The sequence below is a fragment of the Heptranchias perlo genome, chromosome 10 (genome assembly GCF_035084215.1).
Source record: "Heptranchias perlo isolate sHepPer1 chromosome 10, sHepPer1.hap1, whole genome shotgun sequence".
Classification (NCBI taxonomy): domain Eukaryota; kingdom Metazoa; phylum Chordata; class Chondrichthyes; order Hexanchiformes; family Hexanchidae; genus Heptranchias; species Heptranchias perlo.
This window is the reverse complement of record NC_090334.1, coordinates 71,293,381-72,407,034: the sequence shown is the minus strand read 5'-3', so window position 1 is coordinate 72,407,034 and position 1,113,654 is coordinate 71,293,381. Positions and strand designations below refer to the sequence as shown.

General features: G+C 44.0%; 4 protein-coding genes across 6 annotated transcripts; 2 read left to right on the top strand and 2 right to left on the bottom strand.

The window, feature by feature from the left end:
• Positions 1–328,888: 328,888 nt before the first annotated feature.
• Positions 328,889–364,501, bottom strand: isca2 (iron-sulfur cluster assembly 2). Of its 3 annotated transcripts, XM_067992004.1 has the most exons (5): positions 364,371–364,501; positions 357,273–357,459; positions 356,463–356,578; positions 354,866–355,038; positions 329,107–329,193 (listed from the first exon to the last, which is right to left on the bottom strand). In XM_067992004.1, exons 1-4 carry the CDS (start codon positions 364,430–364,432, stop codon positions 354,867–354,869), a joined length of 537 nt encoding a protein of 178 aa, XP_067848105.1. In that variant the 5' UTR covers positions 364,433–364,501; the 3' UTR covers positions 329,107–329,193; position 354,866. The 3 variants fall into 3 exon arrangements, with proteins under 3 accessions (XP_067848107.1, XP_067848105.1, XP_067848104.1); XM_067992006.1 differs by lacking the exon at positions 354,866–355,038 and having other exon boundaries at positions 328,889–329,193; XM_067992003.1 differs by lacking the exon at positions 329,107–329,193 and having other exon boundaries at positions 351,748–355,038; positions 364,371–364,500.
• Positions 364,502–364,953: 452 nt separating this feature from the next.
• LOC137326684 (NPC intracellular cholesterol transporter 2-like) lies at positions 364,954–373,310 on the top strand. The gene is made up of 4 exons (XM_067992001.1): positions 364,954–365,228; positions 370,203–370,310; positions 371,347–371,519; positions 373,011–373,310. The coding sequence occupies exons 1-4, from the start codon at positions 365,144–365,146 to the stop codon at positions 373,095–373,097; spliced, it is 453 nt and encodes a 150-aa protein (XP_067848102.1). The 5' UTR covers positions 364,954–365,143; the 3' UTR covers positions 373,098–373,310.
• A 2,743-nt stretch (positions 373,311–376,053) lies between these two features.
• On the top strand, positions 376,054–385,241 carry LOC137326685 (NPC intracellular cholesterol transporter 2-like). The gene is made up of 4 exons (XM_067992002.1): positions 376,054–376,315; positions 380,212–380,316; positions 383,185–383,357; positions 384,902–385,241. The coding sequence occupies exons 1-4, from the start codon at positions 376,231–376,233 to the stop codon at positions 384,986–384,988; spliced, it is 450 nt and encodes a 149-aa protein (XP_067848103.1). The 5' UTR covers positions 376,054–376,230; the 3' UTR covers positions 384,989–385,241.
• A 6,617-nt stretch (positions 385,242–391,858) lies between these two features.
• Positions 391,859–999,583, bottom strand: LOC137326682 (latent-transforming growth factor beta-binding protein 2-like). The gene is made up of 37 exons (XM_067992000.1): positions 998,434–999,583; positions 953,003–953,073; positions 924,925–925,204; positions 829,649–829,845; positions 821,293–821,463; positions 790,821–791,012; positions 785,315–785,595; positions 756,852–756,954; positions 690,713–690,787; positions 660,373–660,495; positions 635,515–635,679; positions 623,970–624,167; positions 617,007–617,026; positions 614,415–614,463; positions 606,604–606,702; positions 582,765–582,890; positions 577,884–578,009; positions 575,122–575,250; positions 542,513–542,632; positions 540,659–540,778; positions 509,951–510,073; positions 505,232–505,357; positions 501,033–501,158; positions 481,223–481,348; positions 476,963–477,091; positions 465,865–465,987; positions 461,494–461,625; positions 444,401–444,526; positions 434,291–434,434; positions 420,502–420,714; positions 414,172–414,258; positions 412,491–412,619; positions 411,670–411,810; positions 408,321–408,494; positions 405,204–405,644; positions 400,564–400,713; positions 391,859–399,658 (listed from the first exon to the last, which is right to left on the bottom strand). The coding sequence occupies exons 1-37, from the start codon at positions 999,213–999,215 to the stop codon at positions 399,498–399,500; spliced, it is 6,078 nt and encodes a 2,025-aa protein (XP_067848101.1). The 5' UTR covers positions 999,216–999,583; the 3' UTR covers positions 391,859–399,497.
• Between the last annotated feature and the right edge of the window lie 114,071 nt (positions 999,584–1,113,654).

Sequence of the window (1,113,654 nt, the reverse complement as noted above, 5' to 3'; positions counted from 1 at the left end):
GCGTGTTGCAGCCAGCAGCCTGTGGCAGGTGCCAAGGTGCACTCCACGGGGGAGAGCCCTCACCCACGCGGGAGGCCACCGCGTCACATAGGGCAACCCCTGCCCCCCACCACCCTCCGCCAAGCCAGAGGACAGACCGACACGAAACCGCAGCCCCAGTCCGAGGAACCACCCACCTACCCTGCACAACCCCTCAGACCAACACCTGCCAGATGGGTGGTGCGTGGACACCCTCGGAGGACGAACAGCATGACCAGCCCCAGCAGCCTCGCAGTCCACGCCGTCCGCCGCAGAGACGTGGAGCCCCCCAACACGGTGTTGTTGCACGCCCACCTGCACAGCAGGAGGGAGGGCTACCGCAGAGAGAGACGCATCGCAGAGGGCACTACCCTCGCCACAGGGTCCACAGACCGAGGCGCAGCTCCCCGGACCTCTCCGAGCAGCAGTGCACACGGAGGCACAGATTCGCTCGACATATAGTCGTGGAGATCTGCAGGCTCTTTCATGCCAAGCGGCTCCTGGCTGGCCCCAGCACCAACTGCTTACCTGTCGCTGTCAAAGTCACCACTGCCCTCCACAACTTCTCCTCCGCATCCTTCCAGGGTGCAGCCGGCTACACCGCCGATGTCTCTCAGTCGTCTGCGCGGAAGAGCCCTGCAAATGCACCTGCACCTACTCTGCAGTAACACGATGGGTGGCATCAGTGGTGGGTCCTCATAGTGATACCCAGGAGCGGGCATTATTGGACACAACAGACAGGATTCGCGGAGACATGGCAGTGGTGGTGCCAATATAATGTGTGCTGTTTGTTGCTCTGAAATTCAATATAGGTAACACCCGTGGCAAACCCTCCGACACCCTTGTGCACCCCCTTCATGCTCACGAAACATTTGCCTTACGCTGCCTACTGCACATATGTGATGCATGCCCTGTGGCTGCAGCACAGGTGGTGGCAGGTTGAGTGAGGCTGGCCGTGAGGGAGATGCACGAGAGGGTGAGTATGGGATAGAGCCATGAGATTGTATGAGGATTGGGTCGCGAGTTAGTGGCAGGATGAGTACTGGCGAGGTGATTAGGTGGAGGTAAGATGAGGATGGGGTTTGAGTGGGTATGAGGGGTGATGTGACAGAGTAGTGTTGGCGGTGCCGAAGGAGATGTGGGGTTGGGGCAGTGTTGTGGCAGATGGAGTGTAGGGGAAAGACTTCGTGTTCTCACTGTGGCTGACCTACTGAGGTCATTGCAGCGCCTCCTGCACTGTATGCAGGTGGGCGATATGTTGGTTGCGCAGGTGACCCCCTCTGCCACCTCGAGCCAGGCCTTCTTGGTGGCAGAGGCTGGCCGCTTCCTCCCGCCCGCCGGGTGCAAGATCTCTGTCTTCGCCCTCCTCCTCACCCCATCTGATGATACCTGGGGTGAGGCATCATTAAACTGGGAGCAGCCTTCCCCCTGGGCTGCTCCATGCTGTAATTTGTTCCATTGGTTGCAGCATCTGTCAGTGGAGGACTGCCCCTTTAAATAGAGCGCCTCCAGCTGACAGATCGTACTGCGCATGCGCAGCCCGCCCGACGCGCAGACCAGCAGCGCGGACCCCGGAGGAGCAGGTAATTGATTCCTATTAGTGTGTTGCCTGCTACGATCGCGCGGGCAACCCACTAATTTCACCGAGCGTGTTGACCACGCTCCCGAAACCCAACCCGCCGGAAACCCACAGGCCTGCTAAAATCAGGCCCCATAAGACTGATGAAAAGAGGAAAATTAACTTTCTATTTTAAGAAACAGTCTTCAGTGTCTGGTTTCTCTTTTAGGAAATTCCAGAGAGCCCCACAAAAACTGGATTATCTGTTTCACAAACAGTCAGGTGGCGACCCTACCCTGAGGCCCACCTGATTCCATTACAATGGAATATAGATTTTGGTTTCTTCCAGAGTTCATTTGTTCCCTGTGCACTATTAACCATTCCCACCCAGGGGTAATTTAGTTGTCTTAATCATTCGACACCTCTACAGAACTCAAGTGATTCTGGCAGTAGGCATGGCCATTATTTTAAAATGGAGTCTATTCATCAGGGGGCTGGTGGTGTGGGCCCTAAACCAGCTCATTTAAATAACTACTAATTTCTTTTAAATAACTACCAACAGCTGTTAACTGATCATTTCTTTCTGAACAAGCTCTGTACCTGAGCAACATGGAGATTGTAAAATAAAAAGAGAACATGCTGGAAATAAATGGCAGGCCTATCAGGACCTGTGAAGAGAAAAGACAGATTAATGTTGTGGGTGAGGACTCTTGGTCAAAACTGGGGACACTGCAGTTCTGTTAAAAACAATGGGCTAAAAAAATCCGCAGGGCGGATATCCAGACGTAGGCCACCTCTATTCCTGACCATGCCAGGGTATCTTGTGGGGGTCAGAAGGAGGTCACCTTATTAAAATATTGCTGAAGGGCACCCTCCCTCGCTGCCTGATTGAGGAGGCTGGTAAATGCAGCCACTCCGGGTGGGTGAATAACCAACCCCCCCAACCAAAAAAAAATGAAGGTTCAGATACTCCAGCAGCCTAGGCTTGAAAAAAATCAAACTAGGCTTGAGTAGCTCTTGAGTAAGCCCACACCAACTCGTTGTGCCTCATCTGGCATTCTCCAAATGGCCCATCAATGCACTCGTTACCTCTTTATGAGCAACAACCCCAACTGTCCGTTTGAGCACGTCACCTTGTTCCATCCCTCTCGCTTCTTCTTTAAATTCCTGGTTCTCTACCACCACCGTGCGTTTCTCACTGAGATAGTCTCCCTCTTTTCCTACCTCAGCCTCTGAGCTAAGTGGCTCCTCATCTTCAATGATTTCAATCTCCATCTCAACTCACCTTACCCTCTCTACAGCCTTTGACATGGTCATCACACCATCCTCCTCCAACGCCTCTCCTGTTGTCCAGCTCAGTAGGACTGCCCTCGCTTGGTTCCACTCTTACTTATCTAATCATAGCCAGAGCATCTCCAGTAATGGCTTCTCTTCCCATCCCACACAGTTACCTCAGGAATCTGCCAAAGATCTATCTTTGGCCCCCTCCTCTTCTTCATCTACATGCGACCCCTTGACGACATCATTCAAAGACATGGGGTCAGGTTCCACATGTACGCTGATGACACCCAACTCTACCTTTCCACCACCTCACTCAACCCCTCCATCACCTCTGTGTTGTCTGGTTGCCTGGATGAGGCTAAATTTCCTTCAGGCCCCCACCACAAACCCTCACCATCAATTCCATCACCCTCCCCGGCCACTGTCTCAAGCTGAACTAAACTATTCACAACCTCGGTGTCCTATTTGATGTCAAACTGAGCTTCTGACCCCATATCCTCTTCATCACAAAATAATAAGCTTGAAGCAGACTCAGTTCAATTGCTACTGGTTGTGGATTCACAGTATCAAACCACCTATAATTCAACACTAATCAGAAAGGTGCGGGAAGTGGAGATGTAAAACTGTTAGAATAGGAGAAGCTCTTCTGAGATGGGGTAAGACAATTTTGGAAAGAAGAGAGGGAGCTTTACTTTGCATCTAATCTGTGCTATTACTGATCTGAAAGTGCGTGCTGTTGACACTGAGGGGGAAGACTTCCTCTGCACTATGTGTAATGAAATCGTAAGCTTGTTCTTTAGGAACAGATTAACAGCTTCATTACACACATTACAGTGCACAGAGGAAATCTTCCCCCAAAAGGGAAAAAGAGAGCTGTTCAGTTCTCAGCACTGAAATCCCACATCTCACCATTAGAGATATTCACTAAAATTTGTAAAATTAGAAGTTGTTCAGAGTTTTATATCTGTTGTATGTCTGGCTGAGGTTGCCTCTGATGCCTCACATTTGAATCTATGCAGAGGTTATGAATGGCACTTCTCTAATGTGCATCTAATTCCGTTTTGCCTCCAGTGTTCTTCTACTGTGAAGATTTTTCAACGTTGTTAATGCAAATTTAGTTTTAATGAGTGTCTACACAAGTGGCTTAAGTGGCTTAAGGTCAAAGCACACCATGTGCTTTGAGATTAGATGGAATATTTTTTGTCATAGAGCAGTTGATAAATGGAGCAGACTTCCAGAGAAAGCAGTTAATACCACGTCTGTTAACACCGTTGAAAAAGATCTGGATGATTATAGAGTTAGGAATAGGATTGAGGGCTATAAAGATCGGTATAGATAGGGGTGATTGGCTTTTTTATGCAGCATGTGGTTTCTGAACTGCAGGAGCCTTTGAAAATGTTACACCAAGGAACAAACCGTTGGAAATCAGTAATGTAAGTTAAGATAAATACTATAGAATTGCACTAGACTTGCCTGGGGCAGGGGAGGTTACATGATCTTTGCTCTGATGGAATTGTGTGGAGTCGACGACGGAGCAGATGGTATATGGTCTATGGAGGGAATGGTCTGAATATACATCTTTTGTTCAATCATTTAAAAAAAAAATTGTCCTAAAGTGAACTTAATAAAAATTCTCGGGATGTGGGTGCCACTGGCAAGGCTACATTTATTGCCCATCCCTAGTTGCCTTGAAAAGTTGGTGGTGGGCCTTCTTCTGATACAACTGAGTGGCTTGCTAGGACACTTCATAGAGCAGTTAAGAGTCAACCAAGTTGGTGTCACAGATAGGCCAGACTGGGTAAGGACAATGGGTTTCCTTCCCTAAAGGACTTGAGTGAACCGTGGGGTTTTACAACAGTCCGATAGCTTGATGGTCACTTTTACTGATACCAGCTTCTTATTTCCAGCTTATTTTAAATTGAATTCAAATTCTCAAACTGCCCTGGTGGGATTTGAGTTTATGTTCTCTGGACTATTAGTCCAGGCTTCTGGATTTCTAGTCCAGTAACATAACTACCACGCTACCGTACCCATTAAACTACTTAGCAATCAGAACATAAGAACATAAGAAATAGGAGCAGGAGCAGGCCATACGGCCCCTCGATCCTGCTCCGCCATTCAATCAGATCATGGCTGATCTTCAACCTCAATTCCACTTTCCTGCCCGATCCCCATATCCCTTGATTCTCCGAGAGTCCAAAAATCTATCCATCTCCGCTTTGAATATATTCAATTACTCAGCATCCACAGCCTTCTGGGATAGAGAATTCCAAAGATTCACAACCCTCTGAGTGAAGAAATTCCTCCTCATCTCAGTCTTAAATGGCCGACCCCTTATCCTGCGACTATGCCCCCTAGTTCTAGACTCTCTAGCCAGGGGAAACAACCTCTTAGCATCTACCCTGTCAAGGCCCCTCATAATCTTATATGTTTCAATGAGATCACCTCTCATTCTTCTAAACTCCAGAGTATAGGCCCATTCTACTCAACCTCTCCTCATAGGACAGCCCTCTCATCCCAGGAATTAATCCAGTGAACCTCCATAGGCAAGTATATCCTTCCTTAAATAAGGAGACCAAAACTGTACGCAGTACTCCAGGTGAGGTCTCACCAAAGCCCTATACAATTGTAGTAAGACTTCCTTGCTCTTGTATGCCAACCTCCTTGCTATAAAGGCCAAAATGCCATTCGCTTTCCTAATTGCCTGCTGTACCAGCATGTTAACTTTTTGTGTTTCTTGTACCAGGACAGTCAAGTCTCTCTGGAAACCAACATTTAATAGTTTCCCATCATTTAAAAAAATTCTGTTTTTCTATTCTTCCTACCAAAGTGAATAACCTCACATTTCCCACATTATACTCCATCTGCCACTTTCTTGCCCACTCACTTAACCTGTCTATATCCCTTTGCAGACTCTTTGTATCCTCCTCACAGCTTACTTTTCCACCTAGCTTTGTGTCATCAGCAAACTTGGATACGTTACACTCGGTCCATAAGAGACCATAAGACCATAAGATATAGGAGCAGGAGTGGGCCATTCGGCCCCTCGAGCCTGCTCCGCCATTTAATGAGATCATGGCTGATCTGATTTTTACCTCAACTCCACTTTCCTGCCTTTTCCCCAATTCCTTTGACTCCCTTGCTGATCAAAAAATTGTCTTGAATGTATTCAATGACTCAGCCTCCACAGCTTTTTGGCGTAAAGAATTCCAAAGATTCACAACCCTCTGGGAGAAGAAATTCCTCCTCATTTCCGTCTTAAACGGGTGACCCATATTCTGAGACTATGCCCCCTAGTTTTAGATTCCCCCATGAGGAGTAACATCCTCTCAGCATCTATCCTATCGAGTCCCCTCAGAATTTTGTATGTTTCAATAAGATCTCCTCTCACTCTTCTAAACTCCAATGAGTATAGACCCAACCTGTTCAATCTTTCCTCATTAGACAACCCTTCCATACCCTGAATCAACTTAGTGAATCTTGTCTGAACTGCCTCCAATGCAAGTATGTCCTTCCTTAAATAAGGGCACCAGAACTGTACACAGTACTCCAGGTGTGGTCTCACCAGCACCCTGTACAGTTGTAGCATGACTTCCCTGCTTTTATACTCCATCCCCCTAGAAATAAAGGCCAATATTCCATTTGCCTTCCGGATTACCTGCTGCACCTGTATGTTGACTTTTTGTGTTTTATGTATGAGGGCACTCAGATCCCTCTGTACTGCAGCATTTTGTAGTATTTCTCCATTCAAATAATATTTTGCTTTTTTATTTTTCCTCCCAAAGTGGATGACATTTTCCCACATTATATTCCATCTGCCAATTTTTTGCCCATTCGCTTAACCTGTCAATATCCCTTTGCAGACACTTTGTGTCCTCATCGCAACTTGCTTTTCCACCTATCTTTGTATCATCAGCAAATTTGGCCACAAGACACTCTGTTCCTTCATCCAAGACATTGATATATATTGTAAATAGTTGAGGCCCCAGCACTGATCCCTGCAGCACCCCACTGGTTACAGATTGCCATTTTGAAAATGACCCTTTTATCCCGACTCTTTTGTTTTCTATTAGTTAGCCAATCCTCTATCCATGCCAGTATATTACCCCCAACACCATGAGCTCTTATCTTGTGCAGTAATCTTTTATGTGGCACCTTATCGAATGCCTTTTGGAAATCCAAATATACTGCATCCATTGGTTCCCCTTTATCCACCCTGCCCATTACTTCCTCAAAGAACTCTAATAAATTTGTCAGACACGATTTCCCCTTCATAAAACCAATGTTGACTCTCCTTGATTGTATTATGAGTCTCCAAATGTCCTGTTACTACTTCCTTAATAATGGATTCTAGCATTTTCCCAATGACAGATGTTAGGCTAACTGGTCTATAGTTACCTGCTTTGTCTCACTCCCTTCTTGAATAGGGGTGTTACGTTTGCAGTTTTCCAATCCGCTGGGAGCTTTCCAGAATCTAGTGAATTCTGGAAGATTACAACCAATGCATCCACCATCTCTGTAGCCACTTCCTTTAAGACCCTCGGATGCAAGCCATCAGGTCCAGGGGATTTGTCAGCCTTTAGACCCATTAATTTACCTAGTACTTTTTCTCTAGTGATAGTGATTGTTTTTAGTTCCTCCCTCCCCTTTGCCCCTTGATTTTCTGCTATTATTGGTATATTATTAGTGTCTTCTACTATGAAGACAGATACAAAATATCTGTTCAATTCCTCTGCCATTTCCTTGTTTTCCATTATTATTTCCCCAGTCGCATCCTCTAAGGGACCAATGTTTACTTTAGCTACCCTCATCCTTTTTATATACTTGTAGAAGCTTTTACTGTCAGTTTTTATATTTCTTGCTAGTTTACTCTCATAATTTATTTTCTCCCTCTTTATTATTCTTTTAGTCATCCTTTGCTGGTTTTTAAAGTTTTCCCAATCTTCGGGCTTACCAGTAATCTTTGCCATATTCTATGCTTATTCTTTAACCTGAAACCATCCTTTATTTCCTTAGTTAGCCATGGTTGGTTCACCCTTTTTGTGGAGTCTTTCCTCCTAACAGAGATATATTTTTGTTGCGAGTCATAAAATATCTTTTTAAATTTTTTAAATGTCCCCTCATCCAAGTCATTATTATAGATTGTAAATAGCTGAGGCCCTTGCGGTACCCCACTGGTACCCCACCTGCCAACCTGAAAATGACCCGTTTATCCCTACTCTCTGTTTTCTGTCCGTTAACCGATACTCTATCCATGCTAATATATTACTCCCAACCCCTTGAGCCCTTATCTTGTGTTACAACCTTTTATGTGGCACCTTATCGAATGCCTTTTGAAAATCCAAATATACTACATCCACTGGTTCCCCTTTATCTACCCTGCTAGTTACATCCTCAAAAAACTCAAATAAATGTCAAACACGATTTCCTTTTCATAAAACCATGTTGACTCTGCCTAATCTTATTATGATGTTCTAAGTGCCATGTTACTACTTCCTTAATAATGAATTCCAGCATTTTCCCAATGACTGATGTCAGGCTAACTGGCCTGTAGTTCCCTGTTTTCTCTCTCCCTCCTTTCTTGAGTTGCTGGGTTACATTTGCTATCTTCCAATCCGCTGGGACCGTTCGAGAACCTAGGGAATTTTGGAAGATCATAACCAATGCATCCACTATCTCTGCAGCCACCTCTTTTAGAACCCTCAGATGTAGGCCATCAGGTCCAGGGGATTTATCGGCTTTTAGTCCCATTAAATTCTCAAGTACTTTTTCTCTACTGATAATAATTACTTTAAGTTCCTCAATCTCATTAGCCTCTTGGTTCCCCATTATTTCTGGTATGCTTTTTGTGTCTTCTACTGTGACGACAGATACAAAATATTTGTTTAATGCATCTGCCGTTTCCTGATTCTCCATTATAATTTCTCCTGTCTCAGCCTCTAGGGGACCAACGATTACTTTTGCTAATCTCTTCCTTTTTACATACTTGTAGAAGCTCTTACAATCCGTTTTATATTTCTTGTTAGTTTACTTTCATATTCTATTTTCTCCCTTTTTATCATTTTTTTGGTCATCCTTTGCTGGTTTCTAAAACTCTCCCAATCCTCAGGCTTACTTCTCTTCTTGGCAACATTATAGGCCTCTTCTTTTAATCTAATACTATCCTTAACTTCTTTAGTTAGCCACAGGTGGAGTTTTTATTTCTCAATGGAATGTATATTTGTTGAGAATATTGAAATATCTATTTAAATGTTTGCCATTGTTTTTCAACTGTCGTATCCTTTAATTTAATTTCCCAATCTACCTTAGCCAACTCGCCCCTCAAACCTATGTAATTGGCTTTATTTAAGTTTAGGACTCTAGTTTAACAATGAGTTAAAAGTTTGTGTTTGAGGTATCTGTTCAATCTTCTGAAGCAAGGAGTTGGTAGAAATCCTCTGATAATGTTGCCTTGATCATTTACTGTCTAAAATTTGGTGTGAAGTTGGCCCAGATGAATGGAAAAGCTTACCACTGCTTAGTTTCCATGGAAACAGCCATGTTCCTACATGGGTTGTTCTTATTCATTTCTGTTTGTTTGAAGGTGAGACTCTCTAATTTTCTCCACGTTCCATAGTTTTCCCAGGCCACGCATTGATGGTAGCTGAGAGAACAATCAGGCAACCTGCTCTTTGGTATCTACCAATACTGCACCAGACCAAGACCAGCATAACTGTGGCTAGGGAGCTCTCGATGTGAAGGGGTTAACGGGCATTGACTTATGTCCAACAATTTCACCATCACCATGTGTTGCAGCTCAGAAATACAGCACCCAGCACCTCCCCCCAACCCTAATTTCTGATTCAAGTTGACTCTATTCACTGATGCTTGATAGTTGTGTGCTCCTCACAGATCTGTAAAGAAAAAATATTATAAGAACCTATGGCAACAAAGAAAAAGATTAGTTACTTTAATTACCAGTGGATATAACACTTTTGATCATTCTTCTGTAGGGCTGCAGTGAATAGCAATTCTGGTCATTGAATCAAAATGATTAATCTGACTTTTTGGATCCTTTGGAATAATGTTAAGTAATAAAAAACCTCGTAATAGTTAAATGCATCATGCACATTAAGTTGTTGACATTTGTGAATGATGCTGGATTGGTCGTGGTGCAGCATCACAGTGCATAACAGCTCCAGTCCACTACTGCCCTCCTATGGACTTCTATAGTCAGGTACATCCTGTCAAGAGGATGGGCAGTGTGGGAAATAGAAATGTCACAATGTTGCAGGTGGGGGCTCTTCTGAAGTTGACACATTCCTGGGGAAGTGTACAGGGACCTACACTCTGCATTTAACCTATACTTGATCTGGTAGTGCTTGATCAGATAGAGTAAAAGAAACTTCACCTTACTGTGTGGGCATGCTTGATGGAACAGTGTAGACCAGGACTGTTTGGTTTTGATCAGGCAGTCCAGATTTTTGAGTGGGCAGTTCAGGAATGTCTAATATATAAAGCAGACATTAAGGGGCCGATAATGTGATGGTTGGCACCTCAAATTATTCGGGCACAGAATCCTTGAGGCCTTCGATGGACTTGATGGGTTCAGCAGAGCCACACTGAAGGGAAGTCTAGTAAAGAAATACGAAACCTTTTGGCCTGGGAGGGGGTGAGGGTGCTTTTACCTTTCCCTATTGCAAGCCAGCTTGCCACTTATTCTGGCACTTTGGTCTTAAGTATTTTGCAGTCACCATTGTCTTCCCCTCTCCCACAGAAAAAAAAATTGCTGGTTTTCCACAGGAAGTCAGTAGCCTTTTGCTGGCTGCTGGCACCTGAAATTTCCTCTGGCCCTTCTTACGCATTGTGCCAGAAAAATATTTAAATGAGCGTTACGGGGCAAGATCAGCTCATTTGTGCACAGGCACACGGAGCACCTGAACAGTGGAGGCTATGTGCAGTGACAGTTATCAGCCGCTAATAGTCTGCTTTATGAAATAGAACTTCATTTTTTCTACTACACACTGTGCCTTATGAAGTTGTGGCATGAGGTGATAGGAATGTCATGATTTCAATTCACTTTCGACATCAGCGGAACAAATAACAGAACTGAAGCCGGGATCCCACTCCATCCACGACCATGATTTTGCTCATTGTTTGGTTTTGGCCTTGACAAAATACAAGTAAAGGGAAATTTACGGAGCATTTAATGAGTGCTACACCTAATGTGGGAATGCTCGATGTTAGCACTCAGGGAACAAAACAATGCAACATAAAAAAGTTACAATAAATCAAAATGAATTGTTGAAGGGTTAAAGAGCCTTTGAAACAGGACTCACCATGACAAAAATAAGGCATAAGTTGCTATTTTTCACACATCCCCGTAACTATAATTAACACAAGTGTCCAAAACTGGAGGACCAAACTGCTCTAAAGGCATGTCATAAAGGAAATAGCTGAATAAATCAAAATGGATCTCACACCTCATTCCCAGCGCTGTGAAATTAGTCGCCCGTGTCACAGTTTAATTTGCACAATTCAAGATTTGCATAAAAGCAATTACAGATAAGATGAAGTAACCGGACAGGCTGCTGGCTTTAACAGTAGGGGCACTGAAGTCCGAACCATGGGCTTAAATTCAAATCCCAATCCAATTGACATTTGGGCTCACTGTATATTTTTAGACAAGTTGACTCTTCGTTGCCATGTTTTGTTTTGTGGGTTGGAAATATTAATAAGGATCAAAGAATCATTGCACAGACCTTTACTTCCTGTGGAATGATCAGTAAAAGGCACCATCGGGGATGGACACCATGGGTTAAAACTCTCCTGCTCTAAGAATGTGTTTGAGAAAAGACCTTGGCCAATAAAGGCCAAGGCAGTGCCCCTATCTAACATTATCCTCCAAGTCCCTATCCCAATGACCTCAATGTGGCATGGCCTAGGTCTAAATGTACACCCTTTTTAGTGAGGACATGAATATTTCTTAAATCCCACCTATACCAAGTTACTTTTTTGCCATTTCCAACAGTGGTTTGGCCACAGCTGGAGTATTGCATCCAATTCTGGGCACCACACTTTAGGAAGCATGTGATGGCCTTAGAGAGAGGGTGCAGAAAAGATTTACTAGAATGGTTCCAGAGATGAGGGACTTCAGTTACATGGATAGACTGGAGAAGCTGGGGTTGTTCTCCTTAGAGCAGAGAAGTTTAAGAGGAGATTTGATGGAAGTGTTCAAAATCATGAAGGGTTTAGATGAAGTAAATAAAGAGAAACTGTTCACTGTTCCCATTGGCGGAAGAGTCGAGAACTATAGGACATATATTTAAGGTGATTGGCAAAAGAACAAAGGCGACATGAGGAAAAACTTTTTTACGTAGCGAGTAGTTATGATCTGGAATGCACTGCCTGAAAGGGTGGTGGAAACAGATTCAATCGTGGCTTTCAAAAGGGAATTGGATAAATGCTCGAAGGGAAAAAACTTTGCAGGGCTACGGGGAAAGAACGGAGCAATGGGACTAACTGGATTGCTCTTACAAAGAGCCGGCACGGGCTCAATGGGCCGAATGGCCTCCTCCTGTGCTGTAACCATTCTATGATTCTATACACTAGGTAAAACCATAACCAGGAATTTCCTCGGAGCTGCTCCTGCTCCGCTTCGCTGGAAGTGTAGTGGAAATTCCGTTTGCTCACGTAAACAGGGTTTCCACCATACTTTCAGCAAAATTTAGGCAGTGGAATGGGAGCAGCTCCAAGGAAATTCCCAGCCTGCGGACAAGTGACTTGCTCACATGCCTCTAACAGTGGCACTCTGTCATTAGAAAATGTGCGAAGGCGGGCTGGTAATGACTGTTGCTCTCCCCCAACACCTACATCACAACAGTAATTTGTGTGAAACACTTAGAGATGTTTCTGAGAAATGTGATAAATATAAGACTTTTTTCCTTCATCTGCCTGACGGAACTTCCCCACAAAAACACAGCAGCCATCAATTACTCAGCAATGTCAAAGGTCATGGATTCATACCCAAGTCTCACTATTCTGATGGTTACTTGTGTCGATGCTGTAAGTACTACACCACTGACCTGCCTTACATCCCTCCAGACTATATTTGATAAAACAGAAATGAATTAAACTGAAATAATCCAAAGAATCCCTATTCACTGCATTGCATGATTGCTTATTCTACCCCAAGCAGGAAGTTCCTTCTTAATTCTCATTGAGCTTAACGTTTCTTAATTTTAAAATCAAGCTCTCATCCTTATTCCAGATTCAGTTCAAAGCATTTATTATCTTCCATTTTGTCTAACGTGCTCATTATTCGACATACTTTAATCACATCTTCTTTCAAGTTCTTAAATTGAATAATCTTATTTCCCTTAACTAAATCCATTGATTCAAGTCTGGGTGCTATCTTTGTTGCTATCCCATGCTTTGATGTCTGTTTCAAAGTATGGTCTCCAAAGATAGTCTAAGTGTAGTCTTACTAATGTCTGATTATTGACAGTCTGAACATAATTTCCTATGAGTCATCTTCTTGCTTCTCAATGATGCTTCACATTGTGTTTGCCTTATTAATTTCTTCCTCCTGCTGCTGAGACCTATAACTGCTTCCAAGCTCCTCTCTTCTTCCATTTTCATTGAGGTATGACCATCCATCTTGTGACCAGAATTAACTCTTGAAAAATTTGCTTGGCCAGCAAAGATTAGGCTACAGGAGCTGTGGACAAGAGGGGTTAAATTGGACCATGTAAAGCACATTTTTTCGGTTCTATGTGGACACCTAAGATTTGAAAATGGGGTCCGAGATGCATGTACACACTTCCGATGGGAAGTGCGCAGGATGCCATCTTGGTAATGGCGTTTGCTCGAGCGCGCATCACGACCGCCGGCAGCATGCGGAGTAGGGAGATTATGATGCGAATCAGTGTGCAACGTTGATTTGAAGCCACCGCTGACATTTTGCAACTCCACACTCCACCCAATGCCCTGTCTTAACCTCACACAGCTGAACACGACATTAAATGGCATGAAGGGCCCCCCGCACCAGCGCTATTTAAAGGGATCATGAAGTACTTACAGGTTAGTCGCTAGATTATTTTTTCTGGCTGCTGGTGCAATTGTACACGATATTGGAAGTTTGCTATACTTGGATAAAGTTTAAGTGAGTGGTCTGGCTGGTCTAACAGTACTTTTTGAGTCATTTAAATTGTGTTGAAGAAAGTTGCTTCCAGACATGGATGGCCTAGTACGGCTTCCTCTGGGAATTGAACATGACTGGGAGAATGGAGAGAGGCTATGCAGAGCAGGACAAGCTGCTAGAAGAGGGAGGAGGAGGGGGAGGATCAGGGAACTCAGCAGGAGGCCATATCCATGGAGGGTCTTCAGGGAGCAATTCTCTTACTTCAACTTCAGTGCATCATACGTCTGCGGTTCACAAAAGAGGTCGTGACTGAAATTTGTCAATTGCTGCAGCTACAACTGTAGCCTCAAAGCAAAGCAAGGATATTTGTCAAGGTGACCATGGCTCTTAGTTTTCATGCCTCTGGCTCCTTTCAGGCTGCTGCTGGAGATATAAGCAACATCTCGCAGTTTGCAGTACACTGCAATATAAAGGAGGTCAGTGAGGCTCTCTATACAATAAAAAATACATTCATCTCGTTCCCTCTTGCCAGAGATAAGCAGGAGGAGTGAGCATGAGCTTTTGGTTGGATTGCAGGCTTCCCCATGGTGCAAGGTGCCATTGATTGCACGCACATTGCCGTACGTGCTCCTCATCTGAACTCGCACGTATTAACGTGCAGCTGGTGTGCGACCACAGGCAGTGCATCATGCCCGCTATCTTGGCAGCAGTCATGATTCATTCATTCTGCGGCAGTCCTCTGTTCCACCTGTATTTGAACCAGTATGGCAAGTCAAAGGCTGGCCACTGGGTGACAAGGGTTATCCCCTCATGACATGGCTCATAACTCCAGTCAGGAACCCACGCACATGTGCACAGCTGGCCTACAATGAGAGCCATGCTGCCACAAGGAACCTCACAGAACGCACCATAGGTGTCCTCAAGCAATGCTTCCACTGCCTGGACCGCTCTGGAGGAGCCCTGCAGTACTCAACTGAGCGGGTATCGAGATTTGCGGTGGTATGCTGCATGTTGCACAACCTGGTCATTATGAGGGAACAGCCCTTACCACCAACGATCAGGCGAAACCTGAGGAACATAGGAACAGGAGTAGGCCATTCAGCCCCTCATGCCTGCTCCGCCATTTGATAAGATCATAGCTGATCTGTGATCTAACTCCATATACCTGCCTTTGGCCCAAATCCCTTAATACCTTTGATTGCCAAAAAGCTATCTATCTCAGATTTAAATTTAACAATTGAGCTGGCATCAACTGCTGTATGCGGAAGAGAGTTCCAAACTTCTACCACCCTTTGTGTGTAGAAATGTTTTCTAATCTCACTCTGGAAAGGTCTGGCTCTAATTTTTAGACTGTGCCCCCGACTCCTAGAATCCCCAACCAGCAGAAATAGTTTCTCTCTATCCACCCTATCTGTTCCCCTTAATATCTTATAAACTTCGATCAGATCACCCCTTAACCTTCGAAACTCTAGAGAATACAACCCCAATTTGTGTAATCTCGCCTTGTAACTTAACCCTTGAAGTCCGGGTATCATTCTTGTAAACCTACGGTGTACTCCCTCCAAGGCCAATATGTCCTTCCGAAGGTGCGGTGCCCAGAACTGCTCGCAGTACTCCAGGTGCGGTCTAACCAGGGTTTTGTATAGCTGCAGCATAACTTCTGCCCCCTTGTACTCCAGTCCTCTAGATATAAAGGCCAGCATTCCATTAGCCTTATTGATTATTTTCTGCACCTGTTCATGACACTTCAATGATCTATGTACCTGAACCCATAAGTCCCTTTGGACATCCACTGTTTTTAACTTTTTACCATTTAGAAAGTACCCTGTTCTATCCTTTTTTGATCCAAAGTGGATAACCTCACATTTGTCTACATTGAATTCCATTTGCCACAATTTTGCCCATTCAACTAATCAATCATTATCACTTTGTAATTTTATGTTTTCATCCACACTGCTTACAATGCCACCAATCTTTGTGTCATCGGCAAACGTAGATATGAGACTTTCTATGCTTTCATCTAAATCGTTAATAAATATTGTGAATAATTGAGGCCCCAAGATAGATCCCTGCAGGATCCACTAGTCACATCCTGCCAATGTGAGTACCTACCCATTATCCCTTCTCTCTGTCGCCTTTCGCTCAGCCAACTTCCTAACCAAGTCCGTACTTTTCCCTCGATTCCATGGGCTTCTATCTTAGCTAACAGTCTTTCATGTAGGACCTTATCAAATGCCTTCTGGAAGTCCATATAAATAACATCCATTGACATTCCCCTGTCCACTACTTTAGTCACCTCTTCAAAAAATTCAATCAGGTTTGTCAGCCACGACCTACCTTTCACAAATCCATGCTGGCTCTCTCTGATTAACTGAAAATTCTCGAAGTGTTCAGTGACCCCATTCTTAATTATAGACTCCAGCATTTTCCCCACAGCAGATGTTAGGCTAACTGGTCTATAATTCCCTGGTTTCCCTCTTTCTCCTTTCTTAAAAAGCAGAGTGACATGTGCAATTTTCCAATCTAGAGGGACAGTTCCTGAATCTAGAGAACTTTGAAAGATTATAGTTAGGGCATCTGCAATGTGCTCACCTACTTCCTTTAAAACCCTGGGACGGAAACCATCTGGTCCTGGGGATTTGTCACTCTTTAGTGCTATTATTTTCTTCATTACTGTTGCTTTACTTATGTTAATTTTATTGAGTCCCTGTCCCCGATTCAATATTAGTTTTCTTGGGATTTCCGGCATGCTGTCCTCTTTTTCTACTGTAAATACTGACGCAAAGTAATTGTTCAACATGTCCGCCATTTCCCCATTGTCAATGACAATATCCCCATTTTCAGTTTTTAAGGAGCCAACACTGCTCCTGACCACCCTCTTTTTCCTAATATAACTATAAAAGTTCTTCGTATTGGTTTTGATATCCCTTGCAAGTTTCTTTTCATACTCTCTTTTTGTAGCTCTTACTATCAGTTTTGTGACCCTTTGTTGATCTTTGTATCTTTCCCATTCGCCAGGATCGGTGCCATTTTTTGCCTTTTTGTATGCCCTTTCCTTATGTCTTATACTGTCCCTTACCTCTTTAGTTGTCCACGGCTGTTTTTTTTGGCAAGTAGAGTTCTTGCCCCTCAAGGGTATAAACTGATTCTGTATAACGTTAAATGTTTCTTGAAACATTTCCCACTGATCATCAGTCGTTTTACCCATTAACAGATTTGCCCAGTTTACTGTGGACAGTCTCTGTCTCATCCCATTGAAGTCGGCCTTACCCAAGTCTAGAATCTTAGCAGCTGATGCACTTTTTTCCCTTTCAAACACTACATTGAACTCGATCATGTTATGATTGCGCACAGTTAAGCTGTTAACTAAATCTGGTTCATTACTCATTACTAAATCTAGTATGGCTTGCCCTCTTGTTGCTTCTAGGACATACTGCTGTAGAAAATTATCCCAGACACACTCAAGAAATTCACTACCTTTCTGACAGTTGCTAGTCTGCTTTTCCCAATCTATGTGAAGGTTAAAGTCCCCCATTAAGACCACTATGCCTTTGTTACACGCTTGTCTAATCTCTGCATTTATACAATCTCGCACTTCAGAGCTGCTGCCAGGGGTCCTATACACAACTCCCATTATAGTCTTAGATCCTTTCCTATTTCTCAATTCAACCCATAAGGTCTGTGTTGGCTGCTTACCTTAGGAGGATGAGCAAGAGGAGGAGGAGGAGAAGGAAGAGGAAGGGAGGCTACAACGTAGACAGGCCCTTTCTGCCAGGGCTCTACGTGATCAGATTATTGACGAGCGATACCAGTAACCTCAACTACATCTCCCCATTCACCAATCGTCCCACACTCTTTACCTTTCATCTCTCACTGACCATCACATCGTCCTCTTTATGATTACACATTGGTTCCTCCGTCAACTCGTTGCAGAAATAAAAAACACCACCAAATGCAAATTCAAATCCACACTTATAAATTCACTTTTTAAATAATGCATACAAAATTAGACTATACACCCTTGTGCATTCCCTTAGTGCCTGTCTTTCGTGAGCCTTTACCTTTCCTAGTGCTCCTACGAGGTATTTCTCCAGTGGCTGGAGCAAGGGAAGTGGGAGGCTGCTGACCTTCAATTGAGGAGACTGCAGATGGCTTTGGATGACGACCTCTAGCTGCACTAAGCCTAGAGGGCCCGGCTGCAGTCTGCACCACCTTGGCCTGGGCTACAGCAGTCTGGGCTGGCTGGCTGACAGGCAACAGCAAGGGCATTGGCAGAGTGGCAGGGTGGGTGCAGGAATGCTGTCATCCTGAGAGAGGACAGTGGTTCCTCTTCCATGGAGCCACTGCCACTCTCCCGGGGTGGCGCCTCAGCAATCCTGGCGATCTGTTGGAGAACAGATTGCTGGACTGCTGTGGCATCCTGGAAGCCCCTTTCAACAGTGGTACCCAGAGCCACAATAGCAGTAGTTTGAACTTCCAAGGTAGCAGTCAGGCCTTTGATGGAAGCTGTGACATCGGTCATCAGACGTTGCATCATGGTGGGTTCCACAGATGTGCTGATGGAGGTGACCACCCATTCCATGTTGGAAAGGATGGGCTCCATGCTTGACACAAAGCCCTGTGCTATGTTGGAGCTGGACTCCTCCATTCTCCTTGACATCGTGCGCAGGCTTTCTGTAGGCTTTCCAGTGCACCAAACATTTGTTTGTGTATGCCCACCACCCTTCTTCTGCAGCCTGGCCCATCGAAGTCCTCATTTGAATCTTCTGCAGCAGAATTAATGTGCAACCTCGCCCTCTGGCGAGCTGGCACCTGTGGTATCCTTTTCCCCTGCCCTGGCTCCTATGCACATATGCCAGGTGTCTCACCACAAGCAGTTCCCTCCTCTGTTCTAGCCTATAAAGTATGTGCAGTTTCAGTCTCTGAGCTGGTGGTTGCGAGTGTAAGATTGAGTGACGGTGGCTCTTTATCTCCTTCCTCTGCCTCCTCTGATGGGGATGGTTCCAGTTCTTGCATATCTGAAATGAAAAAGGGCTAGGGGTTGGGTTGTGGTGAGGGGAGAGGAGAAAGTAAGAAGTACCTACTTACACCATCTGCAGCTTATGAGTCAGAAAAGATTGTGGAATGAGGGAGAAGTGGGAAGAGAGGAGGATTAGGTATACAGATATCCTCATCATCGATCCCTCCAGTGCCACCACCTCAGCGATGGCCCTACCCATGATGGCCAGCACTGTCTCCTCCATGTGGGTTAAAACGTGTTGGTGCGCTTGTTCTCCTCCAGTTGTTCGTTGCTGCCTCCTGTTATGCGCCACCTTCTCCTGCAAGAAAGTGGGAAGTGTGACAGTGAGTGTCCTGCAAAGTGTTTGGGTGATGTGGTTGTCATGGTTGAATAGCTCCCAGTATGTGTGTCAGCTGTGAGTTGTGGGTGTGAGGCTTGCAACAGTGCTAAGCGTGTGAGGGTGATGTAAATCATAGAAGGGTTCAGGACTGATTGATAGAGATTGTTGGTAGGTGGATGATGGGAGTGTAGTGAATTGAGCAGTGGATGAGGCTAGTGGTGCAGATGGTATGATCTGCCATTTGAAGATTGAACTCACTCACCTTGACAACTCATGTCAGATCATCGAACTTCTTCCTGTACTGCATCTATATTCTTGGAGCTATGCTCCTGACATTGACCTCCTCCACTACTTCCTGAGCACATGTCTGGAGGGCCTCCTGCCCCTTTACGGATTCAGGATGTCCTTCCTTCTCTCCACCTCTTGCACCAGGGCCTCCAGTGCATTATCAGAGAACCTTGGTGCATGCTCTCTCACATGTTCAGCCATTCTTCAATATATTACAACAGATTCACTTCACAATTGATTTCCACAATTGATTTGCTGTCCCCAAATCTGTTTTAAGGTGCATTGTGCATTGTGCCATTCTTCTAGGCACACTGCATCTTCCCTTTAAGAGGTGTAGGCCGCCTTTAAGTAGCGCTAACCACTCGTGATATCGGGACCCCTGCTGATGCGTGCAGCCAATGAACAGTGCAGGTAGCGCTCGCTGCACATGGCAATCATTTAAATCAGAAGGCAGCACAAATTTAACATGCTGCCTGCATCGCCATGAACGGGCACAGGTTAATCATGTACTGCGATCCCCGCGCCCGTTTTCAGGGGTTATCCAATTTAACCCCCAAGATAACTTGTCCAGTGCCCGTGCTTGAGAATTGCAGGTGAGAACTTCACATCAGAGAATTGCCTGGGAATATCTGTGATACAACCATGTTAGTGCTTACAATTTTGAGCATCAATTGGCTGTTTGAAACCAGGGGGTCGATTTTAACCCAGAATGGATTCCGAGCTGGCGGGGGTGGGGAGGGGGGGGTGGCGGGGCACGTGCAAAACGCACTTGCTGCCCTAAGTTTCAAGCCCTGGGTATTTTAACTCCTGGGCTTCATTTAAATGCTGCCGGACCACTTCCGACCCATTCTGGGTGGGAAGAGAGCACAGAGCGGCTGCCAGCAGAGGAAGATCGAGCGACCCTTGGCTGCCAGCCGACTTCCAGTTAAGTGGCGGGGAGGGGGTTTTGGTTGGGACTCGCAGGTGGGAAAGCAGGAGTCTGGGGCAGGGAAGGCTGCAATGTTCCTTGTAAGGCCTGGAGGAACACTCATGCTCTTCCTGGCCCCACAAAGGAAATTGTTTGACTTAGCTGGAGGGCCTCTTCATCCTCCCCACCAGCTGCCGTCCTGCTTCAGCCTGGCGGGAAAGCCATGGCGACTTCCCCGCTGAGGCCAAGTTAAAATGGCATCGGCGCCCTATTGACATAATAGGACCTTATTTTGCATAAATTCATCCGCCTGCAGATTAAAATCAGAAATGATGGGATAGGGTCAAGTTCCGAGCAGGTAAGTAACCTGCTTGTTAAGTCGGCTTAAATTCGACCCTCAGGCTTTGGAGTCGGTTTTTAGGCCGTGATCAACCATTTGGTTATGTTGCCCATTTCTGAAATAGATAGTGGGACCTGAGAGGTAGTAGAAAATAACAAGAACAACTTGAACCACTGGTCCCTGGAGCCCTAAGTTGTGGCCCCCTGACGCTCTCAGCGTTTCATGAGCAACATGCTCAGAGCATTAGAAGGTGGGCTGACCTTGCTTTATCGGGTGGGGTCAGATCACTTATGCGTAGGTGCACGCAGCACCTGCAGAAAGCCCTGGCCCCGGCCCTGACCCTGGCCCCAGCCCCTGTTTTGGGTCTTCTTTGCGTTTATTCACTTTTTACCAATCATCAGCACAAGTGCTGAGCTGTCCCCAAATCTGTTTAAACAACATTCACCTCCACTGCACGCAGTTTTATGTCGTCAGCAAAATTAGAAATTCTGCTTTTGATCCTCCTGTCCTGCTAATCTATGAAAATTGTTACCTCAGCAAAAAGGTTTAAAGATCATCTAAGCTGAAGGAAGAAGCACATTGAGAAAGGGACACAAGTCAAAATCTTAACAGGCGAAAAACCACAAGAGACCTGAGGCGAAGATTAAATCAGTGTGTTGTCTGTACAACGACGTGCTGACTGGTTTTGTACCCAATTCTGCAGCCTTTCCCCAAATGTTCATTTCTACAAACTTCCTGGAGGATCAGCACAATTGGCTGCCAAGATCCTCTGAGAAAATACACAAGATTGATTTGCTATCCCCAAGAACTTAGTTGTCATTTTGTTACAGCGCGTTTGTTGCTTGTTATCTGGTGGGGGGTCTGTGGTGATGCAGATGCTTACAACAAACACAATGAAATGAAAGAGATGTTAAAGAGAAGAGCAAGAGAGAGAAAATGTGGCAAAAAAACACAGAAAGCAGGATAAAGGGAAATAAAAGAATCAGAGAAAGAAAGCACATTGCTCTACAGCACTAACATAGGCACTATGTGTGGGCAAATATTAGGAAGAGATAACCTTGTATTGCCTATTTTGCTTGTGTAGAACAGGACAATTTTGGCCCAAGGCCAAGCCTCCTTTACTAGCCTGATCGCCTGGTCAAGTCCAGAAACAGTTCTTCATGAAAAATGGATGCAGTGCTGCCTGGGTTTGCCTTGTACATCCAGACTTGAATGTGGGCAGTCAGGCCTGATTTAGGTTACTAAATTTAGGTTACGAGATGCACCACATGACAGAATGCCAACCAGTCACCCTCTTGACATGTCAGTGGCATAGAGATATATCTACTACTGCTTCACCAAGTGGCTAAAATGGAATTTTGTTAAGAAGGGATACTCATCGCCAGCCCCAGATGACCTTTGACCCCACGACCTTCTCTCTCGTCTGCACACAACACACATGCAATATCTTCCCCATCTCACACACTCCTCTGTCTCCTTCCCCAACTTTCACCCTCCTCCAAAATCTGCCTCTGCCCACATTTCTCTCTCGACACACTTCTCTCCCACACTTTTTTAGTCCTAAGTATTTCCTAATCTCTCTACATCTTATTCCACCCTTACTCTTCCCCATTAATTCTATGTGCCATATTCTTCCCATTCCTCTTGGACTTAAATTCCTGGGGATGTGCTCTGCTGGCATAAGTGCAGTGGACCAGAATCCTAGCCCCAAGATAGAGACCCACTCCCTAATCCTGGCATGGGGTCATTGGCATGGTTTGGATGGTTCGCACCACAGCTGCAGGGGTGCATCAGCGGTGCCCACCCTGAATTGCCAGCCAGAATGTTGGACTGGCACCATACCACTCAGCAACAGAGAGGAGGCCTGTTGGGGGCCCAAACAAAATCCCGCTCTTGGCATCTTCTGTTCCCAATGGAGCAAATGGGCCTACTGCGGAAAGCACCATTCATGCAAGCAAATAGTTCTAATCATATTTAAGTACCTGTTCCCATATTCCTTTATCCTTCATCCACCTATTCAATCTAATCTAGAGTGTTTCTGCCTCCACCACTAACTCTGGAAGTAAATTCCACAGCCTCACAACTCTCTGTGCAAAGAACTTTCTCTGGCGCTTTGTTCTTAATCGTGTATTTGTGGCCCCTACAAAAAACAGTTTGCTTCTATCCGCCCTGTCCCATCCTTTCATAATTTTTAACACTTCTATTATATTGCATCAATTTCACGGAGGCCTATGGGGGGGGAGGGATCTAAAGGGTGGAATTCTTGGGGTAGCCCGGGAAACCCCCCGTCCCCCACCCAGACATGCCCCTTTGATGCAGGGGGCATGGACAGAAGATTTACCTATGCCCAAACTATGACCCATTAGAGCCGTGTAGGGCCACTCCCACCCCATGTCCCCAAACTATGTCCCATCAGAGCCATGTAGAACCACTCCAGCCCGATTTCTGCAAAGCATACTGTGTCACATAGAATGGTCCAGACTGGATTGGTGCTAAGACTCCCCTCAGAACAGATATGTAGCCGTGTGGAAGTCAGGTACTTTCCCTTTGGGTAGTGATGGAATGAAACATCAGTGCAAGAGTCATTCCCAGGGCACTAATATAAATCTACGACTGTCTGGCTTCAGAGTGGCAATGTCAGGAAGGGGAGAAATACTGTAAATAGGCAGATTGATACTCTCAACGTAAGAAAAAAGAAGAAATCTCAATTCCATCTTTGCTTTGACAGCCAAAATCTCTGGAGACAAGGGTTGTTTTTCTAATTGGAGCCAATACAGTGGCCACGGAGGATATGTGCACATCCTCTGCCTCTGCACCTGGCCCATTTTATAAATCTCTATTCTGCTTTCTTTGTAGTTATGTGCAGCAGTGAGTCTGCCTATGTTTTGCAAACTATTGAGACCCCAATTACAGATGATGCTGTAAAACCATCCAATTTCCCTTCCTGTTCGCAATCAGCAAGTGCCTAGCCTCTGTGCAGTGCCACCATGTCAGAGTTGCTAATTTAGTGTATGAGGAATCATGGACATAAAACTAAATTGGCATGTGATTATAAGAACATCATTATAATGTATTAACATAATTAGAATTTTTTTTAAAAATTGATCTCCATTATGATATTTTATACTGGAGTGACTGAAGGTGGCCTGAAACATGGAACACGATTGCTATTAATTGAGAAATGAATTTATCAGAGCAGATAATTTTCAGGATTCTAGGTGACTGCCTTATTGGTCTCCTGAGCTGTTGCTCATCCTTGGGATGGGGCTCACAGCCCTGCAGAGTGATGGATGTACACTAATAATGTCAGCCATGGGTCAGTCGGTAGCACTCTCACCTCTGAGTTAGAAGGTTGTGCACATAATCTAGGCTGACACTCCAGTGCAGTACTGAGGGAGTGCTGCTCTGTCGAAGGTGCCGTCTTTCAGATGAGATGTTAAATCGAGGCCCCGTCTGCCCTCTCAGGTGGATGTAAAAGATCCCAAGGCACTATTTCCAAGATGAGCAGGGGAGTTCTCCCGGAGTCCTACCCAATATTAAATCCCTGAACCAGCAACACTAAAAAACAGATTATCGGGTCATTATCACATTGTTGTTTGTGGGACCTTGCTGTGCACAATTGGCTGCCGCGTTTCCTACATTACAATAGTGACTACACTTCAAAAGCACATCATTGGCTGTAAAGCTCTTTGGGACGTCCTGAGGTCATGAAAGGCACTATATAAATGCAAGTTGTTCTTTTCATTGCTACTGAGTGCCTAAGAAAATATTGACAAGTATTGTGGTATATTCTCCAGTTCCTGCCTTTACCCCCCTTTAGTTCTCAAACCCTTCTGCACATCACTAAAGTATTACCGCTCTGGTGAAAGGGCAAAGCCCTGATCTGCCGGCTAGGTTCTCTGAACTAAAAGAAGATTTTCTGGTTGTGATCACTTGTGACACTAGAGCGGAACTGGCACCAAGAAAACTCAGGTGAAGAACCAGTGGGGAGATGAGGAGGGACTTTTTTACACAGCAAATTGTTATGATCTGTAATTCACTGCCTGAAGGGATGGTGGAAGCATATTCAATGGTAACTTTCAAAAGGGAATTGGATAAATTCTTGCAAAGGAAAAATTTGCAGGGCTATGGGGAAAGAGCAGGGGAGTGGGACTAATTGGATAGCTCTTTCAAAGAGCCGGCACAGGCACGATAGGATGAATGGCCTCCTTCTGTGCTCTACGATTCTATGATCAGCCTTGCTCACTCTCTGCCTGTTCTGCCTAAACTTTTAGTCTAGCATCAAGAGAGGCCTCAGGAGGTCCCACCGAAAACAGGGGAGAGTTTAATTTTAATATAATGATGTCTTGTAATGATATGCTTATAATGACATGCCTGATTTTGACTGGAAATACACATGCCTTGAGTTCACCCTCATTAAACATGCCCTTGGGCCAGGTACATTCTGGGCAGATAGAAAGTCAATGGTTAAAGTGGGACCTGCTGTTTTGCCAAAAGGATATCTGAAAATATTATTTTTCTTTAAGTTTCTGCTAGGTTTTATCCTCAATGACTTTTCTCGGTTAGTTTTTTATGGGGGGGTGGGGGTGGGGAAGTGTTCCGCCTCCCACATTTTTAGTTGCTACAATTATGATTTTGAAAATGGCTATTTCACTGCAGATTCTTCTTTCCATGCACTTTTTGGAGGATGGAAGAAGGAATGCAAGGCAGTTCCAATTGGATTACGGGTGATTGCCCACGCCTACCCTCACCCACAAGGCCATACCTACAGGCAGAGGCATACCTACCCTGGAATGTTGGAGAGAAATATCTTCACTAGCTGTGCTCCACTAAGGAGACAATGACAGAATTATGCCATCTCCATGGAAAATGACTTCTGGCCAAACTCCAGCACAGGAACAGCACTGCCAGTGACTGTCAAGGTCACCATCACCTTGAATTTCTATTTATCTGGCTCTTTTCAAGCATCCATATAAGCCAGATGCATCAAGTAGGTGAATGATGTTTCGTTGGCAAAGGCAAAGAACTTCATCACTTTTCCCATGGCCAGCTGGCAGCAGAATGGCCATGGGGAAAAGCCAAGATGTGATATATGGTTCTTGGAGAGGTTGGTGGTTATTAGAGGTAAAGCCAACATGGCTTAGGAAACATAAGCTTCCTCGCTAACTTTGAGAAGTGATTGGAATGTTGGATGAAGTTGATTTGTTATTTCTTGACTGCTGTTACTGATGACACCGTGGGCCTCTGCGTGCAATCCCACCATCTTCATAAACCCAAGGGCGTCCACTCCATCAACGTGCAGGCCATCTATGACCATCAAAATAAGATCATGTAATTGACTGCCCACTTCCCAGGCAGCAGTTATGATGCTTTCATTTTAAGGGGAAACTTGTTAGAACCTTCATGATAGCTACTTAAAGCTGTACTGCATTGTTTGTTAGTCATTACTTATACAACAGTAGTTGTTAGAGAGCTCATTAGAGTTCAGCTATGCGTATTCCTCTAGGCATACCTCCCTATCTACATGCTCTGGAGGAGAAGGATGATCAGACGAGGCATGCCAGACAGGTGAAATTACCCCTTAGATGCTCCATTTCAGCATATTGTAATGCTGACACTTGCGAATTCAGGTGCAGGGTCTCTTATCTGTACTTGTCTTTAGAAACGTGCAAGCACCAACTTAGATTCCCAAGGTTGCAGCAGTGTTGAACTTTTTATGTGGCAGGCTTCTTCCAGACAAGTGCGATATATCCGACTCACCTCCTTACCGTCAGTCCTCAGCTGTATCAAGTGCGTAGCTGATACATTGTTTGGCAGGGCCAGAGATTTCATCGTATTTCTGTGAAAAGCAGCCAGCAGCAAGAAAGAGCCCTGCACTTCTACCATGAGGTAAGATTCCCCCACATTTCATTGACTGCACTCATGGCCTTATGTGCCCTTAGCATGAATGCAGCTCCATTCATGAATAGAAAGGGCTGTCGTTCCATCAGTGTACAGTGATCTGTGACTACAGGAATAGAATCATGCGGCTGAATGTGTGTTTCCATGGCAGCTGCCATGATTCATTTATCCTATAGCAGTCAACAGTGCAAGCCTTACTTGAAGGGCCAAAAAGACTCTACGGATGTGCTTTTGTGGAGAACAGAGATATGCCCTCAGCCATGACTCATGACACCAGTGCAGCACCAAAGAACAATAGCTCAGGAGAATTATAACGTGGCCATCACATCCACCAGGGTCATAGTGGAACGGTAGAAAGTCGGGAGAACCCCCACGGAAATTCAACCCCTACGTATGTGAATGTTGGGTGAGGACAGGATTGGGCTTGGCTGTGATTCCGCATGTGGAGGAATTTCAATAATGGCCACCTGGTGGAGGGAGACAAGCATCTGTGGAACAAAGAAAATGTTCCTTGAGGCGGAGGGAAAGCTACTGAGGAAAAAAAAATTGGAGGTTAAAAATAAGGGAGAACAATTGAAAAATGAAATCTTGACTGCTCCTCTCAGCGTCATTTTCCACACCACCTGAGGAAGGGGGAAGCCTCCGAAAGCTTGTGGGATTAAAAATAAAATTGTTGGACTATGACTTGGTGTTGTAAAATTGTTTACAATTGCAAACACCTCTCAGCATCCACAGTGCTTCAGCTCTACTTACTCATCATAAGTCTTAATGTCCTTGATGGTTATTTTCTCACAGCATTGGCGAGCCAGAAACACATCTTCACTCTGCACACTAATGGATAAAAATGCTACCTGTGGTGCTGGACTAAAAATGGACTTTGTCTAATGTGTTTAGTAAGCCTCCTGCTATTAGGAAATGCATTAAAAAAAAGCCAGGCTCGAAAGTACTTTGGAAAAGCTCCTGGATACAAAGTAGTGGCAAAGCCAATATATATATTTCCAATTTTTAAGTCTTTGTTAAGAATTTCATACAGTGGAGTTGTTCTAGGCATCACCACCCCATTTTAAAAATGAAGCTGTTGAAAAGAAATAATAATAGGAAGAAACGTGCAGCTCCAGCATGTTCATGGAACTCAGCTGGTGCCGCGTGCAGGCCAGGCACCATCTCTTGTGAAGGGATGGAGAGAATCACACTCAAGGATCACCCTCACATATATTCCAAGTGTTGGTTGCTGAACATAGGATTTCCAGTCTGTCCACTCAGCTGGGGAAGGTTTACAGCATGGGGGAAGAGAAACTTATTAAAGAAAATGGGAAGACACCTGTTCTCCATCGATTTTGGGGGAATGATTTTATATTCACACTAAATGCTGATGTCATCACTGGGGGAACTGACAGGGAGGAGTAACTCACCATGAGGGAGCCAAAGTAATGCACAGGACCAGTGCCCTAGCTAAAAACCATGTACCTCGACCAATAGCCATTCAAATCCTTCACACTTACTAGTGCTGAGGGAATTCATAGAATCATACATCAACAATTTGCATTTATATAGCGCCTTTAAAGTAGTAAAATGTCCCAAGGTGCTTCACAGGAGCATTAACAAACAAAATTTGACACCACATAAGGATATATTAGGACAGGAAGAAGTAGCTTATAAGGAGCGTCTTAAAGGAGGAGAGAGAGGTAAAGAGGAGGAGAGGTTTAGGGAGAGAATTCCAGAGCTTAGGGCCTAGGCAGCTGAAGGCACGGCCGCCAATGGTGGAGCAATTAAAATTGGGAATGTACAAGAAGCAAGAATTGGAGGAGCGCAGAGATCTCGGAGGATTGTAGGGCTGGAGGAGGTTATAGAGATTGGATGGGGCGAGGCCATGGAGGGATTTGAAAACAAGGATGCGAATTTTAAAATCGAGGCATTCCCGGACTGGGAGCCAATGTAGATCAGCGAGCATAGGGGTGATGAGTGAACAGGACTTGGTGCGAGTTAAGATACGGGCAATAAAGTTTTGGATGAGCTCAAGTTTATGAGGGGTGAAAGATGAGAGAACGGCCAGGAGAGCATTGGAATAGTCAAGTCTAGAGGTAGCAAAGGCATGGATGAGGGTTTCAGCAGCAGATGAGCTGAGGCGATGTTACAGATGTGGAAGTAGGAGGTCTTGGTGATGGAGCAGATATGTGGATATTCATAGAATTCATAGAATCATAAGGCACAGAATGAGACTATTCGGCCCATCGTGCCTGTGCCGGTTCTTTGAAAGAGCTATCCAATTAGTCCCATTCCCCTGCTCTTTCCCCATAGCCCTGCAATTTTTTCTTTTTCAAATATATTTTCAGTTCCCTTTTGAAAGTCATTATTGAATCTGCTTCCATCATCCTTTCAGGCAGCGCATTCCAGATCATAACCTATGTCGAAGTCTCACATCACCTTGCAGCTTGTTCTTTGCATCTCTGCCCATCAGAAATTCAAGCAGGCGTGCGAGCAGGCACACAAGTGGGTGGGTGTATTATGACGCCATGCAAAGGTGGGAAAGACATCATATGATATATATTCCCACCATTTTCACCCTAGCAACACTGGGTGCAAGGAAAAACCGTGCAAATCTGGTGTTCAATGTTGCTGAGGGCATTTCAAATTTCAACAGTTGGTTTCCTGAAAAAAGTCGATCACATAGCAAGGGGTTGCTTTCACAAACTGGCCACCAATGAAAGTGGCAGCTTATTTCAGATTCTAATTTCAGCTTCTTTGTGTCCCTTGACCCACTCATGCTTTACCAAGGCACTGCTGCAAATTTCCACCACCCTTCCCACCACCATCTGAGATGGATGCCTCAACCTCACTAAGCTTAAGAGGTCAGGGGCATAACTAGTGGACAGGTGGAACTCCCATCTTGCTGTCATTACAGCAGCAGAGCGGCACTAGAGGAAATTCTGGGCCCATGTCTAGAATCCCATTTACAATATGTCCAGTTCAATCAAACAGGCATAAGTGTACATAAAACTCAGGAAAAAGTTCTGGTATCAGGAAAATGCAAAATCAATGATACCAGGTGCACTGACGATTGCTCATACCTCAGATGACAAAAGGAGTTAGTTAAGCTTCTTCTTCACTGTCTCAAAGTTATTGGGTTTTATTTGACTTACATTAAATCTAAGACCATTAAACAGGATTATAAATAGAAAGATTTTCAACGTACAGTCTGAAGATCTAAAAATAGCTGCGAAAGGATTATCTGCCAGAGTTAAATCTAAGCACAGCTCTCTGAGTGCTCCAACATGCTAATATTTCTAAGATTCCTGACAGAAACAGAAATTACTCCAATAAACATACTTGGTCTTTCCACTATCACCAAAGCCAGGGGCTCTCCCTTGGCTGCTGAAGGTAGTTACATTTCTTTTCAGACAATAGGAATTACAAACTTAAATTTTTCCTCAGTGACATATTAATAGTGACAGATCCCACAGACTGGTGAAAACATAGGAACATTGAACCTCATAGTGAATATCTATCTATCTTCTACTTATTTATTTATCTATCAAATTAAAAATATGATTGGCCAGCTGCTTCTGTGTTTCTAGTGATCTGATTGATTTATGGGAATTACATGATATGTACTTCCACTGATGGGCTTGGGGGACCCTATGATGGTTAGTATTACTGGCCATGTGATCACCATGGACCAATCATCGCTCTATTACTCCGAAGCAAATCTCGTTGCTTCCCTTTGACCATTCTTCCAGCTCATCTACAAACTTGAATCGTGCCTGCACCTGAGCCCCAATCCTAACCTTACCCACACAACACCGAGTGCAGCCCAGTCTCACAACCCTCCCAGCTAGCTCCATACTCACCACATCTGCTTCCTGAGAACAGGCTCTCAGTCCTCAACCCTGCTGCCCAAGAGCAGACACTGAGTTCCTACTGATCCCCAAGGATAGGCCTCAAGTCTCTGCAGCTGCCCAGCCAAAAAATGACAGCAAACAGCAGGCCAGGCCCAAAACAATGGCTTGGAGCAGTGTGAGGAACCCACACACACATACACCAGTACAGTGTGAGATGGCCATGGAGACTTACATCTCACATATAGGGGAAGATTTCTGTGTAGTACATACAATAAAATTGTAAACCCATCCTTCATCAGCAGGTTCAGAATCTTATTACACATAGTGTACAGAAGAAAATGTTCCTCTTTGTGTCTGGCAATGGCTTGTTGGCCAATTTTGAGCACTTGCCCACCCTCTTTAACACCACTATAGATAATCTTCTTCTGGGGAAAGATTGGGCCTCAGTACTGACTACTTCATATCACATTGTGTGCAGTTCGATGAGGAATACCCTACACAAGCGAGTAAAGGACCAAATAAAGTGGGGCAGTCACTTAAACATAACATAAATACAACATTACCATATAAGCTGAGAAATAACATAACACTTAATTCAAAGCCTGAGCTTGAGTACAGAGGTTGGTAAAGACAGAGAGTGAACCTCTAGTGGAGTGAATTGCTAACAGGGTGAGAACTTTCAACTGGGAATTTGGTGAGTGTGGGAATTAGGTGCAAAGGGGGAAAGAAGTGCTAAGTTATTTAAACCAAGAGACTATAAACTAATCTACCAACTTTTAAAACTTAAATAAAAAATACATAACATTTTTTAAAAAGACTAAGTAATTACTAATTATTTTGAAATCAAGCTAAATCCATTTGCTAAATATAATATAGAAACATAGAAAATAGGAGCAGGAGTAGGCCATTCGGCCCTTTGAGCCTGCTCTGCCATTCAATATGATCATGGCTAATCTTCCACCTCAATACCATAACCATATTCCCGCTCTCTCCCCATACCCCTTGATGCCTTTTGTGTCTAGATCTCGTGATTCTATTAGTCCTAGGAATAAACTACTGATTGGATAAATAAAAACTAGAAATGGCAGTACAGACTGTGTGTCAGGATTGTAATATGTAAGAGTTTGTGGACAGCAAGATTATCCCGGATTGCCACATCTGCAGTAAATGTCTCTGGCTTGTGAAAATCTGGCTCAGAGTCTTTAAGTTGGAGTGTGAGTTAGAGACATTCCGACACATAAGGGAGGGGAGGAAGAGAAGGAGGTCCCGCAGTCACTGGCCCTATCCAACAGGTACAAGGTACTTGCTACCTATGAGAATAAGGATGAAGGCTGCAGGGAGAATGCCCAGAATGCTAACTATAGCGTGGAGCATGAGGAAGTCTAAGTGGGGGAGGATCAGAACAGAAAGGTTGTAGTCATAGGGGATTCTACAATCAGGAGGATAGACAGCGTCCTCTGCAGTCATGACTGAGAGTCCAGGAGGGGGTGTTGCCTACCTGATAGAAGCATAAAGGATATCTTGGAGCAACTGGAGAGAAACTTGGAAAGGAAGTGGGCGAATCCAACTGTCGTGGTCCATGTCAGCACCAATGATAAAAGGAAGAACAGGACGAGGTCCTGCTAAGGGAAAATCAGAAGCTAGGAATTAACTTAAAAAATTGGATGCCACAGGTGGTAATCTCAGGATTACTACCAAGCCACGTGTTAATTGGCATAGGGATAGGCAGATCAGAAAAGAGAATGCGTGGCTGAAAGAGTGGTGTGGGAAGGAGGGGTTCGATTTCATGGGACACTGGCACCAGAACTGGGTCAGGAAGGAGCTGTACCTCTGGGACGGGCTCCACTTGAACCGGAATGGGACCAGAGTTGTAGCGGAAAGGATAAATAGGGCGGTGCATAAGGCTTTAAACTAGCAAGGTAGGGGAGGGATCTGGTAACAATAGCAAAAGCTTAAAGATAAAAGAAACAAAAGATGAGTGTAAAGGTCTGACCAGGGTAAGGAATAAAGATAACATAAACAGTCAAGGAACAAATACAGTTATAAAACAGAAATATAAAAGGACTGTTAAAAATATGGTAAAAGGAACAACTATTAAAGATGAATTAAACTGCCTGTACAGCAATGTAAACAGTGTCCAAAATGAAATGGGGGAACTGGAGGCAGTAGTGAGGAACCTGATGTAGTAGGAATAACTGAAGCATGGCTACAGAAAGAACAGGACTGGCAAATAAATATTGCAGGTTATAACATAATCAGAAAGGATAGGGAAGGAAGAAGGTGGGGGGTGGGGGGGTGGGAGTAGCTGTACTAATTAGAGATAACATAATAGCAGTAGAAATAAGGATAGAAACAGAATCCATATGGATTGAAATGAAGGAATCGATCACGCTAATAGGGGTATACTACAAACCATAACAGTGGAAAGGAGGTGGAGGAAGAAATATGTAAGCAAATATGTGAAATGCGTAAAGGACATAGATTAATAATCATGTGAGATTTTAACTATCCCCAAATAAACTGGCAAGAAGAGGTAGGTAAATGGTTACAGGGAATGGAGTTTTTACAATATGTGCAGGACTCCTTTCTTATCCGCATATAAAAAGTCCAACAAGAGAGGAAGCACTGCTGGAGCAAGTAATGGGAAATGAACCAGAACAGGTAAGAGAAGTAACCGTAGGGGAACATCTAGGCAATAGCGATCACAACATAATAAGCTTTTTAGATAAAGATTGAGAAGGACATAAGTAAGACAAAGACCAAAGTAACAAATTGGAAAAAAAGCTGATTTTCAGGGGATGAGAATGGAAGTGGAGAAAATAAACTGGAAAAATTTCCTGATAAACAAAAAAATAGAACAACTGGGGGAAACATTTAAAATGGTAATCAATAGAGTCCAGGAGAAATATATCCCACTAAAAAGCAAGAACAAACTGGCCAATAATGATACACCATGGATGAATAAAGAAATAAAGGCAAAATTGAAACTACAGAAAAAAGCATACACTAAGTACATAGACAACAAAGAAGAGAATGACAAAAGGGAATACGAAAAGAGGTTAGGAAAGAAGTTTAAAAAACAACTAGGAAGGCAAAGAGAAACTACGAAATTAAATTCTAAAGGAACATAAAAAGAATTAGTAAAGCATTCTGCAGACACATAAATAAAAAAAAAATCAGGATAAGGATAGGGCCAATTACTTTGCCTCAGTATTTACCAGGGAGACTATCATGGTGGGCATGACATTAGAAAAAGAGATCAAAAAAGATATAAAAACATTTAAGATAGAAGCGGGGGGGGGGGGAGATAATTGATAAACTAATCAAACTAAGAAAGGATAAAACCCCTTGTCCGGATGGATTGCATCCACGCATATTAAAAGATGCTAAGGAAGAGATAGCAGAGGCACTATTACATATATATAAAAATTCATTAGAAAAGGGTATAGTGCCAGAGGACTGGCGGACAGCAAAGGTGATTCCCATATTTAAAAAGGGAGATAGAACCAGTCCAGGGAACTAGAGACCAATTAGCTTAACGTTGGTGGTAGGAAAGATAATGGAATCCTTACTCAAAGATGTAATAGAAAAACATCTAGAAACTGAAAATATAATAAAGAATAGACAGCACGGATTTCAAAAGGGAAGGTCATGCTTGACCAATCTTGGTGAATTCTTTGAACAAGTAACAGAAAGGGTAGAAAGATAACGCAGTAGATGTAACATATTTGGATTTTCAAAAGGCCTTCGATAAGGTACCGCATAGTAGACTCATGACTAAGATCAGAGCATGTGGAGTCAGGGGACAAATAGCAGAATGGATAGCAAGCTGACTACAAAACAGAAATCAGAGAGTAGCAGTTGAAGGTAGTTACTCAGACTGGAAAAAGTTAAGAAGTGGTGTTCCACAAGGATCGGTGCTGGGACCACTGATGTTCACCATTTACATAAATGATTTGGACTCGGGGATCGGAAGTACAATCGGAATTTCAAAATTTGCGGATGACACCAAATTGGGGGGTATAGTTAACTGCGACAAAATACAGGAAGACATTAATAAACTTGCAGAATGGGTGTGTGATTGGCCAATGAATTTCAATATAAATAACTGTGAGGTATTACATTTTGGTAGGAAGCATAAGGGGGCTACATACTTCCTGGATAATAAGAGTCTAAATGGGGTAGAGGAACAGAGGGATCTGGGGTACAGATACACAAATCACTAAAAGTAGCGACGCAGGTTAATAAGGCCATAAAAAAAAGCAAACCAAGCACTGGGGTTCATTTCCAGAGGGATAGAATTGAACAGCAGAGAAGTTATGTTAAACCGTGGCTAGGCCACACTTAGAGTACTGTGAACAGTTCTGGTCTGCATATTATAAAAAGGATATAGAGGCACTGGAGAAGGTGCAAAAGAGATTTACTAGGATGATGCCAGAACTGAAAGGTTATACCTATCAAGAAAGATTGAGCAGGCTGGGGCTCTTTTCTCTAAAAAAAAACCAGAAGACTGAGTGGTGACCTGATAGAGATCGTTAAGATAATGAAAGGGTTTGATAGGGTACACGTAGAGAAGATGTTTCCACTTGCGGGGGAAACTAGAACTAGGGGCCATAAATATAAGATAGTTACTAATAAATCCAATAGGGAATTCAGGAGAAACTTCTTTACCCAGAGAGTGGTTAGAATGTGGGATGCGCTAAACAAGGAGTAGTTGAGGCGACTGGCATAGATGCATTTAAGGGAAGCTAAATAAACACATGAGGGAGAAAGGAATAGAAGGGTATGTTGATGGGGTTAGATGAAGGAGGGAGGGAGGAGGCTCGTGTGGATCATAAACACCCACCTGTTGAATGGCCTATTTCTGTGCTATACATTCTATGTTATTCTATGTAATTCTATATAAAGCCCTTAAAAAGTGAGCATTAACCCTTATTTTGCTACAATGTTTACGCACAATCTAAACTGGCTGATAACATTTTATCTAGCAGCAGAAGAATCAAACTGAGGGATAAGGAATGGGCCTTCTGCCAGTTTCATTCCTTCCATGTCACATAACTTTCTCCCTACAGACAGATGTGTCTGAGTGTTGTACTAAAAGAAAAACTGTCAAGAGAAAGTTGGTCAGTTCAGGAAAAAAATCTTTGGCATTATTGGAGCTGCAGAGAATCTGAGTTCATCAAAGCTGTCACATTCAAATTTTAATAAAAGAAGGAGCTTGCATTGATATAGCATGCATTATGCCCTCAGATGTCCCAAAGCACGTCACTGCCAATGAGATACTTTTGAAGTGTAGTCACTGTTATTGCATGGTTAACAATTTACACACACCATGATATGCACTGCCAGTTTTTGGTAGTATTGGTTGAGGGAGGAATATTGGGCAGGGCAACTTTCTATTTTTCTTTGAATAGTGCCATGGGATTTTTTACATCAATCTAAAAAGACAGACAGGGCCTCCTTTTAACATTTTATCTGAAAGTCGTACCCTCCGACAATGCAGCATTCTCTCAGTACTGAGCTGAATTGTCAGCCTCAATTATGTGCTGAAGTCCTGGATTGGGGCTTGAAGACACAACCTTCTGTCTCAGAGGTGAGGTTGCTACCAACTAAGCCAAGCCAGCACTAATAGACCATAAATCTACAACATATAACGGGTGAGATAAATGGGGAGGGAGGAGTGTCAGATCTTGAAATAATGATCATTAACTAATCAAGGAATAAAGCTAGGAATGCCCATTCATGATCCCAAGACCTCTCTATGAATGCATTGTGATAGATAAGAAAAAGGAAGAATCTGTGAAGTTTCCATGAAGCACTTTCGCCAAATTTTTGTGATCAGCAAGGGTTTGAATGCAGCCCGAGCTGGTGGGGTGAAAGATTCCTTACAAATGTGAGGGTTCGAAATAAAATGAGTTCAGGGATTGTTTAACCCACTGTGTGAAATTTCTTAACTGAAACATATTGGGTATGATTGGTATGCAAAATGGAAATGTTGCACAGGTGGCTTTTCTGAGGTTGGGTTCAGGAACATTGTTGTTGTATTTAAGGGGGAACTTTGCTCTGCACCTACCCAAAACAACAACTACTTGCATTTCTATAGTGCCTTTAACGTAGTAAAATGTCCCGAGGTGCTTCCAAGAGCGCTTGATGGGATGCTGTAGAATGGAATTTACCCAGAACTTGACCTGTACTATTTGCATCTTATAATAAAATGGCTGACATCACTTTTGTAGGAGAATCCTAGAAGTGGTACTGGATGGCAGGGAGCCTCTTGTTGGGCAGATTACGCTTTGGGAGGAATGGCAGAGGAAAATCTATAGTATCTACATAAATAAAAAAAATCTTGTCCATAGTTCTCCATTGAGTCTCACAGATCTGATTGGTCAATGCTAACCAAGGGCCCATTAATGCAGTATTGTTCACATGATTACTGGAGACCAATTGACTGACTCCCAGCCTGAATATCATCTGGGCCTGAATTCTACCTCCGTGCTCCATTCCACCTGTTCCTCACACTCCTACATCCTCCAAGAGCAAACCCTAATGCCCAGTATCCCTTCGGGTTGTCAACCCTTCAGGATTGTCCTGGAGTCTCCAGGAATTAAAGACTAATTTCCCGGACACTGCTGCAAACAACCCAGGAGAAAAATCATCAGGGCATTACAAAACAAATCATGTGTTTTTAAAATTTTCTCTGAATGCTTTTGCTTATTAATTACAAAAATCTTGGAGATGGGAAAAGAGTTGTTTGACTGATAGTCAAGAATCATCCAATCGAGTAACAAAGAGTCTGTTCACTTTCCGACTGGCATGGGGAGACAGGGCGTGTGAGAATGAATGTGTTGGACCACTAATGCTGGGAGGATAGAGATGGGTGGGTTAGAGGCAGGAGGTCATGTGATGAAACCTCTCTGTATACGTCCAACCAGAGTTGGCAATCTTAGTCGCCCTGTCCCCTCTGAGCTCAAACTTCACGCCCCAGTTTCCCTTCAAGATCAATCCTTGGGGTGCAGCCCCCTAGCTCTGTCCAAGCCTAAAACGAAGATCAAACTTTAGGCTCCAGCCTAACAGCTCATTTCGAGCCTGAGGCCCCATTTACTCCCTACCCCCTGGTACCAGTGTTAAGAGCCAGATGACCCAGGGCATCAACTTCATCATGTGACAACAAGCATGAGTGACACAATGAAGTACTTCAATGCAATTTACACCACTGCCTCAGCTGTTTACAGGAATACAAAAAAAATCTTGCCAGAACACTTTTTCATGAAGATGAGATCCCCTGTACAGAAATAATAACAACAACTTGCATTTATATAGAGCCGGTAATGTGGTAAAACATCCCAAGGTGCTTCACAGGAGCGTTATCAAACAAACTTTGACACCAAGCCACATATGGAGATATTAGGACAAATAACTAAAAGCTTGGTCAAAGAGGTAGGTTTTAAGGAGCATCTTAAAGAAGGAGAGAGAGGTAGAGAGGCAGAGAGATTTAGGCAAGTAATTCCAGAGCTTAGGACATAGGCAGCTGAAGGCACGGTCACTAATGGTGGAGCAATTAAAATTGGGGATGTGCAAGAGGCCAGAATTGGAGGAGTGCAGAGATCTCAGAGGGTTGTAGGGCTGGAGGAGCATATAGAGATAGGGAGGGGTGAAGCCATCAAGGGATTTGAAAACAAGGATAAGAATTTTAAAATCGCGGTGTTTCTGGACTGGGAGCCAATGTAGGTCAGCGAGCACAGGGGTGATGGGTGAATGGGGCTTGGTGTGAGTTAGGATATGGGCAGTAGAGTTTTGGATTAACTGAAGTTTATAGATTCCAGAGGTAATGGTGCGGGAGTGGGAAGAGAACCTATTGCAGGAGATTCTCTGGCTACGACTGGATAGATAAGAATGGAACCGGCCGAGCGCAGTCCCACCCATCTGGATGATGGTGTGGTCAACCGTGTCAAAGGCTGCAGACAGGTCGAGAAGGATGAGGAAGGATAGTTTACCACGGTTACAGTCACAGAGGATGTCATTTGCGACTTTGATAAGGGCCGATTCAGTACTGTGGCAGGGGCAGAAACCTGATTGGAGGGTTTCAAACATCGAGTTGCGGGAAAGGTGGACACGGATTTGGGAGGCGACAATGCGTTCAAGGACTTGAGAGGAAAGGGAGGTTGGAGATGGGACGGTAGTTTGCAAGGACAGAGGAGTCAAGGGTGGGTTTTTTGAGGAGGGGGGTGATGACGGCAGACAGTGTTCGGGTTCAGGGCCCCCACCACTCACAGTGCTGACAACACCTGCCACTTATCGATGGTGACATTCACACTGAATGATTTAAGACTAAGATATCAACACCAGCAAATAATTAGCCACTGATTGCTATACATTTCCGCGGCCAGTAAATGTTAATATTTATCTAAATCCAAATTGATATTACAGTTACCTGGTCTCTTAAGTGCTGTGTATAATGATTGTTGTTTTAAATACAAGCACTCACCAGTCCTGTCTGAGGAACTTCTGCACAAATGGAATTGCCACAGATGGAGAATAACAGCCAGTTTATTTTGTAGCAGCCCTGAGGGGCGGGCTATATTTACCCACCAGTAAAACCACCTCTGTCCAAACATTAAATTGTATTCTATGCAGCATCTGTCATGGCAATCCAACTCATTTCTGGAAAATTCTATTTTGTAATTAGCCGGAAGGGAGAGTGGGGGAGGTGTGCTTAGGTTCCTTTTCTGGTAAACTGAAAAGAAAATGATTGTGGAGCAGCTTCATTCACAGCGAGAAACTAATGCTCACACTGAGGAGTGTGAGTAAACCGTATCGCCATCAGTGTGAAATTAACACTCACACTAGGAGTGTGAGTAAACCGTATCGCCATCAGTGTGAAATTAACACTCACACTAGGAGTGTGAGTAAACCGTATCGCCATCAGTGTGAAATTAACACTCAGACTGAGGAGTGTGAGTAAACCGTATCGCCATCAGTGTGAAATTAACACTCACACTGAGGAGTGCGAGTAAACCGTATCGCCATCAGTGTGAAATTAACACTCACACTGAGGAGTGCGAGTAAATCGTATCGCCATCAGTGTGAAATTAACACTCACACTGAGGAGTGCGAGTAAACCGTATCGCCATCAGTGTGAAATTAACACTCACACTGAGGAGTGCGAGTAAACCGTATCGCCATCAGTGTGAAATTAACACTCACACTGAGGAGTGTGAGTAAACCGTATCGCCATCAGTGTGAAATTAACACTCGCACTGAGGAGTGGGAGTAAACCGTATCGCCATTCAGTGTGAAATTAACACTCACACTGAGGAGTGCGAGTAAACCGTATCGCCATCAGTGTGAAATTAACACTCACACTGAGGAGTGTGAGTAAACCGTATCGCCATCAGTGTGAAATTAACACTCGCACTGAGGAGTGGGAGTAAACCGTATCGCCATTCAGTGTGAAATTAACACTCACACTGAGGAGTGTGAGTAAACCGTATCGCCATCAGTGTGAAATTAACACTCACACTGAGGAGTGTGAGTAAACCGTATCAACATCAGTGTGAAATTAACACTCACACTGAGGAGTGTGACTAAACCGTATCAACATCAGTGTGAAATTAACACTCGCACTGAGGAGTGTGGGTAAACCGTATCGCCATCAGTCTGAAATTAACACTCACACTGAGGAGTGTGAGTAAACTGTATCAACATCAGTGTGAAATTAACACTCGCACTGAGGAGTGTGAGTAAACCGTATCGCCATCAGTGTGAAATTAACACTCACACCGAGGAGTGTGAGTAAACCGTATCGCCATCAGTGTGAAATTAACACTCACACCGAGGAGTGTGAGTAAACCGTATCAACATCAGTGTGAAATTAACACTCACACCGAGGAGTGTGAGTAAACCGTATCAACATCAGTGTGAAATTAACACTCACACTGAGGAGTGTGAGTAAACCGTATCACCATCAGTGTGTAATTAACACTCACACTGAGGAGTGTGGGTAAACCGTAACACTGAGGAGTGTGAGTAAACCGTATCGCCATCAGTGTGAAATTAACACTCGCACTGAGGAGTGTGAGTAAACCGTATCAACATCAGTGTGAAATTAACACTCACACTGAGGAGTGTGAGTAAACCGTATCTCCATCGATGTGAAATTAACACTCGCACTGTGGAGTGTGGGTAACCCGTCTCGCCATCAGTGTGAAATTAACACTCACACTGAGGAGTGTGAGTAAACCGTATCTCCATCGATGTGAAATTAACACTCGCACTGAGGAGTGTGGGTAAACCGTATCGCCATCAGTGTGAAATTAACAATCACACTGAGGAGTGTGAGTAAACCATATCGCCATCAGTGTGAAATTAACACTCACACTGAGGAGTGTGAGTAAACCGTATCGCCATCAGTGTGAAATTAACACTCACACTGTGGAGTGTGAGTAAACCGTATCTCCATCGATGTGAAATTAACACTCGCACTGAGGAGTGTGGGTAAACCGTATCGCCATCAGTGTGAAATTAACACTCACACTGAGGAGTGTGAGTAAACCGTATCGCCATCAGTGTGAAATTAACACTCGCACTGAGGAGTGTGAGTAAACCGTATCTCCATCAGTGTGAAATTAACACTCACACTGAGGAGTGTGAGTAAACCGTATCGCCATCGATGTGAAATTAACACTCGCACTAAGGAGTGTGAGTAAACCGTATCGCCATCAGTGTGAAATTAACACTCACACTGAGGGGTGTGGGTAAACCGTATCAACATCAGTGTGAAATTAACACTCACACTGAGGAGTGTGAGTAAACCGTATCGCCATCAGTGTGAAATTAACACTCGCACTGAGGAGTGTGAGTAAACCGTATCGCCATCAGTGTGAAATTAACACTCACACTGAGGAGTGTGAGTAAACCGTATCGCCATCAGTGTGAAATTAACACTCGCACTGAGGAGTGTGAGTAAACCGCATCGCCATCAGTGTGAAATTAACACTCACACTGAGGAGTGTGAGTAAACCGTATCGCCATCAGTGTGAAATTAACACTCGCACTGAGGAGTGTGAGTAAACCGTATCTCCATCAGTGTGAAATTAACACTCACACTGAGGAGTGTGAGTAAACCGTATCGCCATCGATGTGAAATTAACACTCGCACTAAGGAGTGTGAGTAAACCGTATCGCCATCAGTGTGAAATTAACACTCACACTGAGGGGTGTGGGTAAACCGTATCAACATCAGTGTGAAATTAACACTCACACTGAGGAGTGTGAGTAAACCGTATCGCCATCAGTGTGAAATTAACACTCACACTGTGGAGTGTGGGTAAACCGTATCGCCATCAGTGTGAAATTAACACTCACACTGAGGAGTGTGAGTAAACCGTATCGCCATCGATGTGAAATTAACACTCGCACTAAGGAGTGTGAGTAAACCGTATCACCATCAGTGTGAAATTAACACTCGCACTGAGGAGTGTGAGTAACCCGTATCGCCATCAGTGTGAAATTAACACTCACACTGAGGAGTGTGAGTAAACCGTATCACTATCAGTGTGAAATTAACACTCGCACTGAGGAGTGTGAGTAAACCGTATCACTATCAGTGTGAAATTACCACTCGCACTGAGGAGTGTGAGTAAACCGTATCTCCATCAGTGTGAATTTAACACTCACACTGAGGAGTGTGGATAAACCGTATCTTCATCCATGTGAAACTAACCCACAGAGGAGTGTGAGTAAACCGTATCTCCATCAATGTGAAATTAACACTCACACTGAGGAGTGTGAGTAAACCGTATCACTATCAGTGTGAAATTAACACTCACACTGAGGAGTGTGGATAAACCTTATCTTCATCCATGTGAAACTAACCCACTGAGGAGTGTGAGTAAACCGTATCTCCATCAATGTGAAATTAACACTCACACTGAGGAGTGTGGATAAACCTTATCTCCATCAGTGTGAAATTAACACTCACACTGAGGAGTGTGGATAAACCTTATCTTCATCCATGTGAAACTAACCCACTGAGGAGTGTGAGTAAACCGTATCTCCATCAATGTGAAATTAACACTCACACTGAGGAGTGTGGATAAACCTTATCTCCATCAGTGTGAAATTAACACTCACACTGAGGAGTGTGGATAAACCTTATCTTCATCCATGTGAAACTAACCCACTGAGGAGTGTGAGTAAACCGTATCTCCATCAATGTGAAATTAACACGGAGGAGTGTGGATAAACCTTATCTCCATCAGTGTGAAATTAACACTCACACTGAGGAGTGTGGATAAACCTTATCTTCATCCATGTGAAACTAACCCACTGAGGAGTGTGAGTAAACTGTATCTCCATCAATGTGAAATTAACACGGAGGAGTGTGGATAAACCTTATCTCCATCCATATGAAACTAACACACAGAGGAGTGTGAGTAAACCGTATCTCCATCAATGTGAAATTAATAATCACACTGAGGAGTGTGAGTAAACCGTATCTCCATCAATGTGAAATTAATAATCACACTGAGGAGTGTGGATAAACTCTATCTCCATGCATGTGAAACTAACACACACACTGAGGAGTGTTGGCGCTTCTGGACATAGATATCTCCATGGTCACTCTTCCACCCCTTCCTACAGCGCAGAGTGGATTGGCACCTGAGAACAAGTTAGTGACAAGCCTCTCGCTTGCAGTTGGCACATGGACTGGGAATTAAGAAAGTAGGAACAAGAAAAATGAGTGAGCCAGGCTCATGATTTGGGCTTATGTTCAGGTACAGGTAGACCATTTTAATTTTCCTTGTGCCTTCCTGCTAAGCATGCATCCCTGTAAATGTGCAAACTCTTGCCCAACACACACACACACACACACACACACATACACTCACGCATATGCGTGCACGTGCCCTGAAGCAATATATCACAGACTGGAATAATGATCAGAATGTGATCTATCACTGCAAACACTGAAAGAACAAACATGGTATCGTGGTTATGCCAAGGAATACCATTCCCTTTCTTGTAAGCTGCACCCCTTTCTAGATACAGAACATAAGCTTACCAATAGCTGTAAGAATGGCTGACATGTTTGTATGGTGATTTTTTGGCTGATATTTTATTTTGAACAGGTTAAGGCTTCTGATAAAATAGCAGATAAAGGACTGTCATGCAAACATGTCAGGCATTCTTGCACTATTATGGTAGACAGTAATTTCTAAACTGTAATGTCCATTCTCTAGTGGGTTGGAAGAGTAACCCAGGCCCAGGTAGTGGAATATGAATCTTAAGCTTCCAAATGAACACGCACCACTACAGTCAGCAGTATCTATATGCGACAAAGGTGCTTCATAGCACACAGGAGGCTGTTTGCATGCAGGATACCCATAAAGACATAGTCCAAGCCACCCCTTAGGTGCTCACCTTGACTCAAAGAAGCACCTCTGGGTCCTGCTGGTAACTTAATCAAAGGCAGTGCAACATGGATCTTATGCTGGTAAACGCAACTGCATTTTCTTAACGCCCCTCACTGCAGCTGGTAGTGTCTGTGTGTAATGGAGGGGGTCCACTTTATAAAGATAATATTTGAGTGCAATGCATCAGTTCACTTCTACTGTAAAATCAAGTATTTGATGAGTCCAATGTTTGTGCTAGCAGTGAACCAGTGTTACGGTGAGACAACAGCAACAATTTACATTTATATAGCGCCTTTAACATAGTAAAACGTCCCAAGGCATTTCACAGGAGCGTTATCAAACAAAATTTGACACCGAGCCACATAAGGAGATATTGAGACAAGTGACCAAAAGCATTGTCAAAAAGGTAGGTTTTAAGGTGCATCTTAAAGGAGGAGAGGTAGAGAGATGGAGAGGTTTAGGGAATTCCAGAGCTTAGGGCCTAGGCAACTGAAGGCATGACAGCCAATGGTGGAGCAATGAGACAGGTAAAGTTGCTTCTTGATAAGAAGCCCTGGCCCCTATCAGTCGTCTCTATTCTGAGAGTACAGTGGTCAAAGGCATCCCCTTCAAACAAAGGCACTCCCCCACCCAGGGGTTTAGCTGACAAGGATTCGGTCAGCCTGTCAGTGAATGCACCAACTTGTGAGCAACAGATTTTCCGATAAGTGTGGGCCTGAAACTTCTAATTCTGTAGGCAGATGGGCTGCTCTTGGAGGAAGGCCAAGTTAGATAGTGTCACTAGGCTCCTCCTAAGTGGACAGGTGATTGCCACTGGGTCAAAGGTCAGGGATCTGATCATTGAAGTCCTTGAGAGGCACTCTAATGGGACTCAACACAAACTCAAGGTGCTGGGCTCACAACAAAGGGTAATTGCCAAGTCAGAGCGATGAATGGTCTCTGTACTACAAATGATCAGGCTAAGATGCAGACAAAGGATTGTCATAAAAATGAATTAGGTGTTCGCACGCTAATATCACCAACAATCATTGCTGGGCTATAGTATCTGCACCCTCCAGTGGACTGGAATGGTAAATGCTGCTTTGTGTGCACTGAGAGAAGTACCACTGCAAAACACAATCATGCTCAGCCATTAAAAACTAATGTTTATTAAAACTGACTTTGATTAAGGGGATGTGAACTCTGTTGTATTGTCATAGTATCGGAAATGTAACAAAATGTTACACAGTGTAATTTGGTTTATTGATCATTATTTAAAATGATCATCATTTATAGTAATCTATAGTAATTTATAGTAAGCCTGTAAAGCTTAATCTGTTCTTGCTAAGGCTGCAACCCATATGTCTCTGTATGGCTGTTTGCTTCTGATTAGTGGGATTTGGTTGAATTGATCAGATTAGTGTGACTCTAATCCGATTCATAAGAGGGGTTTTGATATAATAGATAGGGAGAAATTATTGCCACTGGCAGGAGGGTCAGTAACCACAGGACACAGATTTAAGATAATTGGCAAAAAATCCAGAGGGGAAATTAGGAGAATTTTTTTTATGCATCAAATTGTTACGATCTGGAACACACTTCCTGAAAGGGTGGTGGAAGCAGATTCAATCATAACTTTCAAAAAGGAATTGGATATATGCTTGAAAAGGAGAAATTTGCAGGGCTGTGGGGAAAGAACAGGGGAGTAGGGCTAATTCTCTTTCAAATAGTCAGCACAGACAAGTTGGACCAAATGGCCTCCTTCTGTGCTATGTGATTCTATAAAGTGACATTTTCCGACTCTGTGCAGGAAGCCTGTTCACCGGGTGCACAGATCAGAAATTTGGGCTCACGATGCGCTTACTTTTAAAGTAATGGTCAGAAAATCACGTGCAAGCACATGCACAATTTCTGATAGGCGCTCTCAGCGGGCGAGGACTCCCTGCTAGAAGTGTGAAGTTGAACAATTAACTGTATAGTCTCTTGTTCCAGCACAGGAAAAAAAATCTCACAGCTAGTTCAATCACACTCATTCTATAAGCAAACAGTGAAGTTCTTTCCTGAGCTGGAATGCTGGCACAAGACTTGCTAAAACTAGCTGAAACTGGCTGCCAGGTAGACCCTTTTTTTGCCAACACAAAACCTGTTCTCTTCTAGCTGAAACGTTAGCTGTTTTTATATTGCATAACCAGGCTAGGGCTGCTGCCTCCCGATGCACAGGTCTCATGCAGCCAGTGGCAAACCTATAGTAAACCTGTCAGATTTACTATCCTAAAACTGGGGCTTCGAAATTCCGATTAGGTCCAAGGCAGAAACCCAACAGAACTCCTAGTCAGTGGCTAGAAAAATGGATGGACCTCTTTCCATCCCGTATTTTTCCTTTAGTTATTTTCCGATGCGGGGCATGGGAAAATCTTCCACCTCTCCCCCCTTCCCACCCCATGTGAAGGGTGCACCCCTGGCTTTTCCAGGAATTCTGCCCAGCATATCCATATAAGGATTCGAGGGAATTAATGCCAACTGAGAGCTGGTGTTAGTCCCCCTGAGGCCCCAGGAAAGGCCCCACAATTGTTGCTAAGGTAATAGATGCTCGAGGAGATCAATTCCATTCCAAAAATGCCCCCGTAATTCCCTGAGGAGCTCAAGAGCTCAAAACTTGAAGTTCTGTTGGGTCCTTCCTGACCTTCTCCTGCTCTATCGTCGCAGCATGGCATAGCTCCATGCCAGCTGGCAGTTCGGGGCAGGTGCCACTGAAGCGCCCTTACTAACATGATGCTCCTGCCCTGTATATGTAATTGACGCCATCCCCGTAATATGGGATGGGGTTTAGCACTCTCTGCTCGGGTGGACTTTGAGTCTATTCCACTCTCATTTAGCAGTAGAATGTTCTGAGTGGGATTTTAGGGCCTGGGTCTTCTACATGCCAGCCTTAGTGAACCCGACAAAATTACTATGGAGGTCCAAATGGGCTGTGTGCGACCACCCATCTGGAACTGGCAGCGCCAGCATGGCACTTAACCCAATGTAAAAGCATCTTTGAAGTTACTCACAGTCTGAGTCCTGGTGATTTGCCTCTCCCCGCCTGCCCACCCTGTGTCCCAGTGTAGCTGCCACTACCTTCCCAATGACCCTCCTCAGAGTGGAAATAAATAGGGGGTCTCTTTTGTTATACACTGGATAGCCAGGTGGTGAAGGATAGAATACTAGAGCCTATTCTTCAGTTGCTTCCAAGCCTTTATTCACAGAGCTCCACATTACACACCCATCAAACCCTAGATCAGCTCTCGTAAATGGATACGAGAGTTCTCAATTGATATGCAGCACCTGAATACAATTAACATTAATTGATATAAATCTCATGGATACACGTAACATCTTTGGGGTTGAGATGGCTCCAAGATACCTAATCCAGAAAGGGACTGCAGTACTCAAGGACACTGTTGATTGATGAGCTAGACTGGCATTTGGGACCTGGAAAGGTGAACTACAGTGGGCTGAAAGGCCTTCTCTCATCCCTGAGTTTCCTCACGTCTCATGGATATTGATGGACTGTCCTCTGAGGGATAGAAATTTGTCTTGGGCTGTAGTGCAAAACAGGTGGTATCACATGAGCACATCTCTTATATACCCAGCCCTATATTCAGTCCCACTGAAGTTAATTGGGTAATGTATCAGAGAAACACATTTACTTCTTAGAGTGTGTTCCGCAGAGTTATTTTCTAATATTCGTGTTGTACCATCAACGTCCATCGAATGCTCACAGACAGAGTGACAAGACCATTTGACAGGATTTTGTTGATGAACAGGTATCCAGGGCAACTCATAGATTATTTGAACTTTTGTGAGAAACATTAAAGTTTCATTACTTCATAGGCAGCAGGTCAGCAGTGCACTTCTGTGATATTTGGAACAGCCAAAGCTGGTTTTAAGAGCAATTTATCTAATTGACAACAGCTGCTAAAAGTGTGCAGCTCTCTGACAGGAACGGTGCAATAGACTAAGCACGCTGTCCACACATTTTTTTTTGACATGGAGGCTTTGCAGGACCTCGGCCCAATCAGACTTTCCCTCCGTTATCTTTCTGTATTATTGAAGGATCAGTCAGCACAAGAGCAACATGGCACACAAGAAATAGTACATGGGAAGTGTGGTGGCACAAGGCAGCACAGTGTGGCAAAGTCACAGAGCGGTATATGGCAGCATGGTGCAAGAGTTATGGAGCAGCATAAATCATCATGTCAGCATAAGAACATAGGAAAGGAGAAAGCTATTTAGCCCCTCGAGCTTGTTCCACCATTCAATTAGATCGTGGCTGATCTGCACCTTAACTCCATTTACTCACCAATGATCCATATCGTTTGATATCCATGTCGAACAAAAATTTAGCAATCTCAGACTTGGAAATTTCAATTGACCCAGCATTCACATCCTTTTGGGGAAGAAAGTTCCAGATTTCCACTACCCTTTGTGTGAAAAAAGCTTCCTGATTTCACTCCTGAATGACCTGGCTCTAATTTAAAGATTGAGCCCTCTTGTTCTGGACTCCCCCACCAGAGGAAATAGTTTATCTATACCTACCCTATTGAATCCCTTTATTATTTTAAATACCTTGATTAGATCACTCCTCAATCTTTTAAACTCAAGGGAATGCAAGCCACATTAATGCAACCTGTCCTCATAATTTCACCCTTTAAGCCCGGATATAATTCTGGTGAATCTGCACTGTTCCCCCTCCAAGGCCAATATATCCTTCCAGAGGTTCGGTGTCCAAAACTGAATGCGGAACTTCAGATGAGGTCTGACCAAAGCTCAGCATTGCAGAGTCACAGAGCAATACACAGGCACGGAGTGCTACACGGGCAACGTGATAGTGAGGTCATGTTATGGTACATGGAGAGCACAGTGGCACACAGTGTTGGAATTATAGAGTACTGTAATACAGGCTCATGGCTACCATCCCTCACATATAACAAATTCTCATTCTCAACTATCCCATAGTTGGGGAGTGATGGAGGCCAGATTCCTTTCCATCCTATAGTCATCCAACATCCATACACACACTTCCAGCAGGGACACTAGATAGCGACGGGGAATGGATACTCTGCTGAAGTTCAATTGTAGCACCCCTACATTTGGTCAACTAACTCATCACAGACCAGGGATTGAACCTAAGGCCTTGCTATTCTGTAGGGCTTAGTACAATCCAAGGCAGTGCATTTATCCACCAAACCAGCTGGAGAACCTTGTGTTCTAAATTACTTCCTGATTTACTGTCAAAAATAAACATCTCTGACTTATACTGAAGCAGCATTCCTAATGTGACATTTACCGTTATTATTATTGCTTGCAGTGCTGCCAACTATCATTACATTTATTGATATTCAGTAACTTTAAAAAATCGTCATCAATCATTATTATTAAAACTATGCTTCTATGAATTTCACTTTCAAAATTGTTTAAAATATTGATTCATTCTTCACCGATGAGATAAAATGACTCTTACCTCGGAGCACCAGTAAAGTAACTGTGATGCGCAGAGTTCTGATATTGGGTTTGTTTCTACACCAAGGTTAAAAGGTTAATCGATAAGGTTAAAAGGTAACCCAGCCAAAATGTAGGGGAACTCATCATAATGGTGACAAATGAATTCAGATGATGGATAACCATGGGCACAACAACCATCAGCTAGCAAAATCACTGAACTATTGGGTACACTTTGAGATACAGAGATCAGGTGAACTGTTAGATACAAAGATCGTTGAGCTATCAGGTGTACTATTACATTCAAAGATCATTGAGCTGCCAGGTGTATTATTATATACGAAGATCATTGAGCTGCCAGGTGTATTAGTATCTACAAAGATCATTGAGCTGCCAGGTGTATTAGCATCTACAAAGATCATTGAGCTACCAGGTGTACTATTACATTCAAAGATCATTGAGCTGCCAGGTGTATTATTATATACGAAGATCATTGAGCTGCCAGGTGTATTAGTATCTACAAAGATCATTGAGCTGCCAGGTGTATTAGTATCTACAAAGATCATTGAGCTGCCAGGTGTACTATTAGATACAAAGATCATTGAACTACCAGGTGTACTATTAGATACAAAGATCATAGAGCTGACAGGTATATTATTAGATACAGAGATCATAGAGCTGACAGGTATATTATTAGATACAGAGATCATTGAACTACCAGGTGTACTATTAGATACAAAGATCATTGAACTACCAGGTGTACTATTAGATACAAAAATCATAGAGCTGTCAGGTATATTATTAGATACAGAGATCATTGAACTACCAGGTGTACTATTAGATACAAAAATCATAGAGCTGTCAGGTATATTATTAGATACAGAGATCATTAAACTACCAGGTGTACTATTAGATATAAAGATCATTAAACTACCAGGTGTACTGTGAGGTACTACGGTCTTTAATCTACAGTATGCTCTCTATCACAAAGGCCGCTTACTTCCACCTCGATGACATCACCCGCCTCCACTCCTGCCTCAATCCATCTACTACCTAAACCCTGTTTCATGCCTTTGACATTTCCAGACTCAGTGGGGATGAAATATAACTTTGGCATGGTAGTGAATGGGCCACCCATTATACACCTCGCCCGATTTTCCTTTATTTTTCATTGACTTCAGCCCTACATCCTACCACAAACACTCCATTCCTCTGACTCTGGCCACTTGTGCTTCCCCCTATCCCTTATCCCACCATTGGTGGCCTTTCCTTCAGACACCTAAGTCCCATTCTTTGGAATTCCCTCCCTAAACCACTCATGTGTCAGCTTTTGCCCAGTGGTAGCACTCTCGCGTCAGAGTCAGAAGGTCATGGGTTCAAGCCCCACTTCAGGTCTTAAGCATAAAATTTTGGCTGACACTCCAGTGGAGTATTGAAGGAGTTCTGCACTGTCGTAGGTGCCTTCTTTCAGATGAAAGTTTAAACTGAGGCCTCATCTGCCCTCTCAGGAGGATGTAAAAGATCCCATGGCGGTATTAAAAGAAGTAAGGAGTCTTACAACACCAGGTTATAGTCCAACAGTTTTATTTGAAAATAAAACTGTTGGACTATAACCTGGTGTTGTAAGACTCCTTACATTTGTCCACCCCAGTCCATCACCGGCATCTCTACATCATGGGTATTAAAAGAAGAACAGTGAATTCTCACGGTGTCCTGGCCAATATTTATCCCTCAACCACCAAAACAGATTGTCTGGTAATTTATCTCATTCATGTTTGTGGGACCTTGTTGGGTGCCATATTTCTTACACCAAGGTCTGTCCTGGTGACAGAACCCTCGAGTAAAAGATAAGATTACAATTTGATCCAGACGTGATAGGGGAATGGGCCCGCACATGGCTGATGACATTCAATGTTGCTAAATTTAGTGTGAGGCATGTTGGGAGGGCTACTGATAAGCATGTGTATACCATGCTGGGTTCTGAATTAAAATCTGTTGAAAGGGAAAGGGACCTAGGTGTTATAGGTAAAGGTCCACGATCCGTGCCGAGAGGCTATAGCGAAAGGAAATAGGATATTGGGATTTATAGGTAAGACTATCCAGTACAAAACAAAGAGCACGAAGGTGTCCTTGTACAAGACCTTGATTAGGCCCCATCTAGAATACTATGTCCAGTTCTGTTCCACTCACATGGTGGGAGATACAATAACCCTAGAAAAGGTTCAGAGGAGGGCCGCTAGATTAATGCTTAGTTTAAAAACCCTTAACTATAGGCTCAGGGAGCTGGTCCTTTTATTATATAAAAGCATAGATGTCAGGGAGATTTGCCTAAAGTATTTAAAATGATGAAGGGTCTAGACTGTGTACATGGAGACAGATTATTTGAATTAGGTAAATTAGGGAGAGGAGGGGACTTGTGTACAAGCTACTTAAGCATTGAACTAGGTTAGATGCGCCTCTAGCCAAGCTGTTCCAGTACAGCTACAACACTGGCATCCACCCGACAATGTGGAAAATTGCCCAGGTATGTCCTGTCCACAAAAAGCAGGACAAATCCAATCCGGCCAATTACCGCCCCATCAGTCTACTCTCAATCATCAGCAAAGTGATGGAAGGTGTCATCGACAGTGCTATCAAGCGGCACTTACTCACCAATAACCTGCTCACCGATGCTCAGTTTGGGTTCTGCCAGGACCACTCGGCGCCAGACCTCATTACAGCCTTGGTCCAAACATGGACAAAAGAGCTGAATTCCAGAGGTGAGGTGAGAGTGACTGCCCTTGACATCAAGGCAGCATTTGACCGAGTGTGGCACCAAGGAGCCCTAGTAAAATTGAAGTCAATGGGAATCAGGGGGAAAACTCTCCAGTGGCTGGAGTCATACCTAGCACAAAGGAAGATGGTAGTGGTTGTTGGAGGCCAATCATCTCAGCCCCAGGGCATTGCTGCAGGAGTTCCTCAGGGCAGTGTCCTAGGCCCAACCATCTTCAGCTGCTTCATCAATGACCTTCCCTCCATCATAAGGTCAGAAATGGGGATGTTCGCTGATGACTGCACAGTGTTCAGTTCCATTCGCAACCCCTCAGATAATGAAGCAGTCCGAGCCTGCATGCAGCAAGACCTGGACAACATCCAGGCTTGGGCTGATAAGTGGCAAGTAACATTCGCGCCAGATAAGTGCCAGGCAATGACCATCTCCAACAAGAGAGAGTCTAACCACCTCCCCTTGACATTCAACGGCATTACCATCGCCGAATCCCCCACCATCAACATCCTGGGGGTCACCATTGACCAGAAACTTAACTGGACCAGCCATATAAATACTGTGGCTACGAGAGCAGGTCAGAGGCTGGGTATTCTGCGGCGAGTGACTCACCTCCTGACTCCCCAAAGCCTTTCCACCATCTACAAGGCACAAGTCAGGAGTGTGATGGAATACTCTCCACTTGCCTGGATGAGTGCAGCTCCAACAACACTCAAGAAGCTCAACACCATCCAAGATAAAGCAGCCCGCTTGATTGGCACCCCATCCACCACCCTAAACATTCACTCCCTTCACCACCGGCGCACTGTGGCTGCAGTGTGCACCATCCACAGGATGCACTGCAGCAACTCGCCAAGGCATCTTCGACAGCACCTCCCAAACCCGCGACCTCTACCACCTAGAAGGACAAGGGCAGCAGGCGCATGGGAACAACACCACCTGCACGTTCCCCTCCAAGTCACACACCATCCCGACTTGGAAATATATCGCCGTTCCTTCATTGTCGCTGGGTCAAAATCCTGGAACTCCCTTCCTAACAGCACTGTGGGAGAACCGTCACCACACGGACTGCAGCGGTTCAAGAAGGCGGCTCACCACCACCTTCTCGAGGGCAATTAGGGATGGGCAATAAATGCCGGCCTTGCCAGCGACGCCCACATCCCGTGAACGAATAAAAAAAAAAGGAGATTTTTCTTTTCCCAAAACCTCTTGACATCTAACCTAGTTCTATGCTTATGTAACTTGTACACAAGACCCCTCCTCTCCCTAATTTACCCGATTCACCTAATTCAAATAATCTGTCCCCATCTACACAGTCTAGTCACTTACATAAATCATCTGAATCGCTCAATTAGATTGCAGACTGTAACTCACTGCTTATCTATCACTCTATTAACCATCTGAACCTTATTATTATATTGCAGCCTATATCTTACTCCTGAGTATCCAGTATTGTCCACGTAAATCACCCCAGCCTCCTTGACTTGGTTACTGCTACAACACAATAAGAGTGAACTCAGTCTGCTGCAACTTGCACCTCTCTTCCTGCTGTATCTGTGACAGGGAGCTGAGGGCTGCATCCTCCTCCCCCTCCACCCCTGCTCCTCCTTGACCTCTTCTCTGATTTAGCCTCAAAGTTGCTGTCAGAGTACAAGTTGGGTTATTTAGGAAGTCACACAGATGCTATTGATTCACAGGTGCACTGCTGGGGCAAATAGGTGGTGACCCCATCATCAGTCACAAAATCACAACAACGAAAGATAAAGGTATGCAACCTCTTTGCAATAAAACTAGATTGCCAGCTGAGATCTGCCCGTGTTATTACCACAACCAAATAATCCATCTTCTGCCTTATTCAACTTTATATTACAGTGGACCCATAGGTTTTATAAATCATCAAGGCTTATTCAGGAGTATTAGTGCCAGGGGGCCCCTCTGTGCATTACAATATACAGCCAGCACCTCATACATATATATTTTTTTTCATGCTTTCTGACTCGCAAATCATTTTTATTGCAACTCTTGGGCTGCGAGTTCTATCAGCAAACTGTCACCGACTCCGTTCTGCGAGGCTCCACAATGATATATTGCCAGCATGATCCTGGAAGATCACATTCGTGCCCTGCAAAGTCAAAAGCCATTTTCCAGCATGAAATATTTAGCATCACTGGGGACTATCGTGAGCATTCCCAAGCATTCTCCTTCAAAACTTTCTTATTGCTTTAAGCTTGAGCAAGATTGGACATTTGCTTCACGTAGGAATTGACCTTCAGGCTTTTCTGGGATAAGACATTTCTAATGAAGGAAAGAAGAGAAGAAAAAGGAAAGATAGACAAAGAAGGAAGGGAAGAGGGAGAGGCAGACGAGAAGAAGAATGGAAGAAAGAAGAGAACAAGGGTGAAAGACAGCAAGAAAAAGGTGGAAGGAACAAAGGTAGGAAAAGAGCAAGGAAAACAGATTTCCAATTATATTAATTGCTGCGAGATTTATAATGGCAGGAGCATTATGTTATTTTATGATATCGTTGATCTCTCTTGGCATTGGTCATGGGCAAAATGTGTATAATTTAGGCTGACAATCCATTGAAGTCTTGAAAGGCTTGAGCCTTGGAATACGCAGGGAAAGGAGGCAGAGATCTGGGAGCACTGGATACTGGGGGTCTTGCAGCTGGCAGTAATTGGAGAGCAATCGGGCCTTTCATTACTTGGGCAGCAGCAGTATGATCTGCAGCACTGGAGGGGAGGGGGAATGACTAGAGTCACTGTTCCTTTCACTCATTTATTGCAATGCTGGCCAAACAAGAGTGCTGATCAATGACTAAATAATGACAAGAGTTTGTTGAACTCAACTTTATTTATTTTGATGACAGGGATTTCAGGAATAAATAAATGCACAATCTGTTGATTTAATTTCTTTCTTTCAGTCAGCAAAGTCGAAGCCCAGGAGACAATGGCAGAGTTCAGGCTTGGAACATAATGCCAGGGAACAGGTCTTAATGAGTCAGGCCTGTGGTGAATAGTGGAGCAGAAAAGGGAGTGAAGCAGAGCTAACTCAGGCTTAGAACTCTGGCTTATGAAGTAAAGCAGAGCAGGAGGAGAGAATGCAGCGAGAAACCTAGGGCTTAAGTCATACATTCACAAAGGGGAACTGAGGGACACTGTCGACTTGCATGCGAAGAAGCCCCAAAAGAGGTACTGGAGGAAAAGATTTTTGCACAAATGGAGGCACAACAGAAAATTGATGACATGGAGGGGGAAATTTGCAGAAGAGATTTATGAGTATGATAAGTTCATGAGTAAGTTAATGGGTAATTCTTGTCATATTTTGGTGATTTGTTACCCCTTTCATTGTGTTATAAATGTTTACCTGAATATAATGAGGTTCTTGAACAACTGAAGTTACTCAAAAAGCTTTGAGAAAATTGTTTGAGCAGTTTGATTGGTTGTTTTTGTGCTGGTTACTGCATTCTGATTGAAAGCAGTTCCTATCTGTTAAATTAATGGGAATGATATTTAAGACAATTAGCATAGTCCACTTCACAAACAGTGCTTTGCAATAGGTTGATTTATTTATCAATATGATATCTGAGCCCGAAGAAAATTTTTGAGGTGAGATGGAGATTTGAGTTGTGACGCACTATAGACACGAAGTAGCTACAATGTTTTTAATTATATAGATAGATATATTAAAGAACCATTGACTGGCATATTTGGAATACACCTCAACCAACCAGAGTATTTGCAGGACATCCCAGTGCATTATGCACCCATTTCAAATCAAAAGTGACACTTTTGACATGTGGAAAAAGAGGCAGGTCCCACCAAATTTTTTGTTCCTGCCCACCCAGATTACAGCATTTGTATGTCGATTTCACTTGTCCATAAATTTGGTTAATGTTAGAAACATCTCCAGGAGGTTTCTCATAGTTAGGCTTGTCCTCCTGTCTGAAGCCTAGAGCTTCAGTTTAAAATTTTACCTTGACTCAAGTGCTGGAATTTGGAGCTGGGATTGACAAATTGTCTGTCTTCGTATATATGTGTGAAAGAGAGAGATGGAGAGAAAAATGCATCATGGGAATGATTTTCCCTCTGCTCCTATGGATTTACAATGCTCAGAATATTGGCCTTCAAAGCTAGTCATTCGTATTGTCATTTAACTCTATTCACTGAAGGATATTCTCCTGGCATGACTCACTGAAGGGTACTGTCCAATGAAACTATTCATTGAAGATTTTATTGTATGACTCCATTCGCTGAAGAGTGTTATCATCTGACAAAGTTCACTTAAGATTATTTTCCACTGACATCACTCACTGAAGAAAATTAACCTCTGATATCGCTCAATAAAGGACACTGACTTCCGACATAACTCGCTGAAGGACATCAGTCACCAAAGGCTTTTGTGCTCCGATATCACTCACTGAAGAGCACTTTCCTCTGGCATCACTCACTGAAGGGTGTTGTCTTCTGACATCATTCAATGGAGGGTATATTCCTCTGACACCACTCACTGAAGAACAATGTTCTCTGACTTCACTCACTGAAGGATATTGTTCTCTAACATCACTCACTGAAGGATATTGTGCCCTGACATCACTCACTGAAGGATATTGTTCTCTAACATCACTCACTGAAGGATATTGTGCCCTGACATCACTCACTGAAGGATATTGTTCTCTAACATCACTCACTGAAGGATATTGTGCCCTGACTTCACTCACTGAAGGATATTGTTCTCTAACATCACTCACTGAAGGATATTGTGCCCTGACATCACTCACTGAAGGATATTGTTCTCTAACATCACTCACTGAAGGATATTGTGCCCTGACATCACTCACTGAAGGATATTGTTCTCTAACATCACTCACTGAAGGATATTGTGCCCTGACATCACTCACTGAAGGATATTGTTCTCTAACATCACTCACTGAAGGATATTGTTCTCTAACATCACTCACTGAAGGATATTGTTCTCTAACATCACTCACTGAAGGATATTGTCCTCTAACATCACTCACTGAAGGATATTGTGCCCTGACATCACTCACTGAAGGATATTGTTCTCTAACATCACTCACTGAAGGATATTGTTCTCTAACATCACTCACTGAAGGATATTGTTCTCTAACATCACTCACTGAAGGATATTGTCCTCTAACATCACTCATAGTGTTCATAAATGATTGGACAATAATAAAGGAAGATTTGCAGGATCACGTACCAAGGAGTTTGCACCTGGAATCCTTCAGATCACATGGTGGCCGTTTATTGCTTTCAAACTTTAAATTATTGCCATTTGACTTATTTGTCAACTGCTCCACCCAATCCACAACTTTTAGAATCTCCTGACAGCAAGTTAAAAAAAACAAATTGTTTTACAAAATGCCACGTTCATCTAATAGTAAGTAGCTGAGCAATACAGATCATAGGGTGCCAGGTTCAATCCCTGGTATGTGCCAAGTCAGCTGATCTCAACCAAAGTGGTGGTCCGGGTGATGCAATTGGCCACAAGGCCCATTGGGCTGGGAAGGGGAAACATCAATCACGGTTTCTACTCCTGACTGCTATCCAGCCCCCACTGCTGGAAGTGTACATGTCTTTGGATTAAGTTACAATTAGATTCAACAGTGAGGTGAAATAGCCTGCTAATGCTCACTGTCAAGCCTCACACATCAATAATGACCACTTGGGTCACTTACCTCAGCACAACCATGTAGCTCTACTGCAACAAGGAGTCAGTGCCTTCAGGAAAGGCACGGTAGGGGAACAAATTGGCAGAGAAATTTGTTGAGCGAGAAAAAAGAAAAAAAAAAAATCGCAATTAGCAATACTTGTGAATTGGAATTTAGTAGCAACTATCACTTAGTAATTAGTACTGGTTGAGATCAGCTAACTTGGCACATACCAGGGATTGAACCTGGCACCCTATGATCTGTATTGCTCAGCTACTTACTATTAGATGAACGTGGCATTTTGTAAAACAAAATTTGTTTTTTTGAACTTGCTGTCAGGAGATTCTAAAAGTTGTGGATTGGGTGGAGCAGTTGACAAATAAGTCAAATGGCAGTAATTAGTAATGATTATGCAAGGTAATCTAACTGTCAAAAGCAAGGTAGCTGGAGATGGACCCGAGCCATGGTGTTTTAACCCTGCTTCAGGTCAGGATATATCTGACGAACTAACCTCCTCTCCATTTCTTTCGGTGGATTCTTTGCTATTGTAAGTGTATTTTATGGATCTTTCCAACTGCTCTATAAATATCAATAAAACTCAAAGTGATAGTGATAAAGCGTGGCTAATGGAATTTTTTGTTTCTCTATCATCCAATGCATCAATGGATCTGTATCTGCTTACCTAAATTTTATGAATACCTACTAAATCTTCACAAATTGTGACTACCCCTGTTTAGAAATGTACACAATCTATTTAGCAGGTTAAACATAGAACTCTTCAGTACACAACATTACCACGGGGTCTTTGCACTATCACCACTCCATTCACCCCACACTAACAGCTGCGTTGATCTGTTGCTTTAACATGTTAACCTCTTCTTCTCACCCCCTCCTTTGATTTCACATAGTACTTGAATCACATAACAATCTGTGGGCCCAATATTCCCCTTGTATTGAGAAACAGGAGAAATGCCAATATTTCATCATAATAACCGAACCGCTAACAAAATGGTGGAAATACATGGCTGAGAAATGTGTCTCCCGAGAATGTGATTTCGTTAGCAGTATCAAATCAAGCAGCTAATAACAGTGCACCTGCAATAACAATCCACTTAAGCCACTTAAAAAACAACTTGCATTTACATAGCATCTTTAACATTGTAAAATCCCACAAATGAGATGAATGACCAGTTAATTTATTTTCAATGTTTTGGTTGAGGGAAGAATGTTGGCCAGAAAATCCTGAGAATTCCCTGCCCTTAATTGCGCCATAGGATCTTTTCCATTCACCTGAACAGACAGATGGGGCCTTTGTTTGCTGTCTGATCCAGAAGCCAGCAACTCCAACAATGCAGAACTTCCTCAGTACTACACTGAACTGTCAGCCTAGATTACAGATTGGAGTAGAGTTTGAATGATCAGGAGACAGCTGAGGCCAATTCTACCCTCACCAAATATACATGTGCACTCCCAGCAGGGGTCATTGGGTGGTAATGAGGAATGGGAACCCTGGCTGATTTCCCCCCCCCCCCCTAGTTCAGGCAGTTTTAATGCTCACCTACCACCCTCCAGATGAGTTCTTCTGGTCCTTATCACTCAGCTACTCAGTGCATAAACTCACTGAACAATTGGGGCATTTCTGTTTTTATTCGAACATTTGATTCAATGACACAAAAATAGGGAGTATGGTTAACTGTGAAGAGGATTGTAAGTGGTCGGTAAAGTGGTCAGTCAGCGTGTTGACCTTTCATTCAGGACCTGGGTTTGAAACCATATCAGACTGATTTAATGAAACTCTCCTCTGATTATCCAAAGTGAAATGAGTTTGGTGTAATCTCAATTCAGTTTCTAGTGGACGCAGCCCATAACACAAAATTATTTCAGAATTATTAGGATCTTAAATGTAAAACTACCTCTGTTATACACATCATCTTCATTATAAGGTATTCAGATATGACACCATCTCTATTATACACTCTATCCTCATTATAAGGCTCCAAGCTATATCACTAGCCCTATTATAAGGCGATAAAGCATCAATTCCCAATATTTTACATTAAATTTTACCCTACAGTACTTCCAGCTAAAAGCTGACAATAGATAACACTCACTTGTTATATATCTTGTGTCAAATTCTGTAACGAGCACTGGATGAGTCAGAGATGCACCACAGCAGAGGAGCCAATATTTGAAAGCAGCGCAAGTTGTCTTGGTGATGGAGGAGCTGCTACATATTTGCCTAACATGTCAGATGGGCACAGCAGCTGTATAAGTAATGTCCATCCTCAGTACAAACAGTGTACATCTTCTAGTTATAGCTGTCAGAAAATACGCATTAGTCTAAACTTTTATCTAGGAGGGTTCCTAGATAAAAGTTTAGAGATTGCTTGGTTCTCAATGCCCCATATATTGACTGCAGTGAGAGGCAGGCAGGTGGGCAATGTGTTTCCAGGAACTGCCCATTCAAAGTTATGGGAGAGGATGACTCTTCCTCAAAGTTTCTCTCCTGGCCTTTCCATGGGAAAGTTCCTGGCCTGAGATCTGAGGACCATCTGGGGGGTGGGGTGGGCGAGACGAGACGGAATTGTAGCTTCTTGTTGTCCATGACCTATTAGAGTCTAAAACACTGCAACAGGATTTAGCTTTTGAACAATGGCTTCCGAGATCTGGATGAAATTAGAAGATGTAACTGAAGTATAGAGGAGAATTAAGCCTCAGACCTGGGTGAACTGCACTGAAACTTGAGCTGAAAGCCAGCATCAGTTCCTCACTCACAGTGCCAGCTGACCAGCATTATCTGTTTCCAAATAAACAATGTGATCAACCTTGGTTTGCACTCCTAATTCAATATTACAGAGAGCATGCATGAAATAATATACCTTAGTCAAACAGCTCTGACCTTTCCATGTGGTTGTATTGAATGCAAATTTACCAATTGACCTGGTCCTGCGAATGGGCAATTTTCTGAAAGGTTAACAAAATAAATCAACTTCCCCACCCCATGGTCTCCCTGACTTCACTAGTGCATAATGCACAACATTAACATTTAAAGGCCAATTTAAAAGAAACTGGTTAATGACTCTACTGCATTTAATTAGCATGTTTTTGTAATTATTTTCTGCGCTTGCCAATGTTTGCCTTGTGCCCAGTCACCATGTAACCTTTATGGAAGAAATTATTTGATAATACTTGTAATGGGAGAGAAACGTGAAACTCAACAGAATGTCTTAATTATAGCAAAATGGCCAAATTATAATGAAATGTCTGTACCATTGGAGCCTCTGGAAGAAATTATCTTGTTTCCATTAATGACCCAGTCAAAGGGAATACTAGACACAATGGTGATTATTGGGGGAGTTAATTAAACAATCTTTGCTTGATGGGCAGTGAGTTGTATCCAACAGCAGGTGGTAGATGGTTAGATGCATAACTACTCTTGTATAATAGGTAGCAAAACTGGAGGTAACTGTAACACTGTCTCATTAAACTGACCTTGATGGTTGCTGAGAGTACAAAGAGGCTCTTGAGAATTTGTGCTGGGGTCCTTGAGGGGTGCATCAAAGCCTTTCCTAAGAGGAAGTATGACCTAATTACCCTATTACCTAGAGTAATAGCTGAATTACCCTAGTTCATCAGGTGCTGGTTAACTCAGTATTTGAGTTTCTGCAAAGAGAGTTCCAGATAACATGGCCCAGAAGAGAGTTCCACAGAATCAATGGTGCAATACCTTGATAGTATTCAGAACAAATGGTTTGCATTGATACAGAATGTTGAGATGCAGCTGCAGGAGGCTCTCATGTTCCTGGCATAAACATGAAAGATTGGCTTAAGTGCCAATGACTGTTAGTGGTACAGTACTATCGTTATGAGCTTCCAGGACTGACTCCAGCCAGTTCAGAGGCTGGCTGAGTAAGCTATCTTCATCCAGTAATAGCAGTGACATACTTGGACTGCAATGGCTTCAGGAGAAAGAAATGGGTTTTCTTTGAAGCTCAAACAGGGTAACAGTATTTCCATCACTGGACTGATAAAGGCATTGATAAACATTGCTGGGCCCTGACAACATCCAAGCTTATGTGCTGAAGACCTATGCATCATAGCTAACCACTCCACTGGCAAAGCTGTTGCAATACAGCAATGACACTGGCACCTACCTGACAATGTAGAAGACGGCCCACGTCTTCTGCCCAGACCCAAGGCTGCAGGGCAATGGGGAAAGAGCAGGGGATTGGGACTAATTGAACAGCTCTTTAAGGTTCTATGATTCTAGGTATGCCCTATTCAAAAAATAAATAAATCTAACCTGGCCAATTGCTGTCCTATCAGTCTCCCAACCATCAGGAAAGTGATGCAAGGAGACATCAATGGTGCCATAAAGTATCATCTATTCACCAATAATCTGCTCGTTGACACTCAGGTCAGGTTGCGCCAGAAACAGTTGGCTCCAAATCTCATCGTAGCCTTGATTCAGATATGGACCCAAGAGCTGAATGCCAGAAGAGAGTTCAGAGAAGTTGCCTTTGACACCATGGCAGCAGTCCACCAATAATAGCACCAAGGAGCCCTAGCAAAACTGAGGTCAAGGGGGGCCAAAGGGAAAACTCTTCAGTGGCTGAAGTCGTACCTAACACAATGATAGATAGTTGTGGTTGCTGGAGACTAGTCATTGCAGTCCAGGATATCACTATAGGAGCTCCTCAGGAAAGCATTCTCAGCCCAACCGTCATCAGCTGCTTCGTCAATGATCTTCTGACCTCATGTCAGGCAAGGGGTTGTTTGCTGATGATTCCAGTGTTCAGTTCCATTCACAACTGCTCTAATAATGAAGCAGCCCATGTTGGCTCACAGCAGGACATGGATAACATCCAGGCTTGGGCTAACAAGTAGCACGTAATACTCGTGCCACGTAAGTAACTGGCTCGAACAAGAGAAAGCCCAGTCAGCTCCCACTGATCTTCAATGGCACCACCATCACCAAGTTCCCCACCAATGACATATTGGGGATCACCATTAACCAGAAGCTTAACAGGAACCGCCATATCAACACCGTGGCTATAAGAACAGGGCAGAGGCAGGGTACTCTGCAACCTCCTGACTCACCTCCTGACCCTTCAAAGGCTATCTACCATCTACAAGGCACAAGTTAAGAGTGTGATGGGTGCAGCCTCAACAACATTCAAAAAACTTGACACCCTGCAGGACAGATCATTTTGCTTGATTGGTGCCCCTATCACTCGGCTCAGTATTCACACTCTCAGTCACCGGTGTCCTGTGGCTGCTGTATGTATGATCAGCAAGATGCACTGCAGCTCCTCACCAAAGTTACTTCAACAGCACTTCCCTCCCCTGCAACCTCTATAACAGAGAAGGGCAAGAGTAGCAATGTCGTGGGAACACAATCACTTCCAAGTTCCACTCCAAGTCATACACCATCCTGACTTGGACAGTAATCATCGTTTCTTTACCTTCGCTGGGTCAATATCTTGGTGTTAGGTAGAGAATGTCATCATAGGAGCACCATCACGAGAACTGCAGTGGTTCAAGAAGGCCTAAAACCTTCTCAAGTCAACTAGAGATGGGCAATAAATGCAGCCTTGCCAGCATCACCCACATCCCGACACCAAATTTAAAAATATGTTGACAATGGTGATTACTCTAATGGCCGTAATTCAAAGGATTGGGATATTTGGTACTGAAGAGGAAAATGTTTGCGTGGCTCCTACAGTCCACGCTGATGTAAAGCCACTTTTGGCTGTTCCATTGAGTCACGCCAACCAAAAATGTATGCAACTCTAATTACAACAGTGAGTAATGTTTGGGCTGAGGAGCTTTCTGGGCATTTAGCTGCTCACCTGTTGCCTTATAATGGGGGTATAATCTAATAATTGTAATGCGATTGTTGAATTTCTCCTAGAAGTAGGGAGATTAAATCTTCAATACAGTTTCGAACCTACCAGCTGTCAATCTTGAGGACTGATATGGGCACCCTACAATGAGAAAGCCTGATAGATACAAAGTTAATCACTTTATGAATCCTTTTTGTATGTCCCTGGGGCAGAACATATATTTATTTAGTTATATATTCCTCAAGGCCACTTTTGTTTTAAGCTCCTGTGCTAATTGAAAAATAACCGTCTACCCTTCCACCTTGCTGTCTGGGTGCCTAACTGATACCACGGGAAGAGGGGTTCACTCAACACCATTTACCCTATAGTGTACGTCTTGATAAGCTGTTGAGAATTGTAAGTGAATGACTCCTTGCTGTTTTGGTTCAGTTCTTTGTGGAGCTCACTGTGCAAAATTGGTGCAATTGGACAATTATTCATCAGTCACCATCCACAAAGTTCCATTATTGAGACTCTGGAGAACAGAAGTGTCACCTTAATGGAACAGAGCAATGTGTTCCTAAAGCCGTAAGCAAAGGTGCATCATTGAGGTAAAAGGAGCTTAACCCATGCAACTGACCTGCACCAAGGCTGCTTAGTACTGATACTGATTGTAAAGTCAAAAATGTCTGTTCTTTAGTGCTGCCATCCCTCACCTCGATGACCACAAAAAAGTATATATTAGGACACAAACATAATGATCCTGCAGCATTTGAAACGTTCCTGTAAAGAATTCATTAGCCAGTACAGAACTCAATTCTCTTTGGATCAGACCGTTTCCAGTAATAGAACAGACCTGACATTCTTCATATTGATTATAGAAGAAAAAGGCTTTGAGGCCTGTCGAGGAAATAACTTCAGAGGCACTTTCAATTCTACGCCAACTCAGCAATGTAATGGAATACCTGACATGGGTGAAGGCAGCCATTAATCAGGGTGGCCTTTGGACAACCTTTTGAAGATGAATACAATTGTGAGCGCACAAATTGGCTCCAGTTTTCAAGAGATCTTGTTATTTTGAGCTTTATGATAAAGGTCAAAGTTTATTTTATATTTCAGCATTAGACAATATCCGAATATTGTGATAATTTTTGCCAGTTTTTTTTAATCACATCATAAGGGGAGGAGTTACAATAGAAATTTATCCCTTATACATTTTACCCCTTACCCATTGTTTTAACCCTTTCATCCTTATTAATCTCTGTACAGATTATTACATAGCCTTGCCCTTTAAGAAAAGGTACAGTACCAAGATTGCCAATTTGGGTCAAAATTGATATGAGGAGAGTTCAGTGTAGCTATTTCTGAAATTACAAGTTATTTTGACTGAAAATGGAAGGGACAGAATGGAACCTCAATATGTGAGAGTATAAAAAAGAAAAGGTTGATATTTAGCAATATGAATACTTCAGCCAGTAAAATAGAATGTGTGTGTGTATTTATAAGTGTAAATATATTTGGGTTCCAACGTATACAATTTTCTCTTTATAACATTTTCTTTGAAGATCCTAAACTATAGCTATTGAAATGTGAAGATTATTTGGTAATACACAATTAAATATCAACACTTTTACAGCCAGCTGAAGATAATAGAGATTGCACAGGTTCATTGTATATATTTACACAACTTGATGACATTTACGTCTGAGAAAAAAAAACAGCAAATATTTTCCTCCCCTCTGCTTTGGCCTTTCTCATTATCTTGTGCAACTTCTCTTGCGTCCTTTTTTTATTATTTGCCAGCTGTGTGTCTAACTTGGCATTCTCACACTGTCTGCTGTCTTACAATTCCAATGGAGTCATCCCTATTTTCTTTGAAAGTTATCTCCATGGGAAGCTTACCATTGCTGTACAGATTTGACTGGACATTTTCTGACAATACCCTGTACACATTTAGGGATTCCTAAGCCTTGGCTCTGCCAACCAGCACCTAAGCTCTCTGGGCCTGGGTGTAAATGTGATATGTCCCTAATGAGACAGTGCGCTCTCCTTATTGAAAGAACTTGCATTTATATAGCACCTTTCACAATCTCAGGATGTCCCAAAGCACTTTACAGCCACTGTAATACTTTTGAAGTGTAGTCCCTGTTGTAATATAGGGAAACACAACATCCAATTTGCACACAGCAAGGTCCCAGACATGGCCCCAGTTTAATGTCTCACCCAAAAGATAGCACCCCTGACAGTGCAGCACTCCCTCAGTAATACAATTAAGTGTCAGCCTAGATTACATGCTCAAATTCCTGGAATGAGCCTTGAACCTACAACCTTCAGATTCAGAAGTGAGAGTACTACCACTGAGCAAAGGCTGACATACAGTATTAGGCATACAAAAAGTCTACAGATGGATGTAAATTTTCAGTAGCTTGATTTGAAGTCTGTTAAACATGGGGGCTGTTAATGGGGTTCCACATATGGCAGACACCTAACTAACCAAAGAAAAACCCCTATCTTCAGATAATATACTACATTTCAGCTTAATTTATTGTGGAAATGTACCTAGATAAGATTTTTCTCAGAAGAAAAGTACGTTGTTGGGAGTTTCTAACCCTTAGTCTTCATGAGCTCTTCAGCATACCCAAAGGAACGGCACAGGACAAACAGAATTAAACACAAATTTTTATTTTAAAGATAGCAACTGCAGCAGCACAACAGTTAAGCTTATACAGCCAAATTGCCCTCTCAGAGATTCAGGCCTACTGCAACTTTTCATAGAAACATAGAAAATAGGAGCAAGAGTAGGCCATTCGGCCTCTTGGGCCTGCTCCGCCATTCAAAATGATCATGGCTGATCGACAAACTCATTACCCTGTTCCCGCTTTTTCCCCATATCCCTTGATCCCTTTAGCATTAAGAAATATATCTATCTCCTTCTTGAATACATCTAATGACTTGGCCTCCGCTGCCTTCTGTGGTACAGAATTCCACAGGTTCACCACCCTCTGTATGAAGAAATTTCTCCTCATCTCGGTTCTAAATGGCATACCCATATCCTGAGACTGTGACCCCTAGTTCTGGATCCCCCAGCCATCAGGAACATCCTCCCTGCATCTAGTCTGTCTAGTCCTGTTAGAATTTTATATGTTTCGATGAGATCACCTCTCATTCTTCTAAACTCTCGTGAATATAGGCCTAGTCGACCCAATCTCTCCTCATACGTCAATCCTGCCATCCCAGGAATCAGTCTGGTAAACCTTTGTTGCACTCCCTCCATGGCAAGGACATCCTTCCTCAGATAAGGAGACCAAAACTGCACACAATACTCCAGATGTGGTCTCACCAAGGCCCTATATAACTGCAGTAAGACATCCCTGCTCCTGTACTCAAATCCTCTTGCAATGAAGGCCAACATACCATTCGCCTTCCTAACTGCTTGCTGCACCTGAATCCTCGCTTTCAGCGACTGGTGTACAAGGACACCCAGGTCTCGTTGCACCTCCCCTTTTCCCAATCTATCACCATTCAGATAATAATCTGCCTTTCTGCTTTTACAACCAAAGTGGATAACCTCACATTTATCCACGTTATACTGCATCTGCCATGTTCTTGCCCACTCACCCAACTTGTCGAAATCACATTGGAGCCTCTTTGCATCCTCCTCACAGCTCACATTCCACCCCAGCTTTGTGTCGTCTGCAAACTTGGAAATGTTACATTTAGTTCCCTCATCCAAATCATTGATATATATTGTGAATAGCTGGGGCCCAAGCACTGATCCCTGCGGTACCCCTCTAGTCACTGCCTGCCACCCGGAAAAAGACCTGTTTATTCCTACTCTCTGTTCCTGTCTGTCAACCAATTCTCAATCCATGCCAGTATATTTCCCCCAATCCCATGTGCTTTAATTTTGCACACTAACCTCTTGTGTGGGACCTTATCAAAAGCCTTCTGAAAATCCAAGTACACCACATCCACTGGTTCTCCCCTATCTATTCCACTAGTTACATCCTCAAAAAACTCCAGTAGATTTGTTAAGCTTGATTTCCCTTTCATAAACCCGTGCTGACTTTGTCCAATCCCGTTAATGCCGTCCAAGAATTCTGTTATCACATCTTTTATAATAGACTCTAGCATTTTCCCCACTACTGATGTTAGGCTAACTGGTCTGTTATTCCCTGTTTTTTCTCTTCCTCCTTTTTTAAATAGTGGGGTTACATTTGCCACCCTCCAATCTGTAGGAACTGTTCCAGGGTCTATAGAATTTTGGAAGATGATCACCAATGCATCCACTATTTCCAGGGCCACTTCTTTTAGTACTCTGGGACGTAGATTATCAGGCCCTGAGGATTTGTCAGCCTTTAGCCCCATTAATTTCCCTAGCACTATTTTTTTTTAAACTAATACTGGTATCCTTCAGTTCCTCCCTCTCACTAGACCCTTGGTTCCCTAACATTTCTGGGAGGTTATTTGTGTCCTCCTTTGTGAAGACAGAACCAAAGTATGTGTTTAATTGTTCTGCCATTTCTTTGTTCCCCTTTATAATTTCTCCCATTTCTGACTGTAAGGGACCTACATTTGTCTTCACTAATCTTTTTCTCTTGACATATTTATCGAAGCTTTTACAGTCAGTTTTTATGTTCCCTGCTAGTTTACTCTCATACACTATTTTTCCCCTCTTAGTCAATCACTTTGTCCTCCTTTGCTGAATTCTAAACTTCTCCCAATCCTCAGGCTTGCCGCTTTTTCTGGCAATTTTATATGTCTCCTCTTTGGATCTAATCCTATTCCTAATTTCTTTTGTAAGCCACGGTTGAGCAACCTTTCCTGTTTTATTTTTGCGCCAGACAGGAATGAATAATTGTTGTAATTCCTGCACACATTCTTTAAATATTAACCATTGCCTATCCACTGTCATCCCTTTTAGTAAAGTTCCCCAATCTATCATAGCCAACTCGCACCTCATACTTTCGTAATTTCCTTTATTTAGATTCAGGACCCTAGTTTCGGATTCAACTACTTCACTCTCCATCTTAATGAGGAATTCTATCATGTTATGGTCGCTCTTCCGAAGGGACCCCGCACAACAAGATTGTTAATTAATCCTTTCTCATTGCACAATACCCAGTCTAGGATCGCCTATTCTCTAGTTGGTTCCGCAACGTATTGGTCTAGAAAACCATCACGTACACACTCCAGGAATTCCTCCCCCACAGTATTATTGCTAATTTGGTTTGACCAATCTATATGTAGATTAAAGTCACCCATGATTATAGTTGTACCCTTCTTGCATGCGTCTCTAATTTCCTGTTTAATGCCCTCCCCTGCATCTCCACTACTGTTTGGGGGCCTATAGACAACCCCCACCGATGTTTTCTGCCCCTTGGTGTTTCTTAGCTCCACCCATACAGATTCCACATCGTGATTTTCCGAGCCAATATCCTTCCTCCCTATTGCATTGATTTCCTCCTTTACTCACAATGCTACCCCACCTCCTTTCCCTTTTTACCCGTCCTTCCTAAATATTGGATACCCCTGGATGTTCAGTTCCCATCCTTGGTCACATTGCAGTCATGTCTCCGTAATCGCAACTATGTCATAACAGTTAATATCTACCTGCGCTGTTAATGAATCTAGCTTATTGCGAATGCTCCGCACATTAAGACACAATGCCTTTAGACTTGTCTTTTTAAGACAGCGAGTCATCTTAGTATTATTTTGCACTATGTCCCTATTTGTTTTTCGCCCTTGTTTTCTCTGCCTTCCACTATTGCTTCTTCCCTTTCTGTCTTTTGTGTCTATCCTTGTTTCCCCCTCCTGTCTCCCTGCTCAGGTTCCCATCCCCCTGTCATTCTAGTTTAAACCTTCCCCAACAACACTAGCAAACACCCCCGCGAGGACATCAGTCCGGTCCTTCTCGGGTGTAACCTGTCCCGCTTGTACAGGTCCCACCTTCCCCAGAACCGGTCCCAATGTCCCAGGAATCTAAATCCCTCCCTCCTACACCATCCCTGCAGCCACGGATTCATCTGGTCTATTCTCCTGTTCCTATACTCACTAGCACATGGCACTGGTAGTAATCCTGAGATAAACTACCTTTGAGGTCCTGCTTTTTAATTTATCTCCTAACTCCTTAAATTCACCTTGCAGGACCTCATCCCTTTTTTTAAACCTATGTCGTTGGTACCGATATGGACCACAACTCTTGGCTGTTCACCCTCCCCCTCCAGAATGCCATGCAGCCGCTCAGTGACATCCTTGACCCTAGCACCAGGGAGGCAACATACCATCCTGGAGTCACGTTTGCAGCCGCAGAAACGCCTATCTGTTTCCCTTACAATTGAATCCCCTATCAAATAGCCCTGGCACTCTTATTCCTCCCCTCCTGTGCAGCAGAGCCACCCATGGTGCCACGAACTTGGCTCTTGCTGCTTTCCCCTGATAAGCCATCTCCCTCAACAGTATCCAAAGCAGAATATCTGTTTGAGAGGGAGATGGCCCCAGGGGACTCCTGCTCTACCTGCCTAGTCCTTTTACTCTGCCTGGCGGTCACCCATTTCCTTTCTGCTTGCGTAATCTTTATCTGCGGTGTGACCACCTCACTGAACGTGCTAGCCACGATAATCTCAGCATCGCGGATGCTCCACAGTGAATCCACCTGCAGCTGCAGCTCCGAAATACGGTTAGTCAGTAGCTGCAGGCGGACGCACTTTCTGCACACATGGTCGCCAGGGACACCTGTAGTGTCCATGACTTCCCACATAGTGCAGGAGGAGCATATCACGGGTGCGAGCTCTGCTGCCATGACTTGCCTTAGATTTACACTGCATTCACCTCTCGGACTCTCCTTTTACACTGCGCTCACCTCTCTGACTCTCCTCACGGACTCTCCCTTCACACTGTGCTCACCTCTCAGACTCTCTTCCCGCTCTCGGACTCTCCTTTTACACTGCGCTCACCTCTCAGGCTCTCCTTTTACACTGCGCTCACCTACATTAGGCCAGGCAATCCACTCTTTAAGGAGTTGCATCTGTTACTAGAGAGAGCTGGAGAGAAACTGAGCTCAGCATCTGAGAAATAGGAGAAGGGTTGAGCCAGTGGCTGCATCAATATTTCTATTTCAGGTTGTGCTTTATGGCTAAGTTGTCAATCAAATTCCACCAGGATAGTCCATTAAATGCTTTTATTATCCCAAATGTAGCCTATTCAGTTTGCAGTCATCCTGGAGCTATCCATAATAGCTTTTTAACTGGCTTCTCAGCCCCATTGTTCACCACAGACACCAGAGATTTAATAGCCTACTCCAGGGGTTAAGGCTGAAATACCTCTTAGCTATTTTGAAATATTTTTTGTTACTTATAACTTCAACTTTTTCATTCCATAATATTTTCAATATTTCTTCCCTTATATCATTGCACCATTTCCAATATGTCTAGGCCACTGCCCTCACCAGGCACCCTTAGCCTAAAGCTCTTCCACCTTCTTGGGATGACTAGGGACTACATTTTCCTTTATTTTTGAAACAAGAGTATTTTTAATAGATTTGAATAACAATCATTCAAAAGATGCTTGACAAACCTAATAAGATTTCTTTGAGGAAGTGAAAGGTATGGTGGGTGGGGGAAATACAGTAGATGTGGTGCACATGGGCTTTCAGGAAGCCATTGACAAGGTACATCACCCAGGAGACCACTGGATAAGATTAAGGGGTATAGAAATAGGGGAAATAGCAAATTGAATTATCCCAAATAATAATGATAATCTGAGTGGATGATCCATCTTGGCCTCCTCCCGATATCCTCACCATCACAGAAGCCAGTTTTCAGCCAATTCGATTCACTCCACGTGATATCAAGGAATGGCCGAGTGCACTGGATACGGCAAAGGCTATGGGCCCCGACAACATCCCGGCTGTGGTGCTGAAGACTTGTGCTCCAGAATTAGCCGTGCTTCTAGCCAAGCTGTTCCAGTGTAGCTACAACACTGGCATCTACCCGACAATGTGGAAAATTGTCCAGGTATGTCCTGTCCACAAAAAGCAGGACAAAACCAATCCAGCCAATTACCGCCCCATCAGTCTACTCTCAATCATCAGCAAAGTGATGGAAGGTATCGTCGACAGTGCTATCAAACGGCACTTACTCACCAATAACCTGCTCACCGATGCTCAGTTTGGGTTCCGCCAGGACCATTCGGCTCCAGACCTCATTACAGTCTTGGTCCAAACTCTCCAGTGGCTGGAGTCATACCTAGCACAAAGGAAGATGGTAGTGGTTGTTGGAGGCCAATCATTTCAGCCCCAGGGCATTGCTGCAGGAGTTCCTCAGGGCAGTGTCCTAGGCCCAACCATCTTCAGCTGCTTCATCAATGACATTTCCTCCATCATAAAGGTCAGAAATGGGGACATTCGTTGATGATTGCACAGTGTTTAGTTCCATTCGCAACCCCTCGGATAATGAAGCAGTCCGTGCCCGCATGCAACAAGACCTGGACAACATCCAGGCTTGAGCCGATAAATGGCAAGTAACATTCGCGCCAGACAATGACCATCTCCAACAAGAGAGTCTAACCACCTCCCCTTGACATTCAACGGCATTACCATCACTGAATCCCCACATCAACATCCTGGGGGGTCACCACTGACCAGAAACTTAACTGGACCAGCCACATAAATACTGTGGCCACAAGAGCAGGTCAGAGGCTGGGTATTCTGTGGCGAGTGACTCACCTCCTGACTCCCCAAAGCCTTTTCACCATCTACAAGGCTCAAGTCAGGAGTGTGATGGAATACTCTCCACTTGCCTGGATGAGCGCAGCTCCAACAACACTCAAGAAGCTTGACAGCATCCAGGACAAAGCAGTCCGCTTGATTGGCACCCCATCCACCACCCTGAACATTCACTCCCTTCACCTCCGGCACACCACGGCTGCAGTGTGTACCATCCACAGGATGCACTGCAGCAACTCGCCAAGGCTTCTTTGACAGCTCTTCCCAAACCCATGACCTCTACCACCTAGAAGGACAAGGACTGCAGGCACATGGGAACAACACCACCAGCACGTTCCCTTCCAAGTCACACACCATCCCGTCTTGGAAATATATCGCCATTCCTTCGTCGTCGCTGGGTCAAAGTCCTGGAACTCCCTACCTAACAGCACTGTGGGAGAACCTTCACCACACGGACTGCAGCGGTTCAAGGCGGCGGCTCACCACCACCTTCTCAAGGGCAATTAGGGATGGGCAATAAATGCTGGCCTTGCCAGCGATGCCCACATCCCATGAATGAATAAAAAAAGAATTAAAAACTGGTGAGAGGGGAGGAAACAGTCGGAGTTAAGGGGCAGTTTGTCAGAATAGCAGTGTCTCACTGAGTTCTGTTCTGGGACTGCTTCTGATCACTGTGTGCATCCATGAATTGGATATAGGGCCACAGGGAGTGGTGACCAAATCTGCAGTCAATATGAAAGTAGGAGGCATAGAAAATAATTGAGGACGAAAGGAGCCTGCAAGGGCATATTGATAAGATGGTGGAATGGGCAAAGAAGTGACAGATGGAATTCAATATCAGTAAATGTGAGGTGGCACATCTTGGTATAAAAACAAAAATAACAATTATACTTTGAATGGGGGAAAGCTGGGTGATGTGGAAGAGCAGCAAGAATTGGGGATTCAGGTTCACAAGACATTAAAAGTAACACATCAAGTGGATAAGGCCATAAAAAAACTACGGAAATACTGGGTTTTATGGCAAGAGGTTTAGACTATAAGTCTACATAAAACCTTAGTCAGACCACAGTTGGAGCACTGTGCGCAGTTTTGGACTCCACACTATTAGAAGGATGTTGAGACAATAGAGAGGATAAGGTGCAGATTCATTAGTACGTTGCCTGCTTTGAGAAAATACAAATATGAAGAAAGACTTGAAAAATTGCAGTATCTTTCATTAAAACAGAATTGATAGAGGTAATTTAAAACTATGCATGGATGGGACAGAGTAGATACAAACAGAATGTTTCTAGGAATTGAGTGATCTGGAATAACAGGGTATAGACACAAGATTAAATGTAAGAGAGTTAGGACTGAAAACAGGAGAAACTTTTTTTTAACACAGAGGGTTGTGAGGCTATTGAATGCACTACTAGAGTTAGTAATTGAAGCAGAGACCATGGCCTGGAATTTCCTTGAAGCTACTCCCGCTCTGTCACGGTAACTCCGTCAGAAGAGCAGGGGAAAGCCCGTTTGCGCCCTACTGCCTTTGATGAAATTCTGATGATCTTCTAATGTTCCTTTCAGTGGTCCGCTCGACCTGCTTCCTGTGGTCCTCATACATGCCAACGTAGAAACCTAGCAAAAGCTGACCAAGAGCTTCAAAAATAGTTGGCAACTCAAACACAGCCTTGACATGTGAAAACAAATAGTTACACAGGCTTTAAGCAGTGGGCATACACATCATTCCTCCACTTGTATTAATGTTATTTCCTCAAATGCATGAAAACCTGAAAGGAAAATCCAGATGTTAAAGGCACAAAATTGATGGTGCACTCTTGGAAAAATGTTGAAAATGATGCATCCTGGTTAATTTTAAGCACATTTATACTTCACAAATGACAGACTGCCAATCAAAAAAAGGAGACACTAAAGGCCTTATTTTAACTCAGGGCGCAAGTGCGTCATGGGGGGGGGGGGGGGGGCGACGAGCTCAAACGGCCATGCCAGTATGATGCCCTGGCCATTTCAACCCCCGGGCATCATTGCAATAACCCGGGACTAACTCCTGCCTGAAACACAGCGGGAATGATGTGGACGCGGGTTGGAGTGGAAGTCACGTGGCAGCAAGGTACCAATGGGGGCCTAAGGAAACGTTCCCCGGCAGTCGGCTGTGTTCGGCGGGCAGGGTCAGCAGCTGATCAGTGGAGGGGGGAGCCCGGGACAGGGCAGGCCCGAGGTTTCCTTGTGGGCCCTGGAGGAGCAATTTTAAAAATTTAACTTACTTACCTGGCGATGCTGGCACTGGGCTCCGGATGTGCGACTGCACATTAAAATCTCATTGGGACATGGATGACCCCGACTTTTGCATTTCAATAAGCCCCTTGCGTGCATGAAGCGAGGGTCGCACATGCTGACCTGTAAAAATGGTGCATGGCGCGAAGTGGACGTGAATCTGGTGAACAGGACGCTGCTCCGATTGTAATCTCCCAAATGTCCAGTTAACGTCGGGCATGGGCCAGTAACATTTGGACGAATCCGACCATCAATCACCCAACAGTTACCTCAACAATCACTCTCCCACATCCGACTACTCACCACCCCAGTTCAGAAAGGCATTCTACACCCACTCTGGATCTAGTTCACAGAGACACTATACCCTATCCAACTCCTCACCCCTTTAGAGATATTCTCTTCTCTTCCCTTCCAGCTCCCTTAATTCAATTTCTCACTCTTCATCTTCAACTCAGTTAAGCTGGCACTGTTCTTCCACTTCCCTCAGTTGAAACTGGCATTCATCCCATCATCCACCCCCACCCCCCAAACCTCCGGTTCAGGCTGGTATTTGCTCTCCCCACTCCCTCTCAAATACTGGTACTTTCCTTCCCCAACGATCACAGAGCACCGCTCCCAGCTTCAGCCCTCGCCCCTTCATAACCATCTATTCCTCCTTCCTGCTCCTCCATTTTCCCCTTTCATTGAGGGCCACTCAGACAACGATAAAGAAGAACGAGATGTTAATTAAACAGGGGAAACAGATAGTAATGAAGGGGATTGCTTACCTGTGTTGAGTGCTTACTGGTCTGATTCCTTGCCCCATCCTGAGTGCTTTGGGACCCATCCACCCAGGTGTTTCCAGGCCTGTCAGCACTGAGTGCTTTCTGCCCCACTGCTCAGCCCAAGTGTTTTCTGGCCCATGTACCCTGAGTGCTTCTCAGCTCGCCTGGCCAACTGTTCATCCTGAATGCTTCCTATTCACAGCTAATCACAATATATATCAATGATTTGGATGAGGGAACCAAATATAATATTTCCAAGTTTGCTGATGACACAAAACTAGGTGGGATTGTGAGTTGTGAGGAGGATGCAAAGAGGCTTCAAGGTGATTTAGACAAGTTGCGTGGGCAAATACATGGCAGATGCAGTATAATGTGGATAAATGTGAAGTTATGCATTTCGGAAGGAAAAACAGAAAGGCAGGGTATTATTTAAATGGTGATAGATTGGGAAATGTTGATGTACAAAGGGACCTGGGTGTCCTTGTACACCAGTCACTGGAAGCAAACATGCAGGTGCAGCAAGCAGTTAGGAGGCAAATGGTATGTTGGCCTTCATTGCAAAAGGATGTGAGTACAGGAGCAAGGATGTCTTACTGCAGTTATACAACAGGGCCTTGGTGAGACCATGTCTGGAGTATTGTGTACAGTTTTGGTCTCCTTACCTAAGAAAGGATATACTTACCATCGAGGGAGTGCAGCGAAGGTTCACCAGACTGATTCCTGGGATGGCAGGACTGTCGTATGAGGAGAGATTGGGTCGACTAGGCCTGTATTCACTAGAGTTTCAAAGAATGAGAGGGGGTCTCATTGAAACGCATAAAATTCCGACAGGGCTAGACAGGCTGGATTCAGGGAGGATGTTTCCCCTGGCTGGAGGGTCCAGAACGAGGGGTTATAGTCTCAGTATACGGGGTAGGACTGAGATAAGGAGAAATTTCTTCACTCAGAGGGTGGTGAACCTGTGGAATTCTCTACTACAGAAGGCTGTGGGGGCCACATCACTGAATATATTTAAGAAGGAGCTGGATAGATTTCTAGACACAAAAAGCATCAGGTATGGGGAGAGAGCGGGAATATGGTATTGAGATAAAGGATCAGCCATGATCATATTGAATAGCGGAGCAGGCTCGAAGGGCTGAATGGCCTACTCCTGCTCCTATGTTCTATGTTTCTATGTTTCCTCCGCTTATCCAACTCGATTACTTACTAGCCTGTCTGCTTGCCTATCTGCACAGCCTGAATGCTTCCCAGTCCACCGGCCCTGAGTGTCCCCCAACTGGTTCATGTGTTTTAGTCTATGTAACACAGGTCAAGTAAATGTAGATTTTATAGTATAGGAATTTGGAAGTATGGCAGGGCCTAATGGCAGGATTCTTAGGCTAGCCTGAGAATGTCTCCAGACACCCCCTAAACTGCTACTGGGGTATAAGTGGGGCAGACAAAAGAAGTGCCTACATCACCTCTTCTCCCCAGTTGGGATTTCCTTCCTCTTTGTGAATGGGGCAGAAATCCAGTGGATCCAATGTCCGGGTACTCAGCTAGAATTCTGCACTTTGCAGAGGTGGAATTTCTAGGTTTGTATTATATCTTTGACTTTTTGTTTCTTGTGAAAATACTTATTTTCTAAACAGTCAGCTATTCGATATTCTAGCTGGCTGTGTTGCACTAGGCTTGATGAAACCATCTTTGAATAAAAGCACAATGCAAAATACTGCTAATGCTGAAAATCTCAAGCAAAGACAGATAACACTGGAAACACTTAGCAGCAGAGGGGCAGCAGCTGTGGAGTTTCGGACCCTTTGTCAAAGCTGGAATATATTACAAATGAACATAACAAAGGGAAGGGGGAGGAAAATACACACACACACAGAAATAGAATGACCTTTGATGTGTAATGTTCTTTCTCTATGCCAGCTATTTTTAAATGGTTATGGAAGCGGTAGTACATAAACCTGTAGATTAAGGAATCATAGCAGAACAATCTGTGTTAGTACCAGAAGAGCCAATATTCATTTGCCTAGCATCTCACAGCTACGTATTATGTATGGATATAATTTTATACTGGATTATGCCTGTCAGGCCACTGTTACTAAGATTTCCAGCCACAGGCATAAAACCATTTAGCAGGTTTGGTACATATATCACGTACTCATTACATTCTCTCACACTGTGGGCAATACAAATGTGCACAATTTAGGAAATCTCTACTGGCCAATTAGCACATCACATGCTGGGACTTTCCTATTCATTTTAGTGGGAGAACGTGCTGCATGCTGCTCCATTGGGACATGAATTGTCAGGAACCAATCATTTTGTGCTTTATAACGAGGTGGCTTCCACGAGAGAAGTCCCATAACATAAATTGTAACATGGAAAAGTTGGCTGTTAGTTTTGTGACAGAGATAGGATTATAACTGAGAAGCCTTCTGATGAAGATGGATGTGCCAAAGAATCCTAAGACGAATGTCCAGAGTTCTAAATAAGCAGGCTTCCTGCCAATTTGTAGTAAGTAATTCATTGGCAGTGAAGCGCTTTGGGACATCCTAAGGACATGAGAAAGCACAATTAAGATGCAAGTTCTTTCTTTAAGTTCAGGAATCCAAATTTATACAATAGGGAAATATGTAAAGAGGATTCACTGAATGCTGGAGATTTGTAGATTTTGTTCCACACTGAGTTGATATGTGGAATATGCTTCCATCAAAGTTAGTTTGTGTTAAATCAATCAACTCCTTTAAAAAGATGACTGATCAACTGACTAGAAATCAGATATGAGGATAAATTTAGACATTGAGGATTAAATTGTTTATGGAGCACTGCAAGACATAGGACCAGGAGTGAATCATTCAGCTCCTCGAGCCTGCTCTCCCATTCAATTCGATCATGGCTGATCTGTACCTCAACTCCATTTATCCTCGTTAGCTCCATATCCCCTAATAGCCTTACTTAACAAAAATCTATTGATCTCAGTCTTGAAAACTCCAATTGTCACAGCATCCACAGCCTTTTGGGGGAGAGAATTCCAGATTTATATTACCCTTTGTGTGAAAAAGTGCTTTGTGATTTTCCTCCTAAATGGCCTAGCTCTAATTTTAAGATTATGTCCTCTTGTTCTTGATTCCCCCATCAGAGGAAGTTGCTTCTCTGTATCTACCCTATCAATTTCTTTTAATATTTTAAACACCTTGATCAGATCACCCCTCAATCTTCTATACTCAAGGGTATACAAGCCAGGTGTATACAAGCTGGCCTTATAATTTAACCCTCTAAGCCCTGGTATCATTCTGGTGAATCTGTACTGCAACTCCTCCAAGGCCAACATATCCATATTCAGTGCACACCAATATTATCTGGAGGAAGTTACCAGTGTCTTACCCTGTAGTCTCCTGTTCCTTACTATGTAATTTTGAGTTCTTGGAAGTTTTAGCTGTGTGTAATCACCTCCCTCGGAACGCTGGTGGTGTATGTTTAGTCTAGTGGGATGGGGTGCTGATCAAGTGGACTTCTTTGTCCTGGATGCTGTTGAGCTTCTTGAGTGTAGTTGTAGTTACACCCATCTAGGCAAGTAGAAAGTATTCCATCACACTCCTGACTTGTGCCTTGTAGATAGTGGAGGCACTTTGGGGAGACAGGGGGCAAGCCATTCGCCCCAGAATACCCAGATTCTGACCTGCTGTTGTAGCCACGGTATTTATGTGGCAGGTCCATTTCAGTTTCTGGTCAATGGTATCTCCCAAGGCATTGATGGTAAGGGACTTGGCAATGGTAATGCCATTGAATGTAAAGAGGAGTTGGTTAGGCTCTCTCTTGTTGAAGATGGTCAACGCTTGGCACTTGTGTGGCACGAATGTTACTTTCCATTTATCAACCAAAGGCTGAATGTTGTCCAGGTCTTGCTGAATGCCAGCATGGACTGCTTCATTATCTGAGGAATTGTGAAAGGAGCTGAACACTACAATCATCAGCGAACAACCCCACTTTTGATCTTGTGATGAATGGAAAAATCAGAAAATGGATTGATGAAACAGCTGAAGATAATTGAGCCTAGGGACACTGCCCTGAGGACTTCCTGCAACGCTGTGCTGGGGCTGAGGTGATTGGTGTACAACAAGCACAACCATCTTCTTTTGTACCAGGTATGGCTCCAGCCACTGGATAGTTTTCCCATGATTTCTATTGGCTTCAGTTGTACTAGGGCTCCTAGGTGCTACACTTGGTCGAATTCTGCCTTGATGTCAAGGGAAGTCACTATCATCACACCTCTGGAATTCAGGTTGTGTCTGTGTTTGGACCAAGGTTATAGAGATCTGGAGTCGAGTGGTCCTGGTGAAAACCAAACTGAGCATTGGAGAGTAGGTTGTTGTTGAGCAAGTGCCACTTATTAGCACTATTGACGACTTCTTCCATCACCGTGCTGACGATTGTGAGTAGGCTGATGGGCCATTAATTTGCCGGGTTGGATTTGTTCTGCTTTTTGTGGACAGGACATACCTGGCAATTTTCCACCTTGTCGGGTCGATGCCAAGTATTGGAGCTGTACTGGAACAGCTTAGCTAGGGCGCAGCTAGTTCTGGAGCACAAGTCTTTGCTTTGTCCAGTATGTTTGGATATAAAATTACATATGCCCTAAAATTCTGCAGAATTTCTCCCTTACCTCTGGGGGGAGAACTGCAAAATCCTCAGAGAAATGGCATAAGCAATTTCCCTGGGGGTTTGGTTGTTTCCTACTGGAGTTACAGCAGGAGAACCCCACAGAATTTCAGGGCCATAGCTTTAGCTCTGGTTTACTCAATCACCAGTTTTCACAGAACTGTGGATGGAATTGAGGAGTTCAATCCCCTGAAACATTGATCTAATTACATGGGATTCCATTTTAACAGAATGAGTTACTCAGTGAACATAAACCAATGGCCCTAATTACAGTACTATTGCTGTGACAAAAATGAAGCAGTTTTGTCCATAATGTATCATGGCTTCGGTATCCTTCTTACTATCACTGTACATTGTGCAGTTAAAAACCAGGTCTATTCACAGCTATTTTGATAGAAAGACATTGATTTTCCTCAGCTTTGACCCATGAATGCCTGTTTTCCAGGCGTAAAACAGAGGAAAAAAAGGGCAGAAAACCTCATGATATCAGATCTCTGCTCCTCTAGTGCTTCATGAGCATTTCTGGGGATTTTCCTAAGGGGTGATGTAAAGCTCCCACCTAGAGCAGGTGGAAACATGTAAGCATCGGCTAATAGGAACATAGGAACAGGAGTAGGCCGTTCAGCCCCTCGTGCCTGCTCCGCCATTTGATAAGATCATGGCTGATCTGTGATCTAACTCCATATACCTGTCTTTGGCCCATATCCCTTAATACCTTTGGTTGCCAAAACGCTATCTATCTCAGATTTAAATTTAGCAATTGAGCTAGTATCAATTGCCATTTGCGGAAGAGTTCCAAACTTCTACCACCCTTTGTGTGTAGAAATGTTTTCTAATCTCACTCCTGAAAGGTCTGGCTCTAATTTTTAGACTGTGCCCCTTAGTCCTAGAATCCCCAACCAACAGAAATAGGGTGGAGAGAGAAACTATCTGTTCCCCTTAATATCTTATAAACTTCGATCAGATCACCCCTCAACCTTCTAAACTCTAGAGAATACAACCCCAATTTGTGTAATCTCTCCTCGTATCTTAACCCTTGAAGTCCGGCTATCATTCTAGTAAACCTACGCTGCACTCCCTCCATGGCCAATATGCCCTTCCGAAGGTACGGTGCCCAGAACTGCTCACAGTACTCCAGGTGCGGTCTAACCAGGGTTTTGTATATCTGCAGCATAACTTCTGCCCCCTTGTACTCCAGTCCTCTAGATATAAAGGCCAGTATTCCATCAGCCTTATTGATTATTTTAATGAGGCAGTAGTGACAAACATATGCCAACAGAATTTTCCTTACTAGCAGCAGAAGACCCTCTAGATTGGAGGAACTGAGAAGGGACTGCCAGCAACCTCTTTAAACCTTCCATCAGTTAGGTATTGTTTAGCAGAGCCTGCAGGAGAATGATCAAGGCTCGAGGCTCTGGTTGTTGTATTTGGACAGCAGCCTAAAGGCCCCAAGTTGGTGGCCATTATGCACTGCTGCAAGTCTCTCAGACCGCAAATTCAGGGTCACGATAATGACCTGACCTCGTAAATACGGGTCCAGCCCTGGAACTTCTAAACAAGCATGCAGAAAAAGCAGTGTGTGATGGAGAAATAGGAGGGAAGGTGCTGACATCCATCTTCTAATTTCTCTTCGGCTCCTGCAGCACACATCAGTCCTCACATTACATTAAGGTCATACCTTGAACTGAAAATACTATCGCCATGTTGCTGCTTATTACTCATACTCACATCTCTTCTTTTTGTGCCTTTAAGTGGGTAAAAGCAGGTAAATGTAAGCTTTAGCTCAGTGGTAGCACTCTTTCTTCAGTCAGAAGGTCATGGGTTCAAGCCACACTCCTCAGAGACTTGAGCATATAATCTAGGCTGACACTTCAGTTCAGTACTGAGGGAGTGCTGCACTGTCGGAGGTGTCCTCATTTCAGATGAGACATTAAACCAAGGCTCCATCAGGTGAATGCAAAATATCCCATGGCACTATTCAAAGAATAGCGGGGGAGTTCTTTAGGTATCCAGGCTAACATTTATCCCTCAACCAAAATCTACCTTAAAAAAAATTGCTAATGGTGGGACCTTGCTGTGCGCAAATTGACTGCCGTGTTTCCTTACATTACAACAGCAACTACACTTCAACAGTACTTCATTGGCTGAGTACTTCAAGCGCTTTGAGATATCTTAAGGCCTTGAAAGGTGCTATATAAATGCAAGTTATTTTTTCCTAGGAGTGCCACACAAAGAGGAACAACAGACAGAGGAATCTGGTTCCTCTGCTTCAGGTACAACAAGCCTCTTTTTACACATGCAGCTATTCACTCTCTGCCTGCCAAGCACCAGCCCAAAGACACCTACCTGGTAGGGGGGGGGGGGAGCACAGTGGTGGTGGTGGGAAGGTGGTAGGTAATTAGTGAGACAGAGGGCAGTGCACAGGGTGATGCATGGATAATGTATGGCCAGGAGAAGCTGGGGGTGGAAGTTGAGGCACCAGTGTTGATCAGAGTGTCAGGGGACTTATGTACTCAGCTGAGGAGCCTCAGGACCCAGATCTGAGGGGCTCTGCTTTTAAAAGGATGTTTAAAGAACAAACTTTTGTGCAGGCACTGGAGACAGGTCCCCAGGATGTGCTGCAAATGGTGGGTGAGGTGGTTCACCTTTCACACTATGGTGAATGTGTGTTCAGCACTGCAGTCAACTCTGGAGCACATGGCAACTCCAAAATGATCTGCCCTCCCAACAATGGGCCAAATGCTGGTCACTTCTTCTGGCATAGACACTTTGAGTGGTAGAATGAAGGAGGCTGGTTCTTCTGGTGTCCAAGTAATTGGGGCTAGAATACAGATATGCATCTCTCAGGGCTTCAGTGATCTGATCAGTACCATTTGGCAGGTTTCCTACTACTCAGTGGCCATTTGGAACCAGGTCCAATATTAATGGCCTGATAGGTGATGATGATACTACTGCATTTCAAGATTGTGCAGTGTGTGTGCCCTCCCACTTAGCCCCCTTAGATGCCTGCACATTTGACAGAAAGTAAACTGGGTCAGGTAATCCTTACAGCAGACAATATGCTGCCTGCGGCAGGTCCCTTTGGGGTCTCAGCTGCAGAGTAATAGCTACTTCATCTGAAAAATATCACTGATCTTTCTGTCTCTGAATGAACAAAGATTTGTTAAAATACTTTTTTTATGAAGACAATGGCCTTTTAACAATCCTGAACGCATGACTTGAGGGCTCTGTGATTTTCATTTTTTACTTTTAAACTCATTTACTGGTTGTTCATTGTATTGTTCCTCAGAGAGAAAGAAAGAACTGAATTCAATCTACACGAGTCACTCATTATTCACCAGTAGCGAGAGAATATTAGCTTCCTATTTACTCTCATTCCTTTGTCTCTTATCTTCCTGTTTGTGTTCAGCACAAAGCTTCCAGGCTGTAATTGATTAATCAGGCCTGTACAGATGCAGGCAGTGATAATCACTGAAGAGAATGAAGGAGGACAGAGTGATCAATTGGAGCTGCGCTGAAGGAATGAGACACTGTACATCTTAATATTGCAGACAACTGGAATGTTTTCTAACTGCAGTCCACCACAGTGCATTCCACTTTATTTTTAAAGGAACATTCCTTCTCAAAGAAGTTGAAGGACCTAGATTTTATAGCCCTTGTAGGTTTTGTGCCATAGATTGTGGCTCACGTACAATTTTGAAGGTTATGGGAGGACTACACAACAGTTTATAGTTCTTTCCACTCCCAAATTAGCATCATAGTTTTGTTAAGATCAGTGTCAATGCAGTACCGGAGCGATTTTGCCTCCTGTGGGAAAATTCCTTGTCTTTGCTTGGAGCTTACCAGTCGCAACCCAATTGGTGAGATCTGTAACTCAGCCCATGAAGCATCAAAGGCATGAATCCACGTACCCACCCTTCATAGTGCCCTTTATCAGTATGTCATTCAGTTAAGGAGCAGCAGATTTTGACACCTTATACAACTGGTGCCATCTTCCTTAAATATGATGGTTGTGAACTTGGAGCATTGGTTTCCTGGAAAGAAAACCATTATTTCACAATGCACTCTATGAATGAAATACCTGGCGTCACGTGGAGTTTATTGCTCCATAAGTCACCAATACTAATTTATGTATTTTAATTACACTACACACTGTGCATCTGCTATGGGAGATTACTCATTTCCCAGGCACAGTTATGGAGAGATGAGGGAAGAAACCTATTGTGACAAATCTCCACCACACAGGCCCCATTGTCGGCAGCCAAGAACGTAGCTGCAGCCTATAAGAATGCTGGTGGTAGCCTAATAAAGGAGCCAGATGAATCCTTAACCCCTTCACCTTAACTCCTCGCTACGGAACTATCTGGGTTTACCACCCAGCTTATGTCAATGATGCCAACGTTGGGCTCGCCGAACTGTCTTACAGCACTCAGTTCAGATTGAATTCAAGTTTACCTTAACCAGCTTTCATTTAGGATACCTACAGGCCACGACGTGAATGGATTAACCCTTTCTTGCCAAATCATTAGTCAAACAAGTCATGCACTAATAACTGTTCATTAACTTCAAATTCATAACTAGTGGTACTTAAACTGAGTATGCAAATAACTAATAGATAGGGTTAAATAATAAAATAAATAAGGTTATTAAAACAGCACAGCATATCACCGTTATTCAGCATTAACTGGATCGCTGATCATCAAGTTATAATGGAGATTGATATAAATTGGTGAGATTATTTAGGATGAAACTCCTTCGATAGTTACAAGTAAACAGCATTAGATAGCCACTCCATTGGATAGACTAGAATCTGTGTGCTCATGGTTACGAATGTTTCCAGAACTTATGCTGCTTGGTAAAGTTTGTTGCTCGCCTTTTCCTGTGATGATAGTGTTGGCCTCTAGGATATCGGGATGATGAGCCTCTTTCTGTAGAGGTGTTATCTGTTCCTCCAGGATTTTTGGCTCTCTGGGTAAATCCATTTTATGCACTGTTAGCAGTATCTAGACCAGCTGGCCTAAGTCTCACCTTCCTTGATCTCAGGAAAACTTGACAATTAAGTGATACCCTTGAGTCTGCCTGTCACTAGCTGGTTATAGACGTACAATTTGACTTTTATAGTCTCTCTGTTTTAATGTTCTATAACAGAAAAAGATAAAAATCAAAGAAGCAAAGAAAGCCTACACTAAACTAGAAAATCCTAAATCTCTTAGAAGGTTTGTCAAAGCACCCTCATATATTCTTGATTTTCAGAAAACTACCCTCTATTCTATTAGCCAATCTGAGTGACATAGAATCACAATCATAGAAATTTACGGCACAGAAGGAGGCCATTTGGCCCATCGTGGCTGTGCTGGCCGAAAAAGAGCCATCCATCCTAATCCCACTTTCCAGCTCTTGGTCCGTAGCCTTGTAGGTTATGGCACTTCAAGTGCATACCCAAGTACTTTATAAATGTGAGGAGGGTTTCTGCCTCTACCACCCTTTCAGGCAGTGAGTTCCAGACCCCCACCTCTGGGTGAAAACATTTCTCCTCAGCTCCCCTCTAATCCTTCTATCAATTACTTTAAATCTATGCGCCCTGGTTTTTGACCTCTGCTAAGGGAAACAGGTCCTTCCTATCCACTCTATCTAGGCCCCTCATAATTTTATACACCTCAACTAAATCTCCCCTCAGCCTCCTCTGTTCCAAAGAAAACAACCCCAGCCTATCCAATCTTCTCTCATAGCTAAAATTCTCCAGGCCTGACAACATCCTTGTAAATCTCCTCTGTACCCTCTAGTACAATCACATCTTTCCTATAATGTGGTGACCAGAACTGTACGCAGTACTTTAGCCATGGCCTAACTAGTGTTTTATACAGTTCTAGCATAACCTCCCTGCTCTTTTATAAGCCAAGGCATAGAATATAGGAAAGTATCCCATATGCCTTCTTAACCACCTTATCTACCTGTCCTGCTACCTTCAGGAATCTGTGTACATGCACTCCAAGCTCCCTCTGTCCCTTTACACTTCAATTTCCTACCATTTATTGTGTATTCCCTTGCCTCGTCTGCCTTCCCCAAATGCATTACCTCGCACTTCTCTGGATTGAATTCCATTTGCCACTTTTCTGCCCACCTGACCAGTCAACTGATATCCTCCTGCAGTCTAAAGCTTTCTTCCTCACTAATCAACCACATGGCCAACTTTTGTATCATATGCAAACTTCTTAAATGTAGGGGGCATGAATAAGTCTAAATCATTGATATATTCTTCAAAAAGCAATGGACCTAGTACTGAGCTCTGCGGAACCCCACTGGAAACAGCCTTCCAGTCACAAAAACATCCGTCGACCATTACCCTTTGCTTCCTGCCACTGAGCCAATTTTGGATCCAACTTACCACTTTCCCTTTTACTTTTCTGACAAGTCTGCCATGTGAGGCCTCGTCAAAAGCCTTGCTAAAATCCATGTAGATCACATCAAACTCACTACCCTCATCGACCCTCCTTGTTACTCCCTCAAAAAATTCAACCAACCAAGTTAGTCAGACACGATCTGCCCTTAACAAATCCATGCTGACTGTCCTTGATTAATCCGTGCTTTTCTAAATGACGATTCATACTGTCCCTCAGAATTTATTCTAATAATGTGCCCACCACCGAGGTTAGGTTGACTGGCCTGTAATTACTCGGTCTATCCCTTTCTCCCTTTTTAAAAAACAGTACAACGTTAGCAGTCCTCCAGTCCTCTGGCACCATGCACGTAGTCAGAGAGGATTAGAAAATGATGGTCAGAGCCTCCGCTATTCCCTCTCTTACTTCTCAACAGCCTGGGATACATTTCATCTGGGCCTGGTGATTTATCTACTTTCAAAGATGCTAAGCCCCTTAATACTTCCTCTCTCACTCTGTTTATCCCATCCAATATTTCACACTCCTCCTCCTCCACCACAATGTCTGCATCACCTCCTCTTTTGTGAAGACAGTTGCAAAGTATTCATAAGAACCATACTACGTCTTCCGCTTCCACCCACAAGTTACCTTCTTGGTCTCTAATAGGCCCTACTCTTTCCTTAGTTATCCTCTTGCTCTTTATGTATTTATAAAACATCTTTGGGTTTTCCTTGATTTTACTTGCCAATATTTTTTCATGCCCTCTCTTTGCTTTCCTAATTTCCTTTTTAATTTCACCCCTGCACTTTCTATTCTCCTCTAGGCTTTCTGCAGTATTGAGCTCTCAGTATCTGACATGTGTCAGAACAGTTCACTTTTGGCGTCAATCATCTCAAACAGCCACGTTAGTGTCCTCCGAGTCACCCCAGATGCTGGCAGCCTCAGGACCCAGATACGTCAGGTAGTAATTCACTCCCTTAACTTCTCCATCTCCAACAGAACAAAGGACTGGCATTTGTTTGTCAGTTAAGGAGTTGTACATTCATCTCCTCCATCTGAGCTACCTCTGGTAAGTAGCCTTGATGTTATGCTTCTCACTGTTCTGTAAAAATGCCTTGTTCTCACAGACAGACATTCACAGCTTTTAGTTGTTTAGTATATGTTATAGTTCAGACTGACTTCAGGTTCCATTTTGAGGACAACTTTAAAAGGGCATTGTGCCTTCAAGGCCTCTCCTATCTCAATGCAAGACCTTGCCAGGAGCTAGGCCTACTCCAGGATTGTACACAGGTCATTCAAATGACCCAGGCCTGGAAAATTGTGGGCACACCTCCCCTCTCAAGCATGCTGCACCTCCAGTACACTGGAACTGTTGGGCATGCAGCAAAGATGCAGAGAGGAAAATTGATCTCCTTAGATCTACAGCTATTGAATGAAGTTGTCTAGAAGGCTGAAGGTATGCAGAGTAACAAAGTTTGTCCACATAAGTGATTGCACTTCAAAAGAAAACCTTTACATCTAGTGAATTTGAGGTGTACTGAGCATATGATAAAGTACTATATTAATACAACTTCTTTCTATGATGTTGAGCATAGCGGCCTTGCAACGCCATACTCTATACAGGCAGCATTATTGTATTAGGAGGTGGAGAGTGCTGTCAGATAGGACAATTAAAAACATATGATGGAGAGTGAAAAGTCAGTAGGGACTAGCAGCTGGATTGAGACTACCTCAAATTTATTTTGCATAGGATTCCTAGAGCCAGTAGAAAGAGGAACCTTTCATTGCAGCAGTCAAGAGAGAGGTCGGAAGCATGGTGTTGGAGGCAAAGCTGTGAGATAAAGAGGCAAGCAGTGACAGAGGGCACTGAGCTGAAGAGAGACTGACCATGAGAGAGATTAGCAAGACAAAGAAAAAATAAACAAATCACAGACTGAGGAAGAGTGGAGAGAGTCAGGCTGTAAAGGAGCACATTTAAATAAAGATACAGGGGTACAGCAAGATGAAGAGGCACAAGCAATGAGGACAACAGCAACAATGGAGACACAGGTTCACTAATGTCCTTTAGGGAAGAAAACCTGCCGTCCTTACCCGGTCTGGCCTATATGTGACTCCAGACCCACAGCAATGTGGTTGATTCTTAATCGCCCTCTGAAATGGCCTAGCAAGCCACTCAGTTATACAATCTCACTACAAAAAGTCATAATAAAAATAAAACAGATGGACCACCAGGCACTGGACACGACAAAGGCAAACCAAGCCCAGTCGACCCTGCAAAGTCCTCCTCACCAACATCTGGGGATTTGTGCCAAAATTGGGAGAGCTGTCCCACAGACTAGTCAAGCAACAGCCTGACATAGCCACTCTAACAGAATCATACCTTCCAGCCAACGTCCCAGACTCTTCCATCACCATCCCTGGAAACGCCTGTCCCACCAGCAAGACAGACGAACCAGAGGTGGCGGTACAGTGATATACAGTCAGGAGGGAGTGGCCCTGGGAGTCCTGAACATTGACTCATGGCATCAGGTCAAACATGGGCAAGGAAACCTCCTGCTGATTACCACTTACCACCCTCCCTCCCTCAGCTGATGAATCAGTCCTCCTCCATGTTGAGCACCACTTGGAAGAAGCACTGAGGGTAGCAAGGGCACAGAATGTACTCTGGTTGGGGGACTTCAATGTCCATCACCAAGAGTGGCTCGGTAGCACCACTACTGACCATGCTGGCAGAGTCCTGAAGGACATAGCTGCCAGACTGGGCCTGTGGCGAGCAAATCAACACGAGGGAAAAACCTACTTGACCTCGTCCTCATCAATCTAAATGTCGCAAATGCATCTGTCCATGACAGTACTGGTAGGAGTGACCACCGCACTATCCTCGTGGAGACGAAGTCCCGTCTTCGCACTGAGGACACCATCCAACGTGTTGTGAGGCACTATCACCGTGCTAAATGGGATAGATTCAGAACAGATCAGCAGCTCAAAACTGGGCATCCATGAGGCGCTGTGGGCCATCAGCAGCAGCAGAATTGAATTCCAGCACAATCTGTAACCTCATGGCCCGGCATATTCCTCACTCTACCATTACCAGCAAGCCAAGGAATCAACCCTGGTTCAATAAGGAGTGTAGAAGAGCATGCCAGGAACAGCACCAGGCGTACCTAAAAATGAGGTGCCAACCTGATGAAGCTACAACTCAGGACTACATGCATGCTAAAGAGCGGAAGCAACATGCTATAGACAGAGCTAAGCGATTCCACAAACAACGGAGCAGATCAAAGCTCTGCAGTCCTGCCACATCGTGAATGGTGGTGGACAATTAAAAAACTAACGGGAGGAGGAGGCACTGTAAACATCCCCATCCTCAAATGATGGCTGAGTCCAGCACATAAATGCAAAAGACAAGACTAAAGCGTTTGCAACCATCAGCCAGAAGTGCCGATTGAATGATCCATCTCGGCCTCCTCCCGATATCCCCACCATCGCCAGCGACGCCCACATCCTTTTTTAAAAAAAAAATCATTAATGGGATGGAGAATTCCTTAAAAATTTCTTAATTTTGTGTTCTCCAATGCAAGGGATGGCAATGCTGGGGGAACAGAACACCTTTTCACTTTTGGCATCTAGTGTCAGTGACAAACACTTTCCGATTCATTGCACAGGTGAAACACACGGGGAAACTCCTTTTACCTTGCCCAAACAATGCACTCTTACTTCAACCTTGAAAAGCTCCCTACAGCACTACTGTGACATTCCTATACCTTGTAGTTTCTGGGATGAGATTGCAAATTTGTGCTGTAGTCTCACACCCTCAAACACCAGCACTGAGATTGCTCCAACTTCAGCTAAGAGAAAGGAGGTGGTTTTTATATCATCAGTTGTAGCTGGATTCAGGCTCAAGCCCCAGAGATTAAAAAAATACAATATTCTTACTCTCCGCACCACCCCATGACCATAAATGGGGTTTTATTTCTCCCATCTGTGTTCTGGTTCTGGTGTAAACATTGCTGACAGAAGCAGAAATTGACTGGACATAACCATTACCTCTGTGGAATGGGGAATGTTTTATCTCCCAAGAATGGTACTGGTTCTCCCAGTGAACTTTGTTTCTATGCATTGATTTGTTGAGAAATAATCAATTAAACTATATTTATGGAATAGAGTGTTAGAACTCTAAAAGTACACTTTCACCACTGGGAAGACACTGGAAATTCAGCCCAGATGGAACAGCTGAAAGCCTTCTGTCTCAGGGGGCTCTTGAGGATAAACAAACTAAATGAATCTGGCTGGGTTGAAGATCAAAAATTTATTGCAGGTGTAAAACTCGGAAAGAAATCTTAACATTTTCGTGACTTTGCAAGCTCTAAAGGCATTAAATATCCATTGAAAAGGGTGTGGAGTTGATGCATTCATCTTATTAACAAATAACTGGCACTCCATCATTTCTCAAAGGAGGGTCATAGGCCAATTATCGTTCCCCTTGAAAAACAATAGTTGTTTTGAGTTGTTGTCCTCCACTTTGTCTGGGCCATGTTTTCTTTCTTTAACGATACTAATGATCTGTCAATTATTATTGGTGTTTTAATCTTGTTTTTTTTAATTCTCTCTATAACATCACTAATCATATAGACAAAAAGTTCAACCTTAATCTCAATAACAAGTAGGCACAGGTCATTTTGGAGCCTCATTATGCATTCTTGGGATTTACTGATTCAGCAGAATTAATTTCTAATTGTTACTCGGCTTCTTTGATTAAAACGATAATGACATTTGGGTGCATTTACCTGCAAGCAAAGTTAAAGATTCCTTATTGGTTGGTTGATATTGATAACTAGTACGTGGATTTATCTTCTGGAAATTATTCAGACGACGTGCTACCACTGAGCCAATTCTGATATTTTGACCTGCCTTTCTTTATTTAAGATTGGTTAAGAGTTGTTTTCATTGCTTCTTCGCACAGGTCCTATTTCTTCAAAGCCAGATGTGGTTACCATTTCAAATTAAGATAATACAGCGGATGGAGTCTGTGCTGTGAGTTGGCCCTGTTTCCTGCATTCTTTTCCTGTAGTGCTTCTGGCACATACATTGCAGCTTTACAACTTCTGAATGTATCAACTAATTTATTGATAACATTTTTAAATGTATTTTTTGTATCAAACAACAACCTGCATTTATATAGCGTCTTTAACGTAGTAAAACCTCCCAAGATGCTTCACAGGAGCAAGCAAACAAAATTTGACACCGAGCCACATAAGGAGATATTAGGACAGGTTGGTCAAAGAGGTAGGATTTAAGGAGCATTTTAAAGGAGAAAGGTAGAGAAACAGAGAGCGCTAGGGAGGGAATTCCAGAGCTTAGGGCTTAGGAAGCTGAAGGCATAACCACTATTGGTGGAGCGAAGAAAATTGGGGGGGGGGTGGGATGCGCAAGAGACCAGAATTGGAGGAGCGCAGAGATCTGAGGATAGTAGGGCTGGAGGAGGTTACAGAGATAGGGAGGAGAGAGGCCATGGAGAGATTTGAAAACAAAAATCGAACCGGGAGTCAATGTAGGTCAGCGAGCACAGGAGTGATGGGTGAATGAGACTTGGTGCGAGTTAGAAAACTCTGCTGCCCGTATCCTATGAGCTCAAGTTTACGGGGGGAGCAAGGTGGAGGTTGGCCAGGAGAGCATTGGAATAGTCGAGTCTAGAGGTAACAAAGACATGGATGAGGGATTCATCAGCAGATGAGCTGAGGCAGGGATGGAGACGGACGATGTTACGGAGGTGGAAGTAGGTGGTCTTGGCGATGGAGAGGATATGGGGTCGGAGCTCAGCTGAGGGTCACCAAGGTGGCCTACAGTCTCAGACAATGGCCAGAGAGAGGGATGGATAACACAACGCCTTGGGAAAAAAAAATCACCCTGATCCATAACTTCACAACATTCATATGCACAGCCAAAAGTCTCCCTGCCCCCAGTAGTGCAGTTGATAAATCCACTGCCAGTTGTGACACTGATCCATACAGACCAGGAAGATTCAAAGTCCAATCCCTGATGTGTGCTGAGTTTGGTGGTGAGTGCATTTCCTGGGCTGGGAAGGTGGGAAATTAGGTTGGATAATGATCAGCAGCAAAACCCCAAAGTAGAACCTCCTTAGATGCAAGTGTGTTATAGACCAGAGATTCAGGGTGAGACAAAACACAAATCACAGAGAGGGGATAAGGGCAATAAGCTACAAGAGGTGCTGACCTTCTGTGGTAGGCTGTCAATAAGGGTAGTACCCCCTAATAACGTTAGTATTAGACTTAGGTTTTCGTCCAGGCAGTCTGTATTTTGAACAACCGGTTCCATTTAAAAAAAAATGTACACCAGGCATCAGAAGTTAGAGGGGTCTGCACTGGGATATTCACAGCTCTCGTGCGTAGGAGCAAGGATTCAAATTCAGGCCTCCTAGTCCAAAATGTGGATTGCTGTAAAATGACCTTTTATTCTCTACACCACATTTTAATTCAATTACAGTTCAATTTTTACACAGATGAATAATGGAAGAAAAAGAATGAGCTAGAGCAAGATGCCCAGGTGGAAAATAAGCATGTGCATTATAACTGAGTAAAAATTTACAGTTGGTAGTTTTTAAGTTTCATTGGAGGTTCTCATCTTCACTTTGCCTACGTGTTCCTAAAGCTCCAGGTCAACAAGGTAGTAGCTAAGCAAGCAGTTGTACAGCACAGCAGGAGCTGTGAATTGAAAGGTTTCTTTTCCCAGCTTTCAAAAGCCTATATACACTCAGAACAAAAGGCGAGTTTAAGAACAATTACCAAGGAATGAATGGTGTTCGGGTGTACGCGCAGCTCCCGCATGCGGGACTCCCAATTTAAATACTTACTTACCTAGTTGAGGTCCTTGATAGACCTCATTGACAGGAGATTTTGGCAGGGGTGAATAAGTATTCTCAGCATGCTTCCCATGCTGTTTAAGCAGATGTGTTTCAGCCAGCAGCCAGTGTGAGATGCAAAGGATTATTTGACAGGTGGGGGGGAAAACCTCATTTATTGCAGCAGGGCACTCTGTCACTTCAGACAAGTTTTGGCTGCAACACCTTTGTCTTGCCACTCAAAGTTATTAATTTATACCCTAAACTCTGCTGTGCAAACACATACCAACTTTGCGGACCCCCCTCAAACTCACACCGTCAGGATGGGGGCGCCATAGCTGCATTCATCACTTCATCCAAGGACCAGCAACATCATCAGCCTCGCCTGGCACGCCGTCCACCTCAGTCACGTGAAGCTCCACAACACAGTGCTGCGCCACAGGCACCTGCACAACAGCATGGAGGGCAACGGATAGCAGCGTCGCAGGAGGCAGTACCCTCGCCACAGGGTCTACAGACAGAGGCTCAGCTTCTTGGACCTCTGAGGAGCAATGCATAACAGAGGCTCAGAGTCAGTCGCCAGGTAGTCGTGGACATCTGCAGCCTCCTTCATGCCAAGCTGCTCTCAGCTGGCCCGAGCAGCATCTTCTTATCTGTCGCTGTCAAAGTCACCACTGCCCTCAAATTCTTTGCCTCCGGATCCTTCCAGGGTGCCACCGGCGGGGTCTCAGTCGTCTGCACACAAGTGCATAAGGCAGGTCACCGACGGCTTGTTTTGCAGGGCCTCGTACTATATCAACTTCCCCATAGATGACTTCAGCCAGAAAGGGCAGTCGGATTCCACGCTGTGGCTGGCTTCCCACGGGTGCAGGGTGTAATCGATTGCATGCATATAGCAATACGAGTACCTCCACACGAGCCAGGACTGTTCATCAACAGGAAGGGCTATCACTCAATCATCAACACTCAGCTCATCTGTGACTGCCGCAAGAGATTCCTTCATGTGTGCGCCAGATATCCTGGCGGCTGCCACGAATCCTTCATCCTCTGGGAGTCCAACGTCCCGCCCCTCTTCCACGCACCCAACACTCGCAAGGGCTGGCTCCTCAGGGACAAGGGATACCCCCTGCACGCATGGCTCATGACACCTCTGAGGAACCCCACCATCGAGCTTGGATATAACGACAGCCACATCGCTACAATTGAGCATACTATAGGGCTGCTCAAGATGCGCTTCAGGTGCCTTGATCGTTCCGGGGGAGCGCTTCAATACGCGCCAGAGTGGGACGCATTATAGTCGTCTGTTGTGCCCTGCACAACACGGCACAACAGAGAGGGGTACCGCTGGAGGAGGCCCTATCTACATCTGCCACCCATATTGAGGAGTAACCCATGGGCAGAACAGCGGCTCACCTGGCTGCTCGTGAAGCCAGGGAGTCACTGATATGCGAACGGTTCTCCTAACATCAGACAGTATGAAGAGTCCAGTCCTCACCACCTGGACAGAGGAGCGGCCACACCAGCCACCCCCCACCGCCGCCTCCTGCGCAAAATAGTTGTGCAACTACCAATGGGTGGCATCTAGTGTGGGTGCTCATGGTGAACCTCATGAGTTATTGCACAAGCCAGTCAAGAATGGGCAAGACGTGGCAGTAATGGTGATAAGATTTATTGTGAATGGAAAACAAAACTAATATAAATAAAAAACATGACAAAGCATCAAACACCCTTGTGCACCCACTTTGTGCTCACAAAACCTTTAGCTCACGCTTCCTACTACTCCTACGTGGTGCTTCCCCTGTGGCTGCAGCAGAGGTAGCGGCAGGTTGCTCTTGTTCATGCCCTGACCGATTAGATGCTTTGGGCCAACGCGCTCTGGGTTTCGGTGCCCGTGAGGGCCCCTCCAAAGACTGCTCCACCTGCACCTGTGCAGGGGCAGGCTCGACCACCTGGAGAGGAGGCAGCATTGTGGGGTATTGGTTGAGAGGGGGGGCAACGGGTGAGACATTGAAGCACTTTGAGAGGCGTCCCCACTTCCATGTTCCCTTTCGCCATCATTGCTCTCCTGGGCCAGGTCCACATCACTGCTACCACTCTGCTGGACGACAGTTTGGAGGACATGTGACGCCTTGTGAGGCCAGTGCTAGTGTATCTGCCTGCCTGTTTAAGGTGGCAGCAAGTTGCTCCCCGATTCCGAACGGCCATTGTCAGGGCCTCAATGGCCTCATTGTTGAGCCGTGCTTGAAGCTCGATGGAGGCTAGCCTTCCCTCTATCGCAGAAGTTCCTGTGACACTATCTCAGAGATGCCTTCACGTCCCTGTGACAGTATCTCAGAGATTCCCTCCTGTACCTGTGCCACCATTCCACTCATGCAGGAGTTTGACTCCATCCTCTGCGTGACTGTGGAGTGTGCGTGTGGCACCTGTTCCAGCACCTCGCAAATGTGCTGCTGCCCCTCGATCATTCTCCTTTTAATGGATGGCCCCCAGGGTTCAGCATCTGTGTCCAGCTGAGCAGAGCCTGGAGAAGAATGCTCCCACCGATACCGACTCTCCACAGCTGCCCCTGCCACCAGTGTCTGCTCGTGCTCACTTCTGTGTGGTGGCTCACCATGTGCAACCCCAACTAACTGAGGACAGGGACCCACTGAGGTGTGAGTATCTGCACTGGTGGATGGCTCGCTCAGATGTGACGGTGTCCCCTCAGAGGCCGGCAGGTCCTCTGAGGAATGTCCCTCCGCCATCACGGCAGTCGCTGAAGGCCCTGTAAGAGAACAGAAGGCAATAATAAGCATGATGACAGATGTTGAGGTGCTGAAGATGGCAAGGCATATTAACATCATTTGCTATTGAGTGCTGAATGTTAAAGTTCTGTCACCAGCCGTTTGTCGGGTGGCAGTCTTGGCATCCCCCACAAACAGGTCAATTAGAGAGCGTCCTGCTCCGCGTCCGTGAGGACCACCAGATGTTGCAGCCCCCCTCCGGTCTTCACCCTCTCCCATGCATTCTGGGCTCTCTTCTCCTATAAGGGGAGAAAGTAGAGAGGCGTGAGTGAGGGATGGTGTCGTGGCCAACCGCTGAATGCATTGGTTTGGGTGAGGGTGACCATGAGTTTGTATGAGGATTGGGTTGAGTAGTGGTGGTGGGATGAACACTGGGGAGGTGAGTAAGTGCAGGTAAGTTGAGGATGAGGTTTGAGTGGGTGCAAGGAGTGATGTGATAGAATAGTGTTGGCAGTGCAGAAGGAGTTGTGGGGTGGCAGCGGTGATGTGGAAGACGGAGTGTAGGAGAATGAGTAAGTGTACTCACTTTGGCTGACCTAGTTCGGTCATTGAAGCGTTTCCTGCGCTGTATCCAGGTGCGCGAGATGATGCTGCTGCTGACCTCCTCTGCCATCTCGAGCCACGCCTTCTTGGTGGCAGAGAGAGGGCACTTACTTCCGTCGGCCGGATAGAATATGTCCCTCCTCCTCCTCACCCCATTCCAGTAAGTCCTGGAGTGAGGCATCACTAAACCTGGGAGCAGCCTTTCCCCTGGGCTGCTCCTTGCTGCTGTTTTGGTTCCTTGCTGCAGGAGCAGCATTGGAGGACTGCCCCTTTAAATAGGGCTCCTCCAGCTGATAGCCGGTGATGCGGGTGCGCAGTCCCCCCACTGCGCAGGTTTCCAACGGGAAACCCGGAAGCCAAGGTAAGGGGCTTCAATTTACTAGCGATCGTGAGGGGAAACCCACTAATTTTACTAGGCGGGTTACCCACACGCCCAGTAGACCCCCCCGCTGCCATCCCGCCTCCCTGGTAAATAAGACTAAATACGATGAGGCAAAACAGTCTTAACTAATCATGACTTTACGCAGTAGCTTAAGACCAGAGGTGGGACACAAGTTGCTTCCACAAACCCCTGAAAGGTGAAAGATAACAGGGGAGGCTGACCCTTTTTCCTTAAAGGAACAAAGAACCTGAAGCACCATTGGGCATCTCGCCCTTTTGGGAGACCCCAATAGGGCAGGGGCCTATGTCAATAGCTGACCCTGGGTCCACCCCCAAAAGTGGCATAAAAGGAGCACCCCACACTGGTATTAGGTGTAGAGACTTGGCAGGAGTAACGACTGGTGACTTGAGACCAGCCAAACAGCTATTTGACATTTTGACAAACGATCCGGATCAATAGAAGTAGCTCCAGGCGGAGCAGGACTGAGGACAAGGATTCCTAGAGATTACCCCAGGCAGGGCAGAAGATGTGAGAGATAACTAATTGACGAAGCTATCCCAGGCGAGGTGAAAGTGCTTTCTTCAAGGCTCCTGAGGCAGACGTAACTCTACCCAGTGTGGAATGGGTAATATTATCGCTTGTAAACAATTTTACAACACCAAGTTATAGTCCAGCAATTTTATTTTAAATTCACAAGCTTTCAGAGGCTTCCTCCTTCCTCAGGTAAATGTTCAGGAGGAAGGAGGAAGGAGGAAGCCTCCGAAAGCTTGTGAATTTAAAATAAAATTGCTGGACTATAACTTGGTGTTGTAAAATTGTTTACAATTGTCAACCCCAGTCCATCACCGGCATCTCCACATCATAATATTATCGCAGCCACGATTCTCCTAGCCTTCAGTAGGCAGACAGAATATAGACACTGTCAGGCTGAGATTCAGGCTATAAATCAACAAATAATTTACCTGGTCTGTGTGAAATAAATTAATAGAATTCAGTACAAACCACATATTTACCATAATTTACAAGCTTCACTATCCTTCATGATATATAAAAACAATGACATTTCTCCTGAGCTATTTCACAACATATAACAGAACCTTAAAAATAGTTGCTCACTTCATATGTGATGAAACACTGCCATAGAGTTCCTGTGCTAGCTGCAGGCTGACTGATGATTTGGGCATTAGCAGTCAACACTCGAAACTTCCAGGCATACAATTGCCCAAAGGATCATAGCCAATTACTGACCCTATTCATTCTCACACGTCTCAGACACAGCTGCCAATCAAAACCACTCAGGTTGCTTGATTCTTTGATCTGCATCACAGAACGTGACTGACCCGTTTCAAGACCCTGTGAAGATAAAAACAAAAACTATTAAACTGTAACGCTTAATTACATAGATAGGATGCCAGAGTACTCAATGCTTGTGAACACACGTGGAGCTCCTATGGGTCAGTATGATCAAAGTGAATAGCTGGAGATATTTACATATTTAATATATTAAACTCCCTATAGAATTAATAATTTACATCTGCATAGCCCAGTGTCCACCTAGGTTTATCTGTTGTGTATTGAAAATACCTAGTAATTTTCTTTATAACACTGGGCATTTAACCAATCGTACTTCTAATAAGGAATTTAAATCAGGCAAAAATATTTCATTTTTGTTAAATCGTTATAGGCCAGTGATGCAAAAACTACATTAAGATCTGAGCCTTCTCATGGCCAGAACAATTTCACAGCTTGTGGCATCCAGCAGCACCCGTTAATGTTTACCACCAGTGGTGCTGCACCTCTCTGTAGTATGGAGTAGGGGAAATTTACTTCTTGAGATAGGTCACCATGCACTAGTACCTCTGTACTGCGAAAATGGAGCTGCCTCCGGTGGCAGCCCTGTTGTACAAATGCAGCATTAATTTTGCTAAATGCTCTTCCCTATCTGTAAAGTAAGTCCTCCTGCACTGTGATCTTAACTCTACTATTCCCAAATCTAGTCTGATTTTACACTCTTGTATTTATTAGCAATTATTTTAAAATCAGTGCTGTCCCTCAATTATTTTAGCATTTTTATTTTGTAGAGGTTACAGAATAGAAATAGGCTGGATTACACCAGAGCTGGTCAATACATTTGAAATCTGGCATTTATCAACATGTTTCATACTGCAGCATAATTTTATATTGTAATCATCACACCAAATATTCACATCAACTTACAGTTTAAGCTACCTATTTTTTTAAAATCAAAAATCTAAATGTTACATTTTACAATCTGATTTAAAAAGCTATTGTACATAATAAAATTAGAATATACAGTAACTACCATCTCTGTATGATGACCAGTGACTGTGCATTCTCCATGTTATTTATACAATATCCCTCACTCAAATCCAGCTGTTAGTCCATGTTCTATGGATATTTTGAGCCTCTCTTTGTACTGCAATTCTGCGCCACTAACACACACCTCATTGCAAAAATATGGCCCAGCAATAGATGTCTTCAAATCAATTATTAATCCCCAGAGGTAAGCGAATAATGTTTGGCTAATTGGACTGAAATAAGATTTGGCAGCCTCAGCCAAGTCTGTAATACCTGACATGAGCCAGTAATCACATTTACAAGAAAATCTGAATTCAGCCAGAATATTAACTAAAGCTGCAGTTCCACATCAAGGCACCCGTATAAAGAGAATAATTGATAGCTGGGAGTGTATTACAGGGTGTAACATAATTGAGGAGCTCATGTAGTTTATATATAATTAATACCTGCAAATGAGTTGCAGGCTGAAATCTAATCGAGGGGCTCAGATAGTATATATAGAGAATAATGGATACCTGAGTTACAGACTGGAATCTATTTGAATAGTTTATATTTAGAATGATGAAATACCTGGGAGTCATACATACCAACATAGAAAACCACAAAAGCTGATCAGCTTCAAAACTGCAGACGTATCTCAAAAACAGTCCTGAATATACAAGACACAAGATGACAAGGAGTTGGACTGAAAATGCAGTGGGACACGGACATGATATAATTTAAGCTGCAGGCATAAGCAACATTTGAGCACTTTTATTGTACGATAAACACTGTAAAGTACATGAGTGCATTTTGCAATAGTGGTAGATTTAGAAATAACTGAAAGGAGAACCAAGCATGGAAGGTACATGATCCCTTTTACAGTAGTGTCTGGGGAATACCTCCCTTCCCCCACCCCCCCAAACTTAAAATTTGAACTTTGGTATATAATTTGGTGCATTTACTGCATTTGGACCCTATTTCACATTTACTCAGGTGCACACGAACCAAATGATCACCCAATCATGAATGCATAGAAAGCTCCGTCAACAATATTCTGTGACTGTGCCAGGGCAGCACAGGAAGTTTAAATTACACTGATATTTATCAGCAAATACTGACCAGTGGATACTGGGTGACTGTCCAGCAAGAAACAGCATGTATGATGAGTTACAGGTTGGAATCTTAATTGAGAAGTTCGGATGGTTTCATCCTCAATGTACTGTAACATAAAAATGCAACAATGAGATGAGGCCACTCAGCTTATTTCATCCTCCATGTACTGTCCTAGAGCCTGACCTCACCATTTTTCATCCTCTTCCTACCCAAAATCCGTACTTCTCCACTCCCTGCTCAATTAGAAATCAATCCAAATCCTTTTAAATGCTATTAGGTGACAGACTACTACATTATACAACAATATTAAGCATGAAATTGCTCTTTCATTTAAGTTTAGCTGTGGCATCTTCATTGCAGAATTTTGAGCAGTCTCATTTCAGTCCAAGGAAATGAGAGTCAACAGGACAAAACTAGCTAACCACCATTGAGCACAGTTACAGACTACTTCAGCATTGCAGCAGTGATAGCTCCACAAGGTCTGCTTCATAAATATAAAATCATGGAGTGTATTACAGGCTGGAATCTAATTGAGGGAGTTCAGAAAATGTCAGTCAATTCAAGTAGTTTGTTTGGTACGACAATTCAGAGAATAGACTAAGCAGACAGCAATGAATTTTTGATTTTTTTAAAATAAGGTATAAATACTGTTCTGTTTAAGCTAATAACTGGGGAATAGAAATGCCCAGAGGCAATGTGTCAGCCTAATGATAAAAAGAGCATGATTTCAGTTAAACTGTAAGGCTGAACTGCAGTTTCTCAAGAGTGCGTGGTGGCAACCATTGTCACAAGTGGTAGGGTGAGAAGTGCTACACTCGTTATTCTACCAAAAACAGATCTTGCCCAGGTGATAAATTACCAGTCTAGGTGCAAATATGTAAATGACCTTTCCTGCCAGTGGATGGTATCACCACTGCACAGCCAGACTCAAAGTAATTTTTTGATATCTCCAGTCAGTACTGATTTGTTGACTTAAATTAACACAAGAATGCAGCAATGAGAAGAGGCCACTCAGCTTATATTATCCTCCATGTACTGTCCTAGAGCCTGACCTCACCATTTTTCATCCTCTTCCTACCTAAATCCATATTCCTACACTCCCTGCTCAATCCAATTCTTTAAAAATGCTATTAGGTGACAGACTATTGCATTATCCAACAGTATTAAGCATGAAATAGTTACTCCATTTTTTAAGCTTGCAGCTTCTTCATTGCTGAGGTTGGACTACTCTCACCTCAGCTCCAAGGAAATGTGAATCATAGAATGATTACAGCAAAGAAGGAGGCTATTCGGCCCATTGAGTCCATGCCAAATCAACGGGACAAAACTAACTATCCACAAGTGAGCAGAAAGTCATAGGCTACTTCAGCATTGAAAACTCTGCAAGGTCTGCTTTGAGACAAAGTTGCTGTTTTTTTTAAAAACGAAAAAAAAATCAGCCTTTTGACAAATTCATCGTTTTGAAAGCACAGCTGGCTCCTATTTCCCATGTCTAATGTGTGCAAATATGAATCTTAAAAAGAGTGGTTGTTATGGGCAACCTAAATGTCAAGAGTCCTATTCACAGGTCATACTTATGTAAAGTTGCATGTTAAACTTGCAAATGAAGAGTGGTGAGAATGGATCTCTTCACTCTGAATTTTAACCACTGGTAATGGTTACCAGAAAAAAAACTTTACATTTCACAAATTGATTCTTCTAGTAACTGTTTTCAGGCTTTAATGAAATGGTTTTTCAGTGGAAAGCGGGCCTTGCAGTTACATTCAAAGCAACAAGGAAAGCATGAAAGCTTTTAAAGTCTATTTTCACTGCCACCAAAAGATAGGATGGGCGTGGAAAATTTCAGTATTAATTTAAAAATTCTTTGAACTCTGTCTCTTTCTACTTTAAAACCTGCCTTTTGAGTAGCGCCTTCAGATTGGCCTTTTCACTTCTAAAGCAATTAGTATCTGGAGTCTTTCAGTTCTTATCGTGTATCATTTCCCCCCCCCCTTCATTTAGGCTTCTTCACTGCATCCATCATCCCTAGTGGAGTGTCAAGCTTTTTATTGTAAAAGATAGATTTTCTTTTTTCCCTTCTTTTTCATATTTTCTCTTTCGCTCTCTTCCCGAGTCAAATTCTCTCAATGGATCCTACACTTAGCTCAGTTGGTAACACTTGGGCCTCCGAGTCAGGGGGTTCTTTGCCCCACTCTAGGACTTGAGCACATAATCTAGGCTGAAACTCCAGTGAAGTACAAAGGGATTGCTACACTGTTAGAGATGCTGTTTTTTTTTCCCCAGAAAGATGAATGTAAAAGATCACATGGCATTATTTGAAGAGCAGGGAATTCTCCCAGTAGCCTGGCTAGCATTCCTCCCTCAACTAACACTGGCAAATAAAAGATGAATTGTTCATTCATCACATTTGCTGTTTGTGGAATCTTGCCGTGCATACATTGATTGTCATGTTTGCTACATAACAGTGATAGTGACTACACTTCAAAAGTAATTGATTGGCCGTGAAGCTTTATGAGGTGTTCTGGAGGATGTGACAGACAGTACATAAATGCAAGTTTTTCTTTCTTTCCGTCTTCCCTATTTGCGTTTCAACAGACCACGCACCATCCTAGAGTGAATGACTCGCTTTATCTATTTCACTTCCAATCCACCTAAGATGTGGCACAGAATGGACAACCTATTTGGGAAATCAATAACATCTATTCAATTGTTTTTTTTAAAAAAAACAGCAATGCAGCTGAGATAGGAAATTCAGTGGGGTAGCAGTGCAAACCTACTTTCAACTCCTCATGGTGCCCTGTCATAAGAGTTCTTAATAATTTGCCACAGTTAATTAGAAATGTATGTTTATGCATGCTCCCAGATCTCTGCCAATACGGTCCTAGAACTGGCCACCAGGTGGTGCAGGAGAGCTGCCTCTGTTTCTGATTTTTCCCTCCTCCCACCGAGAAACTCCCAGAATCAGCTTAATGCTTCCCCTGTGGAAAGGCAAGATCAGGAATTCCATGTGTAACAGATCACATGCTCCATTGCCACTCTTTGGTGGCTCCATACTGAATCATCATTCCAGTTTCCGTTTTAATCATAGCTTGATGCATACTAAAGTCACAATTTATACACAAAAGGAATATAATTGGCAGTTAAAGACAAACAAATCTGATAACACTGCAGACCCCATGTCACCACATGGATAACCATAAAAAGGTCACAATTACTGAAAACACAACTAAGCTCAAATTACACATCTCAATGGCAGTGGTAAACACATGTTAGACACCTTCTTACTGTTTTGTACAAGAAAAATTCAGACATCTTTTTTAAAAAAAACTGAACTTCCTCAGGCTTTCTGCCACTGTAACGTTGTTAGAAGTGCAGCTGAAACCCTGTTTATTATGTAAACAGTGTTTCCACTGTACGACCCGTGAAGTTATAGCAGCTCAACGACAAAGTCAGAGGAAATTCAGGGCCCTGAAAAGGTGGAAATTTGCTTGCCATAAATGCAGACATTGTAAACAGACCTTGGTCCAGATTTTGTTGTTAAAATAACGGTTAGGCTAACAGCGCTCACTGTTACTTATGTGCCAATTAAACAGCAACTTCCAGCGACCACACATGCGGAGTTAAACGTGAAAAATCGGGAAGTTGCTGCCATAGATAACCTGCTCCTCCAAAAGTGCCATCTCCCTGTCTGACCCACCATTCAAATGAATTGGACAGCGTGAAGTTCCTGTACTGACGTTGTAGATACGGCCTAAACTTGCCAGAAAAAGTTAGGGCTTGTTCATTCCAGCGTAAGCACCCTTTTAACAGCATGGTAATTACCGCTAAACAACCTACCTGGCACTGAAAATTAAGTTTTACAAGCGTGGAGTCTCATTCCTTCAGATTTTAGTCATTGCTAGACATTTTTAAAAATATAATTCAAATGGAAAAAAGTTATTTTTCTTTGTCTCTTAAGCCAATATTTCTTTACCTCTCTTTCACTTACTGTACCTGATTTGACATTGAATTCACTATTCTAACTGACACTTCCTGGTTCAGTCTCTGTGCTGCTCATTAACGATTCTTCAATCTGATTGGTTAAGAAGACAGTCGCTTGCCCTGTTCACACAGGTCCCAGATGCCCTGTAGAGGGCGCCACACTGAATGGATCTCTAACCGAGTAACACTCTGTGCAAAAGCTCACGGACTTCCACTTGACCATAGACTTTCTAACAAACGGCTGACGCTGCTCGTTCGCCTCTCACAGCAAAATCCGGCCCCTTATTTCAGTTGTTTCAAAAAAAAAATCCATATTTGACATGTTATTTGCTTTGCATCATCGAAATTCAGAACCCTGGGTGAAGTTGGGCCCAACTATATCCCTAATAAGCAACCTCCTCCCCTTCCAGCATGCTGCCAAAAACAACTGAAAAAGTGTAATGTGCAACATATTGGCAAAAAAAATGTTGGCAGTTATTTTGGGATTGTTATATTACTGTATATATTATATATATTTCCACAATAGAAAAGAAAATTGGATGATGTAAAACAGGCTGCTGATTCGTTATCACCCCTTTCTACGCTATTGGTGCAGACTAATTTCACCCCGTAAGTTTATTTGTGGCTGCAGTTGAAGCATTACAAATGGACTCAGCATTCCTGCTGAAATAGGGAGGAGAAAAATCAGCCAGAATTTCTGCTTATGGTCACTGTCTAGTGACTCCTGTTAGAAAAGTGTGTGACACTGACATTGGGTAAGGTAAGGATCAGGCTCAACTGCAACGGATCCCACAGTTGAACAGTCTACCAACACTCACTGTATAGACTCATACATGAAGGGTGAGTGTTTGGGTGAGGTACTGGACAGCGGGCAATGCAATAGAGTCAGAACTCAATCACAGTCAGAAAAGGAGGTGAAAGCAAACCTAAAAGTCAGTCTTGAACTCAGACTACATGTGTAATCCAAGCAGACGATATCAAAACCCTTAAGAAACTCATCTGTTTCAGTAAACACAAATCTTCATTCAACCATCTATAAGTAATAGTTGTGAATCCTTGACATAATGTGTGGACAGATTATGATAAATTTTGTTGATCAGTCCTGGTTTGCACAGACTGCAGATGCAGTGAGATGGATAATCTCATATACTGACTGCTCTGAAGCCACCAATAAACAAAATGCTGTTTATATTTCCACTGAGATACAGCTGAGGATCAAGGACAAGAAAATCTGTAAGAACTGGAAATCGTGCATGATTTCTAGCACTCATTCTCCCATGCACAGTATTTCACGGATGTTATTCTGGAGAAGATCATCGTCATTTTAACATGGGATTTGGGTGGGGTAATATCCTTTAACCTCAGGGACCTGGGTTTGAACCCAGATCAAAAAAGGGACGAAAATCCCATCTCTGTTGCTTGTAAGAATCCAGAAGGACGTTAATGTGGGAGAACTGAATCCTTTATATTTTGCCACCCGGTGTCAGTCAGCATAGAGCACACCTAGGTCAGGTATAAACCATCGTCTGTTATGGAATAAAGCTTTAGCTCTGTGGTAGCACTCAACTCTAGGTCAGAAGGACGTTGTTCAAACCCCACTCCAGACACTTGAGCACATAATTCAAGTTGACACATCATTGCGGTAAGAAAAACTTGCACTGATGTAGCCAATCATGGCCTTAGGATGTCACAAAACACTTCACAGCCATTGAATTACTTTTAAAGTGTACACTATTGTAGTGTAGGGAAACATAGCAGCCAATTTGCACACAGCAAGGTCCCACATACAGCAATAAGATAAATGAACAGATAACTTGTTTTAGTAATCCTTTTTGAAGGATAAATGTTGGCCAGGACACCTTCCTTCTTTTCTTGAAATAGTGTGGCAAGATCTTTTATGTCATTTGAGGGGAAAGATAGGACCTCGGTTTAACGGTCTCATTGAAAAACAGCAGCTCGCCCTCAGTACTGCACTGGAGTATCAGCTAGGATTATGTACTCAAGTCCTGCAGTGGGGCTTGAACCCACAATCTTCTGATTCAGAGATGGGAATACTATCACTGAGCCAAAGCTGACATCAAGGGCTTGATCTTAGGAGGGAGGTGGGTTGGCAGCAGGGGTGGGGGGGGGGGGGGGGAGGGGGAGGGTCGACTAGGCGCGTGGGTAACGCGCCCAGTGAATTCGGAATGCTCCGGGCGCAATCGCAGCCTAATTGAAGCCACTTACCTTGGCTTCCGGGTTTTGTGCTGGAAAGCTGCGCAGTGGGCGGACTGCGCACCAGCATCATAGGCTATCAACTGGAGGAGCCCTATTTAAAGGGGCAGTCCTCCACTGACTGATGTTGCAGAAAATAGGCAAAATTACAGCATGGAGCAGCCCAGGGGAAAGGCTGCTCCCAGGTTTAATGACGCCTCACTCCAGGTCTTACTAGATGGGGTGATGAGGAGGGGGAGGACAGAGACCTTCTCCCGGCAGACAGGAGGAAGTGGCCTGCCTCTGCCACCACGGAGGCCTGGCTCAAGGTGGCAGAGAAGGTCACCAGCACCACCAACATATCGCGCACCTGCATACAATGTAGGAGGCACTTCAATGACCTAACTAGGTCAGCCGAAGTGACCTAGTCATTCCCCTACACTCCGTCTGCCACATCACCGCCCCCACCCCACATCTCCTTCTGCACTGCCGACACTACTCGATCACATCACTCCTCACACCCACTCAAAGCTCATCCTCATCTTACCTGCACTTACTCACCTCGCCAGTACTCATCCCACCACTACCACTCAACCCAATCCTCATACAATCTCATAGCTCTATCTCATACTCACCCTCTCATGCATCTCTTTCACGGTCAGCCTCACCCAACCTGCCACTACCTGTGCTGCAGCCACAGGGCATGCATCACATATGTGCAGTAGGCAGCTTAAGGCAAACGTGTCGTGAGCATGAAGGGGATGCACAAGGGTGTTTGAGGGTTTGTCATGGTTTTTACTTATATTGAATTTCTGATCAACTCACATTACATATTATATTGTCACCACTACTGCCACGTCTTTGCGAATCTTGTCTGGTTTGTGCAATAATGCCCTTTCCTGAGGATCACTATGAAGACCCACACCTGATGCCACCCATTGTGTCACTGCAGAGTGGGTGTAGGTGTATTTGCAGGGCTTTTTTGTGCAGCCGACTGAGAGATGTCGGCGATGTCCCCGGTGGCACCCTAGAAGGATGCGGAGGAGAAGTTGTTGAGGGCAGTGGTGACTTTGACAGTGACAGGTAAGAAGATGGTGCTCGGGCCAGCTGGGAGCAGCTCAGCATGAAAGCGGCTGCAGACGTCCACAACTACATGTCGAGTGACTCTGAGCCTCTGTATGCACTGCTGCTCAGAGAGCTCCAGGAAGCTGAGCCTCGGTCTGTAGACCCTGCGGCGAGGGTAATGCCTTCTGCGACACATCTCTCTCTGCGGTTGCCCTCCCTCCTGCTGTGCAGGTGGATGTGTCACAGCATTGTGTTGTGGAGCTCCACATGTCAGAGGTGGACAACGTGGCCGGCGAGGCTGGTGATGCTGTTCGTCCTCCAAGGAGGTCATGACTGCTGCAAAGTAGGTAAATGTGTCTGCACACCGGGGTTGAGGTTGCAAGTTGGTGAATTTTGTTAGGAGGAGGGTGGTGGAGGCCAAACTTTGTCCAAAGTGACAGAGTGGCCGCCTGCAATGAGTGAGGGTCTCTCTCCCCCAACCTGTCAAATGGACCTTTGCAGCTGCCAGAGGCTGGTGGCTACAACACATCCATTTCAACTGGGAGTGTTTCCCCCAGTACGGGAAAGAATCTCAGTTGAGTTGAAAAGCCCACTCCTCCTAAAATATCATGTCAATCAGGTCTGCAAACAACCTGAACTATGTAAATAATTGTTTTAAGTGGGATCCCGCTGGCTTTAATTGCCGGCGGGTGTCCCGCATGCGGGGGACTGTGCGCGTATCTAAGCGTGTCACTGGGGAACCCGGAAGTGGGAGGGTTGGAGCCGGGCTCCGGACCCGCCCGCCCCGGGAATCCCCGATTTTCGGAGCCCCCCGCTGTCTCGGACGTCCGAAAATCAAGCCCCAAGTATTGAGGAAGTACTGTATTGTCAGAGGCGCTGTCTTTCAGATGAGATGCTAAATGGAGGTCTTGTCTGCCTGCTCAGGTGGATGTAAAAGATTCCACAGCACTATTTGAAGAGCAGGGAAGTTCTCCTGAAGTCCTGACCAACATTTATCCCTCAACCTACACCAGCAAAATACATTATCTGGTCATTCTCTCATTCCACACCAGGTACTGAGAATGAGAACATGATGCCCAATTTCATGGTCAGTTCTGTATTGTGGACCAGTTGATATATTTTGGATACCGGTTTTATTTGCACTCAGTAATAGTGTACTGGGACAGCACTGAAGATGCCATTGCTCACCAGTAACTCAAAGTTTTGAAAATAATGACACCTATTTAAAAAACAAACAATCTATGCATCAAATGTATGAGAATGCAATGGAGAGACAGCTCTGTCATCACATTGCTTGCAGACAGCACAAACATTGTGTATGGAGGCAGAACTTCCATTACAGGAGCTGTGGGTGTTTTTCTCACTGTAGAAACATTTTAGATAATTTAGTTCCCCTGTCTCCAACCTTTAAACGCCAAACAACCTATCCTCCCTTCTTTTCCTACTGCTATTAACCATAAACTACTAAAATTAAAACATTTTAAATGAAAATAATTTAGACACAATTTCTGCCTATCTTCCCTTTTCCAACATTCTCTTTTCCTTTTTCTCTCCTACGGTCAACAACTTCAATTCTAACTTAGTTGTCTCCCAGCTATTTCAGTATTTTTGTAAAGGAAAAAATGTAATAAAAACAAACTTTAACTGATTGACTGAAAACCAGCTTCAAGGGCCATTTGTTCAGCCAATCAACAGCCCAAAGTGTAAAGATTGACCTGGTTATGTCATGGACTTTACCAGGTAAATCTTTTTGCATCCAACCACATCAAATCTGTCACTGGAAGGATAAACAGCGTCAATTCCTGGAGCCTGATTACAGTTGGACGCAATGATAAGGACTTACTTAGATAGCACAGTGTTGTCACACAGAAGATGCTTAACAATTTTTTAAAAAACTTTCTTGGGATGTGGTCAGTTATGCCACGGCCAGTATTTATTGGCCATTGCTAGTTACGTTCGAGTTGCGCAGTGGGCTGCCTTCTTGAACCGCTGCAGTCCGTGTGGTGATGGCGATCCCACGATGCTGTTGTTAGGAAGGGAGTTCCAGGATTTTGACCCGGCGACGATGAAGGAACGGCAAGCTGCCTTTGTCCTTCTAGATGGTGGAGATCACTGGTTTGGGATGTACTGCCAAAGCACTGACTACTTGCTGCAGTGCATTCTGCTGATGAGTGGACTGCTTTGTCCTGGATAATGTTGAACTTCTTGAGTGTTGTTGCAACTGTACCCATCCAGGGAAGGCACATTCCTGACTTGTGCCTTGCAGGTAGTGGAGAGGCTTTGGGGAGCCAGGTGAGCCACTCGCTACTCCCACTAAATATCAAGCATCTATCCTACTCTTAACAACCGCAGCATTTATGTGGCTAGTCTAGTTGGTGACTCCCAGGATGTTGATGGTGGGGAACTCAGCGATGGTGCCACTGAATGTCAAGGGAAGATGGTTAGGCTCTCTTTCATTGGAGAGGCTCTTTGCCTGGCACTGTGACTTATCACTTATCAGTTCAAGGCTGGATGTTGTCCAGGTCTTGCGGCATGGACTACTTCATTATCTGAGGAATTGCGAATGGAGCTGAACACTGAAATCATCAGCGAACACCCCCACTTCTCACCTTATGATGGAGGGAAGGTCATTCATGAAGCTGCTGAAGATAGTTGGGGCTGGGACACTACCCTGAGAAACTCCTGCAGCGATGTCCTAGGGCTGAGACGAATGGCCTACAACAATCACAACCATCTTCCTTTGTGCCAGCTGCGACTCCAGCCACTGGAGAGTTTTTCCCCTGATCACCATTGACTTCAGTTTTACTGTAGCACCTTGGCACTACACTTGGTTAAATGCTGCCTTTATGTCAAGGGAAGTCACATCTCACCTCATGTCTGGAATTCAGGTCTTGTGTCCACGTTTGGGCCAAAGCTGTAATGAGATCTGGAGCTGAGTGATCCTGGCAAATCCCAAACTGAACATTGGTGAGCAGTTATAGGCAAGTAAGTGCCACTTAATAGCACTATTGATGACTCCTTCCATAACTTTCATGACTATTGGGAGGAGGCTGAAATCCAACGCAGACAATTGCGCTCTTTGTTGTATTTTTTCCCACATTGTCGTCAGGTAGATGCCAGTGTTGCAGCTGCACTGAAACAGATTAACTAAGGCTGTGGCTAGTTCTGGAGCACAGTTCTTCAGCACTAAAGCCATGATGTTGTCAGGACTTATACCCTTTGCTGTCTCCAGTGTACTCAGCCATTTTTTGATGTCACATGGAATGAATCGAACTGGCTGAAGACTGGCATCTGTGATGGTGGAGACCTCAGGAGGAGGCTGGAAATGATCATCCACCCAGCACTTCCGCCTGAGGATAGTTGCAAACATTTAGAAGAGTAACTGTATATGGAAGAAAAATCCAACTAGTGCAGGGTTACTGCACTAGCCTGATACCCCTCTCCGAAAGCAGAGTACATACTCTCGTCTTAATGCAGCGCTGTCGCCTGCCTCACACAACCTAACCTTACTTATCTCTGCAAGCAATCAGTGTGCTGTAACCAGGGGGTTCGGATATAGCTGAGAAATATTTACTGTAATAAAGTAAATTGAAGAGCGTGCAGTGACTGTTTTTGCAGTGACTTTGTTTAATGTTAACATAAAAATATCCTTTCCCTGTTGTCAATGCCATAGTGCTGCAGCGTAAGTAGAGCACACTGAGATGGAGCCTCCTAATCAGGTCAATCTCATTGCAAAACTCAGCCTGCTATCCATGCACAAGCACACCTTATGATAAATCTGCCATCAGGCTAGAGCCAACAGTGAGACTAAGCGCAGCCGCCACAGGATACGCTGTGCTGTGTACTCCCAAGGCACTCAGCCACCTGCTCATTACAGAAACAAAACTTCTTCTTTGTTTCAAGAGCTGCTGTGCTCTACAGGGCTCTGAATCCCTCCTGACAGTGAATAAGCTGGCATTCATTTGTTTTCCTGCTCATTAAGGTGAAGGATGCTAGTGCTGGACTACAGCAAATATATTTGTTTTATTCATTTCTCTGTGTGCCCTGCCTTCTCATCAAGATGGTCAATGGCTCCATGGGCAAGGCAGAGGATGGAGTAGTTAAGTCTTCCTTTGGAACACAAGTGCAGACAGACTAGTAATGACATGGTTCTCTACGATTTTTTTTATTCGTTCATGGGATGTGGCCGTCGCTGGTGAGGCCGGCATTTATTGCCCATCCCTAATTGCCCTTGAGAAGGTGGTGGTGAGCCGCCTTCTTGAACCACTGCAGTCCGTGTGGTGAAGGTACTCCTACAGTATTGTTAGGAAGGGAGTTCTAGGATTTTGACCCAGCGACAATGAAGGAACGGCGATATATTTCCAAGTCGGGATGGTGCGTGACTTGGAGGGGAATGTGCAGGTGGTGTTGTTCCCATGTACCTGCTGCTCTTGACCTTCTAGGTGGTAGAGGACACTGGTTTGAGAGGTGCTGTTGAAGAAGCCTTGGAGAGTTGCTGCAGTGCATCCTGTGGATGGTACACATCGCAGCCACTGTGCGCCGGTGGTGAAGGGAGTGAATGTTTAGGGTGGTGGATGGGGTGCCAATCAAGCGGGCTGCTTTGTCCTGGATGGTGTCGAGCTTCTTGAGTGTTGTTGGAGCTGCACTCATCCAGGCAAGTGGAGAGTATTCCATCACACTCCTGACTTGTGCCTTGTAGATGGTGGAAAGGCTTTGGGGAGTCAGGAGGTGAGTCACTTGCCGCAGAATACCCAGCCTCTGACCTGCTCTTGTAGCCACAGTATTTATATGGCTGGTCCAGTTAAGTTTCTGGTCAATGGTGACCCCCAGGATGTTGATGGTGGGGGATTCGGCAATGGTAATGCCACTGAATGACAAGGGGAGGTGATTAGACACTCTCTTGTTGGTGATGGTCATTGCCTGGCACTTGTCTGGTGCAAATGTTACTTGCCACTTATGAGCCCAAGCCTGGATGTTGTCCAGATCTTGCTGCATGCGGGCTCAGACTGCTTCATTATCTGAGGGGTTGCGAATAGAACGGAACACTGTGCAATCATCAGCAAACACCCACATTTCTGACCTTATGATGGAGGGAAGGTCATTGATGAAGTAGCTGAAGATGGTTGGGCCTAGGAAGCTGCCTTGAGGAACTCCTTGAGCAATGTCCTGGGGCTGAGATGATTAGCCTCCAACAACCACTACCATCTTCCTTTGTGCTAGGTATGGCTCTAGCCACTGGAGAGTTTTCCCCGATTCCCATTGACTTCAGTTTTACTAGGGTTCCTTGGTGCCACACTCGGTCAAATGCTGCCTTGATGTCAAGGGCAGTCACTCTCACCTCACCTCTGGAATTCAGCTCTTTTGTCCATGTTTGGACCAAGGCTGTAATGAGGTCTGGAGCCGAGTGGTCCTGGCGGAACCCAAACTGAGCATCGGTGAGTAGGTTATTGGTGAGTAAGAGCCGCTTGATAGCACTGTCGACGACACCTTCTATCACTTTGCTGATGATTGAGAGTAGACTGATGGGGCGGTAATTGGCCGGATTGGATTTGTCCTGCTTTTTGTGGACAGGACATACCTGGGCAATTTTCCACATTGTCGGGTAGATGCCAGTGTTGTAGCTGTGCTGGAACAGCTTGGCTAGAGGCGCAGCTAGTTCTGGACCACAAGTCTTCAGCACCACAGCCGGGATGTTGTTGGGGCCCGTAGCCTTTGCTGTATCCAGGGCACTCAGCCGTTTCTTGATATCACGTGGAGTGAATCGAATTGGCTGAAGACTGGCTTCTGTGATGGTGGGGATATCGGGAGGAGGCCAAGATGGATCATCCACTCGGCACTTCTGGCTGAAGATGGTTGCAAACGCTTCAGCCTTGTTTTTTTGCACTCACGTGCTGGAATCCGCCATCGTTGAGGATGGGGATGTTTACAGAGCCTCCTCCTCCTGTTAGTTGTTTAATTGTCCACCACCATTCACGACCGGATGTGGCAGAACTGCAGAGCTTTGATCTGATCCGTTGGTTGTGGAATCGCTTAGCTCTGTCTATAGCATGTTGCTTCCACTGTATAGCATGCATATAGTCCTGAGTTATGGCTTCACCAGGTTGGTACCTCATTTTTAGGTACGCCTGGTGCTGCTCCTGGCATGCTCTTCTACACTCCTCATTGAACCAGGGTTGATCCTCTGGCTTGTTGGTAATGGTAGAGTGAGGAATATGCTGGGCCATGAGGTTACAGATTGTGCTGGAATACAATTCTGCTGCTGCTGATGGCCCACAGCACCTCATGGATGCCCAGTTTTGAGCTGCTAGATCGTTTCTGAATCTATCCCATTTAGCACGGTGGTAGTGCCACACAACACGTTGGATGGTGTCCTCAGTGCGAAGACGGGACTTCGTCTCCACGAGGACTGTGCGGTGGTCACTCCTACCAATACTGTCATGGACAGATGCATTTGCGACAGGTAGATTGGTGAGGACGAGGTCAAGTAAGTTTTTCCCTCGTGTTGGTTCGCTCACCACCTGCCGCAGGCCCAGTCTAGCAGCTATGTCCTTTAGGATTCAGCCAGCTCGGTCAGTAGTGGTGCTACCGAGCCACTCTTGGTGATGGACATTGAAGTCCCCCACCCAGAGTACATTCTGTGCCCTTGCTACCCTCAGTGCTTCCTCCAAGTGGTGTTCAACATGGAGGAGGACTAATTCAATGCTGAGGGAGGGAGGTAGGTGGTAATCAGCAGGAGGTTTCCTTGCCCATGTTTGATCTGATGCCATGAGATTTCATGGGGTCCAGAGTCAATGTTGAGGACTCCCAGGGCCACTCCCTCCTGACTGTATATCACTGTAGCGCCACCTCTGGTGGGTCTGTCTTGCCGGTGGGACAGGACATACCCAGGGATGGTGATGGAAGAGTCTGGGATGTTGGCTAAAAGGTATGATTCTGTGAGTATGGCTATGTCAGGCTGCTACTTGACTAGTCTGTGGGACAGCTCTCCCAATTTTGGCACAAGTCCCCAGATGTTAGTAAGGAGGACTTTGCAGGATCGACTGGGCTTGGTTTGCATTTGTCGTGTCCGGTGCCTAGTGGTCCAATGCTGGGTGGTCCGTCCGGTTTTATTCTTATTGTGACTTTTTTTAAGCGAGATTTTACAACTGAGTGGCTTGCTAGGCCATTTCAGAGGGCAATTAAGAATCAACCACATTGCTGTGGGTCTGGAGTCACATATAGGCCAGACTGAGTAAGAATGGCAGGTTTCCTTCCCTAAAGGGCATTAGTGAACCAGATGGGTTTTTACGACAATCCGGTAGTTTCATGGCCACCATTACTGATACTAGTATTTTAATTCCAGATTTTATTTAATTAATTGAATTTAAATTCCCCAGCTGCCGTGGCAGGATTTGAACTCATGACTCCTGGATTATTAGTCCAGGCCTCTGGATTACTAGTCCAGTAACATAACCACTATGCTACCGTACCCCATAAAACGCCGTGAGGTGCCCGTCTCCGATGCAAAGTTCTTGCTATGCAGCCACAACCAAGTGCATGAATTATCAGTTTATACCCAGTATATAGGAGCCCCATGTACAATCTACATGAAGACCAGGCATTTGTGAATTATTAACTTTTACCCAGCATACAGCACCTAGATACAGGATATACACACATACAAGGTACAAATGAATTATCAGCCCTCAGTGTACAGTATCAAATATCACAGGTTTTGACCTCATATTTGCCAAAGGTTTGAAACATTGTCTGAGATAGCTGCCATTGATTTCATAGCATGTAAACATGGGTTTGATTTTGTGATTCCTCACAGGGTGAGTTGTTGAACTAGGAAGGAATGTAGGAAGTAAGGAAAGAACAAATGTTTGCATTTATATGGCACCTTTCACAACCTCAGCACATCCCAGAGTGCTTTACAGTCAATGAAGTACTTTTGAAGCAGTCACTGTTGGAATGTAGAGTAACATGGCAGCCAATTTACAGTGAGGTTCCACAAACAGCAATGAGATGAAAATACACGATAATCTGTTTTCGTAATGTTAGTTGAGAGACAAATGTTGGCCAGGACATAGTGAGAACTCCCCTGCTCTTCAAAAAGTGCCAGGAGATCTTTTCCGTCCACCCGAGGGGGTAGGTATGTTCGCTGTTTAATGTCTCATCCAAAAGATGGCACCTGTCAGTGCAACACTCCCTCATTACTGCACTAAAGTGTGAGCCTTGATTACTTGCTCAGTGTCTGGAGTAGAGCTTGAACCCATAAGTCTACTGATGCAGAGGAGAGAGAGTGCAACCAATGAGTCAAGGCAGACTGATTGAGATGCCAAGTGAAAATCAGGTGCTTCCCAACAGGGTTATGGAGGAAGACTGCTCTTATACTGCTCACCTCATGGACTGCAGCGGTTCAAGGCAGCGGCTCACCACCACCTTCTCAAGGGCAATTAGGGATGGGCAATAAATGCCAGCTTTGCCAGCGACGCCCACATCCCATGAACGAACAAAAAAATATATAGCTACTAATACCTAGCCACATAGCGATTACCGATGTAGGAGACTGGGTCACCCTCTTGACTCAGGAATGGCATATTGCGCAGAGGATATGAAAAGAAATAACATTTCATTTTTTCTTGAGCTGAGAAAATGATTCACACATTCCCCAGCAGAACAAGCAAAAAAAAGGATTTGGCAAAATGTAAGCAGCAATGGACCTGTTCCTAATGGATCCTGCACTTTTGCTTTTCCCTGAACTGTTGTAAAACAAACTGTGCTGACACCCTGTGATCTTTAAAGCCAGGCTTCAAAGTGGTCCGCTGAGATGTCTCCATGACAACTAGTCAATTAAATGTAGAATCAATGATGCTTCTGTTCCATAAGCCTTTTATAATTGAGTGTGAAGAAGAAAGGTTTGTGACTTTAAAAATAATGGGGTAGAGTTTCTGCTTTGGGCGCAATCGGCCATTGGGCGCAAATTGCGCTGGCTGTGTTTCATTCCAAGTTTCCATTAAAATGCATTATCGATGTAAACTTTTCCATGAATCAGTGCAATCCAGCAGCTTAACAGAGCCTAATTGTTCTTTTTTTTTTCCAATAAAAAAATATTCATTGATATATTTAAGAGTGGCAACCTGGTGCAGTTTTATTAATACAGTTGAAAATGGGTTTATCACAAACAATAAGTACAGCTTAATTAGAACAATTTTAATGAGAGTTTCTAGTCCTCCACCTGTGGGTAACCTGATTTTAAAAAAGCTGAAAATGACTTAAAAAACTATACTGAGCCATTTACTACTTTCATTGGTGTGCACTAGTCAGTTTCTTTTTAAAATATTTAAAACATGCCTACTGGTGCCCATGCGCCTAAGAAAACTAGATTAATTTGAAGACCCTCATCGAACGGCCGCAATCAGCGGAAACTCGCTATCCTTTTTATTTCATTTGGGGGCGTGGCCAGTTTTGTGGGGGGCTGACTTCAGCGCGATGATTTTTTGAACCAGCACAAGAGACTACGGAAACTCAAATTATGCTGAACATAATTTAAATCCAGCATACATTGAAATTCCTCAATCTTTTGAACTGAGCCACCCAGATTGAAAAAAAAATCTAGCGGAAACTCTGCCCCAACTCTTGTATAGACCATGGTTATCTAAAATACTCAATCCTTGTTCCAGAGATAAAAAAGGGGTTTGAGTTAAATATTGTAACATGTAGTTTATGTCAACATAGTATGAATATAGTACACTCAGCATTAGGAGATTCCCAATAAAGTAGGCATTAAGTAATGCAAAAAAGTTAATTAGAAGTCTGGCAGAAAGAAAAACTTGCATTTATATAGTACCTTTCACAGCCTCAGGATGTCCCAAAGCACTTTACAGCCAGCCAATGAAGTACTTTGAAGTGTAGTCACTGTTGTAATGTAGGAAATGCGGCAGCCAAATTGGCCACTGCAGGTCCCACAAATAAGATTGTGATAATGACCACATAATCTACATTTTTTTTAAAAAAGTGTTGTTGAGGGATTAGTATTGGCAGAGGTGGCTAGCTAATGGTAGTCCTATATACTCAAAGATGATGATCCATGTTAAAAATCAGTCTTGATGATGGCACCGTTGAGGCCAATAAAAAGGGACAAACTCACCCACAAGTCACAGACACACAAACTTTTTTTTTTCCAAAAAATATACTTTATTCATAAAATTTGCAGCAGTACATACAATACAGTTGTCATATCACTTTCCAAACGTACACAATACAGATTATACAATTTGCAGGTTACGTCAAGTGCAGTACAATGAACACATTGGACATAATTACAGTTCATGACACTCTAGGGTGTCTCATTGCATCATACTCAACACAGATTATTGCTTACAGATTCATTTCAGATTCATTACAGGTACATTACAGCAATTTGAATTTTACATTCTGCCCGAGGGGGTTTTTCCCTGATTGCAGCCCCTCGGTTTACAATGGCGGGAAGGCTCTAAACGGTTGCCTTTCCCCACAGGGCCTTTGCGGCGGCCGCACCTATCCTCAGTGCATCCCTCAGCACGTAGTCCTGGACCTTGGAATGTGCCAGTCTGCAACACTCGGTCGAGGACAGCTCCTTGTGCTGGAAGACCAGCAAGTTTCGGGCAGACCAAAGGGCGTCTTTCACCGAGTTGATGGTCTTCCAGCAGCAGCCGATGTCCGTCTCAGTGTGCGTCCCCGGGAACAGCCCGTAGAGCACAGAAACCTGTGTTACGGAACTGCTCGGGACGAACCTGGACAGATACCACTGCATCTCTCTCCAGACCTTCTTTGCAAAGGCACATTCCATAAGGAGATGGGTGACGGTCTCGTCTCCACCGCAGCCTCCTCTGGGACAGTGTGCGGTGGCGCTGAGAGCCCGGGAGTGCATGAAGGATCTGACGGGAAGGGCCCTTCTCACCACCAGCCAAGCAAGGTCTTGGTGCTTGTTTGAGAGCTCTGGCGATGAGGCGTTCTGCCAAATGACATTGACAGTCTGCTCGGGGAACCAACCGACAGGATCCACCATCTCCTTTTCCCGCAGGGTCTCGAGGACGTTACGTGCGGACCACTTGCTGATTGCCTTGTGGTCAAAGGTGTTTTCCTGCACAAACCTTTCCACGAAGGACAGGTGGGGCGGAACGGTCCAACTGGACGGAGCGTTCCGTGGCAGCATGGCCAGGCCCATCCTTCTCAACACCGGGGACAGGTAGAACCTCAGCACGTAGTGACACTTTGTGTTTGCGTACTGAGGGTCTATGCACAGCTTGATGCAGCCGCACACAAAGGTGGCCATCAGGATGAGGGCCACGTTGGGCACGCCTTTCCCCCCTTTCTCTGGAGATTTGTACATCGTGACCCTGCGGACACGGTCCATTTTTGATCTCCAGACAAAGTGGAAGATGGCTCGGGTGACTGTCGCGGCGCAGGAGCGAGGTATGGGCCAGACCTGCGCCACGTACAGCAACACCGAGAGCACCTCGCACCCGATGACCAGGTTCTTGCCCACGATCGAGAGGGATCGTTGATCCCACAGTCCCAGTTTCTGCTTAACCTTGGAGATACGCTCCTCCCAGTTTTTGGTGCACGCCCCGGCCCCCCCGAACCAGATCCCCAGCACCTTCAGGTAATCCGACCTGACGGTGAAGGGGACAAAGGATCGGTCGGTCCAGTTCCCAAAGAACATGGCCTCGCTCTTGCTACGATTTACCCTGGCCCCCGAGGCCAGTTCGAAACGGTCGCAGATGCTCATCAATCTGCGGACCAACAGCTGATCCGAGCAAAAGACGGCGACGTCATCCATGTACAGGGAGGCCTTGACCTGAGTGCCTCCGCTGCCTGGGATCGTCACCCCTCTTATGCCCGCATCCCTCCTGATGGACTCGGCAAAGGGTTCGATGCAACACACGAACAAGACGGAGGAGAGAGGACAGCCCTGCCTGACTCCAGATTTGATCGGAAAGCTTTCTGATTCCCACCCGTTGATTGAAACTGCGCGACTGATGTTTGTGTAGAGCAGTTGGATCCAATTGCGGATTCCCTCCCCAAACCCCATTTTGGAGAGTACGTCCATCATGTACGTGTGGGATATTCTGTCAAAGGCCTTCTCCTGGTCCAGGCTGATCAGGCAGGTGTTCACCCCCCTGTCCTGTACGTAGGCAATCGTATCCCTGAGTAGCGCCAGGCTATCAGAGATCTTCCTGCCGGGTACGGTGCAGGTCTGATCGGGGTGGATCACCACCTCCAGGGCTGACTTGACCCGATTGGCGATGACCTTGGACAGAATTTTGTAGTCCACGTTAAGTAGTGAGATGGGTCGCCAATTTTTGATTTCTTCCCTCTCCCCCTTCCGTTTGTAGATGAGGGTGATGATGCCTTTCCTCATGGAGTCTGACATGCTGCCTGCCAGAAGCATACCCCCGTACACTTCCAGCAGGTCTGGGCCTATCCAGTCCCACAGAGCCGAGTACAACTCCATCGGTAAGCCGTCGCTTCCGGGAGTCTTACTCTTCTCGAAGGATCGGACGGCCTTTGTCAGTTCGTCCAGAGTTAGCGGGTGATCCAGACTCTCCCGCTTGCTGTCGTCTAGAACCTCCGTGATAGACGACAAGAAGGAGTGGGAGGCCGCGCTGTCTGTGGGCTTCGCGTCGTACAGTCCGGCATAAAAGGATTTGCAGATCCTCAGTATGTCGGGCTGCAAGGACGTGACCGAGCCGTTCTCTTCCTTCAGGCTGCTGATCACAGAGCTCTCTCTGTGCACCTTTTGGAACAAGAAGCGCGAGCAAGTCTCGTCCTGCTCCACGGAGCGGACTCTGGACCGGAAGATGATCTTGGAGGCCTCGGAGGCAAAGAGCGAGGCTTGCTGGTCCTTCACCTCTCTGAGTTCCTCCCCAACATCGATCCCCATCGACTGCAGCAGGAGAAGATTCTGCATGCTTTTCTGGAGTCGGGACGTTTCCCTCTGCCTCTCTCTTGCCTTCTGAACACCTTTGAGGATGAAGAACCTCTTGATGTTCGCCTTGATGGCTTCCCACCAGTGCACAGACACACAAACGGTGGACAGGCTGCTGCTATTTACATTTCCGCTGTTGCCACTTCTGTTGCTGCTTGTACTGACTGGTAACACCTTGCACCACCACTCGCTAATTTGTGCGATTAACTGTGGGATTTTCCTCATTGTTGATATTCAGATTATTTAGCTTGAGGTTGTGCTTGAATGTATCCTTACATCTCTCTCACTGCCAACCCTGCTTCTGTTTGCCTGTTTCAGCTCACTGTATAGGAACCTTTTTGGCATTCTGGGGTCTTCCATACAGATGATGTATCTGATCAGTGCAGCTGTGCCTCATTGGCAGGGTTCTTGGCGCATTTATGGATCTTGCAGTTGGTAATTTGTATGCTGACATTGGAGGTGGAATTTGTTAAGCTGTCAAATGTGATGTTGATAATAGCCCTGTACACTTCCAGCTTTATCAAGCTTAAACTTGATCTCATGTTTTTTCAGTCTTATGAATGTTTTCCTGATTCTGGCTGGTAGAAGATTTTTTTTTTCAGGCCAAAGCTGTTTGCTACTGTAGCAAAATGAGCAGTAATGAGTAGCAAATCCTCCTGGAGATCAGTCATCTTCAAACAGCTCACATCAATCTCCTCTAATCTCTGTTGGAGTTTCCTGAATGTGTGCAAGCGTCCATGGAAAGCCACATCTTGGCCTCTTGCTGCATTAACAAAAAAGCCGCAAAGAAGAGTCCCCACAGGCTAGACACACATTCTTGTTTGTCTCCACTGGTGGTGAAGGCTTGGACAGCATTCCAGCAGCACTCACTTTACTAAGCAGTCCAGTGTGGAACTGGTGCATTTATGTGGAGGATAATGGATAAACAGGGAGTGACTTACAGGCTACACTCCAAATCAGAAGGTTCAGATGGTTTATATATAGAACTAATGGAGCAGTCAGTTCTACAAGTTGGTTTAATTAATGTGGAGTTTGCAATCTAGTATCACTGGAATATAATCAGCTTTGATTGTTGGTTGGGATGTAAGGATGACTTGCAGTCTGTGCTGAGAGAGAATTAACACACAGTTGAGACACCATTCACATTGATCTCAACCAGGGTGATGCCTACTTGGATGCTCTGCAAACTCCTGTAGTTTCATTCAGAACATATTAGGAAGGACAAGGCTTGAGGTCTATACTCAAAGGAATACAAGCCAAGTTTATGCAACCTGTTCATAATTTAACCTTTTATGCATTGGTATAATTCTGGTGAATCTGCACTGTACTCCCTCCAATGCCAATATATCTTTCCTGAGGTACAGTGCCCAAAACTGAACGCAGTACTTCAGATGGGGTCTGACCACGGCTCTGTACAACTAAGCATAACTTCTCACTTTTCTATTCCAGTCCCCTTGAGATAAAGGCCAACATTCCATTAGCCTTTTTGATAAATCATTCGGAAATCCAGCGAGACAGCAGAGCACCTTAGTGTTGCATCTTAAAGCCCCAACTCACAACATCAGTGTGGATGTGAATGCCTCTGCTCATTTTACTAGCAATCCCACTGATGGGAGCATACAAAAGGTCAGAAAAAGAACCAAATTAGCAGAAAAATAAGTATCTTGCTGGAAGTGTATATGCGTGGGCTTCAATGAGGACAGGATCAAGCTGTAGTTGAATACCCTGCCGACATCACTTCTCAGGCTCGCACATGTAGAATGGCCATTTTGGGTGAGGTAATGCAAGGTGTCAGATGCTTGTGAAATCATACGGACCATGTGTCAGCACCATCAAGAAGGGGACAAAACTGGAGGAAAAAAAAACACAAAAATCACTGGAAAAAAGGTTGCACTGTCGTGTGTGATTTTCATTATTTAAATCTCATTTTGTAAGCAGTATAACTAATTAATCACATCATTTGCGTCAATACTGATCGAGCCATTTCTAGGCATGTTGTCTTCCTGGTTGTATTATAGATCATCTTTTTGTGCTGGTAAGTATTCTTGTAAATGGACACCAAGGTACATTTTTTCTGTTCTGATTAACAATGAAGATAACTGCGGTTGGCCCGTTTCTGACTATTCCTTTCTTAGAGGCTCAAAGCAATTGGCCTTGAGGTGCTTTTGTATTTGAAATGTGCCTTTATTAAATTGGCAGGTATTTGGAGGATTTACAAGGCTAAGAACAAACTACTGGTGTGTGAGTGTTGGTTTGCCTCACCAGAGGCTCATTCATCAATATCAGCCATATGTTGAGTAACTACCTACAACAACCTCACTCATAAAATGACAGCACTGCTAAAACTGCAACTCATTCAGAGCTTATGCATCAGGCTCCTTTCCAGGCACCAAAATGAAAACTCCCCCTGCCTTAACAGCACACCTGAACTTCAACCTTAGAAAAGCAGCACCTGCTGCGTCAGTGCACATTCTTCTCCCTTCTCACCAGCCATCCTGATGGCTTCTGAATGACATTTGCAAATAAGTGTCAATTTGTGCTGAATTCTGCCTCTTTCCACTAGAAACTGGAGTTGAGATGAAAATTAATTTCACTTAAGACAAAAAATACACAACAGCACTTGAAAGACTGCAGGACAATCACTCAGGAATTCCTTGTCACTTTTTTTTGGCTTGGAAATGAGAGAATCTCTAAACAGATGAAGGAAAAATTCATCAGTTTCTTGTTTAGAATTAACAAGGCATTTTCACACTAGAATGCGTTCCCTTTCTGATAGCCAGCAAAATGTGCCAGTATTAATAAAATCAAGCACTAAACATTTTGAAACTGAGAAGGGAACTGTCCTTCACAGTAAAGGAACTAAAAGTTGGTGTGTGCGTGCACTTGTGCCCCGTGTCTACATTGAGGAATACGCCCTATATGCTGCTTATAGCACACAGCAATATGAATTTCCAAAGAATACTCAGTCAGATAACCTGCCTATGGCACTTAATTCACTAGACTTGCCAAGTGGCTGACAGTCCAATTTATTATAAGTAACAAATTGCTTTTTAAAGCTTATCTCTCCCTAAAAGGCCAGTGGGGGCTTTTTTTGGTGACAATACTATACACAGATTTCCTCTACAGTTTAATGCAGTATTGCAGCTGAAGATTTAGTGTATAGAAAAATTATTTTCCATCACTATCAAGCTATAAAAGGCAAAGTGATAACCTGCGGGTACATTAACTCTGGTCATGGCTACCAAAATCTTTTAATTTCAATTCTTCAATCCTTGACCCAGTTGAGGTCGAAATCTAGCATCGTGAAATTACTAATTTGCTGGCTGCAGCTCAAGGTTTATGCATCTAGGTCTTTTCCAAGCATCATAATCAAAGCTACTCCTACTTCAAAAATCTGACTGAACCTCAACCGTAGACAATAAGCCACAACTCCAACCCTAGAAGAGCAGCTTCTGTTGCATCAATGTGAATGTTCTATTTCCTAAAATAGCCAGGGATTTATTTTGGTAGCGCACTTTGTTAATGTGTAAAATTCCTTTGTATGCTATTTTAATAAAGTCATCAATGCAACTGTGTTAATGACTATAAAATAGCAATTCATGAATGTTACAAAAATATGTTAAGTAGAGGAAATTAAAACTCCCTGGCCCCGATATTCCTCTATGCACCAGGTGAATGTCAGGTCGCAGGCACGTACTGGACGAATAAGGGGCAGAGACCCTTTGGCCCCATCCTCTTTACATTAACCTGTAATTTCTGGGGCTTTGCCCCAAATGGGAGTAGAGAGTCTGCAAGCATTGTAATCACATGGAAGTGAGGGGGTGGGGTCTAAAGTCATCCTCACCTTATTTTCCTCTGGGAATGATGATTGGGCTCCCATTTGGAGGAGTGCCCAAAGAAACTGTTAGCAACCCTTGCACCACAGTTCAGAGGCTCTGAGAAGGGCAGACAATGAGGACAAGGAAGCCTAAAATGCCCCACTGGATTCTTAAGTCCTCAGCTGCTGTTTTTGGACAGCGAGCAGAAGACCCCATGGCCCCTCAGGCCCATAGCAGCAGCTAGCTTTCTGTCCCCTCAGGCCCATAGCAGCAGCTAGCTTTCTGTCCCCGATTCTGGACATGTATCTCTGCCATGGTGCAGACTTGCACGGGGTGTGGGGGGGGGGGGGGGGGGGGGGGAGAAAATGTGAGGGCTATGCTAAAGGCACAAACCCAAAAATCCAGACGGGTCAGGTTAGGCCAGACACAACACACTTTGGACATTGCTTTTAGGAGTCCAATACAGGAATCAAGGAGTCAAAGTAGGAAAAAAAAATGTAGTAATACTGACTCCCCAGAGATTTATTTGCATTCTTTGGAAATTATACAGCAAATTATATACTAGATTAGTTAGTGACATCCAACGGCAGACCATCTATATTGCACCAGTCATTATTTTTATTATACAGATACACTGACCAATTTGGATAAGTTCATCCTTTTTGTGCTGTCCAGTTAAAATATCAACCATTGGACACTTTGCCTACCTCCGCCTCTACAATCAGCCCATCTGTCACTGAAACCCTCAACCATACCTTTGTTACCTTCAGGCTCGACTATTCCAATGCTCTCCTGGCAGGGCTTCCATCTTTCACCCTTCATAAACTTCAACTCATCTAAAACTCTGTTCCCCATATCCTACCCTGCACTAAGTACAGCTTACCTTCCTCCCCCTGTCCTCAATTAGCTCCTGGTCTCCAATGTCTCAAATTTAAAATTAGCATCCATATGTTTAAAATCCTTCCATGACCTCAGCCCCTCCCCAGGCGGCAGCAAGAGTCAACTACATACGGTCGAGGAGAATCACGTGAAGGGCAGATTGGGTAGTGGGTAGGAGTGGCAGGCACTCTTTCCAGAAGGACAGTAGGAACCAGTTGTGTTTTTACAATAATCCAGCAGCTTTCACAGTCATTTTTTCTTACACCAACCTACAAATTACCAAATTTATTGAATTCAGTTTCACAACTAGCTTTAGTGGGATTTGAACTGACAACCTCTGGGGTGTTACTCCACTACACGACTGTACCCTCAAAGGAGATTTGATTTGAGCAAAGATGAGAGAAGCTAAAGCTTTAAAAAAAAACTGGTGGTAAATGGAGAAGTTCATCACAAATTGTATATCATTTAATATTAGATTATTTTAGATACGTAAGCCCAGAATACCACTTCAAAGAAAGTCAGGAGAGTAGAGCCAGAGGGTATTAATAGAAGTTGATTAAAAAGTCAACTTAAAATAGATATTAGAAAGAGTTTCTTTATTCAATTATAAATTTTTGGAATAATCTGCCAACCAGAGAAGTGGAGACAAAAATATTCAGGATACAGTTGGATGCTACGACAGGCGAGATATTGTACAGGGAATGAACTTTGATGGGATGAATAGTCTGACTTTCCTTATGTCCCATTGCCCTTCTCCCCCTACCTCCATTTCCTTTTATGGATGTGTGTTATCAACAGGCAATACGTAGATTTACTGTTTATTTTTCAGATGACTAAGCACACATTTAAAAGTCAAACTTTTCGCTTTCAGAAGATTTTTGTTACTTCACAGAATAAATGTAGACAAAGGTATTTGAACTGATGCCGGTGTTTATTCTGGGTGTGTATTTGTTTAGAAAGCAGTATATATTTTGACACAAGTTTCAAAGTTAACCAAATTGTCAACTCACAACTTATAGTTAAAATAATGGGAGTTTAATCAAATCTGTCCTCTATTAATGCCATTCGCATACGTGTTATCACCACAAGCTCCTTAATTTATAATGACGTTTATATCATTGAATTCTTAAACACATAAAAGTAAAAATGTTGGTCCTCACAGACTTACTGGTTGCTTCACACACACTTCAGGCATGTTCCATCATTTCTGGTAAACTGGAGCTATCTTTTGCTTGTGGCTAAACTGGGGTGATACTTAGGAGATGTGGGCATGCCTGTACAACTTTTAAAGGCATTTGTAGATATTATGTAGGCAGGAAGGGTTAGAGATTATTAAACCCTGGAGATACAAATGTAAGCTCTTGTAAGTGACTGGGTGCCTTAAACTGCCATTACTGAATCTTGTATTTGACATTTATTAAACAGCATTGCTTCACAATTACTAGCGACAGGCACCTTATACTATTCACTATCACCCTTAGAATTCAAGTCGTCCCTACACCATGGATTCTGACTTTGAAAACTACATTTCATGTGTTACAAGACATATAAATTTTTATTTTAAAAAAAAGTGGCATCAATTTCAACTGGCAAAAACAACAGTAACTCCCCCCTCACTGCTGGTAAGTGACAAGCAGCCACACTTGCTCCTCTGCAGTAACAGTGTAACAGACTTTCATTAAAATTACAATTACTTCAACTCTGTCCTGATGGCCATATCTCTGGGATTATTTTTTGTATGACCGAGAGCCAGAGACACAGAGAGAGCGAGAGCCAGAGACACAGAGAGAGCGAGAGCCAGAGACACAGAGAGAGCGAGAGCCAGAGACACAGAGAGAGCGAGAGCCAGAGACACAGAGAGAGCGAGAGCCAGAGACACAGAGAGAGCGAGAGCCAGAGACACAGAGAGAGCGAGAGCCAGAGACACACACAGACAGACAGAGAGGGAAAGACACAGAGAACTGTGCTAGAATAGTAGAACTAATTTAATTAACCACTCTACTCAATTTACCATGCAATTGCCCTGGGGGCAGGGGAATCAAATCTGAAAAAGTTGTTATTGAGCTACTGTTATGGGCCTCCATGGAGACAGCTCCTGGTTGGCATACAGGGGCCTAGGAGCAGGTTCCTATCTTCCCTCTTGGCCACAGATGTTGCATGCCTGGCAAAACCCAACTAAAAGCAAAAATAGCAAAGAACCAACCAAGAGAGTAACAACTACCTAAAGCTACCCAAGTGTCAGCTTTGGTTCAGTGGTAGCACTCTTGCCTGAATCGGTTCAAGCTCCACTCTAGATACCCGAGCACATAATCTAGGTTGACATTTCAGTGCAGTCCTGTCTGCCCTCTCAGGTAGCTGTAAAAGATCCTATGGCACTATTTGAAGACCAGGCTAGATGTTCTGGCCGATACTTATCCCTCAACCAAAATCACACACTCGCCACTGTCACAAACTATCAATGACTATGGGAAACTAGCTGTACAGGCTGCAGGTTGGTAGGGAATCAGTTGTAAACCTTTGCTATCTTCTGCAAGGATACCAGCAGCCAACCCACACTATGTGGTAAGCAGTGCGAGCAGTAATTAAGGTCAACAATTCTATCAATTTTTCTGCCTCTACTTGCTTCCAGGCTCTGATAAGGATCACGTGCAGTGTCAGCCAGTGTACTGTACATACACATATCATGAAATAACCAATACATTGGCTATTATAGAAAGTACCTTGATCACCTTATGCATTACATAGCAACATGAGTGTGAAACAACTGCCCAATTTCACTACACTACCATCTACAAGATGCACTGCAGCAGCTCAAGGCTTCAACAGCACCTCCCAAACCCGCGACCTCTACCACCTAGAAGGACAAGGGCAGCAGACGCATGGGAACACCACCACCTGCACATTCCCCAAGTCACACACCATCCTGACTTGGAAATATATCACCATTCATCGTTGCTGGGTCAAAACCCTGGAACTCCCCAACAGCACTGTGGGAGTACCTTCACCACACTGACTGCAGCAGTTCAAGGCGGCAGCTCACCACCACCTTCTCAAGGGCAATTAGGGATAGGCAATAAATGCTGGCCTTGCCAGTGACACCCACATCCCATGAATGAATAAAACAAAACACTGCAGCATTTCCCTTCAGGTGGTCCTTGATGGTAACCAGCTGTATCCCATACCTCTGCACCATCACTTTACAACTGTGACTCACCCATTGCTATCACCTCAAGCTCATTAACTGCATCTTTTGGGATGTATTTAGCTGTTCTGGTGCTTGCAAACTTTGACAAGTGGATTGTATGGTGCCGTCTACTCCTGGCCCCATTGGTATTGCTGGAGCCTGCAGCTTTACTTTCTTACGCTCTGGATACTGCTGTAGGTAATGCTAACCAAGATAGCCTTCTCCAAGGGAATCAATGGCTTGTAATTTTTGAGCCCTCCTCCAATTCAGCACAGTTCCTTGCACTGGGTGCCATCTTGTCATGTAAGCAGAGAAACAGGGTTGACATGTTGCAAGTTGAAGGAGCACAGCTTCTGTGACAGAAATGTGCTAAAGTGGCAGCACATCCTGGGTGTCACTGAGTGACCATGCAGCAAGGTTGTGCTACAGTGCTTTTACATGTGAAGCCCTTTGAAGATATGAATGCGCCAGGGCTTTCATTTGTACATTATTGTCACCTCTCCCACAATAATTCAACAATTATCCCCATCCTCATCAATCTACATTGGCTCCCTATCCTCCAAGGCATTAAACTTAATTTTTTTATCCTCCTCAAATCCTGTGACTGCTTCACTTTGCTTTAGTTCTGCAACCTTCTCTTCAACCAAAGGGTTCTATTCCTATGCTGCTACATCACTTGCACACAGACTACATTTCCTGCCTCCACATTTATTGTGCCTTTGGAAAAGTCAAAATATTCATTTACAGCCTTTTAAAAAAAGGTAGTATTTTTCCACTGTTATATGGCCACTTAAATTTTCCCAGCATCCCTTATGATTTCCTGCCCCACCTCTGGCAAGCACCGAGCACAATATGGCCCGAAAGCTCACCTTAATAAATTACATTAAATACGCTGACCAGAGGAAATCCCTGGTAGTCAGCATTTGGTCAAATCAAAGGGCATAAAACCCACCACACACTGGTCCAGCCAGTTTTGAAATTCTTAGCCCCCTTATCAGTGTCATCCAGGTTCAGATCTAGGTTAGATTTGAGCACAATTGGCAGAGACGGTGTGCTAATCCTTTGAACCACCAGATCCTTCGGCATTCTGTTGTTCTATTAGATAACATATTTTGTAGTTTGTAGGGGTGCTTCTGCCATCCGCTACTCCCCAGCATGGAGCAGTACTCACAGGGAGTGCATCTCAGGAAATCGGGGGTGTGCAGTCCATGGTTTTCTGTGCGTTATGGATGGAAAATCATGAGTTGTATGCCTATGATTTACTACGACGTGATCTCCACAAGCACTGCTCTATGCTGGAAGCACTGATCATGGAATTACCCAGATATGTTTTAGAACATGTAACAGGCTTGTGCTATATTATACACTGTTCTTCAATGCACAGGCTTCAAGAGCAATTTGCTGTTGCAGACAGGCCTGTTGGATCAGCATTAACAATATAAAAACTTGAATTCCTGGTCAAAGTCAGAAATTTCTACAAACTCTTAAATAGAGCTGGCTTATCTCTGTTTATTTAGCATTGCAAGGGATCATTTCCTCTGCATTATCCTCTCTGAAAGAACATTTGTTGCTCTGAGCAGTCTTGCAAGTTAATAGTGACTGAATTATAGGATCTGTTTTAAATAACAGCTCTTTCCTAGGACAGTTTGCTTTTAGCAATTTTTTTTGTTCTCCTGGCTTTCTCCCTAAATATCAAACACTTTGGCTGAAGACTCATTAAAAATCTAGAGGGAAAGATAACTGTTCTCTGCACAGTAGCCTGCAAGCTGTGGAGATGTGACGATTGCAGCATATGCACATTGTTATTGAATTCCCGTCTGCTGGCTTCCCTGTGGGATTTGCAGAATTAAAAAAGTACAACTTATTTTTGGGAATGAGAGAATGGTGGGCATTTATCTAGGCCAAATTAAACAGCATAAAATTCAGCTATTTTGCTGATGAACTCATATCTGAAACACTGAATCCTTCAGCCACTCTTGAAATGTATTGCTGGATCTGGCAGGGTGATGTTTGTGTACCACTATGCTATGAAATGGAGTGCTAGGGCGATGGGTTTGTGCACACTGTTTGTCCACAGTGAGTTCCCAATCTCAATCTGACTGTCAAAAGACAAGATACTTCCCCACAGGAAGGTAGGGAAAACTGAGAGGTGTGTCCCTAAAGTCCCTCCTGCAGGCTCCTCTTGCTGTTGGCAGAGCCCTGGGAGTCAATAAGCAAATATCATACAATTCCAGAGAGCCAGTGAATTGGATTTCTACCTCATAGTAGCTGGACCCTCATGAACCCCACCACTGAAACCTCTTCATCATTAGTGCTCAATGCTTCAACTTCTGCTTCCTCCTCAACATCACCATGATCTTCTTCCGCAGTGTTCGTGTGTATCTAGCCTGCTTTACGCGGGATGCTGCTGTTTGGTGTTGAGGCAGGTGGTGCTCTTCAGCTATGCTTTATAGAACACTGGGTTCTCGTGTGGAGAGCACAAATAGGGCATTACGAGTACATAAGCACATATTCTACTTGGGTGCAATATTATGCACAAGGGGTTATCAGTATTTGTGGATACATTGATGTCTACCATGATTTGCGTGATAAGTTACATGATTAATATGGTACATACCTTGGTTCAGTGGTAGCACTCTGACCGCTGAGTCAAGGGCCATGGGTTTGAGCCCCACTTCAAGACTGACACAAATACTAGGCTGATGCTTAAGTACAGCTTTGAGGGAATGCTGCACTGCTAAAAGATGGCACTTTTAAATGAGACATTAAACAAAGGCCATGTCTGCCCCCTCAAGTGGATGTAAACGTTTCTGTGGCTCCATTAAGTAGTGCAGGGAGTTCTCCTTGTGTCCTGACCAATGTTTATTCCTTACCATCAAAACAAACAAATTATCTGGTCACTTATCTCATTGCTGTTTGTGAAACCTTGCTGCGTAGAAATTGGCTGCTGCGTTTCCTTACATTACAGCAATGACTATATATCAAAAGTACTTCATTGTCTATGAACGCTTTGGGATGTCCTGAGGTCATGAAAGGAGCTATATAATGAAAGCCTGTAATTCTGCATATTTTTCCAATCTTTATAGCATTAAGGCCTCCATACTCTGTCCCGAATAAATCAACTAATCTGTGCTCATATGTGGCAAGTTATTTCATGTTATAAGTTCCACTAGCCATTCCACAGTGCCCTCTGCTAATGTGCCAATTTTACTTTTACACAGAAGTGGTCAGGATTGATAGGATAATTTGGCTCATAGAAATTCCTTCATGGCATGTATAATGTAATTTGTGTAACCCAACTTTTCATTTTTAGCATTTTACCTGCTACATCTTGCTAACCTGCATATATGTAGGAAATGTAGTAAACAATGAGGATAGGGACAGATTTCAGGAGGACATACAGACTGATGAAATGGGCAAACACATGACAGATGAAATTTAACACAGAGAAGTGTGAAGTGATGTATTTTGGTACGAAGAATGAGGAGGGGTAATATAAACTAATGGTACAATTTTAAAGGGAGTGCAGGAACAGAGAGATCTGGAGGTGCACATACACAAATCTCTGAAGGTGGCAGGAGAAGTTAAGAAGGCTGATAAAAAAGCATATGGGATCCTGGACTTTATTAATAGAGGCATGGAGTACAAAAGTAAGGAAGGACAAGGGCAGCAGGCATATGGGAACAACACCACCTGCACGTTCCCCTCCAAGTCACTCACCATCCCGACTTGGAAATATATCGCCGTTCCTTCATCGTCGCTGGGTCAAAATCCTGGAACTCCCTACCAACATCACTGTGGGAGAACCTTCACCACACGGACTGCAGTGCGTCAAGGCGGCGGCTCACCACCTTCTCAAGGACAATTAGGGATTGGCAATAAATGCTGGTCTTACCAGCAATGCCCACATCCCATGAACGAATAAAAAAGTTATGCTAAACCTTTTTTAAAAAAAAACTGGTTAGGCCTCAGCTGGAGTTTTGTGTTCCATTCTAGGCACCACACTTTAGGAAAGATAAGGCTGTAGAGGGGATTTACTACAATGGTGCCATGGATGAGGGCTTCACTTATGAGGAGAAACTGGGGTTGTTTTCCTTAGAACAGAGAAGGTTAAGGGGAAATTTGATAGAGGTGTTCGAGATCATGAACAGTTGATACAGTAAATAAGGAGAAACTGTTTCCAGTGGCAGAAGGGTCAGTAGCCAGAGGACACAGATTTAAGGTGGATAGGTAAAAGAGCCAAAGGCGACATAAGGAAACTTTTTTTTTTCGCAGCAAGTTGTAACGATCCGGAATGCCTGAAAGGGTGGTGGAAGCAGATTCAATAACTTTCAAATGGGAATTGGATAAATATTTGAAGGGAAAAAAATTTACAGGGCTATAAAAGAATTGGGACTAATTGGATAGCTCTTTCAAAGAGCTGGCACAGGCACAATGGCCTCCTCTTGCTGTACCTATCTTTAACAACTACTACTCACTGTATTCATATATGTCCTGTACTACTACTACTTCACGTAAAAATTTATGCCATACCTTTGTGCTCTGCTTTAAGTTGTTCGAGTTCTTCTGAACCTCGTGCCAGGTCCTTCAACTTGTCACTGAATTTGCTCTTATCACACAAGTTGGCTCCTTTGCATATACAAGGGCCATCCTCTCAAAAATCTATTCTCAATATTGTATTATAGAAGTTACCAATACCTGCTGGGTTCACATTGAAAATCTGGCTTTTTAGACATTTCATTAAGTTATTCTCTATAAGTGTTGCACACTTCAAAGCTGGATCAATGAAATTTGTAACATTTACTTGGCACGTTAGTTAATTGAGAGGTATTGAAGGGCGTGTCCTGATTGGCTGTTATTTTTCTATTACCATTAACAACTGCATTTGCAGGGATCACCTGTTTTAAATCTGCATGTTCCTGTGATCGTCATGGAGTTGTAAATTATGGTGCAAAAGAATTTCTCCTGTGTTTCGTTTGAACTGAGGAAAATATGATCCCAGATGCATAAATGTTATATCTTTTATTAACCATTAATGTAGGTGATAACTTTATGCTCAATGCTGGAATAGGTACTCAATCTTACAGATTTCCTGAAAAAAATCAAAAAAATTCTCAGGCTGCATAACCAGAGTAAACCTATTAAATAGTCCACCATGGTATCCTATTAATCCTCAATTTGCTTAGACAAGTGGTGGAGTGAAACATGCTCCAGTGACATTCATTGATGGCCTCTACTTGCAGCACGTCCACTTCCAATTATTGGTATCTTTGGGGTGGAAATTCATTTAGGCCAGTTTGTGCACCCGAGATGAGTGCCACACATGAAGCACACGCTTCAACCAGGAGGCCCGAAATTGGGCCTCAGACCTCATTAACATATTTGGACCAGCTGCCAGTATCTGTCGTGCCTCCATAGGCAGCTTGCCCATTTTAAAAATACGAGTATCAGGCCGTTTGCCTCGCCAGCAACAACCTGAAGGCAAGTCCCAGGGAGGGGAAGGTGTAATGGCAACTGGAAGGGGGAGTGGGACTTCACTTTCACTGTATAAAAGAACTTGCAGTTTCTTCTCACTCATTTCTTCCAGGTTTCTTGTTCTCTCTAATATGTCATTCATGTTGTCATTTCCCATTGCTGAATCTGTGTTTTTCTCCTGAAGGTGATAAATGCCTCACTTTCTTTTCCCTTTCTATTTGATCTTTCTAAGGGCTGCCATCCTTGACATTCTGTAGATGACACAATATAAATCTTCAGGCTTGTATTAGCTTTAATGTTTTCCATGACAGAGTAAGCAGTGCTGCCGAACTCAACATGAGGCCCCTTCACCCAGCCTCCTACTCAGATCCATCTGCGTCTTTCTAACAAGGTCTTGCTGTAAGCACTGCTGCAAGGACTTACAAGCAGTATGTAACACATTGAAAAAATTGGGCAAAATGGAACTATGCTTCACGAGGAGAGAAATAATTCCCCAGTATTTTCTAATTGCCAATTCGTTCAGATCTTGTAATTCTGAATCTTCCAAAGAACTGGACACCATATTTTCACCTTGAACAGAACCGACTTCTTCAGGCTGTATAACCCAAAGAAATATTTTAAATTAACAATTCAGCTTGAAGAAAGGGAAATCATCTCAAATGGAAAATGTACTCCTCACAATTCAAAGCTGCACAAGACAAGTCTCCAATACTGAAGCAGAATTGCTCCTTTATTGGGTGATGGGGGAGGGGGGGATTTGCTGTTAGTGCTGGGGAATGGATCATTGTCCATCTGTAAAACTGGACATTTGGCCTGCCACACCTGTATTTAGGAAGCCGTCTTTAAAAAAGTCTGTCTGTCACGACTAAGCACTAGAATCTGGCAGATGTGTTAAAGCAACTGATTTTACTTAGCTTTGCAGTTGCTTTTGGGCCAGCTAGAATACCATGTGGATAACCATAGTCAAAAAGACATTTTTACAGTAAAAAAGTCAGATATGAATAGTATAAAAGTATATTTTTAAAAGAAGTTTTCTAAGGGAAATTAGAATCATAGAAGTTTACAACATGGAAACAGGCCCTTCGGCCCAACATGTCCATGTCACCCAGTTTATACCACTAAGCTAGTCCCAATTGCCTGCATAAATTGTATTTATTTTGTCCATACCCACAATATCAGATGGGAAGACAGTCTATTTAGGATCTGTATTTTTTAAATATAGCTAGTATGAATATAAAATGAGATCAAATTTGTATCTTCCTTTATGATTACTGTAACATTTGTTTTTGCTAAAAAGGGATGCTTGAATAAGAATATTTAAATTCAGGGCTTTTATTGAGAACTTCAAGAATGGTACAGTCCTTCCAAAACTTCCCCACTCTTGTATTAACCCTTTATTTTGCTGCACAAAAAACCTGCTGCTTTCAATAATGATATAGAATTGATTGTGCATCTGGAAAAGAACTCACAAGCATACATAACCATTAAATAATGGCAACATTTCAAAGTCACATCTGATATTCAAATTTAATGTTTCCAATTTAGTGTTAATTAATATTCAATTATAGGTATTTATGCAATGGACTCATCCACTAGGAACTGGGTTAAGACTACTGGATTTAATTGATTACCCTTTCACCTGTCAGAGGTATTTATCCAATCAGTTTCTCAGCTCGATTATGGTCCAGGTCATAAAAAGGTGAAAGGACAGATTTGCACCGTCAACCCAATCTCCTTATAATTATAGCCTTTCATGTTTGAAGCCAAGTCCCTTTCTCATGATTACAAATGGTTAGGTATCAATGACTACAATTACTTCTGTTTTTAGAAGATCACTATTTGCTTGTGTCACCCACAGTCCCAAGTGCTTCTGTCAGATTGGGTTCATTCTATGACTTTCTTTCCCATGTTTTGACATTTATGGTTATCATTAAAGTTTTATCTTTTAGTAAGATTAGCTTTTGGATCAATGTTATAGAACAGCACAGGAACAAAAACATTCTTAATTTTCCACCTTCAATTTTCTCTTCCTTTCCTGAACCCACTGATTCATGTTGAGGACTGGTTCCTTAAGCTCCTATCATGCTCAGATACCCCACCATTCTTTACAACAGCTATATTTGATAATGGAAAGCATCACAATTGAATCTAATACTGTCCTTGTCTAATGTTTAGAGACACACACTTTTCAGGAGGAGTCATTGAACAATGATCAGAGGATTTTTTTTGCCCTCCCTAACCCCAGGGTGAAGAAAACTGCTACCCTGGCTGACTCAGCACAGGCAGGAATCAATTCTGGGAACCTTCCTGTGCAGCTCAGTTCCACATTGAGCAGTAGAGGGTCATACAATTTTAATGAATTACACTATTCCTAAAGGGGTGCCAATGGTGAGAATACAAGATTTTACATTCTTTTTTAAAATCAGCACCATTACTGCTATGAATTTAACAGTTGATAGACAAATATTTAAACAGGAAAGTGACTTCATTTAAGTTGCTACATTCTTAATCATTAAGAGGTATCTTGTTCCTCCTTGGTAGATCTCAAACTTCCTTTGTTCGTGTTTTATGCCTTAGACTGGTGCTCCAAGGCAGCATTTTAAGGTCGATCCTCTCACTCGCAAGCACTATATCATGGGAAGTCATTGGTGCACAGCCCATGGTTTTCCATCCACTGTGCTTCTGCAACTTCCCCACTGTGTGTTCCATGCAAGTGCTATGCCCCACTAGGAGTGCATAATTGGTCCTTTTGTTTAACAGTCTCTCTTCAGCAACATCTTAAACTGGGAGTGCTATTGGAGGTAGATTTCAAACTTGATGAAATGCATAGCACTGATTTTATATTTGAAAACCCCAGCATGGTACAAAGGCACAGGTTAAATTTTCTCAGAAATCAGTATTTAAGATCATATTGAATTTGCCAGTGGATTGACAGCTCCCCTTTTGAATTTCTTAAAGCTGATCAAAGAATTGAAAGGGTTATTAATTGTAGAATGCAAGGACCATGCCCTATATGTAACTCCATGTGGACATTGAAATAATTAAGTTAAGCAGGTTGAGGAAAGGTCTGCTTGGTGATTGCTTTTTAAAATTCTGTGAGAGAAGCTTGTAAAGTTACTCTTAAGTTGAAAGGTTTTCTTTTTAGACATTGAGATAATGGGCCTCTTTTCAACCTTACTAGCCAGTCATCCTCCTCAGCTACTGTTGCACTGAAAAAATATTATTTGCTGATAGCAAGATCACCAACAGTCAGCCAAATGGAAGGTCCAAAAACAGCATATCCCTAAAATTAACTTCTCTGCCATATACCTAAATTATCTTCATAACAGACTAAGAATTTTTAATCAAAAATTTCCTCTTAATACATTGGAAGAATACCACTTTACAGATTCTGCTAGTCAGTTGTGTGCTCATTACCTTCAGCTATAGAGTTCACACTAGAATTGGTTGTTCTCCTTAGAGCAGAGAAGGTGAAGGGGAAATTTAATAGGTGTTCAAAATCATGAACAGTTTTGATAGAGTAAATAAGGAGAAACTGTTTCCAGTGGCAGGTCAGTAACCAGAGGACACAGATTTAAGGTAATTAGCAAAATAACTAGATGGGAGAAATTATTTTACACAGCAAGTTATGATGATCTGGAATGCATTGCATGAAAGGGTGGTGGAAGCAGATTCAATAATAACTTTCAAAAGGGAACTGGCTAAATACTTGAAGGGGAAAATTTTGCAGGGCTATGGGAAAATAGCAGGGGAGTGGGACTAATTGGATAGCTCTTTCAAAGAGCCGGCACAGGGACAATGATACAGCACCATTCTGACTGAGTCAAAGAATGCATTCATCACTAAGCAACTCATGTCACTCAGTCTGTATCAATTACATCCATTACAATTTCTCATAGCTTGTTATTGGAAAGGACATTTTGGAAAACGCACGCCACATGTAGGTGATTAATGTTGGCGGTCCCTAATTTAGCATTTATCTAGAACAGGATGCACACAACAGTGATGTCAAACAGAAGCCGTGCCTTATTCAATAGGGAGACAGTTTTTCAATGAAACCCGGCTTTACAGCTTTCCTCATAGTTTCTCCAAGTAACACACTTGCGTCAAGGCCAGTGTGACTGAACTGACTAGAGGCCTATGAATCTCATACTCACTTGCTTTTTTCTTCCCTCCACCTATCCCGGTGTCTGGGTTTGGTTTGGTCCTGGCACTAAGGAAGAATAAACAGTGGTGGGGAGTTTTTATGGTTGTCAGCCGCTCGTTCAGCGAGCGAAGCGGCCATTTATTTTTCTTCCCGCTCTGCGCTCGCGCCGACCGGTGCTTCAACTCACGCAACTGCCTCTCACTCCAGAAGCGGCAAATTACGAACTTTTATAGAACGGGAAGCAGTTGGCGGCAGAAGCACGACGGCGAGGGCCGGTACGTACACTAGGCGTGTAGCGTCGCGCACAATTCAACTGCATCGGGTTTTAGTCGATTCTCAAAGCTAGTAGATCTTAGTTTAATTGAACCTCGCGTTTGGATTATTCTTTAGTGGCGCCTCCTCAGATGAGAAGGGGCACCTGCAAAGCTGTTTTTTTCTGTTAGTGATATTGGGACACCTTTATTGGTCTTTATTGGCGGCCTTCGAGACACACGACAACGCAAAATCGTCGAGCAGAAATTGATAGCCAAGTTCCGCACCCATGAGGACGGCCTCAACCGGGATCTTGGGTTCATGTCACGCTACACGTTACCCCACCAGCGAACAAATGTTATCTGTTTTTAATATAATGGGTCATTTGCTGGCTCTCTCTGCCTTCCGGATGTTTCTGCCTCTCTCTGTGTTTTTTTTTCTCTGTTTTTTTTCCCTGTTTGTTTTTTTGTTGAATGTGTATTCGGAGGTTCTGCAGGTAACACCTCTCTGTCTGAACACGGTGATTGCCTTGGCAACGGGCAGTTGCAGGGGCAGTCTGTAAACACCATGTATTATTGTTCAATATGTATAAATGCGTAGGCTTCAAGGAGATCTTGAAACATTTGCCTGAGGAAGGAGAAAATCTCCGAAAGCTTGTGAATTTAAAATAAAATTGCTGGACTATAACTTGGTGTTGTAAAATTGTTTATAATTAAAAACAAGCATGAACCAATAGATCTGGCCACACAGTGAAGTCTATGCAAAGGAAAATCAACCAGGTTGTATAACAAGACGTTGCCTATCTTTCCCCCCTGCCAAAGTTGAATTTCACCCTACATACACTTCAAAAAAAAGTACTTCATTGGCTGTAAAGCACTTTGGGACGTCCTGTCGTTGTGAAAGGCGCTATATAAATGCAAATTCTTTCGAGATGTATATGGGACCCCGATGGCATTTTAACCCGGTCTTGAGTGGGGTGCTCCTCTGGGACCCGCAAGGAAAGTCTGGGTCTCTGTTGACCTGGGTTCCAGCGACAAGACCCTCGCAGCACCCTCCTCCTTTACTCACTGCCAGAGTCCTTTTCTTGGTGCTGGTGGACGGCCACAAGGCCGCTCGATCTTTGGCCCCCTCTCGCTGGCCAGCTGCCGCTTTCTGCCCAAAACAGGTGAGCAGCCAACTGGTGGCATCTTAAGTGAGGCCTGGCAGTTAAAATCTGAAAGGCCTCCAACAAAGAATCCCGCGCAGGAGTTAAAATCATCCCTTTAGTGTTTTATGATCTGATAAGAACATAAGAAATAGGAGCAGGAGTAGGCCAATCGGCCCCTCGAGCCTGCTCCGCCATTCAATAAGATCATGGCTGATCTGATCCTAACCTCAAATCTAAATTCATGCCCAATTTCCTGCCCGCTCCCCGTAACCCCTAATTCCCTTTACTTCTAGGAAATTGTCGATTTCTGTTTTAAATTTATTTAATGATGTAGCTTCCACAGCTTCCTGGGGCAGCAAATTCCACGGACCTACTACCCTCTGAGTGAAGAAGTTTCTCCTCATCTCAGTTTTGAAAGAGCAGCCCCTTATTCTAAGATTATGCCCCCTAGTTCTAGTTTCACCCATCCTTGGGAACATCCTTACCGCATCCACACGATCAAGCCCCTTCACAATCTTATATGTTTCAATAAGATCGCCTCTCATTCTTCTGAACTCCAATGAGTAGAGTCCCAATCGATTCAACCTCTCCTCATATGTCCGCCCCCTCAGCCCCGGGATTAACCGAGTGAACCTTCTTTGTACTGCCTCGAGAGAAAGTATGTCTTTTCTTAAGTATGGAGACCAAAACTGTATGCAGTATTCCAGGCGCGGTCTCACCAATACCTTATATAACTGCAGCAATACCTCCCTGTTTTTATATTCTATCCCCCTAGCAATAAACGCCAACATTCCGTTGGCCTTCTTGATCACCTGCTGCACCTGCATATTAACTTTTTGATTTTCTTGCACTAGGACCCCCAGATCCCTTTGTACTGCAGTACTTTCCAGTTTCTCGCCATTAAGATAATAACTTGCTCTCTGATTTTTCCTGCCAAAGTGCATAACCTCACATTTTCCAATATTGTATTGCATCTGCCAAGTCTCCGCCCACTCACCCAGCCTGTCTATATCCCCCTGTAGGTTTTTTATGTCCTCCTCACTCTCCACTTTCCCTCCCATCTTTGTATCATCTGCAAACTTTGATATGTTACACTCGGTCCCTTCCTCCAAATCGTTAATATAGATTGTAAAGAGTTGGGGACCCAGCACCGACCCCTGCGGAACACCACTGGCTACTGGTTGCCAGTCCGAGAATGAACCATTTATCCCAACTCTCTGCTTCCTGTTAGATAACCAATCCTCCACCCATGCCAGAATATTACCCGCAATCCAGTGATTCTTTATCTTGAGCAATAATCTTTTATGTGGCACCTTGTCGAATGCCTTCTGGATGTCTAAATACACTACGTCCACTGGTTCTCCTTTATCCACCCTGTACGTTATGTCCTCAAAGAACTCAAGCAAATTTGTCAGACATGACTTCCCCTTCATAAAGCCATGCTGACTTTGTCCTATTAAATTATCCAAATGTTCCACTACTGTCTCCTTAATAATAGATTCCAAAATTTTACCCACCACAGATGTTAGGCTAACTGGTCTATAATTTCCAGCCTTCTGCCTACTACCCTTTTTAAATAAGGGTGTTACATTAGCCGTTTTCCAATCTGCCGGGACCTTTGCCGAGTTCAGAGAATTTTGGAAAATTATTACCAAAGCATCCACAATCCCTACTGCCACTTCCCTCAAGCCCCTCGGATGTAAGCCATCAGGTCCAGGGGATTTATCCGCCTTGGGTCCCATTAATTTACTGAGTACCAATTCCTTAGTGATTTTAATCGTATTTAGCTCCTCCCCCCCCTAGAGCCCCCTGTTTGTCCAGTGTTGGGATATTCTTAGTGTCCTCTACCGTAAAGATTGAAACAAAATATTTGTTCAGCATTTTTGCTATCTCCGTGTTTCCCACCATTAATTTCCCGGTCTCATCCTCTAAGGGACCTACATTTGCCTTAGCCACCCTTTTTCTTTTTATATAACTATAGAAACTCTTGCTATCTGTTTTTATATTGTTTGCTAATTTATTTTCATAATCTATCTTCCCTTTCTTAATCAATCCTTTAGTTACTTTTTGCTGTCTTTTGAAGACTTCCCAATCTTCTATCCTCCCACTAAGTTTGGCTACCTTATATGTCCTTGTTTTTAGTCGGATACTATCCTTAATTTCTTTACTTCGCCACGGATGGCTGTCATTTCTTTTACACCCTTTTTTCCTCAGTGGAATATATTTTTTTGAAAGTTGTAAAATAACTCCTTGAATGAACACCACTGTTCATGTACCGCCTTACCCTTTAATCTATTTTCCCAGTCCACTTTAATCAATTCCGCTCTCATACCATCATAGTCTCCTTTATTCAAGCTCAGTACGCTTGTTTGAGAACCAACCTTCTCACCCTCTAATTGGATATGGAATGTAACCATGTTATGGTCACTCATTCCAAGGGGATCCTTAACTAGGACATTATTAATTAATCCTGGCTCATTACACAGGACCAGGTCCAAGGTTGCTTGCCCCCTTGTAGGATCAGTTACATACTGCTCAAGAAATCCATCCCTAATACACTCAATAAACTCTTCCTCAAGGCTGCCCTGCCCTATTTGATTTGTCCAGTTAATATGATAGTTAAAATCCCCCATAATTATAGCTGTTCCCTTATTACATGCCCCGACTATTTCCTGATTAATACTTCTTCCAGCAGAGTTGCAACTATTAGGAGGCCTATATACTACGCCCACTAGTTTTTTTCCCCTTATTATTCCTTATCTCTACCCAAACTGTTTCATTTTCCTGATCCTTTGTCCCAATATCATTTCTCTGTGTTACAGTGATTCCTTCCTTTATTAACATAGCCACCCCATCTCCCCTTCCTTCCTGCCTGTCCTTCCTGATTGTTAAATACCCTGGCATATTTAATTCCCAGTCGTTGTCACCCTGCAGCCATGTTTCTGTAATGGCCACAAGATCATACCCATATGTAGTTATTTGTGCTGTTAACTCGTCCATTTTGTTACGAATGCTATGTGCATTCAGATAAAGAACTTTCAAATATGTTTTGTGACACTTAGTTCCTGCTTTTTCCTTTTTTAACACTTTACCTTTTACTCCATACCTTCTGTCCCTTCCTGACACGCTTTCCTCTGTCTCCCTGCTCAGGTTCCCAACCCCCTGCCACAGCTTTGATGCTGGGTTAATCGCCTTACGCTTTCTAGTTTTTATTTTATCTGTCGTGCCTAAAGTACACTTTCTTTCCGCTGCTCTATGCTTTTCCCTCTCACTTGTTCTTGAACAACTGTTTGTACTATTTGTATTGTAAATTTCCCCGGGTCTTCCCCTCTCTTGCTGCTCTCAATTTTATTCCCTTCTGACTCCCCGCTCAGGTTCCCATCCCCCTGCCACTCTAGTTTAAATCTTCCCCAACAGCACTAGCAAACACCCCCGCGAGGACATTGGTCCCGGTCCTGCTCAGGTGTAACCCATCACGCTTGTACAGGTCCTCCCTTCCCCAGAACCGGTCCCAATGTCCCAGGAATCTAAATCCCTCCCTCCTACACCATCCCTGCAGCCACGCATTCATCCTGTCTATTCTCCTGTTCCTGTACTCACTAGCACGTCGCACCGGTAGTAATCCTGAGATCACTACCTTTGAAGTCCTGCTTTTTAATTTATCTCCTAACTCCTTAAATTCACCTTGCAGGACCTCATCCCTTTTTTTACCTATGTTGTTGGTACCAATATGGACCACGACGACTGGCTGTTCACCCTCCCCCTCCAGAATGCCCTGCAGCCGCTCCGTGATTGGGATTGGGGGCAGCTAATGATGGAGAGGCGATAAATAAATTAAACAGAAACCTACGTGCTTGGAGCATCAGCTTTGTCGCAACGAATGCTGGCCACCATTTTTTCTTTGCACTAATACCACAGACGCACTCATAGAAATACATAGAAGTTACAACACGGAAACAAGCTATTCGGCTCAACCAGTCCATGTCAGTGTTTACCCTCCACACGAGAAAATAGTTTGAATCACATTTGCCCATCCTCTACCCATATCTTTTCAACCTCTTTTGCTTCATCCACCTATCCAATCTTGGCCTCTGCCTAGTTTGGAAAGCCTCTGAAAAATATATTTTATTTTTCCTGGTGCTAGATAAATTCCACTTTTGTATACCAGCTTTTTCCCCCTAAAATACAATTGTTGAAATTCTGGATATAACTACAACTTCAGTCTAAACTAATTTGGTAGGATGGTGGGCGCCAGGATGAAACTTTAGAGAGGAGAAACAAGGTGAACAGAGGACTGGGAGGGACAAATAGCACTAAAGTAGAGTTCAGAAAGAGGAGGGATCAGGTAGGGGGCAAATGCGAGGCAGACTAAGATGAATTTGGAGTGCATGTGCATAAATTCACGAAGCGTGTTAAATAAGGTTGGTGAGCTGCAGGCTCAAATGGGACTATGATATAGTGGCAATAACAGAGACCTGGCTCAAAAAAGGAGGGGATTGGATTCTTAATATTCCTGGCTACAAGGTATTCAGGAAAGATAGGGAAGGAAAGAAAGGAAGGGGTGGCAGTATTGGTCAAAGAAACTGTTATAGCACTGGAAAGGGATGATGTAGTTGAGGGGTCAAAGACACAATCTATTTGGTTAGAATTAAGGAACAGTAGAGGAGCTATTACGCTACTGGGTGTTTACGATTGGCCACCAAATAGTGGGAAGGAGATAGAGGAGAAAATTTGCAGGCAAATTACAGAAAGATGCAAGAACTATAGAGTAGTGATATTGGGGGACTTCAATTATCCCAATATAGACTGGGACAGTAACAGTATTAAGGGCAAAGAGCAGGAGAAATTCCTGAAATGTGTGCAAAAGAACTTTCTGGAACAGTGTGTTTCCAGCCCAACGAGGAAGGAAACAATACTGGATCTAGTTCTGGGGAATAAAGTGGGGCAGGTGGAACATATTTCAGTGGGGGAGCATTTGAGGAACAGTGATCATAATATCATTAGGTTTAGAATAGTTATGGAAATGGACAAGGAACAATCAAATGTGAAAATACTAAACTGGAGGAGGGCTAATTTCAGTGAGTTAAAAAGGGACCTTGCCCAGGTGGATTGGAATCAAAAATTGGCAGGCTAAACAGTAATTGAACAATGGGAGGCCTTCAAGGAGGAGTTGGTTTGGGTGCTGAGTAGACACATTCCTACGAGGGGGAAAGGAAGGGCATCCAAAGCTAGAGCTCCCTGGATGACTAAAGATATAGAGATTAAAATGAAACAGAAAAAGGAGGCTTATGACGAATGTAAGATTCATAATACAGTAGAGAACCAGGTGGAATACAGAAAGCACAGAGGAGATCGAATAAAAGGGACAAAGAGAGAGAGTATGAGAATAAATTAGCAACTAACATAAAAGGGAACCTAAAAGTTTTTTATAAACATATAATTAGTTAAAGGGGTAGTCAAAGGAAGGATGGGGCTGATTAGGGATAAAAAAGGTCTTCTTGTGGAGGCAGAGGGTATGGCTGAGGTACTAAATGAATACTTCGCATCCATTTCCACGAGAGAAGAGGATGCTGCCAATGTAGCAGTAAAGGAGGAGGTGGTAGCGATATTGGATAGGATAAAAATAGATAAAGAGGCGGTACTTAAAAGATTGGCAGGACTGAAAGAAGCAAAGTCACCCAGTCCTGATGGGATGCATCCTAGATTACTGAGGGAAGTAAGGGTGGAAATTACAGAGGCTCTGGCCACAATCTTCCAATCCTCCTTAGATATGGGGGCAGTTCCAGAGGATTGGAGGATTGCAAATGTTACACCCCTGTTCAAAAAAGGGAGAGAAGGATAAACCCGGCAATTATAAGCCAGTCAGCCTAACGTTGGTGGTGGGGAAACTTTTAGAGACAATAATCCAGGACAAAATTAATCAGCACTTGGAAAAGTATGAGCTAACAAATGAAAGTCAGCACGGATTTGTTAAAGGAAAATCATGTTTGACTAACTTGATTGAGTTCTTTGATGAAGTAACGGAGAGGGTTGATGAGGGTAGTGCGGTTGAGATTGTGGTATATGGATGTTCAAAAGGCATTTGATAAAGTACCACACAATAGACTTGTTAGCAAAATTGAAGCGCATGGGATTAAAGTGACAGTGGTAGCATGGATACAAAATTAGCTGTGGGACAGAAAGCAGAGTGTAGTGGTGAATGATTGTTTTTCAGACTGGAGGGAAGTATACAGGATGTTCCCCAGGGGTCAGTATTAGGAACTCTGCTCTTTTTGATATATATTAATGACCTGGACTTGGATATAGAGGGTATAATTTCAAAGTTTGCAGTTGAAGCGAAAGTTGGAAATGTGCTAAACAATGTGGAGGATAGTAACAGACTTCAGGAAGACAGACAGACTGGTGAAATCGGCAGAAACATGGCAGATGAAATTTAATTTCTTGACATTGTAGTTGTTGTTAAGCTAATTTAAGGGTTAAGTCATGGCAGGAGATCCCAGACCCGTGTCATGTTCCTCTTGTGGGATGTGGGAATTCAGGGATCCTTCCTGTGTCCCTGGTTCCTTCACCTGCGGGAAGTGTATCCAGCTCCAGCTACTGTTTGACTGCTTGACGGCTCTGGAGCTGCGGATGGACAAACTTTGGGGCATCCGCGATGCTGAGGAAGTCATGGATAGCACGTTCAGTGAGTTGGTCACACCACAGATAAAAATTACTGAGGGAGATAGTGAATGGGTGACCAACAGACAGAGGAAGAGTAGGAAGGCAGTGCAGGGGTCCCCTGCGGTCATCTCCCTCCAAAACAGGTATACCGTTTTGGATACTGTTGGGGGAGATGGCTCACCAGGGGAAGGTGACAGCGGCCAGGTTCATGGCACCGTGGCTGGCTCTGCTGCACAGGAGGGCAGGAAAAAGAGTGGCAGAGCTATAGTGATAGGGGACTCGATTGTAAGGGGAATAGACAGGCGTTTCTGCGGATGCAACCGAGACTCCAGGATGGTATGTTGCCTCCCTGGTGCAAGGGTCAGGGATGTCTCGGAGCGGCTGCAGGACATTCTGGAGGGGGAGGGTGAACAGCCAGTTGTCGTGGTGCATATAGGTACCAACGATATAGGTAAAAAAACGGGATGAGGTCCTACAAGCTGAATTTAGGGAGTTAGGAGTTAAACTAAAAAGTAGGACCTCAAAGGTAGTAATCTCAGGATTGCTACCAGTGCCACAGGCTAGTCAGAGTAGGAATGACAGGATAGCTAGGATGAATACGTGGCTTGAGAGATGGTGCAAGAGGGAGGGATTCAAATTCCTGGGCTATTGGAACCGGTTCTGGGGGAGGTGGGACCAGTACAAATTGGACGGTCTGCATCTGGGCAGGACTGGAACCAATGTCCTAGGGGGAGTGTTTGCTAGTACTGTTGGGGAGGGTTTAAACTAATGTGGCAGGGGGATGGGAACCGATGCAGGAAGTCAGTGGGAAGTAAAGTGGTGACAGAAACAAAAGGCAGTAAGGGAGAGTGTACAAAACATGACCGGACAGATGGTCTGAGAAAGCAGGGCAAAGACCAAGGGAAGTCTAGATTAAGCTGCATTTATTTCAATGCAAGAAGTCTGATGGGCAAGGCAGATGAACTCAGGGCATGGATGGGTACATGGGACTGGGATGTTATAGCTATTACTGAAACATGGCTAAGGGAGGGGCAGGACTGGCAGCTAAATATTCCAGGGTACAGATGCTATAGGAAAGATAGAGCAGGAGGTAAGAGAGGAGGGGGAGTTGCGTTCTTGATTAGGGAGAACATCACGGCAGTAGTGAGAGGGGATATATCCGAGGGTTCGCCCACTGAGTCTATATGGGTAGAACTGAAAAATAAGAAGGGAGAGATCACTTTGATAGGATTGTACTACAGACCCCCAAATAGTCAATGGGAAATTGAGGAGCAAATATGTAAGGAGATTACAGACAGCTGAAAGAAAAATAGGGTGGTAATAGTAGGGGACTTTAACATTCCCAACATTGACTGGGACAGCCATAGCATTAGGGGCTTGGATGGAGAGAAAATTGTTGAGTGTATTCAGGAGGAATTTCTCATTCAGTATGTGGATGGCCCGACTAGAGAGGGGGCAAAACTTGACCTCCTCTTGGGAAATAAGGAAGGGCAGGTGACAGAAGTGTTAGTGAGGGATCACTTTGGGACCAGTGATCATAATTCCATTAGTTTTAAGATAGCTATGGAGAGTGATAGGTCTGGCCCAAAAGTTAAAATTCTAAATTGGGGAAAGGCCAATTTTGATGGTATTAGACAGGAACTTTCAGAAGTTGATTGGGAGAGTCTGTTGGCAGGCAAAGGAACGTCTGGTAAGTGGGAGGCTTTCAAAAGTGTGTTAACCAGGGTTCAGGGTAAGCACATTCCTTATAAAGTGAAGGGCAAGGCTGGTAGAAGTAGGGAACCTTGGATGACTCGGGAGATTGTGGCCCTAGTCAAAAAGAAGAAGGAGGCATATGACATGCATAGACAGCTAGGATCAAGTGGATCCCTTGAAGAGTATAGAGATTGTCAGAGTAGAGTTAAGAGAGAAATCAGGAGGGCAAAAAGGGGACATGAGATTGCTTTGGCAGATAAGGCAAAGGAGAATCCAAAGAGCTTCTACAAATACATAAAGGGCAAAAGAGTAACTAGGGAGAGAGTAGGGCCTCTTAAGGATCAACAAGGTCATCTATGTGCAGAACCACAAGAGATGGGTGAGATCCTGAATGAATATTTCACATCGGTATTTACGGTTGAGAAAGGCATGGATGTTAGGGAACTTGGGGAAATAAATAGTGATGTCTTGAGGAGTGTACATATTACAGAGAGGGAGGTGCTGGAAGTCTTAACGCGCATCAAGGTAGATAAATCTCCGGGACCTGATGAAATGTATCCCAGGACGTTATAGGAGGTTAGGGAGGAAATTGCGGGTCCCCTAGCAGAGATATTTGAATCATCGACAGCTACAGGTGAGGTGCCTGAAGATTGGAGGGTAGCAAATGTTGTGCCTTTGTTTAAGAAGGGCGGCAGGGAAAAGCCTGGGAACTACAGACCGGTGAGCCTGACATCTGTAGTGGGTAAGTTGTTAGAGGGTATTCTGAGAGACAGGATCTACAGGCATTTGTAGAGGCAGGGACTGATTAGGAACAGTCAGCATGGTTTTGTGAGAGGAAAATCATGTCTCACGAATTTGATTGAGTTTTTTGAAGGGGTAACCAAGAAGATAGATGAGGGCTGTGCAGTAGACGTGGTCTACATGGACTTTAGCAAAGCCTTTGACAAGGTACCGCATGGTAGGTTGTTACGTAAGGTTAAATCTCACGGGATCCAAGGTGAGGTAGCCAATTGGATACAAAATTGGCTTGACGACAGAAGACAGAGGGTGGTTGTAGAGGGTTGTTTTTCAGACTGGAGGCCTGTGACCAGCGGTGTGCCTCAGGGATCGGTGCTGGGTCCGCTGTTATTTGTTATTTATATTAATGATTTGGATGAGAATTTAGGAGGAATGGTTAGTAAGTTTGCAGATGACACCAAGATTGGTGGTATTGTGGACAGTGAAGAAGGTTATCTAGGATTGCAACGGGATCTTGATAAATTGGGCCAGTGGGCCGATGAATGGCAGATGGAGTTTAATTTAGATAAATGTGAGGTGATGCATTTTGGTAGATCGAATCAGACCAGGACCTACTCCGTTAATGGTAGGGCGTTGGGGAGAGTTATAGAACAAAGAAATCTAGGAGTACAGGTTCATAGCTCCTTGAAAGTGGAGTCACAGGTGGATAGGGTGGTGAAGAAGGCATTCGGCATGCTTGGTTTCATTAGTCAGAACATTGAATACAGGAGTTGGGATGTCTTGTTGAAGTTGTACAAGACATTAAAAAGGCCACACTTGGAATACTGTGTACAGTCTGGTCACCCTACTATAGAAAGGATATTATTAAACTAGAAAGAGTGCAGAAAAGATTTACTAGGATGCTACCGGGACTTGATGGTTTGACTTATAGGGAGAGGTTAGATAGACTGGGACTTTTTTTCCTGGAGAGTAGGAGGTTAAGGGGTGATCTTATAGAAGTCTATAAAATAATGAGGGGCATAGATAAGGTAGATAGTCAAAATCTTTTCCCAAAGGCAGGGGAGTCTATAACGAGGGGACATAAATTTAAGGTGAGAGGGGCAATTTTTTCACTCAAAGGGTGGTGAGTGTCTGGAATGAGCTGCCAGAGGCAGTAGTAGAGGCGGGTACAATTTTGTATTTTAAAAAGCATTTGGACAGTTACATGGGTAAGATGGGTATCGAGGGATATCGGCCAAGTGCAGGCAATTGGGACTAGCTTAGTGGTATAAACTGGGCGACATGGACATGTTGGGCCGAAGGGCCTGTTTCCATGTCGTAAACTTCGATGATTCTATGATTCTAAGTGTGAAGTGATGCATTTTGGTAGGAAGAATAAGGAGAGGCAATATAAATTGAATGGTACAATTTTAAAGGGGGTGCAGGACAAGTTGAGAAGGCTGTTAAAAAGCATATGGGATCCTGAGCTTAGAGGCTTAGAGTACAAAAGGAAGGAAGTTATGCTAAAACTTTATAAAATACTGGTTAGGCCTCAGCTGGAGTATTGTGTTCAATTCTGAGCACCACACTTTAGGAAGGATGTCAAGGCGTTATAGAGGGTTCAGAAGAGATTTACCAGAATGGTACCAGGGATGAGGGACTTCAGTTATAGAACCATAGAACCACAGAAAAGATACAGCACAGAAGGGGGCCATTCGGCCCATTGTGTCCGTGCCGGCTCGAAGAACAACCAGGTGCCCATTCTAATCCCACCTTCCAGTACCTGGTCTGTAGCCCTGCAGCTTACAGCACTTTAGGTGCAGGTCCAAGTACTTTTTAAAAGAGTTGTGGGTACCTGCCTCGAATTTGGGCAGCGAATTCCATACACCCACCACCCTCTGGGTAAAAAAGTTTTTCCTTATGTCCCCTCTAATCCTTCCACCAATCAGTTTAAATCTATGTCCTCTAGTTCTTGAACTCTCTGCTAGGGGAAACAGGTACTTCCTGTCTATCTGGGCCCCTCATAATTTTGTGCACCTCAATCAAGTCACCCCTCAGCCTCCTCTGCTCCAAGGAAAACAACCCCAGCCTGTCCAATCTCTCCTCGTAGCTGCAATTTTCAAGCCCTGGCAACATTCTTGTAAATCTTCTCTGCACCCTTTCCAGAGCAATTACGTCCTTCCTGTAATGTGGTGACCAGAACTGCGCACATTACTCCAGCTGTGGCCTTACCACCGTTTTATACAGTTCCATCATTACATCCCTGCTTTTGTATTCTATACCTCGGCTAATAACGGAGAGCATTCTTCACAACCTTACCTACCTGTACTGCCACCTTCAGGGACCTGTGCACATGCTCTCCAAGGTCTCTCACTTCCTCTACCCCTCTCAATATATTCCCATTTACTGCGTATTTTACTGTTTGCCCTCCCTAAGTGCATTACCTCACACTTCTCCGGGTTGAACTCCATTTGCCACTTTTCCGCCCACTCCACCAACCCATTGATATCTTCTTGGAGTCTACAGCATTCCTCTTCACTATCAACTACACAGCCAATTTTTGTGTCGTCTGCAAATTTGCCAATCATGCCCCCTACATTCAAGTCCCAATCATTAATATATACCACAAACAGCATGGGATCCAACACTGAGCCCTGTGGCACACCACTGGAAAAGGATTTCCATTCGCAAAGACATCCATTGACTTTTACGCTTTGTTTCCCGTTACTGAGCCAATTTTGGATCCAATTCGCCAAATTTCCCTGTATCCCATGGGCTTTTACCTTTCTGACCAGTCTGCCATGTGGGACCTTGTCAAATGCCTTACTAAAATCCATGTAGACAACATCCACTGCACTACCCTCATCAATCCTCCTTGTCACTTCCTCAAAGAATTTAATCAGATTTGTAAGGCACGACCTTCCCTGAACAAATCTATGCTGACTATCCCTGATTAAACCATGCCTTTCCAAGTGACAATTTATCCTATCTCTCAGTATTGATTCTAATAGTTTGCCCACCACCGAGGTAAGACTGACCGGCCTATAATTGTTCAGCCTTTCCCTCATACCCTTTTTAAACAATGGTACTATGTTTGCCGTCTTCCTGTCCTCCGGTACCTCCCCTGTATCTAGTGAGGATTGGAAAATGATCCTCAGAGCATCCGCTATTTCCTCCCTGGCTTCCTTCAATAGCCTAGGAAACAATCCATCCAACCCTGGTGACTTATCGACTTTCAAGGATTCCAGTCCCTCTAGTACTTCCTCTTAAGTTATGTTTACCTTGTCCAATATTTCACACCTCTCCTCTTTAACTGCTACGTCCGGACCATCCCTTTCCTTTGTGAATACAGAGACAAAATATTCATTTAAAACCCTACCCACATCCTCTGCTTCTACACACAAGTTACCCTTATCATCCCTGTTAGGTCCCACCTTTTCCTTAGCTATCCTCTTGTTCTTAATGTACTGATAAAACATCTTTCGGTTTTCTTTAATCTTAGATTGGAGAATCTTAGATTGGAGAGATTGGAGGAGTTGGGGTTGTCCTCCTTAGGAAAGAGAAGATTAAGGGGAGATTTCATAGAATTGTTCGAAATCATGAACGGTTTTGATAGAGTAGATAAGGAGAAACTGTTTCCAGTGGCAGAAGGGTCGGTAACCAGAGGACACAGATATAAGATGATCGGCAAAAGAGCCAAAGGCGACATAACAAAACATTTTTTTAATGCAGTGAGTTGTAACGATCTAGAATGCATTGCCTGAAAGGGTGGTGGAAGCAGATTCCGAAGTAACTTTCAAAAGGGAATTGGATAAATACTTGAAGGGAAAAAAATTTCAGGGCTATGGGGAAAGAGCAGGGAATGGGACTAATTGGATAGCTCTTTTAAAGAGCCGGCTCAGGCACGATGGGCTGAATGGTCTCCTCCTGTGCTGTACCTACTGTGATACTATGAAGTCAAGACAAGTTCTTGTCCCACTGCACTCCCATTGTAACTACTACTTTTGATATGTAATACATGAGGCCATTGGGTTTCAGTTTTCACAGAAAACCAAACTGAATTGAGAAATATAATCCTAAAACAGTAATAAAAATCCTGAAATCCATTGTAATAAAAAGGAATTTAACTTATTCAGTCATTTTGATGCAGTGCTCCTGGTTATAGGCCTCTATTCTGAACTGCTGTCTTTTCTGAGACTATGTCAGATTTTTTGAAGTTGTTCATCAGACATTTTGAGTTTTATAGGTTAGCATGTATCAAAGAAGGGCAGTAGCAATGAAAACACCAGAAGCAGTGGGAAAGGCAGTGCTGGTGAAGATGACGAGATGGAGAAAGCATAGATAATAAAGGCAAGGAGATGGGAAAAGACACAGAAGAGGAAGCAAGAGATAAGACAGATTTGCTGAATAGAATTTATAGCACAGAAACAGGCCATTTGGCCCAAATGGTCTATGTCGGTATTTATGCTCCACACAAGTTTGGAGAGAGTCATCAGCTTATACATTCGGCCACGCAGCACACATTTTTCAGGCACTAACTGGCCTACTAAGCTACCAATATAGTGGGCAGAAAGTGTGCACATTTCTGGCCAGAAGTGCGTCGACCGTCATATTGGGAATAGGAGGACACTGAGAACAACACAATGAAGATGAGGAGTCAGAGAAAGGCAGAGCCAGTGTAAAATAGGGAGGCAGAACCAGTGAAGATGAGGATATGGAGAAGGGCATTGAGAAAAATGGTATTAGAAAAATTATTAGTTTATTTTAATAAAGACAGGAAAGCTAGACTGAGAAGAAAAAGGATCCCAAGAGATGAGCTTCACTATAATTGTTTTCTGTTGAAGATTTTATTAAAACACTAACTGAACTGTACTTCAGTAAACCAGATCAAAAGATACAACAGAGAAACTTCATTATTTCTATTGTCCCTGAGGTTTTATCAGGACCGTGCATGACAATATCAGGTAATCCAATAAAGGATATGTTTAAATTCATCTGAGAGCTATGCTGTGTACAACATGATTAGTTTATTTTCACCTGTTCCCCATGGTGTCAACAGTCCTAATAAAGTGCTGTGGTGGAAGAAGTAAGCACCCATTAGCATGGATTCATTGTGTGATTGGGAGGTTTTATATAGTAATAAGGAACCTCAGGCTCAGAGTTCCTGATCACTGTACCCACACATTACAGCCAGCAGGAATCATAGTCTCACCGAGCTGATCTCCCTGGGGTCTGGACCTCATCAAGTTGAGTACAAAGGCCTTCTGTAAATAAATACAAGTCACTCGTTTGTAAATGTAAAAAATACTTGTTTGAGAACTGATGTCCAGGTTAAGTGGCACAGAGAGTGCAGCATGTTGGAACTCCAGTGTATGGCGCCACAGAGAGGAAGGATGTGGTTTCACTTGTCACAATTCCCCATACACCAAGCTTGCTATCTCAAATATGTCACTATGGGAGTGTGCATCAAGTGGAATCCAGATGTTCCCTCTCATAGAGGTTGGAGAGTCATCAGCCTATACATTCGGCAATGCAGCGCATGTTTTTCAGGCACTAACTGGCTTACTAAGCCACCGATATGGTGGGCAGGAAGCGTGCACACGTTCCTGGCTGGAAAAGTGCCACCCGCCATATTGGGAAAGGAATAAAATAGCCGTTAGGCCCTTTGCATATACAAATAAAGGGCCTTCCGACCCTGCCCCCTCATGATTGCTGCCGCTCCTGAGCCCCGGCCTCCTCTCCCGACTATCCCCCAGCCTCCAATCACAACCGCTGACCTCCTCTCCTAACCCCCCTTGGTCTCCACTCCCGACCCCCGACCCTTCTTTTCCAACTCCCAGCTTCACGTCTAGGCCCTCAACAATGTTATTCACCCATAATGCAACATTGACAGAAACTTGGGAGCAAGCCTCTTGCTTGTCCTCTCTGATAAAAGAAGACCTATGAAATAAGGAGATTGCAAGAGGAAACATAGGGAGAGAACTAAATAAACGATCTAAAACCTAGCTGTTTAGGTGGACGGTACTATTTTAATTAGAAATTAAGTAATTACTATATAAAACTGTTACAGATATTTAACCTCAAACCATTTGTTCTGAACTCAACTGCCCTTTTTTCTTCTTTCATTGAATCAGACTCATCTTTACCTCTATATTAGCATGTGATCTGAATGAATTGTAAATGCTAGTGAGTACAAGAGGGGCACCTAAATTAATTTCTCTATCACTGACTTGCACTGAATATTAATCAGAGAAAGTAAATCTATAGATAAATAAAGCTCATATGAGATAGAGACCAATCGGGATAGGCAGAAGAATCAGGAGGTAGACAAACACCAGGAGCAGTAGGAAAACACAAAGAAACTACAAAAGATTGGAGTTTGGGGGGTGGGGTGGGGGGGAGTTAAATATTCTCTCACAAGCTGTCATGTTGCTTTTTTTTCAACTCCTTGCTGAATCTTGAAGGTAACTTGTGCCTTGATTCTCACACTTGCCTTAGCGGGTCATTAAGTAGCACCTTTCAGACCTGCTCTGATTGCCTCCAACCCATACTCCGCCAGAACTGCGGTACTTACACAGAACAGTACCCAGCAGTGACACATCTCACCAGAACGCAGCGCAGAAAATAGAAGACTCAAATCTAGTTCAGGTGCCAGTTATTTTGTCCTATTTAATACAGCAGCACGTGTAACTCCAATTTAGATTTGAGTTATGCTTCACTCACAGGTAGACGCCACAGTGACTGGAGGTGGAGATTTGTTTGCTTTTTGTGGCAAATTACATTCTCCACAGTGGAGGAAATAGATCAATTTTCATTTCTTCAATTTAATTTGCTGCTAAGTGGAGAGTATAGTGTCTGGAATGACAACCCAAGTCTGCACGCTGGAATCTGGGGTGTATAATAAAGAGGAATGTATAGTAGCTGCTCTGACATATTGTGTACATTAGTTACTTTCTCGTCCCACCCCCCGCCACCCCAGGGAGCCATCAGCAACCTTTCAAAGAGCAGTCTGTAACAGGGAATAGAAATGTATCTTTTCTGGAGAAACTTTAAGGGTATAATAATAACTTGCATTTACATAGTACTTTTGACATTGCAAGCATTCTAAGGCTCTTTACTGAGGAGGAAGGAATAAATAAAATAGATAAAAAGGATAAAAGAACAGATGCTGAGCTATGGTGGGAGACTTAGGAGAGGTGTCTGAAAGCTTGGACAAAAAGATGGGCTTTGGGAGGACTGAAGGGTGCAAGCGGAGATTTTTAAAAATTAGAAATTTGCAGAGATATAGGTTGGGGAAAGCAATGGAGGGATTTGATGGGCGAGTGGGAATTGGTGGCTGAATTTTGAATAAATTGGAGATTGTGGAAGACCAATGAGGAGGAGGATTGAAGAAATCATGTCTGGAGATGACAAGAGCATGGATAAGGATTGCACTGTTGAATGGATAGGGTGGGCTTGATGCCTTTTCTCAGCTTTTGTTTGATATGTTCATGTGGTTGCACTTCCAGCACATTCTTAAGTAAATGGATAAATTGAACCCCAATAATGCTTTTGAGATTGTCACAAATTCTAGAACCTCTAAAAATTCTAAAAGCACTCTTGCTCCTCTGGCCTCCCAAAAATAATTCAAAACTTACCTTGGCGCCATTGCTCCTGGAATTAGTCAGAGTGTGCACAACGCATGCTCCAGCCACTTCTGACCTATAATGGGCCTACTGCATAAAACAGGCGTGCATTTTGCCGCCCGTTGGTAGACCCCTTTCCAAGGGTATGATTTTGATCCCGAGCTGGGAAAGAGGCGGGGTGGGGGGGGGGTCAAATTGCGGACTTCCGGGTTTCCTGGACGTCCGTACAATTTTGACGTAAGGACGGCTTTTAGTTTTTTCTATCGGTTTGCTGTCTGACTGGCCGGCCTGATTGACAGGCTGGCCTCAGTCGGATGGGAAAACAGCCAGGGAGAGGACATGTTCAGGTAAGTCTTCAGGTAAGTATTTGATTGTATGGATGGGGGGCATGGGTGGGCACTGATGGGCATGAGGTACTGATGGTCATGGGTGGACACTGATGGGCATGGGTGGGCATGAGGGCACCGGTGAGCATGGGGGTCGGTGGGGGGAGTTAGTCATGGTGGGGAGGTGTCGGGATTGGGGGGTCATCGCGGGTGTCCGCAATCGTTGGAGGGGGGCGCTCGGGGATCATCGCAAGGGTCCGCAATTGTTGGGGGGAACGGGGGTCAACGCAGGGGTCCACGATCATTGGGGGGATCGCGGGTCATCACCGTGGTCTGCGATCATTGGGGGGGGAAATCAGGGGTCTGCGATCGATTGGGGGGTCCGCAATCATCGGTGGGGGGGGGGGGTCGGAGATCAGGTGATCCGCGATTGTTGAAGGGGGTCTGCGATCGTTAGGGGGTCGTTGCAGGTAAGCTTGTTGGGCCTGGGGGAAGCATTCCTGCTCCTCAGGGCCCACAAGCTGTACTAGAAAGGCAGTTACCTGCAGTTTCGGGCCTTCTTGCCTCCTCTCCCGAGGCATGAAGGAGAAGGCCCAGGAATCCTGGCCCCCAGGGGTTGAAGTTGCAAAATCTGCAAAAATGGAGGCCCACAATCTGCTTGAAAGGTTTTAGTGACCAATTCGCTTCCTGGGAGCGGGTTGGTCATCCCACCCTGGTGAAAACCGGAAATGGGCAGGTTGGAGGCAGGTCTGAAATGGTTATGATTTTGAATGACCCCAACCCACTCTTTTTGAATGTTAAAATCGTGCCCCAAATGTCACGGGCCTCTTTATCGGTATTAATGTGGCTTTAAGGCTGCCAACCCTATTGTGAGGCTATTACCACCTTGTTAACGCCAGGCGATAGAAGTGAAAATTGACCCCACAGGGTTTCCGCTGTACTTTTCAGGAAGTAATGCTAGCAGAGCAGCTCCAAGGAATTTCCCGATCTAGGAATGCAGCAGTGTGGGGAGTCGCCGAGGCAGTTTGCAGTAAGTGGCAGAGCTTGCAATACTCCGATATGTACTGTGAGCGGGGTCACACTGGTTTAATCAAATATACAGGCTCTCTGCCATCCTCAGAACATGTAACAGTTCATCAGTAATTTAAATAGATAGCGGAGCATTTTTCAGCCTCACAAATAGTTCCCAGCTCCATGCTGGAAATGTCTATTTCATGAATAATTAGCCTATAGTTTCAAGGACATCACCGAACTCCTTCAAGCAGGAGCTTCAAATCTCTCCCTCCCCCCACATAAATACTATTGCATAAACCGTTTTATCTGATTCTCTCATCTCCCTCAAAGAAACATTAGTGGGTTTAATTTCTGCTGTGTGCTACTTTTCTACACACATTAATTCCTTTCCGTGCTATTTTAATGGAATTGGTAATCCATTTAAAATAAACAGGTTAATGACGGTTGTGAGATAGCACTGACAGGAATTTATGCAGACTCATTAACTGATCTACTAAAGGTAGCGCACAGAGGAAATAGCAGCCAGTTCATTACATTATCCAGCTTGGCATGTTGGGAAAGATGTAAATGAGTGTCCCATAGTCTGAATTTTACTTGTTTAAAACACTAAACTGGAAGGTCAGTGAGTGACAGTCGCACCGTATAGGAATTGTAATGCCGGTCACTGACTGATAAACAACCATTCAGCTATTTTAATACAATGACTGGAGGATTTTTTTTCATAATCCTTTGTAGAATCAAACATTTCCAAACCTGAATATAAAGTATTTCAATCAAAGATGCAGCTCAGAAACTTTTTCTGTTTGAACAAAACTTTCCCCAGTCACGTCTGCCTCCGAAATATGAAGAAACACTGAAGCTATCTACTTGGATCAAGCTGGTGGCAAATTACTGCAGTCTACAGCTCACCGACACATCCTATAACTGTCTCTAAAGACAGCTTCATTTCCTTCACCTGGGAGAGTTGCCAAAGTTATCCCAATGTTCAAAGATTGCAGTGCACCTTCGGAGAATACAGAACAGTATCTGTCCGCTGCCGCTTTCATTATATGGAGATGCCGGTGATGGACTGGGGTTGACAATTGTAAACAATTTTACAACACCAAGTTATAGTCCAACAATTTTATTTTAAAATTCACAAGCTTTCGGAGGCTTCCTCCTTCCTCAGGTGAATGTCAAGAAATCCTCGAACCTCTCGCATTTATAAATCACAGAACAATACCTGGTGATTACAGATAGTCTTTTCAACTGCCCGTTGCCAAGGCAACCAAAGTGTTCAGACAGATAGGTGTTACCTACAGGGCCACCGAATATACAAATGGCCAGAACAAAAAAAAACAGAGAGAGAGAGAGGCAGAAACATAGAAACATCCGGAAGGAAAAGACAGCAATTGACCCGTTATATTAAAAACAGTTAACTTTTGTTCGCTGGTGGGGTTACGTGTAGCGTGACATGAACCCAAGATCCCGGTTGAGGCCGTCCTCATGGGTGCGGAACTTGGCTATCAATTTCTGCTCGACGATTTTGCGTTGTCGTGTGTCTCGAAGGCCGCCTTGGAGTACGCTTACCCGAAGGTCGGTGGCTGAATGTCCTTGACTGCTGAAGTGTTCCCCGACTGGGAGGGAGCCCTCCTGTCTGGCGATTGTTGCGCGGTGTCCGTTCATCCGTTGTCGCAGCGTCTGCATGGTCTCGCCAATGTACCATGCTTTGGGGCATCCTTTCCTGCAACGTATGAGGTAGACAACGTTGGCCGAGTCACAGGAGTATGAACCATGCACCTGGTGGGTGGTGTCCTCTCATGTGATGGTGGTATCTGTGTCGATGATCTGGCATGTCTTGCAGAGGTTACCGTGGCAGGGTTGTGTGGTGTCGTGGACGCTGTTCTCCTGAAAGCTGGGTAATTTGCTGCGAACGATAGTCTGTTTGAGGTTGGGTGGCTGTTTAAAGGCGAGTAGTGGAGGTGTGGGGATGGCCATAGCGAGGTGTTCGTCATCATTGATGACATGTTGAAGGCTGCAGAGAACATGGCGTAGTTTCTCCGCTCCGGGGAAGTACTGGACGACGAAGGGTACTCTGTTGGTTGCGTCCCGTGTTAGTCTTCTGAGGAGGTCTATGCGATTTTTCGCTGTGGCCCGTCGGAACTGTCGATCGATGAGTCGAGCGTCATATCCCGTTCTTACTAGGGCGTCTTTCAGCGTCTGTAGGTGTCCATCGCGTTCCTCCTCGTCTGAGCAGATCCTGTGTATTCGCAGGGCCTGTCCATAGGGGATGGCCTCTTTGACGTGGTTAGGGTGGAAGCTGGAAAAGTGGAGCATCGTGAGGTTGTCCGTGGGCTTGCGGTAGAGTGAGGTGCTGAGGTGCCCGTCTTTGATAGAGATTCGTGTGTCCAAGAAAGAAACTGATTCTGAGGAGTAGTCCATGGTGAGCTTGATGGTGGGATGGAACTTGTTAATGTTATCGTGTAGTCTCTTTAGTGATTCTTCGCCGTGGGAGCTAAGAGATAGGGGTGAAGACCCACATGTGTGGTCAAAGAGGTAGGTTCTGAGGAGACTTTGGAAGGTAGGGAGAGAAGTGGCAAGGCAAAGGAGTTTAGGGAGTTAGTTCCAGAATGCAGGGCATGATAGCTGAAGATTCTGACACCGATGGTGGAACAAAGGATACATAGTATGACTTAGATGAAGGGACCAAGTGTAATGTATCCAAGTTTGTTGATGATACAAAGCTAGTTGAGAAAGTAATCTGTAAGGAGGACACAAAGAGTCTGCAAAGGGATATAGACAGGTTAAATGAGTGGGCAAGAAGGTGGCAGATGGAATACAATGTGGGGAAATGTGAGGTCATTCACTTTGGCAGGAAGAATAGAAAAACTGAATATTTTTTAAATGGTGAGAAACTATTAAACATTGGTGTTTAGAGAGACTTGGATGTACTTGTACATGAAACACAGAAAGTTAACATGGAGGCACAGCATGCAATTAGGAAGGCAAATGGTATGTTGGCCTTTATTCCAAGGGGGTTAGAGTACAAGAGTAAGGAAGCCTTGCTGCAGTTGTACAGGGCTTTGGTGAGACCACACCTGGAGTACTGTGTACAGTTTTGGTCTCCTCACCTAAGGAAGGATACACTTGCCTTAGAGATGGTGCAACAAAGTTCAATAGATTGATTCCTGGGATGAGTGGGTTGTCCTATGAGGAGAGATTGAGTAGAATGGGTCTATACATTCTGGTGTTTAGAAGAATGAAAGGTGATCTCATTGAAACATATAAGATTCTGAGAGGGCTTGACAGGGTAGATGCTGAGAGACTGTTTCCCCGGCTGGAGAGTCTAGAACTAGGGGGCATAATCAGGATAAGGGGTTGGACATTTAGGACTGAGATGAGGAGGAATTTCTTCACTCAGAGGGCTGTGAATCTTTGGAATTTTCTGCCCCAGAGGGCTGTGGATGCTCAGTCGATGAATATATTCAAGGCTGGAATCGATAGATTTTTGGACTCTAGGTGAATCAAGGAATATGGGGATCGGGCAGGAAAGTGGAGTTGAGATAGAAGATCTCCATGATCTTATTGAATGGCGGAGCAGCTCAAGGGGCCGTATGGCCTACTCCTGCTCCTATTTCATGTGTTCTTATGTTCTTACCAAAGTTGGTAGAGCAGAGAGTGTGTGGTACGGCATTGGGCAGGATGAACTTATAGATGAGGTGAAGCAATTCTGAAGTCATTTTGTGTACTGAGGAGGACAATGAGAAGGACAAGGATAAGCATAATAATGTTGTAATATGTTATAAATCAACTTATTTTCCTCTGAAGGTAATTACTGTACCCTCCTTCTCATTCTAGTTTATTTTCCTTTAGTAGTCAGTAATGCCAGCTTGGCTCACTGGTAGGCACTTCTAAGTCAGAGATTTGTAAGACCAAGCTTCACTGAAGGACTTGAGCACATTTTAGCTTTACTGAAGTGGTGCTGCACTGTTGGAAGTTCTGTAGTTCACATGAGATATTAAACTGAGGACCCCTCTGCCTGCTCAGATTTACCTGAGGAAGGAGGAAGCCTCCGAAAGCTTGTAGATTTCAAATAAAATAGTTGGACTATAACTTGGTGTTGTAAAATTGTTTACAATTGTCAACCCCAGTCCATCACCGGCATCTCCACATCATGCTCAGGTGGATGTAGAGGATCCTATGGTACTATTTGAAGAAGAGCAGGGAGTTCACCCAGTGTCCTGGCCAAAATTTATCCCTCAACCAACACTGCTGAAACAGATTAACTGGCTGTTTACCTCATTGCTATTTGTGGGACCTTGTGCTCAAATTGACTATGATGCTTGCTTACAAAACAACAGTGACTACACTTCTAAAGTACTTCATTGGCTTTAAAGCACTTTGGGAGATCCTGAGGATTTGAAATGCACTATGTTAAATGCAAGTTCTTTCTTTACTGGGAGATGCACCCCTTGTAGCCAAGTGGGCAGAGCATATTGACTTCTCCCAAGCCATTGCTAACAATACCTTTGAGCCAGCTGACAGAAAGGGAGTGGCGGTATCCACCCCAAGACACTGTGGGCTGGCAGTCCGATGCACTGTGCCACCCTTTTATTATAGGTACAATAGAACAATGCCACCATGGCACAGATTCCACTATAGGACTTGAGCACAGATTCTAGGCTGACACTTCAGTCCAGAACTGAGGGAGTGCTACATTGTTAGGCGTGCCAGCCTAGACATGGCAGAGTTGTAGCAGAAGCTTCTGGAGCTGGCTGCTGCAGGAACGGGGACTGAATCTGAAATCATTGTGCAGCATTTTCATTCATATCAGGATAACCAACATCAAAGGACTCACTCCATTTAAAAGTGCTCTTTAATTTAAACTCAGTTGAAATTGGAATTCCCAGGACCTGTCTCGCAGTCATTAATAGCCCTCTATTGCATGGATGCAAGGTGAGTTTGCACTCCAGAAATTACTTTATATGTCAATAAGGAAGTGCCACTCTTGTCTTGCGAATCTGTCCAAGTTGTTAAAGAAGTTAGAAATGAGGATATGAGGGTGGTTATTCTCTGGTTATCAGCTCCCACTCAACCCCAACAAAACCAAGTCCGTGTGGTTCACCAGAGAAAGATCCATCCAGCATTTAATTTGAATAACTAAACCCTAGGGATTTAATTTCCTTTGTGTATTATATTTAGTGGCACTAGTGAATGCATTCATGTGAACTCCCTGTCGGTGATGATTTAATTAACCATTTAAATTAAATAAGTTAAGGATTGCATTAAAATCGTACGCAGAGGAAATTAAACTCGAGAGTGTGGCTCAAATATTGGTGTGAGAGAAGTGGGTTTCGATTTGTGGGGTACTGGCACCAGTACTGTGGAAAGAGAGAGCTGTTCCGTTGGGACGGACTACACCTGAACCATGCTGAGACCAGAGATCTAGGGAATAACTAGGGAGGTAGATAGGGCTTTAAACTAAATAAGTGGGGGGTGGGGGGGAGGGTCCCAATGGAGAGAAATCTAGAACGCTAAAGAGAAAAGACAAGGAAGCAGTGCAGGAAAGTGATTGGGGTAGGGATAACCAGATTGTGTCAGAAAGGGACAGAGCGTACAAACAAAAGAGTCAAATAGGATCCGGGTAAGAAAAAATAGTAATAAGACAAATTGCGCCATCGTACAAAAAAATGTTAAGATGTCTAAAATTGTTAAAAAGACAAATCTAAAGGCATTGTATCTGAATGCACAAAGCATTCGTAATAAGGTAGACGAATTAACAGCGCAAATAGATGTAAACGGATACGAAATAATTGCGATGACACAGATATGGCTGCAGGGTGACCAAGATTGGGAGCTGAATATCCAAGGGTATTCGATATTTAGGAAGGACAGGCAAAAACGAAAAGGAGGTGGGTGGCGTTGTTAGTAAAGGATGAAATCAGAGCAATAGTGAGAAAAGATATTGGCTCAGAAAATCAAGATGTAGAATCAGTCTGGGTGGAGTTAAGAAGCACCAAGGGGCAGAAAACACTGGTGGGAGTTGCCTGTAGGCCTACAAACAGTAGTGGTAATGTAGGGGATGACATCAAACAGGAAATTAGAGACGCATGTAACAAGGGTACTACAGTAATCATGGGTGACTTTAATCTACATATAGACTGGCCAAACAAAATTAACAATAATACTGTGGAGGATGAATTCCTGAAGTGTGTACGAAATGGTTTTTTAGACCAGTACGTTGAGGAGCCAACTAGGGAACAGGCTATCCTAGATTGGGTATTGTGCAATGCGAAGGGGTTAATTAATAATCTTTTTGCGTAGGGTCCTTTAGGGAAGAGTGACCATAACATGATAGAATTCTTCATTAAGATGGAAAATGAAGTAGTCCAATCTGAAACTAGGGTCCTAAAGCTAAACAAAGGAAACTACGAAGGTATGAGGAGTGAGTTGACTATGATGGATTAGGGAGCTTCATTAAAAGGCATGACGGTGGCTAGGCAATGGCTAACATTTAAGGAACAAATGCATGAATTGCATTAGTCACACATTCCTTTCTGGCACAAAAACACAAAAGGAAAAGCGGCCCAACCATGGCTAACAAAAGAAATTAAGGATAGTATTAGACCCAAAGAGGAGTCATATAGAGTTGCCAGAAAAAGTAGCAAGCCTGAGGATTGGGAGCAGTTTAGAATTCAGCAAAAAAGGTCCAAGAGATTGATTAAGAGGGGAAAAATAGAGTATGAGAGTAAACTTGCAAGGAACATAAAAGTGGACTGTAAAAGCTTCTACAAGTATGTAAAAAGAAAAAGATTAGTGAAGACAAATGTAGGTCCCTTACATTCAGAAACGGGAGAATTTATAATGGGGAACAAGGAAATGGCAGAGCAATTAAACAAATACGTTGGTTCTGTCTTCACGGAAGAGAACACAAATAACTTCCCAGAAATGCTAGGGAACCAAGGGACTAGTGAGAAGGAGGAATTAAAGGAAATTAGTATTAGTAAAAAAATAGTGCTGGAGAAATTAATGGGACTGAAAGCCGATAAATCCCCAGGGCCTGATAATCTGCATCCCAGAGTACTAAAAAAGATAGCCATGGAAATAGTGGATGTATTGTTTGTCATCTTCCAAAATTATATAGATTATGGAACAGTTCCTGCAGATTGGAGGGTGGCAAATGTAACCCCACTATTTAACAAAGGAGGGAGCGAGAAAACAGGGAACTACAGACCGGTTAGCCTAACATCAATAGTAGGGAAAATGCTAGAGTCTATTTTTTTTTTATTCGTTCATGGGATGTGGGCGTTGCTGGCGAGGCTGGCATTTATTGCCCATCCCTGGTTGCCTTTGAGAAGGTGGTGGTGAGCCGCCTTCTTGAACTGCTGCAGTCCGTGTGGTGAAGGTTCTCCCACAGTGCTGTTAGGAAGGGAGTTCCAGGATTTTGACCCAGCGACGATGAAGGAACGGTGATATATTTCCAAGTCGGGATGGTGTGTGACTTGGAGGGGAACGTGCAGGTGGTGTTGTTCCCATGTGCCTGCTGCTCTTGTCCTTCTAGGTGGTAGAGGTCGCGGGTTTGGGAGGTGTTGTCGAAGAAGCCTTGGCGAGTTGCTGCAGTGCATCCTGTGGATGGTGCACACTGCAGCCACAGTGCGCTGGTGGTGAAGGGAGTGAATGTTTAGGGTGGTGGATGGGGTGCCAATCAAGTGGGCTGCTTTGTCCTGGATGGTGTTGAGCTTCTTGAGTGTTGTTGGAGCTGCACTTATCCAGGCAAGTGGAGAGTATTCCATCACACTCCTGACTTATGCCTAGTAGATGGTGGAAAGTCTTTGGGGAGTCAGGAGGTGAGTCACTCATCGCAGAATACCCAGCCTCTGACCTGCTCTTGTAGCCACAGTATTTATATGGCTGGTCCAGTTAAGTTTCTGGTCAATGGTGACCCCCAGGATGTTGATGGTGGGGGATTCGGTGATGGTGATGCCATTGAATGTCAAGGGGAGGTGGTTAGACTCTCTCTTGTTGGAGATGACCATTGCCTGGCACTTGTCTGGCGTGATTGTTACTTGCCAATTAAGAGCCCAAACCTGGACGTTGTCCAGGTCTTGCTGCATGCGGACTTGGGCTGCTTCATTATCTGAGGAGTTGCGAATGGAACTGAACACTGTGCAATCATCAGCGAACATCCCCATTTCTGACCTTATGATGGAGGGAAGGTCATTGATGAAGCAGCTGAAGATGGTTGGGCCTAGGACACTGCCCTGAGGAACTCCTGCAACAATGCCCTGGGGCTGAGATGATTGGCCTCCAACAACCACTACCATCTTCCTTTGTGCTAGGTATGACTCCAGCCACTGGAGAGTTTTCCCCCTGATTCCCATTGACTTCAATTTTACTAGGGCTCCTTGGTGCCACACTCGGTCAAATGCTGCCTTGATGTCAAGGATGTGATATCAGGACACTTAGAAAATATCAACGGAATTAGACAAAGTCAACATGGATTTATGAAAGCGAAATCGTGTTTGACAAACCTACTGGTGTTTTTTGAGGATGTAACTGGTAGAATAGATAAGGGAGAACCAGTGGATGTGGTTTATTTGGATTTTCAGAAAGCCTTTGATATAGTCCCACATAAGAGGTTAGTGTGCAAAATTAAAGCACTTGGGATTGGGGGTAATATACTGGCATGGATTGAAAATTGGTTAACAGACAGGAAACAGAGAGTAGGAATAAATGGGTCTTTTTCCAGGTGGCTGGTAGTAACTAGTGGGGTACCGCAGGGATCAGTGCTCAAGTTATTCACAATATATATCAATGATTTGGATGTGGGAACCAAATGTAATATTTCCAAGTTTGCTAATGACACAAAACTAGGTGGGATAATGTGTTGTGAGGAGGATGCAAAGAGGCTTCAAGACAATTTAGACAAGTTGAGTGAGTGGGCAAATGCATTGCAGATGCAGTGAATAAATGTGAAGTTATCCACTTCGGAAGAAAAAACAGAAAGGCAGAGTATTATTTAAATGGTGATAGATTGGGAAATGTTGATGTACAAAGGGACCTGGGTGTCCTCGTACACCAGTCACTGAAAGCAAACATGCAGGTGCAGCAAGCAGTTAGGAAGGCAAATGGTATGTTGGCCCTCATTGCAAGAGGATTTGAGTACAGGAGTAAGGATGTCTTACTGCAGTTATACAGGGCTTTAGTGAGACCACACCTGGAGTATTGTGTGCAGTTTTGGTCTCCTTACTTAAGAAAGGATATACTTGCCATAGAGGGAGTGCAGCGAAGGATCACCAGACTGATTCCTGCGATTGCAGGACTGTCGTATGAGGAGAGATTGGGTCGACTTGGCCTGTATTCACTCGAGTTTAGAAGAATGAGAGGGGATCTCATTGAACGTATAAAATTCTGACGGGGCTAGATAGATTGGATGCAGGGAGGATGTTTCCCCTGGCTGGGGGGGTCCAGAATGAGGGGTCACAGTCTCAGGATACGGGGTAGGACATTTAGGAGTGAGATGAGGAGAAATTTCTTCACTCAGAGGGTGGCGAACCTGTGGAATTCTCTACCACAGAAGGCTGTGGAGGCCGAGTCACTGAATATATTTAAGAAGGAGCTAGATAGATTTCTAGACACAAAAGGCATCAAGGGGTATGGGGAGAGAGCGGGAATATGGTATTGAGATAGAGGATCAGCCATGATCATATTGAATGGCGGAGCAGGCTCGAAGGGCCGAATGGCCTACTCCTGCTCCTATTTTTTATGTTTCTATGTTTACTGACCTTGTCCATTGGATAACACATAAACCGTTATCAGCTGATTAGCCAGATATCAGCCAGTGCTTCAGATTTTGCATTGCTCGAATAATGTTAGTTGCAATACACATATGACCCAGGGTGGTTAATTACTTCCGTCAAATACAAATACAGTAGAATGATTTGAAGCCTTTGCTTCTTCTGTCTCCCCTCCCCCACCCACTTTTCTTTAATTTTATTCCCCCCTCCCTGAAGCCTGTTAGCCACACTGGGATACTGATCTCTGGTACTACACACAAGTGGCTCTTCTTCATGTATGAGCCCATACAGTGAATGAGGCAGGCTATTTAACTGTAGGGATTATCACTGATAAATCTGACATCCACATATGTGTCTTCCTGTATGGATTATAGGATAGGGAATCGACTGGTCCGTGTAAAAGGATTAAGAGTCTCCTGAGTATAATTATGTGATGTTAAGGCTCTAACATTGGCTATATAATACTTAAGTATTTAGGTTGGTAGGTGCACTCCTGTTCCTGCTGGCTTCACAATAAGGTAAGTAGAAAGATACAAACTTACCTTTGCTGAGGCAGCTTGACGATGACTTTAGTGTTCTCAATGTTTAACTGGAGGAAATTGCTGGATGTTGCACAACAACAACTTACATTTATATAGCGCCTTTAATGTCATAAAACGTCCCAAGGCACTATACAGGAGCGTTATCAAACAAAATTTGACACTGTGCCAGATAAAGAGATATTCGGACAGGTGATCAAAAGCTTGGTCAAAGAGGTAGGTTTTAAGGAGCGTCTTAAAGGAGGAGAGAGAGGTGGAAGGAATTCCAGAGCTTAGAGCCTTGGCAGCTGAAGGCATGGCCGCCAATGGTGGAGCAAAGAAAATCGGGATGTGTAAGAGGCCAGAATTGGAGGAGCACAGAGATCTCAGAGGGTTGTAGGGCTGGAGGAGGTTACAGAGATAGGGAGGGGCAAGGTCATGGAGGGATTTGAAAACAAGGATGAGAATTTTTAAATTGAGGCCTTTCCAGACTGGGAGCCAATGTATGTCAGCCACACAAGGGCAATGGGTGAACAGGACTAGGTGTGAGTTAGGATACGGCAGCAGAGTTTTAGATGAGCTCAAATTTACAGAGGGTGCAAGGTGGGAGGCCGACCAGGAGAGCATTGGAATAATCAAGCAGTGGAGGGGTCGACAGAGGTGGTGAAGAACCAGAGATGGGTGTCCCATTGTATATGTGAAAGCTGACTTCATGTCTTTGGATGATGTTGCCAAGGGGCAGCATGTAGATGAGGAAGTGGGGGGACTCCAGAGGTAACTGTGTTGGGGGTGGGGGAGAAGAGATGGCATGGCTGGAGATGATCTTTCTATGATTGGATAAGTAAGAGTAGAACCAAACGAGGGCTAGCCTACTGAGCTGGAAAATGGAGTAGAGGCATTGGAGGAGGATGATACAGTCGGCCATGTCAAAGGCTGCAAGGAGGACAAGTCAAGAAAGTGCACCATGGTCACAGTCACAGAGGATGTCATTTGTGACTTTGATTAAGGCTGTTTGGGTTCTGTGGCAGGGATGGAAACCTGATTGGAGAGATTCAAACGGAGTTGGAGAAAAGATGTGCATGGATTTGGGAGATGACAACATATTCAAGGACTTTGGAGAGGAAAGGGAAGTTAGAGGTGGGGCGTAGTTTGCAAGAATGTCGGTTTTTAGAGGAGGTGATGATGACTGCTGTCTTGAAAGAGAAGGAATAATACCTGAGGAGAAGTAACCATTTACAATATCTGCTAGCATAGGAACCAGGAAGAGAAGTAGGATGGTTAGCAGTTTAGTGGGGAATGGAGTTAAGGGAGCTGACGGTGGGTCTTAGGGACAAGATAAGCTCGAAGAGCGAAGGTAGGAGAGAAAATTGAGAAGACTGTAAAATCAGGCTAGGGGGGAAGGGGTAGTCTGGAGGGAAGTTTGGTTTGGTGGGTCAGGGATAGGGGGAAAGCAGCGAAGACAGCTGAATGGATGGTCTCGATCTTAGTAATAAAGAAGTCCATGAGCTCCTCGCACTTGTTGGAGATGAGGGTGAAGTCGCCAGGGGAGAGAGATTTCAGGAGATCGTTGGTAGTGGAGAAAAGAAGCCTGGGTTTATCTCTGCTCTCCCGGATGATTCTGGAGTAGTGGGTGGTTTAGGCACAGGGGAGTGAAACCCAATAGTGCTTAATGTGGTTCAGCCATATCTGGTGATGAATGTCTAAATCAGTTGTGCGTCACATACATTCACGCCTGTGCCCCTTGGATTTGGAGCAACGATAGGGGCCATACCAGGGGGAATGACCCAGGATGGGAGAGAGCAAAGGCTTGACTAGGGACAAGGGCATCAAAGGTGGAGGTGAGGGGGTAGTGAGTAAATTGACAGCTACAGAAATATCATGGTGAATAGCAGACCAAAAGCTAGACAGTTGGGAGTTTGAAAGTGCAATTGTAGGTGACTTGGGGAGAGTTTTTTCCAGGGGCGGACACAGAAAGAAATGGGATTGGAGGGTGTTGGGGGATATGGGTAGTAAGAGATACTAAAATGGCATTATCAGTGATCGAGATAAAGCCATTTGAGATGGCAAAATTGAATGGGTGGCCATGAATATGGGTAGGAGAGTTTATATAGAAGAAGAGTTTTAGAGGGGGGATGAGGTGTCGCTCAGTGCAGAGGCTGAAGGAGGAAAAAAGGGAGACTATCTTGGTGATGGGGCTGGGGTTTTGGGGGATTGTAGAGAACGAGGATTTTAAAGAAGGTGAGTGAAGAGGAATAAGGTGAGGGGCTCAAAGGATGAGCCACAACTCATGTCTACTTGTAAAGGTGACTCAGACACATAGGATACAGTGAAGAGTAGCATCTCTGCCTTTGCACTGAATTGCATTGTTTTCATTAAAATAACTACAGGCATTAATTTGAAGCTATTAAGCAAATTGCATATTTAGAACTTGCTATTTATCAAAATTACTGCTCTAAAGACGGTTTTCAACCATCATTCCAGGTAATTAATGTTGATCATCTGCACTCATTACTGTCAAACTAGTGACAGGTTATATTAATCCTATTCAGATGCGCAATTGTTCAATTTAATACAAATGAGTATTTACGGAATAAATTTTGATCGGCTCCTTTCTTTTATCTTTCACAAGTAAGTTCTTTATGTGTCCTGCTATTCCTTTATAACCTATCCCCAGAACCACAGTCCTGCCTTCCTCTTCTCTGTCCTCTCAGTTAAGTGGGCATCTCCTCCCTACTTCTTACCTCAACCCACACTGTCACCAGGGTTATAGAAGGCTTTGTTGCTCATCTGTACAGTGGCCAGTAGGAGAGGGGGACCTACATTGCCCCAAGGTGAAGAGTTAAATGGATGTGTCAGTGAGCACATTTTTTGCAGCTGTAGATTATGTCCACTGCTCATGTTAAATTGGGGTCGACGGCCTTATCTATGGAGGAAGGTCTCATCTGCATGACCTCTACTAAAATATAATTGCAACCAACTTTAATATTATTTTGTTTGAAAGCAAGTAAGAGCCAGAATCATGCAGTGATGCAGTGATGTTCCCAACCATTTATTATGACTTACAGCGATCTGCATGTTTTATCACTTATCCTACTTTTGCTGTAATTGGTACAAGTTTGCATTTTCACACTGATTTAGCACATGATGATTAAAATACTAATTAAACTAATTATTTGGGGTGGACTTGACTGCACAAAGCCAACCACCAATTTTCCTAATTAAATACTCACATTTGCAATATATTTAAATGCCATTTGTGCACAGTGGCTCCTTTAGCCACACTAGCGATTTCAGTGATATTTCATGTGTTGCTTTGGTTTCTAACATTTTACAGCAGCAGAGAAAAGGAGAAAGAGGCTCTGGAGAATGAAGAATTATCCTTTTCAGAGAATTCTCAAGAACTAACTACTTGTCCTTCAATGAATATCAATGTCCACATTCTTTTCCTCTCAGCAGAAATGTACCAATGTTATCCAATGTATGCTGACCTTAAACCACCAACTTTAAACTCTTATCACTATGGTGTAAATTCCTAATATCAGTTTTGACAGATTGCCCCCACCCGAGTTTATTGTTCTGATAGATTTGGGCTCAGCCCGGTATAACCATTAATGGAGTTGCACTAAAGAGAAAGAGAAAAGAACTTGCATTTATGTAGTGCCTTTTATGTCATCAGGACATCCCGAATTGCTTCACAACCAATGAAGTACTTTTGAAGTGTAATGGTTGTAATGTAGACAAGCATGGCAGCCAATTTGTGCACAGCAAGGTTCCACAAACAGCAATGAGATAAATTATCAGATGATCTGTTTTGATGATGGTGGTTGAGGGATAAGTATTGGCCAGGACACCAGGAGAACTCCCCTGCTCTTCTTCAAATAGTGCCATGGGATCTGAGAGGACTGATCGAGCCTCAGTTTAATGTCTTGTTGAAAGACGGTATCTCCGACAGTGCCGTGTTCCCTTAGTTCTGCACTGCTGGCCGAGATTATGGGGGTGAAGTTCTGTGTGGTTCACTTGTCTACTGTAACTTCAGCGGAAGACCCACAGAAACCCCAGAATAACAACGATTATGCCATTTTTTCCAGGGTTTCCGCGGCTCTTCTACCAAAGTTATGGCGGATGAATGGGAGAATCCCCACAGAAATTCACACCCTTGGTGTTTAAGTCTCTGGAGTGAGGCTTGTACCCTCAGCCTACTAACTCAGAGGCAAACTAGATGCAGGTTGGCAGATCAAATCTAATGGGGTAGATTTTCTGATCAGTTACAACTTATTAATGAGCATCAAGTGGGCATAACGGGTGGGATAAATGGCAGTGAGTCATTAGCACATTAACCATTTTTCATCTAGGGACTTTTTTCCTAACCTTGTGTGGCAACAATCTGCTTTTTAAAACTCAACACTTAACTTTCTTTTTCCAATTCCTTTCTGTGGAAAAATGGTCAAAAAGTCCCAAAATGTAACAGATATCTTTAGCTAACATGCATTGTCAGTTGCAGCAACTTCCAGCTCTGCCCTCAAATTCTCTTCCTTTGCTTCCCACTAGACATGCTACATTATGTTATGCGGGGAGAGTGTTTTAGATTGGAAAGCGAAGCCACCTTCCTTGAAACCATCTCATTCATCACCACTTTCACTTTGTCAGCCATTAAACAGGGGATTGGAATGTTGTGCCTCTCCATCATTTTTTTTATATTTGTTCATGGGATGTGGACATCGCTGATGAGGATTGCCCATCCCTAATTGCCCTTGAGTGGTGGTGAGCCCCTTCTTGAACCGCTGCAGTCCGAGTGGTGTAGGTTCTCCCACAGTGCTGTTAGGAAGGGAGTTCCAGGATTTTGACCCAGCGATGATGAAGGAACGGCAATATATTTCCAAGTCGGGATGGTGTGTGACTTGGAGGGGAACGTGCAGGTGGTGGTGTTCCCATGTGCCTGCTGCTCTTGCCCTTCTAGATGGTAGAAGTCGCGGGTTTGGGAGGTGCTGTTGAAGAAGCCTTGGAGAGTTGCTGCAGTGCATCCTGTGGATGGTACACGCTGTAGCCACAGTGCGCCGGTGGTGAAGGGAGTGAATGTTTAGGGTGGTGGATGGGGTGCCAATCAAGCGGGCTGCTTTGTCCTGGATGGTGTCGAGCTTCTTGAGTGTTGTTGGAGCTGCACTCATCCAGGCAAGTGGAGAGTATTCCATCACACTCCTGACTTGTGCCTTGTAGATCGTAGAAAGGCTTTGGGGAGTCAGGAGGTGAGTCACTTGCCACAGAATACCCAGCCTTTGACCTGCTCTTGTAGCCACAGTATTTATATGGCTGGTCCAGTTAAGTTTCTGGTCAATGGTGACCCGCAGGATGTTGATGGTGGGGGATTCGGCGATGGTAATGCCGTTGAATGTCAAGGGGAGGTGATTAGGCTCTCTCTTGTTGGAGATGGTCATTGCCTGGCACTTGTCTGGCGCGAATGTTACTTGCCACTTATGAGCCTAAGCCTGGATGTTGTCCAGGTCTTGCTGCATGCGGGCTCGGACTGCTTCATTATTTGAGGGGTTGCAAAAGGAACTGAACACTGTGCAATCATCAGTGAACATCCCCATTTCTGACCTTATGATGGAGGGAAGGTCATTGATGAAGCAGCTGAAGATGGTTGGGCCTAGGACACTGCCCTGAGGAACTCCTGCAGCAATGCCCTAGGGCTGAGATGATTGGCCTCCAACAACCACTACCATCTTCCTTTGTGCTAGGTATGACTCCAGCCACTGGAGAGTTTTCCCCCTGATTCCCATTGACTTCAATTTTACTAGGGCTGCTTGGTGCCACACTCGGTCAAATGCTGCCTTGATGTCAAGGGCAGTCGCTCTCACCTCACCTTTGGAATTCAGCTCTTTTGTCCATGTATGGACCAACGCTGTAATGAGGTCTGGCGCCGAGTGGTCCTGACGGAACCCAAACTGAGCATCGGTGAGCAGGTTATTGGTGAGTACGTGCCGCTTGAAAGCACTGTCGACACCTTTAATCGCTTTGCTGATGATTGAGAGTCGACTGATGGGGCGGTAATTGGCCGGATTGGATTTGTCCTGCTTTTTGTGGACAGGACATACCTGGGCAATTTTCCACATTGTCGGGCAGATGCCAGTGTTGTAGCTGTGCTGGAACAGTTTGGCTAGAGGCGCGGCTAGTTCTGGAGCACAATTCTTCAGCATTACAGCCGGAATGTTGTCGTGGCCCATAGCCTTTTCTGTATCCCGTGTACTCAGCCGTTTCTTGATATCACGTGGAGTGAATCGAATTGGCTAAAGACTGGCTTCTGTGATGGTGGGGATATCGGGAGGGAGCCGAGATGGATCATCCACTCGGCACTTCTGGCTGAAGATGGTTGCAAACGCTTCAGCCTTGTCTTTTGCACTCACGTGCTGGACTCCGCCATCATTGAGGATGGGGATGTTTACAGAGCCTCCTCCTCCCGTTAGTTGTTTAATTGTCCACCACCATTCACGATTGGATGTGGCAGGACTGCAGAGCTTTGATCTGATCCGTTTGTTGTGGAATCGCTTAGCTCTGTCTGTAGCATGTTGCTTCCGCTGTTTAGCATGCATGTAGTCCTGAGTTGTAGCTTCACCAGGTTGGCACCTCATTTTTAGGTACACCTGGTGCTGCTCCTGGCATGCTCTTCTATACTCCTCATTGAACCCGGGTTGATCCCGTGGCTTGTTGGTAATGGTAGAGTAGGAATATGCCGGGCCATGAGGTTACAGATTATGCAGGAATACAATTCTGCTGCTACTGATGGCCCACAGCGCCTCATGGATGCCCAGTTTTGAGCTGCTAGATCTGTTCTGAATCTATCCCATTTAGCATGGTGGTAGTGCCACACAACACATTGGATGGTGTCCTCAGTGCGAAGACGGGACTTCGTCTCCACGAGGACTATGCGGTGGTCACCGCTACCAATACTGTCATGGACAAATGCATTTGTAGATTGGTGAGGACGAGATCAAGTAAGTTTTTCCCTCGTGTTGGTGCGCTCACCACCTGCCGCAGGCCCAGTCTGGCAGCTATGACCTTCAGGTCTCGGCCAGCTCAGTCAGTAGTGGTGCTACCGAGCCACTCTTGGTGATGGACATTGAAGTTCCCCACCCAGTGTACATTCTGTGCCCTTGCTACCCTCAGTGCTTCCTCCAAGTGGTGTTCAACATGGAGGAGGACTGATTCATCAGCTGAGGGAGGGCGGTCGGTGGTAATCAGCAGGAGGTTTCCTTGCCCATGTTTGACCTGATGCCATGAGATTTCATGGGGTCCAGAGTCAATGTTGAGGACTCCCAGGGCCACTCCCTCCTGACTGTATACCACTGTACCGCCACCTCTGGTGGGTCTGTCCTGCCGGTGGGACAGGACACACTCAGGGATGGTGATGGAAGAGTCTGGGATGTTGGCTGAAAGGTATGATTCTGTGAGTATGGCTATGTCAGGCTGTTGCTTGACTAGTCTGTGGGACAGCTCTCCCAATTTTGGCACAAGTCCCCAGATGTTAGTGAGGAGAACTTTGCTTCCCTGAAGGACATTAGTGAACCAGATGGGTTTTTACGACAATTTGGTACTCGTATTTTAATTCCAGATTTTTATTTAATTAATTGAATTTAATTAATTGAATTTAAATTCCCCAGCTGCCATGGCGGGATTTGAACTCATGACTCTGGATTATTAGTCCAGGCCTGCTTGATCTGCCTTCACATTTACTGTGCCAGCCATTGGGTTTTGCCATCCATTATTGTTACTCAAACAATTTTTGCAAGAACTGAAATATATATATCAATAATGTTAGTAGCCTTTGTAGTTGCTATCAACATTTTTACTTTTAAGTGGCTGCATCCTTTTGAATCTACTCCTTGTGAGCAGCTCTGTTCACCCATGATTCCCTGCCTTCCTCTGACAAGCTCCCAACATCAGGCCCAATGGAGCTCACCCACATTGTGTAAATGTACCCAACTTTGAAAAATCGGGTAAGGTCAGCACACTAATGGTCGGGCAGATGCTAATAGTTCACTGCTTAAACAACACCAGAGGCCTAATCAGAAAAGCTATCCTAATATTGGCTGAATTCTTTACAGTCTACTTTATTTCACAGGATATACGCAAGTGGTGGTAGGGTGTCTAATGCCAATCAATTCAACTACCTATTGCTTTCTTAGAATGTTCAGATGGACCAACAATAATGTTTATACCTGGTTGAAAATGATTTTTTTTGTTCTCTGGATATGCATGACACTGGCAAGGCCACATGTACTGTCCATCCCTAATTGCCCTGCGGGCTTTCTTCTTGAAGTGATTGTTTACACAACTGAATGTGTAGGCCTTTTGGAAAGTACTTGTGTGTGGCCATTTGGTAAGAAAAAGATCAAGTTCAGCCATGATTCCCCAAACTGCCAAATAGCCTGTTCCCTTCCTTTTCGTGAACCAGTTGAGTTTTTACGACAATCCAGTAGCTTTCATGGCCATTTTAATGAATAAAATTCACAAATTTTGATGGTGAGATTATATTCACCATCTCTGGGTTGCTAGTTTACTACCATAACCACTACCCTATCATGTCCTTTTATTAATTATTGGTGGGAACAAACTGCTTGCTGAATTGAATGCTCTGCTAGTTTACTGCCTGGGTCCAGAAGGGCACAAGATACTACACTTTGCTATTACTGTCTGACTCTCACACTTGTTTTCTGATCGCACTGAAGGCTTTTTTTCTCCAAAGATCAATGTCCTGGCTGGATGCAATTGCTTTAGACAATGCACCCAGTAGATTGGTGAGTTTACTGAGGGGACAGGTTGTACCATTGGGGGAGTGGCAGAAGAAATGATTAGGGTTCAAATAATAGAAAAGATGCATACACCTCATATTTATTAAAGATTACTACTTGAGGTAGACCCGACCTTTGATAAAGGATTGATGATCACATGACAAATTGAACCTGCCAGTAGAGATACCCAAGGTCAGCACTGAGAGCAATTAGGTTGAAGTGATTCATTGATGTGGCCCCTTCATTAACAAACAACAATCAAAATAAAGGCAATTCTTGTTTTCCTTTGCCAACTTTCTCCCCTCCACCTCTCCTGAAGATATTGACTCCTCCTCAGATAAAGTTCCTCCTGACATCCGGCACCTCTCCCGAGTAAACATTCTTCAGGTATGAACTTAGATAGTAAGTATCGTCAGGCTATTTGGCAGTTTGGGGAATCATGGCTGAACTTGATCTTTTTCTTACCAAATGGCCACACACAAGTACTTTCCAAAAGGGCTTACTGGATAGCGGTGAGAAGTGGGAACCTTGGCTGATTTTCTCTTCTCAAATTAAGGGCACTCGTAGCCCTCTTAGTACTACTACCCCAACTGAGATCAGCGAAAAGAACACAGATCAGAAATCTGACCTGTTCAGTATGGCTCAGCTATATGATGCCATTACCAACTTACCACTGGGGAAGGACACAATGATACCATTTAACCTCGACTCCAAAATGACGTGATGAGTTCTTAGTTGACCTGTTGTAGATGTATTAGCTACCTGGCAGGTAGTTCATTATACCATTCAAAGGTTTCTCAATATTGATTATGTGTGAAATTAGCACACTTCGCTGAAGGCTAGTGTTTGTGAATACGTCTAGTAAATGGTGGCTGTACTCGAACTTACAGTATTGTTTTCACAATTGTGCATCCAGTGAAACACTCCAACATAATGTTGTTATCAGTGTGCCAATATTAAAGTACTTCATAGATTTATTGGTACAGGGTCTCTGCCAAGAGAAACTTGGAGTGGGAGGGGGAGGATCCAGTTGTCGTGGTCCACATAGGTACCAACGACATAGGTAGGACTAAGAAAGAGGTTCTGCTGAGGGAGTTTGAGCAGCTAGGGACTAAATTAAAAAGCAGAACCACAAAGGATGATAATCTCCGGATTATGACCTGAGCCACGAGCAAATTGGCACAGGATAAATCAAATCAGAGAGATGAATGCATGGCTCAAAAATTGGTGTGGGAGAAGTGAGTTTCGATTCATGGGGCACTGGCACCAGTACTGGGGAAAGAGGGAGCTGTTCCGTTGGGACGGGCTTCACCTGAACCATGCTGAGACCAGTGCTCTGGCAAACCGAATAACTAGGGCAGTAGAGAAGGCTTTAAACTAAATAGAGGGGGGGAGGGCTCAGGTGGGGCGAAGTTTAGATTGATAAAGAGAAAAGACAAGGAAGTAGTACAGGAAAGTGATGGGGGTAATGATAAACAGAGTGTGTCAGGAAGGGACAGAGTGTACAAACATAAGAGTGCACTAGCAAATGGGGCCGGGGTAGGAAAGAATGGTAAAAAGACAAAATTAAAGGTTCTTTATCTGCATGCGTGCAGCATTCGTAATAAGGTAGATGAATTGACGGCACAAATAGAAACAAATGGGTATGATCTCGTAGCCATTACAGAGACGTGGTTGCAAGGTGAACAAGGTTGGGAGCTAAATATTCAGGGTTATTTAACATTTCGGAAGGATAGGAAAAAAGGTAAAGGTGGTGGGGTAGCTCTGTTAATAAAGGATGAAATTGGTATAATAGTGAGAAATGATCTTGGCTCAGAAGATCAAGATGTCGAATCAATTTGGGTGGTGGCAAGAAATAGCAAGAGAAAGAAATCACTGGTGGGATTAATATATAGGCCCCCTAACAGTAGCTACACTGTAGGGCAAAATATTAATCAGGAAATAAGGGGGGGGCTTGTAAAAAAGGTAATGCAATAATCATGGACGATTTTAACTTTCACATAGATTGGACAAATCAAATTGGCAAAAATAGCCCTGAGGAGGAGTTCATAGAGTGTATTAGGGACTGTTTCTTAGACCAATACGTCGGGGAACCAACCAGGGAACAGGCCATTTTGGATCTGGTAATGGGTAACGAAACAGGATTAACTAATGATCTCAAAGTAAAGGATCCCTTGGGTAGCAGTGATCATAACATGATAAAATTTCACATTGAGAGCGAGGATCTTGGGTCTGAAACTACTGTAATTAACTTAAATAAGGGCAATTATAAAGGAATGAGGGCGGAATTGGCTAAAGTGGACTGGGTAAACAGATTAGATGGTATGATAGTGGATAAGCTGTGGCAAACATTTAAAAAGATATTTTATGACTCGCAACAAAAATATATCCCTGTGAGGAGGAAAGACTCCACAAAAAGGGTGAACCAACTATGGCTAACTAAGGAAGTCAAGGATGGTATCAGGTTAAAAGAAAAAGCATACAACATGGCAAAGATTACTGGTAAGCCTGAAGATTGGGAAAACTTTAAAAACCAGCAAAGGATGACTAAAAGAATAATAAAGAGGGAGAAAATAAATTATGAGAGTAAACTAGCAAGAAATATAAAAACTGACAGTAAAAGCTTCTGCAAGTATATGAAAAGGAAGAGGGTAGCTAAAGTAAACATTGGTGCCTTAGAGGATGAGACTAGGGAAATAATAATGGAAAACAAGGAAATGGCAGAGGAATTGAACAGATATTTTGTATCTGTCTTCACAATAGAAGACACTAATAACATACTAATAACAGTAGAAAATCAAGGGGCAAAGGGGAGGGAGGAACTAAAAACAATCACTATCACTAGAGAAAAAGTACTAGGTAAACTAATGGGTCTAAAGGCTGACAAGTCCCCTGGACCTGATGGCTTGCATCCGAGGGTCTTAAAGGAAGTGGCTACAGAGATAGTGGATGCGTTGGTTGTAATCTTCCAGAATTCACTAGATTCTGGAAAGGTCCCAGCGGATTGGAAAACCGCAAACGTAACACCCCGATTCAAGAAGGGAGTGAGATAGAAAGCAGGTAACTATAGACCAGTTAGCTTAACATCTGTCATTGGAAAAATGCTAGAATCCATTATTAAGGAAGTAGTAGCAGGACATTTGGAGACTCATAATACAATCAAGGAGAGTCAACATGGTTTTATGAAGGGGAAATCATGTCTGACAAATTTATTAGAGTTCTTTGAGGAAGTAAAAGGCAGGATGGATAAAGAGGAACCAACGGATGCAGTATATTTGGATTTCCAAAAGGCATTCGATACGGTGCCACATAAAAGATTACTGCCCAAGATAAGAGCTCATGGTGTTGGGGGTAATATCCTGGCGTGGATAGCGGATTGGCTACTAACAGAAAACAAAGAGTTGGGATAAAAGGGTCATTTTCAAAATGGCAATCTGTAACTAGTGGGGTGCCGCAGAGATCAGTGCTGGGGCCTCAACTATTTACAATATATATCAATGACTTGGATGAAGGAACAGAGTGACTTGTGGCCAAATTTGCTGATGATACAAAGATAGGTGGAAAAGCAAGTTGCGAGGAGGACACAAAGTGTCTGCAAAAGGATATTGACAGGTTAAGCGAATGGGCAAAAATTTGGCAGATGGAATATAATGTGGGAAAATGTGAAGTCATCCACTTTGGGAGGAAAAATAAAAAAGCAAAATATTATTTGAATGAAGAAATACTACAAAATGCTGCAGTACAGAGGGATCTGGGTGTCCTCATACATGAAACACAAAAAGTCAACATACAGGTGCAGCAGATAATCCAGAAGGCAAACGGAATATTGGCCTTTATTTCTGGGGGGATGGAATATAAAAGCAGGGAAGTAATGCTACAACTGTACAGGGTGCTGGTGAGACTACACCTGGAGTACTGCGTACAGTTCTGGTTCCCTTATTTAAGGAAGGACATACTTGCATTGGAGGCAGTTCAGAGAAGGTTCACTAGGTTGATTCCGAGTATGGAAGGGTTGTCTTATGAGGAAAGATTGAACAGGTTGGGTCTATACTCATTGGAGTTTAGAAGAATGAGAGGAGATCTTATTGAAACATACAAGATTCTGAGGGGACTCGATAGGGTAGATGCTGAGAGGATGTTACCCCTCATGGGGGAACCTAAAACTAGGGGGCATAGTCTCAGAATAAGGGGTCACCCGTTTAAGATGGAAATGAGGAAGAATTTCTTCTCCCAGAGGGTTGTGAATCTTTGGAATTCTTTACCCCAAAAAGCTGTGGAGGCTGAGTCATTGAATACATTCAAGGCTGAGTTATACAAATTTTTGATCAGCAAGGGAGTCAAACGATAGGGGGAAAGGGCGGGAAAGTGGAGTTGAGGTAAAAATCAAATCAGCCATGATCTCATTAAATGGCGAAGCAGGCTTGAGGGGCCGAATGGCCTACTCCTGCTCCTATCTCCTGTGGTCTTATGGTCTTATATCTATCCTGCTTGAGGCTTTCACCACGAATTTCATTTTGAATATACCCAGAATCTAACAAGTTACATATTAACAACAATCCTTACATGTATTTGGTTGTCTTTCTATAATTGTGATCTACAAGAAAGTATGCTAGTGAACTTTTGCATTTCAAATTCTGGCATGCTCCATATGGCGATAAGTGTCTGCTCTTCAATTCGGAATTTCTGGAGTGAAGTTGGTTATATCTATATCAGCCACTCGTACTATACTTCAGCCTAATGCTGCACATTCAGATTGAAATCAGCATGGGATAGTTAGTAAAGCTGAGTTTGGTGTTGCCAATGGGTCATGCGTAAAGTTTGAAAAGCCACAGAAATAAAACCATTTCAATAGAAACTCAAGCATTAGCCTGTGCCAGTCAATAATGCAGTTTATAAGAAAATTTAGTTTTTTGAAAATAACAGCATAATTGAGAGAATAGATGCATCTAAACAGGTTTTTTTCTACCGTACTGACCCCGAAGAAAACAAATAATATTTCTCTGTGTTCACCTTCATGGAACTAATAAGGCTCTTATGATAGGTAGTCATGTATGGCCTTTACTGAAGATAATCTTCCTAGGTTAGGCAGTTTTATAATGTACTCAGCAATGGATGTTAATAGTGTTTATGCCCAATGATAGAGGAGATCTAACTGTTTCTATTACTCAGGAATGATTTTTCAATTCTACTGTGTGCCCTTGTCTTAGTTCAGCAACAGCAGCTTTCCAAACATTATAATAATATTATATAGTTTGTATTGTTACCAGGACAACATAATTGTCTATGGATGAATACAATCTGAGCATAAGGAAAACTTGACATATCTTTATATTTAATGTGGCTGGGCTTAAATTAACTGCAGTAATCCCTGGATATAGTGAGCACCCACTTGTCATGCTAAATATTCATTATAAGTGGCTATTGGTTCAATGTTGGATTGACTTATTACTGTATTTCCTGTGATTGTCTGAAGAGCTAGGTGTCATCAGTGTACATGTGAAACTTGATCCCATGTCTTTGGAAGATGTCGCCAAGGGGCAGCAAGTAGATGAGGAAGAGGAGGAAGCCAAGGATAGAACCTTGGGGGCTCCAGAGATTACGTTGTGGGAAGGGAAGAGAAGCCACGCTGGAGATGCTCATGCTACGATTGGATAGGTAAGAGGGCAGTCCAACAGAGCTAGACAATGGAGGAGAAGCTTTGGAAGAGGATGCTGTGGTTGACCGTGTCATAGGCTGTAGAGAGGTTGAGAAGGACAAGAAGGGATAGTGTACCACAGTCAAATTTATGACCTTAATTAGGGCCATTATGTGCTGTGGCATGGACGGAAATCTGATTAAAGAGATTCAAACATGATGTTGTGGGAAAGATGGGCATGGACTTGCGAGGCAACAGCACCACCAAGAATCTTGGAGAAGAAATGGATGGGACAGTACTTTGCAAGGACGGAGGGGTCAAGGATGGGTTTTTGGGGGGGTGATGGTGATAGTGGTTTTGAAAGGGAGGGGATCTGTACCTAAGGAGAGGGAAACATTTACAACATCAGCTAGCATGGGAGCCAGGAAGGGAAGTTGGATGGTTAGCAATTTAGCAGGAATGGGGTCAAGGGAGCAGGAGATGGTTCACATTGCCGAGTCAGGTCTAGACCTTTGGGGCTGCAGTGTTGGCTCTGTAATTGTGCACTAAGAACAGTAAGACTTGACTATTTCTATATAACAGTTTCACCAATGCTTATCTAGCTGACGTTCTCGCATTGGTACCTGGGACAATGACCATCTGTTTCCAAAGGTTAGTGGCAGTAAACAACATCAAATTCCAAAAGTTGAATTTGAAATACCTCTGTGCCATGTTGAAAAATCTTTTCTTACAAAAATTAACATTCACTTCATGCACTATGATTCAGTCATACACCTCTTGCATTTTTAATTTCAATAAACCTACCTGGTTTCGAGGATTTGCTAGCTGGCTACTGTTGTTGAACCTTTGCGACACATTTCAATACATTTTTCAATAGGTTAAGAAAATTACAGTGCTATTTTTAACTGTTTTTGATCGGTTGCTTCAAATCATTGTGTCTGATGCTTCATATTATGAAATTGGTGCTGCACTCACTCAGATTGATTGCTTTTGGTCTAACTGATGCAGAAAGAAAACATTCAGTCATGTAGAAAGAAGCTCTTGCATGTGTGCAGACTGTAGAAAAGTAATGTAGATATTTATGTGGTTGAAAAGCTGCCTTATATACTGATTGTTGAACCTTGACAACTCTACAGTCTTCTTCTTCTTTCTCTTCCGTGCCAAGCGGCACATTAGGCAACCCACTTCTTCCACTGCTGTTACATCCAGCAGATTGTGTTCTGGGTTATTTCCGTACCCTTTTTATGAGGACAGGTCGTTAGCCTGACTCAACCCCTTACCAGGAGGACTGGCTAGCTGTGATTGGGTGGGGGGGGGGGGGGTCGCACTCCACTCCCATTGGACGGGAGTACCCGTTGGATGTCAACCCAGTATTCAGAGCCACTGATCACCTGCTCACCAGGACTATACAAACAGTTATGTTGGAAAACCTATTGCACGATAGTGAGCTCACTTACTGGAATCTAACAGTGATATTCAATATCAAACAAGTTCCTAGGACTTTTTTGCTAACTGTTTATCTAGATTGACTATTTCATCTGAAGATATGAGGATGACTTAGAGACTGCTGCTACAACTAGTGGTGACTATGATGCCACTTCTCAAGAGGAATTTTGAATTGCTGATATTTCTTGTTGTGGACTTAGGAAATTCCATTCTTGGACACTGAAGACGTGCCCGGCAAGTCAAAAATTCATTTATTCAGAACTACTGCTTTAATATGTTGCTTGGGATGAGCTTCCAGTCCAAGGCGACTACAGTTCGCATGGTGTTCTTTGGTTAATAGTGTCTGTATTGTTTCAGTAAATAATTCTTGAGACACACACCTTAAGGATAAAGTAAAGACTACTATGCTGTTGACCAAGAATGGATTCTGATATAGAAGATTACGTCAAGGAATGAGCTGTTTGCAGATAGAATAATAAGATTGCAATTACGACATCGCCCAACTATAGTCTGTTCCTCCCTGAAATGTGCATGGGACAAAATTACCATTGATATAGTGGAATCTTTTCAATTTATCAGCTTATTGTTCTTATCCAATTCTGTGGTGTGCAACTACAATAAGTTTCTGACTTCTTTCTTCCACCTAGAGGGATTTCCTAATGAGGTGATCTTAGATAATGGCTCCAACAACACTCAAGAAGCTTGACATCATCCAGGACAAAGCAGCCCGCTTGATTGGCACCCCATCCACCACCCTAAACATTCACTCCCTTCACCACCAGCGCACAGTGGCTGCAGTGTGTACCATCCACAGGATACACTGCAGCAACTCGCCAAGGCTTCTTCGACAGCACCTCTCAAACCCACGACCTCTACCACCTAGAAGGACAAGAGCAGCAGGTACATAGGAACAACACCACCTGCGCGTCCCCCTCCAAGTCACACACCATCCCGACTTGGAAATATATCGCCGTTCCTTCATCGTCGCTGGGTCAAAATCCTGGATCTCCCTTCCTAACAGCACTGTAGAAGAACATTCACCACACGGACTGCAGCGGTTCAAGAAGGCAGCTCACCACCACCTTCTCAAGGGCAATTAGGGATAGGCAATAAATGCCGGCATCGCCAGTGACGCCCACATTCCATGAACGAATAAAAAAAAAAGTTCGCCCCCAAGAGATTTGCTCAAGTAATGTGACAGACAGGAATCATTCATTGGTATATTACTCTCGTGCAGATAGGGAAGTGGAGTATTTAAATCATGCTTTGAGGGAACATTTACACCACCTTTAAATCGTCCTTTGTTTCTCAATTCCTGATGGACTAAGGAATTACTACTCACACAAGGGACAGTGTCTATGTTACAGCTACTACACAGAAGACAAAATGTGCACCAGAGAAAACGTCACTAGCCAGTTGAGTTGAGCAGAAATCATTGACAAGTTAATGATAGAGCAGATTAGAAAAAGTAAAACGTCACGTGAGAATTGTCACTGAAAGATTTTTTAAAAAGCATGTAGCACCTACATGTTAGATAATAAAAGAAGCTGGAGTACTAAGCACCTACCTGCTTTCCCAGAAATGATCTATGTTACTGGTAGAGTACATACTGCACCAAACATTAAAACCATACTGCTTTCCCAGCAATGAGCATGAGATGTTTGAGTATTATATGGCATATCCATGATATTTGTTGAATCCCAAGATAGTTAGTAGACATATTCAAATGTATGGGCATAACAAACACCATGTAGTGTGATCTTAGGAATGGGAGCATTCTGTAATATCAGTTCAATGGAAATAATATTTTCCATTATTTACCAGAAGAAGTGCTTTCTGGCTAAATGCAGAGTTCAGGGTCAGTACGTGTGACTTTCACTTGCTGGTATAGTCAGTGTTGGTTGAATTCCACATTGTCAGTTTTATTGCCCTCAACATAGCAACAATTGGGGTGAATCAAACAGTTTGCATAAAATCAGAAACAGCCTCAATCCTGAACTGAGAAAACTAAAAGAAACATCAGGAAGCAGTTTGCATCCATTATGGGTATTATTTCTGAAGACCAATGCTTTTGGTCATATACTAACACCTACATCGATCCATGCTGTGTTTGTTTTTTATTGTTGATTTATAATATAATCATGACACCTGTGATTCCTGTTAAGCCTTGTTTGCAATGTTTAAAGTGAGGTAGTATATAGTATGGCATCAGGTAAGTATTCCATGCTGTTGAAATGTAAGGGTAAATTCACAGATTCTCTGCTCCCACCAAGGAGTCATGCTCAAAAGGAGCGCAAGTCAGAGATAGGGCTGCAACACTAGAAGGAAGCTTGGGAATACCACTTGGGAGAGGGGCATATCAGCACTGTTATAGGTCCATGAACCCAAATATATGGACAGCGTCCCTGAATGCTGATTGTTCATGTTGAAGGTGGACAGTTGTCATGTCTACCTGTTCCAGCAGCTCAGATGAATGTTAAAGATCCCATTATACTGTTTGGAGAAGAGCAAGGAGTTCTTCTGGTGTCCTGACTAATATTTGTCCACCAACCAGGATTACCAAAGTACAAATTAACTGATCATTCATCTCTCTGATGTTTGTGCGATTTTGCTGTGTGGAGAATGGCTTCCATGTTGTCCTGCATAAAAATAGTAGTTATAATGTGGTTGCATCCCTCACCCCTTGCCCCCCCCATCCCCGCCATTTAAACTGCCAAGATTCCGGCAGCGTAGAGACCTCTTGCCGCAGGCAGGCGGGGGCCTAATTAAAATGTGAAAGTCGAAGCCCAGTGTCATCGGCGCTGTGCTATGATTTTAACTTCAAATCGCAGGAGGCTTGCACAGCGTCAAGACTGCCAGTGAAACCTGGTGTGAGGAAGTATTATGGGCAGAAGGGCCCCAGGTAAGTAAAATGTATTAATTTTTGGAAGGATTCCTTGGGAGCCAGGAGGAGCAGGCTCCTCCAGGCCTAACAAGGAATCTTTGGGCCTCCCCTGCCATAATTCTGCCTTTCCTTCCCCAAACCAGCATTGGCTCTGTAAATCCCACTTCCACCCCCCCACTCCCCCCCGGCCTGAACACTTACCTTGTGCCAGGGACCGTTCCTTTGGGATCCCAGCGGCATCCGGCACCAACCCCAATTCACACTCTGGCGCACTGGCCTTGACGTCATTCCCATTGGTTATGGGCAGGAGCTACATCTGCAGTTTTAAAACGAGGCCCGGGGTTAAAATTGCCTGGGCCTCACGCCGAGAGTTCTTGTGGACTCCTGCCTGCCCCAAATCCACTCCAGGTTAAAATCGGGGCTTTAGTATCAAGTCTGCTATATGCATTCTGCTGAGATTTATAGAACTGTTAATTATCACTGATTTATGTTGCAGCCAAAAAGCAGTTTTAACATTTTAAAATATTTTACGATTTTTACAATATAGTTACAATCAATGGATTATATTATGCAATATAAGTGAAGACACAGTGACCCATGAATTGCTTTCAGTGGCGAACCAGCACTGATTGCTGGTCATTAGATTTAAATTCATCCGCGAAGTTACCGCGTTCTTTTTGGCAGCTCTTCCTTGAACTGCGAGTTCAAATAACATCAGTGTTCTTTCCTGGGCTGTGTGAGTGGTGAAAGGATCGCTAAGGCCCCTCAGCCAATCAGTTTGAAACAAGCCATGCTGTGAAAACCAGGAAGTGCAGTTCATAGACAAACAGCGCAGTCTAAAAACCCGGATGTGCCCAATAAGGTATTATTAAATAACATAGAGAAAGTGAAATAAAGAGAGGAAAAGATTAAAGGACTCAAATAAAAGAGACAGAAGGAAAAAGTAAAAATAAAATTACATGTTTTAATTTAACATTTTTTTTAATGTTCAAAAACTATTAAAATCAGAAGTAATGAGACTTCACATTTTTAAAAATTAATTTTTAGTGCCAGAGAGGCTTTTTTTTATTCGTTCATGTGGGCATCGCTGGCGAGGCTAGCATTTATTGCCCATCCCTGATTGCCCTTGAGAAGGTGGTGGTGAGCCACCTTCTTGAACCGCTGCAGTCCGTGTGATGAAGGTTCTCCCACAGTGCTGTTAGGTAGGGAGTTCCAGAATTTTGACCCAGCGACGATGAAGGAACGGCGATATATTTCCAAGTCGGGATGGTGAGTGACTTGGAGGGGAACGTGCAGGTGGTGTTGTTCCCATGTGCCTGCTGCCCTTGTCCTTCTAGGTGGTAGAGGTCGCGGGTTTGGGAGGTGCTGTCGAAGAAGCCTTGGAGAGTTGCTGCAGTGCATCCTGTGGATGGTGCACACTGCAGCCACAGTGCGCTGGTGGTGAAGGGAGTGAATGTTTAGGGTGGTGGATGGGTGCAAATCAAGCGGGCTGCTTTGTCCTGGATGGTGTCGAGCTGCTTGAGTGTTGTGGAGCTGCACTCATCCAGTCAAGTGGAGAGTATTCCATCACACTCCTGACTTGTGCCTTGTAGATGGTGGAAAGGCTTTGGGGAGTTAGGAGGTGAGTCACTCGCTACAGAATACCCAGCCTCTGACCTGCTCTTGTAGCCACAGTATTTATATGGCTGGTCCAGTTAAGTTTCTGGTCAATGGTAACCCCCAGGATGTTGATGGTGGGGGATTTGGCGATGGTAATGCCGTTGAATGTCAAGGGGAGGTGGTAAGGCTCTCTCTTGTTGGAGATGGTCATTGCCTGGCATTTGTCTGACGCGAATGTTACTTGCCACTTATGAGCCCAAGCCTAGATGTTGTCCAGTTCTCGCTGCATGCAGGCACAGACAGCTTCATTATCTGAGGGGTTGCGAATGGAACTGAACACTGTGCAATCATCAGCGAACATCCCTATTTCTGACCGTATGATGGAGGGAAGGTCATTGATGAAGCAGCTGAGATGGTTGGGCCTAGGACACTGCCCTGAGGAACTCCTGCAGCAATGTCCTGGGGCTGAGATGATTGGCCTCCAACAACAACTACCATCTTCCTTTGTGCTAGGTATGACTCCAGCCACTGGAGAGTTTTCCCCCTGATTCCCATTGACTTCAATTTTACTAGGGCTCCTTGGTGCCACACTCGGTCAAATGCTGCCGTGATGTCAAGGGCAGTCACTCTCACCACACCTCTGGAATTCAGCTCTTTTGTCCATGTTTGGACCAAGGCTGTAATGAAGTCTGGAGCCGAGTGGTCCTGGCGGAACCCAACCTGAGCATCGGTGAGCAGGTTATTGGTGAGTAAGTGCCGCTTGATAGCACTGTCGACGACACCTTCCATCACTTTGCTGATGATTGAGAGTAGACTGATGTGGCAGTAATTGGCCAGATTGGATTTGTCCTGCTTTTTGTGGACAGGACATACCTGGGCAATTTTCCACATTGTCGGGTAGATGCCAGTGTTGAGGCTGTACTGGAACAGCTTGGCTAGAGGCGCGGCTAGTTCTGGAGCACATGTCTTCAGCGCTACAGCCGGGATGTTGTCGGGGCCCATAGCCTTTGCTGTATCCAGTGCACTCAGCCGTTTCTTGATATCACGTGGAGTGAATCGAATTGTCTGAAGACTGGCTTCTGTGATGGTGGGGATATCGGGAGGAGGCTGAGATGGATCATCCACTCGGCACTTCTGGCTGAAGATGGTTGCAAATGCTTCAGCCTTATCTTTTGCACTCATGTACTGGACTACGCCATCATTGAGGGATGTTTACAGAGCCTCCTACTCCCGTTAGTTGTTTAATTGTCCACCACCATTCATGACTGGATGTGGCAGGACTGCAGAGCTTTGATCTGATCCGTTGGTTGTGGAATCGCTTAGTTCTGTCTATAGCATGTTGCTTCCACTGTATAGCATGCATGTAGTCCTGAGTTGTAGCTTCACCAGGTTGGCACCTCATTTTTAGGTATGCCTCGTGCTGCTCCTGGCATGCTCTTCTACACTCCTCATTGAACCAGGTTGATCCCGTGGCTTGTTGGTAATGGTAGAGTAGGAATATGCCGGGCCATGAGGTTACAGATTGTGCTGGAATACAATTCTACTGTTGCTGATGGCCCACAGCGCCTCATGGATGCCCAGTTTTGAGCTGCTAGATCTGTTCTGAATCTATCCCATTTAGCAGGGTGGTAATGCCACGCAACACGTCAGAAGGTGTCCTCAGTGCGGAGACGGGACTTCGTCTCCGCGAAGACGGGACTTCGTCTTCACGAGGACTGTGCGGTGATCACTCCTACCAATACTGTCATGGACAGATGCATCTGCGACATTTAGATTGGTGAGGACGAGGTCAAGTAGGTTTTTCCCTCGTGTTGGTTCGCTCACCACCCACCGCAGCTGTGTCCTTCAGGACCAGACCAGCTTGGTCTGTCGTGGTGCTACCGAGCCACTCTTGGTGATGGATATTGAAGTCTCCCATCCAGAGTACATTCTGTGCCCTTGCTACCCTCAGTGCTTCCTCCAAGTGGTGCTCAACATGGAGGACGACTGATTCGTCAGCTGAAGGAGGACGGTAGGTGGTACTCAGCAGGAGGCTTCCTTGCCCATGTTTGACTTGATGCCATGAGATTTCATGCGGTCCGGAGTCAAAGTTGTGGACTTCCAGGGCCACTCCGTCCAGACTGTATATCACTGTACCTCTGGTCGGTCTGTCCTGCCGGTGGGACAGGATATACCCAGGGATGGTGATGGAAGAGTCTGGGACGTTGGCTGAAAGATATGATTCTGTGAGTATGGCTATGGCTATGTTTGGCAGTGATTAAGACTTACCACACTGTTAAAACTTAGTTTAGACTTAAAAATCTGAGCATACACCTGTTTTGTGGCAATATTAGTTAGTTTCCAGTTGGGCAGGAGAGCAAGTTGGTGCTGGTCCATTGATTTTATTGATTGCAGCTGGAGATTCCCTTTAAGGCAGAGCTGTCAGATCACTGGTGAACCAGAAAGAGCAAATTCTGGATTTCTGCTTTTGACTCTGTGTGTGTGTGTGTGTGTGTGTTCACCGTAACTTGCTCTTTGATTTCGCCACTAATAACGGTCAGCGCTGTTGTGCCCACCATTATTTTGAAAGCCATTTTTGGCCCTATAACTAACATTACATAAATAAAAATATGTTCCCCATTCAACTATCTTAATGATTAACCTGATCCAATAAAAGCTACAATTGACAAACTTACAGATTAAAAAAATTGAGCAACAGGGTAATGATTCAGCATATTTACCAAAACACTTGAGAAAGTCCAACTCACAGCACTGCCTCTACATTGTTTATTTTACTGTGAATGATAATGCAATGTCTGCCATCAATGAAAAGGAATCTGGATACAAAAGTAGTGAAACAAAGTTAAAGGAAAAATATAAATAAAAGTCTTCCATCCAGCGTTTTCCCGTCACACTTCAGACACTGCACTTCATCCACTGTTCTCTAAACTCTACACTTCAGACACCATGCTTTACACTGCCACATTCCAGATGTTGCACTCCAGACTGTGTCACACTTTAGATGTTCCTCTTCAGACATCACACTCCAGTCACATTTCAGATGCACACTTCAGATGCTCCACCTTAGATGCTGCACTTGAGACGCCACACTTGGGATGTCGCACACCAGACACACTTCAAAGTCACATTTCAGACACCACAGATATAAAACAATCAAAAAGAAAAAGGAAGCCAGTCATTTCCTGTTTGTTTTTCTAACTTTGATAACATTGTTCCTCCGCATGATCAGGAGCTGGCTGCTATCAATCTACAAAAATGGACCTTAGTAATTTGAGTATTGTTGATCTCAGGATGTGCCTATTTACTACACTCCGACAAGAATATCTGAACATTGGACTTGGAGAGATAGGTCAAATTAAATACTGTTCCATCTAGCAGTTAAATGTGACAAATCTGCTCTAGATCCTAGACTACTTATGAGCAATTCCATCGAGGATGAGCTGATGTATATATTAAAAAAGGCAAGCTTAAAAAATATTACACAGTAAAAAGATAATCTTTGTAGTAAAAAAACACTAATTAATGTAGAAATATCAGCTCAGCCACCTTCACAGGGATCCTCTATAGAGTTGGCTACTGAAAAGAATGACAAATAATGTACAGAAGTATTTGAGGCTGCGCCAATAATCCCACTGTGACAATCATTAAAGAACTCAGAAGGCTAACTGCAGCCAACCAGTCTGCATACTGTGATACAAGGTTGTAAAGTTCCGATACACCTGGTTGAAGCCAGTCTGTACATTGGATTGCCCTGAACCCCTGCCCTTGAATCATTTTCTGTCTCCCTGCGTGGGGTGGGAGTGTTGCTGTGGTATCGAGAGTTATAGTAAGGTGTGTTACAGAATATTTTATTGGCATCTTGGTGAAAGAGCCACAAGTAAGGGGGTAGAAATCGCTCGGAGGGGCGAACCAACGCTCCTCGCCGCTCCATAGATTTATACTAACCCACTAACTTACTTTTCTTCGGACACTTCCTCTAATAGGAAGTGGGGAAGAGCCCAGAGCCAGTTCAGGCGAAACCAGGACCCTGAGAAAAGCGAGAGGAGTCATCTCTCCATTCGACCAATCAGATCGCAGCATTTTTAACACACTGTGTTCACTGTCTCTGCTGGCTTGGAACGTGAAAACCAGGAAGTGAAAGGTTTTAAATCAATGTAAACACAGTTGTAGACAGCGAAAAAAAGAGAGGGTAAGAAATTATTGAATTAAATAAAAGAGACAGAAGGGAAAAGTAAAAAAAAATTAATTTTTAATTAAAGCATTTTTTTAAATGACCAAAAACTATTAAAATAAGGAGTAATGAGACTCCTCATTTTTAAAAGTAAATTTTTAGTTGTTTGGCAGTCATTAAGACTTAAAACTTAGTTTAGATCTGGTATTTTTAAGCGTACCTGTTTGACGACATAATTAGTTACTTTCCAGCTGGGCAGGTAAGCAAGTTTGCATGTTTTCAATGATTTCTCTGATTGCAGCGTGCGATATACCTTTAATTTGAAACTGTCTTATCACCGACGAACCACTAGGAGCAAGTTCCGGATTTCCACATTTGACTGCGCAAGTGTGAACTTGCTCCTCCTTGCTGTTAAGCTCTCCGTTATTTCAAGAGCGATTTCTGTTCCACTATGTTATATCAGAACTTGCATTATATCAGAGAATGCCATCCTGCAGCATTATAAAAAGAATGCATCACTGCACTGCATTTTTCAAACCTTATTACTAACTGCAGTCACTTCTCTCACTGCCAAAGGCCTTAGCCTCTCCTCCACTTCGCAGTATCAGACATCAAGGATAACTACTAGTGCAACGTCACTTGAATGCCTTCATTCACTTCTGTAGCAACAATACAAATACTCATTGAGCAGGTCTTTTTAAATAGCATTTTGCCCCTCAGTGTCAAACACTGATCACATTCAAAGCAAACATCAATTTAAAACTAATCAGAAGATAAGTGTACAGACTGTCAATTGACCCTATGGTAAAAAGGCTCTTTATAATTCAGACTAATGGCTAATAGGATTTTAATACTAGAGTCTGAAGGCATTGAATAGGCCTCTAAGAGGAGACGGGAAGGAGAGTTGATTTAGACTGTGATAAAACATTTTTGTTTCAGCGGCAAGACACCAACCTTTACTGGGTTCCACATTTGTGCCTAATTAAGCATCTTTACAAGCATTAAACGGACTCAAAACATGAACTCCCTGCCACATTGACGCTTACTCATACATAAATGTCAAGCATATTAGGCAATGTTCCATTGTCAATCTGTTAATTATGTTAAACACACCCAATACTTGCTTCTTGAAGATGTGTTATTGTCCGAAAAGGACAATAAAGCAATCTCAATGTGAGCTTTGTCATGATGCCTAGTACAGTACATTTGTCTTGAGGCAGTCAGTATATTTACTGCCGTATGTATTACAGTTTTACCTGATAGATCACATACTGTCTGTACAGTAGTTAGTACTGCACCTTTAATGCAGTGTGCACTGTCTGTATGGGAGGTAGTACTGCACCGTTAATATAGCATGTAATCTCTATACTGCAAGTCAATACTGCAGTTTTAATATAGTATGTACTGTCTATACAGGAATTAACAATGCAATTTCAATATAATGTGTATTGTCAATATAGGAATTAATGCTGCATCATTAATATAACAAGGACTGTGCATACCAGAATTAATACTGCATCTTTGATATTGTTTGTGCTGTCTGTACTGGATTTAATACCACACCTTTAATACGATGTGTACTGCCCTTACAGAAATTCATACTGTACTTTTAATGTAGAGTGTACTGTCCAAACAGGAATTAATACTACACCTTTAATATAGCATGCTCTGTATATACAGGAATTAATGCTACACCTTTAATATAGCATGTTCTGTATATACAGGAATAAATACTACACCTTTAATATAGCATGCACTGTATAAAAAACAACAACTTGCATTTATATAGTGCCTTTAACGTAGTAAAACGTCCCAAGGTGCTTCACAGGACCGTTATCAAACAAAATTTGACATGAGCCACATAAGGAGATATTAGGACAGGTGACCAAAAGCTTAGGGAGGGAATTCCAGAGTTTAGGGCCTAGGCAGCTTAAGGCATGGCTGCCAATGGTGGAGTGATTAAAATCAGGGGTGCGCAAGAAGCAAGAATTGGAGGAGCACAGAGATCTTGGAGGGTTGTAGGGCTGGAGGAGGTTAAAGAGAAAGGGAGGGGCGAGGCCATGGAGGGATTTGAAAATAAGGATGATAATTTTAAAATCGAAGTGTTCCCAGACCAGGAGCCAATGTTGGTCAGTGAGCACCAGGGTGATGGGTGAACAGGACTTGGTGTAAGTTAAGATACGGGCAGCAGAGTTTTGGATGCGCTCAAGTTTATGGAGGGTGAGAGATGGGAGGTCGGCCAGGAGAGCATTGGAATAGTAAAGTCTAGAAATAACAAAGGCATAAATGAGGGTTTCAACAGCAAATGAACTGAGGCGGGGCGGATACAAGCAATGTTACGGAGGTGAAAGTAGGCGGACTTGGTGATGGAGCGGATATGTGGTCGGAAGCTCATCTCAGGGTCAGATAGGACTCCAAGGTTGCAAACGGTCTGGTTCAGCCTCAGACAGTGGCCAGCAAGAGGGATGGAGTTGGTGACTGGGGAACGGAGTTTGTGGTGGAGACTGAAGACAATGGCTTTAGTCTTCCCAACATTTAGTTGGAGGAAATTTGACAAATCAGAGACAGTGGAGGGGGTCAAGGGAGGTGGTGGTGAGGTAGAACTGTGAGTCATCAGCATACATGTGGAACCTGACGTGTTTTCGGATGATGTCGCCGAGGGGCAGCAGGTAGATGAGAAATAGGAGAGGGCCAGGGATAGATCCTTGGGGGACTCCAGAGGTAATGGTGTGGGAGCGGGAAGAGAAGTCATTGCAGGTGATTCTCTGGCTGCAACTGGATAGGTAAGAATGGCACCAGGCATGCGCAGTCCCACCCAGCTGGATGATGGAGGAGAGACATTGGAGGAGGATGGTGTGGTCAACCATGTCAAAGGTTGCAGACAGGTTGAGAAGGATGAGGAGGGATAGTTTACCATGGTCACAGTCACATAGCATGTCATTTGCAGCTTTGACATGGGCCATTTCAGTACTGTGGCAGGGACAGAGGGATTCAAACATGGAGCTGCAGGAAAGATATGCACGGATTTGGGAGGCAACATGTTCAAGGACTTTGGAGAGGAAAGGGAGGTTGGAGATGGGGCAGTAGTTTGCAAGGACAGAGGGGTCAAGGGCGGGTTTTTTGGTGGGGGGGTGGGGTGCTGATGATGGCAGATTTGAAGGGGAGGGGGCAGTACCTGAGGAGAAGGAACCATTAACAATATCAGCTAACCTGGGGCCAGGATGGAAAGTTGGGTGGTCAGCAGTTGGTGGGAATAAGGTCGAGGGAGCAGGAGGTGGGTCTCATGGTCGGCAAGGGCATGAAGGGAGACAGGAGGGAAGCTAGAGAAAGATGTGAGTTCAGGGTAAGGGCAGGGGGGAACCTTAGGGTAAGTTTGGCTTGGTGGGCCAGGGGAAGCAAGGGAAATGGCAGAGGCAGCTGAACGGATGGTTTCAATCTTAGTGAGAAAGAAGTCCATGAGCTCCTTGCACTTGTTGGTGGAGGTGAAGGTGGAGAAGGCAGGGGAGAGGGGTTTTAGAAGATGGTTTGTTGTGAAGAGTAGCCGGTGTTTATCTTTGCATTCCAGGATGATCTTGGTATAGTGAGCAGTTTTGGCAGAGGAGAGCAAGATCCGATAGTGCTTTATAAGGTCCAGCCAGATCTGGCAATGAATGGCTAAACCAATTGTCTGCCATAAACGATCAAATCTGCGTCCTGTGAATTTAATGGAGCGGAGATGAGGGCCATACTGGGGGAATGACCAGGTTGATAGAAAGTAATGGTTTTAATGGGGACAAGGGCATCAAAGGTGGAGGTGAGGATGTGTTTGAGCAGTTCGGTAGCTGCAAAAATGCCATGATGAATGAAGGGTCAAAGGCTAGACATTTGGGAATTTGAAAGTGCCGTTGTCAGTGTCTTGGGGGAGAGTTTTTTCCAGGGGTGGACGCAGAAGGAAGTGGGATTGGGAGGGGGAAGTGATCAGAGATGGCCTTGTCTGTGATTGACACGATGGGAGTAGAGAGGCCACGTGAGATGTAAAGGTCGAGGGGGTGGCCATGAATATGGGTAGGGGAGTTTATATGGAGGGAGAGATTAAGGGAGGATAGGAAGGCAGTGAACTCAGAGGAGAGACAGCATGATGAGTTGAGATGGAAGTTGAAATCACCTAGGATGAGAAGTCACTCGGTGCAGAGGCTGAGGTAGGAAAACAGTGAAGATATCTCGGTGAGAAACTTGGTGTGGTACTTTGGTACTTGGCTGGGCAGTAGAGAACAAGGATTTTAAAGGAGTGGTGAGAGGGGTGGAACAAGGTGAAATGCTGAAAGGAGGAGGAGGTGCCAGAGGAGTAGGGGGACAGACCAAGGTGTGATTTGGTGATAAAGGCCACACCACCACCGTGGCGGTCTGCACGGGGCAAGTGGCAGTAGATATAGCCAGGCAGGGAGGCTTCATAAGGGGGAAGGTGTCAGGTTTCCGTCAAGGCCAAGAATCAATGCAGGAATTAATACTACACCTTTAATATAGCATGTACTGTCCACACAGGAATTAATACTACACCTTTAAGATAGCATGTACTGTCCACACAGGAATTAATGCTACACTTTTAATATAGCGTGTGCTGTCCACACAGGAATTAATGCTACGCCTTTAATATTGCGTGCTCTGTATATACAGGAATTAATACTATACCTTTAATATCACGTGTACTGTACATACAGGAAATAATACTACACCTTTATGTACTGTATATACAGGAATTAATACCGCACCTTTATATACCGTGTACTAGCCATACAAAAGTTAATATTGCATCTTTAATATAGCATGTACTCTCCATACAGGAATTAATACCGCACCTTTAATATAGCATGTACTGTCCATACAGGAATTAATACCGCACCTTTAATATAGCATGTACTGTCCATACAGGAGTTAATACAGTATCATTAATATAGTGTGTACTGTCCATACAGGAGTTAATACTGCACCTTTAATATAGTGTGTACTAGCCATACAGAATTTAATACTGCATCATTAATATAGCGTGTTCTGTCCATACAGGAGTTAATACTGCACCTTCAATGTAATGCATACTGTCCATACAGGAATTAGCACTGCACCTCTAATATACCGTGTACTGTCCATACAGCAGTTAAAACTGCTCCTTTAATTTAGTTTGTGCTGTCCATACATGAGTTGATACTGCACCTTTAATACAGTATGTACTGTCCGTGAAAGAATTAATATAGCACCTTTAATACTGCGGGCACTGTATATACAGGAATTCATACTGCACCTTTAATATAGCATGTATTGTCGACACAGGAGTTAATACAACACTTTTAACATAGCGTGCATTGTCCATACAAGAGTTAATACTGTACCTTTAATTTGGCACATACTGTCCGTACAGGAATTAACACTGCAGCTTTCATATAGCGTGTACTGGTCACCCTACTATAGAAAGGATATTATTAAACTAGAAAGAGTGCAGAAAAGATTTACTAGGATGCTACCGGGACTTGATGGTTTGACTTATAGGGAGAGGTTAGATAGACTGGGACTTTTTTCCCTGGAGAGTAGGAGGTTAAGGGGTGATCTTATAGAAGTCTATAAAATAATGAGGGGCATAGATAAGGTAGATAGTCAAAATCTTTTCCCAAAGGTAGGGGAGTCTATAACGAGGGGACATAGATTTAAGGTGAGAGGGGAGAGATACAAAAGGGTCCAGAGGGGCAATTTTTTCACTCAAAGGGTGGTGAGTGTCTGGAACGAGCTGCCGGAGGCAGTAGTAGAGGCGGGTACAATTTTGTCTTTTAAAAAGCATTTGGACAGTTACATGGGTAAGATGGGTATAGAGGGATATCGGCCAAGTGCAGGCAATTGGGACTAGCTTAGTGGTATAAACTGGACGACATGGACATGTTGGGCAGAAGGGCCTGTTTCCATGTTGTAAACTTCTATGATTCTATGATTCTACTGTACATATAGGAGTTAATATTACACCTATGATATAGTGTGTATTGTGCATACAAGAGTTAATACTGCAGCTTTGCCCAGTATGGATTGTACATACAGGAATCAATGCTGCAGCTTTACCCAGTGTTAACTTTACTTACAGAAGTTAATGCTGCTCCATTACCCAATGTGGGTTCATACTGCAACTTTACGCCATGTGGACTGTACATAGAGGAGTTATGTTTGCACCTTTACTTATTTCGAACCTGCAAGCTGTCTGTCAGTTTTTCAACTAAAGCCACATCAATTTTTTTATCACAGATATCAATCAAAATGAGACAATTTGAATTGTGACTGTAATCCCAATAATAAACTCCACAGTGCATATTTTTACCCTTGGCCTCGCGTAGTGCCAAAACCATCTCCAGTGTGCTATATGTAAAGGCAACATTGAATTCATGGACAAATATCTGATTAAAAGTCAAATTGTATATTTAAGCATGAAGATAGATACATGCTTAAATATACAATTTAAGCATGTATCTAACTCCAGTTCTGAGTGTCACTTTAGCTCTGAGTCAGAAGGTTGTGGATTCAAGCCTTGAACACATAACCTCGACTGATACTTCAGTGCAGTACTGAGGAAGGCTGCATTCCTGGAAGTGCTGTCTTTTGGATGAGATGTTAACATAGAAACATAGAAAATAGGAGCAGGAGAAGGCCATTTGGCCCTTCAAGCCTGCTCCGCCATTCAATATGATCATGGCTGATCCTCGATCTCAACCGGGTACGGTAGCATAGTGGTTATGTTATTGGACTAGTAATCCAGAGGCCTGGAATAAAATCCATAGTCATGAGTTCAAATCCCACCACGGTAGCTGGCGAATTGAAATTCAATTAATTAAATAAAAATCTGGAATTAAAATACTAGTATCAGTAATAATGGCCATGAAACTACCGGATTGTTGTGAAATCCCATCTGGTTCACTAATGTCCTTTAGGGAAGGAAACCTGCCATCCTTACCTGGTCTGGCCTATATGTGACTCCAGACCCACAGCAATGTGGTTGATTCTTAATTGCCCTCTGAAATGGCCTAGCAAGCCACTCAGTTGCAAAATCTCGCAACGAAAAGTGATAATAAGAATTAAAAAACCGGACGGACCACCCGGCATCGGACCACTGGGCACCGGACACGACATCGGCAAAACACCAAGCCCAGTCGACCCTGCAAGGTCCTCCTTACTAACATCTGGGGACTTGTGCCAAAATTGGGAGAGTAGTCACACAACAGCCTGACATAGCCACACTCACAGAATCATACCTTTCAGCCAACGTCCCAGACTCTTCCATCACCATCCCTGGGTATGTCCTGTCCCACCGGCAGGACAGACCCACCAGAGGTGGCGGTACAGTGATATACAGTCAGGAGGGAGTGGCCCTGGGAGTCCTCAACATTGACTCCGGATCTCATGGCATCAGGTCAAACATGGGCAAGGAAACCACCTACCGTCCTCCCTCAGCTGGTGAATCAGTCCTCCTCCATGTTGAGCACCACTTGGAGGAAGCACTGAGGGTAACAAGGGCACAAAATGTACTCTGGGTGGGGGACTTCAATGTCCATCACCAAGAGTAGCTCGGTAGCACCACTACTGGCCGAGTCCTGAAGGACATAGCTGCTAGACTGGGCCTGCGGCAGGTGGTGAGCAAACCAACACGAGGGAAAAACTTACTTGACCTCGTCCTCACCAATCTACCTGTCGCAAATGCATCTGTCCATGACAGTATTGGTAGGAGTGACCACCGCACAGTCCTCGTGGAGATGAAGTCCTGTCTTGGCACTGAGGACACCATCCAACGTGTTGTGTGGCACTACCACCGTGCTAAATAGGATAGATTCAGAACAGATCTAGCAGCTCAAAACTGGGCATCCATGAGGCGCTGTGGGTCAGCAGCAGCAGCAGAATTGTATTCCACCGCAATCTGTAACCTCATGGCCCGGCATATTCCTCACTCTACCATCACCAACAAGCCAGGGGATCAACCCTGGCTCAATGAGGAGTGTAGAAGAGCATGCCAGGAGCAGCACCAGGCGTACCTAAAAATGAGTCGCCAATCTGGTGAAGCTACAACTCAGGACTACATGCATGCTAAACAGCGGAAGCAACATGCTACAGACAGAGCTAAGCGATTCCACAACCAACGGATCAGATCAAAGCTCTGCAGTCCTGCCACATCCAGTCGTGAATGGTGGTGGACAATTAAACAACTAACGGGAGGAGGAGGCTCTGGAAACATCCCCATCCTCAATGATGGCGGAGTCCAGCACGTGAGTGCAAAAGACAAGGCTGAAGCGTTTGCAACCATCTTCAGCCAGAAGTGCCGAGTGGATGATCCATCTCGGCTCCCTCCCGATATCCCCACCATCACAGAAGCCAGTCTTTAGCCAATTCGATTCACTCCACGTGATATCAAGAAACGGCTGAGTACACTGGATACAGAAAAGGCGATGGGCCCCGACAACATCCTGGCTGTAGTGCTGAAGACTTGTGCTCCAGAACTAGCCGCGCCTCTAGCCAAACTGTTCCAGCACAGCTACAACACTGGCATCTGCCCGACAATGTGGAAAATTGCCCAGGTATGTCCTGTCCACAAAAAGCAGGACAAATCCAATCCGGCCAATTACCGCCCCATCAGTCTACTCTCAATCATCAGCAAAGCGATGAAAGGTGTCGACAGTGTTTTCAAGCGGCACGTACTCACCAATAACCTGCTCACCGATGCTCAGTTTGGGTTCCGTCAGGACCACTCGGTGCCAGACCTCAATACAGCGTTGGTCCAAACATGGACAAAAGAGCTGAATTCCAAAGGTGAGGTGAGAGCGACTGCCTTTGACATCAAGGCAGCATTTGACCGAGTGTGGCACCAAGCAGCCCTAGTAAAATTGAAGTCAATGGGAATCAGGGGGAAAACTGTCCAGTGGCTGGAGTCATACCTAGCACAAAGGAAGATGGTAGTGGTTGTTGGAGGCCAATCATCTCAGCCCCAGGGCATTGCTGCAGGAGTTCCTCAGGGCAGTGTCCTAGGCCCAACCATCTTCAGCTGCTTCATCAATGACCTTCCCTCCATCATAAGGTCAGAAATGGGGATGTTCACTGATGATTGCACAGTGTTCAGTTCCTTTTGCAACCCCTCAAATAATGAAGCAGTCCGAGCCTGCATGCAGCAAGACCTGGACAACATCCAGGCTTAGGCTCATAAGTGGCAAGTAACATTCGCGCCAGACAAGTGCCAGGCAATGACCATCTCCAACAAGAGAGAGCCTAATCACCTCCCCTTGACATTCAACGGCATTACCATCGCCGAATCCCCCACCATCAACATCCTGCGGGTCACCATTGACCAGAAACTTAACTGGACCAGCCATATAAATACTGTGGCTACAAGAGCAGGTCAAAGGCTGGGTATTCTGTGGCAAGTGACTCACCTCCTGACTCCCCAAAGCCTTTCCACGATCTACAAGGCACAAGTCAGGAGTGTGATGGAATACTCTCCACTTGCCTGGATGAGTGCAGCTCCAACAACACTCAAGAAGCTCGACACCATCCAGGACAAAGCAGCCCGCTTGATTGGCACCCCATCCACCACCCTAAACATTCACTCCCTTCACCACCGGCGCACTGTGGCTACAGTGTGTACCATCCACAGGATGCACTGCAGCAACTCTCCAAGGCTTTTTCAACAGCACCTCCCAAACCCGCGACTTCTACCATCTAGAAGGGCAAGAGCAGCAGGCACATGGGAACACCACCACCTGCACGTTCCCCTCCAAGTCACACACCATCCCGACTTGGAAATATATTGCCGTTCCTTCATCATCGCTGGGTCAAAATCCTGGAACTCCCTTCCTAACAGCACTGTGGGAGAACCTACACCACTCGGACTGCAGCGGTTCAAGAAGGGGCTCACCACCACTCAAGGGCAATTAGGGATGGGCAATCCTCATCAGCGATGTCCACATCCCATGAACAAATATTAAAAAAATGATGGAGAGGCACAACATTCCAATCCCCTGTTTAATGGCTGACAAAGTGAAAGTGGTGATGAATGAGATGGTTTCAAGGAAGGTGGCTTCGCTTTCCAATCTAAAACACTCTCCCCGCATAACATAATGTAGCATGTCTAGTGGGAAGCAAAGGAAGAGAATTTGAGGGCAGAGCTGGAAGTTGCTGCAACTGACAATGCATGTTAGCTAAAGATATCTGTTACATTTTGGGACTTTTTGACCATTTTTCCACAGAAAGGAATTGGAAAAAGAAAGTTAAGTGTTGAGTTTTAAAAAGCAGATTGTTGCCACACAAGGTTAGGAAAAAAGTCCCTAGATGAAAAATGGTTAATGTGCTAATGACTCACTGCCATTTATCCCACCCGTTATGCCCACTTGATGCTCATTAATAAGTTGTAACTGATCAGAAAATCTACCCCATTAGATTTGATCTGCCAACCTGCATCTAGTTTGCCTCTGAGTTAGTAGGCTGAGGGTACAAGCCTCACTCCTGAGACTTAAACACCAAGGGTGTGAATTTCTGTGGGGATTCTCCCATTCATCCGCCATAACTTTGGTAGAAGAGCCGTGGAAACCCTGGAAAAAATGGCATAATCGTTGTTATTCTGGGGTTTCTGTGGGTCTTCCGCTGAAGTTACAGTAGACAAGTGAACCACACAGAACTTCACCCCCATAATCTCGGCCAGCAGTGCAGAACTAAGGGAACACGGCACTGTCGGAGATACCGTCTTTCAACAAGACATTAAACTGAGGCTCGATCAGTCCTCTCAGATCCCATGGCACTATTTGAAGAAGAGCAGGGGAGTTCTCCTGGTGTCCTGGCCAATACTTATCCCTCAACCACCATCATCAAAACAGATCATCTGGTAATTTATCTCATTGCTGTTTGTGGAACCTTGCTGTGCGCAAATTGGCTGCCATGCTTGTCTACATTACAACCATTACACTTCAAAAGTACTTCATTGGTTGTGAAGCAATTCGGGATGTCCTGATGACATAAAAGGCACTACATAAATGCAAGTTCTTTTCTCTTTCTCTTTAGTGCAACTCCATTAATGGTAATACCGGGCTGAGCCCAAATCTATCAGAACAATAAACTCGGGTGGGGGCAATCTGTCAAAACTGATATTAGGAATTTACACCATAGTGATAAGAGTTTAAAGTTGGTGGTTTAAGGTCAGCATACATTGGATAACATTGGTACATTTCTGCTGAGAGGAAAAGAATGTGGACATTGATATTCATTGAAGGACAAGTAGTTAGTTCTTGAGAATTCTCTGAAAAGGATAATTCTTCATTCTCCAGAGCCTCTTTCTCCTTTTCTCTGCTGCTGTAAAATGTTAGAAACCAAAGCAACACATGAAATATCACTGAAATCGCTAGTGTGGCTAAAGGAGCCACTGTGCACAAATGGCATTTAAATATATTGCAAATGTGAGTATTTAATTAGGAAAATTGGTGGTTGGCTTTGTGCAGTCAAGTCCACCCCAAATAATTAGTTTAATTAGTATTTTAATCATCATGTGCTAAATCAGTGTGAAAATGCAAACTTGTACCAATTACAGCAAAAGTAGGATAAGTGATAAAACATGCAGATCGCTGTAAGTCATAATAAATGGTTGGGAACATCACTGCATCACTGCATGATTCTGGCTCTTACTTGCTTTCAAACAAAATAATATTAAAGTTGGTTGCAATTATATTTTAGTAGAGGTCATGCAGATGAGACCTTCCTCCATAGATAAGGCCGTCGACCCCAATTTAACATGAGCAGTGGACATAATCTGCAGCTGCAAAAAATGTGCTCACTGAGACATCCATTTAACTCTTTACCTTGGGGCAATGTAGGTCCCCCTCTCCGACTGGCCACCATCACAGAAGCCAGTCTTCGGCCAATTCGATTCACTCCACGTGATATCAAGAAACGGCTGAGTGCACTGGATACAGCAAAGGCTGTGGGCCCCAACAACATCCCAGCTGTAGTGCTGAAGGCTTGTGCTCCAGAACTAGCTGCGCCTCTAACCAAGCTGTTCCAGTACAGCTACAACACTGGCATCTACCCGACAATGTGGAAAATTGCCCAGGTATGTCCTGTCCACAAAAAGCAGGACAAATCCAATCCGGCCAATTACCGCCCCATCAGTCTACTCTCAATCATCAGCAAAGTGATGGAAGGTGTCATCGACAGTGCTATCAAGCGGCACTTACTTACCAATAACCTGCTCACCGATGCTCAGTTTGGGTTCCGCCAGGACCAACTCGGCTCCAGACCTTATTACAGCGTTGGTCCAAACATGGACAAAAGAGCTGAATTCCAGAGGTGAGGTGAGAGTGACTGCCCTTGACATCAAGGCAGCATTTGACCGAGTGTGGCACCAAGGAGCCCTAGTAAAACTGAAGTCAATGGGAATCAGGGGGGTAACTCTCCAATGGCTGGAGTCATACCTAGCACAAAGGAAGATGGTAGTGGTTGTTGGAGGCCAATCATCTCAGCCCCAGGACATTGCTGCAGGAGTTCCTCAGGGCAGTGTCCTAGGACCAACCATCTTCAGCTGCTTCATCAATGACCTTCCCTCCATCATAAGGTCAGAAATGGGGATGTTCGCTGATGACTGCACAGTGTTCAGTTCCATTCGCAATCCCTTAAATAATGAAACAGTCCGAGCCTGCATGCAGCAAGACCTGGACAACATCCAGGCTTGGGCTCATAAGTGGCAAGTAACATTCGCACCAGATAAGTGCCAGGCAATGACCATTTCCAACAATGATGTGGAGATGCCGGTGATGGACTGGGGTGGACAAATGTAAGGAATCTTACAACACCAGGTTATAGTCCAACAAATTTATTTTAAAATCACAAGCTTTCGGAGATTATCTCCTTCGTCAGATGATTGAATGAAAAGGTTCTCAAATCGCATATCTTATACGATGTTGGGACAGCATCACACCAATCAAAAGGTGTCGTTGTTATTCAAACAGGCCAGTCACGGAGAACAGCACGTCCCAGTACACTCGATATACATTGTGTCTTTTACACAGGCAGGCAGAAAGAAACTTAAAATGGCAGAGAGAGAGAGAGAGAGAATTTTAAAAAACATATAAATTTTTTCCCCCTTTTTGCTGGTGGGGTTACGTGTAGCGTGACATGAACCTAAGATCCCAGTTGAGGCCGTCCTCATGGGTGCGGAACTTGGCTATCAACTTCTGCTCGACGATTTTGCGTTGTCGTGTGTCTCGAAGGCCGCCTTGGAGAACGCTTACCCGAAGATCGGTGGCTGAATGTCCTTGACTGCTAAAGTGTTCCCCGACTGGGAGGGAACCCTCCTGTTTGGCGATTGTTGCGTGGTGTCCGTTCATCCGTTGTCGCAGCGTCTGCATGGTCTCGCCAATGTACCATGCTCCGGGGCATCCTTTCCTGCAACGTATGAGGTAAACAACGTTGGCCGAGTCACAGGAGTATGAACCATGTACCTGGTGGGTGGTGTCCTCTCGTGTGATGGTGGTATCCGTGTCGATGATCTGGCATGTCTTGCAGAGGTTGCCGTGGCGAAGGAGATAATCTCCGAAAGCTTGTGATTTTAAAATAAATTTGTTGGACTATAACCTGGTGTTGTAAGATTCCTTACATCTCCAACAAGAGAGAGTCTAACCACCTCCCCCTGACATTCAACTGCATTACCATCACCGAATCCCCCACCATCAACATCCTGGGGGTCACCATTGACCAGAAACTTAACTGGACCAGCCATATAAATACTGTGGCTATGAGAGCAGGTCAGAGGCTGGGTGTTCTGCGGCGAGTGACTCACCTCCTGACTCCCCAAAGCCTTTCCACCATCTACAAGGCACAAGTCAGGAGTGTGATGGAATACTCTCCACTTGCCTGGATGAGTGCAGCTCCAACAACACTCAAGAAGCTCGACACCATCCAAGATAAAGCAGCCCGCTTGATTGGCACCCCATCCACCACACTAAACATTCACTCCCTTCACCACCGGCGCACTGTGGCTGCAGTGTGTACCATCCACAGGATGCACTGCAGCAACTCGCCAAGGCTTCTTCGACAGCACCTCCCAAACCCGCGACCTCTACCACCTAGAAGGACAAGAGCAGCAGGCACATGGGAACAACACCACCTGCACGTTCCCCTCCAAGTCACACACCATCCCGACTTGGAAATATATCGCCGTTCCTTCATTGTCACTGGGTCAAAATCCTGGAACTCCCTTCCTAACAGCACTGTGGGAGAACCGTCACCACACGGACTGCAGCGGTTCAAGAAGGCGGCTCACCACCACCTTCTCGAGGGCAATTAGGGATGGGCAACAAATGCTGGCCTCGCCAGCGACGCCCACATCCCGTGAACGAATAAAAAAACATTTTTTTAAATTCCCACTCTCTCCCCATACCCCTTGATGCCTTCTGTGTCTAGAAATCTATCTATATCCTTCTTAAATATATTCAGTGACTTGTTCTCCACAGCCTTCTGTGGTGGAGAATTCCACAGGTTCACCACCCTCTGAGTGAAGAAATTTCTCCTTATCTCAGTCCTAAATGTCCTACCCGTATCCTGAGACTGTGACCCCTCGTTCTAGACCCCCCAGCCACGGGAAACATCCTCCCTGCATCCAATCTGTCAAGCCCTGTCAGAATTTAATACGTTACAATGAGATCCCCTCTCATTCTTCTAAACTCGAGTTAATACAGGCTGAGTCAACCCAATCTCTCATATGACAGTCCTGCCATCCCAGGAATCAGTCTGGTGAACCTTCGCTGCACTCCCTCTATGGCAAGTATATCCTTTCTTAGGTAAGGAGACCAAAACTGCACACAATACTCCAGGTGTGATCTCACCAAGGTCCTGTATAACTGCAGTAAAACATCCTTACTCCTGTACTCAAATCCTCTTGCAATAAAGGCCAACATACCATTTGCCTTCCTAACTGCTTGCTGCACCTGCATGTTTGCTTTCAGTGACTGTTGTACAAGGACACCCAGGTCCCTTTGTACATCAACATTTCCCAATCTATCACCATTTAAATAATACTCTGCCTTTCTGTTTTTCCCTCCGAAGTGGATAACTTCACATTTATCCACGTTATACTGCATCTGCCATGTATTTGCCCACTCACTCAACTTGTCTTAATCGCCTTGAAGCCTCTTCGCATCCTCCTCACAACTCACGATCCCACCTAGTTTTGAATTACATATTACATGTTACATTGGAAATATTACATTTGGTTCCCTCATCCAAATCATTGATATATATTGTGAATAGCTGGGGCCCAAGCACTGATTTGTGCGGTACCCCATTAGTCACTGCCTACCACCCCGAAAAAGACCCATTTATTCCTACTCTCTGTTTCCTGTCTGTTAACCAATTTTCAATCCATGCCAGTAGATTACCCCAATCCCATGTGCTTTAATTTTGCACACAAACCTTTATGTGGGACTTTATCAAAGGCCTTCTGAAAATCCAAATAAACCACTTCCACTGGTTCTCCCATATCTATCCTACCAGTTACATCCTCAAAAAACTTCAGTAGGTTTGTCAAACATGATTTCCCTTTCATAAATCCATGTTGACTTTGTCTAATCCCATTGATATTTTCTAAGTATCCTGTTACCACATCCTTTATAATGGACTCTAACATTTTCCCTACTACTGATGTTAGGCTAACTGGGACCCCATGTGCCTGTTTAGGTGGTTGTAAAAGTTCTTTTGCCACTTTTTCAAAGTGTCCTGGCCAATGTTCCCTCTAATTTTTTTCAGCCATGTGCGGAATGAACTTGGGTTTGTGCACCAATATAAAGGCTATGTGTGCCACCGTAAAAAAAAATCACAACTTTGAATGGAACAATGAAATATAATGTTTTTAGAAAACATTATTCAGGGTATATAACAAACAGAACAAATGTACAAAATAATGGATAATTGTAACAATTAATGTTATATTGGCTGATGAATTTATATAATTTACGAAATGGGTTTCTTAAGTTGCACTTAAGGATTGAGCAGTCCGGCCTCGTTATATTTTATTAAAAATTATCTGATGGGAATGATTCCAAATAGCTTTTTGTTGAATCAGCTTAATGACTCTGATTCAAGCAGAAATAAATTATGTGCAATCGAAATTTTTAAATTGAGTCAGAAGTCAAATCAGTCAATGTGAATTTGGGGATAGGGAACAGTTTAATTAAAGCTCTCCCCCCACCATTGAATCCTCAGCAGGATTTTAAAAATTATTGCATTACAATTGTACACCTTGCAGGTCCCATTACTTTTGGCTGCCTCTATGTAAGGCAGGGAGCAGTTTGGTCACACACACTGTTTCCCCATTTGTTTCCAAAGGTTGAAGCTATATATTTATGGACAGGTAAGGTAAGGACTTGTATTTATACGGTGCCTTTCATGACCTCTAGACATCCCAATGCGCTTTACAGCCAATTAAGTACTTTTGAAGAGTAGTCACTGTTGTAATGTAGGAAATGCGGCAGCCAATTTGCGCACAGCAAGCTCCCACTAACAGCAACGAGATAATGTCCGGATAATCTGTTCTAGTGGTGTTGGCTAGGACACCGGGGAGAACTCCCCTGCTCTTCAAAAGGTATCATGGGAGTTTTTTACATCCACCCGGGAGGACAGACAGGGCCTCAGTTTAATGACTCATCTGAAAGACAGCACCTCTGACAGTAGCATTCCCTCATTACTGGCACCAGGGAGTGACAGCCTGCATTATGTACTCACCACTTTCTGACTCAGAGGCAAGAGAGTGCTACCCACTGAGCCACAGCTGACATGAATGCTATACAGAACCATGCGGCCTGTACACATCCCCAATGACCACCACCTGTGATAATCCCTAACTGGAGGCAGCACCATTCTATAAAACAATCATTTATTACCAGTCAGCCATTCAGATTTGAATTTGTGTATTTGAAATGTCCTGTTCATGGCCAGGATTGCTCTAAAAGTCTAGTTTAGAGTCTCCCCGCTTGGAGTTCTGTGAATTAAAGGTATCTCACAGGCAGCAGGGGAGCCATTCCATTGCCCTCCATGTCACTCTCTGAAGATTCACACCAAACATCAGTTGGACACTGCTATGGGCACTGTCCCTTTAAGAAGCCAGAGATTCCCTGTGCAAATACAGGAGCGCTGTCAAGTCCTGAGTGATGGGTTAATGGAGCAGTGCTGATACTGGGGAACAGCTAGCATGTGTCACTCAGGATCGCATTCAGCTATTCAAACACTGACATGGAACCAAATACCTTTACATGCCTCCCACAGCCAGTCAGACTGACTCAGGACAACTGACCTCCTGCTGTTTACTGCTAAACCTCGTTACAGAGCAGCCCAGGTTGTTGCAAGACTTCCAAACATGCCTGGGCCTACTCTCCTTTTGCCCTTGTAAGTTTCTCTCTCCCTCTTCTGAAGGTGTCGACTCTTACCTGCCGATAGTGCCAGAGAAAACCCTCCAATGTTTCATCCACCAACCATTCTCTACAGGTGCACCCAGGCAGTGAAAGTCAGCAAGGCATCTCACCATTGAGGACAAGCAGATCCAATCTTCTATCACCCACCGGCCTGCCAGCTGGCCGTCCACAGCTTTCAGTCGGGATCACTTGATAACAATCACAAGGGGGAGCCTTGGAATGGTGAATCACAGGCAGTGCTTTCACCGCTGATATCAGTTAACTTGACACAGAGACCAGAGAGCACTGGTTTGGTGTGTGGACGGAATGTTTAAACAGACTGTTGCGCGGTCGTGCAAGCACGTGGCTTAGCAGGAACGGTGGTCCTGGCCAACATTCATCCCTCAACTAACATCACCAAAACCAGATTAACTAGGCATTCAGCTTATCGCTGTTTGTGGGACCTTGCTGTGTACAAATTAGCTGTCGTGTTTGCCTACAAAACAACAATGACTAGACTTCAGAAGTAATTAATTAGTTGTAAAATGCTTTGGAATGTCCTAAGGATGTGAAAGGAGCTATATAAATACAAGTCTCTTTTTGGGATGATAAAAATGTCATTGATAGAAAGCAGTCAGGCTTGGTTGAATAATTCACCTTAGTGTGTTAGATTAATATCCTGATAGGGTAGTTGAAATGTGGAACTCTCACCCCCAAAAGGCTGTTGAAGCTAGGTCAATTGAAAATTTCAAAACTGAGATTGATAGATCTTTGTTAGACAAGGGTATTAAGGGATATGGAACCAATTGAGTTAAGGTACAGATCAGCCATGATCTAATTGAATGGCGGAACAGGCTTGAGGGGCTAAATGGCCTACTCCTGTTCCTATGATATTTTCACTCCATTGTTTTCGGGGTCAGAGAGAAATTTCTAAGTTTTTTCCTGGAAATTTTCTCGAAGTTATTTACCTTCCTCGGGATGTTAAATAAATCCAATGGAAGACCAGGCTTGACACCTTGAATGGATATTTCTCATTCCATGCTTTCCTCTGTTCTTAGTGTCTTCTTGTAAAAGCTCATTTGTTGTTGTCACCATTCACAGGAGTGAAATGTTTAGAATGTTTTTCATTTCGATTCTGTTGCAGAATGAATGGCTGGAAATGGTTGGAGGTGCAAATTTTTATATACAGTTCATAAGTGATCCATGAATAATCCTGAACAAAGCCCCAAATCTCTTGACAGAGTAGTTGTGTGCTTATCAAAATGCAGCTGTACAGAAATGGTATTACTTATTCAAATTAAATTTCAGATTGTAAATGGTTTTCTGAGCCACCGCCACACTGTGATTCAGGGAGTCATTTTTCAGTATGTGTTTTTATTTAAATTCACAAACCCCTGTCTCTGGATACCATATCTACTGCTGTGCAATTCCTGCTGTTTATTAATCATGCACACAGATATGTCGCTCCATCTTCCAAGTTATTAACTCTTCCCCTCCTCCAAGTCTGCTTCTGTAAAAAATAATTTTAACCCGTTGAGAGCTGTAGTTAACTCTTTTGGAACTCTGAAAATCTATGTTGTCACAGTGGTCTGATTATTATTTTTAAGAATCCTATGAATTAGGTTGGCATATTGGGTCCCAGCAACTGCACTGGGCTCGCATCCTCCAATATCCCCACAGCCGGTAGGCTGACTGGGAGAGGCCAAAGTGAAAGCTTAGATGCGTCCCATCACAGAAAAGGAGAAATCAACAGATAAGTCAGCCTTCCTCCTCCGGGGAGTGCTCCTTTGCACTTTCTAAGAACTGGCTACAGAATGGGATTGGAAGTCCTGGGATCAGGTTGCTTGGCCTCCCTTTTGGTCAGGGAATCCAGTAGGTGCATAGCAAAGATGCGCCTATAGAGAGGAAGAAAAATAAAATAGTCCCATGAATTGAAATTATTCTCTGATTTTAGTTTCTGTACACATTTTCATATTCCACTTTTTAACAATCGCAGCATTACAAGTGAATAGTCAGTACAGAGGAGCAAAGTCAGTCAGAACACTTCTAAGATCAAGGTGCAAATTTGTTTTTATTTGTTCTCAGGATGTGAGTAACCCTAGCAAGACCATATTTATTGCCCATCCCTAGTTGCTCTGAGAAGGTGGTGGTGGGCTTTCTTTATGAACTGCTACTGTCCTTGTGGTTATGGTGCTGCCACAATGGTGTTAGGTTGGGAATTTCTATGTTATTTACCCAGCGACAATGAAGGAATGGCAATATATGTCCAAGTTAGGATGGTGTGTGACTTGGAGACGAACTTGGAGATGAGGGTATTCCCACGACATTACTGCTCCTGTCCTTCTCGGTGGTAGATGTTGCAGGGGAGGGAGATGCAGTCAAAGTAACCTTGGTGAAATGAGGCAGTGCACCCTGTAGATTGTACATACCGTAGCCACAGTGCACCAGCAATAGTGAGGGTCAAGATTGAATCCTGTGGCAGGGCCACTGATCAAGCGAGCTGCTCTGTCCTGACAAGCTTCTTGAGTGTTGTTGTGACTGCATCCATCCAGGTGAGTGGTGAATACTTCATCACATTCCTGACTTGAGCCTTCTAGATGGTGGAGAGGCCTTGAGGGGTCAGGAGGTGAGCAGAATACCCAGTCTCTGCCCTGTTCTTGTAGCCATGGTATTGATATAGTTGACCAATCAATGGTGAACCCTAAGTTGTTGGTGGAGTGGGGCTTGGCGATGGTGGTACCATAAAAGGTAGGAGATGACTGGATTTTCTTTTGTTTGAGGTGGTCATTATCTGGTACTTTTGTGGCACAAATATTACCTGTCACACATTAGCCCAAGCTTAGATATTATCCAAGTTCTGCTGCAGGCTGGCATGGGCTATTAAAAAGGTTGTGTCAGCGAGCAGCCTCTGGGTCAGCGATTTTCCTCTGCTTCCTGGCCAGAATGGGCGGCAAGTGGACCGTTGGCCTGCTAATGAGGCCAAGGAGTTAAGATAACCCAGGCTTCATTTCTGTGGCAGCGAGTGGTTGTCAACTCATCACGCCACCCACCTGCCCAAAACCAGTTTGGAGTTAAAATCTCGGCAGAGGGAAATACAACCCATACTGTTTTGTTTATATTCCCACTGATTATTACCATTCCCCAGTCATCACTTTGCATTCAACCACACGAAACAAATGCCACTTGTTAGCCCAATTCCTAATCTCGCCAAATCCCCTTGTATTTCATCCACTTGGTTCATGTTATTTGCAACATGCCTACCTCCTCCCCAATTCAGTATCACCAGCAAACTTTGAAATTGCCCAGGTATGTCCTGTCCACAAAAAGCAGGGCAAATCCAATCCGGCCAATTACCACCCCATCAGTCTACTGTCAATCATCAGCAAAGTGATGGAAGGTGTCGTCGACAGTGCTATCAAGCGGCACTTACTCACCAATAACCTGCTCACCGATTCTCAGTTTGGGTTCCACCAGGACCACTCAGCTCCAGGCCTCATTACAGCCTTGGTCCAAACATGGACGAAAGAGCTGAATTCCAGAGGTGAGGTGAGGTGAGAGTAACTACCCTTGACATCAAGGCAGCATTTGACCGAGTGTGGCATCAAAGAGCCCTAGTAAAATTGAAGTCAATGGGAATCAGGAGGAAAACTCTCCAGTGGCTGGAGTCATACCTAGCACAAAGGAAGATGGTAGTGGTTGTTGGAGGCCAATCATCTCAGCCCCAGGACATCACTGCAGGAGTTCCTCAGGGCAGCATCCTAGGCCCAACCATCTTCAGCTGCTTCATCAATGACCTTCCCTCCATCATAAGGTCAGAAGTGGGGATGTTTGCTGATGATTGCACAATGTTCAGTCCCATTCGTAACCCTTTATATAATGAAGCAATCCGTGCCCGCATGCAGCAAGACATGGACAACATCCAGGCTTGGGCTGATAAGTGGCTAGTAACATTCACACCAGACAAGTGCCAGGCAATGATCATCTCCAACAAGAGAGAGTCTAACCACCTCCCCTTGACATTCAACGGCATTACCATCGCCGAATCCCCCACCATCAACATCTTGGGAGTCGTCATTGACCAGAAACTTAACTGGACCAGCCACATAAATACTGTGGCAACAAGAGCAGGTCAGAGGCTGGGTATTCTGCAGCGAGTAACTCACCTCCTAGCTCCCAAAAGCCTTTCCGCCATCTACAAGGCACAAATCAGGAGTGTGATGTAATACTCTCCACTTGTCTGGATGAGTGCAGCTCCAATAACACTCAAGAAGCTCGACACCATCCAGGACAAAGCAGCCTCTTGATTGGCACCCCATCCACCACCCTAAACATTCACTCCCTCCACAATTGGCGCACCGTGGCTGCAGTGTGTACCATCCAAAGGATACGCTGCAGCAACTCGCCAAGGCTTCTTCGACAGCACCTCCCAAACCCGCGACCTCTACCATCTAGAAGGACAAGGACAGCAGGCACATGGGAACACCACCACCTGCACATTCCCCTCCAAGTCACACACCATCCTGACTTGGAAATATATTGCTGTTCCATTATTGTCGCTGGGTCAAAATCCTGCAACTCCCTACCTAACAGCACTATGGGAGAACCTTCACCGCCCAGACTGCAGCGGTTCAAAATGGCGGCTCACCACCATCTTCTCAAGGGCAACTAGGGATGGGCAATAAATGCTGGCCTTGCCAGCGATGCCTACATCCCATGAATAAATTTTTAAAAATCAACAGCTTTTTCCTTGAAATTGGGCTCTTTGAAAATATAGAAACATAGAGACAAGTAACACATTCATATGAAATTCTTTAGTCCACTATTTCAACAGAAGTGGTAACCCACTTAAAATAATATATTAATTCCATTATTTGCGAAGTGTGAAAGTAGTATTGTTGCAGGTTCTCCATGATTGGCAGGTTTTCTTTCATTCCCAGTGATAAATTGCTTGGTCACTTTGGCAACAAAATCACACACATACGCCACATGATTTGGGTTTGTTAATTTCTACACAATAAGGATAAATAACCTTTATTCATCACAAAGGAACATATGGTCCTAAGTGGTTTATTTCCCACAACTGTCCTTGTCACTCTTATTTGAACCATCTCCTATAGAAGGTAAGGTGCCAGAATTGCACACGGTTTTCTAGATGCAGCTATACCAATGGGTTACACATGTTTATATAACCTCTATCAAGTTATAATCAAAAACCTTTGCGATGCAACCTGCTACTTGATTAACCTCGTTAATAACAGCTTGATATTATCATACAAATAGTCATCCACTGTTATCACCACTAGTAATTTTTAGCCTTGAGATCTGGAGAAAGGGATTTCGAGAGAGAAGATGCAAGAAAGGAAGGAAGAGATAGAATGAATGAGAAAGGAAGATTGTACACATTTGCTAATCATTACAGTATTTTGTTTCCATTTCCAACAATACTATTGCTCTGCTTGTGATTTTTAAAATTATATAACCAGAATTTTAAATTCGAAGTAAATAGAGAATAACCTTTCAAATAGCCTTGCCTTGTTAGGAAGTAAGCTTGCCTTTGTGTCATCCATTTTAGTAATTTTATACCTTGTACTTGTCATCTTTCGTCTGTAATTACAGCTGACAGGTCTCTCTAGCTTGGGATTAGAAAAAGTCTCCTACATAACCAATTAAAGGGCAACCTAAAAGAATTACATTGAAAGGCACCTTCCACAAAACAAAGCAAGAGCAACACGAATAAAAATTAAACTAATTGAAAAGTCAAGGTTATGAGCTGACTGCTAGTGGGCCAGTACGCTCAAAGAAAAGAGGTGAACCGGCCTTATGATCAATGGAACTGGGGCCCACCTTGGTGGTCCAGGCCTGGAATTCGCCCTAGGCCACCTAAAAATTATAAAAGGTGCAAGTTTTATTTGGCCCCTTGGTAAAGTGGGACAATGGGCCACAAAAAGGATATTTCTGGCACCCTTCCAGTTTGCTGACCTTTCTGCTAGGATTCTTGATATCCCCAAGCGGACAGACGCCTGAGATTCACCCTTACTAGCAGGTGCACCCACTCATCATATTTAAATTATATGACCATCGCATAGCCCCACAAACTTTGTTGGGGTCAGTGCCAGAGATCACGGCTGGATGCTTCCTGACACCTGGGATCCACGAGCGACAGATTTTCAGCCCCACAATCTCACTTAGAGAGGGTAGAAGAATGATTAACGTTGGGAATGGAGAAGTTCACACTATTGGAGATGGTGATGCTCTTTTGAAATTGGATTTAATTGTTGGGAAATGAGTACTTCCAGCTGCAGCACAGTTCAGATGCCCAGTTATTTTACCTTAACCCAAACCTCCCAGCCCGCTTCCAATAAGGACTCTATTCCCTTCTCCCAGTTTCTCTGTCTCCGGCGCATCTGTCCTGACGATGCCACCTTCCACATCAGTGTATCCGTATGTCTTCCTTTCTCCTCATCCGAGGATTCCCCTCCGCTGTAGTTGACAGGGCCCTTGACCATGTCCGTCCCTTTTCCTGCATTTCCTGCCCTCACCCTTTCCCCTCCCCCCCAGAACCATGATAGGGTCCCCCTTGTCCTCACCTTCCACCCCACCAGCCTCCATATTCAACATATCATCCTCTGCCATTTCCGCCTCCTCCAGCGCGATGCCACCACCAAACACATCTTCCCCTCCCCTCCCCTTTCAGCATTCCGAAGGGACCGCTCCCTCCACGACACTCTGCTCCACTCTTCCATCACCCCCAATACCAGTTCTCCTTCCCACGGCACCTTCCCATGCCAGCGCAGGAGATGCAACATCTGCCCTTTCACCTCCTCCCTTCCCACTGTCCAGGGCCCCAAATACTCCTTTCAGGTGAAACAACGATTTGCTTGTACTTCTTTCAATTTAGTATACTGTATTCGCTGCTCACAATATGGTCTCCTCTACATTGGGGAGACCAAACGCAGATTGAGTGATTGCTTTGCTGAACACCTCCGCTCTGTCCGCAAGCCTGACCCTGACTTGCCGGGCGCTTGCCATTTTAATTCCCATCCCAGCCCCACTCTGACCTCTCTGTCCTTGGCCTCTTACATTGTTCCAATGAAGCTCAACGGAAGCTCGAGGAACAGCACCTCATCTTTCGGTTAGGCATTTTACAACCTTCTGGACTCAACATTGATTTCAATAACTTAAAATCATAACCACTGCTCCCATTTTTTCAGACAGCAGGTGCTGGTACTGGTTCTGATGTTGCCATTTACAGCTCCTCTAGACCCATCTTTTGTTTCTCTACTTTTCCCATTACCACCCTCCTTGCCTTGCACCATCATCCCTTTTGTCATTTAATCACTCTTGCCCTCTACCCTATCACAGACCTTCCTTTATGTTCTTTCCTCCCCTTCCCTTCCTCCCCCCCCCCCTTTTCCTGGCTCTGTACTTGCTTAAAAACTGTTTAATCTTCAACTTCTTCCGGTTCTAATGAAGGGTAATCGACCTGAAACCTTAACTCTTTCTTTCTCCACAGATGCTGCCTGACTTGCTGAGTATTTCCAGCATTTTCTTTTTATAATCTCAGATAAGCGCTCTCTACTGCACCTGTCTGACATCTCCATTTGAGAGGTGATCTCATTGAAATATATAAGATTTTCAGAGGGCTTGACAGGGTAGATACTGAGAGGCTGTTTCCTCTGGCTGGAGAGTCTAGAACTAGGGGGCATAGTCGCAGGATAAGGGGTCAGCCATTTAGGACTGAGATGAGGAGAAATTTCTTCACTCAGAGGGTCGTGAATATTTGGAATTCTCTACCCCAAAGCGCTGTGGATGCTGAGTTGTTGAGTGTATTCAAGGCTGAAATAGATAGATTGTTGGGGTCTAGGGGAATCAAGGGATATGGGGATCGGGCAGGAAAGTGGAGTTGAGGTTGAAGATCAGCCATGATCTTATTGAATGGTGGAGCAGGCTCGAGGGGCCGTATGGCCTATTCCTGCTCCTATTTCTTATGTTCTTATTTCCCACACCAGTCATCCTAATGGCTTCTTGATGCTAATTTAATTCATATAAATTCTCAGTTATGGGTGGCTTTGTGACTATGTACTGGATGGAAACTGCAACACACTGAGTTTATTCTGTCAGAGTTCATCCTATTGGACTGATTAGACAGTGAACTCATATTACCCAGTTTTCACACATTTGTGGGATAAATCTTATCTAAACTAGCAGATCTCCTGTCAAATTGCGCACAATGAGTTAGAGCATACACTGTTGTATCCCATGTAATGTACAATATATTAATGGCCTAGAATTTTATTGGAGCTGCTCCGATCCAACCGGTAGACTGAAGGCTGGGGACGCAAGGACTCCTGTTAATATGAGTCCCTGCACTTCCTACATCAATGGCCTTGTTTGGGCCAGGTAGAGGTTGCACCCTTACAAGGCCAGAGGGAGAACCTGGGGAAAGATCAGGGCCTAGTGTATTCAGATCTCGATCTAATTTGCAGCTGTTTCACAGCACTCCCGCTGTAGTTATGGTGGGTAAGCCCTGGAAGGGCCATGGATTTTCAGCCCTAAAGCCTCTCTAAAATATACATGATGTGGAGATGCCGGTGATGGACTGGGGTTGACAATTGTAAACAATTTTACAACACCAAGTTATAGTCCAGCAATTTTATTTTAAATTCACAAGCTTTCGGAGGCTTCCTCCTTCGTCAGGTGAACGATGTGAAAATGAAATCCTCGAAATGAAATCGCATTTATAATTCACAGAACAATGCTTGGTGATTACAGACAGTTTTTTCAACTGCCCGTTGCCAAGGCAATCAGTGTGCAGACAGACAGGTGTTACCTGCCAGGTCTCAGAATATACAAATCACCAAAAAAAACAACAAACAAAAAAAAAACAGAGATAGAGAGGTAGAAACATAGAAAAGACAGCAACTGACCCGTTATATTAAAAACAGATAACATTTGTTCGCTGGTGGGGTAACGTGTAGCGTGACATGAACCCAAGATCCCGGTTGAGGCCGTCCTCATGGGTGCGGAACTTGGCTATCAATTTCTGCTCGACGATTTTGCGTTGTCGTGTGTCTCGAAGGCCGCCTTGGAGTACGCTTACCCGAAGGTCGGTGGATGAATGTCCATGACTGCTGAAGTGTTCCCCGACTGGGAGGGAACCCTCCTGTTTGGCGATTGTTGCGCGATGTCCGTTCATCCGTTGTCGCAGCGTCTGCATGGTCTCGCCAATGTACCATGCTCTGGGGCATCCTTTCCTGCAACGTATGAGGTAGACAACGTTGGCCGAGTCACAGGAGTATGAACCATGCACCTGGTGGGTGGTGTCCTCTCGTGTGATGGTGGTATCTGTGTCGATGATCTGGCATGTCTTGCAGAGGTTACCGTGGCAGGGTTGTGTGGTGTCGTGGACGCTGTTCTCTTGAAAGCTAGGTAATTTGCTGCGAACGATGGTCTGTTTGAGGTTGGGTGGCTGTTTAAAGGCGAGTAGTGGAGGTGTGGGGATGGCCATAGCGAGGTGTTTGTCGTCATTGATGACATGTTGAAGGCTGCGGAGAACATGGCGTAGTTTCTCCGCTCCGGGGAAGTACTGGACGACAAAGGGTACTCTGTTGGTTGCGTCCCGTGTTAGTCTCCTGAGGAGGTCTATGCGATTTTTTGTTGTGGCCCGTCGGAACTGTCGATCGACGAGTCGAGCGTCATATCCCGTTCTTACGAGGGCGTCTTTCAGCGTCTGTAGGTGTCCATCATAGTCAGTGACGTCAGAAATTTACTCCACATTGCCATCTACTAGCCAGAGCCTGCAACTACACCATAAAATTGACTGAAAAATACTTGCATCGAGATTTACAATAGTAAATGTTGACAGAAAAGAGTGACCAAAAATCGTGACACAGAAAGTAAAGTTTATGCACAGGAAGTGCATGTGCCCTACAAAATATTCCTAATATAGCTATCTCTAATATATTAAAATTCTTGTGACATCTGATTGTCGCGACTATTTTCTATTGTCATGATTTAGTCACACTTTTATGACATTTATTAAGGTCATGCCCAAAGTGTATTCAGATAACACCTAGACATAACGCTTGCTTCTATTAATTTTAATAGATAACATTATAACACCCGCCATTCAATTCTCTCACCAGCAAAGGCACTGCTATCATTGTAATGTCCCATCTTCCAGCTGCATTCACTAGTAGCCCTTAGCCTGTTTCTTCTGTCCAACAAGTTGAAAGTATCTTTACACTAATATTTTTGGATATAATTGATCTTTTTAAAAAATCTTTTCTGTTGGTCTATCCAATACCGTGCTAAGCTAAAAATGAAGATTTTCCCCATTGCCGCAGGCCTATCAATAAATTGCTGCATCTCCATTGCAGTTGCTGCCTGCTCGCCCTGAGTTAATAATTCATGCTCAACTTTAGTATTGACGCTTGCCCCAATTAACATTGCAAGCCTTTGAAAATGAGGATTTTCCCCACTGCTGGCAATCTAAAAATAAACAGATAGTCATGCTGCCATTGCAGCTGCTGTCTGCTTGATCCGATTTCCCATCTCCTTTATATTGATTCTTGCCCAGAATTATACTGTTAGCCTTTAAAAGTGAAGATTTACTCCCTTATATGTTTTTTTATATAGATTGCCAGCCTTTCAAATCCAAGATTTTCCCCATGTCACAAAGCTAAAAATAAATAAATAAATGCCAGCCTTTCAAAACGAGGATCCTTATCCAACACCACCCCCCCCACCCCCCTCACCCCCCTCGCCACTGGCTACCTAAAAATAAAGCAATAGTTGCCACTGTTGCTGCTCTGTCTGAATTTAAATTCATATCCATCTTCATAATTGATCTTCGCCCAGATTTACATTGCCAGCTGAACTAAAAATAAATAAACAGCTGCCACCACTGAAGCGACTAGCTGATCTCTCCAATGTATAATTGATTTAATTTTTGATATCTTCTGCTCCTCTTTTCTTGAAATCATTACTGGCAGCCTTAGCGATTAAAAGTTATGCAGATAACATGTAGATGTGATAGTACCTGTCACACTTACTTCCTCTAACACCTTACCCAACAAACTTTCACACTTTCTTCACAACACCCTACTATTAGAAAACAGCCTATACTCTGACTCACTGTCAACAATGCCATGGATGTTCTGTTGGTAATATTGCAAAAACTTTACATTTGTGTGCACCTGCTGCTACTGCACTTCAGGATTTCCATCACACTTCACACATCATTGCTATCTAATGCAGTTTTCTGTATCAAACAAAGGCAGTCATTTACACTCTACACAAAAATCTCTAGGAACACAAACTATCAGGAACACAGTCAGGGGGAACTGCCTCGGAAAGAAGGCAGGACCAGGGTATGTCTGGTCTGGGATTTCACACTTGGCCAGGTAAGGGGTGGGACTGGGGTCTCCCTGAACTGGGAGTTGCCTTTCCCTAGTCCATATGGAATTTGGCTTATGGGACCCACTTACACAGGGGGCTCAAGGGGGTCGTGAATGGGTTTTCTGTGGGAGGGACCCTGGGCACTGGAATTTCCGGCAGTATGGGGCAGGCAGGTACCCAAGATGCACTGACCCCAGGAACTCCAGTGAGATTAGTGCTGTAGAGTACCGGCAGGTACGACCCTGATATGACTGCTGGGATTGCATCCCTTATATTTTCAGCTCCAAATAAATCAATATCAGAATACAAATGAATACTAATTCTGGAAAAAACAAAAGGTGCTTAATTTTTGTCATCCTGGTTATAAGTGAGTCCAGGAAAAACTTTTTCACACAAAGGGTTGTGAGAATGCGCAATGCACTGCAGAAGAAGAAAATCAGTTGTTTTAAAGGGAAATACTTACTTATTTGGGAAGTAAAAAAAAGTAAGACATGGAAAAATGTGGGAACTGGACATTAAAAAGATAGAGCTGCCATGGCTGGTAAAATGGAGGACCAAGCCCGATGGGCTAAATAGCTTACTCCTGTTCCTAGAATTTTAAACTGACTACACTTTGACCCCACTTCTCAACCTGCCTCATTGATGCTCCGACAGATTCTTTTCCATTTACAGCAAATTGTCGAAATGTCTAATTACGTCTGCTATGCTAATCGAAGACTCTCTAATAAATGAAGATTAATAGTATGTTCTAAAGTTTTGAAGTGAAATGGTCTCAATGGAATTTTTTCATTCTGTCTCGTGTGAATTGCATTTTTTTAATCTTCATAGGAAATTAATTTTGTAACTGACAGCAACTGCCAATGTGCAATGAATTTGAATATATTTAGATAACTTGAAGAGAATAAATGTATTCCTAAATTGTTCAAAGTGGCTAAAAGCTTCTTCTGTAAATAAATCTTTAATTAGTAAAATTTCCCTTCATTTTTTGTGATAGGGAGCAGATTTGTCCTGAATTTCTGAGTAAGTGTTGGTCTGTAGGGAGTTCTTGCAGTCACTGAAAAAAATGAAAACTCTGCCATCATATTAAAGCTACAGAAATATGAGTGTCAATTACAGGAGGAAAACGACTCACTGAGACCTTAGTAAAAACAATAGCACAGGAGTTAGAAGGACTGGTGAAGATCATCAGCATCTGTATTATTAATCTGAGGTGCAATTGTTAACTTAATGGAATCTATATAATTTCAAGTGTTAAGTGCAAGTGAATCCCAGCTAGCCAGACTGTTCCAGATACTGGTTATAATGTTGTCTTTCTTACAATCTCTGAAATTTCGAGTTTATATGGAGAAAGAGCGTAGCCATGGGCGGCGCTGTTGTTGTTTGGCGAACAGACCTCTACCTTGCGGAGGCTGAACGCCAACTCTCCGACACCTCCTCCTACCTCCCCTTGGACCACAATGCCATCACCAAACATCAAGCCATCGTTTCCCAGACCGTCACTGACCTCATCTCCTCTGGAGATCTCCCCCCACCCCAACCTCCAACCTCATAGTTACACAAACCGGCACATCCCGCTTCTACCTCCTTCCCAAGATCCACAAACAGGACTGCCCTGGTAGGCCCATCATGTCAGCCTGTTCTTGCCCCATGGAACTTATTTCTTTCTATCTCAACTCTATCTCTTCTCCCCTTGTCCAATCTCTTCCGCCCTATATCCGCGACTCTTCCAACGCTCTATAGAACCATAGAAAAGATACAGCACAGAAGGGGGCCATTCAGCCCATCGTGTCCACACCGGCTCAAAGAACAACCAGGTGCCCATTCTAATCCCACCTTCCAGCACCCGGTCCGTAGCCCTGAAGCTTACAGCGCTTTAGGTGCAGGTCCAGGTACTTTTTAAAAGAGTTGAGGGTCCCTGCCTCTACCACCAATTCGGGCAGCAAATTCCATACACCCACCACCCTCTGGGTAAAAAAGTTTTTCCTCATGTCCCCTCTAATCCTTCCGCCAATCAGCTTAAACCTATGTCCTCTAGTTCTTGAACTCTCTGCTAGGGGAAACAGGTACTTCCTGTCTACTCTATCTGGGCCCCTCATAATTTTGTACACCTCAATCAAGTCACCCTTCAGCCTCCTCTGCTCCAAGGAAAACAACCCCAGCCTGTCCAATCTCTCCTCGTAGCTGCAATTTTCAAGCCCTGGCAACATTCTTGTAAATCTTCTCTGCATTCTCTCCAGATCAATTACGTCCTTCCTGTAATGTGATGACCAGAACTGCGCACAATACTCCAGCTGTGGCCTTACCAATGTTTTATACAGTTTCATCATTACATCCCTGCTTTTGTATTCTATACCTCGGCTAATAACGGAGAGCATTCCGGAAACCTTCTTCACAACCTTATCTACCTGTACTGCCACCTTCAGGGACCTGTGCACATGCACTCCAAGGTCTCTCACTTCCTCTACCCCTCTCACTATATAGGCCCAACCATCTTCAGCTGCTTCATCAATGACCTTCCCTCCATCATAAGGTCAGAAATGGGGATGTTCGCTGATGATTGCACAGTGTTCAGTTCCATTCGCAACCCCTCAAATAATGAAGCAGTCCGTGCCCGCATGCAGCAAGAACTGGACAACATCCAGGCTTGGGCTGATAGGAGGCAAGTAACATTCGCTCCCGACAAGTGCCAGGCAATCATCATCTCCAATAAGAGAGAGTCTAACCACCACCCCTTAACATTCAACGGCATTACCATCGCCGAATCCCCCACAATCAACATCTTGGGGGTCACCATTGAACAGAAACTTAACTGGACCAGCCACATAAATACTGTGGCTACAAGAGTAGGTCAGAGGCTGGGTATTCTGCGGCGAGTGACTCACCTCCTGACTCCCCAAAGCCTTTTCACCATCTACAAGGCACAAGTCAGGAGTGTGATGGAATACTCTCCACTTGCCTGGATGAGTGCAGCTCGAACAACACTCAAGAAGCTCGACACCATCCAGGACAAAGCAGCCCGCTTGATTAGCACCCCATCCACCACCCTAAACATTCACTTCCTTCACCACCAGCGTACAGTGGCTGCAGTGTGCACCATCCACAGGATACACTGCAGCAACTCGCCCAGGCTTCTTCGACAGCACCTCCCAAACCCGCGACCTCTACCACTTGGAAGGACAAGAGCAGCAGGCACATGGGAACAACACTACCTGCACGTTCCCCTCCAAGTCACACACCATCCCGACTTGGAAATATATTGCCGTTCCTTCATCGTCGCTGGGTCAAAATTCTGGAACTCCCTTCCTAACAGCACAGTGGGAGAACCTTCACCACATGGACTGCAGCGGTTCAAGAAGGCGGCTCACCACCACCTTCTCAAGGGCAATCAGGGATGGGCAATAAATGCTGGCCTCGCCAGCGACGCCCACATCCCATGAACGAATTCAAAAAAATTCCCGTTTACTGCGTATTCCCTTTTACTGTTTGCCCTCCTTAGGTGCATTACCTCACACTTCTCCGGGTTGAACTCTATTTGCCACTTTTCCGCCCACTCCACCAACCCATTGATATCTTCTTGGAGTCTACAGCTATCCTCTTCACTATCAACTACACGGCCAATTTTTGTGTTGTCTGCAAATTTGCTAATCATGCCCCCTACATTCAAGTCCAAATCATTAATATATACCACAAACAGTAAGGGACCCAACACTGAGCCCTGTGGCACACCACTGGAAAAGGATTTCCATTTGCAAAGACATTCATCGACTTTTACCCTTTGTTTCCCATTACTGAGCCAATTTTGGATCCAATTCGCCACATTTCCCTGTATCCCATGGGCTTTTACCTTTCTGACCAGTCTGCCATGTGGGACCTTGTCAAATGCCTTACTAAAATCCATGTAGACAACGTCCACTGCACTACCCACATCAATCCTCCTTGTCACTTCCTCAAAGAATTTAATCAGATTTGTAAGGCATGACCTTCCCTGAACAAATCCATTCTGACTATCCCTGATTAAACCATGCCTTTCCAAGTGACAGTTTATCCTATCTCTCAGTATTGATTCTAATAGTTTGCCCACTACCGAGGTAAGATTGACCGGCCTATAATTGTTCGGCCTTTCCCTCGTACCCCTTTTAAACAATGGTACTACGTTTGCAGCCTTCCAGTCCTCCGGTACCTCCCCTGTATCTAGTGAGGATTGGAAAATGATCCTCAGAGCATCCGCTATTTCCTCCCTGGCTTCTTTCAATAGCCTAGGAAACAATCCATCCGGCCCTGGTGACTTATCAACTTTCAAGGATTCCAGTCCCTCTAGTACTTCCTCTCTTGTTATGTTTACTTTATCCAGTATTTCACACTTCTCCTCTTTAACTACTAGGTCCAAATCATCCCTTTCCTTTGTGAATACAGAGACAAAATATTCATTTAAAACCCTACCCACATCCTCTGCTTCTATACACAAGTTACCCTTATCATCCCTGATAGGTCCCACCTTTTCCTTAGTTATCTTCTTGTTCTTAATGTACTGATAAAACATCTTTGGGTTTTCTTTAATCTTAATAGCTAATATTTTTTCATGCCCTCTCTTTGCTTTCCTTATTTCCTTTTTTACGTCATCCCTGTACTTTCTAAACTCCTCTAGGCTTTCTGCAGTATTTAGTTTTCTGTGACAGTCATAAGCTTTCTTTTTCTGCTTTATCTTGCCCTGTATACTTCTAGACAACCAGGGGGCTCTAAATTTGACAGTGCCACCCTTTTTCTTTGAGGGGACGTGTCTGCATTGTACCCGTAGAATTTCACTTTAATGCCTCCCACTGGCTCGCCACTGATTTCTCCTCCAGTAGTTGTGTCCAGTCCACTTCTGCCAAATCACCTCTTAGTTCTGTAAAATTTGCCTTCCCCCAATTTAAAATGTTTACTTTTGATTTAACTCTGTCCTTTTCCATAATAATGCTAAAACTAACTGAATTGTGGTCACTATCCCCAATATGGTCACCACTGTCACTTCACCCACTTGCCCATCTTCATTTCCCAGGACTAAATATAGAATTGCATCCCCTCTTTTTGGGCTTGTCATGTACTGGCTAAAAAAAGTTCTCCTGGACACCGATCAAGAATTTTACGCCCTCTGTGCCCCTCACACTGTTTGAATCCCAGTTGATGTTAGGGTAGTTGAAGTCCCCTACTGTTATTGCCCTCTTATTTTTGCACTCTGAAATTTGCCTACATATTTGTTCTTCTATCTCCCTTTCGCTATTCGGGAGTCTATAGTACACTCCTAGCAGTGTAACTGCCCCTTTTTTATTTCTTAGCTCAACCCATATGGCCTCGATTGATGATCCACTTAGCATATCATCCCTTCTCACAACTGTAATTGATTCTTTAACCAATAAAGCTACCCTCCACCTTTTTTATCACCCACTCTATCCTGCCTAAAAACTCTATATCCAGGGATATTGAGCTGCCAATTATCCCCCTCTTTAAGCCAGGTTTCTGTTATAGCAATGATATCATGCTGCCATATGTTTATCTGTGTCCTTAGCTCATCTGCTTTGTTTGTAATACTCCTTGCATTGAAGTATATACCCTTTAACCCTGCCAAATTCCTGTGCTGAACACTATTTAACATTTGCTTATTTTGCCTTTCTGAGTCGCTAACTACATCACTAAGTGCTTTTCTACTTCCCGTTTTCTGGTCTGAATTTGGCCCTCTGCCACTTTAACAGTTTCCAGTTTCCCAGCTCTAACTGTCTCCTTTTCACCATGGACATCCAGTCCCTCTCCACCTCCATCCCCCACCAGAACGGCCTGCAGGCCTGCTGCTTCTTCCGTGAACAAAGACCCAACCGTCCCCATCCACCACCCTCCTCCGCCTGGCTAAACTGATTCTTACATTGAACAACTTCTACTTTGACTCCACTCACTTCCTCCAAATAAAAGGTGTTGCTATGGGAACCTGTATAGGTCCTAGCTATGGCTGTCTTTTTGTGCGATACATGAAATATTCTTTGTTCCAATCCCATTACAGGGCTATGGGGAAAGGGCAGGGAAATGGGATTAATTGGATAGCTCTTTCCAAGAGCCGGCACAGGCACGATGGGCCGAATAGCCCCCTTCTGTGCTATATCATTCTACAATTCAATGTACTCCCAAGGAGTGGAGCACATAGGGGTAGAAATTGCTTTAAGTTCGTTTTCATGCGCACTTGGAGCATGCACCCGATCACATGGCAAAAGAAAGGCCCCGAATTTGTCCAATTTGAATAAAATAATTGCGGGCGTTGATTTTGCGCGTTGCTGTGCCATTTAAAGGCAGCCTGAACCTCTTAAAGGGGAGGTGCACTTTGGCTGCAGGCAACTGTCACTGAAGATTGTGACAATGGCAGGCACAGCAGAAGCTCTAAGGCCCCCCCACCCCGTTTTTTGTCATTACTTTCAAGGTTTTGGTGGAAGAGGTCGCCAGACGGAGGAACATATTCTATGCACCAGGTGGCAGGAAGATATTCAAGAAAGCTGCCCGGCCAAGTGGTAGCAGAGCATGCCGGTGCCAGAAGTACAGAAGTATCGCCCCCAGGATGTGGCTGCAATGCGGGAAGAAGTTCAATGACCACACAAGGATAGCTACGGTAAGCCTCCTAATTCACATGTCTCATTGCACTCTGCTTAGCCTCGCACTACCCATTGTCCCAACACTTACAACCATTCCATCTCCCGATTACCGGCACTCTCTTCCAAACACTACAGCACACTTCACTCCACCTCCTTCTGCTCCTACTGCAGCACTCTGCACCTGCTGGTCTCCTCACTGTTACTTCCTTCACCTCCTCATACCTCTTCCATCTTTCACACACCAGCAACATTATTCTACCCTGACATGCATGTCCTCAAAACTTCTCACTACTCACTTCCTTCTTTCTTCCGGGGCAAGCTCGCATGCAGCAACAGGGAGCAGGCAGCCACGCTTCATCCATATGGTGGTTGTCAGGATTGGGTCAAATGGAAGGAGGGAGTGTTGCTGCTTTGGGGAGGGAAGGGATGGTTCAGGAGAATCTCTCTTCAAATATTTTGCCTTACAGCTAGGTCTGGCAAACTCCTTCATCCTCCAGTGTACTGTTTGATGGACTTCCACAAGCGAAGCTAAGAGGACTATTCCTCCAAAAACGATTTGGCAAAAAGTAAGAACCCTGATTTTTACTTACTAAAACCTTGTTAGGTTTTCAAATTATTATCACCAGTTTCCCGATCTTCCAATGTGATTTCCTGGCCCTCAGCCTTCCTGGTTAGTTTCATGTCAATTCAAAGGGAGCCCCTTATGTTGACAAAATTGGAATGCTCTTCAAAATGTCGACATAAGCGTGTATTACTTGTATGAATATCACTAGGTGGTTTTGGAATATGCTAACAACACCCCATTGGCTCAAACTAATATGGATATCAGTTTTAATGGCCAGGTTCATCAAAATTCCTAAGAGTTTGCTGGACCTTTAAGAATTACCCTTAGGTTCCTAAACCTGACTTTATACCAAAACATGTATTACTTCCAATTCTGGCCTCTTGCACATCCCCGATTTTAATCACTCCACAATTGGTGGCCATGCCTTCAGCTGCCTAGGCCCTAAGCTCTGGAATTCTCTCCCTAAACTTGTCCACCTCTCTACCTTTCTTTAAGACGCTCCTTAAAACCTACCTCTTTGACCAAGCTTTTGGTCACCTGTCCTAATATCTCCATATGTGGCTCGGTGTCAAATTTTGTTTGATAACGCTCCTGTGAAGCGCTTGTGAAGTTTTACTATGTTAGAGACGCTATATAAATGAAAGTTGTTTTTGTTAAACCAAAAATCCCTTCCCGGCCAAAGAGCCAAAAAGTCACAAAATGTGACACTCAAATAGGCTGCCCTTTCAACTATCCATAACTCTTCAACACTATTATATAAATCCAGTAATGGATCCAGCTGATGAAATGAATTTCAAGGGACATTTGATTAAAATTAAAAATGGATTGGGGAACTTGCTGAGGAATGGTGTAAACAAAATCTGATATTGTGAAGTATGCCTTCTGAGAAGGTCTAATATTGTCAAGGGTCAGGTGTGCCTAAATTACTAATTAAATGCCAGGTTTGAGCAATTGGTTGGAATAAATCAATTTGTGCACCACAAGCCACTCATAATTATCCATTTAATGGCAAGTTAGGATTTCTTAGCAGTTAGTATTAATAATAATTAAGTTTATGAAGGTAAACTTGTTATAAAAATATGGAATTGAGGATTAAGCATAATGAGTAATGGAAATTGTGAATGTTTATAAATGTGAATATATACTTTACAATGGTAATGGGGAATATTTATTAAAAAAATTTATTCGTTCATGGGGTGTGGGCGTCGCTGGCAAGGCCAGCATTTATTGCCCATCCCTAATTGCCCTTGAGAAAGTGGTGGTGAGCCGCCTTCTTGAACCGCTGCAGTCTGTGTAGTGAAAGTTCTCCCGTAATGCTGTTAGGTAGGCAGTTCCAGGATTTTGACCCAGCGACGATGAAGGAATGACAATACATTTCCAAGTCAGGATGGTGTGTGACTTGGAGGGGAACGTGCAGGTGGTGTTGTTCCCATGTGCCTGCTGCTCTTGTCCTTCTAGGTGGTAGAGGTCGCGGGTTTGGTAGGTGCTGTCGAAGTGTTTGGCGAGTTGCTGCAGTGCATCCTGTGGATGGTACACACTGCAGCCACGGTGCACTGGTGATGAAGCGAGTGAATGTTTAGGGTGTTGAATGGGGTGTCAATCAAGCGGGCTGCTTTGTCCTGGATGGTGTCAAGCTTCTTGAGTGTTGGAGCTGCACTCATCCAGGCAAGTGGAGAGTATTCCATCACACTCCTGACTTGTGCCTTGTAGATGGTGGAAAGGCTTTGGGGAGTCGGGGGGAATATTTATATATATGGATTATGCAAACTAAATAATGGTACTGGGGAATGCGTATATATAGTACATATAGAATGTGGAATGTATATAAATATAAATTATATGTCATATGTTATGATAATGGGGAATGTATATGTCTGGATTATACATAAAAGGGGTTATTTTATGAGATGAGGCTTCACTAGATGGAAACACATATTAGCGATTAGGCTATAACACGATAGGACCAGTTCTGTGACCCACTCTCCTGTCTAGCAAGGCTTAACGTTGGAAGCAGAGGCTGGCAAAGCCACCCCAGTATATAATGAGAATGAGGACAAGGTCTGAATGAGAATTATACTTAAAGAACCATATTGCATTGGCAGGTGTCCAAAGTACTGAAGTGCATCAGGTGCTCACTCCCCATTCAACACCCTCAGGACGTGTGAAGCTCTGAGGAATGCTTGTCTGTATCCCAGTCTGGGAGGCCAGAAGAAACTGCCCTCTTCAAACTGGTGCCCCAAACACCTTTAGTCTGAGCATCTATGGCAGGACAGACTGCCCTAAGACCTCTGTGGTGGGAGCCTTTGCTGCAGATCAGTCTGGAGCTATCACATGCACCAAGGTTGACCTAGGTACTACAAAGCATTCCATTAGCATGCCACAGATGTGGGTAGTAGACTCCTCTAATTGACTTGCCATCAATGTACAAGGTTGGAGATCATCCCCAGTCCCAATACACAAGTTTGATGCTCCTCAAACATAATTCCTTTAAAAGCAGGATCTTTGAGATCCTGGGACAACAAATTCTTTAGTCAAGAGCAATGTCTCCCAGCTCTTCAGTCAGCAATGTTCACCCCCAGCTCCCCCTGCCTATTTGTTCTCTGTGTGTCACCCTGGGCTCTCCTCTCCGGCTCACTGTCTACTGGATGTCTCTGGATTGGTGCTTAGGCAAGAGTGGATGATTGATGGAGTATACAATGAACTGCTGGCAGAGTCAGAACTAAAGGGCCCTGATTGTTCTTCATCCTCCTATGTTTACTTTTAGTCTGTCACACCTAAAGGGAGAGAAGAGAGGTTAGAATATCAGGGGAAAGCAGCAAGAGCCAAGTTTGTGGCACCACGGGTGGCTCAGCTGCACAGGAGGGGAGGAAGAAGAGTGCCAGGGCTATAGTGATAGGAGATTCAATTGTAAGGGAAAAAATAGGCATTTCTGTGGCCGCAAACGTGACTCCAGAATGGTATGTTGCCTCCCTGGTGCTAGGGTCAAGGATGTTGTGGAGCGGCTGCAGGACATTCTGGAGTGGGAGGGTGAACAGCCAGTAGTCGTGGTCCATATCGGTACCAACGACATAGGTAAAAAAAGGGATGAGGTCCTGCAAGGTGAATTTAAGGAGTTAGGAGATAAATTAAAAAGCAGGACTTCAAAGGTAATGACCTCAGGATTACTATCAGTGCCACGTGCTAGTGAGTATAGGAACAGGAAAATAGACCGGATGAATGCGTGGCTGCAGGGATGGTGTAGGAGGGAAGGATTTAGATTCCTGGGACATTGGGACCGGTTCTGGGGAAGGTGGGACCTGTACAAGCGGGACGGGTTACACCCGAGCAGGACCGGGACCGATGTCCTCGCGGGGGTGTTTGCTGGTGCTGTTGGGGAAGATTTAAACTAGAGTGGCAGGGGGATGGGAACCTGAGAGGGGAGTCAGAAGGGAGTAAAGTTGAGAGCAGCAAGAGAGGGGAAGACCCAGGGGAAATTTACAATACAAATAGTACGAACATTTGTTCAAGAACAATTGAAAGGGAAAAGTGTAGAGCAGCAGAAAGAAAGTGTACTTTAGACATTACAGATAAAGTGAAAACTAGAAGGTGTAAGGCGATTAACCCAGCATCAAAGCTGAAGGTCAGGCTAGGGTGTGTAACCCAACTAAGAGTTCTATATACAAATGCACGGAGTATAAGGAATAAATTAAATGAACTACAGGTTCAAATTCAAATTGGAGGGTATGACATGATAGCTATCACTGAGACATGGCTGCAGGATGGTCAGGATTGGGAACTAAATATACCAGGTTATAAGGTCTACAGGAGAGACAGGGAAAATGGAAGAGGGAGAGGAGTAGCCTTAATGATTAGAGATGAAATCACTTCAATGATAAAGGAGGATATAACGAGAGGTAAGCAGCCAACAGAGATCTTATGGGTTGAATTGAGAACTAGGAAAGGATCTAAGACTATAGTGGGAATTGTGTATAGGACCCCTGGCAGCAGCTCTGAAGTGCTAGATTGTATAAATGCAGAGATTAGACAAGCGTGAAGGAGGGAATCTAATGATGGAGAGTGGGTTTGGGTCATCCATTATAGAAAGGCCATTAAAGCCATAGACAGCGTGCAGTGTATAATCACCAGGATGACACCAGGGATGGGAATCTGTAGTTATGAGGAGAGACTTGACATACTGGGAGCAGAGAAGGCTAAGAGGCGATTTAATACGGTTTTTAAAATTCTGATGGTTTTGATAGAGTGAATAGGGAAAGACTATTTCTGTCGGTTGGTGAGTCAGTGATGATGGGTCTTTGATTTAAAACTGTCACTACAAGAATGAAGAGGGAGGTTAGGAAAAATGTCTTTACACAGAGGGTTGTTGGAGCATGAATGCTTTAGCACAGAGAGTGGCCGAGGCACAGATCAGCCACTCTCCGTGCATCTTTGAAGGGAAATTGGATAAACATTTGAAGCAGAGGAAGATACAGGGCTTAGGAAGAGTGTTGGGCAATGGGATATGTTTTGGATTGCTCTGCTAAAGAGTCAGCACGGACACATAGGAACAGGAGTAGGCCATTTAGTCCCTCGAGCCTATTCCGCTCATGGCTGATCTGTGACTTACCTTCATATACCCGCCTTAGCCCCATATCCCTTAATACCTTTGGTTAACAAAACTCTATCAATCTCAGATTTAAAATTAACAATTGAGCTAGCATCAACTGCTGTTTGCAGAAGAGAGTTCCAAACTTCTACCATTCTTTGCGTGTAGAAGTGTTTCCTAACTTCACTCCTGAAAGTCCTGGCTCTAATTTTTAGGCTATGTCCCCAAGCCCTAGACTCCCCAACCAATGGAAATAGTTTCTCTCTATCTACCCTATCAGTTCCCCTTAATATCTTGAAAAGTTCGATCAAATTCCAGGGAATACAACCCTAGTTTGTGTAATCTCTCCACGTAATTTAACCCTTGGAGTCCAGGTATCATTCTAGTAAATCTACGCTGCACTCCCTCCAAGGCCAATATATCCTTTCTAAAGTGCGGTGCCCAGAACTGAACACAGTACTCCAGGTGTGGTCTAACCAAGGCTTTGTATAGCTGTAGCAGAATTTTTATTCTAGTCCTCTAGATATAAAAGCCAGCATTCCATTAACCTTTTTGATTATTTTCTGTACCTGTCCATGATATTTCAATGACCTCTGTAAGTGGATCCTTAAGTCTCTTTGGACTGCCACTGTTTCGAGCTTTTCACCATTTAGAAAGTACTCTGATCTATCCGTTTTAGGTTCAAAGTGGATGACCTCACACTTGCCTCCATTGAAATCCATTTGCCACAGTTTTGCCCATTCACTTAATCAATTAATATCTCTCTGTAATTTTATGCTTCCATCTACACTGCTTACAATGCTGCCTATCTTTGTGTCATCTGCAAACTTGGATATGTGGCTCTCTATCCCGTTATCCAAGTCATTAATAAGTACAGTGAATAGTTGAGGCCCCAACATAGATCCCTATGGGACACCACTAGTCACATCCTGCCAATTTGAGTACCTGCCCATTATCCCTACTTTCTGTCTCCTGTCACTCAGCCAATTTCCTAACCAGGTCAATAATTTGTCCTCAATAATTTGACACGATGGACTGAATGGCCTCTATCTCTGCTGTAAACTTCCATGATTCTGTGTTTGTCCACATAGGGTTTAACTTTCCCTCTGTAAAGTTTTTAGCAGACTGGTTAATGTGGTGTGATGCCAGTGCATCACTGAACATGTTGTCATGCTCAGTTTCGAAGACAAATATCACAAAATGTTTCACAATATGCCCACTTCTTCAATGCAACAGGATCAAGAGTAGGAGAGAGATAAAATCAAATCAAGGGAGAGCGACACAGCAAAATGCTTTTCTTCTTCCTCTTTTTTCAAGATATTTATCTCCAGAACTTCTTAGGATGTCCCTACACCATCCACTGGCACTAACCAAGAGGGAAGCAGCCTTCCACTAATGCCCCTCTGAGATTACAACAACCACATGCATTTATGTAGTGCCTTTAGAAAGATGTTCCAAAGTACTTCACAGAGGCCAAAGAATGAGCTATTAGGAGGGGTGACCAAAAGCTTAGTCAAAGAGCTGGGTTTTAAGGAGGATCTTAATGGAGGAGAGGGAAGTGGAGAGTCTCAGGGGATTAGGAAGGGAATTCCAGAGCATGGAGCCTAGGTGGCAGTTGGCATAGCTGCCACTGGTTGAGTTATGGGAGGAAGAGTTGAACAAGAAGCCAGAGTCAGAGGAACAGAGAGTATGGGGGAAGGTTTGTACGGCTGGAGGATGTTACACAGATAGGGAGGAGCCAGGCTATGAAAGGACTTAAACACAAGGATGAGAATTTTAAATTTTAGGCATTGGGGGACTGGGAGCCAATGTAGGTCAGCAAGGACAAGGGTGATGGGTGAGCGGGACTAGGTGTGGAATAGGATACGGACAGCAGTTTTGGATGAGTAGAAATGCACAGAGAGTAGTTGATGGAGGCCGGATTAGTTGAATCTGGAGGTGACAAAGTCATGAATGACGATTTCAGCAAGTGATGTGCTGAGGCAAGGATGGAGAGAGGCAATGTTACGGACCTTGTAGCAAGGCATATTTGCCGGTAGCTTGGGGCAGGAAAGCACCACAGATGTACCCCTAGTGGCAGGGGTCATCTCCCAGCCTGATGAAAATGAAGTGCCCTTGCCATGGCATCTCATACTTTAGTAAGGCCAATGTCGGAGGCCACAGGCAAGTGCAATCCAAATCTCAGCATAAATACCAAGGTCACAGCCCTTGGAAATTCGAGGCAATCAAGTCCTTCCTAGAGATGTATAAAATAAATTAAAAGCAGAGTAAAACTCACTCTGTACTGCCCCATCTCGAACTCCCTGGTCAGGCATAAGGTCAGGTTAGATGCAAAGCAAAACCCCCTATGGGCTGTCCGATCAGATTCCCAGATCAGGTATTAATTAAATGCAGGATAAAACTCATTCTATACTGTCCCATCTAGCACTGCGAGGTCAGGCATAAGATAGATTAAATGGAAAATAATTTTTCCTACACTATGTCCAATAATGTACCATAACACAACCTCAGCTGAGCCACCCCTGCTGCAGTATGACACTACCATTTCTCACAACAGTCATCCTAATGCCTTCTCTGAATAAGATTGCCAATTTTGTGCCAACGTGTGCTGACTGGTGGTCGGTCTGTGGATCAGAACTTATCATGATGATACAGGAGGAGTTCTATCGGTCAGTAACTATCAGTGATGATAAAGGAGTGTATACCCCTCTCCCTTGGGGGTACTCTATGGGTCGCACCTATTAACTTTATAGCTAATTGCATATCAGTGCCATTATCTTTTCACAGAGTTATAGTCCCCTTTAAAAGGAAATTGAGGGCTACTGTTTTTGTCTGCTTTATATTAGCATGTAACTAGAGGATTTACCAGTATTGGACTTTTTTTAGGCTGGTGTTCAATTATGAGCCCGAAGAAGTGGAGGAGTTTATGCCCAAGACTGTGAGGCTATTATGTTCAATGTGATAACAGCAGACCCAGTTAGGTGGTGTACGACTGCTTCAGCCACCTTCAAGAAATAGAGCTTTCTTTGCCCAGAACCAGTATAGTTACTTGTATGTTGTGTGTAGAGTCATGAGGAGCAATGAACGAGAATGGAAATTACATTATTTCTGGACTATGGATAGAAACAGGTATACTCATGTGTACATGCAAATTCTTTTTGAACTTATTTGTTTATAATATAAAAAAATATATAATTACATAATATGATGCTTTTACAAGGGAAATGTAAAAATAAAAGTATTAGATGGCATGGGTAAAGAGCAGGGAAATGGGACTAAGTGAATAGCTCTTGCAGAGAGTCAGCACAGGTGTGATGGGCCGAATGACATCCTTCTGTGCTATAACATTTATGATTCTAAAGATGTTTGGAATCCATATTTTATAGTTTTTAAATTTTATGTTCATCACTCAAAGAAAGGTGTACACATGAAATACTAATTACTTCTGAATTGGGTAGCATGTCTTGCAAAAAATTTACAGTCGATGTAGAATTTTTCTTGCTGATAGGCAGCTAACTGTGATACGAGAAAAACATTCAATACTTCCAGATCAGCTTTTTATACAGGTCCTCTTTAAGATCCTCAATTTTCTGTCTCAATTTAGAAGGAGCCAACGTAGGTCAGTTAGGATGGGAATGTTGGGCGAGCAGGGCTCAGCCTAAATATTCCGTGTCGGGTGAGCGGACAGGAAACGGGTAGCTCAAGTTTGAGCAAGTTGAGTTTATGGAGGGTAGAGGATGAGAGGCCAGCCAGGAGGACATTCCAAAATATGCGGACTGTTATACTGTCAATTTTCAATTGTCAAATCACTACAACTCATCAACTATATCAGTCCACAAACTAACAGCATATTTTAGGACAAAAGCAAAATACTGCAGATGCTGGAAATATGAAATAAAAACAGAAAATCCTGGAAACACTCAGCAGGTCAGGCAGCATCTTTGGAGCGAGAAATAGAGTTAACGTTTCAGGTCGATGACCTTTCATTGGAGCAGCATATTTTAGAAGTCTGACAGCTCAATGAAGGCCTTAAAAAATTCAGTATCAGCTACATTGCAGTGTTTCAGTTTGAGCAGTGAGTTTAAAAAAGTGGTCTCTGAGTAAGTGAATGCCACATTACTTTTGATAACATCTCTCCTCTGTGCCCATTATTCCTCATTATTTCTGATGAGAGGTTGACAGACTTGAATTTTGTCTCACTGGAGAAAAGCAGATTGAAGTTGCTTTTATATTGCTTTAGTGTCATGTTAGTGCCACAGGCTCCCGATGTGCATGCCTCACAAAGCCAGTGGCAACATCATAGTAAACTTGCAAGATTGACTAAGAACGGTAGCTAGCAAGTTTACTTTGCTGTTGCTCTAATGTCATCGCTGTGTGAGACATATTTAGAAGCCAGTGGCATTAAAACAATGTAAAAGCAGCTGGAGACTGACATGATCCAAGGCTTTGAAATGCTGAAGGGCATGAATAATGTGACTGGAAGGAGCTTATTTAAGTTAAAACTGATCACAGAACCAGAAGACATGAGGATAAAATTCAGAAGCCTCAAACAAGATGGGCACTTGAAGTGTCGTAACCTACAGGGCTACGGACCAAGTGCTGGAAAGTGGGATTAAGCTGAATAGCTCTTTTTCGGCCGGCACGGACACGATGGGCCAAATGGTCTCCTTCTGTGTCATAACTTTCTATGTTTCTACGAAGACTGGAAACTTAAAGAACTTTTTCTCTGCACAGTGTAGTGGGCATGTAGAAGAGAGTCCCAGCAAAAGTATTTAATGCTGTGTTGATTATGAAATGGATGAATATCTAGTTATGAAGGTTACATGGACAACCACAAGCATTGATGATCAAGTATGATATGTAATACTGGGTCTCAGACCCTGTTCTGAACATAGAAAGCCATCTATAGAATACGAGTCGGCATTAAGTGTAATTTTTAAAAACTTTCTGGGATAAAATTGTACTGTGTGATATTAGCATATGTGCTCTTATTGCATTCCTATAAACTTTCATAGTCTACTAACTCTAAACGGGTTAATGCTTCCATTAAATTGGAAGACAAAGGAATTTCATTTTAATGCAATCAAATATCGCTCAATGCAATTTCACCCCATTTAAATTAAACTTTAGACATGTCTTCATCACTACCGCACAACATGTTTGGAATGTACAGGGGCGAAATGGAAGAAAACATATATAGGTATGCTGGGAATGCACTGTCGGTAACAGAGCAGTAGCATGGGAATTCATCCATATCCAGGAGGCCATCTCTGAAGCAATACAAAATTGACAGGGCTCCTCATCCTTGTGGAGCATGTTGCTTCAGCATCATAGAAATGTCACCCAGTCCACTTTCCCCTCACGGTCCCTTTCTCACAATCTGGAGATCAGGGCCTAGATTTTCTTCCACTATCCTGCCCCAAATTAGGTGGGATAGTGGTGGAAACAGCAGGGAAATGGGGAAGCTGCGGGCTACCAATCGAGTATCTACCAAGTAACCAACATATTTAAAAAAACAGGAAATCTCACTTAGCAACTCATAATTGTTAGCAGTTGCATCCAGAATCTCATCACTAAGGTAATCACACTTTAACAAGGTGCCAGTAGCTAATTGAAAGTGCTTGATGACCCGATTTTGGCTGAAATTAACAGAACTTTTTAAATTGGTAACTACAGGACATGTACTTATTGAACTGGCCAAAATAGTCAGCAGGCTTAATACATTATAAGCAGTGCCTTTGTATTTGACTGCTATGGTAATGGCAAATAGCTAGCGTCATTTGCCTGATATACGTCACTGCTCGTTATAAACATGGATGGTATAAGTGGTGGGGACTTGGAACAGAGAATAAACAATATGGCTGCAAGATTTGTGCTGCAGGTATGAGTGGAACAAACATAGCTGGATACATGAGTTTGTGTTTGATCAGTAATGGAGTGCTGGTTTTAGCTCATGATTCACCAAATGGTAAACTCGATCTAAGTTGCAGCAGATTCTCTTGCACCCTGATACCTAGGTAATGTCTTAGAAACACTTCTTGAAGTAATTCTACAATATAAACATGCCATTAAGAGCAGGATAAGACTACTTCTACTCTACCCCAACAATGTTTTTTAGGGTCAGACTCCAGACAACACCCCTTTATGGATTCCCTGGGGGTAATTTTGACCTTGGGTGATAGTTTAAAATGGGCGATATCGATTCAACCTCCTGTTGCTTCTGCTACTGCGTGTCAGATAATTTCCATTGTGTCTAACTTGAAGTTATCTTCAACTGGCCATCTCAACAGCAAGACTTCAATGGAAATGAAAATTGGATGACATGTATAACGGGTGGCTGAATTGATATTGCCCATTTCACACTATTATCCAAAGTCAAAATTACCCCCTCTGAGTGAGATTGTCAGCTTAGTACTAATTTGTGGGCAGTTTTGTCCTTGAAACTTGTCCCACAAAGAATTGATTTAAGATTCCCCAAACTGATTTGCTTGAGAACTCTTGTAGCCACAGAGAGAGAAGAAACTTTGGTCTCATCAGCCTGGGTTGGCACAAGTCCCAGAGGAGAATATGCTAACCCAATCTAACACCAAGTCTTAGTGTACCGAATCCTCCATGGTCTCACTCCTCGCTATCTCTGTAACCTTCGCCAGCCCAACAACTCCGCAAGTTCACTATTCCTCTGAATCTGGCCTCTTGTACATACCCTCCCTTTGCCCCGCCATTGGTGGCCATGCCTTTAGCCACATAGGCCCCATGCTCTTGAATTCCCTCTCTAAACCCCTCAACCTCTCCACCACACTCTCCTCCTTTAAGCCCCTCCTTAAAACTTGCCTCTTTGACCAAACCTTTGCGGATTCTGATGATCTCCTGCTAGAGTTATGATGACTTGGAGAACCATGTGGCATTTCCGGGCTTTACTGTCTACTTCTGTTTATATCTGGCTGTAGTGATTCAACAGCACCTCGGGCCCTGGATTCACTCCACATCTTCCTTCACCTATACTCAGACATGTGCTGGTGTCTCATCCTTGAAAAAGTTTTCTGTTCAAACTGAGCAGCAGGTACTGGTCCATTTGAACCTTGCCCTGGTGTTATCAATGCTGCCTTCTCCTCCTGTCCCACTGGATGATAATACTCCCACGCCAATCCTCCTGTTGCTTCTGATACTGCATGTCAGATAATTTCCAGTATGTCTAACTTGAAGTTATCTTCAACAGGCCAATCTCAACAGCAAGATTTAATGTACCTTGCATCAGATACATCAGATGATAATGATGTATCTGATGCAAACCTGTCCATGTCAGAATGTAATGATGGATAGAACATAAAGAAAAGCAGTCACTTAGTCTCTTCCACCATCCAATTCCCAATCACCATTTCTCCTGCCTGTGTTATTCTCATACCTACATAGCTACCATGCATGTTGCAACTGACCCATTCTTGCCCTCAGCTAAAATCATTACAATGCCAGAAACCAATTACATCTAAAAAAAATCAATATCTGTTATCTGTCAGCACTTTCCCAATTCATGCAATCACAAGGAGTATGTTTGCATGGATCATATTGCTGTCCTAAGTAGCAGTAAATGTAAAAAGTAGTGTCAAATTAGTATTCATAGAAAGGCCAGTAACAGGTGTAAGATTCTCAAAATTCACAGATCCCCCAAAACTCGAAGAAAAACCCTAAATAAACCCTGAGTATGGGAAAACTTTGGCCATTGACTATAATCCTAAAATGGAAGGATAGTTGAGAGGTCACCAGACGAAATCAACAACACACACACCGTGGAGCTTCAGACATGACTCTGTTTTAATGCAAAACGGACAGCAGGGGGTCGACAATCACTCCCATTGAAAGAGGTAACTGTTCCAGACATGGTGGGGCCATGCCTTTGTTTTAAAGCAAAACCATCAACACCTAGGATGTTGGATACAAAAGGAAGCCTTGTGTGACAAGCTCTAGAAAATCAGAATTAACAATGATGTACACTAAGACAATTGTAAACAATTTTACAACACCAAGTTATAGTCCAACAATTTTTATTTGAGGAAGGAGGAAGCCTCCGAAAGCTTGTGGAATTTAAAATAAATTTGTTGGACTATAACTTGGTGTTGTAAAATTGTTTACAATAAACAGACCATTGTAAGAGAGACATCCACAAGGCGAAAGCCCTCTCTCTCTCTCTCTCTCTGGCTTGCTGGCTCTGGTGGGCTGCTTGTCTTGGTTCTTGTAAACAATCACCGGCATCTCCACATCATGTCTTGGTTCTGCCTGTGTCTGGAAAGAAGAGCAGTTTCCAGCAGACAACAAGGAAAGCAGTTCGACAGGGAAGGACAGCAGCTCTAGAAGCAGGCCGACACACAAGAAGAAACCAGAGCAACAGTCCCAGTGACCATCAGACACCTCGCGGCAACAAGGGCCTTACGAAACAACCAACTGAATATTACCACCAACCAACCGGGTAATATTGAGCCACCGCGACCAAAGAAAACCAACTCGGGAGAAAACCGAAGATCCGCAAAGTTTCCACTCTACAATCTATTTCTGACTTACCTCTGGGTGAATTACTGTCAAGGTTTCGTTGGTGAGCATTATCCCTGGTCCTTTAGAGTCCAACCTAGCTAGTACAGTGGGATTTGGGAGGGGTGAGGTATCTTTTCTACTGTAATTTCCCTCGTGTGTACCGTAGTGTTCCCCATTTTATTAGAGTGTTAAGATTGTTGTGTTGTATTTTCTCTCTTGAATAAAGGTCAAAGTTTCTTGCACTAAAACCAGTTGTCTGCTGCACTTTGTCACAACCCCCAAATAAGTCCAAGGTCTAGAACCCAGGGAGTGGGAGCGATTCGGACCGCTCAGAAGTCAGAGATGAAGCTGACACACACCACCACCCCCTACAGAATGGGACCCAGATGGGACCTTGGCAAAAGGGATGTGACACAGTGGACACTGATTTGGAAGAGAGAACTGTAATGGAAGAGAGGATCTCAAATTATGTGTTCAGTAAAGTGAATATGGGAAAAAAATGGGTCACTAATCTGTTAAAGGCTGGGCGCCCGGTAGATGCTGCAGCTAAATGGACAGAAGGGAAGGATCATAAAAAATCCATAGAAAAGGCAGGCTGGCTGATGTGCTTCAAGAAACAGATCCAGCTTTTGGACAGGCTCGTTGAAGCACAGGCAGCTGAGATTCGGCAGTCAGCCCTTGAAGTCCAAACAAAGGCCCTAGCAGGGGAGAAGTTACTGTTAGCATTGCAGACTCTGAACCAGGAAAGGGTGCAGATAGTGGGGGAGCATAAGACCCAGCAGGAATATTTACAGTGTCAGGTCACTGAGGCCAAGAACAACGAGCTGAGGTTGCGGGAAAAGAATGCCCGCCTAGCAAGTCAAGTAAGAGAGCAGGAGGAAAAGGTAAAAGCCTATAAGATAGTGAGCGCACAGGGGTTTGAGGATGCAGACCATGGCCCCTGCCAGAAGCAGAGAGAGAGTCTGAACCTTGCTCTAAGGACGGCAAAAGGCATGGTGTGCCTCATAAGCCCTAGTGCAGCCCAGGTCTACTTCACAGGGAACCTGGGGAGAACGGTTCAGACACCACAGGTAGTGCCAAGGGACGACCCGGTTGAGGAGCAGGAGGGCCCACGACCACCACCCGTAGCGCCAAGCTTTAGCGAAATCTGGCAGGAGAGGGGGGTGGAATTAGGGGCAGAAGCTGAGGAGGAAAACCCCCAGCAAGAGAGGCTGGGACCAGGGCCGATGTGCCCGGCCCGGCAGCAAAGGTTCGGCCCGCCTGCTGATAACGGGGATGAGGGACCCCTCCAAAACCAGTTCGTAGTTCCCCACGGCACCCAACAGCTTAGGGCCATGGTAAGCCATTTAACTAAACTTGCTGCAAATGGGGACCCCTCGGTCCACTTCAGGGAAGTGGAACAAGCAGCAAGCATCAACGAGTGCAATGATGCTGAACAGGCCAAAATGCTCTTCCAGTCCCTCTCTGACCAATGTAAGATGGGACAGTGTGATTATGGGGAGCTCAAGGAGGAATTTTTTGAGGCCATGGGGATGAATGAGGGAAGTACTTTCTCCCGGGTGGAAAAAACAGTGCAGCTCGTAGGAGAAACCCCGCAGGCTTTTGCAGACAGGTTGTGGCCGGTGTATAGGAGCGCATGCAGTGGGACGCCTAACCAAGCTAACCTGGACCAGGATCAGCGGGCCCACTGGCTCCGTTGCCTGGTGGCAAACAGCTTGCCACAGGTCAGGGCCGCGGCAGGAATGTGGTTTGACCCAAAGAATCCCATGACTACCGAACTCACAGTGGTCAGACAATTGACCATAGCTTACCGTAATGGTAAAGGAACCGATGCACACACACCTAAAGGGAAAGTGCATGAAATGAAACCCGGCCAGGGTAGGAAGGAGTGGCATCAGGAAGGGAATGACCCTTCCAGCACAAAGCTCAACTGTTATGGGTGTGGGAAGGATGGACACTGGAGGAAGGAGTGTAAGAATCCTTGGAAAGATAACAAGGGAAAGAATTCCTCAACCCCAGCCCAAAAGGCAGAGACAGGAATCCCTCCCGCCACGGTCGAGCCATTTTTGGACGCCATGAGAACCCTATTGACTGGCCCAGGGAAGGTAGCAGCCACCACCGGCGCTCTGACCCCATCAGCCCCATCTAACCCACAACCCTGACTAGAGCCAGTGCAGCCTGTTTACCTGTGTTCCCTTACCTACGACTTATGGAAGAGACCCCTCGTTGAGATGGAGGTAAAGGGGACCTATCTGTTGGACACGGGAGCAAAATGCACCGTGATCCATTCAGCTAACCCCACCACCTCACCTCTATCTAAGGGGGTCCCATACAGTCTGTCGGGATTCACAGGTAAAGAACAGGCTGGCTCATTTTCCATCCCGCTGAACATTCGTTTAGGAACACTCCGCTGTAAGTGGACCTGTGTCCTAATGAAGTGGGAAGTGGAGGGTGGAAAAGGGATCCTGGGAGCCGACTTTATTGTAGGCCACGGGATCCTAGTGGATTTGAGGAATCACTGCCTGTGGGGAGCAAATACAGGAAAGGAAGGCGGAGTAGTCGTCATCCCAGGGAAACGGGAAGGGGACCCTGTGCACCATGAAGCCTAAAGAGGGTTATAACCTCGAACTCATGATCAGCAATACCCCAAGGGAGTTCCAGGCATTTGTGCGAGCACACCTAGCCACATTTGCCACACACAAACACGACTGTGGGAGGATCAACGGGTTCGAGGTCAGTGTAGATGGGAACCCTATGGCCCGACCACAAAAGCAATATAACTTCCCCAGGGAAGCGGAGCCAGACATAGAAGCAGCCATGTCCTCTTTAGTGCAACAGGGCGTCCTGAGACCGATAGCCACCCACGTGAACTCTCCACTGTGGCCGGTTAGAAAACCGGACAACTCCTGGAGGGCCACAGTGGACTATCGGGTGCTCAACAGTAACATCCCAGCCTGTGCACCCACGGTAGCAGCAGTTGCAGAAGTCAGAGGTGAAGCTGACACACACCACCACCACCTACACAGGAGAGCATTGTTTTGACGATGATCATGTGAATGATAGATGCTGGCAGCGTCAGAGACATCGGAGGCTTCTATCCTTACGTAAGATGCCTGCCTTCTTCTCCCTTACATGTTTTATTGAAGATAAATCATCTTTATGCAGCTTCAGTCTGTCTCTTCCCCTCCTCCCCAAGTAAACACACAGGTAAATATGCACAGTGGTGAAAAATTGGCTTATTCCAACATTGAGATTTCTTCTCAAAATAATATGGGTGTTAGTAAGCCGAAGCTGTTCCTTTCATCATTCACTTTAATAACTTGATCTTCCAGCCATTCAAACACTTATAATGGAAATGGTTATAACTACTTCCCTCATTACCACACACAGAGCTATCAGTTGAAGGAGTGCAAGTAGGATATTTTCTGACTATGTTTGTAAAAGCAATTATCACTCATCTTCCAGCTCACTATCTAATCCAAAATCCCACGATAAAAGGCTTTCTTCAATCATATGATCAATCTTCCTCTATGCTTTATCCCGGCAGAAATCATTCAGTTCTAATTTAAGAGAACAGAACAATTGCTTTCAGGGTTCAGCATTGATTTTTGTTTTACTTTATTTCTACAAGTTTCCCTTTGAAATTAATTTTTAAAAGGGCAAACATTCATCAAAGTTTAGACTGCTATAAAATGCAACAGGTTAGATATGAATTCTGCTGTCCTGTCATCCATCTTGTATGTGGCACTACTGTGGAGCACTAAATTGGGAGTCCCAACCTGCCATGCCATGGAGTGACACAATGTGAGATTGTACCAGTTGTTGCCATACTATCATAGAGAAGCATTGAGCAATGGGTACGGTAGCATAGTGGTTATGTTACTGGGCTAGTAATCCAGAGTCATGAGTTCAAATCCCGCCACGGCAGCTGGCGAATTTAAATTCAATTAATTAAATTCAATTAATTAAATAATAATCTGGAATTAAAATACTAGAATCAGTAATGATGGCCATGAAACGACCAGATTGTCGTAAAAACCCATCTGGTTCACTAATGTCCTTTAGGGAAGGAAGCCTGCCGCCCTTACCCGGTCTGGCCGAAATGTGACTCCAGACCCACAGCAATGTGGTTGATTCTTAATTGCCCTCTGAAATGGCCTAGCAAGCCACTCAGTTGTAAAATCTCGCTACGAAAAGTCATAATAAGAATAAAACCGGACGGACCACCCGGCATCGGACCACTGGGCACCGGACACGACAACGGCAAAACACCAAGCCCAGTCGACCCTGCAAGGTCCTCCTTACTAACATCTGGGGACTTGTGCCAAAATTGGGAGAGCTGTCCCACAGACTAGTCAAGCAACAGCCTGACATAGCCATACTCACAGAATCATATCCCTCAGCCAACGTCCCAGACTCTTCCATCACCATCCCTGGGTATGTCCTGTCCCACCGGCAGGACAGACCCACCAGAGGTGGCGGTACAGTGATATACAGTCAGGAGGGAGTGGCCCTGGGAGTCCTCAACATTGACTCTGGACCCCATGAAATCTCATGGCATCAGGTCAAACATGGGCAAGGAAACCTCCTGCTGATTACCACCTACCGTCCTCCCTCAGCTGATGAATCAGTCCTCCTCCATGTTGAATACTCCTTGGAGGAAGCACTGAGGGTAGCAAGGGCACAAAATGTACTCTGGGTGGGGGACTTCAATGTCCATCACCAAGAGTGGCTCGGTAGCACCACTACTGACCGAGCTGGCCGAGTCCTGAAGGACATAGCTGCTAGACTGGGCCTGCGGCAGGTGGTGAGCGAACCAACACGAGGGAAAAACTTACTTGACCTCGTCCTCACCAATCTACCTGTCGCAAATGCATCTGTCCATGACAGTATTGGTAGGAGTGACCACCGCACAGTCCTCGTGGAGATGAAATCCCGTCTTCGCACTGAGGACACCATCCAACGTGTTGTGTGGCACTACCACCGTGCTAAATGGGATAGATTCCGAACAGATCTAGCAGCTCAAAACTGGGCATCCATGAGGCGCTGTGGGCCATCAGCAGCAGCAGAATTGTATTCCAGCACAATCTGTAACCTCATGGCCCGGCATATTCCTCACTCTACCATTACCAACAAGCCAGGGGATCAACCCTGGTTCAATGAGGAGTGTAGAAGAGCATGCCAGGAGCAGCACCAGGTGTACCTAAAAATGAGGTGCCAACCTGGTGAAGCTACAACTCAGGACTACATGCATGCTAAACAGCGGAAGCAACATGCTATAGACAGAGCTAAGCGATTCCACAACCAACGGATCAGATCAAAGCTCTGCAGTCCTGCCACATCCAGTCGTGAATGGTGGTGGACAATTAAACAACTAACGGGAGGAGGAGGCTCTGCAAACATCCCCATTCTCAATGATGGCGGAGTCCAGCACGTGAGTGCAAAAGACAAGGCTGAAGCATTTGCAACCATCTTCAGCCAGAAGTGCCGAGTGGATAATCCATCTCAGCCTCCTCCCGATATCCCCACCATCACGGAAGCCAGTCTTCGGCCAATTCGATTCACTCCACGTGATATCAAGAAACGGCTGAGTGCACTGGATACAGCAAAGGCTATGGGCCCCGACAACATCCCAGCTGTAGTGCTGAAGACTTGTGCTCCAGAACTAGCTGCGCCTCGAGCCAAGCTGTTCCAGTACAGCTACAACACTGGCATCCACCCGACAATGTGGAAAATTGCCCAGGTATGTCCTGTCCACAAAAAGCAGGACAAATCCAATCCGGCCAATTACCGCCCCATCAGTCTACTCTCAATCATCAGCAAAGTGATGGAAGGTGTCGTCGACAGTGCTATCAAGCGGCACTTACTCACCAATAACCTGCTCACCGATGCTCAGTTTGGGTTCCGCCAGGACCACTCGGCTCCAGACCTCATTACAGCCTTGGTCCAAACATGGACAAAAGAGCTGAATTCCAGAGGTGAGGTGAGAGTGACTGCCCTTGACATCAAGGCAGCATTTGACCGAGTGTGGCACCAAGGAGCCCTAGTAAAATTGAAGTCAATGGGAATCAGGGGGAAAACTCTCCAGTGGCTGGAGTCATACCTAGCACAAAGGAAGATGGTAGTGGTTGTTGGAGGCCAATCATCTCAGCCCCAGGACATTGCTGCAGGAGTTCCTCAGGGCAGTGTCCTAGGCCCAACCATCTTCAGCTGCTTCATCAATGACCTTCCCTCCATCATAAGGTCAGAAATGGGGATGTTCGCTGATGACTGCACAGTGTTCAGTTCCATTCGCAACCCCTCAGATAATGATACAGTCCGAGCCTGCATGCAGCAAGACTTGGACAACATCCAGGCTTGGGCTCATAAGTGGCAAGTAACATTCGCACCAGATAAGTGCCAGGCAATGACCATCTCCAACAAGAGAGAGTCTAACCACCTCCCCTTGACATTCAACGGCATTACCATCGCCGAATCCCCCACCATCAACATCCTGGGGGTCACCATTGACCAGAAACTTAACTGGACCAGCCATATAAATACTGTGGCTACGAGAGCAGGTCAGAGGCTGGGTATTCTGCGGCGAGTGACTCACCTCCTGACTCCCCAAAGCCTTTCCACCATCTACAAGGCACAAGTCAGGAGTGTGATGGAATACTCTCCACTTGCCTGGATGTGTGCAGCTCCAACAACACTCAAGAAGCTCGACACCATCCAAGATAAAGCAGCCCGCTTGATTGGCACCCCATCCACCACCCTAAACATTCACTCCCTTCACCACCGGCGCACTGTGGCTGCAGTGTGCACCATCCACAGGATGCACTGCAGCAACTCGCCAAGGCTTCTTCGACAGCACCTCCCAAACCCGCGACCTCTACCACCTAGAAGGACAAGGGCAGCAGGCGCATGGGAACAACACCACCTGCACGTTCCCCTCCAAGTCACACACCATCCCGACTTGGAAATATATCGCCGTTCCTTCATTGTCGCTGGGTCAAAATCCTGGAACTCCCTTCCTAACAGCACTGTGGGAGAACCGTCACCACACGGACTGCAGCGGTTCAAGAAGGCGGCTCACCACCACCTTCTCGAGGGCAATTAGGGATGGGCAATAAATGCCGGCCTTGCCAGCGACGCCCACATCGCGTGAACGAATAAAAAAAAAAATGTTTTAAAAGTCCTTCCTTTGAGAGGGGGCGTCAGTATTGGAGCCACTCTAGCCTTCTACCGTGGGCATCCTAATGGCTGGTGTATCAGAGCACTGGAAGAGGTTAGGGAGCAGGTCTCTCAACCCTTCAGGGATAGTCCACACCACCTAAAGGGGGTGGATGGTGATGTTGTTGGGTTGATGGGGGGTGGGGGGTAGTAAAGAGAACCAAATCAGCTATATTGTTTTTTAATTCATTCTCAGGATGTTGGTGCTGGCAATGCTACATTTATTGCCATTCTTAGTTGCCCTGACAGCTAAATGACTTCTGAAGTACCCCAGGGGCATTAAGATATAACCACATAATGTGGGACGAAAGTCACGTGTAGGTCAGACTGGGTAGGGGTGGCAGGTTCCCTTCTCTGAAGGATATTAGTGAATAATGTTTTTTACAACATTCCCACAGCTTTCATGATGCTAGCCTCCAGAGGGATGGACCCTTGTTAGTAAACTCCTACCTCCAGTGAGCATGTAGTGGAAGGACTATGATTTAGGTCAGGGTCCAGATATGTAAGGCCCCAGCCTTCCCCGCGATTTTCCATGGTGCTTTGCAATGGGTGGAACCTCCACTCACCTGAACAAGGCCAGTAGGGTCGGGTGGGGAGGGGGGGGATGCCAGGGACGAGCTCAACCAGGCTAAGAGTTCCCACATCCCTGGCCTGGCAGGACATTGGTGGACTGGTACACTGAGTGTGACCAGGTGTAGTAGCCAGTAAATAGGGGAAGTGAGTCCCACCTGAGGGTCCAGTCTAAATCTCAGCTTGGATCCCTGGAGCTGGCAGGTAATTTTGTTTTTAGTTTTACAGCCCTCTTACAAAATGGGTCCAAGTGGCACTTCTGGAATCTTTCTGGAGGGGACATGGGGCCGGCAACCCCCGCACTTTCTGGCCTCGTGGGGTAGATGGGCACCCAAGATGCACCCCATGTGGCACAGATGCCTACCTGGTATTTTTAAATTAGGTGATCTTCCCTGATCCCGTATACTTAGGCAGGGTCAGCACCAGAGGTCACGGGGGGGAGCATGGAATTTCAGCCCCCAAATTTAATGAATTCAATTCCACAACTTGAGATTATGAATTCACGATCTCTGGGTTGCTAGTTCAATATCATAACCACTAGGCTACTATACCCTTCCCTACTATTTTCAGCTATAAGTGGCACCTTATCTTAAAACAGTTCCATTTAGTAGAACTACAGAGGACAAATAATGAAAAACAAATCTTTTTTAAAAATTTAAAGTAAAAGAGTTTCCATTCTGATAAAATACCATCTGCAGAGGCAACGTATAAGAAAATGAGCTGACAGAGAGAATCATGAGTCACAGCAGAACAAGTAAAACACATCTAAATCTGGAGTGCCAGAGAATACAGCAACAGACAGCGCTACTGAAAAGAGTGGGCAGCTGCCAAGGGGGATTTCATTCCAGTTCCTTACTGTATTCTTGGAGCAAACCTAATTAAGTTGCTGCTTGTGGCTTCAGTGTGTCTCGTGTGTCTCTCAGTTAATTTCTTGAATTGAATAGATTACTCAGTATGTTCGCTGACTGGGTGCTTGTCTGGTACTCTTTTCCTGAAATCATCATTAGAATTTCCTTTTTTCACTTTTATTCCCCAGATTTGTCAATTCCTTGGTTGGCTTGTGATTGGAGTGACCATATTTTTTTAACCATCTGTTTGAAATGTCTTACTGCATTAAAACAATATGTCATGCTGTGGATTCCCCTGAATTCACCCCATTTATATTCCAGGGCATATAGTTCAGCACTGGCAACAATACTGCAAAATTGCGCATTGTTGAGGTGCGTCTCAGCAACGCCAGAGGTAATAGCATCATCTCATTTAATATTACTGAACCTTGACCAGGCTTGAAGCTCCTTTTGGTGGTAGGCCTGGAATATAAGCTGCTGCTGCAGTCAATTCAATATGATTTCTATGAATGTAGGTACTTTTTTTTTTATTCGTTCATGGGATGTGGGCGTCGCTGGCGAGGCCGGCATTTATTGCCCATCCCAAATTGCCCTTGAGAAGGTGGTGGTGAGCCGCCTTCTTGAACCGCTGCAGTCCGTGTGGTGAAGGTTCTCCCACAGTGCTGTTAGGAAGGGAGTTCCAGGATTTTCACCGAGCGACAATGAAGGAACGGCGATATATTTCCAAATCGTGATGGTGTGTGACTTGGAGGGGAAAGTGCAGATGGTATTGTTCCCATGTGCCTGCTGCCCTTGTCCTTCTAGGTGGTAGAGTTCATGGGTTTGGGAGGTGCTGTCAAAGAAGTCTTGGCGAGTTGCTGCACTGCATCCTGTGGATGGTACACACTGCAGCCACTGTGCGCCGGTGGTGAAGGGAGTGAATGTTTAGGGTGGTAGATGGGGTGCCAATCAAGCGGGCTGCTTTGTCCTGGATGGTGTCGAGCTTCTTGAGTGTTGTTGGAGCTGCACTCATCCAGGCAAGTGGAGAGTATTCCATCACACTCCTGACTTGTGCCTTGTAGATGGTGGAAAGGCTTTGGGGAGTCAGGAGGTGAGTCACTTGCCACAGAATACCCAGCCTCTGACTTGCTCTTGTAGCCACAGTATTTATATGGCTGGTCCAGTTAAGTTTCTGGTCAATGGTGACCCCCAGGATGTTGATGGTGGGGGATTCGGCGATGGTAATGCCGTTGAATGTCAAGGGGAGGTGGTTAGACTCTCTCTTGTTGGAGATGGTCATTGCCTAGCACTTGTCTGGTGCAAATGTTACTTGCCACTTATCAGCCCAAGCCTGGAAGTTGTCCAGGTCTTGCTGCATGCGGGCTCGGACTGCTTCATTATTTGAGGGGTTGCGAATGGAACTGAACACTGTGCAATCATCAGCAAACATCCCCATTTCTGACCTTATGATGGAGGGAAGGTCATTGATGAAGCAGCTGAAGATGGTTGGGCCTAGGACACTGCCCTGAGGAACTCCTGCAGCAATGCCCTGGGGCTGAGATGATTGGCCTCCAACAACCACTACCATCTTCCTTTGTGCTAGGTATGACTCCAGCCACTGGAGAGTTTTCTCCCTGATTCCCATTGACTTCAATTTTACTCGGGCTCCTTGGTGCCACACTCGGTCAAATGCTGCCTTGATGTCAAGGGCAGTCGCTCTCACCTCACCTTTGGAATTCAGCTCTTTTGTCCATGTTTGGACCAACGCTGTAATGAGGTCTGGAGCCGAGTGGTCCTGGCGGAACCCAAACTGAGCATCGGTGAGCAGGTTATTGGTGAATAAGTGCCGCTTGATAGCATTGTCGACGACACCTTCCATCACTTTGCTGATGATTGAGAGTAGACTGATGGGGCGGTAATTGGCCGGATTGGATTTGTCCTGCTTTTTGTGGACAGGACATACCTGGGCAATTTTCCACATTGTCGGGTAGATGCCAGTGTTGTAGCTGTACTGGAACAGCTTGGCCAGAGGCGCGGCTAGTTCTGGAGCACAAGTCTTCAGCACTACAGCCGGGGCCTATAGCCTTTGCTGTATCCAGTGCACTCAGTCGTTTCTTGATATCATAGAATCATAGAATCATAGAAGTTACAACATGGAAACAGGCCCTTCGGCCCAACATGTCCATGTCGCCCAGTTTATACCACTAAGCTAGTCCCAATTTCCTGCACTTGGCCCATATCCCTCTATACCCATCTTACCCATGTAACTGTCCAAATGCTTTTTAAAAGACAAAATTGTACCCGCCTCTACTACTGCCTCTGGAAGCTCGTTCCAGACACTCACCACCCTTTGAGTGGAAAAATTGCGCCCCTGGACCCTTTTGTATCTCTCCCCTCTCACCTTAAATCTATGCCCCCTCGTTATAGACTCCCCTACCTTTGGGAAAAAATTTTGACTATCTGCCTTATCTATGCCCCTCATTATTTTATAGACTTCTATAAGATCACCCCTTAACCTCCTACTCTCCAGGGAAAAAAGTCCCAGTCTGTCTAACCTCTCCCTGTAAGTCAAACCATCAAGTCCCGGTAGCATCCTAGTAAATCTTTGCTGCACTCTTTCTAGTTTAATAATATCCTTTCTATAATAGGGTGACCAGAACTGTGCACAGTACTCCAAGTGTGGCCTCACCAATGCCCTGTACAACTTCAACAAGACATCCCAACTCCTGCATTCAATGTTCTGACCAATGAAACCAAGCATGCCGAATGCCTTCTTCACCACCCTATCCACCTGTGACTCCACTTTCAAGGTGCTATGAACCTGTACTCCTAGATCTCTTTGTTCTATAACTCTCCCCAACGCCCTACCATTAACGGAGTAGGTCCTGGCCCGATTCGATCTCCCAAAATGCATCACCTCACATTTATCTAAATTAAACTCCATCTGCCATTCATCGGCCCACTGGCCCAATTTATCAAGATCCCGTTGCAATCCAAGATAACCTTCTTCACTGTCCACAATGCCACCAATCTTGGTGTCATCTGCAAACTTACTAACCATGCCTCCTAAATTCTCATCCAAATCATTAATATAAATAACAAATAACAGCGGACCCAGCACCGATCCCTGAGGCACACCGCTGGACACAGGCATCCAGTTTGAAAAACAACCCTCTACAACCACCCTCTGTCTTCTGTCGTCAAGCCAATTTTGTATCCAATTGGCTACCTCACCTTGGATCCCATGAGATTTAACCTTATGTAACAACCTACCATGCGGTACCTTGTCAAAGGCTTTGCTGAAGTCCATGTAGACCACGTCTACTGCACAGCCCTCATCTATCTTCTTGGTTACCCCTTCAAAAAACTCAATCAAATTCGTGAGACATGATTTTCCTCTCACAAAACCATGCTGACTGTTCCTAATTAGTCCCTGCCTCTCCAAATGCCTGTAGATCCTGTCCCTCAGAATACCCTCTAACAACTTACACTCTACAGATGTCAGGCTCACCGGTCTGTAGTTCCCAGGCTTTTCTCTGCCGCCCTTCTTAAACAAAGGCACAACATGTGGAGTGAATCGAATTGGCTGAAGACTGGCTTCTGTTATGGTGGGGATATCAGGAGGAGGCCGAGATGGATCATCCTCTCGGCACTTCTGGCTGAAGATGGTTGCAAACGCTTCAGCCTTGTCTTTTACACTCACGTGCTGGACTCCGCCATCATTGAGGATGGGGATTTTTGCAGAGCCTCCTCCTCCCGTTAGTTGTTTAATTGTCCACCACCATTCACGACTGGATGTGGCAGGACTGCAGCGCTTTGATCTGATCCATTGGTTGTGGAATCGCTTAGCTCTGTCTATAGCATGTTTCTTCCGCTGTTTAGCATGCATGTAGTCCTGAGTTGTAGCTTCACCACGTTGGCACCTCATTTTTAGGTACGCCTGGTGCTGCTCCTGGCATGCTCTTCTACACTCCTCATTGAACCAGGGTTGATCCTCTGGCTTATTGGTAATGGCAGAGTGAGGAATATGCTGGGCCATGAGGTTACAGATTGTACTGGAATACAATTCTGCTGCTGCTGATGGCCCACAGCACCTCATGGATGCCCAGTTTTGAGCTGCTGGATCTGTTCGGAATCTATCCCATTTAGCACGGTGATAGTGCCACAGAACACGTTGGATGGTGTCCTCAGTGCGAAGACGGGACTTCATCTCCACGAGGACTGTGCGGTGGTCACTCCTACCAATACTGTCATGGACAGATGCATTTGTGACAGTTAGATTGGTGAGGACGAGGTCGAGTACGTTTTTCCCTCGTGTTGGTTCGCTCACCACCTGCCGCAGGCCCAGTCTGGCAGCTATGTCCTTCAGGACTCGGCCAGCTCGGTCAGTAGTGGTGCTACTGAGCCTGTCTTGGTGATGGACATTGAAGTCCCCCACCCAGAGTACATTCTGTGCCCTTGATACCCTCAGTGTTTCCTCGAAGTGGTGTTCAACATGGAGGAGGACTGATTCATCAGCTGAGGGAGGGCGGTCGGTGGTAATCAGCAGGTGGTTTCCTTGCCCATGTTTGACCTGATGCCATGAGATTTCTATTGTTGTGTTCTATTGCCTCAGTAACAGGTTATAGATCTGCCCTCACATCAGTGAGTGAGTTCAGAGGCCAGGGACGGCGGGAACAATTTTTAATGGGCACCCGTCCATTTTGTGCTGAGACTATAGTGTTAAGACCCTGAAAATTGGGTCGCAGCCTCGGCCACCTGTACAGCCAGGAAGTGCACCCGACACTACTTTGGATCGGCTGTTTCAGCTGTGTTGGCTATTATAGCTGACATTACACTTTCCAAAGAGTTATCAGGTTCATTCTACCGTGGAAATTTGACCAGGCTTCTGGCAAAGATCCTGGTTAGTATTATGGGTTCTGTGATTGGGATGCCACCATGACTGGTAGTGTAGGAGGAGGTGCAGCAGGTAAAGATTACGCAGGCAGAAAGGAAATGGGTGACCACCAGGCAGAGTAAAAGGACTAGGCAGGTAGAGCAGGAGTCCCCTGGGGCCATCACCCTCTCAAACAGATATTCTGCTTTGGCTATTGTTGGGGGAGATGGCTTATCAGTGGAATGCAGCAAGAGCCAAGACCGTTGCACCACAAGTGACTCAGCTGCACAGGAGGGGAGGAAAAAGAATGGGAGAGCAATAGTGATAGGGGATTCCATCTTAAGGGGAACAGATAGGTGTTTCTGCGGCCGCAGACATGACTCCAGGATGGTATGTTGCCTCCCTGGTGCTAGGGTCAAGGATGTCACGGAGTGGCTGCAGGACATTCTGAAGGGGGAGGGTGAACAGCCAGAGGTTGTGATCCATATCGGTACCAACGACATCGGTAAAAAAAGGGATGAGGTCCTGCTGACAGAAATTAGGGAGTTAGGAAATAAATTAAAAAGCAGGACCTCAAAGGTAGTAATCTCAGGATTACTCCCAGTGCCACGTGCTAGTGAGAGCAGAAATAGGAGAATAGACCAGATGAATGCGTGGCTTGAGAGGTGGTGTAGGAGGGAGGGGTTTAAATTCCTGAGGCATTGGGACTGATTCTGGGAAAGGCGGGACCTGTATAAGCTGGATGGGTTGCACCCGAGCAGAACCGGGACCAATATCCTCGCGGGGGCATTTGCTAGTTCTGTTGGGGAGGGTTTAAACTAGTATGGCGGGGGATGGGAACCAAAGGGCAGGTACAGATAGGACAAATTCAGACCAAGAAACGGGAAATAGAAAAGCAGTTAGTCACGTAGTTAGCAACTCAGAAAGGCAAAAGAAGCAAAGGTTAAATAGTGTTCAGCACAGGAATTTGACAGGGTTAAAGGGTATCTACTTCAATGCAAGGAGTATTACAAACAAAGCAGATGAGCTAAGGGCACAGATAGACACATGGCAGCATGATATCATTGCTATAATGGAAACCTGGCTTAAAGAGGGGGATAATTGGCAGTTTAGTATCCCTGGATATAGAGTTTTTAGGCAGGATAGTGTGGGTGATAAAAAAGGAGGGTAGCATTATTGGTTAAAGAATCAATTACAGTTGTGAGAAGGGATGATATGCTAAATGGATCATCAATCGAGGCAATATGGGATGAGCTAAGAAATAAAAAAGGGGCAGTCACACTACTAGGAGTGTACTATAGACCCCCGAATAGCGAAAGGGAGATAGAAGAACAAATATGTAGACAAATTTCTGAGTGCAAGAATAATAGGGCAATAAAAGTAGGGGACCTCAACTACCTTAACATCAACTGGGATTCAAACAGTGTGAGGGGCACAGAGGGCGCAAAATTCTTGATCGGTGTCCAGGAGAACTTTTTTAGCCAGTACGTGACAAGCCCAACAAGAGGGGATGCAATTGTAGATTTAGTCCTGGGAAATGAAGTGGGCAAATGGGTGAAGTGACAGTGGGTGACCATATTGGGGATAGTGACCACAATTATTTTTATTATTCGTTCATGGGATGTGGGTGTCGCTGGCAAGGCCAGAATTTATTGCCCATCCCTAATTACCCTTGAGAAGGTGGTGGTGAGTCATCTTCTTGAATCGCTGTAGTCTGTGTGGTGGAGGTTCTCCCACAGTGCTGTTAGGAAGGGAGTTCCAGGATTTTGACCCAGCGACGATGAAGGAACGGCGATATATTTCCAAGTCGGGATGGTGTGTGACTTGGAGGGGAACATGCAGGTGGTGTTGTTCCCATGTGCCTGCTGCTCTTATCCTTCTAGGTGGTAGAGGTCACGGGTTTGGGAGGTGCTGTCGAAGAAGCCTTGGTGAGTTGCTGCAGTGCATCCTGTGGATTCAGTTAGATTTAGCATTGTTATGGAAAAGGACAGAGTTAAATCAGGAGTAAACGTTTTAAATTGGGGGAAGGTAAATTTTACAGAACTACCAAGTGATTTGGCAGAAGTGGACTGGACACTACTACTTGAGGAGAAATCAGTGGTAAGCCAGTGGGAGGCACTAAAAAGTGAAATTCTACGGGTACAATGCAGACACGTCCCCTCAAAGAAAAAGGGTGGCAATGCCAAATCCAAAGCCCCCTGGTTGTCTCGAAGTATATAGGGCAAGATAAAGCAGAAAAAGAAAGCTTATGACTGTCACAGAAAACTAAATACTGCAGAAAGACTTGAGGAGTATAGAAAGTACAGGGATGACGTAAAAAAGGAAGTAAGGAAAGCAAAGAGAGGGCATGAAAAATATTAGCAAGTAAGATTAAAGAAAACCCAAAGATGTTTTATCAGTACATTAAGAACAAGAAGATAGCTAAGGAAAAGGTGGGGCCTATCGGCGATGATAAGGGTAACTTGTGTGTAGAAGCAGAGGATGTGGGTAGGGTTTTAAATGAATATTTTGTCTCCGTATTCACAAAGGAAAGGGAAGATCCGGACATAGTAGTTAAAGAGAAGGGGTGTGAAATATTGGATAAGGTAAACATAACGAGAGAGGAAGTACTAGAGGGACTGGAATCCTTGAAAGTTGATAAGTCACCAGGGCCGGATGGATTGTTTCCTAGGCTATTGAAGGAAGCCAGGGAGGAAATAGCAGATGCTCTGAGGATCATTTTCCAATCCTCACTAGATACAGGGGAATACCGGAGGACCGGAAGACTGCAAACGTAGTACCATTGTTTAAAAAGGATACGAGGGAAAGGCCAAACAATTATAGGCCGGTCAGTCTTATCTCGGTGGTGGGCAAACTATTAGAATCAATACTGAGAGATAGGATAAACTGTCACTTGGAAAGGCATGGTTTAATCAGGGATAGTCAGCATGGATTTGTTCAGGGAAAGTCGTGCCTTACAAATCTGATTAAATTCTTTGAGGAAGTGACAAGGAGGATTGATATGGGTAGTGCAGTGGATGTTGTCTACATGGATTTTCGTAAGGCATTTGACAAGGTCCCACATGGCAGACTGGTCAGAAAGGTAAAAGCCCATGGGATACAGGGAAATGTGGCAAATTGGATCCAAAAATTGGCTCAGTAACAGGAAACAAAAGCAAAAGGATAAAAGTCGATAGATGTCTTTGCGAATGGAAATCCGTTTCCAGTGGTGTGCCACAGGGCTCAGTGTTGGGTCCCTTGCTGTGTGTGGTTTATATTAATGATTTAGATTTGAATGTAGGGGGCATGATTGGCAAATTTGCAGACGACACAAAAATTGGCCGTGTAGTTGATAGTGAAGTGGATGGCTGTAGACTCCAAGAAGATATCAATGGGTTGGTGGAGTGGGCGGAAAAGTGGCAAATGGAGTTCAACCCGGAGAAGTGTGAGGTAATGCACCTAGGGAGGGCAAACAGTAAAAGGTAATACGCAGTAAACGGGAATATATTGAGAGGGGTAGAGGAAGTGAGAGACCTTGGAGTGCATGTGCACAGGTCCCTGAAGGTGGCAGTACAGGTAGATAAGGTTGTGAAGAAGGCATACAGAATGCTCTCCGTTATTAGCCGAGGTATAGAATACAAAAGCAGGGATGTAATGATGGAACTGTATAAAACGCTGGTATGGCCACAGCTGGAGTATTGTGCACAGTTCACCACATTGCAGCACGGACGTAATTGCTCTGGAGAGAGTGGAGAGAAAGTTTACAAGAATGTTGCCTGGACTTGAAAATTGCAGCTGCGAGGAAAGATTGGATAGACTGGGGTTGTTTTCCTTGGAGCAGAGCAGGCTGAGGGGTGACTTGATTGAGGTGTACAAAATTATGAGGGGCCCAGATGGAGTAGACAGGAAGTACTTGTTTCCCCTAGTGGAGAGTTCAAGAACTGGAGGACATAGATTTAGGCTGATTGACGGAAGGATTAGAGGGGACATGAGGGATAAACTTTTTTACCCAGAGGGTGGTGGGTGTATGGAATTTGCTGCCCGAATTGGTGGTAGAGGCAGGGACCCTCAACTCTTTTAAAAAGTACCTGGACCTGCACCTAAAGTGCTATAAGCTGCAGGGCTATGGACCGGGTGCTGGAAGGTGGGATTAGAATGGGCACCTGGTTGTTCTTCGAGCCGGTGCGGACATGATGAGCCAAATGTCCCCCTTCTATGCTGTATCTTTTCTATGGTTCTATGGTTCTACAAGAGTACAGAGAAATGCAACTGTTGGGTGAAGAGGCAGATAGTGGGAAGCTCGCAGAAGGCCTTACCCTATTAGCATATACAGGTCAAGAACTTCATACCTGCAGTTCATAGTGGAGCAGTGCGTGAGGATGCTCTGTTTTACCAGAGAAGCCGTCACAGAGCTATGTCATCCACTGCTGGCCAGCACCAGGTCATGCTCGTCCTTGCCTGTGGCTCTGAAAGTGACTGTGGTTCTGAATCTTTATGCCTCATGATCACTCCAGGCTATAGCAGATGATATTAGCAACATTTGCCAATCTGCTGTGCATGCCAGTTTCAAGCAGGTGATGGATGTGCTCTTCGCCAGAACAACAACTTCATCTCCTTCCCTATGTCCCTATGGAAGGCTACAAAGCAGGAGGATAGGCATCTGAGGCTTCCCTCAGGTGCAGGACATCAACGACTACACACACATAGCCTTGTGTACTCCAACGCAAGGCCCCAGGATATACATGAACACGAAGGGCTTCCACTTGTTCAACATGCAACTGGTGTGCGACGACATGCAGCGCAACATGCAGGTCTGTGCCAGATTCTGACAAAAGGTCATCGACCTGAAATGCTAACCCTACCTTTCTCTCTCCACAGATGTTACCTGATCTGCTGAGTTTTTCCGGCATTTTCTATTTTTATTTCAGATTTCCAGCATCTTAAGTATTTTGTTTTCTGTCCTACCATCGCAGCTCATTGAATTTTTTTCTTACTTTGCTGTCAGGTCACTGTGCTGCTCGTTAGATTTGTTCCAGCAATGTGACATAAAAGCTTAAATTCTGAATTAGTGGAAAATCTTCCTCTATGGCTGGTAGAGAAAAGAGACTTTCAACCCATCAGTCTGGAATGGAAATTGAACCCATGTCGCAGACCAAAGAGGTCAGTAATCGAGCTGACTACACTATCCATTCTGCTCTAGTGTTCTCAACAGGACCACTTTGCTCAGAAGCAATAGATCCCTGATGACACCATAGTCAGTATAGGTTCAATGCATTGTGGCATCATTTGCCTCAACATCAATAAAAGGGCAGAGCAGTCATTTCTCTGTGTTCTTTGAATCCCCATTGAAGTCTCCCTTTCGTCCCACATACCTTCACCAGCTGAGAAGGGGGGTTGTTGATTTATTCCCAGGCCTCTGCAAATTCTGTAATATATCCAATCACTAGGAGGTGTAGAAGAACAGCACAAGACAGGTTTTACATCCATTCCCTGCCCCACACACTTTTTTCTGGGATGACTGGATGAAGAAGCTTGTGCTCGGGCAGGAGACGTGTTCTGGCCTCTACCGAGGTTATAGTAAAACTGTGCTGAAAGTGAGCATGAGTAGGTCGGGTTGGGGAGGGATTACCTTCCCTCTGATGATTCCCTCTCTGCAGAGAAATGCCTCTCCTTTACTCAGTGGGGGTAATTTTAACTTTGGACGATACTGTAATATGAGCGAAATCGAAAAGGGTGCCCGTTATACACGCCCGATTTTACCTTCTGTTGACTTCAAAGGAAAGGAAAATGGTGCAGGTTGTATAAGGGTGGCCAATTAAATATTGCCCGTTTAACATCATCGGCCAAAGTTAAAATTAACCCCAGGCTGTGGAAATTTGGAATTCTTATTGTGTGTAGAATTACAGGGTTACCACCCCATTGTGCCACCAGTCAGGTTTTTGCTTCATATCTAAAGTATTGTTGTGTGATCACAGTGACATAAGCTTGAGCTGTTGGATGAAGAAAAATAGAAGCATTCAACAGCAGATCCTATGGAGTTGCTAATAATCGTATATTTTTTATTTAGTAAAACTACCATTTGTAGTGGAGGGTAAGAACCTTGTAAAAGGTACAGTATCTGTCAGTGACTCAGGAGGTGTAATGAGTGACTGGGAGGGGGTAATATAACACCAGACAGGGAGGGATAAAGGGATGTAGCAGCTGCAGTCTTAGTGAGGAGACAGTTCAAGAGATGGGGCTGAATGTGAAGAACATAAGAAGAAATAGTGCAGTTCTGATTAGCACCAGCTGTTTTTCCAGCTTTCATTCTGTCTGTATTTTCATGGATGGAGTTGAACCAAATAGATAAAGAACTTGTAGCTCAGCCATATCTCTCTTTGAAGCTGGCTGATGGATGACTTATTCTCTACTCGTGTGACACCCATGTTAAGGCCACCATAAAACCATAAGAGATAGGATCAGGAGTAGGCCATTCGGCCCCTCGAGCCTGCTCCGCCATTTAATGAGATCATGGCTGACCTGATTTTTACCTCAACTCCACTTTCCCGCTCTTTCCCCATATCCTTTGACTCCGTTGCTGATCAAACATTTGTCTAACTCAGCCTTGAATGTATTGAATGACTCAGCCTCCACAGCTCTTTGGGGTAAAGAATTCCAAAGATTCACGACCCTCTGGGAGAAGAAATTCCTCCTCATTTCTGTCTTAAATGGGCGACCCCTTATTCTGAGACTATGCCCCCTAGTTTTAGATTCCCCCATGAGGGGTAACATCTTCTCAGAATCTTGTATGTTTCAATAAGATCTCCTCTTATTCTTCTAAACTCCAATGAGTATAGACCCAACCTGTTCAATCTTTCCTCATAAGGCAACCCTTCCATACCCGGAATCAATCTAGTGAACCTTCTCTGAACTGCCTCCAATGCAAGTATGTCCTTCCTTAAATAAGGGCACCAGAACTGTACGCAGTACTCCAGGTGTGGTCTCACCAGCACCCTGTATGTTGTAGCATGACTTCACTGCTTTTATACTCCATTCCCCTAGAAATAAAGGCCAATATTCCGTTTGCCTTCCGGATTACCTGCTGCACCTGCGACTTTTTGTGTTTCATGTACGAGGACACCCAGATCCCTCTGTACCGCAGCGTTTTGTTGTATTTCTCCATTCAAATAATATTTTGCTTTTTTATTTTTCCTCCCAAAGTGAATGACTTCACATTTTCCCACATTATATTCCATCTGCCAAATTTTTGCCCATTCGCTTAACCTGTCAATATCCCTTTGCAGACACTTTGCATCCTCATCGCAACTTGCTTTTCCACCTATCTTTGTATCATCAGCAAATTTGGCCACAAGACACTCTGTTCCTTCATCCAAGTCATTGATATATATTGTGGGCAACAGGCAGCTAGATGTGCAGCCACTGCAGCCGCTCAGGTTTTATACTGTTTTAGGTTATCTGAAGGCATGCATGTTTAAAATATGTACAAGGAAACAGTGTGGATTTTGAAATTTAAAATAAAACTAAAATGATATACTTAAGAGATCTGAAACTATGGGAGGAGCCAGTCACTACGGTTTAAGGATGTGTACCAGCTGCAATGCATGGAGCCCAAGGGCCATGTATCCATGATCCTCCATGCGGCGCATTCCCAATCTCCTCTATATCTGTTGTAGGGAGATGCTGGGAGTCAGGTACTTTCCACAGGGGAAGCTGAGCAGGAGTATAGTTAGTAACTTGTACATACCTCAGCAGATCTGCTGCACCCTACTCCGTTCCCGATCTCCCCCTCCCCCCCCCCCCCCCCCCCACCAACCCCCTCAGTCTAGTATCTCTGGGACTCAAGCACAGATACTAACCTTTCAGACATTGCAGTATGTATCGTTTCCTATCCTATGGATCAGCGTTAAAAAAAAAGGTGATGAATGAGAGATGATCTGAATCCCTCTCCAGTTCTGCTGAACTAAGTATGCATGCAATGACATACAATCCGTACGCCTTCCCACACACATAAGGGAGAGAAACTCAAAGAGAGAGTTGCCTGTTTGGGTTATAGTAGGCACCCCAAGGAATTGAGGATAGAATATTTTGCCGTTCATTCACTTTTACCCTGCCCCATTTTTAAGTGCATTTTATTTAATCTGTAAGGAAACATTCAGATTCTGCATTATCTCCTCCTACCCCCATACCCTCGCCAGCCAGACTCCCTCCACCTGCCAAGATAGGAAGACTTGGATAAAGAACTTGATGTGCAGGGAATCATAGGAATGGATCTGTATCCCCTGACCCTATGTCAAATCAATAAAATACCTCACATTTTGAATGATTGATCTTGGATAGAACAGAACAGTAGAATTTATTGAAAAAGACCAGAACCCAAAAACAGCTGTAAAATGAATCAATATTGATACAGGTGATAGGTAGTATCCCAGTATAAACCGTTAGTTACCTTTATCATTACTTTGACACTGAGATCAATTTAAAACTTAAAAATAGAAAGCAGCTTTTCACCTACAGAACATGCAGAAGAAATTCCCAAGTTTTATTCTGAAATCTAGGAATTTTTTTTGGCTATTAATAAAAAGGTCATCGAGCTGCTGATGGTCCAATGGGTAAGTGGACCTGCTGATGTAGTGTTGGTCATTGAAGACCAGGAAGGTCCCACCTCAGTTCAACCCCAGGTCCATGCTAAATTAGCTGATTTTAGCTGCTGTGCCGGTGGGATGCTACAAATACCTCATCACCACCTGGATTAGGGATGGAGAAAAAATATCAGCCAGGGTTTCCACTGCACATCGTTACCCAGTGACCCCAGCTAAACATCATGCAAGCTGCACTGGGCTTGGCTATTTTGCTCCCCACAGTCCAATAGTCTGCGAAAGCTTGGGCTGAAATTCTACAGGGGCTCCACCTCCCTCCTGACATAACTTTGGTGGGAGACCAGTGGAACATAGGATTAGGAATAAGCCATTCAGCCCCTTGAGCCTGTTCCACCATTTAATTAGATCACAGCTGATCTTTATCTCAACTCCATTTACCCGCTTTGGTTCCATATCCTTACCTAACAAAAATCTAGCATTCCTAGTTTTGAAATTTTCAATTGACCTAGCCTCAACAGCTTTTTGGGGGAGAGACTTCCATAATTCCACCATCCTTTTGGGTGAAGAAATGCTTCCTGACATCACCCCTAAATGGCCTAGCTCTAATTTTAAGGTTATGCCCCCTTGGAATTTCAGCCACTTACTAGGCTTATCCATGAATGGTCACATGAATATGATAGCGCAAGGTAACCAGTGCGTGTGGAATCATACCTCTGCGTGTGTCAGCCCTGCAAGCAGGAGTGCAAAAAAATAAGAGGCCAAATACAATTGTGAATTGTTTACTTGAGTCATTTTTTTTAAAGACCTTTAATCACGCATATTCACCATCATATAGTCCACACTACAAGGTTGACTAATGCCCTCTGAAGTGGCCTAGCAAGCCACCTAATTGTAAAAACAATCACGTCAGAGCAACTAGGGATGGGCAATTAATGCAGCCTTACCAATGTTGCCCACATCCCAAGAAAAATAAAAAGCGCAGGTCACAAGGAAACAGTTTCCAGGTTTTTATTTATATAAACAGCAACAACAGGCTAGCTGGGTGACAAAATGGCCTCATCGGTGATCACATTGTTGCCCCGATACCCATTTTTGACATGTTACACACTCAAAATTACCATTTTATGTCCACAGGATTTAAGCATCTCTTGCGATATCCTGGGCAGGTGCTGCAGGGGGAAGCAATTTGTGCAGAGCACAATGGAAGTGTGCTCCATTGGGTGGGCTGAAATCACGCCGATCCTCCTGTGGGCACTTGTTATAATGAAAAGGGCAAACATTGACTGTAGATGGTAATGCACAATTGGTGGAAGGCCCATGAGGAAAAGGAATTTCCGGTGCAATTCCGGCCTTAAAGGCAGCAGCACCATTAAAGGGACATCTATAGGATCTGGTTAGTTATGTGTATTGTGGACCCCAACATGGAAACAATGGAACTTGCCTGGAGATTCAGCTGGTTAAAGCTAGTTTTTAAATCCAATTTACCCTATCTATATAACTGTAACTATATACCCCAGAACAGCCAGACATAAAACATCAGGAAAAATAACAGATTTTAACTTTTTTTTTGCAGCTCGCAGTGGTATTGTTACACTCTACACACTCACTGAGCAAATAAAACATTTGCCTGAGGAAGGCCCATGAGGAAAAGGAATTTCCGGTGCAATTCCGGCCTTAAAGGCAGCAGCACCATTAAAGGGACATCTATAGGATCTGGTTAGTTATGTGTCAAGCAAAGGAAACATTTGCCTGAGGAAGGAGAAAATCTCCGAAAGCTTGTGAATTTAAAATAAAATTGCTGGACTATAACTTGGTGTTGTAAAATTGTTTACAATTGTCAACCCCAGTCCATCACCGGCATCTCCACATCACAAATAAAATTCAGTCAATGTCAGCCAGTTCCAGTCACAGGAGTACAGCAGAGCCTGGCCTGCAGTGTGGAAGGTGAAATTTGTGCCCATATAGATGCAGAAATATATTCCAGCAAACATTTCTGTTACTTTCTTTTCTTTTTTTAAAAATTTTCTTCTCATTAAAGCTTTTTTCACTGGCATATCAGAACTCACAGAAGGAAGCCATTCAATTAGGATAATTCATTAGTCAAGACTAATGAATGCTTCTAGGCTGAAATAAGCCTGTCAGTCACTCAACTGAGAATGGAGTTTAGTTTATAGTGTGCAGTCCCTGGGTTGTTCAGTTTAGGTATTGTAGCTTCTTCTCCATACGTGAGCTGAAGACTTGTACTGTGATTCAGTATGCTTTGTACTCAGACATGCTGAATCTGGGCTGGCAATTCACATGTGCTGTCCTTTATGTTTTAACAAAAGGAATAGGAAATGACACTGGAGCGGGATACAAATCTGCAACTCAATTGAAGGATTCAGATGCAGTATTAAATTGTGAAAGCAAACTGCTTATATATAACTCAAACAAAATCTTTTGAAGAAGTTGTACCTCTCTTTCTGTTTCTGTCTCTTTGTTCCTCTCCCACTCTAATACTTTCTGTCTCCATCTCTCTGTTTGCCTTCCACTCTTTCCCTCTGACCTTCACACACTTTTTCTTGTTGTCTCTATCCTCTGGTTCTTTTTCTCCCTCTTCTTGTCTCCTAATATAATTAGTAAAACTCTCATTAATATAAGGGGTAAATTCTTTTAGCTTTGCGCTCCCGGCGGGGAACAGTTCCTGCTAAGAATAAATATCAGAAACTCGCGCTCACCACAATTTCCAATCTGTGCTCTCACCTTCGGGACTGTGAATTTGGAAAATGACCCCCATAGTGCCTTATTCTGTTGAAATGCCTCAAGCGCTTCACACAGTGAATTGCTTTGAAGTGCAGTGACTTGTTGTGTCGGCTTCTCTCTGTGAGTCTGTCTTATCTCATCTTTCTCTTATACATCTCCCACTCTGTCTATCATGGGTGTATGCAATTTGAATTCTGAATGTGATTGCTGTTTGTTGCAGAAGAGGATTGGAAGCAGAATGTGATTTGGTACCTTTTTCTTCTAGAATGTGATTGGTTGTCTTTTGGCGAATGTAGTAAAATACTCAAAGCAGAAAATAATCAATAGGGAAGCAGAAAAACTTTGGACATTTCAGACAATACATATGTTAATTCACAATTTAAAAAAAATTACAAATACATTTTTGTTTCATTTCGGGGATGAATTTTTCTTTCCATCAAGGGTGAGAAATCGGTGCTGTGAAATGAAGTCCCTTTTCCACACTGGGAACCCAATGTTGGCATCAAGAGTCCACTTTGCCACTTTAACCCCAATCTCATCAAAGTAACCCCTATTGCATTGACATGTCCCACACCAACCACCATGGAATTTCTTTACACTACATTAGTGTTCCTACAAAGCGGTTTCTTGTTTGCACTGATGCTAAAGTTGCAGTTTAAATCTGAGGTCAGGACCTGACCTGATTCTGCAGGTTGTGAGGCTCCCTTCAGGTTCCGATCTTGTGCTGTTGGTTTAACAACACATGAAGTGAAACTCAAGTGGGATGTCCAACCAGGTTTAAAAGTGCCCAAGGTTCCTTTGAGCCTCTTGGACACTTTAAAGTTAACGCCACCTGTAAGAAGGCCCGCGTATGGGAACTCCATCAGAACAGATGTGGACAGAGATGGAGATGAGGTACTGACTAGAGATGTCCTAGTCAATTATTAAAATCTTGAAGATGGCAAGGCCTCACATAATGGCAAAGTGGAGGGAATGGCCATGGGTGGGGTGGGGGCAGGAAGGCAGACAAGTCTGAATCAATGGGGCAGGGGAAGTTTAGGCAAAGATTGAACTCATCAAGGATGAGAAGTTGCTTAGTGACTAAGCGAGGAGGACTTAGTGAGGAGATCAGAATGGGGCTTGGGAAGGTGGTAGATGATAAAGACTTTAAAGGAAAGGCAGGAGAGGTAGGAACGGATGATGTGTTCATACAAGGAATGGGTGCCAGAGGAGTAAAGGGAGAGGCCCAGATGAATCTTGGCAATGATGGCCATGGTGGTTTGGGGAAGGATGTGCGGTGAAATGAATAACCGCAGATTGGCTTCAGTAAGGGGAAAGGAGTCATTGTCCATAAGGCAGGTTTCTTTCAGGCTCAAAATATCAATAGACCTACTCAGCATGAGGTTGTAGATAGAGAGAGCTTTGCTTGCAAGGCAGTAAATGGTCTGGAGAACAATATGGAGTGTACCAGAGGTTGGAAACCCACAAGGGGAATGAGGGTAGATGTGGACAACAGTTGGGGAAAAGGAAGGAAGTTAGATAGATGAACAAGGCAGATTGGAAGTTTGCTAAGAAAGAGGGATGAAGTAGTTTGGGTTGCTACATTTTTTTTATTCGTTCATGGGATGTGGGCATCGCTGTCGAGGCCAGCATTTATGGTCCATGCCTAATTGCCCTTGAGAAGGTGGTGGTGAGCCGCCTTCTTGAACCGCTGCAGTCTGTGTGGTGAAGGTTCTCCCACAGTGCTGTTAGGAAGGGAGTTCCAGGATTTTGACCCAGCGACGATGAAGGAACGGCAATATATTTCCAAATCGGGATGGTGTGTGACTTGGAGGGGAACGTGCAGGTGGTGTTGTTCCCAGGTGCCTGCTGCCCTTGTCCTTCCAGGTGGTAGAGGTCGCCGGTTTGGGAGATGCTGTCGAAGAAGCCTTGGCGAGTTGCTGCAATGCATCCTGTGGATGGTACACACTGCAGCCACTGTGCGCCGATGGTGAAGGGAGTGAATGTTTAGGGTGGTGGATGAGGTGCCGATCAAGTGGGCTGCTTTGTCCTGGATGGTGTCGAGCTTCTTGAATGTTGTTGGAGCTGCACTCATCCAGGCAAGTGGAGAGTATTCCATCACACTCCTGACTTGTGCCTTGTAGATGGTGGAAAGGCTTTGGGGAGTCAGGAGGTGAGTCACTCGCTGCAGAATACCCAGCCTCTGAACAGCTCTTGTAGCCACAATATTTATATGGCTGGTCCAGTTAAGTTTCAGGTCAATGGTGACCCCCAGGATGTTGATGGTGGGAGATTCAGAAATGGTAATGCCGTTGAATGTCAAGGGGAGGTGGTTAGACTCTCTCTTGTTGGTCATTGCCTGGCACTTGTCTGGCGCAAATGTTACTTGCCACTTATCAGCCCAAGCCTGGATGTTGTCCAGGTCTTGCTGCATGTGGGCTCGGACTGCTTCATTATTTGAGGGGTTGCGAATGGAACTGAAAACTGTGCAATCATCAGCGAACATCCCCACTTCTGACCTTATGATGGAGGGAAGGTCATTGATGAAGCAGCTGAAGATGGTTGGGCCTAGGACACTGCCCTGAGGAACTCCTGCAGCAATATCCTCGGGCTGAGCTGATTGGCCTCCAACAACCACTACCATCTTCCTTTGTGCTAGGTATGACTCCAGCCACTGGAGAGTTTTCCCCCAATTCCCATTGACTTCAATTTTACTAGGGCTCCTTGGTGCCACACTCGGTCAAATGCTGCCTTGATGTCAAGGGCAGTCACTCTCACCTCACCTCTGGAATTCAGCTCTTTTGTCCATGTTTGGACCAAGGCTGTGATGAGGGCTGGAGCCGAGTGGTCCTGGCAGAACCCAAACTGAGCATCGGTGAGCAGGTTATTGGTGAGTAAGTGCCGCTTGATAGCACTGTCGACGACACCTTCCGTCACTTTGCTGATGATTGAGAGTAGACTGACGGGGAAAGACAGGTAACCCAGGATGAAGAACAATGTGGCAAGCGGTGGTTTGGGAATTTGGATCACCTACGCTCTCACCAACTGTTGAACCTTTAGTGCTGTGCTCCAGGGAACGACTCTCTGCTGAAAGCAGCTGCTATGCATGTGTAAGCCCCTTTGGAGTCCTCACCTTCCACAGAGTTATAGGAGGGAGGGGCCGGACTCACACAGCCACCCAGCAAGGCTGCATTCTATGCAGTGATATTGCCCTGTCTCCGACATGCGAGGCTGCACTCCTGAGAAAGTTACAGCCTGTTCTTTGGACCACGATCACATCTAGCAAGATAGCACTCCCAGGATTGTTATATCCCTACCTCCGACCCATACTTACTTCTAGCAGCGTTGTGTGTCAGGAGCACAGCCTCGCTGAATTTGCCCTCAGATATATACCTGGATCTACATGTCCTGTACAAATATTGTATAGCTGCCTTACCATGTACTCACAATAACCAAACCAGTGTTTGGTTTGAAACAGGTGTGTGTGTGTGTGTGTGTGTGTGTGTGTAATAAACAATTAAACGTAGATATATATGCTTCCTTTCCCAAAGATTGCCTGAAGGAAGTACTTCACATGAACTCAGGTTATTGATTCCTTGCTAGGTTTTGGTTTATGGGCATCAGACACCCTCCACTCCCTTGCCCAAATGGTCATTATTATGTGTGAGCCCACAATAAGTTACAGCAGGCGAGCCTGATTCTGTCCTCATTATATGGGCATAGAGGAGATGCTGGATGATGATCAGGTGCAGCGATTTAGAAGCATGCTGAACCCAGGGTTGCTAAGCGATCCTTGCTTAAATAAAAAGCCTATTTGAATACATTCATTTCAGACCTTATATTAATTTCCTGGGTTCAGAATACATTAATAATGATCTTGTCTCCAATTTGCGGCTGCTTTTCTTCCCAGAGTGCACAGTTCAATTTAAACCCATTTAAATCAAAAATGCATTTGCCGATAATCCCTGTTAATAGCAGCTACATTAAACAGGCTCTTTAATTTATCCTCTTAATTTACAGCACAGTAAGGCAGACTGCACTCTACTCAAGTGTACAATTTATTCTTCCCATTGTTAAATTTGTTTGGACTCCTTGAAAGAATATATGTACCTTTGATACCTATTCCTCTTAATTATGATGCTGAAAAATAAACTTATTGAGAAAAATGATGATTAGCTACCATGGGTTATAAAATTATTGGAACGTCTGATGATATTTCAGGTTTATTATATACTCTTTCATGTAGGGGAAACTATTCCTCTATAATATAAACAAGATACATTATTACCTTATAGTATAAACAGGATCTGCTATTCCCCTATAAATATACAGTTTGCTACTCACTATAATATACCCAGGGTCTGCTAGTTATTATAATACACCTCGCTACTCATTATAATATATAGGGGTCCATATTAAGGTAGTTAAACAGGCACAATGGTGACGAATTTAGCAGTGCAATAGCCCGCACCCAAACTGCATGTGCGTTTGGGGCACTGCTAAATTCGTCAGGGCATTTTTATAGTGAAACGAGCACATGTCTCATAGTTCTTCATTGCACTGTAATTATGCAGGGTCTGTTATTCATCATAATATATACAGGATTTGTTATTCACCATAATACATAGAAGGTATGAAACTATTTCCTCTTGTGGGGCAGTCCAGAACAAGGGGGCATTAACTTAAAAGTAGAGCTAGGCCATTCAGGGGTGCTGTCAGAAAGCACTTCTTCACACAAAGCGTAGTGGAAATCTGGAACTCTCTTTCCCAAAAGCTGTTGAGGCTAGGTCAATTGAAAATTTCAAAACTGAGATTGATAGATTTTTGTTCGGCAAGTGCATTAAGGGTTACAGAACCAAGACGGGTAGATGGAGTTAAGATACAGATCAGCCATGATCTAATTAAATGGCGGAACAGGCTCAAGGGGCAGAATAGCCTACTCCTGTTCCTATGTAGAGAAATGTAACCCAGTGTTACTGTCCTGCACTGGTCAGCGGTGAGCTTTAGAGAAGCATTCGACGAGACCTCAGAGCTACTTCCTGCGTATCCTCTATCTCGACAGGGATAACGTGGCACAGGGAAACCCAAGAAAGGGCTCATCGGAGAAAATACCTCCAAAAGGTGGGAAAAAAAGTCAGTTGTTTCCATGCAAGATTAAAATAGAAAAGCGAAGTAATCCACACCAAGAGTTTCAGCTATGAGAATATACTGAGCTATTTTATCAAATATTTTAAGTACCACTGCAATTAATCTTTTGGACCAAGGACTTGACTTTTAAAAATACTCTTTTTCCAGTTTATGAATAAATGGTTGAAAGATTTGTAAATTATTTATTTATTGAATTCCTTCCCCATTTGGATTGTGGCCCCCTGTTTTCCATTGCTGCAAAGCCCTACAGTTTTGATTCATTTTTGATAAAAGATTCCATTATTCTCACTTTGTGAACCCTCATAGAGAAATGTTTAATTTCTTCATTGGTTCTGCTTGAGTACAGCTACATGATGCAGGAAGATGTGTATAGCAAGGGAACATGAGAGAGTCTCCCATTTGAAGGGGGATTCTTTCCATGAAGACATCATTTAACGAATTATTGTTCTGGGAGATTTTAATTATCCAATTATTGAGTGGGATAGAGAGTAAATGGAAAAAAGAGAATGGATGCCAGCTTGTTTCTTTATGCCATTGAGAATCTGATATAACCGAGGAAGGTTTGCTATGCCATCATTGGTTATAGAGATATCCAAGCTCCCTTAAAGAAATATCTTACATTAATTGCCAGAGGACTGAAAGTTCTTTACAGCTTTTCCAATAACGCACAAGAATTCTACAATACAACAAATGCCAAATTCCTGTGTAAATTTTGAATGCTGAATATTATAAGGTTGGCTGTCTCAAAGTGATTCATAAAGGAATTACTTTGAAATGTAGTGATGATTATTATGTAGGCAAAAGTGTACACAGAAAGTGCCACAACAACAGTTAGGTAAATGTCCAGTTAATCAATTTTTTATGGTGTTGGTTGAGGGAGGAATGTTGGCCAGAACACCAAGGGAATTCTCTGTTCTTTTTCGAATAGCGGCATGGGATCTTTAATGTCCACCTGAACCACTGGCACAGGTAGATAACTGAAATCTCAGTTCGATGTCTCATCATTATAATGGAGATTCTGACAATGCAGCAGTACCTTAGTACTGCATTGGAGTGAAAGCCTAGATTGTGAACTCAAGTCCTGAAATGGGGCTTGAACCTGCAATTTTTTCACTTAGAGGCAAAAATACCACCAACTGAGCCAAACTGATGAGAATGTCAATTACCACTGCCCTGCACTAGATTAACATGATGGATAGAGAAATAAAGAAAGAACTTGCATTTATATAACACTTCTCATTTCCTCAGGACCTCCCAATGTGTTTCACGCACAGTAGCAGTAAGCCATTACTCTGATGTGGATGTGCATCTGAAAATGACATAGTGGGCACAGGGCTATTGAAAATCCAGGTGGTATTGATCCTGCATTACTGAAAATGTCCCTATATGAGAGAGTCTCCCGTTTGAAGGCGGATTCTTTTCAGAAAGACTGGCATTGAACCTCACTAATGAAGGTACTCTGCTTTTTTCTGGCTGCCTTTGTCAAAAATGACATCCAGCAGCATTCAGTTCACTTCTTTGCTGTGCTACTGCATTAGGGATTTTATTTTATGTTATTTACAGCACAAACTGAAGAACAAAATGAGGGTGCGAGTCCCAGGAGTTTTGTTAATCCACTCCAAGCACATGATTAGGAAGAACGGATGAATGACTGTGCTTATCAAAAGCTTGCAAACAGCCTGGACTGATCCTAGTGCATGAATCTCTTAACAGATTTCAAATTGAATTACTAAAAACTCCCCACTCTTCATGCTCTGTTTGTAAAGCGCAGTTATGATGATCACAAGGGAGGTGGCAGGAGGCAACCACCCAGAACAGGCTCATTCAGGCTCATGTATCCTTCTACACTGAAACTCGCATCTTCTGCTGAGATTAAAGTATTTTTCCAAAGGTCTCCAAAGGACTTAAAGGTACCATGCTATAATATGGTCGGCCTCAGGTTATTGCAAGTCGGGCAATTGTTAGCCTGTCGGGTATAAGAAAGGCACAGCACTGGGATCAAGGGAATGAAGTGTGCTTATGAGAAATGCTGTTAGACACTGACTGTGACTTTCAACTTCGGCAGGGACATAAGACTGGCAGCATCGGATAAGCCGCCCGTTATACACTCCAGCCGATATTCCTTTCCATTAAAGTCAATGGATAGATGATGTTACTAAAACCTCCCAAAATTTGTAGAGTCCTCCTCCATGCCATGTCTCTAATCTCATCGACAGAAGACTAAGCATTAACATAAATCCAGCTGCACTTACCACAGCTAGAGTTCAGTGTGCAGTTTTGGGCACTTCATTATAGAAAGGACATTAAAGACAGCTTAAATTCACCAGAATGATGCCAGGGATGGGAAGTATAGTGATGAGGATACACTTAAAATACTGGCACTATTTCCACTGGAGCACAGGCGGCTAAGAGGAAATTTTATAGAGGTTTTTAAAATTGCGTTTTAGTAGAATGAAAGACTATTTCCTTTGGTTGAGGTGGAGCTCATCTAACCATCCCGAGAGGTGCAACCCATCTAACCATCCCGAGAGGTGCAGCCCATCTAACCATCCCGAGAGGTGCAGCCCATCTAACCATCCCGAGAGGTGCAGCCCATCTAACCATCCCGAGAGGTGCAGCCCATCTAACCATCCCGAGAGGTGCAGCCCATCTAACCATCCCGAGAGGTGCAACCCATCTAACCATCCCGAGAGGTGCAGCCCATCTAACCATCCCGAGAGGTGCAGCCCATCTAACCATCCCGAGAGGTGCAGCCCATCTAACCATCCCGAGAGGTGCAGCCCATCTAACCATCCCGAGAGGTGCAGCCCATCTAACCATCCCATGAGGTGCAGCCCATCTAACCATCCCGAGAGGTGCAGACCATCTAACCATCCAGAGAGGTGCAGCCCATCTAACCATCCCGAGAGGTGCAGCCCATCTAACCATCCCGAGAGGTGCAGCCCATCTAACCATCCCGAGAGGTGCAACCCATCTAACCATCCCGAGAGGTGCAGCCCATCTAACCATCCCGAGAGGTGCAACCCATCTAACCATCCCGAGAGGTGCAGCCCATCTAACCATCCCGAGAGGTGCAACCCATCTAACCATCCCGAGAGGTGCAGCCCATCTAACCATCCCGAGAGGTGCAACCCATCTAACCATCCCGAGAGGTGCAGCCCATCTAACCATCCCGAGAGGTGCAGCCCATCTAACCATCCCGAGAGGTGCAGCCCATCTAACCATCCCGAGAGGTGCAGCCCATCTAACCATCCCGAGAGGTGCAGCCCATCTAACCATCCCGAGAGGTGCAGCCCATCTAACCATCCCGAGAGGTGCAGCCCATCTAACCATCCCGAGAGGTGCAGCCCATCTAACCATCCCGAGAGGTGCAGCCCATCTAACCATCCCGAGAGGTGCAGCCCATCTAACCATCCCGAGAGGTGCAGCCCATCTAACCATCCCGAGAGGTGCAGCCCATCTAACCATCCCGAGAGGTGCAACCCATCTAACCATCCCGAGAGGTGCAGCCCATCTAACCATCCCGAGAGGTGCAGCCCATCTAACCATCCCGAGAGGTGCAGCCCATCTAACCATCCCGAGAGGTGCAGCCCATCTAACCATCCCGAGAGGTGCAGCCCATCTAACCATCCCGAGAGGTGCAGCCCATCTAACCATCCCGAGAGGTGCAGCCCATCTAACCATCCCGAGAGGTGCAGCCCATCTAACCATCCCGAGAGGTGCAGCCCATCTAACCATCCCGAGAGGTGCAGCCCATCTAACCATCCCGAGAGGTGCAGCCCATCTAACCATCCCGAGAGGTGCAGCCCATCTAACCATCCCGAGAGGTGCAGCCCATCTAACCATCCCGAGAGGTGCAGCCCATCTAACCATCCAGAGAGGTGCAGCCCATCTAACCATCCCGAGAGGTGCAGCCCATCTAACCATCCCGAGAGGTGCAGCCCATCTAACCATCCCGAGAGGTGCAGCCCATCTAACCATCCCGAGAGGTGCAACCCATCTAACCATCCCGAGAGGTACAACCCATCTAACCATCCCGAGAGGTGCAGCCCATCTAACCATCCCGAGAGGTGCAACCCATCTAACCATCCCGAGAGGTGCAGCCCATCTAACCATCCCGAGAGGTGCAACCCATCTAACCATCCCGAGAGGTGCAGCCCATCTAACCATCCCGAGAGGTGCAGCCCATCTAACCATCCAGAGAGGTGCAACCCAACTAACCATCCCGAGAGGTGCAACCCATCTAACCATCCCGAGAGGTACAACCCATCTAACCATCCCGAGAGGTGCAGCCCATCTAACCATCCCGAGAGGTGCAACCCATCTAACCATCCCGAGAGGTGCAGCCCATCTAACCATCCCGAGAGGTGCAACCCATCTAACCATCCCGAGAGGTGCAACCCATCTAACCATCCCGAGAGGTGCAGCCCATCTAACCATCCAGAGAGGTGCAACCCATCTAACCATCCCGAGAGGTACAACCCATCTAACCATCCCGAGAGGTGCAGCCCATCTAACCATCCCGAGAGGTGCAGCCCATCTAACCATCCCGAGAGGTGCAGCCCATCTAACCATCCAGAGAGGTGCAACCCATCTAACCATCCCGAGAGGTGCAGCCCATCCAACCATCCCGAGAGGTGCAGCCCATCTAACCATCCAGAGAGGTGCAACCCATCTAACCATCCCGAGAGGTGCAACCCATCTAACCATCCCGAGAGGTGCAGCCCATCTAACCATCCCGAGAGGTACAACCCATCTAACCATCCCGAGAGGTACAACCCATCTAACCATCCCGAGAGGTGCAGCCCATCTAACCATCCCGAGAGATACAACCCATCTAACCATCCAGAGAGGTGCAACCCATCTAACCATCCAGAGAGGTGCAACCCATCTAACCATCCAGAGAGGTGCAGCCCATCTAACCATCCCGAGAGGTGCAGCCCATCTAACCATCCCGAGAGGTGCAGACCATCTAACCATCCCGAGAGCTGCAACCCATCTAACCATCCCGAGAGGTGCAGGCCATCTAACCATCCCGAGAGGTGCAGCCCATGTAACCATCCCGAGAGGTGCAACCCATCTAACCATCCTGAGAGGTGCAACCCATCTAACCATCCCGAGAGGTGCAACCCATCTAACCATCCAGAGAGGTGCAGCCCATCTAACCATCCCGAGAGGTGCAGCCCATCTAACCATCCCGAGAGGTGCAACCCATCTAACCATCCCGAGAGGTACAACCCATCTAACCATCCCGAGAGGTACAACCCATCTAACCATCCCGAGAGGTACAACTCATCTAACCATCCCGAGAGGTGCAGCCCATCTAACCATCCAGAGAGGTGCAGCCCATCTAACCATCCAGAGAGGTGCAGCCCATCTAACCATCCAGAGAGGTGCAACCCATCTAACCATCCAGAGAGGTGCAGCCCATCTAACCATCCCGAGAGGTGCAACCCATCTAACCATCCAGAGAGGTACAACCCATCTAACCATCCCGAGAGGTACAACTCATCTAACCATCCCGAGAGGTGCAGCCCATCTAACCATCCCGAGAGGTGCAGCCCATCTAACCATCCCGAGAGGTGCAGCCCATCTAACCATCCCGAGAGGTGCAGCCCATCTAACCATCCAGAGAGGTACAACACATCTAACCATCCCGAGAGGTGCAGCCCATCTAACCATCCCGAGAGGTGCAGCCCATCTAACCATCCCGAGAGGTGCAGCCCATCTAACCATCCCGAGATGTGCAGCCCATCTAACCATCCCGAGAGGTGCAGCCCATCTAACCATCCCGAGAGGTGCAGCCCATCTAACCATCCCGAGAGGTGCAACCCATCTAACCATCCCGAGAGGTGCAACCCATCTAACCATCCAGAGAGGTACAACCCATCTAACCATCCAGAGAGGTGCAACCCATCTAACCATCCCGAGAGGTACAACCCATCTAACCATCCAGAGAGGTGCAATCCATCTAACCATCCAGAGAGGTGCAACCCATCTAACCATCCAGAGAGGTGCAGCCCATCTAACCATCCAGAAAGGTGCAACCCATCTAACCATCCCGAGAGGTACAACCCATCTAACCATCCAGAGAGGTGCAACCCATCTAACCATCCCGAGAGGTGCAACCCATCTAACCATCCAGAGAGGTGCAGCCCATCTAACCATCCAGAGAGGTGCAACCCATCTAACCATCCCGAGAGGTGCAACCCATCTAACCATCCAGAGAGGTGCAACCCATCTAACCATCCAGAGAGGTGCAACCCATCTAACCATCCAGAGAGGTGCAACCGATCTAGCCATCCAGAGAGGTGCAGCCCATCTAACCATCCAGAGAGGTGCAGCCCATCTAACCATCCAGAGAGGTGCAACCCATCTAACCATCCCGAGAGGTGCAACCCATCTAACCATCCAGAGAGGTGCAGCCCATCTAACCATCCAGAGAGGTGCAACCCATCTAACCATCCAGAGAGGTGCAACCGATCTAGCCATCCAGAGAGGTGCAGCCCATCTAACCATCCAGAGAGGTGCAGCCCATCTAACCATCCAGAGAGGTGCAACCCATCTAACCATCCAGAGAGGTGCAACCCATCTAACCATCCCGAGAGGTGCAACCCATCTAACCATCCAGAGAGGTGCAGCCCATCTAACCATCCAGAGAGGTGCAGCCCATCTGGCCATCCAGAGAGGTGCAGCCCATCTAACCATCCCGAGAGGTGCAGCCCATCTAACCATCCCGAGAGGTGCAGCCCATCTAACCATCCAGAGAGGTGCAGCCCATCTGGCCATCCAGAGAGGTGCAGCCCATCTAACCATCCCGAGAGGTGCAGCCCATCTAACCATCCCGAGAGGTGCAGCCCATCTAGTCATCAAAGGTAAATTCAGAGACAAGTGTGCAAACAACAGCATCTGAAACTGCTTTTGTAAAACTAATTGGACTATTAAGAAATCCAAAAATTGGAGATTGAAATTCTATGTGCCTTGACTTAAAGTTTCTTCTCAAACTCTGTGGTGACTCTTTGTGCAGTTCAAGGTGAGCAACAGCAGTTTTGGGGAATCAAATAGTCTTCCACTTTTGGCACACTGTGTCAATAACAAGCACTTCAAGGTCAGATGGACCATGATTGCATTCAAAGTAAAGTCCCTTCTACTCTGCCCCAGCAATGTGCATTAACCTCACCTCAGAAGAGCTCTCTCTGCTTTTACAGTCATTCTTAGTGCATTATCTATTCCTCTGAGGATTTTTAAAATGGATCATGTCTCCTTTCAATCGTTTGCTGAAAACAAGTTTGGTTTTGTGAGTCTTTCTTTATAACCTACAACCCCAACCCGTGGAATCAACCTTGTTGCTCTCCTCTAAGTCCTCTGCAATGCAACCAGTGCCTTTCAAGTTAGGTTTCCCAAAACTGCAGTGTTCTAAATCTGACCTCACTAACGATATATAGAAGATAATAATCATTTATTCTGACTTTTATAGTCAAATTCCCTACATGTGCATCCCACTATGATTAGTCTTGTTAATAGCAGTTTTACATTGACTAGATCCTGTTAGTTAAAAGTTAATGATCACATTCAAATCTTTCAACCAACCAATCTAAGTTGGATGCCAACGCAGGTGAAAGATCAATGTTCTAACTCATTGTGCCACTAAATCCACACTGGAAAAATAAATCATGGCTTATAAGGGGTTGAATCTCCATCAAAGGCAGGACAGGCTCTGTTGTACTGAAAATGTCAAATTGAGATAAAGGAGTATTTAATTCCTGGATTTACACTTATCCTTGCCAGAACAGGCGGTCTACTACTTCCAGAATAACTTTGATTCTCGATTTAAAAGCAATGGGAGACTTATTCAGCTTTCAAAATACATTCCTTTTCTTTCATATATGATTTACAAAACCTGCGATTTACAGCTTTCTAAAGTGAAGTTGAGAGAACTAGAGATGTGTACTAGCCCAAAGAGCATTTCTCATTGTTTACCTTTGCACTTTTCTTCAAATCGGATGCTTTCTTCCATACAACTCTCCAACTGCAATGGGTTGTTGAAACTATGTTGACCTCCTATGCTACTGTCCCTCCCCAACTGCTAGGCCTTCTGTTTAATGGTGGGTTGCCCTTTTGATCTGTGAAGGTCCTTATCAGTAAGTGGATCTTTCTACACTTTACTCTTGTCAATGTGTGTACTCTGCTTTTTAAGAAAGGAGAGGGAGGGAAACTGGGGAATTATAGACCAGTTAGCCTAACATCTGTTGTGGGAAATTGCTGTAGTCTATAATTAAGGATAGGGTGACTGAACACCTCGAGAATTTTCAGTTAATCAGGGAGAGCCAGCATGGATTTGTGAAAGGTAGGTCGTGCCCAACAAACCTGATTGAATTTTTTGAAGAGGTGACAGGGTGAAGTAGTGGGCAGGGGAATGTCAATGGATGTTATTTATATGGACTTCCAGAAGGCATTTGATAAGGTCCCACATAAGAGACTGTTAGCTAAGATAGAAGCCCATGGAATCGAGGGAAAAGTATGGACTTGGTTAGGAAGTTGGCTGAACGAAAGACAACAGAGAGTAGGGATAATGGGTAAGTATTCACATTGGCAGGATGTGACTAGTGGAGTCCCGCAGGGATCTGTCTTGGGGCCTCAATTATTCACAATATTTATTAACGACTTAGATGAAGGCATAGAAAGTCTCATATCTAAGTTTGCCGATGACACAAAGATTGGTGGCATTGTAAGCAGTGTAGATGAAAACATAAAATTACAAAGGGATATTGATAGATTAAGTGAATGGACAAAATTGTGGCAAATGGAATTCAATGTAGACAAATGTGAGGTCATCCACTTTGGATCAAAAAAGGATAGAACAGGGTACTTTCTAAATGGTAAAAAGTTAAAAACAGTGGATGTCCAAAGGGACTTAGGGGTTCTGGTACATAGATCATTGAAGTGTCTTGAACAGGTGCAGAAAATAATCAATAATGCTAATGGAATGCTGGCCTTTGCATCTAGAGGACTGGAGTACAAGGGGGCAGAAGTTATGCTGCAGCTATGCAAAACCCTGGTTAGACCGCACCTGGAGTACTGTGAGCAGTTCTGGGCACCGCACCTTTGGAAGGACATATTGGCTTTGGAGGGAGTGCAGCGTAGGCTTACTAGAATGATACCCCGACTTCAAGGGTTAAGTTACGAGGAGAGATTACACAAATTGGGGTTGTATTCTCTAGAGTTTCGAAGGTTAAGGGGTGATCTGATTGAAGTCTATAAGATATTAAGGGGAACAGATAGGGTGGATAGAGAGAAACTATTTCTGCTGGTTGGGGATTCTAGGAGTAGGGGGCACAGTCTAAAAATTAGAGCCTGACCTTTCAGGAGCGAGATTAGAAAACATTTCTACACACAAAGGGTGGTAGAAGTTTGGAACTCTCTTCCGCAAATGGCAATTGATACTAGCTCAATTGCTAAATTTAAATCTGAGATAGATAGCTTTTTGGCAACCAAAGGTATTAAGGGATATGGGCCAAAGGCAGGTATATGGAGCTAGATCACAGATCAGCCATGATCTTATCAAATGGCGGAGCAGGCACGAGGGGCTGAATGGCCTACTCCTGTTCCTATGTTCCTACTCCATAACTGGATTTACTATGTACTAATAGTACTTGAATACTATTTATAGCTTTTGATTGTCTGCTGGGAGAGGGTTGATGAATGATTCTTTACCTTTATTATAGTTATCTTTGATTGTGCAATAGTTGTAACGCATCTTGGCTACAAGAATATAATATGAATAAACAAATGTATTCCTGTGAGTGCTCTAACAATAAGGGAAGGAAAGAGATTAACATATTTAACACACTTTCAGTGCATGAAAAGCAAATTAAACCGCACAGAACCAGTGACAAAAATGAGAAATGTGAAAGAGAACAAATGAGTTTAAATAGATGGAGAGAGAGGGAGAGAGAGCAAAGAAATAAGAGGGAGGAGAGAGTAAGATAAGTGACAGAGAGAAACACTTGTGAGAGAAGCAAGCAAGAGAGAGAAGTATGTGAGAAGAGTCACAGGCACTGCAAAGGAAGGTGATCTCTGAGCACCACGACATTGCAACGATTAATCAAATAGCTTTGTCGCTGAAGCCTTATCCTCTGCAGCAGAACAGTATGGCTCAGTTCATTTAACGAGACTGAATGGGTCATTCAGCTCATTCATTCAGAAGGGTCTCACAGTACTGTCTTAACAGAAGAAGGTGTGATCTTGTCATGCAGAACATGTTGACATTTCTATTTCCATTATACTTTGCAGTGTTGTGCATGCCACAGAAATGGCAAACTGTGTTCTAGCACTGTTACATTTTAGACATTACTGCAAGTGAGATGAGGATATTTAAAAATTAATGTGAATTAATGTCAACTGTTGCTCAAGCAGTCAAAGATCTGACACTCTCCGTAGCTAAAATTATTGCTTCCCTGTTCTGTCTAACTAGCTCTGATCTGTAGACTTGTTCACATATATAACATTCTCAGTACTCCTGCATGTAGAAAATATGACAAACATGTGATGTTGATGGTCAGAACATGGCCTGAAATGCAACACGAGTTGTTTCCCTGCAACTTCATTCATCTGTTGATGTTTTAACTAAATTTCTGCCTGCTTTTTACAGTTTCTCATTGTAAAATATCCTAACACTTTAAGCTCCATCACTGGCAATGTGTCAGTACTTGGGAGTAATTCTGATAATAAGAAGTTGCTCCAAGCACTGTTCTTTTTCCCCAATTGTTAAAGTCCTCACATATGTTATCCTGGGCACGTTAACAAAAGCTTACCTAGATTTAAGAATTGTCAACAATTTTACAACACCAAGTTATAGTCCAACAAATTTATTTTTAATTCCACAAGCTTTTGGAGGCTTCCTCCTTCGTCAGGTGAACGGTATGGAAATGACATTTTCGAATCCTTCGCATTTTAAAATCCCAGAACAATGCCTGGTAATTACTGCCCGTTGCCAAGGCAATCACAGTGAGCAGACAGAAAGGTGTCACCTAAAAAGGCCACCGAATATACAAACCCCCCAAAAAAAAGAGAGAGAGAGAAGGAAGACAGTCAATGACCCGTTATATTAAAAACAGATAACATTTGTTCGCTGGTGGGGTTACGTGTAGTGTGACATGAACCCAAGATCCCGGTTGAGGCCGTCCTCATGGGTGCGGAACTTGGCTATCAATTTCTGCTCGACGATTTTGCGTTGTCGTGTGTCTCGAAGGCCGCCTTGGAGTATGCTTACCCGAAGGTCGGTGGCTGAATGTCCATGACTGCTTAAGAGTTAGTGAAGATACTCACAAGACTATTGGGAGTTGATACTCACCTATAAGAACATAAGAACATAAGAAATAGGAGCAGGAGTAGGCCAATCGGCCCCTCGAGCCTGCTCCGCCATTCAATAAGATCATGGCTGATCTGATCCTAACCTCAAATCTAAATTCATGTCCAATTTCCTGCCCGCTCCCCGTAACCCCTAATTCCCTTTACTTCTAGGAAACTGTCTATTCCTGTTTTAAATTTATTTAATGATGTAGCTTCCACAGCTTCCTGGGGCAGCAAATTCCACAGAGTAATTTAAAATAGAGAAGCTGAAAAATCCAGGGTGGAAGAAAATCAAAAATGTAGCAGTCTACTGTACCCACCCTTCCTCAAATGCCTGAGCACAAGATCAATGAAAGAACTCCCTTTAAATAGAAACATTTAAAAATGTTATATGTTTTTCTTTTCCTTCTCCTCTCCTGAAGTTGCTGGCTCATGCAGGAGTGCACTTCCTCAGGCTTGGCAGCCCTCTAGTACCATGCCCAATCAGCCGGTTTTGCACAGTTTTGCATAGCTTTTGACCTCTTGATGATCTACTCCTACAACAACAACATCTTGCATTTATATAGCACCTTTAGCATAGTAAAACATCCCAAGGCGCTTTATTGGAGCGTATCAAACAAAATTTGACACCGAGCTACATAAGGAGATATTAAGATAGGTGACCAAAAACTTGGTCAAACAGAAAGGTTTTAAGGAGCGTCTTAAAGGAGGAGAGAGAGAGGTAGCAAGGCAGAAAGGTTTAGGGAGGGAATTCCAGAGCTCAGGGCCTAGGCAGCTGGCCGCCTATGGTGGAGCAATTCAAATCGGGGATGCGCAAGAGGCCAGAATTGGAGGAGCGCAGAGATCTCGGAGCGTTGTACGGCTGAAGGAGGTTACAGAGATAGGGAGGAGTGAAGTCATGGAGGGATTTGAAAACAACATTGAGAATTTTAAAATTGATGTGTTGCCAGACCGGGAACCAATGTAGGTCAGCAAGCACAGGGGTGATGGGAAACAGAGAGGAAAAATAATATGTGAGCCTACGTAGAGAGTATTAGAGGGTATGTTTGACTCTAGGGACCATTGCAGCCCGGTTGAATCCTGCCCTCACCTGATCTTCACAAATGCCCACTTCCAGAGTGAGTCACTGGCTAGTGATCAGAAATGATTTTCCTCTGCCTAACCCAGATGGGTGAGGCCAATTGTGGTGTTTCCACCAACATCTTGGCTGAGCTTAGCTAAATTATCACATACAGGGATCAGGCGTGGGCACCCCTATCCTATATGGTTCGGTAGAACGCCATGTGACACTTATAACCACTGAGCTATCAGAGGGGTGAGGATGGTTGCAAGGGAAAAATATTTTTTTTAAAAACCTAAAACCGGGAGGTGCTCTGTGGGCAGGTACTTGTCACCTATCACTGGTGCTCAGTCATCAATCTTTAATTACTTATTATTCATATACTCACCCATATAATGACCTCCCCCTTTAATAATAATTAACTGTAACTACAATGCTAATTCATACTGTTATTTCTGCTATTAAATAATATAATATAAGTTCTGGAAAGAGTTTTGCTGTAACCTATTGTAAGTTATTCTCAAGAAAATCACACATAGGAATGTGTTGGACCATCGGGTCAGCTGTTTATCTGAATCTGGAACCACATTATTGCCTAAAAACTGTTCAAATTTGCCGTACTAAGATTATTTCTTTTTAATGTCCTGAAGGATTTTGACAATGCTTGTTGCTAATCAAACTGGAAAGTTTAAATTCAAACACAGCCTTTCAACTTCACTGAAGTCTTTAGCAGTCTTTGGAAATAAAATGCAAAGACTTGAAATGTGACAAGTCCATCAGCATCTGTAAAATGAAAAGAAGGCTTAATGTTTTGGGTAAAGACCCTTTGTCAGAACTCATTTGATCAATCTGCCTCTGGGTGGCCTCTTTTCCTCTACTTGGGATAGTGGTGGTTCCCTTTTGTCAGTTTTCTTGACTTCAGGGCTTGTGAGTTATTGGTCCCTCTGTGGTCCACCTTTATGTCTGGGGAAGTCCTACTGTCAATATTGTAACATCCAACATGAACATTTTTGACCTTGCTCTTTGACTTGGAGGGTGTGTTGCAAGTGCGACATGAGTAAATGACTAACCTTGTTCCTCTGGGAATGATAATTCTGTTTCACTTGAACAAAATCTCATCTTGAGCAGACATTTCCTTATCTCTCGGTGCAGACTTGATGGGCCAAATGGCCTCCTTCCGTGCTGTAACCTTTCTATGATTCTATGATTCTCTTGAAATGGTAGCACTGTCTGATCTGATTAGCCATTATAGAATCAATAGAAATCTCATTTTTGCATTTTGGTCAGACATAAAGATGGGGTAGATTTTCGACTTCACTGCCTGGGCAGTAATCAATGGAATGAAAATCAGGCAGGGTGGGTGAACTGATCTGCCAGATTACTGCCCAGGTGATGGACGAAAATCTACCATGATACATTTCAACTTTTATAGGGCTTTATCTGTCTGGGTTTTCATGAGATAGGTAACAACCTTTTCCTGAGATAGGTAACGACTGTACCATGTTTATACTTACAGTTCTTTTGATGAACTCACTTTCAGCTTCAGTCTCTGTCCTTGCCAATTTTCTCTTCCCCCCCCCCCCACCCCACCCCCATCCCTGCTGAAGACATTGAAGGATGATATATGGTTCCATAGGCGCTGGTCACCCTCTGATATCCCAACCAAGAAGCCATTATTCAAGTGTGAACTTGGCAGTGAGTGTTGGTAGGCCATTTGACTGCAGGAAGAATCACAGCCAAGCCTAAACCTGTCCACTCAGTATTCACACATGCACTTCCAGCAGGGGTTACTGGATAATGACCAGGAGCAGTAACCCTGGTTGATATTCTACTCTCCGCACATAGAACTAAGGCCAGTTATAGGTCAATTATATTATCGGTGCTTGAACCTCTTCCAAGGTTACAGTTGTTTGAGTGACAGTAATCATTGCACAGACACCTCACCACATGTTTGTAGTCCAGTTCCAGTCATCATTTTCAGCACTTCTGACACATTATAATGATATCTCTTATTTACAGCAGATGCAACGTCTTCTTTCCCACCCTGTAGGTTCTTTATTTCTGCTTCAACAACAGTTGCATTTATATAGCGCCTTTAACATAGTAAAACGTCCCAAGGTGCTTCACAGGAGCATTACAAACAAAAATTGACATCATAATAATCATAATCTTTATGGCTAGGAGATAGTTTCCACTTGTTATGTATACAGACTATATACTGCGGCCTTTTGAACTTAGCAATAAGAAGCAGTTTTTTTATCTTAACTATAGTCTTTGCATTAAGCCTAAACCATTATGGAGGGAGCATAAAGTAAAACCGTATGTTCCCGCCATAGTGGTATTAGCTTAACTGAACGTTGCAGTGGGAAGCATACCAGTGCACTGTCTTGGTAGATTGCATGGTTTTAACTGGTCAAATTTCAGCAATACCCCAGCACACACCCATAAGTCCCTTAGCAATGACCTTGCCTACCTGCACCTAAGCTCTCTGGACTAAAGTAAGTAGTGTGTGTCCTTATGGGGAGAGTGTACATTCCATTTTGGGAAAACAGAAATTCTACTTGCCTAGGTTTCCCAGTAGCTTAGTTTAGAGACTCTTAAATGCAGCAACGGGTTTCCACGCATGTCAGACAAAAGAACTCTTCTTACTATATCCCTCAATCCCTTTTCTCTTTGGAAACACAGTTAATGGCCGAGTTTATGAATGTGTGCTCCCAACATAGAGTCTCACCCATGAGAAGTGCATATTGGGAAATTGGCGGCATGCTTCCCATGATTTTCCATCCATTAATTCCAAAAAGCGGTGCATCGGATCAAAGTCTACCTCAGTTTGTGGGATTTTCCTGATCTCTACCAGGACCGCATGCCAAAAAAGAGAAGTTATTGAATAAGCTCAAAAGATGTGGAGTAGGGTGCTCATCTACCCCCAGTTCTTTGGACAACTTGCTATTGCTGTTGGGATCCAGGCATACAGACAAACAAGTTGACTTTTACATAGGCTTTCAAAATCTGCAGCCATTCCTGTGCACTCCAACCCTAACTGCGGGGGTGCTTTGGGACAGTCAGAAACTAGGCCGAGACCCAGATCCTGGCCTTTTGTTGAACTTTACTCAATGGCTTGTTGGAAGTAGATCCTCCACCCGTCCCAACATGGCCATTGTCATAAGGTGGGAAAGACGAGGCGGGTGCTCCCTACGTTGGAAATTCCTTCATGCAGGGCTTACAGTGGGTCCCAGCATATGGTCGGCAGATGTACATGTGATCAGACCTGACCATCAGTGGTTCTGGAGACCATCTGGGCATCCAGGTCGACATCATAGCTTGGATCCCTGATGAAAAGGGCAAATTGAAAAAAAAATGTCCATGTGGTCCCCTACGAGGGGGACCGGGGGGGCATAAAATTATTCTTTTCAAAGTGGGACCTTGTAGGAGACCACCATCAACTTAAAAGTTCCACAAATTTTAAAGAGTGCAGAATGCTTTTTATGGTGGCAGCTTTTTTTTTTAAAAAACACCTCTTACAAGAATGTCTTTAAGACTGTAGCAAATAAACATGTGTCATTGAATTGGAGAAGGTTCTCCTTTGCTCAGAGGGGACCATCAGTCACACAGACTACTGAGTAAACTGGTTGTCAGCAGTATCACTTTGCAGGCTTTGTTGTTTTTGATGAGAATTGTTCAACAAAAAAGTAGTATTCGAACCAAATTCAGACACCTTATCCTTTTCAGCAGTATGAACTGTCCCGGCACCCAGTAAACCAGCAGGTTCCACTGGTGAGCCTAATCAATGAATGAAAGAGTTGAAATTCGTCAATGCTCTCATATGCACGTCAATTCCTGTCATTTTACAGAAAGACCACATCAGACTCAAACCACAGCAAGGAAAACGACAGATTTCTAATTAATGAAGTTTGTGAGTTCCTACTCAATTCCAAAATGATCGTTGAATTGTGAGTGCCAATACAGAAATGGTTGTTACCAGTATTGGACTAGACTCAGTTTCTCAAATCAATCACTGAACTCTATCTGGGAAATAAAAAATTAAGGGTTAAATCTCAGGACTTCCTTTTAAAGAGGAGTGTAAAATGCAAACCTTTTGCATTTCCTTAAATGTTTTTGTTCCTTACGCTCACCAAAAAAGCAATTCACATTGTAGGAAGCTGTAGTAGATTAGATTAGGTTCCATTCTGTAACCCACTACTAGTTATCCATGATTCAATACATAAACCATCTGAACCCCTTGATTAAATTCTAGTTTGTAACTCACTCCTGGGCATCCATTATTCAATATCATAGTATCATAGTAGGTACAGCACAGGAGGAGGCCATTCAGCCGATTGTGCCTGAGCCAGCGCTTTGAAAGAGCTATCCAATTAGTCCTATTCCCTTGCTCTTTCCCTTTCAAGTATTTATCCAATTCCCTTTTGAAAGTTACTATTGAATCTGCTTCCACCGCCCTTTTCTTAAAATTGGATAGCCCTGTGGTAAAGGATAAAATACTAGAGCTTGGTATTTAGTTGCTTCCAACCTTTATTCAGAGATTCCCCTTATACACACACATACACACCACACTCTAGCTAAGCTCTCCCATAAAAAGGATTCAAGCGAGTCCCCAATTGATAACCACCATCTGAATACAATTAACACTAATTGACATAAATCATACAATTGACACTTTTCAGGCAGTGCATTCCAGATCATTACAACTCGTTGTGTAAAAAAATGTTTCCTCATGTCGCCTCTGGTTCTTTTGCCGATCACCTTAAATCTGTGTCCTTTGGTTACCGACCCTTCTGCCACTGGGAACAATTTCTCCTTATTTTGTCTGTCAAAACCGTCCATAATTTTGAACACCGCTATCAAATCTCTCCTTAACCTTCTCTGTTCTAAGGAGAACAACCCCAGCTTCTTCAGTCTTTCCACATAACTAAAGTCCCTCATCCCTGGCACCATTCTACTAAATCTCTTCTGCACCCTCTCTAAGGCCTTGACATTCTTCCTAAAATGTGGTGCCCAGAATTGAACACAATACTCCAGCTGAGGCTTAACCAGTGTTTTATAAAGGTTTAGCATAACTTCCTTGCTTTTGTACTCTATGCCTCTATTAAAAAAACATGTGGGATCCTGGGCTTTATTAACAGCCTTCTCAACTTGTCCTGCCACCTTCAAAGATGTGTGTATGTGCACCCCCAGGTCTCTCTGTTCCTGCACCCCCCTTTAAAATTGTACCATTTAATTTATATTGCTTCTTCTCATTCTTCCTACCAAAATGCATCACTTCACATTTCTCTGTGTTAAATTGCATCTGCCATATGTCTGCCCATTTCTCCAGTCTGTCTATGTCCTCCTGATATCTGTTACTATCCTCCACATTGTTTACTACATTTCTGAGTTTCGTGTCATCTGCAAACTTTGAAATGATACCCTCTATACTCAAGTCCAGGTCATTAATATATATCAAAAAGAGCAATGGTCCTGATACTGACCCCTGGGGAACACCATTGTATACTTCCATCCAGTCTGAAAAATAACTGTTCAACACTGCTCTCTGCTTTCTGTCCCCTAGCCAATTTTGTATCCACGCTGTCACTGTCCCTTTAATTCCATGGGCTTTACTTTTGCTAACAAGTATATAGTGTGGTACTTTATCAAATGCCTTTTGACAGTCCATATACACAACATCAATTGCACTACCCTCATCAATCCTCTCAGTTACTTCAATCAAGTTAATCAAACACAATTTTTCTTTAACAAATCCATGCTGACTTTCATTTATTAGCTCATATTTTTCCAAGTGCCAATTAATTTTGTCCTTGATTATTGTCCCTAAAAGTATCTCCACCACCGACGTTAGGCTGACTGGCCCATAATTGCCAGGTTTACCCCTCTCCCTCAGATATATAAACCATCTGAACCTCTCAAATAGATTACCATCTGTAACTCACTCCTGCATATCCATTATTCAATATATAAACCTTCTGAACCCCTTCATTAGATTCCAAACTGTAACTCATACCTGGATATCCATTATTCAATATATAATCATTTTGAACCACTTCATTAGATTCCACGCTGTAACTCACTCCTGCATATCCATTATTCTTTGCATTTTTGGTAAACTAATCTTCCATTTTACTTGAAAAATTCAAGGCCAGGGAAGAAAGTGATTGAGCAGTTTTGTTCATCTCTTTCATGTTCGACCAGCAGATGCTAGAGCTTCAAGTATGACAGACGTGACTCTAAGATGCCCTTTTATGCTAATTTCCTTATTCTAACCATATATTGCATTTATGATGCGATGATCCTGGTTGCCATAGTGAATGAGATTCAAGAGAGACAAATGATCACATTGTACCTTATAGCTCAGCAGCACAAAGTGTATAGGATCATAGATAGCTGGTGCATTCTAGAGGTCAGTAATGTAAGCAAGTGCTTCTGATGGTGTCATTAACTGTGAGAGCGAAGCTCCAGATTGAATTACTGGCTGCGCCTCACTGTCCTGCATTATTTATTCTTTATAACATATCAGAGCTGCTTTATAATATTTTTCATCTGGATAGAAAGGTTAGTATGTCACTCTTGCATTATTTGCAAGGGATTTTGATGTGTGAAAACAAATTAGGAGTTTCAACATCTTTGCTGTTTGATATGCTATGAGAAATAAAGCAAATGATGCTAGTTTAGTTAACTGGGAGAAAGTTTCATCTTGGTGAAAATCAGTTTCTACTTCATATAGATATATGAGAGAGAAATAGTTTGCATTTATATAGCACCTTTTTTATCCTCAGGACATCCCAAAGTACTTCACAGCTAATGAATGACTTAAACGTAGTCACTGTTGTTATGTAGGCTGTAAAAACTAATTGATTTCACACCCATATATGGCTGTCACATCCATATATTAACATTCTACCCTTACCGTGGTAGTGTTTTTCAGTTTGGTAAATTTTTTTACATATATCCTGCCAGGCCCTCATTGTTACAATCTAGAGTTCACTTGATCCCAGATATATTATTCTGCATGTTACAGCAATTCATTGCCATGAAGCACCAAAACAATTGCTCCTTCTTTGCAGTACACCACCAATTATATCTGTATTTCCTACATTATAACGGTGACTAAATTTCAGAAGTACTTCATTGGCTGTAAAGCACCAAGATGTCCTCAGGTCATGAAAGGCGCTATATAAATGCAAGTCTTTCTTTCCTTGTTTATATCTCAGTGTGCACAGCTCATTTTATGAATTCAGCAGCCAGCCACAACAACAACAACAACAACATTTTCCAGTTCCCTCCACACAGTTGGCTGGATCAAAATGTTAGCATTTATAAAGGGATTAATTGGCAAATTAGGTCATTGTGAAGTGTCAAAGCAGCTTCTTTCAGGTGAGCCATAATTGTGTTCCTTGCGATTGAATTTATGCAGGAAAATGGCCACCAGCAGGAAACTTGATTAACAGATGTTAATGTACCAAAATAATCATGTAATTAGATTTATTTTTTCTAAAACAGAAATTTATAACAATTTTGTAATTTTTGGAGAATTTGGATTTGGAGGAGGCTGTGAGTGCCGGTGATCAGCAGGATACTGTGCGCCTCCTAATACTGCTATTGTTTCCTGAAGCATTACTTAAATCTAGCAGCCATTGAACTTACCTCATTTGCCACATCACTCGCTCTTACTGATTGAAGCATTTTGATGTGTCCACAGGATATCTACTACCCAGACTTTGAATCATATCTTAAAGCTTCAAAGCTATTGAATCAACTTTGGTATCTGTAATAAGCCATTCTAGGATTAGCTATACAATAAAGCTTAGTATCACGATCACACTGTAATCATCTATTTTGAAATGCAAAAGTAACTGGATGAAATGATTTAAAATTTAATTAGTCTAATTATAAAAGGAGCAAATATGGTAAACTCTCAAAAGCTCATGTTTATCTGAGATAGCTGGAAGTGATGAAGCAGCATTGAAGTACCGCACTGCGCTGACTTTCCCCATCGATGATGTTTTTGAAAGTTAAAGGTGATAGCACTGCAAGTTAAATATCTAACAAGTGGGAAACAAAAGGATTTTTTAAAAACCGAGCAGACTGAACTGAGAGCAATTTACTCTTGACTGTAGGTATGGAGATCACCTTTACATTGTGGCAAAGGGTTCATTGCAGTTCAGGTTTGAAATCTCCAGCTGCTGGGGATTCTTTCGATTTCCAAGTGTGATGCAGAATCATATCACCGATCTGACTCTGTGTTTTCACTTCAACCTTTAGTGTCGCAGAAAAATGGAGGCTGCCCTAAAGTCAGTTGTAAGCACACCCTCAACGATAAAACCATTGCAGTGTGGTGTTCTGGAAAATGTCTTTAACCTGAATCATCTAATGGATACATTAGCCTTAGTGTAGCCCAGAATGCCTAGGTTAATCCTTTAATTGCTTCTCCTTATTTTCCAGTATTTCTCCAAATCGCTCTCCTGACTCTAAATTACAAACAATTATTTCCTTTGTACTTTTAAGTTACTTTCAGCTCATTTCCTAATTTGCTTTTGATGATTCCATTCAATGTCAAAGCCCAGTTAACATAAACACCAGTTAAATAATTAAACCCAAACATCTTCAGATGTGACAAGCAATGGATCTCTTATTAAAAGTCCAGTATTTGAAGGTTTTAAAACCCACAATCTACACTTTGTCATGTCACTTTATCAACCTTTCATCACAGATTGATCCATTGATAATATCAAAATGTAAGGCCACAATTCCTGCTAGGGCTGTAAATTGCCCTTTGCACCATAATATAGCAGAGAGAGATTCAGGTTACACAAACCAAGCATAAAGCTTTATTCAACACCAGCTGTCTTGCAGTGATTGATTGTGGGACAATTAACAACTTAATAAATTGGTACAAATTTACTTTTCTTCCTCACACAGAACCTCAAGTCTTCCCATATAGTTATGGTTCAGTTCAAGCTAGCACACCTACTGAAAAGTAAATGAAAATGTACCTTATCCAAGCACCTGCTATTCACCTGTAAGCCTTGATAGTGTCAGCAGGCTAGTCAAGATGGGTAGCATTCCAACTGGGCCTGATTCTGTCCTCCCCCGACATCCATACACTTGTATTTCCAGCAAGGATCCTTTGACAGCAATCAGGTAAGGGGATTTTGCCCCATTTTTTTCCCGTGGCATAACCAAGATGGTGGTGAGGCTTTTTATTGCACCACACCAGCTGAGATCAGAGAACTCGGCACAGACCAGAAATTGACTCTGTGGCCTTCCTGCTCTGTGTGGCTGAATTACTCATTGCCTTAAATAGCTGAGTCATGAGGAGAGTCCCCTGTTCTATTGTCTCCTGTCCCTGTCTCCTCTTCCCCTGTTTTTGTTACTCTAGCCTAAAACTTCCACTCCTTCTTCAGCAGAAGTTAGTGATAGTGGTAAAAGGACTAGAAGTTGGGAGATAACCTGGGTGTGCTGGGTTTCTACCCCTTCAGAGCTGGAATGGTGAATTCTGATGGAATGGGCCTGGCACTTCGTCTGCGATCCCACTTACGTCCTAACTTCAGTTTGCGACATTCCTAGACTTCCTCGGGAGTCTTGCCAGATATGCCATGGGAAGGCCCAGCAGTACCTATGCCATTCTGGGCTGCATGTGGGCCCTGCCAGGAAGAAATCAAATGGGATCAGAGCAATTGATTGCCATTTGATTCTGAGCCTGCCAGTGATGCAGCAAAGGTACAAAAGGTAATTGCACCTGAAATTTTCAGCCCCACTGGCCTGTGGCTCCTCTTCTCAGAGCGGCAGGTTGGTACTGAGATTCTGTGAACTCTATTGGGTGGGCGCCCTACAGCGGTGGAGGTGCCTATCTCTTATTTTGGTGATGACACTGCCCCTGAGATTTGGGACAAGGTCATGGTGTGGCCAAAGAGGTTGGCATATGTTCCACCTCACTGCAAACAGCATCACCAGAATTTCTACCCTGCTATCTTTTGCCGACCGCATTTGCCTCTTTCAACCAATGCTCTCACTTTGCAGTCCTTTCTGAGTTGCGTGCTTGTCATTGTTACAGATTTCACAGGTCTTACACTAGATATTCTGTCTGGTTCAGCATCACTGGTCACTCCTGTAAGCAGAGTGTGGCTTTACTGCCCAATATTTGGTTAAACAATAGTGTGACTTGAGGGTCATAACATATACCCCTTGTTGCGTGTACTGAATACCATGCTCTCACATGTGCCACGAAGTGCGTTCTCCTATCTTTACGGAAGGCAGATTGAAAAGTACTCTAGCAAAACAAGGTGCAAGTGTAAACCAACAAACTGGTTTAATTTACATAAAATGCATGAATGTACAAAATACAGTTTTCACAGTGAGAGTCATCAATTTCCTACTGTTCCTTGTACATGTAAAATAATAAAATGCCCCTTACTGCTGGGCAAAAGGCGAAAATGAACTTTCAAGCTATCTGTAACTAAGCTAATTGGTACTTTATTTAGGTTATAAGCAGTATGGGTTAACTCTCTCATTCTAGTCTGACTGACTAGACATATCCTCCACTCTGTCCTGAGTTTAGCCCTGTCTCACTTCAGCATTTTGTATTCCTGTGCATTTTCCTCTACTGATTTGAAATGCTCTATTCAATCTCTGTTCCCTTCTGAATCTTCTTCTCCTTTTATAAGATAAGAGGGGCGGGTCTCCACAATGAGTTTTCTTGCCCCTCCTGTTTACCCCTATCACTTAATTGCTTTATGATTCTGATTCTAACTTTTCTCTATATAATATTTCTTTAAGGGATGCTCCATTCACAAATTCGAATTAACATTCCTCGACTCAGCCTATCTGTTTCTTGGCTTGACTTTAACTTTTGTTACGTGTTTGTCCTTCAGGCTCTCAGCCTTTGGTTCCTACCTCAGGTACCCAGCATATCCTTCTCCTTCCCTTCCTCCTGGGTTGGGTTATGTCTCTTCAGAGCAGATTTACTTATGTGCTGCTTACATTCAGCTTCCCCATAGGGAGGAGGGAAACTATTTCAGTGTCAATAGGGGTGATTTTAAAACGGAGCCAGGAAGGGGTTGGGGGGGCGGTCAAATTGAGGTTGGGAAACCTATTAGCACGGGTTTCCCGGACATCCTTACGATTTTGACGTAAGGACGTCTTTTATTTTTTTTTTGTCGGTTTCCCGTCCGACCGATAGGCTGATTGATAGGCTGGTCTCAGCCGGATGGGAGACCAGCCAGGGAGAGGACGCCTTCAGATAAGTCTGCAGGTAAGTCTTTGTTTGTATGGATGGAGGGGGGGGGGGGGGGGGGACCCACGGGGGGCATGGGTGGGCAAAGGGCATGGGTGGGTATAGGTGGGTACGGGTGGGCATGGGGGTCGCGAGTCATGGCGGATGGGATCGGGGGTCGGTCACTGGGTGGGGGGTGCCGGGATCGCGGATCATTGCGCGGATCCGCAGTTGTTGAGGGGGAGGGTCTGGGGTTGGAGGATCGGGGTCGGAGGTGGAGGATGGGAGAGCTGGGGGGCATGGGTGGGCAAGGGGCATGGGTGGGCATAGGTGGGTACGGTGGGCATAGGTGGGCACGGGGATCACGAGTCATGGGGGATGGGATCAGGGGTCAGTCATGGTGGCGGGGCCGGGACCGGGGGTCCGCGATCGTTGAGAGGAAGGGTCGGTGGTCAGAGGATCGGGGTCGGGGTTGGAGAGGGAAGATCAGGGTCGGAGGATCGGAGTGGGAGGATCGGGTTCGGGGGTCAGGGGGGATCGGAGTTGGAGGGGGAGGATCGGGGTCGGGGGTTGGAGGGGGAAGATCGGGGTTGGGGGATAGGGGTCGGGTGTCCGCGATCGGAGTGGGGGTGGGGGTCCACGTAGGTAGGCTTGTTGGGCCTGGGGGAAACACGCTTGCTCCTCCGGACCCACAAGCTATGCCTTTCTCCCTTTTAGTCTCGGGCCTTCTCGCTTCCTTTCATGAGGCGTAAAATTGAAGGCCTGGGAATCCTGGCCCCTCGGGGTTGAAATCGGGAATTAGTGAAAAATGAAGCCTCCTTGAAAGGTTTTAAGGCCCGACCCGCCTCCTGGGACTGGGTTGGTCGCCCGCCCCTCGTCCCATCCTTTTGAAAACTGGAAATGGGCGGGTTGGGGGAGGGTCTGAAATGGTGGCAATTTTCAATGCCCCCCCGCCCCCAACCCACCTGTTTTTTACTTTTAAAATCAAGCCCAATGAGTTTGACCTTTTTGTCTTCACTGATATACTGTGACATTTAACTTTGTTTAATCAAACAGTGTCAACAATTTGTAAAGGTTCAGTGGGTCATTGCTGTCTTTAATTCGTATTTTCAAGATACTTGGGTTCAGTTATACCTTGACAGTGCTAGATGCTAAGGTCTGAGGCGTGGCAAGCAAAATATTTTCCAACATGTAATCACCAGCCCATTTTGTTTAGTTTACTTTAGCACCAGTTGCAATTGGAGGTCCACTTCCTGCAGTTTACCTGCCTCTCATCCTAACCCATTGCTTTGCATTTGGCTTGCTTCCCAATTGGTAACCATGCCAACCAGTGCAGCGTTCAAGAGCCACACCAATCGGAGGTAGGCCCGCTTGCCACTAGTTATCCAGTATGGTTAAATGTTAAGGTGGCATCTTTAATAGGCATCTCCATAGCAATGGGCTTCTGACCATCATCTCTGCGGCATCCAGCTACACAGGATGTCCATGCCATGCCTTTGGTCCCACCCAGGAGTGTGTTGCCCCAGAAATGAGGGAAGCAAACTTAGCCCCACAGAGGGAAGCAGCCAGTGGGGAGTGTGCATACTATTAGGGACATTGATAGTGTGCTAACCATTTAATTTTACATTGTGTGAAAATTGGAAAGCGGGACAGCATGAAGCTTATCTGAAATGCACAAGACATGTGCCGAATGTGTGAGACTTCATTTGCATGGTACTTCAGATTAATATCTGTAATTCTCCGCAGCGATAATTCTTGTTCAGAGCCATACCATTGGGGTAGATTGGAGAGGCAGGAACAAGGTGGTAAGTCACCCTAGGCTGCCTCTGTGCACCATTCCTTACAGGCCCATTAACCAGGTCACGAGCCACTCTATCAATCAGTCAGCCTTGTGAATTGGATGGTGGAGATGGTAAAAGGCACCAAATAAAGGGAGAGAAAAAATATGGGTATGGTGGGAAAACGTTTATATTTTGATTCCTATCCCAGCTTTCGATTTACTGAGAATGGTTTGACTTTAATAGAAAATTTGTTGTTAAATTGGCTCCAGTAATGAAGTACACTATGCTGTACAGTAATTAACTCCAACCAGGCTTTAATTCTGTATGCAAATCGGCCTAACTGAATTAAACATTTTCCTCAATAATTAATAGAAGGATTAACCAATCTATGCTGCATGATTTAATGCCTTTTTAAATGGGATGATTGAGGGGGTGGTGGTAGGAGGTGAGAGATAAACGAGGTCCTGACATGCTGTGATTGAAAGAGCTTGTCCTGGATTGATTTTTTTTAAAGTAACAGTGCCATCTAGCAGTAATTAGACGAAACATCACAGTTATCTCAGTCAACAAGGCCAATTGCAGGTACGAGCACAGCCAAATCTTGGTAAAACACTGAAACAGTGTCTGGAAATATTCCATTTGGGTCTGGCTATCTATTGAGTAAAGCCTTTTCATTTAAAAAAAAATTGTGATTGTTAGTGTCACTTTGCGCTGCAGTCCTGTTTGATCTTTCATCCAGCAGTCCTGAGGCACCAGGAAAAACTCAGCTGAGACAGGTCGGCGTGATCAGAGTTTTAAAATGTGCTTCTCTTTCTGGGCCACGGATTGCATTCAGGGCTGAACAAATAAAGGCACAGAATTGAGTGCAAACCCTGGAACAAGGGGATTGGCTAAAACTGGTTGCATGACAATTTAGGGCAGATATCAAGAAGGACTTCTTCCTGCATTGAGTGATGAACACTTGGCATGGTCTTTCAGGTAGAGTATTGGAGGTATAAGACTCATTCAAGATAATGTTCGATGATATGATGGGGGAGTGTAAGTGTTACTCTCTGGATGAATGAGCTGAAAGGCCTCCCTTATCTGTACTTATGACTTTCACCAACTGCATATGCAAATGTTCACCTGCAATGATGGCGAGAGGGGGGCAGGGTACATCTTTTAAAATGACCTGAATAACCTGAGTTAGAAAGAAAAGATTGTAAGTGCTAGAAATCTCAAATAAAAACTGAAAATGCAGGAAACATACAGCAGGTGAAATAAATCTACTACTATAGGGCTGCAATGGAGTTGTCCTACATGCTGAGCCCTGTCATGTATATAACAGCTGTAGTGAATCTATATGTAAGAAGTCAGGATAAAATCAGGCTGACTTTACCAGTCAAGACAGTGAGAAGCAAACATTCACTGTTGGAAACAATTTGGATATTTCAAGTGACGCAACCCTCCAGCAACCAAACTTCACCAGGTGGTAACTAACTCTGGTTTTCTGCTCAAGGGACAGAGTTTTAGTCAGTGGCACTACCTGAGAAGGAGTTTCACAGACAGTAGAAAAATGGTATGAGAAGCTTTGGTGCTGGTATTCAGTGCAGCTCTTTTAATTCTTTCACACCAAACTCTCCTAGTTACCCGAAGTGGATTCTAATCTCTAGCTCACTGGTTAATTTGTTAATGATCATTCATTAGTGTTTTTTTTTTAATCACTCTGCTGCTGGGAGTGTGTGCCACCTACTGGCTAGTCCCAGAGTAACATCACCAGCTCACTTGCTGATCCTCTCAGTCTGAGAGTGGGGCAGAGACACTTGGAAATGGGGAACTGGAAAAATATCACACTTCAAAAATTGTAACAGCTGTAAAACCACATGTATGACAATTATACACCACAACACTCCAAAAGTACAAAATAGGCTTAATGCTAACCCCTGAAACAGAGTTACAACCACTTCACAAAGCAGTCCCACTCTCCTTCTAAGCAGTTCTATTGTGAAATGTTTACTCCTCTCCACAGCCACTTTAGAGAATTACTCGAGGATGGTAATTCAATAAGCCGTGTGCTCCTCTAACTCCCTCCCACCCCCCCAAGCATGTTAGCATTTACAAGGCAGCAAACTCCATACCACGAGCTGCACTCAGGACAGTCGAATGCTGCTGTGGAGTAAGGCATGGAGGGATTGGAATTTTAGACAGTTATGCACCATTAATGGCTGGGCCTAACATCGGAAAATAGGGCAGGAAACAGCAGCACAGCTGCATTCCTGGCCATTGGCCCGTGGGGCCTTCTGACTACAGGCCCTATGGCCAAAGACCACCTGAAAATGTTTTTTAATTAGAACTTGCTATGGGGTTCCTCTCCAGCTTGTTGCTGGACTCTTACACTCACTGATCTGAGGAGGATGACCATGCAAGCCTCTGCGTCCTGGCCACCCTTGGCCACATGATCAGGAAATTGAGGCAGAATGCCTCCTTTTACCTCATTAAATGCCTTATGATCCCTAATTATAATTAAATCCCAGTTACACTCCCCTCCTCAGGAAAGCCCTAGAAATCCCAGAGCAATGTAAAGGGGGCAGAAACCTGGCATCATGGGCCTCTGGCCCTTTTTCCTTGACTTTTGCACTTGGAGAATGGGGGCAAGGGTCAGGAGAATTGAGTTTTAGTTTTCTCATTTTCAGCTTCTAACTTAACTCTGACAGCACATCTGATCATTGGGCATTGACAATAATCATCACTGACTCCACCCCCCTCCTGGCCACTGTCTGAGGCTGAACCAGACTATTTACAGCCTTGGTGTCCTATTTGACACTGAACATCCGACCCCATATTTTCTCCATCACCAAGACTGCCTACTGTACCTCCGTAACATCGTCCATCTCCGCTCTTGCCTCAGCTGATCTGCTGCTGAAACCCTCATCCATACCTTTGTTATCTCTAGACTCGACTATTCCAATGTTCTCCTGGCCGGCCTCCCACCTTGCACCCTCATCCAAAACTCTGCTGCCTGTATCCTAACTTGCACCAAGTCCCGTGCACCCATCACTCCTTTGCTCGTTGACCTACATTGGCTCCGAATTTTACGCCTCGATTTTAAAATTCTCATTCTTGTTATCAAATCCCTCCATAGCCTCGCCCCTCCCTATCTCTGTAACCTCCTCCAGCCCTACAACCATCCAAGATCTCAGCGCTCCTCCAATTCTGGCCTCTTGCGTATTCCCAATTTTCATAGCTCCACCATTGGCGGCCGTGCCTACAGCTGCCTAGACCCTAAGCTCTGGAATTCCCTCCCTAAGCTTCTCCGCCTCTCTACCTCTCTCTCCTTCTTTAAGATGCTCCTTAAAACCTATCTCTTTGACCAAGCTTTTGGTCACCTGTCCTAATATTGCAGTATGTGGCTTGGTGTCAAATTTTGTTTGATAACGCTCCTGTGAAACGCCTTGGGACGTTCTACTATGTTAAAGGCGCTACATAAATGTAAATTGTTGTAAGCAGCTTAATAAGTCAGAAATTAGGTCTGTGACCCCTCTATACCTTTGCACAATAATACCAATGATAGACCTAATTGGCAAATGGTGTCTAGAGCTAAGAATACAGGGATGCCCAGGTTTTATGAACAGAAGGTAGACCTATGGTGCAAGAGGCAGTGTGATTATGATGTTAATGTGATATAATCCAGGACCAATATTTGTCTTCTCCCCACAGATGAGCCTGGACTATCTGGAGCGCAAACACAAACCACAGCAGTCTCTACACCACAAACAGCACAGAGACAGGATTCTGCATTAACACATGCTAATTGAGAAGCAGAGATTATGTATAATCTAAATCATAAAGCCCTTTGATTACATTGCAGCTTGTAACTCACTTCTGGGTATCCATTATTCTACATATAAACCATCCAAATCTCTTCTTTATATTCCAGCATGTAACTCACTCCCAGGTATCGCTTATTCTATCAATAAACCATCTGAACTCCTTCTTTAGATTCCAGCCTGTAACTTACATCCAGGTATCGATTATTCTATCAATAAACCATTTGAACCTCTTTATTAGATTCCTGCTTGTACGTCACTCCCAGGTATCGATCACTCTATATATAAACATCTGAACCCCTCGATTAGATTCCAGTCTGTAATTCATTCCCGGGTATCCATTATTCTATATAGAAACCATCTGAACCCCTCAATTAGATTCCAGCCTGTAACTCATTCCCAGGTATTTAATATTCTATAAATAAACCCTCTGAACCCTTCGATTAGATTAGATGGATACCAATTCTCCAGCTCTGGCTATTTGGAGCTGGGTCTGGCCGGTAGTTGCTGCAAAGCTAGCCAAAGGCACACTGAGATGTCTGCCTGCAATTTTCCTGGGGTCAGCTCATTTGAAGAATTGCCATGAGCTTCCAGCATGGCTTTGACAGACCAAATTAGACACCACTGCACTTTAGCAGTAGAATAATGCATTGTGCAGTATATAATTTAACATTCCTGTTTCTATAAACAACGTACCAACTAACCTACTGTGAGCATCACCCAGCTAGTGTGGATCAAAAAAAAAGATGTAAAGTTACTTTAAAGAAAATCTGCCACCCACAAGTGACGACTCAGTAACACGATGGCTTGTAAAAATATAATTAACTAGGATACAATTTGAGTCTTAGAGAGTATCACAATAGGACCAACCATGGAAAGGTCCTGCTCTCTATTAGCATGAATTCCAGGTGCAATGCCTTTAGCATCCACTGATATTGCCTCTTTAAGACCTATCTGGAGATTCATTCTCCCAAAGGAACAGCCCACTTGAATGTCATGTCACATCCACAGCAGGAAACTACCAACCATGTAAATATTTATTTCCTGTCGACTGAAATGTGTTTTCAATTGGATTGTGTTTATTTTTAATACATATTATTCCTGATAACATGCAGAATCTGAAATTTGGAAGAAACAGGATGCACGGAGAGGCTTTTAATACCATGTTGATGGAACCTGTTCAGTGGAGTATTACCATAAAATAATCCCAGAGAGGATGCTTTCAGTTTGTGCCATCATAATGAGTAACACTGTCCCCCCGATGACTTCAAATGAAGCATCTGCCGATGTTAAATACCCTGAATAAAAGGCAGATTACAGGCGATGTCAAAGAATGGGCACTAAGAGTCCTTAAGCCTCTTTCATCATTCCATCAAATCCGATTAATTCTTTACGAGAACCCAATTGCAGTCAAAATGACACAAGATAAAATCCCATTTAATCAGAAAGTTGCATTCATGAGGAAAACAACCTTTTTTTCCCTGTTCTTTCAGGTTAATGGGATTTTGTTGCTAAATGAATTGAAGAAGCAGCTCATCTCTTTCTCCCGTGGGCCAAAATTATGCTAAATTGGCCGATGTCAATGTCCACTTAGTGAGATGGTGTTAATACTTCTGAAAAATGGAATTATCCTAAAAGCACTGTTAATTTCATACCCAATTGGGCAAAATAATTATCAAACTTGCATTAGTGAGGATAATAGTTTCTATTTTTTTAAAGTAATTTTCTCCCCTTTTCACTAATTGGAACTACCTGCTGTCATCAGAGTGAGCAGACAATCTGCTTCCACACCTCTGCTATGCTGCTCTGAAGCCAACAGCTTGAAGTGACATGGACCCAGGGATGACTCTTCCTCCAATGTTCCCCTCCTCAGTACCTCCCCACAACGATCTGCTATGTTCAGTGTTGTAGGGGCCATGCATCTGATCACTGCACGGCATTGCAACTCGAGGCTCCAAAGCACTGGGCTATCTAGTAACTGAATTGTTTCCACAGCGAAAGTAAATTTAAGGAGAGGCTAAAGCATTCACCTTGGACTAAACTTTCAGAATTCCGCTTCTAGTCTGACTGGCCAAAGGTTTCCAGATATCTGAGCACAATCAACAACAACAAAAGCAACAACTACTTGCATTTATATAGTGCCTTTAACTTAGTAAAGCGTCCCAAGGCCCTTCACAGGAGTGTTATCAAACAAAATTTGACACCAAACCACATAAGGAGGTATTAGGACAGATGACCAAAAGCTTGGTCAAAGAGTTAGATTTTAAGGAGCACCTTAAAGGACGAGAGAGAGCTGTAGAGGCGGAGAGGTTTAGGGAGGGAATTCCAGAGCTTAGGGCCTGGGCAACTGAAAACACAGCCGCCAACAGTGGAGCGATTAAAATTGGGGATACGCAAGAGGTAAGAATTGGAGGGTTGTAGAGCTGGAGGAGTTACCAGAGATAGGGAGGGGTGAGGCCATGGAGGAATTTGAAAACAAGGATGAGAATTTTAAAATAGAGGCGTTCCCTGACTGGGAGCCAATGTAGGTCAGCGAGCACAGGAGTGATGGGTGAACGGAACTTGGTGCAAGTTAGGGTACAGGCAGCAGAGTTTTGGTTGAGCTCAAGTTTATGGAGGGTGGAAGATGAGAGGCCAGCCAGGAGAGCATTGGAATAGTTCACTCTGGAGGTAACAAAAGCATGGATGAGGGTTTCAACAGGAGATGAGCTGAGGCAGGGGCAAATAGCCAAGGAACCATTGAAGTTTACCTCCCATTTGGCTTCAATGGTTTACGGTCAGATCAGAATTCAAAGCACTTACAGCTGATGAGGGAACTCTTGAGGCTTGGGACAACAGCTGTTGGACCCTGTTACCTGGAGGCTGTGTATGAATGTGTGAGAATACACATTTACATATCTAAGGCTCAGTGCTATCATGATTGAGTTGCAGAAAAGCAAGGAGCTGCTGCTGAAGTTCTGCACCTCCAACCTTCTTTTTATGTGTTCTTGGGGTGTGGGCGATGCAGGCAAGGCTGCATTTATTCCCCAACCCTAGTTGCCCTGAGAAGGTTGTGATGAACCTTCTCCTTGAACCACTGCAATCCTTGTGGAGATAGTGCTCCCACAGTGGTGTTGGGTAGGGAATTCCAGGATATTGACCCAGCAATGATAACGGAAATGGTAATATTACAAATTCGGCCCAACTGGTCCATGCCAGTGTTTATGCTCCACGTGAGCCTCCTCCCACCTTTCTTCATCTAATCCTACCAACATATCCTTCTATTCCTTTCTCCCTCATGTGTTTATCTAGCTTCCCCTTAAATGCATCAATGCTAGTCGCCACAACTACTCCTTGTGGTAGTGAGTTCCACATTCTAGCCACTCTCTGGGTGAAGAAGTTTCTCCTGAATTCCCTATTGGATTTGTTAGTGACTATCTTATATTTATGGCCCCTAGTTCTGGTCTCCCCAGTAATATATGTCCAAGTCAGGATGATGTGTGACTTAGAAGGGAGCTTTGAGGTTATGGCATTCCCATAAAATACTGCTCTTGTCCTTCTTGGTGGTAGGGGTCGCAGGGGAGGGAAATGCAGTCGAAGTTACCTTGGTGAGTTGCTGTAGTGCATCCTGTAAATTACACATTCTCCAGTCAGTGTGCTGGTGATGGAGGGGATGGATACTCCAGAAACTTTATTGGTTGTTTTTTTACTACTTTGTTATCATATAAGTAATCTTCAAAGTTGCTCCTGATAATCATTCCATTATTTTACCTATTATTGATGCAAAACTAATGGATCGGTATTTTCCTGGGTACACTTTTTTAACTCATTCTCAGGAAGTGGGCCTCACTGGCAAGGCTGGCATTTATTGCCGATCCCTAGTTGCCCATGAGAAGGTGGTGATGGGCCGCCTTCTTGAACTGCTGCATCCACCACTGTTGGGTAGGGACTACGAGGATTTTGATCCAACAATGAAGAAGGAATGGCTCTTTGTGTCCATTAGGACGGTGTGTGACTTGGAGCAGAATGTGGATGTGATGGTTGTTGATTGTATCCACATGATCTATATCAATTAGTGTTAATTGTATTCAGGTGGTGCATATCAATTGGGGACTCTCTTGTATCCATTTATATGAGAGCTTATGCAGGGTGTGGAGGTTATGTTGATCTCTGTGAATAAAGGCTTGGAAGCAACTGAAGATTGATGAAGCGGCTGAAGATAGTTGGGCCTAGGAGTAATTCCGGCAGCGACGTCCTGGAGATGAGATGACTGGCCTCCAACAACCAGAACCATGTTCCTTTGTGCCAGCTATGACTATGGCCACTGGAGACTTCCATTAGTTTCTTAATTATCCACGAGGACTCTGCAGCGGTCACACTTACCAATTCTATCTTGGACATGCGTAGGTCACTGGTCCATCCAGTTTGATTCTTGTTATTCTTTCTAGCAGTTTTGATACAACTGAATGGTTGCTAGGCCACTTGAGTCAACCATATTGGTGGAGTCACAAGTAGACCAGACCAGACCAGGTAAGGATGGCAGCTTTCCTTCTTTAAAGGACATTAGTGAACCGGTTGGGTTTTTACGACAATCTGACAGCTTCATGGTCACTTTTACTGGTACCATGTAACCAGGATGCTTTCATACTATATGGTTTGTCACAATTTTTGGGAACGGGTACCATGTTGACTTGTTTCCAATCTAGTGGGAACTCTCCAGCCTTCATTGAATCTGATTAGCACATCCCAAATCATAAACTATGGGGGTAATTTTCAACTTACTGCTGGAACATTAAACCCTCATTGTGGATCGGGACCCGTTATAGAAAACGCTTGAATTTTCTTTCCATTGAAGGGAAAATAAAAACAGGCGGTTTCTACAATGGGCGCTGACCTGCATTGTTGATTTTACGCTCCAGTGGTAAATTGAAAATTACACCCTAAGGGGGTATTTTTAACTCTAGGCAATGGTGTAAAATGGGTGATATTGAATTGGCCATCCGTTATACACCCGGTCTGATTATCCCTTACATTAACTCCAATGGAAAGGAAAATGGGCCGAGGTGTATATCAGGCGGCCAATTTTATATTGCCCGTTTTACACCATCACCCAAAGTTAGAATGACTCCCATTGTCTGTCTCTCTCTCTCTCTCTCTCTAGTACCTTAGAATAAATAGCATCCATTCCTTAGGGTTTGCTTGTTTTGATCCTGTTAACTTGTTTAAGAACTCCATCTCATTGATGTCAAATTAATTAAGGACACTTGGATTATCTCTGAATATTAAGGGCCTGCAATTAGTGTCCTCTTTTGTCGATACTTGGAGGCAAGGGTTGCACGAAAGAACTCTCAGATTCTGTAGAGCATGGACTCCAACCTCACAAAAGCACCACCACTGTATCAGTGTGTCATTTCCACTTCCTACATCAATCGTCCTGTGGCCTCTCTAATGAGATTGCAAGTAGTGCTGTAGACTTGTACCAACTAGGAACTGGGATATGATGGCCCCGAACTCATTTCATTGACAGAAAGAAGACTTTCATCCAGTCTTGCGAGACTGGATTTGAATCCAGATCGCAGCGGTGAAACGACAATACTGTAATCACTGTAGCATCCAGTCCTAATGGTGAATGGGCAATGTGCTAACCCACTGTGTTACACATTTCCCTCATTTCTGTTGCAAAATGCTGCAAGAAACACATTCATTTTCAAGCTTGCTAGATGGAAAGATAGAGAGATACTTAATCATTCTGAAACATGTAAAGTGAGTGATAAAGTACAGTATGCAAGATCAGACCTCTTTCCTCCTTCAGTATGGAAATAACCCACAGACAGGAAATTGATTGTCGCTGTCAGTTTTCCAGCCACAGGCAGAGCTGTTGCAATCTCTGTGCAATGATCCAATTCAGATGATATTGGCACAGCTCAGTCATTATCTCTTGGGTGAGTCTGAATCACTGTTCCTCTGACATTTGAAGGTACTTAAATCTAAGTTGGTACATCTTTTCCCAGGAGTAAACGTAGATACTGGCCATCCCCCTTCTTCAATTGTACATCATCATTTCCTGACAGGTCTATTCAGCAGTGCCCAATGCTACGCCACCCATTGTACAAGGACCAATTCGCAGTTTACTCCTGTGATAGTCAAAATGTGATTTGTTTCTTTACGTTATAGAGCCTTCACTGAAGCCAGTCCCCGATAACAGAGGCAGCATTTGAATGTAAATGAGGTGGTGCTGCGGTCTCTGGAGACACTAAGAACCACCTAAAAAGGTAACTCCACCCACTGCTGCTGATGCTAGCAGTGCCACTGACAGATGCCATTTTTCCAGCCCGCAGACAGGATGAGCACTCCCGCTGCCTGTACAGACCAGCAACACAATGTAACTTTTGTTGACTTGTATAGGTCGTCCCCAGTAAAGTCTGTCGGCCTGAAATAAAATTGTAATTGGTAACTGACTACACACCTGATGTAGCTTTTTATAAACTTGAATTATTAACATTCTATTATTGATTTATTTTTCTCACAGGAAAGTCAAATTGTGTCTATGCCCATAACAATTTGAATGTTTTTGAAAATTATTTCAATATAAGCTGGACCATGAATTTGAGTAGATTTTCAATTAAACTTTTAAATAAAAACTATTCATCTTTTACTTCAGAAAGCAGACCAAGTTGACAGACAGAGAATGACTGACAGATAGGAGTGAGGTGGAATGGCTCGGAAAAAGGCCAGGGCTCGGGTATGTGGACTCCTGACCTGAGTTGGGAGTTCCTCTTTGGCTTTGTAATGGCTGGAAACTCTGCCCTCCCTTTACAAAGCCAATCACTTGGAGAGGGAGGGCCAAGGGTGAACATTCCCTAGGCATTCCTCTGGCCCAAAACAGAACTAAAGACAAAAAAGATCCCCCGTACCCTACCAATAAACCACACCCAACTCCAGCAGCTACTATTAATCCTATTGCAGCAAAATAAGGTGCAGGATTTTATGCCACCGTTACTAAACCTAGAACAAAATCTATTAGTATTATAAACATAAAATAAATCATTATTCCCACCTAGGCATTTCTCTGGCCCATGAGGGACCCAGTATGAGCATTGGAGGTCATCATAGGACCCCGATTTGCATATTAAAAGAGCCTACTACCTGACTCAGGCATGCGCTCCGTCCGCCCAGAGGTAGGCCCGAGATAAGATAGGGACAGCCACAGCATCAGTGAGAATGGGAAGGTAAGTCATTCCCCACCACTTTCAGAATCCTACCATCCCATTTCCGCTGGGCAGGAGGTCTCAAAAACTTCCCCACTGTGTATTACATGGCATAACACATCTATTGTTATTAAACGGTAACTGCTGACTCACTGTAAGTAATGCCGTGTGAGATCTGCCAGTTTAAAACAAATCGGTTGATGTCTTCTTTAAAACAGTGAACAAAGAAATTTCATATGTCCGTGTTATAGTGCTCAAGATTAATGCCGCACCAGGTGATATCAAACCAAAGGGCTTCACAATGAATGAAACCAGTTCTTTATGTCATATGAAAACTCTGCTGTTTAAACTAATAAGACCATCAACAATTTAAATCGATGAACCAAAATCAGCGATACAGATTTATCAGGCTGTGACCCTGGCTGTAAAAGGATGCCCTGTGCTGCTGACAAGCCCTCTGATTGCCTTTTTTATTGAGAAAGCTAATTGAAGCCACTTCCATAGTGCATGGCACCAACCAATGGTGAAAAAATTAGGAGATGGGATGAAGGATGGTTTTCAAAAGCTAAAAGGTTGTAGGTGGAAAGGAAAGAGTGAGAGTAGTAAGGAGTTTCACAGTGTAAGAGTGAGTTTCAGTTGGAGATTGTATAATGAGTCTTGATTTCAACACACTGGAAATGTAGGGAGCAGAATGTGTAAGATGGCATATTTGGAACTAGGAGGAAAGTTTAGTGCAGCAATGACCATTCTGTAGTAGCTTTGGTAACATTGAGAAAGTGCAAAAAGATTAAGAGATAGAGTGTAGTTAGAGGCTAGAAAAAGAAAGAGGAAACCGCACTTCTTGATTCAGTTTTAGCAACAAATGAGACATGAGTGTTCCAAAAATAGATGATGAAAAGAAAAGGTTGGGTCAATGAAAAGTAAGTGGTGGTAGCTGTTGTTTAGATTTGAGAGAGACATGAAGAACTGGAGAATCGAACGAAACAAGATTTCATTGCACCATTGAAAGTCATGTCCTGCTGGACAGTAATCTGACAGAGTGGATCATCCACCTGTTGTAGAAACTGACCATAAGACCATAAGAGATAGGGGCAGGAGTAGGCCTTTTGGCCCCTCGAGCCTCCTCCACCATTTAATGAGATCATGGCTGATCTGATTTTTACCTCAACTCCACTTTCCCGCCCTTTCCCCATATCCTTTAATTCCCTTGCTGATCAAGCATTTGTCTAACTCAGCCTTGAATGTATTCAATGGCTCAGCCTCCACAGCTTTTTGGGGTAAAGAATTCCAAAGATTCACAACCCTCTGGGAGAAGAAATTCCTCCTCATTTTCATCTTAAACGGGCGACCCCTTATTCTGAGACTATTCCCCCTAATTTTAGATTCCCCCATGAGGGGCAACATCCTCTCAGCATCTACCCTATCGAGTCCCCTCAGAATCTTGTATGTTTCAATAAGATCTCCTCTCATTCTTATAAACTCCAATGAGTATAGACCCAACCTGTTCAATCTTTCCTCATAAGACATTCCATACCCGGAATCAACCGAGTGAACCTTCTCTGATCTGCCTCCAATGTAAGTATGTCGTTCCTTAAATAAGGGCACCAGAACTGTACGCAGTACTCCAGGTGTGGTCTCACCAGCACCCTGTACAGTTGTAGCATGACTTCCCTGCTTTTAAACTCCATCCCCCTAGAAATAAAGGCCAAAATTCCATTTGCCTTCCAGATTACCTGTTGCACCTGTATGTTGACTTTTTGTGTTTCATGTTCGAGGACACCCAGATCCCTCTGTACCACAGTATTTTGTAGTATTTCTCCATTCAAATAATATTTTGTTTTTTTATTTTTCCTCCCAAAGTGGATGACGTCACATTTTCCCACATTATATTCCATCTGCCAAATTTTTGCCCATTCGCTTAACCTGTCAATATCCCTTTGCAGACACTTTGTGTCCTCATTGCAACTTACTTTTCCACCTATCTTTGTATCATCAGCAAATTTGGCCACAAGACACACTGTTCCTTCATCCAAGTCATAGTTTTCAGTCCATTGAAATGAATGGGGTGAAAATTGGATGGATTCTACTATTGGTGGGTGATCTGCTCTGCCAGATCCTTGATCGAGAAAGACCAGACATCAACTACAGCAGAGATAGAGCATTTTGTGGAGAAACTATGAACATGGCAGAATCCAAATGGTGATAATTTGTTTAGAAATTAACCTTGCTGGATCCTATAAAAAGCTTTGGAGACATCCAAAATGATGATAATGAATTACTAAAGTGAACAAGAGGAAAGATTAAGAGTCCTACCTGAAATGTATTCCAAGTTGGCCACTCGCAGCTTGATTCTAACCCAGAATCGATCTTCAGAAGCAATGTGAATGAAGCCCTTGTTGGCAAGTTCCCTATACACTATAGCAAGTTGCTGCTAATTGCTACCTAAGTGAACGACAAGCTATGCCTTGAAAAAAGAAAGACTTTCATTTATATAGTGTCTTTCATGACCTCAGGATGTCCCAAAATGCTTTACAGCCAATGAAGTACTTTTGACGTATAGCCACTGTTGTAATGTAGGAAACACAGCAGCCAATTTGCGCACAGCAAGGTCCCACGAACAGCAATGTGGTAATTATTGGCCAGGACACCAGGGAGAACTCATCTGCCATTCTTCTAAATAGTGCCAAGAGATCTTTTATGTCCACCTGCAAGGGTAGCCAGGGCCTCGGTTTAACGTCTCATCCAAAAGACAGCACCTCCAACAGTGCAGCACTCCCTCAGTACTACACTGGAATGTCAGCCTTGATTATGTGGAGTGGGACTTGAACCCACGACGTTCTGATTCAGAGGCAAGAGTGTTACCACTGAGCCACGGCTGAATTGTCAAACTAATTATCAGAAAAGGGGAGTAAAGGATTTGTGCATGCGATAATGCAGCTGAGTTGGTTTTATTAAAGTGGAAATACAAAAGCTGATTAGTAATGTATACAACTGATGAGATAGCAGCTTCCTAACAAACTGACCCGTAACCAAGGAAGTGAACCACAGTGAAGACATTACTGAGAAAATGAATGGATTCACTAGAGAATGGAACTGATTCCTGTTGCAAATTTTCCATTTTGTTCTCTAATTTAAAGAAAATTTTGGAAATAGGCTCTGAAGAAGCTTTGATTATAATGTAATTTCAAGGCAGCTGCAGGTTTGCAAATGGTTGTCATGGTAACAGTTATTGCTGATTTCTGATTGAAAGAGATTTGACTACATTTTTCCCCCAACCCAAATTGAAAGACGTCAAAGTGGTGCTTAAGAACTTGAACAAATTGAGAATTTGAAAGTAAACTGCAGAACTATTCATTATTGCAGTAGCAATTGTAAAGTGTCTGGAATGAAGTGTTTTGTTGCACACACATAATCAGAGGCTTCAAATAGTGCTTTCTCCAATTTTCCTACTCTGAAATTTTGTCCCTTCTATTTTCTCCTGAAGGCAATGATTTTTGACCACTTCAATACTCATGCACCTGTCACCTAACCAGGCTCCTTATGGTCACTCATCATAGTGGTCATTATTCATGTATGCACCTTGACAGTGAATGCCAGCAGGCTATGCAATTGTGGATAACATCACAGCCAAGCCTGACCTAGTCTCATAATAACATGAGAATAGAGGCAGGAGCAGGCCATACAGCTCCTCGACCCTGCTCCGCCATTCATTAAGATCATGGCTGATCTTCTACCTCAACTCCACTTCCCCGTCCTATAGAATCATAGAAAATTTACAGCACAGAAGGAGGCCATTCGGCCCATCGTGTCTGCGCCGGCTGAGAAATGAGCCACCCAGCCTAATCCCACTTTCCCGCATTTGGTCCGTAGCCCTGCAGGTCACGGCTCTTCAGGTGCAAATCCAGGTATTTTTTTAAATGAGTTGAGGGTTTCTGCCTCTACCACCCGCTCAGGCAGTGAGTTCCAGACCCCCATCACCCTCTGGGAGAAAATTCTTTTCCTCATTTCCACTCTAATCCTTCTACCAATCACTTTAAATCAATGCCCCCTGGTTATTGACCCTAAGGGAAGGGAAATAGGTCCCTCTTATCCACTCTATCTAGGCCCTTCATAATTTTGTATTCCTCAATCAAATCACCCCTCAGCTTCCTCTGTTCCAAGAAAAACGACTCCAGCCTATCCAATCTGTCATCACAGCTAAAATTCTCCAGTCCTGGCAACATCCTCGTAAATCTCCTTTGCATCTTCTCTAGTGCAATTACATCCTTCCTGTAATGTGGTGACCAGAACTGTACGCAGTACTCAAGCTGTGGCCTAACTAGTGTTTTATACAGTTCCAGCATAACATCCCTGCTTTTATATTCCATGCCTTGGCTAATAAAGGAAAGCATTCTATATGCCTTCTTAACCACCTTCAGGGATCTGTGGACATGCACTCCAAGGTCCCTCACTTCCTCTACACCTCTCAGTATCCTCCCATTTATTGTGTATTCCCTTGCCTTGTTTGCTCTCCCCAAATGCATCACCTCACACTTCTCTGGATTGAACTCCATTTGCCACTTTTCTAACCATCTGACCAGTCCATTGATATCTTCCTGCAGTCTACAGTTTTCCTCCTCACTATCAACCACTTGGCCTATCTTTGTGTCATCCGCAAATTTCTTAATCATGCCCCCTATGTTTAAGTCCAAATCGTTAATGTATGCCACAAAAAGCAAAGGACCTAGTACTGAGCCCTGCGGCACCCCACTGGAAACAACCTTCCAGTCGCAAAAACACCCGTCGACCATTACCCTTTGCTTCCTGCCACTGAGCCAATTTTGGATCCAATTTGCCACATTCCCTTGGATCCCATGGGCTTTACTTTTTTGACCAATCTGCCACGTGGGACTTGTCAAAAGCCTCGCTAAAATCCACGTGGACTACATCAATTGCGCTACCCTCATCGATCCTCCTTGTCACCTCCTCGAAAAATTCAATCAAGTTAGTCAGACACGACCTCCCTTTAACAAATCCGTGCTTACTGTCCTTGATTAGTCTGTGCCTTTCCAAGTGACAGTTTATCCTGTCCCTCAGAATTAATTCCAATAATTTGCCCACCACCGAGGTTAGGCTGACTAACCTGTAATTACTCAGTCTATCCTTCGCTCCCTTTTTAAACAGTAGTACAACGTTAGCAGTCCTCCAATCCTCCGGCACTACGCCTGTATCCAGTGAAGTTCGGAAAATGATTGTTAAAGCCTCCGCTAATTCCTCCCTGGCTTCTTTTAATAGCCTGGGATACATTTCATCAGGCCCTGGTGATTTATCCACTTTCAAAGATGCTAATCCCCATAATACTTCCTCTCTCACTATGTTTATCCCATCCAATATTTCACACTCCTCCTCCTGAACTTCAATCCCTACATATCCCTCCCCTTTGTGAAGACAGATACAAGTATTCATTAAGAACCATACCAACATCTTCTGCCTCCTCACATAGTTTACCTTTTTGGTCTCTAATAGGCCCTACTCTTTCCTTAGTTATCCTCTTGCTCTTAATGTATTTATAAAACATCTTTGGGTTTTCTTTGATTTTACCTGCCAATATTTTTCCATGCCCTCTCTCTGCTTTCCTAATTTCCTTTTTAACTTCACCCCTGCACTTTGTGTACTCCTCTAAGCTTTCCGTAGTATTGAGTTCCTGGTGTCTATCATAGGCTTTCTTGACATCCAGGGGGCTCTAGATTTGGCAGCCCCTCCCTTTTTCTTTGTGGGAACATGTTTACCCTGAACCCCTTGAATCACCCCTTTGAATGTCTCCCACTGCTCCGACACTGATTTACCTTCAAGTAGCTGTTTCCAGTTTACTTCTGCTAAGTCACCTCTCAGTTTAGTAAAATTAACCTTTCCCCAATTGAAAATTTTAACTCCTGCTCTGTCTTTATCCTTTTCTATAACTATGCTAAAACTAACTGTATTATGATCACTACCACCAAAATGCTCTCCCACTGCTACTTCTTCCACCTGCCCCTTTAAATTTCCTCGGTTAAATCCAGAACTGCCCCCCCTCTCGTTGGGCTTGCTATATACTGGCTAAAAAAATTCTCCTGTATGCAATTTAAGAATTCTGTGCCTTCTATACCATTCACACTGTTTGTATCCCAGTTAATATTAGGGTAGTTGAAATCCCCTAATATTATTGCCCTTTTGTTTTTGCACTTCTCAGAAATTTGCCCACATACTTGCTCCTTTATCTCCCTATGACTGTTTGGGGGTCTGCAGTACACTCCCAGGAGTGTTACTGCCTCTTTTTTGTTCTTTAGCTCAACCCATAACACTTCATTTGATGCTCCTTCTAAAATATCATCCCTCCTCACAACTGTAATTGTTCCTTAACCAAAATTGCCACCCCCCCTCCTTTTTTATCCCCCTCTCTATCGCATCTGAAAACCCTGTAACCAGGGATGTTGAGCTGCCATCCTGCCCCTCTTTAAGCCATGTTTCTGTAATAATTAAGATATCATACTGCCACGTGTCCATCTGTGCCCTCAGCTTATCCGCCTTATTTCCTATACACCTTGCATTGAGGTAAATACATTTAAGGACTGCCAAACTCCTCAGTTGTTTATTTTCTAACCTTCGTTCCCTCTGCCTTCCAGACTCACTCACTAATTTTCTGCCTTCCATTTCTAGTTCTGACTTTATCCCATCTGAATCCACACTCAGGTTTCCATCCCCCTGCCAAGCTAGTTTAAACCTTCCCTGACTGCAATAGCAAACCTCCCCGCAAGGATATTGGTCCCAGCCCTGTTGAGGTGCAACCCGTCTGGCTTGTACAGGTCCCACCTCCCCCAGAACCGTCCCAATGCCCCAAGAATCTAAAGCCCTCCCCCTTGCACCATCTTTTCAGCCACGCATTCATCTGCTCTATCCTTCTATTTCTATTCTCACTAGCGCATGGCACTGAGTAATCCGGAGATTACTACCTTTGAAGTCCTGCTTTTTAATCTTTTTCCTAACTCCTTAAACTCTGCCTGTAGGACCTCATCCCTCTTTCTACCTATGTTGTTGGTCCCAATATGGACCACGACCTCTGGCTGTTCACATTCTCCCCCAAGAATGTTCTGCAGCTGCTCAGTGACATCCATGACCCTGGCACCAGGGAGGCAACATACCATCCTGGAATCACGCCTGCGGCCACAGAAACACCTGTCTGTTCCCCTAACTATGGAATCTCCTATCACTATTGCTCTCCCGACCTGTCTCCTCCCCCCCCCTTTACAGCTGAACCACCCATGGTGCTCTGGTCTTAGTTCTGGCTGCACTCCCCAGGGGAACCCTCTCCCCCACCAGTATTCAGAACTGAATGCTGGTTAGAGAGTGATATGCCCTCAGGGGACTCCATATCCTTTGATTCCCTTAGTGTCCAAAAATCTATCAATCTCGATATTGAATATATTCAACGATTGAGCATCCACGGCCCTCTGGGGCAGAGAATTCCAAAGATTCACAACCCTCTGAGTGAAGACATTTTTCCTCATCTCGATCCTAAATGGCCGACCTTTTATCTTGAGACTATGACCCCTAGTTCTAGAATCTCCGGCCAGGGTAAACAGCCTCTCAGCATCATCTACCTTGTCAAGCCCTTTAAGAATTTTATACATTTCAATGAGACCACCTCTCATTCTTCTAAACTCCCGAGAATATAGGCCCATTTTACTCAAGCTCTCCTCATAGGACAAGCTTCTCATTCCAGGAATCAATCTAGTGAACCTATGTTGCACCCCCTCTAAGGCAAGTATATCCTTCCTTAGGTAAGGAGACCAAAACTGTACACAGTACTCCAGGTGTGGTCTCACCAGAGCCCTGTATAATTGCAGCAAGACCTCCTTACTCTTATACCCCAACCCCCTTGCAATAAAGGCTAACATACCATTTGCCTTCCTAATTGTTTGCTGTACTAGAAAGGCTAGCTATACTTAAAATAGGTAAGTCACCCAGTCCAGATGGGATGCATCCTAGGTTGCTGAGGGAAGTAAAGGTGGAAATTGCAGAGGTACTGGCCATAATCTTCCAATTATCCTTAGATACGGGAGTGGTGCCAGAGGACTCGAGAATTGCAATGTTACAAAAAAGGGTGTAAGGATAAACCCAACAACTACAGGCCAGTCAGTTTAACCTCGGTAGTGAGGAAACTTTTAGAAACGATCATCCGGGACAAAATTAACAGTCACTTGGACAAGTGTGGATTAATTAAGAAAAGCCAACATGGATTTGTTAAAGGCAAATCGTGTTTAACTAACTTGATTGAGTTTTTTGATGAGGTAGCAGCGAGGGTCGATGAAGGCAATGCAGTTGGACTTCCAAAAGGCGTTTGATAAAGTGCCGCATAATAGGCTTGTCATCAAAGTTGAGGCCCATGGAATAAAAGGGGCAGTGGCAGCATGGATACGAAATTGGCTAAGTAACAGGAAACAGAAAGTAGTGGCGAATGGTTGTTTTTCGGACTGGAGGGAGGTGTACAGTCGTGTCCCCCAGGGATCGGTACTAGGACCTTTGCTTTTCTTGGTAAATATATTAATTACTTGGACTTGGGTGTACTGGGCACAAGTTCAAAATTTGCAGATGACACAAAACTTGAAAGGGTAGTGAACAGTGAGGAGGATAGTAATAGACTTCAAGGGGATATAGACAGGCTGGTGGATTGGGCGGACAGGTGGCAGATGAAGTTTAACACAGAAAAATTTTAAGTGATACATTTTGGTAGGAAGAACGAGGAGAGGCAATATGAACAGGAACAGAGAGATCTGGGGGTATATGTGCACAAATCATTGAAGTTGGCAGGGCAGTTTGAGAAAGTATACAGGATCCCGGGCTTTATAAATAGAGGCATAGAGTACAAAAGCAAGAAGGTTATGATGAACCTTTATAAAACACTAATTCGGCTGCAACTGGAATATTGTCTTCAGTTCTGGGCACCGCCGTTTAGGAAGGATGTGAAGGCCTTAGAGACAGTGCAGAAGAGATTTACTAGAATGATTCCAGGGCTGAGGGACTTCAGTTATGTCGATAGACTGGAGAAGCTGGGGTTATTCTCCTTAGAGCAGAGAAGGCTAAGAGTAGATTTGATGGAGGTGTTCAAAATCATGAAGGGTCTAGACAGAGTAGATAGAGAGAAACTGCTCCCATTGGCAGAAGGGTCAAGAAGCAGAGGACATAGATTGGCAAAAGAACCAAAGGCAACATGAGGAAAAACTTTTTTACACAGCGAGTGGTTATGATCTGGAATGCACTGCCGGAGGGGATGGTGGAGGCAGATTCAATCATGGCTTTCAAAAGAGAATTGGATAAGTACTTGAAGGGAAACAATTTGCGCGGCCACGGGATTGCTCTTGCAGACAGCCAGCACGGACAAGATGGGCTGAATGGCCTCCTTCCGTGCTGTAACCATTCTGTGATTCTATGATTCTACCTGCATGTTAACTTTCTGTGATTCGTGTAGGAATTCTCTACCCCAGAGGGCTGTGGATGCTGAGTCGTTGAGTATATTCACGGCTAGGATAGATAGAATTTTGGACTCTAGGGGAATCAAGGGATAAGTGGATCGGGCAGGAAAGTGGAGTTGAGCTCAAAGATCAGCCATGATCTTACTGAATGGCGGAGCAGGTTCGAGGGGCCGTATGGCCTACTCCTGCTCCTATTTCTTATGTTCTTATGTTCTTTAAAGGGGAAATACTGAAATAGTGATTGGATTAAGTGAATAAAGGTAAATAATCACAGTTGAAGGGGAAATACTGAAATAGTGAATGGATTTAGTGGATGGGATAAATATTCTCAGGGTTGAAGGGGAAATACTGAAATAGTGAATGGATTTAGTAAATGGGGATAAATAGTCTCATGAGGGTCGGTAACCAGAGGACACAGATTTAAGATAATCGGCAAAAGAACCAGATGGGAGATGAGGAGACATTTTTTTCAGCAGCGAATTGTTACGATCTGGAATGCACTGCCTGAAAGGGCGGTGGAAGCAGATTCAAAAGTAAGGTTCAAAAGCGAATTGGATAAATACTTGTAAAGGAAAAAATTTGCAGGGCTATAGGGAAAGAGCAGGGGAGAGTGGGACCAATTGGATAGCTCTTTCAAAGAAATAAAAACAGAAAATGTGGCAACACTCATCAGGCCAGGCAGCAACTGTGGAGAGAGAAACAGAGTTAATGTTTCAGGTCGATGAGCTTTGAGCAGAACTGGAAGATTTTTGAGATTTAACAGATTTTAAGCAAGTACGGAGCCAGGGTAAGTGGGGGGTGGGAAGGGAAGGGGAGGAGAGAACAAAGCTGGGTGGGGGGGGAAACGCCTGTGATAGGATGGAAGGCAGGAGTGATTAAATGACTAAAAGGATGATGGTGCAAGGCAAAAGGTAATGGGACAAGTAAAGAAACAAAAGATGGGTCCAGAGGAGCTATAAATGGCAACAGCAGAACCATTACCAGCGCCTGCTGCCCGAGAAAATGGGAGCAGTGGTTACGATCTGAAGTTATTGAAATCAATGTTGAGTCCGGAAGGTTGTAAAGTGCCTAATCAAAAGATGAGGTGCTGTTTCTCAAGCTTCTGTTGATTGGAACAGTGTAGGACGTCGAGGACAGAGAGGTCAGACTGGGAGTGGGATGGAGAATTAAAGTGGCAAGTGACCGGAAGCTCAGGGCCGACTGAGCAGAGATTGAGTTTCTTGCTCTATAAAACCCATGGGAATGAGGAGAAGGTGCAAAAAAGATTTACTAGGATGATACCAGAACTGAGAGATTATATCTATCAGGAAAGACTGAACAGTCTGGGGCTCTTTTCTCTAGAAAGGAGAGGGCTGAGGGGGTGACCTGATAGAGGTCTTTAAGATTATAAAAAGGTTTGATAGGGTAGACATAGAGAAAATGTTTCCACTTCTGGGGAGAGACCAGAACTAGAGGGCCACAAATATAAGATAATCACTAATAAATCCGATAGGGAATTCAGGAGAAACTTCTTTACCCAGAGAGTGGTGAGAACGTGGAACTCGCTACCACAAGGAGTAGTTGAGACGAATAGCATAGATGCATTTCAGGGGAAGCTAGATAGCACATGAGGGAGAAAGGAATAAAAGGATATGGTGATAGGCTGAGATGAAGTAGGAAGGGAGGCGGCTCTTGTGGAGCATAAACACCAGCATAGACCAGATGGGCCGAATGGCCTGTTTCTGTGCTGTACATTCTATGTAATTCTATGACACTCAAATCCCTCTGAATACCAATTTTTCTTAGTCTCTCACCTTTTAAAAAATATTCCGCTTTCCTATTCCTCCTACCAAAATGGACAATTTCACATTTCTCCACATTACACTCCATTTGCCACCTTCTCATCTACTTACTTAACCTGTCTATATCCCTTTGCAGCCTCTTTGTGTCCTCCTCACAGCTTACTTTCCCACCTAGCTTTGTAACGTCAGCAAACCTGGATACATTACACTCGGCCCCTTCATCTAAGCCATTGATATATATTGTAAACAGCTGAGACCCAAAATGCACTGATCCTTGTGGCATTCCACTAGTTACAACCTGCCAACCCGAAAATGACCCGTCATCCAGCATTCGCATGCACATTCCCTGTAGAGATCACTGTATAGCAATCGGGAATGGCGGCCCTGGCTGATATTCTCAAAGCAGCTGCTGGCAATTGAGATTCGTTACTCAACGCAGATTGGGAATTGAAGTGGAGGTTTTTCCTAATCTATGTGGCTCAAAGACAGAGACTTTACCTCCTGGTATTTCTTTATCATGGTTTCTGATTAGGATGAGGACTCTGAAGATTCGAAGGAAAAAGAAAGCAGTAAGACTGATAGGTCACTAACACCAACCTCTCTGAGCCTGTTACCTTAGAAGACAAGTCCAGAGAGTGGCAATACTGGTACAGAAAGCTGCATCGTGTCACCTCTGAAAATGCAGATGATACCAGCCATCCTACCTGTAAGAGAATAAGTAGCACATAAATCACAAAGTCAGGGTTTAGACTTGTCTCTTCCCTCATACCAACACACAGAGACAGATGGAGGGAGGGGCTGCCCAAGACTCAATGCATTAGAAATTGTTGCCGTTATTGCTAACTGCACGATGACATTGCACCATCCATACAATCTTTTCTACTTGCTGTTTAGTCAATAGGCACAATTGAACTAAACTCCTGCTTAGTATAAAACATGGAGATTATGGAGTCACAGTGGAAATACTGCTTTAGCATCACTAAGTCACCAATAACCTGCTCACCAAAGCTCAGTTTGGATTCTGCCAGAACAAATCAGCTCCAGACCTCATCACAGCCTTGACCTAGACATGGACTCAGGCTGAATGCCAGAGTAGCAGCAAGAGTACCTGTCCTCGACATCAAGGGAGCATTTGACCGAGTATGGCTCCAAGGAGCCTTAGCAAAAGCAAGATCAACAGGGGTCAAAGGGAAAATCCTCCAGTGGCTGGTGTCGCAGCTGACAGACAGGATGATGATTGTGGTTGTGGGAGGCCACTTATGAGCCCTAGGACATCGCTGTAGGAGTTGCTCAGGGAAGCATCCTTGGTCCAATCATCTTTAACTGCTTCATCAATGACCTTCTCGCCAGCATAAGGTCAGGAGTTGGGCTGTTCACTGAAGATGCCACAGTATTCAGATCCATTCACACCTCCTCTAATAATGAAGCAGCCCATGCCAACCTATAGCACGACCTGGATAATATCCAAGCTTGAGCTGGCAAGTGGCAAGTTACACTTGCACAACATAAGTAGCAGGTAATGAACATCTCCAACAAGACAAAGCCCAGCCATCTCTCCTCAGCAACACCTCCATCATTGAGTCCCCCACCATCAGCATCTTGGGGATCACCATTGACCAGAAGCTTAACAGGACCAGTCATATCAATAATATGGCTACAAGAGCAGGGCAGAGTCTGCGACAAGTGGCTCACCTTTACACTTCTCAAAGCCTCTACAGCATTTACAAGTCTCAAGTCAGGAGTGAGATGGGATAATCACCACTCACCTGGATGGTGCAGCTGCAATAACACTCAAGAAGCTCAACATTATCCAAGACAGAGTGGTTTGCTTGATTGGCCCCGTATCACTGGACTCAATATCCACACCATATGCCATCAGCACACTGTAGCTGCAGTATGTACAATCTACATGATGCACTCACCAAGGTTACTTCAACAGCACCTCTCTCCAGTGTGACTACTATCACTGAGAAGGCCAAGAGTGGCAATGTTGTGGAAACACCGTCACCTCCAAGTTCCCATCCAAGTCAGACACCATCCAGATTTGGACATATATCACCGTTCCTTCATCATCAATATCCTGGAATTCCTTACCTAACACCATTGTGAGAGCACCATCACCACAATGACTGCAGTAGTTCAAGGAGAAGGTCCACCACCACCTTCTCAGTGCAACTAGGGATGGGCAATAAATGCAGCCTTGCTCGCATTGTCACATCCTGAGAACAAATAAAAAAATTATTACTGACCAACATTGTTCCCTCTGGCATGTTCCTTCTTGCTTCCATACACAGAAAAGGCACTCAGTTTGCAAAATAAAAATTACGTAGTTCTCTCTCTGGAATCTGGATTTGATTTCCAGCCCAGGATGTTTATCAGGGTCCAAATGAAATAAGTTTGATAGCTTCAATCCAGCTTGTAAAAGCTGCGCATATATCATACAACAAGCAACTTTATACAGATGCCACAGGGACTATTTTGGCAGCAGAAAAATTCACACTGATGTAGTAGCAAATTTTACTCTGAAACTAACTAGATTACTGAAATGAATTTCCTCTCCTATAACTGGGCTAGGTGTATGTGCAGGTCCCAGAAATGAAGGGACTGTATTAATCCACAGTGCCACCCACTTCACCTAGTGCTGTGTTAAAATTTCCTATTTATAAAAAAACAACATATTATTGGATAATATTCTGACAATTACTAACAATGTCATTAGATTTAAAAAATGTAATTCTTGAGTTAATGCCATCCTGATCATGTGGCTTTTGGCACATGTATTGTGCCAAATACATTCCTACATTACAACAGTGATTCCACTTCAAAAGTACTTAATTGGCTGTAAAACGCTTTGGGACGACCTGAGGTCATGAAAGGCGCTATATAAATGCAAGTCTTTCTTTCTTATGTAGTGATCAAACTGGTGTGAGTTTGTATTCCCATAATCATTGTTCATATCTCAGGATAGATTTTGCAATGAATGCTGTTTGGAACACTGTGCCAAACTAATCCCTCGCTCATTGCTTACAGATAATGTTTAGAGCCACATTTGATGAGAAACAACGGTTAAAAAGAAAACTGAGCTATTGTATATTTAATCATCTGCAGAGAGTGTAATTATAGTGAGGAGCGCACTTCCATGTTAAAGTAATTGCAGGTTCCCTCAGCCTTTTCGGTATAAAGGCCTCCAAGATAATGGAAGTTTTGAAGTGTTGAGGTTTTCTTTCATTACTGATGGGTATTTATCAAGAAGACAATCTCATTAATGCTCCATATCAGCCATTTCTTCAATAATTCCCATCTTATTACATAGCTACATGAAGAAAAAGCCATCATTATCATGTTTTAATTGGGTTGTTTTTGAAGTGCAAATGAATGCAGCCTGCATATAGGGAGCAAAATGTTTCCACAGAGTTTTCTTGGTGTCAGTCCTGATTACTGTGCACACGGACATCTGCATTAACAATATTTCATGACAAAGCCAACAAGAAATACCACGGTGGATTTTAATTAGCAGATTATTAAATCAGAGAATATATCCATTCAGGTTTCCCAAGAGATTGTGGATAAAGGAGTCTTATAATTAAATCTGTAATGTTCAAGTGAAGAGCCTTAATATCAATGGTTAACAAAGTTATATATAAACGTTCCTACTGGAACAAATGTTTTTTCCTCCTTCTCGCATAAGTTTAATTAATTCCAAGTTCCAATGAGAGGGAAGATGGATCCAAGTGTTATCAATATGTGAGCAGGTAACTAAGTTAGTTTGAAAATAGGAAAGAAGGTAATATAGTGGGTTATGGCACTGACTGTTCCCTTTAGATATGGGTAATGCAGTGGGTTATGGTCTTGAAAGTCCTTGAACGTGTTATGGCCTCCAAAGTCGTTGAACGTGTTGTCCCTTCCCAAATCCGTGCCCATCTTTCCCGCAACTCTATGTTTGAACCCCTCCGATCAGGTTTCCGGCCCGCCACAGCACAGAAATGGCCCTTATCAAAGTCACAAATGACATCCTATGTGACTGCGACTGTGGTAAACTATACCTCCTCATTCTCCTTGACCTGTCTGCAGCCTTTGACACGGTTAACCATCCTCCTCCAACACTTCTCCGTCGTTCAGCTAGGTGGGACTGCCCTCGCCTGGTTCCTTTCCTATCTATCCAGTCGTAGCTAGAGAAGCAGCTGCAATGGTTCCTCTTCCTGCTCCCGCACCGTTACCTCGGGAGTCCCTCAAGGATCTATCCTTGGCCCCCTCCTATTTCTCATCTGCATGCTGCTCCTTGGCGACATCATCCGAAAACATGACGTCAGGTTCCACACGTACACTGAAGACACCCAGCTCGACCTCACCACTACCTCTCTCGACGCCTCCACTGCCTCTGATTTGTTATGCTGCTTGTCTGACATCCAGTACCAGATGAGCAGAGATTCCTCCCACTAAATATTTGGAAAGCCAAAGCCATTAACTTCGGGCCCCGCCACAAACTCTGCTCCCTTGCCACCGACTCCATCCCTCTCCCTGGCCAAGTCTGAGGCTGAACCAGACTATTCACAACCTTTGTGTCCTATTTGACCCTGAGGTGAATTTCTGACCGCATATCTGCTCCATCACCAAGACCGCCTACTTCTACCGTCGTAACATCGCCCATCTCCGCTCCTGCCTCAGCTCAGCTGCTGCTGAATCCCTCATCCATGCCTTTGTTACATCTAGGCTCAACTATTCCAATCCTCTCCTGGCCAGCCTCCCACTTTGCACCCTCCGTAAACTTGAGATCATCCAAAACTCTGCTGCCCATATCCTACCTCACACCAAGTCCCATTCATCCTTCACCCCTGTGCTCGCTGACCAACATTGGCGCTCCAGCAAAACCTCGATTTTAAAATTCTCATTGTTATTTTCAAATCCATCCATGGCCACGCCTTTCACTATCTCTGTAACCTCCTACAACCCGTCAAGATCTCTGTGCTCCTCCAATTCTGGCCTCTTGTACATACCGTTTTTTTTTAAACACCACCATTGGCGGCTGTGCCTTCAGCTGCCTGGGCTCTAAACTCTGGAATTCTTTCCCTAAACCTCTCCGCCTCTCTACCTCTGTCTCCTCCTTTAAGATGCTCCTTAAAACCGACTTCTTTGACCAAGCTTTTGGTCACCTGTCCTAATATCTGCATATGTGGCTCGGGTGTCAAATTTTATTTGGTAATTGCTCCTGTAAAGCACCTCGGGATGTGTGCTACATTAAAGGTGCTATACAAATGCAAGTTGTTGTTGTTTGTTGGTCTTTCTCTTCAAATATGGGTAATGCAGTGGGTTATGGCACTGTCCTTTCTATTTAGATAAGGGTGATGCACTGGGTTATGGCACTGTTCTTTCTATTTAGATAAGGGTAATGCACTGGGTTATGGCACTGTGCTTTCTATTTAGATATGGGTAATGCAGTAGGTTATGGCACTGTCCTTTCTATTTAGATATGGGTAATGCAGTGGGTTATAACAGAGTCCTTTCTATTTAGATAAGGGTAATGGAGTGGGTTATGGCACTGTTCTCTCTATTTAGATAGAATCATAGAATAGTTATAGCACAGAAGGAGGCCATTTGGCCTGTCGAGCCCGAGCCAGCTCGCTGCAAGAGCAATCCAGATAGTCCCACTCCCTCGCTCTTTCCCTATAGCCCTGCAAATTTTTCCTTCAAGTACTTATCCAATTCTCTTTTGAAAGCTACGATTGAATTCGCCTCCACCACCCTCTCAGGCAGTGCATTCCACATCATAGCCACTCACTGTGTAAAAAAGTTTTTCCTCATGTTGCCTTTGGTTCTTTTGCCAGTTACCTTAAATCTATGTTCTCTGGTTCTCGACCCTCTGCCAATGGGAACAGCTTCTCTCTATCTACTCTGTCGAGACTCCTCATGATTTTGAACTCCTCTATTAAATCTCCACTCAACCTTCTCTGCTCTAAGGAGAACAACCCCAGCTTCTCCAGTCTATCCATGTAACTGAAGCACCTCATCCCTGGAACCATTCTAGTAAATCTTTTCTGCACCCTCTCTAAGACCTTCACATCCTTCCTAAAGTGCAGTGGCCAGAATTGGACACAATACTCCAGTTGTGTCCAAACCAGTGTTTAATAAAGGTTCATCAGAACTTCCTTGCTTCAGTACTCTATGCTGCTATTTACAAAGCCCAGGATCCGTATGCTTTTTTAACTGCTTTCTCAACCTGCCCTGCCACCTTCAGCGATTTGTGCACATATATCCCCAGGTCTCTCTGTTCCTGCACCACCTTTAGAATTATACTCTTTAGTTTATATTGCCTCTCCTTGTTCTTCCTATCACACTTCGCTGGGTTAAATTTCATCTGTCACGTGACCGCTCATTCCACCAGCCTGTCTATGTCCTCTTGAAGTCTATCACTATCCTCCTCACTGTTCACTACACTTCCAAGTTTTGTGTTATCTGCAAATTTTGAAATTGTGCCCTGTACACACAAATCCAAGTCATTAATATATATCAAGAAAAACAGTGGTCCTAGTACCGACCCCTGGGGAACACACCTTCCTCCAGTCTGAAAAACAACCGTTCACCACACTCTCTGTTTCCTGTCACTTAGCCAATTTCGTATCCATGCTGCCACTGCCCCTTTTATTCCATGGGCTTCAACTTTGATTACAAGCATATTATGTGGCACTTTAGCAAACGCCTTTTGGAAGTCCATATACACGTCAACTGCATTGCCCTCATCAACTCTCTCCATTACCTCATCAAAAAACTCAATCAGGTTAGTTAAACATGATTTGCCTTTAACAAATCCGTGCTGGCTTTCCTTAATGAATCCACAGTTGTCCAAGTGACTGTTAATTCTGTCCCGGATTATCGTTTCTAAAAGGTTCCCCACCACCAAGGTTAAACTGACTGGCCTGTAGTTGCTGGGCTTATCCTTACACCCTTTTTTGAACAAGGGTATAACATTTGCAATTCTCCAGTCCTCCGGCACCATCCCCGTATCTAAGGATAATTGGAAGATTATGGCCAGTACCTCCGCAATTTCCACCCTTACTTCCCTCAGCAACCTAGGATGCATCCCATCCGGACCTGGTGACTTATCTACTTTAAATACAGCCAGCCTTTCTAGTACCTCCTCTTTATCAATTTTTAGCCCATCCAGTATCTCAACTACCCCCTCTTTTACTGTGACTTTGGCAGTATCATCTTCCTTGGTAAAGGCAGATGCAAGGTACTCATTTAGTACCTCAGCCATGCCCTCTGCCTCCATGGGCATGTCTCCTTTTTGGTCCCTAATCAGCCCCGCCCCTCCTCTTACAACCCGTTTACTATTTATATGCCTATTGAAGACTTTTGGATTCTCTTTTATGTTAGTTGCCAGTCTATTCTCTTACTCTCTCTTTGCCCCTCTTATTTCCTTTTTCACTTCCCCTCTGAACTTTCTCTATTCAGCCTGGTTCTCACTTGTGTTATCAACCTGACATCTGTCATACGCCCCCTTTTTCTGCTTCATCTTGCTCTCTATCTCCTTCATCATCCAGGGAACTCTGGCTTTGGTTGCCCTACCTTTCCCCTCGTGGGAATGTACCTAGACCATACCTGAACCATCTCCTCTTTAAAGGTTGCCCATTGTTCGATTACAGTTTTGCCTGTCAATCTTTGATTCCAATTTACCCGGGCCAGATCCATTCACAACCCACTGAAATTGGTCCTCTTCCAATTAGGTATTTTTACTCCAGATACGGGTAATGCAGTGGGTTATGGCACTGTCCTTTCCCTTTAGATACTGGGCAATGCAGTGGGTTATGGCACTGCCTTTTCTATTTAGATACTGGGCAATGCAGTGAGTTATGGCACTGTATTTTCTAGTAAGATACTGGGTAATGCAGTGGGTTATGGCACTGCCTTTTCTATTTAGATATTGGATAATGTACTGGGTTATGATATTCTCCTTTCTATTTAGATATGTTTTTTTTTCATTTATTCGTTCATGGGATGTGGGTGTCACTGGCAAGGCCAGCATTTATTGCCCATCCCTAATTGCCCTTGAGAAGGTGGTGGTGAGCCGCCACCTTGAACCGCTGCAGTCCGTGTGGTGAAGGTTCTCCCACAGTGCTGTTAGGAAGGGAGTTCCAGGATTTTGACCCAGCGACGATGAAGGAATGGCGATATATTTCCAAGTTGGGATGGTGTGTGACTTGGAGGGGAACATGCAGGTGGTGTTGCTCCCATGTGCCTGCTGCCCTTGTCCTTCTAGGTGGTAGAGGTCATGGGTTTGGGAAGTGCTGTCGAAGAAGCCTTGGCGAGTTGCTGCAGTGCATCCTGTGGATGGTACACACTGCAGCCACAGTGCGCCAGTGGTGAAGGGAGTGAATGTTTAGGGTGGTGGATGGGGTGCCAATCAAGCGGGCTGCTTTGTCCTGGATGGTGTTGAGCTTCTTGAGTGTTGTTGGAGCTGCACTCATCCAGGCAAGTGGAGAGTATTGCATCACACTCCTGACTTGTGTTTTGTAGATGGTGGAAAGGCTTTGGGGAGTCAGGAGGTGAGTCACTCACCGCAGAATACCCAGCCTCTGACCTGCTCTTGTAGCCACAGTATTTATATGGCTGGTCCAGTTAAGTTTCTGGTCAATGGTGACCCCCAGGATGTTGATGGTGGGGGATTCGGCGATGGTACTGCCGTTGAATGTCAAGGGGAGGTGGTTAGATCCTCTCTTGTTGGAGATGGTCATTGCCTGGCACTTGTCTGGCGCGAATGTTACTTGCCACTTATCAGCCCAAGCCTGGATGTTGTCCAGGTCTTGCTGCATGCGGGCTCGGACTGCTTCATTATTTGAGGGGTTGCGAATGGAACTGAACACTATGCAATCATCAGCGAACATGCCCATTTCTGACCTTATGATGGAGGGAAGGTCATTGATGAAGCAGCTGAAGATGGCCGAGGACACTGTCCTGAGGAACTCCTCCAGCAATGTCCAGGAGCTGAGATGATTAGCCTCCAACAACCACTACCATCTTCCTTTGTGCTAGGTATGACTCCAGCCATGTAATGGGTAATGCAGTAGGTTATTGCACTGTCCTTTCCCTTTAGATATTGGGTAATGTACTGGGTTATGGCACTATCCTCTCTCATTAGAATGGATAAAATGGCAAAAGAACCAGGGGAGAGATGAGGAGAATTTTCTTTAAGCAGCGACTTGTTAAGATCCGGAATGCACTGCCGGATAGGGCGGTGGAAGCAGTTTCATTTGTAACTTTCAAAAGGGAATTGGATATATACTTGAAAAGGAAAAACACAGCAGGGCTGTGGGGAAAGAACAGGGGACTGGGACTAATTGGATAGCTCTTTCAAAGAGCCGGCACAGGCATAATGGTCCGAATGGCCGCCTTCAGTGTTATATGATTCTATGAAGACGTTGATTTTAGAACAGGACAAAGGGTCCAAATGTGAGTGTTTAACCTGACCGCTATTCAATGAGAGAGAATGTGAACTTGCTGTTTGTGGGAACAAGATTCTCATTCCAGGAGCTAATGCTGATAATGGTCATTGCTTTCAGCTGACTGGAACACTGATGATGGCAATGTGGCCACTAATGGCTATCCTGCAAATACCTCTGCTGACACACCCAACAAACTGTCTTGCAAGACACACTGCCACAGAACAATGCCTATGACCCTTTATACTCCATTTTAGAAATACACAAAGAACCCAATATCTAACACAATATGCTGACCCTTATTTGTGTTCAATTGAAATCCTCAGGATTTATGAAGGTACATTTTACAGTGAGAATTTGTTCTTGATACAGGCAAATAAATTACAAAATCCACATCATCCCCAGTCATTACTGAACACAGCACTTATTGTGTCTAGTGCTTGAGTGAATCAGACTGCAGTGTGACATTTAATTTTGCTCTTAAAAGAGCTCTGCTGAAAGCAGGGGTTTATTTTGTGTGCGCCTCGGTTGGCCTTTTCTGCCTCATTTCCTTTTGTACTCGTCTATCAATCTTGTCTGTGCCTCTTTCCGACAAACACCTGAATGAAAAAAATACAATCCCAAATAAATATTAGAAATGAGGAAGAGGAAAATGTAAGCTGAACAAAAGTGAAAGTGAAGTTATAGAATGGCATTTTAAAAGTAGACTGGCCACCTACATAATCATATTTATATGCTAATTTAATTTATTTCACAGAAGCTGTTCAGAATCCAATGTGGAGCCAGTGGCAGATGACTATAAAGCTTTGTAAGACATAGTACAGCACCTCTGATATATAGAGGCCGGCCAAGACAATGAAGCTAATTAAAAGAGTTGTCTGAGAAGGATCTACATTAACTCTCCCCTCTCCCTGCCTTAAGACACAAAGATCATTCTCCCATTTTAGGAAAATATGAGTTGTCACAGCCAAGTGTAAAATCTAACGCAGAAATTTTACTGACAGTAACAGCAGGTTGTGAATATCAATTACTCTATACACTAGGCTGTTTTTGTTGGAGGGACACAATCCCAAGCTCAAAGGCCATTCTCGCAAATATGCTGCAACAAGCTGCACCAGATAGTGTGTCTGTGACCAGGACTCCCTCCCTTCAAGATGAGCTTGTGATTTCAAAAATGCCACCTTCAGCAATAGCACTCTTGCCCCTTTAATTAGACAGTTGTGTGATCAAGTCCCACTCTTGTGATTTGAGCACATAATCTAGGCTGATACTTTGTTGCAATACTGAGGAAATACCGTATTGTTGGAGGTATTGTCTGCCTGCACAGATGGATGTAAAAGATCTTGTAGCACTATTTGCAGAAGAACAGGGGATTTCTTCCTGAACAACATCTATCCCTCAACCAACACTATTAAAATAGTTTATCTGGTCATTTATCTTACTGCTTGTTGTGGGATCTTGCTGTGTGTAAATTGGTTGCTGCATTTCCCTACATAACAACAGCAAGTGCACTTCAAAAGTTCAGAAATCTGGTGACCTCAGGGACCCCAGTTTGAAAACCTATTGTTTAGAAGAGCACTATAAGGTATTAATCGATTTTTGTCCAAAACTGAAGGAGTAATAACAGCGGGAATTGCACCTGCTCAGATACTGCAACTTGAGATAGTTGAAAATAGCTGCATTTAAAATGAGGCATTGTCACACTGCTCCAAATGCTAGTAATATTGTGCAAATCAAATAGTTTCTCAAAGGACACTTGGGGGTCTGCTGGCAAATTTACCCTGTAGACAATACAACACAAATCCTAACTAGTTTGAGGTAGATATCGTCCCTGCTGATCCTGCCAACACCAGGCTACTTGCAGGACCTTGACCTAATCTTCGGCTGAGCATCAATGCTCAGATACCAAACTCCACAGATATTTTAACTTCTAAAGTTAAAAACCTTTTATATTCCTTTGTCTCCCAGCATGCTTTGCATAAATCAATGACCTCACTTCCTCTGAAGTGTTTACAATTGAGGCACTACTTGAAAGGTGATCACTTCACCATTGCCCAACTCCATTTCCTTCCAAGTCAACTATTAATTTTATGATTCAAAATATCTACTAGGGCTATCAAGCATTTAAAAAAAATCAATCATAATTATAAATATTAATCTTGTTTTTAATCACATATTTAATTGATACATTTACTGCATCCATTTCAAGTTATTTTTTTTAATACTGATGCTATTATTATCATCCAAAAAATAACCCAGCATAAAAACTCTGCTTTCCTATTCTGGATTCATATTGTTGATCCCTCTTTATAGTTTATATTTATTTACACAGAATTATGTAGAAACACGCATAAACTGAATTGTTTATTTTGAAGAGAACATCAAAAACTTTTGAGTCATCATATCCAAAAATGCAAAGTGTAAAGCATAATTGGTAGGCTTTACATTGCAACCAGCCGAAAGAAATGCAATGCAGACTACAAGTCTAAAAAAACTTCAGTTCTATTTCTTGTTGCCATTTAGCCAGTTCCTTAGCAGACACGTTTGTTCACATTTTCGCGAGATAATGCTGCTCGCTTTTTATTTACATTCTGACCCAAAAGTGAGAAAAGTTGTTTGCATGGTACCGTTGTCACCAGTGTTGTTAAGTATTTACATGTTGGCTTTACTAAACTTTCATGGGCACCAACACGGCTCGACCACCATCCCTGAGGACATTCACCATCCTTCATTTAGACCATTAATGGGGAATGCCATTCAATGAGCAAACTGTGCCAAAAACAAGGTTTTTAAAAAAAATCTATGATGGATTAATTATTGGACTCTTGCTAATCACAGCACACACAGTTAAAATTGGTTACTGGTAGCTATTTCTGCAGGCTGCAGAGAATGCATATTCCAGCCTTGCATGCCAGCGTGCATCTGAAGATTATTACTGTAAAAAAAATGGTTTAATATGCTAATAACTTTTGAGTGCACAGCTATTAATGGCATTCTATCCAGTAGTGTTCTTAGAGCTGTCTGAGCAAGTATTGTTAATTTCCTGCAATCACAGGTTGATCAAAGTGTTTGGAACAAATCAATGGATTTCTCAGGAAGGAGTCAACCCGTTCCATTCAATTACAAGCATCCTGTGGTGCTGTTTCCAGTGCGTTTGTTTGGTGGCTGTATTTGTGTGGGAAAACGCAGTTTTGAATTCTGTAAAAGTCTCACCAATGAAATGTAGTTCTGAGAAATATCAAAGAAATTTGGCTCTATTGCAACAAGAAGTTGCAGTCAGTCAGTCTGAGGCTGTAAGGGCACAAAGCTAATTAGTGGGCTCTGTGGTAGTGTATAGTCACATATGAAAGTAGTGATTGTTTTTCAAGGAGCAATTTTACACTGAGGTTCAGCACAGGAGAAGTGTCTTTAATATTTTGACATTTAGGACAATAGTAAAGATATAATTATTCAACATATACTGTACTCAATACGGTTGGTTTTCCTGTTTAATGTTCAATAGATTTGTTTGTTGTTTTATAACCTGAGCCACAGTCTGTTAGGGAGGAAGAATATTCAGTCTATTTGAGGAATTGACATGGCAACATCTCCAGAGTGCAATGACAAGGATTCTTTGTTCGACCCCTGAGTCTTGCTATATTCACCCAGATATTGGACAGGAAAAGGCTCACCCTGAGTTGTAAGGGACGTGAGGTCCTCTTACAGGATGCTGTTTGGGATTGGTCAGGGATACTGAATATCTCGTCTAAAAACGCAAAAGTGTAACAGCAATAGTCGATGATAGAGACCCACATTATATTGACATTTTGAGTAATCAAATGTGTATATAACTCTTTTACATTGACAGATCATTTCATTTCTGTCCATTGCACAATACTATCCTTAAAACTATAGTGAATATAATTAGGATAAATCCTTCTTGGTCGGTTTCCACTTTCCAGGCTTAGTCATTATAAAAAGGTTTATCACATTCAGTCTGATTTAATTAAACGTTGACATATTCATTATGTGGAAGGATTGAGAAAATCTTATTAATCCACAAAATGCAGAGGCTGGTTGCTGTTGTACTGTAATTTTTATTTCTATCATTGAGACTAGCTGAATAACTCATGGATAACAAAGTTATTCAGTGGAACAACCAGAATGTTTTTGTGCTTCACAAGATTATGGATATGCTAGTTTGCAGAGGACAATAAGTAGTGGCATTAGGCGAAGCCCCACTAGGGCTACTTCAAGCAGCCCCCTAAAAGGAAGGCACCAATAATAAATGGATAATCTTTCCAAACGAAGTTACTACCCATATATTTTTTTAATTGTAAAATTGGCGTCAATAAAGCATTCAAATCTTGTGCTCTCCCCACCCCCCGCCATAGAAAGCAAGATGAATGGCAGTGTTGGGAATGGAACACTTGGCACCCTCGTCAGCTATAGCATGGGTCAGATGCTGAGAAAAACGTCTTCTGCCCAATCAAGTACTCCCAGGTGAGGTGCAAACCAAGTTTGCAAGTATTCGGAGGAAGACAACCAATTTGGTTTGTGGATTACAAGTAGAGTTTTTTTAATCATGAAATACAAAGTACAATCTGCACAAGATCAGAGCATTAGTTACAAAGGAAACGAGAAGCGGGAAGTGCACAGACCTGTGGCTTTTGTTCTTTCTTCTCATGCTATGGCCTACTGGGCCAATTGTCCTTACTTTGATGCCTTACTGCACCCACTGGTTTCTTCCATATAAGGAATTGTTTTTCGCTCTCCTCAGAAGACTTCTAGGCTGCTTGTGTGATTGCATCTTGCCCATTTGGCACTTTACTTCCCCTTATCTTCCTGTAGACAATGGCCTTGCTGACATACTACTTCTAACGGGTTACTCTTGCAATATTTCAAAGTTCTTTGGTTGATTAAAATGTTTTCCTACTACTTTATATTTACAAGTTCCTCTACTGTGCTGCAACAATATGCCTTAACATGACCTCAGAAGAGCACCACCTAAAGCACCAGTGTGACCTTTCACATACCAGCCAACTTTGTGGGCACAGATTCAAACAAAGATCTGTGAGATGAAAGGGCACTCCTACAATCCATAGCAGCATTCATCCAATCTCTCCTCCTGCTAAGAATCTTTGCAGTCCAGGAAAAAGTACCAAATGTGTTAAGTGTTTTAATTAGAGACCCACATGGTATGTTGTCTACCTGGTGCCAGGGTGAGGGACACCTCGAACCGGCTTGAAAGGATATTGGAGAGGGAGGGGGAGGCTCCAGTCGTTGTGGTCCATATTGGGACCAACAACATAGGAAAGAGCGAACAAGAAGTCCTGTTCAGAGAGTACTAGCAGCTAGGACCTAAATTAAAAAACAGGACCTCAAGGGTTATAATCTCTGGATTATTACCCGAGCCACATGCAAATTGGTGTCAAGATAAGTGTGGAGGTGAACACGTGGCTGAAAGAGTGGTTTGGGAAAGAGGGGTTCCATCGCATGGGACACTGGCACCAGTACTGGGACAGGAAGGAACTGTACCATTGAGACAGGCTCCACCTGAACCGGGCTGGGACCAGGGTCCTAGCGGAAAGGATAAATAGGGCGGTCACAAGGACTTTAAACTAGTAAATGGGTGGGGGGGGGGGGGGGAAGGGAAGAGCTCAGGTGGAAAATGTAGTGTAAATAATAATTCTGAAACAAACGAAAAGGAGGAGAGTAGATTAATAGTCAGAAATTATGCTTTAGGCACACTACAGGTAAAGGGAAAACTAAAATATATAAGGTAATTAAATCAGGAAAGAGAAATAAGAAACGTGTGAGAAAAACATTAGAGCAGAAGGACAGGTTAGGGTGTGTGGCCCAAATAAACGTTCTTTATACAAATGCACGGAGTATAAGGAACAAAAGGCATAAATTCAACTTAGACATGGTAGCCATTACTGAGACATAGCTGCGAGACGATCAGGACTGGGAACTGAATGTACCAGGTTGTAAGGTCTACAGAAAGGATCGGGAAACTGGTAGAGGGGGAGGAGTAGCCTTAGTGATAAGAGAGGAAATAAGAAGAAGTTAGCAGGCAGTGGAGACTTTATGGGTAGAATTAAGAAATAGAAAAGGATTTAAGACTGTAGTAGGAGTTATGTATAGGCCCCCTGGTAGCAGCTGTGAAGTGGCAGAATGTGTAAATGCAGAGATTAGACCAACGTGTAGCAAAGGCAGAGTGGTTTTAATGGGGGAGTTTAACTTTCATACAGATTGGGATAAGCAGAAAGGTACCAAATTTCTTGAGTGTTTTCAGGTCAGCTTTCTGCAACAATATGTCCTAGAACCAACAAGGGGGCAGGCCATATAAGAATTAATAATGAGTAATGAGCCAGATTTAGTAAACAGCCTAACGGTGTGTGAACATTTATCTAATAGCAATACAAATGCAAAAAAAGCACAGTTTCTGGTGACTGGGAGAGATACAAAGAATAGCAAAGGATGACAAAACAGATAGGAAGAGCTACAAAAAGGGAGTATAAAAAGAAACTTTTAAAAAATTCATTCATGGGATGTGGGCGTCGCTGGCAAGGCCAGCATTTATTGCCCATCCCTAATTGCCCTTGAGAAGGTGGCGGTGAGCCGCCTTCTTGAACCGCTGCAGTCCATGTGGTGAAGGTTCTCCCACATTGCTGTTAGGTAGGGAGTTCCAGGATTTTGACCCAGCAACGATGAAGGAACGGCGATATATTTCCAAGTCAGGGTGATGTGTGACTTGAAGGGGAACGTGCAGGTGGTGGTGTTCCCATGCGCCTACTGCCCTTGTCCTTCTAGGCGGTAGAGGTCACGGGTTTGGGAGGTGCTGTTGAAGAAGCCTTGGCGAGTTGCTGCAGTGCATCTTGTAGATGGTACACACTGCAGCCACGGTGCGCCGGTGGTGGAGGGACTGAATGTTTAAGGTGGTGGATGGGGTTGCAAGGGATATCAAAATCAAAACAAAAATATTTTGTGTCACGTCACTTTGCTATTTCAGAAAGGTGAGAGGGGGAAACCAGGGAATTATGGACCAGTTGTTGGGAAATTACTAGAGCCTATAATTAAGGATAGAGTAACTGAACACCTTTAAAATTTTCAGCTGATCAGAGAGAGCCAGCATGGATTTGTAAAGGGTAGGTCATGCCTGATGAAACTGATTGAATTTTTTGAAGAGGTGACTAAAGTAGTGGTAAGGGGACTATCTATGGATATTGTTTATATGGACTTCCAGAAGGCATTCAATAAAGTCCCTCATAAGAGACTATTAGCTAAAGTTGAAGCTCATGGAATTGAGGTCAAACTATTGACCTGGTTAGGAAATTGGCCGAGTGGCAGGAAACAGAGAGTAGGGATAATGGGCAGGTACTCAAATTGGCAGGATGTTACTAGTGGTGTCCCACAGGGATCTGTGTTGGGGCCTCAACTATTCACTGTACTTATTAACGACTTAGATAATGGGTTAGAGAGCCACATATCCAAGTTTGCCAATGAAACAGATAGGCAACATTGTAAGCAGTGTAGATGGAAGCATAAAATTACAAGAGCGATATTAATAGATTAAGTGAATGGATTTCAATGTCGGCAAATGTTAGGTCATCCACTTTGGACCTAAAAAGGTTAGATCAGAGTACTTTCTAAATGGTGACAAACTCGAAACAGTGGAGGTCCAAAGAGACTTAGGCGTCCATGTACATAGATCATTAAAATGTCATGGACAGGTACAGAAAATAATCAAAAAGGCTAATAGAATACTGGCCTTTATATATGGAGGACTGGAATACAAGGGGATAGAAGTTATGCTACAGCTGTACAAAGCCCTGGTTAGACCACACCTGGAGTACTGTGTTCAGTTTTGAGCACCGCACCCTAGGGAGTCAACTTAGATTTACTAGAATGATACCTGAACTCCAAGGGTTAAATTATGAGAACAGATTACACAAACTAGGGTTGTATTCTCTGGAATTAAGAAGATTAAGGGGTGATTTGATTGAAGTTATCCAAATATTGAGGGGAACTGATAGGGTAGAGAGAAACTATTTCCACTGGTTGGGGAGTCTAGAACTAGGGGACATAGCCTAAAAATTAGAGCCAGGACGTTGAGGAGTGAAGTTAGAAAACACTTGCACGGGCAAAGGATGGTAGAAGTTTGGAACTCTCTTCCACAAACAGCAGTTGATGCTAGCTCAATTGTTAATTTTAAATCTGAGATTGATAGATTTTTGTTAACCGAAGGTATTAAGGTATATGGGGCTAAGGCGGATAAACGGAGTTAGGTCACAGATCAGCCATGATCTCATTGAATGGTGGAACAGGCTCAAGGGACTAAATGGCCTACTCCTGTTCCTATGTTCTTATGTTCTTTATAGAATCTGAGCAGCTGGTGGCCACTTCAAGTTATTTACTGGAAACAGATTGTCTGAAATACAGTTTTTGTGGCACTTCAATGGGCAGAAGATTCATTTGTACTCCATGCGCCTATTCACCTTATAAAATAGAGGCATGGAGTACAAAAGCAAAGAGGTAATGCTAACCTATACAAATTATTGGGTAGGCCGCAGTTAGAATACTGTATCCAGTTGTGGGCGCCATATTTTAGGATGTCAAAGCCATGGAGATAATTCATGAAGATGATACCACGAATAGGAGGCTTTAGTTATAAATACACTGTGAAAAAACAAGGGCTCTTTTCATTGGAGCAGATAAGGTTAAGAGAAGATCTGACAGAACTGTTCAAAATTCTAAGGGGTTTATATATAAGGTAAATAGGGAAGATTATTTCCACTGGTCCTTAAGTTAGTAATTAGAGGGCATAAATTTAAGGTCATCATCAAGTGTAGAGGTAAGGAGAATTTTTAGTTTTACAGAGAGAGTTGTTAGAACATTGAATGGCCAACCAGAAACAGTGGTGGAAGAGGATCCGTAATACCTCATAAAAGGGAAGTGGATAAATATTTGAAAAAGAAAAAAATATAAAGTTATAGGAACAGGGCAGGGGGATAGGACTAAGTGGCTAGCTCTTTCAGAGAGCCAGCATAGGCGCGATGGGCCGAATAGATTCCATCTGTGCTGACCTTTTGAGATTTAACCTTGTCTGATGATGTAATTCACCTTGTTATTTAACTGTGGAGTTTGCAGAGAAGGAGGAACTTCAGTTGCTTCATTTTAATTGATCCATAAAGATAATACTGGTTGTCCCAGTGTCATTAACAGAGAAACAAATTTGCACCTGCCCCTTTGTTTTAAGGAGGAACAACAACAACAACTTGCATTTATATAGCACCTTTAATATAGTAAAACGTTCCAAGGTGCTTCACAGGCGCGTTATCAAACAAAATTTGACACCCTGCCACATAAGGAAATATTAGGACAGGTAAATAAAAGCTTGGTCAAAGAGGTAGGTTTTAAGGAGCGTCTTAAAGGAGGAGAGAGGTAGAGAGGTTTGGGGAGGGAATTCCAGAGCTTTGGGACTAGGCAGCTGAAGGCACGGCCACCAATGGTGGAGCAATGAAAATCAGGGATGTGCAAGAGGCAAGAGAATAAAATAATTGAAACATAAAGTCCGATTTAAACAGAACAAAAGGGAAACTTATAAAACTAAGTGGTAATGCTATTGTGTGTGTCTATTAAACATGCTATTCCCTACAATGCCCATCAGTCGCAAAAAGCCTCAAGCGTAAAATTCTATGATTCTTTGTGGTATAAAATTCTCTGATTTGATTCTACGTGGTTGTAAACATGAACGTTACCAACCAAAGAAACAAGTCACAACAAATGGCTATTAACTACTGAACATACAGCATACAAAACTCCCAGCTTAAGAGGGACTGACAAACCACCACTTGCAAATACTTTACATAGAGATTCAATTATAATATCCCACCTACACGACCCAGTCATCAACACAAAGTAATGTACAGAGCATAGACACAAACAGCACATTCGGCCAAGTATAGAAAGTGACACCTACTAAACCAGAAACAATCAACTACTAGTCACCATTCACAGAATAAATAGCAAAATGCTGATCATAAAGTACTGTCACTATCTCCATTCTGCTTTCCACAACTCTACAGTAACATTTGGAGCTAAATAATCATGCATTCCCATAAAACTATATAAACCGATGGAAAGCATAGCCAGCCACATTGGTTCCATTGTGACACTACATTTAGATAAGCTTCTTGCTCATAATAGTGTTAGCAAATCATAAGAAAAGCCAATTGATCCATCAAACCGATTCCTTCCAATAGTAATTTACAACTTGTACCATTGATTCCACAGTTTGTTCTCTGCACATTGGAGAACAAGCCCTACCTGGGAATGTATTACAGAACTCCAGCACTCGGGAGTGGTTCTGATGCCAATCGTAGAATGGGAGTGATACAATCAGAAAGTTGCTAGATTTTGAAGACACTTGCTGAATGTGCATCCATTTTAAATATATACACAACTTACATTCATAATTTTGAATTGTTTCCATTCATTTTTTACTGGCATTCTATGTTACTATTTTTCCAGCTGCCTCCACTTCTTGCAAAAGTAAGATGGAGTATTTTATGACTATTCTATGCAATGACTGCAACTTGTAAAACAGTGAGGCTTTTCTTAATGGACTAGTTTTAACTCTGAAGTTGCGCCACAGGAATAGTGTGAAACCAAGTCAATTCACTCTGCTATTGAGAGGAATGAAAGTGTGAAACAATCATCCCAATAAAAAGTTTTTTTAAACACTTGAAAGCTGTGTAAGTATACCACGCAAATAATGAAACCTTCGAAATGTTCAGGGCTCAGCCACTGAATCACTGTCCAGATCTACACGGCAAATCCAAGGTAGCTCCTCTGTTTACACCAACATTTTTCACATCGTAACTAACAATCAGTCAGAACACCACATTCCTTCTATTAATACATGTGAACAATTCACAGACCCCAAATGGGCCAATCAGATTTCCACAACAATATCCTGATTAGTTTCATTTTAAGCTTCTTTCAGTTTAACTGGGCCTTGTGTCAGACTATTATATTAGTGGTGCCCTCCTAAAGGGGGCACTCGAGGTGATGTTTTCTGTCTGGTGACATGGGGCAACCCAGTGCCACCCCTATTGATCCAATTGAAATAGTCATAATTTTGTCGTTATGTGGTTGCTCTACACATCCTTTCATTGTCACATCTAACAACATGAAGTGCATCTTCACACAAAGAGTGATTAGTAACTTCCAGAAGGCAAAAACTCTGGAATCTTTTAAGAGTGAGTTGGATGCTGTAATTGACCTTCAGTTTCTATCGAGGGAGGTGAGATGGGCCAAATGGCCTCCCTCATCCGTACTTATCTTTGTGACCTTGATGTCCTTTACATCGTGCTAGATTAGAGGTGATAAACTAGAGTGGAATAATACACTCATTTTTACGGAAATGAATTTCTCCTTTACAGATAACAATTCTGTGTATTGTAGTCTGCACAGAAGTAAACTTAGAGTTGACTGCCATCTACTGGACAGAAAGAAGTCTTCCCACAAACACCAGGGAGTTTTAAAAAAATCAACAAGGAGCACTCATGCCTTTGGCTGGAATATTTTCAAAAGGGAAGAATAGTGATTAAAAGGTGAAAATGCTTCTATCTATATTGCCAATAACCTAATTGTTATAAAGTACAATTCTTACCATATGTTTTTGCAGTCCATGATGAGACATTTTACTGCAATCCCATCCTCAGCATCTTATCTTCATCCTACCCTCAGCATCAAATTCCACTTCAGTGATATGATGGATTGCGAGGGCTACTCACATCTTAATTTGTGCTGTCACTGGAAAGGAACCTTGGTATAAAATGCACCTCCCAACCTCTCTTGGCTCAGTGTTAGCTTGGTTCACTTCCTTGGCTCAACTTCTCATCATCCTCTTCATGGCTTGTTACTACTTGTCCTCCACAAACAGGCACAAAATAAGAATGACCTGCTTCACTGTTTGGGCGTACAGGGGTTGTGCAGCAGTGTCACAAACCACATTTTAAGGAGGTAATTCTTATTTCTGAGCAGCCAACCTTTGAACCCACCCTCACCCTGGAATAGGTGGGGAGCCTGTGATTCCCTTGAGATATGGGCTTACCCTGGAAACCATACATTCACATGCATAATTCTTTGGTAGTGGTAACAGGCCATTTAGAAATTCATTGTTATGGGATATTCCATGATGCTTGAATTGCTACATGGGTTTAGTCAATGATACCTTAATCAGGATCTTCTGTTCCCATTTGACCTAATTTCAGGAGGATCTAGGGCATGAGGGGATGGAAAATCAGGTGGTTGAGCCTTTCTGCTGGTTCCCCACCTGACGCTGCCACTTGCAGGGTTTTCCACTCTAAGTAGTAGTAGTGGCTATTGAAAATGCCCACCCAAATAGGGAACATTAAGAACATAAGAACATAAGAAATAGGAGCAGGAGTAGGCCAATCGGCCCCTCGAGCCTGCTCCGCCATTCAATAAGATCATGGCTGATCTGATCCTAACCTCAAATCTAAATTCATGTCCAATTTCCTGCCCGCTCCCCGTAACCCCTAATTCCTTTTACTTCTAGGAAACTGTCTATTTCTGTTTTAAATGTATTTAATGATGTAGCTTCCACAGCTTCCTGGGGCAGCAAATTCCACAGACCTTCTACCCTCTGAGTGAAGAAGTTTCTCCTCATCTCAGTTTTGAAAGAGCAGCCCCTTATTCTAAGATTATGCCCCCTAGTTCTAGTTTCACCCATCCTTGGGAACATCCTTACTGCATCCACCCGATCAAGCCCCTTCACAATCTTATATGTTTCAATAAGATCGCCTCTCATTCTTCTGAACTCCAATGAGTAGAGTCCCAATCTACTCAACCTCTCCTCATATGTCCGCCCCCTCATCCCCGGGATTAACCGAGTGAACCTTCTTTGTACTGCCTCGAGAGCAAGAATATCTTTTCTTAAGTATGGACACCAAAACTGTATGCAGTATTCCAGGTGCGGTCTCACCAATTAAACGGAGGTCCTGTCCAAGTGAACATTAAAAAGCTGTAATGGAAAGATGGTAGGTTTCTATACTGGAAGAATGAGGTCAAGGGCTTCATTTTAGCACCCGTTATCGGGTGCGTTCCTGGCGGGGAGGGCTCTGAAAATCATGGAATCCTGGAGCGGGTCCGGAGCCCGGCTCCAACCCGCCCACTTCCGGGTTCCGCACAGACGCGCGTGCGCAGCCCCCGCATGTGGGACTCCCGCAGGCAATTAAAGCCAGCGGGGTGCCACTTGACAATATTTATCTAGCTATTTCAGGTCATTAACAGACCTGATTAAGGGATTATGTGAGGAGGGGTGGGATTTTAGAAACAACTGGGACTGTTTCCCATACTGGGGAAAACACTCTCAGTTGAAATGGACGTGTTGCAGCTGTCAGCCTGTGGCAGCTGCAAAGGTCCATTTGACAGGTGGTGGGGGGAGACCCTCACTCATTCTAGGAGGCCACTCTGTCACTTGGGACAAAGTTTGGCCTCCACCACCCTCCTCCTCCTGACAAGAAAATTCACCAACTTGCACACTTACCCCGGGGTCCAGAGACATGTACCTACCTTGCGGATCCCCTCAGATGTACATCTTTCGGATGGGGGCCGCTGTAGCTGCAGTCATGACCTCCTCGGAGGGCGAACAGCATCACCAGCCTCTGACACGTGGAGCTCCACAACAGAGTGCTGTGACACATCCACCTGCACAGCAGAAGGGAGGGCAACCGCAGAGAGAGATGTGTCGCAGAGGGCACTACCCTCGCCACAGGGTCCACAGATCGAGGCTCAGCTTCCTGGACCTCTCTGAGCAGCAGTGTACACAGAGGCTCAGAGTCACTCGACATGTAGTCGTGGACATCTGCAGCCTCCTTCATGCCGAGCTGCTCCCGGTTGGCCCGAGCACCATCTTCTTACCTGTCACTGTCAAAGTCACTACTGCCCTCAACAACTTCTCCTCCGCATCCTTCCAGGGTGCCACTGGGGACATCGCCGACGTCTCTCAGTCATCTGCACAAAAGAGCCCTGCAAATACACCTACACCCACTCTGTAGTGACACAATGGGTGTCATCAGTTGTGGGTCTTCATTGTGATCCTCAGGAAAGGGCATTATTGCACAAACCAGACAAGATTCGCAAAGACGTGGCAGTAGTGGTGCCAATATAATATGTAATGTTAGTTCGTCAGAAATTCAATATAAGTAAAAACCATTACAAACCCTCAAACACCCTTGTGCATCCCCTTCATGCTCACGACACGTTTGCCTTACGCTTCCTACTGCACATATGTGATGCATGCCCTGTGGCTGCAGCACAGGAAGTGGCAGGTTGAGTGAGGCTGACTGTGAAAGAGATGCATGAGAGGGTGAGTATGAGATAGAGCCATGAGATTGTATGAGGATTAGGTTGAGTGGTAGTGGCGGGATGAGTACTGGCGAGGTGAGTAAGTGCAGGTAAGATGAGGATGAGCTTTGAGTGGGTGTGAGGGGTGATGTGACAGAGTAGTGTTGGCAGTGCAGAAGGAGATGCAGGGTGGGGGTGGTGATGTGGCAGATGGAATGTAGGGGAATGAGTAAGTGTACTCACTTTGGCTGACCTACTTAGGTGATTGAAGCGCCTCCTGCACTGTCTGCAGGTGCGCGATATGTTGGTGGTGCAGGTGACCTCCTCTGCCACCTCGAGCCAGGCTGCTTCCTCCCGCCCGCCGGGGGGAAGATCTCTGTCCTCCCCCTCCTCCTCACCCCATTTAATGATACCTGGAGTGAGGCATCATTAAACTGGGAGCAGCCTTCCCCCTGGGCTGCTCCATGCTGTAATTTTTGCTATTTGTTGCAGCATCTGTCAGTGGAGGACTGCCCCTTTAAATAGAGCTCCTCCAGCTGACAGATCTTACTGCACATGCGCAGTCCGCCCGACGCGCAGATCAGCAGTGGGGAACCCGGAAGACAAGGTAAGTGGATCCAATTACGCTGCGATCGCGCGGGGGGCAGACTGATTTCACCGAGCGCGTTACCCACGAGCCCAATAGCCCCCCCGCCGCGAACCCGCAGCCCTGGTAACATCGAGCCCCAAATATCAGTAGGAAGGCTGTTAGTAACTTTGATGAGAAGCGAATTATATGATTAATGAGTTGACAAATTAATATTCATCTACATAGAAGCGGCTCACTGACATAATGTGATAATGATGTGGAGATGCTGGTGATGGACTGGGCTGGACAAATGTAAGGAGTCTTACAACACCAGGTTATAGTCCAACAGCTTTATTTGAAATCACAAGCTTTCGGAGGCTTGTGATTTCAAATAAAGCTGTTGGACTATAACCTGATGTTGTAAGACTCCTTACATAATGTGATAATGCATTGCACCACAGAGTGTTAGGATTCAGTTTCGTACATGGTGAAGTCTCAATATAACCCAGGCTACTTACAGAAAGGCAAGTCTGTGTGAGGTGCATTAGAAACAGGAATTGAGGAAAATTGGAAGGTGTGTAGACCTAGGTTGCTCTTGCATGTCTTCCCATAGCTGATTCAAAAGTGACTTAATAAGAGAACTCAATTTTACATTTAAGGAAAGTAAGTCAATATGATGCTAGGGACGTATCCATGATCCATGGAACTGTTCCACAGAGTTATAGAATAGTTTCAGCCATGCAAAGGAGTTTTGATAGCTACTAAAGAAATATATCCTCCCCCACACCCACCCCACCCACCCCACCACCAACTCCATGTTAAGGTGACTTAATCTTTCCCAGTTCCAGGCATTACTTACAAACTCTCCAAATACATTTCTTATGGAATAGTGGACAAATATATACATTGTACAATTTAGCATTATCCGAATGGGGCTTCAGGCAAATGGAGTGCATAGTGGGAATTTGAGCAAAAAGGTCAGTACGTCTGATTTACAGCCCAGGTGATTGTGTGTCTATCAGTTGTAATGGATAAAATTTTTGCAGGTCACAAATGAGGCATGCTGCTCTCACGAACCGATTCCCAATGTGCACTAGTCGTAAAATTTATCCCTATACTTCAACAGTATCAACAAAATTTTGGCCACAAATAAAACAAAGTCAGATTACAGGAAAGCCTTTTGCTTTGCAGAAATCTTAAATAGAACAAGAGGAAAGCCTACAGGACAGATATAGAGATTGAAGTGCCTGATGGTTTATCATTGAGACTACCAAGACTCCCAAGTCTTTCTCATCTTCTTCCTCAGCTATTTCAGCACCATTCATGGAGTATGAATGTCATCTATTTTTCCTTCTTATGTTCAGCACTTCACACTTGTTTGCATTAAATTTTGTCTGCCACTGTTCTGCCAATTTACATACCTTGTCCAACTTATTCTGCAATTTCTTACCTGCCTTATCCAATTCCACTACCCTTCTAAGTTTGGCATCATCTGCAAATTTTACCATTTTGCATTGATTATCTGAATCCAGGTCATTGATGTAAATTAGAAATAGTGGTGGTCCTAACACCGAGCCCTAAGTCACCCCATTTAGTACCCCCACTCTGACATAACTCATCTAATGGGAATTCATTGTTTCCTACCCGTCAACCATTTTCTTACCATTCCCAAAATTTACCCTGAATCTCCACAGCCTTGTTAATTAATAGCCTTTCACGTGGAACTTTATTAAAAGCCTTTTGGAAGTCTAGGTACACCATGTCATAGGGTTTTCTGTAGTACAGACTTGAATTGTCATTATATCAAAGATCAAGAGGTTTGTCATGAATGGAAGTGTAGACCTACAGAAATGTGGCTCCATATGTATGTCACCACGTTGAGGCTGCCTGTTCTATAAAATTAAATGTAAGGAATCTTACAACACCAGGTTATAGTCCAACAATTTTATTTTAAAATCACAAGCTTGCGGAGATTATTTCCTTCGTCAGGTGAGTAGTGAATGAGAGGTTCTCAAATCGCATATCTTATATTAGGCTGGGACACCATCACATCAATCAAAGGTGTCGTTGATGTTGAGACAGGTTAGCCACGGAAACCAGTAGGTCCCAGTATGCTGAATACACAATGTGTCAAATTATACAGACAGAGAGAAAGAGACCCGAAAGGCAGAGAGAGAGAGAATTTCCAGTTGTATTAAAAACAGATAACTTTTTTTTCCTTGCTGGTGGGGTTACGTGTAGCGTGACATGAACCCAAGATCCCGATTGAGGCTGTCCTCATGGGTGCGGAACTTGGCTATCAATTTCTGCTCGACGATTTTGCGTTGTCGTGTGTCTCGAAGGCCGCCTTGGAGAACGCTTACCCGAAGATCGGTGGCTGAATGTCCTTGACTGCTAAAGTGTTCCCCAACTGGGAGGGAACCCTCCTGTCTGGCGATTGTTGCGCGGTGTCCGTTCATCCGTTGTCGCAGTGTCTGCATGGTCTCGCCAATGTACCATGCTCCGGGGCATCCTTTCCTGCAACGTATGAGGTAGACAACGTTGGCCGAGTCACAGGAGTATGAACCATGTAACTGGTGGGTGGTGTCCTCTCGTGTGATGGTGGTATCTGTGTCGATGATCTGGCATGTCTTGCAGAGGTTGCCGTGGCAGGGTTGTGTGGTGTCGTGGACTCTGTTCTCCTGAAAGCTGGGTAATTTGCTGCGAACGATGGTCTGTTTGAGGTTGGGTGGCTGTTTGAAGGCGAGTAGTGGAGGCGTGGGGATGGCCATAGCGAGGTGTTCGTCGTCATCGATGACATGTCGAAGGCTGCGGAGAACATGGCGTAGTTTCTCCGCTCCGGGGAAGTACTGGACGACGAAGGGTACTCTGTTGGTTGCGTCCCGTGTTTGTCTTCTGAGGAGGTCTATGCGATTCTTCGCTGTGGCCCGTCGGAACTGTCGATCGACAAGTCGAGCGTCATATCCAGTTCTTACGAGGGCGTCTTTCAGCGTCTGTAGGTGTCCATCGCGTTCCTCCTCGTCTGAGCAGATCCTGTGTATTCGCAGGGCCTGTCCATAGGGGATGGCCTCTTTGACGTGGTTAGGGTGGAAGCTGGAAAAGTGGAGCATCGTGAGGTTGTCCGTGGGCTTGCGGTAGAGTGAGGTGCTGAGGTGCCCGTCTTTGATGGAGATTTGTGTGTCCAAGAAAGAAACCAATTCTGAGGAGTAGTCCATGGTGAGTTTGATGGTGGGATGGAACTTGTTGATGTTATCGTGTAGTCTCTTCAGTGATTCTTCGCCGTGGGTCCATAGGAAGAAAATGTCGTCGATGTATCTGGTGTATAGTGTTGGTTGGAGGTCCTGTGCAGTGAAGAAGTCGTGCTCGAACTTGTGCATGAAAATGTTGGCGTATTGGGGTGCGAATTTGGTCCCCATGGCTGTTCCGTGTGTTTGGGTAAAGAACTGGTTGTCAAAGGTGAAGACATTGTGATCCAGGATGAAGCGGATGAGTTGTAGGATGGCGTCTGGAGATTGGCTGTTGTTGGTGTTGAGTACTGAGGCTGTTGCAGCGATGCCGTCATCTTGGGGGATACTGGTGTAGAGTGCCGAGACGTCCATCGTGGTGAGAAGTGTTCCTGGTTCAACTGGTCCGTGGGTGCTGAGTTTTTGTAGGAAGTCTGTAGTGTCGCGACAGAAGCTGGGGGTTCCCTGTACGATGAGTTTCAGGATGTCCTCGATGTATCCAGAGAGGTTCTCACACAGGGTTCCGTTGCCTGATAAGATAGGACGTCCGGGTGTGTTGGCTTTGTGTATCTTTGGGAGGCAGTAGAAGTCTCCCACGCCGGGAGTACGTGGGATGAGAGCACGTAGGATGCTTTGAAGGTCTGGGTCGAAGGTCTTGATCAGTTTGTTGAGCTGGTGGGTGTGTTCTTTGGTCGGATCTGCGGGTAACCGTCTGTAGTGTTCCTGGTTGTCCAGTTGTCGGTATGCTTCTTTGCAATAGTCTGTTCTGTACTGTATGACAATGGCTCCTCCTTTGTCCACTGGTTTGATGACGGTGTTGCGGTTGGTCTTGAGAGCGTTGATGGCGTTGCGTTGTGCTCGGGTGACATTCTGGACTGTCTTGTGAGTGCGGCTGATGAATCTGGCATTGACGCATCTCCCGACAGCTTGAGCATACATGTCAAGCTTAGGGCAGCGACCCTCCGGAGGAGTCCAGTTTGACTTTCTTCGGTTGCTGTACCGCGGATCCCTCTGTCTGCTGTTCCGGATCATTGATTGTCTCATTGGGTTCGCTGCTGAAATCTTGGGATTTGTGGAAGAATTCCCAGAGTCTTATTCTTCTGATGAATTCCTCTGTGTCCGCCGCGAGACCGATGGGGTCCATTTTGGTGGTGGGGCAGAAATTGAGCCCTCGGCTGAGAACTTTGATTTCGTCTGGTTGATGGGTGTGGTCGGACAAATTGACGATAGACTTCCCTGTGGTTGCAACCGTGGTACCGGGGGAGGCTTGGTTGATGCTGGTGGTGATGCAGAGTTTCTCAAGCTTCCTGCTCTTGGTTTTCATGTCGCCAGCGTAGTTCCGTTGCCTCGTCTGTTTGGCGGTGTCTCATAGCTGGTCTGCTGTGTCCTGAGTACAGGTTGAGAGTATGGACTCTATCTTGGTTTCGAGGTTGCGGCGTCTGCTGTAGAGTTGGTGTACGAGACGGTTGCGGAGTGTGCGAGAGGTACGACGGCAAAGTCTCTCAGCGTAATCTGAATCTCCAGACGCCACCCTAAAACTCATCCGCTTCATCCTGGATCACAATGTCTTCACCTTCGATAACCAGTTCTTTACCCAAACACACGGAACAGCCATGGGGACCAATTTTGCACCCCCATATGCCAACATTTTCATGCACAAGTTCGAGCACGACTTCTGCACTGCACAGGACCTCCAACCAACGCTATACACCAGATACATCGACGACATTTTCTTCCTATGGACCCACGGCGAAGAATCACTGAAGAGACTACACGATAACATCAACAAGTTCCATCCCACCATCAAACTCACCATGGACGACTCCTCAGAATCGGTTTCTTTCTTGGACACACGAATCTCCATCAAAGACGGTCACCTCAGCACCTCACTCTACCGCAAGTCCACGGACAACCTCACGATGCTCCACTTTTCCAGCTTCCACCCTAACCACGTCAAAGAGGCTATCCCCTATGGACAGGCCCTGAGAATACACAGGATCTGCTCAGACGAGGAGGAACGCGATGGACACCTACAGACGCTGAAAGACGCCCTCATAAGAACTGGATATGACGCTCGACTTGTCGATCGACAGTTCCGACGGGCCACAGTGAAGAATCGCATAGACCTCCTCAGAAGACAAACACGGGACGCAACCAACAGAGTACCCTTCGTCGTCCAGTACTTCCCCGGAGCGGAGAAACTACGCCATGTCATCGATGACGACGAACACCTCGCTAAGGCCATCCCCACGCCTCCACTATTTGCCTTCAAACAGCCACCCAACCTCAAACAGACCATCGTTCGCAGCAAATTACCCAGCTTTCAGGAGAACAGAGTCCACGACACCACACAACCCTGCCACGGCAACCTCAGCAAGACATGCCAGATCATCGACACAGATACCACCATCACACGAGAGGACACCACCCACCAGGTACATGGTTCATACTCCTGTGACTCGGCCAACGTTGTCTACCTCATACGTTGCAGGAAAGGATGCCCCGGAGCATGGTACATTGGCGAGACCATGCAGACGCTGCGACAACGGATGAACGGACACCGCGCAACAATCGCCAGACAGGAGGGTTCCCTCCCAGTCGGGGAACACTTTAGCAGTCAAGGACATTCAGCCACCGATCTTCAGGTAAGCGTTATCCAAGGCGGCCTTCGAGACACACGACAACGCAAAATCGTCGAGCAGAAATTGATAGCCAAGTTCCGCACCCATGAGGACGGCCTCAACCGGGATCTTGGGTTCATGTTACGCCACACGTAACCCCACCAGCAAGGGAAAAAAAAGTTATCTGTTTTTAATACAACTGGAAATTCTCTCTCTCTCTCTCTGCCTTTCGGGTCTCTTTCTCTCTGTGTGTATAATTTGACACATTGTGTATTCAGCATACTGGGACCTACTGTTTTCCGTGGCTAACCGGTCTCAACACCAACGGCGCCTTTGATTGGTGTGATGGTGTCCCAGCCTAATATAAGATATGCGATTTGAGAACCTCTGATTCACTATTCACCTGACGAAGGAGATAATCTCCAAAAGCTTGTGATTTTAAAATAAAATTGTTGGACTATAACCTGGTGTTGTAAGATTCCTTACATTTGTCCACCCCAGTCCATCACCGGCATCTCCACATCGTATAAAATTAAAGGTGAGGACATTGACCTGCATGCCCGCTGAAAAGGTCATTAAAACACTAATGTCTAAAAGCCAGAGAGTAGTGCACAAAGGTCACTTTCCCCAAACAGAAATAAAAACCCTAGTATTAAAAATATGAACAGCTATGATGTTTCAGAGCATTTAAAAGACTATATGAAGTCTCCCTCAGAGAAAGTTTAATAAGAAAACACATTCAGGTTAGCAATTACATGGTCCAGGAGTGTCTCAGTGCAGCAGTCTCTCACATTAACAGTCTGATATAACAAACTGTTTACAGCTCTCATCAATAAAGAAACCATATAAAATAAGAGACTCAAATGTTTTTCCTCTCTTCCCCATATATACATATGCTGTCAGAGAGCATTATATTCAAAGGGCTTGCATTATTACTGGTGTGATTCTGGCCAAATCTTTCTGTATGGCATCTAATAAACTGTGAAATCTATTTCTGAAGTGAAAATTAAATTATAAATAAATAATATTTACAATTACGTACTGCCAGAGGCGCACTCTCAGGCCTTCTGAGAGCACAGCCTGCAAACGCAAGCCAGACAGCAGCATTTCTCTTTTATAGATGACATTCTTTCCCCACACCTCACCCAGATCTTTTGCCTTTTGCCTGTTTGGTGATGGTATTTGGGTGGCACCTTAGGGAGAAGGCAGGAAACACTTCTCTTCCTACTCAGTCCCTCCTCTTCATAGTACTTTCCCTTTGTAATTTTGGATTCTTGGAGTTTTTGCATGTGTTTAATTACCTCCCTCAGTAAATTTAAACAGATCATGACAATGCGAATAATACATGGTACATGGAAGGGAAGGGGCTTGGTGAGTTAAATGCCCATTTCCACACCACAATTTATATTCTTAAAGTAATAAATCCAAACCAGGATCGTCACAGGTGCTGCTTTACGTCTATTTCTGAACAATGTATAGTTTTATTTCTTGAACCTCTTTGGACAGTGTGGCTGGTGCAAGGTTGGCATTTTAAAGCTGTGATACCCATTGCTGTTCTGTCATTTTAAAGCTGGGACCATGTCTGCATTAGAGCATTGGGATACTGGTTCTTTATACCTGCAACCTTCATGCCCCATCCCAATTTCAGGTGTACCATTATGGGAAGGTGCTGAGCAAATAATCAGGCACTTCTTGCAAGGAAAGAGATAATAGAGGACGTCCATACCAAGTCACATTTCCGCAGCAGAGATTAGAAAGAAGAACTTGTATTTATATAACGTCTTACACATCCTCATGACATCCTAAAATGCTTCACAGGTGGCAAAGTACTTTAAAGTCACTGTTGTAATGTAGGCAAACATTGCAGCCAATTTGTAAATCGCAAGGTAACAGAAGCGAGATGAATAGTTGAGGGATAAATGTTGACTATGATAGCAAAACTCCCCTGCTCTTCTTTGAATAGTGCAGTAGGATCTTTTACTACCAGCTGAGCTGGCAGACAGGCCCTTGATTTAATGTCTTACCTGCGATGATAATACCTCAGACAGTGCAACACTCCCTCATTACTGCACTGAAGTGTCAGCCTAGATTATGTGCTCAAGTCTCTGGAGTGGGGCTTGAACCTACAGCCGTCTGACTCAGAAGCAAGAGTGCTGCAAGTGAGCCAAGGCTGACACTTAATGAAATGCCTGCATGAGCACAGTTCGTGTGTCTCGATTTCATAATTTTTGTATAATATAAAAAACACACAAGCACCTCAAGGTTCTGTTATATGAACTGCATAATATATTTTACAATGTCTTGTTAAGATAAGGGTGTGGAAGCCAGCTTCTCTAGAACTCGCTGACAGTACTGCAGGATGCATTAAAGAATAGTATGAAGTGTGCAAACAAAGAGTCTTTATTATTACATACAAAAAAAGTATTTACAATTTTACTACATGCTATGACAGCCACTGAAGCTCATATCGCCTTTCTCTTTGGAACATAAATAAAAAGCACAAATGTTTAAGCTAGTTGGAGTGCTTTTTCTCTGCTTCTAACTTAAGAGGACAAAGAGGTCAACCCCAACTCCCTAGCATGTTCACACATTCTTTTACTAGAACAAAACTTCTCTTTCTGAAACACTACATGTTGCTGAGGGAATAACAGGCTGGTTTTCAACAAGTCTGAATACAGATCGAATACAACAGATCATGGCAGAGCTGGAAAATTCCACTAGTCAACTACCCAGGAGCAAGTTAACTTTCCAAACCTAGCAAGAAGTCGATAAAATAAACTATCTGAGCACTGTTCCCAATCTTGGACCTTTGTTTCCTTGCCACATGGCATTTACATTTTCTTGCAACTTTTCCCTATTGCCTAGCTTGTCATCTGCACCAAAGCATGTTCTTTCTTGTTTCTCCTGCCCTCTTAAGGCACTTGGCGGAACTATCAACACGGGCGAGGTCGTAAAACTGGCAATATCAGATCGGCTGCCTATTATACACCCCGGCTGATTTTCCTTTTTAATGAAGCCAAAAAATAGTCTCTAATGTCCTTTAATAATGCTCACACCAACATGCGTCAGAAGGCAAGTGAGTTTTGAAGAAGTTTGTTATGAAACTTACCAGCTACCTTAAAAATGATCTTGCATCATTTAAGTTTTTAAGTAGGGTCTTTTTTGTTTTTAAGTATAAATGACTAGGGTGTTATACAGTATGTTCTATCAATTTTCTGCTATTTTGAAATATATACAACCTTCTTGAATTTGCAATATACAGGGAGGGGATAAATGATATTCTAGTTGTGACATTTTATAGATATCACTTAATATCAGATCCTGAGTGTCACCGCAACGTTAAACACTTCAGGGGTACATTTTTTTTCTCATTGATGTTTTAGTTCTAACCATAGAAGCCATTTTCAGAGAGAATAAATTGTTCTTTTAGGGTTACTGTAGTGACAGGAAAAACTATAAGCTGATTACACAGTTCCACCTGGCCAGCACTCTGAGAAAAGTTCAAGGGCCATGGAAAGGATGAAATAAAACAAAGCTGGGGAGTCAGAGAAAAAAGAAGAATTTTAAAAACTATGCAAAATAAAGTTTTTAAAATGCAATGAAATAGAAAGATATATGGACAGCAGAAAATAGAGGGGCAGAAATTAGTTTCATAAAATTGAGATCTAACTCGTATCCCAGAAACCATTTTAAATTAAATTTCACACAAGCCAGCCCAGTGCCAGGACATGTTGGTGTGAGGTCCGGATTCTACACACAGCAGGTGGATGTTCTGTAGAAGACTATAACCAAATCTCTTATCCTCTGAGAATAGGGAACAGTGGCACAGAAATAGAGAATAAAGATATGGTTTCACGCAGACAACGCTCCCTTTAAGCTGAACACTGCTGGTGCCAAGGTAGTGAACCAAGTCTAAGGGCTTCATGACTCTGCTTCACTTTCTTCTCTCCAATGCAGACTAGCATCATAGACCTCTGATAATGGCACAGCCACAACAGACAAGCCAGCTCATGATTTTCTCTTTGTTGCAAATTAACTTTAAAGAAAAATTTAAAAAGTGATAGTGAAGGTACTTATAATGGTTTTCACACCAATTTTTTTTTTAAACATTATGCAAAGTTAGGGAGACCACCTCAGACAGCATTGGGGAAAGGAAGAGGAAGAGAGAAAATATAATGTTTCTGGGATTCTCTGGACCAGTGACCAACTTCAAGATCTAGTGAAATAAACTTCTGCCTCACTCTAGTTGTCTTATATGTACCTGACTGTATGCAGATTAGAGTCACTATCTTAACACAGGGAGAAAATAGCCATGAGACTGAACAGATTCTAGTACACAAGTGGAGCAACTAGAGAAGCTAGGATTATTCTCCTTAGAGCAGAAAAGGTTTAGGGGAGATTTAATAGAGGTGTTCAAAATTATGAGGGGGTTTCATAGAGTGGATAAGGAGAAACTGTTTCCATTGGCAGAAAAGTCAGTAATCACAGATTTAAGGTAATTGGCAAAAGAACCAGACAGGAGATGAAGAGAAATTATTTTACACAGCGAGTTGTTATAATCTGGAATGCACTGCCTGAAAGGGTGGTGGAAGCAGATTCAATAGTAACTTTCAAAAGGGAATTGAATAAATACTTGAAGGAGAAAATTTGCAGGGCTATGGGGAAAGAGCAGAGGAGTGGGACTAATTGGATAGCTCTGTCAAAGAGCTGGTAGAGACACGAATGGCTGAATAGCCTCCTTCTGTGCTATACGATTCCATGATTCTAAGCTGATGTGGAGCTCAAGCTGGGCAAGCCTAAGAGGCTCAGTGAAACATCAGAGCTGACCAACCAAATTAAAACATTTGGAAATTACCAAGTCTCTGACTCTTCAACTCAGCCACTCATCTCAACATTGGCAACAGAACAGACTTGCCTATTCGAGCTGAGGTATGCCAATGCAATGCTTAAACCTAATTAAAAAGATCAATCATGGCTGTTACTGAGCTTTTTACTTGGGTTTGAGCCCCAAACGAAAGGATGCTGATACATGGTCAGATGAATAGCAAGCAGTTAGACCTTGTCAGGTCTCCAAGAAGCCTTTAGGTACAGTGCTAGATATTTCTCTTAGATAAGAAATACTTCATATCGTTTTTCTAGCCTTTCTTGGGGTGGGGAGACACACTTTAGATTCAATTATTTAGTTCCTTCGCTGTCTCCCATATTATTATTATTTCACTTTTAAGAGTCAAAAGGCTATCATTTTAAGAAAACATTTGTACAACTCTTGCTACTACTAGCACATTTTGTTTCAAAACATTCAGCAGTATCACATCACAAAGCATAAATAATGCAACTCCAATGTTACCTTAACATTTGCCCTCTTCTTTGTAATCCTCAACAAGGCTACAAGGTCACAACATTTTGTTTTAAGCTTGGCTGGGGTTTCTCCAGCTTTAGTGAGCATTTTTTTAAAAAGTGGAAAATGGAAGACAAGCTGCTACATAGGGGGCCTCACTTTAGAGTTTGACGGAAAAGGAACTCCCACAGGAACATCCATGCTCTGCCTGTGGATTGTGCACTTGAAACGAGTTACGGATCAGTTCCTCACTGTAATGCACTGTCCCTCCCTTCAGGTACTGAAGACTGTCAGAGTCAACGACAATGCAAACTCCATCCCGTTCAAAGACCCTAATTTGTAAAGACAACCGTACAATTAACATGGAGTGTAAAATTAATTTTCATATTTTTAAAAAGATATTTCCTGCATGCTAATTTATAATTATTTAATTCACGCTGGAATTAAATTAACAGTCATGAGCTCTTCAGTAGCAAGTCACGTACATTTTGGGAGTGCAGGCTCTCTTAATGGACAATTGTGCTACAACCCAGAGTGCATCACTTGTACTGTAATGTGCCTTTTAGATTAAACAATATTTAGACAGAGGCTCTGTAGCACCAAGCTGAGTTAAAGAGAGTCCCTTGTTTTTCCAAATCTCAGTGCTGTAAACTCAATTGTGTTTGGCAGCTCCCTTTTTAAATTTACTATGATTGAAAGCAGTTCTTTTTGTAATGTGTGCTTTACCTGCTGCTATCCACGAGACTCTGAAGCACGACAGGAGTACACCAGACCTTGCTTACTTTTTTTGTTTGTAACAATAGAACACAGCCGCACAATTCTGATGCAGCACACAACTTGGCTGGTTCAAAATAATTATTTAAATATATGAAAGCGGGGTGGGGGTGGGGGGCATTTCCAGATTTCAAAATCCTGGGGCAGATGGGATGAGAGAATGAGCATTCATGATATTCAGAATAAGAGTCTGATGTTGGTAATGAAGGATTGAAATTGGCCCATTGAACCGATTTTGAATCTTGATGCCAATTTCTCATTAAACTCAATGAGCTTTAAACTTCTTTAAAAGTTTAAGATTCAGAGCTTTACCAAATGCCTAGTGAAATTTCAATTAAAGGTACATTAACAGGATAGTCCTCATCAACTAATGTAGTTCCTTTCTCAAAAGAATCCCAATGGGTTTGTGAGAAATTACTGATTCTAAAATCCCACTTATGGCCTCTGAATACTTCTGTGCTCATCAGATGTGGACTGGCAGTGTCCCATCAAGTGGTCTCAAATATTCTATGCATGACTGATGTCGGGCATACTTCAGGAGGCCAGGAGAAACGGAGTGCACAACCATCACCTGCTTCACAATCAAACGAGTTGGGAAATAATGTCCATCTCCATTAAGGAAGAATACTTTCCAAAGGGAAAATTAGTTAATGATAGATAGTAAAATTAAGTTGCCAGACTAGCAATGTGGCTTATTAGGGTATCCACATACCACACCACAGAATGGCAGATCAGAGGCTAGCATCTCAGTTCCTCTACTGGGATCTGTGCAGTGCGTCCGATAAGGAAGATTATAACTAAATCAGTAAGGTGAACTCTGATTTCTAAATCAGAAAGGTGAACAGATCAGAGTAGTGTTAGCAGGCCATTACCTATTTTGGAGGCTGTACCTGCATGTGTGATGTTGGGTGAACTTTACTATTGAGGGAAAAAGCATGAAACAACAGTGAACAAAAGTCACTGAGTTAATGTTTTTTTTTACCTGTCATCTGGGTCTATTGTTTTATCCAATATGAATTTGTACTGGAATCCTGAGCAGCCACCTCCTTCCACTTGTACCCTCAGGAACTCATCCTTTTCCAAAATCTTCTGTAAGCGCTGTAACGCAGAGATATTTAAAAGGGACTTAAAAGTATATAATTTATTTATAAGCTTCATAAAGTTGCTGGTTAGAACATCTCCAGGCCATGAAATTTCTTGCTAATTGACTACAGATTATATTGCATCATGGTGTGGGAAATTGCTTGTGCTGTGGGCTGGGTCACTGCCTGGAACCAGGGCTTGAATCCATCGCAAAATTATGGAAAGAAAGACAACTCCTCCTCTTTCCTCATGATGGTTAATGAGTTTGTGAGGGGCCTTAACCAAGTTATCAAGTATGAGACACAGCACAAAGTTGCTTATAATTCTGTACTAATTGGTAATCTCACTCAGGTGCTACAAGCATGAAATCTTACATTGTTTATACTGACATCCCTCTCCTAAATCTGGGACACTGATTTCCCCCATTAATTAATTTAGCAAACATCATAGTTAGGAACTTCCCATTGGTATCCCCTACACTGCTTATTAGTATATTCTACACGTCCTATAGCAACCCCATGTCATTTGTAACTAACAACGGTAACAACTAATGAAACAGAAAACAAGCATAGACATACAATCAAACCTAGAATTGTCTGGCTTTGGCTAGAAATTTCCAAATGTGAAAAGAGAAAAATTGTTTCCAACGTGACAGTTTTTAACCCATATTAGGCGGCACAAATAAACCCCACCATCTTATTCTCTTTACCTTAACACAGCTATCACTGAGGGACACAGTGTCCTGGGACACACCAGATTTTGATTCAGTTTCTTGACCAGCTGAGAAACACCTTCCAGTTACTCGAGAAGCTAGCAATTCCCGTTGGGCCACAATGCGAGTTGTGTTGGCCAATAACACAGGCTGGCTCTGCAAACAAATGGACAAACATGGCACCCTGTTAAAAATATAAAAATGAAAAATGTCAGTTGGCAGAAAAATGGACAAACTGAGACAGCGTGACCTGGTTTATGTACCCGAGAAAATAGGAATAAGACTGCAATGGTTAACAGTCCACTAAAGAGCCCAGTAAGTCAAATTCCACCATGCTAAAGTCCCAATTAAAAGAATCTAATTTAAATTCTTGTCAACACTGACACTAGCACTCAGGAGAGTGCCAGTGCTGCTTTTCTGAGATTGAGGAAAGGTACATTGTTGGGACAGAGGCAAAAGCTACACTCTATCTAACCCGGAACTGTACCTGCTCTGGGAGTGGTTCATGCATACTGGATGCTGAAAGTGGAAAGTGTTCTGATCCCCGTTATTAATGAGCACCAGAAATTACAATGGGAATTCAGACAGATTTGAATATCTTATCAACTGCTTAAACACTGAGTATTAATAACCGTGAGAAACAGAGATGGCCCTGAATTAACATGTCATTAATCCCAGGACGCATCGTCATTTCGATCATCTGCATGTTAATTCTGCCCCCACACCATTAGACTCAGAATCCTACAAATTCGCAAGGGGAATACTTACCTTGGAGGCGGTGCAACAAAGGTTCACTAGACTGATTCCTGGGATGAGAGGGTTGTCCTATGAGGAGAGATTGAGCAGAATGGGCCTATGCTCTCTGAAGTTTAGAAGAATGAGAGTGATCTAATTGAAACATATAAGATTCTGGATGCTGAGAGGTTGTTTCCACTGGCTGGAGAGTCTAGAACTAGGGGGCATAGTCTCAAGATAAGGGGTCGGCCATTCAAGACTGAGACGAGGAGGAATTTCTTCACTTAGAGGTTTGTGAATCTTTGGAATTCTCTACCCAGCGGGCTGTGGATGCTGAGTCATTGAGTATATTCAAGGCTGAGATAGATAGATTTTTGGACTCTAGGGGAATCAAGGAATATGCAGGTTGGGCTGGAAAGTGGAGTTGAGGTTAAAGGCATGATCTTATAGAATGGGGGAGCAGGCTCGAGGAGCCATTTGGCCTACTCCTGCTCCTATTTCTTATGTTCTTAAATCCTCTGATTATGTCAGCATTTCAATATTAAAAAATTGATAGGCGCTGCATGGGATCAGTGGGTAAAGAATTTATTCCACCTGAGTGTTAGACCATAATGCCATGCACATTTTCTCATGTAAATCAGGGGTGAACAAAATAAAGACTTGCATTTATATAGTGTCTTTCAAAGCACTCACAGCCAAAGTAGTATTTTCAAAGTGCAAAGTGTAGTCACTATTTTTTGCAGGCAGACACAGCAGCCAATTTGCACCCAGAAAGATGCAACAAACAGCAATGAGGTAATGACCAGTTAATCTGTTTTGGCAGTGTTGTTTTTCAAATAGTGCTCTTTTTCAAATAGTGCTGTAGAATATTTTATATCCACTTGGACAAGGTGGGGGTCTCATGTGAAAGACAGCACCTCTGACAATGTGGCACTGTCTCAATCCTACTCTGAAGTATCAGACTAGATTATGGTGAAATACAATTAAGTGGAAGGGTCTAGCAGGTTAGAAGAACCTGTGATATACATCAGGAACGTAATTCATCTACAATCACTCCGTCTATTAAAAAGTTCCTTTAACGTGACTCTGGCAACGGAAGGACTCTTTTCAGGATCAATTTGTGCCATACCGTAATCATTTGTGGTTGCCCTAACAAAAGGAAAGTTAAAATTAAAGTGATCAACTGCTATTTACTAGATCCCCATGGAAACCTTATGGATTCAAAACAAAAAGTACTACAAGTTCCAGACTTGGAGTCAGGCCCTTTATAATGTACTGATCCTCATATTTTACACACGCAAAGGGGGGTGGGGAGATTGCTAAGCTGAATCTTTAGGGAGCAAAAAATGGACGGGGAGAGGGAGAGGGAAATAACCAACTTTGAAAATTAAAAAGCTAGGGACTCTGGAGGGGCAAGAATTACATCTGTCCAGACTTCTGTTCCCCTTTAACACAGTGCCCTGTGACTGTCACTCAGTTGCTTTGTTTTTCACTATCAGCAATGTTCAGTACATTCTGTATTGTGTTTTATAGTACACAGCAACATTTCAAACTTTTAAAAAGTGAAGCGTAAGTAAAACCTGAAGGTAAATCCAGAAACATATGGCCTTACAACCAACATCACTAAAACAAATGATCTGATCATTATCTCATTGCCGTTTGTGGGAACTTCTTGTTTGCAAATTGGTTGCTGCGTTTCCTGAATTACAAGTGGCTACACCTCAAAAAGTACTTAATTTCCTGTAAAGCACGTCTTGAGGTCATGAAAAGTGCTATATAAATGCAAGTTCTTTGTTTCTTTACATTTAATTTCTGTGCCCCTGCCTAACCATCCCCAGGCTTTGGTAATTGGAAATAAAGATTAGGTTGCATTATAGTCCGAATCTTGAAACAAACAAAATTGAAGGCGATGTGTTGATATACAGATGTTTTGCTGCTTTAATAATGCAATTAATTGTGTAGTCTTACGTTAATAACCCCAGATTAAAATCTCCCCTACAACGAGATTCACATAGCATGCATCTGTGTGTCTACTTTGAAACACTCTTTCTATTTCAAGCAATTTCCTACCAGGTTATTACAACTGCAAAACAAAGAGCAGCTATGTTACAGGAGATATTTTTATCCTCCACTTCATCCCCCTCCTCTATACCAAAGAGCTATTCTGAATTAGGATTTAGGATGCACCCATAACCCATGTCAGCTGGTCCCAAGCACTGATTTCCAGCTGAGTCTGTGTAGATGTAACCTACATCACTAGAGTTGCTCGAATTACCCTGAAGAGGAGAGCAGAAATTGTGTGTCTTTAGCAGGAAGAACTACTTTCTACAAGGTAGGAGAGTACTAGTTTGTTGAAATTACATAGATGAAAACACTTTTCCTTCTTCCCTATTAAACTATATTCTCCTTTGGAAACTTCTTGACTCTTTTCCCATTAATGCTGTGGTAGGGCTTTTATCTGAACCTCAAAGCTGCTGCTGCTTCTTCAGATCAATGACTTTCTCCATCCCGTCCACTTGTTTGCTGAAGATTCCATTCCATATTCAGCTACTTCCTCCTCATGTGAGCATCGGGTCCTCTGTAATAGTTCAATCAGAAGCATGCATCCAAAGTGTTGGCACGAGAATATTCTGAAATTGGTCCTTAGGACATATCTTAATAATCGATGCCAGCTGCCAGGGCCTGTCGCACTTCCAGAGGCAGACCTGTGGGACCAATTTGGGCTGGCTGCGTTACTGGCAGTGGCAATTAAGTACTGAGGAGTGGGGTGGGGAGGGATGATAGGAGAACAGTAGGAGGTGATTGTAGCCCGGCAGCAGTGATGTGGAGGCAGGGGGCAGGGGGATTAAAAACCCCTGCTCCCCGCTCATCCCCATACAAATGTAAGTTAAAAAAATGCACTGACATTTTTTTCTGTGGCCTTCAGTGGGCCCTATTAAGGCTGCTGGCTAGGCCGCTGTAGAACTGGAAAAACTAGTTGGAGCAAGCACATTTTAATTGGGCCAATGCTGCTTTCAGATGGTCCCAAGGACACCTAAAGACAGCAAGGACTAATATTGCAGTGGCCAAGCTGGCAGCGCAGATTGGACCCAGGATCTCATGCCCAGAAATTGGTATATGTTGTGGCCGTTTTATGCCCAAACACAGGCAATGCATATCAATCCCTCCCCCATTACACCTTATCCTCCATGTCCTACAATGGGGCAATGAAATTCTTGTTTCTTTCAATTAACGTTCAGACAGTTTTTCCACATCTCGCATGTGCAACCAACAGCTGCGAACTTCTTATCATTGACGGCTCTATCCTTAGACCCTTCTTCATTTATTACATTCTTGGCCACACTGCCTCTGCTCATCTCAAATTGAACTCCCACATCATCTCCACTGCTAAAATGGTTGATTTCCCTTTTACTGGCATAATATTTTCCTTCAACAACGTAACTCTATAAAGCCAAAATCTGCCCAAGACTTGAGCACTGGAAGTCAATTCTAATTTTTTCCTTATACTCCTGGGCAGTATACCAGAAAAAGAATGTCTGTTGATCCCTCTAGCCTCTGTCAGTCTCTCTATTTTAAAATCAACATTGCTAGGGTCAGTGCTTCTTTGAACTTTCCTCTCTTTTCCCTTCTAAACTCCAAAGATGCCATCCTACGCACTTTTCTTGCTACCTAATTTGAGTGCTGAAATCTAGACACACCTTTCAAGGTATCCTAATATTTTTTTTTATTTCTTCTTGAATGTGGGTGACACTGACAAGGCAATATTTATTGCCCATCCCTTAACAGTCACATGGGACTGGAGTGGTGTGTAGGCTAGTCTGGGCAGCAGTAGGTCATTAGTGAACCAATTGGATTAGACAATCTGTCAGCTTTCATGGTCATTTCTGATGCTAGCCCACAAATTACCAGATTTATTGAATTCAACTTCACAATTTGCTGACGTGGTGGAATTTTAACGTAGATCCCTGTATCATAATCGCTAGGCTATGGGAAGCCTTACTCTACCAATTTCCCAAGGGCTCAAAACTGTGGAATCATTTATTCCCCTTTCTGTCCTCCCACAATGTTAAGGATTTTAAAACCCAAGTTTGGTGTCTGTTCGCCATCACCTCTTAATTTACACCCCCTTTCTCCTATTCATTTTATCCTTGGCAGTGTTCTGCACTGTGGGCGTTTGCCCTTTACCTTGGTTTCTCAGCTAAAAAAAAGTGCTGACTAATAAGAATTGGCAGAAATACTGGAGTTTCAAACATTAACCTTTAGCTTAATAAAAATGCACTCAAATACAAATCCATGATTAGCAGGTTCACAGTGCAATGCCCTACAGCTTTTTGTACTCAAAGTATTAAGTGTTTACATTTCTGCACACTTTTTTTCTTTTTTCAGATTTCTGATAGATTAAGCTGCTGAGAGCACTGTCCTACAGTCCACACTTTATGTCTATGGAACAGTCCCAGTTGAAGGCTATTTTTTTTGTTGACTGCTGGGTCAGCGTAGAGTTAAACGACACAAGAAAGTGACACAGCAATCAGGTAGTAATTGAATTAGATGGGATCCTATAAGAATGGAATTCCACACACTCCCCAACCCACACAGAGATACAACTTAAGTTGCAATATGATTTCATTTTCCATTTTACAGCAACGCTAAAGTTATGGAGTCGACTACAAACCTCCACTGAAGGAGGCATTCTCATACCGTTTGAGTTTGACACTACATGGGAGTATAACCACGTGGTGTCAAATCTGCTTTAAACAGAGCTGAAGTGGTCCTTTGGATCTCCAGAGAACTTACTTAGAGTCGATTTATATGTTCACGGAGTGTGGATGCTCCCACCCACAGTCTCCACAAAGATAAATTTTAGCCGTGTAAGGATTCAAGTACAAAGCCCTCTCATAGTATCATAGTAAGTCCTGAGCAAAACTTAAGTTGAAGTCTTGCAGTACAAACAAGGTGCTGCCTGGCTGGAACAATAACTGCAATATAAATGCACCCTAAGAGAGGAGTGTGTATATTTTTTAATTTCCATGCGAGCAACTAGAAATTTCGAAATAGCTCAGCGTTTTTGACTGTCTGTTGTGCTACAGGTGGTTCTTTAAATAACCAAGACACAAATCTTCCAGCAACTGCAATGTTGAGCAAGTAGGCAAACTGAAGTAAAAGTTCAAGTCCAGGTTCTGTACTGACAGTGTTGAAGGCTGAGCGATAAAACAAGACTAAATGATAAAACAAGGCCAATCATGTGAATGGGTGTCAAGGAAGTCATTTGAGTGGCTGCAATTCAGAATAAGCAAAAGATATTTGGGCTGTGTTCATTCATGTATGGTCCAGCCTGTGATATTTCTTCAGTGCCAGTAGTATTTTTCCACTTGCTTCACCAGTTGGTGCAGGTAAAACTTTGGCAACTATATGCCAATATCAATTAGTTCTCAACAAACTTACATACTATATTTTAAATGAACAACTTATAATGTTAGATAGTTTTAAAAAATGACAAGAAACCAAAGTTCATAGTGCAGGGCTGTTCAGACTCCCCATGTTGGTTTGAAAATGACCTATTTTCACTTGTAAAAATAAACACAGCTCCATATGCTGAAATGGGTTTACAATCTGCCTCACTTTTTTCATCATAAATATCATTCCTAACATTTCCCAGAATGGTTTTATTTTAATTAAAACATACTAACTACTGTCAAATCTGTGGCTTTCTGCAGCAAGCAGATACAATGAATGGTGATAGAGGTGGGTGACAAGACTAGACACAAAGGCAGTTTAATCAAGTTTGCATGCTACTGGCAATACTGCAACACTTTGACTAGTCAGCAACAATAAAATGTGAGAAACATAATTTGGTTTTAAGCTTTAATTTAGATGTATAAAATGGTTTGACCAAATGCAGCATAAGTTCCACACTACTCTGAAAACAAGGGAGTGCACACATAATGGGATCTGAAATCCTGTCTTGGTTCTCTTCTACCAATAATGCAAACTCATAGAAAATGTTAAAAAATTAATATCTCCATGGGTTAAAACAAAGAAGGGGGAAAGGGTGTGGAGGGCTTTCATTTTAACAACTTGGCTCTGGACGTCTAACGTCTAGGTTAAGACATTTCCAAAGTCCACAAAAGCATAATAATCCCAACTTGGAGCCCATTCCCAATGTTAGCCTTAACCCAAAGAATATATTCTACCAATGTTTTGCAGTCACTTTTTAGTCCTGCTGTGTGTGTGTGTCTGGCGGTGTGATGTAGGCTAATCTACAAGAGTCCTTTACAAACATGACGACCTGTTTGAAGGGCACTTGTCTATGTTACTATCAATGACAAGCAAGCGAGTATTCACACAGTCACTGATGCTCACCTCCTCCAGCAAAGCTCAACAGCAGCTAACAGGGCTTGCCTCATCGCCCCGGTTGCTAACATCTTCCCCTCAGCAACCAACTCACCCCCAAAACCGAGCAGTTCCGCAACGCCGCAGGTCACCGGACGTACACGCCCCCTAACCGCCTTTCCATTGGCAGAGATGCTCGCCAGTTTCCATTGGGTACTGAACATGTCCGTCATACCGCTGCGTTATCCCGCCTCCTCAACACGTCGATTGGTGCAAAAAGATATACGTCATAGTTCAACGGACAATATTTTTTGATACGTGGGAGCTTAATTGGGTTTCTCACATGTCAATCAAAGGTGGGGCCAGTTAGGCACGCCTTAACAACCGTGGAAAAGTGGGTCATATGAACGGATCATCTTTTAAAAAAACAATTTTTTGTTACATTTTTATATTTAAGGGAAAGTTTTTTTAAAAAAAAATCTGATAACGGGTATTATATAAATTTTAACTGTTCAAGTATTCGAGTTAATTTTCGCTCAGAAGTTGCGCCACGATCACGTGAGGAGGGCGCGAAGTCAAGCCGAATAGCGAGTGCATCAATGACGCCTCCGTTATCCAGCCCCTGGTCGTTATTTACGGTGATCCCTCCGCTCCCTGGTTTAGGGCGGGGTTTGATGAGTCCGCCCAGGGGGTTGGGGGCCATGTGAAGCCGGGGATGGGTGCTAGTGTTTTTAAGCCGCCTCACAGCGGCTGTCCGCTGCTCACCTTGCCTCTGAACTCGGGTTGAGCGGCAATAAAGCAGGATGCAGGTCACTTGTCCAGCAGTAGCCATCCTCCTGGCTCTGGGGGCTCTATGTGGGGCCCAACCTGTGAAGTTTAAGGACTGCGGTGAGTAAAAAGATCCCTTTAAAAGACCTTAATTTAAAAAAAATAGTATACAAATATTAAAAGCGAAATACTGCGGATGCTGGAAATCCGAAATAAGAACAGAAAGTGCTGGAAAAGTTCTACAAGTGAGGCAGCATCTGTGGAGAAAGAAACAGTTAACGTCAGGTCGAAGAAGTTCTGATGAAAGGTCTTTGACCTGAAACGTTAACTCTTTTTCTTTCTCCACAGATGCTGCCTCACTTGCTGATCTTTTCCAGCATTTTCTGTTATTGTACACACGTTAATTATTTAAGTACTCGAGCTAACCCTTCAAGCCTCAAAGGAAAGAACTTGTATTTATATCGCGCCTTTCACAAGCTCGGGATGTCCTAAAGCGAAAGTTACTGAGCCAAGGCTGACACCTATCAGTTATGTATTTTAAATTTTTTATAATAGATTTGATTCTCTTCTACTAAAGTGTAGCGTTAATATCGTCCCTGGTTTATTTTTGAAATGTAATATACTGCTTTCTGCTAAAATCAGAATTTGTTCCTGAAGTTAATGTATGCCACCTTTGAAAGTAAGGAATCTTACAACACCAGGTTATAGTCCAACAGTTTTATTTGAAAATCACAAGCTTTCGGAGCTTACCTCTTTCGTCAGGTGAGTGAGTGAATCTACACCTTTTGAAAGTGTGTATTTTTAGGTACTGACTGTTTTTGGGGGAGGGTACTGAAAGGGTTTGTTCCTACTTTTTTTTCTTTTGTGCTTAACTGGTTTAGCATAATATCCACAACTTTTTAAAACAAAATTTTGGGCTCTTATTGCCTTGTATGGTGACTCAACACTGGACAAACAGGGGACTCTCGGGGGGGAGGAGCTAAATACGATTAAAATCACTCAAGAGATGGTACTCAGTAAAATAATGGGACTCAAGGCGGATAAATCCCCTGGACCTGATGGCTTCCATCCTAGGGTCTTGAGGGAAGTGGCAGTAGGGATTGTGGATGCTTTGGTGATAGTTTTCCAAAATTCCCTGGACTCAGGAGAGGTCCCGGCAGATTGGAAAACTGCTAATGTAACACCGTTATTTAAAAAGGGTAGTAGGCAGAAGGCTGGAAATTATAGGCCAGTTAGCTTAACATCTGTGGTGGGTAAAATTTTGGAGTCTATTATTAAGGAGACAGTAACGGAACATTTAGATAAGCATAATTTAATAGGACAAAGTCAGCATGGCTTTATGAAGGGGAAGTCATGTCTGACAAATTTGCTTGAGTTCTTCGAGGATATAACGTATAGGGTGGATAAAGGGGAACCAGTGGACGTAGTGTATTTAGACTTCCAGAAGGCATTCGACAAGGTGCCACATAAAAGATTATTACTTAAGATAAAAAATCACGGGATTGGGGGTAATATTCTGGCATGGGTGGAGGATTGGTTATCGAACAGGAAGCAGAGAGTTGGGATAAATGGTTCATTTTCGGACTGGCAACCAGTAACCAGTGGTGTTCCACAGGGGTCGGTGCTGGGTCCCCAACTCTTTACAATCTATATTAACGATTTGGAGGAGGGGACCGAGTGCAACATATCAAAATTTGCAGATGATACAAAGATGGGAGGGAAAGTAGAGAGTGAGGAGGACATAAAAAACCTGCAAGGGGATATAGACAGGCTGGGTGAGTGGGCGGAGATTTGGCAGATGCAATATAATATTGGAAAATGTGAGGTTATGCACTTTGGCAGGAAAAATCAGAGAGCAAGTTATTTTCTTAATGGCGAGAGACTGGAAAGTACTGCAGTACAAAGGGATCTGGGGGTCCTAGTGCAAGAAAATCAAAAAGTTGGTATGCAGGTGCAGCAGGTGATCAAGAAAGCCAACGGAATGTTGGCTTTTATTGCTAGGGGGATAGAATATAAAAACAAGGAGGTATTGCTGCAGTTATATAAGGTATTGGTGAGACCGCACCTGGAATACTGCATACAGTTTTGGTCTCCATACTTAAGAAAAGACATACTTGCTCTCGAGGCAGTACAAAGAAGGTTCACTCGGTTAATCCCGGGGATGAGGGGGCGGACATATGAGGAGAGGTTGAGTAGATTGGGACTCTACTCATTGGAGTTCAGAAGAATGAGAGGCGATCTTATTGAAACATATAAGATTGTGAAGGGTCTTGATCGGGTGGATGCAGTAAGGATGTTCCCAAAGATGGGTGAAACTAGAACTAGGGGGCATAATCTTAGAATAAGGGGCTGCTCTTTCAAAACTGAGATGAGGAGAAACTTCTTCACTCAGAGGGTGGTAGGTCTGTGGAATTTGCTGCCCCAGGAAGCTGTGGAAGCTACATCATTAGATAAATTTAAAACAGAAATAGACAGTTTCCTAGAAGTAAAGGGAATTAGGGGTAATGGGGAGCGGGCAGGAAATTGGACATGAAGCTGAGTTCGGATCGGTCAATGCCCTGTGGGTGGCGGAGAGGGCCCAGGGGCTATGTGGCCGGGTCCTGCTCCGACTTCTTGTGTTCTTTAGATTTGTGGTTGGGATCAGATCAGCCATGATCTTATTGAATGGCGGAGCAGGCTCGAGGGGCCGATTGGCCTACTCCTGCTCCAATTTCTTATGTTCTTATGTTCTTAATTGAACAACTATGTCAATTTTATTGTCACGTTATGAGCAAGTGAAGTGGTGTGATGTGACTAATTTTGATGGTGCTGATGCATCAAGTGCCCATTAGCTGTCCCTAGTGAATTAATATTTCTATGGAGGATTACATCGTTTTTTTTTTGGAGATAGCTGTGTGTTACTGCCAAACTTCAGAAAAGTTTCTGATGGGTGTTGGAATACCAAACAAACTCTTGGCTTCCAGAAGTCCTGTCTGAATAAAGATCTAAAAAGTGGGTGGAGGGTGAAAAAGAACTGTTGCTCTAGCTAGATAGACATTTCAACTCAAACTTCACTTTTTTTGTTCAGGCTTTTTGCAAATTAGAGATTATTGTTGAAGAAATTGCATCTACCAATTGTTTTTAACGTCACCTTGTTTGAAATCACTGATTATTGTGGTGCTTGTAATGCTTCTGTTGCTAACCCCTTATAAGGTCTTGAGGTTTAGTTCTGGTATTAGTCTTGTGACTGTTCCACAGTTGCTTTTGTTTCCTCACTTTGTGTGCTGCATATTGCTGTGCAGCATGCAGGAAACTTTCAGTCTTAAAAATCTTATAATTTTTCCTCTTCCTTCTTTTCCTGCCCCCTTCCCCAAATAGGACCTGTGGAGTCAAAGTCTTCCTATTTTGTTTTGAGGCTTATGTAATCTGCTCCTGGTACCAGAAAGCTCTACAATATTAGATGCCCGCAAACAATCTTGTGCAAGTGCTACGCTGTCCTGTGTTTGAACAATTTGTGGTTGGCATTAATGCATTGGTCATGTTGTCAACCTTCAGTTGTACATCATCCCTCTGATAAGAGTTGGCAGAAATCTTTGTTTAGATGAAAATATGCACAATTAGCTAGGGGGTGGGCGGGGGAAATCTGTGCCTTTAAAAAAAAAATGTACCTCTAAACATCCTCCGCTTCCCCTGCCCCCAAAAAATGTGGCAAATTCATTACTTCACTTGTGACGTTTTCTATTTCCCATTTCAGCCAACCTTGTCTGCGATTAACTGATTTTGGTTTGTTTTTTTAATGATGAGAATTGAGACTTGAGGTAAACTGAGAAAAACATTCCACTGCTCAGTGGGTCAGTAACTAGAGGGTATAACTTTTTCATTATTGCCAAAAGAGCAAAGGGTTAGGTTAGAGTTAGGATATGGTATGCCCTACCCTACCAAAAACAATGGTGGAAACAGAACTCATTGTGGTTTCAAAAAAGAATGGATAAATATTTTTTTTAAATTGAAAAGATTGTGACTGAATTGAGCCTAGTGGATAGCTGAGAGAGTTGGCACAATAGTTTGAATGACCCTTTGTGCTGTAAACCTCTGGCTCTAAATCATATAACCATAGACTCTGACCGCTCTCCAATTCTCTGCTTGTGAAGTATCAGATTAATGGTGGTTTCAAATCTCCTATAATGTTATAGTAGGAATATACTTGGATCCAGTAAAGGACAGGTTGTTTAATTATATCTGCAGCAGTGAAGTGATGTCACGCTATGTAATTTTATGCTCTTATCAGAATCTTGAGCATCATTAAATTGAGGATGTTTAGAAAAGAATATTGAATTTTTTTTTCTCCAGATTCAGGACGACTTGGAGGAATACTACTCCATAGTTGGCTGTCTGTCTGCAAGTGCATATGGGATCACTGCTTTTATCCCTTTCTGGGATGTTCAGTCTGGTGGTATAGTCTCTGCTGGGAAAGCATCCAGTGAAATCACAGACATGCGTCTTGGCCAAATACCAATGTGATATGCTGTGCCAATGTCTTGTCCTTGCAACAGCATTAATCTGAACACATAGTCTATTATTCTCTTTAGATGTTAAATGTTGTTTTTCTTAACGTGCCAAATTCTTAAATTTCCCCCTTGCCCTGGACACCTCATCTGTAGGTTATCCCCTATGTAGCTGTCTTCAATGGTTACTTCACCCCAAAATTGGCAATGCATTGTACCTTTGCCTTCCTACTGAACACTTAACCCCATGGTGTGTTGCATTTGATTAGAAAATTTTTTCTCCTAGAAGTACCTGGTGGGGGACCTTGCCTAGAACCTCAACATCTACAAAATTCACGTGGCTTCATATGAGCTTTGCTTGAGACTGCCACTGTACAAGTGGACAGGAGTTATGTGAATCTGACTTGGAGGAGGGGAGGGGGAGGACGAGGACATAGTGTTCATTTGAATGGTCTAGTTGTTTCTAGAGAGCCTATTTCAATAAATTAAAACCAATTGAACTGCTGTTTTCTGTAGTGTATGTGCACTGCCTGCTACACAGCAATGCATCAAGCTCCTTTTATCTGCACAACCACCTGGGTTCTGTGACCTATTGTCTCTTGTATTACAGGATCTACAGCAGGAAAAATTATTATTGTGGATATCACCCCTTGCCCCTCTTTGCCATGTGTACTTCGCAAAGGACAATCCTATGCTGTGAATGTCACCTTTACCAGCAGTAAGTGTCTGTGATTTTAAAATACAAAACTGGAAAAGAACACATCTCTTTGCATAGTCTGCCAGTAATTTGTCTTGTCTTTGGGCATTTAAAAAAAAAAATCCCATTTCTCATGTGAAAGTGGTCTATACATTGCTGAGCATAGAAAGTTCAACATTTTATATCTACTGGCTTGGCAAATGTCAAACAATAAATCAATATAACTTATTGTTTGACTTGTAAACCTTTCTGCTTTAACATTAATTCCATAATAAGTTGCAGAAATTTCTAGTTAGAGGCTTCTCCATGTATGTACAGATACAAAGTACATTAAATGGACTATATAAATGCAAGTTGTTATAAATGTTAAATCTGAAATTATTCTGGCAATGCACTTGGCATTCAATTTTTTTTTGTGAGAAAATAAGTTATCTTCATACTGAGCATGTAGGATAAATATGAGGTACTAAAAGAAATGTAACCACAAATGGATTAGGATGTATAAAGGGAAATATAGCAAACAAATCTACAAATCCTGTAGAGAAAAGTGAGGGCAGCTACTGAATGCAGGAACCCCCAAAAATGATCACAGGGACAGAACAGCAAAATGGTTGAAGGAAAATTGAAAGAATTTGGAGAAGCCACTAGTAGCATACTAAATTTAGTTGTAGAACTTCTTTATAAAGTTTGAATGGAGCTCCTAGTCTAGCTCAAAAGGCTCCACTAGTAAATCCCAATGGATGTTATATACTGAGTGTTGTAAGACTAGGGATGAAAAAGAGGAAGCTTTAATCTGCATTGAGCTGTCATTGGCCAGAGTGCTTGAGAAATTCTAAAACTTTTTTTTGGTTAATATCACTATGTAACCATCTGCTAGGAAGTGCAGAAGGTCTGGGTGACATTTTTCCCCGTTGTCTCTATTTTATGCTTGTGACTCACACTCAAGTGGCAGAGAATGGGATTATAGGTGTGACCCTATGTTCTACTCTTTTTTAAGGTGATGTTCTTTGTCTTGAGTAAACTTGAGGGCTAACTGTTACAATTTGTCTTCCTTCAGAAACATCAAGTCAAACAAGTACGGCTGCAGTTCATGGTATTCTGGGTGGAATTCCAGTTCCTTTTAATATTCCTAATGCTGATGGTTGTAAATGTGGGATTCAGTGCCCCATCCGGAATAATCAGATTCACCACTACATCAATTCCTTACCAGTAAAAAGTGAATACCCATCAGTAAGTGTGTTTATAAAACATTAGAATGCATAATATGCCTTGTAACTGACCATTATGTAGTCTAACTACTGTTTGGTCTACAAGTTATTTAACCCTGCTTTCAATTCCACGCAGTGTGAACATGTGTTTAATCAACTAGCATAAAATTTGTTTACAAAGTCACTCCAAATGCAGGTTGGTGCATCAATGCAGCCTATCCATAGGAACAGGAGTAGACCATTCAGCCCTTCCTGCCTGTTCCACCATTCAGTGAGATCATGGCTGATCTGTATCCTAACCCCATCTACCTGCCTTGGCTCCATATCCCTTAATACCTCTGGCTAGCAAAAATCTGTATCTCCTGATTTATAATTATTAAGCTAGCATCTACTGTTTTTTTTGTGGGAGAGTTCCACAATTCTACCACCCACCCCCCGCCTCCCACCACCTTTGTGTGAAGTGTTCCCCAACTTCTTTCCTGAATGGCTTGGCTCCGATTTTAAGGTTCTATTCCTTTGACCTATACTTCCCATTAATGGAAAAAGTTTCTCTATCTACCCTATCAATTCCTTTCAAAATCACCCCATAACCCTCTATATTCCACGGAATACAAGCCTAGTTTATGTAATCTCACCTCATAATTTATCCCTTGCAGCCCTGGTGGTAATCTGGTGAATCTGCACTGCACTCCTTCGAAGGTCATTATATCTTTTCTGTGGTACAGTGCCCAGAACTCTGCACAGTACTCCAGATGTGGTTTAACCAGGGCTTTGTATAGCTGTAGCAAAACTTCCCTTTATATTCTAGCCCTCTAGTTATGAAGTCTAACATTCCATTAGCATTTTTGATTTTTATTTTGTGTGCCCGACTACTACATTTTAGTGATCTGTGTACATGGACCCCATAATCTCTTGACCTCCATTGTTCCTAACTTTTCACCATTTTAAAGAAAAACTCAGATCTATCTTTTTTTGATCCAAAATGGATGACCTCACACTTGCCTGTATTGAAATCCATCTGCCACAGTTTTGTCCACTCACTTAATCTGTCAATGTCTATGTAATTTTATGCTCCTGTCTACACTGCTTACTATGCCAACAATCTTTCCAATCCACTGACCCTTCAAAGGTCAAAAAGACAAACTTAATAGTTGGAAGGAATGTATTTTTTAAAAGCCACAAATGGGCAGTTCTGATTCAGGAGCCAAGGCTTTGCAAGCCAAATAACTGGAGCTTGTAGCTTTGGACACCCCAGATCAAATATCATTCTGGTATACTGATGGACAGGAGATGAATGATTACTTGAATAGCAGTGAATGCATCAATCAATTTGTAAACTATATACTTTTTAGGACTGGTATGGAGTGGTGATTCCTAACACTCTTATTGAACTGGGGCTTGAGAATGCTATGATTGACTCATTTAAAATCTCAATATTGAAAGATGTGGTAATTAACTTTTTGATGACTTGGCGGATGTGATTTTTATAGAATTTTTTTCCCCCCCCTTCCAGATTAAATTGGTGGTTGAATGGGAGCTGAAGGATGAACATGACAAAGACATCTTCTGTTGGAGGATCCCTGTCCAGATTTCCGGCTAAACTAATCACTGATTACTAGCTACTGTAGTAGTACCCAAATACACTTATCAACCATGTAGCCAGATAGTTTATTCACAAGGGAAAATTAAGCAAACATGAAACTCATTCATACTATTATTTTTGCACTAATTTGTAAGTTTTGAAAATGGATTTCTAGAATTTGACTGATCTGTCTTAGCCTTAACATTAGATCAATAAAGAGATGAATTACAATTGTATGTGTTTTTTAAATCCGGGGTTCTCAGGAACTGATGTTTCAGTAACCATTTAAACCACTGTGATAATTTTTAAACTGAGGGAGGTGCTTGTTTAATGCCTACCAGTTATATATCATAGTAGGTACAGCAAAGGAGGAGGTCATTTGGCCCATCATGCCTGTGCCAGCTCTTTAAAAGAGTTATCCAATTAGTCACATTCCCCTGCTCTTTTCCCATAGCCCTGTAGTTTTTTTCCCCCTTCAAGTATTTATCCAATTCCTGTTTGAAAGCTACTATTGAATCTGCACCCACCACCCTTTCAGCCAGTGCATTCCAGATCACTACAATTCACTGCATATTTAAAAAAAAAATTTTTGTCATGTTGCCTCTGGATTTTTTTTGCCAATTGCCTTAAATCTGTGTCCTGTGGTTACCAATCCTTCTACCACTGGAAACAGTTTCTCCTTATTTACTGTCAAAACCATTCATGATATTGAACACCTATCAAATCTCCCCTTAACCTTCTGTCCTAAGGGGGGAAAAAAAAAACAGTTTCTCCACATAACTGGAGTCCCTCATCCCTAGCACCATTCCAGTAAATCTCTTCTATACCCTCTAAAGCCTTAACATCCTTCCTAAAGTGTGGTGCCCAGAATTGGACACAATACTTCAGCTGAGGCCTAACCAGTGTTTTACAAAGGCTTAGCATAACTTCCTTGCTTTTATACACTCTGCCTCTATTAATAAAACCTAGGATCCAGCCTGCTTAACTTGTCCTGCCACCTTCAAAGATTTGTGTATGTCCACCCCCAGGATCCTACATCCCTTTAAAATTGTACCATTTAGTTTACATTACCTCACCTCATTCTACCAAAATGCATCACTTCACACTTCTGTGTTAAATTTCATTTGCCACATGTCTGCCCATTTCACCAGTCTGTATCCTCCAGAAGTCTGTTGCTACCCTCCACATTGTTTACTACATTTGAGTTTCATGTCATCTGCAAATTTGAAATTATACCCAAGTCCACCTCATTAATATATATCAAAAAAGAGTAGTGGCCCTAGTACGAAGTATCCAGTAGTGCTCCCTTCAACCTAGTTATGAAACTGGCTACTGGTGAACATAGGAGAGCAACTACTCTTTGCTGCCTGAGTGCTTTCAAGTTTTTTGGGCAGCTGTTTGCTTACACACAGCGCGCGCCCCCCCCCTCTTTCCGGCCAAGTGTTCACCGGCATCGCCTTTGTAATTGGCTGCCTAAATATTTTGGCTCTTTTGTTGGAGCTTACCACCACCCAGCAAAAATTATTAGTTTTTTATTATTTGTTCATAGGATGTGGGCATTGCTGGCAAGCCAGCATTTATTGCCCATCACTAATTGCCCTTGAGAAGGTGGTGGTGAGCCGTCGCCTTGAACCGCTGGAGTCCGTGTGGTGAAGGTTCTTCCACAGTGCTGTTAGGTAGGGAGTTCCAGGAGTTTGACCCACTGACGACGAAGGAACGGCGATATATTTCCAAGTCGGGATGGTGTGTGACTTGGAGGGGAACGTGCAGGTGGTGGTGCTCCCATGTGCCTGCTGCCCTTGTCTTTCTAGGTGGTAGAGGTCGCGTGTTTGGGAGGTGCTGTCGAAGAAGCCTTGGGGAGTTGCTGCAGTGCATCCTGCAGATGGTACACAGTGTGCCGGTGGCGAAGGGAGTGGATGTTTAGGGTGCCAATCAAGTGGGCTGCTTTGTCCTGGATGGTGTCGAGCTTCGAGTGTTGTTGGAGCTGCACTCATCCAGGCACGTGGAGAGTATTCCATCACACTCCTGACTTGTGCCTCGTAGATGGTGGAAAGGCTTTGGGTAGTCAGGAGGTGAATCACTCGCTGCAGATTACCCAGCCTCTGACCTGCTCTTGTAGCCACAGTATTTATATGGCTGGTCCAGTTAAGTTTCTGGTCAAGGGTGACCCCTAGGATGTTGATGGTGGGGGATTCGGCGATGGTACTGCCGTTGAATGTCAAGGGGAGGTGGTTAGATCCTCTCTTGTTGGAGATGGTCATTGCCTGGCACTTGTCTGGCGCGAATGTTACTTGCCACTTATCAGCCCAAGCCTAGTTGTTGCCCAGGCCTTTCTGCATGCAGGCATAGACTGCTTCATTATCTGAGGGGTTGTGAATGGAACTGAACTCTCTACAATCATCAGCGAACATCCCCATTTCTGACCTTTAAAACATTAACAAATATTTTGCTCCAATGAGACGCAGTCGTCTCACGATATTATTGATTGTTCCTTCTGGTATGGTTATGCTTTCGTCCCTCTATTTGCCATGTTAATTCTGCAGCTGTGTTTTTTTTTTGCTGAACCACTCCCTCACCTCCATCGTCTGCCTGCTCTCGTGTGGCCCTCATTTTCGCGCTCTCCGATCCAAGTGGTGCCTCCATGAGTGTATTTTGCAATATCTCAATCTCCATCAAGCAGGATCCGCCTTTTCAACACGCCGATTGGTGAATAAAAAGCCGTTAGCCATGATCACGTGACGAGAGCGCGCTGGTTGGTTTAAATGTAAAATGGAACTTGCGGAGCAGAAGCCGCTGCACGCGGGGGGAGGAGGAGGAGCCGGAGCCAGAAAGGGGCGGAGTAGATTCAGGGAGGGGAAGGAGCCTGGTGGGAGGAGCCAGGGAGGGGGAGGGGGAGGCAGGATGATGGCGTCCCGCCTAAGGAGCCATTGCTGCCTGTTGTGGTCTTCACAGCGGCTTTTACGGGCCTGTGCTTTGCTTCCTCCTCACCCGGGTGAGGGTGGGCGGGGTTTGATGAGACCGCCTAGGGTCGGGTTGCGAAGTGGAGTCATGTGAGGTCCCGGAAGGGCTGCCAGCGCTTTTGAACCAGTCGACGCGAACCGTTCGCTGCTCACCGTCCCTCTGAACTCGGGTCGAGAGGCAACAAAGCGGGATGCAGGTGGTGTGTCCGGTGTTCGCCGTCCTCCTGGCTCTGGGGGCTCTGTGTGGGGCCGAGCCGGTGAAATTTAAGGACTGCGGTGAGTGTGGTGGGAAACCCCTTCAAACTTTTATCAGTTGTAAATGTTAACGTGGATTTGATTCCCCTTCCACTAAAGCGTAGAGTTAATCTCCCCTGGTTTATTTTTGAAATTCACCAAGTATATATACTGCTGTCTGATAAAATCAGAGTGTGTTCCTGAAGCTGATGCATGCCACCTTTAAAAGGACATTTATTTATTTATTTACACGCACACAGTTTTTTTTTGGGGGGGGGGAGGAGAGGGTGTTTAAAGGGGTTGTTATTCATTCTTCTCCCCGTCCTTTTAAACTCAACTGGATTGACATGGCATCTAAAATACTTCCTGTTTTCCTTCTGGCCTTTGTTCCATTCATTGTGGAGACTGACTTAAACGGCTGCGTGCTAATTTTATTGTGATGTGCAAGTGGTCTGATGGTGTGACTCATTTTCACGTGGCTGTTGTTCTTCCATCAAGTGATCATTCTTTTTTGTTAACTGGGTTCTGAGAATTGAGTGTTTTCATGCAGAGTCGTGTTTAAAAATGTGTGGGTTCCTGCGAAACTTTTAAATGTTTCTGGGTGGGACTACTGCTGATAGTGCGAAGTGCTCTGTATTGGACTACTGAATGTCGAACATTCTCTGGGTGTTCAGTAAACCTGTAATAATGAAGATCTGAAAATGAGAGGGAACTGACATTTTAAGTCCAAACTTACCATTTTGTTCAGGCTTTTAAAGATTCTCTTGGAAACGAGAAACTGCTGTTGAATAAAGTCATGGGAATTTACAGGACTGGAAAAGACCGTTTCAGTCCACCTGACTGCCCGCAGTCTCCCATTTGTTTAATACCCTCGTTTAAATTCACCCTTATTACTGTTGTACTTCAGCTGTACTTGTATCAACTCCGGTAGGAGAATTAGTGCATTGCTTATCTTGCAAGAGGTGGCACATTTAATAGCGTATCTTCTGATTTGTCAGCCTGATAGTGGTAACACTCTTGCCCTGGAGTCCAGATCCTTTCCAGAACTCGAGTGCCTAAACTAGACTGACACTTTACTGAAGCACTGCATTGTTCAAGTGTTGTCTCTTGGACAAGTTATTACGCCAAGGTGGATGTTGAAGATCTTGTGGCACTACTGAAAGAAGAGGAGGGAGTTCTCCTGGTGTGCTGGACAGCCCCAAAAAACACATTATCTTATTTGAAAACAAAAGGCTGGAAATACCCAGCAAGCCAGGCCGCATCTGTGGAGAAACTACAGTCAATGTTTCAGGTCTAAGGCCCTCAGGACTGGGAGGAACAGCTGAGATGTCCTGAGGAATGGCCTTCGACCTGAAATGTTGACTGACTTCTGTTTATCCACAGATGCTGCCTGGCCTCAGAATTTCCAGTTTTTCTATTTTTTCAGATTTCCAGAATTTGCAGTATTTTTCTTTTTGTTTATCTCACTTACAGCAAGGTCCCACAAACTGTGTGCAAATGATCTGCCTCACTTGCCTACAAAACAATAGTGATTACACTTCAAAAGTAATTTAAATGAAAGTGCTTTTAGGATGGCCTGATGCCATAAAAGGTGCTTTCTGTTATAAGCTCTTAGTGTTTGTTCAGGTTTGGTTCCTGTATTACACAATCTTGTAATTGTTACACAGTTGCTCTATTTACTTTGTGTTTGCTGTAATGTATTGTATAACATTTTAAACGGCTAAAAAGGAATGGTTAAACAGATTAGCAAATAAAACCAAAAGCCTTTTACAGCCTTGTTTTAATTTCTCTTCCTTCCCTTTTCTATGTAGAAAAGGGCATGAGAACTGTGGAGTAAACTATAATATGTCATTGTATTTGGTTGTGGGCGGTATGATCCAGACTAATAGTAAATATCTCATCCAGCACGCGGTGGATTCGAGCTGTAAAGGAGCATGTGTTTCTCATCTTTCTGTGCCACCTGCAGAGGACCTACCTGAGATGAATGAAAAGTTCTATGCTGTAGCGTCCCAGCAGGTATTCATTCTGAGACTTGGCTATCTTACACTAATGCCCCCTTGTTCTAGACTCGCCCACAAGTGGAATCGGTTCCTTCACATCCACCCTATCAAACCCCTTCATCTTTATTGGGTCTCTTCTTCGTCTTTTCTGTTCCAGGGAAAAGAGCCCCAGCCTGCTGGATCTTTCCTGATAGTTGCATCTTCTGATTTCTGGTAAAATCCTTGTAAATCTTTCTATACTTTCTCCAGTGTTTCAATATCCTTTTTGTAGTGTGGAGACCAGAACTGCACAGTCCTCCAAGTGTGCTCTAACCAAGGATGGATAGATAGATAGATAGATAGACCGACTGACTGACCTACCTACCTCCCTCTACAAATTAACCCCAGTACGTAGTAATTTATGCATCTATTCCCAGACTTCCTGGAAGTTCTTTTCCTTAATACCTTGCTCCAACTTTTTCTTGCCCATCTCGTTGATTCCCACGTGAGTCATTCTATTCCCCTTCCTTTCCAAAAGTTTGTTTAGCTGCTGCTTGACATTTCCTTACCTTGGCACCATGGAGGCAACAGACCATACAATCACAAAAAAGGACAGATAAGATCAACTGGACCATCCAGCCTGCCTGTCCAGACGTGGTGTAGCATTCATGCACTGTTAACCTTCCCTCCCCACAATCATACAATCTCCTGGGTGAGGCAGAAAGAGAAAAAAAAATGTAGGCCAAATTAGGAAAAAATTCTGGGAAATTCCTCTCACTCCTGAAGCCAATCAAACAAACTCCAGGACACTGCAGTAATTGTCATTACAGCTAGCCCTCCATCTGCCTTCTATTACCAAAGATGTCCTCAGTTCTCAGGAACTCATCCAACTCTTTAAGAGTACAGTGAATCCATGCATGTCATTCATTTTGGCAGCGCTTTTCACAGTATTCCACACCATGTAACAATTTGCTGTCATTGCTGCAAAGTCTGCTGTCTGTGCCTCTGATTATGGAACCACCTACTAAAATTACCTTCATCTTCTCTTTAGCCACTTGCCCTTTCACCCTTTAGGTAGCCCCTTTCATCTTGCTGTCAAAACATCGATCTGGATCACCCACTTTCTTCCCCACCTCCTCCTTTTGTTGCTCTCCTCACAATGTGTCATTTTCCATTTCCCACTTCTGCCAATCTTATGATTCTGTGTGTGATTGCCAATTGAGCTTGTCATTACATGATTGATGCCACTTTTTAAACAAAAAAATCTGTGTGGTCCCTGATTGGAAGCACTGCTTCTCAGTGTTACTCAAACGAATGATGTTGGTTTTAAATCATAGCTAAAGTTACAATAGGAATATACTTGGATGTAATGATCTGTGAAGATATTGTCTGTTGTACTGTTTGTATGATAAATTTTGTTTTTGTAATGTGCCAGATTCCTAAATTTCCTTTTGCCGTTTACCCCTTATCCCTGCAGGTAATCTCCTATGTGGTTGTCCTCCACTGTTAGTTACTTCACTCCAAAATTAGCCATGCACTATACATCTGCCTACTGGACATCAACTGAATGATGTGTGCCTATCAAATAGTTTATTTTTGAAATATGTATTGGGGAGCAACTGAAGTGAGATGGGGAACCAGCCTAGAATCCAGACACCCTTAACATTTCACGTGATTGCTTCATGTGCTTTGAAACTGCTGCTGTGCAATTACAGAGGAATCATGTGAGGAAATTCTCCGAACAGGAAAGCCTGTGGTGTGGGGGTAGGGAAGAGGTGGTGTATGAATTGAAAGATCTAGCTCATTCTGGAGATAGCCTACGGCTTTAAGTAATTTTCTGTTGTGCATGTACTTTGCCTGCCGCTACATGTAGTTTATCCATATACTGCATCAAGCCCCTGTTAATTTATCCCTGCACCTATCTGGGATAAGTGACATCAACTGTCTGTTGTATTACAGGTTCTACAGCAGGAAAAATTATTGTGGATATCATCCCCTGCCCCTCTCTGCCTTGTGTACTTCACAAAGGACAAAACTACGGCGTGAACGTCACCTTTGCCAGCAGTAAGTGACCCTGTGAGGTTATAATACAAAACTGGAAAGGAACATAACTTTCCGTCTACTGTGTGCTAGTTGTCTTGTTTATTGGGGCCCAGTTTTTAAAAAAAACACTTCTCTAAAATGTGGGTCAGCAGTTTATACATCCATAGCTGAGCATGGAAAGCAGGTTTTCAGCATTTACATCTACCGGTTTGGCATATATCAAATGATAAATGAGACATTTTAGAACTTAATTTGCTGTTTAACAAAGAACCTTTCCATTTTGTTGTAGGATTAATTCTATAAAGTGTGCATGATTTGCAGGGTTTAATTCCATTTCTAGTTGGTGGCTCCTCTGTCTACATAACCCTACTCATTTGATAACTTGTAGCTCTATTATAGGAGAGAGCCGAAAACACTTCAAACAGACCAACAAATATTAGGATTGGATAAAAATAAAGAACACACAGACTTAAAATCTGAAATTTTAAAAACAGGCTTCTGGAAGAACACATTTGGTATTTGAAAGAAAATAAGTTAAAATCCTACTGAGCATGTAGGATAAATAGATATTAAATACTAAAAGAAATGTGACTGTAAATGGATTAGTAAGATAAGACGTAGGGACGTAAGTAAACAAAAGATGATGTAGAAATCCTGTAGGGAACAATGTGAGGGGGAACAATGTGAGGGAAACCACTGGGAAGAATACAGGAACCTCCAATGTTAAAATGTCAGGAACAAAGAGAGATCTAGACTTTGAGAAAACCCTTGATTTGAAGTTCCATATGAAAGGCTGCTAGGGCTTGAAGTAGTGGCTATCCTAGGTAAAACCTGGAGGTAGGTAAGAAAGTGGCTAAAAGAGAAGAAGCAATAGGTGTTAAGGGAGTGATACCGACTGGAGTGTTTCAAGGATTGGTGGTGGGGCCACCACTCTTTGATCTACGTAAATGACCTGGATCAGAAATGCAATATAAGCTGGCCACATTTGCAATTGGTAACCAAACGGAGAGGGCAGCTGAGTCTGATGAAGCAGCTGAGGAGTTATGGAAAGATCTGGTCAATATTTCCAAATGGCAGAACTATAAATGGTGAAATTCAATATAGAGAAGTACAAGGCCTTATACACTGGGCGGAGGGGGATGTGGGACATGGTGGTTGGTGTCAAACTAGAAGGAGAAGCTGAGTGATATCTGGGATTGATTAGACTTAACACTGCAATCATTACAGAATAGAAATTATCAAAGCATACGGTGCCGTGTGATATTGCTAAATCAGAGTACAGGTCTGAGGTTGTCACTCTGAAGCTGTACATCACTTTTTTTCTGGTCCCATCTTGAATAGTGTGTTCAGTTCTGATCACAGAGGCATAAGAAAAACATCCAAATTTGTGGTGCAAGGGAGAGCTACAAGGCTGTTTCCTAATATCTGAGGGCTGAGTTAGGGGAAAGTTTAGAAAAACTTCAACTGTAAAGCAAATGAGATTGGATCTTTATAGAAGTTAATAATGAGTAAGGGGATGTAGGTACTAACTGATTTAAAAAAAACAAGTTCAGGACTGAAAGTGTGGAAGCACTTCAGTGATTCAACACTTGAACTTGGGTTCAAAATTCTGAAATCATTCAAGAAGCAGGTAAATGCTGTGATGAGAGAACCGTAGGTTTCTATGGAGAGATTAACAAGGTAAACTAAATGACCTTGTTTGTTGTGACATCAAACTGTCCTGATTCAGGTTTTCCTTTTGGATGCTGACAGATCTATGTCTTTCCAGCACGTAAACTTCAGATTACGCGGTCTCGTAAGATGTGACGGTAATCCTATTGTCCTCTGCTGTACACTGCCTGGTAAATGTGATCAAACCGGAGGTGAACAGACTGTGCAGCTGCATTTCTTTTCACCCACTGATAAAGTTTTCAATGTTCATATTGGTAGATTACCAAAATGACAATACTTTTTTGTGTACAACGTAAATTGAAATCACTCGCATCAGATGGACTGGAAGGAGGAATGCGTTAACACACTGTCATGCCCTTTTTAAATTGCTAAATGGAGTTCAAATCCAGCTCAGTCTCCCCTTGCTGTGTTTTTGCCAACTGAAATGAGTTTGAGATGATCACAACTTCAGCTGAGAGCTCACAACACAAATCTATCCAGCAGAGATCTGTTTTTAATATAACGGGTCAGTTGCTGTCTTTTCTATGTTTCTACCTCTCTATCTCTTTTTTTGGTGATTTGTATATTCAGAGAACTTGTAGGTAACACCTGTCTGTCTGCACACTGATTGCCTTGGCAACGGGCAGTTGAAAAAAACTGTCTGTAATCACCAAGCATTGTTCTGTGATTTATAAATGCGATTTCATTTCGAGGATTTCATTTCCAACAACGTTCACCTGAGGAAGGAGGAAGCCTCCGAAAGCTTGTGAATTTAAAATAAAATTGCTGGACTATAACTTGGTGGTGTAAAATTGTTTACAATTATCCAGCAGAGGTTAGAGAGATATCCATGCAGTAGGGAGATGCATGTTCCCCTAAAGTGGGGATTCAGGCACATTATTCAAGTAGAATAGAGGGAGCTATAATCTGCATCTAGCCGAGGCATATCTCACCTGAGTGTGCTTGAGTGTAAATTGTTTTTAAAACTACCTTTTTCGGTTGTTTCATAACTGACCAAGTGCCAGCCGAAATGTAGCCAACTGCTCGGAAGTGCCTGAGCCGGCCTGGTGACTTTATTTTTTCCCCTCCTCCGTATTTTGTGCTTCTCCCTCATTCCAAGTGGCAGAGAATGGGATTGCAGGTGTGACCCTGTGTGCTGTTCATGGGCTGTAACTTTATTTTAATGTGACCTAAGTCTGAGTAAACTTGTGGGCTAACTGTATTGTAATTTGTCTTCAGCAAACTCAAGTCAAACAAGTACGGCTGTGGTTCATGGCATCCTGGCTGGAATTCCAATTCCTTTTAAAATTCCTAACGATGATGGCTGTAAATGTGGGATTCAGTGCCCCATCCGGGATAATCAGAGCTACCACTACATCAATTCCTTACCAATAAAAAGTGAATACCCATCAGTAAGTGTCTTTATAAAACATTAGAATGCTTAATAGCATGCCTTGTACTTGATCATTCTGTAGTCTGTTTACTGAAAGTAGGGCTAAATAACTTGTAGACCGAACAACTTGATGCAGCGTGGGCATGAGTATAACCATTTGTTTGTAGAGATCCCCAGCATGCAGCGTGAGATCTTCATTCCAGCTTATCCAGTGCCACATTGTTGTGGTATATTATGTAATGAACTTGTTTCTCAAGGTGTCTCTACCCTTCTGTGCACTACAAGGATATACGGCAGTTTTCAGGTAGCTGTAGAACACTTTATTCAGAGGCCTACTGTCCAGCATCCAAATAACAAAGTTAACCCAATAAAGCTGTGCTTTGAGCACCACTGATGATTGTTCTACTGGCTCTCAACAGGGCTTCCATATGGGTGATATCATTTGATGTATTGTGGTATCTGCGAGCAATACACGTGGACATGAGTTGAAAAGGAAACTCGGCTGAATTAGCCTTTGGCATATGTTCCAAGGTTTGCTCAATTAGAGTGCAGGGATTAGTTAAACAATTTTTGTGCAGGACAGGTTTAGTAGAAACAAAAAATATGATTTGAAACTGAAGTAGCAGTTATACCTAATTGTAATGAGGAGTTTCTTCACACTAAAACATTGGTCACTATTTTAAGATAATTGACCAAAGCTAGTTCTCATGGAGTGTGATTTGTGGAGGAGAGGAGTGGGGTATCCAATGTTTTCTTGAGTTGGTTGCTATGGAGACACTAAAATTACAGAAGAAAATTTGGAGAATATCTTGTGTATAAAACTCTCCACTTGTTTCCTAATTAAATATACAAAAGTTGTTTTTTGCATTTACAATAAAAATTGAAGTCCCTGGACAATGCAAAGGCTGGCTACTTTGCTGCTACTTTTTCTTTTTGGCTAGAGGTGCCTGCTCCTAGTTCACCTTTTTTGTTGGCTGTTCCCCACTGGTCGTCATCACTCTTGTATCTCTGCTAGATTATTTTGTCCTCGAAGCTTGTAAAATAATTCCTATGCTGTTGGCTTTGTCTTTTTCAATTGGTAGATTTAAAAAGGGACAGTGTAGGTCCAAATCCACTAATCTAGGAGCAGTGCTTTTCTGATCCACTGGGCCGGCAAAGGTCAAAAAGGCAACCTGAAGAGCAGAGGAAATGGGTTTTAAGGCCACAAGTAGAAAATTCTGACTCAGGAGCCAGGACTTTGCAGGCCAGAAAACTGGAGCTTGTAGTTTGGACACCCAAGGTCAAGTATCATTACTGTTTGTCAGGAGATGAATGGTGACCTGAATAACTTTAAGTGCACTTAATTTTTACACTTTTTAGGTGTGGTTTTAGGTAAGAGGTGATTCCTGTCTCTATTAATACATCTGAATATAGAGGTCACCATTGGAGTATTGGAGCTGGTGCCTGAGACTGTAATGGTTAACTCATTTAAAATCTGGCGTATGGTAATTAACTTATTGCAGTGGGTGTGACAACTTTGTAACTTTTCTTCTCTCTCTCCACACCCCCCCCTCCCCCACCCAGGTTAAGTTGGTGGTTAAATGGGAACTGAAGGACGACAATGGCAATGACATCTTCTGCTGGATGATCCCTGTTGAGATTTCTAGCTAAACCAGATCACTGATCACTAACTCCAATAACAGTTGATGGTTGCATTTGGATACTGTGTGGCCAGCTGCACAATAGGAAATTAAGCCAAACTTTGTTTAAATGGAGAATCTGTTCATATTTTTACAAAATTTTGCACTAATTTGTAACTTTAGAACATGATTTCTAGAATTTCATTGTGATCTGTCCTTGGCTTTAATACAAAGATTGGATTTGTAAATTAACATAGGTGGATCAATAAACAGATGAATTACAAGTTGTATGTGTTTTTGTTTTAAATCTAGGCTTAAGATTTTAGATGTTTCCATAATGGTTACAACACTATGATATTTTTAAACTGGGGAATGAACTGGTTTAATGCCTCCCAATTCTGAGCCTCTTCCCAGTTGTTGACATGCCATTCAAACTCTGCCATGGGTGGGTGGCTACTCCCAGGCTGTGTACCTGGCCTTTGGAGGGAAGACACAAGAAAGTGGGAGGAGACTGTTGTTGCTCCCTGTCCCTGCCTTCAAGCATTCGGCCTCGGCTGCCTGGCCTGACCCACTACCAATACCTCCCGGCCTGTCTGCTCATCTGTCTTGAGTGCTTCGAAGGCCTTTGGGCACCCACTAGCTTTCCAGCTCTCTAGCTAAGTTTTACTAGATAGGGCTCAGCCCCAAAAAGATTGTGTTTCATAGAATCATAGGTTACAGCATGGGAGGAGGCCATTCAGCTCATCGAGTTCGTGCTGGCTCAATGCAAGATCAATCCAGCTAGTCCCACTCCCCTGCCCTATCCCAGTATCCCTGCAAATTTTTTCCTTTCATGTACTTGAAGGCCAAGATTGAATCTGCCTCCACCACTCCCTCTGGCAATACATTCCAGATCCCAACCACTCGCTGTGTTTTTAAAATAAAAGTTTTTCCTTATGTCACCTTTTGGTTTATGGTGATATTTATTGTTCAGGGTGAATGTGAATAAAAGTATTCTTCCCTGATCATGTGCTACCCTGGTCCCACCCCAAAAGATGTGGTGGCCTTACTTTTTTTATTATTTGTTCCCTTTGGCTATTTCTGACCTCTTCCTTATATCTGTCACCACTGACATCCCCTTCCAGCCCCACTTCCTTTTATATCAACCCCTGCAGAAAAAAAAAACTTCCCAAGTTGTTTACAAGTGCTCTTGTAAACCCCCAACTGGCCCTCTATTTGCCCCACAATCTCTGCAGTTTACTCAATCACTCCCTCGTGTCCATCTTTGATGCCCTTGACCCTAGCAAAACCTTCACTTTCTCCCTCTGTGGTCCTTCCCCCTAGTCTGACCTCCATCTTTGATCCCTCATGTCCAAGAGGTGCAAATTTGAGCGTATCTGGTAGATAACCAGATCTGACTAGACCACACCAAGTTTTACTAGGCCTCACTATAAAAACCACCCACTACTCTAGGGTCCTCATGGAGAGCCTAGGATAACACTTTGCCTCTATCTTGCTAACAAAGAGTAAAGAAGCTATCTGTTCAGCTGCCTCTGTTGCCCTAGCCTTGAACCTCTACCTCACTTCAGTTTATCTCCGATCTTCTGCCTTGACCCCATTCCCATGTAACCATCTACCGCCCAACTTCCGTATTCACCCCCCCCCCCCCCCCCCACCAATGTCTTAAATTTAAAATGCTTATCCTTGTGTTTCAATCCCTTCATGCCCTTTCCCTTCTTGCTCTCCAACTTACCTCAGTTGTACAAACTGCCATACCCACCCCCCCCCAAAATTCTCCATTCCTCAGACTCTGCATTCTTGTGTAGCCCCCCTCACTTCACCCCACCATTAACAGTTGTGCCTTCAGCCATCTAGACCCCAGTGTCTAGAATTCCCTCCCAAAACCCCTCTGCCTCTTCATCTTCCTCCTCCTTTAAAACCCACCCCTGACCAGGCTTGTGGTCAACCCTCCTAATATCTTCTCCTTTGGCTCAGTGTATATTTTTTTGATTATGCCTTTGAATTGCTTTGAGATGTTTTTCTGCATTAAAGGTACTATTGGATGTTAAAGCCTCTTCAGCCAAGTCTTCTTGTGGTGCCTTTTGCCCAATTGTTTCTGTAGCCTACTACTGCCACATGCTTTTCTTCTGTGCCCACCTGGTGCTGGTTTGCTCCCAATCTGAAATGGGTTTATAAAGAAGAATGAACTTCCATTTATACAGTGCTTTTCACAGCCTCAGAATGCTCGTTATTAGTGAAGTTGGTTGAGGGATAAATATTGGCCAGGACACCGGGGAGAACACCTCTACTCTTCGAAACAGTGCCATGGGGTCTTTTACATCCACCTGAGAGGGCACTTGATGCCTTAGTTTACGTCTTAGCTGAAAGATGGCACCTCTGACAGCGCAGCACTCCGGTACTGCGCTGAACCGGAGTGGGACCTGAACCCATGATCTTCTGACTCTGAGGCGAGGGTGGTACTGCTGAGCCAAGGCTGATACTATGTATGTAAATGGGATGGCTGTGTTCTAGACTGCTTCCGGTCACCAAATCACCAGCAAGTTGTGAGGAAGACAGTCTGCAAAGGGATATAGACAGGTTAAGTGAGTGGGCAAGAAGGTGGCAGATGGAGTATAATGTGGGGAAATGTGAGGTTATTCACTTTGGAAGGAAGAATAGAAAAACAGAATATTTTTTAAATGGTGAGAAACTGTTAAATGTTGGTGTTCAGAGGAATTTGGGTGTCGTTGTACACGAAACACAGAAAGTTAACATGCAGGTACAGCAAGCGATTAGGAAGGCAAATGGTATGTTGGCCTTTATTGCAAGGGGGTTAGAGTAAAAGAGTAAGGAAGTCTTGCTGCAATTGTACAGAGCCTTGGTGAAACCACACCTGGAGTACTGTGTACATTTTTGGTCTCCTTAGCTAAGGAAGGATATGCTTGCCTTAGAGGCAGTGCAGCAAAGGTTCACTAGATTGATTCCTGGAATGAGACTATCAGGAGAGATTGAGTAGAATGGGCCTATACTCTCTGGAGTTTAGAAGAATGAGAGGTGATCTCATTGAAACATATAAGATTCTAAGGGCTTGACAGGGTAGCTGCTGAGCGGCTGTTTCCCCTGGCTGGAGAATCTAGAACTAGGGGACATAGTCTCAGGATAAGGGGTCAACCATTTAGGACTGAGATGAGGAGAAATTTCTTCACTCAGAGGGTTGAGTCTTTGGAATTTAATACCTCAGAGGGCCGTGGATGCCAAGTCATTGAGTATATTCAAGGCTGAAACTGATAGATTCTTGGACTCTTAAGGGAATCAAGGGATACGGGGATCGGGTGGAAAAGTGGAGTTGAAGTCGAAGATCAGCCATGATCTTATTAAATGGCAGAGCAGGCTCGCGGGGCCGTATGGCCAACTCCTGCTCCTATTTCTTATGTTCTTCCTCATGGGGTCGTCTTTGACTTCTGGCCGGCCCGCCCTTCCGATGGTGAAGAGGCGACTGCGATTTTGAGGCCGTGGCATCATTTAAATTTGGCAGGCGAGCTGTGGCTACTAAACAGCCATCCTGATGCAGCTCGCCGCTCCTTGGCCTTAATAACGTCAGCCAGCTGGGATGCAGACAGAGGCCCACAGATAACTTGGGGAGGGGAGACGCAATGCTGCGGTGGGGTGAGGCTGGGCCAGCTGCGACCCTTACTATTCTTGTGGAACTAGGAGGAGCATGCTTGTTGCTTTCAGCTCCAAGAAAAAAATCAATTTTTTTCTGACCAGAACGCCAGTACACACGGGCGGAGTATGCTCATCGCAAGCTCCCTCCATATGTCCTTTGAGATTGCGATGGGGGTTCTAACTACGTCATTAGGACCCTGATTTGCATAGGGAAGAGGCTGACTGCTTGTTTCAAGCAGGTGCTTTGGCTGCCCAGCGATAGGCCTCTGTGAAAGTTACAGCAGGGCCATCGTTGGGGTTAACACTACCAACCTAATTTTTAGGCCCGTACCAACCCGTTAATGCCGATTTTCCCAAGTGAAAATCAACCCCACAGTTTTCTGCTTTCCCTCTTTTTCCCTATTACTACAGACTTCCCACAGATGCAGTGCCTTTCATCCCCCCCACCCACCGCCCCCGCCCCATTCCACCAGACAACTAACCTGAGCACTTTTCTTTCCAATCACTTCGCCCACCATGATTTTCTTGGGAGCATCACAATACAGACACTCCCCACCCACCCGGAAGTCATGTAATCTCCTGGGAGAGGCAAAAAAACATTAAAACCGAGGCCAATTAGGGGGACAAAAACTGGAAAATTCCTCTCTGACCTCCTCTTAGGCGAGACCCCCTTAGGTAATTGAAACTAGTCCAGGCAAATATAAAAACTCAACTTTCTTCATTGAGACAACTGACGTGCATAAAATCTTTTATTCTGTGCTTGTTGAATGGAAATGTATCTGGGTGATACATTAAAAATGACCAACTTCAAATTGTGTGCAGATGACGACTGAAAAGACAACTGTGGCAAAACCTTCAAAGTGTGTGAAATGATCAAAGAATTGGAGGACATGAGTACAAAATTAACGAGTGTCCAACAAGACAATGACTGGTCTCTGAATTAATTTATTAATGTGTAGTTTTTTTTGTTTTGCCAGCATGTTTGTTGGAAATATTGGTGTGCAAACTGTTAATATTCTCTTTTGCTAGTTCATCCTAGATGAACCTATATACTGTCCAAATTACCTTTGAGAGGCAAAGTAACAATTATTTTCTTGTCATTGCAATGATTTCATTTTGTAAAGAAACATCACTTTTTACAGATTCAAATAGTAGAAGCAGTGGGAGGTGAAGCCATGGAATATATAAAGCACAGGATGAGAAAAGGACACTTGACATGCACACTATTCTGTGTACAGTTGGCTCCACTGTGGACTTTGCTGGGAAAAAAATGGATAATTTAATTGCAAATAAGTTATTTTATTTGGGTAGTGAGTTCAGAATTGGAGGACTGGGATATAATATTCTTAAACAAGAAGAGATAAAAGAATATTATTCCCCCATTGAGTGTCCATGTGGAATAAATACTGCGCATAAGCAACAGCAGTTAAAAGGCTGAATGAATTTATGGCTAGCAATGGTGTATAGAATATGAATGTTCCTGGGACTGGAAATGTTAAGGATGAATAATGTAAGATGTGAGATTGACAGTACTCTCGACTTTTGGTTAATTTAGCTTTGGGGCGCAGAGAGAAACTTTGCGAAACCTTTCGAAAACTACACATATTCCAACGACATGCTTACCTATGATGTGTCAGTGGTAAGAATAACTTATTTTGGCTTACAGACAAATGTCTTTGAGCTGTTTCTCAAAACTTAGTTCAGTCTTGTTACTACATCATTACTGGCTAGATGTGTTCTGCAAATGGTCAGTAATCTCACACAAATCCTTTCTCTTTGCATATATCATAGTATTATAGTGTGGTACAGCACAGAAGGAGACCATTCGGCCCATCGTGCCTGTGCCGGCACTTTGAAAGAGCTACCCAATTAGTCCCATTCCCCTGCTCTTTCCCCATAGCCCTGTAAATTTTTTCCCTTCAAGTATTTATCCAATTCCTTTTTGAAAGTTACTATTGAATCTGTTTCCACCACCCTTTCAGGCAGTGCATCCCAGATCATAACAACTCGCTGCTTTAAAAAAATGTTTCCTCATGTCGCCTCTGGTTCTTTTGCCAATCGTCCTAGATCTGTGTCCTGATTACCGACCCTTCTGCCACTGGAAACAGTTTCTCCTTAGTCACTATCAAAAATGTTAATGATTTTGAACACCTCTATCAAATCTGCTTTTAGCCTTCTCTGCTGTAAGGAGAACAACCCCATCTTTTTTGTCCCTAATCGGCCCCACCTTTCCTTTGACTACCCTTTTACTATTTATGAGTTTATGAAAGACTTTTGGGTTTCCTTTTATGCTAGCTGCTAATCCATTCTTATTAAATTGCAGAAAATCTCTGGTAAGACATCTATGGAGAAAAGCTGACACTCAATGCACTCTGATACAACAATCACTTACCTGCAGCTCCTACAGTTTGCACTTCTCGGTATCTGAATCATTTTAAAGGCTGATGAACAAGTTTCTATCGTCGTCCCCCTGGCGCAGTACTCCCATGTCACACAGAAGTTGTGCTTTTGGCATGCCAATGGCTTTATAAATGAGCTTGCCTTGCGTTATGGCAGAAGTACCACCTCTAGAGCGCAACTATAGAGTAACTGGTCCCATGGATTTTCAGGGCAAGGTAAATAAGTTGCACCAATGATTTTTATGCAGTTAGTTGCATTATGTAATTTGATGAAGTAATATGGAAAATGAAGCAGTTGGTTCTAGTTCTATCACACTCACGGCACTAGAGGCACATATAGGTCATCCACCTGTCCCAGGAGGCCAGGAATCCTGTTTGAAGTCAGCCTGCTTCAGGAAGGGTTGTCTGGGCCCCCTCTTGAGAGAAATGTCAGTCACCCACTCCGGTTTTGTAAATGGGCCAAAATAATAGTTCAGTTGGCAAAAATCTTTGGGGGTCCAAACCGCATCCCAGACGTGGACCCCAGTGAGCCCTACAATTGCCATTCTGGGTGTACTAGCCAATGATCCCCCAATTGCCATTTCGCAGGCTGGGGATGCAGGAATGTTCTGTCTCAATGCCCTTCTTTAGGGTGGGCAGAGGATCTGTCCCCAGCAAAAGCCACAAAACTACTGGGCCAAGCCAGAATTATGGCTGGAGTGCCCTGGGATGGGATAAGGACTTTTGGCCCAAGAATTTCAATACAACGGTGGAAAAAAAGTTTTGCATCATTTTGAAACCACATACGTAAAAGCTACAATTGCTACATTATAAAGAGCAAAAGAAAAACCCCGCATGCAAAAGAAAGACAGAGAATGTTGTGGAGTTACAGCCAGTTTTATTTCCAAGGATGAAAGTGATAAATTCATGCCTGATGGAGTGGTTGACTTTTCTAGACAACAGCATATTTTTAGAACAGTGACACTTTCTATGGGCAGTGCCAACCCACACCAGGTGTCTAGGCAATGTAATATTTGATGCAATAACTGGAACCAATTGGAAGGCACACATGACAGGTTGTATCAGGTTCTAGCTAATGCCAGTAAGTGGCATTTCTTGTGGAAGCAGCATTCCACCTCATGGGAAAATCCGGTACTGCAGTCATCTTGACCAGTATCAAATGTGTCCTTCGTCAACTGAGCAAGCTAGGTGTTGGAAGCTCTGGAGGATGTCCAGTACTTTCCCTAGCATGCACTGATTCCCACATCACCTCTGGTATTCTATGCAAGCAAATCAGCTACTGAACGTTAATCCGTTCACCTATATTTGATTTGCCTCTTTTTGCAATGCATTTGAAGCAGAATGTATGTCAGTACAGAAATCAGGTTCAGACACATCTGCTCTGATTTCAAATGAATTTTACACAATACAAATCATCCTCATTCCTCCACACCTTGGTTTCATGATTCCAGATGTTGGGAATGGATGGGAGAAGGATTTCACTGCTGCTGAAAAATTCCTGGGAACACGACCGCTTCTTTGTAGCAGCTGTTTTATTCTTCAAACAATGCAGACTTATGGGCTTCGTTCAGTGTTTGTAGTTTGCATGACAACTGATAAATAGTTATAAATACCAGAAATCAACCAATACCAGATCCTAGGTTACCAGATTGACAGCAAAGATACTGGCTGAGAAGGGATCATTAAAGCAAGTGATTTTCTGATCAAAAGGGTAAGCTTTCTGATGCGCTTGGTCTTCAGGTTGCACAGCCCAAGTACCAATAAAGTCAAATCTCAGTGCAAACCTGATAATAATTAGACCAATGTACCGTATATGTTTTTAAGTTCCATTTAATACACCTATAATAAATGACTGTAGGATAATGAGTAGTGTTAATGAGAATAACCTATAATCTAAATATTGTAGCTTTGAGATTAAAACAGTATAGCCAAAGGAATCATGATGCAATTCCTTTACAATGAATATACTAGAGAATGATTAAAATTCCCATATAAATCATTGTAGTGCTCTCAGCTATATGGATACTTAAATGGTAATTTTTCTTTATGCTCCTAGTAGGGAGCTTCATCCACTAAGGGCACCTATCAAGAATTCAGATGCTTAGGGTTTTCTGACCACTATTTTAAAGCAATGCAAGGTTGGGAAATTACAACATTAGTCTCAACCCATAGTGACTGGGAAATATGTGGTATTGGTTGATTCCTAACAAATACCCAAAACTGCTCCACAGGGCAGAGAATTTGCACTTTATATGGTACAGTGTAGAAAATGCTTCTTAAAAGTTACATTCTGCAACAGTATACAGAAATAAAATGAAATATGGCTAAGGCACTTAACACTTCAAATTTTCAGCATGAGATATTAGAATTAATGACCAAATAAGAGGAATGCAGTCGGAACTGAAAACAGTTACAATGTTATTACTATATAACTAACCTTTACCTTGCCTAAAACATTAAATACATTGTATTTTGTATATAAATCTGTACAAAACATATGCTCCTTTGTTTTTGAGAATGATAACTTGTATCCACAAAACATGTACAGGAATCAGGTGTTGTCACTTTACAGACGTTTTAGTAGCAAGTATGATTTACAAGATATACCAGAGCTTATTATTATGTTATAAAAAAACAAAATACACACATAAAGAAAAAAAATCATGTGTTTTCTTTACTTGAGATTTTCAATAATGTCTCTGTCCTTTGTTTAGCACTGGTTAGACCTGGGGGAGGATTCGCGACATATTCATTTTATGTGCAAGACTTTTGGATTTGAATGCAGGTTAATATATAGGCGGTAGTCTTCAAGAAACTATCTGGACAGCTCATTCACCACACTGAGATGCACAGGTGTGTGTGCGTGTTAATTTTGTACACATCATTGTGCTCCTTAAATTATAAACTGTTACAATTATGTAGAAAATCTTACTGTAACTTTAAAAAGAATAATTTGGTTCCACCAGTGACTCACCAAGTTTACTCAGTGAGTTGCTGGGCCATATTTGATCCCCTTTCCGTGCTACTTTAGCTGATCTCAGCATGGGCAGTCACAGGAGCTCTGCAATTGGTCTCAGTGTCCCTTGGTTAGGGGGAGAAAAGTAGCCAGAGTTTCCACTCCATATCCAGCAGCATGTGCTGGAAGTTCATTGGGTGAAGGCAGGATCAGGCTAAACTGTGATGCCCCATTGTTGAATAGCTTGACAGCACTCAGCTTTAAGCATGAAGAATGGTTACCTCAACTAGGTATGGGAGAGTGCCTGGAGTCATAGCCCAACATGGAATCAACACCTTCAAGAGAGGAACTGAGGGGAGAAGAGAAAATTGGTGAGGAAAAAAAAGTGAATTTAAGTCATGTTCAGGGCAGCTGAGGTACATTTTCAAAGCAAAATAATAATGAAATTAAAGTGCATCCTTAAACTAATAGCATCCTTTAAAAAAAAACAGGCAAGTAAAGGATTCTGTATTAAAATCCAATTCTGAAATACACAAAATAATACACACTCTGTTTACTGCAAATTTGTGTTGCTCCCTTCTTGTTACATGAAGTTTTCCAAAGGATGTCCTCAAACATTGAACAGATAATGTGAAGGTTATGATTGATTCAACTTATGAACAATTTTTAGTAATTTTTGTTTGTGCTGGTCAGAACTTCCCTCTGGCTGCATTCTATAAAGAAAATCTTAAGTTTTCTTTTGAATTAGTTATCAACAATTGCGAATACAATGCATGGAACATTTACGTAATTCAAGGTGCTAAAGTACTTTTAATCAAATGAACCGAGGACAACAGCAGCAGCAGCTGATACTGCACAACATGTTTCTGCCATCTTATCGTATCAGCAGTGGAACAGCTTACTTGAGGCCATGGAAGCATTTTCAAATAGGATGATATCATTTCAGGCACATATTCAGGAATCAAAACTTTAGAAGATTACAGTTTTAATAAATGACCCACTTAAATGCATTTTTCTTTCTTTAGTGATTTAGGCAGTGGATTAACTTCAAGCTAAATTTCTATGTGTAAATCAATGGGTATATGCCTCAATCTGGCAAATCACCAGGAGTCAGAGCCTAAACTTATCTACTATAATTTTTGCTACTGCCTGTTAAGATTTTAGACACTAACAATGATTGTTTAGGCTAAGACCTTATCTGAATTTTTTTTTAAAAATTCAGAATTTCACTTCAGAAGTCCTTCACCACAGTAAGAAAATCTGGAAAAAGTATGGTTTTGTATGGAAGGAGAACTCCTGAAAGTTACTTACTTCATGTATTAAATGCATAGATATACTGGTCTCCAAGATTTGAAGCTGGGTGGGGAGGGACAGGTAGCTTCAACATTTAAAGAACAGCACATGGAAACTGCTGAAAGATAGAAAACGACATACCGAACCTTGAATATATATGATTACTGAGTTATAGATAGTGCATGCCTTCTGTTCGGAGGGGCGGTGGGGAGCAAAGTGCAAGTTGCAGATTAGCACTGTGAAACAGGATCCAGCTTGCAGACCGCTGCACTTACCATTCTCCTCCAACTTCTAATATAAACTGAATGTTAACTCTTGGTGTTTCATTGAGCAGGCACCCATTGAAATGCAGGCTGATCCCAAGCAAACCCAGTTCCTTCATGCTGCCGCTATGAGATACACTTCACTTTTATCCAGGTCTCTGGGAATCCACCTGCCTGGGATCTATACCCATTTTTAATGAGGCAGTAAGAACTCAACACAGTTCTTGTCTGTACAATCTTTGCACGTTGGTCTACAACTCAGTCCAGTATCAAATGAAACTTTTCACCGACAGAAAGTAAATTTAGTGAAGTTTTACATTAACCAAGAAATGGAGTTTGAAATTCAAAAAAATTTGTAAATGGGTGATGTTTCACTTGTGAAATTTAATTTGCATCGCCTTTATAATGTAATAGCCAAATGGAATTCGAAAAGAGTTATTAAAATGTAATCAGGTTTGCAAAAGGAATGATCTATTTAGACAACATTGGCTTGGTAACTATATACATCTCGGCAGTTTTTTTATCAGCAGTGAAAAGTGGATCTTTGTGTCACAGAGTTAATTCCTCGACACATTTCCACTTCCTGTATCACTACTGCTAGTTATCAGTCCCTCTCCCTTCCAAACAACCCCTTCAAACAGAAAGCAATAGTAACAGAGTTCTAACCCAAATAAGGGTAATTCTTCTGAATTTGAATTCCTGGTGTTGAAGCCCATTGACAGTGTATATTGGGAATTGGGAGTAGTCGCCATGATTTTCCATCTGTTAATATTAATGGATGGATAATCATACGTGCCTGTGAGGAGAAACTCTAGGAGTGCAAATTTGTAAAATTATCCCTGTAGATTTTTTACACAATGAAACCAGTCACCACTTTTTTCACTGAAAATTATTAGAATTCATTGAAATATTTTGCTTATGTCTCCTTCTGAAGGGAGGTGTGAACACATGCATCTGACTGATAATGACAACACAATGATAGCTAATTTTTTTTTTAAAAAGGAAAGTGGGCAGAAACTGACAATAAAAATAAATATTTGTAGATTTAATTTAAAGAGATGAGCTCAGAAATTATGCTGTGTGACATTAGCATCAGAATACTTAATGTGCTGGTATGAAATTACATTGTGCTTTTACAAAAATGGATTAAATGGTGGACAAGATAATTTCATACAAGCGTGCTCAGTGGTTCCATGTTAATATTGCACCGTGTTATTTCTGGGATATTTTGTGGAAAATAACAAAGTTATAAGCAGGAGATGATAACAGTGCAATCCTATTGGCACATTTTCATGAAGCATGGGAAACTTTAGTCTGATACAGCGCTGATAGCTTGTTGATTTGCTGGAATGCTTTCAAATCATCAGCAAAGTGATGGAAGGTGTTGCCCTTACCAATAACCTGCTCACCGATGCTCAGTTTGGGTTCCGCCAGGACCACTTGGCTCTAGACCTCATTACAGCCTCAGTCCAAACATGGACAAAAGAGCTGAATTTCAGAGGTGAGGTGTGAGTGACTGCCCTTGACATCAAGGCAGCATTTGACTGAGTGTGGCACCAAGGAGCCCTGGTAAAATTGAAGTCAATGGGAATCAGGGGGAAAACTCTCCAATGGCTGGAGTCATACCTAGCACAAAGGAAGATGGTAGTGCTTGTTGGAGGCCAATCATCTCAGCCCCAGGGCATTGCTGCAGGAGTTCCTCAGCCCAACCATCTTCAGCTGCTTCATCAATGACCTTCCCTCCATCATAAGGTCAGAAATGGGGATGTTCGCTGATGATTGCAGTGTTCAGTTCCATTTGCAACCCCTCAAATAATGAAGCAGTCCGAGCCTGCATGCCGCAAGACCCGGACAACATCCACACTTGGGCTCATAAGTGGCAAGTAACATTCGCGCCAGACAAGTGCCAGGCAATGACCATCTCCCAACAAGAGCGAGTCTAACCACCTCCACTTGACATTCAACGGCGTTACCATCGCCGAATCCCCCACCATCAACATCCTGGGGGTCACCATTGACCAGAAACTTAACTGGACTAGCCATATAAATACTGTGGCTACAAGAGCAGGTCAGAGGCTGGGTATTCTGCGGCGAGTGACTCACCTCCTGACTCCCCAAAGCCTTTCCACCATGTACAAGGCACAAGTCAGGAGTGTGATGGAATACTCTCCACTTGCCTGGATGAGTGTAGCTCCGACAACACTCAAGAAGCTCGACACCATCCAGGACAAAGCAGCCCGCTTGACTGGCACCCCATCCACCACCCTAAACATTCACTCCCTTAACCACCGGCGCACAGTGGCTGCAGTGTGTACCATCCACAGGATGCACTGCAGCAACTCGCCAAGGCTTCTTCGACAGCACCTCCCAAACTCGCGACCTCTACCACCTAGAAGGACAAGAGCAGCAGGTACATGGGAACAACACCACCTGCACGTTCCCCTCCAAGTCACACACCATCACGACTTGGAAATATATCACCGTTCCTTCATCGTCGCTGGGTCAAAATCCTGGAACTCCCTTCCTAACAGCACTGTGGGAGAACCATCACCATATGGACTGCAGCGGTTCAAGAAGGCGGTTCACCACCACCTTCTCAAGGGCAATTAGGGATGAGCAATAAATGCCGGCCTCGCCAGCGACGCCCACATCTCATGAACGAATAAAAATAAAATCACTATCTCATTTAGCCATGAATGGCAATTAAATCTCTGCGAAGATTTCAAGAGGTAATGTGGCCGATTTTCACTTGTTACGCCTGGCATTAATGGGATGGTAACAGCCTTAAAATGGGGTCGGTAGCTTTGTCCGGTTAACATGATGATGTGGCTGGTGCCATTTTGAAAGGGGCCTGCTGCGTCCACCTTTCTCAGGCTTATTTCAATATGCAAGTCAGGGTACTAGAACCCCTGATTGCCATTTTAGGTTGGAAACGGTTGAGTGTGTGCTGTGCATGCTCCAATCATTTCCATCAGAGATAAGAACATAAAAGGCCAAGCAGTGTGAAATCCAGGCCCCACAAAATAATCTGGGACCTCCCTTCCTCGATCTTGCCCCCCCCACCCGCACTTACCTTGATGGTGGCCAAGGCGGCCAGAAATAGGCCTGCCTTAATCTGGTGAGTTGCCCGTTTGGTGCCCAGCAGCTTGCCAGCCCAATTTGATGAGGCCGGTGCCTCAAAATCGTGGCCGCCTCTTCACTGCGGGTTCAGGTGATTGACTAACATGCCCCAAAAGTCAAAATCGAATCCAATGATTTTTGTGTCATAGAAGCTGTACTTTGTTACGTTAATAATATACTGAAGAGTATTCATCATGTGCAGAAATATCTAATGGCAGAATACCAGTACTGCACTGTATTTTTCCATGTCAACTCCCTGATCACTGGGATTTTGAATATATCTAATTACACTCCTTTTGAAATCCTATATATAACAAGTGTACCAAAATGCACAGGAACTTTTAAAAAAAATAGGAAACATTTTATTTTAAAAACAGTAAGCATGTGAGCACTACCTGTTCTTACTATTATTTCTTCCTGTTTAAAACAACAAATACTTCATAGCAATGTGCAATAAGCAATAATTTACTTATTTTAATCTTTTGCTTAAGCAGATGAAGATTCAGATATTCATCACTATCTTGATGCCAATTATTTCAAAGCCACTCAGGGTGTCTACAAGTAACATAGCGCCTTCACACAGTCTTATTAATCTCAACCCATTGTATGCTACTTGCACTTTGCATTGCCTCTGTATTTGTTTTCAAATGTAATACTTCAATCAAGCATTTTTTAAAGTCATAGACATAAATTATAGATATAGATGTTGGACTAGTGGATTTGTAGAGTCCTAGTGTGTCATTGAACACTTACTCTCATTTATATAACAAAATTGATAATCCCAAGTAAAATAAACATGCTTTTTCCTTAAAAAAAATCACCAAGTGCTTCCTCATCCCTTCCCAGGCGACAGTGTTCAGATTCCTACTGATATCCTACTTCTGTTTCCGGTATACAGTCATTAGGATTCTGGGAAAGTATGTAGCCTGGTAAACAGATGCATTTATATGATCCCTCTGTGTTCTCACAGTTTGCATTCCTGCAGAGTGGTATCCTGTCACTCAGATCCTCACATTCATTAATATCTGAAATGCAGTAAAGAGGATAAATACAATCATTTCAACTCATTGAGAAAATGTTTTATACAGTTGGCTATAAGGTTTTAGTTACAGGAAGTGGCTTTTTTATGGAATGCATTTGTTTTAATTTTTCACCAATTTTCTCCCTTTACCTCCTGAAGCACTGACTACTTGCTGGGGTGTGGATCCTTGAAGAGAGTGTTGGCTGCTATTTGACTGCAAGAACCTTACAGGTCAAGCTTGATCTTATCCTCAACTCATGCCTATACACGATCAGGAGACAACCCTGACCCCTCTCTAATCTAGGGGTGCTGAGGTCAATTCCCAATGCCCTACCAGCCCCATGCTGAGATCAACTAGCACTGTATTTGTTTTCAATAATTAATTTGCTAGGTGATGCAGTGAGATAGATCTTGGTCCTTTGACGGAAGGGCTATGGGTTAAAATCCAATCCAGGCAGCGAATTAGGGTTTACTCTCAGGTCAACTATAAAAATGGAGATGCGCAGCAGTGTTAGAACATAGGTTTACAAACATTTTTGGCCATGTACCGCCAAAAGCTTTCTTATTTTCTTGGGCCCCATTAGCTCAGTACAACAGCCTCTTAATCAGCCTGGTTTCTTTTTGTTCAGATTGTCACCTTCTGCAAGGGAACCGTCACCTGAAGAAAACAGCACTCCAACCTTGGGGCGGTGGGGGGGGCCGTGTCAACAATGGTACCAATGAGAGGACCAGCTCTATTCAGCAGAAATGCATTTGATGATCGATCAGAAAGCAGAACTGATAAAAGCCACAGAGAAGTCTGTAGCCCACACTTCCAAATGAAGGAGAATGGTCGGTGGTCAGAGGTAGCAGTGTGAGCAAAAAAGGGAAGTGGGAAAATAGATTACTCTAAAGCAAGAGTTCACTCACCTACACAAGTCATTTTAGCCATATCAAGTTCAAACCCATCAAAACAATCGCAGGTGTATCCTTCCCGCACTCGAACACATCGCCCATTTTCACAGCCATTCAGAATTCCGCACTCTTCTGCTTGTAAGCCTTCAAAGCTACTGTAACGATCTGGGAAAATACAATCAAAAGAACATAGAACTAGAAAAGCTTCAGGCATTCCTAGTAAGATTAGACAATACCATCTTTGAACCTACTCCCAGCTCCCACTGAGTTCTGCCCTGCCATCCAACTCTAATACTGAATTTTGCCAATGCATCACACTGACACCAAGGGTTATGGACATTCACCCACTGTGATGGATATGACAAGGGCCTGTTATGTTAAAAAATCTGTAAAATATTTGAAATGAAGTATTAACAGATTTATTTGTTCATGGAATGTGGGCGTCGCTGGCAAGGCCAGCATTTATTGCCCATCCTCACTTGCCCTTGAGAAGGTGGTGGTGAGCCGCCTTCTTGAATCGCTGCAGTCCGTGTGGTGAAGGTTCTCCCACATTGCTGTTAGGAAGGGAGTTCCAGGATTTTGACCCAGCAATAATGAAGGAACAGCGATATATTTCCAAGTCGGGATGGTGTGTGACTTGGAGGGGAACGTGCAGGTGGTGTTGTTCCCATATGCCTGCTGCGCTTGTCCTTCTAAGTGGGAGGTGCTGTCAAAGAAGCCTTGGCGAGTTGCTGCAGTGCATCCTGTAGATGGTACACGCTGCAGCTACGGTGCGCTGGTGGTGAAGGGAATGAATGTTTAGTGTGGTGGACGGGGTACCAATCAAGCGGGCTGCTTTGTCCTGGACAATGTCGAGCTTCTTGAGTGTTGTTGGAACTGCACTCATCCAGGCAAGTGGAGAGTATTCCATCACACTCCTGACTTGTGCCTTGTAGATGGTGGAACGGCTTTGGGGAGTCAGGAGGTGAGTCACTCGCCGCAGAATACCCAGCCTCTGACCTGCTCTTGTCGCCACAGTATTTATGTGGCTGGTCCAGTTAAGTTTATGGTCAATGGTGACCCCCAGGATGTTAATGGTGGGGGATTCGGTGATGATAATGCCGTTGAATGTCAAGGGGAGGTGATTAGACTCTTTCTTGTTGGAGATGGTCATTGCCTGGCACTTGCTGGTGCGAATGTTATTTGCCACTTATCAGCCCAAGCCTGGCTGTTGTCCAGGTCTTGCTGCACTCGGGCTCGGACTGCTTCATTATCTGAGGGGTTGGAAATAGAACTGAACACTGTGCAATCATCAGCCAATATCCCCATTTCTGATCTTATGATGGAGGGAAGGTCATTGATGAAGCAGCTGAAGATGGTTGGGCCTAGAACACTGCCCTGAGGAACTCCTGCAGCAATGTCCTGGGGTGGAGATGATTGCCTCCAACAACCACTACCATCTTCCTTTGTGCGAGGTATGACTCCAGCCATTGGAGAGTTTTCCCCCTGATTCCTATTGACTTCAATTTTACAATTACAATTGCGTGTTCTATAGATCGGCTGTTTTTGTTCTCATTGTCACTTAACCTCTGCTGTCTGTTTGAGGCAACTGTCTCATAGCTCTATGGTTGTCACTTCCTCTGTAGTCATCTGCTGTCTCCTTCCTCATCCTGAACACCTCATTATTCATCTTGTTTAAGTACTTCACACCCCGAAGCTCCTTCCCATCTGTATTGTGCTCTCGATTTTCCCACATAAATAGATCATTATGGTTTTGACTTTCTCCCTTTCCAGCATCTATATTAGAATCATGTTTTACCAATTGGCACAGAAAATGTTCCTCTTATGAGATGTTTTATACATAATCAAATATTTTTCCACCAAATGGATAAATGAATAAATGACTTGTCCTTCCCTGGCAGGCATAACAATGGGAAATATGGAAATATTTAGCAACAAAATAAGAAGTGTCTTGAATATAATGTCCTTAGAAAGAATGGTGATAAAAAGGTTGAAAATAATTCTGGACATTTTCCATAGAACGTTCCCTCCTTGACACACTCAGACCAAAGTGTGCAGATAGTATTGAATCAGACAAAAATGCAGCATTAATTTTAAGTATATCTATTATATCAGAATACCTCTTTAAATTAATTTATTTCTTCTCAAAGCATCTAACTGTGTTGTGTAAAATAGTAGTTACAAATATAGAAAGTGACATCTGGTGGTAGAAAGAATGAATTACATCAAAATTATTTAAATTATTCAGCAAAGAACTTGGTGGGTAGGAAATTGGTGTGCGTTGTGCCTGTTTTTCAAAGTATGCCAATTAAGCAGGAGTTGGTCCCACTGCTAAATGCATTTTTTAAGCATCCCAGGCAGATGCCAAAAACAGGCGATTGTCCCTTGAATAGGTAAGTTAGGAGCCTAAAGCCTGTTAAAGAACCCATTTTTAACATTCATCACTGATAAGCAGGGCAGGCATTGGGCCTACATCATTCAGGATTCTTCAGCAGCCACCTGGCCGCCAACAAAAGGTAGTACGTTTTTTTAAAAAAAAACCTTTCCTGTTTCCACAGCAGTCCCAAAGACCTTGAGGGCTCGCTCGGTCCCCTCCTGATCACTTCCCTCCCTTGTAGAGCACAGACTCCCAGCTCCCTTTGTGCCCCCTTTCCCAATCACCTCACCCTCCTGATCGCCTCCCACCTCCCGATCGCCTCTCTCCTCCCGATCGCCTCCCACCTCCCGATCGTCTCCCTCCCCAATCGCCCCTCCTCTCCCGTCTCCCGATCGCATCCCTCTCCCGATCGTCTCCCTCCCCAATCGCCCCTCCTCTCCCGTCTCCCGATCGCATCCCTCTCCCAATCGTCTCCCTCCCCAATCGCCCCTCCACTCCCGTCTCCCGATCGCATCCCTCTCCCGATCGTCCCCCTCCCCCGATCGCCTCTCCCCCCCGATCGCCTCTCCCGATCGCCTCGCCCCTCTCCCGATCGCCTCGCCCCTCTCCCGATCGCCTCGCCCCTCTCCCGATCGCCTCTCCCCCCCGATCGCCTCTCCCCCTCTCCCGATCGCCTCGCCCCTCTCCCGATCGCCTCTCCCCCTCTCCCGATCGCCTCGCCCCTCTCCCGATCGCCTCTCCCCCTCTCCCGATCGCCTCGCCCCTCTCCCGATCGCCTCGCCCCTCTCCCGATCGCCTCGCCCCTCTCCCGATCGCCTCGCCCCTCTCCCGATCGCCTCTCCCCACTCCCTATCGCCTCCCCCTGAATTTATTTTTGCTAATAATGAATGGCAGCTGCCCTTCAGTGCCAATATGGCACTGCAGCCATATTATGGGGCAATCACCTGATTTACATTAAAGTTGTGGCCTCATTAGCATAGTTTATAGCTTGAGCACAGACTCCCAGCTCCCTTCGTGCTTATGCTCACATTGAAGTGGGTTAAGCACCTCAGGCACATTGTACACATCAGACCTCAGTGCCCAATTTTTCAGGAGCAGTTACCTGATGCGTTGAAACACACTAGATGCCTGCCATCATATTATCAGTTCTGGGAAGGGCCAGGGTAGCAGGCAGGAAGACCTCATGACTGTTATTAGGGTATTGTGCACAATTCAGTTCTTGTGGTCTGAGACCTATACATTCATGGAATTAAATGGTTGTTTTTATGGTCCTGGATGGCCCATGTTTACCATCAAAGATTCCTTGCACTTTTGGGAAACTTGCCACCTGTTAAAAGTGATGTGCCCACTCATGGTGCTGCCTCCTTTCCATGGGGAAAGTGATGAAAGTGTTTCCCTAGCAAACAATAGCAAATAAATGGAATGCTAAACACAGCAACCTTCCTTGCATCCAACTTGTGCAGCAGCACATTCACTTCACCACCTTTCAGACAGGATGTCAGGGCAGTGCTGCTACAGCACTTACCCACAGAATGTTTTATATCTCCACATTAGGTTTGTTTTCCCTAGCCTTTGGATTGGCACTTCATTCCCTCATGCAGCCTTTTGAAAAGCCGACAAATATTTCAAAACTATTTTAAGCCTTTTAACATTTTCTGGATATCCTGCCCACACATCAGTTCACCCCTTGCACTGGGCATTGTGCATAGGGGGCATATTCAAATTATTTACATAAGTTGCTATGACAGAGTTTAAACAATGTCATCTCTATACACTTATTGTGCACTGTGCAATGCAGTCCTGCTGGCACTGCGACCACCAATGATACGTCTACAATAAATTAGCAGAACCAATAAGAGACATTTCTGATGAGGAATAAAAAGACTTTGCTACAGCAAATTCATCATTAGGACAGATATTAGAAAGCAATCATTTCACCAATTCAACTGTACTTATCTTATGTAGCTGACACAAAGCCAGATCACTAAAGGCATGACTCATGCCTTCATGTAAGGTCAAGTTCATGTCTTCTAAAGTCACAAAGGAGCGCTGCATTACTAAAATAATCATGCACTATAAAATTGCACCTTCACACAGGTTTTCATGACCTACAAATCTAGAACTACAACTTTGAGCTATTTTTTGCCATTTGGGTGAAAGTCACACATGTCCTTTGTGCATAAGGCAGATGTTATAATATATATTTTCATCCCACTAATTCACTGGAAAAAGTCTAATTGTAATAAAACGTAAATTGTAATCCTGAATCACTGCTTACCATTGTCACTGCTACTAAACAATGGGATGCTCCCAGGCTCTCGAGGACGGTACTGTTGAAAGCGTGAATGTCCTCTCGAACTATACTCAGGCCTACGTTGTGGATTTCTCGATCCATATGCTTCACCATGCTGGGGGTCTGTCAGACCATATTGAGGAGTAAGATGAGGATCTCTCAGTTCATATCTTGAGTCAGGTTGGGGATCTCTCTGTCCATAACTTGGTCCAAGATAGGGATCTCCCAGTCCATATTCTAGCCCATGCTGAGAATCATAGGGTCCATGCTCAGGCTGAAGATAATTGTCATAGGATCCCATTCCAGGTTCGAAATCCTGACCATAGTATTGTGTTTCTGGGCCATATTCATAGCCAGGTCTATCACGGAGCCCAGTTGATCCATCACCAGGTATCCTAGGACTGTTACAAAGATATGCAAAATCATCTGTAAAGATACAGAAAGAAAACCAGTAAATAAACAAATAAACAAGTAAGCAAGCAAAAAGGCATTCAACTTTTCTACTCTAATATCACAAGCAGTCTGGTGCTGGGGCTGCTTGGTTGTCAAACTTTGTTAGCTCCAATATGCTGTCCCATTATAACGTTGATATAAAATGCATCTGGCAATTGTTTAACTTTTGTGAGTCTCACTTTAAGTTAATAGATGACCTAGGACGTATATTACTCGGCATTACATTTAGGCAAACTCGTGATATATAAATCTTGTGTAGGCATGCACTTCCTTCCGCAAACATTATTTCCAATTGTCATCCTACTTGGAGTTCTTTATTAAAAACATAAATCAGTTGATTAATGAAAGCAAACAGAAAGTCACTAATTATTATCTGTGTTTGGTTGAGCTTTAGAAAATGTAAAAATTCTAATTACCGACACCTGTGAGATTGAGAAAGAGAAATAGAGAGATAGAGACAGTAAAGGGAGAAAAAGAGAGATTTGTCTTTTAAAAAAATAAATGTGTTGAATTTTGAAAGACAACAGAAAGTAGAACACAAATTATCCCTGTGTTTTGTGGATAGATAGAAATGTAAACATCCTAATTACTGATACCTGTGAGATATAGAAAGACAGAAAGAGGCACACAAAGAGAAAGGCAGACAGAAAGAGAGGTATTTAACTCTACCCGCCTGGTGGAAACTGGACGTGTGGATAGTTAAAATCGCCCTGCTTTCTTACTTGCTAGAAAGTCGCTAGGAACTTATGGTTCCGAATTTTAACCTGCTCTACTGAGCAGGCAGTAGGACACCCGTCCAAGGTCAGCGGGGTCCTTCTTTACACGGCATGTTGGGTTCCGATGATGTCATTGAGATCAGACTGTAATTTTAACTGCTGGCCTGAGCGGGGAAGCTGCTGTCCCTTAGGAAAAGCTTAGGCCTCCCCTGCCACAGAATTACCCCACCCCCCATCGATTGCGACAACCCCCGAGACGGCCACAAAAGCCGAACCTGCCACCTACCTTTCTTACCTGGGCCTGCGATTTTCAATCGCTTGCCACCGACTTCTCGCCCAGGCAGGAACTTCCCTCAGCGTCAACGTCTCTCTAATTTTGCCTCACTCCCTGGTGTGTGATTGCCCATAGCAGAGAGAGATCAAACTTGCACTCTATGACCACACGTTGTATTTGGTGTTGTAATACCACAGTGCCAGCTGCTGACTAGTTTTTAATTCCATTCTTTTTTATGTGTATGTGTCATTTAACAGGTTCCTCACATATTTCTGGTGATGGAGACCAGGGATTAAAGGAGCAGGTAAGATGGTGGTGAGTGTATTGAAGCAGTGGTGTACATTGATTTCAATGGTAATAACAACAACAACTTGCATTTATATAGCGCCTTTAAAGTAGTAAAACGTCCCAAAGGCTACGGACCAAGTGCTGGAAAGTGGGATTAGACTAGGCGGCTCATTTTTGGCCGGCACAGACACCATGGGCCGAATGGCCTCCTTCTGTGCCGTAAATTTTATATGTTTCTATGATTCACAGGAGCGTTATCAAACAAAATATGATACCAAGCCACATAAGGAGATGTTAGGACAGGTGACCAAAAGCTTGGTCAAAGAAGTAGGTTTTAAGGAGCGTCTTAAAGGAGGACAGAGAGTTATAGAAGTGGAGAGGCCTCGGGAGGGAATTCCAGAGCTTAGGGCCTAGGCAGCTGAAGGCAGGATCGCTATTGGTGGAGCGAAGAAAATCAGGGATGCCAGAGGCCAGAATCAGAGGATCGCAGAGATCACAGAGAGTAGTTGGGCTGGAGGAGGTTACAGAGATAGGGAGGAATGAGGCCATGGTGGGATTTGAAAATAAGGATGAGAATTTTAAAATCGAGGTGTTGCCGGACTTGGAGCCAATGTAGGTCAGCGAGCACAGGGGTGACAGGTGAACGGGACTTGGTGCAAGTTAGGATACGGGCTCCAGAGTTTTGGATGAGCTCAAGTTTATGGAGGGTGGAAGATGGGAGGCTGGCCAGGAGAGCATTGGAATAGTCGAGTCTAGAGGTAACAAAGGCATGGATGAGGCTTTCAGCAGCAGATGAGTTGAAGCAGGGGCGGCGACGAGCAATGTTACAGAGGTGGAAGTAGGCTGTCTTGGTGATGCAGCGGATATGTGGTCGGAAGCTCATGTCAGAGTCAAACAGCACACCAAGGGTGCAATCTGTCTGGTTCAGCCTCAGACAGTGGCCAGGGAGAGGAATGGAGTCGGTGGCTAGGGAACGGAGTTTGTGCTGGAGACAGAAGACAATAGTTTCGGTCTTCCCTATATTTAGTTGGAGGAAATTTCTGCTCATCCAGTACTGGATGTTGGACAAGCAGCGTGACAAATAAGGGACAGTGTATGGTTCGAGAGAGGTGGTGGTGAGGTAGAGCTGGGTGTCGTTGTGGAACCTGACATTATGTTTTCGGATGGTGTCGCCGAGGGGCGGCATGTAGATGAGAAATAGGAGGGGGCCAAGGATAGATCCTTGGGGGACTAATAAAAAGTGGAAGAGATGTAGAACAGGCTGCCGACTTGCTATCACCCATTTTGCTCTATAGCACAAAGTCAACATCTACCCCTTAGTGTTTATTTGGCTTTACATCCAATATGGGTATTGAATAATTAATATCTTACCTGATGTTTTGGAGGGACAGAGGGCACACTGCAGGCCCCAGGCTTCTCCACTCAAGCAGCAACACTCGGTGTAGGTTGTCGATCTGGTCCTCAGAGGTTGGGTACAGATGTAGTCCTCAGTCACTTTTAGCCAGCATATATCCAAATGCACACTTGGCTCTTCTGACAAGTCAACTAATGGACAGAATTAATACCAATGGGGTTATCTTCAAAACAGGCAAAAATTTGACTGCCAGGTTTCTGATGGACACTTTAAAAAAATAAGGGTAAATGTTGTGAGGCTCCATGGCACTTTGGAGCCTTGCATGTGCCATCTGATATCAGAAAATTGTGGTGTGCTGCCTGCTGCAATTTTCCATCCACTGATTTAAATGGACAGAAAATCGCAGGAAACACACATGTATGTAGACCGCGTTTTCCACCCCAGTGCTGGCTGTGTTCAGGGCAGCCCAATTTTACAAAGGGAGCCTCAAACAGGCGTTACGACCCATATTTGCATATGCAGAGAAATTAATGCCTGTTTCAGGCACGGGCCCTGGACACCTCTTTTGATGCCTATATCAATGTGGTGGGTGGTGCACTTCCGACTCAGAATGAAAAACGGGCACAGCATCATCAAATTTCTAGGCCATGATGTCAGCTATGGTATAGTTAGTGCTAATGTAAAGCAGCAGTCAATCACATGTTGGATAGTCCCAGTGTAAGATAGGAATAATCTACTGCGTCAGCTATAAACTAGAAGGTGCAAATGCAACACAGCTTCTTTACTCCATACTGGGTGATCCTGTAATGCTATTCATTTCACATACGCTGCAACTTCAAAATCTTATGTCTGCACACAGTTCCTGTCTACAAAACCGAACTTCCTGTTGTCACAGTTTTGTCACACTTTTGTGTCAACTATTCCCATTGTAAATTCCTATGTCCACATTTATAGTGGAACATGCTTATGTAAATGTATCATGTTGTAATTATATCCTTCTGCCAGTTGTGGCGCTGCAGTTTTGCAAGTCCTAGCTCTTCAGCATGTACTGCAGAGAAACTCCTACGCTTCACCTATCTCTACTTCTTTGCTTCCCAAATTCCTATAAGTTTTGTTACTTAACTATAAATAATACTATCAAATAAAAGTACTATATAAAAATAAGAACAATATGTATGATTTTAAGATGTGGTGAGCATTAGGTCTGCATGCCCTGGTACAATTAACCCTACCCTCCAACCCCACTTCACCTGAAGACTGCACTTGGTCTTGACTCACCATGTGTAACTCCATGGGAGACAGACTAGCATATTATTAAAAACCTTGTGTACGGTGCGCAATACCTGTTCACAAGCCTTACTTCCTGTTGTCACAATTTCTCTGTCACCATTTACCATTGTAAATTGCTATGTCAATATTTCATTATTTCAATTTGCTATGTCAACTGTCACATTGTGGTTGCAGACTATGGCAATTAGGTAGCTCTATGGAGCAAATTTCTGAAGTTTCTCTTCCAACTCTATCACCATCTTGTATGTAAGAAAACCTTATATTCATCAACTGATTGTGGGCCACGGGCATATCCATTAAGTTTCTTAGTGTCCTGAATAGGCTGGTTCAAGGAAATTCAGTTTGTTATTTTGTTAAATGCAAACAAGTCAACTGGTACAGTTTCTTACTTTTCTCTACTTACTAGAATGATACCAGGGATGAGGGACTTCAGTTATGTGGAGAGACTGGAGAAGCTGGGGTTGTTCTCCTTAGAACAGAGACGGTTAAGGGGAAATTTGATAGAGGTGTTCAAAATCATGAACAGTTTTGATAGAGTAAATAAGGAGAAACTGTTTCCAGTAGCAGAAGAGTCAGTAACCAGAGGACACAGATTTAAGATGATTGGCAAAAGAACCAGAGGTGACATGAGGAAACATTTTTTTACGCAGCGAGTTGTAATGATCTGGGATGCACTGCCTGAAAGGGTGGTGGAAGTAGATTCAATAGTAACTTTCAAAAGGGAATTGAATAAGTTCTTGAAGGGAAAAAATTTACAGGGCTATGGGGAAAGAGCAAGGGAATGGGACTAACTGGATAGCTCTTTCAAAAAGCCGGCACAGGCATAATGGGCCGAATGGCCTCCTCCTGTGCTGTACCTAATATGTTATTATAAGTTCTAACCATAGAGATAGAAAGAGTACATCTGAGTACAAGGAAATAGGCTATTAAACTGAATCACTCCAAACTACAACTACGTTCCATGACTCCTCGTCTTCTCCTCTCCCTTTATCTGCATTTCTTTTAGAATTACTATACAATGCTAAAGTTTGTATCTTTGAAATAAAATTACAAATTAGTAAAAAGTATTGAAAACATACATGCTTTATTCAATCCAATTTCATAGCTATGATTTCAAGTCTACAAACACTTTTATGCAGATAGGCTATGAAGAAATTGTACATTCTTTGTTACTGGCCCTGGATTTTATATTTGAAATTCAATTCTCAGCAAGAGAATAGCAAAGCTTGCTGCTTAATTTGAAGACTACTAGGATGTAAGTGGTAAATACCATCTCTTATGTTCTCTACTTAACTCTATTACCTCTAAACTACATTTTCTGCTTAACCCTATAACCTCTAACCTACATATTTTTGTTCTCCATGCCTTCCCCAAATAAGATGGCAGGCAGGTAGGCAGACAACCTGCTCCCAAGCCTCTACCAATATTGCTGTAGAACAAGTAATCAGGAGGGGTGTGAGAACAGATTGAGTTGAGTCTCCACAGACTCTATGGTCATGGTAAGGAGCTAGACAGAAAATATTTTCTTCCCTGAAGAACTCTGCCTGGCTCCTCTCCGTGCTGGCACATTTACAATCATGAACTCACTGTGTAAAAGCAAACCCACATCCTCTCAGCCCATAGCATAGTGTTTTACACATCAGTACACTCCTCTAGCTTCCTCTGATGGCCCAGTGAGTAGTGAACCATGAAGTTGAGGAAGGTTGCAGGTTCAATCTCTGATCTGTGCTGTTAGCTGATCTCATCAGGGGTGCTGAGATAGGTCTCAGTTTTCCTGGAGCCAAGGATCCCATTCCAGATTAATATTCAATTAACCTGTTGTACAGTGCATACATGGGAAATTTGGGTGCATACAGGATTGGGCTTGGCTGTGATGTTGCCCATGGTTGAATGACTGTGTAGATCACTTTAAAATGGCCACGTGAGGATTGTGGAGGGCTGTCAGTGCTGATGGAGGGGGGAGGGCGATGGAAATTAAGAGGAATCAGTTTTCATCCATCTCTAAATTTCTAGCAAATTAGAACAAATATACGATAATCAATACATGGTACAAATAGCATGGAAACTTGTATTTACCCCCTGATTCTGTGCCATTTATACATCTTTTATGGGTTACATCCAGTGTGAGTGGTGGGCTGCAGAAACAGTTAAAAGATCCTGGTGTGTTGACACACTCTCCATTCACACACGTATTTTCATCCTGACACTCATCAATTTCTAAAGAAATAATGACAAAAAATACCCAGAGAACAAATATGTTATTCCTTTAGATTTATACATCAACATTTACTTACTTTATACAAGTGATTTAGTACCTTCCCCAGCCAATAATTTTTACTGAAAATCAATTATGCAACTATCTTCTGGCGGGAATGAGGGTATAGAAAGCTGTCTCGTATGTGAATAATGTACTGTATATGCTAGCAGCCAAATTTGGTTGATCCTTTTCTATAACTTTACTTTTAATACACGCACATGTAATGAAAAGGGAATGTTTTAAAATTAGATGGCCGATTTAGTGCTTAAGAGTTCCCAGCAGGGAGCAACCCTCACGGAGCACAGTGCAGAAAATCGCAGGTGCACAACCCGTGATTTTTCACTCCTAAAATTAATGGATGGAAAATTACAGGCTGTACACCCATCATTTACCACAGTATGCTCTCAGTGAGCGCTGCTTCCCACTGTATTTGTGGAATCAACATTAATATTTAAACATAGGGTTTATATTACTTAGGGAGCTTGTTTAATATCAGAGCTCTTGTATGTTAGGAATGCTTATAAAGGAGGACTACGTACTTCTAACAATCTAATGCATGCTCATTGGACACACTCAGTTTTAAATAAACTCACATTTGTAGGCACACATCACTATAATCATGCTAATAGCTCAAACTTACCAATGCATTCCAACCTCACGTTGTCATAGTAAAACCCTGTGCCACAATAGCAGGAATAGTCACCTACAGTATTTACACAATGCCCGTTCTTGCAGATTTCTGATCCAAACATTACACATTCATCTGCATCTACAGATGGGAAAAAGCACACCATTTTAGAGACACCTAGATTTTCCAGTTCTGTTGAAGTTCAGACCAGAATGGCTAGTAATGAATACAAAGCTGTTCAGTCGTGTAAGTCTACCAACAAAGTGTTACAGCCAAAGTGTTACATCAAAAGTGTGATGGCAAAATTATGATATCAGAAAGTAAGCGTTACAAGAGTCCACGCAGTATATTATATGTTAGGATGTGGATATGGTGTACTGTGATTATGTTGTATTTGAATGATGTATTTGTACCCTTTTTGGGTTCTCATAGAATCATAGAAAGTTACGGCACAGAAGGAGGCCATTCAGCCCATCATGTCTGTGCCAACCAAAAAAGAGCTATCCCGCTTAATCCCACTTTCCAGCACTTTGTCCGTAGCTCTGTAGGTTACAGGACTTCAAGTGCACATCAAGTACTTTTTAAATGAGTTGAGGGTTCTACGTCAACCACCCTGTCAAGCAATGAGTTCCAGACCCCCACCACCCTCTGGGTGAAAAAAGGTCTCCTCAGCTCCCATCTAATCCTTCTACCAATTACTTTAAATCTATGCCCCCTGGTCACTGACCCCTCTGCTATGAGAAATAGGTCCTCCCTATCCAGTCTATCTAGTCCCGTCATAATTTTATACACCTCAATGAAATCTCCCCTCAGCCTCCTTTGTTCCAAAGAAAACAACCCCAGCCTATCCAATCTTTTCTCAAAGCTAAAATTCTCCAGCCCTGGCAACATTCTCGTAAATCTCCTCTGTACCCTCTCTAATGCAATCACATCTTTCTTGTAATGTGGTGACCAGAACTGTATGCAGTACTCAAGCTGTGGCCTAACCAATGTTTTATACAGTTCTAGCATAACCTCCCTGCTCTTACATTCTATGCCGCATGGGTTCTATCACGTCAATCTAATGATGAGGTCTAATTAAATGGAATAATTAAAGAGTCTGTAATTTGGATAAATGAAAATCAGTTGAATAAATATGAATTTGGATTTTATTAGATTTAATCTCATTGAGAATTTAGGCAGAAATTATATTTAAAACTGCTGCCAATGCGGACTGCATAGTGCAGTATATTAATCCACTATCTTCTCACCCCTGGGGTTGAATTCAAACCTCCAATGCGGTAAGGGTTCTATGTTACGTAAGTTTGGACACTGTAAGGGGGGATTTTCCACTTTGGTGTTCTTGGCACACGAATGGATGAAAAATCATGGGCGGGGGGATGAGCAATTTCTTTACATTTTCTCCAATAATCTCCTATTGTGAGCCTGGCTCCTAGTGGGTGTGAGCTTTGAGTGCAGTAGGGGGTATTTTTCTGAGTTTGGGCTTATTATTTGGGCAGAGTGAAGGCAGCTTTACTCTGTAGCTGGCTCCGATATGACTGATCTGCGAGTGCTTGATGTTGACATTGGGTGCCCAAAAATGCGAAAGTGTTCCATTTTCCAGCACTAATATTGTTGCATGCACGTGAACAGAACTTCACCAAGAAGAGCAGCTCCTGATAAATCAATCCACTTGTGCTATTTTAAGACTCACCTCCATTGTTTTGTGATCCAAAGCTAAAAGAACCAATCTGAAACGGAATAAATCCTTTGCCACGTGGACAAATTTCATTGTATTCATCTGAATTAAAGCAAAGAGAACAATTACTAATAATTCCTGGAGATGGGAGAATGCAGTTTTGACTTAGCACAATCCCATCCTTCGAAAAACACACAAATGCTCTGACTAATGAATTGTAGCACTAGAAAGGATCAGAAACCAAGATCACTGATTGTATCACTGGCCTTTCACATTAATTGTAAACAATTTTACAACACCAAGTTATAGTCCAGCAAGTTATATTGCTGGACTATAACTTGGTGTTGTAAAATTGTTTACAATTGTCAACCCCAGTCCATCACCGGCATCTCCACTTTCACATTAACACAGCAGGACGTGACTTCCAGCTGCTCGGTCTGGATGCCCCCAACCCTGTAGGAATTCTGTGTGTCAAGCCATTTGAATATAGTGGGCTTATGCTACTATTGGAATATCTGAGGACACCTGCTGGGGCGGGGCAAGGGGGAGTTGGATTGGGGGGTAGGGAAGGCCACTTTCCTTAGCGCACTCTATGTCTTTTGCACCCAGCTACTATAACAAAACTGACTTTTCCAAATTTGGTGGGTCCCTATTCTGCCATTTGGAAATACTCTACACCAATTTCATGTAGGTATTCAGTACATGGGGGCATCAAAGGTAGAACTGGAGGGAATTCAGCTGGATTGCATCATCTCACCAGTCCCTCCTCCTTCTCTGTTGCCAGCTGCAAGATGTAAGAACTGCCTGTCACCCCCAAAGAAACATGGGCGCATCCAGAAAGGAGCAGGGACCTGACATAATTGGGTCCCACCCTCATTTCTGCCCCAACAACCCCTCCACCTCTGCTTCCCAATAACATCCTCAGTGTGCCAAACACTGTGAGGAAATTTGGGGTTTATGTCTCCAAATAATAAACAGCACATTTCACTAGTGATAATGAGTTATTGGTCCTAAAATTCCTGGGGCTGGAGAGGCTACGCTGGGATTCTGGCTCCAATTGGAGTGGACCTTTAAATTCTGGTCAGGGGGCTGTGGCGGATCTTATGCCCACCCCTCTGTGTCAAGGGATGTGTCGGGGGAGGTCCCGGGCTTTCTTGGAGAAATTCCTCCCTTTACGTCCTTTTGAAAGGCCTCAGTGGAACTCACACCTGTTAAGACCTGACATGAGTCCCTTTGAGGCCTTCTAAATGCCCCAAATCTTCACTAGTAAAAGCTAATCAATCCTGGACCTTCTCTAGTTGAAGTGGCTTCAGTGGGAGCAGGAGAGTCAAAAACATTTTTTTCTTCGGCCATGGAGGACTCTGCTTTTCCGTAAAACTTAGGCTAGGGGTGGCTGCTGATGATGTTCCCTATCAGGGGCCGTAGCATTGCTGATTGTCCCAACGAAAGGGCAACTTGCAAAACAATACAGTTTCTGGAAACTGATTGGTGAAAACCAGGTGGTTGTCCCCTGTAGGCTCTCATTCAGCATTTTATAATCATTTTGTTTGCTGGCTCAGTTCAGGAGAAAGTTCACAATTTGATTTTCTGTATACGTTTTGCAAATATTTGTGTCAAAAGCACTTAAAGGAGTCTGGTGAAAATGTTCAGATGGCATTGCTACTACACTTGACTGGAGCTCCCATATCCAATTTGACACTTTCTGACAAATGAAATACTAACACAGAACTCACATCCAGTGGGAACAGCTGCATTGTACCAGAGGAATTTTACATTAGATGGAATGTAGCCAAAATACATACATTTTAAATAATTAAATGTTGGGTGAATTCTGAAATTAATAATAATAAGATCTTTACTAAAGTGCTCTTTAGTAACAACTGTTTGTAGAGAAAAGTAACTAAAAAAAAATCTACTTTGCAGTTAAATCATACTGAGTAGAAATTGCAATGTGGTATTTCAAAAGAAAAATCAAAAATACTAGACTTGCCTTCTGTCAAAACATTTTATTAGCTATTGTTAGAAATCTGATGTAATGTATCTTTTGTCTGATACCAAATCCAACATTCTCAACTCTACCCAAGTACTACAGCTTTCAGAAATCACACATTATTTTCTAGCACAACATCTGTTAACTGATCCTTTTATTAATATTAAAATCTTTCAGTGCCAAACTGCTTGCGGGAAGAGCATTTCTTCATTAACATTCTTCAATAAAAGTGTTATGGGTTTTTTTTGCACAAATGTGTTCACTATTCAGTTGGTGAACAAAGTCTCAGTCAAAAAAATAAAAATATCGTAAAAACAAAATGTGCTAGTAACTATTTTGGAAATAAACCATTTTTTTCACAAACTTTAAAGTACTGCAGTAGGATACGACCCCTCCTGTTTATGGTGCTGTCTTTGACCATATCAAAGCAGTTTTATTATGAGGGTGAGCGTAATAATGAGCAATGAGCATTTTATTTGGTGAAGGAACAATGAACAATAGGGTAGATTCTCCTACTGGGGGGCGGGGGAATGCTGTGCGATTGCTGTGTGCCAGTACACCAGCACTTGCGGACAGCTAATCTTGCTGGATTCAAGAAAGGTCAGCTCAATTAAATAATTAAATTGTGCTCCCTGCAGATTTTTCATGTGGGTAGGATCACTCCAACACTGTAACTTCGCTAGAACTATGGTGGAAACTCTGTTTACATGGGTAAGCAGATTTCCGCCACATTTCCAGCGGTGGAGCGGGAGCAGCTCTGAGGAAATTCTTAGCCCATGTCTATAGTACTTCAGCTGGATCTTTTGGCTGGCAAAGGGATAGACTTCTCATGTCACATTTAAGTGTTGTTTGCTTAATCACCACATCAAAATTCCACTGCAAATTATTTGCATGCTGTGTAGTCGTCCCTTCACACAAGGTGGAATGTAGGCTAGTCACTGGGATACTCGTTAAATTTTGTCTTGTTTTAAAGTTAAAGCTACCCATAACCATACGAACAGAACCTGCAGTGGTGGCAATCCTACCAATCTACATGCCTCATCCACTGTGAAGATCTTGGGCTGCAAATTGTTAACATTAAGGCCATAGAGGGTTCTGGTGTGGGAATGCATAGTGACCTCTTGCCATCCCAGAAAGGTGATCCCTTCAATTTCTCCTCTTGCTTTCCCTTCAAGCTCATTCACTCACTAGCATACAGGCATATCTGCTCTGTAGCAGCATGGCACTGTATTGTTAATGCTACTGTATCATAGTATCACAGTAGGTACAGCACAGGAGGAGGCCCATTCAGCCCATCATGTCTGTGCTGGCTCTTTGAAAGAGCTACCCAATTAGTACCACTCTCCTGCTCTTTCCCTGTAGCCTGTAAATTTTTTCCCTTCAAATATTTATCTAATTCCGTTTTGATAGTTACTATTGAATCTGCTTCCACCACCTTTTCAGGCAGTGCATTCCAGGTCATTACAACTCGCTGCATAAAAAAAATGTTTCCTCATGTCGCCTCTGGCTCTTTTGCTGATCACCTTAAATCTGTGTCCTCTGGTTACCGACCTTACTGCCACTGGAAACAGTTTTTCCTTATTTACTCTAACAAAACCCTTCATGATTTTGAACACCTCTATCAAATCTCCCCTTAACCTTCTCTGTTCTAAGGAGAACAACCCAGCTTCTCCACATAACTGAAGTCCCTCATCCCTGATACCATTCTAGTAAATCTCTTCTGTACCCTCTCTAATGCCTTGACATCCTTCTTAAAGTGTGGTGCCCAGAATTGAACACAATATTCCAGCTGAGGCCTAATCAGTGTTTTATAAAGGTTTAGCATAACTTCCTTGCTTTTGTACTCTATGCCTCTATTAATAAAGCCCAGGATCCCATATGCTTTTTTAACAGCCTTCTCAACTTGTCCTGCCACCTTCAAAGATTTGTGTATGTGCACCCCCAGTTCTTCCTGTTCCTGCACCCTCTTTAAAATTGTACCATTTAGTTTATATTGCCTCTCCTCATTCTTCCTGCCAAAATGCATCACTTCACACTTCTCTGCGTTAAATTTCATCTGCCATGTGTCTGCCCATTTCACCAGTTTGTCTATGTCCTCCTGAAGTTTGTTACTATCCTCCACATGTTTTTCTGAGTTTCATGTCATCTGCAAACTTTGAAATTATACCCTCTATACTCAAGTCTGTGTCATTAATATATAGTAAAAAGAGCAGTGGTCCTAATATTGACCCCAGGGGAACACCACTGCACACTCCAGTCTGAAAAACAACCGTTCACCACTACTCTCTGCTTTCTGTCCCCTAGCCAATTTTGATTCCACGCTACCACTGTCCCTTTAATCCCATGGGCTTTAATTTTTCTAACAAGTCTATTTTGTGGTACTTTATCAAGACCATTTACACATCAACCCTCTCCGTTACTTCATCAAAGAATTCAATCAAGTTAGTTAAACACGATTTCCCTTTAACAAATCCATGCTGACTTTCATTTATTAGCCCATACTTTTCCAAGTGCCAATTAATTTTGTCCCAGACTACTGTCTCTAAAAGTTTCCCCACCACTGACATTAGGCTGACTGGCCTGTAATTGCCAGGTTTATCCCTCTCCCCTTTTTTGAACAGGGGTGTAACATTTGCAATCCTCCAGTCCTCCGGCACCATCCCCATATCTAAGGAGGATTAGAAGATTGTGGCCAGAGCTTCCGCAATTTCCACCCTTACTTCCCTCAGTAACCTAGGATGCATCCCATCTGGACCGGGTGACTTTTCTACTTTGAGTACTGACAATCTTTTAAGTACCTCCTCTTTATCTATTTTTACCCTTTCTAATATCGCTACTACCTCCTCCTTTACTGCTACAATGGCAGCATCCTCTTCTTTAGTGAAGACAGGTGCAAAGTATTCATTTAGTACCTCAGCTATGCCCTCTGCCTCCACAAAAAGATCTCCTTTTTTGCCCCTAATCGGTCCCACCCTTCCTTTGACTACCTTTTTACTATTTATATGTTTCTAAAAGACTTTTGGGTTCCCTTTTATGTTAGCTGCTAATCTATTCTCATACTATCTCTTTGCCCCTCATATTCCCTTTTTTAAATCTCCTCTGTATTCAGCCTGGTTCTCTACTGTATTATGAACCTTACGTTCGTCATAAGGCTCATTTTTCTGTTTCATTTTAATCTCTATATCTTTAGTCATCCAGGGAGCTCTAGCTTTGGATGCCCTTCCTTTCCCCCTCGTAGGGATGTGTCTACTCTGTACCCGAACCAACTCCTCCTTGAAAACCTCCCATTGTTCAATTACTGTTTCGCCTACCAATTTTTGATTCCAATCCACCTGGACAAGATCCCTTTTTAACTCACTGAAATTTTCCCTCCTACAGTTAAGCATTTTCATATTTAGAATCATAAAAAGGTTACAGCTCGGAAGGAGGCCATTCGGCCCATAGAGTCCACGCCGGCTCTATGCAAGAGCAATCCAGCTAATCCCACTCCCTCACCCTTTTCCCGTAGCCCTGAAAATCTTTTCCTTTCAAGTACTTATCCAGTTCTTGCACAATTCCATAATGTGTGTTTGAGAAATGCAAGGATGTCTGCCTGAACACACCATTGGGAAATTGGTCCTAATATCCCTTATAAAAGGGTCAGAGTACATAGGAGAATCAAAAAGAGGTGTCTAAGGTAACATTGCATTGGAACTTGAACACACGTTGCAAGGGTAAGTGCATATTTCCAGGACCCTCTGCTAATGCTGCTTCAAAGCTGGCCACTATGAACTGCGTAAGAGCACCACAACTCCCCACTGCAACCCATATGAGATCAGGAACTCGGCATACAGAAAATGGGGCACAAACTTGCAGTTCAGATGCAGCTGGTTAGTTTCCAATGTACTGACCCATCGCATAACCAGTTTATTAATTGGATAAAATAAAAAATATTGGTCTTGCTGTCAGAATTTTGTGTATCTGGCAGGAGTCACTTGATAAGTAGGTTGCAATTCCTCTCAGAAAATGGTGAAATGTTGTTAAAGCTAAACTCCAGGTTTATTCTATGGCCTTATTCTATAGCATTCATTTGAAAAATACACCTCAAGTCACTTTAATATTTATAAGTTAAAAATGCTTTAAAAACTCATTAGAGTATGTGGCTCCCCAATCAAAGCCACCATTATCTGGGATAGGTGCTGAAAAATAACATTTTATCACATCTAGTACTCCACCATCCAGCTACTCATTGCTTCTAATTTGTTGTTAGAATTGAAAAATATTTTTGCCAGTGACTTAAACTGGGAAGTTGCTTTAAGTAGTACATACTTTGATGGAGTAATCTGCGTGAATACAAGCCCTGGGAATGGTTTTACCTGTGCCGATCATGGGACAAGGGTGAACTTCACAGTTGTCACCCCAACCAACTCCAACAGTACAGCAGCATTCCTCTTTTGTGATGTTTCGTGCTAGCAAATTATCACAGAAGTTCTCATCATTCAGATTATAGTAGCATTCCTTCAAATCTCCCTTTGCAGGTTCTGGCATCATGGGCAACTCTGACATTATTGTCATTCCTGGTGCTTGTTCTATTGTTTTGGACAGGAAAAGATATAAGATATAATTAATAAAGAGGCCTTCTTGTAACAAGTACATTGCTCAGTTATGCAATACCAATCTGCGCAGGTCCACTATGAAGGTCATGTTAAATGGCTGTGATTCAGGTATTTCATTAATAAAATCTGAAATGTTCAATTTGGCACCAAATCAAAACCAGTAAAATGATTATTTCGTATTGGATATCCGTGGCCAAGTAAAAACCTGCTTCAGTTCCAACTAAGTTTCCGACTAGTTCAGGTAGGTGTCAGCATTAGCTCAGTGGTAGCACTCTTACCTGAGTCAGAAGGTTCTGAGTTCAAGTCCCACTCTAGAGACTTGAGCACATAATCTAGGCTGACACTCCAGTGCAGTACTGAGGGAGTGCTGCACTTTTAGAGGTGCTGTCTTTCAGATGAAATGTTAAACTGAGGCACTGCCTGCCCTCTCAGGTGGACATAAAAGATCCCATGGCGCTATTCAAAGCGCAGCGGAGTTCTTCTAGTGTCCTGGTCAACATTTATCCTCAACCAATACTATACTAAAACAGATTATCAGACTTCATTGCTACTTGTGGGATCTTGCTGTGTGCAAATTGGCTGCCACAATTCTCTACATTACATCAGTGACTACACTTCAAAAGTACTTCATTGGCTGTAAAGCGCTTTGGGACTTACCGAGGTCATAAAAGAAAGAAAGTTCTATGGTTCTTTCTTTCTTTTAAGGATCATAGGAACATAGGAATAGGAGTAGGCCATTTAGCCCCTCGAGCCTATTCCGCCATTCAATGAGATCATGGCTGATCTGCGACCTAACTCCATATACCCGCATTAGCCCCATATCCCTTAATACCTTTGATTAACAAAAATCTATCAATCTCAGATTAAAATTAATAACTGAACTAGCATCAACTGCCGTTTGCAGAAGACAGTTCCAAACTTCTACCACCCTTTGCGAGTTTCCTAACTTCACTACTGAAAGTACCGGCTCTAATTTTTAGGCTATGTCCCCTAGTCCTAGACTCCCCAACCAGTGGACACAATTTCTCCCTATCTACCCTATCAGTTCCCCTTAATATCTTGAAAACTTCGATCAAATCACCCCTTAATCTTCTAAATTCCAGGGAATACAACCCTTGTTTGTGTAGTCTCGCTTTGTAATTTAACCCTTGGAGTTCAGGTATCATTCTAGTAAATTTACGCTGCACTCCCTCCAAGGCCAATATACCCATCCTAAGGTGCGGTACTCAGAACTGAACACAGTACTCCAGGTGTAGTCTAACCAGGACTTTGTATAGTTGTAGCATAACTTGTACTCCCTTGTATTTTAATCCTCTAGATATAGAGGCTTATTGATTATTTTCTATACCTGTCCATGACATCTTAATGATCGATGTACATGGATCCCTAAGTCTCTTTGGACCTCCACTGTTTTGAGCTTTTCACCATTTAGAAAGTACTCTGATCTATCCTTTTTAGGTCCAAAGTGGATGACCTCACACTTGCCTACATTGAAATCCATTTGCCACAGCTTTGCCCATTCACTTAATCTATTAATATCTCTCTGTAATTTTATGCTTCCATCGATGTTGCCTACAAGGCTGCCTATCTTTGTGTCATCAGCAAACTTGGATATGTGGCTCTCTATCCCGTCATCTAAGTCGTTAATAAATAGAGTGAATAGTTGAGGCCCCAACATAGGTCTCTGTGGGACACCACTAGTCACATCCTGCCAAAACTTCCATACGTAACTGTGAAGAGGATTATCGGGCGACTTCTGGAGGATACAGGTTAGTAGATTGGACAGATAGATGTCAGATGACATTTAATGCACAGAAATGTGGGGTGATACATTTTGGGAGGAAGAATAAGGAGATGACACGTACATTAAATGGTAAAACTTTAAAAGAAGTAAAGGGGCAAAGAGACAGGGGCTCAGATACATAAATCTTTAAAAGTGGGAGGATAAGTTGATTAAGCTATTAAAAAAGCATATGGGATCCCAGGTTTTACAAATAGGGAATAGAGTACTACAGCAAAGTGGTAATGCTAAACCTATATAATTCAATGGTTTGGCCACAGTCAGAATATTGTGTTCAGTTTTACTTTAGGAAGGATATCAAGCTAATGGAGAAGGTGCTGAAGAGATGCACTAAGATGATCTGGTAACTGGAGCGCATAAAATTAAGATCACCAAAAGTACAGAAGTTACAAAAGTGAGAGGTTAGGAGAATTTATCTGATGCAAAGGGGTGTTAGGTCACAGAATATCCTACCCAACCTCCAAAAGGGAAGCGGATAAATATTTGAATTTAAAAAAAAAAGGGTATGGAGTAAAAGTAGGGCAAAGAGACTAACTAGATAGCTCCTTCAGAGAGCGAACACGGATATAATGGGCCAAATTGCATCCTCCAGCATTGTAAAATTCTGATTCTATGATAAAGATAGTGGATATCAAAGTTTGATTTATCAAGACTACTCTATTTACAACACCCCAGTGAATGATACATGTTTTTAAATAGTCTAAATGGAAAACAACTTAAAGACTAGCCATCTGTTTGTTGCAAGGTAGGTTACGGGGTGGAGTGGGAGAAACTGGCTAAATCATACATTTAAAATTAGTTGAGCAATTTTCTTGGTCTTTCTTTTCTTTTGAAACTTCAGTCTTATATATATATATAAAATGAATATTCCACCTGTGTATTGTACACATTAGCAGAGAACAATTCGGTTACAAAAAACTACATAAGCATTTTTCAGTGTATAGCAGTCCTGGAATAAATTAATAATTATGTCTAGATTCAGTTGTGCAGTGAGTTAGCACACTGCCTTTTCTCTTCCCAGACTTTGGTTTAAATTTAGCCTGATGGGATAAAAGTTTCCCCTCTCTCAAGGATCCTACATGAAATGAGTTTGGGTAGTCTTAACCCCTGTTTCAAGAGCACAAAGTCTGCAGTGGAAAATTGTTTATACATTAGCGCTGGTAAGCTCACAAAGGCCACAAAGAAAATGGAAAAAATACACTGTTCAGTGGCAGCAATTGTGTTGAAGTTGGAGTTAAGGCACATCAGTCTATAAATTGCTGCGTGCAACATTAGTGTACGAATGCTCAATACCTTTGTGTGACATTACTTTGTTACTTTAATGGAGGCACTAATCAATGTAACAGCAGAACCATTACCAGCACCTGCTCTCTGAAAAAATGTCAGAAGTGATTACGATCTGAAGTTATTGAAATCATTTCACCCGAACTCATTTCACTTTACAATCTTCTGGACTCAATATTGATTTCAATAACTTCAGATCATAACCACTGCTGCCATTTTTTCAGACAGCAGGTACTGGTAATGGTTCTACTCTTGTCATTTACAGCTCCCCTAGACCAATCTTTTGTTTCTTTACTTGTCCCATTACCACCCTCCTTGCCTTGCATCATCATCCTTTTTTCATTTAATCACTCCTGCCCTCCAACTTTGCACAGACTTTCCCTTTTGTTCTTCCCTCCCCTCCCCTTGCTCTCCCCTTTTGCCTGGCTCTATATACTTGCTAAAAAACTGTTAAACCTTTAACTTCTTCCTGTTCTGACGAAAGGTCATCGACCTGAAACGTTAACTCTGTTTCTTACTCCACAGATGATGCCTGGCTTGCTGAGTATTTCCAGCATTTTCTGTTTTTATTTCAGATTTCCAGGATCTGCAGTATTTTGCTTTTGATTTTGTATTTTAATACTGTATGCAGTAATTTCTAGGCTATTGTTGGGTAGAGTAGATTGAAGTTTACTCTGCATCTGACCTGTGCTTTGTGGAAGAACCATTTCAGCATTTACATCCCTGATTTTGATAAACACAGATATTTACCAAAATAATAAAAATATAAACAATGGCTTTGTTTCTATGGGTTAAATTGTTTTCCTTGCATTTGATTTGTATTATGCATCTATTAAACAATACCATGATTAGCCAGTAGGTGGCAGAATTGCCCTTTGTAAGAAAATAGTTCATAAATGCTGCATTTGCTGGTAACTTCCAATTTCTAATTCAATGGAGGCATATGTGCTCATGTTCCTTCTGATGCTCCTGCTGCTCACCTATGAATCACCTGAGTTTGATCTTCTGTGGGAAACATCTTTTCCTCCCCTCACTAGACACAGGGGTGTATCCTTGGCCAATCCTTTACCTCACCTATATGCTGCATCTCGGTGCACATCGTCCACCTGATGTCCCACATCGTTCATCTGAGAAAGGAGGTAGCCTCCAAAAGCTTGTGAATTTAAAATAAAATTGCTGGACTATAACTTGGTGTTGTAAAATTGTTTACAGATGTTATTCTAGTTAGCGTAGAAGGTTTCAGGCCTCTGTCACATATGGTGCTGCAACTTGGTTTAATCATGTCTGTTGCCCAGTTATCTTGTAAAATTTCTGCCTACTGCACCTGGCATCTTGATTAGTCCAAAGCACCATGAGCCAACTTCATCTCGGCTCGTAACTTCTGTAAATCCACTATTGCAGCTGTTACTTGCAGCTTTATTGAAAAGAAACATTAACTGCTATTTTCCCGACCCTGGAATAGTCATTCATTCCAGTCTTTTAGCTTCTGTTATTCTTCTTTTCCAGTCCCCTTCTGTCCTGATGGCAAAGTTGGTAATTCTCCTAAAGAAAAAGCTGTCCTTTTCTGGCTCATTTCTCTTCAAGTTTTCTCTCAAATCACTCTATTGTGCTGTAGTTGATGCTTCCACCACTGTTCATATCCCTTCCACTTGTCATCCACTATCCACTCCCTTGCTGATGATTCCATTCTACATTCATCAATTTTCTTCAGCTTGCATGGCTTCAGTGCTCACAATCTCCCATCCTAGTGCTTGAAACACTATATTTTGAGCTCCTCCATGTGAGTTAATACAAACCTTGGACTAGATTCTCCATCTCTTAGCGGGTTTTCAAGAGTTTGGGACATCTGCCTATCCACATGATGTGGCCGCTAAACCTGCTCAACTTCTAGGGCAGCTTTACCTCTCAACCTCGCGTTACTCAGGGAGCACCTCGTAGAAGTAGTAGATTAGGAGCTAGAGCAAGTAAGGTAGCAGGCACAAAGGGCAGATATGTTGGTAAGGCAGTTGCAGTTCAAGTATATTGGAACCATTTCTTGAATTTTGTTGGGGAAAGCAAAAATTGTTTGGCCACGTAGACTTTAGAACTCACTTATGTGGATGGTTGCAACTTATGTGAGAGTGTGACTTCTGTATTATGGTGGCAAGGTACAGAAGTTTCTGGGAATGCAGGTCTTTGTGAAGCAGCTGTAGTGGTGGGGGTGGGGGAGAGAGACGAGGTAGTTTGTTTCATTTTTCAACTTTAATTTGGTGAAAGCATTCAGCTATAAGTTGCTGCCTCCTTTCTTTAGCTGTACACTCATGGCTCAGGCTCCACTTCTCTCCTTGCTGTTCACCCTCCTCATCATAATTGAGCACTTGAACAAATATGAGCTGATCAGAGAGAGCCAACATGGCTTTGTTAATGGTAAGTCAGGTCTGACTAATCTAGTTGATTGTTTTGAAGAGGTCACTAATAAGGTAGATAAGGGAATGTCTATGGATGTTATCTATATGGACTTCCAGAAGGCATTTGATAAGGTACCACACAAGAGATTATTAGCAAAAATGAGAGCGCACAGAATTGGAGGTAACTTTTTGTCTTGGGTTGGAAATTGGTTGGGAGATAGGAGACACAGAGTGGGGATAAGTGGTAGGTATTCTGATTGGCGGGATGTGACAAGTAGTGTTCCCAGGGCCCCAGGGATCTGTTCTGGAGCCTCAACTTTTCACCATATTTATTAATGACTTGGATGAAGGAATAGAGAGTTGTATATCCAAGTTTGCTGATAAACCCTGTAAGTAATGCAGATGGGAACAGGAAGTTGCAAAGGAACATCAACAGATTAGGTGAGTGGGCAAAACTATGGCAAATGGAGTTCAATGTGGGCAAGTGTGAGGTCATCCATTTTGGACCCAAGAAAGATAAATTGGAGTATTTTCTAAATGGTGAGACGCTCGGAACTGTAGAGGAGCAAAGAGATTTGGGAGTCCAAACACACAAATCATTTCAAGGTACAAAAGGTACAAAAAGAAATCAAAAAGGCTATTGGAATGTTGGCCTTTATCTCAAGGGGGTTGGAATACAAAAGGGAGGAAGTTATGCTTCGGTTGTATAGAGCCTTGATCAGAACCCATCTGGAGTACTGCATTCAGTTTTGGGCACCGCATCTCAGGAAGGATATATTGGCCTTGGAGGGGATGCAACACATACTCACCAGAGTGATACTGAGACTTAGAGGGTTAAGTTATGAAGACAGATTGCATAAACCTGGCTTGTATTCTCTTGAGTATAGGAGTTTGAGGGGTGATCTGATCAAGGTGTTTAAAACGTTAAAAGGATTTGATAGGGTAGATACGGAGAAACTATTTCCTATGGTGGGGGAAATCAAGAACAAGGGAACATAATCTTAAAATAAAAGCTAGGCCATTCAGGAGCGAAATAAGGAAGCACCTTTTCACACAAAGGGTAGCAGAAACTTGGAACTCTCTCCCCCAAAAGGCTATGGGTGCTAGGGGTCAATTGGAGCTTTCAAGAGTGAGATAGATAGATTTTTGTTAGGTAAGGGTATCGAGGGATATAGAGCAAAGGCAGGAAAATGGAATTGAGGTGCAGATCAGCCATGATCGAACTGAATGGCAGAGCAGGCCATAGGAGGTGAATGGCCTACTCCTGTTCCTATGCTCATATCCCCTTCTGCTTGAGGAAGTGCTAATCCTTTCTGCTTCACTCCAAGACTCTTTAATCTAACCTCTTCTATATCCTCATCCTTCTCCCCTAAAGATTTATTTTCCCTTCAATAACTCTTAACTCCCTATGAAGCCCAACTTCATTAAGACTTCGGTTCTGCTCCCATTTCTGGGGAGCTCCTTTGGGACCGCTCTCATACTCCTGGTCAAGAAAATAATTTTCAGATATAAGATTCCTCTCTCACATATTGCTGCCAATTTATTTCCCTCTATTTGAACTTTTCTCTATTTTGTTGATGCTGCTATGATCAGTGCACCTCTGAACTTTGCTCTTTTATTTCTTTTAAGCTGCAAATATGCTGTCTTGTGCTGAATTAAGTCTCCCTGCATTGTCTGCCACTTTACCTCATTCTTTCTTAAGACCTTAAATCTGTAGAGGGAATTTTACCTGGGTATGGGATTTGGGCTGGGGTGGTGGACTGGTCAAGTGTCAAATGCACCTGACCTCGGCAGCGTGAAGCCCGAGTGCTTTTAACTCCCGAGCCCCAACTGCATGCCAATGGTCAGCTGTCCACCTGAAACGGGTGGAAAGCACGCAGGCCGGTGGGCAGGAGCGGCTGTAGTCTGTAGGCCACCGACTGGCACTAAGAGAAGGATCCTGTGCAAGAAGGTTACGTCATGGGAGTGGGTGGGGGGGGGGGGTTTGGGACGGCCTTACGGGAGGGAAGAGGGGAGCAGAGGAGGCCTAAACTTTGTTTGTAGTCCCTGATCATCTACTCCTGGTCCTCCTGAACCCACCTTCTCGCTGCCTTCACTTGGTGGGAAATCTGCAGCAGATTCTCCACAGTGACTAGAGTTAAATGCCCCAAATTTAACTCCGGGCGAGAGTTCATGGGAATGGCAGGGTGAGTGATAGGCTGATGTCGGGGACCCCGGGAGACAGTCCCTGCAGTCTGTTAAGTGTGTCGGGTGGGGGTGGGGGTGGGGGGGGGGAGGGGTTTGGCAGGCAAGCGTGGTTGGGGGAGAGGGGGAGCCCAGGGCAAGGGCAGCGCAACACTTCCTTGTAGGGACCAGAGCAGCCCACAAGGAAACATAAAAAAATAAATTTACTCCCCTTCTTGTCTATTTTGTGGGCCTGCTCCTATGTGGCGCCAGGCGAGGCCAGAAATGAGCACTGAACGCAAGACAGCATGTTAAAATGGTGTTGGGGTCTGAAAGATGTCATCATCGGGGCCTCCGACGCTGTCTAAAATGCACCTACTAAAATGCACTGGGTACGAGTGTGGTGTGAAGGTGAGTAGCAGGCTGCCACGATTTTAACCTCCCACATGTCCCATTCTCATTGGGAAGTTAAAATCGGGGCTAAAAATGCAGTTGTAGCGCGATGACATCATTGGATCCCGATCTGCACATTTAAAAAAGGATCCTGCTAACTTCAGGCGGGTGCCTTTGCCTCCTGCTCAGAGCAAGCTAAAATTGAAGATGACGGGAACCAGGTGGGACACTGGCGGTTAAGTCACCCGATCGATTTTAACTGTCTATCTGCTTGGGTGGGTAGGGTTAAAATTGCCTCCTGTGAAACCTCTTACCTCCTTCACTCTTTCCTTCCTGCTTTAGGTTTTTAAACCCAATCATGGTGCGCCCTAGTCAATACTTCCTGATTTACTTCATTTCGTTTTTATTCTTTTCAACTTTAGTGCTGTTCTGAAAAATGGGCCTTTGCCCTTCGCCTAGGTTTTTCAATGAAAAAATATTTTGATTTAACTCTTTTTTTGGGGAAGGAAGGAGAAAGCACTGTGTAAGCAGCCCATTTTAATTCAGTCGGTTTAACTGGTTTAAATAAATACAGTAAAGAAAAGCCACTTTTTGTACTTTGGGTATTTGTTATTATGTCATTGAAATGTTGTACGTTACTACTGAACAGTTCTTTGTTCAATAAATGCTTATACAGACACACAAGGGGAAGTCTTTCCACTTTGGTATTCCCGGCACATGCCAGGAGCACATACTGGGAAATTGCGCACTTCCAGCCCATGATTTACCATCCAAATGAATGGAAAATCATGGGCCGGGATGCACAACTTCCTGAACTTTATGAACTGCATAAAAAAATGCAGTTAAAATTTGTATATAGATTTACACCACTTAGAGGCATTTTATTCAGATATATAGAGAGATTTATGTTGTGTTAACAGGCACTGTATTTCAAACTATGCATTTATTTTAACTATTCTATTTGCAATTGCAACTACTTTTAGATTCCAAAGTCGTTCAGGTTAATTTGAAGCCTCAAGCCATGGGTTTTAGTGCTTCAAGCACCATTTCAAAAATAAGCAAAGTTAAATTTAACCTTTGTGTATTTAATAATGTTTTATTATTTCTATAGAGCGCAGCTGTTAGCTGTGATATGATTTATTTTGTTCTGAGGGAGTGCTGCATTGTCAGAGGTGCCGTCTATCGGATGAGATGTTAAACCAAGGCTCCGTCTGCCCTCTCAGGTGGATTTAAAAGATCCCATGACACTATTCGAAGAGGAGCAGGTGAGTTCTCCACGGTGTCCTGGCCAATATTTATCCCTCAACCAACATCACTAAAAACAGATTATCTGTTCATTATCACATTGCTGCTTGTGGGACCTTGCTGTGTGCAAATTAGCTGCCACATTTCCTACCTTACAACAGTGATTACACTTCCAAAGTACTTCATTGGCTGTAAAGCGCTTTATCTGTCCTGAGGTCATGAAAGGCGCTATATAAATGCAAGTTCTTTCTTTCTTTACTTCTTCTCCCCCAATTTAAACATTATTTTTCTCTAATCTCTAGTTTCCACACTGCCAACACACTATTCCCTAAATGAGAGGGAAGGCAGACAACCTGTGTTTAGCCAATCAATTGGAGCTGCATGATCTGGTGTAACTTGCACTTTCATTTTTCTTCCATCCATTTGGAGGAAAATGCCTCGTCTCTCTTCTCTTAAAAGCAGTTACTTAAGTTGCAGTATGATTTAAATGCTAACAGTGGCCCTCTGCTAATCACTGAAAAGCAAATGTTCATGCATGAGCATGCATATTCCATTCAGAACCAAGCCCAATCCAGTCCTCAAGTTCTAGCAGCAATACTGGATAGCAATTATAATTAGAACCTTTTCTAGAGGAGCGCCGCTGAAGCCAATTATAACACTCCCACTGTCACACTTGCTAAGATTTGCTAACTCAAGAAAGACCAGGTTTAGAATCATATAGAATCATAGAAAGGTTATAGCATGGAAGGAGGCCGTTCAGCTCATCGAATCCACGCCGGCTCTACGCAAGAACAATCCAGTTAGTCCCACACCCCCGCCCTTTCCCCGTAGCCCTGAATTTTTTTTCCTTTCTAGTACTTATCCAGTTCCCTTTTGAAGGCCATGATTGAATCTGCCTCCACCACCCCGTCGGGCAGTGCATTCCAGATCCTAAACACTCGCTGTGTAAAAAGGTTTTTCCTCATGTCACCTTTGGTTCTTTTGCCAATCACCTTAAATCTATGTCCTCTGGTTCTTGACCCTTCCACCAATGGGAACAGTTTCTCTGTATCTACTCTGTCTCGACCCTTCATGATTTTGAATACCTCTATCGCAACCGTCTCTGTTCCAAGGAGAACAACCCCAGCTTCTCCAGTCTATCCACGTAACTGAAGTCCCTCATCCCTGGAATCATTCTATTAAATTTCTTCTGCACCCTCTCTAAGGCCTTCATATCTTTCCTGAAGTACGGTGCCTAGAACTGGACACAATACTCCAGTTGTGGCCAAACCAGTGTTTTATAAAGTTTCATCATGACTTCCGTACTTTTGTATTCTATGCCTTTATTTATAAAGTCAAGATCCCGAAGGTCTCAACCTGCCCTGTCACCTTCAACGATTTGTAGATATATACCCCAGATCTCTCTGTTCCTGTACCCCTTTCAGAGTTGTGCCCTCTAGTTTATATTGTCTCTCCTCGTTCTTCCTACTGAAATATATCACTTCGCATTTTTCTGCGTTAAATTTCATCTGCCACGTGTCCGCCCATGCCGCAGCCTGTCTATATAATCTTGAAGTCTATCACTATCCTCCTCATTGTTTACTACCCTTCCAAGTTTTGTGTCATTTGCAAATTTTGAAATTGTGCCCTGTACACCCAAGTCCAAGTCATTAATATATATCAAGAAAAGCAGTGGTCCCAGCACTGACCCCTGGGGAACACCACTGTACACCTCCCTCCAGTCCGAAAAACAACCATGCACCACTACTCTCTGTTTCCTGTCCTTTAGCCAATTTTGTATCCATGTTGCTACTGCCCCCTTTATGCCATGGGCCGCAATCTTGATGATAAGCCTACCTTGCGGCACTTTATCAAACACCTTTTGAAAGTCCATATACACCACATCAACTGCATTGTCCTCATCTACCCTCTCTGTTACCTCATCAAAACAATCTATCAGGTTAGTTAAACACGATTTGCTTTTAACAACTTGGAACATTCCTGGCCTATATACCCACCAAGCCATTGTCTCCACAGGTTGGTGAAAATATATCCTGCATAGTGCATAGTAATGGAATAAATAGATTTGTAAAATACTCGCTGCTTTCTGTAACTGGTAACAATGGGAACCCAACTGTACAGAACAACTTCCTCTAAGTTTACTAGCTTAGATTTTCTGTTCTTGGCATAGTTTAAACAGTATGGCTATTGCTCAGTTTCAGACAGAATAAAATGGAAGTTTGCTGTTTGCATCCAACTTTCCAACATCAGCTCAATAACAGCTTCAGGTGCAGATTTTGAAGGATGCAGGGAGCACACTACTGATGGAAACAGAAAATTGTAGGCAAGTGAAATTTAAAGGGGTGGGCACAATTAAAGGGGAATTTCAGAATAGCCTCTAAAGGCATCTCAATACATTAGCAACCTTAGTCGAGGCTGAAGAGCTAGGGGAAAAAAGTGACAAGCTAAAATTGACGTAAAAAGAAAACTAAAGGAGAGGGCATGAATCTACAAGCAAGTGATGGAGCAGCCCAGCATATGATCCCTTTTTGATGACCGCTGAGGTGGAGATACTGCTGCATGAGGTGGTCGTGAGGACGGTGGTCCTCTATGCTACTCCATGACACCACCCCCAAAGATCAACATTGCAGCATGCCTGCAAAGAGGTGGAGCCAAGTTTTAAGCCACAACTGACTGTTACTGTCGCTCGATGTGTCAGCTCTATGGTCAATCCAGTTGTCTTTGCAGCAAATGGCACAGCACAGCAACTGGCTCTTTGACCCAGATCCTGATAAGACAGTTCCTTTTGGTCATTGCTAGCTAGATGTGCCTGGGCTAGCAGAAATGCTTGGTGGTATCTTGGTGGGTGCCACCAAACAGGTTACGCTGGTTGTTGATCACCTTCACGTGCTTTCTTTCATGCAGTGCCATTGGAAGCATGACATACAGTGATTGGGGTGCCTCTGTGGAAGCATCCAACATTATGGTTAGTCAGGTATTCACTCATCTTAGTGGTACCATCGGGTCATAGGAACAGGAGTAGGCCAGTTAGCCCGTCAAGCCTGTTCTGCCATTCAATTAGGTAATTTACTCCATTTACCTGCCTTTGTCCATATCCCTTGATACCCATACTTAACAAAGATCTATCTATCTCTGTCTTGAAGATTTCAGTTGGCCCAGCATCCACAGCCTTTTAGGACATTGAGTTCAAGATTTCCACTACCGTTTGTGTGATAAAGTGATCCCCGATTTCACGCCTAAATGGCCTAGCTCTAATTTTAAGATTATGCCCTCTTGTTTTGGATACTCCCACCAGAGGGAATAGTTTCTCTGCATCTACCCTGTCGAATCCCTTAATCATTTTAAATACCTTAATTAGAACACCCCTCAACCTTGTAAACTCAAGGAAGTACAAACCAAGTTTATGCAACTTGTCTTCATAATTTAACCCTTTAAGCCCCGGTATCATTCTGATGAATCTGCAATGTCTCCCTTCCAAGGGCAATATATCTTTCCTGAGGTTCGGTGCCCAAAACTGAACACAGTACTCCAGATGGGATTTGACCAAGGCTGTACAACTGTAGCATCACTTCATCACTTTTCAATTCTAATCCTCTTGAGATAGAGGCCAACATTTCATTAGTATTTTTCATTACTTTTTGTACCTGTGGACTAGTTTTTAGTGATTTTTGTACATGGACACCTTAATCCCTTTGTTCCTCCACAGCTCCTAGTGTCTCACCATTTAGAAAATATTCCAATTTGTCTTTCTCAGATCCAAAGTGGATTAGTTCACACTTCCCCACATTGAACTCCATCTGCCATTGTTTTACCCACTCACTTAGTCTGTCTATGTCCCTTTGCAACTCCCTGTTCTCATCCACACAACTTACTGTGCCTCCTAACTTAGTGTCATCTGCAAACTTGGATATACAACTCTCTATTCCTTCATCCAAGTCATCAATATATATGGTGAAAAGCTGAGGCCTCAGATCCCTGGGGAACACTGAAGCACCGATTCTCTGATCTGTGCTACTTTCAAGCACAGCTGGTAGCAAGGACTTGATGAATTTACCTTAATGTACAAATTTTCAGGATTTTGTTGTTTTACGTATTTAATGTTCAATTTAATTTTACTGAACCTGCATAAATGCAGCAAACCAGGTAGTACAGTGTGTGTTAGAAATATGGATTAAGTGCCAGAGAGGCATCTTTAAAATCCATGATGTGGTCTCTAGTTTCCAAGCTGAAAATTGCTAAATTGATTGTTATTTCTGCACATTACAGTTGAACTTACCCATTATTGCACGTGGGCGGCACCGGCCTCTTGCTGGATCAAATTCTTCATTCTCATCCACACACACACAGAAAAAGGAACCTTCAAAATTTTCACAGAGAGCTGTTCCACAAACTCCATTCATCATCTCGCATTCATTAATATCTGAGAAGGAGAACACAATTATATTTTAATTAAAAATATATATTTACTCCCCGTCCTTTAAGTGTGTTGTTGATTTTCCTCAAAATTTACACACTTCCCCTTGGTATAAATTATCCACTTTAGAATAGCAAAATCAAAACATGTTGGATAATATTTACAATCCTTTAAAGTAATTTGTGCTGGTTGATCTCTAACAAGGAACACTGAGATTTGAAACTAATTTGTTGTTTAATCCCTTTCCTGCTCTTGCTGGTCCTTTGCAATCAACTGTAATGCTTTGGGAACAGTGATTGTATGCCCATTGTAGTGGGAATTCGGTATCTTGAAAGACAAGCAGCATGCTTCCTCTGCTGCAGTAGGAATGTATCACCTATGACGCCTTGCAATCATAGAATCATACAGCACAGAAGGAGGCCATTCGGCTGATCGTGCCTGTGCCGGCTCTTTGAAAGAGCTATCCAATTAGTCCCACTCCCCTGCTCCTTCCCCATTGCCCTGCAAAATTCTCCTTTTCAAGTATACATCGAATTCCCTTTTGAAAGTTACCATTAAATCTGCTTTCACCACCCTTTCAGGCAGTGTATTCCAGATCGTAACAACTCAGTGCTTAAAAAAATTTCTCCTCATATCCCCCCTGGATTTTTGCCAATTATCTTTAATCTGTGCCCTCTGGTTACCGACCCCCTTGCCAGTGGAAACAGTTTCTCCCTACCCACTCTGTGAAAACCCTTCATAATTCTGAACACTTCTATTAAATCTCCCCATAACCTTCTCTGTGATGAGGTTTTCCCTTAAGTATCCATTACACTGGCAATATCAAGCTGAACTAGTCTAATGCATGTCTTCCGTGCAATAGTGCATGGAAGCCACTTACCCTAAATAGTAACTCATCAGGATTTGATAAATGGTTGAAAAATGTGCAGTACTCATGTCATTAATATTGACACTAGCCGCAATGCTTATATTATTTGTTAATCTGCATTATCAACAGCAACTTTCAGGATTCTGACTTTTCAATAAACTACACTTAAATAGTGACATTAAACCCCTCACAAGGTAGAATAGACCATTTGTGAGTTGCTTACAAGCATCACATTGATAAGACTCCATAAGCTTTATCTACACAAGGAAACACAACAAAAGCAATGCATCTCAGATAACAGAAAAATGAAAGTAAATATCTAGAAGGATCTTTATTTCCAATACATAAAATAAGCAATAAAATGGTCAACTCCCTGTCTACAAAACACAACACTCATTCTTTTTGCTAGGTCAGTTAATGCCATAGGTTCATCTCTTTGAATCTCCTATCATGTTGTACTTGAGGGATAAGAAGAAGCTCATTAGACTATTTTAAAATTTAATTTTAACCTCCCTAATACCTCTAAAATGTGATCATGATTATCTCTACTTACCCAAAATCTCACTAGTTTGCATCCATATACATTAGATATTATGACTACTACTGATCTTAACTATAGGTTTAATTAGTGTGAGCTACAAAACAAATGGTCACTGAAAAAGTTAGTGTCACTAAAAAGCATCCTCATGAACGTTCTTTCTTTTTTTGTTCTACACTTTTTTACCTCCTTAGCTTATAAGTTTGAGCCCAGAAATATTTGAGCTTCAAGGATGCTTATTTCATAAACTCAATGGTTCAGCTGGGCATTTTGTTAGTTATTAATCCTAGTGGGGGGGAGAGAGGAAGATTTATTAAAAAAAAATCTTCTTACACTAGAATAATCCTTCAATTTATCTTGATGCTGCATGTAAGCAGCCATAGGGGAGGTCTGCGGCCTAGATCTTTCCACTCTGTAAGGTTGGAGTGATTGCTGTTGCGATGAGCAAATAAGCATAGCATAAAAAAGATGCAGAATTGCAGTTCTTGCCAACCATTAGAGTAATGGTTGGTGATGTTGGTTCCCTAATAAGCACATAATAAAACCAAGAATGAGAAAAGGCAACGCATCCCATTACATCTGCTCCCTCTATATTGTGGACTCTTCCCAACTTATTCCATCTCTTGGGAGGAGGGTTCACAAAGTTTCTCTCTAATCCCTAAAGGCAATCAAGAGAAACTCAAGCTACCAAGAGAATGTTACCGAAATTATTAATGCCAGGGAAATGCGGACTTTCCTGTCTGATTTTCATTATCATTAAAAACATGAAGGTAGACCAGCAGACTGTCTAAGATCTTTTTACTTATTTTACATATATTCTAATTTTTTTAAGTTTAAGAAAACTGGTCTAAACAAATTTATTAATAATATAAATTAAAGGTTGCTGAATAGCTTCAATGGTAAACATTGATGAACTCATAGGATTGTGAAATTACACTCATAGCATTGACTAACATGCAAACTTGTCTGCCCTTATTGGATAATGTTCTCAAGTTCTTAGCTGAGAGGCTATATACAGTATTTTAGAAGAGGAGGCAAAATTGGTATGACCAGTTCAGCCTCACAGACGTGTGTTAGCCATCAAATCACAGATTTGTAGAATAATAATGTTTTCTACCATTCAAACTGTCCTCATTTCCTGCTCCTGGAAGCACAGTGACAGGAGGCAAGTTGGGATCAGGAATATAGTACAACAAAGTTCCAAAGCAGAACTTGATTAGTGACACACAATGCAGCATGGTGTTTGGTATTGAACCACATGGACCAGAAAGGTTTTGGGTTTGATTCCTGATCTCCTGAGTTGGCCAATCTCAACTGGGTTGGCACCAAGAGCACTAAAATTGGCTTTATTATTCTTGATTTAGGAGGGTGAAAAAATCAGTCAGGAATCCTGATTTCTATCCAGTGACTCCATTAGAAAGCTAACCTTTGTGGACAAGTGTGAACAAGGTTGGTGTCCTTTTTTTTTGATTACGTCTTTGTGAATCGACTTGGGAAGTTTTTCTATGTTAAATGCGCTATATAAATTCAAGTTGTTGTTGTTAACTTAAAAGCTGCAATCTAATTTCTGGTTTTAGATGATAGTCACATAATGTGAAACAAATTGTTCATGATATCCTCTGAACCTCTCGATTGGACTACTGCTTTGTATTCAGTAAACGCCTTTTTCAAGAATTTCTAAAATGGCATTTTACAGAAAAATATATCCTGACATTGTTAAACCTCTCATATTTACCTTTGCATGCATAAAACCTGTGCTTGGTAACAAAAGTTTACTGGTACTAAATTGATTTTGAAAAAAGGAAATTGGCGTAGTGAAATACCTGTCAGCAGTTTCAGAAAGTATATTACAGTTCCTCAGAGTTATAAAGAATTTACAGTGCCTTTCTTAACAAGGTATTTTTGTGAAGGGAAAGATGGCATGATTGTTTAAACAGTGAATTTTAAGAAGAAATAGCCAGACTTTCAATTACACAGCACAGGTTTTGTTTAGGATCTCACCTGATTCGTGCATCAACTCCAATTCCTTCTATTCAAAATCCATAGGATTGTAAGTAGAAGGTTCAAAATAGCATACCCTTTCTCACTGGGCCTTAATAAGATTCACCACAACAAAACCTCTGTTTGTATCAGCCAGTAATTTACACAGACAAGGGTCACAATACGATCTACTACATGAATGGAATTTGGGGCTGTGTTAGACCATTCCAAATATTAATCCCAGATTAAATTTCAGATTGCTTTGATGTTAGGAACACAACATGATAATTACGGCACTTAAAAGTTACACTGCTGAATCACACTAATCACTGCTGCCTTGGGGGAGCTTATAGGATTTTGCTTATGGAGAAAGCAAACACGCTTAAATCCTCCCACGGGGTGACAGATCACACCAGAATTACATAGGGATCACTACTGCATTTCAGGTTTAGAGATAAAATAACCATGTTCAATTAGAGTACTGCTGCACGAAATGAGAAATACATAAGAAGTATTATCATTGTTAATTGACAGTTAAAAAAGTAGTGATCTGTTAGCAGCCGCAGGCAGTAGAAAATCTGCTTCCTGGCTAAATGATCACAGTTTCGAGTGCCAGGCTGTGGTCACTCAAGCTTGCCAGCTAGAGCTAACAACAAAGGGTAGATTTTAACTATTGGGTGACCGGCCAGGGGGGCAGACAGGCTGGCCAGGCCTCATTAACAGGCTGTCGGTGAGTTCCATGGCCCGAAAGGGTACCTCGCTGCAGCTCGCCGGCTACGGCCTGTGCAACATCAGGCGGCCCGGCGTCTGACCTAGCCGGCAAAAAATTAGGTCTGGGGAACGAGGCTGTGATCGTGGAGGGGGGAGCCTTGGGCGCAGAGGCCCACATTATTCTTGTGGAGCATTCATACTCCTCCTAGCTTCACAAAAATAATTTTAACACCGTTAAAATTGCATCAGGGTCCTATGTACGTCGTATGTCATTCATGTACCGAGATTAATGAAGCTCCTGCCTGATTCAGGCATATGCCTGGGCAGCAGAACGCCCCAGGAAAAATGGTGGCGGAGCAGGAATGGGACGGTAAGTCGACCACCTGAATTTTAACTCCACTACCTCCCCATTTCTGCTGGTCAAATGGAGTTAAAATCTCCCCTCAAGTTATATTAGCTATCAGCCTGGCTGCTGAATAGAATGCCTCCCTATGTTGAAACTATGGGCTCGATATTACCAGGGCTGCGGGTTCGTGGTGGGGGGCGACTGAGCGCGTGGGTAACGCGCCCGGTGAAATCAGTCTCCCCCCCGCGTGATTGCAGCCTAATTGGATCCACTTACCTGGTCTTCCGGGTTCCCCGCTGCTGAGCTGCGCGTCGGGCGGACTGCGCATGTGCAGTAAGATCTGTCAGCTGGAGGAGCTCTATTTAAAGGGGCAGTCCTCCACTGACAGATGCTGCAACAAATAGGAAAAAATACAGCATGGAGCAGCCCAGGGGAAAGGATGCTCCCAGTTTAATGATGCCTCACTCCAGGTATCATTAGATGGGGTGAGGAGGAGGGGGAGGTCAGAGATCTTCCACCCGGCGGGCGGGAGGAAGTGGCCTGCCTATGCCACCAGGAAGGCCTGGCTCGACGTGGCAGAGGAGGTCACCTGCACCACCAACATATCGTCCACCTGCATACAGTGCAGGAGGCGCTGCAATGACAAGTGGGTCAGCCAAAGTGAGTACACTTACTCATTCCCCTACACTCCGTCTGCCACATCACCGCCCCCACCCCACATCTCCTTCTGCACTGCCAACACTACTCTATCACATCACTCCTCACACCCACTCAAACCTCATCCTCATCTTACTCACCTCGCCAGTACTCATCCCGCCACTACCACTCAACCCAATCCTCATATAATCTCATGGCTCTATCTCATACTCACCCTCTCATGCATCTCTTTCACAGTCAGCCTCACTCAACCTGCCACTACCTGTGCTGCAGCCACAGGGCATGCATCACATATGTGCAGTAGGAAGTGTAAGGCAAACGTGTTGTGAGCATGAAGGGGATGCACAAGGGTGTTTGAGGGTTTGTCATGGTTTTTACTTATACTGAATTTCTGACCAACTCACATCAATATTATATTGGCACCACTACTGCCACGTCTTTGCAAATCTTGTCTGGTTTGTGCAATAATGCCCTTTCCTGAGGATCACAATGAAGACCCACACGTGATGCCACCCATTGTGTCACTGCAGAGTGGGTGTAGGTGTATTTGCAGGGCTCTTTTGTGCAGACGACCGAGCGGCGTCGGCGATGTCCCCGGTGGCACCCTGGAAGGATGCGGAGGAGAAGTTGTTGAGGGCAGTGGTGACTTTGACAGCGACAGGTAAGGAGATGGTGCTTGGGGCAGCCGGGAGCAGCTCAGCATGAAGGAGGCTGCAGATGTCCACGACTACATGTCGGGTGACTCTGAGCCTCCGTGTGCACTGCTGCTCAGAGAGGTCCAGGAAGCTGAGCCTCGGTCTGTGGACCCTGTGGCGAGGGTAGTGCCCCCTGCGACGCATCTCTCTCTGCGGTTGCCCTCCCTCCTGCTGTGCAGGTGGATGTGTCACAGCACTATGTTGTGGAGCTACACGTGTCAGAGGTGGATGGCTTGGCCGGCGAGGCTGGTGATGATGTTTGCCCTCCGAGGAGGTCATGACTGCAGCTACAGCAGCCCCCATCCGGAAGATGTACATCTGAGGGGGTCCGCAAGGTAGGTACATGTCTCTGGACCCCGGGGTAAGTGTGCAAGTTGGTGAATTTTCTTGTCAGGAGGAGGGTGGTGGAGGCCAAACTTTGTCCCAAGTGACAGAGTGGCCTCCTGCAATGAGTGAGGGTCTCCCCCCCCACCTGTCAAATGGACCTTTGCAGCTGCAACACGTCCATTTCAACTAGGAGTGTTTCCCCCAGTACGGAAGACAGTCCCAGTTGTTTCTAAAATCCCACCCCTCCTGACATATTTCCTTAATCAGGTCTGTTAATGACCTGAAATAGCAACATAAATACTGTTAATTGGCACCCTGCCGGCTTTAACTGCCTGCGGGAGTCCCACCTGCAGCGGCTGCGCGCGCACGTCAGTGCGTCTGTGGGGAACCCGGAAGTGGGCGGGTTGGAGCCGGGCTCCCGACCCGCTCCGGGATTCCCCGATTTTCGGAGCCCCCCCGCCAGGAACGCACCCGATAGCGGGTGCTAAAATGGAGCCCTATGTCTTTGGAAGGAGAGAATAATTGGCACATTCAGTTCATTTCAAGCAAATCTGCATCAGTGAATTATTAGTACTGATGACTGCTGTGGGGTCGTTAGCAGAAGTAGAATATAGTTCACAACTGTTAAGGTAACATACATTACACTACAGTCAGAGCATGATTGATAAAGTTGCAGTCAAATGCAGAACAGCCTGGAGGATGAGATATGTATGACATGTAAATCGGGATATAATGTGTTGACATCACCTAGTCGGCATTTGCAATCAGTGGACTTGACTGTTGGTATATTCCGATGGTGTGGCAGCTAAATGTTTGAAACAGCTATTGCACTCGCAGTTTTTGGGGTGTTATTTGTGGGAAATATACCCAAGAATATTAGGACTGTGCTCACAGGGAGCCTGTGTATGATGTAAACTAAGGGACTATACATTAGCGGCTGCTTTTGCATCTATTATTGGTTCAATAAAAACCTAAAAAAGAAAACAATCAAATGCAAAACTGTTATTAAATAGTTAATCACCAATTAAAAATATGACAGCAAATTTTCCGAATGTTTATAGTAGATCACTTTCAGAGGTAAAAAAAATGTAAAAAACTCTTTCAAGGAAAACAGATTTGAACAATCACTCATACACTGTTTTTAAGAACTGAACAAATAAAAGGCCAGCTGGTTACCCAGACAGTTTACTGTTGCCTCACTCTGACCCACTGAGATGAAAGAAACTCAACATGACATGACATTTCATATACTGTTTTAATAACAATTTTCAGTCAGTGCTTGATTGAGTGCTTAAGACTGTGGAATGGTGGGCTTACTATCCAGTACTCCCACATCATCCTGTATCATTTTGAAGCAACATAGTGCTTTGTGTGGGAACAGGTTAGTGGCTGTAGTTTCATGATATGTTGGACAGCTGTTGGTGGCTTAGAATGTAATCAGCAGATGTGAGTTTAGAATGAATTTTAGCTTAATTAACTTCAGCATTACAATTTCTGTGAGCTTTCAGCTGAAATATTTTAAAACTATAAATAGACAATGCTGCATTGGTCGCCAGTGATAAACAAACTTCTGTTAAGTCTATGAAACAATTTCTTTCATAACCAAGATAAGGGATATTTTAATTAAATTAAGGTTAGTGCTCTTATTTTTGTCTTTCTCCTGTGTGGGAGAGATTTAAATAATATTTCTTTTAATTTATTAATTTACCTACCTATATTCTGTCAAAATGAAAGATGCATAACAAAGACGATTCTGGATGGTTAGCAGTGGATTCCAAGACAGTCATTGAAACAATGGATTGGGATGCAGTCATGAACCTTGAATGCAAAGCTCAAGTGGGTTGCTAATCAGCTGAACCCCAAGAGTACATTACTGTTTGTAATTTGCTGGAGACGTCAAAAGGCTGATTCCTCGCGAGGAGTGACACTCACATAGAGTGTCGGTCAGGAAATCACAAACCCACGTTCATTTAAATGGATGGAGGATCAGGCACTGAGAGTCTGCAATTTTCCAACCAGCACTCCCATCAAAGGCCACTCCTCATCAGGAACACCTGATTGGGGAATCAGCCCTCTATTAATTTATAAAATACAATGATTTTTATATTTTCTTCATAGCAGCTATTTCTTTTGATATTGCAGGTTAGTGTCAAGTGATTTAAGGTTTCATGGGATATAGGGTTGCGACAAAAGACCTCACAGGATATCAAGATGTGATGTAAGATCGCAGTCAGTCAGTTAGCATAAGCACAATGGCAACAGACACCACAGCTATTCCTTCTGTCAGCTCCTGCAGTTGTCGTCCATTGTCACATCTCCATGTAATTATTCCCATATACATTGCCATCATCTCAGCTCACCTTCCACATGACATTTTCTCATTTGTGAGCCACAGCGTCACTCATACTCATTACTTTATTGTTGGTCATTTTGTCCTCCAAGTAAATATCCAATTTGCTCCTTTGCAGAGTGATTTCTGAAAGGGTCCACTCTCTGTTTCTATGCCTTAATTAAGGTACAGCTTTCTATCATATTCTGGGGGTAATTTTAACTTTCGCCGATGGTATAAAAGAGGCGATATCAGATCGGCTGCCCATTATACATCCACCTGATTTTATTTTCCTTTGAAGTCAGTGGGGTGGGGTGTATAATGGGCAGCCGATCTGATATTGCCCATTTTACACAATTGCTGAAAGTTAAAATTAGCCCCCCTGACCTTTTCCATCCCATGATCTGACAGAATACCAACTTATTTTCGATAGTGAAAAATGGAAGGTTTCTCCATGCTCCACAAAATGTAAACCAAAAATGGCTTCATTGACGATTCAACAGGAAGTGGAAGGATATATACTTGGCACCAATACAATAATGATATGAAAATTATTTGAATGGCATCTGATTATTGACTTATAGGAAATCTTATGAGTTCAATAGTCTATTCGCATTCCAACATTATTTGACTTAAAATTTGGGTATGGACTAATAAAAAGACAGAAGGTGTTAGCTAGAGAATAGCAAAGATTTCATTCCCTTTAACAAGCAGTCAGTGCAACTTTTGATGAAAACATGGACAAACTTAAAAGTTGAATCAAAAATAATGTACATGCCCATTTTTTCCCAATCAAATGATAAAAAATTATCTTTGTACTCTTCTCTACTAGTAATGCTGCTGGAATTATAACAAAATAATTCTGAGGGGGGTTGGTGGGCACTGTAGGGTGGGGTATTAGTGGGCATTATTCGGTGGAGGATATACTGAACTTGAAGAAATGAAAACTTAAAACAAATTCTTTGTTGGTTCATAGAATGAATAAAACTTTGTTAAATAATCCATTTCTCAGCTAACTGACTTAAAGCAAGGGTAAGGGAGTACACTTAACAGACCTGGCTCAAAATCCAGAATTGTAACTTTTTTCTATACCTCTAAAGTTTCTTCAGGGTAATATGAACAAATCTAATTTGACAGCTTCCATTTATTCATACATTATGTTGACTTCAAGCATTAAGAATCGGCATGAATTCTTTCAATATCTTTTTGCATTGTTGGGATTCGTATAGTAATTGGCTTAAGAAACTTGCCAGTAATACTTCTGTAACATAGTGACAAGTAGAGCTGTGGACATCAGGCTCAGTCTTAACAGAGTGGGCATCACCAACAGTTAACTGTCAGGAGATTTATAAATAAACAGTTCATTCGTCCTGACTAGCAACAGGAACGTGTGCAGCCAATATATGAAATGCAAAGCACTTTTGCACTTCCCACCTGGTTGTCCTGGGGAAACCAATGAGACTTTATACAATTTGATAATTTTCAATGAGGTTTGGCATGAAGTTACCAATTCATACTTACCGACACATCCATGCTCACTTAGTGGAATCTCAAAACCCTGATCACATAGACAGCGGAAAGAACCATCTGTATTTTCACAATAGCCATGAGTACCACAGATAGTTTCATTCATACACTCATCAATGTCTGCCAAAAAAACAACAACAGTTGGAATTAATAACAGATTTTCATAATTGCTTAGTAATACTGAAATATAAATAGAGGAATGCACGATAGCAACTACTGGAATAAAGAGTTCATTATCCAGTAGGTCATGATGATCTTACTCATAAATGGAATAAGGGCAGCGTCCCACAGCTCAACATGGTGTTCATATTGTTTATAACGCCAATAAAACAAATTAGTAAGAAAAGCTGAATTCAGATTTAATGATCATAGCTTGATCATTTATGAACACTTAAAATTTGTTTTGGAAATTTTAGGATTAAAGAAAATAGCACCTTCTAATTTAATTTCTCAATTTTGAAGTTATTTTCTTCTTTCTTTCAATCCTACTAGTTCCCTGGTTTAACCAAACAAATGGTCAGGCATATTAAAGCTACGTCCACTGCCCCATTCTCTTCCTATAGCCCTGAATCTTTATCTGCTTCAAATATTTATCCAATTTTCCCCTAAAAGATTCAATGGTCTCTGTCTTGCATGTGGCAAATATTTCCATGTTCTAAGAACCTAGCGCATAAAGGAAATTTTCTTAGTGAGAATTTTAAACAGATTCTCCAATCAGAGGCGAAATCTTTCCCTATTCACTCCATCAAAATCCTTCATAATTTTAAAAGCCTCTATTAAATTTCCTCTGAACCTTCACTGCTCCAGTGGAAATAGTCCCAGTATTTCAAGTCTCTCCTCATTACTATAGTCTCCAATTCCTGGCATTATCTTGGTGATTCTATGCTGTACAGTTTCTATGACCTTAATGTGCTTTCTATGTTGGAGAGTCCAAAACCGCACACAATAGTCTAATTATTAGTCTAACCTATCTGGTAGCAATAACAAAAGCTTAAAGATTATGGGACTCACCATAATTAATGTAAGCAAATTAACAGTAATGAAGAAAATAATGGCACTAAAGAGTGACAAATCCACAGGACCAGATGGTTTCCATCCCAGGGTTTTAAAGGAAGTAGGTGAGAACATTGCAGATGCCCTAACTATAATCTTCCAAAGTTCTCTCGATTCAGGAACTGTTCATTTAGATTGGAAAATTGCACATGTCACTCTGCTATTTAAGAAAGATGAGAGAGGGAAACCAGAGAATTATAGATCAGTTAGCCCAACACCTGTTGTAGGGAAATTACTAGAGTCTATAATTAAGCATAGAATGACTGAACACCTTGAAAATTTTCTGCTGATCAGAGAGAGCCAGCATGGATTTCTAAAGGTTGGTCATGCCTGACGAACCTGACTGATTTTTTTGAAGAGGTGACTAAAGTAGTGGACAGGGGAATGTCTATGGATGTTATTTATATAGACTTCCAGAAGGCATTTGATAAAGTCCCTCATAAGAGACTGTTAGCTAAAGTTGAAGCTCATGGAGTTGAGGGCAAATTGACCTGGTTAGGAAATTGGCTGAGCGGTAGGAGACAGAGAGTAGGGATAATGGGCTAGTACTCAAATTGGCAGAATGTGACTAGTGGTGTCTCACAGGGATCTGTGTTGGGGCCTCAACTATTCACTCTATTTATTAACGACTTAGATGACAGCATAGAGAGCCACTTATCCAAGTTTGCCGATGACACAAAGATAGATAGCCTTGTAAGCAGCGTAGATGGAAGCATAAAATTACAGAGTTATTAGTAGATTAAGTGAATGGGCAAAACTGTGGCAAATGGACTTCAATGTAGGCAAGTGTGAGGTCATCCACTTTGGACCTAAAACGGATAGATCAGAGTACTTTCTAAATGTTGAAAAGCTCAAAAAAGTGGCAGTCCAAAGAGACTTAGGGGTCCGTGTACATAGATCATTGAAATGTCATGGACAGGTACAGAAAATAATCAAAAAGGCTAATGAAATGCTGGCCTTTATATCTAGAGGGCTAGAATACAAGTAGAAGCTATGCTACAGCTGTACAAAGCCCAGGTTAGTCCACACCTGGAGTACTGTGTTCAGTTCTGGGCATCGCACCTTAGGAAGGATATACTGGCCTTGGAGGGAGTGCAGTGTAGATTTAATAGAATCATACCTGGACTCCAAGCTTTAAATTATGAGGAGAGATTAAACTAGGGTTGTATTCCCTGGAATTTAGAAGATTATGGGGTGATTTGATTGAAGTTTTCAAGATATTAAGGGGAACTGATAGAGTAGATAGAGAGAAACTATTTCTGTTGGTTGGGGAGTCTAGGGCTCGGGGACATAGCTTAAAAAATAGAGCCAGGACCTTCAGGAGTGAAATTAGGAAACACTTCTACACGCAAATGGTGGTAGAAGTTTTGAACTTTCTTCTGCAAACAGCAGTTGATGCTAGCTCAATTGTTAATTTTTAATCTGAGGTTGATAGATTTTTGTTAACCAAAGGTATTAAGGGATATGGGGCTAAGGCAGTTCTCTGGAGTTAGGTTACAGATCAGCCATGACCTTATTGAATAGCGGAATAGGCTCCAGGGGCTAAATGGCCTACTCCTGTTCCTATTTTCCTAAAGATAAAAGAAACAGGAGATGAGTGTAGAGGTCAGATCAGGGTAAGGAATAAAGATAACATAAACGGTCAAGGAACAAATATAGTTATAAAACAGAAGGAAAAAAGGACTGTCAAAAATAAAGTAAAAGGAGCAACTATTAAAGATGAATTAAACTGCCTGTACAGCAATGTAAACAGTGTCCAAAATAAAACGGGGGAACTGGAGGCAATAATCCGTAGCGAGGAACCAGATGTAGTAGGAATAACTGAAACAGAGCTACATAAAGAACAGGACTGGCAAATAAATATTGCAGGCTATAACATAATCAGAAAGGATAGGGAAGGAAGAAGGGGGTTGGAGTAGCTGCACTAATTAGAGAAAACATAATGGCAGTAGAAAAAAGGGATATAATTAACAGAAGGATAGAAACAGAATCCATATGGATTGAAATAAAAGGTAAGAAGGAATTGATCAAGCTAATAGGGGTATACTACAAACCACTTAAAAGTGGAAAGGAGGTGGAGGAAGAAATATGCAAGCAAATATGTGGAATGAGTAAAGAACATAGAATAATAATCATGTGAGATTTTAACTATCCCCGAATAAACTGGCACAAAGGGGTACAGGGAATGGAGTTTTTACAATTTGCGCAGGACTCCTTTCTTACCCAGTATGTAAAAAGCCCAATAAGAGAGGAATCACTGGATCTAGTATTGGGAAATGAACCAGAACGGATAAGAGAAGTAAGAGTTGGGGAACATCTAGGCAATAGCGATCATAACATAATAAGGTATAAGATAAAGATTGAGAAGGACAGAAGTAAGACAAAGACCAAAGTAATAAAATAGAAAAAAGCTGATTTTCAAGGGATGAGAATAGAACTAAGGAAAATAAACTGGTAAACAAAGAAATAGAACAGCAGTGGGAAACATTTAAAATTGTGATCATTAGAGTCTAGGAGAAATATATCTCACTAAAAAGCAAGAACAATCTAGCCATGGATAAATAAAGAAATAAGGACAAAATTGAAACTAAAGAAAAAGGCATACACTAAGTACATAGATAACAAAGGAGAGGATGACAAAAAGGGATATGAAAAGTTTAGGAAAGAAGTTAACAAAACAATTAGGAAGGCAAAGAGAAACTATGAAATTAAATTATCAAGGAATATAAAAATAAATAATCAAGTATTCTACAGACACATAAATAACAAAAGAAAAATCAGGATAGGGATATGGGCCACTAAGGGATATATACGATAAACTCACAGGTAATGACAGCGAAATGGCAGAAATATTAAATAATTATTTTGCCTCAGTATCTACCAGGGAGGCTAACATGGAGGGCATGACAGTAAAAGAAGAGATAAAAAAGGACATTTAAGATAGAAAGGGGGGAGATCATTGATTAAACTAATCAAACTTAGAGCGGATAAAACCCCTGGTCCGGATGGATTGCATCCGCGCATATTAAAAGTTAGGGAAGAGATAGCAGAGGCACTATTACACATATATATAATAATTCGTTAGAAAAGGGAATAGTGCCAGAGGACTGGCAGACAGCTAACGTGATGCCTATATTTAAAAAGGGAGATAGAACCAGTCCATGGGACTATAGACCAATTAGCTTAATGTCGATGGTAGGAAAAATAATGGAATCCTTACTCAAAGATGTAATAGAAAAACATCCAGAAATTGAAAATATAGGAAAGAATAGTCAGCACAAATTTCAAAAGGGAAACTGCTTGACCAACATTACTGAATTCTTTGAAGAAGTAACAGAAAGGGTAGACAAGGATAGTGCAGTAGGTGTAATATATTTGGATTTTCAGAAGGCCTTCGATAAGGTACCGCATAGTAGACTCGTGACTAAGGTCAGACCATGTGGAGCCAGGGGACAAGTAGCAGAATGGATAGCAAGCTGGTTACAAAACAGAAAACAGAGAAGAGGGGTTAAAGGTAGTTATTCAGACTAGCAAAAGGTGGGAAGTGGTGTTCCATGAGGATCGGCGCTGGGGCCACTGTTGTTCACCATTTACATCAATGATTTAGACTCGGGAATTGGAAGTACAATTTCAAAATTTGTGGACAACACCAAATTGGGGGGTATAGTTAATACCAAAGAAGACTGCGACAAAATACAGGAAGACATTAATAAACTTGCAGAATGGTGTGTAATTGGCAAATGAATTTCAATATAGATAAGTGTGAGGTATTACATTTTGGTAGGAAGAATAAAGGGGCCACATACTGCTTGGATAATAAGAGTCTAAATGGGGTAGAGGAGCAGAGGGATCTGGAGATATAGATACACAAATCACTAAAAGTAGCGACACAGATTAATAAGGCCATAAAAAAAGCAAACCAAGCACTGAGGTTCATTTCTAGAGGGATAGAATTGAAAAGCAGAGAAGTTATGTTAAACTTATACAGAACCTTGATTAGACCACACATGGAGTACTGTGAACAGTTCTAGTTTCCATATTATAAAAGGGATATAGAGGCAATGGAGAAGGTGCAGAAAAGATTTACTAGGATGATACCATAACTGAGAGGTTATACCTATCAGGAAAGATTGAACAGGCTGGGGCTCTTTTCTTGAGAAAAGAGAAGACTGAGGGATGACCTGATATAGTTCTTCAAGATTATGAAAGGGTTTGATAGGGTAGATGTAGAGAAGATGTTTCCACTTGCAGGGGAAGACCAAAACTAGGGGTCATAAATATAAGATAGTCACTAATAAATCCAATAGAGAATTCAGGAGAAACTTCTTTACCCAGAGAGTGGTTAGAATGTGGAACTCGCTACCACAAGTAGTTGAGGCGACTGGCATAAATGCATTTAAGGGGAAGCTAGATAAGCACAAAAGGGAGAAAGGAATAGAAGGATATGCTGATAGAGTTGGATGAAGTAGGGAGCATAAACACCGGTATGGATCTGCTGGGCTGAATGGCCTGTTTCTGTGCTGTACATTCTATGTAATGTTTTGTACACATTTATCATTACTCTTGCACTCTATGCTGCCTTTATAAAACATACAAAAATTGCTCATCTACCTGTACTCATACTTTATGTATTTGAACCACAAGGTCTCTCTGTTCATCCGCTCCATTCAGTATCTTTCCATTAAAGGGGCAAATTTAATCCTGCCTGCCTAGTGGAATCTGGGCTGGCAGGCAGTTAAAATTGCCAGTAGGATTACCTGCCACAGTCCCACTCTCTTCCAATTTTAACCTGCTTTTCTAAGCAGGCGGGAAGGACACCCACTGGAAGCCAGTGGGGTCATTCTTTAAAAATGCAGATTGGGATAGTTTAGTCCTCCCCTATCCTGGGCTTCCACCCTCCCCCAATCATGAAGCCCTCTCGAACCCCTTCTCGGTGATTTACTTGAGTGCCGGTGGCCATTCCTATGATACCTGGTGGCGGGCAGTCTCTTGCTGCTTGACATTCCACTCCCGCCTGTCGGCCAGCTGTTGCGTCCTGCCGGTTTCGGGCAGAATGTTAAAATCTTCCGGGTCTCACGCTGCCAAGGTTGGGATAGATTGCCCCCCACCTCAGCCCCTGCCCACATGACTGCCGCCCCGAGATAAAATCAGGGCTTAAGTATATATTCCTTTCCCTTGTTTTTTCTCCCAAAATGTATTGCCTCAGGCTTATTCAGATTAATTGTATCTTTTATCTATTAGTCCATTCTGCGAATCTGTCTACGTCTTCTGTAAGTTTTTATAGACCCCTATTTTTGTGTCTTCAGCAAACTTTGAGATTGTGCTCTCTATGCCCAACTTCAAATTAACTGATCTGCTGTTACTGTAATTTTTTTCAAAATACATAAGTCAATGTTTATTTTTTCTAAATGTGATGGGGTGGATTTTAAATCTTTATTTGGTCAGACAACTTGCTAAAAGAATGATCAAAATCAAAATGTGCTAACACGAGTGGCAAATGATCAGCAACACTACAATCTTCAATACTTATTCCATTTTCTAAATATCAATGCACATCTGTCTGGTATTGTAGGTAGTACTATGTGCTGTTTGACAACAATGATTTCTTTATAATAAGTGACACTTTGAAATTGATCTGTTTTGTCAGCAACTGCTAAGGAAAGTTTAAACAGGTCTAGTGGAACCTAATTCCCATTGAAAAGAGTTCTTTTTTTCAATGTATTGCTGATATATAAGTCTGATGGCTTAATAGCACCTGCAGTAAGAGAACCACAGCTGCACATGATCATTTGACAGGTAAATCCTCAAAGAAGAATTCAACAATGTCAAATGCTAGTACCTAATTAGAATTCTCATAAAACACAGCGGAGAAGAATTTTGACAATCATTAAACTTCAAGACAGTTAATGTAAACTATTAAAAGGGCCACTGTTAGGTATTTTACTACATTTCATACCCATAATAATTGGAAGCAGCTGCACTGAGCTGTAATGTAGCTTTTGGTTTCATTGCTAACATCAACAGAAATGTCAGCACTGTAGCATTCATAAGTGAAGGATGTAACTAAGGTTGTGCTAGACTCTTTCAAATTTGTAATATTTAGTTTAGGTCACTAAAATCTTTATTCCTTGCACACAGTACATGTATATATCAAACCAAGGAAATAAAAATTGCACCTCACCAATAGCAGCTCATTTACAGCAAGGCCCCAATGTGAGGGAATTAAAAAATACATAGTATATAATTCAAAAAAATCATAAGCCAAAAAATGATTCAATATCCGTATGAATATGAGCTATATGTTCCTGTGAGATGTCAAAGGATTTTTTTCAATAATGATTTGAACATTATTTTATTATAGATGACAATTAATTCCAAATGTAGGCTGTAGAACACAAGATTGGAACGATTGTTTTCTCTATAGCATTTGTGTGAAGAAATACCAGTGCCCATTGGTAGTACATCAATAAGGTAATACGGCATTACAAAAAAAGTTGCAATTAATTTTATTGAGCTATAAAAATACTTGTTAATTCTTTCCTAGTTGAAATATATTGCAATTATTGTAAATGGATTATGTTCTGGCTAGCAGTATAATATGATAAATATCTCTACTCATTAAGTCATTTGTGACCTTGCAGTCTAATATGATAAATATCTCTACTCATTAAGTCATTTGTGACCTTGCAAGTTGTGAGTTTTCTAGTTGGACTCATTGGGGGTCATTTTAACCTAACTCGCCGGGCGGGAAGCCCACGGGATCGGGTGCAACGCTGATTTTACACCCCGCCCAATATTACACTTCATTGACTCCATTGAAATTGCACAGGCTGCAACCCTGGCACTTATTTAGCCTGTCGGGGGCCTCTAGCGCTGACACTGGCAGACTATGCAGGGTCAATGGCAGGTCCCGTAATTTAAGTACCCATGGTAGTCGCCTGCGCTACGAGGCATGCATCTTGGGTGCCCACCATTCCATACGAGCGGGAAAGTCTGGTGCTTGCTGCCGTCTGGGGGCACAAGGGTAAGAAGAATAAACTTGCTCCTTGGCCCTTCTTCATGGTGTACCAGCCTCTGAAGAAGAATCAGGCCTTGGAGAGGCCAAGGATGCGGGTATTCTTGATGTATGGAGTCCCTACCCTCGGTCCTGTCATTCCGTATCAGTGGCCTTGTTGGGGCAGGTGGAGCTTTTGTTCCCAAACAAGGCCACAGGAATCTCAGGTGCAAGTATCTAGATCCTGGTGGAGTTTGCAGCTGTTCTAGTGGATTCTTGCTGGAGTTACAGCGGTAACCTGATGGAATCCGAACAATTTTGCCTCCAGAATTTTTTTTTGAATGGTGGTGGGAATGAAATCTGGTTGTTAACAGTTTAAGTATTTGTATCTAATTTTCCTATAATGCTAGTTCCCATTATCAATTAAAGATTAAGACCATTCCATTAGAATTCTATACGTAATGTACCCATGCACTAATCAGCATTTGAAAAAGGTATAGAATATTATTTTTTCAAACCAACGTGGCAATTTTAAATTATTACCAAATATTGTCCGAAATCTGGCACTATTAGCAATGAAAGCGTAAATCCCCCAATGACTCCATCTAGTGCTGGAAATTGGGATTTACAATTTTGCAAGAAACTCCTGAAGATGTTTGGAATGGGAAAGAAAGACTTGCATTTATATAGCGCCTTTCACAACCTGAAGACATCCCAAAGCGCTTTACAATCAATTAAGTACTTTTGAAGTGTAGTTACTGTTGTAATGTAGGAAATGCAGCAGCCAATTTGCGCACAGCAAGCTCCCACAAACAGCAATGTGATAATGACCAGATAATCTCTTTTTTTTCAGTGGTGTTGGTTGAGGGATAAATGTTGGCCAGGACACCGGGGATAACTCCCCTGCATTTATAGCAAGTGGAGTGAAAATGGGTATTTGGTATTTTGGCGGATTCCTGCTGCAATTTTGATGGGAATCTGCCGGAATGGCCGGAAACTGTGCTGAGAGCTGGTTACACTGTTTCTGGGATGGCCTTGTGGCATTTATGCCAAATTGTACCACTCCACAGCCTCAGTAACCGAAACCTTAATTTAAAAATAAAATTCTCGTATGGAACATTAAATCTGTGCTATGTTATGGGAGATAAAGATCAGAGTACTGAAAACATTGAGTCAACTTTCCTATTGTCTCTGTGACTCCAAATAAAAAGTTTTGTCAAATAATCTTCACATTTGATACATCACTTAACTATTTTGAACTTTCTATTTAACATGCAAGTGCATGCAACATTCTCCCTGAAATCTCACATACTGGGTTCAACTCACAGTGCACAAGAAAGTCCCAAGAGTTCAAACTAATATATTCTATGTCTACAAGAAGATCCACGTGAAATCCTTCCTGGAGAGTTAAGCAGTTCAGTTTCTTTACTGTACAAGTAATGTTTGTGTTACCTTACTGGACTCTAGTGGGTAATGTATTTGTTATTTTAAATTGAATAAAACATTGACAAGTTTATTACAGTGGAATTATTTTTTTAAAACTGCAAAGGGCATTCAGTGCTCAAAATGTAGAAGTTTTGGTTTCTCTTTATTATTCCATACTTGCACAGGATGTGTATGTCTGTGTGTGTGTGAAATAAGCAATAAACTCTCAGCATGCTGCATACAGGCTCATATCCTGCATAGGCAAAAGATTGCCAGCTGAACATGATCTCATTCTAACTGCCATCTGCATTTGCCCATTAAAAAACTTTGTTTCAATACTTCCTTTTATTAGTAATGAATGACGCATACAAAAATAGTATGGAATAAATAGGTTATTCAAGGAAGGTACTCACTTTCACCATTATACAACCTTAGCTTTATAGGTCTAATAAAGGATCGCACGTTTTTAAACCTTAAGTTAAAATAACATTAGTTGGTCAGAGAACAGGAATGGAAGAGGCCTGTGAACAGTCAACTGCCCACTCTCTTGATCAACGAATAGTCAATAACATGGGGGCAGCTTAAAGAAGGGAAAGGAAAATAAGATAACATTGGGAAAGGACATTTTTAAACAAATTTTAAAAGTTTTCATAATTGTCTCCTCTACTGCATCAACCTCCTTGTTCTGCTAGCAAAGAAGTTCAGATCTGCCAACCTGTAAAATTCTCTAAAGCTGTTGTCAATGCCACTACACAACAGACAGAAGTAAGCTTTTATGGAGCAGGGCTGACCTTGCGATTTTTCCTCCTATTTCTTCTCTGTCCACCTTTCTACCCCATCCCCCCTCCCAACAAAGACAGTATTAAGTCAATGAATCAAGGAGCAAGTATCACCCAGGTGTGTGATTCAAATCTGTGACCCTCTGAATTGTAAGTATTAAAGTATTAATGTTTTTAAAACTAGAGGACTACATCTATTGGATTGACTTAAGTGTGAATGTTTGAACTTGTTTGTCATTCTAATGAATGGCAGCTGCTGATAGCACCATCCCAGTCACAACTGTAAACAGTCATTATAAAATTCCCCAAAGGAACATTAGACAGGTTTCCGTTAGGAACTGGGATATTTTTTCTTCCAAATCTCAAAGCCGTTCAGTAATTTATATTCCACATCACTGTAAAGTATAGCTTTGTTACTGGTCAAATTTTAGACATTTTAGAAGTTGGCTATTTACTTGATGTTGGTAGTAATGTGGGACTATGTTGAGGTCACAGTAAATTCTAGGAACTAGAGAAACCATAATGGGCATTTGCTAAATGGAAGGTAGTTAAGGTAATTGAATCTCTGTTGTTCAACAATACAAATAACTTCACTTCCAAATTTAAACTTCTGTGCAAAACATTTTTTTTCCTGCTGCATAATATAGTTAGATTTGTAATGAATATGATGTAAAATTGTATTGTTAAATACTGGAGGGCTTAATTCAAGTAATGTAGCAGCACAAACAAAAAGTAGTGGTGCTGTTATAGTGCCACTCTTGCTTCAGTGAAAAGTGGCTTTGGGTGCACATTGCAGTATAAGTTGAGTCAGGCCCTGATCTGACCCTAAAGTGCACTAAATGCAAGCAGTGTGAGACTTCCTCCATCGGGAAGTCCTACTGCAGTTTAAGTTCACAAGGAGTTCAGTGTGACTCCAGTCCAACATGAAGCTGCATTTTAAAAATGTTCAGGCAGTTTGTTGGTCCACCTAGGCACATTATATACCTCTTTTTCCAACGTTTTTAATGTTAAGAGGTAGCATCTGCTCCCGTCTACACTCTCCTAACACTAAAAAATTAACCTTCCGGGGAGCGTAGTTTTGTACACCATTCGCGCTTGCACGAAGCTCTTTTATGGCTGAGCTCAGTGGGATCTGCAGTCAGGCTTGCCAACTGTCCATTGCACTTTGTAGATATTGAGATCAGTAGCTGGAGAATAACCACACCCTAAATCTTAACTATTCATATAGTATAGTATTCAGGTATAACCAGTGAAATCTAATAAAGTTCCACTAACACAAAATTTTCAATTCAGTGTTTCAGCCTGAACATGTGCCAAAGGGACATCAGAGTTAAAATCAGGCCTTGGAAGTCAGCTGCTATCCCCTTGTTTTTCCTAACAAATTGTAAAGGTACCATATACAGAAAAACATGGTTCAGATAGGTCTGAACTGTGAGAAAACACAGAGACCAGGTTTTCAATCAATCCTTTGAGAATCAAAACATAAAACAAATCAAGGTCAGGAGAGGGAAAATTTATCTAACATCTTAGATATTAAGATTGTTTTTCAGACTGGAGGGAAGTATACAGTGGTGTTTCCTAGGCGTCAGTATTAGGACCACTGCTCTTTTTGGTATATATTAATGACCTGGACTTGGGTATAGAGGGTATAATTTCAAAGTTTGTAGATGACATGAAACTCGGAAACATAGTAAACAACGTGGAGGATAGTAACAGACTTCAGGAGGACATAGACAGACTGGTGAAATGGGCAGTCACATGGCAGATGAAATTTAACGCAAAGAATTATGAAGTGATGCATTTTGGTAGGAAGAATGAGGAGAGGCAATATAATTTAAATGGTACAGTTTTCAAGGGGGTACAGGAACAGAGAGACCTGGGGGTGCACATACACAAATCTTAGAAGGTGGCAGGACAAGTTGACAAGGTGTTAAAAAAGCATATGGGGTCCTATTTATTAATAGAAGCATAGGGCTCGATATTAGGAGGGAGGCGGGTTGGCAGCGGGGGGTCAACTGGGGGCTTGGGTAATGTGCCCAGTGAATTCGGGGTGCTCCGCACGCGATCGCAGCCTAAATGAAGCCACTTACCTTGGCTTCCAGGTTTCGCGCTGAAAAACTGCGCAGCGGGCAGACTGCGCACCCATATCATAGGCTGTCAGCTAGAGGAGTCCTATTTAAAGGGGCACTCCTCCACTGACTGATGCTGCAGAAAGGAGCCAAAATTACAGCATGGACCATCCCAGGGGGAAGGCTGCTCCCAGGTTTAATGATGCCTCACTCCAGGTCCTACTGGATGGGGTGAGGAGGAGGGGGCCACTTCTCCCCAGTGGACGGGAGGAAGTGGCCTGCCTATGCCACTACGAAGGCCTGGCTTGAGGTGGCAGAGGAGGTTACCAGCACCACCAACATATCATGCACCTGCATACAGTGCAGGAGGCGCTTCAATGATCTAAGTAGATCAGCCAAAGTGAGTACACTTACTCATTCCCCTACACTCTGTCTGCCACATCACTGCCCCCACCCCACATCTCCTTCTGCACTGCCAACACTACTCTATCACATCACTCCTCACACCCACTCAAAGCTCATCCTCATCTTCCCTGCACTCACTCACCTCGCCATGTCGTGAGCATGAAGGGGATGCAAAAGGGTGTTTGAGGGTTTGTCATGGTTTTTACTTATATTTGATTTCTGATCAACTCACATCACATATTATATTGTCACCACTACTGCCACGTCTTTGCAAATCTTGTCTGGTTTGTGCAATAATGCCCTTTCCTGAGGATCACCATGAAGACCCACAACTGATGCCACCCATTGTGTCACAGCAGAGTGGGTGTAGGTGTATTTGCAGGGCTCTTTTGTGCAGACGACTGAGAGACGTCAGCGATATCCCCGGTGGCACCCTGGAAGGATGCGGAGGAGAAGTTGTTGAGGGCAGTGGTAACTTTGACAGCGACAGGTAAGATGATGGTGCTCGGGCCAGCCGGAAGCAGCTCGGCATGAAGGAGGCTGCAGATGTCCACGACTACATGTTGAGTGACTCTGAGCCTCTGTGTGCACTGCTGCTCAGGGAGGTCCAGGAAGCTGAGCCTCGGTCTGTGGACCCTGTGGCGAGGGTAGTGCCTTCTGCGATGCATCTCTCTCTGCGGTTGCCCTCCCTCCTGCTGTGCAGGTGGATGTGTCACAGCACTGTGTTGTGCAGCTCCACGTGTCAGAGGTGGACGGCGTGGCTGGCGAGGCTGGTGATGCTGTTTGTCCTCCGAGGAGGTCATGATTGTAGCTATGGCGGCCCCCATCCGGATGTATGTTTGAGGGGGTCCGCAAGGTAGGTAAATGTGTCTGCACATCGGGGTTGAGGTTCCAAGTTGGTGAATTTTATTGTTAGGAAGAGGGTGGTGGAGGCCAAACTTTGTCCAAAGTGACAGAGTGGCCTCCTGCAATGAGTGAGGGTCTCCCCCTCCCACCTGTCAAATGGACCTTTGCAGCTGCCACAGGCTGGTGGCTGCAACACGTCCATTTCAACTGGGAGTGTTTCCCCCAGTAGGGGAAACACGCTCAGTTGAGATGAAAATCCCACCCCTCCTAAAATATCCTACAAATCAGGTCTGCTAACGACCTGAACTATCACATTAATTGCCTTTAGTGGGATCCCGCCAGCTTTAATTGCCGGCGGGAGTCCCACATGCGGGGCCTGCGCGCGCATCTAAGCGCGTCACTGGGGAACCCGGAAGTGGGCAGGTTGGAGCCGGGCTCTGGACCCGCCCCAGGAATCCCCGATATTCGGAGGCCCCCTGCCACGAACCCACTGGCTTGGACGTCCAAAAATCGAGCCCATGGAGTTCAAAAGCACGGAAGTTATGCTGAACCTTTATAAAACACTGGTTAGGCCTCAGCTGGAGTACTGTGTTCAATTCTGGGCACCACACTTTAGGAAGGATGTCAAGGCCCTAGAGAGGATGCAGAAGAGATTTTCTCGAATGGGATCAGGGATGAGGGACTTCAGTTATGTGGAGAGACTGGAGAAGCTGGGGTTGTTCTCTTTAGAACAGAGAAGGTTAAGGGGAGATTTGATCGAGGTATTGAAGATCGTGAACAGTTTTGAGAGAGTAAATAAGGAGAAACTGATTCCAGTGGCAGAAGGGCTGGTAACCAGAGGACACAGATTTAAGGTGATCGGCAAAAGAGCCAGAGGCGACATGAGGAAAAATTTTTTTACACAGCGAGTTGTAATGATCTGGAATGCACTGCTTAAAAGGTTGGTGGAAGCAGATTCAATATTAATTTTCAAAATGGAATTAGATAAATACTTGAAGGGAAAAAAATTACAGGGCAATGGGGGAAGAGCAAGAGAATGGGACTAATTGGATAGCTCTTTCAAAGAACCGGCACAGTTACGATGGGCTGAATGGCTTCCTCCTGTTCTGTACCTACTATGATACTATGACACTATGATCTGGTCTCCATATTATAGAAAGGTTATAGAAGCACTGAACAAGGTGCAAAAAAGATTCATAAGGATGATACCAGAACTGAGAGGTTATACTTATCAGGAAAGATTGAACAGACTGGGGCTCTTTTCTCTAGAAAAGAGAAGGCTGAAGCGTGACCTGATAGAGGTCTTTAAGGGTTTGATAGGTTAGATGTAGAGAAGATGTTTCCACTTGTGGGAAAGACCAAAACTAGGGCCATAAATGTAAGATGGTCACTAATAAATCCAATAAGGAATTCAGAAGAAACTTCTTTACCAAAGAGGGGTTAGAATGTGGAACTTTCTACCACAAGAAGTAGTTGAGGTGAATACCATAGGTGCATTTAAGGGGAAGCTAGATAAACACATGAGAGAGAAAGGAATAGAAGGTTGTGCTGATAGGGCTAGATGAAAAGGGGTGGGAGGAGGCTCGTGTGGAGCATACACAGTGGCATGGGCCAGTTGGGCCGAATGGCCTGTTTCTGTGCTGTACATTCATTCTGTGTAATTGTATGTAATCTTGCCACCTAGAATTATTGCAGAAATATATCATTTTTCACCCAATTCAATAAAAATTGTACTTAATATTTACTTGTGAAATTAATTTACATTTATTGCAACATTTTTTGCATTTGGATGCTGGAATACCAAAGAAGTATCACTGCTGCAATATTGGTTCTGTGTTAATGCTTAAAGTAGTATATTATACCAATAATGCAAGTTTGGTTTCATTGCCTCTAATGAAATCCTAATGTTAATCAACACTACGCAAAAAATATCTAAGCTCTGATTACAACCAGTTTGGCCAGACTAGAAGAGGACTGCTGATTTGAAGAAGTATCCAACATCTTTGTTAAGAAAAAAAGCCCCATTTATCATATTTTCCAGTGTTCAAGGCTAAGGTATGGCAATAAATCAAGATGTTGGATCCTCCAGAGAAACACTGAAGTACTGATAAGTATTTAACTGGTTACCAACACAAACCAACCTGACTGACATAATGCCAAAATTCTTATAATGCAATGCAAGGCTTTGGTAGAGTTGCTCAAAATGCACAACAACTTGGAGGGAATAATGTAACAAGTATGTAATATAAATTCTGATGCAATTTCTATGTTTTTTTTCCAGAATGTTCCTATTCAACATTAAATAACCTACTCAAAGATAGGACAAAACAATGTTGCTGTTGCCATGGAGAATACATAAACAGATTTTTCTTTGATGTCCCAATGATATGACTGCTTCAATTTCAGGGTGGGAAAGAAAACTTTGTTTGCTCAACAACTCTGGACATTGTTCTGTCACAGATGCAAGGTGTAGCTGCAAAGAAAAACCAGCTTTGTATTCACTTGTGAGATCACACTTTGCACCATTTCAAAGATTAAGTGAATGAGGTTTGAACTTCACTGAGAAATTACTTATACGCATAGAGCCTTATTATGCACAGACTTCCACAGAAATTAGGGGCGAAACTTTCAACTTTGGTGGAGGTGTAAAATGGGCAGCAGCAATCGTTCACCTGTTATATACCCCACCTGATTATCCTTTCCATTGACTTGGGAGATCCGCTACTGTCCGTTTTACGCCCCCATCGAAGTTGAAAGTTTCGCCCTACAACATGGAAACAGGCCATTCGGACCAAACAGTCCATGTTGGTGTTCATCCACATGAGCAGTAGTGCTAATCCCAGGATTGTCGTGAAAACCCAACTGGTTCATTAATGTCGTTTAGGGAAGGAAACCTGTCTTTCTTACCCGGTCTGGCCTATATGCGACTCCAGTCCCACACCAATGTAGTTGACTCTTAACTGCCCTCTGAAGTGACCCAGCAAGTCACTCAGTTAAGGGCAACTAGAGTGGGCAATACATAAATCCCAGCCTTGCCAGTGATGCCCACATATGAAGAATGTAAAGAAAAGTAGACTATTTTTGCATCACTGAATGTGGACCTCCATGCCTCAACATGGACAGTGAGAGCATCTTGAGAGATACCTAAATTCCCAAAGTGTGCTTCCATCGCTGGGAGCACAAAATTGTAAAAGTTACCTCATGAAAATTTGTTAGTCATTTTCTCAAAAAGGTTAAGACTGAGCTATGGTTTGTGGAAAGCTAAAGATCTATTAGCTAGAGAGAAAGATACTTTTCCATTAAAGCAACTTCAATTGAGAAAACAAAATTGTGTTGGAAAAGTGTTGCACTGAAGGGGAACTTACTGTTCATGCTAACTGAAAACTTCGAATTAAAAAAGGGAGCTACTTTAAAAGTAATAAATTGGTTAAAAATTGTAAAATTAATAAAGCATTGAATTCTTAATAAAAATATTCTAAATCCATCATCCAGACCTTAATCTTAAAGAATACTCACCAATGCATTCTCCAATAGCAGTACGCTGGAAACCAGGCTGGCATCCCACGATGCACTGATAGGAGCCAACAGTATTCTCACACTTCCAGATCCCACATACAGAGCTACCATATAAACTACATTCATCAATATCTAAGTAGATACAAGCAAAATCAAAAGGATTGGTGATAATTAACAACAGCATTCAGTTGCTTAATAAACTGGCACATTTTTAAAATTACTTTCCTTTATTTAAAATTTAAAATAATAAAATCAGCGCAGTAAAAGTCATTTATGAACAACAACTTTTCAGGAGAATGGTTGAATAATGTAGCTATCTTAAAAAAAATTGTAACAATTCTCCTCTAGGTACTTTAAAGCACATCAGTATTTGATTTTCACTGAAAATATAGGAAATATGAATACTCTTTTACAGGCTGTAATGCAAAACAATCAATTATGAAGAAAAGCAGACATAAGAGACTGTTAGCTAAAATTAAAGCTCATGGAACTGAAGGCAAATCATTGACCTAGTTAGGAGATTGGTTAGGCGGTAGAAGACAGAGAGTAGGATAAGAGATTCTAGGTCTAGGGGGCACAGTCTAAAAATTAGAGCCAGACCTTTCAGGAGTGAGATTAGAAAACATTTCTACACACAAAGGGTGGTAGAAGTTTGGAACTCTCTTCCGCAAACAGCAATTGATGCTAGCTCAATTGCTAATTTAAAATCTGAGATAGATAGCTTTTTGGCAACCAAAGGTATTAAGGGATATGGGCCAAAGGCAGGTATATGGAGTTAGTTCACAGATCAGCCATGATCTTATCAAATGATGGAGCGGGCTCGAGGGGCTGAATGGTCTACTCCTGTTTCTATGTTCCTACTCGAATTGGAAGGAAGTGACTAATACTGTCCCACAAGGATGTGTGCTGGGGCCTCAAATATTCACTATATTTATTAATGACTTAGATAACACAATAGAGAGCCATGTATCCAAGTTTGCCGATGACACAAAGATTGGTGGCATAGTAAGTAGTGTAGACGGGAGCATAAAATTACAAAGCGACGTTGATAGATTAAGCGAGTGGACAAAACTGCGGCAGATGGATTTCAACGCAGGTAAGTGTGAGGTCATCCATTTTGGACCAAAAAAGGATAGATCCAAGGGTTTTTTAAATGGTGAAAAGCTAGGAACACTGGAGTTGCAAAGAGACTAAAATGTAGTGGTCAGGTACCAAAAATAATCAAAAAGGTTAATGGAATGTTAGCCTTTACATCTAGCGGGTTAGAAAATAAAGGGGAAGAAGTCTTGTTACAGCTATACAAAGCCTTAGAATCATAGAATCAGAAGTTTACAACATGGAAACAGGCCCTTCGGCCCAACATGTCCATGTCGCCCAGTTTATACCACTAAGCTAGTCCCAATTGCCTGCAATTGGCCCATATCCCTCTATACCCATCTTACCCATGTGACTGTCCAAATGCTTTTTAAAAGACAAAATTGTACCCGCCTCTACTACTGCCTCTGGCAGCTCGTTCCAGACACTCACCACCCTTTGAGTGAAAAAATTGCCCCTCTGGACCCTTTTGTATCTCTCCCCTCTCACCTTAAATCTATGCCCCCTCGTTATAGACTCCCCTACCTTTGGGAAAAGATTTTGACTATCTACCTTATCTATGCCCCTCATTATTTTATAGACTTCTATAAGATCACCCCTCAACCTTCTACTCTCCAGGGAAAAAAGTCTCAGTCTATCCAACCTCTCCCTATAAGTCAAACCATCAAGTCCCGGTAGCATCCGAGTAAATCTTTTCTGCACTCTTTCAAGTTTAATAATATCCTTTCTATAATAGGGTGACCAGAACTGTACACAGTATTCCAAGTGTGGCCTTACTAATGTCTTGTACAACTTCAACAAGACATCCCAACTCCTGTATTTAATGTTCTGACCAATGAAACCAAGCATGCTGAATGCCTTCTTCACCACCCTATCTACCTGTGACTCCACTTTCAAGGAGCTATGAACCTGTACTCCTAAATCTCTTTGTTCTATAACTCTCCCCAACGCCCTACCATTAACGGAGTAGGTCCTGGCCCGATTCGATCTACCAAAATGCATCACCTCACATTTATCTAAATTAAACTCCATCTGCCATTCATCGGCCCACTGGCCCAATTTATCAAGATCCCGTTGCAATCCTAGATAACCTTCTTCACTGTCCACAATGCCACCAATCTTGGTGTCATCTGCAAACTTACTAACCATGCCTCCTAAATTCTCATCCAAATCATTAATATAAATAACAAATAACAGCGGACCCAGCACCGATCCCTGAGGCACACCGCTGGTCACAGGCCTCCAGTTTGAAAAACAACCCTCTACAACCACCCTCTGTCTTCTGTCGTCAATCCAATTTTGTATCCAATTGGCTACCTCACCTTGGATCCCGTGAGATTTAACCTTATGTAACAACCTACCATGCGGTACCTTGTCAAAGGCTTTGCTAAAGTCCATGTAGACCACGTCTACTGCACAGCCCTCATCTATCTTCTTGGTTACCCCTTCAAAAAACTCAATCAAATTCGTGAGACATGATTTTCCACTCACAAAACCATGCTGACTGTTCCTAATCAGCCCCTGCCTCTCCAAATGCCTGTAGATCCTGTCTCTCAGAATACCCTCTAACAACTTACCCACTACAGATGTCAGGCTCACCGGTCTGTAGTTCCCAGGCTTTTCCCTGACGCCCTTCTTAAACAAAGGCACAACATTTGCTACCCTCCGATCTTCAGGCACCTCACCTGTAGCGGTGGATGATTCAAATATCTCTGCTAGGGGGCCCGCAATTTCCTCCCTAACCTCCCATAACGTCCTGGGATACATTTCATCAGGTCCCGGAGATTTATCTACCTTGATGCACGTTAAGACTTCCAGCACCTCCCTCTCTGTAATATGTACACTCCTCAAGACATCACTATTTATTTCCCCAAGTTCCCTAACATCCATGCCTTTCTCAACCGTGAAAGATTCATTTTGGATCTCACCCATCTCTTGTGGTTCCGCACATAGATGACCTTGTTGATCCTTAAGAGGCCCTACTCTCTCCCTAGTTACTCTTTTGCCCTTTATGTATTTGTAGAAGCTCTTTGGATTCTCCTTTGCCTTATCTGCCAAAGCAATCTCATGTCCCCTTTTTGCCCTCCTGATTTCTCTCTTAACTCTACTCCGACAATCTCTATACTCTTCAAGGGATCCACTTGATCCCAGCTGCCTATGCATGTCATATGCCTCCTTCTTCTTTTTGACTAGGGCCACAATCTCCCGAGTCATCCAAGGTTCCCTACTTCTACCAGCCTTGCCCTTCACTTTATAAGGAATGTGCTTACCCTGAACCCTGGTTAACATACTTTTGAAAGCCTCCCACTTACCAGACGTCCCTTTGCCTGCCAACAGACTCTCCCAATCAACTTCTGAAAGTTCCTGTCTAATACCATCAAAATTGGCCTTTCCCCAATTTAGAATTTTAACTTTTGGGCCAGACCTATCCTTCTCCATAGCTATCTTAAAACTAATGGAATTATGATCACTGGTCCCAAAGTGATCCCTCACTAACACTTCTGTCACCTGCCCTTCCTTATTTCCCAAGAGGAGGTCAAGTTTTGCCCCCTCTCTAGTCGGGCCATCCACATACTGAATGAGAAATTCCTCCTGAATACACTCAACAATTTTCTCTCCATCCAAGCCCCTAATGCTATGGCTGTCCCAGTTAATGTTGGGAATGTTAAAGTCCCCTACTATTACCACCCTATTTTTCTTGCAGCTGTCTGTAATCTCCTTACATATTTGCTCCTCAATTTCCCGTTGACTATTTGGGGGTCTGTAGTACAATCCTATCAAAGTGATCTCTCCCTTCTTATTTTTCAGTTCTACCCATATAGACTCAGTGGGCGAACCCTCGGATATATCCCCTTGGTTAGACCACATCTAGAGTACTGTGTACAGTTCTGGGCATCGCACCTTAGAAAGGATATATTGGCTTTGGAGGGAGTGCAGTGCAGATTCTTCCTGAAACAGGAAGCTACTGCCTGACAAAGTATTGTTAGAGGCATTTCAAGTACACAAGAGGCAACATATAGATGGGTTTAGTCATTTTCTTGTAATTTTTGGGCAGGCAGTTCTCTTGCACTTTTTAAAAATGTGTGATTTGTATGTGTATATGTATGTGTGGTTATATTATATCTATATATGTAAACACATGTGTGTGCATGTGCATCTATAATATATTTTATGTAAAACAATCATTACTGTACACTTCAACATGGAGCATAGTTTGTTACTAATATACAAAAATCCAAAATAAAACTGCTAACACATTTTTAAATTAATTCTTACCTATACATTGTTCTGCTTCAGGTAAATGGGTAAAACCTGTATCACATCTACACATATAGGATCCATCTGTATTTACGCATTGGCCCCCTGAACACATAGCCTCCTCACTGCATTCATCCACATCTGGGAGATAAACAATATAATTGCACCAATGAACTCAGAAATTATGAACTAAGTAAGACAAAATATGTAAGAGAGCAGAACAATATGAAATTTAATACAGACAAGTGTAAAGTTCTGTACATAAGAGAGAAAAAATGGGTGACGAACATATTCCATGAGTGTTGTTGAAATAGCTAAGCCTGATGTTGAAAAGACTTAGGTGTCTTAGCAGATTTGATACTCAACATGTCCAATTAATGCAGAACAGCAAGCAACAAAGCCGGTGGAATGCTGGCCTATATGATCAAAATAGTAGAATTGTAAGTCAGAGGAAGTTATGATCAAACTTTACAGTGCTTTAGTCAGGCCACATCTTTTGACTACTGTATCCACTTCTGGTCACTGAGACATGTAGGAGACATTCAAGCATGGAAGTACAGAAAAGCAATGATATCTAGAGGTGAATTTCGATTCGGGCAGAAATTGGGTGGGTGGTGGGCAGAGCGATCGCACTGCCCACCTGATGTCGCCTCCGAAAGGCTTGATTAATTTTGGTGATTGGATCTCATTATAATAAAATTGGCAAGCTGCCAGTGCTATATGAGTGCTGACAGGCAGCTTGCTGATTGTGGGGGGTGGGGGTGGAAATCTGGTCGCTCATCTGTGGAGGCCTGCCGGCAGGAGCACAGTAAGAGGACGGATGCGACAGAAGATAGCAGGGGTGGCATGGAGGGATTGGCAGCTGGTGTGACTTTTTTTGTGGAGCCGGGAGCTGCATTCATGCTTTTCCTGGTCCCACAAAAATAAGTTAAAAAACTTTCCGTGAATATTTTCTAAACAGCCTCCCTTTAAGGACTGCTGGTTCAGTTGCACTGGGCATAGGCCAATATTGTATTAGGTCCTAAATTCGTCATAGGATCCAGATTTACATGTATTAATGAGGCTCCTGCTTGTTTTGGACAGACGTGTTGGCCGCCTCAATTGAGGGCCGCTTGAAAACTGCATCGATGGACCTCAGGCGGCAAGTGAGTGGTAAGTTTTTAAACTTCCAATTTCCACCCTTCCCTCGCCTTCACATCGTCCATCTCCGACTTTTCCTTTACCTTCCTTGACTTCTCTATCTTCATTTCCGGGGATAGGCTACCAACCAATATCTATTATAAGCCCACCAACTCCCATGCCTACCTTGATTACACTTCCTCCCATCCTGCTTCCTGTAAGGACTCTATTCCCTTCTCCCAGTTTCTCCGTCGCATCAGTTCTGACGATGCCACCTTCCACACCCTTGCTTCCGATATGTTTTCCTTTTTCCTCAACCGAGGATTCCCCTCCATTGTTGTGGACAGGGCCTTCGATTGTGTCCATCTTATTTCTTGCACTTCTGCTCTCACCCCTTCCCCTCCCTCCAAGGACCATGATAAGGTCTCCCTTGTCCTCACCTTCCACCCCACCAGCCTCCACATCCATCGCCATTTCCGCCATCTCCAGTGCGATCCTACCACCAAACATATCTTCCCCTCCCCTCCCCTTTCAGCATTCCGAAGGGACCGCTCCCTCCGCGACACCCTGGTCCACTCTTCCATCACCCTCAACACCCGCCCTCATCCCCACGGCACCTTCCTATGCGAGAGCAGGAGATGCAACACCTGCCCTTTCACCTCCTCCCTTCCCACCATCCAGGGCCCCAAACACTCCTTCCAAGTGAAACAGCAGTTTACTTGTACATCTTTCAATTTAGTATACTATATTCGCTGCTCACAATGTGGTCTCCTCTACATTGGGGAGACCAAACGCAGATTGGGTGATCGCTTTGCTGAACACCTCTGCTCAGTCTGCAAGCGTGACCCTAACCTGCCGGTCGCTTGCCATTTTAATTCCCCGTTCCACTTCCACTCTGACCTCTCTGTCCTCAGCCTCTGACACTGTTCCAATGAAGCTCGAGGAACAGCACCTCATCTTCCGTTTAGGCACTTTACAACCTTCTGGACTCAACATTGATTTCAATAACTTCAGACCATAACCACTGCTCCCATTTTTTTATTTATTATTTTTTTTGGACTGCAGCTTCTGGTTATGGTGCTGTGGTTGCCATTTGCAGCTCCTCCAGACCGATCTTCTGTTTCTTAACATGTCTGACTACCACCCTCCTTGCCTTGCACCATCATCCCTTTTGTCATTTAATCACTCTCGCCCTCCACCCTAACACAGACCTTCCCTTTTGTTCTTTCCTCCCCTCCTCTCCATCCCTCCCTTTCCCTGGCTCTGTACTTGCTTAAAAACTTTAACTCTTTAACATCTTCCAGTTCTGATGAAAGGTCTTCCATCTGAAACGTTATCTCTGTTTCTTTCTCCACAGATGCTGCCTCACTTGCTAAGCTTTTCCAGCATTTTCTTTTTTTATTTATTTAAGTTTTTAAAATTATTTTAATCTAGCTACCATCCTGTTCACGATGAAAATTGGGGTGCTAGTGAGACGAAAATTACCCCCCTCCCTAGTGTCGGAGAAAAAAACAAAGAAACTTGGGCTTTTGAGCATTGAAAGGAAGTGTCTAAGAGATAATGGCTCAGAATTTGCAGTCAAAATAACGGTGAGGCTAATGGCGCTCACTGTTATTTATGTGCAAATCACACAGCAATTTCAGGCGAGGGTAGATGTGCAGTTAAATGCGAAAATCCGGAAGTTACTGTCTGAGATGTATCGCTCTGTTATTAGCAAAAATGGCATCTTATTGTCTGACTCACCATTCAAATGCATTGAATGGCGTGAAGTTCCTGTACTTGCACTGTAGATGTGAACTAAACTCGCCACAGAAAGTTAGGGCTTGTCCATTTCAGTTTAAGTACTCTTTTTAACAGTGTGATAAGTGCTAAATACTGCCAAACAACCTTGCTGGCACTGAAAATTAACTATTGTAAGTGTGAAGTCTCATTCCTTCAGCTTCTAATTGTTGTTGGAGATTTTGTTTAAAAATATTAATTTTCTTTTCTTTCTGACTCTTTTTCTCTCTCTCTTAATCCAATTTTTCTTTCCCTCTCTTTATTTCTCTTTCTGTACCTGATTTGACATTGAAATCACTATTATAACCTACATTTCCTTGTTCAGACTCTGTGCTGTTCATTTAACAATCCTTAAATCTGATTAGTTAAGGAGATACACAGTTGCTTGTCCTGTTCATTCAGATCCCAGATGCCCTGTAGAGGGCTCCACACCATTTCCATTTCGCACTTCCAGCAACTTGCAGTGCAAAATCTCATGGAAATTAAATGGGCAAGGGCAAGTCTAACTAACACCGGTCACCGTTCATTGACCGGCTACAGCAAATTCTGGGCCAATCTTATAGCAATATATGATAGTAAATGATAGGGAAATGCAGAAGATTGGTCTAAATTGCAACAATAGAACAATGGGAGGCATGTTCAAACAAGTAAAAGGCAAATCTACGACTGACATCAGCAAGTTCTTTTTCGAACAACATATGGAATGAATTCTCGGATAGAGAGCCAGAGTCAATAGCCTTGGAATTATTTAAGAAAGAATTAGATTCTGCAATGAGGGAACTTTAAGGTCTTTCTGGATGGATGAACAAAGATGGGCCAAATGGTCTTTCTCATTTGTAATTATCTTGTGAATAGCAGTAATATCGCTAAACACTGTAAAACAACTGTAGACCGGACACAATATCAGACAAGATCAAACCATAATGAGGTTGGTTTAACATATGGATGTTAGGCTTGGTTCAGTTAGTAGCACTCTCATCTCTGAGTCAAAAGGTTGTGGGTTCAAGTCTCACTCCAGAGACTTGAGCACAAAATTTAGGCTGACACTCCAATGCTGTACTGTTGCAGGTGCCTTCTCTCGGAGGAGTTGTTAAACCGAGGCCTCGTCAGCCCTCTCAGGTGGACGTAAAAGATTGCTAGCCACTATTTCAAAGAAGAGCAGGTGAGTTCTCCTGGTTTACTGGTCAATATTTAGTTCTTTGATGAAGGTAGTGCGGTTGATGTTGTATATATGGGCTTTCAAAAGGCGTTTGATAAAGTACCACATAATAGACTTGTTAGCAAAATTGAAACCCATGAGATTAAAGCGGCAGCATGGATATGAAATTGGCTAAGAGTTAGAAAGCAGACAGTAGTAGTTAATGGTTGTTTTTCAGACTGGAGGGAAGTATACAGTGGTGTTCCCCAGGGGTCAGTATTACGACAATTACTGTTTTTGATACATATTAATGACCTGAACTTGGGCATAGAAGGCATAATTTCAAAGCTTGCAGATGACACGAAACTCGGAAATGTTGTAAACTGTGAGGAGGATAGTAACAGACTTCAGGAGGACATAGGCAGACTGGTGAAATGGGCAGGCACATGGCAGATGCAATTTAACACAGAGAAGTGTGAAATGATGCATTTTGGTAGGAAGAATGAGGAGAGACAATATAAACTAAATAGTACAATTTTAAAGGGGGTGCAGGAACAGAGAGACCTGCGGGTACATGTATAAATATCTTTGAAAGTGGCAGGGCAAGTTGAGAAGGCTGTTAAAAAGGAATACAGGATCCTTAGCTTTCTAAACGGAGGCATAGAGTATAAAAGCAAGGAAGTTATGCTAAAGCCTTATGAATCACTAGTTACAGGTCTAGGTCCCAGTTGATGTATTGTGCCCAATTCTGGGCACCACACTTTAGGAAGGATGTCAAGGCCTTAGAGAGGGTGCAGAAGAGATTTACTAGAATGGTACCTGGGATGAGGGACTTCAGTTATGTGGAGAGACTAGAAGAGCTGGGGTTGTTCTCCTTAGAGCAGAGAAGGTTAAAGGGAGATTTAATAGAGGTGTTCAAAATCACGAAGGGTTTGGAGAAACTGTTTCCAGTGGCAGAAGAGCCAGTAACCAGAGGACACAGATTTAAGGTAATTGGCAAAAGAACCAGAGGCTAGATGAGGAGAATTTTTTTTATGCAGCAAGTTGTTATGACCTGGAATATACTACCTGAAAGGGTGCTGGAAGCAGATTCAATAATAACTTTCAAAAGGGAATTGGATAAATATTTGAAGAGGAAAAATTTGCAGGGCTATGGGGAAAGGGAGAGGAATGGGACTAATTGGATAGCTCTTTCAAAGGGCCGGCACAGGCATGATGGGCCGAATGGCCTCCTTCTGTGCTATATCATTCTATGATTCTATGTCTAATAGTTCTTCACATAGAGTGCTTAGCGTAGGTGGTAAACTTGATTTTGTAGACCCAGCAGTTGGATAAGAGCTATAGGTTTTTCTTGCAGTCTTTAGTGCATTTCATTCTGGAATTAATGTGGGGCAGGATTTTCTATCCTGTTACTGTTCAATTTTGGATGGTAAAGTGGATAAATGTTTTCATTCTGCCAGAAACCTGGCATCCATCTCCAGTCATGGCATTTTCTGCCAGAATTGATAGTGGATGCTATTCAAATAATATCTTAATACAGGGAATATATCATCCAAAGTATTTTCTGCCATTAACACTTTAACAAGGTTGGGTGTCAGAGGTTGTGAGACCTCATCTGGAGTATTGTGTACCCTTCTGGTTCTCCACCTCTAGAGAAGGTTCAGAGAAGGGCAATGAAGATGATTGCTTGCCTAGGTGCACTGAGCGATGGAGATAGACTTTGTGCCTTGGGTTTGGATTCGCTGAAAAGGCATAGAATGGAATCTGATTCTGACCTTCAAAATTATTAAGGGCATTGATAAAATTCAGGTGGATAGATTGTTTGCCGCATTGGGGCTGGGTAGACCTATACAGAGAAGAAAAGAAGGACTTGCATTTCTATAGTGCCTTTCGCAACCTCAGGACATCCCAAAGCGCTTTACAGCCAATTAAGTACTTTTAAAAGGTAGTCACTGTTGTAATGTAGGAAATGCAGCAGTCAATTTGCACACAGCAAGGTAGCACAAATAGCAATGTGATACTGACCAGATAATCTGTTTTAGTGATGTTGGTTAAGGGATATCCAGGATATCGGACAGAACTACCTTGCTCTTCTTCAAAATAGTGCCATGGGATCTGTTGCGTCCACCTGAGAGGGCAGATGGGGCCTTGGTTTAACGTCTCATCCAAAAGACAGCACCTCCGACTGTGCAGCACTCGCTCAGTACTGCACTGGAGTGTGAGCCTAGATCTTTTGCTCAAGTCTCCGGAGTGGGTCTTGAAACCACGACCTGCTGACTCAGAGGCGAGAGTGCTACCACTGAGCCACAGCTGACATGAAGTATAAAAAAAGTATATTTTTACCACAGAGAGGACGTCCCCAGAATACCTAAAAAGAAAGCTAGAGTGCCAATATGTCACTGAAAGACTGAACATGAGGAACAATTTTCCAAATGTGGGGAAAAACTGGCCATGATCATTGCACTTCTGCGAAAGGAGAGTGGCTTCCAGATGCTGATGAATTTGGCAGTGTCGTTATACTTAAATTATTTGCCCATGCTTTTTGCGTGTTTTCCAGGTGGGTGGGGAATAAAGAGTTCATCAGCTCTTAATGGGCTACTGCGCTTAAAGGGGTATAGTTTACTTCTGAATGGAGCATGACTGTTGTAGCAAAAATTATGTCTGGAGCAATTGGAAGAACTGCCCCTTCACTAAAAAAAAACTTGGATGTGTTGGTGGAGGAAGTGTAACAGAGGAAGGTGGAAATTTTTGTGCCTGAGGGCAACCTTCCTACTCAAGTCAGAGTGCAGCGTTCATGGCCCGAGGTAGATAGCTGTGTAAATGCAACCTCCCATTCCATAGGTCATTGGAGGGCACAAAGTGGAACAGTTGGTGGACCCTAAGACCAGAAATAACTTACTTTATACTGGAGAACAGTAGTTAACTTATTCAGTAGGGGGAATCTAGAGGTACTGGGCCTGTGGAGATTAGAGTGTGTACCATCCACAGAATGCACTGCAGCAACTCGCCAAGGCTTCTTCGACAGCACCTCCCAAACCCGCGACCTCTACCCCTAGAAGGACAAGAGCAGCAGGTACATGGGAGCAACACCACCTGCACATTCCCCTCCAAGTCACACACCATCCTGACTTGGAAATATAGCGCCGTTCCTTCATCGTCGCTGGGTCAAAATCCTGGAACTCCCTTCCTAACAGCACTGTGGGAGAACCTTCAACACACGGACTGCAGCGGTTCAAGAAGGCGGCTCACCACCATCTTCTCAAGGGCAATTAGAGATGGACAATAAATGCTGGCCTCGCCAGTGACGCCCACATCCCATGAATGAATAAAAAAAAAAGTTAGATTGACGTGTCCATGCATACGCACTGATTATGCATGGGCACATATCACTGCATGTAATGACAATATCATACCAGTACAGATACATACATTATGGAAGAAGATCATAGTGATGTTGAGGAGGAAGCAGAGGTTGAGGCATCAAACACTGGTGATGAAGAGGTGGCAGTGGTTGGGGCTAATGAAGGGCCAGCTGCTACAATGTAGAGGTGCAGCATGCTGAGTGTCCCTCCTGAACCGTACAGGGATAAAGACCTCAGCGGTCCTGCTTTCCAAAAGAGGTGGTTGGAACACTGGGTCAATATTGAATAGCGATTTTCCTCCATGTACACTGAATTGGAAGGCAATATGGTTAAGCTGGATCAACTTACTCCCCAACAGAGGCTGATAGAGCAACAGCACTGTATTGCCAAGTGACTTGCGCCATCCACACTTCATTAGAAGATGGTCTGGGTAGTGTAGAGGAGCTCAAACACCCAGATAATCACTGCCATTTCTGGCTAGTAATGTCACAGAGCAATGGTTGTCTGCACTGTAGTTTACCACTGAGTACTGGCAACACCAGAGGGATTTGCAGTGAAGATCTCAGTTACATAAACTACAGACGCAGCAGGAGCATTTTTCAAAATGCTTCCACTGCTGTTAAGGCTTTCAGCTTCAAACTTTAATATGTGGTCACGGTGGTTCCAAATCACTTGGAGAATGATTGCAAGCAATCGTAGGCAGGGATTCTGAGACTTCATATGTGCCCACTGTTCTATGCTATTATTTCCAGACTAATAAAATTTGTATTATAAATTAGAAAAGAACAATCAGACAATTTAATTACTGTTCTGTATCATTGTTAAGAGAATTTCACATATTAGATGAAAAAATAATTACTATAATGAAACAGCACCCAGCAGCTGCATTGACACTAAACATGCAAACATAATTTAATACCACAAATGCAAACAGAACCCACACAACTATGGTAAAAATTAAGCTTATAAGCATATAACATTGCTTCGCAGACATTGTGTGTCCTTCTGGGAGGCACTAGGTTCAAATTAAGTAAATAGTACACAGACATAAAGACATAATTATACAAAAATCTTTTAAAATCTATGGGAAGTACATTTTCTATTTGTACCATTTATTTAATGGGTCTGTACCACTATTCCAATAAAGTCTGGAAGACAGTGATAGAAAATAAAACCAAAAAATGGAATAAGGCAAAATATAAGTTCCTAAATAAAGCAGAAGCACAATAAGGTGACAAAACCAGACTGGAAGAGGACTCAAACTGAAATATTTTAGCCACTGCCTCAAAAAGGCAATTGTAATCAATCATCAATATGACTGGAATGCTTCATTTCAACTTCTTTCTTTGCTCCATATCTGGAGTGAAAATGATCAACACATCTAATCAGCTAAATTATTCTAAAACACAAAAGTAGAAAAGAAAAACAAAAATGGGAGGGAATTATATCCGAGGTTAACAAATTGACCTGCAATAGAACAAATTGACATACACAATCCAAATGTAAGAAAAGTTAGTTGCTAGCTAAGGGTCTAAAATAAATAAAATATTGCAATTAAAAATAAATAGAAAGAAGATCAGTCTGTGTTTCTATGAACTAACGGGTGTTATTTGCTGAATATTCATAACCAAATTCATTGATAATCATTTGTTATGAATTAATGTCTGCTGTAGATACTTTCTTGGGTTCATTGGTGTCAGTCGCTCCTGTAAGGGGTCTGAGCATCTTACTTTTATGGGAGTTGACTCACACTGCCCTATAACTACTTGTATGGTTACGAGACCCAGGTGAGTAACAAAAGAACCCCCTTGCAATCTGGATATCCATGTCTTTTGCACATATATTTCTTCATTCTATCCAATGGCGGATCAAGTTAACACTAGATGAAGTGTTATTTGGTTCGAGTCGTAAACTGCTTTAGTCCACAGCAAGATGAAATGTACAGGGTAATGGTTATGGTCAGAGTCTCTTAATTCAATCAGTACAATTTATGTTTGTGGAAATTATACAAAATAAAGAACGCGCAACACTAAATCCTTTGCTTTCTGTCCTAAAGTCCCAGTGCAGAACCTCTACTCTATCCAGCTGTTTGCTCCCTTTTTATACCTTCTCACAGCGCTTTGCTGCCAGATTAATTGCGCAGCCGTATTTCCAAAACCCAGATTGCCTTTTTTTAGGTGTCCATAAGATTCTGCTTTATTCCTGGCTCTATCAACCAGGTTGGGTACATTTTGTAAGTACATTTTGAAGTAAGGTGTTCTCTCCTGAAGAGGGGGTAACTGCATTTTCTAACTCATCGCACTTGAATTTTGCTTTCCACCACAGTTAAAAGAGTGTAAGGTGTTTATCACTTATGGAGACAAGCCATCAAAAGTGCTTATGGTTAGATCTCTGGGAAAAATAACTTCCAATTAGCTTAATAAATACTTTTCGTCCGACTTCAGATCCTCAACCCAGCACGGGGCTGTCCTGAGAAACTAACCCCCTTAAAGCAACCTTTAACTTAAAGCAAATTTTAAAATAACTCATATCTAGATAATTTCCACGGACAAAAATGTCCAAAAAATTCTGAAATGTGACATAGCTCTAGGTAGAAAAATCTCTTGTTGCAACAACATATCTAAAATATCACAATTTGGCTATTGGATAGTACATTGAGTGCACATAAGTTTGGCATTGTTTCGTCAAGGCGTCTCTGGTAATCTGCTCACTTCTAAAATTACACAACACTAAATGAATGACCTCATGAAAGTTGCAGAGTGGGCTAAGCCTAAACTGTTTAGTGCAAAAGTTCTGAAATGGCTGTGTTTGTGCACCTGCTGTTCTCATTTATATGTTGAATTTACAATTTGGAGAAAATGCTATATTTTTTATTGTCAAAGTGTGTTCCCAGAAATGTTTTGATATTAAAACTCTGATAAGTTTTTCCTTCTGAGGTTTACAAGATATCCAACATTCCATTTCCTCTGGCCTCTGTATTTGTATTCGGCCTCCAATATACTTCAAATATATGGGATAACTGTAAAATTGTAGGGTAGTGTACTGTAGTATAATACATGGGGTTAAAAAGAGTTAGAAATAAACACAGATTAAAGTGAGATATGTACATAGGTGAAGGAGAAAGGCAGGATTGAAAGATAATGATGCAAAACCTAAAACAAAGAAAAAGAAAAAGACAGGAAAAAGGAAGTTTGTCTAGAGGAAATATAAAAGAGGGGAAAAGTAGACAAAAATATCTCTCGTAATATCAGTAAAACATGGTATTGTCTATTTTTGCCAATTTATCTCAATCCTCCTCAAAGGCATAGCACCCTGTATCAGACTTCTGGCTGAACCCTTTAGTACACTCTTTTCCTGTGGTTATAAGGGTCATCTATACTCTAAACCAGAAGAGATACTAGCGGTGAAATTGGCTTTCGGCGGGAGAGCGATTGAATCGGCAGCTCATTTTATAGCACCACGACTGAATTTTCTTTTTAATTGAAGTCGAAAACGTGCTATCGATTTGTTATTGCCTGTTTTGCACTTACGGCGAAGCCCAATGTCACCCCCACTGTTGCTTTAATTACTTGCCACAACAGCCAAAAAAAAGAAAAAAAAAACTTTTGTTTGCATCCAAGTACAATATATGAATCCATTACATGTTACATAAACCATACAAAGTGATAGACATTTTGATGGCAGATACTTAAATACGTTTACATCTGGGTTGTCTTACCTTGGCAACCTTTTCCATCAGGAGTAGTGATATAGCCCTGAGCACAAAGGCAATAATAAGAGCCTCCTTCATCGTTTATACATTCTCCATTCGTACCACAGATGTCCCTGGTCAAGCATTCATTAATATCTATGGAGCAGAGAACACATTGCAGCAGGTATGACACAAATCAGATGAAATTGAATTGGGTCATTACAGTGCCCGTAACCCAAATCTACCATTAGTACTTGTCATCACCATTTGTCCGTTCTTGCTGTGGGGCAATTCTCCATCTTAGGATAAGGAAAAAGCAAATAGACTGCACACTAGTGAAAGTAAAATTTCTGTCTCACGGAACAAATTTACACTGACAGCAGCTTTTCAGAATTTTGCTGCCCAGACAGTTCAACTCTCTCAACTGAAGGAGACTGCTTTGTAACAAGTAATTCCCACAAGGAAATAAAGGCTGAAAAATAGGTGATTAAAAAGTATTGGGTATATGAACAAAGGTATATTATTTGACAACCAACGAGTAGCTCCTTTGAGCTTTGCTATTTTTCAATGTCCTAAAATGGAGACATTCAAAACCATATAATAAAAGTTTCAGATAAGCTTTGTAAGTCTTTCCTACATCACAATGACTGTTAGAAAGTCAGCAGGATCATCAACAACAACTTAAAATCAAGTCAAAAACGTTGATGAAACACCTTACAATAAACACCCATAATCCAACGGCGGCAATGAACTCAAAAGTGTCCTTTATCTAAATTTTAGCATACCAAGGTCCATTTTAATGCTCGACTTTAACGTGTGCCAAAAGCATCCCAGGCACACTAAATTCTAAACATTTCCTGTTTAGCACTTCATTCCTGGGATGCACATTTTAATGTAGACATTAACATTTTTGAATTCATTTTTCATTGACTGATTCTTCCTAGTTGACAGCAACTTCCAGTTTTCATGTATATTCTTTAATTTCAAAGGGATTGACGTTTTTTCAATTGCCCTACTTACATCATCAATAATGCTAGCTTCTTTCTAGATTAATTTGAATTGAATACACAAAATAGGACACATGGTTATTCTGGTCTGTTTGTAAGTATTTAATATATGGTTGATTATTTTTGAGTGAACAATGGTTTATTCAATATTTCCCAATAATTCTTGAACTAATGACTTGTTTTGCACACTTTCCCAACATTAGAGGGGTGAAATTCAACATCTCTGTGGATTTAAAATAGGCAATAGTGGATCGCTTGCCCATTATACACCCTATTCAATTTTCCTTTCCGTTGACTTAATGGAACTGAAAATTGGACAAGGCATATAGTGGGAGGCCTATCGGCTACCGCCTATTTTGTGCCTCCTGCCGAAGTTGAATTTCATTTCCTAGGTGTTTTCAAAAAGCCTGAAACCCAAAAGACTGGTATTTATCACAAATCTGACTGTCATTCACAACAAACATCCATAACTTTACAACAGTATTGGTGGAAGTGATGAATTACATTTTTTAATTGACTAATCTTATAGACTAGTTGAGAAATGTCAACAATCTGTCTGACGTTGACAACTAAATAATGAAGAAACAAACTATTATCACCCATCTCATTATCCAGTAAGGCAGATACAAAAATAAAAAAACTAGCAAATTTGTTTCTATATAGTAACATCTTGTGAGTAGGGCCAATGAGAATGTGAGAGTAATGGGGCAGAAATCACTCGCGAAATAATGGAGACCTCAACTCGTTCTCCGTTATTAGTGGTGAAATGGAAGAGTGTTCCAGCGTTCGCACATGCGCAGTGAAACATGGATATCTGTAACTTGCTCCTACTGGTTTGCCGGTGATATGACAGCTTTGAATTAAAGGTATATTGCACGCTGCAATTAGAGAAATCATTGAAAAAGTGCAAACTTGCTTATCTGCCCACCTGGAAAGTAAGGGGTAAATTTTAACGGGGAGCCGGGAAGAGAGGGGGGGATTTCTTGATGGGAAACCCGGAAGTACGATTTTGACATAAGGACGTCTTTCATTTTTTTTCTGTAGGTTTCCCGATCGACAGGCCAGCCAGATTGATAGGCTGGCTAACAGTTGGACAGGAGAGCAGCCAGGGAGTGGATGCCAGCAGGAATGTCTTAGATCGGGGGGGGGTGGTCGGTCATTGTGGGGAGTCGGCGGTCAATGGGGGGAGTCATCAGGGGCTTAGTCATGGGGGGGGTAGTTGGACATCGGGGGGGGGTTGGTGGTCGTGGTGGGGGGACCCAGAGATCATGGCGGGGGGATCGGAGATCACGTATGGGGGGGGTCGGAGATCGTGTGGGGGGGGGGGAATCGGAGATCATTGGGGGGGGGGTCCGCACGATCACGTGTGTTGGATCGTGGCAGGTAAGCTTGTTGGGCCTGGAGGAAACATTCCTGCTCCTCCTGGCCCACAGCAGTGCAATAAAGGTACTTATCTGCTGAGATGGGCTTTCTCGCCTACTCTTACGTGGTGTGAAGCAGAAACCCCAAGAGTTAAAAATAAAAAACCTATTAAAATGGAGGCCCGCAGCCTCCTTAAAAGATTTCACTGACCGCCCCGCCTCTTGAGAGCAGGTTGGTCGCCGACCCCTCGTCCCACTTCCATTAAAACCAGGTTCCGTTAAAGTCGGGTTTTACTTTTATACGATTTTTACCTTCCCACCAGCCCCCAACCCGCCCATTCATGGGGTTAAAGTTTACCCCGAACTAATTACGCCACAAAACAGGTACGCTTAAAAATACGGGTGTAAACTAAGTTTTAACAGCATGGTAAGTGTTAATGATTGCCAAACAACTAAAAATTAACTTTAAAAAATGTGGACTCTCATTACTCTTTATTTTAATAGTTTTTGGTCATTAAAACAAAAATTTAAAGATTAAAAAATTAAAATTTTGTTTTGCTTTTCCCTTCTGTCTCTTTTATTTAATCAATTATTTTTTACACTCTCTTTTATTCGCTGTCTATAACTGTTTTTACATTGATTTTAATATTACACCTTTCACTTCCTGGTTTAACAATTCAAAATGGCAGAGACAGTGAACGCAGCTTGTCAAAAATGTTGCAATCTGATTAGTCGAGGGGAGAGATCGCTCCTCTCGCTTCTCCCAGGGTTCTAGCTTCGCTTGAACTGACACTGGGCTCTTCCCCGCTTCCTATTCGAGGAAGTGGCTGAAGAAAGTTAGTGGGTTAGTATAAATCTATGGAGCGGCGAGCAATGTTGGTTCGCCGCTCCGAGCAATTTCTGCCCCAATGTGTTCAGCAAGGCAAAATTTTGATAAAGCAGGAATGTTGAACAACTATTTTTCTTGGCACCTAGTGATACCAATAGGCATTCTGTGTTATGAGCTTTGTTTTTTACAGCTTACCTCCACACATCAAAATACTTAATTCACAATGTTTGAAGATAACCACTTCTGAACTACTCAATTTTTTCCATTTTGCATCATGATTCTAGTCCTCTCTCTTGGGTGACATTCCTCAATTCATGGATAATTAATATTAGGATTTAATCTTTCTTTGATATTGTTTGTTCAAAGTTTGGGCTATTGGCTTTAGTCAGCAAGTAAAGCTGTATTATTTCATTATACAGCACTTAAGCATCGTCATTGTAAGGCTCTTGATTACAGCTCTCTTGGTTATGAGGTTATTGGACTGTTGCTTCATATTTTCTGTGCTACATTTTATGGAATTCGCTCTATAGCACGATGCCAATACTATGGAAATATATGACTCCTAAGAACCTTCCAAATGAGGTTGACTGGAATTTACTACTTTAGACTTTCAAAAGAAATGTAAATCCTGTTGTAATTTTACACATCTCTTTTATCTTAATTTGATTAGGTTTATCAGTGCAATGAGTATACTTGTCACCTGACAACCAAAGGAAATATTAATTCCTTAAATTGACTACAATACTCCAAACAAATGTAATGAAAAATATTTGTTTGAAGTATATGAATTATGCAATAATTACACATACAGTATATTGTAATTGAGAACAAACATGAAATCTCATTCTTTTGTTTTAGTATATTAACTATCTCCTGATTTCATACACACAAATTGTGACATCATCATGCCAGATATTGTCAATTATATTCAACTGTTCTCTGAATAAAACTGAGAAATCTTGAGCAGCCAATCAGGATTCAGTGTTCTGTGGGGTAAAATTGAATTCTATTAAATGTTAATACCATATTAAAGTGATTAGCATATTGCCTACATATGCATTTACATAGATCTACGCCTGTGATATCTTACCTTGACAGCCTGTACCATCAGGAGTGCTGGCAAAACCTCTGGCACAAAGGCAGAAATAGAAGCCTTCACTGTTCATACATTCTCCATTTGGACCACAGATGTCCTTGCTCAAGCATTCATTAACATCTAAGAGCATATTAATGCAAAGTCAGAAAAACATAGAAAACTGCAGGTAAACTTCCCATACCAACTCACTGGAATGTGCAACAAGGGCCTAAATTTTAACCCAACGAATGGGTGGGTTGGGGGTGGGTGGGAAGGTAAAAATTGTAAAAAACTAAGACCCGACTCCAACTCGCCTTCAACCCACCCATTTCCGGTTTTAATGGAGGTGGGATGAGGGGCGGGCAACCAACCCAATCTTAGGAGGCGGGTCAGTAAGTGAAAGCTTTCAAGGAGGCTGAGGGCCTCCATTTTTACTGCTTTTTTATTTTTAACTCTCGGGGGCCGGGATTCCCGGGACTTCTGCTTCATGCCATGTGAGAGGAGGCAGGAATGCCCGAAACAGCAGGTATGTGACTTTATCGCACTGCTTGTGGGTCCGGAGGAGCAGGAGTGCTTCCCCCAGGCCCAACAAGCCTACTTGCAGCGATCATCCCTCCACAATCTCCGATCCCCCCGATGATGACCCCCGATGACTCCTGACCCCCGATGCTTCCCAACCCTCCGATGACCCCGACTCCCCCCCCCCCCCCGGCATGACCAATTCCCCCCCCTCCCCCCAATCTAAGACTTACCTTCTCGCATCCACTGCCTTCCTCTTCTCCTTTCCAACTGACAGCCTGCCTGTCAATCAGGCTGGCCTGTTGGTCGGGAAACCGACAAAAAAAAATAAAAGACGTCCTTACGTCAAAATCGTAAGGGCATCCGGGAAACCCATACTTCCAAGTTTCCCGTCAGGAATTCACCTCCACCCTCATCCCAGCCCTGGGTGAAAATTTACCCAAAGTGACTGCTAGAGCACCAGGATGTTTCTTGCTCCCAAATTCTCCCTTGATTATTTTTATGTCACCACTTCCTCTAATTCTTTGTAACTTTTTGTTGCTCTCTCATCCTGAGTTTCACAATTATAGTAAGGGGTTGTATTTTTCTATTTTTAGCATTTGCGTCAAAATCCCATTTGCTCTATTGGTTCGCAAAAAGTTTATTTAAATGTGTTGATGACTTTGTTAAAATAGCACACACAAGAATTACAACCTCCAAAAGAGAAATAAAAAGTGAAAATGCTAAAAATCTGAGATAAAAAAGAAAATGCTGGAAGTACATAGTGGGTCCTTTGGTATTTAGCTTCTGAGAAAGGGTTTCCATTTGAAGTGCTAATTTGTCTGTCAGGTAAGGGTGTAAATTTATGTGTGCGTATAATTCAAGTGGGAGTGGTGCAATGTAAATATTCCCATATATTGAGCTTGGACTGCCATTTCAGCCAAATATTCATAACTGACACATTATCTAATCGCTGCGAGCTCCCACCTGCAAAACAGACTACCTAGTGGATCTCTTGCATAGCCGATGGAAATTAAAAGTGCTGCAGCAGCCATTTAAAAATGTGTATTCTCACCTACAAGACAAAGGAAGAGGTTTTGGAGATGTCACATGGTCAGATTCACAGATACTGTGCTTGAAGTAATACTGGAAGAAATGAGGACTGTGGCAGTGTAGAGAAATTTTCCAACAGTCCAGCAGGAGATTGCTGGCAGCAAGGCCAAGTGGGTGAATTTTCTCAGGGATTCTTCTACTCTGCCATCGTAATGTTGATGGAAACCCCATTTACACGTGTAAATGGGGTTTCCACTGCACTTCTGCCAAAAGTTACTGTGAGAAACTCTGAGAAAATTCCAGTGCTAGAGTGCCACTGCTGCAATTGAGCAAGATGGCAGGCCCAAGGAAAGATGCACACTTAAAGCTACCACAAGTTCGCAAGCTACATAATATTTCCTTGTAACCTGTCACTCTTTCATTGTTGCCCCATTGGAAGCACGCAAATAACTTTACAGCTCCTTGTATGCTTACTTTGTATGGCCAGACTACAGCAGTGGACAAATTCAAGGTGCAATTTACAACTGAAATCTTAATGGGGCTGAACACAGCAAATCTTTCCAAAATAACTTAGCTGCAATCTGCATATTCGTGATGGACAATTGTGTGTCACTGCACGTGTTTTATAAACCTGTCAAAACAAATGCCCTGCTTACAAGACAAGATGGCTAATAAAGGGAGGGAACAGGCCCAAACTGGAAGAGGGCCCAGAAATTTTAAGCCATTGACTGCCTTTAAAGATATTGGCTAGGAGAGCACAGAGTTGAGGAATGTGAAGCCGGAGGTCCCCCACTAAGCTTAGGGCTCATAACATCATGCTCTCACAGGGGTAAAAATTTAGATGCACCCACTCCTGGCATGAATATCGCAAAATTGCGCACTTGCAACTTGCAACTTTCCATCCATTAAAGTTGAAGGCCAAAAATTTGCAGGTTGGGACTATACAACTTTGCGATAAATGTGATTGGTGCATGCCTGATTAGGCACATCAGAATTTTTATGCTATTATGTCTTCTCTACCTACTCACTCAAGTACAAGTATACAGTCAACTACAAAACCAACACCTGGGGGTCATTTTTCGGATGGCCGAGCGGGTGTGTTCGTGGCGGGCGGGCTGCTAAAATTGGGGATTCCCGGGGCGGGGCCGGAGCCCGGCTCCAACACGCCCACTTCCGGGTTCTCCAATGACACGCTTAGATGTGCGTGCAGCCCCTGCATGCTGGACTCCCACTGGCAATTAAAGCCGGCAGAATCCCACTTAAAGCAATTAATTACACAGTTCAGGTCGTTTGCAGACGTGATTGGGAGGATATTTTAGGAAGGGTGGAATTCTCATGTGAACAGAGCATGTTTCCTGTGTTGGGGGAAACACTCCCAGTTGAAATGGACGTGTTGCAGCCACCAGCCAGTGGGAGCTGCAAAGGTCCATTTGACAGGTGGTGAGGGGAGACCCTCACTCATTGCAGGAGGCCACTCTGTCACTTTGGACAAAGTTTGGCCTGCACCCTCCTCCTAACACTAAAATTCACCAACTTGGAACCTCAACTCCGGTGTGCAGACACATTTACCTACCTTGTGGACCCCCTCAAACGTACATCTTCCAGATGGAGGCCGCCGTAGCTGCAGTCATGACCTCATCGGAGGACGAACAGCATCACCAGCCTCGCCGTTCACCTCAGACACGTGGAGCTCCACAACATAGTGCTGTGACACGTTCAACGGCACAGCAGGAGGGAGGGCAACCGCAGAGAGAGAGAGAGATGCATCGCAGAAGGCACTACCCTCCCAACTGGGTCTACAGACCGAGGCTCAGCTTCCTGGACCTCTCTGAGGAGCAGTGCACACGGAGGCTCAGAGTCACTTGACACTTAGTTGTGGACATCTGCAGCCTCCTTGATGCCGAGCTGCTTCCGGCTGGCCTATGCACCATCTTCTTACCTGTCGCTGTCAAAGTCACCACTGCCCTGAACTTCTTCTCCTCCGGATCCTTCCAGGGTGCCACTGGGGACATCGCCGGCGTCGCTCAGTCGTCTGCACAAAAGAGCGCTGCAAATACACCAATACCCACTCTGCAGTGACCGAATGGGTGGCACAGGTGTGGGTCTTCATGGTGATACTCAGGAAAGGGAATTATTGCACAAACCAGACAAGATTTGCAAAGACGGGGCAGTAGTGGTGATAACAAAATTTAATGTGGTTCGCAAAACAAACAAATCTAAATGAAAAACATGACATTCTGTCATACACCCTTGTGCATCCCCTTTGTGCTCACAAAACCTTAGCCTTACGTTTATGGGAACCCCTACATGGTGCTTCCCCTGTGGCTGCAGCAGAGGTAGTGGCAGGTTGCTCTTGTCCATGCCCTGACCGATGAGATGCTTTGCGCGGACGCCCTCTGGGTTTCGGTGCCTCTGAGGGCCCCTCCAAAGACTGCTCCACCTGCACCTGTGCAGGGGCTGACTCGGCCACCTGGAGAGAAGGCAGCATTGCGGGTACTGGTTGAGAGGGGGGCAATGGGTGAGACGTGGGAGCGCCTTGAGTGGCGTCCCCACTTCTACGTCCCCTTTCGTCATCATCCCTCTCCTGGGCCAGGTACACATCACTCCTTCCACCCTGCTGGACGACAGTTTGGAGGACTTGTGTGAAGCCTCGGAAGGTCCAGTTGTAATGTATCTGTCAGCCTGTTTAAGGTGGCAGAATGTTGCTTACCCTGAATCCGAACGGCCGTTGTCAGGGCCTGAATGGATTCATTGTTGAGCTGTGCTTGAAGCTCGATGGAGGCCAGCCTTCCCTCCATTGCAGATGTTCCTGCACCTCCCGCGACATTATCTCAGAGATGCCTTCACGTCCATGTGACAGTATTCCATTCAGGCAGGAGTTGGACTCCTCCATCCTCTGCGCGATTATGGAGAGTGCACGTGGCAACTGTTCCAGTACCTTGGCAATGTGCTGCTGCCCCTCAATGACTCTCTTTTTCATGGCTGGCCCCCAGGGTTCAGCATCTGAGTCCAGCTGAGCAGAGCCTGGAGAAGAGTGCTCCCACTGACGCGGACTCTCCATGGCTGCCCCTGCCATCAAGGTCTGCTCGTGCTCACATGTGCGTGGTGACTCACCATGTGCAACCCCAACTAACTGAAGACGGAGACCCACCAAGGTGTGTGTATCTGCGCTGGTGGATGGCTGGCTTAGATGTGACGATACCCTCTCAGAGGCCGGCAGGTCCTCTGAGGAATCGTCCTCTGTAGTCACGGCAGTCGCTGATGGCCCTGCAAGAGAACAGAAAGCAATATTAAGCACGTGGACAGATGTTGAGGTGCTGCAGATGCCAAGTGATGTTAAGATCATTCACTATCATGAGTGCTGAGTGTTAGATTTCTGTCACCAGCCGCTTGTGCGCTCCCAGTCTAGGTGTCCGCCATGGACAGGACGCCAGCGTGCAGCTTATTTCTAGTGCCTGCTGCTCTGCATCCATTAGGACCACCTGGTGTGGCGAGCACCCTCCGGCCCTTGCCCTCTCTCGGGCATTCTGGCATCTCTTCTCCTCTCAAGGCAAAACACAGAGAGGTGTGATTGAGTGATGGTTGCATAGTGACCCGCTGCATGCATTGGTGTGGGTGGGGGTGACCATGAGGGAGATGCATGGGAGGGTGCTTGTGAGACATAGCCATGAGATTGTATGAGGATTGGGTTGCGTGGCAGTGTTTGAATGGGAACTGGGGCGGTGAGTACGTGCAGGCAAGGTGAGGATGATGGTTGAGTGGATGTGAGGAGTGATGCGAGAGCCTTGTGGTGGCACTTCAGAAGGAGTTGTGTGGTGGTGGAGGTGATGTGGAAGACGGAGTGTGGGAGAATGCGTAAGTATACTCATTTTGGCTGACCTGGTTAGGTCGTTAAAGCACTTCCTGCACTGGATCCAGGTTCGGGTGACATTGCAGCTGCTGCTGACCTCCTCTGCCACCTCAAGCCAGGCCTTCTTGGTGGCAGAGGCTGGTCACTTCCTCCCGTCCGATGGGAAAAATGTTTCCCTCTTCCTCCTGACCCCATTGAGCAACACGTGGAGTGAGGAGTCAGAAAACCTTGGTGCAGCCTTGCCTCTGGCCTGCTCCATGCTGAGAATATGGTTCTTTGCTGCAGGAAGAGCATTGGAGGACTGCCCCTTTAAATAGGGCTCCTCCTGCTGACAGCCTGTGATGCGGGTGCGCAGGTCTGCAACGGGAAACCCGGAAGCACGCGTAAGTACTTTCAATTAGGATGTGATCGCGTGCGGAGCACATCGATTTCACTGGGCGCGGGTCGACTCCCCCCCGCTGGCAACCCGCCTCCCTCCTAATATCGGGCCCCTGGTGTATGTAACCGATCTTGTAGTGTTGTGCTCTGGGACAGCAGTTGTGCCATGACTACAGGGGATTGCAAGATTGGGAGAACAGGCCCTGTGTCCATTTCCTACTAGTCTGCAATTCTGTAGTACCCTGCATTTTGTGTGCTGGAATGCTCTCACTCACTTTGTGCTTTAATTTAATTTTTTTGTACAAGGTTTCGCATTTTTTTCCCTTGTGCGCTAATTTGGAATGGGATCGAGAGAAACTTGATAGGCAAAGGAGATCTTAAAATGTCAAAATTTTCCCTTTTTTTTGCAATGTTTACAATACTTGAGCACGTAATCTCGGCAGACACTTCAGTGCGGTACTGAGGGAGTGTTGTACTGTTGGAGATGCCGTCTTTCGGTTGAACCAAGGTCCTGTCTGCCCTCTCACGTGAATGTAAAAGATCCCATTTGAAGGAGAGCAGGGTAGTTCTCCTGGTGTCCTGGCCAACATTTATCCCTCAACCAACATCAATCCCTCAACCAACATCACTAAAACCAGTTTAATTGGTCATTTATCTCCTTGCTGTGCACAAATTGGCTGCAGTGTTTCCATATATTACAACAGTAACTATGTCTCAAAAAGTACTTTGTTGGCTGTGAAGTGCTTTGGGATATCCTGAGGTCGTAAAAGGTGCTGTATAAGTGCAAATTCTTTCTTTCTTTAAGATCCTCCTGATCAGTGTCTGCATCTTACTCCGGCCTTGTAGGTTGGCCTCTTTGTATTGCAAATTAATGAAGCATGCAATAGATCATGCTGATTTTAAAGAACCTGGCAGGGCTATACTTTAAGATGCCTTTGATCTGCCACTACCTGAAGCACTGCTTCAAAATGCGATGGGTATGCTTTATAATCATCCTGGTGGCTGCATGGGTCTCACTGTATCTGCTCATTGCATCTGTCCGTAGCTGTAGTAAAAATTAAGAGGGTTGCCTTCATCTCTGAGGGATCATCCTTTCATTCTGCCTTTGCCTTCAATCTACTGGCATAGCTGATTGTCTTAAAGTGAAAGCATTGTAACTGCTGCCTGGGAAGCAGCATTAAACTTTCATTAAACAGTGTAGGTAGTCATTAAGGATCTGTACACTGTTGGAATAAAACACTTCTCTGTTCATATAAGACACTGTATTGTGCCTAGGGACCTGATGGACACATTGGTACCATTCATGGTCCCCTGTATTTTGGGAAGCCATCATAATGCTGTTGCTGTTCCACGCGGAAGAAGAAGAATATTGCTGAACAATGCATCTGTCACCTGTTTGATACATTTGTGGACAGCAATTTGGCAGATTCTTGGCTAGTCTGGAAGGAGCCAGAGGCATAAAAGTTGACGGCTGAGGTCATCTTGGTTGACAGTACAACCCTTAAGGTGGAGATTGGCTGGAGATCTCCTTGGAGCAGGTGGCATTGAACTGGAGTCTGTGGCATTTCTGCTCTGTTACTACCAGGTAGCTATGCATCAACTTGTAGATACGGATGGTGGTATAAAGATCTAATGTTTTTGCTATCATCTAATGTTCCTGGCACCTTTTTGTCCTTTATTATTTTCCATTAAACCCAGCAAGAGAACTGAATGCAATCCCCATAGCTTCCATTTGAATTTTTGTAAAAAGATCAGTGCAGCTTTAAGAAATCCCTTTTCAACAGTCTAAATCTTGGTTGGATTTGAAAACACTCCTTTTCAATGGGTGAACTCGTCACACTGCGAGAATACAGGAATTTCACAGTCTCCACCTTTAACATTGTATTTGTATTGTTTGTGAATTTGTAATGAAACTCGCAGCATTCAAGGATTCACACTTGCCTGTAAATAGGTGACATATTAAAAATCATTGTTGTTTTTAAATAAAAGCTGTCATTCTATATGAATTTATTGCAAAATGGCTCAGAAACGTGTTTCTCAGGTAAACTGCAGCATACTGGATTGAAAGCATGTTGTCACTCAACATAGTCGCAACAACTTGCATTTTTATAGCGCCCCTTTTTACACCCATTCAATTGCAAACTAAGGGGATTGCTTTCACTTCTCTCTCTTACTGGATCGAATGAAAGAGGGCAAAAAACAAACAAGTTGTCTGAGAATTGTACGTGGTGGTGGATAAACAGCGTTGAACAGGAAACAAGTAAAGATTGGGGGGGGGTACTGAAAGCACTGTCAAAAAGATAGGATTTTAATAGGCTTTTGAAGGCGGAGAGAGCTAACAAGGCAAAGTGGTTTTGGGAGACAGTTTTTAGGACTTGTAAACCAAAAAGTAACAAGATGGATGCCATATATTATTAAATGAATGGTCACTTTTTTTTTACAAAACATTGCTGTAACATTAACACGAATGTTAGCAAACAGCAAATTTATTGCTTTTTGAACAGTGCATGACAGGCGCATGAAATCTTTGACGGCTTGTAAATATCAGAAGGAGCTCCATGGTCAGGTGCCAGACATCTTTCAACACTTATTTTTATAAACGGTTTCAAGCTCTACTGCTTTTACAGCCAAGGGGCTTCTATTATTGATGCTAGGCAAAGACACTTCACACAGAAAAACTTTTTAGGGATGCAGTGTTAACCTGAGGACTGAGTGGGAGAGAAATGATTGCTACCACGCCAGTGCAAACCTGCCAGCAGCTGGATCGAACACAAGAAGAGGCCCAGCTATGCTTAAATTTTTTTTTAAGGTTTCCTTGTGGGCTAGGAGGATCAGGAGTGCTCCTCTGAGCCCCACAAAAAAACCTTCAACCTCCCCTGTCCCGGGCTTCTGCCCCTTCCTCATCTGTGATCGCCTCTGGATGCCCCTCCTTACAACCTACCTTAGTGCCGGGACCATTCTATAAGATCTCCGGCGCTGCTGCCCTAGATTCCACTCCCGCCATTGACCAGGTACTGATTCTTGCTGAGCTCGGGCAGGAGCTGAACCTTCCATATTAAAATGAGGCCCAGGAGCTAAAATCTTTCCGAGCAGCCCACAGCTTGAGCATGCGAGCTTGCTGCTCATCTCAGCCTCCGCCACCCCCTCACACCAAACCTGCCTCTCGTTAAAATGGACCCCCAAGGGTTGACAGTGCAAGGAACCCTCACTGTGTGTGTGGAATGTGATATATGGGCCATCATAGATCCTTAATGTGTCCTGGACAGTAAATTTGCACTAAGTGATAGAAAGTTAAATCTCTGCCTCAGATGATCTGTGATGAAGCAGCAATTGGACACACTCTGACCTCTGGATCGTATTGTCCAGAATGTGGTCACCCAAAAGGCAGTGCTAGACAGTTCAGGACACAGCGATAATGTAGGCAGAGAGAAGTGGGTTACCATCTGCAGGGGCAGTAGAGGAAGATTGGACTTCCAGGTGCAGGGAACCCGAGGTATGACATAGAACTACATAGAACGTGCAGCACAGAAACAGGCCATTCAGCCCAATTGGTCCTTGCTGGTGTTTATGCTCCACACGAGCCTACTCCCACCACTCTTTATCTAACCCTATCAGCATACCCTTCTATTCCTTTTTCTCTCAGGTACTGCAACTGTTCAACAGATAATTAGTGTTGCACAAGTATGAGTTGAACAGTGACAGCAGCTCAGACGAGGGCAGTGCTGTGATCGAATAGTCTCCCTCATCTGCATCTACCTTGTGATTCTGTGAATGCTATGACACAGCAAATGATGTCTCACCGCTCCGAAGTCTTGTTTAGGCATCAGGCCCAATTATTAATTACTGCATTTTATTAAGAATTTTAAAAATAAGATTGTAGCTCAAATTGGTACATGTTTGATGATAATTGCTGGTTGCTATACTTGTGCATTTTTAAAAATCAGTTCTCAACTATAGACTGAATCAGTTGAGGGTGGGTATCTTGATTGTTTCTAATGATACTTTCAGATGCTGAGCAAAGAACAGCATTCATGGCAGCCGTCTGCCACTGGGGGGGAGCCCGTCCTGCTTACTGGATTCATCTTGGTGAACCATCTGGTGCATAAACTAACAACAAATAAATTGAATACAAAATACTACTACTATGTTGTCCCCATAAAATACGTATACAAAACAGCAATTATATTCTTAGGATTAATGGAGTTCATCATAACTTTTAAATGCAGGCTCCTGTTACAGATCATGCTGTCTGCCAATCACCTTTACAAAACGGCATAGAGATGTTAAATTATTTGCAGGTTGACAGCTAAATGACTGTGAAAGTTCTTGCTTTCCTTGTAGGTGCCTACTGGCTACCATTCTGCTTACATTTGAACCAGTAACATTTTTTTATTCGTTCATGGGATGCGGGCGTCGCTGGCAAGGCCAGCATTTATTCCCATCTCTAATTGCCCTTGAGAAGCCATGATGTGGAGATGCCGGTGATGGACTGGGGTGGACAAATGTAAGGAATCTTACAACACCAGGTTATAGTCCAACAGTTTTATTTGAAAATCACAAGCTTTCGGAGGCTTTCTCCATCGTTAGGTGAGTGTGGGATTCCAAGGAAGGTACCGCATATATAGTCAGAGAACAATGCCTGGTGATTACAGATAATCTTTCCAACTGCCCGTTGTCAAGGCAATCAAAGTGTTCAGACAGAGAGACATTACACACAGGGCTACTGAATATACAAACATTCAGGACCCAAAGACAGAGACAGAGAGAGAGAGAGAGAGAGAGAGAGAAACATCCGAAAGGAAGAGAAAGAGAGAGAATGACCAGTTGTATTAAAAACAGATAACGAAGGCTGCCTTGGAGACACACGACAACGCAAAATCGTCGAGCAGAAATTGATAGCCAAGTTCCGCACCCATGAGGACGGCCTCAACCGGGATCTTGGGTTCATGTCACACTACACGTAACCCCACCAGCGAAAAAAGTGTTATCTGTTTTTAATACAACTGGTCATTCTCTCTCTTTCTCTTCCTTTCGGATGTTTCTCTCTCTCTCTCTGTCTCTGTCTTTGGGTCCTGACCGTTTGTATATTCAGTAGCCCTGTATGTAATGTCTCTCTGTCTGAACACTTTGATTGCCTTGACAACGGGCAGTTGGAAAGATTATCTGTAATCACCAGGCATTGTTCTCTGACTATATATGCGGTACCTTCCTTGGAATCCCACACTCACCTAACGACGGAGAAAGCCTCCGAAAGCTTGTGATTTTCAAATAAAATTGTTGGACTATAACCTGGTGTTGTAAGATTCCTTACATTTGCCCTTGAGAAGGTGGTGGTGAGCCGCCTCCTTGAACCGCTGCAGTCCGTGTGGTGAAGGTTCTCCCACAGTGCTGTTAGGTAGGAGTTCCAGGATTTTGACTAAGTGACGATGAAGGAACAGCGATATATTTCCAAGTCGGGATAGTGTGTGAATTGGAGGGGAACGTGCAGGTAGTATTGTTCCCATGTGCCTGATACCCTTGTCCTTCTAGGTGGTAGAGGTCGTGGGTTTGGGACGTGCTGTCGAAGAAGCCTTGGCGAGTTGCTGCAGTGCATCCTGTGGATGGTACACACTGCAGCCAAGGTGCGCCGGTGGTGAAGGGAGTGAATGTTTAGGTTGGTGGATGGGGTGCCAATCAAGGGGGCTGCTTTGTCCTGGATGGTGTCGAGCTTCTTGAGTGTTGTTGGAGCTACACTCATCCAGGCAAGTGGAGAGTATTCCATCACACTCCTGACTTGTGCCTTGTAGATGGTGGAAAGGCTTTGGGGAGTCAGGAGGTGAGTCACTTGCCACAGAATACCCAGCCTCTGACCTGCTCTTGTAGCCACGATATTTATGTGGCTGGTCCAGTTAAGTTTCTGGTCAATGGTGACCCCCAGGATGTTGATGGTGGGGGATTCGGCGATGGTAATGCCATTGAATTTAAGGGGAGGTGGTTAGACTCTCTCTTGTTGGAGATGGTCATTGCCTGGCACTTGTCTGGCTCCAATGTTACTTTCCACTTATCAGCTCAAGCCTGGATGTTGTCCAGGTCTTGCTGCTTGCGGGCACGGACTCTGGGACCAGAGTCACCCCCATAATTGATGCATGGGGGTGACTCTGGTCCCAGAATTTCCTCGATGCAATTTGCACTGCTGCTGCACCTTTCAAAGAAAGTGTTGGACTCGATTTTACAATGGTGGCATGTTGGCAGTGGGGGGGGAGGGGGAGTGAAGGCGTGCGTGGCAAACCCGCATGAATGGTTTCCGATGCGATCGCATGTTGATTGATGATGATTAACATCATCTCCGGGTTTCATGCCCAGCAGCTAGCCTGATTGTCAGGCTGGCTGCCGTCATGAGCTGCAACGCCGGAGGTGGGGGGGGGGGGGGGGCGGGGGCGGGAGGAGGGGTGAGAAAGTGAGAGAGCGGGACGTCATCCGGCGATGGAATGGAAGACCGGGAATGAGCGGAGAATTGAAGATCCGTCGCTGGACTGGAAGATCTTGGGTGGGGGGAGAGGGGAATATCGGGAGGGGAGGGGGAGAGAGGAACATTGGGAGGGGGTGAGGGGAAGATCGGGAGGGAGGGAAAGATCGGGAGGACATCGGGGAAGATCGGGGGGGTGAAGAGGGGAACATCGGGGGAAGATCGGAAGGGGTGAAGAGGAGGACATCGGAGCGGGAGACATCGGACATTGGAGCAGGTTGCAAAGGTAGGTTCATTTAGTGTTTTCACTTCCTTCCATGGTTTTTCATTTAATTTATTTAGTTCCTTGTTCCCTGGTCCGGCCCTTCACGCCTGGTTTCACCAGGCATGAATCAGAAGCGGTGGGCAAGCCGCCCAGGTAAGTTAAAAATCATTCTAATCACTTACTCTGTCACAGGTAAAGTGCCTTAAGTACCTCAATGAGGTACATTTGACTCTTTAACTGTCATCCCGCCAGCTTTAATTCCCGGCGGGACTTCCGTTTTCGGGTCGCCCGCGCACACACATGTGGGTCCCTGGGAAACTTGGAAATTGGCAGGTTGGAGCCGGCATCCCGCCAGCTTTAATTCCTGGCGGTGACTCCCCGCCCCCAATGCACCCATAACTGCCTCCTAAAATCACCCCTGTTGTGTCCACTACTGGTCTCTAAAGGGAGATACACGGAAGTTTCCTGGTAATGCTCATTTGCATATCTATTGGTGGAAGCATTGGTGTAAAACCCATTGAAAACGGATGTAAGCAGCTTAACCGCCAGGAAATTTATTTGCAGCCTTTTAAAAGCACTGTTCAGCAGCACTGTGGGGGACAAACAGTTAAGTCACAAACACAACTTCTTTCTTTGATTTATTGCTCAAATTACTTCAATGTATTTCTCACCAATATCTTGATTATATTTTAGCAGCATATGACCAGTCAAATGCCATCTGTGTCCAGAGGGCAGCCAGGAGAAGGACCTTCAAGTCCTCCTGGACGAGACTGAAGCCAGGAGGCACAGACTAGTGTCTCTAGTGTGCTAGAAATATTAGAAACTTTACTGTTATGGTATTGAAAACTTGGGTAATCATAGTGATAACATAATTTTGAGATATTTTAATCATTAACAACGGTAAAGTGCTCATCACCTTCATATGTAATACTTACACATCCAATAAACAACTCAGTATTAGTAATAATCAAAATGCCTTCAGAAATGTTATTATTATCACTGTCTGTTTTTCATTACAATGTAGACATATCAAAGAACATGCCAGACATTTTTAGTTTTTGCTGGCAATTTATACATTAGATAATTTTGAATTTCAATACTGCATATTTCAAAGGGTGTTCTAAAATGATAGGATATATTTAATGTTAACATGACTTTTTGAAATCTTTTGTCTTGAAATTTATAGTTATAGAATCTATAAAATATCAATTCAAATTACTGCACAGTTTTTGATATGCTTCCATTCTAATGAAAAACAGATGCCAGAATAAAATCCAACAACATTTTTACATAATTCCTTCTATTACCATTAATGTTTCACCTCTTTAAACTTCTAAAAATATTTTTAAAAACAGACTTTGAGCACCACAAAGCCATTTTCACCTGAACATATGTGTAGTGACCTATTGCCACCTCTTTAAAAACATAACTTTACAGGAGCTGTGGAGACATAGCACAATGTACAGTTGGTATTAAACTTGTTTCCCTAGAATTGTGTAAAGAGAAGCAAAATTAGTGGACAAAGACAACCCCTCCCATAAACCAGATGCTACATGCCATGAAGCTGATTTGAAATAAATGCAAGTTAAATTAATTTTTTTTTGCTGTAAGAAAACAACTTAATTTGTTTTTTTAACTGTTTTTATGTAACTTTTAAAACTGTTTTCCTCCCCTTCTCCAGCCTCTTGTTTACCCGATGCCATGCATCATTTCCTGACAAAGGGTGGGAATCACAGTATTACACAGCACAGAAAGAGGCTATTTGGCTTATTGTGCCCGAAAGAGCTATCTTGTTCCCCTGTCCTTTCCCTATACGCTTTTAACTTTTTTTAGTTCAAATATTTATTCACCTCTTTTAAAAGCTATTATGGATTCTGCTACCACCACTGTTTCTGATGGAGCATTCCATGTCTAACTACCCTCTGTGTAAAAAAAGCTCTCCTGTCCTCACCCTTCATTCTTTTGCTGATGTTCTTAAATTTATGCCCCCTAGTTACTGATTCACTGACCAGTGGAAATAGTTTTTCCCAATTTACTTTATCAACAACTCACATAATTTTGGACACCTCTTTTAGATCTCCTCTTAACCTTATTTGTTATAATGAAACGGGCTCCAGTTTCTCCAGTCTCTCATCATAACTAATGCTTATCTGAACCCCTAAGTCTCTCTGCTCTTCTACTCCTTTTAAAGTTTTACCATTTAGTTTCAATGTCCGTTCCTCATTCTTCCTCTCAAAATGTATCACCTCACATTTCTCCACATTAAATTGCATCTGACATTTATCTGCCCAATCTACTAACTGTCCAGGTCCTCCTGAAGTTATGTACTGTCAAACAACACAACCATAAACAGACTGACTGGTCATTCACCGCATTACTGTTTGTGGTACTTTGGTGTGAATAAAAAAGCCTACTGTTTTCATCTATAAAACACTGCTGAGTAATTCATTATATGTGAAGTGCTTTGGTATATGTCTGAGAAATATAAAGCATTATATAAATGCAAGTACTTTCTTTCTTTCTTGCCTCCCAAAATCTCTTATTTTCAGTTGTTTACATTATTATACTTATTCCTAGACACAAAGATCAAGATGAAGAGTGTAGAGATCGGTTATGCCAGGTCTCTGCCCCCTTTACTTTCCTTCATATTTCTGGGGCTTCCCCTGAAGAGTGGAGCCGGGCTTGTGCCTGTGCAGAAGTGGAAGCACCTCACTCAAACAGATGAACACTTCATTTCAATACTAATTTGGGGCCATGACTGCTACACACCATTTCCTGCCATTCTGGCATGTAGGAAATCACTTCAGCAGCTAACAAGCAGAGGGTGAGCTGCTGGGCTGCTATGTTACTTGCCTGCAGACAAGCCTGCGCCTTGAATCAGGAATCATAGAATGATACAGCACAGGAGGCCATTCAGCCCATCGTGCCCTCTTTGAAAGGGTTATCCAATTAGTCCCATTCCCCTCCTCTTTCCCCACAGCCCTGCAAATTTTTCCACTTCAAGTATTTATATCCTTTACCCTTCATTTTTACTGTTTCTTCTTAGTCTCCTACCCCTTCAGCCGTGGCAAAGATTGTTAATGGGTTAAGATGCTTTCTGAGGATCTCCGAAATTTTCATCAACCTATTGTGATACTCCCCTTTAAATTTCACTAACACACAATTTACCACTCCCATTACTAGGCTGTTCCCTAAACCTGTCCAGACCTACATCTAAAGCTGTGCCAATGAACTGACCTAGGAAAACTGAGTGCAAACTGCATACTTCCATTTTAGTCTACAGAATTAATGACACTTCAGGTATACGCTTTGCCAAAAGTGGAAAATTCAGGTTAGCGTATGTTGTAACTTAATCAGAGTCCAAGGCCATAATTGTGGTATGGGAATGTTTGTTACTGGTGTATGAAAACACACATACAGAAAGCCCTATAAATATTCAGGATATTGACTAAAATAAATGAAGTTCTGTTCTCGTTTAAACAACTCTTGGTAAACAGCTATGGCCTGGGATTTCCTCAGAGAAGCACCCGCTCTGCTGCCATAACTGCAGTCGAAGTGTGATGGAAATTCCATTTCCATGCGTAAATGGAGTTTCCACTGGTGGCAGTGTGGGAGCAGTTCTGAGGAAATTTCTGGCCTATGTCTCTAAATTTAAGCAAACAGCAGTTAATGAGGTAGCAGCCAGTTCTTCTTATTACAACATCAGCACCATAGACTTTAACTGTATCAAATTTGACTCTTATCCATGCCTTAATTGTATTAACTTCAAAAGGAATCATTATATGATGCCCTTGTTAGTCTGATGACATACACTTTGATTACTGTCTAAATATAGGACAGATTAATATTCAAATTTCTAAAACTGGAAAATATAGCTGACCGTGGATTAAGAAATATACTATATTTCTATATCATAATATCATGGTGGGTACAGCACAGGAGGAGGCCATTCAGCCCATCGTGCCTGTGCTGGCTCTTTGAAAGAGCAAGCCAATTAGTCCCATTCCCCTGCTCTTTCCTGATAGCCCTGTAAATTTTTTCCCTTCAAGTATTTATCCAATTTCCTTTTGAAAGTTACTATTGAATCTGCTTCCACTACCCTTTCAGGCAGAGAATTCCAGATCATTACAACTCACTGCGTAAAAAAATGTTTCCTCATGTCACCTCTTGCACTTTTGCCAATCATCTTAAATTTGCGTCCTCTGATTACTGACCCTTCTGCCACTGGAAACAGTTTCTCCTTATTTACTCTGTCAAAACCATTCATAATTTTGAACACCTCTATCAATTCTTCCTTTGACCTTCTCTGTTCTAAGAAGAACTGCCCCAGCTTCTCCAGTCTCTCCACATAACTGAAGTCCCTCATTCTTGGCACCATTCTAATAAATCTCTTCTGCACCCTCTCTAAGGCCTAGACATCGTTCCTAAAGTGTGGTGCCCAGAATTGAACACAATACTCCAGCTGAGGCCTAACCAGTGCTTTCCAAAGGTTTAGCATAACTCCCTTGCTTTTATACTCTATGCCATTATTAATAAAGCCCAGGATCCCATATACTTTTTTTAACAGCCTTCTCAACTTCTCCTGCCATCTTCAAAGCTTTGTTTACGTGCATCCCCAGGTCTCTCTGCTCCTGCACTCCCTTTAAAATTATATCATTCAGTTTATATTGCCTCTCCTCATTCTTCCAACCAAAATGCATCATTTCACACTTCTCTGCATTAAATTTCATCTGCCATGTGTCTACCCATTTCACCAGTCTGTCTATAGCCCCCTGAAGTTTGGTACTATCCTCCACATTGTTTACTACATTTCTGGGTCTCACATCATCTGCAAACTTTGAAATTATACCCTCTATACTCAAGTCCATGTCATTAATATATATCAAGTGCAGTAGTCCTAATACTGACCCTGGGGAACACCACTGTATACTTCCCTCCAGTCTGAAAGACAACCGTTCACTAATTCCAAATGTTCATTAAATATTATATGGATTGAGCAAATAATGTTTACAGAAACCTTGCACATACTGAAAGCTGAAAAAGACATTTAGGGCTAGAAATTGGGCTGTGTAACACCCTTTGTTTCGGCACTATGCGGCCTGTTGAAATGCCAAGATTTGTCTTGGCTGCGCACGCACGTTTCTAGCGTGATGTGCGCTGGACACCCTCTTGGTATAGGTATTAGTGCATGGGCAAATACCGAATACTGGCAGCATGTAAAATAAGGAGAAAATGGATACAATCAGTGTGCAACGCTGATTTAAAGTGATAGACATCATTTTGGGGCTGAACGCTCAACTAAACGCACAGTCTTAACCACAACCATCTGAACATGTCTTAGAGTGCCTGGAGGACCCCCACCGGCGCTATTTAAAGGGACCATGCTGGATTTACAGGTTAGTGGCTGGATTATTGCTTCTGGCTGCTGATGCATTTGTAACTGTTTTGGTGGTCTCCTAGACTTCAATACGAGGACGAGGGGACATAGCCTAACATTTAGAGCCAGGATATGCGAGTGTGAAATTAGGAAATGCTTCTACACGCAAAGGGTGGGAGAAGTTTGGAACATTCTTCTACAAACGGCAGTTGATGCTAGCTCAATTGTGAATTCTAAATCTGAGATTGATAGATTTCTGTGCACTTATTAAGGGATATGTGTAAGAAGTCTTACAACACCAGGTTATAGTCCAACAGCTTTATTGGAATCACAAGCTTTCGAAGCTTTCCTCCTTCGTCACCTGACCTGGCGTTGTAAGACTCCTTACATTTGTCCACTCCAGTCCATCACCGGCATCTCCACATTAAGGGATATGGAGCTAAGGCGGGTATATGGAGATATGGAGTTAGGTCACAGATCAACCATGATCTCATTGAATGGCGGAACAGGCTCAAGTGGCTAAGTGCCACTGCCACTTGCTGCCTCCTGTTATGCGCCACCTTCTCCTGCAAGAAAGCGGGACATGTGTCTGGATGACGTGCCTGCCATGGTTGAATAGCTGCCAGTGTGTGTGGCCTGTGAGTTGTGGGTGGACGGCTTGCAACCATGGTAATGTGTAAGGGTGAGAGGAAGCATCTGATTGGAAGAGTTCAGTACTGATTGAAAGAGTTTGTTGGTATGTGGGTGATGGGGGGTGTAGTGCGTGGTGCAGTGGATGCGGCTAGTGGTGCAGTTGGTAGGAGATGCCACTTGACAGTTGACCTCACTCACCTTAACCACTCATGTCAAAGCACTGAACTTCTTCCTGCACTGCATCCATGTTCATGGTGCTATGCACCTGGCATTGACTTTGTCCCACGTTGCCTCCCACAGCCTTTTGAGCATTTGTCTGGAGGGCCTCTTGCAGATATAGGATGTCCCTCCTTCTGTCCACCTCTTGCACCAAGGCCTCTAGTGCATCAGCAGAGAATCTTGGTGCATGCATTCTTGCAGGCGTGGTATAAACTCAGTTAGGCAGATTGGTGAGGTGTGGCATGCAGATTGGAAGATGTGGGATTTAATGGCACGCAATCTTTATTCAATGTTTTAAGGTAACTCATCAGTTTGTAAACAGGGATGAAACCTGCATCTATGTTTTACGTGTGCAATGTCTGATCTCCATTCAGACTCTGCTCAGAAAGCAGACTGTTATTTTCAGCAAATAATAGGCACCGGCCACCTTTAAGAGAAGCAACCTGCCTATCAGAGAGACAACCTCCCTTTAAGAGAGTGGGGCTCCCCCTGCTGGTGAAAAGTGCAAATGTCTTTGAATCCTCATGTCAACGCTAATTTGCAACGCTGCCAACAGGTAAGTACTGAGGCCGGACGAATGTCTTGTCCTGCCTGAGCAGTAAACACTGAGCGCGGGTTAATCGTGTATCGAGCTACTCGTGCCCGAGTATTGGCTGAATCCAATTTAGCCTCCATAGTACTCAAAAAGAGGATATTAATATAAATAACTAAAAACTTTCTCACAATGTACTCATTTCTATTTTTCTTTTCAGAAAGATGTAATTAAAAAAAAAATTTTGATATAGTATATTCAACTTGTAAATCTGTCCATATAAATTATAAACCAAGGCAGGGCTTTCTACATGCAAAGAAGTGTGTAATCATCAATTACATTTGTATTTGAACCCTTGGGTTTAAGATAATTGGTAGTGAAGTAAAATGGTTTTGAATATGTCACTTGGAAAAAAATAAGTCCATATGTTTTCTCCCAAACTCACTGAACTGCAATTATTAGTTTCAAAACAATATCTGACCCGTGTCTATGTATAATTAAATTCATATTTCAAGCACCAGAAACATTTTGCTTTATAGCACTAAATTTCCACACCCTAACTCCATCATACCTACCTTCACATCTGTGTCTGTCTTCTGATACTTTGTATCCAGGACTGCAGGATGAGCAGGCATAAGATCCCTCAATATTTGTACAAAGTCCATTAAAACAAACATCGACGGATACACATTCATCAATGTCTGTAACACAAAGCACAATAAATTGAGTTCTGGTTTCCTTTAGTCATGATTTAAGAGAAAAAAAAAACTTTTTTCAGTCTATAAAACCATTCTTTATGCATGTTGTCTGCCTTAAGTCTGTTAACTATATCCTTCAAGAACTTTGGGGTCATAAGCCTAGAGATTCGGGGGCACGCAGGGGGTGCAGGGTACGATCCCTGCACCTGAATGGTGAGGCCTGAGGCGCACCTGATATTGGGCCTCAGGCCTCGTTATCATTGAGCCGGCGAGCTGTGGAAGTAACAGGCAGCTCGCCAACGAAATGGGAGCATTGAGTGTCCAGGCATCAGATATGCACCTGTTTCATTACAGTGCAAAGATAGCCCTATGTTTGGTACAAGGTGAATCAGCTATGAACCAGACCATGGCACTTAAAAAAAAACTTTCAGAAGCTTACACTTTTTCTTGGGACATGGTACATTACAGGTTACATGGTATTTGCAGATACATACATAGATTAAAATTGTCCCCAATATCTATACATAGAAACATAGAAAATAGGAGCAGGAGTAGGCCATTCGGCCCTTCAAGCCTTTCAATATCATCATGGCTGATCCTCTATCTCAATACCATATTCCCGCTCTCTCCCCAGACCCCTTGATGCATTTTGTGTCTAGAAATCCATCTAGCTCCATCTTAAATATATTCAGTGACTTGGCCTCCACAGCCTTTTGTAGTAGAGAATTCCACAGGTTCACCACCCTCTGAGTGAAGAAATTTCTCTTCATCTCAGTTCTAAATGTCCTACCCCATATCCTGAGACCCCTCGTTTTGGACCTCCCAGCCAGGGGAAACATCCTCCCTGCATCCAGTCTGTCTAGCCCTGTCAGAATTTTATATGTTTCGATGATATCCCCTCTCTTCCTCTAAACTTGAGTGAACACAGGCCGAATCAACCCAATCTCTCCTCATACGACAGTCCTGCCATCCCAGGAATCAGTCTGGTGAACCTTCGCTGCACTCTCACTATGGCAAGTATATCTTTGCTTAGGTAAGGAGACCAAAACTGCACACAATACTCCAGGTGTGGTCTCACCAAGGCCCTGTATAACTGCAAATGTAAGGAATCTTACAACGCCAGGTTACAGTCCAACGGTTTTATTTTCAAATAAAACTATTGGAACTGTAACCTGGTGTTGTAAGATTCCTTACATTTGTACACCCCAGTCCATCACCGGCATCTCTACATCCTGTATAACTGCAGTAAGGCATCCTTGCTCCTGTACTCAAATCCTCTTGCAATGAAGGCCAACATACCATTTGCCTTCCTAACTGCTTGCTGCACCTGCATATTTGCTTTCAGTGACTGTTGTACAAGGACACCCAGGTCCTTTGTACATCAACATTCCCCAATCTATCACCATTTAAATAATACTCTGCCTTTCTGTTTTTCCTTCCGAAGTGGATAACTTCACATTTATCTACAATATACTGCATCTGCCATGTATTTGCCCACTCACTCAACTTGTCTAAATCGCCTTGAAGCCTCTTTGCATCCTCCTCACAACTCACGATCTCACCTAGTTTTGTGTCTTCAGCAAACTTGGAAATATTACATTTGGTTCCCTCATCCAAATCATTGATATATATTGTGAATAGCTGGGGCCCAAGCACTGATTCCTGTGATACCCCACTAGTCACTGCCTGCCACCCCGAAAAAGAACCATTTATTCCTACTCTCTGTTTCCTGTCTGTTAACCGATTTTCAATCCATCCCAGTATATTACCCCCAATCCCATGTGCTTTAATTCTGCACACTTACCTCTGATGTGGGACTTTATCAAAGGCCTTCCGAAAATATAAAAAAACCACAACCACTGGTTCTCCCTTATCTATTCTACCAGTTACATCCTCAAAAAACTCCAGTAGGTTTGTCAAACATGATTTCCTTTTCATAAATCCATGTTGACTTTGTCTAATCCCGTTGATATTTTCTTAATGTACTGTTATCATATCCTTTATAATAGACTCTAGCATTTTCCCTACTACTGATGTTAGGCTAACCGGTCTGTGTTCCCTGTTTTCTCTCTCCCTCCTTTTTTAAATAGTGGGGTTACATTTGCCACCCTCCAATCTGCAGGAACTGTTCCATAATCTATAGAATTTTGGAAGATGACAACTAATGCATCCACTATTTCCATGGCTACCTCTTTTAATACTCTGGGATGCAGATTATCAGGCCCTGGGTACTTATCGGCTTTCAGTCCCATTAATTTCTCCAGCACTATTGTTTTACTAATACTAATTTCCTTTAATTCTTCCTTCTCACTAGACCCTTGGTTCCCTAGCATTTCTGGGAAGTTGTTTGGGTCCTCTTCCATGAAGACAGAACCAAAGTATTTGTTTAATTGCACTGCCATTTCCCTGTTCCCCATTATAAATTCTCCCCGTCAGGGACTGACTCTAAGGGACCTACATTTGTCTTCACTAATCTTTTTCTTTTTACATTATTCTAGAAGCTTTTACAGTCTACTTTTATGTTCCTTGCAAGTTTACTCTCATACTCTATTTTTCCCCTCTTAATCAATCTCTTGGTCCTTTTTTGCTGAATTCTAAACTGCTCCCAATCCTCAGGCTTGCTACTTTTCTGGCTCCTCTTTGGATCTAATACTATCCTTAATTTCTTTTTTAGCCATGGTTGGGTGCTTTTCCTTTTGTGTTTTTGCACCAGAAAGGAATGCATAATTGTTGCAATTCATGCATTCGTTCCTTAAATGTTAGCCATTGCCTATCCACCGTCATGCCTTTTAATGGAGCTTCCCAATATATCATAGCCAACTCAATCCTCATACCTTTGTAGTTTCCTTCGTTTAGATTTAGGATCCTAGTTTCAGATTGGATGACTTCACTTTCCATCTTAATGAAGAATTCTATCATGTTATGGTCACTCTTCCCTAAACGACCCCGCACAACAAGATTATTAATTAACCCCGTCTCATTGCACAATACCCAATCTAGGATAGCCTGTTCCCTGGTTGGCTCCTCAACGTACTGGTCTAAAAAAACCATCTTTTACACACTCCAGGAATTCATCCTCCACAGTATTATTGCTAATCTGGTTTGGCCAGTCTATATGTAGATTAAAGTCACCCATGATTACTGTAGTACCCATGTTACATGCATCTCTAATTTCCTGTTTGATCCCATCCCCTACATTACCACTACTGTTTGGAGGCCCATAGACAACTCCCACCAGTGTTTTCTGCCCCTTAGTGCTTCTTAACTCCACCCAGACTGATTCTACATCTTGATTTTCTAAGCCAATATCCTTTCTCACAATTGCTCTGATTTCATCCTTTACTAACAACGCCACCCACCTCCTTTTCCTTTTTGCCTGTCCTTCCTAAATATCGAATACCCTTGGATATTCAGCACCCAGCCTTGGTCACCCTGCAGCCATGTTTCTGTAATTGCTATTATATCATATCCGTTTACATCTATTTGCGCTGTTAATTCATATACCTTATTATGTGAATGCTTCGTGCATTCAGATACAGTGCCTTTAGATTTGTTTTTTCAACATTTTTAGACACTTCAACATTTTTATGTACTATGACCCTGTTTGTCTTATTACCATTTTTTCTTACCTGGATCCTATTTGTTGTCTTTGTTTGTACGCTCTGTCCCTTCCTGACACAATCTGGTTATCCTTACCCCAATCACTTTCCTGCACTGCTTCTTTGTCTTTTCTCTTTAGCATTCTAGATTTCTCTCCACCGGGACCCTCCCCCCCACCTTATTTAGTTTAAAGCCCTATCTACCTCCCTAGTTATTCGATTCAATAGAACTCTAGTCCCAGCATGGTTCAGGTGTAGTCCGTCCCAACGGAACAGCTCTCTCTTTCCCCAGTACTGGTGCCAGTGCCCCACAAATCGAAACCCACTTCTCCCACACCAATCTTTGAGCCACACATTCGTCTCCCTGATCCTACTGACCCTATGCCAATTTGCTTGTGGCTCAGGTAATAATTTTATACATAAAATCCTTTTGCTTTATACATCAAATTGTATAATTGTCTCTCTTGGAAGAAATACCTTCACATCTCTGTCTGTCTTCCGATACTCTGTATCCATCATCACAGAGAGAGCAGGTGTAGGATCCCTCAGTATTTGCACAGATTCCATCAGGGCAAACAGTCAGGAAAGCACATTCATTAATATCTATGAAACAAGTTCAAATAATCAATACATTAAGGGACATATTAGGTCCAATGTTATTACTCCATAGGAATAGCACTATTTGGACAGAAGGTTAATCCTAGCACAGAGCAGCTTCAAAGCTGCATTTATGTGAGCTGAATAATGAATGCATCAATCAGGAATAAGTCTTTGGCAGTACAGAAAAAACATTTCACTGTGGTAAAATTTAATTTATAACTTGTTATTTACCATCTATGTTAAGCCCTCTACTATTGGAAATTAACGTTTAAAGCAATCTAATTTTTGTTCCTATTCTGAGTACATTTTTCTCTTTTCTTGCTGACTGATAGAGCAGTCTAGGCAGGGGGATCTGTTCCCCAGCATCTGCCAATGTAGTCAAAAATTCAGTGGTATATTCAGGGAATCAGTTAAATCAGAGGTTTCCAACCTTTTGGAGGAGGGAATCAATGTAACACCTTTGTTAAAGAAGGGAGAGAAGGGTAAACCAGGTAACTACAAACTAGTTAGTCTAATGTCAGTTGTGGACAACTCTTCGAATCAATTAGAAATACATTTGGTGAGCATTTAGAACTTCATGGGTTAATCAAGAATAGCCAACTTAGACTTGTTAATGGCAAATCATGTTTAACAAATTTAATGAAGTGTTTTGACTGATTGGATAGGTAAAGGAAATTCAGTGGATGTAGTGTATATGAATTTTTAGGTTTTCGATAAGGTTTTTCACAAGAAGCTTGTTAGAAAAATTAGTGGTGTGATATAAGAGGAAATGTGGCAGCATAGATAGAAAGATGGTTGATGGACAGGAAACAAAGAGTTAGGATAAATGGGTGTGGCTCAGAATGAAAAAAGGATGGAAGTGGTACATCCTATGGGTCAGTGCCATACTCACTTTTGTTTTCGGTATATATCGAAGATTTGGACTTCAGCAGAGGGAGCACAGTTTCAGAATTATCTGATAATGCAGGGGAGTTAGAAAACAGCAAGGAGAACTGTAAAGTAGGAGGTTTGGCAAACAGCAAGGGGAACTGTAAAAGAATTCAGGAAGAGATAGACCGGTGCAATTTAATGTGGATAAGTTGGAGGAAAAACAAGGAATGGAAGTATACACTTAATGGAAAGGCATTGAAGAGTGTATGAACAGAGAGGCCTAGGGGTTCTAATACATAATTCCCATAAAGCATGTGTGCAATTGCAGCCATAAAAAAGGTCAACAGCATTTTGGAATTTATAAATAGGGGCATGGAATGCAAGCGTAAAGAAGTAATGATAAATTTGTACAAAACACTGGTTAGGCTAAACAGTATTGCATGCAGTTTTTGGTGTTGCATTACAGAAAGGATATTAAAGCCAAAGAGAGCATACAGCATAAATTCACCAGGATGATGTCAGGGTTGGGAAACTAGTTATGAGCAGAAATTTGAGACAGTGAGACTATTTCTATCGTTGCAGAGAAGGCCAAGAGGGGATTTAATAGAGATTTTTAAAAAATTATGAAACTTCCCGTTCTAAAATTGAGTCGCTGCCTGAACCTTACTTACCTTTTTGCTCTTCACTTACTGGCCAGGTTTGGTCATCTCTCCCTTCATCTGTTGTCCTGTTCTAACTTAATGCCCTGTCTGGTCCACCCCCGACACCGAGGGGTTATATTGGATAACCCCTGAAATCGGGCGCGGGGGATGTGGTGTGCAATTAACCCGTGCCCGTTCGTTGAGTTGCAGGCAGCATGTACACATTCATGCTGCCTGGTAATTTACCTGATAGCTGTGAGCAGCCAGGCCTAGCTGCGCTGTTGAATGGCTGCTCACCAGCCGGGGGGAGCCCCAATATCACGAGTGGCTAGCACCATTTAAAGGCAGCCTGCATCTCTTATTTGCAAAATATAAGGTACGGGTCCGCACAGAATCTGAACGGAGATCAGAGATCGCACACGTAAAACACAGATGCAGGTCCCGTCCCTATGTTTACAAACTGTTGAGTTATGTTAAAACATTGAATAAAGGTTGCGCGCTACTAAATCCTACATCCTCCAATCTGCATGCCACACCTCACCAATCTGCCGATCTGAGTTTATACCAGGCCTGCGAGAAAGCGTGCACCAAGGTTCTCTGCTGATGCACTAGAGGCCTTGGTGCAAGAGGTGGACAGAAGGAGGGGCATCCTATATCCGCAGGAGGGCAAGAGGCCCTTCCAGACAAATGCTCAAGAGGCAATGGGAGGCAGTGGGGAATGAAGTCAATGCCAGGCGGATAGCACCACGAACATGGATGCAGTGCAGGAAGAAGTTCAATGCTTTGACACGAGTGGTCAAAGTGAGTGAGGTCAATTGTCAAGTGCATTTCCTACCAACTGCACCACTAGCTGCATCCACTGCTCCTCGCACTACACCACCCCATCACGCACATACCAACAAACTCTTTCAATCAGTACTCAACCCTTTCAATCAGATGCTTCCTCTCACCCTCACACATTACCACTTTTGCAAGCCGCGCACCCACAACTCACAGGTCACACACACACACACACTGGCAGCTATTCAACCATGACAGGCACATCACCCAAACATCCTACAGGACACTCATCGACATATGTCCTGCTTTCTTGCAGAAGAAGGTGGCGCATAACAGAAGGCAGCAAGTGGCAGTAGCTCCATTGAATATGAACCTGCTGTCCTCTCTCAAGATGACAGCATTCCTGTCCCACCCCTGCCACCCTGCCAGTGCCCTTGCTGTTGCCTGTCAGCTAGCCAGCCCACTCCCTGTAGAGTTTTGAAACTTTATTATTGAAACATCGGAAGATAAGATAAGGCCCCTTGAGCCTGTTCAGCCATTCAATAAGATCATAAGAACATAAGAAATAGGAGCAGGAGTAGGCCATAAGGCCCCTCGAGCCTGCTCCGCCATTCAATAAGATCACGGCTGATCTGATCCTAACCTCAAATCTAAATTCATGTCCAATTTCCTGCCCGCTCCCCGTAACCCCTAATTCCCTTTACTTCTAGGAAACTGTCTATTTCTGTTTTAAATTTATTTAATGATGTCGCTTCCACAGCTTCCTGGGGCAGCAAATTCCACAGACCTACTACCCTCTGAGTGAAGAAGTTTCTCCTCATCTCAGTTTTGAAAGAGCAGCCCCTTATTCTAAGATTATGCCCCCTAGTTCTAGTTTCACACATCCTTGGGAACATCCTTACCGCATTCACCCGATCAAGCCCCTTCACAATCTTATATGTTTCAATAAGATCGCCTCTCATTCTTCTGAACTCCAATGAGTAGAGTCCCAATCTACTCAACCTCTCCTCATATGTCCGCCCCCTCATCCCCGGGATTAACCGAGTGAACCTTCTTTGTACTGCCTCGAAAGCAAGTATGTCTTTTCTTAAGTATGGAGACCAAAACTGTATGCAGTATTCCAGGTGTGGTCTCACCAACACCTTATATAACTGCAGCAATACCTCCCTGTTTTTATATTCTATCCCCCTAGCAATAAAAGCCAACATTCCGTTGGCCTTCTTGATCACCTGCTGCACCTGCAAACTAACTTTTTGATCTGTGACCCAACTCCATATCTCCATATACCTGTCTTAGCCCCTTATCCCTTAATACCTTTGGTTAACAAAAATCTATCAATCTCAGATTTAAAATGAACAATTGAGCTAGCATCAACTGCCGTTTGCAGAAGAGCATTCCAAACTTCGACCACCCTTTGCTTGTAGATGCATTTCCTAACTTCACTCCTGCAAGTCCTGGCTCTAATTTTTAGGCAATGTCACCTAGTCCTAGTATTCAAGTATAGGAGACCTTCAAACACAGGTACAATTGCATCAGTAGCTAGAAACAATAATCAAGCAACTAACCCTTTTAGTAACGCTGATGGGGGGCGTCCTACATGCTGTTTGCAACCTGTTCAGCTGTGCGAGGTTAAGACAGTGCATTGGCTGGAGCGTTGAGTTCCAAAATCGCATCTGTCCCTTTAAATCAGTGTTGCACACTGATCTACCCGCATATTCTCCCTACTTTACATGCTGCTGGCATTCGTCATCTGCAAACGCCTTTACCAAGATGGCGTTCAGCACACGTCATGCTAGAAGTGTGCGCACGCATTCTGGTCGCCATTTTGGGTCCTTAGGAGGCTCCGCAGTGCCCACAAAACGGCCGCCAGGAGGCTCAATTTATAGCCCTAATGCCCTGGCCATTGCTTCCTCCCTGCTGCTCACTTTGCCTCTGCTGCTTTATTCTCTGTCGCTGCAGCCATCAGTTCTATGACCGGCCTCCACTGCCAAGTTTTATTACTTGAAAACTTCAGGCTCAGCTTTTCAAACTTCCTAGGCCCGAAGAACTGGTAACGGTAGATTTATGATTAGTCTAAACCCACTAGTCAGAGGGCAGCCTTTTCTAGTCCTCCAGGCCTGTGAATTTTAAAAAGCCAAGGCCAAGCAAAAGCAGGAACTAGCATTATGCATAAGCATGCAAAGAAGGAATAGTGGGTTGGGTAAAAGGAGCTCGCGGGCCAGTTTTGGTGCACAAGCCACATGTTGAGAACTCCTGAGTTAAATGGTCTAGATTGTATTGGACTTATTTGAAAATGTTCACATACCTATGCAGCTCTTCTGATCTGTCACAAGTTCGAAACCTTGGTTACAAATGCATCTGTAAGAGCCATCCATATTGATACATCTCCCATTGGCACAAATGCCATAAGTCAAGCACTCATTCTCATCTGAAACAGGCACAACATCATAACATTAGGGACTGTAAGGCTTTCAATTTGATTTTTAAAAAATTATTCCAGAAGGATTCAATTACACAAGAAAAACAACCAAAATGCATATGCTTTATTTTTTCACTTAATCTCTAATAAACAGTCAACAATTATTGTATTTACAATTAATAATCCACAGAGCTGACAGGAGTTGCAGTGATATAATGTAAATTGAAAGTCTCTAATGGCAACACTACTGAGAAAAGAAAAAATGTTCCCTTTATTCTAATTGTTCCACGAAGCACTAGAATGTATGCACTGATCCCAGCTGGCAGCATTGCATCTTGGACGTGCTCAAGGGCTGAAGTCATTTAACCATCAAGTTTGCATCAGGCAATAACAGGGTGTAAAACTGGCTCCTTGTTGCTCTGTCTATTGTATGTCAACAACAGGAGGTTATGCCAAAATCTACTCAATCACACAAGCTGCAATTAATCTTCATTTTTTCTTTTCTTCCATCCTCCTGTCATTATTTTGCTCTTCTCTTTTGAAGCACTGATTTGTGCTGGGGTAAGGTTTTATGAATGTCATAATTTCTCCGTTATCTTGTCCAAGTGGCTATTTTTCACGTTTGTTACTAGACAATGAGTGTACGGATGCTTTTTCAACCATGTGGGGGCAACAAATTCCTCTATTCAATGTCCACACACACACCAACTTTCCATTAAGAGTCACTGCATTGTCAATGGCAGCAGGAAGCCTGGCTGATTTTTCTTCACCCTGCTCAGAGGTGCTGAAACTAATTCTAGCACTCTTATCACCACCCTGGTAGAGATGAGCCAACTCAATGCAAACTAGACTTGAAACTTCCTCTCCAAGTCACACACCATTCTTTCATTGTTTCAAAGTTGTGCAACTCTCTACCTAGCATCATTTCTTTTTATTTGTTCTTGGGATGTGGGTGAAGTTGGCAAGGCTGTATTTATTGCCTATCGTAGTTGCACAGGAAAGGTGGTTCTCCTTGAACCGCTAGTCATGGTGTTAGGTAGGGAATTCCAGGATGTTGACCCAGTGACAATGAAGGAATAGCGATACAAGTCCAAGTCAGGATGATGTGTGACTTGGAGAGGGTCTTAGAAGCGATGCTGCTCTTGTTCCTCTTGGTGGCAGAGGTTGTGGGGGAGGAAGGTACTATCAAAGTAACCTTTGTGGGGGCACCATCATTATAAGGATTGCAGTGGTTTAAAAAGAAGGCCCATCAACACCTTCTCAGGGTAACTAGAGATGGACAAAAATGTGGCCTTGCTTGCATCATCCACATCCAGAGAACAAATTTTAAAAAATCTTTTGGTCTTCCTTGATTTTCCCCCTCCAATCTTTTCTCCTTCTGCATTGAAGGTGCTGATTGGTGCTGGGTTATAATTCTAGCTCCAATATATCATCCAACTGGATATTATCCAACCTAGACAGTGACGGGGTGAAGCTGGTCTATACCAGTAACGTGAAATGGGCTCATAGCGAATCGGCAGTCCGTTTTACACCATGCCCGGTTTTCGTTTCCATTGATTTCAATAGAAAAGAACATCAGATGCGACGTAAAATGGGCTGCCGATTCGCTATGAGCCCATTTTGCGCTACTGGCATCAACCAATTTCCCCCGAGTGTTGATAGGCTAATTGATGTGGGGGATTGAGCTCAATGCTGTTCTCATACTATGTTTACAAAGATACAATTTTGGTGCCCAATCTGACTGCATTTCTCAGCTGAGCACATACTGGGGATTAAACATGGGTCCTTCCTCTCTGTATCTGTATCGCAGCCTATCATTCTGTTATCACATCCAGCCACTGACACATTGGGGAAGGTCCTCCTAATCGGTGTGGTTTAGTACCCATCGTGCAGTGCATTTATTCAGTAAGCTCTAATGGCAGCACAGTTCATCTGTTTATTAAAAGAAACTTACATCCATGTGCAAAAGATCACAGCAATTAGTTAACTACAAGGAAAATTAATTCCTTCTATTACTTTTGTTTAAATTATCTACATCTGTTAATCCAATAATGGATTAGTTGAAATGCTGCGTAAAAACTGTGGTTAAAATTGGCAACCCTAATCTAAATGGGGTCACTATAGTTCTAAATTAAACTAAAAAGTAATTTCTCTGCAACTCCACTCTTTCTCTCTCTCTCTCACATGCATGCATACATACACACTGTATATGTCATATTTAAACCCCTCGTTCCTGCATGTTTCTAACGTTTCTCCTTTCTCCCTTCTGCTCCATAGCCATTCCTAACTTACTCTCTATCACTGCTGCAGTTGCTTCTCAGTCCCACTCTCATAGTGAGACAAGGCGCAGAGTAGTAGGGCTATCTGGGCATTCTCAATGCAGTGAAAGTAGTTGATTCTCTCACTAATCATAACCTTATGATAACCCTGTTCCCATTATAATAATGAGATGCTTTATAGTGTGCTCCTCGGGTAAAGTACTTTACTAAATAGAGAGGTGGAGACTGAAGAGGAAAAAAAAGTTTAGAGGGGAGGTCAAAAATGTGGGAGGTTTTGAAGACAAGGAGCGTGGTAGCAAGACAAAGTGATTTTGAGATGGAATTCCAGAGGGCAGAGTTGTTGTGAATGAATGATTAATCTCCAGTGGTGCTGGAGGGAACAGGCAGCAAGCAATAATGTGGAGTCGGAGCAAGAGAGGGTGCATGCAGGGATGGCTGGAGCAGATTGCCTCGAAAGTGCAGTGCAAAACCATAGAAGGTTTCAAAGATGAAGTTGAGTGTCTTGAAGTCAATTTGCTGGGGCTCAGAGAGCCAGTGGTGAGGATCAGAGTGATGGGTGTGCAGGACTTTGTGCAAGAGAGGACACAGTGGAAGACTGAATTTGTGAAGGGTGGTGGTGAGGAGGGCAGCGAGGGAATATTTGGGATGATGAAAGCATGGATTATAATTTCAGTAGCAGTGAGGGAGAGGTAGAGCATAAGCAGTCAATGTTCAAGGGTAAAAATATGCCTTCTTGGTGATGGAGTTAAAAAATTCAGTTCAAGTCAGTTGTGCACTATTAGAGGGTAGAGCCTGAGACCGTAGCTGGGGAGAGGTTGACAGAGTTGGAGTGAAAGGTGTATTGCAGCTAGCCAAAGCTGAAAAAGAAGGATTTGGCATTGCTGACTTGAGCTTAAGATATTTTGATTGATCCAGTAATTGATGTCAGACGGTCAGAAAGTACAGCAACAGCCTTTGAATTGATGTCACTGGCAGAGAGATGGAGGTGGATGTCACTGCCGTACAAGAGAAGGGCATCCCTTGCTTATGGATGATACTACCCCTGCACAACTTGTAAATGATGAATAGGAGGGATCCTGGGGCACACAAATTAGAAGTCACCAGAGATATGGGAAGAAGAAACCCCAACCCTAACCAATTGGTTTGCATTGTAGTAAGACAGATAGGAGTGAAACCACAGAATGAACTGCAGAGGAAATGTGTTGGAGGGGAATGTAGTGGTCTGAAGTGTCATCTTTTGTAGATAGATCAAGGAGAAATAGTAACTGTGGGATGTCATTTGTGACTTTGATCTGTAGTTTGTAGTGGGTGGGTCAGAAATTGGGTTGGGATTTGAACAGAGTGGTGAGAGAGGTAAGCGTGTACATAGGTAATAACATATGCTCAAGGGGGTTGGCGAGAAAAGGTTGGTTGAATATAGCGTTGCAGTTTGAGAAAATAGAGGGATTAAAAGTTTTTTTTTAAAGGAAGAGGTGACGGCAGTAGTTTCAAAAGGGTGGTGACAGTGCCTGAGGATGAGGAAAGATTAGTAAGGTTACGTTAGTGAGGAGTTGGGTTGGGATGGGTTGAAGGAGCAGATGAGTTTGAAGAAGGCTGCCCCCCCACCCGCTGCGGAGACTGCAGAGAAGCTACAGTCTAGATCACAAAATACTTGCAGATGAGGAAGTCCACTTAGGCCATCTTAATACATTCATCCAGAACAATCTGACACTCGCTCCATTTCTGCATCTAGTTATGTGTTAAATGATTCCAGGGTTTTTACCTTTACCAGTCTGCTTGGAAGTCCATTCCAAGTGTTGTTCTGCATGAAGATGAACCTCCTGATATCAGTCCTAAAGTTACCTTTTAATAGTGTGTATCCATATCCCTTTGTTTAATTTATAATATTTTAGATTCCATATCACATACTATCCTATATACCTTTATAAGATCACCTCTCAGATACCTCCTTTCCAAGCAGGGAAGCCCAAGTCTCTTCATTCTTTACTCATAACTCAGCCCCCTGAGAATAAGGTTCAGCCTTGTGTCTCTTCTCTGCACTGCATCCAGCGATTGAATTTCTCCTTTATTTCTTGGTGACCAGAACTGGATGTAGTAATCAAGATGTGGTCTACCAGAGCACTGTACATTTTGATCACAACGTGCACTGACTTGTTTTCTACTATTTTGGTTATGTAGTTCAACATTCTATTGGCTTTGTTGATAGCCCCTTTGCATTGGCTGGACATATTGCGCTCGATATTAGCAGGGCGGCGGGTTCGCAGCGGGGGGTTGGCTGGGCGCGTGGGTAACTCGCCCGGTGAAATCAGTGTGCTCTGCACGGAATCGCAGGCTAATTGGAGCCACTTACCTGTGCTTCTGGGTTTCCCGCTGGTAAGCTGCGTGGCGGGTGGACTGCGCATGCGCAGTCTGTCAGCTGAAGGAGCCCTATTTAAAGGGGCAGTCCTCCACTGACTGATGCTGCAGAAAATAGGAAAAATTACAGCATGGAGCAGCCCAGGGGGAAGGCTGCTCCCAGGTTTAATGATGCTTCACTCCAGATATCAGTGGATGGGGTGAGGAGGAGGGGGAGGACAGAGATCATCCCCCCGGCGGGCGGGAGGAAGCGGCCTGCCACCGCCACCAAGAAGGCCTGGCTCGAGGTGGCAGAGGTCACCAGCACCACCAACATATCGTGCACCTGCATATAGTGCAGGAGGCGCTTCAATCACCTCAGTAGGTCAGCCAAAGTGAGTATTTCCCCTACACTCCGTCTGCCACATCACCACCCCAACCCCACATCTCCTTCTGCACTGCCAACACTACTCGATCACATCACCCCTCATACCCACTCAAACCTCATCCTCATCTTACCTGCACTCACTCACCTTGCCAGTACTCATCCCACCACTACCACTCAACCCAATCCTCATACAATCTCATGGCTCTATCTCATACTCACCCTCTCATGCATCTCTATCACAGTCAGCCTCACTCAACCTGCCACTACCTGTGCTGCAGCCACAGGGCATGCATCACATATGTGCAGTAGGAAGCGTAAGGCAAATGTGTTGTGAGCATGAAGGGGATGCACAAGGGTGTTTGAGGGTTTGTCATGGTGTTTACCTATATTTAATTTCTGATCAACTCACATATCATATTATATTGTCACCACTACTGCCACGTCTTTGCGAATCTTGTCTGGTTTGTGCAATAATGCCCTTTCCTAAGGATCACAATGAAGACCCACAACTGATGCCACCCATTGTGGGTGTAGGTGTATTTGCAGGGCTCTTTTGTGCAGACGACTGAGAGACGTCGGCGATGTCCCCAGTGGCACCCTGGAAGGATGCGGAGGAGAAGTTGTTGAGGGCAGTGGTGACTTTGACAGCGACAGGTAAGAAGATGGTGCTCGGGCCAGCTGGGAGCAGCTCGGCATGAAGGAGGCTGCAGATGTCCACGACTACATGTCGAGTGACTCTGAGCCTCCGTGTGCACTGCTGCTCAGAGAGGTCCAGGAAGCTGAGCCTCGGTCTGTAGAACCCGAGGTGAGGGTAGTGCCCTCTGCGACGCATCTCTCTCTGCGGTTGCCCTCCCTCCTGCTGTGCAGGTGGATGTGTCACAGCACTGTCTTGTGGAGCTCCACATGTCAGAGGTGGACGGCATGGCCGGCGAGGCTGGTGATGCTGTTCGCCCTCCGAGGACGACATGACTGCAGCTACGGCGGCCCCCATCCGGAAGATGTACATTTGAGGGGGTCCGCAAGGTAGGTAAATGTGTCCGGACACCGGGGTAAGTGTGCAAGTTGGTGAATTTTATTGTTAGGAGGAGAGTGGTGGAGGCCAAACTTTGTCCAAAGTGACAGAGTGGCCTCCTGCAATGAGTGACGGTCTCCCCCGCCACCCGTCAAATGAACCTTTGCAGCTGCCACAGGCTGATGGCTGCAACACGTCCATTTGAACTGGAAGTGTTTCCCCAAGTACGGGAAACAGTCTCAGTTAATTTCAAAATCCCAGCCCTCCTAAAATATCATGTTAATCAGGTCTGTAAACGACCTGAGGTACCTGTTTAAGTACTTTAAGTGGCACCCCGCCGGCTTTATTTGCTGGCGGGAGTCCCACATGCGGGGGCTGCACGCCACTGGGGAACCCGGAAGTGGGCGGGTTGGAGCCGGGCTCCAGACCTGCCCCAGGAATCCCCGATTTTCGCAACCCCCCCACCACAAACGCACCCAATCGCGGGTGCGAAAATCGAGCCTATTAAGTGTAAAGTTCTAAGCTTCCTAGATCTCTTTCAACTTTATCCGTAGCTATTTCAACCCCATTCATGAAGCATGCATGTTGTTCATTTTCTTTCCTACATGCAAAACGAAAATACACTTCTCTGCATTAAATTTCATCTGCCATTGTTCGGCTAACTCACATTTTGTTTAGCTCATTATGTAGTTTCTGGATTGCCTCCTTCAATTCCACTGACTCGCTGGGATCTTAGCTGGGATCAGAGGTGAAAGGAGCAAGATGCATGGCAAAGGAAGAGGAGGCAGAGAGAGACCAACAGATCGTCTTGATTTGGGAAACAAAAGTCAATGAGATTATCACATTTAATATCAGAAGTAAAATGCAGTATGTGAAACAGGTTGAGGCAAGGGTTTCTGTTGGAGCAGAGTAGTTGGGGGTTGTTCTTGCTCTCCAGGATGTCTAAGTATTTTCAAATTCTTATGATGAAACAAATCAATGTTGCATGGGATTTCTTGCAGTCATGCAATTTACTCAACAGAGGCAAGTGAGTTAGCTATGGTTTTATTATGAGTATCAATTATCAGGCTCAGGTGACAAATCCCCAGGGCCTGATAATCTACATCCCAGAGTACTAAAGGAAGTGGCCCTGGAAATAGTGGATGCATTGGTGATCATTTTCCAAAATTCTATAGACTCGAGAACAGTTCCTACAGATTGGACGGTGGCAAATGTAACCACACTATTTAAAAAAGGAGGGAGAAAAAACAGGGAATTACAGACCAGTTAGCCTAACATCAGTAGTGGGGAAAATGCTAGAGTCTATTTTAAAAGATGTGATAACAGAACACTTGGAGGGCATTAATGGGATTGGACAAAGTCAGCATGGGTTTATGAAAGGGAAATCATGCTTAACAAATCTACTGGAGTTTTTTGAGGATGTAACTAGTAGGATAGGGAAGAACCAGTGAATGTGGTGTATTTGGATTTTCAGAAGGCTTTTGATGAGGTCCCACTCAAGAGGTTAGTGTGCAAAATTAAAGCACATGGGATTGGGGGGAATATACAGGCATGGATTGAGAATTGGTTGACAGACAGGAAGCAGAGAGTAGGAATAAACGGGCCTTTTTCCGGGTGGCAGGCAGTGACTAATGGGGTACTGCAGGGATCAGTGCTTGGGCCCTAGCTATTCACAATATATATCAATGATTTGGATGAGGGAACTAAATGTAACATTTCCAAGTTTGCAGATGACACAAAGCTGGGGTGGAACGTGAGCTGTGAGGAGGATGCAAAGAGGCTCCGATGTGATTGAGACAAGTTGGGTGAGTGGGCAAGAACATGGCAGATGCAGTATAACGTGGATAAATGTGAGATTATCCACTTTGGTTGTAAAAACAGAAAGGCAGATTATTAACTGAATGGTGATAGATTGGGAAAAGGGGAGGTGCAACGAGATCTGGGTGCCCTTGTACACCAGTTGCTGAAAGCGAGCATTCAGGTGCAGCAAGCAGTTAGGAAGGTGAATGGTATGTTGGCCTTCATTTCAGGAGAATTTGAGTACAGGAGCAGGGATGTCTTACTGCAGTTATTCAGGGCCTTGGTGAGACCACATCTGGAGTATTGTGTGCAGTTTTGGTCTCCTTATCTGAGGAAGGATGTCCTTGCCATGGAGGGAGTGCAATGAAGGTTTACCAGACTGATTCTTGGGATGGCAGGACTGACGTATGAGGAGAGATTGGGTCGACTAGGCCTATATTCACTAGACTTTAGAAGAATGAGAGGTGATCTCATCGAAACATATAAAATTCTAACAGGACTAGACAGACTAGATGCAGGGAGGATGTTCCCGATGGCTGGGGAGTCCAGAACCAGGGGTCACAGTCTCAGGATACGGGGTATGCCATTTAGAACCGAGATCAGAAGAAACTTCTTCACTCAGGGGGTGATGAACCTGTGGGATTCTCTACCACAGGAGGCAGTGGAGGCCAAGTCATTAGATGTATTCAAGAAGGAGATAGATATATTTCTTAATGCTAAAGGGATCAAGGGATATGGGGAAAAAGCGGGAACAGGGTACTGAGTTAGACGATCAGCCATGATCATTTTGAATGGCGGAGCAGGCCTAAAGGGCCGAATGGCCTACTCTTGCTCCTATTTTCTATGTTTCTATGTTATTTTAATGTTAAAGGCACTATATAAATGCAAGTTGTTGCTGATATTTTTGATGGACTCAAATTCAATTTTGATTTTTTCAATCAGGTATCTAATTTAGGATCATACTTAACTGAGCTTCTGATTTGCCCATAAAAGAGAGCTTAAATATTAATATTTACCAATGCAGTGGATTTTAAAATGTTCAGAACCAATTTGTGACTTCTCCCTTGTGGAATAAACTGTATATCCTGCCATCCCCCAAAAATAATACTATTTCTATGGACATGTAGTTACTAAAAACAGTTTCATTGTTGGTTTTGTACTTCAGGTGCAACTTCTAAAATGTTGTGGCCTATAATCCAGAAATGACAACATGTCACATGGCGAAAAGGATTTAATATAGCTCACAGGAAGTATTACGAAACCAGTTCAAGAAAAAATATCCTGTTTTGTTAATCCCATACTGCTGAAAACTCACCCAAAATAAATCTGGATCAGCAGAACACACACTTCAGTAGCACATCTGTTGCAGCTTGCTCTGCAAAATAGTTACATTCCCCCAGTTTTTTTGGTTTGAATTGCTGACCTTCTGCAATATGTGATCCAATATGTGTCTATGTGATCAACAACATCTGCTTGAAATTTGCTAAAGGACCAAGTAACTCAGAGAGGGGGGATGTAGTCACATTGAAGAGGATTCAGCATGCACAATATTGACGCCAATGCCACCAGGCAGGGAAAATCTTATGAAGGACGTATGCTAGTTATCACCGGGTATCAAACAGATGGCTTGTGAACACATTGTAACAATCTTTTAAATTTAAATCTGGTCTCTGGCAAGTTGTGGTACTGCTTAGCTAAGAACCAGCAAAACTCTGCCAGGAGAGATTTGAGTGCATCTACTTCAATTATTGGGTCTCTATGATTTTTTTTTGGTTCGGATGTAATTTCTTTCCAGTGAAACTATGGCTCCAATATTTACGGGGAGATATTTATGGGGAGGGAGCGGGGACGTGTGTTTGTAGGGGCGAAAACCACAAATGCTGGGATGGCGGAGGTCCTGCCAAATTTAATGCAGGGCCTCATTATCATTTTTTTACTGTTTCCCCCCTGGCATCCGGCCAGATTGAGAGACTGGCTGGCTGCCGGGGGGGAAAGCTGGCGGTGAAATGTCGCAGCCAGAGACCATTGAGAACGGTCCCCGGCGACCGGAAGCATTGCAGGTCGTGGGGGGGTGGGGGTGTCGGACCAGCAATCAGGATGGGGGGCGGGGCGGGAAGCATCACGGGTTGGTGTGAGTCGAACCGGAAATCGGGAGTCGGGAGGGAGGGGGACCAGGAGAGATCGCGGGCTGGTGGGGGGGTGGGATGTCAGACCGGCAATCGGGAGGGAGGACCAGGAAAGATCATGGGTTGGTGTGGGGGGGGAGAAAATGAGCCAACTGTGGCAGAAGATTCACTTGGGGGGCTGGGGGGGAAGCACTCCTGCTTCTCCTGGCCCACAAGCGGTACTGGAAAAGCCCTTACCTACTGAAGCAGGCATCTCCTACCTCCCTTTAGCTGCCAGGTTTCCCCAGCACCGGGAAACCCGGCCCGCAGTTGTTCAAGTCAAATGGCTGCCAAAATCTCAGGAATGGAGCCTCATTAACATATTATAATCATGGACCCGTCTCTCCGGTGCGGGTTATTCAGATGCGCCTAAACCCGCCGTGGTTAAAACGGAAGTAGGCGCATTTGTGGCAGGCTTTGCATATTTGCCGATTTAACCCCGCCCCTGACCCGCTCCCATCCATCGTGGGGGTGTTAAAATGACCCCCTATAGCTATGAGATACATATTTTCACAGCAAAATACTTCCCCTACCTTCTCATACAAAAAATGATGTTAATTTCATTGTTCAATTTGCTCAATTGCATACGTTTGAAAAGTTCTTCATTCATAGATTAAAACATTCTACAGTATTGACATGAACAATAAAAAATGGGCAAATTATCAATGGAAAGCTAAGCGTGTACACAAGTGCTTTTGTTGGATGCACTTTTGAGGAAATTTAAATAAAATTGCCATAAAAGATTAGAGAGTCCAAATATTAATATTTACCCATGTAATAGAGTTCTAAATTCTTCATAACCTATTTGTGTCTTCCTCCCTTGTGGAATAAACTGTATATCCTGCCATTCCTAAAAAGATAATACTATTGCTATGGAGGTGTGATCAGTTCAGCAGCATGACCAGAATATTTACCATCTTGAGCACAAGGGAAAACTTATATTATCCAACTCATCCACAGGGTCCCATCTTTCCATCTGAGCTAACTTTAACAGGGAAGTAGATAAGAATAAAGTGGTGAGGGAAAATTTTAAGCTAGCACTAATAGACATTTTCTTCTTTATGAAGCAATGTCTACAGATTTCCTTCCTTAAAAGTGTTCATTGAATGAGGTGCTAAAACTTGGCTTGTTCAAGGTTGAGCTGCATAGAAACAGAAAGTTCATCAGCTTGAGTGAATAAAGGAAGTTTAGTTACTTAATTCAGCAGGCCTGTGACCAAGCAATAATTAAGACAGTGGTTGACTTATTAGCTACTATAACTTTGTTCATTTCAATGTGATAGCTGCCTCTGGGAGTAAGGTTGGGGTGTAGGATACCTCCACCTTTAGGATTTGGGTTGGAGTCAAGGGTGACTCTGGGATTTGGATTGGGTTAAGGAAATGACACTGGGAATGGGGTCAGAGTCAGGCTGATAGTAGGAATAACAGAAGGCAGGTTGGCTCAAGCTGAAATCTGGCATTGCGCTGGGGTCAGGAATCAGTAAAATTTTAAAGACTTTAATGCTAAGTTCATCACGCTGCACAGCTGTATACATTTCATAAATGTTATGTTAAATGCACTTCACTGGTGTTTGCACCAATTCTGAAATTGTTCTATTAAAAACTTAGGAGATATAGGGCTAGAAATTGGGCCATGTAGCGCCCGTTGTTACGGCAGAGCGGGCCTACAACGAGAGCCATGCTGCCATGCGCAACACCAATGAGCATACCATAGGCGTTCCAAAGCAAATCTTCCGCTGCCTGGACCATTCTGTTGGAGCCCTGCAGTACTCAGCTGAGAGGGTGTCAAGAATCGTCATGGTATGCTGCATGCTGCACAAACTCGCCACTATGAGGGAACAGTCCTTGCCACCAATTATCCGGCATGACCCTGAGCCAGAGGAAGAGGCTGAGGAAGAGGAGGAGGAAGAGGCTCAGGATGAGGGAGAGGAGACGGAGGGGGAAGTGCAGGAAGACGCAAGGGGGCAACTGGCCCTGTCTGCCAGGGCTCTGCGTGCTCACCTGATCCGTGAGCGATATCAATAACGTGAACGATATCTCCCAAGTCACCAACAGTCCTACACTCCCCACCCGTCCTCTCCCACATGACCATCAAATCGCCCTCTATATGATTACACATTGCTTCCTCCCTCAGCTCATTGCAGAAATAAAAACCACCACCAAATGCAAATTTAAATTCACATTTATAAATTAACACATGAAATGATGCAAACAAAATGAGAGTATTCACCCTTGTGCATTCCATTGTGCCTGCTGTTCGTGTGCTTTTATCTCGCCTAGTGCTCCTACAGTGGCTGGAGCATGGGTGGTGGAAGGCTGCTGACCTTCACTGGTGGAGCATGCAGATGGTCTTGAAGGAAGACCTTGAGCAGCTCTGGGCCAGGAGGGCCCGGCTTCAGACTGTACCATCTCGGTCGCAGCCGTCTTGCCTGGCTGGCTGATAGGCAACAGCAAGGAGACTGGTGGAGTGACAGGGGTGGGAACAGGAATGCTGTCATCCGGACAAAGCACAGCAGGTTTGACTGCCATGATGCCACGGCCACTCGCACGGGGCGCTGCCTAATCACTCCTGGTGATCAGCTGGAGAATGGATTACTGGAATGCTGTGACGCCCTGGAAGCCCCGTTCCACATTGGTGCCCAGAGCCATGATAGCAGCAGTCTGCGCTTCCATAGCAGTAATCTGAGCTTCAACTGAAGCTTGCAGACCTTTGATCACATCTGTTTGTGCTGCAATGGAAGCTGCTTGTGCTGCAATGGAAGCCGCAACATCGGCCATCAGATGCTGCATCATGGTGGGTTCCTCAGGTGTGCTGATGGAGCTGACCACCCATTCCATGTGGGTAAGGTTGGGCTCCAAGCTCTGCGCAAAGCCCTGTGCCAAGTTCGAGGTGGACCTCTCCATGCCCCTTGACATTATGCGCAGGCTTTCTGGCAGGCTTTCCAGTGCACCAAGCATTTGGTGGTGTACGCCCATCAGCCATCTTCTGTAGCCTGGCCCATCGAAGTCATCATCTGACCCCTTGGCAGCAGAACCACTGTGTGACCTTGCCCTCCGGCGAGCTTGTGCGCGGTGTCTCACCACATGCAAGTCCTTCCTCTAACCTAGCCTCTAAAGGACGCGCAGTGTCAGTATCTGAGCTGATGGATGTGAGTGTAAGATCAAGTGATGGTGTGGCTTCATTGTCTCCCTCCTCCTTGGACGGTGCTGGCTCCAGTCCTTGGGTATCTACAATGACAAAGGGAAACAGGTTGAGTTGTGGAGCAGGGAGGGAGCAAGTAAGACGTGTGTGCTAGCACCATCTGCAGCACAGGAGTTAGAAAAGATTGTGGGATGAGAGAGATGTGGGAAACGAGGAGGATGATTAGGTATGCAGAGACCCCCTTTGTCCGGACCTCCAGCACTGCCTGTGGCCATATCCATAGTGATGACCCACCCAATGATGCGCAACACTATCTCCTCCAAGGGGGTGAAGACATGTAACCATGCCTGTCCTTCCTCAGGTCTCTCCTGCTGCTGGCTGTTATGCACCACCTTCTCTTGCAAGACAAAGAGAAGTGTGTCAGTGAATGTTCTGTAAGGTGTCTGGGTGATGTGCCAGTTATGGTCAAACATGCCAGTGTGTGCGACCTGTGAGTGGTGCAGTGCACCTGGCATTCATCTTCTGGGCCATTCCCTCCCACTGCCTGCACAACTGGTGTCTGAAGGGTCTCCTACCACCCTGCAGGTACAGGATGGCCCTCCATTCGTCCATTCCCTCCACCAGGGCCTCCAGTGCATCGTCCGAGAACCTTGGTGCACGCTCTCTTGCGGTCCAGCAACCCTGCCTGCCATCCTGCACTGCTCTTGCTGACTGTGTACCTCCCCTTTAAGAGGTGCAGGCTACCTTTAACTAGTGCTGGCCACGCACCATTTTGGGCCTCTTACTTGTGCGTGCAGCCTCTCAACAAAGCAGGTAGCGTAGGCTGCCTGTAGAAATCATGTTAATGACAAGGCAGCACGAATGTCACGTGCTGCTTGCATCGGAAGCACCGGGCGCGGGTTAATCGTGGACCGCGATGCCCGCACCCGGATTCGGGGGGTTATCCAATTTAACCCCCCTGGTCTATTAACCTCTGTAAAAAAAAATTAAAAATGGGCTCGTTTCTCCTGCCAACTGATCATGGAGTGCACTGGCAGCAGAATGTAGAAAATTCCACAACCCAAACCATCACAAAAAGCACAGAACATTTGGTGGTGCACAACCCAAAAAGGGGAAGGTATTGAACATTTTGTTTGCAAAAATGAATCTAAATTTACATTGGCAAGAGAGTTGAGGATATGAAGAGCTGAAGTCTATTTTTTTTTAGTTGTTGTGTAGTTTTTCATCTGGAAGAGGACTTTATATGCTTATCTATTGCTTTTCAGAGTTGCGCAACTGACTGTCCCTGAAGCATTGGAACACACTACAAACTGTACACAGGGGGCTCTGCAGTGCTGCTTTGAACCACCACCTGCACATAACCACATTGGAATGCAGTTATTACAGTGTAAAATGATTGGTGTTGCTTTGAATTACAAACCAGATGACTTGCCTGGGAAACTATTTGTTTTAAATAATGTTTATACCTTGTCAGAAAGATTTCTTAAAAGGAGAGAAAGGACACAGTAAAACTCAAATATACAGTGTTATGCAAAGAAATTCCAAGTGGTTCAGAATATACTGTTCTATTTGAACAAGAACATGTTTCAAACACAACCACTATGTTCCAATTAGCTTTAAATGACTTTGGACAACATGATTATTATACAGCATGGTTGAGAAAACTTGTATGATGAACAATTTAACTATTTCTACATTCTGTAAAGGTGTGTACGCTCTTCAGGTGAAAGCATATCATTGTTTGAAATAATACTCAGTTGGAGAAGATTTTCATGAATAGAGATGAAGGGAGAAAGGGATAAACCGAGTAATTACAGGCCTGTTAGCCTAACCTCAGTGATGGGCAAATTATTGGAAACAATTCTGTGGGACAGTATTAATTGGTACTTAGAAAGGCACGGATTAATCAAGGACAGTCAGCATGGATTTGTTATGGGAAGGTCGTGTCTGACTAATTTTGATTGAATTTTTTGAGGAGGTAACAAGGAGGGTCAATGAGGGTAGCACGTTTGATGTAGTCTACATGGATTTTAGCAAGGCTTTTGTCAAGGTCCCACATGGCAGACTGGTCAGAAAAGGAAAAGCCAATGGGATCCAAGGGAAAGTGGAAAGTTGGATCCAGAATTGGGTCAGTGGCAGGAAGCAAAGGGTAATGGTCGACGGGTGTTTTTATCGGCTGGAAGGCTGTTTCCAGTGGGGTTCCGCAGGGCTCAGTATTAGGTCCCTTGCTTTTTGTGGTATATATCAATGATTTAGACTTAAATGTAGGGGGCATGATTAAGAAGTTTGCAGATAATACAAAAATTGGCCGTGAGCTTGATAGTGAGGAAGGAAGCTGTAGTCTGCAGGAAGATGTCAATGGACTGGTCAGGTGGGCAGAAAAGTGGCAAATGGAATTTAATCTGAGAAGTGGGAGGTAATGCATCTAGGGAAGGCAAACAAGGCAAGGAAATGCACAATAAATGGTAGGATACTGAGAAGTGTACAGGAACAGAGGGACCTCGGAATGCAGCTCCACAGATCCCTGAAGGTAGAAGGACAGCACAATCTGTAACCTCATGGCCCGGCATATTCCTCACTCTACCATTACCAACAAGCCAGGGGATTAACCCTAGTTCAATAAGGAGTGTAGAAGAGCATGCCAGGAGCAGCACCAGGCGTACTGAAAAATGAGGTGCCAACCTGGTGAAGCTACAACACAGGACTAAATGCACGCTAAACAGCGGAAGCAACATGCTATAGACAGAGCTAAGCGATTCCACAACCAACGGATCAGATCAAAGCTCTGCAGTCCTACCACATCCAGTCGTGAATGGTGGTGGACAACTAAACAACTAACGGGAGGAGGAGGCTCTGTAAACATCCCCATCCTCAATGATGGTGGAGTCTAGCGTGTGAGTGCAAAAGACAAGGCTGAAGCATTTGCAACCATCTTCAGCCAGAAGTGCCGAGTGGATGATCCATCTCAGCCTCCTCAAGATGTCCCACCACCACAGAAGCCAGTCTTCAGCCAATTCGATTCACTCCACGTGATGTCAAGAGACGGCTGAGTGCACTGGATACAGCAAAGGCTATGGGCCCCGACAACATCCCAGCTGTGGTGCAGAGGATTTGTGCTCCAGAACTAGCCCTGCCTTCAGCCAAACTGTTCCAGTACAGCTACAACACTGGCATCTACCCAACAATGTGGAAATTGCACAGGCATGTCCTGTCCACAAAAAGCAGGACAAATCCAATCCGGCCAATTACCGCCCCATCAGTCTATTCTCAATCATCAGCAAAGTGATGGAAGGTGTTGTCGACAGTGCTATCAAGCGGCGCTTACTCACCAATAACCTGCTCACCGATGCTCAGTTTAGGTTCCGCCAGGACCACTCGGCTCCAGACCTCATTACATCCTTGGTCCAAACATGGACAAAAGAGCTGAATTCCAGAGGTGAGGTGAGAGTGATTGCCCTTGACATCAAGGCAGCATTTGACCGAGTGTGGCACCAAGGAGCCCTAGTAAAATTGAAGTCAATGGAAATCAGGGGGAAAACTCTCTGGCACAAAGGAAGATGGTAGTGGTTGTTGGAGGCCAATCATCTCAGCCGCAGAACATTGCTGCAAGAGTTCCTCAGGGCAGTGTCCTAGGCCCAAACATCTTCAGCTGCTTCATCAATGACCTTCCCTCCATCTAAGGTCAGAAATGGGGATGTTCGCTGATGATTGCAGAGTGTTCAGTTCCATTCGCAACCCCTCAGATAATGAAGCAGTCCATGCCCACATGTGGCAACACCTGGACAACATCCAGGCTTGGGCTGATAAGTGGCAAGTAACATTTGCGCCAGACAAGTGCCAGGCAATGACCATCTCCAACAAGAGAGAGTCTAACCACCTCCCCTTGACATTCAACAGCATTACCATCGCTGAATCCCACATCTACATCCTGGGGGTGACCAGAAACTTAATTGGACCAGCCATATAAATACTGTGGCTACAAGAGCAGGTCAGAGGCTGGGTATTCTGCTGTGAGTGACTCACCTCCTGACTCCCTTTCCACCATCTACAAGGCACAAGTCTCATCTACAATGCAAAGAGGCTCCAATGTGATTTAGACAAGTTGGGCGAGTGGGCAAGAACATGGCAGATGCAGTATAACGTGGATAAATGTGAGGTTATCCACTTTAGTTGTAAAAACAGAAAAGCAGATTATTATCTGAATGGTGATAGGTTGGGAAAAGGGGAGGTGCAACGAGACCTGGGTACCCTTGTACACCAGTCGCTGAAAGAGAGCATTCAGGTGCAGCAAGCAGTTAGGAAGGCGAATGGTATGTTGGCCTTCATTGCAAGAGGATTTGAGTACAGCAGCAGGGATGTCTTACTGCAGTTATACAGGGCCTTGCTGAGACCACATCTGGAATATTTTGTGCAGTTTTGGTCTCCTTATCTGAGGAAGGATGTCCTTGCCATGGAGGGAGTGCAATGAAGGTTTACCAGACTGATTCCTGGGATAGCAGGACTGACGTATGAGGAGAGATTGGGTCGACTAGGCCTATATTCACTAGACTTTAGAAGAATGAGAGGTGATCTCATCGAAACATATAAAATTCTAACAGGACTAGATAGAATAGATGCAGGGAGGATGTTCCCGATGGCTGGGGAGTCCAGAACCAGGGGTCACAGTCTTAGGATACGGGGTATGCCGTTTAGAACCGAGATGAGGAGAAATTTCTTCACTCAGAGGATGGTGAACCTGTGGAATTCTCTACCACAGAAGGCAGTGGAGACCAAGTCATTAGATGTATTCAAGAAGGAGATAGATATATTTCTTAATGCTGAAGGGATCAAGGGATATGGGGAAAAAGCAGGAACAGGGTATTGAGTTAGACGATCAGCCACGATCATTTTGAATGGCGGAGCAGGCCCAAAGGGCCGAATGGCCTACTCTTGCTCCCATTTTATATGTTTCTATAAGTCAGCAGTGTGATGGAATACTCTCCACTTACCTGGATGAGTGCAGCTCCAACAACACTCAAGAAGCTTGACACCATCCAGGACAAAGCAGCCCGCTTGATTGGCACCCCATCCACCACCCTAAACATTCACTCCCTTCACCACCGGCGCACTGTGGCTGCAGTGTGTACCATCCACGGGATGCACTGCAGCAACTCGCCAAGGCTTCTTCGACAGCACCTCCCAAACCCGCGACCTCTACCATCTAGAAGAACAAGGGCAGCAGGCACATGCACGTTCCCCTCCAAGTCACGCGCCAACCCGACTTAGAAATATATCGCCATTCCTTCATCGTCGCTGGGTCAAAATCCTGGAGCTCCCTTCCTAACAGCACTGTGGGAGAACCTTCACCACAGGGTCTGCAGCGGTTCAAGAAGGCGGCTCACCACCACCTTCTCAAGGGCAATTAGGAATGGGCAATAAATGCTGGCCTCGCCAGTGATGCCCACATCCCATGAACGAATAAAAAAAAGATAATGTGGTTAAGAAGGCATATGGGATTCTTCCCTTTATTAACTGAGGCATAGAATATAAGAGCAGGGAGGTTATGCTAGAACTGCATAAAACACTAGTTAGGCCACAGGTAGAGTACTACGTACAGTTCTGGTCACCACATTATAGGAAAGATGTGATTGCACTAGAGAGGGTACAGAGGAGATTCACGAGGATGTTGCCAGGACTGAACAATTTTAGCTATGAGGAAAGAATGGATAGGCTGGGGTTGTTTTCTTTGGAATGGAGAAGACTGAGGGGAGATTTAATTGAGATGTATAAAATTATGAGGGGATTAGATAGAGTGGATAGGAAGGACTTGTTTCTCTTAGCAGAGAGGTCAATAACCACGGAGCATAGATTTAAAGTGATTTGTAGAAGGATTAGAGGGGAGTTGAGAAGAAATTTTTTCACCCAGAGGGTGGTGGGGGCCTGGAACTCACTGCCTGAAAGGGTGGTAGAGACAGAAACCCTCATCGCATTTAAAATGTACTTGGATATGCACTTGAAGTGCCGTAACCTACAAGGCTACGGATGAAGAGCTGGAAAGTGGGATTAGGCTGGATCGCTCTTTATCCGCCGGCACAGACACGATGGGCCGAATGGCCTCCTTCAGCGCCATAAATTTCCATGATTCTACGAGATGTAATTAGAAGATTTAAGCATAGAATAAAGGAGACATCATGCAGGAAACACTGTAGCAATTAGATAATCAATTCTGGGACTTAGTTTCTTCGTTCTTGTGGACACTATTCGGCACTATTGTCTCACAAGTCTATACTGGGATACATTCCCATTGTGGCTTTATGCCTATATGCAATCAGCTACAAAAGTCAGGTCAGTGACCTGTTAACATTGTCAAGACTGGTGCTGGAGTAACAGAATGCTTGGACAACAATAGGTGCAATTGCTGAAGGTGAGGTTGAGGAGGGGAGGGAGAGAATGGGCCAGAATTTGCTTTCAAAATAAAGAAGAGGCTAATAGCACTTGCCATTATTTATACAGCAACTTCAGGCGAGGGGCAGATGCGCTGTTAAACACGGATTTTCCAAAAATTGCTGTTCGAGATGCACCGCTCCATCGTTAGCTTTGCAAAAACTGCATTGCGCTGCCTACCTCACCATTGAATGGCGTGAAGGTTGCTGTATTTGAGCAGTAGATACGAACTAAACTCACTACAGAAAGTTAAGTCTTGCCCATTTCAGTCTAAGTACCCTTTTAACAATGTGATATGTGTTAAATACTGCCAGTCATTCTCTCTGGCACTATTACAAGTGTGAAGGCTCATTCCTTCAGGTTTTAATTGTTGTTGGAGATTTTAAAAATGTAAACATTTTCCTGTGGGGCCTGGACAAGCATTCCTGGTCCCACAAAGGACAGTAAAAAAACTTACCTTGAATGGCCTCTTCTGCTTCCGATCCTCTTCCCCGCTCAGATCAGAGAGAAATAATGATCGGGGCCATCATTGAACCCCAATCTGCATATTTAAAGAAGGACTGTGCTGACTTCAGACAGGTGACTTTGCTGCCTGCTCAGAAAAGCAGGATAAGTTTGAAGATGGTGGGATCCAGGCGAGACATTGGTGGGATCCAGGCAAGATATTGGTGGGTAAGTCACCTGGTCGATTTTAACTGCCTATTAAAATTAAAATTGACCCCAGTATCTAGTCTTATATATGAGGAATGGTAACTTGTGTGAGGTACTGCAGGGCTGCGGGTTCGCGGCGGGGGGGCTATCAGGCGCGTGGGTAACGCGCCCGGTGAAATGAGTCAGCCACCCGCGTGCATCCCAATTAGATCCACTTACCTTGTCTTCCGGGTTCCCCACTGCTGATCTGCGCGTCGGCCGGGCTGCGCATGCGCAGTAAGATCTGTCAGCTGGAGGAGCTCTATTTAAAGGGGCAGTCCTCCATTGACAGATGCTGTAACAAATAGAAAAAAATTACAGCATGGAGCAGCCCAGGGGGAAGGCTGCTCCCAGTTTAATGACGCCTCACTCCAGGTATCAATACATGGGATGAGGAGGAGGGAGAGGACAGAGATCTTCCCCCCGGCGGGCGGGAGGAAGCGGCCTGCCTCTGCCACCAGGAAGGCCTGGCTCGAGGTGGCAGAGGAGATCACCTGCACCACCAACATATCGCCCACCTGCATACAATGCAGGAGGCGCTCCAATGACCTCAGTAGGTCAGCCAAAGTGAGTACACTTACTCATTCCCCTACACTCCATCTGCCACATCACCACCCCCACCCCACACCTCCTTCTGCACTGCCAACACTACTCTGTCACATCACCCCTCATACCCACTCAAACCTCATCCTCATCTTACCTGCACTTACTCACCTCGCCAGTACTCATCCCGCCACTACCACTCAACCCAATCCTCATACAATCTCATGGCTCTATCTCATACTCACCCTCTTGTGCATCTCTTTCACGGTCAGCCTCACTCAACCTGCCACTACCTGTGCTGCAGCCACAGGGCATGCATCAGATATGTGCAGTAGGCAGCTTAAGGCAAACGTGTCGTGAGCATGAAGGGGATGCACAAGGGTGTTTGAGGGATTGTCACGGTTGTTACTTATATTGAATTTCTGACCAACTCACATTACATATTATATTGGCACCACTACTGCCATGTCTTTGCAAATCTTGTCTGGTTTGTGCAATAATGCCCTCTCCTGAGGATCACCATGAAGACCCACAACTGATGCCACCCATTGTGTCACTGCAGAGTGGGTGTAGGTGTATTTGCAGGGCTCTTTTGTGCAGACGACTGAGAGACGTCGGCGATGTCCCCGGTGGCACCCTGGAAGGATGCGGAGGAGAAGTTGTTGAGGGCAGTGGTGACTTTGACAGCGACAGGTAAGAAGATGGTGCTCGGGCCAGCCAGGAGCAGTTTGGCATGAAGGAGGCTGCAGATGTCCACGCCTACATGTCGAGTGACTCTGAGCCTCCGTGTGTACTGCTGCTCAGAGAGGTCCAGGAAGCTGAGCCTCGGTCTGTGGACCCTGTGGCGAGGGTAGTGCCCTCTGCGACGCATCTCTCTCTGCGGTTGCCCTCCCTCCTGCTGTACAGGTGGATGTGTCACAGCACTGTGTTGTGGAGCTCCACGTGTCAGAGGTGGACGGCGTGGATGGCGAGGCTGGTGATGCCGTTCACCCTCCGAGGAGGTCATGACTGCAGCTACGGCGGCCCCCATCCGGAAGATGTACATCTGAGGGGGTCCGCAAGGTAGGTACATGTCTCTGCACCCCGGGGTAAGTGTGCACGTTGGTGACTTTGATTGTCAGGAGGAGGGTGGTGGAGGCCAAACTTTGTCCCAAATGACAGAGTGGCTCCTGCAATGAGTGAGGGTCTCCCCCCCCCTACCTGTCAAATGGACCTTTGCAGCTGCCACAGGCTGATGGCTGCAACAGGTCCATTTGAACTGGGAGTGTTTCCCCCAGTACGGGAAACAGTCCCAGTTTGCTATAAAATCCCACCCCTCCTCACATAATCCCTTAATCAGGCCAGTTAACGACCTGAACAAGCAACATAAACACCTTCAAGTGGAACCCCGCTGGCTTTAACTGCCTGCGGGATTCCCACCAGCGGGGGCTGCGCGCGCACGCCGGCGCGTCAGTGGGGAACCCGGAAGTGGGCGGGTTGGAGCTGGGCTCCCGACCCGCTCCGGGATTCTCCGATTTTCGGAGTCCCCCCGCCAGGAACGCACCTGATAGCGGGTGCTAAAATGATGCCCAATATCTTCAGACAAGGGAGGGGAGAAAATTGGCAGGTGAAAAAAGCCATTAATTGGAGAGCAGATGACTTAATTGTAACCATGATGTAGTTCCTGAATTTGTAAGTGACTTTCACAAATGCCAGCTGTAATATGAGCTCAGAGCTGCCAGGAAATTGAGCAAGAGGGCAACAACATGGCATTTAAGGGATAATTTTACAAATCGTGCTCCTGTTGGGGAGCCTCACCAGTAATGGACAGAAAATTGTGGGAACAGTGATAACTGATTTGAGGGTATTCTTTTTGATTACAGCCTACATTGCTGTGGATGTGAAGGTCACAGCAGCCCTGAAATCTTTCAATACTGGATCATTTCAATCGTTGAAAGGGGATTTCTTGGGCAATAGCCAAGGAATTATGTCCACCTCCATTCATAAGCAAGACCAGTGCACTGTTTTGGGAGCTCATTCATTTCTACACTTTTACATCTTTTGTCTTGATGGGTGAATCATAGCTCTTAATTTCCCAATCAGCACAACTGGGTCATCTAATGTTTCATTTCTTATTGGGTTCACTTTCTGCTTGTTCAGTTGTATAAAATGTAGTAGTAGCTGAGTTCCGATGGGGTGACTACATCCCTGAACAATAAGTATCCCAATCCTGACAAGAAACCATACATTGAATAGTTTGCATCAGTAATTTTTCTGCTAACGGCCCTGACTAAACTTGCCCCTCCTTTGCAAAAACAGGGGTATGAATTAAATGTCTTAACTATTATGTTACATGAATACAAATTAGCAGTCATTTAATGCCTTTGTTGTACTTAACTGGCCAGTACGAGTTTGTCACATTAAATAATGCTGCTTTATAAATGCTGGCGAGCTTATACTCATCATGAACACTGGGTTTGCTCTATAACTTGGAAAGCTACTGCATATATACAAATATATATGCAAAGTGATGGAAAGTGTCGTCCACAGTGCTATCAAGCAGCACTTACTCACCAATAACCTGCTCACCGATGCTCAGTTTGGGTTCCGCCAGGACCACTCGGCTCCAGACCTCATTACAGCCTTGATCCAAACATGGACAAAAGAGCTGAATTCCAGAGGTGAGGGGAGAGTGACTGCCCTTGACATCAAGGCAGCATTTGATCGAGTGTGGCACCAAGGTGCCCCAGTAAAATTGAAGTCAATGGGAATCAGGAGGAAAACTCTCCAGTGGCTGGAGTCATACCTGGCACAAAGGAAAATGGTAGTGGTTGTTGGAGGCCAATCATCTCAGCCCCAGGACATTGCTGCAGGAGTTCCTCAGGGCAGTGTCCTAGGCCCAACCATCTTCAGCTACTTCATCAATGACCTTCCCTCCATCATAAGGTCGGAAATGGGGATGTTCGCTGATGATTGCACAGTGTTCAGTTTCATTCGCAACCCCTCAGATAATGAAGCAATCTATGCCCACATGCAGCAAGACCTGGACAAGATCCAGGCTTGGGCTGATAAGTGGCAAGTAATATTTGCATCAGACATGTGCCAGGCAATGACCATCTCCAACAAGAGAGAGTCTAACCACCTCCCCTTGACATTCAACGGCATTACCATCGTCGAATCCCCCACCATCAACATCCTGGGGGTCACCATCGACCAGAAACTTAACTGAACCAGCCATATAAATACTGTGGCTACAAGAGCAGGTCAGAGGCTGGGTATTCTGCGGCAGTGCCTCACCTCCTGACTCCCCAAAGCCTTTCCACCATCTACAATGCACAAGTCAGGAGTGTGGTGGAATACACTCCACTTGCCTGGATGAGTGCAGCTCCATCAACACTCAAGAAGCTCAACACCATCCAGGACAAAGCAGCCCGTTTGATTGGCACCCCATCCACCACCCTAAACATTCACTCCCTTCACCACCGGCGCACCGTGGCTGCAGTGTGTACCATCCACAGGATGCATTCAGCAACTCACCAAGGCTTCTTCGACAGCATCTCCCAAACCCACGACCTCTACCACCTAGAAGGACAAGGGCAGCAGGCACATGGGAGCACCACCGCCTGCACGTTCCCCTCCAAGTCACACACCATCCCGACTTGGAAATATATCGCAGTTCCTTCATCGTCGCTGAGTCAAAATCCTGGAACTCCCTATCTAACAGCACTGTGGGAGAACCTTCACCACACGGACTGCAGCGGTTCAAGAAGGCGGCTCACCACTACCTTCTCAAAGTTAATTGGAGATGGGGCAATAAATGCTGGCCTTGCCCACATCCCATGAACGAATAAAAAAAACATACACTGTGCCATAAATTGCACAGGATTTGGCCATACATATGCAAAATTTACTTACACCTGTTTAAACTTGCTGGTGGGCATCTACATTCTGATTCTGATAGCGGATGTCATGACGTTGTAAGTGAAACCAGCAGAGAATTACTCCATCACCAAACTACTGGCTTGGGTGAGTCTTGGTTGAAGTGATGCAACCAACAGAGTAACATTTGGATGCTCCATAGTATAATTTTCACACTGATTATACATTGTTATGGGCATAAATTTAGCATTAAAACTGTAGTATAAGGGTATGGCAGTGTCTGAAAGGTTGTAGTTTCGGGAGCATGGAGAATGGAAATACAATGTTGCTGCAGTGTTGGGGGCGGGGGGGGGGGGGGTGTGCAATGTTAATGAAGTCTTTCTCAGATCATGGGGTAGAAATTGGTCATCATTGCGCCTGTTGTCCGGGGTGGCTGCCTAAAACAGGAGTTGAGCCCATTGCATATGCTAGTCCAATGTGCTGCACATGTTGCTAGTAAAATCCTGCACCCAAGCTGCCATCTGTAGCACACTGTCCGATACAATCTTCAATGTCTACACCTAAGCTTGATGCTCTGACAGCATCATTCTGTTAAATGTAGGGCCCATTAGCTGCAGGTCCTCAAACTTTTCAGACAAGCAGCAAAGCTTTCTGACTCTCCAGCCAGCAATGCCGCCGAGCCCACATTTCTGGTAGGGTTCATACCTCTGCAGGAAATCAAAATTAGCACTTCAAGTTATCCCGAAAAAACTAATGTGAATATAAGAATCTGCCATACTGAAATCTGGATCTAAACCAACTAATCTGATTCAAGACCCAATTGCAATTTAGCTGGATCCATTCAGTTGAATTTGAGTATGCCTTTCAATGTATCCTTAATCTTGCATCGTTATGATTGGCACTCATCCAGTAATATCACTTCGGATGTACAGATAGGTAGTGTGAGAAATGGGAAAACTACATTAGCGCAGTAATGGTTGCTCTTCTGAGGTAGGTGGTTTGATAAGTCACAAGGTTACACTAAGAAGCAAAACTCTGTGCCTGACTCATGGTGTGTTTGATACCATTACTGCATATAAAATGTAAAATCACCTAATTTTCAAGTAACACCATCCCTTACCTTGATCAGCAACAAATACATTCAATTAAATTTAACTTAATAGCACCCAATCTGATTCAGTGCCAACAAAACTCTTTGAAAACCTTATCATTTCTGGTTTTCTTTTAGGAGCCATGATATTTTGAAGTCACATACAAACATTTCTAGTGCTTATTTTCCTCTTCAAAATTATAATTTCCAATCTGGAAATTAGTGTAATTACTACACTGGCTATCTTAAGTAAGCATTTTTAATCATAATTACATCTTACAGCTATCCATAAGATAAACCCATTTCTTATATTGAAAACATTACCAGTTGTAATTTTTAGTTACATCAAGCATTTTAAATCTAAAATAATTTGATGCTCATAATTGGACTCACTACAGTAAGATTTATTTTTTTCATTCATGCCTGATAATATGCTGTATATAATTAAAGAGATAGGTTTAGTCAAGAGAAGTATGAAAATGCAACCATTTGGAATGTGATCTTTGCTTTCTTCAAAAAAAGCTCTCTAGCAGTGGGCCAATGGACATGAAGGGCTTTTATTTTCCTTTTTGGGTTTCCTGTTTAGATTTTAGGAAGCATTAACTAACCCTATCAATACTGAACATCATATGGAACCTACATTTGTGCTTAGTTTCTAACATATAGGCCTGATTTTCCTCTGCTATACCGCCCTTGAGACTGCCACTGAAAATTTTCCTTCCCCCCCCCCACCCCCGAAGCAAGGTAATGATCCATGATGGAGTGGCGGTGGGAATTCTGCTCATGGTCTTGTTGGAGAAGACGGCCTGGTTGTGACCACCCTCTCTTCCGTTCCCATATCTGGGCCAGAATAGGCTGTAGCTCATGGAGAGCCTTTTTAAAAAAAATATTTAAAAAATCTTCAAGATCGCTTCTGCCTCCTTTAATTGTGCCTCCTTCACCTTCTGGCATTGCAGTGGATGCCTCTTTGCAGCACCGCCAAAGTTTTCTGGCTAGCGGTGTTGGGCTTCCTCTGTGTAGCGAAGATACTGTCAGGAGACCACCCCCAACCCAGATAAATGGGAGGGGTAAGGGGGCCAGATGGAAGTACCATCAGAACCTACCTCCAAAGGCAAAACTGCCCCTAACATTAGCAAAATAAAAATTCTAAAGTTCAATATTTGAACACATTGTTCGAGACACTAATTGGTTTACAAAGGTGTCGTTACCAGACAAATAAAAATTTCTTTGTACCACTGTTTCTCTGCTTGTTTCCTGCTGTCTAATTCTTTGAGTTTACATATCTCTACCTTTCTGTTTGTCTTCAACTCTGTCTTCTTCTCTTTCTGAATGGTTCTGAGACACTAGCCCAGATTTTCCAATTGGGCATATTCACAACTGTAAGTTATTGGTGCATTTTTCACCCTGCCTGACCCATAGTTCAAATGAATGGTAATGATTTGGGAATTTTACTTAAATAAAATATGTCAGAAGCAAGAAAATCTGCCGTGGCTGGAAACCAAACACATGAAAGAAGTCTTTTGAAAAGGCATCACTACACATTCCCTAAAACCTCATTGTCCGGGGAGTTGGATGAGGGAAAACAGATATTTCCATCACATTCAGATTTCTTTCAGTAATAGTGTGGAACCACTAAAATTAAGCTTAAATTGTCACTTAGCTGAAGAAGCAAATAGCACCTTATTGAGTTGAGGTACATTTTGGGTTTGGTTGAGGTATTTGGCTTTATTATGTTCGTTCAGCCCTATTACTTTTGCACTAATCGTATTTCTACTACAATAAATGTCACCTACTCAGTAGTAATACTCAGTTCGAAAGGCTTTCTTCTGAAATACATCAGTAGTGAATTTTTCATCATGGCAGTTTATTTCTATCCTATGTCCCAGATGTAAAGAGACAATCTGTGGAATAATCTTTCAGGCCCTTATTCAACATTATCTAAGTGAGAAGAGGTTATGCAGTTTCTCATTTTTGATCACATATAATAGAATGACAATTGTTGAATCTTACTGAGCTCAACATTTTCACAATCATGTTGGAATGGAAATACCAGTGACAATTAAAAGTACTGGAATATAACAAAAGAAAACACCATGCACCTGAGGTGTGACTAAATCCCCACAAAACAAAACTTGCAAACCTAATAATGCTGTGAACATACAGACATTTCCATGGAATAACAATCTCTCACTTAAACTTTGTACCAGCCTTATTTGCTGATGTTTCATTCAGATTATACAACACCACCCATGAAAACTGGGAGGCCTGATAAAAGAGGATTACACCTTATTATATAAACAAAATGTTATGGAGAGCATTCCTTTCATTGTATAATCAATCCCCCTATATTTATACTCATTTTGGACCTAATGTAAAAGGAACAGATAAAAAGTGTGCTTATATTCAAAACAAATTTAGAAAAATGATATTCTATATTTATCATAAATTAGCTTAGCTAAGAAGAGCCAAGAATATGCAACAGAATAAATGTACAGATTGATAATAACAATAATAATTATTTTAAACAATAGTTCAGCATCTATAATGGTCAGAATGAGTGTAGACTGCTGTTACCTTAAAATAAATTAGCTCCTAAAAATGAACCTGAAATGTTGGCTTAAGAAATTATAGACTTTATACATAAGTGTAACAGACTGTATTCACTTTTTAATAACTACAAATAATGGAGAGAATTATAATATTCCTGACATTTACTGCAATTGAATAATCAACTTTAATACATTGAGTAAAATGCTTTATATATTTTAGAGTTATCCTTCCAAAAATATTATTCACTTCATTTTCTCTTTATTATTGCTCTGTTTCGGCCTTCCATGCTATGCACCATTCCTTGACTATACATAAGTGGACAACTTTTTCCTGATTCTCTATTAATGCTGATCTTGAGAACACTTTGAGTTGGCTTTCCCTCCCACCTATTTCCACCTCCATAACATTGCCTGCCTCTGCCCAACCTTAACCCATCTGCTGCTGAAACCCTCACCAATGCCTTTGTTACCTCCAAACTCAACTATTCCATTGCTCTCCTGGCTGGCCTCCCATTCTCCACCCATCGTAAACTTCTGCTCATCCAAAAATACGCTTCCTGTTCTGCACCAAGTCCCACTCATTGTCCTCGCTGATCTACATTGGCTCGCAGTCACCCAATGCCTCAAATTTAAAATTCTCGATTCATGTTTAAATCTCTCAATGGCCTTGGCATTCCTTACCTGTAACTTCCTCCAGCATTACAACCCCCCCCAAACTTTCCATTCCTCTGACTCTAGTCTTGTGCATCCCACCTCCCTTTGCCCCCATCTTTTGCGGCCATACCTTCAGCCGTCTAGGCACCATGCTCTAGAATTCCCTCCTCAAATGCCTTCTGCTTCTCTATCTCCCGCTTCTCCTTTAAGACCCTTTGTAAAACCCACCTTTTCGATGAAGGTTTTGGTCATCCCTCCTAAATTCTCCTTCTTTGACTGGACATCCATTTTTTTTATTATGTCTCTGTGAAGCACCTTGGGACATTTTTCTATGTTAAAAACTATATAAATACAAGTTGTTGTTGTTAATTTCCTTTCACTCCTTTGGAGAAGTGATTCCTTAACTATGCTCCATGCTTCCCTCTGATAGTTCAACTAAGTCCAGAAATGCATTATGAATCTCAAGCATGAACCTGAGTCCTGTCTTTCCATGCAACAGTTTGTTAGCTACACCAATGTGCTGCACTATTGGACTGATGATTTTCTTCTAAACAAGGCTTTGTGAATACTCTGGGTTTGGTGGTTAATAGTACTTTTAATCGTTGCAACTAAAGTTCTGGTATACTGGTTGCATGCAATTACCTAATAAAGCAATAATGTTATTCAGTTGACCAGTTCAACAGCTGAGTCATTAGCCAAATGCTTGACACGGAACATTTATCCAAATAGTCTCCACCTGCGCATTTCACTATGAAATATTGGCAGATAAGAAATGTTACCAGTAATTTCCTACTATTTGAAAATGGAATGCAGGAGACTTAGTCCAATTAAAAATGATTATATCTTAGAGATATCTTGTTTGCTGTGAATTCCAAATATACAAACTTTATCTGAACTCTATTAAATATATTACAGAAAAGGTCAGCTTTTTTTTCCCCATTAATCATATGACACCACTATCAATAAATCATAAAATACTCTTTGTTTTGGTGCACATATTAAATCCATTACAGAATAAAAAAAACAAATACACAATTTTAATTGCTTAAAAATATCAAACTAAATCACCCATCACCCCTGCACTCACTGACCTACAATGGCTCCCGGTCTGGCCATGCTTCGATTTTAAAATTCTCATCCTTGTTTTCAAATCCCTCCATGGCCTCGCCCCTCCCTAACCTCCTCCAATCCTACAATCCTCCGAGATCTCTGCGCTCCTCCAATTCTGGCTTCTTGCACATCCCTGATTTTAATCGTGCCACCATTGGCGGCCATGCTTTCAGCTGCCTAGGCCCTAGGCTCTGGAATTCCCTCCCTAAACCTCTCCGCCTCTCTACCTCTCTCTCCTCCCTTAAGACGCTCCTTAAAACCTATCTCTTTGACCAAGCTTTTCGTCACCTGTCCTAATATCTCCTTATGTGGCTCAGTGTCAAACTTTGTTTGATAATACTCCTGTGAAGCATCTTGGGACGTTATACTACATTAAAGGCGCTATATAAATGCAAGTTGTTGTTGTTGTTCTTCTTCAAGGGTATCAGGCAGATTTCAAATAATAAATGCACTGTACAAAGATTACAAATTTTACTGTCTGTTCTGGATGTAGATAGCAGATTTGTGCCTCATTATTGAAGAATGACAAGGCAAACAATTTAACTTTATGCATCTTACCTAGGCATCTTCCATGCATTGCTCTGTATCCAGCCGAACAGCTGACACATTCAAAGGAGCCCAGAGTATTGATGCATTTTCCAGTAGGGCACGTATTAGGGTTATGGCATTCATCGATATCTGTTAAATAAGCCAAAATTTTAGCTCAGTTTTTCGAAAACATTTTAAAGACGAAGTTCAGATTCATTTCAAACTGACTAAATTGTCCATCTGTTTACAGAGCTGTCAAAGGACAGCCCAAGAAGGTTTGGCCGCAAAACCTTGCTGATGATTCAAAGATAGGTGGAAAAGCAAGTTGCGATGAGGACACAAAGTGTCTGCAAAGGGATATTGACAGGTTAAGTGAATGGGCAAAAATTTGGCAGATGGAATATAATGTGGGAAAATGTGAAGTCATCCACTTTGGGAGGAAAAATAAAAAAGCAAAATATTATTTGAATGGAGAAACACTACAAAATGCTGCGGTAGAGGGACCTGGGTGTCCTCGTACATGAAACACAAAAAGTCAACACACAGGTGCAGCAGGTAATCCAGAAGGCCATCTGAATATTGGCCTTTATTTCTAGGGGGAATCGAGTATAAAAGCAGAGAAGTCATGCTACAACTGTACAGGGTGCTGGTGAGACCGCAACTGGAGTACTGCGTACAGTTCTGGTGCCCTTATTTAAGGAAGGACATACTTGCATTGGAGGCAGTTCAGAGAAGGTTCACTAGGTTGATTCCGGGTATGGAAGGGTTGTCTTATGAGGAAAGATTGAACAGGTTGGGTCTATACTTATTGGAGTTTATAAGAATGAGAGGAGATCTTATTGAACCATACAAGATTCTGAGGGGACTCAATAGGGTAGATGCTGAGAGGATGTTACCCCTCATGGGGGAATCTAAAACTAGGAGGCATGGTCTCAGAATAAGGGGTCACCCGTTTAAGACAGAAATGTGGAGAAATTTCTTCTCCCACAGGGTGGTGAATCTTTGGAATTCTTTACCCCAAAAAGCTGTGGAGGCTGAGTCATTGAATACATTCAAGGCTGAGTTAGACAAATTTTTGATCAGCAAGGGAGTCAATGGATATGGGGAAAAGGCAGGAAAGTGGAGTTGAGGTAAAAATCAGATCTGCCATGATCTCATTAAACGGCAGAGCAGGCTCGAGGGGCCGAATGGCTTACTCCTGCTCCTATCTCTTATGGTCTTAACATACAGCCTGCATCATAATATAAGCAAGAAACAAAAAAATATTCAGTTACCCAAATCTGTACAATATTTACAAGTATAGCTTTTTGCTCCTCTCCCCAATCAAAAGCATCCAAGTTTGCATACGAAATTACAATGGTATTATACCATAATGTTAAAATTTTGGTGGGTCAGTCGATCTGATAGAGGACTGGATTTTTATCCAATGTCATAAATCTAAATTCCAGCTGCTGCTATTGCTCAAATTCACTTTTTTCCTCGGCCAGATTTGACTGTTCTCAGCTCCTCATTTGGTGAAGCACTGCATGGAAATAAAATGCTCTATTTTGGAGTAAGGACGAGAAAAACTGACAGGACCACATCTGCTTTGCAGATGTACATCTCCATTCAATTGATCTGAGTGGCAAGTTAGCTATGGTTATGACTATGGGAAAGGCCATGCTCAGGCAGTTCCAGCTCTATTAACCAAAGGAAGAAATGTGGCAGAAAAGGGGAAGTGAAGATCTAAAGTAGAAAAATGGGATGAAAAGTGAAGAGGACTGTAGTGTATCATTTTCCATTTATACTAACATCATCTGAAACTGAGCTCAATGGTTATTGGATTTATTCCATAATGATTAGGATACAATTCACTATTATATCACAGTCAATGATTTTATTTACCATTACACTGTCCTGGTCTAGTCATTATGTAGCCCTCTTCACAGTCACAGTGATAAGAACCTGGGGTGTTGGTGCAATGTCCTCTATGACACAAATTGGGCTGCTCACACTCATTTACATCTGTGTGGTAAGAAATCAGAGAAACAAAGGATTAATTTTAAACAGTTATGTAGATAACAATAATCTAAAAGTTTGTAGGATATGATAATTCACAATGTCTGAAACCAGAATTTATTTGCAGTTTATATGCAGCACTGCATTATTAAATTAGATACAAGTTCAAGTTCAAGCCTGAAATCCAAGCTTTACTGACCTGCTGATAATGGTTCTGATGTTGCCATTTACAGCTCCTCTAGACCCATATTTTGTTTCTTAACTTGTCCCATTACCACCCTCCTTGACTTGCACCATCATCCCTTTTGTCATTTAGGAACAGATGAACAGGAGTAGGCCATTCAGCCCCTCGTGCCTGCTCTGCCATTTGATAAGATCATGGCTGATCTGTGATCTAACTCCATATACCTGCCTTTGGCCCATATCCCTTAATACCTTTGATTGCCAAAAAGCTATCTATCTCAGATTTAAATTTAGCAATTGAGCGAGTATCAGTTGCCGTTTGCGGAAGAGAGTTCCAAACTTCTACCACCCTTTGTGTGTAGAAATGTTTTCTAATCTCGCTACTGCAAGGTCTGGCTCTAATTTTTAGACTGTGCCCCCTACTCCGAAAATCCCCAACCAGCGGAAATAGTTTCTCTCTATTCACCCTATCCGTTCCCCTTAATATCTTATAAACTTTGATCAGATCACCCCTTAACCTTCAAAACTCCAGAGAAAACAACCCCAATTTGTGTAATCTCTCCTCGTAACTTATCCCTGGAAGTCCGGGTATCATTCTAGTAAACCAACACTGCACTCCCTCCAAGGCCAATATGTCCTTCCGAAGGTGCGGTGCCCAGGACTGCTCACAGTACTCCAGGTTCGGTCCAACCAGGGTTTTGTATAGCTGCAGCATAACTTCTGCCCCCTTGTACTCTAGTCCTCTAGATATAAAGGCCAGCATTATTGATTATTTTCTGCACCTGTTCATGACACTTCAATGATCTATGTACCTGAACCCCGAAGTCCCTTTGGACATCCACTGTTTTTAACTTTTTACCATTTAGAAAGTATCTTGTTCTAGCCTTTCTTGATCCAAAGTGGATGACCTCACATTTGTCTACATTGAATTCCATTTGCCACAGTTTTGCCCATTCACCTAATCTATCAATATCGCTTTGTAATTTTATGTTTTCATCTACACTGCTTACAATGCCACCAATCTTTGTGTCATCGGCAAACTTAGATATGAGACTTTCTATGCCTTCATCTAAGTCATTAATAAATATTGTGAATAATTGAGGCCCCAAAACAGATCCCTGCGGGACTCCACCAGTCACATCCTGCCAATGTGAGTACCTACCCATTATCCCTACTCTGTCGCCTTTCGCTCAGCCAACTTCCTAACCAAGTCCGTACTTTTCCCTCGATTCCATGGGCTTCTATCTTAGCTAACAGTCTGTTATGTGGGACCTTATCAAATGCCTTCTGGAAGTCCATATAAATAACATCCATTGACATTCCCTTGTCCACTACTTTAGTCGCCTCTTCAAAAAATTCAATCAGATTTGACAGGCACGACTTACCTTTCACAAATCCATGCTGGCTCTCTCTGATTAACTGAAAATTCTCGAGGTGTTCAGTCACCCTATCCTTAATTATAGACTCCAGCATTTTCCCCACAACAGATATTAGGCTAACTGGTTTATAATTCCCTGGTTTCCCTCTCTCTTTTCTTAAAAAGCGGAGTGACATGTGCAATTTTCCAATCTAGAGAGACAGTTCCTGAATCTAGAGAACTTTGTAAGATTATAGTTCGGACATCTGCAATGTGCTCACCTACTTCCTTTAAAACCCTGGGATGGAAACCATCTGGTCCTGGGGATTTGTCACTCTTCAGTGCTATTATTTTCTTCATTACTGTTGCTTTACTTATATTAATTTTATCAAGTCCCTGTCCCCGATTCAATATTAGTTTTCTTGGGCTTTCCGGCATGCTATCCTCTTTTTCTACTGCAAATACTGACGCAAAGCAATCATTCAACATGTCCGCCATTTCCCCATTGTCAATGACAATATCCCCACTTTCAGTTTTTAAGGGGCCAACACTGCTCCTGACCACAATTTTTTCCTAATGTAACTATAAAAGTTCTTCGTAAGTTTCCCTTGCAAGTTTCTTTTCATACTCTCTTTTGTCCTCTAGTCTATCACAGACTTTCCCTTTTGTTCTTTCCTCCCCTCCCCTCCCTCCCCCACTTTCCCTGGCTCTGTACTTGCTTAAAAACTGTTAACTCTTTAACATCTTCCAGTTCTGACGACAGGTCTTTGACCTGAAACATTAACTCTGTTTCTTTCTCCATAGATGCTGCCTGACTTGCTGAGCTTCTCCAGCATTTTCTGTTTTTTTTCCCCTGAACTCCATTGTTTTGACACAACAAACTCTTACCTCTTCTAAACTTAGGGTGAGATTTTTTTGTTGTTTAAATGAAAACTTAGGCTCCAAAATTCTGAGTGCCATGATCCACCATTGGATGTATAGTGGGGCAGGACTTATACCTGCTCTATGGCCGCAATGGAAATCCAAGGATTCAGTTATTGTAACACTGCTGGACAAGGCAGTAATTGGTGAGATTGCCTGGGAGAGTGGAGAAGTCCTTTTGAAAGTGCAGCTGGGGTATTTAAAGCTAGACTGCTCTTAAAGCAGAATCAGCATGCAGAAGGTGATGTTATGGCTCCAAAAGGACAGAGGAAAACTAGAAAGCAACACAAGGGGAGTGCACAGTGATGAAATTGAGTAACTTTTCAGTTATGAAGTTCCATAAACCTTAAATGCTTTTTGTTAATGGTGATATATGGATGATGATCATGATTGTTTTGTTGGAAACTTAAATTCGCACTGGAATGGGAAAAGATGTTTGTGGACTTTGGACAATCATGGAACTTCTGCTTTTAAGGATGGAGTGTTCTGAAGGTTTGTATATTTAAACTATGTGAAGCATCCTGGTTATTACAGATGTATAGCTATATAAGACATAACATAGTCTCTCTGATTAGTTTGTCTTACAGCTCTCTCCCAGCAGATGTTTGTGATACTGCTGCTCCCTCCTCATGTCCAAGTTCCTCTGTCTCAGAGGGTTCAGCTTCTGGCTCTGTCTCCTTCTCAGGGCTCTGAATTTCCAGTCATTTTGAAGAGCAAAATTGGGAGGATACAGAAGGCTTGTTATAGAGTTCCTCCCTCCTCACTGGTGGACTTTCTCAGTAATGTTAAAAGCCATGGTAGTATTGGATATCCCAGGTCTTCAAGAAGTCATTCAGTGCCACATAAAAGATTATTGCTCAAGATAAAGAATCACTGGATTGCGGGTAATATTCTGGCATGGGTGGAGGATTGGTTATCTAACAGGAAGCAGAGAGTTGGGATAAATGGTTCATTCTCGGACTGGCAACCAGTAGCCAGTGGTGTTCCGCAGGGGTTGGTGCTGGGTCCCCAACTCTTTACAATCTATATTAACGATTTGGAGGAGGGGACCGAGTGTAACATATCAAAGTCTGCAGATGATACAAAGATGGGAGGGAAAGTAGAGAGTGAGGACATAAAAAACCTACAGGGGGATATAGACAGGCTGGGTGAGTGGGCGGAGATTTGGCAGATGCAATACAATATTGGAAAATGTGAGGTTATGCACTTTGGCAGGAAAAATCAGAGAGCAAGTTATTATCTTAATGGCAAGAAACTGGAAAGTACTGCAGTACAAAGGGATCTGGGGGTCCTAGTGCAAGAAAATCAAAAAGTTAGTATGCAGGTGCAGCAGGTGATCAAGAAGGCCAACGGAATGTTGGCGTTTATTGCTAGGGGGATAGAATATAAAAACAGGGAGGTATTGCTGCAGTTATATAAGGTATTGGTGAGACCGCACCTGGAATACTGCATACAGTTTTGGTCTCCATACTTAAGAAAAGACATACTTGCTCTCAAAGAAGGTTCACTCGGTTAATCCCGGGGATGAGGGGGCGGACATATGAAGAGAGGTTGAGTAGATTGGGACTCTACTCATTGGAGTTCAGAAGAATGAGAGGCGGTCTTATTGAAACATATAAGATTGTGAAGGGGCTTGATCGGGTGGATGCGGTAAGGATGTTCCCAAGGATGGGTGAAACTAGAACTAGGGGACATAATCTTAGAATAAGGGGCTGCTCTTTCAAAACTGAGATGAGGGGAAACTTCTTCACTCAGAGGGTGGTAGGTCAATGGAATTTGCTGCCCCAGGAAGCTGTGGAAGCTACATCATTGAATAAATTTAAAACAGAAATAGACAGTTTCCTAGAAGAAAAGGGGAGGTTACGGGGAGCGGGCAGGAAATTGGACATGAATTTAGATTTGAGGTTAGGATCAGATCAGCCATGATCTTATTAAATGGCGGAGCAGGCTCGAAGGGCCGATTGGCCTACTCCTGCTCCTATTTCTTATGTTCTTATCCTTGATTCTGAAAGAGTGCAGAGATGCTTGACTGCTGTCGGATGAAAATATCATAGCAGCTCCCTGCATAGTGGGCCCTGATGTGGAGAAAACTGCACCTTTAGTTGCACACTCATTGTATATTATGGGAGTGAAATCCCTTTTGGTTCACAGAATGGTGTGAGTTGCATTTTGGTAGATCGAATCGGGCCAGGACCTACTCCGTTAATGGTAGGGCTTTCGGGAGAGTTATAGAACAAAGAGATCTAGGAGTACAGGTTCATAGCTCCTTGAAAGTGGAGTCACAGGTGGATAGGGTGGTGAAGAAGACATTCAGCATGCTTGGTTTCATTGGTCAGAACATTGAATACAGGAGTTGGGATGTCTTGTTGAGGTTGTACAAGACATTAGTAAGGCCACACTTGGAATATTGTGTACAGTTCTGGTCACCCTATTATAGAAAGGATATTATTAAACTAGAAAGAGTGCAGAAAAGATTTACTAGGATGCTACCGGGACTTGATGGTTTGACTTATAGGGAGAGGTTGGATAGACTGAAACTTTTTTCCCTGGAGAGTAGAAGGTTTAGGGGTGATCTTATAGAAGTCTATAAAATAATGAGGGGCACAGATAAGGTAGATAGTCAAAATCTTTTCCCAAAGGTAGGGGAGTCTATAACGAGAGGGCATAGATTTAAGGTGAGAGGGGAGAGATACAAAAGGGTCCAGAGGGGCAATTTTTTCACTCAAAGGGTGGTGAGTGTCTGGAACGAGCTGCCAGAGGCAGTAGTAGAGGCGGGTACAATTTTGTCTTTTAAAAAGCATTTGGACAGTTACATGGGTAAGATGGGTATAGAGGGATATGGGCCAAGTGCAGGCAATTGGGACTAGCTTAGTGGTATAAACTGGGCGACATGGACATGTTGGGCCAAAGGGCCTGTTTCCATGTTGTAAACTTCTATGATTCTATGACAGTCTGGTCTCATGAGTACGATCCAACAAAATTTAATGGCCCACAGTCATTTTCTTTCTTCTGCATCAAATGTAATTAATTTGGCACACCTATCAAACAGGGCATTGTTGACTTGGTTTATGCAAATTGCTTCACAGTAAACTGTCCTGGAAAAAGTTGCTTGTTGCCCTGTTGAATGATCCAATGGCCAGGAAATTAAGTGCTGTTGTGATCTTCTGAGTCACAATCCTGGTTCTTAAGGAAGTTTGCAGATCTTCTTGTAGGATAGAGTAAAGCTCCTCCAGGGCTAATGGACTGAAGCACACCTTCATTATACATAACTCCACATATATATTCAAATAAGATCTTTGAGTTTATACCCCCTCATGGCTGGGTAACTACAAGAGGTCTGGATCTCTTCCTGTGCTGCTAAATGATACCTGGCCTCTAGAGTCCTCTACTGTTCCTCCTCCAACACACACATATATATATATATATATAAACATATATATATACACAATTATATATCCCCATCAGGAAACCCATGCTGAAATGTAACAGTACAATTCGGGAAATTTCATAAACAAAAAACAGTCTTGAAGGAGTCTTCCAAATGATGCTAAGAGCCTCCAAGATAAAGAACAAACAAATCTGACAAAATATCAAGCCAAAGTAAAGTTATGAATAGTATAACAGTTATATAACAGCACAATGAAGTAGAGCAATTCACTTTTTAGATTCTGGCATCAGCCTCAACCTTTCTCGGATGTTGTGCAAAGTCATTCCTATTTTGTAGTAGCATAAGTTAGATGGACAGTTTTTAGGGTATGAAAGTTGGAATTTAGGACTTATGACATCATCCTGCCCTGAACCCATCATTTGCAAATCCAATCTAAGTTCCAAATTCTGCCCCTCCTCCACCCCAGATAGATCCACCAGATTTACATCAGAATTTTGGGACCATAGAGTTCAACTAAGCTCAGTTTTTTTGCTTTGCCACTAAGTTGGAGGAGTTGGAACTCTTTAGCAATTTAGATTTGGCCTGGATGTGTCTTGGATTTTAACGAAAGAAAAGCCACTCTACTCTATTACTCTTGGTTGTTACTTTCAATGCTGGTATTGTAACGTCTTTCATAGCAGTTGTATTTGATGTGTGATTTCTCAGGACATCCAAACACTAATATCCCATTTACATGACTGGCACAGATTCAATTAGCACCCTGCTGATGCTAACTAACTCCCGCTGTTACAAATCACAATATGTTTTGATGTAAGAAGCCAACAACTGGAATTCACAGCAAATAATGTTTATTTTTGGACTTGTACGTTCTTTCAGTAATCTTGCAATATAATCTGCAAATTTGCCTGATAGGGTCTTGAGCAAAGAACAATGACTGCCTGTCCTGCTGTTATAGGGCAAACAGTATAATTCACTGGTACCATACACTTTACATAGCTCATTAACCACTTTGCTTTGGAGCACAAACAAATTGGATTAGAACATAGATTTGTATTTTTTTTTCTTAACAACAAAGTAAAACTCTCTAAATGACATTGATGACCCAAGCCCAACTAATTTGGTATAAAACTGAATTAATAGCTAGCATGCACACAACATAAACTAACTCCAGCACAGTATAAGAGGTGAATGAAAATCTAAAGGGAATATTTTTGGTTGAAGTGATTCGCCCAGTCTATATTGAAATACTATACTTTCAGGAAAAGCTCTCTTTGATGTTCCTGTTTTAAAAAAATAGTTACATGATATTGGGGCCGATAATACGGTCACTTGCACAGCCCCAGCGCTGTTCATGCACTCTGCGCACCTGTGCACGAAAGAGCTCAGCTTCTCCATAATGCAAGGTCAGCTCATTAGCATATTTTGATGCCTATATCCCAGCGTGTAGAATGTGATGTGCTGGGAGCACGCCAATGTCACTGGGGCATGATTAAAGGACTGCTTGGTGCCATTGAAGATGGGCTTCTCATTTAACAATTGAAAATTACTAGGAGGAGAATGAAGCATTCAGCAATCCTGCTATAGGAAGTCCTGCAGTAAAGGGATTAGAGGAGGAGGCCACATTGCAATGAAAAGTACAGCTAGGGCAAGATGAATGGAAGCATACCAATGCAGTCTCACCAGTGATTTGAATCTGGGAATAGAAGACATTTTTTGGCCTAAGGTAAGTGAGCCCATGTGACAAAACCTTAAGAGGTTGTCTTGCCAATCTTTTGATTTCTTCTCACTGTAAACTTGGTAAAGCATCACAGCGGGGGCATATAGCGTGCTTTGTCAATTGTTGATCTTTATAAATACACAGGCATGCTCATTTTCTTCTGTTTCAATGGGCCATGTTGCCATATCACAATGTTAACTGTATTGGCCATTAAATGGGTCAAGGATCAAGCACCAAGTACGATGGCCACACAAGGTTACTTACAGCTGCCTGTTCACACACTCCCATAATATGGCTGTTGTCTTACATAGAAACATAGAAAATAGGAGCAAGAGTAGGCCATTCGGCCCTTCGGGCCTGCTCCGCCATTTAAAATGATCATGGCTGATTGTCTAATTCAGTACCCTGTTCCCGCTTTTTCCCCATATCCCTTGATCCCTTTAGCATTAAGAAGTATATCTATCTCCTTCTTGAATACATCTAATGACTTGGCCTCCACTGCCTTCTGTGGTAGAGAATTCCACAGGTTCACCACCCTCTGGGTGAAGAAAATTCTCCTCAGCTCGGTTCTAAATGGCATATCCCGTATCCTGAGACTGTGACCCCTGGTTCTGGACTCCCCAGCCATCGGGAACATCCTCCCTGCATCTTGGCCACTTTGGTACATTAATTCTCACAATCCTCTCTTTACATATGTCGCTTTCATATCTCCTTGCACAAGAAATCAGCACATAAAAGGAGGCAGCAGTAGCAGACAGAAGAGAGATCAACAAAATTGCAACCCTTGACCCCTAATGAGGGAGTACTTCCAACATTATGGCCATGGTGGCACCAGATGGAATGATGGAGGGCCAATTCAAAGGCCTTCCCCAGACTCATAGCTAATATCTTTTGCTTTTCATTATTTACTCATTCAATCCTTCACACACAGACCCGCACTGCAACATTTCAGTGCATCACAATGCAATCTCTTGCTACGTGCAGCTGTGATTCAAGGGGTGTATTCCTGCAAGCATTGTAAAGTATGTTTTCTGCACCACCAGGTGCAGCTGGTCCATTCAACTACGCAGCCTTGGCCCAGTACCTCTCAGCATCCAGCATTACCCACATCTACAATAGCAAGCACCAGCACAGAAATGTTGGGGGTAATTAAAAAGCCCACTTCTGGGTTTAACCCAGGCAGGGGTTTGTATGTGTGTGCACCAGGAATTCCCCCTCCCCGCTTAAAGCCGGTGGGCTGATACTTAAATGTACCTCATTGAAATACCTGAGTTACTTAATTCTTTGTATATTGGAAAACTTAAATGAAATTAACCTTACTTGTTCAGATTGCTTCGATTCACTTCAGGTGAAAGCAGGCGGAAAGGGCTGGATCCATGAGGTGAGTGCCTAAATTGCACTGCTTGTGGGCCCAGAGGAGCAGGAGTGCTTCTTCCAGGCCTAAAAGCTCACCTGGCCGACAGGACCCCATGACCGGCCGCCCACCACCCCCCCCCCCCCACCACTCGGAAGGTGGAACCCCACGATGGTGGATCACCCGCCCCCCACCAGATGGTGGCCCCTCACCTACCTCTGCACTCGACCTCCCGACCTCTGATCTCCAAGTTCCGGCCTCAGACCCACCCCGATCTCCACCTCCCTGGTCCTCCTATGTCCTCCCTGGCCCCTGATCTTCGCCCAGCCCTCCCGATCTCCCCGGCCCCTTGGTCTTCTCCCCAGCCCTCTGATGTCCTCTCCGGTCCATGATCCCTCCTCACTCCCTCCCTTCCATCCCTGGCTGTGGCCTGCTACCACAGGCCTTCCTGCCCGACAGCCAGCCAGCTTGTCAATCAGACTGGCTGCCGGGCGCGAAGCCCGGAAGTAATATTTGTTGACTTCAATCACGACACGCCAATTTACTTTCCGGCTTTCGCATGTGAAAATCATCGCCCCTGCTCCCTTCCTGGCTCAACGTCAAAATTAGGCTGTTGACTTTGGAAAGGGGAGGGGATCTGTTAGTTACTCACAGGAAGAAGCACATGTGACAAATTGGAAATAAAAGTAATGACAGAAAGTGCAGATGGACTTGCAAGAGATAGAATCTGCTGGCCTGGGGCTTGCTCGAGGCCTTCAGTTGATTGAATCTCAGAGCCTGCATACAAATATCTTTAGGTAGCACAATATGAGCACTTTAAAGTCATTTAAGACAGTGTTACATAGCCGGAACAATTTGGCGATGTCCATGGAGGAGTCCACAACTAAAATCTGTGTAGTGCTGCATGAGACTGCACTGCAGAGCACTATGGAGAATGTGACCCTGAGCATCAGAGCATCATTGGCTGAGGTTCTAAGCTCAGGCACAGCTTCTCTCAGGAATGCTTGGACTACTGCTATGGAGACCTTGACTCCAATCTACAGCATTCTGTGTTCTCTGGATCAACCACACTAGAGAATCAGATTGCTATAGCCATAATGCAGGGCTTCAATGCCTGCCCAAAGGTCCGCTCCCACACAGATCTCTAGCCATGCTGAGGGAGTGCCCAGTAGTAAGTTAACGACAAAAGTTGGCACAGATGATGGTGTCGTCACTGAGGGCAAGGTCACATCTGAACATCCTGGCCACTCCATTCAAATGGCTACCGGAGAAGTGCTCATCACACAAGCCTAGGCACTAAAGGCATTGTATCTGAATGTGTGTAGCATTCATAACACAATGGATGAATTGACAGCTTAAATAGACATAAATATGTATGATCTGATCGCCATTACAGAGACATGGCTGCAAGATGACAAAGGCTGGAACCTGAACATTCAAGGGTACTTGATATTTCGGAAGGACAGGAAGGTGGAGGGGTAGCTCTGTTAATTATGTATGACATGAGTATAATAGATTGAAATAACCTTAGTCCTAAAGACCAAGATGCAAAATCAGTTTGGGTAGAGATAAGAAATAGTAAAGGCAAGAAGTCACTTGTGGGAGTAGTTTATAGGCCCCCTAACAGTAACCACACTGTTGGACAGCATACACAGGAAGAAATAATGGGGGCTTGTGAGAAAGGAACAGCGATAATCATGGGTGATTTTAATCTACATATAGATTGGAAGAATCTGATTGGCAAAGCTAGCCTGGAAGATGAGTTCATAGAGTGCTTTCGGGACAGTTTCTTAGAGCAGCACATTCTAGAGCCAACCAGAGAGCAGGCTATTCTAGATCTGGTAATGTGTAATGAGACAGGATTAATTAATGACCTCATTGTAAAGGAGCATCTAGGTAGCAGCGATCACAATATGATTGAATTTTGCATTCAGTCTGAGGGAGAGAAGAGTAAGTCTAAGACTAGTGTTTTAAACTTTAATAAGAGAATTATGAGGGCATGAAGACAGAGCTGGCTAAAGTGAACTGGGAAATTAGGGTAAGGGATAGGTCAGTAGAGATGCAGTGGCAGACATTTAATGAGATATTTCATAACACTCAGCAAAAATACATTCCAGTGAGAAAGACTCTAGGGGAAGGATGTACCATCCGTGGCTAACTAAGGAAGTCAAAGACAGTATCAAATTGAAAGAAAAAGCATACAATTCCGTGAAGATTAGTGGCGGGTCAGAAGATTGGTCAGAATATAAAAAAAAGCAAAGAATGACTAAAAGAATAATAAGGAGGGAGAAATGAGAGTACGAGAGAAAGCTAGCTAGAAATATAAAAACAGATTGTAAGAGTATCTACAGGTATTTAAAAAGGAAAATAGTAAGTAAAGTGAGCGTTGGTCCTCTAGAGAGTGAGTCTGGGGAATTAATAATGGAGAATAAAGAAATGGTGGATGAACTGAACAGATATTTTGCATCCGTCTTCACTGTAGAGGATGCAAATAACATGCCAGAAATAATTGTGAATCAAGAGGTGAAAGGGAGGGAGGGACTTAAAATGTTTACAATCACCAGGGAAAGGGTTCTGAAAAAAATATTATAACTAAAAGCTGACAAGTCCCTAGGTGCTGACGGACTTCATCCTAGGGTCTTAAAAGAAGTGGCTGCAGAGATAGAAGATGCATTGGTATTTGCCAAAATTCCCTAGATTCTGGAAGGGTCCCATCAGATTGGAAAATAGTGAATGTAACTCCTCTATTCAAGAAAGGAGGGAGACTGAAAGCAGGAAACTACAGGCCAGTTAGCTTAACATCTGTCATAGGGAAAATGCTAGAATCTATTATTAAGGAGGTTACAGCAGGGCACTTAGAAAATCTCAATGCAATCAGGCAGAGTCAACACGGCTTTGTGAAAGGGAAATCGTGCTTGACTAATTTATTACTCATTGGGGTTTAGAAGAATGAGAGGAGATCTTATTGAAACATACAAGATTCTGAGGGGACTCAATAGGGTAGATGCTGAGAGGATGTTACCCCTCATGAGGAATCTAAAACTAAGGGGCATAGTCTCAGAATAAGGGGTCGCTCGTTTAAGACGGAAATGAGGAGGAATTTCTTCTCCCAGAGGGTCGTGAATCTTCGGAATTCTTTACCCCAAAAAGCTGTGGAGGCTGAGTCATTGAATACATTCATGGCTGAGTTAGACAAATTTTTGATCAGCAAAGGAGTCAAAGGATATGGGGAAAGGACGGGAAAGTGGAGTTGAGGTAAAAATCAGATCAGCCATGACCTCATCAAATGGCAGAGCAGGCTCGAGGGGCCGAATGGCCAACTCCTGCTCCTATCTCTTATGCTCTTATGGTCTTATTAGACTTCTTTGAGGTAGTAACAAGCAACGTGGATAAAGGGGATCCTGTGGGTGTGGTGTACTTGGATTTCCAGAAGACTTTTGACAAGGTGTCACATCAAAGGCTACCACACAAAATAAGAGCTCCTGGTGTAGGGGGTAACATATTAGCACGGATAAAGGATTGATTTAACAGGAAACAGAGAGGAGGCATAAATGGGTCATTTTCAGGTTGGCAAGATGGAACGAGTGGAATGCCACAGAGATCAGTGCTTGGGCCTCAACTATTTACAATCTATATCAATGACTTGGATGAAGGGACCGAATGTACGGTTGCTAAATTTGCTGATGACACAAAGGTAGGTAGGAAAGTAAGTTGTGAAGAGGACATACGAGCCCCGATATCACCAGGGAGGCGGGATGGCAGCGGGGTGGGGGGGGGGGATGGGGGGGCGACTGGGCGATCGCAAGTAAATGGAAGGCACTTACCGTGGCTTCCGGGTTTCCCGTCGTCAACCTGCACAGGGGGTGGACTGCGCACCTGCATCACAGGCTGTCAACTGGAAGAGCCCTGTTTAGAGGGGCAGTCCTCCAATGCTGCTCCTGCAGCAACCAACCAAAAGTGCAGCATGGAGCAGACCAGGGGAAAGGCTGCTCCCAGATTTAACGATGCTAACTCCAGGACTTACTGGATGGAGTGAGGAGGAGGAGGGAGATTTTCTACCCGGCGGACGGGAGGAAGTCGCCTTCCTCTGCCACCAAGAAGGCCTGGCTCGAGGTGGCAGTGGAGGTCACCAGCAGCTGCAACGTCTCCCAGACCTCAATACAGTGCAGGAAGCGCTTCAATGACCTACCTAGATCAGCCAAAGTGAGTACACTTACTCATTCTCCTACACTCTGGAGTCATACCAAGCACAAAGGAAGATGGTAGTGGTTGTTGGAGGCCAATCATCTCAGCCCCAGGACATTGCTGCAGGAGTTCCTCAGGGCAGTGTCCTAGGCCCAACCATCTTCAGCTACTTCATCAATGACCTTCCCTCCATCATAAGGTCAGAAATGGGGATGTTCGCTGATGATTGCACGGTGTTCAGTTCCATTTACAACCCCTCAAATAATGAAGCAGTCCGAGCCCGCATGCAGCAAGACCTGGACAACATCCAGGCTTGGGCTCATAAGTGGCAAATAACATTTGCACCAGACAATTGCCAGGCAATGACCATCTCCAACAAGAGAGAGTCTAACCACCTCCCCTTGACATTCAACGGCATTACCATCGCCAAATCCCCCACCATCAACATCCTGGGGGTCACCATTGACCAGAAACTTAACTGGACCAGCCATATAAATACTGTGGCTACAAGAGCAGGTCAGAGGCTGGGTATTCTGCGGCTAGTGACTCACCTCCTGACTCCCCAAAGCCTTTCCACCATCTACAAGGCACAAGTCAGGAGTGTGATGGAATACTCTCCACTTGCCTGGATGAGTGCAGCTCCAACAACACTCAAGAAGCTCGACACCATCCAGGACAAAGCAGCCCACTTGATTGGCACCCCATCCACCACCCTAAACATTCACTCCCTTCACCACCGGCGCACAGCGGCTGCAGTGTGTACCATCCACAGGATGCACTGCAGCAACTCATCAAGGCTTCTTCAGCAGCACCTCCCAAACCCGCGATCTCTACCACCTGGAAGGACAAGAGCAGCAAGGTCATGGGAACAACATCACCTGCACGTTCCCCTCCAAGTCACACACCATGCCGACTTGGAAATATATCGCCGTTCCTTCATCGTCGCTGGGTCAAAATCCTGGAACTCCCTTCCTAACAGCACTGTGGGAGAACCTTCACCAAACGGACTGCAGCGGTTCAAGAAGGCGGCTCACCACCACCTTCTCAAGGGCAATTAGGGATGGGCAATAAATGCCAGCCTCGCCAGTGATGCCCACATCCCATGAATGAATAAAAAAAAACTCCGTCTTCCACATCACCGTCCCCACCCCCCAACTCATTCTGCACTGCCAACACTACTCTATCACATCACTCCTCACACCCATTCAAAGCTCATCCTCAACTTACCTGCACTTACTCACCTCCCCAGTACTCATTCCACCACTACCACTCAACCCAATCCTCATACAATGTTGTGGCTCTGTCTCATACCCACCCTCTGATGCATCTCTTTCAAAGTCAGCCTCACCCAAACCAATGCATTCAACGGTTGCCATGTCACCATCCCTCACTCACGCCTCTCATTTGCGAGGTGTTGGAACAGGTGTCACACGCACTCTCCACAATCGTGCAGAGGATGGAGGAGTCCAACTCCTGCATGAGTGGAATGGTGGCACAGGTACAGGAGGGAATCTCTGAGATACTGTCACAGAGACATGAGGGCATCTCTGAGATAGTGTCACGGGTGAGTGTGGGAATGTCTGCGATGGAGGGAAGGCTAGCCTCCATCGGGCTTCAAGCACAGCTCAGCAATGAGTCCATTGAAGCCCTGACAACGGCCCTTCAGACTCAGGATGAGCAACTTTCTGCTGCCTTAAACAGCCAGGCAGATACACTAGCACTGGCCTTACAAGGCTTCACACATGTCCTCCAAACTGTCGTCCAGCAGGGTGGTAGCAGTTATGTGGACCTGGCCCAGGAGAGGGATGATGGTAAAAGGGGGCATGGAAGTGGTGACGCCACTCAAAGAGCTCCCAAGTCTCAGCCGTTGCCTCCCTCTCAACCAGTACCCGCAATGCTGCCTCCTCTCCAGGTGGTCGAGTCCGCCCCTGCACAGGTGCAGGTGGAGCAGTCTTTGGAGGGGCCCTTAGGGACACCAAAACCAGAGGGCATAGGCCCAAAGCATCTAATCGGTCAGGGCATGAACAAGAGCAATCTGCCACTACCTCTGCTGCAGCCACAGGGGAAGCACCACATAGGAGTAGTCGTAAGCTTAAGGCAAAGGTTTTGAGAGCACAAAGGGGACGCACAAGGGTGTTTGACGGTTTGTCATGTTTTTTATTTGTATTTAAATTTTGTTAATGGCACATTAAATATTATTATTGTCACCACTACTGCCACGTCTTGGCCATTCTTGACTGGCTTGTGTATTAAGTCCCTTTCATGAAGTTCACCATGAACACCCACACTTGATGCCACCCACTGGGTCACTCTACAGTGGGTGTATGTGTAGTTGCACGACTATTTTGTGCAGGGGGCGGTGGAGGTGAGGACTAGACTCTTCACACAGTCTGATGTTAGGAGAACCGTTCACATACCAGTGACTCCCTGGCCTCACGAGCAGCCAGGTGAGCCGCTGTTCTGCACATGGGTTGCTCCTCCTCCTCTACCTCCTCCTCCTCCTCCTCAATATGGGTGGCAGATGTGCACGGGGCCTCCTCCAGCAGCACCCCTCTCTGTTGTGCCGTGTTGTGCAAGGCACAACAGACGACTGTAATGCGTCCCACTCTGTCTGGTGCGCATTGAAGCACTCCCCCAGTACGATCAAGGCACCTGAAGCGAATCTTGAGCAGCCCTATAGTATGCTTAATTGTACATCTGGTAGCGATGTGGCTATCATTATATCAACGCTGTTGCTCAGTGGTGGGGTTCCTCAGAGGTGTCAGGAGCCACGTGTTCAGGGGGTGTCCCTTGTCCCCGAGGAGCCAGCCCTTGTGGGTGTTCGGTGCATGGAAGAGGGGCGGGATGTTGGACTCCCAGAGGATGAAGGAATTGTGGCATTTGCCAAGGAATCTGGCGCACACGTGAAGGAATCTCTTGTGGTGGTCACAGATAAGCTGAGTGTTGATGAAGTGATAGCCCTTCCTATTGATGAACAGTCCTGGCTCGTGTGGAGGTGCTTGTATTGCTATCTGGGTGCAATCGATTACACCCTGCACCCATGGAATCCCACTGCCCTCTCCGTCTGGCTGAGGTCTTCCATGGGGAAGTTGATATCGTTCAAGGCCCTGCGAAACAAGCCGTCGGTGACCTGCCTTATGCACTTGTGTGCAGACGACTGAGAGACCCCGGCGATGTCCCTGGTGGCACCCTGGAAGGATCCGGAGGCGAAGAAGTTTAGGGCAGTGGTGACTTTGACAGCGACGACTTTGACAGCGACAGTTAAGAAGATGCTGCTCGGCACGAAGGAGGCTGCAGATGTTCGCAACTACCTGGCGACTGACTCTGAGCCTCCATATGTACTGCTCCTCAGAGAGGTCCAGGAAGATAAGCCTCGGTCTGTAGGTCCTGTGGCGAGGGTAGTGCCTACTGCGACGCCGCTCTCTCTGTTGTTGCCCTCCCTGCTGTTGTGCAGGTGCCTGTGGTGCAGCACTGTGTTGTGGAGCTCCATGTGGCGGAGGTGGACGGCGTGCCTGGTGAGGCTGGTGATGTTGCTCGTCCTCGGATGAAGTGATGAATGCAGAATGCAGCTGTGGCGCCCCCCCATCCTGATGGTGTGAGATTGAGGGGGTTCGCAAAGTAGGCAAATGTGTTTGCACAGCAGAGTTAAGAGTATAAATTAATAATTTTGAATGGAAAGATGAAGGTGTTGCAGCCAAAACTTTGTCTGAAGTGACAGAGTTGCTGCAATAAATGAGGTCTTCCCCCCAACTGTCAAATAATCCTTTGCATCTCCCAATGGCTGCTGGCTGAAACACGTCTGCTCCAACAGAGAGTGTTTCCCACAGCAAGAGAAACACGTCGAGGTACTTGACAGACCTCATAGACTGGAGATTTTGGCAGGGATCAAAATTGCATCCCTGCCAAAATCTCCAGTCTATGAGGTCTGTCAAGTACCTCGACTACCTAAATAACAATGTAAATTATCATCCCGCCGGCTTTAATTGCCAGTGGAAGTCCCACATGCGGGAACTGCGCGCACACCCGAACGCGTCATTGCGGAACCTGGAAGTGAGCGGGTTGGAGCCGGGCTCCGAACTCGCTCTGGGATTCCGCCATTTTTGGAGTCCCCCCGCCCCCCACGCACCCACTCGGCCATCCAAATATCGGCCCCAAGGAGTCTGCAAAGGGATACAGGTAGGTTAAGTGAGTGGGCAAAAATTTGGCAGATGGAGTATAATGTGGGGAAATGTGAACTTGTCCACTTTAGCAGGAGGAATAGAAAAGCAGTATGTTATTTAAATGGAGAGAGATTGCAGAACTCTGAGGTACAGAGGGATCTGGGTGTCCTCGTACATGAATCACAAAAAGTTAGTATGCAGGTACAGCAAGTGATTAGGAAGGGAAATGGAATGTTGTCATTTATTGCAAGGGGAATGGAATATAAAAGTAGAGGTGTTTTGCTGCAGGGCATTGGTGAGACCACATCTAGTGTGCAGTTTTGGTCTCCTTATTTAAGAAAGGACATAATTGCTTTGGAGGCGGTTCAGAGAAGGTTCACTCGACTGATTCCTGGGATGAGGGGGTTATCTTATGAGGAAAGGTTGGACAAGTTGGGCTTGTATACACTGGAGTTTAGAAGAATGAGAGGTGATCTTATTGAAACATATAAGATCCTGAGGGGACTAGAAGGGACAGAAGCTGAGAGGATGTTTCCCCTTGTGGTAGAGACTAGAACCAGGGGCCACAGTTTAAAAATAAGGGGTCTCCCATTTAAGACGGAGATGAGGGGAAATTTTTTCTCTCAGAGGGTCGTGAGTCTGTGGAACTCCCTTCTCCAGAGAGCGGTGGAGGCAGGTTGAGGTCGCAATCAGATCAGCCATGATCTTATGAAATACAGAGCAGGCTTGAGGGGCCGAATAGCCTACTCCTGCTCTTAATTAGTATGTTCGAATTTCATCGGTAGCTGTGGTGCCTTCACTTGCACGGCCATCTTCCGACCCAACAGAAGGGTCACTGGGGCATCTCAAGGCAAAAACTGAAACCCAGTAGCCATCCTTCCACTGGAGGAACAACTAGAAACAGCACAAAGTTAGGAAGTAGAAAGCACCCCCATACACTTTGACTAAGGGGAAGCACTTCGCAAAACACATTGAACACACCTGAAATGCTAAGAGTTATATAAAAGTTGAATTGGCTGATCGCAGAATGTGTGCTGACAGTTCATTTGTTCTAAGGTAAGCTCCAGTTTTTTGGCGAGAAATAATGCTTATGTACAACAGGGTGCAATAGGGAAAAGCTTTATTTGGCATGAGATTAAAATTAGGTAAAAATTACTCCCCAGCAGTCTGAGCAGCTTGTAAATCAGCCAAGCAATTCCCTTGTGGTTGGTTTGCCTTCTTTGGCTTCTTGCTGTCTTTCTTCTCCATTGTTAGGTCCCTTTTCATGGAAAAGTTGTAGAGAACAAATTAGGCATCAAACTCTTTCAGACCTTGACAGGGCTATACTATAGAGCTTCCCTAATCTGTCCAGGCAATGGAATTGCTGTTTTAGGATGCTGAAGGTGTGTCCATTATGACTCTGGTGGATCTGTGGGCCACACTTTGCCTCTCCCGAGCTCTTAGCTTTGAGTGTCATGACAGCATAGGCTTTGTTTCCTCCAAAAGCCATTCTTAGAGTCTTCTTGATCCTTCAAATAAGGCTGTTCACTGTTATAGGACAAATGAATCATGGGAACTGCCAGGGAAATGCATATTGGGATGCCGGCCAAGGTCCTAAGGCAAGTCCAGGAAGCGAAGGAGGCAATCGGGAGGGGGTGAGCACAGGCCAACAGCAGCCACAGTTTCAATGTGGAGCAATATAAACCATTCCTGCTCCTCCTGGTTCCACATTCAGTCAAGTAAAATACTTTAAACTTACCTTTTGGGTGGCATCCAAGTCATTGATAGATATGGTGAAAAGCTGATGTCTCAGTACAGATCCTGGGGAACACCGCTTTTTACAATCAGAGTACATTCCCTTTATCTCAACTTTCTGTCGCCTACCTCCCAAGCAATTACCAACCCATGTCACAAGGTTACCTCCAATTCCAATTCAATGTCAGTCATAGAGCTGATGAAAAAACCCTGAAAGTAGGGACTCATTAGTTGGTTCATGACCAACTATGACTATAATCCTTGGGGGAAAGTAAGTGGGATCTTTTTGGTGCCAAGGTGGCTCTAGGATGCCTAGCCATGGAAGATTGGAATCAAGCCAACCCTTTGTAGCAGACTCAGTAATCTGATACTTGAAGTGGGCTATATCCTAGAGAATAGTTGATGATTGACCAGTCAGCCTGGCTCACTATTGTAACATGGAGGGGTAGACATGTTATTAGGGACTTGGATTTTTCCCACTCGGCTACAGATGGTCCTGCAAGCCAATGCCCAAAAGGTGGATGTGGCTTGACAAACAGGGGGTGGCTTTTGGGATAATGAAACGGAAAACCATGTCTGATACTGGGCTTACTTATATTTCCATAAGATCTCTCTAGTTTTCAAAAGTGGTAGAGTATCACATCTCGTTTCAGTTTTAAAATATCTGGTGAATTTATTTTACAAAAGATTAACAAGCCATATAATAAGTTATATATTTACGAGAGCACCGTCCACCTAACTCCTCAAATGGAAAAAATAATAAAAAAGATCAGTGGGATAAATTTCCGTGGGGGCATTCCTGCTTGTCCACCGTAACTTGGGCATAAGAGTCGAAGAAACCTAGGAAAAACGGACGATGACCAGGAGAACCCCCATGGAAATTCAACCCCGCAACACTAAGAACTATGTTGCTTGTGAATAACTTTTAAGGGATACTGCACTTCTTACCACTGTGAGAGCCTACTTAATCTACACTGTTTTTTGGAAATTCTTTCAGGAATTTTAAACTGATCGGTTGTTTTCAAACTAACTTTTTGTATCCCGGAAAACTGTTGCCAGGATTTCCTGGATTTTGAATAGCTCACTATCAGATTTAAACAGGCACTCAGTTCTGCCCAAACTGAGATCCTGTACAAATTGAACCAAACTCAACATTGTTTAAATTGGAATTATTTCTCTCTCCAGCTTATAACAGGCAAAATTTGCAACACTATATTGAAATAAGCTTGATACAAGGTTCTGAACTGCAGCTTTTTGTAAACTACTTATGTATTGTGACTGGATTCAAAAGTGGAGCCACTAACGAAAACTAGACAAAAATATCTAATTTTGTAGCCCTGACTCTTAGATCCATACTTGCTGCTAGACAGGCTCCACACCAGCAGCACAGCCTCCCAGAATTATCTCTAGATGTCTATACTGTGACAAGGTATTCGCTCATTTCCAAGAGACTGCCTTATGAAAATATGAAGCAAATTAACTTTATTGGTAAAATGGCTTTCATTTAATCCCCTTCTTTCCCTTCTCGAGTACATTATAATCATTTTTTTTCTCATCTGAAACATGCCTATTTGTACAAAAATAAACCTTAATTTGCAGAATATCATTCTCACAAGGTGATGAAAACCATGTTTTAATGTACTGACAGCAGTGTGAAAACTTATTCAGTACTTAAAGGTCCACTGGCGTTATTCCCACTATAACTCTCTGTTGAGTACTGTTGCACCTGTTTCCGTGAACACATTCCTATAAATTTTCACTTCAATCATTTTCCAATTCACCTTCATTAAAGCATGATGTAATCTCTCTTGAATTTCTTTGCATTGTAATTAAATGTACTGGCATAGCTTTAAAGACAGTCTACATTTGGATTCAAACAGCTGTTTGCTCAGCATGAACAGTCTCATTCTTACATCAATGTTGGTTACATAACCTTGTATGTGTTGAGCTTGAATCTCTGCTACTCTAATACATGCCATCCTAAACCTTGTAAAGTTAATTCTATTTCTACTGCAGGGAAGAAGCACTGAAATTTAGCTCCACTTTTTAATTATCTGTTAAACTTTGGGAAGACCGAAGCCATTGTCTGCAGCCCCCACCACAAACTCTGTACTTTAACCCATCCCCCTCCCCGGGCACTGTCTTGGTTTGAACTAGACTGTTCATAGTCTTGGCGTCCTATTCATCCCTGTGCTGAGCTTCTGACTCCATATCCTCTCCATCACAAAGGCCGCCTACCTCTACCTTCATGACATCGCCTGCCTTTGCCCCTGCTTCAGTCCATCTGTTGTTGAAACTCTCATCCATGTCCTTTTAACACCCGGACTTGATTATTCCAATGCTCTCCTGTTAGCCTCCCACCTCTATGCTCTGTAAACTTCAGCTGATCCAAAGACTCTGCTGGACGTTTCCTATCCCACACCAAGTCCCGCTCAACCATCACTCCTGTACTTGCTGACCTAGATTGGCTCCCTGTCCTCCAATGCCTCAAATTTAAAATCCTCATCCTTGTGTTAATATCCCTTCATGTCCTTGTTCCTTCCCATATCTGCAACCTTCTCCAACTCTACAACTCATTAAGAACTCTCCATTTCTCTAATTTTGGCCTTGTGCATCCATCCCATCCTTCACCCCTGATGGCTGTGCCATCAGCAGTTTAGGCTCCATGTTCTGTAATTCCCTAAACCTCTACAACTCCCTTTCCTCCTTTAAGACCTTCCTTTAAAGGTACTTCTTTGACCAAGTTTTTGATTATCCCTCATAATATCTCCTTCTTTGGCACAGCATCCATTTTTAGCTGATTACATCTCTGTGAAGCTCCTTTGTATGCTTTACTATGTTAAAAACATATATAAATGCAAGCTGTTGCAAATAATAATTATATGGCTGTAGTCTCTTTAAGGGATCAGATGATGACACAAACCTGACATATTATTGTCATATGAATTCCAAAATGAGATTGCAATGCCTCATATATTCATTGTTTTTAGAGTTTAGAATGTGGGCAGTTTTATCCCATTTTGGGCCTTTTTTTCCCTATACCAGTGATAGGTGTCCAAGCAGAGGCATCACTCAGTGCATGCTGTGTATATCTGATTTACAGTGATCTCCCTTATGAATGATTGATGATTGGAATGTAATCATTATGGTGCTGAATTTCCTCCGGTCCCACACTGCTGATGTAAATACGAAGGGGTAGGATTTCTGCTAGTTTATAACTTGCGCTTTTGATTCCAGCCCATTTTCGGCGCATGCCAGAACCATTTACAGCACCACCAGAACGCATGACACAGGGGTGGAGGCGGAAGGAAATTGCTGTGGTGCATTGCCACAATGTAAATGGATCCGCAGTCCCAGTCCAACATTTAAAAACAATTCTCAAATTGTCCCGAATAGAAAAGTACCAGTTACCCTAAAGCAAACTTTCTGGAGATTGGCTTCTTAAGCTTCAAATCTCCCCTTCATATCTATTAACAATGCTCTACATCAAAATACATTAGCGTCTCTTGCGCCCAATTGTTAGGGTGCAAGTGAAAAGAAATATGACACTGGAGCTTTTGACAGCTGCTAAAGGAGTAGGGAGCCAGTGTAATAGGTTCCTATTTCATTTTGCACCGTTGCCTGCCCAGATTATGTCGCTTCCCTGGTGCAAAGGCTGTGGAAATTCAGGCCCTGTATATTTATTAAGTGATAATTAACAGTTGTTACCGATGTTAAGGGAAAGACCATAATAAATAAGGTAAATAAAAATAGAAGAACTGTCAGCCCCTCCACATGCACTTCAAACAACCATTATTATTTTTAAAAATACCGAACAGTAAATGAATTCAAGAATGTACTCTAATATCAGAATTTGTGACCCCAATATTAGAATGGAGGTGGGATGGCAGCTGGGGGAGTGTGATTGGGCGCGTGGGTAACCCGACCAATAAAAAAAGGTTTTTTCCCAAACGATCGCGATTCAATTGGTGCCACTTAACATGGCTTCTGGGTTTGCTGTCCGAAAGCTGCGCAGCGGCCAGACTGTGCACCCGCATCACAGGCTGTCATCTGGAGGAGCTCTATTTAAAGGGCCATTGCTCCAAAGGCTTTTGCTAGGGCAAAAGACCACAATGGAGCAGCACAGAGGCAAGGCTGCTCCAAGGTTTAACGATGCCTCACTCCAGGTGCTACTGGATAGGGTGAGGAGCAGGAGGAATGTGGGAGGAAGTGGCCTGCCTTTGCCACCAAGAAGGCCTGCCTCGAGGTGGCAGACGAGGTCACCAGCAGCAGCAACATATCCCGCACCTGGATCCAGTGCAGTAAACGCTTCAATGACCTAACTAGGTCAGCCAAAGTGAGTACACTTACAGATTCTCCGACATTCTGTGTTGTACATCACCGCACCCCCCCCCTCTCCCCAATCATTCTGACTGTCAAGACTACCTTATCACATCACTCCTCACACCCACTTAAGAGTCATCCTCAACTTACCTGCACTTCCTCGCACTTCTTCACCTCCCCATTAGTCACCCCACCACTACCACTCACCCCAATCCTCATCAACATGATGGCTCTGTATCATACTCTCTGATGTATCTCTGACATGGTCAGCTTCACCCAAACCAATGCATTCATCAGTTAGCCACCTCACCATCACTAACTCACACATCTGTTCTTTATCCCCTTCTAGGAGAAGAGAGCGCAAAATGGACACGAGAGGGTGAGGACTGGAAGGGAGCCTCCACAAACACTGGTCCTCACAGATGCGGAGCAGGAGGCGCCTGAGCTAAGCCGTACCCTCGAGTGCCTGTCTGTCGAGGATGGCAAGACTGGCACCCCACAAACGTCTGGTGACACAACTTTAACATTCATCACACACAATATTAATTGATGTTAGCATGCCTTGCCATCTTCAACACCTCAGTATACTCATCGCAACATGACACATCTGTGATGATGCTTAATATTGCCTCTGTTCTCTTACAGGGCCTTCAGCGACCGCAATGATGGCAGAGGGCGATTCCTGAGAGGACGTGTCGGCCTCTGAGGGTGCACCGTCACATCTTAGTGAGCCATCCACCAGCGCAGATACTCACACCTTGGTAGGTCCTAGTACTCAATTAGTTGGGTTGGCACCTGGTGAGTCACCACACACAAGTGAGCATGAGCAGACACTGGTGGCAGGGGAAACTTGGAGAGTCCGCGTCGGGGGGAGCACTCCTATTCAGGCTCTGCTCAACTGGACACAGACACTGAATCCTGGGGGCCATCCTTTGAAAGGAGAATGATCGAGGGGCAGCAGCACATTTGCAAGGTACTGGAACAGGTGTTATGCGCACTCTCCACAATAGCACAGAGGATGGAGGAGTCCAACTCCTGCACGAGTCCCTTACAGTCAGAAACGGGAGAATTTATAATGGGGAACAGGGAAATGGCAGAGCAATTAAACAAATACTTTGGTTCTGTCTTCACGGAAGAGGACACAAATAACTTCCCGAAATGCTAGGGAACCAAGGGACTAGGGAGAAGGAGGAATTAAAGGAAATTAGTATTAGTAAAAAAAGTGCTGGAGAAATTAATGGGACTGAAAGCTGATAAATCCCCAGGACCTGATAATCTGCATCCCAGAATATTAAAAGAGGTAGCCATGGAAATAGTGGATGCATTCGATGTCATTTTCCAAAATTCTATAGATTATGAAACAGTTCCTGCAGATTGGAGGGTGGCAAATGTAACCCCACTATTTAAAAAAGGAGGGAGAGAGAAAACAGGGAACTACAGACCGGTTAGCCTAACATCAGTAGTAGGGAAAATGCTAAAGTCTATTATAAAGGATGTGATAACAGGACACTTAGAAAATATCAACGGGATTAGACAAATTCAACATGGATTTATGAAAGGGAAATCATGTTTGACAAACCTACTGGAGTTTTTTGAGGATGTAACTGGTGGAATAGATAAGGGAGAACCAGTGGATGTGGTTTATTTGGATTTTCAGAAGGCCTTTGATAAAGTCCCACTTAAGAGGTAAGTGTGCAGAATTGAAGCACATGGGATTGGGGGTAATATACTGGCGTGGATTGAAAATTGGTTAACAGACAGGAAACAGAGAGTAGTAATAAATGGTTCTTTTTTGGGGTGGCAGGCAGTGACTAGTGGGGTACCGCAGGGATCAGTACTTGGGTCCCAGCTATTCACAATATATATCAATGATTTGGATAAGGGAACCAAATGTAATATTTTCAGGTTTGCTGACAACACAAAACTAGATGGGATCGTGAGTTTTGAAGTGGATGCAAAGAGGTTTCAAGGCGATCTAGACAAGATGAGTGAGTGGGATGGCATGGCAGATGCAGTATAATGTGGATAAATGTGAAGTTATCCATTTCGGAAGGAAAATCAGAAAGGCAGAGTATTATTTAAATAGTGACAGATTGGGGAATGTTGATGTACAAAGGGACCTGGGTGTCCTTGTACACCAGTCACTGAAAGCAAACATGCAGGTGCAGCAAGCAGTTAGGAAGGCAAATGGTATGTTGGCCTTCATTGCAAGAGGATTTGAGTATAGCAGCAAGGATGTCTTACTGCAGTTATACAGGGCCTTGATGAGACCAAACCTGGAGTATTGTGTGCAGTTTTGGTCTCCTTACCTAAGAAAGGATATACTTGCCAGAGAAGGAGTGCAGCGAAGGTTCACCAGACTGATCCCTAGGATGGCAAGACTGTCGTATGAGGAGAGATTGGCCTGTATTCACTCGAGTTTCGAAAAGAGGGGATCTCATTGAAACATATAAAATTCTGACAGGGCTAGACAGGCTGGATGCAGGGAGGATGTTTCCCCTGGCTGGGGGGTCCAGAACGAGGGGTCACAGTCTCAGGATATGGGGTAGGACATTTAGGACTGAGATAAGGAGAAATTTCTTCACTCAGGGGGTGGTGAACCTGTGGAATTCTCTACCACAGAAGGCTGTGGAGGCCAAGTCACTGAATATATTTAAGAAGGAGCTAGATAGATTTCTAGACACAAAAGGTATCAAGGGGTATGGGGAGAGAGCAGGAATACGGTATTGAGATAGAGGATCAGCCATGATCCATATTGGATAGCGGAACAGGCTCGAAGGGCCGAATGGCCTGCTCCTATTTTCTACGTTTCTATGAGTGGAATGGTGGCACAGGTGTGGGAAGGAATCTCTGAGATAGTGCCTGCAATGGAGAGAAGGCTAGCCTCTGTTGAGCTTCAAGCACGGCTCACAAATGAGTCCATTCAGGCCCTGACAACAGATGTTCAGACTCAGGGTGAACAACATTCTGCCATCTTAAACAGGCAGACAGAAACTTTACAACTGGGCTTCCAATGCATCATACATGTCCTCCAAACTATTCTCCAGCAGGGTGGTAGGAGTGATGTGGGCCTGGTCCAGGAGAGGGATGATGGCGAAAGGGGACATGGAAGTGGAGACGCCACTCAAAGCGCTCCCACGTCTCACCTGTTGCCCCCTTCTCAACTAATACCCGCAATGCTGCCTCCTCTCCAGATGGCCGAGTCTGGCCCTGCACAGTACAGGTGGAACAGTCTTTCGAGGGGCCCTCATGGGCTCCAAAACCCAAAGGGCGTAGGCCCAAAGCATTTAAGCAGTCAGGGCATGAGTATGAGCAACCTGTCACTACCTCTGCTGCAGCCACAGGGGATGCACTACGTAGAAGTAGTCGGAAGAGAAAGGCAAAGGTTTTATGAGCACGAAGGGTATGCACAAGGGCATTTGACAGACTGTCATGTTTTTCATTTATATTTGCCTTTTGTTAAAGTGACATTAAATGTTATGATTGTCACCACGACTGCCACGTCTTGCCCCTTCTTGACTAGTTTTTGTGATAGGGGCCTTTCATGAGGTTCACCATGAACGGTGACATTTTATGCCACCCACTGGTCACTTTACAGTGGGTGTATGTGTAGTTACAGGACTGTTTTGTGCAGGGAGGGTGGGCAGCCTGGTGTGGGTGCTGCTCTTTCCAGGTGGTGTGATGACTGGACTCTTCACACTTTCTGATGTTAGGAAAACCGTTCAGATATCAGTGACTCCCTGGCCTCATGAGCAGCCAGTTGAGCCGCTGCTCTGCCCATGGGTTCCTCCTCCTCAATGTGGGTGGCGGATGTGGATGGGGCCTCCTCAAGCGGCACCCCTCTCTGTTGTGCCATGTTGTGCAGGGCACAACACACTGCTATAATGCGTCCCACTCTGTCTGGTGCATATTGAAGCGCTCCACCAGAATGATCAAGGCATCCAAATCGCATCTTGAATAGCCCTATAGCATGCTCAATTGCAGACCTGGTAGCGATGTGGCTGTCGTTATATGGATGCTGTTGCTCACTGATGGGGTTCCTCAGAGGTGTCATGAGCCACGTGTGCAGGGGGTATCGCTTGTCCCCGAGGAGCGAGCGCTTAAGGGTGTTCGGTGCGTGAAAGAGGGGTGGGATGTTGGATTCCTTCAGGATGAAGGAATTTTGGCAGCTGCCAGGCAATCTGGCGCAGACATGAAGGAATCTTTTGCAGTGGTCACAAATGAGCTGAGTGTTGATGGAGTGATACCCCTTTCTGTTGATGAATAGTCCTGGCTCGTGTGGAGGTGCTCGTATTGCTCTATGGGTGCAATCGGTTACACCCTGCACCCATGGGAAGCCGGCCACAGAGTGGAATCCCACTGCCATCTCCATCTGGCTGAGGTTGTCCATGGGGAAGTTGACGTACTGCAAGACTCTACGAAACAAGCCGTCGGTGACCTGCCTTATGCACTTCTGTGCGGATGACTGAGAGACCCTGGCGATGTCTCCGGTAGCACCCTGGAATGATCCGGAGGCAAAGAAGTTGAGGGCAGTGATGACTTTGACAGCAACGAGCAATGAGATGCCGCTCGGCCCAGACAGGTGCAGCTCGGCCTGAAGGAGGCTGCAGACGTCTGCGACTACCTGGTGACTCAGTCTGAGCCTCTGTTTGCACTGCTCCTCTGAGAGGTCCAGGAAGCTGAGCCTCGGTCTGTAGAGCCTGTGGCGAGGGTAGTGCCTCCTGCGATGTCTCTCTCTTTGTTGTTGCCCTCTGAGCTCTTGTGCAGGTGCCTGTAGTGCAGCTGCAAGTGGCGGAAGTGCATGCCGTGCCTGGCAAGGCTGGTGATGTTGCTCGTCCTCGGATGTAGTGGTAAACGCAGCCATGGCGTCCCCCATCCTGATGGTGTGAGTATGAGGGGGTCCGAAAAGTTGTTAAATATGTGTGAACAGAAGAATTGTGAGCGGAAAGTAAGAATTTTGAGTGAAAACACAAAGATCTCGCAGCCAAAAGTTTGTGTGAAAGAACTGAGTGCCCTGCTGCAATAACTCACCTTTTCTCCCCATCTGTCAAACAAACATTTGAATATGCAACTGGCAGCTGGCTGAAACAAGCCTGGAAGAACAGGGAGTGTTTCCCACAGCACGGGGAACACATTGAGGATGTTTCAAAATTGGACCCCTGCCTTAATGTGGACAAAATTAAGTACTTTAAGTATCTAAATTAATCTCGTAACTATCATCCCGCTGGCCTTAATTGCCGGTGGGACTTCCGCATTTGGGAGGCGCACCCACCCAGATGCGTCGATGGGGAACCCGGAAGTCAGTGGGTTGGAGCTGGGTTCCAATCCCGCTCGGGATTTCCGCGATTTTTGGAGACCCCCCACCCCCAACACACCCGCTACTTCCTTCCAAAATCGAGCCCTGTGTGTTGTGTGCAGCCTTCAACTTCTTATGCTGTTGCCACTAGGGAAACACTTTATAGGAGCACTAGAATAGGCAAACGAATGCAGAAGAGAGGCATTAGGGGTTTGTTTGATGATGTTTAGTTTTCAAACTGCACTGTAAAGAATGGTGAAATGAACCGTTACTGAACAATCTGCTGTTGTACAGCAGTTTCTTTGCATTGGTGTTGATGTTAAAGATGAGGGCATTCATCAGCTGGGTATAAGGAATGGATGTGGTGGTAGGAGGGACTGTAGATGCATTGAGGGGAGGGATGATTCAGTGGAACCATTCATTTATGATTTGCTGACTCACAGCTCTGCCAGTTAGCAGCATTACCAATGGTTTGCTTTATGAGAACTCTGGTTCCTGTGTGGCTTTGATTGTAGCACTCCCCAGCGTCTGTGCTCAGGTTCCTATCAGGCCTCATGAGCCAGATGGTCAGGGAATAGCCCTTTTCCCCTAACAGCCAGCCTGACACACGATGGTCTGGGTGGAAAAAAAAGTGGGAATTGAGGACTGGCGCAGAACAAAGGCATCGTGGCTGCTGTCTGGAAATCAGGCACAGGCCTGCATGATCCACTGTCTGTGGTCGCTCACCGGCTGGATATTCAGAATGGAAACCTTTCCTATACAAATATTCTGGGGGTCCTCATATAGAGCACACAGAACAATGTGTGTGCAATTAATGACTCCCTGAACTGTGGGAAGCCAGCAACTGGGGTGAAGCCCAGAGCTTGCTCCTCGTTTGGCAACGTCCATAGGAAAGGTGATGAAATGGTTCCACTTGTCGAAGAGTGTATCTGTCACCTGCCTTATGTAGCAGTCATGATGTGGAGATGCCGGTGATGGACTGGGGTTGACAATTGTAAACAATTTTACAACACCAAGTTATAGTCCAGCAATTTTATTTTAAATTCACAAGCTTTCGGAGGCTTCCTCCTTCGTCAGGTAAATGTTCAGGAGCTCCTTGAAGCCTACGCATTTATACATATAGAACAATACATGGTGTTTACAGACTGCCCCTGCAACTGACTGCAAAAAAACAGAGAGACTGCCTCTCTCTGTTTTTTTTTTCCTGTTTGTTTTTTTGTTGAATGTGTATTCGGGGGTTCTGCAGGTGACACCTCTCTGTCTGAACACGGTGATTGCCTTGGCAACGGGCAGTTGCAGGGGCAGTCTGTAAACACCATGTATTGTTCTATATGTATAAATGCGTAGGCTTCAAGGAGCTCCTGAACATTTACCTGACGAAGGAGGAAGCCTCCGAAAGCTTGTGAATTTAAAATAAAATTGCTGGACTATAACTTGGTGTTGTAAAATTGTTTACAATTATGTAGCAGTGCAAGCAAACTGACTTATGTTGCTGATGTCATCTGTTGCAGCCTGGAATGATCCCGAGGCATAGAAACTGAGGGCCACAGTGACCTTTACAGCCGCAGGCAGTGCTGTTGAGCTACAATTGTTCAGTCATTGCATCCCTGGTGAAGCACAGGCGGCAGGCACAATGCTCATCAATAAATTATGGTATGGCATTCTGTTGCAGAAGATCCACGTGGTGTAACAACTCCTGCCCTCCTTGCTTCTCTTGTGCCAGCAGTTGCCGGTTTCTACTGTCTTGCTTGCCGCTAGTCCTCCTCCTCCCACCCCAATGGCGGACCGGGCAACACATCCATATTTAAGCAATAAAAAGCTCAGGCCCCTGCATGAAGTGCAGAAGATCCTAACATGACTAACCAGATACTTACCTTAATGCGGCCTTATAATTATCACTGATGCAGCCTGCTTGCTGACTGTTGGTGTCAGGTATCACTGGGTGAGCTTAAGAATTAGCAAATCCAGTGCAACCACAGTTCAATTGGACAAGGGTCCTTCAATAGATAAATATTTTAATGTACAGAGCTCCTTACAGCTGGCCGCTTGGATCAACTAAAAGTCGCCCGAACCAATATGGCGGCTGACCGACCTGAAATTCATCTCCAACACTCATTTTTCATGCAAAAAAGGGGCGCGACACAGTACAATTCCTCTGCCGTGAACTCAAATTTGGATGAGGAAAGTTAATGGGGCTGATTTTCATTTTCTGAAGTTAGTTCGAATTCGGTTATCACTGCTTTGAGACCTGCCTGAATCTCAAGTGTATAGAGGTATCACTGGCTCCTGATCACCCTGATGTGCTTTCTTTCATACTGTATCATGTAAACTATGACATGCTTTGATCGGGTGCTTCTTACGAACCTTTCAACATAAAGGTCAGTAAGGCATTCACATCTCATTGCTGGCACAGCTTCCTTTAGGAAACGTCACCTCCACCAACACAAGTCAGGTATGTTAACTCTCTCAACTGATGTGAGGTTGCAAGTGCCAGTAGAATGGCACAGAGAAGCTCTCGGGTAGCCTAACTAGCCTGGCATATCTTCTCAACTCTTCCTCTTCCTCTGAACTTGTCAGACTGGAAGATTCCTATTTGCCAACCCACTGGTGTGAATAGAGAGAGCTGGGACAAAAAAATAAATAAATTCTGATCACAACTAGCACAAAGGCTCCTTAAAGACTGAGTGCCAGCTGAATAAAAAATGGTGCACTAAGGAGGCAAAAATTGTCTCCACTCTCGCAGTTTAATATGCTTTATAAAGTTTATAGAACACAAAACAAAAATAGGTGTGTAATCAGAACAGCCTGTCATTTTTTTCTCTCATACACACAGCTTCTGTTTAAAAAAACTCAATATAAACATTACCAAAATACATTTTTGAAATTTGTCCTCTAGCTTCTCTTCATACAACTTTGAAAAACAACAGAGTAGAAACTGATAGAAGCTAAAGCAAAATATTTAGCAATTCAACTGACTAAATGGTACTGATGCATCCTGGGAAATTGGGTACATTGCACCAGATTAAACTACATAATCGATTCAACTATGCAATGGAAAATTGTGAACTCAATGCCTGCGATTTTCTGTCTACTGATTTTGATGTGCACTTGCAAGTGAGAACCTGGACAATCGACCCTAATGCTTTTCTGTATTTTGGAGTTGCTTTTACTCAAAAACATAATTAAATTGTGTTTACTCCAAATGTTACTCAATGATGAAACTAATAGTTCATTTTGTGTAATGAAACCTGGCCAAATTTACATTAATAATTGGGTAACATGTATATTTTGCACATATGCTAACATTTTCAATATCCTAATGTACTGTAATGTCCTTTTGTAAAACACATATTCAACAAATTGAAAAAAAAACACTGAACAACCAGATAACACTTTCAGGAAACATTTCACTCGCAGTTCAAAACCAAACAGTATTGTCTCCTATAATGTACTGCTCCTTCAGTACTGCACTAGAGTGTCAGCTTAGATTATGTGTTGAAATCCTACTTGGTGACCTTCTCATTTTACATACTTACATCATTTTGCCATCCATACATGTACCCACGAGTTCTATTTTCTAAACAAAGGTTTGCCTGGGGAGAAACTATAGAATAGTCCAGGCCATGGAGATCAGTATGGATTCTGTCAATGGGCTCCCAAGTGACATAATTGCGTGACATAGGATAAGACGTGTGCCAATATTTTCAGTCTCTCCCAGGTAATCTGACCAAGTTTGCCTTTTAGGAGAAACCTAAGTGTAAATGTTAACTGAGGCTGGATGTGTTGACAAGCATTTTAGTTAGACCTTTGCTGGAAAAACAGAAACTTGGATACCTTATCTTTGATGCTTAGCTTTGTGAACAAAATTAGTACTAACCTTGGCAGCTTCGTTTGTCTTGTAAAATGACTAATGTGTAACCAGAAAAGCACGAACAGGAGTATGCGCCCACTATATTGATGCAATGGCCATTTCCCTCACAAGGATCCTCTTCACACTCATTTTTATCTTCAGATCCAAATGGTAAGATGTCATTGGCAAGTGGATTCAATCACAGAAAAAGAGAACAAAGTCATTGACTGGTAATATATAACACAATGTAATTTTACTAGTAATGTTGGTTCAGTTATATTTTAGTCACTGAAATCCCAAGTATTTCCTTTCAGTTCTGACAAACTAACAAAAGGCGTCTACCTGCAATAGTAATCTCTTTTCTCTTTTCAGGTGTTGATGCATCTGTTGTGCATTTTCAGCATTTTCTGTTCTTACTGTTTTTCTGCTGTCTACATAGTTTGCTTTTCCAGCCAATCAACAATCAGATTCCCCTTAAATCCAGTAATATAAACTCTAACTGAAACAGTTGCAATAAAAATATAATTGTAAAAATTTTTCTTCGGACCACATGCAAAACTGCAACAAAATGGAGCAGTCCTGTTTGGAAAATAGTTCCTGTCATATACAGATTTTAAAATGTCAACAGATTAGTTAGATTACAGAAACCCACTGTCTCATTTTTTGGATTAGAAGTTTTGTAATATCTGACCACGAGATGAGTCCAATGGGACTCTGCTGCAGTTTCAAAGATCCAAATAACACTACCCGTACATAACACATTTGTAATCCAATGCCACTGTTAGCTAATATCCAAATCCTAGAAAAATAGACGTTCTTTTAAGGTTGAACATATGTTGACTAACAAATATGTTTGAACATATGTTGACTAACCTAAAGAGATAATTTACCAGTAATCAGTAAGTAACTTAACGTAGGATTCCTGTAGGCTACATAACTGTCACCCAGAAGTCTGTTCCACAAGGGAAACTCTTGTAACAAAAGCCAACTATAAGCACAGGCTACAAATCAGAGATTTAGGAGTTGAATCAAATTTACCAGTGATGCATAGGCACTATAAGAGTTTCATATAAATATCATAAATGAGACTAACCACAGAAATCAGAAGTGTCATAATTTACCTACTTTACAAGTAAAATAAAAATAATGAAAAATATTTTAACATGTTTGCATTCTGATAATTCCACAGGTATTCTTTGCTTTTACAGAATATGATTCTCAAAAAAAGAATACAAGATCGTAAATAATGAATCAAGGAAAAGGAGTAAGCAATTTTTGCTGCCCATTATCCTAACCCGCACCAAGTCCCGTTCATCCATCAACCCTGTGCTAGCTGTCCTACATTGGTTCCCGGTCCATCAATGACTGAAATTTAAAGTTCTTATTCCTCGTCTTCAAATCACTCATGGCCTCTTACGCATCCCCAACTCTGGATGGCCTCGCAACCTTTCTCTCCTCCTTTAAGACCCTCCTTAAAACCTACCTCTTTGACCAAGCTTATAGGCACTCTTCCTAATATCTCTTTCTTTGGCTCGTTTGTCAATTTTTGTCTGATTATGCTCCTGTGAAGTGCCTTGGGACATTTTCCTATGTTAAAGGCACTATATAAGAGTGAAATCTGGAAGCATTTTTTTAAACAAAGGGTAATGGAATCTGGAACTAGCTCTCCCAAAAGGCTGGTAATGCAGGATTAATTGAAATTTTGAAGACTCAGATTAATCGATTTTTGTTGGCTAAGGATATCAAGGGATACCCTTATACAGGTACAGCAAGTGATTAGGAAGGGAAATGGAATGTTGTCATTTATTGCAAGGGGAATAGGATATAAAAGTAGAGATGTTTTGCTACAGTTGTACAGGGCATTGGTGAGACCACATCAAGAATACTGTGTGCAGTTTTGGTCTCCTTATTTAAGGACATAATTGCTTTGGAGGCGGTTCAGAGCAGGTTCACTCGACTGATTCCTGGGATGAGCGGGTTATCTTATAAAAGTTGGACAAGTTGGGCTTGTATACACTGGAGTTTAGAAGAATGAGAGGTGATCTTATTGAAACATATAAAATCCTGAGGGGACTAGAAGGGGTAGATGCCGAGAGGATGTTTCCCCTTGTGGGAGAGACTTGAACCAGGGGCCACAGTTTAAAAATAAGGGGTCTCCCATTTAAGATGGAGATGAGGAGAAATTTTTTCTCTCAGAGGGTCGTGAGTCTGTGGAACTCCCTTCCCCAGAGAGGGGTGGCGGCAGGATCACTGAATATTTTTGAGGCAGAGTTAGATAGATTCCTGATTAACAGGGGAGTCAAAGGTTATAGTAGGTAGACGGGAAAGTAAGGTTGAGGTCACAATCAGATCAGCCATGATCTTATCAAATGGCAGAGCAGGCTCGAGGGGCCGAATGGCTTTCTCCAGCTCTTAATTCGTATGTTCATATATGGAACAAAGGTGGGTAAATGGAGTAGAGGTACAGATCTGCCATGATCTAATTGAATGGCAGAACAGGCTCAAGGGGCTGACTGGCTTACTCCTGTTTCTATGTTCCCATACAAATGCAAGTTGTTGTTGTTGATGAAAAATGGTATGATAATAAGCAGATGAACCTTGATTAGTACACATTTGGAGGAACCTCTATTGTATTTCATGCTTGCATTCAGTGTCTTGCCAGCTATTATAATGCACTTCATATATCTTCACTCAATCATATGATTAGATATCAGCACTGATCATGTTTATCCACAGAAAATAATTTTAAAATGGCATCATTGAGAACAGATTTTCTATATTTATTTTACCTATACAGTCAGTGCCTTGTTGGTTCAGCACAAATCCTGTTGAACAAATGCATCGATAACCTCCCATTGTATTTTCACATTGTCCATAGCTACAAAGCTGTGGGATTTGCCTGCATTCATCAGTATCTGTCAAACAAAACCATCAGTTTCAGATATAGTTGCAAACTGTTACAATTTATTAATAAAGAAGAAACTATGACACTATGAAACATGAAAGTTATATTTAGCCAGACTTGCATGCAACAGAACAGGTGCAGTATAACTTCCTATGTAAATTTATAAATATTCTCAAATATGCAATTCTATTTAGATTTTGCAGAAGTATATCGAACTGCAGTTAACTACATTCAACATGCTTTATTTTTACTACCCAAATTGAAGACATCTCAGAAGGAATGATAGCTTTATCTCTCTCTTTGCATCCTAAAGATCCTAATCATAGCAATTAAATTGGAGAGTCTGAGTCTAACTCAGACAGGTGCTTAAGACTAAGTGGCGCAGAAAATGGCAATATCATAATGGTATCGTAGAAGGTGTTCTTCTAAGTTTTGGAATGTGACACATTGGTTACTCTGCATCTAAGAGACATTATGCTGGGAGTAGGTGGTGTTGTGATAGGGTGCAAAGAGGAAAAGGTTATATTCCCAGAACCATTATTGAATAATGCTCATTTTGAAAAATGCCCTAACTGAATAAAAGATGAGCCATGGTTTATGGCCTCTAGCATACAAATGACCAATCAAGTTTCTGATGAAAAAAAATGCTGAAACTTTGTACTGATTGAAGTGAATGAGAAGGCAAAGTTTTTGTAGTTTTTTTTAGCACTGTTAGTGCAAAGCACTCCCACGACTGGTACAACACAGCAAGAAGCAGAGTAAATCTCTTAGTGCTTTTCTTAATAACATTTCTCGGTTCCATTACCTTTAATTCCTGCAGGAAACACTGCAGTCCACAGTTTAATAAAATCTGAAAATGTACCGGCAAGATTAAGTCAAAATCATATAGTGGTAGTTAATTAGGGTTGGAGGCATCCAGATCTACTGTCTATACAGAATAGATGTTATGAATTCCCTCACTTAATATATTGTTGTTGTGAATTGTGTAAGATCAGTGAATAACGAAAATGGTTAATTTATAAGTACCACAAAATAAACTTGTTGGCAAAATTAAAGCCCATGGGATTAAAGGGACAGTGACAGCGTGGATACAAAATTAGCGAGGGGACAAAAAGCAAAGTAGTGGTGAATGGTGGTTTTTCAGACTGGAGGGAAGTATACAGTGGTGTTCCCCAGGGGTCCTTAGATATGGGGACAGTGCCTGAGGACTGGAGGACTGCAAATGTTAGACCCCTGCTCAAAAAAGAGGAGAGGGATAAACCCGACAATTAGAAGCCACTCGGTCTAACGTTGGTAGTGGAGAAATTTTGAAACACAATAATCCAGGACAAAATAATGTGACACATGGAAAAGTATGAATTAATAAATGAAAGTCAGCACAGATTTGTTAAAGGAAAATCATGTTTGACTAACTTGATTTTTTTTTTATTCGTTCATGGGATGTGGGCGTCATTGGCGAAGCCAGTATTTATTGCCCATCCCTAATTGCCCTTGAGAAGGTGGTGATGAGCCACCTTCTTGAACCACTGTAGTCCGTGTGGTGAAGGTTCTCCCACAGTGCTGTTAGGTAGGGAGTTCCAGGATTTTGACCCAGCGATGATGAAGGAACGGTGATATATTTCCAAGTCGGGATGGTGTGTGACTTGGAAGGGAATGTGCAAGTGGTGTTGTTCCCATGAGCCTGCTGCCCTAGTCCTTCTAGGTGGTAGAGGTCGTGGGTTTGGGAGGTGCTGTCCAAGAAGCCTTGGCGAGTTGCTGCAGTGCATCCTGTGGATGGTACACACTGCAGCCACAGTGCGCCGGTGGTGAAGGGAGTGAAGGTTTAGGGTGGTGGATGAGATGCCAATCAGGCAGGCTGCTTTGTCCTGGATGGCGTCGTGCTTCTTGAGTATTGTTGGAGCTGCACTCATCCAGGCAAGTGGAGAGTATTCCATCACACTCCTGACTTGTGCCTTGTAGATGGTGGAAAGGCTTTGGGGAGTCAGGAGGTGAGTCACTCGCCACAGGATACCCAGCCTCTGACCTGCTCTTATAGCCACAGTATTTATGTGGCTGGTTCAGTTAAGTTTCTGGTCAATGGTGACCCCCAGGATGTTGATGGTGGGGGATTTGGCGATGGTAATGCCGTTGAATTTAAGGGGAGGTGCTTAGACTCTCTCTTGTTGCAGATGGTCATTGCCTGGCACTTGTCTGGCGCGAATGTTACTTGCCACTTATCAGTCCAAGCCTGGACGTTGTCCAGGTCTTGCTGCATGCGGGCACGGACTGCTTCATTATCTGAGGAGTTGCGAATGGAACTGAACACTGTGCAATCATCAGCGAACATCCCCATTTCTGACCTTATGATGGAGGGAAGGTCATTGATGAAGCAGCTGAAGATGGTTGCCCTGAGGAACTCCTGCAGCAATGTCCTGGGGCTGAGATGATTGGCCTCCAACAACCACTACCATCTTCCTTTGTGCTAGGTATGGCTCCAGCCACTGGAGAGTTTTCCCCCTGATTCCCATTGACTTCAATTTTACTAGGGCTCCTTGGTGCCATTCTCGGTCAAATGCTACATTGATGTCAAGGGCAGTCACTCTCATCTCACCTCTGGAATTCAGCTCTTTTGTCCATGTTTGGACCAAGGCTGTAATGAGGTCTGGCGCCGAGTGGTCCTGGCGGAACCCAAACTGAGCATCGGTGAGCAGGTTATTGGTGAGTAAGTGCCACTTGATAGCACTGTCGACAACACCTTCCATCACTTTGCTGATGATTGAGAGTAGGCTAATGGGGCGGTAATTGGCTGGATTGGATTTGTCCTGCTTTTTGTGGACAGCAGATACCTGGCCAATTTTCCGCATTGTCGGGTAGATGCCAGTGTTGTAGCTGTACTGGAACAGCTTGGCTAGAGGCGCGGCGAGTTCTGGAGCACAAATCTTCAGCAATACTGCCGGGATGTTGTCGGGGCCCATAGCTTTTGCTGTATCCAGTGCACTCAGCCATTTCTTGATATCATGTGAAGTGAATCGAATTGGCTGAAGACCGGCTTCTGTGATGGTGGGGTTAGCGGGAGGAGGCCGAGATGGATCATCCACTCGCACTTCTGGCTGAAGATGGTTGCAAACGCTTCATCTTTGTCTTTTGCACTCACGTGCTGGACTCCGCCATCATTGAAGATGGGGATTTGATGAAATAAATGATGAGGGTAGTGCGGTTGATGTTGTGCACATGGACTTTCAAAAGGCATTTGATAAAGTACCACATAATAGACTTGTTAGCAAAATTAAAGCCCATGGGATTAAAGGGACAGTGGCAGCATGGATACAAAGTTGGCTAAGGGATAGAAAGCGGAGAGTAGTGATGAACGTTTGTTTTTCAGACAAGCAGGAAGTATGCAGTGGTGCTCCCCAGGGGTCAATATTGGGACCATTCCTCTTCTTGATATATATTAATGACCTGGACTTGGGTATTGAGGGTAGAATTTCAAATTTGCAGATCACACGAAACTCAGAAATGTGGTAAACAATGTGGAGGATAGTAACAGACTTCAGGAGGACAAAGACAGACTGGTGAAATAGGCAGACACATGGCAGATTAAATTTAACGCAGAGAAGTGTGAAGTGATGCATTTTGGTAGGAAGAAAGAGGAGAGGCAATATAAACTAAATGGTACAATTTTGAATGGGGTGCAGGAATAGAGAGACTTGGGGGTGCACATATACAAATCTTTGAAGATGGCAGGACAAATTGAGAAGCCTGTTAAGAAAGCATATGGGATCCTGGGCTTTATTAATAGCGACACAGAGTACAAAAGCAAGGAAGTTATGCTAAACCTTTATAAAACACTGGTTAGGCCTCAGCTGGAGTATTGTGTTCAATTCTGGGCACCACACTTTAGAAAGGCATTAGAGAGGGTGCAGAAGAGATTTACTAGAATGGTACCAGGGATGAGGGACTTCAGTTGTGTGGAGAGACTGGAGAAGCTAGGGTTGTTCACCTTAGAACAGAGAAGGTTAAGGCTAGATTTGATAAAGGTGTTGAAGATCATGAACGGTTTTGACAGAGTAAATAAGGAGAAACTGTTTCCAGGGACAGAAGGGTCGGTAGCCAGAGGACACAGACTTAAGGTGATCGGCAAAAGAGCCAGAGGCGACATGAGGGAACATGTTTTTATGTAGCGCATTTTAATGATCTGGAATTGGTGGTGGAAGCAGATTCAATAGTAATTTTCAAAAGGGAATTAGATAAATACTTGAAGGGAAAAAATTTACAGGGCTATGGGGAAAGAGCAAGGGACTGGGACTAATTGGATCGGTCTTTCAAAGAGCCGGCACAGGCACAATGGGCTGAATGGCCTCCTCCTGTGCTGGACTTACTATGATACTATTTACTTTTAGGGCAGCTAAGTTGCCATAAACTGATCGCACAGAGTAAATTTATTTAGAGAAACAGTAGGCTTTATGCAGGAGGAAAACAGAATAATTCTATTAACTAATAATTCCACAGTGGTCCTTCTACCATAGATTAGTTATGTTTGTATAATAACATGGAATATTTTCCAACAATGCCAGCTGAAATTATGCACAAAATTTTTTTTTTGCAAATGAGTGGTAAATTTAAAGTATTAAACCCATGATCTGATAATTACAATTATATATTCAGATCACTATTGAAATTTTCCAAATGAAATAACCTGTTGCCACAGTTTGCACACCATCAAAACAGCTCAGGGTTAAAAATTACTCTTGCAGTTTATGAAGAACATTTATGAAATGTTTCTTACCGACACACTTTGTTTGCTGATTATCCAGCTGATAACCAGAGTCACAGTTACACAAATATCCAACCTGCTGATTGATGCAAAGTCCTGGACCACAAATGTTTGGTGAAGCGTTACATATATTTATAACTATGGGTGTGGAAGAAAATAGAAGAATAAAAACTTAATTTCCATGTTAATACAGAAAAAGCTATTAGCACTTTGTTTCTACTGTTAACCAAGTGAATGTTAGAATGGAACTTTTAAGGACTGAAGTAATTTTGTAGGTTTAAACTGTACACATTTATTACCATATACAATATAAAGTATCTTCTGTCAGTTTCTAATATTTTAACCTAACTGTAAATTGGGAGAGTGGTTTGGTGCTATATATTCAAGACCACTGTAAACTGGACTGAAACTGCCCAAATTTATTTGTTAGCAGCTTTAACAGTCACCAGAGATAGAATGTCATCCAAGCTGTCTTTGTTGATAGGATCACAAGTCCAGAGATGAAAGAACAGTTTCCAACTGAGTGAATTTTTAAAATTATTGTTATTGTAATTGTTCTTTAGTTACAACACATAGTTACACATCATATTCATAGCATTTGGTATACAAAATACATTATGATAATGAGTGAGCCTTACAAAGAGCCTTGCAGATGACCTTGATGACCGATTATGGGGAGCAATACTAATGTTAAAACATTCTTCTGCATTTGCCTGCCGAATCAATGTGCGATGGGCTTTGTGTGTACCACCAAAGCATTTTAAATTACTATATTCAGATGAAGTGAAACATATGCCTCTTAGGTGTTGTTTGTGCTATAAGGAGAATTGCTGGCATGCTGGAAGTTGCTGGCAGTAGGTATGGGGACCAGATTTTGGAAAATTTCTTACTTGCATGGAATCCAGAATTGAGTTGTAGTTTGTATCCAGGAGAAGCACTTGGGGACACCCAGAAGGCAGTGTGCTGAATCTGGTTGAAGCCTCTATGCTCTGGTTTGAGACTATATGAACTGGATTCCAATTCATTATTGGAGAGGGTTCATTCAAGATCACTTCCCCAAGCAAATTTTGTCATGACTGTATTTTCTGAACACATGGAAGTAATCATCACGTATCCCTGAGAAACCAAGTTTGATATTGTGACTCTGGATAGGAGAAAGATTTCCAGCGCTGAGATTAGCTGGCTGACTAGCCCAGTTGATCTGACTGGGTCAGAAGTGTTTGATTTGTATGTATCAGAATGCATCATTCTGGTGCAGCTGGAATTTGGTTTGAAGGGTTAAGGATTTATGGTTCCATTATCAAGGCATTATGAAAGCCTTTGGATGTCTTTACTGCACCAAGCTTAAAACCCCCTCCTATAGCTGCCCATGGGCTCTGTGTTTGCATTGTTTGGATGATGCTGCTGATATCTGGTGAAATGGATGTAGTGGTCCACATTTCTCCATACCCACAAGTTGATTCAGATTAGGTTATGTGATCAGACCAGAAAAGAGGCACTTTGGCAGCAGAGGTACACAAAGGTGTATGATAGGACAAGGTTGGCAGCAATGTTGTTCCATTGCTACCCTGAGGTATTGGATGAAAATACTATTGTCTGACGTTCTGAACTTGTGTTGCATAGTGATGCAAACATTACAATGTTAATGGCATTATTTCATTAATGTAAACTTCTCAGCTGCACAGATTTTCTTCAAAAATGTGGCTGTTAATGTGCAAGGACTACAACTCCCAGAGCAATCTGTAAATGTATGCTTCTTCTACTGAGACAATACATGTGTAATTATTCATGAATGTTGGTTTTAATTCTTAGTTAGCATATTTTAACAATGTGCTATTAAGAAATTCAATTAATGCATAAAGATTAAAAGCTTGATAAATCTAAGCATCGGTTTCAATTGATCTGTCAGCTGGATTTCATCACTCTCTACAAGTAAAACAATTGAAAATTCAATTTTTTACTACAAATAAATGATAATTTCATTATAACACAAATGTTATTCCAGTCAATTATACTGTAAGTGAATTAAAATGCAGTAGTTCAAAAAATTATAAAAGCTATCACTGTGTCCAAGCTCAGTACATCTGGTTTCGGCTATAATTAGAAAAATCTGAATATTAGACCAATCTTGGAATCATTAAATGCAGCATAGCCTGTCACTTCAATAAAAAGATGGCATAGTGGATGTGCCTTTAGTCCTGGTGTTAGTGACTCGAAAGGAATGCGCTAGTGGCTTTGTCTTCCCTAGCAATTGAATTGGAGGTTGAGAAGGAAGGAAAAGGTGTTGTATTTCAGTTCGCTGATGATCTAGTGGGGAGAAACATGCAAGTGAGTTCCCTTGTGGCCTAGTGGTAGGGAATGAGTCTATGTTTCCTGGCACTCTAATAATGGGATGAGTCCATGTTCCCTGGCACTGTAATAAGGGGCTGAGTCCATGTTCTCTGGCAGGCTAGAAAAACTCTGCACACATGGCTTTTTGTTCTATTTCATGGGGGAATTTGGATTTAGATCTAAACTATTCAAGTCCCCATTAGCAGCATATAGTGACCTGTTATGGTATTGTTTTCTCAGCGGTTAAGAATAGCCCAATGGGATACAACTAATGGTCACAATGAATGGTACATACTGAATATCACTGAACCAGCAAGCTTCTTCAGGACTCACAGCTTGTTGAATAATTTTGGACAAGCCTAAATTGCACATACAAGAAAAAAAAATGTTCAAACTAAAACAACTGTGAACTTTGGAATATAGGAGACTCAGTTATCTGGTTTACTCTAGAGATAACGGGGATGAAATTCATCTTGGGTTTCAATGGAAAAGAAAATTGGGTGGAGTGTAAAATGGGATGCCGATTCACTATCACCCGTTTTGCGTTACCGCTCAAGACCAATTACACCCCCAACCTATTAATTTGGTTAAGCATGCTTTCACATCACCAGGAGTCAGATAGTGAAGCAGTACACAGGAAAGGAGGGGCAAATGCTTTTAAAAATCTGATAATACAGATCGAACTACATTGTGTTATTTTGCTGGAAATATTTTCCTGTTGGTCTGCATAATATCATTCCTTATAAAAATTCCTCATGATTAAATAATAGGGTTTTCTCCAATATACAAGAGATTCTTTATTAAAATAACAACCATCTCATTTTCAAAAGTTCTGTAATAACATGTTTGTCCTTAGATTTAGTAAAGCCTGCCATCTGTGAAATTTGACACTGATCTCCTAATGGCTGGTGCAACCCCTGAATAAATAACATGTTTGCCAAAAATAGGTTGAAGGAAACAGTAGTCATCAACCTATGTTCAGCTACAAGCAGTTATTTAGGAATATTTTAAACTGTGATGAAATGTTTGTTAGAAGTTTTTTCATATATATTTTGCTAAGCTAACATAACATCCACTATTTTAAATGTTTTTCTTTGAAACCCATATCTTCTTCTCACACCCTCCCTCTCCCTTTGAGCTCACCTTGTTCATAAGACTCACCTCCTGCTCTCTCTTGACTCCATTCCTACTAAACTGCTAAACACCAAATTACCCTTCCCGGCTCCAGTGCTTGCTGACATTGTAAGTAGTTCCCTCACCTTACCACCTTCCCTTACAAAACCGTCGACATCAACCCTCTCCTCAAGAATCCACCCTCAACCCCTTTGGCTTTGCAAACTACTGCCTCGAACCTCCAACCTCTGTTTCCTCTCCAAAGTCCCCGCCCATTTTTCTCACAACTCCATGTTCAATCTCTCCAAACCAGCTTCTGCCACTGCCACAGCGCTGAAACGGCCCTAATCAAATTACATCATCTGTGACTGTGACCATAGTGCACTATCCCCCCTTCGTCGCTTCTCAACCTCTCTGCAGTTTTTGACACAGTTGATCACACCATCCTCTCCAACACCATTCCTCCATTATCCAGCTCAGTGGGACTGTCCTCGCTTGGTTCCTCTCTTACCTATTCAATAGTAGCCAGAGCATCTCCAGCAATGGCTTCTCTTCCTGCTCCCACACAAGTACCTCCAGAGTCCTCCAAGGATCTATCCTAGGCTCCCTCCTCTTCCTTATTTACATGCTGCCCTTTGGAGAGATTGTCATTATGGTTCCACATGTCTCCTGACGATATCCAGCTGCCTGTCTGACATCCAGTGCTGGATGAGCCACAATTTTTGTCAGTTAAACATTGGAGAAATTGAAGCCATCGCCTTTGGCCCCCGCCATAAACTCCATACCTTTACCACCGATTCCATCCCTCTTCTGGCCACGGGCTCAGGTTGAACAAGACCGTTTGGAATCTCAGCATACTATCTGATCCCAAGATAAACCTCCAACTCCATAATCCTCTCCATCAGAAAGACTGTCAACTTCCACTTCTGTAAGATCACCTATCTCCACCGCTGCCTCAACCCACCTGCTGCCGAAATGCTCATCCATGCCTTTGTCACCTCCAGATGGTTGTGTGTTCAAGTCCCATTCCAGGATTTGAGCACCTAACCTAAGCTGGCACTTCAGTGCAGTAGTGAAGAAACACTGCATTGTTGAAGATGCCATCTTTCAGATGAGCTGTTAAATCAAAGCCCTGTCAGCCTGTTCAGATGTAAAAGATTGGATGTAAAAGATGGCCTTGAAGCACTTTGAAACATCTTGACATCATTGAAAGCCTTATATACATGCAAATTATTTTTTCTTTCTTTATCAAAAGATATGCCAAGATAAGAATAAGTAAGCTCCATTGCATATATCCATATTATTTCTTCATACAATTTCCCTAAAGCTGCACCCTCAAAGATTGCCTGTGAAGCTAGCACACAGTATTGTTTCCTTTTTGCAATACAACTCCATTCCACAGAAGCTACATGGCACATTGTATGTAGGGCCCAATAGTTTCATGCACAGAGCTCTCGATAGGTCAACATGTTCATAACTGTGTTCTGCTTACAGGCCAAGGCTACCCACAAGCATAAGGAGAGAACAAGGACAGGAATTGGACCAGAAATACTGAAACAGTTATGGACACCCTCCCTGTGGACAGGAATCCATTGAGGACACTGGCAAGATTGAATTTGGAGTTGTGGTGCCACCACCCAGTTATTTTAGTATCATTCGCAGTCAGTCCATGATTGGTTGATGGCATTGGGTCTGTAGAAGGAATGTGCTTGGTGGGTTGAATAATTTTTCATATTACAGGCTTTCTTATGTTCTTATCTCTTAAAATATTGATTGGGACAGATTATTTCACTGAGCAAGGGTTAAGATTATCTGTCTTTTGCCCCCCCAAAAAGTTGACCATAATCCATCAGACTACACAATTGCATAAAGTGCGACCTTAAGTCAATTGCAGTTGCAGTTGTAAACATGTGCAAAATGTTGTTAATAAAATGTACTAAAATGTTAAAGCAGCAGACCATTTAGCAGTAAAAACAGCACAGATGGCTTACTCAGACATGCTCAGTATTACTTCATCAGATCCCTGCTGTCCTGACTTTAAATCAAAGCATGTTACTTAAAGTATAAACTTGAAACATTTGTAGATTCCATCACAGTTGTCAGATAAAAATCAGGTACTGGGAATTCCAGATTCCACAGTGATAGCTAATTTGGTTTTATATCAAATTGGCAACTCTACCAAAATAATACAATCTGGATAAAACAATCCGAACTCTGTTCAATCTACTTTTACGGCAGATTTTTAAAAAAATGTCCACTTTGTGCTCTCTGTGCTAAAGCAGCTGGTAATCAAAATGATTAAAATAGGCTTATATAAATGGCCTTAGACAACTCCCTGTTGCTTTCTGCCCCTATAAAACACAAGTGTGTACATCAGACTGTAACTAAATACCAAATGATATAGGTCATGCTTTGAACACTAGAGTAATTTTTTAAACACTGATGCCTGTTATGTCAGCAAATAAAGCAATCAAACTGCACACAGCACAGCTAACAAACACCAAATGAGATAAGTCCCAATTAATCTAGGTTTTGAGCTGTCCTGATGACATAAGGTGCTATTTTAATACAAGCCTTTTCTTTCTTATTCTGTTGCCACCAATTGTCTCATCCTAGACAAGAATCTCGTGTGTGTAACAACTTTATTACTGCAGACCTCATTTTTAAAAATCTAACAAAATATATAAAGGGAGGGTGCACCAGTGAAGTGAGATCAAGCTATCAACAAATTTACCACTCAGCATTCTTTTCTTTCTAACAAACTGAAAGTACTTCATGGTACAAGATCAAGTAAGCATTTACCTTGCATTGTTACGGGTATATTTTAGTTACAGCCAGAGGTTTTGAATTTTCATATCAGGATATTAGGGAATTTACATATAGGATCCATTCCTGACAAAACTGGTCAACAAATGGAATAACAAATCCCCTTTGCAAACAGGGACTTTGAATGAACTGTAAGCATTACGGGGGTTAAATTGGTTAACCCCCAAAAACAGTGCTGGGATCGCGGTTCGCGATTAACCCACGCCTAGTCATTGAGATGCAGGCAGCACGTAACATTCGTGCTGCCTGGTGATTGCAGTGATTGCTGCGTGCAGCCAGCGCTACTTGCGCTGTTAATTGGTTGCACATACCAGCAAAGGGCCTCAATATCGGGAGTGGCTAGCACTACTTAAAGGCAGCCAGGACCTCTTAAATGGGAGGTGCACTGTGGTTGCAGGGAGACCTGGAATTGGTGTGACAATTAACTCTGTTCTGGAATATCCTGAAGAATGGCTGGGCCTGCAAGAGAGCAAGCTCCAAGGTTCTTGGACGACGCGTTAGAGGCCTTGGTGCAAGAGGTGGACGCATGGAGGGGCATCCTTTATCCGCGAGGGGGCAGGAGGCCCTCCAGACACATGCTGAGGAAGCAATGCGAGGAAGTGGCACACGAGGTGAATGCCAGGAGCATCGCACCACACACATAGATGCAGTGCAGGAAGAAGTTCAATGATTTGACACGAGTGGTCAAGGTGAGTGATTTCAACTGTCAAGTGGCATATCCTACCAACTGCACCACTAGCCTCATCCACCGCTCCACACACCATACCACCCCCCACCCCACCCCGTCACCCACCTACCAACAAACTCTTTCCATTAGTACGCAAATCTTCAAATCAGATGCTGCATCTCACCCACACACAGTACCACTCTTGCAAGCCACACACCCACAACTCACAGGTCACACACACTGGCAGCTATTCAACCATGACAGCCACATCACCCAAACATCTTGCAGGACACTCACTGACACACTTCCCTCTTTCTTGCAGGAGAAGGTGGCACATAACAACAGGCAGCAAGAAAGACCTGGGGGAGGACGGACACGCCTACACGTCCTCACCCCCATGAGGGAGACAGTGCTGTCGATCATTGAGTGGGCCGTCGCTGCGGCCGGAGCCACTGGCGGTGCTGGAGGTATCGATGATGAGGGTCTCTGCATACCTAATCCTCCTTCTCGCTCCCCACTTCTCCCTCATCCAACAATCTTTTCTGACTCATGTGCTGCAGATGGTGTGAGTGCACGTGTCTTACTTTGTCCTCTCCCCTCACCACAACTCAACCCAAGTCCCTTCGTCATTTCATATACCCATGAACTGGAACCGGCCCAGTCAGAGGAGGCAGAGGAAAATGACAGTGGTGATGCAGACCCACCGTCACTCGATCTTACACCCGCAGCCATCAGCTCAGATACTGACACTGCACATAGATTAGAGGCTAGGATAGAGAAGGGATCTGCACGTGGTGAGATATTGGGCACAAGTGCGCAGGAGCCAGAGTGGGGGGAACGGATACTGCAGGTGCCAGCTCGCCGGAGGATGACCTCTTGCCGCCGAATTCCCGCTCCCACCTGGTCATGGATCTGGCCGTGTTCGGACGGATCACCGAGAAAATTTATGGATATGAGGCCCATCCGTTAAGATCGGCCGGGCCTCCACGTCCGCAGACTTCCCACGTCGGAGCTCGCACGCACCATACCCACCCTCCATTTAAAATCGGGACCCTAGTGACAGCTGTTCATTCAATGTTGGGGGCCTGATCCTCTCTTAACCTTATGCTTATAAATATACATTTTGCAGCAATGGTGATGATCAAGAACTCCGGTGCATTTTCCTCTCCCTAAGCCAGAGACACTAAAGTGAATTCTAGTACCCCACCACTGCCCTGGCTGAGATCGGCCAACTCAACATAGGTCAGTGCACATGGAATTTTCATGTCTATGTGGCTCATTCCAGATCATTCTATGCATTTATTCATTTGCCATCGGAGAGCCAAAGATTATCTTAGGATACCAACATTTTCAGCTTTAAAAGAATGACCTTTTCATAAAAACTTTTAAAATTCTTAAAAATCACCTTTTATATTAAAAAAATGGCAGACTTGCAAATGTAATATTCCAAACTAATCATTTTGATTTGTGAGTAAGAATTCCTGATCATGCATTGCTTTTCAATTCAACTACTGATATTGTCCTTTTATCCTGATTAACTTGCATAAATATTACAAACACATTGTAATATTTAAAACAGGGTTAAGACATAGCACCTCACTGAAATTCCCAGTAACTACATATAATCAAATTCTTTAGTTCTCAAGTTCCTCAGAACAAAAAATTAAATTCTTTTCTTGATAATTTTTGATGAATTTGTTTGTGCTCGTTAAGATGAGTGATATTAGTTCAGGCCATTTTTCTACTTTTTATCCCCAATGTGAGCATCAAATTATTCCAGGGCAGGTATAGCATTAGACAGATTCACAAAAAAGCTCCCTCACTTTGCCCAGCTGCACACATCAGAATAGCATTTGAGTGTATATTTTTTCATTTTTGAGACAAGTTATTTTCTCTTGAGTGAGTCTGCCAATTTAATGCTACTTTGTGGTAAATTATGACCAGTTTTTTGTGCTGCCCAGCAGGAATAGGCTAAAGGCTTCCCATGCAGATTCCATATGGGTCATTTTCATATTTACTCCCAGCAGAGAAAAAAAACTTTTACTTAAAGTTTGGTCTGCATTCTAATCCTATCTCCAGAGGTCAAAAGACAGCGGCCAGAATTTTTAACTTTGGAGGCGACATAAAATGGCTGATGTCAGATCGACTGCCTGTTATACATCCCGGAAAATCAGGGCAGAGTGTGTAAGGGTGGCTGATCCGACAGTGCCCATTTTACACCCCTGCCGAAAGTTCCATTCAGTGCACTATTAGCACGGGAGGATGGTTTTAAACAGGAAACTCAGTCTGCAGAAATAGTGTAAAGAGAATTCTTTAAATAAATGTCACATTATGGCATAGGGGGTGTGATTACAAAGGAAAAAAAAGAAAAAATAAGAATACAATAACAATAAGATCTGATCTGCATCAACTTCAAATGTTGGATCCTTCTTAATATAACCAAGTGCAATTGTTTTCTTTCCAGAAAATTAAATTCTGGACTGCGAGCTGGCTACTGCAGACATCACAGCGCCATATCTCAACAGGGGCTTCCTCCATCCTGCTCCTTTATGGGTCACCTCATTCTTTTTATGCCGTTTATTTTTTTCTTCTTTTTCTTTAGAGTGTTCCTGACAAGCCCCTTTTTTTGTTTCATTAAGAAAGTGTTTTCTGATTCCCAGCATGCTGCTGCAGTGTGTTTGCATAGCTCAGTATGAGATTGAACAGTAATGGGATTAGTTTCCTCCTGTAGATTTGTTAGGGTTCATTAGGTGGTATCATGCAAATGCACTTCAGCTTTCAGATTTAATCGTGCTATGAGCTTGAAACTTAACCCTAGGAAACTAAAAATATTCACAAAGCAGGTTTTTACGTAAGGACAACAACTACACAGTTTCCCTTTACATGTTGTACTTTTAATCTTACACCCAGTACTTTCTCCAAGAATAAACTTTTGCACTCATCAAGATCTGACATCTTTAAGAGCTGTTTCAGACAGCCATTATTAGCATAAGCACTCCCATTCAGGTATAACATGGGTTAGATGTAGAATGTTCTTTAACTCTAACCTCATAACAGCAATCTCTGCTATACCAGTGTGATATTTCCATTTCCCACTCTAGCCATCCTTCTGACTTCTCAGAGTGAGACTGCTAAACTAATGGCAGTTTTGTGCCCACTAGAAATTGTGTTGAGACTGCTCAAACTCTCTTTATGTAGGACTCGTATAGACAGAAGATATAGGAAAACTTTCATCCTACCAGTCTGGGCTGGATTCAGACCTAAGTATCATTGTAGGTAAAGCACAGGAGGAGGCCATTCTGCCCATCGTGCCTATGCCAGCTCTTTGAAGGAGCTATCCAATTAGTCCCATTCCCCATCTCTTTCCCCATAGCCCTGTAAATTTTTTCCCTTCAAGTATTTATCCAATTCTCTTTTTAAAGTTACTACTGAATCTGCTTCCACTGCCCTTTCTGGCAGTGCATTTTAGATCATTACAACTCGTTGAGTCAAAAAATGTTTCCTCATGTCGCCTCTGGCTCTTTTGCCCATCACCTTAAATCTGTGTCTCTGGTTACCAATCCTTCTGCCACTGGAATCAGTTTCTCCTTATTTACTCTATCAAAACGGTTCATGATCTTGTACACCTCTATCAAATCTCCCTTTAACCTTCTCTGTTCTAAGGAGAACAACCCCAGCTTCTCCAGTCTTTCCACGTAACTGAAGTCCCTCATCCCTGGTATCATTCTAGTAAATCTCTTCTGCACCCTCTCTAACGCCTTAACACCCTTCTTAAAGTGTGGTGCCCAGAATTGAACACAATACTCCAGCTGAGGCCTAACCAGTGTTTTATAAAGGTTTAGCATAACTTCCTTGCTTTTGTACTCTATGCCACAATCAATAAAGCCCAGGATCCCATATGCTTTTTTAACAGCCTACTCAACTTGTCCTGCCATCTGCAAAGATTTTTATATGTGCACCCCCAGGGCTCTCTGTTCCTGTACCCCCTTTAACATTGTATCATTTAGTTTATATTGCCTCTCCTCATTCATCCTATCAAAATGCATCACTTCACACTTCTCTGCATTAAATTTCATCTGCCATATGTCTGCCCATTTCACCAGTCTGTTTATATCCTCCTGAAGTCTGTTACTATCCTCCACATTGTTTACTACATTTCCGAGTTTTGTGTCATCTGCAAACTTTGAAATTAAACCCTCTATACCCAAGTCAGGGTCATTAATATATATCAAAAAGAGCAATGGTCCTAATACTGACCCATGGGGAACACCACTGTATACTTCACTCCAGTCTGAAAAACAACCGTTCACCACTACTCTCCGCTTTCTATCCCTTAGCCAACTTTGTATCCATGCTGCCACTGTCCCATTAATCCCTTGGGCTCTAATTTTGCTAACAAGTCTATTATGTGGTATTTTATCAAATGCCTTTTGAAAGTCCATAAACACAAAATCAACAGCACTACCCTCATCACCCCTCTCCATTATTTCATCAATGAACTCAATCAAGTTAGTCAAACACGATTTTCCTTTAACAAATCTGTGTTGACTTTCAATTATTAATCCAACTTTTCCAAGTGCCAAATAATTTTGTTCCGGATTATTGTCTCTAAAAATTTCCCCACCACCGACGTCAGGCTGACTGGCTGATAAATGTCCGGTTTATCCCTCTCCCCTTTTTAAACAGGGATATAACATTTGCAATCCCCCAGTCCTCCGGCAATGTCCCCATATCTAAGGAGGATTGGAAGATTGTGGCCAAAGCCTCCGCAATTTCCACCCTTACTTCCCTCAGTAACCTAGGATATATCCGATCTGCACCGGGTGACTTTTCTACTTTGAGTACTGCCAATCTTTTAAGTATCTGCTCTTTATCTATTTTAATCCTATCCAATATCGCTACTACCTTTACTGCTACAATGGCAGCATCCTCTTCTCTAGTGAAGATGGATGTGAAGTATTCATTCAGTACCTCAGCCATGCTGTCTGCCTCCACAAGAAGATCTCCTTTTTTGTTCCTAATCAGTCCCACCCTTCCTTTGACTATTCTCTTACTATTTACATGTTTCTAAAATTGTTTTGGGTTCCCTTTTATGTTAGCTGCTAATCTAGTCTCATACTCTCTCTTTGCCCCTCTTTTAGATCTGCTCTGTACTTTCTGTATCCAGCCTGGTTCTCTACTGTGTTATGAACCTTACATTCGTCATAAGCCTCCTTTTTCTGTTTCATTTTAATCTCTATATCTTTAGTCATTCAGGGAGCTCTAGCTTTGGATGCCCTTCCTTTCCCCCTCGTAGGAATGTGTCTACCCTGTACTCAAACCAACTCCTCCTAGAAGGCCTCCCATTGTTCAATTACTGTTTTGCCTGGCGATTTTTGATTCCAATCCACCTGGACAAGATCCTTTTTTAACTCACTGAAATTATTCCTCCTCCAGTTAAATATTTTCACATTTGATTGTTCCTGGTCCTTTTCAATAACTATTCTAAACGTAATGATATTATGATCACTGTTCCCCAAATGCTCCCCCACTGAAACATGCTCCACCTGTCCCATTTCATTCCCCAGAACTAGATCCAGCACTGTTTTCTTCCTGGTTGGGCTGGAAACACACTTTTCCACAAAGTTCTCTTGTACACATTTCAGGAATTCCTCCCCCTCTTTGCCCTTTATACTATTACTGTCCCAGTCTATATAGGGAGAATTGAAATCCCCCATTATCATTACTCTATAGTTCTTGCATCTTTCCGTAATTTTATGCAAATGTGCTCCTTTATCTTCTTCCCACTATTAGGTGGCCTACAGTATATACACCCAGCAACGTATTAGCTCCTCTATTGTTCTTTAATTCTAACCAAATAGATTCTGTCTCTGACCCCTCATCATCCCTTTCCAGTGCTATAATAGTTTCTTTGATCAATACTGTCATCCTCCTCCTTTCTTTCCTAACCTATCTTTCCTGAATACTGTGTAGCCAGGAATACTAAGCACCCAATCCTCCCCTTCTTTGAGCCAGGTCTCTGTTATTGCCACCATATCATAGTCCCATTTGGCAACTTGAGCCTGCAGCTCACCAATCTTATTTACCACCCTACATGCATTTACGCACATGCACTCCAAGCTCATCAATAGTCTGCCTTGCATTTGCCCCTGTCTGGTCCCTCTTATTTCTGAACTCTTCTTTATTCTAGAGCCATTTGTCCCTCCCAGTCCTCTGTGTACCTTGTTTCTCCTCTCCAATGTTTCATCTTGTGCCCACCCCCCTGCCAAATTAGTTTAAACCCTTCCCCCAAATTGAGGGGGGTCCAATTGAGGTGCAATTCCTCCATCTTGAACAGATCCCTCCTGCCCCAGAATTGGTAGGAAAAGTGCCCCATAAATTGCCTGAAGCGTGCCCTCAACATTCATAGGGGAATGTCCTGGAAACTGCTTGAAATGTGCTTAAAATGGAGTTTTAGCAAGAAAGCAGCCCACTCAATATGGAGTTCAGCTGTTGAACTGAATACTAGGAAATAACAAGAAAGCAAAGTTCTCAGCTAGTCAAGCTGTGACGTAACCCAGGGATGTAAATATATAGGTATCGTGGATACACCCACGATATTGGGCATTGGGCCTCATTAATATCAAGCTGGCATGGCACAAGTAAACGAAGACTGACCTGCTGCTAGCGTTGCAGCGGCCCTCAGGTAAGTGAGGGCTGGGAAGGGGGATTGGAGGCTGCGTTGGGAGGGAGATAGGAAACCGGGTTGGGAGGGAGTGGCAGCCCATGTTCTTTAAATGTGGGGTTGGGAGGACCATTATACAAGGCACTATTTCGAAGAAGAACAGGGAAGTTCTCCCTTGTGCCCTGGCCAACATATATCCCTCAATCAACATCACTAAAAAAACAGATTATCTGGCCATTATTACATTGCTGTTTGTGGGAGCTTGCTGTGTGCAAATTGGCTGTCGCATTTCCTACATTACAACAATGACTGTACTTCAACGGTATTTCATTCACTGTAAACCTCTTTGGGACATCCTGAGGTCCTGAAAGGCGCTCTATAAATGCAAGTTATTTCTTTCTTTCAATGTACAAAGCCCTTTGAATAAATGCAAGTCTTTCTTTCTTCTTTTTCTTTTAGTCTACACAAGATGTAAACCTACACCTTGGTGGTAAACCTACATTTTGGTGGCAAAAAACCAATGTGCTAGCCAACTGTACCACTAACTGTATAACAGTTCATTACAAATTAGTACAGGCTACTAGAGTTGTAAGTACAATGATTCTATAAAATTCAATTCATAAGCAAGAAACAAGAATTTTGTAATTGAATTTGTTTTAGTATTACAGCATAGATTACTCATTTAATGCATGAAATATTGTAAATTACTATGCACTTTAAGTGGCATTGCCATCAAAAATATTTTGATCACAAAGCAGAAAGATTGACTTAAATAACAGCAAGTTTGCAACAGCAAAGTTGGCAACGAATATATAAACCAAATACAATATTTACCATTAAATTTGTGGAGATGCAGTCCTGATGTAAATGTTTTCCTGTGGAGGTAACATTGTTGAAATTATCCTTTACTACTGCTATTTAGTCATTATTTAGGACGCTGTCAGAAGTTTCTGATAACTCTTATAAGCATGCTCCACATCTTTACTTCAATCAAAACTACATTAACTTCAGGCAAAAGCAACGGCAGGTGTTACCAACAACGCTATGGGAAATTAGAACCTCAATTTTAATTTGGGGTGCGAGTGCGGAGTGTGGGGCGAGGGGCTGGGCGAGCGACAAACTCGCATGGCAGAACCGGAGAGAAGCCCAAGCCATTTGAATTGCTGGGCCTTACCAGGATATCCCAAGACGGACTCCAGCCTGAACGCGGCAGGAATGAAAAGGAGGCCAGCGAGCAGCAGCTGGATTTTGGGCAGCAACAGGCTACCACCTGGGACCCAATGGAATGGTCCCTGACAGACAGCTAAGTGGATCGGCTGGGATGGGGTGGGGGGGGTGGAGGGTGGTATCGGGAGGCGATTGTGGTCCAGGGTAGCTCGAGGCAGGGAAAGCTCAAGGTTTCCTTGTGGGGCCTAGAAAAGCATTCCTGCTCCTCCTGGCCCACAAGAAAACCATTAAAGGTTAAAAAATCTTGCTTACCTGGGCCTTTTCTGGCCCTGGATCCGTTTTGCAGCAGCTTTCCACAGCGTGGTCGGCACTGCGTGGGACTCGCATGGCCTGGGGTTAAATTCACGTTGGGGGTCCAAATTACATAATTGGACTCTGACTTTTGAATATTTATGAAACTTTCGCCAGCCTATGGTGAGGAGCTCCTGAAGCCCAAGAGTTAAAATAGTGGTCAACGGCATGAATGGGGAAGTAAGTCCTCTGCCCCTATTTTAATCCCCCAGCACCTCCCGTTCCTGTTGGGTGCAGGGAGTTAAAATTATATCTTAGATCCACTTTTCTAACGACGTAGATGGACATTTTTTGGTTAATGTTCAGGGTCAATAAGACTTACAACCCCTGATTTTAGCAGATCAGGCTCCAATAACGGCATTGCAGCCCAACTGCAATTTTATCCCAAGTCAGCATGGGGAAGCCTGGCCGCTAACAGAAGCGGGGCCAGAAGAGGCCCAGAAACGTGAGCTAATTTAACTTTTGTATTGGTTTCCTTGTGGGCCAGGAGATTCTCCAAGCCAGATAAGGAAACCTTGGGCCTCTCTTGCCCCAGCCTTCTCTCCCCTGTCCCCGATTGCAATGCCCTCTCGACCGCCCCCCCCATCTCAAGGGAATATGAGGATAACCACGGTAGTAGTACATGTAAAAGTTAGCAACATTGGAAAAATCGTATGGAGGCACTCAAAGACAGGTATGCTAGGGTCATCTCAAAGTTCAACAGGAAATGTGAAGTGATATTTTCAGGCATACTTCTGGAGTGTGATAAAGGACATGAGTTTACTGAGAAAATAAGTTATGTAAACAAATGGCTGGCAAACTGCTGCAATAAATATTATGTTACTTTTATAAGCAACTGGTACTGTTTCCAGAAGGAGTGTTTTAGGAAAAATGGACTGCGCTGCAGCAAATTATGAACCATGAGTCAAGCAAAGAACATAAAAAGAACAGTAAATAAGATCGTTAGTGGTCGCCCTCATTTAATATTCAAGGAGAGCTCCTAAAATGAATTGAGTCTTGTGCTGGGAGCTTATTAAAGCGGAAGAGGGTGCAACATCTTGTGTATCAGCAGCACTTAACGGGCAGCGGTCAAGATTTAAAGGGGTGTAGATAGTTAAGTGTGTGGGGATGTGGGGACAAAAATTGTTGGCAGTTTTTCCAAAGGCTGAATGGAGCAAAAGAAATGGCTAGCAAAAACCACTGAATGACAAAACAAATGTTAAGACAGAAAATAGAGCATGTGGGCAAGTAATGGAGCAGCCAGCACCTGAATCCTGCTTGGTGGCTGAAGTGAAGATGCTGCTGCATGGGTGGATGAATGCAAGGAGAGTTGCTCTGTTTGGCACTCCAGGGTATCATCCCCAGATGACAGCAGTGAAACATGCCTGATAGGAGATAGTGGCCTGGGTCAATCCAGTGGAAAGTACCCGCAGGATCTAGGAACAGATAAGGAAGATGGTACACCTTAAGGAAGCTGCCAAAATATGGCGACAGAACAGTACTATTTACCAGGTATACGATCCAAATATGCATGCAGCAAAGTATAGCCTGTCGGCCTGCTTCGCATTTACTGTTGGCCCGTGTCAAGCCCTCAAACATTCTTATATCCGTTTCATTCATTACCAGGTATGCCCATACTCCAGCAAGCCAAGCAATCAAGCTGTAACTTACAACTGAAAGTCCTGGCCCACTAACATCATAAGTGGGCTTCACAAAGCAAATTATACTCATCTAACTTAACTGGCTGCTGCATGACCAGTTAATGGCACCCAGGATGGCTGCAGGGTGAGCACATGTCTATCGCTAGCTCTGCTCCTTCAAATTCCAACATCCCAGGACTTCAAAGGTAGTGATCTCAGGATTACTACCGGTGCCACGTGCTAGTGAGTATAGGAACAGGAGAATAGACAGGATGTAGGAGGGAGGGATTTAGATTCCTGGGACATTGGGACCGGTTCTGAGGAAGGTGGGACCTGTACAAGCGGGACAGGTTACACCCAAGCAGGACCGGGACCAATGTCCTCGCGGGGGTGTTTGCTAGTGCTGTTGGGGAAGGTTTAAACTAGAGTGGCAGGGGGATGGGAACCTGAGCAGGGAGTCAGAAGGGAATAAAGTTGAGAGCAGCAAGAGAGGGGACGATCCAAGGGAAATCTACAATACAAATAGTCCAAACAGTTGTTCAAGAACAAGTGAAAAGGAAAAGCGTAGAGCAGCAGAAAGAAAGTGTACTTTAGGCACGACAGATAAAATAAAAACTAGAAGGCGTAAGGCGATTAACTCAGCATCAAAGCTGTGGCAGGGGGTTGGGAACCTGAGCAGGGAGACAGAGGAAAGCGTGTCAGGAAGGGACAGAAGGTATGGAGTAAAAGGTAAAGTGTTAAAAAAGGAAAAAGCAGGAACTATGTATCACAGAACATATTTGAAAGTTCTTTATCTGAATGCACGTAGCATTCGGAACAAAATGGACGACTTAACGGCACAAATAACTACGTATGGGTATGATCTTGTGGCCATTACAGAAACATGGCTGCAGGGTGACAACGACTGGGAATTAAATATGCCAGGGTATTTAACAATCAGGAAGGACAGGCAGGAAGGAAGGGGAGGTGGGGTGGCTATGTTAATAAAGGACGGAATCACTGTAATACAGAGAAATGATATTGGGACAAAGGATCAGGATAATGAAACAGTTTGGGTAGAGATAAGGAATAATAAGGGGAAAAAAACACTCGTGGGCGTAGTATATAGGCCTCCTAATAGTTGCAACTCTGCTGGAAGAAGTATTAATCAGGAAATAGTTGGGCCATGTAATAAGGGAACAGCTATAATTATGGGGGATTTTAACTATCATATTAACTGGACAAATCAAATTGGGCAGGGCAGCCTTGAGGAAGAGTTTATTGAGTGTATTAGGGATGGATTTCTTGAGCAGTATGTAACTGATCCTATAAGGGGGCAAGCAACCTTGGACCTGGTCCTGTGTAATGAGCCAGGATTAATTAATAATGTCCTAGTTAAGGATCCACTTGGAATGAGTGACCATAACATGGTTACATTCCATATCCAATTAGAGGGTGAGAAGGTTGGTTCTCAAACAAGCGTACTGAGCTTGAATAAAGGAGACTATGACGGTATGAGAGCGGAATTGATTAAAGTGGACTGGGAAAATAGATTAAAGGGTAAGACGGTACATGAGCAGTGGTGTTCATTCAAGGAGTTATTTTACAACTTTCAAAAAAAAAATATTCCACTGAGGAAAAAAGGGTGTAAAAGAAATGACAGCCATCCGTGGCGAAGTAAAGAAATTAAGGATAGTATCCAACTAAAAACAAGGACTTAGTGGGAGGATAGAAGATTGGGAAGTCTTCAAAAGACAGCAAAAAGTAACTAAAGGATTGATTAAGAAAGGGAAGATAGATTATGAAAATAAATTAGCAAAAAATATAAAAACAGATAGCAAGAGTTTCTATAGTTATATAAAAAGAAAAAGGGTGGCTAAGGCAAACGTAGGTCCCTTAGAGGATGAGACCGGGAAATTAATGGTGGGAAACATGGAGATGGCAAAAATGCTGAACAAATATTTTGTTTCAGTCTTTACGGTAGAGGACACTAAGAATATCCCAACACTGGATAAACAGGGGACTCGAGGGGGGGAGGAGCTAAATACGATTAAAATCACTAAGGAATTGGTACTCAGTAAATTAATGGGACTCAAGGCGGATAAATCCCCTGGACCTGATGGCTTACATCCTAGGGTCTTGAGGGAAGTGGCAGTAGGGATTGTGGATGCTTTGGTAATAATTTTCCAAAATTCTCTGGACTTGGCAAAGGTCCCGGCAGATTGGAAAACTGCTAATGTAACACCCTTATTTAAAAAGGGTAGTAGGCAGAAGGCTGGAAATTATAGACCAGTTATCCTAACATCTGTGGTGGGTAAAATTTTGGAGTCTATTATTAAGGAGACAGTAGCGGAACATTTGGATAAACATAATTTAATAGGACAAAGTCAGCATGGCTTTACGAAGGGGAAGTCATGTCTGACAAACTTGCTTGAGTTCTTTGAGGACATAACGTACAGGGTGGATAACGGGGAACCAGTGGACGTAGTGTATTTAGACTTCCAGAAGGCATTCGACAAGGTGCCACATAAAAGATTATTGCTCAAGATAAAGAATCACTGGATTGAGGTAATATTCTGGCATGGGTGGAGGATTGGTTATCTAACAGGAAGCAGAAAGTTGGGATAAATGGTTCATTCCCGGACTGGCAACCAGTAGCCAGTGGTGTTCCGCAGGGGTCGGTGCTGGGTCCCCAACTCTTTACAATCTATATTAACGATTTGGAGGAGGGGACCGAGTGTAACGTATCAAAGTTTGCAGATGATAAAAAGTACAAAGATGGGAGGGAAAGTAGAGAGTGAGGAGGACATAAAAAACCTACAAGGGGATATAGACAGGCTGGGTGAGTGGGCGGAGATTTGGCAGATGCAATACAATATTGGAAAATGTGAGGTTATGCACTTTGGCAGGAAAAATCAGAGAGCAAGTTATTATCTTAATGGCGAGAAACTAGAAAGTACTGCAGTACAAAGGGATCTGGGGGTCCTAGTGCAAGAAAATCAAAAAGTTAGTATGCAGGTGCAGCAGGTGATCAAGAAGGCCAACGGAATGTTGGCTTTTATTGCTAGGGGGATAGAATATAAAAACAGGGAGGTATTGCTGCAGTTATATAAGGTATTAGTGAGACCGCACCTGGAATACTGCATACAGTTTTGGTGTCCATACTTATGAAAAGACATACTTGCTCTCGAGGCAGTACAAAGAAGGTTCACTCGGTTAATCCCGGGGATGAGGGGGCGGACATATGAGGAGAGGTTGAGTAGATTGGGACTCTACTCATTGGAGTTCAGAAGAATGAGAGGCGATCTTATTGAAACATATAAGATTGTGAAGGGGCTTGATCGGGTGGATGCGGTAAGGATGTTCCCAAGGATGGGTGAAACTAGAACGAGGGGGCATAATCTTAGAATAAGGGGCTGCTCTTTCAAAACTGAGATGAGGAGAAACTTTTTCACTCAGAGGGTAGTAGGTCCGTGGAATTTGCTGCCCCAGGAAGCTGTGGAAGCTACATCATTAAATAAATTTAAAACAGAAATAGACAGTTTCCTAGAAGTAAAGGGAATTAGGGGTTACGGGGAGCGGGCAGGAAATTGGGCATGAATTTAGATTTGAGGTTAGGATCAGATCAGCCATGATCTTATTGAATGGCGGAGCAGGCTCGAGGGGCCGATTGGCCTACTCCTGCTTCTATTTCTTATGTTCTTATATTCTTATGTACTCACCTAATTTAAAGGAACCGATCCAAGGAAGAGGGCCTAGACATGATAAGCACTAAAACAGTTACAAACATCTTGCGGATGCAATTATTGAGTTTGAAGAGCACCAAGGTGAATCGTGTTGCACAGTTGATGGCAGAGGGGCAGGAGGAACCTGTGGTTGAGATGGTCTCGCATCCATGACCCTCTATATTTTAGGAAATGCAGCAGTGCTGTGTAGCCATGCTGACCATCACATCAGTCATAGATACATAGTTACAGACAGTCTACAGTGCAGAAACAGGCCAACTTGTCTGAGCCGGCATTTATGTTCCACATGAGCCACTTCCTACCCCTCTTCATCTAACCCTATCAGCATAGCTTTCTATTTCTTTCTTCCTCATGTGCTTATCTAGCTTCCCCTTAAATGCATCTATGCTATTTGCTTCAACTACTCCTTGTGGTGGCGCATTCCACATTCTTACCACTCTTTGGGTAAAGAAGTTTCTCCTGAATTGCCTATTAGATTTATTAGAGATTTTCTTATATTTATGATCTATAGTTTTGGACACTCCCACAAGTGGAAATATTTTCTCTACGTCTATTCTATCAAACCCTTTCATTAACTTAAAGATCTCTATCAGGTCACCCCTCAACCTTCTCTTCTCTAGAGAAAAGACCCCCAGCTTGTTCAGCCTTTCCTGATAAGGATGATACCAGAACCAAGAGGATATCTTTATGAATCTTTTTTGCACCCTCTCCAATGCCTCTATATCCTTTTTATAATATGGACACCAGAACTGTTCACAGTATTCCAAGTGTGGTCTAACCAAGGTTCTGTATAAGTTTAACATAACTTCTCTGCTTTTCAATTCTATCCCTCTAGAAATGAACCCAATGCTTGGTTTGCTTTTCTTTAATGGCCTTATTAACCTGCGTCGCTACTTTTAGTGATTTGTGTATCCGTATCCCGAGATCCCTTTGCTCCTCTACCCCATTTAGTCTCATATTATCCAAGTATATGGCTTCCTTATTCTTCCTACCAAAATGCACCACCTCACACTTATCTACGTTAAAAATAATTTGCCAATTACACACCCATTCTGCAAGTTTATTCATGTCTTTCTGTATTTTGTCACATTCTTCCTTTGTATTTACTATACCCCCCAATTTGATGTTGTCCGCAAATTTAGAATTTGTACATCTGACTCCTGATTCCAAATCATTAATGTAAATTGTGAACAACAGTAGTCCCAGCACCGATCCCTGTGGAACACCACTTCCCACCTTTTGCCAGTATGAGTAGCTAATGGTAATCCCTACTCTCTGTTTTCCATTTTGTAGCCAGCTTGCTCTCCATTCTGCTACCTGTCCCCATACTCCATATGCTGTGACCTTAATCATGAGTTTACTATGTGATACCTTATCGAAAGCCTTTGGAAAGTCCAAATATATTACATCTACTACATTACCCTTGTCTACTCTTTCTGTTACTTCTTCAAAGAATTCAATATGGTTGGTCAAGCATGACTTTCCCTTCTGAAATCCATGCCACCTACTCTTATATTTTCAGTTTTTAGATGTTTTTCTATACATCTGAGTAAAGAGACCATTATCTTTCCTATCACCGACGTTAAGCTAACTGGTCTATAATTCCCTGCACTTGTTCTATCTCCCTTTTTAAATATGTGTTTGACATACCTTCAAGCAGTACATTGGCTGATAACGTAGTGTTAGCCTGGAAGCAGCTGACAGCAGTAGACAGTGGTGCTCATTTACTGCTATTAAAATACATTTTAATATTCAAATAAAGCTCCTGTGTGTAAATCTCCCAGCCTTCATACGCACGACCTGCACTGACAGAACTGATCCCACCTGTCAGAAAATATCCGTAGGGCTTAAAGGAATACTCCAGGGAAAGCTAAAAAAAAATCAAATTTGTGAACTTATCCCCAGTAAGTCATTACTATGTAAAGATTCAAGTTAAAACTGTTTGTAATTATTAGAGATATATCAGAATTTGCACAGTCATTCATTTTTTTGGAGTTTATACTTATATTTCATTCTATATCATCTTCAACTGCTGCATTACTCTAAAAACAAATGCAGCAAGAAATGTACACTTTAACAGCATTCAAAGGGTTTTGTACATTGAAAGAAAGAAATAACTTGCATTTATATAGCACTTTTCATGACCTCAGGATATCCCAAAGCGCATTACAGCCAATGAAGTACTTTTTGAAGTGTAATTCACAGTTGCAATGTAGGAAAGGCGGCATGCTATTTCGCACAGCATCGTCCAACAGACAGCAACGAGAGAATGACCAGATAATCTGTCTTAATGATGTTGGTTGAGGGATATTGTCCAGGACACTGGGGAGAACTCCCTTATTCTTCTTTGAATAGTACCATGGCATCTTTTATGTCCACCTGAGAGCGTGGTTTAATGTCTCATCCAAAAGATGGCACCTCCAACAGTACAGGGCTCCCTCAATAATCCACTGAAGTGTCAGCCTGGATTAAGTACTCAATTCTCTGGAGTGGGACTTGAACCCACAACCTCCTGACTCAGAGGCAAGAGTGCTACCACTGAGCCAAGGGTGACATCTTGAACATTCATAGTATCATAGTATCATACTGTGATACAGCACAGAAGGAGGCCATTCAGCCCATCGTGCCTGTGCCGGCTCTTTAATAGAGCTATCCAATTAGTCCCACTCCCCCGCTCTTTCCCCATAACTGTAAATTTTTTCCCTTCAAGTATTTATCCAATTCCCTTTTGAAAGTTATTATTGAATCTGCTTCCACCACCCTTTCAGGCAGTGCATTCCAGATCATAAAATTGTTCTGGGTGTTGATGCTAGTCTTGCAATTATATAATTAATTTGATTAAATATCCTTTAAAGGGAGCTTTGGTTCAGGATAGCATTCCCGCCTCTGTGTCGGAATGTTGTGGGTTCAAGCTCCACTCCGAACAACCCCAGTGAGCAGAGACGAGAGTTCCGGACTCTAAATATTGGGTTGACGTGCACCGGGGTACCTGCGCCGATAGGAGTGGAGTGGAGAAAATAGGTTGTTTCATGTGCCAGTTATATCTATATTTTTACATCATTGTTAATGACTGACTGATTATTTTGTATTCAAGGTGTAGTTGAGGTTGATTTTCAAACCACATAGCCCAGTGACTACAACTCATATGTTTTTTTTGCAGTACATAAAACAAATACTTTCCTGTACCATTTTTTTTACAATTTCCAGAAGAAAAACCCTATGGAAATGTATTGCTTCACATGAAAATTCTTAATTTATGAGTCCTTTTCAGTTCAAAATATGAATCTGCCATTGATAATCCCTTGCTACTCTTACCAATTTACGTACCTATAAGTCTGTTTATGACAAAAAAGGTGTCTAAAATGTAAGCTGTGCAATTAGATCTTACCTGAAATTTCTGTTGCAAATACTGAAGCCACCTGTCTAGCTGTAGATTCAGGAACAACATGCACCAATGTGGGTGGGCTTGTCTTCACTACTACTTCCACTGTAGGAAAGAAAGTAACTATCAGTTCATAAACTAATCTGTTCCATTCTTGAGGAAACAGCAACAACTGCATTTGTATAGCACCCTTAATGTAACTTAAATCTCAAAATCCTTATAGGAGAAAGGCAAATAGTATGTTAGAAAATTTAGGTGAGTTGACTAAAGACATAGACAAAAAGTTTTTGTGAAGATTTTAAAGACAAGAGAGAAGTAGCAAGGTGAAGAGGTTCCAGAAGGTCCAAGGTGGCTGAAAGCTCTGCCATCAAGTTAGGAACTTCAGGAACACAGAGTCAGTGGTCTACAGTGTATAGGTTGGGATGTAGGACTCGAGGAAGTTGCAGATGTAGGGTGGGATAAGACCATGATGGCATTTGTAAATGAGAAGAAAAATTTTGAATTCAGTGCATTGGGCGACAAAGAGCCAGTGCAAGTCAGCAATAATAGGATTGATGGATTAGTGAGACTATTGTGCGGCAGGAGACAGGCAGTGGAGTTTTAGACAAGTTGGTGTTTGTATGCGGAGAAGCTCAGGGGGCTGGCAAGGAGGGTGTTAAAGAAGTAAAATATTCAAGTAACGTAAGCATGGATAAGGGTTTTGGCGTTGGAGACAAGGACGTTGAAGAGATAAAAGTTTCCAATCTAGGTGATGGACAGAATATGTCTTGGCATATTCTCCTACCAGCAGTGTCAATACAGAAATTCTCAATACTGCACGGCTTTTGAATATTGTGAAATTACGTTTCAACTTTGCTTGTTTTTTCAATTCTTGTTAATGATTAATAATTATTTTTAATTTTGCTCAATCTCTTGGGAACTTCTGCCTGCCCCATGAATGCATCCCGACCCCCTCCAAAATCCTGCCGTGAGCCTAATTGAATAGAATTACATAGAATGTACAGCACAAAAACAGGTCATGCGGTCCAACTGATCTATGCCGATGTTTATTCTCCACGTGCGCCTCCTTCCACCCTACTTCATCTAACCCTATCAGAATAACCTTCTATTCCTTTCTCTCTCAAGCGTTTATCTATTTTTCCTTTAAATCCATCGATGCTATACGCCTCAACTACTCCTTGTGCTAGCGAGCTCCACATTCTAACCACTTTCTGGGTAAAGAAGTTTCTCCTGAATTCCCTATTGGATTTATTAAAGACTATCTTACATTTATGGCTCTAGTTCTGGTCTCCCCCACAAGTGGAAACATCTTCTCTACGTCTACCCCATCAAACCATTTCATAATCTTAAAGGCCTCTATCAGGTCACCCCTCAGCCTTCTCTTTTCCAGAGAATACAGCCACAGCCCGTTCAATCTTTCCTGATAGGTATAGCTTCTCAGTTTTGGTATCAGCCGTGTAAATCTTATTTGCACCTTCTCCAGTGTCTCCATATCCTTTTTATAATATGGAGACCAGAACTATGCACAGTACTCCAAGTGTGGTTTAACCAAGGTTCTATACAAGTTTAACATTAGCATGATCCTGGCAGGCACCCATGGTATTTTGGGCATTATTGCAGCATCTGCCACAGCAGCAGAAAGCGGGGAGAGATTTCACAGAGGCACATTGTCACAGCATAAGAAGGCTGGCTATGCTGGCCAAAGTACTTCCGAAATGAAATAAAATCTTGTCAGTTCAAATTTGCTGCTTTCCTAACACAGGGAAAATAATCTTTTAAGTTGTTTTGGGCCCCATTTCTGCCAGAATCTTGCCAGTTCTACCTCAGTTCCCCCGTCACAATGTACGACTGCTGAAGGCACATATTGTGTCGGGAATAACTAAGGTGCGGCTGGTACAATTTTGCATAGATAATGTCACCATCTCAGTCCTGTCTCTATCACTTATATCCCGCACAGAAGGGGAAGGATGCAGGAAGTGTTCATCCTTACTTTTGGTGTAATGTGGCAATCAATAAAAAGGGACGAAGACTTGCGTGGCTGGATCCAACCTAAATTTCTCACCTGCTCAACTGGAATGCATTAATTAATCGTTTTCGGTGTTGAGGAATTTTGGGGCCATGTTGTTTATATACATAAAAAAGACTAGAGTATCAGCTGTAGCTACAATGAATGCTAAGTGATTAAAATAGCATTAGTATCTGTTGTAAGAAACGGATTTATGACCGAACTCTATTAGTTTGTAAAACACAGTTTTGCCAGTTATAAACTGCTGTCCATAGTATCTGTGTCTGCTTTAAGTGCCGCTTCACGTATATTGAAGAATGTTACGGGTATCAGTAATTGAACCTTGCCTTGAAGAGTCCTGCTGGTTATTTTCTTTAAAAAGAACGCCAGTATCCCCTTAAGAAGATTTCACTTCTTTGTTATTTCTAGCAAAATAGTCAATGCATTTACAATGAAGCAAAAATTTGGCTACAAATAACAAACAAAGCAATCTTCCCCAACGCTGAATGAATACGTTGGCTAGTGCGGTATTGAGCCATAATCTAAATTAGCTGATCTCAGCCAGAGCAGCGTTCCTGTTTATGATCACTATCCAGTGACCCATGTTAGAAAGTGCACAAATGGTCACTGGATAAGGGCATTATCAGGCTAGAATGTGATGTCCTCTATGTTTTCGCAAGGTGCAGGGTTCTTACCCCAGATAGGAAATATACCACACTTGGAATATCATGGTCTCACGTGGCTAAAGTGAATTTGGTATCTTCAATAACAACGGAGAGTCTGTTTAGTTTGCCTGCCCTAGCTAATGCTAAAGAGACATAAGGTAGGGTTTTTTCACACTGTTTTAGCAGAGTTCCACTTAAGAGGAAAAATAAGAAAGCATGCCCCAGAAAACCAATTAATTAAGTGAGGTCCTTGGCGACTGAGTCACAGTTTATGGGAGGATTCATATACAAAGTCGAATGTTGCATTTCTTGCAATACAGATATTATACTCATCAAAAGATGATTATTTTTTTATTCGTTCACGGGATGTGGGCGTCGCTGGCGAGGCCGGCATTTATTGCCCATCCCTAATTGCCCTTGAGAAGGTGGTGGTGAGCCGCCTTCTTGAATCGCTGCAGTCCGTGTGGTGACGGTTCTCCCACAGTGCTGTTAGGAAGGGAGTTCCAGGATTTTGACCCAGCGACAATGAAGGAACGGCGATATATTTCCAAGTCGGGATGGTGTGTGACTTGGAGGGGAACGTGCAGGTGGTGTTGTTCCCATGTGCCTGCTGCTCTTGTCCTTCTAGGTGGTCGAGGTCGCGGGTTTTCGGAGGTGCTGTCGAAGAAGCCTTGGCGAGTTGCTGCAGTGCATCCTGTGGATGGTAAACACTGCAGCCACAGTGCGCCGGTGGTGAAGGGAGTGAATGTTTAATGTGATGGATGGGGTGCCAATCAAGCGGGCTGCTTTATCTTGGATGGTGTCGAGCTTCTTGAGTGTTGTTGGAGCTGCACTCATCCAAGCAAGTGGAGAGTATTCCATCACACTCCTGACTTGTGCCTTGTAGATGGTGGAAAGGCTTTGGGGGGTCAGGAGGTGAGTCACTCGCCGCAGAATACCCAGCCTCTGACCTGCTCTCGTAGCCACAGTATTTATATGGCTGGTCCAGTTAAGTTTCTGGTCAATGGTGACCCCCAGGATGTTGATGGTGGGGGATTCGGTGATGGTAATGCCGTTGAATGTCAGGGGGAGGTGGTTAGACTCTCTCTTGTTGGAGATGGTCATTGCCTGGCACTTATCTGGTGCGAATGTTACTTGCCACTTATGAGCCCAAGCCTGGATGTTGTCCAGGTCTTGCTGCATGCGGGCTCGGACTGCTTCATTATTTGAGGGGTTGCGAATGGAACTGAACACTGTGCAGTCATAAGCGAACATCCCCATTTCTGACCTTATGATGGAGGGAAGGTCATTGATGAAGCAGCTGAAGATGGTTGGGCCTAGGACACTGCTCTGAGGAACTCCTGCAGCAATGTCCTGGGGCTGAGATGATTGGCCTCCAACAACCACTACCATCTTCCTTTGTGCTAGGTATGACTCCAGCCACTGGAGAGTTTTCCCCCTGATTCCCATTGACTTCAATTTTACTAGGGCTCCTTGGTGCCACACTCGGTCAAATGCTGCCTTGATGTCAAGGGCAGTCACTCTCACCTCACCTCTGGAATTCAGCTCTTTTGTCCATGTTTGGACCAACGCTGTAATGAGGTCTGGAGCCGAGTGGTCCTGGCGGAACCCAAACTGAGCATCGGTGAGCAGGTTATTGGTGAGTAAGTGCCGCTTGATAGCACTGTCTATGACACCTTCCATCACTTTGCTGATGATTGAGAGTAGACTGATGGGGCGGTAATTGGCCGGATTGGATTTGTCCTGCTTTTTGTGGACAGGACATACCTGGGCAATTTTCCACATTGTCGGGTAGATGCCAGTGTTGTAGCTGTACTGGAACAGCTTGGCTAGAGGCGCAGCTAGTTCTGGAGCACAAGTCTTCAGCACTACAGCTGGGATGTTGTCGGGGCCCATAGCCTTTGCTGTATCCAGTGTACTCAGCCGTTTCTTGATATCACGTGGAGTGATATCAAGAATCGAATTGGCCGAAGGCTGGCTTCTGTGATGGTGGGGATATCGGGAGGAGGCCGAGATGGATCATCCACTTGGCACTTCTGGCTGAAGGTGGTTGCAAACGCTTCAGCCTTGTCTTTTGCACTCACGTGCTGGACTCCGCCATCATTGCGGATGGGGATGTTTGCAGAGCCTCCTCCTCCCGTTAGTTGTTTAATTGTCCACCACCATTCATGACTGGATGTGGCAGGACTGCAGAGCTTTGATCTGATCCGTTGGTTGTGGAATCGCTTAGCTCTGTCTATAGCATGTTGCTTCCGCTGTTTAGCATGCATGTAGTCCTGAGTTGTAGCTTCACCAGGTTGGCACCTCATTTTTAGGTACGCCTGGTGCTGCTCCTGGCATGCTCTTCTACGCTCCTCATTGAACCAGGGTTGATCCCCTGGCTTGTTGGTAATGGTAGAGTGAGGAATATGCCGGGCCATGAGGTTACAGATTGTGCTGGAATACAATTCTGCTGCTGCTGATGGCCCACAGCGCCTCATGGATGCCCAGTTTTGAGCTGCTAGATCTGTTCTGAATCTATCCCATTTAGCACGGTGGTAGTGCCACACAACACGTTGGATGGTGTCCTCAGTGCGAAGACGGGACTTCATCTCCACGAGGACTGTGCGGTGGTCACTCCTACCAATACTGTCATGGACAGATGCATTTGCGACAGGTAGATTGGTGAGGACGAGGTCAAGTAAGTTTTTCCCTCGTGTTGGTTCGCTCACCACCTGCCGCAGGCCCAGTCTAGCAGCTATGTCCTTCAGGACTCGGCCAGCTCGGTCAGTAGTGGTGCTACCGAGCCACTCTTGGTGATGGACATTGAAGTCCCCCACCCAGAGTACATTTTGTGCCCTTGCAACCCTCAGTGCTTCCTCCAAGTGGTGCTCAACATGGAGGAGGACTGATTCATCAGCTGAGGGAGGACGGTAGGTAGTAATCAGCAGGAGGTTTCCTTGCCCATGTTTGACCTGATGCCATGAGATTTCATGGGGTCCAGAGTCAATGTTGAGGACTCCCAGGGCTACTCCCTCCTGACTGTATATCACTGTACCGCCACCTCTGGTGGGTCTGTCCTGCCGGTGGGACAGGACAAACCCAGGGATGGTGATGGAAGAGTCTGGGACATTGGCTGAAAGGTATGATTCTGTGAGTATGGCTATGTCAGGCTGTTGCTTGACTAGTCTGTGGGACAGCTCTCCCAATTTTGGCACAAGTCCCCAGATGTTAGTAAGGAGGACCTTGCAGGGTCGACTGGGCTTGGTGTTTTGCCGTTGTCGTGTCCGGTGCCTAGTGGTCCGATGCCGGGTGGTCCGTCCGGTTTTATTCTTATTATGACTTTTCGTCGCGAGATTTTACAACTGAGTGGCTTGCTAGGCCATTTCAGAGGGCAATTAAGAATCAACCACATTGCTGTGGGTCTGGAGTCACATATAGGGTAAGGTTGACTGAGTGACAATTTGTCAGCTTAGCTCAGTTAGCAGCACTTTCACATCTGAGTCAGAAGATTGTGAGTTTGAGTCTCACACCAGGGCCTAAATTTTAATCTGGATGAACGAGTGAGTTGGGGGTGGCGGGAGCAGGACAAATTTTTAAAATCTAAAACTCGACCCCAACCCATCTCCAACCCACCCACTTCCGGTTTTAACGGAGGCGGGACGAAGGGCGGGCGATCAACCCGCTCTTAGGAGGCGGGTTGGTCACTGAAAGCTTTCAAGGAGGCTGCAGGCCTCCATTTTTACAGCTGTTTTATTTCTAAGCCCTGGGGGCCAGGATTCCCAGGCCTTTTGCTTCACACCAGGTGAGAAGGCCCAAAACAGCAGGTGAATGTCTTTATTGCACTGCCTCTGGGCCCAGAGGAGCAGAAGTGCTTCCCCGCGGCCCAACAAGCTTACTTGCAGTGACCCCCCCTCCTATGATCTCCAACCACCGACTACTTTGGAACCCCCCCGATGATTCCCGTCCCCCTGATGACTCTGGACCCCCCCCTCACCGATCACTGTCAACCCCAACGCTGACCCCCGATCCCAACCCCTCGATAACCCCCAGCCCTGACCCCCAACACCCCGGCATAACCAACACTCCCCCCAAATCTTATCTCCTCGCATCGGCTCCCTTCCTCTTCTCCAGTCCGACTGACAGCCAGCCAGTCAATCAGGCTGGCCTGTCGGGCGGGAAACTGACAAAAAAAAAATGTCCTTCGGTCAAAATTGTAAGGATGTCTGGGAAACCCGTACTTCCGGGTTTCCTGTCAAGAATTCCCCCCTGCCCCGCCGTCTTCCCGGCTCTGTGTTAAAATTTAGGTCCAGTACTTGACAGCATAATCAAGCTGACACAGTGAGGAAAGGCTTCATTGCCACAGGTACTATCCTTTTGATGAGGCTTTAAACCAAGCTTTCATCTGCCTGTCAGATGGAAATTTAAAGCTCCCATAGGACAATTCAAAGAAGAGCAGAGAGTTCTTCTGGTGTCCAACATTCCTCCCTCAACCAATACTGCCGTTGCTGTTTATGGGATGCTACTGACATAGGATGATGGCTGTATGTGCCTACATAACACTCATGGCACTCCACTGTACATTTAGACATTCTGACAATAAAGTGCTATATAAATGCAAATATTTATCTTTTGACCATTGACATGCTTCAACCAAAAAACTTAATGCAGAAAATATCAAACACATGTTCTTAAGCAGAAGGGTCACTCTCAGAAGTGAAACAACAAAGAGGACTTACAAACTATAAGAACTTCAGTAATATAACTTCCAAAGCATAATTAAGCAACTAAACCGATTAATCGGAGACAAGAATCATATCAGTATTAATTGAGAACTTTTTCTTATGGTGAACCAGTCGTAGGAGTAGGAGCAGCTCAAGAACTATATTGTCTGCATCCAACAAATGACAACAAACATTGCTTGTAAAATGAAGCACTCCTTCGGTATCCCAAATTGGAATAAAATGTAAGTTTTACATTCTCATACATTCTTTTAGATTTAAAGATGAGTCAGTAAGTCAGAGTTCTTCATGAGTTTGTAGCCAGACCAAGTTGTGACCTCCTATGTGACTTAATAATCATTAACATACAGTGATTTAAATCTATACCACGGTGGAACTATTTCTATAAAAATATCTGATACAATTTAAAAATTAATCCTTACTAACCTGGATATGTGTCAACTCTTGGAACATGAGCAGGTGCAAAAGGTTGAGGCTGTTTTAAGCAAAAACAGATTACATTCAACAGACAATTCAGTAAATAATTTTAGCCTTACCCTTAAACTATGATTGAGTATTGGATTTTGGTTTTGGTTTCAGCTTTGAGTTCACTGCTTAGAGAAGAGAATGGGGCCAGCTAAACCTTCACTGAAGCCAAAGCTGAATCTCAAAAGCCAGAATTTGGAATTTCTCGACTAATTAAGCTCCCTAAAACTTTAAGACTTACCCATTTGAACCTGCAAAGACATTGGCTTCCACCATTCAAAGCCAAAGACCTGAGCCTTTATTGACGAAACCAATGTCTTGTTGAAGTGAACTTCTATGGATCTAATTCTGAAGCAAAAATTATCATGTATATTCTGTCAGATCGCACTCTGCAGCCATACCAGATGAAAAACTTAACTCCGATTTTAACATAATCCGCCTGCCGGGAATGAGGCAGAATTAGGGTCGGACACCTGTTTTATACCCTGTCTGATTTTACTCTCCACTGAAGTCAAAATCGGGTGTAAAACGGGCATCCGATTTGAACCCGCCCCATTCCTGCTGGGCAGGTTAGGTTAAAATCTAGTTCCTTAATTTAGAAATCAGGCTGTCATGACTCTGGGTATACAATAGTGTACATAGTCTGACAGTTGCTGAGATTGCATTGCAATAGATAAAAACAAAGTGACAACAGTTCTGTACTTTGCAACCAGGGCAAGTAAAGCACATTACTGTAAGAATGTGCCTCAGTTCCATCTACTGATGACACAACATGACCTTGTTATTTATAAGAGACCATAAGACCATAAGAGATAGGAGCAGGAGGAGGCCATTCGGCCCCTCGAGTCTGCTCCGCCATTTAATGAGATCATGGCTGATCTGATTTTTACCTCAATTCCACTTTCCCGCCCTTTCCCCATATCCTTTGACTCCCTTGCTGATCAAAAATTTGTCTAACTCAGCCTTGAATGTATTCAATGACTCAGCCTCCACAGCTTTTTGGGGTAAAGAATTCCAAAGATTCACGATCCTCTGGGAGAAGAAATTCCTCCTCATTTCCGTCTTAAATGGGCGACCCCTTATTCTGAGACTATGCCCCCTAGTTTTAGATTCTAATGAGCTATTGCCCCGTTGGCACTGTCGCTGCTACGATGTTCCCCCGGGCTTATCGTTGGGCTGTCAGAGAGGCCCTGATTCAGGAGGCAGGCCCTTTAAATTGCATTTATCACCATATTACCTAATTATGTCCAGTGTTGTGCCATGGATTGAACATCATCTGAAACTGGTTTGACATTACCCAATCAGATTTATCTTAAGATCTTTCACAGCCTTTGTTATCACAGCTGTCAGATGGATTTGAATTTGCATCTCAATTCCTATGCTAAAGGTGACAAGCCAGTATTATATAATGCACCATGCTTGCAATTTTTACTGATCAATAACAAATGTGAATCCTCAATGAATTAAAAACCTTCGAAAGGGCATGTTTTCACATACTATTGTTTACCTCACAATTTTAGTGGTTCAAATTGCGGACTGCATCAAATTGAGGAAGTCATTCTGGGTTCAACTGATATGAAAATCTAAGTCGTTCCTGGTTATGATCCTAACTGCAACTAAGTTTATGGTCTATTCAGAATTTATAAATACAAACCTGTACGATATATCGCTGAGACAGAAGGCATATGTTAAAACAGATTTGTGTGACCATATTTGTCAGTAAAGGTGAGGGGTAAAGATGCTTAAGAGTGATTCTTTTTCTTTGTACTCACTAACAGTAGCATCGGGCACTAACAAAACAGGTGCATCACATGGCAGATGCAATTGAGGATGTGGAATATGTCATTTTCCAAATAAATTTGACGAATAAAAATTTGGAAAGTTAGAAAATCTGAATTTTGGCTCAAAAATTGCCTAGCACTGTAAACAAAAGACACCAAACGTTCAGCATGGGATAATTTGCCATGTTTTGTACATTTAATATACGTGAAATGGCATTTTAGAAGGTCTACAAATGGGTCTCATCTCATGGAATTGCTGTGAGGGCAAGAGAAAGATGAAGTGAGTTTTTTCATTCATTCTTGGGATGTGGGCTATACTGATGAGGCAATATTTATTGCCCATCTTTAGTTGCCTTCTGGGCATTAAAAGTCAACCACATAGTATAGGACTTTAATCATGTGTAGGCCATTGGGTCTGTTCATGAAGGACATCAGACAATTGGGTTTTTATCAACAATCCAGTAGCTTTCATGATCATTTTTCTGGTGCCCAAAAATTACCAGATTTTTAAAATTCAATTTGACAATTTGTTATGACAGGATTTGAACACACAACCTCTAGGCTGCTGGTGGAGCACCATAACCATCAGGCTACTATACCCTTCTAATATGTCTTTATGCTACTCAGCATGATTTGAACCTAGATGCTTGGTATAAGAACTGTATCTTTCATAAATAAATTGTCCTGATTGAAATAACTGCTAACAATTTCAAATAATTACTAATTTGCACTTCATAATTGAAGTCAATTAGCCATATGCAGAAATACTTACAGTTTTTATTGAAGTGTCATCTGCAAGGAAAAAAAAGTCAGTTACACAAATTACACATTTATTTTTTCATCAAGAAAAATAAATCACAGAACTGGGTGCAGAAATCATGGGTGAGTTTTTTGGGCTTCTCACCTGACAGGAACAGAGCAGTAGCACCCTCAAAATGGTGGACAATGACCTATTGCCCCATTGGCACTGTCACTGCTGCGATGTTCCCTCGGGCTTACCGTTGGGCAGTCAGAGAGGCCCTGATTCAGGCGGCTGGCCCTTTAAAATGCAATTTGGAGCCGATGACGTACACTGCCATTTTTGGACTGACCTGGGCGAGTCGTACGCTCTGACCAGTATCAGCTGGCAGCCCAGCTGAAGAGGATCCTGAAGTTAAGTTCCTCCTTTTTTTGGGGGGCTGGGAGAGCAGCAGTACTCCCCCAGGCTCCATAAAAACTAGCCTGGGCCGCTGCTGCTCCTGCTCCGCCACCCCCAGGCATCGGGTCCACCTCATGGACCTAACTTCTTCCAGATCAGAGGCTGGCCGGGCTTCCGATATTGCGGCAGCCCAGAGCTGGTGGGCTGCTCCATCTCCGGCCGCAGCCCACCGTTCTGATACTAATGAGGCCTGGCCCTCAAAATACACCGAGCCTCCTAGGCAGCCGGCTGGCACATTCCGCCAGGCAGCCACTCAAAAGTCCGCTCAGGGTAAGGGGGTGGGGTGGGAAATCCACTCCCATATGTCTAACTTGAAAGAAGAACTCTGATTCCACTCCATTTGATCATTATATCACTTCTATGGGCCAAGTGCCATCTTTATGGAAAACCACTTTAATATCTCTACTGGAGACATTATACAGTGGCCTCACTGCAGTCTCTGGTTTCAAGAGAGCAAAAGACATAAAGGGAGGGAAATTCCACAGACAGTCATAATGGGCATGTAACACACAGAGGAATTTTCCCTCCTAATGCAGCTAAGCAGATTGTATACAGGTTGCAGTAAGGAAGTAATTTTCTGATTACATGATGGCTGCAGAGAACCTTGCCGAGCAGCAGTCAATTTTGGACGCTCACAGCCACACTACCACCAATTTTCCGCATGGACAGGAAATTGCAGGTAACGTGCCCATGATTTACCAATATGCACTGCCAGCAGGTAAGAATGTCCACCATCAGCACATAATCAGAAAATTACCCCCAAATTTCATCACAAAGATACTTTGACGTGAAAGTTACAGCTGCAATTTATACATATGCAAATGGACTGAAGGTGGATTGCTGTAATGAAGAAATAGAGTTTGCTGCAACTTTAATGAGACGTCCCTTCTTGTTCTCAGAATTGTTACACCCGTGTTCAAAAAAGGTGAAATCTATAAGCCAGGTAACTGTAGGCCAATTAGCCTCTTGTTAATAATAGGTAAATTAATAGAGACAATAATATGGAATAGCATCAACAAGCATTTAGAAATGTACAATGTAATCAAGGGCAATGAACACAGATTTGTAAAGGGCAGGTTATATTTGACTAATTTAAATTGACTTCTTTGAGGAAATTATTAAGCATATAGTCAAAGAGAATGTACTGGATGTAATATATTTGGATTTTCAAAAAGCATTTGAAAAAGCGTTTCATAAGAGATTTGTTGCAACACTCAAGGTCTATGGTATTAAAGGTAAGTGTTAGAGATATGGTCAAAAGATAGAAAGCAAAGATTAGGAGTACATGAATGTTTCATAGCCATAGCTCAGTGCTAGCTCTCTCACCTCTAAGCCAGAAAGTCATGGGTTCAAGTCCCACTCCAGGACTTGATCACATAATTGAGGCTGACATTCCTGAGGGAGTACTGCATTGTCAGAGGTGCTGTCTTTCAGGTGAGATGCTAAACCAAGACCCCATCTCCCCTCTCAGTTGGATGTATGGCACCATTGAAGATAAGGAGATTTCCCCTGGTGTCCTAGCCAATGATTTTCCCTCACCCAACACCACCAAAAATAGATTAACTAATCATTCATCTCATGGCTGTCTGTGAGACTTTATTGTGCACAAATTGGCTGCCACATTTGCCTGCAAGTAACAATGACTACAATCCTTCATTCTTCATTGGATGTAATGCACTTTGGGACATCCAGAAGATGAGAAAGGCACCATACAAATGCAAGTTCTTTCTATCTTTCTTTCTTGGATTTGTAAGAAGTCACTGTGGTGTAGTAGCTAAGTTGGGCTCTCCCTTATCTCCATATACCTAAACAATTTTGCGTGAGGGAATAATATCAAAATTTGTGATATCATCAAATTAGGAGGCATGGTAAACTATGAGGAAGAATGGAGCAGACTGAGGATACAGATAGATTAGGGAAGTGAGCAGATATGTGGCAAATGTGAAGTAGTAGATTTTAGGGAAAAAGAGAGAAAAGAAATATATCCTAAATGGTAAAATTCTCAATAGAGAGGAGGAAAAGATTCTTGGAGTGCAGATTCACAGTTCTTGAACAGCGACTGCAGATGGAAAAAGTCATAAAAAGGGAAATTATATTCTGGGTTTTAGATATAAGGGCAATATTTAAGGAGCTGTTAATGAATCTGTAGTTAGGCCATAGTTGAATACTATGTGCAGTTTTGGGCAATATAGAGAAGCTAATAAGAGAGGATGTAACAACAATTTGCATTTATATAGCGCCTTTTATGTAGAAAAACTTCCCAGGACATTTCAGAGACGTAATTAAAAAATGCTGAGCCGAAGGAGATATTAAGAGTGGTGACCAAAAGCTTGACCAAAGAGGTGAATTTTACGGAGGGTCTTAAAAAAGAGGAAGGTGGAGAGGTGGACGGGTTTAGAGAGGGAATTCTAAAGCGTGGGGCCAGAGAAGCTGAAGACACTGCCACCAATGTAAACCTATATATTGGTTACCATCACTAACAGTGATTTGTAGGCTGTAGTTATGATGACTGACTTGAAAAACCTGGACTGTATTCTCTGAAGAGAAAGTTGATGGGAAATCCATTAGAAGTATTCAAAATTTTGAAAGGCTGAGAGCCTAAATATTGAAAGATTATTTCTACTGCTCGGTGAAATGGTAACAAGAGCATATTACTTAGAATTACTACAAGAATCATAAAGGGGGATGTTAGAAAATACTTTTCAGGCAAAGATTTATTACAATATGGGATGCACTATTATAAGTAACTATTGAAGCCAAATAAATCATGACCTTTAAGAGGGAATTAGATAAGTACTTGAAGAAGAAAAGATTAAAGGATCTGGGGATAGAGCAGGGAATGGGTTACAAAATTTAGTTCCAATGTGAAACTGGCACAGAGACCAATCGCCTTCGAAGCTGAAGTTGTAGTGCAAGTGGGAGTTTGCACACCATTTTTACAGGAAATAGCCATTGTTTATATGAAAGAAGTACCCCATTTATATAGCTGATGATCCTAGTTACAATGGTAGACAAGTTAATTATCAACATAACTTGTTCGTTTCTCAGACCTTGCCTCTTCTGCAATGGTGAACCTACAATATATTCAGTTACAGTTCAGAATTACTGGAGAGGACATTGGGCCACAGTATCCAACAGGTATAAACTACCAGCTGTGTACTGTAAGTTCTCTGTTACTTGCAATGCCAGTTGATTCAGGCTTGTAACAGTTGTAACATCGGTGCAAAGTCTAATAGCATGGCTTCAGTTAAAGTATAAATCCAGAGTTGGGGTTCCACCTGATCCTGATGTCATTCCAGTTTAGAATCATAGAAAGTTGAGGCACAGAAGGAGGCCATTCGGCCCATCGTGTCCGTGCTGGCCAAAAAAGAGCTATCCAACTTAATCCCACTTTCCAGCACTTGGTCCATAGCCCTGTAGGTTAGGGCACTTCAAGTGCACATCCAAGTAGTTTTTAAATGAGTTGAGGGTTTCTGCCTCTATAACCCTTGCAAGCAGTGAGTTCCAGAACCCCACCATCCTCTGGGTGAAAACATTTCTCCTCAGCTCCCATCTAATCCTTCTACCAATTACTTTAAATCTATGCGCCCTGGTCACTGACCCCTTTGCTAAGGGAAATAGGTCCACCCTATCCACTCTATCTAGTCCCGTCGTAATTTTATTTACCTCAATTAAATCTCCCCTCAGACTCCTTTGTTCCAAAGAAAACAACCCCAGCCTATCCAATCTTTTCTCATAGCTAAAATTCTCCAGCCCTGGCAACAACCTCGTAAATCTCCTCTGTACCCTCTCTGGTGCACTCACATCTTTCCTGTAATGTGGTGACCAGAACTGTATACAGTACTCGAGCTGTGGCCTAACCAATGTTTTATACAGTTTCAGCATAGCCTCCCTGCTCTTATATTCTGTGCCTCAGCTAATAAAGGAAAGTATCCCATATGCCTTTTTAACCACCTTATCTACCTGTCCTGCTACCTTCAGGGATCTGTGGACATGCACTCCAAGGTCCTTTTGTTCCTCTACACTTCTCAGTATCCTCCCATTTGTTGTGTACTCCCTTGCCTTGTTTGCCCTCCCCAAAAACATTACCTCACATTTCTCCGGGTTGAATTCCAATTGTCACTTTTCTGCCCACCTGAACAGTCCATTGATATCTTCCTGCGGGCTACAGCCCTCCTCCTCACTATCAACCACATGGCCAATTTTTGTATCATCTGCAAACTTCTTGATCAAGCCCCCACATTCAAGTCCAAATCATTTATACTACAAAAAGCAAGGGACCTGGTACTGAGCCTTGCAGGACTCCACTGGAAACTGCCTTGCAGTCGCAAAAATACCCGTCAACCATTACCTTTTGCTTCCTGCCACTGAGCCAATTTTGGATCCAACTAGCCACTTTTCCTTTGATCCCATTGGGTTTTTACTTTTTTGACCAGTCTGCCATGTGGAACCTTGTCAAAAGCCTTGCTAAAATCCATGTACACCACATCAAATGCGTTACCCTCATCGACCCTCCTTGTTACCTGCTCAAAAAATTCAATCAAGTTAGTCAGACACAACCTTCCCTTAACAAATCCATGCTGACTGTCCTTAATTATCCCATGCCTTTCTAAATGACGATTTATGCTGTCCCTCAAAATCGATTCCAATAATTTGCCCACCACCGAGGTTAGACTGACTGGCCTATGATTACTAGATCTTTCTCTTCCTCCCTTTTTAAACAACGAGTTAAGTCAGGGTATAACTCCAGATTTACACTACAGAAGTTTAGGGTTGGTGTAAAGTGGAAAATTACACAAAACTTATAGTGCAAATGCATCCTTAGCAACCAAAAATAAAGAGTGCATTTGCACTAATTTTACTGCAAAAATAATTTTGAAAGCACTCAATAGTGAAATGCTCACCCAAATCTGTTAAACATCTCACCACTGAGGCCATTTAAAATCATATTTCTTGTCTGATTTTAGGAGTAAATATATACAGGCCACAGAATGCAAAGAGGTGTCTAGAAACAATTCTTTAATTACCAATTCAGAAATTTGTCAGATCTATGAAGTGAAATACTGTATTTCATGAAGCTATAAGACACAACAGTTTCTGATTCATCATTACTTAATCACATGTGACAACTATCAATGCGTAATATGTTATCTCTGTGAATTCCAACTACCAAATACAAAATCTATGTATCTATTCGTGTACTTACCTCTCGAAGTCTTATAGCAACATATCATGCAATTTCATGAATACCCTTCCATTATGTTGCATGAGGCACACACTTTTTCATTTTTGAGGTGTTCCGAGATTAACAAGCTCACATCATTTCATGGCACAGTTTTAATTCATTATAAATTCATGAAGTGTTAAATAATTTATGTCTTCCATTAACACCTGATTCTACAATTTCATTGCTGCTTATTGTTTGTTACCTTTGTCTGATTAAAGATTTATGAATGCTACATGCTGAACAGTGATATCTGAGAGACATTTTTTCATTATACAGATACTCATATCTCTTTATTGCAAGCATGTGGCCAAGGTAAGGTAATTCCTCTTTGTTAGATGTCCACCTTATTGGGCTAAGCTTCACCACTAATTATAATAGAGCTAAGAAAAGATTTATATCTTCAGAGTTTGTTATAACAAAGTTTTGCTGTATTTGTTAGGGTTGTATTGACAAATCAAATATAACATTTCTAGCACTATTATAATTCGGTAAAAAGATTTTTCATTTTTCAACAGGACACTCTCATTACTATTATCTAACATGATTACAATTCTGCCCTACCTCTCTTCTACTATGGGATACAAAGTCATGTCACAAAAGTCAAAGGCAATAATGACAAGGCTTAGTGAGGACAAAAGTTGTGGCAGTAATGGAAGAGAAAAAAAAAATTACAAAATTTGAATGAAAAGCACAATGGTTCTTAAAAAATGACATCTTTCGTTGTTTATTTCATTGGGCAAAGATTTTGTCTGCTATTTGCTGCAAAATGGTAATTACATTCTTTTTTGCTAATGTTTACCGTTTCACTACAAAGTACATTTACATTTACAATCCTACTTTTATTACATAAGTAGGATCTAGGTCAGTTGCTTATCAAAGTGAAGGCTGTCTGTGTTAGAGAATTGAACATTTGTTTCTAAGTTATGTACTCAGTCTCAGCAACAGGCATTCTCAGGTAGGGAATAGCACTCCTGAATGCAAAATAAAGCTCCCTCTACACTGCCCCAAAATGTCTTTAATCCTAAACTCAGAAGTGTGTATCAATTATTTTTTCCCTTTGCCCAAACTAGCCATCCTCATAGCTTCTTTGAATGAGACTGCCAACCTGTCCTAAAATGTTTTTGTGTTGGTAATCCATGGGCACTAACTAGAAAGTGAGTTGAGATTGTCCCAAACTATTTCCATGTACAATCCTTACCGATGGTAGAGAGGATTCTCATCTCATTAGTCTAAGATAGATTTAAATTCCTCTCAGAGCTAAAATACTGCATGCAGAATTAATGGATTTTCAACCCAAATACAATACTTACATCCTTCTAATCTTACATCCTCATTCTGTCCCTTTGAAGATAACTCGGAATCCTTGACGGTGCTCTGCTGGCTGTCAAAATATTGCTCAGAGCTAACATGAGCTAATTCATGTTCTTCAGCAGGTCTCATCGAGATCTGGATATGAGACCTGGAGTAATGGTAGCCATGACCCGCTGGGCAGATTTCATTAAACACAACTGAAATAAAACAAAAATTCTATATAAAATGCTATTAAAGCAAGAATACATGTGTGTCGTGGTATGGTGCCAAATTGTTGAAAGGATGAATGCCTGAAGGACAAGACTGAAAGTTAAAAAAAATCTATAATGTTATGATTACTAAATTTACCATAGTTCTGTCATTTGTTGTAAATGGGCCGGTTACATAATATAAATCTTTTCCCTTAGTGGCAGTGAGAGTAATGCATTATTTGCTACCATTATTTTGTTTCAATTTGAATCCCGTGCACACTGGCATGACATTGACAGACAGTGCAAGGGCACAGAAATGAGCAACTGTGTGTGATTATAAAAGAACAATACATTACTTTTGAAAATTAATCTCCTATATAATGGGAGAAAGGGTAGGTAGTTCGTGGATTAAAGAAAATAAGGGATTCATCCTTTGTCCACATAATTATACTGCACCTGCAGCACTTGTGAGTCATCCAGCCTGATGTCATTCATTGATTTATTTGCTATTGTCCATATTTTATCTTTTGTATTTTATTATTTAACTCATCTGTTCATAGGCCCCATCTAATTCCACAATGTTCTTGGTAGCTGTCTCAAAAGTGTTCACTCCATACCATCCCTCCCAAAAACACGTGGTCCCAATTCTCCAACTCAACAGATATCTTGGAAAACAACTGCAATTTCACTAAACATATTTCCACTGAGGAATTATAAGGCAGGTGTGCAGGGTTTGTCTCTTATCTCCAAGCAGCCAGGTGTGCAGAGTTTGTCTCTTGTCTCCAAGCAGCCAGGTGTGCAGGGTTTGTCTCTTGTCTCCAAGCAGCTAAGTGTGCAGGGTTTGTTCCTTATCTGCAAGCAGCCAGGTGTGCAGGGATCGTCCCTTGTCTCCAAGCAGCCAGGTGTGCAGGGTTAGTCCCTTGTCTTCAAGCAGCCAGGTGTGCAGGGTTAGTCCCTTGTCTCCAAGCAGCCAGGTGTGCAGGGATCGTCCCTTGTCTCCAAGCAGCCAGATGTGCAGGGTTTGTCCCTCATCTCTAAGCAGCCAGGTGTGCAGGGTTTGTCCCTCATCTCTAAGCAGTTAGTTTTTAACATGTGCAGAGGAAAATAATGAGGGATGGATGAGTGATGCAATATAAAAGCATGATGGCAGCTGCCAGGAAAGTATGCCCAGAGGTGTATGATACTCATCATCACACACAAGTTGCACATTCGTAGAGTGGAACTCAGAGATTCCTGAAGGGAGTCGCATTTTATGAAAGTGCCCACAGTGCGACATGGGTGCAGTCAGTGACACCTTGGACTTGAGGGTATCTTGCAAATCTTGGGCGCATCCAAAAGCCCTATCCTGCTGCTTCTGGATGTCTATATTAAATGACATATGCCAGATGGCAGAACATCGCGAGAGGCCTGAGGAAAGGCTACATAAGGAGCAGGAATACTTTCTAAATGGTAAAAAGTTAAAAACAGTGGATGTCCAAAGGGACTTAGGGGGTTCAGGTACATAGATCATTGAAGTGTCATGAACAGGTGCAGAAAATAATCAATAAGGCTAATGGAATGCTGGCCTTTGTATCTTGAGGACTAGAGTACAAGGGGGCAGAAGTTATGCTGCAGCTATACAAAACCCTGGTTAGACCGCACCTGGAGTACTGTGAGCAGTTCTGGGCGCCGCACCTTTGGAAGGACATATTGGCCTTGTAGGGAGTGCAGCGTAGGTTTACTAGAATGATACCCCGACTTCAAGGGTTAAGTTACGAGGAGAGATTACACAAATTGGGGTTGTATTCTCTAGAGTTTCGAAGATTAAGAGGTGAACTGAGCGAAGTTTATAAGATATTAAGGGGAACAGATAGGGTGGATAGAGAGAAACTATTCCCGCTGGTTGGGGATTCTAGGAGTTGGGGCACAGTCTAAAAATTAGAGCCAGACCTTTCAGGAGTGAGATTAGAAAACATTTCTACACACAAAGGGTGGTAGAAGTTTGGAACTCTCTTCCACAAACGGCAATTGATACTAGCTCAATTGCTAAATTTAAATCTGAGATAGATAGCTTTTTGGCAACCAAAGGTATTAAGGGATATGGGCCAAAGGCAGGTATATGGACTTAGATCACAGATCATCCATGATCTTATCAAATGGCGGAGCAGGCACGAGGGCTGAATGGCCTACTCCTGTTCCTATGTTCCTAGGAGAGAACTGGCAGCGGCAGAACATCACAAGAGGCCCGAGGAGCGGCTACATAAGGAGTGGGAGAGAACTGACAGCGGCAGGATATCATGAGAGGTCCAAGAAGTGGTTACATAAGGAGCGGGAGAAATCGGCAGCGGCAGAATATCACAAGAGGCCCGAGGAGCGGCTACATAAGGAGCAGGAGAGAACTGACAGCCGCAGGATATCACGAGAAGCCCGAGGAGTGGTTACATAAGGAGCGCCAAGTCTGCAACAGACAGGGAAAAAAAAATCAAAAAGTCAAGAAGTGACATCACAACAAAAGGAAAAGTGGCGGGATTAAGTCAATGTAAGTATTTAGTTTATTGATTAGTGTTTTAACGTTAGCTAAACAGTTAAATAGCCTTGATTAGTTTTAAATAACTGTTAGCAAACATGGCAGGACAGCTGGGGCCCGTTGCCTGCACATGCTGTGCCATGTGGGAACTCCAGAACACTTCGTATGTCCTGGAAAACCACATATGCAGTAAGTGCCACCAACTGCTTGAGCTCGAGCTCAGAGTTTCTGAGCTTGAGGGGCAACTGGCATCACTGCAGTGCATACGGGAAGCTGAGAGTTTTATGGAAAACATGTTTCGAAAGGTGGTCACCCCGCAGCTACAGAGAGTTCAGGAAGAGAGGGAGTGGGTGACTACCGTACAGACTAGGAGGAACTGGCAGGGAGTGCAGGAATCCCCTGGGAGTATTATATTCAGTGTTGAATACCAGAAGGGTGATGAGACCTCAGGGGAGTGCAGTCAGAATCAAATGCACGGCACCATGAGAGACTCAGCTGCACAGGGGGGCACAAAAAAGTGTAGAAATGCAGTTGTTATAGGGCATTCGATAGTCAGGGGGAGAGAGAGGCGTTTCTGCAACCGCAGACGTGAGTCCTGAATGGCGTGTTGCCTCCCTGGTGCCAGGGTAAAGGATATCACTGAACGGGTGCAGGACATTCTGTAAGGGGAAGGGGAACAGCTGGAAGTCATGGTCCACGTTGGAACCAATGACATAGGTAGGAAAAGGGTTGCGTTCCTTCAGACAGAGGTTCAGGAGCTAGGAAAATTATTAAAGAACAGGACCTCAAAAGTGATAATCTCTGGATTACTCCCAGTGCCATGTGCTAATGAGTACAGAAACAGGAAGATACTGCCGGTGAATGCATGGCTGGAGAAGTCGTGCAGGAGGGAGGGTTTCAGATTTCTGGGGCACTGGGATCAGTGCTGGGGCAGAAGGGACCTGTACAAACTGGATGGGTTGCACCTGAACAGGGCTGGGACCAATGTCCTCGCGGGGAGGTAAACTAGTGCTGTGGGGGAGGGTTTAAACTAATTTGGCAGGGGAGGGGAAACCAGGACATAGCAGGGAAGCGAGACAAGTTGAATAGAAAATTAGCAGAGACAAATAGCAACGGAATAAAGAATAGTGTAGAAAGAGCAGGAATTAGAGGAGGAAAAAAGCAAAGCAGACTAGCATGTGTTGGAATGCATGTGTGTTAATGCGAGGCGTGTTACAAATAAGGTTGATAAGCTTCAGGCACCAGTTGCCACATGGGATTATGATATATTAGCCATAATGGAGACCTGACTTAAACATGGGTAGGAATGGGAATTAAAAATCCCTAGACTGAATCTATTTGGTTAGAGTTAAAGAACATAAAAGGAGCAGTTACATTGCTGGGTGTTTACTATAGACCACTAAATCATGAGGAGATAAAGGAGCAAATCTGTAGGCAAATTTCAGAGAAATGCAAAAGTAATAGAGCAGTAACAGTAGGGGACTTCAATTACCCTAAAATAGACTGGGGAAAAAAGTGTAAAGGGCAAGGAGGGTGTAGAATTCCTAAAATGTATACAGAAGAACTTTCTTAATTGGTATGTTTCTAGCCCAACGAGGAAGGAAGCAGTGCTGGATCAAGTTCTAGGGAATGAAGTAGGGCAAGTGGAGTGTCTTTCAGTGGGAGAATATATGGGTAATAGTGATTATAATATAACTAGGTTTAAAGTGGCTACGGTAAGGGACAAAGAAAAATCAAAGGTGAAAATACCCAACTGGAAGAGAGCCAATTTCAGTGATTTGAGAAGGAATCAAGCACAGTTGGACTGGGAACAAAGGTTGGCCAAGAAAACAGTAAATGAGCAATGGCAGGTCTTCAAGGCAGAGGTAGTTCGGGCACAAACCAAGCATATTCGTATAAGGAGGAAAGATGGGGAATCCAAAGCTAGAGCTCCCTGGATGACAAAGGAAATAGAGGTTAAAATAAAACAGATAAAGCATGTTTATGACAAATGTCAGGTTCAGAATACAGTAGAAAACCAGGCAGAATACAGAGTGCAGGGGGAAATTGAAAAAGGATATAAGAAGGGCAAAGAGAGAATATGACAAAAGATTAGTGGGTAACATAAAAGGGAGCCCAAAAATCTTTTAAATACATATAAAAAGTAAAAGGATAGTTAAAGGAATGGTGGGGTAGATTAGGGACAAAGAAATAAATTTTCTTGTGGAGGCAGAGGGCATGACTGAGGTACCAAATGAGTACCTAATATCTGTCTTCACAAAAGAAGAGGATGACATTAATGTCACAGAGGAGGGAGTAGAAATATTGGATAGGATAAAATGATAGAAAGGAGGTGCTAAATCTTTTCTCATATTCTCTCTTTGCCCTTCTTATATCCTTTTTCAATTTCCCCCTGCACTCTCTGTATTCTGCCTGGTTTTCAACTGTATTCTGAACCTGACATTTGTCATAAACATCCTTTATCTGTTTTATTTTAACCTCTATTTCCTTTGTCATCCAGGGAGCTCTAGCTTTGGATTCCCCATCTTTCCTCCTTATACGAATATGCTTGGTTTGTACCCGAACTATCTCTGCCTTGAAGACCTGCCATTGCTCATTTAGGTTGGCATCACTCAAAGTTAACAAGTTACTCGGTCCAGAAGGGATGCATCCTAGGTTGCTGAGGAAAGCAAGGGGAGAGATAGCAGAAGTTCTGACCACAATTTTTCAATCCTCATTGGATATGGAAGTGGTGGCAGAGAACTGGAGGATTGCAAATGTTGCACCCCTATTCAAAAAAGGGGAAAGGGATAAACCTGGTAACTACAGGCCAATCAGTCGAATGTCAGTGGTGGGAAAACTACTATAGACCACTGTCAAGGATGAAATTAATTCTTACTTGGAGAAGCATGGGTTAATAAGGGACAGCCAGTACGGATTTGTTAAAGGCAAATCATGTCTGACTAACCTGATTGAGTTCTTTGATGAAGTATCAGAGAGGGTTGATGAAGGTAGTGCAGTAAATGTTGTATATATGGACTTTCAAAAGGCATTTGATAAAGTACCACATAACAGACTTATTGGGAAAATAGAAACACATGGGATTAAAGAGAAGGTGGTTACTTGGGTACGTAATTGGCTAAGGGATAGGAAGCAGAGTAGTGGTGAACAAATGTTTTACTGACTGGAGAGAAGTATGCAGTGGGGTCCCCTAGGGATCAGTATTAGGACCATTGCTTTTCTTGTTATATATAAATGACCTGGACTTGGGTACAGGGAGAACAATTTTGAAGTTTGCAGATGATACAAAACTTGGCAACGTAGTAAATAGTGAGGAGGATAGCAATATACCACAGGAGGACATAGACTGGTGAAATGGGCAGACACATGACAGATGCAACTTAATGGGGATAAGTATGAAGTGATGCACTTTGGGAGGAATAATGTAGAGAGGCAGTATAATCTAAATGATACTATTTTGATGGGGGTCCAAGAGTAGAGGTATCTGGGGGTGCATATTCACAAATCTTTGAAGGTGACAGGGCAAGTAGATAAAGCGGTTAAGAAAGTGTATGGGATACTTGGCTTTGTAAATAGGGGCACTGAATACAAAAACAAGGAAGTCATGATAAAATTTTACAAATCACTGGGTAGGTCTCAGCTGGGGTATTGTGGACAATTCTGGGCACCACACATTAAGAAAGATGTCAAGGCCTTGGAGAGGGTACAGAGGAGGTTTACCAGGATTATACCAGAGATGAGGGACTTCAGTTATGTGGAGAGATTGGAGAAGCTGGGATTGTTCTCCTTAGAGCAGAGAATGTTAAGGGGAGACCTAATAGAGGTATTCAAAATAATGAGGGGTTTTGATAGAGCAAATAGGGAGAAACTGTTTCCTCTGGCAAGTTGGTCACTAACCAGAGGTCACAGATTTAAAATAATTGGCAAAAAAACCAGAGGGGAAATAAGGAGAAATTTTTTCACACAGAGGGTTGTTAATATCTGAAACACACTACCTGAAAGCGTGGTGGAAGCAGATTCCATAGGAACTTTCAAAAGGCAATTGGATGTGTACTTGAAGAGAAGTAATTTGCAAGGTTATAGGGAAAAAACTGGAATGTGGGACTAAATTGGATAGAGCCAGCACAGGCACGATGGGCTGAATGGCCCCCTTCTATGCTGTAGAATTCAATGATTCTTTGGGGGCCCATTTCCCCATTGCATCTGACTGTAATCTATTTTTCTCATCCAAGATCCTAACATCCATATGTATCATCCGCAAAATTGATAAAGATGGCGAAAATCAATGGTCCTGCCAGTGATACTTGAGGGATTCCAAACGCAACCGGTCCCTATGCAGAACCACTACCTTTAATAATAATCTTCTGTCTATTAGAAGGCAACCAATTCCATATCCAACCCAAAACCTGCCTACTAATCCCAGAGGACTCTATCTTATTAAGTATTGTACGGCACCTTGTAAAAGACTTCTTGAAAATCAAGGTATACAATGTCATCCGAGTTTCCGACATCTACCAACAGTAACTTACTCAAAAATTTCAACCAGGTTGGTAAGGTATGACCTTCTTTTCCAGAAGACTTTCAAATGAGCCATTTTCAGGTTGGCAAAATGTAACGAGTGGAATGCCACAGGGATCAGTGCTTGGGCCTCAACTATTTACAATCTATATCAATGATTTGGATGAAGGGACCGAATGTATGGTTGCTAAATTTGCTGATGACACAAAGGTAGGTAGGAAAGTAAGTTGTGAAGAGGGTATAAGGAGTCTGCAAAGGGATATAGATGGGTTAAGTGAGTGGGCAAAAATTTGGCAGATGAAGTATAATGTGGGAAAATGTGAACTTGTCCACTTTGGCAGGAGGAATAGAAAAGCAGTATATTATTTCAATGGAAAGAGATTGCAGAACTCTGAAGTATAGGGGGATCTGGGTGTCCTCGGACATGAATCACAAAAAGTTAGTATGCAGGTACAGCAAGTGATTAGGAAGGCAAATGGAATGATGTAATTTATTGCAAGGGGAATGGAATATAAAAGTAGAGATGTTTTGCTACAGTTGTACAGGGCATTGGTGAGACCACATCTAGAATACCGTGTGCAGTTTTGGTCTCCTTATTTAAGAAAGGACATAATTGCTGTGGAGGCGGTTCAGAGAAGGTTCACTCGACTGATTCCTGGGATGAGCGGGTTATCTTATGAGGAAAGGTTGGACAAGTTGGGCCTGTATACACTGGAGTTGAGAAGAATGAGAGGTGATCTTATTGAAACATATAAGATCCTGAGGGGACTGGAAGGGGTAGATGCTGAGAGGATGTTTCCCCTTGTGGGAGAGACTAGAACTAGGGGCCACAGTTTAAAAATAAGGGGTCTCCCATTTAAGACGGAGATGAGGAGAAATTTTTTCGCTCAGAGGGTCGTGAGTCTGCGGAACTCCCTTCCCCAGAGAGCGGTGGAGGCAGGGTCATTGAATAGTTTTAAGGCTGAGTTAGATAGATTTATGATTAACAAGGGAGTCAAAGGTTATAGTAGGTAGACGGGAAAGTAGGGTTGAGGTCGCAATCAGATCAGCCATGATCTTATCAAATGGCAGAGCAGGGTCGAGGGGCCGAATGGCATACTCCTGCTCTTAACCTACCTCCTCTTACCCGATAATGTGGAAAATTGCCCAGGTATGTCCTGTCCACAAAAAGCAGGACAAATCCAATCCGGCCAATTACCGCCCCATCAGTCTACTCTCAATCATCAGAAAAGTGATGGAAGGTGTCATCGACAGTGCTATCAAGCGGCACTTACTCACCAATAACCTTCCCCCCAATGCTCAGTTTGGGTTCCGCCAGGACCACTCGGCTCCAGACCTCATTACAGCGTTGGTCCAAACATGGACAAAAGAGCTGAATTCCAGAGGTGAGGTGAGAGTAAGTGCCCTTGACATCAAAGCAGCATTTGACTGAGTGTGGCACCAAGGAGCCCCAGTAAAATTGAAGGCAATGGGAATCAGGGGGGAAACTCTCCAGTGGCTGGAGTTATACCTAGCACAAAGGAAGATGGTAGTGGTTGTTGGAGGCTAATCATCTCAACCCCAGAACATCACTGCAGGAGTTCCTCAGAGCAGTGTCCTAGGCCCAACCATCTTCAGCTGCTTCATCAATGACCTTCCCTCCATCATAAGGTCAGAAATGGGGATGTTCGCTGACGATTGCACAGTGTTCAGTTCCATTCGCAATCCCTCAGATAATGAAGCAGTCCATGCCCGCATGCAGCAAGACCTGGACAACATCCAGGCTTGGGCTGATAAGTGGCAAGTAACATTCGCGCCACACGAGTGCCAGGAAATGACCATCTCCAACAAGAGAGAGTCTAACCACCTCCCCTTGACATTCAACGGCATTACCATCGCCAAATCCCCCACCATCAACATCCTGGGGGTCACCATTGACCAGAAACTTAACTGGACCAGCCATATAACTACTGTGGCTACAAGAGCAGGTCAGAGGCTGGGTATTCTGCGGCTAGTGACTCACCTCCTGACTCCCCAAAGCCTTTCCACCATCTACAAGGCACAAGTCAGGAGTGTGATGGAATACTCTCCACTTGCCTGGATGAGTGCAGCTCCAACAACACTCAAGAAGCTCAACGGCATTCAGGACAAAGCTGCCCGCTTGATTGGCACCCCTTCCACCACCCTAAACATTCATTCCCTTCACCACCAGCGTACCATGGCTGCAGTGTGTACCATCCACAGGATGTACTGCAGCAACTCGCCAAGGCTTCTTCGACAGCACCTCCCAAACCCGCGACCTCTACCACCTAGAAGGACAAGGGCAGCAGGCACATGGGAACAACACCACTTGCACGTTCCCCTCCAATTCACACACCATCCCGACTTGGAAAAATATCGCCGTTCCTTCATCGTCGCTGGATCCAAATCCTGGAACTCCCTACCTAACAGCACTGTGGGTGAACCTTCACCAGAGGGATTGCAGCGGTTCAAGAAGGCGGCTCATCACCACCTTCTCAAGGGCAATTAGGGATGGGCAATAAATGCTGGCCTTGCCATCGACGCCCATATCCCATGAACGAATAAAAAAAAATTTGTATGTTCATACGTAAGAATCTTTTCTCAGCCAAGTTAGTTATACATTGTATCTCTAATGATCCTTTCCAGCAACTTGCCTATAACAGAACAGAAGCTAATTGGCCTATAATTTCTCTGTTCTAATTTATGGCACTTTTGAAATATTGGCACCACATGGAGCTCTCTCCAATCCAAGGGAACAATCCCAAACCCCAGAAATCTGTAAAATAGCAACCCCCCCATTTCTTTGAGTACCCTCAGATGAAAGTCATCAGGGTCAGCAGCTTGATTTGTTTTGAGAACTCTTAATCAAGGCAGGACTATATCTGCATTCACATTGATATGTTTAACTTTATCATTAACTCTACGATGCATTATTGGTGACTCAGCATTGACCTCTCAGTGAAGACTGATGCAACGTCGCCATTTAAATACTCCGCCATATCCTGGGAATCCGTCTGGATCTGCCCTGAGGAATCTTTCAATGGTCCTCTGCAGTCCTTAATGGCCTTCTGACTTCTAACATAGCTGAAAAAGACCTTCCTATTTCTACCATATCTATCCACTATTTTCTTCTCCAATATCCTTTTAGCTGCTCAGAGAGAAGCTTTCGTTGTCTAGCTGAAATTAATGCTTATCCCTGTTCTCCTGAAAATTAATTCCTTTAGGCCTGTAAAAATATTTCTGCTCCACTCTGATTTGCTCTTGAACATGACTTGTTAACCAATTTGGCTATGTTTTATCTTCTTTTATTTCTAAGTACATACATGGTTTCTTTTTGCATTAAGACGGCTTTGAAGGCATTCCATTTTGCATGGTATTGGCTCTGCCTTGTAGGGCAACCTGGCTCAAGTCATCTACATCTTTGCAAATTTAGCCCTCTTAAAATCTGCTACTAGCATTATTTTTTAAGAAGGTTTGGTTTGACTGGTCAAGGTACATGGGAATACCAACATCTCCAAGTGCCCCTCCAAGTCACACACTTTCTGAACGTGGACATATATCATCGCTCCTTCATTGTCGTTGGGTCAAAATTCTGGAACTTCCTACCAAACAGCACTGTGGGAGCACCTTCACCACAAAGACTATAGTGATTCAAGAAGGTGGCCCACCACCACCTTCTTAGCACAACTAGAGAAGGGCAACGAACGCCAGCATTACCAGCGATGTCCACATCCTGATAATGAATTTTAAAAAGTTGAATTTAATATTTTGGTCACTGTAGCCCAGGTGTTCCCTCAAATGGAGGCCTGACACTGAATCAGGGTCATTATTAAAAATGAAAGTAACTGTTTCCCCATTAACATATTGTGAGGAAACAATTATTTGTTATATCTACAACTCTTTAAGCTATTCTGCCCTCAATACTTGATGCATTACTAATTGTAATGCCTGAAAAATTAAAATCCCTCATTACACAAACAGTTGCCCTTGTGATTTGTGCCCAGACTGCCGCATCATGAAGGAGTCCTTGACCTGGAGTTCTATAACAGTTGCCAATGATCAATTTTAGGCCAATAGCTTGATCCACCTGAACCCAGCTAGCTTCAGATGTGGCATCAGGAGAAAGATAATTTTCCATTGAAAAAAAAACACAACTTGACTACATTGTTTAACACAGCATGAAAGGACATCATCGACTTCAGGTGCTTGTGGTGTAAACTACCAGAGATCACTTCAATTCTGATCTTCTATAACTTCCTATAAATAGATCTCTTTTACCTTAAGCTAGTTATGCAGAACAGAGGTCCAGTATGTTTAAAAGATTATTACCTGAGCCAGGAAGTGGACACCTTTCACAGTTTTTACCCCATCCTTTGCCCACACGACTGCAGCAGCAGATCTGTTTCGCAATCTGCTGAGAAAGAGGCAGAGAGCAGTTTCCTTTCGACAATGATCTGAAACAGGGTCCCTTTACTGCAGAAACAGCCTTGTCTGCTGTAGAGGGGAGCAAATTTTAAAAAAATTAACAATTTGATCCATAGAGGGTATTTCAGAAGGTAAATCATCTCCAATCTACTATTAACTTATTATACCCCAACATTCCTGATTCACTGATCATTGGAAATCTGGAAAGCTGCAATGCCCCAAATGACTTTTGTATTTTTTTAAAATCTAAGATGAAATAATCTTATAGACAGTACCATAACATGGTGTATTGATGTGTCTGTGTATTGTGTTGTGGAGTGCCTTGTTTGTCTACATAACAACAGTGATTACACTTCATTGGCTGTGAACGCTTTGGGATGTCCTGAAGATATAAAAACAACTATATAAACAAAAGTTCTTATTTTGTTCTTTTAAATGATATAATATTACCTACTTTGAAAATATTGCCAGTCTACTATAAAAGGCATTACATAAGTCTCACCACTGCATTAATATTTTGTTTTGATACTGACTCTTCTGGTTAAAAAATAACTTTTACTTGTGTGTATTTGTTTCTAAATGTTACTGAAGATTATTGCATAAATATGCACTTGATTAAAGTACAGAATTCCAAGATGCCAAACACCTACTTTGATCTTGCTGAATATACTAGCTGATGCAGGCATAACATTTAAATGTACAATCATTATCTAAGCATAAACTGTTACACAATTATAAATGTTACTCAAGCATATCACACTTTTACACACTTAAATCTTCTTTCAGCAGACCATGCTGATCTTCTTTGAATAACTAACATTTTTATTTAAATTCTGTAGCAGGATGAATGATTAAATAGATTCAGGTAAAATTAACTTTACCTTATATAAGCAGTGCACAGGTGTCCTGACTTCAAGCATTTTTTCTAAATTACATTCTTTTAAAAGACACAGTATAATTGATACCACCTCACTTACTTTAACTACTAGGGACACTCTTAGAAGTAGAGGGTTTGAACACATAAACCATCATCAAGAGGAAGCATGCGGCAAAAAACAGAAGTCCATACATACATCACTTGAATGGATTTAAATTTGTTTGCACTTTATTTCAAATACGTCCTGAAAGGTTCTGGTGATGTAGACTAAAATATCAGCCGGTGAAAGGCTTGGCATCCAGTGCAGTTTGTGCATTGGTAAATGTTGCTGAAGTTGTTTCTGGGTCGCTCTAACATGCACCTATGCAGAGAGAATTTTAAGTGCACTGGGCCAATTTGACACTCAGTTTAAAGTCTTCTCTATGAGACCTCTGATCTGTCCAGGCATCTGAAATACCAATTCAAAATACCTGTAAGTGTGATAATTATCCAGGTGGCTGCATGGACCTCGTTGTACTTTCAGCCCACTGTTGCTCATGGCTGTTTCAATGATGTCATGAGGCAAGATTGTCCGCCTTCTCTTTTAAGTAACCTAAGCTCAAAGGATTGTCTGAAGATGGAGCCGTTATGACTGCTTACTGGGGTGGATAATGACCAACAATACAGGATCATGCGGGTCACTGACAACCTGCACAATGGTGGAGTGTAACCTTTTGCAGTTCATGAATGCCATGGATAAGGGTGCCATCCAGGACTTCGGGGAATTCTGCACTGTAAAAAAATTGCAGGGCAATCGCATTCTGTTGCTTGGTTTCCAGGGAGAAAATATAATCTTTTTCTTTGCCTCGGCAAGCAATGCATCAATGATCTGCTCGAGGATTGACCGATGTTGCTTTTGTCTCCTGTGCAAACTTGAAATATGCATGAGATGACAACAGTTCCAATATGAAATGGCAGTAGTAAATTGCACCCTGCTGCAATATGGCATGTATGTAGAACTAGGAAAGAGTACTTTTGCAAATGCATGCAGCCTCAGTCAGGATTTAATAGGTTAAGAGGAAATTTAAGCATAATTTGTTCATTTTCTTTTTATGTGAAATTCTGGCCAGCCTTACATTGGCAGACTTCCTCAGTCTGTTAAATTTTTACCTTATCTGCTCCCACATCCTTGGCCTGTTGATTACAACATTGGTTCTGTCTGCCACCTCAAACCAAGTAAGATGCCTATAATGGGTTTGATAATCATCCAAGTGGCTGCATTCACCTCATTGTAACTTCAGCCCAGTGTTGCTTATGGATGACTCAATAGTATCCTTGACTGCAAGTAGCCCAGTACTGCATTAAGATGAAGTTCCTGTGGGAAAGGTGCTCTGGGGTTGCAAACGCAGCAACCTTGCTTTGGTGGACTTCTTGTACAAGTACCTCAAAAGCAGCATTGTAAAATGGAATTGCTCTACATCTTTGAAAAGCTGTCTAAAGATTCATGCTGAGCAAGAATTAAGGAGCCCCTCTTGCTGAAAGGCCTAATCTGGATGGAAGGTGGCTATACATAATTCATGTGGGCTGTCCTCATGAAATCCAGTGAGGTTGGCTCAGCATAACTTTTGTTGTGGTCCACTCCTGCTCTTTTAGCAGTGGGCTAATTAAATTTACCTTCATAATTTTAATTTTGAAGGATTTATTACTTGCTAGAATTTATGTGCGGGTTTTTATATTCATAAAATCTTTTGAACAGCAGCCCATGGCTTTGAAAGTCAGACTGTGAGTCAGAGGCAATCTGTTATATGGTGCTCACCATATTAATAACCTACAAACACAAACGTCAAAGAATTGCAACACTGCAACAAGCAGTGTTTGATGAGAATTCCAATTTGCATCACCTGCATTTTAGGCAATTAATACATTCGATGGTCCCTTGCTCAAAGCAAGCAACCTTCCTGATTAGATTAAGTAATTACATTGAGTTACAGTGAAATTACAGCACAGAAACAGGTCATTCGGCTAAACAGGTCAATGCCAGTGTTTATGCTCCACACAAACCTCCTCCCTCTCTACTTCATCTAACCCTATCAGGACACCCTTCTATTCCTTTCTCCCTCATGTGCTTGTCTGGCTTCCCCTAAAATGCATCTATGCTATTTGCCTCAACTACACATTGTATTAAGATGAAGTTCCTGTGGGAAAGGTGCTCTGGGGTTGCAAATGCAGCAACCTTGCTTTGCTGGACTTCTTGTACAAGTACCTCAAAAGCAGCATTGCAAAATGGAATTGCTTTGCATTTTTGACAAACTGTCTAAAGATTCATGCTGAGCAAGAAGTCTCTTCTGAATTCCCTATTGGATTTATTAGTGACTATTTTATATTTATGACCTCTAGTTTTGGATTCCCCCACAAGTGGAAACATTTTCTCTACGTCTACCCTATCCAACCCTTTCATTATCTTAAAGATCTCTCAGTTCTGGTATCATCCTTGTGAATCTTTTTTGCACCCTCTCCAATTCCCCCATATCATTTCTATAACACGGAGATCAGAACTCCAATACTCCAAGTGTGGTCTAACCAAGGTTCTGTACAAGTTTAACATAACTTCTTTGCTTTTCAATTCTATCCCTCTAGAAATGAATCATAGTGCTTGATTTGCCATTTTTATGGCCTAATTAACCTGCATTACTGCTTTTAGTGATTTGAGTATCTGTCCCCCGAGATCCCTTTGCTCTTCTATCCCGTTTAGACTCTTATTATCCAAGCAATATGTGTCCTCCTTATTCTTCTTACCAAAATGCACCACTTCACACTTATCTATATTGAAATTCATTTGCCAATTACACTGCCATTCTGCAACTTTATTAATGTCTTCCTGAGCTTTGACACATTTCTCCTTTGTATTAACTATACCCCCTTATCTGGTGTTGTGCCCAAATTTTGAAATTGTACTTCCGATTCCCCAATCCAAATCGTTAATGTCAATTGTGAACTACAGTAGTCCCAGTACCAATCCCTGTGGAACACCGCTTCCTACTTTTACCAGTGTTAGCTACCCTTAGCCCCTACTCTCTGTTTTCTGTTTTGTAGCCAACTTGCTATCCATTCTGCTACCTGTCCCGACTTCACATGCTCTGACATTAGCCATCAGTATACAATGCAGTACCTTATCGATGGCCTTTTGAGAATCCAAATATATTACATCTACTACATTACACTTGTCTACACTTTTTGTTACTTCTTCAAAGAATTCAGTAAGGTTGGTCAAGCATGACTTTCCCTTCTGAAATCTGTGCTGACTATTCTTTATTATATTTTCGTTCTCTAGATGTCTTTCTATTACATCTTTGAGTAAAGATTCCATTATCTTTCCTACCACCGATGTTAAGCTAACTGGTATACTTAGTATACTGGACTTGGTCTATCTCACTTTTTAAATATAGGAATAACATTAGCTGTCCGCCAGTCCTCTGGTACCATTCCCTTTTCTGGTGATTTTTAAAATATATGTAATAGTGCCTCTGCTATCTCCTCCCTAACTTCTTTTAATATTCACAGATGCAATCCATCCGCACCATCCTCCATAAGTTTGATGAGTTTATCAATTATCTCTCCCCTTTTTATCTTAAATGTTTTAATATCTTTTTCGATCTCCTCTTCTAATGTCCTGCCCACCTTGTTAGTCTCCCTGGTAAATATGAAGGCAAAGTAACAATTCAATATTTCTGCCATTTCGCTGTCGTTACCTCTGAGTTTATCGTGTGCATCACTTAGTGGCCCTATCCCTAATCTGATTTTTCTTTTGTTGTTTATGTGTCTGTAGACTACTTTACTATTTCTTTTTATATTCCTTGATAATTGAATCTCGCAGTTCCTCTTTGTCTTCCCAATTGTATTTTTGACTTCTTTCCTAACCTCTTTGTATATAGTACAAGGATCTTTACAAAAGCAGGGAGCTTGAGCACAGAGTTTGGGAAAGACAGAGAGTGAACCTCTAACGGAGTGAAGCGCTAACACAGTGAGGACATTTAACTGGGAATTTGGTGAATGTGGGAATTGGGTGCAGAGGGGGAAGGAGGTGCTAAGTAATTTAAACCAAAGAACTATAGACTAGACAAGACTAAACTACTAGACGAGACTACTAGACTAAAGTAGACTAGACTAAGACTAAGACTGAGCTGAGTATTAAGAGAGCCGCGCGAGGAATCAAAAATCAAGAAAAAAATTAAAAGTGACGTCACAAGACAAAAAGGAGCACTGAGGATAAGTCAGTAGGTATTTAGTTCATTGCTTAATGTTTTTAGTGGTTATTGGGGTTAAAAGGAGAGGAGGCCTGAGAGCAGAAGAAGCGGAACCAGCGACCAAGAGCACAGTACATAAAGCTGCGACCAACTCAAACACAGACAGGAGCCGAGCCGAGCGGAGGGAGCGTCCGATAAAAGGCGGGATTTCAGAGCGCTGAGAGGAGCCGAGCCGAGCGGAGGGAGCGTCCGATAAAAGGCGGGATTTCAGAGCGCTGAGAACAGCTGAGAGGAGCCGAGCGGAGCGGAGGGAGCGTCCGATAAAAGGCGGGATTTCAGAGCGCTGAGAACAGCTGAGAGGAGCCAAGCCGAGCGGAGGGAGCGTCCGATAAAAGGCGGGATTTCAGAGCGCTGAGAACAGCTGAGAGGAGCCGAGCGGAGCGGAGAGAGCGTCCGATAAAAGGCAGGATTTCAGAGCGCTGAGAACAGCTGAGAGGAGCCGAGTGGAGCGGAGGGAGCGTCCGATAAAAGGCGGGATTTCAGAGCGCTGAGAGGAGCCGAGCGGAGCGGAGCTGCGACCGAGTTCGAAGTGACGTCAGGAATCAGATCGGGACGCGACACAGGGGAGGCACCTGATTGGTGAGTAGGTTCAGGTGAGTATTTCTACTTATCTACAGCAACTGAAGTAAAAGGAAAGGGAAGGTCTGCAGGTCTTATAGGAAGTAGCGTTTATTTTTTAGTGAATCAAGGTCCCTAGTGTAGTTAACATTCTCTAAATTGAGAACAATTTAAAGGAGTAAACTCCTTAAAGGGAGTGGTAAGTAGTTTTTCTTTCCTTTTTTTTCTCTTGACATTGTAGTTGTTGTTAAGCTAATTTAAGGGTTAAGTCATGGCAGGAGATCCCAGGGCCGTGTCATGTTCCTCTTGTGGGATGTGGGAATTCAGGGATCCTTCCTGTATCCCTGATTCCTTCACCTGCGGGAAGTGTGTCCAGCTGCTGCTATTGTTTGACCGCTTGACGGCTCTGGAGCTGCGGATGGACTCACTTTGGAGCATCCACGATGCTGAGAAAGTCGTGGATAGCACGTTCAGTGAGTTGGTCACACCACAGATAAAAATTACTGAGGGAGATAGTGAATGGGTGACCAACAGACAGAGGAAGAGTAGGAAGGCAGTGCAGGGGTCCACTGCGGTCATCTCCCTCCAAAACAGGTATACCGTTTTGGATACTGTTGGGGGAGATGGCTCACCAGGGGAAGGTGGCAGTGGCCAGGTTCATGGCACCGTGGCTGGCTCTGCTGCACGGGAGGGCAGGAAAAAGAGTGGCAGAGCTATAGTGATAGGGGACTCGATTGTAAGGGGAATAGACAGGCGTTTCTGCGGACGCAACCGAGACTCCAGGATGGTATGTTGCCTCCCTGGTGCAAGGGTCAAGGATGTCTCGGAGCGGCTGCAGGACATTCTGGAGGGGGAGGGTGAACAGCCAGTTGTCGTGGTGCATATAGGCACCAACGATATAGGTAAAAAACAGGATGAGGTCCTACAAGCTGAATTTAGGGAGTTAGGAGTTAAACTAAAGAGTAGGACCTCAAAGGTAGTAATCTCAGGATTGCTACCAGTGCCACGGGCTAGTCAGAGTAGGAATGACAGGATAGCTAAGATGAATACGTGGCTTGAGAGATGGTGCAAGAGGGAGGGATTCAAATTCCTGGGCCATTGGAACCGGTTCTGGGGGAGGTGGGACCAGTACAAATTGGACGGTCTGCATCTGGGCAGGACTGGAACCAATGTCCTAGGGGGAGTGTTTGCCAGTGCTGTTGGGGAGGGTTTAAACTAATGTGGCAGGGGGATGGGAACCGATGCAGGAAGTCAGTGGGAAATAAAGTGGTGACAGAAACAAAAGGCAGTAAGGGAGAGTGTACAGAACATGACCGGACAGATGGTCTGAGAAAGCAGGGCAAAGACCAAGGGAAGTCTAGATTAAACTGCATTTATTTCAATGCAAGAAGTCTGATGGGCAAGGCAGATGAACTCAGGGCATGGATGGGTACATGGGACTGGGATGTTATAGCTATTACTGAAACATGGCTAAGGGAGGGGCAGGACTGGCAGATCAATGTTCCAGGGTACAGATGCTATAGGAAAGATAAAGCAGGAGGTAAGAGAGGAGGGGGAGTTGCGTTCTTGATTAGGGAGAACATCACGGCAGTAGTGAGAGGGGATATATCCGAGGGTTCGCCCACTGAGTCTATATGGGTAGAACTGAAAAATAAGAAGGGAGAGATCACTTTGATAGGATTGTACTACAGACCCCCAAATAGTCAACGGGAAATTGAGGAGCAAATATGTAAGGAGATTACAGACAGCTGCAAGAAAAATAGGGTGGTAATAGTAGGGGACTTTAACTTTCCCAACATTGACTGGGACAGCCATAGCATTAGGGGCTTGGATGGAGAGAAATTTGTTGAGTGTATTCAGGAGGAATTTCTCATTCAGTATGTGGATGGCCCGACTAGAGAGGGGGCAAAACTTGACCTCCTCTTGGGAAATAAGGAAGGGCAGGTGACAGAAGTGTTAGTAAGGGATCACTTTGGGACCAGTGATCATAATTCCATTAGTTTTAAGATAGCTATGGAGAGTGATAGGTCTGGCCCAAAAGTTAAAATTCTAAATTGGGGAAAGGCCAATTTTGATGGTATTAGACAGGAACTTTCAGAAGTTGATTGGGAGAGTCTGTTGGCAGGCAAAGGGACGTCTGGTAAGTGGGAGGCTTTCAAAAGTGTGTTAACCAGGGTTCAGGGTAAGCACATTCCTTATAAAGTGAAGGGCAAGGCTGGTAGAAGTAGGGAACCTTGGATGACTCGGGAGATTGAGGCACTAGTCAAAAAGAAGAAGGAGGCATATGACATGCATAGACAGCTGGGATCAAGTGGATCCCTTGAAGAGTATAGAGATTGCCAGAGTAGAGTTAAGAGAGAAATCAGGAGGGCAAAAAGGGGATATGAGATTGCTTTGGCAGATCAGGCAAAGGTGAATCCAAAGAGCTTCTACAAATACATAAAGGGCAAAAGGGTAACTAGGGAGAGAGTAGGGCCTCTTAAGGATCAACAAGGTCATCTATGTGCGGAACCACAAGAGATGGGTGAGATCCTGAATGAATATTTCACATCGGTATTTACGGTTGAGAAAGGCATGGATGTTAGGGAACTTGGGGAAATAAATAGTGATGTCTTGAGGAGTGTACATATTACAGAGAGGGAGGTGCTGGAAGTCTTAACGCGCATCAAGGTAGATAAATCTCCGGGACCTGATGAAATGTATCCCAGGACGTTATGGGAGGTTAGGGAGGAAATTGCGGGTCCCCTAGCAGAGATATTTGAATCATCGACAGCTACAGGTGAGGTGCCTGAAGATTGGAGGGTAGCAAATGTTGTGCCTTTGTTTAAGAAGGGCGGCAGGGAAAAGCCTGGGAACTACAGACCAGTGAGCCTGACATCTGTAGTGGGTAAGTTGTTAGAGGGTATTCTGAGGGACAGGATCTACAGGCATTTGGAGAGGCAGGGACTAATTAGGAACAGTCAGCATGGTTTTGTGAGAGGAAAATCATGTCTCACGAATTTGATTGAGTTTTTTGAAGGGGTAACCAAGAAGATAGATGAGGGCTGTGCAGTAGACGTGGTCTACATGGACTTCAGCAAAGCATTTGACAAGGTACTGCATGGTAGGTTGTTGCATAAGGTTAAATCTCATGGGATCCAAGGTGAGGTAGCCAATTGGATACAAAATTGGCTTGACGACAGAAGACAGAGGGTGGTTGTAGAGGGTTGTTTTTCAAACTGGATGCCTGTGTCCAGCGGTGTGCCTCAGGGATCGGTGCTGGGTCCGCTGTTATTTGTTATTTATATTAATGATTTGGATGAGAATTTAGGAGGCATGGTTAGTAAGTTTGCAGATGACACCAAGATTGGTGGCATTGTGGACAGTGAAGAAGGTTATCTAGGATTGCAACGGGATCTTGATAAATTGGGCCAGTGGGCCGATGAATGGCAGATGGAGTTTAATTTAGATAAATGTGAGGTGATGCATTTTGGGAGATCGAATCGGGCCAGGACCTACTCCATTAATGGTAGGGCGTTGGGGAGAGTTATAGAACAAAGAGATCTAGGAGTACAGATTCATAGCTCCTTGAAAGTGGAGACACAGGTGGATAGGGTGGTGAAGAAGGCATTCGGCATGCTTGGTTTCATTGGTCAGAACATTGAATGCAGGAGTTGGGATGTCTTGTTGAAGTTGTACAGGGCATTGGTGAGGCCACACTTGGAGTACTGTGTACAGTTCTGGTCACCCTATTATAGAAAGGATATTATTAAACTAGAAAGAGTGCAGAAAAGATTTACTAGGATGCTACCGGGACTTGATGGTTTGACTTACAGGGAGAGGTTAGACAGACTGGGACTTTTTTCCCTGGAGAGTAGGAGGTTAAGGGGTGATCTTATAGAAGTCTATAAAATAATGAGGGGCATAGATAAGGTCGATAGTCAAAATCTTTTCCCAAAGGTAGGGGAGTCTATAACGAGGGGGCATAGATTTAAGGTGAGAGGGGAGAGATACAAAAGGGTCCAGAGGGGCAATTTTTTCACTCAAAGGGTGGTGAGTGTCTGGAACGAGCTGCCAGAGGCAGTAGTAGAGGCGGGTGCAATTTTGTCTTTTAAAAAGCATTTGGACAGTTACATGGGTAAGATGGGTATAGAGGGATATGGGCCAAGTGCAGGCAATTGGGACTAGCTTAGTGGTATAAACTGGGCGACATGGACATGTTGGGCCGAAGGGCCTGTTTCCATGTTGTAACTTCTATGATTCTATGATTCTAGTTCAAAAGAGCGACATCAGAGGACAGCAGGTCGGAGACTGGTTGATGAGTGATACATTTTTTTACTCTCAAGCTTGGGGAGTGATATACACCAAGTACCTATAACATGCTAATACTTTATTTAATTAATAACTTAAACTAGATCAATTAATTAGTTTAAAAATTAACTAAAAATAAATCAAGTGAATTAATTACATAAATCATTTAACTAAGTATATTAATAAAACAAGGTTAGATTGAGATGGCGGTGTAGTTAGTGTTGCCGTAACTGCAGCATGTGGGAGTTTGTGGAGATCCCAGGCAACCACATCTGCAGCAAATGTCTGCAACTCGAGGAACTTCAGCTCAGAGTTGTTGAGCTGGAGTCTGAGATGCAGACTTTGCGATGCATCAGGGAGGGGGAGAGTTACCAGGACACTTTGAGCCAGGAGGCAGTCACACCTCTTAGGTTAGGTAGTGGTTTAGATTTGTTTAGTGGTCAGGGACAGGTGAAAGGGAAAAGCGTAGAGCAGCAGAAAGTGTACTTTAGACACTACAGATGAAGTGAAAACTAGAAGGTGTAAGGCGATTAACCAAGCATCAAAGCTGAAGGTCAGGCTAGGGTGTGTGGCCCGACTAAGAGTTCTATATACAAATGCACGGAGTATAAGGAATAAATTAAATGAACTACAGGTTCAAATTCAAATTGGAGGGTATGACATGATAGCTATCACTGTGACATGGCTGCAGGATGGCCAAGATTGGGAACTAAATATACCGGGATATAAAGTCTACAGGAGAAACAGGGAAAATGGAAGAGCGGGAGGAGTCGCCTTAATGATCAGAGATGAAATCACTTCAATGATAAAGGAGGATATAACGAGAGGTAAGCAGCCAACAGAGACCTTATGGGTTGAATTGAGAAATAGGAAAGGATCTAAGACTACAGTGGGAATTGTGTAGAGGACCCCAGGCAGCAGCTCTGAAGTGCTAGATTGTATAAATGCGGAGATTAGGCAAGCCTGTAACAAAGGCATAGTGGTCTTAATGGGGGACTTTAACCTTCACATAGATTGGGAAAAGCAGACTAGCAACTGTCAGAAAGGTAGTGAATTTAATGAGTGTGTTCGGGATAGTTTTCCACAGCAGTATGTCCTGGAGGCAACAAGGGGGCAAGCCATACTAGATTTAGTAATGAGTAATGAACCAGATTTAGTTAACGGCTTAACTGTACATGAACATCTATCCAATAGCGATCATAACATGATCGAGTTCAATGTAGTGTTAGAAAGGGAAAAAAGTGAGTCAGCTCCTAAGATTCTAGACTTGGGTAAGGCCGACTTCAATGAGATGAGACAGAGACTGTCCACAGTAAACTGGGCAAATCTGTTAATGGGTAAAACGACTGATGATCAGTGGGAAATGTTTAAAGAAACATTTAACGTGATACAGAATCGGTTTATACCCCTGAGGGGCAAGAACTCTACTTGCCAAGAAAAACAGCCATGGACAACTAAAGAGGTAAGGGACAGTATAAGACATAAGGAAAGGGCATACAAAAAGGCAAAAAATGGCACAGATCCTGGCGAATGGGAAAGATATAAAGATCAACAAAGGGTCACAAAACAGATAGTAAGAACTACAAAAAGAGAGTATGAAAAGAAACTTGCAAGGGATATTAAAACCAATACGAAGAACTTTCATAGTTACATTAGGAAAAAGAGGGTGGGGTCAGGAGCAGTGTTGGCCCCTTAAAAACTGAAAGTGGGGATATTGTCATTGACAATGGGGAAATGGCAGAAATGTTGAATAAAAAATTACTTTGCGTCAGTATTTACAGTAGAAAAAGAGGATAGCATGCCGGAAATCCCAAGAAAACTAATATTGAATCGGGGAAAGGGACGTGATAAAATTAATATAAGTAAAGCAACAGTAATGAAGAAAGTAATAGCACTAAAGAGTGACAAATCTCCAAGACCAGATGGTTTCCATCCCAGGGTTTTAAAGGAAGTAGGTGAGCACATTGCAGATGTCCAAACTATAATCTTTCAAAGTTCTCTAGATTCAGGAACTGTCCCTCTAGATTGGAAAATTGCACATGTCACTCTGCTTTTTAAGAAAGGAGAGAAAGGGAAACCAGGGAATTATAGACCAGTTAGCCTAACATCTGTTGTGGGGAAAATGCTGGAGTCTATAATTAAGGATGGGGTGACTGAACACCTCGAGAATTTTCAGTTAATCAGAGAGAGCCAGCATGGATTTGTGAAAGGTAGGTCATGCCTGACAAACCTGATTGAATTTTTTGAAGAGGTGACTGAAGTAGTGGACAGGGGAATGTCAATGGATGTTATTTATATGGACTTCCAGAAGGCATTTGATAAGGTCCCACATAACAGACTGCTAGCTAAGACAGAAGCCCATGGAATCGAGGGAAAAGTACGGACTTGGTTAGGAAGTTGGTTGGTTGAGCGAAAGGCGACAGAGAGTAGGGATAATGGGTAGGTACTCACATTGGCAGGATGTGACCAGTGGAGTCCCGCAGGGATCTGTCTTGGGGCCTCAATTATTCACAATATTTATTAACGACTTAGATGAAGGCATAGAAAGTCTCATATCTAAGTTTGCCGATGACACAAAGATTGGTGGCATTGTTAGCAGTGTAGATGAAAACATAAAATTACAAAGCGATATTGATAGATTAGGTGAATGGGCAAAACTGTGGCAAATGGAATTCAATGTAGACAAATGTGAGGTCATCCACTTTGGATCGAGAAAGGATAGAACAGGGTACTTTCTAAATGGTAAAAAGTTAAAAACAGTGGCTGTCCAAAGGGACCTAGGGGTTCAGGTACATAGATCATTGAAGTGTCATGAACAGGTGCAGAAAATAATCAATAAGACTAATGGAATGCTGGCCTTTATATCTAGAGGACTGGAGTACAAGGGGGCAGAAGTTATGCTGCAGCTATACAAAACCCTGGTTAGACCGCACCTGAAGTACAGTTCTGGGCACTGCACCTTCGGAAGGACATATTGGCTTTGGAGGAAGTGCAGCGTAGGTTTGCTGGAATGATACCCGGACTTCAAGGGTTAAGTTACGAGGAGAGATTACACAAATTGGGCACTTAAAAAATCATAATACGATTAGGCAGAGTCAACATGGTTTTATGCAAGGGAAATTGTGTTTCACAAAACAATCAGTTTTTTGAGAATGTAACTAGCAGGGTAGATAAAGGGGAACCAGTGGATGTCATATATTTGGATTTTCAAAAGGCATTCGATAAGGTGCCACATAAAAGGTTGTTATGCAAGCTAAGGGCTCATGGAGTTGGGGGTAACATATTAGCATGGATAGAGGATTGGTTAATGGACAGAAAACAGAGTGCAGGGATAAACGGGTCATTTTCAGGTGGCAGGCTGTAACTAGTAGGGTGCCACAAGGATCGTTGCTTGGGCCTCAGCTATTTACAATCTACATTAGTGACTTAGATGAAGGGACCAAGTGTAATGTATCAAAGCTGCTGACGAATCAAAGCTAGGTGGGAAAGTAGGCTGTGAGGAGAACACAAAGGGCCCGATTTTACCAGGGGTGCGGGTTCCCGGGGGGTAGGCCAGCGGGCGGGTTTTCAACGCGCCCGGTGAAATTAGTGGGTTTCCCGCGCGATCGTAGCAGGCAACCCACTAATTGGAGCCACTTACCTGCTCCTCCGGGTTCCGCGCTGCTGATCAGCGCGTCGGGCGGGCTGCGCATGCGCAGTAAGATCTGTCAGCTGGAGGCGCTCTATTTAAAGGGGCAGTCCTCCACAGATGCTGCCACAAACTGAAAAAATTACAGCATGGAGCAGCCCAGGGGGAAGGCTGCTCCCAGTTTAATGATGCCTCACCCCAGGTATCATTAGATGGGGTGAGGAGGAGGGGGAGGACAGAGATCTTCCCCCCGGCGGCCGGGAGGAAGTGGCCTGCCTCTGCCACGAAGAAGGCCTGGCTCGAGGTGGCAGAGGGGGTCAGCTGCGCCAGCAACATATTGCCCACCTGCATACAGTGCAGGAGGCGCACCAATGACCTCAGTAGGTCAGCCACAGTGAGAACACGTAGTCTTTCCCCTACACTCTGCCTGCCACAACACTGCCCCCAACCCACATCTCCTTCGGCACTACCAACACTACTCTGTCACATGACCCCTCATACACACTCAAACCTCATCCTCATCTCACCTGCACCTACTCACCTCGCGAGTACTCACCCCGCCACTACCACGCAACCCAATCCTCATACAATCTCATGGCTTTATCCCATACTCACCCTCTCGTGCATCTCTCTCACGGCCAGCCTCACTCAACCTGCCACCACCTGTGCTGCAGCCACAGGGCATGCATCACACATGTGCAGTAGGCAGCGTAAGGCAAACGTGTCGTGAGCATGAAGGGGATGCACAAGGGTGTTGGAGGGTTTGTCATGGTTCTTACTTCTATTGAATTAAAGAACAACTCACATCACACATTATATTGGCTCCACTACTGCCATGTCTCCGCGAATCCTGACGGTTTGTGCAATAATGCCTGCTCCTGGGTATCCCTATGAGGACCCACCACTGATGCCACCCAGTGTGTCACTGCAGAGTGGGTGTAGCTGTATTTGCAGGGCTCATCTGCGCAGACGACTGGGAGACACCGGGGATGTCCCCGGTTTCAGCCTGGAAGGCTGTGGAGGTGCCCTCACGGGCACCGAAACCCAGGGGGCGTCGGCCCAAGGCATCTACCAGGTCAGGGCACGAACAGGAGCAACCTGCCACCACCTCTGCTGGAGCCACAGGGGTAGCACCACGTAGGGGTACCAGGAAACGAAAACCCAAAGTTCCGTGAGCACACAGGGATTGCACCAGGGTGTTTGTCTATTTGTTATATTTTTATTTCCAGTCTTTGAATGGCAACATGAAATAAACTCACTTTTTCTCACCAATGCTGCCACCTCTTGTCCATAATTCTGCGGCTTGTGCAATATGTCCCTTCCGTGCGCCTCATCATGACGACGACCACCCTGTCCCACCCATTGGGCATAATACAGTGGGTGCAGGTGTGCAGGCACCACTCTTCAGTGGAGGGAGCCTGTATGGACCCTCGTCTGTGCACGTTATGACATGTGAACGCCTCGCACAGTGTGATGTTAGGAGAACTGTTGGCATATGAGTGCCTCCCTGGCCTGACGAGCACGCAGGTGAGCCGGTGTTCGGGCCATGGGTCGTTCCTCCTCCTCTCGCTCGTACTCCTCCTCTTCCTCCTCCTCCTCCTCCTCATTGTCGTCCTCAATGTGGGTGGCGGGTGTGCATGGGGCCTCCTCCAGTGGCACCCCTCTCTGAAGTGCCATGTTGTGCAGGGCACAGCAGACAACTATAATTCGTCCCACTCGGAGTGGCGTGTATTGGAGCGCCCCCCCGGAACGATCAAGGCACCTGAAGCGCATCTTGGGCAGCCCTATAGCCTGCTCAATTGTAGACCTGGTAGCAATGTGGCTGTCGTTATATCGACGCTGCGGCTCGGTAATGGGGTTCCTCAGAGGTGTCATAAGCCACGTTTGCAGGGGATATCCCTTGTCGCCGAGGAGCCAGCCGTTGCCGGTGTTGGGTGCGTGGAAGAGGGGCGGGACGGTGGACTCCCTGAGGACGAAGGCATCGTGGCAGCTGCCAGGGTATCTGGCGCGCACGTGTGGGAATCTCTGGCGGTGGTCACAAATGAGCTGGGCGTTCATGGAGTGATACCCCTTCCTGTTGATGAACAGCCCTGGCTCATGCGGAGGTGCCCGTATGGCGATGTGGGTGCAGTCGATTACACCCTGCACCCTGCACCGCCCTCTCCATCTGGCTGCGCTCGTCCATGGAGAAGTTGATGTAGTGCGAGGCCCTGTGGAACAACCCATCGGTGACCTGCCTTATGCACTTGTGTACGGAGGACTGACAGACCCCGGTGATGTCCCCGGTGGCACCCTGGAAGGATCCGGAGGCGAAGAAGTTGAGGGCAGTGGTGACTTTGATGGCGACGGGTAGGAAGATGCTGCTTGGTCCATCCGGGAGCAGCTCGTCATTAAGGAGGCTGCAGATGTCGGCGACTACCTGGCGAGTGACTCTGAGCCTCCGTATGCACTGCTCCTCGGAGAGGTCCATGAAGCTGAGCCTCGGTCTGTAGATCCTGTGCGGAGGGTAGTGCCTCCTGCGACGCATCTCTCTCTGCGGTTGCCCTCCCTCCTGCTGTGCAGGTGGGTGTGCCACAGCACCGTGTTGGGGGGCTCCACGTCGCTGAGGCGGATGGCGTGGACTGCGAGGCTGCTGAGGCTGGTGATGCTGCTCGTCCTCCGAGGATGTCGAAGCGGCCCCCATCTGGCAGGTGTTGGTCTGAGGGGTTGTGCACGGTAGGTAGGTGTATCCTCGCACTGGGGCTGCGGTTCCACGTCGGTGTATCTTCTGGCTTGGAGGGGGGTTGTGGAGGGCAGGCGTTGCCCTATGTAACGGAGTGGCCTCCTGCGTTGATGAAGGGTCTCCCCCCTCTTGTGGAGTGCACCTTGGCAGCTGCCACAGGCTGCTGGCTGCAACACGTCCGTTTGGAGTGAGACTGTTTCCCCCAGTATGTGAAACAGTCTGAGTTGAAGGTAAAATCCCACACTTCCTAATAAGACAGCTGAATCAGGTCATTTAATGACCTGAACAAGCAAAGTAAATACACTCAAGTGGCATCCGGCTGGCTTTAATTGCCTGCGGGATTCCCACCAGCGGGGGCTGCGCACACACCCCCGCACGTCAGCACGGAACCCAGAAGTGGGCGGGATCGAGGCGCGATCCGGTCACGCACCTGGATATCGGGATTTTCGAGGCCCCCCCGCCAAGAACGCACCCGAAACCCGGTGCTAAAATCGGGCCCAAAGAGTCAAGACACAGGTCAGAAATGAGAATGTTCGCTGATGACTGCACAGTGTTCAGTTCCATTCGCAATCCCTCAGATAATGAAGCAGACCGTGCCCGCATGCAGCAAGACCTGGACAACATCCAGGCTTGGGCTCATAAGTGGCAAGCAACATTCGCGCCAGACAAACGCCAGGCAATGACATCTCCAACAAGAGAGAGTCCAACCACCTCCTCTTGACATTCAACGGCATTAAATGCTGGCCTCGCCAGCGACGCCCACATCCCATGAACGAATAAAAAAAAAACTAGAGGGCACAACTCTAAAAAGGGTACAGGAACAGAGAGATCTGGGGGTGTATGTGCACAAATCGTAGAAGGTGGCAGAGCAGGTTGAGAAAGCAGTTAAAAAACAAATGGGATCCTGGGCTTTATAAATAGAGGCATAGAGTACAAAAGCATGGAAGTCATAATGTACCTTTGTAAAACACTGATTCAGCCACAACTGGTGTATTGTGTCCAGTTCTGGACATCGCATTTTAGGAAAGATGTGAAGGCCTTAGAGAGGGTGCAGAAGAGATTTACTAGAATGATTCCAGAGATGAGGAACTTTAGTTATGTGGATAGACTGGAGAATCTGGGGTTGTTCTCCTTGGAACAGAGACGGTTGCGAGAAGATTTGATAGAGGTATTCAAAATCATGAAGGATCTAGACAGAGTAGATAGAGAGAAACTGTTCCCATTTGCAAAAGGGTCAAGAACCAGAGGACATAGATTTAAGGTGATTGACAAAAGAACCAAAGGTGACCTGAGGAAAAACCTTTTTACACAGCGAGTGGTTAAGATCTGGAATGCACTGCCCGAGGGGGTGCTGGAGGCAGATTCAGTCATGGCCTTCAAATGGGAAATGGATAAGTACTTGAAAGGAAAAAAATTGCAGGGCTGCGGGGATGGAGCGGGGGAATGGGACTAGCTGGATTGCTCTTGCATAGAGCTGGCCTGGACTCTATAGGATGAATGGCGTCCTTCTGTGCTATAACCTTTTTTTGATTCTTCTATGATTCCATGAACTGATTGAATGGTGGTTCAACAGGAGCATGTGGCCTACTCCTGCTCCTATTTCTTATGTTCTTATGTTTTTTTTTTTTTATTCGTTCACGGGATGTGGGCGTCGCTGGCAAGGCCGGCATTTATTGCCCATCCCTAATAGCCCTCGAGAAGGTGGTGGTGAGCCACCTTCTTGAACCGCTGCAGTCCGTGTGGTGACGGTTCTCCCACAGTGCTGTTAGGAAGGGAGTTCCAGGATTTTGACCCAGCGACAATGAAGGAACGGCGATATATTTCCAAGTCGGGATGGTGTGTGACTTGGAGGGGAACGTGCAGGTGGTGTTGTTCCCATGCGCCTGCTGCCCTTGTCCTTCTAGGTGGTAGAGGTCGCGGGTTTGGGAGGTGCTGTCGAAGAAGCCTTGGCGAGTTGCTGCAGTGCATCCTGTGGATGGTGCACACTGCAGCCACAGTGCGCCGGTGGTGAAGGGAGTGAATGTTTAGGGTGGTGGATGGGGTGCCAATCAAGCGGGCTGCTTTATCTTGGATGGTGTCGAGCTTCTTGAGTGTTGTTGGAGCTGCACTCATCCAGGCAAGTGGAGAGTATTCCATCACACTCCTGACTTGTGCCTTGTAGATGGTGGAAAGGCTTTGGGGAGTCAGGAGGTGAGTCACTCGCCACAGAATACCCAGCCTCTGACCTGCTCTCGTAGCCACGGTATTTATATGGCTGGTCCAGTTAAGTTTCTGGTCAATGGTGACCCCCAGGATGTTGATGGTGGGGGATTCGGCGATGGTAATGCCGTTGAATGTCAAGGGGAGGTGGTTAGACTCTCTCTTGTTGGAGATGGTCATTGCCTGGCACTTATCTGGCGCGAATGTTACTTGCCACTTATGAGCCCAAGCCTGGATGTTGTCCAGGTCTTGCTGCATGCAGGCTCGGACTGCTTCATTATCTGAGGGGTTGCGAATGGAACTGAACACTGTGCAGTCATCAGCGAACATCCCCATTTCTGACCTTATGATGGAGGGAAGGTCATTGATGAAGCAGCTGAAGATGGTTGGGCCTAGGACACTGCCCTGAGGAACTCCTGCAGCAATGCCCTGGGGCTGAGATGATTGGCCTCCAACAACCACTACCATCTTCCTTTGTGCTAGGTATGACTCCAGCCACTGGAGGGTTTTCCCCCTGATTCCCATTGACTTCAATTTTACTAGGGCTCCTTGGTGCCACACTCGGTCAAATGCTGCCTTGATGTCAAGGGCAGTCACTCTCACCTCACCTCTGGAATTCAGCTCTTTTGTCCATGTTCAGAACCTCAAAGGTAATAATCTCTAGATTACTATCTGAGCCATGCGCAAATTGGCATAGGGACAAACAAGTAGGATGATTAAATTTGTGGCTGAAAACGTGGTGTGGGAAGCAGGGGTTTCAATTCTTGGGGTACTGGCACCAGTACTGGGGAAAGAGGGAGCTGTTCCGTTGGGACGGGCTCCACTTAAACCGGGCTGGGAACAGTGTCCTGATGAATCGAATAACTAGGGTGGTAGATAGGGCTTTAAACAAATAAGGTGGGGGTGGGGGGGGGGAGATTCAGGTAAGGGTAACTTTATAAGTCTAAAGAGAAAAGTCAAGGCTGTAGAGCAGAGTAGCAATTTGGGTAAAAACGAGCAGAATGTGTCAGGAAGGGACAGAGAGTTTAACAAAGGTGATAGGGCATTAGTGACTAAGGTCACATCAGGGAAAAATAGTAAAAAAAGTTAAAATTCAAGGCACTATATCTAAATGCATGAAGCATTCATAACAAGATAGATGAATTAATGGCACAAATAGAGATAAATGGGTTTGATCTGGTAGCCATTACTGAGATGTGGTTGCAGGGTGACTGAGGTTTCGTGGGTACAGTAGCATAGTGGTTATGTTACTGGGCTAATAATCCAGAGTCATGAGTTCAAATCCCACCATAACAGCTGGGGAATTTAAATTCAATTAATTAAATCAAATCTGGAATTAAAAAAAACTAGTATCAGTAATGGTGGCCACGAAACTACCGGATTGTTGTAAAAACCCATCTGGTTCACTAATGTCCTTTAGGGAAGGAAAAACCTGCTGTCCTTACCCGGTCTGGCCTATATGTGACTCCAGACCCACAGCAATGTGGTTGATTCTTAATCACCCTCTGAAATGGCCTAGCAAGCCACTCAGTCAAGAAGGCAGCCCACCACCACCTTCTCAAGGGCAATTACGGATGGGCAATAAATGCTGGCCTTGCCAGCGACGCCCACATCCCATGAACGAATAAAAAAAAAGGTTGGGAACTAAATATTCCAGGGTACTTTTAGAAAAGATAGACAAAATGGAAAAGGAGATGGGGGGTAGGCTTGATAATAAAAGGTGAGATAAAGACAGCGGTGAGAAAGGATCTTAGCTCAGAAATCAGGTTGTAAGGATCAGTATGGGTGGAGCTAAGAAATAACAAGGGGCAGAAAACACTTGTGGGAGTGGCTGACAGGCCCCCTAACAGTAGTTATAGTGTTGGACAGAGTATAAATCAGGAAATTGGAGGAGCGTGTAACAAAGGTAATGCAATAATCGTGGGGGACTTCAATCTTCATATAGACTGGGCAAACCAAATTGGCAAAAGTAGTTCAGAGGATGAGTTCATGGAATGCATTTGAGACAGTTTTCTAGAACAATATGTTGAGGAACCAACCAGGGAACAGGCTAGTTTAGATCTAGTATTGTGTAATGAGACAGGGCTAATTAGTAATCTTATAGTTAAGGATCCTCTGGGCATGAGTGATCATAATACGATAGAATTTCATATTGAGTTTGACAGTGACGAAACTAGGGTCTTAAATTTAAATAAAGCTAATTACATAGATATGAGGGGTGAGTTGGCTAAGGTAGATTGGGAAATTAGATTAAAAGGTATGACAGTAGATAAGCAATGGTGAACATTTAAAGAAATAATTCATAATTCTCAACGAATATACATTCCCTTGAGGAATAAAAACTCTACGGGAAAAGTGATCTAATCGTGGCTAACTAGAGAAATTAAGGCTAATATTAGTTTTAAAAAAAGAGATTTATAATGTTGCCAAAAAGAGTAGGAAACCTGAGGATTGAGAGGGTTTTAGAAATCAGCGAAGGATAACCAAGAAATTGATAAAGAGGAAGAAAATCGAATGTGAGAGTAAACTAGCAAGAAGTATAAAAACAGATTGTAAGAGCTTCTACAAGTATGTAAAAAGGAAGAGATTAGCGAAAGTAAACGTGGCTTCCTTAGAAGCAGAGACAGGAGAAATTATAATGGAGAATAAGGAAATGGCAGAGATGTTAAACAAATATTTTGCATCTGTCTGCACAGCAGAAGACACAAAAAACATACAGGAAATAGTAGGGAACCAAGGGTCTAATGAGTGTGAGGAACTTAAAGTAATTATGATTAGTAAAAAAGAAGTACTGGAGAAATTCATGGGACTAAAAGCCGACAAATCCTGTCGACCTCATGGCCAACATTCCAGGGTTTTGAAAGAGGTGGATGCAGAGATAGTGAATGCATTGGTTTTGATCTTCCAGAATTCCCTAGGTTCGAGAACCGTCCCCGTGGATTGGAAGGTAGAAAATATAACTCCGCTATTCAAGAAAGGAGGGACAGAGAAAACAGGGAACTATAGGCTAGTTAGCCTGACATCAGTAGTAGGGAAAATGCTAGAATCTAGTATTAAGGACGTAGTAACAGGGCACTTAGAAAATCATAATATGATTAGGCAGAGTCAACACGGATTTATGAAAGGGAAATCGTGTTTGACAAATCTATTAGAGTTTTTTGAGGATGTAACTAGTAGGTTAGATAAGATGGAACCAGTGGATGTAGTATAATTTGATTTTCAAAAGGCATTTGATAAGGTGCCATAAAAGAGGTTGTTACACAAGATTAGGGCTCCTGGGATTGGGGGTAATATATCAGCATGGATTGAGGATTGGTCAACGGACAGAAAACAGAGGGTAGGAATTGGGTTGGCAGGTTGTAACTAGTGGGGTGCCGCAAGGATCAGTGTTTGGGCCTCAGCTGTTTACAATGTATATCAATGACTTAGATGAGGGGACAGAGTGTAATATATCCAAGTTTGCTGACGATACAAAGCTAGGTGGGAAAGTAAGCTGTGAGGAGGATGCAAAGAGGCTGCAAAGGGACACAGACAGGTTAAGTGAGTGGGCGGGAGGTGGCAGATGAAGTATAATGTGGGGAAATTTGTGATTATCCACCTTGGTAGGAAGAATAGAAGAGCAGAATTTTTTTAAAAGGAGAGAGACTAAGAAACGTTGGTGGTCAGAGGGATTTAGATGTCCTTGTACATGAATCACAGAAAGGTAACATGCAGGTACAGCAAGCAATTAGAAAGGCAAATGGTATATTAGCCTTTATTGCAAGAGGGTTGGAGTACAGAAGTAAGGAAGGTTTGCTACAATTATATAGGGCTCTGGTGAGTCCACACCTGGACTATTGTGTACTGCTTTGGTCACCTTACCTAAGGAAGGATTTACTTGCCTTAGAGGGAGCGCAACGAAGGTTCAATGGATTGATTCCTGGGATGAGAGGGTTGTCCTATGAGGAGAGATTGAGTAATACACAAAGCCAACACACCCGGACGTCCTATCGTATCAGGCAACGGAACCCTGTGTGAGAACCTCTCTGGATACGTCGAGGGCATCCTGAAACCCATCGTACAGGGAACCCCCAGCTTCTGTCGCGACACTACAGACTTCCTACAAAAACTCAGCACCCACGGACCAGTTGAACCAGGAACACTTCTCACCACGATGGACGTCTCGGCACTCTACACCAGTATCCCCACAATGACGGCATCGCTGCAACAGCCTCAGTACTCAACACCAACAACAGCCAATCTCCAGACGCCATCCTACAACTCATCCGCTTCATCCTGGATCACAATGTCTTCACCTTCGACAAACAGTTCTTCACCCAAACACATGGAACAGCCATGGGGACCAAATTCGCACCCCAATACGCCAACATTTTCATGCACAAGTTCGAGCACGACTTCTTCACTGCACAGGACCTCCAACCAACGCTATACACCAGATACATCGACGACATTTTCTTCCTATGGACCCACGGCGAAGAATCACTGACGAGATTACACGATAACATCAACAAGTTCCATCCCACCATCAAACTCACCATGGACTACTCCTCAGAATCGGTTTGTTTCTTAGACACACAAATCTCCATCAAAGACGGGCACCTCAGCACCTCACTCTACCGCAAGCCCACGGACAACCTCACGATGCTCCACTTTTCCAGCTTCCACCCTAACCACGTCAAAGAGGCCATCCCCTATGGACAGGCCCTGCGAAAACACAGGATCTGCTCAGACGAGGAGGAACGCGATGGACACCTACAGACGCTGAAAGACGCCCTCGTAAGAACGGGATATGACGCTCGTTTTGTCGATCGGCAGTTCCGACGGGCCACAGCGAAGAATCGCATAGACCTCCTCAGAAGAAAAACACGGGACGCAACCAACAGAGTACCCTTCGTTGTCCAGTACTTCCCCGGAGTGGAGAAACTACGCCATGTTCTCCGCAGCCTTTAACATGTCATCGATGACGACGAACACCTCGCTAAGGCCATCCCCATGCCTCCACTACTCGCCTTCAAACAGCCACCCAACCTCAAACAGACCATCGTTTGCAGCAAATTACCCAGCTTTCAGGAGAACAGCGTCCACGACACCACACAACCCTGCCACGGCAACCTCTGCAAGACAGCCAGATCATCGACACAGATACCACCATCACACGAGAGGACACCATCCACCAGGTACGTGGTTCATACTCCTGTGACTTGGCCAACGTTGTCTACCTCATACGTTGCAGGAAAGGATGCCCCAGAGCATGGTACATTGGCGAGACCATGCAGACAGTGCGACAACGGATGAACGGACACCGCGCAACAATCACCAGACGGGAGAGTTCCCTCCCAGTCGGGGAACACTTTAGCAGTCAAGGACATTCAACCACCGATCTTCGGGTAAGCGTTCTCCAAGGCGGCCTTCGAGACACACGACAACGCAAAATCGTCGATCAGAAGTTGATAGCCAAGTTCCGCACCCATGAGGACGGCCTCAACCGGGATCTTGGGTTCATGTCACGCTACACGTAACCCCACCAGCAAAAAGGGAAAAAAAAGTTATGTGTTTTAATATTCTCTCTCTCTCTCTGCCATTTGGGTCTCTTTCTTTCTGTCTGTGTAATTGACACAATGTATATTCAGTGTACTGGGACGTGCTGTTTTCCGTGACTGGCCTGTTTGAACAACAACAACACCTTTTGATTGGTGTGATGCTGTCCCAGCCTAATATAAGATATGCGATTTGAGAACCTTTCACTCATTCACCTGACGAAGGGGATAATCTCTGAAAGCTTGTGATTTTAAAATAAAATTGTTGGACTATAACCTGGTGTTGTAAGATTCCTTACATTTGTCCACCCCAGTCCATCACCGGCATCTCCACATCCTGGTAGAATCATAGCAGAGCCGGGTTCTGACCCATATTCCGGCCTCCTCGGGCAAAAATAGAGCCTATGCCCTCTCCAGCTCTAGGAATTTCGGGGTCTTAGGCTTTGTATTAAAGATAAATATCTCAAATACAAGCTACACTTCAACTTTATTTACAAAATATTTTCTGTGTAACACTCACAGATGTGCTGTTGGATCTGTACTTCTAGCATAATTCGCGTTATCAAAACTGGATGATAACATGAGGATAACTAACATCTGCCTATCATAATTGTATCCAGACATGTGACTGATTTTATATGGAAGAGAATCATCAGATTATTACTTACAGATGCAATGGCTCCTAGATGTATCCAGCATATATCCAGGCTTACAGGTACATCTGTAGCTACCTCTGGTGTTCAAACAGTTAGCATTTTGACAGATTCCTGACATCAGGCATTCGTTGATATCTGGGATTAAAAAGGAGAGAATATTTTACTATTGGGCACAAAAGAATACATTATGTCAAGGTAACTTCTTAAGCTGTAGCCTTAAAACAAAAAGATATGGGATCAAGAGAAATTTCAATAAAAAGCATACCTGAAGACATTGAATTAACTGATATGTCAGCACAACTCTGAGTAACCCCATGTTCCTCGTAATAAAACAGACACATTCCTGCCAGCCAGCAAAGCCCATCTGAATCTTGTTCCGCATGCAGAAAACTCTTTGATACCTTTTCAAGAAATAAGATACAAAGAAACTCTGGCCCCTAAAAATGACCTCACTAAACATTATCCGGAAAGTCAGAATAAGCATTTTCACAGATTGTTAAAATAACACAAGTTCACGTAATCCTTCAGCAGCCAGCACTCATGAATTCCAAAAAGCTGCAATATGACACCATGGGATAGATCTTCATCTTTACCATCTCTACCTTAAACATATGTAAGGAATCTTACAACACCAGGTTATAGTCCAACAATTTTATTTTAAAATCACAAGCTTTCGGAGATTATCCCCTTCGTCAGGTGACTGAGTGAATAAGAGGTTCTCAAATCGCATATCTTATATTAGGCTGGGACACCATCACACCAATCAAAAGGTGTCGTTGGTGTTCAGACAGGTTAGCCACGGAAAACAGTAGGTCCCAGTATGCTGAATACACATTGTGTCAAATTACACAGACAGAGAGAAAGAGACCCAAAAGGCAGAGAGAGAGAATATTAAAAACAGATAACTTTTTTTTTCCCCTTGCTGGTGGGGTTACGTGTAGCGTGACATGAACCCAAGATCCCGGTTGAGGCCGTCCTCATGGGTGCGGAACTTGGCTATCAATTTCTGCTCGACGATTTTGCGTTGTCGTGTGTCTCGAAGGCCGCCTTGGAGAACGCTTACCCGAAGATCGGTGGCTGAATGTCCTTGACTGCTAAAGTGCTCCCCGACTGGGAGGGAACCCTCCTGTCTGGCAATTGTTGCGCGGTGTCCGTTCATCCGTTGTCGCAGTGTCTGCATGGTCTCGCCAATGTACCGTGCTCCGAAGCATCCTTTCCTGCAACGTATGAGGTAGACAACGTTGGCCGAGTCACAGGAGTATGAACCATGTACCTGGTGGGTGGTGTCCTCTCGTGTGATGGTGGTATCTGTGTCGATGATCTGGCATGTCTTGCAGAGGTTGCCGTGGCAGGGTTGCGTGGTGTCGCACCACCAGGTACATGGTTCATACTCCTGTGACTTGGCCAACGTTGTCTACCTCATACGTTGCAGGAAAGGATGCCCCGGAGCATGGTACATTGGCGAGACCATGCAGACACTGCGACAACGGATGAACGGACACCGCGCAACAATCGCCAGACAGGAGGGTTCCCTCCCAGTCGGGGAACACTTTAGCAGTCAAGGACATTCAGCCACCGATCTTCGGGTAAGCGTTCTCCAAGGCGGCCTTCGAGACACACGACAACGCAAAATCGTTAGCAGAAATTGATAGCCAAGTTCCGCAACCATGAGGACGGCCTCAACCGGGATCTTGGGTTCATGTCACGCTACACGTAACCCCACCAGCAAGGGGAAAAAAAAGTTAGCTGTTTTTAATATTCTCTCTCTCTGCCTTTTGGGTCTCTTTCTCTCTGTCTGTGTAATTTGACACATTGTGTATTCAGCATACTGGGACCTACTGTTTTCCGTGGCTAACCTGTCTGAACACCAACGACACCTTTTGATTGGTGTGATGGTGTCCCAGCCTAATATAAGATATGCGATTTGAGAACCTCTTATTCACTCACTCACCTGACGAAGGGGATAATCTCCGAAAGCTTGTGATTTTAAAATAAAATTGTTGGACTATAACCTGGTGTTGTAAGATTCCTTACATTTGTCCAGCCTAGTCCATCACCGGCATCTCCACATCATACCTTAAACATCACCTGGGCGGAGTACAGAATTGAAAATCTGCCAGAAGAGGATTGTACACCCCTTACAAACCCCAATTTTCCTGCCACTAATGTCAATGGAATGAAAATCCGGTGGGTACTGTTCCCAGTATGCGATACTCTCTGCCAGATTTTCCTTTCTGTGCTCTGATAATGCTTAACATCCAGGAGGTAAAGGCGATAAAGGCGAAACTCTACCCCATGTTTCTCTGTTGACTAAATTTTTGGGGGCAATAGATCAGTCAGAATAGTGAGTTTAGTAAATTATGATGCATACTAAACTTAGTGAAATCCAGAGGTAACAGAGACTATGGGGGATTACTTTAAACAGAAGAAACAAACAGTGAGTAGTTGGTTAAGGAGAGGGAAATAAATCACTTAAAAGTGTATATAACTTATATTTTAAATAACTGATAAATTACTTAAAGGTAACATGTTAGTTTTAGCTTTTATCCTAAGTTTCCTTTCATGTAACACTGAGATAAATTATTTGCAAATGGGTGAGAAGTAATTTATTGTGCCCAAATTTCCCATTGTGCACTGTGCAAACATAAATCTAGTTTTATTTCAGATATGAAATCCTCCAACTACTCCGCTAAAGAAATATGGTGCAATTATCTCAGTGAGTAGGATGAGCCTGTTTGTTCGCACACAATTTGTGGAATCTCAGTTTGATTTCGGAGATTTGCAACTGCAAATTAGTCTTCACTTTCAAGTGGCTTCTAATTTGTTTCTGATGCAAATCCCACTTCACACTGATACATTTATGCAAATTGGACAAGTATTTCAAATGCTCTTTGGGACAACTCAGGAAACTCTCTTTGAATGGAGAGCCAGAATTGATCAAGTGGCATGGTTTTAAAATTATCTCTCAAAACAGAGTCACCAGCAATGTTGATTAAATTCTCTTTTAGACTCACGGTAATCTTGGCCTTTGCTATGAAGTCCTATGAATACGTACAGTAAAACACGTACAAACGGACGCTTCCAAAACATGGACGCTTGCAGAAAAGGGACACACATTGACAGCCCCAAATAATTTACATTGTAAAATATACAAGTTACACCTTGAAACAACGGATGTTCGCAAATTACGAACTATGGGCAGCCTTCAATGCACCAAGTCCGATAACAATTTGGGACACGTAGGAAAGTACAGGGCAGCAGCGGGTGAAAAGAATGGCTTTTATGTAATGGAGATCTCTTTACCCAGCATTCATAGTGGCAGAGAAACCACTATCTCTGGGATTCAATGCCTGCATGGCTCTATCCCAGGGATAGAGCGGTTTCTCTGCCGCTATGGGTACCGGGTAAAGAACTCTCCATTACACAAAAGCCAGGAACTGTACCGGGCAACATCAAAACTTACTGGGGGAGTCAGGAATCAGAGGCCCTGAAATCGTGAGCGGGGGAACGAGCTGGAGACTAGGGAATGGGGGGGGGGGGGGAGATGGAGACTGAGGAATGGGAGGGCCCTGAAATCGTGGGGCGGGGGGAGTGGCCTGAAATCATGGGGGGGGGCCTAAAATCAAAAGTTGGGGGGAGAAGGAGACTGGGGAATGGGCGGGGTGAGATGGAGACTGCAGAATGGGGGCTGGGGGGGGAAGAGAGAGAGACTGGATACTGGGGAATGGGGGGGAGAAATGGAGATTGGGGAATGGAGTGAGAGATGGAGACTGGGGAATGGGGGGAGATTGAGACTGGGGTTGGAGAGAGAGATGGAGACTGGGGTATGGGGGGAAAGTGGAGACTGGGGTATGGGGGGAAGAGATGGAGGGAGAGATAGAGAATGAGGAATAGGAGGGAGAGATGGAGACTGGAGACTGGGGAATGGGGACTGGGGGAGAGAGATGGAGACTGGAGAATGGGGGGGTGAGAGATGGAGACTGGGGAATGGGAGGAGTGATAGAGACTGGGGAATGGGGGGAGATTGAGACTGGGGTTGGAGAGAGAGATGGAGACTGGGGTATGGGGGGAAAGTGGAGACTGGGGTATGTGGGGAAGAGATGGAGGGAGAGATGGAGAATGGGGAATAGGAGGGAGAGATGGAGACTGGGGAATGGGGACTGGGGGAGAGAAATGGAGACTGGAGAATGGGGGGGTGGGAGATGGAGACTGGGGAATGGGAGGAGTGATAGAGACTGGGGAATGGGGGGAGAGATAGAGACTGGGGAATGGGGGGAGAAATGAAGACTGGGGAATGGAGGGGAGAGATGGAGACTGGGGAATGGAGGGGAGAGATGGAGACTGGGGGCTGGAGGAAGAGATGGAGACTGGGAGCTGAGGGAGGAGATGCAGAGAATGGTATCCCCTCTTCACCTGCTGATGGGTGACCTAATGGTTCTTGGAACTTCTCACATAACAGCTGCTGATGTGAGATACGCAACTACAGGGAACCCAACCTTTATCAGTTAAATGCAATAACATTTGTAAAAGTCATGTGATCAGATTTCTTGTGATCTGATGTCACGTGATCTGTCATCACATGGTCAGATGTCATGTATTCAGAACATCACGTGATCATACCTCCAACCAGAGTTGGCAACACCACTCTACCTGTACGTCAGGTACTGATGAGCTGCTAACAGCCCCCCACCCACTCTCCAATACTTCAAACATAAGCAGCTACAGCACAAGGAGGGAGGGGATCCCAGACTGGGGTCTGCAGGACATTAATCCCCCCCCCAATTTGGTTGGGATCTCCCAGGCACTCCGGCCCTACAGCAGCCACCTCACCCTGTGCAGGCTGCCAACATAGCAGATCCTAGGATCAGGACAGCCCTCCCTCAATGGAAAAGGACCCTGGGATGGCAATGAACCGAAACGCAACGAACAGACAATGAACTGAAATTACAATTTTTTTATTCGTTCATGGGATGTGGGCGTCCCTGGCAAGGCCAGCATTTATTGCCCATCCCTAACTGCCCTTGAGAAGGTGGTGATGAGCCGCCTTCTTGAACCACTGCAGTCCGTGTGGTGAAGGTTCTCCCACAATGCTGTTAGGTAGGGAGTTCCAGGATTTTGACCCAGCGACGATGAAGGAACGGTGATATATTTCCAAGTCGGGTTGGTCTGTGACTTGAAGGGGAACGTGCAGGTGGTGTTGTTCCCATGTGCCTGCTGCTCGTCCTTCTAGGTGGTAGAGGTCATGGGTTTGGGAGGTGCTGTCCAAGAAGCCTTGGCAAGTTGCTGCAGTGCATCCCGTAGATGGTACACACTGCAGCCATGGTGCGCCAGTGGTGAAGGGAGTGAATGTTTAGGGTGATGGATGTGGTGCCAATCAAGCGGGCTGCTTTGTCCTGGATGTGTTGTGCTTCCTGAGTGTTGTTGGAGCTGCACTCATCCAGGCAAGTGGAGAATATTCCATCACATTCCTGACGTGTGCCTTGTAGATGGTGGAAAGGCTTTGGGGAGTCGGGAGGTGAGTCACTCGCTGCAGAATACCAAACCTCTGACCTGCTCTTGTAGCCACAGTATTTATGTGGCTGGTTCAGTTTAATTTCTGGTCAATAGTGACCCCCAGGATGTTGATGGTGGGGGATTCGGTGATGGTAATGCCGTTGAATGTCATAGGTAGGTGGTTAGACTCTCTCTTGTTGGAGATGGTCATTGTCTGGCACTTGTCTGGCGTGAATGTTACTTGCCTGTAACAAGCCTGGATGTTGTCCAGGCCTTGCTGCATGCGGGCACGGACTGCTTCATTATCTGAGGGGTTGTGAATGGAACTGAACAATATGCAATCATCAGCGAACATCCTCATTTCTGACCTTATAATGGAGGGAAGGTCATTGATGAAGCAGCTGAAGATGGTTGGGCCTAGGACACTGCTCTGAGGAACTCCTGCAGCAATGTCCTGGGGCTGAGATGATCGGTCTCTAACAACCACTACATCCTGCTAGCAGGACTCCAGAATTAGGCACGATCCCAGGTGAGGGCAAAAAAAAGGAATACTGCAGGAGATACAGCCAATCCCAGGATATCTGGCTCATCTGGTTTACTGTACATAAAATGACCATTTTGAAAATAAGGACACCCGCAAATAAAGGACATCTGATGCACGTCCCTTCGTGACCCTAATTTACAGATTTCACTGTATTTCAATCCCAAGCAAAATCCTGCAATTCATTTGCCTCTTGTTCAGGAAAATATTCACTGAATTTTGTGCAAAGCTGAGACATATGGCCTGGAATTTTCACTAGGGGCACAATCGGGAAAATGCGCCAGGAATGCACTGAACACTGTGCCTGTTTTGCCGAGGTAAAGTTACGCCCAAGTTTCCTCTCAAACTTATTTGCATAAGCCTGAAAATGCAATCTTCCATGAATCAGCGTAATCGAGCAGCGTGATCAAACATAATCGATTATTGACTGGAACATGGCCAATGGGGTCTCAAGATTACCGAATTAAACTACTTTAAGCTGAAAGTGTGTTCAAATAATTGCTGCAGCTGAAGAACCAGGCTCGTCAGTGATCTCAATTGACTGCTGGTCACAGGTCTTATGTACTGTTGGCAGATAAACTGACTGAATTTGAACTCTTTTAAACTGAATTTAAAGTAACTGTAGCATCAGTATGAGAAACAGACCTGAGTGAGGCTTCAATTAACTGCTGGTCACTGCAGCTGCAGGTCATTAATGATGGATTAATGTGACCACAGGTGTCTGTGACACCTGGGGTATGGCCAGTTTTGAGGGCGGGGACTGCATTGGGCGAATTGACTTTTGAACTAGCGTAAAAGATCGCAGAAACTCCAGCGTAAGTGGTAATGACCGTAACACACTTATGTTTTAAATTCCACAATCTTTTGCATTATTCAGTCGATTCCGCCCAGATTGCGCTGATATCTGGCTGGAAAACATGCGGAAACTCCAGGCTGTACACCTTTAACTTATATGATTAACCTTTCACAGTCCATAATGACAATGTAAGGAACATAGTTACATTGTCTTGCAGCACAAAGCTACTTTGTAGTAAAAGTTTTTTATAGAATCATAGAATCATAGAAGTTACAACATGGAAACAGGCCCTTCGGCCCAACATGTCCATGTCGCCCAGTTTATACCACTAAGCTAGTCCCAATTGCCTGCACTTGGCCCATATCCCTCGATACCCATCTTCCCCATGTAACTGTTTTTTGGCAAAGCTCTATTTTTATCTCTCATTTCTAAAATTTTTAACAATTCCTCACCAGTATCTTTTGTTGGGAAGAACAGCAAAATAAAAAGTCCTCTTTAATCTTAGATGAGCTAATCTATCGAACAAAAACCATCATTTACGTTGCACTGCCATAGTCAGTACTCTTTTCAATTTGTAGTGCGAAAAAAGGGCGTTACCTCACTGCTCCGACTAGCTGCTCCTCAACATCTTCTGCCATATCAGCAATTCTGTAGCTAAACATGTTGTCCAATAGTGGGATAAAACTTAGCTGGTCAACAACTTTCCTTCCACATACTAACGATGCCATATCAATCGCTGCTGGCAGTACAAGAGTTTCACCAATCCTATGACATTTTCCACTTCTTGCCATTTGATATGAGACAGCATAGGGTGCTTCAAGTGCTTTAACAGCACTTCTTTCTTCGATTAACTTCATCTGTCCTTTCAGTTGAAACAGCTTTTGTTTGAGAAAATCTTGTGGTTTATCTTCTGAGGGCAGGATGTTTGGTCCCCAAGTGGCATTTTTGTTTGCTTGGTTTTATGCTATCCTGACCAAGAACTTCAGCACCAACAACACATTGTGGTCGAAGGTTTTATCAGAACCAGTAAATATTAATCCCAAGTTCAAGTAGCAAGGATTGTATTTCCTGTTTTTCTTTTGCACGGCTCTACTTGTTCCTTCCCCAAATCAAGATCCTCAAATTTACACTTCCAAAGACACTCCATTCATTCACAATTATCTCACACCAAACATTACATTCGCGCCATTTATACAGCATACGGGAGATAGGGGTTACTGGGTTGTTCGGAACACTTTAATTTGAAATGGAAGATCAATGCAGATATCAATTCAGGCAAGGCTCATCTGGACTGGTAGAAAACTATAATACTGCTAAAAGACACTACTTACCTGGTGGGTGCCTGTAGCTGCCATCGATGCAGCCCATGTACCTGCCTTACTGTGGTAGACTGGAAACCAGAAGTCTGCAAAAGAACCAGAGCCACTGATTCAGCCTCACCCCACCTTCCTGCCTTACTATGGTAAACTGTCAATCAAAAGTTCAAATTTCTTTAAATTGGTTCCAGCTTGTTCTTCATGCAGTACCACTTCTACATATCCTTTCAGTCTCCTATGCAGTGTCTTATTAAATACTTTTCTGGACGTACTTAGTAAGCCGATTCCTCTGTAATTGCTGCATTCACTTTTGTCTCCTTTTTCGAAGATTGGTATTAAAATCGCCTTTCCCCAATCTTCAGACACTTGCTCTTCTTCATAAATTTTGTTAAACAGGCTTTGCATCACTTTCACAGTATGTTCCTTATCCACCTGCAACAATTTTACAGTTATATTATCGATACCAGGAGCTATGTTCCTTATGAAACTATCAATAGAAATCTTTACTTTGTCTTTGGAGAAATCCAGCATCAATTCCTTTCCATTTGCACATGGTGGTTTCATGCAATACATGTATACAATGGGTTAAAATCCCAGCATCTCAGCACTCAAAATCTGCCAGCCACATGTGATAAGTTTTGTTGTTCACCATAGCCCTTTCAGCTAATCAGCTTTCAGTTTACTGTTAACAGTATGACCAAGTAATTATTTATAATGAGTTGCATCTTAGTTCCTGCTAGGGACCATCTGTTAACTGAACTTCTTATGAAAATAATTACTGTTGTGTATTAATGTCATTATTATATACATTCTCAGATATTATTATGATGTAAATTTCTCTGATCACCCAGTACCGATTCTTAAAGCCAACATTTCCATTAATTGTGACTGTCTCACTAGTGTACAGCAAATATTTCCTGCAAAATAATCTAAAGTATGTCTCTCTCCCATACAAAAAACAAAATAAAACCATTTTTAAAAATGCGCACTAAATTACTCCAGCTTTTAAATCCAGCCAAAATCTTTGTATTTGTAGTTGCTGCACCAATGATGTGATGCTTAACCCTTTGCATTTTGCATCGTAATTGAGGTATTTCTAGAAATGAACAGTGAGAGTTACATTGTTTTTCTTTGCACTTACTAGTTAAACTTGTACTTTGCACAAGATCTGAAAATATTAAAGTATATGAATATTCAAAGCTTTCAGGAATAATTACAGTAAAACTTTGATGAAACAACCTCATTTTAATTAAACTCTTCTTACGGGCAGTATTATCCTGCACAACAATTCAATCATGTCATCACGTTAATACTTGTTTCTGTGTTAAAAATAATTTTAAAAATTAAAACTGTCTCATAAACATTACACCACCAATTTCTGCAGATACGGCATCTGCCACAGTGTAAACTTTGCCTCAGACAGTTCATCGCCTCACAATCAGAGTTCTCACAGGAGGCTATTACTGATTCTTCCTGGAACTGTCTGAGCCTACCCCAAAATTCACCAATGCACAACATTGCCCCCTCATAATAAAAAGTTTCAAGAGTCCCAATGTGGTCAAATAGCCTGAAACTTGAGCTAAAGTAAAATATTTGGAGAACAAGACCGTGAACATGAAAAGGATTCAAAGACTCTGTACAAATACTTAATTCAATGATGCAATTTGCTGATGTTCAGCTTAATATAAAACAGGGCACAGTCCAATCTCGTGGCTAACACTGACATGTAAGAGAGTGTGTTCCTTCAGAGCTATACCAGAAATGCCAAATACTAGAAAAGGACAGGCATGATCAAATAAGGTGGTAATGATAGTGACATCATGCATCATGTATTCAGTCATTGCTGCCATAGTAACAATGGAAGTAAAGAATGCCTGTAAACAGTGTTGCAAGGTAGGGTCAGTGACAGCCTTTTAAAAATTAAAAGGGTTACCCCAGGGAGTGCAATCGATTGTGGGCTAAACAATTCCCACTTCCCTACTGGCACTTTGTCAAGATGCTGTAAAGGCTGGACACTTTTTCCTGTGTTGGAGGAAGATGGACCCTTTAAGCTGCTGCAGGTGCTAGATTTTTGCAGCAGCAATGATTTTCCACTCCCATGATGGCAGTCTCCTGGGTAGAGGAGGAAACTCTGCTAGGAGCCTGCCAAGAAATCTTTATTGGGCTGACCTCAGGAAATTTTCTGGGGTCATCTGCACATCTGTTAGGTGGACTGGTGCCATACAGGCCTTGGGATGCAAGCTCACCTCCTTTGTGAGCAAGATAACCGATGACAATGGCCAAATAAAGTGAAAGATTGGTATGAGCTCAGTTCTGAAAATGCGCAGTTCCCAGGATGGAGAGGAGAGATGGCGACCTGTAGCACTGGGGTATATTTTGACTTTGCGCGATAGTGTAAAATGGATGATATCGAATCAGCAACCTGTTTTACATCCCTCCCGATTTTTATTCGCACAATGGAAATAAAATCGGGAGAGGTGTAAAACAGGTTGTTGGTCACTATCACCCATTTTACACTTTCCCACAAAATAAAAATCTACCCCACTGGGTTTCTGCCCCTTCACATTGCCCAGGGATTTCTGGGTCTTCCCCTAGGGAAGGGAGGGTAGAGTGCCTGAATCTACAACAGGTGTAGGCATCATAATGAAGTGCGAGTTGGGTTCCTGATCCTCCCACCTTATCTTCCTCCATGTTCACCACAAGGTCAGAGGAGAGCAAGCTAAGGGAAGCATAAAAAAGTAAATAAACCCTCTTTATGTCCAGTGTCCCAAGGATCATATTCCAATCTTCACGAGATACAGGGGAGGTACCGGAGGACTGGAAGACTGCAAACGTAGTACCATTGTTTAAAAAGGGTACGAGAGAAAGGCTGAACAATTATAAGCCAGTCAGTCTTACCTCGGTGGTGGGCAAACTATTAGAATCAATACTGAGAGATAGGATAAACTATCACTTGGAAAGGCATGGTTTAATCAGGGATAGTCAGCATGGATTTGTTTAGGGAAGGTCATGCCTTACAAATCTGATTAAATTCTTTGAGGAAGTGACAAGGAGGATTGATGAGGGTAGTGCAGTGGATGTTGTCTACATGGATTTTAGTAAGGCATTTGACAAGGTCCCACATGGCAGACTGGTCAGAAAGGTAAAAGTCCATGGGATACAGGGAAATGTGACGAATTGGATCCAAAATTGGCTCAGTAACAGGAAACAAAGGGTAAAAGTCGATGGATGTCTTTGCGAATGGAAATCCGTTTCCAGTGGTGTGCCACAGGGCTCAGTGTTGCGTCCCTTGCTGTTTGTGGTATATATTAATGATTTGGACTTGAATGTAGAGGGCACGATTGGCAAATTTGCAGACGACACAAAAATTGGCCCTGTAGTTGATAGTGAAGAGGCTAGCTGTAGACTCCAAGAAGATATCAATAGGTTGGTGGAGTGGGCAGAAAAATGGCAAATGGAGTTCAACCCGGAGAACTGTGAGGTAATGCACTTAGGGAGGGCAAACAGTAAAAGGTAATACGCAGTAAACGGGAATATATTGAGAGGGGTAGAGGAAGTGAGAGACCTTGGAGTACATGTGCACAGGTCCCTGAAGGTGGCAGTACAGGTAGATAAGGTTGTGAAGAAGGCATACGGAATGCTCTCCATTATTAGCCGAGGTATAGAATACAAAAGCAGGGATGTAATGATGGAACTGTATAAAACACTGGTAAGGCCACAGCTGGAGTATTATGCGCAGTTCTGGTCACCACATTACAGCACGGACATAATTACTGTGGAGAGAGTGCAGAGAAGATTTACAAGAATGTTGCTAGGGCTTGAAAATTGCAGCTACGAGGAGAGATTGGATAGGCTGGGGGGTTGTTTTCCTTGGAGCACAGGGGTGACTTGATTGAGGTGTACAAAATTGAGGGGTATAAAATTATGAGGGGCCCAGATAGAGTAGACAGGAAGTACCTGTTTCCCCTAGCATAGAGTTCAAGAACTAGAGGACATAGATTTAAGCTGATTGGCGAAAGGATTAGAGGGGACATGAGGAAAAACATTTTTACCCAGAGGGTGGTGGGTGTATGGAATTCCCTGCCGAAATTGGTGGTAGAGGCAGGGACCCTCAACTCTTTTAAAAAGTACCTGGACCTGCACCTAAAGTGCTGTAAGCTGCTGGGCTACGGACCGGATGCTGGAAGGTGGGATTAGAATGGGCACCTGGTTGTTCTTCGAGCCGGAGCGGACACGATGGGCTGAATGGCCCCCTTCTGTGCTGTATCTTTTCTATGGTTCTATGATCATCATGCCTGGAAGGCTTCTGGCTGTTATTTTTGGATAGCAGGCTGAAGCCCCTTAAATTTGGTGCCTGTATCTCTGTTCCAGTTACTAGGCCAGGGGTGGGTCTGTGCCAGGGGCATGCCAGGAGGATGATAAGGGCCTGATCCTACAACTACAGGCGGTTTCAGGTCACTGAATTTGGAGGATACATCGGATGTACTCCTCCATTTCTGGCACCCAAGCACAAAGGGACAGGAGAAACTGGCCCATAAGTAAAATTGCGTTTTTGCTAAATAGTATTCTGGGATTTTTAATCAGTGCTTTGGAGATTCTTTGTACGATTCTGTATATTTTACTGTTAAAATGTGAATCAGTAGCCTTGATTATTATTTTTTTCATATTTTACTTGCAGCAAATGAATGTGGTCTAGTTTGTTAATTTTTATGCAGGGGTCAGACATTTACTTGGACATCAACCTCGCACATATTATTTATTTTTATATTGAAACAGTTGTCTGGTTAAGCAGCGCCAGAATGAAATATATTTATAGAGCCCTGTGCAGTGTATTTCATAACTTTCTTGCAGCAAATCAATCTCATCAAATTTATTAATTAATAGGTCATAGTTGGAGAATCCATATATTTGTTACAGGCTGGTCTCCAACGACTGTAGTCTTGCGCATTATTTATTTACATACCAAGATTTATACAGGGCTCGACATGGTATTTCATATACTTCTTTTAACAGATAAACACATATTTACAGGTCAGATTCAGGAGAATTTATTATTTTTTTCCACGTCTCCTGTCGGCAGTGGAATCAAATATATTCACATACTCCTGCAATTCTTATTTAATGCTTTTGCTACAGCACATAAAGAAACAAATTGGAAAAAAGCAATAAAATAAAAGCAATAAAAGTAGCAAAAAAAAATCCTGAGTTATTGACAAAGGGTTTTCCCAAGATTTTCTATCCAGTTAACAGTGCTGGGAGATGCAATTAGAAGATCCAAGTAGGGAAGAATCAGTCAATCAGAGTATTTTCTGAGCACTTGCTAGTGGCAGGGAATCTCACTCACTGCCAGTGCATTTTAAAAACTAGAGAGCATGTTGTTCATGATTTTCTGTCCAGAATGGATTTTGAAAAATGCAATAGGATCAGTGAGTAATTTTCTGATAGGCATTCTCAGCAGGCAAGGTTTGCCGCTACCATACTCAAATAGGCTTGAAAACCCCTAAGAATGCAACTTTTAGTGTGACAGACAAATATCACAAACAGTATTATAAACAGGGATAGTGGAAATAGCGTGATGTAAATAGGCATGACAGGAAAAGTGTTACAGGACTGTAACAGTCACAGGAAGTGCACACAAATGCAAGCCTTTTAATATATTATAGATATATATGTAGCACTGAAAAGGTATTTCATATTTTGAAAGTTATTAAGGAAAATACTACTCAAAGGGTTACATTTTCCACCAAGAGGTGAAATATAGAATATCAACACTCTGCTCTTTGATCACTTTGGTTTCAGCACAATCGTTCATCACGCGTTAAAAATTCCTAATGATTCATATATTGATAACAGACACACACCATCTGCTACCGGATCACCACTTACAAACTACTTAGTGTTTATTAAGGCTAAGGGGAAAGGCATGTAAAGTATTTATCTGTTTTGAAAGGTCCCTGCAAAATGGAAAAGATATTCCTGAGACTCAAGGTTAAAGAAACTTTCCAAAATCAAGAATCAAAATTCACAAAAGCTACAGTAACGTAATAGCTGCAATAATCACTTCATGCTGTCTCCATCCTTACCATATGACATGACAGTTTACATCATAGGTATATACAGGCAAATGGACATAACAGAGCATGTTTTCTTGTTCCTGCCCCTAGGGCTACTGAATCGCCTAGGTGCAGCAAATACAGAAAAATAAGGTGAGGAGGTGCACACACCCTATTAAAGCACCTTCTGGACTGCCCACCATTAATTTAAATGAATAGAAAATTGTGCGGGCTCCCTTCTGGTCGTGTATTCCTCCCCACCTGATTTTTCCCGTATTTTCTGCACCCAGAGGATCCAAGAGCCACAGGTGCAGGAACAGGAAAAGCTGCCCCATTGTTATAGATCATTTATAGGTGACCCACATTTCACAGTAACAAAAAGAGTAAAGGAGTATAGGTGACCTCTTTCACCAAGATTTTTGTGTGTCCAACCTGTGGCCCTCCAAGCCTGCCATGAAATGTATTCTTTTATTTCTCAATTGTTGGTCTTTCCATGTTTGAATTTTGTCAGCCTAGAAGTTTGCAGAAGATTGTTCTTACTGCCCTTGCCTCATTGGTGGATAAATCTTCATTCAGAACACCAGCATCTGTTCGTATCAGCAACTTGAAATATATGCAAATTAATAGGAACATAAATTTAAACTTTAAATGTGTCCTCAAAGATTCCATAGCAAAAACCTATGCACCACAAAGACAAAAGCTTAAGACACTTTGCTCTAGGCTACAGCATTTGTTTACCTGTTGCTGTTATTTTTTTCCTTATTTCTTCCTAAATTATCAACTCTCACCTGCCCCAGTCTCAGAGGACACCAGATATATGAAGGAATGATATGGTTAAGTCTGACAAAACAATCTCTCCCACAGAAAGGCTGCATGTTGCCTTTTTTACGTTTATTCCACACAAGTGTGGCTCCAGACACCTAAATCCGCCCGAGATAGCTGTGATTAATTTATATGGTTCTCTGTGTTTCACAGGAAAAATTATGCTAACATTATGGAGGCATCCGCATTAATTTTAGCTTTCACATGACCAACTCGAAGTGCGGGTGCAGATTGCAGTTGCCAGATTTCTGCCCATAATGCCCATGACTCACGTTTCCAATCCAGGATGGGGGCGGGGGACGGGGGACGGGTTGTTAGGTGATAGAAATTTCTGTCCAAAACATGTGGGAGCTATGACATAATTTGGATATCAATGAAATTTCTCAGAAATGTACTAAAAGCAAAATATTGCAGATGCTAGAAAAATAAACAGAAAATGCTGGTAATTCTCAGCAGGTCAAGGCAGTGCCAATGGAGAGAGGCAGGTAGGGTTAACATTTCAGGCCTTATCAGCATTATGCTGTAGGGATGAGCATAAATTCAGATGAAAAGTTACGCAGACCTGATCATGGGCAGTTCAATTAAATCAAAATCAAACCAAAGCTAATAATTTCTAGGTTTGAATTTGGAAAAGCTTTGATTTTTTTTTCAGTGGCAAAAAGAGGAAATACCAATTTGATCAGTTCAAATTTGGTCTGCACTTGTATTTAATTTGTTGGGAGTGATTTGCTCATCCAGATTCACAAATTTTGGGAGTTGGTTTCCCTGGTTGGAGAGACTAGAACTAGAGGGCATAGTCGCAGGATAAGGGGTCAGCCATTTAAGACTGAGATGAGAAGGAATTTCTTCACTCAGAGATTGTAAATCTTTGGAATTCTCTATCCCAGCAGGCTGTGGATGCTGAGTCATTGAGTATATTCAAGGCTGAGATAGATAGATTTTTGGACTCTAGGGGAATGAAGGGATATGCGGATCGGGCAGGAAAGTGGAGTTGAGGTTGAAGATCAGTCATGATCGGATGGAATGGCAGAGCAGGCTCGAGGGGCCGTATGGCCTACTCCTGCTCCTTTTTCTTATGTTCTTGTGGTCATTGATATCTTAAGCTCAACTGAACAGTTTTACTTTTGAGAGAACTACTACTAAATGTCATACAAATGTTTGACCAAACAATTGAAATAACACAGTAAGATAAAATGTAAAAGAAAAATTTGGCACAAAGAATTATTATGTTACATTAGGTGACACTAATCTCAAAAATATTTTGGCCAAGGCTTGTAGGCTGAACTCAACCAGTCATCATTATTTTTACTGATTTGGAGTAAGAATGCGTCCAAAACAAATGAATCACATAATAAATATGTACTTTAGGAAATAAGATTTCAACTTATGTCCATTACTTGGACTGGGAAAGAAAATTCAATTCATAGTTTGCAGCAGCACTGTGTTTGACAACAGTGACAGATTTACAGAAAAATCCAGTCATCACTTTGGCAGCCTTAGAAAGGAAAGAACAAAGGATAAAAGTATCAGAGAAAGTAATTTCAAAGCAATAGGAATACCAAAAACACAATTCTTGCTAAATGAAATTTGTTTTAGTAAATAAAGGAATGTGGAATTAAAAGCAAGAAAAGTTACCCCTCATTGGCAGGGCTTGTAACTCCTTTGAAAAAAGCAAACATTGAATACAGTCCTGTAATTAGCAGCAAAACATTACATCAGAATTTTATTCTTGACCAATAAATATTTAAATGAAACTAAAATTAAATAGTGCTGAACACGATTTAATCCAAAAGAGAACAAAACAATTTTATTTCACTTGAAAAACTATTATTTAAAAACTTCTAACCTGGATTTTTTTATGATCAAAGGCTTTTCTACATAGAACAGTCTATTAATTATTCATGACATTACACTCTTAGTAATAGTTCTAAAATAATTTTCACATAGCAATATTCGATTTTTATACTGTCCAACTCAGTTATTGCAAAGGTTGGACAAGAAAGAGAACTCTGAAGTAGATGAGAAATGAAAACTGTTGTATATTTTGAAAACACTTTCTTAGATCATAGGACCCCCTTTTGAGCATTTGGGAGCAGCTTTCAGCAGTGCCTTTAAGGGCCACTAGTTAGGCTGCTGTACGTCCAGTAGCAAAGGTTGGATTGTTCGCACCACACGCGCTGCCCATTGATACCTGAAAATTGTCAACCGGCATAGGACATTTTAAAGCTCCCACCTGTTTTTGGCAGAGCACTGCTGCTCATTTCATCCATAGCGCAGCATAACACCGTCCCACGCCAATTGGAAAATGAACAGATTCTTTGTTACCCGATTGGATGATACCTGACTGTTAATTTTTTTTTAATGCCCCTATGATTTTTCTTCCGAGTTGCTCGCAGCAGTTTCCGGGAGATCAAGCTTAATTCCTGGAGACTCCAGGACAGTCCAGGAGGGTTGGTAACCCTAAGTGGTTATGGTACAGGACTAACAACCTGAGGTCATGTGTTCAAATCTCACCATGACAAGTTGCAAAATTCAATAAATCTGGTAATCTGTAAACTAGCATCAGAAAAATATCAAGGAAATGCTTACAGAGTGTCCTTAAAAACCCAACTGGTTCATTAATGTCTTTCAGGGAAAAGAGCCTACCACCCCCACCCAGTCTGGCCTGCATTTGACTCCAGTCCCATACTATGGGCTCGAATTTAGCAGGCCTGCGGGTTCCCAGCGGGTGGTCCTCCGGGAGCGTGGTCAACACGCTCGGCGAAATTAGTGGGTTGCCCGCGCGATCGTAGCAGGCAACCCACTAATAGGAATCAATTACCTGCTCCTCCGGGGTCCACGGCGCTGGCCTGCGCGTCGGTCGGGCTGCGCATGCGCAGTACGATCTGTCAGCTGGAGGCTCTCTAGTTAAAGGGGCAGTCCTCCACTGACAGATGCTGCAACCAATGGAACAAATTGCAGCATGGAGCAGCCCAGGGGGAAGGCTGCTCCCAGTTTAATGATGCCTCACCCCAGGTATCATCAGATGGGGTGAGGAGGAGGGGGAGGACACAGATCTTCCACCCGGCGGGCGGGAGGAAGCGGCCTGCCTCTGCCACCAAGAAGGCCTGGCTCGAGGTGGCAGAGGGGGTCACCTGCGCCACCAACATATGGCCCACCTGCTTACAGTGCAGGAGGCGCTGCAATGACCGCAGTAGGTCAGCCGCAGTGAGAACACAAAGTCTTTCCCCTACACTCCGTCTGCCACAACACTGCCCCCACCCCACATCTCCTTCGGCACCGCCAACACTATTCTGTAATATCACCCTTCATACCCACTCAAACCCCATCCTCATCTTACCTCCACCTACTCACCTCGCCAGTACTCATCCTGCCACTAAAACGCAACCCAATCCTCATACAATCTCATTGCTCCATCCCATACTCACCCTCTCGTGCATCTCCCTCACGGCCAGCCTCACTCAACCTGCCACCACCTGTGCTGCAGCCACAGGGCATGCATCACATATGTGCAGTAGGCAGCGTAAGGCAAACGTGTCGTGAGCATGAAGGGGGTGCACAAGGGTGTCTGAGGGTTTGTCATGGGTGTTACCTATATTGAATTTCAGAGCAACAAACAGCACACATTATATTGACACCACCACTGCCATGTCTCCGCGAATCCTGTCCGTTGTGTCCAATAATGCCCGCTCCTGGGTATCACTATGAGGACCCACCACTGATGCCACCCATCGTGTTACTGCAGAGTAGGTGCAGGTGTATTTTCAGGGCTCGTCCGCGCAGACGACTGAGAGACATTGGCGGTGTAGCCGGCTGCACCCTGGAAGGATGCGGAGGAGAAGGTGTGGAGGGCAGTGGTGACTTTGACAGCGACAGGTAAGCAGTTGGTGCTGGGGCCAGCCAGGAGCAGCTCGGCATGAAAGAGCCTGCAGATCTCCACGACTACATGTCGAGCGAATCTGCGCCTCCCTGTGCACTGCTGCTCGGAGAGGTCCGGGGAGCTGCGCCTCGGTCTGTGGACCCTGTGGCGAGGGTAGTGCCCTCTGCGATGCGTCTCTCTCTGCGGTAGCCCTCCCTCCTGCTGTGCAGGTGGGCGTGCAACAACACCGTGTTGGGGGGATCCACGTCTCTGCGGCGGACGGTGTGGACTGCGAGGCTGCTGGGGCTGGTCATGCTCTTCGTCCTCCGAGGGTGTCCACACACCACCCATCTGGCAGGTGTTGGTCTGAGGGGTTGTGCAGGGTAGGTGGGTGGTTCCTCGGACTGGGGCTGCGGTTTCGTGTCGGTCTGTCCTCTGGCTTGGCGGGGGGTGGTGGGGGGCAGGGGTTGCCCTATGTGACGCGGTGGCCTCCTGCGTGGGTGAGGGCTGTCTCCCGTGGAGTGCACCTTGGCACCTGCCACAGGCTGCTGGCTGCAACACGCCTGGTTGGAGAGAGACTGTTTCCCCCAGTGTGTGAAGCTCACTGCCTTGAACCTAAAATCCCACACTTCCTCTTTTGACAGCTGATTCAGCTCATTAACTGACCTCAACAAGCAAGGTAAGTACACTCAAGTGGAACCCCGCTGGCTTTAATTGCCTGCGGGATTCCCACCAGCGGGGCTTGCGCGCGCAGCCCCGCACGTCAGCGCGGTACCCGGAAGTGGCCGGGATTTCGTCGCGATCCGGTCACGTGACCGGATATCGGGATTTTCCGGGCCCCCCCGCTAGAAACCCGCCGGAAACCCGACGCCAAAATCAAGCCCTATGTGGTTGATTCCAAGTGCCTTAGCAAGTCACAAGTTGTAAACAATTGCTACAAATTAGAAGAAGAAAATCAGACAGGTTTATCGGCAATGACCCAGGCATCATATCAGGATAAGCCTAAAGCAATCTTAGCTTAGTTGAGCCTGCAATGTTCTCCTCCCAAACATCTGGGACTGGTGCCCAAGTTGGGAGAGCTGTCACTCAGACTAGTCAAGCAACAGGCTGACACAGTTGTACTCACAGAATCAGATTAATCAGCTAACTGTAGACTCCTCCATCACCATCCCTGTGTATATCCTGTCCCACCAGCAGGATAGGCCTACCAGAGGTGAGGGTACAGTGATATGCAGTTGGGTCGGTGGTCCTGGAAGTCCTCAATATTCACTGCAGAACCCATTAACTCTCATGGTTTCAGGTCAAACAAGGTCGAGGAAACTTGCTGATCAGCACCTATTAGCCCCCTCAACTGAGAACTTCACTTAGAGGATCCTCTGATGGAAACAATGGCATAGAATCCTGAAGGTCGTGGCTGCCAGACTGCATCAGGTGGTGAAAGATGCAACACGAAGATCAATTATCCTCGTCCGCACCAATCTACCAATTCAGATAAGTCTATCCACAATACCATTGGCAGAAGTGACCAAAACAAAGTGTTGTAAAGATAAAGTCTCGCCTCCACCAAGCAGGGGGGTCGAGGTTGCGATCAGGGGTGTCAAGGTCCCGATCAGGGGTGTCGAGGTCGTGATCGGTGGGCCGGTCAAGAACAGGGGGGTGTGGGGGGAGCTACTCCTTTTTGGTTGTGGCCTGCAGTAGTCCATTTGGTTAGGCCACATTTAGACCTGGTTTTCCTGAATGCAGCTGACCCGGTGACAGCTGCAGTCAGGGCAACCCAACCTTGCACAGGAAGCCTCAAACTGGTGTTCGGCCTCTTACTTGTATATGAAAAGGGACTAATGCCCGTTTCAGGCGTGGGCCCTGGACACCTATTTTTTTCCCATACCAATAAGGGCGGGCACACTCTTCCGGCTCATAATGAGGATGCGCTACCTGCCCGCCAATAAACAGGTGGGGCATCATCGAATCTCTAGGTCTTTGGGCCTTGACAACTTCCCAGCTGTAGTGCTGAAGACCTATGCACCGGAACTAGTTGAACCTCTAGCCAAGCTGTTCTAGCACAGCTGTGATACTGGCATCTATAATGTGGAAGATTGCCCAAGTATGTCGTATCTACAAAAAAAAACAGGATAAATCTATCCCAGCCAAATACTACCCAATCAGATTCCTCCCAATTATCAGTAAAGTGATGGAAGGAATAATTAATAGTGCCATCAAGCGACACCTACTCACCAATAACCTGCTCACTGACACTCAGTTCGGGTTTTGTTAGAACTACTCGACTCCAGAACTCATCATAGCCTTGATCCATAGGCATAAAAGCTGAATGCCAGCGGAGAGATGAAATGGTCAGGAAATGACTATCTCGAACAAGAGAAAGGATTTGGTGGACACGAGGATGGGGAAAGGGGAAAAATATGGAGAGGTTACATCGGAGAACCAAACACAGAGTTGAAGAGGAGAGTTTTGATGTTTTGAAAGCAGTAAGGTGGTGGCCTGATGAAGGGAACTATGCATAAACACTGAAAGAGTAGGCATTAATAGTGGAGCTGAGAAAGTAACAGATGAAGAGAAATGTGGTATCAAAAGGAGCAGAAGATATATGCAATGATATAAGCCAAGAGGAGGTCATGAAGGCAAGGTAAGTGGGCCATAAAAAGATTTAAAAGTATGGATGAGAATTCTGAAGCTGGAGCAGGGGAAGATAGGGGAGCTTGGAGAGGACGGGATGATGGGAGTGTAGGACATAGTGTGGGTGATGATGTAGGCTGCAGTGTTTTGAATGAACTGATGCTTGGGATGGCTGAGAAAAGAAGACAGCTAGGTGTGAGTTAAAGAAATCAAGCCTTGAGACTACGAACACAGGTTTGGCTTTTCAGCTGCAAAAGGGGAGTGGTGGGGCAAAGGGAGCCAATGGAATAGAAAAAAAACTGTTTTGGTAACAGGGTGAATGTAAGGGAAGCAGCTGAGCACAGGGTTGGGTCAATGGATAAGGGAGTGAAGTAAAGCTGGGTGTTGTTGGTGTACATGTAAACCACTACTTCTGGCTAATATTGTCAAGGGGGAGAGGGGGCTAGAAGCTGAACATGTGAGCAGAAGTGAAGAAGCCACTGGCATCAATGTAGTACCGATGGTGAGCTAGATAAGAGCAGAACCAGCGCAGATCAGTGCCTCAGAGGTGGACTGCAGAGAACAATTGTTGAAGGATGATAGAGATGCTATTGGAAGTGTGAGAGAGGTCAAGGACAATAGAGAAATGAGGAACATCAGTCACAGCCACAGTCACACAAGATATCATTTGTGTCTTTGCACCGTGCATGTGACTGAAGCCAGATTGGAAGTCCTCGTACGAGGATTGGGAGCTTATTTGCAGGATAAGAGAGATAGGTTGATGGGGTAAGGAGGTGAAGTTTGGTGGTTAGGAGCTGGGATGAGATCAAGGGAGCAGATGATGTGCTTCATGAACAAAATGACTGGTGCTGAGAGAAGAGATATGGAATAAACTGCAGTGGATGGGAAGGGTGCAGGCACAGCTAGGTAGTGGGCAGATGGGGAACAGAATTGTTGGAATGGTGAGGTCCAGGGTAAACAATTTAAGGGTAATCCAGCCCTAAATGTAATGTGCTCTATCATAGAATCATAGAAAGGTAACAGCACGGAAGGAGTGCATTCAGCCCATCAAGTCCATGCCTGCTCTGTGCAACAGCAATCCAGCTAGTCCCATTCCCCTGCCCCATCCACGTAGCCCTGCAAATTTTTTCCTTTCACGTACTTATCCAATTCCCTTTTGAAGGCCATGATTGAATCTGCCTTCACCACCCCCTCTGGTAGTCCATTCCAGATTCTAACCACTCGCTGTGTAAAAAAGTTTTTCCCCATGTCACCTTTGGTTCTTTTGCCAACCACCTTAAATCTATGTATTCTGGTTCTTGACCCTTTTGAAAATGGGAACAGTTTCTCTCTATCTACTCTGTCTAGACCCTTCATGATTTTGAACTCACACCTAGCTGTCTTCTCTGTTTCAAGGAAAACAACCCCAGCTTCTCCAGTCTATCCAAGTAACTAAAGTCCCTCATCCCTGGAATCATTCTAGTAAATCTCTTCTGCACCCTCTCTAAGGTTTTCACATCTTTTTTTTCATTCGTTCATGGGATGTGGGCGTCGCTGGCGAGGTCGGCATTTATTGCCCATCCCTAATTGCCCTTGAGAAGGTGGTGGTGAGCCGCCTTCTTGAACCGCTGCATTCCGTATGGTGACGGTTCTCCCACAGTGCTGTTCAGAAGGGAGTTCCAGGATCTTTCCCAGAGTGCAGTGCCCAGAACTGGACACAGTACTCCAGCTGTGGCCGAACTAGTGTTTTATAAAGGTTCATCATGACTTCCTTGCTTTTGTACTCAATGCCTCTATTTATAAAGCCCAGGATCCCATATGCTTTTTTAACCACTTTCTCAACCTGCCCTGTCACCTTCAATAATTTGTGTACATACAACCCCAGATCTCTATGTTCCTGTACCACTTTTAGAATTGTGCCCTTTAGCTTATATTGCCTCTCCTCATTCTTCCTACCGAAATATATCACTTTGGATTTTTCTGCGTTAAATTTCATCTGCCATGTGTCCACCCATGCCACCAGCCTGTCTAAGTCCTCTTGAAGTCTATCACTATCCTCTTCATTGTTCACTACACTTCCAAGTTTTGTGTCATCTGCCAATTTGGAAATTGTGTCCTGTACAGCCAAATCCAAGTCACATATATATCAAGAAAAGCAGTGGTCCTAGTACTGACCCCTGGGGAACACCACTGTAAACCTCCCTCCAGTCCGAAAAACAACCGTTCACCACTACTCTCTGTTTCCTGTTACATAGCCAATTCTGTATTCCTGCTGCTACTGCCCCTGTTATTCCATGAGCTTCAATCTTGATGACAAGCCTATTATGCGGCACTATATCAACTGCATTGCCCCCATCTACCCTCTATGGTATCTCATCAAAAAACTCAATCAAGTAAGTGAAACACTTGATTTACTCTACTACATCCTTTGTGGTAAGAACCAGTCACTTAATACCTCTATGAAATCGCTGATGTTTTCACTCTTCCAATATCACTTGTAATATTCTTTTTTAAGCAACTGTAGACACAGTGATATACAGCGGCATCCTGGTAGACATTTTTTGAGTGTTCACCAAAAACGAGAATGGGGATCAAGTTAAAAAGTCTTATCATCACTGTAAGTCAATTTTTTTTTTATTTGTTCATGGGATGTGGGCGTCGCTGGCAAGGCCAACATTTATTGCCCATCCCTAATTGCCCTTGAGAAGGTGGTAGTGAGCCACCTTCTTGAACCGCTGCAGTCCGTGTGGTGAAGGTTCTCCCACAGTGCTGTTAAGTAGGGAGTTCCAGGATGAAGGAACGGCAATATATTTCCAAGTCGGGATGGTGTGTGACTTGGAGAGGAACGTGCAGGTGGTGTTGTTCCCATGTGCCTGCTGCTCTTGTCCTTCTAGGTGGTAGAGGTCGCGGGTTTGGGGGCTGCTGTCGAAGAAGCCTTGGCGAGGTCCTGCAGTGCATCCTGTGGATGGTACACACTGCAGCCACAGTGCGCCGGTGGTGAAGGGAGTGAATGTTTAGGGTGCTGGATGGGATGCCAATCATGCGGGCTGCTTTGTCCTCAATGGTATCGAGCTTCTTCAGTGTTGTTGGAGCTACACTCATCCTGGCAAATGAAGAGTATTTCATCACACTCCTGACTTGTGCCTTGTAGATGGTGGAAAGGCTTTGGGGATTCAGGAGGTGAGTCATTCGCCACAGTATACCCAGCCTCTGACCTGTTCTTGTAGCCACAGTATTTATGTAGCTGATCCAGTTAAGTTTCGGGTCAATGGTGACCCCCAGGATGTTGATGGTGGGGAATTTGGCAATGGTAATGCCGAATATTAGTATTATATCTTATTTAAATTCCCGCTTAAAGGAAAGAATATTTTCTTCTTTGCCATAGGACTATGAATGAGCCAAAAAGTTCTTGATTTCACCAGAAAACCAGGATGCCGCTATATATCATCGATGAAAACAAGTTGGGTGGCACAGTAAGTAGTGTAGATGGGAGCAGAAAGTTGCAAAGGGACATTGATAAATTAAGTGAGTGGGCAAAACATGGCAGATTGGCGTTCAATGTGGGGAAGTGCGAGGTAATCCTCTTTGGACCTAAGAAAGATAGATCAGAATATTTTCTAAATGGTGAGGAGATAGGAACTTTGGAGGAGCAGAGAGATTTAGAGGTCCATGTACTGAAATCACAAAAGACTAGTGGACAGGTACAAAAAATAATTTAAAAGGCTAATGGAATATTAGCCTTCCTCTCAAGGGGACTGGAATATAAAGGGGTGGAAATTATGCTACAGCTGTATAGAGCACTGGTTAGACTGTATCTGGAGTACTGCGTTCAGTTCTGGGCACGACATGTAAGAATATATTAAGAAAGAAGGAAAGATTTGCATTTATATAGCACCTTTCATGACCTTAGGACGTCCCAAAGCGTTTTACAGCCAATTAGGTACTTTTGAAGCATCGTCATTGTTGTAATGTAGGAAACGTGGCAGTGAATTTGCACACAGCAAGATCCCACTACCAGCAATGAGATAATGACCAGATAATCTGTTTTTTTAGTGATGTTGGCTGAGGTATAAATATTGCAAGAACACTGGTGAGAACCACCCTGCTCTTCGTCGAATAGTGCCATGGGATCTTTTACGTCCATCTTAGAGGGCAGATAGGACCTCGGTTTAACATCTCATCCAAAAGACGGCACTTCCAACAGTGCAGCACTCCCTCAGTACTGCACTGAAATGTCAGCCTAGATTTTGTGCTCAAATCTCTGCAGTGGGACTTGAACCCACAATCTTCTGACTCAGAGGCCAGAGTGCTACTATTGAACCACGCCTGACACCTTGGAAGGAGAACAGCACAGACTCACCAAAATGATACTGGGGCTTGGAGGGTTAAATTATGAGGACAGGTTGCATAGATTAGACTTACATTCCCTCGAATATAGAAGATTAAGGGAGATTTAATTGAGGAGTTTAAGGTGATTAATGGATATGATAGGGTAGAGAGAAACTATTTTGTCTGGTGGGGCAGTCCAGGACAAGGGGGCATTACCTTAAAATTGGAACCAGAGGTGATGTCAGGAAGCACTTCAAGCAAAGGGTAGTGGAAATCTGAAACTCTCTCCCCCCAAAAGCTTTTGAGGCTAGGTCAATTGAAAATGTCAAAACTGAGATTGATAGATTTTTGTTAGGTAAGGGTATTAAGGGATATGGGACCAAGGTGGGTAAATGGAGTTAAGAAACAGATTAGCCATGATCTAATTGAATGGCGGCGCAGGTTCAAGGGGCTGAATGGCCTACTCCTGTTCCTATGTTCATTATTTTGTTTGAATGCTAAGTGTTCTAAGATTAATTGTGTATTGACAAATCTTTCATTGTAAATGAAACAGAGAAGAATTGCTATTTTATGGCACTCAATTGATCCACCATTATTTTTCATTTTAAAGAAGTAAAGGAACAATTATGTGGTTGCTAAACAGCAAATTTCTTGTGGTCTTGTTCTTGTCTGGATCCTAGTCACAATAAATGTATCAGCCAAATGTCTAATTGTTTTGATGCTACAATAGCTTGTTTCATCGCAACATAAACCCTGACACATATTGTTTATATCAGTCTTCAGTGACTCACATATTAAAAACATTCAATGGAAATCTTACCAATAATAATGTCAAAACTAAATTAGACTATTACCAGTAACATTTTTGGCACAGTTGACGAACAAGTTGAGTTTGAGCAAACATTTTATACTGGAATGCAGTTCCACAGTAAAGTTAAGGCAATAACAGAAGCAAAATATGAGGGATGATTCCATGATCTGGCATTCCCAGTGGAGTGGTACTTGCAAGGAATGCATCTTTGGAATATGTGGGTGTGCAGCCCATGATTTTCCATCCATTAAAATAGATTTTCTATGATAAATTCTGAACAAGTGCTTCTTCCCATTGGACTTGCCAGATTGTCGAATCATTCCTATAGAGACACCCTCATGGAACTGCAGTGTCCTCCAGATAAGATAATTCTCTGTTCCAGTCCCAGTTATAATGCAGCATAATCCAGTAATTAAAAGTATTTACTGTAATGTGTATGATCCATCCATTGACCTACTTAAAGTGCTTGGGGTAAATTTTAACTTCCAGCCCAGAAGGGAACGGGGGGAAAATTTCGGGCGCGAAACCCGGAAGGTAAGTGGGCGGGTCATAGATCGTGATCTTAAAGAGGCCCATCTATTGCACTTCGGGTTACGTACGCGGCAGCCAGCCAGATTGACAGTCTGGCTGGCTGTTGGCAGGAAGGTCCCTGCAGCAGGCTGCAGCTGGAGATCAGAGGGAGGGAGGGATCATAGGCCGGGGAAAAGATCGGCGGTGGGGGGGGGGGGGAAGGAGAGGTGGGGAGAAGATTGGTGGGGGGGAGCTGGGGAGAAGATCGGGGAGGGATTGTGGAAAAGATCATGGGGCTGAGAACATGATCATGGGGTTGAGAAGCAAATCGGGGGTCTGAAAAGATTGGAGGTCGGACGTGGTCGGATGAGGAGTCGGAGGTAGGTGAGGGTCCACCATGTGGGAGAGCCCACCATCGGTGGGCATCACCGGTGGGGGGGGGGGGGGGAGGAGGCCGATCACGGCGGTCCTGTCAGCCAAGTAAGCTTGTTGGGCCTGGATGAAGCATTCCTGCTTCTCTAGGCCCATAAGCAGTGCAACAAAGGCACTCACCTCATCGATCCAGCCCTTCCTGCCTGCTTTCACCTGACGTGAATCGGAAGTGATGGGAAACCCCGAACAGGTAACCTTAAAGTTATTTTATTATTCCCATACACAAAATATTAAGTACCTCAAGAAACCAATGAGGTACATTGCCCTTTTAAGTATGGGCCCGCTAGCTTTAAGTGAGGGTGGGACTTCCTGGTGCCTGCTCTCCACATGTAGACAAGCCTGCCTGGGTTAAACCTAGAAGCAGGCATGTTGGAGCCAGGATGCGGTCCCGCTCTGAAAACAGAGTATTCTCACTCCCCACCCGCCCCCAACCCACCCGTTCTTGGGAGTTAAAATTTACCCCCTTATGTCTCACATGGTGTTTATACGCACTGAATATATTTAAGAAGGAGCTAGATAGATTTCTAGACACAAAAGGCAGTAAGAGATATGGGGAGAGAGCGGGAATATGGTATTGAGATAGAGGATCAGCCATGACCATAATGAATGACGGAGCAGGCTCAAAAGGCTGAATGGCCTATTCCTGCTCCTATTTTCTATGTTTCTATGTATACAGGGGTACACAGGCCCAGAAAATCCGTGGCTGTTTGGCATAATTCCACTAGAATTTCAATGGGGGTACATCAGAATAGCCTGAAATGAGGCCAGTACCTGGATACACTGAGTCCCGCCTCCTGTCTAAGTTTCCTCAATAGCCTGTTTGTGGCAGAGTCTCTGCCTGCTCCAAGCACGGCCATTTTCGTAAGGAGTAGTGGGGTTACAGCAGGGGCTATGAACATCTGTTGCTTTTGGTGTAGCATGCAGGTAGCCCTGTGTGGCTACTTCACTAGGTTGATACCTCATTCTAAATTATACCTAATGCTGTTTTTGGCACACCCTTCTACAGTCCACATTGAACCAGGTTGGTCTCCTGGCTTCATTGTTATCAGAATGAGAGACGTGCAAGGACATGAGGTTACAGACTGTGGTGGTATATAGTTCTGCTGATGCTTATGACTAACAGTGCCTCAGCGATACCCTGTTTTGGGCTGCTAGATCTGTCCTTAGTCTGTCCTACTTAGCATGGTGGTAATGTCACACTATCCATCGTCCTCACTGTGGAGACGGGAGTTTGGCCAGGAATTTCCTTGGAGCTGCTCCCGCTCCGCTGCCGTAACTTTGCCAGACATGCAATGACAACACGTGTAAATAAGGTTTCCGCCGCATTTCCGGTGAAATTATTGCCATGGTCTTTATCTTTACAAGGACAGTGCGCTGATCACTTCTACCAATGCGATCATGGACAGAAGTGTCTGCAACAGGTAGGATGGTGAGGATGAAGCTATAGTTGGTCAGGTCAGGCCTCACTTTGAACACTGTATTCAGTGCTGGTCACCAAGATACAAGGAAAATATCCCCAAAGATCTCAGAGAAGGGTCACTAGACCAATTCCTGGTGTCACAGAACTGAACTATGAGGTAAGGTTACAAAAGCTTGGAGTCCAGCTGCACAGTCACCACCAGAATTTCCCAAGCTCCTATCCTTGGCATCCTCCCCTTCCTCATCTACATGCTGCCCCTCAGTGGTGTCATCAACAGGAACAGGGTCAGCATATGCTGATGACACCCAGTTTTACTTATCCACCATTTTCCTCAATTCCACGATCATTTCTGTGCTGACAGAATGCTTGTCTGGCATTAAATCATGGATGAGGCAAAATTTCCAACGCCTAAACATTGGGAAGAAGTTATCATTTTCAATCCCCACCATAAACCCCGCTTCTTTACCACTGACTCTGTCCCCTCAGGCCATGAAAAATCCTAGCATCCTGTTCAACCCACAATGAGTTTGAAGCCCCACATCCTACCCATCACCAAGATTGCTTATTTCCACCTCCACAACATCGCCCACATCTTCTTACCTCACTCCCATTGCTACCAAAAACCTCTAGACCCGAGTTCTCTGACATTGTCCTTCCCACCTCCCATCCTCCACCCCTAACAGATAGAGTTTCCTGAGCTTAGCAGCCAAGTAGCACCTAAAAAAAAACAGGTGCAACTTAGGGGAAAAATGGGCAATAATCCCTTGCTGAGGCTTTAGTGGCTTTGATGGATATAAGATTTGCATTGTTAAAAAGAAATTTGCATGAGCAGAATAATGCACTAAAACACAAATTTCCTTGACCTTTTTGGCAGAACACATTGTGAAAATTCAAGATCATAGTGAAGTTTAAAGCTCACAGTGACATGGTACCGCTCAGGTAATATTTTAGCCATATTTTACATTCTCAGTCGGGCTTTTTAACAGTAGGAATCACACATGTATTTTAATGGCTGATATTTGGTTTAGGAAAGAAATAAACCAGTGAAGCATTCCAAAGGTTCCACAATTCAGAAAAAAATTTTTTTTCCTATTTCAACAGAGACTAACGTCTTAGTGAAGTTCATTTGCATGTCACTGATTGATGTCTTGCCTGCAGACAGCTTTCAGCACATGCACATTTATTCTAAAAATGCACCTTTTCCACTAAAGAGATATTTACTGACCATCCTGTAAAGTTTCCTCGACATTTAAACATCATCCATACCATTACTCTTTACGTACTGTCTTGTTTAGTAATGGGAAACAGATTTTCACTCCTCCTTCCATCTTCTCACTGCTTATAACACTTTATAACTTACCTTGACAGTTTGTCTGGTTCATTTTTTTATAACCCAGAGGACATTCAACCTGGCCATTTTGTATCTTGGGATGTGCTGAGGAATAAAAGAAAGAAACCATGATTATTATTGTCAATACAAGAGTAAATATTGTGAGACTCCATAGGCAGTGCAGACCACTGACAGACAGTAATGCGAATTGCTGAATCGGCCATATTATTTTAAATAACCCATTTGCGATCTATGCTCCCATCTAGTAATGCTCTGGGCCAGGATTAGAGCCTTGCTAAATGCCCCCTATAAAATACAACATACAGCAAAATCTATAATGCAAACCATGTAATTTGGTTATATAATGTCCACTGAAGCAATTTGCACCTTCCATAAAAACTTCAAAAATAACTTGTAAGAATTACAGCAACACGCAAAATTTCTGAATATTTCTTAATTTATTCTCTAAATGAACATTTTTATCGACTTTAATGCAGAAGTATTGCTGCAAGATTAAAAATGCATTTGAAATAACATAACTAGAAACAAATGATTCTATGTAAATGATATTTGCAGTATTTGCAGACAGAACATGGCTCACACTTAATTCTGTGTTATGCTTCATATTATGCTGAATTCAAATGTACACCAGAGTTATACTGAAGGTCATTTTCACTTCTGGCAGGGGTGGAAAAGTGGTGGTACAGCTCAACCAATTTTCCTTTCCACTGTGAGAAGAAAAGTTGGGCGGGGTGTATAACAAGCAGCCGATCCACTATCACCTGTTTTTCATCTCCGCCAAAAGTAAAAAAATGCAGAACTACCATAAGAACATCGAAGAATTGAATGAGAAAAGGCCATTTGGTCAACCAAGCCTGTTCTCTCCACAGGCATTCATGTTCAATTTACCTTGTCATGCACTCTACACAATTCCAATTACAACTGAAACCTCCAAAGCACTAAAGCTCTGTGAAATAGCCCCTTACCACTTATCACTATTATCTAGACTTGGAATCCAAATTAAGAAAAAAGGATTTTAAATGCTTCAGTAATACAGCTTTTCAAAATATTTACAGATTTTACAACAGAAATATGTGCATCACATAACAATGAGTTGATACATATTATAGGGGTATGATATGTATGATATTGGGGTGCTCAAGTGCCAGGATGCTCAGTAAAACCAGGTACTATGGCCTGCCCCCGGACCCTCGCCAACTGGCGGGTTTGCAGGGGGTCTCATGGGTGGGCCAAAGACAGGCAGGTAAGCTTTTTCTGTTGTTTTTTGTTATTTGATAACCCTCTTAAGAAGAATTGAGCAACTTGAGGGCTTCTGGTTATTGACCTCCGTCGGCCAGAAGCTTCTTTCACTAATTTTTTCTACTGTGTACTGTTTCACATTTCTCTGCAGTGAACTGCATCTGCAACCTATTTGCCCAAGAATAAACTTTTTATGTCCTCCTGCTTTCTTCCTCAGTTTGCCATTCTGCAAATTTGGTATTATTAGCAAACATCATTCTTCTTGTGCCTATGTCCAAATCATTTAAACAAATGGGAAATCAATAGGTTTCAGCACAGATCCAATGGGACATCCTGCCAATCCAGAAGCCACCTATTTACAGCTACTCTTCCCATCAGTCCTAGTCATCTCCTTATCCCTTTAATTCCATCTATCTTAATTTTTGTAACAAGTCTTCTGTTGCACTTTATGAATGCATTCTGAAAATCCATATTCACAAAATCCACCACATTCTCTTTATGTACTCTTATGGCTTCATCACAATAATTAATTAAATTAGTCAAGCAGAACTTGGGCTTTACAAATCTATGCTGACTGTCCCCAATTAGTCCAAACCTCAAGTGTTCACTATTTTCATACCACTTTGTAAACTCTAGGGAGGGGGGAGGGGGTGGGTAATTTTGACTTTGGATGATAGTGTAAAATGGGCGATATCGACTCAGTCTCCCCAATTTTCAATTCCAATTAAGTCAGTGGAAATTAATCGATTTTGCCCGTTTTACACTATCGCCCAAGGTCAAAATTACTCCCTAGAAATTTAATCACAATTGAGGTAAGATTAACTAGCCTATAATTTCCCAGATTATCTTTTTCCCTTTCTTGAACATGGTGTTACAGGTCTTTGAACATGGTGTAATAGGTCTTTGACACAATTCCTATTCACCAAGATTATTGTAAAATTAGGGTTGGTGTCTCTTTTTCTTAAGCTTCTTTAGTATTCCGGGATGCATAACATTTGGAGCTGGCAACTTTTCTACTTTTAGTCCCATCAACATTTTAAATAATTTCCTTTTGAATATTTTTATCTAATAACAGTTCTTCCACATCTTTCTCAATCCAGGGAACTAAGCAAACAAACTAGGCTGACACTCCAGTGCAGTACTGAGGAAGTGCTGTACTGTCGGAGGTGCCATCTTTCTGATGAGGTGTTAAACTGAGGCCCCTTCTGCCCTCTCAGATGGACATTAAAGATCCCAGGGCACTTTTGAAGAAGAGCAGGAGAGTTCTCCCGGCATCTGGCCAACATTTATCCTTCAACCAACATCACTAAAACATATTATCTGGTCATTATCTCATTGCTGTTTATGGGACCTTGCCGTACGTAAACTGACTGCCACATTTCCTACATTAAAACAGTGACTACAATTCAAAAGTACTTCACTGGCTGTAAAGTACTTTGGGATTCCAGAGGTCATGAAAGGCGCTATATAAATGCAAGTTCTTTCAGTCTATTGTTCATGCTGGCTTGTGCTTAATAAACGCTAAACATCATGAATATCTGGGACTCATTGTGTTTGTTTAACAGTCACAACATGGCACTCAAGCAATAGGCCTGTGGCCCGGTCCGTTACAGAACCTAAAAGTAACCTAGAAAACTCATCCCAGGCGGAGTCCTCTAAATGTAACGTGACATTTGGTATCCAAACGTGGGGCTTGAGGTGACTAAAAATTACTTATAATTCCTAGCTGACCACTAATAGTCCAATAATACTACCCACCACCCCCACCCCTACCCTGCCGTGAAGAAAGCGTGCTTGAATAGGTCAAAAAGTATTATCATCCAAAATAAAAAATATAGAGACACCAATGAAAATGGCTGAAGGATGAGATAAAATGGGTCGAATCAACCTTATAAACAGAGTAAGTGGAGAAAGATGGACGACTAAACTCATAGCAGCAAAAACAGTTTCCAGAAACAGCGCACTAGCTTTTAATGATTGGTGTACCTGGACACTCAAATCACTGTGCCCCTCCACAGTTTTTAGTCTCTCGCCATTTAGAAAATATCTGTCTTTCTTGGATCCAAAGTGGATTACCTCACACTTCCCAACATTAAACTTCATCTGCCTCAGCTTTGCCCACTCACTTAATGGGCTCGATTTCACAATGGTGGCCGGTTGGCAGCGGGGGCGGGGGTGAAGGTGCACGTGGCAAACCCACATGAACAAAACTTACCGTTTCCGACTCGATCGCACTTTGATTTACAGTGACTAACGTCCTCTCCGGGTTTCACGCCCAGCAGCTAGCCTGATTGACAGGCTGGCTGCTGTAAGGAGCTGCAACGCGAGGGGGGGGGGGGGGGGGCGGCGAGAGAGAGAGGCAGAGAGAGACGTCATCCGGCGCTGGAACAGAAGAGGGGAAAATTGAGAGGACATCGGGGGAAGATCGGGAGGACGTCGGGGGGGGGATGAAGAGGGCGACATTGGGAGAAGATCGGGAGGACATCGGGGTGAAGAGGGGGACGTCGGAGCGGGAGACATTGTCATCGGAGTAGGTTTCAAAGGTAGGTTCATTTAGTATTTTCACTTCTTTCTATGGTTTTTTATTTAATTTATTTAGTTTCTTTTTGCCAGATCCGGCCCTTCGCACCTGGTTTCACCAGGCGTGAATCAGAAGTGGTGGGCAAGCTGCCCAGGTAAGTTAAAAATCGCTTTAATTGCCGGCGGGACTTCCGTTTTCGGGTTGCCCGCGTGCACACAGGTGCGCCCTGGGAAACTCAGAAGTCGGCGGGTTGGAGCCGGCTTCCGAACCCGAACGGGATTTCGGTGATTTTCAGAGCCCCCCTGCCCCCAACGCACCCGCAATTGCCTCCTAAAATCACCCCCAATCTGTCTATGTCCCTTTGTAACTTTCTGCTCCTATCCACACAATTTACTGTTCCTCCTAGCTTAGCGTCATTTGCAAATGTGGATATAAAACTCTCTATTCCTTCATCAAAGTCATTGATTATATATGGTGAAGAGCTGAGGCCCCAGTACAGGTCCCTGGGGAACATTATTTCTCATAATCCGCCAATCAGAGAACATTCCCTTTATCCCTACACTCTGTCTCCTACCTCCCAACCAATTTTCAACTTATGTCCTAAGATTACCTCCAATTCCATGCGCTTTAATTTTTAATAAATTCCAATAACCAACCACTTAATGACGAACTGTTGAAAATTGAATGTGGACTAGTTTGGCATAGAGTGTACATGGATTTTGTTGGAGTTTCACCCACTACCACCAGGGGAACAGATACATATTGGTACTTGTTGATCACACGTCTGGGTACACAGAGATCATCCCCTACAGGATTGCACAACAATAATGGCGACGAACAAGCTACTCTATGAGGTAATGCCACGCCATGGGTTGGTGCACATCTTACACTTTGATGAAGGTTCTCATTTTATTAGTGACGTGACCAGACAATTACTACGCACCCTGGGGGTTAAAATGGTCACTTCGCATAGCATATTAGCCTGAAAGCACGGGTGCAATAGAAAGGATAAACTGGATAATAAAGCCAGCCCTTAAGACGGCTTGTCTGGCTCCTAACATGAAATACAAATGGGATCAACACCTGAATTTTGTAATAACGGGGATTAATAATTATGTCAGAGAATACCTGAGATATTCCTCGTTCCATATTTTCTATGGGAGTCCCATGCAGACCCCACTGCTCGTTAATAATGGAAATCAAACTTTACTTCCGCTGTTACCAAAATACTGTTTGATACTCTCCTGCATCTACATATTGGTTTGTGTCCCTGCTGTCCTCTAGACCCTTGTAAGAACATAAGAACTTAAGAAATAGGAGCAGGAGTAGGCCATACGGCCCCTTGAGCCTGCTCCGCCATTCAATCAGATCATGGCTGATCTTCGACCACAACTCCACTTTCCCGCCCAATCCCCATATCCCTTGATTCTCCTAGAGTCCAAAAATCTAACCATTTCAGCCTTGAATATATTCTATTACTCAGCATCCACAGCCCTCTGGGGTAGAGAATTCCAAAGATTCACAACCCTCTGCGTGAAGAAATTCCTCCTCATCTCAGTCTTGAATGGCCAACCCTTTATCCTGTGACTATGCCCCCTAGTTCTAGACTCTCTAGCCAGGGGAAACAATCTCTTAGCATCATGTAAGGCTGATTTAGAAGACGAAGATCCAGACTTATATGAATATGCAGAAAATGAGTGCTGTATCAGTCTCCTCCAACAGGCAGGAGAACAGAGGCACAGAACATTATCAAGGATTTTTCTATTTTAAATAAAATATCTTTCATTTAAATAAATTTGCAGACTAGATCAGCAAATAGTTGCTAACCTGGCCCAATATGTTATGTATGATTACGTCACAGCCCAACTCTATGTCACAATGAAAGTACACTGATGCGCTGAGTCACTCAACGCACTTAGAAGTGTGAGAGGCAGTACTATCGGCAACAGATCCAGAGACTCATCAGTCAACAGCATTGCAGTAACATAAAAATAAGGCTATCATAGTCCAGGAAGCAGTTTGTTAAAATCCATTTATCTGATATGCTGGTATACCTGTGCTTCTATTTGCATTGATGTGGAGATGCCGGTGATGGACTGGGGTGGATAAATGTAAGGAATCTTACAACACCAGGTTATAGTCCAACAAATTTATTTTAAAATCACAAGCTTTCGGAGATTATCTCCTTCGTCAGATGAATGAATGAAAAGGTTCTCAAATCGCATATCTTATACGATGTTGGGACAGCATCACACCAATCAAAAGGTGTCGTTGTTATTCAAACAGGCCAGTCACGGAGAACAGCACGTCCCAGTACACTCGATATACATTGTGTCTTTTACACAGGCAGGCAGAAAGAAACTCAAAATGGCAGAGAGAGAGAGAGAGAGAATTTTTAAAAACATATAAATTTTTTCCCCCTTTTTGCTGGTGGGGTTACGTGTAGCGTGACATGAACCCAAGATCCCGGTTGAGGCCGTCCTCATGGGTGCGGAACTTGGCTATCAACTTCTGCTCGACGATTTTGCGTTGTCGTGTGTCTCGAAGGCCGCCTTGGAGAACGCTTACCCGAAGATCGGTGGCTGAATGTCCTTGACTGCTAAAGTGTTCCCCGACTGGGAGGGAACCCTCCTGTTTGGCGATTGTTGCGCGGTGTCCGTTCATCCGTTGTCGCAGCGTCTGCATGGTCTCGCCAATGTACCATGCTCCGGGGCATCCTTTCCTGCAACGTATGAGGTAAACAACGTTAGCCGAGTCACAGGAGTATGAACCATGTACCTGGTGGGTGGTGTCCTCTCGTGTGATGGTGGTATCCGTGTCGATGATCTGGCAAGTCTTGCAGAGGTTGCCGTGGCAGGGTTGTGTGGTGTCGTGGACGCTGTTCTCCTGAAAACTGGGTAACTTGCTGCGAACGATGGTCTGTTTGAGGTTGGGTGGCTGTTTAAAGGCGAGCAGTGGAGGCGTGGGGATGGCCTTAGCGAGGTGTTCGTCGTCATCGATGACATGTTGAAGGCTGCGGAGAACATGGTGTAGTTTCTCTGCTCCAGGGAAGTACTGGACGACGAAAGTTACTCTGTTGGTTGCGTCCCGTGTTTGTCTTCTGAGGAGGTCTATGCGATTCTTCGCTGTGGCCCGTCAGAACTGTCGATCGACAAGTCGAGCGTCATATCCCGTTCTTACGAGGGCGTCTTTCAGCGTCTGTAGGTGTCCATCGCGTTCCTCCTCGTCTGAGCCGATCCTGTGTATTCGTAGGGCCTGTCCATAGGGGATGGCCTCTTTGACGTGGTTGGGGTGGAAGCTGGAAAAGTGGAGCATCGTGAGGTTGTCCGTGGGCTTGCGGTAGAGTGAGGTGCTGAGGTGCCCGTCTTTGATGGAGATTTGTGTGTCCAAGAAAGAAACCGATTCTGAGGAGTAGTCCATGGTGAGTTTGATGGTGGGATGGAACTTGTTGATGTTATCGTGTAGTCTCTTCAGTGATTCTTCGCCGTGGGTCCATAGGAAGAAAATGTCGTCGATGTATCTGGTGTATAGCGTTGGTTGGAGGTCCTGTGCAGTGAAGAAGTCGTGCTCGAACTTGTGCATGAAAATGTTGGCGTATTGGGGTGCGAATTTGGTCCCCATGGCTGTTCCGTGTGTTTGGGTAAAGAACTGGTTATTGAAGGTGAAGACATTGTGATCCAGGATGAAGCGGATGAGTTGTAGGATGGCGTCTGGAGATTGGCTGTTGTTGGTGTTGAGTACTGAGGCTGTTGCAGTGATGCCGTCATCGTGGGGGATACTGGTGTATAGTGCCGAGACGTCCATCGTGGTGAGAAGTGTTCCTGGTTCAACTGGTCCGTGGGTGCTGAGTTTTTGTAGGAAGTCTGTAGTGTCGCGACAGAAGCTGGGGGTTCCCTGTACGATGGGTTTCAGGATGCCCTCGACGTATCCAGAGAGGTTCTCACACAGGGTTCCATTGCCTGATACGATAGGACGTCCGGGTGTGTTGGCTTTGTGTATCTTTGGGAGGCAGTAGAAGTCTCCCACGCGGGGGAGTACGTGGGATGAGTACAGGGAACCCCCAGCTTCTGTCGCGACACTACAGACTTCCTACAAAAACTCAGCACCCACGGACCAGTTGAACCAGGAACACTTCTCACCACGATGGACGTCTCGGCACTATACACCAGTATCCCCCACGATGACGGCATCGCTGCAACAGCCTCAGTACTCAACACCAACAACAGCCAATCTCCAGACGCCATCCTACAACTCATCCGCTTCATCCTGGATCACAATGTCTTCACCTTCAATAACCAGTTCTTTACCCAAACACACGGAACAGCCATGGGGACCAAATTCGCACCCCAATACGCCAACATTTTCATGCACAAGTTCGAGCACGACTTCTTCACTGCACAGGACCTCCAACCAACGCTATACACCAGATACATCGACGACATTTTCTTCCTATGGACCCACGGCGAAGAATCACTGAAGAGACTACACGATAACATCAACAAGTTCCATCCCACCATCAAACTCACCATGGACTACTCCTCAGAATCGGTTTCTTTCTTGGACACACAAATCTCCATCAAAGACGGGCACCTCAGCACCTCACTCTACCGCAAGCCCACGGACAACCTCACGATGCTCCACTTTTCCAGCTTCCACCCCAACCACGTCAAAGAGGCCATCCCCTATGGACAGGCCCTACGAATACACAGGATCTGCTCAGACGAGGAGGAACGCGATGGACACCTACAGACGCTGAAAGACGCCCTCGTAAGAACGGGATATGACGCTCGACTTGTCGATCGACAGTTCCGATGGGCCACAGCGAAGAATCGCATAGACCTCCTCAGAAGACAAACACGGGACGCAACCAACAGAGTACCCTTCGTCGTCCAGTACATCCCTGGAGCGGAGAAACTACACCATGTTCTCCGCAGCCTTCAACATGTCATCGATGACGACGAACACCTCGCTAAGGCCATCCCCACGCCTCCACTGCTCGCCTTTAAACAGCCACCCAACCTCAAACAGACCATCGTTCGCAGCAAGTTACCCAGTTTTCAGGAGAACAGCGTCCACGACACCACACAACCCTGCCACGGCAACCTCTGCAAGACTTGCCAGATCATCGACACGGATACCACCATCACACGAGAGGACACCACCCACCAGGTACATGGTTCATACTCCTGTGACTCGGCCAACGTTGTTTACCTCATACGTTGCAGGAAAGGATGCCCTGGAGCATGGTACATTGGCGAGACCATGCAGACGCTGCGACAACGGATGAACGGACACCGCGCAACAATCGCCAAACAGGAGGGTTCCCTCCAGTCGGGGAACACTTTAGCAGTCAAGGACATTCAGCCACCGATCTTCGGGTAAGCGTTCTCCAAGGCGGCCTTCGAGACACACGACAACGCAAAATCGTCGAGCAGAAGTTGATAGCCAAGTTCCGCACCCATGAGGACGGCCTCAACCGGGATCTTGGGTTCATGTCACGCTACACGTAACCCCACCAGCAAAAAGGGGGAAAAAATTTATATGTTTTTTAAAATTCTCTCTCTCTCTGCCATTTTGAGTTTCTTTCTGCCTGCCTGTGTAAAAGACACAATGTATATCGAGTGTACTGGGACGTGCTGTTCTCCGTGACTGGCCTGTTTGAATAACAACGACACCTTTTGATTGGTGTGATGCTGTCCCAACATCGTATAAGATATGCGATTTGAGAACCTTTTCATTCATTCATCTGACGAAGGAGATAATCTCCGAAAGCTTGTGATTTTAAAATAAATTTGTTGGACTATAACCTGGTGTTGTAAGATTCCTTCTATTTGCATTGTGTTTGTTTTTGCTGAGTCAATAACATTTCACAAATCGGTAGCTTTCTTGAAATGAAATGCAGATAAAAGCAGATCCAAATCAACAGGACAAGTCTTTAAAAGAATTGCCTTTAAAGTAACAGACAAAGGCAATTTGCAAACTAATGGCAAGAAATGAGTGCTACATTGAGGCATGCTGACCCTTTTATTACCAAAAGTTGCTTTCAAAATGCAGGCACAATTATATGTACATTTGAAATACTAAATGTTATAATTAAATTTACAATGGCTGGACATACTTTGCTAATATTTTGATGATAACTTCAATACAAGGAAATTTCTATTGGGTTTTCATACTGTCAATATTTTTTGAACTATCCAGAAGGGGGCAGTGTTAGCAATTAATTCTTTGACATCACTACAATCACAACTTACTTGATGTGACATTTACTAGCCCTAAATTTTGGTAAGTTTACAGAACTTGAATTTTTAAAATTTCCACAAAGAGGAAAGAGATAGGTAGACTGGGTTATAGCCAAAGTAAATTGAGAGTTGCTAAAAAGATCATGGTGAGGGGAAAATGAAAAAAAAAGTTGACTGAGCATGTTAACATTCAAAATTTCAGTGATTTCAAGGGGCTGAATGAATAGAAATTGCAGGTGCTTTTATTGAATTAGAATATTGGTAAAAAGCTAGGAAATAGAAATAAGTTAAATGTACATTAATAATAGATAAGAGACTCGAATCTATTATAAAAGCAGTTTGGATTTACATGTATGCTGATGCAACCAGCTCTGAGCTCTACCTCTCCACCACCTCACTCAGCCCCTCCACTGCCTCTGCCCTCTCAGACTGTTTGTCTGATAGCCAGTCGTGGATGAGCCATGCTTTCATCCAGTTAAACATTGGATGGGCACCACACTTTGGGGAGGATGTCAAGGTCTTAGAGAGGGTGCAGAAGAGATTTACTAGAATGGTACCAGGGATGAGGGACTTCAGTTATGCGGAGAGACTGGAGAAGCTGGGGTTGTTCTCCTTAGAACAGAGAAGGTTAAGGGGAGATTCGAAAGAAGAGTTCAAAATCATGAACGGTTTTGCTATAGTAAATAAGGAGAAACTGTTTCCAGTGGCAGAAGGGTCGGTAACCAGAGGACACGGATTTAAGGTGATCGGCAAAAGAGCCAGAGGCGACATGAAGAAAAAATTTTTACGCAGCGAGTTGCAATGATCTGGCATGTACAGCCTGAAAGGGTGGTGGAAGCAAATTTAATAGTAACTTTCAAAAGGGAATTGGATAAATACTTGAAGGGATAAAATTTACAGGGCTTTGGGGAAGGAACAGGAGAATGGGATTAATTGGATAGCTCTTTCAAAGAGCCGGCAAAGGCATGATGGGCCAAATGGCCTCCTCCTGCGCTGTACCTACTATGATAATATACTATGATATTGGAGCCATCATCTTTGGCCCCAGCCAGAAACTCTGTGCCCTTGCCGGTGACTCATCCCCCCAACCTTCCACCCCCCCACCAACTCAGCACTGTTTCAGGTTGAACCAGACCTTTTGCAATCCCATTCAACTCCAAGCTAAGTTTCCGATCCAATATAGTCTCCATCATAAATACCATCAACTTCCACCTCTGTAACATCGCTTGCCTCCCCTTCAGCCCATCTGCTGCTGAAACCCTCATCCATGCCTTTGTCACCTCCAGTTATGATTATTCCTGGCTGATCTCCCATCCTCCAGCCTCTGTAAACTTTAGCTATTCCAAAACTTTGCCATCCCACACCAGATCCTATTCACCTATCACCCCTGTCTTTGTTGACCAATATTGGCTACCCAACCCCAACAACTCAAATTTAGAATTCTTATCCTCATATTTAAATCCCTTCATGGCCTCACTGCTCCTTATCTAAGTAGCCTTCTCCAGCCCAACAGCTGAACTTTCTGTTCCTCTGACTCTGGCCGTTCATGCATTGCCCTCCCTTTGCACAACCATTAGCGCCTGTGTCTTTAGTCATTCAAGCCCCACGCTCTAGAATTCCCTCCCTAAACCTTGCTGCCCCTCCACCTCCCTCTCCTCTTTTAATACCCTCCTTAAAACCTGCCTCGTTGACCAAGTTTTTAGTCACCCCTCCTAATATGTTCTTCTTTGGCTAAGCATCCATTTTTGTCTGCTTATGTCTCAGTGAAGCAGCTTGGAACGGTTTTCTACATTAAAGGCATTATACAAATGCAAGCTGCTGTTGTAGGAAAGCAAGAGTAGATATGAATGACTGGAGGCTTAACTTCTTATTTAGACTTGCAAATACTTGAAACATGGTGGATGCAGAATCTGTGGGATCTTTCAAAAAGTAAAGGACAATATCTGACAAGGGAGGCAATAGAAAGATACAGACTTAGTAATGGGAAAGAATGGATACAAAATAGTTTATCGAAAACACAGGTCCAGAAAATCAAGTTTAATTGAAGCAAGCTGGATACTCCTAGTGATATTTCCTCATTCCAATTCTATTTACGTTCATATAAAGCAGGATAAAAAGGTGTAAAACCCTGAATTATTCAGTGTTATCCAGCAATATAATGTAAATACCTAACGCAGACTGATGCGTATTGCAAAATATTGGACTGATCAGTTAAGTGTAATAATAAGAATGCTCTAGTGTATTCACAGTCTCAGTATTTCCTGTAACTGTGAAACTAGTAAAATTTCAAAGCAGTGTGGTATTTTATGAATGAAGAACACACATAACAGATGAAGCTTATTATAAACTTCACAAAGAATTTAGCAGTAAACAATTTGTCAGTGGAGGGTTTTAGTTACATCCTGCTTTTATTTACAGAGGTCTATTTCAGCATGCACTCCTTCATTTAAAATGACCACAAACAGTTTTAGGAATAGCAAAAAGATATTATGCCCAACATGGGTACCTCTTTTCATTGGTCAAACCCATCTACTCTCCTTCTCATCATATCCCTTAATCCTGCTTCTCCAAAAATGCATATAATTGGGGTAGATTTTAACTATCGGTGCTGACCGGAAGAGTGCGTCTGCCACTCACTCGATCCTGCCAGTGGAAGGCCCAGTTCCTTTTGACGGCTAGGCCACATTTCAATCTCACCGGCTCCAGGCTGACACAATATCAGGCCATCTGGCAGGAAAATAGAGGAGCCGGGGCGGCAGCAGTCCACCTTATTCTTGTGGAGCCTGGAAGAGCACTCCTGGACCCCATAAAAATATTAAACTTAGCTTTTTGGTGCCTCTTCTGCTGTACCACCCAATAAAACCATGCATGGTGCACGCTCCGCTCCGTTGTCCATCAAAATTTCAATCGGGGTCCTATGTATGTCATAGGTTCCCAATTTACATATTAAAAGAGTCTATCGCCTGAAACTGGTGGCACCCCGGCTGCCCAGTAGAAAGCCCCTTTGAGGATGGCAGTGCTGGAGCACCCGTGTAAATAAGGGTGAGAAAAATTCAGTGGCCTCCTTCCTTCACAGAAGCAGCACACATCAAGTGCGTTACAAGCAGTGGGTGTCCAGCAGAAGCTTGGAGAGGAAAATCGGCCTCACCTATCACCTGAACTCTTTGTTAAGGTTGTTATTTTGTAACTAATTGTGAGGTATTCATTGCCTTCCATGTAAACAAGCTTTCAAACTTAAGTGGGATATCTTGTCTAAATGTGTACAATAAAATAAATAAACCATACATGGGGGGGGGCGGGGACAGCATTTTTATCATTTGGTCTTGCAACACATCACTCCTGACTAAAAGTTGTAAACAATTTTACAACACCAAGTTATAGTCCAGCAATTTTATTTTAAATTCACAAGCTTTCGGAGATTTTCTCCTTCCTCAGGTAAATGTTTCAAGATCTCCTTGAAGCCTACGCATTTATACATATTGAATAATACATGGTGTTTACAGACTGCCCCTGCAACTGCCCGTTGCCAAGGCAATCACCGTGTTCAGACAGAGAGGTGTCATCTGCAGAACCCCCGAATACACATTCAACAAAAAAACAAACAGGGAAAAAAAAACAGAGAAAAAAAAACACAGAGAGAGGCAGAAACATCCGGAAGGCAGAGAGAGCCAGCAAATGACCCATTATATTAAAAACAGATAACATTTGTTCGCTGGTGGGGTAACGTGTAGCGTGACATGAACCCAAGATCCCGGTTGAGGCCGTCCTCATGGGTGCGGAACTTGGCTATCAATTTCTGCTCGACGATTTTGCGTTGTCGTGTGTCTCGAAGGCCGCCTTGGAGTACGCTTACCCGAAGGTCGGTGGATGAATGTCCATGACTGCTGAAGTGTTCCCCGACTGGGAGGGAACCCTCCTGTTTGGCGATTGTTGCGCGGTGTCCGTTCATCCGTTGTCGCAGCGTCTGCATGGTCTCGCCAATGTACCATGCTCTGGGGCATCCTTTCCTGCAACGTATGAGGTAGACAACGTTGGCCGAGTCACAGGAGTATGAACCATGCACCTGGTGGGTGGTGTCATCTCGTGTGATGGTGGTATCTGTGTCGATGATCTGGCATGTCTTGCAGAGGTTACCGTGGCAGGGTTGTGTGGCGTCGTGGACGCTGTTCTCTTGAAAGCTGGGTAGTTTGCTGCGAACGATGGTCTGTTTGAGGTTGGGTGGCTGTTTAAAGGCGAGTAGTGGAGGTGTGGGGATGGCCATAGCGAGGTGTTTGTCCTCATTGATGACATGTTGAAGGCTGCGGAGAACATGGCGTAGTTTCTCCGCTCCGGGGAAGTACTGGACGACAAAGGGTACTCTGTTGGTTGCGTCCCGTGTTAGTCTCCTGAGGAGGTCTATGCGATTTTTTGCTGTGGCCCGTCGGAACTGTCGATCGATGAGTCGAGCGTCATATCCCGTTCTTACTAGGGCGTCTTTCAGCGTCTGTAGGTGTCCATCGCGTTCCTCCTCGTCTGAGCAGACCCTGTGTATTCGCAGGGCCTGTCCATAGGGGATGGCCTCTTTGACGTGGTTAGGGTGGAAGCTGGAAAAGTGGAGCATCGTGAGGTTGTCCGTGGGCTTGCGGTAGAGTGAGGTGCTGAGGTGCCCGTCTTTGATGGAGATTCGTGTGTCCAAGAAAGAAACTGATTCTGAGGAGTAGTCCATGGTGAGCTTGATGGTGGGATGGAACTTGTTGATGTTATCGTGTAGTCTCTTTAGTGATTCCTTGCCGTGGGTCCATAGAAAGAAAATGTCGTCGATGTATCTGGTGTATAGTGTTGGTTGGAGGTCTTGTGCAGTGAAGAAGTCCTGCTCGAACTTGTGCATGAAAATGTTGGCGTATTGGGGTGCGAATTTGGTCCCCATGGCTGTTCCGTGTGTTTGGGTAAAGAACTGGTTATCGAAGGTGAAGACATTGTGATCCAGGATGAAGCGGATGAGTTGTAGGATGGCTTCTGGAGATTGGCTGTTGTTGGTGTTGAGTATTGATGCTGTCGCAGCGATGCCGTCATCGTGGGGGATACTGGTGTATAGTGCCGAGACGTCCATCGTGGTGAGAAGTGTTCCTGGTTCAACTGGTCCGTGGGTACTGAGTTTTTGTAGGAAGTCTGTAGTGTCGCGACAGAAGCTGGGGGTTCCCTGTACGATGGGTTTCAGGATGCCCTCGATGTATCCAGAGAGGTTCTCACACAGGGTTCCGTTGCCTGATACGATGGGACGTCCGGGTGTGTTGGCTTTGTGTATCTTTGGGAGGCAGTAGAAGTCTCCCACGCGGGGATTACGTGGGATGAGAATGCGTAGGATGCTTTGAAGGTCTGGATCGAAGGTCTTGATCAGTTTGTTGAGCTGGTGGGTGTGTTCTTTGGTCGGATCTGCGGGTAACCGTCTGTAGTGTTCCTGGTTGTCCAGTTGTCGGTATGCTTCTTTGCAATAGTCTGTTCTGTTCTGTATGACTATGGCTCCTCCTTTGTCCGCTGGTTTGATGACGATGTTGCGGTTGGTCTTGAGAGCGTTGATGGCGTTGCGTTGTGCTCGGGTGACATTCTGGACTGTCTTCTGAGTGCGGCTGATGAATCTGGCATTGACGCATTTCCTGACAGCTTGAGCATACATGTCCAGCTGAGGGCAGCGACCCTCCGGAGGAGTCCAGTTTGACTCTTTCCTCTTCGGTTGCTGTACCGCGGATCCCTCTGTCTGCTGTTCCGGATCGTCGATTGTCTCATTGGGTTCGCTGCTGAAATCTTGGGGTTTGTGGTAGAATTCCCGGAGCCTCATTCTCCTGATGAATTCCTCTGTGTCCGCCGCGAGACTAGTGGGGTCCATTTTGGTAGTGGGGCAGAAATTGAGCCCTCGGCTGAGAACTTCGATTTCGTCTGGTTGAAGGGTGTGGTCGGATAAATTGACAATAGACTTCCCTGTGGTTGCAACCGTGGTACCAGGGGAAGCTTGGTCGTTGCTGGTGGTGATGCCGAGTTTCTCAAGCTTCCTGCTCTTGGTTTTCATGTAGGCAGCGTAGTTCCGTTGCCTCGTCTGTTTGGCGGTATAACGTAGCTGGTCTGCTGTGTCCTGAGTACAGGTTGAGAGTATGGACTCTATCTTGGTTTCGAGGTTGTGGCGTCTGCTGTAGAGTTGGTGTATGAGATGGTTGCGGAGTGTGCGAGAGGTACGGCGGCAGAGTCTCTCAGCGTAATCCGAGTTGTATGTGGACTTGAGTGGGTTCGTGATCTGGAGTCCTTTCGGGATCTTGTCTGCTTTCTTGCAGCTCTGTAAAAACTTGATGTCTGTGTCTAAATGCGCGATCTTCTTGGATATCCTTTCCACTGTGAGCCGGCAGTTTGTGGTGTCGATGGTAGTCATGATGTGGAGATGCCGGTGATGGACTGGGGTTGACAATTGTAAACAATTTTACAACACCAAGTTATAGTCCAGCAATTTTATTTTAAATTCACAAGCTTTCGGAGATTTTCTCCTTCCTCAGGTAAATGTTTCAAGATCTCCTTGAAGCCTACGCATTTATACATATTGAATAATACATGGTGTTTACAGACTGCCCCTGCAACTGCCCGTTGCCAAGGCAATCACCGTGTTCAGACAGAGAGGTGTCATCTGCAGAACCCCCGAATACACATTCAACAAAAAAACAAACAGGGAAAAAAAAACAGAGAAAAAAAAACACAGAGAGAGGCAGAGGATGTTTCTGCCTCTCTCTGTGTTTTTTTTTCTCTGTTTTTTTTTCCCTGTTTGTTTTTTTGTTGAATGTGTATTCGGGGGTTCTGCAGATGACACCTCTCTGTCTGAACACGGTGATTGCCTTGGCAACGGGCAGTTGCAGGGGCAGTCTGTAAACACCATGTATTATTCAATATGTATAAATGCGTAGGCTTCAAGGAGATCTTGAAACATTTACCTGAGGAAGGAGAAAATCTCCGAAAGCTTGTGAATTTAAAATAAAATTGCTGGACTATAACTTGGTGTTGTAAAATTGTTTACAATTGTCAACCCCAGTCCATCACTGACTAAAAGTGTGTTAGTTCAATTCCCAGGGTTGCTCGTCACTCAAATCTGCCTAAATTTTGTCAGTTCTCAATTGAAACCCGAGAGAATGCTGCACAGTAGTGATGTGTTCCAGCCCAATGAAGGAAAATGCTGGCATTGTCCAGCTTCAATTATGTCAGCTGCTGGCCATTACTATACAGCATTAAAACACACAATACAAAATTGTATGGCCCAGGCCACCTACATGGTTTAAAAATAACTGGTAAACAGGAAAGAAGGGGAGAAAATGTCAGAAAAAAATATTCTTTGTGTTGCGAGAATTAAATATCCTTTGTACCTTTCAGCGTTTGGGCATGTTTACTGCCACATCACATCTGCAAACTGGAAATGAAAGCAAAGTTCCTTCAGCAAAAATGGCCAATAGAAAAATCTATGGAAATCATTAAAAAACAATCAAAAAATAACTACACACATGCAAATATCATTGTAAACTAAAAGAATCAATTTTTTAAAATATGTGGCCTTGGCTCAAACTACAGCTATGCTATTTTACTAATGTGTGTTGTATTGTGCTTGCACTGCTACTTTTTAAACTGATGTACAAAATGACTATTAAGAGATTGATGAATGGGACACATGAGCAGTTCTGACAATACTTAGTTTCTAAAGGAAGGTATGGCAGAGGCATTTTGCCTTTGTTAATATTAGCAAAAAGCTAGATGTGAGTAGAGCAATGCAAAGTTAGGAGAAAATGCTAATGGTCAATGCGTCTACATTTAATGGTGCTCTGATTCCAAATCCTCAGCAAAGAGTTTAAAAAAACAAGGTTGTAAAGAGTGTGTGAAAATGCCAATTTAGCTCATTAAAAACCTTATTAGAAAAGAATCTTGCAGCTTGTCACAGTTAGAGTAACATCAAAAAATGAGTATTTTTCTTCAGCTCCGACCTGGAATTAGTGAGATTGACAAAGGGAAGAATTTCAAAGTATCACCACATCAATGAGAGATGTGAAAAGCACAGAAATTTTCTGTCCAAGAGCATGGATGCAGTGACCATTGGGGGTTATTCAGAATAGGAGAAGCAGCAAAAGAAGGCAGCATGGATAGGCCTAGGAAGCGCTTGTCTTGCAGCAGGTTAGGTTCAGGACAGTAGGTATACTGCAACAGTCATTCAACTGGGCATGGGAGAGAAGCAGTTTTTTTTAAAGAAAGCTCAAGCTCACCAGGGAGCTTGTCACTGGCATATGCCATCTGCTTCATAAAGATCTGCAGGAAAGCATCTGCAAAGCAGTAGCAGTCACTGCCCTCAACTTTTATTCTACAGGGATCTTCAAGACATTCACATGGGACATCTCGGGAGTCAGGAGCTTTGTCCTGTGCCACTCCATTATTATGCTTACAAGTGCTGGCAGAGCCTCTTTGGTAAAACAGCTTTATCTGCTGGCATTCAGAAATCTTCTCCAACTCCACAGGTCCGTTACTAATAATTGGAATTTATAGTAGTTAAGTGACTCATTAGCTACTTGAGGATCATGAAAAGTTTACTAATGTAGGTGCTTTGTGATTGGCTGCTGATTTTTCATTGCCACTACCAAAATTGAATGCTGTACATTCCTGCAACTGTATAAGTCCCATCCACAGGTCCCAGTTAGATACAGCCTGTGGAGGCAGTCACTCTGCGTGGCTGCCTGCCTCTCTTCCATGGCTTTCTCCGCACCCTGGTGGCCCTGGAGAAGGAGCATGCGGCGTCTGCAGGAACTGGAGTGCACAGTAGACACTGCCAACAATATTATGATTTAATTTGCTAAGTTTCTTTTGTCTTTTGTAATTTCCTTTATTTTGGGTTGATGACACTGGGACAACCCAGTGACTCCTAAACAGGTTTATTAAAAAGAGCCAATGCACAAACAGTTTATTAATATTGAAAAAAACATGCTTTTTTAATTAGCAGAACAATATTAGGCTCCTAGTGTCTTCTGAGGTGTGGTCACATTATAAGATTGATTAGAAACTGGTGGAGGATTTGAAGTAGTTAAGGTTGACAAATCAGTATTCAAGAACACATAGACAACACCACAACATGAACCTATACCATCCTCCCCATATTTATAGTGTATTAAATAAAATTAAAATGAGCTAGTGAATAATTCTAAAGCAGATAATTTCACAAAGTTGGAGAACCAAAATTGCTTGAGTAAAGTTAAAATAAAACTGACAATCTTAATATATTTTATTTTGGTGCAAAAATGAACTCAGTTTTCAAAGGGTTAAACTTTATTTAAGACTGTTTCACTGTTCCAGACATCTTTGACGACGATTTACTCAGCATCCTGGTGCCTTTTAGTTCAACTGATTTCTCTGCCAGAATTGATGTTCCATAGTACTTAAGGGCTAATGGATTTAATCCAGCATTATTATACAGCCACAGCCATCCCAGCTGGCGAGCGGTTAGATTAACAAAACAAAGCATCAAATTTCTGTGGTCATCCACATGTACACACACGGGGGTCATTAGATGCAGTGGTCTTAAAATAAATATATCTATTGCATATCTCTGACTTACTTTAGTTGTCTGTAGTTTATAAGGTAAGAAAGGAAAGGCAAGTTTTAATAATCTCAAAGCGGAAAGAAGCGAATTCCTGATACATACAAGCAGGTCGTTACCAAATCTTAATTTGTTTCCTGACACCAGTACCTATTATTTTTGTGCACCAGTAAAAATGCATTTTTTTTGCACTTTTCCCTCCAAGTGCTAGTGTTTCTGTTTTAAAAAAAATGTTACTGATGTTTTGTAGAAAAAAATGCAAATAATTAAGATTTTTGGAGATATATAATGTTTTTTCTGATTGGAAACTCAAATCAAATCCAGTAAAATACATTTTTGTTGAAGTTGAACTTCAGTATTGTGGTAAGTGATTAGTGTTATGTAGAAACCCAAAACTAAATCAGAGGTAAGCAATTTTCTGGTGTGTAAATTGATCATGAGCTGTATTTTTTCCAGTTACCAGCTAACATTTGCTAAAACTGGTGTATATGTTGACTGATCATATTGACAGCAAAGACAAATCTGCCCCACTATTTAATAATCAGAGTGCAAATTATACAAACTTCATGGGGAAGCCTTGTAATTGGGATTATTAATACAACTATAATCATTTCCCTCTCCAAAAAAAAAGTTTACCTGGGACTTATCTCAGAATATCTACTTAGCATTTCTAGCAATTATCCTTACACTAAAGTTCCCTTTGAAACAAGTGGTTATAATCTGACTTACTAGATTTAATTTAGCAAGATTCCACAGCATTCACATAAGAAGGCAGTATCTAATTTCAGAATTTCACTTTTCTTTGGTTAGCTGAGGCTGTGAGAGTTATTGAGCATTTTTTAAAATTAAGTAGCTTAATTGCAAAGTTACTAAACTAACTGGACTGTGCTAATTGTGTAATTTGAATAGAGGAAGTGACTAAGATAAGGGAATTCTTGACTGAGTCATCAGTTGGATTTTTATAGCAGTTTGTATTTAGGTTGAGCTAAAGAGAGTTTTCTTGAGGAAGGAGAGAATCAGGTTTTTTTTTCTGGGAGAAGGTAAGGAAATGAGTTTGACATGAACTGGAGTTCAGCACTGAAACAGAGTGCACCTAGATCAACAAGACAAGACAAGACAAGGCAAGGAACTCTGTATACTGACTGGCATATTATGCAAGCATTTGAGTAGATTGCAACTCAATTTCCTTTTACTTGTACAAGGAGCCAATGGAGTGAGAAGGCACCTTAGTGAGTACAGAGAGTTTGACCTGAACTGGATTTTGGTACAGAAGTGTAGTTGGCTTGCAATTACTTTCAGTTATTGAAGTTTCTGATTCTTTTAGTCCATTTACTATGGCAGGACAGAGGTAGGGAACTTGCATATCTGTGGGAGTTTCTGGAAACTGAAGCTGGGATTTTCCACTTCTGTGTTCACCAGGATTTGACTTTATGCCCAATGAAGTGAATGGGTTGAAAATTGTAGGCTGATGAGCAGAAAAGCCAAAATCTTGGGCAGAGTGACCACGATAACCACAGGTGAAAAGAAGTGTCTCCAGGTGAATCATAGAAACATAGAAAATAAGAGCAGGAGTAGGCCCTTTGAGCCTGCTCCTCCATTCAGTATGATCGTGGCTATCTCAATACCATAATCCTGCTCTCTCCCCATACCCCTTGATGCCTTTTGTCTCGAGAAATCTATCTAGCTCCTTGTTAAACATATTCAGTGACTTAGCCTCCACAGCCTTCTGTGGTAGAGAATTCCACAGGTTCACCACCCTCTGAGTGAAGCAATTTCTCTTCATCTCAGTCCTAAATGTCCTACCCCATATCCTGAGACTGTAATCCCTCGTTCTGGACCCCCCAGCCAGTCTGTCTAGCCCTGTCAGAATGTTATATGTTTCAATGAGATCTCCTCTCATTCTTCTAAACTCGAGTGAATACAGGCCGAGTTGACCCAATCTCTCCTCATACGACAGTCCTGCCATCCCAGGAATCAGTCTGGTGAACCTTTGCTGCACTCCCTCTATGGCAAGTATATTCTTTCTTCGGTAAGCAGGCTAAAACTGCACATAATATTCCAGGTGTGGTCTCACTTAAGGCCTTGTATAACTGCAACAATGAGATGCCGGTGATGGACTGGGGTGGACAAATATAAGGAATCTTACAACACCAGGTTATAGTCCAACAGTTTTATTTGAAAATCACAAGCTTTCGGAGCTTACCTCCTTCGTCAGGTGAGTCAGTGAAGGTCACTCACTCATCTGACTATAACCTGGTGTTGTAAGATTCCTTACATAACTGCAATAAGACATCCTTGCTCCTGTATGCAAATCCTCTTGCCTTCCTAACTGCTTGCTGCACCTGCATGTTTGCTTTCAGCGACTGGTGTACAAGGACACCCAGGTCCCTTTGTACATCAACATTTCCCAATCTATCACCATTTAAATAATACTCTGCCTTTCTGTTTTTCCTCCCGAAGTGGATAACTTCACATTTATCCACATTATACAGCATCTGCCATGTATTTGACCACTCACTCAACTTGTCTAAATCGCCTTGAAGCCTCTTTGCATCCTCCTTCACAACTCACAATCCCATCTAGTTTTGTGTCATCAGCGAACTTGGAAATATTATATTTGGTTCCCTCATCCATATCATTGATATATATTGTGAATAGCTGGGGCCCAAGCACTGATCCCTGCGGTACCCCACTAGTCACTGCCTGCCACCCTGAAAAAGAACCATTTATTCCGACTCTCTATTTCCTGTCTGTTAACCAATTTTCAATCCATTCCAATATATTACCACCAATCCCGTGTGCTTTAATTTTGCACGCTAATCTCTTTTGTGGGACTTTATCAAAGGCCTTCTGAAAATCCAAATAAACCACATCCATTGGTTCTCCCTTATCTATTTTACCAGTTACATCCTCAAAAAAACTCCAGTAGGTTTGTCAAACATGAATTTCCTTTCATAAATCCATGTTGACTTTGTCCAATCCCGTTGATATTTTCTAAGTGTCCTGTTATCATGTCGTTTATAATAGACTCTAGCATTTTCCCTACTACTGATGTTAGGCTAACCGGTCCGTAGTTCCCTGTTTACTCTCCCTCCTTTTTTAAATAGTGGGGTTACATTTGCCACTCTCCAATCTGCAGGAACTGTTCCATAATTTATAGAATTTTGGAAGATGACAACTAATGCATCCACTATTTCCATGGCTACCTCTTTTAGTACTCTGGGATGCAGATTATCAGGCCCTGGGGTTTTATCGTCTTTCAGTCCCATTAATTTCTCCAGCACGTTTTTTACTAATACTAATTTCCTTTAATTCCTCCTTCTCCCTTGGTTCCCTAGCATTTCTGGGAAGTTGTTTGGGTCCTCTTCCGTGAAGACAGAACCAAAGTATTTGTTTAATTGCTCTGCTATTTCCCTGTTCCCCATTATAAATTCTCCCATTCTGACTGCAAGGGACCTACATTTGTCTTAACTAATCTTTTTCTTTTTACATACTTGTAGAAAATTTTACAGTCCAATTTTATGTTCCTTGCAAGTTTACTCTAATACTCTATTTTTCACCTCCTAATCAATCTCTTGGTCCTTTTTCGCTGAATTCTAAACTGCTCCCAATCCTCAGGCTTGCTACTTTTTCTGATAACTTTATATGACTCCTCTTTGGATCTAATACTATCCTTAATTTCTTTTTTAGCCATGGTTGGGCCGCTTTTCCTTTTGTGTTTTTGCCCCAGAAAGGAATGTATAATTGTTGCAATTCATGCATTCGTTCCTTAAATGTTAGCTATTGCCTATCCATCGTCATGCCTTTTAATGAAGCTTCCCAATCTATCAAAGCCAACGCACTCCTCATAACTTTGTGGTTTCCTTTGTTTAGATTCAGGACCCTAGTTTCGGATTGGACTACTTCACTTTCCATCTTAATGAAGAATTCTATCATGTTATGGTCACTCTTCCCTAAAGGACCCCGCGCAACAAGATTATTAATTAACCCTTTCTCATTGCACAATACCCAATCTAGGATAGCCTGTTCCCAAGATGAGTCCTCAACGTACTGGTCTAAAAGAACCATCTCATACACACTCCAGGAATTCATCCTCCACAGTATTAATGCTAATTTGGTTTGGCCAGTCTATATGTAGATTAAAGTCACCCATGATTACTGTAGTACCCTTGTTACATGCATCTCTAAATTTTTTTTATTCATTCATGGGATCTGGGCGTCCCTCGCGAGGCCAGCATTTATTGCCCATCCCTAATTGCCCTTGAGAAGGTGGTGGTGAGCCGCCGCCTTGAACCGCTGCAGTCCGTATGGTGAAGGTTCTCCCACAGTGCTGTTAGGTCGGGAGTTCCAGAATTTTGACCCAGCGATGATAAAGGAATGGCGATATATTTCCAAGTCGGGATGGTGTGTGACTTGGAGGGGAATGTGCAGGTGGTGTTGTTCCTATGCGCCTGCTGCCTTTGTCCTTCTAGGTGGTAGAGGTTGCGGGTTTGGGAGGTGCTGTCGAAGAAGCCTTGGTGAGTTGCTGCAGTGCATCCTGTGCGCTGGTGGTGAAGGGAGTGAATGTTTAGGTTGGTGGATGGGGTGCCAATCAAGCGGGCTGCTTTGTCCTGGACGATGTCGAGCTTCTAGTGTTGTTGGAGCTGCACTCATCCAGGCAAGTGGAGAGTATTCCATCACACTCCTGCCTTGTAGATGGTGGAAAGGCTTTGGGGAGTCAGGAGGTGAGTCACTCGCTGCAGAATACCCAGCCTCTGACCTGCTCTTACAGCCACAGTATTTATGTGGCTGGTCCAGTTAAGTTTCTGGTCAATGGTGACCCCCAGGATGTTGATTGTAGGGGATTCGGCGATGGTAATGCCGTTGAATGTCAAGGGGAGGTGGTTAGACTCTCTTGTTGGAGATGGTCATTGCCTGGCACTTGTCTGGTGTGAATGTTACTTGCCATTTATGAGCCCAGGCCTGGATATTGTCTAGGTCTTGCTGCATGCGGGCATGGACTGCTTCATTATCTGAAGGGTTGCGAATGGAACTGAACACTGTGCGATTATCGGCGAACATCCCCATTTCTGACCTTTATGATGGAGGGAAGGTCATTGATGAAGCAGCTGATGAGGGTTGGGCCTAGGACACTGCCCCGAGGAACTCCTGCAGCAATGTCCTGGTGCCGAGATGATTGGCGTCCAACAACCACTACCCACTTCCTTTGTGCTAGGTATGGCTCCAGCCACTGCAGAGTTTCCCCCTGATTCCCATTGACTTCAATTTTACTAGGGCTCCCTGGTGCCACACTCGGTCAAATGCTGCCTTGATGTCAAGGGCAGTCACTCTCACCTCACTGTAAAGAATGTTTTTAATATTAGGAGGTAAATTAAGAAACAGAATCTCAAAGGTAGTAATCGTGTTTCATGTCACTCACTACGGGAACAGTCAAATTATTAAGGTAAATGCCTGGCTAGAAGCATGGTACAGAAGGGAACGGTTCAGATTCAGTTAAAGTTAATTTTTGCCTTTCACTTCATTCCCCTCTTTCCCTTCAGCCTTGGCAAAGGCTGCTAAAGGTATACATTCCATCACATTTGACACTGATGGCCAGCGTTTTGGTGTCCAGACACCATTTGCACTCCCCTCAGTGTCACTTCACTAGAATCCTGCCACTAATAGACCAGATTGGACCCCTCTATTCTTAGTGCTGCTCCAGTCCTGCTGCTAACAGGCTGGAACAGGCCTTCTAATGGAATGGATCCCCAATTCTGCATTTTGTAGGTAGGGACAACCAATCTCCTGCGAATTCCCACTTAGACTATATTAATGTGAGGATTCCTTCCTCGAGTGGCACTGTAGAGAGAGTGAGGGTCTGGTCCAGTCTTTGAGTGGCAGGACTTCGGTAGGTCAGCAACTGAGAGAAGGGAGGGAATGAGTAAATAAAGGGAAGTAGGAAGGTGGATAATGGGTCCCAATGAGAGGGAAGGTGGGAAATAGATTATAATGAAGGGGAAGAAAGGAGGAAACCAAAGGGAGGGGGCAGATGCTAGGAGAAGTGCTTTGGGGAGAAGAGGGAAAAAGCTGGAACTAGTGCTTTGGGAGTGGGGAAAAAGGAAAATGGCTGCATTAATTAAGTGGAGGGAAAGAATGCTAACTTGGACAGGGCAGGGGAAGGAAAGTGTCAGCTTTAATGGGGTTGGAAGAAGAGCTCCAGCTTGAATTGAGTTTGAGTGGGAGAAGAGTGTCAGGTTGGTAAAGAGGAAGGAAAAGAGTGAACTGAGGGGATACTGGGAAAATAGTGTGGGAGAAGATTATTAGTATGAACTAGGAGACTTGGAAGAGGAGAGAATGTCTCTGTGAAAGGTTAGGGAATTGGATGTGGCACACTGTCTCTGAACTGGGAAGAGGAGGGGGTTAGATCGACTCGAGCATAGCATTTTTCTGAAAGACTGCAATGGTTTCTTTCTATCTATACTTTTCTATGTTTGTATAGCCCTTAAATTTGTTCTTGTATTTGGGGTTGCAGAATAGCATTTTCTTTTTCACTTGAGATTAACAAGCGTTCCTTGTCTGTAAGAAAATCCTCAACCAGTATATTTCTGATAGAGTGCTTCATTAGAACCTACTGTTTAGAAGTTCACAAATCTGAATCTACATATTAATTTGTATTATAAAAATATTATTTGCCTCTACCATATCAACTCTTTTACTGATAGTGTGCGTTGAACATACAAGAACAAATTGTGATCTCAGCTAAAAAAAAAATGGGACTGCTGCATAAAGCCTGAGGTTTGTGCCAGCAGAGTGATGAGCTGCTTTGCCAGATGCTGCAAAGCTAGTTTATGAATATAGTTTAAATATAATCTTTTTGTGCAACTTGAGCCTTGCACACAAGCCTGCAGCCCCTAAAATGAAAGGGATGCGGCCACTTAAGGGTAAGTGACCACATATGGTGATTTTGAAAATGTTGGCAGATTTTTAAAGGAGTGACGGGGGAACAGATGGAAAACCCAAAGTGGAGGCAGGAAATGGAAGGTAGTTTTCACCTTCACCACTTGGGTGGTAAATTGGCAGAACACATCGCACACCCGTTACAGAACCCACCCATTTTCATTTCCACAATCAAAATGAAAATTGGGCTGGATCTATAATGGGTGGGCAATTCGCTCTGCCAGTTTACTGCCAAGTTAAGTTGGGGTAAAGTTGAAAATAAGTCTTTGGCAAAGTGGTGCTGCTCCAGACACACTGCTTTAATGTTCATCCGGAGGTAATAAAACTACGCATGGCATTTGAATGGCTTTATTGCCAGAATAGTACTATATGCCTCAGTATCAGTCAGCAGTTAATGGGTTAATGAACAATTCTGGATTATTACTAAATCTTGATTATACATATAATTATGTGGTATTATCCTTGTAAAAAATAATTTCTAAGGCACCTATTAAAATGCAACCTATATTAAAGTTTCAACTCATCAAGTGACCGTTGAATGTAGCTGTCTGTTCCCAGAATGTTGGCATTAGCGTGCAATGCAGAGAAAAACAAATCTTTAAGCTTTGAACCAGCAGAGATTGCCATTAAATTGTCTTCAGTTAGTTATGTACTGCCAAGGCAGATTTGCAATTGGGATAGATATGTCTTTTAGAACAAGCGTTTACTCTAATTGCAGGTCCATTTAGAACACTCAATTCAAAAATAAAAGCAAAGCTACATTATTTCATCACAATTACTGCAACATGTAAAATGATATTCTTTTAACCTTTTCTGCTGGTCTTGCTCTCCAGTTATTCACAGAATTTATCTCATGGTCGTCTTTGTTCCTCTCCGTTTGTCTAAAGAGTGCAAATAATTCATCCCCCTCCCCCTTTTAAATTACAAGTTTATTTTAGTCATAATTTTTCCATCTGTACTTCATAGTTAAAGAATTTTCTCAGTCAGCAGTCAAATACTACAGACCATTCCTAGGTGTCCCTATAGGAGAAAGCAGGAAGGCCAGAGTTTTGGAGATTAGGAGAGAAGGCTAAGACTAAAACAAAGCAAGGAAGCTAGGATCTGAGAGTGGGAAAGCATCTGTCATGGCAGCTGTATGGCCTGAATGTGAATGGTAATTTACTTAATGTGATTGCTACCCTTCAGAAAAATACAAACACAACAGAATCTTAAGCAATTGGAAATAAGAAAATTACAGAGAGAGACACAAAAAATATAGTAGATTTTCAGATTTGGTGTAATCTCAACTGGAAGTAGGATGGTGCAAGAAGAGTGTCTCCCAAACTATAGTGCTCTGATGTGTGCTTATTTCTAGGGTCAGCATCATTTTCTCATTTTCACATTCTCAGGGAGCTTTTGATGTGGGAAACAGTGATTGGAAATTGGCCATATCAGGGTAGGAAATTATATGCCTATGGCAGCTTATAGGGACAAGCATCATGGGTGGCAAGATGGCACTCTTCTATTTTGATGCATGTCTGCAAGCAGTTCAGCAAGTTGCAAAATGTCCTGCTTCTTGGATGGGGCCATAAAAATTCTATGGAGGAAATTAAGTGTTGGAGGGGTGGCTGGCTCTCTTTGGGATGCAGTACCATAGTACACTCAGGCAAGCTGCTCAGCAAGTATAGCAATGAATCCCAAGAGCAACACACTGTGTACCTTGAGGCAGAACTTTAATAAAACAACTAATTCAGCCAAAGTAAGAGAATTCATTGTTGCCCTCTATTAATTCACTAACCGCCTATGATGCTTATATTTACTTTCTCGCTCTTAAAATACTTCCAATGCTTGCCATGGATGGCCATTAAGTACAGAAACAATTAGCACCACTAGCCATATCGTTGCATCATGCATTCAGACTGATTGATCGTCCCATCTAGTGTAGATAAATGATGCATGTACATGTCATCACATCCAATGCATGCTGACAGTTGGGTATCGGTCTATATCATCAAGATAATTGCAACCTCTCACTTCTTCCACTCTGCTTGCAGAAGAATATAGTTCATAACAAAAGAGAGAGAGCAATCACAGCAAGAGGACCCTTTAATCTTTCTGCACTAGCAGTAAAATGAGGAAGGCTTGCAAATCCTGGGAAGAGAGGCCAGACTGTTTAGCTGTAGGTTTCATTGCTGGATTATAGCACATACCAGCCATAGTCTCTTGTGAACTGTAGGCTATACAATCGCTGCTCCTTTGAGTGTGTGCTTCTCAGTTTGTAAATGTGGCTGTGTGAGAGTACTGGCGGCTGATGCACCTCACCTAGCATTGCTCTTTTGGTGTCCTCTTTCCTCCAAAAAGAGACAAATTTAGGGGGAATTCCATTGTGCTGTTGTTAATGAGTTTGGGACAAAAATGTCATTAGCCCAACAGTTGCCATAAAGATAACTAAATAACTCTGGCATCTACCCAACAAAGTGGAAAATTGTCCAGATATGTCCTGTCTACAAAAGCAGGACAAATCCAATCTGGCCAATTACCGCCCCATCAGTCTACTCTCAATCATCAGCAAAGTGATGGAAGGTGTCGTCGACAGAGCTATCAAGCGGCACTTACTTACCAATAACCTGCTCGCTTTGGGTTCTGCCAGAACCACTCGGTTACAGACCTCATTTCAACCTTGGTCCAAACATGGACAAAAGAGCTGAATTCCAGAGGTGAGGTGAGCATTTGACCGAGTGTAGCATCAAGGAGCCCTAGTAAAATTGAAGTCAATGGGAATAAGGGGGAATACACTAGTGGTAGTTGGAGGCCAATCATCTCAGCCCCAGGACATCGCTGCAGGAGTTCCTCAGGGCAGTGTCCTAGGCCCAACTATCTTCAGCTGTTTCATCAATGACCTTCCCTCCATCATAAGGTCAGAAACGGGGATGTTCGCACCAGTGTTCAGTTCCATTCGCAACCCCTCAGATAATAAGGCAATCTGTGCACCATGCAGCAAGACCTGGACAACATCCAGGCTTGGGCTCATAAGTGGCAAGTAACATTTGCACCAGACAAGTGCCAGACAATGACCATCTCCAACAAGAGAGTGTCTAACCACCTCCCCTTGACATTCAACAGCATTACCATCGCCAAATCCCCCATCAACAACATCTTGGGGGTCATCATTGACCAGAAACTAAACTGGACCAGCCACATAAATACTGTGGCTGTAAGAGCAGGTCAGAGGCTGGGTATTCTGTGGCAAGTGACTCACCTCCTGACTCCCCAAAGCCTTTCCATCATCTACAAGGCACAAGTCAGGAGTGTGATGGAATACTCTCCACTTGCCTGGATGAGTGCAGCTCCAACAACACTCAAGAAGCTCGACACCATCCAGGACAAAGCAGCCCGCTTGATTGGCACCCCATCCACCACCTTAAACATTCACTCCCTCCACCATCGGCTGCAGTGTGCACCATCTACAAGATGGACTGTAGCAACTCGCCAAGGCTTCGACAGCACCACCCAAACCTTCGACCTCTACCACCTAGAAGGACATGGGCAGCAGGCGCATGGGAACACCACCACCTGCACATTCCCCTCCAAGTCACAAACTATCCTGACTTGGAAATATATCGCCGTTCCTTCATCGTCGCTGTGTCAAAATCCTGGAACTCCCTTCCTAACAGCACTATGGGAGAACCTTCACTACACGGACTGCAGATGTTCAAGAAGGCCACTCACCGCCACCTTCTCAAGGGCAATCAGAGATGGACAATAAATGCTGGCCTTGCCAGCGATGCCCACATCCCATGAATGAATAAATTTTTTTTAAAAAGAAATGACCAGAAACAAGTTGCATGGGGCGTAACAGTTCTTCACCCTGATTTCCTATTGGTTTCATCCAATTTACACTCATTTTTGGGCTCAGGAATCTTGTTAAGAAATTAGAAATTTCACTCTTCTCCATTCCTTCCTCTAAAATATATATTTGAACTGGTTTCAAGCTGGAACTCGAAGTGACAGTAGAGATTTTACTGTGATAGTCTTGTCTTCTTGCCCTTATTTACTTGTAGTTTCAACCTCCTGGGAACAATTTTTCAGATCTTAAATGATTTTAAAAATTCTTCTTTTCCCTTTAATGAACATTGATTCCGATTGGTAATGCTATTGTTAATGTCAACATTCTGGGAGTAGTTTGATGCCAGTATATTCTAGTGAGTTATAACTTTAGTATTGGATTGCATATTAATAGACATCTAGCAAAAAAAAGTTTTTAATGGTATCATATTTTGGGATTTCTGACTAATCCGCAACAGGACTTTAGTATAATCTTCTGTTTAAAAAAAATGCTACTATTGAGTTAAACTTAGCTCTCAAGGAGTTAAATTCACATGACAGCAAGGCTGGGAGATGTAGATTAAAACTCAGGTGGGGTGCCTAAACTAGCATGCTTCAGAAAATGAAAGGTACTTTGGACATTTCAGTAATCAGTCATACCTGTTTTGGCGAACAGAACGATGACTCGATTCATTTGAGTTCAGTATGGGTAGTTGCCAGGATAGTCTGATAAGATTCTGCTTTCTGGGGTCAAAATTAACAAAAGGGAGAGAAAAACCCATGTTTAGGGTTGATCAGGTCTAACAAAGGTTGCAGTTCTTGACCTGAGCTAGGAATTCAGATATAGTAGGTTGGTTTTCAATGCTCGAAGAGGACCCAAAAGAAAATAAAACAAATTGAATATTCCATCCCCTATTTGGATTTTCACTGCGTGTTTTGTTGATTTGTTCATTACAGGAAGCGTTGTAGAAGTTCCAAAAAAAAATCTGGAATTGCCACTTTTGTTCAGTCAAGTGTATGTCAAGTAGGGTATATTGTTACATCCCCGGGTTACATTATCATTAGATATTGGTACGTGTGAGTCACCTATGGAACATGGCTGACGAAGGATCTGCTTATGGGAGTGACTGGATGTCATTGTACCAGAGAAGGTATGTGTGACAGGCTCTAAATTTGTAACAAATGGCTATGCCAAAACATTTTTGAAAAATTAATGTAGCAATAGCTCCTTTTGGTCTTTTGAAATAGTTTATCAACTAAAAGGATAATTTATGATAACACCAGGAAGCTGCAGCAACACTGGATTACTTCAAAACTGCATCATAACTAATTAGTTCCACAATAACCTGCATCAACATCATAAAATGTACAGTAACCTTATTTAATTACATGGATTAATTCCTGACATCTGTTGTTGAAAACTGAATTTACTAGATTTGAACAAGCTATTCCCTGTTGCCAAAAATGTGGGTGATAATGTTCATTAGATCAACTATAGTCACTAATGCTTTAAATCGCACAGGACCCCTTCTTTACATAGAATTACATAGGATTACATAGAATGTACAGCACTGGAACAGGCCAGGGTTTATGTTCCACACGAGCCTCCTCCCTTCCTACTTCATCTAATCCTTTCAGCATATCCTTCTATTCCTTTCTCCCTCATATGTTTATCTAGCTTCCCCTTACATGCATCTATGCTAGTCGCCACAACTACACCATGTAGTAGCAAGTTCCACATTCTAACCACTCTGGGTAAAGAAGTTTCTCCTGAATTCCCTATTGGATTTATTAGTGACTATCTTATTTTTATGGCCCCTAGTTCTAGTCTCCCCTACAAGCGGAAACATCTTCTCTACATTTACCTTATCAAACCCTTTCATAATCTCAAAGACATCAGGTCTCCAGACAAGGAGCTTGCTCAATCTTTCCTTATAGGTATACCTCCCAGTTCTGGTATCATTCTGGTAAATCTTTTTTGCACCTTCTCCAGGAAGAAACTTTTATTGAACTCATGGGGAAAACTGAGCTTTTAGTGCTCTGTTAAGTGGCATATCAATAATTTCTACAACCTGTTACTCAAGACTGGCAAAAGTATATCCTTTTTATAATATGGAGACCAGAACTGTTCATAGTACTCCAAGTGTGGTCTAACCAAGTTATAAAAGTTTAACATAACATCTCTGCTTTTCAATTCTATTCCTCTAGAAATGAACCCCAGTGCTTGATTTGCTTTTTTTATATGGCCTTTTTAACCTGTGTCATTACTTTATAATGATTTGTGTATCTGTACCCCCAGATCCCTCTGCACCTCTACCCCATTTAGACTTCTATTATCCAAGCAGTATGTGGCCCCCTTATTCTTCCTACCAAAATGTAATACCTCACACTTATCTATATTGAAATTCATTTGCCAATTACACACCCATTATTAATATCTTCCTGTATTTTGTCAGTCCTCCTCGGTATTAACTATACCCCAATTTGGTGTCGTCTGCAAATTTTGAAATTGTACTTTTGATTCCCGAGTCCAAATTGTTTATGTAAATAGTGAACAACAGTGGTGCCGGCACTGATCCTTGTGGAACACCACCTCCCACCTTTTGCCAGTCTGAGTAACAGGTTGTAGAAATTATTAATATGGCTCTTAACAGAACACAGCTCAGTTTTCCCCACGAGTTCAATAAAAGTTTCTACCTGTGAACCTATAGACTGAAAGCAATGCATCATGTTTCCATCACTCACTTTAGAGATCATGGTTGTGCTCACTGATTAAACCATTACATTGATTTGTATGAGCAATGGACTAGTCAAGCTGTGTCAAGCAAACAACCAGTATTTTTTTTATTGGAATAGTGTGTCTAGCATATTGGTGGTATAATGAAAGTAACAGATATATGAAAGGCAGGGTGTCCAGATCTTTTACTTGTTATTGCTATAAAAACATGAAACTGATTACTTGGGTGTCCTGTGCTGGAACGGTAATGCCTAAGAACAACAACTTGCATTTATATAGCGCCTTTTACGAAATAAAATGTCCCAAGCTGCTTCACAGGAACATTGTCAAACAAAATTTGACACTGAGCCACATACGGTGACCAAAAGCTTGGTCAAAGAGGTAGGTTTTAAGGAGCGTCTTAAAGGAGGAGAGAGTGTTAGAGAGACAAAGAGGTTTAGGGAAGGAATTCCAGAGCTTATGGCCTAGGCAGCTGAAGGCACAGCCATCAATGGTGGAGCGATGAAAATCGGGGCTGGGCAAGAGGCCACCTCATCTACATGTTACCTGTCGGGTTCCACATATATGCTGATGCCACCCAGCTCAACCTCACCACCACTTCTCTTGGTCCCGCCATTGTCTGTGTTGTTAGGCTCTTTGTCCGACACCCAGTACAGATGAGATGAAATTTTCTCCAATTAAACATTGGGAAGAGCAAAGCTGTTGCCTTCCATCCCTCCGAGAACTCTGCGTTCTTCCAATTCTGGTCTCTTGTGCGTTCCCGACTTCCATCGCCCCACAATTGACTACCATGCCTTAAGATGTCTAGGCCCTAAGCTCTGGAATTCCCTTCCTAAACCTCTTTGCCTCTCCACCTCTCTCCTCCTTTAAGACGCTCCTTAAAATCTATTTCTTTGACTAAGCTTTTAGGCACCTGTCCTAACTTCTCCTTCTTTGGCTCGGTGTCAGTTTTTTTTTGTCTGATTTATGCTCCTGTGAACCACCTTGGGACATTTTATTATGTTAAAGGTGCTATGTAAATGCAAGTTGTTGTTGATTAAATACAGTATAGATTTAAGGTCTATAATTTGAAAATGAGTATACGTGTCATAGTGTGGGAAAACAGCACCAAATGTCTGAATTACTATTGGCAATTTTCTAACATTTACTAATAGTCTAATTGATTACAAGGAAATTGTAGCTTTTTTTAATTTAGTCGTACAAATATTGGTAGCAGTGGAAGGAAACATATAAAATAGGTATGAAAGTCTAAATGGAACAAAATGCTTTTGCAGTACTGTCTCCCTTAGTTGATTATCATCAGGCAAGAATGGTAACAAAGACCTTTTCACAGAGTTGATTAGGGCTGTAGAGGGTCTGTGGTCAGAGATCTTCATTTGAGCAGAATTTGGCAGAACTTCACACACACTAGGAATTAACGGAATACCCTGAAGTTTATCTAAGTGAATACTGATACGATGACACATATCCTGCCGAAAAGAAAAGACGCTTTTAATGAACTTTTAAGTAAAAAAAATATTTAAACTTCAAGGAAAAGTTGTCTGGCTGCCTGGATATCTTCTAAATTTGTTTATTGTATTTTTCCCTCCGAAACAACAAGAATCTTACTTAAAAATCAAATTAAGTTTTGCTCAGATTGGCTATTGTGTTAATCAAACCAAAACAAATATTTGGCAACTAGTAAGTAATTCAGATGACTCCAGCTCAGTGCCTACAACTCTATTTGTAAAATTGTTTTCCTCTTCCGCATAACACACAAATTAAGAATTAGCAAGGATACTATTTGGCACAGTTTCCATTGCAGTTCAAGCTCCTTGGAAGACGCCACTTGGTATCCCCACTGCTGTTGTATCAAATGGATTCAGGCTGTGACAACTGACTTTCAAATGGTTATACATGGTTTTATTAATTGACAATTTAGCAAAACATTTCCTTATATTAGTCGATCTCCCATGATATTGTAAAAGTGAAATCGAGACCAAATGCAGTCTTCAGGCAAAGTGAAGTTCGAGAGTAGATTTCTCTGCAGTACAGCTGAGGAGCTGGGAGATGCAAAACTAAGACATTAGAAGGCTTCCATTGGTGGAAGGCTGTGATCTGCAGTCATTTGAGGGAGGGGCAAGGAGTTTGGATTTGGAATTCTATTTTCCTCCGCCATCCCACCTAAAGTCAAGCGGGAAAGTGGTAGGAAAAGGGGTAAATTAGGCAGTGACATCTACCATCACATTTCACCCATCCCGAGCACCATTTCCCTCCCCCCACCCCAAGCAGGACCATTGCTGGCTACCCCTTCACAACCGCTGCTTGTAAATTCCACCAGAGTCCAGCTTCCCAACCTACTTTGCTGCCATCTGCCACTCTTACCGCTGCTCCTCAGGACCGCCAGGAGGAAGGTAGTGATAGGCCTTGGCGTAGCAGTACTAAAGCACAGAAGTCCTAGAATGGAGGGAAAGGGCCTAGTAGTGGTCATCTTTCCCTCTAATTTGGCCTACAGTGCTAACCATTGTAGACCTCTGTCTGGTGGTTATAGTTACAGCGTGACAAATTTACAGAGGTAGTTTCCATTATAAATGGAGACATAGGGATCTATAATGGCAATACAAAAATATGGACAGAATGTTTAATTTTTAAATGGGGACTGAATTATGTCTGCGCACACTAATCCAATAATCCCCCTGCCCTCTATCCCATTTCATCTGAAGACTACACTTGTTGGGTGAATTTAAGCTAACCTGCCTGGTGGGAAACTGCTGAGATTAGGTCGGCCGCCCGTTTTACACTGCCCAATTTTACACTCCATTAACTTCAGCGGGGTGTAAAATGGACGGCTGACCCAATTCAGTCAGTTTCCCACCAGGCTAGTTGGGATAAAATGACCCCCTCGGTCTTGACTGCCTGTGGGCAACTTTAACTTTGGTCGCCGAGTTGGCATTTGATTGGTGGTACCCCCATCTCCCCATCTGAGAAAACATGAGAAGTCTGAACTGTTTCGATGGTCAGGCCTTGTTAGCCTATGACAGGCGAGCTGCCCGATGAGTTTTCCAGTGTTTACAGGGAGCTCGCCAATGATGGGAGTAGAATTTCAGTAAAGAAAAGCAGACTTTTCGAACAGTGTTCAACTTTACATACACAGCCTGCATTGTCTGATGGTCAGTGATTTGCTTTTGCCTTGGGAGGGTGGAAGGACTGGACAAGGAAGGGAAGAGTGGGGTTGGGGGACATTAACGGGATTGGATAAAGTCAGCATGGTTTATGAAAGGAAAATCATGCTTAACAAATCTACTGGAGTTTTTTGAGGATGTAACTAGTAGAATAGATAGGGGAGAACCAGTGGATGTGGTGTATTTGGATTTTCAGAAGGCTTTTGATGAGGTCCCACACAAGAGGTTAGTGTGCAAAATTAAAGCACATGGGATTAGGGGGAATATACTGACAGGGATTGAGAATTGGTTGACAGACAGGAAACAGAGAGTAGGAATAAACGGGCCTTTTTCCGGGTGGCAGGCAATGACTAGTGGGGTACTGCAGGGATCAGTACTTGGGCCCCAGCTATTCACAATATATATCAATGATTTGGATGAGGGAATTGAATGTAACATTTCCAAGTTTGCAGACGTCACAAAGCTGGGGTGGAATGTGAACGGTGAGGAGGATGCAAAGAGGCTCCAATGTGATTAGACAAGTTGGGTGAGTGGGCAAGAACATGGCAGATGCAATATAACATGGATAAATGTGAGGTTATCCACTTTTGTTGTAAAAACAGAAAGACAGATTATTATCTGAATGGTGATCGATTGGGAAAAGGGGAGGTGCAACGAGACCTGGGTGTCCTTGTACACCAGTCGCTGAAAGCGAGCATTCAGGTGCAGCAAGCAGTTAGGAAGGCGAATGGTATGTTGGCCTTCATTGCAAGAGGATGAGAGTATAGGAGCAGGGATGTCTTACTGCAGTTATACAGGGCCTTGGTGAGACAACATCTGGAGTATTGTGTGCAGTTTTGGTCTCCTTATCTGAGGAAGGATGTCCTTGCCATGGAGGGAGTGCAACAAAGGTCTACCAGACTGATTCCTGGCATGACAGGACTGTCTTATGAGGAGAGATTGGGTCGACTAGACCTATATTCACTAGAGTTTAGAAGAATGAGAGGTGATCTCATCGAAACATATAGGGCCCGATATTACCATGGTGGCGGGTTCGCAGCAGGGGGTAGATTGGACACTTGGGTAACGCGCCCGGTGAAATTAGTCTGCTCCGCACGCAATCGCAGGCTAATTGGATCCACTTACCTGTGCTTCTGGGTTCCCCGCTGGTAAGCTGCGCGGCGGGCGGACTGCGCATGCGCAGTAAGGTTTGTCAGCTGGAGGAGCCCTATTTAAAGGGGCAGTCCTCCATTGACTGATGCTGCAAGAAATAGGAAAAATTACAGCATGGAGCAGCCCAGGGGGAAGGCTGCTCCCAGGTTAATGATTCCTCATTCCAGCTCTTATTGGATGGGGTGAGGAGGAGGGGGAGGACAGAGATCTTCCCTCCGGCGGGCAGGAGGAAGCGGCCTGCCTCTGCCACCAAGAAGGCCTGGCTCGAGGTGGCAGAGGAGGTCACCTGCACCACCAACATATCGCCCACCTGCATACAGTGCAGGAGGCGCTGTAATGACCTCAGTAGGTCAGCCAAAGTGAGTACACTTACTCATTCCCCTACACTCTGTCTGCCACATCACCGCCCCCACCGCACATCTCCTTCTGCACAACCACCCCTCACACCCGCTCAATCCTCATCCTCATCTTACCTGCACTTACCCACCTCGCCAGTACTCATCCCACCACTACCACTCAACCCAATCCTCATACAATCTCATGGCTCTATCTCACTCACCCTCTCATGCATCTCTTTCACAGTCAGCCTCACTCAACCTGCCACTTCCTGTGCTGCAGCCACAGGGCATGCATCACATATGTGCAGTAGGAAACGTAAGGCAAACGTGTCGTGAGCATGAAGGGGATGCACAAGGGTGTTTGAGGGTTTCTCATGGTTTTTACCTATATTTAATTTCTGATCAACTCACATTACATATTATATTGGCACCACTACTGCCATGTCTTTGCAAATCTTGTCTGGTTTGGTGCAATAATGCCCTTTCCTGAGGATCACTATGAAGACCCACAACTGATGCCACCCATTGTGTCACTGCAGAGTGGGTGTAGGTGTATTTGCAGGGCTCTTTTGTGCAGACGACTGAGAGACGTCGGCGATGTCCCCGGTGGCACCCTGGAAGGATGCGGAGAAGTTGTTGAGGGCAGTGGTGACTTTGACAGCGACAAGTAAGAAGATGGTGCTCGGGCCAGCCGGGAGCAGCTTGGCATGAAGGAGGCTGCAGATGTCCACGCCTACATGTTGAGTGACTCTGAGCCTCCATGTGCACTGCTGCTCAGAGAGGTCCAGGAAGCTGACCCTGGGTCTGTGGACCCTGTGGTGAGGGTAGTGCCCTCTGCGACGCATCTCTCTCTGCGGTTGCCCTCCCTCCTGCTGTGCAGGTGAATGTGTCACAGCACTGTGTTGTGGGGCTCCACATGTCAGAGGTAGACGGCATGGCCGGTGATGCTGTTCACCCTCCGAGGAGGTCATGACTGCAATTACGGCGGCCCCCATCCGGAAGATGCACATCTGAGCGGGTCTGCAAGGTAGGTAAATGTGTCTGGACACCGGGGTAAGTGTGCAAGTTGGTGAATTTTGTTGTTAGGAAGAGGGTGGTGGAGGCCAAAGTGACAGAGTGGCCTTCACTTGTCAAATGGACCTTTGCAGCTGCCACAGGCTGATGGCTGCAACACGTCCATTTGAACTGGGAGTGTTTCCCCCAGTACGGGAAACAGTCTCAGTCAGTTGCAAAATCCCATCCCTGCTAAAATAACAGGTCAATCAGGTCTGTAAACAACCTGAAGTACCTGTTCAAGTACTTTAAGTGGCACCCCGCCGGCTTTAATTGCCGGCGGGAGTCCCACATGCGGAGGCTGCGCGCGCATGTGAGCGCGTCAGTGGGGAACCCGGAAATGGGGCGGATTGGAGCCAGGCACCTGACCCGACCCGTCCCGCTCAGGGAATCCCCGATTTTCGCAGCCCCCCCGCCACGAACGCACCCGATCGTAGGTGCGAAAATCGAGCCCATAAAATTCTAACAGGACTAGACAGAATAGATGCAGGGAGGATGATCCCGATGGCTGGGGAGTCCAGAACCAGGGGTCACAGTCTCAGGATACGGGGTATACCATTTAGAACTGAGATGAGGAGAAATTTCTTCACTCAGAGGTTGGTGAACCTGTGGAATTCTCTACCACAGAAGGCAGTGGAGACCAAGTCATTAGATGTATTCAAGAAGGAGAAAGATATATTTCTTAATACTAAAGGGATCAAGGGATATGGGGAAAAAGCAGGGACCGGGTACTGAGTTAGACTATCAGCCATGATCATTTTGAATGGCGGAGCAGGCCCAAAGGGTCGAATGGCCTACTCTTGCTCCTATTTTCTATGTTTCTATGATAGGACCTCTATTTAAATAATGCTGCCGCTTGGCACATGCGGGAACTGGATCGCCCAGGATCTTTCCAGTCATTATGGCGGCGGACACAATGCATGGTAAACGGGGATGGTAAGTACCGCACTACCATTTTACCACCCTGTTTGTGCCTGTCAAAGCGGATTAAATTCGACCATCCTGTGTGCAACACCATGGGAGATCACCTAATGTGTATAATAGATCAGGAAATGATCCAAAAAAAAGTCAAAGGAAAAAGCTTGAAACAATAGAGCTAGAATGATTTATGTGCCAAGGAGTTTTAAGATATTTATAAGTGTCCAAATAAGCTTCTGAAAGCTAAACTAAAAGGATACAGCAACTGTAGCGAACTGCATGTGGATGATTGCTCGACTCTGATTTACTGAACATGCCTGTTACATTACTAATAGAATCAATGTATGGTTTTCATTAGTATAGCTCATACATTTTAAAGCCTAAAAAAACTAATTACTGTGGATTTATAAATTTGAAATACGAATGTCTGGTTTACTCTTCAGTTGTAACAATGCCATTTTTGTACTGTGGAATGATAATATTTTACCAATGGTACTATTTTATTAATTTTTAAAAAAAAAGCTAAATAGCTTTGTCTCTGGATACTGGCCAAACAGCCACATGCATACAAAAAAAAGGCAAACATTTACACAGTCTTTAGGTTTTTGCCTGTCACAGCTTAAGCTGGTGGAAAATTTATGTCATTGTAAAATGAGTTACAAATAACCTTGAGCAATTAATCACAGCCCATAGAAAGTCTATTGTATATCTGACTGAATGCTAAGCATTATTTATACACAGCATTATAATTTTTAACTTCGAAGATTGAGTTGCCTGCGTCATGTAAGCACAGCCCCAAATCACCTTTCATTAATCGTTTGAGAATTACTATTTCAGTTCTCTACCATGTTCAAAAATAATTAAATAAATTTCATTTTTCTTAAAACTATTTAAAAATTTCATTTTCCTGCCTGAAACAGGTGGGCGTGCTGCTTGCCCATTTACCAGGCCCACCTAAAAATTACATCTGGTGGGCCTGGAGAGTCCATACAGTGGCTGAGGACCTCCCACCCTCCGATTTTCAACTGCCAGCTGCCTGGTTTTCAAGCGGGAAATGGGCAGTCAGCAGTTGAAAATCCCCTCCAATAAACCTGATCACTGAATAACTTTTTCAGCAGCTACAGAAAAATCATTGTTGTTACAGCTTTCCAACTGATGTAGAAACAATGTGTTAATAGAGAAGGGCTTCAGCAAGGAAAAGGAAGAATATTATAAACAATTAGAATAAATTTTTAACAATATTGATTTAAAAAAAAACCAAGTATCTTCCTCAAAAGGTAGTATAGTCCTCAAAGATTAAACCAATTTACTGCTAGTGCTCCAAGGTATTATTTTTGTTTAATACTAGTAAGTTCTGTTGAACATTTTTTTTTAAACAATTTCTGACAGTATGTTTGTGAAGTATTAACTTTTCTTTATTAAGTTGAGCACACATGACGTTGCCTTTTATCTGGAAATGTAAACAAAATTTACACCTTTTCTTATAACCTTTCACCTGATTAAACAAAACCGTTTAATTTTATGCCTAGTCAGGGAATTACTGGGGGAATTTTTCGATATGGATGCTAAAGCGGCAAGACCATGCAGCAGCAGGCTTTGCACTCACCAAAATGCTAAGTTGACCTTGCATGATGACCTCGTTAACTATGTGCAGTGACTTCCTGGCTCTGTTTGGGCCTTCCTGTTAGACTTCCTTGTCAGCAGGAGGGTGGCACATAGTGTGCAGCTACAGCTCTTAAAGCCTGCAACTGCTATTGAAAAGGGTTGCTTCATTATGGCAGCGTAGAGAAGGAATTTTGGCTGGACAAAGAGACAGAACACCCCCATTTTCAGATAGAACTTTGGAGGTGGCGGTGAAAGTAGTACATCAAAGGAGAGTTGCTCTTTTTTTTTAAACCTAGGACAACTTCCTGACAGAAGAGACATCATGTTGCTTGGTAGGAGGTGGCTATCATGCTGCAGTAACAACCATTCAGAGGACGTGGAAGCAGATGAAGATAAAGGTAAATAGCCTCAGGAAGTCCAGCAGATGGACAATGTATGAAGATCATAAACAGTTTCTTCTCATCCGGCTACACTATGACTGCGGCTGCATGCGAGGCCCTCACAAAACAACTCTTTCCGAGCTTCACATATATGTTCATGGGATGTGGGCATCGCTGGCGAGGCCAGCATTTATTGCCCATCCCTAATTGCCCTTGAGAAGGTGGTGGTGAGCTGCCTTCTTGAACCGCTGCAGTCCGTGTGGTAAAGGTTCTCCCACAGTGCTGTTAGGAAGGGAGTTCCAGGATTTTGACCCAGCGACGATGAAGGAACGGCAATATATTTCCAAGTGTCTGACTTGGAGGGGAACATGCAGGTGGTGTTGTTCCCATGTGCCTGCTGCTCTTGTCCTTCTAGGTGGTACAGGTTGCGGGTTTGGGAGGTGCTGTCGAAGAAGTCTTGGCGAGTTGCTGCAGTGCATTCTGTGGATGGTACACACTGTAGCCACTGTGCACCGGTGGTGAAGGGAGTGAATGTTTAGGGTGGTGGATGGGGTGCCAATCAAGCGGGCTGCTTTGTCCTGGATGGTGTCGAGCTTCTTGAGTGTTGTTGGAGCTGCATTCATCCAGGCAAGTGGAGAGTATTCCATCACACTCCTGACTTGTGCCTTGTAGATGGTGGAAAGGCTTTGGTGAGTCACTCGCCACAGAATACCCAGCCTCTGACCTGCTCTTGTAGCCACTGTATTTATATGGCTGGTCCAGTTAAGTTTCTGGTCGATGGTGACCCCCAGGATGTTGATTGTGGGGGATTCGGCGATGGTAATGCCGTTGAATGTCAAGGGGAGGTGGTTAGACTCTCTATTGTTGGAGATGGTCATTGCCTGGCGCGAATGTTACTTGCCAGTTACGAGCCCAAGCCTGGATGTTGTCCAGGTCTTGCTGCATGCGGGCTCGGACTGCTTCATTATTTGAGGGGTTGCGAATGGAACTGAACACTGTGCAATCATTAGCGAACATCCCCATTTCTGACCTTATGATGGAGGGAAGGTCATTGATGAAGCAGCTGAAGATGGTTGGGCCTAGGACACTGCCCTGAGGAACTCCTGCAGCAATGCCCTGGGGCTGAGCTGATTGGCCTCCAACAACCACTACCATCTTCCTTTGTGCTAGGTATGACTCCAGCCACTGGAGAGTTTTCCCCCTGATTTCCATTGACTTCAATTTTACTAGGGATTCTTGGTGCCACACTCGGTCAAATGCTACCTTGATGTCAAGGGCAGTCATTCTCACCTCACCTCTGGAATTCAGCTCTTTTGTCCATGTTTGGACCAAGGCTGTAATGAGGTCTGGAGCCGAGTGGTCCTGGCGGAACCCAAACTGAGCATCGGTGAGCAGGTTATTGGTGAGTAAGTGCCGCTTGATAGCACTGTCGACAACACCTTCCATCACTTTGCTTATGATTGAGAGTAGACTGATGGGGCAGTAATTGGCCGGATTGGATTTGTCTTGCTTTTTGTGGACAGGACATACCTGGGCAATTTTCCACATTGTCTGGTAGATGCCAGTGTTGTAGCTGTACTGGAACAATTACACACGTTATTCCTGCCATCTCAAATTGAACTGTTGTCACATGATTATTTGGAATGTTGGCTCCACAAAGCAAGGCTATCATAAGGGTGCAGTGGAAGGCATACTCTGCTGGCAGAAAATCACACACAGCATGCATATATCAGAAAATCATGTGTGCGCTGTTCCGCCTGTGATTTTGTGTCACGTACTGGCTGCAGGTCAAACCCTGCCAACAAAATGTAACCCACCAAGTATATCCACTTTTCATTTTTGAAGGCAGTAGAATGCCCACTTGTTGACAGGGTGTAATCAAGAGTGTGCTGAGCATACTTACTTTATTTTTTGGAGGTTCTGGCTCAAGATGCTAAATCACATGTGGACAAAACAATACAGGTAGCTATCTTCAAATAGAGCTTTTTAATTTTGATCAAATCCAAATTTTGAAGAGTTACATATTAGGGAAGTTGCAGAATATTAATCGGCCTATTGTAGATATGTATTGATGCTCTTTTGCTACATTAAATTTTTGAAGTGTTTTTAAAATTGTTTTACAGAAAGTTAAATTGTTTTAAAATTGCTTATTAATCCCACTCCCTTCCCAGTTCATAGGGCCATCTTCTTCCCCATTCTAGTTCACTCTGACATTCTGGGGTAAATTTTCAACTTGACGCCTGGGCGTAAAACAAAGATTTGCAGATCGGCCGCCCATTTTACAAACCATATGATTTTCATTTCCATTGAAATCAATTGGTAACATTTTCATAGATTCCACAATAAAAAGGCAACTATGATTTTCCAATGGTCCTGGTTACAAAGGCAGTTACTGTTGTAGGTTAGGTTTACTGAAAACTGCTTGAACTTATTTCACCCTTAACATCAATCAAAGAAAGAATTCATTGATATTATCTAATGTGCCTTGATTCAAATTCAAGCATCAGTGAGAAATTCTAACCTACTACGACATTCAGTCCCACAGAAAAAGCAAGTTGTAATTTGTTAAAAAATGTAAAATTCAGTTGCTTTGTTTCACTATAGATAAATGCATTCTTATTCTAATGATAATTCAGGTTCAAGTATAGAATTCCAGTGTACCAAACCACATCCCATGTATTCCCAATATGCATAACCATAATCCAAGCATAACATTGAATGCTGAGCAAGAAACCTTCTTCCAAGAATAAACTATTTTCCAATTATCCATTTTTAAAAAAAAAAACTGCATAAATGGTTCTTGAAATAAAGTCTAAGATGTCTTAAGTATTAATGGATTTGAAAAAGATCTGTTCATTCTCATCTCAATTTTTAAAGAAATCATTTTATATATTTTGTTCAGCATCATTTCAGAATTTGTCACATTTGACATTTATATAATATGCAGGAATTGTTATTTAAACACATGGTCAATATGATAGAGGACAATTTAATTTCAACTAGAGCAGTCTAATTAAATGAATGTATCTATGAACAGTTAGCAGTAAAGTAGACCTGACCCAGGACTTCCTTGACAAGCCAGAGATCAGCATGATTTCAGGTTTGGTTGTTGGTCTGTACTGAGTTACTTGATCTCACCTGTGGTGAAAGTGGAGGCACTACAGTTGGCCTCAGTGTTCTCACGTTAGAAAGGGATAAAATCAACCAATTTCCCGACTTCTGTCTACAATCCAATGACACCTGATGAAAAGTGCATTTACGTCAATATTGCATAACACCAGTATTCAAATCAATTAAGATGCCTCCTGCAGCAAAATTATTTACGGTCATGTATAAAGAATGGCCACTTGGGGTGCTTTAGGTCAGCTAGCACTCATGGAAACATGTTTCAGCAGGGGTAAAGGAAAGAACTTGTATATAGTGCCTTTCACGATCTCAGGACATCCCAAATCACTTTACAGGCAATGAAGTACTTTTGAAGTGTAGTTACTGTTGTAATGTAGGGAAATGCGACAGCCAATTTGTACACAGCAATGAGATAATGACCAGATCATCTGTTTTAGTTATGTTGGTTGAGGAATAAATATTGGCCAGGACACTAGGAGAATAGAAGGAAAAAAAAGACTGATTTCTGTTTAGGTTTGGGCAATCGTGAGATTTATTCATGTCTTACTGGCTAGGTTGATGAAAAGTTTCATTAAAATAAAGTCAAGGGACTGAGGGAAGTCTGTTAGAACAACTTTCATGACTGGTTCATAGATTGTTAGCCAGGCTTGAAACATCTGTTCTCTCTGATGTCTATTACAGGTCCTAATTGAAATTAGTTTTGACATTCTCAGCCAAGTTCCCATTGGGCATCAGTGTACATCACAATAAGTCAGAATCAAATGTATGTGAATCAGCACTCTGACCTAACCTAGTCTTTTTATCATCTCTCTGAAAATATTAAGTACGTCAATGAGATCATACAATTGTCTCATAACATGAATATCTATCTATCTCTCTAGTCTTGTGCACTTCCTTTAAGTACCACTTACTTTCTGCAACAGTTTCCCCATCACATGTTGTTGATTGGCTCAAAGTACAAGGGTAGCAAATCAAACCTAGGTAATGAATATACAAATCAAGAGCAAGGAAATTGTCTGGAAAACTGCCAAAGAACAGCTGCTAAGACCAGTCAGAAGTACCTATCAATAAAAGGAAGGAAATGGTGAACCAATTGAACTGCTCAAAAAGCATTTGAAAAAGTTTTTGTCTGCTATTTTTTTCTCAGTAACTGAAATTTCTAATATCCAAAATAACGTTTTAAACAAAATAAAGTCAAAAAATTGCATATTCTACAATAACAAGACTAAATTTATTCATTCCATTTTTATATATCTTTTAATGTCTTTATTAAAGCACTTACTTCAAGACCTTAGTTTGTGTCAAAAACCTTGACTTCAAATGTCGTTTGACTATTTTTCCCAGAACAGTTGAAGGAAGTTGTAAGCCATATCTGCAGATCCCTAGCATATGCATTTCACAGAATGCCTCAGCATACATCATTAGATTTCTCTAAATCCACCTTCCCAGTAATGCCCATGGCCAGCCAAATACCAACTATCCCTAGTACCCACTGCCCTTCTCTAAATTATACACTTACCCTAACTGCCTACTATGCCAAAGTACTCACTACCCACCCCTCAACCACACATTACCCCAGATGCACTAGAATCCCCCAAGTACTAACCAGCACCTCCCAAATTACTAATTTCTCCAAACTGAATTCTCACTACCACATGTTCCTACCACTCAGCAGTCTACCCTAACTACCCACTAACTCCCAAATCCCCAATATTTTCCTCTCATACTACTCTTCCCAAAATATTCACTGCCCCCACCACTACTAATTGCTTTCCCAGCCCATAAACTACTCCCATTCTGCTTCCCAAATTGTTACAAAACCAATTCTCCCCTCCCAAACACCATTTCCTGATAAAACACAGGAAATGGCAGTTGCAGGGCTTCATTTACATAAAATATTTATTAACAGGAACTACTGGGTTTTTCTCATACATTCTTAGTTCAGTACTTTTCTAAAAAATATTTTTAAAACATTAACTGATAATTTTCTTACCGATATATGACCAATTTTATAAATGGGGAGCCTCGACCACTGGCCATGCATATTGGGAAATTGCAGGTGCACTGCCCAATACTTTCCATCCATTACGCTTGGAAAATTGCGGACAATGCGCCTGCCATTTCCCAATATACAGGGCTGGCAGGTGAGGTTCCACTCTAATAGTGCATATTCAAAATATTGACTCTTGTATGTTCAAAGAATGAGTTTTTCAAACATTCCGATCAAATGGCAATGCACACCAGGATTACTTTTGGCACAAGTTAATCGTTCAAAGCAAAAGAAGATGCAACTGATTTTCCCAGTCACAAAACCAATAATCTGTATAAATATGGACTGTCTGCAAGTTATGTATCACTCTTAATGTAAAAGGGGAAAACTGCAGTCAATTGTCCATCTAACAAACGTATGGAAATAATTAGCATTGTAAGAATCCAACCAGTCTACAGCATTTTTGAGTCACCACAATGCAATGTATAATGTTGACTTTACATTATATCATATATGCTGAGAATGCAAAATGGAATAGTGGGCCAGATTTTGCTGTGAGCGGCGAACGAACGGCACACACCATTCGTTAGACTTGCTCTTGCCCATTGACTTTCTATAAGCTTTTACATGGCAAGTTCCTCTAAATTAGAAGTCCAAAAAGCATTGTGCCCTCTACAGGGCACCTGGGACCTGTGTGAACAGGACAAGCAGCTGTGTATCTCTTTAACCAATCAGACTGAAGCATAGTTAATAACAGCACAGTCAGAAACAGGAAGTGTCAGTTCGAATAGCGAATTCAATGTCAAATCAAGTACAAAAAGAGAAATAAAGAGAGGGTAAGAAAGATTGAATTTAAAGACAGAGATAAGAGACAGAAAGAAAACTTTTTTTTTAAAATGTCCAATAATTAAAATATGAAGGAATGAGATTCCACATTGCAAGAGGATTTGAGTATAGGAGCAAGGATGTCTTACTGTAGTTATACAGGGCCTTGGTGAGATCACACCTGGAGTATTGTGCACAGTTTTGGTCTCCTTATCTAAGAAAGGATATACTTGCCATAGAAGGAATGCAGTGAAGGTTCACTAGGCTGATTCCTGGGATGGCAGGACTGTCATATTAGGAGAGATTGGGTCGACTGGGCCTGTATTCACTAGAGTTTAGAAGAATGAGAGGAGATCTCATTGAAACATATAGAATTCTGACAGGGCTGGACAGACTGGATGCAGGGAGGATGTTTCCCCTGGCTGGGGGGGTCTAGAACAAGGGGTCACAGTCTCAGGATATGGGGAAGGACATTTAGGACTGAGATGAGGAGAAATTTCTTCACTGAGGTGGTGAACCTGTGGAATTCTTACCACAGAAGGCTGTGGAGGCCAAGTCACTGAATATATTTAAGAAGGAAAAAGATGGATTTCTAGGCACAGAAGGCATCGAGGGGTATGGGGAGAGAGCAGGCATATGGTATTGAGATAGAGGATCAGCCATGATCATATTGAATGGCGGAGCAGGCTCGAAGGGCCGAATGGCCTACTCCTGCTTCTATTTTCTATGTTTTCTACGTCTATATTTCACACTTGTAAAAGTTCATTTTCAGTGCCAGAGAGGTTGTTTGGCAGTAATTAAGACCTACCACGCTGTTAATAGGGTACTTAGACTTGAACTGACTTAACTTTTTTTGGTGAGATTTGTTCATATCTATCAGGTAAGTACAGGAACCTCATGCCTTTCAATACATTTGAACGGGGAGCCAGGCGGCAGGATGCCTAATTAGCGCAACTTTTGGAGGAGCATCGCATCTGGTACAGCAACTTCCAGATTTTCGCGTTTAACTGCGCATATGCAGTCGCCGGAAGTTGTTGTCCGATTTGCACATGAATAACGGTGAGCGCTATTAGCTTCACTGTTGTTTTTACAGCAAAATCCAGGCCATTATCTCTGGCCACATTTTTGGTTCAAATTGCTCCTCTAGTGCTAACATACAAACTCTAACTCATGCAGCCTGCATCATTTGCCGAACAGGTACACATCCAACACCTAGCTGATATCCACTCAATCCACTTAGTGATTTCAAAATAGTCATCCTCATCTTTAAATCCCTCCAATGACCTTGTTTCTGCAATTTTCTCCAACCCAGCAAAAGTGTTCAAAAGCAGAGTTATAGAATTATCATAGAATCATAGAATGGTTACAGCACAGGAGGACATTTGGCCCAACCAGCCCGTGCCGGCTCTTTGTAAGAGCAATCCAGTTAGTCCCATTCCCCCGCTCCTTCCCCGTAGCCCTGCAAATTTTTTCCTTTCAGGTAGTGATCCAATTCCTTTTTGAAAGCCACGATTGAGGATCCTAACTACTTGCTACGTAATAAAGTTTTTCCTCATGTCGCCTTTGGTTCTTATGCCAATCACTTTAAATCTGTGTCCTCTGGTTCTTCCGCCGATGGGAACATTTTCTCTATTTACTTTGTCTAAATACTTACTGTAGGCAACAAGGTCACAAGCGGAACAACTATGCCAAAAAACATACTGGTGACGATGTATTAGGGTAGACCTTTCAAGGTGATGGCTAATTTGACAGTTAACAGCAGTTTCTAAAACTTTAGAAAGTACTGATGGTACAGCAAAAACAGCAGTAGTTTAACAAATAAAAGGAATTTGCTTTCTTAGGAAAAAGATGAATATGAGAAAAAAAGATGATCTAGGAGTAAGAGAAATTAAAGAGGTGGCATAGGACAAAAGTATATATAAGGATACATATTTTGAGGGCAATGGAAGCAATACCATTCACACCAAAGAGCAGAGGACCTGATAGACTTGGCAAGGATAAAATTCTTGTTTCTCTGACCTGCACTCTTTGGGAAATTTTCAGGTCAAGCAACGTAACTCTGAAAAAAATACAGTAACAAAGCTACTCAAACATTTATAATTGAAATGTTAATCCTATATATGGACAAATATAATAAACACTATTTAAATCAAAATAAAAACACTTGCCCTTTTCATTTTATTCCTTCTACTTTAGTAATTTAGCTTAAATGTCAGTATTTCTACCTATTCCAATTTTTCTTTTAATTTTTCTGACGTTTAGAATAACTTGCATGCCTAATTTCTTTAGCCTCCCTGTTCCAACTGTCCATCGTGAAGATGGGAATGTTTGAAAATATTGCTATTTAATTGGCTAAAACTATATCTAAAGGCCAATTTCTCAGCCAACCAAATGGTAATCATATACTATCTATAATAATGACATAGTTCCATCATAGATACTTGACTTGTTTTTCCATATAAAAACAAGGGGATACGAATGGCTAAGTAGACTTGCTAGCTGCCCCCAGGAGAGCAGAGCCAAATGAGGAGCTCATCCCTAGTGAGTAATAGTTGAAAAGGTTTGCCTCATCCTTTGAGTGTACTGTCAACTTCAATATTTTTGAAATCAAACTGTTGCTTAGCACACCATAAAGAATTGTATAAATTGATTCCCACGATAATTGCACACTATCGAATATGGCTAAATCAAACTTTTCCAATTAAAAAATTTGTCATGCAATATCTTTACACAAAATATGATTTATTTTAATTAAAAATTTACCATTTTAAAGTATTAGTTAATGGTCTCGATCAATAGTTTACCTACATAAAATGCTAAAGTGCTTTTATTAATTTTGTTGGGTTTTTTTTGGTATGATCAAGTTTAAAGAAACTAGAAATGGAATATTTTTCCAGTCTTGGTATCAAAATACTTTCTCATTTTTGGCACCCAGTGCCATCCATAAGTCAATTTTACAACACCAAGTTATAGTCCAACGATTTTATTTGAAATTTACAAGCTTTCGGAGGCTTCCTCCTTCCTCGGGTAAATGAGGAAGGAGGAAGCCTCCGAAAGCTTGTAAATTTCAAATAAAATCGTTGGACTATAACTTGGAGTTGTAAAATTGTTTACAATTGTCAACCCCAGTCCATCACCGGCATCTCCACATCATCCATAAGTCATGTATAGCACAGGTCAGCATCAAATTTAGATGGGGGAGTGAAATTTCTCTGACAGCTTTAAGGTGAAAATATTTCAGTAAAAACACTAAAGCTAGTAGTAGTGTTAGGTAATGTTGGCCCCTTTGGCAGTAGCAGGGTTGAGGAGAGAATGAACAGGTGAAGGAGAATTGGAACAGCATGGAAATGGAACTGGATACGATGGAATGCATTAGAAGACACTGCAGCCTGTTTTTTATAATATTTGTTTATAAGAACAGATGTATAGTTCACATGGATTTATTTCCTTTTAAGTACTTGTAGTTCCTGTAACTATACAGAGACACTATTCTATACGATTACAGTTAATAACCTAATATTTATCTACACCCTGAAATATTAATATTAAAACCAAATAGAAAACCAACTTTGTTGTTGAGATCTTACTCGTACAGCTCATCAGTGTAACTATCCTTTTGGTCAACCTTGGCGTACTATATGACCCAGAGATGAGCTTCCAATCACTTTTCTGCTCCATCAGCAAGATCGCCTACTTCCACCTCCGTAACATCGCCCGTCTCCGTCCCGCCTCAGCTCATCTGCTGCTGAAATCCTCATCTATGCCTTTGTAACCTCTAGACTTGACTATTCCAATGCTCTCCTAGCTGGCCTCCCATCTTCCACCCTCCATAAACTTAAGCTCATTCAAAACTCTGCTGCCCGTATCCTAACTCGTACCAAGTCCCGTTCTCCCATCACCCCTGCACTCACTGACCTACCATAGCTCCCGGTCCAGGAACATGTCAATTTTAAAATTCTTATCCTTGTTTTCAAATCCCTCAATGGCCTTCCCCCACCCACCCCCATCTCTGTTAACCTCCTCCAGCCAAAAACCCTCCTAGATCTCTGCACTACTCCAATTCTTGCCTCTTGTGCTTCCCCGATTTTAATCGCTGCACCATTGGTGGCCGTACCTTCAGCTGCCTAGGCCCTAAGCTCTGGAATTCCCTCCCTAAACCTCCCCTCCTCTCTAATTCTCTCTCCTCCTTAAAATATACCTCTATGACCAAGCTTTTGGTCACCTGTCCTAATACCTCCTGACGTGGCTCAGTGTCAAATTTTGTTTGATAATGCTCTTGTGAAGCACCTTGGGATAATTTACTACGTTAAAGGTGCTATATAAATGCAAGTTGTTGTTCTTAGTCTAATAACATAAGCTCTCAAATGTTTATTGCCTTTATCCCCATGTATGGAAGGAATTTAAAAACTGGCAATATACTGGCAGCATGCCTAGTAGTAACAGTAGGCAATCAAAAACACTCATTAATCATGTTGTTTGGCAGCAATCTATTTAGTTGAGTGACATGTCAATTCTTCCTCATAATTGTTTCCTCATAATAAATGTACTCCATCAATTAGCCTCAAGTGCCTCATATCAGTTTACTTCAATTATTATGCATCTCTAAAACTCAAGAGTAGTGGAGTATTATGTGGATCAGGGCCACAGCAGGCTACCTGAAAATAATAAAATCATCTTGTCTTTACATGGTTACCTCATTAACATTTGTCTTCACCCCCTCCTTCTGCAAAAAATAAATGAAGCATAGCAAAAGGATGAGGCGGCGGGGCGGGATAGTACATAAATTAAAATGCACGAGAATGCACTTTGGTACAAAATGTGGCACAGATGCATTGCACAAAATATACAGAATGTGTCTTATGTATCATCCGTCTTAATAAGTGACCTTCAATGTAAAACATGTTATGTGACCCTGGTAACATTAAACAGGCAGTTGCTATAAATAGGTTTTATAGTAACAAACAATATTTTAACTTAAATAAATTAGTATGGGTAAATTCATCAATCCTGCATTGCCAGCAGGAACCAGATTCAAGGGGAGCACAAGTCAGAAATAGGGCTGTAATACTCTGATATTGATTCTTCGACCTGTGCTCCCTTTGAGCACAGCACCCCCGGAGAATGGAATTTACTGTTTAATTTTAATGGTAAATCCTGCAAGGCATACTGACCTCCATGCCAGAGTTCTGGATATATACTCCTGGCATGCAAATTTGCAAAATCTACCCTATTGATTGAATATGTATATTTTCTGTTGGATTGGTGTGTGCTAGATATTAAATCATGGTGTTGAGTACTGGGAAAAACATGAGGTCTGCCCACTGAATAACAAAGAAATCAGAAACAAGAATTTATTTCTATCTTACGTCGACAATGTACATTTTGTAACGGGTTAAGTGGGATTGCAAAGCTGACAGCTTTCCTCATGCGCTACAATTCTGCAGTCTGCTGCATTTTGTGAGCTGGAACATTTACATCATTTTCTTGCCATAAGACTACTGAGTGATGCAAAAATATTTGAATAGACAGTTCAGTTCTGGGGCTTTTGCGTGGGTTTGCTCTTTTTTCTTTGTGAGTTCATATGGAATGAGAGCAAGGAAAACTCCATAGGTGAACGAGTTTTTAACATGTCACAGCTTTGTATCTTCTCTTTTGAAGCACTATTTACAGTACCTATAGTATTGTTATTATTTGATATCTTTTCCATATTTCTGAAATTTTAATTTGAATCTTTGCAGCATTATATTTACTCCTTAAAATAAATTTGTTTCTAAAGCACCTCAAATGGCATTTCCTTGGCATAATTAACTGTCAGTGACCAAAGATGACTTCCTCAGCATGCTTTATGTTAGTAGGGAGCCAGTTATAGAGCTTTGCCACGTGTAGCCAGCTTACAATGTATAGGCAGCATGGTCTGTGACTGGCAATGTTATTACTGCACTCAACTATGATGCACCTGGCTCAACCCAGGTAGCACTGTAATATCAGCTAACATGTTGCCACACATATATCAAACAAGTGACCGATGCATCAGTTAGCACGTGCAGCACTGCTATCTCCTTTTCTACTGAATAGCATAACATAGCTGCCCAATGTCACCGTACTGTTGTATTTCCCAAAGTACAGAGGGTCACTGATAGCTACAGCCCATCTCATGTGTCATTATGTCGCTATGTTTGTCTTATAATGGAATAATGTTCAAAGCCCTTGGAAGTTTTGAATGTGGTAAGACTTTCAACTGTATGTTGCATCTAGACTGTGTACTCTCCTTATGATAATGCAGAAGATGCAATGCAAGGATTGTAAGGTGTGTGAATGTACAGTAAATGAGACAGGTTGATAAGTAACTTTTGTAGCATGGAATGTTGGACCATCTACCTGGTACATGATACTGATGGGTAGTCTTAACTTGTCAAATTCCTTAAAGCGTGCCATCTTTTCCTGCACCTCTTCCCAGGTCCTGCAGCTACTGTCGACAAAATTGAGATTGGTCACCAATTCCTGCCTGGTATGGTGCACTACTGTTCTGAGGAGGGTGTCCTGCAGTGCCAAACATGGACACTCTCCTTATGCCAGATGAAAAAAACATTTCAGAAAGCATTTTAAGAGATTTGGAGGAGTCCGGTAGCCAAAACTGGATTTAGGTGTCCATGTACACATCACTTAAAGCTACTGCACAGGATCAAAAAAGCAACCTAAGAGGCTAATGCAATGTTGGCCTTTATCTCAAGGGGGTTAGATTACAAAAGTGAGGAAGTAATGCTTCAGTTGGTTGGATGGCCTACTCCTGTCCCTATATGTTGATCATTAGCTCAATAACTGGTATTACTACTACATGGCCACTGGATTTGCTTGTTTGTCATTAGTTAATGTATGAATTATGTTAACCTTGGTATGAAACATCAAAGAGGGGTTTACATTGCTGTTTTTTCCTTTCACTCGAGAGTATTTGAAAGATGTACTGCCTGACGTAGAGCGGGATAATGTTTTGCTATCCTCCTGCAGTCCATTTCATCTCTACCTCCTCTTCTGAATTCTGTGACTCAAGTTAGGGTGCAGTTCCATTAGCATGGACAGTTCTTGATGAATGGACAGTAAGCATCAATGGGTTATTTAACCACATCACCACTGAGTTTGTTGCTGTCCTCACCCAGTGTCCACATGTGAAATTTTCAGCAGGGGTCAATAGACAGTAAGCAGGAGTATAAAAGATGGCCCTTTTCCCCTCAATAGTCTGGGTACATCAAGACCAATTGTAGTAACCCCTACTGCTGCTTTGGCTGAGATCAGCTAGTCAACACAGCTATGGGATCTAACCTAGGAACCCCTCATCAGATAACATTATATAGCTCATTTACCTAATGAGCCATCAAAGGGAACAACCCCATTATTTTACATAGAAGCATCGTTACAAAACAGCTCTGCTCCTGTCACCAATATGAGACAAAAAAATGTTCATCCACTGCCAATACCCAAGCACATGGTGCCAATTTATTTGTGAATCGTTTCCATAAGCTGTGGGCTACTCAATTAATCAATGCCATCTATTAAATTGGTGACTCATAACATAAAAGTACTAAAATGACTTTTCCATAATGTAACTAGAATGAATGCAAAGAGGTCACATCAAGACAAAACAAAGAAGGAAAAATGGCCTATAGTTATTTTAACTTTTCTGTAAGTTATTATTTGGGGGAGAAGGGCGTAATCATTCGTGTGTGTAAATTATTTGTCACAAAATCCCAAACATCTGGCCAACTCAACAATCCTTTACTACAAACACGATTGTTAGATTTATATTGCATATGAGTACAAGAACTATATACACTGCTAATTCTATTCTTAAATTCTTAGAACACAAAGTAAAGCAAGTAAAGAACCACATTTACAAAATTGGGCAGGATTAATTTTCTGTTTAGAAACAAATCAGCAATGTTTTTATTTCCCCTTTGTAATGTGGAAAAATCTGAATTGTCTTTTCAGTAATTTATTTTTATTCATACTAAACATTTTCCCTTGGGTAATTATGCAAGGGTAAAAGTGAGTATCAGGCCTTAGAGAACAATCCCACCCAACCTGTTCAGACAGCGAGACACTGCTTCAAGATGCCAAATTGTATCGGATGCAGGCTTGAACCTCATTGTACTTTCTTTCCATCTCAGTGTGGGGGCTCCTCACTGGTGGTAATAACCTGGGCAACAAGGAATGTCCCAGGTCCCACAACAGTTATTCACCAAGTCTGCCTGGCCCTTCAAATAGGATTACAACAAGTATCCCTCACTCACTGCAGGTTCTTCAATAAGAAAAACCAAAAGAGATATTGGGGCCAACCTGGCGAAAACAGAGGGGTGAAATTAATGATGGCTTGCAAGGTGGCCAGTTCAATTTTCCCTCAGGTCAAGACCTGGGCGACCTAAATGCCCACCTGTTTACGACGACAGTCTCATTAAGATATGTAAATAGAGGTTCTATCATGCAGATAGGACGCTGTGCAATTTTCAAGGCAAATAACAAGACTACCGTTGAGGTCAGGTTCCACCCAGTAAAGTGGGCGGTTCAGGAAGTAGGCAGACAATTTGGGTTGCTATTTAAAGGGGCACACACCTGAAATTTGTTGGATCACGAGATCTAGCTGGAAGCAAGCCCAGCTTATTCCAGAATGCTGCAATTTGCGAAAACGTTTTGTTGGCAATTTTGAAGAATTGTGGAGGCCCTTACAATCGGTCAGTTGCGCTGAGAATGGGAATATTGTAACAATGCCACTCTGGTTGGTGGAGGGGGAAGAGCAGCAGCAGTAGCACAAAGATGGGGAAGCTACATGGAAGGCCTTTGGGAAGACCGCTTGGATAAGAGATAACAAAGGCACGGTATCCTGCACACAGGATCTATAGAAACTGTGTCACTTACCTTATCTCAATGAAGAACAATGTTTAAGGAGGCCGCGCTTCAGCTGCGAGGCTGTCACTGCCCTGTATCACCTGCTGCAGGCATAGCCTACGATCAGAGATAGCTGAGCTTGAATAAAGGAGACTATGACGGTATGAGAGCGGAATTGATTAAAGTGGACTGGGAAAATAGATTAGAAGGTAAGACGGTACATGAGCAGTGGTGTTCGTTTAAGGAGTTATTTTACAACTTTAAAAAATATATTCCACTGAGGAAAAAAGGGTGTAAAAGAAATGACAGCCATCCGTGGCTAAGTAAAGAAATTAAGGATAGTATCCGACTAAAAACAAGGACATATAAGGTAGCCAAACTTAGTGGGAGGATAGAAGATTGGGAAGTCTTCAAAAGACAGCAAAAAGAAGTAACTAAAGGATTGATTAAGAAAGGGAAGATAGATTATGAAAATAAATTAGCAAACAATATAAAAACAGATAGCAAGAGTTTCTATAGTTATATAAAAAGAAAAAGGGTGGCTAAGGCAAACGTAGGTCCCTTAGAGGATGAGACCGGGAAATTAATGGTGGGAAACATGGAGATGGCAAAAATGCTGAACAAATATTTTGTTTCAGTCTTTACGGTAGAGGACACTAAGAATATCCAAACATTGGATAAACAGGGGGCTCGAGGGGGGAGGAGCTAAATACGATTAAAATCACTAAGGAATTGGTACTCAGTAAATTAATGGGACTCAAAGCGGATAAATCCCCTGGACCTGATGGCTTACATCCTAGGGTCTTGAGGGAAGTGGCAGTAGGGATTGTGGATGCTTTGGTAATAATTTTCCAAAATTCTCTGGACTCGGCAAAGGTCCCGGCAGATTGGAAAACTGCTAATGTAAAACCCTTATTTAAAAAGGGTAGTAGGCAGAAGGCTGGAAATTATAGACCAGTTAGCCTAACATCTGTGGTGGGTAAAATTTTGGAGTCTATTATTAAGGAGACAGTAGCGGAACATTTGGATAAGCATAATTTAATAGGACAAAGTCAGCATAGCTTTACGAAGGGGAAGTCATGTCTGACAAATTTGCTTGAGTTCTTTGAGGACATAACGTACAGGGTGGATAAAGAGGAACCAGTGGACGTAGTGTATTTACACTTCCAGAAGGCATTCGACAAGGTGCCACATAAAAGATTATTGCTCAAGATAAAGAATCACAGGATTGCGGGTAATATTCTGGCATGGGTGGAGGATTGGTTATCTAACAGGAAGCAGAGAGTTGGGATAAATGGTTCATTCCCGGACTGGCAACCAGTAGCCAGTGGTGTTCCGCAGGGGTCGGTGCTGGGTCCCCAACTCTTTACAATCTATATTAACGATTTGGAGGAGGGGACCGAGTGTAACATATCAAAGTTTGCGGATGATACAAAGGTGGGAGGGAAAGTAGAGAGTGAGGAGGACATAAAAAACCTACAAGGGGATATAGACAGGCTGGGTGAGTGGGTAGAGATTTGGCAGATGCAATACAATATTGGAAAATGTGAGGTTATGCACTTTGGCAGGAAAAATCAGAGAGCAAGTTATTATCTTAATGGCAAGAAACTGGAAAGTACTGCAGTACAAAGGGATCTGGGGGTCCTCGTGCAAGAAAATCAAAAGGTTAGTATGCAGGTGCAGCAGGTGATCAAGAAGGCCAACGGAATGTTGGCTTTTATTGCTAGGGGATAGAATATAAAAACAGAGAGGTATTGGTGAGACCGCACCTGGAATACTGCATACAGTTTTGGTGTCCATACTTAAGAAAAGACATACTTGCTCTCAAGGCAGTACAAAGAAGGTTCACTCGGTTAATCCCGGGGATGAGGGGGTGGACGTATGAGGAGAGGTTGAGTAGATTGGGACTCTACTCATTGGAGTTCAGAAGAATGAGAGGCGATCTTATTGAAACATATAAGATTGTGAAGGGGCTTGATCGGGTGGATGCGGTAAGGATGTTCCCAAGGATGGGTAAAACTAGAACTAGGGGGCATAATCTTAGAATAAGGGGCTGCTCTTTCAAAACTGAGATGAGGAGAAACTTCTTCACTCAGAGGGTAGTAGGTCTGTGGCATTTGATGCCCCAGGAAGCTGTGGAAGCTACATCATTAAATAAATTTAAAACAGAAATAGACAGTTTCCTAGAAGTAAAGGGAATTAGGGGTTACGGGGAGCGGACAGGAAATTGGACATGAATTTAGATTTGAGGTTAGGATCAGATCAGCCATGATCTTATTGAATGGCGGAGCAGGCTCGAGGGGCCGATTGGCCTACTCCTGCTCCTGCTCCTATTTCTTATGTTCTTATGACATGCACTGCCTGTGGCCGTCAAAGTTATAACGACTCTGAACTTTTTCACCACTGTCATTCCAGGCTGCAGCAGATGTCGTGGCGCACATCCGCCAGTCAACCATGCGTTCCAGCATCAAGCAGAGAACAGATGCCCTTTTCAGAACTGCCAGTAATTGCATCACTTTCCCCATGAACAGCAGGAGCCAACATAACTGTGCTGTTGGCTTCGCTGCCATAGCAGGCTTTACCCAAGTCCTGGGAGTAATTCATTTCACTCACATCACCATAAGGGCACCTCTGCACGAGCCGATGGCATACCTGAGCAGGAAAGGATTTCATTCTCATGACATCCAGGCCATCAGTGATCATGGCATGAGAATCATACAAGTTTATTATCTGCATTATATGGAGAGGTGCCATGATGCACTGATACAGTGCCAGCAGTCTTCCAGCAGGACCAGCCAGCTGGGTGATAAAGGGTACCCATTAACCATCTGGCTGATCATGCCGCAATGCCACACTCCCACTCACACTGACAACCAACCAGAGCCATGGAAGTACCCATGCCATCATCGAGCTGGTCATCAGGACTCAAACAGCACTTCAGATGCCTGAACTGGTCAGGGAAGCCGCAATGCAGCCCACAGAGAGTGCCACTGTGGTTGCATGCTGTGTTCTCCGCAATATCACCATGCAGCGTTGACAGACCCTGGATGCCTTGCATGATTCTAAGGAGGAGGAGCCGGAAGATGAAGGCGAATCTGCAGACCAGCAGAAGCTAAGTGTTGTGAGAGACCATTTGATCACCCAGCAATTCGCTTGAAATCCTCCTCTCCCTCCTAACCCTGCCAAGACCACTCCTCCCGAATTGGGGATCCCGATGTGGCTAATTGCGTTTTTGATTAGTAAATAAAAACATGAGTAATAGACACTGTTGAGCATTTGATCTGAATATTAAATTTTGCACAGCATATGCATGTGTACTTCAACTTTTTAATGCATTTGTAGATAAAATGATAAAACGAAAAGCAGAGTTCACAAGTGTTTTTTGATCATTGTGTGTGCCTTATTTCCATGGTTACTGCTTATTGGTTACCTGCTAAAATGGTGTGTAACAGGGATGAAAACACCAGACTTCAGCACCGTGGAAACACCAATAACATTGTATGGCGAGGGAAGCTGTCATCGTGGTCAGCTCAACCAATTGGAATAACTACTCCAGATCAGCACAAGAAAGCAACCCAACCAACAGTGAACATCTCCAACAGGGCAAAGGGTAAGCAGCACCCAATTGCATTATGGATGGAGAGCAGGGACTGGTCTGGAGTGTCTGGTGTGAGTCAACATTCATAGCAATCAATCTGATGGAAGTCAAAGACACTCGCAATTGCTGGACAAAAATCTAGAATTTGCACTAAGATATGCTGTGTCTGATAAATTCATGCCAGAATTTCAAACTTATGTGAAAAAGAAACACTGCAAAGATCCACAGTGAATGGTGGTAAATGTTTATTCAGTAAATATATACGTGAAGTACATTTACCTGTATTGTGTGTATGGTGCTTTCTACTAAAAGTAGTACTTGTAGCTAAAACAGTGTCACCATAGCCACACCTGTGGCTAGTCAGCAAATTTTTAAAATTGGACAACACTACTTTAAAGAGAGCCTGATGCTAAATTCCAAAATATTGTAATCACTATTTGAAAAGTACCCGCTCACCATAACTTGCTCCATATTGTAATATATACATGAACTTCCTTGTAATTTTCGGCACAACGTGCAAGAGCAGTGCTACGCCAGGTTTTTCCAAGGAAATTGGCAAATAAGTAATGCCTCTTTTATACCAGAACCGTGCCAGGTGTAAATTTCCTCAATTATTTGAGCAACTCCAGCGTTATGTCTGCCGAAACTGCACAGTTCATTAATATAGTGCCGCTCCCCATGCAAAAGACCAGAGAACATGCGTTTCCTGCATTTATGCCAGTTCTGAACAGGCGTAAATTTACACCCAAAATTTTAGGCGCAGGAGTCATTATTTCTGGTGTTTTATAGCAATTTTTGGGGGTATGGAGGAGGGGGAGTTATTTCTCCTTACTTAGATGCACTGCGTATTCTATATCTTTGTATGCTTTATGGCATCAGAATCTGTTACATTAAGAAAAGCTTCCACAACTAGAGGGGCATCCAAAATTGGAGCTCCCTGGATGACTAAAGATCTAGAGATTGAAATGAAAGTACAGAGCTAGGCTGAATGCAGAAAATACAGATATAGACTGGGACAGTAATAGTATAAAGGGCAAAGAGGGGGAGGAGTTCCTGAAATGTGTACAAGAGAACTTTGTGGAAAAGTGTGTTTCCAGCCCATCCAGGAAGGAAACAGTGCTGGATCTAGTTCTGGAGAATGAAGTGGGGCAGATGGAGCATTTGGGGAACAATGATCATAATATTAGGTTTAGAATAATTATTGAAAAGGACCAGGAACAATCAAATGTGAAAATATTTAACTGGAGGAGGCCTAATTTCAATGAGTTAAAAAGGGATCTTGTCCAGGTGGATTGGAATCAAAAATCGCCAGGCAAAACAGTCATTGAACAAAGGGAGGCCTTCAAGAAGGAGTTGGTTCGGGTTCGGGGTAGACACATTCCTACGAGGGGGAAAAGAAGGGCATCCAAACCGAGAGCTCCCTGGATGACTAAAGATATAGAGATTAAAATGAAACAGAAAAAGGAGGCTTATGACGAATGTAAGGTTCATAATACAGTAAAGAACCAGGATGAATACAGAAAGTACAGAGGAGATCAAAAAAGGGAATAAGAGGGGCAGAAAGAGTATGAGAATAGATTAGCAGCTAACATAAAAGGAAATCCAAAAGTCTTTTCGAAACATATAAATAGTAAAGGGTAGTCAAAGGAAGGGTGGGACCAATTAGGGACAAAAAAGGAGGTCTTCTTGTGGAGGCAGAAGGCACGGCCGAAGTACTGAATGAATTCTTCGCATTGGTCTTCATTACAGAAGAGGATGCTGCCACTGTAGCAGTAAAGGAGGAGGTAGTAACGATATTGGATAGGATAAAAATAGTTAAAGAGTAGGTACTTAAAAGATTGGCAGTACTCAAAGTAGAAAAGTCACCCGATCCAGATCGGATGCATCCTAGGATGCTGAGGGAAGTTAGGGTGGAAATTGCAGAAGCTCTAGCCATAATCTTTCAATCCTCCTTAGATGTGGGGACAATGCCGGAGGACTGGAGGATTGCAAATGTTATACCCCTGTTCAAAAAAGGGGAGAGGGATAAACCCAACAATTACAGGTCAATCAGCCTAACTTCAGTGGTGGGGAAACTTTTAGACACAATGGGCCCGATGTTAGCAGGGCTGCGGGTTCTCGGCGGGGGGGGGGGCTATCGGGCGCGTGGGTAACGCGTCCGGTGAAATTAGTCAGTTTCTATGCGATTGTAGCATCCAATCCACTAATTGGATCCACTTACCTGCTCCTCCGGGTTCCTCACTGCTGATCTGCGCGTCGGGCGGGCTGCGCATGCGCAGTAAGATGTCAGCTGGAGGCGCTCTATTTAAAGGGGCAGTCCTCCATTGACAGATGCTGCAACAAATAGCAAAAATTACAGCATGGAGCAGCCCAGGGGGAAGGCTGCTCCCAGTTTAATGATGCCTCACTCCAGGTATCAATACATGGGGTGAGGAGGAGGGGGAGGACAGAGATCTTCCTCCCGGCAGGTGGGAGGAAGCGGCCTGCCTCTGCCACCAGGAAGGCCTGGCTCGAGGTGGCAGAGGAGGTCACCAGCGCAACCAACATATCGCCCACCTGCATACAGTGCAGGAGGCGCTCCAATGACCTCAGTAGGTCAGCCAAAGTGAGTACACGTAGTCTTTCCCCTACACTCTGTCTGCCACATCACTGCCCCCACCCCACATCTCCTTCAGCACTGCCAACACAACTCTGTCACATCACCCCTCATATCCACTCAAACCTCATCCTCATCTTACCTGCACCGACTCATCTCACCAGTACTCATCCCGCCACTACCACTCAAGCCAATCCTCATACAATCTCATGGCTCTCTCTCATACTCACCCTCTCGTGCATCTCTCTCACGGCCAGCCTCACTCAACCTGCCACTACCTGTGCTGCAGCCACAGGGCATGCATCAGATATGTGCAGTAGGCAGCGTAAGGCAAACGTGTCGTGAGCATGAAGGGGATGCACAAGGGTGTTTGAGGGTTTGTCATGGGTGTTACTTATATTGAATTTCTGACCAACTCACATTACATATTATATTGGCACCACTACTGCCATGTCTTCGCGAATCCTGTCTGGTTTGTGCAATAATGCCCTCTCCTGAGGATCACTATGAAGACCCACAACTGATGCCACCCATTGTGTCACTGAAGAGTGGGTGTAGGTGTATTTGCAGGGCTCTTTTGCGCAGACGACTGAGAGACATCGGCGATGTCCCCGGTTGCACCCTGGAAGGATGCGGAGGAGAAGTTGTTGAGGGCAGTGGTGACTTTGACAGCGACAGGTAAGAAGATGCCTCTGAGCCTCCGTGTGCACTGCTGCTCAGAGAGGTCCAGGAAGCTGAGCCTCGGTCTGTGGACCCTGTGGCAAGGGTAGTGCCCTCTGCGACGCATCTCTCTCTGCGGTAGCCCTCCCTCCTGCTGTACAGGTGGATGTGTCACAGCACTCTGTTGTGGATCTCCACGTGTCAAAGGTGGACGGCTTGGATGGTGAGGCTGGTGATGCTGTTCGCTCTCCGAGAAGGTCATGACTGCAGTTACGGCGGCCCCCATCCACAAAATGTATATCTGAGGGGGTCCGCAAGGTAGGTACATGTCTCTGGACCCCGGGGTAAGTGTGCAGGTTGGTGACTTTGACTGTCAGGAGGAGGGTGGTGGAGGCCAAACTTTGTCCCAAGTGATAGAGTGGCCTCCTGCAATGGGTGAGGGTCTCCCCCCCCCCCCCCACCACCTGTCAAATGGACCTTTGCAGCTGCCACAGGCTGACAGCTGCAACACGTCCATTTGACCTGGGAGTGTTTCCCCCAGTGTGGGAAACAGTCCCAGTTTGCTCAAAAATCCCACATAATCCCTTAATCAGGTCAGTTAATGACCTGAAATACCTAAATAAATACCTTCAAGTGGAACCCCGCTGGCTTTAATTGCCTGCGGGATTCCCACCAGCGGGGGCTGCGCGCGCATGCCGGCGCGTCAGCGGGGAACCCGGAAGTGCGCGGGTTCGGGGCAGGCTCCGGTACTGCGCCGGGATTCTCCGATTTTCAGAGCCCCCCCGCCAGGAACGCACCCGATAGCGAGTGCTAAAATGACGCCCAATAATCCAGGACAAAATTAATTGGCACTTCGAAAAGTATGGGCTAATAAATGAAAGTCAGCACGGATTTGTTAAAGTAAAATCGTGTTTGACTAACTTAATTGAGTTCTTTGATAAAGTAATGGAGAGTGTTGATGAGTGTAAACAATTTTACAACACCAAGTTATAGTCCAGCAATTTTATTTTAAATTCACAAGCTTTCGGAGGCTTCCTCCTTCACAGCTTGTGAATTTAAAATAAAATTGCTGGACTATAACTTGGTGTTGTAAAATTGTTTACAATTGTCAACCCCAGTCCATCACCAGTGTTGATGAGGGTATTGCGGTTGATGTATATATGGACTTTCAAAAGGCATTTGATAAGGTACCACATAATAGACTTGTTCGCAAAATTAAAGCCCATGGGATTAAAGGGACAGCGGCAGCGTGGATACAAAATTGGTTAGAGGACAGAGGTGTGGTGAAATGTTGTTTTTCAAACTGGAGGGAAGTATACAGTGATGTTCCCCAGGGGTCAGTGTTAGGACTACAGCTCTTTTTGATATATATTAATGACCTGGACTTGGGTATTGAGGGTATAACACAGAGAAGTGTGAAGTAATGTTTTTGGTAGGAAGATTGAAGAGAAGCAATATAAACTAAATGGTACAATTTTAAAGGGAGTGCAGGAACAGAGAAATCTGGGGCTGCACATACACACATCTTTGAAGGTGGTAAGATAAGTCGAGAAGGCTGTTAAAAAAGCACATGGGATCCTGGGCTTTATTATTAGAGGCATAGAGTACAAAAGCAAGGAAGTTATTCTAACCTTTATAAAAACACTGGTTAGGCCTTAGCTGGAGTATTATGTTCAATTCTGGGCACACTTTAGGAAGGATGTCAAGGCCTTAGAGAGGATGCAGAAGAGATTTACTAGAATGGTACCAGGGATGAGGGACTTCAGTTGTGTGGAGAGATTGGAGAAGCTGGGGTTGTTCTCCTTAGAACAGAGAAGGTCAAGAGGAGATTTGATCGAGGTGTTCAAGATCATGAAGGGTTTTGATAGAGTAAATAAGGAGAAACTGTTTCCAGTGGCAGAAGGGTTAGCAACCAGAGGACACAGATTTAAGGTGATCGGCAAAAGAGCCAGAGGCGAAATGAGAAAACATTTTTTTTTACAGTGAGTTGTAATGATCTGGAATGCACTGCCTGAAAGAGTGGTGGAAGCAGAATCTATAGTAACTTTCAAAAGGGAATTGGATAAATACTTGAAGGGTAAAAAAATACAAGGCTATGAGGAAAGAGCAGAGGAATGGGACTAATAGGATAACTCTTTCAAAGAGCCGGCACGGGCTCATTGAGCCGAATGACCTCCTCCTGTACTGTACCTACTATGATACTATGAACTGCATTTTCTTAAACATGCTATGCTTAATGTATATAAATGATGGCTTGATGGATTAAAACTTTAATTTTCATATCAATAAGATAAATAGGGATTTAAAGAAGGAAGGTGGCTTATGTTCTGCGCTTTCCTTGGGCTCTGATTGTTTACGCTGATTTTCACTTGTTTTACATTGCTTTTTTTTGTCCTGATGTATAGTCATGAGATTCTCAGAAAATTTCCGTCAGCAAGATTGGCGTAGAAACCAGCGTATATTTTGGCATCAAAGAAATTCTGTCAAATATGTTCACAAATAAAGGATGCTCATCAGTAAAAATGAAAAAGGATAAGGTTTTGGTTGTGATTACTGACTATTCTCTAAAGGTAACTAAGTTAATGTGAATGGAAGGAGAAAATATTCTGCGGCGCTATAGTCCACAATCAAAAGCCATCCACCAAACCACTTGAATATTCTTTTGGGAAAATTTAAAGCACAACACGGTCAACTAAGAGACTAACAACAGTGTTCAGACCAGGCTAGTGCCTGCCAATCTATCTAACATCTAGTAGATTCTGCAGCACTAAGGATTTAAGTTACAACTCTTAAAAACCTTGATGGCTTACCTGGTTTTGGAGGGCATTTTGTACATTTATGGTACCCCCATGATATTCCTACGCTCCCACAACAATCATCCTGTTTTGTGAGACCTGGAAGTGGTTTTCCACACTAAAATACAAAGACAAGAAATTATTTAAATTATTTAAGCCACAATTGCATTATGCCTTTATGTGGAATATTTTCCTATTTTTTTCTAATAGTCAATAGCTCTATTTTTGGTCATGTTTCATGGCCGTTGATCAGACTGGCAGATGCACAAATTGACAATGGGAACAAGCGAAAAATAGCCAATCACAATGTACCTGTAGTTATGCTCATTTCACACTTTTCAAAGCAGCAAGCAGTTAGGAAGGCAAATGGTATTTTGCCCTTCATTGCAAGAGCATGTGAGTACAGGAGCAAGAATGTCTTACTGCAGTTATTCAGGGCCTTGGTGAGGCCATACCTGGAGTATTGTGTGCAGTTTTGGTTTCCTTACCTAAGAAAGGATATACTTGCTATTGAGGGAGTGCAGCGAAGGTTCACCAGACTGATTCCTGGGATGGCAGGACTGTCGTATGAGGAGAGATTGGGTCGACTCGGCCTGTATTCACTCGTGTTTAGAAGAATGAGAGGGGATCTCATTGAAACATATAAAATTCTGACAGGGCAAGACAGACTGGATGCAGGGAGGATGTTTCCCCTGGCTGGGGTGGGGGGGGTCCAGAACGAGGGGTCACAGTCTCAGGATATGGGGTAGGACATTTAGAACTGAGATGAGGAGAAATTGCTTCACTCAGAGGGTGGTGAACCTGTGGAATTCTTTACCACAGAAGGCTGTGGAGGCCAAGTCACTGAATATATTTAAGAAGGAGCTAGATAGATTTCTAGACACAAAAGGCATCAAGGGGTATGAGGAGAGAGCTGGAATATGGTATTGAGATAGAAGATCAGCTATGATCTTATTGAATGGCGGAGCAGGCTCGAAGGGCCAAATGGCCTACTCCTGCTCCTATTTTCCATGTTTCTATGTTGCAAGCAGCTAAATAGTCACTTCACAGGTATAACTGATGGAAAGTTTGCTAATCCAGCTGTGGAGTGCTCAAAACTTGTGCTAAATAGCTCCACGCAAATGTAGAAAATGTGTGTTACAATTTCAGGTCTGCCATTGATACCTTCTTGGGTTCAGTAGTGTCAGTCATTCCCGTATGTGGATTCAAAGTCCCTTACACTGCTCACTATCTACTTATAGTATTATAGCCTAATCCAGGGGTGTAACAGTGGTATCCTGTTGTGATCTGAACTAGATATTCATGTCTTTCACATGTGCCCTCACATGTCTCTCCATTTTTTTTTACCAAAGTGGACTGAGAAAACACCTGGTAAGATGGGGCCAGATGCAAATTAATTAAACTGTTCTACTTCACGGCAAATAAACATACCGAGCAACCGTTATGATTAGCCTCACTTAATTCAATCAGTACAACTTATTTTCACACAATATAAAAATAATGAACACGTGGTGCTTCCCCATATCATTGGGTCATCTTCCTTGACTTAAAACAGCTCCTAAGTACCCTCCTGCATTCCCCTTCTCTGGTAAAAGCTTGCCCTGAAAGCCTATTGCTGGAAGACCTGACTGGCTGTCCGTTTTTTATTTTAAAAGTCTGTGTTCACAATCCGACAAACCCTACCAAACACCAAGGACCAGGGACCTCCCAACACAATGGGTCTCAGGTATTTATCGATTACTGACACAGGCTACAGAATTGCTTACTGCTTACAGTATTTGGAAAAAAATATTTTAACCACCTTTCATTTCTGTGCCATCTTTTTAAACTTGTGTGAATACACTTTGTTTTAAAAGTTAAGTTTTGTTCCCCATGTCCTTTCCGTGGAAAAGAGCCAAAAAATCCTGAAATGTGCCAATACCTATTTATTCACATGGTTCAGTATTCATGAAAAAGAAATCTTTGAGCTTCAATATTATGTAAGTTACAAGACATAGGAACAGGAATAGGCCACTCTGCCTCGAGTCTGTTCTGCCATTCTATTAGATCATGGCTGATCCGTATCCGTATCAACTCCATTTACCTATCTTTGTTCCATATCCCTTGATACCCTTACCCAACAAAAATCTATCAATCTCAGTCTTGAAAATTTCAATTGATCCAGCATCTGCAGCTTTTTGGAGGAGTTTTCCAGACTTTCACTGCCCTTTGTGTGAAAAAGTGCTTCCTGATTTCATTCTCAAAGGCCTCGCTCTAATTTTTAAATTATGCCCCCTTGTTCTGAATTCCCTACCAGAGGAAAGTTTTTTTCCAATATTCTTACAGTAGGTTCAAATAAGGAAAATTTGACATCTTTTTCTTAAATGCTACTAACCATCATGCTCTGCAGGCTGTGCTGCGTATCTTGCTGAGTGTGCGGCTTATTTTGCTGAATTGTAAACTGTTAACCTTTGACTAGTGACTGACTCTTGTCACCCTCCATGCTAGACAGGGCAGTTATGTGATAAAAGAGGAACAATGACCCAAAAAAGCGGAACAATGATCCAAAGGTAGCAATAAGACCAGGACCATGGCTGGATAGCTAGACAATGCGGTCACACAAGCTGGCCACATTGAAAAGCTACCTTGAAGAGGGTTTTCTGCTTAAATGAGTAATGTTAAAACAAGTTGACCATCTTGAATTCCTTGAAAAACAACTTTGTTCATCTATAAGGGTCTTATGAGTATTGTTCCATATATGGTGTGAGTTCCCTGCCAGAAGGGACATAAAATTCCAACGTCTTTTGAGCTCAGGGCAGAGGAATCAGCATAGACCATCCAACTGTTGAAAGAACACTTAGCTGTCTGAAGATGACACCATTGTCAGAAGAACACCTGACTATCAGAAGACTGCCTCACTGTCGGAAAACTTAAACGACCATGCTGCCAACTTAATTACGACCTCTGTCCAGAGATCAAACGGGGTAATATTGTTTTGATCATTGTTGTCTAAATATCTGATACTTTATATGTTTGATTTTACTATTAATAAATGAGACATTGATTAACAATTAGTGTCACGTCCAAATCTGTTACACTACCCTATTAATTCCCTTTGCCATTTTAAAGACCTCAATTAGATCACCCCTCAACCTTCTTAAAAATTAGAACTTCTTTTTCTAAAGTACATTTTTGTCTGCTTGTGCTAAACAGCATGGGCCAGGTTTTTCTCTGAGCAGTGAAGGCACTTGCCCATAGACTTTCTTTGGGGTTTTAGACAGCACGTTACAATGGGCCAACCATCTAAAAAGTGCAGTGGCCTCTACTGGGGATCAGGGACCTGTGTAAGCAGGGCAAGCAACTGTGTATCTCCTTAACCATTCAGATTGAAAAATCGTTAATGAGCAGCGCAGAGTCTGATCCAGGAAGTGTCAGTTAGAATAGTGAATTCAATGTCAAAACAGGTACAGAAAGCAAAATAAAGAGGGAAAAAAAGACTGGATTAACAGAGAGAGATAAAAGAGACAGAAAGAAAAAGTTTAAAACATTTTTTTAATATACATTTTTAAAAAATCTCCAACATTAAAAGCTGAAGGAATTAGACTCCACAGATGTATAAGTTAATTTTCAGTGCCAGAGAGGTTGTTTGGAAGTAACTAAGACTTACCATGCCATTAAAGGGGACTTACACTGGAATGGACAAGCCCTAACTTTTTTTGGCAAGTTTAGACCGTTCCTATGAGGTAAGTACAGGAACTTCACGCCATTCAACAGTGAGTCAGACAACGAGATGTTGCTCCTCCAAAAGCTGCGTGAAAGTATCACATTTGGTACAGCATCTTCTGGATTTCTACGATTAACTTTGTATGTGCGATTGCCAGAAGTTGCTGTTCGATTTGCACATAAATAACAGTGAGCGCTGTTAGCCTCACCGTTACTTTTACAGCAAACTCCGGCCTGTGGTGTCGGAATTAATTTCAGTCAATTTGCTTTGCTGCCAAACAAAAGCTAAACTGCAAAAAAAGGATTAAAATGGAAATCTCCAGCAGCCCGAAAGATTCAGTGATTTAAATTTCCCGCCGCAATGCCCCCCACCACCCCAAACTCCAGTTGCTGTTGGAGAAGCCCCAGCTCAGTGACATCACCCACAGAGGCGTGACCGCATGAAGTGCAGTTGGGAGGGGGTCGGCAAGTCTGCAATCAGGGGGGTATCGGCAATCGGAGGGTCTCTGAAATGGGGTAGTCTCTGAAATGGGGGGGGGTTCCTCGGTTACCCCTCTTCCACATTCTCGGTTTCCTCTCTTCCCTGCCCTCGGTTTCCCTTCTTCAATTGCTCACAGGTGGTCTCCTGGTTCTTGGGACTTTGTCGCACGAAACCACGAGCAAAAATAGTCAACTACAGGGCACCCAAGCTTTGTAAGGTAAATGCGCTAACACTTGTAGAAGTCACGTGATCAAATGTCACGTGATCAGGCATCACATGGTCAGAATGTCACATGATCAAACCTCCAGGAATACCTCCAACCAGAAGTGGGGGGGGGGGCGGATTGATACTCGCCACCGTCCCCACAACCACACGAAACCCACTCCCAGTTAAAATCTCCCCCTTTGTATGCCAATGATCCTTCTCATTCTAATCACAAACTTACCGACTGCTGCTGCCCTTAGAACAGGCACAAACAACATTCTTGCTTTTTCCTGATCACAACTCTCCTCTTTTCTCAGGTCCATCCGATGACTCGTGCCCTACCACACAACAATAGGGGACCACCCTCGTGAAGATGCACCCATCACTCACTCCATCCTACCCAAACATCAACATAGAAATCACACCGAGGTAGTGGGATGAATCACTCATCACTGGTGAGCAAGAACTGGCTATAGTGGAAAGAACAGATCAGGAGATGGCTCGGGTCCCAGCTCTGCCAAAGAGGGAAGAGATGCAGATTTTAGTGGCCCAGCCTTTAAAAGAAATATCTTCCAAGTGTACCAAACTGGTGTCATTCAGACTCTGAGCTACACCATCTCCACAGTCTTGGAAAGGCTAAGACAGCACAATCCTTAATGCTTCTCCCACTGATCTCTAAGGCTTCCTCTTCCATCCAATTGAGGGCTTGTATGGAGGCTGGCCTTCCTCCGGCTCTGGTCCTCTCCCTTGAGCCATCTCATCCTGCATGAAAAGTGGGAATGAATTTTTGTAAAGACTTCAATTGCGCCACAGATCTTCTACGGTCCGCTTTCCTACAGATCAGCAGGAATGCTGAGCCACAGCCCCACTGGAGTAGAAGTGGTGCAGAGGGAGATGACGGAATGCCAGCTCCCCTACAATCCCCTCAACCAATGCCAGAGAGGCTGCAATCTGCAATTGGGCCCTTTCTCTGGTTCCAAGCTCCTAAAGGTCACCGACAACGTGTATCACAGAAGCCATCATCTGAGTATCAGCAGCCTTCCACCTCTTATGCTGAACCCACTGGGGGAGAATCTAGTAGTAGTAGTAGATTAATAAAAAATGACGTGAGAAAGGTACTATGGGGTGACACCTAGGTGCTTATTATTTCTGTTGCCATTTGTTAACACAATCAAACCGTAACACTCTTTTCTTTGATGATGCTGTCTGCAGAGTGTTTCTGGAGTAGCTGTGCACTTGGCAAATCCAGGTGACATATATATGAATGATGGTTAGCAGGATGGCAGTTCTTTATTGAGGGTCGATGGACTGGTTCAGGTGATGTTTTGGGCAGGAAGTGGGGTTGTGGTTGTGGTGGGGTTGGGGTGGAAGATATAATTGGGATTCGGTGCAGGGTCATCAACCAAGTCTTTGTGTCCTAACACCAAGCCTAAGGAATATTAGACTGCCACAGGATGTAGGCATTGAGAGAGCCTGGAAAGTGAGCACACACTTGCATGAACCACTGCTGGTGGTCACAGACCAGCTGGACATTAAGGGAGTAAACCGTTTGCAGTTCATGAAGGTTTCAGGCTCATTGGCAGGAGCCCTGACGGCTACATATGTGCACTCAATGGCCTCCTGTACTTGTGGGAATGCTGCAAATCTCACTGCCCTTTCCTGCTGGCTCTTAAGGTCCATTGGGAATGCAATGAAATCATTAGCCCTGGCAAACATTGCATCTGTGTCCTGGTTTATGGAGGAATGAACTACAGCCTGACTGATAATACACCTGTCTTTAGCTACAGCCTAAAATTATCCTCATGTCTAGAAACTCAGGGCTGCGATGACCTTAAGTGCACAGGGCATGCAGCATTAGCTGCGGGTGTGGGCTGCAGCTCCTGCCATAGCATTCTGCAATGGTCTGCCATGAGGAGCACAGTCTCATCCCACACTGCCCGTCACTGAGGTTCAGATTGCTCAATCTGGGCCTTTGAACCCTGTGAGTCGGTTTAAAACTGCCTGCAAGCAGCCTCCTCCTTCCTGGACTCATTGCAGGATCATGTGCTATTCCCTAAAGCTTCCCCACCTGTTGCTGCTGCTCCTCCTGTTCCTTCTCTTCATGCAGCAGGAAGGGGTGGCCAATAGCACTCCTATTTTCCAGCAGTGCAATCACCTGCCTGTGTAAAGAGAATGGTTCAAATAGCAAAAAGCAAAATTTTAGCTAGAGTTCATATTCTATTTCGTACTGCATCTCCTTTACGGACATCTTTGCTGATGGTTTCCTTTTCTTTTCACCTACTTAAAAGTGATATAAAAAAACGTCACAAGTCACTGGGTCTTATGCAGCTGCAGCCAACTTTGCAACAAAAATCAGGACGTTTTGTGTATTTTGTCTCATAAAACTCAAAGTGCTAAAATGAGTTTTCTTACCAAAACACAAAATAAAGGTCAGAGGGTTTGACAAAGGGTCAGAGACACCGGGGAAGGTTTCCCTCTGTGGCGGGGTCACTGCTGAAGTTGTCTCAAGACTGCACTTCGGCCCACTTACCTCATCCTATTTTCCTCAGTTAACTTCATTTTAATTTTATGGATAGGGTCCCAGCTCTATTTTGCTTCTGCAGCAAATTGAAAGAGTGATAATAAAGTTAGTCTGAGGCTGATTCTTCAGGTCACACAGCACCCAAATTTACATGCTCCTCAGTTGAAATGTTATGTTCAGTAATCAGCCACAGGAGACATCAGATTTTTGGCAATGAAGGAAGAAGGTGGTCTTGTCAATGAGTGCCACCTTCAACAACCCAGGTCCTTTGTTGAACACCATATACCATGTCCCTAAAATGTCCATGAGCGGCCATAAGACTAATCATATCCTCCTTTCCCTGTGTGTGTTCCTTCGTTCAAGCTTAACATGAAGGGAAACAATGAAAGACTCACACATGTTACCTACAACTATCAGCTAATAGTGAAGGGCGAAATAGTTGAGGATAATATTCATGCAGAAAACAAGAATATGGAGTGGAGGAATAAAATCAAATGGACTAGTTATAAATGGGGAGTTGTGAGGCTGTGGAATTCACTGCCAAGGTTAGCGGTTGAGGCAGAAACTGTGTCAACATTCAAGATTAAATTGGATAGGTGAATGAAGAACAAGGGGATAAAGGAATATGGAAATAGGGTGGGTAAATTCAATTAGAACTATGTGCTCACATGGAGGGTAAACATCGACATGGACTAGTTGGGCCGAATGCCTTGTTTCCATTATGTAATTTCTATGTATTAATTCAAATTTGCATTCCATATCAATACAAGTAGAGGCCTTTACAGTTTCTACTTTCTTCTTTAATGGAAAAATAGTCCACAACCAGAAATAAAGAATTGCAACAGATGGAGAAGCCCGAAGCCTCTCACTCCTTGTGAGGAAAAAGCCCTGGAACACTCGGACAGGAATACAATGGAAACAAGTGAAGATGGAGGAGAGGTGCCAGTTTCATGTTTTTCAGAAAACTCCTTGTATAATGTCCCTTTGCACCAGTTCATCAGTATTCTATGCACTAATTTGCACCATTCTGTCTTTAATTAAAGATGACTGACAGATCTAATTGAATGGCAGAGCAGGCTCAAGGAGCTGTATGGCCTACTCCTGCTCCTATTTCTTATGTTCTTATCTACATTCAGAGGTTTTTGGACTGACTAAATACTGGGGATTTTTTCTTAAATTTTAGTTCTAGCAAGAAATCCAAATTCTGTGGATTCAACTGAAATCCACATCATAGGAATAAGAGCAGGCCATTCAGCCCCTCAAGCCCATTCCACCATTTAATTAGATTATGGTGGCTCTCTACCTCAATTAATTTACCCACCTTTGAACCATTCCCCTTGATACCCTCACCTAACAAAAACATGTAAATTTCAGCCTTGAAAATTTCAATTGACCTAGCATCCAAAGCCTTTTGAGGAGGGCATTCCAGATACCCACTACCGCCTGTGTGAAAAATGCTAGCTGATTTCACTAAATAGCCTAGCTCAAATTTTAAGATTGTGCCCCTTGTTCTGGAATCCTTCACCAGAGGAAATAGTTTCTCTGTCGCTACCCTATCGAATTATTTTATCATTTTAAACACCTCAGTTAGATCAAAGAAGTGACAGTGTGGTACTTCCCATCTTTCAGAATAGTCGGGAAGACTTGATGCAATTAAAATGTATCTCCGTAACATCACCCATCTCCATCCCTGCCTCACCTCAAGCGATGCTGAAATCATCATCCATGCCTTTATTACCAATAGACTCGTCTATTCCAATGCTCTCCTGGCCGGCTCCCATCTTGCACCCTCTGTAAACTTGAGCTCATCCAAAACTCTGCTGTATGCCATCTTGCACCAAGTCCTGTTCACCCATCACCCCTGTGCTCGCTGATCTACAATGACTCCCGGTCCATAAGAATATAAGAAATAGGAGCAGGAGTAGGCCACATGGCCCCTTGAGCCTGCTCTGCCATTCAATCAGATCATGGCTGAACTTCGACCTCAAATCCACTTTCTTGCCTGATCCTCATATCCCTTGATTCACCTAGAGTCCAGAAATCTGTCTATCTCAGCCTTGAATATATTCAACGACTCAGCATCCACAGCCCTCTGGGGTAGAGAATTCCAAAGATTCACAACCTTCTGAGTGAAGAAATTCCTCTTCATCTCAGTCCTAAATGGTAGACCCCTTATCCTGCGACTATGCCCTATTGTTCAAGACTCTCCAGCCATGGGAAACAACTTCTCAGCATCTACTCTGTCAACAAGCCCCTTTATAATCTTCTATGTTTCAATTCGATCACCTCTCATTCTTCTAAATTCCAGAGAGTATAGGCCCATTCTACTCAATCTTGCCTCATAGGACAACCCTCTCATTCCAGGAATTAATCCAGTGAACCTTCATTGCACCGCCTCTAAGGCAAGTATATCCTTCCTTAGATAAGGAGACCAAAACTGTACACAGTACTCCAGGTGAGGTCTCATCAAAGCCCTGTACAACTGCAGTGAGACTTTCTTACTTTTGTACTCCAACCCCTTTGCAATAAAGACCCACATTCCATTTGCTTTCCGAATTGCTTGCTGTACCTGCACGCTAACTTTTTATGTTTCTTGTACAAGGGCACCCAAGTCTCTCTGAACACCAACATTTAATAGTTTCTCACAATTTAAAAAATATTCCGTTTTTCAATTCTTCCTACCAAAGTGAATCAGTCCTCCTTCATGTTGAACACCACTTGGAGGAAGCACTGAGGGTAGCAAGGACACAGAATGTACTCTGGGTAGGGGACTTCAATGTCCACCACCAAGAGTGGCTCGGTAGCACCACTACTGACCGAGCTGGTCGAGTCCTGAAGGACATAGCTGCTAGACTGGGCCTGCGGCAGGTGGTGAACGAACCAACACGAGGGAAAAACTTACATGACCTCGTCCTCACCAATTTACCTGTCGCAAATGCATCTGTCCATGACAGTATTGGTAGGAGTGACCACCACACAGTCCTCGTGGAGACGAAGTCCCGTCTTCGCACTGAGGATACCATCCAACGTGTTGTGTGACACCACCACTGAGCTAAATGGGATAGATTCAAACAGAACTAGCAGCTCAAAACTGGGCATCCATGAGGTGCTGTGGGCCATCAGCAGCAGCAGAATTGTATTCCAGCACAATCTGTAACCTCATGGCCCAGCATATTCCTCACTCTACCATTACCAACAAGCCAGGGTATCAACCCTGGTTCAATTAGGAGTGCAGAAGAGCATGCCAGGAGCAGCACCAGGCGTACCTAAAAATGAGGTGCCAACCTGGTGAAGCTACAACTCAGGACTACATGCATGCTAAACAGAGGAAGCAACATGCTATAGACAGAGCTAAGCGATTCCACAACTAACGGATCAGATCAAAGCTCTGCAGTCCTGCCACATCCAGTCGTGAATGGTGGTGGACAGTTAAACAACTAATGGAAGGAGGAGGGTCTGTAAACATCCCCATCCTCAATGAAGCAGTCCGAGCCCGCATGCAGCAAGACCTGGACAACATCCAGGCTTGGGCTCATAAGTGCCAGGCAAGGACCATCTCCAACAAGAGAGAGTCTAACCACCTCCCCTTGACATTCAACGGCATTACCATCGCCGAATCCCCCACCATCAACATCCTGGGGGTCACCATTGACCAGAAACTTAACTGGACCAGCCATATAAATACTGTGGCTACGAGAGCAGGTCAGAGGCTGGGTATTATGCAGCGAGTGACTCACCTACTGACTCCCCAAAGCCTTTCCACCATCTACAAGGCACAAGTCAGGAGTGTGATGGAATACTCTCCACTTGCTTGGATGAGTGCAGCTCCAACAACACTCAAGAAGCTCAACACCATCCAGGATAAAGCAGCCCGCTTGATTGGCACCCCATTCACACCCATCACCACTGGCGCACAGTGGCTGCAGTGTGTACAATCCACAGGATGCACTGCAGCAACTCGACAAGGCTTCTTCGACAGCACCTCCCAAACCTGCGACCTCTACCACCTAGAAGGACAAAAGCAGCAGGCACATGGGAACAACACCACCTGCACGTTCCCCTCTAAGTAACACACCATCCCGACTTAGAAATATATCGCCGTTCCTTCATCGTCGCTGGGTCAAAATCCTGGAACTCCCTTCCTAACAGCACTGTGGGAGAACTGTCACCACACGGACTGCAGCGGTTCAAGAAGGCGACTCACCACCACCTTCTCAAGGGCAATTAGGGATGGGCAATAAATGCCGGCCTCACAAGCGACGCCCACATCCCATGAACGAATAAAAAAATAAGTCCAGCACGTAAGTACAAAAGACAAAGCTGAAGCGTTTGCAACCATTTTCAGCCAGAAGTGCCAAGTGGATGATCCATCTCAGCCTCCTCCCAATATCACCACCATCACAGAAGCCAGTCTTCAGACAATTCGATTCACTCCACATGATATCAAGAAACAGCTGAGTGCATTGGATACAGCAAAGGCTTTTGGGCCTCGACAACAACCCGGCTGTAGTGCTGAAGACTTGTGCTCCAGAATTAGCTGCGCCTCTAGCCGAGCTGCTCCAGTACAGCTACAACACTGGCATCTACCCGACAATGTAGAAAATTGCCCAGGTACGTCCTGTCCACAAAAAGGACAAATCCAATCCGGCCAATTACCGCCCCATCAGTCTATTCTCAATCATCAGCAAAGTGATGGAAGGTGTTGTCGACGACACCTTCCAAGCAGCACTTGCTCACCAATAACCTGCTCACCGATGCTCAGTTTGGGTTCCGCTAGGACCACTCAGCTCCAGACCTCATTACAGCCTTGGTCCAAATATGGACAAAAGAGCTGAATTCCAGAGGTGAGGTGAGTGTGACTGCCCTTGACTTCAAGGCAGCATTTGACCGAGTGTGGCACCAAGGAGCCCTAGTAAAATTGAAGGCAATGGGAATCAGGGGAAAATCTCTCCAATGGCTGGAGTCATATCTAGCACAAAGGAAGATGGTAGTGGTTGTTGGAGGCCAATCAGCTCAGCCCCAGGGCATTGCTGCAGGAGTTCCTCAGGGCAGTATCTTAGGCCCAACCATATTCAGCTGCTTCATCAATGACCTTCCCTCCATCGTAAGGTCAGAAATTCGGATGTTCTCTGATGATTGCACAGTGTTCAGTTCCATTCGCAACCCCTCAAATAATGAAGCAGTCCGAGCCCGCGTGCAGCAAGACCTGGACAACATCCAGGCTTGGGCTCATAAGTGGCAAGTAACATTCGCGCCAGACAAGTGCCAGGCAATGACCATCTCCAACAAGAGAGAGTCTAACCACCTCCCCTTCACATTCAACGGCATTACCATCGCTGAATCCCCCACCATCAACATCCTGGGGTTCACCATTGACCAGAAACTTAACTGGACCAGCCATATAAATACTGTGGCTACGAGAGCAGGTCAGAGGCTGGGTATTCTGCGGCGAGTGATGACCTCCTGACTCCCCAAAGCCTTTCCACCATCCACAAGGCACAAGTCAGGAGTGAGATGGAATACTCTCCACTTGCCCAGATGAGGGCAGCTCCAACAACACTCAAGAAGCTAGACACCAGCCCGCTTGATTGGCACCCCATCCACCACCCTAAACATTCACTCCCTTCACCACCGGCGGACTGTGGCTGCAGTGTGTACCATCCACAGGATGCATTCAGCAACTCGCCAAGGCTTCTTGGACAGTACCTCCCAAACCCGCGACCTCTACTACCTAGAAGGACAAGAGCAGCAGGTACATGGGAACAACACCACCTGCACGTTCCCCTCCAAGTCACACACCATCCCAACTTGGAAATATATCGCCATTCCTTCATCGTCATTGGGTCAAAATCCTGGAGCTCCCTTCCTAACAGCACTGTGGGAGAACCTTCACCACACGGACTGCAGCGGTTCAAGAAGGCGGCTCACCACCACCTTCTCAAGGGCAATAAGGGATGGGCAATAAATGCTGGCCTCGCCAGCGACGAATAAAAAAACCTCACATTTCCCCACATTATACTCCATCTGCCACCTTCTTGCCCACTCACTTAACCTGTCTATATCCTTTTGCATGCTCTTTATGTCCTCTTCATAGCTTACTTTCCCACCTAGCTTTGTTTCGTCAGCAAACCTGGATACATTACACTCGGTTCCTTCATCTAAGTCATTAATATAGATTGTGATTAGCTGAGGCCCAAGTACCAATCCTTGCAGCACCCCACTAGTTACAGCCTGCTGACCTGAAAATGACCCGTTTATCCCTACTCTTTGTTTCCTTTCCATTAACCAATCCTCTATCTATGCTAATACCAACCCCATGAGCCCTTATCTTGTGTAACAGCCTTTTATGTGACACCTTATCGAATGCCTTTTGAAAATCCAAATATATGACATCTACTGATTCCCCTTTATCTACCCTGGTAGTTACATCCTCAACAAGCTGTAATAAATTTGTCAAACACGTTTTCCCTCTCATAAAATCATGTTGACTTTGCCTAATCATATTATGATTTTCTGAGTGCCTTGTTACCACTTCCTTATTAATGGATTCCAGCATTTTCCCGATGACTGATGTTAGGCTAACTGGCCTGTATTCCCGGTTTTCTCTCTCCCTCCTTTCTCGAATAGCAGGGTACCATTTGTTACCTTCCAATCTGCTGGGACCGTTCTAAAATCTAGGGCATTTTGGAAGACCTTAACTAATGCATCCACTATCTCTGCAGCCACCTCCTTTAGAACCCTCGAATGTAGGCCATCAGGTCCAGGGGATTTATCAGCCTTTAGTCCAATTAGTTTCTCAAGGACTTTTCCCCTACTGATATTAATTACTTTATGTTCCTCAATCTCATTAGACCCTTGGTTCCCCACTATTTCTGGTACGCTTTTTGTGCCTTCTACTGTGAAGACAGATATAAAATATTTGTTTAACCCATCTGCCATTTCCTAATTCCCCATTATAATTTCTCCTGTCTTAGCCTCTAAGGAACCAATTTGGATTTTGCTACTCTCTTCCTTTTTGCATATTTGTAGAAGCTCTTACAATCCATTTTTATATTTCTTGCCAGTTTACTTTCATATTCTATTTTCACCCTTTTTATCAATTTTTTGGTCGTCCTTTGTTGGTTTCTAAAACTCTCCCAAACCTCGGGCTTACTACTCTTCTTGGCAACATTATAGGCTTCTTCTTTTAATCTAATACTATCCTTAACTTATTTCGTTAGCCACGGGTGGATCACTTTTCCCGTGGAGTTTTTATTTCTCAATGGAATGTATATTTGTTGAGAATATTGAAATATTTCTTTAAATGTTTGCCGTTGCATTTCAACCATCATACCCTTTAATTTGGTTTCCCAATCCACCTTAGCCAACTCACCCCTCATACCTATGTAATTGGATCTATTTAAGTTTAAGACTCGTTTCTGACTTAAGTACATCGCTATCAAACTCAATGTGAAATTCTATCATATTATGATCACTCTTCCCCAGAGGATCCCTTACTGTGAGATTACTAATTAACTTTGTCTCATTACCAAATACAAGATCTAAAATAGCCTGTTCCCTGGTTGGTTCTATGACATATTGCTCTAGGAAACCATCTCGAATGCATTCCATGAACTCATCCTGCACACTACCTTTGCCAATTTGATTTGCCCAGTCTATATGAAGATTAAAGTCCCCCACGATTACTGCATTACCTTTGTTACAAGCTCCTATAATTTCATGATTAATACTCTGACCAACGATATTGCTACTAGTAGGGTGCCTATAAACTACTTCCACCGGTGTTTTCTGAAATGCCACATCCTTCCACTGAGCCTCCATCCTTCAGTGCCAAAAATCTGATGTCTCTTGTGCCCAATTTCTGAACATAACATTCAAAATTATCATCCTGGTTTTCAAATCGGTCCATGGCCTCACCCCTCCCTATCTCTGTAACCTCCTCCAGCCCTACAACCCTCCAAGATTGCTGCGTTCCTCCAATTCTGGCCTCTTGTGCATCCCAGATTTTAATTGCTCTACCACTGCCGGCCGTGCCTTCAGCTGCCTAGACCCTAAGCTCTGGAATTCCCTCCCTAAACCTCTCTGCCTCTCTCTCCTCCTTTAAGATGCTGCTTAAAACCTACCTCTTTGACCAAGCTTTTGGTCGCCTGTCCTAATATCTCCATATGTGGCTCGGTGTCAAATTTTGTTTGATAACGCCCCTGTGAAGCACCTTGGGATGCTTTACTACATTAAAGGCGTTATACAAATGCAAGTTGTTGTTGTTCTGGTTTGAGAGCACAAATAGTGAGCAAGTTTACATCCTTGCATGGTACATATAAGGGTGCATGGGCGACTCTGCTTATGGAAACTGCCTTTTTGCCATAAATGCAACAGAAAAGTATTAGGAGAAAGCCTGAACTGTAATAAGCTTTACATAAACATAAATGATAATCAAATTCCCCCTTCTAATCCTCTTTGTTACATGTCCATAAACATAAGCAAAAGATAATATTACAAAACTCAACAAAATAAAATAATTTGTTATCCTCTATGAAATTCACGCAACGTTCCATCTAGCGTAAGGAAGAAAAACATACTTTTGGGGAGTGAAAAGAGACGCTAAACATCAAGCTCAGAGTCTATTGGAAGAAAATCACAATGATGTCTGAGGTACTCAGAATGTGATAAATTCCATAACAAACCATCCAATTCCTTGTTTATTAACTTTTTGTCAAAATGATCACAGTGAATGTCATTTCCAAATTAAGAACTAGCTTCACAGCATATGTACTTTGTTAACAACTTGGTAATGCAAGCATCCAAAAAATTGTAATGATTTGGTCCATGGAGAATATAAAATCTTCACAGACATGTAGTGAAGTAATCTCCATTAATAACAGTTCCTGACCTATTTAGGAATACTGTATTATATGACTCACATAATACAAACAATTCCCTTTTATTTATTATTACTAAGATAATTTGGATACAATCCAATAATTTCTAGTCTATTATTCCTTGTCAAACTTTATAACAAATTAGACAAATGATTGCAACACTGCCAGCTCATACTCACCGTACAATGTTTTGTTAAGCTAGAAAAACCCTATGCATAAAGCCAATTATTCCATTGATCCGACTAGTATAAACACTAATATTATTATAAATTATAAGGCCATGATGTTTTTTTTTTAAGAATCAAAAGTTTGTACCATCCAATATTGACCTGCATCAATATTAGGAAATACCATTTCTGTGCCAAAACAGTACAATCAAATCCTGAATCTGGAAAATGTATAATGGCTATTGGTCCCTGCAGCTCTCTTGGACATCCGAGCCTTTCTTAATAATTAAGGAGGTTACAGGAGGCTGATAACTCAAGTCACCCATGGCATTCCACTCAAGTCGTCAAGACGAAGTGTAGTCTTCAGGCAAAGTAAGGCTAGAGACTGAGGAATATTTGGGCCAGGTGTACAGATGTAATTCAATCTCCATTTTTAAGCCATGCATTCTGTCTTTATTTTCATATTTGCATTATAAATTCCTATATCCACATTTATAAAGGAAATTGCCGATGTAAACTTCTGGCGCTATATTTAATGCCAGTGTTGACAGGAAGTGCACCCAGAAGTAGATTTTTACTATAATTTTATATGCTGGAAAATTTGGCAGTGAAGCCTACCACCACCTCACCGCCTTATCTAGATTTCCCTCCCGCCACCCAGACCACCAATGCCCACTCATTCCCTACTTACAGCAGGCCAATGGCAGTGAGGCTGGGACAGGGGCAGATCCAGGTCCCTGGCAGATATTCCTCCTGTCCGCTTCCTGTGGCGCCTATGTGGAAGGTATATGCAGTTCAATTAGTCTTCGGGGCACATCTGCCCCTTTAACTACCCAGCTGCTTCTTCTGGTGCAGCAGCAGCAGGATTCTGTGGCTGGGCATTCTTGATGGCAGAAGCCTGCTAATCATCTGTAATCACCCCACACTCAGTACTCTGGATCTGGTTTGTGACAATGTTAGAAGTATTGGAGGAAATCCCATCTCACTGGAACACCAGCGCAGTAAGGAAAATCTGGGCCTGAATTTTATAGAACACACACAATCACAAACACGTGAGTATATATTCATCTTCACCACCTGGGCAGTAATCTGGCTGAATGGAGTAGAAAATATGCCTGATTTTCACTCCTTTGAAATCAATGGAATGAAAATTGGTCGGGTTGTGTAAAGGCAGGGAGATCCACTCCATCAAATTACCACCCAGCCAGTGAAGATGAAAATCTACAGTCTCTCTATTTAAAAAAAGAACAAAAACACTCAACCTTCCTTGAAAAACGATTTTGGAATTCAAAAAGCTACAGCTTATCTTCAAATAATTTTGAAAAACTTTTGAACAGAAACTGCTAGATGTTATTTCAACAGAACAGCTGACCAAACAGCACTGATGTATCCTGGGAAATTAGGTACACTGCACATGCAATTAAACAACTAACGAGAGGAGGAGGCTCTGTAAACATCCCCATCCTCAATGATGGCGGAGTCCAGCACGTGAGTGCAAAAGACAAAGCTGAAGCGTTTGCAACCATCTTCAGCCGGAAGTGCTGGGTGGATGAGCCATCTCAGCCTCCTCCCAAGATCACGACCATCACAGAAGCCAGTCTTCAGCCAATTCGATTCACTCAACGTGATATCAAGAAACGGCTGAGTGCACTGGATACAGCAAAGGCTATGGGAACCCGATAACATCCCAGCTGTAGTGCTGAAGACTTGTGCTCCAGAACTAGCTGCGCCTCGAGCCAAGCTGTTCCAGTACAGCTACAATACTGGCATCGACCCGACAATGTAGAAAATTGCCCAGGTATGTCCTGTCCACAAAAAGCAGGACAAATCCAATCCAGCCAATTACCGCCCCATCAGCCTATTCTCAATCATCAGCAAAGTGATGGAAGGTGTTGTCGACAGTGCTATCAAGCGGCATTTACTCACCAATAACCTGTGCACCGATTTTCAGTTTGGGTTCCGCAAGGACCACTCAGCTCCAGACCTCATTACAGCCTTGGTCCAAACATGGATAAAAGAGCTGAATTCCAGAGGTAAGGTGAGAATGACTGCCCTTGACATCAAGGCAGCATTTGACCGAGTGTGGCACCAAGGAGCCCTAGTAAAATTGAAGTCAATGGGAATCAGGGCGAAATCTCACCAGTGGCTGGAGTCATACCTAGCACAAAGGAAGATGGTAGTGGTTGTTGGAGGGCAATCAGCTCAGCCCCAGGACATCGCTGCAGGAGTTCCTCAGGGCAGTGTCCTAGGCCCAACCATCTTCAGCTGCTTCATCAATGACCTTCCCTCCATCATAAGGTCAGAAATGGGGATGTTCGCTGATGATTGCACAGTGTTCAGTTCCATTCGCAACTCCTCAAATAATGAAGCAGTCTGAGCCCGCATGCAGCAAAACCTGGACAACATCCAGGCTTGGGCTCATAAGTGGCAAGTAACATTCACGCCATACAAGTGCAAGGCAATGACTATCTCCAACAAGAGAGAGTCTAACCACCTCCCCTTGGCATTCAATGGCATTACCATCGCCGAATCCCCCACAATCAACATCCTGGGGGTCACCATTGACCAGAAACTTAACTGAACCAGCCATATAAATACTGTGGCTACAAGAGTGGGTCAGAGGCTGGGTATTCTGCAGCGAGTGATTCACCTCCTGACTCCCCAAAGCCTTTCCACCATCTACAAGGCACGAATCAGGAGTGTGATGGAATACTCTCCACTTGCCTGGATGAGTGCAGCTCCAACAACACTCAAAAAGCTCAACACCATCCAGGACAAAGTAGCCCGCTTGATTAGCACCTCATCCACCACCCTAAACATTCACTCCCTTCACCACCGGCGCACTGTGGCTGCAGTGTGTACCATCCACAGGAAGCACTGCAGCAACTCGTCAAGGCTTCTTCGACAGCACCTCTCAAACCCACGATCTCTACCACCTAGAAGGACAAGAGCAGCAGGCACAACACCACCTGCAGGTTCCCCTCCAAGTCACACACCATCTCGACTTGGAAATATATCGCCATTCCTTCATCGTCGCTGTGTCAAAATCCTGGAACTCCCTTCCTAACAGCACTGTGGGAGAACCTGCACCACATGGACTGCAGCGGTTCTAGAAGGTGGCTAACCACCACCTTCTCAAGGGCAATAAATGCTGGCCTTGCCAGCGACGCCCACATCCTATGAACAAAAAAAATACATGCTAATAGTGCACAAACCAAATTCACCTCAGAGTCACAGCTCTTGGAAAGAATATCAACTTCAAGCCCAAGCTTTTGAAAGATGAAGAGGCCTTAAAGTAAAAACTTTAATGAAGGCATCAAGGTCAGAAATGGGAGAATTTATAATGGGGAACAGGGAAATGGCAGAGCAATTAAACAAATACTTCAGTTCTGTCTTCACGGAAGAGGACACAAGTAACTTCCCAGAAATGCTGGGGAACCAAGGGACTAGTAGAAGGAGGAATTAAAAGAAATTAGTATCAGTAAAAAAATTAGTGCTGGGAGAAATTAATGGGACTGAAGGCCGATAAGTCCCCAGGACCTGAAAATCTGCATCCCAGAGTAGTAAAGAGGTAACCATGGAAATAGTGGATGCATTAGTTCTCATCTTCCAAAATTCTATAGATTATGGAACAATTCCTGCAGATTGGAGGGTGGCAAATGTAACCCCACTATTTAAAAAAGGAGGGAAGAGAGAAAACAGGGAACTACAGACCGGTAGCCTAACATCAGTAGTAGGGAAAATGCTAGAGTCTATAATAAAGGATGTGATAACAGGACACTTAGAAAATATCAACGGGATTAGACAAAGTCAATATGAATTTATGAAAGGGAATTCATGTTTGACAAACCTACTGGAGTTTTTTGAGGACGTAACTGGTAGAATAGATAAGGGAGAACCAGTGCATGTGATTTATTTGGATTTTCAGAAGGCCTTTGATAAAGTCCCACATAAGAGGTTAGTGTGCAAAATTAAAGCACATGGGATTGGTGGTAATATTCTGGCATGGATTGAAAATTGGTTAACAGACAGGAAACAGAGAGTAGGAATAAATGGGTCTTTTTCAGGATGGCAGGCAGTGACTAGTGGGGTACAGCAGGGATCAGTGCTTGGGCCCCAGCTATTCACAATATATATCAATGATTTGGATGAGGGAACCAAATGTAATATTTCCAAGTTGGCTGACGACACAAAACTAGGTGGGGTTATGAGTTGTGAGGAGGATGCAAAGAGGCTTCAAGGCGATTTAGACAAGTTGAGTAAGTGGGCAAATACATGGCAGATGCAGGATAAATGTGAAGTTATCCACTTCGGAAGGAAAAACAGAAAGGCAGAGTATTATTTAAATGGCGAAAGATTGGGGAATGTTGATGTACAAAGGGACCTGGGTGTCCTTGTACACCAGTCACTGAAAGTAAACATGCAGGTGCAGCAAGCAGTTAGGAAGGCAAATGGTATCATCGCCAGAGGATTTGAGTACAGGAGCAAGGATGTCTTACTGCAGTTATACAGGGCCTTGATGAGACCAGACCTGGAGTATTGTGTGCAGTTTTGGTCTCCTTACCCAAGAAAGAATATACTTGCCATAGAGGGAGTGCAGCGAAGGTCCACCAGACTGATTCCTGGGATGGCAGGACTGTCGTATGAGGAGAGATTGGGTCGACTCGGCCTGTATTCACTAGAGTTTAGAAGAATGAGAGGGGATCTCATTGAAACATATAAAATTCTGACAGGGCTAGACAGACTGGATGCAGGGAGAATGTTCCCCCTGGCTGGGAGGTCCAGAACGAGGGATCACAGTCTTAGGATACGGGGTAGGACATTTAGGACTGAGATGAGGAGAAATTTCTTCACTCAGGGCGCTGAAGCTGTGGAATTCTCTACCACAGAAGGCTGTGGAGGCCAAGTCACTGAATATATTTAAGAAGGAGCAAGATAGATTTCTAGATACAAAAGGCATCAAGGGGTATGGGGAGTGAGTGGGAATATGGTATTGAGATAGAGGATCAGCCATGATCATATTGAATGGAGGAGCTGGCTCGAAGGGCCGAATGGCCTACTCCTGCTCCTATTTTCTATGTTTCTATGCATCTATTGAAAGATAGCAAAGACAAGTCGATGGATAAATGTAATCACGTTATTGTCAAATATGATTTTTAAAATTTTGTTTGAAATCTTTTTTGGACAATAGAAATTTTAGTTATTGTGGAAAAAATGTCAAGCAAAACATTTTTTACAAAGCATTTTGAGTCCTCGCCAGGACCACTCGGCTCCAGACCTCATTACGGCCTGTTCCAAACATGGACAAAAGAGCTGAATTCCAGAGGTGAGGTGAGAATGAATGCCCTTGACATCAAGGCAACATTTGACCGAGTGTGACATCAAGGGGCCGTAGTAAAATTGAAGTCAATGGAAATCAAAGGAAGAACTGTCCAGCAGCTGGAGTCATACCCAGCACAAAGGAAGATGATAGTGGTTGTTGGAGGTCAATCGTCTCAGCCCCAGGACATCGCTGCAGAAGTTCCTCAGGGAAGTGTCCTAGGCCCAACCATCTTCAACTGCTTCATCAATGACCTTCCCTCCAACATAAGGTCAGAAGTGGGGATGTTTGCTGATGATTGCATTGTGTTCAGTTCCATTCGCAACCCCTCAGATAATGAAGCAGTTCGTGCCGACACGCAGCAAGACCTGGACAACATCCAGGCTAGGGTTGGTAAGTAGCAAATAACATTTGCGCCACACAAGTGCCAGGCAATGACCATCTCCAACAAGAGAGAATCTAACCACCTCCCCATGACATTCAATGGCATTACCATTGCCCAATTCCTCACCAACCTCATCTTGGGGGTCACCATTGACCAGAAACTAAACTGGACCAGCCACATAAATACTATGGTTGTAAGAGCAGGTCAGAGGTTGGATAGGTTGGATATTCTGTGGCAAATGACTCACCTCCTGACTCCCCAAAGCCTCTTCACCATCTACAAGGCACAAGTCAAGAGCATGATGGAATACTCTCCACTTGACTGGATGAGTGCAACTCCAACAACACTCAAGAAGCTCGACACCATCCAAGACAAAGCAGCCCGCTTGATTGGCACCCCATCCACCACCTAAAACATTGACTCCCTCCACTACCGGCGCACCGTGGCTGCAGTGTATACCATGCACTGCAGCAACTCACTAAGGATTCTTCGAAGCATCTCCCAAACCTGCGACCTCTACCACCTAGAAGGACAAGGGCAGCAGGCACATGGGAACACCACCACCTGCACGTTCCCCTCCAAGTCACACACCATCCTGACTTGGAAATATATCGCCATTCCTTCATCGTCATTGGGTCAAAATCCCGGAACTTCCTAGCTAACAGCACTGTGGGAGTACCTTCACCACACGGACTGCAGCAGTTCAAGAAGGCGGCTCACCATCACCATCTCAAGGGCAATTCGGGATGGGCAATAAATGCTGGCCTTGATGCCCAAATCCCATGAATGAAAAAAAAAATTATGGGTACCCAATGGCCAAATTGCGCAATCTGTGCATTGATGGAGAAAAACCCATTATAAATGTAGACATAAGAATTTATAATGGAAAATGGTTAACACAAAAAGTGTGCCAAAAATGGGATAACAGGAAGTTAAGCTGTGCAGACAAGAAGTATGTACAGATATATACTACCGCGAGTTCAAGGGATAAGAGCTCAACATTGTCTTTCATTTGTAAATACTAGATTTATTTCTCAGTACAATATTTACATTTTTTAATCTTTTCCCTCTTTTAGCTTCTCCCAGAGCCTCATGCCATCTCCCTGCTGAGACAGTTGGCAAGCAATGCCTCTACGAATTTCAGGCTGTAACCATTGACCCCAAGTTGCACAAGAGAGGTCTAGGGTGACCCTCTTTCTCATTACCCATTGACACATATGAAATCAGCACCTCATCATGTATCGAGTTGCAAATGTAAACACTGCAAAGCTGAGAAATGGCATGAGGTGACTTTCCTGCTCATTTTTTCTTTCTTTGGATGGGAAAGTGCCTAGCCTCCACCAGACATTTCCCCCACTGGCACAATCTAAATCAGGACCTCACCACATAGGAAATTGCAGGTGTAAACACTTGGTTCATGTTGCACAGCAGTTTGGAGTTCCACTGTATTGAACCATGAAGTTGTCATTTTCTTCTTGATTTTAGTACCAAAATTCATTTGGAAACTATCTGAAATGTATTCAGTGAACATCTACTCTTAGGTGGTCAGTGATTCTTTTCAGTCAGATCTACTTCATCCTTAATTTTGAATAGGCATATAAATATGTTGTGTCTTAAAATGTGTCATAACACAGGCTAAATCCAGTTTTCACACTTAGAACAAAATATGGGACACATATTGGGCAGATAAATGGTCCAAAGTTTGCTTCCCACACTTTCCAAGAGACAATGAAATAACGTCTCATTGTTGTGAACACAGATGAACTTCGAAGGTAATCCCATGGCTGTCTGTCTTTCAAGCTACTTTACTTCAAATAGCTAAGGACTGACAGTTTTCCGCTGAGTTCTGGATGGAACTCTGAGCAGAAGCCAAAAATCTAAAATGTGTAAACATTTTGAGTTGCTACATTTCTACCTCTGAGCATTTTCTTTCTAATGATATTATTATGTAATTCTGAACACAGCAGAATATGGTAGTTTTGAAACACAGAACAATAAAATGCACAATAAAAACAAGAGAAATTGTCAACCTAAATTTTTTTTTAAAGACAGGATGCAAAAATGTTTCTGCAGTCCTCAAGGCTTAAAACTCAACAAATATTCCTTCATCTATCTGCAGTAGAGCAGACTAGATGTTTGTAGAATGTCATGATCATCCACCAGGGAGCCTGTTGCTATCTAAACACATATAAACATTTTCTTACATCCTGACAACTATTATTTCTTAACTTCTCTTGGGTAAGTATTATAAATCTTGGCATTTACAAGGTAAATTTAATTTTTCACTTACATTTTATATTGGACTATAATGTAAGTGGCTATATTTTCCTCTGTTTGTTTTGATGGATCAGTAGGCATGCAAAAATGGGTGCAAAACTAGTAGAAAATTGTAGTGGACTATTTGTCCGCTTGTATTACTACTCTAAGTTGTGTTTCATCCCAAAATGGGTTAAAGCAAATTAATGATTTTTGTTTGTGTTAAAGCCTTGTTAAAGGCTATTTGTGAAAAATTCACTTGGAATTACACAGGGGGTATTCAAAAGAAAAGTTGAGTATGGAACTCCTTTAATGAGTCAGTTTGTGGAAGGGAAGATTTGGAAGTATTATTGCAAATTGTCGCATCACATTATACAACACCACTTTGTTTAAATCAGATAGTTTAACTATAGGAGCCTGTCAACCTCAACACATCTTTACCAGCAACAAATAGAAAGGGAAAATAGCACCCTAAAGTTTCTATTTATTATGCAAAATAACATCAAAGCAGGAATAAAGATCAAGGTCAAGGCATATGTTAAAACATACTCAAGTGTGCTATTTTGTACATAACTGCTCAAAACTTGCTTATGTGATTCATGAAACCATCTAACCCTCATCAATGTGTTAGTGTCTTGCAACACACTATGGGCAGTATGGAGTCTTTATCACCTGAGCCTTAACCATTGCCTGGGTGGAACAGGCTGCGAGGATCACATGCCCATAACGTAGTCAATCTGATTTTATACCCATTTAAAATTATGGAGAGCAGACGGAGGACAGGGAGGGAGCAGAGAAGATAGGAAGGGAGGGAAGGGAGGGAAGGGGAAGGTAGCAGAGGGGAAATCGATGGGAAAGAAAGGAGAGAGAAAAAAGGGCAGACAGGAGAGAAGAGAGGAAGGGAGGATTGAGGGAGGAGGGATGGGAGAACCTTCACCACACGGACTGCAGCGGTTCAAGAAGGCGGCTCATCACCACCTTCTCAAGGGCAATTAGGGATGGGCAATAAATGCAGGCCTCGCCAGCGACGCCCACATCCCACGAACGAATAAAAAAAAGGGCAGCACAAAAGTTAAAATGCTGGACAAGGAGAAAGCTACGCAGTACATCGAGCTCTGCCAGTGCTCGGTCTTCAACTGGAGCCATCTATTCTAATCCCATTTCCCTGCACTTTCTCATATCCTTTAATGGTCTTCCTTTTCACATACTTACCCAATTCCAATTTGTTATGATGTTATAGGTGTGGAAATTCTTTGAAGGTTGTTCCAAACTCCCACCATAATTCAGGTAGGAGATTAGCTAAACCTCCAGGGAAACAGCCCAAACAGCTTTCAGCCCCAGGGTGATGCACAGAGCATAAGTGGGCAGGAGGAGCTAAAGGCAGAATCTGAAGAGGCAAACAATATTGGCCTGTGGGTTAGAAGTTGTGTGGCCTCATCTGAGGAGGCTCAGGATCCAGATCTCAAGGTTTAAGCTTTAAAATGAAGGATGTTGCTCAAGCATGCCACATATGTGCAGACACTGGGGAAAGTATCTAAAAAGGTTTCCGAAAATATGCAGCAGGTCCACTACCCACACCTCTAGCACCATGATAGATGTGTATACAGTAATTTAGTCCATTCTGTGCATGGCAGCTACAGGGCAATCTGCAGATGGGAACCCTTGCACAGCGGCCATAAAGACCATTCTAGCTTCTACAATGGAGGCTCTGACCATGGCCTTGGGACAGGAGAAGGTTCTCCTTTCCTGTCTTCAAGCGGTTGAGGCTACAATACAGAAAAGCATTTCTCAAAGTTTTAGTGACTTAAGCTGCCCTATGGGGAGAGTCACCTCAGTCCTAAAGGACTCATGGAAGATCACAGGAACACCCACCTCACGCACTCCTGCTCATAGAGGGAGCATCAAGGAGAAACCATAGATTAAGGCTGATAGGGCTCAACATTAGGGCCACTAAGGGAAAGCACAGTTATTAGGGAAACATTCATTGTGGGTGGAAAATTACAAATATGTGACCAGTAGTTGAGTCTTTCAGATTTTGGTTTTGCTCAGCTGTGCAAATGTATCAGAGTAGATAGCATGAATGGGAGATATGGAATTTGATGGTGTTGTGTCAAATGTGTGCAGAAGAATGCTTCTCTGGGTTGGGATGGGGTGGGAGGCCAATAGGGACAGGACTGTTAATGCTGTAGGCAGATGTGTCGTCACGAGAAGGTGCTCTAATTAACATTGCTACTAATATCTCTTATGTAAGGAGTCTTATAGCAGGCAATGGGGACATAGGAACAGATGTAGGCCATTTAGCCCCTCGAGCCTGTCCCACCATTCAATTAGAACATGGTTGATCTGTATATTAACTCCATCTAGCCGCCTTGGTTCCGTAAACCTTAATACCCTTGCCTAACAAAAATCTACCAATCTCAGTTTTGACATTTTCAATTGACCTAGCCTCAACAGCTTTTTGGGAGACAGAGTTCCAGAATTATACTACCCTTTGTGTGAAGAAGTGCTTCCTGACATCACCCCTGAACTGCCTAGCTTTAATTTAAAGGTTTTGTCCCCTTGTTCTGGATTCCTCCACTAGAGGAAATAGTTTCTCACTGTCTACTCTATCAACTCCTTTAATTATCCAAATCACCTCAATTAGATCACCCCTTAGTCTTCTATGCTCAAGGGAATACAATCCTGGTCTATGCAACCTGTCCTCATGATTTAGCCCAGGTATCATTCTGGAGAATCTGCATTCTCCTTTTCTTCCTCCAAATAACATAACCCAAATAAAAGACAGGGCTTTTCCCAAAGAAAAAATCAATGTAAACTGTGGTAAGGGGTTCTGCACAAGACACCAAGCTGTATTAACTCACATTTGTACGGCTAAGAGTCAAAACAGCAAACGTAACCACGGGCGAAACTTTCAACATCAGGGGCATAAAACGGGCGGTATCGGATTGGTCGCCCGTTTTACATCCTGCGCAAGTTCCACCCTATGAAAAGAGCTTCAAAATTAAGGATATGCAGCAGTTTTGCCACGACTTCCATTTTGATCAGGCGACCCAGCAATGCTGGCTGATTATTTTATACGAGTGTTCTGTTGGGTAGAAAACAGGCATCCAAATAGACATCTGGGGTATGCTTTTAACTTGGAGCCGGGAACTTAGCCGGTGGGTAGGTTTTCGTGTGGGAAACCCGGAAATGAAGTGAGTGCGTTGGAAACTGCAATCGCAACTCAATTTAAGGTAGTTATTTTTGCTTTCGGTTTTCCCGCGTGACATTCAGCCACATTGACAGGCTATCTACCTGTCGGGAGAGAAAGGAGCCGGGAATTGGAGGGGAGGGTGGGAGAGATCGTGGGCTGTGGAGGACATCGGGGGGGGGGGGGGGGAAGTGCCATGGAGAACATCGGGGAGGTGGGCCCTTGGAGAAGATGGTGGGGAGGTGATAGGGTTGGCAGTCGGAGATCGGATGAAGAATCAGAGGTGTGGGGAAGTGGGGGGAGGTCTACCATCGTGGGGTCTCGGCCATCGCAAAGGGTCTACCATCGGGGGTCTCAGCCATTGGGAAGGGGAGTCTACCATCGTGGGGTTCTCGGTCATTGGGTAGAGGTCTGCCGATCGCAGGGGTCCAATGGAGGGAGGTAAGCTTGTTGGGGCTAGAGGGAACACTCCTTCTTCTCCTGGCCAACAAGCAGTGCTAAAGGCACTAAACTCATGGATCGGCTCTTCTCGCCTCCTTTCACCTGACGAGATTCAAAAGCCATGGGAAAACCGTGCAGATGCAATTACATTATTGTCAGACTTAGAATCAACAAAAAATTAAGTACCTGAACTATTTCAATGAGGTAAATTGTCCCTTTAACAATGTGCATGTCAGCATTAAGTCAGGATGGGGCTTCCAGGTTTTGGATATGCGTGCATCCAAACCCGCCTGGGTTAAACCCAGAAGTGGACGCGTTGGAGCCGGGTTGCGGTTGCGCTTCAAAAAGCTATTATTTAATCCTCCCACCTGCTCCCAACCCACCCGTTCATAGGGGTTAAAATGATGTCAGCTCCTCGTTTTAATATCATTTCAACGTCCTGGAATATTTTCCTCCTGCCAGGCAGTCACTGTCGTTATTTCTGCCAGTGGGAATGGGGCATTCCACACCCTTGCTCAATTTCACACAGATATGATCAAGAATCAAAATTAGGGTCTAGAGCTTGAAAGGAATCAAAATTTGAATGACAATAAAATGAATAGGGGCAAGGATTGGATACAACTATTTAGGACCAATTCCACGCTCTTCTGCTCCCCAGTAGGGAGCCAAGCTCACAGGTAGCATACCATAGGAAATCACAGGCATGCAGCCTATGATGTTTTAATCCATTAATTTTAGTGGATGAAAAGTGTCATGGGCCCTGTACTCAGCTGAGCACAGCTCCCGCTGGGGGTTCAGGATTGCAGAGTCGTTCCTTTTGTCTATGACAACAGTGTATGTATCTAAATTATTGATACATGAGCACGGTAATATGAGTTGACTTTTCTTTTTCCTTATTTTCCTAATTACATAAATTTCAAATATTGCCCTACCTGACCATCAGCTGTTTCCTGGAAGCATCTTCCCACATTGATAGGTCTATGATGTGGCTGTGGCTGTGGCCATGCCTGTGGCTGTCCATTTTTGTTCCCATTAGCATTAGGCTGTGATCTTTCCTGCACTGAATGGGCTGACTGCTGGTCCTGGGAATTCTCTATGATGTTCTTAGCTGAAGAGTCAGGTGCAGTCTTCACTCTTGCCACTTGATGAATCTGCACTGTAGCCTCTGGTGGATGGTTTACATGGATATTAACCAGGGATGGGAGCATAACAACTGTAGGTAAGATGGAATCATGATTTAAAATGCTGGAAATTTAGGAGTCAAATTCTTGCAAACTGTAAAGTTTTGTTTACTTACAGAACAACAATGACTGCATTTCAAAGTTGAACCATAGAAGCTTACAGCACAGAAAGAGCACATTTAGCCCACTGTATCTGCTCCAGCTCTTTGTTAAATGGCGCACAAAGAGGAAAAATGGATGGGGAGGACGCACGTGAGTATGAAAACCACCTAATTTTCCATCCATTCATTTAAATGGAGAGAAAATGACTGAGTTACAGGTGTACAGTCCTCTCTGGCCAATTTTCTTTGAAAGCCGTGAGTTAAGCTCAAAGCTGTGGGGATTTGTATTAAAACTTGGGAATGGATAAAAAACTGGCTGAAGGGTAAACAACAAAGAGTACGCGTTAGAAGAGTTAGTCGGAGCGAGGGAAAGTACTAAGGGGTTGCTTCGGGAGTTGATGTTCGAAACACCATTATTTCTAATTTACATAAATGAACTGTATTTAGAGATGTGGTCAAATTTAAAGATGATACCAAACTGTGAGAGTGGGGGGGGGGGGGGGGGGGGAGGCGGGAAATGGAATCGAAAAAGAAAGCTCAGGAATTACAGAATAAGTTGTAATATGTAAGTGGGTAGAGCAATTCCAGGTAAAATTTAATGCAGACAAGTGTAAAGTTCTCCACAAAAGGAAGGAAAAATAGGCAACACACATACTCCATGAACGGTGTTGATGTAGTTCAACATGAAGCTGAAAGAGTCTGAGGAGTCTTAGTAGACTTGATGCTAAAAAATGTCCAACCAGTGCAGAGTAGAAATCAACAAAGCCAATTGAATGTTGAACTACATAGCCAAAACAGTAGAATGTAAGTCAGAGGAAGTCATGATCAAACTTTACAGAGCTCGAGTCAGATTACACTTTGAATAGTACATCCAGTTCTGGTCGCTGAGGCACAAGGGAGTCATTCAAATATTGGAAGCAGTGTATAGAAGTGCCATGAGGCTGATTCCTAGAGGTCAAGGGTCTGAGTTATGGGAAAATACTTGAGTGACTTGGGCTTTTCAGTCCAGAAGGGCGGTATTTGAAAGGTGATCTTATTGAAGAAAAATGTAAGATTGTTAAGGGGGTGAAAAAAGGAAATACAGAATATTACTTTAAATTAAATTGCAAAAGTAGAACAAGGCAACACAGGTTCAGACGAGTAAAGGGTAGGTTTTGGACTGATATCAGGAAGTTCATCGCACAAAGAATAGTTTACATGTGGAATAGACATCCAGATAGAGTAATGGAGGTACAAACCTTGGAATCATTTAAGAAACAACTGGACTCTGTGCAACGGGAGGACTTCAGGATCTTTCTGGATACATGAATTAATCACCTCCCAAACCAGTGACCTCCACCACATAGAAGGACAAGGGCAGTAGATGCATTCTGCCTGACAGAAATGGGGCGGTAGCCCTTTGAAAATCGCGGGTAAGAACTCACTGTCCCGTTCCCGCTGTGGCTGTGGCCATTTTGCCTGGGTTCTCAGAACAGGCTGAAGCAAGCACGCAGCTAATTCAGGTATTTCAAACAGGTCAATAGGACTCCAATGCCATTTTATGACTCACCTGAGTGAACTGGCGCACTCCACCCAGTCTGAGCTGGTGATCCAGCCAAAGAACCACCCAAAGGCAAGTAGTTATTTATTTTTGTGGGGCCACGAGAAGCAGGAGTGGTCTTTCATGCTCCGCAAAAATAACCTGGATGCTGCCACTTTGGTTCCTCTCGCCTTGCCCACCCCACCCCCCGCCTTATCTAATTTTTTCCGGCCCCGGAGGCCAGTCGGACTGCCCGATATTGTGGCGGGCCAAATCCAGTAAGCTGCCCCAGGGCACTCGCTATCCACCAGCAGCCCACTGGCCTTACGTTAATGAGCCCGGCCCTCAACATGGACTGGGCTTTCCATCAGCATTATTGGGAGCCAGCTGGCATGCTTCATTGCCGGCCGCCCAAAAAAAGCACAGAGGGAAAACCTACCCCAATATGTCTAAAACTGTACTAAGTGTTGCTAAAAGATTCAGCCTAAATAAACATGCTTAAACATTCAGGTCTTTCATTCAGAGTCTTTCTCCAAACTTGAATAATTGTATAGTTCATCTTGACTTTGCTGCATATATTCTTTATTGTTTCTACTAGTTGCTTTTGAGCTGTTTCAGGTGTACATCAATAAAAAAATGCAGCTGGTGTCATCATTTTGAATTCATTATAAAATTTAAACAAAAATTAAACAGCAAAATTTCAAAGTACAAACTTTCATTTGCCACACGTTACATGCTATATTTGCTGGACACAAGGAGGTAAATTTTAACTGGCAGCCAGGAAGAGGGCCGGGGGGAGGAGGGGGGCAAGTTCCCGATAGGAAACCCGGAAGTATGGACATCCTTACGAATTTGATGTAAGGGTGTCTTCCTTTTTTTTGTAGCTTTCCTGCCCGACAGACCAGCCAGATTGACAGGCTGGACGTTGGTCGGACAGGAGAGGAGCCAGGGAGCGGATGCCAGCAGGTAAGTCATAGTTGGGGACGGGGGAGGAGGGGTTCAATCATCGGGGGGAGTCATCAGGGTCGGGGTCATTGGGGGAGTCGGGCAATGGGGAAGTCATTGAGGTTGGAAGTTATTGTGGGCAGTTGGTTATCAGGGGGGTCGGAGATTGTGAGGGTTGGTTCGGAGGTCGTCGGGGGGGGGGTTGGTTCGGAGGTCGTCGGGGGGGGGAGGTCGTCGGGGGGGGGTTGGTTCGGAGGTCGTCGGGGGGGGGTTGGTTCGGAGGTCGTCGGGGGGGGGGGTTGGTTCGGAGGTCGTCGGGGGGGGGTTGGTTCGGAGGTCGTCGGGGGGGGGGGTTGGTTCGGAGGTCGTCGGGGGGGGGGGTTGGTTCGGAGGTCGTCGGGGGGGGGGTTGGTTCGGAGGTCGTCGGGGGGGGTGGTTCGGAGGTCGTCGGGGGGGGTGGTTCGGAGGTCGTCGGGGGGGGTGGTTTGGAGGTCGTCGGGGGGGGTGGTTCGGGGGTCGTCGGGGGGGGTGGTTCGGAGGTCGTCGGGGTGGGGGGTTGGTTCGGAGGTCGTCGGGGGGGGGTTGGTTCGGAGGTCGTCGGGGGGGGGTTGGTTCGGAGGTCGTCGGGGGGGGTTGGTTCGGAGGTCGTCGGGGGGGTTGGTTCGGAGGTCGTCGGGGGGGGTTGGTTCGGAGGTCGTCGGGGGGGGTTGGTTCGGAGGTCGTCGGGGGGGGTTGGTTCGGAGGTCGTCGGGGGGGTTGGTTCGGAGGTCGTCGGGGGGGGTTGGTTCGGAGGTCGTCGGGGGGGGTTGGTTCGGAGGTCGTCGGGGGGGGTTGGTTCGGAGGTCGTCGGGGGGGGTTGGTTCGGAGGTCGTCGGGGGGGGTTGGTTCGGAGGTCGTCGGGGGGGGGTTGGTTCGGAGGTCGTCGGGGGGGGTTGGTTCGGAGGTCGTCGGGGGGGGTTGGTTCGGAGGTCGTCGGGGGGGGTTGGTTCGGAGGTCGTCGGGGGGGGGTTGGTTCGGAGGTCGTCGGGGGGGGTTGGTTCGGAGGTCGTCGGGGGGGGTTGGTTCGGAGGTCGTCGGGGGGGGTTGGTTCGGAGGTCGTCGGGGGGGGTTGGTTCGGAGGTCGTCGGGGGGGGTTGGTTCGGAGGTCGTCGGGGGGGGTTGGTTCGGAGGTCGTCGGGGGGGGGTTGGTTCGGAGGTCGTCGGGGGGGGTTGGTTCGGAGGTCGTCGGGGGGGGTTGGTTCGGAGGTCGTCGGGGGGGGTTGGTTCGGAGGTCGTCGGGGGGGGGGTTGGTTCGGAGATCGTCGGGGGGGGGGGGGTTGGTTCGGAGGTCGTCGGGGGGGGTTGGTTCGGAGGTCGTCGGGGGGGGTTGGTTCGGAGGTCGTCGGGGGTGGGTTGGTTCGGAGGTCGTCGGGGGGGGGGGTTGGTTCGGAGGTCGTCGGGGGGGGGGGTTGGTTCGGAGGTCGTCGGGGGGGGGGTTGGTTCGGAGGTCGTCGGGGGGGGGGTTGGTTCGGAGGTCGTCGGGGGGGGGGTTGGTTCGGAGGTCGTCGGGGGGGGGGGTTGGTTCGGAGGTCGTCGGGGGGGGGGTTGGTTCGGAGGTCGTCGGGGGGGGTTGGTTCGGAGGTCGTCGGGGGGGTTGGTTCGGAGGTCGTCGGGGGGGGGTTGGTTCGGAGGTCGTCGGGGGGGGTTGGTTCGGAGGTCGTCGGGGTGGGGGGTTGGTTCGGAGGTCGTCGGGGGGGGGGGGGTTGGTTCGGAGGTCGTCGAGGGGGGGTTGGTTCGGAGGTCGTCGGGGGGGGGGTTGGTTCGGAGGTCGTCGGGGGGGGTTGGTTCGGAGGTCGTCGGGGGGGGGGGGTTGGTTCGGAGATCGTCGGGGGGGGGGTTGGTTCGGAGATCGTCAGGGGGGGGTTGGTTCGGAGATCGTCGGGGTTGGGGGGGGGGTTGGTTCGGAGATCGTCGCAGGGGGGGGTTGGTTCGGAGATCGTCGCGGAGGGGGGGGGGGGTTGGTTCGGAGATCGTCGGGAGGGGGTGATTCGGAGATCGTTGGTGGTCAGTGGATCGCGTGTGTGGGATCACGGCAGGTAGGCTTGTTGGGCCTGGAGGAAGCACTCCTGCTCCTCCTAGCCCACAAGCAGTGCAATAAAGACACTCGCCTGCTGAGCCGGGCCTTCTCGCCTCCTCTTATTTGGCATGAAGCAGAAGGCCCGGGAATCCAGGCCCCCAGGAGTTAAAAATAAAAAAGCTGTCAAAATGGAGGCCCTAAAAGCTTTCACTGACCAACCTGCCTCCTGAGAGCGGGTTGGTCGCCTGCCCTTCGACCTATCTCCGTTAAAACTGGAAGTGGGCGGGTTTTACTTTTTTACGATTTTCATCTTCCCACCCGCCCCCAACCCACCTAGAATTTACCCAAGACCTTTAGAATGATTGATATTAGACATATTAGTTTCTCATTGTGATCTTGTAAACAACTAACAGGAAAGTAGAAAATCAGTGAACTAGTATTTTACAGGTTGCAAAATAATTCTACACTCAATTAATATGAAGCTAAAGCTGAAAAATTAACTATTCGTTTCAGCACAGTGGAATGTACCAATTTTGACAATGATTATTTTTTGCAAAGGTAACATCTGATCTCATGGTAATGCAGGTATGTACTCTTTCAACAATGACAATTCAGTGTAGGAATTTTTCATATTACCTTGCTGGTTTGAAAGAGGGAGAGTGTACACAGACTGTGAAACAGAAGAATTGACAGGTGCTTTCTTTGTCACAGTCTGTTTTCCTGGAGGCACAGGAAGGTGACAGAACTTCCCCGTTGAGTTTGATGGACACCAACACTTGTCTCTTCCAATGCAGTATCCTCCATTCAGGCAGGGGATCTGGCAAAAATCTGCAACACAATTATAGGGAAGTCATTAATAGGAATGCTTGCTAATTTAGTTGATTTATACATCATCGGGACAAACGATTTCCTGCTTTTGACAGCTTGTTGGTGGTACTTAAGGGTCAATAACAGGATGTTTCATTTAAGATTTAGAAACTCTTCTGGAAGATAATTAACAGCTATTAATTGCCATTCCTTTGATTTTTACATGGTTCCTTATTAGATTACTCGTACTCTTCTGCTTGTTATTTGACGATTGTTAACATTTTGTTACTTGATTTTTAGCCCTGATTTCCTCTTATTTTTCGATAGGAGCTGCTCTCTCAGGCATTCCCCCTCTCTCTGATAGTGAAGATGGACTATGGCCATCTTAACACTAACCACCACTGGTGCTCTTCTGCCAACAGCTAAAGGCTTTACAGAGAATCAGTGTTATATTTTCCTGGTTAAGAACTACTCCACTGTACTGAGGAATTTTATTTTAAGCGGTAATAGTGACAAACAAGTTTGAGTAACACAATTCACGGGCTACTTGATTGGTAGGGGCAAGTTCCCACTTCCTTCTCTTTTTATTAATTCTGGCTTTCCAACTTAGATACTACCCCCCCTCATCATTCTGTAACTTGTCCCTTGAAGAAGGAATGGTGAGGTGTTACAGTAGCCAACACTGATCCTCCTTCCCAACCCACTTTCTCTCCCTTTCTATGACAAAGTTTTCAGAGACAGCTTGGCTAAGATTGAGAGCTCACCATGTGGAGAACAAACAACCCAAAACAATATGCAAGAGCTGAAAACACTTAAAGATAAGTGGCTGCATTTGGGGGCAAATATTGTGTGTGCCTTTCAGAAAGCTCCAACTTGATTTATGATTATCAACCTTTCCAAAGGCTGTATGGACAGTGCAGAATTAGTGATGGGTGAAACAAAAATGGAAAACCTAATGTAGAAGCATGAAACAGGATCGATGGGTAACTGGGAAAGCCCGCCATACATTGTTTGATGAACGCTGAGGTAGATGTCTTTTACAGGAGTAGAATGTGAGGAGGGTTGCCTTATTTGGCAGTCCAGGGCATCCTCTCCTATCAATGGCAATGCACCATGCCTGGCATGAGGAGGCGCAGCTGAGGCAGTTGCCTCCCAGGGTAGTGTTATGTTTAGCCTTTTTAGATGACCCCTGCAAAAAACTGAACTGCCAGTTGCAGGCAGAAGCAGGTAGCCAGGGCAGTATAAGAAGTCTTTTCAGCAGCTACAGGTCAATTCAATGATCCAACACTAAGAGGTACAGGTGCACATCCATCTTATAAGCACCTCCTCTATATCAGCAAGGTAGGGGAAACTTTTTGCTGCCAATGGGGAGAGAAATCATTCAGGGTTTCTTTAAACTGATCAGACTGGGGCACAAAATGCACATCCTACCAAATAACAGTGCGAGTCCAACCACAAACAAATTGTCAGGAGGTCTGACTTGAGGGGACAGCATAACTCGATGAGGGTGAAGTACTGGTACAACGGCAAGAATCTTCTGACATATGTAGGTAGTCGTACCTAGATGCAGACACATCTGGGGCAAGAGCAAATGGATGCCAAATGCCTGAGCAAAATGGTGCATGCCTTTCTTGCCTCCACAGAAACTCTTCTCCCTTATCCAAATCTAGGAGTGCCATTGGAATGCCAAAGGAATTCCCATGCTGATCACTTTGTTTACTACAGGTGAAATAAGCAGCTTGTAGCAAGATTATAGGAAAAGAGTAGGGAGAAAACCTTTCAATACAAAAAAATTGGAAAATAATGCATCCAAATGCCAATCAAGGTATCAAATAAAGCAATTTTATTTTAAAAAATAATCAACATTTGCAACCGAGTCCAACAAAGATGCCAAGTGCCAAAGGCCAGATCACCAAACCCCTATAGTGTCTGTTTTATATAGATAAACAACACTAATAAAGTAAAATAAAAACCACAAACTTTTACACAGGGCCAATTTGCATGAGACTGACTCAAATTAGTTGGTATAATAAAGCATTAGTATGCTGGTAGCAAGGCCTCAAATAAACAAGACATTTTTCATGGCACTGAATTCCGGAATTTGGTCTTTGCAAATTGGGTGAGCTGACCTGCTTAACTGATTCAATATCACACGCTCCTGAAATGCCTGCGTACACTCTCAGCTGACCACTGTTGAATCTGCCCCTATGTATTTTAAATCACAATATAGGAGGTAGCTATCCTAGATAGTAAACTTTTACTCCAGAGAACCAAGAGTTTGAATTCCACTCTTAACTTATGTTTAAACTGAAGCAATGTTTCCCTGTCTTATGCCATACTGCTAGGTGGAGCACTCAATTGGGCAGAGTGGAGCAGAAGGAAGAACCATTTCTTTCTAAGAAATGCACCTGGGTGTATATTTAAATGGGGAGCGGGGAAGAGGGCAGGGAAAATTCCTAATGGGAAACCTGGAAGTATGGGTTTCCCAGATGTCCTTTCGATTTTGACATTAAGGATGTATTTAATTTTATTTTTGTAGGTTTTGCGCCCGACAGGCCAGCAAGATTGACAGGCTGGCCATCAGTCAGACGGGAGAGGAGTAAGCGAGCAAATGCCAGCAGGTAAGCCTTAGACGGGAGGTGGGGTGGTCGGTGGTCATCGGTGGTGGGGGTGGGGGGGGACATCAGGGGCTCAGTCATGGGGGAGCGGAGATCGTGGAGTAGGGGGGGGGGACAGAGATCGTGGAGTAGGGGGGGGGGAACAGAGATCGTGGAGTAGGGGGGGGGGAACAAAGATCGTGGAGTGGGGGGGGGGAACAGAGATCGTGGAGTAGGGGGGGGGGGGAACAGAGATCGTGGAGTAGGGGGGGGACAGAGATCGTGGAGTGGGGGGGGGGACAGAGATCGTGGAGTGGGGGGGGGGGACAGAGATCGTGGAGTGGGGGGGGGGGGGGGACAGAGATCGTGGAGTGGGGGGGGGGGGACAGAGATCGTGGGGGGGGGGTACAGAGATCGTGGAGTGGGGGGGGGGGACAGAGATCGTGGAGTGGGGGGGGGGGGGCAGAGATCGTGGAGTGGGGGGGGGGGGGCAGAGATCGTGGTGGGGGAGAGACAGAGATCGTGGTGGGGGAGAGACAGAGATCGTGGTGGGGGAGAGACAGAGATCGTGGTGGGGGAGAGACAGAGATCGTATGGGGGGGGAGAGACAGAGATCGTGGTGGGGGAGAGACAGAGATCGTGGTGGGGGAGAGACAGAGATCGTGGTGGGGGAGAGACAGAGATCGTGGTGGGGAGAGACAGAGATCGTGGTGGGGGAAGAGACAGAGATCGTGGTGGGGGAGAGACAGAGATCGTGGTGGGGGAGAGACAGAGATCGTGGTGGGGGAGAGACAGAGATCGTGGTGGGGGAGAGACAGAGATCGTGGTGGGGGAGAGACAGAGATCGTGGTGGGGGAGAGACAGAGATCGTGGTGGGGGAGAGACAGAGATCGTGGTGGGGGAGAGACAGAGATCGTGGTGGGGAGAGACAGAGATCGTGTGGGGGAGAGACAGAGATCGTGGTGGGGGAGAGACAGAGATCGTGGTGGGGGAGAGACAGAGATCGTGGTGGGGGGGAGACAGAGATCGTGGTGGGGGGGAGACAGAGATCGTGGTGGGGGGGAGACAGAGATCGTGGTGGGGGGGGAGACAGAGATCGTGGTGGGGGGGAGACAGAGATCGTGGTGGGGGGGGAGACAGAGATCGTGGTGGGGGGGGAGACAGAGATCGTGGGGGGGGGGAGACAGAGGTCGTGGGGGGGGGGGGGGGGGAGACAGAGATCGTGGGGGGGGGGGGGGGGGGAGGAGAGAGAGATCGTGGGGGGGGAGGAGACAGAGATCATCCGAGGGGGGGAGACAGAGATCATCCGAGGGGGGGAGACAGAGATCATCGTGGGGGGGGGGGGGAAAGAGATCATCGTGGGGGGGGGAGAGATCATCGTGGGGGGGGAGAGATCATCGTGGGGGGGGGAGAGATCATCGTGGGGGGGGGGGGAAGAGATCATCGTGGGGGGGGGGGAAGGAGGCAGAGATCATCGGGGGGGGGGGGGGAGACAGAGATCATCGGGGGGGGGGGAGACAGAGATCATCGGGGGGGGGGGGGGGGGGGAGGGAGACAGAGATCATCGGGGGGGGGGGGGGGGGGGGAGACAGAGATCATCGGGGGGGGGAGACAGAGATCATCCGAGGGGGGGAGACAGAGATCATCGTGGGGGGGGGGGGGGGGGGAGAGATCATCGTGGGGGGGGGGGGAGGGAGACAGAGATCATCGGGGGGGGAGACAGAGATCATGGGGGGGGGGAGACAGAGATCATGGGGGGGGGGGGAGACAGAGATCATGGGGGGGGGGAGACAGAGATCATGGGGGGGGGGGGGGGTGAGACAGAGATCACCGGGGGGGGGGGGGGGGGGGGGGGGGGAGACAGAGATCATCGGGGGGGGGAGACAGAGATCATCGGGGGGGGGGGGGGGGGGGGGGAGACAGAGATCATCGGGGGGGGTGGGGAGACAGAGATCATCGGGGGGGGGGGGGAAGACAGAGATCATCGGGGGGGGGGGGAAGACAGAGATCATCGGGGGGGGGGGGGGGAAGACAGAGATCATCGGGGGGGGGGGGGGGAGACAGAGATCATCGGGGGGGGGGGGGGGAGACAGAGATCATCGGGGGGGGGGGAGACAGGGATCATCCGAGGGGGGGAGACAGAGATCATCGTGGGGGGGGGGGGAGGGAGACAGAGATCATCGGGGGGGGTGAGACAGAGATCATGGGGGGGGCGGGGGGGGGACAGAGATCATCGGGGGGGGGGGGGGGGAGACAGAGATCATCGGGGGGGGGGGGGGGAGACAGAGATCATCGGGGGGGGGGGGGAGACAGAGATCATCGGGGGGGGGGGGGGGAGACAGAGATCATCGGGGGGGGGGGGGGAGACAGAGATCATCGGGGGGGGGGGGGGGGGAGACAGAGATCATCGGGGGGGGGGGAGACAGAGATCATCGGGGGGGGGGGAGACAGAGATCATCGGGGGGGGGGGGGAGACAGAGATCATCGGGGGGGGGGGAGACAGAGATCATCGGGGGGGGGGGGAGACAGAGCTCATCGGGGGGGGGGGGGGGGGGGGAGACAGAGCTCATCGGGGGGGGGGGGGGGGGAGACAGGGATCATCCGAGGGGGGGAGACAGAGATCATCGTGGGGGGGGAGAGATCATCGTGGGGGGGGGGGGGGGGGGGGGGGAGGGAGACAGAGATCATCGGTGGGGGGGGGGGGGGGGGGGAGACAGAGATCATCGGGGGGGGGGGGGGGGGGGGGGAGACAGAGATCATCGGGGGGGGGGAGACAGAGATCATCGGGGGGGGGGGGGGGGAGACAGAGATCATCCGAGGGGGGGAGACAGAGATCATCGTGGGGGGGGGGGGAAAAGAGATCATCGTGGGGGGGGAGAGATCATCGTGGGGGGGGGAGAGATCATCGTGGGGGGGGGAGAGATCATCGTGGGGGGGGGAGAGATCATCGTGGGGGGGGGAGAGATCATCGTGGGGGGGGGGAGAGATCATCGTGGAGGGGGGGGGGAAGAGATCATCGTGGGGGGGGGGGAAGGAGGCAGAGATCATCGGGGGGGGGGGGAAGGAGGCAGAGATCATCGGGGGGGGGGGGGGAGACAGAGATCATCGGGGGGGGGGGGGGGGAGACAGAGATCATCGGGGGGGGGGGGAGACAGAGATCATCGGGGGGGGGGGGGGGAGACAGAGATCATCGGGGGGGGGGGGGGGGGGGAGACAGAGATCATCGGGGGGGGGGGGGGGGGGGGGGGAGACAGAGATCATCCGAGGGGGGGAGACAGAGATCATCGTGGGGGGGGGGGGGAGAGATCATCGTGGGGGGGGGGGGAGAGATCATCGTGGGGGGGGGGGGGAGGGAGACAGAGATCATCGGGGGGGGAGACAGAGATCATGGGGGGGGAGAGACAGAGATCGTGGTGGGGGAGAGACAGAGATCGTATGGGGGGGAGAGACAGAGATCGTGGTGGGGGAGAGACAGAGATCGTGGTGGGGGAGAGACAGAGATCGTGGTGGGGGAGAGACAGAGATCGTGGTGGGGGAGAGACAGAGATCGTGGTGGGGGAAGAGACAGAGATCGTGGTGGGGGAGAGACAGAGATCGTGGTGGGGGAGAGACAGAGATCGTGGTGGGGGAGAGACAGAGATCGTGGTGGGGGAGAGACAGAGATCGTGGTGGGGGAGAGACAGAGATCGTGGTGGGGGAGAGACAGAGATCGTGGTGGGGGAGAGACAGATATCGTGGTGGGGGAGAGACAGAGATCGTGGTGGGGGAGAGACAGAGATCGTGGTGGGGGAGAGACAGAGATCGTGGTGGGGGAGAGACAGAGATCGTGGTGGGGGAGAGACAGAGATCGTGGTGGGGAGAGACAGAGATCGTGGTGGGGGAGAGACAGAGATCGTGGTGGGGGAAGAGACAGAGATCGTGGTGGGGGAGAGACAGAGATCGTGGTGGGGGAGAGACAGAGATCGTGGTGGGGGAGAGACAGAGATCGTGGTGGGGGGAGAGACAGAGATCGTGGTGGGGGAGAGACAGAGATCGTGGTGGGGGAGAGACAGAGATCGTGGTGGGGGAGAGACAGATATCGTGGTGGGGGAGAGACAGAGATCGTGGTGGGGGAGAGACAGAGATCGTGGTGGGGGAGAGACAGAGATCGTGGTGGGGGAGAGACAGAGATCGTGGTGGGGGAGAGACAGAGATCGTGGTGGGGGAGAGACAGAGATCGTGGTGGGGGGGAGACAGAGATCGTGGTGGGGGGGAGACAGAGATCGTGGTGGGGGGGAGACAGAGATCGTGGTGGGGGGAGACAGAGATCGTGGTGGGGGGGGGAGACAGAGATCGTGGGGGGGGGGGGGAGACAGAGGTCGTGGGGGGGGGGGGGGGGAGACAGAGATCGTGGGGGGGGGGGGGGGGGAGGAGAGAGAGATCGTGGGGGGGGAGGAGACAGAGATCATCCGAGGGGGGGAGACAGAGATCATCCGAGGGGGGGAGACAGAGATCATCGTGGGGGGGGGGGGGAAAGAGATCATCGTGGGGGGGGAGAGATCATCGTGGGGGGGGAGAGATCATCGTGGGGGGGGGGGGGGGGGGGAGAGATCATCGTGGGGGGGGGGGGGAGGGAGACAGAGATCATCGGGGGGGGAGACAGAGATCATGGGGGGGGGGGAGACAGAGATCATGGGGGGGGGGGGGGAGACAGAGATCATGGGGGGGGGGGGGGGGTGAGTCAGAGATCACCGGGGGGGGGGGGGGGGGGGGGGAGACAGAGATCATCGGGGGGGGGAGACAGAGATCATCGGGGGGGGGGGGGGGGGGGGGGGGGGGAGACAGAGATCATCGGGGGGGGGGGGGGAGACAGAGATCATCGGGGGGGGGGGGGAAGACAGAGATCATCGGGGGGGGGGGGGAAGACAGAGATCATCGGGGGGGGGGGGGGGGAAGACAGAGATCATCGGGGGGGGGGGGGGAGACAGAGATCATCGGGGGGGGGGGGGAGACAGAGATCATCGGGGGGGGGGGAGACAGGGATCATCCGAGGGGGGGAGACAGAGATCATCGTGGGGGGGGGGGAGGGAGACAGAGATCATCGGGGGGGTGAGACAGAGATCATGGGGGGGGCGGGGGGGGGACAGAGATCATCGGGGGGGGGGGGGGGGGGAGACAGAGATCATCGGGGGGGGGGGGGGGAGACAGAGATCATCGGGGGGGGGGGAGGACAGAGATCATCGGGGGGGGGGGGGGGGAGACAGAGATCATCGGGGGGGGGGGGGGAGACAGAGATCATCGGGGGGGGGGGGAGACAGAGATCATCGGGGGGGGGGGGAGACAGAGATCATCGGGGGGGGGGGGGGGGGGGGGGAGACAGAGATCATCGGGGGGGGGGGGGGGAGACAGAGATCATCGGGGGGGGGGGGGAGACAGAGATCATCGGGGGGGGGGGAGACAGAGATCATCGGGGGGGGGGGGGAGACAGAGATCATCGGGGGGGGGGGGGGAGACAGAGATCATCGGGGGGGGGGGGGGGGGGGGAGACAGGGATCATCCGAGGGGGGGAGACAGAGATCATCGTGGGGGGGGAGAGATCATCGTGGGGGGGGGGGGGGGGGGGGGGGGAGGGAGACAGAGATCATCGGGGGGGGGGAGACAGAGATCATCGGGGGGGGGGGGGGAGACAGAGATCATCCGAGGGGGGGAGACAGAGATCATCGTGGGGGGGGGGGGAAAAGAGATCATCGTGGGGGGGGGAAGAGATCATCGTGGGGGGGGGAGAGATCATCGTGGGGGGGGGAGAGATCATCGTGGGGGGGGGAGAGATCATCGTGGGGGGGGGAGAGATCATCGTGGGGGGGGGGGGAAGAGATCATCGTGGGGGGGGGGGGGGAAGGAGGCAGAGATCATCGGGGGGGGGGGGGGGAGACAGAGATCATCGGGGGGGGGGGGGGAGACAGAGATCATCGGGGGGGGGGGGGGAGACAGAGATCATCGGGGGGGGGGGGGGGGGGGGGGGGAAGACAGAGATCATCGGGGGGGGGGGGGGAGACAGAGATCATCCGAGGGGGGGAGACAGAGATCATCATGGGGGGGGGGGGGGAGAGATCATCGTGGGGGGGGGGGAGGGAGACAGAGATCATCGGGGGGGGAGACAGAGATCATGGGGGGGGGGAGACAGAGATCATGGGGGGGGGGAGACAGAGATCATGGGGGGGGGGGGAGACAGAGATCATGGGGGGGGGGGGAGACAGAGATCATGGGGGGGGGGGAGACAGAGATCATGGGGGGGGGGGGGGGGAGACAGAGATCACCGGGGGGGGGGGGGGGGGAGACAGAGATCATCGGGGGGGGGAGTCAGAGATCATCGGGGGGGGGGGGGGGGGGAGACAGAGATCATCGGGGGGGGGGGGGGGAGACAGAGATCATCGGGGGGGGGGGGGGAAGACAGAGATCATCGGGGGGGGGGGGGGAAGACAGAGATCATCGGGGGGGGGGGGGGAGACAGAGATCATCGGGGGGGGGGGGGGGGAGACAGAGATCATCGGGGGGGGGGGGGGGCGGGAGACAGGGATCATCCGAGGGGGGGAGACAGAGATCATCGTGGGGGGGGGGGGAGGGAGACAGAGATCATCGGGGGGGGGAGACAGAGATCATGGGGGGGGGGGGGGGGGGACAGAGATCATCGGGGGGGGGGGGGGGGGAGACAGAGATCATCGGGGGGGGGGAGACAGAGATCATCGGGGGGGGGGGAGACAGAGATCATCGGGGGGGGGGAGACAGAGATCATCGGGGGGGGGGGAGACAGAGATCATCGAGGGGGGGGGGAGACAGAGATCATCGGGGGGGGGGGGGGGGGGAGACAGAGATCATCGGGGGGGGGGGGGGAGACAGAGATCATCGGGGGGGGGGGGGAGACAGAGATCATCGGGGGGGGGGGGGGGGAGACAGAGATCATCGGGGGGGGGGAGACAGAGATCATCGGGGGGGGGGGGACAGAGATCATCGGGGGGGGGGGGGGAGACAGAGATCATCGGGGGGGGGGGGGGGGAGACAGAGATCATCGGGGGGGGGGGGGGGAGACAGAGATCATCGGGGGGGGGAGACAGAGATCATCGGGGGGGGGGGGAGACAGAGATCATCGGGGGGGGGGGGGAGACAGAGATCATCGGGGGGGGGGGGGGGGGGGGAGACAGGGATCATCCGAGGGGGGGAGACAGAGATCATCGTGGGGGGGGAGAGATCATCGTGGGGGGGGGGGGGGGGGGGGGAGGGAGACAGAGATCATCGGGGGGGGGGGGGGGGGGGAGACAGAGATCATCGGGGGGGGGGGGAGACAGAGATCATCGGGGGGGGGGGGAGACAGAGATCATCGGGGGGGGGGGAGACAGAGATCATCGGTGGGGGGGGGGAGACAGAGATCATCGGGGGGGGGGGGGGGGGGAGACAGAGATCATCGGGGGGGGGGGGGGGGGGAGACAGAGATCATCGGTGGGGGGGAGACAGAGATCATCGGGGGGGGGGGGGAGACAGAGATCATCGGGGGGTGGGGGGAGACAGAGATCATCGGGGGGTGGGGGGAGACAGAGATCATCGGGGGGGTGAGGGGAGAGAGATAGAGATCGTGGGGGGGTGGAAAACAGAGATCGTGGGAGGTGTCAGAGATTATGCAGGTGGGTCATCCAATCGCGTGTGGGATTGCGGCAGGTAAGCCTGTTGGGCCTGGAGGAAACACTCCTGCTGCTCCTGGTCCACAAGAAGTGCAATAGAGGCACTTGTCTGATGAACCAGGCCTTCTCACCTCCTCTTACGTGGTGTGAAGTAGAAGGCCTGGGAATCCCAGGCCCCAGGAGATATAAATAAAAAACCTGCCAAAATGGAGGTCCACACCCTCCTTAAAAGCTTTCACTGACCCACCCGCCTCCTGAGAGCAGGCTGGTCGCCTGCCCCTCAACCCACCTCCATTAAAACCGGAAGTGGGCGGGCTGGAGGCGGGTTTTACATTTTTATGATTTTTACTTTCCCACCCACCCCCAATCAACCCATTCATGGGGTTAAAATGTACCCCCAGCTGTCTGTAGCCCAAAACCATTCCTTCCTTCCTGTAAGCTGAAGCAGGAAATGCTGATAAAATTTAGCAGAACAGAACTTAAAAATAAAATGAAGGATTGTAAAAATATACTGCTTATCGAATTTGAAGACAAAAACGAGAATGCACACAACATAAAGTACATCAAGCATTTTGAAATCACACAGGGAAATAGTACACTGCATTTCCAGTTTTGGGGAAAAAAATCTAAAACATATTATAGGTATTGACATATGTTTATAAAAGAGATAAAGAAGTATCCAGCAAAGCATTCAATTATTAACTGGCAAAACTGGCAGAGTTGCCTGAAGCTATGGAATCTTAATTGCAACTCAAAATCTCCTGGTTAGGATTTAATGAGCCAGAATAACAAGTTACAAAACTGCTTAATTTTTCCTGTTTAATCACACTGTTGATCATTCAAGAATAGATGGACTAAGTGAAGAGTTTAGCCAACGTTGATAAGGAGAAGGTCATTTGGATGTTTTTAAAGTGACACTGTCATCACAAAATTACTGTAATAACAAAGATGCCATGGGAGATTTAAGGTCATTGAAAGCTTTTATGCACACATAGACTAAAAAAAATACTGTTGGCGAGGTGCATTCTTCTTAGAAAACTGCATATCACAATACAACACAATGAATTGATCTGCCGATGATACACGTCCTTCCCTATTATCTTAGAATTCTCCCGCAGGTGTAGTCTCCCCTCTTTACTTTTAAGAAGCCCAACCTCCTTACACAAATAGCTGTCACCATCACATAGGGAATTCACCAGGAAGCTATTTTAAGAAAATTCAGTCAGGTGATTCTCCCTTGTCCTATGTAACAAGTTCATTGTAAATCTTTGTGCCTTGCCCATCGCAGGAAGCATCAAAGGAAGCTTCATGACCACTGAAAAACTGTGCAAATAAAATTTGTAAACTAGCAACAGTTAAACAGAACACAGTTCCAAGCCATACCAAATCGATAAAAGAAAGAGGGAGATGGGTGGAGCGAGAACTCTGAATGTGGGAGTTGAATTTCTTTCGACTAATATAGATGACACTGTACCATTCTTCCTCATTTGTTCAAACTCCACCTTTTAATATAAGCAGGATGTACCAGAAATAAGATTGGAAGGAAGATTTATAGAAGTTGTAAATAAGAGCAAAGTGTTTGGTTAGCAGCACAGGCAGAGCCAATTTTCACTTATTCACAGTCTGCCAGACTCCTCCCAGTTTTGGGCACCTCTCTTTAGGAAAGATGTCAAGGCCATGGAGAAACTGCAGATACTGAGATAATATCAGGGATTAGTGGATTTAATTTTGAGAACAGACTCGAGAAGTTAGAGTTCTTCATTAGGGCAAAGAAGACAAAGAGTAGATCTGATAGAGGCGTTCAAAATTACGAGGGTAAACTGGGATAAAACTACTTCCACTGATAACTAGAGAGCATAAATTTAAGATCATCACCAAAATAACAAAGGTTGAAGTTTACCATTTTTTTTTAAGAGGGTTGCTAGAGCATGGAATTCCCTACCAGAAACCATGATGGAAGCAGAATCCATAATAGTATTTAAAAGAGGAGCAGATAAATATTTTTTAAAAGACAATTTAAAAGGGTATGGGGAAAGGGCAAAGGATTAGGACTAAGTAGAAAGTTCTTTCAGGAAGCCAACAAAAGAACGATGGGCTGAATGGCCTTCTTTGTTTTAACATTCTACGAATCCGAGACTCTTGTATACAGCGTTCTGGGACCTGCAGTTCAGGTGTGAAATCACCAGCTCCCAGCTGTTTTAGAATCATAGAAGTTTACAACATGGAAACAGGCCCTTCGGCCCAACATGTCCATGTCGCCCAGTTTATACCACTAAGCTAGTCCCAATTGCCTGCACTTGGCCCATATCCCTCTATACCCATCTTACCCATGTAACTGTCCAAATGCTTTTTAAAAGACAAAATTGTACCCGCCTCTACTACTGCCTCTGGCAGCTCGTTCCAGACACTCACCACCCTTTGAGTGAAAAAATTGCCCCTCTGGACCCTTTTGTATCTCTCCCCTCTCACCTTAAATCTATGCCCCCTCGTCATAGACTCCCCTACCTTTGGGAAAAGATTTTGACTATCTACCTTATCTATGCCCCTCATTATTTTATAGACTTCTATTTCTACTTAGTCCGAATCCTTTGCCCTTTCCCCATACCCTTTTAAATTGTCTTTTAAAAAATATTTATCTGCTCCTCTTTTAAATACTATTATGGATTCTGCTTCCATCATGGTTTTACTTTAAATCATGGATGATCTAAATTACATTTACCGGTCTTTGCTCCATATCCATTGATAACCTTACCAAATAAAAATCTATCAACCTATTTCTTTTAATACTCTGGGTTAGAAATCATCATGTCCTAAAGATTTGTCTTTCTTAAGTCCTATTATTTTCTCCATTACTTTTTTAAAAAAAAACTTATATTAATCCACTGGGGCTCCTCCCCTTGACTTATTTTAAGTTCCCTTGTACTGCTTGTATTTTGTTCTCTTCCTCCACTATGAAAAAGTGTGTACAATGTGAGTTTGATACATGGGGGCCTAAATTGTAAAAAAAAACCCAACCCCAACTCACCTCCGACCCGCCCACTTCTGCGGGATGAGGGGTGAGCGACCAACCCGCCCTTAGGAGGCGGGCCGGTCAGTGAAGGCTGCGGGCCTCCATTTTTACAGCTTTTTTATTTTTAACTCCTGGGGGTCCAGATTTCAGGGCCTTCTGCTTCACACCACATGAGAGGAGCCGAGAAGGTCCGAAACAGCAGGTAAGTGCCTTTATTGCACTGCTTGTGGGCCCAGAGGAGCAGGAATGCTTCCCCCAGGTACAACTAGCCTTCCTGCAGCGACCCACCCCCCACGATCTCAGACACCAACCCCACGATCTCCAAACACCCTACCCATGATCTCCGACTCCCCCGATGACCGACCCCCCCCCACCAATGACCAACCCATCCTCCCCCAATGACCAACCCCGATGACTCCCGACCCTCCCCCGATGACCGACGCCTGATGACTCCGGACCCCCGATGACTCCGGCCAGACCCCCCGGATGACACCTGACCTCCAATGACCCCCACCCCCCCCCAATCCCATGATGAACCCCCCACCCCCCAATCCCATCGCTTCTTAGCTCTTCTCCCATCCGACTGATGGCCAGCCTATAATCAGGCTGGCCTGTCGGGCGGGAAACCGACAAAAAAAAACTTCCTTAAGTCAAAATCATAATGACGTCCCCCCTCCGACCCTCTTCCCCGCTCCCCGTTAAAATTTACCCCAGGGTATCAGACTTTCAACTGTTTTTGCTTTGACTTTTACTTTTAACAATACAAAATAAAACACAAGTAAAGCACCAAATTTGGTGCAAACAGAAAAACTGTTAAAGATACACACCAATAACTGAAAAACATATTATTGATTTACCTTAGAAAAGAGGGAGGACTTGATAGATGTATTTAAAATTTAATGGTAAAGAGAGAACTTGAATCCAGGAAATTTCTTCTAGCAGGCACAGGATTCAAGGACTGGGCAACACAAAGGGTAATAATGCTGCTCTCCAGTCCTCCCAGCAGGGAGCTGTGCTTGCAGGGAATTCAGCTCTCTGTAAGCGCCACTCTCCACTGGGAGCACTGGATCACGGAATTACCCCTCCAGTTTAAAGTTAAAGACACCAAAAGTAAAAAAAAAATTATGCAACTTTTTTTTTAGTAAGAGGGTAATAGAGTTGTGGAACAGATTACCATTGCACATTTTAAAAAAGAACTGGGTGAATTCCTATTGTGAAAAGGCATAAAGTTCCAGAATCACAGTAAGGAAATTGATGGGAGATTTGGAAGGGCATGCTAGATGGAGCAACTGACTTCTCCTGCATAAAATATAAGGAATCGTACAACACCAGGTTATAGTCCAACAGTTTTATTTGAAAATCCCAAGCTTTCGGAGGCTTTCTCCTTCGTTAGGCGAGTGTCGAGATTCATTGAAAATTACCGCATATAGAGTCATAGAACAATGCCTGGTGATTACAGATAATCTTTCCAATTGCCCGTTATCAAGGCCATCAAATTAATTGAATAGTGTTCAGACAGAGAAACCTTAGATACCCCAGACAACTGAATATACAAACGGCCAGAACCAAAGAAAGAGAGGGAGAGGGAGAGAGAAACATCCGAAAGGAAGAGAAAGAGAGAGAATGACCAGTTGTATTAAAAACAGGTAACTTTGTTTTCCCCTGGTGGGGTTACGTGTAGCTTGACATGAACCCAAGATCCCGGTTGAGGCCGTCCTCATGGGTGCGGAACTTGGCTATCAATTTCTGCTCGACGATTTTGTGTTGTCTTGTGTCTCGAAGGCCGCCTTGGAGTACGCTTACCCGAAGATCAGTGGCTGAATGTCCTTGACTGCTGAAGTGTTCCCCGACTGGGAGGGAACCCTCCTGTCTGGCGATTGTTGCGCGGTGTCCGTTCATCCGTTGTCGCAGCGTCTGCATGGTCTCGCCAATGTACCATGCTCCGGGGCATCCGTTCCTGCAATGTATGAGGTAGACAACGTTGGCCGAGTCACAGGAGTATGAACCATGTACCTGGTGGGTGGTGTCCTCTCGTGTGATGGTGGTGTCTGTGTCGATGATCTGGCATGTCTTGCAGAGGTTGCAGTGGCAGGGTTGTGTGGTGTCGTGGACGCTGTTCTCCTGAAAGCTGGGTAATTTGCTGTGAACGATGGTCTGTTTGAGGTTGGGTGGCTGTTTGAAGGCGAGTAGTGGAGGCGTGGGGATGGCCTTAGCGAGGTGTTCGTCGTCATCGATGACATGTTGAAGGCTGCGGAGAACATGGCGCAGTTTCTCCACTCCGGGGAAGTACTGGACGACGAAGGGTACTCTGTTGGTTGCGTCCCGTGTTTGTCTTCTGAGGAGGTCTATGCGATTTTTCGCTGTGGCCCGTCGGAACTGTCGATCGACGATTCGAGCATCATATCCCGTTCTTACGAGGGCGTCTTTCAGCGTCTGTAGGTGTCCATCGCGTTCCTCCTCGTCTGAGCAGATCCTGTGTATTCGCATGGCCTGTCCACAGGGGATGGCTTCTTTGACGTGGTTAGGGTGGAAGCTGGAAAAGTGGAGCATCGTGAGGTTGTCCGTGGGCTTGCGGTAGAGTGAGGTGCTGAGGTGCCCGTCTTTGATGGAGATTCGTGTGTCCAAGAAAGAAACTGATTCTGAGGAGTAGTCCATGGTGAGTTTGATGGTGGGATGGAACTTGTTGATGTTATCGTGTAGTCTCTTCAGTGATTCTTCGCTGTGGGTCCATAGGAAGAAAATGTCGTCGATGTATCTAGTGTATAGCGTTGGTTGGAGATCCTAGAATCAGAGAATCATAGAAGTTTACAACATGGAAACAGGCCCTTCGGCCCAACATGTCCATGTCGCCCTGTTTATACCACTAAGTGCAGTGAAGAAGTCTTGTTCGAACTTGTGCATGAAAATGTTGGCGTATTGGGGTGCGAAATTGGTCCGCATGGCTGTTCCGTGTGTTTGGGTAAAGAACTGGTTGTCGAAGGTGAAGACATTGTGATCCAGGATGAAGCGGATGAGTTGTAGGATGGCGTCTGGAGATTGGCTGGTGTTGGTGTTGAGTACTGAGGCTGTTGCAGCGATGCCGTCATCGTTGGGGATACTGGTGTAGAGTGCAGAGACGTCCATCGTGGTGAGAAGTGTTCCTGGTTCAACTGGTCCGTGGGTGCTGAGTTTTTGTAGGAAGTCTGTAGTGTCGCAACAGAAGCTGGGGGTTCCCTGTACGATGGGTTTCAGGATGCCCTCGACGTATCCAGAGAGGTTCTCACACAGGGTTCCGTTGCCTGATATGATAGGACGTCCGGGTGTGTTGGCTTTGTGTATCTTTGGGAGGCAGTAGAAGTCTCCCACGCGGGGAGTACGTGGGATGAGAGCACGTCGGATGGTTTGAAGGTCTGGGTCGAAGGTCTTGATCAGTTTGTTGAGCTGGTGGGTGTGTTCTTTGGTCGGATCTGCGGGTAACCGTCTGTAGTGTTCCTGGTTGTCCAGTTGTCGGTATGCTTCTTTGCAATAGTCCGTTCTGTTCTGTATGACGATAGCTCCTCCTTTGTCTGCTGGTTTGATGACGATGTTGCGGTTGGTCTTGAGAGCGTTGATGGCGTTGCGTTGTGCTCGGGTGACATTCTGGACTGTCTTGTGAGTGCGGCTGATGAATCTGGCATTGACGCATCTCCTGACAGCTTGAGCATACATGTCAAGCTTAGGGCAGCGACCGTCCGGATGAGTCCAGTTTGACTCTTTCTTCTTCGGTTGCTGTACCGCGGATCCCTCTGTCTGCTGTTCTGGATCGTTGATTGTCTCATTGGGTTCGCTGCTGAAATCTTGGGATTTGTGGAAGAATTCCCGGAGCCTCATTCTCCTGATGAATTCCTCTGTGTCCGCCGCTAGACCGATGGGGTCCATTCTGGTGGTGGGGCAGAAATTGAGCCCTCGGCTGAGAACTTCGATTTCGTCTGGTTGAAGGGTGTGGTCGGGCAAATTGACGATAGACTTCCCTGTGGTTGCAACCGTGGTACCGGGGGAGGCTTGGTTGATGCTGGTGGTGATGCCGAGTTTCTCAAGCTTCCTGCTCTTGGTTTTCATGTAGGCAGCGTAGTTCCGTTGCCTCGTCTATGTTAATATATAGAAGTTTTTTTTTTAATTTTTCATTCTCGGGATGTGGGTGTCGCTGGCAAGGCCAGCATTTATTGCCTGTCCATATTTGCCCTGAAATACTAGTTTAGGGCATTGGGTGACTTAGGTCACTTGGACTTCTAGGTTAAGTGTCCTCATGTTATTCATTTTTCATTTATGTAAAAAATAAAAGCTCTCTCTCATTTTCTATCTGTGAATTGACTTGCAACGTTCTTTGCATTAGAGGTGCTATATAAATGCTGTGGGTTTTGACGAAATGTCTTCGAACTGAAACATTAACTCTGTTTCTTTCTCCAAAGATGCTGCCTGACTTGCTGAGCTTCTCCAGCATTTTTTTGTTTTTATTTCAGATTTCCTGCATCTGCAGTATTTTGCTTTTGCTATATAAATGCAATTTGTTACTGTTTGTCTGTTATAAATAAACTTACAGTTAATAATGCTACCGTGGGTAATGCTGACCCATCAGGAAATATGTTCAACCAAATAACTTAGAATATTCCTTCAATGCAATCATTTTGAAGTGGTTAACTGAAATAAGTCACACTTTATTTTTGGTTTCACACCATTAATAAAACGGTCTGCCAAGAATGTATTAAAACAGTCACAATTGACCCAGCCCCAAGGCTGCGGGTTTGCATCTTTAGTGAAGTTATGCTACTTACAAACATTAATAATTCTCCATTACTCTTACTTTCAGACACAATGAACTTCTTGCTGTCTGGCATTCTAATGCTTAAAACAACCCGGCAAACCAGAAGAAATGTTTGGAATTTCAACATAAATTTACACAAGGAAATGAAAAGATGAGGCAGTGCTGAAAAATAATACAGACTATACTGGTGTGCCAGATGACAAACTTAGATGCTGTTGTTTCTCCCACAATTATAGTAAGAAAGTACTTTGACACAGATACTTTATGAAAATGTTGTAAATTCCAAAAGCGATTAACATAACAGGAAAAAATGACTTAATTCTGGAACTATAACAAAACACAGATCAAAGAAATACTATATTCCAAAGTGGGCATTTTATGCTAATCTCCATCTCAAAGCTCTGGAATAATTTCATACAATGTTTAGTCTATATTGAATTGCAATTTATCATAATTTGTCCCAGATTGTTTTCTGTTCACATAGAATGTGTATTTTTGTTCTCTCTTAATCTTCTATCAGTGCTTTGTTGTTATAATGGGATAGATAGCAAGATCCTATTCTCCCTATTTTAATATTTACTTTTTCCTTACTTTATATTATAATAATGTTTAATCTGCTATTGAAATAAAGACTATTTATTTTGATTTCTTTTCTTCCTTTTTAGCACATTTTTGTCAAAATACGAAAGAGTATGGGACCAATTTTCATGACTTTTTCTCCCAGTGAATACTCAGTTCCTGGTTGCAAAGGTCATGAAAAAAAGGCAGAGACCTATAATGTCAGGTCTCCACTTCCTTTACATTACACTGGGCTTTCTATGGCTTCCCCAGAGGCAAGAGGCAGAGCTGAGCCTCTGTCTGCAATAAGTACTGGCCCATCATTGACATGATAATGAGGCTGGAGGGGCCATTTCTGGTCTCCTGCCTCTTTTTCCTATAGTTATATATGTGGGGTGCCTAGATGCAGGAGTATCCCAAAAAGCTGGCAGAGGGCTTGTGCCAGCTCTGAGGCGGGCTGGCAACAAGCAGAGAGGACCCCTCAAGGTAAGTCAGAGTGATGCACCACATCTTTGGTCCTGGGGACTTCCTTGCTGCTAGACTGCTGTGATAAGTTCTTTCTCACTTCTTTACATTGAACACCTCCCCACCCTGCTCACAACTTGCTTCTTCTCCCTCTCAGCTTACACACACGATATGAAGAAGCCCAACACGTATGCATATACCTTTGCAAGAGTCACACACTAAATCTCTCCATCTCTTTCTGCAGGAACAAATGGTTCCCAACACAAAGGAGAGAAGCAAGACCTAGGTAGGACCAGCAAACATCCAAGCCCTCAGCGACATGGCATAGCCAGCCCTGGAGATTATAGATCCATCAAGACAAAAAAGTATCAGGAGATGGTGAGGCTGGGGGTGACACTGGGCAGGGTTTCTGCCTATTATTTCAAACATCCATTGATCTCAAGTAAACGTATATTCAACCAGCTTGACAACTTCATGCTGCATAGTGAAACCTGTCATCTGCTACTGTGCAGCCTGTCAGTGCTATGCTAACTCTTATCCCTTTCTCTAGGTCCTTCACAGCACCTGGACCCCATGGAAGAGGATTCAGAAAAAGACAATCTTCTGAAAGATGCTCAGTCATGCACTCCATACCTACCAAGCATCAGTACACAGATTGGCACTCCGGGTGGGTTACAGAGTGAGTTAGTGGGGTCTGCACTTGGTTAAACATCCAGCACTAGTAAGCAGGAGCAGAGACTATTGGAAAGGACAGCCCAGGAGATGGCTCACAAGAGGGTAAACGTGGCTCCAAGCTCTGCTGAGAAGAACAGAGATGCTGACATTTAGGACCCTGCCTTCAACAGAAAACTCCTTTCGGCACACATGCAGTTGTACAACATATTGGAAAGCCTGCCAAGGAGTTGCCGTATCATGTCTGAAAGTTTGGAGGAGTCCGCTACCAGCTTTTGTGGCATTCTGTAGCAGGGCATTAGCACTTTGAAGTCTGCCATGGAGCATGTGGTCACACCGAAGGACGCTGCAACCGGGTCCTCACGTCAGGAGTCTGTCACCAGACTGATCTTACTGCATTTAAATCTATGCAATTATTGTATCTACAAAATTTTTAATGAGGAACAGCTGGCACTCTTATCACTTCCCTTTAGTGCTACAACTTATCATTATTACATAGCCTTGATGCAATTTGTGGAGTTCAAATAAGCTGGTGTCGACCTGCCTTTTTCTTCCACCACACACTGGGGCCTGCTCCTCTTTGCCAGGTTTTCAGACTTCTGTCCCCAACTTTGCTAACCTACTTCAATTATTCACATATTCTCTGGTTCTCGTTTAGGTCTTTATTTTTCTAATTTTTCTCATCATGCCTCCTTTTGTATTATGCTAATATCACTTCTGTTAATTAATTGGCACTTCTAAAAGTATGGGTTAATAAATGAAAGGCAGCATGGATTTGCTAAAGACAAATCGTGTTTGACTAACTTGATTGAGTTCTTTGATGAAGTAACGGAGAGGGTTGATGAGGGTAGTGCGGTTGATTTATAAAAGGACTTTCAAAAGGCGTTTGATAAAGTACCACACTTGTTAGCAAAATTAAAGCCCATGGGATTAAAAGGACAGTGGTAGCATAGATACAAAATTGGCTAGGGGACATAAAGCAAGGAGTAGTGGTGAACGGTTGTTTTTCAGACTCGAGCGAGGTATACAGTGGTGTTTCCAGGGGTGCCTATTAGAACCACCCCTCTTTCTCATATATATTAATGACCTGGACTTGGGTATACAGGGTTATAATTTCAAAGTTTGCAGATGATACAAAACTTGGAAATGTAGTAAACAGTGAGGGGGATAGCAATAGACTTCAGGAGGACATAGGTAGACTGGTGAGATGGGCAGACACATGGCAGATGAAATTTAACGCAGAGAAGTGTGAAGTGATGCATTTTATTAGGAAGGATGAGGAGAGACAATATAAACTAAATGGTACAATTTTAAAGGGGGTGCAGGAACAGAGAGACCTGGGGTGCATGTACACAAATCTTTGAAGGTGGTAGGATAAGCTGAGAATTTTGGGCACCACACTCTTGGAAGGATGACAAGGCCTGAGAGGAGATGCAGAAGAGATTTACTAGAATGGTTCCAGGGATGAGGGACTTCAGTTACGTGGATAAATTGGAGAAGCTGGGGTTATTCTTGTTAGAGCAGAGAAGGTTAAGAGGAGATTTGATAGAGGTGTTCAAAATCATGAAGGATGTTGATAGAATAAATAAGAAGAAACTGTTTCCAGTGGCAGGAGGGTGGGTAATCAGAGGACGGGGATTTAAGGTAATTGGCAAAAGAACCAGAGGCGACATGAGGTAAAGAAATTTTATGCAGCAAGTTGTTGAGATTTGGAATGCACTGCCTGAAAGGAACAGATTCAATAGTAACTTTCAATAGGGACTTGGATAAACACTTTAAAGGGAAAAATTTGCAGGGCAATGGGGAAAGAGCAGGGAATAATTGGATAGCTCTTCCAAAGAACCGGCACAGGCACGATGGGCCAAATAACCTCATTCTATGCTGTATCATTCTATGATTCTATGATTTAACCATCTCCTGTTCTACACCTAATTAGCTCATTCTTTATCTTTTCTTGTGTATGTCGTCTCTTCTTCCCTTTTCCTCTCTATATTCCTTTTTACAAGCTGTTCATCTGTAATCTTCCAGAGTTCTCTCGATTCAGGAACCATTCCTTTAGATTGGAAAATTGCACATGTTGCTCCACTATTTAAGAAAGGTGAGAGAGGGAAACCAGGGAATTACAGACCAGTTAGCCTAACATCTGTTGTCGGGAAATTACTAGAGTCCATAATTAAAGACTGAACACCTTGAAAATTTTCAGCTGATCAGAGAGAACAAGCATGGATTTGTAAAGGGTAAGTCATGCTAAAGTTGAAGCTCATGGAAATGAGGGCAAATTATTAACCTGGTTAGGAAATTGGCTGAGCGGCAGGCGGCAGAGATCAGGGATAATGGGCAGGTACTCAAATTGGCAGGATGTGACTAGTGATGTCCCACAGGGATGTGTGTTGGGGCCTCAACTATTCACTGAATTCATTAACGACTTAGATGACGGGATAGAGCGCCACATATCTAAGTTTGCCGATGACACAAAGTTAGGTAGTATTGTAAGCAGTGCAGATGAAAGCATAAAATTAGAGAGATATTAATAGATTAAATGAATGGGCAAAACTGAGGCAAATTGATTTCAATGTGGGCAGGTCATCCACTTTGGACCTAAAAAGGATAGATCAGAGTACTTTCTAAATGGTGAAAAGCTCAAAACAGTGGAGGTCCAAAGAGACTTAGAGGTTAGAAAATAATCAAAAAGGCTAATGGGAATGCTGGCCTAGATATCTAGAGGACTGGAATACAAGGTGGTAGAAGTTATGCTACAGCTATACAAAGCCCTGGTTAAACCACACCTAGAGTACTGTGTTCAGTTCTGGGCATCTTACTTAAGGAAGGATGTATTGGCCTTGGAGGGAGTGCAGCGTAGATTTATTAGAATTATACCTGGACTCCAAGGGTTAAATTACGAGGAGATTACACAAACTCAGGTTGTAGTCTCTGGAATTTAGAAGATTAAGAGGTGATTTGATTGAAGTTTTCAAGATATTAAGGGGAAGTGATAGGGTAGATTGAGAGAAACTATTTCTGCTGGTTGGGAGTCTAGGACTAGGGGACACAGCCTAAAAATTAGAGCCAGGACTTTTGGGAGTGAAGTTAGGAAACACTTCTCCATGCAAAGGATGGTAGAAGTTCCTCAGGGCAGTGTCCTAGGCCCAACCATCTTCAGCTGCCTCATCAATGGCCTTCCCTCCATCATAAGGTCAGAAATGGGGATGTTCGCTGATGACTGCACAGTGTTCAGTTCCATTCGCAACCCCTCAAATAATGAAGCAGTCCGAGCCCGCATGCAGCAAGACCTGGACAACATCCAGGCTTGGGCTCATAAGTGGCAAGTAACATTCGCGCCACACAAGTGCCAGGCAATGACCATCTCCAACAAGAGAGAGTCTAACCACCTCCCCTTGACATTCAACGGCATTACCATCGCCGAATCCCCCACCATCAACATCCTGGGGGTCACCATTGACCAGAAACTTAACTGGACCAGCCATATAAATACTGTGGCTACAAGAGCAGGTCAGAGGCTGGGTATTCTGCGGCGAGTGACTCACCTCCTGACTCCCCAAAGCCTTTCCACCATCTACAAGGCACAAGTCAGGAGTGTGATGGAATACTCTCCACTTGCTTGGATGAGTGCAGCTCCAACAACACTCAAGAAGCTCGACACCATCCAAGATAAAGCTTGACTGGCACCCCATCCACCACCCTAAACATTCACTACCTTCACCACCAGCGCACAGTGGCTGCAGTGTGTACCATCCACAGGATGCACTGCAGCAACTTGCCAAGGCTTCTTCAACAGCACCTCCCAAACCCGCGACCTCTACCACCCAGAAGGACAAGAGCAGCAGGCACATGGGAACAACACCACCTGCACGTTCCCCTCCAAGTCACACACCATCCCGACTTGGAAATATATCGCCGTTCCTTCATCGTCGCTGGGTCAAAATCCTGGAACTCCCTTCCTAACAGCACAGTGGGAGAACCGTCACCACATGGACTGCAGCGGTTCAAGAAGGCAGCTCACCACCACCTTCTCAAGGGCAATTAGGGATGGGCAATAAATGCCGGCCTCGCCAGCGACGCCCACATCCCATGAACGAATTAAAAAAAAGTTTGGATCTCTCTTCCACAAACAGCAGTTGATGCTAGTTCAATTGTTAATTTTTAAATCTGAGGTTGATAGATTTTTGTTAACCAAAAGTATTAAGGGATATGGGGCTAAGGTGGGTATATGGAGTTAGGTCACAGATCAACCATGATCTCATTGAATGGCAGAACTGGCTCGAGGGACTAAATGGCCTATTCCTGTTTCTATGTTGCTATGTAATATCTTCCAGTTCTGATCAAGGATTATGCCTGAAACATTAACATTTTTCTTTACAGATACCGCCTGACTTGCTGAGTGTTTCTTGCATTTCTGTTTTTGATTCAAATAAGCTGTGTCACTATGCTGCTCTTTAATATATTTCCCACCCACCTCCCGACAATTTTTTGGTGGGTCTGGGAAGCCGGGACCAGAAAATTGCTTGGAAAGCACTCCACCCTGTTCCTGCTTCCTGTACGCACTCCATATTTGTCACTCCCAGGCCCAGTGGCAGAGGGTACATCACCTTTATACGGGAAGGTGTATTATGATTAAATTCAGATCAGGGAATACATCCTCTGACATTTCTTCTGTGATTTGCATTCTTTGAATTTGCATTTCGTAATTTTGATTTTTAAACAAAGTAACTGTTTGCCTAGCAGAGATTTATTAAATTGCTTTGAAAGCACATGCATTCCAAGGATTGCAGTGGAGCTGGCATCAACAATGCATTCTTTAAAAAAGCACATAGCACAATGTGTCACTCTCATATTGTCTGGCTGCCCACTGTGGCTTGGGGGGATGGTTTTAATGACATAACCAGCAGCAGTTGCTGAAGGCTTCAGGAAATAACAAGCTGCCTAGACATTACTGTGAAAGAGAATATACAAGTTTTGCCATGTAAGGGCAATTCAGATTAAAACATGCTTTATTCAGTATTTTTCCCCCACTTTAATCTTGTCATTTGTTTTTTTATATACAAACATTATTTAAGTTTTTAGTTACAGATTAATTTGTTGAAATACAAACTATAAAGTGAAATTTGATTAATTCTGATGTTTGCTCTTCAGGTTTTTTTCAGTTTTATTTCTGACATTTTTCTCATGTTATTGTCCCTTTCATATCTTATTTCATTTTCTTTTTTTTTTATTAGCCATTGTTATGATCTGGTATGCACTGCCTGAAAAGATGGTGAAAGAAGATTCAATAGTAACTTTCAAAAGGGAATTGGATTTCTACTTAGAAAGGAAAAAATTTCAGGGCTATGGGGAAACAGCAGGGGAGTGGGGCTAATTGGTAACTCTTTCAGAGAGCCGGCAGATGCACGATGGGCCGAATGGCCTCCTTCTACGCTGTATGATTCTATGAGTTTTTAAAAGTGAGAAGGAAAAATAATGTCTGGCCTCTCTGCTTAATGCCTTCCCTTGCAAAGACCAGGGAAGTAATTTTAACCCCCAAGAAGGGGTGGGTGGCAGTAAAAGTAGTTAGTTTTTGGAGCAGGACCGCATCCCAGCTCCAACGCAGTCACTTCCTGGGTTTAACCCAGATGCGTTTGGATGTGAGCGCGCAACAGAAACCCAGAAGTCCCGTCGCCAATTAATGCCAGCGGGTGGATCGTTAACACGGCAATTTACCTCGTTGAAATAGTTAAGGTAGGTTATTTTTAATTGAATGCTACTCACCTTTAAATTTAACGCCTCCAGGACGTCTTACCCGCGGCTCTTGAATCAGGAGGCGAGAAGGGCTGCATCCATGAGCCAAGTGCCTTTACAGCACTGCTTGTGGGCCAGGAGGAGCAGGGGTGCTCCCTCCAGACCCAACAAGCTTACTTGCTGCGATTGGACCTCCGCAATTGGCCGCCCCCCACCTCCTGCCATGGGAGACCACCCTCCCAATGGGAGACTCCCCTCCAATGTCCGACCCACCCCCCACCCCCAACGATGCCCGCCCTCCCCCAATGGGAGACACCCCCAATAACCACCCTCCGTCCCTACCTCCGATTCCTCCAAACCTCCGATCTTCTGCATGGCTCCGATCTTCTGCCCACCCAATCACCTCTTGGCCCATGATCTTCTCCACAGCCCCCTCTCTCCCTCACTCCTCTCCAATTCCTGGCTGTGTTCCCTTCCGACAGGTAGGCAACCTGATGGCTGGCTGGCTGTCGCACGGGAAACCTGGAAGCAAAATTAATTGCCTTCAATTGAGTTGCGATCGCAGATTCCGACGCACTCAATTCGCTTCCGGGTTTCCCACACAAACATCTACCCACCCACTCAATTCCCGACTCCATGCTAAAATCATGGCCCAGGAACATATCATGAAAGGATTCAAAAACACCATCCTATGCCTTGCCACTCCATGATCCAGTTTGTTAGACAATATCCTGTGCCGTAAAATCAATACATAAAAGGTGCTTAAAAATTGCAAAAAACTTTAGTAAATATTCAAAACTAAGATCAATAGATTTTTGGGCACTAAGGGAATCAAGGGATATGGGGATAGGGCAAGAAAGTGGAGTTGAGGTAGAAAATCGGCCATGATCTCATTGAATGGTGGAGCAGGCTCGAGGGGCCATATGGCCTGCTCCTGGTCCTTTTTCTTATGTTCTTATGTTCATCTGCACTCCACAAAAAACTGCTCTGAAGCTAAGATCACTGCCTCTGGGTTTCATTCGGGAATTTCTCAATGGAATTGAATAATTTGATAAATAAAAAAGTAATACAGTATACTGGCAATATACAGCAGGTCTATTGGCATCAATAAAGTGAGAATACAGGATAACATTTTGGATTTAAGCCCCTAGTCAAACCCTTTGAGGGTGATTTTAAAACAGAGCCGGGGAGGGGGGGGGGGGGGCATCAAAATGAGGTTGGGAAACCCATTAGTACGGGTTTCCCGGACGTCCTTACGATTTTGACGTAAGGACATTTTAAATTGTTTTTGTCGGTTTCCAGTCCAACTGACCAGCTGATTGACAGGCTGGTCTCAGTCGGATGGGAGACCAGCCAGGGATAGGATGTCTTCAGGTAACTCTGCACGTAAACCTTTGTTTGTATGGATTTGGGGGGGGGGGGGGGGAGGGGAAGAGGAGACGGGCCACGGGTGAGAAAGGGGCATGGTTGGGCACGGGGGTGGCGAGTCATGGGAGATGGGATCAGGGGTCAATCGTAAGGGGGCATCATCACGGGGGTCCGCGGTCATTGAGGGGAAGGGTCGGGGGTGGGGGGGCGGGAATGGGAAGGTGGAGTGCGGGGATCGGGGTCGGGGGTCCATAATCGGGGTCGGGGGGGGGGTGGCGCGATCGGGGGGGGGTGGGGTGGGGGGAGAGGGTCGGTGCAGGTAGGCTTGTTGGGCCTGGGGGAAGCACACCTGCTCCTTCAGGCTCACAAGCTGTGCCTCTCTAGGCACCTACCTGTTATTCTCGGGCCTTCTGGCCTCCTTTCACGAGGCGTAAAACAGAAGGCCTGGGAATCCGGGCCCCCCGGTGTTGAAATCAGGAATTAGTAAAAAAAAATGGAGGCCTGAAGCCTCCCTGAAAGGTTTTAAGGCGCGACCCTCCTCCTGGGAACAGGTTGGTCGCCAGCCCCTCATTCCGCCCCGGCGAGAACCGGAAATGGGCGGGTTGGGGGTGGGTCTGAAATGGTGGCAATTTTCAATGCCCACCCCCCGCCCCCAACCCACCCGTTTTTTAATTTGAAAATTGAGCGCTTTGTCAGAGTTCTGATGAGAGGCCTAAACTAAAAAGACTAACCTGTCTTTTCTCTAGAAATATTTTCAAAACAAATTTGGCATAGAAAAAAGAAACTTGTAACACAGAACTGCAGATTTAAGCACAAAATGGTGTAAGTTAAGGGATTTTTACAAATAATTAGTATGATCTTGAATATTTTCAGTGAATTTATGTAAAAAGCCCTATTCGTCTTTCATTCTGCATTCTCCACACACCACTGGAACTGAGCCAGTTGCTGATCAAAATTTTGGGGAAAAGGACTTTGGCCTAGAAATTGGTCCACACAGCACATGTTTTTCGGGCACTACTTGGACTACTAAGGCCCCAACATGGCGGACTGGAAGTGTGTGCACATTTCCAAACGGAAGTGCGCCACCCGCCATATTGGGTAAGGACAAACAAGAGGCGTCCTTTACCCATGCCTGAAGCAGGCCCTTTATACATACAATAAGGGACCTAACACCTGTTTAAGGCCCCCTCTCCAAGACTTGTTTGCCCTCAGGCAGCCTGCACCATCATAAAAGGAGGGGGAAAGGGGGAGGAGAATGAGGGGATAACCTAGGGTCAGAACAGGGGAACTGCTGCAGGAAAATCATCTCAGCTATTGGGCAGGCTTGCCAAAAGAGTGGAGTAAGGGCGGTTTAAAATCAATGGCAATAGATGCAGTCTCAGATTCTTTTTGCACTCTTATTCAGCGTGTCTCTACACTGAATGGATGTGTGTGAGGCACTACAGGGGTGCTTACAGAGTGAGGGGGAAGGGAGGTAGAAGTGTAAGGAGAGGTGAGGAGGCGAAGAAGAGATATGGGGACGGGAGGAGGACACATGATAGGATATCGTTTGGTGGACTTTGTCTCCGCCTGATAAATCCTGTGTATGAAACATTGGAGGGGTGAAATTCAGCAGTGGTGAGTGCTGGAGGATCAGCAAGTATGAGGCAGCCAGTCAATGGAGGATAAGAATAACAGCCAGTGGGGGGGGGGGGGGGGGCGGTGGGGGGAGATGAATGGTATGGATGGGAAATACAGCTGAGGGCAGTGAGGGAGGTGTTATTGTAAAAGGACATATGAAGTGTAGGGGTAGCATGTGAAAGGGACCTGCAGTGCGTAGAGACTTGGGAGGTGGGGGTGGAAGGATTAGCAGTGAGCGGGTAGGTTGGCACCTGTCATGCAGCCAGCTGGGAAGAGGGGTGGCTGGTAGGGGATTTGCAGCCAGTGGTGAACAAATGGGAATTTGAGCCAGAAAGGGGAGGGAGAGAGGATTCAATGCTATCCACGACTTACTACTTGGCTAAAACTGAATCAGTGGAGAGTTGAAGGAGGCTGAAAACTCCTTGTACTTACAGAAAATTATGTATTTGAACTCCTATTGTGAATGGGCCATGATATGAAGCATAACTAAATTACACAGACACAGTTTTATCTGAATTCATACCATCATCATAGCATAATTCAGTAACTTTCTAAAGCTTTCTAATTGTGCTTTTAAATCTTATTTCATTTTTATTGTAATAGTTTATTGACTTTAAATTAGCCTGAATCCTTTAGATATCAATGATTAGTTTGATTTATAATGTAGGGGTCACATTAAATGCTATCAACCTGACACCTTCTTAGCTCTTCCCCACCACCAAATCATTAACTAACTAAAAATCAATTCTCACAAAATGATAGATGCAGGTTTCAGAAAACAGGATTTTACAGTTTTAGTGTAATTTTTCCTTTTTACTTTTGTTGCTGCCTGCAAAACAATTCTGAAATATTTATTTCCAAAGTGCACTCACATAAACAAGAAAGGAAAATGCTTGATTGCAGCCATTTCGAAGACCAACTTGGGAGTTATTTCTGAATCTATCCGGAGAAAACTAAAGCCCCCATTTGAGGGCCTCTGCACAGCGGAACAGGGTGGTAGTGCTCAGACGAGAATCCTGGTGATACACTGACAATCCCATTTTCGCTCCGATTCCACTTGCTGGTATTTTAGTTGGGGCTTTTTCCAGAGCGACCCAGGAGCCCGTCTGTTTCAAGCGAGAGCCTACTTCTAATATGCTAATCGAGGGCATATGACATATACAAAACCGCAGTAGAATTTTGTGATACCAATGTGTACTACACATGTCCCATCCATTGGTCCCAGGCATTGAGCGGCCTAACCAGACTATTCAGAAAAAGGTTAGCTTCCATTTTTAAAAAGATTTTTGTGAAGCCAGGAAGAGTGTGCCTCTCCTGACCCAACAGAAAACTTTTGGCCCATCCACGCTCTACCCCTCCACCTCCACCTCCACCTCCCCACCCTCCCCGCCCCCCACAATTGCCTCCATATCCCCCCTTGTAGATAAAACTTCCGGCTCAGCTCCATGTTTGATCTGGTGGAATTCCTAACCACTCTCCCAATTGGAAGTTGCCAATGAGCACAGCTTCTGTGCTCGCAGCTTGCTGGTAGTAGGCAAATGAGACCTGGCTCTCAAAATGGCTTGGGCCTTGTGGCAAGGACTTCAGCGCAAGCATGCCTTCCTCACTGGTCCGAAGTCCACCCAAACTCAAAATCTCCCCTTAAGTGTCCTTAAAGGTCTAATGATACATTATAATGTGATTTCAGTCTTATTAAGCTATACATTAATCGGTTGGATAGACTAGATTGTCACTCTCCCAATGTCTTATAATTTTGAAACTGTGAATATTTGTAAACAAGGTAACAAGAGGACAATAATTGGCTATTCTTACCTAAAAACAAATCAATAACAGTAAATTTACTTACAGATTCGAAAGCCAGATTTGGACACAGGGCCATAACCGTTCTCGCTGTAAAGGGTGGTTGGGTGACCCTTCTTACAATTGTTGTAACATTTTCCATTTATACACTGGCGTTTGCAAATGGTCGGTGTGAAGACAATTTTTATTGTTCCTACACCGGTGGTCAGGTTTGCTCCTGCAAGAAATAACAATTCAGTAAATAAGCAAAGAAGTATGAACTTGAAAATCATCATTAGTCCGGAGCTTTGGAGTTGTTGGGAGTCAAATGGAGAGAATGAGATTTTGCACAGCCACAGTTCCTACTGAGCAAAGTAGCTGACAGATGTCTCACAGAATCAAGGACTGGATGGAGAGAATCCAGTTTATATTGGGCTGCACTCCAAGCAGTTATCATAGGGATGAGGTATAGGGGCGTGTGGAATGTTGAGTAATGGTGGGCATATTGTCAAATTGTACCAAATCAAGGAAAGGTGTTGGACCAAAGACAATATTTTCTGGATACAGTTCACAATATGTGAGGAAGTTCAATTGTTAAGGCTATCAGTGGATTAATTAAAGGCCTATGAATGGATTCCAAGTCCAACATGACTCTGCTCTTGCGCAAATAAAACAAAATGTTTCCTCAGAGTGCTCCAGCTGCTCACAAATTTGATTTGAGTCAAATGGAATGTGGACTTTTAAACTGACCCTACTACGGCAAAGTGCTGTTGAATTGTATATTTTACACCAATGCACTTGCTATTTCTGACAATGATCTCTTACATTTATAATTTGGTTTACTATAGATCGATCACTGGTAATAAACCACATATCTTATTCATCTTCTTAAAAGCGACCTAAAATTCAAAGAGAATCTTTATTCCTGCAACGCTTCTGGATAACCAAAGCATTATTTTTATATTTAGAATAATGGCCAGTATATTATTACCGAAGACTTCTATTTCTTTGCTAAAGCTCTTTCGATAAAAATCATTTATATGTATTATTGTAGAATTTTTCTTTTCAACGTGCAACAAAATGAGCAAATGTCACATACAACTAAATATTGAAATGTGTAGAAAACGAAAAGTTATTCAAATCATCCAGAAACATCTTAGGGGTAATCTTGACTTTGTGCAATAGTGTAAAACGAATGAAAGAAAATCAACAGCTTGTTTTATATCGTTCCCGATTATTATTTCCATTGACATCTCTTCCATAAGACCATAAGAGATAGGAGCAGGAGTAGGCCATTCGGCCCCTCGTGCCTGCTCCGCCATTTAACGAGATCATGGCTGATCTGATTTTTACCTCAACTCCACTTTCCCGCCTTTTCCCCATATCCTTTGACTCCCTTGCTGATCAAAAATTTGTCTGACTCAGCCTTGAATGCATTCAATGACCCAGCCTCCACAATTTTTTGGGGTAAAGAATTCCAAAGATTTACAACCCCCTGGGAAAGGAAATTCCTCCTCATTTCGTCTTAAACGGGCGATCCCTTATTCTGAGACTATGCCCCCTAGTTTTAGATTCCCCCCTCAGAATCTTGTATGTTTCAATAAGATCTCCTCTCATTCTTCTAAACTCCAATGAGTATAGACCCAACCTGATCAATCTTTCCTCATAAGACAACCCTTCCATCCCCGGAATCAACTTAGTGCACCTTCTCTGAACTGCCTCCAATGCAAGTATGATAATGGATAATTGATAATAGAAATAAAAATCGGGAGAGATGTAAAACGGGCTGTGATTTGCTATGACCTACTTTACACGATCGTACAAAGTCAAAATCTACCCCCCTGCCATTTGTTCTGACATCAAAACTGACACTGATATCACAAGCCATATAGGTCAACAAATAATCCACTTGGGCAGCAGCAATGTATTTGCCTGATTATTTATCAATTTTACAGACTAAGGTCCTCGAGCATACCGTTGCTTCCCAGCTCAGTGTCCATCTCTCCCAAGGGTCTTGCTCAAACGTCTTCACTCTGGCTACTATCCTTACTCACAGCACCAAACTGACACAAATGGCATTTTCTGTGACTGTGGTGCATTGTCGTTCCCATGCTTTCAGACTACTTGTTCAACATTGAGTCTTAGGTGAGTAACAGCTTCCTCCAGCTCAACATCAGGAAGACCCAGAACAGCATCTCAACTCTGGTCCGATGCCACTGTTTCCATTCCCCTTTCAGCCTCACTCTCAGTACAAAGCATTCCTAATCTTGATGTCCTTCAGTTGAGCTTTAAACTTCAATTCCTATCCATTACCAAGACCCCTTTTTTCCACTTAAATGGCACTGCCCACCTCTGCCCCTGTGCTGCTGATCCCTTATACATGCCTTTGTCACCTTCGAATCTGACAACTCTCCATGCTGGATATACTGTACATATCCTGTCCTGCATTAAGGCTCTCTTGCCCATCAGCACCATCGTCACTACATCTATACTGGCTCAACTGCATTCAGTTCAAAAACTTCGTCTTCATCTATAAATCCCTCCATGGTCTTACCCCACCCTATCGCTGCACATCCTCCAGCCTTATATCCCCTCTCAAATGCTTCGTTCCTCTGACTGTGGCTTCCTGTGCACCACTGCGCCGTCCTCCAACACCCCCCACCCCCCCAACCTTCGCACCATGATTGGTGAGAGAGCTTTCAACTGCCATGGTTCTATCCTTTGGAACTCCTTCCTTAAACTTCTCTGCTTCTGCACCTTCCTCTCCACTTTTAAAAACCTCCTTAAGACCCATTTCTTCGACCAAATTTTCAGTTACCCCCCTATTCTTTCGATTCCGGCTCGGTACCCATAATTCCTCAACCCTATTTGTGAAGTACCGTAAGACTTTTTTTATATATGTTAAATGCTTGTTGTTGTTGATATTACACTTTTACAAGTCCAATTGACCCACTGTCCTATTAGATCGTTGAATAATACACGTGAAATAATTCAACAAAATATGGCACATTAAAGAAAGCATCAATTTGGCATAATCCTGGACCTATTGCAATAAACATTAACAAGCATATTTTGAACAAAAAATATTCACCAAAATTATTTTATCTTAAGTTGACTTGCAACATCGTCATGTAAACAGCCATATAGAGGGTTGCATTGTATATAAAGGAGTTCATCAGCGAGCACGAGTTCTATTAATACAAACAGATCCTCCAAATGTCATTCATCAAGAGTGATAATCAATTTTTTAAATTTAAAAGCAGAACTTATTTTGATACAGATCAACCTTAAAAATAAATACAGCAACCGATCTTGAAATAGGTTTTCAATCTGTGATCACTTCTGCTGATCATAAATGTCATGTCCACTATTTCCCACGGACCAGTTGAACCAGGAACACTTCTCACCACGATGGACATCTCGGCACTCTACACCAGTATCCCCCACGATGAAATGGCATCGCTGCGACAGCATCAATACTCAACACCAACAACAGCCAATCTCCAGACGCCATCCTACAACTCATCTGCTTCATCCTGGATCACAATGTCTTCACCTTCGATAACCAGTTCTTTACCCAAACACACGGAACAGCCATGGGGACCAAATTCGCACCCCAATACGCCAACATTTTCACGCACAAGTTCGAGCACGACTTCTTCACTGCACAGGACCTCCAACCAACGCTATACACCAGATACATCGACGACATTTTCTTTCTATGGACCCATGGCGAAGAATCACTGACGAGACTACACGATAACATTAACAAGTTCCATCCCACCATCAAGCTCACCATGGACTACTCCTCAGAATCAGTTTCTTTCTTGGACACACGAATCTCCATCAAAGACGGGCACCTCAGCACCTACCAGCGGGGTCGCTGCTGGTAGGCTTGTTGGGCCTAGAGGAAGCATTACTACATATGTGGCGTCTCATTCCTTCAGATTTTAATTGTTGCTGGAAATTTTAAAAATGTAAAATTTTAAATTAAAAACATTTTTTTTTTAAACTTTTCCTTCCTGTCTCTTTTTTTCTCTCTTTCTTAATCCAATACTTCTTTCCCTCTCAAGAAATAGGAGCAGGAGTAGGTCATGCTCTTGGCTGCTCCGTCATTCAATAAGATCATGGCTGATCTTCTTCCTCAACTCCACATTCCTGCCCAATCCCCATATCCCTTGATTCCCTTAGTGTCCAAAAATCTATTGATCTCAGTCTTGAATATACTCAACGACTGAGCATCTACAGCTCTTAGGAATTCCAAATATTCACAACCCTCTGAGTGAAGAAATTTTTCCTCATCTCAGTCCTAAATGGCCGGCCCCTTATCTTGAGATTATGATCCCTATTTACATTGAGACTACAGCACAGAAACCGGCCATTCTGCTCAACAGGTCTATGCAAGCGTTTATGCTCCACACGAGCCTCCTCCCTCCCTACTTCAACTAGCCCCATCAGGGTACCCTTCTATTCCTTTCTCCCTCGTGTACTTATCTACCTTTCCCTTGAATGTATCTATTTTTGGACTCTAGTTTTGGACTCCCCCACAAGTGGAAACATTTTCTCTACGTCTACCCTATCAAACCCTTTCATTATCTTAAAGACCTCAATCAGGTCACTCCTCAGCCTTCTCTTTTCTAGAGAGAAAAGCCCCAGCTTGTTCAGTCTTTCCTGATAGGTATAACCTCTCAGTTTTGGTATAAACCTTGTGAATCTTTTTTGCACCTTTTCCAATGCCTTCATATCCTTTCTATAATATGGAGACCAGAACTGTGCACAATGCTCCAAGTTTGAGACTCTCCAGCCAGGCAAAACAGCCTCTCAGCATCTACCCTGTAAAGCCCTCTAAGAATTTTATACGTTTCAATCAGATCACCTCTCATTTTTCTAAACTCCAGAGAATATAGGCCCATTCTACTCAATCTCACTTCATAGGACAACCCTCGCATCCCAGGAATCAATCAAGTGAACCTTCATTGCACCCCCTCTAAGGCAAGTATATCCTTCCTTAGGTAAAGAGACCAAAACTGTGCACAGTACTCCAGGTGTGATCTCACCAGAGCCCAACATAATTGCAGCATGACCTCCTTATTCTTATACTCCAACCCCCTTGCAATAAAGGCAACATACCATTTGCCTTCCTAACTGCTTGCTGTACCTGCATGATAACTTTCTGTGATTCGTGGACAAGGACACCCAAATCCCTCTGAATGCCACATTATACTCCACCTGCCACCTTCTTGCCCACTCACTTATATCCTTTTCCAGCCTCTTTGCGTCCTCCTCACAGCTTACTTTCCCACCTAGCTTCATATCGCAAACTTGGATACATTACACTCAGTCCCCTCTTCTAAGTCATTGATATATAGTGTAAACAGCTGAGGCCCAATCACTGATCCTTGCGGCACCCTCTAGTTACAACCTGCCAACCCAAAAATGACCTGTTTATTCCTACTCTCCATTAACCAATCCTCAATCCATGCTAATATATTAGCCCCAATCCCATGAGCCCTAATCTTGTGTAACAACCTCTTGTGTGACACCTTATCGAATGCCTTTTGAAAATTCAAATATACTACATCCACTGGCTTCCCCTTTATCTATCCCGCTAGTTACACCCTCAAAAAACTAACAGATTTGTCAAATACGATTTCCCTTTCATAAAACCGTGTTGACTCTGCCTAATCATATTATGACTTTCTAAGTGCCCTGGTGCCATGTCCTTAATAATAGATTCTAGCATTTTCTCTACTACTGATATCAGGCTAATTGGCCTATAGTTCCCTGTTTTCTCTCCCCCCTCCTTTTTTGAATGGCGGGGTTACATTTGCTACCTTCCAATCTATGGGGACCATTCTAGAATCAAGGGAATTCTGGAAGATCAAACAATGCATCCACTATCTCTGCAGCCACCTCTTTTAAAGCCCAAGGTTGTAGGCCATCAGGTCCAGGGGATTTGTCAGCTTTTAGTCCCATTAATTCCTCCAGTACTTTTTCTTTACTAATCTTAATTACTTTGAGTTCCTCACTCTCATTAGACACTTGGTTCCCCACTATTTATGGTATGTGTTTTGTATCTTCTACACTGAAGACAGATATAACATATTTGTTTAACATCTCTGCCATTTCCTTATTCCCCATTATAATTTCTCCTGTCTCTGCCTCTAAGGGACCCATGTTTACTTTCGCTAATCTCTTCCTTTTTACACACTTGTAGAAGCTCTTACAATCAGTTTTTATATTTCTTGCTGGTTTATTCTCATTCAATTTTCTCCCTCTATCAATTTCTTGGTCATCCTTTGCTGATTTCTAAAACCATCCCAATCCTCAGGCTTACTACTCTTTTTGGCAACATTGTAAGCATCTTCTTTGAATCTAATACTATCCTTATCTCCTCTAGTTAGCCACCGTTGGATCATCTTTCCCATAGAGTTTTTAATTCTCAGGGGAATGTATATTCGTTGACAATTATGAATTATTTCTTTAAATGTTTGCCATTGCTTATCTACTGTAATACCTTTTAATCTAATTTCCCAATCTACCTTAGCCAACTCACCTCTCATACCTACGTAATTGGTTTTGTTTAAATTTAAGACCCTAGAGTCAGACTTAAGTACATCACTCTCAAACTCAATATGAAATTCTATCACATTATGATCATTCTACCCCAGAGGATCCTTAACAATACGATTACCAATTAACCCTGGCACATTACACAATACTAGATCTAAACTAGCCTGTTCCCTAGTTGGTTCCTCAACATATTGTGCTAGAAATCTGTCTCGAATGCATTCCATGAACTCGACCTCCAAATAACTTTTGCCAATTTGGTTTGCCCAGTCTATCTGAAGATTAAAGTCTCCCACAATTATTGCATTACCCTTGTTACACGCTCCTCTAATTTCCTGATGTATAATCTGTCCAACACTACAGCTATTGAAAGGGGGCCTATAAACTACTGCCACCAATGTTTTCTGCCCTTTGTTATTTCTTAGCTACACCCAGACTGATTCTACATCCTGATTTTCTGAGCTCAGATCCTTTCTCATTACTGCCTTTATCTCATCCTCTATTATCAGGGCTAACCCCCCACCTCCTTTTCCATTTTGCCTATCTTTTCTAAAAGTCAAGTACCCTGGAAAATTTAGTTCCCAACTTGGTCACCCTGCAACCACTTCTCAGTAATGGCTACTAGATCAAACCCATTTATCTCTATTTGTGCCATTAATTCTTCTATCTTGTTACAAATGCTTTGTGCATTCAGATATATCACCTTCAATGCCTCCTTTTTACTATGGGATTAACTTTTTACTATTTTTCCCTGATGTGACCTCAGTCACTAATGCCCTATTACCTTTGTTAAATTCTCTGTCCCTTCCTGACACACTCTGTTTTCACCCAAATCGCTACTCTGCTCTACAGCCTTGACTTTTCTCTTTAGGCTTATAAATTTACCCTTACCTGAACCCTCCCCCTTTTTATTAGTTTAAAGCCTTATCTACATATCTTTATTTATTCTTCTTTACCTCATTTGACAATGAATTCACCCACTGTTATTTACACTTCCTTCTTAGTCCTTGTGCTGTTAATTTCACAATCCTTCAATCTGATTGGTTAGGGAGATACACAGTTGCTTGCCCTGTTCACTCAGCTCCCAGATGCCCTGTTTCCCTCACTGCTACGTTATCAGCTCGCACTTTCAGCAACTTGTCACACAAAAAATTTTGAATCAACATGTGCAGCAGTTCTAAAACTAAATTACCTAACAGTTCTAAGTTGTCAGAAAATCTCCCTGAAACAACTATCTTGATTGCCTGGCACTATCAATTTGAACTGGAAGGATAAAACGGTGTCTGGAAGAGAATTATGAATGAAGCCTACTATATACACAAATTGATTGGCACCCCATCCACCACCCTAAACATTCACCCCCCTCACCACCGGCGCACAGTGGCTGCAGGGTGTACCGTCCACAGGATGCACTGCAGCAACTCGCCAAGGCTTCTTCGACAGCACCTCCCAAACCCGCGTGTACTAATGCTTAGTGCCACCCAGCAGGAACGGACACAAGTTTTAGTCGCATTCCACTTAGTTCCCAATCTGCTCCACGTCAAATAGAGAGTTGGTGAGTGGAAGCTGTAGCATTTCCTGGCAGGGGGAGAAGTAACAAACTCAGACGAGGGGTTATGCTTTGGTAGTCCTTGCCCTACTACTGTCTAGTTTCAGGTTGCATTGACGTCAGTATGAAACCAGGTTGCCTGCCCGCCATTTTAACTGTAAGGACCAGGCAGATGAAGGAAAAAGACACAAAAATTGTAGGAAAAATGTTGGGAAGTTTACCAAATTATGCCCCTCAAAAAAAAGTTTAAAAAACAATTGCATGATATTAACAATTGAGGCAAAGAAATGTTTCTATCACTCACCTCGTGGTAAAGCATTTTCATTTTCTGCTAATCCTTGTCCATTTGTAGCAAAACGGTTCTGAACCTGTGCCTGCCCATTGCCATTAAATAGTGCATTGGAGAGTAGCTGTCCATTTCCATTTGACAGGTGTTTCACAGTGCGTGATGTCCCTGGAAATTGCTGAATATTAACAGGCTGTCTGTACCTACTTTGTGTACTGTTGAAAGAAAAAAAAAGCATTATAAATAAAACTCAAACTGTAAAAAATGAAATAATTTTTAAAAATCTAATCACACAGTTTCTTGTAACAGGTACTTAAGGCAGATTACAGTTTTATTCTGGACAAAAGCAACCAGGCAAAATGTTTTTGGTTACATATATAATCTAGAATTTCAGAAGCACTGCAAAAATTCCTCTACATGAGCAAAGATTGCATTGATAAGTCTTAATTACTGCCAAGCAACCTCTCTGGCCCTGAAAATTAACTTTTACAAATGTGGAATCTCATTCCTTCAGCTTTTAATTGTTGTTGGAGATTTTTTTAAAAATTGAATTTACATTTTTAAGAACTTTTTCTTTGACTCTTTTTTTCTCTCTCTCTTAATCCATTCTGTTTATCCTGCTCTTTATTTCATTTTCTGTACCTGATTTGACATTGAGTTCACTATTCTAACTTACACTTCCTGGTTCAGACTCTGCGCTGCTCATTAGCAATTCTTCAATCTGATTGGTTATGGAAATACACAGTTGCTTGTCCTGTTCACACAAATCCCAAATGCCCCGTAGAGGGTGCCGCACAGTTTTGATCTCCCACTTGCAGCAACTTGACGTGCAAAAGTTCATGGAAATTAAACAGGCAAGAGCAAGTCTAACTAACGGCGGGTGCTGTTCGCTCGTCCGCTATAATAAATTCTGGTCCATTGTATAACACTTCCATTCATGACGTTACTACAACAAAATTGCACGGTGTTGGTACAGTAAGAATCTAATGAGTTTCATTTAAGCTATTTACATAAATAGGTTTTCACAAGGAAAAGAACAGGAACAAATATGAATCTTCCCATTCCTGTACTAGAAAACTGCCTACATTCATTACCTGCGCTACAGTAGAAGTCTCCACTTTCTTCATCTACTGACTATGAGGATCTAGCGAGGTCATGCTTTCATGTTTAAGCCATCTGCAAGTGTTCTGATCACTAGAAATTAGTTCAACCCTTCAAAATGTTTATACTCTTCACTGGAAATGAAACTGTAATAGTAATGAAAAGTATCTGCCTCTAACAAATAATGGAATTGAGGTACATATCAGCCATGATCTAACTGAATGGCAGACCAGGGTTGAGGGGCTGAATGGCCTATTCCTGTTCCTATTTAACAACAGAAAATAAAATCATACCGCAGGCAAAATATCAACGCATGCTGGCTCTATGCAGCCTACTTAAGCAGGAGAGGGCAGGAGCATAAATTTTAAGCAGAGGGTAAACCAAGATGTACACAAGAATTTTCTACGATACACATAACAATATTGATCCACTTCCAGCATTTGATTTCATGAATATCTGAATTTTAATGGGGTTTATGAGCTAATACCCATTGGAAGGATGCAGTATCAAATTGGATAACTTTCAGTCTGCTTCTGGAGGCAAAGTTAGCTAAAAGCATAGTCACTGGTAAGCTGAGCACCTAAAATGCTCAGGATGGAGAATAACAAGGTAGTTTTGCTATTGCAAACCTATTCTTCATCAGCTTCAGGAAAGAGTTATTTGTGACTTTAAAGTAGATTTAGTGCCGTAAAACTACTTTGCAGACAAGGAACCGGTATTGGAGAACTACTTCAAAAAGCAATTCTCTAATATAAAGGCAGCTTCAGTCACCCCTCATTATCTTGTTTAACATTTTAAAACTATTAACCCAAATCTGGCAGCAGATGTTTTGTACAAGCACCACCTGATGTGATATTCTGAAGTTTTTCTCCATTCGCATGACGAATGGACATTGCTGCCCACAGCCCTTCAATCCCATTTATGTCACTGGAGTGGAACTTCAAAGCATCACAAGAGAAGCCGACACAAGATCCATCTAAGCAGCAGTTTTAAAGCATAAAACGACGTAAAAATGGGCCACTGGAAGACAGCAATAAGAATACTGTACAACTGAGTACCTCGACTAACTATTCATGTAGTTATCCATAGGAGGCAATACATTTTCACCAGATGAAAAGGCGTATAAAACTGGTGCATTGAGCTCTTTTTCTCTAGAAATAGCATTGAATGGATTTTGGTCAGCTTTCTACTACCAATATGGTCTGTTTATCCAAAAAATAAATCAGATACTCATCACAAAGGGTCACAATATTTGACTGATTACATAAAAATGAAACCACAATAAAATTGTTTGAATAAACCAACAGCTTCCCCCACCCTCCTGCCTCCACCATTGTTCTTTTTAAATGAATCTTCCCATTAACAAGAGTCCCTGTACTTGTATATCCAATCTCGTTACAGCATATTCAAGTCTGGATTTCAACAATTTGTCTGTCCATCCTGATCAATTATGGAATAGGATTTCACTGTACATTAACTCTGTCAGTCAGTGTTTTCAAAGCTCAATCTGCACAGTTTTCTTAAAAAAAATTTCAAGAGCTTTTCAGTCAAAAGAGTTTTTCCTCAGAATCAATCTGACCTAGTATTTGAAAACCAAATATTTTGCCAGGTGTTTACCTTTTCAACTTTTATTTCAGAAATACAGTGACATATCATTTTCTGGGAAAAAGGAAGTACTGTAAGTTTTATACAGTTTCATTTTATGAAGGTTTGAGCTCTCACAATGCAGTTTCCAATGGCATTGGAATAACTGCTAAAAGGCATTTTTAGTAACACAAGTTCATAACAATGAGGTCCATATACTTGATTCAGAAAATGGTGAATGTTTATCCAATTCTATACTCAGATTTCTAATCATATTCCCAGGCTTTCTCAGTTTATTTGGCAAATTATCAAAATACAACAGCTTGAAAAGATGAATTAATTCACACCTGTACTAAAATAATATATACTGCAAGATATAAATCACTTAGGGGTTGAAATCCCTCTGTGTGCTAAATGTGTTGACAACTTGGTTAATATAGCTAACACGTGAATTTGACACAGATGTGTTACCCAGTGCACTGTAAGAATATTTGTTCTTTTTCATTTAACTGGGCTTTTAGTTTTATTTTACTATAAGAAAGAAATAAGTGAATTCCATGATCGAGTGAGCAACAGAGTTGTGTGATGCATAGAGAACCAGGCTGAATACAGAAAGTACAGATGAGATCTAAAAAAGAGAATAAGAGGGGCAAAGAGGGAGTGTGGGAATAGATTAGCGGCTCACATAAAAGGGAACCCATAAGTCTTTTAGAAACATATAAAATAGTAAAAGGGTGGGACCGATTAGGTACAAATAGGGAGATCTTCTTGTGGAGGCAAAGGGCATGGATGAGGCACTGGATCATAGAAAGGTTACAACACGGAAGGAGGCCATTCGGCCCATCGAGTCCATTCCGGATCTATGCAAGAGCAATCCAGCTAGTCCCACTCCCCCGCCCTTTCTCCGTAGCCTTGCAAATTTTTTCCTTTCAAGTACTTATCCAGTTCCTTTTGAAGGCCATGATTGAATCTGCCTCTACCACCCCCTCAAGCAGTGCATTCCAGATCCTAACCACTCGCTGTGTAAAAAAGTTTTTCCTCATGTCACCTTTGGTTCTTTTGCCAACCACCTTAAATCTATATTCTCTAGTTCTTGACCCTTCCACCAATGGGAACAGTTTCTCTCTATCTACTCTGTCTAGACCCTTCATGAGTTTGAATACCTCTATCAAATCTCCTCTCAACCGTCTCTGTTCCAAGGAGAACAACCCCAGCTTCTCCAGTCTATCCATGTAACTAGAGTCCCTCATCCCTGGAATCATTCTAGTAAATCTCTTCTGCACCCTTTCTAAGGTCTTCACATCTTTCCTGATGTGCGGTGCCCAGAACTGGACACAATACTCCAGTTGTGGTCGAACCAATGTTTTATAATGGTTCATCATGACTTCCATACTTTTGTACTCTATGCCTTTATTTATAAAGCCCAAGATCCCGTATGCTTTTTTAACCACTTTCTCAACCTGCTCTGCCACCTTCAACGATCTGAGCACATATACCCCCAGATCTCTCTGTTCCTGTACCCCTTTTAGAGTTGCACCCTTTAGTTTATATTGCCTCTCCTCGTTCTTCCTACCGAAATGTATCACTTCACATTTTTCTGCGTTAAATTTCATCTGCCACGTATCTGCCCATGACACCACCCTGTCTATATCCTCTTGAAGTCTACCACTATCTTCCTCACTGTTCACTATCCTTCCAAGTTTTGTGTCATCTGCAAATTTGGAAATTGTGCCCTGTACACCCAAGTCCAAGTCATTAATCTATATTAAGAAAAGCAGTCGTCCCAGCACTGACCCTGGGGAACACCACTGTACACCTCCCTCCAGTCCGAAAAACAACTGTTCACTACTACTCTCTGTTTCTTGTCACTTAGCCAATTCTGCATCCATGTTGCTACTGCCCCCTTTATTCCACGGGCCACAATCTTGATGATAAGCTTTCCGTGCGGCTTATCAAACGCCTTTTGAAAGTCCATATACACCATATCAACTGCATTGCCCTCATCTACCCTCTCTGTTACCTCATCAAAAAACTATATCAGGTTAGTTAAACACTATTTGCCTTTAACAAACACTTGCTGGCTTTCCCTAATCAATCCACCCTCATCCAAGTGACTGTTAATTTTATCCCGGATTACCCTTTCTAAAAGTTTCCTCACCACTGAGGTTAAACTGACTGGCCTATAGTTGCTGGGTTCATCCTCACACCCTTGTTTGAACAAGGGTGTAACATTTGCAATTCTCCAGTCCTCTGGCACCACCCCCATATTTATGGATGTTTGGAAGATTATGGCCAGTACCTCCGCAATTTCCACCTTTACTTCCCTCAGCAAGCCAGGATGCATCCCATCTGGACCAGGTTACTTATTTACTTTAAATACAGCTAGCCTTTCAAGTATTCTTCTTTATCAATTTTTAACCCATCCAGTATCTCAACTATATCTTCCTTTACTGAAATTGTGGCAGCTTCTTCTTCCTTGGTAAAGGCAGATGCAAAGTACTCATTTAGTACCTCAGCCATCCCCTCTGCCTCCTTCATGGTCCCTATTCGGCCCCACCCCTCCTCTAACTACCCATTTACTGTTTACATGCCCGTAGAAGACTTTTGGATTCCTTTTTATGTTGGCCACCAGTCTATTCTCATAATTTTTTTCCCCCCCATTTCCTTTTTCACTTCCCCTCTGAACTTTCTATATTCTGCCTGGTTCTCACTTGTGTTATCAACCTGACATCTGTCATACGCCCCTTTTTTCCATTTCAACTTACTCACGGTCATCCAGGGAGCTCTGGCTTTAGTTGCCCTACCTTTCTGCCTCATGGGAATGTGCCTAGACTGTACCCGAACCATCTCCTCCTTAAAGGCCACCCACTGTTCAATTACAGTTTTGCCTGTCAATCTTTGATTCCAATTTACCCGGGCCAGATCTGTTCTCAATTGGAGGAGGACCATTGAAATTGGTCCTCCTCCAATTGAGTATTTTTACTTTAGAGTGGCCGTGTCCTTTTCCATAGCTATTATAAACCTTATGATACTATGATCGCTCTCCCACTGACACTTGCTTCACTTGGCCCACCTCATTCCCTAGAACCAAGTCCAGCAATGCCTCCTTCCTCATTGGACCGGAAACGTACTGTTAAGAAAGTTATCCTGAACACATTTCAAAAATTCCTCCCCCTCTGTGCCCCTTATATTATTGTTATCCCAGTCTATATTAGGATAGTTGAAGTCTCCAGTTATCACTACTCTATAGCTTTTGCACTTCTCTGTAATTTCCTTGCAAATTTGCTCCTCTATAGCCTTCCCACTGGTTGGTGGTCTGTGGAATTCACCCAGTAGTGTAATGGCACCTCTTTGAATGAATACTTTGCATCCGTCTTCACTGGAGAAGAGGATGCTGCCATTGTAACAGTAAAGGAGGAGGTAGTAGCGATATTGGATAGGATAAAAATAGATAAAGAGGTACTTAAAAGATTGGCAGTATTCAAAGTAGGAAAGTCGTCTGGTCCATGTGGGATGCATCCTAGGTTACTGAATGAAGTAAGGGTGGAAATTGCAGAGGCTCTGGCCACAATCTTCCAATCCTCCTTAGATATGGGGATGGTGCCGAGGACTGAAGCACTGCAAATGTTACACCACTGTTCAAAAAAGTGGAGAGGGATAAACGTGGCAATTACAGGCCAGTCAGCCTAATGTCGGTGGTGGGGAAACCTTTATAGACAATAAACCGGGACAAAATAAATTGGCACTTGGAAAAGTATAGGCTAATAAATGAACGTCAGCATGGATTTGTTGAAGGAAAATTGTGTTTGACTAACTTGTTTGAGTTCTTTGATGAAGTAACGGAGAGGGTCGATGCGGGTAATGTGGTTGATGTTGTGTATGTGGACTTTCAAAACACATTTGATAAAGTACTAGACTTTATTAGCAAAATTAAAGCCCATGGAATTAAAGGGACAGTAGCAGCGTGGATACAAATTTGGCTAGGGGATAGAAAGCAGAGAGCTGTGGTGAACGGTTGTTTTTCGTGATCGGCAAAAGAGCCAAAGGCAACATGAGGAAACATTTTTTTTTACACACAGCTAGTTGCAATGGTCTGGAATGCACTGCCTGAAAGAGTAGGGAAGCAGATTCAATAGTTACTTTCAAAAGGGAATTGGATAAATACTTGAAGGAAAAAAATTTATAGGACTATGGGGAAAGAGGAGGGGAATGGGGCTAATTGGATAAGCTCTTTCAAAGAGCCAGCACAGGCACAATGGGCTGAATGGCCTCCTCCTGTGCTGTACCTACTATGATACTATGAAATGAAGCCTATGTGCTACATTTAATAAACATTTGTGTGAGAAAACATATTACTACCCTTATTCTATATGCTAAATGTCCGGTGCAAATCAGTCTTGATATTATACAACAATTCAAATCTAAATTATACTTCCGAAACACAAATAAAAACAATCTGTACTACAAGTGTTTGCTTGTCACTCAGTAAAAGATGAGTTCAATCCATAAGTTTTTAACTACAGAGAGGTCGATTTTGACCTTAGGGTGACCAATCGACAAATCGCGCCTGCCGGCTGCTTTTACCCATGGCAAAGATGCCTCCGCCATTTTGAAGTCCCTCATTTATATTAGGCCACGGAGAGGGGACAGCCCTGCCTGACTCCAGATCTGATCGGAAAGCTCTCTGACTCCCACCCGTTGATTGGGACTGCGCTATGGATGTCTGCATAGAGCAGTCGAATCTAATCGCAGATTCCCTCCCCAAACGCCATTTTGGAGAGCACATCCATCATGTACATGTGGGATAGTATTTCGAAGGTCTTCTCCTGGTCCAGGCTGATGAGGCAGGTGTTCACCCCCGTCTTGTATACAGGCGATCGTATCCCTGAGCAGCGCAAGGCTATCAGAGATATTCCTGCCAGGCACAGTACAGGTCTGATCTGGGTGGATCGCCAGCTCCAGAGCAGACTTGAGCCTGTTAGCGATGGCCTTAGACAGAATCTTGTAGTCGACATTTAACAAGGAAATGGGTCACCAATTTCTGATTTCTTCCCTCTCCCCCTTCCACTTGTAGATGAGGGTGATGATGCCTTTCCTCACGGACTCTGACATGCTGCCTGCCAGAAGTATAACCCCATACACGTCCAATAGGTCTGGGCCTATCTAGTCCCACAGAGCCGAGTACAACTCAACCGGTAAGCCATCGCTTCCGGGAATTCTATTCTTCTCGAAGGACCGGGCGGCCTTTGTCAACTCGCCCAAAGTCAGTGGCCGATCCATGCTCTCCCACTCACTGTCCTCTAAGACCTCCGTGATAGAGGACAGGAAGGACTGGGAGGCTGTGCTGCCTGTGGACTTCACGTCATACAGCCCGACATAAAAGGACTTGCTGATCCTCAGTATGTCGGCCTGTGAAGACGTCACCGAGCCATCTTCCTCCTTCAGGTTGCTGATCACAGAGGTCTCTCTGTGCAGCTTCTGGAAGAAGCAGCGCGAGCACTTCTCGCCCTGCTCCACAGAGTGGACTCTGGACTGGAAGATAATCCTTGAGGCCTCAGAGGCAAAGAGCGAGGCTTCCTGGCCCTTCACCTCTTTGAGCCGCTCTACGACATCAACCCTTATCAATTGCAGCTCGTGCAGATCCTGCATGCTTTTCTGGAGCTGCGCTATTTCCGTGTCTCTCTCTTGCCTTCTGAACACCTTTGAGGATGAAGAACCTTTTGATATTGGTCTTGATCGCTTCCCACCAGTGCCCTTGGAGTCAAAGGCGGGTTTCACTCCAACCTGTGTAATCCCTCTTTAGTTCCTCGATGTTCTCCGGGGTCAACAGTCTTGCATTCAGCTTCCTGCCCAACTTCTGGTCCTCCTGCGATTGACAGTCGGCCGGTAGGAGGCAGTGGTCAGAGAAGAACACCGGCTGAACATTAGTGGATCTGACCTTGAGTGTTGGGGACACAAGTAGGAAGTCTATCCTGGAACGAATGGACCGGTCTGGCCCGGACCAGGTATATCGCTGCGGCGCTCCGTCTGCAGGGTTGCTGAAGACGTTGCAAAGCTTTGCGTCTTTCACTGCTTCCATCAGGACTTTAGACGTGGTGTCCAGTATTCCATTGCCCCTGCTGGATCGTCTAGCCGTATCGATGTGCAGTTGAAGTCTCCAGCGAGAACAGCCAGCCTGGAGGTCACCAGCAGCATTGAGAGATGCTGGAAGACCTCCAGCCACTCGCTCCTGAGGGTCGGGGCATATACATTGATCAGTCGGAGCGGGGCATTCTTGTACAGAATGTCTGCTATGAGTAGGCAGCCCCCCACCACCAAATTCCTCTCCACCTAAGGCAATCAAGCAACGCTTCAGGATACCGCAGTACCGCCCATAATTCCTTATAATCACAGCTAAATAACAACAGAAGACACAGACTCCAATGACTGTGAAAAAATAGCTCCTGGAATTTCCCAATTGCCCGCCTTTAAAATGCAAGGAAATTTAACAATGCTTATAGAGAAATGGAGTTAAATTATATTTTATTAGACAAGGAAGCATAGGCAGGAAGGTATTTACTATGAAATGGGATAATAAAAATAATAGCTGCTTAGCGTATAGCACAACTACATAACGGCATTTTCAACAATCACGGAAATTCTTTTTTTTTAAATCACAATTCTAGGAGAGCTTTGCATTCAGAAAATCAAACAGATCGAAAAGGATTGATATACAGGCACTTTTTTGAAATTTAGTTTAAAAACAATTCGTTCAATTTTAACATCTTCTACAGCCTCTTTGGTACCAGCTGAAATGGTAGGATGGTCGAGATTAGACTTACTCACTATTGTTATTAGAATTATACATGAAGGAGTGTGTCTCTCTTTGTACTATTATCTTTTGTTTTTGATAGAAATTATGTTCTACTCTCAAAGTGCCTCAGTTAAGAGCTGTTGGCAAGAGCTGAGAGTATGGAAGCATTAGAAATGTTTGCAGTGAGCAATTATGTTTCATAACATACACAAGACCTGATTTCAGCAGGAACTATATATAGCCATCTGGCATGGATTGCACATATTAGAATTGAGGGGTTATAGGAGCTGCTGCTTTTGAGTATTTAGCTCTCAGGTTACCCTTAATTTAGAGCTTAGCTGTACTGCATCACGTGTGGTACTTCCCTTGGGTGAGGGGGAGGGGTTGCAGTAATCCGCCTTTCGGAAGCGATGTTAAAACGTGGTCCCGTCTGCCTGAAAAGGTCCTTCGGCACTATTCAAAGAAAAGCAGGAGAGTTCTCCCAATGTCCTGGCCAACAATTATCCCTCCACCAACACTACCAAAACAGATTGTCTGATCATTTATCTGTTGCTGTTTGTCTGATCATTTATCTGTTGCAATCTTGCCGCAGCTTTTCTCTTCATTACGACAGTGACTACAATTCAGAAGTACTACACTGGCTGTGAAGTGCTCTGGAATGTCCTGAAATCATGGAAGGTGTTTTATAAATGCAAATTCTTTTTTTCTTAACCTGACCTTCCCTAGACTGGGGGTATTGACATTTTAGAATGCCCAGGGCCAGGATTTTCATCCCAGCAGGGGGCAGGGCACGGAGGCTTAACCTTCCATTTCCAGTGTCCCATTTTCTTCCCACAATGGTAGACGTGGGGAGGTTTAGGACCAAAGTAGGGGTTAGCAAACATAATTGTTTGCCTAGAAGTGGGTATAAAAACATAATGGCCCTGATATTAATGGAGAGGGTGTGGGGGAGCGCGGAAGCGTGGGGAAAACTCGACAAGGCCAGGGATGTGGAGGCCCCACTGATCTTAATGTCAGGGCCTCATTTAAATAATCTTCTGTAGATTCACGTCTGACAGCTGGCCAAACTGACAGTCTGGCCGTCGGGCGGCGAGCACAAGCGAGCGAAAGGAGGGGACTGTCCCCAGCAGTCAGTTCAGGCTTAAGGCTCTGGGCCGTGATCAGAGCTGAAGGGTTAGTGAAGGAGCGAGGACATCAGGGCTGTTATCAGGATGGTGGTGTTGGGGGTTGGGGTGGGGGGGGGGCGGTGGGAAGGAGAGCCATGACATCTGGGCCACGATCGGGGCTGGGGGGAGGCCGAAAGCCCGCTCCTGCTGGTCCACAAGCAGGTCTTCGAGCACTTACCTTGGCCAATCGGCACCCCCTGTCTAGGATCTGCTGCCGGGGATCCCACAGTGTGGGTTACACCTATATTGACTGTTAAATTTAAGTCGTGGCACCATTAATATCATCGGGTGTGACTTTTCACTGTTAATTAGGCCACCTTCATGACTTTTGCAGGAGCCTCGTTGATGGCCTGATTTGTGATTGTTAAATTTTAAACAGGTGGTAATGGGGTCGGGTTACTCGATCCAGATATTTTAACCCACCCCACCCCTGAACCTCCCCTGCCTTTCAAGGTGGGGGGGGGTTAAAATCAAGGTATATGAGTCACACTATTCGTAAAGAGGGTGGGAAAGTTCTGAGGGTTGAAAGTATATTACAGTATCTCAAATGAAGATGGCTATGGATGGCTTACATCAAAATATAGAAGGACTGTGACTATCATACACAAAATGACTAGTCCTCAAAAAATGCCTTTACATATTGAAATACCTTTTGAATGTTGAGCCATAAGAACATCAGAAATAGGAGTAGCAGTAGGCCATATGGCCCCTTGAGCCTGCTCGATCATTCAATAAGATCATGGCTGATCTTCGACCTCAACTCCACTTTCCTGCCCGATCCACATATCGCTTGATTCCATTAGAGTCCAAAAATCTATCGATCACAGTCTTGAATATACTCAACAACTGAGCAGCCACAGCCCTCTGGGGTAGAGAATTCCAAAGATTCACAACCCTCTGAGTGAAGAAATTTCTCCTCATATCAGTCCTAAATGGCTCGCCCCTTAACCTGAGACTATACCCTCTAGTCCTAGAATCTCCAGCCAGGGGAAACAGCCTCTTGTTTATTCGTTCATGGGATGTGGGCGTCGCTGGCGAGGCCAGCATTTATTGCCCATCCCTAATTGCCCTTGAGAAGGTGGTGGTGAGCCGCCTTCTTGAACCGCTGCAGTCCATGTGGTGAAGGTTCTCCCACAGTGCTGTTAGGAAGGGAGTTCCAGGATTTTGACCCAACGACGATGAAGGAACGGCGATATATTTCCAAGTCGGGATGATGTGTGACTTGGAGGGGAACACGCAGGTGGTGTTGTTCCGATGTATCTGCTGCTCTTGTCCTTCTAGGTGGTAGAGGTCGCGGGTTTGGGAGGTGCTGTCGAAGAAGCCTTGGCGAGTTGCTGCAGTGCATCCTGTGGATGGGTACACACTGCAGCCACTGTACGCTGGTGGTGAAGGGAATGAATGTTTAGGATGGTGGATGGGGTGCCGATCAAGCGGGCTGCTTTGTCCTGGATGGTGTCAAGCTTCTTGAGTGTTGTTGGAGCTGCACTCATCCAGGCAAGTGGAGAGTATTCCATCACACTCCTGACTTGTGCCTTGTAGATGGTGGAAAGGCTTTGGGGAGTCAGGAGGTGAGTCATTCGCCGTAGAATACCCAGCCTCTGGCCTGCTCTTGTAGCCACAGTATTTATATGGCTGGTCCAGTTAAGTTTCTGGTCAATGCTGACCCCCAGGATGTTGATGGTGGGGGATTCGGCAATGGTAATGCCATTGAATGTCAAGGGGAGGTGGTTAGACTCTCTCTTGTTGGAGATGGTCATTGCCTGGCACTTGTCTGGCGCGAATGTTACTTGCCACTTATCAGCCCAAGCCTGGATGTTGTCCAGGTCTTGCTGCATGCAGGCTCGGACTGCTTCATTATTTGAGGGGTTGCGAATGGAACTGAACACTGTGCAATTATCAGCGAACATCCCCATTTCTGACCTTAAGATGGAGGAAAGGTCATTGATGAAGCAGCTGAAGATGGTTGGGCCTAGGACACTGCCCTGAGGAACTCCTGCAGCAATGTCCTGGGGCTGAGATGATTGGCCTCCAACAACCACTACAATCTTTCTTTGTGCTAGGTATGACTCCAGCCACTGGAGAGTTTTCCCCAATTCCCATTGACTTCAATATTATTAGGGCTGCTTGGTGCCACACTCGGTCAAATGCTGCCTTGATGTCAAGGGCAGTTACTCTCACCTCACCTCTGGAATTCAGCTCTTTTGTCCATGTTTGGACCAAGGCTGAAATGAGGTCAGGAACCGAATGGTACTGGCGGAACCCAAACTGAGCATCGGTGAGCAGGTTATTGGTGAGTAAGTGCCGCTTGATAGCACTGTCGACGACACCTTCCATCACTTTGCTGATGATCGAGAGTAGACTGATTGGGCAGTAATTGGACAGATTGGATTTGTCCTCACAGCATCTACCCTGTCAAGCCCTATCACAATCTTACATCTTTCTCATTCTTCTAAATTCCAGAGATTATAGGCCCATTCTACTCAATCTCTCCTCATAGGACAACCCTCTAATCCCAGGAATCAATCTAGTGAACCTTCACTGCACCGCCTCTAAGGCAATGATATTTTCCCTTAGGTAAGGAGACCAAAAATGTACACAGTACTCCAAGTGTGGTCTCATAAAAGCCCTGTACAATTGCAGAAAGAATTCCTTACTCTTTTACTCTAACCCCCTTGCAATAAAGGCCAACATACCATTTGCCTTCCTAATTCCTTGCTGTACCTGAATGTTAACGTTCTGTGTTTCATGTACAAGGACACCCAAATCCCTCTGAACACCAACATTTAATAGTTTCTCACCATTTGAAAAATATTCTGCTTTTCCATTCTTCCTACTAAAGTGAATAACCTCACATTTCCTCACATGATACTCCATCTGCCACCTTCTTGCCCACTCACTTAATCTTTCTATATCCCTTTGCAGACTCTGTGTCCTCCTCACAACTTACTTTCCCACCTAGGTTTGTAACATCAACAAACTTGGATACATTACACTCGGTCCCTTCATCTAAGTCATTAATATAGATTGTAAATAGCTGTGGCCCAAGCACTGATCCATGCGGCAGCCCACTAGTCCGTCAACCAATCCTCAATCCATGCTAACATATTTCCCTCAACCCCATGAACCCTTATCTTGTGTAACAACCTTTTGTGTGGCATCTTATTGAATGCCTTTCGAAAATCCAAGTATACTACATCTACGGGTTCCCCTTTATCTACCCTGCTAGTTACATCCTCAAAAAACTCTAATAGATTTGTCAAACACTATTTCCTTTTCATAAAACCATGTTGACTCTATCTAATCATATTATGATTTTCTAAGTCCCCCGTTACTAAGTCCTTAATAACAGATTCTAGCATTTTCCCAATTATTGATGTCAGGCTATCTGGCCTGTAGTTCCCGGTTTTCTCTCTCCTTCCTTTCTTGAAAAGCGGTGTTACATTTTCTACCTTCCAATCCACTGGAACAGTTCTAAAATCTAGGGAATGTTGAAAGATCACAAACAATGCAAACACTATCTATGCAGCCACCTCTTTTAGAACCCTAAGATTTGGCCATCAAGTCCAGGGGATTTGTCGGCTTTTAATCCCGTTGATTTCTCCAGTACTTTTTCTTTATTAATATTAATTACTTTGAGTGCCTCACTTTCATTAGACCTTTGGTTCCCCACTATTCCTGGTATTTTTATTGTGTATTCTACTGTGAAGACAGATACAAAATATTTGTTTAACGTCTCTGCATTTCCTTATTCCCTATTATAATTTCTCCTGTCTCTGCCTCTAAGGGGCTCACTAATTACTTTCATTAATCTCTTCCTTTTTACATACTTGTAGAAGCTCTTACAATCCATTTTCATATTTCTTTCTAATTTAATCTCATTCTATTTTCTCCCTCTTTATCAATTGTTGATCATCCTTTGCTGGTTTCTAAAACTCTCCCAATCCTCAGGCTTACTACCCTTCTTGGCAACATTATAAGCATTATTTTTAATCTAATACTATCCTTAACTTCTTTAATTAGCCACGGATGGATCACTTTTACCGTGGAGTTTTTATTCCTTACTAGAATGTATAATCATTGACAATTATGAAATATTTCTTTAAATGTTCACCATTGTTTATCTACCATCATATCCTTTAATCCAATTTCCCAATCAACCTTGGCCAACTTGCCCCTCATATCTATGTAATTGGCTTTATTTAAGTTTAAGACTCTAGTTTCAGATTTAAGTATGTCACTCTCAAACTCTAGTTGAAATTCTATCATATTATGAACACTCTTCCCCAGAGGATCCCTTACTATGAGGTTACTAATTAACCCTGTCTGATTACACAAGACAAGATCTAATATAGCCGGTTCCCTGGGTGGTTCCACAACATATTATTCTAGGAAACAGTCTCAAATGCATTTTTTAAAAATTCGTTCATGGGATGGGGGCGTTGCTGGCGAGGCCGGCATTTATTGCCCAACCCTAATTGCCCTTGAGAAGGCGGTGGTGCGCCGCCTTCTTGAACCGCTGCAGTCCGTGTGGTGACTGTTCTCCCACAGTGCTTTTAGAAAGGGAGTTCCAGGATTTTGACACAGCGACGATGAAGGAACGGCGATATATTTCCAAGTCGGGATGGTGTGTGACTTGGGAGGGGAACGTGCAGGTGGTGTTGTTCCCATGTGCCTGCTGCTCTTGTCCTTCTAGGTGGTAGAGGTTGCGGGTTTGGGAGGTGCTGTCGAAGAAGCCTTGGCGAATTGCTGCAGTGCATCCTGTGGATGGTACACACCGCAGCCACAGTGCGCTGGTGGTGAAGGTAGTGAATGTTTAGGGTGGTGGATGGGGTGCCAATCAAGTGGGTTGCTTTATCTTGGATGGTGTCGAGCTTCTTCAGTGTTGTTGGATCTGCACTCATCCAAGCAAGCGGAGAGTATTCCATCACACTCCTGACTTGTGCCTTATAGATGGTGGAAAGGCTTTGGGGAGTCAGGAGGTGAGTCACTCGCCGCAGAATACCCAGCCTCTGACCTGCTCTTGTAGCCACAGTATTTATATGGATGGTCCACTTAAGTTTCTGGTCAATGCTGACCCCCAGGATGTTGATGGTGGGGGATTCGGCGATGGTAATGCCATTGAATGTCAAGGGGAGGTGGTTAGACTCTCTCTTGTTGGAGATGGTCATTGCCTGGCACTTATCTGGTTGCGAATGGAACTGAACACTATGCAATCATCAGCGAACATCCCCATTTCTGACCTTATGATGGAGGGAAGGTCATTGATGAAGCAGCTGAAGATGGTTGGGCCTCGGACACTGCCCTCAGGAACTCCTGCAGCAATGTTCTGGGGCTGAGGTGATTGGCCTCCAACAACCACTACCATCTTCCTTTGTGCTAGGTATGACTCCAGCCACTGGAGAGTTTTCCCCTTGATTCCCATTCACTTCAATCTTATTAGGGCTCCTTGGTGCCACACTTGGTCAAATGCTGCCTTGATGTCAAGGGCAGTCACTCTCAACTCACTTCTGGAATTCAGCTCTTTTGTCCATGTTTGGACCAATTCTGTAATGAGGTCTGGAGCCGAGTGGTCCTAGCGGAACCCAAACTGAGCATCGATGAGCAGGTTATTGGTGAGTAAGTGCCGCTTGATAGCACTGTCGACGACACCTTCCATCACTTTGCTGATGATTGAGAGGAGAGTGATGGGGCGGTAATTGGCCGGATTGGATTTGTCCTGCTTTTTGTGGACAGGACATACCTCGGCAATTTTCCACATTGTCGGGTAGACGCCAGTGTTGTAGCTGTACTGGAACAGCTTGGCTAGAGGCGCAGCTGGTTCTGGAGCACAAGTCTTCAGCTGGGATGTTGTCGGGGCCCATAGCCTTTGCTGTATCCAGTGCACTCAGCCATTTCTTGATATCACGTGGAGTGAATCGAATTGGCTGAAGACTGGCTTCTGTGACGGTGGGGATATCGGAAGGAGGCCGAGATGGATCATCCACTCGGCACTTCTGGTTGAAGATGGTTGCAAACGCTTCAGACTTGTCTTTTGCACTCACATGCTGGACTCCGCCATCATTGTGGATGGGGATGTTTGCAGAGCCTCCTCCTCCCGTTAGTTGTTTAATTGTCCACCACCATTCACGACTGGATGTGGCAGGACTGCAGAGCTTTGATCTGATCCGTTGGTTGTGGAATCGCTTAGCTCTGTCTATAGCATGTTGCTTCCTCTGTTTAGCATGCATGTAGTCCTGAGTTGTAGCTTCACCAGGTTGGCACCTCATTTTTAGGTACGCCTGGTGCTGCTCCTGGCATGCTCTTCTACACTCCTCATTGAACCAGGGTTGATCCCCTACCTTGTTGGTAATGGTAGAGTGAGGAATATGCTGGGCCATGAGGTTACAGATTGTGCTGGAATACAATTCTGCTGCTGCTGATGGCCCACGGTGCCTCATGGATGCCCAGTTTTGAGCTGCTAGATCTGTTCTGAATCTATCCCATTTAGCACGGTGGTAGTACCACACAACTCGTTGGATGTTGTCCTCAGTGCGAAGGCGGGACTCGTCCTCCAAAATACTTTTGCCAATCTGATCTATCCAGTCTATATGAAGATTAAAGTCCCCCAGGATTATTCACAGAATCATAGAAAATTTATGGCAATGAAGGAGGCCATTCGGCCCATCGTGGGCGCGCCGGCCGAAAACGAGCCACCCAGCCTTACCCCACTTTCCAGCACTTGGTCCGTAGCCTTGTAGGTTATGGCACTTCAAGTGCACATCCAAGTACTTTTTAAATGTGATGAGGGTTTCTGCCTCTACCACCTTTCAGACAGTGAGTTCCAGACACCCACCACCCTCTGGGTGAAAATAAATTTCCTTAGCTCCTCTCTAATCCTTCTATCAATTACTTTAAATCTATGCCTCCTGGTTCTTGACCTCTCTGCTAAGGGAAATAGGTCCTTTCTATCTAGGCCCCTCATAATTTTGTACACCTCAATTAAATCACCCCTCAGCCTCCTCTGTTCCAAAGAAAACAACCCCAGCCCATCCAATCTTTCTTCACAGCTAAAATTTTCCAATCCAGGCAACATCCTCATAAATCTCCTCTGTACCCTCCCTAATGCAATTACACCTTTCCTGTAATGTGGTGACCAGAATTGTATGCAGTATTCAAGCTGTGGTCTAACTAACTAGTGTTTTACACAGTTCTAGCATAACCTCCCTGCTCTTATATTCTATGCCTCGGCTAATAAAGGAAAGTATCCCGTATGCATTATTGCATTACCTTTGTTACAAGCTCCTCTTATTTCTTGATTAATAATCTGCCCAACAATATAACTACTGTTCGGGGGCCTGTAAACTGCTCTCACCAGTGTTTTCTGCCCCTTGTTATTTTTTATCTCCATCCATACTGATTCTACTTCCTGATTTTCCAAGTCAAGATCCTGGGTTACGTGAGAAAAACATGGTGACTCACCAGGCTAGTGTACAGTAGCAGCTATTATTCTGAGAACTAATGTTAACATGACAGCAGTTTATTATTATGAATGCCTGTCATGGTGCCACCTACAGGCGTAACAGGTACTGCAGGTAAGTGTAGACACTTTTTAAAAGGGATTTTGCAGCAGAATGGGCATGACATAGGAATTTTCAATTCATGTGGAAGTTAAATGTTGCAACCCACTCATTGTCTTAATATATAATGAGTATTAAAAACATATTGGCCCAGAACTTACTTACCTTGGACGCCACTTCATAATGGCGTCCATCCCAACTACCGTCAAATCCATTGGAGCAAGTTCGCGAATGTGCACGTGCACATTAAAACCCGGAAATCGCGAACTTGCTCTGATTGGTTCAACGGCATTTTGACTGTCCTGAATCTACGCAGACAATAGATAACATTTTAATAGAAAAACATAATTGTTGGGTTACACTACATCAATTTCACTCTAGTATCATTAAAGAGATGCCGTTTTATTTTTTTGTTCTACATACTTAAAAAATCGTCTGGTACTGCACTGTGTTCCTTTAATATATATTTGTCATCCCTCATATTAATCTTTTACATTAAACTACAGGAATCTGTGGCAAGTCATCAGATATCACTAAATTCTTTCCATCAATCTTATACATTTTATATTGAATTTATTTGTAAAAGAACTTAGTCTATTGAACTGTCAATAATCTCTTATTCTAACAAAAGGAAATATCTAAATAAGTGTCTTTACTAGAGTTACTGTAAATATTATTTTAAAAACCTTACAAAACGCTAATTAAGAGTTCCATGGAGATTCTCCTGCTCCCATTCCAAATGGGGACACAAACAAAAAAAAGAGTAAACGCTCAATTCAGCGCACCCTCAATGCCTGTCAAACACTTGCTCTTCCAATGCACAGGACCATAGAATCGGCCCTTATGTATCTACATTCCAAAATCTCTTTGTTCCTCCAATCTTAACATTTAGGGTATATCTCCTTATGCTGTTCTTTTCGTAGTTCACATTTCTCTGCATTGAATTGCATCTACCACATTGCCCATGTTGCTAACCTGTCTTGGTCTTCCTGTAATCTCTTGCATTCTGCCTCACAGTATAACATGCCTTCCAATTTGGTATATCAAAAAACCTTAACACGTTTATCTTTTGTCAGCTTGGCACCTCGAGGTCTTGAGCATATTTTCTAGGTTAATACTTCAATGCAGTACTGTGGGAGTACTGTATAGTCAGAGGTGCTATCTTTTAGATAAAATGTACAACCGAGGCCTCGTCTGCCTGTTTAGGTGGACACCAAAGATTCCATGGCACTATTTAAAGAAGAACATAGCATCCTGGCCAACATTCATCTGTCATCCTCCACCACCAAGAACAGATTAACTGGTCATTTGTCTCATATGCTGTTTGTGGAACCCTGTTGTGCACAGATTGGCTGCTGTGTTTCCCAACAAAACAGTGACTACACTTCAAACATAAATAATTGGCTTTGAGGACGTAATAGGTGCTATTTAAATATAAGGGGCTCGATTTTCGGACCTCCAAGCCGGCAGGTTCGTGGGGGGGGGGGGGGTGGGGCACCAAAAATCAGGGATTCCCGGGGTGGGTCCGGAGCCTGGCTCCAACCCACCCACTTCCGGGTTCCCCGGTGACGCGCTTACATGCGCACGCAGCCCCCGCATGCGGGACTCCCGCCGGCTGCCACTTAAACTAATTAAGTAGATACTTCAGGTCGTTAGCAGACCTGATTGACATGATATTTTAGGAGGGGTGGGATTTTCAACTCAACTGAGACTGTTCCCCGTACTGGGGGAAACACTCCCAGTTGAAATGGACGTGTTGCAGCCACCAGCCTGTGGCAGCTGCAAAGGTCCATTTAACAGGTGGGGGGGGAGGGTAGGTGGAGACCCTCACTCATTGCAGGAGGCCACTCTGTCACTTTGGACAAAGTTTCGCCTCCACCACCCTCCTCCTAACAATAAAATTCACAAACTTGGAACCTCAACCCCGGTGTGCAGACACATTTACCTACTTTCCGGACCCCTTCAAATGTACATCTTCCGGATGGGGGCCGCCATAGCTGCAATCATGACCTCCTCGGAGGACGAACAGCATCACCAGTCTTGCCGGCCACGCTTTCCACCTCTGACACATGGAGCTCCACAATATGGTGCTGTGACACATCCACCTGCACAGCAGGAGGGAGGGCAACCGCAGAGAGAGATGCATCGCAGAAGGCACTAACCTCGCCACAGGGTCTACAGACCGAGGCTCAGCTTTCTGGACCTCTCTGAGCAGCAGTACACACGGAGGCTCAGAGTCACTTGACATGTAGTCGTGGACATCTGCAGCCTCCTTCATGCTGAGCTGCTCCCGAGCACCATCTTCTTACCTGTCGCTGTCAAAGTCACCACTGCCCTCAACAATTTCTCCTCCGCATCATTCCAGGGTGCCAGCGGGGACATCGCCGACATCTCTCAGTCGTCCGCACAAAAGAGCCCTGCAAATACACCTACACCCACTCTGCAGTGACACAATGGGTGGCATCAGTTGTGGGTCTTCATAGTGATCCTCAGGAAAGGGCATTATTGCACAAACCAGACAAGATTTGCAAAGTCGTGGCAGTAGTGGTGACAATATAATACGTAATGTGAGTTGATCAGAAATCAAATATAAGTAAAAACCATGACAAACCCTCAAATACCCTTATGCATCCCCTTCATGCTCACGACACATTTGCCTTACACTTCCTACTACACATATGTGATGCATGCCCTGTGGCTGCAGCACAAGTAGTGGCAGGTTGGGTGAGGCTGACCGTGAAAGAGATGGATGAGAGGGTGAGTATGAGACAGAGCCATGAGATTGTATGAGGACTGGGTTGAGTGGTAGTGGTGGGACGAGTACTGGCGAGGTGAGTAAGTGCAGGTAAGATGAGGATGAGCTTTGCATGGGTGTGAGGAGTGATGTGATAGAGTAATGTTGGGAGTGCAGAAGGAGATGTGGGGTGGGGGCAGTGATGTGGCAGATGGAGTGTAGGGGAACAAGTAAGTGTACTCACTTCGGCTGACCTACTTAGGTCATTGAAGCGCCTCCTGCTCTGTATGCAGGTGCGCGATATGTTGGAGCCAGGCCTCAGTGGTGGCAGGGGCAGGCCACTTCCTCCCGTCCGCTGGGGAGAAGATCTCTGTCCTCCCCCTCCTCCTCACCCCATCCAGTAAGACCTGGAGTGAGGCATCATTAAACCTGGGAGCAGCCTTTCCCCTGGGCTGCTCCATGCTGTAATTTTGCATATTTTCTGCAGCAGTCAGTGGAGGACTGCCCCTTTAAATAGGGCTCCTCCAGCTGACAGCCTATGATGTGGCTGCGCAGTCCGCTGCGCAGCCCGGAAGCCAAGGTAAGTACATTCAATTAAGCTGCGATCGCGTGCAGAGCACCCCGATTTCACTGGGCGCGTTATCCACACGCCCAGTCGACCCCCTGCTGCCAACCCACCTCCCTCCTAAAATCGAGCCCATGTTCTTTCTTCTTTCTTGTGCCTATGCTCGAATCACTTCTATAAATGGAAAGTGATCCCAGAAGCACTGAGAAAGCATGTAATTTTTGCTGTGTAATTTTCTGTGCATTACAGGAGTTCTCTTACATTTTTAACCAAAAAATTGTGTTTGTGTTTTTAGATCAATCTTCACAGTGAAGACGTAATGTAGCTTTTATTGCAGTACCTGAATGACTTATTTCCCACAAAATTGTACTTCGTTATTAACTTGCAATGTGTAGCACTAGTAATGCCATCTGGCGCACACGAGCAAGGTTTGAGAGATTTTTGCTCTTAAAAGGTTTCACATTGTAGCTATTCTGCACAGATATCTTTAAAACCAGCATGTCCAAAGAAGATATAGTTATAAGGTCTTCGCTACTGCAACAAACTCGATACCATGGTACTTCTTCTTTTATAATAACACTTCGACAAGAGCTGAAAGGCAGCCTCCATCAATGTACAGAGTACACAAGCATCGCAGCTCACAGCAAATCTGTAGTAACTTGAGTTTCTCTTTAGATACAATATTTTAAAGCTTAGCTGCCACTGTTAGCAAAAGTATTAGTGCAGAAAGAAAAACAAAATTCAAATCCTATTGGAATCTTTCTTTTCTTTCCAAAACATTTCCCTCTTTTTTGGTCAGATAGTAAATATAAAACAGCTTTAAACTCTCATGGCATTGCTCACAGTGAGTTTTTTTTTATTCGTTCATGGGATGTGAGCGTCACTGGCAAGGCCGGCATTTATTACCCATCCCTAATTGCCCTTGAGAAGGTGGTGGTGAGCCGCCTTCTTGAACCGCTGCAGTCCGTTTCATAAGAACAGGGACATTACGCCAGATAAAATCACCATTGGGGTGGCTTGAAGGATCAGGAGGTGAGCCACTCATCACAAAATACTGAATCTCTGCCCTGCTGTTATAGCCATTCAGCTGATATGCCTGGTCCAGTTAAACTTCTAAGAACATAAGAACATAAGAAATAGGAGCAGCAGTAGGCCAATCGGCCCCTCGAGCCTGCTCCGCCATTCAATAAGATCATGGCTGATCTGATCCTAACCTCAAATCTAAAGAACACAAGAGGTAGGAGTAGGACCCGGCCACCCAGCCCCTGGGCCCGCTCCGCCACCCACAGGGCCTTGACCGATCCGAACTCAGCTTCATGTCCAATTTCCTGCCCGCTCCCCGTAACCCCTAATTCCCTTTACTTCTAGGAAAATGTCTATTTCTGTTTTAAATTTATTTAATGATGTCGCTTCCACAGCTTCCTGGGGCAGCAAATTCCACAGACCTACTACCCTCTGAGTGAAGAAGTTTCTCCTCATCTCAGTTTTGAAAGAGCAGCCCCTTATTCTAAGATTATGCCCCCTCGTTCTAGTTTCACCCATCCTTGGGAACATCCTTACCGCATCCACCTGATCAAGCCCCTTCACAATCTTATATGTTTCAATAAGATCGCCTCTCATTCTTCTGAACTCCAATGAGTAGAGTCCCAATCTACTCAACCTCTCCTCATACGTCCACCCCCTCATCCCCGGGATTAGCCGAGTGAACCTTCTTTGTACTGCCTCGAGAGCAAGTATGTCTTTTCTTAAGTATGATGACTCCCAAGATGTTGATGGTGAGGGAGTTGGCAATGATGATGTTGTTGTAGGTCAGGAGAGGTGTTTGGTTTATTTCTTCTTGGAGAGGGTCAATGTTTGGCAGTAATGCAACACAAATGTTACCTACTATTTGTCAGCCCAAGCCTAGATGTTGTCCAGGCCCTGCTGTGGGCTGGAATGAGGTGCTTCATTATCCGAGGAGCTGTAAATGGAGCTAGACACTGTAGAATTGTCAGCAAACAGCCCATCTTCTTAGCTTATGGCAGAGGGAAGATGATTGATGAAGCAGCTGAAGGCGGCTGAGCTGAGGATGCTACTCTGGAGAATTTCTGCAGTGGTGTCCTGAAGCTGCGTTAATTGGCCTCTGACAACTATGACCATCTTACCGTGCGACAGATATTACTCTATGGTTTCTTAAATAAGAGCCAAGGCTGTTGACTCCATCTAAATGGGAAACAAATGTTAGAAATTCACAGGGCTCAAGTTTTTAATTTTAAGAGTGATTCCACATTCCTGCACTCCTAGAAGCAAGCATGTATTGGAGAATTGGAGCTACAGTGTTGTAGCCGTATCTCTGACCTGCACTTGTTATGAGCATGGCTTCCCCACTGGGAGTGTGGAATTGCAGAATCACCCTTTTTGTTTCATGCACTACAGCACTGAGATTACATGTAAGGTAAATTTTTCTTACTTTGTTTTTATGTTGGCAAAGTGACTGACAAATTAGCTGTAAATTTCAATGCTGTTATACTACCACTGTCATCAGTGCAAAAACAGTAATGTTATTTGTGAGTCAAGTACAGAGCTGCATTTAAAATGTTTAACCATCGAGGGATTCAGTAAATGTATTTTTCAATGCTTTTAATTTTAGAAGAGAATCTATGCTCCCACCTAACAATAATTAACCAGCCAAGAAGCAATGCATGGATGCACAGTGCTTCTTTGTCACTGAACAAGGCACAAAGGACAGTAAATTCTGGCTTGTTGGTTGTGCATCACACTCTACAGATACTAGTTGTACTCTGTAACCAATATCTGTGGCATAACAGCACCTTTACATTACAATGGCACTTTTGTTACAAATACTGAATAAAGCATTTTGAGACTAAATTTGGCCTTGATAACTCAAGGGATTAGATTTGTGTGAACACTATAATTAACTTGGAAACAGTTGTGTGCTTGAAACAGAATGTTCTTGTCTAAATGAAGATGTCTTAACCTATCACTGGCGCAAATTTATATTTAGCTTGCAACAAAAGCCATTCAGTACAGTATTAACCTTTAGTTAATGTCGGTGTTGTTTTTCTGTTGAAGCATTGTTCTGAATGTAGTGGATGTCAACCAATGAGAATAAGAAATTTTTTGAGAGTTGGCCAAAGATAACTTAATACTTAAACTCTGCAATTTTGGAAGATTCTGCAAAACCCAAACTAAATGTTTGTTATGCTGTATAAGCTATCCTGTCTCTCTCTGTCTGGTCGACTGCCACTCTTAAGGTGCAACCTTAACTCTGTTTAAATGTACTGCTGTTGAATTGTACACAACCATTCATATTTAAGTTCCTATGTACTTGTGAATTCTGTGTGGCCCTAATTATACCACAACTCATTCAGATATTTAAAATGCATCTATATGTGAGTGCTGTGTGACTGTATATGAACCAGGACTTATTTATATATGTGGTACGTATATATGTGGAGGCTGTGTAATCCAAAATTTACCATATTTAATTTTTTTCAAATAATAACATTTTTTGCAAAATAGTTTGCAATGTTTTACATTTAACATTTTGATTTTATGGTTTATAAAAATCAGCACCAAATTTTACCAATAGTAAGATAAAAATGCAAACTTTGGCATTTATGTTATCTTACCATCAAAAGTACACCTAAAGCACCAATATAGCATTAAAGAAATAGGGTGGGAAACTATCATAAATCCTACATAAATCCTTACATTTTGTCAAATGTCCAAGTTTCAAATGAAAGTATTGTAAATATCAATGGTATCCAAATTGAATAACTAAGTCTCATAAAATAGAAGCCACTGTTGTAATGTTAATTTTCTGCAGTTACAGAGATGCACTTGCATTGGTTATACAGCCACTGAATTACTGGCTAAAACTGTTGGAGTTCAGATTGTGTATATCAGGTCATCTATTCCGGATGTTGAGCACTGATGCTACATTTAATCATTGTAAATTAACTTGCTGAAAATTCATTATTTGGTTCAATAATGCTTGAACAAATTTGTTATGACAAAAATTCCTCAGTTTTAAATGGGCAGGTCAAATAAGCTACTCCAGCATTCAATCAACAAAATTAGCATGTTAAATATTCCTGTATTTTTAAAATGTAATTTTCACATTCTTGCATCAGAATACAATATTAGAATATGCCTTTAATCTTACTATGATATTATTCATGCTTTCCATTTGTTTTGTCACTATTTTTCATCAATATTAAGTGCTCACATGCATAGAAAAGTATACTCATCCAGGGCTATTGGGCTGCTAGTGCTGAAGATGAGACAATTTGTCCTGCAGAAACATAGAAAATAGGAGCAGGAGTAGCTGGAAAAATCTGGAGTCAGGCAGGGCTGTCCTCTCTCCTCCGTCTTGTTCGTGTGTTGCATCGAACCCTTTGCCGAGTCCATCAGGAGGGATGCGGGCATAAGAGGGGTGACGATCCCAGGCAGCGGAGGCACTCAGGTCAAGGCCTCCCTGTACATGGATGACGTCGCCGTCTTTTGCTCGGATCAGCTGTCGGTCCGCAGATTGATGAGCATCTGCGACCGTTTCGAACTGGCCTCGGGGGCCAGGGTAAATCGTAGCAAGAGCGAGGCCATGTTCTTTGGGAACTGGACCGACCGATCCTTTGTCCCCTTCACCGTCAGGTCGGATTACCTGAAGGTGCTGGGGATCTGGTTCGGGGGGGCCGGGGCGTGCACCAAAAACTGGGAGGAGCGTATCTCCAAGGTTAAGCAGAAACTGGGACTGTGGCATCAACGATCCCTCTCGATCGTGGGCAAGAACCTGGTCATCAGGTGCGAGGTGCTCTCGGTGTTGCTGTACGTGGCGCAGGTCTGGCCCATACCTCGCTCCTGCGCCGCGACAGTCACCCGAGCCATCTTCCACTTTGTCTGGAGATCAAAAATGGACCGTGTCCGCAGGGTCACGATGTACAAATCTCCAGAGAAAGGGGGGAAAGGCGTGCCCAACGTGGCCCTCATCCTGATGGCCACCTTTGTGTGCGGCTGCATCAAGCTGTGCATAGACCCTCAGTACGCAAACATAAAGTGTCACTACGTGCTGAGGTTCTACCTGTCCCCGGTGTTGAGAAGGATGGGCCTGGCCACGCTGCCACGGAACGCTCCGTCCAGTTGGACCGTTCCGCCCCACCTGTCCTGCGTGGAAAGGTTTGTGCAGGAAAGCACCTTTGACCACAAGGCGATCAGCAAGTGGTCCGCACGTAACGTCCTCGAGACCCTGCGGGAAAAGGAGATGGTGGATCCTGTCGGTTGGTTCCCCGAGCAGACTGTCAATGTCATTTGGCAGAACGCCTCATCGCCAGAGCTCTCAAACAAGCACCAAGACCTAGCTTGGCTGGTGGTGAGAAGGGCCCTTCCCATCAGATCCTTCATGCACTCCCGGACTCTCAGCGCCACCGCGCGCTGTCCCAGAGGAGGCTGCGGTGGAGACGAGACCGTCACCCATCTCCTTATGGAATGTGCCTTTGCAAAGAAGGTCTGGAGAGAGATGCAGTGGTATCTGTCCAGGTTCGTCCCGAGCAGTTCCGTAACACAGGTTTCTGTGCTCTACGGGCTGTTCCCGGGGACGCACACTGAGACGGACATCGGCTGCTGCTGGAAGACCATCAACTCGGTGAAAGACGCCCTCTGGTCTGCCCGAAACTTGCTGGTCTTCCAGCACAAGGAGCTGTCCTCGACCGAGTGTTGCAGACTGGCACATTCCAAGGTCCAGGACTACGTGCTGAGGGACGCACTGAGGATGGGTGCGGCCGCTGCAAAGGCTCTGTGGGGAAAGGCAACCGTTTAGAGCCTTCCCGCCATTGTAAACCGAGGGGCTGCAATCAGGGAAAAACCCCCTCGGGCAGAAAGTAAAATTCAAATTGCTGTAATGTACCTGTAATGAATCTGAAATGAATCTGTAAGCAATAATCTGTGTTGAGTCTGATGCAACGAGACACCCTAGAGTGTCATGAACTGTAATTATGTCCAATGTGTTCATTGTACTGCACTTGACGTAACCTGCAAATTGTATAATCTGTATTGTGTACGTTTGGAAAGTGATATGACAACTGTATTGTATGTACTGCTGCAAATTTTATGAATAAAGTATATTTTTTGAAAAAAAAAAGTAGCTGGAAACAGCAAACGGACTGACGGGTGAGACTTTAAAAACAGTTGTTAAAATGGGTCTGAAAGTCGCATCCATTAACGTGCGTAGCGTTAAATGCACTACGCGATGTGTGTCGACCTTGGACTACCTGGCCAAGGTCAAGAGCGACCTGCTGTTCTTACAGGAGTGCGGCCTGCCGCATCTCAGCAATTACAGGCAATGGTCGCAGCGCTGGGCCCACGGGCCCTCTATCTGGTCGGGAGGCAACGATAACCGTGCCTCCGGCCTGGGGATTCTGCTGCGGGGGGGCAACTTCACCATCACCGAAGTAAAGAAGGTGGTGGGGGGGGCGTCTCCTCGTAGCAGACGTAATGTACAAAAACGCTCCGCTCCGGCTGATCAACGTGTACGCCCCGGCTCTGAAGGACGAGCGGCTGGCCGTCTTCCAGCAGCTCCCACTGCTGCTGGCGACGTCCAAGCCAGTCATTCTCGGCGGTGACTTCAACTGCATCATCGATGCGGCTGGACGATCCGGCAGAGCCGACAGCAAACTGGACACCACGTCCAAACTCCTGATGGAAGCGGTGAAAGACGCCAAGCTGTGCGACGTCTTCAGCAACCCTGCAGACGGAGCGGCGCGTCAATACACCTGGTCCAGACCAGACGGGTCCGTCCGTTCCAGGATAGTCTTCCTGTTTGTGTCCCCGAAGCTCAAGGTCAGATCCACCAAGGTCACACCGGTGTTCTTCTCTGACCACTGCCTCCTCCTGGCCGACTGTGACCTACAGGACGATCAGAGAGTGGGCAGGGGGACATGGAAGCTGAACGTGAAACTGTTGACCCCGGGAAACATTGAGGAACTGAAGAGGGATTACAAAGGTTGGAGAACCGTGAAGCACCTCTTTGATTCCCCAGTGCACTGGTGGGAAGCCATCAAGGCGAACATCAAGAGGTTCTTCATCCTCAAAGGTGTTCAGAAGGCGAGAGAGAGGCAGAGGGAAACGTCCCGACTCCAGAAAAGCATGCAGAATCTTCTCCTGCTGCAGTCGATGGGGATCGATGTCGGGGAGGAACTCAGAGGTGAAGGACCAGCAAGCCTCGCTCTTTGCCTCCGAGGCATCCAAGATCATCTTCCGGTCCAGAGTCCGCTCCGTGGAGCAGGACGAGACTTGCTCGCGCTTCTTCTTCCAAAAGGTGCACAGAGAGAGCTCTGTGATCAGCAGCCTGAAGGAAGAGAACGGCTCGGTCACGTCCTCGCAGCCCGACATACTGAGGATCTGCAAATCCTTTTATGCCGGACTGTACGACGCGAAGCCCACAGACAGCGCGGCCTCCCATTCCTTCTTGTCGTCTATCACGGAGGTTCTAGACGACAGCAAGCGGGAGAGTCTGGATCACCCGCTAACTCTGGACGAACTGACAAAGGCCGTCTGATCCTTTGAGAAGAGTAAGACGCCCGGAAGCGACGGCTTACCGATGGAGTTGTACTCGGCTCTGTGGGACTGGATAGGCCCAGACCTGCTGGAAGTGTACGGGGGTATGCTTCTGGCAGGCAGCATGTCAGACTCCATGAGGAAAGGCATCATCACCCTCATCTACAAACGGAAGGGGGAGAGGGAAGAAATCAAAAATTGGCGACCCATCTCACTACTTAACGTGGACTACAAAATTCTGTCCAAGGTCATCGCCAATCGGGTCAAGTCAGCCCTGGAGGTGGTGATCCACCCCGATCAGACCTGCACCGTACCCGGCAGGAAGATCTCTGATAGCCTGGCGCTACTCAGGGATACGATTGCCTACGTACAGGACAGGGGGGTGAACACCTGCCTGATCAGCCTGGACCAGGAGAAGGCCTTTGACAGAATATCCCACACGTACATGATGGACGTGCTCTCCAAAATGGGGTTTGGGGAGGGAATCCGCAATTGGATCCAACTGCTCTACACAAACATCAGTAGCGCAGTTTCAATCAACGGGTGGGAATCAGAAAGCTTTCCGATCAAATCTGGAGTCAGGCAGGGCTGTCCTCTCTCCTCCGTCTTGTTCGTGTGTTGCATCGAACCCTTTGCCGAGTCCATCAGGAGGGATGCGGGCATAAGAGGGGTGACGATCCCAGGCAGCGGAGGCACTCAGGTCAAGGCCTCCCTGTACATGGATGACGTCGCCGTCTTTTGCTCGGATCAGCTGTCGGTCCGCAGATTGATGAGCATCTGCGACCGTTTCGAACTGGCCTCGGGGGCCAGGGTAAATCGTAGCAAGAGCGAGGCCATGTTCTTTGGGAACTGGACCGACCGATCCTTTGTCCCCTTCACCGTCAGGTCGGATTACCTGAAGGTGCTGGGGATCTGGTTCGGGGGGGCCGGGGCGTGCACCAAAAACTGGGAGGAGCGTATCTCCAAGGTTAAGCAGAAACTGGGACTGTGGCATCAACGATCCCTCTCGATCGTGGGCAAGAACCTGGTCATCAGGTGCGAGGTGCTCTCGGTGTTGCTGTACGTGGCGCAGGTCTGGCCCATACCTCGCTCCTGCGCCGCGACAGTCACCCGAGCCATCTTCCACTTTGTCTGGAGATCAAAAATGGACCGTGTCCGCAGGGTCACGATGTACAAATCTCCAGAGAAAGGGGGGAAAGGCGTGCCCAACGTGGCCCTCATCCTGATGGCCACCTTTGTGTGCGGCTGCATCAAGCTGTGCATAGACCCTCAGTACGCAAACACAAAGTGTCACTACGTGCTGAGGTTCTACCTGTCCCCGGTGTTGAGAAGGATGGGCCTGGCCACGCTGCCACGGAACGCTCCGTCCAGTTGGACCGTTCCGCCCCACCTGTCCTGCGTGGAAAGGTTTGTGCAGGAAAGCACCTTTGACCACAAGGCGATCAGCAAGTGGTCCGCACGTAACGTCCTCGAGACCCTGCGGGAAAAGGAGATGGTGGATCCTGTCGGTTGGTTCCCCGAGCAGACTGTCAATGTCATTTGGCAGAACGCCTCATCGCCAGAGCTCTCAAACAAGCACCAAGACCTAGCTTGGCTGGTGGTGAGAAGGGCCCTTCCCATCAGATCCTTCATGCACTCCCGGACTCTCAGCGCCACCGCGCGCTGTCCCAGAGGAGGCTGCGGTGGAGACGAGACCGTCACCCATCTCCTTATGGAATGTGCCTTTGCAAAGAAGGTCTGGAGAGAGATGCAGTGGTATCTGTCCAGGTTCGTCCCGAGCAGTTCCGTAACACAGGTTTCTGTGCTCTACGGGCTGTTCCCGGGGACGCACACTGAGACGGACATCGGCTGCTGCTGGAAGACCATCAACTCGGTGAAAGACGCCCTCTGGTCTGCCCGAAACTTGCTGGTCTTCCAGCACAAGGAGCTGTCCTCGACCGAGTGTTGCAGACTGGCACATTCCAAGGTCCAGGACTACGTGCTGAGGGACGCACTGAGGATGGGTGCGGCCGCTGCAAAGGCTCTGTGGGGAAAGGCAACCGTTTAGAGCCTTCCCGCCATTGTAAACCGAGGGGCTGCAATCAGGGAAAAACCCCCTCGGGCAGAAAGTAAAATTCAAATTGCTGTAATGTACCTGTAATGAATCTGAAATGAATCTGTAAGCAATAATCTGTGTTGAGTCTGATGCAACGAGACACCCTAGAGTGTCATGAACTGTAATTATGTCCAATGTGTTCATTGTACTGCACTTGACGTAACCTGCAAATTGTATAATCTGTATTGTGTACGTTTGGAAAGTGATATGACAACTGTATTGTATGTACTGCTGCAAATTTTATGAATAAAGTATATTTTTTGAAAAAAAAAAGTAGCTGGAAACAGCAAACGGACTGACGGGTGAGACTTTAAAAACAGTTGTTAAAATGGGTCTGAAAGTCGCATCCATTAACGTGCGTAGCGTTAAATGCACTACGCGATGTGTGTCGACCTTGGACTACCTGGCCAAGGTCAAGAGCGACCTGCTGTTCTTACAGGAGTGCGGCCTGCCGCATCTCAGCAATTACAGGCAATGGTCGCAGCGCTGGGCCCACGGGCCCTCTATCTGGTCGGGAGGCAACGATAACCGTGCCTCCGGCCTGGGGATTCTGCTGCGGGGGGGCAACTTCACCATCACCGAAGTAAAGAAGGTGGTGGGGGGGGCGTCTCCTCGTAGCAGACGTAATGTACAAAAACGCTCCGCTCCGGCTGATCAACGTGTACGCCCCGGCTCTGAAGGACGAGCGGCTGGCCGTCTTCCAGCAGCTCCCACTGCTGCTGGCGACGTCCAAGCCAGTCATTCTCGGCGGTGACTTCAACTGCATCATCGATGCGGCTGGACGATCCGGCAGAGCCGACAGCAAACTGGACACCACGTCCAAACTCCTGATGGAAGCGGTGAAAGACGCCAAGCTGTGCGACGTCTTCAGCAACCCTGCAGACGGAGCGGCGCGTCAATACACCTGGTCCAGACCAGACGGGTCCGTCCGTTCCAGGATAGTCTTCCTGTTTGTGTCCCCGAAGCTCAAGGTCAGATCCACCAAGGTCACACCGGTGTTCTTCTCTGACCACTGCCTCCTCCTGGCCGACTGTGACCTACAGGACGATCAGAGAGTGGGCAGGGGGACATGGAAGCTGAACGTGAAACTGTTGACCCCGGGAAACATTGAGGAACTGAAGAGGGATTACAAAGGTTGGAGAACCGTGAAGCACCTCTTTGATTCCCCAGTGCACTGGTGGGAAGCCATCAAGGCGAACATCAAGAGGTTCTTCATCCTCAAAGGTGTTCAGAAGGCGAGAGAGAGGCAGAGGGAAACGTCCCGACTCCAGAAAAGCATGCAGAATCTTCTCCTGCTGCAGTCGATGGGGATCGATGTCGGGGAGGAACTCAGAGAGGTGAAGGACCAGCAAGCCTCGCTCTTTGCCTCCGAGGCATCCAAGATCATCTTCCGGTCCAGAGTCCGCTCCGTGGAGCAGGACGAGACTTGCTCGCGCTTCTTCTTCCAAAAGGTGCACAGAGAGAGCTCTGTGATCAGCAGCCTGAAGGAAGAGAACGGCTCGGTCACGTCCTCGCAGCCCGACATACTGAGGATCTGCAAATCCTTTTATGCCGGACTGTACGACGCGAAGCCCACAGACAGCGCGGCCTCCCATTCCTTCTTGTCGTCTATCACGGAGGTTCTAGACGACAGCAAGCGGGAGAGTCTGGATCACCCGCTAACTCTGGACGAACTGACAAAGGCCGTCTGATCCTTTGAGAAGAGTAAGACGCCCGGAAGCGACGGCTTACCGATGGAGTTGTACTCGGCTCTGTGGGACTGGATAGGCCCAGACCTGCTGGAAGTGTACGGGGGTATGCTTCTGGCAGGCAGCATGTCAGACTCCATGAGGAAAGGCATCATCACCCTCATCTACAAACGGAAGGGGGAGAGGGAAGAAATCAAAAATTGGCGACCCATCTCACTACTTAACGTGGACTACAAAATTCTGTCCAAGGTCATCGCCAATCGGGTCAAGTCAGCCCTGGAGGTGGTGATCCACCCCGATCAGACCTGCACCGTACCCGGCAGGAAGATCTCTGATAGCCTGGCGCTACTCAGGGATACGATTGCCTACGTACAGGACAGGGGGGTGAACACCTGCCTGATCAGCCTGGACCAGGAGAAGGCCTTTGACAGAATATCCCACACGTACATGATGGACGTGCTCTCCAAAATGGGGTTTGGGGAGGGAATCCGCAATTGGATCCAACTGCTCTACACAAACATCAGTAGCGCAGTTTCAATCAACGGGTGGGAATCAGAAAGCTTTCCGATCAAATCTGGAGTCAGGCAGGGCTGTCCTCTCTCCTCCGTCTTGTTCGTGTGTTGCATCGAACCCTTTGCCGAGTCCATCAGGAGGGATGCGGGCATAAGAGGGGTGACGATCCCAGGCAGCGGAGGCACTCAGGTCAAGGCCTCCCTGTACATGGATGACGTCGCCGTCTTTTGCTCGGATCAGCTGTCGGTCCGCAGATTGATGAGCATCTGCGACCAGTTCGAACTGGCCTCGGGGGCCAGGGTAAATCGTAGCAAGAGCGAGGCCATGTTCTTTGGGAACTGGACCGACCGATCCTTTGTCCCCTTCACCGTCAGGTCGGATTACCTGAAGGTGCTGGAGATCTGGTTCGGGGGGGCCGGGGCGTGCACCAAAAACTGGGAGGAGCGTATCTCCAAGGTTAAGCAGAAACTGGGACTGTGGGATCAACGATCCCTCTCGATCGTGGGCAAGAACCTGGTCATCGGGTGCGAGGTGCTCTCGGTGTTGCTGTACGTGGCGCAGGTCTGGCCCATACCTCGCTCCTGCGCCGCGACAGTCACCCGAGCCATCTTCCACTTTGTCTGGAGATCAAAAATGGACCGTGTCCGCAGGGTCACGATGTACAAATCTCCAGAGAAAGGGGGGAAAGGCGTGCCCAACGTGGCCCTCATCCTGATGGCCACCTTTGTGTGCGGCTGCATCAAGCTGTACATAGACCCTCAGTACGCAAACACAAAGTGTCACTACGTGCTGAGGTTCTACCTGTCCCCGGTGTTGAGAAGGATGGGCCTGGCCACGCTGCCACGGAACCTTCCGTCCAGTTGGACCGTTCTGCCCCACCTGTCCTTCGTGGAAAAGTTTGTGCAGAAAAACACCTTTGACCACAAGGCGATCAGCAAGTGGTCCGCACGTAACGTCCTCGAGACCCTGCGGGAAAAGGAGATGGTGGATCCTGTCGGTTGGTTCCCCGAGTAGACCGTCAATGTCATTTGGCAGAATGCCTCATCGACAGAGCTTTCAAACAAGCACCAAGACCTAGCTTGGCTGGTGGTGATAAGGGCCCTTTCCGTCAGATCCTTCATACACCCCCGGACTCTCAGCGCCACCGCGCGCTGTCCCCGAGGAGGCTGCACTGGAGACGAGACCGTCAGCCACCTCCTTCTGGAATGTGCCTTTGTAAAGAAGGTCTGGAGAGAGATGCAGTGGTATCTGTTCAGGTTCATCCCGAGCAGTTCCGTAACACAGGTTTCTGTGCTCTACGGGCTGTTCCCGGGGACACACACTGAGACGGACATCTACAGCTGCTGGAAGACCATCAACTCGGTGAGAGACGCCCTTTGGTCTGCCCGAAACTTGCTGGTCTTCCAGTGCAAGGAGCTGTCCTCGACCGAGTGTTGCAGACTGGCACATTCTAAGGTCCAGGACTACGTGCTACAGGCCCTGTATAACTGCAGTAAGACATTCTTGCTCCTGTATTCAAATCCTCTTGCAATAAAGGCCAACATACCATTTCCCTTCCTAACTGCTTGCTGCACCTGCATGTTTGCTTTCAGTGACTGGTGTACAAGGACACCCAGGTCCCTTTGTACATCAACATTTCCCAATCTATCACCATTTAAATAATACTCTGCCTTCCTGTTTTTCCTTCCGAAGTTGATAACTTCACATTTATCCTGCATCTGCCATGTATTTGCCCACTTACTCAACTTGTCTAAATCGCCTTGAAGCCTCTTTGCATCCTCCTCACAACTCACAATCCCACCTAGTTTTGTGTCATCAGCAAACTTGGAAATATTGCATTTGGTTCCCTCATCCATATCATTGATATATATTGTGAATATCTGGGGCCCCAAGCACTGATCCCTACTGTACCCCACTAGTCACTGCCTGCCACCCCAAAAAAGACCCATTTATTCCTACTCTCTGTTAACCAATTTTCAATCCATGCCAGTATATCACCCCCAATCCCATGTGCTTTAATTTTGCACGCTAACCTCTTATGTGGGACTTTATCAAAGGCCTTCTGAAAATCAAAATAAACCACATCCACGGGTTCTCCCTTATCTATTCTACCAGTTATATCCTGAAAAAACTCCAGTAGGTTTGTCAAACATGATTTCCCTTTCATAAATCCATGGTGACTTTGTCTAATCCCGTTGATATTTTCTACGTGTCCTGTTATCACATCCTTTATAATAGACTCTAGCATTTTACCTACTACTGATGTTAGGGTAACCGGTCTGTAGTTCCCTATATATGGTTATCTAACATTGTCTTCGCACTCAAATCTCACCCTTACACACGATGCCTGCCAAAGTGCTGCTGCTTTCAGTAGCCACTCATGTGTCCCTGCTTATCCTTGACACTAAATGCTAATTCTTGTCCCTCTTTTCTTTTTCAGGTGAAGCAAATGTAGAGCGCCCAGAGGCTGAGGAGCTGGAAGAGGGAAGAGGGGCAGCACTCATGATGACACAGAGTCACTCAACCTCACTTAGCAAGCACCAGCTCACCAGGCACACTTTACAGGATAGGCTGGATGAGTCTGCACTGGGAGACTCACCGAGCACTAGTGTGGAGAAGCATGGGTTGGGGGATAGGACAGGCCAGGAAACAGCTTGCTGGAGGAAAAGCTTGCATCCTAGCTCTGCAACAAAGGGAACAGATGAAGACCTGAGGGCACAACCTACATTAAAAGACTGATTTCTATAAAGCAGGACATTTTAAGTGCACTGGGCAGTCTGCCAGCAAGCATATGCACAATGGCAGAGAGCATGGAGAAGTCCAGCTCCAGCTTGTATGGAGTTGTTGAGCATGGCACTGAAAAGGTGCAGTCACCCATAGAGTGAGAGGTCAGCTCTATGAACAGTTCCAGGGTTCCCGAATGATAAAGCCTCTGGTGACAGCTCTGACAGCTTCACTGGGTGCTCAGACTGCTGCGACCATGGCTCTAGGGTTTAGCATCTCCACAGGCTTTCAATCTATCAAGGAGAGCATAGATATTAGTGTGGAAAGCATATAGATCAGTGGGGGTACTTCTTCATACAAAGGTTAGTGGAAATCTAGAACTCACTCCTCCAAAAGGCTGTCGATGCTGGGTCAAATGAAATTTTCAAGACTGAAATCGATAGATTTTTATTGGGTAAGGGCATGAAAAGATAGGGAATAAAGGTGAGGTACAGATCAGCTGGGATCTAATTGAATGGTGGAACAGTCTCAAGGGACTGATTGGCCTATTCCTTCTCCTATGTTCATATGAAGTCATCGGCTCTATGGGAGAGGCTCATGATGTCCTCTGTCAGATTGACAGGATGCATGCTCCTGTGCCAGGCTCTGTCAGGGCTTTTATTGGTTTCACACAGCCAGCTGGTCCAGACTGCTCTGGCTGACACCAAGACACAGCAGTCTGCACCCGGGCCCTCAGCAGCCAGAGCTGCTCGAGGTCATCTACCACGGGCACCTTAAGTGCCCTCAGTGGACGGTCAGCAACCTTCCACCTCCCAGGCTCCTGCATCAGGGGGACCACCTGGTAGGAGCATTAGAATAGGTAAACAAGCACAGGGACCAGGAACTATGGGATTGTACTAGGGTAATTTCAGTTCAACACTAAGGAAAATGTATTAAATCCAGAATGTTCCAGATGTGAAGTAAAGAGGTTATGTTTATCATTAATGTTGGTCTTCCTATTATTAGTTATGTTAGAGGAACATCCATGACGTAGGAGTGTACGAGGACATTCAGAAGGTGGGTGGAAGGAGTGTGTCAGATGATAGGTTGGACTGTTGGTGTGCTGGGTTTGTTTAAGACAATGTCTCTTCAATAATTTGTTGCCATTCATCTCTGGCAGCTGGCAGCACTGCTTGATCTTGGTCTTCTTCATCATCCTCTTCTTCCTCGTCCCCTTCTTCATCTTCCTCCTCCACTTCTTCCTCCTTTGGTGGTGCAGAATTGTATAGCATGCATCAAACCACTATAAATTTGGAGACTCACTCGGGGCTATACTCAGGACTCCTCCAGATCAGCTTCTTCGGATCAGTCCAGGTACTGGAATCTTTGCTTGAGTTTACCCATGGTTTGCTCAATGAGAGCTCTGGATTCTATATGACTCCCACTGTGTCGGCACCCAGCATCTGTGCCTGGGTTACTGACAGGAGTCATGAGCCAGGTGTAGCGGGGATACCCTCTGTCTCCAAAGAGCCAGAATTGAGGACTGGCACAGTATGAAGGCATCATGACTACTGCCAGGAAACTGGGCACAGACCTGCATTATTCGCTGCCTGTGGTCCTAGACCAGCTGAACATTCATTGAATGGAACCCCTTCCTATTATAAAACATGGCTGGTTCGTGATGGGGAGAACGCAGGGTAACGTGTGTACAGTCAATGAAGCTTTGCACCTGGGGAAACCCAGCAATGTGAGCAAATCCATCAGCTGTCTCCTACTGATCACTGGGAAGTTGATGTTTCTCTGAACCCTTGCACAGAGGGCCTCCGTCACCTCCGTCACGATGGCCGTATGGACAACAAAATGACTGATGTTGCTTACATTACCTGTTTCAGCCTGGAATGAGCTTGTGGCATAGAGGTTGAGAGCCACTGTAACTATCACAACCACAAGTAGTGTTGTGTGTATCCTGGTGTTTGGCTCCAATTCCTGCTACAACAGGTGACATAGGTCAGTGGCTGCCTGCTGAAGCACAGCCTCCTCATATACTGCTACTCTGTCATGTTGAGGTAAGACATCCCATTGCAAAACACCCGTGTGCTGTAAGGGCTCCTTTGCTTTTATCTCCATTGTCCTCTTCTTTGACCCCCGCAGGTCTGTGATGTCATGCTTCCTGCTGCTGCTGCAATTCCCCCGGTGTAGGAGTCTCAATGGCAAACACAGCAACAATCCATTCTCTCACAGTACTCGTGCAACCAGTAATGTGACAGAGTGCAGCTGCAGCCAAGTCACCTCACCAAAAGCTATTTAATATTAAAGATTTTACAAGCTTAGCCAAAGCAGCCAAAAGGTGGTTCTAAAAATCCGCAGCAGCCAAAAATGACTAACCAGAGACTTACCTTAATGAGGTGGAGATCCCTTTAAATGTCATTGCTTCAGCCTGCTTCTTGAGTGTTCATGACACGTTTTTCTGAGCAGGCTTAGGAATGATCGAATCAAATGCTCCCAGGCACTAATTTCCCAAACAGGTTCCAAATACAAGTGCAGAACCCCTATTTAAATACTACATTTTAATGATCCCAGCCTTCATTTCAGGTGGCAGCCAGGGATGCCTAAGGTGCACCTTAACCAATAAGGCATTTAGTGCACACTTCCAGCGTGGGAAATCCCACTGTGAAATTGGTATGTGGAACGCCGATTTAACGCCTGAAAACTGGGCGAAACGCACACAAAGTTCTAACTCATTGCTCCAATTTTTATGAAATCTTGCTCCAAATCTGCTTATTGTGGAGAACGTAGGATTCTTTAAAATGTTTTGTTTTTGCCAAACAGCAGAGAACAATTAACAGAACATTTTGTTGCACCAGATCTCCAGTGAGATTATGTTGCCATTAACTGTTTTTTCTGGGCTCAGATGTTTCGGCCTTTGGAACCCCTCAACTATCCCAACCTCTCATATATTAAGATAAATTGTATGGTTTTAATTCAGCAAAATGTTTTACAGTTAGGCATATAAATTGTATACATAGTTCAAATCGCACAAGGCGCCTTTGTAAAACATGGACATCTGTACCTAGTTTGTCCTGGTCACTTATATTACAACTGTGTGTGAGCAAATAGGCAACAGAACCAAATAAAATAATCGCAGGCTTGGATTTCTGGATGGCTTGTAATGCACCGATACAGGATAATGGATATTTAGGGCAGTTATAATACAGTAAAACAGATCACAGACATTGTGAACTGTAACAACAAATCTCGTGGTTGATCGTCATCTGAACCAACATAATTGTGTTACAGCCTTGAACTCTCTCCTTGTTATCTGTTATATGAAATAAAATACAATCTTCATGATTTTGTTTTATGGAAACTTAAATAAAGTGATTGCACAATGGGCCGGATTTTGCTGTGAGCCGTGAACGACCGGCGCCCACCGTTCTTTAGGCTTGCACTTATCCATAGACTTTCTGTGAGCTTTTGCAAGGCACGTTCCTCTGAATTAGAGAGCCAAAAAGCACGGCACCCTCTACAGGGGATCTGGGACTTGTGTGAACAGGGCAGGCAGCTGTGTATCTTCTTAACCACTCAGGTTAAAGCATCGTTAATAACAACGCAGAGTCAGAACCAGGAAGTGTAAGTCAGGATATTGAACTTAAATCAGGTACAGAAAGCAAAATAAAGAGGGTAAGAAAGATTGAATTAAGAGACAGAGATAAAAGAGACAGATTAAAAAAAAATTATTTAAAAAAATTTTTAAATGTTCAACAAATAATTAAAATCTCCACACTTGTAAAAGTTAATTTTCAATGCCAGAGAGATTGTTTGGCAGTAATTAAGACTTACCACGCCGTTAAAATGGTACTTAGACTTGAAATGACTTGACTTAACTTTTGGTGGCGAGTTTTGTCCGTACCTGCGACGTCAGTACAGGAACTTCACGCCGGAATGGGGAGCCAGCCGGCAAGATGCCTTCTTCTTGTAGCTTTTGGTACAGCAACTTCCGGGTTTCCACGTTTAACTGCGCATATGCGGTCGCCGGAAGCTGCTGTCCGATTTGCACATGAATAACAGCGAGCACTGTTAGCCTCACTGCTATTTTTACAGTAAAATCCAGCCCATCATTCTTGATGTCCCATGAATTCACTGATGCCCAGTGTGTTCCTAATAATTTAAATTCATGTCAGCTGTGGATCAGTGGGAGCTCTCTCGACTCTTAGTCAGAAGGTTGTGGGTTCAAGTCCCATTCAAGGGACTTGAACACAAAATCCAGGCTGATACTCCAATGCAGTACTAAGGGAGTGCTGCACTGTCAGAGGTGCTGTCTTATGGATGAGACGTTAAACCGAGGCCCTGTCTGCCCTCTCAGGTGGACGTAAAAGATCCCAAGATACTATTTCAAAGAAGAGCAGGGGAATTCTCCCTGATGTCCTGGCCAACATTTATTCCTCAACCAACATCACTAAAACAGATCATCTGATCATTATCACATTGCTCTTTGAGGGAGCTTTCAGTGCGCAAATTGGCTGCCGCGTTTCTTTCATTATAACAGTGACTACACTTAAAAAAAAAAGTACTTCATTGGCTGCAAAGTGCTTCGGAACATCCTGAGGTCGTAAAAGGCGCGATATAAATGCAAGACTTTCTTTTATTGCGACATTACTACAAAATATAGGATACTCCTATTAACAGCAAATCTAAGGTGCAAATTCTGCTTACAAACACTGCAGGCCTCTCATATACGGTATCATCTTAGTAAATTTCTTCCACATTGTCACCGTGGTCTTGACATGCTTCCAAAACTACGGCACCCAAAGCTGGTCATAATGGGTGCAGCCGCAACTGCACTCAAGAAGCTCAACATCATCCACGACAAAGCAGACCACTTGATCGGCAGCCCATCCACCACATTAAATATCCACTCCCTCCTCCACCACCAGTGCACCGTGGCTGCAGTGTGTACTATTCACAGGATGCACTGTAGCAACTCACCAAAGCTTCTTCAACAGCACCTCCAAAACCCATGATCTCCATCATAGAGAAGGACAAGTGCAGAAGGTGTATGGGAACACCATCACTCCCAAATTCCCCTCCAAGTGGCATACCATCCCAACTTGGCCATATATCGCCATTCCTTCATTGTCGCTGGGTCAAAATTCTGGAACTCCCTACCTAACAGCACTGTGGGAGTACCTTCACCACATGGACTTCAGTCGTTCATGGCGGCGGCTAACCACCACCTTCTCTAGGACAACTCTAGATTGGAAAATTGCACATATCACTCCACTTTTTAAGAAAGGAGAGGGAAACCGGGGAATTATAGACCAGTTAGCCTAACATCTGTTGTGGGGAAAATGCTGGAGTCTATAATTAAGGATAGGGTGACTGAACACCTCCAGAATTTTCAGTTAATCAGAGAGAGCCAGCATGGATTTGTGAAAGGTAGGTCGTGCCTGACAAACCTGATTGAATTTTTTGAAGAGGTGACTAAAGTAGTGGACAAGGGAATGTCAATGGATGTTATTTATATGGACTTCCAGAAGGCATTTGATAAGATCCCACATAAGAGACTGTTAGCTAAGATAGAAGCCCATGGAATCGAGGGAAAAGTACGGACTTGGTTAGGAAGTTGGCTGAGCGAAAGGAGACAGAGAGTAGGGATAATGGGAAGGTACTCACATTGGCAGGATGTGACGAGTGGAGTCCCACAGGGATCTGTCTTGGGGCCTCAATTATTCACAATATTTATTAACGACTTAGATGAAGGCATAGAAAGTCTCATATCTATGTTTGCCGATGACACAAAGATTGGTGGCATTGTAAGCAGTGTAGATGAAAACATAAAATTACAAAGCGATATTGATAGATTAGGTGAATGGGCAAAACTGTGGCAAATGGAATTCAATGTAGACAAATGTGAGGTCATCCACTTTGGATCAAAAAAGGATAGAACATGGTACTTTCTAAATGGTAAAAAGATAAAAACAGTGGATGTCCAAAGGGACTTATGGGTTCAGGTTCATAGATCATTGAAGTGTCATGAACAGGTGCAGAAAATAATCAAGAAGGCTAATGGAATGCTGGCCTTTATATCCAGAGGACTAGAGTACAAGGGGGCAGAAGTTATGCTGCAGCTATACAAAACCCTGGTTAGACCGCACCTGGAGTACTGTGAGCAGTCCTGGGCACCGCACCTTCGAAAGGACATATTGGCCTTGGAGGGAGTGCAGCGTAGGTTTACTAGAATGATACCCGGACTTCAAGTGTTAAGTTACGAGGAGAGATTACACAAATTGGGGTTGTATTCTCTAAAGTTTTGAAGGTTAAGGGGTGATCTGATCGTAGTTAATAAGATATTAAGGGGAACAGATGGGGTGGATAGAGAGAAACTATTTCCGCTGGTTGGGGATTTTAGGAGTAGGGGGCACAGTCTAAAAATTAGAGCCAGACCTTTCAGGAGCGAGATTAGAAAACATTTCTACACACAAAGGGTTGTAGAAGTTTGGAACTCTCTTCCGCAAACGGCAATTGATACTAGCTCAATTGCTAAATTTAAATCTGAGATAGATAGCTTTTTGGCAACCAAAGGTATTAAGGGATATGGGCCAAAGGCAGGTATATGGAGTTAGATCACAGATCAGCCATGATCTTATCAAATGGCGGAGCAGGCACGAGGGGCTGAATGGCCTACTCCTGTTCCCATGTTCCTAACTAGAGATGGGCAATAAATGCAGCCTTGCTAGCGATGTCCATATCCCGAGGATGAATAATAATAAAAATTGGATCACACTTCAACCTTCCAACTTCCTCCTCTTTGTATTCCAACCCACTTGAGATAATGGCTAACATTCTATTAGCCTTTTTAATTGCTTTTTATGCCTGTGCACTAGCTTTTAGTGATTTGTGTACATGGACATCCAAATCCCTTTGTTCCTTCACAGTTCCTAGTCTTCCATTCTGAAATCCATGTTGGCTGCTTCTAATGTCGAATAAAAAAGGGAAAGAAGTTCATAAGATGAAAGCTCATTTTGCACACCATGATACACCAAATGAGGTTATATCAGACCGCCATTTCTTCGACAGCACCTCCCAAACCCGCAACCTCTACCACCTAGAAGGACAAGGGCAGCAGGCGCATGGGAACAACACCACCTGCACGTTCCCCTCCAAGTCACACACCATCCCGACTTGGAAATATATCGCCGTTCCTTCATTGCCGCTGGGTCAAAATCCTGGAACTCCCTTCCTAACAGCACTGTGGGAGAACCGTCACCACACGGACTGCAGCGGTTCAAGAAGGCGGCTCACCACCACCTTCTCAAGGGCAATTAGGGATGGGCAATAAATGCCGGCCTTGCCAGCGACGCCCACATCCCGTGAACGAATAAAAAAAATAAAAAAAATTCCATAGTGTTTCCATGAATATGTACAAAAATGAGTTCAGTCATGTCATGAAATTTTTTGGAAACATCTCTAAGATTATGCGTAAGCTTAATGTCTTTTTAGAATCAGGTAATTTTGTTTGACTGGTCAGGTTTGTGGCGATTGCTAGTTCTTGACTGGTAGCTTTACCAGCTGTCTAGTGGGCTAGATATACTTTTCTGACTATCATTTCTCTGAAACTTGTCACCACTAAACTTAAGGAGGGAATTTTCATCCTTTGTGTCTGACTTTTACTCCTGATTTTTCTTGACTGTGTACTAGCATGTCCCAGCTAGACAGGAAGCCAAATACTTTACTTCTAATCCACCCCCAGCTGTCTGTGTTCAGGAATTGATCAGATGAGTTGCCAATCAAACTAGTTACTGACCTCCTAGGTGAGAGCTCCCCTGGCAGCAGCCACTGTTTATCTCACACGAATGTAATAATTCCAACATATTACACCCAATTTCCTCTCTGGAGCACATCCTGGATAGATGCTTTGAATGGCCTAAATTCTTATTCTCAGAACGTGTGTGCATTGAGGATTTAATCTCTTAAGAGCCAGATTTAACTTAGTAGCAATATAGTAATACAATATATCGGGTAGCATAGTGGTTATGTTACTTGACTAATAATCCAGAGGACTGGACTAATAATCCGGAGTCATGAGTTCAAATCCCGCCACAGCAGCTGGGGAATTTAAATTCAATTAATTAAATAAAAATCTGGAATTAAAATACTAGTATCAGTAATGGTGGTCATGAAACTATCGGATTGCGTTAAAAACCCATCTGGTTCCTTGGAAACTTGCCGTCCTTACCCAGTCTGGCCTATATGTGACTCCAGACCACAGCAATGTGGCTGATTCTTAATTGCCCTCTGAAATGGCCTAGCAAGCCACTCAGTTGCACAATCTCGCTGCAAAAAGTCATAATAAAAATAAAAACGGACGGCCACCCGGCATCGGACCACTAGGCACCGGACACGACAAAGGCAAACTAAGCCCAGTTGACCCTGCAAAGTTCTCCTCACTAACATCTGGGGACTTGTGCCAAAATTGGGAGAGCTGACCCACAGACTAGTCAAGCAACAGCCTGACATAGCCTTACTCACAGAATCAATGTCCCAGACTCTTCCATCACCATCCCTGGGTATGTCCTGTCCCACCGGCAGGACAGACCCACCAGAGGTGGTGGTACAGTGATATACAGTCGGGGGGAGTGGCCCTGGCAGTCCTCAACATTGACTCTGGACCCCATGAAATCTCATGGCATCAGGTCAAATATGGGCAAGGAAACCTCCTGCTAATTACCATCCAATTGTCCTCCCTCAGCTGACGAATCAGTCCTCTTCCATGTTGAGCACCATTTGGAGGAAGCACCGAGGGTAGCATGGGCACAGAATGTACTCTGGGAGGGGGACTTCAACGTCGATTACCAAGAGTGGCTCGGTAGCACCACTACTGACTGAGCTGGACGAGTCCTGAAGGACACAGATGCCAGACTGGGCCTGCAGCAGGTGGTGAGCGAACCAACGCAACTGAAAACCTGTTTGACCTCGTCCTCACCAATCTACCTGTCGCAGATGCATCTGTCCATGACAGTATTGGTAGGAGTGACCACCGCACAGTCCTCGTGGAGACGAAGTCCCGTCTTTACACTGAGGACACCATCCAACATGTTGTGTGGCACTACCACCGTGCTAAATGGGATAGATTCATAACAGATCCAGCAACTCAAAACTGGGCATCCATGAGGCACTGTGGGTCATCAGCAGCAGCAGAATTGTATTCCAGCACAATCTGTAACCTCATGGCCTGGCATAGTCCTCACTCTACCATTACCAACAAGCCAGTGGATCAACCCTAGTTCAATGAGGAGTGTAGAAGAGCATGCCAAGAGCAGCATCAGGCGTACCTAAAAATGAGGTGCCAACACCACTGTGGGATAACCTTCACCTCACGGACTGCAGCATTTCAAGAAGGCGGCTCACCATCACCTTCTCAAGGGCAATTAGGGATGGCAATAAATGCTGGCCTCGCCAGCGATGCCCACATCCCATGAACGAATAAAAAAAAAGTTTCACAAAATTGCTTGAAGTTTTAATAGCCAGAGAGCCTGAAATATGACAATCCTATTAATGAATACAGTGTAAGCTGACCAAGTTATCTACCACTAAACTCTACTCTAACAGTCACTGCCTTTTAATAAATGGGACATTAGCTGGAATGGCTCCAGATACAGTAGAATATTTGATATCCACCCTCTCAACTGTGAATGAAGATCTCTCCCGTTGGGCAGTGGGATTTTGTCCCTGCCCATTGCAACCTTCTGATTCAGGCACAAGTAGTCCACTTGGAATTTTAGGACTTGCATGGGCTGTAGCTAAGATTTCTCATGATTGAGTATGAAGTTCCTGGATTTTGCTGAAATCTGCTGTGCGTCAATGAACTATAGACAATGAGCTCTGATCAGTCACTGTCCAATTATGAATAAATGTAAGGAATCTTACAACACCAGGTTATAGTCCAACAAATCTATTTTAAAATCACAAGCTTTCGGAGATTATCTCCTTCGTCAGATGAATGAATGAAAAGGTTCTCAAATCGCATATCTTATACTATGTTGGGACAGCATCACACCAATCAAAAGGTGTCGTTGTTATTCAAACAGGCCAGTCACGGAGAACAGCACGTCCCAGTACACTCGATATACATTGTGTCTATTACACAGGCAGGCAGAAAGAAACTCAAAATGGCAGAGAGAGAGAGAGAGAGAGAGAATTTTAAAAAACATATAAATTTTTTCCCCCTTTTTGCTGGTGGGGTTACGTGTAGCGTGACATGAACCCAAGATCCCGGTTGAGGCCGTCCTCATGGGTGCGGAACTTGGCTATCAACTTCTGCTCGACGATTTTGCGTTGTCGTGTGTCTCGAAGGCCGCCTTGGAGAACGCTTACCCGAAGATCGGTGGCTGAATGTCCATGACTGCTAAAGTGTTCCCCGACTGGGAGGGAACCCTCCTGTTTGGCGATTGTTGCGCGGTGTCCGTTCATCCGTTGTCGCAGCGTCTGCATGGTCTCGCCAATGTACCATGCTCCGGGGCATCCTTTCCTGCAACGTATGAGGTAAACAACATTGGCCGAGTCACAGGAGTATGAACCATGTACCTGGTGGGTGGTGTCCACTCGTGTGATGGTGGTATCCGTGTCGATGATCTGGCAAGTCTTGCAGAGGTTGCCGTGGCAGGGTTGTGTGGTGTCGTGGACGCTGTTCTCCTGAAAACTGGGTAACTTGCTGCGAACGATGGTCTGTTTGAGGTTGGGTGGCTGTTTAAAGGCGAGCAGTGGAGGCGTGGGGATGGCCTTAGCGAGGTGTTCGTCGTCATCGATGACATGTTGAAGGCTGCGGAGAACATGGTGTAGTTTCTCCGCTCCAGGGAAGTACTGGACGACGAAGGGTACTCTGTTGGTTGCGTCCCGTGTTTGTCTTCTGAGGAGGTCTATGCGATTCTTCGCTGTGGCCCGTCGGACCTGTCGATCGACAAGTCGAGCATCATATCCCGTTCTTACGAGGGCGTCTTTCAGCGTCTATAGGTGTCCATCGCGTTCCTCTTCGTCTGAGCAGATCCTGTGTATTCGTAGGGCCTGTCCATAGGGGATGGCCTCTTTGACGTGGTTGGGGTGGAAGCTGGAAAAGTGGAGCATCGTGAGGTTGTCCGTGGGCTTGCGGTAGAGTGAGGTGCTGAGGTGCCCGTCTTTGATGGAGATTTGTGTGTCCAAGAAAGAAACCAATTCTGAGGAGTAGTCCATGGTGAGTTTGATGGTGGGATGGAACTTGTTGATGTTATCGTGTAGTCTCTTCAGTGATTCTTCGCCGTGGGTCCATAGGAAGAAAATGTCGTCGATGTATCTGGTGTATAGCGTTGGTTGGAGGTCATGTGCAGTGAAGAAGTCGTGCTCAAACTTGTGCATGAAAATGTTGGCGTATTGGGGTGCGAATTTGGTCCCCATGGCTGTTCCGTGTGTTTGGGTAAAGAACTGGTTATTGAAGGTGAAGACATTGTGATCCAGGATGAAGCGGATGAGTTGTAGGATGGCGTCTGGAGATTGGCTGTTGTTGGTGTTGAGTACTGAGGCTGTTGCAGCGATGCCGTCATCGTGGGGGATACTGGTGTCGAGTGCCGAGACGTCCATCGTGGTGAGAAGTGTTCCTGGTTCAACTGGTCCATGGGTGCTGAGTTTTTGTGGGAAGTCTGTAGTGTCGCGACAGAAGCTGGGGGTTCCCTGTACGATGGGTTTCAGGATGCCCTCGACGTATCCAGAGAGGTTCTCACACAGGGTTCCGTTGCCTGATACGATAGGACGTCCGGGTGTATTGGCTTTGTGTATCTTTGGGAGGCAGTAGAAGTCTCCCATGCAGGGAGTACGTGGGATGAGAGTGCGTAGGATGCTTTGAAGGTCTGGATCGAAGGTCTTGATCAGTTTGTTGAGCTGGTGGGTGTGTTCTTTGGTCGGATCTGCGGGTAACCGTCTGTAGTGTTCCTGGTTGTCCAGTTGTCGGTATGCTTCTTTGCAATAGTCCGTTCTGTTCTGTATGACAATGGCTCCTCCTTTGTCCGCTGGTTTGATGACGATGTTTCGGTTGGTCTTGAGAGCGTTGATGGCGTTGCGTTGTGCTCGGGTGACATTCTGGACTGTCTTCTGAGTGCGCCTGATGAATCTGGCATTGACGCATTTCCTGACAGCTTGGGCATACATGTCAAGCTGAGGGTAGCGACCCTCCGGAGGAGTCCAGTTTGACTCTTTCCTCTTCGGTTGCTGTACCGTGGATCCCTCTGTCTGCTGTTCCGGATCGTCGATTGTCTCATTGGGTTCGCTGCTGAAATCTTGGGGTTTGTGGTAGAATTCCCGGAGCCTCATTCTCCTGATGAATTCCTCTGTGTCCGCCGCGAGACCGATGCGGTCCATTTTGGTGGTGGGGCAGAAATTGAGCCCTCGGCTGAGAACCTCGATTTCGTCTGGTTGAAGGGTGTGGTCGGACAAATTGATGATAGACTTCCCTGTGGTTGTAACCGTGGTACCGGGGGAGGCTTGGTTGATGCTGGTGGTGATGCCGAGTTTCTCAAGCTTCCTGCTCTTGATTTTCATGTAGGCAGTGTAGTTCCGTTGCCTCGTCTGTTTGGCGGTATATCGTAGCTGGTCTGCTGTGTCCTGAGTACAGGTTGAGAGTATGGACTCTATCTTGGTTTCGAGGTTGTGGCGTCTGCTGTAGAGTTGGTGTATGAGATGGTTGCAGAGTGTGCGAGAGGTACGGCGGCAGAGTCTCTCAGCGTAATCAGAGTTGTATGTGGACTTGAGTGGGTTCTTGATCTGTAGTCCTTTCGGGATCTTGTCTGCTTTCTTGCAGCTCTGTAAAAACTTGATGTCTGTGTCGATATGCGCAATCTTCATGGAGATCCTTAACACTGTGAGCCGGCAGTTTGTGGTGTCGATAGTAGCAATGATGTGGAGATGCCGGTGATGGACTGGGGTGGATAAATGTAAGGAATCTTACAACACCAGGTTATAGTCCAACAAATTTATTTTAAAATCACAAGCTTTCGGAGATTATCTCCTTCATCAGATGAATGAATGAAAAGGTTCTCAAATCGCATATCTTATACTGTGTTGGGACAGCATCACACCAATCAAAAGGTGTCGTTGTTATTCAAACAGGCCAGTCACGGAGAACAGCACGTCCCAGTACACTCGATATACATTGTGTCTATTACACAGGCAGGCAGAAAGAAACTCAAAATGGCAGAGAGAGAGAGAGAATTTTAAAAAACATATAAATTTTTTCCCCCTTTTTGCTGGTGGGGTTACGTGTAGCGTGACATGAACCCAAGATCCCGGTTGAGGCCGTCCTCATGGGTGCGGAACTTAGCTATCAACTTCTGCTCGACAATTTTGCGTTGTCGTGTGTCTCGAAGGCCGCCTTGGAGAACGCTTACCCGAAGATCGGTGGCTGAATGTCCTTGACTGCTAAAGTGTTCCCCGACTGGGAGGGAACCCTCCTGTTTGGCAATTATGAATAGACATGGATATACTACATGTCATCACTTTCAATATCTGGACGACATGGTGAAGCAATCAAAATGCTGATAGAATGCGAGGCTATGTAGCCAGAACAACAGAATACAAGTCTACAGAAGTTATGCTAAGCTTGTACAATGCGCATGTCAGGTCCCAGTTAAAAATATTTTTTCATTTTTTATAACCATCTTCAGCCAGAAATGCCGAATGGATGGTCCATCTCGGCCTCCTCCCGATATCCCCACTATCACACAAGCCAGTCTTCAGCCAATTCGATTCACTCAACGTGATATCAAGAGACGGCTGAGTGCATTGGATACAGCAAAGGCTATGGGCTCCGATAACATTCCGGCTGTAGTGCTGAAGACTTGTGCTCCAGAACTAGCCGCGGCTCTAGAAAACTGTTCCAGTACAGCTACAACACTGGCATCTACCCGACAATGTGGAAAATTGCCGAGGTATGTCCTGTCCACAAAAAGCAGGACAAATCCAATCCGGCCAATTACTGCCCCATCAGTCTACTCTCAATCATCAGCAAAGTGATGGAAGGTGTCATCAACAGTGCTATCAAGCGGCACTTACTCACCAATAACCTGTTCACCAATGCTCAGTTTAGGTTCCGCCAGCACCACTCGGCTCCAGACCTCATTACAGCCTTGGTCCAAACATGGACAAAAGAGCTGAATTCCAGAGGTGAGTTGAGAGCGACTGCCCTTGACATCAATGCAGCATTTGACCGAGTGTGGCACCAAGGAGCCCTGGTAAAACTGAAGTCAATGGGAATTAGGCGGAAAACTCTCCAGTGGCTGGAGTCATACCTAGCACAAAGGAAGATGGTAGTGGTTGTTGGAGGCCAATCAGCTCAGCCCCAGGACATTGCTGCAGGTGTACCTCAGGGCAGTGTCCTAGGCCCAACCATCTTCAGCTGCTTCATCAATGACCTTCCCTCCATCATAAGGTCAGAAATGGAGATGTTCGTTGACGATTGCACAGTGTTCCGTTCCATTCGCATCCGCTCAGATAATGAAGCAGTCTGTGCCCGCATGCAGCAAGACCTGGACAACATCCAGGCTCGGGCTGATAAGTGGCAAGTAATATTCGCGCCACACAAGTGCCAGGCAATGACCAGCTCCAACAAGAGAGAGTCTCACCACCTTCCCTTGACATTCAACGGCATTACCATCGCCGAATCCCCCACCATCAACATCCTGGGCATCACCACTGACCAGAAACTTAACTGGACCAGCCATATAAATACTGTGGCTACAAGAGCAGGCCTGAGGCTGGGTATTCTGTGGCGAGTGACTCACCTCCTGACTCCCCAAAGCCTTTCCACCATCTACAAGGCACAAGTCAGGAGTGTGATGGAATACTCTCCACTTGCCTGGATGAGTGCAGCTCCAACAACACTCAAGAAGCTCGACACCATCCTGGACAAAGCAGCACGCTTGATTGGCATCCCATCCACCACCCTAAACATTCACTCCCTTCACCACCGGTGCACTGTGGCTGCAGTGTGTACCATCCACAGGATGCACTGCAGCAATGCAGCAAGGTTTCTTTGACAGCATCTCCCAAACCCGTGACATCTACCCCTGGAAGGACAAGGGCAGCAGGCACATGGGAACAACACCACCTGCACGTTCCCCTCCAAGTCACACACCATCCCGACTTGGAAATATATCACCGTTCCTTCAACATCGGAGGGGAAAAGGTCAAAAATATTGTATAGCTTGCCAAAATACATTCAGTAAAATCTTTTGAGAAGAGGGCGAGGTGCCTTGGATTTCACTGACAAGCAATACAAATGAAAAATATTTTTCTTGATTTGATGGTAAATGACAATGCCTAAATATACTTTGACTCAATAAATCCCTCCTTCTACCTTTTCCCTTTAGGATTAAATGATAATTGGCTCAATTTGACCATGCAAGATAACTTTAAAATAATAATGCACATTAATCAGCTAGAAGCTCAGATTGTTTTCCTCCAAGGAGGCTTTGTAAAATTTGTATGCCCAGTGATAGAAAGCGGTCAGGGTGATTGGACACTGCCAGATTTTCTTTAATGGACCATAAACGACCCCTATTTCGTAAGAAGCACAAAGCAATCAGAGTAGTTGAGGCGAATAGCATAGGTCCATTTAAGGGGAAACTATAAACACATGAGGGACAAAAGGAATAGAAGGTTATACTGATAGGTTTGGATGAACAGGTGAGAGGAGGCTCATGTGGAGCATAAACACTGGCATTGACCAGTTGGGCCAAATTCTATGTAATTTGAAGATTTTAAAAATTAATTCTGTCTATGGAGGCTGTGGAATCTTCAATGCTCAGGACTCTGGTCATATACTTTGAGATTCAAAGGGCAAGGTGGAAGCCCCCAACAATGTAGAATGGGTGCTCCTCATCTATTGCCAAATGTATTGAGAAAAAAAGAACAAAACTACTGTACCCTCAAATATTGAGTTTACAGAAGAATGATGCAAGTTGTAAACAGTACTAGAAGTTTCCAATCTTTTGTTCCGCCTTGCAAAAAGCAATTTAAATTGCAAAGTTGTGGTGAAATAAACTTCTGGGGATCAATTTTAGGATGGCCGAGCGGGTGCATTCATGGCGGGGGGGGGGGGTCCTAAAATTGGGGAATCCTGGAGCGGGTCCGGAGTCCAGCTTCACTTCCGGGTTCCCCAATGACGCGAATCGGTGCGCGGGGCAGCCCCCGCATGCGGGACTCCCATCGGCAATTAAAGCCGGCGCGATGACAGTTTAGATAGTTAGGGAGGTGCTTGAGGTCATTGACAGACCTCACTGGGAAGAGATTTTAGCAGGGATGTGATTTTAGACTCTCCTCAGCGTGTTTCCCATGCATGTTGCGGACGTGTTTCAGTCAGCAGCCATTGGGAGATACAGAGGATTCCTTGACAGTTGGGGGTGGGGGAATACCTCATTCATTGCAGAAGAGCACTCTATCACCTCAGGCAAAGTTTTGCCTGCCACACCGTTGTCTCCACACTCAAAATTATTACATCATACCCTAAACTCTGCTGTCCAAACACATTTACCTACTTTGCAGACCCCCCTCACACTGTCAGGATGGGGGAGAGGGGGTTCCGTGGCTGCATTCATCACTCCATTGGAGGACGAGCAACATCACCAGCCTCGCCAGGCACGCCGTCCACCTCCGCCACGTGGAGCTACACAACACAGTGCTGCGCAACAGGCACCTGCACAAGGTAGTTGTGCAATTACACATACACCCACTGTATGGTGACCCAATGGGTGGCATCAAAGGTGTTCATGGAGAACCTCATGAAAGGGCACTATTGCACAAGCCAGTCAAGAATGGCCAAGACGTGGCAGTAGTGGTGACAATATAATATGTAATGTGAGTTGATCAGAAATCAAATACAAGTAAAAACCATGACAAACCCTCAAACACCCTTTGCATCCCCTTCATGCTCACGACACGTTTGCCTTACGCTTCCTACTACACATATGTGATGCATGCCCTGTGGCTACAGCACAGGTAGTGGCAGGTGGGGTGAGGCTGTCCGTGAAAGAGATGCATGAGAGGGTGAATATGAGATAGAGCCATGAGATTGTATGAGGATTAGGTTGAGTGGTAGTGGTGGGATGAGTACTGGCAAGGTGAGTAAGTGCAGGTAAGATGAGGATGAGGGTTCAGTGGGTGTGAGGGGTGATGTGATAGAATAGTGTTGGCAGTGCAGAAGGAGATGTGGGGTGGGGGCGGTGATGTGGCAGACGGAGTGTAGGCGAATGAGTAAGTGTACTCACTTCGGCTGACCTACTTAGGTCATTGAAGCGCCTCCTGCACTGTATGCAGGTGCGTGATATGTTGGTGGTGCTGGTGACCTCCTCTGCCACCTCGAGCCAGGCCTTCGTGGTGGCAGAGGCAGGCCACTTCCTCCCGTCCGCCGGGGAGAAGATCTCTGTCCTCCCCCTCCTCCTCACCTCATCCAGTAGGACCGGAGTGAGGCATCATTAAACATGGGAGCAGCCTTCCCCCTGGGCTGCCAAGGTAAGTGGCTTCAATTTACTTACAATCGCGTGGGAAACCCACTGATTTTACTGGGCAGGTTACCTACTCGCCTAGTCAAACCCCCACTGGCAACCCGCCTCCCTCCTAATATCGGGCCCCTGGTGTTTCATACCATTCCAGCTTTCTAAAAAAATATAAATGTTTTGGTTCAGAAAGATTTTGCAGCATTACAAGCTTTTGAAATTTTTGACACCCTGTTCACTATACTACTACCTTTATTTTTGCAGGTATTGGACTGTATAAAAAATAGCAGCCATATGTTGCCGGTACAAAATGGATTTTTGAAAATAGTTACAGAAGTGACAAGATAAACTATGCCAAACAAAGTCTAGAAGTGCCACTGCATACCTGTCAAATTTTGGAATGGGGCCCCATGTGCTAGCTATTTTGTCAGGTCACCGAAAGGAAATAGTTAAGTGGGTTCCAAAATATAAAATCCTACTGCAACATCAAAGAATAAACTCATAATTTCAAAAAGGTCCAGAAGGGTTAAAGAAAAAGCTTTCAAATATAATTACTTTAATCATTAGCACACACTGCTACTGTGTATAGGCATGGAGAAGACTACCTCATCAAAGAATAACTAAACCCCTGTGGTTCAAGACCAATAAAGCATTTTGATAGTTTCAGAGGGAATTGTGCTTGAACGGAAGCTGCTTTAATCCCCTCTAACAGATACCAGTGTGATTTGTCAGGTCTCTTCTTTAATATCCCATGCTAGCTGCACTGTGTCTTATAAATGACAAGAAAAGAATTAAAGTATTTTTTAAATGTACTCCTTTCCACTTATAAACAAGTTGCACTTTCTAACATGAAATTGATCAAAGGATTACACCAATTTACTCTTCTTATTTAAGGCAAAAATTATACATGATATATTTAAATGCACAAGTGATTTACACTAAAATATTGTAGGTTATTGTATTAAAGGACAATATAAAATAAAAAGTGAAATTCAAATATAAAATATAGTTATTAGCAAGGGAGGAGGGTGTAACACAAGCAAAGGTTTCAAATGGCATTATAAACTGCAAGAGCAAAGACAGGGAAATGTATAGACCTCATTTGAACCCCAACACCATCCTAGCTACTTTTTGTTCTTAGTAACATAACAAATTCAGCTTTTACTGACTTAATTTGGAAATTATTGGTAACCTACAAGTATACAGAATTTCCTATGGTTGCGTTGTATGATGGCTGTCATCAATTAATACAGCCTAAACCAATAATCACAACTTTCCTCATTGAGTAATAGAAAAACATGACAAGCTAAAAATTTGTAGTGAACTGACAAAGCTACAAAACTTTAGAAGTCTTTAAATTCCCTAGAAAGCTGTTTATGGTATTAGTTTCATGCTGATTTAAATTAGATGGAGATTTGATGGAAAAAAAGGACAAGAATCACAAAGAGGGTAAATAAATTATACACTTTTGTGAAATATAGGTGTATGCTTTCTTGTGGCAATAACCAAGAATTAAGCGGCATTAGTGGTTGACCATACTTTTCAGGCCTCATAGAAACATAGGAATGCACAAGACTGGAAAACACCACTGCCATCTTTCTGACTAAAACCCAGCATTTAGGAATAATCTTATCCCATGACACTGGTCACACTTGATCAAATTTTTCTCTTGGTATTTACCAAACTCTCTTGAATTTGCTGATACAACGCCACTGCATCCTTTGGCAGTCAATTCCACACATTCACCACTCTCTGTATAAAGTAGTTAAATCTAAACTGTCTTTTCACTTTCCCTCTTTAAATTTAAGACCTCGTATAGTAGAATAGGTGACTATGTTAAGAATATTGACATTTATCTTGCCTGTGCCCTTTATGCTCTTGAATACAATGTAAACATTCCCAGTTTCTGCAGTCTCTCCTCATAATTCAGGTGCCTAATCCTAGCTATCAAGATAGACTGGAAAATAACTAGAAATGAACATACAATTCCTGTTGATTTACATTCCTTTATTATCAACATTTTGTCTTTCATCAGTAAACTTTAAATATAATCTCAACCCATGTACTCTAACTAGTAGTACTGTTGTTCTGTAAATTAGATGAAGGTGGGCAAATTATTAGTATATCAAAATAAAGAGATGTATTATTTTCACCTACACATTAGGGTTTTTTCCCCACCTACTTTTTCTGTTAATATTTTCCCTTCCTTCCTCCTCCCTTGAAGGTTTGAATTGTTTATTGGCACACTGCTTTACAGTTCCAGGTTGCCCTCAGTAGCTTCCCAAGTGGCCATTCTTCATGAGTACATGTCATCAGGTGATCCAACTATGTGGAGTATCATAGCTGAACCTACACCTTTCTTCACCTGGCTTCCCCCCACACATGTAACACTTATAGCAGAAGATACTGGCTAACTTTCCCCTCCTGGCCGAGGGTGGCTAATTTAACAGAGTGGAGGTTAAACCTGTCTAAATAGCTCAACTATTCACTGACTTAACTAGCCATTTAGGGACTAAAAAGGCTGATGGTAAATTATTTTTTTAATAACATTGTAAAATGATATTGTCCCAAAGGTTGACAAAAACAAAGAACCATGTTTTACCAAAAAAAGCTGAAAGATTTTTAAATTCTATATATGAAAAATATGAATTATTACATACTATGCTGTAGTAGAGGCAAAGACATTAGGGAATTTAAAATGCAATTGGATACTAACCCTAACCCAAGTGGCCTTTCCATGTCTGACTTTTTCTGATATTTTCTTAATACTCTATGGTTGGTACCTTCAGGCATTGATCAAATCTGGTGGACTTTAGCACCAATTCCAGAAAATGTTCAGCAATTTATCCAGTGCATTAGAAGAAAAGGGCATCTCAACTTGTCAGCTAAATATTTTTAGCACAGTAGTAATACTGCAGAAACATATTAAGTGGCTGCACTATTTTAGATTTAAGTAATTGCAATGCACTGTAACTCAAATGGGATGCAGTTAACATGTTCAAATCAAATCTTATCTCTGGGTACAGCTTTTATGTGAATTGAATTCAATTTCAATATTTATTTATAGATTTCATTTTTTTTTATCTGAATAAGCTGTTGTTTCAGATTCAGTTTGAATTAACAGGGCAACATGAATGCAAAATTCATGATGGGAAACAATAAATCACAAAAAATTAGCCATCAAGGTTGAGCTTTGAAGTTGTTTCAAAATGCTACGGGGTCAAAAAAATGCCAACTAGGAAAAGTATCCCAATTGAGTCAATTCAGATTTCAAATGCCATTTAATTTCTAATGAAGAATCAGAAACGTAAAATTGTTCCTTCTCTTCACAGAGGCTGACTGACCTGACCTGTTCTATATTTCCAGCATGTCAGTTTTTATCTCGCATAACATTTGTTTAGTTGATTCAGGCAAGTGTAAATTCAGGTGTGTAGCTGAATTAAAATCCTAAAGCTGGTTAAGTAGTCTGAAGTAATTAGGATTCATCCAAAAAGGGAGTCCCAGACTGATTTACCTGACTGTGCTCATCTCTCAAAGCCACATAATGATATTGAACTACAAATGCCTTTCCTCAGTCTATTTAATTTCTACAATCGTTAACTTCCTTACCTTGTTTTGTTTCTGTGCTAATTATTTTCATTAGTAACCTCGCCAAAGATTTAAAATTATCATGGCAATTATCATGGTCCAGCATGGTAGTGTGCCAGCAAGTTGCACCATAAAGCAGTGGAATGTGAATTCACACCCAAAGTGCTCCACATGATGGAATAGATTCTCGTCTTTACTATCTGGGCATATAGCATTACCTAAATGGAATACAGAGAAGAAAATTGGGCAGGGAGCATCTGTAACAAGACTTGCCCAATTTTCCTTCCATTAATTTAAATGAAAGTCGGACAGGTTTTCATGTGGACATGCAATCCTCCCCGCCCAACTTTCCTCTCTATACTCTGCCCAGGCATTGCTTTACACCCAGACAGTAAAGACAAAATCTACCCAGATGAGTCCTCAAATTTGCCCATGCTATTGCAGGGAGGTGGACAGTGGATATTCACTATGAGGAGATAGGGAAACCCATAGGGCAAGTCAACCTAGGTATAAGACACAAGGGAAGGGCATACAAAAAGGCAAAAAATGACACAGATCCTGGCAAATGGGAAAGATACAAAGATCAACAAAGGGTTACAAAACAGATAGTAAGAGCTACATAAACAGAGTATGAAAAGAAACTCGCAAGGGATATCAAAACCAATACGAAGAACTTTTATAGTTATATTAGGAAAAAACGGATGGTCAGGAGCAGTGTTGGCCCCTTAAAAACTGAAAGTGGGGATATTGTCATTGACAATGGGGAAATGGCGGACATGTTGAACAATTACTTTGCGTCAGTATTTACAGTAGAAAAAGAGAATAGCATGCCGGAAACCCCAAGAAATCTAATATTGAATCGGGGACAGGGACTCGATAAAATTAACATAAGTAAAGCAACAGTAATGAAGAAAATAATAGCACTAAAGAGTGACAAATCCCCAGGACCAGATGGTTTCCATCCCAGGGTATTAAAGGAAGTAGGTGAGCACATTGCAGATGCCCTAACTATAATCTTTCAAAGTTCTCTAGATTCAGGAACTGTCCCTCTAGATTGGAAAATTGCACATGTCACTCTGCTTTTTAAGAAAGTAGAGAGAGGGAAACCGGGGAATTATAAACCAGTTAGCCTAACATCTGTTGTGGGGAAAATGCTGGAGTCTATAATTAAGGATAGGGTGACTGAACACCTCGAGAATTTTCAGTTAATCAGAGAGAGCCAGCATGGATTTGTGAAAGGTAGGTCGTGCCTGACAAACCTGATTGAATTTTTTGAAGAGGTGACTAAAGTAGTGGACAGGGGAATGTCAATGGATGTTATTTATATGGACTTCCAGAAGGCATTTGATAAGGTCCCACATAAGAGACTGTTAGCTAAGACAGAAGCCCATGGAATAGAGGGAAAAGTACGGACTTGGTTAGGAAGTTGGCTGAGCGAAAGGCGACAGAGAGTAGGGATAATGGGTAAGTACTCACATTGGCAGGATGTGACCAGTGGAGTCCCACAGGGATCTGTCTTCGGGCCTCAATTATTCACAATATTTATTAACGACTTAGATGAAGGCATAGAAAGTCTCATATCTAAGTTTGCCGATGACACAAAGATTGGTGGCATTGTAAGCAGTGTAGATGAAAACATAAAATTACAAAGGGATATTGATAGATTAGGTGAATGGGCAAAACTGTGGCAAATGGAATTCACTGGAGACAAATGTGAGGTCATCCACTTTGGATCAAGAAAGGATAGATCAGGGTACTTTCTAAATGGTAAAAAGTTAAAAATAGTGGATGTCCAAAGAGACTTAGGGGTTCAGGTAGATAGATCATTGAAGTGTCATGTACAGGTGCAGAAAATAATCAATAAGGCTAATGGAATGCTGGCCTTTATTTCTAGAGGACTGAAGTACAAGGGGGCAGAAGTTATGCTGCAGCTATACAAAACCCTGGTTAGACCGCACCTGGAGTACTGTGAGCAGTTCTGGGCACTGCACCTTCGGAAGGACATATTGGCCTTGGAGGGAGTGCAGTGTAGGTTTACGAGAATGATACCTGGACTTCAAGGGTTAAGTTACAAGGAGAGATTACACAAATTGGGGTTGTATTCTCTGGAGTTTCGAAGGTTAAGGGGTGATCTGATCGAAGTTAATAAGATATTAAGGGGAACAGATGGGGTGGATAGAGAGAAACTATTTCCGCTGGTTGGGGATTTTAGGAGTAGGGGGCACAGTCTAAAAATTAGAGCCAGACGTTTCAGGAGCGAGATTAGAAAACATTTCTACACACAAAGGGTGGTAGAAGTTTGGAACTCTCTTCCACAAACGGCAATTGATACTAGGGTAGGTAAAGGCACACGCACAACAGGCACTAAGGGAATGCACAAGGATGAATAGTTCTGTTATGTTTGCATATTTTCATTTATTAATCCATTTGGTGGTGGTTTTTATTCATGCAATGAGCTGAGAGGGACACCAATGTGTAATCTGATGGAGGGCGATTTGATTGTCTTGTGGGAGGGGAAAGGTGGGGAATGTAGGACTGTTGGTGAGTTGGGGGATGTAGTTCGAATTATTGATAGACAGCACGGATCAGGTGAGCGCGCAGAGCCCTTGCAGACAAGGCGTGCGGTTCCTGTTGCACCCTTGCGTCCTCCTCCACCTCCTCTTCTGGCTCCACCCCCTCCTCCTGCTCCTCCTCAACCTCTTCTTCCTCCTGCACCTCCGCCTCTTCCTCCTCAGCCTCCTCCTCCTCCACCTCTGGCTCAGGATCTTCTGCAGTCATAGGTGGCAAAGGGTGGTCCCTCATGATGGTGAGGTTGTGCAGCATGCAGAAGACCACCACGAATCTGCCCACCCACTCAGGGGAGTATTGCAGGGCTCCTCCAGACCGGTCTAGGCAGCGGAAGCGTTGTTTGAGGAGGCCTTGAGTGTGCTCCACGATGTTGCGTGTGGCAGCATGGCTCTATTATAGGCCTGCTGTGCACGTGTGCATGGATTCCTGACCAGTGTCATGAGCCATGTCGTGAGGGGATAGCCCTTGTCACCCACTAGTCAGCATTGATCACATCACAATGAGAGCATGCTTCAGCCAAGTTTTGGCTCACACGTAGGGCCAATTGTACGAATGTGCTGACCAGTGAGGAGCCTCACATGCTGGCCACAATGATTCAAGAAATTTCGAGCATGCTGACAACAATTCTTCATTCACATCAACGAAAATCATGGGCAGCACCTCCATAATTTCATGAAATCCATTGTTAGCGACCGAGGTTCCCCATCGATAGTACACATTCATAAAATTGCCCTCATATGTACTGTGAGAAGAAATGCTTGTGAGAAAAAAAGAGGAATAAAGCTATTCAAAACTATATAATACTTGTATTTGTATAGGACCTCAACCACTGAGTTCCTCCTCTTGAATTATTTTTAGGTTCCCTTGTACTGCTGGCATTTTGTCCTCTTTCTCCACCGTGAAAACGGATACAATATACTAACTTAACAAGCCTGCCATTTCCTTATTATCCATTGCAGGCGAGACTATAGTGGGCAATAAAGAAATGGCAGACTTGTTAAATGACTGATAGGAGTCAGTCGTAGCTCAATGGTAGCAATCTCGCCTCTGATTCAGTAGGTCGTGGGTTCAAGTCCCACTCCAGAGACTTGAGCACAAAATCTAGAGACACATTTCAGTGCAGTACTGCATTGTCAAAGTTGCCATCTTTCAGATGAGACATTAAATCGAGGCCCGGTCTGCCTTCTCAGGTGGATGTAAAAAATTCCATGGCACTATTTCTAAGAGGAGCAAGGGAGTTCTCCCCGGTGTCCTGGCCAATATTTATCCCTCAACCAAAATCACTAAAAAGCAGATTATGTGGACATTATCAAATTGGTGTTTGTGGAACCTTCATATGTGCAAACTGACCGCCACCTTTCCTATATTACAAGAGTGACTACACTTCAAAAAGTGCATTGGCTTAAAAGCACTTTGGCACATCCTGAGGTTATGAAAAGTGCTATATAAGAACACAAGAAATAGGAGCAGGAGTAGGCCATATAGCCCCTTGAGCCTGTTCCGCCATTCAATGAGATCATGGCTGATCTTCGACCTCAACTCCATTTTCCCGCCCTTTCCCCCTATGCTTTGACTCCCTTGCTGATCAAAAATTTGTCTAACTCAGCATTGAATGTATTCAATGACTCAGCCTCCACAGCTTTTTGAGGTAAAGAATTCCAAAGATTCACGACCCACTGGGAGAAGAAATTCCTCCTCATTTCCGTCTTAAACGGGCGACCCCTTATTCTGAGACTATGCCCCCTAGTTTTAGATTCCCCCGTGAGGGGTAACATCCTCTCAGCATCTAACCTATCGAGACCCCTCAGAATCTTGTATGTTTCAATAAGATCTCCGCTCATTCTTCTAAACTCCAATGAGTATAGACCCAACCTGTTCAATCTTTCCTCATAAGACAACCCTTCCATACCTGGAATCAACCTAGTGAACCTTCTCTGAACTGCCTCCAATGCAAATATGTCCTTCCTTACATAAGGGCACCAGAACTGTACATAGTACTCCAGGTGTGGTCTCACCAGCACCCTGTACAGTTGTAGCATGACTTCCCTACTTTTATACTCCATCCCACTAGAAATAAAGGCCAATATTCTGTTTGCCTTCCGGATTACCTGCTGCACCTGTGTGTTGACTTTTTGTGTTTCATGTACGAGGACACCCAGATCCCTCTGTACTGCAGCATTTTGTAGTATTTCTCCATTCAAATAATATTTTGCTCTTTTATTTTTCCTCCCAAAGTGGATGACTTCACATTTTCCCACATTATATTCCATCTGCCAAATTTTTGCCCATTCACTTAACCTGTCAATATCCCTTTGCAGACACTTTGGGCCCGATTTTAGCACCCGCTATCGGGTGCGTTCTCGGCGGGGGGGCCCCGAAAATCGCGAAATCCAGGAGCGGGACCGGATCGGGCCTTGATCCCGCCCACTTCCGGGTTCCCCGCTGATGCGCCGGCGTGCGCGTGCAGCCCCCGCTGGTGGGAATCCCGCAGGCAATTAAAGCCAGCAGGATGCCACTTGACAATATTTAGTTTGGTATTTCAGGTCATTAACTGACCTGATTAAGGGACTGTGTGTGATTTTCGATCAACATGGGACTGTTTCCCACACTGGGGGAAACACTCCCAGCGCGAATGAACGTGTTGCAGCTGTCAGCCTGTGGCAGCTGCAAAGGTCCATTTGACAGGTGGGGGGAGACCCTCACCCATTGTAGGAGGCCACTCTGTCACTTGGGACAAAGTTTGACCTCCACCACCCTCCTCCTGACGGTCAAAGTCACCAACCTGCATACTTACCCCGGGGTCCGGAGACATGTACCTACCTTGCGGACCCCCTCAGATGTACATCTTTCGGATGGGGGCCGCTGTAGCTGCAGTCATGACCTCCTCGGAGGGCGAACAGTATCACCAGCCTCGCCATCCACGCCGTCCACCTCTGACACGTGGAGCTCCACAACAGAGTGCTGTGACACATCCACCTGTAGAGCAGGAGGGAGGGCTACCGCAGAGAGAGATGCGTCGCAGAGGGCACTACCCTCGCCACAGGTTCCACAGACCAAGGCTCAGCCTCCTGGACCTCTCTGAGCAGCAGTGCACACGGAGGCTCAGTCAGTCGACATGTAGCCGTGGACATCTGCAGCCTCTTTCATGCCGAGCTGCTCCTGGCTGGCCCGTGCACCATCTTCCTACCTGTCGCTGTCAAAGTCACCACTGCCCTCCCGAACCTCTCCTCCACAGCCTTCCAGGGTGCAACCGGGGACATCGCCGATGTCTCTCAGTCGTCTGCGCAGAAGAGCCCTGCAAATACACCTACACCCACTCTGCAGTGACACAATGGGTGGCATCGGTGGTGGGTCCTCATAGTGATACCCAGGAGCGGGCATTATTGCACAAACCGGACAGGATTCGCGAAGACATGGCAGTAGTGGTGCCAATATAATGTGTGATGTGAGTTGTTCTGAAATTCAATGTAAGTCACAACCATGACAAACCCTCAAACACCCTTGTGCATCCCCTTCATGCACACGACACGTTTGCCTTACGCTGCCTACTGCACATATGTGATGCATGCCCTGTGGCTGCAGCACAGGTGGTGGCAGGTTGAGTGAGGCTGGCCGTGAGAGAGATGCACGAGAGGGTGAGTATGGGATAGAGCCATGAGATTGTATGAGGATTGGGTTACGTGGTAGTGGCGGGGTGAGTACTGCCGAGGTGAGTAGGTGCAGGTAAGATGAGGATGGGGTTTGAGTGGGTATGAGGGGTGATGTGACAGAGTAGTGTTGGCAGTGCCGAAGGAGATGTGGGGTGGGGGCAGTGATGTGGCAGACGGAGTGTAGGGGAAAGACTACGTGTACTCACTTTGGCTGACCTACTGAGGTCATTGGACCGCCTCCTGCACTGTGTGCAGGTGGGCGATATGTTGGTGGCGCAGGTGACCCCCTCTGCCACCTCGAGCCAGGCCTTCCTGGTGGCGGAGGCGGGCCGCTTCCTCCCGCCCGCCGGGTGGAAGATTTCTGTCCTCCCCCTCCTCCTCACCCCATGTATTGATACCTGGGGTGAGGCATCATTAAACTGGGAGGAGCCTTCCCCCTGGGCTGCTCCATGCAGTCATCTTTGCTATTGGTTGCAGCATCTGTTAGTGGAGGACTGCCCCTTTAAATAGAGCGCCTCCAACTGACAGATCTTACTGCGCATGCGCAGCCCGCCCGACGCGCAGATCAGCAGCTGGGAACCCGGAGGAGCAGGTAAGTGAATCCAATTAGTGGGTTGCCTGCTACGATCGCGCGGGAAACCCACTAATTTCACCGGGCGCGTTACCCACGCGCCCGCTTGCCCACCCGCCGAGAACCCGCACCCCTGCTAAAATCGGGCCCTTTGTGTCCTCATCGCAACTTGCTTTTCCACCTATCTTTGTATCATCAGCAAATTTGGCCACAAGACACTCTGTTCCTTCATCCAAGTCATTGATATATATTGTAAATAGTTGAGGCCCAGCACTGATCCCTGTGGCACCCCACTAGTTACAGATTGCCATTTTGAAAATGACCCTTTAATCCCAACTCTTTGTTTTCTGTTAGTTAGCCAATCCTCTACCCATGTCAGTATATTACGCCCAACACCATGAGCTCTTATCTTGTGCAGTAATCTTTTATGTGGCACCTTATTGAATGCCTTTTGGAAATCCAAATATACTGCATCCATTGGTTCCCCTTTATCCACCCTGCCAGTTATCCTCCCCATCTCCCTTGATTCCCCTAAAGTCCAAAAATCTATCTATCTATCTCAGCCTTTAATATACTCAACAACTCAGCATCCACTGCCCTCTGGGGTAGAAAATTCCAAAGATTCACAACCCTCTGAATGAAGAAATTTCTCCTCACCTCAAGTCTTTAAATGGCTGACCCCTTATCCTGCGACAATGCCCCCTAGTTTTCGACAAGGGGAAATAACATCTCAGCATCTACCCTGTCAAGCCTCCTCACAATCTTATGCGTCTCAATGAGATCACCTCTCATTCTTCTAAACTCCAGAGAGTATAGGCCCATTCTACTCAACCTCTCCCCATAGGACAACCCTCTCATCCCAGGAATTATTCTAGTGAGCCTTTGTTGCACCGTCTTTAAAGCAAGTATATCCTTCCTTAGATAAAGAGACCAAAACTGTATGCAGTACTCCAGGTGAGGTCTCACCAAAGCCCCGTATAATTGTAGAAAGACTTCATTACTCTTGTACTCCAACTCCATTGCAATAAAGGCCAACATGCCATTTGCTTTCCTAATTGCTTGCTGTACCTGCATGCTAACTTTGTGTTTCTTGTACGAGGACTCCCATGTCTCTCTGAACACCAACATTTACTAGTTTCTCACCATTGAAAAAATATTCAGTATTTCTATTCTTCCTACCAAAGTGAATAACTTCACATTTCCCCACATTATACTCCATCTGCCACCTTCTTGCCCACTCACTTAACCTGTCTATATCCCTTTGCAGACTCTGTGTCCTCCTCACAGCTTACTTTCCTACCTAGCTTTGTATCGTCAGCAAACTTGGATACATTACATTCGGTCCCTTCATCCAAGTCATTAATATAGATTGGAAATAGCTGAGGCCCAAGCATTGATCCTTGCGGCACCCCACTAGTTACAGCCTGCCAACCTGACAATGACCCCGTTTATCCCTATTCTCTGTTTGATGGGATGTGATGTGTTGTTCCCCTGGGATCTGTACTAAGGCCTCATATTTTCACTATATATATTAATGACTTAGATGCAGAAATAAAGAGAGTTGTATATCCAAGCTTGCAGATTACACTAAGTTAGGAGGCATAGTAATTGGGAGCAGGAAGTTACAAAGGGAAATAGACAGATTAAGTGAGTGGACAAAACCATGGCAAATGGAATTCAATAGGGAGAAGTGCGAGATCATCCACTTTGGATCAGAGAAAGATAAATTATAATATTTTCTTAATGGAGAGAGACTAGGAGCAATGGAGGAACAAAGGGTTGTGTCCATATCCATAAATCACTAAAAGCTAGTGCACAGGTACAAAAGTAATCAAAAAGGCTAATGGAATTTTGGCTTTTATCTCAAGGGGATTAGAATACAAACGTGATGAAGTGATGCTTCAGTTGTACCGAGCCTTGGTCAGATGCCATCTGAAGTACTGCGTTGAGCTTTTTTAAAAATGTGTTCATGGGATGTGGGCGTCGCTAGCAAGGCCAACATTTATTGCCCATCCCTAATTGCCTTTCAGAAGGTGAGCCACCTTCTTGAGCCGTTGCAGTCTGTGTGCAGTCCCAGTCTTTGGGCACTCAACCTCAGGAAAGATATACTGGCCTTGGAGGAGGTACAGCGCTGATTCTCCAGAATAATACCATGGATTAAAGGGTTTAATTATGAGGAGAGGCGACATAAACTTGTTTTGAATTCCCTTGAGCTCTGAAGGTTGATCTGTGATACAATCAAGATCTTTAAAATTATAAAGGGATTCGACAGGGTAGATTCAGAGGAACTAGTTCCTCTGGTGGGGAAATCCAGAACAAATCCAAAACAATTATTTTAATAATATTAAAATGAGAGCTAAGATATCTATAAGTAAAATCAGAAAGCACTTTTACACACAAAGGATAGTGGAAATCTCCAACTCTCTCCCCCAAAAGGTTAGGTCAATTGAGATTTTCAAGTGTATAATTGTAAAATTTTTGTTAAGTAAGGGTATCAAGGGATATGAATCAAAGGAAAGTAAATGGAGTTGAAGTACAGGTCAGCCATGATCTAATTGAATGATGGAACAGGCTTGAGGGGCTGAATGGCCTGCTCATGTTCATATGTCAAAATATCTCAACACACTTCATACAATGAATTACTTTTGGAGTGCAGTACTGTTACATAGCAAATATAGCAACCATTCTATGCCACCAACATCGCACGATCAGGCACGAAATGAAATACCAGTTAAGCAATTTTTTTGTTGTGGTTTTGTTTGAGGGAGAATTGTTGACCAGAATACCAACAGAACTCCCTACCCTTCTTTAAATAGTAACATCAGATTGTTAATCTCCACCTCAACGAGCAGAGTAATGTCCATTTGAAAGATGGCACCGCTGCCAACTGCTTTCATATTGCACTGTAGTATCAGCCTCAGCTCCAAGTTTGAATCTACAATTCCGATCTCTGACTCAGGGCTGGGAGTACTATCAATGGAGTAAAGCTGGTACTTCCATATATATTAAAAGACTGTTACCTAGAACACTAGAGCATTTTGCTTCTAATTTGAATAATCTCAACAACAACTTGTATTTATATAGTGCCTTTAATCTAGTAAAATGTCCCAAGGTGCTTCACAGGAACGTTATCAAACAAAATTTGGCACTGAGCCATATAAGGAGACCCTCAGATAGCACCACTCTTGCAATCCACATACCCACAACTCACAGGTCACACATACTGCCAGTTATTCAACCATGACAGGCACATCACCCAAACATCTTGCAGGACACACACTTCCTTCTGTCTTGCAGGAGAAGATGGTGCATAACAGCCGGCAGCAGGAAAGAACGGACGGAGGACAGGCACGCCTACACAGCCTCACCCACATGGAAGAGACAGTGCTGGGGATCAGTGGGTGGGCCGTCGCTGCGGCTGTGGCCGCTGGAGGTGGTGCATGTATTGACGATGAGGGTCTCTGCATACTAAATCATCCTTCTCGTTTCCCACATCTCCCTCATCCCACAATCTTTTGTGACTCACGTGCTGCAGATGGTGTCAGCATGCACGTCTTACTTTCTCCTCTCCCCGCTCTACAACTCAACCTGTCTCCCTTTGTCATTGCAGATACCCAAGAATTGGAGCTGGTACCATTCGAGGAGGAGAAAGACACTGACAATGAAGCCATACCGTCACTTGATCTGACACTCGCATCCACCATCTCAGATACTGACATTGCACATCCTTTAGAGGCTAGGTTAGAGGAGGGATCTGCATGTGGTAAGACAGCGGGCACAAGTGCGCAGCAGCCAGGTTGGGGAGAACAGATACCACAGGTGCCAGCTCGTCGGAGGGTGAGGTCGCACAATGGTTCTGCTGTCGAGGAGTCAGATGATGATTTCAATGGGCCAGGCTACAGAAGAAGGGCTTACACAACCAAATGCTTGGTGCACTGGAATGCCTGCCAGAAAGTATGCGCACAACATCAAGGGGCATGGAGGAGTCCAGCTGCAACTTGGCATGTAGTTTTGTGCAGAGCTTGGAGCCCATCCTTTCCCACATGGAATAGGTGGTCACCACCATCAGCACGCCTATGGAACCCACCATGATGCAGAGTCTGGTGACCGATGTCTCAGCTTCCATTGCAGCACAATCGGCTTCCATTGCAGCACAAACAGATGCCATCAATTGTCTGCATGCTTCATTTGGATCTCAGACTGCAGCTTTGGAATATCAGACGGCAGCGTTCCAGGCTCAGACTACTGCTATCGTGGCTCTGAGTACCACTGTGGAATGGGGCTTCCAGGGCATCACAGCATGCCAGCAATTTGTTCTCCAGCAGATCACCAAGATTGCTGAGGCGCCATCCCGTGCGAGTGGCAGTGGCGCCATGGCAGTCGAACCTGCTGCCCTCACTCAGGATAACAGCATTCCTGCTCCCACTCCTGCCACTCTGCCAATACCCTTGCCAGCCAGGCCAGACTGCTGCAGCCCATGCCAAGATGGTGCAGTCTGAAGCCGGGCCCTCCCGGGCAAGAGCTGCTCGAGGTCATCCTCCAAGGCCATCTGCACGCTGCTCAATTGAAGGTCAGCAATCTTCCACCACCTATGCTCCAACCACTGGGGATGCGCACCTCGTAGGAGCACTAGGAAAGGAAAAGGCACACGACCGACAGGCACTAAAGGAATGCACAAGAGTGAATAGTGTAATGTATATATGATTTCATGTGTTTACAAATTTGTATTTGACATTGCAGTTGGTGGGGCTTTTTTATTCATGCGATGCGCTGCAGTAGGAAGCAATGTACAATCATAAGGAGGATGATTTGATGGTCATGTGGGAGAGGAAAGGTGAGGAGCTTAGGACTGTTGGTGACTTGGGAGTTGTCGTTGAGGTTATTGATAATCGCTCATGAATAAGGTGAGCACGCAGAGCCCTGGCAGACAGGGCCTTTGCACCTTGTTGTCACCTTGCCTCTTCCTTCATTTCCCATGCCTCTGGCTCAAGGTCTTACCGGATAGGCGGTGACATGGCTGTCCTCTCATAAGGGTGAGGTAGTGCAGCATGCAGCAAGCAACGACGAATCTTGACACCCGCTCAGCGGAGTACTGCAGGGCTCCTCCAGAACAGTCCAGGCAGCGGAAGCGTTGCTTTAGGATGCCTATAGTGTGCTCGATAACGTTTTGTGTGGCCGCATGGCTCTCATTGTAGGCCTGCTCTGCACATGTGCGTGCGTTCCTGAGTGGAGTCAGGAGCAACCTCATGAGGGGATAATCCTTGTCGCCCAGTAGCCAGCCTTTGACTTCCTGTGCCGGTTGAAAGATAGATGGGATGTTGGACTGCTGCATAATGAAGGCGTCATGACTGCTGCCAGGGTAGCAGGCACTGACCTGCATGATGCTTTGCGTGTGGTCGCACACCAGCTGCACATTGAGGGAGTGGAACCTCTTTCTGTTCATGAAGATGGCCAAGTTGAGATGTGGAGCATGCATGGCAATATACGTGTAGTCAATGGCACACTGAACCATGGGGAAGCCTGCAATGGGAGCAAATCGTCGTGCTCACTCATTCTGCTTCTCTCAGTCAAGCAAAAACGTTATGAATCTGTTGCGCAGCTCGTACAGTGTCTCAGTGCCCCCCCCCCCCCCCACCTTATGCAGCAGTGCACTGCAAACTGCAAGATGTTGCACATATTGCCAACAGCAGCCTGAAAGGATCCAGAGCCGTAAAAGTTCAGCGCCACGGTTAGCTTCACAGCCACAGGCATGGCTGTCCTGGTCCTGCTCTGAGGCTACAGTTGTGGCTGCAGCAGTTGACATATCTCCGTCACGACCTCTTTTGTGAACCGCAGCCATCAGATGCACTGATCTTCGCTCAGGTTGAGGTAAGAGAATGGTCCCGGAAGGCCCTCGTTGGACATGGCCTCCTGCTCAGTACCCTGCGTCGCCTCCTCCTCCCCCCTCTCCTCGCAGCTTGACCTGCTCTGCGTGCTCCCAGTCATGTTCAATGCCCAGCAGGAGTCCTAGCAGGCCACTCATGGTTACCAGAAATCTTGTTCAGCACACTGTTGTAAATGCCACCAACGGTAATGCAGCACCTGCCAGACCACTCTCCATATGCAATTGCAACTTTCTCCAAGTATAGGAAGCTTCAACAAACACGTCCAATTGTACCAGCAGCCAGAAGCAATAATCCAGCAATTAACCTGCAAGATCCTTTTAAATAGCGCCTCCAAGCCGTTTACAACCTGTTCAGCTGTGCATGGATAAGACAATGTGTTGGCTGGAGCGTTGAGTTCCAAAATGGTATCTAAGAACATAAGAAATAGGAGCAGGAGCAGGAGTAGGCCACATGGCCCCTCGAGCCTGTTCCGCCATTCAATAAGGTCATGGCTGATCTTTGACCTCAACTCCACTTTCTCACCCGATTCCCATATCCCTTGATTCCATTAGAGTCCAAAAATCGATCGATCTCAGTCTTGAACATACTCAATGACTGAGCATCCACAGCCCTCTGGGGTAGAGAATGCCAAAGATTCACCACCCTCTGAGTAAAGAAATTCCTCCTCATTTCACTCCTAAATCACCCACCCCTTATCCTGAGACTATGCCCTAGTTCTAGACTTTCCAGCCAGGGGAAACAGCCTCTCTGTATCTACCCTGTCAAGCCCTCTAAGAATTTTATACGTTTTAATGAGATCGCCTCTCATTCTTCTAAACTCCAAATATAGGCCCATTCTCCTCAATCTCTCCTCATTGGACAATCCTCTCATCCCATCTGTCCCTTTAATTCAGCGTTGCACACTGATCTAATGCATATTCTCTTTACTTTACATGCTGCTGGTGTTCATTATCTGAGCGTGCGCAAACGCCTTTACCAAGATAGCATCCAGAGCACGTCACGCTAGAAGCGGCGCATGCATTCCGGACGCCATTTTAGATCCTTAGGAGGCCGCACCGCGCCTACAAAACGGGAGCCGCATGTATCAGATGAGCTCATTTCTACACTTGATCCACAAACTGAACTCTCATTGCAAAATTTACTCCATAGTATATAGTGTTTTTCGACCTTTGCAAACAGTCAGATGGATTGCAACGATCTCTTTCTGTTCTGTAAATTCCTATATTCATAAGATTAGTACAGGTGGTTGGAAAGCCTAAACATTCAATTTCAAGGATGTTTTGTGTTAAATAAATCCTAACCAAATAGAATTAATGACTATTCTTATTAAAGAAATGACATTTCAGGAAACTGGAAAATGTGTCCACTACAGGCATCCATGCCACATTTTGCATAGTTCAATTCTGTTTCGCCTAGTTCAAATTTCAAATATCCTTATGTATGCATGAAACTGCATGTTTCTATCCCCACCCCCCAACCAAGGCATTTATATATTTTTATTTAAATATTGATTTGGTTCAGATATAGATTTGGCGAACTCTATTAAACACTGTAACCCAATGTCTGCTCAAAAATATTCACTGTGGCATTTTCAGCTATTCTTACATACTTAATCAAAATGCACATTTTCCAGCCAGCAGAATCGGTTAGGCCTCCCTAGAGTGCTCTGGCACAAAATGTGCAACAGTTTAATTGAGACATTTTAATGGATTTAAATGAATGTAATTACATGTGTTTTCCCATTCATTATGGATAGGATTGTGTTGCGTACTCTCCTCATCCATTTTGAGTGAGTATAAATGAAAGTTCCATATGTGACGGAGCTCCTAAATGGGTTTATCAAATTTTTTTTTTTGCTTTTCAATTTTCCAGTAACTTTGCTGTTCTTCACAATTTTTTTTGATTTTTAATTTGCATTTACAAATGTTTGTAATAAAAACTATTCCAGGCATACACTAACAGAAATGGAACAAATGTTAGATTGTTGGCTTCAAGGCATACTTTCAGACAAATGTAAGGAATCTTACAACACCAGGTTATAGTCCAACAAATTTATTTTAAAATCACAAGCTTTCGGAGATTATCCCCTTCGTCAGATGAATGAGTGAAAAGGTTCTCAAATCGCATATCTTATACTATGCTGGGACAGCATCACACCAATCAAAAGGTGTCGTTGTTATTCAAACAGGCCAGTCACGGAGAACAGCACGTCCCAGTACACTGGATATACATTGTGTCAATTACACAGGCAGGCAGAAAGAAACCCAAAATGGCAGAGAGAGAGAGAGAGAGAGAGAGAGAGAGAGAGAGAGAGAGAGAATATTAAAAAACATATCATTTTTTTCCCCCTTTTTGCTGGTGGGGGTACGTGTCGCGTGACATGAACCCAAGATCCCGATTGAGGCCGTCCTCATGGGTGCGGAACTTGGCTATCAATTTCTGCTCGACGATTTTGCGTTGTCGTGTGTCTCGAAGGCCGCCTTGGAGAACGCTTACCCGAAGATCGGTGGCTGAATGTCCTTGACTGCTAAAGTGTTCCCCGACTGGGAGGGAACCCTCCTGTCTGGCGATTGTTGCGCGGTGTCCGTTCATCCGTTGTCGCAGTGTCTGCATGGTCTCGCCAATGTACCATGCTCCGGGGCATCCTTTCCTGCAACGTATGAGGTAGACAACGTTGGCCGAGTCACAGGAGTATGAACCATGTACCTGGTGGGTGGTGTCCTCTCGTGTGATGGTGGTATCCGTGTCGATGATCTGGCATGTCTTGCAGAGGTTGCCGTGGCAGGGTTGTGTGGTGTCGTGGACGCTGTTCTCCTGAAAACTGGGTAACTTGCTGCGAACGATGGTCTGTTTGAGGTTGGGTGGCTGTTTGAAGGCGAGCAGTGGAGGCGTGGGGATGGCCTTAGCGAGGTGTTCGTCGTCATCGATGACATGTTGAAGGCTGCGGAGAACATGGTGTAGTTTCTCCGCTCCAGGGAAGTACTGGATGACGAAGGGTACTCTGTTGGTTGCGTCCTGTATTTGTCTTCTGAGGAGGTCTATGCGATTCTTCGCTGTGGCACCTCAGAATTGTCGATCGACAAGTCGAGCGTCATATCCCGTTCTTACGAGGGCGTCTTTCAGCGTCTGTAGGTGTCCATCGCGTTCCTCCTCGTCTGAGAAGATCCTGTGTATTCGTAGGGCCTGTCCATAGGGGATGGCCTCTTTGACGTGGTTGGGGTGGAAGCTGGAAAAGTGGAGCATCGTGAGGTTGTCCGTGGGCTTGCGGTAGAGTGAGGTGCTGAGGTGCCCGTCTTTGATGGAGATTTTTGTGTCCAAGAAAGAAACCAATTCTGAGGAGTAGTCCATGGTGAGTTTGATGGTGGGATGGAACTTGTTGATGTTATCGTGTAGTCTCTTCAGTGATTCTTCGCCGTGGGTCCATAGGAAGAAAATGTCGTCGATGTATCTGGTGTATAGCGTTGGTTGGAGGTCCTGTGCAGTGAAGAAGTCGTGCTCAAACTTGTACATGAAAATGTTGGCGTATTGGGGTGCGAATTTGGTCCCCATGGCTGTTCCGTGTGTTTGGGTAAAGAACTGGTTATCGAAGGTGAAGACATTGTGATCCAGGATGAAGCGGATGAGTTGTAGGATGGCGTCTGGAGATTGGCTGTTGTTGGTGTTGAGTACTGAGGCTGTTGCAGCGATGCCGTCATTGTGGGGGATACTGGTGTAGAGTGCCGAGTCGTCCATCGTGGTGAGAAGTGTTCCTGGTTCAACTGGTCCGTGGGTGCTGAGTTTTTGTAGGAAGTCTGTAGTGTCGCAACAGAAGCTGGGGGTTCCCTGTACGATGGGTTTCAGGATGCCCTCGACGTATCCAGAGAGGTTCTCACACAGGGTTCCGTTGCCTGATACGATAGGACGTCCGGGTGTGTTGGCTTTGTGTATCTTTGGGAGGCAGTAGAAGTCTCCCACGCGGGGAGTACGTGGGATGAGAGTGCGTAGGATGCTTTGAAGGTCTGGATCGAAGGTCTTGATCAGTTTGTTGAGCTGGTGGGTGTGTTCTTTGGTCGGATCTGCGGGTAACCGTCTGTAGTGTTCCTGGTTGTCCAGTTGTCGGTATGCTTCTTTGCAATAGTCCGTTCTGTTCTGTATGACAATGGCTCCTCCTTTGTCCGCTGGTTTGATGACGATGTTTCGGTTGGTCTTGAGAGCGTTGATGGCGTTGCGTTGTGCTCGGGTGACATTCTGGACTGTCTTCTGAGTGCGCCTGATGAATCTGGCATTGACGCATTTCCTGACAGCTTGGGCATACATGTCAAGCTGAGGGTAGCGACCCTCCGGAGGAGTCCAGTTTGACTCTTTCCTCTTCGGTTGCTGTACCGTGGATCCCTCTGTCTGCTGTTCCGGATCGTCGATTGTCTCATTGGGTTCGCTGCTGAAATCTTGGGGTTTGTGGTAGAATTCCCGGAGCCTCATTCTCCTGATGAATTCCTCTGTGTCCGCCGCGAGACCGATGCGGTCCATTTTGGTGGTGGGGCAGAAATTGAGCCCTCGGCTGAGAACCTCGATTTCGTCTGGTTGAAGGGTGTGGTCGGACAAATTGATGATAGACTTCCCTGTGGTTGTAACCGTGGTACCGGGGGAGGCTTGGTTGATGCTGGTGGTGATGCCGAGTTTCTCAAGCTTCCTGCTCTTGGTTTTCATGTAGGCAGTGTAGTTCCGTTGCCTCGTCTGTTTGGCGGTATATCGTAGCTGGTCTGCTGTGTCCTGAGTACAGGTTGAGAGTATGGACTCCATCTTGGTTTCGAGGTTGCGGCGTCTGCTGTAGAGTTGGTGTATGAGATGGTTGCAGAGTGTGCGAGAGGTACGGCGGCAGAGTCTCTCAGCGTAATCCGAGTTGTATGTGGACTTGAGTGGGTTCTTGATCTGTGGTCCTTTCGGGATCTTGTCTGCTTTCTTGCAGCTCTGTAAATACTTGATGTCTGTGTCGATATGCGCAATCTTCATGGAGATCCTTAACACTGTGAGCCGGCAGTTTGTGGTGTCGATAGTAGCCATGATGTGGAGATGCCGGTGATGGACTGGGGTGGACAAATGTAAGGAATCTTACAACACCAGGTTATAGTCCAACAAATTTATTTTAAAATCACAAGCTTTCGGAGATTATCTCCTTCGTCAGATGAATGAGTGAAAAGGTTCTCAAATCGCATATCTTATACTATGCTGGGACAGCATCACAGCAATCAAAAGGTGTCGTTGTTATTCAAACAGGCCAGTCACAGAGAACAGCACGTCCCAGTACACTGGATATACATTGTGTCAATTACACAGGCAGGTAGAAAGAAACCCAAAATGGCAGAGAGAGAGAGAGAGAGAGAGAGAAAATTAAAAAACATATAATTTTTTTCCCCCTTTTTGCTGGTGGGGTTACGTGTAGCGTGACATGAACCCAAGATCCCGGTTGAGGCCGTCCTCATGGGTGCGGAACCTCTGCAAGATATGCCAGATCATCGACACGGATACCACCATCACACGAGAGGACACCACCCACCAGGTACATGGTTCATACTCCTGTGACTCGGCCAACGTTGCAGGAAAGGATGCCCCGGAGCATGGTACATTGGCAAGACCATGCAGACGCTGCGATAACGGATGAACGGACACCGCGCAACAATCGCCAGACAGGAGGGTTCCCTCCCAGTCGGGGAACACTTTAGCAGTCAAGGACATTCAGCCACCGATCTTCAGGTAAGCGTTCTCCAAGGCGGCCTTCGAGACACACGACAACGCAAAATCGTCGAGCAGAAGTTGATAGCCAAGTTCCGCACCCATGAGGACGGCCTCAACCGGGATCTTGGGTTCATGTCACGCTACACGTAACCCCACCAGCAAAAAGGGGGAAAAAAATTATATGTTTTTTAATATTCTCTCTCTCTCTCTGCCATTTTGGGTTTCTTTCTGCCTGCCTGTGTAATTGACACAATGTATATCCAGTGTACTGGGACGTGCTGTTCTCCATGACTGGCCTGTTTGAATAACAACGACACCTTTTGATTGGTGTGATGCTGTCCCAGCATAGTATAGGATATGCGATTTGAGAACCTTTTCACTCATTCATCTGACGAAGGGGATAATCTCCGAAAGCTTGTGATTTTAAAATAAATTTGTTGGACTATAACCTGGTGTTGTAAGATTCCTTACATTTGTCCACCCCAGTCCATCACCGGCATCTCCACATCATGGCTACTTTCAGAAAGGTTGTGTATTGAAAGATACTTTGTGAGACATATGTGTGGTTGTGAGTGAGTGAGTGAAAACATAAGAGGAGGAAGATACTAGCTCTGGGTTTAGAAGAGACCTAAAGACTTACCTTCCACTACTCCCTCCATGCAAGGATATCCAGAATGGTCTTCTCCAACGTACCTAAGGATTTATAATTTCCAAGCCCTCTAAAATTCAGATTGTTTACTTGTATTATATGACATTTTATGCCTCCACATTATTTTTGTCAACCGATGTTTTTGCCAGCCATTTCTTTTGCCCCATGTAGCCTTAGAATCACAGAATCATAGAAAATTTATGGCACAGAAGGTGGCCATGCAGCCCATCGTGTCTGCGCCGGCTGAGAAATGAGCCAACCCAGCCTAATTCCACTTTCCCGCATTTGGTCCGTAGCCCTGCAGGTCACGGATATTCAGGTGCACATCCAAGTATTTTTTTTTAAATGAGTTGAGGGTTTTTGGCTCTACCACCCTCTCAGACAGTGAGTTCCAGACCCCCACCACCCTCTGGGTGAAAAAGTTTTTCCTCATTTCCGCTTTAATCCTTCTACCATTCACTTTAAATCAATGCCCCCTGGTTATTGACCCCTCCGCTAAGGGAAATAGGTCCTTGCTATCCACTCTATCTAGGCCCCTCATAATTTTGTACACCTCAATCAAATCACCCCTCAGCCTCCTCTGTTCCAAGGAAAACAACCCCAGCCTATCCAATCTGTCATCATAGCTAAAATTCTCCAGTCCTGGCAACATACTCGTAAATCTGCTCTGCACCCTCTCCAGTGCAATTGCATCCTTCCTGTAATGTGGTGACCAGAGCTGTGTGTTGTACTCAAGCTGTGGCCTAACTAGTGTTTTATACAGTTCCAGCAATAACATCCCTGCTTTTATATTCTATGCCTCGGCTAATAAAAGGAAAGCATTCCATGTGCCTTCTTAACCACCTTATCTACCTGTCCTGCTATCTTCAGGGATCTGTGGACATGCACTCCAAGGTCCCTCACTTCCTCTACACCTCTCCGTATCCTCCCATTGTTCGCTCTCCCCAAATGCATTTCCTCACACTTCTCCGGATTGAACTCCATTTGCCACTTTTCTGCCCATCTGACCAGTTCATTGATATCTTCCTGTAGTCTATAGCTTTCCTCCTCACTATCAACCACACGGCCTATCTTTGTGTCATCTGCAAATTTCTTAATCATGCCCCCAAATCGTTAATGTATACCACAAAAAGCAAAGGACCTAGTACCGAGCCCTGTAACACCCCAGTGGAAACAGCCTTCCAGTCGCAAAAACACCCGTCGACCATTACCCTTTGCTTCCTGCCACTGAGCCAATTTTGGACCCAATTTGCCACATTCCCTTGGATCCCATGGGCCTTTACTTTTTTGACCAATCTGCCACGTGAAACCTTGTCAAAAGCCTCGCTAAAATCCACGCGGACTACATCAATTGCGCTACCCTCAACGATCCTCCTCGAAAAATTCAATCAAGTTAGTCAGACACGACCTCCCCTTAACAAATCCGTGCTGACTGTCTTTGATTAGTCTGTGCCTTTCTAAGTGACAGTTTATCCTGTTCCTCAGAGTCGATTCCAATAATTTGCCCACCTCCGAGGTTAGGCTAACTTGAGAAAAGCTAAAAGTTATTGCAGAATTTTACTCAAAATGCAGCTACTTACCTTTAAGTAGCTGCATTTCTTCTGGCACGCAACAATACGATTTCCCACGCCCACCTTGGAGACCTCCCACTTGCAGCCCAATCCAGATACATCCTTAATTTGGACTAATCCTGGAAGATCGACCAAAATTTCCCAATTTGAGTCAGCAAAAAGCTCACAGCATTCTGGTCCCGCAGCTTCAATGCCAGCACCGGAAAAGACTCCACGTGGTCTTTCAATTTCCAATCACTTTAACAGAAATATCTAATTACTTAAAAATGAATATTTTGCTGAAATAAATCCTACCTCTACTTCACAGGATTAATTAAATGATTATCACAAACCATGGTGGGAAGATCTCACAACATCTATACAACACTAAATTCCTTCAATAACCATCCATGTGGGAACATGGCATTGTCCAATAAACAGCAGTTTAATTTACTGCCTTTAGTAAGTTAGGTCACTTGACAGAATTAATCTCAAAAGAATGGTGGAACATAATGGATTTCAACAACCAGCTGAAAGGATATTGTCCTCTAACTTTGCCGGAGCCCAGGACTGAAAAAAATGTCAACACTGGAATCCTTAAAGCCAAATGCCTGGTAAGTGTAACATAAATTTTCCCGATTCACTGGCAGACACACCCCCTCCAAAATCTTCAGGCTAAAAGGTTCAATCATACCTTCTTGTGCCACCACCACCCCAACCCCCACTCCATAAATTTGTACGGGTGGCGGCTGGAGGCGAGTTTCTGTTGTGTCCTTTCGACACAATAGAAAGATTTCCTGGCCTCTAGCCAGCTTCCACACATGGTAGACTTGGCTTCAATCCTGTTTTCTCCTAGGTTTCCTCTTTTGACTTGCATTGGGGCTGCACACCTGAACTGAATATTACTATTTGCCTATATTTAAGTGACTACACTTAAAATTCATTGGCTGTGAAGTGGTTTAGAATGTCCTGAAGATTACTGCCCTCCATGTTTCACAATGGTCGAATTTTCACTGTTTATGAAACAGGCTTTTCTGAATATTTTCTGAGCGCCCTTTGCCCATTTAATCTCCATGATATTTTGCACTGCAAGTTGCTGGAAGTTTGAGATGGAAATGACGCAGCACCCTCTACAGGGCATCTGGCATCTGAACGAACAGGGCAAGCAACTGTATTTCCTTAACCAATCAGATTGAGGGATTGTTAAATGAACAGCGCAAGGAAGTGTAAGTTAGAATAGTGAATTCAATGTCAAATCAGGTACAGAAAGAGAAATAAAGAGGGAAAGAAAGATTGGATTAAGAGAGAGAGAAAAGAGACAGAAAGAAAAAGTAAAAATCTCCAACAACAATTAAAACCTGAAGGAATGAGACTCCCCATTTGTAATAGTTAATTTTCAATATCAGAGCAGTTGTTTGACAATAATTAACACTTATCACACAGATAAAACAGTACTTAGACTGAAATGGACAAGCCCTAACTTTCTGTGGCGAGTTTAGTTCGTATCTACCACGGAAGTACAGGAACTTTGCGCCATTCAATGCATTTGAATGGTGAATCAGACAGAGAGATGCTGGTTTCAGGAAGCTTATGGAAGAGCAGCACATCTCGGAGAGCAACTTTTGGATTTTCGCGTTTAACTGCACATCTGCCCTCGCCTGAAGTTGCTGTGCAATTTGCGCATAAATAACGGTGAGTGCCATTAGCCTCACGTTATTTTGACAGCAATTCTGGGCCAATGTGTACTGATAAGCTGCCTTACATAAACAATTCCTCCATTAAGGCTCCAACAGATGACATCTGTTAAATTAGCCATAATAGTCTTAATATTAGGTACGTGAAAGCACATTCATGGTTACAGGAAACTTGTTCTTCGCATGCACTTAACTGTGCAAAAGAAATTTATTCTTTGTTACATGAAGAAATAACCAAATTCCCAAAGTCTTATGTATAGCGTCTCTCTTTAGCACTAATAAGGTAAAGTGCTAAGCACTAGGAATCTGTTTCACTGTTTAAATAAAGTGTAACTTGTCAAACAGATGACCGAATATTAAGAAAATCCCCAAGGAATGCACGCACTACGTGACTGGGTTTGGTCCAATCAAAACTGGAACTTTACCAGTAAAAAAGTAGTTGGGAATATTCATTGGCTCACCATATAGATTAATAAATCTTCTGTGGCAGTGCTCACAGTAAATCAGAAATACATTATTTTATAAGGACAGGAATATAGCATGTAAAACACAATGGCCCTGAAATTCCATGGCGTTAATTATGCTGAGACTTGTGCCTGCCGATCCTCTGCAGCACTGACTCCAACATAATTTATGGAGTCAGCTCATCTACAGATCCTTTCACTGTTCATTAGTGCAAATCCCATGGAACACAGGAGTAGATGGAGATGGAGAGAGAGAGAGAGAGAGAGAGAGAGAGAAAGAGAAAGTGAGAGAGATTCCTGAAAAATCACACATGGACATGGAGGATCCTTTGCATGTTGTCATGCACAATCTGAACGATGAGCGAGTGGTAGCCCTTTCTGTTCAAGAAGTTGAGTAGGTTGACTGTAGAAGCTCACAAAGCAACGTGGATGTCGCCTTTTGCATCCTGCACTTTGAGAAAGCCAGCAACATCATAAAACTAGATGGACCTACCTCATTATTGCCTTGCTGTGATGGCAAACTAGATGAACTTTCCAGCTCTCCAGAAAAGTGTTTCAGTTACCTGTCTGTCTCTCTCTCTCTCTCTCTCTCTTTGTTTTTGTAGAAGTAGCAGTCTCTCTGTTAGTTCACTTTGGTTCTCTTTGTTCTGTAAGAACCTTTACCTAGCAGATGCCTAGATCCTCGGCATATATTTGTCAGGATACTGAAACCCAGCTTTCTTAAAGCTGTTTGAGACAATAGAAGGATTCCTGTGACAAGTTGAGACTATGCACTCCTCCCCCCAAAACCCCACCGCCCACCTCCCCCACCCCACCCCCCAAGACGCCTGCCAACCAGCAAGTCAGTGGGGGTCCCAGGTGCCCTCTAGTACCTCAGCATGGTAACATTTTTCATGCGTAAGCCTACGATAGTTGACAGGCTATTGATTGTAGCATCACAATTGAGCATGATGATGTCCTCACCTAATGTCTGCTTCCCTGCAAAAGTTACTGGAAAGAGATCAAGACTAGAAACTCGAGCTTACTTTCTCCACCTTAGCTCAAGAGTACTGAGGCAAACTGAGACACCATTAGCTCAAGTAGCTCAGCAATGAACGGGAATTAAACCTTTATAAGAAATAGGAGCAGGAGTAGGCCAATCGGCCCCTCGAGCCTGCTCCGCCATTCAATAAGATCATGGCTGATCTGATCCCAACCACAAATCTAAAGAACACAAGAAGTAGGAGCAGGACCCGGCCACACAGCCCCTGGACCCTCTCCGCCACCCACAGGGCATTGACCGATCCGAACTCAGCTTCATGTCCAATTTCCTGCCCGCTCCCCATAACCCCTAATTCCCTTTACTTCTAGAAAACTGTCTATTTCTGTTTTAAATTTATTTAATGATGTAGCTTCCACAGCTTCCTGGGGCAGCAAATTCCACAGACCTACTACCCTCTGAGTGAAGAAGTTTCTCCTCATCTCAGTTTTGAAAGAGCAGCCTAGTTCTAGTTTCACCCATCTTTGGGAACATCCTTACCGCATCAACCCGATCAAGCCCCTTCACAATCTTATATGTTTCAATAAGATCGCCTCTCATTCTTCTGAACTCCAATGAGTAGAGTCCCAATCTACTCAACCTCTCCTCATATGTCCACCCCCTCATCCCCGGGATTAACCGAGTGAACCTTCTTTGTACTGCCTCGAGAGCAAGTATGTCTTTCCTTAAGTGTGGACACCAAAACTGTATGCAGTATTCCAGGTGCGGTCTCACCAATACCTTATATAACTGCAGCAATACCTCCCTGTTTTTATATTCTATCCCCCTAGCAATAAAAGCCAACATTCCGTTGGCTTTCTTGATCACCTGCTGCACCTGCATACCAACTTTTTGATTTTCTTGCACTTTAGGGTCTGAGCATGGCTCAGTTACACATTGTTTTGACCAACTGAGTCACTGGGGTAGCATAATTTATCAACATCCCCATATAATTGACACAACATACCTCAGTTGGCACTACCCTCAAAGCAATGTCAGACTGGTACCTGCAGTACAACTGCAATATCAATAGTGAAACATTTATCAGGTGGGCAGGAGTTTCATCAAGGTATAGGTGGATTAGAAAGTTGGGTTGTGGAGCACCGCTTCTCTGCTGTTGCACGTAGCCCAGCATTACCTAATTTTATTCCCCAAGACACACTATGCAAAGAGGAAACTTTGCTGCCCCCTGCTGTTCAAAGTTCATTCGCAAACATCTTTCCCTTCAGTGTGGCATGATGCTAGATATTTTGGGCCAATAGTATAAAAGTTTATTACGGCATTTTATTTCCTTTAAAATATTTCCCAATGCAAATATGATGCACATTAGAGCAAGTCAAATTAAGCACGGTAAAATAGTAACCGACTCCAGAGGATAACACTTCTACACCCTTTAGTTTTCCCTGCATGATTTCTGTGCAGGAGCTAGAGTGGTGGGATGTTTCACATTAGTCATCTTAGAGCATCAAATTTAATAACAGATGGCTTTATACTTCACAAAATGTCATTTATGTATACAACACTGTACAGTTGTTACTAGTTTGAATTATAGTCCAATAATTACACACAGGAGGGAATACTGTAATAGCAGTCTTTTCACATGCAACTAAAAATGCTAAGATAAAATTAAACAAAAAAAAAATTGAAATCTAGCCGTTTCACATCATATACTATAAGGGTAGTTTTAAGAATCTGCACAGCTGGTGCGCAGCCTCACCCAAAAGTGATGTACATCAGCAATTTTTTTTTATTCGTTCATGGGATGTGTGCGTCGCTGGCGATGCCGGCATTTATTGCCCATCCCTAATTGCCCTTGAGAAGGTGGTGGTGAGCCGCCTTCTTGAACCGCTGCAGTCCGTGTGGTGACGGTTCTCCCACAGTGCTGTGAGGAAGGGAGTTCCAGGATTTTGACCCAGCGACAATGAAGGAACGACGATATATTTCCAAGTCGGGATGGTGTGTGACTTGGAGGGGAACATGCAGGTGGTGTTGTTCCCATGTACCTGCTGCTCTTGTCCTTCTAGGTAGTAGAGGTCGCGGGTTTGGGAGGTGCTGTCGAAGAAGCCTTGGCAAGTTGCTGCAGTGCAACCTGTGGACGGTACACACTGCAGCCACTGTGCGCCGGTGGTGACGGGAATAAATGTCTAGGATGGTGGATGGGGTGCCAATCAAGCGGGCTGCTTTGTCCTGGATTGTGTCAAGCTTCTGGAGTGTTGTTGGAGCTGCACTCATCCAGGCAAGTGGAGAGTATTCCATCACACTCCTGACTTGTGCCTTGTGGATGGTGGAAAGGCTTTGGGGAGTCAGGAGGTGAGTCACTCGCCACAGAATACCCAGCCTCTGACCTGCTCTTGTAGCCACAATATTTATGTGGCTGGTCCAGTTAAGTTTCTGGTCAATGGTGACCCCCAGGCTGTTGATGGTGGGGGATTCAGCGATGGTAATGCTGTTGAATGTCAAGGGGAGGTGGTTAGACTCTCTCTTGTTGGAGATGGTCATTGCCTGGCACTTATCTGGCACGAATGTTACTTGCCACTTATGAGCCCAAGCCTGGATGTTGTTCAGGTCTTGCTGCATGCGGGCTCGGACTGCTTCATTATTTGACGGGTTGCGAACGGAACTGAACACTGTGCAATCATCAGCGAACATCCCCATTTCTGACCTTATGATGGAGGGAAGGTCATTGATGAAGCAGCTGAAGATAGTTGGGCCTAGGACACTTCCCTCAGGAACTCCTGAAGCAATGTTCTGGGGCTGAGATGATTGGCCTCCAACAACCACTACCATCTTCCTTTGTGCTAGGTATGACTCCAGCCACTGGAGAATTTTCCCCCTTATTCCCATTGACTTCAATTTTACTAGGGCTCCTTGGTGCCACACTCGGTCAAATGCTGCCATGATGTCAAGGAAAGTCACTCTCACCTCACCTCTGGAATTCAGCTCTTTTGTCCACGTTTGGACCAAGGCTGTAATGAGGTCTGGAGCCGAGTGGTCCTGGCGGAACCCAAACTGAGCATCGGTGAGCAGGTTGTTGATGAGTAAGTGCCACTTGATAGCACTGTCGACGACACCTTCCATCACTTTGCTGATGATTGAGAGTAGACTGATGGGGCGGTAATTGGACAGATTGGATTTGTCCTCCTTTTTGTGGACTGGACATACCTGGGCAATTTTCCACATTGTCGGGTAGATGCCGGTGTTGTAGGGCACACATTGGTCAGAATATACATTTAATGGTCAGAAAATTGTGGGCAGCACACACCCGTATTTCTGTGAGCAGCCCTCTCCACTGGCACCATGGACTCAAAATAACAGAGGTAATTTTCTGTTTTGTGCTCCTCCTCACCAGGACTGCATATTGCAATTTCAGGTACTCAATGCATGATTTTTTCTGACCATTTAAATTACGGTCAAAAAAATTGTGTGCAGCGTACAGCTTAACTTCCGAAATGCGCTACCGGTGGCAAGGTTCCCTGCTGGCAACATGGCTTCAAATCACCCCTTATGTATTTGCAAGATACCATCATTATACGTTGGCAAGATTACTGTATTCAACACTGCATTCAACACCCATATAAACAGACTTTTTCCACTTTGGATAAAATTCAAATTCAAACATTTGAACTGAAAGGCTAAGGCAGAAAGATTAGATGAATAAAATCTGAAGTAAAATGTACACACAGTCAACACCAAGGGAGATTAGAAAACAATTTGGGAATTACAAACTAACATGACACCCACACATCCACCTGCAGCTAATTTCTCACTTTTTTGTGTCTACTTGAAATTGATACTCCTTATTTAATATCTATTGTAAATAGTAGGCTATTTGAATTAAATTGATTCAATTCCTTTGTGACAAAGTGTAACTGCAGAGCTCAAAAAATGTCACAGCACTTAAGTAAAACTAAACAAAATTTTATTGGAAGAAAAACACAAACCTTCAACAAGAATCAGCTGCTTTTTACACAGCTATTTAAACTCTCAAAACTACAGCTCCAGATGCTAACACACTACTGTATTTCAAACTATAGTGCCAAGTCCTTTCTGCAAAACATTCTGGCTATGATTTCCCACTCTCCCTTTACCAACTTTTTAGCAGAACTGAGGTAGACTGGGCTGGAAATGTGTCAGGGTCACACTCCACCCCATCCACATCCATTTTTATGTCCTTCTAATTTCTCTGTAAAAACCCTGAGCCTGGAAGATCAACTGAAGTCAGAGATGCATGTGTGTGGCAGGCAGAAGTCTGGTCATGCCAGAGATGCATCCCAATTCTGCTGAAGGGGAAAATTTGGGTCATCATCTCAAGCCATAGTTCCAATTCTTGGCACTAACATACTTTACAGTATCTAAAACTGAAGATTAATCTCTTCACACCAGAATTATCTGTCATACTCTAATTATAATTAAATCTCCAGTAGCTTGGACTTTCTACCCATTACTTCTCTATTTTCAGGCAGCCAAATGCAGAAAATCAGGGAAAATTCTATCCCACTGGAATTGCGCCAGGCTTTGTCCATAAACATTTTCCAGTGTGTGGAACTAGCGGTGGGAAGAATGCCCATCTCAAAATGGGAGAGCGCTTCATTTTAATATGCATTCGGGCATATTTCCATCCTGAAAGCCATTTCCCACAGTTCTGATGTACAAGATACGTACCACTAGGAATGCCCATTTTAAATGGTTGTCCAGGGTTCCTAGGTGCTTTGAAGTATCCTGGAAGGCATGGAATGGATGCAGCAATTGTATTTTAGCTATTTCTTCACTTTCTTCCTTTTTTATTTGCTTTTTCCTCTTAGCACTTGCATTCTCAAGAGCCTTTTTGTCAATTCATGTGAATTATAGCACAGAGGGCTCCTCCTTACTACAATTTCATGCAGCATCATCTCGACTTCAGGAATCATTAATCAGAGGGTCAGTTACAGGGCTACTCTGTCACTTGACTTCAGACTCAATATCGGCACCTTGGGTTTCCTTTTCCTTTTCCCTATTGCTTCTTAGTCACCTGCCCCTTCAGCTTTAGGCTGCGATACTTTTTTGAGGTTCTCAATGCATGTTCATAATTCTTATCCCTCTATTGTGACACTCTCCTTTTAATTGTCCGTTTCCTTTTAAATTTGACTTATAAGAACATAAGAAATAGGAGCAGGAGTAGGCCAATCGGCCCCTCGAGCCTGCTCCGCCATTCAATAAGATCATGGCTGATCTGCTCCTAACCTCAAATCTAAATTCATGCCCAATTTCCTGCCCGCTCCCCGTAACCCCTAATTCCCTTTACTTCTAGGAAACTGTCTATTTCTGTTTTAAATTTATTTAATGATGTCGCTTCCACAGCTTCCTGGGGCAGCAAATTCCACAGACCCACTACCCTCTGAGTGAAGAAGTTTCTCCTCATCTCAGTTTTGAAAGAGCAGCCCCTTATTCTAAGATTATGCCCCCTAGTTCTAGTTTCACCCATCCTTGGGAACATCCTTACCGCATCCACCTGATCAAGCCCCTTCACAATCTTATATATTTCAATAAGATCGCCTCTCATTCTTCTGAACTCCAATGAATAGAGTCCCAATCTACTCAACCTCTCCTCATATGTCCGCCCCCTCATCCCCGGGATTAACCGAGTGAACCTTCTTTGTACTGCCTCGAGAGCAAGTATGTCTTTTCTTAAGTATGGACACCAAAACTGTATGCAGTATTCCAGGTGCGGTCTCACCAATACCTTGTATAACTGCAGCAATACCTCCCTGTTTTTATATTCTATCCCCCTAGCAATAAAAGCCAACATTCCGTTGGCCTTCTTGATCACCTGCATACTAACTTTTTGATTTTCTTGCACTAGGATATGCAGTATGTCTCACATACCACTAGTCTGCTTTTTAGATCTGTCCAAACATGACCAAAAAAAGTTGGGTGTAAATAATCCATTTCTATTCGAGACTGTCGCAAACCTGCCAAAGCCATTCTGGTATACTTATATATACACATATATTAAAAAGTTTGTGTACAACATGTACTTCCTATTGTAATAAATTGGATAGCCAGGTGGTGAAGGATAGAATACTAGAGCCTGGTCTTCAGTTGCTTCCAAGCCTTTATGCACAGAGATCTATATTACCCACTGTGCACCCTCTAGATAAGCTGTCATATAAATGGATATGAGAGTTCTCAATTGATATGCACCGCCTGAATACAATTAACATAATTGATATAAATCATATGGATACAATTAATAAATTCCCTTCTCTTTAAATAAAAAAATTAAACTTTATATTTACAATACAAACAAAAATTTCAAAAATCAAAACCTTCCATACTCTGTACAACTTTTACTATTCAAAGCATTACATTGTGAGGCGACCCTACTCCAGGACCCCTAATAATTTCTTCCTACATGTACTGCTTTTAGTAAAACAATCCAACAGTTGATGGCTTGAATCCACCCATTCAATTTTAGAGATTTCCTTTCTCAAGCATTTGTTTCAAGCCAGCAAGGTCAATCCGTAATCTTTTCTCACTCACATTTTTCGTAGTGTACATTATCCCACAATGAACGATTGTCTACATAACATTCAATGGGTATACTATCTTCAGTACTCCCATTGTACAGGATGTCACTCAAAATATTTACCAAACAGAATCCCATATCCACTGTGTCTACAAGAGCCAGTGTTTCAGCAGTCAGAGTACCTTTATCAACCTTTTTTATTTTCTCGGCTTCCTAAGCTAAAGGACAACATTTCCCATTCTCACCCATAATGTCTTATTTGCCCTTAAAACATTCTCTACTATGGGGTGTGTTTGATTGAAGTACAAAACTGCAACACATCAAAACTAGCATCTGGTCTAGTTTGAGTGCCCAACCAATTACGCTTCATAATTGCTCTGTCTCTTCTTTAGATATAATATCACCTTTCTGTGATGACCTAGTATGATTAGCGGGGATGGGAGTAACATTCTCTAAATAGGACTGTTGATTTAAAGTTACACCAGACTCACTCTGCATAATATCTAAACCAATATATTTAAAAGCCCCACAGGCCTGACTCCCAATTTTAAATTCGACTCTAATCTTATTAATGACGAATTTTTCAAATTCTGCAGTGTCATCCCATAAGAAATCATCAGCATGAATCAGGAAGATGCCTGAAAGTTTTCTGTTATGGTACCAATAAAACATTGCGGGATCTGATTTTAGTTGAACACAACCTATTTTCAGCAAAACAGATCGCACCGAAAAATATCATACCCTGGAAGCATCATTTAAGCCATAGACGCATTTGTTTAGTTTCCGTAGTTTTCCTTCCGCATCTGCTGCCTCTGAAAAGGATCATCCTGCAGAAGTGCGGCTTTTACGTCAATTGACTTACTCTCCCATGAATATGTTGCCAAAAGAACCAAAAAGATTTTTAAGATTCAAAAGCAAAATACTGCGGATGCTGGAAATCATCAGATTTTTAAGATTATCTTTCCAACTGTGGGAGAATCCAGTCAAACATCTGTATCACCCAGTTTCTCTTCAAAACCCCTAGCTACCAATTTAGCCTTATAAGTCCCATCTGCAAGGACTTTTTCAGTACAAACCCATCTATGCGACAAAGCTGGTTGGCCCTTATCTGCTACCTCCGAATAAATTCCAACTTGTTTCCATCTATCTAACTCCCTTTGTTTTGCCTCTCTTATTCGTTTAGCCTCAAGTTTATTGGCAGCAAACAAAACATCACGATCATGAGGACTTCTGCTTCTGTTACGAGATTGTTCCATGGTCTTTGTTTCATTGTCTGACCTAGTCAACCTACGTCTTCAACTTCCACTTCTATGTCTGTAGGGACTACGACTGCTTTATCTCCCTCTTTCATCTCTAGTTCGTGATCGTTTTCTGATGTGAAATTCACTTCTGAACTCCCTATCACTACTTGTACTCCACTTTCGTACTCTCCACTCTTTTACCCCATTCTGCCAGTCCATGGGACCTCCCTTCATGGCCATCATCCTGAACATTCAACCGAAATTTAAACCTACCAGTAGCTTTGCCTGTCCCAAAATTGTTGCATCCCTCCATTCATTAGTCCCCTCTGGAACACATGTCACCCGTGTACCCACTTTGGTTAATTGTTCTGTGGACATGATACCTCTGTCATGTGTTTCTTGATCACTGACATTATCACTGTCCAGCACTTGATCTACCTCAGTTTGTACCTCAGGAACCTCACCAATAAAATCATGAACATCTGAGGCACAACAAAGGCTTTGAGCCCCGACAACATCCCGGCTGTAGTGCTGAAGACTTGTGCTCCAGAACTAGACGCGCCTCCAGCCAAACTGTTCTAGTACAGCTACAACACTGGCATCTACCCAACAATGTGGAAAATTGCCCAGGTATGTCCTGTCCACAAAAAGAAGGACAAATCCAATCCGGCCAATTACCGCCCCATCAGTCGACTCTCAATCATCAGCAAAGTGATGGAAGGTGTCGTCGACAGTGCTATTAAGCGGCACTTACTCACCAATAACCTGCTCACCGATGCTCAGTTTGGGTTCCGTCAGGACCACTCGGCTCCAGACCTCATTACAGCCTTGGTCCAAACGTGGATAAAAGAGCTGAATTCCAGAGGTGAGGTGAGAGTGACTGCCCTTGACATCAAGGCAGCACTTGACAGAGCGTGGCACCAAGCAGCCCTAGTAAAATTGAAGTCAATGGGAATCAGGGGGAAAACTCTCCAGTGGCTGGAGTCATATCTAGCACAAAGGAAGATGGTAGTGGTTGTTGGAGGCCAATCATCTCAGCTCCAGGACAATGCTGCAGGAGTTCCTGAGGGCAGTGTCCGAGGCCCAACCATCTTCAGCTGCTTCACCAATGACCTTCCCTCCATCATAAGGACAAAAATGGAGATGTTCGCTGATGATTGCACAGTGTTCAGTTCCATTCAAAACCCCTCAGATAATGAAGCAGTCCATGCCCACATGCAGCAACACCTGGACAACATCCAGGCTTGGGCTCATAAGTGGCAAGTAACATTCGCGCCACACAAGTGCCAGGCAATGACCATCTCCAATAGGAGAGAGTCTAAAAACCTCCCCTTGACATTCAACAGCATTACCATCGCCAATTCCCCCACCATCAACATCCTAGGGTTCACCAATGACCAGAAATTTAACTGGACCAGCCATATAAATACTGTGGCTGCAAGAACAGGTCAGAGGCTGGGTATTCTGTGGCGAGTGACTCACCTCCTGACTCCCCAAGGCCTTTCCACCATCTACAAGGCACAAGTCAGGAGTGTGATGGAATACTCTCCACCTGCTGGATGAGTGCCGCTCCAACAACACTCAAGAAGCTTGACACCATCCAGGACAAAGCAGCATGCTTGATTGGCACCCCATCCACCACCCTAAACATTCACTCCCTTCACCACTGGCGCACCTTGGCTGCAGTGTGTACCATCCACAGGATGCACCGCAGCAACTCACCAAGGCTTCTTCGACAGCACCTCCCAAACCCATGATCTCTACCACCTAGAAGGTCAAGGGCAGCAGGCACATGGGAACAACACCATCTGCACGTTCCCCTCCAAGTCACACACCATCCCGACTTGGAAATATATCGCCGTTCCTTCATCGTCGCTGGGTCAAAATCCTGGAACTCCCTACCTAACAGCACTGTGGGAGAACCGTCACCACATGGACTGCAGTGGTTCAAGAAGGTGGCTCACCACCACTTTCTCAAGGGCAATTAGGGATGGGCAATAAATGCTGGTCTTGCCAGCGACGCCCACATCCCATGAACGAATAAGAAAAAAAAATTATCTTAATCCTCTTCCTCAGAACTATTTACTTCATGCGTCATTTCAAAGACCCTGTGTCTTCGGTCTGGACAATTCACCTCAATGATATTTACTGTCACATCTAAAGCATCGACTGATTTTTTCCCTGGGTATTCCTAGAATTCATTCGCCCGTTATTACTGTCCCAATTTTGTCTTCTGTTGATATGACTGGATTTGTTGTACCTGCTTTCGTCATCAATTTGGCTGCCTTTAATCCTTCCGTCATACTGACGCCTGCGTCCGGTCTCTTGAAAATTTTGAAACATAGTCTGGCGCCTGCATTTATTATCTGGAACATTTCGAAACCTGGTAACCATCGAATCTTCGATTCTTTGTGCCACAGTGGAAGACGTCATTTGTTCCACGAAGGCTGAAGGGAATGACTGTTTCCCCAGAAATTTTTTTAAAGCAGCAGACATTTGATCCAACAGAGTCTCCTTTTCAGAGAACTGGACGCCAGTTAGAGTCATAGAGTCATAGAGTTATACAGCACGGATAGAGGCCCTTCGGCCCATCGTGTCCGCGCCGGCCATCAGCCCTGTCATTTTCTTGGCGCCCTTCTTGGGAGCTGCTTTCTTGTCCTCAGGCATTTTCAAACTCAATTTCAGACCCAGTTAGGACCAGTTACCTGTCCATACGAGATACCTTAACACAATCTAGTAATTTAAACGCTAATACCGATCCAGGGATTCCAAACCTGAACTTTGTCAACCTTTTGTACAATTTGTTGAAGTCCATGATGTACTCTTCCACTGAATGACCATCCGTTTTCTGAAATCTATCAAATGCTGACCAGGCCACATAAGCACTTAACAGGTCATCTTCCTTTTAGATTTGATCCAGAAATTCTATTAGAAAGGTAAAACCTTCATCATTATCCAAAAGTTCTGCATCCATCTCAGAAAATACCTTACTTCTGATTTTACTTCGTTCAGGAAGTGACAACACCAAGGTCATGCTTTGTTTTCTCTTTGGTAGAGTAGTAATCTGTGTCCACATATCAACCTAATTTTTCTACTAGTCATACGGTTCAAACTCCTAAAACATCGGAAGGAAATTGTACCTCGACGATTTAAATTTGCTTTCTGCCATTTTCCACAATGGTCACTAAGCTTTCAAGTTTTTTTTAATGCCAAAAAAAAAAATCGTAGTTTCCAACCTCCACCTTTAGGCAACCATTCTCTGCTACCAAGTAATAAATTAGATAGCCAGGTGGTGAAGGATAGAATACTACAGCCTGGTCTTCAGTTGCTTCCAAGCCTTTATTCACAGAGATCCACATTACCCACCATGCAACCCCCTAGATAAGCTCTCATAAATGGATACTAGAGGGTCATCAGTTGATACACACCACCTGAATACAATTAACACTAATTGATATAAATCATATGGCTACAACTAACACCTATAAGTTTCACACTCACTTCCTGTAACATGTTCCCTGTCAAATTTTTCCCAACACACTTTGTTGCTCACAGGAAACAGTAGATATGCTGTTTTAAAGCAATACATATTTAATGAAAATGGTCTTTTAAAAAATGATTTTTGCTTGGCAGAAGTCTTAAGAATTTTATGAAGCAGAATGGAAGAGGGTGGGCACGGGGAGAGAAAAACATTCTGAATGGGGCCAATTAAAAAAAGTGTGCCCGAGGAAGTCAGAGGAGAAAGAAGTCATCAAAAATAAAATAAAGGATTCAGGAACGAAAGAAAAGAATGGGACTATTAAAAATTAAAGAATACGAGTGGGAAAAGAGAAAAAGGGAAAAACAGAATGGGGCTATTAAATAAAGGGAAAGGTTGGGGAAAAGTAAGTATAATAAGGCCATTAAAAACTAAACAGAACACTTGAGGAAAAACAAAAGAGGAGGTAACAGATATGGTTAGATGTGGCATATATGGATTTTCAGAAAGGTTTTAACAAGGTACTACAAAGGAGTCTATGGGAAAAGATTAAGGAGTATGGAATTAGGAGAAGGATAGCAAGTTGGATTAAAAACTGGTTAGAATGATAACAACCTGCATTTAAATAGTGGCTTTAACATAGAAAAACATCCCAAGTCACTTCACAGAGGCATAATCAGACAGTGAAGGAGATATTAGGAGGGTGACCAAAAGCTTGGTAAGAGATGGTTTTTAAGGAGGGTCTTTAAAGAGGAGAGGGAAGTGGAGACACAAAAAGGTTTTTAGGGAGAGAATTCCAATGCATGGAGCCTGGATGGTTGAAGGCATAGCCACCAATGGTGAGGCAAAGCGATAGGAGGATGCACAATAGGCCAGAGTCAGAGGAATGGAGTGTTTTGGGGCGAGGGATGTAGGGCTGGAGGAGGCTACAAAGTTAGGAAGGGGCAATGCCTAGAAGAGATTTGAACAGAAGGATAACAAATTTAAATTGAGGTGCTAGGGGACCAGGAGGCAATGACAGGAGTGATGGGTGAGCAGAGATTTAGATAAGCTGAAGTTTAAACGAGTGCTGAGGATGGGAGGCTGGCCAGGATAACAATGGATTAGTCAAGATGGGCATAAAATGAAACAATATAAAGAAGAAGCAAAAAGGTTACAATCCTATCACTTCATACTTGCATCTACTTTTTCACTAAAATTAGCAATAGAGAATAATATGCTCTTATGTGTAAAGCCCATGATAACTCTACATCTGTTCCTTCTCCCCAATCATAGCACTTATAAACTTCTTGTATTATATGTAGAATTAAACTATTAAGTTAGATAATAATTATACCATTTAATGATAAATCAAGTAATAATATTACCATATGGAAGAGGCGTTTTACTTCCAATTTATAAAGTCTGATGTACACAGCGTCCAAAATAAAATGAGGGAACTGGAGGCAATAATCTGTAGCGAGCAACCAGACATAGTAGGAATAACTGAAACATGGCTACATAAAGAACAGGATTGGCAACTAAATATTTGCAGGTTATAACAAAATCAGAAAGGATAGGGAGGAAGAAGGGGGGGTGGAGTAGCTGCACAAATTAGAGGTAACATAATGGCAATGGGACCACTGTTGTTCATCATTTCCATAAACAATTTGGACTCGGAAATCGGAAGTACAATTTCAAAATTTGCAAACGACACCAAATTGGGGGATATAATCAATACCAAGGAGGACTGTGACAAAATGCAGGAAGACGTTAATAAACTTGCAGAACAGGCGCGTAATTAGCACATGAGTTTCAATGTAAATGTGAGGTGATACATTTTGGTAGGAAGAATAAGGGGGCCACATACGCCTTGGGAAATAAGAGTCTAAATGGGTTAGAGGAGCAGAAGGCAAATCACAAAGTAGTAACGCAGGTTAATAAGGCCATAAAAAAGCAAACAAAGCACAGATTCATTTCTAGAGGGATAGAATTGAAAAGCAGGGAAGTTATGTTAAACTTGTATCGAACCTTGGTTAGACCACACTTGGAGTACAGCGAACAGTTCTGGTCTCCATATTATAAAAAGGATAAAGAGGTACTGGAGAAGGAGCAAAAGAAGATTTACAAGGATGGTGCCAGAACTGAGAGCTTATACCTATCAGGAAAGGCTGAACAAGCTGGGGCTCTTTTCTCTAGAAAAGAGAAGACTGAGGGGTGACCTGATAGGAGGTCTTTAAGATTATGAAAGGGTTTGATAGGGTAGACGTACAGAAGGGGTTTCCACTTGCGGAGGAGACCAGAACTAGGGACCATAAATATAAGATAGTCACTAATAAATCCAAATCATAATCTTAGGAATTCAGGAGAAACTTCTTTACCCAGAGAGTGGAACTCGCTCCCACAAGGAGTACTGGAGACGACTAGCATAGATGCATTTAAGGGGAAGCTAGATAAACACATGAGGGAGAAAGGAATAGAAGGATATGTTGATGGGGTTAGATGAAGAAGGCTCGAGCAGAGCATAAATACGGCATGGACTTGTTGGGCCGAATGGCCCGTTTCTGTGCTGGACAGCCTATGTGATTCTATGTAATTCTACATAGTAGCAGCCCACACTACCATGCAGCTGTCAAGAGTCTAGAAATTACTGTTTACAATATTAGTGGACATATGCTTAATGTATTTGTAGGACTTTTCTTTGTCCACTATTTTAAAGGAGGCATCAGTTGGTTTATTTTAAATAGCAGACGAAGGAATGTCATTTGAACAGGCTAATATTGCCAACAGTAATTTCTAGGCTATGAAGTGCAACTATAGTTGAGAAAATGGCCTTGCCAAGTTTTCCCTTCAATGGAACGGATGTATTCCATCACATTGGAGCCCTCCACCTAGTGGTCAAGGCTGGAATTAACTGAACTCCCAAATTTGATCAAAATGATTGAGTGATGGCCAGAGCTCAGTGTCAGTTGTGTATTTATCATATTGGGAAACAGATATTCTATCAGGCAACTTTTAATTGGATAAAGAAGGCTAAATCCCCAGTGAAAATGACATGATCACAATATTGCTTAATTACCTACATACTGCATCATAATAAAACAATGAATAATGATGTAAAAACTGTTATCCTGATATGCAAATCACCAACTGAGAAGAATAAATCAAGCAGTTACTTACACAAAACTCTGACCTTGACCTACTGATGAAGCCTGATGTCTAGTTGAAGTTACATTTGTACTTTTTGTGTTGTTTTTCGCATTGCTTTCAAACCTCTGGATAGTGTTTGAGTGTAAGGCAAATGGCCGAGAGGAGAAAGATCTTGATGAAAAAGCACGGGGAATGTATGGTTGTTCTGGAACAATTTCTTCACACCTGGAACCCTGGAATCCTGACCGGCAGACACAGAGCTGAGGTCGTGAACATGAACCTCTGTTTTGGCATGGTGGATCACATACGGCTGTTGAGAAATATCAAATTAGAAGAAATCAGTACATAGAATTACATAAAATGTACAGCACAGAAAACCATTCAGCCCAACTGGTCGATATTGGTGTTTATGCTCCACATGAGTCTCTTCCCACCTACAATACAGCTTTTCAAATTCAAATAACTTTTCATTTTGAAAAAAGAACTCGTTAAGAGGAAAAACTCTCTCTCTCTGACAGCTATTAGTAATTAGAATATTTACAATTTTTTTTGCCAAAACACAAGTGATAATCAGAGGATTTCTGTTTTCTTTCAAAATCATTTTTTAAAAAAAAACCTCAAATCTGTTTCTCAGATCAATACACTTTCTGAAGTTTGTATTTATAACAGGTGCCAGCTGTGACTCAGTGGGTAGCACTTCCGCCTCTGAGTCAAAAGGTTATGGGTTCACATCCCATTTCAGAGAATTGAGCACAAAATCTAGGCGGACACTCCAGTGCAGTACTGAGGGAGTGCTGCACTGTCAGAGGTGCTATCTTTCAGATGAGATGTTAAATCGAGGCCATGTCTGCCCTCTCAGGTGGACACAAATGATTCCATGGCACTATTTTGAAAGCACAAGCACAATGGACCAAATGGCCTCCTTCTGTGCTATATGATTCTACGAGCAGGGGAGTTTTCTCCGGTGTACCGGCTAATATTTACCCCTCAACCAAAATTACTAAAAAGCAGGTAATCTGGTCATTATCACATTGCTGTTTGTGGATCCTTGCTGTGCGCAAATTGGCTGCCGCATTTACTACATTGCAATGGTGACTACACTTCAAAAGTACTTCACTGGCTGTAAAACGCTTTGGGACATCCTGAGGTTGTGAGTTCCGCTATATAAATGAAAGTTCTTTCTTCTTTATGATTTTAAACCAACAAATGGTTGGTTAAGAACATAAGAAATAGGAGCAGGAGTTGACTGTGACGGTGGAGTTGTGGGGAATGGGCCAGACCCTGGCCACGTAGAGCAACACTGCGAGTACCTCACATCTTATCACCAGATTCCTGACTGTTATGGAGAGGGAGTGTCTTCCTCCCACATACCAAGCTTCTGTTTGGCCTGGACGATCTGCTCCTCCCAGTTCTTTGTGCAGGCCAGGGGCCCCCCGAACCAGATCCCCAGCACCTTCAGATAGTCGGAAATGACAGTGAAGAGAACAAAGGATCAGGTCTGCCAAATAATATGGCCTCGCTTTTATTTCATGGAATCATAGAAAGGTTTCAGCACGGAAGGAGGCCATTCAGCCCATCGAGTCCACGCCGACTCCATGCAAGAGCAATCCAGCTAGTCTCGCCTCCCCGCCCTTTCCCCGTAGCCCTGCAAATTTTTTCCTTTCAAGTACTTATCCAGTTCCCTTTTGAAGGCCATGATTGAATCCGCCTCCACCACCCCCTCGGGCAGTGCATTCCAGATCTTAACCATTTCAGTTCATTCTGGCCCCCGAGGCCAGCTCGAAACGGGCGCAGATGCCCATCAGTGTGTGGACCGACTGCTGGTCGTAGCAGAAGACAGTGACGTTGTCCTGAGAGCCTCCGCTGCCTGGGATCATCACCCCCGATACCCACGTCCATCAGGAAGGACGCAGCAAACAGCTCGATACAACATACAAAGACCACGGAGAGAGGACAGCCCTGCCTGACTCTAGATCTGATCGAAAAGCACTCTGACTCCCACCCGTTGATTAGGACTGCGCTATGGATGTCCACGTAGAGCAGTTGGATCCATTCGCGGATTGCCTCCCCAAAACCCATTTTGGAGAGCATGTCCATCATGTACATGTGGGATATTCTGTCAAAGATCTTCTCCTGGTCCAGGCTGATGAGACAAGTGTTCACCTCCATCCTGCACATTGGCAAACGTATCCCTGAGCAACACGAGGCTATCAGAGATCTTCCTGCAAGTACAGGTCTGGTCCAGGTGGATCACATGCTCCAGAGCAGACTTGAGCCTGTTGGCAATGGCCTTAGACAGAATCTTGTGGTCGACATTTAGCAAGGAAATGGGCCGCCAATTTTTGATTTCTTCCCTCTCCCCCTTCCGCTTGTAGACGAGGGTAATGATGCCTTTCCTCATGGACTCTGACATGCTGCCTGTCACAAGCATACCCCCGTACACTTTCAGTAGGTCTGAGCCTATCCAGTCCCACAGAGCAGAGTACAACTCGGCCGGTAAGCCGTCACTTCAGGGAGTTCTACTCTTCTCGAAGGACAGGACGGCCTTTGTCAGCTCGTCCAATGTCAGTGGCCGATCCATGCTCTCCCGCTTGCTGTCCACTAAGACCTCCGTGATAGAGGACAGGAAGGACTGGGAGGCTGTGCTGTCTGTGGGCTTTGCGTCATACAGCCCGGCATAGAAGTATTTGCTGATCCTCAGTATGTCGGCCTGCGGCGATGTCAGCAAGCAGTCTTCCTCTTTCAGGCTGCTGATCACAGAGGTCTCTGGACCGGAAGATGATCTTTGAGGCCTCAGAGGCGAAGGGCTTGCTGGCCCTTCACCTTTTGAAGTTCCTCCCTGACATCTACCCCCATCAACTGCAGCTGGAGCAGATTCTGCATGCTTTTCTGGAGTTGTGACACTTGCCTCTTACTCTCTCTCACCTTCTGAACACCTTTGAGGATGAAGAACCTCTTGATGTTGACCTTGATTACTTCCCACCAGTGCACCGTGGAGTCGAAGAGTGGTTTCACAGTTCTCTAGCCTGTGTAATTTCTCTAGTTCCTCGATGTTCTCCGGGGTCAACAGTCTCACGTTCAGCTTCCATATCCCCCTAAACACCCTCTGGTCCTCCTGCGTCTGACAGTCGGCCAGTAGGAGGCAGCGGTCAGAGAAGAACACTGGCTGGACGTCAGTGGATCTGACCTTGAGCGTTGGGGACATAAGAAGGAAGTCTATTCTGGAACAGATGGACCCAGGTCTCCGTGACGTTCCATCTGCAGGGTTGCTGAAGATGTCACGAAGCTTTGCGTCTTTCACCGCCTCTATCAGGAGTTTGGACGTGGTGTCCGGTATACCGCCGCCTCTGCTGGATCGTCCAGCCGCATCGATGATGCAGTTGAAGTCTCCAGCAAGAACAATCGGTCTGGAGGTCGCCAGCAGTATTGGGAGGTGCTGGAAGATTTCCATTTGCTCGCTCCTAAGGGGCGGGGCAAACACATTGATCAATCGGAGCAGGGCGTTCTTGTACAGAACATCTGCTACAAGAAGACGGCCCCCCACCACCTCCTTAACCTCAGTGATGGTGAATTGACCTCCTCGGAGTGGAATCTCCAGGCCCGAGGAACGATCATCGTTGCCTCCCGACCAGATCAATTGCCTGTGGGTCCACATGCGTAACCACTGCTGGTAGTTGCTGAGATGCGGGATCCCGTACTCCTGCAAGAACAGCACATCGCGTAGTCGATTTGATGCTACGCATGTTTATGGATCCAATTTTTAAATCCATTATAAAATACAAAGGAAAACAAAAACATTCCGGACTTACTACTGCATCAGTCCAGGGTCTACGTTACCTTTGTCAGAGTACTCTGCCTTTGCCCTGCTCTTGTAACCACAGTGTTGATATGTCTCATCCAGTTAAGCTTCTGATCAATAGCGACCCCCAAGATATTGATGGTGGGGGACTCACCAATGGTGCTGGGTTCCACCAAGGTGCCAGAGTTCATTACATTGGAGCAGTAAAAAGAGCCTACAGTATGGGTTACTAGCTGGGGACAATCAAAAAAAAAATTAGTCCCAGTGAAATTGGCCTTCTGAAAAAATGCCCAATTTCAATTTTTTAACTACACTTATAGCCAAACCTACCAGCCTCTCCCAGAAGCAGCGAGCCATCTGTCTTCCAGTAGACAGCACTAAAATTCTCTGTACAGTATTGTAAAAATGCACCACGTACTGATGGAAGCAACACTGTTGAAACTCAGTGAATGGTTGGTTATGGTCATGGCTCCCCAAATAGTGAGTATGGCGATATTTGAAGATATTAAATAGGGACACTAAGTGGAGGTCAAGGAAAGAAAACTGGCTAATCAATCTAGGTTTGCTGTTGTGCACTACTACCTTATAAAGCTGTATTGCTATTGGTTTGGGAACAGTATTCCAACATCTCTTTCATATGGGAAAGTTACACAGCACAGAAAGACTTGAGGGAAAAGGGAAGAAAATATTAAAAATTCAAGCGCAAGTAAATTCCCGAATTTAAGTTTGAATTCCGAAGATACCAATACTTTTGTAAGCTAATGTTTTGTTTTTCCAATTATGTTGCTTGAGCAAATATTAAATATTGCAAAAAATGTAGAAATGGTTGGTTTTCAAATTGTAACAATGCTCAAAAGGAAAAGGTTAAGCAGGATTTGCTGGAGTGTTTGATGGGGGAGTATGACTCTGACTTCGATACAGCTGGGGGTGAGGAAGGCAGAAGTACCACGATCGACTCACTCAGGGTGCAAAGGTCAAGTGATAACAAGAGGGTAGGCAGCTTAGACACCTTTCTTGTGTAATGAGAAATCTATTTATATTATCTAAATCTGGAGCACTCAGCTCCAGGCCTCATTACAGTCTTGGTCCAAACATGGACAAAAGAGCTGAATTCCAGAACTGAGGTGAGAGTGACTGCCCTTGACATCAAGGCAGCATTTGACCGAGTGTAGCACCAAGGAGTCCTAGTAAAATTGAAGTCAATGGGAATCAGGGGGAAATCTCTCCAGTGGCTTGAGTCATACTTAGCACAAAGGAAGATGGTAGTGGTTACTGGAGGCCAATCATCTCAGCCCCAGGATATTGCTGCAGGAGTTCCTCAGGGCAGTGTCCGAGGCCCAACCATCTTCAGCTGCTTCATCAATGACCTTCCCTCCATCATAAGGTCAGAAATGGGGATGTTCGCTGATTATTGCACAGTGTTCAGTTCCATTCACAACCCCTCAGATAATGAAGCAGTCTGTGCCCGCATGCAGCAAGACCTGGACAACATCCAAGCCTGGGCTCATAAGTGGCAAGTAACATTCACGCCACATAAGTGCCAGGCAATGACCATCTCCAACAAAAGAGAATCTAACTCCTCCGCTTGACAGTCAACGGCATTACCATCGCCGAATCCCCCTCCATCAACATCCTGGGGGACACCATTGGCCAGAAACTTAACTGGAGCAGCCACATAAATACTGTGGCTACAAGAGCGGGTCAGGGGCTGGGTATTCTGCGGCGAGTGACTCACCTCCTGACTCCCCAAAGCCTTTCCACCATCCACAAGGCACAAGTCAGGAGTGTGATGGAATACTCTCCACTTGCCTGGATGAGTGCAGCTCCAACAACACTCAAGAAGCTCGACACCATCCAAGACAAAGCAGCCCGCTTGATTGGCACCCCATCCACCACCCTAAACATTCACTCCCTTCACCACCGGCGTACAGTGGCTGCAGTGTGTACCATCCACAGGATGCACTGCAGCAACTCGCCAAGGCTTCTTCAACAGCACCTCCCAAACCCACGACCTCTACCACCTAGAAGGACAAGAGCAGCAGGCACATGGGAACACCACCACCTGCACGTTCCCCTCCAAGTCACACACCATCCCGACTTGGAAATATATCGTCATTCCTTCATCGTCGCTGGGTCAAAATCCTGGAACTCCCTTCCTAACAGCACGGTGGAAGAACCTTCACCACACAGACTGCAGCGGTTCAAGGCGGCTCACCACCACCTTCTCAAGGGCAATTCGGGATGGGTAATAAATGCTGGCCTTGACAGCGACGTCCACATCCCATGAACGAATAATTTAAAAAAATTAACCTCAATACATTTGTTGCCATATATATTGTGCACGTCCAGAAGTCTTGCCAGCTCACTGTAAAGGAGTATAGGAATTTCTACAGCTGCCCATGTGTTATGTTAAACTGATGTGTTTCAGACACTTCATTGCTCAACTCATAATTATATCTGAAAACACAGACTGTACTGTGCTGTCAGGTGCTGTGTGTCTTTTTATTTCCAATTCCATCATATAACTCATTTGTCAGGACAAGGACAAGCCATTAGCAGCATCAGGTTGACTGCATCATGCAGTGCAGTGCACCTCAGACCTGCTCACCAAATGTTTTGCACAGGACAGTACCTATGACTAAGACTGACCATTATGCTAATTTGATTAGTACATTCAATTGTTAGTAGAGATTGAAATTTGCACTTTACCGAACTATTCAGTGGATAGCAATTGTTGATATCATGTGCTACACCCACAAGATTCTCAGAGCAAAATTGTTCAGAAATAGTCCTAGGTAAGATACTGCCCATGAATTTCTTGGACCACACACAAGATCAATATGCAACTGTATGCCATGCTCTACTTTTGATATCCATCATACTTAGCACTGCATCCATGGGAATATCACAGCAAATCAGTTTTAGTTAATGTGTTACCCCATAATTGCTAGCCCATCAGCTTCTGGACCACACACACGATAAATACAACATTGTCCTCGTTTCGACAGCCACATATATACATAACAAAACAGAACAAGATCAAAGTTTCTAAGAATGTTTCAAATAATAATACATAAACAACATTTCCCTTTAGTTACAAAGCAAAGCTGTTTGTACAGAGAGCTTTAAACTGTAAGAGATACATCACACATCAAGTCCAATCCCACTGGAACAAAACCAAGAAGGAATTTAATAAAACTGTTGCCTTAAATACACACAAATCTGTTTTGTGTGATAAACAGACATGTCAATTGTAAACTGGCAGAAAGTTTGGAAAACACATTACCTTTCTCATTACTGCATTCGAACTATACATTACAGTATGACATTAAATGGTACAGCAGCTGCATGTACTGGAGCTCAGTTCTAAAGTTTCGCTCAGATCCAAAGTAGGCAAATTCTGAATTAGTTCAGTTCAGAACAATCTGGACACCACAATCCAACCAATGCAGTGGCCAATGTTGTAATAAATAATATCGGATGATACACTACCGAATTGACTGCTCTGCTAAAAAAATTCAAATCAGATTGCAGAGATCCAAAAAGAGTGTTGTGAATTTGAACTTTGGATATCGAGCCCTCCCCCAAAACAGTGCTCAAGTTAAATGTACGTAACGCTCAAAACAGATTACTGGAAACATCCAACAAGTTAAATATGTTGTGCTATAGATTTTAAAAAGTACATGGGCCTGGAGTTTCCTCCGTAGCCGCAACCCAGAGCTTTAGACACAAAACTTCACCCGATGCTGCGCCTGTTTTGCCGATGTCAACTTACGCCAATGTATCCTGGAATTGTATAAAACACTGGTTAGGCCACAGCTTGAGTACTGTGTACAGTTCTGGTCACCACATAACAGGAAGGATGTAATTGCACTAGAGAGGATACTGAGGAGATTTACGAGGATGTTGCCAAGACTGGAGAATTTTAGCTATGAGGAAAGATTGGATAGGGTGGAATTGTTCTCTTTGGAAGAGGAGGCTGAGGGGTTTTAATTGAGGTGTACAAAATTTAATTGAGGTGTACAAAATTATGAGGGGCCTAGATAGAGTGGATAGGAAGGACCTGTTTCCCTTAGCAGAAAGGTCAATAACCAGGGGGCATAGATTTAAAGTGATTGGTAGAAGGATTAGAGGAGAGCTGAGGAAAATGTTTTCACCCATAGGGTGGTAGAGGTCTGGAACTCACTGCCTGAAAGGGTGGTAGAGGCAGAAACCCTCAACTCATTTAAAAAGTACCTGGACGTGCACCTGAAATGCCGTGACCTAAAAGGCTCCGGACCAAGTGCTGGAAGGTGGGATTAGGCTGCGTGGTTCATTTTCGGCCGGCGCGGACGTGATGGGCTGAATGGCCTCCTACTGTGCCGTAAATTTTCTATGATTCTTTCTATGATTCAATCTAATTTGAATACGCCGGAATGCAAAAATAGGTGTGAATCCACGCAATAGTCCAGCGGGGTTGAAACGTAATTGGAATAAAACCAATGGGGCCTCAAGGTGCTAGGATGGAGGACTATAAAAGTCAAAGAAAAAAACGTTTTTCTTCAAAGTGAGGCTGGGCAGTGCAAGGTAAGCAGCACACAGCTCTCTGTCCTGTAGATTTTTTTAAAATTAATTCACTGAAATTACTGAGTCTAAACTGCCTCAAACATCTCCCCTCTCACATATGATCGATTCACAAGAGAAGGCCAGGAAGAGAGAGGGCATTCAACTTTGCTGATGAGGCAGGGGGAGACTCTGAGAAGGATGCAGCTACCTCTCCGGAGAGGCCGGCCAGCATGTAGACACAAACTGGTGAGTCAGCGGAGTCTGACTTAATGGTTGCAGGCTTGAATAGATGCCTGCTGGTGGAGCATCAAAGGGGCATGAAGACCCTGGGTTCCATCAACAGCATCATGGAGAACCTTGTGGATATGGCAAAAGTATCGCACAAACAATGCTGCAGCTGCAATGATCAATCTAGCAGTTGACTGCTGCGTTGTGATATCCAGCAGGGCCCCCGTCAGGGAACGATGATACAGCAGTCAGGGCCCCCACCTTGATGGAGGCTTAGATTTCAGCTCTTCAGGCTTTAGGCGACAGACTGGATGGCATAATAAGTCATGGCTTTCAGGCTCTTGTTGATGCCTTGCCAGATCGTATAGCTTCCATTGCTAGCTGAGGCCAAGTGGCTGATTGCTTCCACCTCTATGGGCAGTAACACCACCCTGGGCTCCAGCCTTACAACAGCAGACATGTTGCCGGCTGCACATGGCAAGCTACACGAGACAGCTCAGAATCTCCATCCTGGGATGCAGACAACAGCATCCCTGTTCTAGGAGAAAATAACCATGAAAATCAAAGAATCACAGGCCCACGGGTTCATCAGACCTCCTCCAGCTTTCCGGCCTCACTGTAACTGGTAGGCAGCACAAGGGGGGGGGGGCTGTCCCTCACTGCCCCTTGACTTGAGTGGCACAGGTCACCCCATGGATGCCTGGAAGGATCCAGACCTGTAAAAGTTGAGGACCATGGGCACCTTCATTTCCACTGTTAGGGCTCTGCAGCATGTGGACTGAGACTTCAAGTTATCTCGAAGAATGTCACACAGTCAGCTGATGACATTCTTTGCGAAACGTAAATGGCGCACAGTCAGCTCCTCAGACATCTCCTGGGATGTCTGTATACTCTCTGGGCCAGGTGCCTAAAAATGGGGTGTAGTCTCCTCCTGTGGTGCTTCACTCTTTGCGCTCTCTTTCTCTGGTTCTCTCCCTCCTCTTCTTCCTCCTCCTACGATATAACATGGAGCCATAAAATGTGCCATCTTTTTTATTTCAATGATCACCCATATAATGGCTTTCTGCAGCAGCAAAAGATTATTAGTGGCTTCCATTCTCTCCTGGTCAGCTGATCTGCGCTTGCTTCAGGTGACAAGTGCCAGTATGCCTGAAAATCGGGTTTCAACGTTAAGAGACCCCCCAAACATGTGCTATTGGAGGATATTCGCATTTGAGATCTGGGGGCGTGATCAGTTTTGTGGGTGGAGATTCATTCAGATGAACATAAGAAATAGAAGCAGGAGTAGGCCATCCTGCCCCTCGAGCCTGCTCCACCATTCAACAAGATCATGATTGATCTTCTACCTCAACACCATTTTCCTGCACTATCCCTATATCCCTTGATGCCTTTAATATCTAGAAATCAATTGATCTGTTTTGAATGTACTCAATGACTGAACCTCCATGGCCCTCTAGGGTAAAGAATTCCAAAGATTCACCACCCTCTGGATGAAGAAATTTCTCCTCATCTCAGTCCTAAATGGCCTACCCCTCATTCTGAGACTGCGACCCCTGGTTCTAGACTCCCCAGCCAGAAGAAACATCCTCCCTGCAACTACCTTGTCGAGCCCTGTAAGAATTTTGTATGTTTCAATAAGATCACCTCTCATTCTTCTAAACTCTAGAGAATACAGGCCTAGTCTACTGCAGCACTGCAGCAACTCGCCAAGGCTTCTTCGACAGCACCTCCCAAACCCGCGACCTCTACCACCTAGAAGGACAAGGGCAGCAGGCGCATGGGAACAACACCACCTGCACGTTCCCCTCCAAGTCACACACCATCCCGACTTGGAAATATATCGCCGTTCCTTCATTGTCGCTGGATCAAAATCCTGGAACTCCCTTCCTAACAGCACTGTGGGAGAACCGTCACCACACGGACTGCAGCGGTTCAAGAAGGCGGCTCACCACCACCTTCTCGAGGGCAATTAGGGATGGGCAATAAATGCCGGCCTTGCCAGCGACGCCCACATCCCGTGAACGAATAAAAAAAATTTTTTTTAAAATCTCTCCTCATACGACAATCCCGCCATCCCAAGAATCAGTCTGGTGAACCTTTGTTGCACCCCCCTCTATGGCAAGTATATCCTTTCTTAGGTAAGGAGACCAAAATTGTACATAATATTCCAGGTGCAGTCTCACCAAGGCCCTATATAATTGCAGAAAGACATCTTTACTCCTGTACTCAAATCATCTTGAAATAAAGGCCAACATACCATTTGCCTTCCAAATTGCTTGCTGCACCTGCATGTTAGCTTTCAGTGACTCATGTACAAGGATACCCAGGTCCCTTTGAACATCAACATTTCCCAATTTCTCACCTTTACAATATCCTCTGCATTTCTGTTTTTCCTACCAAAGTGGATAACTTCACATTTTTCCACATTATATTCCATCTGCCATGTTCTTGCGCACTCACTTAGCCTGTCCATAGTCCCTTGACGCCTCTGCATCCTCAACACAACTCACATTCCCATCTAGTTTTGTGTCTTCAGCAAACTTGGAAATATTACATTTGGTCCCCTCATCCAAATCATTGATATAGATTGTGAATAGCTGGAGCCCAAGCACCGATCCCTGCGGTACCCCACTAGTCACAGTCTGACAGCCTGAAAAAGACCCATTCATTCCTACTCTATGTTTACTGTCTGTTAACCAATTCTCAATCCATGCCAATATATTACCCCCAATTCCACTTGCTCTCACTTTGTTCACCAACCTCCTGTGTGGGACCTTATCGAAAGCCTTCTGAAAATCCAAATACACCACATCCATCGGTTCCCCCTTATCTATTCTACTAGTTACATCCTCAAAGAACTGCAATAGGTTTGTCAAACATAATTTCCCTTTCATAAATCCATGTTGACTCTGCCAAATCCTATTATTATTTTCCAAGTGTCCTATTATCACATCCTTTATAATAGATTCTAACATTTTCCCTACTACTGATGTCAGGATAACAGGTCTGTAGTTTCTTGTTTTCTCTCTCCCTCCTTTCTTAAATAGTGGGGTTATCGTTGCTACCCTCCAATCTGCAGGAACCATTCCAGAATCTATGGAATTTTGGAAGGTGACAACCAATGCATCCATTATCTCGATAACCACCTCTTTCAAAACCCTGGGATGTAGATCATCAGGTCCTTGGGATTTATCGACTTTCAGTCCCATTAATTTTTCTAGTACTTTTTTTTTACTAATACTAATTTCTTTCAATTCCTCATTCTCGCCAGACCCTTGGTTCTCTAGTATTTCTGGGAGGTTTTTTGTGTCTTCTTCCATAAAGACATACACAAAGTATTTGTTTAATTTCTCTGCCATTTCCTCATTCCCCGTTATAAATTCTCCTGTCTCTGTAAGGGACCCACATTTGTCTTAGCCAGTCTTTTCCTTTTTACATCCCTATAGAAGCTTTTACAGTCTGTTTTTATGTTTCTCGCTTGTTTACTCTCATATTCTATTTTCCTTTTCTTTATCAAGGCTTTGATGGACAGACGTAAAAGATCGAGGATACTCGAGTGCATTGTCGTTATGCGCGTAGCTTACTTACGCACAAAATTAAGCCAAGTAATTTGTTTGCGCCCAGATTACACATCCCTCTGAGTGCGAATGCAGAGGAAACTCCAGTTGTGTTTTGTTTGCATATAACAGGATTCTAACATTATAAAAGTAACCGCTCCAAACATCTCTAGTTGCCAAGTATCACTTTGTGTGCTGGTTAAATCTCTTTATTAGCTTTTTTAGAACACGTTTATTCCAGTTCAGTTACAGGATACAATCATTCTCAAACTGTCTTTTTCGTAAAGTAGAGGGTCAATTTTAGGTCAGGCTCGCACCCCAAGGAGGTACAGAATGCAGAAAGCTCAAGTTCAATTACAGTTCAGTAAATAGTCCCAGGAGTACAAGCTTGCAAAGTATATTTGTTGCACCGTGCAAAGCTATTATCATGGTCGCAACTTGGTTTTTAAACTTTATTAGCTGTCTGTAAGTAACACATGATCAGTAGGATCATCATAAATTTTTGGCAAATAATTTATATATACACATATTTAAGTGTAATATATGCAAAAAGGTAATGCATTTTCCTGTATTCATTACAAAAAGAACCCAGCAGTACTCCACATTCCAAGAAACAATCCCAGTATTTCTTCAGGTTTTAAATTCATATATCTTTAAGTCTTGTGTCAAGTAGCATCTTCAAATCCATAACAACAGTTAAAAAATAGAATTGAAAAGAAAACTCACTTTTTTATAGAATATATAACAATAGAAAAGCTTTCATTAATATAAATATTAGCTCAATGGTGTTCAGATGAATAATTTTTAGTTCAGAATTAGGAAGGATCAGACAGGGGGAAAATGCGAGGCAGTCTAAGATGAGATTGGAGGGCATGTGAGAAAATGCACGTAGCATGGTAAATTAGATGGGTGAGCTGCAGGCTCAAGTCGCCACATGGGACTATGATATAGTGGCAATAACAGAGACCTGGCTCAAAGAAGCGGAGGATTGGGTACTTAATATTCCTGGCTACAAGGTATTCAGGAAAGACAGAGAAGCAAAGAAAGGAGGAGGGGTGGCAGTATTGATCAAAGAAACTATTATAGCACTGGAAAGGAATGATGTAGTCGAGGGGTCAAAGACGGAATCTATTTTTGCCGATCCAGAGCAGGGGAACGGGGCTAATTGGATAGCTCTTTCAAAGAGCCAGCACAGGCACGATGGGCCAAATGACCTCCTCCTGTACTGTACCTACTATGATGCAATGATACCATGATATATGGTTAGAATTAAGGAACAATAGAGGAGCATTATGCTACTGAGTGTATATCATAGGCCACCAAATAGTGGGGAGGAGATAGTGGAGAAAATTTGCAGGCAAACTACAGAAAGATGCAAGAACTAGAGAGTAATGATAATGGGGGACTTCAATTATCCCAATGTAGACTGGGACAGTAACAGTGTAAAGTGCAAAGAGGGGGAGGTTTCTGGAAGAGTGTGTTTGCAGCCCAACCAGGAAGGAAACAGTGCTGGATCTATTTCTGGGGAATAAAGTGGGGCAATGGGGAACAGTGATCATAATATCATTAAGCTTAGAAAAGTTATGGAAAAGGACAAGGAACAATCAAATATGAAAATGCTTAACTGGAGGAAGGCAAAATTCAGCGAGTTAAAAAGGGATCTTGTCCAGGTGGATTGGAATCAAAAATTGGTAGGCGAAACAGTAATTGAACAATGGGAGGCCTTCAAGGAGGAGTTGGCTCGGGTACGAAGGGAAAAGAAAGGGCACCCAAAGCTAGAGCTCCCTGGATGACTAAAGATATAGAGATTAAAATGAAACAGAAAAAGAAGGCTTATGATGAATTTAAGGTTCATAATACAGTAGAGAACCAGGCTAAATACAGAAAGTACAGAGGAGATCTAAAAACAGGAATAAGGGGGGCAAAGAGACAGTATGAGAATAGATTAGCAGCTAACATAAAAGGGAACCCAAAAGTCTTTTAGAAACATATAAATAGTAAAAGGGTAGTCAAAGGAAAGGTGGAACTGAGTAGGGACAAAAAAGATCTTTTTGTGGAGGCAGAGGGTATGTCTGAGGCACTAAATGAATACGTCACATCTGTCTTCACTAGAGAAGAGGATGCTGCCATTGTACCAGTAAAGGAGGAGGTAGTAGCGATATTAGATAGGATAAAAAAAGATAGAGGAAGTACTTAAAAAATTGGCAGTACTCAAAGTAGAAAAGTCATCCGGTCCACATGGGATGCATCCCAGGTTACTGAGGGAAGGAAGGATGGAAATTGCAGAGGCTCTGGCTACAATCTTCTAATCCTCCTTAGATATGGGGGCAGTGCTGGAGGACTGGAGGATTGCAAATGTTACAACCCTGTTCAAAAAAGGAGGAATAAACCCAACAATTACAGGCTAGTCAGCCTAACGTCGGTGGTGGGGGAACTTTTAGAGACAATAATCCGGGACAAAATGAATTGGCTCTTGGAAAAGTATGGGCTAATTGATTTGTTAAAGGAAAATCGAGTTTGACTAACTTGATTAAGTTCTTTGATGAAGTAACGGAGAGGGCCGACGAGGTAGTGCAGTTGATGTTGTGTATATGGACTTTCAAAAGGCATTTGATAAAGTACTACATAATAGACTCATTAGCAAAATTAAAACCTTTGGGATTAAAGGGACAGGGGCAGCGTGGATACAAAATTGGCTAGGGGACCAAAAGCAGAGAGTAGTGGTGAACAACTGGAGGGAAGTATACAGTGGTGTTCCCCAGGGGTCAGTATCAGGACCACTGCTCTTTTTGATATATATTAATGACCTGGACTTAGGTATAGAGGGTATAATTTCAAAGTTTGCAGATGACAAGAAACTCAGAAGCATAGTAAACAACATGGAGAATAGTAACAGACTTCAGCGGACGTAGACAGACTGGTGAAATGGGCAAACACATGGTAGAGGAAATTTAATGCATACAAGTGTGAAATGATGCATTTTGGTTAGAAGAATGAGGAAAGGCAATATAAATTGAATGGTACAATTTTAAAGGGGGTACAGGAACAGAGAGACCTGGGGGTGCACATACACAAATCTTTCATGGTGCCAGGACAAGTTGAGAAGGTTGTGAAAAAAGCATATGGGATCTTGGGCTTTATTCATAGAGGCATAGAGTACAAAAGCAAGGAAGTTATGCTAAACCTTTATAAAGCATGGATTAGGCCTCAGCTGGAGTATTGTGTTCAATTCTGGGCACCACACTTTAGGAAGGATGTCAAGGCCTTAGAGAAAGTGCAGAAGAGATTTACTAGAATGGTACCAGGGATGAGGGACTTCAGTTATGTGGAGAGACTCTAGAAGCTGGGATTGTTTTTCTTAAAACAGAGAAGGTTAAGGGGAGATTCAATAGAAGTTTTCAAATTATGAATGGTTTTGATAGAGTAAATAAGGAGAAACTGTTTCCAGTGGCAGAAGGATCAGTAACCAGAGGACAAAGATTTAAGGTGATCAGCAAACGAGCCAGAGGCGACATGAGGAGACAATTTTTTTTACGCAGCGAGTTGTAACAATCTGGAATGCACTGCCTGAGAGGGTGGATTCAATAGTAACTTTCAAAAGGGAATTAGATAAAAACTTGAAGGGAAAAAATGTGCAGGGCTATGGGGAAAGATAGGGACATAGCTCTTTCAAAGAGCCAGCACAGGCACGATAGGCCAAATGGCCTCCTCCTGTGCAGTACCTACTATGAAATTATGAAATATAAACCTCTCACACTTTACTCGAGGCTCTGACTTCACCTGAACCCCATGATAGCATTGCTATCTTGTAATTTACTGAAGGCTATCTATGGAATTTAATCCTTGATTTAGATACTTCACAAATACCATCTGAATCCAAGTTTGAAATATTGCCTTAAAATGCACTTCAAGTTAATTTATGTGATGTATCCCAAACAGCTTATTCTCAACTATGTAGTTTATCATCACTGTGTGACAAACATAAGCTGGCAACAAGAGGAGATGTGGTAGGGGCTAAGGCTGTGATGCACTAACTGAAACATTTGTGAGGGCTAATTCTTAGACCGAATATTCATTTCACTAAGTAAACTGTTATGTTCTCCTTTTGAGTCATGATAATTCTCTCAAATTCAGGTGTTTTGATCTCAACATCTACAGTACATTACTAACTGATTCTGTCTGGGTGCTTTTAAAAACATACAAGTCTAATTCACACGTGGATGTATACAATTATATCATTACATATCCAACCATTATATCTACTGCATCTGCACCACAGCTTGTAAGACTGTGGTCTCAAAAATCTTCCACTTTGCTTAAATATGTTTTTTTTTGAGTGCTAAAAGGGTAATAGTCATTGTGCTAGAAATTTACACTAGCTGACATAAACTGTTAAGTTATAATTCTATTACCAATAACATTTTTTTAAACTGAATTCCTCACTATGGGGAATTTCAGGATGACAGCAATTCACCTCTGGAGACAAGTAAAGGGCAATGATACAATATTTTTTAACAGGGGTATTCACCTTCGCAATAATTTTCATTAAAATGAATACGATCCCTTAAGGAAAACCTGAGCAATAGAGATAACTTTTAAAACTTAAAACGATGGAACCAGAGAATCTCCTAAATTGGCTTCTCTTCCCGCTCCCGCACCATCACCTCTGGAGTACCTCAAGTATCTGTCCATGGCCCACTCTTATTCCTCATCTATATGCTGCTCCTCGATGACATCATCCAGAAACACATAGTTAGATTCCACACGTACGCTAATGATACCCAGCTCTACCATACCACCACGTCTCTGAACCCCTCCACTGCCTCTGATTCGTCATGCTGCTTGTCCAACATCCAGTCCTGGATGAGCCAAAATTTCCTCCAATTAAACATTGGGAAGACCGAAGGCATTGTCTTTGGCCCCACCATAAACTCCGTTCCCAAGCCACTGATTACATCCCCCTCCCTGGCCACTGCCTCAGGTTGAACAAGACTGTTCGCAATGACCCTCCATGGTCTCGCCCCTCCCTATCTCTGTAACCTCCTCCAGCCCTACAAGCCTCCGAGAAATTGGTGCTCCTCCAATTCTGGCCTCATGCATCCCCCTACCCCCTCGCCCCTTCGCCACATCATTTGTGGCCGTGCCTTCAGCTGTCTAGAAGGTCCCAAGCACTGGAATTCCCTTCCTAAACCCCTCTGCCTCTCCACCTTTTTCTCCTCCTTGAAGACGTTCCTTCAGACCTACCTCTTTGACCAAACTTTTGGTCGCCTGCCCTAATATCTCCTTATGTGGCTTGGCGTCAATTTTGTCTGATTACACTCCTGTGAAGTGCCTTGGGACATTTTACTACATTAAAAGGCACTATATAAATGCAAGTTGTTGTTGTTGTTGTTGCTGCTCTGCTCAAGTACCATGGACAGCTCAGCATGGAGGCTGGTTGCTCTCTTAATTTCTTGGACAGGTAAGTTTCTCTACACATTTCTCATTTCTGCCAAGATTGATCGCAGAGGATCAGAGTAAAAAGAGTAAAGCTAATACTGATGAGCTCCTATTGACTTTGCATAGTTCTGAGAAATCTTGGCATTTAACAGTGCTTATTAGATCTAATTTCCCTGTAGGAAAGACACTTTGTCTCATCTCTCAGGTCAAATCCTTCAACTGGAGCTAATGGGCTTGACAAAAAACAGTTTACCAGAACAGGGCCTACCATCGCCAGTTTGACACACTGAAGGCTTCTCATAAATCTTCTACTAGTCAAACTTAGGGTTTTAACTGGAGTAAATTTGTTCACTGGTAATCCTCCAAGAGCATCAGTCTCTCTTCTGCTATATATCACATATATTAGACTATTTACAACAGCTTCTGGATCTATGTCTGGAACCTGGTACGATTCACATCAAAGCAGGTGTTATTTGAACAATCCTTTAGCCTCAGGCTCATTTGGAGAACAACCCTTAGAGTCCCGCTTAATGAAAACTAAAGCCAGATAAATTCCCCTCATTTCCAATTGGGATCCAAATTTAGTGCTACAACAATTAATGGATCCTGCTTTTGAAATGTTGACACCTGCGACATGAAATTCCTAACCTAGAAAACAGCACTTATAGTTGCTTTGGCTTTGGTGTGTAGAAGCACCACCCATATGTGGCTCCATTATTCATGACTTATGAGATAATGCAAATACTGATCATTGATCTACCTTACTTGACATGACACTTTAATCATGTGGTACTCAGAATATAGGGAGACGCTTAACTATGAAGATCAAGTGAGACTTCAGGAGGATGGAGGCCGTTAGTCAAATGGGCAGATCGATGTCAGTTGAAACTTAAAGAGAATGTGAGGTGATATATTTTGGAAATAAGAATGGGAGGAAATATATACTAAAAAGGTAAAACTTTAAAAGGAGTAGACATACAGAGTCTTAGGAGTTCAGATACACATTTTTCTTTACATGGGAAAACATGTTGATAAAGTGGTTTAAAAAAAAGCATATGGGATCCTCAGTTTAATAAATAGGAGCACTGACTAAATAGGAGCATTTACAAAAGCAATGAGGTAACACTACATCTACACAATTAGCTAAGCCATAGTTCAAATAGTGTGTCCAGTTTTTGGGTGCCTTATTTTAGGAAGGACATCAAGGCCATGGAGAGGGTACAGAAGAAATTCACTATGATATCAAGGATAACAGGAACAAATAACAAAATACTGCAGATGCTGAAAATCTGCAAAAGAGGCATTTCTTGTGAGGAGAGGCTATATGAACTGGGGCTCTTTCCATCAGAGCAGAGAAGGTTAAGAAAAGATCTGACGGAGGTGTTCAAAATTCTGAAAGGTTTTGAGGGGAACGACTATTTTCACTAGTCAATAAACCAGTAACAAGGACATAAATTTAAGACCAAAAGAAAGAAGGGAAAGATTAGAAGAATTTTTTTTATTCAGATGATTGTTTGGACAGGTAATGACTTATTAGAAACACTGGTGGAAGCAGATTCCTAGCTGCTTTTGAAAGGGAAATGAATCAATACTTGTAAAAGTAAAATTTAAAAAGTTATGAAAAAGGGGCAATGGAATGGGACTAAGTGTATAGTTCTTTCAGAGAGTTGATGCAGACAGATGGGCCAAATAGTCTACTTCTGTGCTGTAAAATTATAAGACTATATATTAGTGCACAATCACATACATAATAGAAGAAGATAATTATGATTGTATTTCTCTTGCTCCATACAAAGTGAAAAAATTCATAACATACCAGATACTTGGCATCATAAAATTCACAGATGTAAACAAATTTCTTCGTACCAACCAGTTGTACAGGATCTCAGATCCTAAGTTGAAAAAAGGAGGCCTAAAAGAATAGCTCAAAGACTCAATTTAATCCTTCATGAAATGCAGTGGTTATTCTGACTTAAAATAAAAATATATACCAAGTTGCTAACAGAGGCAAAGAGAAAAACCGATGAAAGTTACCACGGGGCCAATAATGTGGTTGGGCTCTGCATGTGGTTGTGCAGCACTGAGCTGACCTCACACTATAAAATAATTTTTTTGGCACTCCTACTCCATAGCACATGATGCATTGGGAATATGCAGAGGTCAGAGGCAGATTATTTAATGCCTCCAATTCTTAAAGGAATCCTTAAACATGAACAGGCTGAAAATTTGCAAAATGTCTGAAGCAAGGCACTGCTTAAAGGGTTCTACAGAAAAGGGTAGGTCTTTTTGGAACAAAGACCACCCTTGAGTCAAGAGTACTCCTTATTTCAATATATGTCACTGTTCTAGAAGGCCACAGATAATCGGGACCATTGAATGCAGACAGCAGAGGGTGATCACGTAAGCTGTAACTCTTGATTCCATATGGGAAGAGCAGCATTCTGGGCATGTCAGCAATAGAGAGAGGGAGGGAGGGAGCAAAGGAGATGGTGCGGTCAGAGGCTTCTCCAAAACTCATGGCTAGTTATTATAGTTTTGGCTTTTAACAGCAGACATTTTCTTCGGGTTCAGTGTCACAGACCACTTCCATAAGCAAGCCCATGTTCCCTATGATCCAGAGTATGTCTTTACTTTCTTAATATCTAGGAGTCAATCTAGGTCAGAAAGGACAGGGGTGACGGGTGAACAGGTCTAGGTTCTAGATGGATATGGGCAGCAGAGTTTGGGATGAGCTGAAGTTTCCGGAGTCCAGAGGAGGAAAAGACTGCCAGGAAAGCATTGAAGTAGTGAAGTCTGAAGGTGACAAAAGGCAAGGATGTGGGTTTCAGCAGCAGTGGAGCGGAGGCAGGGTGGAGGTAGGCGACATTAGAGGTGGAAGTAGGCAGTCTTTGTGATGGAGGGTATATGGGGTCAGAAGATCAGTTTGGGATCAAATAGGATGCCAAGTTTGCCAACAGTCTGATTCAACCTGAGACACTGGCCAGAGAGGAGGATGGAATCCAGGGAAGAGTGTGGTGTTTGTGGCAGGGGCCGAAGATGATAGCTTCAGTCTTCCCAATGTTTAACTGGAGGAAATTGAGGATCATTCAAATCCCTTCATGGCCTTGCCCCTTCCCTATGTCTGTACTTATCTCCAGCCCTATAATATACTCTCCAAACTCAGATCTCTTGTTCATCCCCTTCTGTTAATGCTGGACTTTTGGTGGCCCTGCCTTCAGGTGCCTAGGCCCACTCTCTGTGGAGTTCCCTCCCTAAATTCTTCTGCCTCTCTTCCTTTATGACCATCTTAAAAGCCACCTTTTTGATCAAGTATTTGGTCACCCCTCTTAACGTCTCCTTTGCCTCAAGGTCATTCTTTTTATTAAGCACCTGTGAAAAGCTTTAGCATCTTTTCTATTTTAAAAGTACTATATAAATGAAAGCTGTTGCTGTTGTGATGGAATATTCATCACTCGTCTGGATGGTTGCAGCCATAACAACACTCAAGAAGCTTGACACCATCTAGGACAGAGCAGTTTGCTTCATCAGTACCCCACCCACTGAACTCAGTATCCATCCTCTCTAACACTGGTACACTGTGACTCCAGTATGTACGATCAATAGGATGCAATGTAGCAACTCACCAATGTTATTTTGACAGTACCTCCCTCCCCTGTGACTTCTACCACCAGGAAGGACAAGACCAGTAATGTTATGGGAACAACATTACCTCTAAAGTTCTCCTCCAAGTCACAAAACATCATGGTTTGCATATATATCACTTTTCCTTCATTGTCATTGGGTCAATATTCTGGAATTCCCTACCTAATAACATTGAGGGAGTACCATCAGCACAAGGACTGTAGTGGTTCAAGGAGATGTCATACCACCACCATCTTCTGAGGGCATGTAGGGGTGGGCAATAAATGCAGCCTTGCCAGTCTCGTCCACATCCAGAGAACAAATATTTTTTTTAATGTAGTGCAGTATTACGAAATTCAAAGCTTTTATACACAAGTTTCATATGCAGAATCCCTGGTAATTCTAATTTCAACTAATCAAATTGATACCAGATAGCCCAAAAGCGTTTTAAGAGGGCTACTCTTTCCAAAATCATACTGTTAGTGAATCATATCACCAATCAATTAAAAAAATTAGCTTGTTTTACTTCAGATTTAGTGAATTAAAGACAGTTGTGTAGAAGCTTTTCATAACCAAACCGAATTTCTGCTGCATTATTCAAGAAAATCACAGAAACTTTAAATCAAATAGTATTGCAAGAGTATTGATGCCTCATCACCAAACTAGGAAAATTCACATTGCACTCTAATGTATGTCTCTAGTTTTGCCCATCGCTTATGCTGCTCCTAGATAACCTCTTCTGCCCTGCTAGCCTATCCCCACCCCTGTTTGTCTGTCTGTTCAAAAACAATTGTGCCTCCTTTCCCCAGTCTTTTGTGGGGCTCTGTTCCTCCACCAACTATGCCTCTTTCCGGTCTTTCCATGTGCCTTCTCTGCCATGTCCTTCCCATCACTAGTGCTGTTCTTGGATCGCACTGCTACTTCTGCTCCACAGCTGGACTAGCTCCGCCCTGAGGCCCTACTCCTTTAGCCTCCATGCCCTTTCAAAAATATTTTGTACCCTTTTAATTTAAATTTTTAATTATTTGCAGGTAAGTTTGATGTCTAATGGCCTCTCCAATTTTAAATTAAAAATTAAACTCACCTGGAAAAAATTAAAAGCTTAAATGGTCTTGCCACCATTAAGGGGATAGGGTTGAGAAGGGAGCTGATGAAGAAGGAAGGGAGTGGCAAGAGGGGGAGTGGAAGGGGAAGGGACAGACGATAGAGCTGAAGAAATGGGTGATGGGATACAGGAGCCAGCGGAAGAAAAGGTAATAAAATAGCAAGGGGTAGAGAATATACAAGATTTGAATGGGAACTGCAAAGAGCAAGGGATCAGGAACAGAATGGGAATGAGAGGATGGTTGCAAAAGGAGGGTGAAGTGGAAAGAGACTGGTGGGAATAGGAAGCAGTGGGGGGAGGGAATGGGAGCAAGAAGGCAGGAGGCGTTGGGACGGGAACCGTCAAAGCCTACAGCCACATTTCTCCGCACCCATCACCAGAAAATGTGACCTGCAGCCGTCAGAAATTCATTTCACCATCACACTACCCACCACCTCTACCCCAAAAGTCAAAAAGGAACAGACGAGCACACAGGGAGATGTAGGGAAAAGAACAGAAATGCAGACTAGAAGAGAAAGAGAGAAACTTAAACAGAAGTGCATATATAAAGATAGACAATAATATGAGTACAATAGAGACAGGTAGACCATTTTTCTTTAAATGGTGAAAAGCTAGGAACATTGGAGGTCCAAAGAGATTATGGGGTCCAGGAATACAGATCACTAAAAAGTAGTGGTCAGGTATATATAAAAAAAAATCAAAAAAAACTAATGGAATGTTAGTCTTTATAACTACAGGCTAGAATATAAAAGGGGAGTAAGTTTTGCTACAGCTATACAGAGCCCTGGTTAGACCACATCTGGAGTACTGTGTACAGTTCTGGGCACCCCACCTTAGAAAGGATATACTGGCCTTGGAAGAAGTGCAGCGCAGATTCACCAGAATGTTACCAGGTCTCTAAGGGTTAAATTATGAGGAGCAATTACATAAACTAGACATATATTCCCTGGAATATAGAAAGTCAAGGGTGATTTGATTGAGGTTTTTAGGATTTTGAAAGGAATTGATAGGGTAGAAAGAGAGAACCTTTTTCCACTGGTGGGGTAATCTTGGACAAGGGGACACAACCTTAAAATCAGACCCAGGCCATTCAGGAGAGAAGTCAGAAAACACTTCTTCACACAAAGGGTGGTAGAAGTATAGAACTCTCTCCCACAAAAAGTAGTAGCTGCTAGATCAATTCATAATTTTAAATCCGAGATCAATAGATTTTTGCTAGCCAAAGATATTAAGGGATATGGAGCCATGGTGGGTGCATGGAGTTAGGATACAGATCGGCCATGATCTCACTGAATGGCGGAGCAGGTTCGAGGGGCTGAATGGTCTACTTCTGTTCCTTTGTTTCTATGTTCCTAAGAGAGAATGTATCCTTTGACATGAGCAGCACCATGGGAGCTCCACTTATGACAAACAGACGAACATATGAAATAGACTGGCAGGAAAAGACCAGCTGGTCCATCAAGCCTGCACCACACCATGATGCCTGGACTGTCATGGCTAAACACTTCTTCCCTCCTCTGATCTCCCCCACCACCCCTCACCCCACAACCTTAAATCCACCCCCAAAGGCCATGTAATCTGCTGGGATAGGCAAAAAAAAATAGAAAAAACCCAAGACCTATAAGGGTAAAAATACCCTGTGAAATTCCTGTCCGACCCCCTCAGACAATTGAAACCAGTCCAGGAGATCACATGGACCAAGAGTTACCTTTAAAGTATATATGATGCAATCTCTGCCCCAGTCAGAAACCAGTCCAGCTCCCTCTTGAAGGCAATACAGAGAACCAGCACCCACCACACCAGCCGGCAATGTATTAAAATTAAACTACATAACTGCAATAAAATGCAATTATGCAACACATGGTAGTGCTATGGGGAAGTTATCCTTTCTTCTCTGATTCATGAACAATTACTTTATTCAACAATAGCTATAATATTAGAAATATTGCAACTGCATCTACTTCCTATCTACAATGCCTTACTTCCTGTTGTCACATTTTTGTGTCAACTTTTCTAATTATAATTTCTTAATCCACATTCATAATGGAAACTGCCTCTGTAAAACAAGTCACATTGTAATTACACCTTCCCACCAGTGATAGTGTTGTAGCTTATCAGTCTTGTGTTTCCAAGCTCGTTAGCCATTATTGCAAAGAAAATAAATTAAACTAAAGTGCTCCTGCTGGATCCAGAAGTAATTTTCAGCTTGAGCACTGCTACAACCTAACAGCGGTGGCAACACATTAGCACCATGGGCAGGATTTTAAATGGGAAAAACCAGTGGGTTGGGGGCGGGGGGGCATTGAAGTTGCAACAATTTCAGACTCCAGCCGGCGCATTTTCGGTTTTCAGTGGGGCGGGACGAGGGGCGGGCAACCAACCCGTTCTCAGGTAACTTCCCCCCCCCCCCCCCCCCCCGGTGACCCCCATGCCCCCCTCCCATCCATACAATCTAAGATTTACCTCTTCCTTGCTCTTCTCCCGTCCGACTGAGACCAGCCTGTCAATCAGGCTGGCCTGTCGGACGAGAAATTGACAAAAAAAAATAACAGAGGTCCTTACGTCAAAATCGTACGGACATCAGAGAAACCCGTACTTTGGGGTTTCCCGTCCGTGATTCGACCCCCCACTCCCGCTCTCTTCCCGGCTCCGAGCTAAAATTATGCCCCATGTTGCTATAATTTTCTGTGCCCATTCCAGTAGAAAACTTTTTTTTACAATTACATGTGGATTTGTTTTTGTATGCTGATTTTTTTTCTGTCCAAATTCCAGTGTCTGCAAAAGAAGAGCCAATGAGTGTCCAGTGCCTCCAATGATGTCCCAACCAACTCTACTTCATTGCTTCCAAATTTGCAGTAGGTTTTCCTAATTAACTATAAATCATATAAAATCATAGTATTGTGTAAAAAAAACGATAGAACGTATGACTTTAAAATACAGTTTGAATTGCCTCAGTGCTCCCGGGTCCAATTATGCCCTGCCCTCTATCCCCACTTCAAATGAAGAGGGCACTTGATCGTGACTCTGTGTGTAATGCCATGAGAACTCAACTAATGTATTGTAAAAGTTAAGCAGTACATTAAAACCTTTTGTGGAATGCAGGAGAAACTGTGGAGGTCTGAAAGCTACCCTTATTTGAAGTGCCTTTTCTCAGCAGTAATACCACTCAAGCAAAATTTCTGCCACTGCAAACTTTATAAACATTTCTGAACATTATTCCTTTAATTTTCTTTTTGAACAGGTTCTCTGAAAACTAAATTGAGACTGTGAAATCTAATTTTACTTAAGACCCTTAACCATCATCAGATTGAGGACACTTATGACATTCATTTGAGCCAGAATTGAACCAATACTCAAGAAATGAATCAATAGCATGCCACTCAGTCTAGTTACTTTTGTTCACAAATACAGTACAGGACAAAGGTTCCTTTCAAAGCATCAACAGGTTAAAACCAAGTTAAACTGCTTCCACTGAATCCATCTTGAGCAGTATAGTCCGTCAATGCTGCTATCACACTAATAGCGAGTTGTGACAGACAATGCTCTGTGGCCATTTCAATGGAAAACTTTTATTTTTTCAAAATTACACATGGATTTGTTTCCGTCTCAGTAAATTTTTCAGTACAAATTCCACAGTGTCTGCACAGGAAGAAACAAGTGATGCAAGTGTCCCATACCTCCAATGAGTTCTCTCCAGGGTCTTGGCCAACATTTATCCTTCAACCAACATCACTAAAACAGATTATCTGGTCATAATCACATTGCTGGTTGTGGGACCTTGCTGTGCGCAAATTGGCTGCTCCGTATCCATACATTACAACAGTGACTATACTTCAAAAGTACTTCATTGGCTGTAAAGCGATTTGGGACATCCTGAGACCGTGAAAGGCACTATAGAAATGCAAGTCTTTCTTTCTTCTATTAGAAAGTTAATTTGTTTAAATACAGTCCCCACCACTTACTCTGTCCGCACGTAACCTGGACAGCTGCCTATATCGGGCAATTGGTGCTGCTTAAAATGTATTAATTAACATCCGACTATTTCGGACACTTCAAACAGCTTCAATCAGCTATTCTCATCTTGTTAAAGTGTGACTTGCCGCCACCGGTGACTGAGTTAGAGCTGGATTTCTTGGGCAGGAGCATGGCCTGGATGTTTTAATTTCTCCGTTCCTGATCTGTTGTTAAAAAAAATCATTGTAGATGCAAGCTTGCCATTCTGCAAAGAGATCAATTTTGGGGAGCCGGGATTGGTGCTCGAGTCCGGCCGGGAAGGGCAGCTCATCCCCGGGGTGATACAGGCGTTCAAATTGGAAAAGGGTGGGGGGGGGGGTCGCAATTTTAACCCCCGAGAACAGGTGGGTTGAGGGCGGGTGTGAAGTTAAAATGAATGATTTTTCCAGCGCGACAGGAACTTGGCTTCAACGCGCCCACTTCCGGGTTTAATGGAGGCATGTTTGGATGTGTGCGAGTAATTTATTCACCATAGGCAAGTACCTACTTAGTGCAGGTGGGCAGGTAGATATCGGACCAATTAATGTCAGCATGAGATGTTACTTAGGTCTTTTTAAATTGTTTTTAACAGACCTTCAAATTTAAAGCCTCCAGTATGGGTTTCCTGGGGCTCGTGAATCTCACCAGTGAAACGGTGGCAAGAAGGGCCGGATCACGAAGTAAATGCCTTTACTGCATGGCTTGTGGGCCAGGAGGAGCAGGAGTGTTTTGTGGCTCACCAAGCTTAAATTTTAAAGATCCCCTTATCATCCAACCCCACCCCCCGACGATGTCCAACTTCCCCCCTCTACAATGTCTGACTTACCCCACCCCACACGATTGCCTCCATGCAAACCTCGAAGGCTTCAATCTCTTCCCGGCTGCTTTCCCTCCCACCAGGCAGCCAGCCTGTCAATCCGGCTGGCTGCTGGGCACAAAATCCAGAAGTAAAAATGTAATCCTTCAATTAAGTTGCAATTGCAGAATCCGACCCGCTAACTTCATTTCCGGATTTCGGGTCCAAAAAACTCCCCCCCCACCCCACCCCGCTCTCCTCCCGGTCATCCTGAAGGATGGTACCCTGAGGGAATACGCAGAGAGGGAGATCGGCGTGGTGGGACCTGGCTTCCTTGACCATGGCAACAAAGTTGCTTGATGAGCTCCTCATCGTTAAAGATGGCACGCTGCCGGTGGGACGATACGCGACTTCTTGTTGTCCCATACCAAGCCCACCAGCTCCAGGATCTCCGCCATCAAGTACAGTGTTCGAGGCCCTTGGCCCCAACGCTTTCGCTTGGGATTTAGCTTTGGAAGGAGGTGAGAATTTATATACAGTGGTACAAAAGAGTTAAGATAAAGCAACCAGCAAAGGATTCTGCCAAAACTAGTGTTATTCTGAGAACTAGTGTACTAGTTTTTAAATTTCTTGGTTACACCGTCCACCATTTATAGCAGGCAAATTGCGTTGACATCAACGCACCCACTATAAGTGGTGGGGACTGCAGATATTTTCTCAGTCCTCTTATTTCAGGTTACAGAAAGATAATATACAGTTGCGGCAAGTATTCATAGTGTCAAGTTTGAAGTCAAGCTTAACCACCCTTCTGCTTTTCACTTGTGCTACTATGTAACACTTATTTTAGGTGATTATAAATTCCTTGATTTTGGTGGGCAGAGTGAAAGGGGAGAATTAAAATCACCATAAATAGCACTCCATCTTATCAATAATATTTTCCAGTATTTAGTAAAATTAAAACAGACAAGATAAAAAAGTTGTTATACAATTTCCAATTTTTCTTCTTCCTTTAATATTTTACTTACGTTTTATACATCTGTTTGCACCAGGGCTCACAGTCCATCCAGAACAGCATTGTCTTCCACAAACATTAGGTCTGAAAGTAAAAATTGTGTTGTTAATTAGGAAATTCTACCTTTAAAGCACTATTCACTTTATTTGTTATGCTTAGGAAAGATTTTTTTTTGTTTGGCTGTACTATTTATCTGATCATTCACAAAGCAATTATAAGTAATACATCTGGGACTCCCTGATGGGTTAGCAAGTTTGTTCAGTGAGTAGCTGAGCCAAACCTACCAGGCCCCAGGTGAAATTTCTGCGCTGTGTGCTGATCTCGGTTGGGGTGGTAGTAAGGGAAAAACAATTGAACTCAAAGCCCTGAGAAAAGGAGAAGAATATCAGCCAGGTTACCATTCCTAATTGCTATCCAGCTATTCCCTCTAGAAAGCGATAACAGGATTGGGGTTCTGCTGTGATACCCCCAAAGATCAAAGAGGTGCTGATACTCAGTCAATATCTACACATGAATAATGGCTGCTAGGGCACATAGGGTGACTGAAAATTATAGGAAAAAATTCCTCAGAAAAATGCTAATTGTATAATCCTGCAAGCAGTTTGATTGTGCTCTGGGACTGCTCTGACCCCAGCTTTCCAGTGTTCAAAATGCTAATTTATTCAGGCTAGTGAACAAATACCTGCCTCTTCTTTTGCCAGTATTCCTCCTTCTGATAATAGGTCACTAGGGGAAATTCAATTCAGAGTTGTGAGTCACATACATGAACATAATTGTGTTGTTCCACTGAATTTTGTAACAACCAACAAGTTATTTTCTTCTGTGCTGCTGAGTACTTGATACCCCTTAGGCTTTCCCTGTCTGAATTCAGTCACAACTATTCCAAGTAGGCTTTCTTAGGATTGTTGCAAAACTGAGATTACAAGCAAAAAATTCAAATACAGCATGACAGATCCAGAAATTCATAAAATCTGTCAGTTATCCACACCTTAATTTTTAAAAATCAAGAGCAGATGGGTACTTCAGTACTTGTTTACAAGCTTTTGACAACAGGTTTCTTTATTCAGTTTTTTTTAGTTTAATTACTTATTTCCAAGTCATGAAAAGTGCATTTTTCACTTGCCAAAATAAAACACTATATCCCAGTCCACACTCATACACCTGTGTGAACCAGGGGATACAAAAGAAAAAAAAAAGAGAAATAACAATTAAATAATTAAAAGGGGCAATTAAAAATGCATCTCTAAACAACAGGATTTGCACTATGCTTTCACACGCTACGAGAAAGAATTGAGAGAGGATGGGAGAAACCGGCAGTATGAGGCCAATAAAAAAAAAGTAGTTGAGAAAGAAGAAATGTTAGATAATAAAGAGGATACAAATGCTTTAGGTCTCTTTTCCTTCAGTTTTTGTCAGTCCTTTCCTAGCAACTTTGTCTTTCCTCTCAGTCTTTTATCTACCCAGGCACCTATTCCTATTTGGCCCTTCCATCGATCCTTTCATGGTGTTTCCCTCTGGATCTTTCAGCCCTCAACCTACGCTGGTACCATCTTTTAGATCTTTGGAGCTCAGAATTACCTCCTGAAGAATATGATCTAAATCAAGCTTAAATATGAAAATGCCATTAGTACTTTTGTATTCAATGACCCCCACTCATCCCAGCATGCTATGTATTTAAAATTATTATTCAATAAAATAATTACCTAAACTGTTTTCAAAATGCTTGAGTTTGTTCTTTTTTGTGTAAGAATGTGCTTTAATTTTTCCCATAGTGCATACTTTCTAATTCTCCTACAATCCGTGGTGGGCAGTGCATTTTAAGATTATTCCCTTGTTCATCCAACACCACTTTTGATCATCTGTACAGAAAATACTTGTAGCTATCTTTTTTCAAAGTTAAACAGGTAACTAATGAACCAGACTCTAGAACAAGTGATGCATCTGAATAGGACCAGTGATTGTCTAATAACAGGCAATCTTTGACAAAGAAAGAGTACTGATGGAAAACACAGTACATGAGTGCAGATGCCATGAATGTGGCTCATTAGCCTCATTTTGATGCCTTATACTCATATCGAACACCTTCAACCCATTTGGAGACAAAATGGTTGGAAGATCTGACAATCCCAAAATGGGGTGAGCAAACTTATTTTGCTTCTCTTCCTCCATGCCACATATCATTTCCAAGTCTAAGAGGCCAACTAGTCTTCCTTCAAACATCTGTGTTACTGCACTGTAGATGTTGTGTGACAGAGGTGCAGTGAGATTTACCCACAAATTTACCCTTTTTCTCAATGGGAGAAGAACTTTTCCTCTGCTCTATGCACAGCTGATGTAGAGAACTCCCCATGTGAGAAGTCATGGATATGAATATGCATTTACATTCAGTGACAAAGTGTTCTTATAACAATGTTCTGTAACTACCACATATTCAAAAAAACATTTATTTTTAATGAGTTGGACAGTCAACAGTGTGCATTTATATAGCACCTTTATCATAGAAAATGTCCAAAGTCACTTTACATGAGGGAAATGGACACCTTGCCAAAGAAGAGGTGGCTTGAAGCTTAATCAAAGAGTTAGGTAGGCATAAGGAGATGGAGAGATATAGGTTGGGAATTCCAGTGTAGAATGTAGGTGGCTGAAGGTACAGTCATAGATAGATGGGCAAAGGGAGGGGAGGATGCACAAAAAATGAAGTCGAAGCCATGGAGTTCAGAAGGGGCGGGGTCACAAAAATAGGGAAAGGCGAGGCCGTGAAGGAATTTAAAGACATGGATAAGAATTTTAAATTTAATGCGTTGGGAGACCTGGTACAAATGTAGGTCCGAGAGGACAGGAACTTTGGGTGAGCAAGACTTGGAGCAGGATAGGATATGGACAGCAGAATTTTACGAGCTGAAGTTTATAGCAGTTAGTCTAGGAGGCCAGCCAGGAGAGCATTTAAAAAGTCGAGTTAGAGGTGACAAAGGCAGATGGGCTGAGGTAGGGGCAGGGAGTGTTACCATACTGGTACTGGATGAACTTCGTGAAGGAAAAGATATGGAGTTGGAAGCTTAGCTCCAGGTCAAGTAAGTCAGCGAGGACACCGATAATGAAGAGCGGGTCTTGGTGTGGAATAGGTTATAAGCAGCTGAGTTTTCGAGGAGCTAAAATTTATGGTGGGTGAAGGATAGGAGGCTGGCTCAGGCTGGACATTCAAAATTCATTATAGATCAGCCTCCGCTTTTAACACAGCTTGCTATACAGTATTAAATGATTAATTTAATTGAAATATGGATTATAAATTCCATGAACAGTATTTTCTTAAAACCCCATTCAAAAATTGATCCAACTACCTTTCTTTTGCATTATTCCATAACATCCTCGTGACACTGGGTTTCAGAAATATCATTTTTTTTAAAAAACGAACTGTTGTTATTCACGCCGCTCCACCATTTCCCCCATTGAGAACGAGAAGAGTACCAGATTTAAATGTCTCATTTACCTCAGGAGTTTAGGACGTTTCCTCTTCTTTGAAGTAGAATTTAAAATGGCGCGTTTACCGGTCGGTGCGAGACAAGTTTGCAGCCAAGCGCGAGCCAGGAGGAAAAGGAAAATCCGGGAAGCACGCGCCCCAGTGCAGCTCTTGGAAACGCACGCCTCTGTACCTCAACACTCATTGACAATCCCAAATTCACTCCACCCAATATACATCGATGCAACTCTAGTAACATTTCTTATGCTTTATTTATCGGTAATGCAATAATTACCAGTAACGTCTGCCGACGTTATACTGGGAAGAACAGGTTCCACGTGACGCTTACTGCATGTTTCTCGCGCAAGTAATATAGAATCACATATTAGATGTTGGAACTATAGGAAACCCAGTGGAAATGCAACGAAACTTATGATTCAGTCATTCCCCTTTCCTTTCCCGACACATTATTATCAAGAGATACAATGTTGGGAGTTTCCCATTTGTATTTTGAAGGAGGGAAACTTATATCTCTTTTTCAAAAATGGGCAAGATGCTACGTTTTGTGGAGAGGAACTTAACAAAATTGCAGGGATCCATGTTTTTGAAATATGCAGTTCCTTCGAATGCAATTTTGTTAGAGGTAATGAAAAAAAACAATCATGATGCACCTACAATACCCATCCTTCATCATCAAGCAGCCAACAAGCTACTTACTGGTTATAAATATCCCAAAGTTCCTTGATCTAACAATGATGTACCCAATTAAGAATATAAGGAAAAGTTAAAAATGATTAAGAGATCATTTTACCCATCGAAACCTGTGGATCGCCAACTCACCTAGCTCAGTAGGCAACTGCATTTTGAATACCTTTGAGTCTGCTATCTAACCTAGTAAATTATACCATTTATTACACTTATTCATAGCTCATCCTCTGTACATTTTGAATCATTATTGTTATTCTTCCCTGCACCTTCCCCAATGGATATATGTCCTTTTTGAACTACCGTAACCAGAATTTAACCGGTATTCCCATGTATGGTCTGACCTCTGCAATATAAGGGGCATATGACAGATGTCAGGTTGATAACACAAGTGAGAACCAGGCTGAATATAGAAAGTTCAGAGGGGGAGTGAAAAAGGAAATAAGAGGGGTAAAGAGAGAGTATGAGTCTAGTCTGGCGGCCAACATAAATGGGAATCTAAAAGTCTTCCATAGGCATGTAAACAGTAAATGGGTAATAAGAGAAGGGGTGGGGCCGATTAGGGACCAAAAAGGAGATCTACTCATAGAGGTAGAGGGTATAGCCGAGGTACTAAATGAGTACTTTGTATCTGTCTTTACCAAGGAAGAAATGCTGCCAGAGTCTCAGTAAAGGAAGATGTGGTTGAGATACTGGATGGGCTAAAAATTGATAAAGAGGAGGTTCTAGAAAGGCAAGCTGTCTTTGAAGTAGATAAATCACCTGGTCCAGATGGGATGCACCCTAGGTTGCTGAGGGAAGTAAGGGTAGAAATTGTGGAGCTACTGGCCATAATCTTCCAAACATCCTTAGATACGGGGTTAGTGTCAGAGGACTGGAGAATTGCAAATGTTACAACCTTGTTCAAAAAAGGGTGTAAGGATAAACCCAGCAACTACAGGCCAGTCAGTTTAACTTCAGTGGTGGGGAAACTTTTAGAAACGATAATCCGGGGCAGAATTAGCAGTCACTTGGGCAAGTGTGGATTGATTCGAGAAAGCCAGCACGGATTTGTTAAAGGCAAATCGTGTTTAACTAACTTGATTGAGTTTTTTGATGAGGGCAGATGAGGGCAAGGCAGTTGATGTGGTGTATATGGACTTTCAAAAGGCATTTGATAAAGTGCTGCATAATAGGCTTGTCATCAAAATTGAAGCCCATGGAATAAAAGGGGCAGTAGCAGCATGGATACAGAATTGGCTAAGTAACAGGAAATGGAGAGTAGTGGTGAACGGTTGTTTTTCGGACTGGAGGGAGCTGTACAGTGGTGTTCCCCAGGGGTCGGTATTAGGACCATTGCTTTTCTTGATATATATTAATGACTTGGACTTGGGTGTACAGGGCACAATTTCCAAATTTGCAGATGACACAAAACTCGGAAGTGTAATGAACAGTGAAGAGGATAGTGATAGACTTCAAGAGGACATAGACAGGCTGGTGGCATGGGCAGGTGGCAGATGAAATTTAACGCAGAAAAAGGCAAGGTGATACATTTCGGTAGGAAGAATGAGGAGAGGCAATATAAACTAAAGGGCACAATTCTAAAAGGGATACAGGAACAGAAAAATCTGGGGGTATATGTACACAAATCGTTGAAGGTGGCAGGGCAGGTTGAGAAAGTGGTTAAAAAAGCACACGGGATCCTAGGCTTTATGAATAGAGGCATAGAGTACAAAGGCAAGGAAGTCATGATGAACCTTTATAAAACACTGGTTTGGCCACAGCTGGCGTATTGTGTCCAGTTCTGGGCACCGCACTTTAGGAAAGATGTGAAAGCTTTAGAGAGGGTGCAGAAGAGATTTACTAGAATGATTCCAGGGATGAAGGACTTTAGTTACATGGATAGACTGGAGAAGCTGGGGTTGCTCTCCTTGGAACAGAGAAGATTTGATGGAGGTATTCAAAATCACGAAGGGTCTATACAGAGTAGATAGAGAGAAACTGTTCCCATTGGCAGAAGGGTCAAGAACCAGAGGACATAGATTTAAGGTGATTGGCAAAAGAATCAAAGGTGACATGAGGAAAAACTTTTTTACACAGCGAGTTGTTAGGATCTGGAATGCATTGCTTGAGGGGGTGGTGGAGGCAGATTCAATCATGGCCTTCAAAAGGGAACTGGATAAGTACTTGAAAGGAAAAATTTTGCAGGGCTACAGGGATAGGGTGGGGGAATGGGACTAGCTGGGTTGCTCTTGCATAGAGCCGGCACGGACTTGATGGGCTGAATGACCTACTTCCGTGCTGAAACCTTTCTATGATTCCAATAAAAAGCCTCAGCAGAACCTCTATAGACTTACGCTCCACTATTCTGGTTATCTATCCCAAAAATGTATTTGTTTCTTAATTGCTTTTCTACATTGTGTCGACATTGAAAGTGAAAAGTCTACTGTTAATCTTAGGTTACTTTCTGAATCTGCACCTGTTTATTCTATACTCTTCATTATATATCCATGTTGCTCATTTTTACCCGATATGCTATGCTCTGTTTGTCAATGTTAAGTTTAACTTACCATTTCTCTGCCCGAACTGCATAACTTATCCAAATTCTTTAGTAAAGCTTTAAACATATTCTCCATCCCTATTGATTTTCATTCGTCAGTATTAAATTTCATTTGGCATTTGTCTTTCCAATCATATAACTGATCTAAATTCTATAGTAAAACTTTGATTACATCCTAGTCATAATATGGGATAATATTCACTTACAGCAACATGGGTTAATTCAGGAAAGCCAGCACAGATCTATAAAAGGCAAGTTGTTTCTGACAAATGTAATGAAGTACTTTGAGGAAATAATGTATTGTATTATAAAGGAAATACATTGGATGGATTTTCAAAAGGTGTTTGATAAGGTGTCATATAGAAGACTTGTTGATGGACCACAGCAGCTGGAAGATTATGAGGCCCGAGGATCACACTGAGGATGATTTAAACTAAGACAGTCTACCTTGTCTGCTTTATCTTCAGGCTGCCCCCAGGATCACCGCAGACTCTAGTCTATGCGAGACCTGGCACAAGCCTCAACATTTGGTTTCTTTAGATGGCCCTCCGATTGCGTGCCCAATGGGCTGACATACAGAAAAGTGAGGCTGCAGGACATGATTGGTCTCAGCATCCGGCAAATGCAGGCCCACCTCCACACCCCCAAGGCAAGACAAAGTGGCGCAGACCCAATTTGTCCTGTCTATGCCTTTTTTCCCTGACCGTTGTACCAGGAAATTGGCATTCTCTGAGAGCAAAGGTAAGGAAATTTCATACCTATATTGTAGGGAGGTCCATTATTTATTAAATGTGCAACATCCTCAAAGAAGCTATTGATATTTTTCAAACAGGACTTTCCCCTTCTTATTCAGCGATTGCTATATAGTTATTCTTCCAGTCTGCTCCTTAGAATGGCTTTCATTATTTTACCCGCTACTAATCTCAAGCTAATGGGTGTGGATCAGATTGGCCTCCTTTTTCAAATATACATACTACATTTACTAATTTTCAGTCCTGCAGAACCTCTCTAGTATCTAATAATTCTTTCATGACTGTTGCCAGTGCCCTGCAAATTCCCTTCCTCGTCTTCTTCAGCTTGCAAAGATATATAAGATCTGGCCCAAAGAATTTATCAGACTTCTGTCCCCTTAACCTGTAAAGTATCTCCTCCACAATGATTTCAGTAATCCTCTGAAATTTTGTTAATATAATAGTTGTATAGCAATCAGTATTTTCCTTCCTAGTGGATAGTTATAGTAAATAATCAAATAATTCTACTATTTTCCTTTCATTTTCAATTACTTCATTACTTTTATCTTTGAGTTCCAACTTCTTCTCTAACCACTATTTTACTGTGATGACAATGAAAAATTGCTTCATTATATTTAACATCCTTTTCTATGTTTAGCTTTGTGTCCTCTTTACACCCCAATATCTTCTTAGTGAACCTGCAATTTCTACATAAATTCCATCACTTTTTACACAGATTTTCACTAAAATTAGCTAAGACAAGAATTTTGGACCAAGCATGCTTCAATGATTATGTATTTTAAGGTAGCTATATGCTTTATTTGCTTTGCATTTTTTCTATTGTCTTAATGATTAATAAAATCCCTTAGCAGAGAGGTCAATAACCAGGGGGCATTGATTTAAAGTGATTGGTAGAAGGATTAGAGGGGAGCTGAGGAAAAAATGTTTTCACCCAGAGGGTGGTGGGGGTCTGGAACTCACCACCTGGAAAGGCGATAGAGGCAGAAACCCTCATCACATTTAAAAAGTATTTGGATATGCACTTGAAGTGCCATAACCTATAAGGTTACGGACCATGCTGGAAAGTGTGTTTAGGCTGGGTGGCTCATTTTCATCCGGCGCAGACACAATGGGCCGATTGGCCGCCTTCTATGCCGTAAATTTTCTATGATTCTATGGTTGCTCGAGAGAATGCATTTTCAACCAAATTATTCTATCACCAAATAATTAGGGAATCAATTAATTTCTTTCACTTAGTCAACTGCAGTGATAGTCACAACAGAGAACCCTACATCATTTAACACTATTATCACTATTCTACACAATTTCTCTGATTACAATAGTGACTACACTTCAAAAGTACTTCATTAGCTGAGAAGTGCTCTGGATGGACATCTTGAGGTATTGAAAGGCACCATATAAAGGCAAGGACTTCATTTCTTTTATACTGTGTTGGCTGATCGGGCTGCAGGTTGTGAAAAATGTACAACTGCAGTTTGTGTAGTTTGCCCACCTGAAGGACTGGCAGAACTACTGCTACACTTGGAATTTTATGTGTTTTTATTTGTCAGATTGTTTGTAGCAGAATCACAATATTAACAATTCTATCATCAACAAATTTAATTAATGTACTTATTTAACAATGAATAGTGAAGAATGAATACTGGGAAATGAGTTATATGCTTCCGACTTATTTGTGCTGAATCCTTTTTGAGTCATTAGACGTTTTTCAGAAAGCCCCCGAAAGCTTGTGGGATTAAAAATAAAATTGTTGGACTATAACTTGGTGTTGTAAAATTGTTTACAATTTATAAATAGAGGCATAGAGTACAAAAGCAAGGAAGTTATGCTAAACCTTTATAAAACACTGGTTAGGCCCCAGCTGGAGTGTTCTGGTCAATTCTCTTCACCACACTTTAGGAAGGATGTCAAGGCCTTTGAGAGGGTGCAGAGGAGATTTACTAGAATGGTACCAGGGATGAAAATTTCAGTTACGTGGAGAGACTGGAGAAACTGGGGTTGTTCTCCTTAGAGCAGAGAAGGTAAGAGGAGATTTGATAGAGATATTCAAAATCATGAAGGGTTTTGATGGAGTAAATAAGGAAAAACTGTTTCCAGTGGCAGAGGGTCGGTAGCCACAGGACACAGATTTAAGGTAATTGGTAAAAGAACCAGAGGTGACAAGAGGGGGAAAAAATGAGTGCAGTGAATTGTTCTGATCTGAAGCAGATTCAATAATAAGTTTCAAAAGGGAACTGGATAAATACTTACATAGAGTTACATCAAAACTACAGCACAGAAACAGGCCATTTGGCCCAACTGGTCTATGCTGGCGTTTATGCTCCACACAAGCCTCCTCCCTCCCTACTTCATCTAACCTTATCAGGATACCCTTCTATTCATTTCTCCCTCATGTGCTTATCTAGCTTCCTCTTAAATGCATCTATGCTATTTGCCTCATCTACTCTTGGTGGTAGCACACTCCACATTCATGCCACTCTTTGGGTAAAGAAATTTTTCCTGAATTCCCTATTGGATTTATTAGCAACTATTTTATATTTATGATCTCTAGTGTTGGACTCCCCCACAAGTGGAAGCATTTTTTCTCGTCTACCCTATCAAATCCTTTCATTATCTTAAAGACCTCCATCAGGTCACCCCTCAGCCTTTTCTTTTGTAGAAAGAAGAGCCTCAGCCTGTTCAGCCTTTCCTGATAAGATTATCCTCTCAGTTCTGGTATCATCCTTGTGAATCTTTTTTGTTCCTTCTCCAATGCCTCTACATTCTTTCTGTAATATGGAGACCAGAACTGTGCACAATACTCCAAGTGTGGTCCAACCAAGGTTCTATACAAATTTAACATAACGGCTTTGCTTTTTAATTCTATCCCTCTAGAAAGGTACCCTAGTGCTTGATTTGCCTTTTTTATGGCCTTATTAACCAGCATTGCTACTTTTAGTGATTTGTGTATCTGTACCCCTCGATCCCTTTGTTCCTCTATCCCATTTAGACTCTTAGGGGGTGATTTTAAACCCCAAGAATGGGTGAGTTGGGGGCGGGTGGGAGTTGAAAACAGTTGTTTTTTTGGGTCGCGACCGCAACCCGGCATTATTTCCGGGTTTAACGTGGGCGGTAAAAGTACAGGCTTCCCACTGGGAATGCAAAGTCCGAAAATTTTGCGGTTGCAACCCAAAAAAACAACGATTTTCAACTTCCACCCGCCCCACCCACCCGTTCTTGGGGTATGAGATCACCCCCCTTATTATCCAAGCAGTATGTGGCACTTAGAAAATATCAACGGGATTAGACAAAGTCAACATGGATTTATGAAAGGGAAATCATGTTTGACAAACCTACTGGAGTTTTTTGAGGATGTAGCTGGTAGAATAGATAAGGGAGAACCAGCGGATGTGGTTTATTTAGATTTTCAGAAGGCCTTTGATAAAATCCCACATAAGAGGTTAGTATGTAAAATTAAAGCACATGGGATTGGGGGTAATATACTGGCATGGATTGAAAATTGGTTAACAGAGAGTAGGAATAAATGGGTCTTTTTCGGGGTGGCAGGCAGAGACTAGTGGGGTACAGTAGGGATCAGTGCTTGGGCCCCAGCTATTCACAATATATATCAATGATTTGGATGAGGGAACCAAATATAATATTTCCAAGTTTGCTGATGACACAAAACTAGACGGGATCATGAGTTGTGAGGAGGATGCAAAGAGGCTTCAAGGCGATTTAGACAAGTTGAGTGAGTGGGCAAATACATGGCAAATGCAGTATAATGTGGATAAATGTGAAGTTATCCACTTCGGGAGGAAAAACAGAAAGGCAGAGTATTATTTAAATGGTGATAGATTGGGGAATGTTGATGTACAAAGGGACCTGGGTGTCCTTGTACACTAGTCACTGAAAGCAAATGTGCAGGTGCAGCAAGCAGTTAGGAAGGCAAATGGTATGTTGGCCTTCATTGCCAGAGGATTTGAGTACAGGAGCAAGGATGTCTTACTGCAGTTATACAGGGCCTTGGTGAGACCACACCTGGAATATTGTGTGCAGTTTTGGTCTCCTTACCTAAGAAAGGATATACTTGCCATAGAGGGAGTGCAGCGAAGGTTCACCAGACTGATTCCTGGGATGGCAGGACTGTCGTATGAGGAGAGATTGGGTCGATTCAGCCTGTATTCACTCGAGTTTAGAAGAGAGGGGATCTCATTGTAACGTATAAAATTTTGACAGGGCACGACAGACTGGATGCAGGGAGGATGTTTCCCCTGGCTGGGGGGTCCAGAACGAGGGATTACAGTCTCAGGATATGGGGTAGGACATTTAGGACTGTGATGAGGAGAAATTTTTTCACTCAGAGGATGGTGAACCTATGGAATTCTCTACCATAGAAGGCTGTGGAGGCCAAGTCACTGAATATATTTAAGAAGGAGCTAGATAGATTTCTAGACACAAAAGGCATCAAGGGGTATTGGGAGAGAGCAGAAATATGGTATTGAGATGGAGGATCAGCCATGATCATATTGAAGTGCCGAATGGCCTACTCCTGCTCCTATTTTCTATGTTTCTATGTTATTCTTCCTAACAAAATGCACCAACTCACACTTGTCTTTATTGAAATTCATTTGCCAATTACATGTCCATTCTGCAAGTTTATTAATGTCCTCCTGCATTTTGACACATTCTTCCTTTGTGTTAACTGCACCCCCCAATTTGGTGTCATCTGCAAATTTTGAAATTGTACTTCCGATTCCTGAATCCAAATCGTTAATGTAAATTGTGAACAGCAATGGTCCCAGCACCGATCCCTGTGGTACACCACTTCCCACCTTTTGCCAGTCTGAGTAGCTACCCTTAACCCCTACTCTCTGTTTTCTGCTTTGTAGCCTATCCATTCTGCTACCTGTCCACTGACTCCATATGCTCTGATCTTAGCCATGCATCTACAATGCAGTATCTTATTGAAGGCCTTTTGAAAATCCAAACATATTACATCTAGCACGTTACCCTTGTCTACTCTTTCTGTTACTTCTTCAAAGAATTCAATAAGGTTGGTCAAGCATGATTTTCCCTTCTGAAATCTGTGCTGACTATTCTTTATTATATTTTAATTCTCTAGATGCCTTTATGTTACATCTTTGAGTAAAGATTCCATTATCTTTCCTACCACTGACGTTAAGCTAACCAAGCTATAGTTCCCTGGACTTGTTCTATCTCACTTTTTAAATATAGGAATAACATTAGCTGTCCACCAGTCCTCTGGCACTATTCCCTTTTCTAATGAATTTTTATATATGTGTAATAGTGCCTTTGCTATCTCTTCCCTAACTTCTTTTAATATTCGTGGATGCAATCCATCTAGACCGGGGTCTTATCCTCCCTAAGTTTGATTAGTTTATCAATTATCTCCCCCCTTTCTATCTTAAATGTTTTAATATCTTTTTCAATCTCTTCTTCTAATCTCCTGCCCACCTTGCTATTCTTCCTGATAAATACGGCGGCAAAGTAACTTGTCAATATTTCTGCCATTTCACTGTCATTAACTGTGAGTTTATCTTGTGCATCCCTTGGTGGCCCTATCCCCATTCTGATTTTTCTTGTGTTATTTATGTGTGCTTGAAGAGGAAAAATTTGCACGGCTATTTGACTAATTGGATAGCTCTTTCAAAGAGCTGGCACGGGCATGATGGGCTGAAGGGCCTCCACCTGTGCTGTAATGATTCTATGATTCTATGAAAGAGCAGGAAATGGGCCTAGGCACGTAGCTTTTTCAGAGAGCTGGCACAGGCATGATGGGCTGAGTGGCTTCCTGTACTATAAAAAATCTATGAAACCATGGGCTCAAATAATATATATCAGTTCCAAATCCACTCAATGTAGTGTTATAGCAATAAATTCATTCAGGCATTATTTTTTTATAAAACATAGTAAGCAATATGACTGCAGAAACAGTATCTGACGAAGTTCTAAATTAATTTAAAATAAGCATTTCCATACAGTGTGCAAGTGGTTGAGCTGTGAAGCACATCTGTGGCACAGATTTCCAATTGACCTCCTACTGAAAGACAGCATTAGACTGAAGACATCACACGCATGTTAAATATCCCACATAAGATAGATGTTGCCTTTTTGTCACAGAGCCATCTTCTTAGAAACTTGCTTGTTTCTTTGATTTGTTGCTCTCTGCTATATGCCTGAAATTAAATAAATATACTTTTAGCTTATTTTGCCTCCTGTGGAACAAATCCCCCAAGCTAAGTAATTATCAGAATATATATTTTTTGAGGTGCAGACAGTGAGTCTCTTTTTAAAATCATAATAATTCAAAGGTTCATAACCTTGAATATAAACCTCCCCTATTACTTGAGAGTTTCTCTTATTCCCTGTGCCAGAATGATCTACCCTACTGAATCCTACAAAACAAGTAAACAAACATGTTTTCAAGAGGGTTCTGCCTCCTGCAGTACTCTGACATTGAATATGCAAGATTTGTGCAAACCAGTGGTGATTTTAATTATAAGTCAGATAATCTTGGCAGTTGGCAGTCTCAGAGTCTGTGTTTCATCTCAAAAGGGCCCTAATCTGACCCTCTTCCAGGACTACTTACAGATTCCACCCCCCCCCCCACCCCCAAACATAGGCAAGGTTTGCTACAGGAGAACACGTGTATATAAAAGGTAATACAACCAAGATCTATATACAATTTGACTGGCTGATTTAGAAGTTATACCCTCATTATACTGCACTTTTGGAGGCGGTACCAAGTTGTGATTTTCTCCATGCTGGCCCCAAAAGTACAATATAATAGTGCCATTCTAACCTCAACTCTCCTTCCAAGAACTGGTCTTGTAATTGTCTTTTTCTTTACACTGGCCATATGTAACCGGAGCTGATGTAATGCCGATCTATTTGTGTTTGTCTTTTTAAAATTTCTGCTGCCTCTTTTATCGCCATTCAACTTCCTTATAATTGGAAATAGTTGTCTGTCCCATTATGCTTTCTCATGAGCTCTTTCCAGTCTGTGGAAAATTAAGAGTGGTGGTACAGGAAGTAGCATAAGTTGTAGTCTGTGCATGTATGTTGTTCTGTCACCTTTGGTATAAGCATCAGAGCTCGCTTTTAAAACCACCACAAAAATAGCCAGTGTAGTGACAAGTTAAGTATATAGTGCTTTTATTAACACTGGGCGGCAACTTTCATTTTTATTGCACACAAGTACTAGTTTTCTCCCCTTTTACACCTTCCCTTGTAAATACCATCTATGAGTGAAAGGATAGGCAGCACATCTGATCAGAGACATCCCTCTTACATTGCACAGCAATTTTGAATTTTGATAAATGGATCATTTCTAGAATGAAATCCATGCAATAATTTAGATCTGTGTATTGAATTTGGAACACATCTGGTTTATAGCTTTCAAGTTGTTTTGAGGTGAAAGCTAAGTCAAATATATTTTTCTTAGGTTTCCACATATGTCAGACACCCATCACCATATTTAAGAATGTCTGAGCCAAGTTACTGTGAAATCTATATTGGCATAATTTCTGTTTGCCCGATGTAGTCTCTTATTCTCTCTCCATTGGGACACATACCTATTTCCTAAGTTCAGAGAAATTTGCCTCAGGTTGGCAGAGCCGATGCTCAGGGATTCTCAAGTGTGCGCAGAGATGCTGCTGGAGTTTTAACCAGGTAAAACCTTCGCAGCTTACCCGTAAAGTGCATGGAGGAGGCTCCGAATGCTTGTCTAGCTAGGACAATCTACTCGTTAGAGTATTGGTTTTCAGGATCATCTAGAGCCAAGTGGGAAGAATCCAAGTGACAGGTCTACCCTTCCAGGTTCCATTAATGAGCCAGGCTAACTGGTCAATCATTAACAGTGCCCTGGAGTACTATGGGCCTGTTTGGTCCATGTATTATATTACCAAGTCTGCCAAAGGTTTGACTTGGTTCTGAATTTCCATTGGCGGGTGTGTCATTCTGGAACCACTTCAACCTTAAAAAGACCCTGCTTACAAATTAGTTAGAACAGAAAAGTAAAGGATATTCAGTTGTTGCCTATTAAATACAGAATTTATCTCACAGATGGGAGAGGTTCAAATAATGAATTAGTGGCAAAGTTGCAAGTTTAGTTGTATTAGTCCTCTTTAAATGTGAGTTAGATTTTACATTCATCAGCTAAATATAAAGTATTCTGCTTCCATTTCTCTTTTCATTTTGGCCCTTCTTAAAAGATGGTTCCTCCATCCTTACATTCTTCTTCCTCACCACATTATATGCCAAGACAATCGGTAGAATTTTAACTGTGAAAAATGGGTGGGTTGGGGGCGGGGGTGGGGCATTGAAAATTGCTACAATTTCAGACCCGCCCTCAACCTGCCCCCAACCCACCTCCAACCCACCCATTTCTGGTTTTCACCAGGGTGGGACAAGGGGCAGGCAACCAACCCGCTCCCTAGGGATCGGGATTCCCTTCCTTCTCCTTCACACCACGTGAGAGGAGGTGAGAAGACTCAAAACTGCAGGTAAGTGCTTTTATAGCACAGCTTGTGGGCCCATAGGAGCAGGAGTTCTTCCCCCAGGCCCAACAAGCCGACCTGCAGCGACAACCCCCAATGATTGTAGAACCCCCCCCTCAATAATGGTGGACCACTGCAATGACACCCGATCCTGACACCCCTCTCGCCCCCCCCCCCCTTGCCGGTGGCTGACCCCCCCCCCCCCCACCCCCGGTGACTGACACCCAATCGTCCCCCCCCCCCATGACCCCCTGATGACTCACTCCCCCTGACTGACCTCCGATGACTGACCTCACCCCCCTGCCCACCTTTGCCCCCCCTGTGCTTCCTCATGCCCCTCCCATCCATACAATCTAAGACTTACCTGAAGACTTACCTTTTCAAGTCCTCTTCCTTGCTCTGACTCCCATCCGACTAAGGTCAGCCTGTCAATCAGGCCGGCCTGTCAGACAACAAACCAACAAAAAAAAGACGTCCTTAACTCAAAATCATAAGGACATCCGGGAAACCCGTACTTCCGGGTTTCCCGTCTGCGATTCGACCCCCCCCCCCCGCCTCCTTCCCGGCTCTGATTCAAAATTCTGGCCAATGAGCCGCCAAAAGATTTATCCATTCTAGTTTTTCACTGTAGTGCAGTAACAAGAGAGTGCTACATTGTCACAGGTTCCATACCCTTCGATTAGATGTTAAATGAAGCTCAGCCTATCTTTTTTCAGCAGTTTAGATGGATGTTAACGGTCTCATGGCACTATTTGAAGAAGAGTAGGGAGCTCTGTTGATGCTTTGACCAACATTTCCCCCTCAACCAACATTAGCAAAAACAAATTAACGTGCCATTTATCTCATTACTGTTTGTGGGATCTTGGACTCGATATTAGCAGGGCGGCGGGTTCTCAGCGGGACGTCGACTGGGCGCGTGGGTAACTCACCCGGTGAAATCAGTGTGCTCCGCACGGAATCGCAGGCTAATTGGAGCCACTTACCTGTGCTTCCGGGTTCCCCGCTGGTAAGCTGCGCGGCGAGCGGACTGCACATGCGCAGCAAGGTCTGTCAGCTGGAGGAGCCCTATTTAAAGGGGCAGTCCTCCACTGACTGATGCTGCGGAAAATAGGAAAAATTACAGCATGGAGCAGCCCAGGGGGAAGGCTGCTCCCAGGTTTAATAATGCCTCACTCCAGGTATCATTGGATGGGGTGAGGAGGAGGGGGAGGACAGAGATCTTCCCCCCCCCCCCCGGCGGGCGGAAGTGGCCTGCCTCTGCCACCAAGAAGGCCTGGCTCGAGGTGGCAGAGGAGGTCACCAGCACCACCAACATATCGCCCACCTGCATACAATGCAGGAGGCGCTCCAATGACCTCAGTAGGTCAGCCAAAGTGAGTACACTAACTCATTCCCCTACACTCCATCTGCCACATCACCGCCCCCACCCCACATCGCCTTCTGCACTGCCAACACTACTCTGTCACATCACCCCTCACACCCACTCAAAGCTCATCCTCATCTTACCTGCACTTACTCACCTCGCCAGTACTCATCCCACCACTACCACTCAACCCGATCCCCATACAATCTCATGGCTCTATCTCATACTCACTCTCTCATGCATCTCTTTCACGGTCAGCCTCACTCAACCTACCACTACCTGTGCTGCAGCCACAGGGCATGCATCACATATGTGCAGTAGGCAGCGTAAGGCAAAAGTGTCGTGAGCATAAAGGGGATGCACCAGGGTGTTTGAGGGTTTGTCACGGTGTTTACCTATATTTAATTTCTGATCAACTCACATAACATTATATTGTCACCACTACTGCCACGTCTTTGCGAATCTTGTCTGGTTTGTGCAATAATGCCCTTTCCTGAGGATCACTATGAAGACCCACAACTGATGCCACCCATTGTGCCACTGCAGAGTGGGTGTAGGTGTATTTGCAGGGCTCTTTTATGCAGACGACTGAGAGACGGCAGCGATGTCCCCGGTGGCACCCTGGAAGGATGCGGAGGAGAAGTTGTTGAGGGCAGTGGTGACTTTGACAGCGACAGGTAAGAAGATGGTGCTCAGGCCAGCCGGGAGCAGCTTGGCATGAAGGAGGCTGCAGATGTTCACGACTACATGTCGAGGGACTCTGAGCCTCCGTGTGCACTGCTGCTCAGAGAGGTCCAGGAAGCTGAGCCTCGGTCTGTGGACCCTCTGGCGAGGGTAGTGCCCTCTGCGACGCATCTCTCTCTGCCATTGCCCTCCCTCCTGCTGTGCAGGTGGATGTGTCACAGCACTGTGTTGTGGAGCTCCACGTGTCAGAGGTGGAATGCCGTGGCCGGCGAGGCTGGTGATGCTGTTCATCCTCTGAGGAGATCATGACTGCAGCTACGGCGGCCCCCATTCAGAAGATGTACATTTGAGGGGGTCCGCAAGGTGTCTGGACACCGGGGTAAGTGTGCAAGTTTGTGCATGTTATTGGGGTAGTGTGGTGGAGGCCAAACTTTGTCCAAAGTGACAGAGTGGCCTCCTGCAATGAGTGAGGGTCTCCCCCCAACCTGTCAAATGGACCTTTGCAGCTGCCAGAGGCTGATGGCTGCAATACGTCCATTTGAACTGGGAGTGTTTCCCCCAGAACGGGAAACAGTCCCAGTTAATTTCAAAATCCCAGCCCTCCTAAAATATCAGGTCAATCAGGTCTGTAAACGACCTGAAGTACCTGTTTAAGTACTTTAAGTGGCATCCCGCCGGTTTTGATTGCCGGCGGGAGTCCCACGTGCGGGGGCTGCGCGCGCATGTCAGCGCATCACTGGGGGACCCGGAAGTGGGCGGATTGGAGCGGTTGCGAAAATCGAGCCCCTTATGTATGAGATGGGTGCTGCATCGCCTATATAAAAGCAACCAATACATACTGTATGTGAAGCACTTTGGGATGTACCTGAGTGATATGGTAAGGCATTATATAAATGCAAGTGTTTTTCAAGTCTTTTTACCAGTTGCACTCTTGCTAAACCAGAGAATGCATGAAAGTAGACTGAAGTCAAGACACCTACTGGCTTTTTCCTGCTTAGTGAAAAAAGCACCAGCTAGTCTCTGAAAGCTCATCTGATAGTAAAGCAAAGATTGGGAATTCACAATGTTGACAGTCACAGGTATAAGGCTATATCTTACTCATTTATGGTGTGCCATGTTAGATCACATTCTGCCACCATGTCAGACTCAAAGGATAAATTTTAACTCAACGAACGGGTGGGTTGAGGGTGGGTGGGAAGGTAAAAATTGTAACAAAGTAAAACCTAATCCCAACCCGCCTCCAACTCGCCCACTTCCGGCTTTAACGGAGGCAGGTCGGTCAGTAAAATCTTTTAAGGAGGCTGTGGGCCTCTATTTTGACATGTTTTTTACTTTTAAGTCCTGGGAGCCAGGACTCCTGGGCCTCCTGCTTCACGCCACGTAAGAGGAGGCGAGACGGCCCGGCTCAGCAGGTAAGTGCTTTTATTGCACTGATTGTGGACCAGGAGGAGCAGGAGTGTTTCCAGGCCCAACAAGCTTACCTGCCACGATCCCACACACGCGATTGACCGACCTCCACCCCCATGTCCGATCCCCCCTCACGATCTCTGACCCCCCTCACGATCCCCGACACCCCATGATCTCCAATCCCCGCTATGATCTCCAACCCCTCCTACGATCTCCAACCCCCCCCTCACAATCTTGGATCCCCCCTTAACTGAGCCCTTGATGACCCTCCAATGATCGCTGACCCTGATGACTGACCCCCCTAATAACTGCACACCCCCCCCCATGACCGACCCCCCGCAACAGATGACCAACCCCCGGATGACCCTGACCCCGACCCCCTGATGACCGACCCCCCAATCCCCCAATAACCGACCCCTCCGTGACCGACCCCCCTCCGATGACCCCGACCCCCTTGTGACTGACCCCCGATGACTGACCCCACTATAACCCCCGACTTCCCCCTGACCACCCCCGCCCACCCCCCATCTATGACTTACCTGCTGGCCTCTGTTCCCTGGCTCCTCTCCCGTCAGACTGGCAGCCAGCCTGTCAATCTGGCTGGCATGTCGAGCGGGAAACCTACAGAAAAAAAAAGACGTCCTTATGTCAAAATCATAAGGACGTCCGGGAAACCCATACTTCCAGGTTTCCCGTCAGGAATTTCCACCCCCCCCTCCCAAATATTCTGTTTCTACTACAACATGTATTTAACTTTGACCAAAATCTAATTCAAAAGCTTTTAGTTTGACAATTGGTACAGTACCAGCTTATCAGTCAGTGAGGAGTACATTGTACCAGTTTGATTCAGTTGGTAGCACTTTTGCCTCTAGATCAGAAGGTTGTGGGTTTGTGTCCCACACCAGGATTTCAGTGTATAATTTATACTGACACTGAGGTTTTGCTGCATTGTTGGAGTTGCTTTCCCACCTGTTCAGGAGATAGTAAAAGTCTCCTGGCACTATTTGAAGAAGAACAGGAACTTCTTCTAGTGTCCTGGCCAATCATTCCTCCCTCAATCAATATCCTCAATAAAAAACCCAGATTCATTGATCATTCATCTCATTGCTAATTGTGGGATGCTCCTGGCACAGAATGACTGCCTAAATAACATCGCTGCAGACCAAAAGTAATAGCAATTCATTGTATGATGTACCTTGAGATGTTTTGCTGACATTATAAGTTGTTATTCAAATTGAACTTTTTCTTTCCTTCAGTTGTGGCAGTTACCAATTATAATGTAAAATGCAAACAGTTGAAAGCAGGATAATTTATTTAAGATCCAACCTTTGTGGTATAAGGAATAAAATAAACTTTAGCACAGAGCCATTAAAAGATTTTTAAGTTACTGATATTATGACGAGAGGGAGGGGCTTGACAGCTTAAGAAGCTGAGCTCTTGACTCGCATTTAATAGGTTGCAAGGTCAAGTCCCAAGACAGCCTTTCACTGGCACTAGTTTGTCTCACTTGGGTAAATTCCATCAGTTCCTGTCTAAAGCACTAATGAAACACATACAGCAGCCTTCCAGATGGATAAGGAGGAGCAGGATGTGTGACAGATGATAACCTGCAAGAAATATTGGCTAAAAACAAATGTCTTCTACAAAAATAATTAAGATTGTCAAGCAGTCAGCTAGACAACACACAGTGCCCGAAAGTTAATCTTCTAATGCTGTGACATGAATGTATGTTTGAATTTAAAGTTGTGTTCTATGGGTCTTTTATTATACTTTATTTTCCATGTTCTTCATGGTAAGTAAACACAGTATTAAAAGTAGAATAACAGCAAAGATTACTTATGGGTAAGTACTGTAACTTAAATTTCCTGAGGTTGATTTAACCCCGAAGTGGGTTTCAGGTGGGCGGCGCCAGGGTGAACGGCGTAAAAAAGGTGCATAGCAGGTGAAAATCGGGTGGTCCTTGGCCGCCTGCCGGCTTCCAAGTAAATGGCGGGGAGGGAGTTTCAGGAGGGTCTAGCAATAGGGAAGCGGAAGAGAATGCAGGGTAGGGAAGGCCACGACTTTCCTAGTGGGCTCCGTGGAGCACTCCTGCTGCTCCTGGTCCCACAAAGGAAAAACTTAGACTTACCAGACGGCCTCTTCTGTCTTCAGAAGAGCTGCAGACCTGCTTCTGCTCAGAAGGAATGTCGCAGAGCTTACCCCACTCAGGCCCCTGTTAAAATTGCATCAGGGTCCTATTAACATCATTGGACCCCCAATTTGCATAAATTTATGAGGCTCCTGCCTGTTTTTGTGGGTATGTTACCTTCTCATTTTTTATTGCCCACACGCCCAGTTTCTGTATTGTGGGTAGGGTTAAAATAAATCCCCTTTCTTGATTATTTTGTAAAGTTTAACTTTTTTTTAATAATCTACAGATCACTGTATTTACAGATCACTCCTCTATGATTTCCTGCAGTAGTATATAAGCTCCTAGCTGCATTACAGAACAGGGATAGCTATTTGCCAGTGTCATAGAAACTGACTGGGACTGAATTTTATGGGAAGGGGTTTTAAAGTCTCCATTGAATATTACCTAAGATCATTAACCTATACAACCTAAAATTGAATCTAATAGCTTTCTGAATTAATCACTAACACTGCCTTTTAACAGCTAGATAATTTTTATTCCAAGTCAGACACACCATTGATCTATAAAATTCAGCCAGGTCATTAGGCATAGTAATACATTGAATCATACAGATGGAGGCCATTTGGTTCATCGAGCCTTTGCCGCCTCTTTGAAGGAGCTATCCATTTAGTCCTACTCCCCTGCTTTTTCTCCATAGCCCTTCAATTTTTTCCCCTTCAAGTATATATTCAATTCCCTTTTGAAAGTTGCTATTGAATCTGCTTCCTATCAGGCAGTGCATTCCAGATCATAATAACTCGCTGCGTTAAAAAAATCTCATCTTTTTTCTGGTTATTTGCCAAATATCTTAAATCTGTGTCCTCCAGTTACCGACCCTCCTGACAGTGGAAACAGTTTTTCCTTATTTACTCTATCAAAACTCCTCATAATTTTGAACACCTCTATTAAATCTCCTCTTAACCTCTGCTCTATGGAGCATAACCCAGCTTCTCCAATCTATCCACGTAACTGAAGTCCCTCATCCCTGGAACCATTCTGGTAAATCTCATCTACACCCTCTCCAAGGCCTTGACATCCTTCCTAAAGTGTGGTGCCTAGAATTGGACACAATACTCCAGCTGGGGCCTAACCAGTGATTTATAAAGGTTTAGCATAACTTCCTTGCTTTTGCCTCTATTTGGGATAAATTGGCTTGCATTTTAGGTATATCAGATGCTTCAGCTAAGCATTTAAATACTACAATAAGAGACAGTCTAACCACCTCCCCTTGACACTCAACTGCATTACCATCGCCGAATCCTTCCCCCCCCGCCTCCCGCCATCACCATTGACCAGAGACTTAACTGGACCAGCCACATAAATACAGTGGCTACAAGAGGAGGTCAAAGGCTGGGTATTCTGCAGCGAGTGACTCACCTCCTGACTCCCCAAAGCCTTTACAACCACCTTCAAGGCACAAGTTAGGAGTGTGATGGAATACTCTCCACTTGCCTGGATGAGTGCAGCTCCAACAACACTCAAGAAGCTCAACAGCATCCAGATAAAGCAGCTCACTTGATTGGCATCCCATCCACCACCTTAAACATTCACACTCTCCACCACCAGTGCACTGTGGCTGCAGTATGTACCATCTAAAAGATGCACTGTAGCAACTCGCCAAGGCTTCTTCGACAGCACCTCCCAAACCCACGACCTCTACCACCTTGAAGGACAAGGGCAGCAGGCGCATGGGAACAACACCACCTGCACGTTCCTCTCCAAGTCACACACCATCCCGACTTGGAAATATATCGCCGTTCCTTCATCGTCGCTGGGTCAAAATCCTGGCACTCCCTACCTAACAGCACTGTGGGAGAACCTTCACCACACGGACTGCAGAGGTTCAAGAAGGCGGCTCACCACCGCCTTCTCAAGGGCAATTAGGGATGGGCAATAAATGCTGGCCTTGACAGTGACACCCACGTCCCATGAATGAATTTTAAAAAAATTGGGCCCTATGTGGTTAACCACAAGTTCAGCTCCACAGTATGATTCATTCTAAGAATATGTCTGCACAAGCACCAAAAGTCCTACATGACCAATACCTTGCCCAAGTACCTATTTTTCATACATAAGCCTGGGAAGTGAGTAGCATCACATTCTTTTATCATGGGGGCCATGAAAATAGAGTCTGATTCTGTCTGTGGACAGAAATGAGACACTTTTGTCTGTGTTAGTTTATCATTTGTTTCATTGGCCCAGATTTTGCTGGCGTGGCATGCCCTCTTAGTTACACTTGTTCATGCACATTTAGGTTTTAACATTTTTTGCCTACAAAGTTGCTGGTAGTGCGAGCTGATAACGGTGCAGCGAGGGCAACAGGGCACCTGGGATCATGGTGAACAATGGGATAAAACAGTGTATCTCCTCTACCAATGAGATTAAAGGATTGAGAAATAAACAGAGGAAGGACTGAGAAGGAGAGCCAATTAGCGTGGATGAATTCAATGTCAAAAGATAGAGAGAAAAAAGAGACTAAAAGGAAAAGTAGGAAAAAAAAATTAAATTTCTTGTCTCCTAAAACAATTCACAACCTGAAGGAAAGAGACTCCACACTTATTATTCACTTTCTGGGCAATAGAGGTTAATTGGCAGTTGTTAACAATTATCACGTTGTTAAAAGAGTTCGTACGCTGTTACTTACGAGAATTAACCTTCTGATGCATGTTTAATGGACAATTAACAAGCAAATGCAACAACCTCATGAAAATCACGGGGAGGATAAGGGCAAGATGACATTTTCGCAAAGCTAACAGCAGAGTGGCGCAAATCGGCCAGTTACTTGTGGCGACTCACAATTCATGGAGTGTTTCTTCCTCACCACAAGCGTGTGCGCCATTCATGTGCCATTACATGTTCAGCAAATTCTGGGCCATTACGTTGACTACAGTACACACGGTTAATATTTAGTTTCTGCCAGCTGTCTCTGCGAGGTACAGGAGTACACATTTCTATCAGGTAAGTCAAAGTCTTGCAGCAGTAAGAATAGGCAAGTCTGGGCCATTAAACAGGATACCTACCGAAGATCAGGATGCAGATGTCAATTGTTCTGCTAGGAAAAACGTTGAGGTAAGGGTGGGAGGGCACATGGAGGACATGAATTTAGGGACAAAGGGAACGGCCATAAGGGAAAAGTGAGCGGAATGGAAGGAGAGAGAGGGGTGATGGAAGAAGGGTGAGGAGAGAAAGATAAAGGTGATCCGGGCAAGGTGAAGGCAGATGGGGGAAAGGAGATATGGAGGGGGACACAAGGGATGGGGCAGTGTGAGGAGTTGATGAGGGATAGTGGAGGGGCGGAGTAAGGAGGGAAAGCAAATTAGTAAGGTAGAGAAGTAAGAGGAGACTTTTCTTCTATTATACTATTAACTCAAAACTAATTGTTCATATAAACAGGTAGCAATTTCCAAAAGGACTGTATGATTAAGTTTGGATGGAGGTTCTGAATGAAATTCTTGAATTTAACATAGTTTACTAAAAATTTTTTTTAAATACATTAATTCCTGTTACTGTTACTTTTTTTAAAATACATTAATTATAATTATTTGGAAGATGCAAATAGGAAAGAATTGAAATGAAGTTGATATATTTTGGCCATTAAAAATTTCAGTTACTAAGAAAGAAATGTTTTGAATGATTCAGTTGGTTTCTTTTCTTATTGATTGGCCCGTCAGGGAATCTTTCAGGATTGGTTCTTTCATAAGTTTTTAGTGATTTCTCATTGGCAATTTTCAAGCTGCTTTCCTTGCTTTTGATTCCTATGTTCTCTGCCTCTTCAGTTCTGATTTGCTGCTGTTCTACTCTGAGCCAATTGTGATTGGAAAAATGTGATGTGGAAAGTGTTACCAGAAGTGTGGCACTTAGAAGAAGTGTGCACTGTTTGCAAGACTGTTAATATAATGTTGATTTTTTATATATATACACACACAAGTCTTGCATCTGTCACACATTTTATCTGTCATAATGTATGTGCTGTGCCTGTATATATATGAATTTCTATGTCACACGTACATCTGATTGGTTCAAATTTCATATTCATAAAACAACTACAGATTACAACTGAACAGGTAGAAAACATACCGATCAAAAGCACAGAAAGTCGTTGCAAAAACTCCCAAGGGAAAGCTGCTCAGGCATATGTAAACCTTGGGGTAAATTTTAACGGGGAGCCGGGAAGAGGGCGGTGTTGGGGGGGGGGGGGGGGGGGTTGAATTCCAAACCTGGAACTATGGGTTTCCCAGGTGTCCTTGCGTCTTTCTTTTTTTTTTCTGTAAGCTTCCCGCCCGACAGGCCGGCCAGATTGACAGGAGTCAGTTGAACAGGAGAGCAGCCAGGGAATGGATGCCAGCAGATAAGTCTTATATGGGGGGGAGGGAGGTTCGGTCATCAGGAGTGGCCGGGGTCGGTCATCAGAAGTCGGGCTCAGGGGTCATAGGGAGGAGTCAGTCATCAGGGAGTTTGAGGTCGGGGGTCATCGGGGGTCGGCCATTGGGGGGAATCATCGGAGTCGGCGGCCATTGGGGGGGTCATCATGGGCTCAGACATGGGGGTGGGGTCAGACATCGGGGATGGTCGGACGTCAGGGGGAGGTCGGACATTGTGAGGGAGTTGGACATCATGAGGAGGGTCGGAGATCATGAAAGGAGAGTCAGAGATTGTGGGGGGGCTCGGAGATTGTGGGGGGACTCAAAGATCGTGGGGATGTCGGAGATCGTGGGGGTGTCGGTGATCGTGGGGGGTCAGAAATCGTGGGGGGGCTCAGAGATCGTGCGGGGTGTCGGTGATCGTGGGGGGTCAAATCGTGGGGGGGTCGGAGATCATGGGGGGGGGATGGACATGGAGAGGGGATCGGCCGATCACACGTGTGGGATCGCGGCAGGTGGGCTTGTTGGGCCTGGAGAAAACATTCCTGCTCCTCCTAGCCCACAAGCAGTACAATAAAAGCACTTAACTGCTGAGCCGGGCCGTCTCGCCTCCTCTTACGTGGCGTGAAGCAGAAGGCCCAGGAATCCCGGCCCACAGGAGTTAAAAATAAAAAACCTGTCAAAGTGGAGGCCTGCGGGTTGGAGGTGGGTTGGGCTCAGGTTTTACTTTTTTACGATTTTTACCGTCCCATCCACCCCCAACCCACCTATTCGTGGGGTTAAAATTTACCCCCTTAATTCTACCTAGCTTCTCAATTTAGTGTGAGTCGAAGATGGCAGCAAAAATGTGAGCAATCAGAAAAATAAAATGTACCAATAAAAATAGGAGAAGGAGAACTTACGAAATTTTCCATTTTTTTTTTGCTGCTCATCAAGGTGTTACTGCTGGGGAATTTCAGGCACCTTAAGTCAGCATCATCCGTTCCCAGGCAAGATATTGCAGAGGCAGGCACAGAATAAAGCTTCCTCTATTCTGCCCCAACAACATGCCTCAGCCTCAATCTCAGGCCAGCACCCCTTACTAAAAAGTGTATTATTTTTTGTATTTTTCATACCAGTCATCCTGTGGTCTCTTTCAAATCTCTGAGTGAGATTATCAATTATTACTAGATTAGGGATATTTTTGAGTTGGGGATCCATGCCCACCAAAATCTCAGTTGAGACTTGCCAAACTCAAGTCACATAGAACCCTTAAAGCCAGCAGGCAGAGGAGACTTTCATCCTATTAGGCTGGGCTGGATTTGAAGCAGGGTCCTAAAGGTGTAAGGCTAGAGTTTAAGCCACTGTCACCCAGTTCCTCTCCAAATATTTTTTTCATAAATCCTTTCAAGCTGCCATCTTTGACTAACACTAAATTGAGAAGATAGGTAGAAATAAGGTTTGTAACATTAGACTTACCCATACAGTGTCATTTTCTGCACTTGAAATGTGTCTAGCAACATTTCCATTGGAGGAATGCACTTCTCTGAGAAGCCTTATTCATTTGTCTTCCCAGAGCCATTAATATTAGTTGAGGAGACTTAACTAGGTAGAGCCTACAATTTCCAATATGCGTCTGTGCCTACAACTCCTTTTATGATGGACAGCATGACAAGCCATTCATTGAGTGCCAAGATTTACTGTGTATAAGCCAATCATGTTCAATGATAGTAAAGTATTGGCACCACAAATCTAGGAAGCCACTATTGGACCTTTGAAGCTAAATATTAATTTATGGGGGTTAAATTGGACAGCATAGCACCTATTCCGTAGGCACTATGCGGACACCTAAGCCCCAAAAATGGCATCTGAGATGCGCACTTGTGATGTGCGCAGGACGCCATCTTGGTAAAGGTGGTTGCGCACATGCACCTAATGAATGCCGGCAGCATGTAGAGTAGGGAGATTATGACGTAAATCAGTGTGCAACGTTGATTTACGTCATAATCTCCCTACTCTAGCGGAGTGGCAGGGATGGAAGCAGGAATGCTATCCTCCTAAGAGAGGACAGCAGGTTCATATTCCATGAAGTTACTGTCATTTGCTGCCTCCTGTTATGCGCCACCTTCTCCTGCAAGAAAGCAGGAAGTGTGTTGGTGAGTGTCCTGCAAGATGTTTGGGTGATGTGGCTGTCATGGTCGAATAGCTACCAGTGTGTGTGTGAACTATGAATTGTGGGTGTGCGGCTTGCTATTTTGGACTCCACGCTCCAGCCAACACACTGTCTTAACCTTGCACAGCTGAACAGGTCTTAAATGGCATGGAGGACCCCCTCCCCCAGCGCTATTTAAAGGGATCATACAGGAGTTACAGATTAGTTGCTGAATTATTGCTTCTGGCTGCTGATGCATTTATACCTGTTTCTGGAGGTCTCCTATACTTGAATACTAGGACTAGGGGACATTGCCTAAAAGTTAGAGTCAGGATTTTCAGGAGCGACATTAGGAAACACTTCTACAAGCAAAGGGTAATAGATGTTTGGAACTCTCTTCCGCAAATGGCAGTTGATGCTAGCTCAATTGCTAATTTTAAATCTGAGATTGATAGATTGTTGTTAACCAAAGGTATTAAGGGATATGGGGCTAAGGCGGGTATATGGAGTTCGGTCATAGATCAGCCATGATGACGGAACAGGCTTGAGGGGCAAAATGGCCTACTCCTGTTCCTGTGTTCCTATAATAAAGTTTCAGTACTTTACAGGAATTGCTGACTAGCTGACAGGCAACTGCAAGGGCACTGGCGGAGTGGCAGGGATGGAAGCAGGAATGCTATCCTCCTACGAGAGGACAGCAGGTTCATATTCCATGAAGTTACTGTCATTTGCTGCCTCCTGTTATGCGCCACCTTCTCCTGCAAGAAAGCAGGAAGTGTGTTGGTGAGTGTCCTGCAAGATGTTTGGGTGATGTGGCTGTCATGGTCGAATAGCTACCAGTGTGTGTGTGTGAAGTATGAATTGTGGGTGTGCGGCTTGCAACAATGGTAATGTGTGAGGGTGAGATGAAGCATCTGATTGAAAGAGTTTGTTGGTAGGTGGGTGATGGGGAGTGTAGTGCGTGGAGGATTGGTACAGTTGATACGATATGCCACTTGACAGTTGAACTCGTGCACCTTGACCACTCGTGTCAAATCACTGGACTTCTTCCTGCACTGCATTCATGTTCGTGGTGCTATGCTCCTGGCATTGACCTTGTCCCCTATTGCCTCCTACTGCCTTGGGAACATAGGTCCAGAGGGCCTCTTGCCCCCCTGTGGATCTAGGATGTCCCTCCTTCCACCTCTTGCACCAAGGCTTCAAGTGCATCAGCAGAGAACCTTGGTGTACGCTCTCTCGCAGGCCCAGTACAAACTCAGATCGGCCGATTGGTGGGTTCTGGCGTGCAGATTGGAGAATGCGGGATGTAATTTTGAGCAACATTATTCAATGTTTTAAAATAAAACAACAGTTTTTAAACATGAGGACGAGACCTGCATCTATGTTTTACATGTGCAATTTCTGATCTCCATTCAGACTCCGTTCAGACCCATATCTTATATTTTGAAAATATAAGAGTCCCACAAACTTTGAGCAGCCAAGTTGTTGCTCTTTAAAAATTCCAGAGTTCCCATTATCACCATGCTTCACTACACTGCAGAACAGATTCACTTCACAATTGATTTCCACCACTTCCTGCAGCCATAGTGCACCTCGCCTTTGAGGGGTGCAGGCTGCCATTAAGTGGTGCTAACCACTCCCGATATCGGGGCCCTCTGCTGGTGCATGCAGCCACTCAAAAGCGCAGGTAGCGCTGACTGCACGCAGCAATCAATGAAATCACCAGGCAGCACGAATGTTATGTGCTGCTTGCATCGCAACGGCCGGACGCGGGTTAATTGCGCACCGCGATCCCTACGCACGTTTTCAGGCATTAACCAATTTAACCCCCTATTTCCTTTTGGAGTATAACCATCAAAACAACACAATGCCGTGTTTTGGTTTTTACTCCCAATGTGCAGGCTGGGTTTAGGTGTCTGAGGCCATTGGACCCCATGCATTCTCTCTAAATCTGATCAACAATCGAACATGTTGCCACTTTGCCGTTCATCCTTTATAGCAAGATACTGGACAAAAGATTTCTGCTACCACATGGTCCTGAGCTGCCCTTTTCCCCACTAAGCAACAATTTCCCCCCCAAGCTGCCACTTCCTCATATTACATGCACAGATCTATTTATTTATCTAGCTGGTATGTGAGGGGAACACATTTACTTTTTTTATCTATCTCCACAGGGTGAACAAAAAACTGTTTATTGATTAGTTATTTATTTATTTTCTTCCCAGGAAGCAATCAAAAACATTTAGTTCACTATCTCTGAATATATCTCTCACAAACTTCTTTCCAAATCCTTCCAACAGAAATTTGTACCCTTCCTTTTACTTCCACCCCAACACTCCAAGTTGCGACAGCAAAACGTATGACTCACAGTGAGCAGTGCCTCAGGACATGTGCTAGCATATAAAAATCTTGAGACATATCCATTATGCTTGAGGCATCACATGTTGGATATGCAGATTTCTGTGTCACATTTATAAAAAATATTAAAAAACAAAAGCCAATCTTTGACCTCAAGATATGCTGAACAACAATTAGACTCTAAATGACCTCAAGATGTACCTATTTACAGCAATTATACCTTTTGGCCTTAACAAGGTTAAATACAGCTCCATCCTAGCAGCTAGAGTACATTGCACATTACAAGGTATAATGCTCCTGCCTTGATAAAATATTGTATCCTCTAACTTATTCTGAACCATGCCATTCAATAGATTCAATAGTCTTATTAAAAATATGAATAATAAGGAGTGATTTTAAGACTTTAATATGTCTTCAGAGGTTAGAGCTTCATTTATATCTTTTATGATGTCATCTGAACCCTTCAATGAAATTCCTTCTGCCTAATATACGTTGCACCAGAAGCCATTGTTTTTCTGGATGCATAGTAAGTTACTAATTAGGCAGTCAGATTTGTAAAGAGAAGCGACAGCTCCAGCAGACTTCAGGAGAAGGCAAATGTTCACACCATATGTGAAGCTGTCATTTCCATTAAATATTTTTCATATTTCATAGAAATGACTTCATCACATCACATTTTAATTACAGGAACTGTTTTTCTCCTTTGAAAATCCTTTTGAAGAAAATATTTCAAATGTGTTCAAATCTGCGTCATACAATAGCCTAATTAACAGTCGCACTGCTTCCAGCTGCACACGAAGCAAACCACAAAGGAACATATAGTGCACCATTAAATCTATCTTTTTTTTCACCTCTTTACCCAATTAAAGAGTGAGTCTCATCAGCAGGATTCCTTTTAAAAATATCAAGTCATTGTGATTAACTCCAAGGCACTTTTATTTTGCTTTGTCCATTTTGGTTGTTGATGGTGAACTCCTTAACGCTACTTGTTTAAATTGGAATGTGTGATATAAACAGAAAACAATGTGAATATCCATAGGATATGATTGATGCCTCCCTTGTGGAGCTCGCTGTAACTCACTGGCAAGTTCATCAAGAATCGTCAGATCAACCTATTTATGGGTAGAAGTCGTACCCCCTGTAGATCTTTACAATGCACATTTTCTATTTCACCATTGCCTCCTACTTTTTTGAAGGCACTTTTGCTGCAGGTTTTGGATGCTTATACCGTACACACCTAAATGAGGTTTGGGGTACAAGCTCTGAAAAAGTCCAGTGGTTAATTTTCATAGTATCATGGAACATCAACGATTGGGCTGTTTGATGTTGTACTTGCTGGTTCTGTTCTATATTTCAAAGCCACAATTTAATGCAACAAAGCAGTTTGAGGCTACAGCTGTTCAGCCGTTAAACTCGATTAGCTGTGGCCAAACCCAGCTTCATTGTAGCCATTTTGATAAATAGACAGCTTATCTGAATTGTTTGTGCGTGTATGTGTGTATGTGTTTTGTGTTTGAATTAAACTTTTGTTGGATCTCAAAGTGCTGGCTGCCCAAGACAGATGGATGTTCAGTACCTAGGTTACTTTTCATGTGAGACACTGGATTCATATGCTAATTCGAATGAATCCGACATCTGTTTTACTACTGGGTCATGAAATAGCCCCATTTATATTGAGGAGTGATTTTATGAACCAGTGGGTAGCAAAAAAATAAACACAACTGTTGATTCCCCATGTCTCCCAGCCCCCTCCCATGGCTGGTTTGTTTTCCAGCACGGTGGATTTTACAATACTTACCCTGTCTGTACTGAATACTGAACTTTAAACAGAAAATAAAATGAAAAATGTGGTCTGTAACTAATGCAAAAAAAAAATCACAGTATGAGGAAAGTAAGCCAAATGTGGGAGGGTGAAAGCAGACAAGGCATCAGCAACCACGTTTTTGGAGTGTGTGGGATTTGGCACCCTAGTCTACCTCCCAATTTATACTGGCAAGAGTCCATATTCCTCTGTATTGGCCTAGGCCTGATTCCAAGGGCTGAAGTGAGTTCAGGTTGATTTGGAGTTTGGGAGTTCATCTAGTTTAGAAGACAAAATGGAGATTGGAGGTGCCCAATTTACTTACGAATCTGACCTCTAAAGACTAAACAAGATGTAACAGATAAGACTGAAGTTTTTCTATGTAGCTGAGGCCAGGAAGACCTGCATAGCTGAAATTGGGAGAGTCTTTTCTCTGCAGCAAAAAAGGGGTAAAATTTTAGTACTATATGTAGCTAATGTTGTCAGGCAAGCTAATGGGAAACAGATAATGAAACTGAAGATTTCATATCTTTCTTACACTGAAGAGCAATTTTAGTTCAAACTGTCTTTATTCAAACTGAATTTATCAATTCCAGTTCATCCAACATAAGCACTGGAATTAATTTGGAAAAGTCTAGAGCAAATTAAAACGTATATTGAGGCCTTGGATGCTCTGGTCTCCACTATTTCCAGCAGTGCACTAAACTTGAAAGAAAGCATTGATAGGGGCTTCCAAGATGTCTAAGCACACCTACAGTCTGCTCTCCTTCAAATTAGTGGGAGTGCAGAGGCGCCGCCCCATGCAAGTTGACAGTATCACCATGGAAGAAGTACATGTTGTCCTTTCTCAAGAGAACAGCTCACTTACATCCCCCACCAATGCCTCGCCCAGTGCTAGTCCTGGTGCCGCAAAGCCAAGTGGGTCAGCCTGCCCCAGGTGCAGCCAAGGTGCCACAGCCTGCGGCCACGAATTCTCACGCCCAAGTTCCTTGAGGTCGCTGGCCACAGCCATCTCAAGATCCCTCACTGGAGGCCCAGCAGCCTTCTACATCCCATACTGAAGCCGCTCAGGGAGCTCTTTGTAGGAGCTCATGGACTTCCTTGTCACTAAGATTGAGGCCATCTGTTCAGCTGCCTCTGTCGCTTCCCTCCCTTCCCCCTAGCCCACCAAGCCAAACTTCCCCTAAGGTTTCCCCCTGCCCTAGCCCTGAACTTGCATCTTTCTCTAGTTTCTCTCCCATCTCCTCTCATGTCTTGTCTGAGCTCATCTTGACCATGAGACCCACCTCCCTTCCCTCGACCCTATTCTCACCAAACTGCTGACCACTCAACCACCCTTTCTGGCTCCCATGTTAGCTGATATTGTTAATGGTTCCCTCTCCTCAGGTACTGTCCCCCTCCACTTCAAATCTGCCATCATCACGCACCTCCGCAAAAAAAACACCCTTGACCCCTCTGTCCTTGCAAACTACCGCCCAACCTCCAACCTCCCTTTCCTTTCCAAAGTCCTTGAATGTGTTGTCGCCTCCCAAATCCGTGCCCATCTTTCCGGCAACTCCATGTTTGAATCCCTCCAATCAGGTTTCCACCCCTGCCACAGTACTATCAAAGTCACAAATGATATCCTATGTGGCTGTGACCATGGTAAACTATCTCTCCTCATCCTTCTCGACCTGTCTGCAGCCTTTGACACGGTTGACCACACCATCCTCCTCCAATGCCTCTCCTCTGTCGTCCAGCTGGGTGGGACAGCACTCGCCTGGTTCCATTCTTATCCATCCAGTTGTAGCCAAAGAATCACCTGCAAAGGCTTTTCTTCCCACTCCCACACCGTTACCTCTGGAGTCCTCCAAGGATCTATCCTTGGCCGCCTCCTATTTCTCATCTACATGCTTCCCCTTGGCGACATCATCTGAAAACACATGTTCCACACACAAGCTGACGACACCCAGCTCTACCTCACCACCACCTCTCTCGACCCTCCACTGTCTCTGATTTGTCACACTGCTTGTGCAACATCCAGTACTGGATGAGCAAAAATTTCCTCCAACTAAATATTGGGGAGACCAAAGCCATTGTCTTCAGTCCCCGCCACAAACTCCGTTCCCTAGCCATCAACTCCATCCCTGTCCCTGGCCACTGTCTAAGGCTGAACCAGACCGTTTGCAAACTTGGCATCCAATTTGACCCTGAGATGAGCTTCCAACCAGATATCCACTCCATCACCAAGACCACCTACTTCCACCTCCGTAACATCGCCCGTCTCTGCTCCTCCCTCAACTCATCTGCTGCTGAAGCACTCATCCACGCCTTTGTTACTTCCAGACAGGACCATTCCAAGGCTCTCAAGTCTAGAATCTAACCTCCACCCTCCACGGTTTAAACTAGAGTGGCAGGGGGTTGGGAACTTGAGCGGGGAGTCAGAAGAGAATAAAGTTGAAAGTAGCAAGAGAGGGGAGGACCCAGGGGAAATTTACAATACAAATAGTACAAATAGTTGTTCAAGAACAAGTGAAAAGGAAAAGTGTAGAGCAGCAGAAAGAAAGTGTACTTTAGGCACTACAGATGAAGTGAAAACTACAAGATGTAAAGCGATTAACCCAGCATCAAAGTGTGTGGCCCAACGAAGAGTTCTATATACAAACACACGGAGCATAAGGAATAAATTAAATGAACTACAGGCACAAATTCAAATTGGAGGGTATGACATGATAGCTATTACTGAGACATGGCTGCAGGATCGTCAGGATTGGGAACTAAATATACCAGGTTATAAGGTCTACAGGAGAGATAGGGAAAATGGAAGAGGGGGAGGAGTAGTCTTAGTGATTAGAGATGAAATCACTTCAATGATAAAGGAGGATATAACGAGAGGTAAGCAGCCAACAGAGACCTTATGGGTTGAATTGAGAAATAGGAAAGGATCTAAGACTATAGTGGGAGTTGTGTATAGGACACCTGGCAGCAGCTCTGAAGTGCTAGATTGTATAAATGCAGAGGTTAGACAAGCCTGTAACAAAGGCATAGTGGTCTTAATGGGGGACTTTAACCTTCACATAGATTGGGAAAAGCAGACTAGCAACTGACAGAAAGGTAGTGAATTTCTTGAGTGTGTCCAGGATAGTTTTCTACAGCAGTATGTCCGAGAGGCAACAAGGAGGCAAGCCATACTAGATTTAGTAATGAGTAATGAACCAGATTTAGTTAACAGCTGAATTGTGCGTGAACAACTATCCAATAGCGATCATAACATGATCGAGGTCAAGGTAGTGTTTGAAAGGGAAAAAAGTGAATCAGCTGCTAAGATTCTAGACTTGGGTAAGGCCGACTTCAATGGGATGAGACTGAGACTGTCCACAGTAAACTGGGCAAATCTGTTAATGGGTAAAATGACTGATGATCAGTGAGAAATTTTTAAAGAAACATTTAACGTGATACAGAACCGGTTTATACCCCTGAGGGGCAAGAACTCTACTTGCCAAAAAAAACAGCCATGGACAACTAAAGAGGTAAGGGACAGTATAAGACATAAGGAAAGGGCATACAAAAAGGCAAAAAATGGCACACATCCTGGCGAATGGGAAAGATACAAAGATCAACAAAGGGTCACAAAACAGATAGTAAGAGCTACAAAAAGAGAGTATGAAAAGAAACTTGCAAGGGATATCAAAACCAATACGAAGAACTTTTATAGTTATATTTGAAAAAAAGAGGGTGGTCAGGAGCAGTGTTGGCCCCTTAAAAACTGAAAGCGGAGATATTGTCATTGACAATGGGGAAATGGCGGACATGTTGAACGATTACTTTGCGTCAGTATTTACAGTAGAAAAAGAGGATAGCATGCCGGAAATCCCAAGAAAACTAATATTGAATCAGGGACAGGGACTCGATAAAATTAACATAAGTAAAACAACAGTGATGAAGAAAATAATAGCACTAAAGAGTGACAAATCCCCAGGACCAGATGGTTTCCATCCCAGGGTTTTAAAGGAAGTAGGTGAGCACATTGCAGATGCCCTAACTATAATCTTTCAAAGTTCTCTAGATTCAGGAACTTTCCCTCTAGATTGGAAAATTGCACACGTTACTCCGCTTTTTAAGAAAGGAGAGAGAGGGAAACCAGGGAATTATAGACCAGTTAGCCTAACATCTGTTGTGGGGAAAATGCTGGAGTCTATAATTAAGGATGGGGTGACTGAACACCTCGAGAATTTTCAGTTAATCAGAGAGAGCCAGCATGGATTTGTGAAAGGCAGGTCATGCCTGACAAATCTGAATGAATTTTTTGAAGAGGTGACTAAAGTAGTGGACAGGGGAATGTCAATGGATGTTATTTATATGGACTTCCAGAAGGCATTTGATAAGGTCCCACATAAGAGACTGTTAGATAAGATAGAAGCCCATGGAATCGTGGGAAAAGTACGGACTTGTTTAGGAAATTGGCTGAGCGAAAGGCGACAGAGAGTAGGGATAATGGTAGGTACTCACATTGGCAGGATGTGACTAGTGGAGTCCCGCAGGGATCTGTTTTGGGGCCTCAATTATTCACAATATTTATTAACGACTTAGATGAAGGCATAGAAAGTCTCATATCTAAGTTTGCCGATGACACAAAGATTGGTGGCATTGTAAGCAGTGTAGATGAAAACATAAAATTACAAAGTGATATTGATAGATTTGGTGAATGGGCAAAACTGTGGCAAATGGAGTTCAATGTAGGCAAATGTGAGGTCATCCACTTTGGATCAAAAAAGGATAGAACAGGGTACTTTCTAAATAGAATCATAGAAGTTTACAATATGGAAACAGGCCCTTCGGCCCAACATGTCCATGTGGCCCAGTTTATACCACTAAGCTAGTCCCAATTGCCTGCACTTGGCCCATATCCCTCTATACCCATCTTACCCATGTAACTGTCCAAATGCTTTTTAAAAGACAAAATTGTACCCGCCTCTACTACTGCCTCTGGCAGCTCATTCCAGACACTCACCACCCTTTGAGTGAAAAAATTGCCCCTCTGGACCCTTTTGTATCTCTCCCCTCTCACCTTAAATCTATGCCCCCTCGTTATAGACTCCCCTACCTTTGGGAAAAGATTTTGACTATCTACCTTATCTATGCCCCTCATTATTTTATAGACTTCTATAAGATCACCCCTTAACCTCCTACTCTCCAGGGAAAAAAGTCTCAGTCTATCCAACCTCTCCCTATAAGTCAAACCATCAAGTCCCGGTAGCATCCTAGTAAATCTTTTCTGCACTCTTTCTAGTTTAATAATATCCTTTCTATAATAGGGTGACCAGAACTGTACACAGTATTCCAAGTGTGGCCTTACTAATGTCTTGTACAACTTCAACAAGACATCCCAACTCCTGTATTCAATGTTCTGACCAATGAAACCAAGCATGCTGAATGCCTTCTTCACCACCCTATCCACCTGTGACTCCACTTTCAAGGAGCTATGAACCTGTACTCCTAGATCTCTTTGTTCTATAACTCTCCCCAACGCCCTACCATTAACGGAGTAGATCCTGGCCCGATTCGATCTACCAAAATGCATCACCTCACATTTATCTAAATTAAACTCCATCTGCCATTCATCGGCCCACTGGCCCAATTTATCAAGATCCCGTTGCAATCCTAGATAACCTTCTTCACTGTCCACAATGCCACCAATCTTGGTGTCATCTGCAAACTTACTAACCATGCCTCCTAAATTCTCATCCAAATCATTAATATAAATAACAAATAACAGCGGACCCAGCACCGATCCCTGAGGCACACCGCTGGTCACAGGCCTCCAGTTTGAAAAACAACCCTCTACAACAACCCTCTGTCTTCTGTCGTCAATCCAATTTTGTATCCAATTGGCTACCTCACCTTGGATCCCGTGAGATTTAACCTTATGTAACAACCTACCATGCGGTACCTTGTCAAAGGCTTTGCTAAAGTCCATGTAGAAAATGGTAAAAAGTTAAAAATAGTGGATGTCCAAAGGGACTTAGGGGTTCAGGTAGATAGATCATTGAAGTGTCATGAACAGGTGCAGAAAATAATCAATAAGGCTGATGGAATGCTGGCCTTTATATCTAGAGGACTAGAGTACAAGGGGGCAGAAGTTATGCTGCAGCTGTAGAAAACCCTGGTTAGACCGTACCTGGAGTACTGTGAGTAGTTCCGGGCACCGCACCTTCAGAAGGACATATTGGCCTTGGAGGGAGTGCAGCGTAGGTTTATTAGAATGATACCCGGACTTCAAGGGTTAAGTTACGAGGAGAGATTACACAAATTGGCGTTGTATTCTCTAGAGATAAGAAGGTTAAGGGGTGATCTGATTGAAGTTTATAAGATATTAAGGGGAACAGATAGGGTAGATAGAGAGAAACTATTTCTGCTGATTGGAGATTCTAGGACTAGGGGGCACAGTCTAAAAATTAGAGCCAGACCGTTCAGGAGTGAGATTAGAAAACACTTCTACACACAAAGGGTGGTAGAAGTTTGGAACTCTCTTCCGCAAATGGCAATTGATGCTAGCTCAATTGCTAATTTTAAATCTGAGATAGATAGCTTTTTGCCAACCAAAGGTATTAAGGGATATGGGCCAAAGGCAGGTATATGGAGTTAGATCACAGATCAGCCATGATCTTATCAAATGGCGGAGTGGGCTCTCGGGGCTGAATGGCCTACTCCTGTTCCTATGTTCCTTCCTATGTTCCATAAATTTGAGCTCATCCAAAATTTTACTGCCCGTGTACCAACTCTCACCAAGTCCCGTTCACCCATCATCTCTGGGCTCGCTGACCTACATTGGATCCCGGTCCAGGAACGTCTCGATTTTAAAAATCTCATCCTTGTTTTCAAATCCCTCCATGGCCTCACCCCTCCCTATCTCTGTAACTTCCTCCAGCCCTACAACCCTCCGAGATCTCTGTGCTTCTCCAATTCTTGCCTCTTGCGGATCCCCGATTTTCATCGCTCCACCATTGGCAGCAGCACTTTCAGCTGCCTAGGCCCTAACCTCTGGAATTGCTTTCCCAAACCTCTCCTCCTCTCTACCTCTCTCCTCTTTTTAGACGCTCCTTAAAACCTACATATTTGACCAAGCTTTTGGTCACCTGTCCTAATACCTCCTTATGTGGTTGGGTGGCAAATTTGTTTGATAACGCTCCTGTGAAGCACCCTTGGATGTTTTTCTACTTTGAAGGCAGTATATAAATGCAAGTTGTTGTTGTTGTAGAGTAAATTGAAGAGCATTTAAGACAGGTACTAGGTGGTTGCACCAGGGTGAACAGTAATTAATGGCAGGTGTAAAGGTCACTGTAAATTACATTCTTATTTGAAATTCTTGTTGTGCAGAGTTTATTTGGTGAGTATTTGATGACCACTCAATGTGTTCTGTCTGAAAGCTCCATGTTTGTTTGGGTTCACTAAGGATGGCGGAAGGACTGGCAGATGACACAAAACTTGGAAGTGTAGTGAGCAGTGAGGAGGATAGTGATAGACTTCAAGAGGATATAGACAGGCTGGTGGAATGGGCGGACACGCGGCCGGTGAAATTTAACGCAGAAAAATCCAAAGTGATACATTTCGGTCGGAAGAATGAGGAGAGGCAATATAAACTAAAGGGCACAATTCCAAAAGGGGTACAGGAACAGAGAGATCTGGGGGTATATGTGCACAAATCGTTGAAAGTGTCAGGGCAGGTTGAGAAAGTGGTTAAAAAAGCATATAGGACCCTGGGCTTTATAAATAGAGGCATAGAGTACAAATGCAAGGAAATCATGATGAACTTTTATAAAACACTGGTTCAACCACAACTGGAGTATTGTGTCCAGTTCTGGGCACCGCACTTTAGGAAAGATGTGAAGGCCTTAGAGACAGTGCAGAAAAGATTTACTAGAATGATTCCAGGGATGAGGAACATTAGTTACGTGGATAGACTGGAGAAGCTGGGGTTGTTCTCTATGGAACAGAGAATGTTGAGAGGAGATTTGATAGAGGTATTTAAAACCATGAAGGGTCTAGACAGAATAGATAGAGAGAAACTGTTCCCAATGGCAGAAGGGTCAAGAACATAGATTTTAGGTGACTGGCAAAAGAACCAAAGGCGACATGAGGAAAAACTTTTTTACGCAACGAGTGGTTAGGATCTGGAACACGTGGAGGTAGATTCAATCATGGCTTTCAAAAGGGAACTAGATAAGTACTTGAAAGGAAAAAACTTGCAGGGCTATGGGGATAGGGCGGGGGAGTGGGACTAGCTGGATTGTTCTTGCATAGAGCCAGCATAGACTCGATGGGCCGAATGGCCTCCTTCTGTGCTGTAACCTTTCTATGATTCTAAGACGGGACTGATGTTGCAAGGGACTGTTGGTGGAGAGGAATAGTAAGTTTTCAGCCAGAGCTCTCCTGGATGAGCTGCTGTCAAAGATCTCTTGCAGCTGACAGAATAGATGGGCCTTGCTCTTCCTCATTCTCCTCACTGTCTTCCTGTTGTGTATGCTCCTCCGCCTCCACATCTGCCTCTGCAGCTGGCTCGATGGGTGGGCCCCTCTGGTTAGCAAAGTTGTGCATGCAGCAGACAACGACAATCCTGAAGACTATCTGGAGACTATACTGGAGGACACTTCAAGACCTATCCGGCAATGGAAGCATTGCTTCAGTAGGCCTATGATCTGTTCTATCAGGGCTCGAGTGGATGCATCTCTGCTTGGGTTCCTAAGAGGTATCATTAACCAGGTCTGGAAAGGATAGCCTTTGTCCCCAAGCAGCCAGCCTCTGACCCGATGCTTGGGATGAAAGAGAGGGGAGATTGAGGACTGGTGCAGGGTAAAGACATCATATCTGCTACCAGGAAACATGCCACAGACCTGCATAATGTGCAGCATGTTGTTGCTGGATTTTCAGTGAGTGACATCCTTCCCTAGTCATGAAGATTGCATGGCGCACGCAAGGCTATGCATGTGCAGCTGATGATGCCCTGCACCTGGGCGAATTCTGCAATCCTGGCAAAGCCCAGAGCACTGTCATCTTGCGTCATGGGAAAGGATACAAAGTCATTGGCTGTGACAAAGAGCGTCATCTGGCAAATTCAGAACATACAAAGATACGTGACCTTGTACTGGGCTGTAGTTGGTGCTGCAGCAGGTGACAGAGCTGTGTCAGGCGACAGCCTACCTGGTAAAGCGAAGCCTCCTCACACACTGCTCCTCAGTGAATTGCAGTTAAGAAGTTCTGGGTCAGTATACTCATGTGGGGTTAGACCTCTTGTGAGCTGCCCTCCTTCTGTCTCTTCTCTCTGCAGCTACAGTTCCCTGGACTCTAACCTGTACCTCCTCCTCCTCTTCCAGGCACAATGGCAGTGCAAGCACCAAACTCATTGAAACCAAACAAAGGTTTGCCAGAAGCCCCTGGACAAAAATCTTCAGCTGATGTATCAAATTACTCTTACAAATCATTACTGTCAGTTCCAGCAGTCAAAACTCCCAAAAAGCTCAAAAGCAGCACACTAGTCCAAATAAACTAACCAGTGGTTTACCTCAGGACAGCTAATACATATCTTTCGGACCTATCCCATAATCTGGTCATGTTGAACCATGATGTTGTAAGAGGCCAGATCCATCATATCACACCCAACACTGCATTGTATCTCGGGTCTTCCTGTTGAAGTCCGACTGTACTTTTAATTGGCCTCCTGGTGTTCTTGGTACACCATTGCCATCCAGTCTTTGCAGACATGTGCTTCAAATATGTGACTGTTACAAACTTATACTTAAGCATGTTATTGTGCAATATCGCTCTCTGCTGGAAATTGTATAAATGTTGACTTTTTAGGATTTTTCCAATTTGTGTTTCCATCCCTCTCCTTGGCCAATATCCGAGGCTGAACCACACCATTCGCAACCTTGGTGTCCTATTTGACTCTGAGATGAGCGTCCGATCACATATCCGCTCCATCGTCAAGACCACCTGCTTCCACCTCCGTGACATTGCCCGTCTCCGCTCCTGCCTCAGCTCATCTGCTGCTGAAATCCTCATCCATGCCTTTGTTACCTCTAGACTTGACTATTCCAATGCTATCCTGACTGACCTCCCATCTTCCACCCTCCAAAAACATAAGTTCATCCAAAACTCTGGAGCCCGTATCCTAACTTGCACCTAGTCCCATTCACCCATCACCCCTGTGCTCGCTGACCTACAGTGGATCCCGGTCTGGGAACGCCTCGATTTTAAAATTCTCATCCTTATTTTCAAATCCCTCCATGACTTCGCCCCTCTCTATTTCTGTAAACATCCTCCAGCCCGACAACCCTCCGAGATCTCTGCGCTCCTCCAATTCTTGCCTCCTGCGCATCCCCGATTTTAATCACTCCACCATTGGTGGCCGTGCCTTCAGCTGCCTAGGCCCTAAGCTCTGGAATTCCCTCCTTAAGCCTCTCTACCTCACTCTCCTTTAAGACGCTCCTTAAAACCTACCTATTTGACCAAGTTTTATGTCACCTGTCCGAATACCTCATGTGGCATAGTGTCAAATTTTGTTTGAAAATCGCTCCTGTGAAGCGCCTTGGGACATTTTACTGCTTTAAAGGTGCTATATAAATGCAAGTTGTTGTTGTTTTCTTTTTATCCTTACCCCTGGTGTAACTGTCACTATTTCATTCAAAATCCCCAAAATTAAAAATTAAAAGGAAGACCTATCATCTTGTAAAATTCCATAGGGATAAATAGAGGAAGGCTTGTGTAAATTGGCATGGGTTACAGAATCTACCAAAATATTCATAGGTATTTCCAGCGCTCCAGGGATCACATCTTTGGAACAGTGTCAAAACACTCCTACAAAAATTACAGCAAAATCAAAGACTGCTACTGTTACCTTTTTGGAATTTTAAACACTTTTTTTTCTCCAAAATAATATAACCCCTTAAAAACTAAACATGACATGGGTCTTTAAAGTACATACAATCCAGTTGTCTTACTTTAAAGAGAAACATGGAAAAAATTGTAGGGAAAGTTTAGAATTAAATGTCGCCACAAACTGAACCCAGCCTGTCATGTTTCACTTTTTCTACAGTGAGACTTCTTACTGTAAAAAAAAAGTAAACACCATTCTAATCATTTCAATGAGTTTGCAGTCAGTCTCATAAAATCTCAATGTTGGCACTGGTCTGACCTTGGCAACTTAGAAACTCGCTACTACTCCATGACCTTGGGATAGATATACATTCTGTGTGTGTGTGTACATATTTCTTTCAGCGGGTCCCTGAAGAAAAATCTCTTGTTGGTTGTTTTTTTCCTCAATTTTGAGAAAAGCAACAAGGGCCGTTTGAAACAGGACACTGCGAGGCTTAAGTGATCTCTGTGGGATTAAACTGATTTCCCTCCTCGTTTGATCTTAAAATCTGAAAGAACTTGAGGAAAGTTAAAAGTACAATATGTTACACAGCGCCACGCTGCAAAGCCATGCAAGAAGTCCACAACCCATACAACCGACTCAGCGACAACATGTCCGAGTGAAGCAATACAGTGTGTTTCCTTTGTTTAAAGAGGGATTTACTTATTAGTCGTATTCCCCCTTTGCTTATTTAGGATATTTTCTTGCTTTTGGGTAATTGTGAAGACCTGCCGTTTCTCCCTTCCCAAATCGCCTTGATATACAAGTCGAGGCGCCGATAAGATCATGTTATTAAAGGATGCAGTTTCACGATTTATCATCGGTGTTTTGAAACTTGTCATTAGCCAAAGAGCGAGGGCAGGAGAAGACTAATTGTGAATTAAAGCTAATTTTTTTCTGCAGAAAGAAATGATCTCCCCACCCCCACCCTCCCAAGTTTGCTTGTTGGCGCCGTCGGTTTTTTAAGAGCATGAAGTCATTAAAGCCGAGGTTTGTGATTTCATTCTGGAGCAGCTCATTAAAGCGAGCTCTCTTTCCTTACCCTGGAGCCAAACAGGGCACATCAGCCCGAGTCGGAATATCGTTACCTTGCTGATGTCATTTAGCGCAAAAATACGAATTTCTTAAGTGATTTGACCAAATGGACCAACACAAAACGGCTGCCTCCGAAACATTTGTAAAGGGCAACACTTTGGAACTACGTTTACTAAAAACAGAAAGCTAGTCTTGTGTTAAAGATTTTGAGGGTTAGAAAGATTACATTCTCAAGTTACTTCGCCAATGTATTTTTCGTATATACGTGCATATATAACATTCTATATGTTCATATACAAAATAACCATCGGCGTTCTGATCATTTCGCTTCAACTTGGCATCTTAGCACAGGCTACACCACCGAAAAATAATGATTTAAAACGATTGACGAACAAACAACCCTCATGTTACGACTTATTCTTGTGTGTGATCATAAGTACGGATGTACTGGGCTACTTTAACAAAGTCCTTGACTGTTCTGTAGCGAACCCAGGCATGCATTTGTAATCCATCCGAGTTAAAAATGCGGATCGCTTTCTTCTCGCACGCGGTACAATTTTAACTCCTAAACTGCCACAAAACAGACTTTGACTCGCCGGTTCGTGCGGAGCGATGGAAGGAAGGGACAAAACAAACCCAGGACTCCTGAGGGAGACCACAATCAGAAGGTGGGGGTGATTTAGTTCAGCGTACTGACTAAGTTTGTTTACCGATGTTTTGAATAACCGACTCATTCTAAATTAAGGTTCAAACAGGGTCTCTCGGCACATTGGAAACTACATACCAATAATATACTGTATCAGCTCTCCGGGACTTTGAGAATGTTTGTCTACTGTTAAGACAGAATTAAAAAGAAATACACGTGGGAAGATTTTCTGCACTATACGGTTGCGCCACCTGCGAATCCAGGCTGATAAGTTCAGTGCAAGTTGAAACTACAGGGAAATAAACTTGAATAGACAGCGCGGGAAGGTGCAGAAATTCGCAAACAATATTATGGTGGGGCTGACTAATATCGAGTGAGCGTGAATATCAATTGGTATCTAGAGATAGCATGATTTTACTTTAGAAGGTTTAATGTAAGTTAAATATATTTTCCAGAATGAATGCAACATCTTATAATGACTCATGAACAAAAGATTGCAAAAAGATGCGGATGCAATGCTGACAATATCCACTGTTACACCGTCCAAACGGCAAACACAACGCGTTACCTTTTTGGAGCGCAGTGACCAGTGTTATGTAGGCAAAATATACACAGCACTTTATTCGGATATGTTAGTTCTCACCCTATCAGTCTCCTGGTCGGTGTGCGTTTCCCCGGGTTTTGTCTGGCAATCTGTCGGTTTCTCATTTGGGAAGCCCTCGCCGTTATCCGGGTTCTCAAAGAACCTGAAGACAAGCCGCTGGTTCGGACAGGTGAAGCCTTGCTGTCCCGAGTGGAAATGGAATTCTTCTCCTGGGATGAGACAGAACTACTGCCGGCGTCAGAAATAAAACCGCTGCTTTTTTCGGATGAAACGGGGTAACTGTGCCATGCCGGGGTACGTCTGCTCGCCTGGGCGGTCGCATGATGTGTCCGACCGCTCTCCCGGGATGATGCCGCGCTAACCCGGGATGTAATAGGACGGCTCACCTTGGCTGAGGCAGGACTGATTCTCCGGGATGCGACGGAGGAATTATTTGGCCGGTTAGAGGCTGAGCTACTGACCCTGACTAAACTCAGTCCATTCACCCGGGCAAGACCAATGTTGCTTTCTCGGGAATCCGGAGCTCTGTTTTCGCCAGGTGACACTTGGCTAACTGTCCGCGATAAAACAGGGATATTAACACCGGCTGGCACCCCGAATGAAGCGGGATTTCTATCCGGACTTCTCCGGCCGCTCAGTGTAGTGCTGTGCGCTGCTGATCTCGCCCTGTTCGCTGTCAGGTTGGAGACCCCATGTCCAGTTCTGAGAGCTGAAACCTGTACAGATCTCCCGCTAAAACCCATCTGAGACTCACTCGGTACAAGAGAATCCAAAAAAAACATCAGTACGGGGATGCAAATCCACAACCGACTGCACTCCATCTTTCACACCGGATGATTTCGCTTTCTTCGTGATAACAGATTTTCAGTTGACCCTGTCCTGTAAATCCTGCAATAAAATCCCAAGAAGTTCTTGCGCAAAACACAAAAAAAAACTTTTTGGAAAACTCCAATGAAAACTTTTTCTTCATTAAAAAAAAGTCTCTTTAATTTAAAAACTTTTCAAGTCGCTCCACACCCACGTTAGAAGTTTGCAGACTCTGGTAGATTCTGGTGCATGTGGGTGACTGTCAGACTCCCAGTCAGTCACTGTGGATAAAAAATAGTTAGCTTCTGCCTTGGAGTTTTGAAGTAACTCTGGCTTTCCTTTCTGATTCCTTCGGAACCATGCATTACGTATAGAGGACGCTCTCGCCCACTCTCAATGAACTCTGACGTAAGGACAAAACCTAATTTAGTAGCGAGAGGGAAATAGAATTTTTCAACAAAAAAATATGTGCTTGCAACACCCTACCCCTCGGTGACAGGACAGGACGGGGAGGAGGTGTTCTCACAGCACAAGATCAACGCCAATAGGGAAAGATCAAGGAAAGGGATAAAGCTCATCTATCATAGACATTACAATAGCTTGAATGTGTTTCAAAGTACACACGTACAGAAGCGGCATTCGTGTATAATCGGATGTTTAATCACGTTAGGCACTAAATGACAGATTTATGTTATCATTCGAGTCACAATACCTTCTAAGACGCACAACATTATACTTGAAATATATTCGGGCGGGTTCCATTTGAAGAGTTGACCTTGCGGCGTTGAAGCCGGAAAGTGAGAGGTGACCCGAGTGCCAGGCATGTTTCCTGAAGATTTTTAAGAAGCGCCCGTAATTTGAGGTCAAGAGCTGTCAGAGCTCCTCGAGTTATTACAGCGAACGGGACAAGTTACACTTTAAGCAAAAACTAGAAACAGTCGCTCGCAAAGTGACAAATGTGTGTATTTATGTCGTCAAATATAAAGTCTGAGGTCAAATCTATCCACAAAATTGGATTGTTTTATTTAGAACTGCTGAGGGTTGAGAAGTTACTTTGCTCCGTTACCACGCAGGTCTTTTTCTAACTATGTTTCCCCCACACTGAAAGTCTCTTCGACTCCCTCTCCCCAATCCATCACCACCACCACCCCAGATAAATCCAAATACGGAGGTTGCCGCTTTAAAGAGATGCAGCAACATGTCAAATTGCTCGTGTCGAGCGTGCTGCATAGAAGTTCAAAGCAGTTCAACAGATTGGGATACCGGTTCGGATCCCGCCGGCACCGATCCGGGCACACTTTCTTTCCTTCCTTCACAAAACGCTCAAGGGAAATGTTCCAGCAAAACCACATAAATTGTCTTTGTCAGTTAGACAAAATACATTTTCGTCAAGCGACACGGAGCTTGTTTGGCACCTGCAGCAAACAAGAAATATGTATATCCGTCCCCACAACTGTTCTTCAAACTGCCCAACTTCTCCCCAGCTCAGGCCCTTCTCCCACGCATACAATTGCCTGGAACCCCAAATGATTCCTGAATAAGGGTCCCGGATCAGCACGTTCCATGGTTCCTGTTTGAATCCCTTAATACAGCCTCACTGGTAACGTCAAGATATCTTAACCCCTTGCACTCCAATAATAATTATACACCAGTGAGAAATTAAAAATGTTGCCTTGAATGCTGCAAATCTCGTGTAATTTCAAAATTCAACTCTAACTTCTAGCACCTACAAGTCAGATACGGTATCTTGTTCATTTTGAGATTTACCTAAAGGTTTAGTGGGTAAATACAACAACAACTTGCATTTATATAGCGCCTTTAATGTAGAAATTTCCAAGGCGCATCACTAAAGAAACTGGGGGCAGATCAACATCGCTGGGTCAACGTTGAGTCCATCCAATATTGAAAATGGGTGTCTGACTGGACCCCTAATTAAAATACATCAGGTCGAAGAGTGGAATCGAGTTACATCGAGTCTACAGCACAGAAACAGGCCATTCGGCCCAACTGGTTTATGCCAGTGTTTATGCTCCACACGAGCCTCTTCCCTCCCTTCTTCACCTAACCCTATCAGCATACCCTTCTATTCCTTTCTCCCTCATGTGCTTATCTAGTTTCCCCTTAAATGCATCTATGCTATTTGCCTCAACTACTCCTTGTGGTAGCACGTTCCATATTCTATCTACTCTTTAGGTAAAGAAGTTTCTCCTCAATTCTCTATTGGATTTATTAGTGACAATTTTATATTTATGATCTCTAGTTTTGGACTCCCCCACAAGTGGAAACATTTTCTTTTCATCTACCCTATCAAACCCTATCATTATCTTAAAGACCTCTATCAAGTCACCCCTCAGCCTTCTCTTTTCTGGAGAAAAGAGCCCCAGCCTGTTCAGCCTTTCCTGATAAGTATATCCTCTCAGTTGTGGTATCATCCTTGTGAATCTTTTTTGCACCTTCTCCAATGCCTTTATATCCTTTTTATAATATGGAGACCAGAACTGTGCATAGTACTCCAAGTGTGGTCTAACCAAGGTTCTATACAAGTTTAACATAAATTCTCTTTTTAATTCTATCCCTCCAGAAATGAACCCCAGTGTTTGGTTTGCCTTTTTTATGGTCTTATTAACCTGCATCGCTACTTTTAGTGATTTATGTATCTGCACCCTGAGATCCCTTTTACCCCATTTAGACACTTATTATCCAACTAGTATGTGGCCTCCTTAATCTTCCTACCAAAATGCACCACCTCACACTTATCTATATTGAAATTCATTTGCCAATTACATGCCAATTCTGCAAATTTATTAATATCTTCTTGCATTTTGACGCAGTCTTTCTTTGTGTTAACTACACCCCCAAATGGATTTGGCCCCAAATTTTGAAATTGTACTTCCGATTCTTGAGTCCAAATTGTCAAGGTAAATTATGAACAACACTGGTCCCAGCACCGATCCCGTAGGGCACTACTTCCCACCTTTTGCCAGTCTAAGTAGCTACTCTCTGTTTTCTGTTTTGTAAACAATTTTACAACACCAAGTTATAGTCCAGCAATTCTGTTTTGTAGCCAGCTTGCTTAAAGTCATTGGTAGAAGGATTAGAGCGGAAATGAGGAAATTTTTTTTCACCCAGATGGTGGTGGGGGTCTGGAACTCACTGCCTGAGAGGGTGGTAGAGGCAGAAACCCCCAACTCATTTAAAAAATACCTGGATGTGCACCTGAAGAGCTGTGACCTGCAGGGCTACGGACCAAATGTGGGAAAGTGGGATTAGGTTGGGTGGTTCGTTTCTCAGCCAGCGCGGACACAATGGGCCAAATGACCTCCTTCTGTACCGTAAATTTTCTATGATTCTATGATTCTTTCTATGATTCTATCCATTCTGCTACCTGTCCCCTGACTCCACAGTCATGAGTCTACAATGTGGCACCTTACTGAAGGCCTTTTGAAAATCCAAATAAAGTTACATCTACTGCATTACCCTTGTCTAGTCTTTCTGTTACTTCTTCAGAGAATTCAGTAAGGTTGGTCAAGCAGGATTTTCCCTTCTGAAATCTGTGCTGACTATTCTTTATTATATTTTCCTTTTCTAGATGTTTTTCTATTGCACCTTTGAATAAAGATTCCATTATCTTTCCTACCACTGATGTTAAGCTAACTGGTCTATAGTTCCCTGGACTTATTCTATCTCCCATTTTAAATATAAGAATAACATTAGCAGTCCACCAGTCCTCTGGCATTATTCCCTTTCCTAATGAATAGTTATATATGTAATAATTCCTCTATCTCTTCCCTAACTTCTTTTAATATTCGCGGATGCAATCCATCTGTACCAGGGGTCTTATCCTCTCTAAATTTGATTACTTTATCAATTATCTCCCCCTTTTCTATTTTAAATGTCTTTATATCTTTTTTGATCTCATCTACTAATGTCATGCCCACCTTGTTAGTCTCCCTGGTAAATACTGAGGCAAAGTAACTGTTCAATATTTCTGCCATTTTGCTGTCATTACATGTGTGTTTATTGTGTGTATCCCTTAGTGGCCCGATCCCTATCTTGATTATTCTTTTGTTATTTATGTGTCTGTAGAATACTTTACTGTTTGTTTTTATATTCCTTCATAATTTAATTTTGTAGTTCCTCTTTGCTTTCCTAATTGTTTTTTTTTACTTCTTTCCTAACCTCTTCATTTCCCTTTTGTCATCCTCTCCTTTATTATTGCTTTTTTCTTTAGTTTCAATTTTACCCTTATCTTTATTCATCCATGGTGTTTCATTATTGGCTAGTTTGCTCTTGTTTTTTAGTGGAATATATTTCTCCTGAACTCTATTGATCGCTGTTTTAAATATTTCCTACTGCTGTTCTATCTCTTTGTCTGTCAATTGTTTTTCCAGTTTCCCTTCCCTAGTTCCATTCTCATCCCCTCCAAATGAGCTTCCTTCATTCTATTACTTTGGTCTTTGTCTTACTTATGTCTTTCTCAATCATTATTTTAAACCTTATTACATTATGGTCACTATTGCCTAGATGTTCTCCTACGCCTACTTTGCTTATCTGCTCTGGTTCACTTCCCATTACTAGGTCCAGCAGTGATTCCTCTCTTTAAATCTTTATTAGCTCAGCATGTGTCAAATCATAATTGAAAAACCAATATTAAAATTCATAGGTATATCATATATATATATATGTTTGAAATTTGTCAGAAGTCAATGAAATCAATGGAAATAAAAATCAGGAGAGGTGTAAAATGGGCTGCTGATTCGCTATCATCCATTTTACACTATTGCACAAAGTCAAAATGACCCCACTGTGTTTAAAGGGCCTGTGATCCTTCAGAGTTGTTCAGCGGAATCAAAGCAATTGTTACAATAGCCTGGAATGGAATGGCGCAGTTTACCATGTAGTGAGTTCCCACATCAACTATACAATTCTGGGATGGCGATGAGCAAAGGCTTGACATTTTTCCACAGGAAAAGAGGGATAACCAAAGGGCAGGTTATTCACCATTCCTCGCTGGACCAAGCACGGCCTAGCAGCCCGTTAAAAAGTTAAGTTATCTATTGTCTCAGCTCATTAAAGAGTAATGGGAGAAAATAATAAATATCTTAAATTTTAAAAAGCACTTAATTTGTATGAAAGTAATGATGGTTGTATAACATGCACCCTGTGCAGCTATTCACACTCAAAGCTAGGTACCAGCACAATATGACTGAAAGAGACAAACTGAATAACATCACTACGTTGGATTGGTTACAGATTGTTTTGGGGCAGGGAGCAGGAAGATTTGCAAGACAGGAAAGGTAATAATAACAAAATAACCTCTGTAATAAACAGGTGAAACCCGCAATTTCCCCCCACATGGTGAGTCCTGATTTCCATCCTGCCTTTGGGGGTAGGTTGGGCAGGAGGTAAATGGAGGCCAGCCACTTCCCAACAGGAAAGAAAAGTCAGAGGGCAAGTAAGCCAAGGCTATTTTCATAATTATACTTCCGTGTAGCACTGTTTCCTATTAGGACTGAAAAGTTATTTTGCAACAGGTACTAGTTAGCAAAAGTAGAAGGGCAAAATGTGCAGATGATAAACTTTCATTAAGATCAAATTTTGTTCATCATTTATTTTTCTTGGTGAGCAGTTAAAAACTATGATCGTATCCATCCCAATTGTTCAAATTACAACATTTGGAACAGCTGAACACTTAAATTCAATTGAGAACAATTAAGCCTGATTGAGGATATCTCTGTGTTCTGGTGTGTCAGACAATCATCCTCTTCCCCAGTGGCTTTGGAGTGTTCTTCCCTATTATCTGAGCCCCAGTAGGTATTGGTTTTTCAAAGCTGCTAAAGACCAGAAAAAATAGATAATGGTTAAAACAATAGTAAAAACTCAGATCAGATAGAATAACAAATTCTACCTATGCTTTGCTGGGGATAGCAGGTCAATTTTAAGGATAAGATTTGATCAAACTGACCACCCTTAGTTTCCTAGTAACAGAGGCAACCATATTCTGAATGGTAATGCATTCACTGCATGTTGTACTTTTCTTTTTTTTTATTCGTTCATGGGATGTGGGCGTCGCTGGCGAGGCCGGCATTTATTGCCCATCCCTAATTGCCCTTGAGAAGGTGGTGGTGAGCCGCCTTCTTGAACCGCTGCAGTCCATATGGTGACGGTTCTCCCACAGTGCTGTTAGGAAGGGAGTTCCAGGATTTTGACCCAGCGACGATGAAGGAACGGCGATATATTTCCAAGTCGGGATGGTGTGTGACTTGGAGGGGAACGTGTAGGTGGTGTTGTTCCCATGTGCCTACTGCTCTTGTCCTTCTAGGTGGTAGAGGTCGCGGGTTTGGGAGGTGCTGTCAAAGAAGCATTGGCGAGTTGCTGCAGTGCATCCTGTGGATGGTACACACTGCAGCCACTGTGCGCCGGTGGTGAAGGGAGTGAATGTTTAGGGTGGTGGATGGGGTGCCAATCAAGCGGGCTGCTTTATCTTGGATGGTGTCGAGCTTCTTGAATGTTGTTGGAGCTGCACTCATCCAAGCAAGCGGAGAGTATTCCATCACACTCCTGACTTGTGCCTTGTAGATGGTGGAAAGGCTTTGGGGAGTCAGGAGGTGAGTCACTCACCACAGGATACCCAGCCTCTGACCTGCTCTCGTAGCCACAGTATTTATATGGCTGGTCCAGTTAAGTTTCTGGTCAATGGTGACCCCCAGGATGTTGATGATGGGGGATTCGGCGACGGTAATGCCGTTGAATGTCAAAGGGAGGTGGTTAGACTCTCTCTTGTTGGAGATGGTCATTGCCTGGCACTTATCTGGCACGAATGTTACTTGCCACTTATGAGCCCATGCCTGGATGTTGTCCAGGTCTTGCTGCATGTGGGCTCAGACTGCTTCATTATTTGAGGGGTTGCGAATGGAACTGAACACTGTGCAATCATCAGCGAACATCCCCATTTCTGACCTTATGATGGAGGGAAGGTCATTGATGAAACAGCTGAAAATGGTTGGGCCTAGGACACTGCCCTGAGGAACTCCTGCAGCAATGTCCTGGGGCTGAGATGATTGGCCTCCAACAACCACTACCATCTTCCTTTGTGCTAGGTATAACTCCAGCCACTGGAGAGTTTTCCCCCTGATTCCCATTGACTTCAATTTTACTGGGGCTCCTTGGTGCCACACTCGGTCAAATGCTGCCTTGATGTCAAGGGAAGTCACTCTCTCACACCTCCAGCACTGGATAAGCACTGAGACATATATAACAAACTACACATAGAAAGGCATCAATAAAATATGTATGTATATGTCAGACAGAGATAGCAATAGATAGAAAGATAAATAGATCAATAAATTATCAGAGCAAAAAAACGTTGGATGATTTTATATTAAATCCTACTAGCTATTGAGGTAAATTCACAACATTTAGTTTTTATAGTATCGGAAAATGGCCCAAATAAGCTAAAAGATAAGAGATTTGTTTCCTTATGTGTCATGCTCCACTAAATGCATTTCTATTATTTATGTTTCACAGTACAATGAGATGCTGGAGTTTCTGCAGTGAGATGTGTTTGACATGTGTTGAGATAGTAATGATGTGCTAACGAGTGATCAACCTGCTTTAATTAAAGTTGCCAGTGAGTGATGGTTGATTTCTCTTTTGTGCTGCTTAAACAGTCACTCTTCTAACACCCTTTTGCTGATACAACTGCCTTTAATATTCTGTCACTCTTCTATGTTAACACAAGGTCAAAACTTCAACATTGTTGTCCGACAATCAGAAGATAGGACACGTTGGCATTTGCACCAGACTCGAAGCTCCTTTTATGTTGCTTTGATACTGCAGAATACTTCTGTTCCACAATATGCAAGGTTGATGTCGCTCTGGAATTCATTTACATTATGGCACAAATTTCAGTGGCAAAAATGAAACAACCAATGTTAGGGAAGGTCAATTCAGCCCAGCAACTACAAACGGAATTCCTGACCTGTATGAACCACCTAGGCCATCAGTCTGCCCATGACCAGAACAACTTTCAGATGAGACGTTAAACCAAGGCTTCATCTGCCCTCTCAGATGTAAAAGATCCCATGACGCTATTTTGAAGAAGAATAGGGGAATTCTTCTCGGTGTCCTGGCCAATATTTATCCCTCAACCAACATCACTAAAACAGATTATCTGGTTATTTATCTCATTGCTGTTTGTGGGACCTTGCTGTGTGCAAATTAGCTGCCATGTTTCCTACATTACAACAGTGACTACACTTCAAAAATGTAATGCATTAGCTGTGACATGCTATCTCAAAGACATGAAAGGCACTATATCAATGCAAGTCCTTCCTTCCTTTCTTTCTTTCTTTCTTTCTCCAACACTGGCAGCAGCACCCATTTATATTTGCCTGAAGCAACAGCACTTTGCTCCGAGAGCAAGCTATGAAACAACCTCTTGAGGTGGGTTTCCATGCTACTGAAACCACTAATTCCAGCTTGTTAATATCACAGTGCTGCAGATGGAGTATTGCAATATAATGTTAATATTATTTTGCTGGGCTTATACAGCTTCTTAGCAATTGATCAGACCTGAAGTCAATCAAAATCTGGCCTCCAAACTTGTTTGGTATGTGCCACATCAGTGCCAGTTTGAAACAAGAACCACCCCAAGGGTTGGTTTCCCAACTGTGCCAGTTTGGAAGCTTGTCACACTGCAACCTGGTGAGACTTATGACTGAAACCTCTCTCGATTCTGTAACCACCAAATTCATCATTCTGTTTGCTGCATCTTTTTGCTGTTCTGTATCGTATTTGTCACTGCTGCCATTTCAATTTAGATTCAAAATGGATTTTAAAGATTGGGTATGTAAACATATGCAGCATGTGTGATTGTGCTTGTGGGAAGAAACCCTATATTTCTGATGTAAAGCTGAAAGTATGCATTATAGCCACAACTCCATCCAATTTATTTTGCCGGTTTGAAATACTAAGCATGGCTTGCACACTGGGCCTTAGAATAACTAGAAGCAAAAGATCATTCTGTAGTGAATCTAAAATGGACTCTTTTAGGCAGTGAATATGGTGGTGTAAGCCCTTTACAGGCATAAAAAACGTTAATCCAACCTCTTCCTACCTTCACTCCTCAGCTGCTCATGTGCAAAACTAGAGATAATCTTGAAAATATACAACCCTGTTAGCTGATCTCAACCGGCCAGTGGTAGGGATGGCATAATTGGGTTCAGTCCAGAGCTAGGGAGAAGAAAAATCAGGCGGAGTTCCTAATTATTCCTGAATTCTTGAAGGGATTAAGTGAGGGCAGGACTGGACTCAGCTCTGGAGCCCTCTTGACGTCAGTGACTTTCCTTACAGTTATTTGCCAAGTAGATCATACAACTACTGAGTAGAAATTGTAAAGTATGGAAGTGACTTATATATACGTGCAACTAATACATTGAGTTTTACGGTCTTTCTCCCATGTTTAAGAAATTATATTGTACGCCGTTAACAGTCCTGCAGACAGAGGGCAAACATGTTTAAAAAGCTAATTGTTCTTCTCCTTCCCCCAGTCTCTGTGTATATTGAGAGCTGCCTGTGGCTATAGTCAGCTTTAGCACACTGTGTTCGAAATGGTCTGAAAAAATAACTGACAGGAATTAATTTTCAAAGGTAAATTGGAATGCGTATGAACCCTCAGGCAAATGGAAATGCATATAATTTATTTGAAAAAGTGTGAAGGAATCTAAGTTTCACTGTTTATGTATTGCCTCCATTTGTCTGTCTGTTGATTTCCATCACGTATGAATCAATTTTCAGCAGTTGTTTTGGTGACATTATGGTAAATGTTTAGTAAAACTGCAGAAAGACGCCCCATTTCTATCTGCCTGTGTCTTTTACCTGTGGTTTACTTGTCTTAAGTAGAAGGTCTGTATAACCTGCCATGACTTTCAGTGGAAGAGTGGACTGCATTTTATTCTCACTCATGCTTGTTATCACTCGGGCAGAAAAAGTTTAGTTGTTTCACTGAAACTGAAGGGTGTTGAAGTTGAGACCGTTATAATAAAGGTTTGTTTTTTTGTCTTTGCAACTCCTGCACCTTTCCTTTGAGCTCATGTTTGGAACCATGACAACAAAATACAATGAAATCTGGAGAAAACAGACACCTGATCCAAGCATAAAATTCCAAAGCACAATTCCCATCAAGCACGCAAAATCTTGGCAAATTAACTCTACATTTATCAGAATTTGACTGCATGAAATACCCTGTTTGTAATACCTTTTCGTTCATGTGACTTTTCTTTGCTGGACTTTGCTTAGGGGATGTGAGGCTGAATGACATTGCTGAGATAGGGTGGGGCAAGGCAATGGAAGAATGTAAAGATGAGGACAAAGAAGTTAAACTTAATGCGTTGGGTTCAGGAAACAATGCAGGTTAGCAAGGATAGGGGTGATAGACAAACAGGAGTTAGTGTGGGACAGGATACAGACAGCTGAGTTTTGAACAAGTTGGAGCTTATGAAGGGTGAAGATGGGAAGCCAGCAAGTGTGACATTGGAGAGATGAAGTCTAAAGATAGCAAAAATGCGAATATAGGTTTCAGCAGCATTGGGGGTGAGAAACAGGTGGAGGTGGGTAATGTTGTGGAGATGGAAGTAAATGGTGTTGGTAATGGGTAGATTTGAAGCTCAAGCTCTGGATAAAACTGAGGGTTTCACAAGGTTTGGTTCAGCCAGGGAAGGGGACAGAGTCTGATGAAAGGGAAAGGAGTTTATGGCAGGGGCTGAAAATGATGGCTCAGTCTTCCCAGTGTTAAGTTGGAGGAATTTTTGACTAATCCATGACTTGATGTCTAACAGGCAGACTGACAGCCCAGAGGTGGCTGTCGGATTGAGGGAAGTGGTGCAGAGGTACAGCTGGGTGTCGTCAGCATATATGCGGAAGCTGACCCTGTATCTGTGGATGATGTTGTTGAGGAGCAGCAATATTATAAGCTCATTTAACACAGCATGGACGGCATCACTGTGCGTTGGGCCATCTGTGCACAGTATCAGAGAATGTAGAGATGGAGGAGTAAACCCCACTCTGCTGGGTTTCAATCACGGCCAGACTGCAAGGAAGTGCGTAACAGAGGCTAGATCACTTTATGTGGTGGATGTCGGGCGGGCGCAAATGTGAATTTAAGAGGTGAAACAGAGTGAATTTAAAAGGTCACTAGACCACTGTATTGAGATGCTGGCAGCTGCCCAAGGAGAGGCAGATTTCCAGAGGTCTGGGAGCAGATCAAGTTGGGCAGTGTTGTCATGGTATTTTGCCAGAGATAAACAGGCAGCACAGTACTAAAAACATGAATGTAAACAGACGTCAGAGAAATACAGACCTGATCCAAGTGTACAGTTCCAATGTCTCAAACCACTTCCCCTCCACTTCAATTATACAGCCTTCCTGATCCAAGCATAACATTTAAATATGAATTCCTGATTCAAGCATATAAAAAGATCATCTCCAATTATTTGACTTGTAGTGCTGTTGCTCATAAGGTAAACTGCTGCCAATTTTCACCTAAGGCAGCAACATATGTCTGGTGTAAAACATTTTGGCTCAGGGTTATCTGTTTTTGTTAAGATAGGGTTTCTGAATGAACTATTAATTCGGGCTGTGAGACAAAGAGTCGTACTTTGTCTGTTTTTATCTGCAGTTCATTTGAATCCTGATCCTAGTGCAACTTTTCTCGGCAAGGAAGGCATGCATTTAAGCAACGTTATTTCACTATTAGAATCCAACTGCAGTCTTTGACCTCTTGTCAGTATAACAAGCATCAAAAACCGCCCTGGGTCTGTATTTTAGTGGAGAATTACTCCCACACAGCATAAAGAGAATGATTAGGCGTTCAGAATTACCTATTTACATCTGAGCCTAAGAAGCAATCATTTCAACTCATGCGTTATTTTATGATTTACATCTAGAGATTATATTAATGATAATAAAATTTAAGTCTGACCTTTTGTTACTGTTTGGAAGCAGTTTTCTTTTTTGTCAATGGGTGGCATGATTGATATCAACAGGCAGGTTGATTCATTCAGCTGATGGATGTGGCGTAACTACTGAGCGATTAATTTTGTGATGTAAGTAATGCAACATCACTGTGATGTAATCTTTAACAAGATGCTGATAAATAATACTGTTCTATTTATATTAGAATAGCAGATAATAATTGATTGGATAGTAACCAATCAGTGTGCCAAACCAAGGCCAAGTGTCTCCCCACAGAGAGTGAGGGGAAAATGAAAGGAAGTCACCAACAGACTGCTCTCACACAAGGCATTAGACCATCAATGGGTTGAGGTGCACCCATAAATTTGAGAGCGAAACTTGGAACTTTTTTTTATGTTATTACAACCTCGGGATGTGCTACTGCCTTGGAACTCTGTAAAGTGTTATTCTCCCTAACACAAAGAAATACAGCAGTTCCTTACTTCTTCCATATTTATTTTTACGTCTCCTATTTTTGTTTCTTTTTTTGGCAGCATGGTTGTCTTGGAGGACAGTGATGAACTATCAGCTCTCACTTGTGTTTCATGTGCTTTGACTGGAAGTGACAACTAACCAATACAGTTGAAATACCATACCACAAATATGCAAACAAAATATAGAAAGCTGAAAATGTTTTATACGCTACTTGACACGCAGGATCTTTTTTCTGCAAAGGTGCAAGCTCTGCTTTTTGAAGTTATTTTAATTTTCCTTTCCCCCTGTCACTTGGGCCATGCACTAACGCCAACCAAGTGGGCAGGCAGGCGATCTGCTCTCAGGTTTCAGCCAGTATCATTCTGAGCCGGTCACTGTGAGATGTGTGAGAGCAGTCTGTTGGTGACTTCCTTTCATTTTCCCCTCACTCTCTGTGGGGAGACACTTGGCCTTGGTTTGGCACTTTCATAATTGACATTGGGAACTCAGTAGTCTGGGGGAAAAGAATCACAGCACTGAAACCACTGCCCAGCACTTCATGGTAGCGTAGAATGGCGCACCATGCCACCTGATGTGGAAGCATGCCACCCGACAAGGAAGACTTAAAAAAAACTCAGGCCATGCAAATGCACTAAGCATTTGCGCAATAATATTTGCACAGGGTAATTTCAAGGTCTCAGTGAGATTAATTTTAACTCGTTATGGTGCTGTGAGTGGTAGGATGTGGATTACATGCCTCTGATACCAAAAGCGGAGAATTCCCAGTATCTGCAGTTCTGTCAGAGGGAGGTATCAATCGACACATACCAACCACTGGTGTTTCACGCAGACAGTTAGCATTCTTCACCTGGTGTCCGCTTGTCAACGTTTGCTGACAAAAATCAGCGCAGGATTTAAACTTCCTGGACTACCCTGAGATCCCCCTCAGAATGCTGCAAGCCAGAGCTCATCTTCACTGCAATTGCAGCCATGTGGTCAGGTGGCTGTCTTGTGAGCACATAAGAGGCACCCAGCATATAAGTACAAGACACTTGGCTATGTTAGAAGTACAGAAGATTTGTAGCTCTGAGGAATGGAAATTATTACAAATTATGCATGCATTTTTAAGGAAAAAACTCAGCGTGGAATAAGAGAAAGTATTGTACAAAGAATGAGTTTATTTTATGAGGCATTTAAAAAGTAAGCTTACTTTTTCTTTCTAATGTTGATTTTTCAAATTGGTACAATTCATTTAATTCAGAAATAAAAACATTTTCCGAGCCTTTTTTTCCAGGCTAGCTTCCAGGATCTGTGGTTTTCTAGTTCCGCCATCAGGATCTGAGGCCCTTGAACTGCAGAATTCCATCTTTGTTCATTTTTATCAAAATTGATCAAAAAAATTCTTTTTGTCAAATGAGCCTTTAACGTACCCAGATGTGGTGCTGTCTTCATTCGACTCACTGCCAGAAATCACTTGAACAAAGTGAACTCCTGTAAATAATCAATTAATCAGCGTCATTTACTGGTCTGTGTATTTCCTCTATATATTGCACTGATGGCCATGGACTCCTCCACTGTCAGTGACTGAATCATAGTTTTTGCCTGGCAAATTTTAATTAAATTAGGTAAATTAGATGTCAGCTTGGCTCAGCCGGTGGTACTCTCGCCTCTAAGTCAGAAGATTTTTGACATTGGCCTTCAGCACTTAATCTAGACTGAGACTTCAGTTCAGCATGTAAGGGAGTGTTGCATTGTTGGAGGTGATGTCTTTTGGATGAGGTTTTAAACAGGGGCCCCATCTGCCTGCTTAGGTGGATGTAAATGATCCCATAGCACTATTCAAAGAAGATCAGGGAGTTCTCCTGGTGTCCTGGCCAACATTCTTCCCTCAACAGAGACTACCAAGAACAGGCTATCTGGTCATTCACCTCATTGCTGTTTGTGGGACCATGCTGTGTGCAAATTGGTCATCGCATTTATTTACATAACAACTTGACTACACTTCGAAACTAATCCATTGTTTGCAAAGTGCTTTAGGACATGATAATGCACTTTATAAATGCAAGTTCTTTCTTTATCAAAGATGTGTTGGGGCTAATATGTTTGTATTGGGTATTTCATACTTCACTTATCTCCTAGAATTATTTCCTCTTATTGTTTTGTGTTAGTAACATCATAAACATCGTGGGAAAATTTCCTTTCTTTGCTTCTTTCTGTGAAATCATAAAAGTGTTCCAAAATGAATGGGTCCTTAAGCCATTTATTTTAAACTGGTTAAGAACTGCAATTAAAATAGCGCATGCAGGAAATGACGAAAACCAATTAACCCACAGATGAAGTTAAAGCCAATAAGGTTTCTGACCTGATTTATTATCTAATCAACATCAAATGCACTAAAGGCGCCAACAATTATTAGAATATTTAAAACAGGAATGTCTGTAATCCAATGAATCAAAATCTAATAAACAGATACTATATGCACAGCTCCAACCTATTTCAAATCACAATCCAAGACTTTTTATCTCAGTGAGTCACTCATTAAAAGAATTAACTGTTTCAGATGTTTAAAGCAATTGAGTTTCATTCAGCATTTCCTGTCTGAACAAGCTTTGCTCTCCCTCTCCCATCCTTCATTCTTCTGTGACCAGGACACAAAAGAGTATTCAACCCTGAATAAGATGGAATTGTGTTTCAGAATTTTAAATGGAACAATGTTATTTATCAACTGATATTCCATTACAAAAAACAAAAATCACAACAGCCAAGTATTTTTTAGGTTTCAAGTCAGTATAGCATAAAAATTACTGTTGTGGATATTAGCAGCATGACATTGTTCTGTCCTCTACTTAGGTGCAGACATTAACCTATTAAAAATTAAATGAGTTAATTCCGCCATTAAATAGTGTACAAAAAATGTCATATGAATGCGTTAAGGGTTCGTAGTAGGTTGATCAACATTAAAAGAGCAAAAGACAGGTTAATGTTTGAATGTGATTCTTCATCAGAACTTGGTTGTAAGGTTTTCTTTTGATGATACTGGCTCAATCTTATCCCTTCTGAAGCTACTCAAAATTAAAACCTTCCTTAAAACCACTTCTTTGACCAAGCTTTTGGTCACCCCTCCTAATATTTCCTTTTTTAACTCAGTGTCCATTTTATTTTGATTACACCTCTGTGAAGCATTCTAAAGCCACTATTGAAATGCAAGTTGATGTTGGTTTGAGGTCAATTTGCAATGTGAGACGTAGAGCTCGATATTTGCAGGGCGGCGGGTTCTCAGCAGGGGGGTCCACTGGGCGTGTGGGTAACGCGCCTGGTGAAATCAGTGTGCTCCGCACGGAATCGCAGGCTAATTGGAGCCACTAACCTGTGCTTCCAGGTTTCCCGCTGGTAAGCTGCGTGGCGGGCGGACTGCACATGCGCAGTAAGGTTCTGTCAGCTGGAGGAGCCCTATTTAAAGGGGCAGTCCACCAATGCTCCTCCTGCAGCAAACAACCAATGCTGAACCATGGAGCAGGCCAGAGGGAAGGCTGCCCCAAGATTTTCAGACTCCTCACTCCAGCTGCTGCTGGATGGGGTGAGGAGGAGGAGGGAAATATTTTTTCCGTCTGATGGGAGGAAGTGCCCTCCCTCCACCACGAAGAAGGCCTGGCTGGAGGTGGCCGAGGAGGTCACCAGCTGTGGCAATGTGCCACGAACCTGGGTCCAGTGCAGAAGAGATTTAATGACCTAACCAGGTCAGGCAAAGTGAGTATACGTACGCATTCTCCCACACTCCGTCTTCCACATCACCTCCACCACCACACAAACCCTTTTGCACTGCCACCACAATGCTCTCGCATCACTCCTCACATCCACTTAACTATCATCCTCACCTTGCCTGCACATACTCACCGCCCCTGTCCCCATTCGAACACTACCACGCAACCCAATTCTCATACAATGTCATGTCTATGTTGCACACGCACCCTCCCATGCATCTCCCTCACGCTCAACCCCACCCACACCAATGCATGCAGTGGGTCACCATGCAACCATCACTCAATCACGCCTCAGTGTTTTGCCTTGATAGGAGAAGAGATGCCAGAATGCCTGGGTGAGGGTACGGACCGGAGGGGGCCCGCCACACCAGGTGGTCCTAACGGACGCGGAGCAGCAGGCATTGGAGATCAGCCGCACGCTGGAGCGCCTGTCCAAGGCGGATGCCGAGGCTGGGATTGCACAAGCGGCCGGTGACAGAAAGCTAACACTCAGCACTCATGATAGCGAATGATCTTAGCATCACTTGGCATCTGCAGCACCTCAACATCTGTCCACATGCCTAATATTGCTTTCTGTTCTCTTGCAGGGCCATCTGTGAGCACCGTGACCGTGGAGGGCGATTCCTCAGAGGACCTGCCGGCCTCTGCGGGTCCATCGTCACATCTAAGCCATGCATCCACCAGCGCAGATACATACACCTCAGTGGTCCCCATCCTCACTCAGTTGGGCTTGCACATGGTGAGTCACCATGCACATGTGAGCACGAGCAGACCCTGGTAGCAGGGGCAGCTGTGGAGAGTCCGCGTCGGTGGGAGCACTCTTCTCCAGGCTCTGCTCAGCTGGACCCAGATGCTGAACCCTGGGGGCCAGCCGTGAAAAGCGGAGTCGTCAAGGGGCAGCAGCACATTGCCGAGGTTCTGGAACCCCCAGGGTGCCACGCGCACTTTCCACAATCACGCAGAGGATGGAGGAGTCCAACTCCTGCATGAGGGGAATAGTGGCACAGGTACAGGAGGGTATCTCCGAGATAGTGTCGCAGGGACGTGAAGGCATCTCTGAGATAGTGTCGCGGGTAGATGTGAGAATGTCTGCGATGGAGGAAAGGCTAGCCTCCCTCGAGCGTCAAGCACGGCTCAACAATGAGTCCATTCAGGCCCTGACAACGGCCGTTTGGATTCAGGGTGAGCAACATTCTGCCGCCTTGAATAGGCTGACAGATATTTTACAAGTGGCCTTCCAAGGCCTCACACGATTCCTCCAAACTGCCGTCCAGCAGGGCCTGGGCCACGAGAGGGATGATGGTGAAAGGGGACATGGAAGTGGGGACGCCACTCAAAGCTCTCCCACGTCTCACCCGTTGCCCCCCTCTCAACCAGTACCCGCAATGCTACCCCCCCCTCCAGGTGGCCGAGTCTGCCCCTGCACAGGTGCAAGTGGAGCAGTCTTTGGAGAGGCTGTCACGGGCACCGAAACCCAGAGGGCGTTGGCCCAAAGCATCTCATCGGTCAGGGCATGGACAAGAGCAACCTGCCACTACCTCTGCTGAAGCCACGTAAGGGTTCCCAGAAACGCAAGGCGAAGGTTTTGTGAGCACAAAGGGAATGCACAAGGGTGTCTGACAATTTGTCATGTTTTTTATTTATATTTGTTTTATTTCACATGCACAATAAATCTTATTATTATCACCACTACTGCCACGTCTTGCCCATTCTTGACTGGCTTGTGGAATAGGTCCCTTTCATGGGGTTCACCATGAACACGCACACTTGATGCCACCCATTGTGTCACTGCAGAGTGGGTGTAGGTGTATTTGCAGGGCTCTTTTGTGCAGACGACTGAGAAACGTTGGCGATGTCCCTGGTGGCACCCTGGAAGGATGCGGAGGAGAAGTTGTTGAGGGCAGTGGTGACTTTGACAGCGACAGGTAAGAAGATGGTGCTCGGGCCAGCTGGGAGCAGCTCAGCATGAAGGAGGTTGCAGATGTCCACGACTACATGTCGAGTGACTCTGAGCCTCCATGTGCACTGCTGCTCAGAGAGGTCCAGGAAGCTGAGCCTCGGTCTGTAGACCCTGTGCCGAGGGTAGTGCCCTCTGCGACGCATCTCTCTCTGCGGTCGCCCTCCCTCCTGCTGTGCAGATGGATGTGTCACAGCACTATGTTGTGGAGCTACACGTGTCAGAGGTGGACGGCATGGCCGGCGAGGCTGGTGATGCTGTTCGCCCTCCGAGGAGGTCATGACTGCAGCTACGGCGGCCCCCATCTGGAAGTTTGAGGGTGTCCGCAAGGTAGGTAAATGTGTCTGGACCCCGGGGTAAGTTGCAAGTTTGTGAATTTTATTGTTAGGAGGAGGGTGGTGGAGGCCAAACTTTGTCCAAAGTGACAGAGTGGCCTCCTGCAATGAGTGAGGGTCTCCCCCCCCACTCCACCTGTCAAATGGACCTTTGCAGCTGCCACAGGCTGATGGCTGCAACACGTCCATTTGAACGGCTTTAATTGCCGGCGGGAGTCCCACATGCAGGGGCTGCGCGCACATGGCAGCGCGTCACTGGGGAACCGGGAAGTGGGCGGGTTGGAGCCGGGCTCCAGACCCGCCCCTGAAATCCCGGATTTTCGCAACCCTCCCGCCACGAACGCACCCGATCGCGGGTGCGAAAATTGAGCCCATAGTTCCTTCTATGCCTCCTTACTGAACTGTTGCCTCCTTAAGCAGACAACATTGAGGCAATGCGTGTGGTCTGTAAGAAAGCTCCTGGTTGGTCTTATCCTGTGTGCCCTTCTCATCTCCTCTTCCTCCTGCTTCTGTGCTGTCCCCATTATAAGAACACTTTTGAGCATGTCCTTAGTGAACCCCATGATAAAGGGTCCCTGATAGAAGATAGGAAACAAAAAGGTTTCCCTGCCTCGAAACTGATAAAAGGCAGCTTGCAGAATCCTTTCTCAGTTACAAAACTGAGACAATATTTTTCTAATTGCTTTAGTCAAAGATAATGGCCTCGATTTTAATTCCCCCCTGACGGGCGGGAGAGGGTATCAGGATCAATCAACCCAACCCCAACCTGACCTCATTCCCGTCTGTTCAAATTTTTAAAACCCCAAATCAGGCCACCGGTGAGATTCCTGCCAAAGGCAGGCGGGGGCCTAATTAACATTCAAAAGTCACGGTCCAATGACATCATCAGCGCCACGACTTAAACTTAATTGCAAGTCAGGGTGAGGCCCAAGCTGTGTGGACTGCAGCGGTTCAAGAAGGCGGCTCACCACCACCTTCTCGAGGGCAATTAGGGATGGGCAATAAATGCCGGCCTTGCCAGCGACGCCCACATCCCGTGAACGAATAAAAAAAAAAATTCCAGGCAGCAGATCCCATGCCAGAGGAGCTGACTGCCGAAGGTAAGTACAAGATCTTCTCCTTTTAGCACTCCTAGTGGGCCAGGCGGATCAGGAGTGCTCCCCCCAGGCCTCACAAGGAAGCCTTCGGCCTCCCCTAGCCCCGATGATGGCCCCGATCTTTCAGCCTTCCCCCCCAAGCCTAGATTGCAGCCCGGAGCTTGCAGCCTTTGCCTCCCCCAGCCCCGATAATGGTCTTTACCTTTCAGCCTTTCCTCCCTCCCCCCAACCCCAATTGCAGCCTCTTTACTGACTGCCTCCTGCCGCAACTTACCTCTCCCACCCACTAGCCAGGCAGTCAATCTGGTCAGCTGCCGGGCGGGAGTCAGCTCAAAATTATTCAAATGAGGTCCTCCGAGTCCCCGGCCTTGCTGGATTCATCGCCCGCATTCGGGCCCCTCTGTACCCGCCCCGCCTCCCCGTTAATATCGGGGCCAATGCTTCAAACAAAGTTTATGGACATCCAAAGCCTTTGAACTCAACCACCCCCTGATTTGAAAAGTCAAGCAGGTAACTAACCCCTCTTTTCTACAAGTTGTACTTAAAGTCAGATGCAATTCTGGTGTAAATGGCAGAATTTCTGGGACAGCAGCTTTTGCCCTCATTATCCTGCCTTTTGCAGACACGCACCACTTTGGAGGCAGGCACATTTGTACTCGAATTTATTATGGTATTTTGGAACGGATTTAACTCTGACGTATCTGACTTATGCCCCAAATTCCGCTCCCCTAAACCAGAGCTACACCACTTTTGCACCAAAGATATTGGAATTTGGGGCTGATATTCAGGGCTGTTTTTGAGCTGTCAGTTGTTTTGAATTTTGTAAACAATTTTACAACACCAAGTTATAGTCCAGCAATTTTATTTTAAATTCACAAGCTTTCGGAGATTTTCTCCTTCCTCAGGTAAATGTTTCCTGAGTTGTTGTTTTGAAGGTCTTGGACAGCTTTTGATACTTTTCTAGGTTGGCTGATCAGAGCCTGGGTAGTTTCCTACGGAGAGGCAGGAACATTCAGAGTCTTCCTTGGGGTTGCTTTCATGCATGTGCTAGCAGCCAGTTTAGGGACTGCATTGGCTGAAGCCTGGAATTTGCTGCCCACCCTCTTGACTGAGAATTTGTGTGCAGTGAAGGAAGCAGACCTAAAGAGGACTTCAATTTTTAAATGGGATGGGGAAAGAGGGGAATAAGAATTTTCCATTTGCCAAAGGGTTGATTGAACTTTGACTAAAAGGCTTAAAGGAGAAGGAAAGCGTAGATGACATGTATTTTTGTTTAAAGCATATAGTTAAAAAAGATATGCCTGAAAGAAGCTTCTTTGACTTTGATTTATTTAAAGCATCAATAACATCACAGAATGGCCTAGCAAGGAGAGAGACCAAACCTGACAGATTTCTGTGAATCATGGAAAATTGATGTAAATCTTTGTAGTTGCATTTTTTTTAACTAAAGGACGCCTTTGAACAAAAAATACAAAAAGGGCACGGAGCAATCTATTTCTTTTTATTAATTCCATCAAAGCTGGAAAGCAAATCACCTCTGCTTACTTGGCAAATGAAACAGTTCAACCTTGATGCATTATGTATTTATATGTAAACACAAATATACCACATATATATCTATATTCATCATAATATATTAGCAGATTGCACATGGTGTTGCTCACAGTGATTGGAGAGATCTGCTGTTTCCTAACAATAGGAGTGTAATGCCAAATAACATAATTTATTATTATCAGAGGTATTGATTTATGGAAACTGAATAAGTCAAATTCCATTTTGTTACATGGTGTTCTGGGATTCTTACCAGTGCTTTGGGGATCCATGATTCTTGTGCGCTGGCTAAAATGTGATGTCTGAAGTGTAATGTCTGGCGTGTGATGGGAAGTAAGTGTTATGCTTACGGGAAGTGCATGTTGCATGGATGAATCCATTAAGAAGTGGGGCAAATGCATATGGGCCTGATGGCCTTTTCTTATCCTGAGTAATTAAAATAAGAGATGTGTGGATAGTTAGAATATGTTTATATAAAGATATAATGTGTATTATAAATATAAAATTTATATGTTATGTAGCTAAATATATTATTTTGTAAAATCAAAAGGCTGGCAGTAATATGTGGATAGCAAGCATTGTGATGAATTATGGCATTTCTATGAAGTCAATAACAACATTAGAGTGTAATTAAATTCACAAAGGAATGAAGAAGAGGCAAGTTCTGCCCTTTCTATGCTGCATTGGCAGAATGCAAATGAATTCAACAGAAACATCTATCACAAAGCAACTAACACCAACCTGTTTATGAATTATAGCATGTTTGCACGTGCCAACCTAAAAGGTTGTGTGCTGAACAGTCTCATTGAATGAACTGATTACATTTGTTTAACCATGAAAATTAAGGAGAATAATTCTAAGCTTTTTCAAATATCTAACAAAATAGCCTTTGTGTACCAAGTCTTCACTGCAGATTAGTTGGAACTCGAAAATTATGGCGAAGACTTTCGGGTTGGGCATCAAACGAGTGCGATATTGGTGACGCGCCTGCAGTGCCCACCCAACGTGGCAGTCGAGAGGCCCAAATCACTTTCAAGTTTGGGCTTCCAATACATTTTTTTGGGTGAGCAGCAGGTGCCAAACGGACACTGTGCTGCAGTTCACCGGTCAGTTCAGGAGGAAAATTGGCTGGCTACCTCAGCACCCAGCCGGTCGGTAGATAAGGCCTGTCTGGGGGTGGGGGTGGGGGGAGATCCAGAAGTTTTTTATGGGACCCGGAGGATAATAAATATGTGAGTTGTTAATAGAGTGGGTGTTAACTTTTGCTAATGTTCCTTGAGTTGCTCTTGAGAGTAAATATTTACAATGCCCGTTAACACAGAGATCTGCTGTTAAGCTTTTTTTACTTGTTGAATGTGCAATATGCAAATCTTCTCAGGATTTAGTTCATTCTCACATTATGCTAATGTTCCTACTTAAAGTTGGCATTAGAACACCAGAGGGAGCCAGCAGAGTTTTAGTGGTGTGTAGAGCAGGTCATATTGTCCAAAGGATTAATATTTCAGTGAACTCTGCAAGATGAGCCTTGAATATCTCAATGCTGCCTATTTTTGGATGTATACGTATGTTTGCCAAAGAGTGGGTGCAGCAAGATTGAGGAAGAGAGGGAGCATGAACCCCAGGCGGCAATACCAGTGCCCAAAGTGGCACAAGTGCGTGGGTGCTCATCGATGATTTGTTCTCCTGAGGCCAAATGCTGACCTTTCTGCAAAAAGGAGAGAACATCAGAACATAACAAATAGGAGCAGGAGTATCATAGAATCATAGAAGTTTACAACATGGAAACAGGCCCTTCGGCCCAACATGTCCATGTCGCCCAGTTTATACCACTAAGCTAGTCCCAATTTCCTGCACTTGGCCCATATCCCTCTATACCCATCTTACCCATGTAACTGTCCAAATGCTTTTTAAAAGACAAAATTGTACCCACCTCTACTACTGCCTCTGGCAGCTCTTTCCAGACACTCACCACCCTTTGAGTGAAAAAATTGCCCCTCTGGACCCTTTTGTATCTCTCCCCTCTCACCTTAAATCTATGCCCCCTCGTTATAGACTCCCCTACCTTTGGGAAAAGATTTTGACTATCTACCTTATCTATGCCCCTCATTATTTTATAGACTTCTATAAGATCACCCCTTAACCTCCTACTCTCCAGGGAAAAAAGTCCCAGTCTGTCTAACCTCTCCCTATAAGTCAAACCATCAAGTCCCGGTAGCATCCGAGTAAATCTTTTCTGCACTCTTTCAAGTTTAATAATATCCTTTCTATAATAGGGTGACCAGAACTGTACACAGTACTCCAAGTGTGGCCTCACCAATGCCCTGTACAACTTCAACAAGACATCCCAACTCCTGCATTCATTGTTCTGACCAATGAAACCAAGCATGCCGAATGCCTTCTTCACCACCCTATCCACCTGTGACTCCACTTTCAAGGAGCTATGAACCTGTACTCCTAGATCTCTTTGTTCTATAACTCTCCCCAACGCCCTACCATTAACGGAGTAGGTCCTGGCCTGATTCGATCTACCAAAATGCATCACCTCACATTTATCTAAATTAAACTCCATCTGCCATTCATCGGCCCACTGGCCCAATTTATCAAGATCCCGTTGCAATCCTAGATAACCTTCTTCACTGTCCACAATGCCACCAATCTTGGTGTCATCTGCAAACTTACTAACCATGCCTCCTAAATTCTCATCCAAATCATTAATATAAATAACAAATAATAGCGGACCCAGCACCGATCCCTGAGGCACACCGCTGGACACAGGCATCCAGTTTGAAAAACAACCCTCTACAACCACCCTCTGTCTTCTGTCGTCAAGCCAATTTTGTATCCAATTGGCTACCTCACCTTGGATCCCATGAGATTTAACCTTATGTAACAACCTACCATGCGGTACCTTGTCAAAGGCTTTGCTGAAGTCCATGTAGACCACGTCTACTGCACAGCCCTCATCTATCTTCTTGGTTACCCCTTCAAAAAACTCAATCAAATTCGTGAGACATGATTTTCCTCTCACAAAACCATGCTGACTGTTCCTAATTAGTCCCGGCCTCTCCAAATGCCTGTAGATCCTGTCCCTCAGAATACCCTCTAACAACTTACCCATATGGCCCCTAAAGCCTGCTCCGCCATTCAATAAGATCACGGCTGCTCTTTGATCTCAACTCCACCTTCCCGCCCGATCCCCATATCCCTTGATTCCCTTAGAGTCCAAAAATCTGTCGATCTTATTCTTGGATATACTCAATGACTGAGCATCTACAGCCCTCTGGGGTAGAGAATTCCAAAGATTCATAAGTCTCTGAGTGTGGAAATTTCTCCTCATCTCAGTCCTAAATGTCCAACCCCTTATCCTGAGAATATGCCCCCTAGTTCTAGACTTAACCCTCTATCCATGCTAATATATTACCCCCAGCCACATGAACCCTTATCTTGTGTAACAACCTTTTGTGTCGCACCTTATCGAATGCCTTTTGAAAATCCAAATATACTATATCCACTGATTCCCCTTTATCTACCTTGCTAGTTACATCCTCAAAAAACTCCAGTAGATTTGTCAAACATGATTTCCCTTTCATAAAGCCATGTTGACTCTGCCTAATCATATTATGATTTTCTAAGTGCCGCATTACCACGTCCTTAATAATAGATTCCAGCATTTTCCAGACTACTGATGTCAGGCTAACTGCCATATAATTCCCTGTTTTCTCTCCCTCCTTTCTTGAATAGCGGTGTTACATTTGCTACCTTCCAATCCACCGGGTCCATTCTAGAATCTAGGGAATTTTGGAAGATCACAACCAATGCATCCACTATCTCTGCAGCCACCTCTTTTAGAATCCTGGGATGTAGGTCATCTGGTCCAGGGGATTTGTTGGCTTTTAGTCCCATTAATTTCTCCAGTACTTTTTCTTCACTAATATTAACTACTTTAAGTTCCGCACTCTTATTAGACCCTTTGTTCCCCACTACTTCTGGTATATATTTTGTCTCTTCTACTGTGAAGACAGATACACAGGACTAGCAATTGGGCCGTGTAGCGCTCGTTGTTTTGGCGCTACACAGTTTCCCTAAGTGCCAAGATGGCATCTTGGCTGCGCACGCACATTTCCAGCGTGATGTGCGCCGGACGCCATCTTGGTATAGGTATTAGTGCATGCGCAAATACCGAATGCCGGCAGCATGTAAAGTAAGGAGAAAATGGATACAATCAGCATGCAATGCTGATTTAAAATGATAGACACCATTTTGAGACTTAACAGTCAACTCAACGCACAGTCTTAACCACGATCATCTGAACATGCGTTAGAGTGCCTGGAGGACCCCGAACCAGCGCAATTTAAAGGGACCATGCAGGATTTACAGGTTAGTGGCTGGATTATTGCTTCTGGCTGCTGATGCATTTGTAACTATTTTGGAGGTCTCCTATACTGGAAAACTAGGATGCGAGGACATAGCCTAACAGTTAGAACCAGGAAATGCAGGAGTGAAGTTAGGAAACACTTCTACATGCAAAGGGTGGGAGAAATTTGGAAGCTCTTCTCTAAATGGCAGCTGATGCTAGCTCAATTGTGAATACTAAATCTGAGATTGATAGATTTCTGTGAATCAAGAGTATTAAAGGATATGGGGCTAAGGCGGGTATATGGAGTTAGGTCACAGATCAACCATGATCTCATTGAATGGAGGAACAAGCTTGAGGTGCTAAATGCCACTTGCTGCCTCCTGTTATGCGCCATCTTCTCCTGCATGAAAGCAGGACGTGTGTCTGGGAGATGTGCCTGTCATGCTTGAATAGCTGCCAGTGTGTGTGGCCTGTGAGTTGTGGGTGGGCGGCTTGCAACAGTGGTAATGTGTAAGGGTGAGAGGAAGCATCTGATTGGAAGAGTTGAGTACCGATGGAAAGAGTTTGTTCATATAAGGGTGATGTAGGTGTAATGAGTGGAGCAGTGGATGCGGCTACTGGTGCAATTGGTAGGAGACGTCACTTGACAGTTGACCTCACTCACCTTGACTGCTCGTGTCAAAGCATTGAACTTCTTACTCCACTGCATCCATGTTCGTGGTGCTGTGCACCTGGCATTGACTTCATCCCCCGCTGCCTCCCACTGCCTTTTGGGTATATCTCTGGAGGGCCTCTTGCCCTCCCCACCAACCGCTGCCCCCCCCCTCCCCGGCAGATATAGGATGTCCCTCCTTTTTTTTTATTCGTTCATGGGATGTGGGCGTCGCTGGTGAGGCCGGCATTTATTGCCCATCCCTAATTGCCCTCGAGAAGGTGGTGGTGAGCCGCTTTCTTGAACCGCTGCAGTCCGTGTGGTGAAGGTTCTCCCACAGTGCTGTTAGGAAGGGAGTTCCAGGATTTTGACCCAGCGACAATGAAGGAACGGTGATATATTTCCAAGTTGGGATGGTGTGTGACTTGGAGGGGAACGTGCAGGTGGTGGTATTCCCATGTGCCTGCTGCCCTTGTCCTTCTAGGTGGTAGAGGTCGCGGGTTTGGGAGGTGTTGTCGAAGAAGCCTTGGCGAGTTGCTGCAGTGCATCCTGTGGATGGTACACACTGCAGCTACAGTGCGCCGGTGGTGAAGGGAGTGAATGTTTAGGGTGGTGGATGGGGTGCCAATCAAGCGGGTTGCTTTGTCCTGGATGGTGTTGAGCTTCTTGAGTGTTGTTGGAGCTGCACTCATCCTTCTGTCCACCTCTTGCACCAAGGCCTCTAATGAATCAGTAGAGAACCTTGGTGCACGCACTCTTGCAGGCCTAATACAAACTCAGATCGGCAGATTGGTGAGGTGTGGCATGCAGATTGGAGGATGCGGGATTTAGTTGTGCGCAACCTTTATTCAATGTTTTAACATAACTTATCAGTTTGTAAACATAGGGACGGGACCTGCATCTGTGTTTTACATGTGCGATGTCTGATCCTTGTTCAGACAGCAGACTGTTATTTTTAGCAAACAACAGGTACCGGCTACCTTTAAGAGATTTTAAGCGACACCTCCCTTTAAGAGATTGGGGCTCCCCCTGCTGGTGGAAATTATGCATTTACTTGAATCGTCGTGTAAGTCCTACTTTTCAACGCTGCTTGAAGGTAATTACTCTGGCCGGACGAATGTCTTGTCCTACCTGCGCAGGGAATTAATAGTGGATGTGGAGGCCTGCACGTTTCAGAGTGCGTCTCTTGTTACTCAAGGTCAAAAGATAATTATAGAGGAGGAAGGCCATTCTGTCCATGTTAAGTCATCCATCCAGAAAGATCCCAATGGCCCCCTCATTTCAGCAACCAATTGTTTCTTAAATAATTCCATGGTTTTCACTTTCACTATTCTTCCTGGAAGTCCATTAGTCCATTCCATGTATTGACCATTCTTTGTGTGAAGAAGAGTATCATGATATCAGTTCCAAATTTAACTTACTAGTTTGAACCCTGCCCTACTCCCACAATTTAATTTAACATAATATACCCTTCCATTCTTTTAACTGTCTTATACACATCTATAAGATCACCTCTTTAGATGCCTTCTTTCCAGGCTGAAAAGCTCAAAGTTTATCCATCAAAGGCTGCACAAGACTGCAAATATTGCCATGGGTAGTAGAATGAAATGTTACATAACTTACTTACTGAAGATGGCAAAGCAAGAAAGAGTACTTTCATGCAGTCATTTTTATCTGTGCAGAAGGATAGTTAATGAACAATCTTTCTCAGTTGCTGCTAATTGTGTCTCCCATTTCTAGACTGTTGCAAAACTTTGGGAATATCCTCTTTACCTCTTTTTGTTCTCCATTTACTGCAATTTTAATTATTTCTTCCTAAGGATTAGAGATAAGATATGAAGACAAACTGTGTCTTTTGTTTTTCTAAAGTTTTCAATGAAGCCTATTTATTTACAAAAAAAAAATCACAAAGTCAATTACTGAAAAAACTTTCCTGCATTGAAAAATACCAGTGAATTCCTCATTTACCTCTGAACTATACGGTATTTAGTGTCACGGTGACGCAACATCCTGGACCTCAATACACTCCACTGCAAAGGGGTAGGATGCAGATTTCTACCTGCAACTGTGCTAGTCGTAAGCATATGGTCCTGGGGAAGTATAAACAGAGATTAAACACTTCCCCACAAGGAAGGAGGAATAATTAAGATGAAAAGCAACCTACTCATGCTACTCATGCGTATTTCTGAGTGACCAGCCATAAAGCAATGTAGGAGTGGGCCCCAAACCTCACCTCTTGGTTCGGGAATGGTGTGCAGTAGAAGAAGACTTTGGGGGGAGTGGAAATGAACAGTCAAAATAAAAAAATAAAAGCTTGCAAATTAAAGGACAAATTATGAACTACGTTTATCTGGGTTTATCTGGATTCAATAGAAAACATTTTTGATTCCATGACCGGTCACTTTAAACAGATCTGTATCTGTGGCACACAATAAACCACAGACCAGATTTATTTCACTGTCCATAGTGATAGAAGAGAAAATCCCAGAACAGGGCAGAAAATAATAGATTATACATTTTTATTTGATGACACACAAACAATTGTGTTGTGAACTTTTCCTTCAATACCATTCCAGAAATAATAAATCCTTCCCAAGATTTACTACTTGACAGGAAAAAAAAGTATCATCAATTTTTTTTTTTAAATAGCAAGTAACTAAAGAGACACTGAGGGCGATCTTCGACTTGCGCCTGAAACAGGCACGAAGTTGGCTGCCCGTTGGTGCTGGCGTGAGGCCCAAGCCATTCTGAGGCCCGGCTCTCATCAACAGTGGGCGATCCTGCTGCAGCTCGCCGGTCAGGGAGGGTTGGGAAATCGGCCGGCAGGTCGGGCGTGGGGGGAGGAGGCAATCCCAGGGGGACCTTGAACGGGCCAGCCGCAGGCCGAGGAATGCTCCTGCTCCTCCTGGGCCCACCAACAACAAAGAAAATTAAAAGTTTCCTGGGCTGTTTTTATTGCATGGCCTCCAACAGTCCTTTAAAGGACCACAAGTTAGGCCGCTCAATGATTGGTGTAAAGGGATGGAATTAGCACTGCACACACTGCAGAAACCTGAACCTTTCAGTACCTGAAAATTCCCATATGGCGGGGGAGGTTATAGGACCCTGATTCACTTATTAAAGCAGCCTCCCACCTGTTACAAGCAGGCGGACTCCTTGCCCTATACAGGCCCACCTTAACATTGCATCAGGTGAGCCTTGAGTGTCAATGGGACAGCAGAGGTAACCCCCCGCCTCCACAATTTTCAATTGCTGGCCGTCCGTTTTTCAGGCAAGAAACAGAAGGCCAGTGGTTTTAAATTGCCCCTTTTGAAACAAAAATAGAAAATGCTGGGAACACTCAGCAGGTCAGGAAGCGTCCATTGGGGAGAACAAACTATTTAGCGTTTTGGATGCAGACTCACAACAGTTTTTAAGAAGCAACTGCATCTGATATGTTAACTGGTCTGTTCTGTCCACAGATGCTGCCTGACCTGGTGAGTGGTTCCAGCATCTGTTTTTTGCTTTTTGTTCATGGATACAAAGAAAATCCTGCAGGGTGCTGATTTCTACACCAGAGTTCCTGACATGTCAGCCGTGGCTCAGTTGGTAGTACTCTTACTTCTGATTTGGACGGTTGTGGGTTCAAGTCCCACTCCAGGGGCTTAAGCACAAAATCTAGGCTGCAGTACTGAGGGACTATTCAAAGAAGAGCAGGGGAGTTCTCTCTGGTGTCTTGGCCAATATTTACCCTCAATCAACATCAGTAAAAAAACAGATTATCTGGTCATTATTGCTTTGCTGTTTGCAAATTGGCTGCCATATTTCCTAAATTGCAGCAGTGACTACATTTCATTCAATGTAAATTGCTTTGGGATGTCCTGAGGTCATCAAAGTCCCCATATAAATGTAAGTCTTCCTTTTTTTATATGTATACCTGGCACCCAAAGCTGCAGCCAGGAGCAGAGTTTTGTAAAATAGACCATATGTGTCCGCCTTTTCCCTGTTTTCTTCCACACCTGCTACGGGCAAAGAGGTTGGCATGTTGCTTCCATGTCACTGGTAGTGCCTCTCCTGGCCAGCTGCTACTAATCCCTAATCCAACTTCTCAACCCCTTTCAGAATACACCTGTACTCATCTCACTACCTCCCTATGCAGAGAGCAAACATTCAGCAGAGTGGAGGAACTGCACATCAGTGGTAACTGCATTCATTAATGCTCCAGCTCATGATACTATCACACAACAGCCCCATCAAGACCTTTAAAATCAAATCAAAATAGTTGCAAAGAATTATGATTACTGTCAACATCCTTTTTGTTTTGTTCCCTCCATTTCTGATGTTGTTTGGATACTTTCTTCAATTATAGAATACTGATGACATCGTCTGTTCACTGGCTCGAATGGTGACAGTGTCAGGGACCTGAGTTAATATTAGCGAGATAGTTATTAACCCAAAGGCATTCCTTCATGCTGTCAGGCTCAGACAATTTTCCAAGTCTGATCACATCATCGATGTTTACCATTTAAACAAAAATATTCAGCCAATTCATCCAACAAAACAGAAGGAACTTAAGAATTCAGCACCATTCATTCCGACGGTTTGATTTTTAAAAGAAAGCCTGACAGTGAAACTCTCATTTTGTGAGCTGACACCACTAATTCTAATTTGAGAGGTACAAATTATGCCTGCAAATTTAATCCAGGAGTTTTAGTTGTGTGATCAGTTCATGTGTTCAACCAATTATTTTTTATTTGTTCATGGGATGTGGGCGTCGCTGGCGAGGCCGGCATTTATTGCCCATCCCTAATTGTCCTTGAGAAGGTGGTGGTGAGCTGCCTTCTTGAACCGCTGCAGTCCGTGTGGTGAAGGTACTCCCACATTGCTGTTAGGTAGGGAGTTCCAGGATTTTGACACAGCGACGACGAAGGAACGGCAATATATTTCCAAGTCGGGATGGTGTGTCACTTAGAGGGGAGCGTGCAGGTGGTGTTGTTCCCATGTGCCTGCTGCTCTTGTCCTTCTAGGTGGTAGAGGTCGCGGGTTTGGGAGGTGCTGTTGAAGAAGCCTTGGCGAGTTGCTGCAGTGCATCCTGTGGATGGTACACACTGCAGCCACTGTGCACCGGTGGTGAAGGGAGTGAATGTTTAGGATGGTAGATGGGGTCCCAATCAAGCGGGCTGCTTTGTCCTGAATGGTGTTGAGCTTCTTGAGTGTTGTTGGAGCTGCACTCATCCAGGCAAGTGGAGAGTATTCCATCACACTCCTGACTTGTGCCTTGTAGATGGTGGAAAGGCTTTGGGGAGTCAGGAGGTGAGTCACTCGCCACAGAATACCCAGCCTCTGACCTGCTCTCGTAGCCACAGTATTTATGTGGTTGGTCCAGTTAAGTTTCTGGTCAATGGTGACCCCCAGGATGTTGATGGTGGGGGATTCGGCAATGGTAATACAGTTGAATGTCCAGGGGAGGTGGTTAGACTCTCTCTTGTTGGAGATGGTCATTGCCTGGCACTTGTGTGGCATGAATGTTACTTGCCACTTATCAGCCCAAGCCTGGATGTTGTCCAGGTCTTGCTGCATGTGGGCACGGACTGCTTCATTATCTGAAGGATTGCGAATGGAACTGAACACTGTGCAATCATCAGTGAACGTCCCCATTTCTGACCTTATGATGGAGGGAAGGTCATTGATGAAGCAGCTGAAGATGGTTGGGCCAAGGACACTGCCCTGAGGAACTCCTGCAGCAATGTCCTGGGGATGAGATGATTGGCCTCCAACAACCACTACCATCTTCCTTTGTGCTAGGAATGACTACAGCCACTGGAGAGATTTCCCCCTGATTCCCATAGACTTCAGTTTTACTAGGGCTCCTTGGTGCCACACCTGGTCAAACGCTGCCTTGATGTCAAGGGCAGTCACTCTCACCTCACCTCTGGAATTCAGCTCTTTTGTTCATGATTGGACCAAGGCTGTAATGAGGTCTGGAGCAGAGTGGTCCTGGCGGAACCCAAACTGAGCATCGGTGAGCAGGTTATTGGTGAGTAAGTGCCGCTTGATAGCACTGTCGACGACACCTTCCATCACTTTGCTGATGATTGAGAGTAGACTGATGGGGCGGTAATTTTCCAGATTGGATTTGTCCTGCTGTGAACAGGATAAGCCTGGGCAATTTTCCACATTGTCTGGTAAATGCCAGTGTTGTAGCTGTATTGGAACAGTTTGGCTAGAGGCGCTGCTAGTTCTGGAGCACAAGTCTTCAGCGCTATAGCCGGGATGTTGTCGGGTATCCAGTGCACTCAGCTGTTTCTTGATATCACGTGGAGTGAATTGAATTGGCTGATGACTGGCTTCTGTGATGGTGGTGATCTTGGGAGGAGGCCGAGATGGATCGTCCACTCGGTATTTCTGGCTGAAGATGGTTGCAAATGCTTCAGCCTTGTCTTTTGCACTCACGTCATGGACTCTGCCATCATTGAGGATGGGGATGTTCATGGAGCCTCCTCCCACGTTAGTTGATTAATTGTCCACCACCATTCACGACTGGATGTGGCAGGACTGCAGAGCTTTGATCTGATCTGTTGGCTGTGGAATCGCTTAGTTCTGTCCATAGCATGTTGCTTCCGCTGTTTAGCATGCATGTAGTCCTGTACTGTAACTTCATCAGGTTGGCACCTCATTTTTAGGTACGCCTGGTGCTGCTCCTGGCATGCTCTTCTACACTCCTCATTGAACCAGGGTTGATCCCCTACCTTGTTGGTAATGGTAGATTGAGGAATATGCTGGGCCATGAGGTTACAGATTGTGCTGGAATACAATTCTGCTGCTGCTGATGGCCCACAGTGCCTCATGGATGCCCAGTTTTGAGCTGCTAGATCTGTTCTGAATCTATCCCTTTTAGCATGGTGGTAGTGCCACACAACATGTTGGATGGTATCCTCAGAGTGAAGACGGGACTTCGTCTCCACAAGAACTATGCGGTGGTCACTCCTACCAATACTGTCATGGACAGATGCATCTGCGACAGGTAGATTGGTGAGGACGAGGTCAAGTAAGTTTTTCCCTCGTGTTGGTTCGCTCACCACCTGCCACAGGCCCAGTCTGGCAGCCATGTCCTTCAGGACTCGGCTGGCTCGGTCAGTAGTGATTCTACCGAGCCACTCTTGGTGATGGACATTGAAGTCCCCCACCCAGAGTACATTCTGTGCCCTTGCAACCCTCAGTGCTTCCTCCAAGTGGTGCTCAACATGGAGGAGGACTGATTCATCAGCTGAAGGAGGGTGGTAGGTTGTAATCAGCAGGAGGTTTCTTTGCCCATGTTTGATCTGATGCCATGAGATTTCATGGGGTCCGGAGTCAATGTTAAGGACTCCCAGGGCCACTCCCTCCTGACTGTATATCTCTGTACCGCCACCTCTGGTGGGTCTGTCCTGCCGGTGGGACATTGGCTGAAAGGTATGATTCTGTGAGTATGGCTTTGTCAGGCTGTTGCTTGACCAGTCTGTGGGACAGCTCTCCCAATTTTGGCACAAGTCCCCAGATGTTAGTGAGGAGGACTTTGCAGGGTCGACTGGGCTTGGTTTGCCTTTGTCGTGTCCGGTGCCTAGTGGTCCGATGCCGGGTGGTCCATCCAGTTTTATTCTTATTATGACTTTTTGTCACGAGATTGTACAACTGAGTGGCTTGCTATGCCATTTCAGAGGGCGATTATGAATCAACCACATTGCTTTGGGTCTGGAGTCACATATAGGCCAGACCGGGTAAGGACGGCAGGTTTCCTTCCCTAAAGGACATTAGTGAACCAGATGGGTTTTTGCGACAATCCGGCAGTTTCATGGCCACCATTACTGATACTAGTTTTTTTTGATTCCAGATTTAATCACCTCATCCTTGACGGGCGATGTAGCCTAACTCAATCATTCCAGAACTTGCGGGTTCTTCTAAACTTTACTTGACTCTTGCTCTGGCAAACCCACTTAATGAAAGTCGGTTGCAAATATGTGTACGATAGCGGCACCCTGTGTTTTATTTAACAGAGATGGATGGGCCTGGGCCATCGCCTAATGATTTGTAAACTATGGCTGTTCCTCTTTCCTGTTGTAAAACAATGATGACTAGCCACAGCTGCTTCTCAACAGCCTTATTAGTGGTATTTATTTAACCTTAATTCATAGGTTAAAGAAATACTCGGTTTATAAAAAGTTTTAATTTATTGTCTGGCTGAAAAGTTAAAGTTAGTCTCCCACAGAAGTGATGGAGGTTTTGACTTATCCTGTAAAGGGGCATTTTCTATTGCGATGGTGGTAAAGGCAACACTGAATTTTCCAATGACCAACACCCACTCTTCTATTTTTAGAAAAATAATATTTCCCACCCCTCAGTGTCAGCACAAAACACTCCTCCAGCATAAGCCATCTGCAAAGTATAGATTGCTTTACTCTACACAAACAATGTGCTTTAACCATTGCAGTGCTACAACTCGAGACTATCTCTATCTATAAAGGTAAGGGTGACTAACACTGTGCCTGTGTCTACGATTAGAGATGTCCAAGGCTGTGTGTGTGTGAATGGAGATGTCTGAGGTTCTATCACTCTGTTTGTTTGTGTGTGTGTGTGTGTATCTGTGTAGTGGTGACTGAGCACACAATTGTATTGGAGTGTGAGACTGGGAGTAGCTACGGCTGAACTGTATCAATGGAAGTAATTTTGTGCGATAGTGTAAAACGGGTGAGAGCAAATCGGCAGCCCGTTTTACATCGCTCCCAATTTTTACTTCCATTGACTTCAATGTGTGTGAGGATGAGTGAGACGGCAGCGTCTGTATCTGTGTATGGACTTATGAATGATTATAATTCTGCCTTTGTCAATGATGTTTGGTGACCAAGTGCTCTAGTTTATAGCCCTGATTGGTTCGCTGCCTCCTGTTTCAAGACATAAGAACATAAGAACATAAGAAATAGGAGCAGGAGTAGGCCAATCGGCCCCTCGAGCCTGCTCTGCCATTCAATAAGATCATGGTTGATCTGATCCTAACCTCAAATCTAAATTCATGTCCAATTTCCTGCCCGCTCCCCGTAACCCCTAATTCCCTTTACTTCTAGGAAACTGTCTATTTCTGTTTTAAATTTATTTAATGATGTAGCTTCCACAGCTTCCTGGGGCAGCAAATTCTACAGACCTACTACCCTCTGAGTGAAGAAGTTTTTCCTCATCTCAGTTTTGAAAGAGCAGCCCCTTATTCTAAGATTATGCCCCCTAATTCTAGTTTCACCCATCCTTGGGAACATCCTTACCGCATCCACCCGATCAAGCCCCTTCACAATCTTATATGTTTCAATAAGATCGCCTCTCATTCTTCTGAACTCCAATGAGTAGAGTCCCAATCTACTCAACCTCTCCTCATATGTCCACCCCCTCATCCCCAGGATTAACCGAGTGAACCTTCTTTGTACTGCCTCGAGAGCAAGTATGTCTTTTCTTAAGTAAGGACACCAAAACTGTATGCAGTATTCCAGGTGCGGTCTCACCAATACCTTATATAACTGCAGCAATACCTCCCTGTTTTTATATTCTATCCCCCTAGCAATAAAAGCCAACATTCCGTTGGCCTTCTTGATCACCTGCTGCACCTGTAAACTAACTTTTTGATTTTCTTGCACGAGGACCCCCAGATCCCTTTGTACTGCAGTTCTTTCCAGTTTCTCGCCATTAAGATAATAACTTGCTCTCTGATTTTTCCTGCCAAAGTGCATAACCTCACAACGACCATAACTATATTTTTAAGATTTTTGAAGAGAATTGACAAAATTGATCCAAACACATTTTTCACTGTGGTGAAGTGTTCAAGTACCAATGGACACAAATTGAGAGTAAGAAGGGAAGTCAAAAAGGACTTTTTCACCCAAATGATGATAGAGCTGTGGAATAAGTTATCAGGAAAGGCCATTGAAGCGCACCGCTTAACTGAAGTCAAGTGGACGCATTTCTGGAGACAGAAGAGACAAGTTGGGTAAGTGGGTTTGTTCTACAAACAATGAATAGGTTTGTTGGGCCAAACCTAATGGGCTTTTTCCTGTTTCTAATAAGTCTAAAATAAAAATAAAATTAAAAATGAGCACATTACATCAAGAGATCCCCAGCATAACAGAATTTCTATGACCATCTCAGTAATCCATATGCTGTCCACAGTCTCAACAGCAGCACCATTTTGCTCCGGATCAACCTGACCGAGTAATAAAAGAAAACCTCTGATTGTGAGCAGTAATATACAATGTTAGGCACACATATGGAGCATGTCAACATTTGGAGGAGCCCCAGGTAATGACTCAGGCCCAGCTGCTCAGGCCGTTAGGACATCATGAAGAAAAGTTTGCAGATAACACAAAACTCGGAAATGTAGTAAACAATGTGGAGGATAGTAACAGACTTCAGGAGGACATAGACAGACTGGTGAAATGGGCAGACACATGGCAGAGGAAATTTAATGCAGAGAAATGTGAAGTGAGCCATTTTGGTAGGAAGACTGGTACAATTTTAAAGGGGGTGCAGGAACAGAAAGACCTGGGGATGCACATACACAAATCTTTGAAGGTGGCAGGACAAGTTGAGAAGGCTGTTAAAAAAACATATGGGATCCTGGGGTTTATTAATAGAGGCATAGAGTACAAAAGCAATGAAGTCATGCTAAACCTTTAGAAAACACTTGTTAGGCTTTGTTAGAATAGGTGTTCAAAATAATGAATAGTTTTGATAGAGTAGATAAGGAGAAACTGTTTCCAGTGGCAGAAGGGTCGGTAACCAAAGGACACAGCTTTAAGGTGGTCAGCAAAAGAGCCAGAGGCGACATAAGGAAATATTTTTTTGCGCAGCGAGTTGTAATGATCTGGGATGCACTGCCTGAAAGGGTGGTGGAAGCAGCTTCAATAGTAACTTTCAAAAGGAAATTGGATAAATGCTTGAAGGGAAAAAATTTACAGGGCTATGGGGAAAGAGCAGGGGAATGGGACTAATTGGATAGCTCTTTCAAAGAGCCAGCACAGGCATGATGGACCAAATGGCCTCCTCCTGTGCTGTACCTATTATGATACTATGATACTATGAAATGGACAGTGAAACAATAGATCAAAAGCTAAACTAGCAAACAATGAGTAGAAAGAAAAGAATATAACAAAAGATACGTCAGGGTAGAAATTGGTTTGCATTGTGCCCATTTTATGGCACAAAACATACCAATTTAGCCGTCTACGCCCACTCTGCACAGGCGTTGGTCCCACTGCTAAATTCCTGGAGCCCTTTTTTTCAGGTGTTCTGTGCAGTCACCTGAATCAGAAATGAGGCCCTTTAAATACGTAAATTAGGGGACTATCGCCTGTTGAAGGACCCCATCAGAAATTAGTCGGCCATGGGCCTGCCCCGCTCAGATTCTTCAGCGGCCCCTGCAGCTGCCAATGAAATGTAAGTAACATTTTCATTCTTAAAAAAAACTTTCCCTTCCAGCTTAATCTGAATGGAGACTGACTTCAGGAGATCCAAGAAGAAAAGTGTTGGGGTTAATGTTCTCTCATTAGCAGATAGTACAAGAAATTTCACCTTGCTATATTGTGTTTTGTCATTTATACTTTCCACTGGTCAATATTTGTTGCAACATCAGTCAGTCTTAAAGACTTTGTGCTCATAGCAAAATGTTTGGCACAGCCCAGGTTGATTGCAGAAGCTACAATGACAAAAACACAATTGGAAAATGTCATAGCAACAAAAAATATCATCTATCTCCCCAAAACTGTAAGATTCACCTTTTAATCCTTTAACGTTTTAGCTTTGCCATACCTTTAAATTCTTTAGTTTTGTGCAGTACAGAGATTTTTTTGAAGTAATTGAATTAAAGTTAATTGCCTGTATTGGAAATTTATTTTCCAACTGTACTAGTTAACATTCATGGCGCTAGCATAATATACTTTGCAAACGGAATTGTGGCACTTGCATATGACATCATTGTGATTGGAAAGTCAATGTACTGTGCCAGACTCTTACCAGCTCCAAAACTGTGACAAGCTGCACTTAAACCTTAAGTTGGAAAAGCAGTTTTCGCTGTATCCCAGTTGCCTTGAGTTAACAGGAAGTTTACAGTAAGTTTAGAAATCTTGTCAGCAGCTCCTTGTGATCCACAATATTTACAAGTGTGGGACCTGTCAGTGTGAGGATGTCTCCATTTCCTTTCAGAATGCTTTACAAGAGATCAGCTGCAGAGCTCTCAGCATTCCCTCCATTGCCAGGATTATTCCTGCCTTTCTCTAATTGTTCTGTATCTCTGACAGTTCTACTTTTTCCCTGATTGAAACCAACGACTGCAGGAAATAATGAATATACCAAGCAAAAAAAGCAGGGTCCTGACCCTGAGTCAGTCAATGGAAAGTGTTCCACACGCACAGCCATAGTATGAATATACACTCACAGTGCTGGCAGCCGTTACAAGATAGAGTTTCCTGAAATTGGAGTTAGGAACATAAGAACATAAGAAATAGGAGCAGGAGTAGGCCATACGGCCCCTTGAGCCTGCTCCGCCATTCAATCAGATCATGGCTGATCTTCAAAATCAATTCCACTTTTCTGCCTGATCCCCATATCCCTTGATTCCCTTAGTGTCCAAAAATCTATCTATCTCAGCCTTGAATATATTCAATGACTCAGCATCCACAGCCCTCTTGAGTAGAGAATTCCAAAGTTTCACAACCCCCTGAGTGAAGAAATTCCTCCTCATCTCCGTCTTAAATGTCCGGCCCCTTATCCTGAGACTACGCTCTCTATTTCTAGACTCTCCAGCCAGGGAAAACAGCCTCTCAGCCTTTACCTTGTCAAGCCCCCTCAGAATCTTATACGTTTCAATGAGATCACCACTCATTCTTTTAAACTCCAGAGAGTATAGGCCCATTCGACTCAATCTCTCCTCATAGGACAGCCCTCTCATAGAATCATAGAAAATTTACGGCACAGACGGAGGCCATTCGGCCCATTGTGTCCGCGCTGGCTGAGAAACAAGCCATCCAGCCTCCCATCCCAGGAATTAATCTAGTGCACCTTCATTGCACCACCTCCAAGGCAAGTATATCCTTCCTTAGATAAGGAGACCAAAACTGTATGTAGTACTCCAGGTGAGGTCTCAACAAAGCCCTGGACAATTGTAGTAAGACTTCCTTACTCTTGTACTCCAACCCCCTTGTCTATCTAATTGCTTGCTGTACCTGCATGCTAACTTTTTGTGTTTCTTGTACCAGGACACACAAGTCTCTCTGAACACCAACATTTAACAGTTTCTCAGCATTTAAAAATATTCTGTTCTTCTATTCTTCCTACCAAAGTGAATAAGCTCACATTTCCCCACATTATACTCCAGCTGCCACCTTCTTGCCCACTCACTTAACCTGTCTATATCCCTTTGCAGACTCTTTGGGCTTGATTTTAAAACAAAAGTCTGGGTGCATTGGGGGCTGGGGGGGGTGGGGAGTGGGGCAAGGAAAATCGGATTTTCGAGGAGTGGGCTGAAATCCCGGCTCCGAAACGCCGAAGAACGTGCACGATCCAGATCCATCTGGGTGCACGCGTCGTTCCTGAACCTGGAAGTCCCGCCTGCACTTAAAACTAAAAAGCTTATGACTGTCACAGAAAACTAAATACTGCAGAAAGCAGAAAGCCTAGAGGATATAGAAAGTACAGGGATGATGTAAAAAATGAAATAAGGAAAGCAAAGAGAGGGCATGAAAAAATATTAGCTAAGAACATTAAGAACAAGAGGATAGCTAAGGAAAAGGTGGGACCTATCAGGGATGATAAGGGTAACTTGTGTGTAGAAGCAGAGGATGTGGGTAGGGTTTTAAATGAATATTTTGTCTCCGTATTCACAAAGGAAAGGGATGATCTGGCAGGTGGTGAGCGAACCAACACGAGGGAAAAACTTACTTGACCTCGTCCTCACCAATCTACCTGTCGCAAATGCATCTGTCCATGACAGTATTGGTAGGAGTGACCACCACACAGTCCTCGTGGAGACGAAGTCCCGTCTTCACTCTGAGGATACCATCCAACGTGTTGTGTGGCACTACCACCGTGCGAAATGGGATAGATTCAGAACAGATCTAGCAGCTCAAAACTGGGCATCGATGAGGCGCTGTGGGCCATCAGCAGCAGCAGAATTGTATTCCAGCACAATCTGTAACCTCACGGCCCGGCATATTCCTCACTCTACCATTACCAACAAGCCAGGGGATCAACCCTGGTTCAATGAGGAGTGTAGAAGAGCATGCCAGGAACAGCACCAGGCGTACCTAAAAATGAGGTGCCAACCTGGTGAAGCCACAACTCAGGACTACATGCATGCTAAACAGCAGAAGCAACATGCTATAGACAGAGCAAAGCGATTCCACAACCAACGGATCAGATCAAAGCTCTGCAGTCCTGCCACATCCAGCCGTGAATGATGTTGGACAATTAAACAACTAACGGGAGGAGGAGGTTCTGCAAACATCCCCATCCTCAATGATGGCGGAGTCCAGCACGTGAGTGCAAAAGACAAGGCTGAAGCGTTTGCAACCATCTTCAGCCAGAAGTGCCGAGTGGATGATCCATCTCGGCCTCCTCCCGATATCCCAACCATCACGGAAGCCAGTCTTCGGCCAACTCGATTCACTCCGCGTGATATCAAGAAACAGCTGAGTGCACTGGATACAGCAAAGGCTATGGGCCCCGACAACATCCCAGCTATAGTGCTGAAGACTTGTGCTCCAGAACTAGCTGCGCCTCTAGCCAAACTGTTCCAGTACAGCTACAACACTGGCATCTACCCGACAATGTGGAAAATTGCCCAGGTATGTCCTGTCCACAAAAAGCAGGACAAATCCAATCCAGCCAATTACCGCCCCATCAGTCTACTCTCAATCATCAGCAAAGTGATGGAAGGTGTTGTCGACAGTGCTATCAAGCGGCACTTACTCACCAATAACCTGCTCACTGATGCTCAGTTTGGGTTCCGCCAGGACCACTCGGCTCCAGACCTCATTACAGCCTTGGTCCAACCATGGACAAAAGAGCTGAATTCCAGAGGTGAGGTGGGAGTGACTGCCCTTGACATCAAGGCAGCATTTGACCGAGTGTGGCACCAAGGAGCCCTAGTAAAATTGAAGTCAATGGGAATCAGGGGGAAAACTCTCCAGTGGCTGGAGTCATACCTAGCACAAAGGAAGATGGTAGTGGTTGTTGGAGGCCAATCATCTCAGCCCCAGGACATTGCTGCAGGAGGTCCTCAGGGCAGTGTCCTAGGCCCAACCATCTTCAGCTGCTTCATCAATGACCTTCCCTCCATCATAAGGTCAGAAATGGGGATGTTCGCTGATGACTGCACAGTGTTCAGTTCCATTCGCAACCCCTCAAATAATGAAGCAGTCCGAGCCGGCATGCAGCAAGACCTGGACAACATCCAGGCTTGGGCTGATAAATGGCAAGTAACATTCGCGCCAGACAAGTGCCAGGCAATGACCATTTCCAACAAGAGAGAGTCTAACCACCTCCCCTTGACATTCAACGGCTTTACCATCGCCGACTCCCCCACCATCAACATCCTGGGGGTCACCATTGACCAGAAACTTAACTGGACCAGCCATATAAATACTGTGGCTACGAGAGCAGGTCAGAGGCTGGGTATTCTGCGGCGAGTGACTCACCTCCTGACTCCCCAAAGCCTTTCCACCATCTACAAGGCACAAGTCAGGAGTGTGATGGAATACTCTCCACTTGCTTGGATGAGTGCAGCTCCAACAACACTCAAGAAGCTCAACACCATCCAAGATAAAGCAGCCCGCTTGATTGGCACCCCATCCACCACCCTAAACATTCACTCCCTTCACCACCAGCGCACAGTGGCTGCAGTGTGTACCATCCACAGGATGCACTGCAGCAACTCATCAAGGCTTCTTCGACAGCACCTCCCAAACCCGCGACCTCTACCACCTAGAAGAACAAGAGCAGCAGGCTCATGGGAACAACACCACCTGCACGTTCCCCTCTAAGTCACACACCATCCCGACTCGGAAATATATCGCCGTTCCTTCATTGTCGCTGGGTCAAAATCCTGGAACTCCCTTCCTAACAGCACTGTGGGAGTACCTTCACCACACGGACTGCAGCGCTTCAAGAAGGCGGCTCACCACCACCTTCTCGAGGGCAATTAGGGATGGTCAATAAATGCTGGCCTCACCAGCGACGCCCACATCCCATGAACGAATAAAAAAATTAAAGAGAAGAGGTGTGAAATATTGGATAAGGTAAACATAATGAGAGAGGAAGTACTAGAGTGACTGGAATCCTTGAAAGTTGATAAGTCACCAGGGCCGGATGGATTGTTTCCTGGGCTATTGAAGGAAGCCAGGGAGGAAATAACGGATGCTCTGCGGATCATTTTCCAATCCTCACTCGATACAGGGGAGGTATCGGAGGACTGGAAGACTGCAAACGTAGTACCATTGTTTAAAAAGGGTACGAGGGAAAGGCCAAACAATTATAGGCCGGTCAGTTTTACCTCGGTGGTAGGCAAACTATTAGAATCAATACTGAGAGATAGGATAAACTGTCACTTGGAAAGGCATGGTTTAATCAGGGATAGTCAGCATGGATTTGTTCAGGGAAGGTCATGCCTTACAAATCTGATTGAATTCTTTGAGGAAGTGACAAGGAGGATTGATGAGGGTAGTGCAGTGGACGTTGTCTACATGGATTTTAGTAAGGCATTTGACAAGGTCCAACATGGCAGACTGGTCAGAAAGGTAAAAACCCATGGGATACAGGGAAATGTGGCGAATTGGATCCAAAATTGGCTCAGTAGCAGGAAACAAAGGGTAAGTCGATGGATGTCTTTGCGAATGGAAATCCGTTTCCAGTGGTGTGTCACAGGGCTCAGTGTTGGGTCCCTTGCTGTTTGTGGTATATATTAATGATTTGGACTTGAATGTAGGGGGCATGATTGGCCAATTTGCAGACGACACAAAAATTGGCCATGTAGTTGATAGTGAAGAGGATAGCTGTAGACTCCAAAAAGATATCAATGGGTTGGTGGAGTGGGCAGAAAAGTCGCAAATGGAGTTCAACCCGGAGAAGTGTGAGGTAATGCACTTAGGGAGGGAAAACAGTAAAAGGGAATACTCAGTAAATGGGAATATATTGAGAGGGGTAAAAGAAGTGCGAGACCTTGGAGTGCATGTGCACAGGTCCCTGAAGGTGGCAGTACAGGTAGATAAGGTTGTGAAGAAGGCATACGGAATGCTCTCCGTTATAAGCCGAGGTTTGAATACAAAAGCAGGGATGTAAAGATGGAACTGTATAAATCGCTGGTAAGGCCACAGCTGGAGTTTTGTGTGCAGTTCTGGTCACCACATTACAGGAAGGACGTAATTGCTCTGGAGAGAGTGCAGAGAACATTTACAAGAATGTTGCCAGGGCTTGAAAATTGCAGCTACGAGGAGAGATTGGATAGGCTGGGGTTGTTTTCCTTGGAGCAGAGGAGGCTGAGGGGAGACTTGATTGAAGTGTACAAAATTATGAGGGGCCTAGATAGAGTAGACAGGAAGTACCTGTTTCCCCTAGCGGAGAGTTCAAGAACTAGAGGACATAGATTTAAGCTGATTGGTGGAAGGATTAGAGGGGACATGAGGAAAAACATTTTTACCCAGAGGGTGGTGGGTGTGTGGAATTCGCTGCCCGAATTGGTGGTAGAGGCAGGGACCCTCAACTCTTTTAAAAAGTACCTGGACCTGCACCTAAAGTGCTGTAAGCTGCAGGGCTATGGATCAGGTACTGGAAGGTGGGATTAGAATGGGCACCTGGTTGTTCTTCGAACTGGCACGGACACGATGGGCTGAATGGCCCCCTTCTGTGCTGTATCTTTTCTACCATTCTATGGTTCTATGGGACAATAATTAAACCAGCAATTCACCTAGTTAAAATCGTTAAAAAAATGAATAAATGTAATTTAGAATGAAGCAAGTGATTTCAATGCTGCCTCAATGTGTTTCCCAAGCTGTGTGAAACACAGCATTGGGAAGTCATTGGGTTTCAGCCGGCAGCCATTTGGACATTTAAATCCCTGTTTGACAGATGGGGATAAAAGGTGAGTAATTGCAGCAGGGCACTCAGTTCTCTCAGGCAAACTTTTGGCTGGGAGATCTTTGTATTTAAACTGACAATTCTTGGTTTCCACTCAGAATTGTTCGGTTTACACATATTTACCAACTTTTCGGATACCCTCAAACTGACACCATCAGGATGGGGGGCCCGATGGCTGCATTCACCAGTACATCCGAGGACAAGGAACATCACCATCCTCGCAAGACACGGCGTGCACTTGCTCCACATGTAGCTCCATAACACAGTGCTGCACCACAGGCACCTGCACAAGAGCACAGAGGGGAACAACAGAGAGATGATGTTACAGGAGGCACTACCCTAATCAGAGGGTCTATAGACCGAAGCTGAACTTCCTGGACCTCTCTGAGGAGCAGTGCCTACGGAGGCTGAGAGTGAGTTGCCAGGTGTTCGCAGATATCTGCAGCCTCCTTCATGCCAAGCTTCTCCCGGATGGGCCTGGTGGCATCTCATTACCTGTCGCTGTCAATGCCACTACTGCCCTCAACTTCTTCGCATCCGGATCATTACATGGTGCCACCGGTCTCTCAGTCATCTGCACACAAGTGCACAACACGGGTCACCGATGGCTTGTTTCACAGGGCTTTGCAATTCATCAACTTCCCCATGGTCGACCTCAGCCAGACAGAGAGGTCAGTGAGTTTCCCACGGGTACAGGGTGCAATCGATTGCACACAGATAGCAATCCGAGCACCTCCACATGAGCCAGAACTGTTGATCAACATCAAGGGGTATCACACCATCAACGCTCAGCTCGTTTGTGATCACTGCAAAAGATTTCTTCACGTATATGCCAGATCCCTTGGCAGCTGCCATGATACGTTCATTCTGAGGGAATCCAACATCCCGGATCTTTTCCATGCACCAAACAGCTTTAACGGCTGGCTCTTCGGGGACAAGGGATATCTCCTGCGTACGTGGCTCATGACATCTCTGAGGAACCCCATCAGCGAGCAACAGTGTCGATACAACGACAGCCACATCGCCACCAGGCCTGTAATTGAACATGCGACAGGACTGCTGAAAATGCGACTTCGGTGCCTCGATCATTCTGGGGGAGCGCTTCAATACGCACCAGCGAGAGTGGGTCGTATTATAGCAGTGTGTTATGTCCTGCACAACATGGCACAACAGAGAGGGGTACCGGTTGATGAGGCCCCATGCCCTCATCCAGCATCCACATTTGCAATCAACATTGAGGAGGAGCAGCAGCAGCAGGAACAGCAGGAGGAGGAGGAGGAGGAGGACGACGACGAACCCATGGGCAGAGCAGCAGCTCACCTGGCTGCTCATGAGGCCAGGGAGTCACTCGTATGTGAACGGTTATCATAAGATCAGAAAGTGAGAAGAGTCCAGTCCTCACGCCACCTGGAAAGAGCAGCACCAACCCCGCCCACCCTACACAAAACAGTCCTGCAACTACACATACATCCACTGTAAACTGACCCACTTGGTGGCATCAAGTGTCGCTGTTCATGATGAAGCACACGAAAGGACACTATCACAAAAGGCAGTCAAGAATGGGCAAGATGTGACAATAGTGGTGAGAATGGTAACATTTAATGTGACTTTAACAAAAACGAAATATAAATGAAAAACATGACAGTCTGTCAGACATCCTTGTGCATACCCTTCGTGCTTACAAATCCTTAGCCTTTCTCTTCCTACCGCTTCTACATGTTGCATCCCCTGTGGCTGCAGCAGTGGTAGTGGCAGGTTGCTCATGTTCATGGCCGGTCTGCCTAGATGCTTTTGGCCCATGCCCTCTGGGTTTTGGAACCCATGAGGGCCCCTCCAAGGACTGCTCCATCTGCACCTGTGCAGGGGCAGACTCGACCACCTGGAGAGGAGGCAGCATTGTGGGTACTGGTTGAAAGGGGGGCAAGCGGGTGAGACGTGGGAGTGCTTTGAGTGGCATCCCCATTTCCATGTCCCCTTTCGCCATCATCCCTCTCCTGTACCAGGCCCACATCAGTCCTACCACCCTGCTGGAGAACAGTTTGGAAGCCCAGTTGTAAAGTTTCTGTCTGCCTGTTTAATGCGGCAGAATGTTGTTCACCATGAGTCCTAACGGCCGTTGTCAGGGCCTGAATGGACTCATATGTGAGCCGTGCTTGAAGCTCAACGGAGGCTAGCCTTCTCTCCATCGCACTATCTCAGACATTTACGCAGTTACCTGCGACACTATCTCAGACAGTTCCTCATGTCCCTGTGACACTATCAGGGTCAGGCTGACAATGAAAGAGATGCATCAGAGGGTGACTATCAGACAGATTGATTACATTGCATCAGTAAGGAATCTTACAACACCAGGTTATAGTCCAACAGTTTTATTTGAAAATCACAAGCTTTCGGAGGCTTTCTCCTTCGTCAGGTGAAGTGTGGGATTCCCTGAAGGTTACCGCATTTATAGTCAGAGAACAGTGCCTGGTGATTACAGATAATCTTTCCAACTGCCCGTTGTCAAGGCAATCAAAGTGTTCAGGCAGAGAGATGTTACATACAGGACCACCGAATATACAAACGGCCAGAACAAAAGACAGAGAGAGAGAGAGAGAGAGAGAAACATCCGAAAGGACGAGAAAGAGAGAGAATGACCCGTTGTATTAAAAACAGATAACTTTTTTTCGCTGGTGGTGTTATGTGTAGCGTGACATGAACTCAAGATTCCAGTTGAGGCCATCCTCATGGGTGCGGAACTTGGCTATCAATTTCTGCTCGATGATTTTGCGTTGTCGTGTGTCTCGAAGGCCGCCTTGGAGAACGCTTACCCGAAGATCGGTGGCTGAATGTCCCTGACTGCTGAAGTGTTCCCCGACTGGGAGGGAACCCTCCTGTCTGGCGATTGTTGCGCGGTGTCCGTTCATCCGTTGTCGCAGTGTCTGCATGGTCTCGCCGGGGCATCCTTTCCTGCAACGTATGAGGTAGACAACGTTGGCCGAGTCACAGGAGTACGAACCATGTACCTGGTGGGTGGTGTCCTCTCGTGTGATGGTGGTATCTGTGTCGATGATCTGGCATGTCTTGCAGAGGTTGCCGTGGCAGGGTTGTGTGGTGTCGTGGACGCTGTTCTCCTGAATGCTGGGTAATTTGCTGCGAACGATGGTCTGTTTGAGGTTGGGTGGCTGTTTGAAGGCGAGTAGTGGAGGCGTGGGGATGGCCTTAGCGAGGTGTTCGTCGTCATCGATGACATGTTGAAGGCTGCGGAGAACATGGCGTAGTTTCTCCGCTTCGGGGAAGTACTGGACGACGAAGGGTACTCTGTTGGTTGCGTCCTGTGTTTGTCTTCTGAGGAGGTCTATGCGATTATTCGCTGTGGCCCGTCAGAACTGTCGATCGACGAGTCGAGCGTCATATCCCGTTCTTACGAGGGCATCTTTCAGCGTCTGTAGGTGTCCATCGCGTTCCTCCTCGTCTGAGCAGATCCTGTGTATTCGCAGGGCCTGTCCATAGGGGATGGCCTCTTTGACATGGTTAGGGTGGAAGCTGGAAAAGTGGAGCATCGTGAGGTTGTCCGTGGGCTTGCGGTAGAGTGAGGTGCTGAGGTGCCCGTCTTTGATGGAGATTCGTGTGTCCAAGAAAGAAACCAATTCTGAGGAGTAGTCCATGGTGAGTTTGATGGTGGGATGGAACTTGTTGATGTTATTGTGTAGTCTCTTTAGTGATTCTTCGCCGTGGGTCTATAGGAAGAAAATGTCGTCGATGTATCTGGTGTATAGCGTTGGTTGGAGGTCCTGTGCAGTGAAGAAGTCGTGCTCAAACTTGTGCATGAAAATGTTGGCGTATGGGGGTGCAAATTTGGTCCCCATGGCTGTTCCGTGTGTTTGGGTAAAGAACTGGTTGTCGAAGGTGAAGACATTGTGATCCAGGATGAAGCGGATGAGTTGTAGGATGGCGTCTGGGGATTGGCTGTTGTTGGTGTTGAGTATTGATGCTGTTGCAGCGATGCCGTCATCGTGGGGGATACTGGTGTAGAGTGCCGAGACGTCCATTGTGGTGAGAAGTGTTCCTGGTTCAACTGGTCCGTGGGTGTTGAGTTTTTGTAGGAAGTCTGTCGTGTCGCGACAGAAGCTGGGAGTTCCCTGTACGATGGGTTTCAGGATGCCCTCGACGTATCCAGAGAGGTTCTCACACAGGGTTCCGTTGCCTGATACGATAGGACGTCCGGGTGTGTTGGCTTTGTGTATCTTTGGGAGGCAGTAGAAGTCTCCCACGCAGGGAGTACGTGGGATGAGAGCGCCCAGGATGCTTTGAAGGTCTGGATCGTAGGTCTTGATCAGTTTGTTGAGCTGGTGGGTGTGTTCTTTGGTCGGATCTGCGGGTAACCGTCTGTAGTGTTCCTGGTTGTCCAGTTGTCGGTATGCTTCTTTGCAATAGTCTGTTCTGTTCTGTATGACGATGGCTCCTCCTTTGTCCGCTGGTTTGATGATGATGTTGCGGTTGGTCTTGAGAGCGTCGATGGCGTTGCGTTGTGCTCGGGTGACATTCTGGACTGTCTTGTGAGTGGGGCTGATGAATCTGGCATTGATGCATTTCCTGACAGCTCGAGCATACATGTCATCAGGATTGGGGTGAGTGGTAATGGTGGGGTCACAAATGGGGAGGTGAGGAAGTGCTCAGGAAGTGAAGGTAGGTTGAGGATGAGCCTTAAGTGAGTATGAGGAGTAATGTGATGGAGTAGTCTTGACAGTGCAGAATGAGTTTGGTCGGGGGGGGGGGGTGGGCATTGGGGGTGGGTGATGTGCAACACGGATTGCGGGAGAATCAATAAGTGTACTAACTTTTACTGACCTAGTTAGGTCATTGAAACGATTCCTGCTCCGGACCCAAGTGCGGGATATGTTGCTCCTGCTCGTGACCTCTGATGCCACCTCAACCAGGCCTTCTTGGTGGCAGAGGCAGGGCGCTTCCTCCTGCCGGCCAGGTAAAATAGTTCCCTCCTCCTCTTCACCTTGGCCAGCATCACCTCAAGTGAGGCATCGCTGAATCTTGGAGCAGCCTTGCCCCTGTGCTGCTCCTTTGGGTCTTCTTGCTCTTTGCTCCAGCAAAATCCATTGGAGCAATGGCCCTTTAAAACTAGACACTGCAGCTGACAGCCTGTCATGTGGGTGTGCAGTCCGTCCACTGCATAGCTTTCAGATGACAAACCCGGAAACAAGATTAATGGCCACCAATTAAGTTGCGATCGCGTGAAGAATGGTAAGTTTACATTATTCGTGTTTGCCGCGCGCCCTTTAACCCCCCCCACCCCCCCCCACCGCCTTATTAAAATCGTGCCCTATGTGTCCTCCTCACAGCTTACTTTCCCACCTAGCTTTGTATCATCAGCAAACCTAGACACACTACAATTGGTCCCTTCACCCAAGTAATAAATATACACATTGGAAATAACTCAGGCCCAAGCACCGATCCTTGCGGTACACCACAAGTTACAGCCTGCCAACCTGAAAATGACCCGTTTATCCCTTCTTTCTGTTTTCTGTCCATTAACCAATCCTCTATCCATGCTAAAATGTTGCTCCCAATCCCATGAGCCCTTACCTCGTGTAACAACCTTTTATGTGGCACCTTATCGAATGCCTTTTGCAATTCCAAATATACGACATCCACTGGTTCCCCTTTATCTACCCTGCTAGTTACATCCTCAAAAAACTCTAAGAAATTTGTCAAACATGATTTCCCTTTCATAAAACCATGTTGACTCTGCCTCGTCATATTATGATTTTCTAAGTGCCCTGTTATCACTTCCTTAATAATGGGATTCCAGCATTTTCCCGACGACTGATGTCAGGCTAACTTCCCTGTTTTCTCTCTCACTCCTTTCTTGAATAGCAGGTCACATTTGCTACTTTCCAATCTGCTGGAACCATTCTAGAATCGAGGGAATTCTGGAAGATCATAACCAATGCATCCACTATCTCTGCAGCAACCTCTTTTAGAACCCTCGGATGTAGGCCATCAGGTCCAGGGGATTTATCGGCTTTTAGTCCCATTAGTTTCTCAAGTACTTTTTCTCTGCTGTTATTAATTACTTTAAGTTCCTCACTCTCATTAGCCCCTTGGTTCCCCACTATTTCTGGTATGCTTTTTGTGTCTTCTACAGATACAAAATATTTGTTTAACACATCTGCCATTTCTTGATTCTCTATTATAATTTCTCCTGTCTCAGCTTCTAGGGGACCAACGTTTACTTTTGCTACTCTCTTCCTTTTTACATATTTGTAGAAGCTCTTACAATCCATTTTTATATTTCTTGCTAGTTTACTTTCATATTCTATTTTCTCCCTTTTTGACAATTTTTTGGTGGTGCTTTGCTGATTTCTAAAACTCTCCCAATCCTCAGGCTTACTACTCTTCTTGGCAGCATTATAGGCCTCATCTTTTAATCTAATACTATCCTTAACTTCTTTAGTTATCCACGGGTGGATCACTTTTCCCGTAGAGTTTTTATTTCTCAATAGAATGTATATTTGTTGACAATATTGAAATATTTCTTTAAATGTTTGCCATTGCTTTTCAACCATCATACCCTTTAATTTAATTTCCCAATCTACCTCAGCCAACTCGCCCCTCATACCTATGAAATTGGCTTTATTTAAGTTTAAGACTCTAGTTTCAAATTTAAGACTCTAGTTTCACTAGTTTCACTAGGAAGTCATGATGTTTGAGTGCAACAGTGTAACTGTAAAACAATGACAATGATATTCATTCACAGTGCATCCCCTCAGGGTCTAGTTTTTTTTAATCGAAATTAATTAAATATAACGGGGTAGAGTATAAGCAATCAGGAAACTGCACCCAAAATGCGCCTGAAATTGCACTGGTTGGATTACAGTTCAAGTTTCTGATAAAATTAATTTGCATAATCACAAATGTAAAATCTTCAATGAACCAGCGCAATCGGGAAGTGTAATAGAATGTAATGTTTTTTGTTCTTTCAAAAGTATTCCTTGACATAGTTAAGGGTGATAGCCTGGTGCAATTTTATTAATTCAGCTGAAAATGGGTTTATCACCAAAAATAAGTATTTTTAGTAAGAGTGTCCAGTCCTCCACCTGTGAGTAACCTGATTTAAAATCTATACTGAACCATTATTTCATTGGTGTACATTAGTCAGTTTCTTTGTAAATTAAATACTTTTTATGGGATATGGGATGAGAGGGTTGTCCTATGAGGAGAGGTTGAGTAGAATGGGCCTATCTATACTCTCTGGAGTCTAGAAGAATGAGAGGCGATCTCCTTGAAACATACAAGATTCTGAGGGGGCTTGACAGGGTAGATACTGAGAGGTTGTTTCCCCTGGCTGGAGAGTCTAGAACCAGGGGGCATAGTCTCAGGATAAGGGGTCAGCCATTTAAGACTGAGATGAGGAGGAATTTCTTCATTCAGAGGGTTGTGAATCTTTGGAATTCTCTACCCCAGGGGGCTGTGGAAGCTCAATCATTGAGTATATTCAAGGCTGAGATAGATAGATTGTTGGACTCTAAGGGAATCAAAGGATATGGGGATCGGGCGGGAAAGTGGAGTTCAGGTCGAAGATCAGAATGGCGGAGCAGGCACAAGGGGCCGTATGGCCTAATCCTGCTCCTATTTCTTATGTTCTTATGAAAAGACTTCTAAAATGTGCCTACTAGTGCCTATGCTCCTAAGAAAATGAGCGCAATTTGAAGAGCCTTCCCAAACCAGCGCAATCGGCGGAATCTCGCAATGTCAACTTGGGGATGTGGCCAGTTTTGTGGGCGGGATCTGATCCAGGCAATTTGAATCTTAAACCAGCATAAAAGATCACAGAAAACACGAACGTAAGTGGTTTTGGGCGTAACTCACTTCTGCTTAAAATTCCCCGATCTTTTGTGCTGGTTTGGCCCATTCCACCCGGATTGCGCTGTTATTACTAAGGTAAATGAGCGGAAACTTTACCCCAATGTCTATTCTCTGGTTAGTAATATTTTTAAGACATTTTGGTAAAGGTGCTGTACAAATTGCATGACTTTGACACTGCATCTTCATCCTTAATTTTTCTTTGTTGCTGAGTTGATCTTTCTGCTCCTGGGTAATACTAAAACTATCCATCTTCCTACTTGTCAACAATCTCTTGTTCCCTCTGACCTCAATTACAAAATGTACAATGCCACTTTGAGCACTTTCAGCTTTAACCTTTGTAATTACCAAATTAACAGGCAGCACAGCACGAGACAGAAAGTTGCTCCACGAACGCACCAGTGTTTTCTCATTTTCTTTCTGCATCAGAAGCAACTATTTCTTTTCCTCTTTTTCCCTTTGCCACCTGATATGAACTCATGGTGCTGAAGGGTATCTACGCTGAGGAATGGAAACAGGAAACAATATGGTTCATATCGTATGAGACTTTGCAATACTTTCTGATTATACATCCTACTACAAATTAAATAGGTAAAGAGACAAAGCAGATTGGTTTAAGGATGTACTATATTCCTTTGTAGATTGGATCCAGTACAGCTAGAGGTAGTATGAGTGCTAATTTGTCTCTTGTTGGGTGTTGCGAGTTTAGAATGGGGCCAATTTTCACCTTGCCACTGCCCTATTCATACCATTTACCTGAGGAAGGAGGAAGTCTCCGAAAGCTTGTGAATTTAAAATAAAATTGCTGGACTATAACTTGGTGTTGTAAAATTGTTTACAACTATTCATACCAGTACATGGGAAGACTCTGGGCCGATAATTGGGAAAAAATTCCTCCAACTTACTGCTTAAGTGGTGCCTAGCCCGAATTTCGGGCAGGCCCCGATTTAGGCGGCCAGTGTAATTAAAACGTTTAAATAGGGGTCAACTGATGTTGCCAGGATCCCCAACAGCATTTTTTGTGTCATTCAGCTAATTGGATAGCTGGACAAATTGGATAGCTCTTTCAAAGAGCCGGCATAGGCATGATGGGCCAAATGGCCTCCTTCTGTGCTATAAGATTCTATGGTGGAAAAGAAAAAAAAAAATTGGATAAGGCCTATTATTGGGTGCGGGTAGCGTGATACGTTATTAACCCGCGCCCAATGGCTCCTGCCCAAGCAGGATGAGAACTTCATCCGGCCTCAGTACACACCTTCAAGCTGCATTGACATCCAGGCCTTACATGTCAATTCAAGTAAATGTGCATTTTCCACCAGCAGGGGGAGCCCCAATCTCTTAAAGGGGGGATGTCTCTTAAAATCTCTTAAATGTAGCCGCTAAAAATAACAGTCTGCTGTCTGCACGGAGTCTGAGCGGAGATCAGACATCACACACGTAAAACACAGCTGCAGGTCTCGTTCCTATGTTTACAAACTGATGAGTTATGTTAAAACATTTAATAAAGGTTGCACGCCACTAAATCCCACATCCTCCAATCTGCATGCCAGACCTCACCAACCTGCCGATCTGAGTTGGTACCATGTCTGCGAGAATGCATGCACCAAAGTTCTTTGCTGAAACATTAGAGGCTTTGGTGCAAGAGGTGGACAGGAGAGTAATCCTATATCCACGGGGGGGGTGGGGGGGGGTTGGGGCAAGAGGCCCTCCAGACATATACTCAAAAGGCAGTGGGAGGCAGCGTGGCGCATAGCACCACGAACGTGGATGCAGTGCAGGAAGACATTCAATGCTTTGACAAGGTGAGTGAGGTCAACTGTCAAGTGATGACTCCTTCTAACTGCACCACTAGCCACATCCACTGCTCTAGGCACTACACCCCCCCATCACCCACATACCATCAAACTCTTTCCATCAGTGCTCGACTCTTCCAATCAGATGCTTCCTCTCACCCTTACACATTATCACTGTTGCAAGTCACACACCCACAATTCACAGGCCACACATACTGGCAGCTATTCTACCATGACAGGCACATCACCCAGACACATGTCCTGCATTCTTGCAGGAGAAAGTGGTGCATAACAGGAGGCAGCAAGTGGCAGTTACATTTATCCCCTCGATCCTGTTCCGCCGTTCAATGAGATCATGGTTGATCTGCGATCTAACTCCATATATCTGCCTTCGCCCCATATCCCTTAATACCCTTGGTTCACAGAAATCTATCAATCTCAGGTTTAGAATTCACAATTGAACTAGCATCAGCTGCCATTTGCAGAAGAGTGTTCCAAACTTCTCTCACCCTTTGCGTGTAGGAGTGTTTCCTAACTTCACTCCTGCACATCCTGGCTCGAAATGTTGGGAGACCTCCAAAACAGTTACAAATGCATCAGCAGCCAAAAGCAATAATCCAGCCGCTAACCTGTAAACCCTGCATGGCCCCTTTAAATAGTACTGGTGGGGCATCCTCCAGGCACTCTAAGACGAGTTCAGATAATCGTGGTTAAGACTGTGCATTGAGTTGAGCGTAAAGTCCCAAAATTGTGTCTGTCACTTTAAACCAGTGTTGTATGCTGATTGTATCCATTTTCTCCTTACCTTACATGCTGCCGGCGTTCGGTATTTGCACATGCGCTAATATCTATACCAAGATGGCGTCCGGCACACGTCACACTAGAAATGTGCGTGCGCAGCCAAGGTGCCATCTTGGCACTTTGGGAGGCCGCGTAGCGCCAAAATGGGCACTACACGGCCCAATTTCTAGCCCATTGGTTCTAGGATCAGCACACCCGCCGCTACTTTCTCAACCCAGGCTCCAACCATGGGCAGTACAGGTCGTGAGGCCACCATTTACAGCTCTATTTAAAGGGATCCTTAGTTGCAGTCAGGGCAAGCAAGTCTAGAGCTTCAGTCTCTAGAGATAAGTTCATCTGCTGCTGCTGTGCATGCTCATCATATTTCCCTGCCTTTGAAATCTGCAGCTTTGTTTAGCACTCGATGCTTCCAGCCTTCCCTTTAAGATGCGGCTGTGAGTTCATGATCAACGTCTGCCCCACCCTTCCAAACAACGAGCTGCCTATATGCAGCACGATTAGCCCTGGCAGTTCGCCTCTTCTATTTAATTGAGGCACGAGCACAAAAATCGATCAGGCATCCCACCGACGTCATCAAGTGGGTGGAATGGATACTCAGGCCTCATCGCCTGCTCGGTACGTGATTCGCATCAAAACTTGACCCCAACCTTTCTGTTTTGTGCAGAGTCTAATGAAATTGGTTTCAATTGCATGCTTTTAACAGTGCTGTCAATAGACATTAAAGTTCCAATTTTCTGAGGCTCCGCCCTTGGCACAGAGCCTCATTGACAGTGGGTAGCGTTAGGAAGATCTAGTCCCGACCTTCTGCATCTAAGTTCATGGAGTTCCCACTTTTCTGATAGACATTCTGGACATTAACGAAGAAATAACGTTACTGGCAAGCAAATCCCCCATTATGCATATCATGTTATGAGTTCAGGTAATGCTCCACCCCCAGCATGCTACTCACCCATCTATACTGGACAAAAGACTGGGAAATGGGCCAGGCATACGGGGGGGGGGGGGGGGAAGTATTTTCCAGAAGTTAACACACTTGGCCTTGGAAGGGAAAAGCCAGCCTGCTGTAAGGTTCCAAACTAGACGCAGAATCAGAATTAAGGATTAGCATGTAGGAGATCAAAAGACATAAGATAATAGAACTGGAAAAAATAGCTATTTAGTCAAATGCATTTATAAATAGCACATTTACATAAATAAGCTTGTGTTTTTTTTACATATTTAATTGACACATATGTGTTGTTGACTGCACGGCACATCATTTCCTAAGACTTTGTGGGCGCTAAATTGGGCCGTGTAGCCCAACGCTGGAAGCATGTAAAGTAGGGAGAAAATGGCTGCAATCAGTGTGCAACGCCGATTTAAAGTGATACACACAATTTTGGACCTTAACGCTCAACTCAACGCACAGTCTTATCTCCGACCATCTAAATGTTTCTAACAGTGCCTGAAGGACCCCGCCACCGGCACTATTTAAAGGGCCATGCAGGTGTTGCAGGTTAGTTGCTGGATTATTGCTTCTGGCTGCTGGATGAGTAGGAAGTGTTTTTTTTGAAGCTCCCCATTCTTATTCAGAGTTCCTACACTACTTTTGAGAGTGCTTTGGCAGGTATTGTCTTACGGATCGGGAAACTAGAACCCTGGTGGAACAACATTCCTGGCAACCATGGGCGGTCTACTAGGGCTCCCCTCAGGCATTGAGCACGACTGGGAGCATGCAGAGAGGCCACGCCAAGGGGGTCAAGCTGCGAGGAGACGGAGGACGAGGAGGCGCTGGGCACTGAGTAGGAGGCCCTACCCAATGAGGGTCTTCAGGGATCAATTCTCTTTCCTCAACATGACCGAGGAAGATTGCATCCGACGCCTGAGGATCACCAAGGAAGCCGTCACCAAGATCTGTCAACTGGTGTGGCCACAACTGCAGCCTCAGAGCAGGGCGAGGACGGCATTGCCTGTGGCTGTGAAGGTCACCGTGGCGCTGAATTTCTACGGCTCAGGAGCATTTCAGGCCTCTGCTTGCGACATGTGCAACATCTCACAGTATGCAGCGCACTGCTGCATAAGGGAAGTCACAGACGCACTGAACCACATGAGGAACAGGTTCATCACCTTCCCTCTCGACAGAGACAATCAGAACGAGTGAGCACGGGGGTTCGCTCGCATTGCTGGCTTCCCCATGGTGCAGGGTGCCATTGACTGCACACATATTGCCCTGCGTGTCCCACACATCAACTCGACCGTCTTCGTCAACCGAAAGGGCTTCCACTCCCTCAATGTGCAGCTGGTGAGTGACCACAGGCAGCGAATCATGGAGGTCGATGCCCGCTACGCTGGGAGCAGTCATTATGCCTTCGTCATGCGGCAGTCCAACGTGCCAGCTATCTTTCACCTGACTCGACAAGTCAAAGGCTGGCTAGTGGGTGACAAGGGCTATCCCCTCACGACATGGCTCATGACACCGGTCAGGAATCCATGCACACGTGCACAGCAGGCCTATAATAGAGCCATGCTGCCACACGCAACATCGTGGAGCACACTGTAGGCCTCCTGAAACAATGCTTCCACTGCCTAGACCGGTCTGGAGGAGCCCTGCAATACTCCCCTGAGTGGGTGGGCAGATTCGTGGTGGTCTTCTGCATGCTGCACAACCTCACCATCATGAGGGACCACCCTTTGCCACCTATGACTGCAGAAGATCCTGAGCCAGAGGTGGAGGAGGAGGAGGCTGAGGAGGAAGAGGCGGAGGTGCAGGAGGAAGAAGAGGTTGAGGAGGAGCAGGAGGAGGGGGTGGAGCCAGAAGAGGAGGTGGAGGAGGACGCAAGGGTGCAACAGGAACCGCACGCCTTGTCTGCAAGGGCTCTGCGCGCTCACCTGATCCGTGCTGTCTATCAATAATTGGAACTACATCCCCCAACTCACCAACAGTCCTACACTTCCCACCTTTCCCCTCCCACAAGACAATCAAATCGCCCTCCATCAGATTACACATTGGTGTCCCTCTCAGCTCATTGCATGAATAAAAACCACCACCAAATGGATTAATAAATGAAAATATGCAAACATAACAGAACTATTCATCCTTGTGCATTCCCTTAGTGCCTGTTGTGCGTGTGCCTTTACCTACCCTAGTGCTCCTACGAGGTGCTTCCCTAGTGGCTGGAGCATGGGTGGTGGAAGGCTACTGGCTTTCAATGGAGGAATGTCCAGATGGCCTTGGAGGATGACCTCGAGCAGCTCTGGGCCTGGAGGGCCTGGCTTCAGACTGCACCATCTCAGCATGGGCTGCAGCAGTGTGGCCTGGCTGGCCAACAGGCAACAACAGGGGCACTGGCGGAGTGGCAGGGGTGGGAGCAGGAATGCTGTCGTCCTGAGAGAGGACAGCAGGTCCGACTGCCATGGCGCCACTGGTGATCGGCTGGAGAACGGGTTGCTGGAGTGCTGTGATGCCGTGGAAGCCCCGTTCCAAAGTGGCCCCCAGAGCCATGATAGCAGCAGTCTGAGCTTCCAATGCAGCAGTCTGAGCTGCAAATGCAGCAGTCAAACCTTGGATGGCAGACGTTTGTGCTGCAATGGAAGCTGTAACATCAGTCATCAGACGCTGCATCATGGTGGGTTCCACAGGTGTGCTGATGGAGGTGACCACCCGATCCATGCTGGAAAGGATGGGCTCCAAGCTCTGCGCAAAGCCTTGCGCCAAGTTGGAGCTGGACTCCTCCATGCCCCTTCTCATTATGCGCAGGTTTTCTGGCAGGCTTTCCAGTGCCCCCAAGCATTTGTTGGTGTAGGTCCATCAGCCTTCTTCTGTAGCCTGGCCCATCGAAGTCCTCATCTGACTCCTCTGCAGCAGAACTAGTGAGCGACCTCACTCTCCGGCAAGCTGGCACCTGTGGTATCTGATCCCCCCGCCCCGGCCCCTGCGCACTTGTGCTCGGTGTCTCACCACGTGCAGATCCCTCCTCTAACCTAACCTCTAAAGGATGCTCAGTGTCAGATCGAGTGACGGTGTGGCTTCAGTGTCCTCCTCCTCCTCCTCCTCGGGTGCCGCCACGTGTTCTTGGGTATCTGCAATGACAAAGGGAAACAGGTTGAGTTGTGGAGTGGGGAGAGGAACAAGTAAGAGGTGTGTGCTGACAGCATGTGCAGCACATGAGTCAGAAAAGATTATGGGAGGAGGGAGATGTGGAAAAGGAGAAGGATCATTAGATTATGCAGAGACCCCCCTTGACTGGGACCTCCAGCGCGGCACGTTGTAACAGCTGCAGCGACGGCCTGCCCAATGATCCTGAGCACCGTACCCTCTGGGGGGGGTGAGGACGTGTAGATGTGCCCGTCCAGCCTCAGGTCCCTCCTGCTGGCGGGTGTTATACGACACCTTCTCCTGCAAGACAGAGGACAGTGTGTCAGTGAGTGTCCTGCAAGGTGTGTAGGTGATGTGCCTGTCATGGTCGAATAGCTGCCAGTTTGTGTGACTTGAGTGGTGGTTGTGTGGCCTGCAAGTGTGGTATTATGTGCGTGTGAGATGCAGCATTGCGTATGGATGGGCAGTGTTTGTTGGTGGGTGGGTGGGTGACAGGAGGTGTTGTGCATGGAGTATTGGTGCAGTTGGTAGGATGTGCCACTTGACACTTGCATTCACTCACCTTGACCACTCGTGTCAAGTCATTAAATTTCTTGCGGCACTGCACCCACGTGCATGGTGCAATGCTCCTCGCATTCACCTCCTGTACCACGGCCTGCCAATGCCTACGCAGCTATAGTCTAGACGGTCTCCGTCCACCCTGCGGGTACAATGCTGCCCTCCTCAGGTCCACCCCTTCCACCAGGGCCTCCAGAGCATCATCCGAGAATCTTGGTGCCCGCTCTCTTGCTGGTGCAGCTACTCGTGATGCCATTCTCCCTTCTCCTCCTTGGCTGTGTATCTGCCATTAGAAATGTGCCTGCATCTTTAAGTAGTGCAGGCAGCTGATGACGTGCGCTGTCCACGCCCCATTTCCAACTTCCTCATTCTCCCTGCAGCCTCTCAGCAGCGAGGGCTGCGCTTGCTGCACGGAGATTTCAGGGTAAGTAGCAGGCAGCACGAATTTCACGTGCTGCCTGCGGAGGGTCCGTTCGCCGCGGGGTTGCGCTACCATCGCTCAGAATGGACCCTTGTCCAATTTTTCCCCCTGCCTTTGCCTGTAAACCTAAAAAAGTACAAATTTACAATTTATAGTTTAAAAACCTTATCTTTGCTTTTGAAAAAGTACCAAAGCAACCATAGTGAAAATATTGCACTGTTAATTGTGCTTGACGTATTGTAAGTAGTTACAGATTAAAACTGCGTGCATTTGTTATTTTCACAGATATCTATGCATACTGGCTGCCAAACCTTGGGAGAACTGATACTTTGGAGCATTTTCCCCAGCACGGCATTCAAGATCAGGGGGCACATCAGCCTATGGACCACATAAAAGAACCAGTGGATCAGCCTTCAGAGCCTAACAGGAAGTTCCAAACGGCAACATCCCAGAGTTATATGAGAGATGTCTCCCATTTCTCTCCTGTGTGATGAGGAGGTTGATTAGAAACCCAATCAACTCTGCTAACTATGTCCAGCCACATTGCATAGTGACATGTAACAGTCCCATGCCAATGTGCTTTTCCTTGTTCCCAGATTACACAGTAAAGGTTGCACTGCTTCGTGCAGCAGGCAAGCACCCTCGCCCAATATGTTCCATTTGTGACTTAGGGTGTAAAAGTGCAAACATCTTTCTTCTGGTTCTTCAAATTCAATCATCTAGTACTGAGTTGCAGAACCCAGAAAAGGCCCTGTGGGAGATCTGCCCTAGGAGTTGTATGCTCACATTACTCAGCTTGCATAGCTATCTCTCTGGATCTTAGATCCTGTAGTATATACATCTTATTCAGAAATTGTGATCGTCAGTTACTTTTGCTTAGTGAGCCATTGATCAACTAGACGTTTACTTTATAGAAGGAGACCATTTGGCCCATCATGTCCGTGCCACCTCTTTGCTAGAGCAATACAAAACTAATCCCATTGCTCCACACTCTCCTTGTAGCCCTATATATTCCTCTACTTCAATTATGTAGTAGTTTTCCCTTAAAAGTTGCAGTTGTCTCTGCCTCAGCCACTCCCTGTGGCAAAACATTTCATGCTCCAACCACCCTCTATGTAAAGAAATTCCTGCTCACCTCTCTCCTCACTCACTTAGTGATAATTTTAAATTGATGGCCCCTCTTCACTGACTCCCCAAGCAGGGGAAATAGTCTTTCTCTATTCATCAAAACCCTTCTTAATTTTAAAAACCTTGATTAAATCTTCTCTTAGCCTTCTCTGCTCCAGTACAAATGGTCCCAGTATCTCAGGTCTCTTCTTATTACTATAGTTTCCCATCCCTGGTATCATCCTGGTGAGACAGAGCTGGAGGCTGTCTATAGTTTTAATATCCATAATGGGGTGCTTAAAGTGATTCTTTTCACTTTTTATATACCATTTCCTTTTATATTATCTGCGAGCTCTTTTTCATGTTCCCTTTTATCTCTTCTAATGTCCCTTTTATGCCTCCACACTACACATTCCATATTCCTCATTTTTTTTTTAGTATAGTTAGCCCTAATTGTAGTGCTGAATGCAATGGACTCATCTCTGAAAATATAAGAGTGATTACATTATTAGACTTTGAACTTTGCATGGACTTCTGATGTGTTCACATTACTATTATTGCTAAGAATAGCTACAGTTAAATTATTTACTTGGAACACAATGGACAATGAACATTGCAAAGCATCACTAACTGAGGAATTGTGAAACCTTACTATATGTTGTTGGCATACATGCAACAGTGAACTTTATAAACCTTATAATGAGGATGTGTGTTTATGATTGTAAAAAATATGTGAATTATTCTCTCCTTTTCCATGCTCTGTAGCAGTGCCAGAATATATTGCTGCTGGACTTCAGTAGTGCAAAGGTTTTCTCTTGCCTTCTCTATAGTTATCTTGGTGGCCTATTGCATTTGACGGTGTACTTTTGAGCTTTCTATTGTGTTCCAATTTATAAGTTGCAAAACAATAAATTGTAGACTTTATGGGGTAAATTTTAACCCCCAAGAACGGGTGGGTTGGGGGTGGGTGGGATGTTAAAATAACAGGTTTTTGGAGTGGGACCTCATCCCGGTTCCAACGTGGCCATTTCTGGGTTTAACCCAGGCAGGTTTGTCTGTGTGTGGACAGCAGACACCAGGATGTCCCGCCCCCACTGAACGCTGGCAGGCCGATCCTTAAAAGGGCAATGTACCTCATCGAAATATTTGAGGTACTTAATATTAAGTGTATTGGAATAATACACAGCCAAGCTGTTCCAGTACAGCTACAACACTGGCATCTAACCGACAATGTGGAAAATTGCCCAGGTATGTTCTGTCCACAAAAAGCAGGACAAATCCAACCCGGCCAATTACCGCCCCATCAGTCTACTCTCAATCATCAGCAAAGTGATGGAAGGTGTCATCGACAGTGCTATCAAGCGGCACTTACTCACCAATAACCTGCTCACCGATGCTCAGTTTGGGTTCCGCCAGGACCACTCGGCTCCAGACCTCATTACAGCCTTGGTCCAAACATGGACAAAAGAGCTGAATTCCAGAGGTGAGGTGAGAGTGACTGCCCTTGACATCAAGGCAGCATTTGACCGAGTGTGGCACCAAGGCGCCCGAGTAAAATTGAAGTCAATGTGAATCAGGGGGAAAACTCTCCAGTGGCTGGAGTCATACCTAGCACAAAGGAAGATGGTAGTGGTTGTTGGAGGCCAATCATCTCAGCCCCAGGACATTACCGCAGGAGTTCCTGAGGGCAGTGTCCTAGGCCCAACCATCTTCAGCTGCTTCATCAATGACCTTCCCTTCATCATAAGGTCAGAAATGGGGATGTTCGCTGATGATTGCACAGTGTTCAGTTCCATTCGCAACCCCTCAAATAATGAAGCCGTCCGAGCCCGCATGCAGCAAGACCTGGACAACATCCAGGCTTGGGCTCACAAGTGGCAAGTAACATTCACGCCAGACAAGCGCCAGGCAATGACCATCTCCAACAAGAGAGAGTCTAACCACCTCCCCTTGACATTCAACGGCATTACCATCGCCAAATCCCCCACCATCAACATCCTGGGGGTCACCATTGACCAGAAACTTAACTGGACCAGCCATATAAATACTGTGGCTACGAGAGCAGGTCAGAGGCTGGGTATTCTGTAGCGAGTGACTCACCTCCTGACTCCCCAAAGCCTTTCCACCATCCACAAGGCACAAGTCAGGAGTGTGATGGAGTACTCTCCACTTGCCTGGATGAGTGCAGCTCCCACGACACTCAAGAAGCTTGACACAATCCAGGACAAAGCAGCCCACTTGATTGGCACCCCATCCACCACCCTAAACATTCACTCCCTTCACCACCAGCGTACTGTGGCTGCAGTGTGTACCATCCACAGGAAGAACTGCAGCAACTCGCCAAGGCTTCTTCGACAGCACCTCCCAAACCCGCGACCTCTACCACCTAGAAGGACAAGCGCAGCAGCTACATGGGAACACCACCACCTGCACGTTCCCCTCCAAGTCACACACCATCCCGACTTGGAAATATATCGCTGTTCCTTCATCGTCGCTGGGTCAAAATCCTGGAACTCCCTTCCTAACAGCACAGTGGGAGAACCTTCACCACACGGACTGTGGTTCAAGAAGGCGGCTCACCACCACCTTCTCAAGGGCAATTAGGATGGGCAATGAATGCCGGCCTCGCCAGCGACGCCCACATCTCATGAACGAATAATAAAAAAAATAAAATAAAATGAATTTAACCTTACCTGTTCGGGTTTCCCATCGCTTCCGAATCACGTCAGGTGAAAGCAGGTGGGAAGGGCCGGATCCATGAGGTGAGTGCTTTACTGCACTGCTTGTGGGCCCGGAGGAGCAGGAGTCTTCATCCAGGCCCAACAAACTCACCTGGCCGACAGGACCCCCACGATCGGCCGATCCCCTCCCCCACCGATCCTAAACCCCCCCTCCCTGATCTCTGTTGCTGCCTGCCAGGCCCCCCGCCACCTGTCCCCAGCTGGAGGTTCCAATAAGAAGAATGTCACTTGTTTCTTCCTTTCTGACGGATACGTGTGCATTGCAGCCAAGATTGACCGGAAGGGATACTGTCAAGGCGATGAGATCTGCATTAACCCTCAGTTCCAGACTCCCCCGGCTCTCCCGATCCCCACTGCTGGCTGACCCACCCTCCCCCCACCGATGTCGTCCACGTCTCCCGCCCTCCGACTCTGATTTTTTTCCAAGCCCGATGATCTCTCTCTCCCTCCCACCCCCTCTCTGATTTGCTGCTCCTTTCACTGGCGACAGGCAGCAAACCTGTCAATCTGCCTGCCTGGTGCGTGGGAAACCCAGAAGCTCAAATACTTACCTTTAATTGAGTTGCGATCACAGATTGCAATCGGTACTTGGCTCAGAGTAAAAATCATGCCCTTCGAGTCTGTGCTCTTGCTGTGGAACTACACGTGCTGGGAGTGGATATCAGGAGTTTGAGCGGAGTTGGGGGTGGAGGGGGTGCAGTCAATGGGTCCACAAGATTTTCCATTCTTTTACTTCCATGGATGTAAAATCTACGGGGCCCACTGACCTTCCTGCCTGAATTCCCAATAGGTGCTCCTGGTGTGTGAAAAGCCATGCTGGGAATACAAATTCATAATGGCTACCCATAATGGTAATTGATTCTCTTGGGAAAATTATGGACATTTTGCAGTACTGATTTACTCTGTTAGGGCTATATTTTCCTCAGTTTGCTAATTTTAGTGGAAAAATAGACTCAGTATAAAGTGGTGTTACCCTCTTTGTACTTACATCTATATTTTCATTAAAATGAGCAAAGGTGATCTTTTTGAATCAATGATTTTGGCCACCACCTTGAACATCTCCTTTGCGGGTCTTTAAACCGAAAGTATCCCACTACTGATTCATGGAGCTGAGATGAAGGTTTAGGTTTTAACTTTCGAGCGGAAAACTAGCAGTAGCGAATCGGCCTCCCGTTATGCACCTTGTCCGATTTTCCTTTCCATTGACTTCAATTAAAATATTCGGACTTGTCTAACAATATTTGCCCCATATGCAGCCATTTAACTATAAATGGGGGCATCCCTTTAAATTTGAACTGCTATCTGGATTTTCTGCAATGCCCCATTATGCTGGAGCTGCTGAAGCAAGGCCAAAATTTTGATGGAACTTATTCTAATTATTCAAATAAAATCTGCCCCTGCACAATTGCACACAGTTAAACTCAGAGTGCTGTGGGCTATCCTTTCCCAGGCTGCCAGCCATTTCCAGCACAGAGTTTGACAGCACAAAATCAGGCTATTTTCTATAATCGTGTGTTGTAAACAAGGAAACCCATTGGAGAAATGTGGAATTTAAAACGCATTCTACTTTTGATGAAAACCTAAATGTTTCACTCATGACCTTTTTACTCATCAGTTATTGTCTTCCTAGTTTGAAGAATAAATTCTGCGTTTCACAGTTCCCCAATCCTCTATTTATCTTACAGCCTTGTGATGCCACATCCATAGGACGGTAGATCATAATTTAATACTGACTACTTGTCCTGAACCTTGATAAGATTCACACATCATCTCTTCATCTAAAGTTCCCATGTGTAACAAAACATAAAAGTGAAGAGTTTGGAGTTGGCAGGAATGATATCTCTGGTGTTCATTCTTCCCTGCTGTTCAGAATGTCAACAATTACCAGGAATATAACTCATTCTTTGCTTCCCATCCGCAGTATGATGCCTGTGTTAAACCCAACAGATTCACCCTCGGGTACAGTCATGCTATAATTAAGTTACACACCACTTCTTATTGATCCCAAGTCTATATTAAACCAGAGACAGTGAGTGTCTTCTTGTCAGCCCACAAAGGCTGCATTTATAACTTATTATGAATAAAGTATTTAAGCAGTCATTACCAATTAATGCTCCCCTTCACACACAAAAAAAAATCTGTGCTGTTGTCTTCGTGTTCTGACCTTACTCGAAAAACAACCACACATACAAAGTTGCCAGGCAGCCAATAATCTTTGCTCATTAATGTCATTCTTCTTTTGGCTCCCTTGTGTTGACAAGATCAGCGTAAACTAAAGCAGCTGTTCTTTCCATTAGTCTGTACCACTGTGTATCTCTCTGTCTATGAGTGCACTGTCTCATCAACAAATGGGAGTTTCCTCACCAAATTCTGTCTATTCCGTGAAGCTTACTTGTTTTATACCTGAAGATGTGACAAATTAAGTATAAAATGCATCGAATCTTCGAGACTGTCTTAGCTGATATAATAGCAGATTGGTCCTCTTTAATGCTATCTGGTATAATACAGGGTAAAGAAAGAAAGAACTTGCATTTATATAGTGCCTTTCACAATCGCAGGACATCCCAAAGTGCTTTACAGCCAATGAAGTACTTTTGAAGTGTAGTCACTGTTGTAATGTAGGGAATAAAGGGTATGGGAAGCAGCTCCTTGGGGAACAGGTATGGACAATGCCAAGGATTTATTTAAATCATCAGTAGGTTCTGAGGGCCAACCTTGGGCATGGTTCAAATCCTGGGATGATCCTATCCTAAAGAGAATACAGGAACAGCCCAATCCAAAAAATCCTTTCCTGTCAGTAATATTTCAGTTTACAGAAATATAATTGTTTTATTTACATTGCTGCACTCTTCTAAACTTTACTCACCCATGGTATTATCTTCCCATTATTATTAAACTTCACTGCTTTGAGGGGTCCTAGTGGGAGAGCAACATGTTTTCTTGAGTATATCCCATTGAAGATCAACTTATGGTCAGTATTAAATGATTCATAGAATTACATCGCATTTTACAGCACAGAAACAGGCCATTTGACCCAACAGGTATATGCCAGTGTTTATGCTGCATACGAGCCTCCACTCACCTTAGTTTATCTCATCCTATCAACATATCCGTCTATTCCTTTTTCCCTCATGCACTTATCTAGCTTCCTCTTAAATGCCAATCGCCTCAACCACTCCAAGTGATAGCAAGTTCCACATTCACAGCATTTACAGCACCAATCTATTCTTGTGTTTATATATAACATATGTACTCACATATAAGATGACCCCCCGCCCCCTCCAAAAAATCCCACCAAAATGCCATTGCCTGTGTATTAGATGAGGGCCAACATTGCAAAACTCCTATCCACCAAATTCTTCAGGTTCATGTTGGTTGACCTCACGTATACACGTTCTAACTTCTTCCTCATTTCAATCAGTAGGGTTGGAAACCAGGCAGGTGTGCAGTTAAAATCGGCCGGGTGACCTAGCCGCCAATGTCCCGCCTGGAAATCATTTTAACCTGCTTTAAATGAACAGGTTACAAAGCTTGGTGGGGTCCTTCTTTAAATATGCAGATCGGGGTCCCATGACGTCATTGGACTCTGACTGCAATTTCAACTGTGGCCTGAGCAGGGAAGAGTTTCCGGGGCCAGAAGAGGCCATTTAAGGTAAGTTCGATTACTTTCCTTGTGGGGCCAGGAGGAGCAGGAGAGCTCCTCCAGGCTTCACAAGGAAAGTTTAGGCCCCTGGCTCCCTCTTTCCCTCCCTCTAGACCTTCCTGCAACTCCCTTCCTGCAACTTACTTTCTTGCTGGAGAGCCTTCCTTTGATGCCTGCCAGCAGCCTCCTGCCACCTGAACTTCCACTCCTGCCCACCAGCTAGCTGCCGTTTCCTGCCCATTTTGGACGGGCAGCTGACCCGCGGAATGCAGATCAGCTTCTGGAGTTAAAGACTCCCAGGCCTCACGCTGCTGAGGTCAGGGGGGGGGGGGAAGCCAGAGTGTTGACAACCACTATTGCTCTGCTCCTCTAATGCTGTGATATTTAAATAGTAACTCTCCCTTTTGGCTTCAGTCCTGGCTCCCACTGTTAATTTTAAACTTCCTCTCTGCATCTATCCTGCTAAGCTGATTCTGATTTTTAATCAGCAATAATTCAGCAATTTCAATCCAAGCTGGCTGCAGAATAAATATAGGGAAAGAACACAAAAGAAAGTACACAAAAAAATCAGCAGTGGGACCTGGGTCTGAATTCAGGAGGGAAAGTTGCCATCTAAATACCAGAGGGCTGAAGGAGAGAGCAGAGCAGAGAGCACAGCAATAGCTGATAGGAATGCTGTGCTATTCTACTGCTGGGTCCCTGTCTTCACTATGATAGAATCCAACAAGGAGAGACTCCTCAGGGAAGATATGGCTTGTGTATAAGATGACCATCCCCCCCCCTCCCCTCTCCCCATACTTTTAGCTGCAGACGCATACATTTCTAGTCTTATATGCAACCATGTTTAATAATCTTCAGGTGGTTTATTTATCTATTTGTTGCATTGTCCATAAATTCTCCTCTTCCTTTCAGCTTTCCCTGGGCCATGTATCATTCCCCAGCTGAGAAAGAAGGTTGTAAACAATTTTACAACACCAAGTTATAGTCCAGCTGGACTATAACTTGGTGTTGTAAAATTGTTTACAATTGTCAACCCCAGTCCATCACCGGCATCTCCACATCGAGAAAGAAGGTAGTTGACCCGCTGTTAGGCTTCATGTGAGGTGCATAAAACCAGCCCCCTAATTTTCACTCCCACTCTGTAGAGAAATCTCAGTTCTACTCACTCAGGTGCATCTCACTGACAAGACAGCCAAGACAGTGGACAATCAGAGCCTCAAGTCCCCTTCATACAAGTCTGTGTGATAACATGCATTGGAGCACCAATGTACCACAACAGCACACCACCTTATATCTATTGTTAATCAAGCACCCCTAGGTCAGGTATAGCCTGGGCTGGATGCAGAGTGAAGGCTCCTCTGCACTGCCCCAACAATATGGGTTAACTTCAGCGTCAGAAGTGCGCTCCACACGCCACCAGTATGAAATTTCTAGTTTTCACTGGCTAGCCTTGTTTCCTGCCTACATTACTTTAGTTGGTAATTGACATCAAATCTTCAGCAGTTTTGTGCCGCAGACTGTATCGGCTAAGGATTGGGTGCAGACTGCCCCAAACTTATTTCACTCAGTGCCCTTAAAGCCATCAGAAAGAGGAAATGTTCATTCTAAAAGCGTACAAAACAGCAACAATGATGCTCAGTAATAATGGGGTTAACTTTCCAACTTTATGCTCCTAATGGGGCAAGTGGCTAGCCAGCAGCACATATTGTAAAACTGGACAAACCATGCGCATGGTTTTCCAACCATTTAAAATAATGATTGGAAAGTTATGTGCAGTAAATGTCCAAATTTCTGACACGCACTGCTGGTGGGTGGGTGAGACTCCTTGTCGGGCGGGTGATGTAGGAACATTTATCTCAATTACATTAATATACAGTTACACATCACACCTAACTATCTCAGTACTGCAGAACTGAAATATCTGATTTTTTTTTTAAAGTAACATGCACAATTAAATATAAGAGTAAACAATGGGAAATCTAGAAGGCAGATGACATTTGTTAAACCAACCCTCAATTGAGTTACAGAGCTGTAGCTCCCCCATGTGTAAGTATTATTAATATTCTGCACCCATTAACAACAGTAATAACAGCAAACAGTGCAGCTGTGAGTGCAAAACTAAAGGACATAAGCATAACATGAAGACACTTATGGTAAGTTTTGAGATTAGAAAGGATTTTATTCCCCCCACAGAGAAGTGGATATGTGGAATTAACTCACTGTGAAAGCAGTTAATGCTGTCTCAGTTGACAGTTTTAAAAATAGAGCTGGTTGAATGTCTGGTTAAGAACAGGACTGAGGATTATATGGATAGATATAGATAGGGATGATTGAACTCTGTGTTAAAAAAATGATTGTTCCTGAATTGTTAAGACCATGTAATTCGAAGCCAAGAGCAGTGACTCATCTAGAATGCATGGGGTAAATTTTAACATCCCAGCAGGATCTCGGCAGGGGGATCAATGAGCGCATGGGAAACCCAGAAAAAATCTTTGTGCCTTTGCTCCAGCGATCGCAACTTAATTGAAGGCCCTTAATGTGGCTTCTGGGTTTGGCGTCTGCAAGCTGCGCAGCGGACGCACTGCGGGCCTGAATGACGTGCTGGGACCTGGATTATTTAAAGGGCCACTACAACCATGGGTTTTGAGGGAGAAAGGAGTAATTTAAGGAGATGGAGCAGCAGAGGAGGAGGTTAGCACCCCGGTTCAGTGACTCCTCGCTGGAGTTGCTGCTAGTCAGTGTGTGGAGCAGGCTGCAAACATTGTACCCGGCAGACAGGAGGAAGCGCCCTGCCTCCACCACCAAAAAGGCCTGGCTCGAGTTAGCAGAGGAGGTGACCAGCAGGACCAATGTCACCTGGACTTGGATGCAGTACAGAAAGCGCTTCAATGACCTAACCAGGTCAGGAAAAGTGAGTACAGTTAGTGATTCACCTGCATTCTGTGGTGCACGTCACCCCCTCACCTCGCGCTCTGCCCTGCAAAGCCTACTCCATCGCATCACTCCTCACACCCACTTAAGGCTGAGTGTCAAGTTACCTTTACTTTCTGTGCACTTCTTCACCTCCCCATTTGTGCACCCAGCACCCCCACTCACCCCAATCCTGATGCAATGTGATCAATCTGTCTGATAGTCACCCTCTAATGCATCTCTTTCATTGTCATCCTGACCTAGAGCAATGCATCCATCAGGTGACCCCATCGCCTTCACTCACTCACACGTCTGTACTTTCTCCCCTTGTAGGAGAAGAGCATGCAAAATGCAAGGGAGAGAGCGAGGATTGGAGGGGGGCCTCCAAAATAGTTGCCCTCACAGAGTTGGAGGAAGAGGCCTTGGACAACAGCCGAACGGTGGAGTGCCTGGCCATCGTGGATGTCAAGACTGGCACCCCGCAAACGTCTGGTGACAGAACTTTAACATCCCTCACACGCAACATGAATTGAAGTTATCAATGATTGACCTGTTGCACACCTCAGTATGCTCATCGCAACATTACTTCTGCGATGATTCTTAATATTGCTGTATGTTCTCTTCCAGGGCCTTCAAGGAGTGACGACATGGACGAGGGCAATTCCTCAGAGGAGCTCCCTGCCTCTGAGGGCGCACCGTCATATTCTAGTGAGCCAAGCACCAGCGCAGATACTCAGTGGGTCCTATTAGAGAGTTAGTTTGGTTGTCACCTGGTGAGTCACCACACACAAGTGAGCATGAGCAGTCAAAGGTGGCAGGGGCAGCTGTGGAGAGTCTGTGTTGGCACTCCTCTCCAAGTTCTGCTCAGCTGGACACAGATGCTGAACCCAGGGGCCATCCTTGAAAAGGAGAACGATCGAGGTACAGACTCACCTTTGCGACGTACTGAAAGACTTGCCTTGCTTAGTCTCCACATTAGCGCAGAGACTGGAGGAGTCCACCTCCAGTATTAGTGGACTGGTGACACAGGTAAGTGTGGGAATGTCTGCGATGAAGAGAATGGCAGCCTCCATTGAATTTCAAGCACGGCTCACAAATGAGACCATTTAGGCCCTGGCAAAGGATGTGCAGACTCAGGGTGAACAACATTCTGCCACCTTAAACAGGCAGAGAGAAACATTAGCACTGGCCTTACAAGGCATCACACATGTCCTCCAAGCTGTTGCCCAGCAGAGTGGTAAGAGTGATGTGGCCCTTGCCCAGGAAAGGGGTGATGCCGAAAGGGGACATGGAAGTGGGGACTCCACTCATAAGAAAGAACATAAGAAATAGGAGCAGGAGTACACCATACGGCCCCTTGAGCCTGCTCCGCCATTCACTAAGATCATGAATGATCTTTGACCTCAACTCCACTTTCCCGCCCAATCCCCATATCCCTTGATTCCCTTAGTGTCCAAAAATCTATCGATCTCAGCCTTGAATATACTCAACGACTGAGCATCCCCAGCTGTCTGGGGTAGAGAATTCCAAAGATTCACAACCTTCAAAGCACTCCCACGTCTCACCCATTGCTCCCCCCCCCCTCAACCAGTACCCACAATGCTGCCTCCTCCCCAGATGGCCAAGGGGGGTGGGTGGGCTGGTGGTGGTGGTGGTCATTCCAGGTGGACTGAGTACTTGACTAGTTCCACTTTGCAGATCTCCTTATGAGAATCTATCAAATATGAATGACTCCCTGGCATCACGAGCAGACCGATGAGCCACTGCTCTGCCGATGGGTTGCCCATCATTTTCCTCCTCCTCCTCCTCCTCCTCATGTTCTTCAGTGTTGATGGCAGGTGCGGCTGCTTCATGAGTGCATGGGACCTCATCCACCGGTAACCCTCTCTGTTGAGCGACGTTGTGCAGGATGCAACACATGACTATTATTCTACACACACTCGCCGGTGAGTACTGAGATCAATCCAGATCAATCCAGGAACCTGAAGCGCATCTTCAGCATTCCTAGGACTTGTTCAATGACAGACCTCGTGGTGATGTGACTGTTGTTGTACCGCTGCTGTGCCTCGCTGATGGGGTTTCTCAGAAATTGTCATAAGCCACGTCTGCAGGGGGTATCCCTTGTCTCCAAGGAGCCAACCCTTAAGTCTGTTTTGTGCGTGGAAGAGGTCCGGGATGTTGGATTAGTGCAGAATGAAGGAGTCATGGCAGCTGCCTGGGAATTTGGCACACACCTGCAGAATCCTCCTCCGGTGGTCGCAAACCAGCTGCGCATTGGTGGAGTGATATCCCTTTCGGTTGATGAACATTCCTGGCTCATGTGCAGGTCCTCGGATTGCTACGTGCGTGCAATCAATTGCACCCTGTACCAGTGGGAAGCCAGCCAGAGAGTGGAAACCTACTGCCCTCTCAGTCTGGCTGATGTCGATGCGGAAGTTGACGTAGTCGGATGCCTTGGCAAACAAGTCATCCATCACCTGTTGTATACACTTAGGTGCAGGCGGCTGAGAGATCCTGGTGATGTCACCAGTGGCGCCCTGGAAGGATCTGGAGGTGTAGAAATTGAGGGCAGTGGTGACTTTAACTGAGACTAGCAATGCATGGCCATCAGGCCCAGCCGGGAGCAGCTCTGCATGAAGGAGCATGCAGATATCTGCGACCACCTGGCGACTCAATCTGAGCCTTCGTAGGCACTGCTCCTCAGACAGGTCCAGGAAGCTCAGCCTCTGCCTGTACACCCTCTTGTGGGTAGTGCCTCCTACGACCTGAGCCCCTCCGTTGGTCCCCTCTCTGTTCTTCTGCTGGTCCTTATGGTACACCTCTGTCTTGTGGAACTGCAACTCCCCGAACTGCACGCCATGCCTGCCGCAGATGGTAATGTGCCTCCTCCTCAGATGTAGTGCTGAATAAATTCATTGCGCCCACCATCCTGATGGTGTCAGTTTGAGGGGGTCCAAACTGTAGGTAAATATGTCTGAACACAAGAATTCTGAGGGTGAACAAAGAAATCTCAGTCTAAACACAAAGATCTCCCAGCCAAAGGTTTGTCTGAGAGAATTGCTTGCCCTACTGCAAAAACTCACCTTTAATTCACATATGTCAATCACTGGTTTAAAGTTCAAAATGGCTGCTGGCTGCAACTCACCTCTGTTTTCATGGCGTCCTTCAGAGGCCACGGGAGTCATGTTAAGATAGAGTTAAAATCGTTTGCCTGGCTCAATACACTAAAATTTAATGGCCTTAACTACTTCAACTACCTTAATATCGGCCCGCGGCTTTAAGTGCAGGCGGGACTTTTGGGTTCCAGAAGCACACGCGCACCCAGACCCAGATTCGTCTAGGTCTAATGCGGAAGTCTGCGGGTTGGAGCTGGGATTCGTTCCCGCTCCAAAATTCAACAATTTTCGCTTCCAATTTATACTCTCATCCAATTTATACTCTCATCCAATTTAAACTCTCATCCAATTTATATTCTCATCCAATTTAAACTCTCATCCAATTTATATTCTCATCCGCTTTATACTCTCATCCAATTTAAACTCTCATCCAATTTATGCTCTCATCCAATTTAAACTCTCATCCAATTTATATTCTCATCCGCTTTATACTCTCATCCAATTTAAACTCTCATCCAATTTATACTCTCATCCAATTTATACTCTCATCCAATTTAAACTCTCAACCAATTTAAACTCTCATCCAATTTATACTCTCATCCAATTTAAACTCTCATCCAATTTATACTCTCATCCAATTTAAACTCTCATCCAATTTATACTCTCATCCAATTTAAACTCTCATCCAATTTATACTCTCATCTAATTGATACTCTCATCCAATTTATACTCTCATTCGCTTTATATTCTCATCCAATTTATATTCTCATCCACTTGATACTCTCATCCAATTTATATTCTCATCCAATTTATACTCTCATTCGCTTTATACTCTCATCCAATTTATATTCTCATCCACTTGATATTCTCATCCAATTTATACTCTCATCCACTTGATACTCTCATCCAATTTATATTCTCATCCAATTTATACTCTCATTCGCTTTATACTCTCATCCACTTGATACTCTCATCCAATTTATACTCTCATCCACTTGATACTCTCATCCAATTTATACTCTCATCCAATTTATACTCTCATTCGCTTTATACTCTCATCCAATTTATATTCTCATCCACTTGATATTCTCATCCAATTTATACTCTCATCCAATTTATATTCTCATCCAATTTATATTCTTATCCAATTTATACTCTCATCCAATTTATACTTTCATCCACATTGCTAAAATTTGTGAATAGAGAATAATATATTCCAGGTTGTAAAATAACACAAAATATGATATAAAAAAGCACAGCAGCCCTTCACTCAACACTCTATAACTTAATGAACCACCACCTTTGAAGCAGCATGATGTTTATTGCTACCTAACAAATAGATAAATTACTTCACTGTTACTGTTCAATATAATGAACAGTGTATGACTGCAGTTGAAAGCGCCTGCATAGTAATATAGAAAGAGCACATAATTTCACTATAATAAATAAATGCTGTGGTATTCCCTGCTGTTAAATAAAAAACTGATACAATTACAGTATAAATCATGTGGTACAATGGCACTTCAGAAAAAGCCACATTGTACAGTAGCGCTGCTGTACAAAGTCATGTGATAGAATGGCTCAGGAGTATGAATGAGATCTTATAATAACACTGCAGTATGAGTCATTTGGTACAATAACACAAGTTGAATCATATGATTTAGTCATGGGACCTGTTAAACATTTAAAATTTTTGTTCAGTACTGGTACATAATGAGGACTCAGTATTGGGGAAGGACTAGAGTGTCATAGTAACATAGTGGGTACAGCACAGGAGGAGACCATTCGGCCCATCGTGCCTGTGCCGGCTCTTTGAAAGAGCTACCCAATTAGTCCCATTCCCCTGTTCTTTCCCCATAACTCTGTAAATTTTTACCCTTCAAGTATTTACCCAATTCCCTTTTGAAACTTGCTATTGAATTTGCTTCCACCTGTTCCAATATGTGCAAATTGGTTGCCTCGTTTGCATACAAAACAACAGAGAATACACTTCAAAAATGTAATGCATTAGCTGTGACATGCGTTGGGCCATTCCGAGGACATGAAAGGCACTATATAAATGCAAGTTCTTTCTTTCTTCCTTTCTTTCTTTTTTTCTTCCATCCATCTACCCATCCATTCATTCCATCCATCCATCAGAAGTACTGTATCAAGCTGTATAAATGTGCCAGAGCTAACTTTTTTCCTAGATGAAGAAAGAATGACTTCAACTTGTAAAAGCCAAATTTTTGAATCAAGTGCTGACATACTCAAATGAACAAAGCTTCTGCTTGTGAGTATTTAATTCTCAAATGAAACCATTACCAGCTCAAATTACCTCCTTTTATTTGGACAGTAAAGTCATGTTTGGTACATTACACAATTTGGCACAGTTCTGATTGTACAAAGTGGTTAGGCCAAGTAAAGGATTTTATAGATATAAATATACATATATGGATATTTTATTGGAGTAATGTCAATTGTGGACATTGATGCTGTGAAAGACGAGAGGGAGAAGATTGCAGAAAGTGAAGAGATTAGGGCAGAGGAGGCTCAGGACTGGGCTCACCACTGCTCCATGGTAAAGGGCTTTCACATTAGGCACAATTACATGGAGCTGGCTGAGGAGTAATGTCTGATGAGGGTCAAGCTAAGCAAAGCAGCAATCACTGAATTGTGTTGCATGATACAAGATGATTTGCAGCCAAGGTAACCACGAATAACACCACTATCAGTGGAAATTATGGTAACAACTGATCGCTACTCTATGCTGCTGTTACCTTCCAGGCATCCAGGAGAATTGATTGGAATCAGCCACTACAAAGCAAACTGCTGCTTCTGAGATGTGGCACAAGCTTTGTGCAGGAAGGCCCACCAGTCTATACAGTTCAGCAATGATTACTAAGAGCAGGAGCAAAGACAATTCCGATTTTACCAGCTGGCCACTTCCCTATAATGGAGTGCATTATTGTATGTAAAGATAATGGCTTCATATGCCTGCTCGTAATCTTGGGCCATTCCTGTTCATGTCTGGCTTCTACTCCCATAATGTCCAGGTGGTGTGTGGTCACCACCTACAAATCATGCAGTTAATGTAGAGTACCCAGGAAGTATGCATGACCCCTTCATTTTAATGCATCCCAATGCAACTGAACTGTTTTTAGGGAAAGAGACACAAGGAATACGTAGAGCCCCCAGGGGTGACAACACCTCTGCTCAATCTCTAATGCCAACAATGGAACCAGGATTGCTTGAGAACCCCAAGCAAGAAATTGGGGTTCTCAAGCAATCCTTCAGATGCATGAAGTGTACAGGTGGAGCCTTGCTGTATACTCCTCTGAAGGTTGACAAAATTGTTAGCATGCTACATGTTTCATAACATTGTTATTGTGAAAGGCCTTGCAGTGGACTTCCATGAAGGACAGCAGGAAGAGAGAGAGAGAGGGGGAAAAGAAATTAAAAGAAGGTGCTGATGAGCTATTGACCAAGAGGCCAGGCATTGCAGGCGGAAATGAGGTGCTGGAGCTTCTTCTTTTAGGGTGGCCTGAATGACTGAAATTGCTTTTTCCCATTTGCACCAGAAGAATTCGGATTTTTTCTTTCCTTTGGCCTGAAAACTCACATTTTCCCTTAGTTGAGGTAGTCAATTTTCTTTTTTTTAAAAGAAACAATTACAGAATTTGGCTCATACTGAAAGTAATGAATTTTATTGGTCTCTTCTATATATGGCAGTATGTAAGTGCATGTGGTCCCTAAGTGCATATGTGTCACTCAGTAGGGTCAACTTTCTGAGTATTTTGTAAAGTCACAGGCACACTGCCAGTGGGCAGGGTTCCCGGCCACCAGCGTGTACTCGGAAAATTATCTCTAATATGTTTTCCTAATGTGCTTATCAGCATTTATGAGTCATGCATTTCTATATATGTGTAGTGTCTGTGCCTGTGATCGACTTGCTTCCCTAGCCAAGAGGCAACACGTTGATGTCCACTGTTGTGCTTGAAATTCAGTGCGTCCTCTGGCTGGAGTTGTTACCTCTTTTGTATCTTCACCGATATCAGGAGTGACCTGTATTTGAGTCACTGGGGTAGAACCTTAGTTTACTGCATAGAAGGAGGCTGTTCTGCCCATCATGTCAGTGCCAGCTCTTTGCAGGAATAATCCAAAACTAATTCCATTGCCTTGCTCTCCCTCTCTCCATAGCCCTGTATCCTCCTCTGCTTCAAATATTTAACCAATTTTGCCTTAAATTGTCTCTGCCTGAATCACTCTCTGTGGCAAAACATTTCATGCCCCAACTACCCGTTTTGTAAAGAAATACCTGCTAACTCTCTCCTCACTCACATGGCACTTCTTTTATTGATGATCCTTCATCACTGACTCCCCAACCAGAGGAAATTGTCTGTTCCTATTCACTCGATCAAAACTCTTCATTATTCCAATAACCTCTATTAAATCTCCTCTTGCCCTTCTCTGCTCTAGTATCAGAGGTCGAAGAACATAAGAACATAAGAAATAGGAGCAGGAGTAGGCCAATCGGCCCCTCGAGCCTGCTCCGCCATTCAATAAGATCATGGCTGATCTGATCCTAACCTCAAATCTAAAGAACACAAGAAGTAGGAGCAGGACCCGGCTTAAATTTAAATTTTAAATTTATTTAATGATGTAGCTTCCACAGCTTCCTGGGGCAGCAAATTCCACAGACCCACTACCCTCTGAGTGAAGAAGTTTCTCCTCATCTCAGTTTTGAAAGAGCAGCCCCTTATTCTAAGATTATGCCCCCTAGTTCTAGTTTCACACATCCTTGGGAACATCCTTACCGCATCCACCCGATCAAGCCCCTTCACAATCTTATATGTTTCAATAAGATTGCCTCTCATTCTTCTGAACTCCAATGAGTAGAGTCCCAATCTACTCAACCTCTCCTCATATGTCCACCCCCTCATCCCCGGGATTAACCGAGTGAACCTTCTTTGTACTGCCTCGAGAGCAAGTATGTCTTTTCTTAAGTATGGACACCAAAACTGTATGCAGTATTCCAGGTGTGGTCTCACCAATACCTTATATAACTGCAGCAATACCTCTCTGTTTTTATATTCTATCCCCCTAGCAATAAAAGCCAACATTCCGTTGGCCTTCTTGATCACCTGCTGCACCTGCATACTAACGTTTTGATTTTCTTGCACGAGGACCCCCAGATCCCTTTGTACTGCAGTACTTTCCAGTTTCTCGCCATTAAGATAATAACTTGCTCTCTGATTTTTCCTGCCAAAGTGCATAACCTCACATTTTCCAATATTGTATTGCAATATTGTATTTCCAGGTCTTACTGGATGGGGTGAGGAGGAGGAGGGAGATCTTCTACCCGGCAGACGGGAGGAAGTGGCCTCCCTCTGCCACCAAGAAGGCCTGGCTCGAGGTGGCAGAGGAGGTCAGCAGCAGCAGCAATGTCTCCTGCACCTCGATACAGTGCAGGAAGCGTTTCAATGACCTAACTAGGTCAGCCAATGTGAGTACACTTACTCATTCTCCTACACTCCGTCTTCCACATCACCGCCCCCACCCCACAACTCCTTCTGCACTGCCAACACTACTCTATCACATCACTCCTCGCACCCACTCAAACCTCATCCTCAACTTACCTGCACTTACTCACCTCCCTAGTACCCATCCCACCACTACCACTCAACCCAAACCTCATACAATGTTATGGCTCTGTCTCATATTCACCCTCTGATGCATCTCTTTCATGGTCAGCCTCACCCAAACCAATGCATTCAGCGGTTGGCCATGTCACCATCCCTCACTCACGCCTCTCTACTTTCTCCCCTGATAGGAGAAGAGAGCCCAGAATGCACGGGAGAGGGTGAAGACCGGAGGGGGGCCGCAACATCAGGTCTCACGGACGCGGAGCAGGAGGGTCTCGAATTGAGCCGCACCCTCGAGTGCGGGGATGGCGAGACTGCCACCTGACAAACGGCTGGCGATTTTAACATTCAGCACTCACAATAGCAAATGATGTTAACATGCCTTGCCATCTTCAGCACCTCAACATCTGTCATCATGCTTAACATTGCCTTCTGTTCTCTTACAGGGCCTTCAGCGGCCGCTGTGACGGCAGAGGGCGATTCCTCAGAGGACTTGCCGACCTCTGAGGGGGCATTGTCACATCTGAGCGAGCCATCCACCAGCGCAGATACACACACCTCAGTGAGTCCCTGTCCTCAGTCAGTTGGGGTTGCACATGGTGAGTCACCACACACATGTGAGCATGAGCAGACACTGGTGGCAGGGACAGCTGTGGAGAGTCCGCCTTGGTGGGAGCATTCTTCTCCAGGCTCTGGTCAGCTGGACACAGATGCTGAACCCTGGGGGCCATCCTTTAAAAGGAGAATGATCGAGGGGCAGCAGCACATTTGCGAGGTGCAGGAACAGGTGCCACACGCACTCTCCACAATCACGCAGAGGATGGAGGAGTCCAACTCCTGCATGAGTGGAATGGTGGCACAGGTACAGGAGGGGATCTCTGAGATACTGTCACAGGGACATGAGGGCATCTCTGAGATAGTGTCACGGGTAAATGCGGGAATGTCTGCAATAGAGGGAAGGCTAGCCTCCATCGAGCTTCAAGCACAGCTCACCAATGAGTCCATTGAGGCCCTGACAACGGCCATTTGGACTCAGGGTGAGCAACTTTCTGCTGCCTTAAACAGGCAGGCACATACACTAGCACTGGCCTTACAAGGCTTCACACATGTCCTCCAAACTGTTGTCCAGCAGAGTGTTAGGAGTGATGTGGGCCAGGCCCAGGAGAGGGATGATGGTAAAAGGGGACATGGAAGTGGGGACGCCACTCAAAGTGCTCCCACGTTTCACCCGTTGACCCCCTCTCAACCAGTACCCGCAATGCTGCCTCCTCTCCAGGTGGTCGAGTCTGCCCCTGCACAGGTGCAGGTGGAGCAGTCTTTGGAGGGGCCCTCACCCAGAGGGCGTAGGCCCAAAGCATCTAATCAGTCAGGGCATGAACAAGAGCAACCTGCCACTACCTCTGCTGCAGCCGCAGGGGAAGCACCATGTAGGAGTAGTAGGAAGCGTAAGGCAAAGGTTTTGTGAGCACAAAGGGGATGCACAAGGGTGTTTGATGCTTTGTCATGCTTTTTATTTATATTTCGTTTTTGTTCAACTCACATTAAATATTATTATTATCACCACTACTGCCACGTCTTGGCCATTCTTGACTGGTTTGTGTAATAAGTCCCTTTCATGAGGTTCACCATGAGCACCCACACTTGATGCCACCCATTGGGTCACCCTACAGTGGGTGTCTGTGTAGTTGCCCAACTATTTTGTGCAGGTGCCTGTGGCGCAGCACTGTGTTGCGGAGCTCCATGTGGCGGAGGTGGACGGCGTGCCTGGCGAGGCTGGTGATGTTGCTCGTCCTCGGATGAAGTGATGAATGTAGCTATGGCGCCCCCATTCTGACGGTGTGAGTTTGAGGGGGTCCACAAAGTAGGCACAGCAGAGTTTAGGGTATAAATTAATCATTTTGAGTGGAAAGACAAAGGTGTTGCAGCCAAAACTTTGTCTGAAGTGACAGAGTGCCCTGCTGCAATACATGAAGTAATCCCCCCAACTGTCAAAAAATCCTTTGCATCTCCCACTGGCTGCTGGCTGAAACACATCTGCTCCAACAGGGAGTGTTTCCCACAGCACAGGAAACACACTGAGGATCCTTCAAAATTGCACCCCTGCCAAAATCTCCAGTCAATGAGGTCTGTCAAGTACCTCAACTAGCTATATAAGTATCTAAATCATCATCCCGCCGGCTTTAACTGCCGGTGGGAGTCCCGCATGCGGGAGCTGTGCGCGCACCCGAACGCGTCACTGGGAAACCCAGAAGTCAGCGGGTTGAAGCCGGGCTCCGATCCGGGATTCCGCCATTTTAAGAGCCCCCCGACCCCCAACGCACCCGCTCGGCCATCCGAAATTCGGCCCCATTGAGGCCAGAACTTGCTCTTAACATGTGTGATATGTGCAGAATCCACCTGTGTAGTAAATTGATTAATGTAGTTCATACCAATTCCTCCTATAGCATTTCTGGTGCGATCTTTTCTGTTATTAGTCACAAAAATTCAGCCTGGGCTGTCATAAAGCTCCAGAACTACCTGTTAATGCAATAATGAGGCACCTTAGTCGTACTTAATACCGGATATTTTCTTACCACAGCTGTGGAGTAAGCTATACTGTTCTGCAATGGAAGTTAATAAACATCAGTGCAAAGCATGCTTTACAGATAATGCCCTTCAGGCCCTCAAAGCAGTAGTCAAGGAGAACCGAATGGACAACTTAGGATCATCTGGTCACAAGACAGTGCCTGAGCAAGGTCTTAACCATGTCCCAAGACCTATCACAACTGGTTGGAAGTTCACAAAAACTTCTGAGATGTAATGAAATGAATCAGGTAAACCATTATTTAATGGAGCAAGGCTTAAAACAAATGGAAACCACGGGCCGTACTAGCTATCAGAGAGTCATAAATAATTTTCTAAACTTGCAGGAAATATCCAGCACAGGAAGCTGTTCCTAAGCCTTAGAATGCACGTGCCATCAAAATTGCACAGCTGCAGGCAGCATGTGAAGGAAAGCACAAGTGTTTCATATGGGAACTACTAGCATGAAGCATCTATAACCATATACGCAAACTATATGGTCCTCAGGTGCGTGCCTGACTTTTAGAATGAAGAATAAATACTTATCCAAGGAAACTAGATGGGATACTGGTGTGAATGAATGTGGTAAGGTAAGGATAATCCTAAAAGAGTACCTATGCTGGCCTAGGTACAAGAATCATAGAATCTTTACAGCAAAGAAGGAGGCCATTCAGCCCATGCCAGAAGAAAGTCCTGTTCCCTGACCGGGAATCAAACCCAGGCCATGGCGGTGACAGCACCAAATCCTAACCCCTAGACCACTGAGGAATCTGGACAACTGACGTAAAAAGTAGGAAGTGGTGTTCTGCAGGGATCGGTGCTGGGACCACTGTTGTTCACAATTTACATTAACGATTTGGAATCGGAAGTACAATTTTAAAATTTGCGGACGACACCAAATTGGCGGGTGCAGTTAATACAAAGGAAGAATGTGACAAAATGCAAGGGGACATTAATAAACTTGCCGAATGGGCATGTAATTTGCAAGTGAATTTCAATATAGATAAGTGTGAGGTGATGCAGTTTGGTAGGAAGAATAAGGAGGCCACATACTGCTTGGAAAATAAGAGGAGCAAAGGGATCTATGGGTACAGATATACAAATCACTAAAAGTAGCGATGCAGGCTAATAAGGCTATAAAAAAGGCAAACCAAGCACCAGGATTCCTTCCTAGAGGGATAGAATTGAAAAGCAGAGAAGTTATGTTAAACTTGTTTAGAACCTTGGTTGGACCACACTTGGAGTATTGTGCACAGTTCTGGTCTCCACATTATAAAAAGGATATAGAGGCATTGGAAAGGGAGCAAAACAGATTCACAAGGATGACACCAGAACTGAGAGGATATATTTATCAGGAAAGGCTGAACAGGCTGTGACTCTTTTCTCTAGAAAAGAGAAGGCTGAGGGTTGACCTAATAGAGGTCTTTAAGATAATGATAGAGTTTGATAGGATAGATGTAGAGAAAATGTTTCCACTTGTGGGGGAGTCCAAAACTAGAGATCATGAATATAAGAAAGTCACTAATAAATCCAATAGGGAATTCAGGAGAAACTTCTTTACCCGAAGAGTGGTAAGAATGTGGAATGCACCACCACAACGAGTAGTTGAGGCAAATAGCATAGCTGCATTTAAGGGGAAGCTAGATAAGCACATGAGAGAGAAAGGAATAGAAAGGTTTCCTGATAGGGTTAGATGAAGTAGACCTCTCAGAAGACAAACACAGGACGCAACCAACAGAGTACCCTTCGTCGTCCAGTACTTCCTGGAGCGGAGAAACTACGCCATGTTCTTCGCAGCCTTCAACATGTCATCGATGACGACAAACACCTCGCTAAGGCCATCCCCATGTCTCCACTACTCGCCTTCAAACAGCCACCCAACCTCAAACAGACCATCGTTCGCAGCAAATTACCCAGCATTCAGGAGAACAGCGTCCACGACACCACACGACCCTGCCACGGTAACCTCTGCAAGACATGCCAGATCATCGACACAGATACCACCATCACATGAGAGGACACCACCCACCAAGTAAATGGTTCATACCCTTGTGACTCGGCCAATGTTGTCTACCTCATACATTGCAGGAAAGGATGCCCCGGAGCATGGTACATCAGCGAGACCATGCAGACGCTGCGACAACGGATGAAGGGACACCGCGCAACAATCGCCAGACAGGAGGGTTCCCTCCCAGTCGGGGAACACTTCAGCAGTCAAGGACATTCAGCCTCCGATCTTCGGGTAAGCGTTCTCCAAGGTGGCCGTCGAGACACACAACAACGCAAAATTGTTGAGCAGAAATTGATAGCCAAGTTCCGCACCCATGAGGACGGCCTCAACCGGGATTTTGGGTTCATGTCACGCTACATGTAACCCCACCAGCGAAAAAAAGTTATCTGTTTTTAATACAGCTGGTCATTCTCTCTCTCTCTCTGCCTTTCGGGTGTCTCTCTCTCTCTCTCTGTCTTTGTGTTCTGACCGCTTGTGTATTCAGTAGTCTGGGATGTAATGTTTCTCTGTCTGAACACCATCCACTCCTTTGATTGCTTTGATTATATCTCTGCCGAGGTGTGATAACGGGCAGTTGGAAAGATTATCTGTAATCACCAGGCATTGTTCTCTGACTATATATGCTGTGCCTTTATGGAACCCTGCAGTCACCTAACGATGGAGAAAGCCTCCGAAAGCTTGTGATTTCAAATAAAGCTGTTGGACTATAATCTGGTGTTGTAAGACTCCTTACATTTGTCCACCCCAGTCCATCACCGGCATCTCCACATCATTCTCTGGGCAGACATGGATGGGCAATGGATGAGGCCTTGTCAGTGTTGGACACATCCTGTAAACAAATAAAAAATATACATTGCTAAAGTAACACTTATTAGTTAACTGAATCCTCAGAGTATGTACTTTATTTACTGACTTATATGCAGAAGCCATGGTCAGGACAAGAACTGAATCCCTTGGTGAAGGAAGATGCCCAACCAGAAGCAGAAAATTCACTCCAAGGACCCTGGAGAAGTTCTAATGATAGCCCACAGGTGGGGCCCTGTGCTGGTCTCAACTGGCAAAGTCATCAATCGTTGCCATACGCCTGGTTCATATGATTGCCAAGGATGAAATTGAAAGGAGCTGACATACCATCTGACTCATCTGAGTTAAGTTTTCAAGGTGCAGTCAGCTTATTGGCAGCACCTACTGTCAACACGATCAGCACATCATAAACTTTTATTGCAAAGTGTGGCTTTGCATACGGGTGACTTGGCAGAGTCACTAACATCCTTGGTGAACATGGTTTTATTAAAATTCAGCAAAGTAATTGGATTACCACCTTAAAAGCAGAATTGCTGCAATTTTGAAAAGGCAAGAGCCATGTATCATAATCACCAAACACAGTTCATTACGGCATTGACAGAGGCCCTATTAGCCACTATCAATGTGCGATCTGAAGAAAGCAAGGAGACTGGGGAGAAAATAAAGGTACTTATACCGTCAAAGAAGTTCCAAAAGCATTAATTGCACTGTGAAGCTAAGATGCTGATAATCACATTGGCTAAACGCTAACAGATGAACTACGCACAAATGTTAGCGACTAAGGGGTCAATTTTAACTCCCCCCACCTGGCAGGAAACAGGCAGGGGGTAGTTAAAATGGAGCGGAGGACTTAGCCATTCCTTTCCCTCGGCAGGAAAACCCATCTCAAGCTGGTGGGGTCCTCTTTAAATATGCAGGTCGGGCTCCGATGACATCATCAGGACCAGATCTGCTATTTTAACCTGAGGCTTGAGTGGGAAGCATGGGTGGCTTCCCAGCCTGGTCAATCCTGATGGGACAGGAGTCAGAAGAGGTCCAGCAAGGTAAGTTTTTAAAAATCATTTTTTAATTTCTTTGTGGGCCAGGATGAGTAGGCTTACCATGTGTCGGGGACCATTTCCCTGGGTCCTCCTGCCGCCCAATTTTAACAGCCAGGCAGCCGCTTCCCGCTGACTGCCCAGGAATTTTGGTCGGGAGGTCGGTAAGTGGTGTGTTAATGAGACATCAGTATACATGGAACAGAAACGATTGGAGAAGGGGAGGGGAAGAAGTCTGGCTTTTGAACATCTATGCACTTCAGGGGTGCACATTCAATAGGTTGGACTGTATTAACTTTTATGTGATGAAAGTACTATGAAATAGCAACTCCATTTATCATGTGCTGTGAAGGATCCCCCAATCCAACAGTAGTTGAGTTACCAAATTCAGATCAATGACCCTTAGACCATTGTTCATGTTATTATTTCATTTATATTTTTATTTCTTTGTAAGTTATTTTTGCCTCCTCTTTAGGATCCCGACCTCGTCCAATGACATGCAGCATAGAATCGTAGAAAGGTTACAGCATAGAAGCAGGCCATTTGGCCCATCAAGTCCGCGCCGGCTCTATGCAAGAGCAACCCAGCCAGTCCCACTGCCCCGCCCTTTCCCCGTAGCCCTGCAAATTTTTTCCTTATTTCTTGGTCAGGCAAGTGGACAGACATGGTTCTGTTATGCTGCACTGGATAATGCGCCAGGCTTTGATTTTCTCTCTCCACCCACCTTTGTGCCTCTCCCCAACACCTCCTGCCTGATATCAGAAATGCTCCTGGTGAGAAATTGTTCCAATGGCATAGTGCATGAGCACGTCAACATGCTGTACTACAAGTCTACTCATGGTATATGACTCATGCAGCTCTGGACAAAGCTTCTCAAAGATTAAAAAACAAAACAGAAATACTCTTGTGCTTTAGTTATTTTGTGCAGCAGTAATTTATATGTTTGAGTGTTGAAAGCACTACCAAAAAATGAATCCAACTATTAATTAAACTTACTTGCCTGGATAATTTAAATTCCACCAGTCATTCACAGAGCCTCTGCCTCAGCAAAGCAAGATGTTTCATCAGACCCTGGCTCCTGCTGGCTGCTCATAGTATAGCATTGACAGTGCCCTCAGAGAGGTCTGTGTCCCTAGATCAGTCCTTTCTTGACACGTTCTTGGCTATAGAAGAGGAAAAAAAATGTTTTTCTCCCAGGTTTGATCCTTGTTTTGGGCTGAGTTAGCTGATCTGAGCTAGGTCAGCGTTAGGGGCTACAATTGTTGTCAGCACCCCTGGATCAGGGAGGGAAACATCATCCAAGTTTCCCATTCCTGATCCCTATCCTGTGACTCCTGCTGAGAATAGGATTATGCTTAACTGTTAAGCACCAATTCCCCTACAAATGACTGAAAAGCCTGTCGATACTTCACGGCTAATGTCTGGAGAGTGGCCATTGGGCTGCAGGCACCCATGCTTCCATTACCCCAGCAAGTGACTGAGCTTTCAGGAGAGAAGACGAGAAAGTCAGGAAAAGAAAAGAAAAAAAATCAAAATTTAACTGCAAAAAGCAAAAGAAAAATAATTTCAGGGAAAGTCTTTTCAGTTTTTGACCTTTCAGCACAATGCTAACAATGAAGGTCACAGGGTCAAGAACAGCAATTGCAAAAGTCCACATACAATATGGAGACTCTTCCCCTACAACAAAGACACAACAGTTCACTTACAGTTTAGGGAGCCTGAATGTAATGAGGCTGTTCAAAAGCAGGCACTGTCAGCACTTCAGTCTGTCATTATTAACTTGTAAATCAATGTGAACTTTTGTATTCCCCCTATGTGGCTTGTAGAACCTTTAGTTAAAAATAGACTCTGAAAGGAAGCATCTCACACCTCCTACAACTGTAAAAATTTTAATGCGAATGGCATAGATTCTGCATCCTCCATGAAAAGTTGCTTGGAACACTTGTTATTGATACCCGCCTAAGTAAAGTTGTGGCTTTTTTTGACATTGTTATGGTGCCGACGTTCTCCCAACACTTTTAACTCGTGTTCACAGCAAAATCGCAGTTTTCATAAGCAGACCGACTCTTCTATGAACCAAAACCTGTGCCCTTATGTGTGGTGGCATTGTGGGCTAGCATGCTGCAGGGTTGACGATTATCTCCTCATCGCGGTATGCTGTGTTGGAGAGGATGTGGGGTGCCCACCATACTCTCCTGTCTGCTCAGACAGGTAGTAAATACCAGGTCATAACCAATAGATTTTACATGGAAGCGGTATGACAAATGATGGCAAGGGGGCGGATATAGGGGCAGGGTCTCCCCACGACGGGAGTTCCCACTCCTGAGACACGGCATTTCAGTGGAGGCCTGTGTGAGTCGAGTGAGGTGAGGCAAGGTTTTTTAAAGATATGAGGACAGACTGACCCCCTCAACGAGGCGGCCGAGGGGAATGTGGCCAGGGTTGGGAGGCTAGCTACCCCCCACCAAGAGGTGGGCAGAGACTGAAGTTTCTGGGTGAACGATGCTGACAGGTGTCAAAGATATGCCCAAAGTGGTGCTTGTATCCACCTGCCTGACGCTGATTAAGTACCCTTCCATTGACCCTGCAAACTCCTGTGGAGTTACCACTGAAGGGCAGAGGCAGGCAGGATCCTTGCATAACCACTTGGATTAGGTCATTTCAGGAGCAGGAGTGCTCCTCCTGGCCCAACAGGGAAACTTGGGCCTCCTCTGCCCTGGGCTTGCCCTCCCCCATCCTCTGGCTGCAATCATCCCGGAACCCCACCCCCCCCCCTTGCCCCCCCTGGCCATCTTGCATGACTTACCTAGGCGGAGACCCACTGGCACGCGATTTCCCAGTCCCACCCGCCGGCTTCCACGTCACCCCGTCTGTTTTGGGCAGGACTCAACAGAGCTGGAAACAAAATGGTGGGTGGAACTGGGTAACTCGTGTCACTGTGCCACCTAGTGGTGGAAGGCTTGCAATTACATTGTGACATCTAAATAGGATTTTGTCATTCTAAAATGTTGACATAGGATTTTGCCATTATATATGTTGACATAAAAATGTGTAGCTCAATAATCATAGTACAAAAAGTATGGTTAATGTGGGCAGGAAGTGCGTGCTGTATGCAGGACTTTTAATATATTATCGATATAAATATATGTCAAATTGTGCAAAGTAAGTATTTTCATATAATGTCTGTATTCAACTTAATTGTTTGCCTTTTGGGAGGTGGGGGGGATCTCACCATCTTTATGAAAGTTGTTTGCAAAAAAAGGTTTTGACCAACACAGAACCTCACGATGTAGATCTTGTTGGATCACATCATCATGTCAGTTCCACATGACACTATTGTGATACAAATGACGCATAGGTCTTTTAACTGGCTTTACTGTGAAGTCTGTGCTCTTTGAAAGGAGTTAACTTAATTTCCAGAATGGAAGCCTTTACACAGCTCCAATGTACTGGCGCACCTGAATGAGAAGTTTTTGTCTCTGTTCTTACACAGACATGTCAATCGATAAGGTATCCATATTCTCTTAAAGTGCCTGCAGGTAACTTGAAGGATGTGTTTAGTTTATTGATCCCAGTGGAAGCCCAGATTTACTGAGACATCTGTAACTGCTTTTCACAGAACAAGGAGAATATCTGCCTCCAGGCTGCATAACAGCAACTCAAACATTGGAATTGTATATATAATGTAAAATAGCACCCCGTCACTTCAGTCATTACAAATATTTTATACATTGAGGAAAATTATAAGTCTGCCCTTATCTCCCTTTCTCTTTCTGTATAAAACACAAAACAGCTGTTCACAACATGGCGGAGAGGAACACATAGCTAACACATAACTAACACTGTTCATGTGCAATACTCGAGAAGAATGGTATTCTCTGGGGATGACAGATTTCATGGAAATAAACAAACATGTGACTCTTGGCACAAACTCTCTGAAACTTCCATGGCTCCATCATACTTGGTGTGTATGTATGTACTGTTGTTCCCTTGCACTGATAGCAATAAGAGTTCTGGCTCAGGGCTAAACTGTGAAGTGTTGGCACCAGGACAAATATTGCAGTTGCCCCCCTTCAATTTTTGCCCTGTCAGTAGATACCTGGGAGTGACCACTGGCTGTAATCTAATCACGGAGTTCAAATGGTGTAAACATAGAATAATAGATACCTAGGCTTCATTAGAGACAGCAATCTAATTAAGTAATTAAGATGACATCACAAAGTTTCATAAGCTTAAGTGGTATGTAACTGTGATCTGAATCCTGGGAGGTGGTTCCCAGAGACCATAAGACCATAAGAGATAGGAGCAGGAGTAGGCCATTCGGCCCCTCAAGCCTGCTCCGCCATTCAATGAGATCACGGCTGATCTGATTTTTACCTCAACTCCACTTTCCCGCCCTTTCCCCATATCCTTTGACTCCCTTGCTGATCAAAAATTTGTCTAACTCAGCCTTGAATGCATTCAATGACTCAGCCTCCACAGCTTTTTGGGGTAAAGAATTCCAAAGATTCACGACCCTCTGGGAGAAGAAATTCCTCCTCAAATCCGTCTTGAACGGGCGACCCCTTATTCTGAGACTATTCCCCCTAGTTTTAGATTCCCCCATGAGGGGTAACATCCTCTCAGCATCTACCCTATCGAGTCCCCTCAGAATCTTGTATGTTTCAATAAGATCTCCTCTCATTCTTCTAAACTCCAATGAGTATAGACCCAACCTGTTCAATCTTTCCTCATAAGACAACCCTTCCATACCCGGAATCAACCTAGTGAACCTTCTCTGAACTGCCTCAAATGCAAGTATGTCCTTCCTTAAATAAGGTCACCAGAACTGTACGCAGTACTCCAGGTGTGGTCTCACCAGCACCCTGTACAGTTGTAGCATGACTTCCCTGCTTTCATACTCCATCCCCCTAGAAATAAAGGCCAATATTCCGTTTGTCTTTCGGATTATCTGCTGCACCTGTATGTTGACTTTTTGTGTTTCATGTACGAGGACACCCAGATCCCTCTGAACCGCAGCATTTTGTAGTATTTCTCCATTCAAATAATATTTTGCTTTTTTATTTTTCCTCCCAAAGTGGATGACTTCACATTTTCCCACATTATATTCCATCTGCCAAATTTTTGCCCATTCGCTTAACCTGTCACTATCCATTTTGCAGACACTTTGTGTCCTCATAGCGACTTGCTTTTCCACCTATCTTTGTATCATCAACAAATTTGGCCACAAGACACTCTGTTCCTTCATCCAAGTCATTGATATATATTGTAAATAGTTGAGGCCCCAGCACTGAGCCCTGCAGCACTTCATTAGTTACAGATTGCCATTTTGAAAATGACCCTTTTATCCCGACTCCTTATTTTCTGTTAGTTAGCCAATCCTCTATCCATGCTAGTATATTACCCCCAACACCATGAGTTCTTACTCTTACAGAGTATCTACAATGGTATATTATAAAACTATCTTACAATAGATTGTGGTGATTCCAATGCATAGACTGCACATTCCCGAAATGAGCACAATGGCCTGTTTGCAATGAGTTTAATCTGCTTGCATTGCATTTATATTTTGGGGTACAATGTGGAAAGCATTATCAACAATTAGTTAATTTGCACTTTGGATCAGAAGGTTTATAAATAGATGATGAGGTTGCACAGTGCATTCATGTGTCAGTATATTTTGCCATTGAGTAGGGCGTAGGGAGCGATACTGATCAGACTGGTATGGGCTTCCCCAGGGTGAAGGAACAAAGGAAGATCAAGGGTTGTTACTCCAGTCATAGACCACTATTGCCCTGACAGTAGGTCAACTGCTGTGCTCCCAAGCAGGAATGATGCGGAATGTAAAGTAGGGGAGAAAATAACTAAAATCGTGATGCAGAAATACACACACACACACACACACATGCATGCGCCCACAAATACACACACATATGCACACACACACACATGTGCACACACACACATACACACGCACAATTTTTATTAATCAAAAATAAATATATATGTCACAAAAATAAATTCTAAACAAAACCAGACAGAAATGTCAGCAGAATGGATGTAGAATACAAGGAAACAAAGACGATGGCAAAGATAAGGGGCACAGAGGGCGCAAAATTCTTGATCGGTGTCCAGGAGAACTTTTTTAGCCAGTACGTGACAAGCCCAACAAGAGGGGATGCAATTCTAGATTTAGTCCTTGGAAATGAAGATGGGCAAGTGGGTGAAGTGACAGTGGGTGACCATATTGGGGATAGTGACCACAATTCAGTTAGTTTTAGCATTATTATGGAAAAGGACAGAGTTAAATCAGGAGTAAACGTTTTAAATTGGGGGAAGGCAAATTTTACAGAACTAAGAGGTGATTTGGCAGAAGTGGACTGGACACAACTACTTGAGGAGAAATCAGTGGCAAGCCAGTGGGAGGCACTAAAAAGTGAAATTCTACGGGTACAATGCTGACGTCCCCTCAAAGAACTGCCAAATTTAGAGCCCCCTGGTTGTCTAGAAGTATATGGGGCAAAATAAAGCAGAAAAAGAAAGCTTATGACTGTCACAGAAAACTAAATACTGCAGAAAGCCTAGAGGAGTATAGAAAGTACAGGGATGACGTAAAAAAGGAAATAAGGAAAGCAAAGAGAGGGCATGAAAAATATCAGCTAGTAAGATTAAAGAAAACCCAAGTGGATAGCTAAGGAAAAGGTAAGACCTATCAGGGATGATAAGGGTAACTTGTGTGTAGAAGCAGAGGATGTGGGTAGGGTTTTAAATGAATATTTTGTCTCCTTATTCACAAGGAAAAGGGATGATCTGGACGTAGTAGTTAAAAAGAAGAGGTGTGAAATATTGGATAAGATAAACATAATGAGAGAGGAACTACTAGAGGGACTGGAATCCTTGAAAGTTGATAAGTCACCAGGGCAGGATGGATTGTTTCCTAGGCTATTGAAGGAAGCCAGGGAGGAAATAGTGGATGCTCTGAGGATCATTTTCCAATCCTCACTAGATACATGGGAGGTACCGGAGGACTGGAAGACTGCAAACGTAATACCATTGTTTAAAAAGGGTACAAGGGAAAGGCCAAACAATTATAGGCCAGTCAGTCTTACCTGTGGTGGGCAAACTATTAGAATCAATACTGAGAGATGAGATAAACTGTCACTTGGAAAGGCATGGTTTAATCAGGGATAGTCAGCATGGATTTGTTCAGGGAAGATCATGTCTTACAAATCTGATTGAATTCTTTGAGGAAGTGACAAGGAGGATTGATGAGGGTAGTGCAGTAGATGTTGTCTAAGGCATTTGACAAGGTCCCACATGGCAGACTGGTCAGAAAGGTAAATGTCCATGGGATACAGGGAAATGCGGCGAATTGGATCCAAAATTGGCTCAGCAACAGGAAACAAAGGGTAAAAGTCGATGGATTTCTTTGCAAATGGAAATCCGTTTCCAGTGGTGTGCCACAGGGCTCAGTGTTGGGTCCCTTGCAGTTTGTGGTATATATTAATGATTTGGACTTGAATGTAGGGGGCATGATTGGCAAATTTGCAGACGACATAAAAATTGGCCATGTAGTTGATAGTGAAGAGGATAGCTGTGGACTCCAAGAAGATATCAATGGGTTGGTGGAGCGGGCAGAAAAGTGGCAAATGGAGTTCAACCCGGAGAAGTGTGAGGTAATGCACTTAGGGAGGGCAAACAGTAAAAGGGAATACGCAGTAAACAGGACTATATTGAGAGGGGTAGAGGAAGTGAGAGACCTTGGAGTGCATGTGCACAGGTCCCTGAAGGTGGCAGTACAGGTAGATAAGGTTGTGAAGAAGGCATACGGAATGCTCTCCCTTATTAGCCGAGGTATAGAATACAAAAGCAGGGATGTAATGATGGAACTGTATAAAACGCTGGTAAGGCCACAGTTGGAGTATTGTGCGCAGTTCTGGTCACCACATTATAGGAAGGGTGTAATTGCTCTGGAGAGAGTGCAGAGAAGATTTACAAGAATGTTGTCAGGGCTTGAAAATTGCAGCTATGAGGAGAGATTGGATAGGCTGGGGTTTTTTACCTTGGAGCAGAGGAGGCTGAGGGGAGACTTGATTGAAGTGTACAAAATTATGAGGGGCCTAGATAATGTAGACAGGAAGTACCTGTTTCCCCTAGCGGAGAGTTCAAGAACTAGAGGACATAGGTTTAAGCTGATTGGCGGAAGGATTCGAGGGGACATGAGGAAAAACTTTTTTACCCAGAGGGTGGTGGGTGTATGGAATTCTCTGCCCGAATTGGTGGTAGAGGCAGGGACCCTCAACTCTTTTAAAAAGTACCTGGACCTGCACCTAAAGTGCTGTAAGCTGCAGGGCTACAGATCGGGTGCTGGAAGGTGGGATTAGAATGGGCACCTGGTTGTTCTTCGAGCCAGCGCAGACACAATGGGCCAAATGTCCCCCTTCTGTGCTGTATCTTTTCTATGGTTCGATGGTTCTACGACAGGATAAAGGATGGACAGAACTGGAAAATTATGATGAATTGCTTGAAGAACTGATGGATGTATGATGGAAGGAAGAGAATGCTTGCATTTCTGCATCACAATAAATATTATAAACTCTTTCAGTTGATTCAAAGGATTTTGTAAATTAAAAGGCAGAATGGGATAGCGCATTTGTACGAAGATCATGGGTTTATGTCCTGTAATTCCCCACACGTTGGGGGCAATTTTAACCTAGCCCACCCATCGGAAAACTGACAAGATCGGGTGCAATGCAGGTTTTAGACCCTACCTGATTTTACTCTCCACTCTTCACTGAAGTCAACGGAGAATAATTTTGGGCGGGGTGTAAAACTGGTGTTCTACCCGATCCTGTGGGTTTTCCCGCCTGATCTCAGTGAGTCATAGTAAGAAGGCACCAAACAGAGTCCAAATGCTTCCCCACAAGAAGGCACCACCCAGGAGCCAGACACCTCTTTGCAGGCAGGGAGGGAAAATTGGGGACTGAGTCACGCTTGGAACCTGTTCCCCTGAACCTCCTATAGCATAGGAGACTCTTGGAAAATTCCCAGCTACCATCTTGGTCCAGGCATGGTGCACGGCCTGGGGATCTAGGGCAACAGAGTGAAAATAAAATAAATTAATTACAGATTCTAAGTTATAGATTATAGATTTATAGAATTATAGAATTTCTTGTTAAGACGTTGTTTGTACTTTAAATTTTAAAAGGTAAATTATAGTGCTCAGCGGTATCTGCCCAGACTACATACAGCGGGGAAATTAGACTGCGGAAACCATTCAGGGTACAGATCCAGGAAATCTAGACATTTTCATGGTAAAATTATTTTTCGCGTTGTTGCACATAGGTCATTGAGCGTAAAATTCCTTTCAACAATAATGTTTTGGAATTACCATTACATTATGTCATTACCATTATATTAAATGGCAGGCAATTAGCATGAGAATGTATGTGAAAAAGTCTCATTTCATGGCAATGATTCAAATATTACTGATAAAAACATTTAAAAGTTTTTACCATAATAAAGACCCAATTAAACTAAATATATGTAAACACAAAAGCAATGAAATATAAAATAATAAAGGGGTCTGGAAAGCATAATCTTCTGGGATCCAGGTTTAAATTCAGTCCAGGGCGTCACCTCCGAATGGAAGAAGAAAGACTTACATTTATATAGCTCCTTTCATAACCTCAGGAAGTCCCAAAGCGCTTTACAGCCAATTAAGTACTTTTGAAGTGTAGTCACTATTGTAATGTTAGGAACACCCCAGTCCAAAGTTAGTGCAAGTCCACAGTATAATAATGTATATCTTTCAGTAAACCTCTGTCTGTGTCTTACCACTCCCTCTCCGCAATGCACCTTTCAATAATGTGCTTTTTCATGTCTTGTAAGAGAAAAGTGCATTGCAAAACTTGAGAGCCTTAAGGTCAGTGATTAGGCTAGATACAAATAGGAATGTCAAGACTCAAATTGGGAAAATTCAATTGAGGACCCTTTCCACCTCTCCCCTTTTTCACACAGAGTGGAAATCTGAAACTTGCTGTCCCAAAAGGCTGAAATTTTCAATTGATAGATTAGGTAAGGTTATCAAGGGATATGAAACAAAGGCGGGTAAATGGAGTTGAGGTACAGTTCAGCCATGATCCATGACAGAACAGGCTTGAGGGGCTGAATGGCCTACTCCTGTTCCTATATTCCCCCAGTGAGAATGAAATAAAACTTGGAAGAAAAGTTCAGGAAATTAGATATTTCAAAAAGAATGGAGGATAAATAGCCAACCCTCCAGTGATGGTACATTACTGGATCTTTGTACTGGACAGTGTACCTCCCAATTTTATTGGCAATATTCTCAGCTTCAGACAAATACCAGACTGTCTGTGGCCTCAGGACTATCCCCAAGTGTCTGCTAAGCTGCAGGGAGACTGAGGGGGACTGCTTATTACCAAAGTACTCCTTTAATTGTTGATAAATGCTGCAATGACTCCTGACCCCTTTCTTACTAAGATGATAGCACCACGGGGTCAGCTAAACTCACCAGTATTCTTTGTCGCATAACTGCGTGAACTTACTAATGTGTTCAGGTGGTAGCACTCTCGCCTCTGACTCAGAAGGTTTTGGGTCCTAATCCCCATTATGGACCTGAGCATGTAATCCAGGCTGACATGGGGATGCTGTCTTTTGGATGAGAGGTTAAACTGAGGACTTGTCTATCTGCTCAGGTGGATATAAAAGATCCCATGGCAGTATTCAAAAATATTAGCAAGTTTTCCTGGTGTTCCAGCCAACATTCCACCACCGATCTACCCCACCAAAAAAAAACAGATTCTCCGGTCATTCATTCATTTGCTGTTTGTGAGACCTTGCTATGTACAAATAAATTGACTGCCGTGTTTGCCTACATAAGAACAGTGACTGAATGTCAAAATTAATCCATTGGTTGTTAAGTGCTTTTGGGTTCTCCTGAGAACACGATGAGGTACTTTATCAAGACAATTTCTTTCTTCTTAATTACTTGATTATTAGGGCTCAACGGTTTCAGGATATTAACTCATTGCCCAAATATTGCATTTTATAACATACTCCCATTCATTTATTTTTTGTGTAAAAGGAAAATGAGGATAGAACAAAAGGTGTATTGACTTATTGCAGCTGTAGTATGTTAGTGCTGTGTTATACATATGATCAAGTAAAGGATGTATGTTGGGACTTGATGGCCCACCATTCCGATATATTGCTCACTGACTGTCGGAGTTCATTCTTAGAGATGTTATTTTCTTAGAGATTAAGACAACTGAATGGCCTTATTTTGTATATTACCTTGAATGCTGAAAATCTGAACTAAAAACAGAAAATACTAGAAAAGCACAGGAGAAAAGAGAAAACAAAAACTTTCAGATGGAGCAACCGCACCATGATCACGGGAGAAGATTGCTGCATGTACTTTGCGATTCAGAATTGCTATCAAGTGACAGCTGGTGAGTTCAGTGTGGAGGTTGGCTAGTTGCAGTTCATAATGTACAGCAGGTAAAGAAGTAGCAGATATGATTTTCCTCGTGTCTTATCATACTAATAGAAGTCACATGGCGTTGAAGAGTGGTGAGATGAGGGTTCAATTCCCCCACCATGCTGCATTTTGACTGGGTCTCACTCATATCACTATTACATGTAACATGTTGAAGGAAGCAATAAATCATCTGCCACAGGGCAGCTTGTCTTTCTATATTGGGACACCGTCATTCTCATTATTTTAATTTGCTGTTCTCTCTATGCCTGGTCCTCCTCGTTAAACAGAAAAGAGAACGGTAAAGGTGGTCGACCTAAATTTAAACTTCCCCTCCTGGCGAAAACCAGGTCGGGGAGGGGGGCGGTGGGGGGTTTGCAGTTAAAATGGAGCAGGAGGACCAATCCACTCCTCCCACTCCCCCATCTGACTGACTGCAATTTTAAATTACAGGCAGCAAGGACACTTGCCCCAAGCCGGCGGGGTCCTCTTTAAATATACAGGTGGGGCGCCGATGATGTAATCAGGGCCCAATCTGCGAGTTCTACCCTGAGGCCTGGGCAGGGGAGCAGTGGTGGCTTCCCCGACAGACCAAAGCTGCCGGTGAGCTGGATCGAGGGCCAGTAGAGGCCCAGTGAGGTAAGTTTTAAATCTCTCCGGGCCTCGACATGCGAGTTTGCCACTCGCCCCAGCCCCCCTGCACACAGCGTTGCCAACCCTCCAGGATAGTCCTGGAGTCTCCAGGAATGAAAGATTAATCTCCTAGTCACGGCTACAAACAACTCCGGGAGAAAAATCATCGGGGCCTTAAAAAAGAATGGTGTTCTCTTTTTCATTTTGTTTGAACATCTATGTTTATTAGTTATAAAGAAATTGGAGATGGGGAAAAAAGGCTGTTCGACTAGGTGGGGCGGTTGGAGGCAGGATGTAATTTGATGAAACCTCCAGGAATATGTCCAGTCAGAGTTGGCAACTCTAACGCTCTGATCCCGCCCTGACTTAAAATCGAGGCCGGTGATTGTAATAAAATGACTGTCCTTTGAAAGAGTGGTACACCTGCCTACTTGTGTTTATTTTGTGGTCTTCACCTGAGAACCATGTACTTCTTTCCACCTGCTGACTGTGTGCTTCGGCTCGTGGTAGCAGTGTAAATGGTGGAAGGTGGCACTGAGGGCTGTGATTCCGTTGTGAGGGAGTCACGGAGGTGGCATTCTTCTCCTGGGCTTACTTCCTTGCAGGTGGACGTCGAGGAGTTGAGCTCCTGAGCTATAACCCACTGCTCTCCTAACCGCCGCAGAACATAGGACACTTCAGTGTGCACGAAATGAGATTTCCATGCGGTTTTGTGAGCCACAGCTCTCAAGTTTCTAATAAGCACACCTGCATTATCCGCGCAGCTTGTTTCTCAGAGGGGGGCCAGAATCTCATTTCCTGTTTGTTAAAGTGCTAATCTGTGATAATTGCAGCTGAGCTCTGATTCAGTGGCTTAAGGGCCGATTTTAACCCTGCCCTCCCCCACCCCACCACCCCCCAAAGTGGAAACAAGGCAGGCGAGCGGTTAAAATGGCGGTCGGGCACTTCGCCCTTCGTTCCAAACGAGTTTGCAGCCGCCGTCATTTTAACTGCTGTTTTCGGCAGAGTCAGGGCCACTCGCGCAGGCAGGCAGGGGGCCTCATTAATCTTCAGATGTCAGGGTCCGATGATGTCATTCCAACCCTAATGCGATTTTAACTGTCGACCGTGGCAGTGACGCCCAGTGCTGGAATCGCCAGTTAATGTTGGCAGCGAGCAGGAGCTGGGCCGGAACAGGCCCGCATAAGTAATTGTTTAAAAAAAATGTTATGCTTCCTTTGGGGGCTGAGAGGAGCAGGAAATCCTGAGCCTCCCCCGCCTCAGGCTTCCCACCCCTGATTGCGATCATCTCCAGATCCCCCTCCAACCACTCACCTCAGGCCAAGAGGCCAAAATCTCCGAGGCTGGGTGGGGGAGGAGGGGGGAGGTTTGCCGCACTTAAAATCAGGCCTTCTTTAAATTTCCAGATGGCAGGTTTCATAGTACTGCTGACTGGATATTGCTGCATCAACCTCATGGATCAATGCATTGGACAGCTTGCTTGAAAAATTATTCCATAAGAACCTTAATGAACGATGCCTAGAAATGTGCCCATATTGCTTGTGGTTCACTCAATTGAATTGGCTTGCTATCACCTCAAGTGGCTGCACAGCATGAGTCCTTTATTTCTTCCTTTCGGTTTAGCTCCTCCTCAGGTGTGTGCTATTTACCACCCCCCTCGTTTGGCCCTTCAAATGCCACACTTTAGCCACTATAATACCTGTGCGAGGTAACGGGCGGGGTCGGGTGATTGGACTGGTGATTCAAATTTCCTTCCCTTCCCTTCCTGTGCACAAGACCATTGCCTCCACCGGATAGTTTGGCTAAGATCAAGTTGCAAGATCGTCACGGATGAAAAATCCCTCTGATCCATTTGATCAGTCAACAGGTACTCAGGGCTGGGGGGGGAAACATCCTGCCCGTGCACCAGTGCACAATGCTACTGCTCTGCAATAATCTTAAACAAGTTTCAGAAATAAATTAACATTCCAGCAATGTGGCCCAGCTTTAAGTTACAAAAAGAGTGCATAGGAAGAAAGAAAAATAGCTAACCATTGTTGCTCATGCAGAAAGTCTCAGTTACAGATGTTTGCTTGATAAATGGCTGCTCTTTGCTTTCTGATTTGTTCAAGCTCAATCTATCAACATTGGATAATTCTGGCACAAATTCCAGGACTAGGTCAAGGGCAGATCCCACGGCTCCTGTTAGCTACACAGACAAATGTAAACATTTCTAACTCTCACTTTTATAATTTATGTATTTACTATAATTTGCTTGTGTGGAATTTTTTTAAATGTTTTATTCCTTCAAGAGGTATGAAAAGTGGCTGACTTTTGGATATCATTTTTAGAGTAAGAGACATCTGTAGCTTGGACTGTTCCCCCTCCAGTACAACCCCCCTCTCCTCAAAACCACCCATTAGAGTACAGAATCTAGAGTGCAGAATTCCCCCATACTACTCTTTAAAATACAAAAGTCCTCAGTGTACTGAGTATAGTTTAGATACATGCAATTCCCTGCCTCCTTGGATTGTATCTCACCCTCCTGGATCCAACTCCAGATTTTAGCTATACTGATTACTGACCATCCTTCAGAGTGGAAATTACTCCAATTTCACTCTGGGGTGATCATAGTAAGTGGGCGTCACTCCATCAATCGCAACTCAAAATCAATCTGTACATCCTGTCACATCACATCAGATCACGACACGTCGCATCACATCCTGTCACATCACATCAGATCACGACACGTCGCATCACATCCTGTCACATCACATCAGATCACGACACGTCGCATCACATCCTGTCACATCACATCGCAGCACGTCACATCGCATCACATCCTGTCACATCACATCAGATCACGACACGTCGCATCACATCCTGTCACATCACATCAGATCACGACACGTCGCATCACATCCTGTCACATCACATCAGATCACGACACGTCGCATCACATCCTGTCACATCACATCAGATCACGACACGTCGCATCACATCCTGTCACATCACATCGCAGCACGTCACATCGCATCACATCCTGTCACATCACATTAGATCACGTCACATCACATCCTGTCACATCACATCAGATCACGACACGTCGCATCACATCCTGTCACATCACATCGCAGCACGTCACATCGCATCACATCCTGTCACATCACATCAGATCACGACACGTCGCATCACATCCTGTCACATCACATCGCAGCACGTCACGTCACATCACATCCTGTCACATCACATCAGATCACGTCACGTCGCATCACATCCTGTCACATCACATCAGATCACGTCACGTCGCATCACATCCTGTCACATCACATCAGATCACGTCACGTCGCATCACATCCTGTCACATCACATCAGATCACGTCACATCACATCCTGTCACATCATATCAGATCACGACACGTCGCATCACATCCTGTCACATCACATCAGATCACGTCACGTCGCATCACATCCTGTCACATCACATCAGATCACGTCACATCACATCCTGTCACATCACATCAGATCACGACACGTCGCATCACATCCTGTCACATCACATCGCAGCACGTCACATCGCATCACATCCTGTCACATCACATCAGATCACGTCACGTCGCATCACATCCTGTCACATCACATCGCAGCACGTCACGTCACATCACATCCTGTCACAACACATCAGATCACGTCACGTCGCATCACATCCTGTCACAACACATCAGATCACGTCACGTCGCATCACATCCTGTCACATCACATCAGATCAGATCACATCGCATCACATCCTGTCACATCACATCGCATCACATCCTGTCACATCACATCAGATCACGTCACATCCTGTCACATCACATCACATCACGTCACATCGTGTTACATCATATCAGGTCACATCACATCACGTCACATCACATTACATCACGTCACATCATATCAGGTCACATCACAACACATCACATCCTGTCACGTCACGTCACATTACATCACGTCACATTACATCACGTCACATTACATCACGTCACATCGCAACACACATTACAAAATAACTTTTTAAAAAATCATTCTTTCCTCAAACTGGAGCAGCCATGGAGAGGAAGGGGAGGATAGAGGGGGAGGATGGAATCATATTATCATTCAAGAACAGACTCAGTCAGGTCTGTTTATATATTTTGCCAGAGGAGACTTTGTGGGCCAATCAAATAATTTTCTGAACGCCTGGTCTACAATTTTTAAGCATGTTGCAAAAACAAAAGCTACTCCGCAATATGAGTATTTGTTAAACTAAAATGAAAGTCATCCAACAACTGAAAGGATTAAAAAACCTCCAGATACAAATTTATCACAAGATAGGTTTGGATAAAGAGGTTCTTCAACCCAATGGATCTCATTGTCGCGGAATACCAACCCTGCTGCTTTCCTCTTACGGCATCTGGTTTGTTCTTAAATGAATCTACTGTTCTGGCCTTAACCGCCTTTCCTGACAACTTTCAGTTCAAAGAGATTGATTGAAAAAATCAAAGTGATTGAAGCCTTTGCCTCGGACACCCTGATTAAATTGCACTATGGAAAACTGTATGAGTTTGAAAGCTTACAAAATTTCCTTCTCAATATAACCATCCCAATTTATCCCTGCGCTCTATCAAACTGGAACATTTTAGATTGGTACCGTTCTGGTTTGCCCTGAAACTGGTTGCACTATATCTGTGATCCAGTTTCTCTTAGAACTATGCACCCATACACTGCATGGGGTGGATATACAATGATGCAATTGACCAGTACGTATGAGTGCAATCAATTACATCTGCACTCTCACTGAAAGCAGAAAAAGCACAAGAGAATTTTTCTCAATATGCTCCTGAGTTATGGGGAAAGTTGCAGCTAGCGCTGTAGACTAGGGTATTACTACTTTGAATAAGATTGACTGAGCACCTAGAGATTAAAGTGAGCCAATCAGCTAAGAGTTGACAGCACCTGTCAACTTCATTGCTGCGGGCAAAGAGGTGTTAACTACTGATATTAAAGGCTTGTTTCATCTTAAAACCCTATTTGCTCAATTTCAAAGACCACTGTACACCACATGTTCTTATTGCCTTTCCTTTACAATCTATTTCTTTTTGCTCTTTTGATGATTTGTAGAAGTCAGCGATTATATTGTATGCACAATATTGTGGCACGGTTCCTTTCTGAAGCTGTTTTTAGCCCTTTACAATGGTATATCTAACTTTATTTGATGTGGGTCTGTGGCTGGACCAACAACAAAGTTTTCTCTGTTTCAGTGTTAGCTGTGGCTCAATGGGTAATACTCTCACCTCTGAGTCAGAAGGTTGTGGGTTCAAGTCTGACTCCAGAGACTTGAGCACAAAATCCAGGCTGATACTCCAGCACAGTACTGAGGGAGTGTTGCACTGTCAGATCTCCCCTGAGACATTAAACTGAAGCCCTTTTAGGGAGACATAAAAGATCTATGACACTATTAGAAGGTGAGTTCTCCCTGGTGTCCTGGCTAATATTTATTCCTCAACAATCACCACTAAAACAGATTACCTGGTCATTATCACATTGCTGTTTGTGGGACCTTGCTGTGCACAAATTGGCTGCCACATTTCCTACATTAGGAAAAAATTGCAGGGCTATGGTGGAAGAGCAGGGGAGTGGGAATTGGAAAAGCTCTTTCAAAGAGCCAGCACAGTCACAATAGGTCGAATGGCCTCCTTCTGTGCTGTATGATTGTATGATTACAGTAGTGACTACACTTCAAAGTACTTCATTGGCTGAAAAATGCTTTGGGTCATCCTGAGGTCGTGAAAGGCACCATATAAATGCAAGTCTTCCTTTTCTTTCCTTTCTGCAAGGCTACAGATGCTTTCACCACTAACATGTACGGTGATCTTTATTCCAAAAAATTGCATTGTATAACTGCATTGCTTGCTAAACTCACTATACATATTCTTCCCACCCCCCCCCCACCCCACTTTATTGGTCTCCATGCCTTCTCCTGTGCTGAAACGTTTATGGTTGAAAAATTAAGTTTGTATAAAGTTCCCAGGAGGTTCAGTGGGCAATTTGGGCACTTTTAAAATACAGCTTCATATAAGGCAGTCGAAACGGGGGGGGCGGAACGTTAAGTGTGCTCAGGGGATAGGGAGGGGCAAGGCCACGAAGGAATTTAAACACAAGGATAAGAATTTTAATTTTTGAGAAATTTTAATTTGGGGACTGGGTGCCAATGCGAGGACAATGGTGAGCGGGACTTGGTGTGGGATAGAATTTGATGAGCTGGCGTTTACGGACGATGAGCACCCTCCATGAGACCGTTAGAATTGATGAATCTGGAAGTTCAGAAGTGTGCCTCCCATTATTTTTCATCCATTACTCTAACCTAATTTCTCAGCATAAAAGAAAATCTTGCATGAATCATACATCAGTTTGTCATTAGTCAAATACCACACCACTGTGCCACATATTTCACTCATGCTTTCAGTATGTATATTGGCCTGTATGGCTACACACAATAAATGCCACATTTCTTTATTTACTGGCATTATTCCATCGCTGCGCAATTTTTAGTATCAGTATCAACATCCATTCATTTTCATTCTTCCTTTATTAGTATAAAATGTCAGTCACACTCGCTGAGGACACAAGTTTGGCTGGTGTGGGAACTGGTCAGACGGCTGCTGTAGAAAGTGCTTATCTTAGACTGGAGTTACGGCACATTGCGGTAAAATCTCCTCTGAATGTTATGTCCGGTGACATCGGAAGATTTCCTCTGATCACTATTTATAGGACCCAGAATTATCATTAGATCGAAGGGGAAATTAAAAGACATTTTTTTTGCGCGCAGCGATTTCTCAGAAGGTGGAATGCTTAACCACAAATGGCTATTGAGGCAGAGACTATAACTCCATTTAAAAGGAAACTGGATAATTATTTGAATAAAAGGATAGAGAGAAAGGACAGGGCAATGGGATTGGACGAGACAGATCCAATTGAAGAGCTAACATCAATATAGCCACAGTGTGCTTAATGGCTTCCTTCTGTTCTGTAAATTCTATAATTCTATAAAAGTTCTAAAAGATGACTTTCATGATTTCACTACAAATGCTGAACAGACGGAATCTTCACAAATGCATAGTGAGCAGAGGAATAATCACCCCTTTTTGTGCAGGGCGCCCATTTAAAGGCCCGCCTACAAATTGAATCAGGTGTGCAAATGTGTGACCAGGGTCCCCACCAGATTTTCCTCATGGTCGCCTGTTCTTTAGGTGAGAAATGGACGGCCAACAGTTGAAAATCCCTCTCACCATCTCCCACCCCCCTCCCCCCACCCCCACCACCCCGATTTCTTAAGTGCCGTTACTTACCCGAAATAAAGCTTTGAAAATTAAATCTCCAGTTGGAAACAGGAAAGAAACTGTCAGTTCTTCCTAGGATGAGGGGACACACATTTCTAGCCTTCCAGTTGATGCACAGAATTTCCCAGGAATTGCATACCATGTGCAAGATTTTTAATGTAATACAGATAGTGATTGAGGTCTCCTCAATGAGTAACTGAGCTTTACACCCTGTTGCGTGTTGAACTAGCTGATCTCTCTCTGGGTGGCTGAAGGGATGCTCCAATGGGCTTCGGTAATAGAGGGAGCAGAAAATTAGACAGGGTTTCAGCTCCTAATTGCTATCCAGCAACCCCTGTTGGCGATGCACATTGGATTGTGACAGGGTCAAGGCCCAGCAGCAATGCTCTCCATAAAGAAAGAAAAACTTACATTTATGTAGCGCCTTTACAGCCACTGAAGTACTTTTGAAGTGCAGTCACTGTTGTAATGTAGGAAACGTGGCAGCCAATTTGCACACAGCAAGCTCCCACAAACAGCAATGTGATAATGACCAGATCATCTGTTTTTAGTTATGTTGGTTGAGGGATAAATTTTGGTCAAGACACGAGGAGAACGACCCTGCTCTTCTTCGAATAGTGCCATGGGACCTTTTACGTTCACCTGAGAGCACAAACGGTTTAACGTCTCATCTGGAAGACAGCATCTCTGACAGTGCAGCATTCCCTCAGTATTTTGAAATAACCTGCCAACACTCAGTGCTGAGGCTCACAAATGAATGATGGCTATTTTGGGTGAGATACGGGGGGGGGGGGGGGGGGGCGGGGGCAGCTCACACTCGGCACCATACCCCAGCAAGGAGGCAAGGCATTCCGGAGAGGAAAGGAGGAGAGCCGAAAATTGGCAAGTAAAAAAGAGAACATTAAAAAAAGAAATAGCAGTTGGCATTTGTCCTAATAAAACATTTGGATACATATTTGAGTGTAGAGAATAAGGAGAAACAATGTGGCAGCTGCATCTTGCTGTACTCTTCACCTGCTATGGTATCAAGATGTCTTGGAAGTGACCAAAGGTTTCTACTTATTATAAATGAAGCCTTTTTACAGAATCACAGATACTGGGACACTCTTGATCTGATAATAATTGAACGGATAATTGAAACTCATTATGAACCTTTACAGTGTCTAAAGAAAACAAAGACATGGAAACCCAATGAGCTCTTTGTTTATTTCAACAGCGTTAGCTGCCTATATTGTTCAGATTTTTCTGTTTTGTTTTAAATGTTACTTCCTGGGGCAGGAAGTCATTGTAATCATTCTGCTATTGAATGAAACATCCAGGAGGATAACAATGAGTCATTGGTATCAAATCAGACATAGGGTGTGGGAACGTGAGGTAGGAATAAGTAATGGCATTTAACCCATCAGATTCACTCCTCCCCAATTAGTTCCATTAGAATTATTCACTATTATCATCTTGCATCTATAAAGGAATCTGTCCATCTATTTGTTTCAATGTCCCAAGTCCACATTCACTGTGTTGGTGGCAGTCTATTCCATCTGAGACTACATTTGCTGTGTTAGGAGTGAATCTAATCCACCTGAGTGCACATTAATTGTGAGATGGCACTTTACTCCATCTGAGTACATTCACTGCATTAGGTGGAAATCTATTCCACTTGAATCTACGTTCATTGTATTAGGTGCCAATTTATTCCGTCTGAGATAGGTACACACACACACACTATCTTGAATATACTCTCAATGAGTTAGGTGATTGTTTACTCTGGACCCATTGGCATTCACTGTGCTAATTGGCAGGCTATTCCAATTGCATCCACATTCACTGGCCTAACTGACTCTATTCCAGATGCATCCACAGTAACTGTGGTAACTAATGGTCTAGTATAGCTGAGGGCACATTGATTGTACATAGTCTGGATGCAACCATATTTATTGGGCTGGTTGACAGTATACTCCAAATCGACCCACATTCACTGTGCTAGATGATAGTTTGTATCTTCACACCTTCCCTTAAAGTGAAGTAGTGGAAGGATTCTACAGGCTGACAGGCCATGACATGAACACTCCTTCTGTGGCCATAACCATCTTTATACTAGCCAATAAGGTGGTGAGTCCTACAAGTCATTAAGTTTTTAGGAGCTCCCACAACACATACAATGAGGGAGAGCCACCCACCGGACATGAGTATCCCATTGGATGTCAACCCAGAATTCAGAGCCAAAGCTTGCTGGGACAGTCTGGGACGGGGTTTGAGCCCTGCACCTTCTGGCTTAGGGGCGGGAATGCTATCACTAAGCCAAAGGCTCGCTCAAGGTGGTGGTTGATTACATAAGATAATAATACTGGGAGTGAAGATGTTACTCCTTAAGTTACCTTTAACTCTAAGTTATAATCATATTTTCTTCCGGTTCCACAGGAAGAATTTTTCTATGTGATCCCCTTCAATCTCATGATTTTTAAACCTGGATCCTATCATCCCTTAGTCTTTTTCCAAAGAGAACAGATTTGACTCTTTTAACTACTTTTCATTCCACAGTAATGTTTCAATCTAATATCCTCTTTTACCATTTCCAGATACTTTCACCTCTGTGAGCTGGATTAGAATTCAGTTCAGAACAATATGATGAAAATCTCATCTCTATGATAACTTTAAGGATCTTATTGGAAATTACTTCAGTCAAATTTAACACCCAATAGGCCCAAATCCATAGCACAATCTGCCCATAATTTGGCAAAAATTGGCACTCTCACTCTGATAATGGATATGGGGAATGGAGATATCACACTGGTACAGTAGAGGGTGCACATCAAAGGATGAGGTTACATGATATTATGGGCATAGTAGAGAGAGCTTTATCCCGTATGTAAACCAGGTTATCACTGATCTAGGGGTGCTTGATGTAGGCACTGAATGTCAAAAGTGGGAAACTGTTCCATTCCCTAGTATTGAGATCCCATCAATTACTGGGTATGGAATTCTCATTCCCATGCCTATTACAGATGCCACAGATCCTCCCTGTAACTTTGGTCCCAGGAATATAGTTAGGAATAAATGCAGGAACACACTGTGTACCCACATTTCATTTCAGGAAAGAAGTGCATACTTACTTTTCAATTGCTGGAAATTACGGCATATGCTTCTTCACGCAGCATTTGTTGTCAGCAAATGTAGACCAGGTTCTTGTGCCCATAGCACCACTTTCTGAGTGCTGCTGCTATGGATCAGGCTCCTCTCTCCTTAGTGCCACTCTGCAAGCACTGCTACTAATAGAAGGGATCCCTTCCTCTGCAAACTCTAGGTGGGAATTTTCACATGAACAGGATTTCCTGCCTACACTATGCAGAGGTGGGAATCTCTTCCACTAATGGCAGCATTTGAAGAGTGTTGAAAAGAGAAGGACGAGAAATGGATGGTAGAGAGGGAAGGAGGAAATGGATGGCAATGAGAGGGAAGGAGGAAATGGATGGCAATGAGAGGGAAGGAGGAAATGGATTGCAATGAGAGGGAAGGAGGAAATGGATGGCAATGAGAGGGAAGGAGGAAATGGATTGCAATGAGAGGGTAGGAGGAAATGGATGGCAATGAGAGGGAAGGAGGAAATGGATGGCAATGAGAGGGAAGGAGGAAATGGATTGCAATGAGAGGGTAGGAGGAAATGGATGGCAATGAGAGGGAAGGAGGAAATGGATGGCAATGAGAGGGAAGGAGGAAATGGATGGCAATGAGAGGGAAGGAGGAAATGGATTGCAGTGAGAGGGAAGGAGGAAATGGATGGCAATGAGAGGGAAGGAGGAAATGGATGGCAATGAAGGGGGGGAGGCAAGGTTGTAGAATCTGGAATTGGTGCTTTGGAGGGATGAGGGGAGACACTGGGAGTGGCATTTTGGGGAGGAAGGACAGGTGGCGTGGGGAGGGAGATTGTTGGCGTTAACTGTCGGGATGGGAGATGTTCAGCTGTTTGAACTGAGAGGCTTGGAGAGGGAAAAGAGTGCCCGCTTGAAGAAGGGGGAAGAAGATTTCCTGCTTCAATGGGGTTGGGGGAAGAATAGTGCCAGCTTCAATGGGGTTGGGCGATGAATAGTGCCAGCTTCAATGGGGTTGGGGGAAGAATAGTGCCAGCTTCAATGGGGTTGGGGGAAGAATAGTGCCAGCTTCAATGGGGTTGGGGGAAGAATAGTGCCAGCTTCAATGGGGTTGGGGGAAGAATAGTGCCAGCTTCAATGGGGTTGGGGGAAGAATAGTGCCAGCTTCAATGGGGTTGGGCGATGAATAGTGCCAGCTTCAATGGGGGTGAAAGAACAATACCAGCTTGAACTGGGTTCGAGGGGAAAAAGAGCGTCAGTTTGAATTGAGGAGGGAGAGGGAGAAGATTACCAGCATGAACTTGGAGGGTTAGAGAAGAGAGTGTCTCTGTGAAGTGGTAAAGAGTGAAATGAGATACAGAATCTCTGTGAACTGGGGCAGGGGAGTTGGATGTGGGAGAGTGACAATTGACGCAACGTTTGGCGAAGTGACTTTCTAATTGGTCTATTTAAAATCCAAATGTCACTTTGTTTTTCCTTTTATTTAGGATTAAAAATCTAATAACTATGAAGCCTGGAAGTGTTTGGAAATTAGCCAGAATACATCACTTTAATGTAAGGATTCGAACATTTTTACTGGGATACCTGCCTCCAAACACCTCCTCAAAATGCACCACCATTTTGAACCTTTAAAATTTAGATTTCCCCTTCAGGCTTTCATGTATTTACATTTTTTGTCTCTCCAACACATATGGAGCACTGCAGGGTATGCCTATAGTTGAAGTTACGAAGCCTATGTAACTAATCGTCTTCACGTCAGAGGCTCATAATCAAGGCCGTTCTTGAGTTGTCTGCTTTTTTTGGGCCTGAGACAATTTTTATTTAAAAAAACTGCTATTCACCTTTTGCTAGTTTTCTAGATTGGCATATACGCTTTTTGAGATTGGTGATTTCAAAATTGGGAGGAGCGAAAAGGAGAAGGTTCGTCCCCCCCTGGAACCTGTCTGCAGCAGTCTCGGGGGCCTCTCAATTGGTGGTGCCAGTATGGCAGACTTCAATGGATTTGGGTGTTCAGTTCACCCCTTGTCAAACAAGTCCTCTCTCTGCAGGTAAGCAGTGCAGCTTTTAGTGCAATTTTCAGTGTGGTCACTTCTACAATGACACCAAAAAGCGTAATGAATTCGGTTGCAAAATACACCAAATAAAGTGTCAAAATGAATTTTTTTCCGGAGAGCAAGGACCTCATACACCATACTTCTTATATGGTTACTGCTTTGGGCGTGAATTATTGCTGTGTGAATATTCACACTCGCATGCTTACTGTATTTGTCTGAAATTTGTTTATTTCTATTTTATTTTAAATGGGTCAATGTCTCTGTTGAAATTAAGGTCAAAAGAATTTCACATGCATGCATTGAGTGTTCAAATGCTAACATTCGCACATTATAATTTCAAGGCCGTTGTTTTGGGCAGACACAGCTGTGTTATTGCATCGGGCATTTTTATCTTGTTTTGTAGAGGAATTATGGTTTGTGTTCAGCTATTTTGAGGAATGGAAAAAGCCCAGAAATGCAAGGCATCATTTTTGCTGAGGTAAAAAGAAAAACTGTGAATACTGGAACTTTGAAAAAGAGAAACTGCAGGTATATAGGAACATAAGAATTACCAATGAGGAATAAAAACTCCACAGGAAAAGTGATCCAACCGTGGGTAACTAAAGAAGTTAAGGATAGTATTAGATTAAAAGAAGAAGCTTATAATGTTGCCAATAAGAGTAGTAAGCCTGAGGGTTGAGAGAATTTTATAAACCAGCAAAGGATGACCAAAAAATTGATAAAGAGGGAGAAAATAGAAAATGAGAGTAAACTAGTAAGAAGTATAAAAACAGATTGTTAAGAGCTTCCACAAGTATGTAAAAAGGAAGAGAGTAGCGAACGTAAACGTGGGTCTCTTAGAGGCTGAGACAGGAGAAATTATAATGGGGAATAAAGAAATGGCAGAAACATTAAACAAATATTTTGTATCTGTCTTCACAGTAGAAGGCACAAAAAACATACCAGAAATAGTGGGGAACCAAGGGTCTAATGAGAGTGAGGAACTTCAAGTAATTAATATTAGTAAAGAAAAAGTACTGGAGAAATTAATGGGACTAAAAGCCGACAAATCCCCTGGACCTGATGGCCTACATCCTAGGGTTCTAGAAGAGGAGGCTGCAGAGATAGTGGATGCATTGGTTTTGATCTTCCAGAATTCCCTAGATTCTAGAATGGTCTCAGTGGATTGGAAGGTAGCAAATGTAACCCCGCTATTCAAGAAAGGAGGGAGAGAGAAAACAGGGAACTACAGGCCAGTTAGCCTGACATCAGTCATCGGGAAAATGCTGGAATCTATTATTAAGGACAAGGTAACGGGGCACTTAGAAAATCATAATATGATTAAGCAGATTCAATGTAGTTTAATGAAAGGGAAATCGTGTTTGACAAATCTATTAGAGTTTTTTGAGGATGTAACTAGCAGGATAGATAAAGGGGAACCAGTGGATGTAGTACACTTGGATTTTCAAAAGGCATTCGATAAGGTGTCACACAAAAGGTTGTTACACAAGATAAGGGTTGGGTAGAACATGGAATGAGGATTGGTTAACAGACAAAAAACAGAGAGTAGAAATAAACGGGTCATTTTCAGGATGGCAGGCTGTAACCAGTGGGGTAGTTCAAGGATCTGTGCTTGGGCCTCAGCTATTTACAATCTATACTAATGACTTAGAAGAAGGGACCAAATGTAATGTATCCAAGTTTGCTGACGATACAAAGCTAGGTGGGAAAGTAAGCTGTGAGGAGGACACAAAGAGTCTGCAAAGGGATATAGACAGGTTAAGCGAGTGGCCAAGAAGGTGGCAGATGGAGTATAATGTGGGGAAATGTGAGCTTATTCACTTTGGTAGGAAGAATAGAAAAACAGAATATTTTTTAAATGGTGAGAAACTATTAAATGTTGGTGTTCAGAGGGATTTGGGTGTCCTTGTACACGAAACATAGAAAGTTAACATACAGGTACAGCTGGCTATTAGGAAGGCAAATGGTATGTTGGCCTTTATTGCAAGGGGGTTGGAGTACAAGAGTAAGGAAGTCATGCTGCAATGTATAGGGCTTTGGTAAGACCACACCTGGAGTACTGTATACAGTTTTGGTCTCCTTACCTAGGGAAGGATATACTCGCCTTAGAGGCGGTGCAACAAAGGTTCACTAGATTGATTCCTGAGATGAGAGGGTTGTCCTATGAGGAGAGATTGAGTAAAATGGGCCTATACTCTCTGGAGTTTAGAAGAATGAGAGGTGATCTCATTGAAACATATAAGATTCTGAGAGGGCTTGACAGGGTCGATGCTGAGAGGCTGTTTGCCCTGGCAGGAGAGTGTAGAACTAGGGGGCATAGTCTCAGGATTAGGGGTCAGCCATTTAGGACGGAGATGAGGAGGAATTTCTTCACTCAGAGGGTCATGAATATTTGGAATTCTCTATCCCAGAGGGCTCTGGATTGAGTATATTCAAGGCTGAGTTCGATAGATTTTTGGACTCTAAGGGAATCAAGGGATATGGGGATCGGGCAGGAAAGTGGAGTTGAAGTCGAAGATCAGCCATGATCTTATTGAATGGCGGAGCAGACTCGAGGGGCCATATGGCCTACTCCTGCTCCTATTTCTTATGTTCGTTGTTCTTAGATGGAAAAAGACCAAGGCCCATTTGGTAGTTGCATGATGCAATGATAATGGAGTTGTGGACTAACTATGGCAATCAATCTCTATCAATTCGTATACAACAGACCCAGACATCAGACAAGGAAAACCCCCAGTGGTGGAAAGCTTGGGAACCATAGGTCCAAAGTCACATGTTCCTCCCAAGCATGCTACAATTACCATATTCCCACAGACACAACTCATTCCAACACAGGAAAGGGGCACTCAACTCTTAATTCATGAGGACCATGGACAATGACCCAAGTTTTAAGGAGCAACAGGTAAGGCCAGGGAGATGGTAAATAAGTCAACTAATTTTGTTTTCCACACTTTCCAACTTGTTGTATTCTGCAGTACACTTTATAAAGGCATATTATAAATTTCATTCTGTAGTATCATTGAAGAAAACTTTAGAGTTAAGAAATACATTCATTCCATAGGTTGCATGTAGAAAGTATTTTAGGTTGTTCAATTGAAAATGTTCTGAATGATATCCCATGTCCTCAAGAAATCTGTATGTAAAATTAGTAATAGATTTACATGCTTAAATTTCAGTCCATTGGCATAGATATAGGTTTGGGTTTTACTAATTAGCACTACCAGCCCTGAGCTTGTGCAACAGGAGTACATATTGAGAATTAAGGCACAGAGATCAAGCCTGCCCTCTCAGGTGGATGATAAAGCTCCCCTGGGGCTTTCCAAAGAAGAGCGGGGGGAGTTCCTTTGGTGTCCTGGCCAACATTTACCCCTCAACCAACACCAAAAGCAGATTATCTCGTTCTTTATCTCATTGCTGTTTGTGGGACCTTGCTGTGCGCAAATCGGTTGCTGTGTTTCCCTCCATTACAACAGTGACTACACTTCAAAATGTACTTTGTTGGCTGTAAAGCACTTTCAGATATCCGAAGGTCAGGAAAGGCGCTATATAAATACAAGTTTTTTCTTTCTTTCTTCAAAATCAATCATTTATCACTAAATATTCTACTGCCGCCTCACATCCAGACCGGACTTAATCTGCAACCTAGGCGGGAATTCATTGAATGTAGTCTGCTATCCAACATTAAATTAATCTATCACATTGTGCTATCCAGACAGGAGTCAGTCTACTGCAGCTCTGAGCATCTGGGGATGTAGTCCACTCCTGGACAAGAGAGACATTCTTTGAGACTCAGTCTAACCTGGACTCTTGCGACTAAAGAGCTGCATGGTTCATTTGAGTCATAGGGGGTGATTTTAACCCCCAAGAATGGGTGGGTTGGGGGCGGGTGGGAGTTGAAAATAATTGTTTTTTTTGGGTCGCGACCACAACCCGGTTCCACTTCCGGGTTTAACGTGGGCGGTAAAAGTACAGGCTTCCCGCTAGGAATGCAAAGTCCAAAAATTGTGTGGTCGTGACCCAAACAAAATCTATTTTCAACTCCCACCCACCCCCAACCCACCCGTTCTTGGGAGGTAAAATCACCCCCATAATGTCACTGTCCATCATCATTCCGACTTAGATCCCTGCTCCTAAGAGTCTGATATAAACTGATAGATTTGCTATCCGCCTCTGGAGGATATAGGGGATAGTTAGCTGGCGGGAGGTTTCTTCCACTCACCATCCGTTTGCCAGTTCACCAGGTTTTTGTAGAAGTGCCAACACAATCTCCATGGTCTGGTAAAGAACATCTAATTACATCATATTTAGCACCTGCCAAATGAAAGATTCCCAGGACGTCAAAAATGTTTTAAAACCCTACAGTCCTCATTAAAATAGTTTACTTTCTGCATGTCTTTTCCTGCCATTCTTATGACAGAAGTATACTACAGAAATTGATGGAGCCTAGAACACCAAAGGAAAGATACTAATTCACGACTTTAGCGGAGACAGAGGAAGGAAGCCTTTGCTGTAAAACATCTGCAG

Excerpts from the sequence above, each read along its gene's own strand:
- isca2 (XM_067992004.1), bottom strand. The coding sequence starts at position 364,432 with ATGTTAGCAACCGGGGCGATGAGGCAAGCCCTGTTAGCTGCTGTTGAG. Across the intron at positions 356,579-357,272 it reads TCAGTGATAGCTGTGTTAAG|CGCTTACAGAAGATTTTGGA; the intron begins GTAAAGAGAATA and ends TCTGCGTTACAG. Across the intron at positions 355,039-356,462 it reads ACAATAGACCCAGATGACAG|GGTCTTTGAACGGGATGGAG; the intron begins GTAAAAAAAAAC and ends TTTACAAATTAG.
- LOC137326684 (XM_067992001.1), top strand. The coding sequence starts at position 365,144 with ATGCAGGTCACTTGTCCAGCAGTAGCCATCCTCCTGGCTCTGGGGGCT. Across the intron at positions 365,229-370,202 it reads TGTGAAGTTTAAGGACTGCG|GATCTACAGCAGGAAAAATT; the intron begins GTGAGTAAAAAG and ends CTTGTATTACAG. Across the intron at positions 371,520-373,010 it reads TAAAAAGTGAATACCCATCA|ATTAAATTGGTGGTTGAATG; the intron begins GTAAGTGTGTTT and ends CCCCCCTTCCAG.
- LOC137326685 (XM_067992002.1), top strand. The coding sequence starts at position 376,231 with ATGCAGGTGGTGTGTCCGGTGTTCGCCGTCCTCCTGGCTCTGGGGGCT. Across the intron at positions 376,316-380,211 it reads GGTGAAATTTAAGGACTGCG|GTTCTACAGCAGGAAAAATT; the intron begins GTGAGTGTGGTG and ends GTTGTATTACAG. Across the intron at positions 380,317-383,184 it reads GAACGTCACCTTTGCCAGCA|CAAACTCAAGTCAAACAAGT; the intron begins GTAAGTGACCCT and ends ATTTGTCTTCAG.
- LOC137326682 (XM_067992000.1), bottom strand. The coding sequence starts at position 999,215 with ATGGAGTGCAGTCGGTTGTGGATTTGCATCCCCGTACTGATGTTTTTT. Across the intron at positions 420,715-434,290 it reads CCGCCCACGTGCAATAATGG|AACAAGCACCAGGAATGACA; the intron begins GTAAGTTCAACT and ends CCAAAACAATAG. Across the intron at positions 411,811-412,490 it reads CGTGAGGTTGGAATGCATTG|AAATTGATGAGTGTCAGGAT; the intron begins GTAAGTTTGAGC and ends TTATTTCTTTAG.